We start from the raw sequence: 1,046,139 nt of genomic DNA, 5'->3' as shown, positions 1-1,046,139 counted from the left end.
TAATTAAAAACGTTTTTGGAGTAATACTTTCAGGGAGTTTCCTGTTTACCAGCAATAGCACAGTGAGCCAATAAACTCAGTGGCCTGAAGTACTTGGCCTTGGCATACGGTCAGGCCGGCATACAGTAATTACCTCGTAAACAGGAAGCATGCCACTTACTGCCAGTGCACCCAGGCGCAGGAACAAAAGGCACACAGAAACTGTACTTCTGCACTAGCAACTCCTGCAGCCTATGTAAGGTGCAAATCAAAAATTAAAACAAGTACAAATAACATTTCACGGCTATATATACCAACAAGCGTTTGCCAGCACTCTCTGAAGCTTTCTTTAAAAATCACAACTTTCTTTTTATTGAAAACATCTTCCATGGGCTGACACAGCCAAAATAGTTTCAAGCATCGCCTAAAATCCTTTCTAAAGTTACTCTGCATAACCGGATTAGAGCAAGGTAGAGGAAATTTTTGTTATAACCTACATCTTACCGCTGCAGAGCTGCAGGCAGATCACAAGGGTTAGCATGCACACAATCTGAAAGGTATCAGACTTTACACTAATGACATACGTGGTAACGTTATCCAAATGTATGGGTATGTCAGAAAACATATGTACCACGATCCAGCTACATGAATGGCTCCCTGCTGACTGGTGTCATATCTGCATGAGTATGCCTTTTGAAAAGAGCAGGAGTCACAACAAGTCTTGTCCTGCAATCTGGAAAACAAATTCTTAATCAATGGATTTTAACCCAGCTCAGAAAAGCTAACCTACTTTAAAAAATCCCACCGTCGTCTTGCTTCTCTACAGTTTCAAGTTATACAGGCTATGACAGGCCTGTGAACAAATCATTCTCAAAAAACATACTTCTTGAACAGTCGGCAACAATCCCTACTCAATCCCCTGAAAGACAGCAAAAGGCCTGCACACAAAAACAGGCCCAGATCTCATCTCTGACCTAGGACATGGATTATTCTTAGTCACCGTAGCTGCTCCTCAAACGTGGCCCATCTCTGATGAATAGTCTTCAGAGAATGCCCATCAGCAGTCGCTTGCAAAAAGACACGGACAGACACATCAACACTGAGAAGGGAGTTTAAAAGGAGAACTTGCAGTGTCTTAACCTGGTTCTGTAGGGCTCTCTGCAGACACCAAGGGAATTCTTCTACATTCCTGTTAGAATAGGTTTGGGCAACGCAAAGCAATTATCTGTTCCTCAGAATAAACGGGTATCTACAAATCTCCATCACAGCAAGAACTCTTTTTAGTCTTAGAAACCCACCACCAAGCTCAGTACCACTTTTTTCCTCCCTTTCCTGTTGGGATTTGGTATATTGTAAACTATATGGGAAGCCACAGCTACAAGCTGCTTCAGTGCACCACGGAGTCTCTCTTGCCATATTAATTCTCAAACAAGTGCTCATTGATAACAGAACTGCAAGGTGGCTGAGGTTGGAAGGAATCTCTAGATACAGTTTAGTTTTGTCCTCCTAATTCAAATTATTATCATGGTGAGAGATGGCCAAAGCCATTACACCCTCAATAAATATTTCAACAGCTATCCTCACTTGCAGACTTCTATTTTGCTTCAAAAACGCACTACAGAAAAGGTGCTAGACTTACGCCACCAGTATTTGAACTTCACGCCACACTGAAAGGATGAAACCTACCAACAGGGCTATGCCTGGATAAAAGCACAGCCTTCTCCAAGGCTAGCCGGGTACTTCTGCAAGATTCAAAGGGAAGGATGCAAACCACAGTTCCTTCTGACTAAGCACCCTTCCAGTTAACCCACTTCAATGGTACCATCTAGTGGATTACACACAGCCTGACAGTTTTTTGGTCGGTCATCTCTCACACTAGCTTTCATAGACAGAAATTAAAACAAAAACCGCTAACGCAACACCACGTGGTAATTTCTAGTAAAATGAGAGAAAGCAGGTACTGCTCAGGAATACGGCACGCTAAGTAAACCTGTCGTGTGCATTCCAGCTGCTGAAAGGCACTCCACAAGCTGCTTACCTAACTGATGAGATAGACACAAGCGCACACAAGAACTGCTCTGCATTCTTTGACTACGGAATCAAGAAGTAAGTGTCAGCAAAACTACTATGGTCAAGTCCTGCATATTTCAAAAGACGCATTTCCAGAGAAAGGATGAAGATTCACAGGTGAGTAAATGTTGAATCAGTTAGAGCACTACAGAAGTAAAAACCTCCATTCAGATCAGGAAGCCACTACAAATCTGAAGAACACATACCTTTCTATCTCCTGTAGCAGCACAGTCATCTCAGCAATTTCTTTCTTTTCACCTAATTGTAGCTTCTATCATCTCACTGAAGAAGTACTGTTTTTCAGTGGATGTTTTTATCCTGTATTTGGGATTTACATTGACAGCTTTGAAGCAAGATGGACAATCCTGACCGATGTCAGAGGACACATTTTGTACTCTAGCCTTCATCACAGAAAAGGAAACGTGTTCTTTCCTGACATTTTAGGCAGACTAACCAACAGGCAGGGGGCTGACCAGACATTTTTACTAACCTGTCCACCCTGCAAGAGTAGGCAAACGCACCAAAGATCACAAAAGAAACAACCTGGAGCTACATTGCTCTGGCAGTCAAGGCATTGAGTAGACTGGCTGCACCCATCAGACTGCACTAGCGAAGACCTGCAGCCTGAAAAACAAAAACTGTCACTCAGTCTACAGCAGGCATCACCATGCAACACAACCTCCCTGAGCACATAGAATAATCTGGTTGAGCTTTTATAATACTAATGAGCTCTCTGTTAATTGTGAGTTACACACAGCTGTAATAAAATACTGTAGTGCACTGAAGTACCCAGGCTGCCTGAAAAGGTAACTAAAACAGGGGCACTTACAGTTTTCACCTGGGTTATGGTAGGAAAGCATACACTAATCCTGCCTTTCTTTAAAAAATAATTTGGCTTGATAAAGCACACTTGGTTTATCTTTAAACATAGATGTTACAAAACAAGCTGAACATTGCCAGGTGAAAACCAATATAACAACAATAATAAAAAAAATGGAAACCAAAACATAGAAAAATATACATGCTTGTGAAAAAAATATGGGACAGCAGCAGACACATCTGATGTAGACCCACAATCCATTCACACAGGTGAGGAAAACCATGTTGTGCAGCAATTCCTAACCAAGGGGAAAACCACGACTGTTCTGCCCTTCTCAGGAACCATGACGAGAGCTCTAGCACCTCAGGCAGCCATCACAGCAGTATAGAAACACCATGCAACAGGGGCTTTCCCTCAGCCTCCCTCACGTTGAGGGGACAGAAAGTTCTTTTTTTTCATAGAATCACAGAATCATTAAGGTTGGAAAACACCTCCAAGGTCATCTGGTCCAACCATCGCCCTACCACCAAGGTCACCCACTTAAAACATGTCCCCAAGCACCACGTCCAACCTTTCCTTAAACACCCCCAGGGACAATGACTCCACCACCTCCCTGGGCAACCCGTCCCAACGCCTGACTGCTCTTTCTGAGAAGAAATGTCTCCTCATTTCCAACCTGAACCTCCCCTGACACAACTTGAGGCCATTCCCTCTAGTCCTATCACTAGTTACCTGTGAGAAGAGGCCGACCCCCAGCTCCCCACACCTTCCTTTCAGGTAGCTGTAGAGAGCAATGAGGCCTCCCCTGAGCCTCCTCTTCTCCAGACCAAACAACCCCAGCTCCCTCAGCCGTTCCTCACACGACTTGTGTTCCAGGCCCTTCACCAGCTTTGTAGCCCTTCTCTGGGCACGCTCCAGGGCCTCGATGTCCTTCTTGTAGTGAGGGGCCCAAAGCTGAGCACAGTGCTCGAGGTGCGGCCTCACCAGAGCAGAGTACAGGGGGACGATCACCTCCCTGCTCCTGCTGGCTGCACTATTCCTGACACAAGCCAGGATGCCGCTGGCCTTCTTGGCCACCTGGGCACACTGCCGGCTCACATTCAGGTGAGCATCAATCAGCACCCCCAGATCCTTTTCCTCTGCACAGCTTTCCAGCCACTCTGGCCCGAGCCTGTAGCGTTGCATGAGGTTGTTGTGGCCAAAGTGCAGGACCTGGCACTTAGCCATGTTGAACCTCATCCCACTGGCCTCTGCCCAGTGATCCAACCTGTCCAGGTCCCTCTGCAGGCCTTCCTACCCTCCAGCAGGTCGACATTTCCCCCCAACTTGGCATCCTCTGCAAACTTTCCTCCTCTATACTTTTTTTTTCCTCCTTCCCTACACCTGATCCCCCAGCACAGAGGGCAGCCCCAAACCCTGCTTCAATACAATGCCAGCGAGCCCCCACCAACAGCAGGCAGTAATGGCATCACCCCCCACACACTCTTTTCTTTTCCCTTCCCTTCCTTTCCATTTTTTCCCTCTTCCCTTCTTTCCCTTTTTTTCCCTTCCCTTCCTTCCCTTTTTCCCTTCCTTTTCCCCTTTTTCCCCTTCCTTTCCTTTTTCCTCTTCCTTTCCCTTTTCTTCCCTTCCTTTCCGTTTTTCCCCTTCTTTTCCCTTCCCTTCCTTTCCCTTTTCCCCTTCCTTTCCTTTTCCCCTTACTTTCCTTTTTCCCTTCCCTTCCCTTCCTTTCCCTTCCATTCCCTCTTTTTCCCTTCCTTTCCGTCTTTTCTTTTCCCTTCCCTTTTTTCCCTTCCTTTCTTTTCCCTCTTTTTCCCTTTCTTTCCCTCTTTTCTTTTCCCTTCCCTTCCCTTTTTTCCCCTTCCCTTTATTTTCCCTTTCCCCCTTCCTTTTCCTTTTTCCCCCTTCCTTTCCCCTTTCCCCCTTTTTTTCCCCTTTTCCCCTTCCTTTCCCTTCTCTTTCCCCCCACACAACCACGCATGCGCACACCGCGCAGCGCGGCCAGCCCTTTGCGCACACCCCCCCCACCGTCCCTTACCACCGCGCATGCGCTGCCGGGCGCCATTCCCCCCCGCCCCCCCGCCCGTCCGCCGGTGACGCGCTGCGCGTAAACAGCGCGGTGCCCGGTGGGAGAGGAGGCGTTGGGTGCAGGAAGAGGGCGCCGCCATCTTAGGCGCTCGGCGCGTCGCGGCGGCGGGATGGCGGCGGACAGCCGGGAGGAGAAAGGTAGCCCCGGGGGACGGGCTGGGGGCGGGAGCCGGGGTCCGGGGCGAGCGGGGGGAGCTTGGTGCCCATCGGCGGAGCCGTCTGTCCCCAGCCGGGCCTGCTCGGTCGCTGGCGCCGGGCCTTCGTCCTGTGAGGCGCCCGTGAGGAGAGCGGCGGGCAGCAGAGGCTCGCTCCGGGGGCGGTTTTTGAGGCTTTGGGATGTGGTGCGTGGGGACAGGACCTTCGTGAGGGAACGGGGACGTGATGCCCTAACAGCGGGCTCGGGGCAAGGTGACTGCAGCAGCGGGAGCGAGGCAGAGGGCAGCGAGGTTCGTTGTGCTGCAGGCGGGTTGCTGCTGGTTATCTTCCTGCAGAACTATCTGATTTTCATTTTTTCCTTAATTTCCGATATTTTTTCCTTAAAATTTTCTATTAAGAGATGTAATTACTTTGTTGAGCAGAAGCTGACACTGCAGTATTCTTTGAGTGCTTTCTGCTCGCTGTTCCTGTCTTCTCTGCAGTCCCTTAAGCTTACCGGGCACTGTGGGTAAATAAGTTTGAAATAAAAGAATTGAATGTTTCCAGGGCAACATATGTTCTGAACGCTCAGAACAGCCTGTCACTCTGTGCGGAAGCTGAAGTTATCCACGTGCTGTCTGTGAGGTTATACGAGTCAGTCCTCGCTAAATTGACGTTAAAGATGTGAAAACATACGTCAGATGTAGCGGGTTGCTGTCTGGTGGTTAGCACAGATTATAGTTGTCTTATTAAAAAGGTGAAGGATCCTGGTAGTGATGTGGGTTGGTTTGCATCGTTTTGGATTTCTATGGAATGCATTTCATCTAAAACTTCTTGCCAGATAGCTGGCTGTGAATTGTCACTCACCATTTGTGAGAACGGTGCAAGTCTGCTGTGTTTAGTATTTGTTTTTGGAAAATTCCCACTAGGTTTTGTTAGAGCTGATGAGTAAAATTATTTCTGATATTTGAGTCTTACCTTTATTATTGTAATATTGGTGGGGTAGGATATGTTTGGGATGTTCTGGAATAGATTTTAAAAGCCATTCTAGAAAAACAGTAAAATTGAAATGTGTACTATTGGATTCTTAAACTTTTTCTTGTATAACCATTTATCCAGATGGGCTTGATTTTTTTTTTTTTGTGTATTTAGGATGTGTGTTGGGGTTTTCTGTTTAATCACTGACAGCAGTCAGGTCATGAGTAGCAAACAAGAAAAGTTTTTATGTTTTGTATTTTAATTTTCTTTTAAATTGCTGCTCTGTGAAAGGATGGGTTCTGATTGGATAGCAGATGTTAATAAACGTTTGTTTGTAACTGAATTTATTTTTACTGAAAATGCAATGTTATTTCTGTACTCCATCTAAAAGAGAAATGCTGTTTCACTGCTTAGGGAAAGTGGAAGTAAATCTCACTGACCCTTTCAGTTTTAAATTGCGTGGTCTTATCCCCTCTGTTTGCCAACTCAGATTCTTGTTTGGACCCTTCCTTGAATAGATCTAACTCTTTTGGCCAGCAAAGGAAAACACCCTCCCCAGGTTACTTTCCTGCTGTTTCAGGTGAGTTAAATTTGTTCATGGAGGGATCCAACACACCCCGGAGTCAACATAAGATGAGTTGCAGGAGAGCCCAGTTGGGAGTGTCTGTAGTGAAATGGACCCATGTGGACCTTCCCCCTTCAGCAGTGATGAACTGTAAGAAATCTGTCCCTCTACTGTTCTTCTGTTTCTTTTTTTTGTGCTTTTCCTGATGCTTATCTTGATCTCTCTGAGATAATTTAGCTGATCAGGTTGAATGCTTAACAGTGACAGCTCAGCGAGTGGAATCATTTTATGGAGGTCAGTTGAGCAGTATACCTGATGCAGGCGGCAGATGGGAACTCTGTGGTCAGATTGCCCTTTTTGCATCAGCAGGCTGCTAAATAATTCTGGAAATTTCTTAGGAGTCAGATGCATCACAGAAAGGGGGGAAGACCAGTTCCTGCATCTGTCCTTTGAATACTTTTTTAGGGTTCTGACTACAAATCAGGCCCACCTAACCCTGAAAGGGGTTGTCAGTCTATGTCAGACGTGGTTATTCCATAAAATTTTTATTTTCTCATTTATTTTTGAACCAGTTCATACCTGAGTATTTTAACACCTCTGAATGCTACTGCAGTAGCTAGGTTAAATATAGTTTACTCAAGCATGTTGTTGCCTCACTAAAACAGAATGAAGGCTGAGGCTCAGTATTTGTGGTCTGAGGTGGGTTCTAATTCCAGGAGGCCTTTTTTTCATTGGTCTCCAGTAACAAAATTTTGTGTTGAGAACTTGCCTAGCCCTTTGTGGGGAAACATGATGCAAGCCAGGAACTGCAACCCATGTTTAGCAGTTGCACAGCCATCAGCCTGGCTCTTACATTTCTCATTAAAAGCAAGAATATTTGCTGTGGGTATATATGTATCTACAAGCATCAAGGGCTGCTCCCAAATGAATTACAGTGTAGCTTTGTGATATTTGAATGTCCTCTGACTATAAACTGCCAGGGAAAAGCTTGATCCACCTCTCTCTGCACCACTTCCTTTGCATCATTTACAGCAGCCATGCAGTTCAGTGACAACTTCTACATTCCCCTGCCACAGAAAAAGTGAAGAAGTGCCAGCAGGGAGGCTAGCACACATAGTGACTTCAGATTCAGGTGTATATAGTAGAGATAAAAATTATAATAACTTTTTAATACTAAGCTGTAAAACTCATCTTGTGGCACAGCTCAAGAATTTGAGATAAACAAATTACCATACTCTGGATGGCTTTGTTTACTGCTTTACCACGATTCTGTCCAGCACAAGAATACTGACCTGCTGCTTTTTAATGTGCTACATAGTACCTTTTCCAGATACTGTCAATAGCTGAATCCCTGGAATTTGCTCTGCTTTCCTTTTCTGAAACAGAAAATAGAATCACTGACAGTAATATAGAGTGAAAGAACTCAGAATTCCAGAGTTTAGGAGAAGTAACATGGGATTCTAAATTAATACTTGCTCTATTATATTTCCATTTGCATACTTACACTTAGTCCATCTTATTTTGAAAGTGATTGGAATATTGATCTGCTGTCTTACATCTGATGAATCTTTTTACCAGAATTGCCACATATTCCCATTGGTTTCACTCAAAGTGAAGCAGAGCTAGAAGCAGTGACAAGTTTTAAAAGTTGTGTGACCAAATGTGGTCATTTACTATCTCTAGCATGAATTTCCTGAACTTTTTGTCCTGGTGATTAAAATGAATTAGTTTTTTTTTTTTTTTTTTCAGAGCAACTCAGAATTATGTGGCAAATAAGTATTTCTTTCCACTTCTTCAGTGGATTGACCTAGCTTATGCTCTTGTTAGCTTATCTTGCCCTTCTGTGGCTTTTTCCTTGGAGGTAAACCACAAAATTCCCCTCCTAACACAGCAGTGAGAACAAAATAGCAGGGCAGAAGACAATAATAAATCCGCAAGTTCTTCAGGATTTGAAATAGGAAGATCCCTCCTCTTTTCTTATGGCACTTAGGCTATTGCCCACTCTCCTTTTTCTCTTGTTTTTGAACAGGCTTTTTTGTTAGGCTTGCATTTTTAGGTCAGCTTTGTAACGCTTAAGTGATGTGAGGAACCAAGCTGGACCTTATTCAGAGGCCTAAATGCATTCTGTGACATTTTAATTGTTTTATTGGGTTTGCTCAATCCATCCAACTGAAGTTGTGGACAAAATCAAGACATTAATTTTTGCCATGTGACAGATCTGTAACCCTAAAGGAAACGTTCTGGTTTGTAAATACTAGTTCTACTGTAGTTTGCATCTTCAGACTCATTATGGTTGTTTTTAACTCTTCTGCTTTCAGATGGTGAACTGAATGTCCTGGATGACATTTTGACTGATGCTCCTGACCAAGATGATGAGTTATATAACCCCGATAGTGAGCAAGATAAAAGCGAAAAAAAGGGTAGGTGACTATGGTAGTGGATATTCTATACAAAAGTAAATGACTAAAAAAAAAAAGTCTGTCTTAACAGGGTTAAAGTCTTTGAATAAGCAGTTTTTATAACTAGCTTCAAAGAGTGAAAGAGTCCAAAAAAGTCTTTATTTCACAGGGATCTACTTTTTCACCAGACCTTCCGGACAAACGTTTAACTAGGTGTCCTTTCATCATAGAAGCAGGTGTGGAGTCTGCCTTGTCATGAGTGTATTTGCCATTAGGAAAAGACTGTACGGTTTGCTTTAATGAAGTGAAATGGAGCAAGGCAGTCCCAAAGTCCCTTTTGGGCTCAGTTGCTAGTTTGGCTTTAGACCAATCCCGTAAGAATTTAATTTAGTGTTCCCATACATAAAATTTAGAAAACACCTACCAAAACCTAAAGGATTAGTTGGATATCCTAAAGGATAGTAATATGCCCTTTTTAGAGCATTAGCTGTTCTGAACAGGCAGTATTGAGTGTTGTTGCAAAGCTTACACCTGGAAGATGGTGCCTGTGACAGCAACAGGGGATTTACCGAAGTAGAGAGAAAGTGGGAGTCTCTGCAGAGTTTTTGGTGTTACATGCAAAATAACATTGAGTTTGGTATCTGTTTTTGTTTAAGGATCAAAAAGAAAAAGTGACAGGATGGAAAACGCTGAAAGCAAGAGACAAAAACCTTCTCTGCATTCATCAAGGCAGATGATGCCAAAGCCTCCTAGTTCATCAGTTAGCAATAACAAGAGAATAGTGAGTACGAAAGGAAAGCCAATATCAGAATACAAGAATGAGGAGTATCAGAGGTCTGACAGAAACAAGCGCCCAGATGGTGATCGAAAGACACGCATGTCAAGCAGTTCCAGGGATCCTTATAAAGGACAGCCAGAAAAGACTTGCATGAGGAAGAGGGATCTTGACAGAAGGGCAAAGTCTTCCACACCAGATGGTTCAGAGGTATTAAATGTTCTTGATGCCTTATAAATAAAACAATTATAAGACCTTTTATAAGGCAGATTTTCTTAGGACTGTGTGTGCATCCTGACAATCTTATATGTCCACTGATTCACTTTTTCTTTAAACATCAGAGAATCAGACATGATGTGGATAGAAGACCAAGCAGATCCAGCCATTCTTCTAAAGAAGAGGTGAACTCTGAAGAATATTGTTCAGATCATGAGACTGGCAGTAGTGGCTCCTCTGAACAAGGCAATACAGAAAATGAGGGAATGGAAGAAGAGGAAGATGATGAAGGGGAGGAGGATGAAGAGGTGGAGGAAGATGGGGAAGAGGATGAAGAAGAGTATGAACAGGATGAGAGAGATCAGAAGGAAGGAAATGACTATGACACACGGAGTGAAGCCAGTGATTCTGATTCTGAATCTGCCTCATTCACAGATGGATCAGTCAGATCCGCGTCTGGTTCAGATGCATCAGGTAAGTGACATTTAGCATGCTAGTCTGAAACACCTTGGCATGGAAAATTTGGCTACTCCTAAAAATACCGCTTCCTGACCGTGTCAAAAGTAAATCTTAACAGCACAAGTCATTAAGATCTTAATTTTGAAACATCGTAAAGAAGGAAGAATCTTACTGGAAAGTGGTCTTTCACTACACAAAAACTTGTGGAAATCAGGATTTCTTTGTTGAAGATTTGTATTGTTCTTGATTGCTTTGGCCTTACTGCTAAGTGCTTTGAAATCTTAGAGATAATATTTTCTTAGTTCATCGTTTCTTAGTTAATATTTTCCTTGTGGCTTAACTTCCCGTGCAACTTATTTTAAGCTGGTGATGAGCTATTCTGTATTCATGCAGGTAAGTTACCAGGTAGACTGATGCAGTCAGAGCACTGTCTTCTCCAGAGAAGGTACTATGTTAGACAGATGAGCTTAAATAGTGGCTGCCTTCAGCATAACAAATCTAAGTTGAAATGATTAGCTATTAAGACAAACTTAGAATAAGAGAAAAATTTTAAGCAAAAACTAGAAACAAATGCTTCAGAGCTGTGTAGTGTAACCAGTGCTGACATACAGATAGGAGTTTTTAATGACATAAATAACTGCATGGTTTGGAAGATTTCAAGTTCATGCAGACCTATCTTCCAAGTAAAGCTGAACATTATTCCCCTTAGTTGTCTTTATACAAGCAGACATAAAGGGTTTGGATCGAGTAAGCCTTGGAAAAGGTGATCTCTGTATTGTAATTTCTGCACAGTGGAGAAACTGGTACTGTTCTGTGTTTTCTTGTCTTGTTTTCTTTTTCAAATAAGAAAGAGGCTTACAGTCTCCTGTTGAGATTCCTCTAATATAGCTTCCTGGTCTAAAGTCTCCATAGGTGGCCTTTCTCCTTAACATCTGTCTTTGATTTGGTTTTATGGAGGGCTATAAGGTGTAATGAAAAGACAAAGATGTAATAATTTTTCAGAAAATGCCCACAATATAACATACCTCTCTTTAGAGTGGAAAAAACTGCCTGTGTGCCACAGTGCGTTGTTTTCCTATCTCTTTTCCTTTTGTTGAGCTCTGAGAAAGCAAGCCCATGTCACTATCAGAGCTTGTGCTCTGTGTTGCAAATTTGGCTGAAGGCAGGAGAGAATTAAACTTCCCTTACTAGAACACCCAGGAGATTCATTCTGTCTCAAAACTTCACATGCAATTTCTAGATTTGTGACATTTTTTGTCTTTCTGTGAATTGAAGGCTTGGCTACTTAGCATTTGCTTGTTCTGTGCGTGCTACTTATTTGAATTTTGCCTGCCGCTTGATGTTTAAAATATTGCTGTTATTTGTTATATTTTTCTTTTTTTTAGATGAGAAAAAGAAGGAAAGGAAGAGAGCTAGAGGTATCTCTCCGATTGTTTTTGATAGAAGTGGAAGTTCTGCATCAGAATCCTACGCAGGTATTTTTTCCTTTTATTGCTTGTTGTCCTGACTTGCATCAAATCTTAATGTGTAATCTAAAATAAGTGTAACTGGCTGTAGAGATTTATGGGGTATGTAGCTTTGTATAATTTGGTATTGACTTCTGGCATGTTGTGTGTGGATACCTTTGGGGGGGAAGTAGGCTTTCTTGTTACTTTAATGCTATTCTGTTGCTTAAGTGGAATTTTCACTTTTTTTTAAACTTGGAAGATGATGATTCAGTGACTAGTTTTCTGAGTAGGAAACTGTTCAAATACTACTTAAAAAAAAAAACCAAACCAAACAACCCAAAAACAAACAATAAAAACAAACAAATCAAATCAAAACACTCGTGCACATTGAACAGTATTTTTTTTGTGTGTGTGGGTGCGCGCCAGAAAGCATAATTTGTCATGAATGAAAATTGTATGTGACAAGGCTGTAGAAATTGTATATTATCTCTATTAAGGCTCAATCTGAACAAAATGTACTTTGGCTAAACACAGGTTCAGAAAAGAAGCATGAGAAATTATCATCTTCCGTTCGTGCTGTCCAAAAAGGTATCATTTAAATTTGAATTTTTTAATGCATGCCCCATAGCAAGCCATTGTCTGTGTTCATTAAATTACGTGTAAGTAGTAATGTTCCGATATAAATCAATTTGAGCACATAATTATTGTGAGCATAAAAAAAATTTAAGCTACTTTTGCATGTGTTAAGACCAAAATACAAAAAATTCAGCTGATTTACTCGTAGCAACAGAAAAGCAAAAAATGATGTGGTTTAATTTGAAAAGAAGAATGTTTCAGTAGTCTCTATTGAAGGATTAATGTTGATACAAATGTTTCCTTCTGTTCATTCAAAGATTCTTAACAAAATAAGTCCTATATATCGGAACATCACTGAATTGTGCTGATCTTATTTTTATTTTTTCTTTACCTGAATATCTGAGTTTTAGTTTTGGTTTGACTTTCCCTTTGCATTTTGTACTCTACAGCTTAGACTTCAAGTTTTGAGTTGGGTGGTTGACTGTCTTGATACATAGGTAGGAATGGGGTGGGATCTGGTGTATTTTGAAGGAAGCAAACAACTATCTACACTGACAGCAACACTTTTGAAAACTGTAAATATTTACAGTTCTGCTTATTTGACACTTTGTTTTTCAGACCAAACAAGTAAACTTAAATACATTCTCCAGGATGCAAGATTCTTTCTCATCAAGAGTAATAACCATGAAAACGTATCGCTTGCTAAAGCAAAGGTAAGTTAAATTTTCTTCAAACTGATCACCTTGAGTATTTTGAAACACAACTTACTGTAGAAAAATATACTGATTTATGCATTCTTTTCTCTGTTGCTCAGATCTTGGTAGAGACAAGAATGAAATGTTCCTTGATTCTTTAAGGGTAGCTACTCTGCTTCCACTGTAGTCTAGAGAAGTTTCTGAACCATCAGTTATTTATCTTGATGAAGTATGCTTAAAAAGGGGCCTTAAGCCATGGGAGAGTTAAGACGGGAGTTTAATGTGCTTCTGAAAACATTGAGGGAGCAGGAGGCAGTGGATAGCTGTTTCAAGAAACTTTCTGCTTTTTGAAAGGCATTTTCCTTCTCTGCCCAACAAATCTCTGAGGTGCTGTAGCCTGATGCTATGTTCGGAATGTGACTCTTCACAATACTTTTCTGAAAAACTGATCGTTTTTAAGGTGAACAGTTGCAAAATACAATGAATGTATGCAGTGTTGGTATTTTTCCAACGTGCGCAAAGTTGAATTTTAAAATTCAAAAAACAAAGTAATAATTTAAAAATAATAAGAAATATTTAATATCATACTTAAAAAATAAAAATAATAGTTCTTGTAATCAACTGATTGCATTTTTGTTCAGAAGTTATAGAAAATGATTGTGCCTTTTTTCAAGTTGTTTACAGCTTTTCAAAAGTTATTGTAACAATTGTGTTATCAGGTTAGGAGTTAGAGACGGTGGCACTCTTTGATAAATTCAGCACTATGGGTCTCCCGCTTCTTACGATTTGGGGGAGCTTACCTTTTCAGTGCTATGGTTCTTTTTCTTTGGAATTCGTTCTGTGCATTACATCTGCCTCTGCGATCAGACAGGTTTCATAACAGGTAAGGGATAAGCAGTGATAATATGGGATGGATCATCTATCTCTGCTTGGTGATGCTGAGCTGTCGCTCTCTGTAGCGAGCAGATTTGAGCACTTTGTCTGGGCCACAACATTGTTTGGATGGGTGATCTGCTGTCCTGGTTACTGTTCCCTTAAGGACAGAAATTCTATGGGTAGGATCTTATATGCATGTTCCTTGCTGGAGCATAAAGTTTCTTTCTCTGGGCTTCCTCTATTAAATCTTGGCAGTGTAGTATTACGTGCTGTTCTGTCAGTACCTGTCAGCTGCAATAGAGGCCAAATTCTGTCATGTTACAGAAGCAGAATAGAAAGGATGCACAGTTACTTAATTCTCTGTGGTCCACCAGTGCTTGAGAGGCAGCAAGGATGTTGTGGCCCTGGCCGTTAGTTAGGCTTTAAGGAGATGTCCTGGGTGGACAGTAGCTCTCTTGGAGGTATTTGAGCCATCTTCCCGATGCCTCCTGAAGGTTGCAACAGTTTTCTAGTTCCTAAAGTTCTTGGAGTAGATATTTTGTCTCTTCGTATATTGACACCAGCACTTTGCAACTGCATTTTGGCTTTGCAAGTGCACTGGCTTTTGTGCAGCCAGTGTAAGAGGTTGTTCTAACTCACGGCGTGCTTTCATGAACAGCCTAAAGCAATATACATCTAACTAAAAGCTAGTAACAGGTTAAAACGAAATAGTTCTCTGGTGACTGTATTCTACTGAATTTGGTTGTCACAGAGTCAGATGACCAGTAATTGAGCACAGAGTAGGACATGAAAGCACGTTTTCAATGGGAAAAAAAAAGGACAGAAAAGAATGTTTTCTTCAGCCTCAGAATATATTCCAGTAGAAGCTAAAATTTGGGCATGTGAAACCAGCATAAGCATCTCCTTTGTTCTGGTCCCAAGAAATGGGCTGGGGAGCTGATGTTGCTGAAAAGTAGTGCGAGAAACTGGTTATTTTACAGCTTAGCTTGGTTGGTAGCCTAAAGCAGGTGGTTTTTTTTTTTTGTTGTTTTGTATGGCTGGATGAATGGCTTATGAAAGATGAAAGTCAGGAATTAGCCAGGGGTGGTGTGTGAGGCTGAACATACTGCTTTGAGTTGTATTGCCAATTTAAAATGTTTGTCTGGTGTCTTTCATGTCTGGCCATTTGCTAAAAGATTTTTGAAGTCTGCAAGCTGCCCTCTACTAATCTGTCAAGCTAACAAGGATATTGGACTCTAGCTGCCCACCTTTTATATATACGCTGCTGTTTTTTCCTAATACGTGTGTATTCTTAAAAATACACGAGCTTCTAAAGTGACTTGAAACACAACTTAAAAATACTAAACGCAAACATTCTTATGTTATCTGTCCATCATAGTTACAAACAACACCTGTATAAGTGGTCTAAATGCATCGGCAGTGTTCATAAAAGATCGAAAAGCCATTTTTAAAAACTTTTTTTCTAAAAGTTTTATCATAGGGCAGGCTAAAAATATTTTCTGAAAGAATGATTTTAGCAGTACCATTCTCTTTCTATTATCTTTTATCCCAAAGCACTAGTTCAGTCTTGTTTTCCTCACCTGAACTACATACTTGAAATCTTTCAGCTAAATCACTTGAGATGAACTCATGTTTTGGTGTTGGGGTGGGGATTGTTTTGTTTTAGGGAGTATGGTCAACACTTCCAGTGAATGAAAAGAAGCTTAATGCTGCATTTAGATCAGCGAGGAGTGTTATTTTGATATTTTCTGTAAGAGAGAGTGGCAAATTCCAAGGTAAGGGAAAGTTAGCTTTTATCAAGGTAAGTGGAAGTGAGATTTTATGTGCAGTAGCTTTCCTGTTGCCTTTGTTACAATTCATGTGAAATCCTTCAGGATTTGCAAGACTTTCTTCAGAATCCCATCATGGAGGATCACCTATACACTGGGTGCTGCCTGCAGGAATGAACGCGAAAATGTTGGGAGGTGTCTTTAAAATTGACTGGATTTGTAGGTAAATAACTGTTCATTTGTTTCTGCTTAGTAACAAGACCTAATATCATTTTTGTGTATTACTCAGTTGAGTGCTGACAGCATCCTTTTGAAAATTCATTTCAACTAGAGAACTGTCCTCCATCCCCCACATACTCATGGCCACATGTTACTGAACTTGGAATTCCAGTCTGTACCTGATGTGCACTACAGCAAATAATTTTTTTGCCTGTAGACCATTGATTAGTTTAGAGATTTTTAACATTTGAATGTTTTCCTTCACTCACCTCTTGCCCTGAAACTAGAAAATGAAACTAGAAAACTATTGTGAAATTTTGGAGTAAAATCAACTGCTCACTCGTTAGACAGCTATGGGGAAAGTGGGGAGGAATCCTGTAAGGATGGTTCTGTGTTTTACTGACATGGTGGCATCCAGCTGAACAAAGAAAATGCTACTGCTCTAAAAAAATATGTAATAGATTACATTATGAAGTAGTCTCTACTTGCATAATACATAGGATGTTCGTTGATATAACTGAGTGTGTTGTAAAGAGGTCGTCTATCAGTCCAGTGAGATGCGGTGCACAAGCACTTGTGCTGACGAAGAATAAATACAGGGGAGGTGACGCTTCAATTTATAGGAAAACTGAAGCTGGAAAGGACTGTAGGAAGTTATCTACTCCAACCTCCATCTCAAATAGGGTCTAGCTTCAGAATAAGATTAGATGCTCCAGGCCTTATTTCAGTGATATTGCTATAAACAGTACATGTAGATACCACCTCACATAGAGACTGGTTAGCATATTCGGATTGTGACTGCTTATTGTACAACCTCAATATTATACAAAGACAAATTTCTTTAGTGACACAGTGTAGACTTCAATAGTTAATACTGGAATAAGACACAGTGAAATCTTCAATTCTTCAGGTATTAATATGTGCTAATACGTCTATTTAGAGAACCACCGGTACATAGGGTAACAAGATTATTCTTTTTGTAAGGTCCTATTGTATGCATTATTATTATTTTTAAGTAAAATACGAAGGCAAAGCTATAAATGATACCACTTGCATATTTTAGGCGTGAATTGCCGTTCACTAAGTCTGCTCACCTGACCAATCCTTGGAACGAACATAAGCCAGTAAAGATTGGACGCGATGGACAGGTTTGTTTGTTTTCTGTTTTGTTTTTTCCTTAATAATTCATGTCTTCTAGTGCTTGCTAAGTTTGTATGTACAGAAGATTTTAAATCTCTTCAGATCAGTTACTCATTGTAAGTACTGTGATGAGGGCAAGAAGCTTATTTTTAGTACTGTTGGGGGAGAAGGAAACAATATAATGCCAATGTTGTTGTCTTTGTGATGAAAGTGTTCGGTGCTTCCAAACTGTGATATTTTGGGATTGAAATGTAATGTGTCTTGCATTGTATGGTGTGCAAACCTGTATAACATCAGTTCTTAAGAACTGGTGTTTGCAGCTGTGTTCTGCATTGCATTTTTCTTTTCTACTGTATTGCTTGGGGTGTAGGCTCTACCATTATAAATTATATACTAGTAAATTGTAAGTGGGATGGCTCTTTGTCTTGTCAGATGTACCAGAGCGCAGGTATGTTGCTGCTGTAATCAAGTAACCCAGCCTTGATTTAAAATAATGGGTTCTGCTTTCTGAAGGCAAGATGGGAGTACCTATACTGTATGGAAAATGTTAGACTCCGTGCATTATTTTTCCCATAGACACATTCACTTTGTTAGGTAGCAAAAGTAAAATGGTATTTTCTGTCATGTTCAAGTGTAGTGTGATCTCTGAAAAATGATTTCATTTAACTTTGATTCTGTTAAATGGTCAAGGAAACAGAGTTATTTTTAATGTTTTGTCCCCTTCACTATAGAGTTGTAGATGTGGGTTTTCCATTTTTCATAAAATTACTGTACTGCTAGGTACTGGGCAAGCATGCTTGTTTTCCCAGCTTTTCCTCAGGTTATTTCATGAAGTGGTTGTTGTTTATCTGTTTATATTTTGTGTAATCTCCAATGGATGTTTCTTCTGATGATGCATACACTTTCCCTCAGAACTCAAGTGAGCATCTACAATATCCTTCACTAGGGTGTTTCACAGGCCTGCTAGTCACCAGGTTGAAGAAGCCCTTTCTTGGATTGTTCAGCACCTGTCTCCTCCTAGTTTAATTTGATGGCCCCAAGTTTCTTGCTCCAGAAAAGGGAGTCAAGTTGATTTCTGTTCGATGTTGAGTTCTTTGGAGGAGAGGGTTGCTCCCATTGTGGCTCTTGTTTTCCACACCTCACAAATTCCTCCTTTTTTTTCCAAGGCCGAAAAATCCCCACCCATTTGGTCTTTGCATACAGGAGTTGTTCCACACATGCAGTATCCACGTCACCTCCTTTGAAGCTTTTCCAGTTCTACTGTCCTTATCCCTGTCCCCTCTGCCTTTTTTTCCCTTCAGAACTGCACCCAGTATTCCAGGTATGGGTGGAACATGGAATTCCAGAGTGGTATAATTTTCTTATTCTGTGTTCCTGTCCTAACAATCCTGAACACGTGATTTGCTTGTTTTGACCACTGCCAAGTGCTAACCTAGTGTTTCATGGATCTATCATCGACTGAAGAACTCGTTTTTTTGAGTGGTAATAGTGAACTTCATCAGGCCATGGCTCTGTATGTGAAGCTAGGATGGATTTTTCTCCTACGTGTCGCTTTTCTTTCTGTAATAGGTGATTATTTTCTTTGTGATGAAAAACAGTCCTCTGGTTTTGTAGCAAATCAGTGATGTGGCCTGTATGTCTCATGGGAAGATATGGTTGCCCCAAGTGTTGGACTAATTCATGAAAATTCTAAGTAGTCCCTAAAGAGTGGAAGGTAATGTAAGTGAATTTTGCTATGTCTCGAGTCATACTGAAATATCTTCAGTGTCTTTTTTTTTAAGTGTATATTGCTAATGTAATTGAGGAGAGTGTCTTTTCTTCGGTTTATAAACCACTACTGAACTTCTAACTAATTGTAGGAGATTGAGCCGGAATGTGGAACCCAGCTTTGTCTTCTGTTCCCTCCTGATGAAAGTATTGACTTGTATCAAGTCATTCATAAAATGAGGCACAAGAGAAGAATGCACTCACAGCCCCGATCAAGAGGACGCCCATCCCGTCGTGACCCCGTTCGGGACGTGGGAAGGTTAGAAACGTTCTTTGGACTGATAATAGGCACATGTATCAGAATAACGTGATGGAGGAATGTGATTCGTCAAAGCTTTCCCTGCGATAAAGAAGAGAGAAAATCCTCAAATCAAGCTGCATGGACAAGTTTGTGGCTTCATTGAGGATTTCACATGGTTCCCCGGTCTGTCATTTTTCAAGAGGAAAATGGGGATCTTTGCTTTTGCAGAAAAAAAAAAAAGCTCTTAAAGTGCTCTCTAGTTTAGACTAGATCATTTATTGAGATAATGCAACATGTAACACTAGCTGTAGGTAAGCTTGGATTTATTATGAGCAGGCTAGATGGAGAGAAGGAAATATTTATATGCCAAAAATGTGTTAATATCTTGTAAAAGCCTTTTCTTTCAGGTGTGTCTCTGGATAAGCCTTATCAAATATGGGACTTTAATAAGGATCACTTAAAATTTTGCAGAAGATGCCGCCTCATTTTGAGGATAAAATATTTAAGTTATTTTGATATTCAAGAGGAGCATTATTGGGACTGTTTCAAATTGTGTCACCGTGATGTTTTAACCCCATTGCCAAATATTCTCTAACATATAACCACTGAATTCACACATCTTGCTGAGCTTCTGAAAACAGTAGGTTCTTTCCAAAAGGGATCGAGTGGCCCTTGGAGACCCGGCAACAAACCAAACAGAATGGCTGTTGCTGTGTCTGTATATACAACCTTTCCAGATGCTGGCAGTACCTGTGGACTTAAAGTATTTTTAGAGGATCGACATGGTTATTGATCACTGCTATATGAACTTAACATCATTTTCCAGAAAAAAGGGGGTATAACTTGTTACAGAATTGGAGAAGTCTTTGCAAAGAACTGATATTAGCCCTTCTGCCAAACACCTTTTCCCTGTCTAGCCATTTTGCATACAGACTGATGTATGGTTTGGGCTGAAACCTTTGGTTGTTTCCTCTTTGTGGAAACGTCCTGTGGTAGGTACAGATACCCAACGAGAGTCCCCTTTTCCTTGAGCTTAAAAAAAGGACACTATAACGAGTAGGTAGGAGGAAACCTGGCAGCGCCCCCCTATTTTTGGCTTTAAAGGACTGAACACCAAGATGGCTTGTGAAGTTAAGCTAAGAGGTTTCCAGTGCAATAAAGTATATACAAGTGAAGGTTTTGCAATGGACTGCAAACTATACATATAACACCACCACACCTTCTCAAGCCTGCCAGGGCCTCCATTTATGTATGTGGCTTACAGCTTAAAGTCAGTAGTTGGACTACTATATGAACTGTTTCTATCATAATTTATACCGGTCGTAAATGCACTCTCAAAACTACAAGAAAGCGGTATGTTTATTCTTTACACCAGCTTCTATTTTTCTTGATCTGATTTTGCTGTAGATGCAACTGCTTTGTTTTTTGGGCTTTTTGCTCATAGTAAAGAATCTGCTTTCGTTTTAAAGAGCTTAGTAACTGGGTATGGTGGGCTTTAAAAACTGAAGTTGGGAAGGGGGAGGAGAAACTACTTCTCATAAAACTAAGAGAAAGCTGTGTGAGCTCATTACTCAGCAAGCAAGTTGCACAGTAATTAAGCATTATAAGAAAGTGTTGATTTCATGTCTTTGTCATAAGGAATTATATTGCTGATGGGGGATTGGATTGTAGCTGATTTGTGTTTAGAAACACCTTTATGTTAGCATTGAAGTCTCCCATTGATGTTCATGTACCTTGATGGAGCAACATTAGCAGCCAGTTTTCAGTTCTTTTTTAAGCATAGTTCTTTATTAAACATAACAGCAATGGGAATGTACGTGTTTTATAAACAGACTGCCTTCCCGAGAATGAGATTCTTAAAGGTACTATCTCTTCCATAAGAGAACTATTCTGTATTTAAAAAAAAAAAAGCCCTAATTAATTATCAGGAAATTTAAACATTCTTAAACTTTCTGTAAAAGGCACTGATACATTACTGGTAAATTGCTTAGAATAGAATTTGTTAGAAATAATATTGTTGGACTACAAAGCTAGCCAAGCTGCAGTGAAAAGCAATTTCACAATAGCATGCACGGTTTTATTTATAAATGTTATGCAAATAGACCTCTTGTAGAATTATTTACCCCATAGCTAGCAAAGTAATGTCCGTGCCTTTTGACTGTAATGGTATAATTTACCGTTTATTTTAACTGTATGCAGTAATGTAAATTCTGTTGTCCAATAGGTTGGTTCAAAATGTAACGTGAAAGTATAATGCTAAAGCCTAAGTCTGAATTTGTTTCAGACAATTCTGTTACCTTTTGTTTGTTACAAAGGTACCATTGGTAGAGTTTCTTCCATAACTACCAAAGCACCTGTAACCAAAAGCTAACAGGAGGGTATTTAATCAGACTGTTGTATGTAATTATTTGAGTTCAAACTTAAAGCTTTAGAATAATTTGAAGCAGATGAAGTTCAGAATGGATAAATGGAGAACCTGGGCGGCTCAAGCTATTCCTTTGAGGTATTCTGCTGTGCCGAATGCTCCAAGCAACCTTGTTTAATTTCTGATATCTAATTTGTATAGGCGTCGACCAGAAGATTATGATATTCATAACAGCAGAAAGAAACCAAGGATTGACTATCCCCCTGAGTTTCACCAAAGACCAGGTTAATATCTTACCATGAAGATTTGTGTGCACCAATTCACAAGTGTTTTCTCTAGTGCATCCTCATGAATTCTAAAAGTAAACTTTTGGTATGGTTGGGGTATAAAAATGGAACGTGTCCTGAGTGCTGTCTGCTGGTTTAAACCACTTCTTGCCAAAGTCTAGTGGCACTAAGCTTCACTGCTTTGAGAGAAATGAGTTAATCTAGACCGAGCCCTTCTAAGAATCTCAGAATTGTGGAAATTGTTGTGCGTGGTCCTCTCAAAAACTTTGTTGATGTGGTTAGTTGAAATGCCTGCCAGTCACTAGAATTTGCTTGACCTACTTGCAAGTGCAATCAAATTAAAATGTTCATCAGAAATTTTCTACTGGGAAAGTTAGCTAAGATAGCCTGAGTAGTAGGCTGTATTTAGAGACAGTGGTAGACATTCAGTTGTGTTTTCAGAAACTTTTTTTACAAGTTTGATACGAGGAAGGGAATGGAACACTGTATTTTACAAGAGGCTCTAATGATGGGTTTGGGAAAATAATTTTGCTGTTTTCTAGAAAGAAATGTTCACAATTGTGATACAACAACAATGCTCATAATATTGGAGATTTTTTTCGGAAAGCAAATATTACAAAACGGTTGGTTGTAATCTACAGAGACTTGCTCCACTAGTGTTAGAAATATAAATTCTGTTATTTCAGTAGTAGATTTCTAAATCTTTCTTAAGAATGTGCCTTTATCTGTCCAGCTTGACTGCAAAGTTAGCATCCTTTGATGCAAAAAGTATGTTTTTTGCTGCTCCCTGTCTTTCCAAGACTATTATTTAGAGTACAGAACAAAATTTTAAGAACTAATGAAGTTCAAAACTATTGTTTTATTAGCGGCATAGGCATGCCTGGTGTTTTGCACCATTTTGCTGAGCCGTGAAAAGTTTACTTCTTGGAATTTACTAAAGCTGTAATAATTCTTTGGCCTGGACAGCTTTTCCAGATGGTTTTACCTTGTTTTTAAGTTTCTGTTTAACTTCGTATTCAAAACCTAGGAAATCAGCTTTGAATCGTGGTGCTCTGGGCATCTCTGTACTGAATGCATGGTTAATAAGTAGCAGCGGACATGGGTTGACTGTCAGGGCACAGTACCCTTCAAGCCTGTGGGCAGTTCCAATTAATTTGAAAGAAATTTGTCTGTTTGCACAGATTTCCCCTTCCATATTTGTACTGCGTGCAAGCTTCTGTGAGTGTGTATGAATATATATAAGCGCACACATTTTATATATATGTATAATTTTTTGTTACTATACTATTTTTCTTTACTGTCTACAAGAAATTTTAAGTTTGAGATTATTTTGAAACTGAATACAACAGGCATTACACTGTGTGCCAGCTACCAAATTGTAACAAGTATTACAAAATGGAAGGATAGATTCTAATAAGTATATTTTTTAAGACTGTTATAATGAGATGGTAAATTAAATTAACACTGCTTGATGTTTGAACAGGGTATATAAAGGATCCCAGGTATCCTGAAGTAGACAGGTAAGGTGTGTTCATGCTGTTCACTTTATGTCCTGGTAACTTGTCTGTGTGGATAACTTGGATTTAGTTCTGCAAATTTTTATTCCCAACAGACGATTTTCAGGAGTTCGACGGGATGTGTTTTTAAATGGGGTAAGTTGGTGCATATTGATTTTGTGGGAACTCTATATGCAGCTTTCAGCACTTCCGAAGAACACTCATCACAAATATTAATATCACTGTCTTTCATTTTAGTCCTACAATGATTACGTGAGGGAATTCCACAACATGGGACCACCACCACCGTGGCAAGGAATGGTTTGTGTCTTGTTCAACTCCATTTTTCTCTAGAAAATACGGCTTTTCTGTTCCCCACTATAGGAGCCTAGTATATCTGAACTGTGCCCAACTCTTCCCTTTTCCTAAAATTTATCTTTTCTGTAATTGCGTAAAATTTCAAGGAGGAAAAATTACTTATCAAGTATCTTGTATTTTTATTTTGCTCTCAGCAATATTCCATCACTATAGTAAGGAGCACAGCAGCAGGAATCTGTGTTGGCTTGAACCTAGAAGGAACTGAAAGCTCTGAGGAAATAGCAGATCCTTTCTGTAGCCCGCACAGGAGGGTGTGACCAAATTCTGTGCTCAGCTAAAGATTCACAGTAATTGGCTTTCTTTCAGACAGCAAGTGCATCAAAGAGGTGGACTTGCTGCAGAGTCTCACAGAATGGGCTGGCGTGCTCAAGTGTTATGCAGTGGTTTGCTTTTGGCTATGGCAGTGAAGCATGAAGGAAAGTAGCAGACTGTACTGAATAGTGTAATCCAAATAAGCTACGTCATATGGCAGCCTCCACTGAAATGCACTTTTTTCCCAGTCAGATATGCATGTGTATGTTCGCACATGTATACAGTTACCTACGCTGAATTTAAGTACAAGCAAAATATCAGTTACATTCATTTGTGGTTTTGTCATCCTGTGAGGAAGAAAAGTCACTGTAATTAGTTATTTTGATTATATTTTGTTATTCTGGCTCTGAGTTGTGTCCTGATTTTGGGTAATTGTAACAAGAGCCAGAAAGCTTGTTGTGTATATTGTGAATGAGCAACAGGCTGTGCCAGATGTAGAGATGCTATTACAGCCTCTCATTTTTCTCAGCTGTAACACAGCTCTCATTTGCCATAACTGAAGGAGATCAACAGATTTTTCAGACTGGGAGGAAAATGTTTCTTCAAACACAGCTAAACCTAGAGATGCTCCCATCATTTCTCCCTGCTCTTCCCCATTCTGCATGATGGCCAAGTAGTCATTTTAAAATCCAGCACTTCCACCTACTTCATTTATGAGCAGCAATGCAAGCAAAATTGCTTTAGTAATATCTGAAAGAAAGACCTTATTGATTAAAGAGATGGAAGAGAAGCCAAGAGATGATTTGATTTAAAAAAAATAATAATTAAAAGAATCTGCTAGCCTTTTGTTAAATAATTTGTCTTGCAGAGTAAGCTCGTTCATTTAAAACAGGATATACCGATAAGGAATGGCACCAGGAAGAATCATTTCTGTGAGAATTTGTGTGTTTGGTCAAAAAATCATATTCCATATGCATAGGTCATTAATAAGAATTAGCAAAATGAAGTTGCAAAATTTCACCTACAGCATCACATTGAGGCAGGTATTGAAAGGAGGTGTGTTTTGGGTCTGGGGAGGGTGTTGGCCAAACTTGTAAAAAAGGCAATGATGTGGTCTGTCATTGCTTTTTGGCAGTAAAAGATAAGAAATGTTCTGCTATACAGTTAGGAGACTGTGATCAGATTTAGATGCCTGTGTTAAGTTGTTTCCACTTGAATGAAAGTAACCTCTGCTCTTAATTCCCAGCACTAAGCCTTGGGTACATACCTTTGTTTTAGAACATTCAACACATTTTATGTAACTTTCTTGTAGCCACCGTATCCAGGCATGGAGCAGCCACCACACCACCCTTACTATCAGCACCATGCACCTCCACCTCAAGCTCACCCTCCATACTCAGGACATCATCCTGTACCACATGAAGCAAGATACAGAGACAAACGAGTAGTAAGTGTCCACAAAGTCAGGGGGAGACAAGTCTGCAGGCTAGAGTAGGAATAGGAGGAATTTGGAGTACAGATGTAGTCTGGCACTTGTTGACTTTGAAAATCGGGTTTTAAAGTGCATTTTAGTTTTCCTGGGAAAGGTCAGTCATGTAGATTGGCTAGGTATTTCCAGCATCTTTGAAAAGCGTCTCTCCCCCAGGTGACATGAAGTGCAGAATTACCGGAATGTGTTCTTGAAATGAGTTGTTTGCCTAAAATGGCATCTGGTTGTCAAGCTGTGAAGCTTTTTTCCTGTGAAGCCCAGTTTGAATAAGGATGTGGCCTTACGTCACTTCTTGCAGTCATGCACTATAAATTACTTTCTCTTCATTAGCAGAAAAGTTTGAGTTTTATAACTTTTATGGGCACATCAAAAAACAGATCAAATTGATGAACCATTTCTGTTAGCTGACTTTGACAGCCGCTTCGCTTTCTCTTGCTGTTATCTGGCATTTGAACCCCAATTTACATATTTTCTGCTTTGTGCACAGTAGAATCATGGACCTATCATGTTGCCCTGAGGATGAGTGAAACTTTGTGGATGCTTGACATATACCTATATATCTATAAATATATATACTTATACTGGGCTTTCCGAAGAGTTACAGCTAATCCTGTGGATAAGGGCAGAGAGGGGATTTTCATCTGGAAAAGAAAATAAACACCTGTCCTTTCATCACAGCACGACTATGACATGAGAGTGGACGACTTTCTTCGCCGCACACAAGCAGTTGTCAGCGGTCGGAGAAGCAGGCCTCGGGAGAGGGACCGAGAGCGGGAACGGGACCGTCCTAGAGATAACAGAAGAGACAGAGAACGGGACAGAGGCCGTGATCGGGAAAGGGAGAGAGAGAGGATTTGTGACCGGGACAGAGACAGAGGTGAAAGAGGTAGATACCGAAGATAATCTATCTGGAACCAGTGCTCACTTGAAACAAAAAAGCTTGTATTTTTTTGTGTGTTTACAAGTAGTATATTTTATTTCCAGCTGTCTACTTAAAGTTCGTTGTGTAGAAGGATTTATAATGACTCTCTTTATTCCAAGCATGCAGTGAACTATGAACTGGAAAAACTCAGATCAGCCAAACATAGAATACGCAAAGCTGACACAACTTGACATTTCTATTGGAGCAGAATGGGAAACAGTTAAGAATGTAGATATTGATTAATTCTCAATAAGTGTTCACTTACTTAGTGACTTCATTCTAGGTTTTTGAATACTGATGGAAAACTGCCATATTTTTTTTTGCTTTGATGTTTCCTTCCCGTAGTTTCACATGGTTCAGTGGGAGAATGCTGCTATCAAGTATGCAAATATTGAAGTATGATTTTTTTGACTGTATGGCAGTGTTGTAGCAGCCTATTTTTTTCTTCTGGTTTTTAACTCTGTCTGTAAAGTCAAGTGTTTTTTCAGTCTTCAGTAATGAAAGCAATATTAAGAAGACACTATTGATACCTAATTTTTAACCTTTTTTAAAAGATCTTCCCATGTTCAGTAACATTTGGTCAATTCTCTTGTCTAGTCTCCTTCCAAAATGTATACATTGCTTGGAATGTTCACAACCTGCGTGTGTGGAACCAGAAAATATTGCTGTATTCTACATTGCTACCATTTTTTATATAAAAATAAATTGGTAACTATTGAAATGATTAAAACTCCAGATCGGGTTTCTTGGTCTTCTAAGCTTGCCAGTTTTGATGAGCTCTGGCAGTTCTAGGAAGGTGTTTGTGTTCAAAAATAGTTTAAAGGTGCTTAACAATGGGTGAAATTAATCCAGAAGCATGAATTTAGTAAAAGGACTGCTGCAATAAAAGGTAATTGCTTTTCTGTTACCACAATGAAGTAGTCAACTTACATAGCTCTAGCTGATCAGAGTTATTAAGGCCTTGCATGTTTTAACTTAATAAAATGATCCTCAAGCTGATAATAGGCTGTCTTCAGCCATAATCATACCTGTCTACCAATGGTGCATTAGTCCTGTAAGGTCCAGACTCTCCTCATGTCTTCTTCATAGTGATTACTGCATCACTTGTTGTTTGTCCTAAATAGGAAATATTTGAAGCTAAATGCCAATGGTGTAAAACTGTGAAGAAAGAGAAGTAAAACTTGTGGTCTACGCTGTTCAGTTTCTGCAGCAATTTCCGAGTTCTCAAAACCTCTATGCATTAACTACGTGGACTTTTTCATAACCGTTCTTCAGTACTTTCTTCAGTATCTTCTATGTAACAAAGCCAAATTACAGCACATGCTTGGAAGTCCTCCAACTCCACAGCACTAAATTCTGCAGCTCTGTTTTAACAAACTGCAATATAGGATTTACCACAGTGTGGCAGTTGTGGAAACACTGTCTTAGAACTGACAGTATTTTGGGCTTTGCAGATTTTAGTCTACACAGCTATAGTAAACATGAGCAAAAACTCTGACCTCCATCATGGAAACATTTTCTTAATAGTACAAGAAGCTGAACATATGTTTAACTCCCTCAAAACTATTTGTTTTGCAGTGAGGATTAGATCAATGTGTCAAATTCAGTATGTTTTGACTCTTTAAAATTCAGGTTAGATAAGCTAAATTGCTCTCACTAAGTAGTTGAAAAGAAGCACTTCTTCAAAGTACAGAGCACTGTATTTCCCACGCCCTTTGTTAGTCCCAGTGTCTGCACAAAGTTAGGAGCCTTGCTGGCCTTACTGCAAAAGACCTGACATCCTCAGGCAATCTTCTGCTGGCAAAAGCTGGGTGATGAGGACTGTTATTGATGAAGTATGGTGGAGCTGAACCTAGGGACTGTACTGAACAATTGTAGTCAGTTTTGTGATATGGGGCCTGAATTCCGTGCTGTTCTGCATTCTGTTCACTGTTAGATGTTTCTGCATATCATCACGATCATAGGAGGAGTTTACTAGAATATGCTGGATTCTAAGTTACTACAAGAAACATTAATAAAAGCTGTATTGTTCTACCCACTCTAGTTTGGGAAACAATTCACTTGCATTTTTGTGAAGGTTTTTTATGAAGAGATTTTAGCGGAGCTGAAGCTGTTAACAAAAAAGCCAATGAAAAAGTTAATACCATGTAGGGAATTTTATTGTACGAATATAACATTTTCTCAGTCTATTTTGTTTTTGAACAAATATGCAGCATCCAGAATGCAACAAATGTCAGTTAAAATTGGGGCAGATTCTTAAGTACACTGGTACAGCAGTGGAGTAACCTCACCTTGAACAGGAGGCCTGAAGTATCATCAGTCTAATAGCCTTTCATCACTAAGGACTTATTAAATAATTTCAGGAGTGCAGCATTTAAGACTATTCTATCTGAGCCAAGAGCAGCATTGTTTTCCCACCAGTACTTCAGGCAAAGCAAGTGTTCCTAAGTGTTCCTGCACCGTTCCTATTTGTGATTTTAATTTGAAGTTCCACCTCTGAGGGTTTTCCTGAATTTATCAGTGAGTGTGGCTTAGAGGATCTTGGGGGGTTAAGATGACAGGTGGAAGTTATTTTCATGCTCCTGTTGTGTTGCAGAATGATGGCCTGTGCAGCAGGACCCTAAGCAAGTTGGATGGAAAAAAGATGGTTCTTGGAGAAAAGAAAGCCATTTCCGTGCTGTTTTTAGGACTTAAATATGTTCCTGTCTCCCCCTCAGCCACTGTCAGTGCATTTGTAAAAAGTGATGATAAAGCCTTCACCAGTCTCCTGCAGCTCCCAATTTTTTATGACCTTAGTTAACCATTCAGATGGGTGCTTTTTCGGGATCTCATGACCTTGGCTTCACTGTCCAATCTGGAAAGAGCTTTTCTGACAGGAGAGACATTTTGATTTTGATTTATGGATGATGTTATAGGGAAGGTCAGAGATAGACTAAGAAAACTAGTTTTAAGTTCAGAGACCACAAGACAACACGCAGGAGGGCTGTATTTATGAAGTGTACCAAATTGAATGTGACAAGTTAGAGTGGCGATTACCGTTTTAGGAATGCTGTGTGATAACTAACAGCATCCCAAGGGATTAAGCATTTATAATTCAATCTTATCGAGGCCAGAAGGAATTTACTGGCTAAGCAAGCAACTCTGCCCTGTAACTGCTTTTTAGCATGACCCAGTTCAATGAGGTGCTTTGTGATATGCCCAGCTTAAAGCATATCCTAATAATTTTATTTACTGAGGAATATGCATGAATGCCTTGCTGAGTCAGCAGCCTACAAGGAAGAAAGAGGGCTGACGGGAACAGCACAGCTATTCTTTCTTTCTTTTTGCAATTCTACCACGTTTCCTACAGCAAAATAGGCAGCACTTCACAAGAATGAAGACAGCAATGGCTGCACAGGTGAACAAGAATGCCAGAACATCCAGGCAGTGGTACTGGTACCAGGTGAGATGGTGAGCGGCTGGTCTCAAGTGCTTTGCTCCTTTGTGACGCATGACAAATTCAATCCAGAAGACAGCTCTGTCCAGAGGCTTAGTTGGCTGGTCGTGGTGTATCTTGGATAATCTTAAAGCATTTTCCTTGTAGCTGGAAAGAAAAAAGAAGAAACCAAGGAGATTTGTCACTGTTTCCTGAAACAACCCATTCCACAGCTGGCCCTGCTCTTGAGAAAGATAGAAAGCACTGCTTTCACTTTCATCAATGTGATTTAAAAATATATGAAACCAGCCCAGTTTACTCCTGTCTGCACAAAAGTTGACATGTAAACTATAATAGAAAAAGCCAATCTTTTGAATAGAAAAAGTATTCCAGTTACTCCGTTGAAAAAGCAACATGGAACTATTTGCACATCTGTTCAGATATTACATAGCTAGATTAACTAAGGATATTGGTGACTCGGGGGTAAGAGAAAGAACCGTGATGGCTCCAAACTGAGTACCTGTAACAACTGGCATTTTCACACAAAGCCTCTGAAGAACTTAACATTGAACAGCAGAGAGTCATCTCAGGAGCTGCTCTGAGCTTTCCAAGAGCTATCTTTCTCAAAGGGATCTTAAAATGTAATACAAAGAAAATAGTATTACTAAACTCTCCGTCTGGGAGATGCAAATTCTCAGTAAAGAGACAGTTTTCATCTGTAACCCAAGCACCAGCTATTCGGTGTTTTGGATTCCCACAAGAGACAGCAGAATTTCTCACATCAGCAGCCGAAGGTTTTAATAACCTCATCCTATAGTAAGAACAAAACTCACGAGGAATTGTTAATGACTGCATTCACTGCATCAACTAGGTCCTCTGTCTTCAGTGTGCCGAAATCCAGCTCAACTGCAGCTCCCTTTGCCCTCATGTGAGCAATGTTGTCATGTTGGTCAGCAAACATGGGAATCCCAACCAACGGGATCCCATGGTAGATAGCTTCATAGATCCCATTGGTGCCACCATGAGTAATGAAGGCTTTCGTCAAGGGATGGCCTGGAACAGGGAAGGAGAGATGCGTGTAGCAGCAGCAGACCGTGACCTCTGGGATATCAGAGCTGCCAACTACTTGGGCAGATGTGGTGCTAGAGAAGGGAACAGCCCTGCCCTCTGGATCAGCATCAACACCTGCACACTTAGCTTCCATACATTCATATTGAATGCAGTACATGAACCTTCACATTCACAACCCCGACTTTAGCCCTTCTGCTGTCATGCAGTTCTAGGTTTTAGTTTTTACATGGCCTCAGGTTCATAGCAGCCCCCTTCTGCAGCCTTTCTTCAATCATTTTGAAGAATGAGCCCAGGGAATGAACTGCAGAGGTGAAATGCAGCTCCAGAGTACAGAACTACTTTCTTACTGTCTTCCTCCTGCCTACAGGTGGTGCTTAGCCCTTCCAAACAAATGCCACTGGGCTCTCTAAGACAGACATTTGCTTAAGAGATCCGTCTGTATAGCTAAGCTCAAATTGCTGCCTTCTTGAGCTGCTGCTTCCTATTCCCTTTACAATCTGGCTGCATCTTCCATAGTTCTTGTATAGCCGCTCACCTTGAAGTCAAAAGCAGGCTAGGAAATTAAGGCTTCAAGAGCAAACCTCTGCTGCTTGAGGTACAAAACTAACTATAGCTGCAAGTGTAGTGTTTATTTTCCTCCCAAATAAGCCATTTTAGCAGAAGAACAAAGGAAACAGTTTTTCCAAGGGTGTAATGCATCCCAGATAGAATCAGTCTCACCAAGCAGGTCATTTTGGGGTATCCAGTCGTAAGTCCTGGTGTTGGAGCCCAGAGCTTCTGGTTTCTTTCCTTTGTACCTCCAAAGGACCTTGAACAAAGGAATACTAAGATAAACACAGTGCCTGTGGCATGCCCTTCTGTATTATTACATGTAATGTAGGACCTTATCTTAAACCCACATCCCTTTCCCCCGTGATTCAAATAGCTTTGGCTCCAATTATGGGCTTTCCACACAGAGGGATTTTTATATTTTTGCCTATGAACACACCTCCGTGCCATTTGGTTTGGGGGCAGGGAGGGGAGAGAAACACCTGAATGCTATGTGAGGCAACTCAGCCATCTGCCTTTTTGCAGAGCCTAGCTTCTTGGCCATGGCATATCCAGCAGAGATGCAGATAGAAATCAAGCATAAAAGGCTTGCTGAAGGGAATAAAAGTGACAAAAAACAAGGCAGATTGCTTTATACTTGAAAGTAAATTCACCTTTTGTGGAAGCTGGCTGAGCGCTCTGGCAATCACATTACTTTTTTCATCAGTCAGGTTGTAGACCATTGATCCGAGAGAAAATACCACAATGCCATGTTCTCCTGAGCTCTGAACAAATTCTTCCATTTCCTAGGAGGCAGAAAGCACGATAATAGTGATTTCACAATGCAGATTACGCAGATTATGTGAACAGAGAGCATAATTTAGTTTATTGAGGTGATATCTAATCGTGGCATATGAGTACCTCTGTTGACAGAAGGCTGTTACAAAGATATACCTGGCCATGTGCAAAACAGGCACCTTCTCCCGAAGAAGGATTGGGACAAGCATTGAGACAGGTAACAGAAGCTTTGTCTCTGAAAGCAAGTCAAGCAGTTTCAGGACACATTTCTTTCAGAGCATGACCAGCAGGAATGGATCCAGGTACTGGAGTTAGAAGGCCATACCCTGTGACACCCTCCCTAGCATAGTTTGTCATGGTTCTCAATTTTGCTGGAATAGGTCCTATGCATTTCACAGCTCTGCAGCAAGAGACATTGCTGGAAACTGTTAGGTTGTTGCAGCATCATGATCAGAGATTTGTCAAGACATTGCAGTCACTTTGTTAGCCAGTTCTGTATTTCCTCCAGTACAGCATGTATTGCTAACCAGATTTTACATGTCAGACCAACAGATCTTCCTGTTCATTCTTTTAGATGGTGTCGTATGAAATGGAGCATCCTAAAGGGAATGGCTATCCCTCTCCCTCAACTCAACCCTTGTAGCAGGGGTTGAGTTAAGAAGAGTTACATTTTTTTTTTTTCAGTAGACAACTTAAACTGAAAAATACCCTGCCTCCTGTAAGGTTCCTGCAGGGGTGATACTTTAGACCAGAGCATGTCATGTTATCATCATCAGTTTGAAATTCCACTTGAATATTGCCAGTCACAGCAGAACATAGACTGGGGAAGCAGAATATTTTACTCCCTTTATGACGTCTTAAACTAAGCACTAATAGAGAAGCGTTCAGCACTATTCTCTTTCTGCAAGTCTTGCCTCCATTTTATCTAACAAATTAGTCCAGTCACAGTACCTTGCTGCATTAGATATTTGAGTGTTTTCATGGGCTGGAGGTCTGTGTCTTAGAATTAAATCTTACACTCTGAGGTAGTATGTATTTCTCCTAAAACAAACACCTGTATTTGCTCCTGGTGACCTCAGCTATCATTTTTTCAGATAGCAAGCTGTAATCCCAGCCTTCAGTGTATACAAGTCTGGGCAGATTGCTCAATAGCTCTGTGCTCCCCACCAGCAGCAAAGCATCTTCTTTAAGAAGGAGTTTTCTCATGACATGGCTTACATGGCTGTTCAGGGAGGGAAACTGCTTGTGCGGATAACCAACCAGTGGCAGAACCAAGTCCGAATACCTTTGGCAACGGCTTTGCAGGCTGGCAATGAAGTCCTCCAACGAACTCAAAGTTGGGCAGGAAAGGGCGTGGAAATTCAAAATCCCAGTACGTTCTGATTAACCATATCTCTGCTTTCCCCATCGTCTCACACAGAGTTGTGGGCCTTCCTGCGGACAAGGTACAAGGCATTTAGCACAATTACAGGTATAATCTTGTTTGCAGTAGATTACAAAATAGGAGCTTTACCTTTGTCTTTTGGCACTCCCAGTCAGTGTATTCTGTCAAACTGAGCATGAAATGAAAACTTGGACAAATCTAGACCTTGCCCCATCCCTGTTCAGCCTTGGCAGGTTGCTGCAACCAAGGCAATAGTATCTTTACAACAACTTTGAACGTTCAGAATAACTTTAGAGCAGTACATGAGTAAGTTGGGAAGCATTTAGTTTCTGTGCATTTCTTGTATTTATGGAAGATTTTATTACCCATGCTTGCAATAAAAACCCACTTTGGGGAAGAGAACAATCATACAGAACTTAACATCCAAACAGAATTAAATGAATCACTAAGTGATGATCACAAATCAGGGAAGAAGAGAGTTTTTAACTGAGTTCTGTTGCATTTTTCAAATGGTGACTCAGACGGTGGCTACTCAGACTACAGTGCAAAACAGGTACAGCCTTGGGGACTGGGTAAGCTGCTGCTGAAAAATAATTGGAAAATTTTACCAAAACTAAAGGTTCTCTGAATGCAATTCTATGCAAAATCCAATGTCCCTAGAAACCCATTTGTAGAAAAAAAAAAAAAAGATTAATGGGAAAAACTCTTTTATAGCTTCCCATTTGGAAAAATACATATTCTTACACACATATTGAAAGTTGTCTTCAGTATTTTCCCCACAAAGTGGAACTGAGGTGTAAGAGGGTTAAAAGTGTTAATAAGTGATTTTCCAAAGTGAGCTCAATGCAAACAGGATCCAAGCAAAATAAGCAGGAAGATGAAAGTGGGGCACTTTATACTACTTGATCAGCATTACAAATAAAGTTTTGTTTTGTTTGTTTTGTTTTGTTTCTAAAGTGGAGGGTAATGACTCAGTTATAAAATTACTGGAGTGAAAATTAAAACTAGAGTGATACAAAGGTGTTGCTCTTTAAGTTGTATTCTGAAGTTGTTAAGTCTTACGTGGTAGAAAAGTTCAATCCAGGGAGAAGGGACTAGTTTGGAAGGCAGAGAGGTGTTCTTGGGAAACAGAGAAGAGATCGGAGGTCAGCAGAGTAGTGCCCTTGTGCTTGCTGTTCAGTTGTTATCTGTATGAACACAGATGTTCTGTACAAGGTTCAAAGTCCATTGAACTAAAAGGTCTCTTTAACAGACTTTGAATCAAGCATGAGCTGTACTAGGCTGGAACAAAAGTTTCAGGTATGTTGTTTGAGGAAACTATATTTCAAACTCTGGATGATGGAAGAAAGGGAAAGGTGAAAATACTTAACATTTATTCTTGGGAAGGGTGAACTCACACTTAGCATCCCATACCAAGCAGGGCTGCCAGTTACTTCCAGGTGATGCATGCAATGCAACATGAATGAAGGGTGCGTTGTGCTTCTCAGTTGTCCAAAGACAGTCAGTGTGCCTGTCCTCAAAATTAAGAAACAACAATTGTCCTCTAAATTCCTCTATAGGCACTAAAATGGGCATGCAGCTCACCAGAAGAGCTGACTGGGAGCATCATCACTGACAAAAATTGCGACTACATGCTATAAAGATCCTTAAGTGAAACTGTAGCAGAACCGCACTTGTATCTGTTAGGCTATATCAGCCCTAAAAGGTAAAGCACAATCTCTGTGCAACCTAAACAGAATTGTCATCTCTGCTGGACTCTGTTAAGAAATCAGGGTAATTTTACACCACTGCACATGGAAGCTGCTACAATGAATTATTAAATTTTGCATGAAAATATTCTGCTTAACATGTAGAAAAGAATAAAAGAAATCAGAGATCTGTTCTACAGCAAATGAATGCAGTTGTGAATGAGGACTGAAGTACAGAACCAGAATGGGCTGGTGGCTGTGACAGAGCAGGGACTAGTGTCTTCTTTTGCAGTGATCCAGGGCCTCCTTCAGAGACCTTCCCCTTTCTCCTGTCAGAGCTGGAAGGAGCTCAGCATGATCCCCTCTAACATGGGACTACATCTTCAAGGAGATCATCAGCATAATTGTGAGACATCTGGAGAAAGTATTTTGATACTGTAGTACTAAGCTCTCAAAGCATTCAAAAGGCACAATCTATGCAAGAGAGACTGCTCAGCGGCTGCCTTACCTAAGACATTACTGTAGTACCCATCCCATTCATCTTGCCAAAACTTGAAGAAAAATAAATCCGTGTAAAGATAAAAGAGGAAGTTCCGCAGTCTCTCCACAAAGGACATCTGGTCCGTCATCCCCACTGTGCTAGCAGGCACATAAGAAGGTGGGGATGGGAGCCCACCACACAGCCTCTCTGCCACGTTCCCGTCAGAGAAGCGGAAGGTGTAGACAAAAGGGATTTCCAGTATTTGTGCTACAAGCTCCCCACCTACAGATAGAGGGTCAGCGATCAGAACATCAAACTTGGCCTGCTGCAGCTTTGCAATCAGCTGAGGGTTCGTCACCAAAGTGTCACAGGTCTGCTTTGACATGTCAGAAAAGGAGCCTATGAGCTCTATCATCCTCCACATGACCTCCCAGGGGAACAGATTAGGAAGCTCATTCATCCAGAGATTGAGGAAGTCCTCCATGACAGCATTCAGGTTCTCCTGGGAAAAGGGCACTTGCAGGACCTCAAAAGTGAAAGGTGAAGAGGTGTCTTCGTAGTTGATGAGCAGATTGCTTGATGGTACCAGCACAGTCACTTCATGACCCCGGAGAACGAGCTCTTCCAGCAGCACTTTGATGTTGATCCAGTGACTTGCATCGGTGGGCCAGACCACCACCTTCCCACAAAAGCCAGCACTCCAGCAGCATGTGTAGGCCCCGAGCAGCCAGAGGAACCTTTGTCCCATCATCTCAGCAGTCCATGCACAACTCCAGTCTGACCAGGCTGGAAGCAGCTCACTGCTCAGAGTGCAAACAACTTCAGAGACAGCCAATGAAAGTAAGATCCGCTTGGCGCCAGCCTTGGCAAGAGGGCATGTCAGAACACCAAACACTCACGGGAGGGCCAGGCAAGCAAAAAATCCCGTTCTGGAGTCTCCTCCAGAGCTGCAGCTGATCTCTGGAAGTGAAGGCAATTCCTGTTTCTGCTCACCACAGAGTGCAATCTGCAGCATGTGAGGACCAGAAATCCTTGCCCTGCTGCCAGATCTTCAAAGTGAAGCTATACATTTCTATGCCCAGCAGGAGTTTGGGCTAGAGAGAGCACATGAGCAGCCCAAGGGACCTTTTTGTCAGCAAAAGGATTAACCCAGTCTTTTCTCCTGACTACAGTCAGATTTGCTTCTTTGCCCTGTAGGAGTCGACCTACCTATAAGGCCAGTTACAGTTTTAATCTCCTGATTTATTAGGTGCAGACACAACATCCTGCAGTGATTCACAACTAGCCCACACAAGAGTGCTCTCATCCTGTCTACTCTGTTACCAGATGTTCTGGGCACACTGCTGGAAGGGCACGGTCCTGGCAGAGGTCATCCCAGCATCAAGATCATCCCAGGGAAGAAACAGGAGTAGGTGAAGAGCTCGGGTTTTGCTTACCACCTCCTGTCCCCTCCCTGCCCAGGGCAGTTCTACACAAGAGGCCTGACTTCCCCTCCTGAAGGTAATCCCATGGAGCAATCAGAGATGCTTGATGCAGCAGATGTGTTCTGGGAGGAGAACAGGCAGCTGCTCTTTCCTGAGCAGAAGGAGAATGAGGCTCAGGCTGAGTCTAAGCAGGGCCTGAGCACACGTCCAGGAGCTCAGCACCACCACATGGGACCCTCACTGGTCAGAGGATGGAGCAGGAGGCTTTCATCATGTCTCAGCCTCACCCCTCGAGAAAGGCTTCAGACAGGAAAAGCCTTTAGACAGAAAAGCAGCTAAAGTCATTGTAAGGACACAGGAAAAGCTTTTCCAAGGAGGTGGTGGTGGTGCACACGTGCACTGCACAAGCTGCAGATATTGTGCAGATATTGCCACGTTGGAGTGCTTGGCCCTTTCTTTCACACCGCCTTCACCACTATATACTGCCCAGACCAAAGCAGGTTGCAGTCGGAGGGGAGAACAGGTGGGTTAGCACAGGCTTTGTATATGTAACCTTAAATGCTAAAGCACACATTTTATGACTAGTAGAAAACCCAACAAATTACACAATTACACAAGCAGCCTGAAGCTGACATAGCACTGGCTCAAAGCACACACCGCTGCCAGCACAAGGCTTTCTACCCTCTGCCAAACACGATAAGTAGCACACGTAAATATGCAGCTAAGTACTGCAGTAGTAGGACTTGCTGCCAACTTAGCTTTCTCAACAAAGCCATGCACTACTACAGATCTGAAAAATAAATAAAAACATGTAAGTCCTCACATTGGAATAATAATAGCCCTTTAATTCCTCTCCCTTCACCACACGCACACACAAATTGTCCTATTTCCTTCTAATCATAACAATAACTTATTAAAACTTCAAAATTAATTCTGCAATTGATATTAATTAAACAAGCAAACAAGCCCAACTATCTTCTACTACTTCTTTTAGACACCTTCAGAAAAGCCAAGGACCTTTTCTCCTTGCTGCTGGGGGCCTTTCATCACTGCAAATTGAGACTCGGTGCACTTTTCCTAGCCAGCAGGGCTAGCTGCTCTCCCAGACTTTTTACAGTCCTGGGGAAGCTGCTTTCTCTCATACTGAGGAGAGCTAAGGATGTGAGAATGGTATTAGGGAAAAAAAATGTAATGTTAGATAGCCTTCTATAGCTTTATAATTTTCTTCAGAAGTTCATCAGTTGAATTTAGTAGGCATGCAATGTTATTTTGCTCTTCTTTGTGTCTGTTGTATTTGATGTATGATTGACTGACCCGTTTCTATTTCAAGTGGTGTTAGCACTGGTTTGCCCATCTTAAAAGTACCAATATTGTTTGAGCTGTAGCAGCATAGCTAGAAGCAGGCAAGGTTTGTACTTGCCTGGGTTGTTAGCTGTGACATGGAAGATTTCGGAGGAAGGAAAGGAATTCAGGACTGCCTTGGTCCTGGCTGGTACCTTGTACTAAGGCTCTGGGTTTGTAGCCCTATGTGTATGGCAGGTGTAATCTCTATAAGTAAGAGCAGCCTTACCTAAAACATCACTGTAGTATTGATCCCAGGTTCCCCAGAAAAGGTAGTGATACATGAAATCCTGCAGAGCATAGGAGCCGATGTTTTTTAGCCTCTCCATGAAGGACATCTTGTCTGTTAGGCGGCTTAGGATGGCTGGCACATAGGAAGGAGGTGCTGGGAGCCCTCCGCAGAGTCTCTCCACCGTATTGCCTATGGAGAACCGGATGGTGTACACAAAAGGGATACCCAGCATCTCTGCAAAGAGCTCCCCGCTGGGCACCAGTGGATCTGCAACGAGAACATCGAAGGCAGATGCCCTCAGCCTTTCCATCAGCACCTTGTTCCTCAGGACTCCATCGCAGATGGTTTTGGTTACAATCTCTAGCTTGCGCAGCAGTTGAACTATCTTGTAAACGCTTTCCCAGACAGGTAACTCTCTCTCCTCGTAAAACCAAAAATAGAAAGATTCGTCCATTATGGCAGCCATCTCCTTTTTGCTGATTGGCACCTCGACCACCTCAAAGTGGAAGGGTGAGTGCTGGGTGGCGTTGAGGATGAGGAAGCATGAAGGCAGCAGCACGGTCACCTCGTGGCCCCGGGCCACGAGCTCCTTGAGGATGTACTCCACGTTGAGCCAGTGGCTGTTGTCAACCGGCCAGACCAGCACCTTCCCACCAGACCCTGAGCCCAGCACAGCCAGCAGCCACAGCACGGCCACCTCCTTGCCAGCCATGGTCTGCCTTGCTTCGCAGTGCCCCCGTGGCCTTCCTTCACTGGGAGCAGCAGGGCAAGCCAAGGCAGGCTGGGCTGGGCCTGCATGACACTGCCTTGCTCTGCTGGCAAGGGACCAAGGTAGCTGGTGCAAAATCCCGTCCTGGATAACACGTGTTTTCCTGAGGAAAAGGTGACTGGGACCATCTGGCACCATCTGGTGGTCAGTGGCTCGCTGAAACTGGGAGACGTTTCCTCTGGAGCAGTGCAGAGAGCTGTGAGCCTGGGGGACTCCGCCCTGTGCGGGTCACATCCTGCTAGCTGTCCTGCCCGTCGTGCGTGCCTAACTACAGTCTGCTGGTTTGGGTACAAGAGGTGACTGCCGTTTCTCTGGCAGCTGAAAGTGCAGATGGACACGCTGCAGAGATGTTCACCCACAAAAAGGTGCAGGCACCATTTTGCTTCATAAAGCCACTAAGCATCTGTTTACATTGCATTCAACATGGAAATCTGGGTCTCGAAGCGGATGAAGCGACGTGGGAAAGCGAGCGACTCCAGTGTCAGAATAAAGCTGTCCTGTCCTCACGTGAACTTGCCTTACCCAGAGCCAGCCCAGAGGGAGGCCAGAGCTGGGAGGTGATGGCATGAGTTGCCCTGCCTGACACTAGGTGCCAATAATGCACCGTACGTGGAACCAGAAACTATGCTAAATCGCTTTAGCTATCGCCATGCTCCTGATTTGCAGGTAAGGAATGATGTGAGCCCTCTGCTGTGCCAGAACTGAGTCGCTGGGCTCCTGCCTAGCTCTGTTGCTCACAGTTTTCCTAATCATGCTGTTGTGCGAAGCTTTTGCTGTGGCTCCCGTGCTGTCCAGAGCGTCATTTCCAGCATGAAAGCAAAGGTGGTGGTAGGGGTCGGGCCATGAGAAGCTAAGCTGGGGCCCCTACGCTATGGCCCGTGTGCTGTGCACATGACAAGAGCTTGGTGTCCTTGCCAAGTCCTGCAGTGTGCAGGCAGTTGCAAGCAACTGCATCCCATGAGACTCGGAAGTGCCTCATTTCAGGGGGTGGGTGTGAGCTTAGTAAACAAGTCATGTTGACTGCATTTAATTAACATTTACTTACCTAAATACATTTTTTGATGTATTTGCTCAAAACAGTCCGGAACAAAAGCCTGAGGAGGAAGACCTGTTGCTTTCACTGTTTGCTTGTGGGTGGAGCGTGTTGCACAAAACAGTCTTTATTTAGAGAGGGTTGGTTTTAATTACCTGTGATGTAAACGAAGTCTCTATTACAAAGCCACAGTGCACCTCGAAGTCTCTATTACAAAGCCACAGTGCACCTCGGTGTTGCTACTAAGGGTCAAGGTTGCGTGTAACTCAGCAGTCATCCCCCTGTCCCCGCCTTGTGATGCTCTGCATTAGGAAAGCAGCTCTGGTGCTGTCTGCTTTCTGTGCAAGCATTCATTGAGGGGGAGATGTACAAGCTGAGCTCTCAGCAAGGTAAGCTCAGCTTGTACATCCACAGTCCATGGTGTGAAAGTTGTTTCAGCCTCTGCATTAGAACCAAGTACAGCAAATCCAGCAGCTGGGATGCCTGCTGATCCCTGTCTCCATACAGTGGCATGCCTGCACAGCACCCTGTCAGGGGTGGGTGCAATTGATGGATTCATACCCGGGGTGGGTAGGTTGGTGACTAATGGCTTAAGACTGTAAGTGTTGCCCTGCTAGCAGGATCCCCAGGGAAATGTGCCTCCTCCTTTGTAAATGCATTTATTCTTTTGGTTTCTGCAATCCCTCTGACCTACAGTTCCAGATTGACGTATTGGCTGCCTGTAAAAGGTCCCGGTTTTGCCTGGCTTGGGCTGCCTGGCTCCTTCACTGGCAGCTTGCTCCTTTTCCCACATAAGGACGTAACAAATTTTTTTTTTTGCTGGCTGTGCTGGCTGACACCCTCCAGACCTTGCCTTTGCCTCCTGCTCTGCAGCTCATAACATGGGAGGCTGTGTAACGAATGAGAAGCAAGGTAGCAAAGGCTTACCTAAGATCTTGCTGTAGTAGACGTCCCATTCTCCCCAGTAGCTCTGGAAAACATAGTCCTGCAAGTGATAAGACACGATATTTTTTATTCTCTCGCTGAAGGACATGCGGTCAGTGAGCTCAGACAGGGCTGCGGGTGTGTAGGACGGCGGGGCTGGGATCTTGCCGCAGTGCCTCTCCACGGTGGAAGCTGGGGAGAAGCGCAGCGAGTACACGAAGGGGACCGCCAGCTTGAGAGCCACAAGGTCCCCGCAAAGGGTCACTGGGTCTGAGAGCAGCAGGTCATAGCCAGACCCCCGCAGGTGGGCCATCAGCTCCTGGTTGGTCAGCACCGCATCGCACATCTGCCTGTTGAGCTGGTGCCAGCTTTTGGACAGTTTTCCCAGCTCCTTGTAAAACTGCCAGAAGGTCAGGGTTGTTGGCCTGTTGTTCAGCCACAGTGCCACGATCTCCTCGATCAGGTTCTCTATGGTGTCTTTCTTGAAGGGCACGTTAAAGACCTCAAACTTCTCTGTGGCCTCAGCCTTGGGTTGAATGAAGAGGGAGGCGTTGGACACCAGGACGGTGACGCTGTGCCCACGACGGATGAGCTCCCGTATGACTGTCTGCACGTTTAACCAGTGGCTGCCTTCCGTTGGCCAGACCAGCACGTTCCCACAGCAGACAGGCCCTACAAGAGCAACCTGGAAAACAAGCAGCTGGAGGCACTTCGTGGAGCTACTGGCTTTTGCGGCCATGGCAGGATTAAGGGCTAGATATCCTGTGAGTTCTGCCTTCCAGCTGGGAGCACTCCACCTCTGCGCCGTGGCAATTTGCTAGCACCCTTAGCAAAGGCGAGAGTCCCCTGCTGTGCGAGTGGGGCCTTTCGGCCTGTGTGTGGTCTGTGGACTGAAAAGACAGGAAAGGATTCTTGGTGATTCGCTTTTCCCTTCCTGCCTCCTACCTTGCTAGCTTCCCCCCGTGGGGACTCCTTTCCCTAGGTAGGGGTGGCAGCAGTCCCAGCTGCTGTCGGAGGTCCATGCTACCCTCAGGCCAGCCCATTTGCGTAAGAATTTCATCCTTTATTTATAGTACCTTTGTAGTTCCTCCCTGAGGTGCAAAATCCTTACCATGGAAAGGAAAGCAAATAACAAGGGGTCTCCTGCAGCTATATTGGTGCCGTATCAGTCAGTAAATGCTGGAAGATGTACTAGTTACTACTAGAGAGTAAGTGGCATCACTGCCAACATTGGAGAAATGCTGAGGTTTGCTGGAGAATGTATAGCCACTTCTCACTTGAGAAGATCTGTTTTCAGTTGCAACAGCCATGGTGTCTGTATACCGTCATGTTTCTACTTTTTATGGTACAAATATTCATCTGTACCTAAAGATAATTATTACTTTTCTTTTTTCTTTTTTTTTTTTTTTTTTCCCAGAAGAAGCATGGGGCTTTGCCAAAACAACAGGCAGCAGCGCTGCAGGAACTGCTTGCCTGAAGGTTTGGCCAGACCTGTGACAGGACTGGCAGGAACAAGCAATGTTGCAGACATCATTAACCACCTCCTTAAGTAATGTCCCTCCTTAAGTAATACAAGTTATTGCAGCTCTAGTGCGGGGAGGTTGTTGCTGCTGTCTGGGGCACATCAGCACCAATATGGTCATGTTGTAGGCTTGGCTCAGGTGTCTAACTATGGCTCTGTGTTCCTTCTGGCCCCTAGAAGTTCTTCTCAGTGTGATACCCACATCTTCTGGGCTGGCTCTCCCTTGGAAATGTAAGCACTATGTCCTGAAAGGAGCTCTTAACCACCAGGAATCAAAATGAGAACTAAAACCCGGGCAGAAAATGGTTTGCTCAATCCAATGCAATTCGGGGGGAGTGAATAACATGCAGCAAAAATCTCTTACCTAGCAGAGACTTCTGTGGTAGAAGAACATCTTTCTCTGGATCATACGGTGTAATTTGGTGTGCCAGTCCGCTTCTGTGAGTTGTTGCTCACCTGCTCTGTGCCTGAGCAGCTCTGGCAAGGGTTGGCATCAGGCAGAAGGAGCTTAAATAAGTTCCACCTGAACAGGGATTTTCAATAGGAGGAAGTAATACAATATGGGATGATCACAAGGGGGCATGTCTTCTGGGATTATTCATTTCTTTGTTATGCCCCAGTAATTTAATAGCCGGGATGGTCTTCCCCATGCTAGGGAATATCATGATGTTGCTACAGAGCCAGATTCTCAGAAGGATTTGCATCCTGTAGCTAAGAGATACGATGTCTGATGGCTAAAAACATCTTTTGCTTCCTTTAAGGTCCTAGCTGGCACAAGAAAATTAGTTGTTAAATAATAGACTTGTTTACAAACTGCCCACAGGAACAAAGAGCATCCTGTGCTTTGTTTACAAAGCATTTCAAGAGTTGTATGTTACCCTTGCTGGTAAATGCTGTGTGTGTGGCTGTTGGTTCTGCAAATCAAGGCAAGTGTTTACTGACTTGAAACTATAGGAATCTGAAGATACAGCTCCAAGTTTTTTAATTTTTGTCCGTAATATTCAACCTGACTTTCTAACCCATCAGTTTGGAACAATTACACCAGCATGTTGTTATGGTAATTGGCCTAGCCTCCGATAGTTTCACCATGATCACAGAATCATAGGATGGTTTGGGCTGGGAGGGACCATCCAGTTCCACCCCCCTGCCACAGGCAGGGACACCTCCCACCAGAACAGGTTGCCCAAAGTCCCATCCAGCCTGGCCTTGGGCACCTCCAAGGATGGGGCATCCACAGCTTCTCTGGGCAGCCTGTGCCGGTATCTCACCACCATCTGAGTGAAAAATTTATTCCTTCTATAAAATTTAAACCTACCTTCTTTTAGTTTAAAACTTATTCCTTGTCCTATCACTACATGACCTAGTAAAAAGCCTCTCCTTCCTTCATGTAAGCTCTTTAAGCACTGCAAGACCTGCTATATGGTTTCTTCTTTTCCAGACTGAACCCAACTCCCTCAGCCTGTCTTCGCAGGAGAGGTGCTCCAGTCCTTTGACCATCCTTGTGGCCCTCCTCTGGACCTGTTCTAATACTTCTGTGTCGTGCTTGTGCTAGCGGCCCAGAGCTGAACTCAGGCTTCAGGTGGGGTCTCACAAGAGCAGAGCAGAGGGGGAGAATCCCCTCTGTTGCCCTGCTGGCCACACTTCTTCTGATTCAGCCCAGGCTTTCTGGGCTGCAAGCACACATTTCTGGCTTGTATTCAGTTTTTCATCAACCGGTGCCCTCAAGTCCTTCTCCTCAGCATTGCTCTCAGTCCCTTTAACCCCCCAGCCTGTACTGATGTTTGGGGTTGCAAAGTCAGTTGAAGTCAGTCGAATTGTGCTCCTGAATTTCGTAAGCTTCTGTTTCTAACCCCCAAGTAACCAATTCCTCTGTAGCAATTAAGGGCTATTGCTAGTGGAACTGGAGGGTTAAATCATACTTTTAAAGGTAGGATTTAAAAGGGCAGCTTTTAAAGCTGGTGCTCATGTTACTCTTAATGCAGCAAAGACAAACATTGTGAGGATTAGAGGATGAAATCCAGAAAACAAAAGTGGGCTGAAGAAAGTGGATGGTGTCATGTGTCTGCATTTCGCACATCTAGCATTAACGAACAGAACTGGTGCCGCCTCCAGATCTTTAATAGCTGTAGGTTATTCAAGGATAATGATGCAAAAGGTAGGGAATCCAGCCTAGTGCTTTCCATACGCAGGTACACAGGCATCTTCCACATTTTCCTGAATGTGGGTTTCAACTGGGCTTGGCAGCCCTGTTATTTCCAGTAAGCCCTGATGGCCACCAGCACCTCAAAACTTCAGTGCTGGAGCATAATAGAGAGGCTTTTGCCCTGACAAGCACCAAAGGACAGCAATTTTCCTTTCTCTTATTTCAAGAGAGCAGCTTTGGGACTGAAGGGGGACTTGAAAGTCTTGAGTTGTAAAAGACTAGCATTTGGGGTGGGGGTAATGTCTGGGTGGGGAAGGTTGAGGTGTCTAATTTGTAGGTTGGCCCATCCTCGAGTGCAGGCAGAAGCGTGTGGGATAAGAAATTTGTGGAGGCACGTGCTCAGGCGCAGTAGAACAACTACCCCCTTGTAAGCCCCAGGTGTCACAGGGAAACACCAGCAAAAGGGAATGTGCTGGTACTTGTGCCATAACCACACTTCTCAGCCAGCTGGTGTCTTTATCTCAGCCCTCTACCCTGCTGCAAGAGGACAAAGATGTTCTCGTGCATACAGTATTTCACTGTGTTTCTCGGTTTAGTTTAAGATTTTATTCTCTGCGCCACTCTTCGGATGCTGCAGGTCCACATTTGCATGTAAATGTGTAGGCGCCGGGGTGGCTCATGCCATGGCCGTTTCCACTCTGCAAGGGAGAAAGAAAAAAAAAAGAGAAAGGATCCAGGCCAAGCCTTGTGTGCATTTTCAATGAGCTTGCTAAGTCTCACAAGGCATGGCAGGGGAGACCCGCTGCAGCTGCCTGCAGGCACTTGTGCACCCCTGCCTTGCCTGCATCTGTCAGCCCTCCCACGGGTCAGCCGTACGCAGTGGGAACCCCAAATCTGCAAACGCAGATGGTGTAGGTGTGACAGAAGCCATCCGGTGGCTCACCAGACAAGAATGGGCAGTCGTGCTCACCCTCCTGCCTTCTCGCTTGCGCTCACTCCCAGTCTTTCACCAGGGCTTTCCCTGGGCAAGGTGAGCTCAAAGGTGATTTATTTTAGTGGCTGAAGTTTGGACCCATCAGGGAGTTGGCCTGGCCCACAGAGGAGCCGGGCAAAGACCAGGCTGTCGTGGGTCCTGCCAAATGGCTGGGCAGCAGCTCTTGCATTGAGCCAGGCAGGAATTCATTCATGTGTTGGAATACGTGCCATTACGTGAAATAAAAAAATTAATGTATGTTTACAGCTCCACAGAGAAATGAAAACGAAATTGGATTCCTGTTAGATTTTCACCAAATCCCCCACTTGTACCTAACCTTGATGCTGTACCACATCTGCCTGCTGGCTTTCTGTTCTGAAAAAGAACTTCAGAAGCAGAGGAAAGCCATCCTTGGATGGGGGGAATTAAAACAGGACTCGTGTTTTCTGCTTACGTGGGTGCAGCGTGTTCGCCGTGCTAAGCCAGCTCCGCATCCCGCTGGAGCGCTGTTTGGCTGTGAGGCACTGGCAGGCGCTGGCACGAGGTCTGCACCTGGGCCTCAGCGCACAAGCGGTACACACGCCACTTGTTCCCCAGGGGTATTTTCACGTACGATGTCTGTGCCTCGGCTTCGGCGTAAGTGGTCTTCTTCCTTGCTGGCATGGCCTGCGATGATGGCTCCTTTTGCGTTTGGTCGGGCGGGGAGGGCAGGGATTGCTGCCCACCTGCCTGTACGGCGGGCTCGGGGTCCGGGGTTTGTGTTCCCTTCTCCGCCTGCATTGAAGACATGGGTGGGATTTTGACTGGGGCTGGCATGTTCCCTGCCGACGGTGCCTCCAGGCTGGAGGAGCGACGGTCAGCCTTGGGCAGTGACGGGAGAGCACCCTCCGCTTTGGGTGCCGCCAGCTCAGCAGTCTTCACCGCCACTGCTGCGTGCGAGGCAGGGGTGACCAGGAGTGACACACGCACGGCCAGCAGCGAGGTTTTCAGCGGCGCTTTGGCAGACTGCTTCGACAGCTCTCAGCCAGGCTCCGAGACGCAGGCGGGCAGCCTCATGGAAAACCTCTTGCTGCTCTCCAGGGCGTAGGGCACCTGCAGCTTGGCACGGGCAAGCAGCGTGAAGAGAGGCACCGTGTTCGTACGGAACGATGCAAAGTCCTGGTTTTATGAGGGTTTTTATGAGGGTTTTTACAAGAGTGTTTATGGGAAAGGTTCATTCCCCCCGCGTGGGTGTGTTGGCCGGTGCTCTGCAGCATACAGGGCTTTGCAACCCACCTCTGCCTGAAACCTGCAGGTGCATTGCCTCTCCTTGGCTGCTTTCCTACTCCACTGCTGCACTTTTCTACAGCAGTGTGGTGCTGCCACAGCTGCACTTTGAGGCCAGCACAAAAGATAAAAATTTTAAAAAAATCTCATTGACGGTGGTGAACAAAAACAGTTTCTGAAGCATTTTCACCCTTTGCATTTTACAGGAGCCGCTGGCTGCGTGTGAAGAGTGTCATTAGAGGGTCATCCAGCAGACCACAGATGCATCAGGAGCAAAACCATGCCTATGAGCTGGCAGGCAAATGCACAAGCCAAAGGAAGCAAGAGGGGGGGGGATGTTGGAAAGCCCAGCTTTGTATCAAAGTAGGTGTGCAAGAGGTTCGGGGAGGGAGGAAAATGCCTGGAACAAATAAAAAACAAGTCATTCATGTGCGTGGAGGAGCAGTCTTTGGTGCAGTGGGGGTGCTGGGTGGAAGCAGCAGGAGCTAGAACAAATGGAAATTCCTGCAGCCGGACGTTGGGATGAGGAGGGGCTGAGAAAAGAATTGCCAGAGGCAATCCAGTGTCTGAATAGAAGCCTTCAGCCCAAAAATACATGGCCGGGGGTAGATGGCATGAGGGAAGTCCGTGGAGCCACAGAAGGATGGGGGGAGATGAATGTAGACAAATGGCTGGTGGTGTCTCAGTGCAAGAAAGAAGGGACAGAAGGAAAATAACAAAACCTCCAACAAAACCTGCATGCTGTGGGGAAAAGCAACTCCCCAGAGGAGGTACAAGATGCCATGGGATGTGGTGGAGGTCACCAGAGCTCAAGGGGGGATGATGCAGGTCTGGAGAGGACATAGGCATGGATTGACCAGGCACGGAGAAGCCACATCTGGCCGGGGAGCCCCTTCCCATGCACCAGGGGTTGGAGCCACAGGTGCAGGTATCTCCACGCCCCCCCCGTGGTTACCTGGCTCACCTCGACCATCTTCTCTTTCGAACCCCCTGGCTCGCTGTTGAATGTCCTCAAACTGCAAGGTAAGAGGGGACAGGCAAGGCAAGAGGAGTTGGACTCAATGATCCTTATGGGTCCCTTCCAACTTGGGATATTCTATGATTCTATGACAGGGAGGCTCAGGGCCTGCTGCCTCCTCGTTGGACAAAGCAACACAGCCCAAGGGCACCCGCAAGCAGCACTGGGAAAGAGAGAAGCTTTCAGCACCTGAGGGAGAAGGAGGAACCCTTTGCAATCATTTTACTATAGCTTATAGCAGCATTTCTTCCAAGGGGGGAGCGCGGCTCTGTAAATGCCGCAACACCCACCTCCTTCTGCTGGATTTGTGGTGGACAGTTGCTAAACTCAAGGAATTTGCTGAAAAACGGAGCTAAAAGCAGTGGTATGTGGGGCTGTAACCCAATTTTGCAGCCCATGTCCCCAGCCAGCTGCCAGCCCCATCCCCGGAGCACAGTGGAGTGATTTCCCAGCCAAAGGTCATTTTTTAACCTCTCAGACTATTTCACTCGTATCTCAGCAACGGCATCTTCAAAGACACACCCTGCCTGCAAACAGCAAATATTTCCTCCAGGTCACCCCTGTGCTGCAGCACTGCCTTGTGCCTGCGAGCCCTGTTATTTTTCAGTGCAGGGAGCCCTGCAGTGTGGCAGGGGGATCCCACTCCTCCCCCCCCTCCCCCCCAACACCCCCATACCTGGTCATCGAGTAGGTGTCGGGTTGCTGGCAGCAGGAGAAGAGTTTCCAGGACTCTGACAGCAGAACGGCACAAAGTGACCTCCGGAACCCTCCCTTTGTTATCACTGCTCCGGGGCAGGGGGGAAGGATGGGACCCCAGCCCTCTCCCAGCTGCTCAGGGCCACTTTTGCCCCCGTCCCACTCACCTCGGTTCTCCCCCATGGTGCAGCCACCGGTGGCAGGGTGGCGACAGCCCTGGCCCACTCCCTGCCGAGGTGTAACCTCAGCAGGGCCTTTTCTGACACCTGCTGATGCAACGATGAGGTCAGAGGCAGTGGGTACGGGACCACTGCGTGCAGGGAGATGGCACAGATGCGTGCAGGGGCTGCGAAACAGATTTACAGCCTTGTGCTGGAGACACAGCTCTGGGTGGGACCTGACACTTAGGGACGTGGTTTAGTGGGTGACATTGGTAGCAGGGGGATGGTTGGACCAGATGATCTTGGAGGTTTCTTCCAACCTTAATAATTCTATTATTCCTCCCCAAGAAAGCCACGTAGGCGCTGTTAAATGTGTGTCCCAGAGGGCGACGTGTGACGCGGTGGGGCTCCTCATGGTGATGCAGCAGATTTCACATAGACTAGCGTGTGGGGAAAGGCAGAAGGAAAACTTTTATTTTCTTAAAAGCAGAAATCTGGGGGAGTGTGCAGGGCTGGGGTGGGCCTCAGATGTGCGTGCGGAAGTGTAGGTCGGTGCCTGCCATTTTCTGCGCGTAGAGCTGGTCAAAGCGCGCGCTCTGGGCCACGGTGAAGTGGTTCTTCCAGTCGCCGGTGATGCCTGGGGGGCGAGAGGGGGCTGAGCAGGGCCCAGAGGGCTGACAGCATGCCGGACCCCAGGGTCTGCTCACCTTTGCGCATGAAGGGGGAGACGCCCTGGTCCAGGAGGTCGGAGGGCACAGCCCGGTAGTTGGTGCTGAGGTTGTCCCGCATGGACTCGAAGGACGTGTGGTGGGTGACAGTCTCCAGTGCCGCCTCCGACAGCTCCCGCCCCAGGAACTGGGCCACCTTGGTGATCTCCCGGCGGGGGTCCTGGGCGCAGAGGCCGGCCTTCAGCCCCGGCTCCCCCAAGCCCCTAGCCCCACCATCAGCACCATCCCCTCACCTCCTTCATGTCCTCGTAGAAGAGGTAGAGGATGGGGTGCTCCCTCCGGCGCTCCCAGTAGCCCCTCACGTGGTCGAACCAGGAGCCATAGGCCACTGCACAGGAAGAATGGCCATGGGCATCAGCGGGTGACAGCACCCTCAGGGTCCTCACGTGCACCCACAGGTGTCCCACCCCACCTCTGCCTGCCATGAACTCCTCCAGGTACTGGTCCCATGTCCCTGGGTGAGGGTGCAGGTTGTTCATCAGGTCAAAGTGGTAGTAGGAGACGGCCACATCCTTGGCGTTACGCCCCACGTAGATCATCTGTGGAGAGGCCAGTGTTAGTGACGTGCTGGTTTGCAAGGTTCTGGTGGGGGTAGTCATGCCCTTATCCCTTCTGGGTCCCTCCTGGCATGTTCCCTCCAGCCCTATTACCTTGCAGCCCTTCTCCCAGAAGGATTTGGGTAAGATATCAGCTGGGATGTGGGTCTTGATAATGCGAGGGGATGGCATGCCCTCCAGCTGCTCCGTGCCTACAAAAAGTGCTTCGGCTACCAGCAGGGTGCACCCCAAAAGCCCAGTCTGCCCCATCCTTGAGGGCGAGGCTGGCCCCCGAGCCCAGGGGCACCCACTGCCCACCCACCCCCCTACCTGCCAGCATCTGCCCGGGGGCAGCAAACTCCAGCATGGGCACCCGGTTGGCGATGAAATCCCGCTTGCATTTTTCGGGGTCGCCGCCTTGCAGGATCATGTCCACGATCTCGCTGACCCAGGTGGTGCCTGGTGAGGAGCGGCCAGGTGTCCTGCTGCTGCTGTCCCCACCTGAACCCAATCGCAGGCACCGCAGTACCTTCCGGCAACCCCCCAAATTCCAGCTCAGGTAGTCATGGGATAGTGCCCCCCACTTCCCGCACATGGCCCCTCTCTCTTGTGCCAGGGCTGCTCACCAGATTTGGGGAAGGTGACCACCACGATGTCGTCAGGGCGGCTCTGGAATTTGTCCACCTGCTCCCAGTTTTGGGTGAAGGCGTAGACCATAGGGATGCCGTGCACCGTGCTCCAGGGCTGGCGCATGTAGGTCTCTGTTGTGGCCATCCTGGTGGGGACAGAGGGGTACACAGAGGGCGAGCTGGTGGGGGGGGTCTTCATGGGGCTACCATCATGGGGCCACAGCCAGCCATGGGGAGCTCCCAGAGCAAGGAGACTGCTGCTGCTGGGACCCAGTACTGGGCTCTTGGGGTGCTTGCCCAGACACCCCTGGCGTTTCAGGGCCTGCTCTGTGGGGTGCCGAGAGGGGAAAAAGCCTGTGTCCTGCCTGGTGCCAGCTTGGGCTTTTGGGACGGCAGGAGGGAGCTTTGAGGAAAGCAGGGTGCTGCCCCTCGGGCAAAGGGCAAGTCCTTTCTCTTGGTGTTACTGGGGCGGTGGCGGGACTCACTGACACAGCCAGCAAAGCAAAGCCCTGTGCCCATCCCCAGACCCCTTGGACTTTTATGGAGGATCCCAGCCTCAGTTTTCAGAGCCCGCGGGGACCAGTGCCCCGCGTCCCTGTGCCGAGCTGCTGGTGCAGGGATCGACCAGCAGCCCGCTCACCCCCGTGCCCCGCAGCTGGTGAAGAAGTCAGACCCCCCCTGGACCCCCCAGTATTCAGGCCTTGCCTTTCGGAGTCTGGTCGGGGGCTCCCCGTTACCTGCTGCTGGGCGCCGTGGGGAGCGGGGAGCGCTGTGCTCGCAGACACAGGGGTGTTTATTTTTCCCCTCCCCGTGTGGAAGGGGGAGGCGTGGGGAGGTGCCTGGGCATGGGTACGTCACCAGGGGAGGGAAAGGGTGCTCCGGGGTGGGGAGGAGGAACAGGAGGGGCAAGACGAGTGCCTGTGATGAGTGGTGCTGTGCTCAGCACCCCCTCCCAGGCAGGGTTGGGGTGGGGGTGTCACCTGCGTGCGACTCGCTGGTGGGACGCAGGGCTCAGGCTCGGGTCCCCGAAGGCAGGTGCAAAGTCTGCAGGGTTGCAAAAGAGCAGCGCCTGCAGCAGCCAGCATGCTGCTGGGAAAAGGATTTAAGGGAGACGTGCTGGGGGGAGTGCAGCTCTTTCGGGGAAAGGGCCACCCTTTGGCAAAGCCAGGAGCTGGGGGTGCATGAGGACGCCCCTCTGCACTAAAATAAATGTGTTGGAAGGGTTTATTCTTTAGCTGCACCAATAGCACTGCTGCTTGCAGATAAATCCGGTTTGCATCTCTTTGGGACAAACCAGCCGCAGGACATTGCCTGTGCAGAAACGTCGCTAGTTTGGACACTCATAAACCAAAGCTGGAAATAGGGCATAATGGGGGGATTTGGGTCTCAGGAGCAAATCCCTGATGCCAGTGGGCCAGGTTGTCCCAGTGGTGCCTCAGCAAGAGCCTGGTGCAACTGTGTGGGAGCGGGGACATCCCCCATGTCACCGTGCCAGCGGGGCCAGTGCTAGTGCCAGGCAGGAGGTGTTTCCCCTTGCCTTTGTCCTGCAAAGCCCATGCTGGTGCAACGGTGATGGAAATTTCTGCCCTGCCACCGCCCGCTCTGCAAAGCAACCTGCAGCATTTCGGAGGCGTAAACATGCCTGGGCACAGAGTCAGCGTGGGGGCAGTGAGCACCCCGACTTGCTTTGGGGTTTTTCCACTCTTAGGACAGTCGTTGCTCCTGCTGGCACCGCTCTTTGCTTTATAGGAGTGGGCCAGGCCAGCCCCATGTGTCTGGGGCTGAAAGTGATGCTTTGGAGTATGGGGTCCCCACGGCAAGCATCTCCATGTGCCTGCAGGCGTCTTGAGGCACCAAGAACACGCGTCAGGTTCTGCCCTTGCCCTTCATCACAGATGAATGCTCAACCTCTGGCTATTGCAATTTATTATGGGAAGAAAAATGTCCGGCGAGCTCCGGGCTGCAGGAATCCGGTGCTGGCTCCCCATCAGGGCAGGGACCCCTGGGAAGCGCAGGGGGCAGGCAGTGCCCCGGGGGTGGGCGTCCCTCACACCTCCGTCTGGAAGCAGAGTTCTGAGCCCGCCATGTGCTGCTGGTAGTGCCGGTCAAAGCACTCATTCTGCGCCACGGTGAAGTGGTTCTTCCAGTCTCCGGAGATGCCTTTGGGGGTAGGGAGGTGAGAAAGCACGTGGGGCAAAATCTGGCCCCCGCAAACATCTGCTATCTGGGCTGAGGTAGGGCCTGGGACCCACCCTCCCCACTGACCCAGGATCACTGGCCGAAACCTACCTTTCCGCATGAAAGGGGAGAGGCTGTGGTCCATCAGCGAGGAGGGCATGGTCTCATAGTTAGCGGCGGGGTTCTTCTTCATCTCCTGGAAGGAGGTGTGGTGGAGGATCCTCGCCACTGTCTCCTCTGGCACCTCCTTGCCCAGGAACTGCAAGATCTTCTGCACCTCACGCCGTGGGTCCTGTGGGGTGGCAGGGGCAGGGATGCTCAGTGCTGGTGCTCCCCCTAGAAATGGGGGGGGGGGGGGGCAGCCAGGGCAGGTGCAGGCACCCCTCTCTCCAGCCCACCTTACCTTCTTCATGTCCTCGTAGAAGAGGTAGAGGAGCCGTTTCTCCTGCCTCTTCTCCCACCAGCCTCTCACATGCTCATACCAGGACCCGTAGGCCACTGTGGGATGTGGGTTGGGTTAGCCGAAAAGTGGCAAGGAGGAGGACGCCCTCCCCACCAGCATTTTTGTGGGAGCCCAAGCATTCAGCCCCCACCTTTTCCATTCATGAAGGTCTCCAGGAACTCAGCCAGCGTGCCAGGGTCAGGGTGTATCTTGGCCATCTGGTAGAAGTAGTAGTAGGAGATAACAACGTCCTTGGGGTTGCGGGCCATGTAGATTACCTGGGGACAACCGAAGCTGTGGTTGAGGGAACAGGAACAGTGCCCCCTCCCTACTGCCCTGCTGGGGAGAAAGGTCAGGGGCAGCCCCATAGCATTACCTTGCAGTCCTTCTCCTGGAAGGAGGCCGGGAGGAGCTGGACTGGCAGGTGGGTCTTCACCAGCCGCGGGGATGGGGTTTTCTCCAGCAGGTCGACACCTGCAGGAGGGGAGATCAGTGGGATGAGCCCCCTGCTCTGACACCCCCACCCGTGCCCCAGCTCGACCCCTTCCCCCTACAGCCCTCGGCCACTCACCGCTTGGTATCTTGGGGGCCTTCATCTCTAGGAAGGGCACCCGGTTGAAGATGGCATCCCGCCGGCACTTCTCCACGTCACCGTCATGGTAGATCATGTCCAGGATCTCACTCAGCCACGTCGTGCCTGTGGCACAGGGCAGTGTCTCAGGGGCTGCAGGCGCCCCGGCAGCGTCCCCATCCCCCCTAGGTCCACTCACCTGACTTGGGGTAGGTGGCGATCAGCAGGTCATCATGCCGGGCTTGGAAAGCCTCCACCTGCGGCCAGCCCTCTATGAAGGACTTGTAGAAGGGGATGCCGTGGAGGCTTCCCAGATCCTCCCTGCCCACCTCGTCCATCCCCATCGCTGGCAGTGTGTCCCCAAGGCACTGACGCTCTTCTGTGCCTGCGCTCAGGGGAGGGCAAAGTCCACCCTGAATCACGTGCAGCCCCACGGGGCGGCGACAGCCTCCTCACCCGGCCCCCAGCTCGGCTTCCTTCCCCTGTAAAAGTATGGGTGCCACGGACTGCATACGCTGGGGACTTTTGGAGCAAGACAGGCTCGACCCGGGAGAGGAAACGCCTCGTCTGTTTGCTGGACTGCACTGCACAGCCTTGTTTTCTGGCTGTTTCTGTCCGTTGCCGGCTCAATGGTGAGACATGGCTTGGTTGGGGAAGTGAAGGAGGAAATTGGAGGCCGGTGGGTCACTCCATGGGGAGCAGGGTGGTGGGATTTGGGAGCTGGGCCCCAGGGCTGCTGGGGCCCAGCTCCGGCTGTGGAGCTGCATTGGAGGAGACCCAGCCTTACTGCCCGGTGCCGCTTCAGCCTCAGCTCTAGCTGCTGAGGAGCCCTGGCCCCCCCACACCTCTGCAGTCCCAGGGAGATGCTGCCAGTGCATGTTAAAGGCAGTCATTTTAGTATAAACCGTCACAGCTGCACACGGTGTGAATATTGACTAGCTGGTTTGTATTTATTGATTTATTAGTTAGTAACTATTATACTATGTTATACTATGTCTGGAATAGAGAGTGGAGCCTCAGAAGCGTTGTTTTGCCCAGAGACTGTCTCAAACACTGAATTCAGCACGGTGCACATCACCGTCCTGCATTTTGGGGATGATTAAAGCTGCCCCAGCCCCACTCCCCCAGCTACTGTGCTCTCTGGATCTTTAGTTAGGCAACTGCTCAGGTCTCTCTGTGCTCCAGGACATCTACGTGCTCCGGAACATCTTCTGCATGTTCCAGAACATCTTCTGCATGCTCCGTAATGTCTTCTGCATCCTCCGGGACATCTCCTACATGCTCTCGGACGTCTTCTGCGTGCTCCAGGACATCTTCCACGTGCTACAGGATGTCTTCTACTTGCTCTGGGGCATCTGCATGTTCCAGAACATCTTCTGCATGCTCCGTAATGTCTTCTGCATCCTCCAGCACATCTCCTACATGCTCTCGGATGTCTTCTGTGTGCTCCAGGACATCTTCCGCGTGCTATATCATGTCTTCTGCGTGCTCCAGGACATCTTCTGCATGTTCCGGGACATCTCCTGCATACTCCAGGATGTCTTCTGCATGCTCCGGGGCATCTTCTGTGTGCTCCAGGCTGTCTTCTGTAAAATGCGGCAGTTCCAAGATGTGGCCCCTGGCCCTGCCCTCCTGGGCACTGCAGGGAAGGCGGCCACCCCACTGGGAGGGAAATGGAAGCTCCAGTGATAGAATCATAGAATGGCCTGGATTGGAAAGGACCTCAAAGATCATTTCATGCCAACCCCCCTGCCAAAGGTTGGACAAGAGGTGATGGACAATCAAAATGTGGATTGGTTCATGTTTGAGGCTGAAACCTTTTGACATGATGCCATTGTGTTACATGGGAAGAAATGAATGTTCAGTAGAGAATAAAGGCCATATAAACTAAATTAAACCATTAATTTAACATTGGTGGTTGGGAAAGACACACTGTCAGTCAGCCTAGGTCAAGTCAGGGCTGTGAAGTGTGACAAAGCCCCACCTCCACCCTGCCAAAATGCAAGTTTCTCAGCAAGGCCACTGGCCTTTTCCTCTTGGTATGGATCTTTGTGTGCTGGTTCCATTTGTATTTTATAAGCACACCCCTGACCACCTGAACTCCTTTCCTTCCCCTTACTCTCTCTCCTCCACTTTCTTTTGTGCTTTGCCCTTCAGAACCTCATTTTATCATGTTTCTGGTCTTACCTAGAGAAACTTCTTAGAATAGTTCTTTCCTGGCAAACGTTTTCCTAAGGGTCTTCTTACAAATGAAAGCTCTTTTGTCACAGCATTTGCTTGTGTGATGGCAACATGGCATGAAAACATGGCAACACACATGAAAGCCCCAGACCAGAAGAGCCGAAGAGTTAAGGGCCAAAAAGCCCTGCGGGGCAGGGAGGATATTTTGAGTGGAATTTTTCCCAGACTGGAATGGATGTCACAATCACAACTCCTTCCTTGGCAAGGGCAAAACCTGTCAGGAGGCATAAAGGAAAGCTGCTGTGTAGTAAAGAAGCAGGTTTTGCTTTCACTGGTGTTGTTTCAAAGATCAAAGACCTCAGGGTTTTCCTTTCTCCACCCTGCCTTTGCCCACCTGCCAGTTTGTGGCTGGTTTTTATTTTGTATTTCCTGAGAGGATGTGGCAAGCAGTGCTCACGACCAGCTGAGATACTGTCTTGAGGCACGCATGACATCACTATCTGGGCAGCTCTGGCACCACTCCCTACACAGGAAATACTTCGGAAGAGTTTCTGGCTTTCTGAGTAATAGCGATGGTCCAGGGCTCTTTGAATCTCGAGGATGCTCTGCCCTCCTCCCCCTGAGCCAGCCCTGGGAGCTAGGAGCTATGTATCCCCCCCAGGCTGGGAGAGCAGGGCTCAGGCTGGTGTGCACCACCTAGGGATGGCCGCAGGCTGGCACAGCTCCTCTTTCCTTCCTGCAGCATCCGGTGCTGGGGATCTCTGGAGGAAGGAAGGAAAAACAAAGAAACCGCTTATCACAAAAACGGTGACAAGGGCTAGTGTTCTCTCCTCAGCAACACAACTTTTTAACCCGGTACAAAAAACAGGGATCTCCTGGAAAGAGTCCAGCGGAGGGCCACAAGGATGATACAGGGCCTGGAGCATCTTCCCTATGAGGAAAGGCTGAGAGACCTGGGTCTGTTCAGCCTGGAGAAGAGAAGACTGAGAGGGGATCTTATCAATGTTTACAAATATCTTAAGTGTGGGAGACAAAGGGATTTGGACAATCTCTTTTCAATGGTTTGTGGGGACAGGACAAGGGGCAATGGCCACAAAATGGAGCCCAGGAAGTCCCACACCAACATGCGAAAGAACTTCTTCACGGTGAGGGTGACGGAGCACTGGAAGAGGCTGCCCAGGGAGGTTGTGGAGTTTCCTTCTCTGGAGATATTCAAGGCCCGTCTGGATGCCTATCTTGGCAGCCTGCTCTAGGGAACCTGCTTTGGCAGGGGGGTTGGACCCAACAATCTCTTGAGGTCTCTTCCAACCCCTACAATTCTGTGATTCTGTGAAAACTCAGTTAATTTGCACGCATTTTATTAAGAAACACATGCTTGGTAGTGCATGAAGAGACATGAGTAATCAATTCTATTTCCAAGATCATCAAAAAAGAAAATTAAAAACCAGCGCATACCTATTTCTTGCTTGCATACTGCATTTTGCTTTCACGTTCTAAATTGCTGTCTCAATAGCCTGCTCAGCTGCGCTCAACTGTTTGTATTGCTCTTTAAGCAAACATTGTCCCTGAATATTTCTGCTGCAAATTATTATTGCTGCAGAAGTAAGGTGAACTGTCTGTATTGTATCTTATTTCAGCATCATTTAGAACTTCACATTTGAAGCAAACTGTCAAGATCAGAAAAAATGTTTGTCAGTCTCAAAGCACCCGAGGCGAAATCAGCAAGTTGTTTCCACACGCTCATCGTAACTTTGTCTTTGAAATATATACAAACACTTTGCACTTGAAATCAGTAGATATTTCCCCCTACCAAGTGAACACAACAGCTACACAGTACTTCTGTAGCTCCTCACTGCCCAAATCCAAGCACTGCAGTTTCTCAGAATGAAAATGCCAGCTCACCTCAGTCTGTCACACACTTCTTGTTTCTGTGCATATCTCAAAAGCACATGCTGTCAGCACACAGCAGAAGCACTCAATGGCTTTATGATGTGCACTCAGAGCCTTAAGAACAGTAGTATAATATTTAAAATGAATACTGAAGCATTCTTCTCTTCCTTACTCCTTTAGAAGTATAAAGAGATCATATTCCAACAAGATTGTGTTAGGAAGCTTATACAGTGTCTCTTGAACCTAATTCTTCAGTTTCCCAAAATATTGTAGGAGAAGAATATTCCAGAATATGTCCCCAATACAATATGCGTGTAGAGACAGAGAGGCTTACCTGGCAAACATTTTTCTCCTCCCCAGCCTGGATTTGCATCAGAAAAGCCAGTAGGTAGGTAGGATTCAGCTATTATGCCCTCTATTTTAAGATTCAAAAAAGCAGTATCATATTTTTAACTACTTCAGGATTTTATTTTTTTATATTTTTATTTTTTTACCAGGTTAGTAGCAAAACCTGATTTTCTAACTTGATTAAGACATGTAAGCAGGCGTGACTAAAGCAAGAGGTGCTGGAACATAAGAAGAAAAGTGCTGAGGTGCTTGTGGTGAGGCAGCAGCATCACTACAAATTGGACATTTTAAGAGATGTAGGGCACATTGTCAGCACCTTGAATTTAAGTGGGTATTGCCCTAAATTAAAAGCCCCATGTTTTTCCATGTTTCTGCTGTTAAAGGTCTTATAAGTCGAACAAAGCTCAATTCTACATCAGCTTAGAACTTTACCTGGGAAGCCTTATAGCTGCAAAACCCATAGTCAACAAAAGTTGTTAAGAACCACCTGGATGGTTCTGGGCAGCATGGAGTGGAAAGGATTGCTCAGGGAACACCTGCAGATTGGCGAGAAGTTGAGCTCTTTTCTTACACAAATACATATGTACAAATACACATATGCATATTTCTCACTGCTTTTTCCAGGAAAAGAGTCACACTAGCAGAACAGTCTTTACAATGCTGTATGTACCCTGTCAGGGGACTGAGTTGCGATTTAAGATTCTTCAGGGGAGATAGATGTCAAGTAACCTTCAGAGCCCCCTGCAAGTCATACTTTTTTCTCACCCCTCTGCCATCTCTCCATCTCTAACAGCAACACTTTTTAAGTCATGCATGGCAGCTGAGACAAAAACATACACGCATTTTAAATATATACACATATGTGTGTGTATATATACATAGTCTGTGTGGGCGTGTGTGTATATGGCATAGATTTGGCATAAACCTAAGCAATCATTCTGTTTAAACTAGCATTCCAAGAGTAATGAAGAACTAAAGCCATGAGTTTTGTGGCTGGTAGTTGACTGACAAAAGGCAGCAAAAAGCTGTCAAGAAGACATCTTAGTCTGCTACCTCGTGTTGATTCTACTTTTTAGTCCACTGTGCCCTAACACACACAGGGATTTTTTATTTATTTATTTTTTAAAATTTATTTATTATTTTATTTATCTACTTACCTTCTTCCCTCCTACTTAAGGGATTAACAGCATGACAGTTTACAAAGAAACTTTTTTTTTTTTGATTCATTGATGGCACTATACGACATTACACACAGCCATTTTTAGTCAGATTTGTATTGTAACAGTGACATCCACTGGCCAGTATAAACAGCACCAGGTTCTTTTCTGCTAAGTAAACTTAATAACCGATAGGGGCTTCACATACCTAAACAGATTCACTTAGAATAGTGTAAATAAAACTGACTGTAAAATATCCAGAAATATATGAAATATTTGAGAGATTATGGTAGTGTACTACCATATATTTTACATTTCATCCTAATGTCCCCAGGTAAGGTTAAAAAATATAACTAAATCACATATTGCAGCAATAGAAATCTAATCTGAAAAATAATCCTTATAAAAATAGTAATGATTAGAAGATACTTTTTATTCTGAAGACATCTACTTTTTGGTCAGTCTAATAAAAAAATGCAGAATTTCTTGGCATTTTAAAATTTAACTTAATTCTGGATATTTCAAAAAAGAGATTTATTTTTCACTAGGTCAAATTAATACCAGAGGTAAAGACAGTGTCATAATGATATCATAATACTAGCACAGTAAGCAACGGCAAGAACAAATCACGCATCTGTTGTAACAGAGTGAGGACCAGAGCCACCTCTTTAGAGATCAGCTGACACCTTAGGATTATGAGTTTGCCAGACATTTACCACCATCCCAGAATGTCAGAATAGTAAAGTATTTGAGAAATCAGGTGAAAGAAAATTTGAGAAAAAACAAAGAATATAAATTAGTTTCCTCTTTGGCCATAACTCATGAAACAATCAAATGGAAATGAATAAAAAGATGACTGTGCATAAAAGTACTATACACATGCATTCATCTTCTGAAGAAAATAATGGAAAAACAGAATAAACCTAGAAGAGTTAAGCTAAGAGTTAAGAAGAGTTAAGCTAAGAGTTAAGCTAACTTCACAGGGGCAGGAAGAGCACAGCATGGATGGCAGTAACATACATCAGTTAATCATGGTGTTGACGGATCATTCTGTAGGAAAGGGCTCACAATGGGGAAACCGTTTACACTGCAGCAAGGAGCCTGTGCTAGCAGAAGAGAGCAGCAGATGAGAATGGGAGGCAAACGAGGAATGGAGCTTGGGTAGCTGAACTTTACTCTGACTTTCATTTGTATTCTTTTTTTCAGTACTGGAGAAATAAAGTGTGCCAACCCACGGTAAAGTATGGGGTAGAGGGAATGCTCACTGACATCTAGCCTCAATAGCTGTTTGTTTCAATACGAGGCACTTGTCATTTGGCCACCACTGCTTTTGTCCGAGATGCAGATTTTGAGACAGGTGTCAGGAACAGAAAGAACGCTGTGGTTTCCTGGTGAACCTTAGGTATATTTCAGACTTCATCAGTCTAGCACCTGGTGAGCTGCATGCACAGAGACAGATTTTTTTTCTTCTCAAAACCAGTGCAGGCATGGGTCCTGGAGTAGCCAGAGGACCCTGGGAGAAGAGGACTACACAGATGCGGCAGAGCTGGCAGGACAACACTGGCACAAACTTTCCTATCTGTAGGAGGGCTGAAACAAAAGATATTAAAGGCCATGTTTTCAAAGGAACTCTAATATTTCCTTCCAATGCCTTCCTTGGCTTGGGCACTGTCCCACACCTGCACATTCAGCCCTACGTTTTCCTCTCCTTTTCCATGGTTATTAGTTTAACTGCATCTGCCAGCACTGAGCAGCCATGAGTCTCATGATTAATATTGTCCTAGAAAGCATAAGGAATAACTCAGAACAGCTCTCCCCAAGTCTACTTCACACCAATTAAATATTTATGTGACCACAGGAGAAGGTATTTGATAGAATGGGATTTCAGCTGGGTGAAAATTGCCGCTATGATAAATACTTACTAATTTATAGAAACCAGTGCCTCTTATAACAGTAAGAGAAAAGGAAACATCTGCTAGACAGGAGACACCTGGAATTCAGGAGTTTTACTCTCAACTACATGCTCTGCAACGTAGCGCTCTGCATCTTTTAAGATCAGTGTTGCGCCCCTGCTATCACAGACATCTGTGACAGCTTCTACATTTTTCTTTCCAAGGCCCATGTCCTATCCAGCTGCTTTGCTGAGGTGGGAATGCTGGTATGCTGTTGTGCAGAAGCTAAAAGCATTAAAGAGTTTCCTGAGGGGCTGGACTCTGTACATTACATCCAGCTGAGGGTTTGTGTAAACAGGCAGAGAGCACCAGGCTCCAACAGTAAAACAAGGCATGGGGTTGCCCACGTCCCAGGCTTGGGCTGCTCTGAGTTTGTCTGATCATAGCAACGTAAGCTGGGGCAGCAGCTTCCCAGAATTCAGGCCACAGGTGGTGCTGGGGAGGCTGGCCAAGTCTCAAAGGAGGCCAGGTTCCACCCTCACTCTAGTTCTGTGCAATACCTTGACAAAAATCTCTTGTGCCTCTCAAATACATTTTTTTCCTGTTGGCTGCCACCATCTGAGATGTTCAACATGCATCAGCTTACTTGATGGGCATGAATTCTTCAGGCTTGTATGAGAATAACTTTTAGACAAAGCAGCTCAGAGAGTGTTAGCTAATAGCTCCCCAGAGGTACCTTGTGCACAGCTTCTATGTTGCATGATATACAGTGTCTTGACTGGAAATGCAGAATTTTCTAGATTTTGTGAAGTCCCACAGGAGTCAATTTCTGCTGCTGTTTTCATGTAGGTGACAAAATGGTTGCTTAGAATTTTTTTAACGTATTTTGTATTTATGGCTTAAGGAAGATGCTGTCTGACACTATAAACATATTTTGTGTTTCTCAATTGGTAATTTATAACATAGTATGTTTGGCATTGTGGAAAGTTTGTAAAGAAGTTGCAATAGAAATCAATTAAAGGAGAACCAGGTTTCAGAGTATCCATTGATAACAGGTAAGAGATAAGCATATTAACAGGAGAGAAGACAAAACTGAACATCAGAATAATATAGCACAGGAAGAAATAAGATACCGTTTTCAGTAAAAGGATGGATATCTGCATAGGAAAGTTCCACATTCATACTGATCTCTATTGTTTTCTTTGCATTATCAGAGCAGATTAAGAATAATATTTTCCAGATCATTATCATTATACCAACATGGTTCAATTCAAATTAAGATGATATGATCTTTGACCCCTTCTGCCCAGACCCACTGATTCAGTGAGACATTCACAGGCCTGGCCTGATTATGTAGGCTACAAGATTTATATATATATTTTGTTTTTCCTCAAGCAAGACTCTGAAAATGGTGTATACTCCTTTCATTATTGTGCCTTTACACATTTCAGCTGTTTCTTAGTGGTAAAATAAATAGTGCAGAGGCATGGTGTTGGGTTGTTTCCTGCAGTTGCTAAGTTATAAGTACAGTTCTTGGCATGGCCTTGCTTCCTGACAATCAGAAAACTCCCAGACAATTCCCAGTCTCAGTTTGAGGATTAGCATGAGCTAGGGACTAACAGGAACAGGTATTTTGACCACAACCTCTCTGTTTTGGAAAACAGGAGAATTTAACTATACACACATGATCCATATGTTGCCAGGTAGATCCTGGTCCATTTTTATTTACTAGTGCAGTTGAGGCAACACTAGCTGTAAGCGTCTAATCAAGTGTAGAAGAGCCTTGCTTCTCATAAGCATCCAAAAGTCACGACTCAAAACTCATTGTCTTTTATGAAGATTGAAAAATAATCTTTTTTTAAATTATTATTTTATTTTTATTTTTATTTTTAAAACTAAAGATTCCATAAAGTAGTCTTTTGCTTTTTAACAGTCTGTGACTTTTTTTTCCCCATCTTGGTTTAAGTTTCTGGCACTGCATCAATGCAACCTTATAATTATGGGCCTACATATATTAATTACAGAGTAGCTACCAATTATGACATAATATGCATATGGCATACACAAAAACCAGTATTATACAAAAAATAAAAATAAAATTATCCACAGCAGAGTTTTGGACATCTGTTTAAGAGATACTTGTCTTTGATAAAATCCTCTCTTCCATTGTGCCTTTGTATGTGCTGTTCCACTTAAGCCCCATTTATGCTTCCTGCCTGCAAAGAGATGATTTTAGATGTCTGGTCAAAGAATCCTCTTTTATTACAGACTTTTGAAATGCAAGAGAGAGGATGCATGCTACAGTCTTTTACATTCGCTTCACCCAATTGGTCTAGCTGTTTGCAGTTGTAGCAGGTAGGTAAAAAACAATAGATTTGCTCTTCCTTGGCCTCTCCTATTGCTATCACATAGCTGTTTAAATCCATATGATGAAAAGTCTCTACTTGTGTGTTCCTTCTGCTAGTTCTGATTCCACTGTGTTGTGACTTGATCTCAGATAAGTGATTCTCCAGACTTAGTGGACATGACCCTGGTTTAACAAGCAAACCAAAAGTAAATCTATATTTGTCCTGCCAAACTCAGGGTGTGAGAGAAAGGGTCATGGAGCCTCTGAGCTTTAAAATGGTTCTTCTTTCTTCTCACAGGTTACAGTTCGCATTTTAACTCTTTCAGGCTGATGGCTAGCAAAGGAAATGCTCCTTCATGGAAAACATAGTGTATCAAGAGCAAGCCAGGACCTGAAACTGAAAATAATAATTTGCAGGCTAATCCTGGAGACCTCAAAGTTTATTTCCTCCCCAAACAGAAACAGTTATAAGAAATCAGACCATCTAGGTAAAACTCTGCTGAGAAACTGTTCTGATGAATGATTCCTAAAACATGTTTTTGCAAATATTGTACTGAGTAATTATGACATGACTATGAAGAGCAATTATTTTGATAGAAATTCATAGTTTATACTACTGTGAGATATGTGCAATAATTGTGGATCGTATCTTCACCTATGGACAGACTTTACATAGTGGAGGTTAGGGGACAAGGCAGAAAAAAATCCTTGATACAGCATTTTGAAATGCTTGACAGATTATGAAGTCATGCAAAGGTTTCCTATCTCTTCAATAAAACCTGAGGAAATGTGATTAATTCCTTTTGCATCCCACAGAAGTGTGTATTCTAGAATTAATATCATCAGCGATATGTTTCCTTTCACCCTACTGCCATGAAACACTGCAAATAGCCTGGCTCTGTCTTCCTGAAGATCTCTTTACAGGTATTGGGAAGCTGGTGTTCAATCCCTCAGAAGTTGTCTTTTCTCCAGACTGAAAAAGCCGCGTTCCTCTGTGTCTCTCCACAGAGACAGTGCTCCAGCCTCCTGAGCATCTTGTTGTCCCTCTGCTAAATTTGCTTTGGTTTGTTGATGTCTGTCATGAACCGGGAGACCTAAAACTGGATATTCTAGACTATGCTTTTATTGCAAGGGGTTATTTCTTCCTAGGTGCAGGACTTTTCATTTGTCAAGTATTACAGCACAGAAAACAGCTGTCTCAGGAAATCACACAGCAGACATAGGAGTCCATTTCCCAAAAGAGGGAAATAATAATAATAATATTAGATATTTTTTATGAGAGATCTCTTTCTAATTTTCCAGTTTTTGAAAAATCAAGCTATTAAGATCAGCTGTTGTCCTTCATCTCCAAGACTGCCCTCACCAAATTAAAATTAAAACCTAAAAACATCTAGGGAAGTGCAGAGGAAAAAATGAATATATTATCATCATCCATTTTACTTATTTTCTGGCATCTGTAGGATCTAAACATTATGTCAGCTGCTGAAGATATAGAACTATTTCCAGAGAAAAAATGGCCAAAAAATGAACTACATGCTGCTGATATGTCTGTGTGCGTTAGAAGATACAGCTAAATTAAGTTGCCAGTACATTATATAAAGCAATACTATTCCTTTAATTGATACTTATTTTCATAGTGTCTTATTTCTGATTCTGATACAGTCATTACTGGACTGACTCCAAGAAAGGACCATCCTCCGATAGGAATGGAATGGGCAGTTTTCTGGGTTATATGAGCCTGGGAATGGAGGAACAGCACACCTTTGTTTTAGCAGACAATTTATGATTGTTTGCAATACTTCAGTGGTTTCCCTAAGTCATTCGCAGTGACCCAAACCTGAACCCATGCCACAGCTGCTCTCCCCATGTGTGTTTTTTTTTTAGTTTTAGTTTTATTGTGTGTTCAAAATTACAATACAATCAAAAACACACCCCACCTATAAATAACAGCATCTGGTTTTCTACAATGCAGCGCCAGTGGCTGTTTCTGATCTGAAAATAACTCTTCTCAGAACAGTGAAAAAAAAAAAAAAGATTTAGAACAAATCAAGTAACAAATACTTTAGGAGCATGAGCTCAGATGGGGAGTTACCATCTATCAGAGCTCCCAGCTGATTCTAATACCTTCTTCTCTCTAATTACAGCCTCTGTTACCAGCCTTCCCTTTTGTTTCAGCAGTCAGTCAAGCAGGTGAGCTTCCATTGCCGTGATACAACTATTAGATGCAGCATTTTGGGTGCAGCTCATCAGCCTGCTATCTATAGAAGCAAGCTCCATCAGACTTACTTTGTTCATTAGGTATTTTTAATTGTGGTTATTTTAGAGGGGACTGGCCCAGCTTAAGGTATATTGGTGTCTTTGGACGGTTTGTTTGTTAAGCTTTAAAAAGGAATGAAGTCCTGAATTGTTGTCTTATGCTGCTGGAGTACACTTAAGAAAATTAGACCATGACATTATGTGCTTAGAATATGGATGTGTCCAGAGGAGTGGATGTCTTCCAGCTCTACAGGTTCCTTTTTTTCTTCTTTTTTTTTTTTTTTTTTTTTGTAGCAATCTACTTGCTGAAAGGAGTGAAAACAATTGTGATAGTCTTGAAAGAAGCCAAAAAGAGAAGGTTTGTTAGCATTTATATTAATCTCTATGCATTTCAGGTTGTTCAGCAGCTACTATTTAGTTTTAATGGAATTTGGACGGACAACCTCCGAAAAATAGGAATGGGACTTATAACTATCATATTTGAGGCTGTAGCATACTTTGAGTGTCTTGGCGATAGAAAGATGTCGGTAACACATCACTTAATGGTGGCTGGAAAGGATTTGTGTTCCTAGAATGCAGGGGACTAGGAAGATATACACAATGATGATTTGGTAATGGAGGGAGATCCTGCCTTTTGTGTGTTTATGTTGACTTATGAGCGTTTATTGTTGTTTGCATTGTGGTATTTCTAGACCATAAGCCATATTCAGGCTTAAGAACATAGCAAAAGGTAGTCTTTACTGCAAGACTTAATTCAATGTAACAGAGATGGACTGTGTTCTTCTGGAGAATGCTATGTGTTTTTTATGTTCCTGTCTCAAGTGAATGATTTGTTTTACAACACTGTAGCTTGTGAAGTTCCATTGTAGTTAGTGTTTCATGTAAATGCTAACCTGCAGTAAAAGGAAGAAAATCCATTTTGCACTGCAGTTTGACTATTTCATTCTTTCTACTGCATGGACCCTATTACAAGACCCTTGTCAGGCAGGACAAACTTCTAATGTGCAATAACCTTCTGTCAGGGAAGACTATCTCCTACTATCCTACTCCTTGAAAGGTTCTTGTCCAAATACTGTTTAGAATAAACAAAACAGTTGAAAGATTAGTATCTAAGTAGCTTTTTAGTTGGTTTGCTTCCAATGTAAAGAGTGATGACCAAAGTGACCATTCTGCAAGAGCAACAAAATTTTGTATTGTTCCTCTTGATACATGAAATGCATGCAAAATTGTTTGAAAAGTGCAAGTTGATTAGTAAAAGAAAGCTTGCAGTAATCATAGCGAATTCAAAAAAGGAACTAAGGAAGAGCATTGAAAAGAATACATTTAATTGTATGTAATTACTTTCAACCAGAGGAAGAAAGGGAAAGGAGCATGCTAAATGGTGTTGGTAGGGCAGTTACACTAAGATGATTTTTCCAAATGACTGAACTTGGTGTGAGCTTTGAATTAAAAATAATAATAATGTCAGTTGTTTCTAGCTGCTTTTGAAAATGGTTATAACTTTTCTTCACCGTGATTAGCCAAAATGTTCTACCCTGTCCTTCACATACATTTGCATGTTTGACAAAGCTTACTTTCTTTTCTGGTAATACTCTGCAAGCCAATTATGTAGAATACAAGTCCAACAGAACTTGAAGCATCAATACACAAGTAAAAAGCTTTGAGCCTTGTGATGCTGCAGCCATTTAAACATGCAAGTGCTCTAAAACTGAGCTGCTCAGTTGAATGAGTTTTTGACATACCAAGTTTGATATCTTTGAATGAATTATGGTCTAGTTTAAAGTAAGGATATGTGTATTGCAGAGGAAAGTGGAAGCAGTTTGTGAGCAGGGTTCCTGGTGTGAAGTCAGCTGCTCTTGTCTCTGTACAAGTAATCACAGCTGACTGTGCTAAATCATTAATAAATTGAAGGTCACATCCTATCCATCACTTTAATCTGTTTCTCAAGGGAAGTAAAGTTTAGAGATGGAATAACTTATTCTATTTTATAATCACTTTTTATAGTGGAGAAGTTCATGCAGATGTTTTCCTTTTTGGGCTTAGGGTTAATGCAGGAAGATAATGCTACTGGTGACATGCAAATGAGTGTATTGGTACGACTGGGGTGAGGTGGGGGATTCAGATGTTCTGAGAAGCTGAGTGATTTTTCTTTTTCTCCTGGCATCATCTGCTAAGCACATCATGTGTTTTTAAGGTGGTAAAGAAAATGCACAGTATTAATGCCCAGAGATGGTGAAATCTGAATGTAGATGACTTCTCTAAGTATGCATCTCGGTGTGCGTACCATCGGGAGATGCCACTGAGGACCACAGATGGCTATTTTGACTGGAACACTTGTAATTTACAATGCTCTTTTGTGCCTCTGAACTGCTTTTAATCCAGAAAAAAAGTCTCAGACTTGTACTAAATTTACATTCTGAAGGATATATTTACATTCTGTTCTGAGGCTTTATCAAACCTGGCTCTGGACAGCACTGTAGCAGCAGCAATGTAGAGTTCAAAATACTGGTGAACTTCTTAGCTGCCTTATGCTGAGCTACCACTGCTGCAGATTCACAGAATGGTTTGGTTTGGAAGGGACCTAAAGGATGATGTAATTCCACCCCCCTGCCAGGGGCAGGAACACCTCCCACCAGACCAGGATCCTCAAAGCCTCTTCCAGCCTGGCCTTAAACACTTTGAGGGATGGGGCATCCACAGCTTCTGGGAAATCTGTTCCAGTGCCTCACACAGCAGCAGTGCTGCTCACCACAGTTGAGAAATATTCTTAATCCTGGGTGCTTGTAAAAGGCATGAGTGCCTTATGCCAAATTCTAGCCTAAATTCTAAACCAAGTGCAGGTGTGTGAGATTGTGATGCCTGTCCTGGCTTGTGCAGGTCGAAATGTTAGATGATTAATTCTAACTCTGTTGTGGCCTGCATGGCCTCCACTCCCCCCCCCATTTTAAGCATGTGTGTTCCCAAAAACGTCCACTGTGAGGAGCTGTTTTCTGTCAGTGGACAAGTCACGGCTCACAGTAAGAGCTGTTGTTGACTTACTGGGAATATATGCGTTTTCCTCTTTCTGCAGCAAAAGAGCTTATTGAGTCTTTCATAGAGTTGAAGAGTTTCTTTCTCTATGGCTCTGCTAAACAGATCAACTATGGCTGATCAAAATCTCAAAGCGTTTTGAGATTTTCCTGGCTACAAGACAGCTGTTGTCCCCTTCCTCCCCTCCTGATGGGTTTCTGCAGCACACAGTGGGCTGCCTATACATTTGTCAGAATGTGGACAGGTATTCTAGGTAAAAGCACCCGTGTTTCTTATTTGCTTGCTGAGGAGTGCTGTGCAAACTTCAAACCTTCATATATATGAATACACATGGGACTTGTGTATTTTTCTTTGTGTTAGCTGACTTGGCAACTATTCCAATTAACAAAAAACATGAGGCGAAATGGAAAACGTGGCCTAATGTTTTATTTCCATGTTGATGCATTATAATGATTCCCTTAAAATGGCTTGTCTTATTCTTCAGCGAAGCCTTATCTCGTCTGCATATGATGTTCAAAAAGGGCCTGCTGGAAGATCCAAGTCCAGTCTGCACTCTTGAAGCACCTGCTGTGCAGGTAAGTTTTCAAAATGAATGTTTCTTTCAGTGATTCTGCAAGATACAGATCTGGAGAGAAAACTGAAAATAACAAGCGCATTGCGGTGTCATAAAGTATGTTTCTCATCTTTTCTAAGGATGAAACATCTCAGTGATAAAGTGCAAAAAGTTGATAGATGTCAGCTTTGTATGGAAATTGTATGGACTAGGATGTCAATTCCTGCATTTATTCAAAAGGAACGTACGTGATGTTTCCATAATGTGGTGTCTAGCTCACCTGTGCTGCAGGGTAGCATTGACCTTTTTTCTGCTCTGGATTGCTGGTCTGGCTACAGTGGAGGGGCTTAGAGAGAGGGTTGCAAGTGAGGGGAGCACTGCAGTATGTAGCCCTGTAGCAGCACATGCTTGCCAACAGGATCCTCCACTCTCATGTGACGTTCTTCCTCTTCCACAGCAAGGCAGACTTCTTGTGGGGATTTTGAAGGGTGGAAGTTGAGTGTAAAAGGTCAGTGCAAAACATGAGCCTTCAGCAATTAATAGGAATTTGGAATGGGCACCTCATCAAGGTGATTTTTTTTTAACCTTTTAGGTAGTATAGGCCTGTACTTTTTATATAAACTGGTTCTGTTGGCCTTATTAAGGACAAAAGGGTGAAAGAGAAAGCTTAAGAAACTGAGCCAGATGTTTCTCTCCAATTCCTTGGTGAAATTGGCTCTGCCCTGAGGTAACGGGCTCAAGTGTCAAGATTTTATTGAAATAATAAGCAAGAACGCAAGAGTTAAACATCCGTGTCAATAAATCACCGCAACTTTGCGAGGCTGGTGAAGAACAGATCAAATCAACTTCCTATCACAGCATCAGTAGCTTGCCTAATTCAAATGGCTACTGTAAAAAAAAAAAAAAACCTCTACATGAAATCTGATGAAAATTATTTTATTTCTGTGAGAGTTTAGTCCTTTCTTAACCTTGTATAAAGAAATGGAAGAAGCAATTGTTTTCCTTATAACCAGGACTCTTATCGATAATCCATCCAGAAATGGGACATGATTTCTGCTGGCAAAAGAAATGAGAAAGTCATTATCCAGGATTGATGGTGAACTTAGCCATTTAATGATGTATAAGAGGAGATAAATGACTTTTTTTGGTTTAACAGTTTGTACTTTCTCTTTATATTTCATTACTGTAAAAAAAAAAGCTGCTGTTTGCATTTATCTTGTAATACATAATCTTTCTAAGATGAGAAAGGTGAGTAATCACTGGTCATATCGGCTTCTCATTTTTGTCTCACCTTCACTCTGGGGACTTGTACTAAGGAGAGGACAAACTGGGGAATTCCGTCTGGGGTATGTTGATGCTTGCATTTTCCAGTGAAGTTATGCTTACCATGTTCATATAGAGCTGAATCCAAGCTGTTGTTCTTCTCATAAAGCTTCCAACTGTGACCTTTCTCCAGAATGCTTTGACAAATAGAGCTGTGGTTTCTGTACAGCTGGAACCAAACAACAGAGATGTGATGAAACTTTGGGTTCTGCGGATAACTTCTGGCAAGCGATGGCTGATCTGATGTAAGGAGCTGATCAGATAGAAATAATCAGTGAACCAAATATTATGCTTTGCAGTGTGTGTACAATTGCCTTGGTAGCTTTCAAAAGAACGTATTTATCCTTGTAGTTGGGGATTTTAAAAAGTCCACCTTGTTCTTATGCCTCAAAAACTATCTTCATTCTTTAAGCCCAAGAGTCATTCATACTTTCTAGATTTAGTAAAATAAAAAAGGGCTTGATTTTCTTTTCTTTTTTTTTGTTGTTGTTGTGGAAGTCAGGTCTTTGGCCATTATGTCTGTTGATGTCTGTACACTTGAGATATATGCTGTTGTAATTGGTCTCCAACTTCAAAATAACCAAGTTTTTTAAAAAAATAAAACTACGTGAGGAGAGAATACTGATATTATCTTTCTAAGGGAAGAATTGAGCTCAGAAATGAACTTGGAACCATCCCTCAGCATCTTTTCAAAAACTGATCAGCCTGTCCATTCTCAATCATGACTGACTTCGGTGCTGGGCAAGAGAATTAGGAGCTAATTCCAGATGGCAGTTATTGAAGAACCAGTCAGAAAGTAGAACAATCTGTGTTTATATATTAATATTTCTACCAGAATGAGTTTCTTTTGCTACAATACTATTGAGGTTTACTCAGACCTGCTAATGTAAATTTATTTCAGTATGAAACTGTAGTTGTTTTCTAGTTCTGTTCTGTTTGGCAACTTTTGCTCCCTGCTATACCTATGTCAAAACAGGCTCATTGGTGAAATTTGCTTCAATGTTGTTTTTTTTTTCTTCCTAAGATATGCTTTTATGTTTTTTGTGGTTTTTTTCTTCCTAAGGTATTCATCTGATGTATTTCTTTGTGTTAAGATGGACATTTAACTGCTAGTGTTCTTGTGGTCAAATAAAATTTAATTAAGCTCCTGGAAAAATGGACAGGTATTTTTTTTTTAAAGCAAAGCATGTTTTAGGTCTTCAGAAATAAATTACCCTCTGTGCTGCTTGTCTGTAGCCTTTTTCCATTTGACTCTAATGGAGCACTGTGTGCCTGAGTGGGGGGACATTCTCTAGTACTGTGTAATTGGGTGGTATCTGACTTAATGTGGGCTGCACACAGAAGTGGGTTTAAAATCAAAGAGTTAGGGAGCAAGTGAGAAGATAACTTTTCATATCCCAGCAGGCTAGTGCTGTGAAGCTTGTAATGGAATCTCTGGACAGATTTTACAGATGCCAGAGGTTTAGATACTTTGGATACACTTCAACCCAGCAGAGCGTCTTTGGCATGTTCTCTGCCTCTGTGGCAGTGTTCAATTTTATGACAGTGTTTTACAAGAGAAACAAGATATTTTAGGGGTGGTGTCCTGACATCTGAAACATGGTATTATGGCGATGGTGTCCTGCCATCTGAAACAAGACACTACGGGGATGATGTCCTGATATAGACTGTGAAACCTCAACCCCTTTGTTTTAGCAGCAGCATTTCCAAGAGAGACACCTACATGCACACTCCTATTTCCTATATCATCAGGTCAATTATGATACTGAAAATGGCTTTGGAGGATGTAAGAATTGAAAGCCTCTTTTGCCCTAGGCGGTAGGTGTAAGCTCAGCTGCTGGTTTTAGTCTGTGTAGTGTTATAAACAATTTAAGTTTGTGGTAGCGAACTGTTGACTTGATTAGTAATCTGACTCCTCTTTTTCATTTTTTCTTTTTATTTCTCGGAGATCAGCCGTTGAACTGTGGGGGCATTCAACTCCCAGAGCCCTGGGAAGGCGTACTATTAGTGGAAGTTCAGCAATTACACTTTGTCATGAGACCTGGAGTGGTTTCCCTGTGGTGGTTATCTTAAGAAGGTGCTTGCTAGGGGACCCACATCTTCTTGCTTGCAGACTTCTGAGGATGGTATTTGCTAACAGTGCCAGAAAATCCACAGGTTCACTGTGGGTGCACAGAATTTTTGAGCAGCTGCTAACGGGATCCTGTTAGAATTACTTTTCCTTCTGTCTATAATCAGCTGAATTCCTCTGTCTCAGTATTTTGGGTGACCCACTCTAAGCACCCACTTTACTTCCTGCCTTTGCTAGGGATTGTGTTCTTAGTGACACATCACCAGGAGAATGGCTACCACAGCAGGTACTATCAAACTTGTCATTTCTTCCTTTCTTACTTCATCCCCTTTTCCCTTGGTCCATAAAAGTTTTTCGCCATGACAGTATTTCTATTCGGTTCATGTTCTAACAAGTCTTGTGTCAGTTGTGAGGTGATAGTACTGAAGCTGTTGACTGTGCCATTATTATATGATCCCTTGACATCCCTCAACTAACTGAGAAGTTAGAAACCATGAATTTTTCGTGCATTGTGAGGTAAACTGCAAAATTGCTTTCAGGAATTAAGGCAAAGCCTTCAATTAATTCAATTCCTTTATAGGCAGAGAGAAAAATTAAGGTGGCATTGACTGAAATCTAGTTGAGATAATTTTGCAAGACTGCTTCTAGGGAAGAAGCAAGAGTTCAGCCCCCCAAATGGATTGAAAGCAGACTGTCTGCAAGCAACTCTTGAACCTGGAGAAAAGATCTGGGTGCTTGTTAAGCTAATGAAGGCTCGATCTGATAGCTGTGTTTCATGAATATAAAAATATGTAAAGCAAGAGGTCTCTTGAGAAATAGCTACTTGACTGTTCATTGGTTCTTTCTAGCGACATTTTAGTGCCAAGGATGCTTGATATGAGATGAGGTTAGGGATATAAGTAGGAGGAGAGGATTAATTGCATACTGTGAATGAGGAAGGACTGTGGTGTTCTAAAATGATTTCTGCTTGGCTGTTAGTATGCAGAAGTTTTAATTTTTCTACCTTGGATGTATTTCAGGATGGTGATACCACTTAAATGTTCTCAGGTCGGAAACCGGAACTATGGCCGATCTAGTTGTTAGTCTATTGAGTCTCTTTTATCAGGTTAGTTTTAATATAAGTTCCAGGCCTTGATCTTTTATCCCTACAAGGAGCTGGTGGTTCTATTAAATTGAAATCAATCTCATAATACGGTCTTCTAATTATTTTTTTTCTTAACATAAGATGCCTTTGGTTCTTTTAGTCCCTCAGTGGAATAAACAAGGATAGTTCTTTTTTAAATAACTGAGGGCTGAGACTCTAATACCTGCCCTTCTTCTGCTGGACTTGATTACTTTCATACTTATTTTTACATTATCTTTTCATGGAGAGGCACTGATGTGGTAAAGTGTGTCCCTCTTAAGATTCTCATCAGTGAGGAATTATATTAAAGTAATGAGGCAGAAATTAGCTGGGATTAAAGAGTTATAAAAAGGGAAGTTGCCAAAAATGAGGAGGTTTTCTATGAGCACAAGTATCTAAATACAGTCTTCATAGAACAGCAATAAAATATGATCTAGTAATAATAAATCTGTAAAAGGGAATGATACTTGGATATATTTCCCATTTTCTTACTGTGATAGAGGAAATTGCAAGAAATTCATCGCTGTCATCACAGTCATTCCTTCTGTTTATGATTGTTCTGCTTAGCATTACTAAAAATAAAAATTGGTTTACTGAAAAAAACTCCTATGAACCAGTCAGAGCTCACTCATCTCCTAAACAACATTCTTACATATCCTGAACCTCAGAAATTAATATAGGAAGGTGAGGAGGAACAGGCAGGCCAGTGAGAGCATCTGCCAAATGTCTGCTTCACCTCCCCATTTTCACATGGAAATAATACATGACAGTTTTTCTTGCACATTCCCTTCCCTTGCAAATGATTCCAATAACCACAGTGGTATCAACCTAGCATCAAAGCACAGGGGGATTTTCATAATGATGAGCTTTGTGGATATTTAAAACGGGGGCAAGCTCTCTCTCTTCTTTGATAGAAGCAACAAGGAGATGTTTATCCAGCCCTTCTTCACCTTGTTCAAATTGTATTGCAAGAAGAGCTTGTTGAATACCTCAGAAATCAGCTGCTAACATCCCTGCCTTGCACAGTGAATAGTCATACTTCTACCTTTCTTGTGTTACTTGTAAGAGACTCTTGCCTTGTTGCATATTGCAGGCACAAACACTTATCAAAATAGATTGTCTTCATTTGTTAATATTACATTTTCTTATGTGAATTTTTTCACGAGAATGTTTTCTAGAAATAGCTGCTTATCTTCCATTAATGAAACAAAAATATAACTACATAACTGATCTGCCCGATCACAATTGTCTTTCAAAGGAGAAAGGGTGTATTTTTAAGCTTTCAAACAAATCAAGAAATATTGAAGTTGAAGGCACCTCTCAGTCTTGGCTTTACGACATGTTTCTATATATGACTTGTTTCTGTACCTGTCACCTATAAACTGTATGCATACCTGGTTATAGCTCTGGTCCTCTGATATGCATCTACACCACAAGATGTGACCAGGAGATTCACTAGGCCCTATGCTGTCCATTGAAATTAAACACAGGCGCTCAGGGAGTGGAGGAGGGAGCTTCAATGAAGTCATGTAGATCCCCTGAAGGAGACGATTGAGATGATGCATGCAGGGTACCTCGTGAGTGAACATATGAATCAGACTAGAATTTCATGGGAGCCTCATTAAATTAGGGCTATAGGCCAAATTCAGTTACATGAATATACATGGCAATGGAATGGTTCACAATCCTTGGTTTTTAAATGACTGAAGAGGACTGAAGACTAAGAAGAGTAATGGGTTTTCTATAATGCAATTAAATTAATGGCTGTAAGTTAGGTAGCGTACTGGATAGCTGCAAATGAGTGCAGTGCATTGTCTGCCTAGTAAATCTTACACAAACTCTGCCCAGTATTTCCCCCAAGCACATAATTCAGTCACATCAAAGCCTTGTTTTCTCATAATGCTATACCTGCTTTTCAGCAGGGACTATAATGGCGACAAATTAGAACTCTTTAATTTTTTTTCTTTATGTTAAATTGTTGTCCCAGAAAATCTCTGCTTTTTCTTAAAAAGCAAAATATTTTTATTCCATCACAATAAGAAAAAAGTGGAATATCTTGCTCAAGTTACAGAACAGGTGAGGGTAAATTATTAAGTAGAAAATAGGTATATATTTCAATAGAGACATGAAATGGAAGGCTTTGGACCAAACATTAACTATCTAGTGGAAACAATCTGGCAGCCACAGTTACAGTAGCTACTGTTACCCTGTTATAGCCAATTGATGGAAGAAATATGGTCATGCTCACAGTGAGTATGGCCAGTGCTTAAACAGAATGGCTTACGGGTATAGTAATGGACACATTTGGAACAGGGATGTTTTTCTGAATGTATTGAAATACAGAATATTTTATTTCATTCTCCCAAATTGTTAAAATATGCTATTGCAGCACGAGTAGCAGTGTGGTACATCTGTATCGTTTTTGTTGAGCAGAGTTTTGCATTAATGTAACTGGGGAAAAACCTTTCTTTTGATTACTATGAATCCCGGTTCATTGCCCAAGAACGATTTCCGATGTGGTTGTGTTGAGACCAATGTAGTTACGTGTGCACAAACTCTAAAGTTTATCTGTGAGAATGCAGCCATAGTTCTGCATTTTTTTCTGTTTTTTTCCCCAGAGATATTCAGTCCTAATGTACCTGTATATGTATGTACACACTCACCTGCACCCCCACAGAGAATATGCACTATGTATGCACATGCATTCGCCTACACATCCTTATAAGATATATATATGAATGCTTAGACATTATTTAAATTCTTTTAATATGAATCTTTCTATATATGTACCCAAATATATGCAGGCTGTATATGTGAATCTACAGCGTACATGCATTTATTCCAACACATACATGACAGGATAGCTAGGACTCTCTAAAATAGACATTTGTACTGGGTTGTGAAGGAGACTGTTGCACTCATCCAAGGAACCCGTTCTCAGTTTCACTATTTGCACTGACCTGTTTCCATGTTTGATCTTTTTTTTTTTTTTTTGGTAACTTGACAAGTGGAAGAAATTAAGTTCCTGATGATGTCATGTGATATACCAATGCCCTACTGCAGGGAATGAGTATGTAAAGAGAAATATATGGGGAAGAAGCAGTCTTTCTGGCCTGAAGAGATGATAAAGGGGTGGTAAGGAAGCCTTGAGCAGTTCCTCCCTTGGCCATGTTTAGCATATGGAGCAAGGTGGGGCTACGTGGTGGATCCTGAGGGGAGTTGCAGGTGGGAGTTAGCCTCACAAATGAGATGAGATGTTAAAGAACCTGATGTGAAGAACTAGGAATGATGTGTCTAGGGAAGATGGTGCTGAATGCAAACTTAACTGTGCACTTAACCTACATTTCTTCAGTGTTAAAACATCTGATGTGAGTTATATATATTATTATTATTATTTAATCTTGCTTCATATCGAATCTGCTTCAGATTAGACAGGGAAATAGTACGCATCCTTCAGATGAGAAATTCTTATAGCTCCATGGTGGACCACTTTTTCAGACTCCACAATGCTAATGCTAACATGGTTCACTTCCTCTGTGTAATGGTGTCTGATTTACAGATTCATAATGCAGTGAAATAGTTGTTCATAGTGATCAGCAGTGGATAGAAAATCCATTTGGCATGCAGAAAGGTAATGGGGAGAGCACGTAAAATCAAATGCAGGCTGAAACAGCTTGTAGTAATAGCGATATCTGTACCTTTAAAAATAGCAGTTGTAGTTGAAGGACGCAAGCAGAAAGTCTGTAGGTACAAATAATATGATTTACTAAAACTATTTTATGTGAACATGCATAATCACAAAATGCATATGCCAATATATTTAGATAGATTAATTTTAAAATGAAGTAAAATGATTTCTGAAAGCAAAAAGTGAAAAGTGATGCTTCTATTATATTGATTGGCATTTAATTATTTAAATGCCTAATGTGCATTTTGGTTTTGGATAATTAGTTGTCATTTTCCAAAAGCAATTACATTTTAAATGTTACCACAGTTTTTCATAGGGAAACTTAGACTTTTTGTGCTTGTGGTTGAATTGGTATTCAGATCTAAGACTTGCACAAAATGCGTTTTCCTCAGAGGAATAAGTATGGCAAACAGTGGTAATACATGGGCAGGGTTTCTCTCTCTCTGAAAAAAAAGAAAATATAAGAATTTCTGATCAATCTATCACATGCTGCTGTGCCAGGTACGAAGTGATTCTTCTGGCTAACCTCGTACTATGCGAACACATTGTTTCTCCTATACCTGCAGAACTTCCCTCTCTGTTATATGGATGCAAATGGGGTTGCTTCAGTTCTTGTACAGCAGTTTCTCCCATGTGACTTGAACTTGTGTCCCTCTGCCAACTATGTATTTACTTGAATTATTCTGCTTTCATCCTGTTTTCATTCCTAGGGAAGATTAGTCTTCAGTGCAGGTAACAGTTCAGCTAGAAGTTCTGAGCATAAATGAGGGAAGTTAAAACTCTCATAGCAAAATTTAAATAACAATACATGTTTTTGCTGGGTAGAACACCTTGTAGGGATAGCTGCTGTACGGTATGTGGGCCCAGTCAAAACACAGGTGAGCTGTTGAGCCATTTAGAATTGCAGGGGTAATTTCTGAGAATTCACTCATAATAACCTTGGAAAGGAAAAAAGATGAAGTAGCACCACCAGCTTTGTGTTCCAATGCTTTCCCTATCTGCAGAAGTAACTAAATCATGACTGCCCACTGAAAAGTGCTTGGTGTACTGGTAGCAAGGGAATGCAGAGTGCTGAAATGCACCCAGCTCCCAGGAAGGGGAAAATGCAAAGTCAGGGCTGCTGCACATGCAAATGCAGCATTCAATCTATTGTCTCTCAAAGTCACATATGGGAACCGTTTTCCACTTGTGGCAACTTTCTTAAAGTCTCGTAAGTTGTTCTGTACCAAAGTGGGATGAAATGAAGACTTTTCTAAGCTGTATGTGAAATGAGGAGAGAATACTTTCCAGTAAAGACGTTCACCTGCAATGTCAGAAACCCAAGTCAAAGACACACTCAAGTTCGACTTGAATTTGGCTTTTTTTCTGCTTTTATGTATCCACTTGGAGTTTTTACATTTACTGCAAATTGATATGCACTGGGCCAGAGAGCGCAAGTGCGATTGATAAGAGCACTTAGAGAATACGTGTAATATGAACGTTCAGTTCCTGCATTTTTAAGGCTCAGAAGATTTCAGTATGGTCCTAATAATCATATGTATTTTAGAGTATTCTAAAAAAGCAGCAGTTAAATATGAAGGGGTTCTCTCTATCCTATTCTTTTTGCTTATCACAGAAATGGAGCTGAGGGCAGTAGCTTTTACACATCCTGCTGTGCCACAGAACAGAACGTGGAAGTTTGCTGGTTAAGATTGTTTTGCTTTTGATGAATAAAATACACAACAGCATTGAGACAGGCTGCTACTGGCTGTTATATTACCGGACAAAATGCAGTGACATTCTTCATGTCCAGATTTGTTAAGACTCTGTGTTTTTTCTCACTGGAAAGGTGATAGCATTAGCATGGTACACAATTGGCCTAGTGCTGAGTGGCTGTTTTGTTACCCCTAGATCTTCCTTGGAAATATGTTCCCTAAGGACCTGGTTATACAGTTGAATTTTTCTTGGGCAGAGCGCAGTGCTTCCTTCAGAAGTGTATGCCTCAAATCTAAAATGAAGCTTCATGCTTAAACTTTGTAGCAAGACTGTTGTCCTCTCCTTTTTTCTTATGACATCTGTAAGGGAAGATTACAGGAAAGCAAGCAAACATCTAAACTGTTCTTCATTGCTATTTATACTGCCTCAGCAATGATGATTTTAACTACATTCCCACTTTATAAGTGACATACATAATTAGGTTAAACAGAATCACACACAATATTTGTTGGTCAATTACCTCTTAAATTATGTATGTTTTCTTAATGTAGAAATGCAATTTTTCTCCCACACATAAAGCTCTTTTCTAAATATGTACTTAGTATATCTGAAGTGATTACTTGTATTTGTACACAGAAGCTAAATTGAATAGAGTTTTTCTATTATGTGTATACGTTTCTATAATCAGGAAGACACCTTTATTTCTGTATGTATGAGGAGTTGTCTGAATAATGGACAGAGAACTCAACGTGTGTGCAATTGTTAGACAAGGAAAATCTGAAAACCAAATGTGTTCAGTCAATATGTTCATATTTATTAAAGTTAATATTATCCTAAGGCTCAATTATTTGAATTTACTAGAATTCCAGTAAGAATGTTTGTCTATGTAAATGCATTCTTGCATGACACCTTTAAATACATGTAACGTGAAATCTTGTTTTACAAAAATAATTGATCTCCACCACGAAAACAGTAACTAAAGATGTTAATAGTTTTACATTTGTTCTCTCAACAAAACACTGTCAAAACTAATCTTACAAAAATATGCATGATATGTATGATCACTATCTGTTTCACAAACCTTAACTTCGGAAATATTCTTGAAAAAGTTTGTGTAAATGTCTAGTTTCTTTGCTTAAATTGATGTTCCTCCACTAGCGCTACTGTCTATGCTGATTTGTACCAAATGATTTAGTATTGGATTCTTACTGTAAACAGCACCGTTCACCCTACAGAGAACAGCGTTTAAATGTGCTCAACATATATAATTTTCCCAAATTCAGATTTAGGCATGAGCCATAATAAACAGTAGTATGAACTGGCAAACATTTTTACTTAAATGTTATTTTTTTACATAATACCAATTTATGATACTTGAGTTAGAAATTTCAATGTCTGAGCTATTTGAAGAAACTTTTTTTTTTCTATGTCAGTGCAATCTATCAGTTTACCAGACTTGATCACATATCTGCATTACTATATGAGACAGAGGATCCCCAAGAACAGAGAAGCTTGTAAATTTTGTTGTACAAACAGGATTCTGAAAATAAAATCAAATGCAATTTTTTATTACAGGTTGAGTCTTTGCTAAGAACGAAAGTGGTACATAGTGCCATAAAAATATAGTTATCAGCATTGTAATTTTCTACTACAGAAATTCTGGAAAAGCTACAGGATGGAGCAGATGACAGATTGTGCAAGCATTATGCTAGCTTATTTTTTTTGAGATGCACGGGGAGTTTCTGACGTACAGTTTATACTCATATCTATCAACGTACTGTCTAACGAATGCTTTTGTTTAGGGTCACTCAAAACTGCTCCCCTCAGTCTCTTAATGGCTTGCATTAGCAAGTGCATGTCATCTGGAGAAAAATTCCTTCATGTGTAGTTTGTTCAGAAATGTTTGCACTGTATTTCCATGTTTTTTTCATTGTTTTCCTCATCCCTCTTTTTCCTCAGCAGCTTTGAACATAGCAGCGTTCATCCATTTTAGAGGTTGTGAACAGGAGAATACTGTCTTACGTGTTTGATTGCCAGCTGTTTTAAAACAGTCTTATTGAGTTGTTATGCAGTTTCATTATCTCACTATCTTTCCTCTATAGCGTATTAAGTTTTTATGGAGGCAAAAGAGAAAACACAATGAATTAGTTTTAGCAGTCAATCTCTTTATAATTAAGTGCAAAATAAAATTTATTTCATTGTAGTGCTGTAGGTAGGTCTTGTGTCTTTAAGTGGTAATATCTTGACAGTTATTTTGGTGAAACTAATATCTGAGTGGCCTAACTTTGATTATTTTTACACAGGGGAAACATGCTTAAGTTGCAAGGAGTTACCAACACATTCTTTCATCATGTAAACCTGAAAAGCCACTATATAAATGTAAAGTATTTGGATTAATTTTCTTTTTATCTTCTCTTGCCTTTGCTGCTGGCTTCCTTTCTGTACCATGTATTTTGCTTCCAGCATGGGTGATATGGTCATTCTACCACAACTACCAATTTCTCTTGTAGATAGAAGATTGTGGTGCGAAATCTGCCCTGAGTTTACTTCTATCCTGCTGATTGCTATGCCTTTTAATTAGATTTCTATTTTTCCTCTTTTTAAAAGCAATCTGTTCTCAGGGACTCCCATACCAGTCTCTGCTGGATGGCTGTGTCATCATCTGACTGTATAAAAAATTAAAACTTCTGATTTCTTGTTGCATTTTATTCACGATTGTTCTGTACCTATCTCCATTTGTACTGATAGAAATATATTTAGGCAAGTAATGATATTAACCCTCAGCCGCCTCTTTTTTTTTTTTAATTGACTAATCAAGTCAGTCTTTTTAGGTTCTGCTTCAAAACAAACTTTCAATTCCTCTCCCCGTCTAAGCAGGCCTTTATACCTGTTTCAGTTCAGTTTATCTATTTGTAAAGCTATATTCTAGGTGAAATTTCATCAGTGCTCCAGTCGTACTAATGTTTCCAGTGCTACTGTAAGGTATCTTCTTTACTGTAGATTGCTACCAGTGCTGTAAAAGTAACAAAGGATGTGCAATTTTAAAGGAATACTACCTTTTCTGTTTTTACAGCCACCTTTGTGTTTCTTGGTAATTTTTGATTTACTAAGTCATTCTCATCCTTAGCCATTTCAGACTGAGTTCCCAACTTGTAAAAAGTTTGCACATTTTGCCCAGAAGTTGATCTTGCACAGTGTATATTTGAACTTCATTCCTTTTCTATTTCAGAGTTTTACAGCATGATATGTTAATTCTCTCGAAGATTGGCAATACCTCTTACCTGCTCATTGTCTGCAAATCGTGTTAGAACATTCCTATTTTTTGTTTCAGGACCATGAACGAAAATTTACAGTCTTGCAAATCCAATACTTAAGGTTTTCAATTGTAGCCTGATATTCCCTTTTGAGCTCTCCTCAGTGCATTTCATCTTGTTTATTTTCTATTCGATTTTAATCCGTATCATGTCCAACCTTGTGTGGCGCTGTAAAATAGTGATCTGGACAACTATGGTGTCATTTGTCTGACCTCAACAAAATGTAAGAATTTCAAGCAGATTTTGAAGGAAGCGATAATGAGAGCAGTTATAGGGTTGTTATAATTGCTGTGGTCTAAGGATATGTAATTAAAGAAAAAAGGGTACAAAATGAACCAAAGATAAATTGTCTGAATAATCAAATGGCTGTAAGTATGCCAACTGATTTTTGAAGAAATGCAGTAGATTTAATCTATCTGAACTTCAAAAGTTTTATGATGACTCTTTCTAGAAAATCAATTGTCATTTTGAAGTCTGTGGCTGTGAAACACACAAAGTAAAGAGCTGCTTCTGTTTTCTACCTTGGCTCAGGAATCATAGAAGAAGAAAATGACTCTAATTTCTTCCTCCCCAGAAAAAGTAGGCCAGGGCATGTTATTCATTGTTCCCTCTGTTGACACACATAGGGCCCAGAATCGATGACAGTGGTTTCTGCATATGAGTGTGTTTTCACTATTCCAAAGTCATTACTGTAAATTATTTGGGGGTAATAAATATAACAATATGAATAAGTAACTTAGTAGGTAATTTATTGGTTCAAGGCATTTATTCATTTTCGTGACAGAGAGGATCTTCTTTGTAATGAAAATGGAAACTCCGGTTTCTCCACTTTTGTGTTGTTGTCCTGTTCTCTTCTTCTTTCTGTTAGTCCTCTCTCTTCTGCTCAAGGAAGCAAAGCTTGCTTCCTTCCAAGCCCAAATGAGTAACCACATTTAAAATATTCTTATTATTGAGTCATAAGCAAGGAAAAAGTGACTGAGAAAGGACTACAGAAAGCTGACTACTCCTTCTTTAGCTGTAGATAAACTATTCCTGGCTGTTTCTCTAGTCTGTTTTTCTCAGCTTCCAGTAGAAGACTTCATTTTAGTATATAAGCCAAGTGTATGCTTCAGTTTATGCCCATTGGTTGTTGGTGTTTTGTTTGTTTGTTTCATTTTCAAATTAAATATGGAGAACAGTTTATTACCTTCCTCTTTGTGTCAGCATTTTAATACCTGGTGCTGTCCCCTCAGTTGTCTACAATCTAGACTTAATTGTATTTCCTGTTTTCCCTTGAGTACATTTTCTAGAATTTTGATTATATTTGGTGCTGACGCGTGAATTTTCTTAAATGGGTTCCCATGTCTTTTCAAGTGGGATGTCCCAGTCTTGACCCGGGACTTCAGTTGAGGTTTGTCAGTGTTGTGTAGAGCAGAAGGGGTACTGGGGCTGTTTCATAATGCTACTTTTATGCCTTGTCAGAGGAATTATGTTTTTCTCGGGCACAATACTGGCTGAAAATAAGTAAATAAAAGGCAGCTTGCTTGCTATGTGACTTTCCCAAGATTTTACAAAGATTTACAAATACCACACTAGCAAAAATGACTAACATTTAATTGCATAGCTCGGATCCTTCAGATTTAGCCAAGACCTTAAACCCTGTTGATACATACTATTTACACAGACCTAGCAATTTGTTACTGATAACGAAACCATAGAGACACACAATGTTATGTCAGAACTCAGTAGGCTGAAGTAAGATTAGTTGGCTCAACATTTCCATACCTGCCAAATCCTTGCTCAACATTGATATCAATAATTCCATTTACTGGCATTAAAATGCAAAATGTGAACTATCATAATGATATAGCATTAACTTCCCACTAGCAAATACAAGTAAATTTTATTACACGAAAATAAAAAAGCAAATACAGATGTGATGGGAAAGTGAAATACATTGTTATGCAGAAGGTCTTACCTAAATATTTCTTCTGCTTTCACTCTGTTTACCATCTCATCTCCCTGTTGTGATGGCTGAAGATGTAATAATACGTAGAAATTTTCTTGATGGATGGTTTATTAGCAGAAACAAAGGGAAAAAATCTATTTAAGAAAAGTTAGTACTTTTCAGATGGTTTATCAAAGCTTACGAACATCTTATACTTATTACCAGAAGTTAAAAACTATATTGTGAGCAGTTGTAGATTTTTCTTGTACTGTCAGGTACCATTCTTGCATAGAAGGAGAATTTCTCCAAATTCAAGTTTTAACAAATTCTGTATTGTACTAACCACACAACTCTTGCAAGTTAGAATTTCTTCTTTTCTGTTTTTTCCTTTCACAAATTCTCCACTTTGGAGAATGAAGGTTCACCAGACTGTCAGATGCATTACAACTTGTATCACTCTATCTCTTCTGTAAACAATGCCCATCTGTGCTTAGAGGCATTATTACCTTTCCAACAGAAGCAAGGTAAGTGGTGAAGTCAAGGACTGTCAAGTGAAATGTGACAGACAGATGAATTTCTGCTCAGGAGTTTGCCCCTTTTTTTCCAGCCAGTTTGAGGTTTTTTTGTTTGTTTTTTTTTTTAAAAAAGAGAGAGAAAGAGAGGAAAACAAATGTCTGGAGGATTTGGACCCACAGGAAGCCAGCATATCCCTCTAGAGCTTCTTTGTTAAGCTCTTGGGCCTTATTAAATTTATCCTCCTTACAGAAACAATGGTGTTATTGTGGGGGAACTTCTCAGAATTTCTGAGAAATTACATCCACACATTTCACCAAAATATCTCTGATTGACCCCCATGACCTTTCCAAAAAGTCCCCCATCTGCAGGTTTTCCACTTAAGCAGCAATAACCCTAGATAGAGAGGACTTGCAGGATCATTTATCTTTGGTGGCTCTCCCCCATCACTTCCTGGAACCTCGGGTGGCAGTGGGGACAGAAGTGCTTTACAGGGGAAAAGATAACAGTAGGTTTTACCTCCTTCTCTTAACTTAACCACAGTGCACCAAATATCCTACTTCCATGGGCTTGGTCCACTTCATATGGTGAGAGAGTATCAGCCTTTCTTGTACTACTGGAGTAATATGACTAATTTTTAAGTAGCCTAGAACACCAAATCACACCTACGTAATTGAAAATAGGACAAAACTTTAAAACATTGTTTCGTGCGACCAGGTCTTGCGTAAATGTAACTTAGCCATATATTAATTAAACGAACACAGCTGTGTCGTAGAAGCAGACAATAGTCTGTTTGCAAATGCATGCGTTTAGCTGTGAGTTTCTTGTTTGTTGTTATTGATATTCTCGGTAAATTGCTACACTTTTGTTATGTTAAGAGCATCGATTTAGTGGGTGTCCACTGCCAGTCATGCACTTCTGAGATATGTCAATGTATTTCATGTGGTGTTGTAAAAGATGTCAGAGAGGGGATTGTGAAATCAGAATCTGGTATTATCCTCGGGAGCACTGTGCAAGGAAGCAGTTACTGGTCTGTTTTTTTTGTTGTTGTTGTTGTTTGTTTATTTTTGTGTGTGCGTGTGTGTTGTTTTAAAAAAAAAAAAAAAGGAAAGAAAAAAAAGATTGCAGGAGCTCACGGGGGACGTGCTTACACTAACGATGTAGCCATGTAGCCTCTCGGTTATGCAGCAAAGCTAAATCCTCGGACAGTGCTTGCATCAGGCAGTTACTGCATGGCTGGATTTCATTTTGCAGCTAGGTTTTTAATCATATTCAAACAAGACAAAAATTAATCTAGTAGTGTGTCTAACTAAAGGCTGTTACATAATAAGGTTGTGCCAAAAAAAACCTGCAGGTGCAGTCTTAGAAGGTGCTGAGCCCTTTCCAAGAATAGTTTATATTTTTCAATTCCCCCTGCAATCTAAACTGAATATATTGATGTATTCATCAGCATTGAACAAAAGAGATGGTCTCCACTGAAATGTAGTTTCAACCTCTACACCTGTATGTGAATAATTCCATTTATTATCCTGATTCTTAATAAACATTGCATCTTCATTCATAGAATCTTTCATAAGATTACATCTTGATGTGATTCTTCAGCCTTGTTCCTTAGCAGGTTTTATTGTAGCTGCTTCATTGTATATGGACTGAGAATAAAACAGAGTTGATGAGCAAGTTTCAGATAATCTTTTGTTGTTCAATCTAATATTTTGGACGGTAGCTTGAGATATATAAGATTTTATTAGAATTTTTCATTGGCTTCTCATAGCTAAGCTCAGGAAAAGCCTTAAAGTGTAAATAAAATGCAAAAAATAAAAAATAAATAAAATTATTACCAGACAGGCAGAACAATATAACTTCAAAAATTAGACTGAGTTCACTGTCTAACATTTACAGGAAATCCTCATATGGAAAAAACATTCAATCAGTGTCATTTTAATAACTTGCAAGACCCTCTGTAGGGGGTTCATATATTCATTTCATATTGGAATTCACAAAATCTTTCTGTATAGTAATATGCCTCTATTCTCCCCACTTCCCCTCCAACTAGGTTAAGTAAATAAAATCTAAGACTTTTCTTATATTCCTTGAGCAAAGTAGTAACGCTAGCAAGCCTTGCTTGCTTTGTCTGTGTTAATGCAAAGTACCCTCACAGTGTGACACTGATGAATAAATCACTAAATGTGTAACAGCAACTATTTACTATGGATTGCAAAATTTTAGCCCAGATAGGAAAAGACTATTCTATTTTTTCCCTACTTTCTGAAAAGAAATTAATTGTATTGTGTGTTGCCATTACAGAAACACGTAAAATTACACCTTACAATAAAGCAGCAGAGCATTTTCCAGCTCCAAGTGTGAAGATGTTTAGCTTCTAGTTTGCAAATAAATTGCTTTTCTCACTTTTGTTGCAGGGTACCAGGACTGTAACAATTAAGCCAAAACAAGGCCTTTAATTAATGCACCTTTGCAATGATAGGTTATTAGTGTCCACAAAATTCTCGACAGATTACATGAGGAATTCAATAGAATAAAAAGTTTAATCATCACTAAAATGTGAATGAAATGGATTCCAAATCTGATGGACCTGTCATAGGAAAAAAGTTATTAGCTTGATTTTTACAGCTTTTGCTTGTCCTTACGTTCTTACTGTACCAGTGACAAACGTATCTGGTGCACCAGCTACTATTGTGGAGGAATGGAAAGGGGAGAAGGAAAGTCTGTTTTACACTGGTTTGAAGTCTAGTTTTGCTAATGCAAGTGAAGTCAGTGAGTTCAGAGGAGCTCACTGTCTCGCAACTCTGCGGAAGTTTCTGTTGAGTATATGTGTTTAAATTGCTTATAATGAAGCACCATCAACTTTTAAAATAAGAGCTAAACAGAAGCCAACTATAAAATGAATAGCAACTTTAATGAACTTTGCTTATTTCTCCTTCCTTATGAATTGCTCAGAAACAGATTGAATTTATTTGTTTCAAAATAAAGCTATTTGAATTACTCTTGATCAGTTTAAAAATGGTCTAGGAATATTTGAGACTCCTTTTTTTGGCTGTATATGGCATAATCTTATCAGACTTGAATGAGCATTGGACTCTGATTTAAACTACGTTTACAAATTTTAATTTCCTGTAAATATAGACATCAGTTCTGTAATGCTCTAAAATAACAAAGAAAATTGTTTTGTTTTTTTAAGCAACTAGAAATACTGTTACTGCTTTTATAAAGACTACTCTTTGTGTCTCTTTAGAAACACTTACTTTTGCACCTGTAAGAAAGCATGAGATACATTTTTCCCTTCTCTATCGCTTATCATTTAGTTTTTGTGTATAGTAAAAGGATGAAAAGTGAGAACAATTGCAATTTCTAGGAAGTATATTGTCCACAATGAAATTTTGGTTTGTGATGAGTAAACAGTTTTGTTCTTACAACTTATTATCTGCTCTTTTGCCTGTTATCAGTTCTGGTTAAAAAAAAAAAATCACCTGGAATTTTATTATATAAAATAGTCCCTTAAAGGGAAACAGTAGGAAAGCAATGACAGAACAACTGCCCATTACACTTCTAATGTATTACTGTACAAATGTAAAGCACGTAATGCTGATATATCTGTTTTTATCAACATCTGAACTAATTGTTTACATTTCTAGGCAGAGGAAAGAAAAAGCTACTTGTGCATGATTCATTTCTTCTTGGAGTGAATATGTAAATAAAGGCAGGTGAGTTGTGCTCCAGAAATGCTCATTTCTCTCTACTGACTCTCAAGTGGGTTGACTGGACTAGTGAAAATACAGCTCGCCACAGAGGGGACATCTAAGGAAGATAAAATGAATCTGTTCCTCAAGGTCCTCTACAGTTCCAACACTATTAATGTGGTCGATCTAAAGTTAAAAAATAGCATTGGAAAGCTACAGTTAAAGCAATGGGTTTCAGAGAAAGCCTTCAATGAAAACAGATGTTCTAGAGAGCTTTTTCTGACAATTTTCAGGCTTTTATCATATTACAACTGTTGTGGTTTAACCCGGCCGGCAGCTAAACACCACACAGCCGTTCGCTCACCCTCCCCCCTCCCTCTCTGGGATGGGGGAGAGAAATGGGAAAGTGAAGCCGGTGAGTTGAGATAAAGACAGTTTATTAAGACAGGAATATAATAATAACAATAATAATAATAATAGTGATAATGATAATAGTATTAATAATAATAATGTGTAAGAAAACAAGTGATGCACAATGCAATTGCTCACCACCCGCTGACCGATGCCCAGCCTATCCCCGAGCAGCCGGCCCCCCACCCCAGCCAGCCACCCCTATATATTGTTTAGCATGACGTCAGATGGTATGGAATACCCCTTTGGCCAGTTTGGGTCAGCTGTCCTGGGTCTGTCCCCTCCCAGCTCCTGCTGCACCCCCAGCCTGCTCGCTGGCAGGACAGAGCGAGAAGCCGAAAAGTCCTTGGCCTGGTGTAAACACTGCTCTGCAACAATTAAAACATCAGCATGTTATCAGCGCTCTTCTCATCCTAATCCAAAACATAGCACCCTACCAGCTACTAGGAGGAAAAATTAACTCTGTCCTAACTGGAACCAGGACAACAACTCAGCAACATGCAGGCTAAAATGCAGGGCCTGAAATTGTGCGTGCTGCTCCTGTTAATTTCCGGATTAGATAGTTGTTGCATCCAGTGTCATGGGGGCTCACAAGGGATGTGAATGCTGTGGGGCTCAAAAACCCAGGAAGGCTGGTTGCCATAGAAGCCTCCCATGGCACATTTGCTCCTTTGGTTGGTTTTGTGCATCATCTCAATGTTCTGCTGTTTCAAAGCATTTTCTTCTGTTCTTGACTGAACCTGTCATATCTCCCTAATCAATTTTTAAATATCAGTTCTCTCGTGCAATGTATTGGGGCAGTCTAAATGTTTGAATTTAATTGGCAGGGTGCTTCTTTTGCCTTTTCCTTTCAAATAATCACAGAAGGTGAGAAGAAGAACTCAGTGAAAACCAGTCTGGGAGGAGCAGTAGTCAGCAGATTAAGAGGTCTATTCTGATTCTTCGTTTGCCACTCTCATTATACTGGCTGATCTTTGGCAGAGCCAGGCAGGGGTGTGAGCTGTATTTCCGACTCAAATTCTTTTGACAGCCATGCAACAGACTCTAAGACGGCAATTGATCATACCACTGTACAACTTAAATGTATCTGTGAAGCAAAATAACTGTGTGACTATTCCCCTGGCTTTTCTAGAACAGATCTCAACGTCTCCTACATACCTTTTATGTTTTCCTATAGAGCTGAATCTGACAAAATGTTCTTTGCAATGACGACTCCTATAGTGCTCATCTTTGCAGTAAGGACAAAAGCACAGAGGTTCTCCTCTCCCTCCAAAAGCAATGCAGAAAGGTGCTTGCATTTCACAGTATATTGCTTTGCTGCACAATTTAGTCCCATCAAGATATAAAAACGAAATGATCGTTCCCACTACTGTGACAGGGAAAAGCCAACAACATCATCCTTTCAAATGGGTGTTCCTTGTACATTTCACTTTGATATACAAAATGTTATATGTTATTGCTTCCCCCAAAGTACTGCGAATCATCCTTATTGATAGCAGAAGGCAGGAAATACACTTTCGAAGCAAGTTCTGCTGGCTGGTTTGTGGCAATGTAGATCAAAAGATACTAGTAAGGAAAAGAGCAGTGTGGTTTCCTTTGCTGGCGTAATTTGGCTCCACGGTTTTAAGTGGACTCAATATTTTGCAAGGAGAAATAAAATTATGTACTTGGCTAAAAAAGGGCTAGACAAAGAAAATAACAAAGTAGAATTGGGAAGCACGGTGCCATAAGGTTGTTGGCTGCAAATGTTTAATCAGTTAAGATAAGCCCAGGCAGTACTTGGTTCTGATTTTTCTCTCAGTAATTTCATGTCTATTTGATAACTCTGAATGCGGTAGTAAGGCTCCTTTTTTAAATGAATTAGAGATGAGATTCAGGTCTTATTCTCAATTCTGACTTTACAGCTGAGGCCCATCACTACTAAAAGATTGAAGAAATGTGCGAGAATGATTCATTCCTAAGAATAAAAGCCCACAATGAAAGCCAAAGCCACAAGTCTGTAGGACACTTGAGACCTGCCCAGGGTACTAGGTTACCTTTGAATTCAGCAAAAATTACCTTTTTTCCAGGTGACATCCAGGACACAGAGTTTCTCAAGGTCAGAGAACTGCTAAAGCTCATCCAACCATTCTTTTTTGGGAGATGTGAGGGAGCAAAGGGAAGCTGTTGCCTTTGTGACATTCTCCGTTTGTTAAACTAGATTCACAGTTGTATCTGGCCCCATTTTAGGTGAATTTATTCTTCCCAGGCTTCCAATTTAAACCAGTGACTGAAGGCAGCAAAATGCCAGTTTTGCTGTAACAATGACAAGAAATCAGCTTTCAGCTAGCTTTTCATTTAAAATTATCCTGTGCCTTCAAACATTAAGGCTGAATCCAATCTGAGTAAAATTCTTGACCTTTCTAAGATTATCATGGCAAAAGATGGACAGGTTTTCTCTAATTCATTATGTTATACACTTTTAAAAGAATACAGTACAGATGCTTTGTTGCAGTTACTGCTTCTGTGAATGTACTTTAAACTACTCCTAATTTGATTTAATATTCACATGGACAACATATTTCTTTTGCCTAAAAAAAACAGTTGTACCCAAGCAACTAATTTGCCTTCTAAATATATTGCAATACCAAGCAGAATTTTTCCTCCTTCATCTCACTAACTGAATTTAGTATGTATGTAATTGTTGATATTTTCTAAATGGTGGCAACATGCCTGTAAAGATGGAGTTATGACACTAGCTCAGTTGGATTTAATGTAATTCTTTACAGTCCTTGGCTTTGAAATCAGGAATGTAGTGAAAATAAAGAAGATTAAAGCATTTGGACTTCTTTTTTTCCCAGTTGGCATTGTAAAGTCTGATTTGCACACTGCAAGCACTGACATAGAGCTCTGCAAAACCTGACCCCTTGAGCTCACTTCTGTATATACAGAGGACTTTCTGATGCAAAAAAATGGTGCACATTTGCTCCACTGTGCAGAGTAGAGAGCACTACTCCCTGGGACCCTACAGAAAGACCTGCTTTTTTGTGTACCAATAACAGAACAGAATTGACGTGTCCTCTAGTATATGAGATGCCAAGTTTTCTCACATAATAATTAGTGAAAACAGAGCGAGAAAAATATAAAAGCAAGGGTTGCTGGTTCATAACTTAGTGTTTCAAAGTGTATCAGTTACGTTCAGTGCTAAACCAAGAATATATATATGTTATGATTATGTAGACCAAGAATAAAATGAACGTTAGTTGACTTGTAACATCTAACAAAACCTGGTTATTTATGAGTCAGAGAAGCAAAACTCATTACATAATTGCACTTGCAAAACAGATGTGCTATTGTTTGACTAACGTTCACTTAGAGCAACCTTTCCTGAATAAGCAAGTGGAATATTTATACATTCAAATGCCTGATCTAATTGTGTTTCTGCGTGCAGTTACATGTTGCAATTACTGTTCATTGACGGTATGTATGCATTTTAAAAAAGAAACTTCATAAATTCATATCCCTAATTCAAATGTCTGACACAGATTATTTGAGGCCGATGTAGAAAGAGAGACAAAATGACACCTAACTAAAGGTGGCACAGTCAGACTCACCAGGTATATACGGGTTTTTCTTCGAGAAAAGGTCAGCTGGGCAATGAATAAAGCAAGAAAGAAGTAAGTTTAAGGACTTACTGTGGCACAAGAAAGTGACATGAAGAATGAAGAAGAGAGATTAAACTTAACTGTTTGGGGTGGGTTTAAAAAGTATCTGGGATTTTTCCTCTTCTAATGGCAGTTCATTAAGCTCTGAGCTTCAAATGACCCTGAGTCACAGCACACAAACATATATGATCAGACCTTTCATGAAAAAAAAGACATTTTCCCTTTGAATTTTACTTTTTTTTTTGATTTACCTTAACCAGCTTGTATGTAGGTAGTATGTAACTAATCTGTGTACCAAAAATTTAGCAAGCAAACAGACTTGGATTTGGATTTAAAAGCAGATCATTTTAGAATTACAGTTCAATGACTGTACAGAATGATATTTGGAGTACAAAATACAAACTAAAAACTAAAATGTTACCTAGTTAGATATAGCAAGGCAAAGAACTCTTTAAAAGTGTCTTTAGTCAACATAAGTCAAACTGTTGAAAATACACTTTATTCCAATATTTTAAAAAGTAATCAAATCTGTAAATTAAAGTTGAAAGAAGAGACAACTGATTGGAAATCTGAAAGACTGCAAAGTTAACAGCAAGCAGAACAGGACATGGAATTCCTAACCAAACCTATGCCATCAACATTTGGAAACCTCAGACTCAGGACAGGCCAAAAAAAAAAAAATGAAAAGTCTTTATGCCAAGTTGTAGTGGATGAAAATGATGTCACCAAAAATCCTCAAACTTCTTTTTTACTTTATTTTCTCTTCTTAACATGTGCATGACTACAGTAATATATATGCTTGCAAGGAATTAATTGATATTGCTGCTGTGAACTTTTTTGAATGTTATCAATCATTGACACAGATTTATGTGAATAAAAATCTGAGTTTGTGTTCACATGTTTAGCGTTAGAGAAGAAAAATTTTAAGGGGAAAAAAAAAAAGTTAATTCCTTGTCACCTATTGACTTCCTGTTTTGTAAATGAATATCTTTAATTCTGGTTTTGACATCTTTATTCACTTGTATTATGCTCTTGGAAAGACCTGATTCTTTCTTTTTTTTTTTCTGAGCACAAGCATGCCAGTAGGGCTGTTTGGATCACCATGTGAAAATTCCTTGATGTCTTTGCAGACTCAGCTTGCAGAGAGTAGTCAAAAAGATAATAAGTAGAACTAGTTAGGGGAAGAGTTGCTGTGGTGTGCATAGTACTTCACAGGACATTGGGTGAAACCAGACAGCATTATAAAATTACTGAACAACCATCAGCGAGTAACCTGTTTGATCCCTTTTCATGAGGGTGTGTGCAATCTAGATAACTGCAACCACCTACATTCATTTTCCTAAAACATCTGCTACCAAAATAGTATTTATTTATTTATTTTTAATTTAATTTTATTTTTTTATTTTATTTATTTTAATTTTTTATTTTATTTATTTATTTAATAGTATTTACCAAAACTTGTTGTGATATGTGAAATCAATTTCATAAATACATCTCACTACACAGAAATCCAGATCACGTTATATAATAACTTTAGACTAGTTGAGCAATACAGAGAAAGTCTCTGTTTGAATATGGGGAACCAATTTGTCAGCAATCAACAATGACAAACACGTGCAGTATTGCATATGGGAGTAATATAACCCAGCTGGGTATGATGCACTTTTCATCCAAGCATGGCTTAGCCTGAAACCTTAGTTGTCTTGTATCTTAATGTGGTGTCACCAGGATAATTACAAAGCAGATGGTTTCCTGCTTGGCTTGAGGTGAGTGAACATTAACCGTTTTTATTAACCAAACCCAGGAGGTGAATGTTGACAGAAGGGAAGCTGAATGGACTCAATCAACACGCATGGAGAAGATGGGTGCAGTGGTGAGAGATATGCAGCCTGTTGCTGAAGGACTGGATGAAATCATCGTTCAGGGGTTGATAGTCTGCAAAAGCTTCATAGACACTGTACAATATAAGGAGGTTGTGCAGATGGAAGTTGTTTTATATGTACCTCATAATAATTTTCTTAGTAAAACAAGCAGACTCTTGCTGTTCCTTCATGAAATAAAAATGGGCTAGTGCCCATTTTCCATTTTTCACCTTGACTCATTGTTTATCTTTACTTTCTTTGGAGGGAATTAGGGGGAAGATTGATGCAAGTCTTCCTTCTTTCTCATTACATGCTACACTCAAAAGATCTTGCCTGAAAGCTTCATTCACCTAGAGTGTGAAAGCTGAAGCTGGAAAATACAATCTTATAGTGGTTTCATCCCAGTCCAACACCTTTGAAATGAACCCAGAGCACAGAAGATATGAAATGACTCCATGGGTATTGCAGGAAAATGCTGGAGGCCCCAGGTGACCACAGCAGGTGGATTCATCACAGAATATAAACAACCACAGAGGAGAGAGTGGAGAAATCCAAGTAACCCAAACCCTCGGGGGGGGCATCTGAAATTTTGGATATGGGTCATCTGAGGTCACTAATTAGCCAGTGGGGTCATCCAAAGTCACTCAATAAACTCATGGGGTTACTAGGGGTCAAGTGAAGCCTGAAAAGTCATCCAGGGGTCATTTGAGGTCACCAATTAGCCTGCGGGGTCATCCGAGGTCACCGCTGCTAAGTTCTTTGGTTTCTGGGAGTCATCTGAGGTCACCACTCCTCAATTCTTTGGGTTCTGGGGTCATATGAGGTCACCAATCACCTTCTGGGGGTCATCCGAGGTCACCGCTGCTAAGTTTTTTGGATTCTGGCGTCATCTGAGGTCACCAATTAGCTTCTGGGGGGTCATCTGAGGTCATTACTACTAAGTTCTTGGGGTTCTGGCGTCATCTGAGGTCACCAATTAGCTTCTGGGGGTCATCCGAGGTCAACGCTGCTGTTTTTTGGATTCTGGGGTCATGCGAGGGCACCAATTAGCTTCTGGGGGTCATCCGAGGTCACCGCTGCTAAGTTTTTTGGATTCTGGGGTCATGCGAGGTCACCAATTAGCCTGCGGGGTCATCCAAGGTCACTGCTGCTAAGTTTTTTTGGATTCTGGGGTCATCTGAGGTCATCAATTAGCTTCTTGGGGTCATCCGAGGTCACCGCTGCTAAGTTCTTTGGGATCTGGGGGGGTCATCTGAGGTCACCAATTAGCCTGTGGGGGTCATTCGAGGTCATCAATTCTAAGTTCTTTGTGGTTTGGGGGTCACTTGAGGTCATCAATTAGCCCCTGGGGGTCATCTGAGGTCACCGCTGCTAAGTTTTTGGTTTCTGGGGTCATTTGAGGTCACCAATTAGTCTGCAGGGTCATTCGAGGTCACCACACCTCAATTCTTTGGGTTCTGGGGTCATTTGAGGTCATCAATTAGCTCCTGGGGTCATCTGAGGTCACCACTCATTTCTGATCTGTTTTTCTGGGGTCACCCAATTAACTCATGGGGTTACTAGAGGTCAAGCAAGGCCTAAGGTTTTGAGTAACATTTATGGGCTTTTAACACCATGTACGTGTCAGGGTGGGGTGGTGCCAGCTGGGCTCCGTGTTGTGCCCTCTCTCTGCAACCCTCGCACGCCCTGTTTCCGTCTCCCTCGGTGTGCGTTACACACGGCTCCAGTTTGGTGCTCTGTGCTCTCCTGAGGGCCCTCTGTCCCAGTGCTGGGCAGGTTTGACAACAGAGGTCAACTCTCAGCTGATATTTTGGGGATTCCATCCGTGGTGGGGCTCGTCATCCCCAGGCTCCCTCTCTGCCCTTAGCTGCTGTGAGCATGGCAGAGGTCGGGGTACCACCCGGGGTGCTCCCACCCGCCTCTGCACGCCCCCCCCCCCCCCCCCCCCCCCCCCCCCCCCCCCTTGTTTTTTCCCCCGCTACATCTTCACTGCATTCCCTTTCCTCGACTGGTCTTCAGCTTCTCAGCTGGAAAACAGCACCGCAGCTGGGTCCAGGCACGTCCTCACAGCCCAGAGGAGGTGGCCTCATGGGCTTTGTGCTCTGCTGTGCTCCCGCAGCTCAGGATTTGTTTGCATGCACACATCTTCTTCCAGCTCCTTCCCTCGGCCTCCAAGTGAATTGTGGGGACAGGGGTTTCACTGCAGCAGGTGGTTTCTAAGCTCCCCCGCTGTGCTGCTCCCCTTTCTGCCTCCAGCACCTTGTTAACCAGCCCCAGCCCTGCACGCTGCTCCTTGCACGCCCTTACGCAGCAGCAGTACCCCAGTGCTTCCTCTCCCGTGTGCGCCTCCCCTTCTCCCACATTACACAAGTTCTTTGCGCCTTTCTTTCTTTTGTTTTTCCCAGTTCATCTCATCATAGATTTTGCTTTCTGGCTCGAATTCCCAGCCATTATTTGGCTGACTACTTAAAACACAAAGATATTGGTGCTACACCCGGGGAAACAGAACAAAACCAACCCAGCTCAGTCACAGCAGACAGCTGCTGGCCTTTAGAGAAGCCTTCGTTTTCATCAGTTTGCCTTCCCTGTGCAAATCAGCTCCTCTGAGAAACTGAGCTCAATAGCAAAAGGACAGCCAAGACCCCTTCCCAGCTGCAGTGATCTCTGATGGTGGTCAATAAAAAAACCATTATTGGTATTTCTTCTTGCAATTCTGTGTCAGCTTCAGAAGCGTATGGCCTGAAACCTTAATTCATAACAATGAGAGTCTCTCTTGACTGTTACACAATGACATAAAGCAGGCTTGATGCTGGGGATATTGTCAAACACAAGTTTATAAAAATACAAAATTTATTTTATTCCACTGTTATTTATTAAAAAAAAAAGTCTCAGACCTAGTCCCTGTCTCTGCAGCTGCTCCCATGGATCACATTTTTTAGGCCTTATATTCCATTCATCCAACTCTGTTTTATTGCCATGGTGTTTTCACCTGCATTGTGGGATGATAGCAAATGCCTATCATTCTCTTAAGATACTGAGAGTGGGGGCAAGAAAAGCAGCTAAGAATTAGAACTGATAATTTTAGGAAGGATGATGTTTCCCAACTATTCTGGACTGCATAGTCTTCTGTGTAAGCAAGCACGCAAATACTCATACAGGTGTCACAGTTTTATTCAAGACAGGAGAAACCATGGCAGTTAGTTGCAATATACGTAACACTGCATATACACGTCCTGAAAAATGCAACTTAAAATTCAGTTTCATCAGTGGCGGAATCCACGCAGAGCCCGTAGGGCACCATGAGTGTTCCAGACTGTTCCTCATTTCCCCTGTACAAACTTACCCATCTGCAACCAAGGTCGTATGAGACTGCAGCAGTAGCCACCATCGCTGCTCAGAGACACACTTTAGTGCTAGATCTCCTCTGTAGCACAGAAGTGAAACCACGTTTTTCTACCATAAAGAGAAAACCAAACCCTGCTCCATGGAGGCCTCCTTATCTTTAGGCAAGATTTAATTGATACTTTGGAGGTGACAGATTCCAGTAAAACACTGTGTTAGTGCAGGGGATGCAGAGCAAACACAAGTCCTCTCCCCCCTCAAGGTGGCTATGGGTGCAGCAACAAGAAAAAAGGCATGGAAAAAAGATTTTATTTTGTCAGCTCAGAAACCTTTTTTCAGGAGCCTAAAACTTGGAATGCAGGACACAAAAATATTTTTTTTGTTTTGTTTTAGTCAGCCAAAATTTGCTGAGCCCGACTTGGTTTTTTAAAGAAATGACTAAGTTGTCAACACTGAGTCAGCTGAGTACTGCAACCATAACACCTCCCACTTCAATTACTGTTCATTACTGCCAGCTAAGACACAGCTGGGCCTTCAGCCTACAAACCGTAAGTCCCGTAAGGAAGTGCTGCTTAAGGTAGTTTAGTGCTGAACTAATTCATTGTAGGTAGTAAATAACTAATGAAGTTATGCAATTATTTATATCACATTTAAAGCCACAGTAATCCTAACATATGTGGTCATATCATAGTATGCATACACTAATTAATTGATTCTGGATTTGGTTCTCTATTGGCATCCACAATCATTGGGATACCTTAACTATTTAGATCATTATACTTTATTTGCTGACCCACACCCCTTTATGTGAATCCCCAGTGCCCAGATGCAACGTGTGACGTCCCAATTAGAATCCATCAGCTCCAAGAAACGTGGTCTTACAGCACATCCAATAAGTTAATCCTACTTTCCCTATGCATTGTTTCAACCACAGCTTTCCTTAATATCCACCTTCTTCCTGTGAAGAACACAGTGCAACAACGGCAACAGAGATGATTCGATTTGGTTTGTCCCGTGCAAGAAAGTTGACAGATTTTTAATCTGATCCATACTGGGAAGCTCTCGATTTTTCTGAAATATGTCCATCTTTCAGATTCTTGTTTTAATCAATAGGAAAAACTCTGAAGAATGGCAGAAAAGCTAACTTCAATAATTTACAGCCCGGAAACAACAGCTTGGTTTCCCACAGTGAACACAAGAATATTTTATGTAATACAAAGCAATATTTTCATAATTCTGTTCATTAGTTTTTGTTAAAAAGCAAGAGAAGATCAGTTTTCACTTAGAGTGACACAAAGCACAGAATTCATGCTTCCATGGAATCTGGAAATAGCAGCAAACAGGATACTGTCATCTGGTTTTTATTAGTCCTTTGTAAACAGAATGTATCTACTACAGCCTTAAGTCCACAGTGACTGGCTTTGGTGACAACTACCTTAAGATACTTTTTCCTGACCACTTATAAAATTAGGTGATCTTCACTTTTTTTTTTTTTTTGAGGAACACCATATTCTGGATCACTAGCATCACCTCTGTATAAATATAAAAATAAATTTACAGAACATTGCACTTTTTAATCTGGACCATTTTGCCATTTCTGCTTATATCACAGCCTCTAAAACATTTACTCATGTACAACTGAAGGGCAGTGAACTGTGGCAAAGGGCAGGAGCAGGCAAGTACCCAGTAGACCAGACCAGATGCCAGAAAGGTTACAATTTCAAACTGTAAGCTCAGTAAATGGGGAAGTGCAGCATCCAGGCACAAGGTACACACTGCATACATTGTGGCAGGAGAACAGCTGGGAAAACAATGCCTGAACCAACTCCCAGAAAATGCTGGAAAATAATTTTTCTGGTCCTGGTCCCTCCTACAGCCCCAAAGTAGGCACATAGGGGAGGCTGAGCTTGCTAGCTTGGAGCTCCTCCTGGCACACACTGCTCTGCATTATCTACCTTGTTTAGAGACAATTGCCTTTACCCTTTCTCTGGAAAACTGCTGGCAGTGGCTGTGTTCATTATGTACATACTTACGGGTTAGAGTACTCCCTACACAGTGACCTCTCTGATCTACTCAGAGAGCAGCAAATAAAGCAGGTGTGCCCTTGCTCTCTCCCTGTTCGTGCTGGCCCACTGATCAGAAAACCATACAAAATTTTTGAGATCAGGTATAGTACACAAGAGAGGTCACAGAAAAGTAGCCCAGTGGGATCATCACTGCATGGAAAAGGGGAGACAGACTGTTCTTCTACCTTAGAGCCACTGGACAAAATACATGACGATGCGATTAGGGAATAGAAACTGTGACATTTCCCTCCCACTTCTCTTATGGAAGCGCCTTCATATGGGGTTTCTACTTGTATACTTGCTGGTGAAACTTGTCTTTTGCAGAGCTGGTAAGAAGAGTCTAGAATACTAATACATTTTCATAAACATTTACATGAATTAATTATTAAAATGTTAGCCTAGTTTCATACTAAAAATGCCTGAAAGGCTTGCCAACAGAATGTCTGTAAATTGTGCTAGGATATTACATAGCTGTGATCAACATTTTTAAGAAAACAAGCACGGATTGTTCTGTTTCCACCCTGCAGACCACATAAGACACGTTTTTTTTGGTATGCTACTTTGCTGCAAAGTGAATCAGACCTGAGGGCAGAAAATCTGAATATGAGCTTCCAAGGGCAGAAAATGACCCTGTTTTTATGTAGCAACAAACATTTCCATTACCATTCAACCTTGTCCATCGTACTTTGCATTTGCAGGTTGTACAAGGAGATCCCACCATGGTCCATATGGCGGCATTAAGTCTTGTAATTCCATAGCCATCTAGACAGGTTTTCCTGATGTCATAAGTGATGTTGTCAGCCAGGCAGGGGTCACTAATGCAGCGGGGACAGCACTCTCCTTCTGAAATGGCTGCGTACTCGCAGTTTAGATTGAAGCACAGAAGAGGCCAACAGTCCACTTCTCCTTCCTGTAAAAGTTGAAACAAAGCTCTCTGAATACATTTCCATTTATTAGCTAACTTTGCTTCCTGTCAAATGGAAAACATTTATTTTGCCAGAATTGAAATAGATTTTAAGGATCAGCTTCTCAGCCTGATTGATTGTGTAACTGCATATTTGAATACTGAAACGAAGTTTCCTAAATGTAGCAGAGTATCATTTGCTCGTTTCTTGACTAAAAACAACACTATTGTTATAGGAAGAGAACTTGAGTTCTCTGGGGTTTTTAAAGATAGCATTAAATACTGGTTTACAATAACTTTCCATAAACCACGATTTTTGCAGTGATGGCCTTGCAGACTTATGCCTTTATGGGACATGGTCACACAGAAATCTGTGCAATCACAGCAACTGCTTAAATAGGAAACTAACAATGCAAATAGATCTAAGTTAGCATGTTTGAGAAGCACTGAATGTGGATCTAACTAGCAACAGTCAAAAGGTATTTTACTGTCAACTGCTAAAAGAGTTGTTAGAACAATACCTGCAATACGTGTTATCTTCCACGTAGTGGAACTTAAAAAAAAAAAAAAAAAAAAGCAGTCATTTTTGTAGAGTCATTGCTGCAGGATCTGAGCATAAATTAAACTAAACTTGCATTAGGCAACTTTGTAAGCACTTGAGATGTTGATAACATCTACACTGCACCTAACATTAGATATAGCACTGATTTACTGAATCAGTGTCTTTTAGTTCTGTATATCTGTTAACCTAATCATAAAATTAGGCAAAGAAGAAGTGCTGACCACAAACTCAGCATCCTTTGTAAAACACATCATATTTAATATTTGCCATTGCTGCTGTCTGCAAATGTTTCTTGCTGTTCTTTTGCCAACATTAAAACCATCTTAGGAGAATACAAAACACAATACTTACTGCTCTATGTTACAGATAATTATCTCTTAACAGTAACTTAGCTTTGAATGTAATTTGTTTCCTGATGCTCAGACACCTCTTGATTAATATCACATGTTAAAAACAATGTTATACAGACAGCTATAAATGAAAACTGATAATTTTAATGAAGTTCACTGCTGCACTAATTAGTATATCTGTGCAAAAATTAAAGCTGTAGGGAGATAATCTACAGTACTTAATGAGAAAAGAAATGTTCTTAATTTTGTATGTTTGTCTAGTAATTTTGGTTTTCTTTATTCTTTTTCTTTTCTAATTCACCACATGGCACTGGCACTCACATTTTTCCGACTTTTGCTGAATTAAAAAAGAAAATTGCCCTGTCCATTTTGGTAAGACAGGAATACCAGCTGTTGTAATTAAAAACTGAAACTCTTCCATCAAAATCCATCACACGTGAAAGAATCTTTAAAAATCATTTAAAGATCAGATGACCTTATAAAAGTTGTCAGAAGTAGACAAACACTTTAAAAAAAAAGTTAATATAGCGTCAAGGTTTCCAAGCTTTTGTCACGCTTTTCAGTCATTAGACCATGTAGCACAGAAATTTTGGGTTTTTTCACCATGGGGAGCTTTACTCGGCACCTGGCCTGATGGCCCCAGACGGGTCCCTATCTCCAAGGGGAAAATGGATCCTAGGCCAGGAGCTGGCGGGGCTCATAGAGAGCGCTTTAAACTAGGTAAGAAGGGGGACGGGGCTCAAACAAGGCTTGATGGAGCTGTGCTGGGGGAAACAATGGCTAGGCTGGGGAAGAAGGCGATGGCCCAGCTGAAGTGCATCTACACTAATGCATGCAGCATGGGTAACAAACAGGAGGAGCTGGAAGCCATCGTGCAGCAGGCAGGCTACGACTTGGTTGCCATCACGGAGACGTGGTGGGACCGCTCCCACGACTGGAGTGCTGCAATGCCTGGCTATCGGCTCTTCAGGAGGGACAGGCAGCACAGAGGGGGTGGTGGCGTGGCTCTCTACATTAGAGAATCTTTTGATGTTGTGGAACTCCAGGCTGGGAATGATAAGGTTGAATCCCTGTGGGTTAGGATCTGCGGGAAGGCCGGCAAGGCTAGCATCCTGGTCGGGGTCTGTTATAGACCGCCGAACCAGGATGAGGAGACGGATGAGGAGTTTTATAGGCAACTGACAGAAGTTGCAAAATCGTCGGCGCTTGTCCTCGTGGGGGACTTCAACTTCCCGGACATATCCTGGAAACACAACACGGCACAGAGAAAGCAGTCTAGGAGGTTTCTGGAGAGCGTGGGAGATAGCTTCCTGACGCAGCTGGTCAGCGAACCTACCAGGGGTGGTGCCCCGCTAGACCTTCTCTTCACAAACAGAGAAGGACTGGTGGGAGATGTGGTGGTCGGAAGCTGTCTTGGGCAGAGTGACCACGAAATGGTAGAGTTCTCTATTCTTGGCGAGGCCAGGAAGGGGACCAGTAAAACTGCTGTATTGGACTTCCGGAGGGCTGACTTTGAGCTGCTCAGGACGCTGGTTGGCCGAGTCCCTTGGGAGGCGGTTCTGAAGGGCAGAGGAGTCCAGGAAGGCTGGGCGCTCCTCAAGAAGGAAATCATGATGGCACAGGAGCGGTCCGTCCCCACGTGCCCAAGGACGAGCCGGCATGGAAGACCACCGGCCTGGCTCAACAGAGAGTTGTGGCTTGTGCTTAGCAGAAAAAAGAGGGTTTATAATCTTTGGAAAAAAGGGCGGGCCACTGAGGAGGACTACAAGGATGTAGCGAGGCTGTGCAGGGAGAAAATTAGAAAGGCCAAAGCTCATCTGGAGCTCAACCTGGCTACTGCCGTTAAAGACAACAAAAAATCCTTTTACAAATATATCAACGCGAAACGGAGGACTAAGGAGAATCTCCATCCTTTACTGGATGCGAGGGGAAACCTAGTTACTAAGGATAAGGAAAAGGCTGAGGTGCTTAATGCTGCCTTTGCCTCAGTCTTTAGCGGCAATACCAGTTGTTCTCTGGATACCCAGTGCCTTGAGCTGGTGGAAGGGGATGGGGAGCAGGATGTGGCCTTCGCTATCCATGAGGAAATGGTTGGCGACCTGCTACGGAGCTTGGATGTGCGCAAGTCGATGGGGCCGGATGGGATGCACCCGAGGGTACTGAAAGAACTGGCGGAGGAGCTGGCCGAGCCGCTTTCCATCATTTATCGGCAGTCCTGGCTATCGGGGGAGGTCCCAGTTGACTGGCGGCTAGCCAATGTGATGCCCATCTATAAGAAGGGCCGCAGGGCAGACCCGGGGAACTATAGGCCTGTCAGTTTGACCTCGGTGCCAGGAAAGCTCATGGAGCAGATTATCTTGAGGGTCATCACACGGCACTTGCAGGGCAAGCAGGCGATCAGGCCCAGTCAGCATGGGTTTATGAAAGGCAGGTCCTGCTTGACGAACCTGATCTCCTTCTATGACCAAGTGACGCGCTAGGTGGATGAGGGAAAGGCTGTGGATGTGGTTTACCTTGACCTCAGTAAGGCTTTTGACACCGTTCCCCACAACATTCTCCTCAAGAAACTGGCTGCTCGGGGCTTGGACTAGGCGTACGCTTCGCTGGGTTAGAAACTGGCTGGATAGCCGGGCCCAGAGAGTTGTGGTGAATGGAGTCAAATCTGGTTGGAGGCCGGTCACTAGTGGTGTCCCCCAGGGCTCGGTACTGGGGCTGGTCCTCTTTAATATCTTTATCGATGATCTGGATGAGGGCGTCCAGTGCACCCTCAGTAAGTTTGCAGATGACACCAAGCTAAGTGCATGTGTCGATCTGCTCGAGGGCAGGAAGGCTCTGCAGGAGGATCTGGATAGGCTGGAGCGATGGGCTGAGGTCAACTGTATGAAGTTCAACAAGGCCAAGTGCCGGGTCCTGCACCTGGGGCGCAACAACCCCAAGCAGAGCTACAGCCTGGGAGATGAGTGGCTGGAAAGCTGCCTGGCTGAGAAGGACCTGGGAGTACTGGTTGATAGTCGGCTGAATATGAGCCAGCAGTGTGCCCAGGTGGCCAAGAAGGCCAACAGCATCCTGGCCTGTATAAGAAGCAGTGTGGCCAGCAGGTCTAGGGAAGTGATTGTGCCCCTGTACTCGGCTCTGGTGAGGCCGCACCTTGAGTACTGTGTTCAGTTTTGGGCCCCTCGCTACAGGAAGGACATGGACGTGCTCGAGCGAGTCCAGAGAAGGGCGACCAAGCTGGTGAGGGGTCTGGAGAACAAGTCTTACGAGGAGCGGCTGAGGGAGCTGGGCTTGTTCAGCCTGGAGAAGAGGAGGCTCAGGGGCGACCTCATCGCTCTCTACAGTTACCTTAAAGGAGGCTGTAAAGAGGTGGGGGTTGGTCTGTTCTCCTACGTGCCTGGTGACAGGACGAGGGGGAATGGGCGAAAGTTGCGACAGGGGAGTTTTAGGTTGGATGTTAGGAAGTACTTCTTTACCGAAAGGGTTATTAAGCATTGGAATGGGCTGCCCAGGGAGATGGTGGAGTCACCATCCCTGGAGGTCTTTAAAAGACGTTTAGATGTAGAGCTTAGCGATATGGTTTAGTGGAGTACTTAGTGTTAGGTCGGACGTTGGACTCGATGATCTTGAGGTCTCTTCCAACCTAGAAATCTGTGATACTGTGATACCTACTTATTCAGCAGTAGGAAGAAAACTGATGGTGTGTCATTTGGTGCATGCACTATAAATGCTTTAGTATCATTCTTAGTCTGAAAAGCAGATGGAGAGAGAGCAAACAACCTGCTCCCAAGTACATTTTGCTAAAAACGACAATCATTATTCTTGCTCCCCTCCAAAACACTTTACCCATACCAGGCAACAGCACTGCTGACAGCTGTAGGTCCAGTTGTCCCTACTGTGGTAGAGCTTGTGCCCCATTTGGTCGAGACACTGGCTGGTGACGTGAGTGCCACACACTGGGCAGCAGACAAGATCAGCACTGGGGTTCTCGCAGTCACAGGCTGTTCTCCGGCAGAAAATGCTCCCATCCTGAAAAGACACATTGCCCTGCTGTCAACCACAAACCACCAGACAGCAACCCAGTTCAGTGTCCCAAAAAAAGCCCCACAAAGAGCATGTCTTTGGCATATCAGCAAATATGAAGTTCTTAATGTATTAGATGTTACCGACATAAGAACTCGATCATGCAAGTTGTAATACCTCAAATACCAGTATTGTCCCAGTTTCTGTCAGTGCATTGATTCAATGCTGTCTGAATGTGAGTGGTGTTTTTCTGTCTGCAACTAACTGAATTTAAAATAAATCAGTACCTCAGATGAAATGTGAAACAATTTCGTATCTCATTAGTTACATCAACTAGCTCTCCAACCAGTAGCCTCTTTAGTACATGCAATATTTCTTTAGCTTTATTTTGACTAACTGTGGAATTGTGAAGAAAATAACTTGAATAAATATATGGAAGGTATAAGGGTGGTCTCTTAACTTCATAGGAGCACCATGCAGCAAAATCACAGTGGTACTAATTGTTCTTTACTCTGAATTCACAATTGGTTCTGTTCCGTATCTGGACCTACTGTACGCTAGCATAAAGCTAAACGGAATACAAACTATCAACACCCTTTATAATTCTGTTCATGTACTAAAGAGGGCTCATATTGTACAGGCTCTCCAAAATATGATTTTGCTAAATATTTACTTACTGTATTGGATGGCACATTTTGTTAAAGGCTGTTAAACAGAACTGTGTGAGATAAACAGAAGATTTGCTTCAGCATGTAAAGAGAAAAGGATATATTCTCTTTGCATCAGAGAAAGCCAAATTGATTTTAATTCTAGTTATGAAAAACTAGTGGAGCTATAGTGTTTGAAATTATACCATTTACTATAGGTGAGCCAACATACTGATATGCCACATGTAGACTTAGAACTGAAATCAAAGTTAGCAATGAGGAGATTATTGAAGGGTTTTGACATTAAATTCTTTTGCATTTAATGCAGATTATTGGATTACTCCTTATTCAAACAAAACATCATCTGTAGCCAATTTGAAGGTAGTGTTGAAAGGAATGAACCACAGCTGTACCATGTGCAAAACAGCTGCTCTCACTTCAAAGGAGTTGTTTCATATTGTCATCAGAACCTTGTTCTGAATCTATAAACCTGTATCTGATGTAAGCAGAAGTTTTTTCATTGCCACCAAAAAAAGGGATACCTGTCAAAGCAAGGAAATTTATTTCCTCTTGAAGCTTTTAAAATGTGATTACTAAAAAGAAGCACAGCAGTCCAGGATGTCTTTTCCACAGGCAGACAGAAAAGCCATAACCTCAACATATAGCATAGGAGGAGGCTGTTCTGTTTGTATTTTGAGGAATGTATTTTTACTCATAATGACCGTGTCAGCATCACTGATGCATTTCATAGTATTTTTGGATCGATTAACGTATTGCTTTCTGTTATAAGAATAATTAAAATGGCTTGTTATGCTTAACAAGGAAAGCTAAAGAGAACACAGGATCACAGTAATGCAGAAAACATGCTAGCTCAGCATGGTTCTCAAGTGCTTTTCCTAGCCACAGGGCATAAGACTAGACTGCCTTACAGTCTTCAGCCAGGTTTGCATCAAATTAAGATGACTAAGGATTCCGTATTTGTGGCCGATTCCTCACTAAAGCCATAGTAATAAATAAAGCTTTGCTTCCCTACTCAGCAGTTTGAGTAAATCATAAAGTAAGGAAGATGGCCTGTGGCCCAATCCTTACCCACACCTGCTGGACAGGTCCAGATACAGCACGGGGAATAAAATCTACAAAAAAAAACAAAAACACCTTCGCTACTGCCAAGTTATGACCAAATCTCTCTTCTCACAGGTGCAAAAGCACAAGTATCTTCCACCCCTTCCTGAGGGAGGACATCAAGCAGCAGCCCAGCACAAATGCTCCGCCAGGATGACCAGCTCCAGTTGAGTTGTGCCAGGTGTCTCAGCAGCCTGATGCTGCCAACAATGGCAGTCTCTCTCCTCTCCATAATGGAGTGCTGATTAGTAATGGTTAGCAATAACCTGTCTGCCCGAGCCCAATTTACTTCCAAGCTTTCAAGATTATTTTTCAAATTCCCCTTTCAGCTGGTGATGGTGCTGGTACTTCGCTACTCTGAGCCACTGTGCTGTTACCTCTGGGGAGCAGCTAACCTCTTACGTTGCCTTTGCTCTCTGTATTTCAGAACACTGACAAGCTTGATGAATTTGCCAGAGACCTTTTGGTACTCATAATACACTGCTAATAATACACTGCTAATCTCTATTATTTAAGCATCTGTGTTTAATCCACAACCTCATTAGTTCCATGCCTTTCAAAAAACATATTTATCCCTACACTGCAGTGACACAAAGCCTCTTAAGCTACATCTTAATTGTGTCTTTGCAGTTCTATATTAGCATTGTGGTTTGGGCTTTTTTTTGGTTCTTTGTTTTCTTTTCTGATAGCAAAAACTGAGAAATATACAGAAAATAATTCATTTCATTTTGATGGGATAATTACATATAGCGTCTTGTTAGTACTTCTCTCTCAGCCTTCCTCACTGAAGCAGTTCTACATGTTTCAGAAGCATCAGTGATATGAACACAAAATTATTCTTACCAAAGGCAAAACTGACATGCAAGAGAATCGATATAAAGGGTGACTCAAGTTTCCACAGAACCCCAAAGCCCATCAGACAGAAGTCAGACCCTGCAGAAACCAAACCAAACCACCTCACTGTTCTCACCATCACGGTCCACCTGATGTCCCTGGACCACCTGGATCCCCCACGGGCAGCAGCTCCTGCCAGGTCACCTGCTCCTGCATGGTCTCCTCTCCACGGGCTACAGGTCCGGCCCAGAATCTGCTCCAGCAGGGGTCTTCCACAGGCCGCAGCCTCCGTTGGTGCAGGTCCACCTGCTCCACCGTGGTCTCCTCCACGGGCTGCAGCATGGAACCCTGCTCCACCGTGGTACTCCATGGGCTGCAGGGGGACAGCCTGCTTCACCACGGTCCTCACCACAGGCCGCAGGGGACTTCTGCTCCAGCATCTGGAGCACCTTTCCCCCTCCTTCTTCACTGACCTTGGTGCCTGCAAGGCTGTTCCTCACTCCTCTCATTCTCCCAGCTGCTGTGTGTTGCAGCGTTTTTTTTTTCCCCGTCTTAAATATGCTCTCACAGAGGCGCAAAACAACATCGCTTATTGGCTCAGCTCTGGTCAGCAGTGGGGCCCTTACCAAACATGGGGCAGCTTCTAGATCCTTCTCACAGAAGCCACCCCTATGGCCCCCTGCTACCAAAAATCTTGCCACGTAAACCCACTACACTACCCTAATTACTCTCAGTTTTGCCTTATGCATTAATTTAAAGCAGTTCATCTTCACCAGGAGGGGCAATGACAGCTGTCTTAAGGAGACTACAGGTGTCAAGGATGGCTGGGCTGAGTACACAGCCAGTGCAGCTCACCACCTGCTTACCAGCCAGGTCATCACTAATTTTGAGAGGACTTTAAGATTGTCTCACTGACTCCTGTATTTTGGATGTACCAAAATACATTTCCATAGTAAGCACAGCTCAGTCTACTTAAACGCAGAACATGCTGCTTATGCAGGGGGACAACACATTCAGTGTTGAAGAGCTCACAGAATACCTGTGCAGTCTCCCATCAGAGGTCTTTCCCCATATTGACTAGCAACTTGACCCATCTTTTTCCAAGTAGTTCTGCTTGGCACTGAGAAACGGTTCGAGAATTTCCTAGTAAATACAGATATTTGAGCAAAAACGTCCCTTCAGAACATGTTGGTACCTTGCCCTCTGTTATTTCATAACACCATCCAGCCTGGGGCCCCAGCTGAAACACTCAGCTTAGTTATGTAGCTTCAGGACATTCACTTCCCCACTCTATTTGTTATGACAAGAAAAAACCTTTGACAACATCTTTCAGCAAGTAATTCACAGTTCATTCTACTCAAGTCCTGGTAACTCATTTCATTGGCATATCACAAGTCTGGCAATCCAGTGTGCAGGTTTTCCCTGCTACTTTATTATTCTGTAGGTGGTGTTATTTCAAGGATGTTGAGCAGTACAGGATGTAGTTGAATATGCTTTCTAGCAGATTTCCATCAGCAAAAACACTGAGACCCATGAAGCCATTTTTTTTTTTTAATAAATAAATATTTTTGTAGTCAAAGCATTTAATAGCTGCTGAGCAGTCTACAGCCAAAAATAAAACAACCACAACTATTAGGTACTCAGGCTGCCCATACTATTTAAGACATTCATCCTCTAAGCTCAGCTTCTAAGGAACGATTTGTTCATGCTCCAAGAATGAACGTGTAGAATAAAACACTGCACTTCCAAATCCACCCTTCCAAGTCTATTAGTAAGCAGTGCCAAGGAGCAAAACAAGATTTTCAGCAAGTACCGTATTTTTCTTTATGCTGTATTTTTGCAAGAAATCAAAAATCCCTTCTAAGGACATCTACTAACACCTGGTTTCCAGTGGATTCAGCTTTGATTTTCTAGAGCTTTTGTAAGTACTGCAGTTACAAGTGTCTATTCATAGTATCTTTCATGTGCTAAATTGTAGTTGAAGGGACACTGCTACTGCCAGGGTCTCACAAGTGTGTTAAAAAGCAGACCTCAACCCTGTGAGGTTACCCCAACAAGATGACCATAGCCATTTTCCCCTCTGTATTGCGGGAAAAGATCTTGCAAAACATTAACTAATCTTTTCCATATTGGGCTCCCACGCTACACATACACTACGATCATACCATGGCTTGGATTCAAAGAGACCTTAAAGATCATCTGCCATCACTAACTTTGTAGGGCTAAAACTCGAGTCTTACTACACTTCACATCTATGATGTGGATTACCAGTTATCGAAATATTATGGCCTTGTGGAGCTGGCTGCAATTTGCCAACCAAATTCTGCTAATAGAATTATAACAGAAACAGTCCAATAGTACTTGGTTTCTGCAACAACTGAAGTAAAGACAAATTACAAAAAGCTACCAGTCAGTGTGAATATTTCTGAAAAAACACCATTTCTGGAACAACCCACATCAAATGTTTACTCAAAGCATCCAAGTGTCAGTGGAACCACTTTTATGTGACATGGGAGCAATTAACTGAAGTATTAACATAGCTGGTCAGGTTTAAAGTTGGGCAATATAGTACTGAGATAATTAAGCAGCATCCACCATACAAGTCCAGTATTGTATCAATTACTTTGAATAAGGAAAAGTTCCCACATGGAAAGAACACACTATGTTAACTGCAAAGACTCAAAAAAATAAATGAATGACAACAACACAATGACCACATGCATAGTGCAGGACTGTGTTCAAGATCCAGTGAGAATCTTGGCTTTCTGTTGTGAAAGCAGCAAGCACTTTTAGTATGAAGAAAAAAGAACACCCACAAACAAAAATACAACTTACCTTTTAATTAAGTTGTCTTGACTTTGTAGATTGCAATAAGCAGACAGATTTTGAAGCCAATACTCAAATGTTTTCTAAGAACACTGGACTTCTATCTGTAAGAAGAAAAATGTTTCAGATATCCAGTTCCATGAAAAAAACTTGGGAGTAGTTGGTAGTTGAAGACATGAAAAAGAATAAATCTCAATAATCTGCTAATGTAATTGAATAGGAAACTGATACTGATACCTGCTTAAGGTATATTTTTCAGCTTGACTCCCAGCAGTGACCTAGTATAGATGTGATTTGATATATGTATGATTTACTTCCTTCAAGGTCAAAAAGAAAGCTATGTATAAGACATTGATTTCTCCAACGTCACTTACTAAGACATAGCACTGAAGTGCAACAGAGCTGCCTTCAGTATCTCCTGCCTGAGTACCACACAGACAGAAGTTTATTGATGTAAAACCACAGGGCAGCATACACTGCCTTGATCCCACCTTCTATTCCACCTGAAGCCCTCAAGTTATATCAGAGGTACACAGAGCGTTCAAAGGAATCTATGCTCCTTGGAACATAATAGGCATCATCAAGATTCATCGTCATGTCCATCATCAGGAAGGAAGCATTACGGATACAGATGTCTGAAAAATGACACCAAAGGTTCCATAAAGACTATAGCCACCTGGACATATGCATCAATTGAAAATCAAGTTGGACTTCACATTTTTATTAATTCAGCTCAAAAAAATTTCTCAGTCAATACTAAATCCCATAGGGTGCTGCTTGATCTTAGACTTGCTTGAGTTTAGAGACTCAATTAACACATCTGCTCTGAGCAGTTTTAAGGCTAGTCATTAAAAAAGCAATGGTTCACTCTAGTTTTCTTCAGCAAACACCACAAAGTAGTGTGCTTTTCCATCACCACAGTATTTTCACTGTGTACAAAAATAGCTCTCATTAGGTGGCTTTCCAAGAAAAGGCAGTTTTACTTTTCACTTTGAAATGAAGCTACCACACCTGCTGTCAGAATCCCATCAGTCATTTTCAGTGGACAGCCACATTGCAGTACTAATGCCATTTTATTCCTGAGATTCTGAGACAATTATGAGAACAGCTCTGTTGAATCAAAGCTAAAAATAAATTACAAATTCAGAATGCTTGCCACACGAAGTACCACGAATCTCATTACACAGTAACAAAGAACTATTCCACAGCCTAAATACAAATTACTGTTATACTTCAGTTCTAAAATAATACAGATATTAATCAGCTTAGGCAACAGCATGAGATTGGCTGCTACAAGATTGTCATCTGCCTACTACCCATCCCATTTCATATTCCCTTTGAAGTCAAAATTAGTTTCACCTTGATCCTTACGATTCTGTGCAGCTCCATATTTCAGCAAGTGCATGGTAAACACAGGACTGGTGTCTATAACAAGAGCTGGTGAAGTAGATGGAGCAGCGGGGCTCACACCAGTGCTGAAATATCTTAGGGCTGTCTTCTATTGGCTGTGCAAGAAGTGCCTGAGCAGGCCTGCTTCCTTTTCACTAAAAGTAAACAGAAAGCACCAGTTTGAGGTAAGAATAAATCTATCACAGCAAGCCTTTGCTTCAGTCCAACTGCTTCCTTATCACAATGAAACACCAAATGCAAGCATCTTCAGCACACCCCTCCCTTCTGCCCTGGACCACTGGGAACTACGGAGACATGTTGTCACCTATGGATTAAATAGCCATAACATCATAAGGCCAATGTCACATTTTTATTGTGAACCTAAGGATCTTTTCTCCTCCCACTTTGCACAGTGAGACCTACTCACTTTAGCACCTGGAGGTCATGTGAACCTAGTCCTGGACTGTGTAACAAGAAAATGACAAGAAAGGCCTGAAAATCATCCCTGCCTTAAAGGCACCCAAGGCCTGGGAGAAAGTCCTTCCCAACCTGTTTGCATTTTCCTTCCCTTCCCTGCCACTTAACTCTCCTCCTGTTTCCAGAGATGTTATTCCCTGAGGCTACATTACATTATTAAGTTCAGTGCAGACATCTGGCGGTCAAAATGGCAATGGCAACTGAACATCAGTGATGCAGTCTGACCAGCGACCAGTAGACACATGTCCGTTGACTACTTAAGAAGAGTTTGTGAGCTTGTTTCTGCAGGGATGCAGAATCCATTATTTTGTGGCCTTACCAAACAGTAGAGAAAGAGGCTTATGCAGTAAGGATGTTGCCTAATCTTTCTTCTTCTACCACACAACTCATTTCTTACTCAGGCTTCAGGGACCTGCTACTGCTGGGTCATTAGAGGAAAAAGTTAAGGGGTTAATATACCTGGAGTTGCTCTTGTAAATGCATATCCACCCAGAGGGGAAAACAGGCTTGGATTTCATCTACATACCAAACAACACGTTCCCAAGAAATATTAGCTTTTTAAATGCTCTATATTGCAATAACTGCCTCAGTCAATCCTATATCATGGGGAAAATAAGTTGTTGTTTTTTTTCCTCCTCTGAGTATAGGGGAAAAAAAGCTATGAGCGAGCAGTGTTCTCAGCTGACAGCCCTCATGGGCAGTCACATTCCTACTAAAGATAATGCCTTGCCCTATTATTGTAGGCTAGTGCAAGCTCTGTGGTACTAGGATTTAACAGCTAAGTTCAGGGCAGCAAACTGTAGCTATCACAACTCACTCAATTAAATAACGAGACACCGAAGTGTTTCTAAGTGCATAAAAACCTTAAAGAAAAAGGTGACAAGCACAATGGAGAAGAAGACAAATCAAGCACAGCGTCTCTAAACTACTGGGAAACTGTCTTGAATTCACCTTTTGTCCTCCAACTCCCCCAACATTTTCTGCATTTCTGGAGTAGCTACAATTTCTGGCTACATCAGGAATAATGTGGCTATTTGTCCTTACCTGGAACACACTTTGTGACCAACAAAACTTGAAAGGTGTGCAGCAATCACTTGCTCTGGAATTCATGTCACTTAAATCATTTCATGAGACATACAGTTGATAACTAGATGCATGTGGACAAGCATGAAAAGCTGCTAGACAGTCATCATGTTGGCATAAGCCTACTACTGGAACAAGTGAGAGAACACAGCAGGAAAAGAGATACCATAACACCATTTATCTTCCTAAGTAGTTTTTAAGTAGAGCATTAACAGTATTTCATTTTTGCCCTGAGCACTTCAAAGAAAAGGAAAAACCTATTAAGCTACCAACCAAAACGTTGAGTTTATTACACTCCCGTCAGAAATGCTCCCAAGCAAGTTTTCTGCAGTAACCTTAACAGTTGCAACTGAAACAAAAATATATTTATCTGAGCAGCCTGAAAAGCTACACATTACTGTAAAGCAGTCACTGGCATAGGAAGCTGACACCACATGTATTCATCTGGGTGTCTGCCGTCTGCAGTTTCAATTCATTTGAAACCATTCTTGTAAAGCAGAATGAGGTCATGTGGTGACAGAACAGCACTACATCAGGAGCACCAAGACTCTCCTGAATATATTCTCTATAGACCATCCATTCCCCTCTCTACCATCATGAGCAACCTCTCACTTTTAGCTATCCTGCCTGTCATGATTACAAGTTTTTATATTAAAAATAACACCATTCCTTTGACTGCTCTTACCAGAAGCAAACTGCCACATGGAAGGCTACTGCCTGCTAACAGAGTTGTAACAAGGACATGCTTAACAGAAATACTTCAATAGCACTGTGATGATCAGACACATTATCAGTGTTTCATTTTTTAATCTTAATTCCTGAAGGGATTCCAAAAACCCATATATATATATATCCTAAATGTCCTCTATAACACATAAAGACCACTAAATCCATAAAGACCACTAAATCCATTCAAGGAAACAGAGCTGCCTAATTACATTTCCAAGCACTCTCAATCACACAAGATCCACATTCCTAGTATAGGATGGGCTTGAGCACTTTCTTATAGAGACGGTATCAGTTTGCTTTAGTTTTGCGATAAATAGAAGATGACATTTAGCCAGCCCTGGAAAATTAATCTCTCCTTACCCCTGGAAGCATGACACTATATACCTCACCTATACTGAGTCAAGATGCTCCCCATACCACAGGGATCATCAGCTTTCCCCCTTATTGCACAGCATTCATGGCACAGTAACTCAGAAACAAAGTACAAAGTAAACTCAAGAGCAAAAATTCATACAGGGGCTCAGAAACAAAGCAAAGTGTCACTGATAGCAAAACACAAGACAAGTCCTACCTGACAAAAAAGCTGAAGTAGCTCTTAGCCTTTTTGGCCTATTTTCCAGCTATTCTGCTTGGCAAGCCAAAGATGTACTCATGCTCTGAGCTTCAACCTGGCTGAAAAGCAGTACATTGCAAATAAAGTTAATTTTAACCTAAAAAAGAATCATCCCATAAGATAATGTTAACCCAGAAGTTTCAGTGGATCAGGTCTGTACATGACCTCAAAAATTTCAGTTTATTATTGTATGAGGATAACCACATTGTGTCTAAGAACTGTTTCTAACTAGTGCTACCTACATTATCCACTTATTTCACAAGTATTCATTCTAAATAGATGGTTAGAAGCAAGCGACCTGTAGCACATCTGGTCAATGGTAAGAAGCTTTAATATCAGCTGTGTAGAGGCCATTGCTGAAACCAGTATTTGTGTTCTGACATGCTTCTGCATCAGCATCTGTTCCCACACTGCTCTAGGCAAATGGGAAGCCTCACCATCAGTCTCAGGAACAAGCTCTGCATAACATGTGATGCATAAAGTCAAATCTAGGTCTTCTTACCTGCATACAAAGGTAATAGAAAGCCAGTCGCATATATTACACATGCAACCTTAGTTTTAAGTTGTCAATATAGTGAATCTCTATTTAAGTGTATCTGATCAAGTAACTAAATTAGATGACTGAATAACCATACTTGCATCTCCCATGGCTCTGCCAGCGAAGATACTCCCAAATCAAAGTGCTTAGCTAATTCACACAGACTGCCTCCTGTGGTGGTTTCAGCCTGCTGGACAGGTAAACTCCACACCACTCACTCACCCTCCTCAGAAGGACAGGGGAAGAAAATACAACGAAAAAGGGCTTGAGGGTTAAGATAAGGACAGGGAGATCAGTCACTAATTACCATCACAGGCCAAACAGACTCAACAGAGACACAGTCCTTCCTGAAGTGATCCTGCATTGGTTTCCCACAGGCTGCAGCTCTTAAGAGCTGCTCTAATATAGGTCCCTACCACAGGGTCCACCCATCAGGAGCAAACTGCTCCCCCCATATCACCTGTTCTTGCGTGGGCTCCTCTCCACGGGCTGCAGCTCAGGCCTGGGTCCTGTTCCTGCAGGGGCTCTCCATGGGCCACAGCCTCCTTCAGGCCACATCCACCTGCTCCACCTTGGGTCTCTCCATGAGCTGCATGGGAACTTCTCCTCCAAGCAACTGGAGCACCTCTTCCCCTCCTTTAACAACCTTGGTGTCTGCAGTGTTGTTTCTCTCTACATTTTTCTTACTCCTCTCTGCCACCTGCTGTTCTGCAGTATTTCTTTCTGTTCTTAAATCTGCTCTCACAGAAGCGCAACCAGCGTTGCTCATTGCCGCAACCTTGGCCAGCAGCAGGACTCTTCTGGTGCCAGCTGGAACTGGTTCTTATCCAACATGGGGCAGCTTCTGGGCTTTTCTCAGAGAAAAAACTGCCTGCTTTTCATCTAGAAAATGGTCAGAAAAAGAACCAGGCACATGCACACCCATGACAGAGCTCAGGCAATCTCCAGGGAGCCATTCAAGCCCAAGATTAAATGGTGCTCCTAGCCAACAGGCAGAACTAGTGAGTAAAGGCACCAGGTGAGGCTTGTCAGGCCACTTAAGGCCTCTTAGTGCCATCACAGCTCCTACAAACTCAACTCCCAAGCTTTCCTGCCTCTTGTGAGGCTATCTAGTGTGTGAACCACATAGGTCTGCTATACCCAGTCACTGAAAGAGCTATCAAGTGTCTAATTAAAAGAATCCTTTAAGGAAATGTTTTTGCTATTTTGAGTGAAAATAAATTAAAATCCTCATACAGCACCTCATCACACCTCACAGTATATGCTGCTAAAGAACATCCACACACCTGTGTGATAAAACAACCAAGCAGACACTCAAAGCACATAGTATTATGAATGTTCACATGCATTTACGTTTTAAGCACATTTTTCCTTTAGAAGTAAAGGCAGAATTACCTCAGCATCCAAAAGTGGGACTGACAAGAAGTTTTAGTTGCACATGACTGAAGTGCAGTAGAACAGCAACAGAGAGACACAGGTCAGGAAAATACTGGATTGCAGCTTCTAGAAAAGGCAGTACCACTTGCAAAGGCCAAAACCCAGAAGATATACTGCACTTCCCAGGATACACCTGCATGGCATAACGCAGCCTTTTCCAGATAAGCCTTGTCAGCACAAAACAAACTAAACAAGTCATGCTAACAGTACTGCTGAATGAGTAACTCTAGCCAGGGTTAAAGGACCCCAGTGAGGAAGTTAACCAGGGAATCCTACTAACAAAAACTTTCCTCAAAAAAAAGGCACTATACACCTCACTTCAAGTCAGCATTAAACCATACAAATACATAAAAAAAACATACAATACATACAGTCTGCAGCAGACACTTTAACATGCCCTCTCTAATTAACAGAAGATGCTGGGGACAATTCCTGTTAAAACCAGCTTTAGAATTACTGACAAATGTCATTCCTTCCTATGCTATAAAGTAGTAAGAATAACTTGGGCTTTAACAACCCTGTGAAATGGAAGTAATAAATTCAAAAGTTTTCACAGTTATACCACATATGACAAAATTTAAGTCATTAATGTAGTAAGAGGAAAGTAATTCTCTCTGCCACTACCCAACCCACCACATCACTGAAAATACAGTTTCTGCTCTTACTAAATATGAGCTCAGAACTTGGCTTGCATACAACTGATCTTGCATCTTTTCAGGAAAGCTATTTGCCCCCAAATAAAGTAAGTTCAACACTGTCTTCCTAAAGTGAGGTATATAAATCACATACACACCACAGCTTTACCATGCCTACCCAGAACAAGAACATGAAGTGCCTGAATAAAACTGGAAGCTCAAGAACAGTTGGAGAAAAGCCTTCTCAAAGTGTACTAGATAATGAAGTTGATTTTGCATTGGCTGCCTGAGTCCCCCAGAGGAGAGCAGGCCTTTGTGCAGGAGACACTGGTGCTCCCAAGGGTTGAATGAAATGCCTTGTTGTTTCCTTTTTCTTAATCTGTTTTTTTTCTTTAACATGTTTAAGTGGCTGTTTGCAGGTCCCCTGCTTGTTACTGACTGCCTACAGCTCAGGTGTGAAGTTGGAGCTGAGGTTAAAGTTGGAGGCTTTGCTCCCGAGTTGCACGCAGACTCCCAGCACCTTTCTCTCCCTGCAGGAGATGCAGGGTGTTGCTGTTCCCCATCCCTCCCTGCATCCTCCCATCCGTGTGTGTGACCCTGCTGCCCCTCAGCTGCCAGGTGCTCGCCTGGTGCCCACGATGTGTTGCCCAGCTGCAGGCTGGCACCAGCACGTCTCCAGGGCACAGCCATGGTGCGGGGCCAGGGCAGCCACCCCTTGGAGTGCACTGGGCTCCGGGTCCCCCAAGGCCCCAGAGGTGTCCCCAACACAGCCCCTGCAGCGCAGGGCTGGGCTTTTCTCACCACTATCTTCATACACAGGTTTCGGCACAGATCCTTTCAACTTCTGCATGAGGCACAGCTCACACGGTGGTGGCTGGTAGCTCCTGGTTTAAGGTTAGTATCAGTGTTTGGCCATGGGTGTTGGAGCACATCCTTTGGGGCTGCTGGAGCTGGATGAGGGACCTGCACCCACCTGGGGTGGGTTTCTCCTGCAGCTGGGGCTGTTTGTGGATGCAGCTCACCACTGCTTTATGCTGTTGCTTTACTGAGCATGTGGGACACTGCAGGGAGCACAGGTATCCAGGGAGCCCTGGATACTTCCAGCTCCATAAAGCTACAGCCTGTACTTGTTCAAACAGTTTGGACTTTAGACAAGGTCATAAGTCAATCCCTGTCATAACTTGAATATTAATATTCAGTGCCATAGTTGTACATTGTATAGGCACTGACTGGTTCAGTTTGTATTTATTGATTTATTAGCCCAGAACATCCTTAACATATTGTGTTTCCAGCTCACAGACATCTCCACCTCTAGATAGCGGACATCTCCAGCCCTGCTGGAGATCTTTGGTTCACTTTCCACTTGCTGCTGCTTTGGCTCATTTGCATCTCCGTCTTGCTTTGGAACCCCAGCACACAGCACGGGGTCCCTGTTTTCGAGCCTCAATAGCAGCACACTGGGCCTCTTCCCAAGCCCCCAAAACACAGGGCTCAGGCTTCATTTCCAAGGCTCGGGAACACCCAGCTCAGTCCTGTGCCCGAGCCCCAAACCCGGCCAAATGAGCCCAGAGCCCCACCAAGCCCAAGCAGCAGCACCCCCGAGCCCAGCCAGGAGCCCCAAGAGGCGAGAGCCCAGCTCGGCCTTGGAGCACCGCGCACGGCTCTGACAAAGTGTAGCTGGGCTCAGGGCCGGTGCCATTGCTCATCGAGCACTGCCTGTAAAATTAATAAACGCGCTGTTGTTTATGTAGCTAATTAATCTGCCTTTTTCTGTATTTAAAGCCTACATGCAGGGTGCCCCGAGGGTCCCCCCTACCATCCACCAGCACCACCCAGTCCAGCTGTGGGTCTTTGCTCATCAGGTCCCCACTCAGCTGCGAAGTGCCCACAGCTGTGGTATGAAAAAAGAAACTAAAAAAAAAAAAAAAGTAAAAAGAGAAAAGAGGAACAGGAGAGGAGAGGAGAGGAGAGAAATTAAGTAGAGGTATAAAAAAAAGATGAGAGGAATGAAGTAGAGGTTAAAAAAAATAAAAAAGACAATAAATGATCAAAATAAAAGCCCACCCATGACAACTGGTAAGGGGGAGAAGCCAATGAAACAGTAAAAACAAGCCCAGAAAGCCCTGTGCATTAAAAAATAAAAATAAAGAAGACACACACAGAAAAAAAAAAAAGACAGAAAAATATCCTGAAGTGGTGAAAAGCAGAAAGAGAAAAAAGAAAAAAAAAAAAGCATCACAGAGCATCACCTCCAAGCCCTCAAAACCATGGGCTGGTTTTAGGACTGGCTTTGCCACCCCATCCCCCTGATTCATTTCTTTGTTTTTTTTGTTTGTTTGTTTTGTCTCCCCAGGCAAACAGAAAAGCAGAGGCTGCTGGGGGAGAATTCCTGGGACAGGGTCTCCCCTGGGGCATGGGTGCTGGGGGAAAGGCAATTTAATCCAAAAATTAGATTTTTTTTTTTTTTTCCCCTTCTGGACCCCCATCCGCAATGGAGACATGGCATAGAGTTCTCTGAGCCCAGTTTCGCTGGGAAACCTTGCGTCTGGCTGTGGTTTGCAGCACATCCCCTCAATCGCATCCCCTATCCCCCATCCCACATCCCATCACACCATGGCTGCGTCCTGGGGGGTTTATTAGGAGCTTTTCCATGCCCGTGCTGTCGCTGAGGCCGGGCACGGGCCTGCAGGTGATGCTGCTCTTGGTGTTGCGACTGGTCCTATTCCTGGGCTGCCCTGGGGCTTGGTTTTGCTTGCCCCGGTGGAGCACGGCGATGGAGAGGCAGAAGGGGGCACGTTCATCTCTTTTTCCAGTAGTAGTAGGTGGCACAGACACGCACGTACCCTGCCAAGGCAACACAGCGGGGAGCATTAAGCGTGTGGCTGATTACAATTACACAGGCCGCTACCGGTCTTTTAACGGTCGTTTCAGCCTCACCTTTCTTCTTGCTCAGCGGCTTGTTGGAAAACCTCCGATATTTCCTGTTCCTGCGGCTGGGGGGTACCCTGTCCCAGCCGCCGCCGCTCCCCCCGTGCCGCCTGCCATGGCCCTGGAGGTGCCACGCCATCCCCGCGCCTGCTCGGCCCCTCGGCACCGTTCCACTGGTGGTGAGGAGGGGGTGCTGGGGAGGGGGCCCGTTGTGAGCGGTGGTGATAACCCCCCCGTTGCCAGGGGTGATGGGCAGGGGGGCTGGCCCCACTGCCTGCTCACAAAGGGGCGCTGGCAGCATCTCCCTCAGCATCCCACGATGCCCAAGGGATGAGCCGCTCACGGCAGGTTGAGGCTCCGGCCTCAATCTTCAGTTTTCTGTTTGTTTCATTATTATTTTTCCTCCCTCTCCTGGCCTTTGCCAAGTCCTCAGGGATAAGCGTTTATTTTTAAAGAGGTTCCTTTAAAATAAAAATGTAACAACTTAAACGCTGCTGAGACCATCAGGGTCTGTGCCAGACTTGGGAATGCAGCCCAGCTGCTCTGCAGCCATGTTGTTTGGGGCCAGAAAGGACAGAAACAGCTGCCCTAACCCCTCCTGCTCCCCTCATCGCTGCTCAGACCACAGTTGTGCCTTCCTTTGTCCCGGTACGACAGAGAAGCACCTTTGGGACAAGCCAGCACCACATGCCCATGAACAGGGATGGAAACAGACCTCTGGACTGCTTCCTCCTGGCTCAGCACCACCTTCCTCTGTGCCTTGCTTTCCGTCAAGTTTCAGGGGCTCAGCACACCCCAGGACCCTCTCCCCAGTGGCTCTCACCCCCCAACTCAGTCGTGCCCCCTTTGCCCCTCTCCCCGCCACCCCACAGCCCCTTTCCAGCAGCACAGCACTAGCAACCAGACAAGAGACAGGAATACTTTCAGGACTTTATTGGCAGGCTTGCACCACACAGGCAGCAGCGGGCCGTTTGGGGAGGGGATGCGGGGATATCACATTCTGCTGGTGGTGGCCAATGAGCAGGGAAGCTGCCAGTGCAGGAGCCTGCGGGGAACCGAGTTACTGGGCTGTCCTTTTCCTCCTGGACTACTGCAGTGGAGATTTGGGAGCTGTGGGGCAGAGAGAGTATCGTGAGTTCCCTGCATCACCACTGTGCCCCACCACTGCTGCTTCTCCACTGATAAACCACCACGTTTATCAGCGCTTCTTTCCATCACCCACACTTTTACTTCGCTTCATGCTGATGTTCAGCTGCTGCTGGCTTTTGCTCTGCTCCCTGGGGAAGCTGAAAGACAATCTCATCCTGCTGCAGCTGCGCTGGGGCTGCCGGCCACGCTGGTACCCTGACGTGCCCGATGTCGCCTCCATGCTTTCTGGGGTCCCCCCTCCAGCTGCCCCACAGATATGAACGTGGCAAGTTGTGAAGTCATAGCGCCCGGTGACGATGCAATAGGGCAGCAGTTGGTAGGCGCTACCCAAGTGGCCCCAAGGGAAAGAAAACAAAGGGGCTTGCCCCAAAGTGCCACCAAATAACTCATCCCAATGCTTCACCCAGTGTTTCAAATGCTATTTCCAATCAATTCCCTTTCTTCAAAAGCACATTTCTAAGGAAATAAATGGACAAAATTGCTGTTAAATGGGTTCTCTCTGGCTAGGGATTAGCTGGGAAAGGGTCTGGGTGATCTCCTGAGTGGCAACATCTGGTGCCTCAGCCATTTCTCTCCAGACACAGCTCAAATTAAGACTCAAAGCTGATTTTATGACGTGCCGCTGTGCTTATTATTGTTTGCTGGACTTGTTTCTGGCTTCTCATGAGCATGTTAGTGACTGTCCTACAAGAAACAGGGCCAATTTGGGGCTGTCAGCACCCGTGTCCCAGCCAGCAGGACCTGTGCAGAGCTGCCGTGTTTGCCCTGCTCTGCACCAGTGGATGAATCGTGAAGCATCCCGTGCTCTGGAGGAGTTCACAAGCTGTTACCCTGAAGCTGTTTATAGCGGATTCACACAGGATTTTGTTAAAAAAAGAATCAAATAGGTGGTAATTTAGCAGTGAACCAAGTGACAGCTTGAATCATGTGGGATAGTCAAAGGAGAAACAGAATATGTGTTTATACAAAAATAACATATTATCCATTTTTCTTCCACAAATATATGGCAACCAAACACTGCTCTGCTCTCTAGAGGTCATGAATGAATCCTTCCAAGCGTTTTAAGTTTGTTGTTACTCTGCACACCTAAAAAAAAATTGTCACTGTGCTGCACAACATTTCAGCTGGCATATTTGCTTCAGTGGGGTGTCTCGCAGGGGAAAGCACCCTGGCTTTTGCTGCATTTCCCAGCCACGATGCCTGCTGTCTGCCTTCCCCAAGGCTGATACCTGTCCGTCACCTGTCTCCACCCAAAAGAGCCATCTGCATCCTCACAAGTATCTGCAAGGACCTCTTATCAGGCTCAGAGCACACTGCTTTGCACTCATAGGATGCACGGGACACTTTCCCCCGTACATCTGCTTTTGCACGGGTCATGGGTAGAAACTCTCTTTCTGGAGTCCCATAGCAATGTGCTGCTGTTTTCTCTGGGTTAATTATTAAAATCAGCCCCATTTTAGAGGTGCTGGCACCCTGGGCCAAGGATGCTTTCCCCGTGTCCTGTTACCAGGATTAATCATTGATCCAACAACGCTCAGGAGCCCCATATAAATTCTGGTTTGGGTTTCCCACTGCTGCTTTTTGCACGGGGAGGGAGAGCAGTGGCAGTGACTGCTGTCCCTGCCGTGGCCACGCTGCACCATGAAGGCGGCTGTCACCCTCCTGCTGCTGCTCTTTGCCGCAACCCACGCCGAACACCGAGGTAAGAGCGCTTACCCCTGAAATCCTTGTACTGCGGTGGCTGCAATGGAGTTGTCACCCTGTACTAGACAGGGTCCATGATATCCTGTGTATTAATGTCAGTAAACTCAAAAATGGGGTTTTCCACCCCTGGCTCTTTTTTCCGTATGGAGCTAAGTGAATTGAATGTCTAGGACTGTGCTCTCTGCTCACAATGAGCAACATTTTGCTTCCTCTGCTGCTCAGCGGGGAAGCATAGACCTGCTAAAAAAAACTAAACAAACAGCCAAACATATGTCTTCAGTACTGGATTCTGAGAAAGAAAAGGAATTCAAGACTTCAAGACGCACCTACAGCTAGACACCCTGATGCTCATCCTGCTAGGACGGTCTGCAGGTTTCCCTTCCTTCCAGGGACCATCTCCCTGGTAATGACAGCAACAAATCCTCAAACAATCACAGCAAAGTGCTGTCTGCCCTCTTCATTCCCTCTGCTTCAGAGATGTATTTTTCTCTGCAGAAATGCTAGGATTTGTACCTACTGCTTGTAGCCACAGAGCTCTCTCTTGCTTTTCTATTCCCAGAGCTTTGCTTGGTTACCGGCAGACAAATCCCCCCCCAAATGGCCTCTAATTTCATGCTGAAAGCCCCAGAATTACCTTTTTACAAAAACTTCTTCCCCCCACAAGTGCAACCTTGCAAAATTACCCTTACCTTTTTTTTTTTTTTCTCCATACTGAAGCAATTTGACCTTTGGCTGATATAACGGTGCATAACCCTGTGGTTTGGGTAAAATGACCCCGTGTCGCATTGGTGGAGGCCGGGGCTGACACCCTGCCGAAAAAGCAAAGGGGAAGTAGGCTAAAGCAGAGATTTGGCAGGAGTGTGAGAGATGCAGACAGGAGAATGTAGCTGTGGCTGGGATCCCAAGGGGGGGGTGAGGGGGTTCTTTTCTGGTCCAAAATCCCCAGGGAAGATCATGTCAATATTGCAGCAGAGAGGCCAGCACAGTATCAATGTTTACCCTGACAGTAGCAAAGTCTAAGTGATGCCTTTTTTTGCAAGAAAAAATCAATACTGCGTCTAAGGGATGAAAGAGGGGCTGGGGATGTGTTTGCTGCTGCCTGCTCCTGACCTCCACAGCCCCAGATAAAAACCAACACTGTCTGTTTCAGCCATATAGAAATGTCCGTGTGGGTAAGGGCCGAGTGTGCTTGACATTTTCCCGCAGTTCTCTCAACTACAGGGAGGGTTCCCCCTTCTCCCCCTTGTTTTGGATGCAAACTGCAGCAGCACAACCCAGGCAACAGAGCCACTTCCCCCAAATGGGCTGGGCAGCGGCAGCATTTTCCCAAGCATTAGGGACTACAGCCTGGTCTGACATGAGAGGAGAAGCTGTTGCATGCTAAAAAACAGCCCTAAAGTGAATAAGGCAAGATTCCTGTTTTCAGATGAGACCTGTGTGATTTAGGACTGCCAAGAAGGGAAATGAGAATGAGAGTAAAACACAGACATGGTATGAACATCTCTGCATAAATATATGGGAAGAAGAGAAACATCATCTCAGCTCCCCAAAACAGCATGAAGTACTTAATAATGGTTTTCCCCTGCAAAAGGAGAAATATCTGAATTATATCCTACAGTAGGCCCAATGGAGCTGAGCAGTGTTGGTTTTTTATTTGTTTCTGCAGGGAGAAGGTTCATGGGAATGAGGCACCCACATAAGCAGAATCAGGGAACTGATCCCAAACTCTTCTTTTTCTGCATTTACAGGTAGAGCATATGTCCGGGACAAAGTATGCCAAGAGTACAAAACCATGGGGAAGGATGACTTCCGAACCCTGTAGGTACCTCCTACAATATTTACCCTCCCAAATTCAGCATGCAAATTCAGCATATAAGCCAAGGCCCCCCCAGAATTAAAAAATAGCTTGGAAACTGGCTGATTTATTTGGTCATTTATTCACTCCCTGCAAACAAGGGCTCCTATTACTCTAAATGGGCCTACCTACAGGAGAAAAGCTTGTTCCACAACTGAACTCCTCAAAACCGGTTAGGTGGCCAAATAGCAAGGAGTCGTAAGAGCTGGTGCACATCCCCCTGGCCATGGCAGCCCCAGCCTGAGATCTGCTCCAGGCAGAGACCAGTCACAGTTTTTGAGGATGTGCTGCTGGTTCTTGTGGGACTAATGTTGATGCTCTCCATGTGGTTTTGTTAGACTGAGTTTCATCAGGCTGATGTTGATGTAGGCTTTTAGAAAACACAGTGAGTTCATCCTCTTGTTGCCTTTGCTCCCAGGACCCTCATCATGAGCAGCAGGAAGTTCTCCAACGCCACCTTCGAGGAGATCAGCCACCTCGTGCAAGAGATTGTCTCGCTGGCAGAGACCTGCTGCACCGATGGCGCTGACCCCTCCTGCTATGATGCTGGGGTAGGTTGACCACTACCCTCTGTCAGTCCCTAAAACCGTGGACATGTTCAATTTGGTGGAGCAGCCTCCAACCCCAGGCAAGCATTCTTCTCCCTTCCTGCAGTCTTCAGCCCTGTCAGCCAAGTCCTGTGGCCCCGACTCGCCCTTCCCTGCCCACCCAGGGACAGCCGCCTGCTGTGTCCACCAGGGCCTGGAGCAGAAGCTGTGCCTGGCTGCCCTGCAGCATCCACCCCGCCAGCTGCCCCACTACATCGAGCCCTCCAACGAGGAAATCTGCCAGGCCTTCAAGAAGGACCCCAAGGACTTTGCCGACAGGTAAGGGCTGGGAGGCTAGAAGAAGCACTCAGTCTTGCTGGGATGCCAAGCCAGGGTGCACACATGCTGGTCAACATCTGGATAATGACAAAAAGTTGATAGCAATCTGGAGGGCTTCTTCATGTTCATCCTGAAGCCCATCCTTTACTTTCTTAGATGGAATATGAAGGTTTCCACCTTTCCTTCACTTAGGGCCACCAAGCTCTCTCCCAAGAGTCACTATTTCACTTTGCAAAAGTGCCTTAACCATAAAGAAGCTGTATTAAACACTGCAGCACTCACCAGTCAGACTCAGCCACACTGACTGCTGCCATCCACAGGGATGAGGAGGTGATAACACCCTACAGCTCACACTACTACATACATCTTTCCCCATCTTGCCCCTATACCACTGTCCCAGGCAGCAGCAACCATTGCCATGGCTCTTTGCCAACCCTTTTATGGAGCTACCAGTGCATCCAAACAAAAGGTTGGTGTATTCTGTGTTTGGACATGTCACAAGGAAAGGATTTTACAAAATGGATGAGGGATGGAGGTGGCTTCTTCCCCATGCAAGCAGTTAGAGAGGGACATCAGGTGGGTCGATGGCTTGATGTAATAAGCCAGCAGCACAGGAAGGTGCCTGAAAGGCTGACATCCCCAGTACAGCTGTAACACCCCCCAAAACACATGTGCAACTGAGTACCTGGTGCCCAGGTGTTTGAGGTCCACCTCTGCCACAGGTTCCTGTACGAGTACGTCAGCAGCTACGGCCAGGCACCCTTGCCTGTGCTCCTGGGCTCCACCAGGAACTTCCTCTCCATGGTCTCCACCTGTTGTATATCCCCAGCACCCACCATCTGTTTCCTGAAGGAGGTGAGTCTGCTCCCCATGCCTGCTTTGCCCTTTTGCTCCTTTGCCCCACAGATGCCCACAGCCATGGGGGTGTCTCAAACTCAGCATTGCTCATCCCCAGCCCAACAGCATGAAGCTTGCTGGGTTGAAATTTTCCGTTTTTCCTTTGCTTTTGCTTCTTCTCAGTTTTGGGGAATTTGAAGTTAAATGACATGGTCTGAATTTCCAGACATGAGCGAAGCTGTTAGGAAATCCACCCGGGTTTTGGTAGGACAATTTTCATGAAGCTGTAATTAGCATCAAAAGTCTGCAGAAGTAGTACTGTTGCTTTTTGCAGTAGGTAATAAAAGGAGGCTGAATTACAGGGCTGCTCACAGCATAACCAAACAGCAACTCACCAGGCACAATATTTTTTTACCTTGCTATGGAGAGGTGGTGATGGAGAGGTTTCCATTGCACCTGGAGAATATCTCCACCCTACCACCCACTCTATAGCCACATCTTCTTCTTCTTGCAGAAACTGCAAAGAAAAACCCTCTCCCTCCTCACACTGATGTCAAACAGAGCTTGCTCCCGCTTCACGGTATATGGGAAGGACAAAGTGAAGTTCAGGTAAAAAGGGGAAATGGTGTTTTCTGGCCTTTAATGCAGGTCAGCAGGGGAGCGCTTTCCCATTTCAGATGGCAGTTCCTTTCTGGTTTTCACCAAGACATATTCCAGCTAAGATGAAGGTTACTTCCACAGACCAAGTCTGGTTGTTCTGTGTGGGAGTGCTTGGGTGCTACATGCACAGATGACACACAGAGTGTGTAGGAAAGACAAAAAGTGCAAATATAGGAATATTAGAAGTGCTTACAGTCACTATTTAAGTTTGCGGAACAGAGGAGCTGAAATCCTTATGTCCCATCTATGCTGTGTCTGCCCAGCTACCTGACCATGCTTGCCCAGAAGATACCAAGCGCTTCATTTGAGGACCTTTCTCCTCTGGCAGAGGACGCGGCCGAGGTGTTCGTCCAGTGCTGCGACTCGGTGGCTGAGGACTGCATGCAGAACAAGGTAGGGCAGCCCTGAGCCCTTCCCAGGGCTAGGGGGCTCCCCGAGCAGGATGCTGAACCCCAAGTCCCCTCTGCTCCTCCCTCCGCAGTTATCGGAGCACACTGCAAAGGTCTGCGCCACACTGTCGACCAAAGATGAAAGGTTTGCCGACTGCTGTGCAGGAAAAAACATTATGCAAAACTACTTCTGCCTCTCCGCCTTGAAACCGGCCACAGCCCCCAAATTGCCTGAGCTGCAGAAGCCAACCAACAAGCACTTGTGTGGTGACGATGGGGCCCTCCATGCCAGAAGGTCAGCGCCCCAGAACCCACTACATCTGGTTTTCTCACCCTCCTTCTCATTACACAACTTAATAATCATTAGGACTTCTCTCATGGTAGCCCCAAGCTCCTCCACACACCATGAGGCTTGGAAGCGTAGGGTGTGCATCGCTGCCGCATCCAAGAGCTTGCAGCCTCAACAGGCACAGCCAATACTGAATATTAACTTGTTTTCCCTGCTCCACTCCAGGTACATGTTTGAACTGTCACGGAGGCACACCAATGTCCCTGATGTCTTCCTTGGCAAACTGTACGATGCATCTGAAAACGTCATCAGGGAGTGCTGCTCTGCCAAGGATGTCTCTGCCTGCCTTGACAGCAAGGTGATTGGGAGGGACACCTCTGTTTTACACACCATAAACTCCCTTGTCATTGCACACTGCCTCCCTGTCCAGCTCCTGCATCCCCTAAAACCCTCCACAGAGGCTTTTTCCAGTCCTGGTTGTAGAAATCCCCTTCTTTTATACCACACAGCGACAGCAAGTGGGAGGAGAGCTGCCCACCTTCCTGGAAAATGCCAACCAGTTCTGTGGACAGTACAATGAGATGAATTTCCTTGACTTCAAGAAGAGGTAAGAGCTCATCACCCTCTGTTGGTGCTCCCAGAAACTCATATCTAAAATTTGGCCAAGTCTTTGTCCTTGAAACCTGGCTGTACAAGCTTCACTTCTCCCGTGGCATCAGGGAAGCGTTTCCTCAGATGATGCCATCAGAATTTGGCAAGGTGTGCATTGTCTGCACCATGGTCTGGAGGTTGAACACAGCCGGGTCCCTACAAAAGCCCACCCCACATTGACACATCCTCCCCTCCGGCCCCAAACTGTAGGCTGAGGGACAGCATGAAGCAGACTGTGCCAGAAACCAGCCCTGAGCTGCTGACACAGCTGGTGGATCAGAGAGCTGATTTCGCTTCCACGTGCTGCCCAGCAAACTCGCCACTTCTTCATTGCGCTGCACAGGTAGGGCAGCATCTCCCACTACCCCACATCACGTAGAAGGCAGTCACCTGCCCCAGGCTCATCAAGCCTCATTGCCTTTGCCCTGCTTGCAGGTGACCGCATACCTGGAAAGTGCATGCAAGCAGGGTTCCTGTGCGCTGATTTAAGTGTGGAACAGCAAAAAACAAGGCGGGGGGGTCCCACTGGAGGATGTGAAATGCTGCTGTTTCCCAAACCAGGAAGGGAAGGAAGCATCCAGCTTGTATCCTCCCCAGCTGATACATCACTGCAGCCATAATAAAGATACTAAAAAAAAAAAATAAAAAAAAAAAGGATAACCTTGCTTTCTGTGTGGTCACATTGGGGCAGAGCATGGAGGATGGAGTGGGGCCAGGAGTGGTGGGTCAGATAGTAGGTGGGAGGGGGAGGTCCCAGCTCTGGCTGTGGGAGCCAATTTTCTAAATCATTAGTCAGGAAAACCTAAATCACACATCAAGCACCCACACAGATGGGGTTGCCCTCTCTGGGCGTTTGGACATTCAGTCAGCCAAAGTCATGAGCCCATCCTCTGTGATGGGACTTTTGGGGCCCTCTGCATTAAGGCAGAAATAAAAAGCCCAAATTTCACTGGTTTGTACTCCAAGACCCTCATCCTTCTGGCTCCCTGATAGCATTTACCCCCCAGAGCCTTCCTGCATGCCTGAAAGCATGGTTCATGAAAGCAGGTTCACAGCTCTGCCCTGCAAAGCACAGGCTCAGTTTTTGGGGAGTGCAGGAAAAAACAGTCAGGAGAGAGAGGCAGCAACATCTCAAGACAAGTTTGCTATTCAAAATAAAAACAAAAAATGTTCAGCAGCACTCCAAGAGATGGCGCCTGTAACCCAGGGAAATGAGTGATGCCCTGTGCTTGCAAAATCTAATAAGGAACATGAACATAATTTAGACTGTTGTGAAACAGGTTAGTTTTATCTTAGTGATTGTGTGTTGTTGCACTAGTTGGCCTAGGCCCTGCTGCTCCCCAAAGCAGGCCGAGTGATGCTGCTCCCAGCACGCCCAAAAACAGACCTGCACAAGGCTGTCTGACCAGGCCCCACATATATCTCCATGCTGAAAAGTCCCCCTTGCCACCCTCTCTGTACCTTCCCATAAAGCACTTTTAAAATGGTGAAAGAACTCCTTCTTCCCAGTGCTATCAGTGATGTGAAAAAACAAATACTTTATTATTTTTTTTTGACTGGAGGGGTGGAAAAAGAGGCTAGGCAGATGAATGAAAAGTAGATATACCAACAAAAAGAGACATACAAAAAGCTCCAAGTGCAAACCTAGGCTGTGCTGGATAACGTCCAGCTTTACAAGATATTGCAACCATACATCACAGAGCTGAGCTTACTTGCAGAAACAACATTTTTCTTGACAAGACTTGGTACTAGCAAATTTCCTGTGTATTTAAGGAAATGGACTACATTGAGGACAACCCTGTGGTCGCTTCACAGTGGTTTTAATCACGGACCTCCGAGCCCTCCATGCATAAAGATTATTCTCTTTTTCTGTGTGTGTCCTTCCACAAACCTTTGCTGAAGTGGGTTAAGAAGGTATTGCCCCATCCTTGTTAGTTCCAGGTTAGAATCTCCTGCCCACAAGGGAGCCTCTGATAAACAGCTCTATCCCTTCATAATCCCACTTTTTTGGTGCCAGGAAGAGGTTTTAACAGTTGGTGATGTGACTACTTTTAAAGACTAGTTTTAAAGGTTTTCAACACGAGCCTGAGCACTCCCTTAGCAAAGTGAGCGCTTTCCTTTGCCAGACACCATGTGAGTGATGCTGTGCCTCCCTAAAGAAGCTGGATGCCATCCCAGCCCACACCATGAGGCCGTAGTGGGGCAAGGAAGCCACAGTGGGGCAGTGAGGAGCGCTGGGGCACAGCTCCTGTGGCAGCAACACCCTATGGTGTCCTCAGAGAGGCCATTATGGGGTCCTGTGGCCGCCATTTTGGGGCTCAGTGGCCGCCATTTTGGGGCTCAGTGGCCGCCATTTTGGAGCCCGACAGATGCCATGTGGGGCTGGAAGCATCGAAGGGACAAACAGGGCGACGGTTGTAAGTCACGCCTTCTCCTCTCTCGCCCTTAGTTTCAACCCTGTTTTCTCACAGGTTGAGCACCAAAACAACTTTCCCGTGTGCTGAAATGCGTGCAGCTTGCGGGGAGCGCTGAGGAGAGCGAGGTTTGGGATGGGAAGCACTGGTGGTTTTTTTTAGCACTGCTCATCCTCACTGGGGGGGGGGCAGCCTCAGAATGACATTTAAAAAAAGAAAACCCATGCCTTCGTACTGTCTGCTAGCGTCTTTCAGGAGCAACATCAGCCTGGCATGAGGTGCCCCTCCCAACATTTTCTTTGTGGTGATTGAAAATTAACATTTCTGCTTGGTGCAGCCACCTGATGTCAAGGTCTGCCATGCCCCCCACACCGTGGGGTATGTTTCCCCATGTAGTAAGTGGGTGCAGATGGGGCAAAATCGTGCCAAAAAGGCTTCACCCCATTACTTTGCCAAGCAATTTTATTTTTTTTTTCCCTCTGATCCCTTTGCAGAAAAGCCACCACATGTGCTGTCTAGGAACCTTCACGGAGCACAGAGCAGAGGTGGACTTCGCAGTATGACCCCAAATTAATCCCAGGGATTACTGAGGTATGTTCCCCTTCTTGCTTCATAAACACCATCTGCTAGAGGTCCCTCAAGGCTTTTTTGGCCTCCTGCAAGGGTGTCCTACCAGGTTGCACCCACACAGACTGGCACATTGGCTGAAACTAGTTTACCTTTACACATGGCAGTTTTCCACTCCATATTCATCATCCTTGCTGCAGCACCTGCCTACACCTTTATTCTGACTGGAAATTTAACTAGCATGGCAAGTAAATAGCATGGTTTTAATCATAGTGACTAAACTCTGTATGCTATTTTGTAGCCAAAATATATTTTTACATATTTAACTAATTTCTAATGCTGTTGTCTAGGGGAAAAAAAAAGTGGTTAATTGTAAGGAGAACTAGCATTTATTTCTGCACGACTGAAAACTTTCCAAATGCCTCTTCTGTTTTATAGTTTAAATGATCGATTAGTTACCTTTCTGTACCCTGAGGTATTATCTTAAAGGCTGGGTAGTGGCTAAGAGTTTTCATTGCTTTCTTGTTACCTATAAACACAAGTGTGGCAGAGCTGGGTCGTACAGTAATTGTGAGGCAACATCACTGTTGCATAAGGAATTAAAGTACAGAAAGGCAATGTCAGCCCCTCCTTTTGCACTAGGTATCGTGGTCAGTGACCTGCACAGCATGTGAACCATTTTACTGATGTAGTCACACATCTTTTATTGATAGGCTTTGGTTGAGAATAGGGGAAAGAAGGAATGTTTACCTCAGAGTCCAAATGCATATCAAACAGTCCTTGCAAAGAGCAGAGGCCCTGGCTGCCATTTCAGGGAAACAAAACTTTGCCAGTAACAAAACTCACGTTTCCAGGGAACCTCTGGTCTCTTAATGCAAGCTCACCTTAAAAAATACTGTGCATGGGACTAATGGCCTCAAATTACAGAGACAGAGAAAGTTCACAGCACCTTATTAATCTGCCATAGAAAGTACCCATCTAGACATAAAAGTCAGGCTATCTATTTCCTCACAGTAACCTTGAAGTAACTCAATGCCTTCTGCTTGATCCTCTTGTTATGTAGACATTTGGTAATCCCCTTTGGCCTTTTCTGTCTAAAAGTCAAAAGAAGGCTTCAGAATATTGAATGCCGGACTTCAGCTGCACCAGCAGATCTGTCTGAACTCTCCATGGGTGTACCCCTACCTGCCAGTCTCCTCGGTAAAACAAAATAGCTGAAGTCTGTTCCCCATGTGTCACACTGTGGGGGCCCTTCTGCCTTGAAAGGAGTGAAAGCTGAGCTGCTTCACTGCTTTTTACATGCCATCTAGCTAACTTGGCTGTACAATAAATGGGCCGCAGTAAAGTGAGGAACTCCCTAACCAGAAGGCTGTTCTTCTCACAAAAACATACTATGCAACGCAAAACAGTACAGCACCCCCAAATCATGCTTGTATGCTTTCCATTTCTACCATGTCACCTCTAATCCTAAAGTCAATTCTGATCTGAGTTTCAAGACTTTGCCAGAGCTCCACAAAGATATGCCTGTGCACATTTTTCATGGCAAGCCTGCAAGCCAGCCCAGTTAAGGATTTTGGGCCACTTTTCTTCTGTTTTAAATTTTGTCCTGTACTTCTCTTTAACTCAGAAACGATTATATTCACAGCACCCCCACCTCACATTCTTCACCTACAAAAGCGGCTGTTATTCCAAGCAAAGCAGCCTGGAAGTGAAATAGATACCTTTTCAATCAGTTGTTACCAACACTTTGCTACATAGTAACCTCTGTTAACTTGGGGTTTCCTCTGTCCAGGTGTAGGCATCCTGTGAATATGGTAACACATGCCATGTTTTTTCTGGGTGCCATTACATGGAAAAGTTCAAGGGTAGAGCAAGAAGGAGGTACATACCAAAGTGACACTAGCTACTGAGAAGTGACCTACAGCAAGTCATTCTAATATGCATCTATAACTGCTGATGAGAGATGAGAGACTTATATGTGCACTGAAAAAAGAAAAATGATTGTTTTGGAAAGTCATTTTTAGGGGCTCTCAGCCTGGTATGGCCTAACAGGGACTGTGAAGAGTAAATGAGTGACCCATGCTATCTCTCTCCTTGTGTGTGCCTGTCTGTCTCTCCCACAATTTTTATACACACACACATATATGCATGTGTGTACGTTTTAAGCACTAACATAAAAGTTTTGGGGAAATGCCAGTGGTGAACAGTGTGGGAAGGCGAAGGAGTCAGTGCTAGATCAAAGACCATATTAATGTGTGGTAATTACAAAATAACTGCAACAAGCAGAAAATCAGATGTCCTAGGTCAGCATGACATTACCAGTGAAAAAAAACGCAGGTCGGCCTAACAGGCAGGCGCAGAGGGAAAGGGGTGGTAAAGGGGACGTTCCCAAACGTGACAAGATTAAGCTGTCATCCCATATTCTGGACTGGGCCCAGAAAGGTTACGCTGACCCACTGGGTGCAGAGAAGAAGGAAGGTATTTTGAGGTGACTCCTTCAGCATCAGGGATGTATCTCCACAGCAGGGAAATGAGGTGCAGAACGTTTCTAAGCCTATCACAGAGAGAAGTAGTTATGGTCTCTAAGATGCCTGTAGTGGTGGCTGCTGGGCCACCAGACAACACACAGACATTGGACTTACAGGGTGTAAGAAATGCTCCTTCAGTATGGTACCACATGCACATCGTCAACAATTTGTTTTGGTTGTAAAGGAGTTGAAGTCTCATCTCCATCCTCAGGGAATACTGTGGCTCAATAAAATCACAGCTGTATGATGCATCATATCCTTTGCCTCTTTTAAGGAATGAAACCATATAGGTTTGGCAATACTATAGAAAAGTGTACCTGCTCTGAGTAGAGGTTTTCATTCATATTTCAGTTGGCTCTATTAAAATAATCTGTGGTACTTTCAACTGCTACTAAAATCTCTCAAAGAGGGGAAAACATACAGTCATTCTTACTGTTTCTGCTCTTCACACAAGAACAAACTTGCATGAAAACTGGAGTAGAGAACACAAACAACACCGACTTAAGAAGAATTTATCACTTTTTTTTTTTTTTGCTTTTCACAAGTATTTTCATTCTGAAATTAATTTATTACAAACAGGGATAAAATTCACAAGCCATCCTGTTCAGAAAATGTTGTTATAAGTATTTGAACAAGTATCAAGGGCCTTTTGATTAAATAGACAAGATCTGAGACACAATTACATTAAAAGACAAGCAAGCAAACCTGCTGATCCCAGTCACTCAGCTTGAAGAACAACCACTATGCAATATGAAATACAGAGCAAGGCTGAACTCCACAATATTCAAAGAACAGCAAAGCAAATCAAACACTGATGTCTCTAACAGAAGACAGAGGATTAGGTCCGGTGTTATGTGTTTCATGCATATTTAATCCATAGATTAGATTTTAAAATCAACTGTGGAAATCAGGAGAATCTACCAGGAAACTCAATATTTCAGGCTTCTCCTGCACGATGTTCATATATGTAAACTGAGGAAGCACTGCTATTCCCCAAAACTCACGCAAGAATGAAAAACACCCAACATATTTTAGATTATAGTCCCGCATGTTTGGTTTCCTACCCCTCCCCTCCAAGAGAAGCACAAGCAACATGAGGTTGTATTTGTGTAATGCATTGTACACAGTGTCCTGTGTTTGCTACAAAAGACAAACATTTTTGTCTTTTCCTTGCAATTGGCTTGTGATGGTCAAGTGGCTTCTCCCTATCCCCAATGTAACATTTGGAAATACAGAGTAGAGCAGCAGAGCCACGGAAGATGCACAGTTCAGCCACCATTAAATCGCTTGTGTAATCGCTTCCCTTGTGTGTATAACATTTTACCTCCTGACAAGTTTGCCAAGTGTCTGCATATCTGTGATTTGTGACTGCCTTGTGTGCACCAGCTGTAACGTACCCTGCTTGGAAGGAACGTACCCTGCTTGGAAACCACTCTTGGAATTGATCAATCAAATTCTCAGGTGCCATTTTCTTAATTTTACTGATATACAGACCACTTAACTGCTTCTTTCCTTTCTGCTGCAATTAGTGAACTGCCTGGCTTAGAAGAGTTACACAGTTTACAATGAAACGTCTTTTAAACGTATTGGTCTGGAATTGTGAAGTGCTACTATGCTCTCAAACAGCTGTCCTGATAATGGGAGCCTTAACAGAAGGGAAATCAGCAATCTAAACGAGAAGGGAAATCCTTATATTCCTTGAGGAAACTAAGAACAGAGGTGTGCCTCTCTTTTTCCTAAGAAAAGGGTGCCCATACATATCTGTGTGGTGTTGTACACACTTGTTACTGGCTGAGCAATGGCAACACAGAAACAGAAAGCGGATGTTTCCCACTGCTATGCCTGCAGTGGTCAAATCCATGAGATCATAGACAAATACATAACTGTGGGATATTGTCCTGTGTACTTCATCAGAGATTTTTTAAGCCCTGAAAACATGGAAACCCTTTCACTTCCCATCTCCTGCAGTTGTCATTCACTGTATTTCCTGAAACTGCACAGCTAAGTTAAAAAAATAACCTGTACTGTGTTTTTCCCATTTAAGCAACAAAGCAGCAGGCTGTGCAGACCCACTGTGGATCCTGGGGGGTGTCTAAATGCCCTAACACCACAGAGCAGCTCTTACTACTGACTGTGGGCTGCCTGATCCCCAAAGACACTCCTCAGAGCCCAGCACCAACAGCTCAACCCAAGGACCGAGGGAGATGGAAATGACATGGGAGAGAGATAAGACTTTGAACAGGAAAGACGTGGAGGATTGGTAGCTGTCAGTAGTATCCTCTCAGCCATTGCTGAGATCTCCTGTGCTGTGCTGAGCCCTTCTGGGGATCTCACCCACAAAGCCTACTTTTTCTGTTCAGGCTTTGACAGCTCCTGTTGTTTCATGTCTGCATTTCCCTTGCATCACAAGAACCATTCAAGCAAACTTCAGAGCTATGCTTTTCAGCTGGTCATCAGGTGATTGTTTATAAACGTAGCAGAAATCTGAACAGAGTTGATGTGCATCATCTTGGTTGCAATCACGGAGACGTGGTGGGACCGCTCCCACGACTGGAGTGCTGCAATGCCTGGCTATCGGCTCTTCAGGAGGGACAGGCAGCACAGAGGGGGTGGTGGCGTGGCTCTCTACATTAGAGAATCTTTTGATGTTGTGGAACTCCAGGCTGGGAATGATAAGGTTGAATCCCTGTGGGTTAGGATCCGCAGGAAGGCTGGCAAGGCTAGCATCCTGGTCGGGGTCTGTTATAGACTGCCGAACCAGGATGAGGAGACGGATGAGGAGTTTTATAGGCAACTGACAGAAGTTGCAAAATCGTCGGCGCTTGTCCTCGTGGGGGACTTCAACTTCCCGGACATATCCTGGAAACACAACACGGCACAGAGAAAGCAGTCTAGGAGGTTTCTGGAGAGCGTGGGAGATAGCTTCCTGACGCAGCTGGTCAGTGAACCTACCAGGGGTGGTGCCCCGCTAGACCTTCTCTTCACAAACAGAGAAGGACTGGTGGGAGATGTGGTGGTCGGAAGCTGTCTGGGGCAGAGTGACCACGAAATGGTAGAGTTCTCTATTCTTGGCGAGGCCAGGAAGGGGACCAGTAAAACTGCTGTACTGGACTTCCGGAGGGCTGACTTTGAGCTGCTCAGGACGCTGGTTGGCCGAGTCCCTTGGGAGGCGGTTCTGAAGGGCAGAGGAGTCCAGGAAGGCTGGGCGCTCCTCAAGAAGGAAATCGTGATGGCACAGGAGCGGTCCGTCCCCACGTGCCCAAAGACGAGCCGGCGTGGAAGACCACCGGCCTGGCTCAACAGAGAGTTGCGGCTTGTGCTTAGCAGAAAAAAGAGGGTTTATAATCTTTGGAAAAAAGGGCGGGCCACTGAGGAGGACTACAAGGATGTAGCGAGGCTGTGCAGGGAGAAAATGAGAAAGGCCAAAGCTCATCTGGAGCTCAACCTGGCTACTACCATTAAAGACAACAAAAAATCCTTTTACAAATATATCAACGCGAAACGGAGGACTAAGGAGAATCTCCATCCTTTACTGGATGCGAGGGGAAACCTAGTTACTAAGGATGAGGAAAAGGCTGAGGTGCTTAATGCCGCCTTTGCCTCAGTCTTTAGCGGCAATACCAGTTGTTCTCTGGATACCCAGTGCCCTGAGCCGGTGGAAGGGGATGGGGAGCAGGATGTGGCCTTCGCTATCCATGAGGAAATGGTTGGCGACCTGCTACGGAGCTTGGATGTGCGCAAGTCGATGGGGCCAGATGGGATGCACCCGAGGGTACTGAAAGAACTGGCGCAGGAGCTGGCCGAGCCGCTTTCCATCATTTATCGGCAGTCCTGGCTATCGGGGGAGGTCCCAGTTGACTGGCAGCTAGCCAATGTGACGCCCATCTATAAGAAGGGCCGCAGGGCAGACCCGGGGAACTATAGGCCTGTCAGTTTGACCTCAGTGCCAGGAAAGCTCATGGAGCAGATTATCTTGAGGGTCATCACGCGGCACTTGCAGGGCGAGCAGGCGATCAGGCCCAGTCAGCATGGGTTTATGAAAGGCAGGTCCTGCTTGACGAACCTGATCTCCTTCTATGACCAAGTGACGCGCTTGGTGGATGGGGGAAAGGCTGTGGATGTGGTTTACCTTGACCTCAGTAAGGCTTTTGACACCATTCCCCACAACATTCTCCTCAAGAAACTGGCTGCTCGGGGCTTGGACTGGCGTACGCTTCGCTGGGTTAGAAACTGGCTGGATAGCTGGGCCCAGAGAGTTGTGGTGAATGGAGTCAAATCTGGTTGGAGGCTGGTCACTAGTGGTGTCCCCCAGGGCTCGGTACTGGGGCCGGTCCTCTTTAATATCTTTATCGATGATCTGGATGAGGGCGTCCAGTGCACCCTCAGTAAGTTTGCAGATGACACCAAGCTAAGTGCGTGTGTCGATCTGCTCGAGGGCAGGAAGGCTCTGCAGGAGGATCTGGATAGGCTGGACCGATGGGCTGAGGTCAACTGTATGAAGTTCAACAAGGCCAAGTGCCGGGTCCTGCACCTGGGGCGCAACAACCCCAAGCAGAGCTACAGGCTGGGAGATGAGTGGCTGGAAGCTGCCTGGCCGAGAAGGACCTGGGAGTATTGGTTGATAGTCAGCTGAATATGAGCCAGCAGTGTGCCCAGGTGGCCAAGAAGGCCAACAGCATCCTGGCTTGTATCAGAAACAGTGTGGCCAGCAGGACTAGGGAAGTGATTGTGCCCCTGTACTCGGCTCTGGTGAGGCCGCACCTTGAGTACTGTGTTCAGTTTTGGGCCCCTCGCTACAGGAAGGACATGGACGTGCTCGAGCGAGTCCAGAGAAGGGCGACCAAGCTGGTGAGGGGTCTGGAGAACAAGTCTTATGAGGAGCGGCTGAGGGAGCTGGGCTTGTTCAGCCTGGAGAAGAGGAGGCTCAGGGGCGACCTTATCGCTCTCTGCAGTTACCTTAAAGGAGGCTGTAGAGAGGTGGGGGTTGGTCTGTTCTCCCACGTGCCTGGTGACAGGACGAGGGGGAATGGGTGAAAGTTGCAACAGGGGAGTTTTAGGTTGGATGTTAGGAAGAACTTCTTTACCAAAAGGGTTATTAAGCATTGGAACAGGCTGCCCAGGGAGGTGGTGGAGTCACCATCCCTGGAGGTCTTTAAAAGACGTTTAGATGTAGAGCTTAGTGATATGGTTTAGTGGAGTACTTAGTGTTAGGTCGGACGTTGGACTCGATGTTCTTGAGGTCTCTTCCAACCTAGAAATCTGTGATACTGTGATCTGCTACCTGTATTGGATTTCTGTGCCGTTTGTAGGAGGCCAAGTTTTCAGATGCAGGACATAAGTCAGAAGCAAGAAAAATTACCCACCAAAAGTTCTTCTGTGACAGAGAAGTACCTCTGGGAAGAAACCCAGTTTAAGACAAAAGATAGCACAATTACCAGCATATCCTGTAAGACTTTCGAGTAGATTGTTTTGAAGACTATTTCATTTCAAGCACTATGAGTTTGGGGAATTGACCATCCCATCCCGGTAAGATGTTGTCATTAAGTGTGGTAGAAAAATGTTTTTTTGTTTTGTTTTTTTACTCAGAAGTATGGAGCGCACTGGGCCATGATGGCCCATACACTGACCTCAGGAGGAATCCTACTAGAGAGACAAAATACCTGACACACCAAAAGCAGCTCCTAAATATAGAGGAACCTTTCAAAAGATAGCAAGCCCCATTAAAATACCTCAGACCCTTCTACCACCAAATCATGCAGCTGGTCCTGACCAGCTCTCAGTGGTGGTGAACTATATCTTCATCTACTTATTGCCTTCACTCATGCACTCTCCACATGGCATTGGGCATTGCCCAGGACACAGGGCCACTGCCATGGAGATAGGGTGACAACAAAAATGAAAACACAAGGGTCACAGCAAGTGACTTCGGACTGGAAGCAGCTGCAAGCCTCCACCTAGGTTACTGCAATCTGTACCTTCAGGCACCACGACTCCTGCCTGGAGCAGAGCTGTCGCCACGCTAGCCTGAACATACACACCTTTTTCTTCCAGCCAGGGACTTTCTACAACGTTCTCCAGTCATTTCTTGCAACACAAGTTAGTGTTTAACAGGCCGAAGTCTAGCCTTACAGTGGCAGGCAAAAAGGTCACTGAACTGGCTTCACTAGGAAAAAATAATGCAAGAGCCAGCCTTTCACTTAGATGTGCTGAAGTGGAGTGGGATGTTTAATTTTAAAAAGCGGTGAGAAATCTCTCAAGCTTTCAGTTTATCGTGGACACTTGCCACAGAGAGAAAATACTGTCATTGTGACCGACTGTGAATAGCCAAAATAGTGTAAGGATGAGGAATGAAGGAAGAAAGATTGAGAACAAGTCCCTCGGTGCCAGATATCAGACTTCCTAGTTTGTTTGTTTTTTGTTTCTTTTGTTTCCTTCAGAGAAATATCCCCACACAGTGGTCCCGTCATTACGTGCCATCACAAAATACCCAAGACCTCATTGCCTGTCTTACTGAGTGGATTTTCACCTTGTATAAAATAAGCTTCTCTCTCTCTCTCTTTGAGGTTGTGCTTGCAAGAGGATTAATTTTTTTTTTTTTGAAATGCTGGGGTATTAGAAATTAGAAATTAACTTCTCTGCTGAAACCAGACAGGCTGGCAGACACACATCTGTTCTTAACAAAAGGAGAGGAGGATGCGAGGGAGATCCTTCATACAGTCAGTGCTGAATTGCGCTAGTGTATTAGAGGCACGTACTGAAAAGCTGAAAAGGCCACATTTCCTCTTGAAGTGTGCTGACAGCTCTGTTTTTATGAACCTTGTTTAGGAGAGGTTTTTTTTTGTTTATTTGATTGTTTTTGCATTTAAACCGAACATATTTCAAATCCTCTGAAGTCCCTGTAAAGCATAAGAGCTTCCTCAAGTTAGAACGGTTAACCTAAGTAAATTATGCTTGCACGAGGCTTCCAATACCATAACTAGCCATAAAAAACAACAAAACAAAACAGCAACTATAAAAGCAGGGAAACATGGAAATGGTCCCTTCATGCAGCATTTCACTGGCAGAAAGCCCTTGTAGTGCCTCTGCTGTTAGGGGAAGCAGAGCCTCAGCTCCATCCAGAGACCCAGCCCAGCAGCTGCCTTTGCAGCCTGCTTGGGCAGACACCAAACACATGCTATTTCAGCCCAACATGGGAAGCAAGTTCCAACATCCAGGCTTTCTTGCAGGGCACATCTCTGCCAGCACCTCTGTCCCGTGTCCCGCCCCCCGCCTGCTCTCATGTCCCATGTCCTTCCCGAGGAAGAGAGTTCAGGTCAACTTAAAAAGACAGATTCCCAAATTCATCCCTGAATCCAGTAAGACACTCATCTTTGAGGCATTATGAATAGTGTGCTCTGATGACATCTGGGGATGTACACACATCCCTGGCAATTGTTGGCCTATGAAACCTTACACATCAGCCCTCTAGCAGAACTTAATTCAAGGTGCTAATCTAGCAGATCTTTAAGTTCTTCACTCTTTCTCTTTTTTCCTAACAGCACCTTTCAGTCCTTCTTCCTGCTGTGATGCTTCACCCCTTGCCATTATTTTCTTTTTGTACATTTTCTACCATTCCCAGGCGTGCATAGGTGAGGGAGGGGACCACTTTTTGCATTATTTTGAGTTTCCATACACTGCTGGAAGGGCTAAGTGCCTTCTGGTGCTCCTTTTCTTCACATTTTGTTTTTCCCTGGAGGAAAGTGTCATTCTTGGCTGGTTGGAAGGGACGCAGGAATGACAGCATAGAGCCAATATCCCCTTACCTGAAACAAACACGTTTTCATGCAACATGTGTACAAAGTCCTTGTGGTCCTGCCCAGACAAGTTTTCCACTGAAACACTGATGGTGAGGCAGGCAGGAGCATGCAAAATACTCATTCACCAATTTAGGCATCCCATGGCCAGCAAAAGGAGTTCAGAGACACTGAACAGTTCAGTCAACCCTTAAATCACCTAAGACCCTTATCTGTGAGGTGACAGGTGCCATATTTCTTAGTGTGTCATTTTGCATTTTAAATCCTTTCTGTTTATTCTGCACTTCAAACTTGCATGTGACTGGGTCAGCAGAGAGGAATGGGATCCTGTTAACCATTTGTCTGCAAATGCGTTTACCTCTCTCCTGAGAAAGCTGGGTTGATTGCCAAAGGCTAACTAGAAAGCATAAATACTGTATTTACTCATCATTTTCTAGGGCCAGGTTTCTTGATGTCAGCACCAAGGGTTTGAGAGGTCAAGATCTTATATCGTGGGTTTGTGCAGAGGTATGAAGATTCAAAATCACATGGAGGCTATTTTTGAGTGCCCTGCAACCCCTTCTGCATCATTTAATATGTAAAATGTTAGTGAGGTAAGAGCTGGACCACATTGACTCATGTGGCTAAAGCTAACACCTCCTGCTTTCACATCTGGAAAACCGCGAGGCCGAGTGCATTTTGTTTGTGCAAGGAGATCCATGTCCATCCTAACAACAACTTCTGGGCTTGCATGTGCAATTTAAATAATAAGCATATTCATGGAAACAGCTGAGAGCGCTGAAATACTGTTTCAGCCTGCCTGAGAAAAAGGGAATCAGGAGGCTGCATTCATGATGCAGCAACTGGGGAATTTCCAGCAGCAAAGCTTTCTGCCTTCATTGGCTTTGGGCTTACTTGGTGGTAAATCGGTAAAGTCAGGTGTATATATATATATACTCAGGGCTACTTTAAGGGGAGCCTAGTTCTCTAAAGGGCTTTTCTACACATGGTGACTCAGAATAAATAATCTAAATTAATTATGCCACAGCTGTAAAGTAGGTCAGAGATACTGAATGAAAACTCTGTAACAACATTCTCACTTCCTTAGAACAGACCTGACATTCGCTTGATTTACCAAGGACATAAGTGCACAACCAAATAAATAAAACCCGTGAACATGCAGGTTCCTGAAGCCTCAGTCTGAACAATCAGAAACATGACATAAGATAGATGTCAGTGGGGAGGGTGCTGGGAAGTGACTGTGTATTTGGCATCAGCAGTTTACAGCATCTATTTGTACCTGTGTTTGAGACCTGCCTCCAATGTTTGAGTCGAAGGTAAGTACCTGAAAACACACCCATTCTCCTTTACAGACGGTCTGAATTTGCAGGGAGGGGTGTTCTAACGTCTGCCAGAATGAATCCACCACACTCGGTATTCAAGGTTTTGGCTGGGTTTAGGAAAACATTTTGATTCTGTCTTCCAGTTGGCAGATCTCACAGGAGGCTTTCACATGCTTGACAAAGGTTTCAGCGGGGTCAGGCTGTGGATCATGAAAACTGTGACCCTGATGCTGCCTTTGGTCCTGATTCGGGAGCTGTGAAACCAGGGAGTAAACACTGCTCTGCCTGGCTTGCCTGTGCTAACAGCGATGTTGAAATGCCAGATTTGGAGAGAAGTCTTAAATGGGCAGGAAAAAAACGTAAACAAGAACAAGTCGTCTTTCTTTGCTGAACCTCCCCTGCTTACTAAGTGCTATTTATGGGTGAGGAAAATCGTGTAAAATCAGATAACAAAAAAAAGCAGTGGGTGAATCACCATGAGGAGTGCAGAGCCATGAAGATCCATCTTCAAGGATCAGGTTCGTGATGACAAAGTGCATCATTTGTCAGTTATTAGCACTGGTACAGTTTGCATGCTCTTAATTCTAATCTGTTCTCAAAGTAGACAATGTATTTACAAGGACAAGAACTTTCAAGTGATCTTTGTTCCTTACCCCTATGTAAGGGCTTACACAAACCTGCCTGCACACACTGGCTTTGGCTCTTGCAAAACAAGTATTCATCTCCAAGCTGCCACTGTTGCGTATGCAAACGCAGTGACTGCATAAGCAAAAGCAGTCATCCAAGCAAGGCATTGCCTTTGCTCCAGCATTTCAGACAGCACCAGAGCTATGCTGACGAAGAACCCTTGCTGTGTGTGAAATTGGAGGTTACTGTGCAGCCCCCTTGAAACACACCAAACTGCACGTGCACACAAAGAAAAATAGGTTGTTGAAATTTGGTTACTGAAGTTTGCAGTGAGAACCTGAGACTTTTAGCTGGTACAAGTCAGAATAGCTTCACCAAAATCAGGAGGACTATGGTAACTATTTTTGGTCTTTATAAGCCTCAGAGATAATTCAGAGAGCATGACTGGATGCTCTTTAAATATTGTTACTCATGTTTTTTGCTGAAGAATCAGGAATCTCTCAGAAATACATGACATAGACAGTTTCCAAAGAAATAAGCATAGAAAAGTTTGGCTCAAATCGCTTCTTCATTGGCCTTAGATCAGAGATGCTGATTTCTCTGCTACATTTCTTGCTGAGGACTAAATGGAAAGATGAAAGCTTAGGAGAAAATCTGTGAAAATAGCGATATAAACCAGGGCTGACTTACTGGTGTTGGTATCCAACATCCCAACAGAGACTAAAATCCAGTCTGTGGCCCTCCACATGCAATGGGGTTTCTCCCATATCTTCTGTGGAAGAAACTAATCAGACGAAAGGGCATATAAAATCAATGGAGAAACTATTTGCCACCAGCATTGGGTGAAGTCACTGAATAAAAGTTCACCTCCAGAGATCTCGGGACCAAAAGCTAATCTATGGCTCTGTGCAGCTAGCATTACAGCTGTGTAAGCAATGGCTGCTTACTTTTATGGTTGTGGTACTCAGTTCAGAATTACATCCACACTCTTCTAGGCACTGGTTAAACATACAGGAAGACATAATCTCTGTGTCAGTGTTTACAGTGCAAGTGGGTAAGGAGGAGACTATACAGATAACCTGTCAAGCACTGGTCAAAGGTGTCTGTTTTAATCTGGACTTTTTTTCCCCCACCCTCTCCACCAGTACTCATGCATCCACTCCGCCAGGCAATGCTACAACACAACAGGCTCCCTCGCAGCTGAGCAGAGCTGACCTCCGCATTGCATGGGCTGCTGGCACCGCTCTGTGCCTCTGCCTCCTCCTTGCCTTTCGCCTGTGTAAGTCATCACACCGAAAGCCCTCAAAATAACGTTGCCTCCCAGGCTGACAAAAGACAGCCATTCATTTCTGTGCCTAAGCTAGTTTCGCTCAGAAATGTTACATTAATTTTAAATACCTTCATCTGCTGCCTTCTGCAACATGCAGTACGTCAGGAACTGGTTTTAGCACTCTTGCATTTTACTTATCTGCAACCTGAACAGGCTCGCCTGGGCTGCTAAATGCAATTTATTTTAGAGTGCAGTGTTCAGTGCAGTTCCCCTCCCTGCACTAGAGCCTGTAGAGCATCCTGAAGATATTCGAGTGCTGACATAATTGCTTAAGTGATTTCCATAGGAAAAAAAAAAAATCTTGGCCTCCCATCTTTGACCATGACGATCTTGGATAGCAAATTTATTGAAGGACTTTATAATGCAAGTGCTCGGACTTGCTTGGCACTGAAACTCTGAACTCCTGCTGACCTGCTTGCAGGGCCTTGCACAGGATCAGAGGGTACTGGCTACACACGCAGCACTCTGCTCTTACTTTGTTGCAGATAAGGGACATTTACTTGTTGGCTGTGGTGGCATTATTGTACTTCATTTAGGATATTGAAGGCCAAAATGCGTTCCTCAATATTTCAACAGTGTTCATTCCTCCCTTCCCCTGGGCATCACTGGGTCTTTTGCTGGAACAGAAGAGAGTGCAACTGCTCCCTTCCCCATCTCTTGGCAGCATCATATACAGAAAGCGAATGCTCAGTAGCACAAGGACTGTTTTTATTTTGTGTTTGTATGGTCTCCATTGCAACGAAGTGCAGGCCTGTCATTTGGTGCCTGAGCACTATTCCTGCATATCAAACAGCCTGCAGAGCCTGGTGCAGGACTGCACAGCTGCCCTCTGCTGCCCACAGCCTACGCATGTACTGGCTTTTGGGTAGCCAAGACCTTGAAACCCTGCTAGAAATAGAGTGGGGCCACACTCTGACGCTGCCTTGTGTGCTTCCCAAACCTGCCCATGGGGACAGGCACCAAATGTCAAACCTGAGCCTGCCTGTGTCCAAAAACCTACAGACCAGCAGCAGCAGCACCTTGGGCAGGTCACAACAGGGAAAGAGCCTCATACCCTAAAGGATGCATGCAGTAATGTTTCATTATTGTTTTCAGGGAAAGAAGTGTGATAACTTCCTTTTGTGATCAAGGAACTTGTTAGTTCATCAGAGAAATAAATAACCCTTATAAAAGCATCAGTACTCAGTTGTAAAACATGCTTGGGAAGTGTGGCAGCACCTGGCAAGTATCTCTAACCTGGGATTTCACCTTGTTGCATTACAGCGGCAAAAAATTGACATTGAGACATCTGTTCAACCTACTCGTCACCACGTTCATTTCTGTTTTGTAGTGCTTTTTGTACTTGTTTTCCAGAAGAAATAACAGGTGTTTTTACCACTTCAGCTGGGGATGAAAGACTCAAATCTAATTCATATACTTTGTACTGCTGGCAAAATCTTTTACCTCTATCATACATCACTATATGTAGATAAATTTCTACTTCAGCTTCTTGCTCCTGGTGGTATCCAAGATCTCTTGTCACAAGATACTTGGCACAAATCACAATAATTATCACACATTTAGGTCCTGGCTAGACAGGGTCGTCATAAGAAATTATGAATGTGCTCTTAAAAGGTGTTTGGTTTCAGCCGTGGAGTGTTAGTAACCAGTTTGAGCTTACACTCCTTTCTTTCCCTGTGCTTTACATGGAATTGAGGCTGCTACAAGGAGGGGGCAATGAAAGCTGATACCCCTGCCAGGCCTTCGGAGGAGTCACTAAGCCCTGGCAGCCCAAGCTGACAGCACGCCCACAGCCCTGCAACCGAAACCACCTTTTGTCTCAGCCTTCACTAGTTTCAGCATCACATTTGTATCTGTCAAATTCAAGAGGCATGTGGTAACGGCTAAAGATTAGAGTGACCTTCTGTGTTTCCAAGAAAAAATTGGAGAAATAAGATAAAATAAGCAAAGAATGTTTCTTCTGTCTTGTGCGTGTTTCTAGGAAATGTGCTGGTGGATATAAAAAAATGATTGGTGCTTATTATCATTGCAATTCTGAGGGTGATAAGTGCGCACAGAAGTACCCCAAGGGAATTGTGAAAGCCTCAGCAAACTGGCAGAGAACAAAAAGACAACCCCGAAGTCTCTCTGGACCAGGCTGCATCACAAATCCTTTTACACTAATACCACAAAACTTCTGGCAAGGGTTTTACTGCAAATAACCGAAATACTTTTGGAGTAGGTGTCACTTCCTGCTGTGACATTACATCCTTTTGGCTCACAGACACTTCAGAAACCTGAAGTCCTGTCAGTAATCAGCAGCAGTAATCAGGCATGATTATATTTAGATGTTTGCTATTCTCACTCCTGAAAACGGACCTGCTCCAGTCCCTCACCCTGAACCACTAGAGTTACCATGGGACCAGCAGTATCATGGTACACACTGATACACCATGCAAGGAAAGCAAAGTGAAGGAATCTAAGTCCTGGCTATCTCCTGGGACCACAAGAAGCTTCACCAAGTGCAAAATGCCATAATCCAAATGCCTCGTTTCTATATGTATTTTAGTACAGCGGCCAGATGGGTCTTATGGCCTCTATTTTCTCAGCCTTGAGATCTTTGCATAGTGTTTACCCGCAGAAATTCACCTGAATTCAGTGCATTTTCATTCATGTGGATCTGGAAGTGGCCTCTGGGCTCCATAACCCACACCTCAGGGAAACGAGGATTGCAGGTAAATAATGCTAATTTGCAAGACCAGCACTGGGCATGAGGGATTGCGTTTAGCCCTTGAAATGCTGCTCTTTCCTCAGGAGTGGCCAGAGCACTGGATAGAAGCATTGCTGACAGGCACAGAGGAAACTTGACTGATGAGGCTTGACCTAGTACTCCTTAAGTGCAGCAATGCACACCTTGTCACAATGACAAAAGGCACAAGAATTTTGGAGCAAAACCCATTTCTGTGGTTGCAAGTGAGATGGCTCCTTCTGAGCCTGCAGCAAAGCCACTCTGCTGATGGAGGCCCAACGTGACCTGTGCTGCACACAGAGCGGTGCTTCTGCGATTCTCCTTCGGGTACCGCAGAAGTAAGATGCTACCTAAAGACAGTTCTTTGAGATGGAGGGCATGAAATGTTCACTGGGGGAAATGAATAAAACAACCTTGGCACTTCACAGTACGACAGAGTTAAGAGTTAGCAGCCCTGGATCGGGATTCAGACTCAAATGGGAATTTCTACTGGGGAAGACAAAAAACAACACAGAACCAGACTCCTTTGTGCATCTGTGCTTGTCCATTAAAAACGCCATCATCTTTTGCTGCTAAAAAGCAAGTGAGAAAACACAGCCTACCTTGGCATACGGCTCTGTGCTGCAACACTTGTGCTCTACCCTCCGCATCTGCGTACAGAGCGTGTTTATTTGCATTGGTGTTTGGGCTTCCATTAGCTTTAATTATATATGGAAAAGTCTAATTCTGCTGCATCTTCCTCCCTGCAGACTAATTAGGTGAGTGATTGTGTAAAGCCATTACAGCGATTGCATCCATTATTAAGAGTTTCATTTTAGAAATGGACCACTTATCTGAAATACCTCTCAGGACCTTCCCTGCACATCCATCCCTGAGCCAAACAGTGCTTTACCAGGGCTGGTAGCTGGTTTTCCAGCAAGCTGAGTGACAAGGGAAAAGTTTCTTTACCTGCACAAAGCCCACAGCCAGCTGACGTGCGACAGTAACCGAGGTGAACAAAACAATGTTTTGCAACTCGCCAAATGTCAGTCTCAGAGCAAATGAGTACCTCCTTGTTAACGTTTCCAGCTTTGGGGCCGAGCCACGCTCCCAGCAGGAGCTGCATTGTGCACCCAGGAGGCTTTTCCTGCTCATTTGTGACGTCTTCCTCCCTCATTTGTCATGCGGTGAAGCACTGATTTCTGTTACAGTACTTTCTCCCATCAGGTTTCTACGAGATGGAAGCAAACAAATCCAAAGTTCCAGACTAGGTGAGCACAAAGCAGCAGTCTCCAGCCCCCCACTGCTGTTCCAAAAGGCAAGTCGGTCCCTAACACACCACAACTCTGCACGCACAGCCTACCATATTTCCGTCTTAAGCCACAGCTTTAAACACAAATGCACAAGGTGCAATCACGTACAGAGAATCAGTACTAAAAAGTGCTCCATGTCGCAGAACCCGAAAGACCCTTCCTTTAATAATGCTTGCCATCACCAGATCTAGTAGCATCATGCATTGAGCGGGGCTATCCCCTGACTTTTATGTTAAATGTTTTATGCTAAATTGACTTAGAGCGTCAGTGACACACAGACCTGTGCCTACGGACCTGAGTGTGAGGTTTGCTTCCCTGTACCCACGGCAGCCACAGCAAAGAGAAATGTGCTCGTCTGTCCCATCCTGTCATTTGGGGTTGCACACTTGTGGGCTAGGATCCTGTGGGATATCCTCTTTTCCTCCCGTAGTCTCAGCCCCACAGAGTTTTGGAAGAAAATTGGCTTTTTCAGCATTTGCCTGGCTGGCACGGTTCTTGCTGCCCAAGCAAAAACCTGAGCTAAGGCTTGGCCCTGCCTCAAAAGAAATTCCAGTAGCTATTCGTAAGCCATAGGTGTGCCATGTGCAGTCTGGAAGCAAGATCCATGTGATAACTGGAAACTTTTTAATTAAGTGGCGTAATCTCTCCCACCGCATAAAGGAGAGCTCAAATAACTTCTCCAGCAGGAGGGGCATGCATGACCCTGACGTATGATCGTGTCTCGCCGAGTCGAGATACCCTGAGTGCTGCGCAGCTGCCAGAGTCAACACCTGACCCTTGCCCAGGACAACAGGTACAGCAGGAGCTACTGAACAGAAGAATAACACTTCTGACACCGGAAATCTTTGGGCTGTAGGTCGAGGCCAAATGGGAAATTACCTCAGCTAATCCAATCATCAAACCCTTATGCTCTGCCCGCATCCACCAGCTGCTGCCACCGGCAGCCTAACAGGTGAGGAAGAGCCTAACATAAAGGCAGCTTTAATTTTACTGTTACCGTGTGCATGCGCTCACAGTGACAGCGCTCTCTCAACAAGGATGCTGAACTGCAGTATTTGGATACCAAAAAGCTTCTCTCACTGGCCAGCATTCCTCTTCCAGAGGAGTCTCCTCTCCTGCCTTAGTTACTCACAGCCCTGTCCTACCGTCAGGTTTATCCAGGATTATTAGGTATTATGTACTGTGCTCCATCCTGGGCTGTTGCAAAGCTGCTCACGGTCACCTGGGAAGCTTCCATCTGTCTTTTTGCACGGAGGAACAACGGGTTGCACCACACCAGCAACAAGCCAAGAAACATTTACCGAGGAAAATTTCACAGCCCACAGGAGGCAATCTGGCTGAATAAAAGCATCAATGAATAAATGTCAGGAAAGCCCCCAAGCCCCCTACACACCACCTGGGGAAAATGAAATCTTTGCATGCAACAGCCCCAAAACACCCAGGCTGTTTCCCAGCCCTGCTGCAAAGTGCCTAGAAAGGGCTCCTGGGAGGCACCAGCATTGCATAGGGCAACCTCCCCCACGACAGCAAAGCCATCATAACCGTCACTGCTTACGCAGGGGCCATCAGAGACCTCGCAGGAACGCCACTGCCTCCTGGCAGCCTCCTCCCTTCGAGCAGGGCAAGTCAAGCAGCGAGCACTCCAAAAAGAGGGCCAAGAGTGGCTCATGCTTTTAAGGGGAAAGGAAAATTAAAAAAAAAAAAAAAAAAGAATGAATTGCTATTAAAAAAAACACAAGACACCCTTCTTTATTAAAACCGGTTGACTTCTGAGAAACCCTGGAATGGTCAGTACATCCAGTAACAGCACAGGGACTGCTGGCAGCTCCCTCTTCCACAAAATGGCTGCTCAGGGTTTATGCAAGCTGGGAGTATTTACTTGGCAAGCAAAACACCCCTGAGATGTTAGTGCTCATCCCTTTGCCAAAGAGAGCAGAAAACACTTTCATTTTCTGCTGTGAATTGGGGTGTTTTTTGTTTTTGTTTTGGCTGGTACAAACATGGAGACATTTTGTTGTGCAATGGCTACAAGAGCAACTCTTACAAATGGGCCACGCAAAGGAGGCAAATGCCTGGTTATGGATTTGGGGGTATAAAGTGGCCTAGGGAGCCCCAGTGGTGGCAGTACCTGGCACAGCACTGGACACAGGCCCCTTCGCTGCCTCCTGGTGCCTCTCCTGCCCAGAGGACCCACTTTTTACCCCATTTTGAGTCGCCTTCCTTGCACCCTTAGCGTCATGACAGCCATCGTCTGCAGCAAAGGACACGAGACAGCTTTTCCTCCTGCAATTTTTATTTCAGTGGCTTTATAAATGATTTCAAAAGGTTTGAAAGAAAACGTCACTGGTTTATATTTTTTAAATTTTTGCTGCTCAAAGCAGCCCTTACTGGCACATCTGTCTGTTCATCACTAAAACATCTGCATGCACGTGAGCTTGGCAAAACGTATGCCACCATCAGCACCTCTCAGCAAGGTAGCTCGCAAAGTCAGAGGCAGAGAGAGCTGTGACAAAGCCACAGTTAATATACTAAAGACAGGAAAACAAACCCAATTACTTCTGCAAGGTAGGCACCGTTCCCAACCACTGATCTTTAAACTGAACCTGCACCTTCAAAAGAGGTCGCTGATACACATCGTGCTGATACACATCTCGGCCCGAGGGAGGCACTTCTAAAAAATGCCGCAAACACACCGGGAAACGATAACTGCAAACCACACTACTGCAAACCACACTACTTGCGATGAACGTAATTCCTAGAACGGGGCTCTCTTGCACACTGACACACCCAGAGGCACCCAGCAGGCACAGGGGTATTTGCATCGTCATGACTGTAGTTACGAAACTTTTTAATGACAAAACACCGAGTGGGGAGGAGCAGGCACCATCCTAATCTGAAATTGTTCCTTTACTTGATAAGCAAAACAATCTTGAGCCGTAAAAGGGCTATTCATACTAATTGCACTGCTTTTACAGAAATAATTAAGCTGTAATCCATTGCAGGAGCAGTATCATGGTACGAATAACATTACTAATAGCATTGAACTAGGGAAAGAGCGGAGTTGCAATAGGAAGAGCATGCCATAAATTGCTCACGGCACTAAAAAAACACCAAACGTACTGTGCTAATGGGTTGCACAAAGCCATCACGGCCAAATTTCGCTGATAGGAGCACCCAGGCCCCACTGCCAGGCAGACTGTGGGATACTCCCACGTGCTTGGCCACGGCATAGAGGGCGCTGCAAGCCCATGGGGAGAGCAAACAAATTTACATCCATCCTACAGGGGCTGTGAGAGGTAGGGTAAGCTGCCTGGGGACTAGGCATCTGACAACAGTACTAAGTAACAAAGTACCTGAGATTTACCTTTTCGATGATTGCAGTCCATCCTTCAAGTGAGATCCTCGGAGATCCTGGGCTACTGCAGAGGGGTGGTAGCATTAGCATCAGTTAATCTACAAAAGGCAGGGTGTTTTTCCCTAAAAATTGGGAAAAAATAATTTTAAATCAAATCTTGTTACAGTCAACGTATGGCATCACTGAGCCTTTTGGGCTGTTCTGGGAACATATGGCAATTTTTATTTATTTTTTTAATTTCCCTGTCAGGAACATAAGATTCTGGGAGAACAATACTCACTTGTTTCTGAAGAGAAGGGGTTAACCAAGTACATAAATAAGCTTTGCCCAGTTTTCACGTTAGTCACTGGAGCTGCTGGTGGCAGCCTTCCACTGCTCCAGTTGAAGGCTCGTCCCTTCGTACACACTGCTGCTTTAGCAGATTACAACTTAGTCATCGGTGCTGGCTGGTAGGCAAAGCTTAACAGGTCAGGGCTAGGGCTAAGAACTTTTGTCTGTTTTCTTTAAAATCAATTTAAAAGATTAGATCCATAAAAGCATTAAAGGAAGGTTGTGGTGGTTTGGAAAGTATTAGTTTTATCTGTTCTCTGTACTACTGACTCTCAGAACTGCTGGGCTGTTTGCTTTCCTAATGACTAATTTCTCCAGCAATTAAGGCAAGAGTTTGTTCTTAAGGCCAACTGCATCCCTGCCATAATGCCATTGACTTGGAAGGAAGGAAGGCCCCAACCTCATCACAAATTAGAATTTCTAACTGGCAACTGGTGGGTGACAATTTATAAGGGAGGGGATCAGTTCACAGGTGATTTCAACCCACCCAGCTCACACCCAGAGCTTTCAGCAGCCGCAACAAATAAATCATTTCCCCAGGCAATAATCCTGTACCCTGGCTGGGAAGTAGCCGACTGGGTGAGTCCCGCAATGCCTGGTCTGATGTAAGTTCACAAAGTACTTTCCACACTGACAAAATCAGAAAAATCCTGGACAATGCACAGCTTTTGGTCCCAGGTTATGAAAAGGAAAGAGCTTGGTGCTGTCTAAACCAAAACTGCCAGATAAGATATGTTACAGCAGCGTGTAAGGGAAGAAGGATTGGAGACCTGCATCCTGTTCAAGCGCCATCATGGCATCAACAAGATGTCCCTTACTAAGAAGTTAGCTCAGTGCTAACTAACTTCAGTGCCCTGCAGCTGCCACGTCCCAGGCTTCTCCCTAGAAAACTGCCTGGGCTCTCCATGTGTGCTCCGCAAGAGTCGTATGCCCAAGATAGCTCCATAAAACACCGCTCTCTTGTCCCAGGGAGCCTTTGTGATCTCTTGGGTCTCCCAGGGATGCCTGGCAGTCAAGTGTTTCCTCAAAGCCATCATCATGTGCTGCTGTGACCAGGGGATGAGTGTGGCATGCCACCAGTATGTCCTGTCAGTCATAGCTGGTGCAACACACGATTTTTTCAGTTCCTCCCGATTTCCCTTGCGTGGGTCCCAGGAGATGTAAAGCACCTTGTCTAGGGCAGCGTGGGGATTGTGGCTGTGCTGAGAGGAGCGTAGCTGTGCAGGCAGACCTCAGACAAGCTGCCTGCAAGTAACCTACCCGAGCGCCCTCATCCCAAATGAACAACCTGGGTTGAAAGAGAGGCACCCTCTTTCCAGCTACAACTATCTTGATGGCTGCAGCTATTGTGTGAGCAATATCAAATGTTTCCTAAATGCTTCTGACACAAAAAACACAGAGGCCAATGCTTGTTGACGGGGGACGTTCGTGAGTAGTGCCTGAATGCCAGGAGGGCTGCGCTGGGCTGCACTGGGCTGAGTGCATCACAGTGTCGTGGGATGGCATTGCCTACCAGATAATGAGAAAAACCCGTGTAAAAAGATTATGGGATTCAGGCAGTGTAACACTCCCACAAGTTGTAATCCGGGAAGCAGGAGCCCTCGCTGCTGGGCACTAGGCTATAAATAAACACATGGCTAAAAAAGGGCTCAGGGAAATCCATAAACACAGCTCTCACCCGAGCAACTGCTTCTGGCACAAAGCTGCTGCCTGACAGACGGTTCATTTTTTTCCTGGTTTTATGGGTTTCCCAGCCTCTCCCACACACTGTGGCTCGTGATGGCCAAAGCTTGCAGCCCACTAAGGTGGGCACTGCAAGGGGATGCAGGAGGGTCTTCCCTTTTCACACCAAAGCCTGCTGAAACATTGGCTGAGGGTTTCTGTAGTGGTTTTGCTTTCCAACCCTGCTCTTAGAATGGAGTTGGCTGTCTCAAGCCACCTGAAGCAGCCTCTGTTTTCCTTGTATACCAGTTGCTGACCGTCCTTCCTTGCTGCCTCTGGAGCGCAGCTTTGTGAAGCGGGACGTGCTGGTGAGCACTGCTGCGTGGCACAGGGCAGGGCCCACGGTGGGCCAGCCCCGCATGTGTGAGGGGAAGGCAGTCCCGTGGCGTGGTCAGATCCTGAGCACCATGCACTCACACCTTGGCTGTGTAACGCTGAGGGCAGCACGTCCTTGGTTGGGCCATGGCAGAGCAGAACGAAGCCCATGGCTGCAAATGGCGGATGCAAAACACCGACCCAGCACTGAGCTGGCAGGCAGGAGGAGTGCAAAATTCACAGGGACTCAGCAACAAATTTCAGACTCCTTGGAGGGAACAAAGCAGCAACAGAAGTCTTCATTGTGACTATCTTGGTGTGTGGCATGATGGTAACTATTGCACTACTGGGGGCTGTTCAGACGAAAGCTGTTGGATTTCATGGAAGCAATGCAAACCACTTTGTCCTAAAGCGCTCGTCTTGACACTGTGCCACACTGAACAGGGTGGCTGTGGGCACTGAGGGCAGAAGCTCTCACCGGTTTTCCAGTCTAGGATAGTTTTATCTGGGGACTCTGTATTCCTCCTGGTGAAACAGTTCAGGTGTCTTCTCAGGCAGGGACAGGACCAAATTTGAGGTTTCTATAGCATTTCCACTATTCACTTATTCACTATTCCACAATATACATGGCATAGGCCTTGCCAAACCCGTGATTTCAATCCTAACAGCCTTGGGTGCTTTACTAAAAATGTACAGAACAATTCAGCCCTCTCCAAATGCCTGAACTGGGCAATGATGGGGCAGGAGCAGCCCCAGTGGGGTGCTGCAGGAAGAGGGGCCACACAGGTAAAGCTCGAGCACTGTCTCTGCCTGGGAGCTGCCGCTGCTTTGGGGCCAGGGGGCTGCATGCAGAAATCAGGGGGCTGAAGGAGGGCGTAGAGCAAGACTAGCAACAACGTGTGTTTAACCAGGGGGTTAATTTGTTTGTGCTCATTACCCCAGTAGCCCTATGCTTGCCCGGCAGACTGGCCACATCCCCACTGCATAGATCACCCAGCAACGTGCCAGCAATGCCCTGTAAGCTGCTTTAGCCTGAAGCCATTGCATAAGTTAAATTAACCCATGCAAACCACTTTCTATGAAAGCAGCACGTGATATCTTTTAGCTGGTTTTACATTTTTGTTGATGGGGAAGAAGCAGGAGATGCCACAGTCCCTAGAAAGGAGCCCATCAGACCTGTTTCCCATCACTGCCTAGGACCAAGCACCTGGCACCAGCAAGGTGACCACCATCACGGGTTTTGGGATGGGAGGGGGCACATCCCTGGTCCTGGACCTGTTCTCAATCCATTTGCCTAATCCCAGTTTCGACTCAGCCTCCTGCGGCATGGGGCCTGGGTCAGAGAGGTTCCCTGTGCTCTGACACCAACATCTTGGGGAGCCCCTACATCACGACTTCCCCCAAACAAACAAAACTTATATTGGGCTGGGGTTTGTAGCTGGCTTCCTCTTTCTGTTACTACCTAGTGTGTATTTACCTTTTTCCCCCCCTCTCTGTTTTATTAATAGGAACACGCTGACTCCTGCAGGGAATGATCATCTGGGTAAGTGCAAATTAAAACAGTCCAGACTCTGTATGAAGTATCTGTGAACCTCTTTGAAGGCTGTGTGAAGTTCAGATAGTCTGGTTTGCTGGTTCTCATCCACTGCCAAGAGTATCTCCTGAGAAGTGGTGCTCCTGAGAGAAGACAAAAGTCCCAGCTTCAGATGGAGATGGTCTCTCCACCCTTATTTGTGAACAACAATTACATTTTACTCCCTCAAAAGATTCAGTAAATTATCTCAAGAGAGTATTTCTGTCATTAAAACACACTTTTAGAGACGTATGTTCTAAACCCCTTTGTGGTTTGTGAAGGCTGGCACCACATTTCTTTACATGTGTATTGGAGGGTCCCTTTGTGAGCATCCTCTCCATCAGGGACCTGCCAAACACTTTGCCTTGGCAGTAGTGGTGATGACAGCGGCGATCCAGGAATCTTGATTCAGTCAAACTAAATGGAGTATGTTACAAAAAATAAATACAAAAAATCCACAACTCTCCAATAAATGCATAAAGTTACTTTATTTTCAGTATACATTTAATTTTGAAAAATATAAATGCTAAAATATCTCATCATCTTCATCTTTTGATTCCATAAAAGTCACAATAGAAAGCTTCATAAAACTGTAAAATACTATAATGTTATAAGGAATTTCATGTTTTATATTACTGGAAAAAATCATTTTAATATATTGAAATGTTTTCTGCTTTTTTCCTTTTTGTTCCACCATCTTGATCCACTTCATTTTAAACTAAGTTTTTATTCTTTCCTCCAAAGCAAATACAGACTTAAGAGAATTAAAAATAATAAAAGTATCTGAAAGTGCATGTCGATTCCAAGGAAAAAAAAAAGTAATGAGTACAAATATGTGTCGACCATGACGACAAATAAGTAGTGGCTACAGAGGCAGACAATCACCATTTTTACGGGGCTGGGACAAAGCTATCTGCAGTTTGTTTTTGCTGGGTGATTCCAGGATATTAGCCCTGAGTTGGTACCTGGTTTTGTAGGACTTCTATGAGAAACTGTTTTGGGAAGCTCATTTCTTTATGGACTCTTCTTTAAGAGGAGCCTTTCCAGAAGCCGGAGGTGCTCACCCAGCCTTTTCTCTCCAAACACCCAATTCTGAACCAAAATTAGTTTTAGTTTTATTGTCACAAGGCCTACAAAGTGCAGTAAAATTCTCCTTGTGGTGATGTCAGCCCATCAAATGCTATTAGATGGCTGCTTTTCATTACCTTCCATCTCTTGGTGCCAGCAGAGATCTTGCTTGCTGTCTCTGTGGTTTATTTATTTTTTTTCTAAAGGAAAAAACAACAAAGGACACACAACCTTCAATGAAGTGCTGTTGTCAGGAAGCAGGAAATGAAAAATTTCCCACTCCTGTCACCAGAGTTCTGTTTTACATGGAAAACTACAGAAATCGTTGTCCCATCCCTTGAACATTGCTACCCTCTGTACAACAGCTCAGTCTGGAGAAAATAAAAAATAAAAGAGAGAAAAAGATCTAGATCAGCAGTCAATACATTTCAAGTACATTTAACATGGTTCAAAAGTGGAAGACCTCATTTTTGTGGAGACAAATCACCAGGTAATAGCAGATGAAAAGATATGCATTGTGTGTGTGCGTATATGCATGTGTGCAGTATGCTGCCTTTTGAGCATACCGTAGGCAGGGGGTGGTGTTCTGTCAGTGCTCTCTCAAGGAAATCTTTCTATTATTCTATTTTGATCTTTCCTTATTTGGATTTTTACAAATAAAACGTCTGGGCAAAACGTAAAAGCTCACATGTACTCTGTACGTGACACTTGAGTCTGTTTCCCCTTTGGTAGTCAGTGACTTCTGTTCACCAAGGAATGAAAACCATTTTCTACACATTAAGTTAGCATTGTACTTCCCAGGTTATCTGTCCTCCAGCTAATCCTACCAGGCAGCAGAAGGGATCGCATAGCGGCTGCTTTTATGGCCACTTCGGATGTCTCCTCAACCTTTCTGAAGCAGGTTTGGGCTAGATTTGCTGACCTCTCAGGGCAACAAAGAAGAGCGGCTGCTCTCCCTTCCTCTTGCACTGCTTTCTCACAGTAAACAAAAATTTAGGTAAGCAGAAATTTAGATTCCTTGATAACAAATTGGGGAATGTACATAGGTGTGTGCACGTGCGCGTGCTGTGCCAACTCCTCTGCAACTCCATCATTTTTGTGCAGCAAAGAGCATTTGCACGAGATCAGGCTAACAGCTATTACGGTCCATATCAATGCATCATTTAACCAGATCCCATATCTGGGAAATAAAAGAACAGCCCTATTCTGCAGGTCTGATCAGTGATCTGGCTGTTACTAGTTTGTAGATGCTAAAATTTGGCATTTAAGGTCTGTCAGCACCACGATAAAATTTTGTTTCCTTAATCAGCACGGACTTTGGTTTCTTTACAACAGGTATGGAGGCCATTAAGTGCTACTTTTACATTTAGTATTTTTACTAAATTAGAAATAAAAGAAACAAAACCACGTTAGGCATTACAAAGCAGTTTCTGCAAGTGCATTTTTAATGCTTGGTGGTAGGGGCTCTTACGGACAACTCCCACCCCCAATGATGGGAAGCTGCTCCCCTTCCTGCTTAATCCCCAAATGTGCCGCATGCAAGGAGCGGCGAGTACCAGCGAGGGCCTGCCAGGCTGCTGCCTTCTGGGGGTGGGGACCCCTGATCTCATACCTGCTGCAAGCAAAGGCACTTCTTGCATGCAAGCAATGTGCCCATCCTAGGGGGGGGGAGAGGGGATTTTTACCCCTTGGGAATTAGCCCTTACAGCTAGGCTTTTTTTTCTTTTGTCTTATTTATTAATTAAATAAACCCTTTTCAGCACATCCCATGTAATCTTCACACTTAAAATAACACTGGTGAAGCCCAGTTTCCCAAATGCATGTTTATATTCATACACAAGTTCGTTGTGTACACACTACAGAGAAAAGTATCTGACGCAAGGTGATGCTTGCTTGGTTTAAAACCAAAAGCCTGTATGTAACTGTGCCTAGCCAGTTTGTTAGTGGTTCATCACTGTGTGTGGATGGATCAATATACCTAGGGGAATGCTGAGCAATCAGGTTTTAAGTGTAAATTCTCTACATGATGGTCAATAGATTTGGGGTGCTGCCAATCCACAAGGAAGATGTAGATCTTCGTAAGCCTCCTGAATATGGGTTTGGGGATAAATATCCCCATAAGTTACCTTCAGCTTTCTCCTAAATTGCTCCATCATTGTGTCTAAATTGCACGCAGGGTGTTTTCATTTGCACACATACACACACGTGCACACACGGATGTTTTAAATGAAATAATTCTAACAATACTGCACAGGAAATCGACAAAATTAATACAATCAGCATCTGTCCACTGACACTGTTAACCGGTCAGTATTTTACTTACCACCATTAAACTTAAGAGTCTTCCTAGATCACAAGATATTTGAGTTACATCCTGTCTCCTTCATAGTAAAGTTAGATTATTTATTAAAAAATAAAATAACCCTAAGTAAAACAGATGCTTCAGAGTAGGTGTTAATAAAACTGATCCAGCCCTATGCCATGTCCTGGAGATTGTGTATTTTTTTCCTTTTTTTGTAAAAATCACATTATATATGGTACAATACATTTTTACAGAAAGCCTGGCATCTAGAAATAAGAGGTAGAACTACTCAAAACTATATGTTTCCTGCTGCAGGAAAAATTCATTTTTCTTTACAGTAATTAAAAAAAGGTTAAAAAAATTGACAAAAAAAAGTCATAGGTTAGGCCCCCATAATTTAAACAAAATAATCTAGGAAAATAACACTCTTCAATGTACCTGACGGATTAAGTCCATTAAAGTGTTCTTTAAAAAAAAAAAATTGCATAGGAAAGGGACATTTCAAAACACATGCTACAACGATGGCAATAGTTTGTCTGTGCTGGGAGTGAAGTACCTTTTAGTTTTCCTTCTTGTGTTACTACAAGTACAGGCTTTAAGAGCAAGTTAGTATTAGCAGCACTTTCCAGCATCTCAGAGCAGTGTAATAAAGACATTGAATTAGCCTGGAGGTCAGTTTTGTTCTGCCAGACAACAAAGAAACAAACGAACACTGATTCACAACTAAAGTAATGCCAGTTCCTCTGACATTTCACAAAGGTATTATATTATATCCTTAATAATTCTGCCCTCTGCTTGAAAATGAGAGAGATGCGTGCGTGTGACAGAGAAGGCAAAAACAAGTCTTGGTCAGAGTGGAAAAACTGGGTGAGGAGGAATAAAAGGAAATCTGCAGGGTGTAAAGGCGGAGGGGGAAGCGTAGAATGTCTTGTCTACCTATGCGGGTGGGAAGCAGAGAGCATTTTAATATTTGGCTAGTGACAAAATAAATTCCATATAAGATTTAACAGACAGACAAATTACAAAGTAGTTTCTGTTCCCTTGCTCCTCCAGAAATAACCATTGTCTTCAGGCTCAAGTTCTATTCTAATTTGAGGCACAACTTTTACTGGAGTTCGTGGAGGGCTGCGAAGAAAAAGAAGGAAAGGTAAGCGCATGGACTAGTTTTGTGCTTTTTAGTAATTCTTAATGCATTCTACAGTGCTCAGCTACCTCCTCTTGGAAAAAATACATCTTCTGAGGGATCAACTCCAAAAGAAAGATAGCATTTTATAAACAAGACAGAGTGGCAATTAGCATACACTGGGAAAACTGCTGATCCTGGTTCTTACTGGACAAGGTACACAGTGTCACATCTGGAAGTGGAACAAATGCCCAGCTCCCAGTACTAAGGATCAAGTTCCTTTCATTAGCGCACACAAGTACAATATAGCTTTCTGAAATTGACAGCATATAGATATCAGATAAACAGGCAGTGGTAATATACAGCTGTCCTATGTACCTTTACTTTTCATTAGGCCTGTGCATCACATAAAATTATTTTAATGAATTGGGCCAAACACTACTTATGTTGGGGGGTTAAAACCACTGATTTTATTGACTGAGGAGCTCCAAATATCTAGCGCTTGTGCTTCACACCAGGCTGTGGCAAAATTCATGAACTGCCTGTATGAATTTTTATATACTGAAGTCTAAACAATCCCAATTCATTTATTTTTTCCCCTGTAGACATGTTTTCTAGACTTCTCACAGTTGTTCCACAACTTTTTTTCTGGTTTAGTCACCGAAACAGGCATTGGTACCGCAGTTGGGCTTGAAGCAAGGCCAGTGGAGTACTTATGTCTCCTGCAGACTCTCCACTGTCTCCACGCTGTAAGGCCATGCTTGTAATAAACTTAGGATGTGGAAACTGTATGTTATGAACTCTCAAAGTGCTTTTTAAGAGTTTCCTATGGGGGACAGGAGCTTTGCCTTGTTTAATTTCAGTACACTTTAGCATAGCTGAGATGTTTCTGAGGAAACATTATAAACTGCATTTTAAGGTTGCTTACCTTGGCATGGTGTGTGACTGAAAAAAAGGAATTTTATCAGCACGACGTATGGCGTTCAAGGAATGTTGGTGATTTTTCTCCTGTCAGGGAGGAGAGAAAGAAAATCGTTTTTTGTCATTGCATGCAGCATTTATATTCTCTTAAGCCCAACCTCAGTTTGTCCAGTAAACTCTCATGTATTTTGCAGTGCTTTTTACTGCTGACTTCCTGCCATATAAATTTCACAGCTTCTAAATAAAAATAAAAAATAAGTCTCTCCTCCAAGACAGAAAACCTTGAACTGCCAACACAGCCAAAAGACTCATTTCCAAAGACTGCCTTGCGAGCTGCATTCAGCAGCATGCCTTTGCACATGCAGACACACAACTACATATGGAGTTGTACAATCACGAGCAGTCGCCCATCTGCCACACAAGAGGCAGCTGTGTCACTTTGAAAAAACAGACTGCAGGAAAACCTGCTTTGTATTTACCAGGCCTGCACTGTAGCCTGGTGAAGGGTTTCTGGCTGGGGTGCGCTTCCCCACAGAGCCAGCCTCAGCCCAGGACGGGCAGGAGCGTTTCCGTGCCCTCTGCAGTGCTTGGAGCAGCCTAACAAAAAAAGAGGTTGGGAATCCCTCAAGCAGGGCCTGGGCGTGCAATGCCGAGTTGGGAAATTCCCAGATTCCATCTCAGGAAAATTACTCCGTTTCTTGGCCTTGTTTCAGCACCTTTAGATCTTGATACTTACCTTTCATCTACGTCTTTAGTTACCCTGCGCTCCTCACTGTGGCATCCAAACTCCTTGCGAGAAAATAGGTGGCTTGTTGCCTGCAATCACTTTCCTTTCCTGACCAGCGTGGTGAAGTGTACTCTTTTTTAATAATAATCCTATTCTTGCTATTGCTGAAGGGAAGCTAAGGAGTAAAAAATGAATTTCGTGTTTGGATTGAGAAACAGTTGGAATCCACTTCTCTGCCTTAGTGGTTGAAGGGTAAATTAAGTGTTTGTCAAGCACTCTGAACATGCAAAATATGCTCAAGTACTGAATGTTATTAGTAGTATTAGTAATATTCTTTGAGTCTCAGAGCACAGTTATATTCTAGGGTGATACCATGGTGTTGATGGATTCCAGCTACTTTCTCTAGTACAAGGGCCTGACTTTATTTTTTTGCATTGTTTCTAAATAAAACCCAGCAAATCAATTTCCCAATCATTAAAATGTACAAATACACAAACTAACTGCTGCTTGGCACACGGGTGTGTTACCCTTTATTGTCTTAAAGGGCATTCCAGTGAACAGGTTTGTGGCAGAAGTATTAACTTTTCCTTAATTATTTCAGCCTTAATGATGCTGAAAACAGCGTACCTGATCATAAGATCCCGTGTAACAACATTTAGGATGTAATTTGGTTTTAGCACACCAAGGCATTTTCACAGAAAAAAAGAGGAGGGTCTGTTTGGTTCAAGGTTGTTCTCTGTCCTTTTCTTTTACTTGTCAGTAAAACGCAAAGAATATGAAAATAGTAAAGGAATCATCTTTCTCTTTGGCTTCATTTTAGAATGTTAATCTCTAAGTGTTCTTTTATCTAAAACCACAATTCACTGCTTGGGATTGCTAAATGCCACCAAAACCGAAGGTAGTCAGGTACCAGCTCCTAAACACAAATGGTAATTAAGGGATCTAAAGACCTGTGTTTCTAGGTCTTATTCCTAGAAATCTTATCACCAGCACTGATACATTACTATCAGTCTCATTTCTCCACTCCCACCTCATGACAAAACAGCATATTTATCTCAAGATTGAACCCGTTGCTCACAGTATTTTCAGAGGTCAGTGCGAAGGCAAAAAAGCTGAAGTTGGATGTTATTTCTGATTCCTCACTTAAAAGACTAAAATATGAGAAGTGAAAATGAAAATGAAGATTATAATGATCAACCATGGATACCAAGGTAATTAAAAAGAAGCAATAGCACAAAAGCAAATCACCGAAGAAGGGAAATACGTTAATGGTCACATGATCACTGCCTTGTCTGCTTAACGCATAATGCAGATCAAGGACTCGCTTAATTATTCTTTTAAAGTGCTGAGTTTTGCAATTGCTTGGAACCTAAGGAAATAAACAGTAATGAGACAGCGATGCAGTTTAGACATGCTGCAAATCCAGAACACTAGGCTCAGAGAAAAAATCAATGCAAACCATCAGCAAAGGTAACACAAAATGGCAAAGGTCAGAAATGGAGTGAGCGGATGGGGGAGTTAAAGAGGCGAGAGAGGAAGTTACCAAGAGACGTGTTAGTAGCTGAACAACAGCACTTAAGCTGGAGGCACCAGAAGGAATAACATACGTTTTGTAAAGAACAAAGAACACATAAAAACAAAGCCAAAACCAGAGGCCTGGAAATTCAAAAAGAAAAAAAAACCACTTCGGAAGTAATAGAAAAGGTTTTTGTTTTTTGTTTTTAGTTCTCTGTATTTTTTCGTACTGCAAGTCAGAGTCACACAGGCATGCAATAGGTTAGTTCTACTCACTGTCGGCAGGTTTGCTATCACTTAGGAAAGGTTCCTGCTCCATGATGTCCATTGGTATTTTAATACTTGGGACTTTTTCTGTGTAGGGGCAGTCAGACTGTGAAAAAAACGTGTAAAAGGTCTTAGAAAATTTCCACTGCTCTCTTACTGTCTCCACAAATTAAAATTATCCTTCATACTGTTTCTGTAGGAATGAGAAAGGAGGAAAAACAGGGGGGAATAAAAAGGAATTCTCCAGCCAAGTGGTCTGCTCGTTTTCACTGGCTCCCTATTGCACTCCACTTTCCCTCTTCCTTCAAACTATGGACATAAAACAGAAAGAGTAATGTTATCTAAGTGTTATCTTTCCCTTTCCCCACCTCACCAGCTCCTTTGCAACCAGTTTGTAAGAAACCATCCGATACAGGTTGGAGTTGGCTGCAGGAAATACAGATTAAAATGCATGTGTACGCAGAAATGACAGGGCACTGGCTTCTGTGAAATCTCATCAGAGAGTTTTATCTTGCTGTGATTTCTGTAAATTACAGCCGGACTTTCTGTAATTTTTTTCCCTTCCAAACTGCTCTATGAGGAAAAGTGCCAGACGTGATATGGCAGAGGTTCCTTAAGCTGTGTTGTTTCAAGTCCTCTTTTATTTAAGTCAAGTCAGACCCAGTCTCAGTAACACCTGTATTTACAATAAGATTTTTTTTTTTTATCAGTTCCAGGGTCCTTTTAAAAATTCACATAATCCCAGCCACACAGGAGATACGGCAAACCGGTCAAGAGTTACAAGTGTAGAAAAAATGGTGTACATTAGCCAGTCGTTCTCCAGGACACCCTTCTGCTAAATTCAGCAAGGTTTTGCTCAAATCGTCAGTACACCATAACCACAGGGTCCCCTGGAGTTCCATGATTATGCCCCACTGCCTTCAATAATGCACTTGCTTGTGCTTAGAAGGTACTCTGAATTACTGGGCTGGTTTGGTTTGTTTTTTAAATAATGTCTCGTAACCAAAGAGAGGCTGATACTGCTTAACTTGGCAAAGAAATTAAGATGGTATATGCCAGAAATGTTAACATATCTTTGTTCCTGGAGAGAACCAGACACAGCACAGAGCATAACACTGCACTGGAGGGAGGAAGACCTAAAGTCAGGGCAGGAAAACATTACAGAAGCCAGAGAATCTCTAATCTTTCTCCCTGGATCATTATATATTTTTTAATGCTACAGACATCCAGTGCAATATCGTATAATTAATAGGAAAATGTTTCCTCACAAGTATTTTTTTTGTTTGTTTCTAAACAGCCTAGGGATAAGCATAGCTCAAATAAAAAAAAAAGATTCAGCAGAAGACCCAAGGAGGCAATAAAGCCATCCCAAATCCCCATCCGTTTGGAGCTATGCTGGAAATGAGCATAAGAGCTAGGTAATCTTTCCAGCATATCACTGGTTTGGTATAGTTATAGTTTGGTATATGTTTTTGATATAGAAGACCTGTAGAATGACAGTGCTGGTGCTTGGAGTCTGCTTTAAACTTGACTGTGTAAAATGAACAAAGAGACAAAGAAAGTGCCTGTGGTTGGCAAAAATGCCCCAAAGGAGAGAAGAGGCTATTACACATCATTTTTGGCTCTTAAATTAAATATACCATCCCAATATAAAAAATAAAATAAAAAATTGCTGGCCCTTCTTAGATCATGCATTTTGGACATAAAATCTGAGAGAAAACCAAGGCGCTCAACTTTCCATTACGTACAAGCTTAGGCAAATGCAGCAATTAGTCTCACTAATTTATACTTTGTAAAAACAAGTTGGAGGGAGCATGATGAGATTACTGAAAAACTTTCTTTGCAGCTCTTTTTTCACTGCCCCTGACTGCTAGCAAACCCCCAGTGAGAACTTTAACAGTGAGTCCTAACTCAGGCTAAGAGAGTGGTCTCCATTAATGCCAGGTTTTGCTGCATTCATTTACCTAACACCACTTGAATTAGCAATGCCCAGCAGTTCTCTTCACTCAACTAACTAATCAGTGAATTGCCTGCAAAATCCCACAGTCCTAACTGTGTGGGGGCATATTTCTGGAGCAGAAAGGGTGAAAACAATCAAACCAATATCGTCAAGTGCTTTATGTTCAGGAAGCCGGTAAAAGCAAGTGCTGAAAAAAAAATAAGAACAGTTAGGAACCAACATTTTGCATTTCTATCATCCTCTAGATCAAGTACTGTACCTGAAATTCAGTGAAAGCCTGAGAAGACAGAAGATAGCTTAAAACATACCATAGGTACAGGAGCCATAGCTCAGGATACAACGCTGCTGGATTCAGATCAGTCATAACGAAGGAATGGAGTTAAACCTTTGTTGACTGTTCACTGTGGACAGTAGAATGACTTTCATTTTGGTTTGTACAAATTTATCTGCTGAAGGAAACCCACGACCTCGGCTTTCCAGGTGCTGCAGGAATGACAGCCATTGAAATGAAAAGGAAGCCTGTCCAAGGAACTGCTTGCTACACACAGTAATACATAAATGCACATACCACAGGGCAACGTAGCACGAAGATGAAGGCACTTCATTGAAACTTAAGTGGCAGAGTTTTTGAATCCTGCTCCACTGGATTAATAGAAGAGACAAAACATTTGTTGTCTCCCCCAGCTGAGAGGGGGCAGTGTGGGAACGCGTGCATGTGGTTTCCTGGTGATGTGACACCACTAATGTGCATGTCTTGGGTGTCATCAGCATGTTCTTAGGTGAGAGCTTTCCTGATGCTCGAAGCTCCTGCCTTCCCTGTTAGGCATACAAAGATGGGCTGAAAGTCTTATCAGGAGCTGCACTGCTAACAGGGATGGGTCCACAGGACTTCTTGAAAAAAGAGTGCGGGAACAGAGGAGACTAATGACCAGTGACTGCCAGGAAGGAAGGGAAAGGGGAGCTTGCTGTCTGAAATAGGACCAGTCTTCCCTGTTGGGATTCAGCCTGATTAATAAGAAAGAGTGCATCCAGACTACCTCCTACATCACAGCACCTTCACCTATGAAATTCCTAGCTTTGTCTCTTTTACTGTATACGTTCTGATTTATACAGCATACATTCTCTGTAGAAAAGCCATTGTATATGTTCTCACTGGAACAGTCTGACTTTGTTGCCTCTAACACAGATCTGCAGAGGTGTTACACAGCTCTCACATAAGGGACTTGAATTATGGCTTGTTCTCCACCTGGATCGTGGTTGCGCTTTCTGTCCTGCAAACCTTGGGTAAGGCCAGGCATTGGAACAGTCCAGAGGAACTCCTAGAGCTGCCTTGTTACTCTTGAAGACACTGAATTTATCATCTAACCTGCCTGCCTGCCTAAGTGGGGCTAATGTGGCAGATCTGCTCAGCGTAGGAAGGATACGGATAATACACACTAGAAATAAAGCAAACACAGTAGGACAAAAAACTGCAGCACCTATGACCTTACAGTGTGGTGGCAGCAGTACTTCCCACAGCTGACCATGGCTCACGCTCTCCTTCAGGCTTCACTGTAAGAAATGCTCCTGACAAATACACAGGTCCGGCAGCTGCTACTTCAGAAATTCCCTTTTCCTGAGGTTGCTGTTACCCACTTTGCGCCAGTTAAGTAGGCCAGGGAGCAAGCAGATGAACAACTGGTGTTGCTGTTTCTCTGCCATACCACAGTGGAGTTCAAAACTTGGGCATTGCTGGCTGCAGGTGAGGGAGCTGGGCATGAACATGTGAGAAAGGGGCAGTTGACTTTTCCTGCTAACTTCCTCCTCCCAAGGGCATGATCCCTTGTCATTTATGTCTCCTGCCACATTGAAATTTTGGTATTTTCCAGCTTCAGGTGATCTTACCTTTGTCTGAACCACAGGAAAAGCCTTTCTTCATTAACTCTGGACAGTTACACAAGCAGAACTGACACTGTGCTCAGTACCCTCTGTGTGGCTCATCATTAATAAAACCTAGTGCCCTTGTAACATGGTCTTCCAGCTGGAGCAAAAGATAGTGCTGACTGAGGCAGCCAGCTCTCCAAAGGCAGTTTACACTTGCCATATGAAGTGCTCTATAATCTATGTGTTCAGCACTTCTATTTCAGTGTATAGAATTTCAGCTCATATTAGGCCTGAGTAGGAGAATGTTTAAAGGCACAAGAACTACATTTCATCTTATTATGTATACAATAAAATGCAGAATTTTCTAAGGCACATGACTCCAGTCTATTCAGGTTAACACACTTAGTAATGACATTAGCAAGCTAAGTTGCACTCTTTCAGGGCATGCTGCAACCTAAGGTAGGAGCAAAGAGCAGAGTGCACAGCAGAAAGGGCATGTATGCTTTTTAAATGTTTAGGTCAGGAGTATTAACAAAAGCCTTTCCTGCAACATGACAAGTCTTATCTTTTTGTGCTTTTAAAAAGAGTAATTAAAAAAATAAAAAAAGAAAAACAGGATATTTTCAGAAGCATCTGAACTGCTTGTGAAAACCATTCTCCTCCTAAAATGTAAGAGACAACGAGGGGGGAGAGAAAGGCGGAGGAGGAAGGGAAAGATGAACAAGGCAGGGTGATGAAAGGCATTCTAGTAAAGGGAATGACACGTCAGCAGGTATCTAGGGCTCTTGTGGAAAGTGTGATTTCATTCTTGGCAATGCAAGTACCACCTACCACAGGCTGGTGACGTCTGGAAAAGGGAAGGCAACATTGAAAAGAAGTTTTGTTTGGGGGCGATTTGCTGCAGCAGGTAAGGATTGTGCTGGTCTGCTTCAAGAGGCTGGGAAATCCCCACCCCCTAGTGCTGGAGAGGGGCTTGGAACCATCACCCAGGATTAGCTAGAAATGAGTAGTTTGACAAAAGCAGAAAAGCTCCTTACATCATCATTGTCACTGTCCAGACTGCCCTTCTTCTTTTTCTTCTTCTTCTCGTCCTCTTTCTTTTTCTTGTCCTTTTCTGGAATGACGTCGTCAAGAAAGCTTAAGTCATGCTGGGAGAAGAGGTAGTCCATGGCTTTTCTGACTGCTACAAGTGCCAGGATCTGAAAAGGCAGAGAAGGACTTCTCACTGAGATACATTTTACCTTTAATTGGGAACACTCTTAGCATTCGTGTTGATGCTGCTTCATAATCCCAAACGCTTCAATTCTGGTTGTAAATGAACATATACAGAACAAGGTGATTGAGATATTCCAGTTGTTCAACTTGAAAACCTAAACTTTGGAACTGAGTCAGGCTTTAAGCAGGTGTTTTACATCAGAATAAACAGGAGCAACGTACAGAAGCAGTAAGGTAACCATTTACTGCTCCTGTAAATACAAAGGTCATCGTTAACAACAAATTGACAGGCGTTAGGCAAAGAAATAAACTATAAACCCAAGATGAATATTTTCATTTATTTTTGGGATTCGGCCAAATATACAGGTTCACAAGGGCAGCCTGAGTAATTTTCTTTACCTTTTTCTCACCACTTCTCTAGATATAACAACTCTTTAAAAATTAGACAGTAGCCTAGGTGTGCCTTCAGAATTTACAGAATAAAGTTTGCTGGGATTGTGGCTGCAAGAAACTGAAGGAAAAGATTTTTCTGTGTAGGGAGAAAAACATGGGACATGCCTGAAATAGGTGTCAATGCCTATGCCGAATTTAACATCACCAACAGACGTATACCAAGATGTGCACTGACAGACCAAAAGCTCAACTTAGCTATAAAAAGATGTAACCCACTCCTACAAGAAACAGAAGACTGATTTTAAGATGGAAAAGTTTGCTCCAAGTAGTGAGGATCAATGGCACAAATTATTCCTAGAAATGGATCTCAAACTTTTACTTGCATAACATAAAATGGGATTATAGAAATGAAAAATTACTCGTGGAGTGGAAAGATGCCATGTAGACACTCATGATTATCCCACTATAAATTACTTCTTTATTAAAAGTGCTTTCCCTACAAGTAAGGAGGGGGCTGGCTATTGGCTGGATCTTCACAGTCAAATTGGAAGTTCATAGTCTTACTGTTCACAAGTGCAAATAAGTCAGGTTTTGTCATAAGATCCTGCTACATCTAAGTTGTCAGTGTACCTCCACTGAGTTTGCATCATTATAACAAACTTCAGCAAACTTACAGCCTGCTCAGATTCTATTACGGGCAAAGAGGAGGTGTCTCCAGATCTTAAATTCAGCTTTCAACAGCACAGCACAGCTATAAAAATGGAATGGAACAGCATGTCCATATGAACTGCTGACTTTTAACATCTTTATATATGAGCATGCATCCCAGTATGTGTCCCGTTGTGTTTTTTGTTTTTTACTTGAATCACCTTTTCTCCTCTAATTTCACCAGCACCAGGGAACAAATACTTGTGCTTGTTTTGTTTTCCACTTTCCTTCATTCTTGGTCTTAAATAAGCACTGCAATTTGTAATTGCACCCATGACTGAGTTTTTACACATTCGTAAACCTGAAACCAGTGTGTGTGTGTAGGATTTGGCCCAAATATAATATATCATTCATCATCCGGAAGATCTTTTAACATGACTCTGATACCCACTGTTAGAGGACATGCATCCTACAAACGTATATAGCAACCTTAGATGTGAAACACAGTGATCAACATTGAACTTGAGTAAAAAGACAACAAAGACACTCCTTTTCTTGCTCTTGATTTAACCAATACTTCCCCTCTATTTGATGTTCATCTGAGCAGTGATCACAGCCCTACCATCTCATTTTTCTTTGCCTGTTTGTTTTATTTAAAAGCAAAGGAGACATTTTCTGTACACACACTGGTGTGGACTGAAAAAGGGGAACTGTGTACCTCTCGTTCATTCAAGCAGCTCAAGGACAAAACACAGCACATCTAACCTTGGCAGCCAGGGACGGTCAAAACTAACTACACCTTTCTGGAAAAAAATTAACTTTCCAGGCTTGTTTCTTCCAGAGGATTTATGTGAAGGCAGTCACAACAACCGAGAGGATGTGGAGAACATTCACCCTGTGCAGTCTTATATCAGCACGACGAACGGAGCTCAGAGTCCCAGCCTAGGGATTTTACTGCAAGAGGATTCAATTTGCCTGTTTGAGGGAGCATATGCCTGTGTGTGGAAAGCCTAGGCTGTGAAAGGGAGGCACGGCTGGGAAAAGCGAAGGAGAACATCACCTACCATGACAGGGAATATGATAGCAGCCACAGTTGACTTGAGAATCCAGAGGAGGGCCAGGCACACCACCTGCAGAAACGTGAACAGATGGACCCTGCGCAGCGGGACGTGACGCAGATAGATAAAGTCAGGCTGGTGTTTTAGAGGCATCAAGAGCAGCTTCAGCCGATCCATGAACTGAATGGAAAATGGAAAAGCAGCATACATATAAATGAAATGCAGGATTCACAAAAAAAGACAATAGTATTATTAAACTATGAAGTGCAACCTTGAATAACCTGCTTTCCTGACGTAAAGGAAACTCAGCAGAGAACCCAGCACAGTTCCTCTCTCTCCTGAGTAATGCGCTTTTAATTTAACGCAATGGGCTAAACATTTTAAGTCAGTTGTCTGAAGTTAAGCTCCCACATCTACATTTGGCACCTAAACAGACACAGGAGCCAAGCATCTCTCAATGCAAGGCCTTGACGTGCGTTTATTTTAGGGAGCAGGAATCCATGTGCTCTGATGATCATTATTTAAACCAAAAAACTAAGGTATTGGTGGAAATAGCTCTCTCTGCTGGCTTCTAAAGAACTAGGCTGATCTGCTGCAGCTGGGGACACGGGGAACTTCCTGTTGAAGAAAGGACTTCTTTGCCCACAAAACAGAGAAAAAAGATGAATGCCCGAACTGCGGTCGGCGTCAAACTTTGGGTTACTTCTGTCAACCACCCTGTTACTGCCAAGGAACACTATAAAGATGTTCAGCATTTAAAAACAGTGCCTTTTCCAAATCAATTGGGAGCAGAGGTCACCAGAGGTGAGGGCAGACATCATGTTACCAGAGAACAGAAATGCAGATAACTGAAGAGCGAGGAAAAGGGGCAGCTTTTCAGGCAGTGTCCCTCGCCCCGTGCTGGACTGGATGGACTTGGAGTTAAACCAGAATGGGGATTACTTGCTGAGTGAGGTCCTTGATCAGCGGAAAACAAGTGCACAGTTCTCTGAGCACCTGGGCCAGAAAGCAGGGGAAATCCCCTCCAGGAGAACCAACCCAAGGGTGAATATTACAATCCCCCTGTTGTCTCCTGCCAGAACTTGGGCTTGCTGCCCACTTCTGAAACGGGATTAATCTCAAATGAGTGAATGAAAGCCTGGGCCATTTTAAAGAATACCCAAGTAAATTCTCATGGCGCTCACAGAACACAGAGTCTTTTCCCATCAGAGCACAACTAAGCACTAAAAAGAAAGGCCACAATTAATAGGGTGCCAGAAAGCAACAAAAACACTTCCAGCTTCCTAGCACCAATCAAAGACAGTGCACTGTGAGAAAGGCTCCTTACGTAATATTTCCTCAATGACAAAGAAAGGGGGCTTGGCTTCCCTTCCAGTGCAAGCAGCAATGTTCCCACTTATTAACATCGCAGAATAATGCCACCACCATAAATCATGTTGCCATCATGTTTTCCTTCAGTCTGCAACAGATGTCCCAGCAGAGGACCTGAACCATCCCAGAAGTGAGCCTGGAGCCTTTGCAACCACACGCTGTCCTCTCTATCAGTAAATTGGGGTGAAGAAAGACCCCAGGTCTTCACAAAGGCCCCCCTCATTGTTTATGGGGACAAGACTTGGCTGCTCTCCTGCTGAGCAGATTTCTTGCCTTTAGTCTCATTCTCAAGTCAGCCAGTGTGCGGCAATATTTGTAAACAGTTGCTAACCTCCCTGGGTTTCTTTGGAAACGAAAATGAGGGGGTGGAGGAGAAGGGAAAGGCCGGAGAGTTGTAAAAGAAACCTTGTAATGAACAGTTAATGATTACCATCTTCAGGACGAGGTACCCCAGGTTAGAGCAGCCCTGGGTGCCGCAGGAGCTTACCTGCACGCCGTTGAGGGAAGCGACACCCATGTACAGGAAGACGCCGTAGAGCACAGGCATGGGAATAAACTGGGGGGCGAAAGAGAAGGAGAAAGCGAGTGAATACACAACACACTGTTAACGTGCAGGGGGGCGTAATCCCTGACCCATGATAAATCTGAATTGCACCTCTAGGTGGATAATGCAAAGTAATAGACACGAGCTATCTTTCTGCTGTATTTTGAGAGCTGGAAGAACATTTCTGTTATCATTGGATAGCTGGAGAACAGGGCAGAGGCCGAATGAGCCCTGTTCTCTCCCATTTCGGTGCAACTTTTAAGTATGTCTAAGAAACAAAGGAAACAAAGCCAGACAGTGCCAGGTAGTCAAAAAATTCAAGAAAAAGTGGAGTAAAATGTGTTCCAGGAAACCCCAAACTACTTTTCACCTCTTGGTTTCTGGTGAGACTACAAGCAGAAGATAGAGAAGATGAGAATCATGATCCTGGGATATGTACAACTTAATGAGATGTGGAAATGTGTCCAGAAGGGCTGTCCTCTTGAGTCCCAGATGAGTAATGACAGTCATGCAAACCAAATCTCTAACTACTCCAACTTTAACTCATGTTAATTATGTTAATTAATGTTAATTAATTAATATTATGTTAATTAATAGTAGTCCATAAATACAGGATGATGAGTTACATTATTCACATATAGAAACTGCCTTTTTGAAATGACAATTTCTGCTCCCTCAAGTGCTAAGCACTGCCTATTCCCTCATCACTGTCACATGCAGCTGGGGACATCTTCCTTTGGCTGAAAAGCAAGCGATGTGCAGGGGCACAGCCGTGTTTCCAGACAGCTTGCATGGTTTAATGCAAGAGCAGCTATCACTAAGTCCATCTTCCTGCCTACTTCAACAAATGCCACTTTAAACCTCCCCTCTCATGCCTGAGGACCAGCCCAGCTACTTGAGCCAGCATCTGCACTAACCCAGGTGGCTGCAAAGGAGACAGCCTCCATCTACAGCATATGCCTGCACATGGAAACAACATACATGCTCCTCAGAAGAAAGTACCTGGCCCTCTGACCCAAAGCACAAAGCTTTTCTCAATGGCAAAAACAATGGTGCAGTTCCCAAAAGGGGAAAGCGTTCCTCAGCCGAACAACAAAATCGTGTGCAATCAGCGTGGCGTGATGTGAATGGAAATACTTGGGCACAAATCAAACTCAGGATCTGAATAAAGGCCTTTGTGTAATTTATTGGAACCCAAAAAGAGCAGAAAGCTCTGCAGCCGTCTGCTCGTGGTGAGGGAAGCCTTTGTGCAGTGACAAGCAGCTGCCACTGAATGGCAGACACAGCACACCCAAAGTCTCCCTGCTCCAAGTGTCACCAGGACTTCTGAGGTAGGAACGTTTCTTTTCCAACCCGTGTACGTAACTCATTAAGAAGCAAATAACCCGTGTTTATCAAATTCCCCACTACATTACTAATCGTTTACTAGGTAATAAACACAGTGCGATGCAAATTTCCGTGGAGGCCTTGATCCAGAATGCATGCATTTCACCTGGGGCACACAAGCACCAAAGTCACCAGAGCCATGTCTGCAATGTCGTCGGAGATCAAAGCGTCACTGCCTGCGTTCCTCCCTTGCCTCACCTGAGTCTCACTCCCTCTCAACTCCTCCGAGCTCCTTGACTGCTGAGTTATCCTTTTGTTGCCTTTATTTGTGGCCTTGAGTGACCTGTGTTTGTAGCACATGTTGAAAGCCAAACGATTCTCCTGCAGGCTGGCTTCAACAGTCTTCCACTACCCCACACCACAGTGGGGAGAGATGGGGAGTCAGTGTGTGGCTTACATAGTTGTGGGTGTCCAAGAGATTTAACACCCTCACTGGATCTGAGGAATCGATCAGATAAGACAAGACAAACTCCTGCAGCAAGTTGGGTAGGAAATTTTCAGAGTTTAGCTTGCTAGTTCATTTACATTGCTCTCTTTTCTCCCAATCCTTTTCCTTTGCTTTTTAAAAAACTAAAAAGAAAAATGTCCAACTGTTATTTCACCATTCCATGCTAATTAATCCTGTCAGTCATTCCTAGGTGAAACTTCAGCACATTATCTTGCAGAGTAGGAAGCAGCACTTTCATTCTGGAAGATTATGTTTTGGCAAAGTATTCACTGGCTATGGGGTTGCTGGCAGAGGTACTCAGAGCAAACCTGCTGCTAGCCAACAGAATTAAGAATGTATTTATAGGAAAATGTCTGTGATTCTCCTAGAAGGGTAGAGGGTGTTTTGGTGGAGATCTGCCATAATTGAGCAGAAAGATGAGTGACATTCAAAAACAGCACAAACACCACAACACCCACAGAAACCAAGGATGGGATTATTCTGTGGATTGCCAGTTTTATTCAGTTTGGGACCATTAGCGTTCAGTTTGCTGCTGGCATGAGAAGACTCAAATGTTCTGCAATACATTCTGCAAAGCAGTTCTCTGTAGCAGGAGACCCTACTGCTGGTGTTTGTTGAAGGTCCTGAAACACTGCCAGGTAATTCTTACTGGCACGTGGGCAAGGAGCGTGCCAGTTTATCCTCAGACAGCCTCACGTGAGGATCTTGCCTGTATGCGTGCTTTGGGGAAGCTCAGAAAAATTATGAATGAAGCAATAGCAGGGGAAATAATGGAGCTCAGCAGAATAGAGGAAGAGAGATCTTGTGAGGAAAGGTCACACGAACCAACAAACAGTATTAATACAATCAGGCATTAAATTAAGGGCATGGAAATGCTTGTTTGTGGAAAGGAGGAAACTATAACCAAGAAATAAAAATTTGCTAATTGTAAAAACAACCTCACAAATCAAGGATAGGAACACTGACTTCTTAAAGCCACTTTCTTCATTTTATATACATGCAGCATCGTTACTCTCTGCCTGTGTCCTTCCCTCCGGGCTCACATCAAACTGTGTCTTACAGCCCCCTCAGGTTCAACCAAACTTAATTTGTCTCCTCCAAAAGTGCTCCTCCAGACACCCATCTGCTCCACCACTGAGTTACAACGAATGGTGCCACTGTTTACGTGTGTATGTTACTGTTCAGCTAACTGCTTGCACCAGTCTGTGGATCCATGGAGGTGGCCTTCTGCAGCTGAAATCTCCTGTTGTACCGTGTGCCTGCACACAGCACCACTTCAGTCATCCTCGGAAAAGGCAGTGTCCTCCACCAGGAACAGATAAGCAGATTTTCTAGTTTGATTCTATGATTTGATGATCCACTAAGGATGCATTTCTCTGTGGCTACGTGCCAGTAAATCTCAGAACTTGAAAAATAGCTACCTATCTAGATTAGGTGGGACACGAGCAGCACAAGTGCCCAAAGCCTTTGCTAAAATCACGAGAAAAAAATCAGGAGATAAATCACATTTTTTTGCACTGCTTCCTACAGAAACATGTTTTCAGTACTGCTGAGCCAGGCATCACTTCTGAGCAATAAGGAATGTGCTATTTTAGGAGGATCCAGCCTAAAAGAATGAAAATTTGATTGTTGTGCTAGCTCTTTTAAAAGCAAGGCAAGCTGCAGGAGCTTCACACTGCTGAGGTGCGTGCTTTGGCAGCCCTAACAGGCAGGGCAAAATTCCTGCTCCACTAAAGCAGTGCCAGCAGTCCCAAAGATTTTTGGCCAGAATTTTTCTCATGGAGTAACACTATCAAGCTGTAGGCTCTGCTCATTGCCATCGGTTCCACATATTCTCTCTTATCACAGTTACTTCTTTTCAGTGGGCCATGCACACAACCTATGAGCAGGTGCCAGATGAAGATTTGAAGGGTGTTTGCAGAAGTCACTTTATCCTCTAGAAACAGCTAGACTTCAGGATGAATGAGAAACAGAGAGATATCTGCAAGCTGCATTACTTCCTCTAAAAAAAGAGGCTTTTGTCAGGTCCATCCCTCTGATACATGGTATAGAAGCATTGCTAATTCTGCACCTGACAACTTCTTCCAGAGCTACAAAACAAAACCATTCTTGGCTGCTGGAGGACTCCTAAGAGTCCTGAAAGAAGGCTCTGCCAAGCCGCACTCCTGGAGCTCACACCATCTCACTCACCTGGACTATGCACAAAGGGGCAAAGCCACTGTAGAAGCATTTGGGCTTGTGTATGTGGACCTAGCGCAGATGTGCACATACACACATACATGCAAATGTACTTTTCTTGACTCCCTCTGTTAACGTCACCAGTATGCTCACAAACTTAATCCACAATATATCTTCCATAAAACACGGGCACAGAAGAAGCATAAGAATATAGAAGAAAACTTCACCATACATAAACATGGAAGAAAAATCTTCAAACAAAAAAGTCATGGCCACAAAACCACCAGCCTGGAACTTTGGCACTATTACTATGTAGCACACAATAAATATGTTTTTTCCTTTCAGAAAGTTTACATTTAAGCCTCCATAAATTGCAAAACCACACCAGTGATTCTCACTCATCTTCTTTTCCATACTTCAACGATGAGGGTCTTTTTATAGAATAAAAATAGCCTGACTGTTGTGGCCCTGGCCACTTGGTTGTGTGAGCAGAAGGAAGCAGAAAAGGTTACATCCTTACCTTTAAGATGGGAGCCATGAAGACAGACACACCAGTCAGAATGAAAACAATGACTCCCGTGACTCTTTGCTCCCTGAAACAAAATCAGTGGGTTACCAGTATCGCTTCAGCTTTCATTCTGATTTTATTCCCTTCTCAGAGTATTCAAAACCTATGTAAATCTGGCAGCCACATTTTTGCAGACACATTTTCAAAGCTGAGGGGCAATTACAAGCCACCACCACCAGGCAGGTATCTTGTTCATGACCAAGCCTCACACACATCTTTTTTTCACACACCAAATCAGTTTTTGTATGTTTGCTCGTTCTCCTACTTCCAGTGTTTGTGGATCAGTAGAGTACTGCTACTGAGTAATGAGGAGTGTGTTTAAATGTTAAACATTAGAAACTGTTAACCAGCAGACCAAATTCTCTGCACGGCAGTTTTCACAACATGCAAATAGGCAATAAATCATTAGCTCTCCACTCTTAAATTAGCAGCGTATTTCAGAGCTTGGTCATAGTACTCCAACAGTTAGATCAGTGCCGTTTACTGTACATCGCTCTGCACACCAGGTGCAAAGAGGACTCACAATTCCCTGGTCTGGGCCTTTGTGGGTTGCTGGACATCTGACTTAAGAGGCACCCACATCTGCTCCCTGCAACTGAAAATGCCTTTGCAAATAGTATTTCTGAGGACTTCAAGTTAGGCCATTACATTTCTATTATTTGCCTAAGTGAGAGGCCTGATTTCCAGGAGTGCTGCTGCTTCTATTGAAAGCACTTCAGACCACTTAATTAAGGCAACCAAATACAAAATAAATGGTTTAATTTAGTAGAATCGATTGCTTTAGCCACAACACGTTTAAATCCTTTGCCACTATGTTTGCTTATAAATGTCTGTCTGGTTTCCATGCATAAAGAAATCTGTAGTAAATACATCTCTTTTCTCAAACACTGGAAAACTTTCTCTGATCTGGCTGGATAGACTTCTGAGGAATTGCATGGAGAGCTGCACTGCCTAATCTCACATTCAGGTTTGGAAATACAAAGAAAGCCTTAACAAACGCTGTATGAAAACTTTGCAGGATCCCATTGGCACCAGACCTTGCTATGTAAAGTCTTGTGTAGTTAGGGGTGGTTTCAATGTGCATGCCCAAAGTAGACACAGAATTTATCCCAACTCCAATGTGAAGTTTCTTTGTTTTCCTCCCTCCACTCATACTCTCCCTGTACACAGACACACACATGGCAGAACAGTTTTCTTCCTTTTCAAGAAAGACTATTTACAGAAGGACTATGCCAGATAAGCTTCATACTGGATATAACCTCTGAGGACAAAGAAAAAAAAGCTGTAGGGAAGCACAGCTGATCTTAAGATTTACTGCAAATCTAAGAGCTATTCCCCTGAACCTCTGCCTGTGTCCCGTTCAAAGCAAGACCATTTATAGTACCAACTGATCTTTGCAGGCAAACAAGGCAATGAAGGCCTATTTGGTTTGACATACCTCACTCCCAAAAACTTGGGCTGTTCTCCAGGGGCTGAAGTTTCTGTCTCCATCTTCAAGCTGTCAATATGAGCTATGGAGATCACGGTAGCAGCAACATACCAGGGCAGACCCATAAAGGAGCATATAATCATCAGGATGGCCACCCAGAACAAATCCAGATGATAACCAGCACCTTTCTGTGAAGGGAGACAGACAACCTTTGCTTTAATTATTCTAAATAGGTAAGGAATAGCCAGGACGCTGGCATAGGAGCAGAAGCACAACAACCAAGCAGCATTTCCTTCTACAACATCTTTGACCAACTGCTTAGCCTGCTCTCAGAGACAGAAGTTTTCACAAGCAGTTAGCAGAGTAGGACACATTGCTACTTAACGGGTAAACTGCCTGCCTCAGCAGGGAAAGCAGGTATGTGACACAGTTCTGGCAAGCTCTGAAAACAATGCAACTGGGTTAAGCAATAAGTATAGGAAAGCAGCAGTCTTGCAAGCAGTCTGGCAAATGAACAAGCACCTTGTATATGCTGTACAGTACTTGGAGGTTGAGATGGTGCAAGGCTAGCCCCGCAGCCAGTCAGGTAGCTCAGCACAGTGGTACTGAACATAGCAGACCATGAGTTAAATACAACTGGAGAGACGTAATGTTCACTGAAAAATACTAGGTGGGCTACACATCCTATCTTATAAACAGTGTAAGCAAGCAAGCTCTCAAAAAATATTTATCTTGATTACAGTAGGCTCACAGTATTCTGAAGGAGCTCTGCATTGCTTCTTAATAAACACAAATGAAACCCCATTATATAGTGCTATTTTTATAATTAAATGTTCGTTTTTTTGTTTTTTTTTTTTTTTTTAAATGTGAGGTGACACAGTGAGAAGAAATGAAATGCCTGGCACCATCCCAACCCCCTGCTGACTGCCCGCAGTACATGCAGAAACAGAGCAGGCCATTTTCACAGCATGAGACAGCTACGGCAACAAGAGCGTTCAGACAGGGTAAGTGCATGCAAGGATCGTATGCAAAGCAAGAGAGCAGTTTATGACACTGTGAGCTGTTATCCTAGTCATCTATTACAAGTGCACGGGACTTCTTTTTATACAGTGGGAGGCCAGGATTTCACCAACTGTGCATTCATACGAGTCTAGCCCTCCACACAAACATCACAGTCAGAGTGAAGCCTGAATAACTAACTAGTCATGATGGAGGGAGGAGCAATGCTGACGAAGGTACCAGTGTTAGGAAAGTGACGCGTTATTCCGGAATCTGTAATAGACAACAAGGTGCAAAATCCCTGTCCAGCTGTGTTCACTCTGTCCACTTCCTTCAGTTTCTCTCTTCCTCTCTGGTATCCTGATTTGCAAAGACACGGCAGATGAACAGCGTTTGCTATCTTTAACTGGACTTGGGGGCCACTTCCAAAAGTCAGAGCACACTTCTGTACGATGGAGAACAAAGTTGTTCACAATTCCTCCCCCGGGTCCCTTGTTTTCTTCCAAGTACAACAGCTCCTTCCATTTCCAAGTGTTTTTTCATTTGGCATCAGGAACTAGAACAGTTCCTTTATGTGCCAAGTCATCTCACGTTTGTGTGAGTGACAGCTTGGATATGCACAGAGATTCAAACACCCAAACCACCCTTTCAAAAAACCAGCCCAAAGCCTAATTTTAGTTTTAAGCAGCTGTTGTAAAATAACTCTCAATGTAATGACTTAATGAAACCTACCTGAAAGCAATCTTACAGGTATATGGTGCCTGCCAAAAGGTAACATTTACCATTTCCTATCTCAGAGCAAGATCTGAACTCCTATATTTAAGATAGGAAGCAACTGTAGAATCTCAGTCAGGACTGCAAATGGTCTGAGCACTGCCGATCACGCTGGGTACTGAACACCCAACTTTATGCTTTCCTGGGGAAAGCAACAAGAGCAGCTGATGGCCTTGCATCAACCACCTATCAAAAGGAGAAAGCTGCCCTCATTCTTTACTCCCTCGTAAAGACCTCTGTTCTTTAGATGGGCTTGAAAATAAACTCCTGTGGAAACTGAGATTGGAAAGAGAATAATTTCTGTCCGAATCAGACACTGGTGCCTGCTAGCAAAACACTGGGTGAATTTACCACAAAAAGCTTTTCCCAAACAACGTACACCTCTCTTTTTATTGCTTTTATCTATTATTTTTAAATCCTTTAACGGACTAACACAGGAAATCCACCAGTCACAAATGCCAAGAGTAGAAATGGAGAAACAGAAGAGCCACCAAAGAAAGGCATCTTCAGAAAAATACTAGAGAAATCTTTAAGGTTTGATATTTTAAAGAAGATTAACCTTTTTTTAAACTTGTTCAATTTGATTTTATTGGAAAGAACAAATGAGCCAGACCTACTTGGTGACCTAAGAGGGAAAGCAATCTAACTCCTTTTGAATAGTACTCATTGTTTTCCTAATACACGTACCGCTTACCTTGGCTGGCCAGCAGCACTCAGCAACACCCTGCCAATACTTTTAACAAGGCACCAGAAAAAAAAAAAAAAGAAGAAAAAAAAAGTCCTCTTTTGGGCCTACGGTAGATTTTCTGTAGTGATGTATATTTTGGTGCAGAGCTGCAGGGTCGGACTAGTGAACCCCCATTTAAACAAAAGCATATTCTTACAACCCTAACAAAGGAAGCAGGAAACAAATTTTTATTTTAAACAGTACTTTGTGGGAATGTTTATACTTTGTTACTAAAAAAGTACACCCAGTGCTGATAGCATAACTGTGTTCAGCACCTACAAGCTGAAGCAGAGACGAGGGAAGGTACACCTTGAAACCGCAAGGCCGAGGGGAGGAGGACACATGTTGGACAGAAGGTTGCATGCCCTCTGCACAAGAAAGGATTATCCCTGGGTTTCAGTCTTTTGTTGCCTTCCCCAGCTTTGCTATAACTGGAGTGGATATGGTTACATCCATGTAGCAGCAGAAGGCCATATCGTGAGGGCTCAAGTGTACCTAAAACTGAGGCCGTGTCCAGGGAACATACAGGTGAGGAAATCAGACACCTGCAAAAAGCAAGTGTATGCTGACAGCCCTGTCTGACAGACTTGCAGACATCTACGCTGTACCCTGCCTCCATAATCACCTTCACTTAATGGTGTGCTTCAAGGGCAGGGTAAAGATTAGCCTCCCCCTGGGGAAGATGTGGGCACACTGTTAATTTTAACTGCCCAGCTCCAGATGGCAAGAAGTGATGTTCTGAGGTTTATTTCAATCCAGCCCTGCAAGACAGCGGTCAGCCAGCAGTCGTCAGTCTGCACAACAAACCTTTCCCATGCCCTCTCTGTCCCCCAGGTCAGTCTTAAATCACGTTGATTGTCTAATGCCCACAAGTGACCATTCAAACTGCAACATCCTCCTCTTTTTCAAGTAAGAGCTCGACTCACAGGAGAGCTACATTTCCAACAGCTCTCAGTATAACTGATGAACTGGCTAGCTAAACAATGACCCAGCATTAGCCATGTTTTGAGCAAGTCTTTGCTCTCATAGGTTAGAACACTTGAAACGTGTGCTGTTAGCAGGAAGGGAGAGTCTTCTTTTACAGGAATTTAATATTTTTCAATAGAACTGACCATGCAGGGAAAGGAAAAACCCTACAGGCATGAAAACCTGCATAGCGCTGGTCTGCAAAGTTTATTTTAAAAACATTACTACATCCTAGGCTGTTCTATGTCAGCGGATATAAAGCTTCTCTTTCAATAACATCCAACTGTGGCTATACCTTTGATACATCCAAGATCTTTTCAGCTTATTTCTTGTATTTTACCGCACCATAAAGCCACCGCGGCTGCCATACTTGGGCCATCTCTTGCCATACCCACCAGAGGTGGGTTTCTGCCATCACCCCAGCACACCAAGACCTCCCTTTGGAGCAGCTGACAGCCTCACGTATGGGTTGGCTGTGACACAAAGAGCTTTGTTCTGCCAGTTTGATGATTCTATTTCTGGGAACACCCATTGGCCTTACAATTAGCACACTAACAGGGGCTTATCAGATCTGGAAAATCTTTGCCCGTTTTGATTAGGTGAGAAAGATTTTGGCTTGGATGCAGTCCACAGAAAAATCAGGTCACAGCTCGGGCTGGAGCAGAGGACCTTTCAAGCACGCGGGCTCTCCCAGCAGCAAACCTGAGCTCCTGCAGTGAATGCTCTCTGCAGATCCACACATGCCTGTTTATTTATTCCACAATTAACTTTCATCCTTTCCCCCCCGACACAGTGACATAAGAGGATACTCAAGGGTATCATTAGTCAATCATTAGAAGGGTGTCAGGCGTCCACACTGAACTTCAAACTCCCTGGTGTCAGGGTTCAAGGCATTACCCAGCACAGCAGAAAAATCCACACACCCAGCTCTTTCTACCTTTAACGGTTACAGCTTGTGCTGCACCATCCTCCCTCATTAGGCTTTCTTCTGAGTGAGATCCTGACCTCGTGGATATACTGCGGCTTCCTTCTTTTTCCTGTCCGTGCTGAACCATGCTGTATATGCAGCCCTGCCGCAAGCCCTCCTCCATCTCTAGCACAGAAGCAGCACAGGACAGCTCTTTGCACACATGCGAGACACCAAGCACACCCACCTTGAGCTTGTGTTCCTTCCTGTTGACGATGACGGCTGTAATTTGCTGGTCCATGAAGATGAGGATAGTCACCAGCAGTGCAGGGATGGCTGCTGCCAGGTACACCCACCATGGGTTCCCTCCAAAAGGTGGGATAAACCAACCCCTCTCGGGACTGGTGGGCTTTTAAGGGCAAGGAAAGGAAAGCTTGTGTTAGCGCTGCAATATATGAGTGACATTATCATAGTATAAATGTCTTTACACTTCCAGCAACAGGGCTTTTCCTTCCATTAAAAGGCTACAGAGAGACACTTGAGGTTTGTGATAATTTAATCCTTCCCAGAAACAGCAACAAACAGTCCTTAATAATTAAACATTGATTATGGGGGACCAGCTTTTGCAAGCTGATTAGCAGCAAGGTTACAAGGGGGGGTATGAGGAACGTGCCAGCAAGCACCCTTGAGCAGCTTCTCCAAAATGCCTCCAAGCAGCTGAACGAGGGAATGTGTCCCTGGGGTGACTAAGCACATAACCCAGCGCACACGAGTCCTGGATGCAAGAACTTACACCAGCCCAAAGGAGGTAGGAGAAGCTGGGCCTATGTTCAAAGTATGGAGGCAGGATTTAGGAGATAAATCAGCCAGCCAAAGCAAATAGAAAGGGTATCAGCTGAGTGAAATGGTCCTTTCCAGCAAGCTGACTACTTTCTTGTTTTGAGGGCATTTTATTCAGGGCAGATGGGTGGAAAAGGGAACCTATTCCAAAGCCCACAAAATGAGCTGACAATTACATACCTTGAATTCACTTGGCACAATTAGTTTTGGTGTGTCCACACCTACCAGGGCATCTATTCCACAGAAAATCAGAATGGATAAGATAATGGCAAAGTCACTGATGAGCTTCCTGGCCTGAAACAGAAGTTGATATCGTAATAGTTAGCCCTATGAGGCACCACTTTATCCATGCCTTAGATTCTCTGCGATATTCCAAGTGTGCATTTGGTGGCAATACAAACTAATTATTTCTTTTTACGTAGAAACAAAGGTGCACATTGTAATGTCTTATTCCATTTTCCCAAAATGCGCCTTGGTACTTCATTGTGTTGTCTGAAGGCCAAACAATTAAGCCTAAATGGAAGTATGAAAACAAGCCTAAGGAAAAAGAAAACTGCTTTTGTAAGAAACTCCCACATGAATTCTTCAGAACAGTCTTACTGATACTGCTTTCAACAGCAGCCAACAACCACCAGGATGGAGGCCTAGGAGTCTGAAAAGCTTGCAATGCAAGTCTATCAAGAAAAAGAGGTCCTTTCTTTAATAAGTAACTTCCTGTGCAAGATGAAATGTATTTAGAAAAAGTAGGGAGAGAAGAGTTCACTCGAGACTCCCAATTCCTCTCCTGACAAGGTGCTGAGCAAGCCTGGGAGCAGAGCAAGTCCGCCGCTAGCACACGCTTTGCACTGCTCTCCGACTGTCGGTGCCAAGCACCAACCTGAGACTAAGGCACATGGGGACCATGCAGGGACACGGGAGGCTCGGAGTGTTTGGGGGGCCAGGACAGCCCACTGATTGCTATGGTTAGCCAAACTGCCAAAGTAATGGTTGAGAACTATTTAATGTCTTGGGAAGAATTCTGAGACGGTTTAGGTTTGTTTCTTTTTTAAATAATTGCATATGTTCTCATTCTGGTCGTACTGCTTACTGAAAGACTTCAAGGTCAGCTTCCAACATTAACAGATATTGAGTATTTACAAATGAGCCTAAAAAAATAGTGACATTTTTACACATTATTTAATATTGTCTCCTCCTGTTTGCCTTCTGATCTGATCTCTGATTCTTTAGGATTCTCATATTCACGTTTTTTCTCTGCAGGGACAGAGACTGCATTTTGATACAAGTTGAGCTTCTCGTGTCATCTCAGAAATCTTAAGGTATGTGCCTTTCACAAAAACATATGTTATGCCCAGATACTATTCTTTTAATAGGATTGATTTTGCAATGTACATTTAAGAAAAAAAAAAGGGGGGGGGGGGAATTGAAGAAAATGGAAAACTCAAATTTCCAAGACAGATGTGATATTCCATGTAAATGGCAGAGTTTGAAATGGCATTGTTTTCTGTTCAAGTAATAGATCAACCCAAACAGACAGGATGAGAAACTGTTTCTTGGTTAAATCCTCTACATACTCTGAGGAGTGCGACTTTACCCGAGTCAATGCAATATCACAGTGTAAAGCTGCCACCGGTTGGGCTCTGAAGCTAAACCGGACAGGCCCCACTGTGCTTGTCTGGAGCTATGCAGGATCTTTAAGGATTTGTTCCTTCCAGGCTTCCCAGGTTCACATAGTTACAGATAAACTGAGTGGCATTCCAGGACAGATGGAATTCATTTCCTTTTTATTAAAAATAATAGAGGTTCGATTGTAACACAGCAAAACAGTAAATAAAAATCCTTGCAGGATAAATCCCATTCTGTCAGAATGCCAAAAATGGGGGACAAGTCTTACACAAACATGGCTTTTTGTTACACAAACAGAAGCTCACATGCATGTCTTCTTTCAGATGCAAACTGATGAAACTGGCAAAGGCTGAATCTTGGGGAGGGCAGAGCTACTTGTCTAGTGTGTTTCAAATGATCCCCTCACAGCTGAAAGGACTGTTTTTTGTTTGTTTTTGTTTCTTTCCCCTGCCTTTGAACATTGAACAGTTGTCATGACAAAGACAGAATAAGCAGATGCACTTGAGAGATGCATACAAGTTGGCTCTAAGTCTGAGCGAAATCTTGTTTAAATCAAGGCAAAGGTTACCAGGACATCCCTATTTTGCATCTGATCTTAAGAAAATAAATGAAATTTCTGCTTCCAGTCCCTACCACAAAAGGTATGCCAGACATGGACTGTAGGCAAGTTTTACATTTTTGAGTGTTGCAAATGCTACCTGTTAACATGAAAGATGCATCCCTTCTATGCTATACAGACCACTAGCTTACCCACTTTTCAGTGACAGAGCAAAGGGCTTCTTTTGTCCTCCCCAAACATTCCCCTTAGGCTATAAACAGGGAAACCTCTGACATTGATTAATCATCCCTTTGGCATATTTGATTTCTGTAAAATGTCCATCCAACCTACCCCAGAGTCAGTACGTAAATTGAGCTTTGTATCTGGCTCTGAAAATAGCTAGCTGAAACTATATAGGCCTGAAATACTCTTAAGACTGATAAACTACATTATTGAGTATCTTCGCTTGGAATTGTTGTCTTCAGTACCTTTAAAATCACCGTCACATCTCAATGACAGATTACAGCTCATTTTGGCTCTTCTGCTGACTTACCTGTGTCCTCCAGAAACACAGAGAGTGAAAGCTAAGCAAACCCAGGATATACCTTGGTTAACCAGTACCATGTTTTTATTGCATCAAATGCAGTCTGGCTTCCCTGAAAAGCTTTTGCCCCTCTGTGTGACAACTACACCAAGAGGAAGGCGGCTTAACTTTGCACTCTGAAAGAGTAAAAAAACAGACTGCTAGGGTGAAAGGAGAGACTTACAGTGGTTGGAAAATAGCGACTGGTCTTGAATTTCTTCAGGGCCATGGAGCAGGTGTAAGTGCCAAAAAAGAGGATGAAAGACATGAGGGTGATGTCAGGGACATAATCACAGCTGTTGCCCACAAGGTGTCCTCCATATTTCAAGCACTCCTTCTTTGTCAGAGACGACCAGTCAATGGTGGTGTTGTACTGCAGAAAAAAAGGAACATTTCCATGATGCCATGTTCACATAAACACTGCCCACACTACGATGGGAACAGAGACAGACCATCAGGAAAAATACTGTGAAGAAAATGGAGGCATGGAACAGAAGCTAAAAATCCCCGTGCTTTTGGGCAGACAGAATGAATTTTAACCCAGACAGAGGATGGTGTTAACTTTCAAACTCAGGGGTTACACCTTCAAACTTGGAAAGAAGATCTTTTGAATAGGCAATAAATAAAAGGAGAAAGCTAAGGTCTCTGTTGAATCTCTTCCCATAGCAATTTTGTGTATGAAGTACCTTTCCACATCATACTTCCAACTGCAAGGTGCTCGCTGTCTGGGCTGACAATCAAACCTAAACACTGCCAGCTTCAGAGAGGTATTTCAGACACTCTCCCCATTCCAAGTCTGCCTCAGCTGTGGTCTGCTGGACATTTCTAGGTTTTCTGGAGAGGAAGTGCCACATCAGAAACTTCATGCAGAACTCATTCATTACAAGCAACACCAAAACCAAATGTACTTCTCTTGGATGAAGACGAGCACAGTTTCCACAGCAGAAAATCACTCTCCTTGCCTAACAGAAACAAGGCTTTAGCTTGCCTAATGCCTGCAGGCAGCAAGAAACTTCTGCATAACCAGCATTGTGCCGCTGCAGTTAGGTGGTGCTCCTCCGAGCACCTCCACCAAGCAGCACCAATTGCCCTGGGCTAAAAGACAGGCATTATGGTAGTGAAGGCTGAGCAAACAAAACTAAGCTTTGCTTCCTTTTGTTTGCTTGAATTCAGCTTGTGCTGGTAGGTTGCAAATTTTGGGAGACAAAACAAATCCCCTGTGTTTACAGAAAAGCAGCCAGGAAGATGCTGATGTCCAACCTCACTCTCTGCTATACCACCTGCAAAGTACTCTGGATACAGTGCATGCCGTAAATGTCCCTGAGCAGGGTATAAGAATTACCAAAGTAGGGCAGTGGCAGAGCAGGTCTCTGCCAAGCTGGTAAAATGTGCTCAAAACCGCAGAAATGTCCTACAGCACCAGCTCACCTGCTGGGGTTCAATGCAGCGTACACAAATACAATCATTTCAGTTCATTTCAGCAAGAGCTGAGGGTCTCTTCCTTACAGTACTAGCAAATAAGATCCCACATTTGAATTTCCCTTAATAGCTTCCATCCTGATTTGAATACTTTGTTACTAAAGATGACCAACTGCAGTTGCCAGATAGGGAGGCACTATTTGTATTTAAAACGCCATTGTGGAATCCAGATCCACACAGGACATGTTAGATGATCATCTGTTTCCTAATGCTTGAGGTAAGCAGAGCCTGAGGAAGTGTCTTTTCCTCTCCCTGAGCCTGTATAATTCATAATAACATCAGCAGAGCCATGAGGACAGAACAAATACAAATACACGAGAGGCCAAGACTGCAAATGTGCACAAAGCAGTGAGCTCGCGAGGTTATTCTGGGTGCACCCAGAGAGCACCGTTGTGGGGGAGACTAGGAATTCAGAGCATGTGTGTTAATACCAAGAAAAGTTTCAAGTTATTTTAGGTACCTATAAACTTCTGCCAGTCCGGGGATTTTTAGAATCACATTGTCTCTACTCCTCTGTTTCTGTATGAAAACCGAAATGAAGGAAATCATAGTCCCAGGAACCGTAAAATTAGAGATAATGGATATTGAACAAAAACTCTAAGTGAATAAATAACGCAGAGAGAAAAGCTTATTTTACTCCAGATACTTCAGCTGTAGAAAACTTATTGCAAATATGGGCACAGAGTAATTCAGACTAACATGCAATTTACCAGGAAAAGCACGTTCTTTAGGCAAACTGTAGGATATAAAATATGCTGTTGCTTATAAGGGAAATTTTCAACAAGTAAGTTAAGCAAAGTTATATTAGAAATCTTGAAAATAATGAAGGTACTCACTGAAGACTAAAGCTTCATGGACTCATTTCGTATCTATTAGTATCTTGTTCATGTGGGTATATTGTAAAATACCTCACATATGCCTCCAAACACTGGATGGTTATCAAGTGGTCAGAAGCTGCATGTGATAAACTTCAGTTTCCTCAGCAAATTTTGTGACTCCAAAGAGCTCTAGCCAAACTGAGGCATGATTGTGCTGACAGTGATAGCAGTGAGGAAAAAAAAAACAACAACAACAAAAAACCAGCCATGTTCTTGTTTTGACATGATGCCGACACATTTGCTCTCTCAGCGGCACCAAGCAGCACCAAATTGTCCCTCATCAATAGGGTTTCTGCAGGTCTGCCCTGACTGTTGGCTTCATGGCTGCACCAGAGGGGAGAGCAGACATCAGAAAAAACAGTATTTGGGAGCAAACTTTGTGCACCGTGCATTTGCATGCATACCTCCCACAGAGTTAAACCACCGGCACTTGCATTTTTAGAGCTACAGAAATAAAACCCAAAGAGCGTTCAATAGTTAAGATTGCTGTTTGGGATACCAAAGAGCAGAAACAAGAGGACATCCCTTTTCCCACAACCCTACTACCTAAATGAATTGGTGGCCCCTCCTGGAAGTGCTCGCCGCCACCCAAACATTTGGGTGGCAGCTTATTTGAGACTGACAGGCGTACAAAAGGCAGCACACAAATACAGGGCCAACCAGCAGATTGTAAATAGCTGGAAAACTCCAGGACTACTTGGGTTGTCTTTGCTCTGAGCACCAGGATACGCTATTTAGCGAGCTCTCCTGCTGCAGCTTTCAGGCTGGGACAAGGATTTGGGGCACCGGAAGAGGACTTTGTACTACAACCGTCCCTTAGTGAAAGCCCATGGATAAGCCATCTGCACAGGAGGATGGATGAGATGCGCTGTTTCCTATATCAGGGAGCTGCCAGCTATAGGAGACCCCCCCCCCAAAGTGATCCTGCTTTGTCACAGCACATTCACCTCCCTGGCCAGCTGTCTGGCGGGGTTTGTAGCAGGGCTGCTCTTCCTGTTCGCAACACCCTCATCTCTTGTCCCTGGACATTCATTTTGCTTTGAAACTACAAAAAAATAGTGCTGGCTCCCAGCTTGCTCTGCCACAGGCAAGGAAACAGCCAAGCTCTGTGCCAGGGGCTCGCTTCCCCAGCAGGGACCAGGGCTAAAGCAGGAGAGTTCAGTTCCTCCAGGGGCAGCATGGCCCCCCGGCTCTTTGCAAAATCAGCCAGAGATACAATCGGGTCTGACAGGAGCTGCCTCCAGCCCTACCGGGTGGCAGGCAGGGTGTCACAAAATGGGGTTTTGGGGAAGGAGGGCTGAGATGTCAAAACTACTGTTCCGACAAAGGACAGTTGGGAAACACAACTTGTTGGGTTTTTTTCTTGTCTCCCGGCCTGAGTTTGGTTCTTTGCCTTCCTCTAATGCATGCCTCTTCTCTCCTGAGACTGTCAATCAAATGCTAAATCCACAAATAATGAGAAGAGTCGTTCTTATTAATGAAACAGAAGTGGCAACTGGCACTCTCTTCTTGACAGGTGGATTTAGGCGTCCTGACAGCTGGCATTGTATGAGAGCTTGGGGCTGCTCATCATTTCCCCAAGCATTATTTTGTGTGACGGGCAGCTGAACAATTAGTCCCTCACTTTCAGCCCTTCCAGAAGCGGTGAACTCAGATGCTCAGAACCACAGCAAGCTGACAGAGGTGGGGCTGGGAAGATGGCAAGGAGCAGTAAAGGGCACATCAGGTGCAGCATCAGGAGACCTCGCTTCTATTTCTTCATGCTGCTGCCGACCCTTTTGGGACCTTGGGGGATGCCCTTTCCTTCAGGTTTATGTCTAACTTCCAGTGCCTGAAGTGGTCCTGCACAGCATGCCAAGCCCAGAAACCCTTCCCTTTCTGCTGAGCTACCTGACGCTACACAAGAGTGGCCACCACATACAGACAAGTAGGTTCTGTATTCTTCAGCCTAAGGTTACTACTCTGTCCCTCAGCTTCCTATGCATGAAACACAGAAGCATCTGAACCTATCAAGATCTGTTTCTTTCTCATCATCCAAAGCTCACCATGTGAGGGAAATCTAGAAAAGCCAGTGCTAGCCACAGAAAATCAAAGAACAGGATAGAAACAGGACCTTCCAAACGAAGGGCTGGCCACACTGGTGTCAAGAAAGAGGCCGCCATGCGCAAGCCATTACTGATATCAAATTGCACATATAGTATTCTGTATGTGGTACTACAAGAAATCCTTGGAGGATAAAGTGCGGTGTAACATTTTCATAGTGTCACAGGCAAAGGGGTGTGTGTGTCAGTGTAAGGATTTTCTTCATGTGATCAGTTACTGATCTCTTTGGCCCAGCAGAAACACTTCCTTACAGACTTCCAAGACTGTAGTCTCTGTCCTTGCAAAGGTGTATTTTAAGACAGAAAAGTAAAATACAGAAGTGGGAAAGAGAAATACATTGTGAAAACAGGCAGCAGATTTCGTGGCGAACTACGAAGAAGCCCATGAACTGCACTTTCAATCAATGCCACTGGAAGGAACAGCTGAAATAAAACCAAGCTGTAAACTGCTTGCTCTGTCATACCACAGCTCAGTGAGGAGAGCAGGGTTGGAAGCTGCCCTCGGTTTCAACTGTGCAAGCTTTTCTTACGTCAACACTCTGGAAGGTCATGGCCACAAACTGCCAGGTTATAGGAGGACATGTTCCCAAAGGAAGGTTGGAACAGCACTACCAGAATAAATACCTATTAATTTTTCCCAATTTTGGGACTGCCAGTTGATTCTATTTAACATTAAAAAAAAAAATTAGTAAGAATTTCCTCTCTTGCTGTTGTGGCTGGCCTGCTGCTTAAATATTGTCGCTTTGCTGAGTGAAAGCATGAGCGATGGAGGGATGCCAGCTCCAATTTCTTCCCCAGTCACCAAACACCACAATGATGTTTTCAAAGCCCGCCTTCCTAGAAGCCTCACTTACCATCTCGGCAGAGGAATAGTGCAGCCCATCAGCTGACGGCACAGTTGTCCCATTAAATAACGAGCTATTATCTGAAAGAGAGAACAGAAAAAGAATACTGAGAGCATGGTGTCGAAACAGCCCAGAAAGAAAGCAAATTTAAGCTCTTAAATCATTTGTTATTCCATCTTGGTAAAGCAGCAGCAGAGAGTATTTGCAATCTCTTTTCTCAAGCAAAGAGTCAAAAGTGTTTTTTTGGAGTGACTCAAGAGCAACAGTCATAAGTCACTTCAAAAAGGAAAAAAGAGTAAGGGAGACAATTCAAAGCTAAATTAACTGGGATTTTTTTTTTGGAGTTCATTGTAAATAACAAAAATAGATAGACAGCATACTATTTTGTGGTTTTGCAGTATTTTCCCAATAATTTCTGGATTAAAATGAATACAGAATTCTCATAGCTATTAATTTAAGATTATATACGTCCTCAAAATATCAAGAAAAGCAAAATGCATTGCAGAATGTGGCATAATCCCACTTTTCGGCTTTAAAAAATAGATAAGAGTTTTTGTAATTAACATGATAGAGATCATTTATTTTGCTAAAAAGGGGAGACATACACTGTGACATAGTTGCATGTTTTCCTTTTGTATTCATAGGATTAGAAATGATCTATATTTAAAAATTCAGTTAGAAATGCAATCTTGCCTGAAAATAGGCTCGTCAATTATGTCCCCCCATTTTATTTAAATTTTGCAAGTATTTCTATGTCTGGTAACAATATTAAAGTTCTGTTAAAATACTGTATAGGGCACATTTGTTTAGCTGGAGAAAGTGTAAGTGTGCACACCTTTTACACTACTGAAATCATAATGGGGTCTAGATAACTAGCACAACAACATTAAATGTAGGCAGCCTCCCAGACCCTTGTAACATCTCATGATTCTTGTCAAGACATCAATTTGCTATGCCTGGAAGCAGAACTGTAGATTTTGGTGCTGACATCTTCCCTGCAACAGCACCAATCTCTTTAGAAAGGCCTGGTAAAGAAATGCTGAGTGGCCAAGGGACTCTTTAACCCCGAGGACACCAGTTGGGTATGAGAATTGTGCCAAACCATAAGCCATGCTACGAGGATGGAGCTGAGCCTGTAAAATGATGCAATCCTTTTCCGGAGACATCAGGTCTGAGAAGAGATGGTTAATGCAGTGTTTTGTGTTCTTTTTCTGGCATCTTGTCACATCAAAACTCTCTCCAGAGGCGTGACTGATCAGGTAAAAAACCTTTTGTATAGAAAAAGTTTGTCCACTCTGAGCAGACAGATGCAGCATGGCGAGTTCAACAAGAGTCACAGCACTGTCACACCAGTACCAAAAAACCAGCAACAAGCACACAGCCTTTATGCTTTGCCAGATACTCCAGCCTCAGAGGGCCTCCCTGCCTCGCTGTCTGCTCCACTCCTGTGTGATATCACAGGAACGCACAGTGTCAGCAAAATCTAAAAATCTCTCTTCTCTTTTTTTTTTCCTCCCCAGAATGCACCAAGAGTGCAGAGGATTTCTTTTGCTGCTTCTGATTTCTCTGTTGGCACACAGAGAAACTTTCTGCAGCTGTCCTTTTAACTCCAGCTCTGACTAGTTGCTATGTGGATGATAACGTTCCTGAAAGTGGATGAAGTGTGTTTTTGTGTTTAAAGTTCTCCACCCACATTATAAAACAGTGAATGTTTGCTCAAAGACACAGACTGGAGGTACAGGGATCAAAGGGAAGCCCCTGCATGGCACACTGTTTAATTATTTCCAGAGCACGCAAAAATCCCATCAGTGATTTCAAAGGCATTACTTTAAGGTCCTGTGCGATGTCCTCCTACACACCTGAACTAATGGCCATTTGGCCCTAAATGAAAAAAAATTCCTCACCTTCTCCAAAACATGGGCAGTGGCATGACATGCGAACTCTGTGACGGAGCAACCCCGAGGGACCCAAACACTCCCAGCGAGTTAGCACCCTGCCAGATAAACCAAGAAAATCTGGAGGACAGCTCTGTGTGGTGGGAGACCTGCGTATCCCACACATAGAGCGGCTTCGACTGCTCTGAAGTTCTTGTAGGGCATCTTCGGTGATGGTACTTCCTACACTTACCTAAATCTGGTCCCTGCTCGCTGCTCATTGCAGGCTAGAGGCGGGCAGCCTGGCTGGCTTCCCCCACTGTCAGCAGAACGTGTCCGTGGGAACATCATTACAACAGCATCCGTATGAGCAGTGGCAACACGCACAAGCTGGTGGCCTGCCCAGGGCCCTGCAAGTGGGCTGAGAAACAACTGCCTGCCCCCAGAAGGCGTGATGGGGCTGGTGAGATGCCGCTGTGCAGCCTCCTGAGGCCTCTGTGAGTGGGCGCGCGTGCAGAGCACAGTGCAGAAGCTGAGCAATGCAGGCTAAGCACTGATGTGAAGACTCTGGCGCCAGATCTCAATGACAGAGATTAAAGACAGCTGTAAAAAGCCTGAATCAGAGTATGAGAGAAGAACAGCCAGCTGTAGTGTGACAAAGTCAATACAGCTTTACCTGCACTTACTTTGAGGAGGGGAAAAAAGAAAAAAAAAAAAACAGAAAATCTCCCCTTGTCCCCAGCACAACCTCTGACAGCTTATCAACCACAGCTAATAACACCCCCAGCAGCAACGTACATTATCTGCACTATAGGAGGAACACTGGAAAGCAATCGCCTGCTACCACATTACATATCATTTCCTAGAATCAGGCATGCCCTTTCGCTAATCTGCCATTTGCCTTTTTATTCCTTTTCCTGATATATGAGAGAAAGCCCACAAACTTTCGGGGGGGTAAATATTCTCAAAAATGGTAGTTGATGTCCTAAGGGGCTTCTGATATCTGCTTGCAAAATCTGCAACCAGCCTTTTCAGTACTGAGCTTTGTTTTGAAGATGTTCATGATACAGCTGTGATTGGAGCACTCCTCGGATTATATTCAGAACTCCTTGCTTATGCTGTGCATCCTCCTCAATGAGTTCACCTCAGAGCCAAAGGATAAACAATACACACAGCTGCTGGGGCACAATTCACCATTGCCCTGAGCCTTGCATGGCCACCAACACTATGCAGAGCAGGTAGAAATACCCTGGAAAACCAACAATGATATTCTGCTTCTACATTAAGAAATGCACAACATGGAGAATGAGGCCACTTCCATTTTGTGTATGAAATGTTACAGACTGACTCCTATTGCATGTCTATAGGTATGGAAACAGAGCAACGCATTAGCTTTAAAAATGAGCAAACCAAGAGAAGCTGTGGAACCCTTTTTGAAAGCATTTAGCTTAGGTTGTTTCCTGGCTGTTGTCTGCGACTTTGCTGCTGATACCTGTTGCATGGCAGGAGAGAGAACTTCCTCTGTAACTGTGATGATGAGCAGCTGATGTGGAAAGCTGCCTTTTCGTAAGGAGAAGGCGTTAAATTTGTGCTGTCTTGGTTTATCCACAGACATGGCTATACAAATATGTGTGCATCAGCGTACTTCAGTCCCGTGAACGGTGCTGAACTGTCCCCAACCAAAGGACAAAAACAGCAGAAGGGCCCATCTACTGTCACTAGCTCTGTGAATACCTTAAACCCAGCAACTTGCACAAGGCTTCTTCCAGCTTGTTTTAGATTGAGTTTAAATATAGGATCACTGTTTGCTGCTCTGTTCCAATATAGTTTGTTGTTTCCAATCTGCTCCCTCAACTTTGGCAGCTTTTGAAACTCAGACATTACTCATACTGCTAGTCTTCATGCCTGAGGTGCCACAGACTTGCACAGGTCTATGCAGGAGTAGTTGGTGTGTCTGAAGAGACGGCCCGGAGGGCTACATGTACAGATTGCTGTCTGTATGTCCAGTATTACGCGCTCACTCTTCCTATTCAAGGTTTATTCAGTGTTACTTGAAAAACTAAGGAAGAAACATTTGAAGATGAGACTATTCCACCCTCCTGATAAAGTCCCAGATGATGCAGCCAGCAGGATCCATCCACTGCCTCAAGCCCAGCAAGGGGTCCACCGCTCCTGTTTCAGGAGACCTAAGCCCACCGTGCTCAACTACTGGCCCAGCCCTGCCTAGGGCGAGATGTGGTGGGGTTGGCACTAAGACCTGGGACCTCGCACGCAGATGTAAGGGTGCATGCGTGCATATGCATGCACAAGTGCCCACTGAAGCCAGACTTCCACTGTGTGTGAAACCTCTGCTGTGACTACACAGAAACATCAAGCAAGGCTTTGGGAAATGCTTGATTTCAAGTCATTTTTACTCTCTGAAACAAACATCTGGCTAGGAGGCAGAAAAGACGAAAAGAGCATCATGGCAGTAAGGGTCTGTGGACCTTATCAAACAACACATGCTAATCCTCCCACCACTTGCTTAGAAGGTAAAGATCAAGATTGCATTTCTGGGCACAAATCTGTTACAAAATGAAACAAAAAATGTGGGTTTCTGCCACATGCTCCGTTTCCTCTTCACATTGGAGCTGTACTGCTACATTTGCCCTGTGCGGTGGGTCTGTGCCCTGGGCATTCATTTGGGAAACTGAGACATTTGTTCCAGCATTGCCTGGTTAGAGAGAGACATAACTGGCCTACCCATTCAGCCACCAAGAGAGAAAGCACCCTGCCATTCAGATGGAAGCAGAATTAGACTAGCATTGAGTGCTTGCAGTGACTGTGCATTTAATAACTAATGTAAGCACACAGTTTATATGGATCCAGTTCCTCACACCTCCTGCAAAGAGGCAGCTAGCAGCAGCCAGATGCTTTTCCTGTTTGGCAGGTACGCCAAGATAACCTGAAGTTTACTTTGAGTACAAACCAAGTTTCTTACTCAGTCCTCATTGTTTGAAGAATCCTAGGACTGGTTACAACTTCCCTAGTGGTAACAGCCAGCATGCTTCTGTTTGTATTTGGGTTTTGTAACCTTTTGTTCCCGGTTGTATTGCCAGATCTATACGTATTCTGGCTATGCTTGCCTTGCGGCCCACGCTCTAGCGATAGGCTAAACTGATGGATATATTTCCCTTCCACTCTAATGAGGAATTGTTCATGCTTTTCCACTCATACACAGCCAAAAGGTGCAAAACCGCCCGTGTTTGGGTAACGCCCTGAATAAATCCAGCTCCTGCACTTGTCAAAATGGTACAGTAGATATCAGGAGAGACCTAAGCACCCTGGCAGTGACCTAGCCATCACTTCTGACCCTTCACAGGCTTCTCAGAGGGATGCTGCTCAGAATTAATGGCCACAGGGATGTGAGGAGACACAGGTACAGAGAGAGCTTCTCCGCTCTTAACAGTGCTCACATGAGGAGTGCCAGAAAGGTTGGCTAGAAAGAAATTCCAGTTGGCACTTAGGGTGAAATACATCCCTCAGCTTGAAAATAAAGCAAAGATGGGATACCTGAAGAAAACTGATAAAGGATTAATCTACCACATTATTATCTGGGCCACAGCACAATTTAAAAACAAAACAAAACAACACAAATGAGATGTTCTGTCTGCAAATTGGAGGGCCAATAAAACATTCTCTTACCTGGACCCAGTGGTTCACAGGCACAAGAGAAATGTGTGATATAATCCACCTTGAACTCGGAGTTGATCGGGTAATAATCTGCCAGCTTGATCATCTTCTTGAAAGCATCATAAATGAAGATGAAGCTAATAAGGGAGGAGAAACCTTCTTCGGTGAAGCGTGTGAAGTACTTGACCAGGAAGCTGGCGTCAGTAGCAACAAGAATGAGACACTGGAAGGCTGACCAAAGGCCAATCCAGAGACGAAACTCCAGGTAGTCAAAATCATTGTCTCTGCAACAAAACAGTGGTGGCAGGAAAGGAAAATATCAAGGATTAGATAAATTCATACAGAATTGCACTTTCTAGTGAGAAGTGGAAGAATGTGTGGACTCTGGGACCTGGCCGTATTTAGACTAAACGAAAGTGTTCCCAAGTGCTAAGCTCTGTTTTCAGCCAGTCAACTCCATACAAGTACCTTGTACAGTTTAATAGCTGAGGTGGCAGAAAAGCTTGCACAAGTGATCAGTCTTGCTTCCACCTCCACTGCTAAATGTTACCAATGAATTCAAGCTCTTTCTAGGCTTCCCAGGACAAATCCTCCTTTGGCAAAGACACACAGAGTTGTAAAGGCCCAAACATCCAGCTGTCCAGCCCAAGAGCAGCTGAACTCAGACAGCCTTCCACCAGATGAAGATGTAACCACAGTTTACAAACCTCCTTTAGAAAAGCAATTTCCTGCCAAGCCTCCCACTCAGGAGACCGCATTTCCATGTCTCATGCCCTTACATTATCTCAGAAAAGTACCAGCAGCACATAAAGAAACACAAAGCAGAAAATGACCAGCCCTTGGTGCCAGGATGTGGCACGCTGCTGGGGATGATGGGGTGAACCGTATCATTGCTTCCTGGGAAGTTTGTTTGCCCCTTGTTTGCTGCTTAAGACTGCCATACCCTAACAGCACCAAGTTCAAAGGGAGGCTTTTAAGCCCAAAGAAATAAGAAAATCAAACAGCAAAGAAGGTAAGGCGCTGCCAAGGAGATTACTGACCATTCTGGGAAAAGGAGCTGGAGGAAGCAGGGCCAAGCCCCAGCCAGAATAGCCAGCTGTTTTTTCGTGGAAGCCAGGTAGCCCTGCCCTGCCAGACTGCAGTGTGCAAAGGAAGGGGAGGAAGACAGTTTCAGTGGAAAGTCTCAGAGCAAAGTCTCTGACAGTATTGAAAAGCTGTGGAGAGGAGACAGAGCCCGGGAGTTTATCCTTTCTTTCCCCCAACAACCTGAGCACTTCTCCCTGTGAACTTTCCTTAAAAAATAAATAAATAAAAGGAGCAAAAGCCCACTTCAAAACACCTTAGGAATGCAGGCTACACCAGATAACCACCCACAGCTCTGAAACATAACAGCATAAAAGCAACTTCAAGTCACTCTCAAAGGCATGAGAGAGAAGGAAATTGCTAGATGGCCCTGAAGACAAACGCTTCCAGGCCTGTTTGCGCTGAGAGGGAAGGCGCTGGTCAGCATCAGCTCCTCCTGAGGACTGTGAGTGCCTCAGGGATGGCTTAGCTCCTAGCACTAAGGGTGGTTTTAGCTCAGTGGCAAAACACCTGGCAGAGCAGTTGCAACCTGGCAAAACAGGATGCCTTCAGAACTGGCAACAAGCTGGTTCTACTGTATATTCAAGTCCCCACTGCAGATGGACTCCCTCAGACTTCCTGTAGTAATAGTGAAAAGTAACCTTGCATCGCCTATGTACGTGCTTTTACACACTATTTCCAGGAGTCGGAGTGACCCAAATAGACGTGGTCTGACTCGGTGTGCTGTTTACGCACCTCTACCTTTTGTCAGCATTCGTCCACAGGCATTGAACTTTGCAGCAGTTTGGTACTGTGCTCTGGGATTCACCCAGCACCTACCCCATCCCCAGCAGAAATGCTGGCAGACAGAGGGGCTTGAGGACAATTTCATAGTGTACGGTATAAAACTGCAGAGTGGAGAAGAAAAGAGTACCTGAACAGAGGGAACTACACCTAAACAGGGGAAACTACAACCTCGTAATTGTAAAATTGGAGAAAATGCTGAAGACTAGGCAAGGTCCCAGGTAAAGGCTTGCTACTGGGCATTTCTGTGAGGATCCTGGGTCGATGTCATGTAGGCTCAGACAGTGTCGGGCATCTGCATTCAAAACAAGTCTCCGTAATGTTTTCTCCTTATTGTAGACAAAAATCTCAGAGAGGGCTGCAGCCTTCTCACACAGAGTCTGACCTGGAAAGAGGAGTAAGGAGCAAGCAAGAAATAGTGATGATTTAGAAAAAGAGAAGGGGAAAAAAAGATCCCAGTGGCAGATCTCTGAAATATCCAGACTCGGTGTCTTAGAGAGAAGTAACTGTTGTCCATCTGACAAGTGTGAAGAAGATGGTTGGCAGAAGCCCAGATATTGTCCTGACAGCACCCTATTCAAGAAGTTCAAAAGTTTTGAACTATTTTGTTTTTACCCCTCAAACTCCCACAGCACTTCTGAAACTTACAAAGCAAATGAAAATGCACAGGACATTTCATGTACAGAATACAGCAGAAGAAACACTTCGCCCTTGGTTCATTTTTTTTCTGGCATCCCTGCAGAGGATAATTTCCAAACACCCCTCTTTTGTGTCTGGAAGGCAGAAGGGCTGGGAGTGCTTTTCAGGGTGGCTGAGTATATTCCCATTGCTCCCAGCCCAAACGGGCTGACACCATGCTGTAAGATGGGAGCACCAGGCCTAGGCAACTTACCTGGTCGTTAGGGTGATAACTGAGAGTAACCTAAGTCCTCAGTTCTTTAACTTAATCAGCAGCAAACTGAGGTTAAATTCAAATTTAAGTGTTTTATTATATATTGCCAACCAAATTCTTCACAGCAGAGTTTTAATGTTTGATTTACTACACCAAATGGGGGGAGGAGAGCAGAGAAATAGGATGGGATCTGCAGAATAGGACAATACACAACTGCACTGTGCTACTAATGAAGACCTGATCGTGATGTATTCTGAATTGCTTTTGGGAATGCTTGCTGTCATTCAACAGAGGCTTTCTTAGGTATCTGTACAAACACACACTCTTTAAATGAATCAGTAGATGGGAGGTCTTTCTCATTTTGCTCCCAGCAGGAAACAGGGTGTTGTGAATATGAACAACCACAAATGCATTATTGAAAATCAGAGTACTTGATTCCAATTTCCTTGTGAGAAAGAGTCCCTCAAAAAAATCCTGCCCTTCTGCTCCAGCAGGTTGTTAGGACAATAGCTTTTATAACCACCACCTCCTCCTCTAGTTAAAAATAACCACCTTCTCCCTCCCAAAGCCACTGGAAGTTTTTTTCCATCTTGCTTTTTTTTTCTTCCAGGTGCAGCACCTGGGCAGACCTGCAAACCAGACACAAACAGGACATGATTGTGCAGACAGTGCCAAGGACAACGGCAGTCCCAGAGCCAGGCAGGAGGAGACAGCATACCATTTTAAGGTGCAAGAAGTCTCTCCCTGGCATCCTCGAGTCCAAGATGAACCTCTGCCTGTATTGGTATAAATATGGCTCTAATGAAGCCAGAATGGGCTCTTCAAACCCAATAATACTGATTAAAATAGCACTAGTTTTGACAGTGTGGCACAAGAATCAGACTGTGCCCATTTCACCCCAAGCTGCAGGACATTTGCGCACACAGCTTATGCTGCCACAAGCATTATCAATGGAGTTTAGTAACCAGATGAAAACAGCTCACTCCAAAGGAGTCCACTGTATCACTGTGTAAGTGGGATCACGTGTAAAAATACTGTCTGCCTTCCAGAAGCTCTGTACCTCAGAAGACTTTTCTGATGTGTAGGGCTTTCATAGGAAAGGCACGGTAATATTGGATCTGCTCAATTATTTCTGAATAAGTACCCACATAGCCCACGTGTAATGAAGAAGGAGATTAAAGAGCCAGTCCTGTACCATACCTCCTGCCTTATTGCAACCTGCAGCCATGTTTATCTTAGTAATTCAATAGCCATTTTCTAAAAATAACTACAATTGGAACAAGATATGTTCCACATAATGGGTGACTGCTTTTGAAAGAAAGCTCAGCAACACCAATCCAAAAGCCTTTGATTTTTTGTCCTGCAATACAAGTATTTGCGATGTTGTGAACTCTCCCTGATGGGTGAAAAGAGGGCCATGAGATCTGGGGTATTTTCTGTATAACTCAATGTTATCTATTTTCTAAACACCCTCCAAAATATCAGTAGTCCTACAAGTAAAGTTACCAATGAATATGCTGATTCCATTAGGGATTCTCATTATATTTTCCCAGCATTGCAGATATGGAAATAACAAATGAGAACACCTAATAGAACAGGCTTCCCCTTAGCTCTGGGTTTCAGCTGTTAGCACAGCATATGTGCTAACGCTGTTAGGAGGGAGCAGAACCTCTTTATGCTAGTTAAAAGACAAAAAAAAGCAGAAGCATTTAATGCAGCACAACTCCACCTAGGAATTCTGGGAACAAACAGAGTTGTGTAGCTGTTTACATCATAGGTACTTTTACTAGTTACAGCAATTACTTCAAATGAATACTAATTTAAGGACAAATTTTTGGTAACCTGGAGACCTAAGGGATCCTGTTAGGGAAATCCCTGAGGGTTGGAATTGCTTCCTTTGCTGTGATGGGAAACACAGCAATCAGGAAAACATATGCAGCAGTCAGGGAGGAACAAGCACACTAACTGAAAGTAGCGCAGACTTCTCATTGAGCGCAGACTTGGCAAAGCATTTCCAAGAGGCCCAATGGAGATGCGCACCCACACACCGGGCAGTGCTCGGGGGTACACGTGCCTGTGAAAATCTCAGATGTGATAGCACTGAAGTCTCAACAAGGAACAAAGCAGTGTTTCACTTCATGCACTAACCCCCCTCCTTCCCCACCACAAGCCATCTCGTTCCCTAACTAGTATTTTATTAGTGTGAGACATTACTCTCCTCCTCCCGCCCGCCCTCCACCCTTTCACTTACTTGCTGAAGTTAAAGAGAAGCCGTTCAAAGACAAGGACAGGTCCCGTGCTGCTCAAAATTGTGAGTGGCTGACCAGCAAAAAGGCAAAATATCGCTCCGGTGACTGCTGTGCCCAGAAAGCTCTCCAACACACCCTGCGGTAGACATAGTGGAGATGTTAGTTCTACTGAATAACCCTTTCTGTTAGCACTGCTGCAAGAAAATCAGTTGTTCCAGCAGTGACTTGCAGTGTGCTGTATGCTGCTATATCCAAAACTAAGGGAAGAACATCTTCAGTCCTCTCCTGCAGCCACACAAAAAGAGGTATTCATCTCAACAGTTCACAGTTATCCAGGATAACCACCAACCCCCATAGTTATTTCTGAGGCCCAGAGTTTAATAACGCTATATTTTATCTTTGATAAAGGAAATAAAGTGTTTTCAAAGACCACTTAAAAGGATATGAGAACTCACTGAAGATATCCCACATCTTTGACAGTAAAGGCACGCATGGCTCAGACAGGGCAAAGCATGGCTAAAGAGCAGTGCTGATGTCCTCCAGAACATCAGAGGGCTTTTTTTCTCCTTCCTCCAAAAGAACAGATACTCCTAGATAAACAAGATGCCTCTCTTTCAAATAGTTATTCTAGTAAGTGAGACACAAACCAAACAAGGCTACTTCATCCAGCAGTCATGTGTCGAGACCCAAGTTCATCAGATGTCACCAGCAAGTAATAAATTCCACATATAATGGACTCTGCAATTACCTTTGGCATGTGTGGCAAAACAGCTTCACTGGGGAATGATAAATGAGCGTGCTTGATGTGTTCTTGGATTTTCATCTAAACTATAGCTAGGCAATACCTATTTTTAAAATGCAAGCTGCGGGTGCAATATAAATGTCATATTTTCTTGCCAGTAACATGATTATTGACAGAGCATCCATCATCTAACAAAAAAGGCAAAAATAGGTGGACCTAACCTCATTTGCTCTTCTGCAAACTAATCTGCAAGATACATCTAGCGTTTAAGCGAGATACTCTTCAACTAAAAACTGAACCTAGACTCTTTATTTAAGCTGTGTTTGTCACCCTTACTGAGAGTAGTTACCCAACAACCAGGGGCAGATTTCAGCATAGACTTACATGCCTCACTGTGTTTCTGTCTGAATCAGCAGCCTGAATCCTGCACGTGCTAAGCAGCCAGCAATTAGAGGCACACGCAGATCCTTCATCCATGACAAACTGCAGGGTTGGGGCTGCAGTTTTTCTGACTTATCAGTGGTAACGCAAAGAATTTAAGTTTTGTGGCTCTGTTTCTTGGAAAGACCCAACTTTCTGTTTACAGTGAGAAAAGTATATTCATACTGTCACATGTCAAACCAGCATGTCACTATGTAGAGCAGAAAAATTTTATCTACTAAATTACTAGCAGAACTTTCTATGAAGCCATCAGGAACTATTTTTCTGGCCACAAACCTGATCTCAAAATATCAGTGGTCAGGTAACTGCTATTGCTGGCTAACAAAAGCACCAGTAAGGCAGCTGTGCAGAGAAGCAAAAGGCAGGAAAATTTAAAAGCAGTCTGGTTTCTGCCACGTGTTCAGTCACCTGTCAATCTAAGAAAACTACTGATGTGAGTAGAGTGGACGCAAACAACCTTGCCTTGGCAGGAGGTGCCATTCTTGGTCTTTTCCATTCCTAACTGCTACTGGTAAAGCCCATCATAACAAACATGGTCCTTGCAGGGGTCAGAGCAAGGGAGATCTGCTTGCTGTACTACCATACAAAGATTACACTTTTTTTTTTTTTTACAGGGGATACAGACGAGAGCCTACAGGCATTTGCTTGTTGCCTTTGGGGGACTTGTGAGGATGAGACAATTGCTCTCAGCAAAAGGAATGGCATTCGTGCAGCTGATCCCCCTTCGCTCCTTCTGCATTACTCACAGAGGGCCCTCACGGCCAGTGCATCTGGAATCTCTTTTCCCCTGCATTCTTCCACATGTCTGCAGCTAAGAATAGTGTCTTTTCTCAGAAACATAAAACTCTGAAGTGAGCTTTTAAAGAAATGTTGGCCATGTCAGGCTCTCCAGGACAGACAGCATGGCCCAGGCAATTCGAGCACCTGATCCGGGGTGGTCACATAACTGTTTACAAGAAACAAGAAGCACAAATGTGGTAGTCTCAAAATTACTGTTTTCTATGAAGATAAAATGTTTGGGAGGAAAATTTTTACAGGCTGCTGCTCAGATGTAGAAGCTGATGTAAACTAGTAGTCAATGAGGCTCTGCCAATGTGAAAACATCCTGGGGAAGATGGCCTGTGACAAAGAGCCCTCTCTTTGTCTCTTCACAACACTGGAGCCTCCTGTGAGGGCCAGGTCTTGCTCCTGCATTACTTTCCCTTCCTTGCATTTTTGGCTGTGAAGATTCAGTGCAGCTCACTCCGTTGGATGTCTTGCAGAAAAGCACGCTTCTGAACTAACTTTTTCCACTGCAGAAATACAGAATGGTTTGAAGAACACTTGACATGAACCCGGACTCTGATCCCACCGAGCAGCTCCCTGGAGGAGCAACTTGAACTGGGTAGCTTGGGACATTTCACTCAGATTGACAGCACAGGAGCATTTGAGCATAAAGAACACACAATTTTACTCTTCTGCTGAAAACCAGCAGCCAAAAACCTTTCCAGACTCCCACAGCAGCCAAAGAAACCCAACTCCTTTTCAAACAATGATGGTGAATAAAGGCTTGTTGAATGGAGGTGGCCAAAGAAAAGCCAGTTGTGCCCGGACTCTCTAAACCTTGGACCATCAGTGAGCTGTTCAGAGAAACTGGGGGTACTTCAATTTTAAATCACTTGCATAGGATTGCTGTGAGTTTGTGGAAGCTTTCAACATTTCTGCAACTATGAGGAATGGGTTCAGCAGAGAAATTTTAGAGAAAGACTGAATTAAACAGGGCCCCAAAACATATGAACAGGCCAATTTTAGCTCTGCAAGCTGCTACGCCTGGAGAGAAATATCAAGAGGCTAATTCCCTCCTCACTGAGAACACACATCTGAGAAGCAAGGGACAAAACATTCAGCAGGACTTCTGTGTTTTCTTTCTGCTTCTCCTGGAACTTTTGTCATAAACGGCTATGCTGTGTTTATATTTGCTCCAGAACTTCCCTGTTACCAAAGTGATATTTTTAACTGCAAAGCATCAATGGTTTCCCTTTTCACCATGGAGAATAAATCACTGAGCTCAAAACAGGCTGTTCCTGCAGCTTTTGTCTTTCTAGGGACTTGCTTTTTCTTTTTTTTCTCTGAGCAGTGGGGAAATTCATGCTGGGTTTTATCTACTGCAGAGAAAACTATGAACCAAATGCAGTCTGTGTTTTCTCTTTCACCTTTCTCCCACATTGTGTCTCCCCTCTTATACAGTTCAGTCTCAAAAATATTTTGGTGAAACAAGACTGTCATGTTCAACAGATGACTGCCAGAATAAATCAGAGGAAGGTCGCGTACTCAAGATATAATCACATCAAGAAGGTTTATGAGGTTCTTGGAAGAACTTCACCCCAGCAGAAGAGATGTGTAAGCAAAAAACCTTTATGCATCAATCCCTGGCAAGTATAAAACAGCAGAGGGGTCCCCCCAGAGCCCAAGGATTGCCAGCTCTTCTCCTGGAGGCCTACCTTGTTTTATCTCTGCTTTCCTTCCCAGTTTTCTAATGTGGACCCTGGCCGCAGAAATTCTCCCAAGGAAAGACGGGCAGCAACAAATAATGGTTGCAAACCATTTATGAGTCTGTGCACTGCTGCACCATCGAGTAAATCTTGGCAAGGGAAAACCACCAAGAGGACCCCTATGGAGGCCATCTTTGGTGTTTCCCATGCTGCTGGAAAACAGGTACCAAACGTAATAATCTCCTCCTGTTGCAGAGCAAAAAGGAGTAGATTCCTCCTTTTTGTTGATCCAGCAGCCAAAACAAAAGACAGCATGTGCATGTGTCTTGTTCGAGCAATATAACCAAGTGCAAGCAACAGGACTGGCACTGCTTAATGGGGCAGTGATTTTACCATTTGTAAGATAAATGACACATTTCCAAGTTCTTGAAATGCAGAATGCTTTTTTTTTTTGTAATAATTTCTTGAGGGTTGTTTTTTGTCTGTGAGCATTAAGAAACTATACTGTCCGTTCCAGTGACAAAAATATTTTCCAACTTGACAGTAGACGTTTACTGGATACAAAGGGATTCAGAAAGACTTTTTGGCACAAGTGCATGATTACGTGCACTAAATTTGAATCAGGTAGCATTTCCTCTCCCTACTTTAAATATTGTACCATGTACAGGTACAGAGCAGGCAGACATTCCCCTGCTGCTTTATGATAGAAGAGTGATGATCTGTGGTGGATCCTGGAGGCTTTTTCATTCTCTGCTTCCATGTGCTATTATTTCTTTTTAAGGGCGTGCATCATGCATCTGTTCGCACAACTGCTGGGTAGCTAAGTTTTGGAAGTGGAAAACCATATTTGTACGGGGGGAGGATGTTTGGCACTCCACCAGCCACTGACTCTTCCTCTAGCCTGTAATTTATGTTAGGGAAGTTGAGAGTTCTGGATAGATGCCCCCCTTTTCTATGTTTGTTTAAATTAAATTTGCATAAATGAATAATTCAGTCACTTGCTACAAGCTTGATTATTGTTAGGACATTCAACATGGCTGCATTGAATCTGTCTAAATAAAAGCTATTACATTTTCTTCCTTATTAAAAAAAAGGAAATACTAAAGCATTCTCTCAGAGCATAATTCTGTTCTGTCAAACACAATCTAGAGCAGTGCTAAAACTGAATCCCTTCCTTTAGAGTTTATGTAAAACTAAGCCATGCCTTGAAGCCCCTACTTTTGTCTTTACCACTGACCCATTTGGTCTCCAGATATGCAATATGCTTCCCAGAATCTGATTTTCCATTATCACAGAATTTGTATTCCTAAAGAATTTGCATTTTTTTCTGCTACCACATCACCTAATTCACTGCTTTCCTATGAATCTTCGTATTTCCTTTCTGCCAGAGAGGCAGAAGTCCAGAGATTGCAAGAATCATGCAGAGAATACAGCGCTATGCTCTGATGACATGGAAAGTCTGAATCACACTTAGTAAACTTAATTTGACTGAAACAGTACAACCAAGACAAAACACAGAGAGTAGATCCAAAGAACTTCTCTATATAGAAGGAGCAAGGATGCTAAATTCTCTGTTGATTGGCCATCTTTCAAACACCATTTAAGGTAACCGTATGTACAATTTTTCAAAGGACAGCCATCCAACAGCAGAGAAAGAAAGCCAGCTTTCAGTGGAAGTACGTGATACCTCTGTTAATTGTACCCAGAATTCAGTTCTGACCGTAGATAGTAAGACGAGTCAGCTCTGATTTGTTGCTTCTGAAAGCTACTGCTAACCTGCATGTTTTCTGTAGCATCACCAAGTAGTCCTCCAAAAGTTATAGCATTGGTCACTGTGGCCAGGTAAATGAAAAGAATAGCTGAAAGGGATTGAATATTTAAAGCGTCGTAGAAGTCACTGGCGAAGAACGGTGCTTTCCTCTTTATGTCTTTGATTAAGCCACCACAGAACCTGAAAAGACAAGCAAGAGGAGACTTGCGTAAAATGTTTTACAGTGAAAGTCACTAAGATAAGTAATGAGAAGCACTGCCAGAAGTGAAGGATGATCTGAAAGGAGTGAGGTCATCATATTACATAATAGTCTTATCACAGTGGCGATGGTCCAGGGATATCACTGAGATAAGGTTTTAAAGAAAGATAGTATCTTGACCACGTGATGCTGCTGGAAAGAGACAAATTTCAGAAATACAAGTCCTACTTCTGCTTAAACAGACCACAAAAGTTTGCAGTTCAGGAAGCTTGTCTGTTTTTTTACAATTATATTGGTTGATGTAATAAAATATATTAACTCTAGTCTAAACCCTTGCCTAAATTTCTCCACATGGCAGACACAATGGTTGGGTGAGCCAAACAATCTGCTAAATGGAAAAAATGCTTCAACCTATTAACCAGAAAAAGAACTGGGAGTAAAAATGCAACTAAGTGAAATCATCTTGGACAGCAAAAGAGCTGCACTTCCAGACTTTTTTTTTTATTATTATTATTTTTACAATCTAGACAAGACAGTATTTAACTCTTAGGAACTCCATATAGCTTTGATTCTACCAACATGAAAATTGTTTTTGTTTTGCCTCTTGTTCCCTTGCATACAGTTCACCACCAACACTAACTCACACGTATTTGACACACCACAATTCAGCTGTCTCCTGGGCTATACACCGACCAGAAAACCCCGCACCAGCATCGCTGCAGGACTGTTCAGACACTATGCAGAGCTACGGGGCGGGTAAGCACATATTACATTCTGACCCAGAACGAGGACTTATTAACTGCTTTGTATGCACTACTGTATAAATTCAGACTTTCAGATTTTTCCACTAGAATTTAGATATTCTACTAAAACCTCAAAAAATATAGCATGGGAGGGAGGTTACAACAGCAACACAATAAATTGACGCTGAAGTGCTGAGTGTGCTGTTTTATGGTCACCTGCATTCACACTCCAGTGGACTTTTATGTGGCATAGAAACAGAGCAATAAAGCAGAGAGGAAGGCCTCAGGCTCTGTTACCTTATGTATTTCTATCCTATAAAAGCCTTCATCCATTCAATTGCACTGTAACAGGAATGTCTGGAAAAGACAACTTCGCTGCTTCTGGCTAAAGCACTTCCAGCAATCTGAATACAAAATGGAACTGTACCTGCCACATTTACATCCCTCACAGCTTTGTCTAACTTCACAGGCACACAGACTCTCAATAGCCAGCAAGTACCTTCTTTCATTTTTGAGTGCCTATGCTTAGTAATTTTTCAGGGCTGGATTTCAAAACCATTCAGTCTCAAATTGGGCACTCAAAACCACAGGATGTATTCCGGGGGGGGGGCTGGGGGGGTCACAGCTCATCCTGCGTAGATTCAAACAGTATTCTGGGGTGCACAGTTGAAAAGATGAAACTTTTCTCAAAGGTAAACATTGTCACTGTGGATGGATCACACCAGCTACATCACGTTGAGCAGTGTTACTGACCTGCCAGTTCGCTGCAATTCTTCACAGTCCCCATGGCCCCCACCGCCATGTCCACCGTCATGAGGCGTGTCTCCATTCATCTGCAGATTTTCTCCACCAGAGTACATGTTTTTCCTAAGCAAGAACACAAGCCAAGCTGAGGCTCAGTGCTTTGCCTGATGGCTCCACAAAACAGAATACAGATAGAGTTCTGCCAGCCAAGTGTTAGACAGCCTTTCCTGAAGCCGTGTTATATGAAGGAGACTTGAAAGCTGGCCTTTTGGAAGCCCAAATGGAACATAGCACGTTAGAAAGCGCAAACAGAACCCCCGGAATATCTGGATACTCATTATATCATGTATATCATTATGTCCCTGCACCACCACTCAAAAGGTACAGAACTGCAAGAACAACCTTCTCCACTTTATTAAGAACGACCTTAAAATATCTCTAGCGCTTTCTAGAGAAGGAGGCACAGACACAGGTCACAGTGCAGTTACTTGATAAACCCGGTGCAGCTTGTCTTCTTGTCAGCTTTTCAGAAGTGACACGTGCTGTCCTTCATCACAGAGATAACCCTGCCCGTCTCCTGCCGGTACCTTTTATCTGAAGATGGAAGAGACTTGGGGGGCTCTATCCTAATGGCTGGATCCCATTCCCCAGGGGGGAGCACAATAACTTCATCCAGAAACTCATCGATGCCAGCAATCAGGTCCTGCCGATCCTTGGCTTTATAGGCAATGTCGTGGAACACCTGCAAGGAAGGGAAAGACTCCATGTAGCAAAGCTTTGTGTCTTCTGCAGCCCAGACTCCATAGGCAGCTACTGAGTTTTACTCTATGAAAAAACCAACTCATTAAGTCTCAAAAACCTCTCGAAAATGTATCAGGACACTTGTCACAAGGGTGCATGAACCTCAGGAAAGCCCTTTCTTCAGTTGTGCAATGACAAAGATTCTTTTCTTTAGCATTTCTGATTTTTAGCAAACTGTGCATTTTTAACCTTTGTCAGAAATGTTACCAAAGCAAGTACCTACTTCCTTCATTCAAAAAAAGAATTTTCCAATAAATAAGAAGTGTCAATTATACTTTGAAAATACACTTTAACAATGACAATTTTTGTTGCTATCTTCTATGTCAGCTTATTTAAAAAAAAAAGGGTTCGTTTTCAATCTGTGAAATAGAAATGATGACAATATTTACTCCAAAGTAAAAACAAGACATAAAACCTAGTTTACTGAAAGGCCTTGTATTAGTATTAGAAGAGAGAATGAGAAAAGAGAGAAAAAAAGAGCACTGATGCTGAATTTTACAGAAATCTTTTGGACTGCTTGGAGGGAAGGCGGACCAGCACACGCAATAAGACTTAAAAAACAAAAGAGTCAATGGTCGGGTAAGAGAGAACTTTGGAAACTAGATCATTGCTCCAAACACTGAGGGCATGATGACAGAAAACAAAAGAGCTGGGACCAGGCGAGCACTAGCTAAGTGAACTGTACAGAAGCAGAAGACTGGGAGATAGCAAGAAATAAACATAACGTAAATCAGCCACAGATTCACAGAACCTAAAAGACACTGGAAGAAAAAAAGCTGTAAATGTATATGGAAAGCACAGTCATCTTATTGAGGTATATGATTAACAAATAATTGCTAGCTACTCGTGGATAATATATAAGCACTGCATAAATTAAGAAGTGTTCTGGGATACAGTGCAACACAGAATAATATATCCTTGGTGTAAACATTTCTGCAGGAATTACCTGGAGTGCAGCTGTGGGTTACTGTGATTGTAAAATGTGACACAAGACGCACACCACAACACAAGTCCATAGATTAATTCAAAATCTATTTAAAAGAACAATCACTAGCAGGAAAGTAAGCATGATGGACAAAAACTTCCTATAGTTATGCTTTTATAAAATCATGAAGGCAAATTAAATAGTTATGTAAACAGATGGAATTGTTAAGTGACATCTGGGTATTTCAGCTTTACGTGCATCCCACCCACAGGCATGCTCCGGTCAGCCATGCTGGAGGAGAAGGCGTCATTATTACTAGTGAAGTGATACCCAGGAGAACTGATTTCAGCAGGGGATGGGATGGGATGGGATGGGATGGGATGGGATGGGATGGGATGGTTCAGTTGGACATTCAAAGATCTAGTTGTAAAAGCCACCTACCTCATCAGACATCAGGGTGGCAATGGCTCGGCCAATCTCATGATAGGATTTTGCTTTGCCCTTAGGTCCCAGTAGAATGAAGAGAAATCTGACAAAACATACAAATTGTTCCCATTTAGGATAGAAAAATGTATCACTTACTCCTTCTACAGTACCTACATGTAAATTCAACTTAAAAAAAAAAAAAGTTTTGCCCCTTGTTAGAGAGACCCAGAAGCTGCCAGTGGTTAATGAGTCTCACTGATGTGAAAGGTAAGATCATCACTGCTCTGGGCAGCCACAGAGGTTAGTGAGTGAAGAGCACCCTAGACACTATCTGTCTGAACCCAGAGGATAACCATGTTAGCTACTCCATGTGAAATTTCTACATTTCAATCTCCATCAAACACAGGGAAGAATTTACTACGTCATTTACATCATATAGTAGTTTTCAGAGTTGTCACCTCCCTTGAAGTCAATGGGAGTTCAGCAACCCCAATATCCAGGCCTTGCATCCACAGGAGGCACTGAGCACAGGACTTGTGCAGATTTCTCATCCAGTTCATTTATTTTTCTCTGTGTAACACTATGTTCCACTTCAGGTATCTTGGAGTACAAGTTACACCCTGCATCCCAATCATACTTGCTCTAGCGAGCAAGATACTACCCAGAGTTTTCCTCTCAAAAAGCTGTAAAATTAACCTTGAGACCACTTTGGTCAAATGCTGTGGCAGCCCTACACAAAAACATCCAGCAACAAATACAGAGGAGGAAGGAAGGACATTGTCTAATGCCCAGTACCCAGAAATGAACTATGCACGAGATGCAGCTCCAGCACAGTGCATCAGACCTCATGCTCTGTGCATCACAGAAAGCCTATCCACTTCCATTGATTGATTTGCTCATATGTTACTGGCTACTTGTAGCTGTTCAATCGTTGCATACGTAACTGCAGTAAATATTTCCCTGTTGCTATTCCAGTGTCATTGAAGTGACAGTAGCAGCGATGTAACTGCTGCCAAACAGCCAGGAGAGGACAGAAGACGACCTAAGGATTGTTTGCTCTACACAGCTCCACCCTGACCCAACATTCTCTCTGCACAAGGGACAGAAGAAGCAGGGCAGCACAGCTCTGGGTACAGAAGTAAGTATTCAAGCCAGCAAATAGAAAAGCAGAGGTAAGATGCTGCTAACTGTCCACACTGCTTACCATAAACTACATCTCTCTCCAAACTCCTCTCTTCATTCCCAGAGCTATCAGATAGCACTCTGTTTGCTTATTAGTGCTCTGCTGGAGCTGAAATCGCTGTATGGTTCAGCACCTATAGCAGCTACCCACATGTGAAGGAAAACCATTAATTCTAAATAGGGCTTTAGCTATAAATAATTAAGCCCAACTTGTATGCCTTACATTTCTGCTCAGAGCGTACAATACTTACCAGAGACCCGTAAGCCCATCTGATAGCTTTGCAGTCACAGCTTAATTCTTAAGAAGGCAACCTAATTTTTGAGGTGTGGGTTCCTGTTGTAGGTACTATAAGAAGGATTGACCAGATGTACAAAATAGTGGGAGCTAATTTCTTACATCATCTCTTTGGACAGCAACAATATCCAGGCTGGCAACTATTTACTCACACAACACCTACAGGAATGCTGTACACCTACACCTTGGCTGTAGAAACACAAGCTTCCTACAGATCTCCCGTTCAGATTTGTTCCAGAAAAAGAATTGCTTCATGGTTATGTGATGAAAAAGCATCTGTCTTTATGCTCATCTCTTTGCCAATTGGCTTGTTAAGAAAGCTCTGTTACTACTATTGGCAATCTCACGCAATCGCCACCATTCAGTGGCCTGTGGGAATTCAGTGGAGACCGTCATGCTGGTCGGATGGTGTCATTTTACATGTGCATCCTGAGCTGAAATCTAACTAGTGACCTTGAGATAAGAGTCTCTCTCACTCGCACGTCGACTCACCCTTGCAATTAGCAACAAAAGAAACCACAGGGCACGAGACCAACTTTTCCATTTCACCTAATTTAGCAAAGGCTGGAAATTATTGGGGCAATTTTCAGAAAACTCTGTAAGCCTATGTTTCAAACAGAAATACTAATAGCTGCTCAAAACACCCCTAAAGCTTCCTGAATTAAGCGTTTTTCCGAGTACAGCCATACCTTTCAATCAGTAATGGAAAATAAACACATCATAACCTTTGGTAAGTTATCTCATCTAAAACCCTTTGCATTACTTCCAGTTTGAATACTTCCAGTTGAAACATTAGCTTCCAACTCCAGTTGTCTATTTCAGTTGGCTCTTACAGCTAGATTGAATAACCCTTAATAATTAAATTTTTTAAAATATCCTCCCCTATTGATCCATTCACCCTGAGCCATCTGTTGTTTAGGCTAAGTAATTTGAGGCTTTTCTCCTCTCTTTAGTCACTTAACAGTTCTTCTGTGAACCTCCTCTAATGTACCAATGTCTTCCTCAGAGAAATCATCCAAGAGCTGGCAGTTTTGTCAGTGTGAACATACAGATGAAATAACTATCGCTACTCAGGAACGTTCAGGAAAATGAAGTTGTGTGTTCACACTGTCCATCCATCTTTCTGACCCCAGTGGCCAACTTCATACAGGACACAGGCCCAGATACCAAATGTAATCATGTTTCTACAAGCGCTGGGAGAGCCAGTGGCTGCAAAGGGAAGGAGACCCAAACAGGCACTGTCAGTGAGAGAAATTCAAGGCCTGACCTTACTTTTCTACTCTGCTAGCCTGTGGCTGATCAGCACAGAGATAGCTCAGAACCCGGTCTGGCAGTTGGCCTGTCCTACCCCACTGGCAGTTTAGCAGCACTGAGTTAGTGGGCTTCAGGAATTAACAAAAAATGAGTAGACAGATATGGGAATCTTGGAAATGGCAGGACAGTAGGGGAAAGCTGGGATTGTTGCATGGTGGTATGAAAGGACACAGTAGGTATCTCAAGAAAACCAGGTTTCAGTGGTTCCAGCACCGACAGAAATGTCAGCTGTATCCAGGTGTGGCCTCAGCCTTTTACCTACAGCATCATCTAGAAAAACATGGCTCTCAGACCATGTTTTATAAATATAATTTTAAATTTATAAGTTTGTAATTATAATTATATACATATTTATAATGTACATATACATTTTTATATATAAATAAAAACATCACAACACACTAAGTAAATTGTTTTATAAAGCATATTATATGCAAACAAATATCTTCTATTAAAAATCTCCAGTCCTATAAAACAGAAAAATTAGTATGACAGGATCCATAAATACATATTCATTGGCATTACTAACTGTAACACTTCCTAACCAAGTTCTGCATGAGGATTTCAAGAGTTCTACTCAAGGTTCACCCAGAGGTGACTAACCCATGCACACCTAGGTCATGTCCTTTGCTCTCCTCTTACCTCCTGGAACTTTCCCTGCATTTGAAGGGCTGTTATAAAACAAAATTAAAGAGAAATTGTTCCTCAGCCAAGACTTCTAAAACTCTGGGATGCAAATTATCCAAAATACATTAACTTTAAAAGAAGTTCATAACTTCAGAGGTTGCTGCTCGTTATTCTCCTGAATTTCCAAGGAATGAGACATTTTCATAACCATCTCCTGAAATAATTACATCACCTGGCTGTCTTCCAATGCACAACAGAAGCACCTGAATGCTCCTGCATTTACTAAATGTTCTTTAAAACATCCTGTTCGTGAGACTTTCTAAATTCTTCATCCTGACTGATTCAGCTTGTAGAACAAGACTTTTTAAAGCACCAAATATGCATGTGCACACACATACACACAAACACAAAAACATTTATGTACTTTAGTGGTGTGGACTAGATTATGTTTGCACGTATTTAATAGCATTTACTTAAGAGTTTGTACAGCTAAAAAAGCCGTCACTGGGAGTTGTGGCATTCTCTATCTGCTGGGTTGACACCAACACAGAATTACTCTCCACTTCACACAACACATAGTGAGTTATCAAATGTTCATTTCTGATACTTAACATTTCTAAGGATGTTTCAATGCAGAAAACATGAGATTTCACCATCTATCACTTAGCTCACAGTCTCTCTGAAGTTGTAATAAAACTCAATGTTTCTTCCAAATGCCCTGGGCAACAGCTTACAGAAAGGGCTGATAGTCCTCACCCAGAATGCATCCTATTGAACTTTGTACGACAGCACCCTCACAGCACTCCTTTGCTTCCAAGCTGAGAGTGAGTCAGAAACTCTCTAATTTATTATTCTTTTTTACCTGAATCACTCTTCCTCCTGTCACTTTGGACACTTTCCCCCCTTACACAGATGATGACCACCAACTGTGTCTGATTAACCTCTTCATCACATGGTTGATGCCACCAAAACCAACAAGAATAAATTAATTTTTACAGATGAATAACTTCTATCCAAGCAGACAAATGGGCACCAGCCACTGCACTGCACCACAACCCACACACTGAAAAGGCCTTAACAAAGCATTGCAGCAACACTGCGCAAGCGTATAACATTGTGAGCCGCCTGATCAGAACCCTTCTGGACCCTGGCAGGAGATGACTCCAGAGACTACAGGGTGGAATTTCAATCCGGATTGCTGAAGGAGACTACAAAGTCTTAAGCGCTGCGCTTGTGAGAAAATTGGCTAGAAATGTCCATGAAAACACATGAAGAGCACACTTAGGAGGTGAGGAATGAGTACAACACAGACAGGCTCTAAAGTCAGTGCAGCACTAATGTTTTCCGTTTGAGACATAGTTAAAAATCTGTCATGTCCATGACTTTAACAAACACCAATATGGGGTAGGAGTTGTAGTAAAAACTGTCCTAGGGCCAGGTCAACCTCACCATGGTCTCTTTACAAGCTGATTGCCAGTACAGAAGACAAGGTCCCTCACACAGGCACAGAAAAGGAAGAACAAGTAAAACAAGATTCAGATTCAGCTTGCTCACCCCTGTCTATTTCCCAGATCTGGAGAAAGCGAGAGCTGCAATTCCGTAAGTCACTTACATAAAGCAAACTCAGTAAGGTCTTGTGGAAGATGTTTTTATTGATGTCCTCCTGTTGTTGGACACCACGTGAGATGCCTGCAAGTCACCCAGCATTCCTGATTGCGATATACGTTGATGGACTCAAGGGCTGAAAGAACAACCCCATGACCAGCTTCTCCACCAGAACCCAAGGCTTGGACCTCTGTAATGAAGGGACCACACCTTAGAATTACAGTAAGGAGAGAAGGAGGTAAAGTGTTTGGTCCTTCTTCAATTTTCACACCGCTGCTCCTTCAAGTTCTGGGCAATGTACCAACATTGCAGGCATCTCACATGGTGTCCAACATATGAATACAGACAAAATTCATTTGTTGCCAGAGCTCTGATGTCCAAAAGCAAGTCTTTCTGTTGGAATGGCTCCTAAAGGACACAGCCCCAAAAACAATTTCAGTGCTGCAATTAAGGAACAAGACACACATTTCATCGTTGCCTACCAAAAGAAGAGATGCCGTTGCAGTTAAAAGCTCAAGTTAGGAAGCAAGAGAGGAGAGCATGACTCCTGGTTCTGCCACATGCTTTCTGAGAGACCTTGGGCAAGTTACTTCATTTCATTTGAGACTTGTAGACACAAGCAATTTCCCAGCACTACATATTAGACTTATGCAAGTCCGTACAGCTTATCTCCAAAAAATCTTTCCCTTGCTCATTCTTTATCTTTTTTCCCCATCATCATTACATTAATGGAACAGACCTAAACACATAATTGTACATCTGTTTTATGAAAATAAAAAGCTACATCTGGTGCATTGTCAGGAGGAGAGGCAGCCACACCAAAGCAACGGGGCAAGTACAGTAACTAAATGCTCACTGAAATAAGGAGTTCACAGCACTGGGGAATTAAAATTGACAGGAGAAGACCGAAATCCATAAATAATTTTCAGTCTGAGTGGTAGCAAGAAAAGATGACAGAGCAAAAGGCTGGAAGTTCTCTACACCAAATTAAGTTCCCTGATTTTTATTACCAAGCTTGTATGAAATTATACTGCATAGAAGCTTTTCCTGGAGATTTCATCAGGTCTTGCTTTTTCTTTTAAGTAAAAGTTTACTTTTAAGTAAAGGAAATACTTAAAATAGTTAGCAAGGAAGTGTGCAGGGAAACATATATATAAAATTTATCTAGGGGAGAGCCATTTCTACAAAGGAAATTTTATTTCTATAAAGCGTCCAAAATTTTGTAGCTTAGAAGAAAAGCCAAGGAATGCGTGGAGAAAAAAAAAAAAAAGAAAAAAAGAAAACAGCAGAAATAAGTAACCTATTTAACTGGAAGTCTACATGCTGAATAATATCTACCTTACACACACACAATAATCCTTTTTTGTTCTACAGCTCTAGGTCAATATGAATAAACCAAACCAGGGCAGGGACTATAGATACCACGAGCCTTTCACCTCTGCAGGGCTTAGTGTCATATTTGTTTCTACATCAAAAGATTGTGGCAATTTCGTAGATGTCCAGCTAATGAATGCAGCTTGATAATCAGCTGTTGCTGCCCTCTCCCTGCAAACCCTGCTAGGTTAGCACTGTGAAAAGTAAAGCATCAAGATGGCTTCATGCACTTCTGAAAGCTATGTGACATGATGATATTACTGGGAATGATTTCTCCCTTCTTGTCTGCTTTCACTTTCTCAGGAGGGCGTTCATGATCCCTCTGCCGTTGATCCAACAAGCCCTGTGACTGTAACATCTTTAGGGCAGGGCACTTTTCTGGCTCCTGTGAAATATTCAGTACATCTGTAGTTGCTAAAAAGGATGAAATTTCTTAACACAGCACACCAGAAACATGAACTGAAAGGCTGTGCAAGCACCCCTCCAGCAATGCATTTCACGGCCTGTGAAGGCTGAATTAGATGGCTATGCAAATGCAACCTCCCCTCTGTATTACAAATCAGGATTCCCAAAACTGAGAGCTGAAACCTGGGTGTTGAACCCTACAGAGGTCCCTACATGAAAGCAACCAGCTTTCTGGAGACAGACTGATGCAGTTCACATTGCAGTTACTCGATAAACCTGCATCACGACACTTCTCTAAAGCAACCTAGAGCACTGAAACGCTAGCTCACATCTATTTAGAACCATCCCCCGCCCCACGTGGTTGTGTATGGCCTAACTTTGCTGGCATGGTTTTGATAATTTTACCAGGAACTTGATAATTTAACAAAATAAAAGGAGAAACCCTGAGGGACAGGAGTGAAGAACGCTGAAGGCTCCAGCTAAGCATCTTGCAGACTCTGTGGGTTGTTAAGTGCACGTCTTCAACAGAAATGCCCACTGTGTAAGATGGCCGAAACTAAGGGCTGAGCAAGGAGACACTCCATCATAACTAGTCTGGGCCCTTATGGGATTTCCTTGATTGAATTTCACAGGATGCAGCCATTGCAAATGGCTCTTCATTACTCACAAAAGCAATCTAATGAGCTTCCCTACTTTGATTAGGGCTAACATTTGGTTTGGAGGACAGCAAATGGATAATATTATTTCCTGAAAAAAAAATGTTGGCATGGAAGGACATCTTGTCTTGATTAATGCTATTGAGTAATGAGGTCATTCAACAATCCTAGATCTAACTTCCTGGCTCCCACTACCAAAACAAACAATACCTGATTTTACCTCTGCTGAAAAGCATTTTGAGATGTATATAAAAAAGGTAGCTAGTGGATTAGACAGAGAAATTGAAATACTGAAGCATACATAGCTCAGTAATACTGAGGAATGAAGAATTACTGTTTATAAAATTAGGGCACTTTGATTTCCCTATACTGCTGAAAGAATACCCAGTGTGTGCAAACAGATAGTGACGTGGTTCTTGTAAGGAGTTACTTAAACAGATTCCAGGAGATACAAACACTGCTGCTTTACTAGAAGGCAATTACACAAATAGCAAAACTAGACCGTCTTTCTCCATTGTTTTATATATTAAAATAAGGTACAGATTGTAACATCCATTTAACTTTCATTCCGTACAATGGCTGTGATTCATGCCAATACGAGTAAGGCCCTAGTGATGCGCCTCTGTAGCGTTAATACGCCCATTCTCACAGGGTATTAATCCATATAGACTCTCACCCTCTAGACATATTCAAAATAGAATTTTCACTCTGTATTGAAAGCTCTTAAAACTGCTCATACAAAATATGTATTTGCACATTAGTGATACAAAAGGTGCAGTGTGAACTCTGTAATTACAAGTAAAATGCAAAGTAAATCCTTTGTAACTTGATACCAAAAGCACGCCAGAGCCCAGGTGCGCAGCATTAACAGCATCCACACAGCAGCACCAAGTAACAAGGCACCACAGAGACCCATGCAGAGATGAAACAGGATACTGCAGAGCACCTGCAGTGTGTCCAGTGCAGCCTCTGTCCTCCTCCCTGAAACACTGCCGTGGTCTGTTCTTAGTTCATTTCATTACCTTTTCATGCTAATCAGTTTCATAGTTCTTACCTAGTGTGTGTATAATATGACAAGCGTATGAATTTAATTCAAATACATAAAAACATACAACATATTTGTATTTGTGACACAGCAGATTAATTTGCAACATGAGTCACAATAAATAAAATATTTGCACAACATTTTTTTTTCTCAGCCATTGTGAAATACAAAGAAACATCTGGTGTGACAATCACAGAAAGAATTTATCCCTCAGTTTTTCTGACTTCTTTCTTACCCCCCTCCCCCCCAGCAGGGCCAGAACTGCATCCTTTCATCTAATGTGAATTTTTAAGAAGAAAAATATGCACTGCAAAAGCACACAGAGGGAATTTGAGGTATGTATAATGTGTGTGTGTGGCAAGAGTCATGAGGGGTAGAAAAAATCCAGTAGTCACATTTCACATTGGTAGTGTCCTTTATCATTAAGTTGTTAAATTAATCTGTTTGTATAGTGTTTGTACATTTCACAGCTTTTATGTTACAACCAAATTTCAGACCTGAAAATTATCAGGCAGCCATAGTGAGTTTTTGCTACTTTAAAAACCAATAATCCTGAAAAAATGTATGACCATTATGCAAGTCATATGATGGAAACCAATGGAGAAGGTCTTCTTTTGGCCTAGTGCTATTATTTTAAAAGGTGCAAATGCAGTTTCCAATTCATGAGCACTGCTAGGGGCAGAATTCTCTTACCGGGTGGGTACAGGGACTTCAGTCAGAGCACCCAACATAACTGCCTGCTGCAGCCGGACGAAGGCAATGAAAGGACTGTCCAGGAAGTCTACCTCCCCAACCAGCACATTGGAGGCCTCAGCATCACGGGGCAATTTCTTCATGAATTTATTCTTCAACTGCATCAGTAAAAGAGAATGAAGAATAGAATGAAGGTTGTTAGCCATGCAAACAGAAATGTACAATAAAATTTACCCAGTTCAGCCACATTTCCTTCTTGGTCATAGGACCTGAACCTATTTTTGGCCCGTAAGTGTCATCCCCATGCTGTCTACTAAGGCAGAGACAAATGCACTGCTACTTACTGTAGACCTCTCCCCATTATACATGTAAAGCAGAAGCCAGACCAGAGAAGTTGACGACCACCCTTGTATTCATGCTACCCTTTTGAAAGTTGAATATTCCTGCTAAGAAAATAGCCACCAGAAGAGCAATCCTGCTATTGGTGCTTGGATCCAAGCCAGCGCTGAGAAGATCAGGCCTCCTGGAGCTATTGTTACCATTTCTGGATCTGAGATGGTGTTAGCTTGGGGAGAAAAAGGTGTGCAGGACTGAGCAAGATGACTAGATCTGGGCAGAGCTTCAGGAAGAAGTACTGCATCAACTTGCTGCCTGGCCATCTGGACGCCAGGGAAGGGCACACACTTTGTATGAGTGAAAGTGCAACTTCAGGATCTGCGGTTGCTGCTACAGAAATGACTGGCCTGAGGAAAACAAACCCTGAAGGATGGATGTCCTTCCAGCAGACCATGCCAGGAGCTGGGCACATGCATTTTGTGGTGTACATGTCTTTTCAAGTTCCAAGTGAAAGACTACGCTTAGTGCAGGCTTTTAGAAGCAAGTTTCCTATGTCTGTGGCTTCTGCCCTAATCTAATATTTTTCTTTAGGTTTTCCAAAGCTGCTGTTCCCATTGCCTGTGCAGGCCAGTACATGAGGAGTCACTGGGCAAAAGTAGCAGGCATGCTGGTTCTGAAACTATGCTAACAGTCTCAGTGACTGTCCTGGTGAGAGACTGGCTCCATACTGCTTCCCACGTCACCACCTGAGCCCTGAGCCCTCACCACAGGTTTCAGCAGCCAGAGCAGTGCGTGGCAGAAGGGCTACGGGGGAAAACAAACTGCTGACCCCTGTGCAGGAGGAACCCTTTTCTCCCTCTTCTTAACAGGCAATTCTGGATGGCTGCTACATCCCTCAGCCCCCCAAAGATCTGAAAGGAAGAGAAAGCCTTGGGAAGAAATAAAGTGAGGAGGGGCATCCTTGAAGAAGAGGGAAATCAGAGGGGGTTTCAGAGGGAAAGAAAAGCACCAGGCCTGGCTGGAATAGCCAAGATGAGTGTGAGAGAAATGAGAAGGAAGGTTCTTGTGTGCACAAAACTCAAATATGTATAAAACCCAAACACTGAAAGGTTAGTAATCACCATGTAACTAATAAGGCCTCTTAGGTTTCCACCATCAGCTGAGCATCCATTGCTTCACGATCAAGTTACTGCAGCTACTATTTTATCCTGCCACAGCAACTCCTGACTAGATCCCACTCTTTCCTCTACCTCATAATACCTTTCTACTAGTGAGAGTTTTCAAGAGCCTTGCCCAGAAGAAAAAGAACTGTTAATATCTGGAGTACACACGTACCACTCTGCATGAACTGTTGAGAAAACAGTGTGGCCCACTGGCAAAGTGAAGAAATCTACTTCAGCAGAGCTACCTACAGTTCACAACACAATTTGGCTCCACAAGCTCTTATAACTCCCAAAGTACATGCTGAGTGATGGTTTTAATATTTATAAGCTAAAAAACCTTAAATGCACAAGGAAAAAAATGAGGCATATGGTAATTCCCCAACAGAATCCTTGTAACTTTAAACTGATGCTGTCAATTATTCACTACTGGATAATGTATCCCTTGGAAGAACGAGCAAATGACAAAATGTTCAGACATACAACTTTTAGGGACACACTCAGCAAAATCTGGCAAGGAAGTCTGGTGCTCATTAATTGAAAGCTTCTCTGTACAATTTGACACGACTTTGCTGAGCCAGGAATTGTCTGTGGGGTGAAAAAGCAAGCAACTGTCCTCCCTCAATGACGACAGCATCCACTGCCTCAGACAGCATCCACCATACCTGGAACAAAGGCAAAGCTGCCAGAAGAATGGTCAGAGGCTCAGCAGCAGAGGAGGACGTTGTTCCTCTGCCCTCCTTTTCTAGGCAGCACCTTGGGGGCTTTCCCCCAAGCACCTGTAAGTGGCAGAGATACACCCCCTCTCCCAGGCCATCAAAGCAAGACGTCTCAAAACAACCTTCACCACCCTGACCAGAAGCTTTTCCCTCATGACTAGTTTGTCCTCTCGTTTTCCTGAAAGAGTCATGGTTGAATATACAGACAGAGCAACTTGCTGATGCTTTGAAACCCTTAATTTCTGGGCTATGATAAAACTTGAGAGCGACGTAGGGCTGTGCCAATAGCAAGGCATTGTGTGCTGCTGAGCTGCATGCAGCACGAGGATAAAAGATTAAAGATCTCTAACTATTCTGTAAAATGATCACCTAGGGATAAAGAAAAAAACCAGCTAGCAGGCTTGCTCTGATCAGCTGTTTATCCCAAAAGGCTCAGGTTACCCTTTTTAAAGAATGGTAAAGGAATGAGCAGAGTATAAGATCAAAATCATCTAGGGAAAAAGAGAGATTCTTTTGAAATACAGCGAGGTAATTAGAGAAGATAGTATACAACGAACTTGCCCATTTCAACAAATATTTTGTAGGAAAAGAAATTCAACTGTGAGACAAAAATTACTTCCTGATCACTCTATTAATCTGGGTTTCTTACCCAGGTTATTTCAACACAAGCTTCCCATGATGCCTTTCTAGCCTTATTCTTTCCTTGTACCCTTATCACCTCTGATTGCTCCTTTGTCCTCAGTAACTCGAGCCTGAGTTCTTATCTCAGCTTTTTTGTTTGTTTTCTGTCTCCCCATATCCCCAAGTTCAGCTTTTAGGGAGGAAGGGGCTTTTTCTACTGATTTTTCACTCTCTCCCTTGCACACATTAAGCTAACATACAACTCTCCATTTATCCATCTATATCTTTGTCGTTACCTTCATTAACAATGACAACAGATATGCCAGAAACATGACAAAAGGAGAAAAGGAGTTGGTGAAGTCACCATAAGCATAAACCACTGCAATTGCACTGCTCATCTTCAAGCCTTCTCATACTCTAGATCTAGATGTTAGCCTACTGACAAACAAAAGAACTTGATCTCTTGTTTTGAGAAAAAAATAGTGAGGTTGCATCTCAAAGCAAAACAATATAGTTACTATTTACTGTACTGTATCATATAAAAATATTTAGTAGAACTCTCTATTTTTTCTGCCTGAGCACTGAGAAAAGCACATGGGAATACACATTTTTGTTGTATTTGGAGTTTAACTCTTCAATCATAGCAGGCCCAGTGTTAACTATGGCTCTAAATGCGGTGCATGCATCGCCTCTCCTATCTCTTCCAACACCATTACCCCAGACGACAAAGTCACAGTCAGCACTGTTTCACCTAAGGCACCTTGTCAATGCCCAGTGGAAAGAAGCTCTGTGCATTTGATCTAGAGATAACTACCCCAGTTCCTGCATTAGGATATGCATGCAGCCATAAATGGAGGGAAAAGCTCTGTGTTAATCCAAATCTTCCTCTCGTTTCCCTGTCAAAATATAGCTGAACTTAAAGCAGCTGTTATTTCCAACTCCTACATTAGGGAGTTACTGCGTGTGGATATTCCAACAAGCAAACCAGATCAAACAAAGTAAAATTAAGACATTTTCTGACTGGACAAGAGAGACCAAAAAGAGCAAGAACTTCTGCTCCTTACACCTTGTGAGTGTACAAAGTAGTCATTCGGCTCCATAGGTCCTTTCTAAGGGCTGCCTGCTTGCTGCACAAGGCCTCAGAGGAGCTGGCAAAAGGTGAATCCACCAGTAGGGAAAGCAGTACTGGGATTTGAGTCACAATATAAGCAGCACTTCTAGAAATGCAACAAAGCATCTGTTTTGTTACTGAACAGTGAGGCTCAAAACTGTAGGAAAGCAGGCTGGAAGAAGATGTAAAAAGCTTTAACTCATTTCCAGCATTCTATCTGAGGTCTAATTCTATGCTCATCACCATTAGATCAGAGTGCCAGAAGAAATCTACTGACCAGCATCTTTCCCACCAGCCAACTGCCACAGTTACTCTCCTTTACACATCTTCTCTCAAAGCATAGCTATAGCTTCATACTAAAAATAGTTGCTTACAGCCCAAAGGTTATTCTCATCTCTGCACCTACAAACTATAAATGTACCACAGCAGACATGAGCAGGCTTGCAGTGCACTGCAACATGCATCATCTATCTGACAAAACATTATCTAAGTCAAACTATGGAGAAATGTCATCAGTTGCTTCTGATTTGATAATGGGCAATCACTGCACCAGCAGTATTTTAAACATCAGCCTCTCCTGGCTCTTTTCCGGTATCATCCTGGCACTTGAAATCTTCTGAGCAGAGGTCACAGCCTGGCATGAGATTGCTTTTCTGCTCGGTTATTAAGTTAGCTCAGCAGGTCTGCTGCATGCAGAAGGATCTGAGCAGCCCTGCTCTTAGCCACAGCCTTCCCCAGTAGTGACAGAACAGCTCCTGCAGCCTTGGCCACGCTCGTGGGGGCACCACTGCCCCACTCTTGTGTATGACCCTCCATCCAGCTTTAGCACTCAGGCTGCGTCCTCACAGCCGGGAGGGATTTCCGAGTGTGCTCAGCCCTGAGACAGCTTTGTTTTTTACTGTCCACTTGAGCAATGGCAGAATTAATGTGAAGTTGAAGTCTTTTGTAAACCATGCCCTCAGTTTGTTCCCAAAAAGCCCCTCACCCAGTGTGATCTCTGGAGATGCTCTGTGTCCGCCTGGCTAACAGTGAATGGTGAGGGCAGGCGTCCTGCCAGGAACACAGTTCGGGGGTAACAGTAAACTGGGCTACGAATCCACAATGAGCCTTGCACTGCGCTTTGCCAGGCAGCTCAAGGAAGTAGAAAAATGGAAAAAGTCTCATGAAAGGGCATGAATTATTGATTCAGCAGGAAGAAAACCGCTGGAACAATCCTACTGCTACACACTTCAGATAGGAGTTCCACCAGAGAAAATATTAAACAAACACTGAGGAGCTCTGGGGAGGAAGCCTGGAAAAGCACTACCAGCTACGAATGGCGTTTTGGAGGAAAGTAGGGATAAAAGATACCGGGAAGGTGGCAACTCTACAATAAAGCTTATGTTCAACTTTGCTGAATAGGCTGGTCATCCTCTTACCTGTTTTCCTAAACAAAGACAACGTTTACTCAAAAGCAAGGTGCCTTTCTGAACCAAAATCGACAAGAAGAATCTCGAGGCCTATGGCTAATCAGCTCCTGAAGCTGCGGGTATCAGCGTGTTTATCCTCCCCGCTGTCTAGCACAACAGAACAGTATGACTAATTCTGAAGAGAGATCATTATGGTGTTTTTTGCTCCAAAAGTTTTGCAGCACCACTCAACACTTTCTTAAATCATTTATCAGATAGAAGATGGGAATGGTGCAGTCAGCACTTAAAATCCATTTTGAACCATTCCCTGAAGAAGCTTCAGAGAAGATCTGAGTCCTCAGCAGCACCAGAGAGGAGGGAGGGAGGGAAGCCTTGCAGCTTGAAACACTACATTTATTCACTTTCTCCACAATGCTAGATTGAGCATTGTTCTAACCTGACCACTAATGCTATGTTAAAGGCCAAAGACCTCCAGTGCCGTACCTGCAAAAAGGGCACAGCAATGTGAAAAATGACCATTTCCCTAAATGTATTTTAACAGTCCATTATTATCAGCATCACTTGAGATTTATTGGAAACGAAAGCCATTAGTACATACACACAGCTTTTATTACATCTGTTTACTCTCAGTGAATTTACTGTGCTGTATACCTGTCTGCCTTGTCCTCTCACAGATGTTGCTTTCCCTGCATAAGACACTGCTGCGCAGCTCATGAAGCAGCTCCAAACTGCTGCAGTTTCCAGCCTGAAACGCAGATGGGAAGGAAATGCAAGACAGCTCACGAGCAGGGGAGGCATTAAGGAGCAACTACAGTCAACAGAGCCGAGAAGGACCAGGTGAGTTATGCTCCTGGTCTTCCTGGCAAAAATTTCAAAAATAAATTAACAAGCCAAGTAGACTTAACTTTCCTACATCACTCAACAGGATCAAATATTTTGTAAAGTGTGTAAAGTCTCTTTCATTTTTTGGGAGCTCCTAGCACAACCAAGAGCATAGCTGCCTAACAATGAAGAGCAAGAAAAGGTAAAAAGGAGCACATGGCTGAACAAACACATGGCCCTTGCCCATGACCCCTGACACACTCTGCAAAGTCTTTTATAGGCTTGTCCATGGCAAAGAGGATACCCAAGGCAAGTGGAAACTCCATTAAATGAGTCATTAGCTTAAGTTTCAGAAAACCAAAACCAAAAAAAAAAAAAAAAAACCCACACACAAAGCAGCACTAAAATTACAACTAGAGAAGCCCTGTAGCTAGTCACATTACTGTAATGATGTTCCAGTCTTTGCAAAACAGCATGCAAGTAACGTGTAGGCACTGATCTTTGCAAGAATCTGTCTGCACGCATGTTTCATATTCCTATTTGGTCACCCCTAGCCTAAGGAAGAGTTACAGAACAAAAACCTCTGTCTGTGTGAGCTGAAGTTTAGGTACAGCACACCACCTGTTCAGGAACAGTTCCCTTTGAAGTTGAGGTTACTAGTCTGTGAAAGCTTAAAATAAATTGCTCTTTTGGGACTGCGTTCTGCAGTGTGCCATATGGTGTCTATAACTAACTCTGCATTTGCCCAGGACACCTTAGTGCACTGGGCACGGTGATCAGTGCCTGCTGTTGACTTTGGCTAAGCCTGTTAGCATTGCTTGGATTTAAAAGCTGTTTGCATGGAGAGAGTACTCCTGATTAACTGACGTGGGTCACAGCTAGTACACTCACAAAAATACATTCACGTGTCATCAAATAGCTATTTTACCACACTATACAGCTTTTGCAGATACGCCCTGTTTGAAAAATCAGCCCTAAATGAAAAGAGGACTAGAGCAAAAGAAAATCTGTTAGTAAAGGCCACAATTTGCTTTAGCTTTTCCACTATCGTAAGGCAGCTGCCTTTATGGGTATCACAACTGCCTTCACCTCACAGAAGCTGCTGAGTGTGCAGCAGGGAAGCCCCAAACATCCTTGCAGCAAAAGGAAAAATAAAAGAAAAATGTTATTCAGATCTAGTGACATTGCATAGGTAGAGCAGGAAACTAATAACCCTTTTCCCATCCTTACCGTGACAAAACACAATCAGAACTGAAAGGCCATCCATTGACTTAAGGAAGCCATAAAGAGATACTAACTTCATAACATGCCATCCTCCAGCCATGCAAGGTCTGAAGTGCAAGCTTGAATTCCCCTTCCCAATTAGCATCATTTAGTTTCTATTATCAGTGGAATTGAAGGATCGAAGTAAACACCACTAGGATGAAAAATTGAGAACTCTCTCTATCTTGCAGAAATGAAAAGTACAGTTTCTGGGCTTTTGCTTGAAATCCCAAGATGGCAGCTTGTGGAAATGCCTGCTGAAAGCTACTGGCACTATCCCATCCAGTGAGAAAATGCTCAGATCCTCCTCTTCTTTCTGGCCTTCACCATTTTACAAATCTCCCTCTTCTCTGAGTCACACTTCATCAATTTGAAGACATCTAGGTCATATTTAGCATCTCCAACTGAGAACCCATTTTAATCTGATCTTTTTCGTCCTACCATACAGCATTTTTAAGTTCACTACACCCTCCAGCACTGCAGTATTAAAAATAGCCGGTGCTCAATTTTGGGACAAAAAGGAGGGAACAATACACATGATGGTTAGGGTATGATTTTGCCACAGGCACACGGCGCAGCAAGGCACAGCCCTGGCACAACTAGCTGCTGTTTTCCTTTCAGGCAAAGGTTGGGGCTCCCCAGCCATGCTGATTCCCATATCTGCACAAGATGAATGGTTCACCTCCTCTCTGAGCAAGGTAGGAGCTCTCACTAAAACCCATTAAATGCAGCTCTGCCCCACCCACCTTCAAAGCAACAGCAAAATATGAGCATTCAAAATCAATGCTGGTATGCAGATTACCATCACAACCCTAACTGCACACACAGTGCTTTGTACAACTAAATGAAGGCTTAACGGTCCCTGATCACAGGGAAAAGGGATACAGTTCCCCAAACTCCTGTTACATCAAAGCCAAGCGCAACATGTGGGATCTTCCAATCTGCCAGGCAGCAACAGACTGCCTGAGAGCACGGGAGACTGGGTCAAGTGAACAAAGGCTTGTTGGAAGAAACTACTTCACAGTTAGAGGGGAAAAATAAAAATAAAAAAGAGGTGAGGCCTAAATTATCTAACAGAGAGGCCATATAAAAATTGACTCTACATTCCATTTAGTCTGCACAGGGGTATGTGTTCTCACCTACCTGATCACAGCACACTATTTCACTCAAATGGTTCTCATATCTGAGCATGGACACATAGTGCTTTCGTACTTAGAAAGGGTAAATCCCCCAGGAATTTATATCTGTCTCTGTCTCTCTCTTTTTCTGTATCTATCCACATGTATGTTTCCCATGAATGCTTGCCTAAAGTGATATTGTTAAAGCTCTGTGTTTTGTCTATGTACAGAACTCCATTACCCAGGAATGCTTGAGACGTGCTCTGCTGATACACTGTAGGGAAAAACTACGCAAGCAAAACTATTCTCTGCATAAAGAAAAAAAGCCAAAGTAAATGAAATACCAGTTAACTAAACTTCCTAGAAACATTTCCTTTCCTTTAAAAAAGGTGGCAGTGAGCTATACCGGAAGGCAGTTATTTTCATTTGAGCTCCAGGGAGTGAAAGTAGGTCATCCAGGCTGACAGACCTAGAAATTAGGAATCTCTGCTTGTGACGGCAGAGATTAGGAGATGTTGTTCAAACAGGAAAAGCAATGAATTGCTCTCACCATTAATCAGTGGACTTCATTCCAAACAGTGGGATCCCATCAGCTCCCTCCTCCCCGTCCATCAGTCCCCCTAGGAAAGGCATGAGGGTTTCTCTCAACAAGGCCAATTTCTTTTTAACTTTAGAGCTTGCTTTGGCACAGATTTCCTGTTGATATGGAAACACCAATTTGAATAAGCGCTGCACACACCACAACAAATAAGAAGGGTTTTGTGCCTCTCTCTGACCAAATATTCCAGCTGACCATATTCATTCAGAGCTGTTTTTTATCCCCATACACAAACCCTTTGAAGCTGGAGATAACACCAGGTCAGCAAACTCCCCTTATATAATATATTATTTATTTTGTGTATGCTGTTTCATCAGCTCAGCAATAACAGGTCCCCAATAAAAATAGATTTTCTTTAACTGTTCCTTTTATTTTACATCTTGAGCATTAAAAATGTCCTGGTGCTTCAGCCATTTGGAGATGCCAAGGACATTTGAACAAAGCACGACTGAAGGATTTCTCACAGGACAAGAAACAGAAGTGGTACCAGTACTAGGAACAGCGCACCATTCCCAGCTTCCTATGGTCCACTTACGCTATAAAGGGGCTCATAAAGGCTGTGTTTTGAGTCTTCTAAATCACTTTTGTTCACAGATAAACGTCTGTCCTCTGAGCTGAAAAGGAAGCTTTTTTCTTCCAAAAAGCTAACTGACAATGACATGCCCTAACCCCGTGAACAACAAACTGTGTCTTGTGCAAATAAGATGAAAACCTTGTCCTCCCCAACAGGTTGCTTGAATGGAGAAGACATGTTCCTTGAGCTGTGGGAAGAAGTGGGAGTTGGGATTAGAGATATGCCCTGCTTCCCACACAACTATAAGCACGTTGTCTGACCTCTCTTGCCCCACAACAGAGGAGCGAGCCCTTGATCCAGCGGCAGGCACCGTGTGGTTTGAGAAGTCTCACATGGGATAAGCAAAGTGAAATTCAAAGGTACGTTGCCAAGTGAGAGCTCATCCCAAACACAGCTTAAGCAATACTAAATATAAGCAAAGCCATTAATATTTCCATGGATTAATCATGTGGGGATGCTTTTGTAAACATTCTCCTGAAGTGCTTGTGACTCGGATACTGCAGCTACAGGCCCGTGTGTGGGAACATAGTTTGCAACTCTCTAGAAAGCTAAAAACTCCATGGAAAATTGTATCTGTAGGTGTACTGAAAATTAGAGAGAGGGAAGAGGAGTGCCAGCAAAATCCCCAGGTAGCCCAGGGCAAGCAGACAGCGTTAGCTGCACCAGCAGAGGAACAATGCAGTTGAATGTATGGGGACTAAAACCAGGGACAGGACAGACCAGGAAAGAAACTTAACTTTCTTGTCATGGCTGGCAAAGGTGCCATTAGGCTGGCAGATACCTGCTGTCACTGCTTCACAAGTGTAACTGACAAAGCAAAGGCTAGTATAGATCTGAGCAAAGAGTTTCCACAAAGGTGCACATGCTTGGCAGGAAGGAAAAGCCCAGTAATCAGGAGCACGAAGTCAACGTGCCAGATCTAGCCATTATCCATATGTAGAAGCTTTGTCAGTGTAGCCACATCAGTCATCTGTGTGGAGAAAAAAAAATAATAAAAAAATCTTGTGGTCTACACAGCTCACAGAGCTCATAGCAGCAGAAGGACCACTTGGCACCAAGATGGGTCATCCAGCTAGGTGGCTTCAGCCAGCACAGGCTTTGGGGCTGCAATGTGGACTTGCCAGTATGGCATAATTGCACTGGCAACCTTTGGAAGTACAGACAGGGCTCTAGTAAAATCAGACAGGAGCGTGGGATGCCACCAGCAACAAAGAAGGCAGTGAGGTCTGGGATGCCTCTGTGCAGGCCATCACCTGGTCCTATTAGTAGGATTTAACTGTCACAGCTGCACAGCCCTTTTGCTCCTTACCCTCACTTTGGGCACCCCGTTTGACAAACGGCCATTTGCAAGCTGGCAGGAGTTCAGACAAGAGCAATTAAAACTACGAAGTGGCTGAGAGACATAAGCATATTGGAATAGCTTATTTGCATTAAATACAGAAGATGTATAACTTGGCTAACATGCATCTAAGACTGCAGAAGCATTAAGGAGTAAACGTGACCCTTTCTAACTACAGTTGCTTTAACAATCTAAGGCAGGAAGACAATCCTTTTAAATTTACCTGAGCATGATTTTTAAGGTGTATTTACAGTACACCTGTCCCTTTTTCTGCACTAGGCTAGTACAAACTTCCCCACCTACTGGACCAGTTACTATCGAGCACACAATGGCAGGAAAAATGCCAGTATCCAGCCAGCCCAATACAAGCAAGCAGTTAAAACATACGTACATGTGTATATTCTCTCTCACTTTCCCTCAGGTTTGCTGGATAGCCCACTAGAAGCACCTCCTTCTTCTAGACCTGTCTCTAGCATGGACCAGATTAGGGTAAACCACTAGGTTTTACTTGTTGACAGCCCAAGAAACCTTCATTTCGATTTTGAATTCAGTATTAGTATTACTCAACATAGTGTCAGTGAAAGACTTCCAGAAAATAGCTCGATCTTCCAGAGCTGGAGGAAGTCTCCTGCCAGAAGTACTGGTCTTTCAGGTGCTTCTCCAGTCACACTGCTGTACCTGGCAACAGAGAGCTCAGAGCCTGGGAGAGAACAGGAAGCTGAGGCACTGGTGTTTGAATTGGAAACCAGAAGAGAAATTGTCCAAAAGTCCTGCTGCCTCTGCTTGTCTATCTAGCTACAAATGACCAGCACATTAACTGCAGAAAACAGCTCATAAAATAAGACAAATGAAGGCAAATCACTTCTCCACACTGCTACCTCAAAAAGAAGTGTTCTGCCAATAAAAATACAATGAAACAGAACACACCACCTCTTCCTTAATTATCCTTATAAACTGCCAAAACATCAAGCAATTCCGAAACAAAAACACGATAAAACAGCAAAATCAAAATTCAGTGTCCTTTATTGAAGCTACTTATCATTAGAGCAATTTGAGTCAGGGCCCTGGCGTCTTCTGAAAGACGCTCAGGATGCTGAACCAGTCTCTTTTGCAATCTAAATGCAATACAGTACAATGAATCAAGTTGTCATTCTCATGGCAGAGAGGAGCCGGTTCATGCAAATTATCTAACTTCAATATTCATAAATAATACACTGCTAACCACACATAGCTGTCTGGGTGCTTAGCACCGCTGACAGATATGAGATTGGCAGCAGGAATGAATCAAGCCTTTTGTTTAGCTCCAGGGCAAGCTTCCCACATGCTCTGGAGGAGGGAAGGGAAGACTTCCTTTGGAGCTCCCCTTTTTTTTCCTGTTGTTACACCTCCTGAAACACAGCATGTTTACCAAGTGGCATTAAAAATGTGAAGAAAAGCCTTTTTCCCCTCATCGCTTCTGTCCCCTGTTATCCTCCCTGTTTTGTCTTGTAGAGAGATGATTAAACATCCTGTTACGGCTTTTTATCCTACGAGCTCAACTGGGGACTTGACCGGCAAAAGCTCTGTATTACTTTGGTGATCGTCAACAGATCCCAATGCCCTGAAATAACAGTGTAAGACTAAATCAAGACTGAACGTGCCCCAGAGAAAATACATATACTTCTGCTCTACCAGAAATTATGGCTTGCTGCTGCCTATGGATATCACTGTACAATCTGTTCTATGCAAGTGGCCAGAAAAGGTGTGCTGAGTGGTCTGGTGAAAGTTGAAAATGAATTAATGGGGATAGTGCTGTGCTCTACAAGAGGAAAATAGTTATTTCCCCCTACAGTTGCAGCTCAGCCTTTTCCCATGACTTACCTGTGACAAGACAAAGAATCAGAGGCAGAAAGAGAGAAGCAAAAAGATCCGAGAAACCAGGACACAGTGAGTGAGAGCCTGATGTTTTTCACAGTTCAGGCATGGTACAAAAAAGCTTGGTTTGATACTACCCCACCATACTGACCACACAGCTGTTACAGCGAAGTTTTGATGTCCACACACTATGTTGCCATTGGCTGTTACTGACTCTGCACTACCAAAATAGACAATAAAATATGTCATAATTAATATCCCTTTCCCCAGACCATCATTTGTGACTGCCAGTGTATGAAGAGTAACCAGTAGATGGAGTGGAGGTAGGAAGCATGGAAGCATTGTCTTTTGACTCATAGACGTGTGCAGTCTGTATCAATATGATCAATGTAGCTTTCGTGACAAGTAAACACATACTTAAAGATTTTCTGCAAACTCTGCACTTTGGTAACTAGCCCCTTTTTTTGTTGTCTCAGCTTTAAAATCATTTGATTTCCATAAATGTAAGGGGGGAAAAAAAAGCATACTATGGCATTTTAAATGTTGCAGATACCTACCTTACAAATAACCCAGGGCTTTATTACTCTGAGATTTCTATATCATTTTATGACCTGACAGTCTTACTCTGATGGCAATGTTATTTCATCTAGTCTGAAGCATACAAAACAGAATTACACAAAGCAAATGAAAAAGTTCTAGCTCCATTTTTCATGAGGCAATCTCTCCTTTGATAAAATTTCTAATCTTAATTGCTTTTCACATGTCCATAAACACTTCATGTCAGATGGGAAAGAGAGAATAAATGGACATTTAAGCTATGGTAAGATTTTTTTTTTGTTTAGTGAATAATGGTACATTGAAATGGATTTCAGAGAACAAGATGACAGTAAATATTAGTGCAATGATCTTAAAATTATCAAAGAATAAACCAACTGCACAGGTCTGAAGTACTGCAGCAGTGTAGCAGGGTCAGCTGTAGAGTTCTGGGTTTGTACATTCTGCCCCGCTTCCAAGAAGTGCTTCCCCAGCACTGACACTTGTGCTGCTGTCCTGTCAGATACTGCAAGGAGCAGATCTGGATGAAAGTTACTGCTATAAAAATGCTGTCACAAAATTACAGGTGCCAGCACCGGGCATACATGGAGAGTGTGTAAGTAGCAGAGGTCACAGGTCTGAAATAGAGGCAACTAACATAATGAAGAACTGCCTTTTATATATCTTATAATATTTTTATATATTTTTATAATGATTATATATATAATATTTTTATATATTATATAATAATGGGAAACTGCAGTCCCCCCACATTCTCTTACTTTCCAATAGAGAAATGACTTGTGCTCTTTAAGTGTACACAAACTGTTGTCTCTGGGGACAGACTATGTACAAAACTTTCCCATTTCAGGCTAAGAGGTCTGCAGACAGCCATCTGTGTCCACCAGAGAACATTTACGATGGCAGCTTTAAGAAAGGTTCAGCATTAGCATGACTGAGCTCATGCTGGTGGTTTCAAAGCAAACAGCAAGGCCAACGGTGAACCCTTTGGAAGCACCCATCTGTAAGTAAAGCCTGCGTCCTTGCTCCTTCGCTGCCTTTCAGCCAAGGAGCCTCTTCCCCCTTCCTCTAGCTGATGGCTCTTTGCCCTGGCACTTGGGGAATGGGCAGCGCTTGCTCGACCGATCCTTTGGAACGAGCCTGAGCGTCCTTTCCTGACTCCAGCCTTTTCCAAGAGGGATCTTAAGTTCATTTTCTTTGCCTCTGACAACAGCTTAATGGTTACCCAGTAAGGAAGATTAACTCTGAAAACTGTATTAAGACAGCAAAGAGTATGAGAAAAACAAAACAAAACCAAGATCAAAGTAAATCCAAAGTAAGCATAAAACAGTCCCTTCCCTAAGGGCAGAGGAACCAACCTCACAAAGCTTAATACAGGTAAACCTGAGTGCTATGTAGGATTTTAATAAAATCTTATCTCTTGTTATTACCAGTTCCTGTACTCATGTCAGTGAGTCTTGAAACCACTGTAAATATTTTCTAACGTGCCTCTTTCCAGTGCTGCCAGTCTTCAAACTTATCTTTGCACTCTGTGAGAAGGCCACAGAGCTGAGCAGGGCATCAAACCAGGTCCAGCATCTGTGTAGTGAGGCAAAGCCTGGCTCCTCATTATAGAGGTTTCAGTCATGGGAAAGCTGATGGTTATTGTATTCTTTCACTTCCCTCGGTCACTTATTACTCCTCTGACCCTGAAGCACGGCAGTCCAACTGCTCCACCATGTACTTGCCTTTAAACATTGGCATTTGATTTCCTCACAAGGATTCTGCAGGGCAGGACAAAACAGGCTCATGCAAACCTCAAGGAAGGCATCCCTCAGGGAGGATTCTCTAAAACATCTTCAAGGAAAACCCAAATATTGTCCATTGCTTTCTAGTACACTCCACTGCCACGTCCTCAGCTATATCCCAGGCAGTTTTAACACCTCTCCATCTTGCTGTGACAGATACAGCTATCTCCGATAGATGCTGCCATGGCATGGGCTCACTACGTCATGCATGCATCTGTCTTAGCTCAAGTCTCTTAATAGAGCTGTCTGTGTTAGCATAGCTGCTTCTCCACATAGCAAGGCAATTGTGCAAGAGGTAACCAGCTCACCTGAAACCTCAATTGATTCTGCAATCCCAGCTCCCCACACAGATTGAAAAATAGGCTTAGGAGACCACGCTTGACAGCCGATGCCTTGGAGAAGTGTTTGTGTTTGGATGAATCAGTCTCGGGCTTTTGCCTTTGTAGCTGAGGTCCTGCCCACTTACTGCCCCTTAACTGGACTATCTTAAAAAGCAACAACAAAAAAGCCACTGAAAGCAGCATTGCCCAGGTGACCACACTGAAGCACTGCTGCCGGTAGTAGGCCAGCTCCTAGAGGAGAGAGAAGTGGCCAAGTGTATTAGATTAACATGCCAACGCATTCCACTCTTCTGCAGAGAGCTTCCCCCCTCCTAGAGGCTCCTCTTCTGACCTTTTCCAGGCTTGTTTTGTTCACTCTAACCTCAAAGTCCACTCTTGGAAATCCTCAGTTGTTAGAAACATAGAGTTGAACTCAATGATTCAGTACTTACAGCAGTCACATCCCCACTTTGTAAACTCAATGTCTATGGTAAAACTCACATAACCACCACTCTGTCTTCACAAAGCCTGCAGAGGATTCACCACCTCCTGCCAGCTTGGAAGGTCCCCACTAAAAGCAAATGACCCACTAGTGATGAGGCAACTGCAGCGTGCCAAGAGACATCTGCTCCTGGTTTGGGTGCACAGAGAAAATCCCAAACAAATGTTGCAAAGAAATACCAGGGTCATATGATGGGAGACACCGGTTTTCAACTTTGACCTTAAGGTAGCCTGGGAAAAGCAACAGGTGGATGCCCAGGACCAATCTGCTTTTCCAACAGTACACGAGGGAACTGTTGCTTGAATGGGGAGACAGCATCTCAAGAAGCAGAAAGTTAAAAATCACTGGGGTCAGAGGCTTAGTCAGTATGGCTACTTCAAAGTGCTACAGCTGCTTCTAGGTAGGAGAGAGTCCTGAACCTACTGGGAGGAGCTAGCAGGGCTCTACAGGGCAAGAGCTGTTCTAAGGTATGCCCCACTGTTCCCTCTCTGTGTAGTCACATGTGGCAATCACAAAACCCACTCTGCCAAACTAAATAAAGGGAGAGCTGGAGGTCATACTATAATTGCAAAGCACTTGCCACCAGCTCTTCTCCATACAGGGGGCAAGAGAGAAAGAAGGAAAAAATCTGAGGAGCACATTTTGCAGTTTGAAGAGAGAGCATCCAGAACCCTCTACCTTGATTTTACCTAGGTGTCTTTCTGCTCAGTAAGAACCTATTGAAACAGATAAAGGAAGTATTCTGGTTATAATGTCACTACTGTTAATTGCACCATTCCAATTAGCATTAAAGGTTACAAAACTGAAAGTAAGGATCTAGGTAGGCAGAAAAATTACTGATGTTATCTAAAAATTTGTTCAAAGCCTTTTTTCCTTTAAAACACACACACGATACTCTCCTTTACATTTGCAAAAGTAGCGATTGATCAAAGAGCTCAGATCCCAACCCTCCTCCAAGCAACTGTTACAAACTAACTTCAACCTGTCGCAATTTAAAGACAAGCTGGCCTCTGATATACACACACATACACAAATAAATAGAAAATGGCATAGCCTCCTTCTTTAGCAGACTCATATCTCACTGGATGGCCTCAATAACTGTCAGGCTTCCAGATGGGATACCAAGATAATGAAAGCCAGTCACTCTGCTGTCAAGGCAAGAAAATCTGTTCTCTTTCCAGCTCCTGTTGTCATAACACCATGAATTATTCCCTCATGGCTGTACAGCATGATAAGTTCTGCTCCAGAAACTTGCCAGGCATCATCAGAGTTTCGCAGACTTTATCAAGACAGGAGTTTCAGTCAATCAGTAATGAAAATTGAGGTCTGAGGTGATCTATCAGGCCAGCTTCAACAAGCATACAGTACAAGGGTTCCATTGTGCAAAGTTCATCAGCAGGACACGGGCTAATTAACTAAACAGCTTTTTGGAACTAGTTAGTTTTAAAGTAACGGTTTTCACTATAAACAGTCAAGTATTATCTATTCTGAAAGTTAAAACTTTGGAGCACACTTCCAAATTGGATTTATTAACAGAACTCAGTAGGAGCCCAACCAAGACATCTATTTTTATACTCAATTCTACACAAAAAGTCTATTATCTGTATGGGTCCACAGACATTTCAGCAGGAGGGACAATTGAGGCTGTTTGTAGCACTGAAATCTAAGAAGCCTGCTGCTAAGTTCAGACCTAGTTTTCTGCTACTCTGTCTATAAGACCCCAATTACAGTGTGATTAAAAATGCAAAACAGCAGTCTTTCCAATGAAAAAGCTGTTTTACAATTGTACTCTTTCCCTGTGTGAGGAATACAATAATGAAAACATATTGCGGAGTAAAAAAATATAAACAATGCCGCTGTATGGTACAACTTTGAATGACAACTTTGAATGAATATGGTCAATGCAAAACACACGGCACGCTTTTTCTTTCCACCGAAGTGCTTTCTGTATATTAAAAGAGGTACTAGAGGAGGATTTTTGCATTGCACTATTATATAAATTCTGCACATTTAGCATTATGAGGCTTTTTGTCTTACCAGCCATTTCTTCCTTTTACATGGATTTTTCACATACCATATGGGAAGGTAATATATATATATATATATATATATATAAATAACTGGAAGTAACAGTGGCGTAAATCACATGCCAGGAGAGGGAGAAAAGATAGGAGGACTGGACTGAAGAATAGCTGAGTCCTAGCTAGAGTCCTTCTCAGCTGGCCTGCATATATTGTGTTGCCCAAATAGTTTTCCAAAGTAACTGTCATTTGCATTCAGAATAACCATGGGAGTAGAGAGCACTGAAAAACACAGGAAAAAGATTCTCCAAAAGAAATAATCATGCTTTGAGAATAACCCACTTTTTAAACAAGACAAATTTTGCACAGAGACCTTATCCAGACACCAGTTTTCTAAGAGTTCAAATTCAAACTCTTTGCCCCTCAGACACTTATGCTCTCAGTAAGGACGAGAACACACACAAAAGAAAGCCCAATGATTAACTATAAACATTACCCTATTCTAAGAAATTAGTCAAATTCAGTTTTGCAGGTACAAAGGCCAATTATAACTTCATTTTTCATCTGCATTTTGAAGCTGTTCTTCCACACTTACCTTTTTTAGCAGGGTTGCATTTCTGAAGCGATGCAACACACCCTATTACACCAGCCGCTGTAGTAGGGACACATCCCCTTGAACACTCCTAATCTACCCTGTCTCCTGTGTGACTACATGCCTGAATGCTGTGTGACCATAGCTACTGTGCCATGTGACATGAGACCCTTGCTGAAACCCCTGAAGACCCTCTTTTCAGCAAGAAGACGACCAGACAGATATCAAGATCTGGAGGTCATCCATTCCTTTCTCATGGATATCAGCAGGATGTCAGACAGCTTCCATACATGGTGCCACTTGCTTCACACCTTGCAAGAGTTTAACCTCCTTATTTCAGGGACTGATGCTTCATAAGTGGAGGATCCAGTCACTGGACTCGGAAATACTTGACTCACCTTGCTCGCTCTCTTCTTCTGCTTCAGCTTTCCGGTACAAAGTCTCTTTCCCCAACACCCGGCTCCTAACCACACACATCACCAAGTGAAGTCTGAATCTGAAGCTTACCTGATCTTTCTCAGGCTTGTCAGAGATGTCATTCAGACTGGTGGAAGTCAGATTTCTGTGAGTCATGGCTGGACTGCCTGTAAGAACAATGTCAATACCAATTAAAGCACCTGTTTCAATCCAGTCAGAAGAACACAGAGGCTCAGGCTACAGCAACACCTTTCCATGCTCAAGGGAGGTTGATGTGGGCAATTTAAGACCCTGACAGGCTGCTTTCTGTAACTTCACATGGCACATGGGATAAAAAGATGCTAAACTTTGGTCATCGCTGATCCACAGCTCCTAGGACAGCAGAAATCTCTCAGGACTTCCCATAATCCCTGTCTCAGGGTGGGAAGCAGAGCAGCACATCACTGCTGAGATGGATGCAACTGGGTCACCCCATCACAAACCCATCTCTCAACAGATCGGTGAAACCCTTGTGGTCACTTCTCCCTGCCAAGCCCTTGTTGTAGCTCACCTACTTAAGTAGCATCTGCCCCGCACTCCTCAGCATCTGAGACTTCAGGATGCAGCTCACGCAGTGAGGAAGGTTGGCAGCTCTTGGTCTTTTGAAACGGCCGAAAACCAAAATCTACCTTTCCCCAAGTAACCATGTTAACTAAACTTAAAAACCTTAAAGGTTTTATTGTTTAAAACTGTGTGCGCACCACAATGAAAGCCAAAAAGTCCCCAGCTCCTGACACCAGCAGAGTGGTGAGACTTCTCTCTCTCTCTAGAGGGAGAGAAAAGCACCAGAGACCAAGAGCTGAAACATTTAACCTCCACTTCTCTTTCAGAGACTAACTGCTCATCTGTAAGCCTTACACAATGTCAGCTGAGCTAGTCAGGAACTGCTTGCTCTTTTACAGACCATTGTCCGTGCTTCTTCTTACGTTCTCAAGGACTAGCAAAACCTAAGAAAATAATCCTAAAGATCTTGCAAAAACAACCCTACCATGATTTGAGAGCTCAGTTCTACAGTGCCACTAAAAGTCTTAAAACTGAAGAAACACAGAAATAGCCATAATCATGTAAGAAGAAAAATCATTAAAGGGCAAAGAAGAGACTTCTGGAATTGGCACAATATCCCAGCAGTCAGCATGTTCATTTGTTTGGTTTTGTTTTTTAATTCTTCTGAAATTTTTTGCCCCTCTTTTCCACTCTCACAGGAACCACAAGCGTATCAACAGGAGCCATTATCAGAGAGTTTCTGATCGTGAACAGAACTGGAAGGACAGAAAACACTCAAAAAGAAGTGGCACAGAGGTATTTCTCATATTGTGAGGTATTTCGGGGTTAGGGTATGGTTTCAGATAATGTTCATTAAAGTTATGGTTCTATATTCGTAATAAAATGAAAGTCCAACCTTGCAATGTTCATCAACTCCCACCGAAAACAAGCTCTGTAATAAATCTGCATACCAAGAAAAAAAATAATAAAAATAATAATAAAAAAAGAAATCAAAAACAAGTAGTAAGTAAAAGATCTGGACTTCCAGAGCTGGGTTTTCTTTACAACATATTCAATGTATATGGAGGCAGACTTACGGGCTTTCTTTCTTTTGAGCCACTTTGAATCACAGTATAGCTGCTGCGTGTTATTGCCACAACCATGGATGACAACACAGCAAAAGCAGAGCACAAGTGTATGTCATAAAAGGAGGATCCCGTCTTCTTCTTCTTCCTGCTGTTACTGCCAGCCAGGTTTAAGACCCCACCTATATCTACAAAGTTTTTACAAGTATGTTTACTCATCAAGTGAGAAATGCCACTTGTAAGACTGGTTTAAGCTACATATATTAGTAACCATTCTCCTAATTAATTATTAGCAAGCCAGACTAAGAAATGTTTACAATGTTTGATTGACTGTTTGATATGAATCTGTAGGCAGGAGATAAGCACATAAATAAAACAGCGAAAAAGTGCTCAAACTTGTTCATGTGTATTGCGTCTGTTACATGGAATAGACACTACTTAGTGTTTCTAAAAAGGTGTTTGTAACACCTTCTGTGATATGAATATTTAATAAACATGTGGTAAAAAGCAAAGATGGAAAATAGAATCAAAATAAAACAAGATTCTTGGAAACCTGAAGCCCATTATTGAAACCCAGGGCTCCTTTTTTTTTTAATGGTGCAATTAATTATCTGTGAAAGGTTGCTCAGATACTGCCAACTCTGGGAAATCTTTGACAAGTACATAAATGTACCTATAAATTAAAATGAAAGACTGAAGCTCTATACAGAGATACACACATGGCTGTTTTGCAAATCTGAGCCAATAAAATCAATTAAAGAAACAGGGAAGCACTTTCTTGAAAATGTGAAAGCTAGTGCACACTGATAATTGGTCTCATGCAGTTCAGTGAGTCAAAGCAAAGTTCCTATCAGTCCACTTATGTGCTACCAAGTGACAGAAATTAAACACCAAAGTGTTCAGCAGAGTTAAACAGATCCGGAGAAGCTCAGAGACCTACTGAGAAGGTCTTATTCGCAGGCTGCTCTCAGAGCTGCGTATCCCACACTGCCCACCTGCACAAGGCCAGTTCAGGAGAGCTGTTCCTCTGATGCGGGTGGAGAGATGGTGTTGCAGAGATCAGTCTTACCATGAGACCTTTGAATCCTGGCAAGGTTAATGCCTCCAGCTGAGAAGGAACTAAGTATGGCTTCTAAAAAGCTTTTTGCAAGTGCAGAAAATATTGATGATTTTATTTTTTGCAGTTTTTAGTGTGGTTTTAATGCATTTTATTTGGAAGAGCCGCACTACATAACTGTAGAGAAAGGCATCTGCTGAAGCTTTCTCTTCATTTTCTGCATACTGCTTTGGTGGTTTTCCAAAGTTCTAGGTCCAATTCTGGAATAAACAGACTAAAATGAGAGTCGACAGCTTTCATAGCTGATCATTTTCTGGATTACAACATTTGTTTCCCTTTTTATTATTCATCCAGGACTGAACATTCCTTAGGAGATAATTACCCTTCTTGCTACAGGAAGTGGCTAATGACTATCACCTCTTGCTAGTAGCCTCTTTCTGCTTCTCAAATGCCAATTACCCTTTCTCCAAATTTCCCAACATGATCAACATAACCACAACAAATTCACAGCAGCTCTTCTCAAGGCATACTTTTCTTGAGGTTTTCCATTTTTATTCCAAACCTGGACAGACAAATGTGCCAAAGAAAACCCTTGCATCTTCTCTGCTTGTACTTATTGATTGAATAAAGATACCACCTTTCCCTACAAATACAACCTTGCAAATACTCTTAAGCCATCACTGCTACAGCTGTAACTGCCACTACAAGGCCGAGCAAGGCCAAGTGTTTGGAGCCTAGAAGTGAGGGCATCAGACTAAACGCTGTACAAGAAGCACAAACCTCTGTGGTGGAGGTGTCTCAAGAAACTCCTTTTGGATGAATAATGTCCCCCTCCTGCCCTTAAGACCCTAGCTGGCAATTCAGCACTGCTCTGATACTTTCTCTAAGGAAACTGCTTGTATGATAGCACTTGTTTCAGTTAGAGTGCCTACCAGGCAGAAGGACCTGGGCCTGAGAAGAAAGCCAGCCTGCACCTGCACTTGTTTCTGAGTTAATCCCAAGAGCAGCTGTGAGCACATTACCCATAACTTCAGCTTCTTGGCAAAACATGCAGACCTTATTCACTCCCTTTTTCAGTTGTCAGACTGGCCTTGCATTAAAAGATCTGAGTACCAAAACTTTAAAAGATACTCTTTGTTCTTTGGAGGTAGAAAGTGTCTCATAATCCCAGCTTAAACAGAGCTCTCAGGGTAACATGATTCATATCTCCATCTCTTTGCAACAAAAATTCAGACAGCCAAGACTTCTTGAGCATGCAATATGACTCTTTTTCCCTAAAATTTGGTGTCTGCGCATATCATCCTTTGAAGATGCTTTACTAGGTCCTGAAGTTCAGATTACTCCCACTCAGTACTGACTTGGACGATCTCTGGAACACAGATTGGAAACCACAAACATCACCTTCAACCCGCTTTGCTGACCTAAGAAACCTGACCGTGCCCCTGCTTGCATTTGGAAGTTTTCCCCAAAACCCTGAATGTATCCTTACTGCCAAGCAAAATCACTGTAAGAGAAAAGTGCTACTACAAATGCACAATGTGGTGTGTGCAAACCTGTATCAAAAGCCATTTGGCTTTGTGGACATCATTGTTCAAATTTGTACAGCCTAAATCCCTTCTAACTCACGTTCCTAATGGATGCTCAGATATTTGGGGCTTCCTGTGACAACGTAACGTCTGCAGTAAACCTAGCAACATCACTTCTGAGAGAGACTTAAAAATGAGGGGGACCTTAAAAACTTGGAGTCCTCAGCTGAGTAGCTTCCCTGAACAGAGCAGAATATGGGAGCAGAAGGAAGCAACAAGCCTATCAGTCTGCAGAATCTCAGTGCCCCGAACAAACCAGTGAAGTGAAAGGTTTCCGCTGCTGAGACCTCAGCCAAAGGCTTTGGCTCATGATGTTCACCCTTACACAGTTTGCTAAGGGTAATTTCCTGATTCAGGCCTCATTTATATTGCTGTCTCTCCAGCAAAGGCAATGCAAGCCTCTCCTTGGCTGTGCTCAGTGAAGTGCAAAAAGTGGTGCAAAAAGTAAGGCAATCAGTCCAAACCCCTCTGTGTTACTGCCTCATTCTACTAATAGGATTGGTAGCCATCCTTCACAGTCAATATCCTGAAATTCAGATTTCTACAGATTGCTGTGGCTATAAAGAACATCTCTGCGTCATTGGTGCAGTAAGTTGTGCCTTCCTGTGGGAACAGCACACTCCTCTGTGATCAGCAAGGTTCCTGATGAGTAATATTTTACAAAGGATAAAAAGAGAAAAGCAGGGCCTGAGAAAAGCACAGCTCATCACAGAGAGACAAAGCTGGTGGCGCCTGCAAGCTGTGTGACAAAGGGAACCTATTTTTGTCTTTAATTTGTATGGAAATTAAAATATTTAAGCTTGTTGCATTTATAGTGTTGCACTGATTGCAAAATTCATGAAACCCTTTTAACAGCCAAAGCATACTTCAATACATGTATGTAATTTTGCTAGATGGGTTAGGAGAGAGACCACTGCCTGAAAGGGAGTGCAGGCTGACCTACCTGTTCCAGCACAGATGGGAAACACAAAAGAAAGAAGTAAAAAAGTGAAAAAGGAGCACAGAGTGGGGATTGTGGGAGTAAATGGACAGACAGAGCAGCAGCCATTCCACCAGGAATGGGCTTCCAGTCTCCCCACTGTTAATACAGCAGCAAGCATTAAGACACCAATGAGTACAAGTTTCCCGTTGCTCTTCCTCGGATCTCCCCAGCCGAGTGCAGTAGCCCAGCCCGCTCCCCTGTCCCCCTGCCCCAACTTACTGAGCCATCCCACGCTGGGGCTGCGCTGCACTCGGATTTCATCATCCAGCGTGCGTGTCGCTAGGCAGGGCACGGAGCTCTCAAGTGGGCTGCGTGCTTTTGTGTTGCAAGCAGGAGACAGTAGCAGCAGCAGAGAGGAGGAAGAGAGCAAAGTTGAAAAGTCGAAGGGAAAAAAAAAAAAAGAAAGAAACGCTCAAGCAATTGCACAAGCAAGCGAGTTAGGTGACAGTGTTCGAACATTCGCAGTTATAAGTGCATCTTTCTGCATAGTTCAGTGACCAAAGGTGTGAGTCTACTTATTAGGAGCACAAATCTCCCCTGTTGGCAGCTCTGGAACCAATGTTTTGTCCCTGGTGTCTAAAATTCAAGCATCTTAGAAGCAGATTTCAAGCAAGTGGGTAAGGCAGCTGCGATTCGAGTTGTGCTGAGCAGTGCCAGGTAGCAGTGCAGTCAGTAAGAATGGCAGACACTCAGTACTTTAGGAAAAAAACTTCCCTACAGGTCACTTCCCTGTAGGAGCCAACTTCAGCATCCTGACTATACATACCCAGACATACACCAGTTAGGGCTTGGAAGTGCATAACTTCTTCTGTAATGCTTCAAATAATGCAAACAGCTCAACACATCACTGTTTTTTTTTTTTTGAAAGTATCTCATTTATGGCTTAACCTCTCTCTTCCTGAACTATTATTATTCAACTGGCACTGTATCATTCAGCTCTCTGAAGGGATCAAGGATGCATTTTCTATGAAAAACACTCAATTGGATAAAGCTGAACTCTAATACAGAATCAAAATAAAATCAGAGAAGTTTTCAGCAGCTACTAGCTGCCATTCTCGCTGCATCAGCCAATGCAGGACAGTGCAAGTGTTATTTTAACTCAACTGTTTCCAAGCTTCTCTGTCAGCACAGCAGAAATAAATAACATTCATTAGGTGTTTGGGCAGCGCAGACACCATTCACATGGTAATGGTAGCATGCCATTATTTATGAGGGTTAAATACTCACACATAAACACATCACAGTTTTCTACAGCCTCTGCCAACTTGTTTTCAGTACGATTCGATCGCTTCTCTTCAACACTTTTGCCAAAGCCTCTCGCAGGTGTTAAGTTATACAAAATGCTGGCAGGCAGGAAACTTTTAAACAAAACCGTTGAAAATATGCACCGCATGGCAAATTTCATCATCAAAGTACTGGCAAACATTTATGAGACAGTCCTCAGGCACCTGCACAAGGAACGGTGAGCATTGTTCTCATTTTCTACAGTGGCAAACCAATGGCAGATCTGCATTACAACCCAAAGGTGTGCCAGATGGGCAAAGACTGCTGGATAGCCTCTAGCATATACATTATTTATTGCAGGGGCTCGCTTCAAATGCTGTATCCTGTGCCAGGAAAGGACACATCTGAATTAACACAGAGAACTCTTAGAAAGCCAGTTGACAAAACAAGACACACAAAAAAACACATCAAAAAAAAAAACACAAGAGCTCAATTGGAACGTATCTGGAGGTCCTTGATGAACATATCGTGCATCTCAAATTTCTACCAATAGAAAGAAATGAAGAGGGCAGTGTCTTTGTAAAGTAACTTTTAGTAATTGCTCAGTACAGCTTTGTCTGCTCAGCTTTTGATAATCATCTTTTTCCTGTTGAATGGACAGCAAAGAACTGCTTTGATTTATCCTCCTCCATCAAGCGTCAAACAAGAAATTAACATCTTTTGCACAATTTCTTTCCCAAGAGCAAAGGGCTTGCCCAGAAAACATCCTCCCACAAACACGACCACTGGGCAAGGCCAAATATCCATCTTTATGACACGGTTATGAATAAAAAGCACACACTGCACACCTTTGCTGCTCAAAAGTTCAGTGTTTCTGCCAATCTGATTGCTATTTAGACTGTCATCAAGAGGAGCAGTGAAGCGAAAGAAGTGGGAGCGGGATGACTGCGCTGCTGCCAGCCGCGGTCATCCTGGGTGCGGTTTCCAAACACGCAGGGAGCAGCTGGAGAGGGTCAGTGCTGAGCCGCTGTAGCGTGGGGGAGGCAGATCACCGCTCTGGAGGTTGCGCAGTTTCTCGATGCAGTTTGCAAACTGCATCGGCTCATTCATGCAGCAAGTCAGCTCCGAACGCCCAGGCCTGAGATACTTTAAAGAAAGTCACAACAGTACACAACAGACTGAAGGTACACCCCTTTCTAGAGGCTAAGTCCTAGCAACTTCTGCTTCTTTACCTTCTTTTCCTGCTTTATGCACGAAGAATCTCTTAGGACACATTCAAAACTTTTAATTCTGAATAATCTGTTTAAATACCACAAGAGTAGTCTACAACAGGTTTACTGCAAAGGTAAGAAAGGCACAAAAGATTTTCAAGCCTTTAAGGCTTTGTCACTTAATCATTTTGATGAGATGCAGGCACCTAAGTATTTTTGACGACCATGGATCCAGGGGATATTTTCAGATTTCAGACCTATTGTATATACTTGAATAAATTTGTCACTATTTAATTTGGATTTTAAGTTTACCTGTAGCATTACTTGAAAAAAATATGAAGGAAATTCATGGGCAAAATCCCTGCTAATGACATGATGCTAAAGTGCTTCCTAAATAAATGTTTTGCAAAGTAATTGAATGCAATTAGATACTTAACAGAATCATAGGTTCCGAGGAAAGTGTGATTGCCCAGTAAGAGGCAGTAAGTTGCGTAACATTTTTTGTACATAACATACTGCAGGGTCTAGTTAAGCTTCGTGCCTGCTTCATTAACAAACACACAGAGCTTGTGTAAGCTAAATTAGCAGGGCACCTTGTAATTTACATCAACGTGCCTTATGGTTGGACCAAAGATGAGGAGTTACCCTTTTTAACAACAGCAGTAAACATCAGTCGAGCAGAACACCAAGCTGCTTCCTAAACATATCAGCCCAAAATCCTATTCTATAGAGGTGAGAATTAAGCACTGCCCAGGTCTCGTGTCCTGAGGGACTGTTGTTCTCATTAACCTGGATGCAGCATGAATATTGTATGAGAGTTTCACTGACACTGAAACAGAAGGTAGAAACTGAAAGAAAGTATCTACCTGGAAAGAAACTCCAGGAAAATTTATGAGCGCTTGGGGCTGATGGCACTTTTATTATTGTTATTAGCCATGCTGAAAGGCAGCTGCACTCCTGTTGGCCTCATTAAATTTTTATCTGTCTAAAGGACAAATTCTGCTTTCAGAATCACAGGAGAGCACTCACTGAACTCCATGGAGTGTGGTATAACTCCAGAATGTATTTCATGGAGTTATTTTTTCATTAAAGTGTAAATAATAAATAACAGTAACAACTATTCATGAAGTATTTCCCTTTGTATGCAAGTCTCTTCCTCCTTAATGCTCAAAGCACTTCAACTGTCATGAAACAGAACGCATTATGTATTCTCACAACATAGAAACATTCCAGGTGGGGAAACAGGCGAAAACAAACAGAAGTGGCTGAAGGTCAGTCAGGAGGCTAAGCAAAGCCAGGAAAGTTTTTTGAGAATCAGTTCAACAGAGACGGGACCCTCACAGTCCCTTCTAACACAAAAACAAACAAACGAAAAACTAAGTCACCGACTGTCTGAGCAAAGCATGTCCCTAGCCATGAAAAATAAGCAGGGGCTGGAGTGAGAACTTAGATGAACACCCGTTGCCAGTATCATCCTCCCGGGATAAGCAAGCTATTATTTTCTTTTTAAACCAGCAGTGAATGTCTGGCTCCGTATGGGGAAGAGACAGGGCTAACCATCTGAGGTGTAGTTAAATAATACACTGTGCATGATTTACCTTCAAACCTCCTAAGTAAGTTTTGATTTCTCTTTACTCCCTGAGGTTTTGATGACTCCTCAATGAGTGACTTTAACTGCACAGAGGAAGAATTCAATGCTCACCAGCTGCTGAAAAAAGAGGAGGCTGTTACAAGCATATTGTTCAGCAAAAATAGATGCAAGACAGAAGTGGAAGGTGGATATGTGTTGTAAACAGAGCAAGTCTTAACCCCTTCAATTAGATTCTTGCTGTGTATGAAAGAGGTGCTAATTAAAGTAATATAATACAGTCAATTGTACAGGTTTCTTTACATTTCTGTACTTTAGGAATTCCCTGAGACAGGTAATTTTAATAAAACACTACGCTTGATTTCTTGTTTAACCATAAAATGGGAAAAGAGCCTATCATTGCCCAAACACAGAGGCACTGCCAACGTCCAGGAGTTTCCCTTCTAGCCTCCTATGCAATTTGAGAGACATTTGCTCTGCTTGTGGAATTGTAAATGTACCATCAGCCAGCCTGTTACCATAACTGTGTCTGTTACCATTACCCTGGGTGCTGCAGCACCTACTTTTAGGCACGTGGTTGGGGGCTAGAGCTGAGAACCAAGTGCATCCCCTACACCATGCCCAGGGAGACTGAAGCAGCCGATGTCTGTCTGAAGTTTTGCCTCCCCTACCCCATGGCTCCAAGTGCAGGATCCTTCTCCTCAAAGCAAGCCTGCTCACTTTGTCAAAGGTCCAGAAAGACACCACCAGAAAAATGCATTTCACTTGCAACAGATGTATCCACCCCACTCCTCTCACACACACTTCACACACTTTTCCTTTTTTTTTTTTTTTTTTTTAACAGAAAGCAGAAGCCTTCCATGCACCCAGTGGGGCAGTGGGGAGTTTGCTGGGAGCCCAGTGGGAAGACAGTGGAAAGCCCCATAGCATGTGCTGGGAAGAAATCAGTTTCTTCATCCCAGATGAAAACAAATCTGAGTTAGTTGCTGGGTGCCCAGTCCCGACATGATTAAGGCATACTCCAAGGATCTGAAGTGCCTGGCATATTTAAGGGCAAAAACTGGGGCACCTACAAATCTTACACCTGTCTGAAGCTACTGTGAAATGAGCAGGGGGTCTTGAGGAGCAACAGTCCGAAGCACAGTCCCTATCTTAGCTCCGTTGGGCTCCTGCAAGGATATTCACAGAAAAGCTGCACATCCAGGACATTTCCTTGATTCATGTTACTGTGCCTTTGTGTTACTCATTTAATTATTGCATTAGCAAGACACTGGTACATGATAAGATGCATCATCAAGAGTAATAAATATTTTTCACATGCACATACACACTTGTTGCAAAAGCAAAGGACAATGGAAAGTAGGAAATATTAATTAAGTACAATAAGTTAGGGAGAAATGTTAGGGTGAGTTCAAGAAGCAGAACACAGAAAGCTTAGAGGCCTTCAAGGTAGCAAGATAATCATCAACTTACTTCTGTTTCTGGATATTTTGAAACGGTAACTTTTAGACAAGCTTCCATACTGCAACATGAGGCAGTTTGCAGAACTCCAAGACATAAAAATAGGCTTAAAACATCCTCTCTTTTTTGATTCCCACTAATATGACTGCAAATTTCCTTGTCTGAATAACTACAGTGTCATTGCCAAGGCCTCTACAGCTGTCTGTATCCACACACACACACTTACACAGACACCACAATATACACAACACTATACATGAGGTAATTTTTAGAGAGAAACAGAGACATAATATACAACATAACAACACAAAGCAATTTTAGGATGAATAAAGCAAAATGGAAAATCAGCTTTACCCGCACTGGACAATGATTGCATGGCAATAAAATGCAAGCTAGATTTTACTCTCGCATAATTTTTGATTTAGAGTGCCATCGACACCATCTGCTACAGAAATCGAACACGCACAAAAGCTTCATCTCTGCACAAGCATTTCAGAGGATCAGCCTTTTGGGTTCAGGCACGCTTGGAGTTTGTTGTCAGCCTCCCTTTCCTAATGCTGTTCCTACCTCACCTCCTACACACCAGCTGCGGGAGCACCTCTCCGCTTCCTGTGCTGCTGTATCCTGCTGCCTACCTGCCACCTCCCCTCCTCTCCCACTCCGTCCAGTGAAGATATGGTTAGAGCAATGTGCCACGGCAGAAGCAGCCATCAGAGCCCACCACTGATGTGTTATCAGTATGGGTCTTGCTACACTAATTGTGGGTTAGAAAAGCATTATCATGGCAACGGAGTTAGTTTTTGGCGGGCAAGTTTGGTGGGTTGCTTTAAAACGGAAGGCTATAGCCAGTTAGCCTCTGCATTACCATTATCGGGGTTGGTAAACATCCTACTTGCACTGGAGACGGTCTTTCCAATGTCTGCCAGAGAGCGCAGGTTGGACTTCTTGGTCTGGTGCCGGTGCTTCCTGAGCAGCGTGTAGGTGACTTTGTCTTTCATGTCAGATTTCAAAAGCCCCGTCTCAATCTGATTGTCAACAATCATTTCTGTTGCACACAAAGGGGTGAGGAAGAGAGGAAAATGAATGACAAAGCACAGAACTTGGCTACATTAAGGGATAGCTAGGAGAGGGAAGTAATTGTCACCCTCCTATTTTCAAGTCTTTCTTTCCCATCTCAAAGCTACCACCAGGTTTTACCATTTGATTTCTAAAGGCAATCTCCTCTAATCATTTCTTTTGCAATGAAAGCAGTGTTTTCATCAAGAAAAACCCATCAGCCACCAACACACACCTCTTCCACCCAAACTCCCTTGTGTTATTTCCATACATGCCACTCAGAGGGCTTCAAATCAACTCTTGCCTGGATAAGATGGTTCTTAGTTCAGAGAGGGGACTCTGCTCCAACCCTGAGGTTTTGTAAAGAAGCTGCAGCTACACTGAGTTCCAGGATGATCCCCAAAATAGCATGGTTAAACTTCTATCAGATTCAACAAGGCCTGAATTCACCTCACAGGCCCCCAATAAAAACCTAATCTAACTCCAGGAAAAAGTCCTGGAGATGAGCCACTAATTAAATCTTTCATTCTTAGAACTAAAGTAAAACGACAGCAACTACAAAAGGCAGAACTTGCTCCCATTTTCACAGGCCATATTATGGGGCTTAGCCCTTAACTGAATCACCACAAAAGAACAACATCCAACTCACTGCAAAGACTGCTCACTTTCCATCAACTCTCTCCTCTCTGTTCCTCTGTCCCGGGGGGGAGGTAGCCAGATATATTTAAAAAATCACTATTGTGCATTAAATCTCACATTAAGCTGTTCCTTTTATTACTTCAGTTAACGTGCTGTCCCCCCGGGGAATGTGGCAGCTCTTATTTGTCTACCAGTAACTTTTATTTGTGTTAATAATAAAAGTTATGTGAAAGTGGAGGCAGAACATGCATCACATTTGCTAACTCAGTGAGTCAGAAAGTCATCTTCTATATGCTGCTACCCAAGAATTAATGCCTCTCAAATCACTAGGGAAAAAAGCCTAGTCCTTCCACCCTAACTCAGAAAAGAATGACTATAAGCATGTAGGTATGGTTACAAAAATGTTTGGCAAAAGTTTTGTTTTTGTAAGGTGCTGTTTTTCTGCAGGCTTTCGTTCGTATTTTTTGTTAGTGATTTTTGGAATACTTCCTTCAGAACAAAATGCCTTTCTTCATCAGGTTTATCCTTCTCCATCTGGCAAGTATTTATTCCCTTTCGTGCTTCTGATATAACTCAAGTCAACAAAGAGAGCTCTGTGCATTTTACTTTCCTGCCTGTCACTACCGAACCTCAACAAAGTGATCATGATTAAATACTTCTGGAAAGCAAGTCTGTGGTCTTCTTAGACACCCCTCTGTATCTGATTAAAGGACCTGGACCTATAACAGCAAAAATAGCCCACTCAGGACAGTAGTACAGCAACAGCAGCCACTGATTTGTCATTTAGTCTCTCGGAAATTAGGCTTGATTTGGATGGTGAAAAGGGTTACTCGACGTGACATCTCGAAGTGACTTCATCCAGAATAACTTATTTTTTTAAAAACTTTGCAATGCTGTGCACTGGGATACAGACACAGAAATAAAAGGAAATAAATGCCACCACAAGCACCTACAAAAAAAAGTTCAAAACTCCGTAGACAATATCAGAGGCAGCTTCTGTAATTCCAAGTCTTATAAAGTAATGCAACACATGTCATCTGATAATTTTATGCCAGGACAACACTAAGCCTGAGTCCTGAGATTATGATTCAAAGCACTGAGTTCTGGAGTGTTTTTATTTCATTTTGTTCCTCTACACCTCTTTCACATAATGCCTATCAAACTCAGTGTATTGTTTAAATGTACCTCCACTGGATGGCTCACTTCTTAGGTTTATTTTAGATGCCTTTTTACACGTCATCTGGAACATGGTATAGCTCTTGGCAATGTCACTGAGTGTCATCTTGGGCCACAGCTATTTTGACAGAAAAAAAATTGCCATCCCATTCATCAGAATCAGCTGATCCTGTGACTGCTCTTCACCCTCCTTTGCCAGAGGGGAGTGCTCCTATTTCACACAGACCCTTCACCTGCTTTTAGCAGCCCACCCTGGAAACTCACCCCAAACCAGTCTGTGGTCTGACCACGAGGGCCCAAAACTGCAACTGTTCTTCTCAAAGCAGTACCTGCTGGGCACTTCTAACCACAGAGAGGTAGCCTTTTAAATGCTACATTTCTGATAGCAAACATTAATTGTCAGTGTATGCCTTTCCTTTCAGACACACATGGTAAACGTTGGATATCTACTTCAAGATCCAACTGATTCTATATAATTCAAGGTAAACATAATTATCACTGAAGTGGATTCCTTCACTCTTCTTCACAAATTGAGAAGACTCCCTTTTGTTTATTGGTTATCCGTCTCCAAGCACTTTCTAGTTTTCCCTGTTACTCCTAGGAGGATTATTTCTTTGTTTTACTTCTTTAAGGAAAAAGGAGTGCTTTCATCAGGCAGTGAAAATGGAGGGACTGCCTCAAAGAGAGGGGAAAAAGCCTGGAATCTTCCAACATGGTTATTTCACACTTTATTCCAGGAAGACTGTGGAAATAATAAATTCTCATGTGTTTTTCTGGGGGGAAAAACAGTTACGCTCAGTCCCTTGCCTTCAAAAGAAACCATCATCAAGGTTAATTAAAAGTTGTAGGTCATTGTTTAGGGAAAGAGCCAAGGAAACTTACTTACCCACCACCTGAGGGAGAGAAGAGGCCTCCATATCCAGCATTATCGAGCCCTTCTCTATACACGTCCTTAATTCAAACAAGCTGTGCAGGGACAACGTGGCCACATGAGGTTTACTCCATCGTTCCCCACCTTGTTCTACCTTCTCCTCGAACTTTATCCACCTGCAAGAGGGCAGAGCAAAGAGACTGTGTTGAAGTTGTTGCTCCCTCCAATCCTTGCAGACCTATCTGAAAGAAGCAACACAGCTGAAATATCACAACATACTGACAAGTTCAAGCGTACACATTTTCCCACACATCCCTAAGGCCACAAATCCATGATCAAGTTGCAAAGGCTTAATGAGTTGGTATGTGTTAGTTGAGCAGTGATAATGCTGTATTTGCTTGTAAACTATCCCAAATGTAAGGTAAAACACGTTATCTTTAATAGCTTTCACCAAGCCTTAAACTAACACAGTTTACCTCATGTTTGCTCCAGGCCAAGAATACAGAGGTAGTTTCAACAACTCAGCTGACACCCGCTAATTCCCTCCCTGGGCTGCACACCCAGTCCCTAACGCGACGCTCTGCATCACGCTGAGTACAACTGCTCCACCAGATCCAAGCAAATCAAAGTCAGGTAAGTATATTCACACTTAATAACTAATCAAAAGTAGCCAGTGGTGAGAGGTGCTGATAGAAAGAATGGAAAAAAATCAGCATTTCTGGAAATAGGGTGACTTGCATTCAAGGATTCCGATCCAGATAATAAAATCTGAAAGCTTCACCTCCTGTTTAAGGAATCAGGTAAGCTTGGGGCAGGAAAAGTAGGAGAAAACTGCAGAGAAAGGTAAGGCAGAAATATCAGTAAATGGACCTCAGCTTTTACATTCCTCTTCTTTCATCTGCCCACAATTTGTAAACAAAAAGGCAGTATCTATATGGGATTATAACTAAACCCTGCTCTAATATAGCCCCTTTTTCTTTAGAGCTCAGAGCCTTTACCAAGGCTGCACATAACAGTGGGTATTGAGCAGTGGGGCAGCAGGGGCACGGCACAGAGATTTAACTCACAAAAAAAGTTTCACACCCCGGCTTCCCAGAGCTCAAATCTGCGGTCTGCCAGCTGGAGGCAGAGAAGCCTCTGCTGCCCATCCTCCTTGCCACAGGTCCCCTGAGTAGGGCAAAGACACGGGTCATCTTCAAGTGCATGAGCACAGGAGAAGCACCAGGGCTTTGCCAAAACTCGGCAGCCTGGCCAACAGTCAGGAGCACTGCATAGTGCTGCCCAAGAGGAGCAGGCTGGCAGGAGGCAAAGGGCAGAGGAGAGCAGCATATCCCAAACAGATCCAAACATGCTCTGGAAGGAACAAGTGAGCCACCAATGGAAAAGATAAATTAAGGGCTTCGTTGTTTCTCTCTGTTCTCTATCCATTGTTTAATCATTTAACAAAGTAGGTCTGAAAAAACAGAAAGCTCATCTCTCTAGTTGAAGATTAGAGCAAAGGTTAAATGCCGTTCTGTGCAAAATACTCTTTACACCCCTAAAACCATGTCATCACAGCAGGCAAGCAAGAGGTTTACCCCAGGGATCGCAACCCCGAGCTCCGCTGCCGCAGGCGGCCAGCCGGAGCGTGACCCGCTGTGGCTCCGCACTGCCCTTGGCTCCTGCCGCTGCCAGCAAGGTGTTTGCACAGGTGGCCGGCCAGGGGCTGCGCAAACAACTCCTTCTGTGGGACCCACAGGAGGAAATTTCACCTGGCTCAGACTTTTGCTGCGCTTATAAAAGGAAAAGAAATGGCACAGACCTTTTCCTTTATTGCAGCACCCAGCTACGGCTGCACTGTGAGCACGGAATGCAGGAGAAAGGAAGATGTTTTAATGCAACCTGATTGCAAAGTACAAGTGCATTCTAATCCTGTCCCAAGATACTATTTTAATATACTTGGCTAAATGAAAGTTCTACTAAGTAATATAAGGGGATTACTAAGACAAAGAAAACATACATATGAAGGTAAGGAAGTCACAAAGTGGTTCAAGAGAATATTATTAACGCCAAGTGAAATCATACTCCTAAAAAATGTATTACTTGAGGATTAATCAATTATGCTTTTCAACTGCAGTAATCTCTTTTGAGACTTCATTATTCAGAAGTTGCTTTTTAACCCAAGCGAAGAGACTGAATTCGAGCTCTGAGTAACAAGGTTGTATTCAGCTCATACCACCTGGGTATTTGCTAGGAAAGCACAGTGACTTGGGCACCTGCACATCTGTGGAGTTCAAAGGGTGTGTGACATGGCCACATACGTATGACTGGATCATACAGTTACTGAGATCGTATCAAAGGCAGTTAGATGCTGCTTACCCTGCAACAGCATAAAGGCTGCAAATTACAAAGCATTTGTATTTTTGGTGAAAGTGTATAATTCACAAATTTCTGCAAACCAATGCCAGTACTTAGTTAAGCAATGCTCTCCACATGGCTTTCCATATGCTTAATACATGTCTTCTTCTTTAGGGCTTTTTATTATTATTCCCCACTATATACTTCACCTAATTAAATACACTGGTTTGCCAAGGACCAAGCAAAGCAAAGGAGAGGTTTACAAGGAGGCATCTTCAGTGTGAACTGAACTGAACCAATCCGGTGTGCTACTTCACTCACAAATGATACCTAAAGTGATAAAAATGAGCCAAACCTGAAGCAAAGGTAGTCCCAGACACCTCCCAGGAGCCAGAAGTGCCCACTTTGAAGGCAGATGTGGCTTTGAGGACGTTGAACTGCGTGGTCACTCCTCGTTGCATCAGGGGAAATCACTGAAAGACCACTCCTGGTGCAATACTTTCCTAAACTAACCTACCAGAAGATATCGTGCTACTGTGAAATTATCATCAGCTACATGCATCCCGTCTTGTTGATAAAGACTTGAGGATACATCAGAAATATCTGTTAATGTTCAGAAAATAAGCCAAAAGCATGTCAAGACAGAAATTTGGTACTTTGTACAGTGTACATCTGTACTATGGCAAAGATCATACTTATGCACCTGGTCATTGAAGTATCATCAAAAAAGACTTTGCAAACTAGGACACAAAATGTGCTATCAAAAACAACCATTGACACAAGACCACACAGAAAAGCTCACTCGCACCCAGAAAGTTGCATGGGCAGCCTCTGAACGTTGGAACAAATTGTCTGACTTTTAGGGTGGAGGAGAGTGGAAAGGACAAAAGAGAGAGATGTAGGGTTAATGCTTCCTATTGGGTGGATTTCAAATTGTACATCTTGAAACAGAGTCTCCTGAGTGTTGAAGGCAACTCTATTGGCAGCGTAACAGCAAGGTGCCGTTTCAGGGCAAACAACTATCAACACTCTTACTTGAGAAAATTAACAACCAAATTTCTTTCGTTATTTCTATCCCCCTCTGTTTTTTTACATCTCCATATTCTTCCTCTCTGTCACTTTTAATTCACTTGCAATAGCTAGTAAAAATTCTCATGACCACATTAGAGAAGCAGCAAGGTACGGCAAACAACACCCATGTAGTGTTACACCTCTTGGACCTTACTACACTGGCAGCTCCAGCAAAGCTGGCACTGTGGACTCTGAATTCAGGAACATATAGGCATCACCAGCTCCAAAGGACAGAGATTTGCAAGAAAAATCTGCCACCAGTGCACTTGGTTGCCTCCAGAATAACATCTTACTCTTCAAATGCTTCTCTGGGAGCCTTCAGTATATTCAGTGTAGACATACCATGAAGACAGCTATTATCTCTGCTAGCCAGTATGCAGGACTCATCTTTTTTATTTTTAAAGCCCTATAATGGATTGCATAAAAGGCATGTTAATATTGTAATGAGGAAAGAGGTGAAGGATGTAAATGTACTGTTTGACAGAGCTAGCATAAAAAAGCAACCGTAATTAAAGATTTTAAAAGCCTATCCGCCAGTTTACAACCCTTTCAGTCCTTTTCACTGTCACCAGGATCTTTCTGCCATGTCCCTGCCTTGCAGAATGACAATCTCCACTATGGTGTGCACATCTTCGTTCCCAAATGTAAATGGACTGAGCCTCAAAACAGCTGGTGGCCTCCAGCTGTTTCAGGTCTTTCTTTTCCTTTTACCAGCTTGCTCTGTATCCTTTAACTACTATTGAAATGCAAACATTCACATGTTGGTGCATGAACTTGTCCATCCACACCAAGTAAATCGATTATGAGCACCAAAAAAAAAAAAGACAGAGAACAAGGAACACCCAGTGACCCAAATCTTCAGGTTACCTTTTAACAGCAATAAACCTTCCCTTTTACTGCTCTATTTCTAATGCATTTACAGGGCTGCGTTATGAAACACTCTACAAAAAAGATATTTTTCCAAAACTTCTCTTTTTTGTTAATCATGGCCAGACCCACTCACTAATGTGTGACAGGACCACACAAAGGAGTAAGACATCCTCAAGCCCCGGTCACGGACTGATGTACTTACTATCTGAAATGTCACTGAGTGCAGGGGGGTAACTATAGCCCATTTACACTGGGGTTGCAGCACAGACAGCTGAAGTCATATGGATCAAGAGTCAAGCTATGCAATTAAAGGTATTCTTCTGGAAGCTTTTTAAAGTCAGTATCTTGAAGGTTGCTGCTAGAAATGTTCCGTGCCATGTTCCAGTTTTTCTATTGATCAGAACTCCTCTGGTACCATTTGCTAAACCCTGTCTCTCCTGACAGCTCCCACTCTGTGTCAAGTCTTAGACCCATCAGCTGCAGTGAGCGGCAGAGCATGTAGCTCCTCAACTACCAAAGCAGAGCTGGCCAGCTCTAGCTCGTATATTCTGCAGCAAGAGCCACTCGGCAGCTTACAGCAGGTTTTGTTTTGCTCGATTAAGTCATTTCAGGAAGATACTGAAAAAACCTGAACAATTATACACTGTGCAAGATCACCATCGACAAATTACCATGAAAGTCAGGAAGTTAGCCAAGGTTAAGAATTTCACTGTGCTTCAACAGGTTGTCCCCTCTTCAAGTATTTAATATAGATATGTATCACTCAAGGGAGAGAGGCATATATACAGCTGAATCTAGCACTTCTACTGAAGGTGTATTTCACATGTGAAATCAGAAAGCATTTTCAAAGAGGAAGAAAACCTCCCTTTTTCTCTACAGCTGCCTGATGGTAAAAGAGCACCAGCATATCCCTCTGTAAGGTTCTTGGAACATAAAAGCGGAGGGCTCTTCATGGATGCTTCTCAAGACATATAAATGTTTTGTCATTTCTCATGCAGGACATGGGGTATCTTCCTCCTGATGGCTAATATCTGTGGACTTGAGGAAAACAGAGCTTCCCAATTTTTATATTACAAAGGAGAGACCCAATATAGTGCTCAATATGAAGCACACCGTCAAAATCTGAACTGCGGAAGAGCCTTAACAAACTGTCATTAAAAACCCTTCTCAAAGGCCTATACATAGAGGAAAGCATAATTTGCCATAAAAAGCAGAGCTGGGCGGCACACATGACAACATGCAAGTACTGAACTAATGATAAGAGGGAAGAAAAGAAATAAAGGGAGAAAAGGATGACCAATAAGAAAGGAGTTAAAGAGTAAAGGTGAAAAGTCTTTAAATAGGCTCTACAAGTGACCGAGAAGTAAAAATAAAACAAGATAAGGGGTAAGGGGGTAGGCGGTGGAGCAGTTCATTAAATCACAGGTAAAGAAGATTAAGGTAGCCAAACAACACTAGCTACCTCCAAACACAGTAGGTGCCCTTAAGACTGGAAGGTGGGGAAAGAGCTTAGCACAGCCACAATAAAGGAAAACGAGGGGGATTGGGAACAGGGACGAGAAAACCCCAGGCTGCTCACCAGCTAGGTAAGCACCTCTTTCTAGGGGAAAGTTTCAGACCTTCGCAGTTAGGGGCTTTACCTCTCAGGGCAAACCCAATAAAAAGATTTTTGCTGTAGAAAAACTACACTTCACAAGGCAAGAAGCAGCCTTTAGATCTTGAATCCAATCCAACGGCTCCTTCTATGTTGCTCAGAAATAAGCCATAAAAAACTTGTGTCAAACAGGGCAAACAAACATGCCAGTCCTAAACCAGCACCATTAAACAGACAGGGAGAGAACTTAGTCAAGAAACTCAAAGCAGGCAATCCAATCCAGCATTTAACACACCTTGAATAATTTGGAAGGAAAAAAAAAAAAAAACTTGAGGATTTTTTGCCAATTTAAAATTAATTTTATCAGTAACTCATTAACAGAAGGATGCGGTCAAAATGTTCCAATCTGTGGTGTGTGAATTTAAGTAATTATAGCAATAGAATTTAAGTAATTTTAACACATTTACAGAAGCTTTAGTCTGGCCATGGTATTGTTGATGTTTGCAATGCACTAGTAAGCCCATATCGATTTTGGGTCTCCATATGCAACCTATTCAAGTCAATCTGGCACTCTGATTTTTCTAGTTGTTGTTTTCTAGTTGTTGTAAATTAATATTTACACAAATCCATGAGTTCTCTCAGTTATCCAAGAAAGGTAAATTCACCTGTACGGATTTCTTTCTGTGGACTTCCCAAGCCATTCTGTAGCGTGGACATTACCCCCCTTGAGTGCTAAAGAGGAATTTTCCATGGGGTTTCTGAGTAGCTGCCCTTCCCTTTCAAGGTAAAGTTAAAAACAACCCACCTGGCAGTCTCTTTCCATTCCATCTCTTGTCCATCAACAGCCAGAAGCTCATCCAGCTCTGTGAAAAGCTGCGGGGGCGCTGGGCTGTCATCTTCCTCTCCAAGAATGAAGCGGATGCGTTCGGCAGCGGGGGAGACTGCAGAGGTGAAAATACTGCGGTTAACAGCCTGAGAGATGACCAGGGACGTGCGGCTCTTTTCCTTTCCCTTCTCCCCAAAGCCGTTCAGCTGTTTCTCCAGGCTGTCTTTTCCATTTGACATCCTAGTTGTGGTTGGAGGGGCGTGAGGGAGGGTTCGTGTATCTCCCTCTCCTCCCTTCCTTGCTTCTCACTTACTTCTTAAAACTTCAAGCTGGGAGTAAAGTTCAGGAAAACTTGCCTCTTCCTACAGTCCTTAACTATGTTACAGCAATTTGCAGCCCTTGTAAAAAAAAAAGACCTATCAAGCTCAAAACCAATATGCTCTATGGTGCGTGCCCAAGGACCTTTAGTACTCTGATCAGCTGAGATCCTTAGCCCCCTTTTTTATATGACATAGAACCAGTTTCAGCCAAACTGTTTTGGGGCTTACTGTGACAGCATCCCATAGCCAGCTTTCCCCTCCCTGTCAACACGCCTCATGCTCTCATTGGCCTGCAAGGCAAGCCATAACCTTCCCAGACCTATTGCTAGAAAACACGGGAATATTTAACAGAAAGTTTGTGTCATCTATACATGAAGAATGTGCCTGAATGCATTTAGTCAGGCACCAATGCACTGAAAAAAACCACACCTGTACCCATGGGGAAATGACTGCCCATTTAGGCAGAAGAAACTAGAAACAACGCATGCTCTTTTGGTAGTGCAAGTGAAGTTCATTTGTGTTTCTGCACCTAAAGGAGAATGAGCAGAACCCCCCTCCTGGTTAAGAAACGGACATGACTCAAAATTAAAAACTGAAAACCTCACTGTGCACATGCCTAGACCTAAGGGCAACTCCCAGAGGCAACTGGGGCTCGTGCCACCAAAGCAGCATTGCCAGAGGACCTCTTGGGGTCTACAGTTTTTTTCTTATCATATCACTTTAAAACGAAGGTGCGATACTGGGCAATTTTAAGACAGACATCCTTTCTGCTGAATGTTTATTAGCATTAGAGTTAAACAGCAGACTATGAACTTTGAACAGTTCTGCTAAAAACTCCTTTCTTTTCAAAAGATCAGCTGTCTGGCTGTTGCAATATAATTAATTACACCAGGTGTCCAATCACCATTGATTTTTCCAGGGTAAGCAAAGTCTCAACTTGTAATGTGAAAAAAGAAACCAATAGGAAACATGGCCTTTTCATTTGTCTTTTTTTCTTGTTTTTTAAGGAAGCCTTCATAGCTTTCTTCTTCAATTATTAAGCAAACATTGATGCAAATTTAATTTCTCACCAGCTAGTATACTTTTGTAATAAAAAAGCTTTTTTTTTCCCTATTGAAAGTACATTTACAGTTAAAGAAAATAATTTAATGAAGCTATCTTTTCTTATTATTATTTTTGCAGTTGGTGACATTTTTCCCCCTGCTGCATTGGTTTTAACGCTCCCAATTGCAGTAATACAGCAGTAGGGACATACCTCACTGAAGGGAACATTTTTTACCCAAAGCTTTAGAGCCAATTGCAATTTTTGCTCAAGCCATTCAGAATGCTCCTGCAGTGAGAGAGAAGACCAGGCTTCCTTCTGAAAGCAATGCACTGCTGAAAACGTTTTGTTTCACAAATCTGAGTTTTGCTCTAAAATACCTACACGAATTAGAAGCCTGGTTGCCAGCTAGGTCCATTTTACTTCTCTCCACCTCCTTCCACCTCTCCTTTAAGGCTTTTCAGGCTCACTGGTCAGCAGTGCATCGTGAGCTGCCCCTGCGATTCTCCTTTTTCCCATCACAAAGGCCTCAGCAACACTGCCCTTCCTCACAGAAGCACCTGCCAGCTAGGTGCACCAACCTCTGTGCTTCCCAAAGCTATCCTCATGTCTGCACAGTCACATCTAAGGCTCTGCAAAGTGGTGCTGGTCTAGAACTGTTTCCAGAAATCCACCATTTAGCCCACCAGCTTCACTACCCTGAGACATGGCCACAGCTCTTCTTCACAGAACTGCATAGCACAACTCAATCCTAAACCCAAATAATTACAGCATGTACATCCCGATGACTGCTCATGGCTGCCCCTTTCCCATGCCCATCATTTCAAGGGTACCATTGCACAAGCACAACATCCTCAGGACATGCACTAGACCAGCCTGCGTGTCACCATTATGAACACAGGCACTATCACATATATCCTTCTGCCTTTTAATTGCAGAACAATAGGGCTTGACCCTGTAGATCACTGCACAGTTCACAGATCATCACAGCTTCCTGGCCTCATGGGACAGGTGCCCAGGAGGCAGCAGAGCTTGAGGACAGGCAGGGTTTGCCTGCTGCTGTCTCCCCCTGTGCTACCAGTCACACTGAGTGGCACCTCACTGCCTGAAGAGCCACCCGCAGCCTCCTCGGCAAGTCAAAGCACATCGGGCATCTGATTTGCTCCCATGATTGAGAGCAAGGTGTAAGGTGTGTGCATGAAACGTAAGTGAAAGCAACATAAACATACATCGGTAGAAAGCAAAGTTCACACAACCAGCTGATCCATTCCTTTGCCATTATGTCACATAAACAACATTGCCCGTGATTCAGTAAGTTTCCCAAACTAACTACACAAAGCTTTTTCATCAGTTCTTCCTTTGAGAAGATCTATAGTTTCCCACAAAAGCAAAAACATTCCCACAGGATACTCTTGAAAAAGAGAGAAAAATATTGCTAAGCTGAATTTACAAAGACATTTAGTTCTTGGAAAATACACATTAACCCTTTTGGTAATTAGCACTCTTACATAAGCATTAGTTTCTACAATTTTTTTTCTTTTTCTTCAGAAATGTTTCTCACAATCTGTGAGGTGCATAACAAGCATTTGATGATTTGACTTGGATGTAACAGATGCTCTTGGCAGAATAGTTCCAGAATATATCTGCAAACACATAGCCTTATGCATGAAAATCGTCCTTGCAATTATAAAAGCAATTTGGACTAAAAATCTGCATCTAAAACACATTGAAAATAAACATTAGTATAAATAATTAAGATTTTCCTATTTCAAAAACGCAAATAGGTGTAACACTTGAGCTCATCTTCATACAGTCAGCTCAGATCAGCCACAGGGCCAGGAGTTTGTGCTGAAACCAATGCACCTGAGCACTAGGAGGCACGGTTCAAGTTCTGCTTTCTCCACACCACTTTGGCTTGGGGTAAATCATTTCGCTGCTCAGGACCTCAGCTCCTCACTGCCACATACCAGCCTCTCTCTTCCCGCTCTATTCAAATTGCACATGCTTCAGGGCAGAGATCTCACTGTGTGTACGTATGGGAAAACACCTACTAAAGCTGAGTCCAAAGTTTCAGCTAAGGCCTTTAAATACCACTGTACTGGCAGATTGTTTATCAGTACTTGGGTTTTTTCCATTTCTTTTGCTGTAGTGCTTCAGACATGTACATAGATATGTGCCCCCTCCACAGCACACTACAGACAATAAAAAGATGACAGCTGGCCAAAAGAACACCAAACGGCTTATAGCATGAACGTGCAGACTTCCACAACATGCTTTTTCCTCTTCCTTTCATTGGGGTGAATTTAGCTCAAGAAAAAAAAAAAAACAGTAAGTGGCTGCCATTCTCCAGCCATTTGATGGTTTCACAGTGATGGAAACAGCCTAGGTGATTTAGGCTTCAGCTCTTTGCTGATGGTGTCTGACTCTGCAGTCATCCTCCAGATGAAGAGCAAGCCCTGCTGGCAGGGAACCCATCAGATACATGTTCCATCAACTTCCCTCTCAATCTGCACTAATGACTCTCAATATATTCTTAACAGAATTTAAATATCACAGCCAGAAAAGCTATAAAATAAATTTATATCCTACAGCTTCAAAAAGCAACTTGGAGCACAGCAAGAGGCTGGTGCATTAAGCAGCCTGTGAGAGAAGTGATTACAGAACTGCTGAAGGCATTGCTTGCAGCCAACGAGAAAAATTCTCTCTTTTCACTCATTTTGTTATCATTTGGTATTACGTGGAAGTGTTACTCTGATGCCTGATCTCATAACACAGTAATTCCACAACTGGCCAGACAAGTTTGCTCACTGGGCTGTATCATATGAGGAGTTGTAGAAATGCTGCCACCCCATCTGGACAAGCAAAGTCTCCCCTTCTTTTTCTTCTTCCTTTTGTTTTTGCTAATTTCAGATTAGCTGCATTTAGCACAACTGATAAGGTTCAAAATCCAATTAAGGAATTTGCTGGGTCACAGGTCTCCTATGGCTTTGCTTTACCACATGTTCTTTATTGCGGTTTTGTAGGTTAATGGGCCGTTTATGGGTTGTTTATGTGCTCTTTAGCAAGGAGAACATATTTTCATCTTAATCTCCCCAGCGAACACGGTGTGCTAAGCGTGGGGTGGACAGCTGAGTGTCAGGCTTAAGAGCTGCAGAGCAATTAACCTGGGGGGTGAACCCTGCAGACCTCCCCCTGCCCGACCTTTGAGCACCGGTCCCACCGGCCTCCCCAAGCCTTGACCATCACCTTCGCTTCTCCCTAACCCAGCCACTTCGGGAGCTGCTGAAACCAGCACCGTCAACGGCAGCATTGGCTGCCACTGCTGAGAGGTCTTCTTTTTGCAGCTGTCTCGTTCCAGCAACAACCTGATGAGCAACAGACATAAGTATCGGAGAAAATGCTAATCCACGGATTTAGATGGCTGGGATTATATTTTTCCCTGAATGGGAGAGGAATTAAGCTATAAATTGCAGATGGTAGAACGCTCCAATGCAACATTTAAATACAGGTATTGGCATCCACTAACAGCACCTCCTACCTCCCCCTTTTCCCTTTCCTTTTCCCAGATTCAGGCAGAAGCGGTCCATGAAGCAGCTTATAAAACAAATCGCTTGCTGAAGAGAACGAACACATCAGCTCTTTCTCCTAGTTCAGTTCAGGCCAATTATGAGTACAATTTATACCCTCAGGTTCCCAAAGGCAAAATCAATCTCCATCAACATAGAGAAATCTGAGGGAGAAATACAGAGAGACACATTGTGGCACGATGACTTCAAATAAGGCCACAGCTGAACTTCCCAGCCCAATGTCAGCCCAACTTCAACAATTGCTCGGTGTCGCAGGGAGCCCTCCCTCACAGCCCTGCCAGATAAAGCAGCAAGCTCGCTGCCTGCACGGCTCCCCGCAGCTCACAGAAATACTGGGGGGCTTCACAAGAGCAGCAAATATCCTGAAGTCACCTCATGCTTCAGTGCTGAGTTGCAAAAGCCTCACTAGCCATGGGTGAAACGTGATGCAGCGAGGAAGATGGTTATAATCTGGCTCTCCACGTGTACGGTGCCTCCTCAGAATTAACCGGGGGGTACCCATTTGTGATGATGTACAACTAAAACAGCCTCTTCTCAAATCAGCCAGCAGTGTTTCTTCCATGTGTTTTTTCGTTTTGTTTTTACCAGTAATGCTTCTGAATACCGTTGGGACCTGCACCTCAGTCGACTGCTTCCTCCATCCAAGGCCAAAGAGCCCGTCTAACATGAGGTACTCCACCACTTTGAAGTACATCAGCAGCTACAGAAATCCCCACGAGACCTGGCATAAATCCTGCCTCAAAGCCTGTGGTAACATTATCAAAGAGGGTTATTTGTAAAACATGCTTTCCAAATACATTTATTAAAATGGTACGTGATTACACTCCCATTAATTTCTGGGGTTGCCCTCAGTCAGCCAAAACTCAGTTCAAATCAATCTCAAGTCAGAGGGAACAAGTTGAGTTAAACACCTGTGCGGACGTTCTTATCAGATTTTAGGTGGTTTTCTTTCTAGTTTACCTGACCTCACTTCCAAAACGAATCAATTAACATTAAACAACTTTAATTCTGCATGTTAATGTCTCTGCAAGACCTTATCCCATTTAATCCTTTCTCTGAAGATTTATACCTTTGATCAGTTCCCATTCACATTCCTGAGTACTCCTGCATAGACACACCCTGGAGTTTGAACACTTTTACACACAGTTCAAGGCACTATCCAGAGGCAAGTTTCCACTAAGGATAACTGATGACAAAAAACCATGCTTTAGTCAACGTTACTAATGAGAACAATGAAGCAGGCAGCTTTCACAAAAGTCATGAAACAATAACACAGATGGCGTGGCCCATCCCGTACAGAAGTTTTACAGGTTTCTGGTCTGCTCCCCTCCACAGCACAACCCCTTCTTTAGGCATTGTACCTAGCAGATAACAAGAAGTTAGACACAAGCACAGAGCTGCGGAATACAAGGACAGTGGAAAAGCTGCTCCCAAGGAGCTCCCCAAGGAGGGGAGCTTGGAAAAAAATGGCAGCTCCCTTAATTTTGACTCTCCCTTCGTACAATTTCCAGGTGCAGTGCAGACTGTAGACCCTTACTATCTCCCCTTGACCCCCTTTCACAACAGGGATGTAATGAGAAGCAGCAGTAACCTGGCCCAATGCTGATTAACACCTTACTGATAAGACCAGAATTCACACTATCTTGATTCTGCAGCAAGATTTTTTGCTCTGCATCTACCTGGCTTGATTAATATAAGCAAGGTAGTTCGGTCATGCAATTTGGCAAAAATTGAGGAAGAAAGCTTTTGAATCGAAAATAAGGTAAGATTTGAAAGGGAGATTGTGACATGAGATGGAATTCCCCCAACTAAAAGCAAGCAGTGAAGGCTTTCACAGCTCACAGCTCTACCAGCTTCCATGAAACACTAACCAACATGGAGTCATGGCTAAAAGCAGAGCCTGAGATTGTCATCATGGACATCTTCACAGCTCATGTGTGGTATCTGACACAGGGATAAGGCAAAGGACCTGCTCCCAGTTTACTCGTAACACTGTTCAATGTGTTTGGAGCACTGCTCATGTTGAAGCGCAGCACACAGACTCTCTGTGCTATTCTTGCACTTGTATAGGTAAGGACAACGATTTACACATGGAATCTGCTTCACAGCAATGCCTGCACCTTAAAACATTGCTCAGAGACCACACATAGGGCCTCCCCTAGGCTCCAGCAGAATCCACCTCTGGATGACCAACTCTCCAGATAATCACTACAAGCCAACATTAGAAGTTTCTTTTCCTACGGAGAAAAATGATTCCTTTTTGACCTTGCACACAGTGCTAGCTGGTAATAAGGCAGATCAGATTTGCCCGCAGGATGAACTTGGCAGCCTGCAGGGAGCACTCACTATGCTACCAGGTCCCCTTTGGGGCCATCGCTCTCTCTACTACAGACAACAAAAGCAGAGAAGGCAATTCAAACCACTTGATCCATCCTGAAGCAAATATCCCGCATCCCTTGATCATGACCCTTTCCAACATGTAATGAATAGCGCTGACTGCCTCTTGAATAATCCATTTTTTGCTGGACTACTGTACTGCATGATTGTGCATGTTCTGCTGTAAGCTCCTATGCAGCATGTGGCATATCTTAAGTCTTTGATTTGCAAAAAATCATCAGTATTAGACAAATGCTTACTAACAACATATTCTCTCAACAGCCAGAATGGCAGCCTTTATATAATGATCTGCTGAGCACTCTCAGCTCCTTCTGTCTTCAGCGGTGTTGTGACAATGCACAGAACTTATGTCTCCAGGTATTTTATTGAAACATTCTATGGAGATATGCGGACACAGCAAAGACCGTTCTTCCAAAAATGTCCTAGATCTACGCATTTATAACAGATAGGGACAAGTGGACAAGGTGAGCAATGCAGACCATCAGTCTGGCAGCCTCTTAAGCAAAAACACCATCAGCTAATGAAGAAGTCAGTCAGCCTTAATATAAAAGACATTGCCTATAGAAGAAGAAACACCACTAATTCTGAACACACTCTTATGATGGAGGGATCACTGCATGCTATACCTCTAGTCTGGCTACGAACCTTTCCCAGGACTGCTCCACTTGAGAAACACTGCCAGTTAACTGTCTTTAAAAATCGGTGCCTGCTTTTTTCAGCTGCAGACAACAAAAATAACAGTGATGTAACATGTCAGGGGCAGAGGCAGCTGTATATCCCAAATGGAATGCATTATTAACAGCCTTGCTCAGATACATCAGTAGCAAGCTGAGCCAGGCCAAATAGTTAATGTATTAACCACTCCGGTCTCTGCCTGCTCAGATCCACAGAAGGTTCCACTGATTTCAGGGGTGCAGAGTCGGGTGCACGTAGACCGCGTGATCCTCCGTGTGCTGGTCTGGAGTCAGGCCTGCTGTAGCTAGATGCCAATTACCAGTTAGTAGGTGCTGAACTGCCTGAAAAAACAGGAGATTTCTCTTTATCACTTCTTTTTCCCCCTAGATTCATCTCATGTAACTGAAAATAGCACTAAAGGCAGTGATGCCTTTGACACTTTTGTTTTACTGAACAGCTAACCCATCCTTCTGTACCATAGCCTATGCATCATGACAGACCACACTGTTTATAAGCCCTGGTAAGATATAAGCCATGCAACAAGCAATTCAGTACAAAATATGGATTACAAAGGTATTTTTTGACTAGTTCTGGAGGTCAGCCATCTTACTTAAGTCATGTGAAACTGCAACAGCAGCACATTTTTAAGGAGCTATTACTGAGCAGTTGCCAAATAGAGGTTAATAAAGAAAAAGCTGCATCTAGAGAAAGCCTAGCTTTTTTTCTGAGCTTTGTAACATATCCCACTGTCACACGGATCTGGGATGCTGTCTGGAATCACACCTCGCTTGGACTTGAACAACAGTCAAGTCTCCAGTGAAACAATTTAGCAGCACAGTGGCTGCCATATGTAGCAAAGTTCAAAGACTGTTCTGTAATTCTCAGTGTTTTTTTTATTTGTTTGTTTGTTTTGGGGGGGCTTTTCTTTGTTTTCCTTTTTTAAAAACAGTATGGCTTTCACAGCTTGTTTGCAGAAATGTTGCTGTTCAGCTCCCTGTAATCCTGCTAGGGTCCCATTCTAGTACCTCAAATGTGCCCTTAATCACATTCATGACCATATGTGGCTCCCCCAGTACTTCCACGGGCACTAATAGCACAGCTCATGCACGAAGCAACTACTCAACATAAGATAGTACGTGAGAAAATTCCTTTTTATTTGGTGAGTAAAAAAAGACAGCACTTTTGTGTTCAACACTGCAGTGCAGCTCTCTTCTAAGATATTTTTAAAGCTATTTTGATTTGATGCAGTCCCTTAGTACTGTCATTCCCTTCCATTGGCCACAAGAGTCCTACCAAACTATTAATTCATTTTTGAGCTCACTACTGATCATTTACCTGCACCTCCTTTTTTAGGTAGTGAATAGTGTGGTGCAGTGATTTTTTAAGGACACAGCCATAACAACTCTGGACTCTTTGTCTGAATTTAAACTTCCATGCAGTGCCAAGAAGAAATAGTCACCCTTCCCTTCCCTCTCTGCGCTTTAAAACCAGCCCTCTGGCTGCAAGAGACAATTTTATGCCTATTAAGCTCTTCTCACAAGCAGGATCTCATCGTAGTCTGTTTGTCCCGTTCAATCATCCTCCACATCAGCGCTGACCATTTCAGCACTTCTAGAAGTTTTCTTCAGCAATGGCTCAACGGAGCAGAACAGCATTGCAGAGGAAGAAAGCCAAACACAAGCACGCGAGAATTTTCATTTTTTACTCCTCCAACTTTCCTGCATGCAGAGCCCTTCGTTCCATGTGTTTTTCAGCAGTATCTCCAGCTGAAATTGAGCTGATCTCTGTTGCCAGGCAGTATTTCAAGGAGTACTGAATGTCTCTGGCATTCAACACTTTTTGCTTTCAACTCTTTTCATTCTGCCCCCTCTGTTTTAAATGTTGCCAAATACCTCATCCACTTCAGGCACAGAGGGAAAAGGGTGTTAATATTCCTTACAGGCATTGCAGGAGACCAACTGGTGTCTGAGAGCAACATATATGCACTGAGAGGGTTCTGCAGACTCTTATTTCTTTATGATCAACTGCCTTGTGTTAAACTTGGTGTAGCAGGGAGATGCCATTCCGAGAACACAGGCTCTTGTTAGCTGTGAGGCTCAAGAGCACAAATTATTGCTGGGGGAGAGGAAAGAGACAGAGCTAAATAAATTAGGTCTGATTTTGCCACTGCTTTGCATACATGCAGACTTGAATACAGGTGTCTTGCTTGGTTTGAACAGAGTATGCAGCACACAGGCACTGAAACACTTAAATGGGAAAAAGAAGTTACAAACAAGCATAAAGGTGTATTTATCGTTGATATGACTTGAGTTGGTCTTCACCAGAGCTAGTACTTGTGGTGGAAGACTGTATCGTTCTGGATGTGACAGAGATGACCGGTGTCTGTTGGCTGTTCTGACAAATGCACAGGCATTAATGCGAGCATTCTGTAGCCTACATCGATTTGGCGCTTCTGAGCCCATCTCATCTTGAATATCAGCAGGAATAAGGCGCCAGCCGCCTTTGAGATGCTTTGAAAATGCTCAGCGTTTCTTTTTTTCCATCACCTTCTGAAAAGCTTCATTCAGTGACAAACTGCCCTTCTGGCTCTTAAAGGTTAACAGCCACTTATCTAAAAAGCTACAAAGCCAGCACAAGAGTTCAGACAATGCTTTCATTGACTTTGAGAGCAGCAGGATCTGGCCTGACGAATCGTTACAAAACTAGTTAATTTCATGCTTTAATGCTGGTTTTCCACACACTTCCTTGCTGCAGCAAAGCAAGTTAGGCAAGGAAGATCCATCTCTTCAGACCTGCGCTTTGGGCAGCTTCCTTTATCCCATCTTTTAAAGCCTACCAAAAGCCCATCCTCAGCACTTCCCTCACTTGGCATCCGTGGAGATGTTATGATCACCCTGACAAAAATTGTCACTGTACTGTAACTAGTGTGGCAAAGCAAAGATTTTGGTGGATAAATTGTTTCTCTGAGGGAATTTTCTCTCTCTGAGTCAAAACAATTCAGAAGAGGGCATTCGCAGTGGTATTTCAGTAGCAGAAAGACCCTATTGAGATACAGACACAATAACCAGTTTCGCTCCTGCCTTTAAAAATTAACAACCGTTAACTCAGGCTCCGGGTGGCTCCAAGCTGCCAGCAATACACTCCTTCCAACTGGCTTCCCAGAAAGAAACTCCTGATTTAACTTGTTCTTGAAAGCCTGGTGACATTTCTCCAGCTCTTGTTCTTTGCCGGTTTCCCCTTGCAACAGCAAGTAGCATTCAAGCTTCTGCCTCCTTTTTCCTCTTAGCTTCACAGACTCACCCCCACCTCCAACATCAGCACCAAACCTCTGCAGAGCATGATTATGATGGAAAACAACAGGCTTGCTGCTCCGCGGACACGGGCTGCACAAAGGTCTACACCTTCAGCTGTGCCCCACCACTCAGCAGAGCCCAGACACGAAAAACCCATCCCTCCAAATAAAACTCAGGAGCGCTGGGAACTTGAAAGTTGCCATAGTTAGATCAACTGCTGACAAGAGTTGCACGGAGGTATGTATTTTGATCCATTATATATAAGCCCCCAAATGGCAGGTGATCTCTCACTAGTGAGAGGAAGGGATGTACATTGGCAGGGTATCACACAGCAGGCATTTCAGCAAATGGCAACAGCATAAAGCGAATGGTGGAGAAAGGAAGAAAAATTGAGATTAAAAAAAGGAAGCTTGTGAAACAAACAAAAAAAAGGCCGATGAAATGTTAATGAAAAACGATTTCAGGCTAGCAATGCATACCCTTCCTTGGCTGAAAGTCAACCGGCCAGATTTTGTGGTTAACCTTGGCGTCTACCGCACAGAAGAGGAAAGAGCTCTTCTCATCTAACTCCAAAGTGCAAGTAGGAAAACTGACTCTGGCAAGCCAGTAACTTCAATAGATTTGCTAAGGACTCACCTACCCTGGAAAGTAGTTTTACCACTTTAAGCATAGTTCTGTAATTAAATCAACCAAATGCAGGTAAAAGATTTTTCCACTTTTGGGAATGGAATACAACTAGGATTTATACTAGAACTGTGTGCGAGAAAAATAATAGTACTTTATCCGAAGTATTTATACAGTAAAACTAAGCACTGGCCAGCTTTCAGTAAGTGACTGTACTGTAATGAAGATCAATATACTCAGGAAAAGGATACTGCCAAAACCGAGGAAGGGAGAGAGCTAGTTCAAACAAACCTAATGTTTTTCAGTGAAAGGGGGAAAATTTGGTATCTGGAGACAAATGTGGAATAGAATTCTAAGCAAGCAATGTGGAGATACAAATTCAGCAAACATCAGAGGCTAGAAAGCAGTAAGGCAGGGCAACTATAGAGAATAAGGTATCAAAGCTCCACTTCACTGCACCTTGGTGCTTCGGGACATGGTTTAGTGGGTGATAGAGGTGTCAGGGGGATGGTTGGACCAGATGATCTCCGAGGTCTTTTCCAACCTTAATGGTTCTGTGATTTAGGAATATGTTAGTCCTACGTAAGCTTAGGTCAAAGCAAAACTGGCAAACATGACATATAACAAAGACTCAAACAAACTGAAAAACTAGTACATAAGACAAAGAAGGAAAATGAATTATTTAAGAATATTAACAACAGGAGCTTGGGAACTGGTGGATCAAGGGGACCACCGTGGAGTGAGAGAGCCAATTAAGAGGATTAAAGATTTTGCAGGAAAGCAATACAGCTTCTTCATGTGAAACTTGACCACATCAGTGAGTGGAAAGATGATTTTTCAGAAGCTAAAATGTGAGGCAGTTAGGATATGAAAGTGCAGAAACAGGCAGACACAGACAAACTCATCAGCAATAAATGACCAAACTCCTGGTGCTCATCCTAGCAGGACCCTGACCAACACTGGGGTTTTAGTAAGCTCTGGAACGTTTTGTACAGCACGAAACTGAAAACACTATAATCAAGCCAATGGTACCCAGCTAATCTAGCACACTTTACCACTGGATCCCACCAAGCCCACCAGAAAAAAAAAAAAAAAAACTCATTATTTTATCTGATTTCCCTTTTTTTCCAGATGCCAGGTACTGCCCTTTGGAGGTTTTCTACTGCTGTTCACCTACATTATGGTTTCAAAAGGTGCACAAGGTTAGCATGCCTTTATTTTTCTTCCACGACTAAAAGCATAGCAAATGTGAGCTGCCACAGCCTGTTCGGACTTACACAGACTGGGGCTGCTGCAGTTAAAAACAAAACCATTAGCAGAGTTCTCAGAACCCAAGCACTACTTAAGCAGATTTTTTTTTCTTTTAAGCTCCTAAATGCAACTGTATCAATTATTTTTTTGTGTAATTGCCTAACATTTAATGTTTACAGCAACATTTTACAACTAATTTACATGTAGTTCAGTAAATGCTTTAGGGTTAATTGGTCTTTTGTCGTGCATTAAGTAGTTTGTTAATTATTAGACAGTTGGGAGGAAAAAACAAGTAGGAGGTCAGTTTGAGGATGGCTTGGACCGAACAGAACAGCTGCTTGTAATTAGCAAAATGCATGGGGGTGATTTTTGCATAAGCATTGACCTTCCTCATGGTCAACCCCATGTTCAGCCCCAAAGCAGGCAAGTCGCAAGGGAATGGTTTATTTTACAGGATCACAATGTCTCCTTTGTTCTACTTATGAGGATAGGATACAACAGGACTACTCATGTACTAACCTCATTGCTTACAGCATGTGTGTGTGAAGTATAGATGAAACCATAGGAGGAGAGAGAGAAAAGATGCAGTTAGTTGCGCTTGGCATGAAGAACTCAACAGGGAAGTTGTTTTAAACACACTCCAGGCAAAACAGAGGAAGCAAACATCACAAGAAGGATCAGAGGGATGTTTCCCCGAGAGGTACAGGCTGGCTAACCCATCTTGTCCATGAACATTTCTGCAGAAGTCTACAGTGAATTATTTTCTCCAAGTTCTGTTTGGTTTTGTATAAGAATTAAGGATAGGGAGGGAGATAATGACAAATCCTACGGTTCGTAGTAGGGTTTGGATCGGGCCTCGGATCTCCTTCCACAGCACACCAGCAATGCACACAGGACTGCAGAGCAGAGCATCGTGGCTGTCCTGGCTATATTAACATCCACTCAACACTGCAGTCATTTGACATCAGCCTTTTTTGAATCGTGATGTTACCGCAGTATCAGCACACTGCTCAACGCTGCTAAATTTCTGGACAGCAGAAGGCATTTGGGAAGCTTTTGAAGTTTTCTCCACAAAGCAAGATGCCCGTCTCACATACACGCTGTAACATGTACACGCAAAGTCCCACAGATAAGTCTGGCCGCCGTAAAAGGGAGCTGAATCCCAACTTCCCTACTCACACCAGTGACTTGGCACACATCTTTCAGCTGAAACCAAAGCCATTTTCTACCCCAGGCACATCAGAAGGCTCTCTATCATATGGCGAAAAGGATTTGGAGAGCCTGGGCTCTCCCCAGACAACCAGCAGCAAGCACACAGATTTCCAAGTGTCTTGAAAAGAGCACACCCAGGCCACATCCCAATACTGTATGGGGGCAAGAATCGTTTTGGTGCTAAAAGGGCTCCCAAGGACATGTAACTGTTCTCTGCTTGGAGCACGGTCAGCCCCGAGGCATCCAAACAGACCAGAGTGACTTGTGAGAAATACAGCAGTGTGCCTCCTTGGGGCTCTATTCTGCCCTCACTTTTATCTAATGAAACAGCACTTCAGGCGTTATATCGTAACTTCGAAACCAACATTAATAACATAATTACCAAGTTGGCCCTGCTTGGAGCAGAGGTTTGGACCAGATGACCTCCATAGGTGCCTTCCAAACTGATTTGTTCTATTCTATTAGTGAACTCCACATCCAGCTAATCTCCAGTCCAGTTATCACATCTGCTGCCCAAACATGAGTGCTTTGCCAGGCTTTCAGAAGAACTTTTAGTAATGCAAAGCGACTGGAAACTCCACGCTGTTTTTAATGATCTATTTGACATCTTGGTCTGGATGGAAGTTGAGATCAGAAATTGTAGCAACACAGAGCCAAGTTTGTATATTAGAAGCATTTGCACACAAATGCATCCAACTTGGTAAATTTGCTTGCTATCTTTTCCATGGAAAGTGTTCCCATGGCTTCTTCTCACCCAGTGCCTCATCTCCAACTTCTTTGGCTCATAGTGAGATGGAGCTGTTATTATGACACAGCTCCAAAATGTTTCATTCATGGTCCACACCCAAATTATTCTGGTTACTGCACAGACATACAGAAGTCATCTAAACAGAGACAGCAGGAGCAATTAAACCCAATTGACTGGAGGCTTGGGTTTAAAGTGAATTAGAGAAATCACGTCAATTTCTTGTATGGACATTCTCACTGAAAATTGAAGTGACCTTTATCAGATACTTCTTCACTGGAGGAGATGCTGCATTCTGAACTCAACGGAAGATGTTTTTCAGGATGCCTTAGGCTAACTACCCCTTTGGAAACACCAAGAGCTGCCCCAGCACCACCAGTCTGACTCCACGTGCTGTCCCTCAAGATCAGCCACAGGAAAACAAGGACCGCAAAACAACGCATGCAACATGTTTTGTGTCCAAGGGAACCAAGGAAGAGTTTGGCATGAAAACATGGACTCTGGACACATCTTCTTAAAGACAGATTTCTCCTCAGCATGACCTGAGTCTTCAGCACTAACAACTTTCTTCTGCAAGCTTGGTTTTGCTCTATCCTCTCTTTCAATATTTTCTCTACAGAAACAAAGATGTTACAGACTGAATGCCTTTAGCACATGTGCTAGGAAAGGTAAACACACAACATTTCAAAACAAAACACTCAGTAAAAATCTTCAGCTTTTAAAGACACTGGACCCTTAGTCTGGAGGTGCATACAACAAGAGCTGCAGGGGATGCAGGAAGGGGTCTCGGAAAACTTTTACATGATCTGCACCCTGTAACCAACCGACCTGCATATCTGCACAAACCCAGACATCAGGGGGCACTTTACACAGTCCCCCCAGAAAGAGTTTCTAGCCCCAAGCAGCTACGGCTGCCAGAAGCCCGTCACCTGCTCTCTCTGCACTCAGGGAATAGAGCTCGACCACTTAAACATGGCGTCAAACTCCACCTGTACCTTCTCAATCCACCCTCACGTACAAAAAAGCGGCCTCCTCTGCAAAAGCACTGGGTGCCCAGCAGCACAGTCGGAATTCAGGACTTAAAGAAAAAAGAAAAAAAGAAAAATAAAGCCAGGTGCTAGCAATAGTCTTAATTATTTTTTTAAACAACTGGGGATGGAAAGGGCAAATCAGGCATGAGCAGTGTTTTCAGAAACTTATTCCACCCAAACAGTTTGATGGACAAACGTTTCCTCAAACGTAAACTGCTTTACATCTATTGATCTCCTTAAAGTTGTTTCATGTTATTTTCATTTCTTTTTAATTTGTCCTACTGCATTTTCAATAGCTTTTTGAAATTAGAAGTATATAAACACGATGCGTTGAAACATCAAGCTGATAAAATAGGGGAGTTGAAGTTAAAAACCCTGTAGCTTTCCTGTTGCTCAAATTTCGTTATCCAGAAATAAGAAACCTAGTTTGTTTTTTTAAAAAGGGCTGGATTACATAGCAACACTTGGTGTGTGGCAAGTTTCTGCAAATCATTAATTATTATAAATCAGCAAGGAGTGCTGCTGCTTTCCTTCTAACGCTGGGAGCAGGCACACGCACAGGGTGGGTTTAAGAAAAATAGCATGGAAACGTTTCCCTTCCGTGAGATTTAACGCTTCCTTGCTCCCAGCGCTTCAGCCACTCATTGCCCCTTCCCTGCTGGGATTTGTGGTTTGCATTCAGACCGGCCCGTTCTGCAGATTGAGTTTAGCACCCAGCCGTAAAACCACCTAGCTGGCCACAGCGGAGCGGGTGGGCACTGCTGTCGGGAACAGAGAAAGGGAAAGAGCTGAGGTGTGCTGGGAGCTTCTTACAGGAGATGTGTCACCACTGGAAACACGAAGCGGGATCAGCCCGAGTTAAAAACCACCCAGCAGCTCCCGCTCGAGACGCGCTGCGCTGTTAAGTGACCTCAGCCTGTGCTGTTGAAAGTTCATGGCCCAGCAGCTGGGCAGGGCTCAGCTAATACAGATATTCAAAGGCTCCTGTCCCAGCGCCAAGCGCCCGGTTGGTATGACAAGGGTCGCTTTGTCTTGCAGCCCCCTCCGCCTCCCAGCACATGGGAAACTTCAGAAATTCCCTTGCTGAGGAGAACAACTAAGCTGAGTAACTTGGAATTACAAGCTTTTAAGGTTAGTTTGCTGCTGGAGCCAAGACATATTTCCAGGGCTTCTCAGGACTGAAAACAACCTTCTACTTTTAATGACTTGCCTTTTATCTTTAATAAGGGATTAGGAGTTATTTTTCCAGCTAATACCTTAAAATCCAGATAATCATAAAAGCAATCAGTAATACCCAATATATGTTAATTACTCATTTTCTTCTCGTCTCTCTCTGGCATGCTGTCACTCACGTACATTAATTTGTCTATAATAGGGCTGCAAATCAAAATCATCGAAAGGCTTCAGGTCCCTGGGAAGTCACAGGTTCAAATTTGGGGGATTAACAACAGCTGATTACTTTGATGATGGTGAAGAAAACAACATTATGGCCAAAGACATGCTGAACTACCCAGCCAGCCATTTATCCTGGATCTATGATCCACCTACATGTTAACTTCAGCAAAAGCACAACACTGCTCAAGGTAAGCTAAGGAGGCTCTGGGCAAACTTTTCAGCTGGATGGCAATAAAAGTAGCCAAAGTTATGCTTGCAAAATTATTCCCAGTGAATAATCTCTTGCAGCCAGAAGTATTAACAGTCCGAGCAATGTGCTGTTTACCATTGTTACCACCTGGAGCTGTCAGCCTGTGGTCTTGAGTGTAAAGCTGCTCAACCTCCTGCTCCTGCAGAGTCCCTTTTCAAAGGCCAGTGTGCTCTATTATGGAAAACTTCAGATTCTTTTAGGGTCACATTTCACTTTGGAATTCTCACCATCAACAGCAAAGTACCGTACAATACAGTTCACCTTCAAAGATGAAGGCTTTTGAAGGCTTCCCAAGGCCTTTTTCTCAAGTAGAACTCCAGAAATGAGCTATTTCAGCTAGAGATGTGATTTTTTTAATTTATTTTTTTAACCAAAATGGTGCTGCTAGTAAGCCAAAAGCTCTCCAAAATGCTTTACCCAAGTTTCTGTTGATGCCTCCAACATGTAGGATACGTTATATTTGTACGACCAGTTTGCTCCCCACAATAAGGGCAATGCTTTGGCAGAAGGCACACCGGTTTTCAAACAACTGAACTATTCAGGCCGGGAAAAGCCGAGCCACTTGGCAGCTGCCAGTGTCAGGGGAAGGGAAGTGGATCAGACCACACACTGCCCTTACCCAGAACATCTCAGTTAGCAAACTGTTAGGAGCTGAGACCTGCGGGACTACCTGCAAATCCAAAAGCTTACCTTTGTTCCAGTAACTTAAATTTATCACCCACTACTTGCAAACCTGATTTTAGCTACACTGGCCAAAGATCTTTTGTGTACAAACAGAATTGGTGTTTAAAAACAGCCCACAGGCAGATTTCGTGAGATTTTTGAGAAGCTGACAGTTTGGGGCAATTTCTGCCTCTCCCTTGAAATCACAGCATATTTCAACGAGATAAAGCCAAGCGTTTGAAAATCCTTCCTTTCACACCTTGAAAAACTGTCAGAGATATTATTGCACAATATTTTCAAGGAATAGGACATGTAGCCTACCTTTCTGGACCTTTCTTTGCAAAAAATAAAACAAGTTCTGAATGAAAAATACGCACACTGTGACAAAGCAGACACCCAGAAACTAGACATTTATGCCTCCAAATCCAACTACAAGAACACAACACAAGACTGAGGGGGAAAAATACATTTCACAAAAACCATCCTATAACACAATTCAGAGGCTAAGGCCTCTGGGGAAAAAAATAATAATAATAATAAAAATGCCACAGCCATAGCAGACATTGTATAACAAGGAAACACCTTTCATTACTTGGAACAATAGTGCTTCTGTCACAAATCACTGGAGCAAAATCCTCCCCCCTACCCCCTCCTCCCCACCCCCCAATTTTTACCTGCAGACCACAGAATTTTAGACAACCCAGAGCTGAAAGAAGCCTCTGGAAATTATCATCTAACCTGGTGTTGAAAGCAGGTCCTTCAAATAGAATAGGCTACCCAAGGCCCCTTCAGGCTTGGTCCCAAACCACTTCCAGGGCAGGGAATTCCACCACTTCCACCATTTGCTTCCCACTGCAAAGATATTTTTTTTCTTATACCTAGACTCAGCTCCCCCTGGAGAAGCTCAGCTCCTTCCCTCCAGTCCTGCCACTGTGTGACCTTGCGAGGATCTCTGTGTACTGGAGAGAGAACGGACTTCACCTGCGGCTCTCTGTAGAGCTCTGCAACCACGCAAACACAGCCCGTTCGGGCAAGGTCCCAGGGCTGCCCCTTCCTGTCCAGCCAAAACCTACCTCCACTTTACTGCCATGTTCCTTGCTCTCTCTTCAGATCCCAGAGGTGTGGACAAAGATCATAATGACACAGTTGTCCAACATCCAGTGCGAGTTCTGTTGAATCCCTGCTCTTTATATTCAGGCTGGGGGTAGGAAACATAGATGTGAGCCCATAACGTGGATCAGTATTTAGGACATGGGCTGAGTCATTCCCAGGGAAGATCAAAAGACCTCAGAGGCCACAGCTACTAAATTCAAATGTCTTTGTACTGCACATGTGCAAACAGGCTTTCAAAAGGTTGTAGCTTTGGTTAATTTGGACAAATTTTCACCTGGGACATTGCCTGGCAGACACAGCCACCTGGTATTAATTTCAAGCATCTGATGTGAAACAGGTGTGATCTAGTTTCCAGAGTAGAAGATTGCTAGAAACTTCTTTTTATTAGGTTCTCTGAAACCTTTTCCAGAATTTTAAACAAAAATTTATCTCTGCTTTCCTTCCTCCTCCTGTTCCCAAGAAGAAATGTGAGCTTGAGGTAGCTATCTAAAATGGAAAATTTAAGTCCTCATTATTATATTTTGGCAAAGATACAAGTAATTGAAAATAGCCAGGACCTTCAGTTCTCGTTTTTAACTATGTGCTATCATATAACTAAAATAAAGGAGCTGAGAAACTGTTTGGATGTTATGTTTAGTGTATAGGTGGCAAAGATGAGAGTAACCTACCACCCAAAGACAATGATCTAACCAGATGCTTCAATATTCAGACTGCCTTTGCTGTTGAACAAGTTTGTGTTCCTGCTCAGTTTATCCTTAAGGGTCCCACAAGTACTCCAAGTTCAAGGTTTCCCTGTTTCCCTTGTACTTGGATGCAAGTAGAGAGGACCGTATGAAACAGAAGACGCTATTTTATGGAAATTAGAAATCAAGAGGAATCTAATGCTAATTCATTTGGAAGCATAGCTGCTGAAATAGTTTGATCATACACTAAAGACCACAACAGATGGAAACAACAATACAGCCTAACAAGCTAATGAAAATTAACAATGAACCAAGCCATAACCAAAATCAGAACCTTCTTTTTGTTACTGTGGCCCTTTGGAAATGATGGTAGTGACTGTGGATACTGAGCAGTATGGACCTACCTATTGGCAATTGCATATAGCATTCATGCTCCACCCTCTGCACTAATTTCTTCACTGCCTGAGTCCTGAATAACTGCTTTTGTTAGCTTGCTTTACAATCCTGAAACCATGCATCATGTAACTTATGGGGAGGGAAACTGCAAATAATGCACTTTATTTTTTTTTCTTACACTGCCCTGAAATTTCTACAATGCAAATCACACCCCCAGTGAATTTATCACAGAATTTTCTAAGAAGTTGTCATTAATGACTTTTAGAGTCAACATAGCTGACAACATCCTTTTTTTTTCTACCCTACAGCTGTGATACAGCCTTATCAGAAAAAAATGCTTAAGCACAGACCTTCTTAAAACCTTTCCATTGGACATCTTTTTGCCATTACAGCACCTCTAAAAGTGAAGCCTGGGAGACAACTGATGCAGTGATTGACCCCACAGTTACAATATGCTACACCTACCAGTACTGGCAGCATGCACTACTGACCTCCATGGGAAACAAGTTCTGATGTGCTGGGTTTACGTCTCATGTGCCTGACTAATATCAGCTAATCCCCAAGCCCCCACACCAGGAGTTTAACAAAATACTGAGAAGTGGCAACTACGCACCAAATACGCACATAAGCTCTGTGCTACTCAGAAATTAGTTTAATTAGCTTGTACATAAAAACCAAACTCTCTTCATCACAGTATGTCTCCACATTAATGTGTCTTTTTAGCTTAAAGACAATCTCAAGATTGTCGTAGCTGAGGTTCCACTTCTCTTGCAAACACACACGTCCCATCAGACTGACTGCCTGAAACCACAGCACCTGCCCCATAATCTCCAGAGCCAGCACTCACGTAATGCCAGGAATCACCTGGATCTTAGCTCTATTAATAGAGACCCTGCCTGCACATGGTGACAGGGGCTCAGGCAGCACCCCTGGATCACGTAACGCCACGTGTGCCTCCTCTGCCAGGAGCGTGCTGTGCAGGCGCCTGGGCTGCTGCTTCTCCTCCTTCTGCTGCATCAAGTACGAGCCAAAAATTGCAGCATCCAAGGATCCTGCACCAGATCTCAGCACCCACTGCTTTTACGGTGAGGATAACTAAGTCGTCAACTGTCTCTCGCAGGAAGAGTAAGAAGACTTGGCCCTTTTGTGCAGTAATTACGCTGTTGGTACATACACACAGATTAAAGGAAGCAAACCGGCTGCTGTTTTTAACTCCAGGTGATGATCCCTCATACAAAACACAATTAAACTGTCAGTTCAGTCAGATCCCAGTCACGGCATTCATCACAGTCGTGATTCTGTACAGATGACAACTCCACACATTCATTTTAACTTGCCTGAACAGAACATGCTTTAAAAACCTATTTATTTTCTTACAGGCTAATTTTTGAGCTTCCAATGATCTCAATCTTACCAATCCATCTTCTACTTTTAGTTACCTTCCCTTAGCTCTTGTCAGCAGCTGCTACCACATTAGCAACCTGCATGACAAGCAGACAGTTCCTACCTTCTCCAGGCCCCTACTCGTGACAGTAACTGCTTCTTTCTCCTTTACACAGAGCTCATGGAGCATTTGCTAATCACAACAGTGCACATTCTACCATGAAAGACTTCATATGCTTATAAGACCTGTATTAAAAAACGAACAAGAACAAAACCCAAGCCACACACAGGTAACGTGGGTAGGTTATTCCATTCCTACATGGGAAGATCCATCACAGCGCAAGCACATGGGCTGCATGGCTGGACAGTCAGATCACATCCTTATAATAAAGGACTACAACTTCTCTCCCCTTTCTGCTGGATGAAAGGGGAGGAATTCTCCTGGCACACCCCAGTGACAAATGCCTGGAGTGCCAGGAGGAATCTCAGCAGTATCGGTCTGTGAGCTACCAGCCACCATCTCTTCTTAGGCACGGAAAGCTACGAGGTGTTCTTAAAGTCAACTCCTCTCAAATCCAAAGAACGGGGCAGACCTCTGCAGCCACAAAGCATACGCGGTCTTTGCTACAGAGGCCACATATTTCTCCACTGACTTCCCAACCACTACATACTCTTCAGCTAAATTGGAAAGTCACTTGAGATGTCACTGAAGTAGAGCACCAAATCGTTACTTCTTCAAGACAGTGATGCAGAATTTGTTCATAGCTTTGTCAAAACATTTGCCTTTAAATGTCTTCTTAATAAACTGATTTAAAAACTTAAAACTGATATAAAGACCTGCACTCTCCTGTAATCTACCAAGAACATTACGAGTTGTAAGACAGCGCTGAACCAAGAACAGAAAATATGTTTGATTCCAAAGACTAGGGCAAGTCAGATTGCTGAATCCAAGTGAGAATCACTAGCTAGGCATCTCAGCCAAAACTATGCAAATGTGCTCACCTCATTTCTGACATGGGTATCTCCTTCCATAGTGCAGAAATAATATTACTGGCAGTTTAATTTTCTGAATTATCCAACCCATTAAAGTAATTAAATGGGAGATGACAAAACAGGAGAGCTTTTATTTTTCTTCTGAATTCTGAGCTAAAAAAGAAAGGGTAAGAAGATGAGATCTAAGAACAGAAAACTCCACCAGCTCGTTAACTCAGATAACACTTCCCTTGATTCCTAACTTGATTTTAATTGGAAACAAACAAACAAAACAAAAAACAATACCCACCAAGTAGTTCAATAATACAATTAAACAAGGCCTTCCTAGCATATTTTGAACTGAATTTGAATTTCCATCCACGCAGAATTTGACAAAGATTATATAGAATAGTACTCCTCTGAATCTCCAGCCAGATACCAGCAAAACAATCCAAACTGGACATCTGACATCTACGTGTCACATTTTTCCACGCAGTGTGCAGGCTCCTATGAGAGCCAAAGCCGATGTAGTCAGCAGAAGCAGTAGGGCTGAAGGAGCAATTCGTCTGAGCAGCCAGAAGGTGTCTACTTCAGGGTGTGCTGAATCACTCTCCAGGCTTGACTGTGCAAGTTAGCTGCCTCTCCAGTGGCCATAATGGGAGTTTATAAATGCCCACATTGTACGTCAACACCCACACAGAGAGGCCTAAATTTAGGTGTTTGTGTTCTGCCTCTAGTAAATGAAAAGTGCATTAGTTGTTACTTTCTAATGCACAAAAATTAACACGCTGAATAACTGTAGCTTGAAAAAAAATCTTTGTAAGCGTGACTTGGCTTCCAGAATGGAATGATAAATTCAACATGAAAGGAACATTAACAGCAAATTACTTGCTGAGAATCAACTTTCCCTTAAGAAATCATAAAATATAGATAGCCAGATTAAAATCCATTATTTAAATTAAAGTTTTCTACTTACTGATTCAAATCCCTGTGACACAAGGATTCTTTTTTTTTTAAGGCAAACCATGCTCCCTGATGAACTGTGTCATACATTACTTCAGCTACTGACTTAAAAAGCCAGAGTAAGAGGCACGTTTCTATGACTCTAGGAAGAATGAAACGTTACCCCAATCAACAAGGGAGGGAGCAGTCCAAAAGCGAGAGGCGGCAGTGAGGCTGCAGAGCAGAAAGGAATTCACTGAAACGCACAATACACATGCCAAGACACACGTGCGTTCATCTCATGCATTTCAGACTGCAGAACTTTAACAGTTTGATTTGCGTATGCAAATACACACAGAGAAGGGACTTTTTTCCTTTTTTTTTTTTTTCTTACACAAAAGCTTGGTTTTAAAACCTATTGAACTTTTTTAAAGAGATGGGGAAATTATGTTAAGAAATATGCAGCTGATTTTCAGAAGCTATGAAATACAATTCCTCTCCTCCCCCTGCCCCTCAGTTCAAAGTATTTGCTTAAAGCTATATGTAAAACCAAGCCCCTGCACAGACAGAGGAATTTCCTCATTTCCCCAGTCCTCTAATCCAAAGTGCTATGCAAACTTCACCAGGGTTGCAACTAAGAGCAACATGAATATATGCCATTTAAATCACCTTTCCAGGAGCCGCCATCGCCATATCTTGCTATGTCACTTATGCTGAAGAAGTTTGGAAGAAGAAACACGAACTTGTCAGGGGACTTCATTTATTTCAGAGTAAGCACAGGATGTACGAGGCAGAAGAGCTGCTTGGTGCCACAAACAACTTGACAGACCCTTGTACAACAGTTCCTTAAGAAAAAGGGTCGCCTTATGAACTTGAAAATGGTCCCCTGTGAAGTGCTGCACTGATCTGCACAGAGGAAATGATACAAGTCCTCTGCTGCCTTCTAGAACGTGCTTTTAAAATACAAGTTCAAAGAATTTTAAAACCTTGACTGATGCAGCAGCATATGTGAAGTCAAACTGAGGACAGCACATGTGCTCATCTATCAACATCAATCTGTTTTCTACCCCTGAGTTTTTAGTAAATGGATTTTCACGCAGCAGCAAATTCAGAAGAAAAAAAAAAAAGAAAGAAAGAAAAAAGATTATGAAATAAACCTGCCAGCAATCTGCTGTGCATTAACTGCTGTACTTAGACTACACCAGCACCTCTTCCGCCCACAGGCAGCCATGTGAATGCTGTGCACTTCTCAATATCCTAATGATGTTGAACACCCTAAGGGCAATTCTACCACACAGAAAAGTAACTTCAGAAGAAACAGGCAGGGGCTTCCTGCTACATGTACCCCCCAAATGCATTAAATAAAGGAACATGTAGAAAATAAGGCAGAACCTATTTTCCAGGTGTTCCCCAACCTTGTGGCAGTCAACAAGCCACAGAGAAGTGGACGGCTCTTTCAAGTATCTGTTTCCTCAAACACAAGCTTTTCTGTTCGATTTTGAGATGAAGTTAAATGTCTGCAAACAACATCATGCCAAAGAATAGTTCAATTCACTGCAGGTTCTCAAACAAAAGAGGACCTGGTTTAGATTTAAAAACAAAACAGAACAAAACTTTTTTCAAAACACTTTTACCCCCCCCCCCCCCCCCGCCCCAGCCCTCAAAGAGACAGGAAATTGTAAGCAATAAACCTCAAGGATTTCTGATCTAAGATTACTGCATTTAAAAGCTATCCTCAACTGGAGATTCCCATTTTAAGCACATGCTTTGCATAACTGAAAATACGTGACCTTGGTAGGAAGCAAAATATTTCTTGCAAAACGTTTACTCTTCCTCTTGCTATGCAAAATCTGTTCTTCCTAAATGAAGGACACCAAACCCACATTACTCGAAGAAATGTCACACCGGATTTAATCGGAGAAGGATGTTTGTACAACAAGTTAGGCGCTGACCTTATGTTTCGGAAGCCTTGGGCTTCCAAGAACAGAGCACCTTCTCTTCCGCACCAAGTGCTCTCCTGGCTACGGGTGCTTGCAATGGGTGTGCCCCTTTCAGTACCAGCACGGAGAATGGCACCGCTGCAGTTTGACTTGGATGAGCTCCACCGAGCTCTCCAGCTGTAGGAATCAGCAAGGAGATGTACAAGGCTTGCCACATCAGCCATGGTCCTATGTACTTGGGGAGGCCCCCAGGAAGGCCTGGCGTTGTCCGAGCTCATCCCAGTGAGCTCTGCAAATGACTGCATGACAGCAGAAAGTAGCTTAATCAAAAAACACATCCATTCACGGGAGCAGCATGAAAACAAATAGCAAGCGTACTGCCTGGGAAGTGTATATATAAGGCTGATTAATTCTGGCGTGCCTACAGCTAAATACAAATGGAAGTCTTTGAAAAGCTGGGACCACTCTGACTGTGTGTGCCAAGCGAAACAAAGAGAACCGCTCCCCAGACAAGTCACTGTCAGTGTGGTCTGGTCCTGAGACAACTTACCAGAAAGGATTGGCCATTTCACTTTCCTTGCTTTCCATGGCACAGGCATGTCCTGGTTTTCAATGGTCGTTTAAGAAATAAGGCACTTGTCAGTGCAGAACCTGAAGTAGGCAGATAACCTTGTTAGATAACCATACAAACAAACACGCATGCTGGCTTACTTCTGGGATATTTCCCAAGTTCAGAAATTCTGGTGTTAGGATTTTTTCTCCAAGATACCATTTGTCAAACAAAGTGATGCTTGCTCTCTTCTAAATCACTGTATGAACCTTGCCAACAGGCGGGGCTGAGGATACCCCCACAGAATTGCTGTCCTCCCTCCCTCCCCTCCCTTCCTTCCTCCCACGAACTAACTCAAGGGAGGCCAGAATTCCCTCTTGAGATCCTCAGGAGCTGCACTACTTCTCTGATTTTTCCCCAAAGGCACATGCTGATGTCCACAGCACATGGATCACACCTGCAGAATCCCAGTTTATGGTGGATGAAGGGCATCCCTTCTCACACGACTTGCTCACGAGGATGTTCTTTCAGAGACAGATATACCACATAATGCGATCCTGCATCCATAGAGGTTTCAAGCTCTCCTAAGACATGTGCCCATGGCCCCTCTTTTCACACCCTGAAGCTTCGGTGGCAGCAGTGTCCAGGTGACCCATCCCTGCCAGAAGTCACTACCAGCTGCAGCTCCTACACACGCGACGTCCATGTGAATGCTGACCGGGCAAAAAGCTGTTGTCCCATTTCTTACAGGCACCGAGTTAAAATGCTTGCAGAAAAACACAGTGTCACCAGCACTTCCAAATACTTCAGACAAGTGCAGGCAGTAAGTTAAACCACTTGCAATAAATACCACAAGCCTGACCGACACAGACCCACGGTGAAAACAGATGTAAAATTACAGCAGATAATCAAAGAGGAGGCCTCTGGCTACGCATACTGTGATTTCAGACTTAAATGATGATCATTTTTAAATGTACGAAACAGTTTATAAATGTTATTCTCACTGAATGGGACTTGAAAGAAAACAATCACTTCCGTTGAAAACCCGAAGGAACTTTAAACACTTCTAAAAAGCTGCATTTACTAATAAATAGTTCACAAGTAGACAAGCTTATGTCACTACAATGCATCATCCGTTAACGCTAGTGAGAAGCAGAAGAGTACCGTGATTCAACCAAAAGAGAAAGTGATTGTGCTACGGAGCATAACTCTTGAGTGCAGTCATCAGGCAGGTGACCTGACTGCTGCAGTCACTCAGACTTCCATCTCCAGCTCAACCAAGAACAGAGGTAGCCCCAGCTCCCAGGACTTGCAAAGCCCTCCTTCTGAGATTCCATTCCCAGATGAATCCTCGGAGCAAACCGAAATATTCATCAGTTTCTAAAACGTGCTGAAGACAGCAGGCTACAGCCAAAATGTTAATAAACTTCCCAAGTCTCCAAATTTCAAAGAGACCTTAGTACGAATATGGTACTTCTCCATCTAAAGAAAATGGATGAAAAGAAATAAAAATGCTTTTTCTGGTCTCAGCCTCATTAACTAAAAAATGCTGTAAAATAATCATCACCAAGGGTTCAAAAATGATGAGCCAATATAAGCATTTATCAATGGAGTGTTTACACACTTGTAACATGAAGTACTGCACAGCATTCCTGAAATCTATAAACACACAATTCCTCTTTTCTTCTCAGAAAGCAATCTTGTCTGTAATTCAGTAAATGTGCATATTAATATCACTTCATATTTTGAGAGTTCTCTATATCTTCAAAGCCCTTCAATTTGATTAAAACAGCCACATTCCCTTTTGACAACAGGAATGAACAGGTTCTTCCCCAAAGCATTACAACTTCCACTTCACTGCCCTGCTCATATCTATGCCAAATTACTTGGCAAAAATGGCTATAAACATCACAACTTTGATCAATAGGTTTCTTAGCCATGAAAAGTATGCAATAACCACTGCAGAATGATGAAGGAAATACCTTCTCATCTTCCTTTTTTTTTTTTTTTTAAATTACACAATTCTGTTAACAAATTACAAAATGATGGGATTAGTCACAGGACAGTACTGAAGAGAGTTTCATCACAAACCCATAGCTATAAGTGTAAAGAATTCAAACTTCAACTATTCTGCTAACCCCCAAATAACATTCAACTGCACTTGAGGAATATGCATTGCCTTCCAAAGCATTCAGATTTAGCCACGGAGGGAGGATAAAGTTGCTCGTTTATGGTGCAAAATGTCAATTTTGGAAATACGTGAAGAAATGGATCCACCAGACTACTTTCTGCTGCAAAAATAACTACACTTCCTTTGCCAGCAGGGCAAAACTAACCCCCAACCCTTCAATTAACAGTTGTTGTATCAATGTTCAGAAAATGAAGGGAAAGAGAATACATACAGAGCTTCCTAAACGCTGCCAAGTTCCAGTTATGAGCCTACAGCTCCAACTGTTGTGAAATATGGGATGTCCGAAAGTCATCACTTTCCATGGGCTGCACCAGCTGCAAGCTGTTAGCCTTCAAGTCCTCCGCAGTACTTGGCTTCTCCGTAACAAATTAATGAGGACAGTTTGCTGAAATGTGTTTTCCTCAAGTTTTCCTTACGCCTTTCATAAACAACTTACGAAAAGTTGCTTCTCTTAATCAGCTAATTATTAAGTACCCCCTTCACCCCTTAAGAGCAAGCAATGCTTTATATTCCACAGGCACAGACAGGTTTAGGACAAAATCCACGTTACCACGCTGAGAAGGGGCATAGCCATGAAATGAAAATGAAATGCAAAGGAAATTTGCACTACAGCAGGATGAGCAGAGCTGCCCGAGGCAGTGCTAGAGGAAAGAGTTGGTAGAGGCGCAGCGACCACCACCAACTCTTGCTGTACATTTTTGGACATAAGTCAGAGTCAGTGAGCACACGACCTCGGAGCAACAGGTGGGCAGCCTGGCTCACTTGTGACTCAGGAGAAGGTCAGCAACTGAATCACTGCTTCCAAGGGGAACTCGGAGCTGCTCATCGCCCTAACTTTGTCCAACTCTAGAAAGATCTCAGCCCACAGGGGTCTGGCCACTGGAGTTCCCTTTTAAGCAACCCAGAATTCAACAGTGAGAAACTACAGAGACACCTAGCATTTAATTTAGTGACAGCTTACCATCAGACATTCAGACAAGTAAATGTAGCAGGGAAAATGAGAATGCTCCTCAAAAGTAATGCTGGGAGAAGAAAGCTCTTTCCATTTCTCCACTTACAAAGGGAGACCCTAGGGTGAGCTATATAGAGCATGTTGGCAGCTTTCCAGTGAAGAGAGAGCCCTGCTCATCTTTCCAGCATCTGTTTACAATAAACTTGGGGGAGAGGGGGACACGACTCTCAGCAGAGCCACACTTCTGTAAGCCTGCATGAGTCTGGGGTCAGCCAGGGGGGTGGGCAGGAGGTAGGGAGTCAACACTCAAGCTTCAGACCCATTTTATGCTTCACTTCTCCCTCTTGTGACAAAATGAATGCTTATTTGGTCCTAAAATGCTGTCCTCGCTAGAAAGTGAACTAAGGGAAAGGCGAAAGGACAGCAAGAACCTATACCAGAAATAGTCATCTGGCAAAGCCGTTCTGCTTGCATCATCCCAGCGTGGCAGAGCGGCCGAAAGCGCTCCCTGAAATCTGCCTGCTCCTAGGTTTCCCCACGTAGACAGAGCAGCTCCGGTTCAGCAAACTATTTATATCAGCAATCTGCACAGCACTTCAACAGATGCTGAGCTTTAAATATGGATTTAAATCTTCTTGAAAACAACCAGGCTTAAATATATACTTGAAGTTACATTTGTTCCTCAGAGCTGTCCTGAATCACAGCTCTCCTTCTGCCTGTGCTGTTCCTGCAGGTGCTGACAGATGATGATGCACCGACAACCTGACCTGGTACCATTGAAGTCACACGGATCATTACAGCAAAGCAAGACTGAACCCTAAGAGAAAATGACATTCTTTAGCCCTCTTTCCAAAATGAAAGGTCCAACAATCAAAAAACACATGCATTTAACCCCAAATGTGGTTTTGTCTGCAGTTGGAAGCTTCTTATTTATTGCCAAAGCATTAAAGGAACCCACAAGAGAGAGAGCAATCTAAATTCGAAGGCAAGCAATTAATTAAAAAAAATACTGCCTGTTTAACAGGCACATACATTTACATATTACATATATATTTTAAGTAGATCAGGGAAAAGAATTTGAAATCTTCCCTTTTCACCACTGAATATAACCCACACTGACGCAGCTAGAATGGAAACCAGATTCGGATTAACAAAAAGAAACCAGCACCATTTCTTTGTACAGATCCCAGAACAGTCAGTTCATCAGCTAGATTTTTAGCACGGATCCTGTCACCTCATTCTCGTACCCATGGTACAAGGCTATCCACACGCACATCACCTCTTGGGGCTCCAAGAAGCTGCAAACCCCTCACGGCCAAGCCCAAGGAAAAGTTTTTCCAATTCTAAGCTTAGAGCATGAGCTTGATACCTGAACTGTACAGCTGACAACATTTAACACCAAAAATCCACATGAATAATTTACATCAACATATTCTGTGGTTACATTGTTGTTTCTTTTGTCCCTGATAAGCAACTGTGACTCCACAGGCCATAACAGTCACTTAGTTGAAATAGTCCATTTCCAAATAATCCCCATTTCTTGAAGCATACGTGAAACAACTGTTCTGGATGGCACTTTTCTTCCGCTAGGAATGCGGGGTATGTTTCAGTCCAGCTTTAATGCAAAGCCTAGACTAATCCCTCTAGAGAGCTTTAGCTAGGCTTTGCCAAAGGAACAATTGTTGCCATTAAATAAGTTTACACTGTTTGATTGGTGAGCAGTTTCTTTCTGCAGAGCGAGCTCTCATTCCCACGATGAAATGCATGCTGGAATGAAGTCACTTGACTACATTTCTTTTTTCTATAGACTCATCCTTCTGAAGTTTCCCATCCTAGGCAATTTACATAGAAACAGGCTGGAACAAGAAAACCATGATATTCAAAGAAGGCAGAACAAGTCCCATACAGATAAAGGGAAACCCAAATAAGAGCGAGTCCAACAAAACGGGGTCAGACATGTTCTCTAGGAATACCCGGCGCACAAGGAAGAGTCAGTACCCAGCTGAATATTCAGGTCAGCACTCCGCCTCAGAGCAAGGCGCAGGAAGAAGACTTCCTCTTCTCTTCAGCGTCTGGAGCAGAGGCAGCAGAGCCAGGCAGATTTGCAAGACTCCCCAGAAGGCTCTTTAAAGGCCTAAGAACCGAAAGGCCAAAGCCACACATCAAAATCCTGCCACATCCTGGGGAATGAAACTTTTCTAGCCTGTGAGTTTCCGCTGCCTTCATGGGCTTGAAACCATGTAGTTTGTGCAATTTCTGTCAGCCCATCTCCCCTCCGGGAGCAGATCTGCCCCAAGCCACATAACTTCCCCCAGGATGGCTCCTGGAACTTTGTGGACCTGTCATTTGCCATCTCCCAAGTTTATTTTTTGGACAAGAATTTGGGTGACAAGCTGGTCTCATCCTTATCCACAAACCACAGTAACCACAAAGTGTTCGAATGTGAAACATCACCGCTACCACCCTCTTATGGAGATGCTGCCATGCACTTAGCACAGCACATTGAGCATTTTGTGGAAGAAGTAAGGTGCAATGTCACTGCAAAGGACAGTGCTACCCAGTGCAAGCTCTTCGAGACCATTTTTATTTTACACAGCTTCAGCAGAGAATCCACAGAGGCTCATTACCCTCCACTCCCATACAGTTCATGGAGATACTCACTCGTCTGGACTGCGGGTCCCAGCAAAACCTTAAGTTAGTGTCTCTGAGGATGTGACACCTCTCTCTGCCCAGATTTGGTGCAGGATGTTTGGTAAACGTCCTGAGCTTTGAATCTTCTGTTTTCAGAATAGCCTTTCTGACTTCTCTGCACAAAAAGCCAAGTGCACTGTTTCACTGTCTACAGCAAACCCTTGCTGATTACTCTTCTCTGTGAGTGCTGTTATTTAGTGTGTCCTTTCCTTTTCCTGAATGCTCATTCACCTTGTAAGAGCTACTTACCCATTTCAAAAACAAAACCAAAAAGTAAAATACCCCCCAAACCCACAATGCTATCAGTGCTCTACTGCCAAGGACCAGAATGTCACTGCAGCACCGTAGAGTTGTGTAATTACTATATTTATTATGTACATAAAGTTTATTATCTATTATCGGTATCTTCTACTATCCCTGGCAGACCATATTTGCCCAAAGCTCCCCAGGAACAGTGGCCCTGAGACATACTTCTGTCATGATGAGTGGCTCTTTGAGGCTGAGTGTACAGCTGACTCACTGTGGAGCCCAGTTCTCTCCTTTTGAGTGCAAACAGGTTTCGACACACATGCTTTCTGCTCCGTTTCTTATTTCCAGCATCCTTCCACTCGCTACCACTTTTAAACCATGAAATCTGTTTGGTTCCAAGCAAGCAAAAGCAGAGATTTAACAGTCTCACCCTCCTGCTGCTGATTCCAGGTTCCCCTAGTAGAACTGCAAGTGCGAAATAAGGACACACACTTCACCCAGGAAAAAAAAAAAAAAAAAACCTCTCATGTAGCTTCAGCACAGAGGAGCCAAGTTATTAATCAGAGCCTGAAATCCAAGCCTAATAAGTCACGTCGTTATGAAACTGCTCTTGGAGCGTGAACACAACAGCGAGTAACTGCTGGAGGTCTACACGGATCAGGCTGCTCAAAATACCTCTCCTTTCATGCACACCCATGTAATTCACAGGATATTATATACCAGCAGCTCAGAGCTAAATCAAACACCCCTCCTCAGCTGGATGCACTCAGTTCCCATTACTATATTTAAATATCAAGGTCCCTAGTTGGAAGCAAGAATTGAACACAAGCCCAATACCACGATCATGTTGGGACCAGTCCATTCATATGTTTCCTTACAAACAGAAGGAAAGGCTCCACTGATTAACACATACTTTTATTTCCATCTAACTGCTGATGTCTACACTACTCTTCCAGTGATTACACAAACCATAAGGCAAAATGCACCAAGAGGGATCTGCATTTTTATAGATGTAAATCTGGCAATACAAGTACAAACACATCTGTAAAGAATCGCTCTGATTTCAGCTAACATCTGCTTTCCTCTTCAGCTTTCAGATGGCAATGCTCTTCCCCACACGTAGTTTTGATACACTTAATATCATTATTTTAAAGTTCACTCAGTGGATAACAAATCAGTAAGTAAATCCAAACAGAAAGACTCTCCCCTGAGCAAACAGACGTCGGATCAGGATTCAAAGCACAGCTCTCAGAGCTTTCATTTCAGATACCACACAGAATTCTTTTACTGAACATACTGTTTTCCTGGGAAATGGCTGACACTAATAAAGAAGAAAGGAAATCATCTGCCATGACTAATGAACTAGGACTCAGACCTTTTTCACCCTATCTTATTTATTCTTCAGGTTGATGAAATGTCTCTCAGAAATTTGAGTGTCCTTTAACTTCCATTTCTTCTGGCGGTTCTTTGGCTTCCATTCCTGCAGGTCACAGGTGAAATAGTTCATTTGGGCTTATCAAAAAGTCAGAGAGATACGAGAGTCAGAAGAGATAAAGGAAAGGCAGTTCTTGCCTCTCGATAAGCTGTTGTTTCTTCAAGGCATGAACACGTTCACAACACAGCATCTGCCCCAACACAACAGAAACTTTACAGCAAGTTCAACACCCCTGAAATCATCCTGACAGAAAGAGACAACCTGCAGTGGGTCCTTGGGACAAGACCTACAGCTGCAAAAGACAGTCAGAATAAAAGGCTTTCCTCAAAAGCATTTGTGAGGGAAGGACAAAGCTTGCCTTAGTGAATGATGACAAAAACATTTATTTTAGAGTTCACGGTTACGCAAGCTAAAGCTCCAGTAAAGCTCACACTAGAGCAATACTCTGTAGGGAGGCAGAAAGACTATAGCTCTGCTATCAGCAGGGTATTCTGTATGTGATTGATTTCCTTCTTCTCATTAACACCCATTTTGTCATAACAACCTACTGGCATCGGAGTAAAACAAGTTTTTGGCCCCAAGATCTCTGGCTCTCCTTCCACACATTTCTTAATCTTCTAATTCCCTAACAGCTTCCTTGTGCAATCAAAATTATCTGCATCGTCTTTGTGCCAGCCTGATCCAAAGGGGGAGACAAATGGGGGGCTGCCAAGGGAAGAAGGGAAAAAGGGCCCAGAAGCAGCGGGTATTAGGAAGAAGGGAGAAGCACTGCGGTTCTACAGACGTCCGTGCACCACAATTTTGCTAAAACATCGATTGATCCTACTCATTAGATCGGTAGCATCTGCTGTCATCCAGAGAGTGGCCATCTGTGCGCTCATTTCCAAAACCCCCAATCCTGACTGGAGGAGGTTAGTAGGTCACAGGCATAATCCTCCACACCTCCTGGGATCAGTGGAGACTCAGCTCTGTGGCACGGGAGGCACTCAGAGAGCCCCTCTTTACCCATCCCTACACTGTCTACCTCTTCCCCTGCCAGCTGACCTCAACGGCAACCTGCGTCAGTCCCTCCAGAAGGGGCTGACCTGCCTTCTTCCCAGTGCAGAAGCAAGAAGTGAATGGAAAAGCAAATTCTCAGCTCTGCTGATGGATAAGCAGATGTCGGAGTGTGGAATGAAAAGGGAAGGAAGAAAAGGACAGGAGTTTCAGAAAAAAAAAACAGACTGTGGATCAGCATTTGAGAAGGTTCCAATAGGAACAGCTCACTGAGGTTCACAAAAGGCAACAGAAAACACAGAGCAGGGCTTACAGAAGAAAATCCAGATGTTGGTTACGTTCACATTAGTGGATTTTGCACTAAGCCTACGTCAGGACTTTATAAGAATGAAGACATTATTTTCACTTTTCGCAGGGAACAAGAACTTACCAGCTCACAGCTCTATTCCCAATGCTCCCTGATCCTGCCTCATGCCCTGTTCCACCCCAACACTGGTACGTACAGTAGCCAGAGCCCCTTCATTCTGCGAGTCTCTCTGGCAAGCAAGCTATTTGTGGATGTCTTTGGAAATACCTACTTTTCTGCTCGTGTGACTACTCCCTTGGTTGCCAGCACAACCACAACTGCATCAGCTGCAACTGGTCACACATGCAGCAAATTTAGCCCAGCCCTTTTTCCCCTGTGCACTGAACAACCAAGCCCATATCCTCTCCCCCAACTCTGCTTTGGGGATAACACTTTTCACAGGGTGGTATCACTAAGGGCATCCTACATCCCAGTTTGCCCAGAGTACACCTGCAGTTCAGCTGGCTGCTCTTTTCCCACTAGCTCCTATCCATGGAGCTGAAGTGCCACAGAGATAATTATAGCCCTGGGGCACTGAATTTTTGCTTTAACTCCTAGGGCAGGTGGGTTGGATTCCTGGAGCCAGAGCTGCACAACTTTGGGGAGTCTTTCCTCAATGATGCTATTCACCTCATCATCTTGCTAGAACTGCTTGGCCCATTAATTCCAAGTGTTGTTTTGCCCTACTGGATTTAGGAAGAGGGAATTCTTTTGGGGATGGTGGGCTAAAGCCATTTACTTATTAACAGTATGCTTCACTTCTATCAGAGAGCTTCCAAAGGGAGAGAAATTGATAGAGATGCAGGGGGGGAATTAGGCCGTCAGCCACCCTGTATATGAAAAGGCAATAAATGGTGGAGCAGCAACCATCTTAGAATTGTTTTCAAGTCTTGTTGAGATCACAGTGCCTGCAAAACTCTTTCCTCGCCTAAAGAATATCTGCTCAAACAAGGGAAGAAGACAAAAAAAACATACTTCGGGGCATCTTGAAGACTTAGCATGCAACCGGCCTGATCAACTCATACAGTAAGGGGGGCATTTTTCTGCCTGGGGTGATAGTGACTGACCAAGGACAGCAGCGAAGATCCGATATACAACTTTACCATCAAGTTAGTAAGAATCTCAATGATCTCTACTTTTCCTCTCATTACCAGTACAGCACTTGTCAACCACCAAGTCACCTCCAAGCAGCACGCGTGCTATACACGCCTACAAAGTAAATATGCAGAAGCAACGTGATATTGCTGCTGACCAGTTTGCCTGTTTATCAGTAAGACAGAGCCTCGTTTGAACAAAGCTGTGCTTTCTGGTAAAGCATGAGTCAGAAAACTCACTGTATGAAACACATTGTACGACCGTAAGGGGAATGATGAAATAGCTACCAGGCTCAATGGACAGGTCCAGTGTTTATGCTGTGAAGTGCTTCAAACTCTTGTTTACATATACACAGAGAGAAACCCAGAGCTTTGAGATAGCTTGTTCCCACACTGTCCAACAGATTTGCATAGAGTTTAATCCCAAAAGGGCAGCTTTAGAGTACCAACCATCACCTACGCCATTCAGCCCTTCTCAGCCATGGAAATATCTTTGGCTTAAAATCAAAATGCTTCTAAATGAGATTTTTTTTTTCACATGGTAAATTCCTTAGACTTTTCTGTCCCTTAGCAGTTTCACGTGAATGCACAGAACAGAATTAGGCAAAGAATTAAGGTGGCTTAGGTAATTATAGTGGCACATGCTATCAGTTCAAGACAGAAGATTAACACAGCGAGCTTCCAGTTAAAGGAGGTCTTCCCCATACCATGAAAGGAATTGCTTATTTTTTTACTTTGTCCATCTAAAACAATGTTTATGTGAATAACATTCCACGTCAAAGTGACAGTATACAGCTCATAAAAACTTCCCAGAGGCACTTTTTCCTCTGAAAACTGAAGAAGTTTCAAGATGAAGTTGAAGAACCACTTCAAATCTACAAAGTAGACAGCTATTCACCCTGTGGCTTTAAAGGCAGCGTCAAGTTTATATTGAATTACTTTCCTCTACATCTGGCATGGTAAATTGTGTCACCTTTGGTCAAGGCAGATTTCCAATAAAACTGCCTAGTGAAAAAAAAAGCAAAGACCATTCTTAATCAAGAACGTCTTACGTGTAAAGCTGCAAGCAAACTTGCAGTTAATCAAGGCAGAAGTGACCACTAAATCACTCATACCTACTGCAAAATGAAGATATTTTGAGAATGATTCATCACTTTATTTTATACATAATTTTCTCTGTTATGCCCCGATCACATGTATCAAATGCAAAGTGGTCAGTTGTAACTCTTTTACCTCAAACTTTGCACCAAGTAATTCAGTATTAGCCAGGCGGGTTTTTATGATTTTAACTCTCCTCTCAGAGGGAAGTTGCTATAGAAGAATCTTAACTTCCACTTAACCAAAAATATTTGTATCAATTCCTCAATTTGCAAAGAGAACATGGAAGTATGGCAGGGCTGCAACAGCATCAGGCTGAGAAAACCAGAAGGCAAGCTGAAGTGACTCCACTTTTATATATTTATTTCATATAAATCATATTCAAATTCGTCTTGTGCTTTCACGGTTATGGATTTTTCATGGAAGTTGATAATAACCTAAGCTGAACTGCTCAACAGCTCCACTATCTGTATTGGCGTTATTACCATGGCAATCTTGTGTTTTGTTTTCTAACAAAGAAACCAGGGGAGGCAGGTTTTCAATAAAATACCTGAGGACGTGACACTGTGCCTTTAAATGCACCGGCCCTATAAATAATCTGCATCAAAAGCACATTACCATTTCTCTGGAGAAGAAAATGATCACATTCATTGCCTTTTCTTCCACTGCAATGGCTGCTCATCTCAGATACATCCAGAAACCTCTGAAAGCAGAATTCAGATCTGCAGAGTTCACCCTGGCCTCTGCATGGGTGGAAAATTCTCTCCTGCATGTTCATGTTATTCCAGGCCCAGGCATTTGTGACTGCTTTGAAAGGGCATGTTACAATCCCGTTTTTTTTTAAAACTCCTTTACAAACTCAAGTCACTTTTCAGCATCAGTCCAACTGCATCACAACCAAAGAAACATTGAAATCCTAGAATTAAAAGATGCTTTCTGAGTCCTACATGACACACCTCTAAGTCACTTGAATAAACCTTCGTAAGGCAGCAAGCTCTACTAGATACCTCCCAGCTTTGACACAATTAAAGGTGACTAACACCACCACCGAGTGACATTACCGCTATATGAAACGATCCACAAGCAAAAAACAAGCAAAGTTTGAGGGTGACATTTCAGTCTGTGTTGTGAACTTCTTCTATGGAACCATGCAAGATGGCAAAGATAGAGCTGCTTTCGTGTGGCTAAGCAGCCCTTCCTTTCCTAAGGACTCTTTAGCGGCACTTGAGGGGCTGGAGAAATGCATGGAAAAGAGCTTAAATGTTGCTGGAAATTAAGAGAAGTTACTGACTCTGTGGAAAGGAGAACAATGTCAGAGGCAAGCTGCCAAGTTCAGCCAGGGAAAAATTCAGTGCACAGACCCTTGTGTGCACAGCAGCCTTGGCACTCCCCTGACGGCAGCATTTGGGATGAAAGGAAGCCCAAGAGCTTTTATCCCCTTGGTTTTCAGCCCTGGTACGAAGCAGAAGCATGGTGGGGAGAGCTAAATATGTCCCAGCAGAGGAAGAGAAAAAGTAAAATATGGAGCAGGCTTCAGAGCTTCACTCAGGCATGAGGTTTTTTCAAAGTAAAGGATTTGCCAGAGTGAGATGTAGAACTGCGTCTATAAAGAGTGTCAACCAGAGAGGATAATGTGGGAAACGCTGGTAGATTAAGATGAGATTTATTTTCACTCACGCAAGATCCCTGACATAACTGTCCCTTTGAAGATTTTCAACACCAGGCTTTTAGGGCTCGCCAAAGGCACACAGGGCAGCTGGTGGAAGGGCAACACTCAGACGCTATGTGTTGCATCCAAACAGGTGTGCCAAAGTGCTATGGGTACTAGCCTGATACCTATATTTAATCAGACCTAACATACACATAGTGTAATTCAGGGACACTGCTCCTTTTCCCCAGCTCAAAAACAACTTCAGAAATGACCCTAGAGGGGAATTTGCAAATACCATACCTTCCTGGACAGGAAAATAACTAATTCCCTGCACCAGAGACACTCAGTATCTTCCTTAACAACCAGCACTGCCAAGAACGATCGCTTTCTGTTATTACACGTGGGAGTCTCATTACACACTCAGGGAGGAACACTCTGGCCTTACCTTTCATCACCTGGACTTTGCAAGTTAAAAAAAAAAAAGTTAGTTCATTTCCCAGCTGTCACAAGCAAGGAATGAAAGCTTGGCAAAGACACCGGAGTTTTGCTCTGTCAGAATGAGATATTAGCACACTTCAGTAACTACTTTAAAAAATACACTGAAAGGGGAAAAGGGGAAAACGTAATACATCGGGGGTGCAGGAAAGAAACAGTGAACATCCTTGGCAGCGATAAAAAGCGGCACTGATTGCTTAGCCAGAAAGGCTGAACAAAAAGCAGCTGCCTGCTCCTCTCAGCTCCCCCAGTGCACCTACTGTGACTGGCACCCACTCTCACCACAGAGGGCCTTCGGCTGCACAGCAAAGGCAAAGCAATACCACTGTGCCCGTTAGCACCATTCTGTGCGTTAAGTCCGATTTCAGCCACGCAGACACCTAAATGAGGTGGATGTGAGGTGTAAGGGAAGCACAAAGTGTTTGAAACAAACATAGGTGTTTATAAGAAGCCTTTATATGATCAGCTTATGCAGAAGTCTAGTTAAAAAAAAAAAGAAAAGAAAAAAAAGTTCAATCAAGAGGTGTTGCAAAGAAAGCAATTGTTTTAATTAACTGGCTGTGAAAAACCCTCTATTCTTGCCAAGAAAACAAGAAAGTCTTTGCCTAGGGTGACAGTTCAAATCTAGACACAGCCTCATATCACCATGTACCTTCATCCCATAAAAGTGCTTCAGTGAGAGCTGCAAGAATTTGCAATTAGCAGAATAGAGCCTAAGAGACTGGAAAAAACAACATCCAGAAAATCCCCCGCTGACAAGGGCTGGAGTAATTAGTGGGGGAAAAGGGGTTGTGTTTAGCTGCTGCTTGAAGTACCCTCCTCCTACAAATGTCTCTCCTCTGTCACTCCCACACCTACAAGAAGTCTTCCCATAGGCCAATCAACCAAAATTTCAAGTACCCCCCCCCTCTTTCCTCCAGATTTTTTGAGGTCACAGCCTCTTCCCTGAACCCAGCCATAAACACAAAAATATCCTTCTTGAAACCTAATGCTTTGTAACCCCTGCAGTGAAAGGCAAGAGAGCTTCCTGACCTTACCACTCACTGCTATTAACCGCAGAACGAACCAAGCTGCCAGGGATGAAAGGGGTCCTGCCTTAGAGAAGTCCAACCCACTGAAAGCAGGTCCCTAACAAAACACTCAGAGCCCGAAAGTGGCCATCTTCATCCTGCACAGCCAGATGTGCCACGAAGGTAACGGGAGGTCTCTCCCTGCATTATGCAATCTCTCCTTTGCATTGTCAGAGCGGCCACGAGGGCTGTGTCAGCATGCGGTGCGGTGCCCAGCTGCTAGCTCTGCACTTACCGGGCACGGCTGACCTCCTCACCTGCTCCTCTCCCACAGCCTGCCTTCCCCTGAGCACCTTCCCATACCCTTTAGCGCTGACTTGGCCAGCTGCACCCAAACAGCCACTCCGATGGGCCCCCAGCTACGCAGCAGGCATGTTTGCAATTGATGCAGTAATTATTTCTGTGTTTACCTCTGCAGTTGTGCTACATGTGACCTAAATACACTACTCGCAGCATTAGAGATCTGAGGAGCAGCAGAAGGGCATGCTTCAACTCCACCACTTTGGACAAATCCAGTAGCTTTTCAAGACCGAAACTCTAAAGGCCCTCAGATACCCACACATTTAAGGGAACGTCCTCCTCCTGATCTTCCTCATGTAAAATATCCATATCAAAAAGTAAGATACTTGGCCATCCTCAATAGTATTTTTCAAAGACTCTCAACACTAATCTATCTTTGCTCTTACTGTAGTCAGCTGAAGCTAAAAGCTTTTGAAAAATCCCACCCCTTGTCTTAAAGAGCCAGGAAATAAATTGGATTGCTGAAAAATCCAACCACATTAATGGGAAGAGGACTCTTGGCACACCCTTGGACTGTGCTGCATCTGCTCTGCTAAGTAGGTACATTTATTTCAATCCTGTAGCTGTCTCCTGCTATTTATAACTGCTGGTTTAATGAACTTGCAGGGTAGACACCAAGCCTGAGCCTTCCTAAATTGATGTTTAAATATCCCTATTGAATTAATTCTATCTCATTATGAATGGACTGCTCCACAGTTGGACTGGCAACTTCCACTCCTCAATGGTAATCAACTGGGACGTCCTTCACAACACAGGATCTTTGCCTGCAAGGCAAGCACTCTGAGTTGGGAAGCAATACCAGAAATTTAGTTTATTATAAACCATACTGCACTTAAAGAATAGGATGTCTATTTAAGAAAAGACAAAAAGATCATGAATATATATACAAAGAAATACAATTAAACAGCCACCCCACACTCAAGTGTAAGACAAATGGGAACAAGCCCATAAGTGTCCAAGACGTATATTTTAACAAGCAGTCTCTGGCTCAGGCTGCAGGCAGGTTTACATACAGATCAGGCCTGCTATATTGCCCTGAAATTGCTTTATCACTTCAGTAATACTGCACACAACTTGTTCGCCATTTTTTGTGTAAGTGCTCCTGAAGAGGCAATTTTGTGCTGGAAAGTTGTGAGGCTTGCTCCTTTTAAGGAGAGGCCTGCAATAGAAAGCCTGGAAAACCCCTCCAGAAGGTATTACTGATGTCTCCAATTGCTTTTTCCATGAGTGGTTTCAAATAAACCCTCGCTTCTGTATCAGAGGCAGTGCCAGGGACAGAGCCTGCTGCATAGTCCCCACCTGCTCACGGCAAGTGCTTCCTGGATGTGAAGGCTCACTTGTCCCCAGTAGAGAGCCCTGGTCCCTGCAGGCCGAGCACGGAGTGTTTCACAGCACTGTCCTCAGCACACTGCTCTGAATATTTCACCTCCTGCATTTACAAGAGACAGATTTGCATACTTCGGTGTCCCACTTAAGACAGTCAATGTGAAGTGTCATTTCAGGCCGTGTGTAGGCAAATTGTTTAGAAGAACAGGCATTGAACAAAGGGGCAGAAAGACCTCAAAACCTGATAGTTCTAAAGAAGTGTAAAGCATAAGGCGAACAGATTGTATCTGACCCACTGGTGGGACAGTTAGCTCTCCAGAAACACCTGGATGCATGCTCAAGTCTTACGGATTTCAGTAGGAATTATGGATGCAATAAATCACTTAAAAAATCAAGGGCACCAAGGAATCCATTGGGATTCCAACCCCATAGGTGGGCCTTCCTTTAAGATTAACATCATGTTGGTGAGTGAGAGAAAATGCCAGAAAAATAGAAAAGCTTGGCCTCCACGGATCCCTGCCTAGAACCTTGTCAGAGGTACTGCACTGGAAAGACAGACAGCTCAAAGTGTCTATATGTATACATAGAGCACCACTCGTATCTAGGCACCTACACCCACCAGAAGACCTGAAGAACCTGAAAGGGCCAAAAAAATATTCATTAAGCAACAAGCAAAACAAAATGTAAAGGAAATTAAGGATACTAATGACAACAACTTCAGCGTGCTCCGCAGCAGCCAGAACCAATAGACAAACTGTTGTACTTGGATTAAAAATGAAAAAGCCTCCACTTAAACAAATCAGCATGGTGAATTCATGCTACAAGATTGCTCACCACAAAATCTTTTATGTCCCTAAGGCATCTCGATAAACCAAGAACAGATTAACCAGCTTTCAGATAAGGTGCCAGCTGATGTTACAGGATCTGTCAGGTTCAGACAACCCATTTTAGATAATTACAGTTCTTTCTCCATGTAAAACATCCTAACGAGAACTACTTAAATGCAGGTATTCGGTGGCAAAGTCTTAGCACACGTACCCAAAACTTACAGCAAGCTTCGAGAAAGCCAGATTCTCTAGAGTTCCAGCTTCCATACCACAAGTTACACACAACTTTTGAGAGAAAGCTGCCTTTTAAATAAGAATTGTTAAAAGCTGCATATTAAACCATATCCTGGGATGATGCTCGACCATCATTACAGGGGTAACGGCGGCTGCCTGCATAACAAATCCGATCTACCCAGACCAAACCTCACCTTCACTGTGAGAGATGCACTCCATCCAGAATGGCAGCACAAGCCTCAAATAGTACCTTAATGAAATGACTCTGCTGCAGAAGTTTTCTCCTTCAGCAAAACTCCTCCTAACCCACATCTGAGGGCTCGAGTGATTTTTTTTATTTTTTTTTTAACTGAAACCTTCAAGAACTACTGGTGGTGGGTGGTAGAGGAATTTCTCTCAGCAAACTGCAAACCTTTACAAACCTTTGATGGGATGACATTTCACCCCTTCCCTCTCTCTTGCTATACGGGTCCTCTGGAAACCACTCCAACAGACAGATCCAGATTTTCAGCCTCTCTCCCCTGTTTCTGTTTTTGTGTCCTGTAAACAGAACCATAGTTACACCCTTCAACTGGTTAAGAAAACCTTCAGTACGCCTAGCCCACATGCGACCATATGCATAACAGCTGCAACTAACAGGGTAAGATGAAAGATGGCCTCAACTCGCAGCTACTTAGTCCTCTTAAGGTTTTCCAGAATTTATATTTTGCAGTTATATTTATCCACCTGTCATGTTTTGACTCCTGCCAAAAGCAGATTCTACTGTCTACAAGGATGCAAGTCCTAAGAAAATACTATTACATAAAGCAGTTTATCAGTTTCACAGGTGCCTCATTATTGCTTGTTGCTTTTGGGCCCACATACCTTGCGGAATCCACTGCCAATGCTAGGTATCGCAAACATTTCCCAAGTCTGGCACTGAATGGGGTTGAGCACCCTGTAATGCCCATTTCCAGTAAACTACAAGCACTACATTTCTTTTCCTTGCAACCTTTTTTTTTTTTTTTAAAGCATTCCACTGAGTTCAGACAAATCCCTCACTTTGGCAACAACAACTTTTCAGACCTGCCAGTGGTTTTGAACTGAAACAGTCAGTAAGCCATACAGAATCGCAGGAAGGCTCGACATCCCACAACCTGTGGGATAAAACCTCCACACTTGGCCAATAGCAGTAACATATCAGGAAAATCTAATCTCATAGATTTCTCATCTAATCAATCTCATCTAATGTCAGCAGAGGAAACTGCTGAAGACTTCCTCTTGGTCTTTGGAGGGGAAGGGGAGTACAGACATATGCAAAGGTTATCATATGCATGGCTTCATATGCATGGGACATCCTGTACTTAGGATGAGGATGAAGACGTCCTGTGTTTACAACTGAAGAGTAAAGTCAGCAGGCAGCTTACTGTCCCATCAAAGCAAATTCCTTCTTTATCCTGGTTCAGTAGCACTGTTCTAGGGTCCCATTTTCACATACCCTTGGTCGGCAAGGTACCCTCAAGTCGAGCAAATAACGAGACTGTGATTCGGAGGAAAGACCTCAAGAACATAAAATGTTGCAGTCCACTTGCCTATTACCTTCTCTCCATAAATTTTGAATGAAGGCTCTCATCCCCCTCAGACCTGCAGGCTGCATTAACAGCTCTGCAAAATGTTACAGAGCAGAGGAGTGAATAACATTTTGCACAAACACAAGGCACAAAAGAGCTATGCCCACCTCCCTCTCACTCCTATTTCTTAAATTGAAAAAAGAAAAATTAAAAATGCAAGTCATTGAAACCCTCCTGAAAACAGGGTTTGAGGATGAATATTGCCATTTAGCTTTAAAATCAGGCTGAACAATAGAGAATTTTCAATCTTTCGCTACCTGTGTTGCTGGTATCATTTTTGTGATTATTTTATGTAAAATGCCTTAGGGCTTGAAGTGAGGTATAGTATTGCAAGTTATTACTTTACAGCTTATAATACCAGTCCTTGACTACAGATGAAATTCCCCAAAATATTTTGGAAATAGATGGGTGCTTTTATAGCTTGAGCTTCTTGCTCTTCGTTGGTTTGGAATCTCCTTTGCCTACAAAAGGGCTTTTACTCTAGCCGCTGAATTCAGAGTCATGAATGCATGCTGACGGTTTCTTAGATGCCAGAAACCATCAGCCATGAGCAGATAAACTAAACAAAGATAAGAGATTTCCATTCTGCCAAAGCATCACACATTTTCTACTTCTGTTTCTGCCGTATCGCTCACATCAGCCTAACTCTGTACCACATATGCCAAGAGTTGTTGTTCAAAACACAACATCAGAGTCTCAAAACAGATTTGGATCTTTATTAACATGTACCTTCTACACCTGCTGTGTGTCTAAGGGGCACAGGGCTTGGCCAGGCCCAGGACAGTCCAAGCAAGCTTTGCACAAGTGCAGGCATCTCTGCAGAGAAGCTCATGCTGCTGCGTACACAAACACGGTGCTACATGCTGCCTGCTGCTACAGTGCTTACCGAGAGACACGCTTTCATTGGGTTTGAGCCACCTCAAACAAGTATCAGGGAGGTGAGCCAAATAAACTTGGAGAGCAACCAGACAATGAGAAGAAACCCCTTCCCAGATCAAGCAGAGATGCGTTTCCTCATGGGAAAATCTCCACACATCTGTAGTAAAGAATGAGGAAGAGGGAAATGGGTTCAGATCGCAGCCTGTCCTGAAGAAGCAGCATCTATCTGCTTTTCTTGTTCCTCCCTTGTCTCATCCCTTGCAAGTAATGCAAACTACACCATCTGCTTCATATCGAGACAAGCAATCAGCTGACCTGAGAAGGCAGAATCAGGCCTGACACCTCTACATATGCCAGCTGACAAGCTTCTTGTGGCTTTGCACTTTGACTCTTTTCTCTGTCCAGCTGAATCTTCCCTTCAACCCCACCAAGTGGGTTAACCAGGCCTGGCAGATTGGATTGTGCCTAAAACCCTAGCAGGTCAATACTGCAGCCATTAGCATTACAAAATCACTTAACTTTACCCCTGAAAACCCTGTTTCACCCAAACTCTCTCAATATGCTATCCTCTTTCTGCAGGTTGGGTATTCTAGAAACAATTCAATGTTCTGACAACATAAATCTTTATGTATTTTCTAACTCTCAAGCGTGTTTTAGGCAGACAAAAAGAGGGCATTTAAAGCCTGCTTAAGGTAATGAAAATACAAATAACAATACAAATTTTTCCCCAAAGTTCTTGCATGCCAGCTTCCTGGATGGTGCAAAAGAACCACTGCTAGGAAGTGTTTCCTTCTTACTGGTCACAAGTGGAAGCCAGGGCAAGGCCAGTTAAAGCAGGTATTTTTAGAAATAAGGTGCTGGTACATCTGGAGCAGAGAGCTGTAATAGTCTGCGGTTAAGGGAAGCCATGTTTCAGCTAGCACCAGTGTCAGCAGTCCTGCCTGAGAACAAGGGTGTGAACAACAATTTCTCTCTGAGTGCAGAGACAGCCCCTGCAGGCCTGGAATATGCTGAAAGGGCTCTGGAGAGGGATCATTGCCTTAATGCCTCCTCCTCCATGTATCAGAGAATATCCCTGTCTGGACTTTTGAAGCAGGCATCTTTCCTAAGCAGCAGTAATTTACTTTAGATACAACATATCTCTACGGGTTCAGTTTCCCTAACTCTCTCCAGATGGGAGAGCTGAGAATTGTTTATAAACTCATAGAATTTAGCTTGTTTGACTGAACTGGACACAGATTTTATTCAAAAAAAAATATTGACACTTCTAGACTGCACCAATTTCCAAATACTGAAGTGCAGCTAGACCGGTTTTGAACTGGAACAAAATGTTTATAGGCAAGTTTGCATTTATGGACTGTTTACTTGCTTCTCTGTATCCACAGACATGTTTCATCAGGTTCGTTTGCTGTGGTACAAGCAGCTTGACCTGGTGATGCAAATCCAGATTTGGTCAAAATCTGATTGCAGATTTTTCACCAAAGAAGCTGAGGCATCACCTTTGTTCAGGTAAGATATCTGAGTTTAGACTTCACAGTCATTAGGGACAGATCAAGAAATAAAACTGATGTATCAAATCGAAACTGGCTTAAGCTTTCTGCTCAGTAAAAACAAAGCTCTCAGTATAGTTAAAACAACTTCATTATTTCAGATTTTGTGAATGACTTTCTATGATTGTCCTTAAATTTGAAGACAAAATAAACTAAGAAGCACATACAAGCTGAACTGACAGTGTCTAATGCTTGGCCAAGCTAACAATTACAGAAATCAGCAAAGAGAAAGAGCTATATACATTACTGTTTTCATAGACTTAGACACATTGTACGTTTCTCCAAGAAGTCCGTGTTTCCTTAATTTAAAAGTAGGGTTTGCTTGTTTTAAAGTATGGTTGAGAAAAAAAAAAAACAAAACATAATATATAAATCCATATCGTCCAATTCTAAGGAAAAGATTCAAATACCTTCCTGCTCAGTCCCCTTATTTCACCAGCAACTACACAAATGGCACTTTTATTTTATTTTTTTTATCTTGTTATGCTGACATATACCTCTTACCCCCCTCTGAAGCCTTTCTGAAGACGTGTCTTACACATTATATTTGCTGCTGAGTATTCATTAAGCCCCAGTGTCTGAAAGGTCTCTGAAACCTGCAGGAATCCGATGCCATTTTTAGTGGTTAGCACAGTCAGTAACAGCTAGTGCCGGTTACATCCAGCCATCGTGCAAAGCAGCGTTATGCAAAGGTCATTAACACAGCTGTCCCAGCAGCCCTTAATCCTGCAAACTGCAACACCCTCTACCCTTCTATTCTTGGGTCCCTTCGTGAGGCAGACGCTGAACTGTTTAAGATGCCACAGTGGGTGCAAGACTTCTGCTTTCCCTAGTGTCCAGCACAGATTTTTCTGCTCTTCTGATGACACCAAAACATTGCGTACCCCCTGTGAATATCCAGCAAGCCCCTGCACAGCTGAGCTACCTCTAAGCAGGGTAGTCCCCTTTATAACCATCCATCAGTGTAAAACAACCTAAGGCATGTTAGATTTCTAAACTCTCTAAAAAGTTTAGGCTCTCTAAAGTCAGCTCTGGCTGTCTCCAAACTCTGTGTTTCCCTTCTTGCTCAGTTTCTGCTGTTTTCCCCCTTCAGAGAAGAAACACAAAATCCAACACTCCCTCCTTCCTGGCCAGAATGCAGCCAACTTTTTTCTCTTTGCCAACTCATACACCTAATTCCCTCACAGACTTCTTCCATCTGTCCCACTCTTCTAAGCCACAGGGTTGAGTCCGAAAAGATACTTCATTGTATGTCACATACACTCTTCTGACAGCTGTCTCAAATACATGCAAGATATTTCATTCCAGCTATCTTCTAACTCCAGAGAATTTCCCTTCAAAATTCCTCAATTCTTTGTTCCTAATGTTCTGAGGTGTCTTTTGAAAATGAACTTTAGCCACATGGCCTTAACTCAATTACAATGAACAAAGATATAAAAAGTTACGGTTGTACTGAGATTTCTTGCCATGATTGGCAAGAATGCCATTCTTGCCAGTAATGAAAATCAGATTAGTTTGGTGAGGCATGCTTTTCTTTTCCTGAAGAGAACTGCTCTTCTCTTGGACATACTTTCCATGACAGAGTGAACAGAGCAGCTGGATACATGGTGCACAGTAGCCATCCAGACCCTTAAAAAGCCTTCATCCGAGTTCCAGCAAGGGCCACCAAAAGCTGACACAACCTGAATATCCATCAACTGTCTCAACTCAGCAACTGCCTAAGCAACAGAAACCTAAATGGAAATAAAGAGACATTTATAAATGAAAGGAAATGTCAAAAGCAGAACAGCACAGATTTCTGAAGGAGGCCTGGTGTTACTGCAGATGTGGAAGGAGGGAAGGGAGGGCTGGTAGCCAGCAAAAAAGAACATAGGAAACTAATAATTCAGGTCTGTTATGAAGATAGTAGTTTCAGAAGGCAAAAAACCTGGGATGATGAGGCAACACGTAACTCAACGTTTAGAAATACAAGACAGTCATCTGAACTACTCCTATCCTTTACAGTGTTCTAAATTATCTGTGCCAGCTCGTAAAAAGATCCGGCCACCAGTGCGCAACAGCAAGTCACTGCAAGAACCTGGTAATATATATGGACACATGAGATGGTGAACAAGGCAGAAAGAGTTACAAATGATGCAAGTATTAACACCATTGCATGGGACACCTGGAATATTGTGTGAGATTTAAGTGATTCCATTCCAAAAATAGGCAGTGCAGGGAGGTCAGGCTAGAACAGACTATGGGGGAAATTCTTGGGCAGAGAGATGACAAGACTGCATGTGTTCACATGCTGAAGAAGAACAGACAAGAACAGACTGAATTGTGACAGTAACAGAGGAAAAAATACTGTTAACCCTTTCTGAAATGAAAGGAACCAGAAACAATGATTAGCAAAACAAAAGGCAGCAAATCAAAATCTGATGGAAGAAACAGGTTTTCAACCATGGGTACAATTAGCCCATGGAAATGATTTCCCTAGGATACCAATACAACCAGAACCCCAAAAGGTATCTTCTTCAAATTTGGTCACTGGCACACAAAAAAAAGAACAGAGATGTACATATAAAAACTAAATCGTAAATACCTAGAGTTCTTGAAGACAAATAATTATTTGTTTCACTGTAAAACCAATTACTGGTTTCTGAGTGTTGACAAGAAAACTTCCTTGGAACAACTAGGGAACTACAGCTACAAAGAGCAAATGGTCTCGGTGACTTGCTTTTCTTTTCAGTAATCATTCTCTGAAGTATCTACACCAGCGAGAATAACAGGCCCTGGGCTAAAAACATGACTGATCTGATCCCATATTACTGTCTTTACATGCAGCAACTATGCAGCAGCACAATTTCAAAATGAATAACTCCTGCGTTTCTTCAAAGATCAGGTCTTACAACCCCTGCTCACTCCTCTCTCCCTCTAGCTCAGAAAGCATTCTCTCCCTTACAAGCAGGCTGTTTACTGAAACTCCAACTACCTGGAATTAGCCTTAAGAATCTGAGCTATACCATCCTGAGCTGTTCCCCTACATTCAAACCTTGTTGGCATGATCCATTCTAACAGGCTGTCACCGTCTCCCTCCCACTTCTATTTAAGCAGATATTCTCTAGATTACAAAACAAGTTTCGGGCCAACAGAGAAACAGCAAGAGGAATCAGACTTCATCACAGTCTCTTACAATGTTACTGAAGAGACGCATAGTTCTTTCTCGTCTGCTTAGCAATTCCAGCATGCATGTAGGTATAAGGCACCAGAAACAGACCTCATCTGCTTATCAGAAATTTAGATATTCATCCCCTACAGATATTCAAACATACAGTCATGTTACTTTTTATTCTCCTTTTTCTCAACAAAACTTTAAACTGACCAATCACCAAAGTTAAGAAAGACTTATTAGCATCACAAGTTATTAATATAATGAAGCCAAAGCCCAAGGGGATTTGTTTCTTAGAGCCTACAGCCATGGTCTTGCTGCTTCTTATCAACCTGCTCCTATGAGGTTGTTTCAAGCTGAAACCAGGGGGTGCTTGAACCACAGTTTTCATCCTGAGAGCCAGGGCAGAAGCTGCAATCGATCTGTCCAGGCACATACTCGGTCTTTGTGTTTCCTTGCTATCTCCTTACACGCAGTGTCAACTTGCTTTTAAAATTCTGGCCTGTTGCTGACTGGCATTAGCTCAGTAGCAAACTCCAGTGATACAGAGGGATGAAATGTCCTCTCCAGCCTTTTCCAAGCCACAGCAACCATTCGATAGCAACTGATTTAGACTATTCTGACCCTGCAACATGAGAGGACTGTTTTTCTTGATCCACTTTCCTCCTTCGTGATCAGATCAGGAGCAAATCACTAGACGACAGACCATTGTACTGAGTGACAACCAACACCAACACTTACTGAGTGGTTTGAGGATGCTGCTGCTTGTCTCATCAGCATTTTCTACGTCTGATTTGTCGGAGTAGTTCTCAGAAATTTTCTCCTTTTCTTTCTTTTCTTTGTGCCCAGGTCTTCTTCTATGACGCCGCCTTCTCCTGTAGCTCTTCGGCACGTGGACCCCAATGTAAATAGTGTGATGACCTGAGGAACAGAAGCACAGCAAATATTAACTTGGACTGCATACAGTTCGTGCACAACTGATAGGTACAGTTCATGTTGAGTTTCATTCAAATAGGTGAGTGAAGCATCTATCGTCGCTGGCCTAACATTAAATAATAGTGTGTTTCTTGGCTCCAAAGGTGAGCTAAGAGCTCTTGAACAACCATTCGAAAAGTATTTTTTGTACAATCATTTCTGAGAGTACATTCCAGTGCAGACTTGCTGATAATTATTCAGTCCTTGTGACTCATTTAAAAATAAAAATAAAAACCACAGAAGGCCATCAAACTAATTTTGCAATACAAAATACAATCATCTTCAAAAACATTCCACATTATTTTTTCTCATTTGTTTTACTAAATACATTGGCTGGACTATGCACTCACTTTTGCAAACTGATCCAGCTTAATTGAAGGGCACAGAGCAACAAAATTTATATCACTTGACTAGTCCACTGAGCAACAAGTATCAAAGTACCACTATGGAACTTTAATACAGCAGTGAGGAAGGACTACCAAGATAAGTTACTGCAAATTTCTAAGTACTAGATGCTTTCCAAAATAAGAATTAAGTGCCAAATTTTGTATGCACACTGTGAACACAAGTTATGCCTTTTCCCTTTCATATAGGCTTTTCTTTCAAAAACAATGCCCTTAAACTACATCTACCGATTGTTATTTCTTTTTTATGCGTTTGATTAAAAATGCTTTATTTTCAGGGCTTTCTGCACTTCTACCAGCTTGGAATAGACATCTTTCCTTGTACGTACAGAAAACATTTACGAGTCTTTTTCTGTTCCTAGATAATTCAGCCATCTTAGTTTAAGCTTTAAAAACAGCTGCTTCAGATTTAGCTCTTGATGAATGATAGCTATCTTTGATGTTTTGGAAAAAATTTGGTTTCCCCACTCATTTCTCAGCCAAGTGCAGCTAAACATGCATGCCATATTACTGAAGTACATTTCTCTGAGTGAAGGAGCCCCAAATGCACATGAGAACAAGTGTATTTATTTGCATATTCACTCAGCTACTTTTGCTCACACCTAGAAATGGCAGTTTCTGCCAAGCTACCCCTCTGCAGTCACTGTCTCAGCACCTCACATACATCTATTCTTAGACACTTACACCTCCCATGAATGCATGGCTGTTAAAACCCCATGCAACCAAACCTGATCAAATATTCCAGAGAAGGCAGAGGGTACAGCCTTAGGAGAGTATAAAAATATAATAATAATAAGCCTATTTTTATACGCTCAAATCCTTCTTGTAGCACTGTCCCAGCCCAACTCACTGGGGGGCATCTCCCCGCGAGGAAGGGAGAATGGAGTTAAGCAAGTAAGGAAAGCCAGGCTTCACTTGATAAAGCAGTCATGCACTTGGGAAAGTTAGGGAGAAAAGTGGCCCTTGCTATCTACCCATCTCCGCTGATTCTCCCTCATTACAGACTACGCATTGCTCTTTGCTATCATCTACAAGCTGCACCTATTACTGTTGTTTGCTTTTCAGCAGCATCACTTGGTTTCAGATTAACCACCTATTTGCAACACACAGGAAATTGCTTTGGAAATGCCAGCACAACAGTAAAGGCAGAGCCAGCAGCTACCAGTTAACTTCACTGCTAAACACATGTGTGTAATTGCTCATTACGTCAAACCCAGTCTTTGAGACTGAGCAACTGAAAATCTCATCACAAAATCCCTGATTTCCATAACAAACTAATTTTTCAATGAAAAACAGCCTTTCAGAATATTCCTCTCTAATGAGACACCTTGTCTGAGGACACCAAGAGATGGAGATGGATCACCACATCTGTGGTGAAGGGTGACCAGGCAGCCCACAGAGCTGTATGTGGGACACAAGCCTGTGAAATCCCTTCTCAAAAGTATACGGTGCAGGCATAAAGGCATACATGTCTGTGTTTATATATGTATGTATATATAACATATTAAATAAAATAAAGACTGGAGGGATGTTGATGAAAACTCAGAATTTGCCATGGAAAAACTACACTGATCTTTAACTGAAGATTTCCACAGGGACAGCTGAGACACTTTCTGCTCAACTGCTGTAAGCAGCTCTGCACTTGAGGTGTGTTTGTGCTTTTCTGGTACTCCCACCTTTCCTCATTGGATGTATCTGTGAGATATCTTCTCAGACTCCACATCTGCCATTTCATATTCCACATATTCTTGAGGCCAGCTGCAAAGTTTGGAGACTCTTTCCCTTTCCCTGCACATGAATTTTCTTGCTGAAATGATCTGAGATCTTTTAAAAGACTGCTTGACCAGTGTTGCCCTTCCCGATAGCAACTTGAAAAGAGCTAATAGCATTGCTAAGGGACTTTGCAAAGAATGGAATAACGAGCTGTATGCAAAGACAGGGACAGAAGCTTATGAAAATAGCTCATGCCCTATGCATATTACACTGTCTCATCCCCATCTACACACATACTTCATAGCCCAGTAAGACTATTTAGGCATACAGACCTCTAACAGTAGCTCCTTTGGAAAGCAAGCACAGGAGAAATGAGAAATTAAGTGCAAACTGTTGTTGAGTCACTAAAGTACAGAAAAACATCTGAAAAAGGGCTTTTTAAAAACTGCATTCTTAATTATCAGAGACCAATAAGATTAGGAAAAAAATCTTCCCCAATTTGAAGACTTAAAGAAACAGACTCATCCCCAGACTGGCAGTAAATGTGATACATTTTGGCTCCAAAGTAATTTGTTAGGAGAGAATTGCAATAGAAAGCAGAGGCTTACAAAGAAGTTCCCTGCTCACCCACAGCCATAATGGGGCTGCAAGTGCTGGCAGTGGCCCTGAAAGCTATCACATCATCGTTCTGGTGCCTCATGTGCTATGGCAAGCTGCAGTTTCTGTACTGGCTGCAACTATGCAGAAGACCACGCTAAATTAATAAAACAGATATACAAATACATAGAGTATTAGTGATACAAAGATATCAACTAACAGATATGAAGTGTTAGTGAAAACCTCTCCAAGTTACTTTTTAGCCAGTACTGTCTAGGCTAAGGTATCAAAAGGGTCACTGCAGAAACTCCACCAGTGCCTGCAGTCTAAAAGCCAACAAGTTCACTGCTACGTGTGCATCACCCGATGCTCCAGGCTGCTAACAGCTGTACAACCACCCGGCACAGTACCAGCCACCAATAACTTGTCATCTCAGGGAACAGGACAAAAAAAAAGAAACAGAAATCCAGGGCCGAGCAAGGTCCAAAAATCAGGCAACACAACAGTGGCAGAAGGAAAGGGACCCATATCTGCTGCCTCCAGCCCAGTGTGCCAGCATCACAATCTTTCAGAAATGGGCTCAAACCTCTGAGGGCCCTGGGCAGGGGCAGAGGCACAATGCCAGTGTTGAGATACCCACAGCGAGACCTTGCAGGTCAGCACCTGAAGACACCATTTAGCTCTGGCACATCAAGCAAAACCAGGAAAGCTATTCCAGCAACTGGAAATATCAGCTGTAACACGGCAGGTGGCATAAATGCTGCATAGAGAGAGAGAAGGGGGAATTTTATCTGAGCACAAGCAGCAGTTGTAGGGGTTGTAGGGGTGGCCCCTGGGACAAACAAGGCAGCGGTAGCTGCTCCCAAGGAATTCTTACCAAATCACATCCAAAAGCCAGATGCAAAAGGATGGGGCGATTCCAGCTATTTGTATTTAGACAAGGTCCTCTTTTGAATCACTAATTCTGTGGTCAGCTTGATAATACAAATACATCATAGTAAGCCTGTAGTCTTAATGCTTTAATATGCTGCCAACAGAACCGGACAATCTCTTTAATCTTTTGATCACGTGTGCACAGTGCAGATTTTGGTGATATGAAACTAAGTTGTATATATGTGGGCAAATATCTGCGTTACTTAGCTGCTTTTCCCTGTTCTGCATGGGAGACACTTAATGCAGCTTTTTGTCCTTCCCCCTGCCTCCGCCTTTTTTTTAATTTTGATTTTTTTCTCTCCCAATACGTTCAGGGTGGCCAAGCAAGACATTTTCCTTTTCTGCGTACTTGAAGTAAGTGCTTGGCATCTGTTTACATTGTTGTGAACGCTGAGATAAACTTCTAGGCTCCCTTCCCAAAGCGCCTGGAAGGAAACAATTGACACGTATTCTCAATGCACGGGGTTTCTGAGACATTTCCTACTCACTGGGCTAACAGAGCTTTCCCATGAGAACGATTTACGACAAGCGGTAATACCTGATAAATCCAACATGACACACATGCACCTCACTACTATCCTGCAGCTTGGAGGAAGATGGGAGGAGCAGAGCCAAGTTGCAAACTTCTGATAATCCAGGTCCCACCGAGCCACAGGTTTCTCTCGTGCACCCAGTGGAGGCCATTTGCAAGTTTCCTCCTATAGACCCTGCTGCATTCACAACCTCTTCCTCCCTCCCTCCCCACTCTCCCCCAGGAAAATGACTAGTCTCTGTGTGCACCTCATTAATTTCAGAACTGTTTTGGTTGACCAGAGGCATGAATTTCACAATGCTATAAAATCTCACGGGTAAGATGCCCAGCAAGACCTGCAGGTGAAAGCAGCCTGCATTTTCTCTTCCAAAGCACAGCAATGGATCACAGCTTCCTCACACTTACTCCTACTGTAGATAAAACTTTCAAAGTTAAATTTTCTTTGCATGAAGATAAACTTTACTGTGTACCAAATTTGAAACAAAATTGGTTCATCTCATTATTAATAGAGCAAGAAGCAGTCATCATCAGAGATGTATTTTTCCCCTGGAAAATTTTTGGTTGAAACCACAACTTCTGCTTCATTAAGAGCTACTGAAGAAAGCAGCTCATGATTCAGAGTCCAGATTTAGAGGGCGGGCACACGAGTCTCCCTGAATCAGTTTTACTGGTGAAAACCCACTCACACATCGCCAAATTTAAGTTTTGTAAAATGCAGAATTCCATCCCTGCCTGCAAGGATATCTGTTCATCTCTGTCCTCGCCAAGCATGGTCTTGTTGAAGTACTGGGAGTGAAACTGCCTGGATCTCAAGTCATGCACAGCACACAAGCTCACGCGCTGATCCCAGCAGCACTCTGACAGCACACACGGAAGAAAGCAGCTCCAAGACACCCTGCTCCAAAGGGTCAGGTCCCTCAAGCATGCTGCTACAATGCGACACCATGCTCTCTAGTCCTTTTCTGAGTTCTTCCATGTAAGGGAACCTGGGGATTAAAGAAATGGAAAAATAGGAGAGGGGAAAAAAAAAAGTGTACTGAAAAATAAAAACTGAGAAATCTGCAGGCTTGAAGCTTTCTGACCTCGTAAAGTTTCTGCTATTCATGACTCACTTGCATGCCTTTACATCGCTAAACTTGTGTGTTAGCTTGGCCTCAGGACCCGCTACCTGCACAACCCCAGTCTCCATTCAGGTGTTTGCTCCTCATTGCCCACTGAGGCTCGCACAAAGCCTCACAGGGGTTTCTCAGTGCGACAAGGCAGGCCCTGTACATGCGTAAGAAACAGACCAGGTTCCCATGGGTCTATACCAGTAACACTGCCTGGCGGCTTTTGCAGTCGCTGTGGCACAAACCTCGAGTCAAGCCTGAGGAGTCTGTCAGTGAGGATCCTTCTCTGTCCAAGGAAGAAAGGACGACAGTTTTTAGAGACTGAGAGGCAGGGTGCATGTGCAATGCATGCACGCTGAATGTCTGCTCACTGCTCAGCAAGGGGCAATGCAGCTCTGTGAAACAACCAGGACGAGTCTGGCACAGTCAGGTGAGGATCTGGCTAAATGTAAGTGATGAAGAAAGCTTGGGATCTGCCCACATGGGAAGTGTGCCGGCAGCAGGGAATTACTCTCGGTGCAATGACGTCAGTCCCAAACTTGACATCCCAAAGCCTCTGGAGCACAAACTGTCTATACTGTTTAAAACACATGGATCTATTCATGCTCTAATACTGCTGGCAAATGGCCAAAACATACCTAGAGAGAGAGAAATCAGGAGTTCGGTTGTCTCCTAGACTAGTTCTGGAACCATATTTGCTTCAAAAAGCATTATTGCTTCTTACAATCTCCTTGATAAAAAACTGAATCTTCCCCAAAAGGATCATAAAGACTAAATCTGTTGTCTCATGCACCTATGAATAGCTGTGCAGTTCAGGTTTCTCAAAAATCTGAATTTAGGCTGTTCTGAGGAGCTTCATCCTGCAACAAAACCTTTTCACAAAACCTTTTGGATGGTATATAGAAACACGTATGTGTAACATCGTATTAGTGACCATGACAGTAATCCAAATGTAGGGCACTACCAGAAAATCTGTGTTTTCTGGCAGAAATGCAAACTGAAATAATTGCCTTAGCATGAGGAAAAAAAAATCAGCAGATATGATTAGATTATTTAAGTACAGCAATAACTTTTGTGCCTGAGGTCTCTGTTAATCTGGGCACTGAGCTCAGTCTACCACTTCCTGACATCTTAGTGCAGGACCAAGGACAGACTCTAGCCTAACATTGTGTAAGACTGAAATTCTTCTTCCATTCCGGATATCTACAGCCAAAAAAACAAGCAGAAAGAGATCACACTTTATTTACAATACCCTCTTCAATTTATAACACCAACTCTCTTCTTTTAAGAAAAAGGTGACAGTGAAACAGCTTTTGCTTAGCAAAACAAAACTTGGTCATTTCAAGAAAGGAGCTGAAAGTTACAGGATCAAAGGATAAAGTCTGCTTGGTGCATATCTAAGAAGGAATCCTTTCCACATGACCAGGGTTGTTGAGACTTAGAGCATGGCCATAAAGAATCTCGGACTGGCACCTTAGAAGGAAACGAGATCAAAAACTAACATTAAAAATTTATAAAGCAACGAAAATGAGCTGAGTATTAGTTTTCACCTGGTCCTTATTTTTTACTTTCAAGCCTCTTTTCCAGAGAGCAGGGAGAGTTACGTTAAACCTCATCAGGCTTGGACAAGCTCACTTGGTTACGACTAAGACATCTCTACAGCCAACCTCTACTCCATAAGCCAACTGCTCTGGCCACTTGCACCTCCTGCTCTGTGTGTATCCAGGCTCTCAGAGAAGACTGGGGTAGATATTTCAGGCTGCCTGAATGAAGGGCTTCACTCAGCACACTCCAGTCATTTAATTTTGGGGCAGGGCTGACCTAATAACACAGGAAGGCAAAGGTGTGCCATTTTCATAGCCTAACAATCAGTTTCAAACCTGGATGGAGCCGACACACAGCTTAACCCCAGGGTAAGGAAGCTTTAGGTATGCACGTGGCTTCCTGACACATACCTAGAGCACATGGCTTTTATTCCTACTGCTAACAAGTCACTAACTTTATGAAAAATTGCTCCACAGAGATGCCCAACATTCAGCAGTTTGCACCTACAGCAGCTCTGAAATCACATGAGACTGGCAGGGGATGTAGCCTGCCACGAGTTTCAGCAGCAGAAGACCGCATGGCACACCTTCGTATCTCAATGGGCAAGAAGGAAGTGTTGGTGTACTGCCAAGCACACAGCTAAACGTGGCTCTGGTCAACACACTGCCAGGACCAGAGAGAGTCTAGTGCAGTTTTTAGTGGCTTCTTTTCAAAACCGGAGGTGGCAACAGAAGGGTTCTCATTTTGTGCAAGAATCTAAGGAAATCAATGACAGAAAGAGCTGACGGTCCAGAAGGACAAATAAATCACAGGGATGATCCATTTTAAAGGGGAGATACTAAAAGTAGCACTAAGCAAGTTCCAAAGTAAGCCCTGCTTAGTTTCAAATCAGCTCAAGAAATAAGAACAAAAGGCCATGCTGCTGTGTGCCGAGTGCACTTAACTCTACCTGATTTAAAGGGGTTACAGGTAGTAAACACCTCTCCAGACCGGCACCAGCAGCAGAGCAGCTGCAGGCCCTCCACCCCAACCAACTCCACCTCCCAGGACGCGGCTATCACAGCATGTACCCAAGCACAAATAGGATGGGACACAGCCTGTGCAACACCCTGCTTCAGAGAACAGTTAGCGCCGGTGGAACAGAAATAACCTTCCCATCATACGGCACCTTGAAATTTCCCAGGAGGGATCTGGAAGAGCATTAATTTCCCCACAGATGAAAACACAGGCCTCCAAGAAACAACAGACAAGCCGGGATGTTTTCAATGATGCATTAAGATGAAGTACTCTGGGTAGAAGAGCCATGGAAATTCACAAGGCCTGTTAGTGAACACAGCTGGTTCATGCATTAGAAACAAGGAACACGATTATTTCCTCCAGCACAGTGTAAGCACCAAGTACTATTCCCATTAGTGAATCTGAACACAGAGGCAAAAACTTAAACTAAAAGCAATCCTCTAGATAGGCTGACCAGGCATACTTCTGGGCTCACCACTTGGTCCTCACAGGACCTCACAGTGTTTCAGTATTCACCCTAATATTCAAGTCACTGCTTTTCCAGGTGAGTAGGAACTTGCCCTAAAGCTCACAAGGCTTCACTGAGCAGTTTGCTGAAATTTGGGTGAAATCTAAACAAGGTAACATTCCAGCTGGAGATAAAGCAGACCCAAATCACTGTCATTCCCCACAGCAAAGCAGCACCAGAACCCTCTGAACTGAGGGCAGACCTTACACCCTGAAGAGATTTGGCTCTTTGGGTCCCAGTAACAATTTTATGAGTGCAGAAGCATGCATGTCTCATAATGGTGATGCTTGGGCACAAAAATGACCTCTGCAAGAGGTTCCCGTGAAGGGAACCAAAGGTCTTTTAAGGGACCGAGCACACAGTTTCAGAGGACCAGCAACAGCAGGTGGATGCCTAGAACTGGACAACGGATGCTGGGCTGAGTGGCAGAGGCAGAAAAATTCATGTCTGTATGGAAACGACTGCAAAAATCTGTAACCAGGTAGCTGAACAAACTGAAATTGGGAAGTCCCTCAGGCTTAAGGGTCTTTAAACCAATAGTAATGTGCAATAAACTAATTCACAATTATATGGCAGTTGGCCAAAGAGAAGGGTCCGTGTGACCTGATCAGATGATGGGCTTTTGAGGAATGGGGCCAAATCCTTATAAATGGGCTACATATGGCCGAGTGTGGGGTTCACAACCTAATAAAGGCCATCAGGAGAACAGCCTGCAGTGAGCAACGTGCAGTAAAAAGTAAAACAGAGGCTCCAAGAGAGACAAAACCCAAGCTACAATTCAACAGAGAGATTAAATATGAAGGGACAAGATTAGAAACAAGGCTCTCCTCAGTTCTGCCAGCTCTGGCAAAAGGACCCCACATTCATTGCTAGGATGGAAGGGCACAAGAGAGCACCCAGCATCGGCAGTGAAGATGCAATGATTTACTTAATTAAGCAGGAAACTTGACCAAAGATCATTTTATGGATTTGTATTACTGCACTTTACACCTCAGTATTCAGTCCTTTACTAAAGTAACTGCAAGGGGCAGGGAACTGAGCTAGGCAGTGAAAGATATCATGCAAACCTGAGAATCTGTTGGTAACATCAGGCTCCTAGACCTTCAATATCTTCAAAAGGTCAGTTTAATCTTTACGCAAAGTGACCTCTGCAGTCTTTAAAAGGTTCCCACGTAACAACACTATAGTTAGCCAGACAGAAAGTGCTCCTAGCCATCTGTCTGATGCTTGCACTTCTCAATTTCAAACATATGCTCACCTGCTACCTATCAATGACCCAGACGAACTGCCAGATTCCTAACAAGATTCAGAGGCTGCTCCAGTGAAGCGTGTTTAAAAGGTGCGTTAGCCCTGAAGAACAGCACAGCTCTGAAACACAGAGCTCACTTACATTCAAGCCAAGAAGGTCTAAAATAGGAAGAGAAAAAATAAAATGATGTCTTCATACGGCTTCTTGAAGGTCCTACAAACCCTGTTTGTTCAGAAGGAGAATTAGTCATTGCTAGGAAAGGATCACAACTTGTGCCACGAAGCCCTGAAGACACATGCCAATGACAGCTAAAAGGTACCACAATAAATTAATTGGTCGGCATTGTTTACACAGAACAATAAACATGTTTGGGGCATTCTCACTGAGCTTTATATAAGCCATTGCTAGACTCTTACCCACAACCCCATAAGCTGCTTTTCTTTCTCTCTTCTTTGGAGCTGTGTGAGGTTACAGAAGCCACCAAACCTGTCTTGCTGTTATCTGATCTAATCTGGCCAGTACTGCTTGGATTCTACTGGAAGAAAAAGAAACTTTAAAAAAAAAAAAAAAACAGCTTTTGGGAACAGGGCAGAGGAAGGGAGCCGTGCTGGGCAGGGCTGTTTGTTTTAAGTTTTAGGCTAAGCTGTTCAGAAACACGGCACCTTTGGATTTTCTGGCATCCACCTTCAGCAGTGACCACAGCTCCTTTAAAAAAATCACGTCCTCTTTTGAAATGGCCCGAATTACCACCCAAAGTGGATACAGCCCAGAACAACCCATCTTGGCTGAAAATCTTGACTTTATTTCCCATATTTCCATCTCATCAATTACCAAGGCTGACCAAATCACTACCAAGCTGTACTTGGCACTGCTCAATGCATACATGCAGGTATGTTTTAGACCACTCTCCAATAGAAGCAAGAGCCTCAATTTTCATAGCTGCTGAGACTGTGTACCTAGGTCTTCAGTGGGAGGCCACTGACTGTTCCAGGCCATTGACTCTGGGACAACTTCTAACATTCTTCCTCTGAATTTTACAGGCACTGTGCACTGCATTATTTGGAGACCAAGAGTCTTATAAATACTGATGAACTGCTTCATGCAAGTCTATCAGAGAGAGACTTCCCTTCCCTTACATACAAGGGTAAACTTTGTGGTTATGCAGAGAAGTTAAATGTTGGCCTTTTCAGTAGGGACACAACTAGCATCCGGTTTGGTCAGCTTCAACATCAACCCCTACAAACTCAAGGCAGGGACAGGCAGAGAGGAAAAAATATCCATTTCTCTGAGGGAAAATCCAACACTAAAAGTGTCACCATCATCATGATACCAACTGTGAAGACTGAGCACAGATCAGCAACAAAAACAAGATACACAACTGCGACATGCCAGGCAGAAGTCTGCCTAAACCACCATCCCATTTCCTCTGGCAAGTGTCAGGCAGCTCAGGGGAAGTCCTCCTAACTGCCCGACTCTGTAGTAGTGAATCATGAGATAAGAAAACGGCCCTGCTGCAAACGAACCTTGATTCCAAGGCTGCAGTTATAACTAACCAGTGAGAGGGCACAGCACATTTTATGAGGCAGACTGCAGCCAGAGCTGGGTGTAGGTGGAGGCCAAGCAGCTGCCAGCAGGGCACCAGGATGCAATGCAAACCACAGGGCACTCACTGGTGGGAGCCGCATTTACACAAAGGCCTCCTGACATCTCTCCAGTGGTACAAGGCTTCCTTCAAGGAAGCACCAAAGTTTTCCACATCTCTTTTCAGACCCTTTTTTAATACTAAGAAAGTTCTCACAGCACTGTGCAACTGGAGGAGGGATGAGACCCAACTGAAAGGGTAGTCACTTGTCAGAGTGGTACGGAAACCCCTTCCTACACTGCCACGTACCTTAGGCTCAGAACGAGCACAGCGCAAAACTTACCCTCACTTAGAAGCAAACACAATCTTTCCTTTGCTATGGGCAAAACACAACATCTATTGACTCAGCTGTTCTTAAACCATTTTCTCCATTTCTTCTATAAGCACAGCCCACTTATCACTGCCTTATGTGAAGTCAGTTTATCATCATCTCCATTTTGATTGCAGTTTTTCCTCACCAAGTGTGCAGTAGGTGGGTGTCAGCACCTTCTCACACAACCCCAGCACCTTTAAAGCTAACGCTGATTCCTGCCAACAGATCTGAAAAGCATCTGCAATGACCAGAACAATACCTCAGACAACAATGGGTAAAACAGACACAGGCTGGAAAGTGCCAGTAGTAAACATGCTCATGGGTTTGCTAGCGTCAAGCTTCCAAGTGACCGAGCAGTGATACTACCTTAATGAGAGTGAAATTCTGAACAAACCACTTCACCGGTGACTTACGTTTCACAGACCTTGCAGCACGTACACAATCGACTTAACTAATCCACACACACGAAAATGGCTCCCAACTTTTCCATAGGGATTTACCTTACTGTCAAAAAGTCTGCAGTGAAGTCACAGCACTAGGACCTTGCTATTTATCATGAACCAGATAACGGCACATTTCAGCATCCTGTAAAAGTGTCCTGACAGAGTCTAAACTGGAATCTTTCATTCAGACACTGCACAGTTGAGAAGATCCAAACCACCCACCCCGTTTTTACTAACTGTGCAGGGCAGCATCCAGGTCCCAATCTGTGCCTGCTGGTCCCAAGCCATGTCATCTGCTGTATGGGAAGAGAGAAAAAAGGCAGTCCCTAGGTCCTCATCATTAAGCTTTTGCACAAGCACAGCCTGAGTCAGTTTTACCAAAACAAAATACAGCCTACTCTACCTCTACAGTTAAATTAAAGGCACCAAAGCAAATTAATGAAGTACAGTGTGTACTTGGATTTTACATGATTATTTTTTTAATTGTACTCGTTTCAGAAACAAATAAAAACTAATTGATATGAAACAGATTATTTCTGAAAACAGAGAAGGTCTGCCTACAGTCAGTGATCAAAAACCGAGGGCTGGGATAGAAGAAGAAAAAAACAAATTAAATAGGCAAACATAACTTATGTCTCCTACCTTCTGCCTGCTGTTAGTAAAGGTAAAGATTTTCACAGACATCTTTGCCCTTTTAACCTCTCTCCTCATTGATCCAACCATCAAGAAATAATCTTAGGCTTAAATCATAACACAGCTTTCTACCAGCAAAGTGTAATGACACTACAGGGTCAAGAATAGAAAGAACGGAGGAGGAAAGTGTGGGGAGCAGTCAGCTAAAATGGCAAAGGATGTCACTGCAAGTTGCTACAAAGACCCTGGTTTAAATGCCATAATGTTAACAGGATCCACAGCAAAGTTTTCACTGTAACAGAACCTCTTCCTGAAGTTAGTTCTTTCTAAGATGTACTCTCCACACGTTTACTTTGCAAATCAATCGAAATGTGGGACAAAACACCTGACGGAAGTGCTGGTCCCCTTCTCCTAAAGGACACAGCCAGAGCTACCCTGGCCTTCCAGTAACAGAGCTGTCAGACTTGAAACCAAGCATCCTCCACCCCACTGCAGAGTCAGGGCGGCAGCAAGCCTGAGGGAAGTTACACTTAAAGAGCCAAGAATACCTTATCTCAAAGGATAAGGTGGAGCTTTACTTTTCCCCTGTTGCAAAATTGGTTATTAAGTAATCTGTTTATGTCACACATACCAGCACTCCTAACAGTGGCATTACAGCACTATGTCATTACCTTCAAGGAAAGGAACGTGCAGTGCTCTAAATGAATGGGAATGGCTTTCTTACACAGGAGGTTCAGCTTAGGGCAGTGCCTGTTCTTGATTTCCCCCACGAAAGCCTACACTTTCTCACTTACTTTCCTTCTTCACTCTGAACTGGACCTAGGGAGCTCCCTTCTCTCGCCGAGTCACGTTTCGGGGCACTTCTGCTCCACATCAGTGAGGGGACAGCAAAGCAGCTCTTTGTAACTAAAATGCAGTGAATTTCTTAACTAAGCCATCTCACTGAAAAACGGGGGTACCTGCAAATGAATCATTTTCCAATGTCAACAGCTGATATCACTAATAAAATAGCAATGACATGCAGTGTAGGATTAGACTGAGGTGCCACCTTAGAGAAGCATTAAATCATCTCTGGAGCTAGGCCAAAGGGACATACTTTTGTAATGTACATAGGGTTTCTATTAATGTTATATTTACTTAGCAAGGGCATGACCGACAATCGCTCCAAGCTGAAAATGTCTCAACATCCTACTAACCAGAAATGCCCTGTTCCCCCTCCTTCCTTAACCAAGTCCTTCCCTCTCCCCCACACCACTACATAACCAAATCAGTGAGCAACATGCTAATCCAGAGCTGCTATCTCCATCTCACAAACATAATGCAGGGCCACCAGCCAGTAAAAAAATTAAAATAAAAAATAAAAGACTGACTTCAAGAGTTGCATTCTGGAGAGTTAATATGCAAGAGATGGATGCTCAGAATGACAACTTTCAAATACTGTCTTCATTTGTTTTAAATCAAACAGATTGAAAAGCAACAAAACCAGCCTGCTTTCTAAGCGTATCATAATGCCTCACCTCCCTGCTCAGTTGTTTTCCCACAGGTTTGGTGAAATTAATAGCTTTAAGCAACCTTCCTAAGGAATTTGATCAAAATTGACTACTTGGTGAAAAAATAAATTATTGGCAGAGGAATGAATAGGAAAGAGGCAAACAACTGTCATAGGTATGTTTTTCCTCCATGAAATCAGGTGAAAAACAAAAACTATCAGTAAAAAACTAAAATACATCTGGAGGTGACAATTCTGCTTGCAGTTACTTTCTTCTACAGAGGATGCCACCAGTGTAAACTATTCAGAAAAGTGAGTTATAACAATACCACAGAACTGGCTGATGTAATGGAGAGGGTTTTGAAGCTAACACCTCCTGGTCTCTAGACAAATGCTCTCCTCCTTGAAACTGTGCCACTCCACCTCTAATGCAGAAATCTAGCAAAGAGACTTAAAACCATCTGCACCAAGTGTCAGCCAAGGGCCTTCAACCTGGTGTTTTAACCCTTCCAATGGATATATGCAGACTGTAACTGTACATGGGGTGCATGTACACATACTAGGTGCACGCAGACATTACTTACATACAGACATACAGCTGTGTGCATAAAGAGTTAGGTATAATTAGGGACACACACCTTCTGTAATGAGGCAAATAAGTTCCCTTCAAAGTGCCAAAGCCTTTACCGATTCTTCGCACTGTGGTAATGCCTCCAGTTTGCAAGGCAAGCTCTGAATGTAAGGCTGTCCCCGTGCAGAAGAGCAGAGTGGCCAAGCAGCAACTTGCCAGTCGAATCTTACATGCGCCCCTCTGCAGCGTGACACTGACAGATGCTACAGCGTCAGCACTGGCTCTGGCACAGCCGGCGACTCCTTCTGTGATTTAGCTAGGTCATTCACAGGAGCCTGGCAAGAATCAAGGCACTGCCCTCTGCACGAACAAGGGAATTAGCTGGTTACACAGCTCCAAGTCTCTGGAGATTCAGACAAGCAGCTACAGTTCTCAGAGGCCTGTTGTGTGCAAACAGAAACACTGCATATTTTTTCACCTCCTCTTCCCCTTACCCCAGTGAGATGAACAGCAAGTGGTCTGCTAGCCCAAGTAAATCAAACAAGGATATCTGCATTGCAACATGGAGATAAAGACTTAAAACATTAACCCAACCTTTTTCACTGCACCTTCAGACAGTTAAAACAGTCGCTCCCACACTGCTCTTCACAAACAACAATCTGTATTATATTCTTGGAGCATCACATATGAGTGATACATACCACAAGAGCATGTGGCAACATTTAAGGCAGTAAATTACAAGAAATATTCCCCCTCCCTCCCCTCTCAAATGTTTCCGCTGTGCCAAAGCATCAATTATTCCATGAGCAGAAGGCAATACAAAAACCCTGTCATTCCATCCCTGCAGACAGCAAATGGCCTCATTAAACCCAACATGATGATTTACAACTACTGAGCCCAGATCACTTCATACAAGAGGGGAAGAAAACAGAAGCGTTTACACGGAAATGTCTGCTCTGACTTCTGGGAAGTGTTCTTATCAATCGTTTTTGCAGATTATTTTCTTCCATACTGTTTGATCCTTTGGTGTCCACCACTGGTGACAGTGACACGGCTCTAACTCTACACTTTTCAAAATATTTTAAACTGAAAGCCACAGCTGTTTGTTTACAAATAAACTAGAATAAAACTATGCACCCAAGTCAACAGGGAAAGGACAATATTGTGAGGTGAAATGCTGGCCCCGTTTCCCTTCTAGCTAGAATATATACCGTCTTGTCTTTTCCTCCTCCTCCATTAGTTTATCAAACACACTGTCAACTGATCCTCATAAAACAAGAAAAACAGAATTTGCTGCAAATAATTCATTCTTATCAGCTTTAAGAATTTTTCACAACCAACCTTAAAAAGGTAAACTCCTGTGAACTCCCTTCTCCTTTCAGATTTCACAATATTTTTATTCAGAGAGAAAATAAAAACACTTTCAAAGAAGTCTACTCTTTTCCTAAAAAGCGAGGAAACTTTTTGCTGTCTTAAAAAAGTTATTCTCCCAAGGCTAACACCTTATTTTTCTACCTCCTAAGCTAAAAAAATAACCCAGGAAAACATCCACTTGCTGCCTTATGCCCACCCCCAACACTCGCTACATATTCTGCCGGTCTTTCCAGTTTGCTTCGCCATCTGCGACACCTGCCACCGTATTCCAGCACTCCAAGGTGCAGTGGTGATATGCAAGTGTTGCTGGAAGGCTCATACGGGAAAGAAAAACAAAAAGCCCCAATGTTTCACAGCCATTGTGCAAGAGACAGTGAACGCGATTCTGCGGGAAGTGGAAACATGCCAGGAGCACACAACAACGTTCACTCTCGAACTGAAAAAGAGAATGTCTTTAAATTTAAAAGTCAGTTTCGCTCTGGTTAAGCTTATCGGTGTTTCAGTCAATTTTAGGATTAATTACTCAGCCGAAACAAAGGTGCCCTTTTTCTCTGCTATCCGACTGGCAATTTTATATACAAATACAAACTGTGAAGATACCCTTTCTCCCCAGCAGTCCACAGTCTCTTACCTTCCACTTCTTCTTCATCACATACATGTTTAAGGAAGGAAGCCCCTCTATCCAGTACTGCCTCGTCCTCCATCCTATAGTAATAGAAAAGAAAAAAGGAATGCTCAGACTTCTCCTGAAGCGAGCTATTTGAAACAGCCCAGGTCCTGGGCAGGTTAACTTGCAAGCTGTTGTTCATGTTATTGTGGGCACTCCCGTTCTCCTTTCAGTGCCTGCTGTTCCTTCATAGAGCTCCTTTCAAATGGCGTTTGGTATAAGCTGGCCTCACGTCGTTCGAATTCTAACCTTGAGAGGACATCAGTGCTGACAGGTGTGAGAAAGGTAATCCCGGCTAGAAGTCTTTGTTGTTGTTTTTTTTTTCCCTTGTTTCTTTTTCCTGTTTCTTTCTTTTTTTTCCTCCTTTTTTCTTTTTTTCTAACAAGGACATACACACACAGGCAAGTTTGGGACTGTCTATGCGAGAGCCAAGAGTTTGTGGAATTCCTGTTTCCCTTTAAAGTTCTTCTAAAAGATGTTGGCTGCAGAGCCACGTATACAAGCAAGCACGCATACTGTACACAGACACACACACGCGTTCGCATGCACAGTGGGAGACTCGGCTTCAGCCAGCCTCTTAATACCAGCAAAGCACACTTGTCTGTCGAGAGGCAAGCTTTGTGTCACATGTTGGCCTTACAGAAATCTGACATACGAGGATTATCCAGAGACCAAGCTACAGTAAGTCAGGCCATCACAGCAGTCATGTATGTGTGCCACCCATTCATTCATCCATCTGGGGACTGATTTTAGTAGTTGCTTTCTTTCCCCTCCCTTTCTCTCTCTACCTCTTACCGGCTCCTCTGTACAGAGGAGACTCCAAATTCTACACCTCCGCCATGAAGTCCTCCTCTGGCACTGCCCAGAACTTGCCCTGCTCTATTTCATGCACAAAATAAAGACCCTGCATGCTTTCCAAGGGCTCATCCACAAGCTCATTTTTGACCGGCAAATATAAAAATGGCAAAATAACAAAGAAAACATTTCTAGTTATTTTAAATAATCTACTTATATATCGCTTGGAGGCTAAGCATATATTTGCTGCTCATTGCTAGACAATGAGCTGTGTAAGCTTAATAGCAGTATAATTCTCAATAGAACTGCAGGCTCTGTTTGTAACCTCTTTTCCTACCAAAGGTAAGAAACTGGCATGTTTGGGTAACAACTGAAAAACAATACCTTTTCCTTTTATTCTGTAGATGGAATAAGGACAAGCCTCATACAGAAAAAAAAAAAAGACGCTTCAACCTTCTTCACATCTATATTCCATTTAGGATTCCACAAGATGCTTCAAGCACAGTAGCAGCAAATGCTTAAAAGAGATTTTCAGAGGCACATTCAAATTCAGGACAGTATAAAACCCAAACAGGTAAATACGAAGCAATGAATACATCCTAGGATATCTACCTTGCAACTGCATGTCAATGTCTACCCGAACAAAGAAGCGTTCAGCCACAAGAGCAGCAGAGCCCTCGTTTTCTAAAAGCAGTCCCCAGGCAGCAGTTCTCCCACCTGTGACACCCTGTCCCCACCTCAAGCACCTTGACCAACACAGCCCATCGGCCTCCTCTTTGACTCGTAGCCTGCAGCTCAGCTCACGTGAATGACTCCCAGATATTTTGCAGGTAAGGAAGAAGCAAAAAAGCTCAGACTGAAAACCACTGACCATGCATATGGAAATACACGTTTCATCTGGATTACCAGACGGCAGCAATACTACAGCACCGTACCCAGAAACGAACACGAGCCTCAGCTCCTGACTAAGTTCAGATCCAACCCAGAAGTTTGAAGCAAGGCCCACCTCTCATTCGCTGGCTGTTTCTTCCTGCACTGTATGTAAGAGAGCTGGAAGAATGGAAGAGCAAATTTCTCTGACTTGAGAAAGGCACCATTTCACAAGCAGCTGCTGCCCTGCGTGGAGGGGTAGGACATGCTTCTTCCCAACAAAACACACCAAGCCAGCACACAGGTACGCACACACAGAAGCCTTCCTGAAAGCTCAAGTTCTCCATTACATTATTCAACGCTGTTAATGCCGCTCTTGCCTGCATGCAACGGTTGTGTAGGCACACCCCAATTACGTTTTTTTCCCAGAGTAGCACAGTAGCTACTTGCTATAAACACAACTGAAAACATCTGGAACAGATAGGGCTGGGTTTCCAGACCAAACACAAACCGCACGCGCTTTATTACTCCACAAAGTTCTTCGTTTCACTCCCAGCGTGCTGGCATTCACCTCCGCTCCCTGTGCACCAACACACCCAGGCCGTTCAGCACGCGTGTATGCGTGCAACCATACCTGCACATCCCACAGCCCCAGCCCAAACGCCCGTTTCCAGCTTGGTTTCTCCGCTCCAACTTTGGCAGCATCGGTCCAAGTGCACAGCAGCTGCAAATGAACAGTCACATCGCATTGGGAGAGAGGGAGAAGAGGGCAAAGGGAGGAGAGGAGCAAATTCTAGTGCACAGTGCCGAGGATTCACCAGGTGCTACTGAAATGTCTGCTCAGATCAGCTCAAATGGCAGGCAGATGAGGTCCTGCTGGTGCCCTGTGAAGCCCCCAATGCCATCCCCACCCCTGCCAAAACCCTGTCCCCCACTGCCAGCACCTCTCTTCCCCTGGGGCAGTTCATCACATTTAAGGGCCGCACTTCCTAGCTTGCAAAGGGCTCAAAAACTGCTGACAACACATCACAAGCCTGATGCTTTCCCTGAAACGTGCCCAGGGCAGATCCGAAGGAGCTAGGGGGTTTAAAGGGCCAGGAATAGAGCCTGGGCCGCCTTGGCGCGGCGCCCCGACTCTAATCCGCAGGAGTTTAGTGATTAGACCCCGAAGCACCACCTCCCTTGACTTGGTCTTTTCTGCCCTTCTCAGATTACTGCGGGATTTCTTCAGGCCAAAACCTAGCAAGAACCATTCTTTATGAACACGCACAGGGGGAATATTTCAACCAACCCCTTGGACTTTTTCAAATAACATTAAATGAGAGTTGCAGGAAAAAAAAAATATGTTACAGGAAAGAGCAGAAAATCTTCAGTGGCAGAGTCCTAGCAGTGCAGCACTGCAGCAAGAAATGGCATTTTCACTACCCCAAGGAAGAGAAAGGGATACAAGTGAGAAAGGGCAGAAATGTTTTTAGGGCCTCTGAACAGAAATGTGCCTTGCTTTGAAGCTCGGCTTACTAGCTCCTTTGAGTAAGGTAAAAGGACGGGACACCTAGACACTTTTTTATCTAGTCTGACATCCTCATTATTGTTATCACAGTGCTTTGGAAACAAACCCCCAAAATAATTAAAAATAATGGCTTTCTATTTTCAGGGCCTAGATCTGAGCAAGTCACGCACTCCAACACAATATGCTTCAGTAAAAAGAAATACAAGCTGCTCAAGTAATTGGCCTCTCTGGGTACATAATTAGATCAATACCCAACATTTCTTGAAACGACACTGTACATCAATAGGATTTAGACAAAGGTCTCACATAGCCAACCCAACACAGCATGCAATTCACACCTAAAACTGCAGGTCACTCTCAACTACAGCTCCCAGAAACAGCCTGCCAGACAAAGAAGAACGAACAAGACCAATTTAATATCCCAAAAGAGTTCCAGAATTTGGGATCTAGAGAGAGGTCAGTATAGATGGGCAAAAGTGAAGGGAATTAAGTAGCATAGAGCAGAAAAGAAGATGAAAAGCCTATTTGCCAGCTATTCCACAATGAGCAGAGCACTCCCTAAGAAACGAGCACATAAGATTGCCTCTCATATGTGTGTGATCTGGGACCACTTTTGAGGTGAAAACTTCTCGAACGCTCCATGTTAAGAGCAAACCTGATTTGGCTTCCAAAGGAAACAACTGTGGCTCAAGACCAAATTACTTAAGTTTAGTGTTTTCTTTTAACCTACCACAAAACTCCTCGATTCCTTCCCCTTGGCTATGCTTATCTTGCAGCCTCTGTTTTTGTCATCACATTATAAATCTTTCCTGCAGGTCCCCTTGTTATAGCACCAAACACTTGCAACATCTTCAAAGCGGTGTAAGGTAGCAAGTAACCTTAGCTTTATTGTCCCCAGCCATTACTGAGATGAGATAACTCAGGCCTTATTTGCATAGATGTAGCAAGGCTCCAGGTTTATTTTGAGATCGTTATGTGAAAGCCACTAGACTTGCGAGGAAAAATAACGCCATGACTCTACTTTGTGCTCTTTCCACTGCTTCTCATGTTTTAGGTGTACCTAATAGAAGTCTCTGCTGAGTTTACAGCACTAGAAGCAGTCTCTAAACAAACAAAAATAAGGCAAAAAAACAAACCACAACCTACAGATATCTGATTAAAGTTTGTTTCTGCACAAAAACCTGCATTTGGAAGCCTATGAAAACTTCCTTACAGCACATGGAAATGGTCAGGGTGCAGAAGGGTCCTCTCTTACCAACACGAGAGCCTACAATGGGACAGCAGAGCCTTCTGCACCAGCGACCTGCAGAAATACCTCTTTTCTCCCCCAAACGCCGACGAGCTAAGCAGATGGAGTGCTGCCACCTTTTGGCCACGCAGCCTTCGCACAGCAGCAGGGACCAAGCCAAGCTCCTGCGAGCTTGAACAAGCTGTATGGACAGAGACCATCGGCACCTTCCCGCTGTCATCATCACTCGCACTTTTTATAACTTCACGATTTATGACATGGGAAGAGTAAATGTCACGTTTGGCTGAAAGAAAGCAGCACGGCTGATGTGGCAATGCTAGCTGTTGTCTGGAGATACAACTCACCCAAGTGAATAATACATAACAAAGCTGGAGAGTAAGAAATGAGAGTTATTACTTGCTGATAAGTTTTTATGATCCAGTCCGTTTCAAACACGTTTTGCAATCAGGAAGAAACCAGAGCAAACTCTGGACTGCATAAAGGAAAAACCGAGCCAGCTCTGTGACTGGAACGGATAGCAAAACACATAACCCATGTGAAAGTCACATTTAAAGAGCAATCCTTTTGGAATAAGCCAGGGTGCAGAGCGCGTAAAGGGCTTCAGGGAGGAGAGAGGCTTGTTACCGTCGGGTCACACAGCCACAGCGCTGGCCAGCCAAACCAGAAGCCCTGATGGCAGGGCTCTGATGGGGCTCAGAGCAGCCCCGCTGACGGAAACGTGCCTCCCCAGCACTGCAGCTCCTGCTCCTCACTACAGCTCACACCCAGGTGTGTGGAAGCTGCGGTCATTCGTGGGCAAGGCAAATGAAATAAGATCTTCATGAGCACACACAATCAAACAGCTCCTGGAGCTTCTCAAAGCCTGCCATCATTTATCCGTCAGGATTTTTTCCCCAGAAAATTGCCATCCGTACAATGAAGCCGGAGTACTGGGGATGGGGACACTGGGCAAGAAAAAAAAAAAGACAAAAACAAGTAAAGTACCGGGCATTGCTTGCTAAGCTGTATGGCAGGTCTCACAGTCCTGCAAGGATTACACTTAAGTCTGCACATACACAACCATCCCCACACCCCTTTTAATTCCCAAACACAGAAGGAAGATTCTGTCCATCACAGAGCCCTTTTTTCCTCTTAGGAGCGAAAAGAAGACAGGTTTCAGATGAGGAGCCTCGGTATCTCCCAGCAGAAGAGACACCTGCCATTGACAGCTTGATCTGTTTGGACACTCCAAGAGCCACTACATAGCACTCCTCTAGCTCTGTGATTCCTCGGCGTTGCTAGGAGCAGACAGAGAGAGCCACAGGCACATACCCATAGGCTGCACTTTTACTACTAGAAATCACGACCAGAGCGCCTGGAGAGAAACATGATGTGGCTCATGAGAAAGAGCCACAGATCCAGCCACAGCACCATTCTGCACTGCTCATGATGAGGTTTAAAAGGCCTGCTCATGACAACCAAGCTGGCCTTCAGTCCAACTGAGGCAGGCCTGCCACTTTGGATGAACAGCATCAGTCAACCTTCAGCAGCAGGTTGAACAACACCAGTGTCAACCAGACCTGGAGGCTCATACAGACAGGATGAGCAGGGCCTGGATCTAGGTGGAGAAAAGCCGCCAACAGCTTCCCTGCTGGCAGTGCCAACTGGTGCCTTCACCAAGCAGCTGAAGGTGGATGCCGAGGGTGTATGCTTACACCTATCTCAAAGATAATGAATCAAAAAGTTAAACAAGCTTCTTCTATCAAGAGACCGAGGAGACTAAGATGTTATTTACCTTCTCTGCAACCTGTGAAGCATTCAGCTACTGTGACGGCAGTGGTTAAGTAAACAGGAAACCACAAAGGAGACTTGGTCCCAATTGATTCCCCTACAGCCCATAAGCAAATGTTTGAGTTAACAGACCTAATATGAGCAATTCATCTTTAGGGGCTACATTGTTGTTTGTTTGTTTTTTTTTTTCCTCAAATACCTGCACTTGTGCTCTAGTGCACAGAAAAATTAGCTTCTGACTATACTCAGCACAGTCTGGTTGATGCACTCACAGAACAGATTGCCATATTTATCTTGGATGCATTTCCCCTTGTCAGTTTGAAACCAGCATTTATTTACATGCTCTCTCAGCAAAAGGTTGCACTCACCATGAGGACAGAAGCCTCCTCCTCCTTCTGCACAATTAACTTGCACTAACGTAGTTTTAAACCCAAACTCAAACCCAGCTTCTTTTAAAATAAGAACGTTCCAACAGGGAACAAATGCTCAAAGTGACTGCTTTGCACAGTGCCATCAGATGCAGAAGGACTGATCTCATCTCCTCCCTCTCCAGCAGACTTGTCTGAATGGAGAACACCATTTCCCTTCTCCAGAGCACTGCCAGTCTCTGAGTAATCAGGAGATAAAAACACCAGCACTACAGGTGCTGCAAGACTAAAATCTGTGAACACATAGAAGGTGCTAAAGCACCCGTTTTTTCTAAAAGTGTGGGACACGTAGGAAAAGACTGGAACATACAACCTCAAAGGAGCACAGACTGTTCATTTGGTTTTGGCCGTGCTTTACTGCTTGCAGTATTTCCACCAGTTTCCTCGTTTCAATGACTGGCTGCATGCATTGGACCACGATGCAGGTGACATGCTTGCTTGTTACTTGTGCATGCTGGAGGGAAAGATGGAGGAAGCAAAGAGCAAGACAGCTTTGCAACTTTATCATCTTACAACTGCATATTCTAGTTACTTGTCTTTTCAAAGGTTCTCTGCTGCTCACTAACATCTCTCAATCACTACAGTGACATAAGCCTTTCATTTATTGACACCGACGTGCACTTGTTAAAGGGGCTTTGGAAAAAGGAGAACCAAACACAGGGTAAGAATGCTCCTCAACAGTCAATGTAAATCACTGAGGTTATGCTCCTTCCCTTCCCTTTGCTCCAGGTCCTTCCTTGGAAGTCCAATGATACTCTTGAGAACATCATTTAATGAGACACATTCTCTCAGTGCTTCTTCGTCCCTCCAAAAACTTGTTCTTCAGAGGCTGCCTCCCCAGCAGTGCTCCAGGTGTGTGTGCTGCAGCAGCCATTCACCTTTACACTGCTGCCTGTTCATTCTGTTAAATATTTTCCCCGTCCACTTACACCGTGCTGCCAGCTGGTTGTGAGGACCTAGCAAAAAACACCAGCAAGGCTACTGGGTGTCTCTGATCAAACACGCGGCATCAAGTAGAATACAGCACCCCTATACAAGTTATTTATCAGAAATTTCTCAGTTACATGGATTCCACCCAGGAAAATGCAGCCCATTTGTTCAGTATCCCTGTGCCATGCTATTTAGATTACTCAGTGATTTTAGTATTAATGAGACATTTTTGAAAATTGGGGTGGGGGAGGTATTATTTGTTTGTTCTTTTAAATGCCCAAGTAAGTCCCCTCATTGTTACATGAAATATTTCACTCTCTAGAGGTGTTTTCAGGGATTGAATCTGAGATTTAAAATAGATCATTAGCCTATTTTTTAAGTATAAATCCTGACATATTTAGACAGGAGTGATTTGGAACACACTATTGTAGAATAATGCAATTATAAATTACAGAATCTGTCATGATTTTTAATTGATATCATCTCATTGGGATATCATCCCAAACTCTTAAGTCAACAAAGTCAGTAAACAACTGCATTTCTCCAGGTGCTTTATTCTGATCAGTTGTACTCCTACAGCTTTTGTTTTGTTGTTGGGGTGTTTTTTTTATTATTATTATTATTTGGTTGCATGTTTTTGCTTTTGGTTTTGTTTTTCATATCCAGAGTGAAGTTCTGCTGCTTTTACTCTGAGAAGGAATAAGCTCTGTGGTAATTCTGAAACAGGCAAGATTTCTTAGGATGTTAAAGAGGAACAACGGCTGGGCCCCTGTTTGCTGAAATCCTTCAGCATATTTAAATCTACCCAAGTCCCATTACAGGATCTAAATAGAAGTCTCAGTTCTTGTTTTTAAAAACCCTTATGACTGAAACATCAGGAATTCTAAAGGTCTATCTCAACTCACAGGTAAAGCCTATGAGAGCAGGGTAAGAATTGTCTAAATTTACTTTGACAAAATAAATTATATCATTTGGATTTCAACTTAAATCTGTCAGCTGCAGAAAACTCTTCAATTTGGATACATCACAAAAATAACTACCAGAAAAAAATAATAATAATTAGGAGTGAGCGAAATTGAATCTTTTTCTTTTGTGTTCATGAAGAACTCTCATAACGTTAGTGAGAGAAGAGCTTTCTTCTGCACAGACAAGAAAGTAATGTTATCAAAATACAGGGAAATACAATGGGGTGGGGGGGAGGATTGGCACTGGATCCTAGGGTAGGTGCAGCAGCTGAAGCCATTGTTTTATTATGTTTAGATTGCTTACCGTAAAATGACACAACTCCAAAAACTAAACAAGTCAGCTGCCTGTTTGTTTTCCTTTCCTTCTCTTAAAGAGACTCGTGGATTGGTAACTTGAAACGAAGCCAGCAAGAAGCCCATATTTCATCCAACCATACCTTTTAACTGGTAGCACCTCAGGTAAAGCACTCCCTTCGGCTGACCAGGGCAACCTCTTGGAGCTGAGGTGCTGGTTCCTGTTGTCTTCCACGTACACCTGCTATACTGAACGTAGCCGGAGCCAGGAGAGGGTAATGAAACACTGTGAGAGGAATTCAAGACTGTGCTTACATAGGAGTTTTATGGGATGTCCCTTTCAACAGGAAGCAGTGATTTCTGACTACAAATATTATGAATGTATCTGCGTGAAGCTAATGTAAACCAGGCACTTTTGTTGCTTAACTTTCTGTGAAGCATGAAATATAAAACAAAAAAGTTTTCTCTGGAGACAGAATGGTGTCAGTTTTTAAAGCCACAAGCTGCAGCAGATTTCACATAAAAATTACTTCAAGACAGCCTGCGGGGATCTGATTGGTTTTTTTCTGCCACTTATTACTGTGACAATGCCATGTCCTGCAATAGATTTCTTACCGTTTTTTGCCTTATAGGCAACTTCTTATTTGACTATGTTTTGCATGCCTAATTGGATGCCCATATTTTTTGTTTGCTCCACTTAAAGAAGATTAGGCAGTGTGTACAACAAGTTCATAACATAGTACATGACTTGAGGTTCAGTAACCCTTACACGAAAGTGCTCCAGTGGGCTGATTTATGAGAGCATTTTCATGTGCTCTTCAACCAAATCAGGATCTATTGAAAACCAACCCTGTTTTATAGAGTAGCTGCTCTTTGTACAAGCCTCATGTAAGAGCTCTTTTAAAGAAGTATATCATGTCATAAGACTAGGTATGGTGGACTAAGAACTGCCTGCAACATCGTAAGCATGTACTTTACATCAGCTCAGCAAAGAAGTTTAAACTGAGTGCAGACTTTAAAAGCGCAAATAAAACAGGGCACCTGTATACACCTATATATAAATAGACATGGATATATAAACCTAGACAAGGAAACAGCAACTGTGGGAAATCTTTCCAGCATCTGCTGAATATACCTACACAGAGTGTCAAAATCAATGTATGGACAGCATGGATCTAATACAGGGTTTTCTACCCATAGACAGGGATATTAAAGTAGGTCTCTCGGTCTTGCCAGACTGCCTTTTGAAAGAAAAACATTATCTGGAATGGGAGTTCCTCGGTTTACGTCCATTTCCCATTCAGCGAAAGAACAGGCAGTGTGTACAATGTGGGGTGGAGCAGCACACCAAGTGACACCATTAACCCAGATCTGGTTTTCTCCAGGGAAAACAATCAAGTGCTTTCAGTCGCGGCTTCCCAGCAAGCAGCTCCTGCACTGGTCCTCCCATGTGACTATTTGGGAGGAAAGTCTTCTCTCCATAGCAAGAACCCCACTAAATGCATGAAACCAGCTTATATCTTAATTTCACTTCTGCAATTACAGGTTGGAGCTTTTCCTTTCCTTCAAGTTTCACAGTCACAAATGCACAGCTCCTAGAGCTGCGCGCTTTCCTCCCCATCGCCTCCCCAAGCATCTCTGAGGTGCAGAAAAGCATCACAAAACTTTGGGCCCCAACACTAATACTAGGTCTGAGACAAACCAGCTTTCTGCTACGAGGAGGACAGATAATACCTGATCCAGCACAAAACTGCTCTGGCAGAGGCAGCCGCTACCAGGCAGAAAGCCTGGTTGTATTAAATGTTTTGGACACATCCAAAGCAGCCAAGGGAGCTAATGCGCATTCAGCACTTCACAAAGTGCAGCTGCAGCATCTCTGATCCAATACTCGGCACGCCGAAGCAATAGGAGGTTTCATGATATGCTGGTCTCAAAAATATAATCCAGCATAAAGGATATTTTTAACAGGAATGATTTCAGTAATCTGCTTCAATAGTCAACCTTACACGCACGCCATGTGGCACAACTGAGCAGCACAGAACCATATGCCATGGGCAGGAACTTCTTGAACTGCTCATCACTGAAATCCTCCTGCAACGATGGGGGGAAACGGACCTCTGCAACCTGGAACTGGTGACTAGATGCAAGTCTCTGGAAGAATAAGTCATTTCTACAAATTAGACAACAGTTACTCAACACTGCAGGATGTGATAACATTTGAGATCGCATCAAAAAGATTGTGATCAGAGCACACAGATGTAAGAATAAGACAGACAAGGCAGAGTCACCAGATCTGAGTATCAGTGTGTGCACAACCCAGACAGAGGAAAGAAAACTTCTCCAAAAGTATTAGACGAGCAACGAAAACCAGGGGGTTCAGTGACCAAAGTACTAAAAGCCAACCTCACCTTCACCTGGCGACAACTACTTGTCCACATTTTATAGAGACTGCTCCCCAAGGGAGATTAAATCTCTTCTGAAGAAGGACACTCGCATCATTCCCAGTGCATGCATAAAGATGCTAATTTAATAACAGTCAATCAAAATTGATGCAGACCTAATAGCTAGAAATGCAAACAGCCAAATTTCAAGCTAAATGCCCTTTTTTGCCTCCACCACCTGCAAGAGAATAGTAAAATAAAACAAGACACTGTACAAATTTGCTGAAGAAACATTGCCAGAGAGGAGAGCAAAGCAAAAGCAAGTCATTTCAGAGCTGTTTGGGAAGCAACTGAAATAAAGAAGAATTTCCTCACTTCCACCAATTTAAGCTCCTGTCAGAACAACAGAAAAAAAAAAAACAAATCACAGCCCACAGCATCATGAACCCGAGGAGCCATTCTGTCTCTTAACTGCGCCAATTATTTAACAAAATACTGATTATGCCAGCATAAGCCCCAGCACCCAAAGGATGCAGGTCCTTTATGAACGACACCCACAAGAATCATTCATGGGAAATGTGACTGCAAGTGACAATCCATTCTGCATCACCACAGCAGAGTTGTGACTGTTCCAGTGTGTTTCTAGGAGGTAGGATCAGACAGAATCAAGTATGGTTGATCCCCAGCTATCGCTAACCAGACTTGCACCCACAGGCAGGGAAACCTTTCTGTTGCTCAACATTTTATATGGTGATATCAGAGGGGCATGTATATGCATGGTTTTTCCAGTGTGATTATAAAAAATATCTGTCACGGAGCACCAACAGTTAGGATAAAACACAGTCTGGAGGAACCTCACTGCCATGACCACTAGCCTCACAGAAGAGCTCATCCACATATTCACTCCCTTGACTGCTCCTGCAAAGAAAGCAAGCAGAGATTTTGTACGCTTCTCAACCAAATTCCCAGCAGGGGACAAGAGTGAGCAAGCCACTGACGTTAACACAACGCTCCTTGCCCTCCTGCGTGCTTAGTTGATAGAGTGATGAAGAGTGATACGCCATAGTGACCTGCTACCTTGACTTTCAAGTGTGGTGCTGGTCAAGAACATACCAAGCCCATAATCTTTAATCTTGGACCTGCAGACTATCAATCAGCCAGAAGTGAGTTTGCCCCGACCACGCAGGGGCACATGACTGCATTTCTGCTGTATTAGTCAGCAAACAAAGCGATAGGGGATTTTTTTTGCCACCAGAACAGGAGGAACATGACACAGCATAAAAGTAGAGTGGTATAGGCAGACAACACATGATCCTGCATAAAGTCAACCCATTTAAAATGGTAAACTCACTTTACCAGCAAAATGAGTTTGCTGCTGGATTGACGTTTTGCTTCATGGGAGAGTAATATTCTTCATTTGGTTCTAAGTGCCCTAAAGCTGGATTTACTGTATCCTCCAACCACAGCCAAGAGCACATAACTGAACTGCTGAGCAGGCAACATCCAAGTTTTAACAAGACTGTCCTCTAGATGACATCCATTTAAGGGCAGCCCAAAATAGACTTACTCATGTCAGCTTAAAACAAGACAGAGAATGAAACAATAACCCAGAGCTGAAAACTAGTTCCTTGCCAGAAAGCATTCATGGCTACTTCTTATGAACTCCATTCTAGTGATCATTGCCATGAAGAGCCACTTGTGGAAAGAAACCGGTAGCAGCAGTGATGCTGACAAGCAGCACTGTTGCAGGAGGTCCCGGGTCCTCCACAGTAACCCAGAAACTAGTGCAGTGCCTAACAGGCTTGTCTAAGAAGGGCAAGGGGACTTCTGGAAGAGCAGAGAAAATGTGACTCTACCACAGCTATTTCTTTCATACATCTTCATCCACTCTAGGAATGGCCTTTGAAAAAAATATTTTTTTTCCTGTGAAGAGAGCAACAAAAGTTAAGACCATTTGCATCTTTCTGGGCCAAAGGAAGGCTATCCACATTACACAGGCTCTTGTAGCACTTTCACAGCCTCTCAAGCAGGTCTGTCACTAGAGTGAGTTCCTCTCTCTACATATCAGTGGCTGATACTCTTTCTGACTCCAGTAACATAACAGGATTCTTAGTCCCTATGCACAAACTTCCCAGACAGGCCTAAAACATTCTACCTGCAGTCCTGCATACTATACTTGCACAAGTCTCATACACCTGCAAACCTCACTGGTCATCTTTAACTAGAAATCCTCACATCAAAAGAGGGTGCAGCTGTTCCTAACTCCAGATAATTTTCAACAGAGTTTGGATGCGAAGCTGCCTTTTGTCCTTCCAGAGATAAGGTCCTCAATAAGCAAAAGAGATAAAAGATACTTCTTGGTGACTCTGGCCAAATCACACACACCTTAACCACCAGCTGCTAATACTTTCTTAAATGCAGAGCAGACCCACCTACTGCTGAACCAAGCCTGTAAAACTTGACGTAGTCACAAATTTCATGGAGACATCTGTTAACAAAGAACTGCTTTATGCCCAGCACCTAATTGCAATATGACTGTTTAAAGGTAAAAGGAAAATAGTCCATGATAATATTAAGTCCCAGTTATCTACACCATTATCTTGCATTTTTTATTGCCCTGCTGAGTGGAATGACTGGTCGAGGAACAAAGCCAGAGAAATTCGGTTGATACCACAGTTCACGACTACATACGCAATTCTGAGAATTTCAAATTACAGGTCAAATCCAGGACAGTACTGAACTCCTCCTGGAAAAGATTAGGTACCCTTCCCGAGTTACGAAGCAAGCCTCCCCAGAAAAATACTAGGTTGTTTGCAAGCCAAGGCATCACCATACCAGGAATACTTAATGCAAAGGTGTCTTACTCATAATTTGGAATTAAAAAAGCAGAAAGAGGTTTAAAAAAGATGGCTTTATTTGTTGAAAAGTAATTACAGAAGTTTGCAGAGTTCACCAAAGCCTTTATGCACTCCTGCTTTTCTCTGCACTGAAGGCTCAAAGGACCTTCACGTTACTTGCCAGCAGATTTTCAGCATGATGACCATAAGAGGGTTTTGCAGTGCGTTTTTATAAGTTAAGTTCTGTACCTAACCTTCAACAAATTGCACAGGCTCTGGGCTCCTCTAGTTTGATCTTTCGTTTGAGTAATTATTGTAAAAGCTGGAGACATGATCTCCCTTTACTCATTGTCCAGAGAGAATTCTGACACTGTAAGACACAGCTGGGATTTCCACAGAGTTGTTTTGCGGCGTATTCCCTTTCAACAAAAAATATACAGTGCATTTTTGGCAAAGAGAAGAGATGGGTGATCCAAATCAAACTTTAAAAATAAGAAGGTTTCTCTTTTGCAACAATTTCATTGCTTCTGTGAAACATTTACACCGTAATAACATGAAATGGTTACATGCCCACTCCTTTAATTTATACTGCCAACAGGGATAACCCATGGAACTGAGCAGCCAGAGCATCACAGTTGCAGTTCAGTGCCCACAGAAGTGAAGGAAGGGTGCCTGGGCTTGCCTACATTGTCAGCGAAGCACGGGCCCAAGCCTGCACTCAAGCCCAGGCTTGCTGACATTCCTTCCACGCGAGCAGGCGCTCAGTCTTAGCTTCCAAGCACTTCTCCAAAGGAAAATTTGAGGCCTACCACAAAGCCCAGCAGACCCAACTTTTCCTTCATGCCACCAGCAAGGCCACACACACGTACAAGCCAGTACACTGTGGCACAGCAGCAGGCGCCGCGAGCCAGCCTCTGCGTAGGCACGGTGCGTGGATGCTCCACCTGCAAAGCAAGGCTTTGAGCAAGGGAAGCTGCGCCGTTGGCCTTCACATGCTTACACCTACTCGTAGACTCAAGCTCCAAGCAAAAGAGTGACACTGCCAGAGACAGAATTCGGTGCACCACAGGTTGGTCCTTTCTCCTGCAGCCCTCTGGGACAGTCATTCTCACCGCAACAGGAACAAGAGGGGACCTCCGCATTTTCAGTCAAGTATCCGAGGGACACAAGTAACCTACTGAATCTCCTTGAGTACTCAGCCTTCCTTCATTCTGCATTCAAGGCTTAGCTAAATTTACTTCAGACGCTTCCTTCACCCATGTAACACGATTTTTAAAAGCACTCTCTTTCTGAATGGATCTATTTTCCATTTAAATGTTAAAACTTTAAGTCCTTCTACAGTTACACAAGCTATGGAAGTTCAACAGAGTAAAGTGTCAGGCAGATTAAGATGTTAATTGAAGGAAGTGTTTTCCAATTTCAAAACACAGAAAAGTCACATGCTCACCTTTTCCTCTACTACATTAACCCAAACCCTCTTTTGTCTGACATGACACCATATTCAGGACTCAGATTCATCCTATCACAATGTCAAAATCCACTTCTCTAGGCACAGTTGGGTGTAAAATAGGCCACAGAAAGCACCCTCAAAGCTTTTATGCCAGGGAAGGCAGAGGTTGTGGGAGCTACGCTGCCTTTCCTTCTAAAACCCCAATGGTAGCCATCCAATAAGTAAACCTATCACATACTGTTCATAAAAAGGCCAATACTATTTTCACCTGAGTAAGAAGCATTTACACAGCAACAGGAAAAACTTCGCATCTATCATATTCCTTCAGAAGATGTACTTGCTCTTTAGGAAGAATGATCTTTTCTTCTGAGCACATTTGGTGACGTATGTGTCAGTAACACACTGGAGACATAAACTCACTCTGGAACAGAAACCATTTAAGCCTAATACTCTGCTAACACCATCTGTCTATTCAAGATGTTTTCTCAGCAAAATCAGTGATACTATCTGACAGTACTACAGGTGAACTCTGTAACTTGAAACAGAAACTCTACCACCACCGTTAAAGTCCCAGTCAAGGATGCACTGAATACTTTGCACAGATCTTCAACCAATTTCCAACCTTACCTCAAAAGCAATTTATGGTTGCATCCAGACTTTGTCCATATACCGAATAAAGGGAAGGTTGGCATTCACCCTTCAGGCCCAGTTCTGCCAGTTCTCTTCACTCACTGCACTATCTTACTACACGTTTCTCTCGCTCATAGCACTGGAGCTGTTTACACAGACCTCAGTCCAGCAAAGCACTTAGGCTGGCCTTGAAGTTCCATCAGTTCAATTGCTCCAAGGGCAGAAGTCACCTGTGGCGAAGTGCTTAGTGGGATTAAGGGAACAGCCCCACGGAAATCAACATCCCATGATCCATACCATGAACCATAAGGAAGGTATGAAAATCAGAGCCATTGTTCTGAGGCTCTGGATTTCCAAACCTTCTCTGTGCACCGATACAGACGCTGACCACAGCTCCATCCAGCTCAGCGCTGTTTTAAGCACGTGTATTAGCAGCATTACAAGGGCATCCGGCACCACTTCCACAGCCCACCACATTGACCCTTCACCCAGGACACTGCTTCTCAAACTCAGTTATTATTCACAACCCAGGCCTAATAGATCATGAGATGATAAACGATTTATGTGAAACTACTCACAGGGCACTACACGCTGTATTGTTGTGCCATTAAGGCTTTGGAACGAAGCTTCATTGGGGACAGAAGAGAACAAAGCACCCATCTATTTCTTCATTGCTATTATTGTTTCTGCCTTGAAAGACACACAAGCTGGGTTATTTAACAGTGCTACTGTTCTTTAGCTGTTCTGTTTGTCTGCTGAAAGCAGGAACTGTCAGACATGGAAATGATATCAGACTATTGAAATTTCACAACAATTTGGGTAAAATTCACTTCATTAGCACAAAATTTGCCAACTATGAGACCTAAGTAAGATTTACATGTACAGCTCCCATATACTTGCATTCAATTCTAGTGCAATGAAGCAGGTTTAATATGCTCAAACGCTACTTTTCCTTGAGCTATTGAGTAACTATTTCCCAACTTCAAATCTAAACACAAAGTCTTATTATATTTAGCAACCTTGATGAAAAATCTCCATGCTTACGGATAAAGGTTGATGATGTGTCTGAAGCGTTATATAGTCACGGGTACAATAAAAGCAGTTAACTGCAACCTTTTGTTCAAGGTTAAGAGGTGAGACTAGAGACTGAGATCAGTAAACTTCAAGAGGTGATTAAAATAAAGTAAAAGCATAAAGAAACTTAAGGCGGAAGTATTCTAATCTCAAAGTTGCACACACCACGTACGATGACAGGCAAGTTCTGTTTCTGCACCTACTATACAAAATGGACAAAACATGAATATTTTAATAAAGGTCATTATCTGACATGCAAGACTCCGTTCCTCTTCTTTGACTAAACTTGTACTTAGACATAGACTTCAATTTTAAAAGATTTGCATGTTTTGTTCAGAAAATCATAGCAGAAAAAGATAAGATAAACCAGAGGAGTCAACTTGAAGTGAATTAATATATATATTTTAAAAAGTTGTTGCACATGCAAACCCACTAGGATTTTTGGCGTCACACCAGCTCTTTGTGATGCTTTGAAAAATAACACAAAATTACATCTCTGCTGGAGAACAACCACACAAAATTTCAGCCTGTTTCATTAATTCAGCAGATGAGCAGCTGTCACCTTTCACAGGTCAGAAAGAGTTATTCCCACCGTGGCCCTCATAATTCAGAGCACAGTTTGCCACCCAGTTATTTGTGTCCATAGCTAGGCAGATCACGAAAACATCCAAGTTCCCAGCTTAGCAGTATGAACACTCAAACTGATCAAAAAATAAAGTTCAAAACCACCCCCAGAAATCCTAAGGCAAAGAAGTCTGTAGCTAATGGAAGTGAAAATAGTAACTGAGAAGCTGAAAAAGCAGTCCTTGAATAAGCCTAAAAAGCAGCAGCACAGACAAACCTGCTCTGATTTATAAATAAATGCTATTTGTTTCATAGTTTCTGGATGGATCATCTCTTTCTCCTCTGAAACCCAGAGGAAATATTCACTGTGGACTGTACCTTGCAGGTATGGATTTGTTTACTAGGAGACAAATGCTGTATAAAGCATTAAGACAGCATTTTAAATTTCAGAATATCTTTAAGTATTTTCAGTTATCATGGTAACATTAGAATTAAATGAAGCATTTTTTTAAACCTATGTTTAATGGGGGAATAAAGCTGTTTTAGTAAACCTCACTCTGAAAAAAGTCATTTGAACAGTTCCCATCATCGAGTTCAAACGTTCAAGACTCACTTCAAGGTGAGAGACATACGGATCAGGGCTTATTTAAGGACAACTAAAACTTACTTCAAATTGTGTTAAATACATAGTATTTAGCCAGCATATATTATATAGTAGCAAAATAGATGTACGAACCTGTCTCCCTGTAAGTGCAGTTGTATAATACAACTAGGAGTTGAAATGCTGTGGCTTGGAAGACACTACCACCAACAACCTTAACTGGTCCTCTCTCATACTTATATATATATATATATACACACACACACACACACATTTCCCCCTTCCGTCTTCCTCTTATTTCTCAAGCAGGATTAGCTCTGCTAACAGCCCACACTTCTGCAATTCTGATATTGAAAGTTCATTTGAGCCCCAAATGAAAAGGATTCTGGTATTGGTGAAGTCAGATTGCCTCTTCTGACGCTTCTGGTGAGAAATGCTGTTGAAAATAGGGTTGTTGGCACTCACCTTCGATGACCCCAGGAGGATCAGTCATACTCACACAGCAGTGTGGTTCACAGATGGACCATCATCTGCTACGAGCCTTACTCTCCATTTACTTACACAGCTATAAATTTGGACAGAAATCTGCAATACCAATCCAAACAAAACTGAGAGCTGTATTTCTCAGGTTTCTGCTAGTCCCATAAAACCCACACAAATGGCCATTCCCTCCACTGGTAGTTCCTGCGGCAACTTCAAAAGTTATGTGAAAAACTAGTAATTGTAGGAGAGTAAATTGAAAGACATTTCTATCTTTTCTTTTCTCTTAACGAAAACCAAGAAGACGGATGATACCATGTGCTTTTCCTGGCTCGGCAGGGCATCAGAGTTAAGAAACGCCCGATGCAATACACAGTCTGCATTTAGATGGGCTTCTCCCAGACCCAGAAGGCAAGAGCACTTCCAAGCAACGGAATATCCAGGTAAACAGGTACTAGACACTGTACCGAGCACTTTATTTCACAGGAAGTATACTCATCATAAGGCATGCCTTGCACTAATTTCCAAGGCTAACATTAACGGTTAATTCCACGTTATATCATCTTTGAGCTCCATTTCCATGCAAGCTCTGACCTGAAAGACTGTGGCCACTGCTCGAAGCTGCTATTCAATATCGAGTCGTGAAGGTCTAGGGAGACAATGGCACAGCTCTAACCAAGAGAGGCTGGGGAACAGATTCAACTAGGTATCTTTACATTCCCTGGTTTTTAACTTTGGCCATACGCGGTTTTATCATGTAACTGGGTGCCATAACCGTCTTCAATGCTGTCCAACAGCAATAAAAAGCATTCCTGCCACAAACAACATATAACCCTGAGCAAAGTCAGTAGAAATGAGATGCTGCAGCAACTCAAAGTTCAAGGGCAGGGCGGAAGCACTGCTTTGAATGGTAGCAGGACTTCGCCAGAACCCTGATAATAATATTATTGCTGTATTTTCATTTCAAGCCATACAGTTAAAGATACTTAAAGAGAAATACCTCTACCTTCCCATTCGAGTTGTTTACAAGCAGCGCAAAAGAAAAGCTTTCCTTTTCACCAGACTAGCACAATGACATCAGGCTACCCACAGAGACACACTCCTTTATCAATATTAACTGGAAACTGCTATTACTGGATTTTCAAAGAGCACTCCTTTGGAGCCTTCTAAATGGATTTGAAGCTGGAAGCAGCTAATTGACTTGGAACGAGAAAACCTGATAGCAGTTATAAGAACTCTTTTAATTCCCTCAAAGCAAGGCTCCAAATTCTAAACCTAACGCACAAAGAAAATACATGTAAAGCAGGTTGCTGAAGAGAGACATGGATGCTACCTCGCTGAGGCAATGAAGTCATTTTTACCAGTGCGACAGAAGTCATGGCCCAATGCCACAGCACCAGAGTTAGAACGCTGCAAATATTGTTTTCAGCAAGGCATCTCTAAACCCAGTCTGAAGTCCTCTGGTGTTCCCAACCTGTAAGAAGGAACTCAGGCACTAACCAGAATTTTAATTGCTTTCTTGACAGGGACGCATGCTCCATATAACAGTGTAATAACAGGCAAAAGACTACAAAATCCACTCCACCAGACTGGCACATAAGCACGCAGGAGGAGCATCACTTTCTGTACCCACACAAATAAGCATTGTCACAGAACCACCTTGCTTTCACCCAGGAAATCCTTCCTCTATCAAGGAAATATCTCGCTTTCACAATTGCCTGTCTTTTGCAGGACAAAATCTCTGACTCTAACAAGTGCTACCTGAAAATACAGGCTAGCAAACTTATTGGCAGAAAAAGAAACGTAGGTTTTCCTCTTGATGCTCACAGATGGTAATTTTCATTCACAACCCTGCCCAAAGCACCTTCCAGCTTGTTATTTATTGCAGGTCTTCAAGGTGGCAGTATAGTTAAAAATCCTTCAGACGGAAACACAAAACTGCTTCTCCACCACTGCTGAAAGAACACGTCTGTACGTGAGTAAGGCGCCCTCTCTGATAAGTAGGTAGATCAGAGAACAGGAGTTACAGATTTTCCCTTCTCACAGGGATGATGTCCTTTGAAGTGCACTTTGTGTACAAATTCGACCTTTTCTTATCAGCATAAGACATCAGTAACTGAAGCATTTGCCCTACTCAGACAGTAGGATTGCAAAAGCACATTGAAAGTTCCCTTACTGAATTCCTTTTAAAACCCTCCTATGAACAAAATATCACAATGCAACACAAGTATATGAGGGATTTTTCTGACTGCACACCCATCTCAAGATTTAAAACCATAACATGGAAGGTTAAAGGAAAAAGTCTTCATGGTTATCAGCTGCAGGAAACACTGCTGGACCTTGCTAGGAGCTGAATGGATATGTGCACAAGGTGTTAACTTGCTAGGAATGCCCTGTGCACACAAATGAAAAGTTCATCCTTCCTCTCCTCCCACTGAAAAAAATAAAAAAAAAAGAAAAAGAAAAAAAAAAGCCAAATTTCCTTCTCACCCCACTTTCACCTCTGGACGACAGCAAGGCACAAAGCTGTCAACTCCTTCTAAGCAATCAGTAATTCCTCTACAGTTGTCAGCTCATAGAAAGCTTGGAAATGCAGCTTAGCGTAGTCTCCTCCCTGAAGTCCAGGCACTGCTTTTACAAATGTGAAATTCCCATCTTCCAGGAGTGAAGGAAATTTAACAAGCAAATGCCTCCCATCATATTTCTTTAGAAACGTAAGAGTAATTTTACTTCTCATTTGCACCTGAACGGGGGGAGCACATAAAAAGCATCACGGCAGATTGCACTAACATTCACCCCTCAGATGATACTGAGGCTCACAGGCAGGCAAAGTGCCATCCTGTTTCGTTTACTGAGAACTGAAGTCAGTAGCTGAAATAAAGCCTTGCAAAAACTAGACCCTACGATCTTCTGGCATGATAGAAGTCACTAGGAAAACTGTTTCGGCACTTGCTCCAGCACTGGATCACGGGCGAGAGAAGGATGAACAGAGACCAATACAAATTGGTTAGTTCACGCAAGCAAGCACGCAGACAAGCGCACACGGCGATGCAAACAACCCCATTTAAACATTCAGCATATGACTGGAAATTATTACGACAAAACTAATTCTACCATGAAATAGTTGCTGGGGTTTGGGAGCCTTCAGGGTTTCTTGTTGTTGCTGGAGGGGGGAGGTGTCTGTACCTCGCTCTTAATGCACAAATAATTTCCTTTTGAACACCAGCCAAAGTAAGAACCAGGCATATTCCTGCAGACTATCACATCAGCAATTAGCAAGTGGCAAATTCTATTCCTGCACACAATATGCAATTCTTGCATTTTGTTAAATGCAGCTAGCCTTTTTTTTTTTAATAGTAAATTTGTACATTTCAGGAATATCCAGAACAACAAAGCCACCAAGCAGCTAGCAGCCTACAAGCACAATGCCATTTTAGATGCAAAGTAAACTGTGTCTCTGTGAAACAAAAGAGTGTAACTATCTCCACTAGTGGAAGAGTTTTCCGAGGGAGCTGTTATTGTTTGCCTTAGGGCCCAGCCTCGTTAACTCCATGCACCTAACTTTCCTTCCAGGAGCACTTCTGCGGAAGGAATAAATGGAGCCCCTCCTGCACGTACGGATGGCTGCACGGCAACTCGTGCCTGGGGCTCCCTGAGCTCGAAGACTTTGGGGGCCCAAAAGCACCTGCAGGACCCCGGCCACCTCTTCTGTCCCCCAGAACTGGGCACCCCAGGAAGCCGGTGTAAGTATGCCAGCTTCTTTTGGAAGCAAGTACTCAAAGGATGCGCTCCTACCAGAGGGGAAAGGCATTAATAATTAACATTGGCGTAAAAACCCGACAAAAGTATGTGTGAGCGAAAGAATGATTAAATTCCCATTTCCATGTTTGCTCTCAAGCGGAGCACCTCGAGTGCTGCTCGCAGCAGGAAGCTCACAAAAGGGAAGACAAGAAGCGAGGAGCTCTCCTCTGCCGGTTTAGGGCAGGGAAAATACCGCCGTACGGCCAGCCTCCAGCTGGAGCACTGAAAACTTGCGAGGAAACACCATTTCCTCGGAGCGGGCGCTGCTGACAACTTCTTAAAGCGCAGATAAATTGAAAGCAGAAAAAAAGCGCTGTGTCTAACCCACCGGCACGGCGAGCTGGGTGTGTTAGGGACCTGTAGGAAGCAGGGCGAGGGGGGATCGCTCCTCTGCGTCGCTCCGAGCGCCGGGGGGCTGCGGGTGGGTGCGAGCCCAGCCCGGCTGGGGGCAGGAGAGCGGATGCTGGGGCCTCACCTGCGGGGCTCGGGCTTGCGGCGTTCCTCCAGCTTGGCGGCGGGCGGGGGCCGCAGGGCGGCGGCGGAGCGGAGAGAGGCAAGCTGCGAGCAGAAAGCGACGGCGGGGAGGCTTCAGCAGGCGCTGCGGGGCATGGCCACCCGCACCCGTGCGCCCGGGGGCGCGCACAGCCGCCTGCCGCGCAGCGGCCGGGCCGGGGGCTGCTAGCGGGAGGGCAGGGGGAACGGAGCCGCCGCCGGCAGAAGCGGCTGTGGTGGCGGTGGCCGGCCAGAGCCGCTTTTAAAGGCGCCCGCGGGCTCGGCCGTCCCCTCGCCCGCTCCCATCCCGTCCCATCCCAGCCCCCGCTCCCTCCCCGGCCGCTCGGGCAGCGGCGCGGCGTCACGGGGCCCCGGGGCGGGGAGCCCGGAGGAGGAGTCTGCGGGGCCGGGGATGGGGCCGGGGGCCGGCCGAGCCTTCCCCGCCTGCTGCCCGGCCGGGGAAGGCTCGGCCGGCCCCCAGCCCCAGCCCCGGTTCCCGTTCCCGGCCCCGGGCAGGTGCCGGGGGCTGCCCGCGGCCCCTCGCAGCCGGGCGCGGCGCAGTTAGCGGTTTGCGAGCAAGAGCAGCTTACAGCAAGACTGCGCTCATCGCTGTACCCCAAAGCTTCGGGGGCAGGTGAAGGTGAGAGAGCCCTGAGATAGTTCCAAGCGCCGAGGCTCGCGGCAGAACATCAAGGGACACGGCCAGAAAAGGGGACTCCTGGAGGTGTGGAGAGCACAACTCCACTTTAAGAACTCATGGCCTTTAAGTAGCTGTTTCTAAGCCAGCAGTGGGTTTCCAGTAGGTCGCTGACAGCATAGCAAAGGCTTTCAGCTGTCTGTGACATCCAAGTCTTTCTGAGCGATGTTTCATTCCAGCCAGTGACAGCCCTGTGTTAACAAAAGAAAGGCACTAACTGCATTGAGAAGCTTTCCAGAGCCAAGCTCCAACCCACACCACAATACATCCTGCCCCGTGCCAGCAGCTCAGCGCCAAGGTTTACTCTCTCCCTGGTTTAACTTTTAGTGATATTCTCATCAGTTTGCACACTTACAACTTCACTTATACCTACAAATGAAAGGGAAAGGTCCCAAAGGAAAGATGTTAGCTACTGCAGAAGATCGGTGTTGTTTCTTTCTACTTAGCAAATTCTTCCCCCATACACAGCGTTGAGCTCCCTCGGTAAAGCCCCTCTTGGTGCTTGCCTTGGGCAGCTGGCTCTCAGCTCACTATTTCAGTAACAAATCTCAGTAACTCCTGTTGCAATTACATTTCCTCATGATTCGTTATACCTTCAAATACTGTCATTTTAAACCTACGCATTTATTTTTCTGGCTAAAAAAAAGTGTTTTGGTGCTACGATGCATGATTTTCAGCCGGTCTTTTAAATACACCATCACTACACATAATGATCTAAAACCCTACCAAAACCATTTCCAGGAGTCCTTACATCAAGAGCCAAGACAGCTATCTCAGCCAAGTTTGAAAATGAGCGCACTCTACATACACAGAAACGCCCAAGTAAAATGACCTAATAGTCCCAGCCACCAGTGCAATGGGCAAACTCAAAAGCCACTAGCTGCACCCGGCTCGTATGACAGTGTGCATGCAGATTTTGACAGGACTTGACACTCTGGCCCACATATTCCCTCTTAACAAATCATCCAGTTGTTTCCAGTGTGGTTTTTTGTTTGTTTGATTTAATAAACTCAGATGTGCTCGTCACTCCGGATTAAAGCCTGCCAACTTCCCATTCACAGAACGGGCACTGAAGAAGCAGTTGGATCTGTGAAGTCTCCAGCTGGCTGTTTAAACACACCTTCTCAGTCCACTGGCTTAAGCCCTGCACATAAAGACGTAGCAAAGCCAAGGTGTGCCCAATGGCCTTCTGATGCCTAGCCATCACTAAACCAAGCCTCCAAGTCACGACAAAGGTGATACAGCCTGCATAAACAACTGCACAGGACAGGCTGCCACATTCAGCTAAATGCCCACTGATATACACAAGTTATGCCTCTGCCTTCTTGTCCAGCATACAATTTTTCTGAGAATGTTAGAAAAATGCACATCAATGACAGCATTTGACATTTTTATGTATATATTTGATATTTGTATGTATAATGAGAATGGCCAAAGTTGCAATAGTAAAAAGCAGAAAGTACATAAACGCACGTGCTCAGCACAATTGGAAAGAACAAAAACCTTTGCCAGTGAGCAGGTTATTCCATAAATATATCTTGCAGAATTTCTGGTAGATTTCTAGGAAGCCGCTCGTGCTGACCACAGCATGTCAGACAATGCTGAACTAGATGGAAACTGGCAGCTCCTGTATTTCCAGGGTTTTGTGGAGACTACTGTGTGAAAAAATATTTGCACTGGATTAAGTCAGGAGTAATTCTGAGCAAATCAAGGAGTTTCACAGGATAAAACCATTTCAATAGAAAGAACTAGGTGCAGAGACACTACAGCTACACTTGCCTATGAGGCTTTTTGTGTCTTTACTTTGTTGACAAATGGTCATTGCTAAGTCATCATTGACAAAAGCAGGCTGAACCCTGAAAACACTTGTGCGTGCAGGCAATCCTCTTTATATGAGCAATAGCAGTCAGGCATGTCGTCAGGACTCAGCTCGTGGTCATGGCTGCTCCTAAGAATGTTGGGGTTGGGTTTTTTTGTTTTGTTTTGTTTTTAAAAAAAAGATACAGGTATGCAGCTTGCTCTAGCTGTTGAACTCTGCAGAATGAGTTCCTCAATTACACAATGAGCTCAGTATTAGAGCTGAATTAGTCCAATAACGTCAATTTCTAAGGGCGAGCATGAAAAACAATTCTGTAGCTCCAATATTTGTATTCCGCACTTCAAGTCACCAAAGTGGCTTCAAGTTTGGTGTTAAGTCACCAAGCCACTTCCCAGGAACTCTAGATAGGTCACATCTCAGCAAGGATTGCTGATAACTGGTTGGTAAAGGTATAATGCAAGTAAACCTGTTGGCTTTTGAAACCTGATTAGCAGGTTCTGCATTTTCTGATAGTCCTGCCTCAGTTAGCCATGAAAACACCGTTCAATGCAGAGTTGACTTTTCCATGTCCATTAGTCCTAATTCAGCATCCTGACTGAGCTTCTGCCCACTCACCGTGCAACCGCAGACAGGGCCAAAGCAGCAAATTGTCACATTCCTGCTGACTTCCCCTGCACAGGGTCACACTTTCATCTTTCGAAGGAGGCAGAAGCAAGAGGTGATGGAAAACATCCAGCTGAAGCGAAACAGAATTGAAAGCCAAAGACTTACAGTTTTGCTACGGGTACTTGATGCGATTATAATTAATAATACATCGTGTCTGCTTGAGAGATGTGAGCGATCCTGCCGCTACGATAGCCGTACATGATGCCACACCTTTGGAGAGGCTCCCCACGCCAAGGGGCTGCGAGGCTGCCGGCCCGGCGGCGCTGCGCTGGGGCCCTCTGCTGGAAAGCTGCCCCGGGACGAAACCCCAGCCCCGGCCCCCGTCTTTCCGTGCCGTTTTTGCCTTTCCCTGCGAGCGAGAGCAGCTTTCTGTGGGTTTCCCCAAGCGCCCTGGCCGCTCTCTGGTGCTCGCTGCTGGAGGGCGCGAAGCCAAGGCAGCTTTTGGTCAGAGAGCCAAAAACGCAGGGCTTTGTTACAGTAAAAGTGCGGTTGTTTCTACACCCACAGAAACCACCAGGGCATAGGATGCTGAAACACACGCTTCCACCACCTACAAGTGTTGGGATAGTGAAACAACACATCCTCTCCCCCTCTAGAATGAGGGAAACAGGAGAGGGGCTAAAAAGGAATAGGGCAGCCCAGCCGAGTGAAGTGCTTTGACACGTCGTCTCTCCTCTGCTGTGGAGCCAGGACATGCAGCCAGCAGCTCAGGAGGGACACAGGTTTTTCTCCCCATCCTGAAATGTGAGAAGCATGAGGGTAGAGCCAGCCCCCCTGAGCACAAGGCAAACTGGACCTGCACAGATATAGGGAACAGAACTGGAAGCAGTTGGTGCTGTGCGATGGAAAAGGGCTGATGAGAGCAACAGTATTTATGTCAGGAGGATTTATTCTTTAGCTGTCACTTTGATGAGTTTTTCTCTTCCTCATTCCTCAGCTCATGGCATCCTGGGCCAAAAGCACAAAAGCTGCGACGCGGGGACCAGCATGTCCTCCATCCGCTTGTACAGCACCTGCACTGTGGTCCAGACCAATCCCTCTGAGCACCAACTCCTTACAAAGCGTTAACCACAAACTTGAGCAAAATCCTTCTCACTGTGCACCTGCTTAGGAAAACTTCTCATATTTTAGCATTGACTGGAAGAATATGGAGACATTCTACCCACTCTGTGTCAGGCCAAGCCCACCATACCTAGCACAAAGCTGCCAAAAAACAGCAGCCCCCTTAAACAGCTTCCTTGTCCCCTGGCTGAAGATCCCCTCCAGCAAGCAGATGGCGACAGGCAGTGTTAGGGACCAGCAGATATCAGTAAAACAAACTCTGCCTGCTCCTCTCAGACCAAACCCTTGCTTCTCCTACACTGATAGCATCTGGTCTTGAGCACAGAGTATCCTGTAGGAAAGAGTAACTGGAATGCCAGCTCACTGCTATCCTTCTAATCCAAGACCACATCTTTTTCCGGACAGGAAAAAAATCCCAGCTGGATACATAACGGTGCCAAGGCCTGAAAGGTGGGACATGGTAAGCTGCCTCTGAAACAAAACTTTCCTTCTGATGCAGTTACTGACAAGACACACACAGGGTAGCTCTAGGCTCAGCTAAGGGATTCAAACCTAACAGCTTTCCAGCTGCTAACTTCCAGCTATTACGGTCTTCTCCAAAATGTGCCCTATATCTGAGCCTCCATCAAGACAAAATATTCTGCAGCCACCCCCACCACCCCCCGAGGTTTGGAGATGCCAAATGGCAGCAGGAAGAAATGTGAAATGCAGTGTGCCACAGGAAAATGCAACTTCCTTGTGAAATCCCACTTCCTGGGGAATGCTCCGTCCTCACAAGGCAAACCCACCCAGAGCTACGCTGCCAGAACTGGAAGACTTTGTATATGGGTGAATCTTATGAAACAGAACAACAATTGTTTGGTGGAATAAGCCACAGACTGAATATTTATAGGAAATGCCTTGGATAGAAATGCTTATCTCCACAACCAGAGTCAGGGCATTGGTGGCTTCCTCTTGTTCTAACGCAGCATCACTTCCACAGGTACCGTACTGTTAAATTCTGAGATTCTCCACTTCTCCACAGCCATATACATACACCTGAGTATCCTTCTCAGTATTACCTACCTCCAGACAATTAACTATTATTTGATTTCCAGAACTGTTTAGGTTAATGTTCTTAGAACACCATTTTTCCTTACTTAGCTGCTTTAAACAACAGACATTCATCTAAACATTACCTCATCACCTTCTCAGTTCAGCTTTTTAACATTTCTCCTAATATAATAAGGCACACTTGTGATTCCCAGTGAACAACAGGGTTTCCATTGCTTAGCTCTTAAAGTATTGCCTCTTTTTCCCTCGGGTGCCCTCTTCTGATACCAAAAAGAAGGCTACGTTGGAGCAAGTGGTACAATAAAGTTAATACAGTAACTCACTCACAGTTTCCGTTCTGTCATTTCATTTTTGAACTCCAAGTCATTTTTATGCCAGACAATTTATAATGCTACATACCAAAGGTGGTTGCTTTTTTTCTTTTGGGAAGGGCTTCAGTGTGTGACCCCGTTGTCTAATCTGGGTCATCGTAAAAGTTGGCTTTGCTTTCCAAAGAATTAAATAACAGCATTATCATTCACTATTTTGGATTTTCACATCTCTTGCTCCTTCTTTACTTTCTTAAGTAAACATATGCTAAATAAAACACTTAAAGCAAACATTTTCAGGTCAAATCTAGCCAGAAATGTATGTTATATAAATAAAACTTTAAGGACATAATGATTTTGAAATGTTTTGCTTGGTAATTCCAATAGAAACTGAATATTTTAAAGCAAACAACAATTTTTCAGCAGCCCATGCAACTCCCAAAGGTTTTTGCTGCTTCAAGAGAGCTTGAAAAAGTGTCCTATGAAAAAAATGCAGAGTAAAAGCAGAACTGTATAAATTTGTGTTCTTCAAGCCAAAGCAAGGCAAAAATCAAACCCAGCAGAAAGAGCTTTTGCTCTTATTCGCTCAGGAATTACATGCAATCTCAAGAGAAGCGATCGTGTTATTAACAAAGGGTTTGCTCTCTCCCTCTCCTGTAAGCAAATGCAGCACCCCAGCAGCCACGGAGACACCTTTGCTACTGCTTTGTTGCAGGCAGCGTTCATGCAAGTTGCAGGTGCTAAGCAACTATCTTTGCAATGGAAAAATCCTGGCAGAAACACTACCAACAGCTGTCCCCCTCTCATCACAATATTTCCTGAGGGAGCAGCACAGCTGTTGGAGCCCTTCTCATATCAAAATGCACTAAGAAATGCAAAGATGAGGAAAGGGAGATGCTGCAATGCTGCCTGCAGTGTGACTGCTCAAAAGCCTCGAGACTTCAAGGGAAGACGTACCGCAGTGAGTTGGCTGCTCCTTCAACATTTGTCCTGGCCCCACAGCCTTCTGCCACAGCCGCTTCTGCAAGCTTGTGCAGATGGGGCTCAGGAGCACGTAGCTCCAAACCCTAGGGACCCAACACAAAGAAGCAACTTGAGCTGAAATCCCCTAACGGCAGCACACTCCACTCAAAGACCTGAGTCCCACAGCTAGACACCTTTAGATATAGAAGCCTCCCTTGTTGAACCTGCCTTTTCTTCCGACTTGTTCCCAAGTCGAGGCCCAAGAGGAATGATGGCAGAGCTGTGTGCTTGACAAAAGGCAAAACCAGTGAGAGTTCAGAGACACTGCAATGGGGACAAATCCACCCACACAACCTGCTGCTGAATACACCTCTTTAAATACCCCTTGCTTATACCTGCAGCAGCAGTCCCCGAAGAAGGCTGCAGCGAGGAAACCACACGAGAGCGAAACCCACCTCTCTCCAGGGGAAGGAGGCAATTCTCTGAGTGGAAGGGAAGGGCAAGGACTGCCTGGTGCCCTGCACGTAACAGCAGCGTGTTGTTGAGAAGTACCTCAGAAACCACCCATCTGCAAGAACTGCCTACATGGCCAAGCTGCCACATACAAATTAGGGATGAAGCACGCAGTTGGCCTCAACATCTACTACCTTCTGCTAAGCAAAATACATTCAAGGCATATCAGCCTAAGACTAACGGAAATTAAGGCACTGTATGAAGTAAAAATATGCAGAAACAATATCTTCTGCCTTAAAAACTAATAAACTTGGGCTTCGCCTCAACATTTATGTAGCAACGGGAGATGACTGTCTTGTGTCAACATTCTGTTCTGTGTGCTTTATGGGACTCGGGGCATGACAGAGTATTGACAGATATGAAGGGACAGCATGTTCTGGTGGAGCATTTTAAGAAAATAGTAGTGCTGTCAAAGGGCAAGCTTTCATTTTATGCTTACGAAACACCCGAATAAAATATTTCCTTTGGAGTATCTCACACTTCATTTTATTAGTATAAACAGAAGAGGACTATCTCCATCTTTCAGAGCCATGAACTTTTCACCTGTGTTTCCCCTCCCACCATCTCGGTCCCATCTCACAGCTCCCATCCTTCCCCACCACAGGAGAGGGCATCTTCAAGGCACCTCCTCAGTCCTCTGAGACTGGACCGTTTTCTTACGAAGATCTTGGTTGCAGTGGAGCAACAAAGAGTTGCCTTCCAGGGCACAATCTTTTCTTCACTTTCGCTCTTCCTTTTGGTGGGAAAATGCGGCCCAGGGCACTAACACCCTCTGTTTCTCCCCTGCAGCAGACAGCATAATACGTTCAAGCACCAGTGGTATCCCTACACCTATTTGGCAACTATTCCAGGTGCCACCTAAGCACTAGAATCAGCATTAGCTCAACCTTTTTTCCCCCCTGAAATGTATTAACATTTAATGCATTTTATGGCAATTTCCTAGAAGGGTGAACGTCCTGCTGCAGTTCAAGGCACGGAAACAAATTCTCCACCTGCAGCACCCGTTTCTGTGATGCCCTCCCTGACACGATCCAATGAACAGGACAGGCCACCCCAGCCAAAGCCAGGGTAGAGCACATAGGGAGCAGGGAGAGCCGAGATGATACCAGGTTGTGAGCCCATCACAGGGTTCAACAAGGAAGGCAGGGGATCAGAGCTTGCAGAAAGCAGGTCCCAAATAAGCACCATCAGGAATTCATGATTAACCTCTCCTATCAGCGCTCGGCTGCCTCCTGCCATCCTTCGGTGAGGATTTTACAGTTCCCTGCCCCAAAAGGAATAGGCATTGTTACTTGGGCCAGGCAGCCGACTGATTCAGGACAGCATCAGAGGCAGCGAGGACACAGATGTAGCACAAGTCAAGGGAAATGGTATTCCCAGCACTCGAGACAGTCTTCTGACTGTTTCTTTCTTCTTTCCTGCCTTAGTTCACGAGGTTAAGCTCTGGCTTCCTCCTCCTATCAAGCCTTCTTACAGAGTTGATGGGGAGATTCCAAGGGATATTAATTGCCGTTTGAAATCACTTCAAAGGACCTTTTTCCCCTCTTGTATTAATAGCCGGAATGAGGAAATTGGTTTGGATTTCATACTTGCATCTGCTCCCCAAATCTTTGCTCATTTAAAAATACCCATCTTAAATCAAGCCTGCTTCTATTAAAAGGCTTCTACTCCACACAAGGGCTCACACCCATGCCTTTCCACTTCCACACATATCTACGGCCCTGCGTTCCAACTGGCAGCCAGAGGTGCCAGAAATAACCACAAGAAAGGCTGCCATGAAATCTCCGGCCAAGTTTTGAAAATCCAGGCACTTTACACAAGCACCTATGCTTAGAGTGCTTCATCTGAAGTCAACCTGAAATCAGTCTCATAAGGTTTGTGTATCAGTGATCAAATATCAAAAAATGTAAATGCAAATACGTTTTTTTCTTCAACAAAAACATGCAGGATAACAGTTGTTCTACAAGCCTGTTAGAGCATACTTCCAACAGCGTGCTGACATTCCTGCCCCACTGGTACTGGTTAATGGCTGTTTCTCATTCTTAAGTCTTTTTTTTTTTTTTTCTCCCTGCAATGGCTATGCTACAGTGAATCTGGAAACTGGGTCAAAATTCAATTACTACATTCCCATGCTTCGGGGTGGAGAAAGAAAATAGAAGGAGGAAGAATGGTAAGAAGAAATACCATTGGCTGTAAGCCAGCTTTATGCTCCTTGCATTCTCACCTGTGCTGCAGCCTAAAGCAGCCCTGAGCACTCCCACAAGTTGTTTCACAGCACAGACATCATGAAAGAGAATGTTTTGTCCTAACGCAGTGTTTTCTGGCCAGATCCCAGCCACCCATGCCCTCACATCTGTGCTGGAGAATGGCAGTGGGCACAACATGCAGCTGGCGGGGGGGGGGGGGGCGGCACAGGAAGACCCAGAGAGTGGGGCAGCAGTTCCCGCAGAGGAGGAGCTAGGTTTCCTCTCCAGATCTCTCCCCCAGCTTGCCATCCCCATCCTTTCCTTTCCTGTGGCAGGAGCAACACATCACACTAACTCAGGTTAGGAACTCACTGAGGAACATAGGCTGGTCCCAAAGAGAAAAAAGGGCCTTCTCACGTCAAGAACTAACCATTGACTCTTTCCTATGTGACTTCGTTCCTTGCCGCTTGGCACTTCGGAAAGTCATTCACCTTCTTGTACTAGCATATTACATTCTTTTTGCAGAAATATAAATGGACTCCCAGCATTCTTCCCCTCACCCTGAAGTTTGCACAAATCAGCTATACACTTAGTTATTGAAACAAATCAGCTTTACTAGAGGCATCTGCTGTTGGTGTCATCATCTCCTCCTTTGGCTGACAAAACCTAAACTCTGCTTTCATGTGTAAACATTTTCCAGAGAAGGAAAATATTTGCTGTGTGTTTAGACATGCCCTTATTGTCACACTTATAACACAATCTATCATACCTTATCAAATTGCACATCTTCAGCATGCAGATGGTTTGTGACGACATGTTTAGGAGCCTTTCAAATATGGAAAGGAGAATGACTCAAAGATATATTTATTCCACATCTTTCTGACTAGGTCTCTACGAGAAACAGAGCCCATTATACGTCTCCTGTATGTGCAGATAACACAAACCAATTGCCTTTGCTGCTCTGCTCCCCAGCTTTGTTTTCCACACTTCTCAGAATATCAATTCCAGTGCTGCAGTGTTTGCTGGCTCTGCTCCCAATTAATAATTGCAGGGTAGAGTTGGGTAGTTAAGGCTGCAGATTAAGGCTAAAAACATTCAACAGTTTCTGAGAGGTATAGACAGACATACAACCCTTCTTTTCCTAACACTGAACACACTTTATCTTGCTATCACAGGGTTCCAGGGAGATGTTATGCTACTCATCCTAATGATTTAAACAGATCAAAAAGTTGGCTCACCGAGAGCATTTGCCACTGACAACAAACCACAAACACTGATGTTATCCAAGAAGTAACTGTAATATGCTAGCACGGGCTAGACAGATCATACATGGGATAAAAATGAATTTTCATGAAATCATTCTGTAATCATCAACATAGCATCTCCTAAGCAAGCAGTAACACAAGACAAAATGGACAGGTTTCCACTGGATGTTTGTACTCTTTCAAGTGTATTACAAGGCACAAGGTTTAGCAGCTACTTGAGGAAACTCCAGAGCTTGCTTTCAGAGGATTCTCTAGCTCCTAAGACTGTCTAGAAAGCTCTCCTGAATTAAAACAACAGAACCTGGTGCAAAAGAGCTTGCTCCTGAGAAAATCTTGTACTGCTTGCATCCTGTATCAGCAAGGGAGACTCCATGAAATATAAAGTCTGCCACAGAAAGAAAAGGAAGCATCGGGAGTTCTGACTGGAAGTTGGTGCATCCCTCCCGAGGGATCCTGCCTCTCAGCATGCAGTCCCAAACGAGGCTGCCCAGACCTACCTCCAGTCCACCCACACATCCAGCTGTTCCATTGGGTTCCCTTAGCAGGAGGAGAAACGGTCGTTCACTGGTGGTCACCTTCCACATTCGCTCCAGCTCACAGGGAGTCAGAGCCCAGCAAGCATTGTCCACGTGCAGAGGAACACTTTTTAAACTTCAGGTCTGTTATGACATTTATTCTGGCCCCCTGCTTCCCTCCCCGCTGCCCCCCCAGTGAAAGGGATCAAAATAGTCTCCCCCTGTGACATTTTGCTGCATTTGACCAATCAACTGTGGGAGTGTCTCTGTTAAAGCCACTGAAGGCCAGTCAGGAGCAGCAACGCCAGCCAGCACGGGGGTGAGCACATGTAGTAGGGGCAACATTGAGAAAAACCTAAACTTTCTACTGCCAGGAAACAGGACATGGGGTCCAGAACAAACAGGAATATCCCACTACTACAATTTGCCTTGCGTATCCCTTACGTGTAAGCTGAGCCCTTCACCTAGTGACATTGAAACTAATACGTGTCAGCTATCTGTCTGGGGTCCAAACTTCTTGGGGCTGATGGGAGCTGGACTGGCCTTCTCCCCTGCCCCCAGGAGGCCTTCTCCAACCACCTGACCTTCCACCCCACTCACTTCATTTAATCCCTTCCCTCATGTATTGCTCCTGGAAATGCATTCCCTCCACAAACCAGCTAAACTTCTAATCCCCTATTCCTTTCTTGGGACCCCATCACCTTACTGCTGCATGCCCACATATATACGGACGCAGACATGATCACCGTTAGCTTCAGGCTGCCAAGAAGCATAAACAATAATAAATTTTGCATGCTGAGAAAGGAGAGCTGCATCTAAGCTGCAGAAGACAGCCAGATCACACCTAGCCAACAAAATGGAAAAAAGGGCAAGCGACAGAACTGGGATAGAGAGGCAGAGAGCTGAGCTTGCTAGCCCTGACCCTGAGGGAGGAAGAAGTGGCTTGGAGGCCATTCTGGCCATCGGTTTTAGCCATCCCACCCACCTCTCTCCGTGGTGGGGTATGGTAGCCAGAAGTAAGCTGTACCTAACTTCACAGTGATTTCTCTGGGCAGACGAGCAAACAGAGCACATTTGCATACAAGATAAAACACAAAACTTGAAAGCTCTTTCCAAGGAATTCCTATCACCCCTCCATCTTGGACACCGTAAGTCTTCTGAAAATAGTCTCATTTCCAACATGAATCAGCTCAGATCATGTATGGCTCAAGTACTTTTTTTTTTTTTTAAAAAAAAGTTGCTGTGGCATGTGTAGCTGTGGAAACATCAGCATTGACTATAACATTTGGATGTTATTGCATGGACCTTGCCAGCACCCTGCTCTGACTGAGACCCTGCTGTGCTGTACAAAGACTCACAGACAGCCTCTGCTCCAAAATGTTTAGTATCTAAGTTGACCAGGCATGCTAAGGAGGTGCTATCATCTGTCATTTACAGATGGAGGTACAAAGAACTGATTTATTCATCTGCAGCATGGATGGAACAAAACCAACTTCAGCCCCACTCCAGCGCCTCACCCAGTTTCTTCTCTATGATATGGGAACATGCTTCTAGGCAATGGAAACTCATTATTAGCCCCCAGTTAAGGCTCAGAGGAGATTTTCCTTCTATAATTAACTCTTCATAACGTTTACTTTTTCTTGCTAACATTTTTCTAGAAGTTTTGGGGAAGTAGAGAAAATAAGTTTTAAAACCAAAGATCTGTGATTTAAAGAATGGTAATATGGAACAGAAAGAACATTCAGACCAGCAAGATAGCAATGTAATGCAAAAAGCATCATCTGTTTTTTGACTCTGAAAATTAACTAATTGAGAGTTTCTACAGGAAAAGAAAAATTCAGCAGGTTTGAACACTGTGATACAAGGCCTTTTCTTTACAAAGCTACCCAAGGTATTGCTCCCTTAAGCAGTGGTGGAATCAAATAAAACTCAATAGGTTCTGGGCTTGCGGCCTCCGGTGTCTTTCAGAGAGTACCTGATGCAGAGAAGCCTTCCTTCTCTACCTCACATGACCACCTGACCCATCTCCAAGCACATCGCCTTCCAACTGCTTTCTCCCTTTGTTACACTAGTATTTTTCCTCTCCTGTTCACAGGCAGTTCCAACCCTCCTATTGCCTCATTTCAGCAATTTCTTAAGCTGCTCACGACGTATGCTCTCTGAGTATTCCAGCTCCCTTTCAAACCTGGATATACAGCTGCAGCATCTCAAAAGCATTTCTGATGCCCACTAAAGTAACAAAGTTTACCAGGGACCTTCCACTTATCTCAGCTCTAATGTAGCTCTTAACATGCAGGTCCTTCAACAAGATTTCTCCCAACCCTGTCACTACATCTTCCCACTCAAAGCTCTCCAAGTAACTCACCAAACTTAGCAACACAAATAAGGAATACAAGTTGTAGTGCCAGAAAACAGCAAGCCTGATTCTGGGGGGCATTGCAGCAGAACAAGAACTCCATGGCCACATGGCAAAAAAGAAAGCACCAGGCTGCACAACCTCACCATACCAATGCATGTTTTATGCAACAATGTTCAAGACTGACTAGATTATCATCTTTTCTCTCGCAGCCAGCTCAGCTACCATGTGCTCTTATGTATTCTGGTTTACGAAATAGAAACATGACTGTGTTGTCATGCCTGGTTCAAAAGAAGCTGATACTGCCAAACTATCTGATAACATACAAGTCTGATACACCTCAATATGTAACCACAGTCTGGTAACTAGCCTGTCAGGTTATACCGTTTTTGGTTAGGGTTTTCTTTTTTTTTTTTTTTTTTTTTTATGTGTGTGTGTGTGTGTTTTTCTCCTCTTCCTTTGCGAAGCTGGAATGGCACCCTTACATTAACTTTTGCTTAGGAAGAAAGCCAAAGCAGTACTGCTACCAGTCCAAGAACACCTAATAAAGAATTGAATTGCATTCAACCCAAACGTAAAAGAAAGGACAGAAAAGAAGAGTGAGAAAACATAGAAGAATACTGAAGAGTATTTATTAGTTATGTCTCCTTTAAGGCATATCATGGTAAGGATTTTGGTATATTGGAAGAAACTTACTGTTGATGTCATTAAAACTCGGCTTGGAAGAGGTGCTATTCCAAATTCAGTCTGCAGCCATCACAGAAACCAAGAGAATTTCTAATTCTTCAACTCCATGGAAATTAATACCAAGTAGGGGAGGGTGCTTTAAAACAAACAAAGCTATTTTTAACTGAGTATTAAAATGTACGTTTCTGGCTGCTACAGCTAGAACAATTTTCAGGCAAGTAATAGGGCATACCACAGCGTATTGTGGCACTGAGCACTTGGGAAGCATCTTTAAAAATAAATCACAGAACAATATGCAAAGGTTACGTGAAAGCCAATTCCTTCTCTTGAGAGCCTGCTTTGCAGCACAGGACATACAAAACCTGCAGCTGCTGAGGTGAGGAATACACCAGGTGCCAGGAAATTGGTGTAAAGCTGAGGTAGGAATGCACTCAATGCAGGGAGTTGATCCTGAAAAGATGTGTTTGAAAGCTGAGGTAGAGCTCCTTGCATAGCAGCTCACCTGCTCTCCCTTATGTAAATTCAAGACATTGGTATCAGTTTCTCTTTACCTGCAAGTGACAAGAAGAGAAGAGGTACCAGGCATTCCTTTTCTGAGACACACACGTAAGCTCTCTCCCAGCTCAGCCGCCTGTGTTCAGCCATAGCAGATGCCAGAAAAAAGCTGTCCTCAGCCTCTCTCTTGGCTACCTCTCTTTGCAAGTCACTTTTTTCTGCTCCTTTCAACATCAGAGGTCCAACACTCCCACCCAGCTGAGAAGCCAGAGAACTGAGAAGCCTGCCCAGCCCCTAGGTACCAAGCAGTGCTAGCCTCTATCCGAGCTCCGTGCCCAGCTCTGTGCTCCTTCCTGCAAGGCCCTTTGGCTAGAGAGAAGGAAGCTGCTTGCACCAATTCTTCTTGCCAAACCTCTGGGCACCCAACTGAGGGCTTGTAACCTCACAGGGATGCCAGACTGGAGTCAGATCACTGCTCAGGCCAGCTCCATCCCATTCTACTAGCTTTTGTGCATGTGTGTATCAGTACTGCCCTCTAAATCCCTACTAAAAGCAACACGCTCTCTTGGAAAACTTACAAATTCAGTCCCAAACACATTTATTCTAAGGTGTTTAAAACATTAATAATAAAAGTTGATGAACCTGTTTTATCTGTTGTCGAGGTACCAGCGTGGATCTCTTTAAAAAGTCTCATTACATCTGTATGTTATATTATTACTAGTTTACATATACCCTGTCAGGAACGAAGACTTGTACCACGTGCTTTCTCAACATGTTGTATTCCTCTGATTTTTAGTTAGTATTAGGGGAAGGATTGTCAAGAGCCCTAGTGAGGGCCTGTCACCATTCTTGCTCAATCAAACACAGTTGACTTAAAGCGACCCTGAAGTGCAGAGTTAGACCTGCAGAGATTACTCAGAGGCCCCCCACAGTCCCACCACAGCAGTGGAGAAAATAGAAAGGAAACAATAGGGAGGAGAGAAAGCAGGGATGTAAATGGCCCAAAATTAAGACTACTGATGGAAGGAAGGGAAAAATAGCATTCAAAGAAACAGAAGAGGAACATCTATGTTCATCTATGGCACCGGATGGGATGTGCCTCTCTCGGAGAGGGGTAAGGATCTTTGGTCAGGAGTTAGCAGGGCTGATAGATAGGGCTTTAAACTAGAGTCGAAGGGGGAAGGGGCTAAAACCAGGCACGCCGGTGAAGACCTAAGGGAAGGTACGCTAGAATCAGAGGGGCTGTGTGCCAGTGAGGTCCTTCGGGCAGATCCACAAGGTGCTGAGTGTAAGGAGACGCACCTGAAGTGCTTCTACACAAACGCACGCAGTATGAGGAATAAAATGGATGAGCTAGAAGTCCTGGCCCAGTCCCGCAACTACGACATCATCGGCATAAGCGAAACCTGGTGGGATGAGTCCTGTGACTGGGGTGTTGCGATAGATGGTTACAGGCTCTTCAGGAGGGACAGGCAGGGTAGGCGAGGTGGTGGGGTGGCGATGTATGTGAAGCAGGGGCTGGACTGTGTGGAACTTCAGGTCAGCGATGGCAAAGTTGAGAGCCTCTGGGTAAGGATCAAGGGACGAACGAATAAAGGGGATGTCGTTGTGGGAGTCTATTACAGACCGCCTGGCCAGGACGATAGCGCCGATAAATTATTCTTTACAGAACTAAGAGAGGCCTCGAGATTAACTCCCCTTGTCCTTATGGGGGACTTCAACTTGCCAGACGTTAACTGGGAGTGCCACACGGCTGACACGAGCAAGTCCAGGAGGTTCATGAAGCACCTAGATGATAACTTCTTGGTGCAGGTGCTAACGGAGCCAACTAGGAAAGGTGCCCTCCTAGACCTGTTGCTAGAAAACAGAGAGGGTCTGGTGGGAGATGTGGTGATTGGTGGCCGCCTTGGTCATAGCGACCATGAAGTGGTTGAGTTCAAAATTTACGGTGACAGAAGGAAAAGTGCCACCAAAACCTCATCCCTAGATATGGGGAAAGCGGACTTCAGGCTGCTCAGGGAACTAGTCAGCAAGGTCCCCTGGGAAACTGCTCTTGAAGGCCTCGATGTCCACCAGTGCTGGTCATTCTTTAAGCGATGCCTCCTAGAAGCACAAGATCAGGCAATTCCTAAATATCGCAAGTCAGGCAGGCGGGGCAGGAGGCCGGCGTGGCTGACCAGGAACATTCTAATGGAGATTCGGCGGAAACAGAGAGTGTTTCGCTACTGGAAGGAGGGCCAGGTGTCATGGAAAGAATACAGGGATGCTGTTCGTGTTTGTAGGGAGAAAATTCGTGTGGCCAAAGCACACCTAGAGTTGAAGCTGGCTGTGTCTGTGAGAGAAAATAAAAAGGGCTTTTTCAGATATGTGAATGGAAAAAGGAGAACTAAAGAATACATAGGGCCGCTCCTTGATAGGGAAGGTCTCCTCACAGAGGATGACATAGGCAAAGCAGAGACGCTTAACGCCTTCTTTGCCTCTGTCTTCAATGCCGATGATGGGCTTCGGGACCCAGGGTGCCCTGAGCTGGAGGACCGGGACGGTGGGGATGACAAACTCCCAATCGACCCTGAACGTGTGCGGGATTTGCTACTCCACCTGGATCCCTACAAGTCCATGGGTCCGGATGGGATTCATCCCTGGGTGCTGAAAGAGCTGGCGGACGTCATCGCGGAACCTCTCTCAATTATTTTTCAACGATCCTGGGAATTTGGAGAGGTCCCGGTAGACTGGAAGCTGGCAAATGTGCCGATTTACAAGAAGGGTCAGAAAGAAGACCCTAGCAATTACAGGCCTTGTCAGTCTCACGTCAGTGCCTGGTAAAATCATGGAGAAGATGGTTCTCGAACTTATTGAGGCGCACCTGGGGGACAAAGCAGTCATTGGTCCCAGCCAGCATGGGTTTGTGAAGGGTAGGTCCTGCCTAACTAACCTGATTTCCTTTTATGATAAGATCACCCGTATGATGGACCAAGGGAAACCAGCTGATGTGATTTTTTTGGACTTCAGCAAGGCTTTTGACATGGTTTCCCATAGGATCCTACTGGACAAAATGTCCACCATACAGCTAAATAAAAACATCATACGATGGGTGAGCAATTGGCTAACGGGCAGGGCCCAAAGGGTTATGGTAAATGGGGCTGCGTCAGGCTGGCGGGCGGTCACCAGTGGGGTCCCTCAAGGCTCCATTTTAGGGCCGGTACTTTTCAATATTTTTATAAACGATCTGGATGTAGGAATAGAAGGTATTTTGAGCAAGTTTGCTGATGACACCAAACTTGGAGGAGTTGTGGACTCGAATGAGGGTGGAAAGGCCTTGCAGAGGGATCTGGATAGGTTGGAGAGCTGGGCGATCACCAACCGCATGAAGTTCAATAAGAGCAAGTGCCGGGTCCTGCACCTGGGACGGGGAAACCCTGGCTGCACGTACAGACTGGGCGATGAGACGCTGGAGAGCAGCCTAGAAGAGAGGGATCTGGGGGTCGTGGTAGACAGCAAGTTGAATATGAGCCAGCAGTGTGCCCTGGCGACCAGGAGGGCCAACCGTGTCCTGGGGTGCATCAAGCACGGCATCGCTAGTAGGTCAAGGGAGGTGATTGTCCCGCTCTACTCTGCGCTGGTGCGGCCTCACCTCGAGTACTGTGTGCAGTTCTGGGCACCACAGTACAAAAAGGACATTAAACTGTTGGAGAGTGTACAGAGGAGGGCTACGAAGATGGTGAAAGGCCTGGAGGGGAAGACGTACGAGGAACGGCTGAGGTCACTGGGCCTGTTCAGCCTGGAGAAGAGGAGGCTGAGGGGAGACCTCATCACAGTCTACAACTTCCTCGTAAGGGGGTGTCGAGAGGCAGGAGACCTTTTCTCCATTAACACCAGTGACAGGACCCGCGGGAACGGGGTTAAGCTGAGGCAGGGGAAATTTAGGCTTGACATCAGGAGGGGGTTCTTCACAGAGAGGGTGGTTGCATACTGGAACAGGCTCCCCAGGGAAGTGGTCACTGCACCGAGCCTGTCTGAATTTAAGAAGAGATTGGACTGTGCACTTAGTCACATGGTCTGAACTTTTGGGTAGACCTGTGCGGTATCAAGAGTTGGACTTGATGATCCTTAAGGGTCCCTTCCAACTCAGGATATTCTATGATTCTATGATCTATGCTCTAAGCCATAGCTTCTGCTTGCCTAAGGAGGGTAGTTGTCCCTGCCCTTCAGAAACAACGAAATCCTGTATCTGTGAGAGGAATTACACCATCTAGATTGCTCTAGCAGCTTGTATTTATAGAAATGCGTTGTCCTCACCGCACTGGTTCTTGTATAACATTGCACGCATTGCTTCCACCATCTCAGGTTACGTGCAGGCAGTGCACTGAGGAAAATGACTCTGCCTGGCTAGCATGCTACCAGTGCTGCCATTTATTCCTCTCAGATCCTGCCTAGAGATGACAAGCTGCTTGCACAAGCGTTGTGTAGCAGGGGATGGCAGAGGCACCTAGTGGCTGGGGCACTCACCTGGAACACAGAGAACGTAGATTTTATTCCTGAGGATGCCACTGCCCTGCTGAAACAGCATGAGCAATGCTGTGCTGTTGCACATGGTCTGACTTTCCCTGTCCTTACAATCGGAATAAAGATCCTTGACTCCTTCTATAACGCACTTTGAGAACATCAGTAGAAATTCATTTATGTGCATTATTAGCAGAAAAGAAGTGCAGAAACTTGCCCCTCTCAGTTATTTTGCTACTGGGACCAGGTTTTCAGTCAGAGGCCCTGACATGAATTTCAGAAAAAACTGCTGACTTGCCCAGAAACGCTGGCAAAGTTTCTTTAACTTCTCTATGCCTTAACTCCCATTGCACAAACACCAAGGATAACTGCCTTCTCTGAAGAGTCTGAGAATTAAGGAACACAAAAGAGCAAAGGCCCTGAAGTGAAGGGAGAGTATTCTCAGCCATGCATTTCAGCCATCCTGGAAGAAAAGTAGGGCATATCCTCCTTAAAAGTACAGGTTTATTTTTCTGGAATGTTTGAAGTTATACACCAATTTACAAGTTCAAGGATTTCCTAAGGAACTCCTTAAGGACTTTTCCTGTTAACATTTTTTCCTCTCCTTGCTTTGTTTTTTAAAATACTTGAATAGTCTGAGGCACTGAGTAGTAAACAAAATTAAAAACTTAAGTTTGTATTTGTTTTTTAAGTCAGAAGCAAAAAGCATAATGTTTGTCAGCATATTATTGTCTCTACAGATTTTAAATAAGCTACAGTGCACAGCAGATAGACACAACTTGACACACCTAATGCATCAAGTTAAAAATAGCAAAACTCAGGTTTTGAAAACCTTTGAGCTTGCTTTCTCAAGAGGAGGAGGAAGGCACCGGTTCAAAGAAATCGGCTGTGCAGACACAAGGCTCTGGCTGCCAGGGAGGCAACAAGTGTTTTATCATCATTTGTTGGACTATTATAGGACAGCCCGAGTAGAACTCGCAGTCCTGTTGTGCCTTTGGTGGAAGAATCCCTGGCTTGAGGAGCTTATAGACAAATTAGGTCTCAACAGGGAAGTGACAGGAAAGCAAACAAAGACAAGGAGGAATAAAGCAACATGTCCTTTTTCATGTGTAGGAGCTTGACTGTTCCAAAAAGATCAGAGCCCCTAATTATTCTTCAGTCAGCACACTGTCCATCAGACCACAGAGTATCCAATTCTTTTGCCTCTTGAGAGCTCTTACAAATTTCTATTACTCTCCTGGGATTTCTATTTATCTTTTGCTGTTCACTCTTTTGACACATGGCAAACCGAACTACAACGTGGTTTATCCAACAACAGTGATAAATCATGCACTTAGGGGAAGAATTTTTATGCACTTGTATTTTTGATGAGAATCACAGATAGAAGAGACACAGGAGACTTACAGCTACCCATATTGCAATACGTAACGTACAAGACCTGCCTTTCACAGGATAACACAACAATTCCTGTTGCTAATACTACAGGTGGGGTATAAGAGCACATGGTTTAAGCAGATAATTCTGTGAGACCTTTTTATGTAACAGTTTTCTAAGGCCTATTTCACATTCAGGACATAGCAAGGTAGTTAGAAATAGTTCACACTCCTGCGCAACCAGAAATTTCATCAGAAATTCATCCTGTGTTAGCTACTTTTCCAAGTTCCCAAATATCAGCAGAATATTTACAGGCCTTTCTATTCCAACACTTCTTTGCACATAGCTTTGCAGGAGGGCATTATGGCTTGAGTGCTGCATCTACAAGCTCACTACCACAGAGACCTGCGGCATTTTGCATTTCAGTTCCAAAACAGCACCAAACTCCAAAAATGTGTGCATCATATATTGCTCCATAGAGAAAATATTCAAATTAAATTTCCAAATCCTGAAAAATTCTCAACACACCCAAATGCTGTTTAAACAGCAATCAATCCCTATCAATCTCTCTCCCTGGTTCAGTAAACCTTTGCTCTCCAATATGAAAAAAAAATAAATAAATCAAGATTTGCTTTACTAAGCTAGTAGTACCTTCCCAATAGTGTCATCTACCCTCTCCCATCTGCCTTCCACCACTAAAGGACTTGATCACCACTTGAATAACTTTCTGTTCTCATCTCCCAGTTGCTGGCATAGAAGTGGGATAAAAAGGAAGCCTAAATCCTGTTTCTTCTCCCTGCAAGAAATTCCTTCTTTCTAATTTTGACAGCCTTATTGCAAAGGCAGGAGCAGAAAAAGCCTACTAGACTACCAGGTCTATCTGGTAAAAAGCATTTGTTAAGTGGGCCTTAGAATTGGAGATGGAGGGGCAAGGGGGAGAAGAACACAGCCATGAAAATAACCTGCAAGGAATGACCTTCCTTTTCAAGCCAGTGTAAAAGAATTCAACTATGAAAGCTGCAGGCCCCTCCCTGCTTTTTCCCATGTCAGTGATTCTGCCTATTCAGTCCTCATCTCCAGGGAATGGATGGAAACTTTCAAGCTGGTCAGACAGGGAATCTCTCTTGAATTGATGTGCTCCTCATTATTAAGCAGGGCACATATGTGATTTTGGAGGAAAAGCTGGACAGGAACCTGGGTACCTCCTTGGTTGTTAACTAGTAGCCAGACCCCTGTCTTCTGGGCATACCGTTCAGATACGATTCTTGTGGTGCTCTACATCCAAGTATTATTTTTTTCCATCTTCATTTTTCTCTTCCCTTCCAACCAGATATACAAAGTTTCACTCTATCCTTGCTGTTATATTTTTTCATATCCTTAAAATCATTGTTGGAGTTGCTGCAAGATCTAAAAGTGATTATAATTAGCTCTGTAGTATTTCTTCTCACACTTGTGCATGACTAATCAACAAAGACACCACAACTCAAAACATGAGGGAATTTATGTGATGCAAAGATGTAAGAAAAGCTTCTTCCTCTCCATGCTGACACCTAGTTGACACATTTGTTGTCACTGGAATGCTGTAAAATGTCACATGCCACAGATATCACTGGACAAAGTAGTCCAGCTTCTGAAAATAGGTTTAATTTTTCTAAAGCCAGAGAACTTGATCACTGCTAACTCCAGTCCTGCTGTGCATTGTTAAAAGCTCACCAAAAACAAGAGCTCTAAAATGGACCCTGCAGTATCTGTTTTTTTTGTTTTGTTATTTTCAGCTAGTCAACCGAAGAGTTTAGAGTACTCCCTCTTATTTGAGTTTGAGTGGCAAGGCATTTTCAGCGGTGATTTAATGGCTGCCTAGAAAATCCTCCCTCTTCTGCCAACCTGCCAGACTCTCCATTCGTTGACCCTGAGAACACAGTACAAAGCCAGGCTATTCACCAAAGCACTTTCCCCAGTGTGGGATGGAGTAAGGTGCGTCTAGAAGAATAGGCAGTTAGGCAACTAGGGAGTGCTGCTGCAGGCATGAGTGGTTTATCTTCTGTTTCATCTCTTGTGCTAAGGGAAGACAAGAATGGACATAATAAATCTGCATAAATACATGAAAGAAAGAAACAGCTAGCAGGAATCTGGGGTGATCTGGGAAGACAACTCTGTTGTTACCTAGCTGCTCTGTCACAATGAAAAAAATCACATTAGTAAAAGCAGTCATCGCAAAGACAGTGGTCATCTTATTAAGATGAAGAACCATCTAACTAATCAACAAAATTGATTTTTTTTTTCTTATTTTATTCTGAATTTTTTAAACATCTGCCATAAATATTTTTGTAGGAAGGTGTCCTTAGGAAGCTGTCTAGACTACCCTGTATGGGAAGAAAGATGAATCCTTCTAAGATACTGCAGGCCAAAAAAAGCACTGTGGGTAGAGATTCCTACAAGAATTTTTGCTAGCATTTTAACCAGGATGCCTATTCCTTCCTGCCTACGTGGCATCCTCTCTTTTTCCTCTATCATCAAGGTTCTTAATCTACCTCTGTTTTGCTCTCTAGCACATGGCATTTTGATACTGTTCTTCAAGTCAAGAGCCTCTCTCCCCTCGTCTCTACCAATGCCACAATTACTTCCATCCCTTATCTATATACATTACTTGATCTCTTTGATGACTTGCGCAATGTTTATGTACCATTTGATCTTTTCTGATTGTATCATAGCAACAGACAACAATTTATGGTGAATACTGTGTGAACCCTCTCCAGCAGAACACATCTATGCGTCCTGCTGGTTTCTTGGGTAATGCTGTATTCTTTGGAACAATAAAGCTAAGTCAACAAGTTATCTTAATTTTACACTAAAATTAAAGCAGTTGAACATGATTTATTTTAAGTCCACCGGTTTTATTGAGTACCAGGAAGCAGCAAGAATGTGTTACCACCATTGCAGCCCACAGCATTTCATCTATGACATTCACACAATACTGCTTGCAAATCTGAACAGTCAGAACAAAAACCTACATGACAACCACACACAATAAAATCTCAATGTGCTTAACCTATTCGTTTGTCTAAACACATTTAGAAAAGAAAGTTCAAAAACCTTCAGATATGGATTCAGAAGAGTTTCTCTGAGTCTACATAACCTTTAGGAAAAATGTGTTCCAACAAAGATCCCCAGAGTACTACAGGAAAACATAACCATTCTTTCCTGTCCCTAATTATTTTGATAAAAACGACACCACCACTTATATGCAGCCCTCTCACAAAGATTGGTATTTATAAGACAAGCTACCTTCTGCGTTGCAGCATCCTTGCCACAGGTGTAAGGATAATACAAGTATCAAGACCTCTTAAAACCTTATAAAAATTGCTGTTATGAATACAGCACAACTAACCTGAAATGCTAACAGAACTGTATAAGCGTGAAAAGTGGCAGTTTAACATATAAATAAAACCAAAGGGAACTTAATATTGCTGGAGCAGGGCGGGTTGATTCTCGCTTCTTAGTCACTTGGTGATGCCGCGCTGTTCTACAACAGGAGGACTAAAATTGTCCTTTGAGATCCCAACGATGATCCCATACTTTTCAGAGGTTACTAACCTTACAGGTTCAAGAGTTATAGATATCTTCTCCCATATGCTTAATAAAGTCACCTGAACCTAATCAGACTATTGAAATGGAAAACAATTCTGGGCATCTCTTTGGAAGAGTTTTCTCATCCCCATCATCATCCTGCATATCCATTTCCAACCTTGTGCTAACTATCAGTCAACTTACAAGAGAAGTAAGTTTCAGTCGAGTGCAAGGAAGGAGTTCTCAAAATATCAAGCAAAAAGAGAAAGCAACTTTTATAGTGCAACAGCCCTGTGTTCTGTTGAGTCACTTCAAATATTCCTGGTGTCATCAGACAATGCCATAGAGTTTATGTGAGTCTTGTTAAACTCCTCGGGTAGCTAAATTTCCCCAAAGGTAGCTTTGATCACCAACCAAACACGGTCTTTTCTTTTGCTGCTGAAGGTGCTGTGTCAGAAAATAGCACTCGACACAGCTCCTGTGGACATAACACATCTTTTCCTATGTACAATGGTGTAATACTGGAGTGACAATCTTATATAGAGGACTGCACTGCAGCTATACAAATTCCTCCACTTAAGTCCCAAGCTACTGTACTTTTCATAGCTGCTGACTGAGCTTTAGCCTGTCTCCCAGAATAGGCTGCATTCTAGTGGCAAGCAGAACAATTCAGGCATTTCTTACCAAAGCAGCCAGGAAAATATAATATTTAAGAAATGTTTAGCATCCACATTTATTTTGTGACCAAGCATTCCTGGAAGTCTTTAAACAGCCTGTCTTGGATCTGTATAGAGAAGTGCCTAAAACTACAAAAGTATCCAGATCTTGCACAGTTTTCTAACCTTTGTTGGTAAAATCCCTCATCTACTAAGTAGCATATTCCTGCTCACTTGGCAATTGAAACACATTCTCCATGATCCTTGCGAGAGTCTCTGCTTACAGAAATAGTCCCAGGATCTCTCCTGCAGGCTCTAGGACAGATTTCAAGGGTTGGCTTCATAATACCATGTTCTCCCTTTTTTGGAAGGGCCCACTTACATCTGCCTCTTCTTACTCACTTCTCTGCCTACCCTGGACAAGTGTGGTCTGGCAGGAAAAGCTGACTATTCTATTCAGGCTTTAACCTTTCCCTATCTGCCTTCGTCTGGTGAGATCATTAAACTCCAGTACTACAGAAACACATTCTCATCCACCATATCTTGTTTTCCACAGTGCTCTGCTCTGCTCACCTGTCCGGCTCTTCTGATATTGAACTCCTAAGAATACACTTCCTCTCACTCTTGGTCATTCGTCATCCTTATTCAATCACTCATCACAACCTAACAGTTATCACACATGCAGCGCCAGACAAGGAAACTTTACAATGAACAAGCAGTGATATGCAGCACCTGGTGCAGCATCTTTTCCATGAACACCAGATCTACCCCCTTTCCTCTCCTAGTTAATAAATGAATGGTGACTTAATGGAGGAGACAGCAAGAGGAAAACAGTTTTCAGTCCTAACAGACTAACTTCTTTTACCTGTGTGTTCTTTAAAGCTTCTACCATCGTTGTGCACACCGACTTTAAGTACTGCTTGCAGGGTCTGAAATCAGATTGAAATCTCACACAACCTGGGACATGAAAAAGTTGGCCTACTTTTTCCTCTTTCAGCATCCTATCAGTAACATAAATATGATTTATCTGCAGTATAGGAAACAGAAGGAGAAAAATACAAGTTGCTCATTCATTCCTGTTGTGTCTCTTAAAGAAGTCCATACGGCTTTCCTCAGCCATATGGAATTGAATAGGTAACACTAAATATCTTAAGAGGACACATTTGCCTGCATACACAGTTATGTTACCTCCCTCTGTTACCAGCTGCAAGACAGTAATTATGCTGTGGACCTTCTATAAAAAGAGACAGTGGAAACAGCAGCAGCACAGAAAGGACTCGCCTCAGTTACAGAGCAGTGCCCAACTCATACAGGGTACCCCATATGGACACTGTACAGAGTACCAGTCACCAGCCTCCAGCATTTATCACCTTGCTTTACAGCATGGTACTGCAGAGGGTGTAATTGCAATGACCAAAAATGTGTCACAGTCACATAGTCCTGGCGATAACAACAGACAAGTGTCTATCAGTAACCTCAGGTTATGTTCAGCTATCCTTCTGCTAAGGAAAGACTATCTGCATTAGCACAAAAGAGTTTTATTGCACTTGTAAGTTGTGTCCCACCTTGTTTGAACCCACTGAGGACAGAAGTAACAAAAATCTGTATAACAAATTTATGGCTGTACAGACATTTCCATTAAAAACAAATAAGACAAAACAACCACCACCAACAGAATCTGAAATCAGATTTCTAAAATAAAGACCTTTCCCAGTTTACACATTATTAGTGCTTTCATATTTCCAACTGGAGAAGTAATGGTTTTGCAACAACAGCCTGTGTTAGCGCATCCAGATTTCCTGCTGTTTAGTTTTTACTTGCTTGAACAGCTCAAAGATTTCTAATCCATATTATCTATATTTTGAATGGAAATGTAGTGTTCTCAATGCATTTTCAAAGCTGCTGCAGATATTTTTAATATATAAATATCCTAGACATATGAAATACCCAGGCACAGATCCATGTTTAATTCATTTAAAGTTTTTCAACTTGCTCTCTCTTCAGTGTAAGACTATCAATGAAATGCTTGATTTCTTTTGTTTTCCTCAGGGTTGATTAGCACGCAAAGCAAAAACACACTGTTGACTGTTTACAAATAATTTGTTATATTTCTGTGCCCATTGCATAATACTTTATAATACACAATATCAGTGCAAAATAATACTTTAAAACACCAGAATTTCCAATTTCATTGCTTGAGAGGTAACCAACTGCTGTCTAAAGCAATATATCCATAGATGTACTGGACCTCAGATTCAGTCACCTACCATGGAAAAAATAACCTCTCTAAACTATGCTGAGAGCAAGAAGGAAAGTAACTAGAACTCTGGGGCTTAATCCCAACTTACCCTGCTCCCCCAGCACAGTGGGGAAAGGGACAGGAACGTGCAAATAGGGTCAGGGTGAAACTGCTTTTCTTGGTAACAGTAGAATCTTAGATCAGGAACTTCCCAACATCCAATTCCCCTTCTTCTTACTAAAATCTCATGCCATCAACACGCAGCAGAGGAAGGAAAAGTAATAACTGCTCTAATGTATTAACTCCCTTTTACGGAAGAAGCCTTTGAGTCTCAGACCATGTAAACAAATACCTGCCTTTTATAAAAGAGCAAGGACCAGAAACAGGTTCTCTGACACATTCTGGAAATAAACACATTGGTTCTGCCACCCTTATCAGATGTACCTGATCTGAGTCTCAGCAGGGTTCACTGTTCTAAGCAAACAACAGCACGACTCAGGATGGCAGAGCCATCATGACCTTTACTGTTATTACTCTTATCAAGGGCATCAAAGAAACACAGTTCCTTGGAAGCTCAGCCTCTGGCTTCACTTTTCTACCAAAATGAGGATCCAGCTCTTCCTTTTAATTGCTTATTGTTGTAGGGATCAGCCCTTGCAAGGTGTTTTGTATGACAACTTTTTACACAGAAATGAAGGCTGGAAGAAGACCAAAGATGAACCATCTGAAAACACTGCTGTTAGTACTACTAGCTAAGCCTGCACCCCCACAGTCTACAGTGGCAGAAGCCTAAGCCTTGGAAAAACTTGCTTTGGATGTGTCAGTGATCCTTCTTGCCACATAATGTAATAGCTATCCTGAACACATTCAGTCATTCAAACAAATAAGCATAAGGAAACAAGATGAATTTTCTTCTCCACTCTATACAGGTAAAAATTTCTAGCACAGAAATGCAGTTCTGGGGCTAAGGCTATGTGGGTTGCATCATCCCTCCCATTAAAAGACTTCACTCTGAAGTCCCAAAGCAACTCTTAGAAGAGACACAATTTCCAGGCAAGCAAGCAATTGCACATCTGCTCACAAGGTCTTTCAGATACCCATTTTTCTACATTTTGAGAATAAACACCAACTGCATTCCAAACCTTCAGCTGGTTTAAATAAGACCCAGCAGGAACGCTGCACTTTTTGGTAAACCACACTCCATTTGAAATCCCTCCAGGACGATCTGCCACTCTTGCAGAATGAAGAAAGAAGGCAAGGGCATTCCCAACACAGCTCCAGAACTTCCAAACACGTCAGAGGGAGGGAGAGACAGCTGTGCCCCACACACCCACCACCAGGCAGCCGTCTGGCCTCCCGGCTGCCCCCAGCAGGAGCAGGTTGCCCACAGGGCCTGGGCAGCTGCCCCAGGCGCCTCTGCCCTTCAGCACCACGGCCAGCGCTGGAGCCCGGCACCCAGGGGCGAAAGCGGGCAGAGGCCAGGTCCTTCCACGCGGCCCTTCGACGCAACCCAGTTGGAAGCGTCTGCTGGTAAGCCAGGCCTCCAACACCGAGAGAGTTAGCAACACCTCAGAGCCTCCTGTCTATTTCTGTAACAGCATATCTGAGTTGTTTTCAGCCATTTACCTAGATGGGTTTTCAGTTAGTTTCAGCTTAACGGTACTAAAGGATGCATCAGAGGTTGACTTGGCTGAAAGAAGCCTACAATATTTATTACAGATCCCAGGCCTCCTGTAAATGTGTACCGACAGGCATCTCCATTTAATGACAAACATTGTCAAGATCCAGACGGAAAAAGTTTATAACTACCCCAAGTTAATAAATCAAAGTTATTGCATTAACTTATAGGCTTCTTTTGGTTTTAATGAGATTTTAGATTATTGTGCAATGAGACCACTTTTCATACTGCCAAGTCTGGGAGATTATTTGCTAAAACCATAGTAAAGAAACTCACTAAATACCACTTCAGAAAGAGGTCATTCTTCAATGCAGTTGGCCATAAATTAACCAATGCAATTACCAGAAAGTTCTAACAGTGTGCTGAGAACACTCTGTGTGATGTTTACATCAGCTTAGGCTTGTGTTAAAATGCACGCCTCATTCTGAACAACTGTGCAGCTATGATGTCTTCATCACATAAGTACGTTCAAAGTCAGTTCTGAGCTAAATGAAAACCAGAAAGCAAAACTAGCCTTCAGCATTCCAAATCATTTTTGCAACTGTATTTTTTTATTATTTGTTTAAATGTTGCGCTGTAACCTCAGATTAGAAAATACCAACTGCTGAAATGCAACCTCCAGCACAGTGCTTCCATCCTACTGCTCATTTCCTGGAGAGCTCTCTAACTCTCTCTCTCAGTTATTAGCTATTCTTGCGGTCAAAGCTCAGCAAGCAAGCAGCAACTTTGGGTGGCAGAATTTTCCTGTATGCAGCTTACATTGCAGAGACGCCTTCATTAACCTCCCCAGCTATGCTCATAGGCACCCAGGCTTAACAGAGTTACATTCCTACCTACATCAGTTCTATTGATGTTTTGCCCAGGTGTTTACTGTCTTGGGATAGCCAGCACTTGCCAAAGCAGAGAAATGCCTGTTCTGGGTAGACACTGGGTCTGGGGACACCTGCCTGGTGACAATTCCTGTCCTGTGTGGCTGGCATCTCAGCCCTTTCCTACTCAGGATCAGCATGCCATTTGTCTGGGCATCAGCTCTTCCCAAGCCAGCTGTCAGGGGCTCTTCCCACCCACAAGGCAGATTGCTTTGCTGCTGGGATGACTGTCTAATGACAGGCACCCGTGTTTGGCAAGCTGTTGGAATCCCACAACCGAACTATAATAAGCACAGGGCATGACTCAACTTGAAATGCTGTCTACTTTTTAACTGGCATTGTGCCATAACCCATATGTGATCAAGAATTAAAAAAAAAAAAATTAAAAAGTGACCCACATCCTCTTTCAATTCCTTCCTTCACCAGCAGCGCCTCACCCACACAGCAACCCAAGTGGCTTTGGGAACCATATGGTGCGGCACAGATGCTCCCCGCTGCTGGGACAGCGGGATAGAAATGTGTGCCCAGTCACCAGTGAATCATGATGCACTCCGGCTGAGAAGGGAAAAGGAGTGGGGCAAGCAAAGCAGGTTTATTTTCTTAGGGTTATCTTCCATGCACCAAGTTCAAAATTAACTAAACGTGAGACAACTTGCAATTTGGTCAATAGATGCTACAGTGAGCTCACCGCTAATATTCAAGCCCACCCTGATGTGAAGTCAGCATTTCTGCCTCACTGAGCGCAATCTCTATCATCAACTGCCACTCTGAACACACCATATACATCAAACTTGCTCCTACAGCAACTTTAAGGCATTCTCTCATATTTAAATGCTGACTTCACCTACAAGGTCACAGAAGACAGTGAAAAGAAAGCAGTAGCTGTAGTTTCTCATTTGAGAAATCAAAACTAGTTGCTGCTTGTGCCAACAAGCATTCCTCTCAAAGAGGAGTAAAGCCATGTTCGGTCCAAACAACACCAAGCAGACAAAGTAGCTGGCAGCACACTGTGACAAGCACAAGGAGAGTAACACCTCACACCATCTAAGCATTTAGTTTCAGCTACATTCTCAGCCCTCTGACTATCACTAGCACCTAAAAACTTTCTTAAACCTTTGCACAGACACAAAACAGGGAAAGCTTTGAGTAATCAGAGTTAAGAAATTTTCATTAGAAATGTCATGGCTGTGAGCTGAAGAGGCAGAGTTAGCCCCTTCCCTGAATGCCGGGGGGGAAACAGCCACAAATGACATCCTCCATAGCTTTTGCTGAGAAAACAAAGCACTGGAAGCATGACTGCATTTGAAACACTATCTCAGGCAATGAGCTAGCCCTGAATTCATGAAGTAAACACTTAACCCTCTGTATTCTCAGCTTTCACACTTTCACTCTTTGGATTCAGGTCATTTGCAAATAGTTGGCCCAAAATGGTGGATTTTAAAAAATATATAAATAAATAAAAGAAAATTCAAAAGAACAGGTGGCAAGCCAGCCCTTAAAACAATTCATTCTGCTGCTTGATTTTTACAACCCAGAGGTCACAGAGTTCCGTATCCTAAAACTTTGCGGAAAGCAGTGACAAAACGTTCGTGTCTGTATGTATGCATATATATATATATATATACACACACACACTGTTTTTTTTTTTAAATTACAACAGCTATTAAAAATGAAGAAACTATTCCTTTTCTGAAGTGTCACATAGTTCATTAAAATTGCAGTTTGGAAGCAGTCCAGTTCCAATCTCTTCCTCTGAAGGAATTCCATGCCTTAAACAGTATGCCATAAACATTACTTCTTCTAACCTCCTAACGAGACAGATAACTATCAATAGCTCCATTTTAAGCAGATGGTAAAAGACAGATGCTAAAACATTAAGTGGCATGACTGAGCTCTAGAAAGTCCTGTGGTAAAGTCCAGTGACACACTTGATTGGCTGCCCTGCTTTTTTTTTTTTTTTAAACAGTGGAAGATTTCCAACAACTGTCTTCCCCTTCTTCACTGCTAGAAAGGGGACAAAAAAATAAAATCTCAGGTTGTGCACCTGAAAGCAGTGATATTCAATACCACCAAACATTTTTAGAACAAAAATGAATGGCCTGGGATAAATGGCCTTCCCAAAACAACTTCTGACTTCTTCCTTTTTAACTTCTCATTGGCCTTTTGATTTTCAGGTGAGCAACTTACTCAAAAAAATACATACAACTCAAAAGCATCTGTTTAGACTAAATCCTTACTTACCTACTGCCTTAGAGGCTTGGGGTTTTCATCCAAACTGGTGGTGTTGCTTCTTTGTTTGCCAATCCTTCCATAGTTTTATGAATCTGACTTCTCAGATGCTCCTGACTAACCAGGCAACTTTAACCTTCCCTTCTTGTTCAGGTGACATTAATTGCTTGTAAAATGCTGTCATCACTACCATGCTTGTCAGTGTTGAATCCCAGATCATCACCTTATAACAAGACAGGTTTTCTAGTGGAATACCTTAACGTTTTAGGTCATTTCTCTGAAGTACCACGGTTTTTATGCTGGCCAACCACAAGACAACAGCACCACCCAGTGGCCCTTTCTTCAGACAGCGTTTGGAAGAACTATGGAGTATGAGGTTAAAGATTTTTCAGAAATAAAGAGTTACATGAACTCCCTCTGTTTCAATTGCGCAGGTGATTTCTCAGACAAAGTGGAACTTGATTCTAAAAGGAGCAACCCCTAACAGGACAGATCCCTTACAGGACAGATAACCACAAACAGTGGCCATTTCTGAAATCTTGTGAGTCCCTTGTTTTCAGACAGCATCGGGTTTGCTTGCCAGAGATATCCCTTGTATATTTTCCTGTGGTTTACACATTCAAAACATTATTTAATACAGTCATTCTAGGGAAAAGCCCTTATATCTAAGAACGGAATGGTTCCTCAGTGAACATAATAAAACAAGAGACATTACCTTTAGTTATCTGAGCCAAAGGACAATGAGAAAAGAAGGGGGGGGCGAAAAAAGGGGGGGCTAAAAAAGGGGGGGGGAGGGGAAGGGGGAGGTGAAAAAAGGGAGGGGCAATAAAAGAGTGTCAAGCTGAGGCAGGGGAGATTTAGGCTGGACATCAGGAGGAGGTTCTTCACCAAGAGGGTGGTCACGAACTGGAACAGGCTCCCCAGTGAAGTAGTCACTGCACCAAGCCTGTCTGAATTTAAGAAGCATTTGGACTGTGCACTTAGTCACATGGTCTAAAATTTTGGGTAAACCTGTGCAGTGCCAGGAGTTGGACTTGATGATCCTTATGGGTCCCTTCCAACTCAGAATATTCTATGATTCTATGAGAGAAGAGAGAGTAGAGGAGAGAAAAAATACCATAAATGGCAGTTCTGTGAAAAGGAGGAATAAACACTGTACACTCTTGTTATGAAAAGAACTGGCATGATCTCATCTCAAAAGGGATTTAGGTGCTTAATTGACTCTGCAGTCAATTTAAAAACCCAGAATTCCTGAGTCTGTGAAGGTAAGTTCAGATTTAGTAATAAAATGCTCTTTTACCTACAAAAGACTATTCTGAAAGTCAACTGTAATTAAATGCTGACAGGTCTTTGAACTTAAACCTTTTGTAACAGTAGCACGGACACAGTGTCCCATTGTTAAGACCATGTTTTAAACCCTGAAGGGACCTGAGTTCCTTCTGTGACATTACTCAGGCACGGCACAACCCGAAATTCTAACCCTACTTTCTTTCAGAGTCACAGGGCTACAGAGATTCTGCCCTCAGGACTTTTTCCCCACCAGGCTGCAACCCAGGGCATACTTGCTCAGCCCACAGGCACTGCCCCAAACATACCGGAGGATGTCTGTTTACCTTAACACTAGAGAACCAGTCTGTTTTTCCTCTCTTCCCGTCACATAACTAAAAGATGGATGTGCCCAGCCAAAAAATTAAGTCATGTGTACAGCTGAAGCATACAATGGTTACAGATTGGTCAGAAACCGATGACCACAACCATGGCTGTGGACTTCCTTTACCTTTGATGCATTTCTGATCTTTCCTTGTACAACTGGAATAAGTCACCTTGCAGCTTTACAGCAGCATACACCGGAGGACTGCAAGAGTCTCAGACATGGCCAGCCATACCAGGAGCTGTACAGGTGCCTAGGACAAATAAAAGAGATTATTTATCTTGTGCTCAGAGGCCTCTGAAAGGGCCCAGGGCCAAACTGCAGCAAAACAGGACTGTCCGTTGCCAGGTGAAACAGTCAGCAGCCCGGCTGATCCAGGCTTCAGCTTAAAACTCTTCTCAATTAGCTGTGCAGGCCCTGGGGCTCTGCTGAAGGTGAATTCCCACCAGGACACCAGACCAGCTTAACACGGAGCAACAAGCAGCTTTTTTCTCTCTGTGGCCAAGGCAAGCCACTGTGGGACTTAATGAAGGCAGTCAGACTGTTACTGTATCACAAGCACTGGGTTTCTCCTACCTTTCCTTGCCTATACAGCAAACGTCTCCTCTTTCTTCAAAAGTAGGAAAGAAGCAAGGGAATCTCAAAGAAATAGATGAAATCGGGTGATTTGTGCTGCTATCACTTCCCAAGTAACTGGGGCTATTGTGGCAGTCATTAATGCATCAGATTAACCAGTCTGTTCCTAAGGCACACTCACTGGAAAAGGGGAAAAATAAACATTAGCACACAAGACCTAGGGCCCAGTAGCCAATTAGTAGAGAGGAGGAAAAAAAATGAAAGAAAGAAATAGGAAAAAAAACACTATATACACACTAGGAAACTGTAACCTGCAGCCAGAGGTAGGTAATCTGGGAGCAAGGACAATCATCAGAAGGATCAGTATGGGAATGATTTTCAGTAGTTAGTCTCCTTCCACCTCAAGTGCACTGACAGACCTTCCACACACAGTTCATCTCTCCAAGACCACAGGGAGCAAGAGCATCCATCCCATCACCCATCTCTAGTAGCTTCTTCATACAAACAGGATTTTTCTGTAGGGCTCATTTTGCTGGGTATGTCAGATGTTTGCTTAAGGAGCAAACACCAGCCAAAACCAGGAGTGATCTACTGGCTCAGAGTTAGTGCTGGGCTTCCACATCTCACTGCCTTAGTCAAACTCCCTCTTCCAAAGCTGAAATTCTCTACTCCTGCCTGCAACATCCGGTGAAGGCTGCCTGGTAAGCTCCAGCTACCTTGCATCCTTCCTTGTTTTGTTGTGTTTTTTTTTTGTTCAATGCCTGAAGCTTTACAGCATACATAGAGGGTAAAAAGGGGATGTGAGCATATAGCCATTATTCCAGTGTCCTTTCTGAACCAAAAAAAGTGCCGCATGCCATTGTAGCTCAGCACAGATGACAAATGGAAAGTGTATGGCATTACTACTATAGAGACAAACAGCAAACACTCCAACAATAAAAATAAAAAGAAAAAACACACCCAGAAGATTGATATCTTAAGTTAGGTCTGGCTGTGGTTTACAGGAACACGCAGATCCAGCCTCCTTAGCTTTGAGCAGCTCAGCTCCAAAGCTTGCCCATCTATTCACATGGCAAGTGAATGGAGAAATTCATAGCCCACGCAGCAGGGCCAGGTAGTTGCAAAGGGCCCAGGGCAGTGCTCTCACCCTCCACAGTCAGCACAGTGAACAATCACGTAATAATGCTGAGCACTCTTGAGGCTTTCAACTCAGGGGGCCTGGGATAAACAGCTCAGCTTGTTCTCCATTTCTCCTTTTCACTTGTGCATACCTCAAACTCAGTTTGGTAAACTCCAAATCTCTGAATCACCCTGGAATTACTTATGTCATCTCCTGCTGAAATGACCCGTAGGCCTGGGTATATAGCCATACTTCTGCTTATCTTGGGGTACCCTGGTGCGCAGATGTTGGTGGCCTTGTAGAAAATTCAGGGCTGCTTCATAGCCCAGCAGGAGAGGCGCAACGCAGAGAGCAGGCAGGTACAATGACACCCACGGGTTCTCAGTGATCTTGGACGGATACAAATAGGCCAGACTTTTATGAAGTAAATGTTCAGAGAATCTTCCTACATAAGAAAACCAAAAACCAAACCCCATGTAGTAAGAGATTACAGGAAAGGCAACCATGAGACAGGATAAACTGAAACCATAATTAGCTGCTAGGATTATTGAGTAGAAACTATGTTGTGTGGTTACAGAGCAATAATCCACATTTGGAGTCAATGAATGAGTACAAACTGGCTAGAGGCTGCAGGCACAGGTTTTTAAAAAATGCTTCAGTACCTAGCAGCAACTTACAAAGCCCCTGCAGAATGTGTCATCTGTAAGGGGCTTAACCGGCCCTGCTGGGCAGGAAGCATTTCTGAAAGCCCAGGCAACTTCACCTGATGTGCTCCCACAGAAGCTATGCTCCTTTGATTTAAGCATCACTGAGAAAACAGCCTGACAGCTTATGTAGAGAGGTGCTGAGTCAGGTGACATTCCTCAATGATGAAGTGACACAGGATTAAGCCCAATCACATCCTCCTCGGGAAGGAATAAAGGAAGATCCTGGACTGTGCTAGGTTAGGTGGAGTCAGACTGAAATGAAACGAAACATGTTAACACAGGCTGCATCTCTCTCTTGAGACTGATAAGGGGAGTGCTAGAGGGCTCCCAGAGGGGAAAGAATACAGTTGCCTTCTAAGAGTTGTGAAATCTGCCTGTTTCCAACCAGCTGCTGTAGTGATGGGAAAAGATGAGCAATTTTTCCTGGACTGGGAGGACAAAATAATCAACATTCCCAAATCATTATGGAAAAACAACAATAAGGCATATGAAAACATGAGCTCCCCAACAAACCTTAAGTGAGATGGAAAACTTGATGAAAAGAAGGAAGCTGTTTTCACTACGCCCCTAATTGGTACCCAGTCATCTAGTAGAGTTCTTCAGAGTTACCTGAGTCATTGATTACACCATTTCAGCTGTGGCAGGTAAAAGGAAGAAAAATCTTTTGCAAGGAAGGGCTCAGAAAGGTTCTCAGCAGAATCCCCACTTGAAACCATCAAATATTTAGACAAAACCACTTCAATTCCAGAAGGTCAAATTCCATGAAGATGTTGAGCAAAGAAGCAAAGTCAAGGAAAACCAAGAAAATGCTGAAGGGTTCAGAAGGCTGCAAAGGCTGGAGGCTGCCTTTGTAATGAAAAAGAAAGGGGACATTTGAGCTTCCTAGCAAACGCAACTATGTGCAAATGGGAAATTCGGTGCTACAAGCATGTAAGAAACTAGCTCACCTAAGCCAATCCTTACTAGGCCAAAATACTATTAGTGACTACTTCAATGGAGCCTCTTCTACAAAAATAAAAATTCACAGTTCAGCAAAGCTATTTTTAAGGTCTTAAAGCCTCTTAATGACCATCTACGGCCTCTGAACTTCATTCAGCCACTTGAAAGACATTTATCTAACTCATACAGCACTCAGCTTTAAACAAACAAATTGATGAGCACCAATAAACAATTTAATTAGTATATTTGCTGCAAATCACTGGAAATGAGGGTTGTGCAATGTTATGCCAGGGGCAATGAGCATACTGGTGTGGTAAGAAATGTGTAACAGTAGTTAAAGAAAGAGGAAATCAGAAATGAGGGGGGGGGTGTAGATTTTCATTAGCTTCTAAAGGAATTTCCCACTCTATGTGAATTATAAACAAAGCCATTAATTACAGGGAAGTCATAACACCCTTTTCCTTTTTCAGTAACATTTCACCATAACCAATTGCGTACAGATTAATAGCAAACTCAGCTCTAGAATGAGACATATCTGAGTATTATAGCAATGCACATTTCAGAAACAAAGGCGGTCTCCATGTTACTTATATTTGCAGTATATTTTTCATCTTAGTATCTCCAAAATGCTGTTTTTATATTCCTAAAGTAAAATTTTCCAGTAAGAGTCAGCCTAGATTTGCCCCTTGTGATGTCACTTCTGCTGAAGCAGAGGCTGCTTTGGAAAAATTAACCTTCTCACAAAACAGGAGCTCAGACACGTGCTCTCTTCTGAACGCCACACTGTGCATTAGTACCTCGTTCCTCCAACTCCCATCAATGACTTTTAAACTGAACACACTTATTTTCAAACTCAGCAGAATTAAAATACCAAGAAAAGGAAAAAAGCAAACTCACATGCAAAGTACAAGCACTTCAAATTGTACAAGTGTCAGAGCAAAACACCACTGTAACCACTTTCATTAAATATTTACAGAGAGCTTGTCTGCATATCTGAATCTCAAGCAAACAAACCCAAGTTTGGAGTCAGGTGTGCCTAGCTGGATTGGACATTGCTTTCCCCCTCGCCCCCAAAAAGAAAAATGAAACTGAGATAAGAGTCTCAAAACCACTGTGAACTTTGGGATTGAAAATGACTTTTCTCAATCCTTTCTGAGCACATTCTTCTAATTTGGAGATGCTATTTAAAAAAAATAAATGTAGCCCTTGCTACATGCCAGAGCCAGGGGGGTGGGAAATTCTCATTCTCTTACAACATGTTCTTTAACTAAGTCCTAGTTCAAATAAAGAGCTTTGCCCAGACCTTTACACTGAGGCCAAAGCTATGCTGTGAGCTAACTGTCAGTACAGCTATATCTTGCTGTACACCAGCAAAGGGCTTATGAGACAACTAGGGCCTTCTCTAGCAAAAGAGCATTTTTGCCAAAACTTCCTCCAGTCTCCCCAGGCAAAACCTGCACTGACAGTAATAACTTTTTGACCAAAGCTACTGTGCCAGCAGAAGACATAATGACAGATTTGTAAAGGCCTTCTTCATTCTTTAACCTATGCTGATGTGGCAGAACAAAAGCACCAGTAAAACCCCTTCAAAGCAGCTCTCAATCACTATCTATATCATGGGTGACTCTACTCCCACTACTGGAGCTTCTCACCCCTTTAAAACTCCCTCTTCCCTCTTGTGGCAGCATTGTCCTCTTACATCCAGTGTCTAGAAATGGAACTGATGTAGCAGAGCGTGACTGACTTTCTGGCCCCAGTAGGCTTGCAGCAAGTCTCCTTAGCTCCATCAACCATCACCTACAAGGAGCTAAACACAGCACACTTGCCTTTATAGGTGGCCCAGGACACAGAATTCTGAGGAGAGAGAGAAGCAAGGACATGGAAGCTTCTCAAGGGTTTACAGTCCCTTTAATCTTCTGCCTCCTGTTCTAGCTCCCTCAATTGCCTAGCACACAGGATCCAGAACAAGAGTTTTTGCTCTATCACTGGCAAGGCAGGAACTCAGCACTCACCTGCTCTCTGAAAGCCAAAGCTTTGGCAATAGCTCAAGGTAATACAGGTTAATGGCACAGAACACTAGCTGTACATTACATGAGTGGGAGTACCGTAATTAGCCACCTGTTCCCATTTCCTTCTACGAGGTACAGGATGCACACTTGAAATATTGCAATAGCTCTGCAAACATGCCTTTAGAGGGGCACTTTCCGCTTCTTTGAACACCTGTCTTTTCTGCAGAAAAGAAGGTCCATTTTATCCTTCTCTTCTTTAGCAAGAACAAGAAGAAATCACAACTGAACAGACCTTTCAGCATTCCAGTTCCAAACCCGGCAGTAAAATTCCATAAATCAATTTCCTTCTAACATCTACTCACCGACTTGGGCTAGACTATGCTGGATTCATTCACTCTGCATGTTACTTGGCACTTTCTGCTTTATTCAGGTCATTGCCCATTCCCACCCCTTGCTCTGTGGCTTCAGTGAGGGACACAGTATAGTCCAAAGCAATAGCCAAGTCCAAAACAGGTTTTGTTCCGTTCTCTGATATCCGAGGTCACACAGGAAATGAAAAATCCACTCTACACTGCCTCTATTTAGTCCTCTCTAAGAAGAGGGGTAACACTGCTATTTGTCGTGCCCAGCCATGATAGCAGGTGACAGTCTTAGTTAATGCCTTGATATAAGTTTCAAAAAAACCCTTTATAGGTTTTCAAAACCATTTTCAAGCTCTTTGTTACTGTAATGAGCTGTTGTGCTCCCTTTACAAGTACTGCAAATCTTTAAGTTAGTATACTGCAGGTTTCACTGGTAATATATATGGGTTACATATAGATGCTACACTTGGCTTACTTGAGCTGCACCATTGCTGCCTAGAACCCCTTTGGGGCATTGAAATAAGAAGTTCCTAAACTCTTCACTTGCTGCATATCCTGTTTAAGGGTCATAAAATATTACACATGCACAATAAAAATTACTAGTAATTCCATTACTTCCTGCTTAGTTCCCCTCCTCCCCCCAAAAAAGAGAAACTAGTCATAATTGTCTACAGTGGTAACTCCTGTCTGTAGGCTGCAGCCTCCTGAGACTAAGGCTACTCCTCTTTCTAAAGGACTTGGTAAAAGGTTACAGAGAAAACAAGCCTTCTCTAAGGATGCTTACATTTGTTTCATAAAAGCGTAATATATAATAACATCTAGCTACGTTTTACACAGTGTAAGCCACTGCTAAGAACTGCTAGTCCACAAACGTCACATCTGCCCAATGTCATGGGCTTCAAAAAATTAGAGCCCTCATTTTGGTCATTGAATGAGAAGAAAACATGATCCTGGGGATGCAATTCTCCTCTCATACCACCCGTGCAAAACAGAAGCAATTTGATGAAACCCTGTTCAACAAAAAGATTGTGCATGGCACACAGACTACAGCTAAAGCAGAAACTATGCTTGTTTTACTACTGACAGCATAGCCCCACTAGCCCCAGCTAGTGTGCAGAAGTCACGTGAGAATTATTTCCTAAGAAGCCAGATGCATTTTGCATGCTACAGAGATCTTAATGGCTTCCATTTAGCAATACTCTACTTCAAAGCTAGCCTACAAATATCTCAATTTTTCTCAACCCTGGATTACAGCAGTTATTTCCTGTAAGGACAGAAAGCCTTTCCACCTCTGTGTCTGTTTCTTGATTTGATTTTGGCAAAGCTCTTTTAAAATGAGGATGAGCATAAGCCAAAGATTTAGTCTGGGGCATCTTGTTCTTACTTCCATCATATACTGCCAAATGAGCGAAACTGAAAAGCACGTCAATAAGAAGGGAATCAGCTCTCCCTTTCCAACACGTGTCTGCCTCTCCAGCCTGTGAGATCAAACACGAGCACTTTTAGCAAGACTGTCCTTTTGCAATAATTTGTCTATGATATTAGCAAACCACTCATCTCTCAAGGCCTACAGATTTTTAAACAGGAATCTATACATAAAATACCTTGCCTAACAATCAGAGCTGTACCTAGAGAGTACATGGGTAGTACATGATTCTATGATTTACTGAACTCCACGGAAATAGTCCGGACTTAAAACAAGTTAGGACAAAATTGGACTCATCACAAAAAGCTGTAAATCCAGCGTGTTTCTTTGCTAACATATTTAACTTCAGCCTGAACCAGACTCATTTTCTGATTTATCTTTAGCAACATCCAGTACAGCAGATTAAAGGCTTTGTTTGCCTTGTCCTTACACCCACCACTCTCTCACCCCATTTGTCCTGTTAAATGGTTACCAGTCTTTATATTACCCGCCTTGTTTATGCTGCACCAAAACCCTTAACCCAGAAGTTATTTGTCCATTCATACACTCTTCATCCTCACCTTTCTTTGTGAGGGGGCAGAGATTATCAACCACACATCAGCAGTAAACATCTCCTGGTCACCACTTCTCTTGAGTACAGATGCAGAGCACCTGGTTGTTGTTATCTGAGCTACCAGGGCTGACCAACTACATTGCTTTTTGAGGCAGTTTCTTATCTCTCAGGGTTCTTAAATTTCTCTACTGCCTCCATCGATACAGACAAAAGTTTGCAGAAACTTTATCGGTATAACTTTTCCCATATCCTTTGACAACTCATGTGCAAATATTCAAGTTATTTCTACCTTTCGCGTTTCCCAGATGTGTACGTTTTGCAGCATCAGGCATTGTTTTCAGAGAAAACATCCCTGCTCCTGCTAACATCATATCCTACTCAGCTAAAAAGCTACATTCTACTATCTGTTTATGTCTTACTCTTCATTTCAGGCATAGCTACACATTCGTTATGTCAAGACTCATAACAAGATTTCTTTCTCTTAACATCTGTCTCAATTCTCTCTCTGCTTTAAAGATCAACTAAGAACTTCCCTCCAACTCCTTCCTTCTTCTCCGACCATTCATATCACAATTAAAGGTCAAAAATAAATAAAACTTAAGGCTATCAGCAGTACTGGTGCTACTAATGACTCGTTTTCAGAAAAGCGACCTAGCCAAGACCACATAACGTCAGCAACAGAGCCACTACAAGAAGCAAGGATTTTTGAATACTAACATTTTTTGTTATTTCAGATTAAAGTGAACTCTATAGACAGCACACAGTCCCCTTTAAAAAAAAAAAAACAGGAAAGCCGACTGCATTTTATACAGCGTTCTTTCACATTATTGAGTGTACGATATAGGAGATATACCAGCAGCTCACTGCATTCATGGGATTCAGATCTGGAAATGCATCAGAAAGGTGGGACACGAGGAAAAAGCCCTGCTTGGAACATTACATGCCAGCCTTTCTTATCTAGATATCTGTACACCAGGTGAGGCACAGGAGATCGAATTGAAGAAATAAAGCCTTCTATCACAAATAAAAGGGGGTAAAAAAAAAAATGATGCTTTTGCATAGAGTAACACATGATATACTCAAATTACTTGTCTTGGCTTTTTGATGAACACCATACTCCCCTTAAAAACAGACTGTAAAGACTTTTAGGAAAACACACATACCCCACCTCCCAAAAAACACACAGCACCCTGACATGAAGAAGCACAAGTGGAAATCAGTACTTACATTAAGAGACTGAGAATTCAGGTGCCTAAATGCAATTTCAAGACCTTAAGTATTTCCAAAAGAAAGACAAGCTCATTCAATGGACGTACTATGCCAACCTGCAAGAAATGTAGGAAAAGGTCTAATCCCCTACAGAAATAACTTCCAAGATCTACAGCAGCTACAGATATCCAAGACAAGGATCAATATGGTGACGGTCAGTAGTTCACCCTGGGTACACAGGCTCTCACTGCAGGAGTTCATGAGGTAAAGGGACAGAGAAGCACAGTATCGCATCCAGTGTATATGCTGCTGTAGGTATGTGGGATGCAAAGGACTCAGTCCACAGAAAAACAAGCAAACAACAACAACAAAAAACTCAAAGGCAGAGAGAGAACACTCCTGACAAAAAAAAAAAAGCAACAAAAAGAAAGGGTCTGCAGAGGGTCTGCAGCAGATATGGAGACCTTCAGTCCACGCTCCCAGAAAGCTGACAGAGAATTGCTACATTTTCAGCAACGCTTTCTGACCTACTGCCAACATGATTCCAGTTGGATTGTAAAGGCAATCCCAGAAGCAATGGTAAAGCAGCATTTAAAGACAAAAGTGCAACCAGATGCTGGAGATGTCCTCATCTGAGAGCAATGGGCAAGTGCAGGCCGTCAATAAAACATAAAACTAAGATGCATTATCACTTAGAGTCTATCATGGGTGAACAACCCTGGAAGAAAAGGAAACTTTCAGGCAAAGATTGAGTGATTCATCTCTGGCATGGACCAATTCTGTCTGCCTCACTGGATGCAAAGACTAATTGTGTCATCAAAAGATAACACGAGAAGCCATTACTGAAATAAGCTAAATAGCTACAAATACCATCAAGATTCTAGCACTATCATACAAGTCTAAATGACTGATACACCCATAAGACTTCGCAGATGCATTTAGAAATAAATTTTAGAGTGCACCATGCAATAGCATCTTCACAGCATCAATGGTCACTCCTGTCCCACAGTAAAATGCTGTAGAGGATGGAATGCCACAAGCAAAACAATCGTCCTCTAGACCACAAGGATCATGCTGTCCTCTCTGGGGAAAAAGCAAGTCTTGTGCATAAGCTGTGATTAAGTCCAAAGAGGACAGAGAGTACATCACAGCAGGTAAGAAGCGAAACTTGGAGATCGATATGTACTTCACACCTGAGTGTGTAAGCATAGTAGGGGCACTCATTAGCTATGAAAAGCCAATTGTAAGTGTATGCACAATAGCATGAGGCACACTGAAAACAGACTGTTCAAGAAAAGGAAAATTCCCTAACTTAAGGAATCTCAGTTAACTCTCCAATACATAAAATTGCTTAATTGCACAGAACAGAGCTATATTTCTTCGTCAAAACAGATAGCTAGCCTTCCTTTCAAAATACAAAGTATTTAAAGCATGCTGCAGCAAGAGCTGCAGCCAAGGCAGACCACAAAACTACGGCATCCTAAAATGCTATCATCAGGCCACAGCAACAGCACACCGCAATAGAAACCCCACTTGAAACAAGCTGGAAGTCGGTGGACTTATCTTCTCCCTAGACGATAAGACAGAGACAGGAAGAACTGTTGACAAGGAAAAACACACCTGAAATACCTACCTGACTACGCTGGACCACTGCAATAAGCCCTCATGAAGCAAGCACTGGAGCAGATCTGGAACAGATACCAAAAAGTAAAGTCCTGCTCTCTGTTACCACAGGTCTTCCAAGGCACAGCACAGACAGGACACAGGCAGCCAACCCCGACCAGCAGCCTGCTGCAACAACGCAGTCAACGACCTGAGGCTGCTGTACACAGCCGAGAGGGTCAGGGTAAAGGCCATGAGCTAGCTCCATGGACAGGACAAAGCCAAAGGTGCAGTGGAAACTTATCAGAGGGCAATTTTAAGAAACTAGTGGAGGCAAATCTGAAGATAATTATGGTTAAAAAAGAGCACACTGTCAGTACACATCTATGGACAGGGCTGAAGCCACAAAGAAGTACTAAGAGCCCCAGCAATCAACCAGACTAACAAGAGAATTGCTCAGAGAAAACAACTAGGATTCCTAAGACAGAAAACTAGAAAAGCAGCAGAACCCACATCTACAAGTAGCCTGCATGCTACTGAAATTTTGGCTTTAACGAGTCTGTTAAAGCTTGTGCAAGATAATGTCTTTGGTATTTATTAGAAGACAAGTCACAACAACTTGGAAGGAAATTGGAGAGAGAAGCATGAAGTGCAGAAAGGAAAAATGTGGACAAAGCAAAGCAACGTGTTCTGAACAAACTGCAGCAGCCACCTCCTTTTCCAAAGCCTGTCGGTATTATTAGCCAGCAAACATACGTGGTAAGAGCTGGACTAACTCAACATTCTGCAGATACATAGATCTAATGTACACCCTGTGTAGGACACTGAGAAAAGCAATCCACAGAAATCCAGTAAATGAGCACTATCCTATGTATTATTTTAGCATGCACTAAATTCTTATTTATACTGTCATATTGCTTATAGCCATGGCTTGAAACCTTGACCTAAGAACAAGTCACCTACACACAACAGTCTAGGTTTTAGCTTCTGTGCATTATATTCACTGCATGCCCCCACTGAATTCTGACCTAAGGTAAAATAAATCACTTGACCACTTATGTCCAGAATCTACACTCCTTGTCACTACTTGCTTTCAGCCACAATTTCAGAGCCATTCTCATTTCAGGCTTATATTTGATACATTAAGTACTAAGCACGGCTTCAGTACAATTCTCAATTGCTTTATTTTCCCCAGCACGCTGCCAACGTTAGTATTGCTCACTGCCTGTGTTTGGGCCTGATGGTTCGGGTCTAAAAGATTGTTATTGCTCAGGCACACCAGGATTAGTGTTATCCGTGTGCTAATGTTCACTCACAGAGCAGAAACAGCTGGTGGCTGCACGGAAGACCTTCTGGTGTTAAAACCCTGCCCGTCAGCTCAGCCTTTTAGTCCTTTACTTAATCCATCAGAGGCTTGCTTTATTCCCCTCCTTCCAGAGATCAGGATTTATCTCATTCAGTAGAGTATTTATTCATCAGTTTAATGTTTTTGCTCTGGCAATGCCAGGAAGCAGTCTCTTCCTTCTTGAACTTTTCCAGAGCCATTCAAAGTTAAAACGCTAATGCTCTACTTGCAGCCAGCTCAGCAGGAGAACTGAGGATACAATGACCTCATGTGGCAAATTCTGCACATAACTGCACAATGGCTTCATCACTACCACTAGCTACACGGACTACAGCACAGATTTTGCCAGCTGTTTTTATTTCAAGATTATATTTGTAGTAACAGCTTCTTTTCCTTGCAAAGGGTGCCAGTATATTTTTAGTGAACCAATTTCAACACAAGTGACATTGCACTAATGGCTTTTAATATGATTCAAAACAAATAAATAATTTCTACTGGCCCCTTTTACGAACGCAAAACATCCCACTGAAAAATTCTAAAACTAGGTCCACCTTCTTTCTTAATTATTTAATAGAGCACTTTAGACCTACAAAGCAGCACATCAATATTAACTAATCCAGTCTTCTGAAGAGATAGGGAGATACCAATATTTTAAAGATGAAAAAAATGAGGTAGAGTGATTTTCTCTAGATCATGCAGTGAGTCTAAAAGCAGCCTTGGAGTTTCTATGCCTAGGCTTGCTGAAACAACCTGGAAATAGCAAATGCACTTTTCACAGTATCACAGATTTCTAGGTTGGAAGAGACCTCAAGATCATCGAGTCCAACCTCCGACCTAACACTAAGTACTCCACTAAACCATATCGCTAAGCTCTACATCTAAACGTCTTTTAAAGACCTCCAGGGATGGTGACTCCACCACCTCCCTGGGCAGCCCGTTCCAATGCTTAATAACCCTTTCGGTAAAGAAGTACTTCCTAACATCCAACCTAAAACTCCCCTGTCGCAACTTTAGCCCATTCCCCCTCGTCCTGTCACCAGGCACGTAGGAGAACAGACCAACCCCCACCTCTTTACAGCCTCCTTTAAGGTAACTGTAGAGAGCGATGAGGTCGCCCCTGAGCCTCCTCTTCTCCAGGCTGAACAAGCCCAGCTCCCTCAGCCGCTCCTCGTAAGACTTGTAAGACTTTTCCCTACTAAGGTATGACTTACTCGTTACTACATTCTTCTTTGCTTATTAGCTTACAGGAAAGTTCTCCTGTGATATTTCTAGTTCACAAGTAGATTTCTGGTGTCTTTAATTGCTGGAAGAAAAATGTAATCATCTCTATACTAACCACATTTTATATACAATCCCATTATGATGACATCTGCATAAATAATGAAAAACAGTAGAAACAGTTAACTGGCATGTAAATATAAAAAAATAAATTTCTACCTATAAAACTGATTGCTGTTCTAAGCAGTGTTCATTTCAAGTTCAAATCCACTACACAAAAAACAATTACAAGGACCAAAAATAAAATGAGGCAATACTATGTCCATTACTCATATGTGTACTTACACAGCAATTATAATGCTACCAATCAATATTTTAATCTGTATTCTAACCAGACAAAACATAAAAGAACCTGCATACCAATTTTTTTTCCCCAATCACGATGACACTTGGTTAAAAGAAGCAAGCGTTTCTAGCCAGTTCTATCAAGGTGTCTCTTACCCAAGGGAAAAGAAAGGACGCAGTGCTCAGACTGAAAAAACATCACCAAACGTAAGTATCAGTTCAGAAACCCTCCATATCTCTAACAGACAAAAAAAAAACAAAAAAACAAAAATCCTGTTGTGTGTGGTAGGCTGGTAGTAGATTTAAAGAAAGAAAAGAATATGGATAAATTTGAAAGCCTGAGATACAGGTAGAGCTGTGAGGTTTAAGCGGAGACAGAAAAGCATAAGGACATTGCCACTTCTGTTCATCCTGCATCTGTCCTACATACAAAAAGCTTCTTGCACTTCAACACAGCTAGTGTCAAAGCCCTGAAAAATTTCCTTGTTTTGTTGTGGTTGTGTTTTTTGTTGTTGTTTACAGCAATTAAAAACATTCTAGTAATTGGTCAGGACTTTGCTTTCTCAAACCCAAACTTGGCAGAGATTATGTAAAGCTTTCTGGAACAGGATGGAGATAATCTGCCACAGAATGTGTGTGTGTTCTGTGATGGGTTTGAAAAGAAGTCTTTATAAGAACACAGACTTGTTTACTGCTTGAAATGAGCACTGTCATTCCAATTCCTGTAATTAAATCCTTGATTTTGACAGCTGAAACAGTAGGAATAATTGCACAGTCAGTCAAAATAAGTTGTTACTGTTCTGACTGTTGCCAAGAATGCTTGAAAGGTTCTGCTTTGTTTCAAGTAAATCTGAACTGAACCTTCATCCACCTCACTCCATTTCTGGAGCTAAAATCTTAATCTTGCCTTTTACCAGGCAATCTGGAAGTCCAAAACAATTAGTTCTACCATAATACTGCTATATTCCACTGTAACACAAGTATTACACAAAACACTCCTACTGATCAGGAAGTTACAGATATATTTTATATAATCCTTTGTCTCTATCCCATAAAGGCAATACCCATATATGAAAAAAACTGAAGCTAGTGACATCTGACACATCTCAGTGCATCAGAAATATTAGTTAACACACACTCCAAACACTCCAAGGATACATCATCTTGAATTCATCCGTTGTACCAATATTACAAACCAACGATCTACATTATTTGTCTTACAAGATAAGCGAGCTAACAATACTAAGCATCAAAGAAGTCTTTCCAACCATTTTTATTTTTCAGTCAATGCTAGAGAACACCAGCACAATTCCAATAACAAATGAGGAAATTTCATCTCAAATTAGCAAGTTACACAGGCACCATAGTAGACAATAAAATACTTTACAATGAAATTTTTGCATTCAAAAGCCAACTGTGCAATCATTCAGAAGTGCTTAAAGCTGAACAAAACAGCACATAAAACAGTATGTAAAGACATGCACCCTGTAGAGTTTATATTTTCTGCACCTGAAACAAAAGTGGCTCCGATAATGGAACAAAATGCACTGAAACAGCAGCTACTCCACAGAGTTTTCCCCTTCTTACTACAAGATGATGGTTAAGGACAGCCTACTCCAAATATTGCAGTATTACACATGAACACCCAGAAGGCTCAGTTAAAAAATGAAGAAGCTCTAACAAAAGCAGGAAGCTGCCTCTGACATCCAAAACATAGCTAAGTAAACGTTTAGAAACATGTAATTTAGAGCGGAACATGATTCGCAAGATTTTCTTCTTCCCTTTACAGTACCTATCAAACAAACACGCTTCTCTACAGGAAAAAAAGGACTTAATAACAGCCAAAACCAGCTCTGTATTACGGAGAGTTCAGGGTAAAAAACAAACAAACAAAACAACACAATACATGCTAGAGAAATGAAAGCCTCTTAATGTTCTATCTTGCAGTGCACAATAAAAACAGGTTAAAAACTAAGATACTATCTCCAGAGTTTGTAACATCTCGATTTGTTTCAATTCAGTGTATTCTGAAAACAACTTCACCTGTCAAAATTATCAGATGACTTTTTGTATATCTTGTAAATATAAAACTCCTGGATATATTAAAATTTCCTCACCAGCATAAGCGTTTATGTTTTCTTCCTCAGAACAGTAAGACACCAGTAACAAGTCAACTCCACTAGAAAACTTCATGAGAGCTAAAAAAAACCCACTACTTCCTTGAAAATTAAATAGCTATTGGTCATAAAATAAATTAAGAAATGCTATAAAATACTCCAGAAGAAGTTATTTATCTGATCAGAAACAGGCAGAATATTCAGGAACTCGCAGGATTCTAGTATCTTCAGAATTTGTCCGTTTTACTTTGTATAATCCTCAGACCTAGCGATTTATTTAATAATTTCTCTATTCACAGAGTTTGTTTGTTCCTCACAATTAAATCAACAGGGTTGAGTCCTGCCTCTCCAGAGGCCTTCTATAAAAGCAGAAAATGTACTTCAGACTTTGATCACACAGATGTTTGGAACAGTTTGGCTCCGTCTGTGCTTCAAAGAGGATTATAATGTGCTCAAAAATTCCTTCACCTGCAAAAAGAAACACATACTGTCAACCAAAAAAGAATTTATCAACACAAATACACAGCAACTACATTTACCTCTGCATTGCTTTATGCCGTACTACAGGACGCAGGAACCGGGAAAAATAAACTTAGGATTGTCCATGCCATTTCTTGTCCTCTGAGACCTTTATTCCAGCCACAGTGCCTGTAATTTAGCAGGTGCGAAGAGCAACACCTTGGAATGACGCTTGTTCCTCCCACGCTCCTAAACTACAACCCTACATCACAAATGAATTCCTTTAAAAGCAGGTCTAACATAACCACAAGGAAGATAATGACCACCTCAAAAAAATCTGTCATTTGGAAAACATCAGGCCACACCCACTACCACAACACTGCTCATATTTTATGTTAACGAAGAGCCCAATGCTCTTTTAATCCATTTAATGGGTTCCTCATAATTTGAGGTTGGCAAATAAGTAATAAAACAACACCTAGCAAAACCACAGTCCTTCAAAGAGATCTGATACTGTAGGACAATGTCATAAATATTCCAGGTACTGTTAAACTCCACGTCCTGTGGTTGAAGAATGGATCAAATGTTACCTAAAAATTCATACTGAAGTTCTGGCCCACAGAACGGTACCTAGAACCCAGAGGTCTACATGTTCTACTTAGAGCACCAAGACCCAGTACAGCACTTCAAATAATCCTTACAATTGCACGAGAAATGACTCCAAAAGAGACAGTGTGCCAAGCAGTAGAGTAGCACCATGCTTTAAGGTGCAATCCCTTTAGACAACATCCTCAATTCAGGTCACTACCAAAGGCTGCAGGAAGACAATGTATTGAGAATGCTCTTATCACAGGTACGCAGCCTTTTTGTTGCGCCCCCGCCACTCCCTCTCCCCAAGAGGAAATTCCTTTAAAGCACAGAGGTAGCAAGAGGTGGCAGTGAGGCCCAGGCACCCTTCTTTAAAATATTTAAAACCTTATCACTACAGGACCCAAGGAATCCAGTGTCTAGGGACAAAACTCCTCTTTTTCAAAGGATTCCAGATAATCCTAGCAACTACACTGTGACACAATCAGAACTAGGAGAGTTTTCCTCTCCTTCCACTCAAGCGAGACTACTGCATAGAAAAGCATGCACAATTCACTAGAGAACACGGCGTTATTCCACTGGCAGAAGCTCTCATACATGGGACACATCTGTAAATGTTTTGTCTAAATTCCTGATGTGAAATGGAAACAGATCTTGGATCACTTTCTCAAATCGTGACCATTCCTTTGCTATTTCAGGGCTCAAGGAAGCAGAAATAAAGAGGTCAAATCCTTTCATGTAGTGAAGGGAACTGAGTCTTCTAGTCAGAGTAATGGCACTCATAAGACAGCCATCCTCCATTTTAGAATGTAGCAAAAATAATGCTGCATGAGGAAATTTATAAAAATGATTTAGGCACTAGTTTCAGGACTGATCTTTGAAAGCGAACATTGCAACAGAGGCGAGCAGGAAACGTGGGTTTTGGATCGACATCAGCCATAAGCACATATTAAAGGCAAAAGCACCCAGCCTCAAGAAGAGCATAGCAGTATCACCACCTGGGAGATATATATATATATATATATATATATATATACACCAAAAAATAAGGCCAACACAGGGCTTAGGTTGTTCGCAGGTAGCGTCACAGCAACACAGGAGAAAACTCCACTGAAATCCCTACTTAGCTGCCTGAGCCTGGTCTTCACTCTCTGTGCAGGCAGAAAGAAAATCAACTCTCAGCCAGGATGATCAGTCTTTCCATCAACTGACAAGCTTTAAAGGAGCAAATATGATGAATGCTGGTTTTAATCAGTTGAACAGTTCCACTTCTCAGTGGCTAAACTGATTCCAAAGTACAGAGCCGCTTTCCTTGAGGGTAAATAAGCAATTGCCAAAGGAAGGAAAAGCACACACTTAACATCGCTAAGGCCTGGAACTCATTGCAACTGCTCAAACACATCGGGTTGTCCTCAGCTGAATCCCATCATGATTCAACTACCAGACACTTGAGTTATTAAAATTTGTGTGTGCGTTATACCAGTTGGTGCTAAGATTTAGATTTTCTCAATGCAAACAAAAATCTCAGCTTGAATTCCTTTCATACCAATATTTTTTTCCATGCCTTCAAATAAAAGAGTAATTCTGATTCAGATCCTGCATTACTTCTCAAATAAAATAAGCCATATTCAAAGAGTACTCCCTGAGTGTTAAGATCACTGCTTTTGAGAAGGATTTTGAATAACACTATCAAATACAACTGAAAGGAAAAGCTTTAGTGATACTGCCAATTTAGCAAACGTGATCCCAACTAAGCGGTATTGCAGCAAGCTATAAGGCTGTTCAGTATCTGAACGTAACTCCATGCTTTAAATATTTTTGGATGATTAAATAAGTAAATATATTATTTTTAGAGAATCTCTTTTCATTAGCTTTGGTATAGAGTCCCTTATTGTAGCAGACTTACCAGAAGACAGAAGGATAGCCTTACTCTCTTCCATTTAGTTAGAAAAATCTACAAAACCTAAAACATTTTTCCATTGACTCACTGCTTTGCATCAAAACTCAGCTGCAGGTTCAGTAAACTCATCCTTCCGTTGTCTGTTTAAATGGTTTTGTACTCTGTTTTCACAGCACCTGGAACCAAATTCCTCCACTGACTAGCACTCTAGGTTAGACTTCTTCACACATATTACAGGGAAGACCTTAACCCAAACACCTGACCTGTGTAGCCTCTCTCTCTCTTCCTCTCATCAGCTAGCCTTTCTCATCCTCTCCCATTTCCATCACATTTCTTAGGACAGCTGCATGATGTTATAAGCATGACATAGCAAATAACAGTTCCTTTAAACATTTGAGGGTTTAAAGTCGGCATTATATTTGCAAACAAAACTAATTGTCAAAGTTTTCTCAAATAAGCCTGGAATATTTCCTTTTTTATTTATTTTTAAATCAAAAACTTAGGTCAGAAGTTACATCAAGAGACACAATTTTGAAGATCAGTCTGACTTCGAAGAACAGCACTTTTTGATGCAAGTATCATCCTGAAATCATTTTGACAGGTTGTCAATTAATCTAAATAATCAGTTTGTTCTGTTCACAAGATTTTTTTTACCTTTTCAGTCATGTGATCATATCTGTCCTTTTTGCCTTTGAAGTCCTCATTAACATCTAATGTTAAGATAGGTATTTCCTGTAGATATTCAAAATCCGTTCTGTATTGGAATAGAAACAAATAAAATATTAGTAGCTGAAAAAAAAAAAGCATGTATCCATTGGTTTTTGTTATTAAGAAACCCATGAAAAGAGCTGCACATTTAAATCACAGCCATGAATTCTGAATATAAACAAAAAAGCTTACATTGACAGTGTAGCTCCCACGATACATTATTGATCCTTGAACACACTGCTCCCCCAGCACCCAACGATCAATTCAGCCATATATTAGAATGAGTTCAGCTGAACCATCTGCTCTTCAGAGCTCTATGTGAAAAGAACTGAAAGCACATTGCATGTCCTAGCAATAACTAACACATCATAAAGTCAATACCACTAAGGATGTATATATAGATAGATTCCTGGGGTTTGACTTGATATATCAAAGGAAAAGCTGAAGTTTCACTGGTAGAAAAAGCGTTATAGAACGTCCTTAGAGCATTTATCCACCCTAAAGTAATTGTTAAACAGATCTTACCGCAGTGTCCTATGCTGAAGCCAGCTTTCATGTTTGTAGTGAAGCTTCTCCAGATATTCAATGGGAATTTCTTGTTCTTCATCTCGTCCACGCAAGTAAATCCTATTTAAGCATTTCTAAATGCAAAATTGAAAAGAGAAAAGATCGTTTTTTTGGCAGACATACAGAGGAAGTCTAGTTTGCTGAGTTTTGTGTTGTTTTTTTTGTTTGTTTGTTTTTTTCCCTGACAACCCTTTCTACTGTGCTAAATATGTCAAAAATGAATGTTCAACTTGCTTCCTATCTTAGGAACATAGAAACATTGCTCCATTTCCAGCTGATGGAGCCTACTGACTATCTTCAAAATCAAAGAAGGACTCAAGGAAATTCATTGCATTGTTTCTCCACTACAAGGAATGTTTCATATAAGCTTTTTTATTAAAAGAACAAGGGGACCGGTGTATTGAATGGAAAGAGAATAGAAACACCCTTACAACATTACAGACTGGCATTTCAAAATCTCCTTATGTATTTCTGGGTCTAAAGAGCTCTGTTTTTGAATGCCATACTTCATTTCAGTCCTAAACACATCCAAAACCTCCCGTATAAGATGATCAAAACTCTTTAAAACTGCTTAGTTTTGTAAGTGTACATTCTCAAACTAAAGGAGGAAAAAAATCCCTTGACAGTAAGCCTAGGAAAAAAGCCCTCACAGAAACTCTATCTAGCATGTTACATTACTGAGTTGTTAAGCACAAAAACAAAAGGTCAAAGTAGAGAAGTATGGAAGTGACCTACAAGTCAGTTAGTTACTAAAATCGGAGCCTTTTAAAACTCTTCTTATTTTTTATCCTCTTGTGCAACTTTCATACTCAAGAGTGGTATTTATGTTGTTACCTTCTTTTAAAATACATTGGACACCCAGCCATCAAAGCATTGTGCTGAAGCACTGCATCAACCAAATGCATTCTTCTGGCTTAGCTCCATTGCTCCAGGTGAAAGGGCTTCACAAACACACACCCCATATCCTCTGAGGCGTTAACTATAAATTATTCTGTCACAGCAAAGATCCTATAGCTAATATTGCACTTTTCACTTATTTTATTACCAATGGTATTTTCTGGTTTGCTTGTCACATAAACAACCGGCTTTTATGATTAGAAAACCATTATCTTCACATTTTATTTACAAATACGCAGGCTACATTTGAAAGAACATTCTTGTGTTAAGTACTTCCAGACAGTATTAGTAATAACTCAAGTATTATAGTCTCTGGGGGAATACTACAATCTAAACTGAACTCTAATCATCAGGATTCTTATGGTGAAGGTTAAGGATAGCTCAATATTTTGAAGAGATTACATTTCAAGGCAAGTTTTTCAATTGTTTCCTTGTCTTAGACATTCAAAACCACCCGTAAAACAAAGAAATGGTGAGATGTAACGACACAGAACTGTGACCTTAGTAGAGTTGCTTACATTATTCTTCAATCATAAAGTCCTAGAATCGTAGTTGAAACCTGCATTTTTAGCAGAAAAAGATACCGTGGGAGTACACACAAAGACCACATTTTAACAGCAAGGCATGGAACAGGTACTAATTTTCTCTGTTGTCATAATTTTTTACTCCTTACCTCAGGAGTAGCTCTGAGATAAATGATCCCATCCAGCGCTAGGCTTTGACCGAACTGCTTATTCATCCAGTCATGCCAGTCTTGGTAAATAGTCCATTCTGTTTCATTCATGCAATCAGACTCATATAAATTAGCTGCAAAGATGTATCTGTGAAAACAAAATAGTTCTGTAAACAAAACTAAGCTTGTATACGGTTATCAAGTTCTTTGCCTGAACTACTGGGCAGCAACTAGGAAAAGAAGCAACATAGTAACTGTGTAACTTTCATGAATATTTGGCCAGGAAATAAACAGCTGGTTTCCTCATTCTGTACCTCTGTCTATTGCAGTTGCCAATAGGAGCATCCACAAGGAACAGTAAAAATTGCAGCTCAGGTATCTGTTCAGGAGTAATTTACAAGCCACTGAAACACTGTGGCAATTTGTTTACAATCTATTAGAACACAGTAAACCAGGATTAAGGATTCTGTGATGGAATTCAGTGATCAAACCTAACCTTCTGCAACTACACACGGAGAGGTACAGCAATATAGAACAGTTAGACCTCTTTCATGAAGCATAAAAGAAAACAAGAGCAAGCAACAAAGAAACTGCTATTTGTTCTTCTTTTTGCCTACTCCCCTTTTGTTTAAAAGGAAATATGTATGCACAAACCATAAAAAGGTACCCAGAAAGAGTAAGAAACTACAAATAGTTTATCAAGGCTTGGGGGCAACCTTATAATTCTCTACAACTACCACTAGTACCTCAAAGGAGACTGTAGTGAGGTGGGGGTCGGTCTCTTCTCCCAAGCAAGAAGTGAAAGGACAGGAAGAAATGTCCTCAAGTTGCACCAGGGAAGGTTTCTGTTGGGTATTAGGAAAAATGCCTTCACTGAAAGGGTTGTGAGGCATTGGAACAGGCTGCCCAGGGAAGTGGTTGAGTCACCATCCCTGTAGGTCTTCAAGAAACGTGTAGGTATGGTGCTTAGGGACAGGGTCTAGTTGTAGCGCTACCACTTGGCAGTGCAAGGCTAATGACTGGACTTAATGATCTTAATGGTCTTTTCCCATCTAAATGATTCAATTCTATGATTTCAAAGTTATTCAACAAAAGTATAAACCCTCAACTCAGTAAAATTATTTCACTGTCGACACCAATGAGAGAATGCTAACAAGCCTCTTATTGCTATCCTTGTGATTCACCTGCATCAAAGTTAAGATGAAGGAAGTGACAAAGCTCAGGCCTGCTCCACCTGTTATTTGTTTCTGGGCTGTATTTAGGAGGATTTTGCTCTTCACTCGAAGGACTTCACATCCAACATACCTGTCGCTGTAGACAGATCGTTCGAAGAAGACCACAGGATTCTCTGCCTCTCTGAGTTTGCCTTCAAGGGATTTGATCTGAGCCCGAATCCTGCTGAGGCAGGCGTACGTCTGGAAAGTGAAAGACCACCTCTCTGGTTTATCATACATCATCCGAAGCACATTTCCACCGCTCTTCTGTGATGTAGTCAGCTCCTGTTTTTAAATAGATAAGGCGACCCTTTAAAAGTTGGGAAGGTAGAGTATTAAGCTAAAACAGAATTGCTCTACTACATTGAACTACAACTCCATCCAGCTTTTCTTTCAGGTTTGTAATTGCATCATTTACCTCTCAACCCTATTTGTACACAAAGCATAAATAGCAGTAACATTACTTCCCCTAGCGCTGAATACTCTACAGTGTCAAAATGCTCAAGTACAAAAAAAAAAACCACTTTGATCAGTATTTACAAACTTTAATGAAAGAACAACATTCTATCAGTACAAGAAGTCAACAACATTGTGAAAAAATCCATGCTCCTTTCACTCTGACAAGCCTATGTTTAATTATGAAGTTGAGCTACTTTTGTTTTTCCGTGCATTCCAGTTCAGTAATTACACTATGATTACAACAGCTACTGATACAGCACCTTAAGATGTTCTCATCATACCTGAGAGGTTCAGAACAGGCTCCAGGCCAAAAATATCCCTCAGCCCACAGAACGTTGCTCAAACACCTTGAGGCAGCCACTAAAGCCATCAAAACTGAAAGCTGCGTGCCTCAGCTTTACTAGAAAACATAATCTATCAAATATGATTGCTTCTGTCTGAATCTTTTTGCCACATTACCTCTAGATGTTTGAAAATATCTCAGTATTTGGACTTAGTGTTTGAGCTCAACTCAAATTCTAGAACAAAACTGGAACAAACAGCTTAACACACAGTAGTCTTGTCTTTATATATATATATATATATTTTTTTTTTAAGTGTTTCCTGACTAATTCTAGGAGTTATATATAACATCATGTTTCTTCAAACCAGACAAAGCAACTGCAGAAAAGTGCCATTTTTAAGGCTAGCCTCAAGGGGTTATTATGACGGATTTGAAATTTCGTGCAAGTATGCTGGACCCAGCCGCGATGGAGTTGTTACAGAAGAGCCCATAGTGTGATGCATTATGTTTTTGAGGCTAGAACAGTTAATCCCAGACTAACGTTCTGGCTATTACTGAACAGCGCTTGCACAACATAAAGGCTTTCTCCATTTCCCACTCTGACCGCAACAAGCAGGCTGGGGGTGCACAAGAAGTTGGGATGGACGCAGCTGGGACAGGTGACTCAGACAGGCCAAAGTGATATTCCATGCCATAAGGACATCACGCTCAGCAATTAGCTCAGGTAGCTGGAGGAGGAGGAGGGGAGGGGTTTGATTTGCAGGGTAGTGGTGCTCAGAGGCTGCCAGGGCATCGGTCTGCTTCTAGGAGGAAGTCAGTGATTGCCTTCCCATTACTTGTTATCTTCCCCCTCTTCCTTTTTTTTTTTTTCCCTCAATAAAAAGTCTTCATCTTGACTCAGGAGTTTTCTTGCTTTGGAAAGGCTTTAAACTAAAAGATGGTAGGTTTAGATCAGACATTAGGAAAAAAATCTGTACTCTACTCTGAGGGTGGTGAGGCACTGCACAGGCTGCCCAGAGAAGCTGTGGATGCTCCATCCCTGGAATTGCCCAAGGCCAGGCTGGATGGGGCTTTGGGCAACTTGGTAAGGTGGGAGGTGTCCCTGCCCATGGCAGGGATTCTAACAGAACTGGATGGCTTTTAAGATCCCTTCCAACCCAAACTGTTCTATGATGTCAGTGAAAAAGATATCACATGTATTTTCTAAACATACCTGTTTTTTTCAGAAGACCACTACCTCTCATATTAGAAGAGCACTGAACTGGTTTTGAGAAAAATAAAGTTTCATCTTAGTTTATCATACCTCACAATCATCTTCCGAATTTTGCTGAACATTGCACCACCTAGCTACAGGCTCATGAACAACTTCCCATTCTTCATCAGCTTGTTTGAGGATATTCACAAACGTTGATTTCCCTGCAGCTGTAGAAAAGCATTGAGGAAGAACAGTAGTCAAGAATGCTATCATTCTTTAACAAAGGAACAATTATTTTCAAGTATCATAAACGAGTGTCCCCCACCCTTTTGACTTCATGCAGGTATGTTTCAGAGACCGTAGCGCACCACAAATTATCAAGGAACTGAAACACCATTTTTTGTGTTTTTAAAAACCTTACAACACTCATATCAAAGCATTAATGACAGCAAGCCTGTCAATTATCTGGAAAGTTACATTTGCTTGGCGGTCCACTCTTGGGCTCAAAGTTGCTGCAGTTTATATTTTAGGCAAAAAAAAAAAAAAGGAATAGCAAAGAAGAAACGTAGAGCAGAAGGGATGTTTTCTCAAAGATACAGCATGCAAGTCCACCACCAATTGAAAAATACGCTTAGATTTTAAAAGGGGTACTTAGACCTGAGAGATGCCAAGCAGTTGGTTCTCAAGTGCAGGAGTAGGCACCAGTTAGCAAACTGGTACCTACTCCTTACAACTCCTACCCTCAATTTTGAGCTCAGCCTCTTGGAAAAAAAAGAGCATCTTATTATGAATGAACTTCCTGCTCTTCACAACAGTTAAACGGGTTTCTCTCGTTTGCTGAGGGAGGTATTGAATACTACAAGTTTAACCTGACAGCCTGCATTTACACAGGTGTCTTATGCTGCAGTCAGGAAAGAATAAATCTTTATAGGAAAGGCAGGAGATAGTAGTGCTTTAAAAATAAATCCTTAGAAAGGCGAACAAATTAAAAACCATCCCGGGAAGCTTTCTTTCTCCCTCAAAACCCCCGCAGCTTTCCCAGCACCGACGTTCTCCTCACGTTATCCCCCGGCTCGCTATCGCGCTGCGACTCCGGTTCTGGGGACGGAACCGGAGGGAAAAGCCGTCCTCAGGCACCAACCGCGGCGGCGGCGGCGGGGCGCCCCCCTCAGCCCCCCGACTCACCGATATTGCCCTCCACGGCGATCTTCTTCACCCTGCCCTCCAGCCGCCCGCGCTTGGGGGGAGTCGCCATGAGGGGACGGCACCGAGGGGGGTGGGGGGGGGGGCGCAGTGTGAGGGAGCCGCGCGCGCACAGCAACCGCGCGAGCCGCCAACGGCCGCAACGGAAATAACCGTCGCCCCTTCCGCCGCCGCGCTCGCGCCCGCCTTTCGAATTTGGCGCGCGCCGGCCCCCGCCTCAGGGGCGGCGGCGCCCTGAGGGGACGAAAAGGGGAAGCGGAGGGGGGACGGGCAAAATAAATAAGACAACCGTGGTCAAACATAAGCTATTTATTTTCCTCTTATAAACAGCCTTCAGCTCCTTGTTGGAAAAAAAAAAAAAAAACTAGAATTTAAATATTTTGTCCCATCACAGACAACGATCTGTATACATTATTTACAACTCTCAAATAAACATGTTGCAAATTTTCAGACATTCAACTTTTTTTTTTCTTTTTGTAAATCAAAAGCTGTCATTTAAAACTAAGGAACAATCGGTGACTACAAACTGAAGCAATATTGGCACAGTTAGCTTACAGTAAGGGTTCTCGTCTTGCATTTTACACCATATTTTCTCCCATATGTTATTAAGATTTTAAGAGGAGGAAAGGTTAGTGTTGCTTCTGTAATATATATATATATTTTGCCTTCAGAAATGACCTTATATTGAAACCTCGTTCACTCCTACTGCATTCTTTTCTCCCATTGCCCAGCAAGGTATGTGCTTCTGTGGTATGAAGCAACACGACTACAGCACACGGAAGTAATAAAACAGCAATGTAAATAAGAGTTCCCTCTGCGACATCTCTGAAAAATGTCAGAAGTTGCAAACGTACAAAAATAATGAGTATAGTTTAGTGGCTATAAAAATTAATTTCCCCTAAAAATACAATATTCTATGAACAATTCAGGGAATTTGTTTCTAAAACAAAAACGTAATCTGGTATTTACCTAGACTGCAATCTTAACCTGGTAAAAGGAAATTGTAAGAAAAGCATGAAAGTAGGAAGGTTTAACACTTAAAATGACCGATGTTAGCCTCATCTTATAAGATAAGATATCCAGGAAAAGACAACAGACATTCATAAAACTACTAGTGGTTTTAGTGCAGTTTGGGAAAAACCAACTGAAACTAGCAGTGAAGGAAATAAGATTCAGAGTAACGGTGAATCTTTTAGTGAAAGAAAAGCAAGGAATCTGTATTCATGCTGCACCTCTTTAAATAGTCCAACTAAAAGGGGGTGTTTTATATACAGTAATATAGCACTCTGGCAGGTAGGAAGGGGGGAAAGGCTGGTAAGAAAAAGGAAAACTACCCAAAAAGGATATGTTTATAATAAAACTGTGTCTTGTGGTTCAAGAGAAAGGGGGACAAGAAGCAGAAAGGAACAATCTGAAAGGTACGTAAAGTCCATAGCAGCAAATAGGTATCCTTTACCTGTTAAGTGAGTGTCAGGGAGACTGGGAGAGTGTTCAGTTCCTAAATACTGAAGAAGGACAGTGCTCCTCTGCAGCTTGAAGTAAAAGCTAAAGTTCAAAGCTCTACATTGCATAGTAAGCAGTAAAAGAAACTTGATGCTTGCAGACGGGCCGTCAGCCCCTTGAAACCTGTTTTCTCCCCTCACCTACCGTTCAGCTACCTGCAACAGCAGAATGTGGCATTTTTCTTTTCTATTTGCACAATTAACTTGTATCCCTGACTTGAATTTGAAAGACTGCAAGCATAACATACCCAACACCATCTCAACAGTGTCAACACTGGCAAAGGTGGCCAAACGTGCTTAACTAACAGTTTGTCCCATCCCGGCTTGAGGTAGATGACCTCCTGAAGTTACCACCCACATCACTGACATGTTCAAATATGCTGGTAGCTGAAGAACACCCCAAACAGCAGAATTTAAGGACATCAGTAGACTGGAAGGCCTCAGCAACCACTGGCGGCACCCAGCCTGATTTAGCCCCATCGGCACCTTCTGCTCCCAATAGCCACAAAGCAGAAAGGTTTTGTTTCAAAGATCTCATGACACGTAACAGAGACTGTTTGTAACACAGGCCTAAAGCAGCACATTTGTTCAGGGTTCATTTCTCTGGGTTTTATTTAGGGGGTTGCCACCCCCCAACCAATGCACTATTTTATAAACATATTCACTCTACCCAGATTCGGCTTGTAAAACATGACAACTTTTGTGTAGCATTTTGATGTGCCCTTACTTCACAAGTGTAAACACACATGAATTTCTGGTCCCACATCTTTTTGAAGCAAAAAAGGAAAAAATAATTAAAAGCTGCAAATATAAACAGCATAGGGATATTGAATCCCAAACACTGCATGCTTATCTTTAATGTTATTTTCAAGTGTTGTATAATTAAACAATGTGTTCATACAGTTGTCAGGCAAATCAAGATCTCCAAGCTTTTATTACATGCCTAGAAACTATTCTGTAGAAGTGTTTTCTACTGCCAGATCCTAAATGCAAAAAAATACACTATCTCCATAAGAATAATATTTTAAGTAATACATTCAAATTCTGATTTGCTGAACTGCAGTGAATGCCTCTGAATTTCTAGAACTGGGTGTTCAAAAAAAAGGAAAAAAAAAATTTCAGAGTGCAAGTTTGCGAAAAATGAGGAGAGCAACTGCAATGGTTACCAGTCACAGCAAATCCTCACTTCTAAGTATTCTTCTCTTTAACTTCTTTCTTGTATATGCCACCAAACCAACAAAAAACCTTTAAATATAATAGAGGGTATCTCCCCTTGGTGCAGACTTGTGCCACTGTCACGTCTTGTTGCAATGTGATAACACAAACTCTAGCACTGGTTGAAAGGCTCCAGTAAGCTTTATCAGCACGGTGAATATATACGTGCAGCCTATTGAGCTGTAGTGACTCAACTCAGTAAAGCAGTTTTCATTGGCAAGTTTATAGGATTTTTAATTTTAAACTGCATCCGCAGCACTCTTCACGCCTCTGTAGCTGAACGCCTATCTCCCTCAAGCTTAGAAGTTTCAGTCATTAAACACTTATTGGATAGAAGTATGCATAGAAGGCTGTGTGTGCAAGATCCTGTTCTAAATTGAACTTCCTGCATGACTGAAGTCCATTTAAAATACTGCACTTCGAATTCAGGAGCTAAGCTGCTTTTGCATAGTCACGTGGGTGCTCTCCACCCCCATAGCTCTGCAAAGATGCTAGTCTTCTGCATTGTTTAGTCCTGAACTAAAAGAGCCCTCCAAACCTCCACCCAGAGCTAGCAGCAGCCTAACTAGGCTCAGAGTCACATCCAGATCAGATGTCAGGCATGCTACTCAGTTCAAAACAATTCTGCAGCTGCAAAGACATCATGAATCATGCACAGTCCCTACAAGGACTGATTCCCAGGTACCTTGCTGAATGTACCATACAGCACAAAAAATAAAATAAAATAAAATAAAATAAAATAAAATAAAATAAAATAAAATAAAATAAAATAAAATAAAATAAAATAAAATAAAATAAAATAAAAGGTAGTGCATGGGAGGAGAACTGTTTTTGCAACTATTAAAAAGGATGGTACTTGCCCAATTCAACACATGGGATGTTCTGGCTATGGGAGCTCCTTTCTTACTAGCACATTACTCGACCCCTGACAGCAGGATTTAGATGTTACACCACTGACTGACTCTTCCACGGGCCAACAAAATTTCATGGGGATGCCTGTCAGACCATGTATGTCTTCTGAACAGGAAGACTGACAAAAGCATTGGGGTGAATACTGCAGTCATAGGTGTCTTGACAAAGGGAAGGAAATTGTGCTTGTGTCTCTTATGTACTCTTGCCTTCAGTTTTCTTTTACCTTGCACATTTTTTTCTGACCTCCAACTCACTGAAGAGAGAACAGGGTACCTCTCCTCTTTTCCTCCCATGTGCACGTACACACAGGGGAGAGTCAATATTGTGACTGGCTGCAAAATGGTATGACCCTTGTCTATCGTTTTTAAGATAGGAGTCTGTCAAAACATTTGAGGGAAAGCTCTCTTTGCATCATCAGCTTGACCTACTTCATCTTTCCAGCGTGGACTGTGATCAATCTAATCCAATCCCAATTCTCAAGTTAACAAAAATCACAGTAAAGAAGCCCTTTCCCTTGATAGTTACATATTAGGAAAATGTCTTCAGTCTGTGTAGACACAAGCTGAAACAGAGTAACTGAAATTTTCCCTTGTCCTTAACTTATAAGCAGCTTCTACTGGACATTGACCTTGACCTGCAAAGGAGACAAAATGTATTCTATGTTTTTTTGAACTTTAGCAAAGCTTCTACTGAAGCCAAGGCTGTCTGAATTACCTATGCTAAACTCCAGGTGTTTTGCAAGCTGTCTCTGTATCTAACTTTACCGTAACCAAACCTAAATTCACTATGAACACTACTGCATGACTACTCTTTACTACTCTACAAGAAGAAGAACAGTTTCCATTTCTAAATGAAAAGCTGTGAAAAAAAGCACACAAGGCCATTTTTCTTGTTCAGTACTAGGTCTTCTCAACTGTTCTCCAGTCTGGTAAGAAAAAAAGAGACAGAAGTAACAAAAGTTTAAACTGCTTTTCATGATGACTAGGTAATTTAACTCCATTGAGGAACAACATTGCTCTTAAAATAAGTTTCTGATGATTTTGAAGTACAGTATTTTAACTCAAAATCAATGATTCTTGTCTCCAAAATGAACATATATTTGTTATTGTGCTTAAATACTTCTTAGCTGTCTATACTAATGGCCACTTAGATATTTTGCAGGCTGCTGCACAGCATTTTCTCCTTTACTCAACGCTTTCAGTCAAGCAGAGGTGCCCAAAACAAAAGCTCAACTTTTCTGTCATGACTTTACCTGTAAATTTCTGAGGTTTGAGAGTCAATGTAGTATACGTGGGTCAGTTGATACATACACATTACTCAGATCTAAAAATGGTGTTTTAGGAAAGTCACAACCTAGCAAAGTCTGCCAACCTTAACCACCTATTGTATTAGATCTGGCAACTAGTGATATCATGGGATAGCACATTGCAGACCCTAATGCATATTTATTTGAAGCCCAAATGCAGCAGCATTGACATGACCCATAAATGAACCAGAGAAGAGAGTCATATGGGCTTCTGCAATGGGAAACCCAACTGATAAAGTTGCATCAGAGATTTCCAAGCCATTGTCTGCAACAGCCCCAGAAGTTAACTTGTCACAGGTGATTCTCATGTCTGGTTTGAGTCAAGAGAAAGCTAGAGAGGCAGAGATACTAACACAGGTGGGGGAAGGACACATTTCAGTTAGGTTTTCTCAGAAACAACAGATGCACTTACCAAATTACAAACCACTAAAAATCACCAGTATGTTCCCATTACTTTTCCCAACTTCTGTAGTTCTTTGGAGATGGGCAGCAATTTTAAATGGGGGAGAACACTGTTGTGCTAATGTAAATCCTAAACGGTTCACAAAATTATCTTCCCTTCAAGCTATGTTCCCTATTACAGAAAACACTGGCCATCAGAACTCCTCCATGGAGCTGGGCTTTTTATTCCTAACTTACAAACACCATCTCATTAGTTATTTTTAAAGGTAGGATTTTCTTAGTATTACTCCAGTGTAGTTTTGCTATTGACTATCTTCCCTAACTGTATTTGTGCAAACTGACGGTTCACTTGGCAAATGCTAGGAAACTTAACAGAAGTGCCCTACCCAACTTGGTATTGTACTCACCTGTTACAAAAAAGTAACCACAAAAAGCAAAAAACAGTGCAACAGACGTGTAAGTATTTGCTAACCACAAGTTCTCTGTAATTTTGACACCTCCTTCATCATTTTGATTTGGCGACTAGAGGTTCATATCACTTCTCATTATAAGAAATAGCTACTTTTGAAAAATCCTATATTAATCTCTAAAAAAATAAGACAAATATTCGTATTAAAAGCTGGAGATCATCGATTTAAGTAAGTTATGGCTTTTTTAGTGTAAGTATATATATTTTTTTTTTCTAAAACAAGTATCAGTAAGTGTCTTGGGTGTTAGTTCGTATTTTCTGTTTCCAGCAATGTTCAGTATTGTATGTGCTTTGCACCTCAGAAGCGAGTTTGCCAAGGCACTTAGAGAATGTAAGGAAGTCTTTAAGGGACTTCATGAGAATGGGCTACCATTGACACAATAAAGAACCCATCCACCAGCAGAGTCAATCCCCCAACCAAGCATGTTTCCTTTACAAACAGTCAGCACCTGCTAAAATTCCACAATGAATAACAACTATCAAAAAAAAAAAAAAGGCTATTTACTGCATGTCACTAACAGACAAAAGATTTCCCCTAATAAAAGCACAGAGAGTAGAACTTGGCTGTCAGGAATAACAGCACGGGGTTTTGTTTTTAAAAAACAAATGAACAAAAAACATATACCACACGCTCGCTTAAAGAAACAAGTGACTTCGAAAAAATTCTCTTCCTTTTATCTGTCCTTAGAGGTGAGTTTTTCAATCAGTTCTTGAAGTGGTGCAAGCTCTCTTCTATCAATAAGGTTGAATTCCTGTAACAGGGATGAGGGGAAAGACAAACAGTGTTATATCTGTGCAGCTCAAGTAAGAAGTCTTATTCCGATAGAAGTCATTTGGTAGTAGGCTCTTCCAGTCCAGGCGTAGCCACTACATTGTTTTCTGCCTGTCTGCCATTACCTAAATAGTAAAGTTAACAGCCTAAAGATTTTTTCCCCATTTAAGGGGAGGAAACATGCCAAGAAGATGCCCTTTGTTGGGCTGGGAAGGGAGAAAAATGTAGTCTTGTAGCAAACACTCTCTTTGTAATCTTTAATCAATAGTTTCAGAGACTGTCCTTCCTCTTTCTTTCGTAAGAAGTTACTATTCTATTTAATTTTTTTTTGCTAGGAAACAGTTCTTTCTATTCAATTTGGTAGCAAATGAATACCTCACTGAAAATGTTTCAATTCCTTGAATACTTCTAGCAGTAAATATACATACAAATACCATGAGAGATACTCTTAGAGCCTTGGAAGTGTTGACTCATCCACAAACATACCCGCTGTTATGAAACTGAATGGGTGTTGCTTTGATACAGTACTTTTCAAGATAATAATCATAACTGTAACGTTCCTGCCACACTTACCTGAACAAAAAATATAAAGTGCTTGAAAGAAGTGTTAAGATGTGCCTCTTCCTGTAGCTGGATAACTGGATCAAAGTGCTGGTGATAAATGTGAGCGTAAACTCTGAAGAGACGCTTTAAAATCGTCTTTGCCACTGACATGAAATTCTTTGGGAACGGTACACCTACAAATAAGAAAATGGATGGCTTATTTTTAAACACCCATGCCATGCTCATTTATGTTAAAACCCACAATAACCCAACCTTATCTCTTGCACCCAACTGCTTCCTTCACAAGAAGGGCTGCTTCATTTCAGCCTGGAGAAGAGGAGGCTCAGGGGAGACCTTATGGCTCTCTACAGGTACCTTAAAGGAGGCTGTAGCGAGGTGCGGGTTGGTCTATTCTCCCACGTGCCTGGTGACAGGATGAGGGGGAATGGGCTAAAGTTGTGCCAGGGGAGGTTTAGGTTGGATATTAGGAAGAACTTCTTTACTGAAAGGGTTGTTAGGCACTGGAATGGGCTGCCCAGGGAAGTGGTTGAGTCACCATCCCTGGAGGTCTTTAAGAGACGTTTAGATGTGGAGCTTAGTGATATGGTTTAGTGGAGGACTTGTTAGTATTAGGTAAGAGATTGGACTGGGTGATCTTGGAGGTCTCTTCCAACCTAGACGATTCTGTGATTCTGTGATTCATTTCACTCAGCAATTCTGTCTGTAAATCACACAATGCACTTAGACCAACGCACAAGGACAAGCTCATTAGAAGACCGCAGGGGAGGTTTCTCTCCCTCCAGTAGTTCAGTGGCTTACAAATTCACCCCAAGACAAATTCAACTACATTTCTATGCTGAACACACCAGATACATTTGTGTTGGTAGCTGAAATCCTCTTCAATATCAATCACATTTTACTGTTCGTTTGGCTACAGTGAAGTAAGAAAAGATGCTCTCTCCCAGCTGTCTCGTGCTCTGTGAAGAGATTCCGTTTCCATCTAGCTCATCATCATCCCTTTGCCTGGGGCTACTGCTTTCTTACCTGCCTGCTGAGGAACTGACACATGCTCCTTTCACTCTTTGCAGTGAAAATGACGCAGGACATGTAAAATCAGTTTCAACAGCCAATCTCTGTCAGTGTACAAGTTCTATTAATATTGGTTAGGAAATTGCAACCAGCCACTGGGAGCAATAATCTATTTAGCCAACACAAGTTTAAAAAAAAAACAACGCACAATTATTGACCATCTAAGTAGATGAAACTTGTCTAGCTTCTCATCACATAACAGATTTCCCAGACACCTTAGTTCTTTTGCAGTCCTTCCAACTTGTGAAGTCCTGTCAGGCGGCCAGTGGCCAAAGCTGGATGCTGGTGGCCAATCATGATTTTAATAACGCTTTAAAATTCTAGAAATAAAATTTCCACACTTCACTTCAGCTTGTCCTGCTTATATATACATCACATTTCCTTCATCGGCTACTGCATCACATGCAAAGTTCATATTTAATTGCTTATCCACTGTGGCTTTAAGTCCCTTTTGGCATCACTGCATTTCAAAAATATATCCTATTAAAAAATAAATCTTCACTTATTTTCATTCATACTTACAATCTTAAAAAGTATATGCTGAAGTGAAAAAAAGATCCATTTCTGACGTAGTCTTTTAAGCACCGCTTTAATATAAGCTGTAAGTATTTAATATCACTCCTTTTAGTAACAAGACTTCTACCCCAGCTCTGAACTCTACCCTGAAACACTAAAACAAGTGTCACAGTATGTGAAGATACTATGTTCACATCTACCAAGCAGGGAAGATTTAGATTTTTGTCACTCTTCTCAAACTAACCAATCTTCTTTGCATATCTGCTTAACATAAGTAAAAACAAATGCCACTTGATTCTGACAGGTGGCCCTGTAACTCTGAATAGGCTTATTGAAAATGTGTCAAATGCCTCAGAAGCTACGGACAAAATACAAGCAATTAAGAGATCTCCCTTCCTTTTTCTACAATGGCTCATAGCCCTATGAGTGGTAGTGTATTGGAAAACTGCCAGTTTGGAGCTTTAGAACAAATTGTCCTCCGTGCCTCCAGCAGGATTTTCTTCTCCTTTTCATTTCAGGAACAGTGGTTGTTCGTTATTTTCCTCCTCCATTTCTGCAAGAAACCCTCTTAAAAATATGTCTTCCATCTTCATTTGAAAAGAAAAAAAATCATGCAATTAGGATGAAAGATGCAGTTCAGCTTCCTTGGAAGTAAGGTCTAGAAGTTCCTGATGAGGACCTAGTGTCTTTCCTTTATCAAAAATCTGCTAGTTTGCTCCAATTTATTGGTTATAAGATTTAGAGAACCTCCTACATATTTTTAAGGAAACAACCCACCTTTCAAAACTAAAAACAAAAAAAAAATCAGATTTGATCAAAAAAGACAGTTAAGTAGAAACAAAGCTTCCTGCATTCATAATTGTTAGATATTTACTAAAAATATTAACACATGGATCAGAGCTCATGTACTACCACATGGAGTTTATCTTAACAGATCCAAGTGTCTTTCTATATATAATGTTACCTTTTAGAGTTGCCCTACTCCAGGATAGTCATTTAGGAGACCTTACAATGCTACAAGACTTGAATATTCCTGTACAACTGTAATCCAAACACATTGTTCAATTTTACTTTATTTACATTACCTATTTTAGAAGGAAATAGCGTTTCATCATCCAGCTGATCCTGGACCCAAGTCATCAGGTAATCTATGTACTTTGGTGCGGAGCACTTGATTGGCTTCTTTATGTTTGTCCCATCTGCCCAGTGGTACTCGTATCTGGGGTGGGATGACAGCAAGACATTTCTTAACACAAGTGAATCATTCATAACAAGGCCTAGAAGGTGGCTCTTCCTGCACCACTCCCCGTACTCCCACACCCTCCCACAGCCCTTCCTTGAAACAAGGGTCCAAATGCTCCCAACATCATCTGCAACTGCTCGGTACCGAGCCTCCCCATAGTAAACAAAATAAATTACGAGCTGTTGATATGAAACATCAAAAATTTACATTATATTCTCCCGAGAAAAAGCTAAGCTTCAGGGCTCAAAAAAGTGAGCGCAGCCAACTGATTTCAAAGGGTGCTTCATGCAGTCGGCCCTGGTAGCTGTTGGTTCTTCACCTCTGCCTGCAGAGAGCCTCAAAGCAAGTGACACTGCTCAACAGCTATATTAGCTACCAAAGCCACCCCAAATATTTTTTGAATTTCTTTCCACCTGAAAACAGACTTAAAGGTTTTGCAGAACTGAAGACCGAACTACATTGGTTCTTGCCAGAGATCCCAAATTATGATTGGATTAAAGGCATGGAAAAGATTCAGAGGTAAGTTAATGCCAAGGAATACTACTAAAAAAACAGAAGCTGGTACAAAGTGCATTTCATCCAACAGTTAGAAGAAAGCTTCTAGATTAAATAGTCATCTTTATGTTCGTATCGGATGGTCTAGTATTACCATGCAGCACCCAGAACTAGCCCAAGATGCACAAAGTCTCAGTTTCCAGCTCTACCACTGACTCACTGGATAGCTGCAGTCTTTTACCTTAGTTTTTCTATCTGTAAATAAGGTGACATCACACCTTCAACAAAGCCCTGATGTCACTATAGAGCAATAAAACATGCACTCTTTTCATCCTTTTCTATTCATAGGGCTAATGGCATTGACATCTTTTACATGGCACATAAGGAGTAGATTGCAGCTTCATTCATTTCACAGTTGCCACTTTAACCTGAGCAATTATAAAACCATGGAAAGCTGTATTAAACAGCATCCATTTGCATGCACAACCAGAAATAAGTCCTCATGAAATTAGAACAGATTTTTTTGGCTGGCTTGGGGTGCACATTGCACACAAGCCCAGACAGAAGAGAAAACAGCTTACCATGGGAACATATAGCTGGAAAAAAGAAAGAGAGAGAGAAAGAAAAAAAAAGATGACAACACAAAAACAACCTGTGTTTAACACTGGGAGTCTGACAATACCAGCTTTCAAGTGAACCACAGTGTTCCTTTCTGTTTCTTGCTGAGTACAAATGCATATACCTCAGTATTCCCTGCCAATCTGTTAACATCTGAGCAGGTTTTTTTTGTTTTTGTTTTTTCTTTTCCCCTCATCAGCACAGCCACGCGTAGCCATCTCTTAGATCTAAAAGCAGCATAATTCCCCACGTCTGTTTTAGATCGTCCAGCCTTGCTCAGCCAAGCAGCCAAAGAGCATTGCTGCAGAGTGGCTATCTGCGGGGCAAGCCTGCTGCCCAGCCAGAAATGAAGACAACTGCTGAGCTCTGCAGCTCTGAAATCCTCCCAAAGAAATGAATGAATAATGGCTCAGACTAGCTGCACCAACCACTCCTCTTATTAAAAAACAACCACAAGGGTAGTACTGTCAGCTCACTCGTGCTTTTACAGGAAACATACCCACCACATCTACAAGTTCTATCCCAGTTCTCTTGAGAAGAATTTGAAGAGATGTTATTAACAGCTAATGTTTCTTCTTTTCATGGAGGAAAACATGCTCAGCTGTTAGGTTTTCAGTACAGCGGTAGCATACCACACTGTTTGGGCTGCAAACAGCACCATCTGAACTTTCTCTTGCTATCTGCAATTAATATTGTGAGGACATTTGGGAAAGTTTTCTATTTTAAAGATCATACACATCATTTCACACAAGGCTTAACCGTATCTGATCCATTTGGCTTCAAATTCTGTTTAACATGTTTACTTTTGTCAGAACAGTAACCGGAGGAACATTTTCACAACAAACAAATTTTATGAGTGATTCCGAGTGTGCAGCTAACAATGCTATAAAAGGACACTATTTTTAGAATGGTAAGAAATTAGAAGGTCTGAAAGCATTTTGAAATCATCTCTCAAAATACACAAGGAAATTCCATATGCAGTGAATAGACCACAGTATTTCTAGCATGAACAAAATCGGTATTCCTCACCACCCAGTATTACCCAAACACTGAGATTTAAGTGGTATTAACATAGGACAAATGCCAGCTCTTAGCTAAGGTGCCAGATTCAATCTAGAGGCAAATAGAATAAGAAGAAAAAATCTAAATTACATGCTAAATCTCGTCCAAATAGCATATATCCCCAAGACAGCTCCTCCTCCCAAGACTATGCATTAGTTCTGCATTTTTTAGAGAAAGGAGCGCCGTAGAATTACCTTTAAATAACACAGCTCTTAAGAAACATAAAAGATGTGCCTTGACAAAAATGAAGTCAAACTCCCCAGGCTCCACACAGTTGGTATGTAATGTTCATGGTTGTCCCTACACTGTCAAAGGGCTTGGGGTCAGCAAGGGAGGGGAAAATGAATTCTTCTGACAACCTTAAAAACATCACCAAAAAAAACCCAAAAAAATCAAGAATTTTAGCAAAAGAGGAAAAAAAAAAGAATTCTTAAACATAAAACCAAAATCAACCAAAAAAAAATCCACACATTATGGAATTATTTCAACAGCTACAGGATACGAGAGGTAAAAAAAAAAAAGACACATTAACTCCCTAACTCAAGTTTTTGAGCAAACACCTACAGCTCTGATGACAGATACAAGCTGATTTTATTGTGATAAGGGGCTCCTGTAGGGGAAATAAATTTAAAGAATTTTTTACAATACAGTATAGGTTTTATGGACAACAACGTATGAAAGAGCAAGAAATACAGAGTTCACATTAGCAAGTGCAGGGGAAAACCTAGGAAACCCTAATGACTGTGAGAAATTTTTCTAATACTAATAAATGCAAGTTATTTGCCATCTATAAATAGATAACCCAATTGTGCTTCTCACACTAGAAACCATGTCTAACTATAAACATTTATAGAACCAGCTTCTCTATCAGCCAATTAAAAGTACTTGGCTTGGAGAAAAAAAGGTTTAAAGTAAAATTAAAGTTGTTACCTTTTCCAAGAGCAATAAGATACCGTGGTTCAGTAACGTCTTTTAAAAGACTCTGGGACATATATTTGGACCTATCGTTTCTAAATCTCAGTAAAATTCTATTAAATCAGAGAGCTGGAAAGTGCCATATTCTGTTTTGTGTCTCAGTCATCAAGGAATACAGGTGCAAAGTGGAGTGCCAAAACAAGGCAAAAGGACAGACATTGCTGAGAGATGCAGGGTATTTCAAGGACGTGATTAACTGGTTATTTCTTTATTTACTGCTATGGACACACTGGATGGAAGATAGCACATGAACATTCAGCTACAGTGTATTACACCAGTGTGGGATTTATGGGAGGCTGTCCACTTCCGAGTGTCACGCTACTCATATTTGACATCTAAACTTAGAAGCACTGTGGACCTGAAGCCTCATGAAAATCAAAAGGGTCTCACCACCACTAACAGTGAGCTTAGTTCACTCACTCAAATGCCTAAATATGGATTTGAGAACCTCAGTTCAGACATCCATTTTTGAAAAATGCAGCAGACACGTCCTTCCTTTGTGTTCTTATTTAAGGCATGGTTGTAAAACCACAGAGGAAAATAAAGAAAACTCCCCTCATCCCATACTGGTCAATAAACATATTACTTTTACGCAGGTTCTTAATGTGTTATCATGCCTGTTGCATTGACGATGACTAAACTGATACATGAACAGTAAGGAAGTGAAAATCAGCTAGGGTTTGTTTGGGTAAAAAATGGCTTGTCTTTGCAGACATGAAAAGAATGGAATATTACTATGAGAAAGCATATATTTTGGAAGAAATCGGATAATTTTCTCAGATTATTAGACAATGAGCTGTGCAGCAGGAAAGAGATCTGTTCTTGATGTTTATGCCAATCCTTAACTAACTCAAGGTACTAATGCCCTGTTAGACTAATTCAGCAATCCTTCCAGCAAAGACAAGTCCAAAATAAATGTAAGTGATCTCACAGCATACATGCCTCATGTTAACAGAATGGCCAAACTGGATTTCAGTTGGATTTTATCATTCCTAACCTAAAAGCAGCGTTCAGCTCCCCAACTCCCACCCATTCAGACCAGGAAGCTTTGGTGGGTCCCAAAAATTGACTTGCCTCAGCCAAGGCTTCCTGGTCAAGATCACTACCAAGAAAAACCAGACGACCCAGTCGGTACCTACCCAGCCCCAGGCATTTGCTTATCACTGAAGGTAGCCCTTGAGAGGAGGAAACCACCCCAACATCAAAAATAAATATACAAAGCCCACACACAAACCCAGGTGAGCTGTCTGTTTTTCCATCGTCTGCTTCAGACTTGTCAGTTGTGCTACAAAAATTGTGACTGAGCCACTATGAGTTCCAAACAGCTACCTATGTATGCACCAGCAGCTTACAACCCTTTTTTAATACAGGGGCCATAAATGTTTTTCCACTGGGAACATGTAGCCCTGTGTCTGTACAATACCAAGGCACTCCAAACTCTGAGTTATTAAAATAAAGAGAAAACCCCAAGTGTGGATGTAATTATACTAGCTTGCAAGTAACTTACATGACTTAACTTGCACAGAAAATTAATAAATAAAAGGAAATCAGACTGTAAAGCCACAGCGTGCTTGCTAGTTTTAGTTCTCCCCAGCTACTCATGCTACTGCTGCCTAACCTGTTTCAAATGACCTTATACAAATTGTTTCAGCTAACTCACACTCTTTTATCTGAAAGAGAGGAGTATGCAGTAACGGTGGCGGCTCAGCCATGCATGTAAGCAGACAGCAACCTTCACCCTAGAAGCATGAAAGAGCTCATAAGACTCAATGCCTCCTCAACTAGTACAGCTTGAGCCAGAAGATAACAGGAAACAGAGATAAGAAAAAACAACAACTGTAAATATCAGAGCTGTTGCTCTAATAGGTTTTCTACCAGTACTTCCCTAAAAATATTTTGCAGGTCACCTTTAACTTAAAGAAAGGCCACGCTCACTCAAACCAGAACCACAATACATGCTCTGCTGCCAGTCACCGCCAGCCAAACAAATCACCTGTTCCTGTGCCTGCCTGGCCCTGGCCCCTCAGACACAGGCACATTTCTGACCCTCTTTCACAAACCCCATCCCTGAGCACAGGTGGGGCCTGCAGAGTTCGGGGAATGCTGTGCAAATCCTAGGGACAAGGTCACCTAATTAAAAAGTTGGCAGAATGCTTTTCTTGGCCTCTAGCGACTCTCTCCTACCCTGCTTCATAACTGCTTGAGTACTACATCAATTTCCGTCAATGGTTATCAGTGTCTTTGGAAAGAAATAAATTGTTTAGACTGGCAACCAGAAAGCTAAGCCTTTAATAATTAACCTCCGTCCCCAAGTAACCGCTTGTCATTCAGACAAACAAAGCAAACAAATATTTTCATGCTCTTATTTAATAACCAAGGGCCTGTTCTGCATGCCAAAGCACAAAGCAGACAATGGGCTATGTTATTGCACAAGCCTATTCCAAAGATCTTTTGTATAATAGTAAACTTTATTTCTTTTGTATTTTCACCCCCCTTCCCCGCTTTGCAGCAGCAGGTCTGCCTGCCCACACTGGTTTTGGCATTCAGCAGCATCCATTGTTAGTTTAACAACGTAGCACCAACCCTCTTCTCAGTCAGTCTGGCTGCTTTCGCCTTGCAGAGCTCGTACCCTCCCGCCTCACCAGCTCTCCCTCCCAGCAGCACCACTTTGCTCGACCTAGGCTCCCCACCTCACTGGCTGGCAGTTACTGGCTTCAGACATTAACAACAAATGTCATTAGAGAGGAGGAAAAAGTGGAAGAGAGGATCGGTTTCCTTTGCTGTTTATTTAAGATTTTAAGGTAAAAAGGAAGCAGTGCCTTCCCTCTCCACTTGCTCAGAAATGCAGTTATTTTCCTTTTTGGAGGACATGAAGCAGACGGAGAGAGAGCAAGCACAAACATCACATTGGGTAGCCGTACAAAAGCGTAAGCAACAATCAAGGAAGTGAAACTTAACTGAGTGACAGCGTAGGGGATTCTAACTCAGAGTACTCAAACCTACAGCCAAGTTTCTTTCTGCAGTACCTAGTCAAACACCTAAAAGAAAGATTTTGCTAAATCTTAATCGAATGCTGACAGATAAAAGCTTCCAGTCTTCATTTTAAAAGTCCTCATTAACATTTCAGAACAAAAAAAGAGAAAACAGTTTTGATAGTCAGGCTACCTCCCAGACTAAATAAAAATAAAAAAATAGAGAGTACCTTTCCATTCCCCACTCCCTTACAAAGGGCCATGGCTTTTTCCCCCACAGGTAACAAAAGAAGACACCCCTTCCACCCACAGAGGTTATCTTTTCTTTGGCACTCAGGTGAGTTAGTCTCTTTCAAACGCAAAAGCATCTCAAAAATTTATGTACACACGCAGCAATGAGTAAAAATAATCTTACTTTGGGCCAGCAGACATCACTGGGCAACTCTCCTCCGTGCAGAAGTCCGTGATGGTTCCATAAAGCATATTGATCTGGTTGAAGAAGTCGACGGCTGTAAAGCATTTAAACCATCCATTATCACTCTGCAGTTTAACTGCAACACAAGCTTCCTACAGTCTAAACTAAAATGCACGCTGCTAGTGAGGGACCTGGAATATTTTTCATGATAAAACCTCATTGTTATTGCTTTTTAAGATATGTTATAAAGAAGATGCAGAATGCAACCAACAACTTTCTAGACTGCCCTCTAGCAAGAACTACATAACCATTCACTGTAGCAAAACTTTAATTTGAAAAAAAAAAAAAAGGTAAAAGAAAGCTGTTATTTATTTTTCTAAATGTTTGGTGCATTTCATTAGAACCCCAAATTCTACTGGCAAGGCTGTAAAAAAAAAAAAATAATTCCAGTGTAAACTTTCAAAGCAGAGAGAACTGTTAGATATTAGCTGAGGTCCCCCAAGCTTTGCATCCAAAAGACTATCTTTCCAAAGAATATTTATGCTGTGTTCAAACAATAAATGGGAAGGGAGGTGGGAGTTAGACAAGGCATACAGTCAAGTGACTTCTGTTCCTTTGATTATTAATTAATCACCACCAGTTAATATTTTGTCCAATATGTTTCCTCTTTTACAAACTATCCTTGGATATTTCTTTTGGGGAGTTATTCCTTAAGTTTGGTTGCAAGTTTGGGATAAATGTTCTTAGACATTTTTTTTAAACAGTTTACTGCTGAATCACTGAAATAAATAAAAGACCCAAAGTTAACATATCTAGCTATTCCCATTGCCCTAACTACTTTAAATGGATGCTCAAGCACTTAGAACTCTTTGAAAGCAAGACTCTTCTTCAATAACCTAAGAGCAGGTTCAGTTTTTAGCAACCATGGTCACTGTGATCAATTTATAAAATCCACTTTCAATGCCTAGTCCCCCTTGCACCTACTGGGGAGCGCAGCACATTCCCAAGGTATCAATATGTAAGTTTATCTTTTCAAAGTAACTTTCAGACAATGGATAACATGGGTTACAATTGAAAGGGGACTTATATTAAGCAGCAGGAAGCAAAATTTCAATTAGGCAGGGTTAAATTCTTACCACTAAGAGCATAACATGGTTCCAGTGTAACATTTTACTCAATACTCCTACCTTCCTTATCCAGCAACAGCTACTGTAACTTGTGCTTCTGGATGAACCCGAGCAATACAAGCATACAAGAACTTAAGACTTGTGGGAGTAGCTTTGGTGTCCTTACTCATCTATCCCATGTTTTCATCATATGCGTGCATGAAATTCAGCAATTCAGCCATATACAAAGTAAAAATAGACTTAATGTCCCAGTGCCCAGTCCACACTCTTCCATTTCTCCTGCTAGGAGCATCAGGCCTCCCATCTCTGACAACAGGAGCTTTTACAGCTCAAATTTCATCATCATGCGAGGCTAGTCCTCACGAGAAACCAGTACGTAGTCTGTCTGAGATCAGCACCACGTAAGACTTACTTTATTTAAGTGTTACCTGCGTGATACCCACAACTCAAGGCATCAGTGACAGACCGTTCCTTTATTGAGACGGATTTCAGGAATACTCAGCTAAAACCGCTTATATCATTAAATAGACATGCGCTATCCAATTTAGTGCTGAGGTGACAAAGCTCTTCATTCTGAACAAATGGGATTGTTTTTCTGAAACCGGCCTCTGCAGTAGTTAAACAAATGTGTGTGTCTTCGCTTCAAAATTGACCTTTTTAGAGTCATCAGTTCCAACAGTGAACACTCATACAACCAATCTGCAGGACCCTGTGGAATGACCAACAACAACACGCTCCTCTCAGCCTGCTGCTATGCCAAAGAAAAGTCAGTGCATTACTTTGTAGCCAGACCAAATTGGTGCTCTTTGCTTAAGTCTAGAGAGAATTACAATTACACTGTAATGCAATGGAGGTTGACATCCTCAATGTAAGCAATAGGAAATATAGTATACTATTAAAGTAACTGATGGCTACGGGAATAGGAGGGTTAAATACTGTAACTATCCTCACTGAATATTCAGGAGTATAAACAAAGATTACATGCACATCCTGGCAGCAAATTACAGCTACTGCTCAGCAGACGCAAGATCCAAGCTACAGCTGTGTCACACAACTTCCCAGGTATCTAAAAAGGGAAGCAGATAAAAACTGGTATGGCATGCACCTAGCGCAGTTCATCTCCAGCAACAAAAAACGTTTTTCTCCCTTACAAAGCACCAGCAGAAAATGGCAAGACAACTTTGGGAAGGGTTGATAAAGTTAGAGAGGACAAGAAGGGCTGCAAAGCTTGTTTCGGTGGGCAGGGGAGAGGCATTTAACACTGCAAAGGCAGCAAGAAGTGGGTATATGCAGCCCTTGTTTCATAAGTGTACACAAGAACAGCTAATTAAGTTTCCATTCCCTGCTCCCAGTAGAAACCACAGCCCAGTGTTTGCTTCGAGGCAAGCATGTTCAAAAAACCCACACAGACTTCGACAAGATGACTGATTATTGTGAATCCCACACTTGCAAGTCTCAGAAGGCCATGAGACACACCACCCAGCCACCACAGCCAGCAGCGCCTGACAAACAAGAAAAATGCAAGATCCTCCTTTCCAACATCTATAAAGCAATACAGTGCCTTTGCACATTTTCATTTCCTCTTTTTACTCATGGTTAAGTTTTAAGGGTTTAGGTTACTTTTCGCGCATGCTTTTCTACTTGAAGCACACATTGTCTGGTGTAAGTTTTTATTACTACAAAGATAAGGATGAATTGGACTTGTGAACTCATCAAAAACTGTACATAAAACTGAAAATAAACTCATCACACACTTCTCACCTTTTCATTTTTTATTTTGAAAATATACTTCAAAAATTTACATGTCAATTTACAAGTCAACTCATTACCATAAGACACCAGCAAGGCTAAGAGTCAAGCAAGAACTGGCAGAGCAGAGCACATTCTTCCTCTGCTCTTACTGTTATGAAGGGCAAAACCAATGACATTAAGTCATTTACATCATTTACTTGTTAAGTTTTTTGATCAATAGAAGAGGCTCACAGCTACCATTAACTGGTACGAGGTGTGGTAGACAGATGTTGTAAATCAAGGGAGCATCTAATGAGCTTCTCACTTTTAAAAAACAAACAACAACAACAAAAAAAACACTAAAACCTCACTTTGCTGCAAGGAGGCATGAAAAAAGACCATTTCGTTACAAAATGCAGCTGTTACCAGGAGCCAGTCTTGTCAAACGTTTCACTGTGTTTTGCCAGCCAGCTAATTTAGTGGTTATATCATTTGGGAGCTGAAAAAAAGAGGAGACATGGAGTGGGGGAACCACCAAAAGGGAAGGATGCAAGCAATATATCAAGCACTGTTAGTAATGCTTACTCGTAAGAACGGGCTGGCTCTTTTTCTAGACAGTTTTGCAATGCAGCATGAACAAACTTGTATAAAGAATGGTGTCAGTATGACAGTTCACATCCCAAATATGTCAAAGAGCAAAAAGAAATAGAAGTACTGAAAATAAGCAATTAGAAGACATTTATCCTAAGCGTAATCTATACTGCTCTGCAGTGCACAATCAGTACTCTACTTGCAGGCCAATTCAAAGACACAAAAGACAAGGAAATACCGAGACAAGGCACAGAGTCTGTGGCAGCCAAAATCCTGCACGGCTATAGAGCATGATAGAGTTTGGGTTAATCCATTCTCTAAGGGTAGAAGGAAGGCAGCAAATCATGCTGCAAGGAGAGGGAGAAAGAAATATGGTCAAGCAATCAGAATTTGGGCATCGTTGTTTGGCCTAGTCTAGCATAAAAAAAGAGAGCTAGGAAAAACAGCTTTAGAGAAGTTAAACAAACAAAATCAGAGACTTACCAGAGCAAGGGCTCACTACTTGGTAGAAACAAAAGGAAAGGACTAACTTTAGGAACATTGCAAAGATTATCTCTGGGTTTGTAATGGGCAAAAGGAAAGACAAGCGACATGTGACTCACATCTTAATATCCTTTAGACCTGGTCCTCACACTTACCTAAATTAAGGTACTACGCTTCGCATGCAGAGGCTTGCCTATACTGTTGAGTAACCACCCTAGCTGCAAAAGAGCTAGCTTAAACATATTAAGATGGCACTGACGGGCTCTTTTCTAAAAACAGCAGTGGCATTTCTACCTCAGCACTTGTTTGCGATCAAGCGCTCAGATTTTAACCACTCAGAATAAGAATTATTTTGTTAACAGGAACATATTTTTGGCACGGGGAGCTTAAGGAGTTTTGTCTCAGTGAGCCATTCTGCATACACCAGCACTAAATGATATGACATTCACCTCTCCCCACTTCAGCACAGCGCAGAGTGGTGCATGTACGACAAAGGAGCCCACCCCACTAGAAAGGAGCACACAGCTGTTTTCCCACAAGTGCCAGCCCACATTTAACACCCCCTCACAAAAAAACTGTTAGCTGACTTACTGTTAACTGCAACCCATTCATTCAAGTCTTCACCCTCTGGAAGCATAACAGCCATCCGGAGGTTACCACTTCCAAGCGTGGCCTCGGCATGTTTGAGCAGCTCGTACTGGTGAGAACCCTCTGGAATATTCTTCTTTGGTTTGAAGGTTTTGGAAGAGCGACTGCCGCTGTGAAAGGGAGAGGAAACGTTTAGAGAACTTACAGAAAGGGAGGAGGCAAGAAGTCGCGCGCAAGCACAGGATTAGCATCAAAAACACTTCTTCCACTCCCCTATTTTCATGTCCAAAAGGATATTTAACAAAAACTGGGATACAAAAGTAACAGGTGCTTTGGCTTTTAAAATAAAATAAAATATATTCTTCTCTGCTACCCTGCCTTCTCATCTGTTCACCTTACCACTAAGCCAGCTGGACATTTCGGAATGCTCAGCCTCCCTTCATCCCCTCAGCAAGTAGGATCCTAGGCAAGATGTGACCAGAACTATTTCCTTCCCCAGAAGTTGTACAGCCACACGTAAAGGATAGCAGCCCAGCCAAACAGAAATATTCTTTATTCTAAACAGTCATGAATCTTCTCATGGTAAAAAAAGATAACAAATAACAGACAAATCCAACATCCACCTTCAGGAGCCTGTTCAGACCCTCATCTTTTCAAATCATGTATGGTGTGTTAAGTAGTTACTACGAATTAAGCTGCTGTTATTTACAAAAGCATATTTTCTGCAGGCCCAGCTGATTCAGAATAGTATCTTTGCTACCTCAATTCACCAGCAGTGTATTAGATCAAAACATCCACATCTAAAGGGGGTTAGGGGCTTAAAATGCCAACATAAAATACACTTTCCAAGCATCTGGTATTGTTTAGAAACTTTTCAAGACACTGTTGCTCAAAAATATGCAACTGCTTTAGCTGAATTCTGGTATAATTCCACATTTTCCACAAGCTTTCTACATCATTTTCCCCTTGTTTCACAGCACACAGACCTTTTAGTCTGTCAAGAAATACAGATGGCAACTTTTACAACTTTCATATAGATCATTTTCCTGCCTATAATTTTGTTTAAAAAACATGGACTGACTCAAGAAAAAAGTTTAGATACCTACATTTCAAATGATGGTAGTGAGCCTGGATAGCAGGTAAGCCCCTAGCAAGTCAGAAACATGACGTGCAAAAGTAAATATTTGAAGAAGTGTCAAATGAGCCAACACTTGTGAATGTTTCAGTGTATGGGCTGAGGAAAAAAAGGGTTGGAAAAAGAAAATTGATCTCTTGATTCCAACGAAAGGAAGTGCAAAGAGGTGAAATCCAGGCAGCTGAATTTTCATTACAAGCACTGACCAGTTCTCATTTCTTTAACCAAGTCTGCCGTTTTTTCCCCAGCTCTCCATAGGACAGAACAGAAATTTTTGTTGGTGAAGGGTAAGGAGGCTCTCAGGCTCACCACACGTCTGAACGTGCAGGAGTTGTAGCTCACCTTTGAGGCAATTCTACCCTAGCCACCTTGTTACACAGAAGCACTGCAACAAACTTGTTTCTGGCATTTCAGTTTCCCCACCACACCACACTACAGCCATGAACAGAAAACTAACAAAGGAGATCATTTGTTTCTACAATCCTACACGCCAACAGCTCTGGCAGAGATGCAATGCACACCAAAGAAGGCAACAACATTTTTTCTTTCCAAAAGACGACAGGTGATCGAGAATACATCATACACCAAACGTACGACAAAAATCTCCACAGTTTGGTTAAATCTAAACTTAAAACAAGAGTAGGGGGAGAAGAAAACACGCAGAAACTGGAGATATATGAGTTTTCCATTTCTTTTAGGCAAGTAACATCATCTTTGCAGGAACATCCCTGGGTATTACTCTCCCTTGGCACAATGCAGCAGCAGCATCCGCCCCCATCCCACAGGCTCTCAGGGTCATCCTGCTTCCTAAGCCTCATAAAGAAGCTCTTTGCTGGACTAAAGGGGACCGTGGGATGGTAGAGCTGAACAGGCCATGCCCATTCATACACGTTAGAGTAATACCAAGGAGTATCTAATGCAGTCAGCTGCAAAAAGCAGCTAAGATCCAGAATTAGGAAGAGGATGCGTATAGCTCCCATCTCTTCTGCTACACGACACTTCTAATGTGCACCCAGTCATTTGCATTACACCCTAAGCAAGGATACCAGATTCAAATCTTAAATAAAATAATTGCCTCCCAGTGGGAGTGAGAAGCTACTGCGGCTCAGGGAGTTCCCTTCCCCTCCCACCCCACCCCAGCCACCTGCATTTGTTGCCAGGCCACGCTCAAACTCACTCAGAAGAAAGAGCACCTGTTGAAATAAAAAATATATACATGAAAAAAAATAGAGAACACTTTTAACTGACTGTTTAGAGATGCAGGGTTTTCCTCCTCAGGAACACACAGCCACAATGCCAACAAGGGAATAAAAATACAACTTGGAACATCTGGCAATTGCCTTGGTGTATGTCTGCAGAACAGGGCTGGCACAAAGCAATACCCACAGCAACTGAAGACTGAGAGCGACTGGTATTGTTATCTTCCCACGTGTGTCAGTGTAAGCAGAAGAAAAAGCAGCACAAGATGAAGACAAGCACGGCACTTCCTGACCTGCTCAGAAGATTTTGCCTTCTGCATCGTAATATGACAACGAGGGAATCCAACTCCTGATACTTGCAAGAAATTCAAACCAAAGGTTCCCAAAGACTTACCACCGCTCCAAAGCTCAGGTCATCCATTCATCAATCATCATAAAACAGAAAGGAAAATAAGATATTCCCTTCCCCCTCGATGTACACAGATTCCCTAATTCTTAAAACTTAAGCCCTCCTTCCCTCTCCCTGTTTCAAAACCTAACATACATCAGCTTCTCTTCCACAACGCTGTCATTTTATAAAGAGATGAAGACTGAAGAACTTAACCGCTATAACTGGTCTGGTGTCGTTGCCCGAGGCAAGATCCACAGCCTCATCACAGAGACTACTACTGGGTGCATGGAGCTCCCCGAGTGTGGTGAGGAAAGCTCCATCCAGACAGAGGGAGCACTTACCGGAGGGATTCAGATTATCAAGAGCAGTACCCCACTTCCAGCTTCAGCTGAAAACCTTTGTTTGGGGAGGAGACAGTAGGGGAAAATACAAAGCAGTAGCTATAAGAAAGTTACTTCGTAACTCAACCAAGAAACTGTTTGTTTGGATGTTATCAGAGGTTAAGCCAGCAGAAGGAGTGAGGGTTTGAGAACCAAGCACAAGGGAAAGCATGGTGAGGGAACTCCCTAAATAGCCCAGTCTATTTTGAGCAAACTCTGGGTAAGAATTCACACCCCAGACCATGAGCTTGCGAGATAACAAACCAAGTCATCGCCGGTCAGGTGAACAGTCAGCAGAGATCTTCTATGGTCAAGGCAGCAGAAAAAACACAAGTCGGAAACAGGTATTGCTTCATCTCTGCTATACCCTTCCCATATCCAGGGGTTTTCTTTCCACAAGCTGGCAAAATTTCTGAGAGGATACACAATGCTTGATCTCGTCAACTCCCCCAGATAAGCCACCTCGTATTCGTGTATCTACCTTTGGCTCCTTTACCTTTCGGACCCCTGCTTTTCTAATTCAGCACAGCCAACCTAAGACAGCAGGAAATTGTCTCATGCGAAAGGCAGGCAGGCATCCCAAAGGAAAAGTAATTAGGATAAATGCAGGCTGCTAGCGATCCCATGCTATGGAAATATCTGCAATTTTGGCAATACATTATCAGAATTCCATGCACTTGTGCAGTTGGCCATATGCGAAGCCAGTTATCTGCACACGCAGTCACACGCTCCTTATTACAGAGTTCAGGGACACAACAGCCCAGCACAGCTTTCCTCAGCCAAACCGCTCACAGACAAGTTTGCTCATGGGCAGTCTAGTTGTAAATGGTGCTGCAAACACGGTTTCAGCTTACTAGTTCGGTAGCTCTCCTGTTCTTTAATCAAAACCATCCTCATTTATTTATGTCTTAGCACCATCAGTTGAATACCCCTTCAAAAGGCTCCCTTATTGAGTAATCCTGCTTATTCCCCAAATCCAGCACATGGCAGCATCTTCTTCCTGCATTATGATTCCCTACACTGAGATGTAAATGCCTTAAAAAAAAAAAAAAGTATCTTTTCATTCTTCCTATTACGTTAATCCCTTACCTATGGCAGATTTATAAAGTCCTCCTGTTCCACATCTATTTCCCCACGTTCTTGGGCATAAACTAGAAAAGTTAACTTCTGAAAGTTCCGTCTGGTGACCAATAATACAAGCAGTAATACAAGGCTTGGTCAAGTATGACGTGTTTGTCATAATAGAATCAGCTGCATCTGTGAACCTGTTCTCCTGAGAACTTAAAAACACCCCGAGCTGGCAGGTTGCAGCCACCTTTCCCTGTTTAGACTTTCTGAACTTTCCTTCAGTTTCAAAAACGTACATTGCATTAATGAAGTCGTGAAAGGGAACAGAAAAGTCTCACAAATACCCCACTAAGGATCCTTGTGCATAAAAAGGTCACAAAATGGGGAAATGTTGCATCAGACCCAGTATTTGTCACCACCAATTTCTAGTCTTCCTGAAAGAGCTGACTTCTCAAGAATTTCTTCCAAATCCGAGGACGTTTTGCTGCCTTTACTCCCACGTCCAACATTTCGAGCAAATTATGCCCTTCTATTTTTATAGGTAAGTGCAGCTACAGCAGTGCCAGATGCAGCTCAACCTAGCACTAAATGAGGAAACGTGTTCAAAGCCATTGACTCACTGTGCCAGGACGAGTCTCGAAGCCTGCCGAGGAAGCCGCACCTCTGAGCCGCAAGGAGCGCTTCCCACTGTCAGAAGCCCACACGCTGCTTGGCCTCACAAAGACGTCACAACGTGCTTACGAGCAAGAATACAACATTTCCTCCAAAGCTGTAATTTTATCTAGCCATCTGCTGACAGGGAGGGTTTTTAATCAGGCGGATCCTGCTGCCTGGTCTGTCGTAGGTTTGCAGGATGATGCTTCCAGAAGAAAAGAAAATTCTCAGGCATCCTACTTGCACCACACTTCGCACCCTGCCTCACAGCCCACTCCAGCCTCAAATGCAGCATTGGCAAATCTTTTATAATCCAAGCAGTTAAAAAACCAGCCTAACCTCCTGGTTCATTTCTTTTTAACTGGGGGAAAGGAGCCACTTAAACCTTCACGGTCCTGCTGGAAGCACTCTGGCTGACCTGGCTTACACCTCCTCATACCCAAGGGATTTGTGCACTCGAGTCTTTCGCTAGAGCTTTTTACCTATTTCTACAAGGTCTGCTGCATCTCCATGGAAACCTGAATTAAAACAGAAAAGTTAGCATCCTTATGCAGAAAACTTAAGGCTTCACAGTTTGTTCTTACCATTAATGTCAAATTCTTACCTACTGTTGTGTCCAAGACGGTTCAAACTGACAAGCAAAAACCCTGCCGCAAGTCCTGTGGATGCGGATGGAGGCCCAAATCCTGCCTCTATCCAGGCTGCCAACATATCTGTTTTGCTGCAGTACCACATCCTGAAGCTCTGAAATACTGACAGTGCTCCAACATCTTCTCCAAATTCCTCTCCGGTGAAAAAGTCCAGACGGCGTTATCCCCTAATTCACTAACACTTCATTAAAGCATCTTAAGCTAGCCCAGTGCTTACAAAACATGCAATCACTACGTCACTGGCAAAATGGAAGAAGGAGAAGAGGAAACACCACCCTGGAGAAGACACAGAACAATCCGAAAACTCTTTTTCCCCCCCCTCGCACACCTGATCACACATAGCATACAGAACTGACACGTTTTTCAAGTAATTAACATCTTATTTTTAAAATACCACAAGTATTCAACTTCCATGGAAAGTAAAGACAGCATTGCTCCTCCCATCTGTTTCGGGCTACCTGTCGGCTCAAGAACACAGTGCTGCAATTACCTTAAATCATTTCACACGGGGCTCATCAGCGGACAGTTTTATCAAACATTGGAAAGGGCAGAAGCTTGCCCTGGGGAAAAATAATTAGAAAATGCTGCACCTTTTTCAGGATAAACCCGCCGCCTGTATTCTTCTGGCCTGTACATATTGCTGAGGCCAAGGGATATCATCTTTCTTTCCTCACGGAACCTCCAAGCAACTAAATTTTACATGTATAGCTACAAGACTCGATGTCTCCCAAAAGCATCCACTACCAGGGCCCAGCTGAAGTAAGCCCCTCAAAATATTTGGAGGAGCTCGAGAGATTTGGAAAAAGCTGAACTCAAGTCAGCACACAGAACATTTACCTGGGGCATGGAAACTTTCCATATTTCAAATCCTGCTTCTTCATCTTCAAAGGCCTTTGCAGGCATTAATTAATCCTCACAAAGTATCTTTGAAGTAGGCATCATTAGCGTCTTGTTAGACATAGGGAAACTGAGGCAGAGACTCACTGCCGCAGGCCAAGGAGTGAATTTATCAGAGAAGTCCCCACGTTTTCCTGCTGTGCCTCCTTGTCTCCTTTCTCCCGCCACGCCTCTTTTTCAACTCCAAGACACAGAGACACTGGAAGGAGAGAGCTAAATTCCAGAAAAGCAAGCATTTCAGGCCTTTAAACAATAACAATGGGCTTCAAATTGTAACGTGCTGCTAAGAACAGACACATCAGAGTAGGAGCGTGTTAGTTTCCAATAGCCAAGATGTCAACATAGAAATTAAAATAAAAGCTTAAGCTACTTTTTGGAAAGCAAATCAATAGTTTCAGCATGTAAAAGCTTATTCTCTGTGACAATCGCAGCAGCAGAAGCAGAGCAGGTAAATTAAATCATACATGCTCGAAATCTGCACTGACAAGATGTAACTTGAGCATTTCTATTTATAAAACTGAGTAGTCACAACATTTCTGTTCTGAAGACAGAAGGTGTGCGAGCCAGGCATTACTTTCTTCAGCTCTTATAATACCAAAAAGTCAATTATTTTCCAGTCTGATTCCACTCATTAAAATAAGCCCGTCTCATCGTTCACCTGTTTGGAGGTATCAAATCCACCATCAGAATTCAGGAAGCAAGTATTTCACAACCTTACACTCCTTTGATGTTCCAGCATGCAGCAGGTCTAAAGACAGATAAAACAACCACCAGCCTATGACTGAGAAAGACAGCGAGGAGCTTCAGCCCCGTGGTCAGATGCTGCGTGTGCTAAGAGCATTCCTGTTGGGCTCTGGGGTAGGATGAGAAACTTCAGAGGCCAGCTCTGCAAGAGCTACAGGCAGTTTTGGAAATGCTGTTCTCCCACCCGACTACGTTCCATGAAGATGACCACGAGACCCCTTGAACAGAGCAAGCTAATGGCTTGAAATGAGACGTGGTGCTGGAATTGCTCTAAGACAGTGCAATACTGAGTTACAACTCAACATTAATCGGTATTTGAAGGTCATTCAATGCAGAGGAAGAGTTAAAAGCCAGCAGAGACTGGCAGCGCACAAGCTGATAGCTCTCACCCAGAAAAATGTCCCTTTGTGTAAATTCTTCAGCCACCATCGCTGTATTATTCTGAACACTAAGAAAAGCAACACACTTCTAGAGAGCGCTGCCGCCTAACAAAAATAACTTTCCTAAACATTAAGCTGTAAATAGCATAATTCTCTTCCCTCGTATGGAAACACAAACTCCACCAAGATCACTAAGGAAATCGAAGCAGTCTGTCTGGGCAAGAGTTAAGAGCTGCCAACTCCTTGCACAACACACCTGCTCTCCCAAAATGCAAGGCAGGGGTTAGAAAGTAATTCCAAGCCCAGGGTTTTGTTGCTGGTTCTGTTTCTTTGTTTTAAAAGAAGAATCAGTTAATAATTCCACAGACAGAGGGTCGTTCCTCCAAGTACAAGATACGTGGTGTTTATTACTTATACACTCTACTGTAGGAAACTGTACGTAGAAAAGCTCCGTGGAGCACCTTCAGGAATAAGTACCGGACTCTGCCAAGGCACCAGCTGGGCTCACAGCTTTTCCGTGCAAAACCACCCCTGCCACGTTCCCCGAGGTGCTCCTGCTCGCTCCGGAACAGGACTGCTTTCTAAACGCAGCTTTCCTTCCAGAGGCTTCACCCTGCAGGTGTGGGGCTGTGTTCCCACCTCCTGGTGACATGCAGGCAAGGAGATCCAAAAAAAAAAAAAAAAAAACCAAGCCAAGGTTAACAGTTACAAAACACAAAGGCAAGGGGCCTTCTGGAAGAAAAAGGAAGGAAGAAGTTTAATTTCAAACACCATTTCTTTAAGCGCTGAAAGCCATGCTTAAAAAAAAGCCACCAGCAAACATGCATCTAAAAGTTTCCTCATCTAAAAATAATCCAGCACAGACCTAGGGGATTTAAAACCTGATTTTCCAGCACATGGAATTGGCAACGCTTGCAAAATAACACGGGTTATTCCTAAAAGAAATGCTTCTTCAGATGTCTAGAAAAGGGGTAAAGCCAGAGAAAATCCCACACCCCATTTCTTCAGTGAAGTACTAGTACCTGTCCTTCCCCATCCTACCTTTTATCTTTGCTACAACATGGAGTAAGTTAAGCTTCCCGCATGCTTTTCAACCTGAATAAATTCTCCAAGGGCTATAATGACCACTGGTTTTTAAAACTGATTTGAAATAGTGCCTCCTTCTACCAAAGGAGAAAATACTGCTTTCTGACTGTGAAATAGGTATTTTAAGGAGATTTTAAATCTCTCTTTATCCTGTTAATGGATAGAGATTGAGAACAAAAATCTGGCTTCCCCTTCTTGGAAAATTAACCGTCTTCGTAGATTAGTGTTTCACACAGGATGGTATGAGAAGAGGCAGATTAAAATGTCATAATCTTATCAGGGGTTCTTAAAAAACACAATATGCAAGACTCTACATGTTAAAAGAAGTTAATCAGATGATTCACATCCAGTAAGGAAAAAGTTACTTAGGGTAGCCTTAAGGAATGTTTTTGCTTTTGCTTGTCCCAACCATCAACACCCAGTGTTGCAAGCTGTCATAACATGTACACTTCCACATTTTTAAACTACTTTTTTTTTCCCTTTCTATGCATACACATTTTAGGCAGTGAAATCAAGCAAATTCAGGGTTCGCCTAGCCTAAGTTGGATGCTGTTGCAGCAGAACAGAGCTGAAAACAAGCTCTTGCCATTATTCCTAGGCAGCCCAGCCCTCGGGGAGGCAGAGGCTCAGCGGGAGAACTGGGGGAAGGGGACTGGCCCCGCGGGGCTGGCATTTCGTTCTGCCCTCAAGACACTTGCGTGCCCTGCAGCAGCACACTTGGTGCCAAATCCCCCGAGGTGTTCAGTGGCCGTGGACAGTTTCCTGAGAGAGGCAGGCATCTACACCCCTCTGCGTCTCTCCGCCTCTGGTTCCCAGGATGAGCGAAGGGGAGGCGAAGGGGAGGCGTTGTGCTACAACGCTGAAGTCTTCTGCAACCCCACCCGGGTAGGTGGCACTGGTGTTCCGGCTCTTTACCCAGTGGGATGCAGCCTTTCTCCGAAGTAAGCACAATTCCTAACACAAGAAAGAGGCAAGCATCCTGAACACCATCCCATAACCAGAAGTCATCATCTGTTTGCTATGCTTGCACACGAAATAAATTCCCTTGTCTGACTTACAGCACGGTCATCTAATACACTTTCATCTCCTGGAAAACCCTCAAAATAAACAAAGCAAGCCAGAGTTGCGTTCACTGGATACTACTGGAGCTCTGTGTGCGCACTCAAAAACACAAACTAATTCCCAGAGCAGCCAACAGTTGCGGAAGTGACTCAGCTTCGAAAGCCTTGTCCTCTGCAGGACCGACAGCAGTGCTGGACAAAGCAAGGAGAGGGACAGGGCACAGAGGCAAGAAGAAGAATGAAAGAGAATCCACTGGAGAGAAACTTGGGGGGAAAAAAGCAGTACACATTCAGCCACGTGTGTCCTTTTGACTTGCGGGGACAGGCACACTGACACGAAGACAGCAGAGCAATTGAAATATGCACATGGTATAAAAATTGCAGCCTCCCAAGAGTCTTCTGCCCTCATTTTTCTCCCCTCAAAGCCACGGTAACATTGGTAATTTTAAGATCACTGTAATAAAAAGAAATCCCATATATTTTATGATTAGAAATCTACCAGGAGCTATTATCATCACTGAAATTTTCTTTATGGCTAGACAGAACAACAGTACCGTGTTCTTTGGTTTAAAGGAGAGAGGAAAAGCACATCATGCAAAACACCCAAAACCTTTAACCAGTGCTACAAGCAAAGATTTCTACAGGAGCAGCAAGAGACCCAAGGATCTCCACACATTCTCCTCTGTCATACATTTGAAAACCTGCTGCAAGAAGGAATCGAGATTATCCAGAATGTTTTGCTGCACATTCCCGGCATCTACTGCCTGCCTCGACGCAAACACAACGCTGTCGTCACTCGCAGAGTTTGTTGTAGGGCAGACCAAAGTTGGCTTTCAAAGAAGGCTGAAGAGCGGGCTGTTTTGTTGGGTTCTTTCAATCAGATCCAGTTTCCTTTAATAGTTGAATATGGGCATTTACAGTGTACGTACACACACAGGCACAACGTATCTTGGAATTGTAGGGCAAAACCAAAACCAGATTTATTTCTACATATTCTAATATCCTAATATTCACGTACTCCTTCTTTAAAAGAACAAGCAACTTTGAAAGAGGCAAACATAAAGTATTCCCTCCTCCCCAACTACTTATTTTTTTTCCCCCAAGGACCACTGAGCGGGAGTTCAGTATCTTTATCATTTCAGTCACTAATTAAGTTCTCTGCAAACTAAATAGCGCTTTTTTTCTCCTACTAATGTTCCCCTCTTTTCCCAGGAAATCCTTATTTCTGTCAATTAGCATTAGCTCACTTAAAAGGGAGGGCACAGCATGAATTCAAACAAAAGTCACAACTTCACCCAGTTATGCTTCAAAGTTCAGTTTCCACGAAGGTTCAAACCTCAGCTTACTGAATGAACGTGCCTAATAAATCATTCAGCAGACAGAAGAACTACGCTTCTTTTGTAAAACCAACCCTTTTCCATACATTAAACTCAGCACTAAAAAGCCATCCGAACACTTATTTCTACTGTACATGAATGTATGGGGCGCATTTTCCTTTGAAGAAAGAGGACTCAATAAAGCTGTAAATGGCAGATTACTGCAAGAGGCTGAAAGGCTCCTAAAAGGGTGCTGTACATACATACCCTGCAGCAAGGACTGCTGCATGAGAACTAAAGCCACAGAGGGTGCAGTCCTGCCCAGTGGCAAGCAAATTCGGAATCAAGAGCCAGGTGCCTGCGACAGATTATACAGATTATAATACATCGTGTTAACAAATGGTAACGCCGCCCTGCTCCAGAGCAATGACACCTGCAGGAGGACTCCACCCGGAGAAGTCTGCCACCTGAACCATCTCAGAGCACTTCTCTCTGTACGTTGTGCATGATGAAGACAAAGACCAGAGAGCAAATGCAGGCAGAACATTTTCTGGTTTTAGAGAAACTCTTAGAACCCGTCACTCAGCTGTTTCCAAGAAAATGTTATGCTCCAAAGAAAATCAATTAGACAGAGGGAAGATGCTTGGTAACAGATGTGGGAGTGAGAACGATACTGCACATGTTACGCAGACACATGGAAACATAAAAAGCAGAATGAGGAACTTGAACGTCATGCGGAGCAAAAGGGAACAGAACAACTTTTTTTGAGGGAAGCAGAGCAATGCTGAAGTCCTTGCCTGGCAGTCAAAGTGAATACCAACAGGAGAGAGAAACAAATCAACCACAGAATGTGAGCACCACAAATGATCAGAAATGTAAACTAGAAGGTACCGTTACAGAAGACACAACTGAGGAAATTCCTAAAGAATTAAAAATCTGTGAGTAAGTTATTTCGTTTTGTAACTCAACTGATTGTGTTTAAGGAAAAGCTACTGGAACGCTAACAAAGAAAGACAGTTTACTAAACCATTTAAGTAGGTGTGAAGGAGTTCAAGATCTTTCAACAAGTAACCGAAAACATCATGAAGTGGTCTGGAGAGCTCCAGCTTGCTTCAGGCAGCCTCACTGCCCAACAGCAGCATCCTGATTGTGGAGCAGGAGACAAGGAAAGGAGGTTGAGAAGGCAATTAATAAAGCTTGTGATTAACAGCACTTGCCCATCTGTGATTTCTTTACTGTAGCACTCTTTCAATTTCATAGAACAAAGACAAAAGTGCCCCTTACCAAAGGAATAAGCTACTTTGCACGGCAAGCTATTCTGTTACAGAGATTTCCTTATATTCAGCTCAATTCTCTGTATGTCTTTACGTTACCAATGCCCTCTGCATCCCATCCTAAACCACATCTGCTGCCAACAGTCACACCCTTTAAATACATTTAAGAAGGTAGCAAGCACAGCTTTTCAGAACGCAATCTACACGCTGTTGAGGATGATGAATTACAGTAATAAAAGTTGGCTCTAATATCAAATTAGATCCTGACTTATACACCAAATATAGTTCTTGAAGAGCATGCCTCAGAACATGGATGGTTTCCCAAAACGCTGATCAGTGCTTTTGCAAACCAATGCTTTATGAATGACTAAAGCAAATCTAGTCATACAACCTACGAAAGCACAGCAGGGCATCCAAGAAAAAAAATGACTAACAACTGTTTAGTTTAAAAGGAAAGTCTTCAGTCCTTTTAAACTCAGTAAAAAGAATAATCTGGTAATGCGTTTAGGAAAAAGGCAGCAAGAAAAAAGGAGAAACTTAACTGAATTTTAATGGAAGAGAAATCACTTCAGCACTTCTTAAAAGGCTGTATTTTATTTTAACCCTCAAGCTGAACAGGCTGACGATACAACTACGGTGAATAAAAAATAGCTGTCAATTTCCTAGCAGAAACCTCAGAGCATATACTTAAGGTTACACTTCCACCTTGATTAATTGGTAAAATGGGGTCTGGATTCAGGAAGTACCAGAACAAGAGAGACAAGAAATAACAAGAGAACAACAGGAAGAAACGGACAGGAGGCAGTAATGAATAATCTAACAGCTTTCCAAAAATACACTGCGTTATCTCATCACCAAGTATTTCTTACACATCCCCCGTATTTAATACAATCTTGTATGTGGTGTGTGTACCTTCAGTAAAAGCTGCCTGTACCTTGCGAAGTACCATAGCAAGAATATCCACCTGTCCACAACATCTGAGGTGGAACAATTGCTCCTACCTCCACAGAACACATCTCTTGGCATTAGTTCAGCTTGTGCATCTGACAATTGAGTCCACAGTCAGTTTAACTGTTCTCCCATGAACTTGTATACAGTTTCCTCTTGTCCACTCACACTGCAACAAGAAATTTTAAGAGCTGTCAACCACAACAATTAGTAACAGCACTTGAATTTAAAGGAAAAAAAAAAAAGAGAGAGAAAGAAACCAACTTTTATATAAAAATAACTTCAAGATTTTTTTTTTGGTGAAAGTTAGATTTTACATTACACTTCAGCATTAGGAAAAAAAAGTTCTGTTGTATGACGAGTAAAAGACACTGTAATGCCATTTGGATCCCTGGATCTAGAGCACTCAGCAAGTCCCTAAAACAATTGCTGCATTCAAGTGAAACCAGGACTGTACCACTGGAGTTGGCAAAAATGCAATAAAAATATCAGCTACCAACTAATGGGTTACTTGATTGAGGTCAAAAAGGGAAGGCCGCCTAGTCGTTATCTGGATTCAAACTGTTTTTCTATCAGAAGTCAGATGTCTCACTTTTTTGCAAAAGAGGAATTTACCAAAGCTTAATTAAAATCATTTATTCTCTCTGCCATAAAGAAAGGAATTCGACTTGTGATGCGGACAACAAATTCAGGCGTTCGCAGTTCTAGTCTGCAACACGTTCTTCACTGAAAAAGGGAGAAAGATTTTGTATGTCAGCAGTGCTCATATCCCTAGGACACAAGTAACTAACTCTGTAGGTAAGCTACCAAATGAAAAGATAATATGCAATGATAGGCAAGCAAAACAAGAAGGTGGGAAGGGAGCAAGCTTCAAATAAAACTAAACTGAAATATGGCAAGGATCACAGGAGGTATGTAAGAATAACAAAAGGAATGGATTCCTGCCGAGGAACAGCTGTGAGCTGGAGGAGGGAGGGAGAAAGTCCCCTTAAATCCGCAAGTTACAGCAGTGCAACAGAAGTCAGTGATTTGAAGGGCCTAAGAGGACCAAGAAGGTGCACCTTATCCGAAGAAAAACTGAAAAAAAAGTCCAGTGAAGAGTGAATGAATTAACTTCCAAGTCATCAGCAATTCACTGCTTTTCAATGTTTCAAAAATGTATTTGCGAGGATAAACTGCTTTTACCTTCGTGAATTCACTGTGGGGGACTGCCTATTTATTAACACAAAATTACCATCTCGTACGCATGAATTTGGTGTCTGCTGACTCAGGCTATTTATTGGAAATGAGAAGCCAAGACCTGAATATAAAAGAACACTTCTGAGATGCACAAACCATTTTGCTACAGTGCACAAAGCTGTGTAACTTTGTGGTTATTTCTTTAGGACCTGCTTCAAACTGATCCAGCAAAGCTGCGCACACACGGATTCAGATAACCTAGTCAGAATACACGACAGCTCTGTAGGGAATTCTGTAGCACCCTGCTCAATTTTAACATTCGGTGTGTTTCATCCCAGAAGATGAAAACAGAACAGATCTCTTCCTCCGGAAGAGAGGTCTTCCTCTGTAAGAGATCCCCCTGCACACTCCAAGAACAGTAATTTTCTTGTCCATAGTTGTCCCACACAGACACTTTCAAAAAGGACTTTTCCAGTTTTTCCTCCCACTTTCATCATCATTCACCTGTGTCACCCTTCCTAAAGCACAGCACTTCACACGGCTGCCAATACGTCCTCTGCAACTTCTCTTCAGTGACTCTGGCACGCTGTGCAGCCGGTGAAGTTACAAGAATGACAGCCAGCACTACACTAGTGCCACAGAAGTGCTATGGAAGTGAAAGGGAAGGAAATGCCACGGTTAAAAAAGCAACACGCACAGATATGACAAAGCACTGGACCCTTATAGTCCCACCTCATTACATTTAAAGACTAGAGGAATAAAAAAAATCTGTGAAAAGCAATTAAGTTATATTTGGCTATAGCCAAAACCAGATTCTACAGCATTTCAGTACAGACAACCCACAACCTCCCTCTCTGCACATTTGAAAAAAAGACAAAAAACAAACAGTAAGTTCACTGTGCCTCGATTTTAATAGGAAATGGCTTAGTTTACAAATGCTAAAAGCCGTTCAAAGCATATTCCATGGTTTAAGTTGATTTGTGGGTCGAAGGCTTATTGATAGCTTTGGCAGCAGAAGCTCTGTTACTGCTTACTACATAAGACTTAAGGTGGCATAATTAAATGCAGCAATTTACTTCTCTAAGACAAACAAGCAGCTTCGCTCTGCCAGCCTTGGGCATGATATTATCATACTTGTGACTCTTAAACCAGACGTTTCTATTATTTCATCCTTTTTCAATCAAAAAGGACGTATCTTGCAGGACACCTACAGCCTAAGTTATAAGTGGGACCCCCGGGCTATCCTTACCACCGTTCCCTGTTGCCACAAAGAGATCCTAAATTCAAAGACTTGACAGAAAATTATCCACTGCATTAGACACCTCTTCCGGTTTAAAAGCCGAGCTACATCACACCTGCACAAATCCTCCCCTAAAAGCGATCCTTGTTCCATCACCGTTCTCATCTGACAAATGTAAACAGCTAATTGCATAGCTCCACTTACATTGCAAACACAAAGAGAGAAGAACAAGCAAGGGAAAACACTTGTGGCATAAAAACAAACAATTAGGAAGCAATTAAGACCGGACATCCACTGCCATGCAGTATACACAACTTTCACACTGAACAATGCCACCTTTGGCGTGTTTGTTTCTTCACTTTAAACTGATGCTTCCACGTGGAGAGAGAAGCATCCGAGAACATCTGCAAGTGTCAATCCTTCATTTCACCAACGAGATGTGCCCCAAAACAGCCTATTAGTGGCAAGACTTCTTTTCAAGCCCAATTCAAAGCTCCGACACCTTGCAGGCTGAGTGGGGTCTGCCCAGCTCTGTTACTCAGAGGCAGACTCATTCTTTCCGAAACGAAGCCAGCGCCTGCGTAAACTGAGCTCTGCAGTCCTCTACCGCCGCCCTTAACGATAAGGCAGCAGCACTCGAGCACTGCTGGCTCCAATTTATTTGCGTTTCATGGTATGCAAATTTGGTCAGCCGCTTTTAAAAAGCATACATTAGCTTACCGTGACAAGCAGACATTTCACCAAACTCATCAAGAAAGAACAAAATCAGTGACAAGGGAACGGCAAGGACTCGACTGTCTCAGAAGGCAGCAATGCACACAGAGCCGGATGAAGTCTGAGGACAGGCCTGATCATACACCCAAGCTAATTCAATTGCCAGTTTGCACAGAAAAGAAAGAATCCTCCTCCCTGGCTTTTGCCATGTTCACACACTCCTGCTGCTTCCGTTACTCTAGCACCATCCCTCAGTCTCACTACACCATGACCCCAAGTAGCTAAATTAGCAAAAAACTAATGCTGCCAAAAAGGAATTCATAGTTTTCTGCTGTTTAGCTTCCTCAACCAGCTCGTAAGAAGGATGACAAGTGCATCAGCACACTGCACCCTAATAAACTGGTTTAGGTTCTTCAGCAAAGACAAGTGAGGAGGGAAGCGCACTTTAAGTAGTGTTTTTCAATGGTCTGAGAGTTGGAAAATGACTTATACTACAGGTAGTGCAAGGGGAACACGGACACTTCTGTATGAGTTGTAATGCCTTATTCATCACCATGGTTTCTGGAAGCTTGCTGTTCTTTGGTTCTCCCTTCCTTAAAAGCGACGAGCTGCCAGCCAAGGGGCAAATCTCTTGACAGCAAGCCTTTCAGGACAGGAATTAAACACAGAGTTAACACTGCAATTGGAACTATGTACTTGAACAACATGACACACCAACTTCAGATGAGAGTGTATACTTCAACAGCCAACCATTCAATGAAAACTATAAGCAGCTAAAAAAAGAGGAAAAAAAAAAGTAGAAAAACTACTTCCTGTGTAGTTCAGGGTCACAGCTGAATCCATATGAACTCTACCTCTAAAGAATCCTTCCGGGTTCCTCAAAACTCAAAATTACAGTTATTAAGACTTAACGAAAACAAATCTTTAAAAACTTGGCAATAAGTTTTGCAATCCCCTCTCTGATTTACTTATAGGCAAACTCAAACCTTTCATTCCCAGTACTCTTCAAAAAAAAAAAAATAAAGGAACTGAATGCATCGATTTTGTGGTAAGGCAACATATTCATGTGTCCAAAGCCTTTACCCTGACCTCTTCTCCAGGAACCCAGCCGGCACAGCAGTATCACATTAGTCAAAGCAAAGAATGGGTCATACTCTCTCCTGTAAAACCTGTATTTTAAAATAAAGAGAACAAAATTATCTAACGTTGGACAAGCACATGTGCCATTTCTAACAGTTTGTGAATGCCTACACATTGATTTTCAACGACTGAGATTCCAGTTCAGAAGTGCCTAACAGTCTGCTGTGGGAGTCCTTGCTAAAGAGGAGAGAAACACCACTTCTCCAGCTTTTAATTACAGAAGGAGCACTCACGAAGCACTCAGCTGCTCTGTTGGACTAGAGTAAGCTGAGAAACTCTGCCCACTTTAAACAGCTTTTCCAACAGGTTAAGTAGCAGCAACTGAGCATCCAGGAAAACTAAAGGAGAAGGAAATAGCCATGATGTTCAAGAGCAGGAGCAGGCAGGGAAATCGGAAGGGCCATAACGCTCTTAAATCCAGAAACAAAACCACCAGCTCTGATTTTGATGCTGCTCCACAAGAAATGTAAGGGAAAGAGGAATGTCCCACTGCACCTTCCCCACATATTCATACACACAGAAACTCTGACTTCAAAAAAAAAAAGCACCACAACAACCCCCACACAGAACAAACTGCTAGAGGCTCTACCATACCGTGTTAGGTAGCGAAGAGTACATCTTTCCCCTCTTTGGTTTACAAGTTAACTTCATTTTGATTCATAAACCAATTCCCCCCTCAAACAACGGCTACTCATCCCCACCATTACGTGGCGTTTCCATCAGCTCTTGGTCTGCCAAAGTCTCACCACTTATGACTGCTTATACAAATCCAGTATTAAGAAACTCCTGGAACACCATACATTGGAATTTTCTGAGAGGGATTTACAGACTATGCAGACAGCTTTTATATAAAAAAATCAATAAAAAATACGGTTTCATAATATCAATAATAAAAACACTTTCCTTTTAAAAATAAATTACTTTTATCTAGCTGCTTTTTTTACATAAGTTTTGCCAGCGTAGGATAACACAAGCGTGTTACCATATGGCACGCCTACCAGAACTATCTTTAATTTTTTTTTGTGGAGATGTAAGCTACAGTACCTGCAACTAAGCTGTAATTTCTTTTAGAGAGAACTTGTCAAGTTGAATTTTTTTGGAACTAAAGATATTTTCTAGTTCAATTCCCTTTTTTTAATTATTTATTTTTTAATGGGATGACCTATTAACCATTGCAGAAGTCTGTAAGAAGCGTTTTCAGAAAGGAAGAAACTGATCAGAAAGAGGAGATGGTGAAGCTGAGAATAACAATTGCTGTCAAAACCAAGTTGTATTAATTCAGTGACTCGTCTCAAAAGACACTCTTTTTATAATGTTATCCATAGTGAGAGAAGACAATGGTTTCCCTTGATTTTTCTCCCCATGTAGCTTTGTATGTCACTGGCCCTAGCAACAGAGAAGAATAGCAACGGATTCGTCAGTGGACAAGGACCATGCAACGGGCTTGCGAGGGGGGCCCCAAGCACCCTGTGTTATCCAAGCACAATCACCCTGCTATTTGACAGCAAACAAAGTCTGCAAGCAGAACGTGGCTTTTGATACCGTACTTGAGTGTCAAACTGACAAACTGCAGCCAAGTTGCTGATGATAAACCTGCGTGACAGGTTCATCGTAATTCAGATAAAGTGTTTCTAAACACTGACAACCCTGAGCTGCTGCACTTCTACTGCGCGTTCAAAATTGCGAGCCTGTTCACAAAAAGAGAACGGGACCACACAGACAAAATACAACTTTGTTACCTCCATACCAAGGAAACTTGTGGTGAAAAAGGGGGAGAAAAAATGCTCTGAAAATCTGTTTTAGAAGTACTATGAAAATGTGAGGGTTTTGCAACACAAAAGTTTGAACTACTACATCAGTAAAAGTGTAAAGATGTCCAACTGCTATGACTGAATAGCTCTATCAAGAAAACATGAAGTTGGAAAAAAGGTGATGCTGACTTCCTGGATACCAAAAAAAAAAATAATCAGTACTAGCAAGTAACACACAGCTTTCCTGGTCTCCCCAAGGCCTACTGGGCATCTCAGGAAATTGTTTTTTAAAAATCCATTTCTAAACTGCAGATGAGCAAATGAGGTGTCACTGACCACGCTCTGCCAACAACAGCTGTGACAGCTTTGCCAGCATTTCTAGCTTTGCCATGCAACAACTTCAGTTTCCATTTCTATTTTTCAACCAGCAGGACTACTGGAAACAATGGAGGTGGGGGGAACGGGGGGAAAGTTCACTTTCCTAGGTTTCAGAAGGGTCTGGAAAAAGAAACAAAAATCTCATTATTGCCTGTGACAGAGGGTGGAGGGTTTCATGCTTTTCCGTTACCAGTTAGCCAAATGCCACGGAGCGTGAGGCTGTCTAATTTGCAAACCAGACTCCCAGGACACCGTCGTACGAGAAACCCTGTCCCCCTTCTCCATTGCAGCAGCTGAGAATTATGAAGGAGGGGGACAGCTGGGCTTCTCATTAGGAGCAGCGCTCCTGAATCTGCGGACAGTCATTTGTGCCCACCTCTGACTCGCAGCCCCGACCCTGCAGCTGATAGGTGTCTTTCAAATCCCTCTTGGGGCAAGGCAGCACGAGTGCAATTACAGGCAAGCTGCTGTGGTACAGCAGGGTTAAAAGAGAAAGGCAACGCGGAGGTTCGGAGGACGTTAGCTAGCGTCGGTGTTACCCGTCTCCACACAAACCCCACTCGCTAAAACCCTCCCGTTCCCCTGATGAAGTGTCTCCTCGGGAAGCAGGCTGCACGTACATCTGGTGGTTATCAATATAAGCCTTTAACAACTGTCAGAGATTATGGCAGCAGTCCCACTCGCTGCTCGCACGTAACTCTGGCCGCGCGCTCGGTGGGGCAAGGGCCTTGGGCGAGCTTCGCTCCGCGAGGGATCCCTTTTCAGCCGCTTGCGTTTCCCTGCTTTCCCTAGAGCGCATCTTCTCCTTAATTAATAGGTCACTGAACCGGCTTATGTTAATTGTCAGAAGTACCTCGTCTTTGTCCCCAAGGGGAGGGACCGAAGTTCATTCAGTTGTTGTCTACGAAGCGAAATTGCAAAATGCCAGGTTCTGCGCGCACCTCAATTGCCCCTCGTTCCTCGGGGAGCTTTTTAAGGCCGCAGCAAACGATCGCCTCCCCATTAGCGCCATCCACCCTGCCAGCGGTCTTTCGCCGGGCAGCCTGAGCCCGGAATTAACTTTGAACCGCTCTTTTGAGTACAAATAACGACGTAAAGGTTAAAATTAAAGACCGAACAGGCTCCGGAAGATGGGTGTTTTCCCCACGAAGGCTGCCCTCGCCTTCCTGCCGCTGCCTCGGGGCCGCCCGGCCGGGAGGGGCCCGCGGCCGCCGTTAGGGGGGCACAAAGGCAGCGGGCGGCAGGGGCTGGGGAAGCGGGAGGGGACGAAGGAAGGCGCGGAGAAGGGCCGGGGGCAGCCGCCCCTCGCCGCCCCCGGCCGCGGTTACTCACAACAAGAAGCTCATGGCGATGGCGGCGGAGCGGGACCGGCGGCTGGGCTGGGCTGGGCTCGGCGCGGCTCCCAATGGCAGCGGCGGCGGCGGCGCAGGGCGGGCGGCTGCGGGGAGAGCGCCGCGGGGCGGGGACACGGCGACACCGCCTCCCCTCACAGCCCGGGCCGTCGCTGCTGTCCCCTTTCGGTTGTTCGTGTGACCCCCCCCGCCGCCGAACGACCCCGTCTCCAGTGCCCCTCACACCTCTCCCCTCACACAAAACGGACCCCGCCAGGCTCTGTCCCCCCGCAGCCCCGGGGGACCTAGATGGCAGCGGGCAATACTTCAGGGCACGGGCAGAGCATAAATGTTGTGACAGCCTTGGCAAGTGAAATCCTTTCTGCTCTGTCCCCTGCCTCATGTACCCTGTCCTGTGTCAGAAATCGAGCATTCCCTAACAAATTTGTGTGGCCTGTCACACCTGTACGCGGTGGAAATGTTGACATTTCTGACAGTGAACCCTCAGCAGGGCAGCCCCCTGTTTTTTGTGGAGATATGCTTGTGGTAGTAGCCTCTGGGCAGCATATAAGAGCCCCACAGTTACTTACCAAGTGCTGTGGAAGAACTGTGAAAACTGCTGAAGCGTTATGGCCTGCCCGTACCCCTTTTCTACTCCAAATTGTTTCCCCAACATCCTGTGGAGCGAGCCTATGGGATGCAGGAACAAAGTAGTATGCTTTACGTTAGCATGTCGTGTCACATTACAACAGAATTACTTATCCAGATTGCCCTAAAAGGTCAGTAAATGACATTATCCTCATTATCCTCACCTTGCCACAAAAGGGTGCAGCTACCTAAACCCACAAGTAGTCACCAAGGTCATAAAAGGAACAGGGAGATCGTAAACTTCTGCATCTCTGCCCTCTTCACTAACAGCTGTGACTAAACAAATGTACCAAAATGGCTTCCAATATTTCAGAAGTATCAGTGTTTGATTTTCAAACAATCTTTAACTAAGCTGGCTGGGGCCAGCAATCAGCTAAGGAATGACACACCTCAAAACTGAAGATATGGGCAGCTGCAAACTCCCGAAGTAAAAAAAAATAAAAAAAAATCCAGTCCTGCCTTCAAACTCTTGGCAGGTCATCAACACTGCCTTCACCCAGTCTCTGCCCTGACCTGCCTCACCCTGCGCAGGTGTGGGTTAAAACCCACACATCCTCCCATACGCAGATATTTTACCTACAGCACGGTCACAGTATTATTCCAGTATGAGACGCTTTCAGAATAAATGCAACTGCATCTTCACTGGCATTGTTCCACCAAATGCAAACCAAGGGAGCACAGCGCATTGCAAAAGACAGCCCACAGTTCATTTGACACCAGATGACAGCTGCAGGCTGTGTTTTTGGGGTCTGGGACTGCGCTCCCACTCCCAAACCAGGAATGATGCTCTTTGGTCTTGGGCTTGTCTCAGCTGCTTTATAAGCTCCAGAGGAAACAGAGCAGCATCCAGAATGCTTTAAAGTAAAACCTTATATTCAAACCCAACAAGGGCCACACATCCCACTACAGACTTGGCCACATCCAAGTGGCACCTCTTGACAGAAGAAATGACAATCCCAGGAGGTTGTTTCACATGAAAACCTGCTTCTTTATAGGTCAGTAAGAAGCCAGATGGATTTTGGAGAGGTGACAAGACAGACGGCCTGGCTGTCTGTGAGGTTCCCTCCTGCCCCAAGAGGATTGTGTGGCTGCAGGCTACCCCACAAAGACTACGGCTGCAGGTAGGCCAGAGGAAAATCTGCTTTTGGATTCATTACGGGGTAAATTCAGTACATCCAAACATACTATAATCCCACACAGCGTTAAGTTTCTGTTGGCACATCATGGGTTTCTCTCAGGTAGAATGCCTTACGTGGTAACATTGAGAGTTGTCATATTCTCTTGTGCTTTTAAAAGCTGAAACTGCATTTTCCACATCCTGGCTCCATCCTCCTGACCAGGTCCAAAATGCCAGGTCAGTATATTTCTAAGTGAATGAAAATTACACTAGTGTTTTAGGACTCTTTTAAAACCAAGTGTTTTACTGGGCAGCAGCAGAGGCTTAATTAAAAACCAGTTCCCAATGTTTGCAATTTTCCTTTTGGCCACATTAGTAAAAGCAGGCATGAAATGGGGCTTGGGGCACTTTTTAGCAGACTTTGTCAGACTAAGTTGTCCACGTAAATCCAACTCAAAAACACAGTGCTGACCTTTCTGACACATTCACGTTGGGACACGAATAACCTGCATTCTCTTTATCCACCCATACGCTTCCTTCTACCCACAGAACATTTTATTTTAGCGGCAAGTTAAAATTAAATGTCTGTTACTGCCACAGTCAGTAGGAAACACTTTGCCCGTGTGGCTGAAAGAAGAAATGGTTACATAACTTGTACAGTTGATGTCTCAAATTAGTATTGGTCTGCTCACGATGGCTAAGGGCCACGTGAAGTGCTCACTTCAGACGCTGCCGATACAAGGGACTGGCAGCATGCTGCAGTCTTACGTAAGGATCAAACTGCTCAGTGATTCAAGACACAGTGAATGTACCCAAGCCCTGACGTCTGTCATTTTGGTTTATCCATTATAATGTAGAGCTTAAAGAATTACTCTGAAAAGGCCCTCAAGCTGAAAAAGGGCTTTGGTCCTGAACTGAAGTTTGTAGCAAAGATTATAACACAGCTCAGTAAACACAGAACATTCAGGGTGAAAAAAAAGTTCTAAAATTAAGAGCTGAATCCTTACTGTATATGGACTACAAAAAGGGAAACAATTTTATTTTGAAATGTAAAAAAGTGTCCACATACTGAACTCTGTAAGCATTCTATCCATACTCTAGATTAAACTTGTCTAGCATCGGACAGTTTTTCAAATCAGATACTTGTCTGTGCATTAAAGTAAGGGATTTAATTTGTGTACAAGCAATACCTAGAGGACCAACTACAGAAATGTAGTGAAGCATTTAAGTATAAATATCAGATTGAACCTGTGATATGTACTTGTAACTCTACAAAAACCACAACACATGAAAAAATTGCAGGAACTATGTGGTATTACACAGCAGTCCTGAGAGCTGCCATAATCCTGGAGCTGCCATAATCCTGAAGCTGCAATAGTATATTCCATCAGCTTTGTTACTGCTGGACTGCAGAAAGAGAAATAAATACAGCACTCCGTGGCATTCCACACTGTTACAGTACTCACATGTATACAATTCCTGATGCAACATTTGTACACAGTTGTCTCAGAAATCAATGATTTGTGGAGAACCTTCTCTAGAAATTTCAACAGCATATAGAGCATGGAAACCATCTGCAGAAGGTTCACAGTACTTTAACTTCTCCATGCAAAATACGCTCTTCCTCTTTTCCAGTCAGCGGCCTCACTCAGGCTAAGCTCGTTATCTCCTGCTGAACGCTGAGAGGGTTGTACTTGTACAACTCTGTAACGGGCCCATCTTTCATAGAAAGCGAGGGAAGGCCCACTGCTTGAATAACTTAAAATAACAATTTCAGAATACACTCCAACAGAATATAAAGTCAATTTTACTTGATGACAGATTGCATTGATAAATAATGCATCCCAACACTAAATATTTTAGTATGAGCTGACCAAACAAAAGAATAGCTAGTATAAGTTATTTTTAACAATAATCTTTTTAATGGTGGGTATTAAGAAAAATAGTATCTTACAAGGCTGGAAAAGGCTGCTTGGTCAACAAGCAGCATGGAAGGGGCATCTTCTTAGCCTCTTTATTTTTACTTAGTGTAACTGATTTCCTCTGGTAAGTAAGATTCACTCAACATCACTACCGAAGAGTGAATAAATGCAAGTTCTATCGTCGTAGGATGATTTTCTTTTTTTTTTTTCCTCCAGTTCCTGTTATCAGAAGTGCAGGGTTTTTGCTCCCTCAGGCTTGCTGAAGCTCGGAGATTCCTGGAAAACTTCGCTGTCGACAGATGCCCAACAAAATGGTGCCCTCTAAAGGTAACTTGCACACACTGACAAGCTACGGGACACTCAGCAGTGGGCTATGTTTCACTGAACTTGGGAGGCAGGTGCTTTGGAGGTAAAGTGAGTAGAAGACTCGTATCTCCGTTGAGGAGAATCAGCCTTACACCTTGTCTGGATTACAAACCTTCAAGAACAATTAATCTGCATGAACGAGGAATGCACATAGCATTCACTTGACGTGTATGACTCACTAATCTGCTTATTCAGTGACAATTTACAGCATGACAGCTAGCCTAGAAAAAGAAGTGTTTGAGAGGAATTACAGTAATTAATTTTTGCACCAGTAAAGTTTTCTCATTTAAAGAAGGTTTTAAAGAGAAGCCTGACATTTAGAATATGAAAAATCTTGAAGGTGAAACACTTCAGTACCACTAAAGGAATAGACATTACTTGGAAAATAAGTATATGATTCACCTTGAAAATTAAGAGTAAAAAATTGAATGCTATTGCCAAGAGATCATGTTTTAATTCTTTTAATATTTTAATATTGTTTAATAATCTATAAGAGTCTCTAAAAGAGTTTACTGCATGAAATAGTTTATAAAAGCAGCAGCTGTCAACGATGAGATGACTTAGGATAGGTTGTTTACAATTTCAAAACACTGATAAGAAATGTTCAAGGCTTCTGAGATATTAATGGGTTGGCAGTACTACAAGGTGAAAGACTTCTGTTGAAATCCTGAGACACTTGGATTGATAGCTCGTGACAGCTTGATAACACAACACTTGAGGATGCCAAGACTGGAAGTAGAGGATGCAGGACAGCACAGGACCATCTTCCCTGTCACGGCCATCCATCGCTGCCTTCCTGACCACACGACAGGAAGGTTTGGCACGTTGTCTTCCCGACATACTGCTCAGATCCCTCAGGTCCCCCGGACCTCGGTCTCCACACCTATTTTTCTTTCCCTTGGCTAATATGTTCCCTTGGCTAATCTTTTACGTTCCCGCTCTCTTCCACAAAATGGTTAAGGTTGGAAGGGACCTGTGGAGGTCACCTGGTCCAACCACTGCGCTCAAGAAGAGACAACGAGCGCATGTACCCATCTTTTTTTTTTTTTTTTTTTTGGTTTTCCCTTCCTGCCGTGCGTTTGCTATTGACACCACCACATTGACGGTGACCCCTCTCCCCTCACGCCGCCGAGCGTGGCCCGGCTCCCGCCCCCCGCGGCCGGCGCCTCCTGGGAAGGGAAGGCGGAGCCCCCCGGCCCTCGCCCCGCCTGCCCATGGCCGCCACCGCCGTCGCTCGCCGCGGCCTGGCCGCGGTGCTGCTGCTGGGCCGCAGCCGCCTCCTGCCCTGCCCGTCCCCGCTGCCCGCCCGCCGCCTCCTCCTCAGCGCCGCCGCCGCCTCCCTCCGGCCGCTCCGCGCCGCCGCCCGCCGCTGCAGCCAGGTAGGGGCGGGCGGGAGCGGGCCTAAAATGGCGGCGGCCATGGGTGAAGCGTGGGGGGGGGAAGGGGCGCCAACCGCCCGGGCTGCCAAGGGTACCGCGGGTGACAGGCGCTCGCCTCTCTCCTTCTTAGATATTTTTTTTTTAAAAGGTGTTTTTGGGGTCAGGTTGTAGGCTCGCCGTCCCAGGAGGGTCAGCTCTCGGAGCAGGACGCGGAGCTAACCAAGGGAGAAAATGAAGACGCCGTCTTCCTTATCAGGGCGCAGGGATTCCCCTTCTCGTGCTCCGAGGAAGATGTGCTTACCTTTTTTGATGGTAAGGAAGATCATTTACCTGAGTGATGGTTCAGTGTGGTGTTATTGAAGCTAATACCTGATAATTAGTGAAGAAGGAAAACAAAAAACATACAGACCACTACTCAAAGCAAGATGGGTTTTCAGTTCCATCACAGCAGTTCACACATATAAAGCCAATAATCAGCTTCCAGGCTACGGTCAAGTTTCTAGTCATCTTCCAGCAAAGTGTTTTACGTTTAATTGAGCACATCTTCCCCTTCTTGGTCAGTGTTTCAGTAATAAAGTTACACTGATCCACATCTAAATGCTTGACTGGAATACCATTGTGGTTGGCTTTCCTCCCCCCTCCTCTCTTTTTAATCAAAAAGTGATGCTTACTGGGTGAAACTTCAGAGTTGCTTGCCAATGCTGATCAATAGGCTTTTGCTCAGCTTTGTGGAGCTGATGCCCCCATACTGTAATATTAAGATGCATCCCTTCAGTGTAAGTTAGGTGATCAAATCAAGTTTTTAAATGGTTAATAACCTGCTGAACTAAATTCAGTCTCTTTGAACTCCTAGAGAAAGGAACGTAGAACAGGCAGAGCATAAATGATTGAAAGGCGCTATAGCATTTGTTCAAGATTTCAAGTACCTCAAAAACAAAGTTTACCAGCAATATGAGGATATTTATTACCCAGTTATACAGCTGTGGATGCTATGGGATGCCAGATCACTTTCTTCTCAGTGAGAAGCATTGCATATTAAAGAGAGTGGTAGAAGTGTGAGTTTCTTAACCTGTGCTTCAAGACAGGTGAATGGCTCCATGCAGAATTTGCTGTTTTAGTCTGGAATCAAAAGACCCCCCATGTTTGATACAGTTGCGTATGTTTCTGTATCACGTGTTCCCTGATTTCTAGGCTGTAGAATTCGGAATGGTGAGAACGGCATACACTTCCTCTTAAACAGGGATGGGAGACGCAGGGGAGATGCATTGATTGAGCTGGAGTCAAAAGCAGATGTCCAGAAAGCCTTGGAAAAAAACCTGAGATACATGGGCCCACGCTACGTGAAAGGTGAGTTTGAAACAGAGGTTGACTTGAAGGAAAGACGGTGGACTGAATAAGAGCTGCATGAATACCAGAACGTGCTTGTGCCAGGGGGACAGTCAGGGACAAAACTAGCGAACAAAGCATCATGGAGTCAAAGCTGCTTGGGCCAGGCAGAAAAAGCAAAGCACCTTGTGGCATGAGGGGCAGCACTGGGGGGACCCTTGATTGCATGGGGAGAACGGGAATGAAGGTGCATGCATGGAGGGAAATGGTGCCTTAGAAGAAGGTGCCTGCAAAGTGCTACCTTCTGTGTACCATGAAGGAAAACGTGTTTTGTGCCTATATTCCTTGCAGTTTTTGAAGTACATGATAGAGATGTAGAGGGCTTACTGCAGAGTCTGCAGAATGAGTCGCAAGCCATCAGTGATGGAGTCGTACTACTCAGAGGCCTCCCGTTCAGCTCCACTGAGGATGACATTGCAGATTTTTTCTCAGGTAACTCAAAATAGTTTTTACTCTTGTTTATAAGGTGTTCTGTGCTCCAAGTTCATGCTTGGTCAGCCAGTCATTCCTCTAAAGGAGAGCTACAAGAGCACGTGCAGCCATGAACACCGTAGCAGTGTAACAGGTTGCTATCCCCCTGCAGTTAGAAGGCAACTAAAGCTTTATTGAACAACCTTCAAGATTATCAGCTACCTTTGACTTTCTGCAGGTCTAACCTAGTTTTGGTACTTGCAGCACTCATTTTAGGGGAAAAATAAGTGAAGGGAGTAATCTAGGTTCAATTTACTTCTCCTGGACTGCTACCAGCTCATAATTTGCCATAGAGGAAAAAGTATGCCTGTATTACAGATAAAGCACAAGTGAGTGCAGCATGGAGCCTTTCAACAGTATAATAGTAATAGATCACGTATGCCAATGTTTAGAACTCAGCTAATTTTTTTTTGTTTTGTTTTAAATAATGGCTTATTCGTGGTTGTGAATAGTTACTGCACAATTTCTCAGCCAATCAGCTACCGGACAGTATGTTTCCCCCTGCCCTCAGGGCTGGAGCAGGCCAGGTGGCTGCTACGTTCACTTACTAGGAAAGAAGCCTTCCTGGTGTTTGTAGAGTTTACCTTTTTTAGACAAAAGATTAGACTGTAGAGTAAACCAAAAACACTTGTTCCTCACGTTTCTGCCACTCCAGGTAGGCATGCATACAGTTCTCCAGCATTAAGGCTCATGATAGTCAACGATGCCAAAAGCAAAGGCTGCTGATAGTAGATTTTTGAACTGATCGCCAGCAGTTAAATAATGTTTAAAATCAATCTAGTGCAGAGCTATCACAATGAGGTACCTAGGAAAGCATTTTGAAGTTGCTGTTTCTTTGGGAGCTGGTGAGACCATTCCAGAAGGTCAGAAAAAAAACAATAAAAGATTACAAAACCAACCACAACCACAAATGTGTGCTTTCAAAAGTTCACAAGTGTAGGAGCCCAGCCCAGTATGCACTGGTATAATCACTGATTAAGATAGAACTTGCAGCTCTTGGTCTGTATTGTGTCAGATACAACAACTTAATGGTTTACAGGCTCCCCAGAAAGATACTACACATTTAAAAAAAAAGTTAAGTAAGCTAGATTTCATCTGGATTTTAAAGAGAAAGGAAACAACCCGAATAAGAGAACATTTCAAGAGCATTTGTGCTCTGGACCTCCTTTTGTGTAGAACTTCCATTCATTTGTTGTTTTTGTAGTTACTTGAAGCCTGAAGTGGGTTCGTTATTAGCAATTAAGGCTTCTGTGAAAACTAGCACAAGTCCTATAAACCAGAGTTTTAAAAAAACAGGAGAAAAATACAGGTATACTTAGGCCAACATGACCAGTTGTTGCAGGACTAGGGGCTACTGGATTAATTTGTCAAAAAACAGAAGTGAAAGAGCACAAGTTTGAGCACAAGTTCCTAACATTGTAAATACTTTTTTTCCTCCTTTAGGTTTGAGGATAACTGACGTAGCTTTTGTTTACCGTGGAGAAAGAAAATCAGGAGAAGCTTATGTGCAGTTTGCAGCTCCTGAAATGGCAGCTAAAGCCCTCTTAAAGCATAAGGAATACATGGGGAGTAGGTAGGTGCTCTGCTGGAGTTAACAGAGTAGGACAACTTGATATGAACCACGCGGTGTGACTTACAGCTTGCCTCTTAGCTTAAGGTATCATGCGCATAGTTTTATTGAAGCATGCGTAGAACCCAGTTTTTAGTATCAAATTCCAGAAGGAATCACAGTAAAATCTCTCAGAGTGTGTCATACTGTTGCTTTATAACTTGGAACGTATCCTTTTTTAATACCGTCTTCTGAAGAACTCTGTGTTTCCAAAGCGTTACCTCCTCTGGTGAGGTTTTCTGAGGAGCCTTGACAAAGATGGGGATGAAAACAGAAAGCTTTGTGCGTTGCAGAAGCACCTTCACCGCTTACAGCTTAAGCAAATTTGGGGCTCTGTCAAAGAGTGTTCTTTTGAAGTTCTCCTGAAGCCAGTCTCACCCTGGCCCAAATTGGGTGACAGCATTCAGGGTGGGGAAGAGTTACACACGGTAGATCCCGCCTGCCCAGTCACAAGCGCACAGGGATCCTGCACCTCCTGCAAGGTTTGCTGTTGCCCAGGCTTCTGTGATGGGGCCCACAATACAGGCAGCCCTTCCCTTCTAGTTCCCAGCGCTAAATACAGTCAGTGTTTCCCCGTGGATAGCATGTCGTACAGAGCTCGACTCACCGCACCTCTGGCTCGAATCCATTGCCTCAGCTGACTGCGGTCAGGTACCAGCCTCCTTGGTGACAGCATCTGCCTGGGCTGTCCTCCTTCCTCAGCACATTGCATTTAAGGGCCATTCTCCAACATGCCGAGGCCCCACACTACGTACTTCCCACCTGAGAACTTCCCTTGCCTTAAGCAGAAGTATTTGCAGCTTTTTTTCCCCACCATCCCAAAGTACAATCAAAAAAAAACCACTTGGTTTTACCCTGGTTGGCTTTTAGAGTGCTCTCTGATAACTCACTGATTTACTTTTCTGACTGCCAGATTACAAGAAACCTCTCCCAACCTTTTCTTCTCGCAAACCCTACAAAGGGCTTACTTCCCTTCTATTTCTTTACTTCCTGTTTCAAGACTATTTCCTTGTGTTTGTCCCCCCACCCATATTAAAAGAAAACAGCTGCTCTGCAGGTGTGCTCAATAATTCAATAGGTGTCGCAGCTTGACACAATTCCCTACCCTCCAGGAGGGATTAATTAATTCCCAGTCTGCCATTAGGGTTTTTTTTTAACCTTTCTTTCTGCATGACTAGCCAAGGAACTGAGTAGTTTCCAAACCTGCTGCCAGTTTGCTCTCGTTCTTCCTGGGTCATCAGTTTTGTCCAGAAACAGACACTGTGCTGAGCCTGGGCAAGCGGGTGCTGAGCTGTAAGCTCTGGCTGGCTGTACGTGGGGTGACTTCTCTTCCTGAGGCTGCTCTCCGTAGGCAGGGAGGAAGGCCGCCTCACTTGGATGTGCACGTTCTCTTCTCCATCGCATTGTTTCTTCCGTGCTCTGGAAGCCACCTGCTTGGGCGCTGGTAGTTAAACCTGCTTGAGGCCCAGCTGGGTGCTGCTGCCGGCTCTAAAAGGTCCTCATAGGAGAGTCTGAACAAGGGGTTCTGGGGTGGGTGGCTAGAGATGCAAGATACTACCCTGTTAATGCTTTTATCTGCTTTGGGGTTGAATTATTTTTTTTTAAATTGGGGATTTGGAGGGTTTGAGATAAAGCAGTTTGCAGAGGTGTATTGGGGAAAACAGCCTCAAAAAGGATGCATGCTACTGCAGGAAAGAGATCGTGGTTTTTGAGTAACGCTGTATTTCTGCAGCAAAACATAGCTTTGGCTTGTAAACCTAGTACTGCTATAAGAATTTTGGGTAAGGCCATAAACTAAAGACCTTGTCTAGAACAAACTGGCTCACACTATGTGGGTTTAGACAGGATGGTGACTCTCATTGTGCGTTGAAAAGGGCGTTCATAGACATAACTGTACAATTTAAATGAATTCTTCAACACCTTTGCTTGCCAGCTAAGCCAGACTATGTACCATGGCTCTCGTACTTAGTTTGTGAGCACAGCTGAGCTGGGAAAACATCCGGAATTAATGGTACTTTCTGAAATCCTTGTTGTCTTTGTGGTGGGCCAAGAAGTGCCATGTAATCTTTTCCTTGTAATTTTAGATATATAGAAGTATACATAAGTAGAAAGCAGCAAATGCAAAGGCATGTGCCTTATCACAAGCAGATAGCGACCGTCCCCAGACTGAGAAGGGAGCTTGAATTGATTTCTGAAGGAAGGAGGTTGAGTGACAGTGGAAGCTCCGATGCCAAGAGACAGAACCGTGAGTCGCACCTTGTGGCATGTGTTCTTTGAGGCCCCTTTGTTTTTACCCTCATTGCTGCTGTGGGCACAGCCCTGTGTGTCTACAGCTTTCAGATGAGGAAGGTGATAATTGCAAGTGTTAATGATGTTTTCCCTTGATCCAACAGAACTAGGTAACGAAGAAACGGAAAGCTCCGGGCACTGTTCAGAACCTGGGAGCACCTCATCATCATCACACGTTGTCCACATGAGGGGTTTCCCTACCCAAACTAGAGCCCAAGACATAATAAACGTGAGTAGCAGTAAAAGTACGCATTGAGTTCAGTTGTAACTACTGATGTAAAGCTGCTCAATCTGTCCGGCTGAAATGACTGAAAATTTTTGCTTTCTCTATTCTCTACGTCAGCCCTCAGTGCTGCGTGGCACTGAGCGTTGGGAAACTTGAACCAACATTGCATTGCTGAGGGACAGTAGAAGGGTTGCAGGCTCCCCCATGTGCCCTGGCCTCACGGGTGCAGCGGTGGTACCTGGGGAAGGTGACAGCTTGCAGGGCTGTGCTGAATGGTCACCAGTGTGAATTGAGCGTCCTTTTGTACCCTTAGCTGAATTTCTGCATAACTGACTGTACAGAAATAAATTTCCCTGTCCTTTTAATATCAAATATATTTCATTTTAATAGTGTATGGTCACAGAGCGACTGCACCCGCATTTGATGCCTTTGGTCATTGTACAGAAGGGTGCTGTGTGAGGCTATTTCTTTCTGTCAGGAGTTACCCTGCCAGGCAGGTGCAGAGGGCAGGAGGCTGCACACCATGGGGCAGGTGTGTGCGCATCAGCCTCACCCAGCTGGGAGGGGACTTGAGCTGCTCAAGCGCTCAGTCCCTAGGGTTGGACAAGCTTTGCGAGTAAAAACACGATGGTTTCTGGTAAGAGTTTTTTCTGGTAACGCTTTCCTCCCCCCCCTTCCAGTTTTTTGCTCCACTGAAGCCCACAAGGATCATGGTGGAATACAACTCCCATGGAGATGTCACAGGAGAAGCAGATGTGCATTTTGAGAGCCACGATGATGCAGTCACTGCAATGGCAAAGGAGGGGACACAGCTGCGTGAGTAAGAGGAAGGGGGAACCTACAATGCTGAGACTCCCCCCTCCTCAAGCACTACTTCTTGTATAACTACTTGTAGCATCCTGTGCAACAGGATTGTCTTGGAACTAGAATTCCAAATTACCCTAAAATGTTAAATTAGCTTTCTGGGAGAGAAAAAAATGCAGCAGCTACAAGTCACTGAACACAAATTACCTCTCATATTGTTCCCTAGAGTGCGGTACCATTGAATTATTCCTGAATGAACATCCAAAGGCAAAACAGGACTGCTAGTGACGGGGCAAGATCACAGCTTCGGTGAGCACATCCTTCTATTCTGTTGCTCCTGTTCTACTGCTAGCATGCTTGATATTTTGCATTTCACATAGCTTCCAGGCTAAAATTGAGAGCAAGTGGCTGAGGCCGATCATCACAGCTAATCTGAGGGCAGGCTTCATGCCTCACACGCTGGCCCGTGAAGCCAGAATCCCCAGGGATAAATTCTTGTGGCAGAGGGGCAGCAGCCCTTGTCTGAGGTCGCAGCCAGCGGTTGCTGCACTATCCTGGCACTGCAGCACCACACAGAAACGTGCCATGTTGTAGCTGAGGCCTGCTGGAATGTGCAACAGTGCTTCTTCCCCTGCCTTTTTCCTCCTCCCCTTGAAGCTGTCCTACTTTTCATCTGTTCAAGGTTCTGATGGGGCCATATTCCCTGGCACAGACACCAAGGAGTGGCTAAGTATTTTTTACAGTCGCAGTGTCCCATTGGCGCAGGAACGCCCAGAACCGTTCCTGGCTTTTGTGCTGGGACTTGGTCCCAGCAGAATCAGCTCCCCCTGTGTAAGATCAGCTTGAGCACCACGTGAAAGTTACTCACCTCTTGGAGGCTGGCTGTCTCATCTTACCTTTTTGCTGACATCCTTCACCACTGCTGAATTCTACAATTCCATTATTGGTGACCATAATTAAGAATAAGATGCAGTGGTACATTTAAAAAAAAAAGGGGGACACTAGTAAGCTGCAATGAGGTAGTGATGGTTTTTATTTCTCTCCCCCACCCCTTTCTTTTTAGGCCCGAGCGAACACATTCCTTGGGTACAAGCATAAAGATTGAGTACGAGTGTCACCGCTCAATTACAAGGACAAACTATAAAATTTAGTTTGGATTTATGTAAAAAGCATGTAATAAACCATGTTGACATACTGTAGGAAGGTTGTCTGTCCCCAAAGTAGAAAAAGCTGTACTGGAGGAACAGCAAGTGCTGCAGGATGGAGCAGTTCTGGTCTCCAGCTGTGTACTGGTGTACAAAGCATTAATAAAACACCAGTATGGGCCATTAACACCACCCAAGCGATTGAAGATCCCAGTACACAGAATGCAGCAGGTGTGCTGTGTAGTATAGCTAATACCTCGTCCCTCCTGCCATGCTTCTCTCGTTTCTGCGTTGGCATCTGTTACTGGTTTTGAAATGCTTTCATACCCACAGCCAAAGCAGAAGGGAAAGCCCATTCAGGACGCAGGATACAGAGGAGAAAGTTTTTATTGTTGCATGTGGAACAAAATTAACAACAGAAAAACAGCCTTCTGCTCCGCCCCATCCAAATGTCCAGGTACGAACCCAAAAATCCAGCATTACCTGAGCAAACATGCCTTTAACATTTGCAGCATCACCAGGTGTAACATCCAGTACTTAAAAGCAGAGCCTTTCACCAAGATAAACCAGGGAGGCAGCAACTGTTGACGTGACTGACAGCCAACTTGGTCGTGCTCTGGTCTTTCTGAACGCCAGTTTCTGTTACAGCAGCCGGAGCAGTATTTTGAAGGGTTTTCAGCTGCCTCCGTAAAGGGCTGCTTGTTCATAGAGATCTCGTGTAACGATAAAGGACCTGCTCAAGAACTGTCCTGCTTTTTACACGAAGATGATCACAACGTTCACTACAAGCAAGCGGAGCGGCAGCCACTCCTGGTGAAGCAGCAGAAAGCTACGTACAGGTCACAGATAAGCTGTGATTCCAGAGCTGCAAAATTGCTCGGACGCCCCAGCAATAAAGTCACTTCACAGTGAGTGCCTGGTTTCCAGTTTAATTCTCCAGCACTGAAGTTGCATGGGTCAGACTTTCTCCTGGGGGATGAGTCACTGTGGGTTGGGTGCAGGAATTTGCTATCCCAAGTGTGTACAACGTGTACACAAAGCTACTAACAATAAATTCAGTATCTCGTGCATTATCTATGGTGTCTCACCCCTTCAAAGCAGTGTTTGCTCACACTTAAATTCTAGGCTTTTCCAATTTCAACGCTATTTACAATTTTTTTTTTACCTACTTCAAGGGATAGCAGCAAGGAAATGCATGTGGTAACTACCACAGGGGGACTAAAGAGCAGATAAAGTGAAAGTTGGAAGTTGCTCCCCTCTGTTTAGTGCTCTATGAAGGGCACTAAGAGGAGTTGGAGAACTTGGGTGGCTGAACACACTGAGGCCTACGGCGAAGTAGGAAAGGGGAAGTTTTTGGTACAAACTCTAGCACCAAGCACATAAAGAACCTCAACTCTTGACGTGCTTTTTAGTGCAGTTCCAGCCAGTCTAGTGAATGGAAAATCCTCTCTGGGGCGTTAAACCACTACCCCCAATAAAATTTCTACAAAACCAAATACATTTGTCACATATAAATACATCAGTTTTCTCCAGATTACAAAACATACTGTGGCCCTAAAGTCTGAAGTCTCCCAGTACAGAATAGACCAAATAAACTATGACATACTGCGTGCTTTACGAGGAAGCCACCACTGCTTTTTGATAACATGCAATTCCTTTTAACAGCAACAAAGATAGATGTAGCATGAATCACAAAAACTCTAAACTGGGTTTGGATCAGGATTTCTTATAGGTGCAAAGTACTTTGACTTCATATCACCTTCATTTTGATCTGAAGCAAAACCAGTGAAATATGAGCTGTATTACAACCACTCTTTCACATGCACAATGGAGAGAAGAGAGGTGCACAGACATGGCCCTAAAACCTCTGTGTAACAGTATTTTGTATTTAAATATTTGTGACTCAAATTCCCCCAGATGCTGTATCAAGATAGGAAGCAGAGTTGCAGCCCTTAGGACTGACCACCATTTTGTGGCCGTGAAGTCACAGTGAGGGTCTCTGGTAGGAAGGTCAGAGATGCCTTAAAGCACTTCCCTGCTAGATCAGTGCAGGTGAGCTCTCACATCACACACGCCTTAAAAAAAAAAAAAAAAACAACCTTAGCCCCCCCTCCAAAGTCCCTAAAAAAGGATAATTTCACAGCTCTGTTTGATACTGATTTGCATAGCAAGCCCACGGCCAGAGGACTGAAGAAACTAAGCCAGAAAACTTTTTTTTTTGGCGTGTTACCTGGTCTCTTTCACCTGGCACTGAAGTAGCACGGTTGAGCCAGATTGTCAAAGGCAGTAAGGAAAGGGGAAATGGTATTTCAAGTGCAGCCAGACATGAGGATTAAAAAATGCTCCTGTTTTGCTTTCAGTGAGCCATTGCTTAGCAGCAGCATGCCCTCACATGACACGCTTGGGGATGACAACATTCCTGACCTGTACACACAGACACAAGGCTCTTTTTGGGGGTGGGGGCTCTGTTCTCACAGCATCCTGAGGCTGCTCGGTCACACCTTGTGGCTACTCGATGTGAAATTCCCCAAGCAGTTCTCCCTGGCACAAGCTCAGGTCTGAGAACTGGCAGATTTTTCTACAGGGAAGGCTCAGACTTCGTTTTAGTCGCAAGAGACTAAATACCATCAAAGCTGCTTCCCCCTCTGACTTCCCAAGAACACAGGCAAGCATCTTCTCTTCAAATTCCTCTTGAACAACCCCAGAGACATTGATTAGCTACAACAATTTTTACGGTCACCACTCTCTGCAGCCCGGCTCCTACAAGGGACTGGTTGAATACTGCTGGATGAGTTGCTTGTGACAGGGATTGCAGACGGACTCCGGGTTAATACTGGACGGGAGGGGCAGCTCATTTGCTGAACAGGCTTCGCAGAAGATACCGCCACAGTTCTTGCAGATATTCTGAAACAGGAAGAGAAGAGAAAAATTAAGGGATGCTAAAGACACTTGAGTTTTTTCTCATTAACCTTCAGTCAAATCAAATCCTCTACTGGACTAGAGAAAGATGCTCAAAATTGCACTCTTGCCCCCTCTGAAGACCAGAAGTTTTTCTTGTGCTTATAACATCAGAGAAGAGCAGGTGAGGACTTGTAGTGAAGTGGTACGAGTAATCGGTAACAAACCATTTAAGTTTTGACTCAGTTCAGTCTCAACTTACAGCTAGAGCATTTTGTCATGAGATGGACATTATTATTTTATAGTCAGACAAACATACAGGAATGACAAGTCTTACTTGAAAGCTCCCTGGTCAGGTAACCTCGCTGTGCTCACTAGCCTCCCCCAAAAAAATTTCCAAGGAAATATTTGGAACCATGGTACTGGTTCATCTTCAACCTGGGGTGGAGGTCAGAGCCTTGTGCCGGGAGCTAAAGACTCCTTCCTGCTCTGGTCTGTCCCCAGATCCCCACCAGAGCTTTCTGGTGGGGGTCTTGTTAGGAAAAATAGGGGAAAACAGCAAAACGACACCTAGCTTGCCACTAAAGTACGTGCAGCAGTACGGCCAGGGTGGCTGCTGCACTGACAGCAGTTGGTATCGGTGCCTTGACTGCTGGCCACAAAGAAGGATAAAAAAGTGATGTTTGTGGAAAAAAAGGCAAGAGAAAAAGGTATAGTGGCTGAAGTGGAGAAGTAACAAGCATTAACACCCTCTTCTCACTTCTGATTGATCCCAGAGAAAATCATCTAGTTAAAAAGGAAATGTGCTGCAAAGGAGAAGGAAAAGCAAACCATGGAGCGCAAGCTGGGAACCCTCAAGTGGCCACTGTCTAACAACTACATCTTATGGGTCAAATACACAATCAGAAAAAGGTTAATTTCTTTGTCCCAGGTCACTAGTAGGAAATCTGCGCTACTTGAAGAGAGAAATCGGAGGAAATGCACATTCACCACATGGCCGAGGTGACAATACCAGCCCTCAGTTACCTTTTTCTTGTTTCGGCTGCTTTCTTCCTGGCAGAGCTGGCAGATCTGGGCGTTTCCAGGTCCTGATGGCTGTTCCTAAACCCGTGATGAAACCCAAGACATTTTGCTTTACTTGGGTCCTGTAGTAGACCCCTGCGTTGATCCTTATTTTAAAACCGGGATGAAGATTTCACACTGTTGTGTTTTTAGCCCCTCTCAATTCACAACCCACCAGGCAGCCATGCTGGACCTATGTGCATTTATCTGCAGGACAGTTGCCCTGGCTACACCACGGCTCTAGCTGTGCTTTGCCGGGCACTCAGGAGAAAGAACAGGCTCTGGTCAATTTGACATGCACAGAAGCAACCAACCAAACAGAAACAAATAACCCTTCCCTCTAGCCTACACAGGAACTGGCAAAACCCTAACCCAGACCAAGGACTGCCATTTTCACAAATATTAAATTATTCTTTCATTGTTCTTTTTAAAGACACCAACCTAGGAAAGGAACCATAAAAGAGGTTAATATAGTTTTGCTGAGAAGGCAAAATGAACCCACGTAAATGTAGCACCGACAACTAAAAGCCTTCCTACTGAGATAAGCAGCACTTTTCCACTAGGGAACCAGATTGTTGCTGCACGCTCTACAAACATAAATCCTCATAAAGGCAAAAAACCCAAAGAACAAACTCCAGGGTATTTGGGCCAAGGAAAATACTGCAGTAACCCAGGAGCTCCCTCAGCACGCTTGCTGTTCAGTATTTCAGTGCTAGAAAAGGAATCACCAACCTGCTCTTCCTGTGTGTCACTCTGCAACCTACAAGAGAAAAACATCATCACTTTGAGCCGGCACTTCAGTCGCTGCTACTGTTGAGAAAAACACAGAATCAGAATCACAGAATATCCCGAGTTGGAAGGGACCCACAAGGATCATCGAGTCCAACTCCTGGCACCACACAGGTCTACCCAAAATTTTAGACCATGTGACTAAGAGCACAGTCCAAACGCTTCTTAAATTCAGACAGGCTTGGTGCAGTGACTAACATCTGGACAATCAGAGGATTCCTCCATCCTGTTATTAACATCCCACCCACAGTGATTTCTGGTTTTGTTTCTTCTAAACCACACTGCCAAGTCTGCTCACACGAGAGCTGAGGCATTCATAAACTTCATCAAACAGAGAAGCAAAGAGGCAGCACGTCACTGGTGTTGTAGAATAAACGTTAGACATGCAGCACACTCCTGGCTAAATGGAAAAACTTACAAAATGACTCCTGAAAAGCAGAAAAAAGGGAGCCCAAACATGGAAGAACAGTTTAGACAATGTTACCATCTCTGAGCAACATCCTCATTACAGAGCCCTTCCCTATCAGTTTTTAAAACTTACATTTAAGCCTAAATCTTAAGCTTAACTTTCAAAGGCTAAACAAACCCCGTGACAACAATCCTCATTAATATTCTGTTTAGAAACATGCTACCTGAAGTACTTTTTTTTTTCTTTAAATATGGCCACATTCTTGAATCACTATTTTAAGTTCTTCTCAAACAGCTTCTATTTTCATCCAGAAGCCACTATTTATTAACTGCAGGTGTCACAGGTTCACCAACCCTTCTCCTGTCCCCCACCAACAAAAGATACCTTCTTTGGACGCTAGCATCAAAGGTCCAGCTCTGTGCCGGATTTGGTTTATGATGCTTCATTAAATATGAAAAATTAGGAAACACTAGATTTATATAGAAACAAGTTCAAAGGTAAATAGGAGAGAGAGAGAGAGAGAGAGAGAGTGCTTTTCGCATCCAGAAACCTTGATGGCAAGCAGTAGAACCTGCTTCTTCCCTTTGACAGGAATTAGAAAAAGAGAAGGCAAAAATGAGATTTCTTCCATACTTGTATGTCAGGACACTGTTTTCCTCTCTCAGAGGCTGTTTCAGTTTCGCATTTTCTTCCTGGATTTTGAGCTTCCCATCCTGCCAAAAGGAAACATTTATCCGTCAGTCAAATCATGTTAACAGCTCCCACTTCACCTCTGCCACACTGCAAAAGGAGACTTTACACTGATATTTAGGGAACACTGATCTCACTGACCCACTCTTGACATGGAGGTGTGTTTGGACGCTCGAAAACATACAATCACCAGTCCACCCTAAGAGCAGCTCTGCATGCTTTTCTTTTGCTATGAACACAGTTGATTTCACATTTTAGAGCTGGACTCTTAAAGATGTCCAATGGTATCCTTTTACTAGAGGACAGGAAACTTTGGCCACTTTATTTTTATTTTTTTTTTTAATTTTTCTGTACAGCAGAGGTTGAAAAGGTAAATAGGCTCTACAGGCTTTTTGAGAACTGATCAGGGTGACAAATCTTCTCAACCAGTAAAGAAAGATCCCCTCCTACTCCCTATCTGATAACTGGGTCATAGCCTGAGCCATATATGTACGGAACAACTCTTTGAAACGTGACTGTCAGAATTCGCCTGCTCACTATATAGCATGCATGCATGGCTCTCAAGTTGCAGCCATCATTGCAGTGCAGCCCTTAAATTCCTGAAAATGCAAACTTCCATTAGACCGGGAACCACCTACAAGTTTTGTGGCAAAAGAAGTCCACTCTGAAACATGTTCGTCTTTTTCCCCCCCCTCCAAATTGGTCCATTTGCTCTTAGAAGGAGCACCCTACTGAGGCTTGCTGAGTAAAGGAGACTAACCACAGGCCACCACCCGTTCTCACACCCAGTGACAAGCTGGCACACAAGCAGTAAAGAAAAGCAACAATTCTGCCTTCCAGATAGCTAGCCAGCTTCTGCTTAGGAGGTTAGACTGTCCCATTTTGGTTTGTTTTTACTGGCCAACAGCATTGCAGTTAGATCTCAATTCTTTCTGTTGAATTATAGCTGTTCCACTAGAGCAACATGACATTTTGATAAATGAATCGTGATGCATAAGTAACTTCGCAGGAATTGTGTGTAATATCAGGGAGAAAAAGAGGAAGCTTAAAGCAACCCAGGGGAGCCCAGTGAAGGCAACTCTCAAGTGCAGCAACCCACATATGAATTTCAGAAACCACCTCTTTTTTCACAGTTCTCATATTTATGAGTTTTGCTCTCCAAAACAACTGCCAATTTCCAGCAAGAGAGCCTGTTTTGTTTTGTTTTATAGAAAAACCTGTAGAGCAGATTTTCACTTTCAAAGGCAAATTACTTCTAAAAAGGGAGTTTCACTCGGGGACTATCAGTTTTACTCTGGAGATTAACATTGCATTTTACTTTAAAAAACACTGAATTCACTAATGCACAGCACTGAAAGAACACTGAAAGTGATTTGTGATTCCCTTAAAAGATAATTTTGTTTTCCAAGTTGTACTGTTTTTCAGGAGAATTTCCCTTATTATGATGCAAAAAAGTAGAGTGAGCAAGCTTGCTTTTCACTACATGTAATGCATACAGCATCTCTCCTGCTGTATTACATTTGGTTTTCATAAACTACTGAAGGAAATCATAATCACTCTCAAGATTTTGTCAGGTACCCAGCCTGGAAGAGCAATTCTGTGTTCTGCAATTCAATGTAACGTGCAAAATCTTTCTTTTGAGTCTCAACCAAATAAAATGCCTATTTACCACATGCAAGAAGTGTTCCAAAGCTTATCTTGTTGTGACGCATTAACAGTACTTATTTATTGCCTAATAAAGCTTCAGAAAAGAGAATGAGCATAACGAAACCTTATTTCAAATTTAAGCCAAGAGGAAAAAATAAGTCATGTTACCTACCGGTTTTAACCAATTCTTTGGGACTTTTTTGTTTCCTTGGCTGCTTTGGTGATTCTGTGACCATCTGTCTCTTTCCCGCTTCAGTTCCAGTTCAAGGTGGCTCCTGTAATATCAAGGTGGAATTATGAATAAAGGCTATGGTTTTATAACACTCAACATCAAGAGCCATTACATTATAAAAACTAATTAACTCTCTTTATCCTAAAGCAATTGAAGCTCAATTCCAGAGCTAAAAACTGCCTCTCAGTAAAAGGCTGTTTCACATGTGTGAAGCCACAAAAGGCCAGGATGGAGAATCTAAATGTTCTTCGTGTAATTCTAGCACAAATTTGCCGGAAATAAGCCTGTTGACTATGTCTGCAAGTCCTTAAAAAATACCAATCTATTCATTCACTCTAGCACTGTTAATCAGTGCCCTGTTCAAGACATTCTTCAGCAGATGACCTGCTACATGACAGGCTGTGAAACCCAAGGCAATATCCTCAACCACTTCTCAAAGCCATCCGGACATGACGGATAGACTCCTCCTCCCTCTGAGCTGTGGCAATCCTTCAAGCCCTTGTGTAGACTTGAACAGGAGAAACGAGCCCCTGGGCTGAAAGCAGGCCGTGTGTGCTGTTTTAGAGCCTGCAGTTACCTCACTGGCCTAGCCTTATCGGTAACCACGGGGTGACGCACGCTCCTTCGAGACTGCTAAGCAGCCAGGCCGCTGCTCTGCACTGCAACCCCGACGAGGCTTTTGTGTCACCTCATGCGGGGCATGCTGCGGTACATCGAGCCGGAGGGAACAAAGGCGAGGCTGAGTGCAGCACATTTGTATTCGGGATGACAGCTGATCAGCGGGTCAAGGACAGATGAGCAAGCACATCTGAGGTCCCCAATATAGCCTGAAGAAAAGCACAACTCCAAATCCAGCCGTGGGTCACACACCCTTTACTCTGGGGCACCGGAAAGCTCCACAACCGCGGCCTGCCAGCACACAGCAGCAACAAAGCTGTTGGAGCGCACAGAACTGGGGACTGAAGCACCAGAAATCCCATTTTCTGAAATCTTTACAAGTTATTTGGACAGTAATACAGTGAAGAACAACTCCTGCTCCAAAAGCAAAGGCTAGAAATTGAATAACGTACATGCTGGTAAACACATTGGCAGGATTTGTACTACAAAACACTCATAATCCTCATTTCTGTTAAGAAAAAATATGTCTGTTATTAACCTCACCAGTCTCAATGCTCAAACAGCTTCTTTTAAGTAACTTATTTGACTGCATCCTCATTAATTACAAAGCCTAACTGAAATGAGTAAAGCTGGTGGAAGCTTAGATCCAGAAACGAATCCTTATCCACGTGGACATTCAAAAACAAACCACCCAGGGGAAATCTTGCTTACAATTTGATTAACACAAAATTCCGCATTTCCTCTCAAAAGGACACAATTCAAGCAAGACTACCTGCCACCCTCACTTAAATCTATCAGTACAGCCTCCTGGTAAAGGAGGCACAATCATTTTCATACTGCCACCTCGATTTAGCATGAGCAATACCATATTCAGAAAGGGGTGGACTGATGCCAAAATATACCAGTTTGAAAACATCCTCCCCAGATGCTACACTAATTCAGTTAAACTGACTTAGTGTGAATTGCATGTGCGAAGATATATTCCCTGCATATACCTAATAATATCACTGAACTCACCCACGCACACCTGGGACTAGCACAAGTTTCTGATAAAAGCCATTTGCTGGCTTTGTGGGCAGCCTCGGTAACTTTTTAAAACAGGAAACAAAAGAAGCCATGCCATGATTAGGGACGAAAAAATGCACCCAGCGGTGCTTCCACACCATTCACTCCAGTGACCTTGCTGCAGAAGAGAGGAAGCATCATGGCTGCAGATAGAAAGATGCTCTGCTATTTTAAGATAAGAGGATTTCCCTGTTTCCCTCTTGTTGGTAAACTGATGACACTGCAGGGGGGGAAAGCTGACAGCTCTTGTTAAGTTTTCTGTATTTGGCTTCCAGCTTTTTAGTTGTCACCCAGCAAAACTGAGACCCCTGCCATAGTGGTTCCAAAGAATGTTTATCAATATGGTGATAGTCGCTTTATATGAATATATATATATATATATATATATAAATATATGTGATGGCAGGGTTTCAACTAGAAAAATCATAGCACTTTGTCAGACTGACTGTCAAGATCGCTTCCCTTGCTCCCTCCCTTGCTCCTTAACGCTTCCATGATAGCTCTAGGCAAAGGCATCTTTGAGCTACATCTCTGACTACGAGCAGCAAATTGTTTGCTTTTCTGGTTTGCTTCAGGTTCCCTTTAGGTTCCAGGTTATGCTGCTACAAGTGAGAAGTCTAGTGTAATGCTAGATTTTGGAGAGGTCTGTGTGGCTGTCAGAGGCCTGACTGCACGTTGAAGCATACAACCAACTAACTCAAGCTCCCTAGAGCAGGCTAACCTGCAACAGGATCTTGGTGCACATCAAGGATCAACCAAGCTTCCCAAACACGTTTTGTACTTTGCAGTGATCTCCATCCTCCTACCCTCACTAGCACTGCCAGTTCCCAAAAGAGGTGGTTCTGGGCAGATGCCCAAAGTGCAGAAAGCATCCATGGAAATTTCTGTATTCAAAAAGAATATCCTGACAGTTCATTTCCACCCAAGAGATGTTCTGCAGCCTGTTTCTGATATTTCATCACCACAAAGATTTGTACTTTTGCTTGTGAGTTCTGCTGACCCCTCAGTTTTTTTTGCATTTCCTTCCAATCACATTTTCGACACTTTAAAGATACCCATGTTAAAAGCCTTGCTGTCTCACAAAGCATTTCACTTCCCCACTGTTAATATCACCTAGAATCAAAAACACCTCGTCCCTCCGCCTGCAGCCCCTTCCTCCTTTTAGAACTGCCCTGCCTGCTTTTGTCTAGACACAGTAAGAACAACCCAGAAAATAAATTAGAAAAGGATCTCTTCACCGCTGCCTGGAGAGCTCTTCCACTTCTAGCTGGAGGCTGTTGATTTTGTCCCCAAACTCCTGCTTGAAGAGACGGTTGTCCTGCTGGGCCAACTGACGGTCCTTCTCTGCCTGTCGCAATCTGGATTTGAGCCACATGAACTTGTGATAAAAAACAAAAGCCATGGTGGGGAGGAAGACCAAGTTTAAACAACAAATTAAAAAAACCCAGTGAAAAGGTAAAGCCAAAAAAAGGGATGGTAAAAGCAATGGGAAGGAGGGAAATGTTTTAAAGAAAAGCAAAATGTAGGTGAACCAGGCAGAAGCGCTGATTTTCAATTTTTTTTATTCTATTACTACAGTTTACAGCCATTAGATGAAAAACATAAAACATCACTTTTATCCAGATTCAAAGCAAACCTCAAGTACACAGAATTTTAAGTCAAATTTGATTTTAATGTATGTTACATCTCAGCTTTATGCACGTAACTGGAACTTGCAACATAGGTTAGCTACTATATTTAGAATTAGTGCATTTTCCTGGTTTCTTCCACAGACTGTCACACTGACTCAAGTACCCAGGCATTAGCACACCAAAGCATCTCTGCTTTGGGCCTGACATCAGAAATTGCCAGATGCGTAACTGTCTGATTTTAACATTGTTGTGACAGCAAACAAAACCAGCCCAATCCCCTATTCCTACAGAAGAAATTTGAGGAGAGGCAGGGGCGTTAATAGTTCTAACTCGCTACTCAGATACACCTTGATGAAAGCTTTCACCATTTTTTTTGCCCCCCCCCACAGGTAGTTAAAATGTATTTCTAGTAAAAGATTACTGAAGGTTAAGTTTATACTTTCAAGCATGAGACTTGGACATCGCTTAAAGATTGAGACCTGGTCTCCACGTCTGCTTGTGTGCAGGAGTCCATTGAACAAGCTAAGCAGTGGTACACGCTTGTGCATAGGAGGACTAGGCTGAGCCTCACGGATTTTTAAATGTACCTAGCGAGAATCAATAGGTATTTTTTCCCAGTTGTGTTTCAGTCACATCTGCCTCCTGCTGCCCCACGGAGCGCTATCCAACAGCACAAAGGGGGAACTGGCACCAAAGAATTTTTACAACCATCTCACCAGAGCAAAAAAAGCCTTATTTGACTCAAACCTCTCAAATATCATTTTCTTGAGAGAAAAACATCTCTAGGAGCACTTATAAGGTAAAGGCTGTAAAGGGCCAGCATATTGAACTTCTTTGGCCACGGGGAAGAGGATATTAATTTATAATAGTCCAAGGTACAGTTGCTTACAGTTTTGCACTAGGATGTTACAATGACAATTATTTTTCCTATCCGGAGATGTTTCCAAGCTTTAGCTGTTCTTTCACTAGCAAATTCCATGTTTGTATTGAGCAACAGAAACTTAGAAGCAAATAAAAGAAGTGTAACAGTAAAAGGCAACTCTTCCTTTTAAACCACTAACTACTCAGACAAGGAGTGGTCAAGTATCAAATTACCATTTCCACTCCCCACCACTGCATGTTTTTCTTTTTATTTTGTTTGTTTCAAACACTAGAGTATAAAGATCAGATTTATTTTTATTTTTTTTTTGTAAAACATGTAACTTCCCTTTCTAGGGAGAGGAGAGACCTATCAAAAAACACCTCTCCTCAGGTTCCTTCAGTCAGGAAGAACAGCAAGGTATGTCTAGAGGGATTCATGGCAGAGGTAGAAGGCAATGCAGAGATAAGGAGGTTTTCACTGAACTTACCACTCTATCATGTTACTCTAAGACACCTAGCTACTAATTCTGGACACATGAAGTTTAAAGGAATAAGGATAAGTCCCTACCCTTCCACCAAGTCACTAAGGCAAAATCGTTGCAAGCAGTCTTGGTTACAAGAGGGCTGGTCTTCGCCGCGATGAGCTATCGAGTCGCGCCCATCTGTCCTTGACTTGGGGCTGAACCCACGGAACAGAAATGAATGGGTAAACGGCTTGGGGTACGCACACAACTACTTTCAACAACTTCCAGGGATGCATTTTCTCCTCTACTTCACAAAAAGGGAAACACAGAAAACTAGTTGACTTTCCAGAGCTGGCCAATGCAATATTGGCTTGACCAACACGCCTAGTATCCATACATGTTGAAGACTTGTGCTGCTGTATACGGCATGCATCACCGGGATGTACAGAGCCACATTCCTTACGCTTTTCTGGTGTGTTTATTGGCCAACTCATAGGTACTTTTAACACAGTTTAAATGGCAAAGTTGGGGATTTTTTATATCCGACTAAATCTCTGAAGAAAAACTCACTGATTTTAAAAACTCAGCAAATTCCAAATCAACTTCAGATGACAATTAACAATTTAACAGTTGATTTTTAGCAATTCTCAAGTTCTTCCCTCATAAATGAGTTCTGATGTCAGAGCTGTGAGGTGACCAGACATAAAAACGTTTAATGATGCTTCTGGATCAGTTTGTTTGCTGCACTATTTAAGGTTTTTGCCTGTTTCACCAAATCCTTTTCACTGTATAAGTAAGTCAGAATGAGGATGAGGAGGAAATGGAAAAAAATAAGAACAGCAAGAGAAAAAGAGCAAGTCAATTAGCTGAGAAGATATAATACATTTTAAAATACAATTTTTCTACAAGCAAACTGACCTATGTCATTAAGAGTCATAAACCCTAAAAATAAGAACATTAATTTAGTGCAATGAACTATTTATTAAATAAGTCTCGTACAATACATCTTGCCATGACCTACGGTTTCCCCCGGTTTTGCTCAGAGCTAGCAGTCAAGTCAATTCACAGAGATCGAACTTCTGAACCTTTGGCCAAACAAGAAAAAAGGGGAAAAGGAGCACTGCTCCTTGCCATATCAACCCAGCTTCACTGGGTAATTAAGAGGCCCTCTTAATTACATGAGGTTTAATAACATGGAAGCAACACAGCCATGAGGTTGGAGCTTGTCCTAGACTAGATGGATGTCATTCCTACAGGCTCTCTCTATCAACCTTTAGTGATGATCAGGCTGCCCTATCATCTTCCTTGATGTACTTTCACGTGAGATTTTTTTCAAGCTTTTTTTTCTCAGAAAGTATAAGAATCAGAGCATTTGTCAGTTCATAAGGAGAATGGTTCAAATTTGGTGGTGTGTTTTGTTTTTTTTTTCTTCAAAACAGTACCAGAGAGATCTGGAATAACCAAGCATCTGTAAAACTGGTCTCTGTTGTATGTTTGTTCTCCCTGCTCCCATGGCAATAGTTACCAAAAGTCAAGCACTTCTTTAACTGCGCGACTGTGCTATCAGATGTATCAGTGCTATCAGAGATGGTAACTGACTGCGTAACATACAAATATGCAGCTGACATAGATAAACAAAGCTGCTATGTTTATTACTGTTCTAGCAGTATATTTTTTAATGGAAGCCCTCCTAAAAAATATGCAAAACACTTCTCCTAACAGTATCTCAAAATTATCACTGAGACTGAATCCTACTCGCTTCATGTAGAGCTATTTAGAGGTGACTAAGCACTGCATTTGGACTCACCTACTTCATTCATTTCAGTTTGACACTGTCACTATAATGAACACAATTATAATAATTGTAAAAGTTTTATTTTTTACCTTTGTTCAAGCTGTTTAATGGTAGCAGCCATCTGATTTGTTTTTTCTTCCAAACGGCTGTTTAATTCACTCTTCTGTTTCACTCCCATATCTGAACTCTGGAAAAAATAGCAACATGCTTTCTGTAAGTACGGGTAAAACCAAAATAAGCCAGGACATATCATGTGAAAACTGAAGTGAAAGAGGCAGAACCCAAACAGACAGAAGGTGCTCAAAAAGCAAATGCCAGGTCAATATCGTAAGGCCAAGCATCTTGCCCTACAGGTGCAGGCTATATCTGGGGACCCCACAGAAAGGCAATACCATAATCAGTTCTGCTGTCTGTATAATACGTAGTATATGTAGTGATGCAGCAGCTGCTAAGATCACTCAACTGCTGTGCACGGAATGATTGGCTCAAGGAGCACAAAAGCAACACTTTGCTATTCTAAAATTTATTTTATTGTTTACTTCTGAGCATTATGTGCTGTTCTTTGCCATTATGCAGTAATGTATGTAAAGATACCATATACTTTCAAATATGAGATCGTATTGGAACAGAAGCTGTCATGGTTTAGTTTTTACAGCACAAAAGCCAGAAGATGCTTTCCCCACTGAAACACACACATTTTCAAATCACTGCCAGTCTATCTTCACAACAAACAGCATTTTCCTTTAATTCCCAACATGGTCAATCGCTTAAAACACTACAGCTTTCTGTCTTGCCCCTCAGCAGCTCACATCCTCTTTACTAAACTGAATAAACATCACTGGGATTACAGAGCACATCCACAGGCTGGAAAGCAGTCTGAACCAAACCTCATGATTCCTGCTGTTTAAATTCTTGGCTTGACCCTGGAGAAAAAAAGCCTGTGGGCTCTAGAAGTGAGTATCTGCACTGACAAAAAAGTAAAACAAGGCATAAAGGGAGATCATCCCAGAGAACTGGTAAAGCTAAAAATCTGTTTTCTACCCTGCAAGGAAAGAAACCAGCACGGAACTACTGAACATAGATCAACCATGCAAACACCTGAAAAACATGCTCAACTGAAGAGTGACCCACTACTAAGATACCCTCCCCCAAATCATAACTACAGTGTGTGCACTTTGCTACGCTGGGGAAAATCCCATCCTTACCAACCACAGATAAAGTACTCTACCAGACACTTGTGAAGGTAACCTACACAGGGAAATGTTCCTTTCACTTAAGACATTTTTTATTTTTTCAATCTTCAGTTGGTTTATAAATTTAAAAAAGGCAAAAAGACTATCAGTGCATACGTCATTATAGAAATATTTTCCTTGAAGTTTTTTGCACAAATCAACTTTAACCTGAAGAATGCCAGCCCTAATGAAAGCAGCAAACAGAAACAAATGTAGAAAAACAATATACAGGTAGGGAGAAGGTTTAAACGGGAGCAAGACAGAAGTATGGTATACTGCCTGTCACCCTTCCACACCCAGTACTTTTAAAACAAGGTGGGGTGTGGAAACAAAGGCCCTAAAAAAACTTTTACCTGGAATTCATTACATTTGATTTAATTATTTTCCTACCTGCAGCTTGAAAGATAGTTCATGCTTTAGGGCCCTGAGATCATCCAGTTGCTGTCTGAGTGCCACCAGAGCATCTTGCTTCTCGCAGACATCTTTCTCCAGCATCTTCATGGCTAACTCCATTTCCTGTCTCATCCCAATCTGGACCTCCAGCTCCTTTTCCACATCCTGAAATACACAGCTCAGTCAGCACTACTCGCCAGCTTTCTTCACCATCAATGAAGTAACCACCCTTCACTGGTGGTCTTGGCAATGGAGTCACAACTCCGAAGTGTGCTGCATTGCCACAGCATCACAGTTACAGATCTGACACATCAAAAACAATTAAGGACAACAAATATGCTATTTCAATACAATATTAAAGCAACGTAACCAGCATTACTAGCAAAGAGTCAGAAAGCACTACCTGAGTCCATCCTTCTGATGGAGGGGACTAGTGAAAAAGCTGGCAGACAATTTCCTTAAAAGGTTCTGCTCGGGCATTTTATTTTGCACCAGCTGAACACAAGGTACTGAGTAACAGTTCAGATAGTGGCAATACCCTTACCTGCAAGGGGGATGTGTTAGACCTAGAAAAGCAACTGCACTGCTCATTTTAAGAAAGAGACCTTGAACTGATAAATAGTCACAAAATTAACATTAATTCTGACAAGACTGTCTCAGATCAGGGTGAGGTAGGCAGGCAGAAATGACAGTAAGCCCCTGACCAAACATGTTGAAAAGTGATCATCTAGTATGGAGTAATTATGTGAAAAAGCCATTTGTAGTGAGCTTCAACCTCACGCTGTCCTTACCAGCCGCAGCTGAGTCTCTTCCTTTAACTGTTTTCGTGCCTCAGTCAGTGCATGTCCATCTGCAGTTCTGTCTTTAGTGACCTAAGGAAGAAACCCAATTAACTTGTCATTATATACACCAGTAATCCTCACATTTGGTGATCATTTGCTTTTCCCACTTTGAAAACAAATTCTGCAAGTATCAAAACTCAGCAGCTCTACTCAGTTAATGCAGCATGCAGCTTACGTGAAGCGACTATTTCCCCATTTCCCCAAGTTGCTCAGTGCAATTCAATGAATATGAATAAAATGGACACTATTTTCAGATCTTAGACGATCTACTACGTATGGTTACAAAGTCTCAGACAAATATCTGATGGGGTTTAAAACCCCTAACAGATTCTGTCAGAGTTACGAGTACTTTAAACAAATCAAAGAAAAGATGATAGAGTATTTCAACATCCTTTCCTGCCCCTTTATTTCTGAAAAGGGTAGCGTTTCAGGCCAAAAAAGCAGAACTCCTACTTTCAAATTTTTTTTGCCACCCCTTAATTAAATCATCCTTCTTCCTGTCCCTTCTGACACCTCCACCCATCAAGCCACAAGCATGCTGTGTTAGCTTTCAGCTCTGCACATGCTCACTGTTTCATCAGCTACTGCCAGGCAGGATTTACTGTGGCCAGGGTCCATCTGTTACCCTCTGCAGAAGGCCCACCTGGAGTTACCTTTACTTATTACAGATTTCTGTGAGATACATAAGGAAATTAAGTCTCTTCAAAACACCTACTCTGCATCAAATTTGGGCTGGAACTGCCCAAAGGGTTCCAGAATCATCTACACACACCAACCTTACGATTGGACTCCAAGATGTAAGAACTTTCTTCTTTAACCCGCTCCATCTCTTCCTGCAGTGTAATAATCCTGTTGTTTGCAACAGCAAGCTGTGAACAAAACAGAACAACAGTAAATATATCAAACACACACTTGGCAGGTTTTTTTCCCCTCTAGATAGATTTCCTGTATTAATTTGTTCATATTCCAAGTGAGAAAAACAAATAGTTGACGTGACAAAAGACAGTTTAACCCGTCATGAAGACAGACCATCTGAAAGAGTATCGGTTAGCTAACAGTGGAAGTCTGTCACACTGGTAACTAAAACAGACTTTCCAAACCATTTCTGTTCATGTCTTTCAGTAAAGTTATTCAGTTCTAAGGGTTACTACCTGCTAGACTCTACATAACCCATGGTTAGCACAATTCAATGTAAATCCTCACTCCATTCCTCTTCCTTTGACAGGCATTAACAAAAAAATAAAAAAGTGAACATAAAAAAATAGCTTTAAAAAAACCAGAACTTTAGCAGTGGAAATAAACAACCAGAGAAGTAGTACTTGCGTGGATTTGCTATAGCTTTGCTAGTTTGGATACATTGCTACTCAGAGCATCTGAAGTGCAAGATTTAAACATGCACTTCAGATGCTCTGAGCATTTAAGCATTTGGGCAGGAGAAGTGCTACTAAAAGTACTCCTCATTACAGGAGGAAGACTTAACTGGAAACTGAGGGTCAGCAGCACACACCACCCTTACAAGACGAGACATTGCCTCAGAATAATTCCCCATAAAAACATCCCTGCAGACTAACAGACTACTCTGAGTGTGTGGTCAAAGTCCAAAACAACTTCAGAAAACTCCTTCTGGCTTGGTAAATTGTAACTTCTGTAAGTCTTGCACGCAAGAAAAGATCAGTTACATTCCAAGAGAGACTTCACTAAGAGACAAGCAAGTTACTAAAACTCAACATATACTTGAGTCATTATTGTAATTAATTTCATGGGTACCATGCTTAATGGACACAGCATTCATACACTGCAGGTAATAAATCAAAAGCCATATATTATATTAGCACTAAGAACTGAAGCGTACTGTAGACCACCTTTTCAAAATTAAAGAGGATTAAAAGTTAGTCATTTTTAACTGTGAAAGTTAATTCTAACTCTAACTGAGACTGGATACACTAACTTCCACTACTAAAGCTTCTCATCATTTGGCATCATCCATTAGAGAAGGTGTTCAAGAATCAGACACACAGACCTCTGATGAGGATGAACAAGCAAGAAAGAATTTCTATTTCATATTTGTACTGCCAGGGCACTGGGATGTCCTAACCAAAGTCATTCCGCTGAGCTAAGTGACATGCTGACAGAGACACTGTAAAACCTTTAAGATGAGAATTACTTTCACCCGTTTGTCAGGGGAATTGACCTATGACGATTTTATTACATATATTCCATTATTAATAAACTGCAAAACCAATTTCAAGACACAGATTACACCTACAACTCGTGTGCCAACCACCTTCCATGCTCAGACTGAACAACGTTTTATCCAGAAGGACTTGACTTCTTACAAATCATGACAGGCTAGAGGAAAAGTTATTGCTATATTTCAAATAGTATCTTAACATAGTAGTAAACTTCTGCATCTGTCAAAAATAAACAGAAGTTTATAAAGTTTTTCATACCATCTTGATGTCTCAAGACATGTCAGCTGTATGGTATTTGAAACCATATCCATTGTACAATTTACTCTAAGACACTTGGCAAAAATCAGAAAGTATTCATAAGACTTCAGAAGGAAAAAGCGGATTCAATTAGGTTTGGATTTTTAACAAAGATTTAGCTGTTTTCTACATCATATTTAGTTAGCAGCAACAGTCAGTGTAATTCCTTGGCAGCTCAGTTATTCCAGTTCCATTATTAAACCGACATCATCACTTACACCACAACTCTGAAAATAAATCCTTCCTAACCGTTTCTACGCTTAATTCCATAAGGCCAAAGCATCAGATGCTTCCCTATTACACTTACCTCCTCTGTCAGTTTAGTGTTGGATTTTTCTAAAGCATCCACTTTTGCCTGTAGGTTGTTCACTGTAGCACTGGTGAAAAGAAAAAAGCCTACATTAATTCCTTCTTTTTTAGTAGTCTCATTTCTATTGTGCTACATAATAAAGAATAAATACATCATGTATTACCTTAAGTGTCTGTTGAGTTCTTCTACATAGTTCTTCTGGTCCAAAATAGCAGTTATTTGACCATCTCTGGAAAAAAAAAATCATTCAGCTCAGCCAGAGCATAGTCCTTTCATATCTAAAGCCAATGACTGTGCGGCATGTTTGTGGAGGCCCCAAGCAGACCAGAAGGCCTTCTCCGCCAAGCCAAAAGATGACGAGACAGAGAGGAGCCAATTCCAAGTCAGAACAGAAAGACAAGCTGAAGAGGAAATAGCACAGTTTCTCTTTGATCCTAAACCTCAATATTTGTATTAATAGACCTAAGAGACACCATTAAAGGTCTAAGATGAAATGCGGCCAACTGTTATGTTCAACTGGACAACATTCAGGCATTTTGTGACACAAGAAACGGAAGGATTAAGGCAGAAAACGTTTTAGTGAGTATAAAATTTTGAATTAAAAAACGACTTTGCGCTACTTGTATATTGGACAAGAGTTATCTCACCAAAATTCATTCAAGGAAAACCATCAACAAATGTGCTTTTTGCATGCATTTCCAGCAGGAAATCCTAACTAAAGGAGAGATCTAGAAATGAAACTACAGATAAAATAAAGGCAATCAAAACACCGGACCCTTAGGTACAATAATTAAACACGTACTTGAATTCAAAATGGCAGAACCTCTTAAATATGAAGAAAGAGTCTCAAAAGTCTCAGAAAACCACAAGACTGGATCTGTGTGTCAGTGTGCCCACACTACTTTTCAAGATCTTGCTCTGAAAGTTGCATAGCTACATTTGTGTACACTGGCACAGGTATTCAGAACTATTACACTTATGATCAGTTCCAAGTGGAGAATTTATTTAGGGATGGTATGGTGCCAAAAATCAACTGCTATCCTGCTAGCTGCACGACTGGTAAAGGCTACTAAGCTGCTTACCGAAAAGGTTTTCAAGAACGGCAGACCTAACTCGGCAAAGGGTCACTTTTAAGGTATTTTCATCATCTTAAATTGCCAGTTAATAAAGAACACACAGAATTCCTGGGACACCTTCCCTTCCCCTGCCACCTCCCAATACTTCCAGTGTCTTATTTATACATTGTTTTTTCACAGAAGAGCAATTCACTCTAAGAAATGTTTTAGTGAAAAAATTAACAGCTTGCAGGGCAACTTGAAATACTTGAAAAGTCATCAAGGGATAACTCGACAATTTATCCTGAAAACTCGAAAAGTTATCAGGAGATGACAAGCAGGACTCTCATGCGTGCGCTTACCCTTCACTGCCTTTTGTGCTGTTCCCATCTTTCAAATACATTGAGAAATCAATAACTCCAACCTAGGGAAAAAAATTGCATTTTACATTAAATGCTTAAGAAACACTGTTCATAGCTATGGAAGTTCAGGGTGGTTCAGTTGGAACATCAGCACATGTTGTATTATAACAGATTCGTTATACCAGTAATCTAGCCAAAATGAAGGAAAACATGTCCTCGTTCAAGCAAGAATATGCTAGCAGAAACAGCAAGTTAGCAAGCAAGTCTTAGAAGATAAGGACAAACATTATCATCACTAGAACTATACATACATTACTTATGCAAGCTGTAACGTAAGTGCTCGTGGGCCTTTTCTCTTTTGTTTAATGGCTACATTGATCTAGTCATATGGCATGAGTGAATTACAAGATCAGTTCACTTCTCCCCCCCTTTTTGGGAAAGTCCATCCCAGCATTCTCCTTTATCTTCTTCTACATTTCACACCACAGCAATCCAAATGCAGACCGCATGAAAGCATAACAAAGAGAAAACCAAAATCTTGAATCTCTGATCTCAGTGCTGCCAGTTAACCGATGAACACTGTAACGGTAGCAAGCTTGTATGAGTCTTAAATTACTCATAGAAAAAGATTTGAATCTCAGATAAACAAAGTCCTCTACAACAGAAAATTGGTCCAATTTAAATGAGCAGAAAAAATATTAATGGAACACCCAGTACCTGTGAATCCAGGTCTTCTCCTTTCATGCAGAAATTTGCATCAATGACATTCAAACCTACTAGCAGGCCAGCAATGATCGCACCTTCTTCTTCCATCATTAGTGCATTAGGCTCGTAAAATTCACTGCAGGATGGACAACAGGAGAAAACAAGTGTTGCATCTTTTAAAATTCGACCAGAACAAGGTCAACTAGAATGGCTTTTCTGGTATTTCACACAATAATAAAACACAAGCTCAGGCTTAATAAAAAACAGGCAATAACATAAACTACACAGAAGTGTAGTCCTATTAATAAACTGATGCTCTGACCAAATATCTGCCAGCACAGTACATCTTGGGGTGAGGCAAAGACCCAGTAAGTAGGAGATCTGGGCTCTCAGCTGTTAGAAGGTGATTCAAAGTAAGCATGAAAGTTGAGCAATATCAGAGCACAGTGAAGATTCAAGACTGAGGCTTAATATTAGAGTTTTACAAATAGCATACTTTTACTGCTCCATTAAATACTTCTCTAACATAAGACACCACCACACTTTCCAGTGGACAATAGGAAGTTCTCCTTTCCAGCCCCAAGTCAGCTATGGATTTGCATGGACAGACGACAACAACAAAAAAACCCTACTTGCTTAATTAAAGAAACATTAACATATTTATTAAATCCTACTACTTAACGTAATCATAGCAGTTCAAATCTGTGGACTTGCAATTAGCCTAAAAACTAACTGCTGTTTTATGAATGGGGAAGTAGACAGAGAGAAGCGAAATGACTTGTTCCGAGTCAGATGCTGATGAAGTGACAAGGTCAGAAACAAGTCCAGGGCCAAGATCTCACAAACGAGAATGCTGCATCCCACCTATACAAATATTTCACCCAAGTCACCTCTTTGGAAACAAAATTTTGTTTATTCTAACAGACAGGCACTTGAGACAATAAGGGTGGCAAAATGGCAGCTCCTGACTAAAGACATAATATTAAGCATTTTTATTCCTTCAAAGGAAGCTCTACATTTCACAAACAGTACCATCACATCAGGAAGAGTACACACACCCTTACCTTTTGGGTGTAGAAGATCTTAAAAAAAAAAACCTTACAATAGGGCAGAAGGGAACCTTATCTAATCTGAGAGAGAGTTCACCACTCACCTGAGAAGATCCTTTCTGTTAATCAAGGCTTTCATGTATTCTGAAAGCTTCTTCTGCATTAGAGCCAGGCGAAGCCAAGCTCTTCCTCTACCCACAGGCGTCCTACAAAGGCAAGAAACAAAACAGTTACACACAAACTGCAATACACATTCACAGACAGCTTTAATAATCCCATTGTGTCTGAAGTTTCTGCACCTTGAAGTTACAGCTGCCATTGATGACAAGAGGGATATACAAGGTATTTAAGCATGAATTGTTACAGACAAGTTTATCATATAATCATAGAATGGTTTGGGTTGGAAGGGGCCTTTATAGAGATCACACAGTGCAAGTAATTATGTAAACAATTATCTAAATAATTATCACTGCTTCTCTCCTAATTCTGTATTTGTTACTATATTAACAGTATTTTCCTGACTTCACTGATGCTGCATGGTACTACATAGGTGATTTACTGAAGCAGATGAACTCTAGTTCATATACAGTTTTGTATACAGCAAATCAGAAGAACACGTATATATTCAGCTCAACAGTGATGCCCAAGCATCACTTCTTCAGGTAGGTGTTAAGCCTGCTCAGAATCCACAAAGACAACAAAATCACAAATTCACCACTGTTCTCTTCAAGTATTTTGCTCATGAACGCACTCACAGGATGCAATAGTGTATAGTCACAGCCCTTCCCCCCCATTTCTCCTGACAATCTGAAGCACACAGCTTTAAAAATATGAGAACTGATATGCTGCATCACAGCTCTGGCTCCTCTACCCCAGCATATTGGCCAGGAGCCAGTATCAGATGCTCTAAAGGAAGGTGTTAAATCCCCCCGTGTTGAGCAGTACCCTGATTAGAAGGAAATTTCTTTTCAGTCTCCAGCAGTCAGCTGTCTTATAGAAAGCAGCATGTGGGGCGCTTTATTTTCCAATCTTAACCAGTATAAGTAGCAATTGCCCATGGAAATCATCTTCTTTATTGCCTGTTGTGGTCTTGACCTCACTAACGCATGACGCTTCATAACCCAAGGGTTAGTATGTATATAGGACTGTGTTTTAGAGACCTCTTCCAAATCTGTCTGTCCTTTATTTTACGTCATGTTGCAGTTTTCTGTTACAACAGGAAAAGGTAACAGGAGCTCTGGCATGACACTCCTAGCGCTCCATGCTGATCTTGTAAGCTGTTCCAGGCAGAATCCTGCACAGTCCTCCAGTACAAGCACCTGTCCATATATACTTCGCTAGTTACTAACCCAAGAGAAGCTGTTATTGAATCTATTCACCCTTTCTTTGAGCAATGAAGATCTGATTCTTAGCCATGACGCTCATACAAAAGTTTCCTCAAACCTTTTAGCTATTTTCTAGACTGAAAGCCTTCACACTAACAATTTTTTTTAGCAATGGAATAAGCAAACCTGAATGTGATATCTGAAATGACTATGCAATTTTTAAGAGCAATATATCCTCAAAGTGGTTTCTTCAGCATACACTAGCATCTTCTCCACCTCCGTGAGCCTCCCTTTTACACAAACTTTACAAGTTCATCCGAATTTATTTAAAAAGGAAAATGACCTCTATCACTTTCCTTCCAATTCCCTTCCTCTACAATCAGGGAGTCAGTAAAGACTGACACATTCCAAGCACACATTGCTAACCATAAATGAGTGACAAGCAATGTACTATTGTCTATAAGATCCCTTGAGCTTAATATAAGAAATAACATATCCTTTCCTCTCCTTCTGTAGTTTCTTAAGGAAAAAAAAGACTGAAGAACCATTTGTATCAACAGAACATGGCAGACAGATTCCTGATTATGTTTGTCCACCCTTCTCTTCTTCAGGATCTTTCTTACAATTAAAAAAAAAAAACATATTTGTGCAGTAAAAGACTATACTTACTTCAGACCTGGGAGATCCTTAACACTTGCTGTAATCTCTGCAGCTTCAGGAACAAGTTTTTCTACTAGTTCTAGAGGTCCCCAAAATGACTTATTTTGCCCAAGAAAAGTCTTTTTGGCTAGAAAAGGAAAAGGTATAAAATTAGTCCATTAAGCCTCTGTTGACTATCTGCATTCTCAAACAAGGTCAGAAGCGAATGAACAGTTGACAAAGAGATTCTACTGGGCAAGTACAATAGATTACTTTTTATGAACAAGTGTGGCGATTACTGGCATCATTCAAATAAAGCAACAGGAGCTTGAGATGGATGCCAGAAATAATTTTATACATCCCAGATACTGCAAAACAACATCCAGTGATAACCACCAACTGAGATTCAGTGCTAGTGGCAAAGGCTGCTCTCACTGTCCAAGTTACATGTTGCACGCACAGTAATTTTCCCTCACTGTCCATCACATTACACGGAAGAGAATTGCATCACTTTGAATCCACTCTTTTGCCACAGCTTCCAGGGGCTTCTCTGTACATCCTTTCCTCCTTCAGGAAAGGTTTCTAATAACCCCTACATTTTAACACTGGAAATTAATTTGCTTCTTCCGTAGTTTTACTGCTACTTTGCAGCAGCTGTAAGGAAACTGAGAACTCAGTTAACTTAAAACCTGCAGTAGGGACACCAGCAAACAGATAAACAAAACTGAGGAGTATGAACACTTCTCCCTTGCACAGTGTTACCTTACCCAGCACAGGAATCGCTTTATCAGTGCGTAATGCCGAACTCAACCACTAAAGCAGCACTGCAGGATGTATGTACAGGTGCTGAGAGGGAGTTTAATATCCCCTGCTTTTCATCCCAAGCTACTATCAAGCAAGGGCAGCAAATCAAGAGAAGTAGCATGATACCGGGCAGTTTAAGTTGTGACTCCATATTGTAAATATAAACATATGCTCTGCCTGCCATTTTAAAAAGCAGCTTACACGACAGTAGCTGCACACAGCCCAAATCCTCAATTTTGAGAGAACTGAGAAACAATCTCAGCACTACATCCCCACTTCCAGCAAGAGGACCATTGCCCCTCTGAACCGTGAAGACATGCAAAAAAAAGAAAGCGGAGTCATGATCTTGCTGAGGAGACAATTTTATTCCTGATGACTTACTCATATTTGAGTCACATCTGCAATGCTGTTATAACAAGTGACAAGCAACATCAACAACTGAACTTTTCACCTGCGGTATTACATCTTCAGCAGACATTTTCTTCTTTCTGTCAAGTCACCTGTGATCATAACAGACATCCTGCTCTCCTTAGCCTGCTGTTGAATACCAAACCAGACCCTAAAACGAGATTGCTCTCTCTCGCTCCGATGCTATGACCAACAGCCCGGGAGGACTCCTCTCAAGGAAGGTTACCTTTCAAGCCATGTTTAAGGCAATGTTCCATCACAACGAAGAACTGCTGAAGAGGTGCATAGTCAGAGTCCAGCGTCCTGCCCAGATTAAGTGCAGATTCGATCAACCCCTTGATACTCAGTTTTGCCATGTTCATCAGGTTCATGCGTTCATTAGCCATGAGATAATTAGGATCTACAGAAAATAGAAGAAAAATACTGTTGAGTAACAGAAGTTATTTTCAGTACAATAAGATATCCCATCTCCCTCTTTTTGTCCCCCATCTTGAAGATATTTTTAATGGCAGTAACAGTTTGATGAGAGGTGCTCTCTGCAGGTCTTTTCTTGAGAAAAATCAAAATTATCTAGCACTTTATGATGAAAGCCATACTGACGTGGGAGTAGGTGATATATTAAGGGTTTCCTCAATACTTTCACTACAAAATCCTTAATTTTTCAAGAAATCACAATTTGAAGGCAGATGATAACATTGTGCTTTCCATCTTGACAAGGTGTTACTGAATGTTATGGCCATCACTTGCTCTAGCTCAAATCCCCAGCTATATCCATCATCTACAATCCAGTAAGAACTCTGCAGTGGTGATTTTTTCTTCAACCTACAGCCAACCATGAATCCTCACACACTTAATCCATCAGTGTTCCTCTCTATCAAGTTTTGCATCTTTCATGACTTTTTTTTTTTTAATTTGGGTGTAACAGAGCTAATTCACCTTGCCTACAGGCCTCCTGCCCCCCGACCTGTCTCTGACACAGCACAACATGCCAATGCCAACACAAAATGCCTCTATTCCCAAACACCTTACTTCCCAACACCTCGAGAAACAGTTTTTTTCACAGCATTACTGTCCTGTAACTAGAGTGAAATTGTCATACGTCCACAATACAGCTTGCTCAAGCTTTAGGCCTGGAGACACACAGTAACAGAGACAAATCCTTGCTGTTAAAATACAGAGTTGCATCAGCTGCAAGTCTTCTGTTTGCCTCTGCTCCACCTGCAATCTCATACCCAATTTTTGAGCTCAGGTTCCTCAGCACAAGCAGCAGCTCCATCCGTGTAAGGCCCATTTATTCTATGGTGCTGTAGACAGCCGCAGACCTTTGAACACTGATTTACCACCTCCACCAGTGCGTTTATTACACTTAGCAGAAAAAAGGTGACCACAGAGCATCTAAGACTGGATGCGTACCCAGTGCTTAGATGTGTCATCCACTGTACTAACAAAACATGCTTGTGCTCAGCAAGCAATTAAAACAAGTAAATACCCGAGACTGAAATCCTTGAAGGATTTCAAGAAGAACTGTATTTCTGTTGCAGAGAATGCAGAGGAAAGCATGGGTAAGTTTGATGGAAGAAGCCATGAAGCTAACTATAAACCTAAGCAGTGGAAGAATTGACATGGCTGTTGCTGCTACCACCCAGCACTACCACTTACACCCACAAAGTGACTCTCACTGCCACTGGGGGGGTTCCTCAAGCTCTTTTTGGCTGCTCAGAGATTACCTCTCCTTAACACTCAGACAGCTTAGACAGGTTCCCATGTCTCTCTCGCCTTGAAACATCTGTCATTGCTGAGGAAGAGATGCAACCCCCATCCTCAATGGATCTACTCCCCAGGTAAACTCTTGCAGAAGCCTGGGTTTGTCTTCAGCACGTTTGCCACTGACTAGACAGCAAACCTCTGCCAGACACGTAGACTTGAGCTGTCTGGGTTTGTAACAGCTCCCATATCCTCCTGTCCATAGCAATGTGAGGGACGATTTCTCATAATCTAAGATGTAACAACCTAGCCCAAAGGGGTATGTTTTTCTCAGACTACTGCCGCCTCCTGTAGCACCTGTTCTGCTGATGAAAGGCATCATCCTGCTTCATCACGGCGCCGATACTGATGAGCCCAGTTGCTCATGTGTGGGTGACTACAGCCTCCTTGTCATCTCAAACATCCTACCACTGCGACGAGGCATCTTGTCAGTACCCACCATCCAGAAACAAAGCAAGGAGCAAAACTTCACAGAACTATTAGAAATTAGAAATCACATTGATCCCGCTTTCAATTTTGGCCACATCATGCGGGTTGAAAAGCACTGTAGGCCCAACTGCCCTTAGCTGATATGAGCAATATTTAATTTTAGTGCCCTATGACTGAATACAAAATAAGCAACAAGAGCAGCAGCTGCTACTGTGTGATTGAGACTTCCTATGCCAGACGAAGGAGGCAGTGAAAGGCACCTCGGGGCTAGGAGAGGAAAAGCAACTACTCAAGCGCAGACAACCATCCCCAATCAAAGAACCAGAGAAGTTATACAAGGGGATCAAAAGAGACTATTTGTGAAACCTAGGAGCCAGCAAAACCTGGGAACAAGCCGAATCTGCCTCTGAAGCATTCCATATTCAGGTTCCCACGGCTCCAAAGCTAGTTGGCACTCCACGTGGTAATGTCTGGGTATTGCTGCTTCGTTTTGCATGGCCTGTCTGCTAGCGGATGGGCTGCTTTTATCAGGGATGCTGATGGCCCAAGAAATACTCAGACCTAGCTCTGTGGCAACTGAGCTAGCAACAGTTGAATAGCCCCCGTTACTGTTAAGGGGTGTGAAAAAATCCACAGTCCAGGGAGAGGGACCCATCAGGGCAGCTGCCACCACTCAAACGTGGTACTGCAACTGCTTTTGTTTCGTCTCTTCAAGTGTGTCAGGACAAGGCCTCTCTCTTCTCCCTTTTCTTCTCCAGGATCAAGCAGTACCCGAAGCTGTCTTCTCTAAATTTCACTGGAACCATCCTGGCAGGTCCTGCACAGAGCAGCTCAAGCAGTGAAGCCATCCAACAGAGAAGGAGAGCATGGAGCCAGTGCTAAGCAATGCCAACTGAAATCGCCATTGATTGACAGCCACGCGTCTAATTTCACTCCAGGCCACATCTGCTGCCACAGAAGGAGTGTCTTCTTTTTCAGAGAAGCACCAGACAAGTTCAGCTGTTCCTGTGTCTCCACCCAGTCTTCTACTGCTGAGGGACAGAGCGATCAAGACTCCTGGTGAGTTATGTTTTAACTCTACACTCTTAAAGCACTGATTGTCTTGGCTCCCAGCTTATAAGAAGTCTGGGACAAGGCATTTGCAATTTATTTTCACCGTTTAGGTAACTTAAACTATTCATTTAGCAACAGAACTCTTGCAGGAGCATTGGACTGTAGAAAGATGTAATTTAGTGAGTGAATTCTATTGCTTTTGCAGAACTACTATTATTTTAAACTGATAGATTTGGCACTTAAATTGAGCAGAATACCTGTTTTATGATTTGCAATCCATTTTATGATTTTCTATGTAGCTAAGAGAACAGTCACCATTACTAGAAATGCAGGCCCAGGAAAACTAAAAAATCAGATGTAATATAACACCAAATTGATTGCAAAAACATAATTTTTGTACGTGCAGTTAAAAATACATTCAGCACTCCTGAGTATTCCCTTCTGTGCACTTCTGGATGATGCTAACGAATGCCACCTCTGACTATAGCCATCACAGTTGCCTTCTAAGAGCACACGACTGTCACTGCAGCGTTTGCTTCTACCACAGCGGGCTGTAGGCACAAAATTACGTTTTGCTTTGGCTCCATGGTTCAAAGCCCATTCAGAACCACCTCATCTACAAAGAAACAGCCAGCTCCCTCCCGCAGTACTTCTGGTATAGTTTTACTCCATCTACAGCAGACTAGACTTAAATCTTGTCAATAACCACAGCTTCTAGTTCTTCTTTCCTATCGGGGAAACAGCAAGATACAGGAAGATGGAGAGAGCTTCTATCCTTTCCTACCAACGTTTTCCCCCCACTGGCCAAGGCGTGCCTGTAAGTAACGGAGCCCTGCTGCATTACCGAGCTGCGGGAGCGACTCTTCGATCGCATCAGTAGCGGGGCAGGCATCCAAAGTGATTCTGCTCAAGTGGCAAATCAATGGCTAATGCAAAATTAAAGAAACCTTACAAGATACCTACACAGAAAATGTTACTTAGGCTATGGCTATCAGCTTATTTGAATTAGGATCGATTCCAGCTACACTGTTCAGAATTCAGGTGCTATTCCACTGTGCACTCACAGGAAACCATATACATTTCTTCCAGTATCAAGAGTTGCTGCCTCATGCAGACCTACGCTAAGGTCAAGGGTATGCTATGTTTTTCTGAGGCAAGATGCCTGGTTTTCCATGAGTCAGAGGTCTGCCGTGTATCAACTGGCATCAATGCGACACTAATTAAAAAAGAAAAAAATGGATATGGATATGTGTATGAAGCACGTTCAAGGTAACTACGTTCTTTCAACACCTTTAAAGGATAAGAGCTAATGAAGATGCGAGCTGATGAAAGGACTTAGTTAAAAAAAAGGGAAAGCTGGGCTACATATTTAAGACTAAAACACAGTCATGCTCTGAAGAACTATAATACCACATCACTGAAAAATGTTTTAATCACATTGACTAATTAAAGGCAGCTTCTTCATTAGTCTGTTGTGAATGATGGTGCTCTGTGTATGCATCTTATCCAAGATTTTCATCCTGTAAATAAATCAACTGTCACATGGTATAAAAGTGCATAAAATCCCCAAGACTTATTCCAAAAATAAAATCCTAAATAATGTATACCCTTGTTTGTAATGTTGCAACATACACAACATTGAATTTGAGTCTAAAAGTGCAGAGCAAGCAAGTAAAAACGACTTTCATACACTAAGACTGTCCAGGCAGCTTCAAGTCAACCCAGCCATTTTCTGCTCTGACAACCTGAACCTGACATCAAGCTGAGATTCTCACTTCATGCCAATACCTTCTCCGACTTTCTCTCTCTGCCATTAACTGCAGAAAGCTCAACCTGCGTTGACCATAAATGTCACATTGTGAACTTTAAGAGTAAAGCCTTGGTCCTTACGCTTGGCCTTTCAATGTGGTCTGGATTTCAATTCAAGTAATCTGAAATTCTCCAGACAATTTTGCTATTTAAAAATTGTAGCTTCTGCAGAACAGACCTAGCCGCGACCACGCAGTGGTCATGATTGCACCGGGCTTGCATCCCATTAAAATGGCAGGTATTAAATAATCTGCTCATCCTACTGTTTCCCTAAAACACTATACTCTCAGGTTTTTGAAGATGTGTAACTCTGCCATAATCATTCACATGCAAACTGCATGAAAAGCAAAGCATTCCTGAGAAGTTTCCAGGAAAAAAAAAAGAAACTTTCAAAAGCATCCAAGAACCTCAGGAACCCCATCATTTTTTAGAAGGTAAAATATACAACTAGGAACATAAAAAGTCAAGGGAAAAGTCAACACAATATTGGATCTCAAAAGATTAAGCCATGACTGTGCTTCTAGGGACTTCCCTCCTAGCGACAACAAATTTTATCACTCCTCATACTAAATTCCTATAACAGATTTAAGAAGAAAATAAAGCCAGAACTTTGATCAAACGCAGGGACTCATGAAATACTCTAAGTGTGAACATGTCTGCTCAAAGTAGTGCCTATTGATTAGCAAGGTTGTCCACATACTGAACCCATTTTAAAAGTCAAGAATGCAAATTTCCAGCAATCTGAAATTATAAAGGCTACTGCTGTGCACAGCAGAGGAATAACAACTTGTGATCAGCTCATGCTGCACTCAGATTAACTGAGATACATGGCAATGATGAAGCACTGGCTTTCACAGGAAACCAGTCAGCACTGAGTTTCAGTTAAGCAAATTCACATTAGGAAAGACATTAGTTCTAGCTGTTCAGGCTCTGAAATCAAAAACACATGTATAATTTGAAATAAATGCAAATGAAATAAATTTGAAGCAAATCCCTAGATAAATTAAGGGCTTGAAATGACTTTTTCCCTGCCTCTGTTCTGCCACACTACATGATGCGGAAGGTGAGAACACTCCTCTCAGAAAGCTGAAGCTGTCTCTCTGCATATTACTGACAGGGAGTCAAATAACCTCCCTTGCCACGAGCCTGAGGACATCAGGAATTGCCATCCTTGTGGTCAAAGCCGCAGAGGGTACAGGCACCTACCTACAAGCCAGCTGCCCCAGGGCAGGGCCTGGCACCCGAATTCAGGCTGACAGCAGGGGCCTGTGCTAACAGACTGACTTATGGTCAAGGTAACCACGCCGTGGTCATCTCCTCTTTGCCACCCCAGCTTTAGTGGCAGCTGTTTCCAGCTGAATGGCTCGCACAGTGAGCTGGGAGCCAGGGGAGTACCTGCAACCTGAGCTGTTTGCTTTTGGCATCTGATCCAGAGTCCTTCAGTCCCGATGGACAAATAAGTTCAAGCAAGCTCAGGCTACTTCAATGCTGCAAAAGCAAACAGGAGTTGAACATCCGTGTGTATCTTTTAAGCTTCTATCTCAGCTGGAGCTTTCCTGACACTCCCTTATATCCAAAGTCCTCATCTGCCTTCTAGCAGCACACTTCCCTGCCTACCACAGCCAAGAAGGTGATACACACCTTTTGCTTATCGCCAACTCGCTCCCTCAGAGGTAAGCAGCAATTAAAATAAAAATGAATGAACACTCACAAATGAAAAGTAGAGGCATGTCTGTTTCTACAGAAGAATGTTTTACTCTAGTTTTTTGCTTCTGTATTCCAAACTCAGCCTCCCTACTCTAAGGGACTGTGGATAAACTGGAAAGGAGATGTACCAACACCACATTACAAACATGCATCTCATTTCCTGAGAGAAGCAGCATTTTTATAGAGTTTCAATGGTTGCCTCATTTGTTCTTGCTATTACGCTCTTCATCTTCGCCTCGAGGGGGAAGGCACACTCTATTACACTCTATTAGTAGGGAGGACAAGTTCCCAACAAGCAAGCATACAAGAGTTTCAGCAAAAACAGAATAGGGTGGTAGGCACGGGGAAACAGATGCAAGGGAAAACAGACAGGTCAGACATTTCAAATGTATCTTTGAAATACATTTCATCACCATCCCACAAAAATAAGTGCAAAAAAATCTGGACAATGTTTTACAGAAGAAAAGAATCAACCCCTTTTCTTCCTTAAAGACTACCTCGGAAATCTCGCGGCTGGTGCTGCTGGGGCAGAATTAGCTGCTGTGTCGGGAGAGAGCACATCTCCCCGGGCTGAGGAAAGCTGGCTGTGTCCACCAGGCAGAAGCCCAAGCACAACAGTTAGGGAAAGCAGCACCCACAGAAGCTGACCAGCAAGCCCTCCATGTGGTTAATACATCAGACCAATTTCTCGCGCACAACACACCCTGTTTAGAAAGATTTGTACCATTTCAACTTCCAAACATAAATAAAAATGTATTTTTGCTATGTCATGGTTGCTTTTGCTTTTTTCTTCAGCCAGAAATATGCTTCAAATTCCTTGCATGGGAAGGTTTTTTTTTCTAGCAAGTCTCATACCTGCTGCATTGTTTTGCCTCCATATTTATTAGATATTACTCTGGTAATATTTACTACATATTTTAAGACAGATGTACCCTTCATGCTGTCGCTCACACTTGACCTTCTGTTTAGAACCCTGAGTCTATCATATAATCACACTTTGCTTAATTTTACCATTTTGCTTTGCCGAGTTTAGGTTTAAATTGCTTATCTGTACTATAAAGCAACAAATGAAGTTTCTGATTAAGATTCTTCCAGTGAGAATGAGACCAAAACTGAACAAAGCACTGGTAAGAAAAAAAAGCCACTGTGTTGGCTCAACTCACAAATTGGCAAAAGGAGCCAAAACACATCTGCTGGTTTTATTCCTTCATGGTTATCAGTACAGGAATAACAGGACTTGTGCTCTCAAGACTTCTACATTTCAACAGCCCTAGTGTTGGCTTCCAATTTGAGATCACCACTTTCAAAGAATTTGGCCTTTCAAATATGTATGCCCCTAATCATACTTTTACATTGTATTTTATATTCTTGTAAAGGATGAACGCAAACTTCTCAGCCTCAAGAGGAAAATGCTCTTGTCTCTAGAAGGCACGTCCACCTTCTGTGCTGCAAACACTTCCATCCCAGCCACGCACAGCTGTTTTTAGCCAGGCTACAAATTTACTTCAGTGCATGCTGAACTGGGATTCACGTATTTCACGCCTGCCCCGCTTTAAGAATCAAGCGGTGCAATACTAAAAACTCTCATTTAGTACAAGTTTTAATCAAAATTTGCAAAACAAGTTTTAGAGCCATTTTTGCCAAGTCTTGACTTGATAAATAGAAATAAGTACCTCAGAAAAACTGAAGCTTTGGGGTTATTTCTGAAACCTTATTTAAAATTTAGCTTCTAAATATTGCTGGATCTTTTAAGTTGTGTTTATATCAGGCTCAGGAAAACAATCATCCCAGAATCTATTTAATGTAAGAAAACTAGCCCCTCTTTGTTCACTTTTTCTACTTTCACTGCAAGGCTCAAAATTAGTAGCAGGTTTTTTTCTTCCCTTTTTTTTTTTTTTTTAAAAAAAGGAAACATTGATAGAGTATCCCCATATTTTCTAAAAGAGATCAGTTAGAATTTAGAAACCAAAATTGATCACGCAGAGCCCATGAAGGCATTGGTAAAATTTAGCAGAAAAGCCTTCACAATACCCATTTTAAAGGCAAATTAATACAATTGAAGGAGTAATACATAAATGAGAGTGATCAAAGGCATTGTCTTTAACACGCTAACAGCAGAAACCAAACATCCATCCACAGTGCAACGAGTACAGCACGTTCTGGCTGTGAACCTGGCGCAACCAGACAAGCATGTTCAGAAAGCCAAAGCTATTAGCACTGGAAAGGAGAACCGCATTTTGCACTCAGGCTCTAAATCATAAGTCAAAAGCCAATCATTAGTGGAAATAATAGCTGAAAGATGTTGGTGTGGCACGCACCTTCAGTATCATCACGCAATTGCTCCACCACATCTGTCAAATCCTCCCAAGAGTCTTTGCAAACAGCAAAAAGAAAGGAAAAGAAAGAAAATGTCATGCAAGCCAAGATCTAAAGGAAAGATTCAAAATCAAGGTACGAGGGAAGGATAACTGAAAGGGAGATTCGCATAATACAAGACTCAATTCATATTGGCAAGGAATTTGCAAGTCGAAAGGGTTTGTTAGTCTGCACAAAGCAATACAGCAAAGCTTATTTTTTCCTCCTTGAGAGGCGAATTAAGGCAAGCTTTAATAAAGCTTGAGAAACTCTGTTGCTTTTTTTGCATTAAGACAATCAATATTTTAGTAAAGCACATCCTAAAAAGAAAAGCAAGAAATACGTTATTTTGTTTGTAAGGCCAAAGCACTAAACGTTTGGTGTTTACGCAACGTCAGCATTTGTTTCAATTCCCTCCTACCCAGCCCCCAAAAGAACCCCCAAAATAACAGGGAAATGCAACTATACATGAAAATCAAGCATGACAAGCTTTGCACATTTCAGGCAAATTACATACTGAGGACTTTTTGAACAGGCTTCAACGAAGGTCTAACTCTGTTACAACCATCAATTCAAAAGAAAAACAGTGTAGAGGTGATCCAGCTTCGCCTGGACTCGGGTCACAGGTTTCACGTCGTCATTCTGATGTTGATTCACTAAGACCTCAACCAGAAAACACTCTTCTCCTCGCTGGGAGCCTGCAGAGGGCTGGCAGGCACAGGGAGGAGGTAGGTATATCCTGGCAGAGGAGCAGGCAGGACAGGGAAAACTCGTTTCAGCACACCCACTAATTCCCTGGGTTTGAACCCACAAAACAAAGCCTGATGAAGCCCCGGACGGTCTGCGCCCCGTGTGATTTTCAGCTCCCTACTTACATGCCCGCTCTCCCCAGCACTGATTTGCAGCCCGCTGAAGCACAGGGCAGGCTCTATTCCCCTTCACACGCCAGCCGTGCCAGAGTCCTGAGCAAAGTTCACATACTGCTAGGACCTCCTCCCTCCCACAGAAAAGTTACCGCCAGCCTCCTCCTGCCCTGGGACCCAGCGCTGGCTAACAAATGGCACATTCATGCTGGCTGCATTTGGAGGAAAAAAAATATAAATACCACTATGACCAGTAATTCAGCTGATCCCCAAAAGCTTCTTGGGCTGCAATAGCAACAGTCACCGTATCCTTACAAACTGTTTTATTCCAGCAGATGGTTTTTAGAAATCAGTTTTCTCCATAAAGCATAAATTCACTTCCTCCCCTATGGCTGAGCATTACTGCAACAACGACAACGGCAGAACACCACCACTCACTGTGTCTTACCCATATCCCCACACCGAACTGACCAACCGCTTTGGATTCGGCGGGGATTTTCTCCCATCCTACTTATGGGTGAGCAGAGAGGGAGGATGAGAGCAACCAAATCAGACCTACCTACCTCCGCTCCCCAGGTGCGGCTGGGAGTTTCGCTTGAGAAATTCCCTGCAATTGCAGCAGCAAGGCACCCATGGTGTCCCCCCCCACTCCCCGCACCTGCTTCCGCTCCACGCATGGCTTTTGGTCGTTTATTACAGGTGTTAACATAGTCCCAAAGGCTTCCCGGAGTTCAAAGTTAAAGTAAACTTTCCGTAGCTTAGTGCAGCAGTGGACGGACATTTCTCTTGCGCTTTTCTGGACTCCACTGCGCTCGCTCCTTGGAGCGCCATGCCCCCCCCCCCCCCCCTTTTTTTAGTACATATAATGCAGATAGTAGTGTGCTTCAAGTATTCAGTATCGGGGAAAATGTTTTTCATAACACATCTACACAAACAGGTTAATACAACTAGTATTTTCTACCTGTATTTCTAGGTATTTCTAAAATTAAATGAGGCCAAAATCTAGCTGCTCATCCAACCATTAATTTAATAGCATTTTCCACCACGCACAAAGATCAGAACCAGATTCTAACCGTCCCATAATCCCTACCTGCACACTGAGATCAAGGACAGACAAACATCCCCAGTGAATGGTCTCTCACCAAATATTGAGGGCTTTTTTCTTTATCTAAAGTGTAAACGGTGAAGAAAATCTCAATCAAAAAATAAAAAATAAAAATCCATCTATACATACATACATGCACTGCATGGGCCACGCATAAGCCAAATATTTAACATCTCTACTCCTCTAAGCCTGTCTTTGCTCAGCTCCGTATCCAGACACCACCCTGGTCCTCCATCTTACTAAGACAGCTGTTAGCAAAGGGCACTGAGGCTTGCACACTGAAAACACAGGTTTTGAACTCTCATCACTTGGAATTATTCTTAACCAACGTGGGAAATAACCGAACTATGTCCGGTCAGCAAATTCCAAGCAGTCCAATCCCCCTCCACCATCACATTGGGGCTCAGTGTTTCACAGAAAGGTGCAAGAAACCTTCCAGCTGAGCTGGCTACATCTGGACCATTGCCACCTAAATCGCATTAAAAGACGAAGGGTGGTTTTTTGTTTGTTTGTTTTGTTTTTAATTTAAACCCTTACCAAGTAGTCCACGTAAAGCTTGCAAACAAGTGTCCAGTGCAGTCTCAAATATTTTTTCCTATTATATCCCTGCAGACAATAATCTCAGCCTCTTTCTAATGAGAAATGCTCCTGAGAATTGCATGAATTTACATTGGCACTGAGGGACTATGGGACCTGTACAGATTTAGAGGAAAAGGAACACATTTAATTAGCACCTCCTTTCATATTTTCTGTTCATTTCGTTGTGCATCTAGCAGAGGGTTTGCATACATTTCATCTCCTCTTTTACACTGCACAGCTTTCTCTACTTGTTTGGAATTTTCCCCTAACAAGACTGGGGAAAAAATTCTTCTTAAGACAAAAAATAGTAACAAAGAACTGCAAATAGATAGTTTCCACGGTCCTCCTCACAGTAAATCCAAGATAAATTCAATATCTTGGATTTTTCTGCAAAACTGATAGCAATAACGTATCAGTTATAACTGACATAGACCACATTTAGAAAACAGGCTGACCAAGACTACGTCTCCGTAGAAGAGCTGCCTCATTCCAGCCAGACTCTCAGGAAGATTAGCATTATGGAATAGAGTATTATGCTGGAATAAATACACAGCCCTGCTCTTTACAAAACTTTATTGCTAAAATAATGGATGGGTTTCTTATGATTAATATGTTAATCATAAGAGTGCTTTGATTCCTTTGTAAAGTTATTTTCTTCTCTGCTTGGCCGACACATCAGCAGTTATCTTAACTGGTTTGAATACGAGAGACAGTCTGGATCAAGCAGCAGGAGGAGATCCACTTTGGGCTGATCCATCCACTGGGATGGACCCATCTTCACAGGGGGGTGAGAAAGCCCTCGCAGCCCCAGTAAGATTGCTCCAGCAGCAGCGGAGCAGCACGAGTTTAGCCACGCTTTTAGAACCAGTCACAAAGCCTACCAAATCCCACGTCAAATGAGGTTTTTCAGGACATTTTTATCCTTTGCTAGCAATGTAAAAATAATAGTAATACAAGCAGATCTCAATGAGCAGGGAAACTAATGTACAGGAAGAAGCAGCTGCTACCACTTCGCTTCTCCTAACAATGATGTTTAAGAAGGTGTCAATTAATGAATGATGCGTACAGTATGAAAACAGTAACAACAAAAAAATCTTCCCCTCCTAACCTTATCTTCCTGAATTTGTTCACATCTCAATGTTTGTTTTAGTATTTCTTAAAGACACATGCAATACCTAACAGCTGCATTGAAACTTGTAACAAGTCATGCAGGAATAACAGATATTGCCAGCAGATATGCTTCCCCAGAAAACAAAAGTTTTTATAATTAAGCCCTGGAAGAATGTACCAGTATAAAATTAATTTCATGAAAAAGTTGAAGTCCAAAGGCAACACTGCTCAGCAGCAATTTGCCACACTACTACACAAAGCCAAGAAAACACGCTACATGCTGAAGCTGACTACATGAAGGGGAAGTCAAATTGTGGCTTCTTACATCGTGGGCAGGTCAGGGATAAAAAAAAGCACCAGATTCAATTTACAGGGTTTTTGAACAGGTGGCACACAAGAAGGAAACAGCTAGAGTTCCCAAATACGTAGAAGCATCTGTGGGGTATTTTAAACAAACCTAAACAAGTGCTGAACATGTGGCCTTTAATAAATGCTGAGCAAGTTCCCAAAGATCTGCACTGCACAAAAACTTACCTATTTCCTTCAAACTGTTTTTACAGAATGCGTTCATTAAGAAATAGTGTGAAATGCGTGTTACCAGCTCCAACAGCGTCTCAGACTATGCTGGGATACCACCTACAAGCAGACTCCCACAATTCACCGTGAGCCTAGAAGTGGAACTGCAAGTTCCCCACCACACGGTTTCCCAGTCCATCCCACCCATCCGTTTTCTGCCCATGTCCTCTGTACTTTTATTAGTAAACACCTTGCGAGTACAACTAGCAGGATGGAGAAACCAGAACTTAATATATAGCTACAGCATTTTTTCCTGTGTAAAGAAAGATGCACAGAACAAGGCAGTGAATCCACGCTTTTTTTTAAAAAACAGCTTCCAAGCATAATATGAAAATCAAGTTCCTTCAAATGCAGACTAAATAGGTCAGGATTTTTTTTTTTTTTTGTAAGCACAGAAGTCCTTAAAACTGCATAAGGAGAAGCTGAGAAGTCAGTTATTAGCCAAAAAAAAAAAAAAAAAAACCAGCATCAATTTTGGGAAGTGAAAACAGAGGCTGGTCCAGAAAGTACTCAGCAACAGTGAAATGTGAATCATACCTCTTTGGCTATGAAAAGACCTGACCCGGATCTGCTGGTTTTTGCACAGGCACTTACATAAAACATTAACTCAGCTGAAGATTTACAAACAAACAGAAATACAGCTAGCCCATGGCCCTCGTGTTCTGCTCACCAACCAAAAAAGTTTGGTTTTTTTTTTTTTTTTTTTTTTTTTTAAATTCACCCACAACAGGGCTTGTGACACATACTACACACACCAGCAGCTAAGGGCCAAGACCAGAGAGACAACCAGATTGTACTCAGGCGGTCTCGATGCACTTCTGTCTCGAATCCCCTCTGCTCCTGCTGGTGATTTGCTGTGACTGACAACAGTTCTGAGGAGAGAAGCAAGGACAGCCAACGTATTTAAAGTAAGACCTACAGAAGTGCTGACTAGTTGGTTATGACCAAACAACATAGGCAGGAATCAGGACAATGATGAAATGAACTGAACCTAACTAAACTGCAAACAAAAACGCCAAGCAACAAGGGTAGCTCTCTCCTGACTCCCCTTCTTCCTCTAAATACAGACATCTACCTTTCATCTAAGACCCTATATTCAAAGCTAAGATCTTTCTTTTTCCTCCAGAAAGGAAAGAAAAGACCACTCCTCCACGCCTTATTAACAGGCGTGAGCCTAACTACAGCACTTCTCAGATTCACTTAAAGGTACTTCAAAGAGCAAGTGAAATTCTACAGCAACCATAAATATAACCGTAAGTTACAGATATTTTCACTGTCAGTCATGTCTCATTGTGCCCTGAAGAGAAGTACTAGCCACGTCCTACAGAGGGCTGCTAATGGAAGAAATGATGACACATGCGCTCATTAGAAGGCTAAAATCAGACAAATAGTCCTATAATTAGTTTTTAGTCTGCTGCTCTAACCACTTGCTCGTCTTTTCTGGGCCAAAGCATCCCATAAGGGGAAGTTGGAAGAGTTTTCTCAGAAGTACTGAATATGCACGACAAATCGCACTTGAGTCTTTCTTTTCTTTAAGGCTAACATTGTCCTTCATTGTACGGGCAACTAATACTTTTACCATTAAAAGGAAACCTTTAGTCATGTTCTTATGTTTACTTAAATTGCATTATCCCATATTTAATGCCTTAGGTATGATAATATGTTTAAGAAGGAAAAAATAAGCTGGTCAAGAAAGGTATGTGTGTAGGTATGTAATAAATAACTTCTTCATATGAGCTTTGCAAATCAGGTGGCTCACAGAGTCAACGAAGAAAAGGGAAGAGCCAAAAAGAGATTAAGCATCATATTGAAAGAAATCCACAGAATTCAAGAAGCGACCAGACAGTCTGCAGACCCCAATGACAGCAACTCTTTATTAAAAACTTAGCAAGTGGTTTAAAGAGAAAAAAAAAAATTAAACTCTCTACATAAAAATGAGGGGAGAGAGAACGAGTGCCTTACGCACAGCAGAAAAAAAGTCCATTCACTTCAGCCCGCAATTTCTGCCTGGGCAAGCTATTCCCAGAAGGGGAAAGTTAAAAAAAAAAAACAGATACTAAAAACACTTAACACACACATCATCCCGTCCTGCTGCACCGGCACATGCCCGCTTGCAAGTGCCGGCTATCCTTCCAGCGAGCACAGCAGGGAGAACACTGAGCGCACGGGTACCGCTGCTTCCCCTCACTGCCCAGAGCTGTACGTTGCTGACGCAACTGATGCTGGCGCAGCCTGCTCTCTGCAGATAACAGTTAATTTTACCTATTTCCTCTGACCGCACATCACACGTTGCCCCAATCCCTGCGCTGCTACGCTGCACCTCCTATCCTCGTCCCCTCAGCCAGTGCAACCTTACCTGGCATCCAGCTGTCCAGAATTTCTTTCTTTACCTCATGTTGCAGCACCAACAGTTTGTGCTTCCACCAATTGTAACAATTACGTGTTTTTAGTGAAAAAATTTATACTTATGAGGTTCTTTTAAAGGCCATTGTTAAGGCCATGAATAACTACTATGGGAAACTTTTGATTTTATTTTGGCACTTGACAGTTCACACACACAAACAAGAGAAAAACCACCCTACTTCTTTTCCTCCGTCTTTCACTTCCCATCTTGGTTAACACCTAAGGGGTTTCTCTGCAACTTCTGAATCATTATTTCTGAGGGAAGTAAACCTTCTCCACATTTCCCAGGCTCGTCTGTCTTCATTTAGAGTGAGCAAGCTTAGGAGAGCAAACAACTCTTGATTGCAATTTCTTAATTACAATGTTGAAAATATTTATAGAAGTTTAACCTTTAAAACAAACCCAAACTAGAGAAGTGCTGTTGTGACATCCATCTCATCCTCACCTAACAGGACATTCTCTTTTCCAATTAACTTGAGGGCTGCTGAACAATACCAATCGTCCCGAGGAGCTTTTTAAAGCTTCATCTTCCTTCCCCACTGGTTCAGGGTCAAATCTTCTGTCGGTCATTTCTCTTTCTTCACAGCTCTCTTGCCGGCTTGTGATGGGATTCAGTGCAAATACAGTAAGCAGGGCATCTCCTTCCTCCTCTCCAGGAGGATGACAATCTTTATCACGTTGCTTTTCAGTATGTGCTGTCTGGATTACATGACCTAACTGCTATTCCAAAGACCTAGGATTACTAACAGACTAATTCATGTATCTCACACATAATCGACTTCGCATTTGTTCTATTAAATCCAGTCTCCAGCTCACGCCTGTCAGGAGGGCGCATGACCTAAGAGTACCACAACTGCCAATCTGGCAAGCCACATGCTTTTTTAAGCTCCTTCAAACTTCTGCCCTGTTTAGAGGTTTACTGCCACCATTCACAGATTAGGAGAGTACTTTTATGACAAAAGAATAAATCTCACGCGGTTTCTGCCAGTGAGTGAAAGGTCGCTGCTACTCTCAGTAGGATGCTTACACCAGATTTGGTTTGGAGTCTGAAAGGCACAATTCGTGGGGCAATTCCACCTCTCTCAACAGTTTGCTCTTCCTATTCCACACCACAGAAAACCTAAAACCAACTAAGAGTCCACAGGGTTTCTTCCTAGGTGCCTTTTGTCCTCTGCAAACCAATGATTTCCACCAGGCCCCCAGCCTCCCCACTCACACGGCCCAGTCTGGCACAAGCCCCTTATGGCACACGATTTGGACAAAACCAAATGGCTTTGTAGCTCCCCCACCGAAAATGAGGCGATTCTCACAGCCCCCAGCACGCAAACTTCCGTGCTGAGAATCTGCTTATTTGCAAAACAAAAACATAAGGTCATGCTGCTTGTGCAAGAAAGATGGGAAAATAGTTAAAGAGAAAATTGAGAAAAGAGGTAGAATCTAAAGGACAACCTAATAAGCAGAATAACAGATTAATAGGCAAGAGGTATTTGAGCACATAGAAGTACAACTTGTCAGTAACAGCAAATCCTCAACTTCTGCTCATGGCATCTCACACAAACATGCAGCTGAAAGTAAGACTTTTAAACAAGTGGTGAAAAAAAGTAAAGAAAAAGCCAATTTTAGCTAGCAAAAAATATACTATGGAAAAAATGATTTAATCTTTGCATGTTATGAACATACTGCTCTAATTCCCCATTTTAGAGCAAATACAATAGGATTTTTTTTAAAAGTGATACTGTAATAGCTGCACATCAATTCAGATCATACAGCTATCACATGTATTCCTTCTGCTCTCAATTACAAGCTGCTCTCATGAGGATTAAAATTTCCATTGCTCTAACGTGAAGCTCCTCGTAAAGAATGATTATTCAAAGCAGAAATTTGCCATGCTGTAAAACAATACAAGACCATTTTGCACTTACTACGTTGGCCCAAAAGTTCAGATCTGTGTTGACTCTTATCTCTGCATGCATGCTTGAATGAGCAACAGAAAATATAAGATGTTTTTCCACACCTCGGTCCCTAAGGATGCCTAAACTGTTATATATATTGCAAACAAACAAGAGTCTAATAGCCACCAGTGCCACACCTCATCACTTTGGTATAGAACAAAAGTTTTGACTTCCTACTTAAGACCCATTGTTTAAAAATATGGGTATTTCTAGGCCAAGCAGACTTATACTTTATAGCAAAACAAGCTTATTTCACGTCCAAAGAACTGTTTCAAAAGAAAAGGAAATGCTTTCATTGTTAAACTGCAGCATTCCTATTACATGGTATCTTGAACACATACAGTTGCAAGAAACTCCCTAACTGTACTGATGAATCTACATTACTGCTACCCAACTTGAGGAACAACTCAGTTTTGCTCTGCGTTATGCTATCAAACTCCAACTCTATGGCAAGAAATGAAACAGCCCCAGATTTTCTTCTCAGACCAGAACCCATCTCCCAGCACAACTGGGCTTGGTTTTACTGGAAATCAACATCACTACAGGAAGATGCCTACTGTTTTTTAACATCAGTGAATACAACTGTGTTTACCACTAGGTCCTGAAATTACTAGCTCCCTCCCTGCCCCTCCAACTCCAAGCAGAAAACTGGCCTCAAGTTGGATTACTCCAGCGAGGGCTAAAGCCAACAGATTCCTGAGGAAAGGGCTGGCAGCAGGTTTGGCCTCAAAAATAAGCGCCAGCTGCCTCTCTGCTTAGGGAACTTGCAAAGCAAGATCAGGAAGCACAGCAACCTGCCTCTAGCTCCCCCTAACATCATATTTCCACAATCTGGCACTATTTAAACTTGTCTTCCGATGTCTCTCTCTTACTGAAATCGAAACGCAGGGGTTTGATGAGGGATATCAAACCAGAGTGAACAAGAATCACTTCCTTTAGCTTCCTCTTGTACATTTAAACCCTATTTCCTAAGTCATCTGCTCTAAAGCATCAATAAAAAAGCAGTAATAAAAGTAACAGCTAACAAGTCTCCTTTCATGGGAAAGGAAAAAAAAAAAAAACCTGCAGCTACTTGTTTAGCAGCAATCCAGTTTTCTGTTACTTTACTTGTTTAGCCCTGCCTTTGGTATAACCACAACAACGACAAAATCTTTAAAAATACAGAAATTGAATCTCACACCATAGCCAAAAATTGGGAGCAAAGCTTGAAGGTGTAAGGTCTGTAAGAGTTATTGGTTTAAAAACAAAATAAGGGAACCCAGAAGGTGCAATGGGAGACCCCCCGGTCTCCCATGGAATTCACTGAGTCATCACAGGGCACCTCATGAGAGCAGCCCCGACGAGTCCAAATTCGTGAGACTCAACTCTTATTTTCCCATCACATTTTCAGCCTTCCCCATCCTCTCTGCTGTTCTGTTCGTGACCCTCTGTCTTGTCTCCTTACTTTTCCACTGCCCAGAGCTGCCGTCTCCCTCATTCCCAGGTCCTCCTCTCGCTGTGACGTGACGGGCGGGCAGTTCTGGGTGCAGATGGCTGTGATGCAAGGCCAGGAGCACGGCTTCTGCTCATCCCCAGCACAACGATGCGGGAGGAGGAGGAGGAGGATGGCGGGATGGCTGCTTGTGGGCAGGGGAAGGGGGCACAGCAGGTCGCAGAGCAGAGAGAGGCTGGAGGCAAAACCTCTCTGGGAGCAGCATGAACTGAAGGACAGTAACCTGGGGCTTCAAATCCTTTCAAGCAGGATGTTGGATGTGCAACTGCAATATATTCTTTTTATTTGTTATTTTACACGTCTTGCTTCGTAGGAAAAAAATGCAACTTCTTGTTATGCCTTTGGCAGAACCCTAGGGCTTTTTTTTCTTCACAGTCCCTACATTTCTGCATCAGTGTTATAGAGCTATTTCAGAACAAGCCAGCCCCAGCTCCGCTGCTTTTCCTCTCAGACAAGCACTTGGTGTTTGCAAGCCCCGTCATCCCGTCCCCTCAACCCTGGCACGCACCGAGGACACCAAAGCAGTGCTGATGCAGTAACTGCAGTTTCAACACAAGGGATCAAGCTGTGTCAGCTTTCTTATTATGAACACTTCTCCCTGAGCTTACCTCTACTAAAAACATAACTTGGATCGAAAAAAAAAAAAAGTCTCTCCCTCCCAACAAGCAACTTTAAGTTATGAATGTATAAATAGCTGCATCAAGGTCATTATGACAGAGCACTCTTTTTACTAATTTTTGACATGCAAATGAAATAATGTTGCAGTGAAATGAGCAAATGCTATTTTTCAACTCTCTCTGGTACCTGCAAGAGAGTGATTATAATTACAGTTTAAAAAGCAATTATTTTTGTAGTTTGGGGAAGGGTTATTCTAGCCTTTGCCTTGTTTACAGAAACATGCAAGAGTGCGATCTGTAGTCTACAGGGACATGCTTTCAACATATTTGAGAAAGGTAATGCAGAGAAGCTTTATTACAGGAATTGGATTCATCTAAGCCTACCTTCCCCCCGAGTTTGGCCAGAGCGAGAAGACGAAGAAAGAAAAGATGCATACAAGAACAAGGACCTAAATAACGAACTCACAGTGCTACAGAAAGATTTTCTAGGCTATACCAAGAGCCCTAGACTGCTTTGATTATTTACTAATCACAGTGTGACAAACCAAAAGGGCAGTTACTGTTTATCAGAGAGGGAGGGAGAAGGACAAAGAGTAACAATCAATCCACCAACACAAGATGATGCTGCTAAAACAACCCAAAAATCGGAAGTCCAAAGCCACACAAGACTACGTCTATGCCACACACAAGACCATAGGAATGAGAAGTCAGCTGAATTACTGCACCCTTGGCTCACCCTGTACTGACTGCTCTGGCTCCATTTTCCTGAGCCTACAGCAGCTCTCTGAAAGGCTGGGATGTGCTTCAAAGGGAACGTCAGTCTCTGCTGTTTAAATCTCTCTCCACTACCACATATTTGGCAAGCAAATACGAACCAGAGGGCTGCTACCACAGAATTAAGTTTAAAGCTCGAGTCCTCCCCACAATTTAAGCTGCCTCATCCAGCAAGACAGCGATACAGTAAGATATTACTGAGTTGCTAAGCCAGCATCAAATAGGTCAAGCAGGACTACTTGGTGGGACTACACACTTCACTAGTTGCTGGAAAAGGGATGAAAGATGGAGTTCCCTCGCTGTATGACCGAAAGATGCTCAGCATCTGGCAAGGGGCACTCTGAACCCAGCAGTATTGGTGCTAAGTGACCATGGAAGCACTAGCTACCTTACAGTGAATTTCTGCAGGAATTTTGCATCTCCTCCTTCCCCGCTTCTTTACTGATAGGGCAATGCGTCGCTGTCCTCTTGGTGTGTTTTTTTTTCCTCCCCTCAGTTTTCACAAAGCTTTCAGTCCTTGTTTCACCTGACCTGGTATTAAACTGCTTTCACCATCAACCCAGATCACAAATCCTTTTCCAACAAAAAGCAAGATGTGTTACACCTGCACATTTCAGGCTTCTAAGCCATAACAAACAACAGCACGGCCAGCAGAAGTGAGCTGCAAGACTTGTGATGGTGTTATCACTTGACAATCAGCATAGCTGCGTAATCACTTGGGGCTTTCCAAAAACTACCCACCGGCCATGTACAGACAGAAGGCAGTATTTTGACAGTGTGCTCCAGCTGTAGAAGCTGACATTTGACAAATACAGCTATAAGATTAAAGTTGTGACTACAGATGTTATTGAATATACGACATGGTATGTTCCTTCCTGAGACACAAACCTGATCTTTCCTGATACACCTTAAAGAAAAACCACACAAGTCTGTCTCTGTTAAAGGGTGGATTACAAAGGACACACCAAATTCCAACAGCAATCTGAAGCACCGAGTCGGCTTTTTGATATGTTAGATGGTGTCCAGGTTCTCCAGGCAGGCCAAGAGCATCTCATCCCAGAGACACCCCCTCCCAACCTGTGCAGCGGCCGTAACAATGCGGCGGCTGCGGGGATCCCGAGGCAGGGAACCGGACCGTACCTTCGTGGGTAGGCTCTGGGTCGGGTGTCAGTGAGATGTCGTCCAGCTCGCGCAAGCAGAGCCATTCTCCATCCATCGACACTCGGAATTTGCAAAGATAGATGGTCTCCATGGCAGCCTGAGTGATCTTGTCTGTGGTGGGGGTTGGCATGTCGCTTTGAGGCGTCAGAGCAGACATGATGACTCAGCTGGTACAACAACAACAGGGGGGGAAAAAAAAATAAAAAGAAAAGCTTTCTGAAGAAGAAAAGGAGAAATACCTTGCTAGTATAGGACAGATATGCTCAGGATCGCACAGACTGCTTTGGCCTTTTCATATATAAAGCAAGGTAAAAACGCTGCTCCTTCACGCTCGACTCTTCCTCCCTCCTTTCCACCACTGTCGTTGTCTTCAGATATGCTGAAGGCTATTGATCCTAAGCAGCCACAGAAAACCTGACTTCCGCATCAAACATGAAAAAAATTATAAACAGAAGAAAATAAGCAGGAGGAAGAAAAAGAAGGGCTTCCTCTGACGACCACCCAAACAAAAACAAAGGAAGGACAGAGAGGAGGATATCCAGGTTTGCTGAAATCAAGCTGCAGGTTCCTTTCTTCCCAGATAAGCCAGGGCAGCGAGTGCTGATAGGATTGGTTGTGCGCAGTAAGCAGGGTGTTGACCAAAATGGCTGACTAATGAACTGAACTGAAAATTCAGGCTCATGTGATCAGCTGCTCTGAGCGCAGGGCGAGCAATTCCCAGGATGCTTCGTAGAGGCTGCTGATGCAGGGACGGCAATTAGGCGCTCATCATCCGCAGCACCTCCTCGCCGGGCTCTGCCAGTCCATCCGGGAGCCAGCGCGACACGCCACACGCTACGGAGAGGCGCAGACCCGCGGCGCGAGGCACACAAAGAGGCGTTTGTATTCCTTTCACGCGCCCCGATGGCACCGGGTGAATGAAAAATAAGCACCTTTGTTTTCACAGGAGGCGCGCAAGTCGCAGCTTCATTTTAATTTTTGGTCACGCAACATTCTCAAAGGGAACTAAGATTCCTGACATATAAAAGTATTTTTAGGATGGATTTGTCATCTCAGGGAAACAATGGGGGGAAAAAAAAGACCCAGAGCTAAGCATTCCAGCGCTGTAGGATTAAGCTCTTCTAGAAGGGCACATGCACACGGAAGAACAATGAGGAAGAACAGCACAAAGAGAGGCACTCGACTCAATCTTACACTTAAAAACCTCATCTGAAAATGGGTATCTTGCTCAGGTGAGGCCCGCGAAGAGGCATTACCTCTCAGCAGGTAGAGGAAGGGGCTTCCAGTTTCTCACGAACCAGGTGAGAGCAATGCGTCGTCCTGCCGGCCCAGTCCCCTCAGTGCCCCCAGCCCCACCTCTAGGGCACAAGGAGCTGCGCTGGCCCCGAGTCAGCAGGCACCCTTCTTATTCCTAAGGTCACTGATTAACCAGGGCTCCTGACACAGCATCGTCACCCACTTGAACTGCGATATGAGGCAGTAATAAATTACTTTATCTTATTCCCGTGTGGCTCGAGGATATTGTGGAGAGCAGCTGGGTAGCATCTGAAATGGATGCCTCGTTCTCCCCCACCACACAAATCTGGTGAAAGCTGACTGTTCACCAAAAAAACAAATTGATAGAAACACGTGAACGATTAACTCAGGAGAACTTAGTTATTGGCCGTATGGTTTTTCCTTAAGAAACGCTCAAAAGGATGCGTGTCTATTTCTTAGCAATATGAAATACAATAATTGATCACAATAATTGATCGCCTGATGCAGAATTCAGAATGCCAACACACACAGACTTTTGAAAAAAAGCACCTATTCTGCCAAAAACTCATAAAACTGGCAAAAAAACAGGAATCGTGGTTGCTATTTCTAACAGTCAAGAGGAAGCAGTTGCTTTCCGTGAAAACTTCCTGCTTGGTGCAGAGCATTTTGACTCAGCAACTCTTTCTCCCCATTAGACTAGAACAAAGAGCCATGCAGCATGTTATTACAGCGATGCAAAGGAGAATTATTTCACAAATGACAACAGTCCCTATTGTTCCTTCTCCCTAGGAAAGAATGGGTTTTATAATCCACGCTGACAGCATTTTAACTCGGATTGTATTTATAAATCCTTTCAACAACAATCTCTGGTTTCAGCAGTCACATTTTAATACTTTTAAAACCAGTGAAAGTTGCCATATGCAAACAGGTACAGGAGAACAGCTGTTCACTTCACTCTTGCTACCTTTTGAAAGGACCTGAACAAACAGCAAATAAATTAAACCCTTGAAAATCAACCAAATACCATAAGCTATTCCATAAGCTATTATCTGACATATCTAACTGACAGTCTAACTATTTTCCTTTGGGAAAAAAAAAAACAACACAAACAACATCAGGTGTAACCCTGCAGCTCCCATTTCACAACAAAGGTCTTCCACTGATTCAGCATTGACAAGTGACCCATATAGTGGGACCACAGTTGAAGTTTGTTTAAAAATTAACCAACTGCTCTATTTGTTTTCTTTCATGCCATTTGCTGCTTCTTAGCACGAAGAAATAAAAGAAGCCAGTCTGTCCCTTTCAGCTCAGTTGCATTTTCAGGCTCCCTTATGCAATCAATGTTCCTGCTGTAGAGACTGCATAGGGATATTTTATTAAAGAAAACGGAAGTAATTCCAAGTATTGCCCAGCTCTGAAAATTTTCAGTGTATTAGTATCTCTTACATAAAGCAGAGCTTTGGACAGAGCATACCACCTAGCAGATTTTGAACAACTGCCAGCTTAAAAGAAACAGAGCTACTTCACCTATATAAAACTTCTACTCCTTAAGGCACAAAATCATTATCATCTATGCAGATACCTAAAAACTGATTTTTTTTTTTTTTAAAGACAAGTACAGAATTTCTTTTTCAAGTTGATTTTTTTTTTCCTTACGGAGTTCTGATATGAGTATTTGAATAGCTAAGAACTCCTCACCTGCCCTGAGAAGATAGCAATCTCCAAGTTTTAGCACGACTGAATTCACACCCACAGAATGAAAACAGAGAACTTCGCTTTCAAACACCACTTTCAGGGTAGGCTAAAACAAGTATCAAGAATGCTTTAAAAAAAAAAAAGTCTATATGTCAGTTACAGCACTGTTGGAAAATGAAGGATATACTCATGAAACAAGCAAACAATGTCCCCCACCCCACCACTAACAGCAACAAGCAAAAATCTCACATGAACTATCCCGTGATTTACTGACCTGACAGCCTTTTACCCCACCTGGAAATCAGGATACTAAACCTACACCCCCACCCCATCCTGTGCTTCAAAGCTACAAATCAACAAAGAATCTTATAAAGCAACAGTGTCAAATATTTGTAGGCTTCATAAAGCATTTGATAAAAATCCCCTGCAACTCCATGCTGAGCGCTCAAGCTTCAGGAAGGTTCAAAGAGTGGTCAAAAGACAGAAGAGGACCAAGGGTAAGTATAAATGAAGAGGAGGTTAGTAACACACAACCACTTTCTGAATCTCAGACAAGTCAGGCGGCTTTGACTGGTCTTACAAAATTCTAATATTAACTACGTGATGGCAAAGCAGAATAGAGGCTTGGACAGGTGACAAAATGCAGCAGTTTACAAAAACGTTTGTGTTTTAGGACTTAACCATCTGAAAGCAAACGATTCCACCAGCCAGAAGCATTTCATATCTCAGTTGTACTAGAAAATATTCCTAATTTATTCAGCTTTTGAAATGAAAATGATCTAAGCAATAAAAAACAAACAAATCCCCAAAGCACCTTTTGGACTCCAGGGGGCACCTTTGGGTGGAGTTTTACTGCCAATGCCAGGAAATCCAGCCTGCAACCAAGCTGACTTAGCATCCTTACGAGAAACCTTTCCCTGATTGCTGCGTAGAGATTGCACAGCAGCCATACAACAAAGAGGCAAAGTTGGCAATGAGATTACTGCTTCAGATGACTGCACTATTTCTAGTTATTTAAGATTGCAGGAGACCACAGAACCATAAAAAAGCCAATAGTACTATGCAAATGGGAACCACTTCTGAAGGAAACTGTTGGTAACAGCTCAGATGCACCACTGAGCTCTAAAATAGCTGCTCAGAGCATCTCGAAAAAGAGTACCATATCAGCGGTAACTTCACGCAAAAAGGATACAAATTATGATGAAACACAAGCTTTTGTATCACAGTGTAAGACGAGCGTGAATCATGAGCAAGTTCGTGCAAGTTTCTCCAAAAGCCTGTAACCTCTTTGTGGCTGCTGCACACATCAGACAGCCTGTCAGTCTGGTCCAGCAAGGCAGCTCCCACACTTCTAAGTGAAAAAAATCTGGTCTTCCTATTTTCTGCCCATGCTCTTTCCTGATACGCAGAAACCTCTTCCTGGCAGACCTATGAACATGACTCCTCCTCTCGTGCCACCTCTCTTTCAGGCTGTTTCTGACACTTCTGCCAGCACAGACACACACGCATACCTCACCTAACTGTGGCACTTTGAACGCTGCATGCCAAAAAAACACAAACAGGCAAAAGACAATGTAATGAGCTGGAAACCAGCAACAGAATTTCTCAGCTCCCTGAACACGCGATAAACTTTGTTTTCTACCTACTGGGAAGTAGAGATATTTAAGGATTTAAATACTTGACATAGCTGAGGGTACAATTAAGTAACAGGAAAGAAAAGTCTACTTGAAGTATTGTATCTGTCGGGCTTTGAGTGGGAGCAAGGAACTTTGTTGTTTTTTTCCCTCCTCAAAGACAGCACGATCAAGTTGCTTTTGTAGCATTTAAGTCTTCCGAGGATTCACTACAGCTCAGCATGTTTAAGTAAGTCTCCCTCTTGTTCTCTGTCTGGAACCATCTGTATCAAAAAAAGCAGGTGCTGCTGGCATTAAAAGCTTTTGCAGTCTCCTTCCCTTAGCAGCTCTCATCTTGACCTGACATTTGCCATCATCTCACCCCTCTCACCTTGTAATTAAAACTTGGATAAGAAGGAGAAAAATCAGTCCTGGAAAAACAGGAAAAAAAAGAAAGCACGAGACAAAGTTGATACAGAAAATAATAGTTATAACAGTAAGAGTGATAACTACTCTTACAAGTTCATTCTTTGTCACCACAAATGTTAGTTGCTGGGCTTCACATCACCGGCACCACACAGCTTGCTCCACCGCCCTGGTAGCACGAGGGTGATGCTGCTGCCTGGGCACGAATAATGCTTTAGTTGGTTTCTACCCATGGAAGCCAACAGTCGTACACAGAATCCCGTGAGGCCACCGCTCCCCACGAGAACCCTAACGGAGCTACAAAGGCTGCAGCTACTTCACCAATAGCAAATATGCTCTTCTAAAATTTTCAAATATGAAATTAAACAGCTCTACAGGCCCCTTCTACCCTGCAGAGATACCTCTCTCAAGAGAACAGTTACATGACTGCGTCATGACAGGAAATAAAAAGACTACCTCAAATAAACCTCCAAAACATCCTGCACTACTGACTTTTCAGGGAGTTGATCACTGCCTTCACTGTAAGAGGCTAATGTCAATAAAGAGTAATTACTTTCATTACTATTTGTGGAAATGACAGGCTTCAGGGCACTGAAGGAAGGAACTCATGATCTGGCAGGAACCGTCTTTCACTTAAAACTCTCCTTTCACTTTACAGCTATGTAGGGAGGGATTAAGCATTCACAGAGTACATCACGTTTTCGTAACACAGGCACATCATGCAAAAAAAAATTTCTTCACACTCCCCGGTTTATCTCAACTCCAAAAATAACTAAAGCACTGAAGAATCAAGGGAAGCAGACATGAACAATCACTTCAGGTACTATTGCAGAGCAAAGAAAAGCAGACCAAAAATAGTCGATGCTAAGCAGTCACATGCTATTGCAACATGAACTCACAACGTTTGAGAAGAGCCCGTGAAACAGGCCAACGGGTTTCCCCAGTAACACAAGCAGGACAATCTTGATAGCCCGGCCATCACTAATGACACCACACCTCAAGGCTGCAGAGTAACAGCCATCTAGAGCAGATGCAACAAGCGATGACACCTGCAAGGCCAGGTACTCTACAGGTAGCTGAGACTCAGTTCAGCACTCAAACACACAAAATGCTTTCTGTTGCAGAGCTGAGCTCTACCCACTGCTTTAACATCAGTCCCGAAGCAGCAAGCAAACAAGCGAAACTCTGCAGCAGGATCCATTGCTCCTGCTGCTCAGCGATGAGCAAATGAGAGCTGCTGTTTCAGAGACATGAGAACCAAAAAAAAAAAAAAAAACCACCCACAGAATAACAGGCATGATGAAAAAGTTGATTTGCAGACAGGACACCCCCCAGGAGAAACAGATCAGAGTCCATGACACTGTGCAAATGGCTTATGATTCCTGTTCCCTTCATACCCAGCTGTGTCAGTCACTGAGCAGGCTTCGACACGATATTGCACAGGCAGATATTACCTCTGAGATAAGAATGAGCAAGGGAGACTCCAGATATATTTTACAATGCTTTTTTCCACATAGTCTATATGAATATCCGCTGCAGAGTAACACCAACACAAGGGATAAAGCATTGCTCAGCTGATGAGTGTGTACACTAACTCCTTGTGATCTTGAACAAACGTGCCTCAGCCTCACCACATCTACGCAGAACCCCTCCTAGAAAGGTACTAGAACAATTAAGCAGTTTGAACAGTACAAGCACGATAGCAAAGACTAAATAAATATTTTTAAACCCTTCAGAGAATTCTTTTCTCTGTCACGAATAGCTCACTCCCTTGCACGCACATCACACAGCTACAGAGTGTGAAGATTTCCTGATTAGTAGACACTTTTTAAAAATATCTTGGTTTTGAGAGGAAGTTAACAGTTGAAAATGACGAGTCAGGAGGGAGGGATACTTAGTCCGCAGAAAGAGATCTGCGACCAGAGAGAGCCCTTCATATAACTAAGAACAAAGGTGGGTCACTTCACCTGCTCTTTACATTACAGAAATTAATTTATCTCACTGGTTATAGCTTTGCTGACTAATAGTTTAAATAATGTACATTACCTTCAGAAGGAGTAAAACCCAACGAAGATACCTTCCCCCAAATCATCAGCTATTGTGTGAGTGAATACACACCTGAGATGCAGCCAGAAGGAAATAAAACAAAGGTAAAAAGCTGTCACCCGTGCCCAGGCACAAGCCCAGAAGATGACAAAGCTACAGGCAATTTTCAAGATGGATGGATAAGGGAAAATCTCTGCTATACGCACCCCTATGCATAGTTTTTGTTTCTAAAACACACCCATTTCGCACTATTTCAGTTTATCCAAATGCACTGCAAGAACATCATAAAGATCACCGTGAAGCTGAAAACAGCTTCCCACCCAGCACACCCCACAGGAGAGAGCACACGTAGCAAAACACTTTGGCCTCGCCTGGCACCCAGAACAAATACCCTCTGCCCCAGCACAAGGAGGAAGCCCCAGTGGGTGTTTTCCATCTCCTAACCACATTGTGAGGCAGGGCTGAGCTGTTAGGCTTCAAAGAACTATTAACATTGACCTCCAAGATCATCTGGTCCAACCACCCCCCTACCACCAATGTCACCCACTAAACCATGTCCCCAGGCACCACGTCCAGCCTTTCCTTGAACACCCCCAGGGACGGTGACTCCACCACCTCCCTGGGCAACCCGTCCCAACGCCTGACTGCTCTTCCTGAGAAGAAATGTCTCCTCATTTCCATACTGAACCTCCCCTGGCGCAACTTGAGGCCATTCCCTTTAGCCCTGTCGCTGGTTACCTGTGAGAAGAGGCTCCCCACGGCTGCACAGCTCTCAGAGGAACGGTCCCGAAAGGAGAGAAGACCCCACGAACGTGTCTCCAGAGCAGTGCTCTGGCTGCGTTTGGGGTGCAGCACACCTCCCCTAACCGGAGGCACACACGTGTGCTGCCTGGGGAGCGGCGATGCCACGACGGCACCTCCCCAACCCCACTCCCCGCAACCCCGCCAGCTCAGGGGGCGCTCAGGGGGGGACCCCCCGCTCCCTACACCCCCAGCACCCCGATCCACGCCGGCTCGGGAGGGAGGAGGGCAAAAGGGAGGCTCCCGGCCCCGAGGCTACTCACGGGCGCCGGCGGCTCCCTCCGGCCCCGGGTAGCTCAGCAGCAGCACGGGCAGGGCGGCCCCGCCGCGGGGCGCCGGGGGTCTCCACACGCTGGGCGGCGCGGCGGCGCCTCCATGGCCGGGGTAGAGGAGGAAGAAAGGCGGCGAGGCTGGGGGCGGCGAGGCTGGGGGCGCCTCGTCCTCTTCTGCCGCCGCCGGGCCGGGCTCGTCCCGCTGCTCCATGGCGGGGGGCAGCTCCCCGCCGCCCCCGTCCCGGCAACTTTCGGCCACAAGCGGCGCCCGCTCCGCCTCCGCCATCGCCGCCCCGGGCCGCGGCTCCGCCCCGGTGGGGAAGCTGGGCCTGTGCCGGCCTCCGGCCTCCGCCCACGACCGGGCCCGGCGGGTGGTGGCGGCGAGCCCGGCTGCTGTGCCGCCCCCTTTCCCCTCGAGTAGGGGTAGGGGGAATGGCCTAGGAGTAGGGGGAACGGCCTCAAGTTGCGCCAGGGGAGGTTCAGGGTGGAAATGAGGAGACATTTCCTCTCACAAAGAGCAGTCAGGCACTGGGACGGGTTGCCCAGGGAGGTGGTGGAGTCACCGTCCTTACGGGTGTTTAAGGAAAGGTTGGACGTGGTGCTTGGGGACATGGTTTAGTGGGTGACAGTGGTAGTGAGGGGACTGTTGGACCAGAAGATCTTGGAGGGCTTTTCCAATGTTAATGACTCCGTGATTCTAAATCCCCACGTCCCCACCACAGGAGGCGGTCACAGAAGCCAGGCTGTGGCTATGGCACGAAGCAGGCAGCCCCAGCCTCCCAGATAAAACACCACTGCCCTGCTAGGGACAGCTGTGGTTCAAAACGAGCCACTGCCCCTTCCACCTGCATTCCCCATGTAGCTGGCAAGTGAGTGGCAAAGAATGGAGAAAGCAGCCTGGGGAGGTGCGGGGCTGCCTCAGCTGCTGCAGTTCACTGGGCTACGAGCTTCATGGGGAAACGTGGATTTTAATCTGTGGAAATGCACATTTTAATCTGGGGAAACAATCTCCAGGAAGTCAGGTACCCACATGTGTTAACTTATCTGTAAAGTCAAGCCATTCCCCTACCTCTTGCCTCCCCCTCGCTTTCCGGAGTGCAAGATCTCACTGACAACAGCATTTTCAGATCCTTTGACAAGAGGTGACAACACAAACTCCAAATACAGTCTTTACCATTAAAACAAACACATTGGTGGTACCCCATAGGAATCTCACCTCAAAGACAGCCTTTAGAAAGGCAGCAATAAAGAATTTTCATTCAGGCAGGGCTTTAAATGCGGACCACAGTGTTGTCAGCAGAGGGAGAATGCCAATCTGCCAGTTTTTAAAGAATATCCTGTTCATTCAGTATACTTAGGTCAGACTGAAACAGGCTGCTTTTTTTTTTTTTTTTTTTTTTTTTTTAATCTCACATAACAGTTGCAAAACCGAAGCTGAAAAGGCAACTGATTGCTGGAGACTTTTCTGTAGCGCTGCCCCAAGTCATGCAATATGTTGCAGCTAATTTAACAGATGCTTTAATCCCTTTCAGAAATCCAAACGTTTGGTTTTGAGATTTGTATTTGCCAGTGCTAGCGAGAGCAAAATCATGTCCAAACTGTTGCTGATAGCAAACAATGGGAGACAACTATGAAAGCCTTGACAAAATTAAAGCAGTAGCAAATGTACTTCCTTCTGAGTTATTGAATACATTTTCCTTACCCTGCACAAACAGAAATTTTACGTTGTGACACAGAAAGCACTGTCCAACTCTCTGCCCTTGGATTTTTTCAGTTCCAGCTTCCAAAGGCAAGCCAGGCTTACTCTGGATGCAACTACTGGAAGAAGGAAAAACAAAACACAAAACAGTGTTAGCCATGAACTTGCTCCACTTATTTTCCTAACCATGATCCGTGATACCTCCCCATCTTTCACATGCATCTGTTTTAACAGGGGTCTTCAAAAACTATTTACCATCAGGGATTTCCTTTCAGCACTAAACATCTACTAAACATTTCTTAGAGCAATGCTACGGTGTTCCCCCTCCCATGGCATTTATAATCACAGCCTTCTCATGATTACTCATACATAAAACCATACTGGAAAGAACTATTTATGGCTTCGTCCAGTTTCTGAACCAACCAACTGAACAAAATGCCATGTTTAATCTTCATTAAAACGAGTTGATGCCGCAGACCTGGGAGATGAGCTGGGCCATCTGCTGGCTGCCTGCGGTGGGCACGCTGACACGCCGCACTTGCCCTTGCCTTTAGCTTTAATCTTGACGTTTCTGGAAAGCGAGCCTGTAATTGCACCATAACATATATCCCTTATTTATTGCTCAGATGGAAGCTGCCAGAATTTTGCTTGCCAGCTGCCTAAAGCTTTTCGAGGGAACACAAAACCACCTCGGATACTTGCAGCTTGCCTGCCTGTCTGCGGAAGCGCGTCAGCCCCTCATTTTTGCACAAAGTGCGAAACGTGCACGAGCAGATGCTGTAGTAATGAGATCAGTTAGCATCTCTGCGGGATGTTTTTCACATCCCGTGTGATGCCTGCCAGGAAACACCGCTCCTCTCTTGAAAAACCACCTGAGCTGCTTTTTCCCCAGCACATAAGCTTTCACTGGCCAAAAGCGTAGCTCAGCATCATCACTAGTGGCCTCCATCATGATCCCAGTGCAGAATTAATAGAAATGGTTTCGTTTTGGGAAAAGCACCAGTTCCCTCCTTGGTAAGGCTTAGGCTAGTTTCTCATTTTGGAGCAGACTTGTTATGTTTCACATGACTACCCACTCATAGCCATGCATTTTTCTCTGGGAGCAGCAAGCAGCGAATGCTGTTGATTGCAGCTCACAGTACGAGAGAGCAAGCACCCGGGAAGAATGTCTTCATCCCCAAGGCCAACAGGTTACACTTCTTGCCTGAGGCCATCTGGTCAGACAGGGCATCGCTCAAATGAAAAGGCATTTTCAGTGACCTCTTCAAGCAAGCCATGCATTTGCCTGTGTGATGCTCTTGCAGAACAAGGGTTTGACATGTGCCTCTTAGACCCAGCTTCCCCAGAGAAGCCAGCCGCAGGGCCTCAGACAACAATTTTCACCTTCTAGCAGTCGATGCTGGGACTTTGGGATGTGAGAAATGAATCCTTACCCTTGCAATCACCTCCACCCTTTCCTCTCCCCATGTAGAGACCTCCTACCAGCACAGACAAGACCAGCACTGACCAGAAACACCAAATTCTTCTTCTCTGCTGCCATCAACACTCCTCAGGCGCTTACAGTAGTTTCTACTACCCCTTGCCGTGCAAAATGCCTTGGCTCTGCAGGCAGGCAAAGACCTCCCGGTCAATTGCATGGAGGGGATCAATTCACAGTGAGCTGGTTTCTATGGAGCAGGGGTTTATTGCTTTCCGTATTTTTTTAAAGCAGTGTTTAACTGCTGTTTGGCCTACGAACAGCAGGGGGCAAACGAGTACAGGACCATTAAAGTCAGCAGAACTTGTCATTTCAACATTTAGCCGGGTGCATTCTTATGCTGAACTGAGTTCTCTCCGAAATTGGGACATACAAAGGCTACAAAAAGCCTCCCTACTTCAATTCCCATCTGTCCAGCCTATGTTTGTTCTTTTTTCACTTCTCCCTTTAAGAATCAGCTTTAAAAGTTAACAAAACTGTCTCCAGTCAGCAATCAAGAATGTTCCTGGCAGGAAACGGCTTAGGATGGAAAGGTTTGCAACAAATGCTATGGAAGCACTTTTCATGTGCAGAAAACAAGCAGTGTCTGCATGTTTTAAGTAAAGTGCCTAGCCTGTTGCAGGTTCACCACTACACATTCATATTTTGGCTTCCCTGAGACTATCGCAATAAACACTAGCTACACTGGTGCTTCCATAACAGGAAATGGTTGTTACTAACTAGACAACTGTCCCCCTTAAGGGAGTTCACGTGGCAAACAGACAAGAGTGCCTCTCAGGTGGTACTGGTACCCAAATAAGATGCGGGCTCACTGAAGCAGATCGCAGCCACATATGCACGTCTTACCTCAAGACAGTGTGACACTTGTAAGCTTCATGAGCAAGAAATCAGTCACTCCTCCTTCATGTGAACTGAAAGTACCCCCATCAGTTCCCAGCAAGAATTTATTTCAGTGCCAGGTTAGATGTGTTTTCCCACCAGAGGGAAGTAATCAAAACATGTTGAAAATTTACCTTCAAAGTGCAGGCTACGTTATGTCTTACCAACTTGTCCTGCAGCAATGCCATGTTAAACATACAACTGTGTAACAGTTAGGAAATTTATCATAGATGAAGTTAATGTATTCATCATAGGTAAGTAACTATGCAATCCAGAAGTGTCCTTGCTTTGCCTCTCACTGAATTCAGGAGCAGGTGAAATAGCATCTCAGCCATCTGGGATTTAGCTAACAGCTTCCTGCTTCGCTACTAAATTAAAAAGATTTAGGAGGGTAAGAACAGTTGATTCTTACATGTATGAACACAAGGATGAGTTAATCAGAGCACAAACTAGAGGAAATACCATAACCATGTATCTGTAACCCTACACAGTAAAAAGAATATAAGAGGACAAGGCCATAAGGAGGAGGTGGTGGTGACAGCTGCACAAATCCCATTCTCACCCCACCCTCGGCAGGATGCCCCCTTCCTTCCCCCTCTGCTCTCATCCCACCTGGCCCATTCCCTTCCCCTCACCTGACACACCCCTTGTAGCCTCTCAAAGCCGGTATTTACAGCACAGAAAAACAAGCAAACAAAAAAAAATCAAAGAAAAAAATCCCACTTAAAGATGAAAACCACACATTCTTTAACAAAAATTTTATTGCATTCAAAACTGTTACTTGCAGCTCTCTGAAACAGAGAAAAATAAATTTCACTGAAGCTTTCTGCTTTTCTTAACCCCGGCGCGAATGCCGGACAGCTCCCCGCCATATCGGTGCATCTCTGTCCGAACTTCACGGACCTGGCCCTTCCGGCGAATCTTGGCCCGCCGAAACTTCTCCCGGTGCTTGACCCTGGGGTTGCGATCAATCTTCTTCCTCCTGGGGGTGAGGCCTTTGTTCTTGATCATCTGATAGGTCACGCCTCTCTTTTTATTTGGATCCTCCTCCTCCAACGGTTCTTCTTCGAGCATGTCCTGGTCTTCCGTTCTCTTCCTCTTGAGTTTCAGCTTATCCTCCATCAGCTTATAGTACTTCAGGGCAGCCTCTTCATCCAGGTCAGACTTGTCTGCCTGTTCCTCAGCAGCAAGACGGCCGTTAGCAAGTGCAGAAGCACGTTTTGGTTTGTTTTTCCTGGCAGCCAGATATAGAAGCGCCGGAAACTTCTTCTGCTCTCGCAGTTTTTCTTCCTTCTTATCGTAATAGTTCCTCAGGAGCAGGCGAACCTGCGAGGATAACCTCTGGTCTATCACAGCCAGGTCATTGATGATATTTCTGTAAGCGACCAACCGCTCAATGACGGGGTGACTGTGAGCTGGCATTCTCTTTGACTTTAAAACCAAATAGAAACTGATATTGGCGCAGTAATTCAGGTAGATCCGATACTTCATCTGCAGATAGCGGCTGCCCTTCCCCTGAGGGATAACGCCGCTTCTGACCATTTCCAGCAGTGGCTGCAGCTCATCTTTGAGCTCCATCAGCTTGACTTCAAAGTCCTCAATCAGATGCAGGAGCTCAGGGGACTCCTGCTTCAGTAGCTTCAGCTGCTCCTTCTTGGAAAGGGCCTGCAAATCCTTGGCAATCTTCTGCTCCTTGCTGTCGTGGGTTTTCTGCTGCCCCGCCACGTAGCCCTGGATCACATCCAGCCCATAATCATCCTCCCCCAGGTCCTGCACCAACCGCCTCTGGATGACTTGAGCCTCCTGCTCCTCTTCCTCCTCCTCAGCATCGACCTCTTGCTGGCTACGCTTGCCCTTGGCCTGGCCGTCGCTCCCATAGTCCGTGTCGTAGTAGAGCTGCTTGCGGCGGCCCCAGGACAGCTCGTGGGGGAGCTTGGTGTCCTTGCTGCGCTCTTCCAAGTCGCTTTCCATGGACAGGTCCTCATCTTCATCCTCCTCATCCTCCTCTGCGCTGCGATCCACATAGAACTCAGCTCCCTCCTTCTCTTCCTCACCACCGTCACCCTCCTCCTCCTCCTCCAGCTGCAGCCCCAGCACTTCTTCCTCCTCTTCCTCCTCCTCCTCCTCGTCCTCCTCCGGCAGCTGCAGCCCCAGCACCTCCTTCTCCTCCTCCTCCTCGTCCTCCTCCGGCAGCTGCAGCCCCAGCACCTCCTCCTCCTCCTCCTCCTCGCTCTCCCCGGCCTCCTCCCCGCTCTCCAAGGCCGCCATCACCGCCTGGAACTGCGCCTCGTGGAAATCCTCCACCTCGTCCCCCAGCCCCTCGGGCCCTACGTCCCCGCGGGGCACCACCACCTCCTCCTCCTCGTCCTCCTCCTCCTCCTCGCCTCCATCGCGGCCGGCGGGTTGCGGCGGGGGCCGCAGGACGGTGCCGCGCCGCGTCCTCATGGCGCCGCCGCTGCCGGCTCAGGCCCGGCCTCCACCGCCCCTTCCGCTCCGCTGCCGCTCCCGTTCCCCTCCGCTCCTCGGCCCCCGGCGCGGTGGTTCCCCCTCGGCCTGTGCACGCTCGCGTGGGTTTGAACGCAGCTGGCCGTCCAAAAGTGTTTGTTTTTTTTTTTAGCTTAGCTGATGGGTACGCGAAATGGTGCCAGATGTGAGCTTATTGTGCCATCTGCGCGCTTATTAACGGAAATTTCTCGTTACTTCCCCACAGCCAGGCCAAAGTTTCAGGGAGAAGTGCTTGAAAACCTCCCCTGAGCTATGTGTATTATCTCTCCAGCTCTTCACCCTCACTAAATTGCTTCTCTGCCAGAATTTGGGCATCTCCTGGTAGTAAGCATTGCTGGGGCTGTTCGAGCAGCACCCATGCTCCTTGGATCACCCTTCATATGCCAGCGAATCCAAGCAGGGCATCAGTAAAGGAGCAGTGTGGATTTTCAGCAGCAGGGAAGCCCTCATCAGGAGGGTTTTTCAGGTTGTCTATACTCCTTCAAACTTACATTCACATCCTGGATGGCTGCCTGTTTGTTTCTGGCATCAGGCATGGAGGGCCTGGCCCGGCCTCCCCCAGCTGTCCACTGGGAAAATCGAATTAATACCAAGCCACATGGAAGCGGTCTGTTTGGAAGTAATGCGGACAGCCACGTCACAAGAGTAGAGGGAGTAAGTAAAGAGTTTGCGGTAAAGAGTTCAGTATGATCTGACACCCCCCCCGCCCCGACTCTGATAAATTTGGCAGCCACACAATCCCAGGAAGAGAAGTTCTGTGCAGAAGCAGCGCAGGTGCTTTTTTCTAGCCACAGAACAGGTGCAGTTTTATTTATAAATAGTCATGTCCAACTTCCTGTGGAAAAAGTCACACTGGGCAAATATTGACGTTAACTAAAACAAGAGGATGGGGTGCAACTTCACTCACTTTTTGGTGCTTCACTTGGATTCTGACAGATTTGATGGCAGACCAAGCTCAGTTATGAGCCTTTGTCCTGACATGCTCAGCTTTTCCACCTAGTCACCTCTGGGTCAAAATTTTCCATCCTTGCTCGCACACAGAAGATGTTTCGCCTCAGACAAAGACACCTTATCCAAATCCATCAGTGCCAATTTTCAGATATCACCTCCTCTGGATACAGGCCTGTGTCAGAGACAGCAATAAAAATGACTTGGTTTTGATAAGTGAGACATAATATTCGCATAGCTTGTTACTCACACATTGGTAGAAATTCTTACTTTGTACTATTGGCCACTAAAATACAACCGTCTTTGCTGATCAGACTTTGTAATCTGCCTGCTTAATCTTACCATTTTTTGTGAAGCCCATCCAGAGCAGTCTGCAGCCACATGGTTAAAATTCTAGATTACTTTTGCAAGTGTGTCTTATGGAAATCCAGGCCTTCCTCATGTCCCAGACCCTGAATATTTCCATTCAACCGCCCTAGCAATGTAATGCCCTCAGTTTCTTAAAAGTCTGCCCTTCCAAAATTCAGGGCTGTAACAGCAGACCAACTTCCACTTAGATTCTCATTGATTTAATGCTACCTTCTCTCTCAATGTAAGGTTATTATTTTTTTTTTATGAGCAGAAAAGAAGTGTTACTTAGAAACATTTCATCTCCTTCAGGATTTGCTGAAAACTTCAAGTGAAACTGGAGCCAACCTCCAGTTTAAGTTAGTTTACCCAGTTTTCAGGACCTGCCAAGCTGAAGCACACTGCTTTGATGTAGGCAATCACTGCTCCTCAGATGGCAACTGGTGACTGCTGCAGGTCTGTTTTTAATCCACCATTTTCTCCGCTTCTGAGTGAGAAGCAAGGAGAAAAGAAAGCTGTGGGACAGACTGTGAGTGGATAGAATGTAATTTGGAGATACCCTGCGCAATGGTATGGATAGCCTTCTCTCCAGCATAGCAAGGGCACACAATGACCCAACTATTTTGCCTCACCTCATCCAGGCATCTGCCCGGTTTCTAATCTGGAAAAGCCTAATTCATGTGTCCCGGCTAACTGGAGGCACAGCGAGGCTGAGACCACAAGGCTGGTTCATACTTCTTTTCAAATTCTCAGTTATTCTTCCAGTAGTCTCTGCCTTGGGTAGCTCCCCACTCAGCCCAGAATTCAAGCCTGAGATGATGCTTTGCCAGCCCCTTGACAAACTGCCTCCATTTTTTTAATGCCTGCTCGCCCAGATAATTTTATGGTTATCTAACGTGTCACACAGTAAAAAGGGGATAGTCCTTAAAAGTAACAGCCCGCAAAACAAACTCTACTCTAAAGAGTTTGAAATCTAGACAGAAAGCCTCAGAGAGATGCAGGTGGCTGAGGGTGACTAAAAATGGCTCTCACGCCACCACGTAATGACCAAGGGACTGCACATGCAGACACACAGATTTAGCAACTGAAATTCAGCTATGCTGAGCACCAGCAGTCAGGGAATCCACCGAAATCAACAGAATCACACAGAGTATCATTCTGCACAGTCTCTCCACTCATTTTCTTTTTAAAAATTCATAGATGCCTTTGCTTGGATTTTATTGGTTTTGTATTTTTATCAATGTAGATATGCAGAATGTGCTCTGTTTTGCTGCATTCATTCATCCTTCTTATTTTTAAAAAATCTCTTCTTTGATTACAAAAAGTGACTACAAAAGGTGACTGAAACAAATAGTGCTTTAGGTAGATATTCCTTCCCCCCTTCATCCCCACCACGGTTAGCCAGGTTTATTTTTAACCTTATGCACTAGATGGGCACCTTCCTGCTTCAGAAGGAAGCTCCACGTTAAACTCTGTTGGCAATACTTTCTGGGGAGGAGGGAGATGAAAGAAAAGCAAATTTTGCTGTCATAAGGCTGCAGCCTTGCTGAGAGATCAGGGTTTGTACCAAAGAGTCATGGAATAGCCTGATGCCCTGCTTGGAGCTGGGCTTGCACCCATCGTCACCTGCTACCTCCCTGGGGAAAGCCCCTCATGTCAGTGCTGCTGATGCAACACAAAAGCTTTTTGCATCATGCGACTGCCTGATGAGATGCTTGTGCTGGCAGGAGAAAGTTCAGGACACAAATGCCAGGGTCTTCAAACAGCTCAACCTTTAGGAACCCAGCTAGCAAGGTCCAAAGAAAGGGAAAACAACCTGTAAGGCGACAGGCTGCTATTTCAGGGTCTGGGATGTTGGCAACGTTACTAATAACATCAGCCTCTTGAGAACCTGGCAAGAATGACCAGCCCTGGGGAGCCAAGGGTGGCACGTGCAGTGTGAAAAGCTTGTATAGCATCATGGGGCTGCTGCCCTGCTGCGTAAGAAGCAGCTGGAGCAGCACAGGGAGATTTGCTGTGTGCTGCTATTGTTAAGAATAAACTATCCTTGCAGCTGGCAGAAATTCAGGAAACACTAATACTGCAACGGGCCTGCTAGCATCATACCTTGCTCTGCCTCCCATCTGCCTTAAATAAAATTACAAGATTTTATTCCATCGTAGGTGTCTCTAATAGCACCTGGTAAAAGGTGTTATTAGAGATTCAACATCCCTTACAAAGTGGCCTTTCCTGTGCAATATATAGGCATACACTCCAAAGAAAACCCCAGTCATTGCAAGCTATATTGCAATGTGGTATTATTATTATTATTATTATTATTATTATTATTTCTTCCCAGAGTTACACAGGTGAACACAAACCCTGGGACAATTAAAAAAAACAAATAAATCATCTCCACTACTCTTTTTCTTCCAGAGTGAACCAAGCATATTAAGGAAAGTCTGTGTGACAAATACCTCAAAGAAATTAAAATGTCTGCATTCACTGGGGAATGGTTGCCTTGGACCTTACACGGAGCCTTTCATATATCACGCATCCCATGGAGTCCCTTCTCTATTCATAGGGAAAGAAACTCCTTGATGCCACAGGCAGAGCACTGGAGGAAGAGCTCAGCTTTGCCACTGCCATACTGTTGCTTTACCTCTTTTACCCCTCCCACCTCTCCTTTTGTCTGCTTTGACTGAAAACTCCTTGGGGGCCGGTCAAGTCCTTAATATATGTTGCATAGCATCTGGTGCAAAAAGGATTCTGATTCTGAAGCCTAGCATGTTCTTATAGTATGGGTCAAACTATCCCCACAAAGATCTGATTTCTCAAAACTCGAGAGTAAGAACTGTGACCTCTTGGCTACCTGGACACTTTCTTACATTACACTCCTGAGCTTGAAGTGGGAGAGTGCCAGTGACCCTACTGATAAATTAGTCCCTCAAGCTCAGGGCTTTTTTTCACTCCCTTGTACCCAGCAACTTTGTTGCATGTTGGTGATGAACAGAATAAAAGTGCACAGTAATAGTGCAACCCCCTGCCCCCAATCACCTTTGAAAGGCAGAAGTCTCTGCACATTGAACATGCCTGGTTTCAGTCTCCAAGCCACATCTTTCGCAGTGTCAGTGGTAGCCGGCTGGGCTGTTTATTTTAGGAAACAAATAGCTGTATCATTTGCACACACCCTTATAGGCAGACACACGCTCTCCACTCACATTCTTCAAAAGAAGTGAAGGCAAGATGAAGAGCTCTTTGTTGCCGTGGGTGGCCTTCGCCGTCTCCTTGGAGTTCGTCCTTGTGGCAGGTAGGTGAGAAATGAAAACCATGGAAAAATTTGCTTTATGAGGGATGTGTGCTGTGTAGGTGTCTGTTAATAATTTTAACAGTGTAAATCAAACCTTGATGCCTGCTGAAGAAGTCTTGCTTTGGTGGTGCTTGGACACCTCGGTGTCTTCCTGCACCACACAGAGCAGTGTTTTTAATTCCCGTTTATTTTAATATATTTTATTTTTTTATTTTAATAAAGCCTAAAAGAGTGATGAATGGCAGCAAATTCAAGCTTTTATAATTAGCCATTCTTAATCATGTTTCTGAAGCAACAAACCACAAAAATGCAGCCTGTTTTTATGCAGCCCTAGGAAGCTTGAAAGACTTAGCTGCTAGGTTTTGAGGCTTCTAAAGTCCTGTTGCTGATCCTGTCACATGGCTGTGGCCATTTCTGATTAAACTGTTATTTAACTCCACTGCATTTTGTGGAAGGACTCTTGACTTTTACAATCGGTACTGAGATCAGACTCTCATCCCAGCACATTATTCAGTGTGGTTCACAGGTAATGGATTCTGACTATCCTACTGCCAGATCTCTATAGAACAGTTTAAAGTCATCCTCATTCACACAGCGGATCCGGTCCACAGGACTAAACCCATGCTTAAGAAGAACTACCCTAGCAGCATGGATAACAGCATCCATGCATTTCCTCCAGCTTTTGGAAAGTGGCATCTCACTGCAGAGCCAGTCAGGTCCATGAAAAGCCCTGCTTTCTGTCAAGTGTGTTATAACTGCAGGGAAGTCAAAATTTAGTTGTGTACAGCTACAGGAGTGACATCTGTACTACTTTCATCAAAATATCTTTCTGGCCTAACTGAGCCTTTTCTTCCTTTAATGAAGTAGCCACCTTCACATGCAGCAGAGTTTGAACAGGTATTTTTGGAATTACTTTGCTTCTTCAATGTGCAGCAGCGGGATTTTGTTGAACTTTGTCTCCATATATCATATTACAGGACATTTTCAAATATGAGAAATGTTATCAAAATCTCTGCATGAGTACTCATCAGGGAAGGAACACCACATTGCAGTAAGTTATGCACCAGAAGATCCAACCCTGCAAACATTTAGAACAGCATTAAGAACTTTTGCATTTAACTACCTTCTCTTTAAAGGAACTTTACAGGTCAATTCATGGAATCATTGCTGATAAATCTAAAAAAAAAAAGTCTTATTTGCAGCTTTGTAATTTTACTTTAAAAATATGGAGCACCTGTAACTTTTATGGTTACTGACGCCAGTAGTATTACACAAGGAATTAAATTCAGGACAGTGGTTTTAGAGTACAATCTAAAAATCCCCACATATTTATTAAAAAAAATTGTTAATAGCATTTTATGATTAAGATAAATTAAAGTCCGCTCCCAAAGGTTTGGGGACAACTTAAATGTTGGGTTTTGATAAATGTCTTAGAAGAATCACACACAACATTGCATAGAAAATACAGTGACAGACAACAGAGGAAGATCTCTAGCTTCTTGTTCTTCACAGAGTTTTTCTATAAGAAAAAAGACCAAGACTCAAAGAGGCAGAGACTAAAGAGACTTCACTAGTTAGCTTCTGCTTCAGAGGGCAGTGTTCGTGTTATATGATGAGTTGGCAGCAAGGAAACATACAAAGCAATAGAGAATGGAAGAAGGTGTGCAATGACAGATAAGTACCACTAAATTGTGAATATTTATCTGTGTCACGTTTTGGATTTCTGCCTTGGTACAGCACAATCAGACGTGAAACCAGACTTGCATTCTGCATTTGTATAGACGGCTAGTTGTGCTAGGTGCAATACAGACAAATGCTAAATGCCAGCCAATGGTGTAAAAGGGCTAAAGCAGCACATGCTCTAGAGGGACAAAGATATCCCCGAGAGCAGCAGCAAAGGCAGCATCTCCCCCATGCCTGTAGTGGTTTGCTCTATTGGACAAAGCGAGGGACTGCAGAAGCTTCTTTCCCAACTGAGAACAGCCCCACTGAACCTTCTTTAGAAGGTATTTTGCTGCCAGTTGTCACAGAAGCAGCATTCCTACCAGTCACTGAATTTTAAGATCACTCTGAGGCATGATTTCAAAATGTTTTAGTGCCTTTTTCATCAATATGAGGCCTCTAAGGATCTTAGTAAATAACCCAGTGCAATGCAAGCAGATGGGACCAGCATATTGTAGGGACAGGAGTGAAGCTCCAAGAAACGTTACATAGAAAACCTAGAGTGCTATTTACATGGCATTGTATGGACTACATACTCTTGGGACATAAAGTAAGGTCTCCTGATCAGCACTGCAGAGGACTTGTTCCCATTCAGTCTTGCAGACAGCTTTACCTGACAGTTAAGCTGCCGCTAATAGCATCTAACAATTAGAAACCTCACGGTGTAACTCCACGTGCTTCTCCTGGATCCCAGCTTTCCTAGTGCTCCCACAGGCTTTGAGTGCTATCCATTTCACCCTGTAGCAACAGGATCTGCTGTTCATACAAGCCAGCAGCATTGGACATGAAAATGAAAAAGCAGCCGTGAGCTTATGTAGCCGGGGCAGCTACTTCCTTAGTGAGCCATTCTTCGGTGACCCAGAAGAATCCACCTATTAGGACCAAAGCTTTTAAGTGACTCTCAAATCCCCCACTGACATGACGAACACATTTTTAGACTATTTCTTTCCCCCTGTGGTTAAACTAATGGGTTAGAAGTAAGCAAGTCCTCAGAACTGAGGTCTGTCTGAGCCCAATATAAACTATTCCTATCTTACAAACTCTCAGAGTTTTCTCATACTTCTATGCAGGCTGAAGGTACTGTTGGAAGAGTGATGTAGCAAAGTGACGGCTGTGATTATATAGCAGCATTAGGAGATAAAGGAATGTGAAAATGACCATTTAAGAAGGGTGTGACTATGTGCATGTAAAAGCAAAGCCAACTTGTTATAGGTGAGGAGACCAGAGGCTGCTAGGGAAAGACAGCTAGGAGAGAACAAATTATTTCAAATCCATTTGCATGTTCAGAGAGGAAGCAGGCATTGCATGCCAACAGGAACATTCAAAAAGCCTCTGGGTGACAGATGGGAAGTTTTACCCAGTTGTTTTGACTGAGTTTCATATTGAATAATATACTAGAAGTGCAGGATACAAACATACCCAAAGCTGGCTCTTCTCTATTTGACTCAGCTCCACAGCTGCCAAACTCAGTTTCATTAGGAACAGAAGATCAGAAATTCAGGACTGGAGTTTTCTGTGCAAACCATGGGATTGTAAGGGCCACTTGCCTTCCAATACCAGTTCATCAGGCTGCCTTCCTGCTTCATCCTCTAGTGCTTTTTGGCGTTGATTCCCTCAAGGACCTGGAAGGAAAAATAACACTGACAGAAAGCTGACACATCTGCCGTGTTGGCATGGTCATACATGTTTAGAAAGCCCAGATCTCAACTAGGGTTTGGACTGCTAGGCCAGTCCTTGTGCATGATACAGCAATCAGGTAACCTCCTAGCAGAGGCAAGTGTAAAAACAGCACTTTAGCTGCCAGGTATAGCCGGAGGCTTGCGTTTCATGAGAGATCCCTACTTGTTTTGCCTCATTTATCAGCAACACAATGCTCAGGTTCATCATTTTCTCCCTGCCACTTGCATCTCCTCCACATATAGAAATGGGCTGTAGGCTGAGCAGGCAAGAGCACTGAACTAATCTTTGTCAGTCATCTCATTTCTACTTGTTGTGACCTCAACTTCAATCAATATAGATGCCACAATGGGGCATCGCTAAGATTCTCATTTCTTCGCTTTCTGACAGAGCATGTCACAAGGTTTTTATTTTCTAACCCTGAGATGGCATATCCTGTGTTTGCAGGTACTCTACAGGAGTATTATGGTGAGGAGCGCGTGCTGGTGAACAACAAGTGTAAATGTACAACAGTGACCTCAAAGTTCGTCCCCTCCAAAGAAAATCCTAATGAAGAAATCCTGGAAAGAAACATACGCATCACGTAAGTGGCAGACAAGTCTTACATGGAGATGGTGAGCAGGAGACTGTGTTGCAGGGGTTCCCCTTTTCCTTTTTGCTTGCATTTTTTCATACGTCCTGCTGTTGAGAATTTAGACCTGTTTTTCCGATGGACCACTTTCTGTGCTATCCTGGACTAACTCCTTTTGCTTCCATCCAGAGCCTAATGATGTTTTCCTAGCTCACATGCAGCTGTGCGGTGTTTGTCCCTTCAGGTACAAGAAGCATTGCAATGTTTTAAGAGGTCTAGTAGCAGCTTCACAAAATAGACCGTGGAAGTAGAGCATAACATTTCTTACAGTTCATCTCGTCTGAAACAAAACTGGGTTGGTGACACTGAACCCTAATATCCAGATTTGATCTTTGTAACAAGCCTGCGATTTTATAGGCTGGGAAAACTAGTTAATGCCAAAACTATCAGAAAAGGTTGATCCTATGAGGCAGATTTCAGTTCAGGACTTTGTCCTCTTTATTCGCATAAACCTGACAGAGAAGTGCACATGTATCTCTCCTGGACAACACAGGCTCAGACCTGCAGGAGTTCTGGCAAAGCTCACAACAGAAGAAATAATCATTAAATACCTCTGTCAGTCTTGCAAGTCTCACAGGCCTCTGCCAGCTCAGATTTACTTATTTATTTAAAGAAAAAAGGAATATCAGAACTGATAGCTTGAAAATATCATTAGTGAAAGACAGCACTTTCAGAAGTTGCTACATTATTCTTGGGGTGAATTTTACAGTCTTTCTAGAGATGCCTAGAAACCAGGCAAAAAATATCTCATTGCCTTCAGGGGCACAGAAAGGCTAAGACTTGCTGTTCTTGGAGAAGGGTCAGAAAGGAAATAATCTGAACAAAGAACAAGATCAGAGTTGGGAATTCATTACAGCAGAGTAGTCCCCTGTTTAACAAGCAGTTTTCACAAGAGGAATTCTCTCCCTTCCTTTCCAGTGTCCCACTCAGGAGCCGACAGAACATCTCCGACCCGACATCCCCGCTCAGAACCACTTTTGTCTACCGCATGGCCGAACTGTAAGTATTTTTCTTCACTAATTTCCTAACACCCTACCCTGCAGCACTGCCCCCAATGGTTCGCAAACATCTTGAAGGATAGTAGATAAAATGAGGCAACATCACAGAGTGAAGTTGTTCTTTTTCAGCCTGTTTTTTCTATTCTGTTGCAAACCAATAAATTATCTCCATGATTAAGTTGGATAAAAAGGCCTCACATTTGCAGGTATGGTTTCATGCTGACCCCTGTTGATCTTGAATGTCTGAAATATCAAGCCTCCCTTTTAGGGGGCCAGTCATGTGAATAGCAGTTTGAAAAAAATGAGAGCATCTGTCTGGGAGTGCCTGTGCAAAATACATGGCCTGGAAAAGCCACAGAACCCAAGTCGCCACTGCTGCCAGATCAGTGAGAAAGAGTAGAGTTTTGTCAGGGATGTTTTAATCACAGCTCTGAATACTTTTTCTGTTCCTCATCTCTTCCAGCTGCAAAAAATGTGATCCTGTAGAAGTTGAGCTGGGTGGTGAGATATACGAGGCCCAGCAGAGCACCTCCTGCAACGAGCCAGAAACCTGCTACACCTACAACAGGGAAAAGTGCTACACCACAACCTTCCCATTCATCTACCACGGGGAGACCAAACACATTCAAGCAGCTCTGACACCAGCATCCTGCTATGCTGATTAGCTCAACCCACTGCTATCCTAACACCTTGTTGCTTTCTCTTTTCCTATCACCCATACATGTATAGCACCATAGCACCTGGACAACAGTGTCCAAAGTATCAGCTCCCAGAATAATGCAAGCTTACTTCTTGTGCTTCATATCAAGAATACCACCCCCTTGAATACTCGCTGGTTGTCAGATTCTGTTCTCTTATCCCTGGCACGTATCTGCGACACCATTATATGTCTTAGACACTATCACCAGCTAGACCAGATCCTCAAACAGCTGTAAATCAGTAATTCCCTTAGAAACCAAAGGAACTACATTAGTTTACAACAGTAGAGAATCTTTCCTGACCATCTTCCATCAGTCTATCTCAGCAAGGCTATCATGGACATCAGCAGCAATGTCCATGTTTCCTGATCGTTTCCTGACCAATCTAAAACAAACCTCTTCATAAACATTCCACAATACCCTTTGATTATATTAGCATAATTTTTGCCATTATTAGAAGTCTATTGTACAATCACATTTGAGAAAAAATCAGGTGAGACTGAATTCACATTTCAACTTTTTTTTTGTAATTAGGCATTTAGGATCCTTTTAGTGCTTTGGTAATGATAAGCTTCCTGTTTTCACATAGATATAGTGAAAATGTTGCCACCCTGAAATGCTGTGCAAAGCCAACAGGACCTCAGCTCTTCTTGCAGTAGTAAACTTCTTTAGGACATGTTAGGTACTTCACTTTCCACATTTACTAACTGATAATGATGCATTCCCAGTTCAATCGAGGATAAAAAAAAAAATCAAGTTGGCTTGAATTTCTTGTTCCTGATTTTGCATTTAGAGCTGCAAAAAATCCTACGAAGCTGCCACAATTGCAAGGGCAGGGTCGTAGTTAGGGATTAATTCCCTTTTTCACAAGTCTTCTTTCTGTTCATACAAGAAACTTTCCCCAATTAAAGTTGATTCTGTACTGTACATTACATTTAAATGTATTACACCCGGTGTTTTCCATATACACATCATGTACGCAAGTGCATAAGGTGTCTAGCATTGCATTTGGGATGGCTGGTATGTTTCTCAGTGTTGTCAGAAGTTGATTGTAAAGGCTTAGGCTGTTCTGAAAAGGTCACATCTGGCGTCACACATTATTGCAATAATGAAAAAACAGCAAAATCCTTATTACCATAGTTTGTTTTATCAATGAGGCATTAAATAAATTTTTTCTGCAGCACTGTTATGTTCCAGTGGTGTTCATAAGAAGCCAAGTCCATAATGATGTTCTTGCCTACTTCACAGGAAGCTCTCACTAAGCAACTGTTTTACTTACAGGAGAACCCTCCTGAAATACTGAGATAGAAACATTACGATGCACTTGTGGAACCTATGATAGACAGAGGCTGAATTGATTTATTTTACCATCAGTTCTGCATAATTGAGCTCTTTGAAGGTGCTGTGATTCTGCACAGGATTGGAATTAAAAAAATCCAATTAACACCTAAATCCCTCTCAACATTTTAAACTGCAGATAGGAATTTTACCACACTACTGAAAAATGCACCTTTTGGGGTACTCTTGACAGCCCTTGGGGCTCTGCCACAGGAGTTATCTGCCTAAAAGTGAAATTTCCAATTCTGAGTAAGGTGTAGGTAAATGACTTGGAAATCATTCAGGTTTGGGTTGTGGGCCAAGTTCAGCCTGAGCAGGGGGAGAAGGCTGCTAGAGCAGGTAACAGTCCAGAGTTTGGGAGACCAAGTTCAGCTCTTGGCCTTGCTGCAAGCTGCCTTCAAGTGGCTGTGTGGTGTACACCTTGGGCTCAGATACAGCAGGAGTCACACCTGGGTGAGTGAAGTGGGCCTCCTATCTAGCTTTTACCATAGTTGGCAGATTAGCAGACACCAGCTGAAGCCTCAGTTGCTAGTGCTCTGAGCCCCGAAGCCTCAGCTGAATTGTGAAACTGCCACGTATGCAATGGAAAGCCTGTGGTATGAAACCCCTCTCACAGGTACCCACCCAGCAAGTGACTCAGCCTGTACATCTAGTGTTGCAAGATCCTTTAGACATGGAGTTCCCTAGCACAATGAACAGGCACCAACGTCATCTCCTTTGTAGGACTAGCTTTTCTTCGCTAAAACAGAGCTGAACATACAATTCATTCTCATAGGGCTGCTGGTAAATAGATTTAAGGCATCAAAATGCTCAAATACTGTTGTAACAAAGTCCAAAAGACTGCCATGAAGAAAATGAACACACATAACATTTGCCTCTAAGGAAAATTATGTGTAACACATGGACACAGAACCATAGCAGATATATTCAGAAGTTGGCTTGTGTTAACAGACTTTAGATCTACGTGGCCCAGAGCTGGTGAAGCACTTTGTCAACACAGAAGCAGGTCTTGTCACACCAGGACACAACTACATCAAACATGTTGAAAAATCCTCCAGCATGTAGTATCCTACAAATACCTAATGGACAGAAGTATTTGAGGTAACTAGTTAACCTCCCTCGAATACTTCGCATATTAGTCAATGGGTATTAGCCACTGGTCCTTCAAACCCATGCACCTGGAACTCCTGCTCACTAGCAAACAGCCCGGTGCTGACCTTGTAGAGGCTGTAGGAGATAGATATTTACTTACAACAGGACGGACCACTGGAAATCACGCTGCAGCACATCTTGGGAGTCCAACAATGGCAGCAGAAGAGACTCACAAAAGGCATTCAAGGAAAAGGAAATCAAAGCACAGAACATGGTCTAAGCAGCTGTGAACAAATACTTGCTTTGATGATCTCAGAGCAGTCAGTGGGAAATAAGAAAAAAGGCAGCAGAGTCCACATGCTACTGAGCTTTCTAATAAAGCAAGATTAATTCTCCACATATTTTCTGAGAGGGAGAGTCCAAAACTGACAGCCTTGCTCACCCTTTGTTACTCAATTGTGTTAGACAAATTTTAAGTGATAGCTCAAAGCAATAAACAGTCAGGCTCTATATTCTTACCTGAAAGATGAGGACAGTAAAATAAAAGTGAGGTCTGGTCATCCCTGCTGAAAGAAGTGTTTTCTCTCCTCCCCTAGGGTATACAGGATGAACCAGGAATTAATGGTTCTATGCAAGAATGGGTTTGAGTTGTCTTTATTAGGTATTTGTGGTATACAAACAGATGACAGGCTACGATTTTTAGCAGCCTTCCTATATTAACACTGCTTTTGTTAGTGCAAGGCTCGTCCATGCAGGAATCATTCTGCAGTGTACAAAGCAGTACTGTTCTCTCAGATGGAAGGCTTGTGTTTTTTTTCAGTGGTTAAAAAGATTGCTGCCAGATATAATTTAAAGATTTCACAGAAATTATTTACTTATATTCTGTAAAGCAGTAGGCACAATGTGGATAATTAAAAACCAAAAATTCGATTGTAGCCCAGGATCTTTAATAAAGCCAGTATGTTAAAGCACACAAGACATCTCGAGTGCCTTTTAGGCAGGCTGAAGCACTACCAAGCTCGCTATGTAGTTTATGCTTACAATTCGGTAGAACAAATAAGATCTTCAATCTGGCCACTTCAGAAGAAACTCAAAGCTATCTTTAAGTTTACTCTAATATAAGAACATTTTTAGGAACAGCTCAGCTACTAGCTTGTTCATTTTAAGAGAATTTAGAAATCTGTATTAACAGTAGTGGAAGAACTTTCTCTGATTTTGTCGTTTCTCTCTGGACACCATTTCTTGGAAGATTTGGATGTCTTCTCCTGAGCTCCACTATCATTTCCCCCAGCCAGCATTTTCAGAAGGAACTGAAACAAAAGATTAAGCACGTATGCATGATTAACAGACTGAAGCAACACTTACTGGAGAGAAACTGAAAAAAAAGGTAAAAACATGTAAAGGGAAAGAGTCAAAAAGCCAGTGAACACATTGCTCATAGCTGCAGCTGTTGCTTACAGTATTAAACCAAATGCTGTGAAATCCCTTATTGGGCCTTCAGAGAATTAAAAGCCTTTTTCATTCCCACACTTAACACAAATCATTGGCTTCTGCACATGCTGCTGATGGCACCTTTGAAAGTGCCTCAGCCACATTAAGCTGAAAAGCTACGTGAGTTACAATTGTACATCAAAATAACTGTTCACCTGCTGCTGACATAGCACTGAGTCCTGCTACAGGGTCCTTCGGGCTAAGCCTAAACGGGGGGATCCCAGCACCACTTTAAAGTTCCCCTGCTGAACTGAGCCCCTGGCTGCATTCTGCTGTCTGTGAGTCCCTCCCCTCCAAAAGCTCCAGCACACAGGAGAGAGGGGAACCACGAGGCCCTGATCTAGGTAGTTTTACAGCCAGGACCTTGGGATGACACAGCAATAACCACAAGCACAATAAAATGGAGGCACAGACATTAACAGATTCTCATAACTCACCTGAGGCTTTTGGTAGCCCTTTCTCTCCAGGAACTCCTTAAAGGCCTGTGTGCTGTGGAGCTGTGCAACTTCCATCTCTTAAATTAATTTCCAAAGTAGATTAAAAAACATTCAAAATTCATTTTTAAGTCTAGGTTCCACTATTCTAAATAAACTACAGTGTGCATCCCTCCAGCTGTTATAGCTAATCTAACCAATAAATATTTTATCTACCAAGAGCTATATCTTTGTTCTTTTGAAAGAAATGAGGTTGCTTCATGAATTTGAAGTGGTTTTTAGTAAGTTATAACCTGTGATCCTGTAAATCAGATGTCCCATGCTACATAAAGCCATTTCCCCTCAGCATTTTTGCTAATGAAGGCAGCAAGAGTTACTCTATAATGCAATAAATACACCTACTTTCAGTGGTCGTTGATACATTCCCAGGAGTACCTGGACAAAATGAGGTGGTCACCCATCCAACCATAAAGTTGACCTTTAATTTTAGACAGTATTAACAAAACTATGACCTTTGTCTTGGTATTCTTTTGACTCAGCTGTTCCCAGGCATCCTTTCTGCGAAAACTCTCCTTTGTCTTACAGACAGCATTTCTTCATAAGACAACAGTAGCGGCACTTGTCATCCAGCTCACCAGCCCCTTGCACAGGGCATGGTGTTAGTCACGTACAACTCAGCTTTACCTTTGGAAGGAGTGCCCTCTAGAGCATGAACAATGTCTTCCCTTTGTGCATGCAGCAAGAATGGAGATGGAATAGACTTGTTTTTTTAAACAGAGGAAACTAAACCTACATCTAGATAAACGTAGCAATTGGGGAAAAAAAAAAAGCCTGCCTGCTCTTCCTACTCCTCCTATAACCTGAAAATCCCAAAGCAGAATGCTAGTAACCTTTATGTCCCATCCCTCCATAAAATATTTTGGGTAGGCAAACTACCACAGCTGAATCCAGCTCCTTTGTAAAGGCAGGTATTTCGCTATTACAAAACAAAGATAAAAACACCCTCCATTGCTCTAGAATGCCAATTCATTGTCTTCTGCCATATGTGGCCAAAATGTATGCATGTGCATCAACTGTATTGAAGGAACTAGACCTAAAAAGAAAATCCTTCAACAAAATCCTGATCTGTGCTCATTCACCTTCTAGAGCTATTGCCCACATGTAGGTGCCATAAAGTTACAGCCTAATCATTCACATCAATGAGCCTGTTTGAACCACAGTTATCTCTGCTTGGATAATATGGTCTGTTCCACATTTGTTCCACATTATTCAGAGATGTTCCCATCATAACGTAAGCTCTCTTGTAGCAATGTCACAAAAGAAAGCCATCAGTTTTACATTCATGGTACCTTTTTACTCAAATGATGCTTTGCATTCCTGAGGTTATTTATTGCTTCCTCTGGAGCTTCTATCTAATGGTTTATTCACTATCTCTTTTCTCCATGTTTTGGGGTCAAGATACCACGCTCCGTATCTGATCTTCTCCCTTTTCGGTTGGTAAGGGATCTGCAAAAATACTAATGCAGTTTTGTTTCATCACATTGACATTTTTCCCTTAAGCCACAGGAAGTAAAGACACTATCACTGTCCCAGAACCTGCATACCATCTCTGAAGAGTCTACCAGGGATAATCCCATACCCTAAACTCTGTAATACAAATTTTGATGGCTGATGACAAAACCTGACTAGCTTTTTTTTTTTCTTTTTCCCCACAAAGGTAAACAGTATTACAAGCTGCTACTGGGAATCACTAGCCTCAAGTCACCTGGCCACTACTTGTTTATTTAACTGATTTGTTTTGTGGAAAACTTGGGAAGGAGGTCTGTGAGGTTTAGACTTTGGGAGTCAGAGTATGATAAATTCTTTTTCTATTTCAAAACAGAATTTCTGAACACGGTGACCAAACTAACTATAAGGTTAGAGAAATGGCAAGCTTTCAGTTTAAGACAAAATTGGTCCAATTTCAACCACTTACCTAAAATCCCCCAGCAGAGGCTTTCCCTTAGATCCTCCTCAAGTTTTTACCTCAGCTGCATATAGCCCTTGTCTGTTAATAATGATTAAAAGAAAGTACAGCAAGAAAAGCAGGTAACAGGAAAGGTAGGGACTGGAAGATCATTGTACTTAGCTAGTTTCCTCCAATTGTTTACACCTCCACCATGAAAAGATTAGGGGTTCCAAGTGTAACTAACACCTAACAAACTGCTTCTGAGGTGTATCGGGCATGGCCTGCTTAACTTGATCCAAGCTGTGTTCTTCCATTGACTTCACTGACTTTGGGTATAAGCAAAACTGCTGAGAATTCTCTACAGTTTGACCAGCAAAAAGGTCAGGCCTTAAATAGTACTCTTAGTTCTCATTCTCCTATTTTACTTCCCTGCTGCTTGCAAGAAGTAACTGCTATTAAAGAGCTCATTTTTAACTACACTCTGAGTTCTTGAGATAAGCGTATAGAGAATTATCAGTACTTGTGAAAACAAAACTCCATCCTCAACTCCAGCAGTCTCCACCACAAGCCATCCCAAACAGACTTTTGCAAAGACTTTTTGCTCAGTGAAATAACGAGGGGGAATGGTTTTAAACTAAACTTTAAACTAGATTAGATGTTAGGAGGAAATTCTTTACTCTGAGGGTGGTGAGGCACTGGAACAGATTGCCCAGAGAAGCTGTGGATGCCCCACCCTTGGAGAGGTTCAAGACTAGGTTGGATGAGACCCTGGACAACCTGATTTAGCAGGTAGCATCCCTGCCCGTGGCAGGGGATTGCAACTGGATGATCTTTAATGTCCCTTCCAACCCAAACCATTCTATGATTATGATTCTATCAAATGTAAATGTGGGCTCTTTTACCTTAACTTGGCAGGGCAGGCAACCTAGATGATGAGAACTCCTGACAGCAAACTTGAGAGGTGAAATCTCCTGTTTTCCCGACTGGTCTGCTTGCCCATCATTGAGTTTCGCTGCACAGAAAGGTGTAAGGAGGCTGGCCTCCTTACTTTCACTGCTGGGGTGGAGCAAACTCTTAAGTGCATCTTCATCAATACCGCAGTTCCCACCTCCCTGGCACAACGAAATCAAAACAATCTCAGAGTGGCAGGGGGGAAATATTTTTTTCTTCCATGTATTTCCTTCCTGCCACCATTCCTATCTATAAGTACAATTAAAACCAGGGTTAGTTTCAGCTTATCTACACATACACTTGCTATTTGCATCACTGTGACGATGCAAGCACAAAGTCAGTTAGGAGCAAAGACATGAATTACTGTATCCATTTCAGATATATAGGGACTTCTCCCAGGTGAGACAGTTAAATAGTAGCTTGAACAGAGATGGATCCCCTGGAAAATCTTTCTGAAGCAAGCTTAACTTAACAGTATTTTTGTATGAAGATACTCATTCTTTGCTTTAAATTTCAAAGGACTGAGCCCTGGTAGGCATGACACAACAGAGCTGGGAGTCAGAAACAAGATTTCTTGTTTCTGACTTTGGCTCCTGTATGCACATACCCTGAGTCATATTTTTACTTTTCAAATCTAAAGACGTTTGCCCTGAACACAGTAATTAGGTTTTTAGTATGAAAGAGAACAGATGGTGGCAGTTTCTTTTTACTTACCAAAGACATAAGCCAGTCACAAAAATGCTTGGTTACTCGCTTTGTGTGTTCATCAAATGGAGCTAAGTGACTCTGTGTGACTTTTCCTCCTTCTGTTACCACCTTCTTAGAAAGCGAGGTACATGCTTTTTTGCCCAGAGACTCCTTGCTGCTGCAGTACTAAAGCAATAACATGTGAAACATCCTTTGATTAGCTGCAGCAATAGCTGTAGACAACAGGCATATGCCTTTGAATCACAAACGGTGCAGTTTACCACCAGACATGACATGATTTTGGCCAGGAATAGTCTGAGCAACTTGAACTAGTTGTAAAGATCAGTTTGGCCACACCTGATATGTCTAGCAAGACAGTCAAGGTTTGGAAGCAAGACTTGGGAAATAATTTGCCATTTTCAAAATAGAAAACTCTTAAAAATGGAAGCGTACAGCTCTATATGGTGCCCATCACATGCCTTTATGTCATCACTAAAAGGGCCTGGGGAAGCATAAAATGAGACTGATTATATTTTTTCTCAGCTGACTCAGACTGTAAAAATTAACCAGCAGTGAGGCTGACTCCTTACAGTTTAACACCCAGAACTAATCCTGACCAGTCTCTGAACAGGTTGTGAGATATCAATTTATCATTACTATCACTGAGGAAGACAAAGGAACCTATCTTGATGGAAACCACCCCCATGACAGATTTTGGGCAAAAGGGCTGGGCGAAGAGGAAAATTTTTAGAAAATGCTCATAGGAACACTGAATCTAAGACAGAAACAGCGAGCAAATTATTGTATGTTAAGTTCATCAGCACTAGCTGAGAAGGCTTGCTATAGTGAGTTTGTCTTTGTCTGGTTCAAATTGTAAACGAGCCTGTTCATAGGCACCTGAGTTTCCTCTTTCCACACATCTGATTTCAGATAAGGAATATCCAGAGCCATTTGTATTGCTCTTTTCATCTTGTCCTATACTCACTGTACTAGCTTCTTGCAACCCGTTACTTTCATTTGCTTGTCCTCCATATGATGCTGCACCTCCTGAGTTTGGGTCTCCCATTGATAGTCATTGTATCCAGCCTTACTCTTAAAAAGGATTTCAGGACCTAGGACACCAGCAACCTCTTTGAAGAGCTGCAAGCCAAGCAAAGGGAGAGTATCTGTACAAAAAAACCTCATTGGATGAATTGCTCTTGGGGGCTGTGTGAAGGACTGCGCAACATACAAGTCTCTGGAAGCTTTCTAGCAGTTAAGGCTGTTCATAGTGCGGAAGCTTCAAGTTAAGAGACCTTTTTTTTTCTTTTTTTTTTTCTTCAAAATCTCTAAAGTATTAATTGCAACTCAGGCTGCTTGCCAAACCTCTGAATCATGCTGAATTTCTGGTCTCGGCCATCTCCTATGGCAATCTGCTGTACTACATATAAGATTTTATTTCAGCTGATTTTAAGTTTCTTCCCTTCAGGACAACCCCGTGTTTCATGTTCCATTCCCCCGGTAATAGCAGCCAGGGATCAGGGAGAGCTCTGCTGTTGCATAATCTTACAGAACAGAGACCCAATTCCCTTTTCTAAACTCTAAGGTTTCTCTCAATGAATCCATCCTTCAGCATCGTACCGCATCCAAGCTTAGGTTAGTATAAACCCCTGGAACAGCCTAAACAGCAATACAGACAAAGGTGCTTGATACCCAGTGTCCCCTTGTACTGTAGTATGAAGTCTGCCCTTTTCAACACAGTCTCCCAGCTCTCCCCTGTTCCTTTTGTGAAGTACTAGAAGTGAAAAGCCCAATTCTCCCACTGTGTTTGGTCACAGTCCTCTGTTTGCAATATCCAAATAACCAAGTTCTGAAAACTCCGAGACAGACAAGAGAACTATCTGCTGCCTTTTGCTTGCATGAAGGAGAGAAATTTGAAGAACCAGAGGCTGGGAAAAGAGATAAGCTTCTGTAAACAGGCTGAAAAATAAAAGTAATGAGATTATACCCAACTATCTTGAGCACAGATAACTTTTCAATTTTGATTAGACTTGCTTCCTGCCCCATAGCATCCATTTGTGTCAGTGCCTGGTGATAGCCTAACAGATAAGATGTTCTGTAATCTGTGAAGGCAGGCACTCAATTTCTCAGCCTGTTTATAATAGTGTTCTGCGAATTACTTGCTGACAATCTGGACCTAATGTCTAAATCTAAGCTACCTTTGATATCACTTGCTTTGTTTTTACTATGGAAAGAAAGAGGTGGTGGATTTATTTTTGTTGTTGTTAATTGAAAATAGTCATCAGTTAGATTATTTTCCCGTTTCAATTTTCTGAAGAATCTGTATAACCACGGTTACAAAAATCATTACCTTTGGGGAACTACTTTTTTCCAAATGTGGGCAGAGCACTGTGGGATGCCGTTTCAGACAGTGCTCTATCTGTGCAACGTAATCCCTCCTGGCTTGCTGCAGAGGGCTGAGCTTGGAAAGATAAATCTGTGTTTTGGTGCACTTCTTGCTTTTCTTCCCTGGAGCTGTGTATGAAGAGTTCCCTGTGCTGTTTTTCACGATAATTGAGACAGGACGCTTTTTACCATACACAATCATGTTATCAGATGAAGGGGGAAAGCCATCTCAGAAGTCATCTAGGCCTTTTCTCAGGAATATCCAGCGCTGGCCATTAAGGGAGTCTGAGAGCCACAGTCTGCTTTCTCGGAAGTTGTTGTAAGACATTTCTCCTTTCTGTAAGCAAATTGCATTTGCTTACAAAGAATCCAGCTTACAGAGGCTGGGTTCTAATGAAAAAGACAGGAGTACACTGAAAGTAAAAAGGGATATTCTGCTCCAAGCATGCTTACCCATACTAGCCATCTTTTTGTTACTATTCAGCTTTGGAAAAAAGCTTATAAAACACTGACTTATTCTGTATAACTGAACAACTGTCAAACAACAGAGTTGCCCACTCACAGAAATTTCTGGCATTTCAGAAATTTATTTTTAAATAAAAAAAGTCATGATGTTATAGAGCTTACTTCAACACCATCAACATGAAAATATTTTAAAGCTTAGTTTTGACTGTTCCCACCATTACACTGTAAATTGTGTTATACCGTGTATGTAGTCAGAATCATAGCCAAAATAAGGTTTTGATAAAACTGTCATGATTAAGACATGATCCAGGACAGCATTTTCTGACAGCAGATCCTTCCAGCAAGCATTTGTAGCCAAATGTCCAGTAGAGAATGCCCTTATTCTGCCTCATTTCAGATCACTAACTTTTCCAACTTTCATCCATTCCACATGAAATCTCTCATTGGTGGCCTACTAAATGAATATTTTGAGCAAAATAGTTTTGGCAGTTTCAGAGAGGTAGAAGTTGGTGGCTAAACCAATCCACATTTTCAATTGCCCAACCTGCAGTTTCCGAGGAGGTTTGGGTTGTTGCAGGAGGGGAATCATGCCAGCACTGAACAAGCAAACTGGATTGGGAGTCCCTGACTGTTTGCTACAAGGGTCAGAAGCTGCATTAGCTGCCAGGTAGCAGCAGTTCACTTCTTCAAATACTTTTTGAACTTTACAAGCACAGTAACAAGGTGATTCAGCATTATGAAACATTTTAATCCTTTTTAATCAGGGATTAAATTGAGCACAATAAAGTAGTGACATAGTCTTTACCGTCTGTCTTCACAAGAAAAACATTGTCTGCACTATGGTAAAGACTGCTCCAAAGCAAATGGAATAAAACAAGATAAGCATCACTAAACCTCCAGCATTCTGCACGTACCAGGTATTGGTACAGGTGTTGATGCTACTTCAGTTTCACTATGTCACACAAAATACATCCTCATTATGCTTTGCTCTTGGTTTTACTTACTCTCTGGATGCTAGCAGGGCATTTTTTTTCCTCTGCCAAATCATTCAGCAGCGGGGAAGGATGTCTATTTACAGCAAATATTCAAGTGCCACCACAAAGCCATGCATGAGCTAGTTTGGATGCTTCTAGTGATACAAAGCCAGATCCAAACATTTTCAGCTGTACTGCACAGATGAGCAGTTTTCACAGTTGCTCCAGGTCAAAGTGCTAAACAGAGCCTCCAAATGCTGCCAGAGAAAATGCCACCCCAGCTACCTCCACAGGAGCAGTTAGACCAAAGAAGGTCATTGCACTCCTACTTCACTTTCTTCCAGCAGCTGTAGAGTTGAGACATGGAGACCACACTGGATTTCTAAGACAAAATAATCTATTCCTTCAGCCCAGCCTGCCCATGTTTTGATGGGCTGTAATTCACTCTTGTCTTGCTTTCATGTCTACAGAAATCTTTTTTTCACCTAGATTTCACGTTTTAAACCGTACATGGTGCTACCAGGTCAAACTGCTCATTGTACTCATGTGGTTAGTTTCATGCTTACCTGTATTGGCTTGCTTCAATGATTGTGTCAGTAGCAAATGACAAACTATTTAAATGGCTACTTTCAGTGCCTTAGCAATACTGTCCTTGCTTGCTAAAGCATAACAGTACAGAACGCCATAAAACGTTTGCTTCAGAGATAATCAGTGCTATTCACTTGTGATAGCAAATGCCTCTAGACAAAGAAACCCCTGAGTAACCCTGTACAAAACGTGTTCTAAGAAAGTACCATTAAGTATTACAAGAACTGTAAAGAGAAAAGCACATACCTGATATTTTACAGCTCTGACTGTGAAGATACCCTAGGCAAAAATGGCATCTTCCTCTGCAATACAAGGTGTAAAGTAGGCTAATTCAACATCACTCTGCAAGGAAATCTCCAGAAAATCTTAAAAACCTACATGAAAACATGCAAAAGTTAAGACTTCTGTAGTATTACATCAGATGAGGCACTAGTTTCAAGCCCCTGCTGGCATAATACCCTAGGCATGTTTCAAGATGGTTGTTGCGGAAACCAGATCCACGACTGTCTGCCTACAACAAAGATTTTTTTCACAGAGAGATATACAGAGCTACTAGGGACTTTAGAGGAAAAACTTGAATTAAAGCAAAATTGAGTTTTGTCACAACATATATCTTGATCTTTTTAACACCAGTACTTATTCAGGAATGGAACAGTCAAAAGTCTTTACTGCTGATGAAACATGATACAATACACTGTTCAGTGTGCCTTTACTTAAGTGTTCATTAACTTTGTTCTTCAAGAAAAACATAAGAAGCAAACGTGAGCCAAGTGTGTCACTTAACTTCTTGTGCTTTTGAGTAAAGACACAGATTATACATCTTGTAAAATACACGTTTCCCAGAGAATTCTGCTGATATCTAGAGACACTTTCAAGACATGTACAGAATCAAGCCTGGCCAATGTCATTAAACATAGCTCAGCCTTCAGACTCACCTTTGCCTGTAAGTTTGGATAAGTACAGAGACAGGGCCAGTAAAAATCAAAGTCCAACTGCACAGTGAGCAGGTGCTCCTGCTGCTGCTCTCAAGGTTGTACTCACTTTCAGCCAGTGTCCCTTTAATCTACAAAAAAAATCAGAAGCCAAGTGAAAACATCCTCCCAGCTGTGCACCCAAATCATGACAAAGCCCCATTCCACAACACTGCCATCTCTCTCACAGCCATACTTAGCTCCTGGCCAAGTGGTATTTAGCTGGATTATTCTCCCACCCAGCAGTAGTGAAGGGGCAGTATTGGGGCAGGAAGAACTTGGAAGCTCCTGTCAGGGAAGCATGCAACAGATGTAGCTGCCTTTGCAAATATTGTGTGAGGGGTTTTGGCTCTTGCTACTGGAACAATGCATTTACATCTTTCTTCATTTTCTAGTTTGAGACAATAACAGGAAAAAAATTTGTGCTGGATCCATGTCTTTAAGATACTGCTAGGATATCTTTTAAAATGCAGACAGATGCTGTATGAGGAGACAGTAAAACAGTAACATAATATTAGTTAATGGACTAAGAAATGTTTTCTCAAGCAGACCTCTGTTTCTGGAGCGCTCACTCAATATTAAAGCCAGACTATCATTTTGGTTTGAATACAAACAACAGTAGCTTGTCCTGCTATGCTATAGATCACTTTCAACGTATTTGTTAAAGTTTGATTTTAGCTACCGTGTTGGTACAGTTTCCGTTCAACAACAAATCCTATTTCTTTGTCTGTACTTAATGTTACTAAGCCTCCTTTTCACTCTGCACCAATGGTCTATTATAATAATGGGCTAATACTAGCTGAATGTGTATCCCAAAGTGACTGAACCCCACTGAAGAAAACACCTGGCACATTTTGTCTGGCAAACGTCTGATGTACCTACCTATGCATGCAACATACATCTCTCCTTTATAGATACAGGTACCACTAGTATGGCTTTTGAAGGCTTTATCTATAGCCTGATGTTCTAAGTTCACTAGTTTATTTTAACAGGTGTATTGTAATCACAGATGACCAAAGTGCAGGTACTGCAAGACAGAATTCCTAAATTAACTCTCCCTCTATTAAAAGGTCCAATATAATTTTTATGTTACTCCTGTCATCTTACAAGGACTTTGCTTCTCTCCTGTCCATCCATCAGGTGAAGAGTAGAAACTTTTTCAGATGCATATGGTACAGCTGAGAAGCAGAGTCCCTGGGAAGCACAGCCTGACCAACTGCAGTTTCAAGACAATGAACTGTGATTAGTACAAACTCATTTGTGGCTGCTGTTCTCAATTAAAACAAAAAGACAAACCCAAGACCAGGAAGACAAGGTCCCTGCAAGAACTGAACACCATAAATTTAAATGTCATTGAAATATAATATGAAATATAATAGCAAAAGTACTGTAGTATTTTGTTTAAGTGAAACCTCCCAGATTTTCAGCGAACACTACTTAAACCCTACAAATCCTATGGGATATGAAAATTTGTAGACTGACTACAGCAAGGACAGCAATGTTTTTCTACTTTGCCAGTTGTTGCAGCCCAGTACAGAAATGTTTTTTATACAGCATTGAAAACAAGCATTTCTTACATAGTTGAGTACTGACCTAAATAACCCACTAAAATAGAAAAATCTAGGTCTGGGCAAAACAGAGCTAAAAGCTACTCATCCACACGTGCTCTGCATAGAAATGAAAAAATGTATTTTCAAAAACAGAAAAAGTCTCCACCTTGTAGAAAATAGATAGCAATAAAGATTTTAGCTCATAGTGCTCAAATGAAAAAACTATAGAGCTTAGAAGTACACAGTTTAGAAAGTATAACACAGAACAAAGATAACGTGAATAGTTCTCCCTCTAACAATAGCAAATAGTTTATGTAGCAGAATTTTCTAAGTAACAATTAACTAAAGTAAACCTACTTTACATTATACATATAATAACCTCCCTAACCACCTCCTGAAAGATACTGAAAATAAAACTGTTGTTTCTTTCCTCAAACAAAAAAACTTTTTTTCTCCTAGAAAAAAAAACTAGCCAAACTGATGAGGGTTTTCGCATGTGAATTTAATAATTCCTGCCTTGATTAGGTGATGAAAATCAGACCAATCAGCATGCAAGAGGGAAAGGGCTTGGATTATAAATACTCTCACTGTGGTCTTTGTGTGTGTGTGTGTGTCTGTCTGTGTGGTTGTTGTTATTTTGGAGTAGTAGTAAGGAATGGTCTTTTATTTTTCATTTAAAATTTGCATTTTTTAATATTTCTATTTTTAATTGCTATATAAGTCAAATATCTAGAATAATTTTCACTTTATTATTATGAAAATCCTGAGCATAATAATAAAGTTCTCTATGAACATAATGTTAAAATTCTAAGAAAAAATATCAACAGGCTGTTGCTTTGTTAAAGATGTTGCAATTATGCATTAGTTCTTTGTCTTTACAATAGTACACAGTAAATGTAAGAAACAAGATTTTTCTTGCATAAAAATCACTTCATCTATAAAGAACAATTTCTTAAATGCATTACTGTATTTGTTAGGTGAATATACTGTTCTTAAACTAATAACTTGTGTTGCTTTTCAGCATTTTGAGCTCTTTATAGAGATTATATCTTTCTTCTTGATATAACACTATTTTTTGAAAAATACTGAAAAAAGAAAAGTGGTTTTTCAGAGCTTGTTCTGTGAATGCTGAGAGTATAAGTAAAGCACTGTCTTGATTGGGTTGTTCTTAACACTTGCAGAAGGTGCTATGTTTTACTCAACTATGTCTCTTGTCCCTGACCACATTAGACTAAATCTTCCTGACTTTCTAGTTACTAGCTTCTAGAACAGCTATGTAACTTCACTTTGTTTTTGAGGACTCTGTATCCTTAATGAGCTATGGATTAAAAGTATTGAGACTAAAACATGTAAGCAAAGGTGCAGGATAAAATCATCTCTAGCACATCCATTTCAGTACAACACTATCTTAACTCACAAAGATGCCTGAACCTGAAAACTAAACATATCAAGGTATAATCAAGCTAATTACAAAATAGTAAAATAAAGATAAGTTTCATTTTTGAAATATTATTGCATTTAGTAACTTCTGAATAACAAGCAGCTTGGTTTATTCCAAAAGCTGATAACAGATCACATGTGGATTATATTCTTATTTCTACGCTCACTCAGAGCTCCTGGATGCAGACAAATTTCTTGACAGCTCTCATAAAAGAAGAACACATTGCTTATGCTCTAGTCAGCATGCTAGAGCAACAAAAAAAACTTGATAGTTAACCTCTACTACCCTGTATCTGGTGGTAACATCCAGTCTTTCAGGCTTGGACTATACTCTAGCAAGTATCTGTACTTGTTGTAAGTGAAGGAGATACACAAATAGTCCTGTAAATCCTAATTGGAAAAAAGGACTCTATTTCTGGTGTGTATGCTTTGCTATCTTTGTGGAGGGACTTCCTATGAGTAACTAGAAGAGGCCTGTTAGACCACCATTATGGAGGTCTAGTGCTTGTGCCAAGAGGAAGTTAGGATGTAATTCCCCATCAGCTCTGTACGGTTCTCTGACCAAATGCTGGGACTTTACCTTACTTTCAGTATTTGGGCTCTTGGGGATGCCTGCTACATCTTGCATGTCCCAACAGGCATTGTGCATGGATGTCCTTCCTACTGAAATCCCCTTGTTCTAAAGGTTTCAGGGAAGACAGGTGTAACCTTAAGCAGTGGCTTCTGTTAACTAGTAAGTCTATGCTTAAGTGGCTACAGCTGGCTGCTGTATTGGTACCACTATGCTTAAAAGCCTTTTACTGAGAAAGCCTTGGGTTACTCTGAAGGAGAAGAAACAATACTTTTGGATGCCCTAACAATGGCATGTTTAAGCCCTAAATGCATGTCATTAATTTACATCTATTTGTATATAATGAGAGTAATTATTGGATACCAGTTCTTTCATAAACAAATGCTTTCATAATTTGGAAGTGAATGATACTATGTAAAGTAAGTATAAATGCACTACAGTGTAAATAGTTATAGAAAGAAAAAATAGCAATACAACTTAAGGTCCCTATTATACTGTTTAAAAGGTGAACTGAAATGATGCATTTCCTCAGGTGAAGCCTCAACTTAGTGCTGACCACTTCTGTGCACACATTGTGGCTGTATGGCAGAAAATCTTCCTTAGTGCAGGAGGGGACAGTATCACTCCTAAGGAGTCCTCTCTTACCCTACAACATAAGGGCAATGACTCACACCTACAGGCTGCAGTCCTGAATCCAACAGCTACTGCAAAGGGAGGAAATGTAAGCAAGTACTCACTCCACTCTGATTAGGTAGCTGCCTATAATTGTCCATGTATGACCAGTCAGGCAGATGAAGAAGAAAAGGCAAGATCTGTGGGGAATAAGCAGCACTTGATCACGCATGATTTTTAGCTATGTCCTATTGCTCCTAGTTTGGTTAAATTAATTGGGGTTTGTAGCTGTCATCAGCTGTTCTGAGCCCTCGCGTCTTAACTGAGTGCTACTGATACAGAAGAATAATTATTCTTGCTCTACTTAAACTGAGACCGACTTGACTCAAATATGGTCTGTTAGAGTTAGCCCCCCCTCCTTGCCCAAATCCTTCCACCATTTTCCAGAGGGCAGGGAGCAGGCTGCATGGGGGGAAACAATCTCATCTGCATGCTTCTGCCAAACCTTTCCCCTGGAACTACTGAACTAATGTTTTAGCCCGTTTTCTTATGACAGTTGAGCAGCTCCTTTGAAAAGGGAATCCATGAGGTCAGCTGCCTACTAGGTTTTCCCTTCAGACTGTTAAGTCCCTACTCTTTAGACAATAGGATGTTACTACAGACCAATAAGTGTGGGGTGGGGAAAAAGGAAAAAGCCTTGAGTATAACTATATGTTGGGAAATATTTCCCTAGTGATTTTTTTTTCCAGACTCCAGGAGGTATTATTCAAGAATATTACGGGAAAAACTTCCATTTTGAACATCATGAATAAATATTTGTTCTGTTCCATGCTTGTCATTTTAATTGAAATCCTAGGTAAGGAAAGGGAATTTACTGTTTGTACTACTAACAAAGCCTAAATTGTACTTATTTATATTGTATAGATGTATAATGTTTAATATCTATATTGTAAATGTTTTTTGATTGTCAGGTGTTTCACTAAAGTGACATAGGGAATGCCTAAGTCACTTCATTCTGGTGCATAAATTGCATGTGCTAGTAATCCTTGAATAAGAGGACACTGTCCAAAAAGTCTATAAGGGAACTTAGAGGCAATGAATGCCTTTATAACATGAAAGAGTCATGAGTAAGATTAACAACAGCTAAACTACAACAGTGTTATTGAACATGTATGTATGCAGTGGGGCTGTTTTCATTCCTGTCATTTTAGCCCTTTTAGCAGATGAGACTGGATGAATACAACAGCTTTTTCTCTTCCACATGACAAAATGTTATGTGCTATCATCCTTTGATCAAGTATATGGATCTTACTAACCAGGCTGGAGTAGTATGTTGATACTACGGGTGAAGAAAGTCATTTGTACAGTGAGAAAGCTTTAATGTTGTGAACGTTTGGTAGGCTAAACCACCCAAATGAGACAGCGGTGGGCAAAAGCCCTGGTGCCTAACCCCCAGTGAGCCGGGAAAAGCGGTGAGCTTTGTCAAAGCGCCCAGCTTTGTCCCTGGGCGGCTGCCGTGGCGGGGCGGGGACTCTAAGATGGAGGCGCCCCGGCGGCAGTCACGTGGGCGCCGCCATGTCGGGCCGGCAGGGCAACAAGCTGCCCAGCAACCTGCCCCAGCTGCAGAACCTCATCAAGCGCGACCCGACCTCCTACACCGAGGAGGTGAGGCGCCTCCGAAGCCCCCGTAGCGCATGGGGGGGGAAAAGGGGGGAAAAAAGGGTTAATAATTCGAGGGAGACGGTAACGGGCTGCCGCGGTTCCTTGTGCCTCAGTAACGCTTCCTGTGCTTGCAGTTCCTGCAGCAGTACCACCACTACCAGTCCCATGTGGAGATCTTCACCTTCCAGCCCGACAAGCCCAGCAAGGAGCTGGCGGAGCTGGTCATGTTCCTGGCGCAGGTGAGCTGCTCTTGTCCCGGAGGAAAACGTCAGAGCTGGGCTCGAGCCCCTCGCCGGGCACGGCGGCCTCCCCCCGACTGCTGGGGTTGTGAGAGGTTGTATTTCGTGTCATCTTGTTGTCAGAGCCCTCCCCGAGCTGCTGTAAAGCTGGGTTTACCAAAATTTCCGTGTTACTAGCCATTTCTCAGGGAGGCAAGTTTTTCTTTTGAGGCTTTGGTTCAGTTTTAAAAAGGATCTTGTAACTGCACCACGTGTTTCACATCAGTGTTTCACTGATAACTTTTCTTTTGGTGTAGATAAACTGCTATTGTATGAATAATTTTATTAGTTGATTGTAACATCTCACATTCCTGCAGCTGACTGCTAACTCAAGGTTTTTAGTAGCGAGCTCACTCCAGCCTGTCTTTGCCCAGGTTGCCCACTGCTACCCAGACCAAATGGCCAACTTCCCGCAGCAGCTCAAAGAGATGCTCTCGTACCACCATACAGTGCTGGACGCAGACCTTCGAATGGTAAGGTTGCCACCAAAACGTGTTTGGGGCAGACCACGGCCTCTGGTTCAAGTATACCTGTGGGAATTCAGCGCTTCAAGTTTGCTTTTGCATCTTTTAATAAAGATGGAAACTGGGGGTGCTGTGAAATTGTGATTCTGATCTCTGCTTCTCCCATACAGACCTTCTGTAAGGCTTTGATGTTGTTAAGAAACAGGAATCTGATAAATCCAACAAGTTTGCTGGAGCTCTTCTTTCAGCTGCTGCGATGTCACGATAAACTTCTACGAAAAGTAAGCTGTGATTACAAAAGCTGGGCTTGACTTCCAGTGGGTTTTGACCCGCCTAACAGAAGAAATAGTAGACAGTTCCACTGTTCGTGTTTGTGAAATAAGTGGGACATGGGTCTGCTCCTTCAGAAACTGAAAGTGCCAAAGGCAAGACTCGATTTGTATATCTTCTTAGTAATGAAGCATGCCGCTATAAACACTTCTACATGCAACAGCTTGTAAGCCTGTCCTGCACTTGCAGTTGAGCAGCTTGAATGTGTCTGCACATAAAAACCATAAGCACGTTGATGTCAGAGCAGGAATTACTGAATTCTATGTGAAAATTTTTAAGTTTAAAAAAAAGAAGTTGCTAGTAAAAGCTTTATTTCGTGTTCTCTGCAATAAGCGTGAGATAGTTGCTTTCTGTGACCAGGATTACTAAACTTGCTCTCAGAATGTACATATGAAACAGTAGTGGGATTTTTTGAGTTAAGCTTCATGCTCTTTGTTTTCCTTCCTCACTGTGCTGTAAATTAAGTACGTTTTTTTCAAATCCATGAAAATCAAGCATATATGAGGATTTACAAGGTAACATGTTGTTTTTCTAACTACAAATTAAAAGAGATCAGGCCTCTCGTTTTGGTACTTGGAGGCTTTGGGGAAATTACGGTCCATGTGCAGTGTTCCCTGTGTGACTTGCAAATGTTACTTTTTCTTTCTCGTACAGACTCTGTATACTCACATTGTGACAGACATCAAGAATGTAAATGCTAAGCACAAAAACAATAAAATAAACACAGTAAGTATTCTAGTTTTCAGGTGCACTTTGTTTTACTACTGTGTTTATTGAAGATTGGTAACAAATGTTTCCCAACTTTTTTCTTAGACACTGCAGAACTTCATGTACAGCATGCTGAGGGACAGCAATCCCACTGCTGCCAAGATCTCTCTGGATGTGATGATTGAACTTTACAGAAGGAATATTTGGTAGGTTTGGCAGGCCCATGCTTTTTCCCTATTTAATGTAGGGCAGCCATCTTGACATCACTTGTGGCATGTTGTGCAAAATGTGATGTGGAGGGCCTCTGACTTTCAGTATATTTATCTTCTTTGTGTTCCAGTTGGCTGGATTTTATGGAGCATGGTCTAGTTGGGAAGAAATGCTGTCCTCCTTAAAGTCTCAGAGTTACTTAAGTTGAATCTTTCACATTTTAGTTGAAAATACACAAGTTGTGTGTATTGCAGTTGAAACAAGCCTTGTGCAGCTCACTTGTTTGAACGTTTGCATATACAGCTGTTGGTATTGCCATACAGTCTGTGATGTACGGTGAAAAAATGAATTTTGTTTCTTCTTATTCCGTAAAGTCACTAGGGTAATTCTAGATGACTGATCTAATAAGTGCTTTGAGGGCTTTTTGTTGTTTTTAGGTGAAGCTGTAATATAGCTTTTATTTTTAGCAGACACCAGCTTGAAAAATTATTGCTTAGAGAAATACTGAAAGCAGAAAAAGTGCACTGAGTGTTCAGTTGCTGTCTTAGTGCTAGTTGATGTCTAATATGTTGCTCAATCTTCCTCTTGTGTTCTAAAATGCCAGAGCAGATGTTACCCAGTGGAAAATTGCATGAGAAGATGGTAGTTTTTTCGCTCAACTTTTTGACTGTAAAAACAAAGTGTTTTTTTTAAGCCCTTCAGTTTCTAATTCCGTTGTTCTTCCCAGTTCTCGTACAGAGATAAACTGCGGAGATGTGTGAATACAACAAGGAATGCTGCTGGTGTGCAATGTATCTGCTGCTTTTTATGTATTTCTGAGATAAGTTAGTGACAGAGCCTTAACAGTGCAGTTCTTGTATTGCTTATTCCCAGCAGTTTCCAGCATGCGGGGAGGTAAATGGCAACACTGCTTTACCTTGGCATTAGGAGAAGCCTCAGCTGGCAGGCAGGATGCGGTGCCAGGTGGTATTTGTCATGAGGAGTTTTGATACGTAGTGTTCAGGGAAACAGTCTATTCCATGGTATGCACAAGGTCACAGCAGCTTTGTTAAGATTTTTGTTGGTGTAGTGGTAGGTTGAGAATTACTATAACAAAGGGAAAATTAGGATAGCTGAAAAAAATATTAGTGTTCCTGAAAAGATAAGACTTCTTGCAGTTTTAATGAGTAGACTTTTAAGTACCTAAGACTTGATATAAACTCAAAATATTTTTAGGAGTCCTAGTTCATGCAACTTAATTTTCTGAGAATAACTTGGGATTGTAAAACTTGAAGTAAAAGGCAATGTTTTGTTTTATTCCAGGAATGATGCCAAAACGGTCAATGTCATCACAACTGCTTGCTTTTCCAGAGTGACAAAGGTGAGGACAGAAGTCATTTGATGAAACTGGATTTAATCTAAGCTACCGTTATCCTGGGGATGCAGTTTCTTATTTCAGTACCCAAACTGCTAACAAGCTTCACTGATTATTAGTCTTTTGTTGTTTAATTTCAAAATGCCACTTGTGTTCTGGGAGTAGGACACATTTGGTGCTTAGGTGCAGAGCAGCAGAATGGGATGCTTGTCTTGTTGCAAGTGCAGGCTGGAGTGGGGAGGGTGGATGTACTTTCCCTTGCTACTCAGAAGAAACTGTCAGGATATTGCCACCTTATAATCAGCATCATTAAGGCATTTACTTTTTAAATGTGGAGAGAGCTGATATCTTGCCTGGGATTTGAGTGGATCTGAGGCTGCCTGTCATCTTTGTAGGTTTTCCAATGCTAGATGCTCTAAAAATGCATGTTACGGTTTGAGATACGTTCTTTCACAGTGAAAGTCCAAAAGCTGTTCCAGTTGATTAAAAACCAAAACAAACAATCAAAACCCAACAACCAACAAACCCATATAAACTAATGAAAGCTTGGAGTGCTTAGCACAGCTGATCAGGTATCGGCTGTGCAGGAGTTATCAATAATATTTGCATGGAGCAATTACATTGCTTTGCAGAAAGCTAGGAAGATTTCAGTCTCTGGATTTGCTAAGGGGGAAGCCCAGCTGTTTTTTGATCCTTTATGTGCCTCTGGCTGATGAGGGTTAGCAGCAAAAATTGACTTTGTTCAGAATGCTTTCAGTCTGATTGTTTGCTTTCTTTATCTATTCTTTTCTACCAATAATTGGAAATGTTTTAGCATAACTTAAGATCAGGATGCTTGGCTGTTGTAAATACTCTTGTCTGTTTGTCATGTCCTACATTTCACTTAATTTCTCAGGTATTAGTTGCTGGTTTGAAGTTCTTCCTTGGGAAGGATGAAAGTGAGAATCAAGAGAGTGACTCAGAATCTGAGGTGAGTGTTGTGATTAAATCTTCACAAAGTTCTGTTATCCTGCAGACTTTTGACTACACCAATGCATCTACTGTTGTGCTACAGAATTTTCTGTTTTGTTTCCTCCAGTTGTTGATCCACCTCACAAAAATGTTTAATTTTTTGCCACCTGGTCCTAGTTGATAGCAGGTTACCTTTACTATCTGTCTACAGCCTAAGGGCTCCCTTGCTTTCCTATACTCATTGTGAAGGAAGTTCTTCACTTGTAAGAGATAAGTGAGGGCTGGCCAATCCCCTTTTTTTTTTTTTAAGCTAATGAATTCGTAGATATGTAACTTTAGAGTTGTGGGAAGAGATTTTAACTTGGTTTTTAAGAGGCAGGTTTAATTTTTTAGATATCCCTTCAGTTCTGCCTCTCAAACTGCATTTCCCATTTATGTACAAATGAAATAATCCAGTTACCCTGAGAAGGCTGACAACCTGCCACAATTATAGTTTAGAACCTCCTAATACACGGCCATTATTGTGTGTGACTGTCTAGTACCCTGTGATTACCCAGCTGTAAAGATTACAGCTATCTCTCTGATATAAATGGTTTTATGGAATTGTGATTTTAAAGGCTACTATCTCTGTATGATGAAACTTAGGTGGGAAGAGACCGTTTTCAAATGTAGTACATTGATACTTTTTGTATTTCTGCTTCCTGTTTGAAGCCTGATTTCACCTGAGTCTTGTTTTCGTTGTGTTCCTTCTGAAGGACGATGGCCCCACTGCCAGAGATCTGATGGTGCGGTATGCAACAAACAAGAAAACAACCAAGCGCAAGAAGAAACTGGAAAAAGCGATGAAGGTTCTTAGGGTGAGGAGAACGGTGTTTTGACTTGCTGGCATTTTAACTTAATCCTTCACATGCAGAAATCTTTTTGTTTCCACAGTCGTCATAGTTATCTTTTGTCATCTAATTTAGGTGAGGCTTCTAGAGCATACTAGCATCCACTGGTCGGGCAGTTTTCTGAAACACACTTGTCTGAGTTGTGGACTGGTTCTGCTCTTGGGTGCCCTTTTTGTGGTCCGTTACTTAGAGCATACTGTGTCTTGAGAAGCAACTTTTTGATGTGGTTCCTGTTGCCTGTTAGGTCAGGTGGTTGAAAAGCTAATGCAATTGAAAAGAATGGTAGTTTACTTGCTAAAAACCAAAGCACCTCTTTTTGAAGAGAATAATGAGGAATAGCAGCTTCCAATGGCAGCCTGAAACTGAAGCACCTGCAGCTATTTCATAGAAAGAAAAATGTCTCCTTTACTTTTTTTTGCCATGCAGAAACACAAAAAGAAGAGCAAGCCAGAGGTGTTCAACTTCTCTGCTATTCATTTGATTCATGATCCCCAGGGTAAGCATGCATCGTATTCTGTTTTTCAAACTGTTTTTCCCAGATACTAAAATTTAGACAAAACTCTGCAAGGAGAATGAAAGTAGACACAAATGTGATAATAGGATGCTTTTTTACACTTAAAACACTTAAAATGTGAGACCAATCTTGTTGCACTTGTCATAGTGGAACACGTGTAGGTGGCCAGACAAGGAAGGAGCTATACTGCACCATCTGCTTCGGGTTGCTACAAATCAGGATGTGTCTTTCAGCTTATATCTTGTATGTGTGAAGGCCATAGTTTGTGCGAAGGGGAAGTAGCTCATCTTCTGCAGCTTTTTTAGCTTATGCCTTTGTAGAATTGTATTCCTATTATCAGTCTGCCATTTGTCTAATACCACTTGACTCATTCACAGTCTCATGTAGTGAAACTCTGGGGATTTTGTTTTTCAGATGGGTTGAAATGCATCTTTTTAAGACAAACAAACAAACTAGCTTTAAATACCGACCCTGTATTTATGATGTTGCAGAGCTTCTGCTTTGTGTCCTTTCTTTTGGACCTATGCACAGCTTTAGATTTTCTAGGCATGTGAGAGGAAAAATAAAGAACTGGGAGCAGTGCTTTGAGCACCTTAAGTTTCTTCTGTGCAAGGACAATGGAGCTTTAAAGAAAAACTAAACAACAACAGAACTTCACTATCTTTTTTTAACCCAGTCTCAGCTGAGTTTGGCACAGTGCCTTTTGAGACTACCACAAACCTATTATTGCTTCTTCTAGACTTTGCAGAGAAACTGCTGAAGCAGCTGGAGAACTGTAAGGAACGATTTGAAGTGAAGATGATGCTCATGGACCTAATATCTAGGCTAGTTGGAATCCATGAGGTACATAATAATTCTGTAATGACCTGACAGTTGGGTGGTGGTGTGCTCTGGCCTTGTGCCTCTGGAAAGTGAGTTAATTTTCCTGTATGTTGAAAAATGAAGCTGAGTATACCCATGGACTTGCCAGTGGGCTTTATGGTATGGCACAGTGATGTAGGCTTGTATGGTACTAAGTGAATTCAGCTTGAGAAGGCTGGTGGTGTGTAATAGCTGGGATGTCGTGACTAGAGGGGAAAATGCCTATTTAAAAACTTGTGTCTTCAGTGTAGTTTTTTAATTGAGTCTAACAATAGCTTAAGAACAGCACTCTGAGGTATAACCAAAGTGTGATCAGACTTCCTTAAGAATCTGTTCCTCTTGGGGCCGGGCTCTGTGGGGCGAGGGAAATACTAGTCCTTGTGGGTATCCTCAAGGCTAACAAAAAGGTGGAAATGCTCACTGTGGCTGTATGAGCACTCTTGAATATAGGGAGCATAAGAAAGTCCAGTTGTTTTTTTTGACACTACTGGGTTCACACCTAGGCACATAGAGCTGCTACTTTGTGCTTTGGTCTCTGCCCAAAGCATTCCTCCCAGTGACCAGGGCATCTGAATTGTCAGGTCTCGCACATCACGGAGACCCCAGTGTTGCAGTGGTGTCAAACCTGAGCCCATGCTATTTCCTCATTGCATAAAGCTTAAGTAGAACTTACCATGTGTAAGTCCAGGAGGAATATGAAGTACTTGTCACTTGGGAGGTGTGTGTCCAGGTGTTAGGCTGCTTCAGCATCAAATATTCATTTAGGCTTGCTGGAGAAGTTAGTGAAGGGACTCAGATGCTAAATGAGCATGAATTTAGGGACAGTCTCTGTTTTGAGAGGACTATGTTCCTGAAGCTATGGGAAGAAGTGGCACATCATTGTGCAGCAGACCACCCAACTGGATTTCTGTGCAGTCAAACAAGAACCACTGTGGATTTCAGATTTTGGCATTGAATCTTAATTTCGTTGGAAAAAGTCCCTTCCTCACCTCTATGTATTTCAAGTTCAAGACAGGTGAAATGTGTTACACAATAAAATCTGAGGCATTTTCAGAGCAGGCTGTGTAGGTTTGTTGATTGTTTACAGCATGTCAGGTTATAAAAGTGGTCTCAAAAGAGAAGCGACTAACCTGTTACAACTTTTATCTTCCCTGCAGCTTTTTCTTTTTAATTTCTACCCCTTCATTCAGAGATTTCTACAGCCCCATCAGAGAGGTAAGCAGCTACTAGTTGATAACAGTGTTGGTCTGTCATTTCACATGTACAGTCACTTCCTAAGTGGTGCTGTGAGCAGGTAGCAGTAGCAAAGTTGGAAGCAAGAATAGTCCAGGGATTGTGGATGAAGGAGGCAAAAGGCTCCAGTTGTCCAAAACTGGACTTTCCTGGAAGCTGTGTCCACTTGATGCTCTTAAGTGCTTGAGAAACTTCAGCAATGGGATCAAGTGAGTTCCTAGTTCCTTGCAGAACCTGACTTGTTGAGCAAAGCTGTGACTGCCTTTTGCTGCTTTTTTCCTTCTGTTTCACTCTAGAATGGAAACATGTATTTTGGTGTAGCTGGCTATAAAGGGTCTGCACTGCTGCTGGGGTAGAGATCCAGATGTGTTCCTAATGCTTTGTGAGAGAGAAGTACAAGATGTCTCAAATAACTTCAGCCTCGAATGGCTTTGATGCTTAGAAGCTTAGGATCTCATTGACTTAGCTGTATTGGTGGATGTGGGTAATGGCCAAAATAAGTTGCACTGATGTACTTGGACAACTTCTCCCCCTTCCTTTTTATTTTTACTTCCAGAAGTGACAAAGATTCTTCTGTTTGCGGCACAAGCTTCGCATCAGCTAGTACCACCCGAGGTCAGTATTCCATAAACTTTTGGTGATGTTAAAATGGACAGTGTGCAAGCTGGAAGTGTTAAGTGCATTCACTGGGGATGGGGGACAAGGAATCCGGTCAGACCCTTTTTCTTGAAAACCACGTGGGAATTTTTGCTCTTTGACAACTTCTGCAAGTTACAGGTTGTTGTTTTTTGTAAAGGGATACAGCCCCAATGCTCAAGGTCTTCAATTTCTGCAGGAGAATTTGTCTAGAAGTTATTTGCAGGCTATAGTGTTAAGTCACAAGCTCTGCCTTTCTGTGAAAAGAGCTCTGTTAATAAGATGTAATCACCTCACAATTATATTAAATAGTAAGTATATTTACCCTTTCTTCTGTATTTTCAGATTATCCAGTCAGTGTTGATGACCATCGCCAACAACTTTGTCACTGACAAGAATTCTGGGGAAGTCATGACTGTAGGGTGAGTACAGAATTTTATTACAACCGTAAAACTCTGAATGTGGAAAAATATTTTCCATTTTTTGAAATGACCTTCAGCCTATTCCTGTCATTCATCTTTGCTTTTAAGAACCAGCTTGAATAAAAACAAGACAGTAAACATAAACTTTCCTTAATTTTCTTGTCAGTGTTGTAAATTCCTCAGCGCAATGGGTTTCTGTATTTAGCCAGTGCTGTGACTTAACTCTTTTGGATTTTGTGATGGCCTTTTTTGATTTCTTGTTTGGTCTTGTGTTTTTCTTCCTTCCCAAGTACTATGTTATTTCTAGTTTGAGGGTACACCCTCTTGTGTTTGAATCAAAATAACTTTGATTTGTATACACACAGTGAGTAGACAGCATCGTAATTCTAGACTTTTACTGTCTAGTAGATTAAATTTTCTTACTGACAACAAATTCAAGTGTTGCTGTTAGTGAAACTATAAATTGCTTGCTATCTCTGTTGAAGAAAGTATGCTTTTGTAATAGGTCTGGTGTAGGCAGAGTAGAATATGACCAGTAAATGTAGGAGAGAGCTGAGCTGTGCCTGAAGAAGATGAAGTAGTTGGCAGGGGAAGCTACTATGGGCAGCTATGTTTTGAATATTTTCATGAACTACTTTTTTCCTCTTAACATGGTTATAGTCTAGCAACAAGTTTAGTGTACTGTGTGTGTGCATGAAGATGATAAAAAGAAACTTGGTGTAAGCACACAGGTTTCCTTTATAGTGTTGTTTGTCTGCCCATGCTTGACAGGAGAATTATTTCTTGATTTTGGCCTTGCCTAGGCCTGGTGATTGTTTGACAGCTTTTTGCAAATATGTATGGTTGGACCTAGCTTTTAGTTGCAGAATCCTGAGGTCCAAAATCCTACGAAATAGTAGGTGGAGAGCGTAGAGTATGGACCAAAGATGGAAGTTTTGGGAGAAGTTTTGGAGAACTATGGCAGAGAGCATCCTGTTATGTTCCCCTCTGTTACACCTAACGCTTCAGAAGATTCATCAAGTTTGAGATAATTCAGTCTATTACTGGGCCAGTGAGTGTCTCTCCCAACCATGTTATTCAGGAAAATATTTCACTTTTAATTTTTAGAATCAATGCAATAAAAGAAATCACAGCGAGATGTCCACTAGCCATGACTGAAGATCTGCTCCATGACCTTGCTCACTACAAGACTCATAAAAATAAAAGTGAGTATGTTATATGGATATGACTCTTAGATCTTTCTTCCTTTTTTCTTGTCATCTGGTCCTCTGTTACAGCCTTCATAATAGTACTGCATTTTCTGGTGGGCTGAGAGATACCATTTTTAATGTCTGTTGCATTTCTATGCATATACTTAGTCAAACAGTCATGGGTAGTTATGGCAAGGGAAACAGCTGGCAGAACTGGAGAAGGGCAGCTGCTTGTTAACAAAGATTTGGCCCTGAGAGCTGGATCCTGCATTGGAGAAATCAGTGGGAGCTAGTATTTCAGAAAATACATGAATAGGCTGTAATACTGTTTACCTCAGTACACTTTGGTTTGCTCAGGATTCTGCTCTACTATACTTAGTCCTGACTCTATTTTTCTGGCTAGATGTGACGATGTCTGCAAGAACTCTGATACACCTCTTCCGTTCGCTGAACCCAGAGATGCTACAGAAGAAATACAGAGTAAGTGTTTCCTCTGCATTGCGTTCACTATAAATGTAAGCTTATGTGCTCAAAAATAATAACTACTCTCAGAGCCTCTTGAGAATGTGATGGAATCACACATTTTTTTTCTCTCCAGGCCTTTTCCCTTGCTGCATTTTGACATGGCTTTCTCTTGTTTCAAGGCTTCTTTAGTTCAGACTCATCAAACTTATTGACAGAAGCTTCATGCTGCAGAAGTCTGTCTTCCTGCAGTTTGTTCAACTTCTCTATAGTAATTCAAGATCTTTTCATGTTTCATCAGGCGGAATTTCTTTCCTACAACTCCACCCCCTATTTTTATAGGCTTGTGTGAGTTAAGATGGCAGCCTGCTTAATATGTGTTTTATTTACTTACAGGGTAAACCTACTGAAGCCTCGGTGGAAGCCAGGATTCATGAATATGGAGAACTGGATGCCAAAGACTATATTCCAGGAGCAGAAGTACTGGAGGTTGTGAATGAAGAGGAAAAAGGAGAAAACCAAGGGGAAGGTTGGCCTTTTTTCTTTATTACTTCCATGTTGTGCATCATTGCTGCTAAGATTTTATTTGGACTTGGCGTTCATGCATTTCATTTGCTGCTGTCACATGCTGCATGGTTTGTATGTGTCCATATTTATCCATTAAGAAGCATGGATACTGTCCTCGAGTTAAGTGCAATTTATCCTGAGAGATCTGATAGTCACTGCATTGCTTCATATAATAAAGAGATGAAAGAGAGGAGAGAGAGGAAAGAGGGATTTTGAACAGCAGAGAGAAGCAAAATAGGTCATAGAGAGCAACTTTGCTTTAAATTGCATTGCTTCCTTCCTTGGGTTATATAAAGTGGAGGGGGCCGGAAATGTTGCTGAATGCAGTGTGGTAAGGATTAGCATTTGTAAACTAGTGTTTCTTCAGAGATTCTCCTAAATGCAGCTGCTTGTTTTGAGGGCCTTGAACATAACTTGAGAGTTACGCTTTACAAAGCATAGGGTTTTGGTACAATTTGCTGCAACAGTGACTTGCTGCAAACTGATTAGCTATCCTCTATGGTTGGCATTCTTTAGAATGAAAGAAATGTATGTAAATGCATTTCCTGTAAAGGCTTTGTTCACCATTGTTGCAGGTTTATTTAAGTTCATAACAAAAATGTTTTAAAGGGACTGCAGCTCACAGTAATGACAAGATAGAACAGGTTTTAACAAGCCTGTTGTGTGTGTTCAAATATCTTACGCTGCCGTATGTGGTTATCACTAAAAATTGGTGTCCATAGCTGTACGCTTAGCTGTCCACAATAGCTGTCCATAGCTGCACACGATGTAGGTGCGCTAAGAAATGAAGGCTGAGATGTCTTTGTACAGCTCTGAATCAGTTGCTTTTAGAGTTATACCCGTGTGATGCTTTGACTTTGCAGGCCAGGTAGAATTTGGTAGCTGAACTTGCCAGTGGGACAGCATGAGAGCTATTGGTTTGTTCAACCGTGGATGTCTAGAAATATTACTCCCAACTAATGATCAAATGTGTGAAGTATCTTAAGTCTTATGAACGTCTATGTAGTTCTGAGGCTGGGATGCTGAGATCCTACAGTTTTGAGTGTGTCCCTGGGCACAAATGTAGTTAGGTAGTAAAAGGCAGTGAGAGCTTAGGATCTGCTCTGAAATAATTTGAAATGCAAAAAGTTCAACCAGCTCTGTACTAGCAGCTCTGTGCATTTGTTCCCTTGAGCAGATGGATGGGAAAGTGCTAGTATGAGTGAGGGGGAAGATGATGAAGATGGAGAGTGGATTGACGTCCACCACTCTTCAGATGAGGAGCAGCAAGAAGTGGTGAGTTCCAAGCGTGTTCTACCCCCAAATAGAAAAGGGACTTGTTAATAGCAGTCCACATTCTCATGTTCTACCTTCTCATGGCTGCTCATAACTACCTTACCTGCATGGTAACTTGACCAAAATCAGTGAGTTGAAGTATGTTTTTGCACCTGTGCTGAAATATGTTTGCTGTCAGGGTGAGGGGGGAGAGTTGGGGAATTCTCTTCCAGTGCTAAGCTCCTTCAAAGCAATGGTAACTTTCAACTCCTTAGTATTTCAGAGGAAATAAAGTACTCTTTTTTTTTTTTAATACCACATGTTAGATATGACTCTTAAGAATCCTAATAACTGTTTATAGCGTTCCCCAGCGTTGTTCCCCCTGTGTGGATATTTGGGAGGCAAGAGTGTCATGGATTGTAGAACAAATGGTTTGCAGAGCTCTGGATGATTGTCCTTTTGTACTTGTTTCGAAGGCAGAGAAGATGAAAAGCATGCCTATAGAGGAACGGAAAGCTAAAGCTGCAGCAGTCAGTACAAGCAGGCTGCTAACTCAAGAAGACTTCCACAAAATACGTCTTGCTCAGCTCTCCAAAGAGCTTAATTCTGCACCAGGCAAAGCTGCAAAGAGGAAAAATATTGAAATAGATGATGAAGAGGAGAGCAGGTAGGATGTGAAATATTGTCAAGCACATTTTTTTCCCCACAGTTTGGTGATAAAATTTTTAATTGCCGTAGGGTACAGAGCTCTGCTTTTGGCTGTTATCCCATGGTGGCAGGTGGCAAACAGCCACATGGCCTAGAATGGATCCTGGCCTGGGGGATTTATTTATACCTGGGAGAAAAAAGCAAGGGGGGGCCAATGGAAACTGGGACTAGTTTGTTTGTTCAGAGGAATTTTATTTTTTAAATTGTGTTATTTTTTTAGCAGTACTTGCAAGTCTGTATCTCCAGAGTTTCTTAAATGTTGTGGTTCAAGCTGGACTCAAAAAACAGTCATGAGAGAATTTTGTATGTGTTGTCCCAAGCATGAGGATTAGCCTGAGAGGAAGAACAAAAAGTGCCTGTGTGAATGTGTATAGGGGAACAATGGCCTAAGAGATGGGTGAGAGACAAAAGGTCAGGAGGACATTTTGGTGTTCTGGCCAGATGATGTTTTGTGTTTGACAGCCTTCTGTTGGATTTCTGTGTGCGTAGGGGCGAGTTGCTTTCACTCAGAGATATCGAACATCTACATAAGAAGCCGAGGTCAGATAAGGAGACAAGATTGGCAACTGCAATGGTGAGGAACTGGGCTGTTCCATATCCTCTTTTTAGACATTTGTGGGGTTTGTGTTCTTGTCTCCTGTGGAATAAGGAGGTGGTGTTGAATCTGTAAGACAGATGCCCAGCTGCCATCTGTGTTTTGATTAAGTTATTTTTTACTGTTGCATCGTGGCTGTAACTGATAAGCAACCTCTTGCTGGTCGCAGGTGAAGATGAAAATACAGACACCCCCATTTTCACTGACACTTAATACAGCCAGCATGGAGGAATGCAGTTAATACACACAGGAAGTCATACTGAATCTGGATGTATGCTTGCTGCTCTAGAACCTGTCACCCTAGCAGCTGACGTTTACTGTAGGGAAGGACAAATGGCCTTCTCTTATTATGGTGTGTTGTCTATTCTAGGCTGGAAAAACGGATAGAAAAGAATTTGTGAAAAAGAAAACAAGAATTAACCCATTTGCCAGCTCTACCAATAAAGAGAAGAAAAAGCAGAAGAACTTTATGATGATGAGATACAGCCATAATGTCCGGACCAAAAATAAGCGTTCTTTCAGGGAAAAACAGGTAACGTTTAATGTTGAAATTAGGTGGGGCAGTCTGAGTAATAAACTTGTAATGTTGGTGAAGTGCTGTCTATCCTATACCCTAAGATTTTGGTGTTTAATTTGATGGATTAATCACTGGAAGAAGTTGTGAGCTAGGTTGCTTCCCATGAAACCTACCCAGAGGAAGTATATCAGAGACTGTGGGGGTGGAGGAGAATGCTTTGTCAGAATCTGCTCGTGACTATGCACAAAGAACCATGCACTGTTGCAAAATCATGGGTAGGCTAGCAAGATGATTAAAATGTGGTTTGATTTCTTTTTTCCCTTTAAGCAATAACAGATCATGTTCAAACTAATATTGTGATAGAAGAAATCTTTCCCACGATACAGTGGAGTTGGTCTTCAGGACAGGCTTCTAGTGTGTGTTTCTTTACTCCCATAGTCTGTCTTTGACCTTTCTCTTATTACTGTCATATTATGGACTCAGCTGTCCTGGCTTGAGGTCATCTGAATGCTTGATACAAATGCACTTAAGGCTCAGATGCAGTTGCTCTTTAGAACTTTTTAAAGCTAATCAGAAAAATAAGTCGCTTCCTTGGCTTAGCCTGCTGCCATAGTTTGGCAATACTCTGTTCTCAGTGGCGATGCCCATGCCTTCTACTGCTTCCTCAGTTACGAGCTTAGCTATGGGGCTGATGCAGGATTCAAAACAGTCTTCCCAAAATCACATGTAAGTTAAAAATGCATCTGTTTGGTAGTCCAGTTACCGTGTATTCCCACAGGCAGCTGTGCCAGGGTAGCTGAAGGGATAACTAAAAGGTGAGGCAGAAACTTAAGGTTGATAACTTCGTCCCTGAGGGCACTGGCCAGGGAGCCCATGTAGCTTCCCCACACAGCTGGGGTTAGATAAAGTGGCAGACATGGAGTGTGGACAGAGCCCCCTCACTTCTGTGATGCTTCACAGCTGGGGTTAATGCCTAAACTGTGGCAGCTGTTGCTGGTGTTAATACAGGCATATTGTTTTGCCCTACTGTGTTTCACCTTGGCAGGGTAGATCTGTGTTAACAACAAAAATCGGCCTTAAAATCCCTTTATCTAACCTGGCAGGTGGCCAGTCAGGAGTGTTACAGGGTGTTACAAAACTGAACTACTTTGAAGGTGTTCTGAGGAAAAACTTCTATAAGAATCCAAGTGTGCAGGCTTCTTTTTTTGTGTTACTGATTTGTGTTTACTTAAGTGTTGTCTTGTGGTAGGGCATGTTCAGGTGCTGCTTTCACAAACCCTCCTCTGTCCTTGTGAGCTGTTTCCAGGATCATAATAAGTTGATGTGTATTTGTTGGCCATTTGTTGTCTTAACAGCAACAATACTGAAAAAGTTTATAGACTCAACAAGTCTTCTTCAAGAAGAAGACTTGGACTAATATCCTGTATAGTTTTTTGTTTTTTATCATTCTGTTTTGCCTTGTATAAGGCTGACACCTTAGCCCAGTACTTAAAACACAGACAATGTAGCAAATCAACAGTCCATGTGCTTTTAGGAAACTACTGTTAATTCTCTGTCCTTCTCTTGAGAAGTTGGGTGTAATTTTAGCCCAAGAGTTTTGGATTAGCTGCTGAGATAGGATTCTTAGCAGTTTGTTCTTTTAAAAAATATATGTAAAAAGCAGGTGTCCATGTGCTCAAAAACATCTCCATTGTAGTGTAGTGCCTTTAATCTTTTTTTTTTTTTTGAGATTATACTGACTCTTAAACTTGGTTCCCTGTTTTTATAAAGTCATCTTGAATGTTTTCAGTCCTTACTCCTGATTCAATGTTTTGAGTTCCAGTGTAACAGCTAAACAGTGAAATGAAAGTACCCTTCTACTTTCTTCTAATTTAAGTTAGACCACAGCATCAGTCCTGTTGACGGTGATTGGGAAGTACTGTAAAAATAAAAGTGGGTTGGAGTACTGTAGTTTTTAAGATAATTCCTTCTGCTGCCCTCCTCAGTGGTAGAATAAAATGGAATGTTGTCTATAGTCAAGATCTAAATCCCTTTACCAACAAAAACGTGTATAATATATCACTTTAAAGAGACTGTGTATGGCACTCATTAAAAATTGCAGCATCTCCTTCCTACCCTTGAAAAGCAGCTTTGTAATAATCTCAAAAAATTCCTGTTAATCCTACTTAGCTCTCAGTTGGACTGAAGTTTTTTTTTCTCATCTCTTCTTGCCAAACAAGTCTGTAGAAGAACAACTTGTTACTCAATCCTTTTCCTAACTATGTAGGATCTTAAATGATGATCTGATGCATTGATGAATGTTTTATTTTTTGAAGCCCTACTCTTTCCTTAACTATACTGTTTAACTAAGCAACCACAGCATTTCTGCCAATGTGTTAGCACTTGCCAGTTACTGCTCCCAGTTTTAGCTGATCGATTATTAGTATTTCTCTGAGATTGAATAAATTTTAGGAGTCTTCCTTAGTATTATGCTTACTTAATGAAAATAGCTTAACGAGACTTACCATCAATTAGATCTGTCTGTGTAAGTGCTACCAAAAGTTCTTAATTTTACAGCTGAAGGTAATGCTGTACTCCTGTTTTCTGTAGAAATCTATAAACAATTTCTCAACTGCATTCTGATATTTTACTACCTTCCAGCTTCTTGCGTCAGATTCAGGTTGTCTATATTCACAGCCAGGTTTGAGTGGCTTTTGAACTTGAGTATAGGTAGTCATAAAACAGCAGTTGGAAGGAGCTGTGTGGCTAGCTCCTTTGTCTGTGATCTGCCTACTCAATGCTGGTGTAGTTAGTGTTACTAGCACCTGAGTCAACTGGTTTAAAGACAATTCAGGTTAATTTCTCATCTTGCAGTCTTACTTATCTGTAATACATAAAAGCCTCTATAAATGTCTATCTCAGCATAGATGATGGAAGCTGTTAGCTGTAGCATTCTCTTAAAAAGTTTGGTGATCTTATCTGCAAATGTCTGGTTCCTACAATACCAATGGGATGTGTACGATGGGCATATTGAAGAGGATTGTCAATGTGATACTGTTTCCGTAATAGTTAAAGCTAAGAGTTTGAAATACCTGAATATCCCTCTTGTTTCATATTCCAGCTGGCTCTTAGAGATGCACTTCTGAGACAGAGAAAACGGCTGCTGAAATAAAATGGTAAAGGAGAAGAATAGTTAATCATCCTTGAAGAAACAGGAAACCTAGAAATGCTTATCTTCCACTCTCTTAAAGAAGAAAAAAGTACTGAATTGCCTTATGGATTCATCTCTACTCTGTTCAGAATTATAAATTGAAGGCTGCTGCGAAGTTGGATATTGCATCTATAGGACAGACCAAAGAGGCCTTAATCCTTGCAGGCTTTTGGTTTTTAAAGCATTCTAGGAAATAAGGCAGTTGTCTTTTATTGAATATAATTTATTTACAGCTGGTTTTGTATGTGTAAGTATTAATTAAAACATACAACCTCACTGTAAAAACTATTTGACTTGATTCAATTAATGAATAGATAACTGGAAGGAAAATGAATATTCCAGCTCAACCCTTAAACATAACGTATACACTTTATACCTGTCTTACCGCTGTGATTTCACAGACTTAGTAAGTGGTTGTTTTTAGGACGTTTACTACTAATAATGCCACACGGAGGGAAAGAACAGCTTAGTCTATGAAGGTAACAAAAATAAAATTAATCCATATTCCCATTTAAATAGAAGGGTAATGTCACATGCAGGAGAAATATGCAGTCTTGTTCTCCCATATCCATGCGTTGTTTGGTAATACTTGCTTGTGTTTGATTTTTTGTGAGAATGTGTGAGAAAAACATTGGTCTATGCATTCTTTACCTTAAAGTAAAGGTTCAACTCCTGTTTCAGCCTTTACCTCACCTGGGATTGCTAATGGCCTTTCTGCCCCTTACCTAGTCACCTGTTTCCCTGATAGCTTACTTATACTACCCTTTGTCAAGTTCTGTTTCATTTCCTTGGGGAGGAGAAACAGGTGACATATGCACAGTGTAATAGAACAAATGGTGGGGTGTTTTTTCTTGTTTTCAATTTTCAAGAAACCAGCTTAATGTTTATATCCTGTACCAGCATTCACTCAACATAGGTATATTTACATTGAATACACAATTGTATCACTTTTAATTACCATTTGTCTTGCTTGTGGCTGGGTTTTCTTGGTCACATCCTGTATCCTAAAGAAAAAAACACAAGCTTGAGGGAGAGGGAGCTTGTACAGAATGAAAGTCAACTTTCTATTGGAGGCTGTAAATGAAAATTAAGGCTTCTCCTAAGGGAAAGATGGGGATAACTCCTCTTCTCTAGGGAATGGGGCAAGTAACTGGGTGCCGGCGGAGGACTTGGCAGGGTCTGGAGACCACAGGTAGGGGAGAACAGTAGGAATGCCATATACATTTGTAGGAAACCCCCTTGCACTATTCTCTCTTCGCTGAACAGCTGTGCACAGTTTCCCGGGTATATGTGTGGCAGGAGGAGCTGTGCCCAGTTTCACAACGTGCCCAAGAGCCAATTTCACAAGCTGTGCTCCCTTTCTCGAGTTTCCCCTCTACCCTCCTTTTAAAACCGAGGGCGTAGACCCTCTTTCTCTCAGGTATTTATCAACCAGCGCTAGGGGAAACGAAACACAGGCACTAACCTCTCCTTTACTCGTTTGCTGCCAGTGGGGAAGCTCGGGGCGGGAGAGGCGAGGCCGTGACCGTCCGCCTTCTCCCTGAGGCGAGGCTCCCGTTGGGGCCCGCGGCGCCGCCGCCATATCGTGGCCCTTCCCCCTGAGCCGCCCCTCGGGGGCGTGGGGCTGCGGGCACGGCTGGGGCCGCAGCGGCCACTTCCAGCAGCATGGGGCAGGCAGCGGCGTGGGGCTCCCGGCTGTGGGGGCTGGTGGTGGTGGTGGTGCTGTGCGGGACGGCGGCGGCAGCCGGCCCCGGGGCGGCCCCGCTGCTGTGCAACGTAAGCCTGGACAGCCCCGCCGGGGAGCGGTGGCTGCCGGTGCTGCGGCACTTCGAGCCCGCCTTCCTGCGCGCCGCCGTCGCCCGGGTCATCGAGTGAGTGTGGGGCGGCGGGGGGACCCTCCTTGGGACGGGGTGGGGTGGCGGGGACAGCTGTGCAGGGGCTGAAGGGCTCTGAATTGTCCCCAGATCGCCTGGGCTGTGGCTTATGGCTGGGTCGTGCAGGGTGCTCGAGGGATGCGTAGGAAGGTGATGAGGTGTAGCGAGGGCTGGGATGCGGGGCGAGGGTGCTAAGTGGTCGGTGTCAACCGGCACGGCTGGTCCCGGTTTGGGACAGGCACTCAGTGGAGCATAAGTTGCAAGCCTCTTTGTCTCTTTCTCAGCTAATAGGTAGCTAATGCCTTGAGCGTGTTTTGCAGTGAAACTGTACCAAAATGGGTCCACGAAGTTATTGAGCCAATTGCAGCAGAGCTGGAGTCCTTCATGCCACAGCCCTTCGCAGGGGAAATCCTGGGGCTGTGCAAAGCCCTGGGAATCAGTTTGGGCGACGGAGTTCTGCTTAACTTCGCCTATGAATCCACTGCGTAAGTGACTGAGAGTAATGGAAATCTGACGGACGTGGACACAGATTCATTTTAGCGTAGTATCTGACAAGGCAGATAAAGATATGGTAGATAAATCACGCTGTTCGATCTGATACCATTTCTGATGTTCAGCTGGGAGGCAGTTTGCATGCTTATTTGAATGAGGTACAGAGCAGCATACCCAATAAGATAGTCTTTTAAATGCTAGTTCTTCATATTTCACAGAGCATGCTCATCATCCTGAGCCCCCATAAGACCTATGAAATTTTAAGTTTCTCGACTCTAACAATGCTCCAGAATGAACAGCAACCAGGAGCAAACTACCGGTCTGCAACTTTTCTTTACCTTTACAATTTTAACAGACAGTGCTGTGCATCACTGGGATGACAAACTTACAACTCCAGAGAAAATAAGTTGTGAATTACCTGCTAATTCAATTACAGAATTATGGAGTATCCTGAGTTGGAAGGGATCCACGTGGGTCATTGAATCCGACTCTCGATTCCACACAGGGCAACCTAAGTGATAAAACATATATCTTAAGATCATTGTGCAACAGCATACTTCTTGAACAACATACTTACTAAAAATTGTTTTCATGAAAGTGAAACTATTACTGAAAAATGAGTTTCAGCACACTTCCTGTCCCAGAGAAGTTAGACTGCTGTTGAAATGGTCAACGCTTTGAAAGTAGTCAGTTTCCAAACTGAAAAGATTTTGTTTGAACATTTAAGCTAACTGTAATCAAAATATAATCAGGGTCCAGATAGAAATGAAACAATCTATAATTTAAAAAAAAGGAAATCAAAAAAGTTTCAAACTGATACTTTGTGGACATTTTTTGATGTTGGCTTTTCAACTTGATTTAGAAAAAGTAAGTTTTGAAATAATGAAATTTTTCCTAAGTGGAAATCATGATTCCTGCTTGGTCTGTTATATCTGACCTGGTACAGACAGTAGCAGGGATTTTGACTTTCTAAGTCAGGTGGGATGTTGTAAGTTAAATATTGTACAGTTTTGTATGCCAGGCTCTCTGGAAAGTCTTTACCTTGTGGATATTTTGCATGACTTGTACAGGACACTGTCAAACTTTCTCGTACTTTTCTTTTTCCTTTAAATTGAAAGTAAAGGCTGTGTGAAATTATATGAAAAAGTATAAGGTGAGACTATTCTTTCAGGTTGTGAATTGCAAGTGTTAATGATGTAATGTGAGCTCTTATTTGTATGCTTCCATGTGTAAAGTACTTAGAAGAAAATAAACTCAGTTACTCCCGAAGTGCTGTGCTAGTTCAACCAGACTGTAATGTTGAAAGTGTTGTCATAATGTTGTCTTATATTTCAAAAATAATTTTATCCTTTTTTTTTTTTTTTTTAAGGTTCTGTACTAGTATTGTTGCTCAGGATGAAAAAGGAAACATTTACCACGGTCGGAACCTGGACTATGACTTTGTAGATATATTAAGTAAAATTACAATTGATGTGCAGTTTATAAAAAGCGGACAGGTATGAACTGTGGTTGGTGTGGCTGGGTGGTATTCTGTGAAGCAATGGTGTGTGGTTGTACAGCTGCACAGGCAGCAGCATTTAATCTGGGAATATGGTTCCCAACCCAGGTTTACTGAATTATCAGAGCACCACAGTCCCTCTTTCTAGGAATGTTGGATGAGTGCTGGTTTTTTTTGTTTTCTGGACATGCAGTTAGTGGTGAAAAACTGGAACAAATAAAACAGTGTAATCTAGTGTGTCAAGATCATTATTTGGAAGGAGATGGTAAAAGAAGAAAATGCCAAGGCATAAAAAAAAAGGAAATACTACAGAATGTAGAAAAGAGATCAGTTTTGGCAGGGACCAATTTTTTGGCCCTTTTCTAAGGTCTTGTTAATTTTATTGACCAATGTGTATGTTTTAGCTGAATATTGTCTAAAATGAACTAGTTGCTAGTGCAGTCCTCGTTAGTTTCATTTTCTTAATATTCATTTGTCCTTTTTGCAAATACAGAATTCTTTGTTTCTTACTTGGTCCCTTGCTAACTTGAGCAAAATTTTTGTAGCAGTTGGTGATCATTAACAAATGAAATACAGTGTATTGTGGTCCCCAGAGTCTTTTTATCATTTACTTTGCAAGGTTTACTATAATTTAAGGCAAAGGGTTTTAAAGGGATTTCCAAAACAATATATGAAAGTCACAGGAAAAAGTACAGGATGCCGTTTTGGAATGTTGCTTATATTTCAAAAAGTGCTTAGTTCCAGAATGCTAAAATACTGTATGTTTCCTGGTTTCAGATAGCATATCAAGGAACCACATTTCTTGGTTACGTAGGCTTATGGACTGGACAAAGTCCACACAAGTTCACAGTCTCTGGTGATGAACGAGGTAAAAAAAATCAGTCTTCCACACTTGACATCATGTATACTATTTCAGTTGATTGTTGCCTCTTCCAGCTCTTCTGTCACATTCTCCAAGAGGGAAAAATACTGTTAGGTCTGCCAGAAAGGAGATGGAACTGAATGACTTCTCTGGCCCTCGGGAGATGAAAGCACACATGCTGCCAGTTTTTGGCTGCTACTGAGAGGAGAGGCATTTGTTTATCAGCAGTGTCATCTGATCTTGAAAAGTGTCAGAGGAGACGGAGGAGGAGGAGGCAGTAAGAGAAAAATCTTGTGATCTGTCCGAGAGACACAATGAGAGATGACAGAGTTGATGCTGAGACAAAAAGGGAGCCTTGTATAGCAAATAAACTGTCACTTTCCTAGTTCTCTCTTCCTTTCCCTATATCCTGTTTTTCTCTGTCCCCATAAGACAGCTTGAATGAAAGGATCAGAAGAGAAGAGTAAGACTGAGAGAATTATATACATATTCATTATCTCCGTAATTAGGGACTCTGGTGTGGAGCACATGTGCCTTTTGACTCCTGCTTCCTTTGTTAATATTGCTTTCTTGCAATATTAAGATTCTCTAGATTCTTTCTATAGTTGATATTCATATTTTTTAAAAGCCTGCTTCTGATGCTAGTGTAATTATTTAATCCTTTCAAAACTGGATCATCTTGGGCCAATACTGAGAGGTGCAAAATGCTCTTAATTTGTACTAAAATCAACTAGGACATAGAGTCTTAAATGTATTGAATCTTTGCAAAAGGCTTGATTTAGAAAGTCTTGAAGACCAAAGTCTGAATGGGCATAACCTGGGGACAAAACCAGTGCTGTTCTGTTCTCTCTAATGTATCTCAGCAGCGTGCAAAGATCATCTGAGACCACGGTGAGATGGGTTAGTCCATGCACAAGCCCGTTATTTTTTCCTGATTTTGATACTGGAATCAAGTGCTGCAAACGTTTGTGTGAGATGGGCCCCTCTTGTCCGTTAGGAGCTGATGTGCTGTCATCCACCTGCATGCCTTTGTTTCAGTTGCTTTTTTACTATAGACAATAGTAATTCACTCAACACATGCTGCACTCCTGTAAATCAGTTGTTACTGACTGCTTGCTTGTCTTATCTGTCACCATACAACTGAAATAAAATTTGGGGAAATAAACTTGTGCACTCTGGCTGGAAAGGGAGATGACTTTAAATTAGGGTGAAGGTCTCTCAAATTACAGACATTATTTCTGTTGCCTTTTTCTCGTTTGGGCATAAAAATAAGTATAAAGTTGTCCTTCTGTTTTTCTTGGTTCTCCTAATTTTCCCCAGAAACACACAATCACTATTACTACCTCTTTTTTTTTTTTTCCTTTTTTAGCTACTTTAAGATTTCAGTGTAATTCTTCTTGTTGTAAGAGTTCAGTAAGATGAACAATGAGATGATTTATGCTAATATATGAGCTGACAGATGTAGACTAACAAATCATATCAATAGACCTGCAGTCTTTTTGGCAATGTGTGTTGCAAAGTGCTTCTTCCTGTTAGGGTAACCTTTGACTCTTCTGTGCTCAGCATTCAGCTATGAATAAAAAATGATGAAAAATCGAGAAGCTAGTAAATTATCAATACTGAGTTTTTGATTTAAATTGCTAGCACTTGCAAGTTCTGAGAGGTACTGCATATTTTCTCTAAAGAGCTAAATACCTTTTTCACTTTTGTTAATGCTGATATTAGATCCTCTGCTTCTCATTCACATTATGGTTCCTACAGTGATTTGCCTGAGAACTTCTGTTCTAAGTTAAGCAAAGAGCACAGTAAACAGATGTTCTGTTTACTGTGGCCCTTCTCAGCAGCGTGATCTCTCTGTAGCTCTTTGTTGGATTCTTGGAAGTGAAATTGTTGAAGCTGTTGCTGGAATCACTATAGGCTGAAAGAAAGGGAGTCCTAAAGTACTGACAGTGGCACTGAAACAGAGATCTTTAACTTCTGAGCATGTTTCCTGACTGAAACCTTTCAGACTGGTTGAGAATTCTGTTGCTGTAAATCTTTTAATCTACAGATTAAGACTTTTTAATCTAGTAGAGGGTAAGATTGTAGAGCTAGAGATGGGACCTGGAGAAGAAAGGAAGACAAGGAGGATAGATTTTACAGAGTGTAAGTAACACGTATGTGCAATAGGTTTTTTTTGTATTTTTTTTTCCAGCGGGTGGTAGCTGGTGGGAAAATGCAATAGCTGCTTTTCTGAATCGAAATTACCCTGTCAGCTGGCTTGTCCGAGATGTAAGTGCACTACGTTATATTCTCAGATTTCAGTGATGTCATTTCAATTTACAGACTCCTAGTAAATTTGACTTTTTTCACAGAAAATTCAATAAATTGTTAAGATTATATTTTATAAGGGCAGATAGGTATTATCCCCAAATCATCAGCAACGTGTTTGATAAAGGCAATTCCAGCCCTTCAGGGGGACGATCTCTGATCACTGCCAAAAATCTATGAGTATCTGTGCAAAGACTTCCTTCGAAGGGAGGATCTCAGCTAGCTGTGAGGGATATAGTAATTTAGCAAATTGAGCAGCTGTACTATCAGATAGTAAACATATGAACCCATAGTTGTTTTATTACATTTGATATGTTCCCATATTAAAGACAGAGAGCTTACTGGTGAGTGGCAGGAGTTAGACTGGTGTTTTGTATAGCACTTTTTATGAATAGTGTTGTGTTAGTATAACTGCTAAGATAAAATAGGTTTGCTGCTTCTCCAATTCATGAATTATAGCAAACATGAATTGTATCTTTTGTAATTAAAAACCTCCCTGAAGAACTGGAATGTTTACTGGAGACCTCATTGTTGACATTTTTTGAATTTGAGGTGTGAGCTGAGGCTGTGACTTGCCTACTACTAGCTGCAGTGTTGCTGTCAGAAATAATTAATTGTTTAAAACAACTGAGAGCAATTTTGTTTTATGTTTGTTCTCCATATTTGTCTTTAGTTCCTGCACAGCACTTATTTTTAAAGAAGTACTTCGGTAGATGGTGGCCCTATGCCTGTAAACAGTAGCTTCACTGGCTGTGGTGGAGTTACCAGTTCATACTAAGTTAGTCATGTGGTTATGGCAAGAAAAGGAAGGCTTGCTGTGAGCAATGCCAGTGCTTCTCCATTGTTACCAAAATCCTCTTAAACTAAAGGCAAGGCAAGGATGCAGAGTGTTTTTTTTTCTCCTTCTCATCCCATTTCTGTCTCGTTTTGCAAGCTGAAAGACTTTGAGGATTGAACTGGCAGAGTGTGGACATGCCTTTATCTCTTTAATGGCAGATTTTTCATCTTTTTTCACCATATACATCTGTGTGTGTACGTATGTGTACACGTGTATATACATGTATGTATATTTACTTTGAGTATTTGCAAAGCTGGGATTAATGAGGTCTGTTGCTAGTCACTCATTTTATGTTCTTGTGCTAAAATCACAAGCTGAAATCACAGAAGTGCTTTCCAAGAAGTATTTTCAAATAGCACCTTATAGTTGATTGCAGTTTGCAATAAAGCTGCGACTGTTGTGCTTTTTCAGGTGTCCCAGTGCTTACTTTGTGCTTGACTGTGCTTTGTGAATTTTTTTTCATTGTGCTCTCCTTTTTGCACTAGACCCTGAGCAGAGCAGAGGACTTTCAGTCAGCTGTTCTCAGACTAGCTGACATTCCCATCATTGCTGAAGTTTACTATATTGTAGGAGGTGTATCACCCAAAGAAGGCATGGTCATAACGAGGAATAGAAGAGGGCCAGCTGACCTCTGGCCTCTTGATCCTTTAAGTGGAGCGTAAGTACACAAAATGTTTTGTTTTTTCATGCTCCATCTTAAGTGATAGGCAAGGATAGTGGGACAGCTTTCTTCAGAGATCCAGGCCCATCTCTTACCAGTGTTGAGAAGGGAAAGCTTGGAGCCTCAGAAAAGAACACCAGTTCCTTCCTGGGAAGGCATCACACCACCTTGTCAGATTGGGGCAGTCCAGAGCATCAAAAAAGCATCTGTATGTATTCATTTTTTAGATAGATTTCAAAGGAGACAAGATTTGAGGGCACATCCTGGTTGTCTGCCAAGTATTGCATGATTAAATTCAGTGCTCCCAAGTTAGTTTTCGCACAGCATGGTAGAAGGGTTGAAGGCTCAAACATAATTGTCTCTATGATTTTTGTGAAATCAGCTACTTGATAAATGAAGGAGATCCTTAATAGTTGCCCTGCAGTGACAAAATGGAACTGAATGATTGCTGTCAGTCAGTAAGTGCTGGCTTGGCAACAGCCAGATGGCCTGTTGGCTCTGTGTACTCCAAGTGGAATGCTGCAGGCTACAGTGTGTACCCATAATCCTTTCTCTAATTATCTCTTTAAAGGTCTAATCTTACTTTTTCCCTAATCAGTAGTAGTTTTGCCATTAGCAGTTCAAGAGGTCACTCCTTTTTCATTTGTGTTCAGTAGCTTATGGTAAAGGCTGCTATATGTATAGGATCCCTTGGATTTGCAAGAGACACAGGGAAGAGGTTTTTGAGGGAACTTTTTTTCCTTTGGGCAGAACAGAAATACTGATTCTTGATTTTTGTTAATTACCTACTGATGCATCTTTTGTTTGCTTTCTTGTGTGTTACATGACAGGTGGTTTCGTGTAGAGACGAATTATGACCATTGGACTACCCCTCCTCCTTTTGATGACCGAAGGTAAATTTAGTTTAGACCTCTGTAGTGAGATATCGCTTCCATTTTTAAAAAGCTTAGAGACTTGGGTGTTTTCTTCTGTGAGCAGGTGTTAGCTTGCTGGGCAGGCAGTTTGTTCAGTTTCTGGAATGCCACTCAAATGGGAACAGATAAGCTAAGGAGTGACAATGACATGTGCCAGAGGAAAGTAAGTCTGTATGGCATTGAATGGCATGCAAGGTGGGAAGTAGCAAGGATATATTGCGTATCAAAAATTTCCGTATAAAGTTTAGTAAAAATTACATTTTCACTGTGAATCTAAATCCTGTATTTGATGGCACTATTGAGAGACTTGCAGACGTCACGCAATCTTTTGGATGTGTGGTCTGCAAAAAGCTGCTGGCAGATTCCCTGTTGTTCTGAATTCACAGTGTAGTAACTCAGTAACTTCAGCAGTGTGAGTCTAGATTAAGTCACACAGAATTGTGGATAATTTTAGACCAAAACAGGCATTTTAAAATTAAAGGCATTCACTGAGGAAATTCTTCACAGTGGTGGTTTGTAGCCTTTGGAACAATAAACTGTGTTTAATGATATTGCATTGTTCTCCCACAGAACTCCAGCCATGAAAGCTCTCAATGCTACTGGACAGCAGAATATCAATTTTGATACGCTCTTTCAGGTATTTCTTTTAAATTCTGTATTGTGGCACGTAGACTTTCACTTGAAACTCTTTCAAAGCAGAAGTGGTTATGTGGTTGTCAGTGATTTTAAAGCTATGCAAGGAAGGCATGGTGAAAAGGATGTGCCATGCAGCCACCTCTGGAGAGTTTAAGGCTGACAAGTTTGTGCATTAAAATGGTTCTGAACTCCCTGTGTAGTCATTTCATAATAGTCTGCCGATCCAAGTTGAAAGGGTAAGCGATGAATCCCATCACCACCATCTCCGTGCAGTTCCCTCGTTCAAGCGCAGTGAGAAATACTACAGCAGGCAGCTAAAGTGTTAGACAAGAGTGATATTTACCACTTAGTTTTGAGAACTTCAATTTTGTATATTTCAGAATTTTTATTTAATTTTTTTGTTAAATGGTCCAATACTTAAAAATAAAACACAGCAAGAGTAATTCTTGATTCTGTATTATTTATGTTTATAACTTCATCCTACTGCTGTTTCTAAATAGCGTTTTAATTCCCTTTTCACCAAAATGACACCTTTTCAAACTTTCTGTACAGGTGTTGTCAGTGAAGCCAGTCTTAAATGAGTAAGTATTAGATTCAGAGATGTCAATCAGTGCCTCCTACCATGCCTTGGGCCACTTAAAAGGCCATCACAAATTTCCTCAGGAATTTCCTGTACATCTGTTTGAGTATCTTGTTGTTTCCCAGCATAGATTTCTGCTTGTGCACATGGTGCTGAAGACTTTCACAGAACTCTGTCTGTCTCTCTAGCCATGGAACTGTGCTTTGTTAGGCTTAGTCTGGTAAAGGGAAGCTCCTTTGTAGTAGTGAAACAAGTAACTGCTTACACGAACAGCAGTACTTTCTACAGTTCTTTTTGCCAACTCATTTGTACCTTTGACTTTTGGAAAGGCTGGATTTGTGTTAACACTAGACTCGTGCTTCTGATTTCGCTCTGCTTGATGTGTGAAAAATAAAGAAGTCGTAAATGGGGACATAGCTTTTAGGTACCATTTACTGGCTTTTTAAAACAGACTAATTTCAATATAACATTATGGTTCTGCATAGTTCCACAGGTTGCACCTTTGCAGGTTATCCTGTTTTGCTTTACTTTTACATGGAACTCAGTACCTTCTCTAGATCAGTCACTCACATTACAGCTTGGCAATGGCTTCTTCAAAGTCAGTATGAGGACTTCCTCTCCTCTTTCTTATAAACGTGAGGAAATTTGGAAAGGAGAAGATTATATCTGTGTGACTGTTAAGATTAGCAATGCTGTTTTTTTATTACAGTGATCCAAACCAATGTAGAAATACTGTTTCTTTGCTGTATTAAATGGAAAGAAAAATTTGAAAACTTGTGCCAGCAGCCATCATTTTTATCAGTCTCTTTCGCTCTCTTCCTAACACTTCTGTACCTAAGCAGAATGTTTGTTTCCACTAAAATTTGTCCTGCTGCTTTGCTAGTTTTATAAATTATTCTTCTCATCTTTGGAATGATTTTTCACTCACTGTTTTCTTCTTTCCCTACCAGTAACACAGTGTATACGACAGTAATGAGCGCTGCATTTCCAGAGAAGTACCAGACACGGATCAGAACTATGAAGTGAAGAGGTGTAAGTAACGTGCTGGTACTCCTAGCTACTTGTACTTAAATAAAATTTCAACTGAAGGGTCATTGAGGGGCAAAGCACTGCAATGGCACTCAAGCGACCTAGTCTGAATTCCTGATTCCCTTGGTTTGCTTATTGACCTTGGGTAAATACCTTCCCTTAGTTGATTCAGAGATAAGAGTTAAGTATTGACTTTCTTTGCAAAACCCTTGGAGATTATTTGAGGAAAAGTACTTTATCGGAAAGGGTGGGTGTGGTGAGCTACGGGTAGTTGTTGGCTATATGAACGTTTTACCTATTATTTTTACCATTTCCACTACTGTGATATATTTCACATGCCTTCCAGTGGCTGACTTTGACAGGAAGCCCTGCCAGTGGTGAACCCTAGCAGGTGAAGTCGGTGCACTTGGCACAAAGAAAGATCAAGCTTGGCTTGTAACAGCCCTTCACAACCAGCTGAACATTAGCATCCTCAGAAGGTTTTGTCCAGTGGTCTTGCAGAAAAAGTCAAAGTGATTGAACTCCCACAGAGCTGCAGGTGGTGGCTTTACTGTGTTCAAAGGAAAATATTAAGTTACAGATATTTCTATTCCAAGAAACTCTGGTTGTGTGTGGGGGCTTGGCAGGACCATAAGAAATTGCATTTCAGTTTGAATAGTTTTTTAAACCATTATTAGTATTATATTCGTAGCAGTTAATATCGGACATTAGATTTTAGCAGGACTTTCTTTTAGAGATTCTAAAGTATTTGTTTCTTTTTTAACTTCATACAAACCTATACTCTCTTATTTACTTGTGTATCTGTTTATTTCAGCAGACCAAATCGGCGAAAAGCTGAAGCTTTCCAAGACTGGCATAAGCTTTTAAAATCATACTCAAAAGCAGAACAGTTATTTTGGCTTACTAATTGTGCAAACCATTCAGGAAATAATGACTTGTTAGTTCTTTGAAGTGTTGCAGATGATACTGTTAATGAACTGTAAAGGAAGATTGATTTTATTTTAATTAAATTCATGTTCTAGCAGATGTTGATGACTAAAAATTGTTTTTATCGTTTTTGGAAAGAGTTGTGCAATTTGATTGTACTCATGTACTTACTAGTAAATAAAAACTAAATATATTTTGTGTGGGATGTAGGTCTGAACATAATTAAATAAAAATATGCAGCTGATTGCTTGATTTATGAAGACCTGTGGTGATACTACCACTGTCATCATCTGTTTCTGACTTGTATGGGGCCTGTGAGTGTGAGCCCAGCAGGGCCAAGTGCCCAGCAAGAACTGGTCTGAGTGCTGGGGAAGCTGGCAGAGTTAGAGAACAGGGTTGCCACAGGTCCTGAGACTGTCTCAGCCTTCGTTCAGCTGCATCACTGTGGCCATCCAGTCCTGAGGCGCTCTGTAGACCTTCCTCAAGACAAAAATTACTGCATCAGGAATGTGACTACACTGTGTGAATACCACTGCAGGCTGTATCTTTCTTCTTCAGCTATGGTTCTCCAGTGCACAGGTTCTTCAGCTGTTTTTATTAGGCTTATGAAAGATGACTGAGAGGTATATAGTCTTAAGATGGTTCCCAGGTGATATGGAAAGCACTTGACTTACAGCAGTAGATAAAGTAGTGGACCATAAATGGAGATTTTCATTCTGTCTAAGGACTGTCTATTTAGCGTAAGGTGAGGAAATATGTCTACTCATCAGAAATCAAGAGTTATTTAAGGAGATATGATGATACAGACTTATTCTCCACAATAGATGATAGAAGTTTGTGGTGGAATAGTTGTGAGATTAGAAAATGGATTGTTTTCCTTTTTAATATTTGAAAGCTGTCTTCAATAGAAACTTTACAACTCACTTTTCTAGTGCAGAGGTGTTTTTTGTTTTGTTTTGTCTAGTTGTGTCATGACCGCATACTGTGAATTCAGGCACTTCTTGCAAGCACCCCAGAAATACAGGATTTAAGGAGTCGAGCAATGGATACCTTCACATTAAGCTTAGAGGTCTGGTTCTTTACCAGACAAAATTCAGGTGAGTGCCTGTAAAAATTTTACCTAGGAGAAGAAGGTATGATCATAGCGCTAGGTGAGAGAGCCATTTCCAGATACGTGCAATGCCATCCGCAGTGTTGGTGCGCCAGTTATGCAAACTGTTCCCGAGTGAGCCTTCTGGAGATGTGGTCCCTTTATCTCCTTGCGCTGAGTCTGGCTAACCTACTTACCTGCATCCTCTACTTCTGCCTGGATAAATGCGCTGCCAGCTTTGCCTTGACCCAGTTTGTACAATGATGTTAGTAGTCATATACCAGAACTGATAAAGCTGAAAAATAGAGGTTTTCTGGAAGAGGATGTGAATAATGGAAGTTACAATATCTTTGAGATACCAGGATGACGTTGCTTTAATCCACAGAGCAGACACTGACTCCTCATTCCACCAGGTTTTCCTTATGTAACTGCCACCCACAAGTAAAGGCAAAACAATCCTCACAGGAATAATTTTGCATAGTCTTCTTGACCTCAGCAGTGTTAGGCTGATTATCTTCTGCCAGCGGTGTGCCCAGATTCTCAGTCCTTTATAAAATGAATCAAATATGTTTGCTTCCAAGTGTACAAACAGATCTGGAGTGTGTAAATATTTGGTATCCATGAATATTCAGCAAACAGTTGTCCACTCCTGTATTGTCTCATCAGCTGATCAGAAATCGGTAAGGCTCAGCCACAGAACACATTAGTGAAAAAAAAAAATTTGAATTTTAAATGGGAAGCTAGATTTGAAGTAATCTGGTTTTTTTCCTTTTGTTCCTTTAAAATATTTTCTGAAAGCCTTGTGTTTTATCAGTTTATAAACAAACATTCAGACACTCTGCCAATAAAATGAAGCCTTTATGCCTATAAAGATATAGGCATATGTATTTTGCTAAGCAGAAGGATATGTATAACTTTTTGGTCTTAGTTTAATTACATGTTAAAAATACAAACAAAGTGTTAAATGACATATTACAAACTAGATGATTTAATCTGTGGAACGTGTTGAGTTTCTTTTGTCTAAGAATTGAAATCTGATATAAACGCAGAGAGGTTTTTAAACAGTTTAAATAAAACAATGCTGGATATATAAGGAAACAATAAATGTAGCACTGGTTGTTTTGAGAGTTTTTTTTGTGTGTGTGTGTGTGGCATCTGGTTTGTTTGTTCTTTGAAAAAAGAAGGATCATTCATAGTTACTGGAATTGCTCACTGGTCATCCTTCTGTTTGACGTTTCATCTGCTTTGTGTGTTCACATTTTAGAGACTGGGAAATAAAACAGCTTTTCTGCTTTCTCAAGCCCAGTCAGCTTCATGACTTAGAATTGATAAGTAATTAACTAGAACTAAGTTACGTTAGCCTTGCTTTGTCCATTGTTTTGTTTCTGCAGTCCAGACTCCCTAGCTATAAAGCCCAAAAGATTTTTCAGTCCACTATAGGGAGCGGGTGAAATGTTTATTTCTTTTTTCTTTGAGAAATTTGCATTTAACAAAAGGCAACTTGAAACTGTTTACAAACTGGTCCTTTTAAGATGAGAGGAGCCAATGTACCATCTTTCTCATTCCTAATCCTCTTCAGTAATCCTAATCCATTTCAGACCTGTAACCTTTCTTAAGCATCACATGGGAGAGGATTCTTAAGGCTGCTCAGAACGGTGCAGTAAGTAAATCGAAGGGTCTGTGCTTGTTGCAGAGCAGCGCGTATGTTGTGTACTGCAGGTGCTGAAAGCAATGGCAATTTCTGCTGCATGCCCAAGGGAACAGCCTACTTGATCATTTAGATCTCAGGAGGAGTTTCTAATCTGTAATCAAGTAAATCACTTCAGAGATTATTGATCACTTTGGGTACTGAATGCTGGTTGTACAAGCAAACAAACAAATATTTAAGAAGTGGAGAGCTTCTTTTGTGTTTATTTTAATAAGTCCTTAAGCTAGAGATTGGTGGCAAGGTAAGTTTTATTTTTCTTTTCTCTGCAACTGTTTTGTCTTCAGTAGTTACTCGGTACCCATAGTTTGAGGTGAAATGTCCTTTCTATATATCACTTTTTCTGAAATTCTCCTTTTTGGCACTGCAGTAACTGTGCAGGTGCAGAGTTCAGTGCATGTGTAAAATTAACCAAGTTTCACTGTCTTGTTTCCAGCTATGAGCAAAGCTTAGTCTGTTGTACACGTGGAACAGGGGTATTTACTCTAGGAGGGAAAGGAAGGATCATCACTTTCCCTGGTGCTAACGAGCATTTTTATTCTTGTCAAAATTATTTTCTTATTTGTTTTAATTCATTGATGGCTCTTAAATGACCTGTTGCTGTTTTTCTACTAGCAGAACTTAAAATTTGTTTCAATTTTGCATCTCTCTTTCACTGTTTTCTTCCTAGTAAACATTCAGTAAGTGTGTTTTATCCTCTTGATGCCTTTTAGATTCTGTTCATCTCTTCCCTTGGTCATCCAAACGTCTGTAAAACTTACAAGCTAGTGGGGATTCTGTTGTGCATATGACATGTGAATGTGTCGTCTTTCTTAGGAAATGCATTGTTTTAGAGTTAACTTTGCATGGCGGAGTAGTTTGTTGCTCCTTTCAGGCCTTTGATTCAAGTAGGTGGAGCCCCAAATTCTGCACAGATCTGTAATCTGGATGAGCTCAGTGATGTGACAGTGTGTGTAGAATTTGATTCAAAATGATGTCACTGTTTTCATTTTTTAAGAGTTAATACTTGCAGTAAGCCTGGAAAAAAACTAGAAAAAAACTAGGAAAAACCTGGAAAAACCTAGGCTTTTGTTTTTGCTGTTTTGGAGCGTTTCCTTTCTCTCTCTCTCTCTCTCTCTCTCTCTCTCTCTTTCATTTCTTTCTTTTATTTTTCTCTTTCCTTCCTTCTTTCCTTCCTTCTTTCCTTCCTTCTTTCCTTCCTTCTTGTTGACGCAGAGGGATTTATGCAAGTTTTCCTTTACTGGGTTTTATGTGTTATTTTATCATGGGGTAGTATTAAACAGATCAGCAGCCTGTGTTGCAAAAGGAAGTATGTTATCCCATGTCTGGGGAGGTGTATGTGGAGCATGGCTGTAGAAGTTTCTTCTGCCTTTCAGCGCTAACTGGTGAACAGGGAATATGCATCAATACATGTTTGTGGTCTTCTGCTGAGGCACTGAGCTTTACTGATCTGTTAGTTGCCTATATCTATGCACAGCTCTCAAGTCTATGCCTTGTTCAGTGGTGTTTTGGGTGAGAAAGGAGTAGGCAGACAGTTGTTCCACAAATGCACTGTTTTTTCTCAGCTAGTTGTTTAATACAGCCTGTGTTTGAGGTGATGCCACCACTGAACTTCGTCATGTCATTCAGGCTGCATCCTTATGGACTCCTAGACTGCAACTTTTCCTTGCAAACAGGGTTTTAGGTATGGGAGGGTTGTATTTCACTGTGGGGTGGATGAGGAAGGATCAGAGGTGCTGAGCAGTTGGGTTAGCTCCATTTCTTCTTCACTCATCCCACCCTTGAAGCAGGTTTCATTCCTTTGGATTCTCTGGTTTATTGCTTTGCACGACTTTACTCTGGCTGTGACCCTCAGAAGAATCTGTGGGTAACAAAGTCAAAAAGTTTGCAGCTGCAGGGATTGCTTGGGAGAGACCTGTTAACCAGATAAGAGATGTAGGTAAGTGCTAGTGCCTGTGCTTGCTCTCTGCAGGTGCTCCTAGGGTACGCTAACACAGACTACACCTCTGTACAGATGGCCAAAATTCATATTTAAAGTAGGGCTGTCCAAACAACAAATGCTTGTGGTGGTGGTGGTGGTGTTATTTTTTGCCTTTTTTTTTCCCCAGGGGAAAAGTTTTATTTTGTTTCTCCAAAAGTGATCTCAAATCCAAGATCGTGTTTTATCAAAACATGTAGGTAGTACCCCTGAACACACTGTGGGCAAGCAAGGTACCTATCTCTGTACCTGAGCACATGTTTAAAATATGTTCTTTGGTTTTTAAAAGTCATCTGGCAGTGTTCTAGTTCCTGAAAAAGGATTTTTTCTCAGGCAGCCATTTTTAAAGGTATCTTTAAAGGTGCTCACCTCTTCTGAAAAGTTCAAGCATCCGGCTTCCTTTGAGGCTGGTAGTATCAGGTTTTGAAGCTAGGCACGCAGTCTGTGTTGACCTCCACTATGGAGGAACAGCTGTCCACACTAGCCATGTTTCAGGGTTTTTTCTTGGGCCTGGCTTGAACCTGCTCCTGTGGACTGAGCTCCTATTTAGTAGCCGGAGTGTGTCCTCTGGTGTCTTTCATCTGAAAGGAACCCGTGTCATGCTGTTTCGGACTGCTCTGCCAGGTATACCAGAACGCACTAAGTGGAGGTGATTGGGGATGTTTGTTTCTAAAGCAAGCTGCTGATACAGAACGAATCATTCGTATCATTGCTTCTCTGGGTAGCTAATATTTGTTGAAATCTTCAGGTATTTCTCTTTGAAAAGACATTTTTATGTGAAAATCCATATGGAAATTATCTGTCTACACACAGAGTTTCTGAACTTGAAAATCTGTTTTTCCTGCAATGGGATTTGCCCTGTACAGGAGGTGACAAGTAAGAGCCTTAAATGCTAGAGATTCTGATTTTTTTTTCTGTGCAATTGTCCATTTGAGTTCCTGCATTATGAAAAAAAGACCATAAAGCACCAGGTGTATTTGGGCATAATTTGCGGTGATTTCAGGCCATTTTTGACACTGATATGCAATAATGTTGTTAGATTAAAACTAGAGTGACTGGTATTTTGTTAAGAATATTGTAAATTATATTCCTGTTGCATCATCCGATTAATGTGAAGATGCCTTTGTGCATTTCAGCATTCTGGGCAAGACAGAGAATTTCAGCATTTCTTTTATGTAAAAACTTCCTGCGCTGACATTTTGTTTAGCATGGATCATCCCCCTGAGCAAGCGCTGTGCACATGTACCTTATACAACACTGGACACGTTCCTTCCATTAGCCTTTCTGCAGGTCTGTAGGCAAAAGGGCTGCAGGAAGTGAGAGAAGGAGAAGGGAAGGGGTTTTCCCTCCCCTGCTGAGAAGAAGTGCCTCTGCTGTCCTGACCCTTCAAAAGCTTTTAAATGTTGTGCTAGCACCAGACCTAATATTGTTAAAGGTGTTTTTTTCCTTCCTTACCTTTCTCAGCTTTCTCCCTCTCTCCAATTATGGGGCAGAATAAAAATCTTTATAAATCTTATGTGATGCAGCCTGAGACTACTGTGGCAGTCGTACATGGAGTTTTATTTTTCCAACATTTTTTTATTTCCCCAAGAGGAAGTGTGTCTGACCACAAAAGGCATTCTGATTGTCCTCAAAGTGAGAAGTTTCAGAATTTGCCTTATTCTTGAAACAGGATCCTTTTGCTCTGAGCAGAGCATTCTGCAGCAGTGAGGTGAACAAAAGTCTGGCTGTCCTGTCCTTTTATGCTGCCCAGGATCTGAGAAATTGATGGCATAATATGCCCCCGCACTCAAGCAGATCCATGAGGTGAAGAAAAGCAGTATTTATTTCACAAAGCTGATTATTTTCTTATGATAGCTAATTGTTATTTTAGACTTATCTCCCCTCTAGCTGTGGAACTGCAAATAGATTTAAATACCATATGTATGTTCGTCCCTTGTAATGAGAGTTATCCTTCAGAGATGGTATATGCATAAATATATTTGCATATACTGTTACTGAATCAAATTAATTACTTTAATGCTTCCAGATCAGTATAAAAAATCTTGATTTTTTTCTGTATGGCAAATGCCTCAAATATGCAGTCATGTAGTATTTTAGCACCTTTTACTTCATCTGGGTGCTTCAGCTGTGCGTGAGTAATGGGGGTGGTAGCATGAGGACTTGGAGATGTGGTCTGCTCTTAGTGGCAATCAAGCATATTTTATTGTACCATTTGAAATGAAGGTTCACATCAAAGAGCCCTATTATTAAAAGTATAGGAGCCTGAAATTAGGTATGTGAAATATTGTGTGAGTACATGAATGCCTGGTTTATACATCTACTGTACAATTACAGTACCTAGATATGTAATGCCTGATATTTTTATCCAATTGGCAAAGGTGCTGGAATTATTCCTGTTCATACAGCTGAGTTGAAATTTCAAACAGCAAGACAGAAATCCTCATCTCAGATTGTCTAGAAGACAACAAAGTAGCTTGAGGAACGTGGTAGTAGAAGATGTACTTGGGCACAAGACAGGACATCTGCTTGTTGATCTTAACAAGTGTTAATGTATTTAATTATAGACTCAGCACTGTGGGGCATGTTGCAGCAGTTTTGATTCTGATCGAATGCTTTCCTGCATCTCTCGCATGGTTTTGATGATACTGGGCCAGTCAGCAGCATTCTAGTACTGGTTGGAAAACATGGGATCTGGTAGTTCTGTAAATGCCAACTACAAGTACTCTCTGCAGAAGTCTGAAAATGGTGAGTGATTCTCTGAAATGTAATCTTTTCCTGTCTGCTCCTGCACATGCTGTTGGAAGGTTGTGGTGGATGGGCTTCTTTTCCACGTTACTCCTTTTTCTTGATAGTACTGACGTGAGGTTATATCTTTCAGTCATGTCCTATGATGAGGAATTTCAGATGTCATGCAGAATACCAACACTAGACTTAGAAAGTAACAGCTATCTAGACCCAGGATTAGATTAAAATCAATCAAAACCTGACCAGAAGTGAAGCAGCAAAAAGCAGTTTTGTTGGAACTAACGTCAGATTAATTAATCAATTTCTGCCTAATTTGTATGTGTTGGAACCTCGTGCTGACAGGGTGAAAGATGAAAACACCCTGCCACTTCTGGTGGGCTTCCTCTTCAAAGACTGTGCTAGGGATGTAAGACTGATAAAGCAGAAACAATAGCAAAGCCAAAATAAACGTGGTTCTAAAGAAGGCAAGATGCTGTGGTTAAGAAAAGCTAAAAGCCAAAGCGTGAAGAAAAAAAGAAAAAGACTAATTTTATTGGTTCATTCAGTCATTGGCAGTAGCAGAACAGCAGTATGGTACAAACTATTTGCAAACGTTTTGAAAGCAAAACCAGTGATTAATTTTAGAAATTAGGAGAGTGGAGGTACTGCTGTGACTCAGCATTATTTGTCTGTAATTTTTGTTTATTAAAAATCTCCACCTTTTCTTTAAGTTAGAGTTGTCTACTGCCAGTAGCCTCAGAGAACTAAGGAGTTTCTCAGGCAGTTCAGGGTCATTTTATGACAGTGGCTTGTTCGTAACATAGAAAGCATAACATAAAACTAGTTACTGATTTGAAACCCTCCATTAAATCTGATACCTCATCAACAATTTCCAATGGCAGTAAAATCTTTGTCAATTTCTTGCCTCTCATTTTAAAAATCCTTCAGATTTGGTGATCTGCTGAAGTGGAGCTACCTGCTCAGGAGTTTCCAATGTAACCACTGGGCTCTGCCCTGCCAGTTGAGGCTGGAGCTCTGCACAAGTTGTGATGAGGGAGCAGGCCAAACCTTGAGCTGGTACCAGCTGGCACAGAGCAGGGCTGTGCTGACAGGGCATCAGCTGCCTCTGTCTTCTGTGAGGCCTCTGGCTCTCTTGCGTAGGTTGTGGAGACATGGTAGAACATACCCATGGTGTAAATGTTGCCATTTCCCTGCATAGATGCGCAACTTAATTTAATTTTCATTAAATAAACCTGTATGATGGGGAGAACTTGGGCTGTATAAGTATCTGTCAGGTTAAAAAGAATGTTTTCTGGCTTGAATTCTCATTAATTAGAAGTTAAAATGTAGATAAAAAATAATTTCTTATAATAGGCTTTCCATTTCTTAGAACAGGGTCTCCTTTTTTTGCTGGAGCTGTTGTTAAAATCAGCTTGTAACTATCTACTTGTATTTCTGCAGTGCCTTCTCAGGAAATCGTACTCTGCTGGCACTTGTCTTGCAAGAGACCTGAAAGGATACTTGTGGGACACTCACTTTCAGGCAATTGGTTTGGTTATAAATGGTTGCAGAGTATAAAGGCAATATTTGTTCACAGCTGATTTGTGAACTATACAGCTAGCATGAAAAGGCGTAGCTGAGTTTGGGTGCTGCCACTTCGGCACGCATGCAGTAGCTTATGTGTTGATGTATGATTCAGTTTACTTCTTGGATCCTCATAAAATGTGGATAAATCTCTTTTTCTTTCTTTTTTATTATTTTTTTCTAAACTAGTACAAACACTGCCAGATGCAACTCACCCAGGTAAGCTGGTAAATTAGAATACCTGGATTTTTCAGTTGCAGAGTCAGTCTATGTAAAAGTAGTATTAAAAAAAAATGATGCCTTGCCCATCTGGAGCTTAAAATGCTGTGGATGGTGGTATATGTGCTCAGTGTGGGCTTGGTGACCAATCTTCCATTGATTTTATTTTTTAATCTGTAAAAGGATCCGGTTTTCATTGGTATATGTGCAGTCATAGCTATAAATTTCTTCTCGGGATTCACTTGAAGTATATCTGGCTCCTGTTGCAGTAATTGGACGTTATATCTGCTGTTAGAGGAATGCAACACGTTCAGAAGTTATTTATTTTAGAGTGATTGGGACTGATTCTGGCTACATGCCAGCCAAATTGCTGTACAGGGAGTAAGGCAGCTAGTGTGAAAGACAGAAAAGAGGCTTGAAGAAGTAGCATGAGGAGCACAAACGGCAGAAAACAAAGTCAGCTTTTTAAAACTTTCTCATGGCCCAGCAGATCAGAAAGCATTTTCTCAGCAAGATATAAGGCCCAGGCAAAGTCTAACGTAAGTTATTCTCAAATTAAGGGTAACCAATCTTACCTTCTTGCCCATGACTTCACTGTGACTCAGTTCCCCGTCTGCTCAACAGCAATAGCCCTTCCATGCTCTGCACCTCCTGGTGGTTTTACAGTAAAATAGATTAGAAGGATTATTATTTTCAATACATAAGCCATCGGGATATCTTCTTTAGGTAAAGGTCAAGTAGTGGTTCCTGCTGAAGTACGTCGGGTTTTTACATAATTAATACAAGCTAATTGAATTAATATGATCTCTTTGTCTCTTGCCAGCACTTAGCAGCCTTTGGGGTAGGGGTGGGGGGATTTTTTTTTTAATCAAGCTTTTTCATTCCACACACCCAATTAATTGCTCTGCCTGCTCTGGTGAACACAGCAGCGCTCTCTCACAAACCATTATGCCAAGGGAACACAAGCTTCTGCAGCAGGGCTAACTCCCTCATCTTCATTTGAATTTGGGGCCAGCCTCTAGATAGAGCAGTTGTCCCTCTCCCAGCTGAAGCTGACACAGAGAAGTGCTTTTAGAAAATGTTTTAAACACAGGGCTCTAAGAGCAAAAGAAAGAGCACTGAGCCTAATAAAAAGGGAGAGACCAAGTAGCAAAGCTGGTTGGCTAGGTGATGTACAGTAACCAGGCAGTCCAAATGGGGTCAAGACCAGCTAAGGAGGATGTACGAGTTTCCAGAGGTACATAAAGTTCTGCTGCAGAATTTGAAAAAGTAAATGGAAAACGGTACCACTTTGCTTTATTTGCAGTACACTGCTTTATCTTAAATCACTGGAACTGGGGAAATATGGAGGAATTACTATGTTTTGAACACCAGGCCATATGGCCATCATTTGGAGGGAAGAGCCTGGTGCCAGTGCTGGCTGTAGATTGACCCATGACCAGAGAGACCTATGAATTCCTGGCATTTCACTCCTTCTGCATCATTAAGTGGATGAAGGGCTGTTTCCCTCTTTTCACTGCGTGTGTTATTTTAGTCCAAGGTAACAACACCTTAACATTTACACTAGAACAAATCACACCTGAGGTTTGCCCAGAACTACAGAAGCTGAGGCATTTATTTGGCATAAAGGAAGGGAGATAAAACCTGTGTTTTTGAGGTTCTGTAGACCTCAGTGTCTTGTTTTTCCTTGTAACATCTTGTGTGGCCTCAGTCAAATGTCTGGTTCCCTGAAGCCCCAGTACCTAGACTGTAAGGGGGACATGAAAATGATGACGGCGGATGGAAAGGGATGTAATTGTGCATTAACACTGAAGAATCTGTTTGGACCTTTAGGCCACAACAAGTTGTTAACACAGGTGCTGAAGAGATGGCAGTGATGGTTAGAAACTCTTCAGAGCAGAGTCAGGTCACCTCTTGCAACAGGGTGAAAGAAGTGGGTGTTCTGTTATTCCTAATATTTAGGCATCAGAACACATTGTTTGAAAACTTGCTCTTGGAAGAGAAAGGTCCCTCTTGAGTTTTCAGGGTCAGGAAAGGAGAAGAAGCGGGGTGTCTCAGCTGGTGTGGCCACTGCAGCTCACCAGGCTGGTTCTGTTTTTGTCCCCTAGCTTTCAAGGCAGCTGTTTTGATCCAAAGGTGGTATCGGCGCTATGTTGCTCGGCTGGAAATGCGCCGACGTTGCACTTGGAGAATCTTTCAATCCATTGAGTATGCCTGTGAGCAGGATCAGATCAAGGTAAGGTGCTAAGGAAAAGAGTAAGTGGGAAGAGAGATCCTCGTTTGGTGATTTCGGTACTGGCTGAAGCTTACTTCCTAGCTTTCTGTCTGAACGCAGCCTCTCTGTGCTGAAGCTAGCTAACGGTAAACTATTTTTAGGGCAGAAGCAGGCAGCTTCTTCCTATGTGGGTGTGTAAGATGTATCATGATTTTTAGGACCCTAATTTATGGAGGGAGAGAAATAAGCCTCTGCCTGAGGGTTTGCAAGGACTGCTGCTGTAAAAGTGGCAGTAGTAGAGTAGCCTGGGGAGGAAAGAGCATCGTTTATTGGGGAAGCTGCGTAACCTTGTGCCTCCATGTGTCAGGAACTTCACAACTTTGTGTTAAATTTAGAGAGGGTTGTTATTTGTGAGTGTGGGGTTTTATTTGTTTGGGTTTTGGTTTTGATTTAATGAACTCTTGTCTCCTTTAGAGCCTAGTCCCTCTTCCCTCTTGGAGAACATTGTGGCCTGCCATTATTTGCCATTCTGGGAGGCAGGGCCCCTTCTGTGAATTCTCAAATAGGAGGATGCTTTCTCTGCCACAGATGCATTTGTTTCTGTCTACTGGCTAGTAAGCCTGCAAGTGCTTCGGTGGACCAAAGACTGGGTTTCCTGCTTCTTTTCTGCCTATCGATTTCCTGCATGCTTGTGTGTGTGATGAAATGCCAAGAAATAAATCTTGAAATAAAGTTATAAGGAGCATTTAACATCATCAGCCCTTTCCTGAGTCTGAACTCAAGAGGCAATCCTAGTTTTGTTTGAACTTTGCTTGATGTTCTCTTATGTGGTTGCCTTGTTGTTGAGCAGGGAGAGGGTTTATGGGTGTTCTGTTTGTATGGCTGAAGGGAAAGCTACTACTTTTACTTCATTACAAGAAATATCAAACCAAATAAGTACAGTGTGATTTGTTGTACATGCCAGAAAACATGAGAAGGGCATGGGTAGGTAATACTTATAAAAAGAAGATCTTGTCAGCTTCCCACTCTACAGAATTTCAAGTGGGCATTGGGGATGTTCCAGGGTGAATGATGATGGGCTTTGTCTCTTCTTGCAGCTTCACAACTTCTTCAGCTACCTCATGGACCACTTCACGCCAAGCAGCAGTAAAGAGAGTAAGCTTGTTTGTGTCTTTTGTAGACTCCCTACAAATCTGAATAGGGACTGAATTACAAGGAGACTGTCAGAGCTGTGCAAGGAATGTGGGGTAATTCCTACTCCTTAGGAGCTAGAAGGGGGAATAAAAACCTCAGCATGTTTTCTAAGAGCACTATTAGAGATCTGCCCTTTTTGCTGTCATCCCTGGTAACCAGCACTCCAGAGTCCATTTCCAAAGCTACAGAGGATCCATCTCTAGGGAACCAGAGATGCTTCAGATTATCTACATTATTTAGTCTCTCACCTATAATGGTGGGGGGAAAGAAATGCGGTGGGAACCAATAGGGTATCTTTCTGAACCTGCAGAGAGCACTATGTATTATTTCTTAGTGCTGGGAACTTGCTAATGAATTTAGGTCCGAAATCTGGTTATAAGATGTTACAGCAATTAAAAAAAAAAAGCACAACACTGAGAATGTGGGTGCAGGCTTAGAAAAAAACAGGGTAACATAGGAGACAGCTCCTCATTATAATTTTGCATGCTTTTTGCTCTTGCCTAAAGAAACAGCTTTTCCTTAGCAAAAAAACAAGAATGGTGTATTAACTTTTTCTTGTCTCTTTCTCTTTTTAAATAAACAATCCAACCAACCAATCTGTCATCCAGGGGATTTTATCAGTCGCATGTTCATAAGTGGGGAAAGCTTCAAAGAGGCAGAGCTGGAAAAGTACTGTGACTACGAATCCATGGAGGTGCCAGACTCCTACACTGGACCCCATCTCTCTTTCCCCCTCCTTCCTGACCATGCGACTGCCTTGCTGGAAGCTTTCAAACAGAAACAAGTAAGGATCCCAAAAGGAACCACGCTTTCCCCTTCTGCATGTAGAGGTGTGGGACAGATGATTTGTTTTTAAACTTCCTAGCAACTAAACTGATTTGAATATGAGCAGCTGGCAGGCTGTTAAGCAAAGAGGGTAGAAATGATCTGGTAGGTATTTCCCAGGGCAAACTTTCTTCTTTTCAGAAAACACAGTTCTAACAAAACCACAAAATTTTTGTAGTTAATGTGCCAGTGTTAACCTTAATTTCATTTCAAAAGGGAAAAAAAAACACAGAACAGTCCATGTTGAAACATTCTTTTGTCATTTTTTGTTGCAATGCCTCTATTGGTAGGAATGTATAGGATGGCCCAGGAGGAAAGAAGTGATCAAAATTATGTTTTGTGCTGTGCATATCCGATTCATGAGGAAAAAATATATTTTAAGATAGAATTGTGGGGGTTCTTTTTTTTTTTGATTAGGAAGTCCATTACCAATTCAGCAAACCTAACAAGAGGAGTCCTTGTACAATTGTTCTGCTTCCATCCCTCAGATGAGGTGCTGAACAGCAAAATAGGTCAAAACAGGTCAAAACCTCCCTTCCCCAAACAAATCCAGACTTGTAAAGCAAAGCCTCTAGAGCCCTGACTAACGTTAAATTCTCCCTCACTGGCTTCAAGGGAACATATTTATGCAGGTCACATGGCAGCTCAGAATCTGGCCTTATGTGGAGAATGCAAAGAAAGATGTAGAAGATAGCAGCTTCTTACCTGTGATGCCAGGCTGGAGCTTCTGCTCTAGGGGATGGAGTTGCATAGTGGATATAGCTTTGACCACAGGTCTTTTGGATTTTGCTGCCAGCTGTGCTGATGCCAAGGCAGTGCTGCTTTGGACAAGTCTCTTCCATTCTGCCTTTGCCTGGTATTTGTGCTGTCTTTTTTGCAAGCTTGTAGGTCAGCTCCGACTGTTGTGATGGGTCCTTGGAGCCATTGCAGGCAGCTGTGTTGCTGCTCAGAGCTTTAATTCCTTCGCTTTCTCCTAGTAGCAGCTCCACGCTCGCTATGTCTTAAACCTTCTGCATGAGACCAGGAAGCACCTCAAGCAGTTGCCAAACATCAGTCATGTCTCCACCTGCTATAGCGAGGAGGTCACCGTGTGCGGTACGTCTGGGTGGGAGGGCACTGCACCCTTTGGAGGGTCTTTGGAGTCTCTGGAGGGAGAGTGCTTAGGTGGAAGGGATGTAAAAGATATAAATTGGTACTGTTCAAATGTGGAATAGAAATGCAGTCTGTATGTAAAATGTGTGTTGAGAGTCAGCTGATGCTGCCTTTAAAATATCTGGTAAAATACCTTATGGTGCTGTATTTGAGCTGCTGTCGAGACTGGCCTGAACATTGGAGGGAGCAATTCTCCATTGTGGCCTCATTTCTGCTTGGTCTGGAATAGGATGGTTTGATAACTGCCCCTTGATGGCAGCGTTTAGCTTGCCATAGCCTGCTGTAGCAGCAGTGTTGTCATGGCAATTCTAAAAATGCAAAGAGAGGAGGAGGTATGAAAGGAAAGGATAAGGATATACATTTGTCTTAGCATAAAATGAAGGGTGCTAATGATGGCCCGTGGCTGTTAGAATTGTTATTCATTACCACATAAATTGAGATTTTTTTTCAACTGGATTCAATTTTGTCTTTGTTCTGTAACCCAGAACTTGGGATCCCTGTTCTAAAGCACAGAAACTGCACCCAGTCAAGGACTGGCCTCAAGGCTCATTTTTTGTCCTGCTCTGTGCCCTGGAATTATTTAAGCAACCAAGTCCTGGAGCTGTTTTGGTTGAGTCTTCATAATTGGCAGTGTGTGCGTTCAGATCCAGGATACTCACAAGTCTTTGAGTTGTATCAGATACATTTGAAAGAGACAAAACTTTTCACCACTATTTTCCTACTCTAATGTTAAAACTTTGAGATATTTCTGAAAACCATGTATTATGCACAGAATTTTGTGTGCAGTCAATAACACGTTAAATGAAATTTTAGTTTATTTTGTATGCAAACCTTTCTCCTGTGTAATGATCAAAGTCAAACAATTTCTTGTGCCATCCTGTGTCATCATAAGAGAGATGAACAAAGCTTCTGAAGCAGTTTGTTCTCACTCAGACTTCAGCTCAAGCCTTTATATCATGTCCTTTTGCTCTGGGCATGCTGCCTCAGCGTCAGGAATGTATTACTTTACTCTGGACCTTGAACTTCCTTAAGTATTTCAGTGGTCATAAATTTATAGAGATACTTTATAGAAAGTTATTTATTGGTGTCTTTTTAAGTTAAAAGTAAGCATACTGTGACTTGTCTTTTTGTGCCTGTTAGGAGATTTGCATGGCCAGCTGGATGACTTGTTCCTCATATTCTATAAGGTAGGCTCCATACTTGGTGAGACTGCCCAGGCATTGTAAGAGGTATCACACGGGTCATGCTGAGAAGCATTTGCAAAACTGGGCCCTTGAGATGTAATTGTCCAGCTATTTTGATCAGTTTTAAATGGCTTCACAAAGCAAAAGCTTATTCTCTTGCTGACTTTTAAATCTGTGAGAACTGTTATGGTACATATGTACATTTGGCAAGTGCTAATGGATATTTTTGTAAGTCCTGACACCAATGGCTCCACCTCCCGACTCCGTTTTCACTGTTCAGTGCATTTACTACTGGGAGCCTACAGGATAAAAATAAGAGTTAGGATCTATTGTAGAAGGTAACTTGGGGTAAGAGTGAGTGTGCAGCTAGTGGGGGGGTGTACTTGTGTGTCATGGGGAGGCCTCTCTAGTAACATCTGCCTGTCCCTTGTTTTTTGCAGAATGGCCTTCCTTCCCCTTCCAAGTCCTACGTGTTCAATGGGGACTTTGTAGACAGAGGCAAACAGTCCCTCGAGATCCTTATCATCCTCTTTACCTTCCTCTTGATCTATCCAAAAGAGGTTCATCTCAACCGTGGGAACCATGAAGATCACATGGTCAACTTACGGTATGGGTTCTGTGTGGGGCTGATCACAATGTCAATGGTGTCGCTGCAAAATCTCACTGAACTTCCTTTCTTCTGTTCCTACAGGTATGGTTTCGCCAAGGAAGTAATGCAGAAATACAAGGTAGGCCTATGTTTGTGTCTGCTTCAGCACATGAGACACAGGCTTTGAAGGTTCGATGCTTCATCTTTTCCTTTCTGCCCTGTCCTCCTAGGTGCATGGGAAGAAAATCTTGAAGATGATTCAGAATGTCTTCTGCTGGCTACCCCTGGCCACCCTCATTGATCAGAAAGTCCTCATTATACATGGAGGCGTCTCTGATACCACTGATCTGGACATGCTGGAGAAAATTCAAAGGAACAAAGTAGGTTTTATTTCCTAGAGACAACGGTGTTGCTGATTTGTGGTTGGAGAGCTTATTCCTCTGTGTCAGCTTGGCTGTTGACAAATGCAAAGGATGGTCTTCCTAGCCAAAAAGTGTGTTCAGGTACAGGCTCGGGGTGCACTGCTTTGGTTTAATAGGGTGTGCGCAGGAGGTGTGAAGGGAAAAAGAGTTGTCAATTTCTGGAACTTGAGAGGATTGGTTATAGCCACGTAAGTGGTGGACAATGGCATTGGGTAAATATGTGCTGGTGCTGACAGTAAACACATAGCAATGACAGGATTTTGTCCCATAGTTCTTTAGCTTGTTTAACTTTTTATTTCCCTGCTAGATTTCTAGAGGGATTGTGACAAGTCATTAGCTTGTGTCTGCCTCTCTTTTTAGTTGACAAATACTACTTCCCTTCACCAAATCTAATGACAAGCACCTGCTTTAGCAATTAGTCTTTCCCTCATTCTGCTGCCTAGTTCCCATTGCAGATTAAATCCATGTAATCTGTCTTCCATGAATGTCTGAGCAGTACAAAGTCAATGAAGAAGAGATGGATCCGTAGTCAGGATGGATGTGTGGCCCCAGGTGTAAACCAAGAATGGTACACCTGAGAGGGTGGCACTAGTAACCTCCTACAATTAAACACCATTTGATGGCAGCAAAGGCAATTGAGTTTCAGAGGCCCGTGTCACTTGACAGACTGCCAGTGGAAGATGTTAGAGCTAGAGATCCAGCTTTCCAAGCGGTTTGACCATCTCTGTTTCCTCTCCTACCTCTTTCAGTTTATTTCTGTCTTGAGAGGGAAGAAAAGGAAGGAGTCAAACAGGAACGTGGAAATACAGGAGGTAAACGGGGAGAGCAACGCAGAGGCTGACCCTACAGGGAACGAAGCAACGCCCAGTTTACCCTCGCAGCCCCGACCAGTGCAGGCTCCCAGCATGGCCAACAGGCTGGAGTTCTCCAGGTGGGTCCGGCAGACGGTGCAGGAGCAAATCGAGTGGTGCCGCCGGCTGGTGGACATCAGTGAGTCGGAGGACGAAGAGCTCACCTACTCCAGCATGGTCTCCTTAGCGGATTTGGACGGGCCGTGCTGGACTCGCCAGGAAGAGTGGAAGCAGGTGAGTGGTGTAAACGGGGCCCCAGCTTTGGTGGGTGCCTCCCACAGCTTTGTTCTCTGTTCTAATGAGGAATCTTGCTATAAAATGTGTGAGTCAGTGCCCAGACCTCTCTGCAAAGATACTTTTGCTGCTCTGTAAACTGGAGTTAAGGAGAAAGTCAGTGCAGAGGTGCCAGAGGAGGACTGGTGCTAGCTGTGTTCTGTTGGTGCCTTTCTCTTAGCCTTGCAAGTCAGTCTCTTCACTGGGCTTTTGGCTTTCTGCACTCGAGGCTTTGTTCCAGCGTTTGCCACCAGCACAGCATTCATCTGTTGGATAAATCAAACTGCTGCTCAAGCGCAGTGGGGTGACAGGTTTTTTTTGATTCACTGCAAGGGAGAGAAATAACAGACGACTGACTGTAGAGCCCAGTGGTTATATCCCTTGCTGTGTGCGTGGGGTATCTGAGGTCAGCTCTGCAGCTAATGAATGAGCGTGTCTTTTGCCTATGAGGGAGTCATGGTCTTGGATGCTAGGAGCACTAGGAGTACTAATGGGCTTCTGGTTTTATCCAGGCTGTACAGTGAGACCACTAGGTGAATCGGAGCCTGGAAACTCGATTTCCTCTTTCTGTTGGATCAGTCTCTTTGTGTGCCTGTGTGCTGTGAAACCATCATTCCTTACCACACACTGCCTATGGCATCCTGGCATCACACACCTTATCAGCGTAAAGCTGTATATTGAGGTCAGGGTTAAAGAGATTAGACTTTAATCCTTGTAGTGGGTTACTGAGTCAGCACTTACATTAGTGGAGGCTGCTGAACATCCTGACCGGGAAGCAAAGGAGTCTAACACTAAGTCCACTCGTGGCCCCAGGATCTGCCAGGCGTTCTTGCCCTGGGACATGTTTTGGACTCGAGGAAGACAGGAAAGGCTTTTTGAAATCTACCGGGGTCAAAGGGAAAGCTTGTTTCAGGCCTGATTTGTGAACAACTCTCTCCCCCAGGCACTTTTGAGAGTGGCTGTAGTTCCAGGCCAACAGTGTTGTCACCTCTGTGGTGGCTCAGGTCTGTGAGAGTCCTGCAAAGCAATAAGGAGGTTCAGCGGGGATTCAGGAAACATCTCTGCGCTATGCTAACAGCAGAAGTCCAGGCATGCAGAGATGGTGCTGTACTTGCTTAGTTGATGGGCAGTGGTTGCCAAATACACATTATTCAGTGAACTTTTCCAATCCTTTCAGATTTTGGACATTCTCTGGAGTGACCCCATGCCTCAGGAGGGCTGCAGAGAAAATACGGTGCGAGGTGGTGGCTGCTACTTTGGGCCTGACGTGACAGGGAAGATCCTTGAGAAGTACAACTTGCAGTTCCTCATCCGCTCCCATGAGTGCAAGCAAGAGGGCTATGAGTTCTGTCACAACCGCAAGGTTGGTGAGGGGCATGCTGTGAAGGATGCTTGGGTTTCCATCCTGCCAGGGCAGGGTTTCTGAGGTGTTTCACCTCAGCTCTTCATTTCTTCCAGTAGGGTTTTGTTAAATACATACAAAATCCTTGAGAGGCCATATCAGGACTTACTGAAATGTGCTCTCAGCTGAGATGTGAGGTCAGGGCAGTCTGAAGTCAGGGGGGCTGTTATGCAGGCAAAACATATTCCTGTGCATTGTAGCTGAGAAAAGATCTGAACCCATTTGTGCTATTGCCCCTGCTTTAAGCAGCTGTTTCTGAAGATGAAATACAAAAAGAGCATTAAATAAGCTGATGCAGCAAAGTTTGGCTCTCAGAAGACTCAGGGTGACTTCAGTGACCTCAGCTGAGGCACCTGGACTCTGCTCACTGCAATGGAGATTGGAAATTTGTCAGGAGAGTGCAGAGAAATCACAGAAGTTCAGCACATGGCCAGAACCACACAAGGCCAGTGCCACCCTCGAGGAACTCTCACCTCACTTTTCCTTTTCCATGTAAAACATTTTACTTTCACCATCTGTTGACTCCAGATGGGATGGGAGTTTTTACTGATGCATATATACGTATAATGGAGGATGCATGTACTGACTGTAAATGCCTCTCTTTTTGGGATTAGGTACTGACCATATTTTCAGCCTCAAACTACTATGAGATTGGCAGCAACAGGGGAGCCTACGTGAAGCTGGGGCCGGACCTGGTCCCCCATTTTGTTCAGTACCAAGCCAACAAGACAGCCCACACTCTCACCATGACCCAAAGGCAAGGCTTTTGTTGCTGAGTATTTACCAAGTCAAAATTCCCAAAGGGAAAACTTTGGGAGCTTTGAGAAAGTTTGGCCGCAGAGCTGAACTTTCACAGCTTGATTTACCAAATAAATAGCCCTAAAGGAGGATTCAAGCTTTGTGCAGAAATTACTGAGGGAGGTTCAGGGGGACAAGGAGGAAGCGTTACAAGATCAGAAGGGGGCTTTTCATTACTGGCTGCTGATTTTCCAGCTTCTCTTTCCAATGCCACGTTTCAATTTGTGACCCTTTTTTACTTCACAAATTGCACAGCTGTTAAAAACCCCTGTGACTGGCATGGTAGAACCATTGAAACAAAAATGGGTAAACACAAACTGCAGAAGTTGGCTGGGATGGATTGTTTTTCCCTGAACTTGAGCTGACTGCTGACAGCTTGTAGAGGAAGGGCAACAGTTTCTGTGCTATGGCAGGGATTCACTGGATCAGCTGGGGGAAATACTGCTCCAGACATGTGCAGGACAGTTGTGCGAGGGTCTGGGCAATCCACGGACAATGCAGAGGACTGGGAACATACTTCTCTCTTTTCTGCATCCTTCAGAATCAGCAGAGTAGAGGAGTCAGCCTTTCGAGCCTTGCGGGAGAAGCTGTTTGCTCACACCTCCGCTCTCATCAGCGCATTCAAGGCATACGATAAGGACAATACAGGTAAATTTGAGCCACGAGCTGCTAAATTAATCTCCTGGTGGGACAGGGTTGAAGAGGCTAAGTTGGGTACATGTCATAATCCTCAGGCTGCTTTTGTGCCAGCTAGGAGAGCTCTGCTGGTACGGCAACTGAGTCATGGTGCTGAAGAGATCTCTCTGCTTGTGCTTAGGGGGGAAACAGGGACAGGGCAGTCAGCAGAACAACTTCGTTGTGCGTATACCTTCCCTAGCAGCAAAATCATTCAACAAAGTCCAGTTTAGCTGTTAGAGCAGCTGTTAAACTTGGGGCTTTGCTATGTTCCTGGGCCACCAAGGAACAACTAGTGCAGTTGCACAGCTCACAACCTGCAGGGCACACTTGGCTGTCAGCCACAAATTTATGAAGGAATATCCAAAGTCAGTCTTCACAGTGTTCAGAGGTTTGCAGTGCCACAGTCCTGATTTGTTATGGTGGTCAAAAGCTGGCTGAGGCTGGAGGGGGCAGCACGTGCTTGTGCCCTGCAGCAGCTGTTGCAGGCTGATGTCTGTATGGCCATGTAGGGTTTTTACCTGTACCCAAGTGCTCAAGTGTACCATGGAGAAATGGAGCCGCTGCTGTCAGCAGCACAGTAGCCTAGGATTTTTACTTTGAGAGCCAGCTGCACTGCGGCTTGGTGTAATGGATCTTCTGGAGGTGGCCCTGTGCAGCAGCTAGAGGTGACAGGGGTGGAGCAGGTGAAACAAGCAACGCACCAGCCATCTTTACGTGCTTTCAGCCACCAGCCTCTCAGAGGTCTCCATGGCTTTCTCTTCTCCTTGCAGGAAGGATCACGCTGAGCAACTGGGCAACGGCTGTGGAGTCAGTCTTGCACCTGGGACTGCCGTGGCGAATGCTGAGACCACAGCTGGTGCGCACCACGGCGGATGGCATGCTGGAGTACAAGTCCTGGCTCGATGATTTAGCCATGGAGCAGCGGAGCCAAGAGGTAAGGACTCACGTCTGCCAAAGTGTGCTGCAGAGCAGTTCACAAGATCTCAGTGTGGGACAGGCAGGAAAGGCTAGGAGTGGATGGTTCCTGTAACGCAGAGTTGCACAGTCGGTCCAGCCACCACAAACCCATTTCAGGAGGCACACATAATGCCAAGTGCACTGCTGGCTAACTCTTGAACACAGCACATATTTTTATGTATGGGAAGGTCTGCAGTAACTGCTCGGAGAAAACAGAGCTGTTGGAATGGGTAGAAGGAGTGTCCACGTTGTCTTTCAGCACATCCAGTCGAGCTTGTTGGAAGTCATTTATCGGAACAGATCCAACTTGGAGACCATATTCAGGATCATTGACAGAGATCATTCAGGTAAGGAGGGGTGCAGGGGGTGTTGGTCACTGTGTTGTATTCCATTTTACTTTTGGTCTTTATTATCTTCAAAAGCATTTTATTTAATGGTTTAGGGCACGCATTACCTTCCTTGCTGCACTGTTTTTTTGGTTCTTGCAAATTATATTATGTCTCTTTGCTGCTTCTAAGTTGTATTTTATCCGCTGTTCTCCACCCTAGAAAGTTTAGTTGCAGCATGTGAAAGTCATTTCCTTCCTTTAGGGTAAGCAGGTAGTGAATCTGAGCAGGGGTATGTCCCTGCACACAGAGCAGGAGCTGGCAGCTTGGTGCTAAGGTGGCTGTGCCTTTCTGCCCCGCAGGTCTCATCTCATTTGAGGAATTCCACCAAACCTGGAAACTGTTCAGCTCCCACATGAACATTGAACTCACAGACGACGGCATCAACGACTTAGTTCGCAGCATTGACTTCAATAAAGATGGAAACATCGACTTCAATGAGTTCCTCGAAGCCTTCCGCCTTGTCAAACAGACACAGTAGTGAGAACTCGGAGGGGATTGCCACGTCCAATGCCTTGTCTGCAAAGCCAGGACTCCTTCCTACCTAACTGCAGAGCACGCTTGCAGCTGCAAAACAGGGAAAGGGAAAGCAGGGACCTGTAGCACTACTACAAAAGCTGAAAACAGGGACCACCCCAGCCAACAGCTGTGCTCTGTTTTGGGAAGGTAACAGTACAATAGATAAGCTGCACTTCAGTTATGACCACATTTAAAGAAGAGCTCTGTTCTAAGTAGAAGTCCGTGCTCCAAGGGAGCTACAATTTAATTTCTCGTCAATGCACGTGATGAAATCTTAAAGATCTATTCCAGTTTAGTAAAATGGAATTAAAGGTATTTCTTGGGGGCAGTGTTTTAACCAAATAGCAACTGCTACTGCAGTCTTCCTTTTATGAAGCATTTCTTCTCAGTTGGCTGGTTCTGGGCCTTCTCAGCTGTGCTAGCACCACTGCTATTTCTGTGGTGATACCTCTCTCCCCTGTTGTTCCTTTGCTTCAGTAAGTTTGCAGCTACTACATACGTTCAGTTGAGCAACACTTTGAAAAATAAACTATCTCAAGCATGCAAAAGAGTCTCTCACATGGGGGGGGTCTTAAGAAATCTGCTGAAGCTATAGTTTTTGTCAAGGGTCATAGGAATGGACGAGGTAGCTCCCAGCTGCAGCGATTCTGCTGCAGGCTCGAGATTAGTTTACATTCAAAGCACGATACAACTGCAGCATAAAAAGCATGGGGGAATTTTTAAATAAAGTGTTTGCAAAGAAAAAAGCAGCCTCTCTCTCATACCTACAGCATCGTCATTCTAGCTGTTTCTCCAGTGCACGCAGCTGTAAGATCTAAGGGATGTGACACTGTGTTTTAGTTTGGGGACCGAGGCTACTCAGGAGCTCTGTGGCATCTGGCTGGGTAGCTTGTTACATTCAGCGCCTAGAGGAAGGTGAAGTGCATTAACCTGGACTTGTTGACAGCTTCGCGGCTTTACTGACAGAGCTGAAAAGGAGCCAACACCATGCACAAGTTATTATAAAGTCAGACTGAATTTATTACTCTCCAGAAATTAAAAAAAAAAAAAGGAAGACATCATCTACCCATCTTGTTGTTAGTTGAGGGACAGAAAAGCTTCTTAGAATTCACATATGTAAACAGTCCAAAGGAAAGACAGACACTGGAAAAGTCAAATTCCTGCAGATTGCCCCCAGAAAACTACCAGTATTGTGAAGACCAACATAGTTACAGCAACATACATATCTGTAATTCTGTAATGATTTAGATTAGCTCTTTACATAATGCTGTTACTTGTTTTGACAAAACCATGGAAGCAGGCTAAGCTTTCCACAAACCAAGTCACAAGTAGAACAATGCCCTCACCACTGTATTTTCTAAGACAACAATATTGTAAAAAAAAAAAAAAAAAAGGAAAAATGTACAATAGTACATATAGTTTTATAGTAAACCAGTATCTGAACAGATTCAGTTTTCCTTCTTTTATTAAAGCATATACAGCTTTATAAAATATAAACCTTCCAAAGGTCAAGTTCAAAAGCTTAGAAGAGGCTTTGCTAATTCTAAAGATAACAGACAACATACCATTACTCCTAGAAGATACACATTTCATTTTACCTCACCAGTTTTAGCCTTGGAAGGTGAACCATGAACTTGAATAATATGTTCCGTGCGAGCCCAGCAGCAAGCGACCCGTCAACTGAAGACTCCTCCTCTGATGGGAATGCTCTCGTTCAGCCCATGTTCTATTAGTTTGATGTCCTCCAAGTCATCCTTTATAATGCTAATTAAGTGACTAAGGCCTTCCTGCTGCTGCTTCAGATGCTGCAGGTATTTACAAAAAACAACATGAGTGTACTTTAACTGCATAGATTTTAAGTAACATTTCTCAAAGCAGTCACATGGCTGGTGGCCTTGGCAAATTGAAAAGTCCAGCATAATTTCTTTGTAAGAAGAAAAGTATCATTTTCTGCACTAATACCTTAATTGCATAGCATAACTGTATATAAACTTGAGGCACCGTCACTGAGAACTCTAAAAAGGACTATCCTCAAACAAAAGCCTTATAAAATATTCAATATATCTCCCAGATTAGTGCCCAGCAGGCTTAAATGACCAAGTTGTGAGTATCCCAGCAGTCTACTGGGTAGTACTTACTTGCTTGATTTCCCTTAAGAGGTCTGCATCTATGTAATAGCGCTCTTCAGCCCTCACTGCTCCAAAGTGGTTTTGCATCCTGATTTGGGACATAAGCTCATTCAGTCTGCCCTGGGAAGAGAGAGAAGAGAGAGGCTTAAATTAAACAACTCATTTACATCTGTTGGAGCTCCAGCACACATCACTCCAAATCACCAAGGCAGGAAGCATTATTGATTATGCTAGTTTTGGCTCACTTTTTTTTTCTTGTGGAAGGCGCACAAGGAGCAAGCAACACTGATACTTTTAACTCAAAAATACTTAGACCTATCAGACATGCAGCAGAAAACATGATGCTGCAACCTAGTAACACTGCTGGACTTCTCTTCTGAAAGCTTTCCACAAGAAACACATGTGCATGCTTTGGAAAATTTACATTGTTTTGTGTGGAGAAAAAATGGGTTGTTAAAGTTCTGGGCCAAGTTCTATTAACTACTCACCTTGAACTGTGTAGGTGCGTTAAGTTCACACTGAATAGTATCTAATTGTACACGAAGCTGCTCTTCATCTGCTTGAATGGCATAACCACTTTTCCTTTGGATCTCCTGCTTTATTAACACCTGCAAAAGAAGCCTTTGAGGTTCATTAGAGAAGACTTCGCTCCTCTCTTTCTCCACCAGCCCCATCACATCTTTTTTTGCCTTTCCTCTGGCAACTCTTTCAGAAGATTTGTTCTGTCATTCACTCTGCTGCTCTGAGTCTCCAGGGCAGTCCCACAGCTTCTGGGTAAGTGAGAAAGTCTCCAAAGCAGAGACACGTGTTTGAAGCTTTCCCTGACAGCCCTGCATGTTAATTCAATGAATACCTTTAGATGAAGTCAGAATTTCATTTTCAACACTGGCCGTGCACACAACTGCAGAGGTTATACTGGGGATCCCATCCCCTTTCAGCTTGCTTTCTGGCAGCAGCCTGTGCATCAGAATGAGTTACTTTGCATATCCGTGTTACCTGTAACGTTCTGTGAGAAAGCGCCATCAGTTTCCTTTTGTACTGTGCAATTTTTGCCATAGTGGTTGTCTGGTTTTTCTGTAGCTCACTGATATCTTCTGATATTATCTGCAGATGACATGAATAAGTTGGAAGTCATAAAAGTATCTGATAACAAAGCACATTTGTCCTCATTTGAAACCACGAGTTTCAAAGGAGTACTCAGTCCAGCAACCTAAGGTCCTCGCAAAAGATGCTTTCAAAAAGCTTTTTGCTGGACCTTTACAATTTTGGTCGCTGTTTATTTTTATATGCAAGTGGGACTTCCAGAAGGCATAATGTGTGCCCAAATTAGAGTCCATGTCAATGCAACTTAATACAGCTGTTTGATTTAGCCTATAACAACATACTAAACTTGAGCCTAAAGAAAAAACAAAAACAAAAAACACACTAGTCAGATTTTGGGCCAAAAGATATTAATTAATATATTAAGGAATGAGAAGAAGAAAAAAAGTCACAGCCCCATGCACATGGCTCCACCACCAGTTTTCAGCACACAGAAGAGAGGCTCATTTAATAGCACCTCCTTCATCAGCAGCAAGCAGTCACAATAAAGATGAGAAACCTTACATCTAATCGAGTTTGATGCTGTTTGGTCATCTGATCTTGGACCTTCAATCTTCTCAACAGTTCTTTGAAACCCACCATTGGTACAGGAATAAGCCTACAAGAATAGAAATATTTCTTACGAAATTTTTTTTTTGTATGAGACATGTAGTATTGATTAATAATTACAAATATAATCTAATGGTGATATAAGTGATCTTGGCTTTTGATAAATTAAGGTATGTTTTGGTAAGTTCTAGAATCCTCTCTATTCCTAATAACCTTTTCCTTTTTCAGAAGGAAATCAGCCTAAGCTGTCTGTAACCACTGGAAGGTACAAGAATATAATTTCAGCTTCAGGGATAAAGAGGAAAAAAAACCCAACACATAATGATTGCAAAAAAAAAATGTCAAAAAAGTCACAATAGCTAGGCCATAAAATAGAGACCACTGCAATTCCAAGTAACACAAGTTAGGCTCTTCATCCTGACTTCTCTTAAGCACCTAAATGGGTAAAGGGATTAGGGAGGTATGTCTAGTTAGCCTTATTGCTTTATATTATATCAGCACTGGACAAAGTTATTCTCTACTCAGTTTCTTACCCATTACCTGAAGGTTACTACTCAATATTCTGCTTTTTTCCCCCCCCTTCCAAGTGTTTTTGTAACAGTAGGACAAACTATTACACTTACTTATCAGGATCTGGATTATCAACTTTGGCTTGTTCCCATATAATAGGATCAACACCTTAAAAAGAAAAAAAAAAAATGCATGGACAAATCTGAATAGATAATACATCTTGCAGCTGCAGCAGGAAAAACACCAGGAAATAAACAAACCACAAGAACTATGCTTAATGACTGTTGTATAAATATAAGGTTAATTAAATAAGGGTAGTTCTTAAAATCTCAGTCCTAGGCTGTGACAGAAAGCCCAGTCCCGAAGGCAGTCGTAACTTGTATTGGTTTGAAATGGCAGGGAAGGAACAACCAACAGATTATCAAATCAGACAATCCATGCTTAAAGAAGAAAAATTCCTTTTTGCTTCCACTGTATGCTACAATTTGGCCATCGTTCCCCTTCAAGTTGCTTATTGTATGCAACAAATAAAATAAAATCAGTAATTACGCGATCTAAGGACCCAACCAGTTGCCAAGGTGATCCCAGTAGGAATTATCATGGCTCCTAGCAAAACGCATCTGAGGATTTCATCTGTTTACAGAGCAGTTGTGTATTTTGCCATGAACCGCTTCATCATGTAAACACACTAAAAGCAATATAATTGTACTAGTAATTCAACATCACGATTATTACATTCTCCAAACCTCACTGCAAATCACATCAGTGTATAAAACGCACATCTAGGAAAAATGCACATGCTGGGGAAAAAAAAAAAGCAATACATATAAGGAGGTCTTTCTGACCGGAGACAGACATGTCTGGCACAGACAGCAAACACGGCATGAACAGCAAACTCGAACAAAGCTGTTTGCTTGCTACCTGTGGCCATGTAATGTATGGATACAGGCTAACAGATCCTCCCCCCAGAAAACTAGGAAGCAGATAAAGGACGTGATTATTCTGATATGTAGCTTTTTTTTCCTCCATCAGACAAATCAAAGTGATTGATGATGGCCAAATCACACAGTCCACTGCTGTGAATAAATTACTGATACTGATGAAAAAAGTTTTTGCACAACTATCTTAATAGATTATGTTGTGCTTCAGTGGGCAAACTGGCTCTAATTAAAAACACGTCGTCACATCAGAATGCCTTGGAACCACCTGCATTTTTAAATGCTTTTTCTCCCAGTGGACCAACACCTGCGTTTTTCCTAGAGAACCTAAAAACCACCCAGCAGAGCCCCAGTCATGCTTCTGCACAGCCCCAGACCACGTACCAGCAGGAGGATTCTGAAGGAGCTGTTTGACTTGGGCCGGGGAAAGCTCCGTTCTGGCCATGGAGAGACTGACTCCCAGCTGCTGCAGGGACGATTTTATGTTGGCTTGTTCAAAGTGGGCATACAGGGTCGTTGCTGGAACTCTCCTCGAGGTGCCGTTGGGTGAACGCTCAACAACGTAAATGATCACTTCTGTCCTGAGCAAGACAAACACGTACTGTGAGACAAGGCAGCAGCGTGCAGAGACTAACACAATGAAGAACAAATCTAAATCGAAGTTACAGCTTCTCCCAGCTGACTTAACTTACTTTAGTTGAGATATAAGGTACCAGTAAATCTAAATCTAGGGTTTAACACAGCACAAAGAGAAACACTGTAAATAGCCTACAAAAGCACAGTTCCCCCTGATTTTAACAGCCATACTAGGTACTGATACTAGTACTGCATTAGGAATAACCTAAAAGCTTTGGTCCTTTAAAAAAAATTAATAAACTGCAGTAAAGTAACAAGTAGAAATGTCAGTGTCATCTCCAATTTTTGCTGCTAAGCAGGGTCTGGAGAAGCCTGTTTCCCAAACTGAGCTGAGGTCTTCGGCTGTGCACTCCAGCAAAAACAATAACATATACAGGAAAGATACTGGTCTTAATGCCTTAAGGAAAAGCAAGAAGAAACTAAAGACATTCAACTCAGGATGAACAGATCTACAATCAAGTCGAGTTGAAGATGCATCCACCACCATTTAGTGAGCAGACCAGGTGCCAACCCTTTTTATAACATGCAATCCTGAAGAAAAAAGCAAAATCGTGTCAAGTTCACATACTGGTCATCTGGCATCGTTTTAACACCTTCTATGTTGACAGTGAGGGTCTGGTTTCCTCCCAGAATTTTGTGCAGTGATTCTACGAGCTGCTGCTGCTGGCTTCGAATATCTATTTCTTTTCTATTAAAGACCAAGACAACAAGGCCATCTTCGTCTTTGTTGTTGGGCATTAAACTGTAACCCACAGCCTGCAGAAGAACAAACAAAAAAACAGGGATACGTTACTCAGCAAAAAGTTTATCTATGTGGCATGAAGGGGGGGGACTAAACCGAGATAAACCCCTCAACTTTTGAGCAGCTGGTTCAAAATATCTCACAACATACTTAGAGATGCAGAAATATAAAATCAATCTCACTTTAAAAACTACACTCACAGGGCCACCAGTAGAGTAGCTTTTGAAACCATTCAGAATTTTCACAATAAAAGTTCTTAAAAGTCCATTCCGCATCTTCAAACAATCAGAACCATGGATGAGCAGATGGCAACTTTGCCGAATATTTGCGGTATTTCAGAGCTGCTATCAATCAAAATATTTTACAAACTTAAAACTTTTTTTAAGTTGCAAAAGGAACCGTGGAACCAGAATCCAATACAGAAAGATTGCTAGAGACTTACAGAAGGGTTTTACAATATTAAATTTCCAAGTATCTCAATAAAAGACAGTTACTGACATAACCTAATTGAAAGATACGCCAGCCACAAATCTTTCTGGATTTCTTCGTATTTCTAATCCTGTATATCTAGGCAGTTTGCCTGACAGTACAAGACAAAACACAGACATGAAATATTTTTACTAGCTAAGACATGTATCAAGTAAGGTTCACACAATTTGGGACAGCCAAATCTTCCTCACAGTAAGTGTGATGTTTATACAATTGCTTATGAAACTTAATGTTGTCTTTTATCCTTGCTGTGATAAAGCTGCATCATAATCCAGTCTAGGAACACTTTCTGCTACCTGTGCTAAGCAGTGTATTTTCAGTATTGAAAAAAACAAAACAAACAAACAACAAAACAACCACCAAACCTCTGTTGGCTCCAAAATTAACTCCACATCTTGTATGAAAGATTTAAGCTGATTACTCATTATAAGCAAAAGCAGAATGAGCAGTTTTCACCTCATCTTGCCCACATGAAAGGAAAAGTAGGGAGGTACCACCATGCCCTGCCTGACCTGAATCCACAAGTCTAAAGCTCAGCAAGAAAGTCAGCAGGTGTGAGATTTGCAGAGGATGAAGACGTATGTGTTCTTTGTTAACATGGTAAGCAAGAGCTGGTACTGCTGACAATGCCATACAGAGAATGGAGCCAGCTTTAGCACTTGCAAGGATAAAGGCAGAAGAAACCTTTGAAAGTCAATATATTTCATATGGCCAGCTTCATAAAGAGTTTTTCTAAAGTATGTGAAACAATGAAAAAAGACTGTGAAGTTCCTATTCCACATACTGAAAGCTTCTCTCAGGTGTGAAGGATTATTTCAAATAGTTTCTGTACACTGATCTCAATGCTCTCAAAGAAGAAGCAAATTGCACGACCACAAAATGTTTCATGATCCACATAAATGCACCTATTAACTAGTACCTCAGCAACACACAGATTTCTAGTATCTACACATCTTCAAACCTTTTATTAATATTTATCAGAATTGTTTACATTACCTGGAAAAAAAAAGTTTCAGATTTGATTTTGTTACTATTAAGAGTAATTTAACATTCACGGGACATTTAAGACACAACCAGCAAGGAGAGTAGCTGCCTCAGAACTGTGTGTGTGTGTGCAGGTAACGAACTCATACCTTAAATCTGCAAAATGGGTTTTCCTGGGTGAACTCCACCGGAGCAATGTTATTGTTGAAGTACCCTTTGCCTGTTCCCCAGAAGGCCTGCAGCTGGTTCCATTTTGCCAAAATGGCATCTCTCTCATCTCCTAAGAGCGTCGGCGCCGAGAGGGCACTGGCTGTATTGATGAGCTGGTTCGATTGGGCAGGTGTCTGAGTAGGCTGGCTGAACAAGCCGCTTCCTAGTGCTATTATCAGATGAAGTAAAACAAATTTAACTCCTTTACCAACAAACAGACTTGCTTGCTAACGCATACCATCTGCGTATCATTAGTATCTCTTCTTTACTCATTTCAGAAGCAAAATAAATGCAAAGAATAAATAAATGTCAGGTAACACTTTTTCAAAAAGTGTCTCTTTACATCCAATCTTTATCAGCAAAAGAAGTCCGTGAAGGCTGAGTTGAAAGAAAAGAATTACTCTTTTTTGCTTAAAAGAGACATCTATATTCACTCACGACATGATCTGGTACCTCAATATCCTCATGTCAATCTTGGTTATTATAAATTAAGTGGACTCGGAGCCTGCAGTTGTTCATGATCCAACTTACGGTTAAACTAAATCGAACGCCATTTCCCTCCCATTTCTAACAAGGCTATGGCTGCCAACATCAATTCTGTAACTGCTAAACCAAAGCTGCAAATACCATCACTGGAAACTCAAGGGTAAAGTTCAGGAACTTGCTTGAGCTCTTATTTAAGAAAAAGGCAAGGGCTGCAAACGTAGGCATTCCAAAAACCAAATTTCTGACACGTCTCCATCCAGCCAAAGACTGTAACAGGCTCCTTCTGTGATGTACTTCAGTCCCATCACTCAAGCACCACTGTCAGTCTTACCCTGTCCTCAGCAGCCGAAGCATAAGCTGAGAGAAAGCCATACTTACTCGTCTGTTGCTGCTGGGTACCGAAGCCTCCAAAGCCTAACCCAGTTCCCAACCCAGTACCCAAGCCAGTTCCGGTTCCCGTGCCAAAACTAGTACCAAATCCAAAGCCTTTGTTCTGGGTAGCACCAAAGAGTCCTGGGAAAACAAGCACAGAATTATTGAGAGTAATAGGAGAAAAGTACCTGTGAACTGCAAAACATTGTGAAGGGCTGACGGTATGCTTCATTCTAAAGTAAATGCTTTGAGATTTGTGCTCTCTTACCGCCCGTGCCTGTATTGGTGGGAGCAGAAAAACTGAACGCTGGTGCCGCAGTGGTGGTGGTTGTCCCGAATCCTCCAAACGCACCTAACAAACGAAGTTTGCAAATAAGGCAGGCTGCATGTTGTGAGAGGCAGCTGTGCATAATGTGACAATGAACAGCACGCTTCAAGGGGTGTTATGAGATGTTGACAGATGCATGTATTATGTTACAAGCACGTGGTTGACACTGACCATGGGTACCGAGTTCATTGTCCAAGGAAATGGGGGGAGAAAACATGAACCAGAAAGCCAATACATTTATGGTGCGCCAGGAACGCAAATAAAAAAGCAACAGGTAACAAATGCTCTGTTCCTTCACCAGGACGTGCTTTCCTTGGTGACAGACACAACTTGCAGCAGTATTTCTTACACTGACTGGAAGTATTCCTAAGAATAAATGTTGTTGCTACATGTTTAAAAAGTGATCTGATGTTTTATGAGCTTGTTCGACATTTCTAAAGTCTTAAAAGCAAAACCAGAAATGAATCAACTCAAGTCTGAGGCTAGGGGGCACAAATGCTATGCCTACACGTGAGTACTGTCACAGCAACTCTTTCTTTCTACACGGCCTTTTCCCCAAGGCTAGTTTCCCAATTTGACAGCCTCTCCATCCAACTTCTTTTTGAGGTTCAACCATTATCCAGAGGAAAACAGATGCAAAAGCCATCCGCCTCACACAGATTTTCAGGAAAACCAGGTGCTGGCTAGCAGAAGGAAATCCAAGTGAGAGCCTGAGCTCCACCATGCCAGATAAAGCTCCCTCCAGATACCTTCCCATTTGTCCTCATGGCAGAGGTGTGCCAGAAGCCACTGCACCACCTCTTTTGGATCCTAACGCACCATCTGATTCAAGGTGCAGCCTGTGGACATCTGATCTGACTAGCCCCAGAATACCAAATCTCTGTGTCTGGGGCAGCTTTTGTGTGTTCAAATGAAGAAAGAAAGCCTAGGATATAGGATGCGTCAAAAAGATGCTGCCACTGCTCATCCATGTTATCACCAGAAAAAAAAAACACCCACAAATTGTCTCTGTAAACCTACTGCACTTACTGTCTTGTATACATATGAAATAAAAAGCTTAAACGAAAGCTGTCGTGCAACCACATTTTATTTTCGTTCAGCAAACATCTTAATGCAACTGGATGTAGAGATGTTCCCAGTAACATTCAAGTTTCAGTCCTAGCAGCGAGTGAGCAACCCTAGCAGGAGTACCATCAGATGGCACAGTTTTTAGGTAGATTGGTATTTACAGCAATTTAACATCTTTTCTTAAAAAAAGAGATCTGAAAGTGCAAAATACTAAACAAATTACGTATTAGAGTTCAAATTCAGCTACAGAAATACAGTCCAATAGCATTCATCCAAAAAATAAAATAAAATAAAAGATCCCTTGAGCGCACAAAACCGGTAAGATTACTCTAACACAGGGAGCAATGATGCTGTGGAATGAACGTAATTCCTATACGAGCAGCGGCAATGAGACCCCATGTGCTAATTCTATGAGAAAAAGCATGAGGTATCCATGTAGCACACTTTTTTTTTAATGAAATGGAGATTACCTTGAAATTTATCATCTGATCACTCAGAATTGATGGATCTACATGGGGCCAGGAAGGGTGTTCTTAACCAGCACCCAGCGCACACATCATGCCAGGACCCTCGCAGAGAATTGTTTGAGGACAGCCTGGGGTGCATGCCATGTCAAGGTACAAAACGGCATTTTGGAAAAAGAGGTAACAGCGAGGGCTGTTCGTCTTTTTGTGCTGATCGTATAAAATGTGTTTCTCCACAGAAACTACTGAGGTGCAGTGCATTCATGATAACCAACGGAAGGCCAATGAGACAAGGAGGATGAAAAACATGACTGCAGTAGTCCAAGAATCTCATGTCAGGAAACTTGGTGTTAGGACCAACTCTGCGATTGCTCGTGGTTGCCTGGGTTAAAAGGAGAATTAACATTTCTGTTCTGCTAGGTAATTGAGGCTCGATTTTAGACTGGGTAAGACTGGCAGGGTACCACGATCTGGTGGTCCAGAGACTGAGCATTTCATACATGGTTATTTTTCCTCAACAGCTATTTTTGAATAATTTAACAGGCAATAAAAACCCCTACAAGTCTATGGCTCTCCAACCTGTACCACCTTCAGAGCTTTTATCTCCAGTCTTCACTGGATATGAAGTAAGATTAGTACTAAATACGGATTCTCAGGAATGTAATTCTTGGACCCCTGCTATTAACATTGATTACAAAACAAGTATTTATGCATTATCTACCTGCACTTGCCAGACTGTTACCAAAATTGAATGGTGGAGTTGAGGTAGTGGAAACACCGAAATTCCCAATATTAAAATTCACTGCAGGATTAGCAGTTAATCCGAAACCCCCAAAATTAAACCCACTGGCAGTGGAGTTTGTAGTTTCAAGCCCACCAAATCCTGGCAAGCGTGAAGCAGAAAAAGAGCAAGGTAGCATTAGTTCTAAGTAAAAGGTAGGTTCAGGAAGTAAAAGCTGAAATATTTTTCCATCCCCAGAGACAAGACAGGCATAGTTAGAACAAGAGGAAGATATTAACTGGCATTAAGCATTGTTTACCGAACACAAGCAGAACAGTTGAAAGCATTCTGTTTAACTCACTCTATCAATACTGCAATGGGATTACTTTTTGGCTATTCTGCACAGCAAGCACCTCACACTTTTCCCAACTTATTGAAGATCTATATGCGAAAATAATCAAGCAATTTGAGATTCCCATTACGAGCAATTTTACCCAAGACTGCTAAATAGAGCTGCATCTGTGCAAGCGTGTCTGAGGAGCACCACGCGCTGCTACTGACCTCTCCACTGCAGTAGCAAGCCCAACAGTAAGTACTGCGGGTTTTTTCACTTTGTATTTGCAAATATGCTCTACGCTCGCTGGTGTCTTTCCTGATGAAGGTTTTTAGTGCTAGGAAAAAGAGGATGGTAGGGCGGCTCTGATCACCTAGGAGCTGGGATCCCCAGCTAGCAGTGCTCGGGGGGCATGCCAGGCCTGAGCCCAAGCAGTGTAAGGCGATTTTTCCCCTCAGGATAAAACCTCAAGGTGTGCTTATGAAACAGCACGAGGCGATTTTTCCCGTTAAGCTGTTCTTACGAAACACGAGGTCCGTTCCTGCAGCCCGGCGGGCGCCCAAACCTGTGCTGACCGCCGGGAAGAAGCCCAGACCCTGCCAGCCTGCAGGAACAGGACCCGCTAAGCACGTTTCATTCCCCCAGAGGCCGGCAGCGAGGCGGGGAGGCCGTGGATAATTTTTCTCCCCTCACGATTTTTAACCCGGGGCCGCTCCGAGGGCGGCTCCCGGCGGCCCCTCAGCGGCCGCCTCACGGAGGGGCGCGATCGTTGGCGGCCGTTGGCGGGCTGCGCGTGTCGGGGGGTAGGTTAGCGGGGGCCGGGAAGGGAGAAGGGAGATAGGAAAGGAGCGGCCGGACGGACGCCTTCCCTCACTCACCCGTGGGGTTGGCGGCCCCGGTGCCCGCCGCCGCCCCGAAGTTGAAAGCCATGAGGGGAAGAAGCGTGTGGGTCCTGCCGGGGAGAACAGGCGGTGCTTCCGGCACCTCCACCCCCCCCCGGCAGGCTTTCCGGGTGGTAGCGCCCGGCGGAGCCCCGCCCGCTCTGCCCGCGCTCGGGCTGTACCACTGTGGGGGGCGGGGGGAAAGGGCGGGGTGGGGGAGAAACTCTTATCTGAGGCCGAAGGAAATCTCGTAGGGGTCGGGGTTTCCCTGCGGGGAGCTAAAATCCTCCGGACTTTCCCTAAATAGTATGCTCTTTCCAGCCACTGGCCAGGGAAGGAGGGGAATACCACAAAAACGTGGAGGTGACTAACTCCAGCAACATGGCTGGCGTCCTGCGTGTGGCAAGAGCAACTTCTGAGTGAAAACAGAGCAAAGAAAGTTCCCAAAGTGTTTTCACTGAGTGCTTCTTTCCAGGCTGGCCACCCAAATAACAACATTTGAGGCAGGGGCGCAGAGAAGAGGGGACAGTTTCTGCTCGCGATGTGAAATTGCTCCAGAAATGACCGTCTCCAGAAAGTGGCAATGAGTCCCTCCTTCCCTGGTGCGTGCTTGCAGTCCACGAGGCAACAGGCAGGTAAATGTCCTAGCGACGTCCCGTTCCTTGGCCAAGGCTTAGGATACTGATTTGTTAAACTCAGGCCTTCTGCTGAGGCAAAGTCTGCCTCAGTGGAGCAGGCAAAGCTGCAACCGCAGTGCTGTGAGCACCATGGGCTGCAGTGAGTGCTTCTAGCTAATACAGATAATAAGTAATTGCAATTACCTTCGAACGTCCTGGTTGGAACCAGCTGCAGATGAACAAAATTGTTGAACAAAGCACCAGCTAGGCAAAAAAGCAACAAACCAAAACAATGGAAAAAACAATACCTCTATTTAGAAGAAAATAATACATTTTAAAATATGTTTTGCTATCTAGATCCAATGGAAATACTTCCCAATTAGAATATCCCTTTCGCCACGGGAAAAATACTTTTGTAATTTCTGAAAACAAGTTTCCACTTGGCAAGTAAAAAACTGTTACAGCTTTTCAAGGCCCTACACATACCTTAATACGGAGGTGTGCTTTTATCCTGAACAATAAACGTAACCGCCAAATCTGCATTCATATTAAACCACACAGCTGAGAACCGTGACACAAACACCAGAGAAAAAAGAACACCGTTTTTGTGCCTTCCACCGTCATGACAAATGTTGTGTTTTGTTTTGTTTTCTTCGTTTTTTTCAAGTTGAAGGGAAAAAAATCCAAATCTTAAGGATAAATGTAACACTAACATGCAATAGCATTGTGTGCAGAGTTAGAACAGTTACGAGGTCTGTACGTAAAAGCATTTCCAGTCACTGGATTCCTTCTCCCCAATAACTACAGATACTTAAAACGTTTCACGCGATATTTTGGATTAGTCGTACAAATCAGTTCTGTGGAAAGACCAATGACATTAATAGTAAACAGTCAGTGCATACTGGTAGTAAGCAGCGCGCAATACTTTACAGAAAAAACAATACTAGGCCTACAGGAAAAATGACAGGTCTTCCTGGGTGATACGGGTGTCTTTACAAGGGTACTTTGCAGCCCACGCTCCTAAGGCCATTTGCAAAATTTACCCCTGTCATTTCTGTGATGAATCAGGCCTTTTTTCTTTTCACTGATATAGTGGTTATGATCGTCTGTGGGTGTCAGTGCAGGGACAAGAGAGTGCAGAGCTGAAAAAGCAGGATCTTGAGCAGTTTTAAAATGTAGTTTTAAAGTTGTAACTTAGCTGGTAAGAAAAGTCTCCTTCCTTGATGACAGTCCAGATTCTCTTCCATCTCTATACCACAAAAACTTACACTTGACACGATTGTTTCTCCACGGTGGACAACGGTGGGTAGTGGTAGTTGCTATTAGGTCAGCTCTAATAATTTATTCTCCAAGCTCACATGTTAAAGAAAATCTACTACTATGTCCTGATGAGTGGGGACCTTTCTTCTTCAGTACTCTGCAAGAAAGAAATTTTAACACAGGAAAGTTAAATGTGGCATATCACAGAGCTTCCACGGTGGGGAAGCTGATTTCTGAAACTCCAGGCAGGAAAGGAAAAAGCTCGTCTCCTACTTCTACGTGCAGTTTCATGGAGGAGAACCACCGCTGTGCTGGGGAGGTGCTGGAGGGTGGACGGCAGCTTTGGCAGGGGCTGGCACTGGGGTACAAAGAGCTGTCCCAGATTTGCTTACTCCAGGGGATGGAGAGGATTGGGGCGAGTGGAAGGGCCAGAATGTTCTCCTTGCTCCCACTGGAGGGCAGGATGCTGCCTTCTCTAAGGACAGTGAGTGAGGTGAAGCAGGGATTAGGCCTACCAAGATCATGCTTTGCATGCCAGTTGGGCCAGAGAAGGCTCACACTGCAGGATTCACGGTGTGAACAGTGGGTAATGGGCAAGAAATACAGCGAGACACATCCTGCAGAGAAAGCAGTCCTCCTGGAAGCTGGGAGATATGAGGCAGTGATGGGGAAAGTCGTTGATTAGTAGGATATTAAGGATGCAAAATAAATGGGAAGGCTCAGGCCGCATCTTTGCAGGGCTGTGGAGCAAGTTGGGAAAGCGATGAAAGGGAGGAGGGAATCTGTGTATCTGGAGGTGTGGTGTGCTCAGTTCTGGGCACTGTCTCACTGAACTGTCAGGGACATCCCCCAGCCAGAGGGATTTCAGCAAGGACTCAGCATGGCAGATGTGCTCATTCACAGGCAAAGAAAAGGCCTGATTGCTCGGTTCCCCGTAGCACATTCCAGATGATGAAAGACCATAACCACCCTGGTGGGAGGCGCATCGCAAACAGACCTGTAACTGGCTGAGTTACTCTTACGTCTGCAGGAAAAGCAACAAAAGTAACAGAGAAATCATGAAATTGAGGTGTCACTTGGTCATTTTAATCACTGTGTAGCATCCAGGAACATGCAAGAGGGCTGGTATGAAGCCAGCACATAGGGAGGGGAAGGAATGCCTGGGACAGGGGCCTCAGGCAATGGGACAGTTTTGATTTTCTAGTTGAGCCTGCCAGAAATATGGGCAAAAGAAAAAGGAAGAAAGGAACAAGGAAAAAGGACGAGGATCTGCTGTAAAGGAACCTGAAGTATGGTCCTGAGAACCCCTGCTCATGAAATGCTTCCTGGGTGCCCAGAGAGAACTGCAAGAGTGAAGCAAGCGAGACAGAGATCAGTTCTTCAAAGCTCGAGGAAGGAAGGCTGAGGACTCTCCGCTACTGCTGCCACCACCATCACACCCCTAACCAGCACTGGGTCCCACGGACTAAGATGAAGCACAGACACAGCGCAGCTGGGAGCTCTGGAAGTAGGCATAATGGTGCTTTCTCAAGTGGTTTTAAGAAGGTACTTAGCCAACATCATACAAGCAAGACCACACTAAGACCACAGCAGCTACAGGGAGAAAACAGCCAACTAGAGTACCCAGTTTGTCTCATCTGAACCCTACTGCCTTAACTGTCAGGGTGAAGTTTGAGTTTTCAGCATTGCTAACTAACAGCCTTAATGCCAGCATGTCATTTTGTGACAGAACTTTTCATAAATAGATGTACAAACTAGCATTGTCTGGATAAAACTATCTGCGTGCTGTTGTCTGTAAAAGTCATCTGTTCTTTGGTCATGAATTTGCATAGCGATTCAGAAAAATAATCAACCGGCGTTAAGGCAATTGTTTCTATTGAGAACACTGTCCAATTGCCTGTGATTTAATGCCCAGCAAATACGGTGAACTTTTTACATCTTACCCTTCGGGGTCCTCTAGACAGGCTGATTTTTTATTTTTTCACTACTATCAGCAAGGGAGTTAGGCACAGAAGATAGGACCTGCCTTACCACGTTTCGTATATTAGCTGCATTCCTTTGTTTTCATGCATTTATTCTGAGTCTATTAAAACTTCCCCTCCCTAGAAAGGTCATTTTAAACAAAAACAACACATAAAAATGTTGTGTACAAAAAGATACTGAAGAAATAAAATCAACCAAAAGAAAATCAAACACAGACTAACACACAGTAAGCAAAGTTGAATTCATATGCTACTTACCTCTTCACTTATTCCCCTGGACCTGCACACGAGCACAGTAAAAACAATCCCAAAAACAATTCCGATAGCCATGATTACAAAGGGGATTCCAGTTACAACACTAGCTTCCAGCAAGACGTGCTTGAGTTTGCTGGCAGATGCTTCATCAATCAGAACACTCTGGAGCAGAGAAAGACGAAGAAAGAAGAAAGACTGATTTCTGTTCGTCTTTATATTAGGCCATTTTACTTTTGTGAGGTGTAGGGTAACAACAGTTCCACAGTTCTCCACCTCTGCTTCATTGCTTCTTGATATACCTTCCCTCTAAGAATCCTTAGCTCTCCTTCTGTGGCCGGAGGGATAATCTGCTCTGCATTTCTAAAGGAAGTAGTGACTTTGAATGCTCAGTTTAGGAAAGCAATAATATAGACCTGGAGTAATGGCATGAATCATCAAAGCTAGTGTTTCCTGAATCCAGTGAAGGCAGTGATCCAACTACAGCACAGACTGTGCTACTACTGCATTCATAGAAGTCTCCACACAAAAAGATGTGATCCTGCAAGCCTTCTGCCTCTTCCTCGTGGCAAGTACTCTGCAATTACAAAGCCTATCTGACAGTGTTTTCCAGAACTAAACTTAATGCAACGGTCAACAAACAGTAAGAGGGTATTAGTAAGAAACAACAACAGCTTCCTACCTATCACTATACAAAGCAACAGGAAAACATGCATTTCTTTCCTGGCTAGCTCAAAGACGGTATTTTAGCAAGAATAAACATGCCACAATGCTGCAAAGAAATAACATATTTACCTCATTTAGATACATCACTGGGAAGATTAGTGTTCGGATGTTGCCTGTTTCACTGTGTAAAAAAACAACAACAAGATATTATGTTTTTCCCACTTTTCAACTTGAGGGTTCTGAAGACAGATTATAATAGAACAATGAACAAGGAAACTGTCCTCAGAGAAACTCTGGACTTGATTTTCACCTCCCCACTCGAGCAGAACAATCTCAATCTTCAAAATGCTAAATAATTTCTGTTTTGGGATTTGGTGGCGAAAGAAAAAAAAAAAGGGATCCATAAGAGGCTCATTAATAACTTACTGAATGACAGATTTGTGCCAGTCAAAAGGAATGCTAAGCTAAGCCAATGTTGAAGGTTACTCATACTTGTAAAACACAGAAACTATTGTCCACACAACATGCACAGAACAGTAAAAAAAATAAAAATAGTTTGGCACACATGAAATAACAGCTTGCTCCTAAGTTGTTTTAATGCAACAGCTCCTGGCCACTAGAAAACAAGGTGAAGAAACACTGACCATCCCATAGGGATTGGGGTAATTAAAACACTTCTTTTTTAGTTATAATATGTGGCAAAGCTGTGCCAATAAGCTGAGTAGCAAGGATTGCTGTATGGACTGCCTGAGTCTCAGGACAAAGGTTTCTTGTTATCATACCAACGCAGTCACCAAGGCAAGGTCTTTCTCTCTGCCTGACCTAAGCCCTCCCTCCTGAGTTTTGGGTAGGACTTGCTGGCTGTTTTGAGACACACCACTTGATCTTCTACTTTGAAGGGGTTATTCCTTTTCATTTGGTTTTCACGTGGATACTGCTGAGAAGTGATGGCATCTGCAGTATTTTTTTCTAAAAGCTGTGAAGAATAGGATGGCATGTCCTCGCTGCAGTGAGCAGCAGGTCTCCGAGCTCTAGCCCCACTCCCTTGTGGCAGACCCTCTCTTGGAGTTGCATCAGTGTAATATGACTGATGCCACCACAAGCATCATGTGTAACTTGTCTCCAGCAACTTCTTTTCTTGAATACTATCTTTACTCTGCAGAAGGAACTGCAATAGCCACTTGGTCTGTGACTGAAGAGCGTACTGCCATTTGCAATTAAGATTTGACTAGATTTCTCTCTCTCACTTTCTCTCTCCAACCAATATTCCATCTGAACACTGCAGACAACTTCACTTTGAATATTAAATCAGGTCTGAGATATCCACCCTGCAGCACTTACAAAAATTCAGGTAGTTTTCTGACATGAACATTGATCTGCATCCGCTTGGCTGCTCGAAGGACAAGCCCTGTCAGCTGGGGAATAGAAGAAAGCAGTGAATTATTATTAATGTTATTATTTTTAAAGAGTAAGCATGAAATAATAGGCATTAGGAGAATACAATGTAACAGTTACACTGGTGTGGACTTGACAAGGCAATATAAGACCCACTTAGGGTTATTATTTATTTCCCTTCACCAAGGGAAGGTAATCTTGCAAGATACTCTTGTATCTCATATGCCCAGATTTCAGTCTGCCTCTGAATTAAGTAGATGTGAAGAGGCTACAACAGAAACAGGGTAACCCACACTTAAGCTACAGAGTGATCCCCCTTCTTTCAGATCTAGCTGTAGTTTTGAAAAAGGCTATCACGTACTGCTGCTTGTTCTGGTCTCTGAATACTGTGTGAAGACCCTGCAATCTCACACAAAAGAAACCTTTCTGTTTGAAGGGTGACTGAGAGATACCGGCCACAATGAATGGGAGCATACGGTCACAAAGGTGATGAGAACGAAACACTTCTCACAGTATTGCCACTGCTATAGTAAAGGTTGCAAATGGGTGCACAGAAATAATGTTCCTTGCTCAAGAAGCCAAATTTAGTCTGTGGGGGTGGATGGAAGCGAGGAGTCGCAGAGCTCATTTTACACTAATACTTCAAAAGAGCTGCATAACAGAAAGAGCTTGGCACCAAATCAGATGTCAAGCAGCATCTGCACTAGATGTTGAGAGAAACTATGCAATTTCCTCCATAGCAGCTTGATGAGTCAGACTCCTCTCTTTCTGTAAACAGGGGAGGTAATGATCTTGCTCTGTCCCTTGACCTACCTTCAGATGTGTGGATCTAGAGTACAGTGTAAAACCACAGACCATCAGCTGCAAGCTCCTTTATTTCTGACATCTCACAGTGAGATTACCAAAAACCCCACAAACTTCCATGAAAGACATAATCACCATGCTTCTGCATCTCTCCTTCCATGGCTCCATGCTATCAAAATTGAGTCCAGCATCCACTGAGTATTGATCTGCTCTCTTAGTCCACATACCCAGCTTCTTCAGCTTGGGGAAAATACAGTCAGGACAATACCCCAGTGGCTGGGATGGCAGGGTGAGCTGGAAAAGTAGCCTCATCTGCTTCTCAGAAATATTTTAGCCTCTTCATTTCATCAATACCAGCCTGTTGGCATCTCTAATTGCGCAGGCATGACAGGAAGAGCATTTTAATTCCCGTTATCCAGAAAAATTTGCTCCATACACGCACATTTGAATAGTTCCACATAAAATAACACAGCTTTGCTGAAGTCAATGAGGCTACATTGATACACATCATCCAAGAAGGTGACCTATACCTATGAGCTTGGATTTGACTGCATTTTAAAAAAGACCCTTTAAAAAAGGCTGTACTTACAGGATTGATGTCCACAAATGTCTCATGATATTCTTTGGTCGGGTGCATGCCCTCTATGTCCTCTATAAACTTTTGCTCTGCCTGGTAAAAATGTGGAGCTGATAGAAATATGGGAGCACCTGGAATATGAAAACATAGAAAATCACCATTTAAGAAAAGAACAGGATTTGAGAAAGTCTTTGAGGACCTCAAAACTCCTTGCACTGTGCTATTTACACAGTAAAGGCAAGTCCATTCTGGGGCTGCAAAATTAACACTGATGCCCAGTCCTTAGAAGAAGCCAGATGTTCCCTTGTGCAGCATCAGCACGGCTTCATGGCTTGCATGCTGGTCTTTTCACTGGTCATCCAACTATGCAGATGTGACAGCTACCTGGATAAGAGCAGACTACAAATGCCCACACTTGTTCAGTATGGATCCTGGTACTTCCTTCTGATTTCTTTGATTTATATCATTGCTGGAGCTGATGACATCTCACAAGAACATCTCCCCTCAGATACATTTCTTCATTACTGCAGTTTAACACTAACCAACCACTTGCTGGTGACCAGTTCCACTGAGTACAGTCACATCCCTACAGGCCTCACCAAACTGTCCTCATTTATTTCAGTCAGAAAGGAGAAATATGTTGCTGCTGATGTCCTCCCAGTCTGCTTCCACCGCCTGGTAACATACCTTGCTTGCAGATGCTGACGTTGAGGACCCCAGTGCCAGGGCAGTTTCCTGGAGGCACACAGAATCCAGCATTGTCTGGGTTAATGGTGGTGTTGGCAAACACCATAGGAGAGGGCACAAAGCGGTAGGTTGGGATGCCTGCAACGCTTCCTGAGCTGTCATACACCAGGTAAAAAGATCTGCAAGAAAGAGAAGCCAGACTCAGATTTGTTAGTCTTGAGAATATGCTAATATCTGCTGCAGATGTCTCTTTGTTGATGCCTACTTATCTACTTCAGTTTACAGTAAGCTGTGGCCTTGGCCGAAGCCCATTCCAATGATCTTCTGTTAAATTTAACAGGCTTTTGATCATCACATACACACCTCATCATTCTGCTGCTGCAAGAAATGGACGATCCTGTGCTAACTGTGCTGCTCCAGGGATACTGACACCTGACTTTAGCATTTTGGGGCTTCGGCCATGTCCCCGTGTTCCTATTATGCGTTGTGTGAGGCAGTGCTGGTGTGTGCCACTGGGAGGGACAAGGCAAGGCACACGGTTGGGCAAGACAGAACAGAGGGGAGGCACAAATTTGGCGAGTCCTGAATTTAGCATAACACACATCCGTATTGACTTAAATAGAGAATTTCAGATCATTCTCCACAGACAGGGAAACTTGGAAGGGAGGAGACCAGCAGGAGGAAGATAAAGAAGGAAACACCATGCTTTTTTTCTGAATATTGTTGCATTTTAAATAGCACTGCTTCAAGTCACACATCTCTGAAGAAGGCAATCTGGGTTCTCTAAAAAGCAGAACAAGAGAAGATTTTGGAGACAAATAAATTTCAGGCAAGGTTCATAGAAATCCTCTTCCCCTCATTACAAGCCTTGCCAGACAGTCCAGCCTGTCTTTCCAGTCATCTTTCAAATTTTCACTCTATCCTTCTTTACAAATAACACATCCTTAATTTGATACAGATTTTATTATTATTATTACTTTATTTATTTTATTTTTTGGTTTATCTCTCTCATCCTTCATAGCACAAATGAATACTGAATGCTAACCCTGCTAAATAAAACGATGGAAGGAAAAATATTAGCCTAACATAAAACCTCAACATCAATGGACATAAATGCTCTGCTGTAAAGTCTGAGTGATGACGTTTTCCTTTTCTTACCTGCAGAAATCAGAGGAGAAGATATAAATGTTCTCATCTTTGCTAATCAGTGGGTGAAAGGATGTCCCATCTGTTCCGTTGATCATGTTACATGACTTTGTTGTCCACCAATTCAATGACCTGAAGAAAACGAAGCAAAGAGAATAAGGGTTAAAAGACCTCTGAGCAGTGGTCAGGCCAGCTTATGGTCTGGGCAAACAAGAATCAGACCTGTACAGTGCTAAGTCCTATTGCCTCAGCTCTGCTAACAACAAGGGGCATTAAAATGGGTTTAAATTGCATTTGTCTTCTCTTTAAACTGGCACCAGGCAAGTAAGAATCCAGGGAGGGGTGTCAGGGAGGGTAACCTGTGCAGTCAGGGGTTCAGAGGTGAGTGCTCACAGCAGTTTGTTCTCTAGGGACAGGGGCTGTCTTCTTTTCATAATTATATGACCCATACCAAAATACTGGAGGCCTGGTCTGAGCTAAGAGCTGCTAAGAACTACCAACAACCACAAAATAAATTGATTTTTTTTTTTTTGTAAAGAATGTAAAGGTGAACATTCTTGTTCAACAAAAATGTGAAAAGTGGCAGATTTTGACAGAGGCCTAACCACAGTGAAAAACTTACTCTTTTCCTTTCCATTCCACAATCCTTGAGAAGTTAAGGTAGTTCCTTTCCCCGCTTAGGAAAACATATTCTCCATCATCAGTTCCATTCATCTGCAAACAGATACGTAAGTTTTTAATCACTCCACTTGTTCTTTAACACCTGACTGGTAACAACAGGGTGACAGGAGACTGAGCTGCCATCACTACAAATCCACCACAGGAGTGATGGACTCCCCTGAGGTAAGTGCAAATCATTAAACTTCACCTTGAATATAAGTGAGGTGGACATGACTGTGCTAAATTCCCACCCCTCCCAAGTGAAGGGAATGCAACATTAGGTTAGCCTTTTTAACCCTTTGAAATTTGCCACTGAAAAAGCAGTCTTTAACAAAATAAACCCACAGAAGATGTGTGCTGTAGATATTTTTGAGAAACAAGGAGTCCTCCCGGTCCAAGGTGACTTACAGAGACACTGTGGAAGCCAGGAATGGCTACAGCACAGAACTAATGTGATCTCAATTAATTACTGCGAAGGAAATTGGTCAGGAAATTTTCTGATAGTTTGCACAAGTGGTGCCAAAAAGGCCATGTTATTCAAAGCGAGCACAATCAACAGTGGAATTGTTTACATCCACTCTTGGAAAGCTTATGCGTATTTGACAAAGGGAAGTGAGATAAAACACTCGCAGCTGTGCCACAGGCCAGTGCGTAAGCACAGCCAAATTGAACAGGGAACATCCTTTTGCTCTGCAGCCTGCCTCCTGGCCTCAGCCTGGGAGCAACCTTCTCCACTGGCGGGTGATGACAGTCCCAACTCTGTAGGAATGACATCACCCCTAATTTAAAGCATCCGAAAGTCTCTTACGCCAGTTACCTTATTAAAGAAACCAAACACTGGATCGATCTCGGGATGCAGAAGATGAATGGTTGACAGCAGCCTGTCCTTGTAGCCCCACAGTAATTCATGCACTGTGCGAACTGTAAACAGGGATTCTTGGTATAGGAGCAACAGCACCTCTGTGGCAAACTGAAGAGAGGTTGCCCTGGTCCACTCCATTGCAGTCTGTCAGGGGATTAGAATCAGGGAAAAATGGTCAGATTTCATGTAGAATAAATAATTACAGCTGCATACAAACACAGACACACACATTTCAGCATTGCACACATTTGAATTGTATTTTCAGTTTCACTATTTCCACTTGCGGCTAGTAATGTGCTGGCTAACAGGTTCTTCAGCTATTCTCCTCCAGGGATGTGCTCCTGCAGACTCCTGTTCAGCTAAGCATGGGCACACAATCAGTTTGGTTCTGTGCGACTGAATTCTGTAGGCTTAAGAATGCATTTAAAGTGAAACGTGCAAAACTGCTTTCTAAGCAGCTTGAATTTCACAGGTGTATTACAGCTGGAGATGCGCTTTGAATTTCAGCCTTAGGAAATTATTGTTTACATTTTGAAAAGCAAAGCCTGTAAAGATGGGCATTTCTCTAAAATGCAAACAATACCAGAATTTATTCCCTTCGTAGTAATTTTACAACATGTATTTAAAAAAAAGGCAAAAACAAAAGAAAAAAAAATATTCCTTGGGTGAGCCAAGCTGTAGTTCTTCTAGTACAGCCTGTTACAGTACATCACAGTCAAAAATCTGAACGAGAGATAATACTTGCTACCACTCAAATGCCTGGGAGGAACTGTAAATACAGTGACTGTATTGTTTGCAACTCGTAGTAAACTGCGTTCTATCTAATGCCATATAGAGAGAATTTATGTATTCATTCATAAAATCAGACAGACATTGTTAGAAATGCCAGGCAAAATTGAATGCACCCTGTAATTGAAGTCAATTAAACTAGTATGGGGAGTAAAGGCTTAGTTACACAACCAGCAAGTATTTTGGTACTGTCTCATTTTCTTTGCAAGGTATGACAGCTTTGTACCTGCCTGTTCTCATGCTACCCCTGTGCGAGACCAAAAATAATGGTCTGCCTCTCATCACCAGAATGAGACTGCCTTTGCAAGGTTGTCTCACCTAATACAGATCAGGGGTGCCTGTCTTAATTGTAACTTTATTCTCGCAGCACCTTTTCATTCTTTGTTATCTGAAACCCTTCTACTACCTTTTTTTTTTTTTCCTTCAGTTTGTGATGCAGGGCTGGAGGCAATTTCTGCCATTTTGACTAAAATAACCCCAACCAAACAAATATTCCAAGCCTTCTCTTTCAAATGTCTGAGTTCCTCCCACGTATTTGAGATCACTAACTCCCTAATTTCACTTGGTCACGAAAACCCAACAAGCCTGATCTTAAGCTCATCTTAAGCTCATCTCTTAAGTGTGTCAGCTCTCAGCGCAGGAATGTGGTACTAACACTCAGAGGTCTATGGGGAAGGAAGAACATAATAAAAAAAAATCCCACAACATTCCACACCAAAACTGAATGCAGTATCTGCCTCAGACATAAGCTACCTCTCTAGTTCTTCAATCACCTTTATCTACCACAAAGGGAGAGACAGTACGGAGTGACAAGCTGTAGGTGTAAAGTGAGTTAGGATGATTTCCAAGCAGAAACGGAGGAAAACTCACCACTGCAGGAACATTAATTGTTCTGATGAGATCCACTTCAGGGTCTCCAACTGACTTCTGAGGCTCAAATACGTATGTCTTTGGATTCAGAGCAGATACTTTGGTGCCATTGTCCAAAAACTGAACACGCACTCTTGGCCTGTATTCTCTGAGAAACAAGAAAGTTTGCTCTGTAAGCAAGTTAAACATGTACAAATGACATTAATTGCAACTTGTGGCCATTCTACTGCTCTAAGCACACGAAGGGTAGGATTTTCAGATCGCTGGCAGTTGGTCCGTTTTTGCTGCTGCTGCTGTCAGCAACACAACTCCCCTTTGTGTCTACGTGAGCTGAATTAGACCTCACAGGGTACTTCCAAAAATGCCACCCCACGCCCTAATTGCACTTCATATTTTTACCTTGTCTTGAAATACCTCCAAGGAAAGAGAACAATTTCAGACAGTACAGAAGGATTTAGAGACACTATATATAAGGCTTTTGCCTCTTTGCTGCAGGCAAAATTTGCTCCCAGGCAAAATAAGATGTAGGCTTCACCTAAGTCTCATTAACCTGACCTAAGAACCTACCAGAATCTTTCTGCTGGTGTCCACGTACTTTGCAATAGGGCTTCTGGGCTTATGTGTGACACAACAACAGAACAAGCCTCGTTTTAGCTCTTCTCCTTTAATTGTGAGGTAGCAATCCTGGATGCAGCAGAAATTCAACTGATTTTTTTTTTGCCCTGAACTGCTGGTACTGTCTAAGCAACAAAACAGACGAGCTACAAACGAGCAACAAAAAGCTCAGGATTGCTGACAAACAAGTCGAATTGGCAAGAAACATCAAATGCTACCTGCTGGCCTAGTAAGGGAGTCAGATCTTAATCACCCTGAAGCACATGTCATAACCATAATTCAGTGCATGGCCAGGACCATTTTCCAAACAAGAACCACAATTCTGCAGAACTGGCAGGCTTAGGTTCGCAATGAGACGCATATCAATCTTCAGCAATCCAGAAAACAGCAGTGGCAGGTCGTCTTCTCATGGTGTGATCCTTTCAGCATAGGAGGGAGGTGAAATAGACCATATTTCATCAGTCCACATTCAATCAAGAGTTTGTTGACTTCTACATTGCTTTGCCTCCGGAGTAAATTTTAAATCCCAAGATGCAAAGGTGAATTATTCTGCAAGAGCCTGTGCTGTGATGTTCTTTGCTCATTTCAGATCCTAGATGCTATCCTGGCTGCACTAGATCTAATTAATGCAGCTTCATGACAGGCTGTATCACTCTGGTTCAGTCTTTCTAACTTAAAGCAAACTGGGAAGGCCCATGAAATTATTCTTCTTAGAAATCAACCATTTCCCACCTCCCCTACAGAAACTATAGTGTATCTACTGCTCTTAGCATCCCTACCTCCTAGGAACTTTTTGGTCAGGCTACACTTTCAGCTTGATTTGGAAAGAGTCTCTTTCACATCGATCTACTCGATAGCCTAGGGCTTGAACAGAGGGGATGGGAATGGACAGTTGTGAAGTGCCTTACCTAAAATAGGCCAGAGTTAGTCTGAGAAGCCTCTCCAACTCTAAAAAGTCTGCAGAGGAAAATAATACTCCCCGATTAGGGACACAAGGAGGAGGATCTGAGACATTAAAGATAAAAAACTGTTAATGTGTCCAAGACTGGATAATATTCAAGTGTTCTTTGGGGCTTGGCAGGCAAGCAGTGTGCACTTCAGAATGAATTATTTTATACATTGCAAATATAACTTCCAGGATTTAAAAAGACAAGCACTACTGCATTTTAGGTACAGAAACTATGTCTGCACTAACTGGGTTTGCAATTTATATGGGTCAAACCTATGAACTGTTTGAAGCTTAACCATGCAGGATGAGACTGTATTTAGCTGTCCCACCTCCTCTCTGCCACTCCTAGACTTTTTTCCCTGCCTGTCAGGGATGGTTCCCTTCCAGCCTTTCTCCCCAGTAGCCCATTTTATAAAACACTGAGCCATGCACTTCATTTTAGAGCATTTTGGATGTTGTGCTACATACTAATCTGGTATTCATTCTGTGGCTCTAGCATGCAGTATGTTCGCAACATCCCTCCCTTCTCCCTCTGCTCCCATGCGCCTCCTCTCTTTCCCCACCCACCGCCGACAGCCTGATACAGCAGCAGCAGCAGCTAAGCAAGGATTAAAGAATCTGCTGGGAAAGAGCACTCCAGCTTTTTAACTTTGCTATTTCTTCCGCCAGGCAGAGCGCAGCACAGTCGAATCCTGTTCGGACACGTCAGAAGCGCGCAAACCAAGCGAGGCAGGAGCAACAGAACCACGCAGCGCTGGAAGGAGCAGCCTGCCTCCTTCAGCAATAAACAAGTCGGGGAGCGCCTGCGTCGCCCGCCCCAGCCTGATCACATGCAGCCAGCCTGTGGCGTGTGCTGCAGGGGAAGGCTCGCAGCGAGCCACAAAACAGCAGCTCAGGCTGGGCCTCCCGTCGGGCACGGACCAAGCCAGGCAGCCCCGTCCATCCCACGGAACTCCTCCATGGGTAAGGTGCAGCTTCACAAAGCAGGCTGTGTGTGACGCCTGGAAGATGCTGAGGAAAGGGGAAAAAAGGAGCTAGAGAATGGGAGTGCAGAAAAGCAAGGGCCTATGAGGTTTCGTGTAGGTCTTTTACATCTAGAAGCAGCCCTGTTTATCCTCCTGCTGACTAATTATCAGCATTATACTACAAAGACCTGAAGGAAAGCTTGGGAACTTGAAAGCTTCTCTATCTTTTCCCCACCTCTATGAGTTTATCTAATAAAAGGTATTTTGCCAGAGTAGCACATGTAGTTTGCCAAAGCTAAACAGACACAGTAATGAAAAACAGAGATGGGAAAAGATTGAGGGCAGAGGGTGAAACAAAACTGAGCTGTAGGAGGAGAGCAACAGAGCGGGAAGACATACTGCAGAGACTGAGGCAGCCCGAAAGGCTCTCTCTTTTACTCTACAATATTTTTAAAAATACTGACAACCAGATCCTGATCATTCTGCAGCTTAGGTAGAGACAACTCCTTCTGGCACTGAAACTGGTCTGAATGAATGTCTGACCAGTGAGACTGCCAATAAGAAATCAACATTTTTGCCATGGTTCCCCTACCTCCATGAGTTCAAAGACTGTACCACCTCCTGCCACAGGACTGCTCCTGGTTTTACACTGCTGCATGCAGTGGAGCAGAATGAAGCTCCAAAGGAAAACTTGTTTGTAAGGGGACTGAAACCTCTCCACATGCAGCAGACTCAGACTGCTCAGTGTGGAGCCATACCGTGCAGAAGGAGAGTCATGGAGGCTAGATAAGCTCCAACACTGCACGTGGCCTTACTGAGTCCTGCCATCTGTAAGAACAGTAGGTATTTCTGAATCTAAGTAGGTTTCATAGTGAGGGCTGGTTAGGGGAGTTCCCTTTAGTTCCACTCTGTAACTAGTTTTCTGTCCACATTTTTAATGATATGAGTTGTGCAATTTCAACTAGGAACTAGTTTCTGAGTGAATCACATTTTTATGCAACACTCCTCTCTGCTTACATCTCAACCAGTCACTGCCTTTTCCCTCACAAGACAGCAGGCCACGATGCAGAGAACTTCCTCTGTGTTCAGCACCTGAGGAGCAGCAGCACACGAGCAAAATCTTGCACTAAATCTAACAGAAGACCCTGGCTGAATCTGAAACTGCTTGCAGGCTGTTGATGTATCAGCCTAGTTGCACTGTGCAGGTGGTATATGACCATTCTCAGTAGAATAAATTTTCAAGCACACATTAGCAGCTAGGTTTTCTCCTAGAATGGGATCCCAAACATTCTGGATCTCACTTCTTTGCCTCCTTACACACAACAGGTTCAGTGAAATGTGAACACAGTGAAATGGTCCTACCGGTAGGTATAAGGCCCTTTTTCCTCTACAAGAGGAGTAGCTCCTTGAAGCACTTCTAACGGATTTGTCACATTAAAAAAGTAGAACTGCATGTAGACTGGTGGAGGAGGATCTTCCCAGGCTTCAAAGGTTTCTGTGCCATTTTTTAATACTGTTCCCTGAAACATGAGAAAGACAAATCAGCTGTTAGTGATAGACGCTGGATAATATTTACAGGAAAGAGAGGAATTCTCTGTCCTCAGAACAAGGGCAAGCAACACGATTGGAGACCCCAACTCTACAAATACTTTGTGCTTTACTTTGAAGCACCTCACTAAATACCAACAAAATCAGGCATATGCTACGATGCTTGCAGCCTAGGGGCATACTTCTGTTGGGATTGTTTTTCTGCTTCTTCCTACAAACACTTCTGCCTGACATTTTTCAGAATGAAGACTTATCAACTGTTATACAATGATCCTCTTGCACTTTCTATATGAGCAAAAACCTAACCTGGTGTGAAACACCACAAAACATACCCACATTACAGATAGAAGAAGTGGAAACCAACAACGTGAGGCCAAGAAGTCCTAAGAGACATCTTAGGAGGAACAAGGTCAGAAAAGAAGCTTAGATTCATTGTGTTTATGATTTCTTTGCCTAAGAATGTCACATTCCAGTACACCTGTAAGATTGTCTCCAAAGCAATTGGACTTCATTTCTCAGTGGCCTGGGAGGAAAACCTGTAAGTGATAGAAATTTCTTTCATTTAGGCAGACTGGGATTCACGCTTTTCTGAGGTCTCTGAATAGGGCAGAGATTCTTTGTATTCAACACAACGTGGGCCTACAAAACAGGAGCTGCAAATCATTATTTTATTACAGAAGCACTTAAATAACGATTCAATAATTCCTTTACCCACCCCATGTTATAAGGAAAGTCACAAATGTACCTGCATGTGGCTCTATTAGGAATACTTAACACAGATCTCAATTCCTTATTTTATTATCATTTAATTTTATATAAAATTTACTGCAAGTATAGAAGCGTCACCACCGCCACCAAAATCAAAGCTTTTCACGTTTTTAACACTGTTACTGCCAGTGTTAGAGTTAAGAAAAAAAATGGCTTGCAGAGTGGAATTTTCAGGAATAAGTACAAACAAAACTGTATCTTCGAAAATCATAACACTAGTAGGCGGAAGAAGGGAGGGGGGGATAATTTGCAATTAAATGGGTCTCGTCAACACTTGCTCTTTTTATTCTTCTGAGAAAACAAGTCAAATATTGTAAGTACAAAATCAAAGGCAGGGCAAACTGGCCAGCTGCCATGTCTTGGTTACTGTTTATGGGGTCTTAACTTTATCAGCCACAGGATTATCAGCTACAGCCTCAGGACTCATCCTTGGCCTTCCCACTGAAGGAGTTGTTTTCTCTGCATGCAGATTTTAATTTTGAATGATTAGATAAAGAGAAGACCTTTTAAAAGAAAAACGTATTGGCAGGAGCTTGGAATGGCAGCAGTATTCCTGAATGGCAGTGAAAGCCAACCCAGCTGGTAGTACTCTGCAGTTGCAGACTGCTTTCCTCTGAGAATCGCAAACCCTGTATTCTGTGAACACCACCAAAAATAATGTTAGGCATGTTTCAGGTGCTTCGCGCATTTCTTTGGAACTATCAGCATCTCGTATACACCATTTCCTACACAAATCAATGCTTTTGACCCTGTTTTCTTGCAATCTTATGCCAAGGAAGCTCACGTTTGTATTCAGACAGAGCCTGCATGAAGCTGGTTTGTAGGATCAGGAACAGAAAATCTCCCTAAATCAGGCATACTGTTTCCATGACACTACCAGAAAGGGCTGGGAGTGACACAGCAATGTATTTAAGATACCTAGAGATAACTGAGATAGCTTTTCCCCATACACAAATAACCACAGTACAAAGTCAGGGGTTTCAGAGGTCTGATGTCTGCTCCTTTCATAAGTTGTGTACAGCTCACATTTCTCATGTGCATGAAATACATTTGAGCATAAGCTTGACACTGATAAAAAGACTAACTCTTGGCTGTCTTGACCTTAACTCTCCCCATCTAGGAATTTGTACTATTCCCCAACAACTAGTAAGCGTATTCAGGGCATCTGTTTGCTGCTCAAATTGCTCTCATATGAGGCAATTAAAGTGAAAGATTATTACTCCCTCTAAATTGTCAACATTTAAAAAATACAAGCGCGCCCCAGGCATATTAATTCCAGTTTTAGGCTCCAGTCTATCCTTTATGAGAGGGATGACATTTACCAGGTGCAGGGAGGTCACTGCCCCATGCCACTCTCCTAAGCTAGACCGAAAACAAGAAGCTTCCCACCTTGATGATGACTTGCTAAACGTAACATCAGTTTCTCTCGTGCTATATACATATACACATGCACCAGACTACATGCAAAGAGCATTAACAGGAAGGGAATGAAGGAGTTTTCCTCTGGAATAAATAAATAAATGCAGGTCCCTGAGATTTTGAAATCTTAAGTGATCCCCTGGGAGATGGCTACAGAGCAAAAGGGTAGTGAAACCAAGTCATCTGGTGATTTATTTGCTGGATCTGCGTAACACTGTTTGGATCTCCCACAGCAATGACAGTGTATTTTTAGCTCTGTACAGTGACAACACCAGTTGTAAACCCAGATTCACAAACTTCTGAGCAGGACTCAGATACACTGCCATGAAATTCTCAAATAATAAAATATGGCAAGCTCTTTTCTTCAATTTTTCACCAAATGGTATCAGGGGCATTTGGGTCTGCCACATGATATTAAACAGCCTGGGCCTAAAAGAAAAATATGAGCATGGTTTTTTTAAACAAAACATATGTCCATGTCCCTCAGCTGATGGCATTCTGTTTAGCTCTGCTGACTGATTCACAGAAGAGTAGGATCTGATGTTACCGATCATTTTTTTGTCAGAGGCTGTGGTCACTGGTAGGTTAGGAAGGCTTCAAAATACTAGATCATAGGACTGCTGCTTAATCTGAAATATGTAAAAGATACAGCCCCACTGCAGTTATTGTTGCTGTACTGAACAAGGCCTTTTCTCTTGACACATTTACATGCAGGAACAAGACACACGGAGTATTCAGAAACCCCAAGTCAGACACTAGTCCTGCAGGCAGTAGCCCAGAGAGGCCTCAGACTCAGAGATCCTGTCTCACGGAGATGCAAAGGTGCACCAACTGCAAGATCACCACCCAAAACCAGTAGATAACATCATGCTGTGTCCTCACTCAGCAGCACAGCAGAGGCTGTCGTTTCCAAGTGGAGTCCACATTCATCTCAAGTGTACGAAAACATCTGTCCTGCTGACTTATTTATCATGCCAGGCCTGAATTTGTACCAGTCGCATTCTCTGGTGATTCCATGTCTTTACAAAGAGGAATAAAAAAGGCAGTTTATGCTCCCAAATGTAATTGCAGTTGGTGGTGTTCACTGGAGTGGAAAATGATGCTGAACTTTTTTGGAACTTGTACAGAAAATTAAATATATACATATACTTTTTTTTTTTTTCCTGGAACTGCAAAATGATCTGGTTCTAGGACATAGTTTTATACATCCATCTGTGACAGAAATAAATTGCAGCTTCTTAAAAGGAGCAGTAGGGTAAACCTTCAGACCAACAACAGCAGACTTTTCTGACCCTGCACTTTGGGAACTGTCTGTTCAAAAGAAGCATCTCAACTCGTCATTTTTCTAAGCCTCCACAGTCTAGTATTTCACATTAAACAAAACCTAAAAATGATCAATACATAAAATAAATCAAGGGATAAAATATCTTCCCTGACCTTTTGGGCCCCAAATACTCCTGACAATCCAGCTGTGGACAGCTGGCAACAAAAGCCCATTGAAATTTCAAGGGGTTAGAAGACTAACCATTTTCTAAATTTATCAGTGTGAGGCATGTGGCATAAACAGAACACTTGAGGTAAAGGCACAAGGGCTGATTGCCCAAGTTTCGCATTAGGTGCATAGCTCAAGGGTTGTTATAGTCATACACTGCATGCTTATGGCAGTAAAATCCATAACCATATAACAAATATAGAGCATAAAGCAAACACTGCTTGCAGCTAGGAAGGCTTTTCACCTGTGGGCAGCAATTTTACTCTTGTTCATTCCAGGTTTTTTTCCCATTATTTGCTGGAATTTCAGCTGCTACCTCTGGTAACTAACAGATACTGGACAAGATGGACCAGTGGTGCTCGAGTTCACAAAAAGCCAGTAAGGCTGACAAGTAAGACAGAGAATAAATCGGCAAGATTTGAATCCTTTCTGGAAAGGGTGCTCCCACTGTCCTTGTCACCACACATCTGCCTACTGACTTTCCAGGGGGTGCAAAGTTGACGCCCTGCTGGATTCCCCAGCCTCCTGATACACCTGCTGTCTTCCCGAACAGACTTTGCTTTGCCTGGAAAGGATGCATCACACAAATCCCCTGGGTCAAGTCGACGCATCCTCAAGGCTGCGTAGGTGCTGGGTTTGGACACACAGGTGCTTCAGCTGGTCCATAATGCAGTCATTTATTTAAATTTACTTTACTGTCAGTCAGCACTGCTGGAAAGCCTTCAAAGGAGCATGAACTACCCCATGTAAAGGACAACCTCTTTCTGCAGAGAGGGTGTGGAGGCTAAGAGGGGCCAGCATGAAACTCATGAGCACAGATGACATTTCTTGTCCACCGCCTTGTACTTCAGAGCAATCAGAGAGCTCAGAAAGCTCTAGTCTTGCCACACTGCAAAGGCAAAACTGAGATTTGTCTATTTGCACAAGATTTTCTAAGCTGCACACATGCTTACACAAGAGACAGCAACTTCCTAGGCCACACACAAATGAGAAGAAGCTCATGTGGGATAAAGCACGTGGAAAGCAGCAGAATCAGCAGAGTGGCTGGGAGGGAGCACACTGCTTTGGGGCTGAGAGCTGTTCAGGAGGGTGTCACTGGGAAGCACGGGGAGCAAGATGCTTGATCCTGTGCAACGGAGATGCATGCTAGCGCGAGCTGAAAAACACTAAGCAGGAAAAGACTGAGCTCTAGGAACTGCATCCTGCATTACTGAAAGCTCTGCAGAGTAACTACGAAGTTACTCTTACATAATCAACTGTTAAGGGTAAGGAGTTGTGTAGCTAAGAGATAATACGCGTAAGGAGGATCACACCTAATTCCTGACAGTCCTACGCTGCTGCCAAACTATTTCTTTTTACCCCACTGCTCCTGTGGTAAGAGCATGAAATAGACTTGAAGCCCTAACTTCTGCTGTGATACAGAGGCTGACAGACTCCTTTCCTGCAATATAGGAGATGGAACTGTAGATGTCTACGCAAAGCTGCACTGTTTGGCTTGCTTTGCACACAGCTTTGCACACACAGACGTTCACATCTGCCTTTCAGACTGCCTGGAGAAGGCATGAGCTGACAGTCGGATGACTTCAGGATAAACCACCCATTCCCCATGCTGTGCTCCAGCAGGGCAGAAGCACTTACCTGGGGACAAACACTGCAGGAGCAGCTGCACGAGTAGTTCCCGAAGAGCAGCTGACACCCTGGCAGGCTGCATGACACCTAGGGAGGCCTGGTTTTGTCTATCCCCTAAACCTTAGGGATACATTTCAAAGTGCAACTTGTTTTAAACTGACTGTCAACCTAAAAATGCCCTCGTTAAGCCAAATTGGTGTAAGATAACACAACACAGCTTCTCTGTTAGGAAACGCTTGCTGTCAATACCTTGAGGAAAAGCACAGTGCATCGGTTAGGACATTACAGGGGATGAGCAGACTTCTGTCACCAGTTAGACAATAGCAGTGGTTACATCACATCATTTGTTAGCACTCTTGGTTTCCCTGTCTGAATAAGAGACAATATTCCTCAGACTAGGCAGATTAGTAATAATTTACATGCTTCACAGACATTTTAAAGGGAATAGCTAATGAAAAGTGCTTCAAGTAGGGGAGTTTCTAACACCATTGCAATTGACCCTTTTCAGTGGACCACCATATAAACCCAAAGGGCCAGCATGAGAGAGGAACAACAGCTAAGGCAGACCGTGAACAATGAGGGCTCTGCAGTCGTAACAACACCAGGATGGGTGCTCCCAAAGTTTGCTGCAAGCAGCTTTGAGCAGCAGGGTGAAATGCCCCGCTGTCACCACCCAGCCTGGGGAACTACCGCGCGTTTCAGCCCAGAGCACACCTGGCGCCGTACAGGCAGCAATAAACGGAGCAGCAGAACAAGCCACTCTCTGAAAGCTGCAAGAAATTTATGATAGACATGGCAGAACAGGAGGCAGGAGGGGTGCTTTAGGTGTTCCCTGCTCTCCCTACGTGTTGCTGCTCTGGAGCGGGCCCCTCATTACAGCAGCTGCCTCACAGCCAGCAAAGCTGCCTCGAGAGAACTGATTTTTACTCATATTTACTGGATTTTTGCCCAGCCCAGCCCGGGCCCCCACCTGGCCAGGCAGTGCGGGGCCGGGAGCTTCGCTCCCCGGGGATGCTCCGGCCCTCACCGAGCGCGGCTGGGGCGAGGAGGGAGCCTGGCAGCGCCACCCTCCAGCCCCTTCCCTCCCTCCTTCTCCTCCCGGGGTTAATCTGCGGAGGGAATAAACCCGTCAGGAGGGACGGGGGGGGGGGGGGGGGGGGGGGGCGGCGATCGGGCCGTGCTCTCACCTGCTTCACCTGCAGGTCCACCACGGACTGGAAGACGTGCGCCACCAGCAAGGAGATGCTGGCGATGAGCAGCGTCAGGGCCAGGACCCCCGCCGTGACGAGGCACAGCGACTTCATGGCCGCCGCCCGACGAACAGGGACACAGCCGCCGCCGCCGCTGCCGCCGCCGCTGCCACAGCCGCCGCCAGGCCCCGGGCCGGGCGCAAGGGGCGGGCGGCTGCCTCGCCACGCCTGCCGACGGGCCGGGAGGAGGCCCCGGGCCTCCCCGCGCCTTCCCCGGGGCCTCCCGATCCGTGCTTCGGCTCCTCAAGGCCGGGAGGGCCTCGGCGGTGGGCTGGGAGCGAGGGGAGCGGCCGTGCCCCTGCCCGCGGGAGGCTTTGTGGTGCGGGGACCTCCTCGGTCGCTGCACCACGCTCTGCTGGTCAGGGAAGGGGGAAGTGTGTCCCAAAAGGCATTTGTTCGTTCCTGCTGGCAGGAATTCCTCCTGCCTGCTCGGGATGGACCTGCCAGTGGGCGTCTCTGGATGCAGCAGGAGTGCTTCAAAGGTTTTCTGGAAATCGAGCAGAAAAACAGCTGCCCTTCAGGAAGATGGTTAGGGGAAAACTTGTAGGGAACAGAAACTGCCTCGAGAGTGAATTAGGCTTCATAGGGATCAGCTTCTACCCTAATTCAATACAGATCAGTTAAGCCTATCATAAGAAATAAATTGATGGATCCCTTTCTCCTTTAAAAGACAGTGGGCACTGCTGCTCCAGCTTCCCACCCGTAACTGCTTCCTGGAGTACTGCTAGCGGGAGGGAAAAATACCCACAGCAGCGGCTTTCCCAGCACCTCTTTGCTATTTGCCCTCCGTCACAGCCTTTGTATTTCACAAAAGGAAGGAAAGCCCCAGCGATACAGGACTCCTGGCCCATAGCCACAGTCCTGCTGCTACCAGCGCTTTCATTTCTGAAGCCATGAGCCAGTTCCCTCTCCTCCCACACTGCCAAATCGTGAGGCTAGCAGCTTGCCATCATCAGCCCGGTTCAAGTTATGCCTTCCCTAGAAGCAAGCAAGTAGACCATCAGATGGATTTCCTGTTAAAATCGACTGAATTGTCCTTTATAAACATTATTTCCTATCATTTTAGTTGCTGGGGACACTGTTATGTTACTGTGTCGTTTATTTGCTTATGAAAGTTTATGAGGTCACCTTTCACAACTGTTTGGGAAACGAGAATGACTGTGGTTCCCCCCACATGGTAGAAGAAGGATTGTTCTTCCAGCAAGTGTTTATTTAGATTCCCACTCCCAAGTGGTGATTTTCACTCAGTTTCTTCACCATCTCCCCAAAAAGCAAGCAACAAAGTAAATAAAAGAATCCCTTTTTGAAGGTTAATTTAACTACACCAATAGAATTGTCCCCCTGGCATAATCTTCAATGGGAATTCCCCTTCTGAAACCATAAACCATCCCTTATGCCACATTGTCCTTGGTGGGATGTATGATGTAATGATGACTTTTATAAGCAGGTGTCTCTTCCCATAGAACATTAAATATTCTCTGTGGCTACTGAAGCAGTGGAGTGGAGACCTCGTTCTTTTCTCACCTAAAGTATTTCAGCTGCTCCGTGACTTGTATTTTCTATTGAGGATGTCCTGATGCGTGCACTCAGAAGTATGTCATCAGGCCCACTGTCTCCAAATCAGAGAGAGAGACAAGAAAAACAAGATAAATACAGAGGAGAAAACACTTTTCTACTTATGCAAGGCCATTTTTTTCATAACTATGTATCACAGCCATGAGGCATTTCTATTAATAATGTTAAGGAGGATGCTGGTTTATGCAAACGTTTTTTTAAAAATGTAAATTTGCTTTGCCATTGCAATGGCACAAATGCATTAAGATCAAGCAATGATTCCTGCAGAATTTTGTTTTTGCTTAATTCAGTGTTTGGATTTTATTTGTTTGTAAAAATCTACCCATGTGATGCACAAAACTATGCTGTTTCTCCATACAGATTTTCTTGATTCCCAGTGTGGATTATTATTATTATTTTTTTTTTTGACAAACTATTTTACCTCTGGAAGTCAAGAAACCGCGTACTAGCAGTTTTATTTAAAATAGCCCCGTGAACAGTGACTCCGCCTCTGAAGTGCAGCATGGGAATGCAGTGGGTGCACTGCTGGCTCCAGGCGCAACACTGTGTCATAATTACAAACCCCTGAAACAAGCAGAGGCATATCTTCCCTTTCCAAAATCCCAATGATATTGCAAAGGGAAAAGGCAGATACGGCCCATATTCAGAAAAATGTTTAAACATGCTTATAGGAAAGTCTTCATGTCATCATTCTTTTTTCTTTCTTAGCCCCTTCCATTATTCCTCTGTCTCCCCACTCCTTTCAATTTTTATCACAGCGTGCCACAAAAAGTCACTGTCTCTTCTTCCACTGCCATCATCCACATATACTGCCAGGCTCCCCTAAATTTTGCAGTGTCTCATGATGAAAAGGGCAAGATTTCCATGTGGAAAAATGATATGAGAAACCTTGTTTTAAAACTAAATCATGGATGGCATATTCCCGTCCCATGCACTGGGAGAATCTTTCAGAAATAAAAGTCACTACTTACTTAGATAGTCAAGTGTCTTCTTCAGCTCTGTGTAACACCAGCTCCTTGGGGTCTATATAAGGAAGGAAAGAGCATGTCAAAGAAGAAAGTAGGGAATCGTATAGCATGGTGTCAGCCAAATCAGGATAGATCCCAGAAATCCTTACTCCAATTCCTGTTATTTAATAACTACTAGATAATTCTTTAATGAACGTTTTATGTTAGCCACAATGGAGGGGTGGAGGCAGTGGATAGGAGGGGTAGGGTACTTTTGGTTTCCTCTTCATTTGCATTCATGTCACTTCATGGATCTCTGGTCTTTTCCACCCAAGATAGGAATCATGCTTGTCCTAATTTCAGAATTGGGTGATGTAATCATCTGCCACTGCTGACAGACCTGTTCACACCAAGTCTAACTGGATCCAAAGCTTGCTTTTCTTCCTTTAGGAGCTGTGACCTGAAGGCAGAGACTTAAAACAGCCTTTCCAGAACCAAGAGTTTTTTCATCTCAACAGTGAGAATGTAATTGTAAATAGAAAAGTGTTTAACTCAACAAATACTCTACTCGTTTCTGTCCAATCTAAAACTTCTGTATGCTTTTCCACCCGTCTCCTCCTGCTGGGTGATGTTTACAGCCTGCTTTCATCTGTGTATCTGTGGTGCTCCATTTACTTTTACCTCCACCACTGTGTTACTGAATCCTACCTTTATTTTCCTTTGGGATGTTCAGTAGAAGAAGATCAGGGGTAAAGATTGTAGGGACTGAGATCTAGTTATCAAGAACGATGTTTTTATGATGGTGGAACATCCCCCTCTTTTGCATACTGCCAGGAGTTTAACCACTCGCTGCCATTTAACTCAGCCCAGCTCGCCAGCAGACCATAAATCATATTACAGGTAACTTGCAGGTCCTTAACATTTCAATTTTCCTGACAGCTCACCACAAAGAGCCCCTGCTGGTTGGATGTTTCCCAGCATGGGCCAAGAAGAATAGCAGAAGGTTTACATGCAGTACACTCCCAGTCTTAGAGGAGCAGCTCTTGGGAAACATCCAAGTGGATCAGGATTATACAAGGAAAATGCTTTCAGAGACAGCTCATCTGCCTTTCAAGCCCAGCTAATCTACGTGCTTGTCATCAATGAATTTACACATATTATGTATGTGTCTGGCACTGTATGCATAATTAATAAAATAATGTAATTATAAGATACTGTTTTCAGCTGAGAGTTGAGAAATTTCTGAAAGGCTTCTAAGTTGGTAGCGATCACATTTCCCTGTACTCAAGCTTTACCTCATTACTCCCACGCACAACAAACTGCTGGCAGGAAGGCAGTTCACTATAGGGCAGAACCACCCTGCAATTATTAGGTTCAGCAGAGACCTTGGAAAGGTCTGTGAGCAGAGCTGCTTTCTGTGGGCAGTAACTTTGCTCCTGGTTTAGCTGCACATGGATGCGCAAGAAGCGAATGCACCAGACAGACCAGGCACTGACTTCCAGATATGGGACTAGGACTTTTTAAGAGACAAGAGATTTAGCTACAGCACGTTTCTTCTGAGGAAATTAATACTTACTGTTATGAGAGCAGCAGCAGAAACATCCTTCGTTCTGAAGTTTGGTCCTTCCTGACTCTCATGTATTTGACGCTCTTCAGCCAAATAAGCACAGACCTCATGAACTGTAAGCCAGACTTACAAACACATCCCTCTACAGGCACCTGATAATTGGGATACAGATCATGTAGTACCTTTTAAAACACATGCACATGGCCATATTCCTCATGATTTGAGTTTTACCAAAATTAGCAAGTACAACTACTCACACCCATCAGCTACTTCTCCTCTGGTTTGCTGCTTCCCTGACTCATCAGCTGCTTCTGCATATAACTTAAACGCTTCTGCATAGAAGTCCACATGACTCAGAGATGACAAGCTGGGCCACCTGCGGAGGAGGACGGAGCATTGCCTCAGGCCACCTTTTCCTCTTCACACAGATTTCTCTCCCCACTCAGCTTCACTCCCTTCTAGACCACAATTAATCAGCCCCCATCCTCTTCTCCCTACCACGTGGACCACCTGCCCATGCTCTGTCCTCTTCTCTCAGTTACACATCCGCTTTTAGCTGCTGCCACAGCAATGCTAGAGGCCTCGCTGCTGAACTAGGGCACTCTCAAGCTGACCATGGCCATGCTAGGGGGAAATACGTTGTGGGGTGGGAGAATGCTGCTACTGGATGCGTAGCCTGTGCTGCTCGTGCCGGGCTGTGACCTGGCATGAAGCTGTGAAACAGATCTTGCTAGGAAAGGAAGGAGAAGGAGCTTGGAGAGATGCACTGGGAGTATGGGAGACCCTGTTTTTTGGCACTGTTGGGGCAACCTAAATGAACTAACAAGTTTGCTGAGGACCCGGCTTTCAGTGTCAGGCCAATGTAATCTGTAAATCTACTGCCAGAGCTTCACTGCCTTAAATCAAGTTATAGCTGTTAGACTGCATGTTCCTCCAATGCAGGTTGCAACAGTCAAGAACACTATCATCAAAGCTTCCCAAGTGCTTGATCTCACACTCTTAGGCAGTAAGCCCTACTCTCCACCCGCTTTCTTCCCCAAGGACACCTCAGGTCATGGGAAGAGTCACTGTAGCTCTGTAGATTAGAGCCCATGGAGGCTGACAGATCTCCTTCAAGACCACAGATATTCTGTCGGTCCTGAAGCAGCGGCAGGACCAACAAGGTTTGCTTGTTCTGTTACTGCTGAGCACTGCAAACAGCCTGGAGCTGCCGGGAGGACCTTCTGCACGCCAAGTGACAGGCACAAGTGCAGCAGCACCCAGGGAGAAACCGAGAGCTCAGATGAGACGTGCCCGTGCTGTTCAGAGTCGTAGAGCAAAGAGAACCTGCTGTGCCCACGCAGAAAGAAGCCAGCCACAATTCAGAGCTCAGCTTTCTGATCTGCAACAGCTGGGAAGGCACTGTGTCACCTGGCAGGGCTCCTGGCAGACCTGGCAAACGTGGGAACGGGGAAGAGGAGTGTGTGAGACACGTGTCCCAAAGACAGGGCAGAGAAGCCAGAAAGAGCCTGGGGAGGAGTTACATGACCGAGAGCCTCTCCCTGCCCTGCAGGTGCCGCTGGACGCAGTCTCCTAGTGACCCGGAGCTCCCGTGCTCTGACCTTCCGTGCCGGGCAGCCAGGGCCTCGCGGTGTGGAGCTGCTGGGATGAGTGCAGCCCCATGGTGAGTGGGATCAAGGCAGCCAGCGAGGTCTGGTGAGGACCCTGCGGTCCTTCATTAGCTTTCATCTCTTTCTGGCCTGTTCACTCCTGCCTCCAGAAGCTCCAGCTGAAGTAGACCTGTGCCCATCAGAGTCTGTGGGGTTTGAACAAGAGTTTTTCCCTGGGAAACAGGTCTGTGGGAAAATAGGGAATGTAAGCAACTCACTTTCCTCAGCCTCCAGCTTGTAACCTAGTACTTTGGCTTCTGAATGTCGGCATCTAGCACTGCTCCTCTCTCACACCCTGAGCCCTCGGAGCCTGAATGTCCCTGCATGTTTGTTATTCAGCTTGGGCGCCAGCCACTGAACTCCACTGCCATGTTCAGTGGAGCTGAAGTGTCACAGCACAGGCCAGATGTGGTTAGCCCTCTTTGCCTGCTTACACCTCCTTATACAGTCAATATTTCCTGCAGTAACTGGAGGTCTTTGATTTCAGGTACAAAGAAAAGCTGTCGTCAAGGTTCTTGCCCACGCACACCAAGCAGAGGTTCTCCGACTCGCTTAACAGCCAGCGCTGGAGGTTCTTAAAAAGTGGTCTGGATGATTTCAGAAGTGGCTTCCCTCCTCCATGTGATAACATCATCATCCAGGGCACAAAGGGGCTTTCTCCCGTCCTGCTGCAGAGCCGATCCCACCTGGCTCAACAAAAGGCACAGAAGACACCAGCTAAACCCAAGTGCAAGCTCAGGTCAGAGCTGGAAGCTGGGAAGAAGTTCACAAAGGAGACCGACCGTCACCCAAGCCACGACCCTCAGTTATTTCACTCTCATTTGAAAGATGGCACCCTTCCAGAAGTAAAGACAACATAGTTGCTGCTGTTCTTCCTTGAAGTAAACACCTGTGCAGTACTTGAAATGCAAAAACAGTCCAGGATTGTGTTCCCTCTTGCTTTATAAGCCCCCTCCCCCTCATTATTAATTACAAACAGGAAGCCAACAAAGTCCACATCTCCACATTACAATGTATCTCTGTTCTTACCATAGAGAGAGATATATATAAGGAGCTGGCAGGTCTCTGAGACACCTTGCTGACATGGTGATATAAGTCACCCAGGTCAGTTACTGAACCAGGCTCACACTTTCCCATCAATATAAGACACTGGAGAGAAGATGCTTTGCCCTCCAGCCTTGGAAACATCTTTGGATAACCCTGGACATGCCATGAATAATAAAGAATCTCTCATTCAAACAGAATAATTGGTGATCACATACTTTTTCCTGTATTATGAAACATACGCCACCTAAAATGTTAGCGTTAGAGTCAGTGGGAATTCAGGGCCCGAATCCCACAGGAGTGGATGCAAACCCTGGCCCCTGACACAAGCCCTTTGATTTCAGTCTCTTTGTACATAGACAGTGCCAAAGTGCAGAGCAAATCACAAGTCAGTTTATTCTGTAATGCTGCCAAGTGCCTCTGTTTACTTCAGCATTCGCTGGCATGAAGAGAGGGGACAGAGAGAGAGGCTTGTTGTGTGTATTTGCCCCATTTTGGATTCAACCTGACTGACTACAGTTCAAGCAGTCCGTGCCCCATTCTAAGTGAACTGTACCTACAAAGGGCATGCTTAAAATTAACAAGCCAGTGACACACGTTTTCCTGACCTGTGAGTCCCATTCCACATGAATGCCACTTCAACCTTTCGAAGGTTAAGGATGCTCCCCTGGAGTATGATAGGACAGACTCTGGGGAAGCAAATTTGAAATGTGCTGTCTTATGTTATAATGCTCTAGGAATCCTGTTTTTGTTTGTTTGTTTTATTTGTTTTTAATTTTGTTAGCCTCTGCTCAACTTCTTACTGACTTGAAAAGAATTCACAGATCAGTTCTGGAGCTGAAAACGTATGCTGCTGCATCACAAGCTAGATGTCTTCCATCTCTACCTACTATCTTATTGGGTGAAAATAGATGTCTTGCACAGCAAGCAAAGAAATTTTACAATCTCTGCTAACTGCAGTTTACTTGGCCTGTGTTTTTGTGTGAAACTGCAGACCTGCAATCGGTGTCTGCTTTGAGTCTGTCTATGTCAAAAGCTGATCTCTTCCCTTGTTCCTCAAACACACGTAGGTAACTAGAGGCTGCAGTTAGATTATTTTGCTAGCCTGAGTTATGTTATTATTCACTCAGGCAATCAACTGTTAAAATTCTGATAGGTAAGTAGTACCTTTAAGCAGGCAGTACCAGTGAGAGCAGCACAGCTGAGCTCTCTGGAGTCCCAGTAAATACGAATTCTGCAGTCTCAGCCCTTAAGCGCACAGACCTTACACAGGAGGAAAGAGACCGAAATGGTTCTCATCAGCGGTCTCCTCCTGACTCCCAGTGCCTGATACACCTCAACAGGCCAAGAAATAAGGCCAGAATTACTCATTCTTAGCCCCTTGCTAGCCCCTCAGATTCCTGGCTAGTCTGTGGCAGCCATTAGTAAACAAATGTTTTGTCTGCCAGCCTTGAAACAAATAGCTTGTGTCTACCAGCTTATACAGTGAGGTTCTGCATGTCACAGCCCTCCAGCTCCTGCCTCGGGGCAGGGCAACACCAGCAAAAGGCATGAGAAGCACTTGCTTCCCTGGAAACGTGCCAGATGACAGAGGTCTTAAGTGATCTGTGCTGGAGAAGAGGAGGCGCGGAGACTTGCTGCAGAAGGTCAGTGACTCAGATTCACCTCCCCTCTGTCCTCCTGCTGTGAGCTTTGGCACTGGGATGTGATGAGCACCCACACTTAGCGGGATTTTATTGTGGTACAATAAACAAAGTTCATCAGCTGTTCGGGCGGGCAGGTCTCCAGCTTGCCTCCCGCAGTACAACTGGTCACAGCTGTTCATGGCGCTGCTGGGTTCAATTATTTGCGGCGGCTTTTCAACACAAAAGTGCCACTGAGAAAAAAAAAAAAAGGGGGTGAGGAGGATGCCTGAGAACCTACTGGACCGCCTGTCCACCTGCAGCAGTTCAGGAAGGCAAGCACCACGGCGTTCTTGCTGCTCCTAGGCCCATGCATCTTCAGAACCTAGCTCCCTGTCAGGCCCAGAGCAATGCTGCACTTCGTTGTGCCTCAATATTGAGTACCTACTATCTCGTGGCCACAAGCACTGCTGGGCCATAGGATGGGAACCGTTAAGCTAGAACTTCAGTGCAGGCTGCGATAGCTTGTATAGGTTAGCTGTATGCCCTGACACCACAGGAAGCGTAAAGCACGGAATATTGGGTGAGGCAAAAAATCACACCCTCGATTCCAGCCATGTGACGTGGGTCTTAGGACAGAGTCACTGCATCACGTGCTGGCTTGTTAAGCACAAATTACGGGGTCACATCTCGCCTTTTCCTCTAATGTGACTGGGTGGGAAAGGACATTATGCTTTCTCCTGCCGTCAGAGCAAAGCAGCGCATGAGTAAGTGACCAGAGACATCCTCCTGCAATCATTACACTCAGGAAAGAGGAACTTGCAGGAACAATTTCAGATTAGGGCATGCAGATTTGATGTCAGCAAAACTGTATTTCAAGGCATGGTAAAGATTCCTACTGCTGCCTTATTTATATCCCTGGCTGCTTATTTCAGGGAAGAGAAATAAATAACAGCAATGAAGATAACCCCAAGGCAACTGCGTGCTACCAGATCAAGTCTGTTCGGGTGGTGGAGATAAACACTTCACCTCCAGAGCTTACAGAGTCTTTGGGAGAATCCTTTCCCTAAGAGAGCTGTCAAAAATCCTTGTAAGGTGAGCAGAAAAAAGGTACACAGAAAAAAGGCAGAGCCAGGGAGATGGGAGCTTTGTTTAGAATTCAGACACATGATTTATAAAATGATCTAATGGCTTACAGCTTTCAGGCAAGCATTATCTTCTCCAAGGGGGCATGAGCAATCATATTCAGAAATTTTATAAAGGTTTAGCATAAGTTAGCTCCTGAAGATTAAAAGTAACTTAACCTCCTGCAAATGAAATACTTGCAGTCAGTGATGTATGAAAAAGTTTAAAAGAATATATAGGCAGTCTAGGGGTGGGAAGAGTGCTTGTCAAAAGAAAGCAAGCTTACTTATGGCCCTCTGTAACTTATTTTGGTCCTCTCCTCTGCATGTCCTTGGCTCACATGATACTTCATTTAGACCAACTTCAGACAAAGCTTAGCAAAGTCCTTCCTGAGAAAGGCAGATTAAATTAGGCCGGGCACCTGAAAAATCCAAGGGAATTCTTAAGACGGTGTAAAGAATGTATTTCCATCAGCCAGGTGAAGACACCAGTGGCATGCTCTAAAGCCTCCTTCAATTATGATACACAGCTTCACTTCGCAGTAAATAACATCACAGCTAGGCTAAGAGAATACTCATGGGATGCTGCAGAGGAAACAAGACATTTGCCTGTAAAGCTTGCCAACACAGGTAGCACGCTGTAAGAAAAACCATAAAATGATACCACACCCTATACCAGCATCCTATTGAGAGTCCTCCTAGGAACTGTTTTTTCTCAGCATCTAAAAAAAGCACTTCTGATATTTTCTCAGAATCAACTTTTTCTGCCAGTTTTTACTGCCAGATTATACTGTCAGCTACAAATACAGATGCACATGTTGTTTTTTTTCACAAAACTCAAGCCTGTGTTTATTTTCTCAGCGCTCTTCAGACTTTGGACTTTGATAAATTTCTGTGTTAAAAGTTGTTTGAAAATAAATATTTGGCTGTCTTTTATGCTGCAATTTTCTGTGGGCCTGACAGTGTAAAGAATCCACATGGAAGTCGAAGCATAATGTCTACAGGACTTTAGATGACCATGAGGGTCTATCAGCATGAATTTGCTGGAACATTTTAATTATGATTCAATCTATATGATTGAATCTACTGAGTACCGCAGCTTCAGTGAACCTTGGAGTGAGCTTGACACGCTAAACATTTCACAGAATTTAGCCAAATAAATTATACTATATTATATACTTTGGGGGCTTAGCTGCTGCCCATCCCTCTAAAAACAAACAAACAAACAAACAAACAAACAAACAAACAAAAAAACAGAACCGAATGATGTCTTATTATTGTTCCATTTTATTCCTGTACTGTAAAATGACCCTGCTATTCTGCTGCATGTAGAACTTCCACTGAAGAACAAAGTCATTTTGTTAGCATTTCTCATTATGTCTCTAAAGAGTGCAGAGATTAAAATATTGTGCACAGGAAAAGACTAAATTGAGCAAAATTTATGTCTTCAACTTTGATCCCTTTTACTGGGCTCCAAGAGGAGATTTTCACTGTGTCTTCTCTGTTTTAGAGTGCCTCATGTTTCCTCCCTCCTCTTTCAAATCCTTAGGTGGGATTTGATTCTAATTTAGGGGGAGGTAAAAAGCATCAGGGACCAACTATGAAGTGGCTTATGAAATGATATTGTACCAGCTAGGGAAAAAGGAGAACAGAGAACAACAGAACAGAAAGCATGACTTTCAAAGTGGGTGACTAACAAACAGAGAAAACTGGCTAAAATGGCTCATGGGAAACAAAAAGGAAAGGAAAAGTGATTTAGGGAAAGCTGGTATTCCTTGATATTACTGGCATTGTACACATATTTAGAGGAAGCACAGGATATGCAGTAAGAGACTGGCCTGATAAGCCACTGCTCTCCCTCAAACCCAAGAAGGAATTCCAAGACAGACCACTAAGGAAAATTAGAAAGAGCAGCATAAGTACCTAGGGAAAACTAAGAAAAGTAACGCTGAGTGAGATGCAACTAGCAAGTGACATTAGATAAGGAGTCATTCCTTATGTACATTTCTAATGAGCAAAACACCAAGGGAGGTATTTTTTTCAGTGGAGAACAAAGCTAACAACAAATGATGCTTAAATCGACAAAACTTCAACACTTTCTCTGCCTCCTGCTACCAGAAAGCTCAACTACAGTCAAACAGCTAAGACTATTACCAGTAGTGAGAAAGGACGAAGATATCAGGATGCAACAGGGATAGAACGGTTTGCATAGTAATTAAACCTGTTAATTGTTTGAGTCAGCTATGCAAAGATGAAATGTGTTGTGCTATGGAAAAAATGGTAGAACAAACACAGTCACTAGCTGTTTCCTTGAAAATCCATGGAAAAAGAGTGCATTTCCAAAGAACCTATCCAATTTGCCAATGACACCCAGCTAGAAAACACAACAATGATGATGAAGGGCTTCAAATGGATTTACAATGATCCCAGCATGTCATACAACACCTGGAAAAAAAAAAAGAGACTACAAAACCAGGGCCGAATTACTTCCCCCAATCAGAACTTCTCAGCTGTGCCAATACTGAATGAGGAACAACTGGCTAGGCTGAAGTTCAGCAGAGAAGGATATAGGGATTTCAGAAGACTGTAAACGTCAGCAAAACCCAAGTCATGCAGAAAAAGGGAAGCACCCTATCGTGAGAACAAAGATGAATGTGAAATAATCCTTTGCTCTTCTCAGCCTGGGTAAGACCACCTCAGGGGATGACATCAGTGTCCAGGTTTTGTCACTCCAGGTTTTTGGAGCAAACTGAGTTACGGAGTACAGATAAGCAATAATTGAGGACACGCCTAAGAAGTTCCAATAAAGCAGAAGGGTGATACAAACCAACTGGAAATACTTTCCACCCCACATTTTTTGGGGACAGGGGAAGTGAGCTGAGGGAGAGCACATTAAAAACTAGCAACAATTTTTTAATAGAAGGGAAAGTTAAATAATGAAATACATTGTCCTGAAGGCTATGGTTTCTCTGTCTTTCAGTATCAGGTTACCTAATCATCAGCAGGTTAATGCTGTCTTAAGGCAGAAAGGTAAAACAGACCAGTGCTGCTTGACTGTTAAGATCAAAAGTTTTTGGAAGAGAATTCACAGTCCCTCTTGTATTTTACAACTCTTTTGGTGGGTATGAAGAACAAAGTCCTTAGCATACAGCTAAGCTTTACTGTCTTAGAAAACCTCAGTTTTACAATTAGAACTGCAAATATTCGAATTTTCAGTGTGTTCTTGCAGAAAACGCCTTCTTTGACAGAAGATACGTAAAACCTTGCTCTTCCAAAGCTAGCAGGAGTTTTGAGAAACCACCTGTGCACTGGGAGAGCTTTCACAGCCAGGCTTTCTCCTCACGTGCCACCTGCTGGCTACTGCCAAATACTGCACAGAGAAGAGGGTCAGGTGCTCATAGCCAAGACACTCGCAATTAATTTGGGGAAGGGGTGGTACAGAAAGACAGTCAGGGTTACAGCTTCTTCCAGGACTGTGGAGCATGTCCAAGGTATATTAATACTTTACCCTTCCCATTTTTCTACTTGGTTGGGTGGGGACCCAATGCAAAAAGATTCAAACAACTTCCAAGAAAACCCCCATGGCAGCAGAAAGGCACCATGACTCCTGAGATTTTAACTTGGTTTCTGGTGAAAGATACTTTAGACTAAGCTTTGTGAGCTCTTATTAAGGTATCTACAAGATGATGTTGTTCCTTTTGCAGTGCAGCGATAGTAGAAGGATGTCTCTTACTATTCACCTGACAAAGATTGCTTGTTTTTCATTCTGTGACACCAAGAAGCCACAGCGTAAGGTCTGGCAGTGTGCAAACGCCGACAGCCCTCATTCATTTTAGGCAGTCTGCTACCTGGCACCAACCTCACCTACGACCCGTTCTCCTTTTCCAGCTCAACTGAGCTTCACAAAACTGCCACTGGGTTTTTAGGCATGCTCCTGTTGTGCTCAGGAAGAGGTCCCTGCAAACCTCCATAAAGCTTCCTGGGCCAAACTCTCATTCTCAAGATGTCTGTGGAACTTCTCGATGCCCCAGAAGTACAGCTAAAGGACGAAACAGGGCTCCGTATTTTTTATTTCTCCTCTACTTGTTCATGTTTCTATTTTGTTCTATTACAAAATTGGAAGAAGCTTTGTACACACACAGCGGTGATTTGAGAGCAGTACTCTCCGACGTCCTCAAAACAGCAATTCTATACCAGGAGTATAACAGTGGAACACAGCCAGGCTCCTGAGTGCTCCCTAAATAGCATCCTACTGCCCCTGTCGGCGCCAGAGCAGCCTGATAGATGCACCACTGCTCTGATTTCAGCAGGGCACTTCTCACATGCTCTGAAGCTCCAGCTGAGATTCCTTGTCACCACACTAGATGGCACAGCTTGCAGTATAAAATTCAGAAAGTTCATCTGAGCGACTGCACGTGAGCTAGGGCTTCCTAACAGCTATGGCTGTATGGCTGGTTATAGAATTGTAAAACTAAATATCCACCCTGCTGCTGTGGTTCTGAGATGTGAGGAGGTGGCAAGTTTGAGGCTCCTGATCTTACCCCATTCAGCTGGCTGGTAATTCTGCAAAGTCACGTGTAGCTTTTCAAAATATGTTTCAGCAACTGCTACCGCATCGACTGAGTGAACAACGATGCAACAAAGCCTTGGTGTTCACAGAGCACACAGTTCCAAATTAACGCCGCATCAGAAACAATCCCATGAACAACCTAAATTAGAAACAGAACTGATAGTGTCCCTGAGAACTTGAGAGACTGCCTCCTTGCCCATTTACTGTACTGTTGCTTTGTTTGGTTCAATGAAAGCTTTAAAAAATGCAAGATGCATTATGGAGCACATCTGTTAATCTGCTTTGGAAATTCTCCCAGGAGGCAGATGTCCCCACATCCCAAATTTCAGGAATTCCTATAGAGGTAAGACTACCAAACCAGGGGCAAGTTACTGACTGCAACGATCTGTACCTTTGCTTCACAGCAGGAACCTCATTCCTCAGCATCGTGGGAGCTCTTGGGCCATGACCCTTCTCTCACTTCTCTCCTGTCAAGCATTTCTGCTTGTAACTCTCTGTAAGTCATCAGGGACTCAGGAATTTCAGCCTTTGCATTTGCAGACAACCTTTTTTTTTTTTTTTATGTTATGACATAAATTATAGACAGCCTAAGAGCATTTCCAAAGCACAAATTCTCTGCCACCTGGACCTTTGTTACAACCGTGACTGAACCACCTAGAACTATAGTTATATCCAGCATAAATCCACACAGCCTCAGAAGAAAGGGCACCTTTCCTTTAGCCACCCATTCTTGTTTTCTTCCCTCTGTTGGCACATGCACTTGTATGGATGAAAAGGATTTATTTTTTATTATTTTTTTTTAAATTTCTGAGTTAATTTTCAGCTGAATCAGTTACTTAATCTGACCCATTTTAATGGCCACATGAAAGCAAAGGCCTGCACAAAACAGGCGGTGAGGACAGAGGAGCTGAAAGGCCAGACAATTCCTTTCTGCAACAGCGTTGATTTAGGCTGGGCTCACGTGTAATCCTACCGGGTGGTTTGCAAATTATGAAGCCCTTTCCAGTCCTGCCACCCACTGCAGCCACCACAAGCAAGTAATCATGGTTAGAACTGTGTTTTCTACTGAACCTCTTGCTCACCAAGACCTCCCTCACCTCTGAACTGTGGCAGTTCATCAGAAGTGGTCGTTCCACGGCAGATTATAGGGAAGGCCCAGGTCTAGGAGACAACAGTACTCAAAGTGGATTTATATCAGTGGATGCTCATGGCACCTGGAAGCAACTGAGCAAAAATAGCTGCTGTCTTCTGGGGACTACACAGGTCTTCCTCAGGAAACTGGGTTACAGAACTGTCCTTCCCTGCCTGGGAGAAGAGGAAGCTTGTCTCTGGTGGCACCTTGGTCCTTTGTGACTCTTCCTAGTCATTCAAATGAATTACATTAAGCAACAATTACTCCCTGAGCACTCAAAGCACTCTGTGTGCTCTGTTTTAGTTTCTTCTTCAGACACTGGGTGAAAAGGAGACTGAGCAACAGAGGAGACTTGTATGAGCATGGAAGATGAGTAGAACCAGAGGAAAACTATGCCCTTATTAAAGAAGCACCCTGCTTTTAGGTTGTCCCTTTGCCTTTCATCACTTCCACTTCTGTGTCTTCAAAATACACTGTTCCTTAAGGATTTCTGCAGCAGTCACTTCTTAGCTGTGCTAGTTTGGTGCCTCTTCCTTTCTAAGTCACTTGACCAGCTAAGAAAGGAAATGGTTAGCAGCTCCAAACCACCTCTTTGGCTTTGCTGAGGGCTGGCAGAAGGATGCTCTTCTATTGTAAAGACAGGTCAATTATTGATTTCGGTCTGCTCTGCTTCAGTAAGATGATCAGGAATTTTAAACTGCAGTACACACTGCCTGACAGTCGGTAGCTTGTTGTGCCCTGAGAATCCCAGCTGGGCGACGTGGTGTATAAATACATGGGAATGTCTCTGCAATGAAGGCTAGGAAAAGGGATTTAAGTAAGCTACCAAAATATAATCTGTTATGCAAGAAGTCTCAATAGTTAACTTATTACAGGCAACCAGCTGTTTTACGTAGCAAGGCTAAACTGAAGGTACCTATCTCCCCTTGAAGCATCAACAGTGGTAAAAGAGAGTGCACCCAAAACCAGATTCACTGAGGAAGTGCCCAGGCAGGTCCGAGCTTCTCAGCTCTTTTCTTTCACTGTATTATTGGACAGGAGATCTGAGCAGTGCATGTTTAACATGTCTGAACCCATCCCACACATCAAAGTGGATATTTATACCCACGCACAAGCTCCATACTTTGTTGGAGTAGGGCTCCAGAGAAGGCTTACTGTGGTAAGCAACAAAAGGAGAAATATTTAGATGATGAATTCTGTGTATTCACATAGGCCACCATATACCACATGAGCCAGGGAACTTCACTCTGAAGGCTGCACACTTGTGCTTCCATAAATTTGGATGACATTTACTGTCCTGTTAAGCTAACGTAGCACTGCTCCTAGTGACACCGAAAGATTAGGAAGTTCACACTCTGGAAATAGACTTATTTGGACATCCACTTAGCCATTCTTTTTTCTAATGAGATAGATGATAAAAGCTCATCAGTGGGATTTAGAAACCAACGCCTTTGCTTAGATAAAGGATATTAAAAAAACAGTGGTAAAAAGGACTGGAACTGCCTCCTGTAATTCTTCCTCTGGTGTTAAACTTTAGTGTTAGTAGCCTGACCCTTGCTGGACTGACAAACATTTTCACAGCTTGTCACTCCAGGATTACTGATTTGAAACACAGTGCAAGCCATAAATCGCATTTATGCAAATTTCTGATTACCTAGTGTAAGGTTTATCTATATAGCCCTTACATTTTGAATCAAAATTTGACATCCTCACTTCAAGAGGAACAGAACTGGGTAGTAACATGAAGTTAAATTAAAACAACTGTCAAACGTCCTCTGCGCTAATGGAATCTGAAGTCCTGGTAGTCCAAAAAAGCTTCCTGAGCTTAACAATGCAGAAGATGGAAGAGCAGGACGGTGCTAAGAAATCCAATTGTAAGCATTAGAGTATGATGCGGGTGTTACAAACTTAGGAGTAAATTTAACTCAGTTCTCAGGGACAGCAGAGAAAGCATGGCTTTTTTTCACCACCTGCACTGCTCAAATTAAACTGCGCAAACTTCTGTGGTTACTACAGGTACAAGTTCACTGACCATGAACGCTTTTTATTTAAAATGAGGAAAGCAAACCAAGCATTCACTCCCCAACTTTTGCGTGTGAGCTCTGCTCAATTCTTCAGTTACCTGTGACACAAAACACTTGCAGCACGGCTACCTCGTGCAGATTTGCACGCGGATAAGCAGAAAAAAGGGGGAGATGACAGAAAAGGGAGGGGAGAGGCAGCAAGCCTCGCAACTTTTTCCTCACCCAGCTCATTCTGAGCCTCGCTGCCTGCCTCCTCCCTCCTGCCAGCACACCCAGGGGAGCTGCGGCCCGCCCCGGGGGCGGCTCCCTCCCGGGGCTGGCTCCGGCACCCGGCTTAAAGCGGGGCGGCGGGGGCGGGACGGGGGTAGCCCCCGGTGCCAGCCCCCGGTGCCAGCGCCGGTGCCAGCGCCCGGCCATGGCCCGCGACCGCGGCCCCCCGGTGCTGCGGCAGCCGCCCGGCCCCCCGCGCCCGCCCGCCGCTCTGCCCGCCGAGAGCCGCGGCTGGGGCTGGCTGGGAGCGGGGCTGTGGCCGGCGCTGGTGGTGGGGCTGCTGGCCGCACTCGTCGCCTGGCTCTGGTACGGCAGCGGCGACGGGCGAGGCGAGGAGAGCGGCGGGGAGGCGGCCGGGGAGGCCCCGCGGGCGAGGGGCGAAGCGGAGGGCACAGGTAGCGAGCGGGGGGCTGCTGCTGCTGGGGGTGGTTGGGGGGGGGGATTTGCCCTGCCCCACCTGCGGGCGTTTGGGCTTGCTGCTGACCTTAACTATTCTCTTTTGATTTTTGTGCTTAGAGGATCTTCTGGCGAGCGGCGAGCAAGTGCTGCAGCAGGCCAAGGCTGCTGCTCTGTCGAGCCCTCGGGAAGCAGGGGAGGATGCACCGCAGCATAACCACGCTGAGAGCAGCAGAGCGGCCCGCGGAGCTCCGGAGAGGGAGCAGCTGCTGCCAAAGCCGTGTGCCGCTGCCTCCGAGCCCCACGCCGGGGAGCATCCAGCCGATGTGCGCGATGGCCAGGCCGGGCAACCGAAACCCCAGGTGGGACAGGTGAGCGGTGATGGATGGTGCATGAGGAGCTCTGGCGGTGTTTGTAAGGACGGAAGCGAGGAGCAGCTGGGTGAGCCAGCCCAGGTTCGGGACCTGGACCAGGAAGAGTGGGAAGTGGTGTCTGAGCACCTGGACTGGGGGGAGGCCGGCAAGCATGGCAGCGTGGAAGACTCGGACAGCAAGGAATGGGAACAAGGAGACTGCCCCGATGGGGACCTGAAAGCAAAGCGAGTTGCAGCGGTGCCCCCGATGTTTCAGAATATCCACGTGACTTTCCGCGTGCACTACATCACGCACTCTGACGCTCAACTGATCGGTGTTACTGGTGACCACGAGTGTCTTGGCCAGTGGCACAGCTACGTTCCCCTCAAGTACGACAAGGATGGCTTCTGGTCTGAATCCGTTGTCTTGCCAGTAGACACCAAAGTAGAGTGGAAATTTATCTTGGTTGAGAATGGGAAGGTCACACGTTGGGAAGAATGCGGTAACAGGACCCTAGTGACCGAACACGAAGATCGAATTGCTCACCAGTGGTGGGGACACCACTGACTGGATTTTGGAAGCTGCTTATCTAATGGCAAACCTGCTTAGATTAAGCACAGAGCCCCTGTAATTTCTGTCTCTTCAGTAGGAGACCTTCTCAGCTGCACAGTTCTGTAAGTCCCATGTCAAACCTGGTTAAACTGTATGAGCAGCAGGTCTCAGTCCTCCCCTTTAGGAGATCATCTGGCATCCTGAAAAATCAACCTCACGGTCTGAAGATGTGCAAGGTAGGATCTGAAGGCATGAGCAGCATTCCGAGCAGCTGCCTGTCTGGATAAATCTGGACCCTGGACTTGAGTTTGTGCTGCTGTGAGTGGGGCTGTGGGATGTATCTTTGTGCTGACGGCTTAGGGCTTTAAAAGCATTCTAGGAAGTGTGGTTACCTACACTGCAATAGGAACTTAAGTGTTTTAACTTATGTAATGTATTAAGTAAGCAATAAACACTTTCAGACTGACAGTCCTTTATAACATAACCTGTGAACTGTCTCTTAATTAACGTGGATAGAGTTGGGTTTCTTGACCAGAAATCTTAGTGCTAAAGGATTCCTGAAAAGTAACAGGCACTCTTTAGAATAACAAAGGTCTAACTGCTAAGTACTTCATTTTTCTGCTCGCTGCTCTCTAGGAAGGACCTCAGCTCAAGCAAAGGCTTGGCAGATGCATCCTTTTTTAGTCAAATCATTCCCCTGAAAGGAGAGCAAAGGTCAGAAACAACTGTCCGGGCTTAATAAATTACTTTTCAGGGAGGGAGCCGGCTTTTCCTTTTTTTTTTTTTTTAAACAAACAAACAAAAAACCACCACCACCAAAACTAGGCTGCTGTGATAGTCAGAGGACAGGATTCTCCCTGAAATATGTGGCATATTCTGCCTGTGAAAACACTACAGTAGTGTTACAAAGTACTTATCTTGAGCTTGTTTCAAGACCAGTCTCTTCCATGTGAATTTGTTCTTGCTAACTTGAAACCTTCCAAGTAAGCCAGATCATACACAATGCTTCCAGCATCAATCAGTTGTTATTTTTATAAAACAGAAGCGGAGAGCTGTTCTATTTGTCTGCCTCTCATATTTTTGGTTCCAAATACATGATATGCCACTTCCAGCAAGCTCTTCTTCCTATAGCAAGGAACCTATTTGCAAATCTCATGTCACTAGAACAAACTTGCTCTGCAGAGCGTACTTTTGTGTGAGGTCTGGAAGCGTAGACATCAACATTTCAGCTTGGGAAACATGCACGTTGCAAAGCTAATTTTCTCTGCTTATTTTTTCTGCTTCACATGGTGGAGCAGTCTCAGTACATGAACTAGACTAGTTTTGAGTGCTAGTTTGTGTTCTCAGGGAAAACAACCCCCTCCCAATTGTCACATGACAGCACAACTTGCTCTGTGGGTCAGTTAATTTTGCAGATAATGTTAGCTTTGCTTGCTGTTTGTCTCAAGCAACTTAAAGATTCAGGTGAGAAAGCTTGATTTCCTTACTCAGGGGAGCTTTCATACATCAGAAAGAACAAGGTAGGAAATGGGGGTGGGAGTTAAAATTCAAGACTGACTGCAAGCTTTCTGTTTACTGCTTGTCTAGGATGAAAAGCACCTTTATTTCTGTGTGGAAGTGCTGCAGGTCTGCAAGGTATGTGGGATCACTTTGGGCAACTGGATGCAAAAGGGAGAGGAAGGAGCTGACAATTCAGTAGGTGGTTGCTGCTATTTCAGTGGTCTTTTAGGAGTGTGCATGTGCACACGCTAGTCCTGACCTCTCTCAACAGAATACTAATGTGGGACTTAATTACTTACTACCCAAGTTCAAAGGGATTAGGACTTACCTGGGCTGAAAAATTAATACTAACATCAGGCTCCTTTCATCTAAGGAGCTACTGCTTTGCTGTAATAAATACTTCTCCCATTTAATTATGACTGCTTTCTTTGTGTCAACAGAAAGCTGGTAAGCTCTTTGTATTTTTTGCACTTCCCTAATAAATTAAAGAGAACAATATACCCAATATACACAGGTATGTAGCTGAAATAGAAGCTGATCTTCAGGAATCATGGATACCCAAGCAAAACATGTTATTTCAAAAGGTCTAAAATTCTTTCTCCCACTGCTGACAGTGCTTCAAATAGTGAGGTACTGTCAACTTTAAGCACTTTTTTAATAACCACTGCCATTTGAGTGTATTTATACACACGTTGCAGGCTTATCTGAGATGATTAGCTGTGGTATTAGATTAAAGTATTCACTAGAAAGCCACTTAACCCACACTAGAATAGATTCCCTAATGCAATAATGAACATGTTTCAAACAGGCTAACTCCAAGAAGTCTCTCAAATTGAGGGCTTTTTTTTTTTTGATTAAACACCCTGCACTTTGATCCTACAGACTGCACATGCAGTCCTCATGATTTCATCATCTTGCTCAATGATCAGACTTTGTTTTTTTCCTAGTAGCTGGTATGGTGCTGTGTTTTGGATTCAGGAGAACAATAACGTTGATAGCACGCTGATGTTTTAGTTGTTGCAGAGCAGTGCTTACACTAACTAAGCCAAGGACTTTCAGCTTCTCATACTGCCCTGCCACTGAGGAGGCTGGCAGTGCACAAGAAGTTGGGAGGGGACACAACCAGGACAGCTGATCCAAACTGGCCAAAGGGATATTCCATTAACGCTGGGTGTCATGCTGAAAAATAAAACTGGGGGCTTATCCAGGGGAGCTGCCATTGCTCAGGGACTGGCTGGGCATCGGTCAGCTGGTGGTGAGCAATTGCCTTGTGCATCACTTCCTTTGGTTATTCTTTTTGCTATTTTTTTCTTTTCCTTCCTTCTTTTCTTTCTTATTAAACTGTCCTCATCTCAAACCACTACTTCTTGCATGTTTCAATTTTCTTCCCCTTCCTGGGGGCTGTATGGTGTTCAGCTGCCTGCTGGGTTAAACCAAAAGGTAGATTTGAAAAAAGTTGTCTTGCTACATAAAAATGGTTATGCTAGACTGGCCCAATACCTGTCTAATAGACTGTCTTGACTGTGAGACTAGTGAACCTACGTGTGAGAAACAAGTTCTTGTTGACATTTCTACATGGATCTAGCAGCCAACAGCTCAGGATTTCTAAAAGCAAATAATAAAATGCCTTGCTCGCAGCTTGGCAAAGAAAGTGCAGCCAAAGACCTACAGTTTAAGCTGACCAGCTCAGACTGTTTACAACAAACTATTAGACAATTTCATTACTTTTAGGTGAAATACCATCTAGTCTCATTTGTGAAGTAGTTTGGTGCTTACTGGTGTGCCTGGATGGTAAGCTGAGCAGACAGCCTGAGGTTTGGAATGGGGACTGGGCTCCTGTTGGACATGAACTAGTTTTAAGTCACATACAGAAACTTGCATTGCATCTTGTCTGCTTCCTATTTATTTTGCAGTTGCCTTTGCAAAAACCATAGCTGACCCACATTTTCTCTGGGAGTTAAACTTACTGTTGGGAGTCTCTCCACACGATCCATTCAAATGTATTAGACTGGTGTAAGGTTTTATCTGTAGGGTGTTGGTTGCCGTCTGTGGTGTCCTGCTGTGGTCAACATTTGCCTAACAGTCCTCCTGTTATCCACCTGTACAACATGGAATAACACAGCGCTATTCATGCTGCAAAGTCCAGGGTGTGCATAGCTGGACTTGGGCTCACATATACAGCCCTTTACCTCCCCCAGGACAATCTTTCCCTTCTGCTGGAAGCTCAGACCTGTTCCTAACTGCTGGATTTCAGCATGAGGATGTTGAGCTGCCTTTTCGCTTGATAGATCTCTCTTCTCTCTGGCTATTTGTACCTCTCCACCTGCTCCCTTCCATTCTCCCAGGTCTCCAGTCTTTTGAAATTCCTTTTAGCTTGGCTCCTTGAACGCAACTGAGAATGCGCTTTTCAGTGACCTTTTACAAGCTGCCAGACTACGGGGTGAATACATGCTCTTATTTTCTACACCTCACCTTTTTCTTAGTAAATCTGTGGTGGAGCTGTCAAATACAGGCAAACTGTAATGCACAAGCCATCTGAAACAAGTGATCCTTTCAATACAACCCATTTACAGGAAAAGGGAGGTGCCTTTATTAACATTCTGACTAAAGCTTGCAACACTGTTGCAAAAAAAAAGTAAATAAATGTAAAAAAGTGATTGAGAAATCCAGAAAATTACTTGAATTAAATAAAAATACAGTTGACAGTGACTGAAGAAAACTTCAGAACAACTCACTAATCTCCTTCCCCACACAATAATGCCTCAAACTAAAACTCAGAGGTTTGATCTCCTCCGGATATAGTTCCATGGCTTTAAAGCCAACAAAACTAAGCTTGTATCTGGATGGGTGTGTGCTAATGAACAGCTTTTGCAGAGCCACAGATACTAGTCATGATTTGGACAAAATCACCGTACTTACTGTAAGTCCCTCAAATTCAAGCACGGAATTCCACATTGCCATAAATCTAAGGCAATCACAACTTTTGAAAAATCAGGCGAGGAAAAATGCTAAGGCTAGAGAACCTGCCTCACTGCCACCTCCTGCTGACCCAGGTACAGCTGCTCAGCCCCCTCTTCTGTGTTTCGGCACCAATTTATTTCAAGGGATATCCTGCCACGTGTTTTGTTAGTACTGTCTAGAGCATTCATAGCAAGAACTCCCCTGATAACAAGCCAGCGGCTTCCACAACCGACTTCTCAGACAGCCTTGCTCAACTCTGAAAGCAGTCTGCCAACAAAAAAACAATGGCAAATTCTGGAAAAGTACTCAATTTAGGATGAGTACAAAGTTCTTGCTCACCTTTTATAGAGCTATCTTTTTTCCTGAGTTATTGTCAAATACTAACAAAACTTTGAAGAATAAATCTGATATTTTAATGATCTTACTACTTTCAAACTATTTTTAGTGTCACCCATTCTGTTAATTAAGTGTAATAAGTCATTTGCCCACTGCTGCACAGTCCTTAAATGCCACTTGATAGAAAGTTTTAAAATAAATTCACGTATGCCAGATGTGCTAAATATTCCTTCCTGTTTATTACTAAATCTTATACTAGGAATGGCCTTCAAAAACACCATTCGTAGACACATACTAAAGGAAGGATGTGTGTTTTGGTGACTCAACTGCAGAATATTTTGGAGAGCAAGTGGAAGTAATATCCCCAGCTATTTTAGCAAACTCTAGCAAACTAAGTTATACTAGACTATTAAAAAAAAAGTCAGTGTAGTTTCAAAATGCATTTTTTCCCACCTAAACTTCACCTATTTCAGTTTTTATAAGAGGGACATGGACGGAGGAAGGATAAAAAGTCCCAAACAAGCCAGGAACATACACATACATGGCTCTGAGTCAAAATATGAGTGCTATGCTTACAAACTTAAGCCCAGGGCAGATTGTGGACTCCATCTGTACTACAAATCAAACCAAGGATGATAACATGTAATGAAAATTACACCAAAAATACCATTTGACGAGTCCATTTTGCTTGAAGGTATTATGGTATAGGATGAAATCTGTTCAGTCTTGCAGTTGTAGGCATGTGGTTCAAAACATTTTGATATCTCAGTGTTAACAGGAGCCACATCCAGGTTTCCTGCTTCAACTGGAAATACTCGGTAGCTCTGGGACATCCACATGAATTGGAACTTACTGAACTAGTAACACAAAGCATGGGGGGAAAAGGATTTCTTTTAGAATGTGGAATACACAACACTTCAAAACTAAATTTCTAAAAAAAGGACCCGAAATCATGTGCAAGATCCAGAACACATGGAAGAAAGCTCTTACTGGAACTTGAAGCAATCAGCAATGCCCTGTGGCCAGTGTTACCCACAGCACATAGCTACTGACAATGTGTGCCAGTGAAAGTCTGTATTTAGATATTATTAGGATGTATTTACTCCTCTGTACTTCCCATTCATTTAAAAGTAAAAACCTGTAAAGAATGTCCTGGTTCAAGGCAAGAATTGCAAAACTATGAGAACCCTTATTATCACAGTTTATTTTAAACACAACATACATACATGAAAGTAATCACTAATGCACACAAGTCTTCACTTTGACAGCTTCTTCTCCTTTTCCTTTGCTTTCTCTGTCTTCATTTCCTGAGTTCTGATCATTGATGACATAGCTGAAAGTAGCAAAAGGAACAGATTATCTGAACACCAGCTTATGTGAAAATGATTGACACCTCAGGTGCAGACTCCTCAAGCTTTGTAATATCCTCCCACATGTTACACTCTGCATTTATCACGCCCTTCTAAGTACAACTTTGATTTGCACTTCTTCAGATGCAGTAAAGATGGACCTAGTTGTGAACAGACAACACGTAATCTGCTTTCTGGTGTCTAAGTGCCAAATGGTAGAGTAGTGGAAAAATGCTACTGATTTTAGAATCTCTCTTACAGGGCAACATCAAATTAATGTTCAGCCCAGTGCTCATGACAACCAGTTTACTTATTGTGCATATAAAAGACTTTTTTTTCAAAATAATCTCTTTGATATACTTACAGTTGACACATTACAGATTTGTATATAGATTTTTATGTAGCATACAGAAAACAGACTACCTGAAGATGTTAGCAATGGCCAAGAATAAAAATGAGAACAATTACCTTATACTCTATATATGATCATTTTTTAAGCAAATCAGGTTACTTGAATGTCCTTGATGTGTGAACTGTATGATGTAGGGAAATAATTGTTTCCCATAGCCATGTAAGGAGACTTAAAAGAGAAAAGGTGGAGTTATTGGAATGTGAATTCAGAAAAAGTGCAGAGAAAAGATATTCCATCTCATCTAGCATTCTGCCATCACAGGCAGGGTTCATGGTAGTCTTATCAGTGACTTCAAAGGGAGAAAGAACAGTTCAAAAAGGTTGTCTACAACTGTGGTCATCTCAGATTAAAAAAAAAAAAAGAAAGTGTTGAGGAGGAAAGGATATGCTTGTAAGACCACTGCTGGGAAGCTCTGTTTTTGGAGTCAATTGCCGTCACAGTATCATCCAGTTTCTATAAGAGTCATCAGCTCTTTAAAAATTTAATTTGACATGATAGCACATGAAGGCACCCCTGACCAGCTGCCATGTTTGAAATGTTAAGGATCTTGAAGCTTCTTAAGAGTTAAGGGGCTGAGAAACAACGCATTGTGTAGTTAATCTAATTACTCTCCGAGGAGCAGGATAAAGTAGAAGTAGGTACTGGTAAAACAGGAACAAATAAACTGACATCATGTAAAACACAGAAACACAGGTAGTGCTTTGGCAGGTAACACAGTTTCTGGGGAGTGTATTTTAAATTAAATAGGAATATATTTGGTAAATACTGGCACCTTGGCTTTTTCTCTGTAACGTTTCCACCTGGTTTTGCAGGCTTTCCATCTTGTTCTGTAGCTTCTTAGATGTGTTCTCACTAGTTTCCACAGACTGAGAAGCTATTGAAAAAATTACTTGTCAGCATGTTATGACAAAAAAGTCATCATAAGATAAATTATTTAATCATTCCATCTAAAGTAAAGTTCCTAGAAAACGTCAAACAAAATTTCCAGTAGCAAAGAAAATGAGTGAGAAGACAAGGTTATTAAAAGAATTTTGTATTTTATCACATTTATTTTCAGGGGAGAATGCAACTGAATTTCTAGATTGCCTATAAACGTGCTTGGGAATGGGAAAAAAGTGATTTATGTTACTTAAGTAATATTTATGCCCACAACTTATAAATAACACTTTGCCAGTAAATTTACAGTGATTGCACAAAGGAAAGTAGTAGTGTCATTTTCATTTTACCAATGGGAAAACTAAGGTACAGAAAGATGCAACTTACTGAAGCAAGGAATAAACTGAGCATTGATTGGCAACTGACAGAAAGTCATAGCTGTGACTTCGACTTGCTAGATCTCCCATGGTCTACATAGAAACAATCAGGAATTTAATTCCATTTATAGTTGTGAAGATAACCATACCACAAAGCCTGGCATTATGCTTACGTTCCCTAAAACAAGTGAAATCCAGAGCTGAGGCACACTAAAGAGGAAGGTTGTGCTGCTCTACAGGTACAGAAATTTGCAGGTACCCATTTGGCCAGTGCAGCACGTAGACTGGGAAATGCCACACACCTTTGCACTCTGCTTATGAACAGGCATTTCTTAGTTGTTGGATATGCACTGAAAATACAGGTGAGCTAACAAATACACACTTCGTCTTTGCACAGCCAGCCAGCAAAGCAAAGGTCAATGAGCAATACTGTTCATGTTCCAGTCAGGCTGATTGCTCAGCCCAGCTCTTTTAGACACCTTTCTACAGACAGAGAGAGGATCCTGATGTTTTTAAAGTACTGAAAAATGAAGTAACCGAGAAGCTTGCATTTATGTGATAGCAGTGCAATATAAACATGCTACAGTTACGCTGAAAATACAGAAAAAACAATTTCCAGATGAGAAGCAAGACAAATTAGTCTCTTTTGGTTAGATTTCTGCCCGTACTACAACTAGCTTAGAGCTAGGTGGGCTACATTTCTACTACACTGCTACCTGCAGTGCTTATTTGCCTGCTAAGAGAAGTGGTTATTTTCAGATTTTAAGAAAGAGAAAGAGAAAAATTTTTAAAAAATGTTATTTGGTAATTAAGTATCATGTGAAAAGTCAGTAGCTTACCTGCTTTTCCTTTTGTACCTACTCACATTGGGGTCTTTCTGCAAAGTGAAGTAATAAAGCAGACCCGACAGCCTGGCTCATCAGTAATTAATTAATAGACTACCTGGAATGCTCATCATCCTCACACATCTTGTGGTTCTGGAACACTTATTTTTCTGCCACTTAAAGGCTACAAAGACACAGTCTTACATCAGTAGTTTCAGTAAACCCCAGAACATTTTTAGATGTGTTACAGAGACAGTATCAACTATGAAAAATATGAGTATTAGACAACATTGTTGCCTGTTATTGCAAATATTAAGCAACCCTACATGCTACATATTTACCTGAATAAAGAAATTCACCAGTTCTTAAATTTAGTGGCATGTGGCATGTATGTTCTCTTCCCTTTGTATAGCACATTGACTAGCTGCTATATTTTACTCACAATTCATTCATCGCAGAAAAAACACCTCTACTTAAACACATCTGTGACAGGGCTTAGCTTTCACGAGATAGACGCCTCTACCTTGTATCAAAGGCAGTCTGATGCAAGCAAAAACAAAGCAGTTTCAGGTAAGCGGGCCAGAACTCCTGTGTTTTAAAATGAACCACTGATAAGTTATCTTTCAATAAATTTGCAGGCTGTAGTTATACTTTCTGGAACAACAGATCAAGATCAAGATCAATCCTGTATCAGCCCTGTACACTTCAGAAACAGTGGTGTGTATGTTTGGCAATGTGACTGGGTTCTGTTAGCTATGCATTACAAACATATATTAAAAAATCAAATGCAGTATTAAGTAAAGGTACCACAATCATAAATCGCCAAAGACTGGATCAGTGAATGATGGTGGGATTCCACAGGTTTTTACAGAACAATAGGAGCAGAATTTAACCTGCTGTTTGTAACTCACTTACTGTACTGGCTGGGAAGAGACCCAGCCAAGATCTTTGGATCAGTAAATGGGACTGGACTTACTTATCCAGGGGACTGTGGCTGCAATGTCTGGAGAATCACTCTTCCTCACAGAAGGTCTGTGCTCTGGTGAGGTGCTGGGCCCAGCTGCAAGGTTGTCTGGTGGAGCAGTTAACAGCAAGTGTACCAGAGACCTTTCTCTGCACCTCTTGGCTGGACAGACCTTCTTAGGTCTGGATGTGTAACGTGGAGCTGCTGAGAAGATGGATGCACCTTCTAGGAGACGGCCAAGCAAAGAGCAGTAAGAACACACCTAAACACCAACCCTGTTCCCAGTGTTTACGCTGTCTCTGTAACAATTAAAGGCATGGGTTCCCTTTATGCATGCTGTGATCCCTTCCATCAGTAGGCAAGCTAGCAGGAGACTATAGCCCTGTTGCAAAAACATGCTTGCTACTGTTAAATCGATCGTCCTGCAAAATGGCCAGGAAACCTTGCTCAGAGAAAGTAGTGCCTGCTTTTCTCTGCTGGCTACTCACTTAAGGTTCACTTCAGCAAAGCCTAATGGCAATATCACAGGTGCCAGCTACCTGGTTCCCTTCACATGTTACTGCTAACATCACTTAGATATAAACAAACAGAAAAGATAATGTTGCATACACCGGTCTGCCATTTCCCTCCTTTGCATGAAATGATCGATATGCTTCAAATTCCTGGCAGAAAGAGAGTCATAAGGAAAGAGGCGAGCTATACACAGAAACATGCAATCAGCAGATTAAGCAAGGTAATGTCATGTGTATGATACACTGAGTATGTGTAAATAAAGGTCACATGCAACTAATGAGGGGAAGACTTGCTACAAATCTTCTCTGTTTCTTCCCATAGTCTGTTTCCTTACTCCTAACTCTCCTCCTGGGACATCTTGAAAAGAATTCTGGGGTTTTCTCACAAAATCCCCTCCTTCAACTACTCTGCAGAAGACTGGAGAGTCTTCTATGTAAAAAGTGATACCTGTAGGTATTTTGGAAGCTAGGGAAATCCCTGGATGTTGTAGATGGTTTAATAGAATGCTGACGGTATCTACTTTCTATACTATTTAGAAGTGTAAAAAGAAGATTCATAGCAGTTACTCCTCAGGACAGACAGAGGAGATCTAAGCTGTCTCTGAAAAAAACAAACAGCATTGACCTAAATACTAAGAGATAACAAATTTTCAGCATCTGTAGGCAATTTTCACAGAAAATTCACAGAACGTAAAATCTATGCGCAGTAAAAGAGAAGGTGGCTAAGCCTACTATCTTCCAACCTCGATGCTCAAAGCCATACCCTTAATATTCCTATTTAGGTTACTAAATTAATGTCACTGCATTTTAAAAGGTACTGACCATGCAGCACTTTCAATAAAATCAGGGGAATCCTCAATGACTTGATCCCTCTCAAAAGCATATCAATATTTAGATACTTGAATACAGAATACAGGCTCTTAAAGGCCTAAACTTAGGCACCAAAATTTGAAAGTATTATCTGTACTAATTACACAAGGCTATTGCTATTCATGAATAACTGTCACAGAAGAAACCCATTTTAAGTGTTCTGGTATCAGCCTCCATGGAGCTTGTTTGCAACAAAACACGGATTTTGCAGCAAGGTGTGTGTGTTTGTTTTTCTGAATAATACTCAGTAACGTTCCAGTTCCACATCCACATGGAGCACTCATCCTCAAATGCAGCCATTGAAAACTTACCAGGGGATGTGAAGGGCTGGGTCGTGCCTTGGGATTGAAGGGCTGCAGTTCGTAAGCATAAAGGATCCCTGCAAGCAAGATGATGCCAAAAACTTGCAATATTCTGTAAATATTGTGCTAAGTTTTGGTAATGCTAGCTAGCCTCCACAGTGAGAACATAAAGTTCTCATATGTAATCCCCACCTCTTCTACATGTATATTAAAGGCAAACAATGCAATTAAGTTCCAGAGCTCTTAGAGGGATGAAAGAAACATCACAGCTTTGTTTTGTAGTTCCCAGGAAGCTTTTAGCATTATGAATAAAACAAAAGAAACACACTCACAACTAATGCAGTTTTAAAAAAGCCTTAGAAAATGAATTTTGAATGAGTACTTTGAGAAGCAGGTAGCTCAGCTAAGTGAGATCACTTCTCACCGGACAAAAGAATCCTGTTCCATGCTGCTTTCAGTGGCAGAATCTATAGTTGGAGCCTCCCCGCATGGAAAAGACATAGGGCTGTCAATGTCACAGCAAAAGCCTTGCTATTAGGTTTGCTACATTTTACTTTATTAGAAGATGAGCTGTTTTTTTAAGCAGAGTAAAATTGCACACAGCTATATCCTAAGGGTGAAGAAAAATAATAGTAAAATTGTTACACACGTTCACTGAAAGTCTATTAGAGTGGTAGTGAATTTAGATCACTGAACTAAGGGCTGTCTTTGCGAAATAAAGGACTACAGTTTGTACAAATAACGTGTAGTCATGGAAATGGAAAAAAATATAACAAACTTCTAATTTTGACAACTACTGCCACTGTTATCTTCTTTCTTGTTACCCACATGACAGAGCTTCGATCTAGCTTCTTCAAACCAGCTTCCACTTATTAGGAATGTGCTTTCTAGCCCATATTTCACCTAACAACATCAGATAAGTACCATCATATATTCATGCCTTTTCCAGTTTTGTCCTATGCATTTTCTCAGGCACAGTACATTCTTAGAGTACAGCGATATTTGATGAGAGAACAAAACAGATCACTTATTTACATCCAAGCAACAGACAGACTGACTTTAAGTACTGGCATTGAGAGACACTTAGAATTGTTCCAAAGAAGTAAAATCCTGCTGAACTTAGTGTTGACCTTTTGTAGAAATGCTCCCTTTCCTCCAGCAGCTCTGCTGTTGTACCTGTATCTATGCCAAATACACCCTGCTAAGCCTGCTTCAAGCATACAAAGTGCTATCTTTATCACGTAAAACCTTCTTCCCCTGTCAGGTTTTTTGCAACAACCTCAAGTTGTGAATAGACAAAAAAAAAAAGTTTTTCTTGTCCCTAAATACTTGCTGTTTGACATCTTTTTCTGATATGGTAACTTTGGATACAGCACAACTCTTAACTAAGGCACTGAGAATGAAAGTAAAAATAGAAATAAAAACAAAAATCAAGCTTCATCTCAATTTTCATACGAGATAATAACATCTCTCCTCTGCCAAAGCTACCTTGAGGCATCTTGTTCCAGCTTTCCACTTAACATTTGTGTTTCTTTTGGTGGAAGTCCACTATTTAATTAACAAAATATTTATTTAAAAGGAAATTTGTTCTATGGGGGATATCGTCACCTTTTTCTTTACAAAAAAGGGTGAAGTGCTGAATGCCTTTTAGTAGTCATTCTCACTTGTTTAAAACCAAGAAAGAAGAGAAAGAAGGAATTCTACGTGAAAATAAAAACACATATGCCCAAAATAAAGCAATAAAGGTAAATGGTGTAGTCACTTCCTATTTCCCTGCCATATGATGTATCTGAGGAACCAGGCATACAACAGAAGCCGTGGAAGCTTTTGGCCATCTCACCTTTATTCCTAAGACTACCTTTCTTGCACAAAGATATCCTATACTGCTCCCAAAATACATGAATGTCCAAATTCTAGTTTTAGAAGACAACAGAGGTATACCACACATGACAGAAATAACAGTTTACTGATCTTACACAGTGTTCCTTATGGTTGCTAAAGGTGATGTTTTCCCACCATCGCTGTCATTCTTGCCAAGATCTACAGAGGAGATGTTATCATCTGAGCTTGTTAATTTTTGAGGAGTCCTCTTTAAGTCCTGCAGTGGTTCCTCCTTCAAAATGCTTAGCTTGGAAAGCAACTGAAATAAAATCATTCTGTTACATGTATTTTAATAAAGACACACAACTTTTCAAAACTCATCCAAAGTGACATGTTTTTCCACCTCTTTTCTTGTCGTACCAGTTAGAAAAAAAGTGGGTTTTGGTAGTTCTAATTAAAAAGTGGTGGAGGCTAGATCATGATAACTTGAAAACCGTCAAAACACTTTCTAAATGTGACTACACTCTGGAAAGTTATCTGACCAAAATATGTAAAGAAATAAAATAAAATTAAAGGAGAACATAGCTGACATAACTATGTTTTAAATAAACATTGTAAAAAGGTTACTACTATTGTCCCAAGGTCAAAAACAAAAAATAAGCTTTTAATTATAAGAGTATTTTTTCCCACACAACCACAAGCTTTTTCAAGACAACCCTGTTACCTTTTTAACCTGTGATTCCAGGTCTTACAGTACAGAGAGCAAACAGCTTGGAAGGTAGTAATACTAGTATCTCAGGGTGCTTTCTAGGCACTTGTTTCTCTAACAGCTGAGTTGTCTGCAATTATGAACTACTTGACTGTCACAGCCCTACTCTGAGATGAAGTGCAACATCATTCAAATGAAACCATTCCTTCCTATGAGGAACTGGATTTTCCAAAGTACTCAGCACATTACATACTCAAAGCATTGCTCCCACCAACTTAACCTTTGTCTGTGCATGGAACTGGCACTTTTTGCTGACGCATTTTTATTGAAAAACATCAGGTCCATTTTGGACAATTATACAAAATCTATACAAAAAATAGCAAAAGATTTTTTTTCCTCAAAATCAATTTGAGTTGATGTTTTCTATAATGAAAAATCAAAATAGCACTATAATCCGATTTAAATCTAATGTAAATGTACAAACCCAAAAGGAAGTAAGGGCGGTGTTTTATCTACTACGATAAATTTGGTCAAAAATCAGTGAAAGCCAGCTTGGAGAAAGATTTAAGTATGACAAGCAGTAACTTTTAGAAGGTCAATCAGATGGTAAAATGTATCAGGAACTATGTACAAGTCTATTTTCACTACCAAATATATGTGGTTGACAACAAGTACCATCAAACAAAAAAGTAAAAAATGAAGTTATTGGTGATGCAAGTAAGATAAACTGCTATTACAATCTATAGTTGTGGTTTTTTTTTATTGTCTGGTTGTTTTTTTCATGTATTTCACAAGCAGAAATAAATAAAATCTGAGACTCCACAATGAATGAGAAGCTATAAACAATGGTTTTGTCTTTGGTGCTAAGAATCTGCTCTTGGATGTTTCTAGTGGATGCTTTCCCGTTCAGAATCTCCATGTTATTTTTAATCTTTGGAACATCCTTGTGTCAGTACACTTCCACTCTATGAATCAGGTACTCATGTGAGGGGTACAGCTGGCCAAGTTCAGGGAAAGTGGCATAGCAGCAGAGTACAGGCAGGGAAGAGGCACCACGTGCCGTGGCTTGCCTGAAGCAGAAGCTGATGAGTACCCTGGGCCCTGCAGCTCCTACGAAAGAACATTAATCATGTGCCAAGCACAAGAAGCAGGTACCAGACAGCAAGCCCTAAGCAACAGCAGATCACTTTTAGTCACAGCTTTCACAATATGCAGCACTCAATTCTCAAAACGCTTTCTAGTATTTATTATAACTGGATACAACAGTGATCACTTCATTGCTTTCAGAATTTTAACATATGCTCAGGATTCTCTCAAGTGGAGGACATCTCAGGGCTACCACAATACTAAACTATCCCACATATCCTGTATGCTTTTTTCTCCCCTGTTTGAAAAAAACACCTTACGTGGAAATTTGCATCCTAAAGAGCCAGAACTCTGAGCAGCTGAAAATTACTCTTCCTTCTGGAGGAGCAGCAGCTCACCTGTAAGGCACCTCGGACTTACATGTTAGCCAGACCAAAAGGTAGAACATAGCCTTAAGAGGCAGATAGGTCAGCATCAGAATGCCCAAATAAAAAAGGCAAATGTAACAACCTATTTTTAAAAAGTCCCCTCACCTGAGGGACACACAGCTGGCTTACTCAGGCCCCAGAAAATAATGAACCCAGCCAACTATGTTGAGTCAGTGTGTGCCCATGCTTGGTTCCAGTGGAGCCCTGGCACAAATCAACAGGCCTCTCTTACAGGACAGTCAAGCAAAGGAGCCATGCAAGAGACGGTGCTACTGCCTGGAAGGTCAATCTGATTTAAATTCCCTGCAGTTATTATTTGCCTTTTAGGAAAACAGAAGACTTTTAAGAGAAAAGCAAAACAAAACAAAAGACAGTCTTAACTACAATTATTTCTTCAGGTAAGTACCTTAGAGGACAGGCAAATAGGACAAAATAAACGCAACCTAGGCAAAAGGTCAGACACCTTCTCCTCCCACACGACTGTACCAGACAGCACTCAGCAGTCTCACTGAACTGGAAAGCTGTATTAAGCTACCTTATCATGGGCTGTCTCCATCTTAGATAGTTTTTCTTTGAGACATTTCTCTTGTGATCTCAGGATCTCTAGTTGCCCAGCAATCTTGTTATTTTCTGTTGCGATACAGCTCAGTTCCTGACTTAGTTTACTGTTCTCTTCTCTGAGGTAATGCGTTTCCTGAATTAAAGGAGAGGAGGACAACTAAGTACAATTCAAGAATTTATAACAACCAACATTATACATACTTATTTTTCTGCACATTTTTTGCTCTTTGAAGGATCTGCATTAACCCTTTCAGAAGTTTAGCTATTACATCTCGCAGAAAGACAAGGTCTTTCAACAAGATGAGGACTTAAAAAGAAAAGTAGAATTTACTGGTTCTGAGGAACCCTTATAAATTGAATCCTTAAACTTCAGATCTATTTTGAAACTGGAATTTTAAGCTTCAGAATCCAGAGTTTTATCCATGAGCAGATTGATGTTCCGCTTTATGCTTTTATGACCTCTTCCAACTTGAGGCTGCAAGGAATCTATCACAGTCTAAGTATTACAATGACACGATGTGGTCCATTGTACACCTCAAGGTGCCACTGCCACACCTGGCCAGCAACATTCAAGTCACAGAAGCCAAAGCCAGTAAACAGGGAGGACGGATCGTAGTGAACAGACATATATGGTCATTCATGAACTTCAGCTATTGATAACTACATGATTTCTTTGTCACGTAATATGTCAGAAAGACCTCAATATGCTAGACAGATATTAAGGTACAGAGTTTACAAACACAACTGCAAAGAACTGCTTCAGAAGACGAAAAGGGAAGCACTGTAGGGCAAATGCAGAAGGATATGGAGTACATTAGTGCAAAGTTTGAAAAAGAATTGATATCTGAGAGCTTGATACTCAGTGACACCTATACTGTTTTTTTTATGTTTTTTTTTTTTTCTTCCCTGAAAACAAAGATAATGAGAACCTGGCTCTATACAAAAGGCTGATGTTTGTGGTAGAGATATTCCCTGATATGTCATATGCTAGCAGAAGGCTATGGAAGGTGCCCGTTACATCAGGTAAAATTCTCGTTGGTCCTTCTTGGGTCTGTTGTGATTTTGGCCATGTACTTCTCCAAAGAAAAACTTCTGTAAACATAGTTAATAACTTTTATGTGGCGCACTAATGACCTTAGCTGCATTTGCCATTGCTTCTTCCAATAACTTAATCTTGCTCTGCAATGCATCTATCTGTCCTCTCTTGGCCGTGATCTCCCTTTGTATTCCCACTGCAACCTTCATAGCTGTAAAGAACAAGGTTCCCAAGTGTTAGTTCTCAATGAACAACATCAATTATGCATTCTGAGTTCTGATAAAAGATTCTGTAAGTCAGTTACCAGCAATATGCTAGAACAGTTAAGTTCAACTGGCATCCTACAATCATGTACGTGTGCAAATCACCCACTAGGATTAGTGGGAGTTTTGTCAAAGGTAGTGGTGGTACCAGACCCATTATATGCACAGGACAAGAAGAGAGTATTACCTGGAAATCTCCATAAAGATCAGCCGAGGAAACTCAACTCCAGTTTTACAATATAAAGTAACCAGTAAAATTAAAGTGTCTTCATCTGCAATGTTATTTATTTATTTCACAAAATATCTGGAATAATATTAACAACATCTATTGAAGGATCAATAATTACAAAAACCTTCCTGCTAGAAAACAAATGTGTGGGATTTTGGGGATGTTCATTCCATAATTACCATGGCCATCAGATCCCTCTACAGTCTTTAGAGCTTTCCTGGTTTGTTCCAGTTGGGCTTGAGAAGATCTCAACTGCATTTTCAGTCTGTTTGCATTATTTTCCATTTCCTTGACTTTATCCTGGCAATCCCTCTTCAAATCTTCAAATCCCTCTAGAGCATTAAAGTAAAGATTAAAATTATACTGACAAAAAATCATCATTCAAAGATGAATTCAAAGATTCAAAGACAAACATTACCAATCTGTCACCTACTCCCTTTAGAGGAATATTAGATATTACACAGAGGAATATTAGATATTCATAGTACATAGAGGAATACATTCATATTACGTAGAGGAATATTAGATATTCAGATGCTAAGACATAAAGCAAAAGAACATCCACTGCTTACAAAGGAAGAAGTAGTTGTTTATCGTCCTCTATGTTAGTAAAAGCTTGTTTCACCACCACCAAAAACCAAAGTGTTCTTTGGTTACTCCCCAATGTAAGATTGAAGTATCTGTTTAGTTCTTACAAAAATTAATGAGTTTAGAAGTATGGCTGAGTACTGAGCAGGGTTGTGAAGAAAAAGATTTTACCAGCGGGTATTCTATGAGAGTACAGGGTTGTGCAGAGAGCAAAGCATGTGAACACCTACCAGGCTGCAATGCAGATTTAACAGAGGAGCTCCCTGAGTTTTAGTGGCTTGCTTGGGTCCAGCACCTCATTTTTTTTAGTTTTTCAGTTTTTATTATCTTGATCTGCTTCCCCATACTTTTGCTGTGAAGACAGTGCTTGGAGTCAGGACATAAGCTTTTAAATAACATTGCATCCAAAACAAAACAGAAATAAGTTCTACTGTAACTTGACCATAGATGGCTACTAGGATCCATTAGACCCCTTAATTAACACATGGGGAAAAGCGGTCACATTCCTGCACTATGTTTAACTAGATCTGCTTCTTTGGTCTCTAGAGTCAGGAAGTTTTTTTGCTCAGGGTAGCAAGAGACTGCCATAAAGATTGTATGTCCATCATTCTGCACCAGAAACCCAAACCATTACTCCCTGAGCAACGTGACCATCCCATGCTGGCAGGGAACTTTAAGCTGTGCCAGCGGCCATATTTGGATCCATGAAGCAAGCTGCCCTTCTATTTTTAACATTAGCCCAATTTAGCAGCTATCTGAGCTGAGCTAATCTGAAGCTCCCTACCTGCAAGGCCAGCTAGCTCAATCCGAATGGCTTTCAGTTTGCTCATTAGTTCGTCTTTTTCCAGTTTCATATCATTAATTGCACGGAGTCTCTCAGTGCATGTGTTTACAAGCTTAACCTTTTCCAATTCCAGCTTGCTCAGCATGGCCTCCAACTTGTGTATTCTCACTTCTTCCTCCTCCTTTGCAATCTACTCATTGTGTAATATATATATATATGTATATATAAATTAACCACAAAAATATGAAAACATCATCATTACCTTAATTCTCATTTGTCAGATAACACTTTGGAGCATGAAAGAAAAATGGAGTAGAAAAGCAGTTATGTGAAAATGACTAATCCACGCCAAAAGGGTACTACAGAGTCTGATCTGATGGCTTTCCAGCATGTTTAACCTGACCAGGTGTACGATATCAAAATTATTTCCATCCTTTTACACCGCTACCTCCATATTCTTTAATACTCAACTGTCCTCTCATAGAAGTGCATGAAATTCCCTATCTGCAGCACATTTTTTCAGAAGCTGCCAACCTGAGTAAGACTACCATATCGCATATTTTTTGTCTGAGAAATTGCCAGTTATACACAGTGTTCCCGGCTTGGAACTCTGAGTGCTCACTGTCTGCTATTTCTCAGTAACACTGTATTTCTTGTTCTGCTACTCATGTGGACAGTTCTATCACTGAGAACACCATGTTACATTCCAGCTGTGACAAGCCTTTTGGAGACTGCTTTTGCACCAATGAAATACTCATTTTTGGTGGGAATGTGCTCATATTATTCTTCTCTATTCACCAACTCTTCCAGTGTTGTTAGGATTCGAAGGGCAGTCTCATATTGACTTTAAAACCAGACAGTGTTGAAATGTTAAGGTGCAGATTTACAAGAAGAAAATATTAACTGTCTTACAGACATAAATACACCATCATTTACAGACCTTATGTTCTTGCACTTGAAGTTTCCAGTCACCAATTTCTTTTAAAAGCTGTGACTTCTCGACTTCCATCACTCCAGCAGTTTGATACTGCTGGTCTACAACCTGGATCATGATATCAATTTGCTTTTGCAAGATCTCAATAATCCTTTCCTTCTCTACCACCTGCAGCTTCAGTGTTTCACCCTCTGACTGCACATCGTGTAAATGGCCCTCTTTGTTCTTTAGATGCTCAAGCTCCTGCATCTTACTGCCAACATGTGAATGCAGCTTCTTGATTTCCTTATTGGTAATCCTCGAGGGCTGTTTCCTTCTCCTTCAGACATGCTGTAAAATTTGACACTGTTCTCTCAGCAGTCACCAAATCCATCTGTTCGGCTCTAAGATCTTCTTTAACTTTACCGAGTCTTTCCTTGGTTGACTCCAGTTGGAAAGTCAAGGAGGAGATTCTTACAATAGTTTCAATTTTTTCCTTAACTGCAGCCCTCTGAACAATAGCAATAAAAGGAGTGACCAAGAGAAATGTTTATTTCTACCTTCACAACTTCATGTCACTTTCTGGTTTTCTACAGTACATCTTAAACATCTGTGAGTTTCAGAGGAAAATTACATCAGTGTGGTCAGATCTACAATGACTATATGAGTTTTTTTGGTTTTCATTACTAATTCCCCATTTGATAAAGTACTAATTGGAATACTGTTGGTTTTTTTGTTGTTTTGTTTTGCATCAGTCTAGTATGTTTAATTTTCTGTGATTAAAAAAAAAGAAAAAAACGTTACTTTAAAATTTAGAGTAGCTGGGGCTAAAAAAACGTAAGTGTTAAAAATTGACCAATTGCACTGTAAATTGAAAAAAAAAAATACACATGAAAAAAATATTGCTGATTTTATTCCTGCAGGAAGCAATGTTCACAAGACTTTCACCAGATATAGCATTAAGTACCGTGACTCAGGAATTGCCAGCAGTACAGAATAGAAACAGAAGGAAAGAATGAACCTCCTGGTAGGACGATGTTAAGGAGAAGAAACGGACTGGGAAAATGTAGAAAGATATGTGAGGTAGCACAAGCCTATGGTTTGGTTAAAAAAAAAAAAAAGCACATAAGGGAACCAACTCTACTTCATCTTTACTCATAATGTAAAATAACCAGCTGAGCTGCCAGTGGGCAGCGGGTTAATTAATTACAGCTCATTTTTGACAGGCTGATGTCTTGAAGCTCAATGTGTTGAGTCTTAGCTCAATGTCTAAGAGTCTACTTTATCAGTAGTAGTTCTGCCTAACACTCCAATGCATTGAGCTTAGATTTTGAGTCAAGAGCACAGAATGTCATTATGCTTTCATTAAGAACTATATAAAGTAAGGCATTATGAAGGCCTTTAATTTACTAATTATTCTTACAACAGAGCTTACTACCAAAAATACAGCCTTCAACAGTTTGTTTCTTCTTCCAGTACCATATTTTTGAACATTTGCAAAATGTTACTCTGGTAGTTTACAATCAAAACCACACTATCGACAGAACATTCATTTTTTTCCTAAGGCTTATGTCACTGCCAAAAATCAAATGTAAAATTAATGCTTCCAGTATCCCATTAAGAAAGAGAAATGAAGGCTGGACTGGACAGAGTAACAGAGAAAGTTGCAGGTTCTATGTTGTACCTGCAACTTTAGAAGGAAAATTTTGGTGCAGTCTGCAGTCAGTGCACTTTCCATCCTGAATGCTATCGCGGTGCTGTGGCTCACCCACCTGTCGCTCCATTTGTCCCTGACGTTCAATCCTCATTTCCTTCACCATGTTTTTAATGAGCTGCAACTCCATGTTTTTCTCATCTAGTTCTGTCCTTAGATTATCAACGGTCATGCTGTTGTCAGTGTTCCGATCCCAAAATCTCTTGTTCTGCTCCTTTTCTAGACTTAGTTCTACCTCTTTTCCATGAAGTGCAGTCTACAAGAAATTATTCATTTCCCACCTTGAATCATGTTTTGGATTTTTTGTTATTTTCTTACCATTAGCAACTTCCAATTACATGGTTACATATCTGAATGGCAACTACGACATGGATTTACACCTAACAGAGGACAGGAATATTGGCTAAACTAGTCTGGCACCTCCTACGTGTTTTCTCCCAACAAAACAATAACTTTCAACTTTACATATTGCTTCTGTAATTATTTTCAATTATGTACAATCTCAACACTGAAGTCTTTGATACCATTTATGTCTATCCTAAAATCAATATAAGCAGCAAAGTGAAAAGAGATTATATTGTGCCAACTTCAAATGAAAAACAATAAAGCACTACGCTACATACTAAGGAAGGCTTCTGTGATAAATATCCATCCTTACCACTAATGAGAACTGTTCATTGCTTGTTTCATTTCCTGCAGTAATTTATTACATATTCTCCAGAGCTTAACTTTTTTCTCCCTCAAACATAATACTAATAGTACATACCTAAAATTATAAATGTAAAATGTAAATAATATTAAAAATACTGACATCCACATTTCTTAGCTACAAATGTCAAAAATATGAATTAAAAATGTAGCCAAACTGAATTATCAATATACATTTCTATTAGCAAGGACTTTTGCTATTATTTCGGAAGCTAGGACTACGTGTATATTGTTAAAGCTGAAGTAGAGAACAAAGCAGCAAGCTCGGAGAATGGCAGAATGGAAATACAAACTAAAAACAAAGGGAAAAAAAAGGATTAGGAAAGTATCTTAACATTCAACTATGCAATCATTATGCTGGCTCCAGTCTTCTCCTCCAGCAAACTGCAGGAAAAGATTTACTTAACGTATTCTTGAATAGGAGAACACCATACTGAATGAAATAATTTCAACATCTCCTTCAGAAGGACTGTAACACCAATTAGGCAAATAAAACTAATGAAACCATGTAAATTCACCTCCCAAAATTCAGTTTTTAAAGAGTAATCTTATATTTAAAAAAAAAGGGTAATTACAGAGCATGAAGCCAGTTTTTATGAAACCAATGCTTTGTGGCAAAATTTTTAACTGCGTTTCATTTTGTGAATATTCTCAGTAGATCAGAAAGGAACATTTAGCGCTGTTACAAAAATCCTGGGCATGTCTTACAAAATATGTGTTAAAGGGACTAAAGTTCCTTAACACAGCGATCCGAAGTGTGAGGTTCCACACTTTCAAGCATTTTGAAATTATGACAAAGTTAACCTTAATTCTGAATGTCAAAGGCCTTTGGGAAATAGTCATAACAGTCAATCCAAATTTCTAATAAAAAATAATCCTCAAAATTAACTATATATATAAAGGGGCTGTCACACTTTGGAAACAAACAATGTGCAAATGAGAAAACCTGCAGTAAGGTGACACTTTTAGAAAGCAAGGTTTTTTTTTCAACACTATCACTTCTTGCACCAACAATTGATGAATCTGGTCATTCAGATTTCCACATTCTTGGTTGTATCGATCCCGTTCATTCTGAACTTTTGCTACCTCAGAATGAGCTAGGTGCAACTGCTTCTCTAGATCCTCCACCTAAATGAAAAGCAAATTCATGAAGAATTATCTTAATATATTCTACTTTAAGAAGCATACTGGCTTTCTTTTAGTTTTCTTCTAGCTTCTACTCTAAACAAGTCTAAATGTCATCTTTTGATGGAACAGAGTTTTTCCCTAGGTGTATTCACAATAGCATTTTTTTTCCCTAATAACTAAGCTCAATTACCTTGTAGAGTTAGCTCAGGTTCCTGAGAATTAATTGGATTCCACCCTGATCTGCAACTCTCCAAAAATTCATTACCTATAAAACGAGTAATCTTCGACTTCCTGGAGCTACAAATTCTAAGCAGCAGCAGAGAGCATCAGGGACTTTTCTTCCCCTACTTGCCTGAAATCCTTTTTGAGAAAAGGGCTTCTCTGATCCTCTGGAATCCTCCATCAGGAGAAGAAATTACAGTAAGCCCTAGATATTTCTCCCTTGAACCCTCCCTACACAACTACTTTGCATTTCCCCAGAAAACCTAAGCCTGAAGCATGTCCTCTACAGAGCTCAAGGACTGCGTATGGCATTATTAAGAGGGCTCCCACAGGCAGTGACAGAAAAAGTCCTCCTCAGACAGGGCCCTCCTAATTAAGGGAGAATTTGGTTCCAAGGCTATCCAGATGTGTTCACCTTGTGTTTAAAGTTACAGCGAAGTTTTTCAGAAGCGCTTAGGCCCAAGGGCAGGTTTTATGCAACTGAGACAGTGAGGCATAATTCCCTCACTACAAATACATCAAGAAATCTACAGGCAAACATGTATTGCTCCAAACGACAGTCACACAGTTCCTGTGGAAGGATGCAACTTTTGGCAGGGTATGAGATGGCAGGCCAGTCTACAGCCCTTTTTAATAAAGGGAAAGATATTAACATAGGCTTATCCAAACAGAACACTTACATATTTACATTTATATCCAAAACCTAACCACCAAATTTCCTGACTGCTGAAAAGTATCTGATATCAACAACTTACACTGGCTTGCACCTACTACCTCGAAAACTTTACTTGCGAAGGCGTTTTCCTATGAGAGAAGCTGTGGAGAAATGCTTGTTCTAAAACAGATAGACAGTTGTAAAAGCTTTATTTAGATTCTGCCCCACTCCTTCCTGGACATAACTCCACATAACAGCCTGAGATCAAATGATCAACTTGTCTTTCATTGAAGTCTACCTAATAATACTTAATAATATTGCACTTCCTATTGAAAAGCGGTTTTTATTCATGGACCAGTAGTCTATTGTTTTATAGGTAAATGAAATCAACATTTTATGCCATCTGTAGACTGCAAAAAATAGCCTGAAATTGATGCAGTATCTCCAATTTTACATGTTATATATAAGATAGATATTCTGAAAGAGAATATATTTTAAGGAATACACACTACAGTTAGAGTTTTTTACTGGATATGATCTTATGATGTACACTGCATGATTTAGGTAAAAAACAAAACAAAACAAAAATACAACAAACAAAATGTAGGTACACAGACCTACCCGAAAAGCACACTGTAAATTGTACTCTTCCTTGAGCATGAAAGATAGTAACTGAGACTAATTTACAGTTCACCATAGTTCACTTGTGATGCTGTAAACAGTCACTTTCGGAATTGCCTAGCGTGAGTTTTGATACATGTGAATCAAATGGAACTGATAAAAGTGAAAATCTACAGAAATGGTAAAACACAATGTCATTCCTGCTCTGCACATCTGTCATGGCTCCACAGGCTTGACGTGACACATCCCTGTCATTCCATCCTCAGACTGTTTTTGGATCAGAGAATATCAACTGTGCCAAATTTCATAGCACTCCTGTGACCTGTACTTTCCCTTTCCAGTAGCATGTAGGAGAAGGATACCTGAATCTTCATGACTTGTAATCTAAGCTGGATTTGGATCCAGCAAGCATTTCTGCATGGGTCAGCTCTACTAATTTTTAAAGAAGTGGAGAGCAACTGTTTTCAGGTCATTTTCTATGGAAAACATGAATTACATTTTACCAAAAATAACTATGAATTTAAAGGTATTCTGATGGTTTATAAAACTAGAATCCAAAGCAGCAAAGTAAATGAATGAAGCAATGGACATAATCTGGAAAGGGCACTTAAAATGCTGTGGTTTGTGAAATGGCAGAGATTCTGTGGTAGGACTGTATGAAGTTCTCTCCATCAGTATGCAGTAATTCTCTGTGGAACAATCTGGAAAAAAATGATCTAATTGCACTTCTTTGTGGAGGCAAGTAACTTGTCAAAATTGTTTTATAATGGGATCTAAAAATTGGCTTGAAGACAGAGGGGCTGGCTAGCTGTCTTTTTTTTGCCTGCATTATGTTCTGTTGATATGAAGCTTTGCAATGAATTTTAGGATTCTTAATTTACACTGGGGCACTTCTGGACAGCTGAATGCTTCTCAAGAGCTGCCCTAATCCCCATGCTCTCTTGTTCTTGCACTTCCCAAGAAAAAAATTGCCAGAGAACTTTTCTGGGCAGTACAACTCAAATAAGTAACTATTTTTACTGCCCACTTTCTTTCTTGTTGGTATATTCTCTAGTGGTACAGTGGAAGAATGTTCTTGTCCTGCACATACAAGTGATGATTGTAGCACAAAATTACTTTACATATTTCCAGTAGGCATCATTTTTGGTATGCTCTCAATGCATTCTGCAAAACTGTTTTTGTTAGAGAAATATAACTTGTTCCTAAAAATAATACAAATAGTGCTGGAGATAATATCATTTATCTTATCCACTCAGTTCTTCTGAAGCAAACCCTTACCAAAAGATTTTCCCAATCTGTCCAAAAAACTTTACACATCCAAATATCCAGTTTACCTGGTACTACTTGTAACACACGAATCTATACACACCTTGTCTTCATACAACCTCCTAGATTCTTGTAATTCAGAACACAGCTGAGAAACTATAGATCCCAGGTGACTGACTTGATGCGCACGCACTGAATTTTGCTTTCTTGTTTGCTCTCTAAGAAATGTTTCAAATGGAGAAATTAGGTTCATGAAAGCATGAAACATTTGTGGTTGTTTTTGCTGTAATCAGTAAGAACACTAAAACTTACTACTTTAAAGTACGATTATCATTCACAGTCGATTATCATTCCACATTTAAAATATACTGTCTTATTGTCCAGATTTGCTGTCTGAGAGTTCTCACACGAAATCATAGAGACTCAAGTCTTAATGATTTTTATTGCTGATGATGACTCTTTTATCCTCAACCAAATTGTAAAAAAGCTAAGTCTGCTTTCAAATGCACCCCAACTATTCCATAAGCTGAACTCAGGGGCATTTTGCTATCAGCTATTCCCTTTCAACTACGCAGGTCAGTCATAATATATATACTGATGTTTAAGTCTCATCTTAAGTTTGCAGCACTGCATGGCATGTCCTCGATTTTTAATTGTTGAACACTGTTTTCTAAGTCACCAAGTAGCTGGTGAGAATCAGTGTCATTTTCTTCTCTTTCAGTTATTGCCAAAGTCAACAGTACCAACATATCTTTTTCTCCCCCCAAATGAAAAACATTTAAAATTACCCCTCATTACTATTTATTTGTACCTTTATGCAAACAGCCCAACTGTTTACTCAGTCTCGTCTGTGACTCAACAGATAATGTTACTGGCAATTAATTTTGTATCTGAATCCACTGAATGTATAGAAGACAAAGCCCGTGGTGCAATACAGACACCTAAAACTGCACACAACCACAGCTCTTAACTGTAGCCAGGTACTCTGCAAAAACTGTTCACAACTCCGATACTGGAGATACATCATTCAAAAAGCTGGTGGCAAAAACAGAGCTGACAGCTAGAGCCACAATTTGAACTTCCACCCACTTTGCTGGTGCTGCTTCAGAACCACAGCGACCGAACCAGTCCCTGAGTGTGCCAATTCTTAAAGTTTGCCTAATGCATTACTTTTTGCCTCTATATAGCGTGATTCCTTATTTCTTCATTTTTCTTTTTTCTCTTCATTCTACAGTTTATGCAAAGACTGCCTAAGTTTCAGACATTAAAAAAAAAAAAAAAAAAAAAAAGAAGAGTAGGGCATAGAGTATACCAGCAGCATAAGCTGGTACACTCTAAGAATAAGCTCTCTCAAATTAAGGTTTTTCTTAATATTTTCTGTACTATAATCAAACAAACATACTGAACGTTCTCCATCTGGCTTTGGATACTATTTGCATAGCTGCGTGCACTCTTAGCTTTAGCAGTTAGTGCTGCCACCTCCTGTTCATGTTCATTTATTACTTCCTCAATCCTGTTTTAAAAAGAAAATACTGGTTAAAATTTTAGTCTTGGCAAAAAATAACCTCTCCACTGAACAGGTAATCATATTGTTCAGTAGTCAGAAATCTAATTGTTTTGATGTTTTATTGTAAATGAAATACATTGCATTAAGTTATTCACCCATTTATTTTGAACATGCTACTGTATAACTCAGGTATATAGCTGGGATATTTAGATCATCAGAATAAAATGATGTGTGGTACATGTGAAAAACTGCCTACTTAAATAGCTTTATGAATAAGTAATTGAAAAACAGATATCTGGATTGATGTTGCTGAAGCAGAAGTTCTTTTTGGGTCTTTGAATCTTTTTCAATGACTCCAGTTCTTCTTCCACCTATTTTAAAAGATGACAATGCTAACCTCTAAAGAAAGCACAGACTAAATAGTAGTTTTCAAAGTGTAATTCCTTTCTTTCCGCGTCCAACTTGAACCGTAAAAAACTACAAAGCAGAGGTTAAATTCTAGCAAAATACCCCTCTCAGGTTGGAGACAGGTATGAATGTGCTAGTGCAACATGGCACACCTGCACCTGTTATCTTAACTACAAAATGGCTTTCATGCCTCTCTCTGCCTGGTACAGATTCTAGCTTATCCAGGACGTGCCACTTGCATCAGCTGCATGATAGCCCTACTTAAGACTGAAGAAGCTAGAGCTAACTCCCATTTCTGGACAGCTATGAACCATTTGCTTAGGCCAGTTTAAAAAACAAAAACGTAGAATGAGTACTGGAAGGAAACACAGCACTTTTTCCACATACCAGAACCACCTTTTCTTTGAGATATGACAACTCTGAGTCTAAATCCTGCAGGATGTCAAGAAATGCTGTGCTTACTTTGTGGATGTGCAAGCTGGTAATATTCCCATGCTCGTAGAGTTTCTTGCCTGTACTGTCTTCGGAATACATTAGGATACCACTTAGTTCTAGAATTACTTCCTCATGACTGTGGACCATGTTTTTCCGATGCTCATTTTGGCTGTTAGCCTCCCTCAGTATCTCCTCCTGCAGGTGGTTAGCAGCTTCCATTTCTTCAGTAGTAGTTTTCAGCTGTATTTTTACACTCTCTTGGCTCTGGGACTTCCTCTGTCTGAATGTAGAAATCAAAGAAACAATTTAGAAGACAGGATTCACAATGTCAACTTTCATCCTGACAAAAAAGGATAATGCTTTTATTGATTAACTACTGTTTTTCACAACTAGATCATAAGCTGTTTTCTAAACCAAGGTGCTGTAGTCTCATTGGCTATGTAATGGATATCGAGGTGCTCGAGCGAGTCCACAGAAAGGCAACAAAGCTGGTGAGGGGTCTGTGATTGCATAGCAGGACTGTGACATTCACAAACGACCCAATTACAACATGCATGGTTGATTTCTGTCCACATAGAGCTTTTCCTAACCCCCCACAACGCAACAAGTCCCTGTGTCTGTGCACTTCACTTGTTATGCTGCTTCTCTGTGTCTGTACCAACACATCCTGAGAAATCTCGGTTTTCATTCCATAACACTACTAGAGAGAAAGATTACATGGAAACAGAGCTGCAAAGCATGGGGAAATGCACCCTGAGGAGGCTCTTAACTTTAAAGCAGGAAGAAGGTGCACCAGCTTCAGGGAGGGGTGGATATTCTATCTATATTCTAGGAGGGGTGGATATTCTATCAACACTGCTCAGTTATTTTGGAGTTTAACCTAAAAGCATAAGCAGGTTAAAAGAAAAAAACTCTGGGCTAATGAACTTGACTGTTGGGACAGACATCCAGACTCAGAAAGTCTTTACATTTTAAGTCCTTGAACACTAAGATACAGACGCATACCAAGGAACGTATCACTTTTTCCTGACCATTTTAATGTGTATCTGCCACTAGATGCTTCTGGAATCAACTCATTGGATAGATGACACTTTGATTTGATCCATCGGAGTGAATCAGTAAATCAAGGCTTTAGAAAAGAAAAATATCATCCTTATCCTTCTCAGTTGACCATTAACTCTGAAACTCATTAACGATCCCTCTTTGATAAAAAATTTCCAATAGTAGGTATGCAAATGTGTATATAAAAATCACTAAATCTAATCACCATCTTCAACCCACCCCAAAACAGTAAAATCACTGAATATCACAAATATCACTTTTCCATTGCTGAATGACTCTGAATCTAACAGTAAACATAATTCTGGGCTCCTGCAAATTCATTATCATTAGGCCTTACTGTATCCTGATATTTTTGCAGAAATCCTGCTGACATATGGAATGACATATGACATATGTTCCTTCCACTGTGGACAGAAACAAAGTACACAAACTACAATCATCAGTGCAATTCACCCCTCACAGTAGATTGCCTTGGGTACCCATATCCTTAAATTTTGTGTTCACACCTTTCCTGTCACATTAGTATTAAGGACTACAGCTTCAGCATCTGTTTGTTTCCATTTTCTTTAAGGATGGTGTTGACCATAATGATGGATATCAGATACAGGATTTCTCTAATTAAAAGAAAAAAAAAAGTATGCTACCTTAATTCTTGGATATTCTCACTCATATTAACAGCACCCGTGAAGAAAAAATAATTCTCCTTATTTTCTAATATATTTATCAATATATTAATTCCTAGTACGTTAAGAACCAACCTTCTATCATAAAAATGAAATCTTTCCTCTACTTTTAACTAGGAGAAATTCAAGGATATTGAGGTAGATAATTCCTCTCCTTCATAAAGTCTTAGGCTTTGTTTTGTCTGGATGAATGCACAGATGCACAGTTTTATAAATACTTGGTATCATCTTCTGTTAAGTTTTTCAACAATTAAGTGGTAAATCATATATACTGTCACCTTCTTATAAGATTTCCAGGTACTTTTTCTGCAAGAAAAAGCGAAGACCACATTTCTATAAATATCTGCCCTCATCTCATCTCCAAATGTAATTTATCCCAACCTGCTTGCCTCAAGACAATCTTTTTCCTCACTGATTCAAAGATCATAAATCCAATTTCTTTAAGTGATTTATTCTTTATTGACGGCGCCGGATGCACGGGGGATCTTTCCGCCTATCGTGCATCCCGAGGTGAAAAGCCGTCCCAAATTTATACATCACAGTGATTAATATTTTATTAACGCCTATACATATTCATTATCTAACCCCGCCTACTCTCGCTTCTCATGCTAATCAGTTTTTTGTGTCCTGCGCCTGCGCAGATCCTCTCAGTGGTCTTGGGCAGGGGTCGTCGAGCTGTGGTCGGTGGTCTCAGAGAGGAAGGCCATAAGTCTTCCTCACAGTGTACTTTTCACCCTTGGTCAGGATTCTGCTGAATTAGCTTTCTTCCTAACCGCAAGGACTGTTTTTTCTTCGAATCTTCTGCTCATTATTTTCTTATCTTGGATTCCAATGTCTTGTTCGAGATATATTGCCCGTATGTCCTATTTTGAGATACATTGTCCGTACATCTGCTTCCTGCCCTACACCTAATGTTCTGTTCTCCTTTAATAGTTTCATTCTTAACCCTTTCTTATCTGGAATCGCCTCAGCTTCCCTAATCAATCCCCCCTTTTCTTTTCCCCATGCAAATTCTTTTGCATTGCATGCCCTTATCATTAGCAGTATCGCAGTGACATACATACAAATATTCCTACTACCAATAACATAACCAGATCAGTAAAAACTTGTTCTAACTATTGAAAGTTGGGTAACCATGAAGTTAACTTATTCCATATTTCCTCAAAGCCCCATGAAATGTTATCCTTACTAATCTTATACAGAAAATTTATCATGAGGCTCTTGCCTTCCTTGATCTCGAGCTTTTGACCATTATTAGTCCAAAAACAGTTAACTGCTACAGTCTGTGTTAATATAAAATTATACCAACAATCTAATTTACCTGGGCGGATACAACCTTCTTGTTGGCCACTTTTGGAAGTCGGTTTTACTAAAATCCCCGTTGCTTTTTCGTGGGCTGTTCCATTAATCATTCGGCACCCTATTTCAATTTCGTCCCCTACAGTTCTTTGGTGTATCCACCCTTCCCCTAAATTTTGCCATTCTGATAATGCATGTAAATGATCACCATTTGTTCGCCAAATAACCACAACAGCTAACTTTCCATTAATGTTCTTATCCTCCGTGGTTACGGCTTCAGACCAAGGCCACCCACCATTCTCTATCATCATAGAAGCACCTTCCAATTCTTGAATCACAATTACAACTATAAGCCACAGAAATAAAACAATTCTGTTAACTAAATTTCTGCTAACTACATTACTAAATACTCCTGACCATAGTGTCTTCATTTTGCTTGACTGAACTTTAGTTTCAGTTCACCGTCACCCAGCGTTACTTTCCAGGGGGCTTTTGGAGCTTTCTTCACTCTCGAATAATGGATCCAGGCCGTTTGCTCCTTAATCTTGATGGCGGTATGTGTTGTCAGCAGCACCTGGTATGGTCCCGTCCACTTTTCTTCCAAAGGGCGACCTGCAAATGCTTTTACATACACATAATCCCCAGGTTTAAAGGGGTGGATTGGTTGGTCCAGCCCTCTAGCCCTGGTTCCTGAGACAACTTTAGATATTTGATCCAACTGTTTTTGGAGTCCTATTAAATAATTATACAAGTATCCCGACCCCAGTTGCGTCAGGTCCTCCCCGCTGAACAAAAACTGATAGGGTCTTCCGTATAATATTTCAAAAGGGCTTAGATTTTCCTTTGTCCGTGGTTTTACTCTAATTCTAAGTAAAGCCAAAGGGAGAGACTGAGGCCATGATAAATTAGTCTCTTGTCCTATTTTGGCTATTTGTTGTTTGATTAGATGATTCATCTTTTCCACTTGTCCGCTTGCCTGTGGTCTGTAAGGGGTATGGAGTTGCCAGTCTACCCCTAAGACCTTACTTACTTCTTGAACTATTTGCGCACAAAAATGAGAGCCTCTATCCGAGGACATTGCTGCCGGAATTCCGAAACGCGGTATTATCTCATTCAGTAAAACCTTAACCACTTCTCTTGCCTTGTTGGTTCGACAGGGAAAAGCCTCCGGCCACCCGGAAAAAGTATCTGTCAAAACCAACAAGTATCGATACCCCCCTTTTCTTGGCAGTTCTGAAAAATCTATCTGCCATTGTTGTCCTGGATAGTTTCCTTTACTGATTATTCCGAACTTTACCCTATTTTCTGTATTAGGGTTATGATGCAAACAAATACTGCATTGCTGGGTTACTTGTTTTACCGTAGTATACAGATTTCTTCCCACCAAGACTCGACTCAGATTTTTATATAAGGTGTCTGCTCCCCAATGAGTCTTATTATGTTCTGCCATGACCGTAGGCCATATTAAATTAGAGGGTAGTACAACCCTATTATCTTTCAGGTATACCCATCCATCACTCCTTGCTTTTCCTCCCAGGTCCCCAATTAACTTTTGATCTTCCTGTGTGTACCTAGGTTCCTGTCCTTCACCTAAAGTTTGTATTTTACCGTCTGGTATTAAAGTGAGCGCTTCTGCCTCAGCCAATCCGGCCACCCTTTTTGCTTCTTGGTCAGCCAATCGGTCCCCTACCTCGAAGTCAGCGGTTCCTTTTTGGTGTCCCCGGCAATGTATAACAGCCACCTTCTCTGGGTGCTTTACCGCTTCCAACAACTTCAAAATCTCCTCAGCATATTTTATTTGTTTTCCTTGGGCCGTTAATAATCCTCGTTCCTTCCAGATAGCCCCATGTGCATGCACCACACCAAATGCATACTTAGAGTCTGTCCAGATATTTACTTTCTTTCCTGCTGCTAGTTCCAATGCCCGCGTAAGGGCAATTATTTCTGCTTTCTGAGCAGACGTCCCAGGGGGTAATGGTTTCGACTCAATTACCTGTTGAGTGGTCGTCACCGCATACCCTGCTTTGCGTTGTCCTTGTTTCACAAAGCTGCTTCCATCAGTATACCATGATTCGTCCGCGTCTTCCAAGGGCTCCTCCTTGAGATCTGGTCGGCTAGAATACACAGTTTCCATAGTTTCGATACAATCGTGGACCACTGGCTCGTCAGGAGCGTTACTAAGGAAAGAAGCTGGGTTCACAATGTTAGTAACCACAATTTCTACGTCATCTTGCTCCACCAGTATTGCTTGGTATTTTAAAAATCTTTGAGGGGATAACCAGTGTGCCCCTTTCTGCTCCAAGACTGCCGAGACAGTGTGTGATACCAGCACGGTTATCTTCTGTCCCATAGTGAACTTCCGAGCCTCCTGTATATTCATGATGACAGCGGCCACCGCTCGAAGGCAACCCGGCCAACCTTTACTTACTTCATCCAGTTGTTTAGAGAAGTAGGCCACAGCTCTCCTGTAGGGGCCCAGCTTCTGTGCCAGCACCCCCAGAGCTATCCCTTGTCTCTCATAGGAGTACAACCAAAAGGGTTTAGACAAGTCCGGTAGACCCAAAGCTGGTGCTCGCATTAACTCCAATTTAAGCTTCTTAAAGGCAGCCCGTGCTTCCCCCGTCCAGACCAATTTTGATTGGTTATTCTTGATGAGGTCATATAGGGGTTTTACAATTAGTCCATAATTATTAATCCATAGACGGCACCAACCTGTCATCCCTAGAAAAGTTCGTAATTCCTTAATGGTCTGTGGTTCTGGGGTACGGCAGATAGTTTCTTTCCGTTCTGTTCCTAACTCCCTTTGTCCCCCTGAAATCTCAAACCCCAAGTAAGTTACACGTGACTGAATCAGCTGAGCCTTCTGTTGAGAGACTCGATACCCATTCAAACCCAGAAAATTAAGGAGACTTATCGTCCATTGCATGCAGCTGCTCCTATTCTCAGTGGCTATCAAAAGGTCATCAACGTATTGCAGCAGAACTCCTTCGGTGTTTGGGGCCTCCCAAACCTCAAGCTCTTTTGCTAGTTGATTCCCAAAAATCGTGGGGCTGTTTTTGAATCCCTGCGGCAATACGGTCCAGGTCAATTGAGCCTTTCGTCCTGAGTCTGGATTTTCCCATTCAAAAGCAAAAAGCTTCTGACTTTCTGGGGCTAAAGTCAGGCAGAAGAAGGCATCTTTTAAATCCAGTACGGTAAACCAAACTAAATTATCTTTTAATTTAGTCAGTAATGTGTACGGGTTGGCTACCACAGGGTGTATATCTTCAGTGATCTTATTTATAGCTCTTAAATCCTGCACTAATCTATAGTTCTTCCCATCTGGCTTCTTAATTGGTAGTATAGGAGTATTATATTCAGATTCACACTCAACCAGCAGTCCATGTTTTAAAAACTTATCCACTATCCCCTTAACTCCTTTCCTGTCTTCTAATCTTAGGGGATATTGCTTAATCTTAACTGGTCTTTCCCTGGCTTTAATCTCACCACTATCGGGGCTGCATTTTTGGCTCGCCCAGGGATGTCAGTAGCCCAGACTCCTGGGTAAACTTGGTCTAAAATCTCCGAAGGTACTTTACCGATGGGGTCTGCTTGTATCAGCGTTAAGCTTAGCGCGGTTATCAGCTTTTCTTCTCTCACCTTTAACCCCACCTTCCCTTTTTCAAAGACAATTTCCGCTTCTAATTGTTCTAGTAAATCTCGCCCCAGCAAAGACTTCGGGGATCCTGGTAAATATAAAAACCTATGTATTCCCATCTGTTTCCCTAACTTATATTTTAAAGGCCTTAGGAAAAAGGCTTTCTCGTGCTGGCCTGTAGCTCCTATCACCGTCACAAAATCCTCATCCTCTGGTATCAATTTCTGGTTTAACACAGAATAAGTCGCTCCTGTGTCAATTAAAAACTCCACTTCCTGTCCTGATTTCCCTAGCTTAATTTTAACCAGCGGATCTGCTAGGGTAGAATCCCCCGGTCCACTTCATTGATCGGGAGATACACTAGCTACCATCAATCTGTTCTTCTCCCGTTGTTTCGGACATTCCCTTTTCCAATGACCCACTTCCCTACAATATGCACACTGATTCAGTCTCAGGGGAGGCTTTACTGACCTTCCCCTTATCCCATTCCCTCTTCCTTTTCCCCGAAAAGGTTCTTCTTGCCTCTGTAAGGCCGCAACAGTTGCCGCAGCAATAGCCCTACCCAGCCTTTGTTTCTCATTCCCTTCTCGATTCCTAAATACCCTCCATGCCTCTTCCACCAGCCTTTCTAAATCTCTCACATCCGGCTCTTTCATTTTCTGAAGCTTCCGCCTTATATCGTCCGCAGACTGACCCAAGAACAATGATATTAGCTGGACTTTACCTTCCTCAGAAGAGGGGTCTATCGTTGTAAATTTTTGCATTGCTGTCCTTAGTTGATCGAGAAATTCTGACGGGGTCTCAGTTTGCCCCTGTTTTATGGTATATAACCTAGACCAGTTTACAGACTTTGGTATCGCACTTTCCAAGGCGATCCTAATCCATTCCTGATATCTTTTTAATAACCTATAATCACCCTCATCATTATAGTCCCAGTTTGGGTCCACTCTGGGCACATATACCTCCACAGTTCCAGGTAAAACTCCTGACGTTACCTGGGTCTGTACTTGAGTTTGTGCATTCTTAATTACCAGTTGCTTTTCCGTTTCCTATAATGCTGCCAGCATTATCTCTATATCTTTCCAATCGGGATCTAAATTCTTTACAATCAGCTCAAACCTCCGGGACACTGATTCTGGATCATCCCGGTATCCTTTCACAGCTTCCTTCCATGAATCTAACTCAGCAGTTGTGAAAGGTACTTTTATCCGAGCTGGTCCGTTAGCCCCCATAGCCTATCGTAACGGGGCTTGAATAACGGGCCCGACCTTACTTCGGGTTCGAGCCGTGATCGGGGTAAAGTCTCCATTTCCCCAACTCTCATTTTTCTTATCTATTCTGCCGTTTCCTGGGCTCGCCCCCACGCCTCGTTCTATTATCTGGGGCGGGAAGACATAATCCTCCATTCTCTCCTCTGACTCATTCAATTTCAAACATCTCTGCCTGATACTGCATGCCGAACAACATCTTTTCATTTTTCCTGCCCCTTCCTTCTTCATATCCTTTTCTATTGCCAGGATCAAAGGATCCTGTGGGGCTAAGTTAATTCCACACTCCTTCTGCCATTCCGGGTGGTTTCTCAAAGTGAAAAACATATCTGCGTATGACACCTCATCCCACTTTCCTTCTCTCCTTAGAAACAACATTAACTGTAGTAAAGTATTATAATTTAAGGTTCCATTCAGTGGCCATTTCCCTCACAATCCAACTTATAAAGTGGCCACCATTGATTACAATATTTTATCAACGTTTTCTTATTTTCAGTTCCACCGGGGGATCCCCCTATATCTTTCCAATGACTCAAGATACATCCCAACGGGCTTTTCTTTGGAATCCCACTACTCTGCTGCCCCCCCATGTTACAGTTCAGAATGTTTCTTGTTACACAATACAAGCCGGCAGCTTTCCACAATAACACCAAGATCCTAGTAACGTTATAAAGAGTACAATCAAAATCCCAAAGACAATAGCCAAGGTCAAGTTCCACATTTAAACACAACGTAATACCAACCTCGCATGCAAAGGTTATTTGTTTCCCAACAGCAACTGAGTGCTTTCCAAAAAACCAAATGCCGTCTTGCAGAAAACTTTTACTTTCCGACTTACAGACGACCCCAATTGACCGGTCAACCAAATAAACCAAAATAAAGAATATAATCACTTACAATGATGGGGTCCGTGTCTGCCTCCGCAGTGATCCGTTGAGTCGAGGAGTCCCTCCGGGAAATCCCGGGGGTACCCTAGGGAGTCCTGTTCCCAGCGGGTCCTGCGGTCCGACAGAGAAGAAGTCCCATCTGGGGTGCCAGATTGATTCAAAGATCATAAATCCAATTTCTTTAAGTGATTTATTCTTTATTGACGGCGCCGGATGCACGGGGGATCTTTCCGCCTATCGTGCATCCCGAGGTGAAAAGCCGTCCCAAATTTATACATCACAGTGATTAATATTTTATTAACGCCTATACATATTCATTATCTAACCCCGCCTACTCTCGCTTCTCATGCTAATCAGTTTTTTGTGTCCTGCGCCTGCGCAGATCCTCTCAGTGGTCTTGGGCAGGGGTCGTCGAGCTGTGGTCGGTGGTCTCAGAGAGGAAGGCCATAAGTCTTCCTCACAGTGTACTTTTCACCCTTGGTCAGGATTCTGCTGAATTAGCTTTCTTCCTAACCGCAAGGACTGTTTTTTCTTCGAATCTTCTGCTCATTATTTTCTTATCTTGGATTCCAATGTCTTGTTCGAGATATATTGCCCGTATGTCCTATTTTGAGATACATTGTCCGTACATCTGCTTCCTGCCCTACACCTAATGTTCTGTTCTCCTTTAATAGTTTCATTCTTAACCCTTTCTTATCTGGAATCGCCTCAGCTTCCCTAATCATCACGTAACTGCTTTGCAGGTATGTCCAGAATAAAAACTGAGGTCTGGTGGAAGACCGCAGCACACAGTCTCAATTTGTGTATCTAGAGTTTTGGGATTGTGACTAACAGCTCCTGCCAGGTCAGTTTCTCCTAAACCAGAGAGACCCGTCACAGCTCCCCGTGTTTTCTGTGTGGTGAGGACGGAAGCCAGGAGGAGCTACGGGTGGTGCCATTTTGGCGGGGAGGGGGGCGAGCACACACAAAATGGCCGCCCCAGGCTACCACCTGCCCCTTCCCTGCCGAGCAATGAGGGAGACCCAGAGCTATCCGGCCACTCTTGTAACCCTCCAGCCCTTCCTATCTGTGCACACACCCCCTCCAAGGTTTTTTTTTTTTTTTTTTTTTCTTCCTCAACCTCATCAGTGCAGGTGCTGGCTACGTCCTTTCAGAAAGACCACATCCTCACAGTGAAGACAGTCAGCTTGCCCCTTCTTCTGCCTCCTCCCCAGGAAGGAGTCTGCCCTTTGAGCAATTGCACTACACCCACCTCACCTCAGTGACAGAGGGGCTGCAACATCTGGCCACCATGAGGAGATCTCCAGGCCAGCGCTTCGTCCAGCCACCACAAAATGGCTGCTCGTGTGCAGCAGCCCCCCGGCCCCAGGCGGCAGGTTCTCTCCTGCTGTGGGGGCACCGGAGCAGCCAAGCCGCCTTCATGGCCACTGGATGGTGAAGGAAGGTTTAATGGCTCCATGCTTGAGGCTGAAGGTAAAAATCCTCTCAATCGAAGGGGCGGGGGGGGCCTGGGACATCGCGGTGTGGGGGCTGGCTATGACCTTGAAGGGAGAAGTCAGTGAGGAACCTTCTTCCCGCCAGAGAAAAGCTCGGAGAGCCAAAAGCATCCCACCAAAAAGCTAGGTCAGGAGTAAAATCAAAATCTTCTGACTTATGCACCAGACTTTTCAGAGATAAAATGGTTTTCAGTTCCTGAAGGTAATGGCCTGACTGGTATTTTCCATTCTTGCTGGGAGAGCGGGTGCACAGCCACCACATGATCAGTAAGGGAAATCAGGTCGCCAATTGTCCTATTTTGGATCTCAGTTTTTGGAGCGCACATACAGATTTCAACAGACCATATAACTCTTACCAAGTTACTCAAAGTAACAGACAACAGTTTACAACAGAGTCCTCATGTTACACCTCTCGAGAAACCCACATGTGAACCGGGTCCAGAAGAAACACCAGAGTACCGGTGTCAGAGAAAACTCTGGGTATAAGCTTATTTATATTCCTGTATTTAAATACCTGACTATGAAGAAAAACACATAACCATTTCTCAAAGGGAAATAATCCCATTTTAATTTAAGAGAGAAGAAAGCTGTTCAATCAATGCGAAGAGCCTGAGACTGAAAGGCAAAGGATGCTGCACCTACCTCTAACAGACATTGGTGAGGTTTGTTTCTCTTGTGTTTTGCCAACTCTTCGTCCAGCTTGCTAAGGTCATACTGCTCCGTATGACACCTCCTGCTGAGGGTTGCTCCTCCAGGGTCAGTGTGCTGAAGTTTTGCTCCCTGCTGGGGGGCTGGCAAAGGAGGGGGACCCTGAACTCACGACGACTGTTTTGCCTGGGTCTGGGTCCGGTTCCTGAGCCCCTCCCATGCTTGCAGTGAGTGAGGGAGTTAGGAGAATCTTATCAAGCAGAGATAGAGTGCTGACAGCATTAAACTAGGATGCTACTTAGTGTCTTTGCTAACTACGGTGCATTGTGCAAATTAACTAAAGCAAGAAGCCTTGGGCCCCTTACCAAGGTCAGTCTCTTAATAAGAGTGTGAGCCTATCTTAAGAAACTGTCAGAAACTGGTCCTGCGGATGGACAAGAGCCAAGGAGCAACTGAGTCTGCGCAAAGACAAGAGGTCAACTAGCGTTGATGAGGAAGAGTCATCAACCTTCATCCCCACGACCCCCGACGACCACCACCAGGAGACACTGTGCAAGCGCAGATGGGAGGAGCTTATGGAAATGACTCCTTCAAACTAATTTTAATATGAAGCAGGGGCAGGTTATGAATATGTATAGGCATATTGTGAAACTTCAAGTATATGTAACTCTTTGCTGCATATAACCAAGGCAAGTTGCTGCGTCAGGCACGCACGACTTTGGTGGGACTAACCCTCATGCTACCCAGCGCTGAGGAAACATACCTACTTTACAATCTTACTGATTGTGGAGTCCGTTTTCCACAAGTCAGCAGGAGCTTCGGAAGCCACCTGCCCCTTACCCGAACCCCTCGGCCCGAGTCTGTAGCCTAGGGCACAAACTCCTCCTCTGGAGGCGGTCTTGTGCAGGAAGGGCAGCCAATAAATGCTCCATCCAGCCTTTAGGTTCTCCACAAAGTATCCTTCAAAACGTTCCCAGCTTCCGTGGGGAACTTGATAGCTTTTCCCCAGTAGGGCTTTGGCTTTCTGTGGAGCAGCACCTCTCCTGAGTGCAGGTGCCTTTTCTTTTTTTTTTTTTTTTCCTTCTTCCCCTTAGTCATTTTGTGCAAAATGAGGTCCTGAGCACCCCAGCCTTGTGGTCCTGCCGCTTCCCCCTACCACCCCTGAAACACTGCTTACGCATAGGGAGTAGGTAACCTTGTTAGGTTACAATTCCTGAAATACTTCTCCCTTTTTTTTTCCTTTTTTTTTTTAAAAAAAAAAGAAAATTAAGAATAATCACAGGTTTGTTAGTAAGCTGCAAATATATAATTCTGGTGTTTAAAATAATTCCCCCCCCCCGAAGGGACTAGGAACTGTGACTGAGGTATAAAGCTTCAGAGGAAAGTACTTGAGTAATTTATGCTAGCTGAGGCTCTTACCCTAAAATACCTGGGCTATACCCACCAGCCATTTCAGATGGGGTTCAAGGCATTATTTGTTAAATAATAAAATTATTTTTGAGGAGAAAAAAATAGCTAGAAAAAGAATACCTACCTGCTGTGTTTTTTCATATCCCATATATCAAATGTAAATATCTGCAGAATTTTGCCAGCACTTCACATGATGAGCTCAGGTAGAGGACCACGTTACCACAGCTTGCTGTGATGTGCTCTGATGCCTTGGGCGACTTCAGCTGTAATCCATTTTGCAAGAAGCAGTTGCAAGAAATAGTTTGGCACAAAGATCTCTTATCCCAGAAGGTGGGCATGTGTTGAAATTGTCTGATTGTGCCTGCAGTCTGCCACAATACAGATAAGCACCACACAATTGCTCAGTTAAATGAGGTGATGGTTTCCCCAAGCCTTTTATGCTTCCTTCTTTTTATTTGGAAAGTCTGTAACTGAGCCACAACAAGGGAAACCCCTTTAGCCATTGCTAATAATACTGGATAATTCCGTATATTCATGTAATCTGATTGTAATTTAGTGTTAGAATGAAGACATCTATGATGTGCCTACTTCTGTGCATCCTGATAAATTATTGCATTCAGAGTGCAAACTGAGCCTGTTTTTCTGGAAAACCTTATGGTACTATATAGAAATTCAGGGCTTGCTACTGCTGAAATGTCCTCAGGGGTGTTACAGTTATAATGCCATACATAACAACAACTTACATGTTGCAAATTTTTGGTGCTATATTGTGATTAGCCTTTTTTATTGATTATTGGTTCCTGATTCAAGCAGTTATTTCATCAAGGTCATTGATAAAGCCATTACATCAGATAGGTGAAAATTCAGATGCAGAGAGAAAAATCAGCGGTTTTGAATTTAGATAACCTGCGTTCATCTTCTTCACTTGTGATGGCAGTTGTGCTCCCCTTGGAGGAGCAGAATTATTCTTCATTCCGTATACTTGCTTTTCAGTTTTCTTTGAGTAACAGAGGGACCTCAAACTGTTTTGTGCCAGAGACAGTGTTATCTGGAAAGACTTTTTTTGTTCACCAAAGAAAAATCTTTTTTTTTCTTTCTTTTTTTTTTTTGTTTTTTTCCAGTCTTCAAAGGCAGGTATCTTTTCCAACATAAGATCTGTGTGGATTGACGTACTCTGCAGCTTCCTTCTGTTTCTCAGCCTTGTTCTTTCCTTTCACTCTCTGATTTTTATATTCTATGTTAGGCCTGCCCAGAAAAACAGGCTTATTCTGTAGCTTGGGAGGGAGCTGGACTCAAATCCAGCCTGCAGTGTGAGCAGAGCTTCTCCATTTAGCTCCAGGAATGTCTCTCCAGAAACAAGCTTTTGACATTTGTAGTTGATTGTAATCCCCCTTTTTTGGCCGTACAGAGGCTTAACTTATGGTCCATCCCATCATTTCTCCTTTCAGATGCCAAACAAATATTTTACGGAGTTGAGTGGATGGATGTGCTATGGGATCGGCTCAGGTTGATGGGAGGTAAGTGTAGAAAAGCAGTATTTTCTAGTAAGATGTTTCTAATTTATTAATTTACCTAACCTTCAAGAGAACCGTTACTCCAGGAAGACATGACTTGCTTCTTAAGGGATCCTGGGTTGATTCAGGAGAGTTGTGTCTTTTAACATTTGTTTTGTTCAGTCCTGCAGATTTAGGTCCTCCGCATCTTCAAGACTCAGGATAAAGAAGAGGCCAGGATGGCCACTGGTGCTTGAAGGCCATCTATTATCATTTAAAATTCCTGAAGCTCTTCAGTTTATACAGAGCCCTATCTGGAAGTAAAAGAAAAGCTATACTGTGGTAAAAAGCAGTGAGCTAGGAAAAAGAAGGCTTGCTTTCAGTTTTCAGCCTTTTCATACTTCATGTGTGACCATCAGCAAGTCACCCTCTGTTTGCATCTGTGAAAGGTAAGAAGATCCACATTTCTACCCCCTTTTGTCTGCCTTGCCAATTTAAATTACAAATTATGTCGAAAGGGGCTGTTGTAAGGCTTTTACTTGCTCAGAAGCAGTCTGTATACAGCTAGAGATACAAAAGACTACTCTAACCCTAGGGACTCGTGCTGGCCTGGCAGAATGTGGGTGCACCAGCTCCCATATCTAGAAAAGGTTCTAAGAAAGGCCACTGGGAAGGCAAGCCCCCGCCTTTGCCTTCACAGAACTTTCACAGAAATCCTGTTTCCACTGACATGTGGTTGTGTACCTAGATATTTGTTCACTTCTTTGCATAAAAGGGCTAGAAATAAAAAGTAAAGAAATAATCAAAATTGGTTTGTGCTTGGTAAAACGCTGTGGGCCCTTTATCCTTTACAGGCTCACTTCTGTGTGGCCAGTGGAATTACACTGGAGTAAAACATGAACACGAGGAGAAAGATGCAGCTCATTCCGAACTCGTCGACCTGCTTGTATTGATGATTTTCTGCCAAATACATCTTGTTGTGTAATCAGTTACACTTCTGCTCTTCAGATGTCCAACTCAAAGCCGGTTTGGCATGTTAATTCTCTTCAGAAGTCCCTTCATTATGGACGATGGCTGCTTTATTTTATGAAACAAGTCTTGAGAGGTGAGTCTTGAGTTACCTTCACCCTTCCTCTAAATTAAACAGAAAGTAGATTTGAAGAAAGCATACTGTTTAATTCTGCAGCCAAAAAGTAACATATGTACAAAGACTGGGAGCTAAATTTACTTTTTTTTTTTTTATTTCTAGGTTTATGCTTAAGCTGATGACACGCCAGCTGATGGACCCAGGTAGGATTAATAGCCCTTCCCTGAATACTTTGTAGGAATTTTGCTTCCTTTCCGAAAAGTAAATGCTTGCTAACTAATTTGTGAAATGTCTGCATGTAAATCGATAAAGACAATTTAAACTCTCATAACTCAACTAAAAACCAGTGTGTTAGCTAGGGGCCAGCGGATGGGGGCAGTGTTGATCCAATGAACTTTTTCATTTGCAAAAGAAACTTGCAATATTAGGAGAAATTTAGGAAAAGTGAGGGCAGCCATCAGTAAAGAGGCAATACCTTTATTGATGGTAACTATAGGGTGTGATCTTGAACTGTGAGAAGTGAAATCAATGGCAATTTCTCCTGCTTTACCAGAGTAATACTTGACAGTTAAGCAAAAGGGTTCTGACATGACTCTATACCAAATTTATTTTCTCTTACATCGAAAACCTTCAGAATTTTAATTCGCATTTTATTTTGTGTGGGCAGCACTTCCTGAATCCAAGTCTGTATATTGCACTGTGACAACAGTGTTCTGAGAGAGACTTCTCAGAGAAGAATTCCTTAATACTTGGGCAATGTGAGGTTCTTGCCAAAGGCAAGATGGGGGGAAAAAAGGTTTGTATTTAAGACTTTGAAATGATTATATGCAGGTGAATATTGAATATTGCTTTAATTATGCTCAACACTGAAATCTTTTTCTCAGAAGAATTAGCTCTAGGTTCATGCACAGAACTGCTCTGTGTACTGAGTCTGGCAAAAAGTTAAATTGGAGCGTGGGGGTGGAATTGCCACAGTCTCTAGCATTCCAAAAATCCCTTGCTTCTTCTTGATTTCTTTGGGTGTTCCCAGCGAGGTAAGCATTGTGAAAATAGCCCAGGTAATTTTCTCAGTAAGAAATGTATGGATGTCATAGATGGGAATTGGTTTCTACGAGCACTTGACAATTTTTAACTCCTTTGTGAATGAGAGACTGCTGAGAAAGCAGACCAGTGTCTGGCAGCCCTTTTTGGGTTGTTGATCAAACCTTTTTTTTAGCTGCTCATGAGTTCCTGATCTATGTAAGCAAATGTGTGTTAACCTTTTTAGAACTGAAATAGCATTATGTAGGACTGAAGGGACTAGCAAATGTGGAAGCAGTAGGGGTGCCTCAGGAGACAGTAAACACACGGTTCTAGTAATACAGCAGCAATTTGATTTATTATGGTAAGTGGAAATTTCATGGTGCTATTGACAAAAATGTTGTATTTTGGTTGTTGTATTCAGCACCCAAAATGAATTGCAGTACTTGAGCAGAATATGATGGTAACTCAGAAAAGATGATGGTAACACACCAACCACTGTCAGCACCATACTACAGCTCCTGTTGGAATCCTGGCGTCTGCAAACATTATGCGTACTGACAATATCTTTTCTTGAAAATGGATACAACCCAGACTACCTTAGCCTGTTAATAGACTGACATGTTCTCACACAGTCTTAAATAGTCTTGATGGTTACGGATAGGAGGATGTATGGCCTCAAGAGGCAGTTTTTGGAGCCTTAGCCTGTCTCTGCAGGGCCTGTGGAGGGACAGAAATGAATTGCTCATTGTAGAGACTTGAAATGAAGGTTTTTACATTGAAACATTAGGAGTGTTTGAAACTACAGAAATCTGATTTGAGGCAGGCTAAAGGGTGAGTTCTGGATAAAAGCAATCTGTGAGACTGACCATGATGTGAAGCTAATGAAAAATCAGCACCCGGGAGGGAAGCAGAGGGAACAACTGAGCTCAATATAAGCAAAGATTGAGGATCATCTACCATGAAAAATAAGGGAGGGGGCCTCTTTTCTGTGTTCTTCCTCTTGGCGATTGGGAATGAGAGCTGGGACACATGGGACAAATAAAAGGCTGTGGGGAAACTCTTGCATCCTAAAGGGGTTTGGAATAGAGCAGTATGAAGGGTGTGAACTAATGTGGAGAGTTTTGGTTTTAGATTTAAAGCTGCAAAGCTCTTTCCCCATGGCCAGAGTCTGAACACAGTAGCATTCATTATGGGTTTGTTAACACAAGATCTTCACTGCTTTCAAACCCCGAGCACATCCCAGGGGCTGCGAGAACAAAAGTGTGGGCACCTTTGAGGCACTGCCTGTATTTGTTTACTCAGTTACAGAGGCAGGAAAGGGAGTGGGCTGTGGGCTGCCCTCTCCATCAGCCTGTTCAAGTGCGGATACAAAGTGGAAGTTTTTGTGAACACCTCTAGTGATGTGTTTTAGGAGTGAAGTCAACACCTGCTGAAGCGATGAGACAAATGCCTGAGCCTACGTGCACATTGATAGACACATCCACAGTCGTAAATTCTACGTAATGGTTACTGCCGCCATTCATAACAATATCCTAACTTCTTGCCACTGGTTCTTATTCCACATATTGGGAAAACACGGTCAACATAGTGTTTGGAGGAAAGCAAATAAGTCCATTGAAATTGGTGGGTACCACGTGGAAGAAAAGCACTTGATGAGAATAAAATTATTTGCACTGCTCCACTGTGTTGATTTGGAACAGGTCCACTGTATTTTCAGCAACTGGCAGTTTGCATTGTTGCAATTCCTTGACAAGTACAATGGAAAGATGGTGGTTTCCGGAGGCATGATAAAAGAGTGAGCCCCAGCCTTTGCACACTGCATTTTATAGTTGCATGCTTGATGTGCACAATTGGGCAGCGCTGCTTTTCTTGCCTTAATCCATTGCCTTCTCTCTCTCTCTCTCTCGCTCTCACACACACACACACACACTTCCTCACCCTCTCTCATAGCAGCAGTAGCTGCTGCAGCTCTGGCAGATCATCGGAGAGAGCACAGAAAATGAAAAGAGCTCAGCTATCCTCTTAACATTTTCCCCAAAGGATTAATTTCACCTGCTTCTCCAGTTTTGCTGATAGACTTTTTGCATTTTTCAATCCAATAAATGTGGGGTTATTTCACATTTGAAACCCCTCTAAATAGTTTTCGGGATGGACTTTTTCTCTCCTCCTCCCCCAGCCTTTTTTATGACAAGTCAGTAAATTGTGAAGTAAGCGGACAGAGTAACTGAGAGCGTGAGAGGGAGAAGACGCTTCCATTCTTTTAGTGCAGTGGGCTGAGGCAAAAAGGCCATTGTAATGGTAAATTGCACACAGAAAGGAAGAAAAGACTGATAATCAATCACAAATGAAGCATTCGTTTGGATTTTGGCAATTTGCTGGCCAATGGCTTTTAAATGTCTAACCATTTTTTTTTCTAATTTTGCCCATGTATTAAAAAACTTAAGTTTGATATACTGAGGACAGGAAGATAAATCTTAACGAAGCTATCATGCCCGGAATACTTGGGAATGGGAAAAGCACAGTGCTGAAACAGCAGTAAAAAGTTGTGGTTCTGAAGGAGAAGCAGCATGCTGGAATGTTGGTGGGAAACGTCTCTAGCCCATCACCTTGGACTCCAGCTCTGAAGAAAAACTATCCATCTCAGCCGCTTCTTGTTTCGCATGTTTAGGGATGACTTGTGGTGGGCTTCTGAGGAGTTTAGTTTGCAACTTCATTAATCTGTGATTGCCCGAGTGGGTTTTGTATTTGACTGAGTATGTGATAGGACAGATGAGGATGTTAGACAACATTAACACTGGCATATCATCTTCAGAGTCCGGCATTGCCCGTAAAGGAAGATACATCTACCTGGAGGCACTGCTTCAGGGAGGCGCTCCATGGGGATTCACACTGAAAGGCGGACTGGAGCATGGGGAGCCATTAATCATCTCAAAGGTACATATATATTTTTTATTTTAAATAAAATGCTAAAAAGTTAGGAGCTGTGCCTGATTTAAAGAGCAAGAGTTGTAAAATAGCCCTGAAATGGTTTGGCACTGTGTTTGGCTTGGTTTTCAAATATCTCGAGCACCTAGTGAAGTCAGTATCAGGAGCTACCTATTTGAGCAGCACGTGAGAGCTCTCAGCATTGTTTAACTATCAAAGTACAGATTTTGTCCCACAGGAAATATTTTTGCTTTTAGAAATTGGCTCTATTTATTTCACTACACTCTCTTTATGAATGGGAGAAGGGGATTTCTTTTTCATGAGGTGATGCAGTCATCTCATGTCATGAAATCATAGCATATCTGAGCACACTTGGTAATCCATAACAGCCTCTTCTGAATAGAAAAGAAAATAAACGCTTCTCATCACATGATGTGATGTCAGCTAATAAGAACTTTGTGTGGAGAAACAGAAGAATAATAATGAATACTTATTCCTATCTGGTATGCATATACGTTATGTTAGCAGTTTACTTATGCTATGTACTTTCTACTTACTATCTTATAAGAGTGGTACGCCTTCAAGATTTGTGTTCTAGCTGACAAGGATATTTTGAGAAACAAATGAGAGAAAGTTCCTCATTCTCGTCAGAACTGAGCTTTAAAAAGTAATCAGGTACCTGAAGATGCATATCTTTAAGACAATGGGTTTTCAAAAGCATGAAATTGAATCTATGAATACTGAAATAGGTTTTACCTATGGCCCTAAAACTGTTTTGAAAATAGGATTTTGGTAATACTGAAATTTAACCTCTAGTGGCTGTTACGTTTCGCTTTTATGTTATCTGTCTGGTGCATTCTTCTTGTTTATAGTACACATTTATGTGGTGAGCTGCTAGGTGCATATGCACTCTCATCTGATCTCATTCCCTCATGTAAACTGGGACACGTGGGGAATTCAAAGGATCAGAACTGATGTCAACTGGAAGAAAATGCTGATACTCAATTTTATTCAAATCCTGCAACTGACTGTGCAAACACACTCGCATGTAAATTGTCAGTCACTTGAATAGTTCACCTGAAATAAATTACTTGTAGTTTGTGCCATCTGCATGTTGAAAGAAAAAAAGGACTTCCAATGAAAGTTCTTTCATCATAAAGGAATTTTAGAAATTTCACATATTTGTCTTTCTTGCAGGACTTCATTGGAGATTGGCATAGCCACAGGAAGCAAAACTAGCCTCTCTGAAATGGTCTTATATTTTTCATTTTGTAAACATGAGGGACTAATACTTCTGTCAGATTTTTCATTCTTTTTGGTAGCATTCTACATTTGTGAGGAAACTGAGAGTTTCTTTTGACTTTGACATTCTTTTGCAGTGTAAAAAGTGCCACCCTCCCTTTTTTTAATTGGGGGCAGGGAGGAGAGAGGAAGAGAGATGGCTCTGGCTGCTGAACATTAATTAATCTATGGGATTTGGTTTCCACAACAACGAGGCCCCTTAATGTCAAACATGCCTGGAGTGTGCGTGGCGCCACTGGGAGCTCTCTGACTTGTGCCTGCCTTCTGTGAAAAGCACTGCAAAAATGTGTATTTTTTTAAAACTTGTAGCTGATGCTGGGTTTGTGCTGTCAATGTTGACATTATGTTGCTTTGCTCATGCATTGGTGACAGCTGAAGAAAAGCTTGTGAGTAGAAGCTGTGCACTCTAGAATATGCGCAGCACCTGTAGCTGCTTTTAGGTTTCCAGTTTCAGCTGGAAAACTCATTTCTTCTTGTGTTTGAATTCTTGTGTGTGAATTCACTATGCACTCTTCAGGAAGAATCAAATCGCATATCAGTAATTAAGCTAATTCAGTATTCTTCTGGGAAGTAATGAGGAACTGCGGGAAACAAAAAATTGAACCATACTACAGGTCAGATCCTCTTGTACTTACGCAAGAGTACTAGCAGTACATATGCAGGTACAGCTCTAGGAGTGATCCAACAACAATTCTAAATAATGTTACCTATAAATATAAAAAAGGTGGATGTCAGATTTTCATTTCTGATTATTCAGAATTAAGGTAGGAATTTTATTCGCTTCAGGTTTCTTTTCTGTTCTAGCGAATAAATAATATTTACATCTGCTTAAGGATCTATTTGCATAGACAAAGTGGTGTTAAATGACCTTAGTGTTAATAAAAATTTAGATTAAAGTAAATATTAAAGTTGGTACCTTTGAAAGCTTGCAACGTGACTTAAAACAACAGTTTTAGTCTGCTTACTATACTTCTGGCAGCTCTTTCAAGTAAGAGCAAATTACCTACAGCCTCTCAGCAAAAGTCACCTTGCTATATAGATGTGTTGCAGTGCTCCTGTGCAACAAGGCAGCTCGACTGCTTGTTGTGTATGTGGTTGAGTGCACAGACAAGCACACATAGAGTTAAACACGCTAGTAAATGCTTTGCTGAATCAGCCGTGATGCTCAGCACATCATGGAGCCAAGACTTAATCAACTTGTCAGAAATGTTGGTTGTGCAGCTATCATGAATTTAGGTAGTTAAAACAGATGACCTGTATAAGCTAACGCTCTTCTTTTTTCCCTGTGGAAAGACAAGCCTGTAAGTCTCATGATGGTTACTTCAAAGTCCTCAGCACAGGCCTTTTCTGAATGTGTTTTGCCGGAGGTAGAGGACAGACCATAAATAAACTTATTACAACTGACCTGCATTTTCCCCTCTCCATGTAGGAAGGTGCTTTGACAGTCCTTCTGTTTTCCTGTCTTGTTTCTTGGCTGACTATAAACAACTCTTCACGCAAAGGCTGCAGAATCATAGTACTTTATGATTCTGGCTGTGTAGGGCATTTAAAAGAACATGCTCATTTTCAATAAAAAGAAATTTGGAAATGCTAACGCTGTCAGCGAGATGGAGATTCATGGTGTTGACTGGCCTAGAACAGCACTTTGCCGTCTTGGGAGCCTAAGGAAGTTCGCTTTGTTTTCTGGAGCTGCTGATCGGGCCGCAGTGCTTTAGGATTGTGCGTGGTATTCCTGATGTGCCACCTAAGCACAAGGTTGTGAGGGATCCTCAGAAACAAGCTTTGTGGAATTTCCCCAACATTTTATTTTGTGCCAGGAAAAGTTAGAAGAATGAGCAAAAAATGTCAGCTGGATATTCTTTTTTCCAAGTGCATGTCCAAAAATCAGTACGTAAATCAGCACGAGAATGTTAATGGTTAGCAGTGGGACAGCATCCAAAAAGATGGAGCAGAGGATGAAAATTAACAAAATGTGATTTGCCTCTTGTATTGATTCTGTGGAATTAAACACATTATCAGGGAATTGTGTAGGTGAGAATTTGAAAGGGAACTATGGTCTTACATTCCTCCTAGGGAAGAATTTCTCATTTATATGAGCTTAGAGAATAGCTGTCAATCAAATTCTTTACTTAGAACTGTTCACAGTTTCTCCCCATGTTTTGAAAGAAATAAATGTCCTCCTGAGGTGAAGAGGAAAAAGGCTTTGGTGGGAGGAGGAAAGAGACTCCAGAATGAGCATGTTATGTTAAATTTTTCCCAGCTGAGTGAACTCTGCAAATTTGTAGACCTCAAAGAATCTAGCCTAAATCTCAAGAAAATTTGCTACTTGTGGTTATCAAATATTACTTTGGCAAGAAGATTGTCAGGTTTTTATTACTTTCCTTTATGTAAAATCACAGTTTTCTTCTTCTATACTTTAGTGTTTAAAAGATAACATGAGATTATATAAAAACGTCACTAATACTTCAGAAACAGTAGAAATGAAATCCCTAGTAATGAGCTCCACTTCTCTGTTTTCAGATCATGGTTCATATTGCTCATCTTCCTTTTTCTTTTCTTTTTTGATTGTGCCAGTTTTGTAGTTTAGAACCATGTAATTTTGGCTCCGATTTGAGGAGATTTGCTCACAGTGGAAATCTTGTTAAATAAATGGTGTCTTAACCTGGAACCAGGAATATCATGAGAAATGCACAAGTGATTGCTGTTGATACCGAATGCTGAATTGGAACCTGATTTCCTTTGGTCTCAAAACCATAAGCACGCACAGATGAAAACGTGCATATTACTGTTTTGGTTCATCTTTTGCAGTAAGAGCAATATTACTAAAATGAAAGTGCCAACTGTTTTAGGCAGCAAAGGCAATCTGGGAACAGAAGTGTTCGTTCCCTCTTGGTTTGCTGTGAGAATTTTCAAGGTAATAAACATTATTCAGTATCAACTGTTCTGGGACCAGGCGATCTATTTCAGTGGTCACTTTCTCATTGCTACACACAAACCTTTGGAATAGCTTTGGTTGTTACAGGCCTCTGAAATGTGCTTTTATTTTGAGCTCCATGTTGATGATATTAACAAAAGAGTTGTTTCTCTTGCCTAAGAATTAAGGCATCTAAAGCCTCCTTTCTCGGATAGCAGCTATGTGGGAACACTTTTCACATGCTGTGCTGCAGTTCATCGGTTCCCTGAACTCAAAAGGATAGGTCATTTACAGGGACCTCATGCCAGAAGCATGACACAAACTCTGAGGTTTACCTCTCAGCAGGGATGTAGGAAGCAAAAAAAGTTTAATAATAATAGGAATAGCTTGGGACAGAGCCTGGGAAATAGTCCTGAATTCTTGTAAGGTGTTTAGACCTTGTTAAGAGCCCGATCCAGCTTCTGGGGAAATGAATAGCCCTCTAGCAATCAGTGCATACAGCAGCTGGATCAGACTGTCCTCCACAAGGCCCCCATGCCTGTGCTGCTCCTATAATATTTTTGTTGGTGATGCCTTGCTCACCTCACCTGAGTGAGCTCATAGAGCATTTAGTGACACACAACGAGAATCATTCCAGCAGTCTTGACAAAACAAAACCCAAAAGGCCATTTTTTGATTTGTTTGTTTGAAACTTTCCGTGTTTATTCTCTTTGGGCTAGATATAAGACTTTATTTTTCTCATTACTGCCCTAGAATAGATTAGGGCCTCTGTGTTGTTAATATTTAAAAATGCTCCTTTTCATTATTTATCTTCCAATGTGCTACAAGTGGGTTGATGAACAGATCCATTTCAAAGCCATAAGCAGCTTGTTGCACTCATGCCTTCTTGCAGAGCGTTTAGGACCGTAGATAAGGATGCTGTGTATAATATGGCAAGTCCTTATAAATGTGTTCTTCATGCGTAAGGACAGAACAAGAATGGTATGTAAAAAGCAAGAGACCAGCACTCAGGTGGTTCTTAACTACATCAGTTGACAGGGCATGGAGAGCTGGCATGTTATTCCTTCAGTTCTTGTTTTCAAGGGGGAAAGCAGTCAGTGGGCAGTGGTTTGCCTAGGACTAAACCGTAATGTGATTGCTTGTGCTTGGTCTTAGTCCAGAGGCAGGCAGGAGGGTGTCCTGTGAGCAGAAAGCAGCTCTGCCTGGCGTCCTCTCTGGATTGTAGTAAAAACATTAAGGACCAAATCAGCTTGGACAACAGAATTGACTGCTTCCCAATTTCCTTCTCCCTGTACCCCCGGCATATCCTTTACATTTTGCATTGGAGAAAGGTGTGATGGTCTGCTGGTGAGCTTGTTGTGCAAAATAATCCTTCTGCCAGGCTGGTAATAGACAAGACAGGTGCCTGATCCCGGATGACAGGGAAATGTGGATGGGTGGGTGTTTGCTTTCAGAGAAGAAGGGGACTGATGCTGTAATTGTTCCAGAAAGCAGAAGGCAATTCCTCACTACTCTTCCCTGTTTCTCAGGGCTCAGATTAGGGCCTCACCAAAGACTGCTGATGCCAGCACTGGGGACAGGATCATCTACCTTTTCTTAAAGCTAGGGAATTGCTCGATGAAAAGGCTTCTATTGTTAGCCCCCTCCATTAGGCTGCCAATCGTTCCCTAGCACAAAAAGACTTCTGTTCAATGCCACAGCACTGAATTAGCAATTGCAGACAAACCGACTGACTGATGGGAGCAGTGGCTTGCTAGGCACTGGTGCTGCCCCAGCCAAGGCAGTAGGAGCTTTTCAGACTGCAGATCTGCTGTCTGATGGGGCCAGTTGGTCTGTGATTCATCACAGTGACCCCATCTGCTGGGACTACCTTGGCTGTCCTGATTAACAAAGATCAGCATAGATGAGTTCTGAGGTTCACAGGCAACTCAGCCATGTGACTTTCATGAACATGCATGCAGAATAAAATTACCCTTGGAAATGTCACACTTGCATGCAGAGTAGAGACAGACTGACAGGTGTCTGTTTCCACTTGGCCAGTCTTGCTTTAGGTTACCTCCTTACCAGAGATGAACCCATTCTGCATAGTTTCAGCCCAAGCCCACAGAAATCCCTCCTCAAAAAGACCAAGTTTGCACTACTGTATCGCAACTTTGTGAGTTGCGGAAGACTGTGTAGTGTAACATCCTTCAAAGTCATAACAAAGTGTGAGAGACAATATATTTTCTTCTCAGGTTCCTGGACAGAGAGGAATCACGTGTAATTAAACACAACATGTAATCCTTCGGGTCAGTAAATAGAGCCTTCATCAGTCCTGCCCTGGCTTTAGCTTACCTGAAAGAGATTAGTCAGAAAAATGCCATATATCCTTGTTCGCTTAGCTGTAGCAGGTATAATCAGAGTTAAAGTTTACACTGATCCTAGAATGAGAACCAGAGAATGCACTCTTTAAAGCGGTGTTTGGGCAGAATAGATGGTTGCTTGTGAAAGGCTTCACTAAACTCAACCTTTCCCACGTTTCTTGGGAGCTCAAGGCATAGAAGGAAAATCCATCATCAGTGACATGGCTGGAGCTGAGCTAATCTCAAATTTCATCAGTACTTCCTTTCAGGATCTTTTGATAAATCTCCAAACTGTGAAGCATGAATCCAGCATGGATCTGTTTTGTAGAAAGTGCTCAAACTTGGGGGGGGGTGGGATCATTGAACGTGACAATAAGTTGAACTGTAATCGGCTTGCCAACAAACATTGGAAATCAAAGAAAAAATGTACAGAGTCCTTTGGAAATACACTGCTGAACCACAAAATCTTTGCCACTTACTTGTGTCTAGCCAAAGCCTTGAGGAGATCACCATCTGATGGCAGCAAAGAACAGCCAAGACCTGTGTCAGATAATCCTAAAATGTGTTGGTGTCTGTCAACCCAGGAGGCAAATCTCTCTTTCTCACTTGAGAGTTGAGTCAGTAGGCTTTGGATCTGAGCACAAACAAGAGGAACTGGTGGGCGTTCTGCCATCAATCTGGAGGCTGCAGGCTACATTTCTGGTCCTGCTTAGGGGAGGCTTTCCTTTTTGACCTGAACCTACTTGCCTTTATGTGTGGAACAAGGAATATCCAGTTAATAATACAAAAACACAATTCAGCATCAGGACTAGCTTGTCCGTAGGAAGATCCTGTCATCCTCCAGCTGCCCAGCACCCAGCCCTATCAACCTCACATCATGGATTTCTTCTATGAAGTCAACAGTGTGCTCTGCACTGTGAATGCCTGCCAGTGTGGGGACTGAAGAGGACAAAGCCTGCTTAGTCCGTGTGAGATGAGGAAATTGGAGCCTTGCGTGGCCCAGACTACCACACACTAGTGACGGAGCTACGTGTTGCTAGATAGTTGGAGCTTCCCTGAAAACTTTGCATTGTTGGAGCAGGATGCTTGTGTCTGTGTGCCAGATGAACAGAATTTAGGAAGTGTACACTTTAAATGCACTAAATATGTTTTTCTTTTTCCTTATAATCTCGTCTCACATAGGCTGTCATGCCTGTGTTTGTGTCTCACCCAAAGGCTTCCTGTCTCCATATGTCCACTTAACCCTCAGATTTGGCTCACTTACCAGGTCCTTGTTTTTGAAGGAGGTACGGGCTGCATGACTTCAGATGGACTTGCCAGAACCCCAGCTCTTTAAAGAGACAGTTCAGAAGTTGTTAAATGCTGGGAAGCATCTTCCCCCTGTGAAAATACAGTCTATATCTGTGTATCATATTTTGCACTCCTAGTGAAAAAACACCTTCTTAATTAAGTTTGTTTTATGTAAGAGAAGAGTACGTAGTGGAGTGTATGTTGTGTAGTGGAGATTCGTTCATGTGGCTGAGCTGGGAAGAGATTTCTGGTCTTCCCGTTTTCAGCCACGCACTGCCTAACTCTGTTTCCACAAGTCTTGTTACTTTGCCATGAGCTTAAAATAAATAAATAAATGATTCCAGGTTTCTCGGTCAATTGAAATTAGGAAAAGGACAACAGGAACAGACAAGACCAGCTTATCCAGGACACAGCTTGTTAACATCCTAACTGGTATTTAAGCATAATACTAATTTTTCACACTTGCATTAAAAAATCCCGCTGAAAAAAATAATTCACACCTCAGTGAAGAATGATTCCTGCTGATAAGAAAATCACTCTGCTTAAATTCATTAATAGAATAGGCTGTGGGATACATTTCAAAGCACAGGGTGAGAAATAAGCTCCCAAATCCCATTAAGAAATAACAGGATTTATGTGCATTCCTCCCATATATTAACTTTCCCCTCTGGAAACATCTTGTGCTGAGTTGGTGCCATTTTTCAGGCAGGTGCAGTGTTCTGCAGTTCCCACAGACCCCTCCAGATAATCTGCCGGCCTGAAAGCCATTCCCTATTCTCACTCAAGAATGGGGATTTTCCGACGTGCCGGCGAATGACGGGTTTGGCTGACAAATGTCATAGTTCCATGATCTACAGGGTTTCAGTCACACATTCTGCAGTGCTGCCCTAAGCAGTTTTGTCCTGTCCGTCTTCACAGTTAAAATGTTTCAAGTACCAGGCAATAGGGATAGAAGAGATGCTGTTTTTCAATAGTTATTAGCAGCACTGCATCATTTTCTGAACTTGTCATTATGACTTATGATGCTGAAGTCTTCAGGCAATTGGTTTTTATTATCCGTGGGGTCAGCTCTTGTTAGCACTGTTATAGGTTTTTTTTGCCTTTCCAGTGAAGTCTGCTTCCTGAAAATCATAGAAAATATGCCAAATCTTCACATTTGCAATTACTTAGAAGGGTTTTCATGACTTTTTGCTTTTAGAAGCATAGATAAATGCAAAATGTCAAATCACATGAAACAGAGATAAGAGTATTATGGAAATACCTGCTGAAGAAATGGCAAACAGATCAATTTCAGTGTGCAAAGCGGAAACAGTTTCATGGAGCAGAAAGAGGCAAGAAGGGCCTCCAGGATCCGTGAAGATGACGTGTTGTGGCATGTTTATTTCAGAAGAATTGAAAGAGCATGCAGTCCACTGCATGTTGCAAAATAATTCCTAACACCTACTGAGAACTACTGATTTCTGATGAGGTGTTAACATAGTCATACAGAAGTATTTTTCTTTGTGTTCTGTTCAGCTTGTAATCAATATTTATTTTTTTCTACCAGTGCCAGCAAGCCACAGTTGACAACTAGGACCCCTTTGTGCTATTTATAAGTGCAATAAAAATTAACTCAGGGCATTCCAAATGTATAGTTATAATACAGTCACAAGATGCAAATATGAGAAAAATAAATACAGTAATGGGTGAAGGGTGAAGCAAGGGTGAGTGGATCTGCAAATGCATCAGTGACTTTACTGCCTCAATAATTGTTGCTTGGAATTTTGTTATGTAACGTTGGACTTAGAGATGTTTGCAGTGGCACGTAATTGTCAGAATAACTGTATTCCTGGAAACTTGTGGTAGTGCTGGATCTGTTATTACTATTTTTTTCTTCTGTTAAAATATGCATTATTTAAATGAATGCTTTGTTCAGAAAAGTGGATTTCTCCCTAATGTCAGAGCTCAGATTTTTATGTATTGATCAATGACCTAACTTGCCAGTGGACTGAGAGAGAGCCACATTACTCAAATGCAGTCTCATAGAAACTGGGAAATGAGCTGATGGAATTCAGACCAAAGATCTGGCTGTTTTCCAGGAGCAAATACATGGCAGAACACGTTTCTAGTTTCAAGAGAGAGACTTGAAACAGAGAAAGAAATGAGAAACATTTGGACAGAGAAGGGTGGGGTCTTGGGGGGGATCTTCATTTTATCAATGATGCCCCCTCCTCCCTCCTGCCCTGCTTCATTTCATGTTTGCCTGAAATCAGTTGCCAGTGTTTGCTGAATAGCGTCAGCACAGAAGGGATGCAGCCACTGACCTGACTATAAGGCAATAGCAAAAGGTTAGTAGAATTAGTCTTGTACTGCAGACTTGTATTAATAGTTGTATTGTGGTGGTGTTGGCACAAACTCTGCAATTAAATAAGTTGTTGGCACTCTTCCCTAGGTTAAATTACTACCACTGTTCCCCCATGCTTGCAAGTCAATGAATACAACACTTTTGGGGAGGCAAGTTCAAACATTTTTTGTTCTTCTGGGATTCAACACAGTTCTGATTTCAAGCTAAGAAGTTTCTGCAGGCTTTCCAAGTACACCTCTTGTTGTTATGTCTCTGCAGACAGCCCATGCAAACTAATGCTGGAGTGACTAGGCTGGGAAGGAGGTGGGTGAGGGGGAAAAACACAAGACTGGTGTAGAAATGAATGCCCTTGGAAGGGGCTTTCACTTTCTCTTATCCCCAGGCCTGTGGATGCTTCTTAGCACCAGGCTGTTGTTGTAGAGGATTAAGTTGCCCTCACAGCTTCATGAGCAGCAACTTAACCTCTTTGTCAGCCACAGGCACAGCGGGGTATCCCCGCCTATCCCTGCCCCACAGTGCAAAGCAGCCGCTTTTTCCAAACCAAGGTCCTCTTCTTGCTCCAGCCGTAGTCAGTGGCAATTGGGTTTGGCCAAGGGACACAGGCACCCTTCTGTGCTGTTCTGCAGGGGATGCAAAGAGTAGTACACCTCCCCAAGGCTGCTTGCCAGAAAACTTCATATTTGTGATTTACTGACACTTTTTTCTACTTTGGGAAAAGGAGTCCTTGCACTTCTTCACAAGTCTGTCTCTAATTTACTCTAGCAGGCAGCACCTATGTCCCCATCTATTAGCAAGGAGTAGATCTAAAAATTGTTCTTCCTATGCACGTCATAGCTTTGTTGTTGTACAGAGTTTTCACTAAGGCTAGGGAGTCAGCTGCAGTCTGACTTCCTCTCGTGACCCACATAAAGACTAAGGGTAAGATGCAGTCTAGTCCCCTGGGGTTGCACGCTGTGAACAAAAGACCTGGAAGTGCTTCTTTCTCTAGGTCCTGGTGGCTGGTGTTGAAAGGCAGCAAGACTGGATGGAGACTGTACTCTGTACGAGTTGAGAAACTTGTACATATAATGGTTTTTTAAAAAGGGAAGACTGGCAGCATACAGAAAAATGATTAGGGAGAACCTTAATGTGTGTTTTCCTGAAGGCTGGCTATTATTTAATCAGTTATCAGACATTAATAATGAACTGTGTTTGGAAGTTTCCCTGTCCACCAATGACAAAATCTTTTTGTGGCTTATATCAGTGTTTAATGGGGATTGATAGAGAGTGAGCCACTGGCACATCAATAGAACTGGGAGAGTTAGGAGGAGAAGCAGAAACAAAAGTGCACTTGAGTGACTCTGCATCTCTGTGACTTCTTGTGTATCTCATCAGCTGCTTAAACAAAAGGTTCCTCTGCTGGTTGGAGCTGAAGAGAACCAGGGTAAGCATCTATTGTTCTATATATTTTATTGTTCTTGAGCTGTGATCTTGTCAGCTCGCATTAACTTAACAGGCTGGACTGTGTCAGTCCTTGGACGGGAGACTTTGAAAGCAATGGGAAATGACACAGAGTGGTTCAGTGCATAGCCTGTGCCCTCTGAGTCACTGCTGAGCCACTGACCCGTCAGACTTTGAGGTGGAGAGGGTGTGATAGTCCTGCTCTGTGAGACGTTCAGGCTTTTGGTGATGAGATATAATAGAAGGTCAGTCAGTGGCATATTTTAGTAGAACAAAGGTGTGATCCCACGAGCCAAAGTGTTGTTGGGATAAATTGTATACCAACTGGAGCACCATCTTCTTATTTTTCCTTCATCTAGAGCAGGTAAGGGTGGTGGCAGTTGGCTGTTGTGAGATATTTTGGTTGCAGATGGCAGTGCTTGTGGTGCAATTGGTATATTTATATATATATATATGGAGGGGTCTATCTGCTGAGTGTGCTTATAGTTTGTAATCCCATGAAGTGCCAGGATGCAATAAACAAACCAACAAACAAAAATTTCAGAGTTCAGTCAGAATAAACTTTGGAATATAGAATTGAAAGGTAATACTTAACTGGATTTAGAGGGGTCTCCACAGAACAATTGCATGCTCTTCTCTTCACTTAAATCAGTGCTTAATAGCGATAGAGCAAGCTAGCTGCTAGCACACAAAATAGAAATGTGAGAGTTAGGGGGAAAGGGCTAAAGAAAAGATTTCATGCTGGTTTAGTGTGCTCACAACATTTGGATAGTGACAGCATACAGTTGGAGCTTAGTTAGGAGGGCTGCCCCAAGCATCGGTCATCTCAATTTTAAACCTTCTTTGTAATTCACAGGAAGCTGCAGCCTGCCCTTGTGCTTTTTTGCAACCTGTTGTAGGCCAAGCTCAATACAACAGTGAGTCTGTCTGCTTTCTTTAGCATAATTTGAAAATGGTGAATGGAATTGAATCCAAGTGCCAGAGTTGTACAGCTCCCTACATCTGTGGGGTATCATTGGCCGTCTTCTGTAGCAGTACCTAGAAATTTGCAAAGCAAGTTTATTGTGCCAGAGGGGGTGTTCGAGCAGTTCAAGGTGTGAACGAATATACTTTCTAAAAGTTGGTAATCTGGGAGCTAGGTAAGGAGGCCCAGGGGTAGAAAGACGCCTGTACGCACATGAGAGATGGCGCCTTTCCAAACTCTGCATATTCCCACAGACTCCCCATCCAAAACAAAAAGAAGAAGATGGACAAAAGGAAAATGTGGTTGTCTCATAGCTGCTCAACAGGCAAGTCTGAGATCCTTCTGGCAAGATCAACTGAGGCTGAATTCATCATTGTTTGCCCTGTGTCACCCAGCTGGTCGGGTCAGAGAGCTTCTCTGACCTGAGCCCACAAGTGATGGACAGGTCTGTAGAGGGCATTATCACAACATAATCACATGAAATGAAAGGAAAGGCATGTGCCTTTCTTAACTTCCTCCCCCCCGTTCACCAAATCTTTAGGATAATACATCTTTTCTTATTTTGCTCTGAATTAATTAATGCTTCTGTTATGTAATAAGGTTTTCACAGCAAAATATGGCCTGGAGAGTAGTGGTGGAACTTTTCCAAAGATCCACAAAAATCTGGAAAGATTCTGTTGCACTGTTAAAGGAAGCATTAATCATGGTCAGAAATATATCCTGCTGGCTTGTAGTGTGCTCTCTGGTTTCCCCTGTCCCTCAGGCACTAGTGGAAATTCCAGCTGACAAAGAGCTAGATTTTTTGTGGGTTTATTTGCTTTTTTTTCTCCTGGTTCAAGTTAGCTATTTTGGTTTTGGAGTAGAACAGAGGGTCTGTAAATTCTTAGTGGCATTACTGCTCTTGCCAAAACAAGAAGCCAAGAAGAAAAATGCTGAAAACCCGAAGGGCCTGATCAGGAAGAGACCAGAGGAGGAATTCTGTTGGCCTGAAGATTTCAAAATTCCTTTATCATTTTGTTTATCTGTGTACATGTGTGTTGCTTGGGTGAGGGAGAGCGTATGGAGAGACACGTATTTGGAGAAGGTGGTGTTATGAGTTTGGTTGTTTACTCAGTTTTATAGTTTTTATTTAGTCACAGCATGTTAACCATGGGGTGAAAAATAATCTCTGATATGCATAAAGCTTAAAGAACATAGAACTATGAAATCTTTTTGATTTCGTGGCCCATATAAAGAGGCTAATTCTTATATACCCTGAACAAAATCTATGGCAAGACAAAAAGAAAAGAAAAATCTTGGATGTTGGTGTTGAACTGTAAAGCTTTGCCTGACCCTTTAAAACAAATGACAGGTGAATTTGAGATGAAAACAACAACTGAAAACAAAACTGAAATAAGCTGCTATAAAAATGTCCACGTTAAATGTTTCAACCCTTTCAAAATAACCTGTCATCCCTGCCTTGCAGGGATCAACACCATGGACTGCATTTAGCCTGCTTGTGGAAGCAGCCTTGTTCTTGCCGCTCAGACTCACACTCCAGCAATGTTGTTACTTGCTAAGTAGTGATGCCCTGCTCTTGTCAAAATGACTTTCAAAGTAAAGCACGGCTTGAACATGGATGAATTTAGACTTCATAGAACCTGTGAATGACATTCCTTGCTATCTTTGTGGCTTATTTTGATATTTTGTCTTCTAGTGAAAAAGAGCTGAAACTTGCCAGGATCCTCTTTCAAAACCTGCTTAGACGTGCAAGGGATATATTATGCTCCTAGGAAAATGTAGGTAATGAGGTAGAATTGTCAGGAAGGAGTGGATGTGGTAATATCCCTGGATATTATTCCAGTGCATTTTATATTTCTGATGCAGTTGTGATGCTTCAAAACACATCTTTTATCTGGGCATGTAATGACATCCACTGGTTTATGTGGTTACTCTTTTTTTAAAAAACAAAACAAAAAGCAACAACAACAACAATTGTGTTGTGTATAGGAGCAATAATGATGGCTGGGAATCGCCCTATGTATAGATGGAGCTGACAACAGTAGTTTCTGGGCTATGACCTTGAGGAAGTGTGTCTCAGATCAGTAGTTCTCAAACATGTTCACAAACGCCTCAAGAACTGGCACAGCACATCCTGCCTGGGTTCTGCTCCCCCTGCAGCTCGCTGTATCTCCTCCAAGCACAGCATTGCTGTGAGGCCATGAGGAGCACTCAGATATTGGCCAGTGACATGTGGCCTGTGGCCAACGGCTATATTAAATTAATAATAGGAGGGATAATGGCAGTCAGGAAAATCAACACTGGCTGACAAATGTAGACTTGGTTTCGTTATGCAGCATTGTTAGCGTTATTCCAGTGTGAGAGGTGTCAGCAGAAGAATCTGAAAACACAAAGTCATTCAGGATTGCAGGTTATTGTTTCCTGGTTTCATACAAAGAGCTTTTTTTTTTTTTTTTTCCTTTTTTTTTTTTTCCCCTGAGAGCATCATATTTCTGCTTGCAAGAAATACTGATTCATTTCATCCTTGGCTACTGACACACTTTTACAATGGATAACAAAAAATGTTTTATGGGCCCCTTTATCCACTGTAGTCTGTGAAGTAATATGAATCAAACAGGGATTAGTCAACAGGTCAGGGATACAGGTGAATGAATCCTTTGATATTTTTGCAGTTGTGTAGCTTTATTTGTGAGGCACCGCTCATATTAAGGAGAAACTGACTTTTAATATTTTTCAATTACCAGTGATACTAAAAAAAAAGGCAGTTTGGGCTCTTCCAAGTGGCATGTTACTTGAAAGAACAGGGATCTCCATGTGAGTGGGGGCCTCATGAACAGCCGGTACTGATAGATAATATTCACAGGATAAATATTGACTGATTTACATTTTGGATGTGTACGCTGTGTGCTGTGTAGAAAAACATTCTACACTGGTAGGCATTATTCTCTCTGCTTGATGTACACCTTGCAAGCCGAGGACTGGAAATGACTTGTTCAGTGTCAAAACAGTCAGTGTCACCTTCTCTAATCTTTAGACTTGTTTGCAATTGAGTACCTGCTGGCAGAGATCTATGCACCAAACCCCTGTTTAGAGTATCAACTCTAGTGCAGGAGATAATTATTTTTCTTTTACTGAGCACCAGTGGCTTGCAATTTTCCCTTCATGTGTACCCTGGAAGACATCTCTGAAAATAACAGTGGGTGTTGGGACAAGCGAGTAAATACTCAGTGAGTTTTTGGAGACTGTGGCAGTCTCTGATGGAGAGGATTGTGATAGTGGGATGTACAAAACGATCTGTTGCACAACCCAAAAAAGCATTGCCATCTAAATAGAGGATTGATGTGCTTTCTGTCCTCGTGTGTTGGGCATGTTTGGCTGCTTAGCAAGTCGAATAGACTTGCTGTAATTGTACAAGTCCTTTCTGTGATCCAAACTGGGGAATCTAGTCAGCTTCCTCTGGGATTTCTCATACTTCTTAACAGCATAGTACCTATTGTGTGAAGTCTTAGATGAACCACAGGTATGGAAAGAGGAAGATTACTTATGAAAGTAATTCTTACATGTTCCATCATTTATTTGAAGTCAATGGAGATTCTGTTGCCACATAGGGAGTTAAATATTGGCAAAGACCTACAGTCTTCATAGCTTTGTATTATCATACCTAAAGGGGGTTGCTTTCTACATTTCTGACTCCCCAGAGTGCATCTTTGGGGCACACACTGCAACAAAGATCTGTGTGTCCTGCTACCCCTTTCTTTCCATAACCAGATTAAGGAAGATAAACGTACACTGTCTTATACGTACCTATCTAAATCATTTGGCTGTAAACAGTGCGGCATTGTCAAGGCATGCTTGGGAATGATCATGCAAACACAACACTGCAAAGCAACTGTGCAAAACAATTTTTAGCAGCCGTTGTCTGAGACAAATCCATGAAATATTTTCTGTAGCATAGTCATCTGAGGCTCTCCTTGGCCATCCATAAAACACTGACCAGTTAAGATGCCTATTCTATCTCTGTGTTGCATTGCCAATAATATTGTACCCATGTATTGAACTGCCAAAAATCTACAGGGAAGAAAGATAGAGGAAGAAGGTATTTCTCTTTCCTTATTTCTATTGGTAACTGGAGCTAAGTGAAAAATGGATTTTCAGGTCACTGGATGTTAAAGAAATACTCGCAGTTGATCCAGATGCTTTGTTTCAATAACATCCCCTTAGCTGTGATGATTCACAAAAATAACTTGAGCTAGTAAATCAAAGCAAATAATAAAAATTGAATTTAAGCTGAAAAACTGAAATGTTTTAAAAATAATGAACTTGATAGTGTTTGGGGGGAGCTGTTTTGTCATGTTATTTCAACCTTGCTATTTCAGCTATTCCAAATATTATCCCAAGTAACTGCTAAGACTTCTCTCTAAATCTAGGGGTAGCACTAATCCAGGGAAAGAGGTTTTGGTAGCGTTAGGCCTTGTCAGAGCAGCTTGTGGGAGTGAAGCAGCTTTTCTTAAAGCTGGCGTATTTATAACCACCTAGTACTTCTGTGCCAGTATAAGCTTTTGCCTTTGCACTAGGTTCACGCACGTGCACTCCACCTGCACTGGTGCTGTATGTGTGTGAGAGTGGTGCAGGCATCCCTCGTCTCTCCCCTGGCTGAGGTAGAAGACGAGAGAGCTGAGGACCCATGCTGGCTCTTGCCACGTGTTTTGCCATTCTTTGGTCAGTTTTGTGTGACCTGCTCCGCAGCCACATAGCTCTGTGTGTGGCTGCACTGTGCACTTTGTGCTCAGCAGCTGGGTGCTGCTGGTTTCTGTCACCCTGGCAGAGCCTGCTTTGGAAGTAGGAGCTACCTGGGTGCTGGCACTCCACAAGTCCCTCCAGCAGCGCGCAGCAGTGTCAGCCAGAAGGTGGTGAGACTTGGTGTTTCTGCTGAACCTTCTCAGCTAAATGTTGAGATGGCTGTAATTAATTCCAGGCAGGTGAGTTATCGCCCGCAAGGGCTGCGTACCTCCGCAGGGCTCAACATGGCTGAGGGCTCATCGCGTTTAACAGACTTGGCCAGCTCTAAGGTTAACTGAGGACAGCTGCTGCATACAGGACGTTGGTCTGCTCCACTGTGGCCTCGTGCGTCTCCTCCCCGGGAAACATGGGAACAGTCAGAGGGATGTTTGAGAGGAGGATGAGACTGCAAGCCAGACCTCTCAGGGAGCTGTGCGTGTGTGTGCTAATGAGGCCCAGAGGTGATGCCAGCCAGCTCTCTCAAAGTGCGGTTTGCACATGAGTGCACCAAGAATGCACCAGCTATTCAACGATAATAAGTTTTTAGAAGCACACGTTTCTGACCATGTCAAATTTTGTACCCCTTCAGCTGCTAAAATCTGTGGAATTTGACACTGGGGAAACAATCACATGCGAGAAGAACTTGTACAAAGGGGAACTCATGTTGCTTCCCAGCTAGAGCCTGAGCAGTTGATTGGCTTTTCTAACACAATATCACACATTTATTCCTAAAGCAAGATTAAAACTTTAGAAGAAGAAAGATTAGTCAGCAAGATTAGAAAACGTTCTTAGAGAGTTACATTAACCATAAAGAACCATCTGCTCTCTACCACTGCAAAAGCAAAAACAGATTTTTCTTCCACAGTTTTGGATGGTAGATTTCAACAAACGCACAAATGGGACCTAGTCTGTTCTCAGCTCAAAAATCCCATTATCTTCTCTAAAGTATTACTCATGTGGGTAAGTATAGTATGTTTAAGGGCAGGGATGGGGTGAGCAAACAGAAGAGAATCATGTTCATAGATGTCTTGGTGTCCAGGTACACCGAACAACACCAGAAGATACTGATGTACCCATGGGGTGCTCACACTGAAGTGACAGAAAAAACGTGGCTTCTTCTCAACTGAAGAAAACTACTGGAAGCAAAATCATTCCTTCCACAGAAGATCATTGTTGAGAGAGGCTCAATGGCATCAAGGAGGGAAAATGGAAAGAAGTGGCACCTAGGAATGAAAAGAGTTTTGGGATCAGGATAATGCTAAAAAAGGAGAAAAGAAAACTTGAACCCAAACTGCGCAGACTTCCTTTTCATTGGGTCGCTTTCTATTTACTTTGGCTAAAATTCACATACCAAAGGCAGAAGAATTCCCCGCTCAGGTGGGATGAACAGGCTGTTTCAGGCCTGAGCTGGTGTAAATCAGCATGGTTTCACTGACATCAGGAGGCTAACCCTCATGCATGTTGCTGGGTCACCTTTTTCTTACGATTAACACCATCCTCCAGCTCATGTTGCAGCTGAGTGATGCTCGTTCCTTAGTTTAGTCAGAAATGCTGCTGGGGTTAAGTAGCCCCCTGATTTGGGGGAGGTCGTCATTGCACTGGGAACAAGGTGTCGTCCTTCTTTGGGAGGAAAAAGCACTTAGATCGACTCTTTTCTGTCCACCTTACCTTCCTGAATGAAGTATTAAGTACAGGAGATGAATGTACTGAAATCTCATTTCCCACACTTCTGGTCTGATATCAGTTTACTACAATAACCGCTCTTGGAAAAACAAACATCAGCTCAGAAGAAGGCAAACCACAAAATACAAAGAGATGAAATATTAAGGAAGTTGTGAGAAGTCACTTGAGCTTCTACAGTAGCACTTAACTTTCTCACCCCAAGGGCTCAAGTGAGATGGACGGAGTTGCTGAAACTCATTAACCATGGAACCATTGTTCATTTTAAGCTTTTCCTGCAAGGTGATTGATACTTCAAAACTGTGTGGGAACTGAAGGGACACAAGGAACAAATAATAAAAGTGAAACCAGGTTGTAGGCCTGATCCTTTCCCCACTGTGGTTTTGTGCAGTTTAATTCCTGAGCAGAATGGGTTCAAGGGAATGTGCCCCGTGGAGCCTGTTACCCAAATCTGGATCCACCTCTTGTCCCCTCTCACACCATCTTCTGTCTTACTTCTCTTTTGGGGCTGGAAGAGACTCCAGCAAGCTGTAAAGGATCAAAGAAAATGTGAAGGTTTGCCACGACAACCTTTCTGTCTTTAACATTGGCTATGTAAGGTGTGTAAATTATAGGGTCAGGTCTTGCAATAACCTTCTGTTTATATAGCATCATTCTCGTGCGAAACACTGCTGAGCCCCCAGCGTTACACCACCAGGGTCTGCTGACACGTGGGAGGTGCATGACAACTGCAGACACTTCCAGGGGCAGGAGGTGATAAGGTGATGGTTGTAGGTGGTGGGCCCTGAGACTGAAATGAACACAGGACTTTTTGAAGTGTTTCTTGTGAGCATGGTTGAGTTCCCCAGACCTACCAGGGTCGTGGTCCAAACAAAAGTGGAGAACAGTGACAATATTTTAACGGAGAGTGAGTCAAGTGTAGCAGTAGCCCTTCCTTCCCCCTGGCGGCAGCACTGGCTGTGAGGCTGCCTCCTTCCCCTGCACAGCTTCCTCCAGCTCTCTGGCAGGGCCTGGGGGAGGGGGCTCTTTGCACTCCCACAGACTAAATCTTTGCACTGCTCTAAAGAGGCAGCTTTTATTCTCTGCCTGAGGCAAGTATTTACCTAAATCTGTCTTTGTTTGAAGTCTTTAGTCTAACCTGGTCACCTTCATTGCATACAGGATGCTGGGTTTTGCTGAAGATAACCTAAACCTGCTGTCCTCTGCCCTGAGTTCTTGTTTTGATCTTTTAAGGCATTTACTATTTATTGCTCCTCCTTGCCAACAGGGGCTTTAGAGGTAGGGCTGCTCAGTGCATCTGTGAGGGGCATGAAGAGCCCTCAGGGTGATGGAAATCTCTTGAAACTGTCCTGTGGTAAACCTGGAAAGAGTCAGTGAAATGTCAGTCGCGTTTCTTCTGCGGCGCACTGACGTAACTGAAGCGGAATTTGGTTCTAGCTGTCTGTGATGGATGAGCATTGTTATCTGCCTGGAGATGGCAAAGTCATCTGAGGACAGCCCTTGGGATTTGGCCAACATCCCAAATCTGTGCTATGGCAGCAAAAGACGGCATTTTTTCATCTGAGCTGCTTCTCTCCCAGCAGCAGGAGAATGACCTCTTCCCCGCCTGACACACCTTCACTTCTGCCTCCCCTGTCTTTTCCAGGCCACAGCTGTACTTTGAATTAGCTGCTGATGGGGGAAAGAGAAGTGAGAGCTGTGGCTGAGCTACAAAGAGGGGATTTTTCATAGAACACAGAGGCCAGACCTTGGGAAAAGGTCTGTCTCTCTATGGGGTTGGATCTGAATGACCCTGCTCCTTCTTGGGTTAGGAGGAGATGGTTTGAGCTTATTTCAGCACGCTGAGACTGTTCTTTCCCCAGATGAAGACAGAGCCCTGAATGGGTAGGTGGGAACTTGAGCAAAGTGGTTTGGGTTGGAAACAGGGAAGCTGACAGACTGCCACTGTCAGCTAGGCTGGGCTGGTTCACAGGCAGTGAGAGGCTCACTGGATCATGCTGTCTGGGGGGGGTGGGAAGGTATTGATAAAGTGGAATTCATTTCTGCTCACAGAAATAAAAAATGAGAGTCTTTTCCTGTGAGTACAGAAGAGAAGCACATCTGATGCTGAATAATCATGTGACCTTTTCTTAGAACCTGGGTCATTTTTGCCTCCTTCATCGCTCCCATGAAACCTTCCTGATTAATCAAATTCATCAAATATAATCCAGGTAGGAATGATTTCCAGAGGGCAGAGCTTTAGCTGATGTAAATCAACACATTGATGCTAGTGGAATGACACGAGGCTCTCCCCTGAGAAATAGGCCTGTGTTTTTCTTTCATCCTTTATTTCTTTGGAGTGAGTAATGTGTCCCTAAGGTACAAAACTAATTATTGTAGGCATATTGCTGTCTGAAAAAGGAAAGGCTCAGAAATTCGGGTAGGCAGTGTTAGATCTAAAGCTCAGGAATAATGTTCAGCGAAATATGGGAAAAAAATAATCTAGCTGTCTTTTTGAACCAGGTCCTTTGGAAACTTTACTTGCCTGGTTGCAGCGGGAGTTTACTGCCTTGCCCTGCTTGCTGAGGGATGCTGCCAGCGAGAGTAGAGTGGGATGGCCCGTTGTATTTGTTCTCAGAAAGCTTGCTTGTGTGGACGTAAATTCAGCAGAAGGAAAACAAGATTAGGAGTGACGCCATCTTGTAGCAGTATTTCATGTACTGCCTCAGCAGTGCACTCAGCCTCTGAACTGACCTTTCAGAGAGGAAGAGTCAGTAGGAAAATGACTGCAGAGAAACTAATAAATGCATCAGGTCATTCAGCTGAGCGAGTTCTTTTGCTGCCCAAAGAAAGAGCCATGCAGATTTTGTTCTAAGAGGAGTCTTTCCTTCAGAAAGGCTAGTTTGGCACGGAGCACTTCTCACCATCATCCCGAGTGAGAGAGGAGAAATATCTGTTGGCTGACATTTGCTTAGAGAGCAACCACTTCCATGTTTGCTTGTGAGATTGGAGGGGATCACAAAAGGAGTTGATTAAGCAACAGTGTGGTTATTTGCATGGTTGGAAAAGCGATTCCCAAACTGAAAATGTAAAGACTATTATGGCTGGGATGTCTATACAGGACACAAAGCTGCTGTAAGACAAGAGTATTTTGTAAGATTCAGTGCTATGGAGTGAGCTGAGATTCTGGTATGCATAACAAGACATGATAATTGAAGTTGATTCTTGTGCTTTTTGTCTTTTGCTGTTTCATGCACTCTTTATTCGTAAAGTTGAAGGAAGAAAACAATAGGTTACATATTTCAACTCTGTCCTCTTTCCTGCTGTATTGATTCTGAATGCCTAAGATAATTTGTAGGGACTCTCAGTCTCTCACTTCTGCTTGCATCTGATTTTTTTCATAACAAAGGACAGTTTGGCCACGTAAATCTCACATTTGTGTATGCTTCTGTGTTAAGGCCATTCACTGTTTGTGTATATGCAATTTTGTAGGATACTTAACTGAATATTTGAACCCGCATTGTAGTAATTGCCCATGGCCTGCTTTATTAGCAGACAGTATTCCTCTATGATTTTTTCTCTTCCATGAGAGAAGATGAACATGCAGTGTCACGTAGGTGTTACCATTTATCGTAGCTACCATATGTCTTAGCCTGCCACTTTGGACAAAAAGATGGAATTGCCAAATGCGTCACCTTCTCCTGAAGCCTTTAAATGCTGGAAGGGCAGCTGGTGGAGAGACGTGCAGAAAGCACATAGTCAGGAATGAGTGAGTGTGGGGGTGAAATGGCAGTCGTGGGATGTTCCTTAGCACCTCCTCTTTGTCCTTGAGCATTTGTGAGAGCAACTGAGTAAATATCATCTGGGAGAAGCAGAGTATGAGCTCCACAAAAGATACTTCTAAGTCATGATCTCAGAGAATAACAGTGGGAGAATGAAGCCAGCGTGAGCTCATGCTTTCTGACAAGAGAAGGAGATAGTTTGCTGGGTAACCAAGACCACTGGAGCTGGCAAGCTCTGTTTAGGTTCTTTTTCACACCAATTTGGCTGCTGTTGGATTTCTTTGCTGGTTGCAAGCTATCAAGGACATAAAAAGCTCCTGTGATGTTTGCTCTTTTGCCATAGTCTTTGGCAAAAATCTGTTGTGCTGAAAGTAGTTGTGATTGTTTTTATATGTGACATTGAAATAAAACAACAAAAGGAGCTGTGTGGTCACGTAGAGATACATTTCCAGCCTGAGGGAGTCAGAGTAACTCCAGTGACTTCAAAGTCCAGTTTACTTGACCTGGGGAGCTTGACTATGCTACGTGGTTTCAGTTGTCTGATCCAGGTGAATTCAGTGAATACTGTGGCCAACTTCTAAACCTTCGTCTGAGGGTAATGAAGCTAGACAAGCTAAGAACCACTAGATTTTAAAATATGGTCGATATCTTTGTACTGGTAAGTAAAATGTTGCGTTAACTGCATTTATTGCACTTTCCTACCATACTGAGTGATCTGGATGCATTTATTTCTTTCTTGTAAATCAGATAGTCAAGTTTTTAATTTAGAAATGTGTTCTGTTCTGGAAGTACCTTAAAATCCGTAAGGATTTTACATACACGTTTAGTGTTTTGGTACCTAATGCTAGACCGGTTTCACCTGCATGCATTTGGAGAGCTGGGCCTTTATACTTTGGTGCATTGGTTTCTTTGTAATTCCTGAATGACAGAAGCATTTATGAGAATATGAGATGCTAGAGTATCCCAAAAGGAGGAAAACATCTAAACTTACTGTATTGGGGCAGAAGCCATGGTTTTAAACAATAAATTTTAAAGCGAAGCAGTAGGTTTACAATTTTGCCACAGAGTAGTAATCTCCTTGCCACAGAGTAATAATCTCTCGTGAAGTTGGAGTGAACCTGAAGGTGATCCGGCTGTATTTCAGTGTGCCTTATCACTCAAACTGGCATTTGTCTTCCAGTTCCAGAAATGTTATTGTGGTGATGATATGTGAAATGGAAATAAGACAATTAGCTTTTCAGACACGCCAGGCTGGCACTCAGACCAGCTTACTCTAACAGAATGGAGTGTAAATAGCAGCTACCAAACTGCAATATGCCTTTATTTTCTGATCACTACAGGTTAATAACTGATTGTTAGGCCCAAAGTGTTGTTTCCTTCCCCAAGTCCATTTATTTTGGAAAAGAAATGGGTCTTGCCCTTACTACTGAAATTATGAGTTTTGATCAGGGAGCTCAGTAAGTGCTGAAGCATGCATTATGAGCTATTACAACTTCATTGGCAAGTAACAGGACAAAATCGTTTAGGGAGTGTGAGTACATGAATGGATGATAAGAGCCTTTTCAGTTATTAATCACTTTAGTTCACATCTGAAACTCAGCCAGCTGAAAAGCAACCAGCTCTGGAGAACAGACTCGTGGAGCAGAACACAGTCAGCTCATAGCTTGGTCCCGACATCTGCATTTTACTACCTGTACTTCAGGAAGCTTTGCCAGGTTTAATGGCTCTGGACAATGCTGAGAAAATGTTCATTCTATGCGGAAGTTTATTAGATTAGCTGAGTAGGCGACATTCCGTGGAGAACTTCAGTGGATCATGGCCAATCCTGGTACTTTGAGTTTTAAATTGCATAGCAAGTGCTTTCAGTTTACCTACAAAAAATAACCAGTGGCTTAATGCTGAAGCTAAAAGATGAGATTAGGAACAAATGGGAGCTTTTTAGTTGTGAAAGGGACCTTTATCAGTGAAACAATTTACCAAGAGGCTACTACAGTAGTTTCTTTATCCTTGGAAACTTCAAACTGAAGATGGCATTTTTTTAAAAAAATATGTATTTCGTATCAATTTATGTGGGAATTAATCATTAACCTGTGTTAATATGCTGATTGGTTGCAACCACTTTTTGTGGCAGCATACACTAGAAATTTATCTCAGAACGTGTATGGGGTTTACAAACTTACCTCATAAACTGCAGGAAAGTTACAGGAATCATTTATATCCTACCAGAAGTTGGTACAAGCTCACAAAGTATATGTGGGCCTACAACTACTTTCTCATGGTCACAGTTCTTAAAATCATAGCAAAACCAACATTTCAAAAGCTTTCAGCAGACAAATTTTCAAGTGATTTGTACTTGCAAGTGATTTGCATGCTCACAAGATTTTCTAAGAGTTGCTCAGCACCCACGTCACTAGGCCTTCTGGGCAGGAAGGTGATGAGCCCTTCTGAGAATTCAGCAACAGGATTCTGTGCTTAGCACTGCAAGATACGGTTTTCCTTTTTCTGACAAAACCTGTTATAAAGTATGGGTTCATAGAAACTGAAACAGATTTTGGCTTCCTAGCATCCCTCCAGCTATCCTGGGATTGCTAATGCCTGCTCCCAGTATCTTGCAGACGAGAAGGTAAAATCAGGAATCAAGGTGTTAATCTGTTTGACAAGTAAAATCAGACATTTAAAAAAAATTTGCACATTCACATTTAATTGATAAAACTAGTAGTGCATTGTCAGGGTGGTTGTATTGAATGCTCTGAATGTGTTAGTGCTAAGAGAACATTTTCTCTCGGGAGAGCAGAAGGGAGCATAACTTGCTCTCAGGAGCATCTTGCTCTGGGCATGAGCTATACACACAGCAAGAAACAGTCCTGGTCACAGAGAATATATCCCTTAACCAAAGGGATGGAGGAGAAAAGCACAGGAAGTAACCAGAAAGCTCTGGTTTGTAACAGAGCCCATTTGATACTGATTCCAAAGTCATAGCCTCTAGATGATCCAGTTACAAATGGTGTTACACATACCAGCGTTCAGATTCAGGGGTCTGGGCTAGAGGAAGTTGCCAAAGGTTTTACAGCTGGACTGTACAATACTCTGCAGATACCAAAGAATTTTTTATTTGTTTGAGGGCCAATAGAAATTGCTATAATTGCTTTTAATCATAGAATGCTTGGAAAAGACCTTAAAGACCGTCCAGTTCCAACCCCTTGCCATGGGCAGAGACACCTCCCATTAGACCAGGTTGCTCAAAGACCCATCCGGCCTGGCCTTGAGATTTAAAGCAATTTTAGCTGCTAGAGGCTATCTTGCTTCTAGAAGAAGTTGTACCAAGGTTACCTTTGCTGCTACTTGGAGTGGAGGGAGGAGCAGCGGATTTAAAACATTTTTGTTCATTAAAGTATGACAAAAGACCCTATTCTGCCCAGGCATACAGCCCGCAAAGCTGTTTAGGGACTGAAAGAATCAATTGAGGCGATCCAATTGAGGTAGCAGAACAAAAGATCTCGGCCAGTGTAATTAGCTAAGTATTGCATGCTGTTCTTTCTGCCCCCACTTAGTTAATCAATCAGGACACTGAGTGATGATTCGCATTTCAGGCAGATGGCTGAGTGACAGACGCCTCTTCCTCTGATAGATGGGCTGAGTTGAAACACTGGCCAGAATCACCAGGGCTCCTCTGAAAGCCACGTCTTCGCTGTAGTGTCTATGTGCATCATTTTTACCAGGAGTTGAAGCCATCTGCCTGGTAGATGGATATCTACTGCCTTCTTCCAAAGGGAAGGCAGTTCTCATGACAAGCGGTGACAGTACAAATGGCAAGAATGTCACCCCAATGAACAGTGCAGAGCTGAGCACTGTAGCACACATCGTCTCGTGCCTCTGTTTGGCATTCAGGTAAACATCGCTGCACCACCTGTCTCTTTACAGCCATCGTGAGCTCATGGCAGTGGAAAGCACAAGCACTTGTAAGAAACTTAACTCCTTGTCCCCACAGCTGCTAGGTAAATGAGCCTGGCTCACTGTGGTGGGTGCAACAGGGCCTATTAAACTGCATTTCTTTGTCTCTTTGATTTGAGGAGGAATGCTAGTAAGGAAGAGAGGAAGGCAGCTTTATTAAATCTAGCTTCTGAGTTACCACGACTGGGCTTTGTGTGTGTGTTTTTAAGGCAAATATGTGCAGAAGGACAGCCGGGAAGTTAAACAGGCTGGCACAGAGGGATGCCTTGGTTTGATTTTGGGGTCAGGTGCAAGCTGTTTTATGCAGTTAGCAAATCCCTCAATCTGCCCATGCTTTCACCTGTGAAATGGAAAGCATAGCACTTCATCTTTTTGTGTGGCTTCTTTAGAGGAGGAAGGCACTTGAACACAAACATAGCATTGCAGCTGCACTTTCGGGAGGGATCACCAGAGTGCACTTCTGTGCCAACAAAAATGGTCAAGAGGCCACCACCACTGCACTGTTTTCATACATTAGAGGGAAAATCCAGTAAGGGCAATAACGCAGGACAGAATCAAGCTGCTAAGCCTCTGTTCAGATCTGGAGGGCTGTCCAACCAGCAAAAGAGAGATTCAACAAAAAGAGGGTAATCTGGCTCCAGTGATAATTCCACTTGAGGAACAGATGCTGGGACTTCTGCTGCAACTGTTGCTCTGTGCAGCTCTTCAAAGGGTGAGCTTTGTACATTTTTAATTACTATGCTGGCAAGTGTGAAAGAAAACAGCAGCAGTTCAATATGAGTGTTCACAAAAGTTTCTGCTGGGACAGCTGCAAAGTCAGACTTGCAGCCCTAAAGTTTGTCGTCTCATTTCCCTCTGGTTTTACTCTTCTCCTGCCAGGCCCTTTGAATGTGATCTGAATTCTTTAAGCTCACCCAAGCTTTTCACATATTCAATGCAGTCTAGACATGACCTGTTTTTAACTTACTAGGTTAAGGACACTCCCTCTACAAGAAGGAATATCCTTAAAATGTCAGCCTGGTGGATGTGGGTCCGGAGCCACGTCGTGGGCCTTGCTGCTGTCATTCTGTGCAGTCCCTTGCTGTCCACGTAGTGCTGGTGGATGAACTGCTGAAGGGCTGTAGTGGTGCTTGGCGTGAAGAAAGCTGGGAAAAATCCTGCCCAAAATTTAGGCCCCTGTTTAGATTCTAGAGGTCTGTAATGTTAGGGTCAGCGGCACAACTGATGACAGTGCAGTTTGTCTCATGAATCATCACTCACTGCTTCTTGGATTAAGCCAGGTCTACCACAGGCAGCGGATCAAGCTGCTGCAGAGAGGGGGCTGCAAGTTTGAGGGCTCAAAAAAATGGGCTTGCATTGAATCTGGAAGCCTTGTGAAGGGGCTGGTACTGGCCTTCTTTAGTCATAGCACAGTGAAATACCTATTCCAAGGCCTTTCAGGGCGGTGCTGCATGGATATTGCTTTCTTACAGTAGCAGGAGCTGTTCTCTGAAAAATACTTCAGTATAGGCTTCATCCGAATGCCATCAAATGGAAAAGGCGTATACTGAGTTCTGCAATGCTTGGTCAAGTCCCCATAAGGGTGTTAGTCAACCTAATTTCAAACAGCCCAAACAGTACCTGCCACAGTGTTTCTGCCTTGAGGTTTCAAGTGTACTTTTTGTTTTGTCCTCTTAGAACTTTTACGCAATCTTAACTTTTTCTGCAGCTCACTTGACTCAGCTGTTGTTGCAGGCTTGTTTCTCAGAAGGGACGTTTTCATCATTCACAGGATCTATTTTTAAGCTCCTCAAAGATTGCTTAAGTGAGAATGATATCCCAGAGAGCTGTACAGGATGCTGTGGGTATGGCAGCTGATCTCGGGGACGCTGCGGAGTGACTTGGAGCTGAAACAATTGACCACATTCATTGAAACGGCAGGGAGACCAGAGGGAAACAGAATGTAGTTACCTTCACTGGAATTTGGCCAGCATCCCAGCTACCACTAATGCCTCTGCTCTTGTAGGAATGTCCTGGGATTTTCATTAATGTATGATTCAGCTTATAAAAACATGTGCCTGCTGCCTTAGCCCCTGGAGCTATGGCAGTCAAAGAAAGGCGATTTAGCCAATGTGTAACGACTGGATTTAGCAGGCACGTTCCTTTCCATTCTAGTTACTTCTGCTCTCCTCACCCTTTGTTCTCTTTCCCGTCCCCAAAATGCAAGAGTAAAGTTTCCAGTGTACTGCATAAACTACACAGGCAGCGAGCCCCTGTGCTCTGTTCAGGTAGCGTTGGGGTGCTGTTCCCATTGTGCATGAAGCAGAAATACGGTTCTTCAGTGCTTAAGACTGAAATGGAAAAGGTTGTGCAATACTGAGATAAAGTGTTCCCTGTGCCCAGACTAGCTAAGCTCATCTGCATTCAGAGTCACCTCATGTCTTTAGTGCTGATACCTTCGGGACGTACATGTGAAAAGAGGCCAGCAAGTCAAAGTGGCATTCTCGCGGTGCAGGAGCTAAGTCACTTTTTGCGTACTGTTCTAATTTAGGTGTAAAACTTGAGTAAGCCTAAAAGTACTCATGGAGGACATGCCCTTGTAATCCAATTCTTTCCTGGGATCAAGCATCTTCCACTGCTGATGTCTAAACAGGTCATTCCACATTGCCCTTGTTAATGGGAATCTTGTACTTGTTTGTCCTGTCAGTTTATTTTCAAGGACATTTTTGGAAACAGAAAAGCAGCAAAAAAAAATGAGAGGACTGTGAGAAACCAGGAAATCATACCAAGCGGCGGAAAAGGCAGGAAGAGGATGCACATTTTCAGTTTGTGTTTCTGAAACAGTTGCAGTGGACTTTTCAGTGGCACACGTGGCAGAACAAGGATTTGAAACCCTTGCTCTGGAAAGGCATTTACGTGTCAAACTGCTGGGTCTAACCTTTGCGTTTTGAGGTGCAGGGCAAAGTGCAAATATAAGCTTCTGCAAAGTTAGCAGCCATTTGGAGCATGTGTTGAGGTTTGTCTCACAGAAAAGTTTCAGAAGAGAAACATAAAAGTGAGAGCTCTCCAGCATGCAGGAAGAAGACAGTGGGCAATGTCCCTGGTGTTTATACAGGTATGTTTACCTCGTCCATCTCCATGCCACCTGACAGCATCTGGAAACTTAGAAACTTAGCGCTGGAAACTTAGACCTGCCTCAACCTGAACTCCACCTAAATTCATTTATGTGTCTACTGCAACTAAAAATAGTTTTACCAAAAAGTGTTTGGCTTGATAAATAGGTAAGCTCCAAAACTCAGCCATAAATCACCTCTCCTAAAAAAAGGTATTCCTTGCATACCCCAGGAGCTTTTGGATCATTAAGGTCCACTTCTGCAGTATAAAATTAGCAAGAAGGTTCCCACATTGCTGTGTTTAAATGTGGCCTTGGTAATCACCAGCTAAGCCTGCTCTTATCATCTTGTTTTCAAAATTGCTCTAAATTTTTCTTGAGCTGGCAAGAGACCCTGCATGTGCAGGTTGAAGACATTTAGGCTGACACGTGGGCAGGGGATTTGGTGGTGCCTTTGGCCTCTTGGCCGCTGGTTGAAGAATTGACACGGAGCCCAAACAAAATGATTTCAGTGCTTATTAACTTGACTGTTATGCAAAATTGGGCAGCCTGAGGTGTTCTGAGGACACATTGACAGGGAACATGCTCTCAACCATTTCCTATCAGCAAAAATGGTAGAGAGCTGCAGAGCAGAGAGACTGCGGAGGTCATGGCTGAAGGAGTGGGTAGGATAAGGAGGTATCAGGCAGACAGGCTGAGGTGGTCAGTACCCTTCTGTCTCCTTTTGTAACTTAACAGAAGACTGCAACATTCACTGGTGAGTCTGCTTCTTCAAGGTCTAAATTAAGAAGTAACCCCAAATGCCACTGTTGAACATTTTTTTTTCTTACTTTTTCACACCATAAACTTCATTTATGCACCTGCCTTTGAAATCTTTGAGATACTCAGCCCGGCTTAAGTGCAGCGACTGCTCTATTTCCACGACAACAGCAGTAATTGACCTTTCAGATGAGCTTTCAGCTAGTGCATAACTCATGTTACTGAAAACAGAACTACCCACAGGTCTGGAGGGTGAAATTCAGACTTAGGCTTGGATTTGACCTGACAGCGTTTCATTCCTCTTCTCACTAACACTATGTGAGCTGCTGCTTTAGCCCATCATTAGCAAAGCATCCCTCACAGTTTGAGTCCCACCAGCTGCAAACGAGATAGCACGGAGAAAAGCAATTGTCCTTTGAAGTTTGAACTGCCGCGGGGTGGCAGCAGGGGACAAGGATAGTGGCTGCAGGGGGAGCGATGTGAACAAACCAACCGAAGCTGTGCATCTCCCCTTCAGTTTATTCCTCTGTCTCCTTGGTGCTCCCGGTAAGAACATACAGAAAAAAAAGAGAAGAAACAAAACAAAAAAAAAAACAACCTGCAAGACACCCACAAGACCTAAGCAACGAGAGGCTTTTCAGTTCTGAGTTTCTTGCGCTCTTTTCCATTTGGACAGCTCATTAGGACCGTGTTAGGAAGACATGCACAGCTAAGACTGCACACTTTCACATGAGTTCATAGGGAGAAGTTCTCAAACACTCAGCCTGCCTGTCCTGGCAGAACGGGGTTGGCTGTCAGAAGTATGTGCTCAGTTTGAAATTCAAGGTATTTGTTGTTCCAGCATGAAGAACTCATCACTCTCCTCCCTCCTTTGCTGTCAGTTGTTTCCAAGTATGTTATGGCAATTCTTTACTATTTGGAGTTATGATAGTGTCATGGAAAATGCTGCCAGGGATTTCTTTTCATGGGTCGATGTGGTGTGAGGGGACTCTGGTTGATGGTGCCACCAGGTGCTGCCTGCTTAGACCCCCCTGGCATGGGCACCGATCCCACAGATAGCCGTGCCTGTGTCTGACATGCTCCTGTGCTTCAGTGCATGGAGGACCAGAAGCAATCCATTCTGCCTCATGAATGCTCATTTTTAAAAAATAGCTGCTGCACTTGGATTTCTGGGGCTGGCCATCTCAGCAGCAGTGCTTAGGGTCTCAGAAACGTAGTCTTCCTTTTGCTTCCAGGAGGCTTTTCCTTCCAGGAAGCACTAAAACACGCTGGAGATGCAGAGGAGAGAAGGCATCAGGGAGGAAGGGTGAGAAGCTGATCTGTAGGCAAAGAAAAAGAATCTCCAGGGCTATGAGCCTGGCATCTCTCATGGGCACTAAATTCACTTGAGAAGACTTTTTAATAATTATAGGAGGCTGGGGGAATAAAGAAAGGGTTTGCCAAGTGTGATGTGATGACAATGGCTTGGACCGTAAAATTCCTCTTTTGTACCGGCACCGTCACTCTGAGCCGTGCGCTGTTGCCATTATCTGGTCCGAGGGGAGTTCTTGCTGTGTTATTGTGGAGTGTGTGTGACCTGGCATCGAGTCAAAAAGCAGCAAGCTGGGATGAACTTGCCCAGATACTTAGGGAGAGCGCGTTAGCATTTCCTTCTCATTACCTAGGGATGCCAGTGCTGCTCTCTTGCCCTAAAGGACACGGCTCTCAGTGTCGAGCTGTGTTTTAATTGCTGCTGTCTGCTCCCAGCTTCGATCTTCAAAGCGTTTCTGAAAATTTTTGTTTGATTCTTGCTGAAATGAGTGAGAAATGAATACCTAAATTCCTTAGGCAGCTATTGAATGTGTTGCTAGAACTCCAGTCAGTTCATCAGGCTGTGCTGCATCTTTTTTTTCTCTTGCATACAGATAATTTAGTGGGTATTAGTTTGCATTTGATAGGCTTGGGGAGAAAGGAGGAGCATGGTAAGGGAATATAGGGCAAAAGAAAGGAAAATGGTAGCACAATGGGAGAGGGGACAGCCACAGCAAATAGAGAAGAATGAAGACAAAAGAGATGAGAGGAGCCAGAGGTACAGGAGACAGGATGTCCAAAAGCAGTTCCTCTTGATTGTAGGAAGGGAAAATTGCCGTGAGGGAAAGCAGCTTAATGCTGGGGACATGGTATAAATATTAAGGGGGAGAGTCTCATTTGGCCTCTGTATGGCGTGACCTGGCAGTCAGCACAGACTGCAGCTCCAGCACTAATGTGTGATTCTTTCTGTGACCCTGAAAAAGTTACGCAAACATTGCTTCTGTTTTTATTTCTCCCTAATTTAGAAGCAATACTTTGTGCTGTCTTTCCATGCTGTCGGAAGGTCAAATGAACTAATGGAAGGAAGGTTCTCATTATTTCTGTTGTCATTACTATTATTACTGCTATTTATAGTAACAGGTGTAATGAAAGCGTTAAATATTAGGGAATGGAAATAAGGGGAAGAGAAGTGGGAAGTGTCAAAAGCAATAATTGGCCATGCTGGGTCCAACAACCTGTCCCCAGGAGAGACTAATACTACATGTTCCAGTAGCCAGAAAGTCATGTAATTTCAGGTTTACATGATTTCTAGAATTACCCAATTACAGGGCAGATCTTCTTAGAGTTTCTGCTTTGAATTCACACCAGCGAAATATCAAGGCAGGAAATTCCCTGTCTAATCATGGAGTGAAAAAAAATATATATGTATCATCAACTGTACTTCTAGAGCCTGCTGTTGGTGACTTCTCTGAACTGATCACTCGTGCATACATCCTAGCCATCCTTTTTCACATGGAAGTGTTACCTAGTTACCCCAGAAAGACACAAGCCAAAGAATACAAAATCCTGGCAAGATGTGTAAAGCATCTTCTAAAAAGCACACGAGGCAGTGATACGTAACAAGAACTCAAAGGCAAGTTCCAAATGTTGTCATTTGCTCCTTGTATTTAGAACACACAGGTGGGAGATTAAAGAAATAACTCAATTTCCTGCTATGGCAGTTCCCGTGATGCCAGGGTTGGAGCTCAAAATGTCCTTGGAATAGAGTAAGTAGCAAAAATAATTTTTCAGACACATCTTCAACTGGTTGGTTTTCCTAGATGGCAAGAACAGGAGGAGGGAGGGTACGTAAGGTGATGCTGTGAGAAGAGAGTATGCAAAGCCAAAGAAACTGCAAACAGCCAAAAATGAGCTCCTGTGTTGGGTGGGCCTGTGTTTGATGGCACCGCCACCTACAGTCACTATCAAAATACCATGGGAGCTGGGGGGTTGATCATTGAAACCTTGCTAGGTGGTGGGACGTGTGAGAAATGGCTGTGAAACTGGGGACAGGATGGCAAAGCAGGATGAGGAAAGGACTCCTGACTGTGGAAACCTTGGGTGTGTTTAGGAGCAAAGGAGAAGACCTTTCCAACAGACTCTTTGACAGACGGCTATTTTTACCTCTCACATGGTGGAGCAAACATTAACTCCCAGATAACGTGCAGTCACTGGAGAGGGGCAAACTGTGTCAGCTGCAAGAGAGTTAACAGGGAAGGAGTTCTCATAGCCCCTTGAGCTGATATCGCCCTGATAATTGCTGCAGACCAAACAGGATCAAGTTAGCGTGCGCCAGGCCCCAGTATTTGTAATATACCCTCTGTGGAATGCGTGGAATGGATTGTTTGCAAAAACCAAACAGCGAACAAAGAAGTAAGGCTCTCTCTGCTTGCCATGTGCACGGGCAGGGTGTGTTCTGCAGGCAACACCCTCCTGGGATAAAAGCTGGCCTCACGCAGGAAGCAGAGAAGGAGCAGGAGAAAGCAATCCCTCAGGTTTTAACACTGGAATGGAGCGAGCGGTTCTCTGCACCTGCACAGGTGTGCCTTGCTGTGGTGGCTGTTACTGAGACACACATCAGTGCTTTGTTTCCGTGCCTTGCCCGGTTGTTGTATTCTTTGAGCAAGAGGAGAGAAAGGTAGGAAGAAGCACTGAAGAGGTCTGAAGAAGCACTGAGAGCTCTCTGAACACTCTGACACAGAGCAGCCAAGTGGCGGGAGAGCCAGGAGAGGAGCCATCTCCTGTCCTCTGGCCTCCTTTTTCCTGTCTCTCTGGGTTAGCAGGAGATGGGCTGTTTGCTGCCAAAGCGAAGCATGTCAGAATGTCATTTCATAGGCATGTTGCAGCTGGCTTTATGCTGGCTGAAAATGAGCTGATTTTTCCCCTCTTCTGCAGGTGCCCTTGCTTTTCCTCACCTCTAGGCTAAGTCCATGTGTTGCAGATGTCTCCCTGTAGCTGTGAGTGGGCTTTGCTGTTGACACAGCTTTTCCGCATCTCTGTTTCCTGTCCCTCTCTTTGTCTAACCTGTCCATTCGCACTGTAAGGCTTGGGGCAGGAACTGTCCATGCTAATGTGTTTGCACCATGCCTCTAGCAGAGGGACCTGACAGGGCTGTGCGTGTTACCATAGAGCAAACACAGATTAGTTCCTTGTCTTGTATATATGGATGGGTGTGGAGAAGATTTATTGTTAGTTTTGCCTCCCATTACAAAAAAAAAAAAAAAAGGATCCTGGAGGCTTCTTAAAGGTCTGAAGTCAAAGCTGTATTGGAGTTCCGTCTGTCTTTGTGCACCAGCTGAAAGAAAACTTGATTTTTGCTGCTCTATGCTTAAGAAGGTACAAAATTATCTAAGAGCTAAGCTTTCTTTCCTCTGCTGGCTTAGGAATTTAGAGTCACTGAGAGGAGGCAGACACAGACTCATCCACGCATGTCTTCTTTTCTCTTGCAGCTGAAGCCAGCAATCTGTTTTCCATTCACTTCTTGCCACTTTTTGCTGAGGGGCTGACTGCTGAGATTAACCTTGCTTCCAGGACAGGAAACAATCACACAGGAAATGGGAAGGTGTGGAAATGTTGGAGCCTGCAGGGTAGTCAGAGGAATGACCTTGAATCCTGGCCACTTGTCAGTAACTTGCATCCAGCCTGCTTGGAGCACCATGGCATTTCCGCAGCTGGGTCACTGCTTTGGTCCCCACAGCCAATTTTCGCTCCGTAATTATACTGGGAAAGGTCTTGGTCCTTCAGGGAGCGCCTGTCTGCGCTGGAGCAGGAGCATCCCAGCATTTCGCCTGCAGTCCTGTCTCCAGACCATCCAGGTTCAAGGACAAGGGGAAGGCAGCCCAGATACTGCCTTACTCCTGGGCCAGGTTTGGGGACAGCCAGGTGGCACAGGGGCAGTGATGCTTCCTGCCGCGTGCAGATGGGGCTGTAGAGGAGGCGTGGTGCTCAGTCAGCAAGGCGTAGCAGGTTTCCGCCTGGATCTGTAGCACTTGGAGGGGAAGCAGCAACACTGCTGCTTCATTTTGGCTTTGGGGAATATCCATAAAAAGTGAGGTCCTGGTCCCCTTTGTACTAGAGGCTCTAATACATAATAACATTTTCACTCAGCATCCTGGACAGATTTCAGTTTTGGTAAATACAACCTGCTTGCCTGAAATCCCTCTTCTGAAAAAAGGATGTGTGGTTGCTGTTCTTTTCAGCGTTCCTAGGGCTAGCCTTAGACATGGACAAAATAAGGATTGCCTCAGGCAGCAGAGCATGGGACTACGAGAGGAGTAAAGCCACAGGGACGAGGAGCAATTTCTCCAGTGACATTGTCTTGAGGGAAGCTCCTCTGTCCCACTGAGGGACGGGTGGCCTTGCTCTCTGAGCAGTGCCTACCTTTGGCCACCCAGCAGTGAGAAAGCAGCTTTGGCAGCAGAAGTGCACCCACAGTGGGAAGGGGAGAGGCGAGGGACTGTGCTCCCTGGGACCCTGCTTTCCTCTGGGTTGGCTGCACCACTTGGTCAGCCAGTGCTGGTGAAAGAGCTGAGAAGGAACACCAAGTTCCTGCTGTGTTGGTCTCCTGAACTACCCGGGAAGAGCACAGCACCGGGCAAAGCTCTATGCCACAACCTTGACGCTTGATTTTGCCACTCCTGAGAATCAAAGCAGAATATTATATATGTCCTTAGTGAGCAGATGAATTCAGTGGAGGGGCAGGCAAACTGTCTTCAGTCCTGACAGACAGGGAAAAATGGGGCTGTCTGTCCCTTCCCACACAAACACACACTGCAAAGAAGCCACCAGCTGTGACGGTCAGGTGCAGTCCTGAGCTCGTGACTCTTCTCTTTATGGTGTCAAATACTGCTCTGATGGTGGCTGCAGTGCTAAAATCAGAGCTGGTGTCTGCCACTGCCAACACAGTGAGCAGAGGTCCCTCTGGGTTTACCGTGGTGCCTCTCTGATGTAGTATCTGGAAAATAAGCCTGAGGATCCCAGAAGTGTTGGAGTTGTGAATGGCAAGGGCTGGAGTTCTCCTTGCTAGGCGTCTTGCTCCAAGCCAAGTAAATGTATTCATTAACGTGGTTCAGACTGAGTGTGGGAGAAAATACGTTGTTTTGCTTGTGTTAAATAACAGATTTTCTTGGGAAGTGCCAGAAAGATTTCTTAGCACCGTTAACCCTTCAGAACCATGTAGTTTAACTTGTTCTTCCACTGAGTAAAATTCAGGCTCTCGAGATGAATTCATTCTGCGTGAACCTTGTACAGCTACCTGGAATAAATGAGTCTCTCCACCACTAAACCTTTTACTTGGGAGCAGTAATGTTACTGCAGAACAATCCAGAGCACTGTGAGAAAAGAACCTCTTCCTTTCTTCCCTGAAGGATAAAACAATAACTAATTTGGAAACACTTTCTTTGGTTTCAAGTAAACATCAGTAGCTAAATTCTCTCTCGATGCATGTCTGCATCAGGGATGGGGAAACCCAGCAGAGATACGGCTCCAGGGGGAGACCTTTGGCTTAACTGTTTTTTGATTGAATCGTATTAACTGCTTTGTCACGCTGACACACAGGCTGGGGACAATGGGGAAGAATTTCTCTCTGCTGCATGGGAAACACGCACTGCCCCCAAACTGTGACACGGCATTAAGTCTGAGTGATGGGAGCAGCGTATTCTCTGGAGTCTTTCAGTAGCTCTGCAACTCTACTTTTAGGTTTGAGAACCCTGTCTGAACTCCATGGGGGCTTAAAAAACTCATCTCCAGCATAAAACCGGTATTAATCAACTACTCAACAAGTTTACTGAGCAAGCCAAATTTGGTGTACCAGTGCTGATAGCCTAGTGAGGGACAAGGCAGAGGTGAGTCCCAGATGCACTGGGATGCATCATCCCACTGGAAGGAATAAAAACAATTCTAGTAAAAGATTTTAGACCATTACAAAGACTTTAGCAGTGGAGATGTGGAGATGAAAATGGGTCAGTAATGGGGCCAAGAAGGAGGATTTTCAAGGGCTCTGAAGCAGAGAACATTTTTCTGTAATGCTGCTCCTGGGTGAGTCATGGACACCTTGCAGCGGAGAAAGCTTCCTCTCTCAGCTCCTCCAGGGAGCGAAATTTCTTCCTCTCCCACCCCATCGGTTCCTATAAGACTTCTTTCTGCAGCTCAGGAATTCTGGACAGCCATCTCCAGCAGTTCATTTGTGATGCTTCCCTTCCCATCGTTATTGTGTGTGACACAAAAAGGGCAGTAGTTTGTCACTGCGATTGCGGCTGCTTCTGTCAACACCCGGCTAAGCTGACTTACTGTTTTTTTCCAGAGCATCTCCCAGTGTCACTCAGCAGTTGTACTAACCTGCTGCGTGGCACAGCTTTGCTTGTGTAACTGCATACAGTGTGTGTGTGTACATATTTGCTTCTTTTTTATGAAGAAACTTCGGCCAGTAAGTTTACAGTTTAGGAGTCACATGCACCGTTCTTCATACAAAAGACACAAAGATGGAATGATCCATCTTAAAAGCTACACAGAATTTGTTGTTACAAAAGCTCCTCAAAGCAAGGGAAGAGAAAAGAGGAATAAATAAAGAAAACCTCTTTAAAATAATCAAGAAAGGATCTCAGTTAGACAGCATTCTCTGAACGTACAGTAACCATAGTGAACCAAACAAAAGACAGTAGTAATAAGTCTTATGTATCCTTGGTGATCTGCTTAAGCAACATCTTGCTTTTACAGTAAGCCAAAAAAAGGGAGAACAGATGAGTTCAAAGTCTGCTCTACGATCTATTGAGTGACAAGAAGCCTCCTCTAGTAGAAGAAAATGGACTGGAGTGTTAATGCAAAGCCGGAACCAGGGGTGGCCTTTGGGATTTTCAGGAAAGGGCAGCGGGCATGGTAGGCTTTACTGCAGTAAAGACAACTGAACGGGCTTGGGTTTGTGTCAGCCTGAGAAGATTATTGAGACTTTTTGAAGCGGGTGGGGAGGCCAGCTTGGCAGGGAAGATCTTGTTTTCTCCTCCTGAAAGAACCTGAAAGCACTGGCTAGATATGTTTGTGGAAAGCAGAAGAAAGAGTGAGGTGTGGAGGAGATGGCTGAAATCACAGCCTTTATGGAGGACTTGGATGGGGTTTCACAGGAAATAGGAACTGTCAGAGATGGTTGCTGGAGCACCCTCTGGAAGGGGATAGTTTTCTGTTGCATGGTTCAGGAGGCAAAGACTCTTCCCCAGGTTAGGGCTTGTGAGCTGGAGATTCAGAGGCAGCCCCTGGAATGAGAGCCAAGATTTGGATCATCGCCGCCCACAGAGAGATCACATGTTGAACAGAGGGGACAGATAAAGGTAGGAACAGTTGTGTCCATTTCACAGTTGGGAAACTGAGGCACAGAAACCATGAGTCTTTCTGCTAGTGATGAATGTTTCGCTGTACAGATGCTCTTACTGACTTCAAAGAGAGGGTTTCTACTCCCCACGTGGCCATACCTGGGCATCTGGCTCTACTCACAACATACACAGTGAAACCAGGCATGAAATCCAGCCCACCTGTGTCTTAGGTATTCCTTCCCCCTCTGCTTGTCGGTCTTCTCTCATAACTTGGCTTGGCAGAGTGGTTGTCTCATTCCAGCCAAAAATCATCATCCCCAGCTGGCTCCTGCTGGCTCCTCCTGTTCCTGATAGTTTTAGCGATGATCCTATGCCCAAGTAAGTTTGCTGGCTCCAAATCACCTTGTTTCTTTCTGCTTAAATAAGCCATAAGAGGTCTTACTGCCTATTGGTTGACCCCTTACGCTAGATCATGTAGCTCACAGGGATCACATTTTTGGCACAAGGGTGATTTTTGGCTGAGGGTGATTTTGACAATACTGTGGCTGTTCAAACTACTCCAATGCAACTTACACACTGAAAACAATAGAGTGTGCTGCTAGCTCTGCCATTGCTGACTGACGGCACTTAGAGCCACTTGAGGTTTAGGGGACAGCTGAAGACTTCTCTTTTCCTCTCACTTGGGACCTGGTCCACAGAACAAGACGTTGTTCAGAGAGGGTAGACACACGCACAAGTGGCCTGCCTGCAGATTTATCTGTCTGGTTTGGCACACAAAGCTTAGCAAGCATACTCTGTCATGTGGTCCTCAGCTGCTCAGTGCATCACAGACCCGCAGGGTCCCATCCTTGACTTGGCCAGTGAAGCAGGTGATCGTTTAAATAGGTTACATGTGCATTGAGGTTTGTTTGCTTTTGTTGATAATTGTTACACTGACTAGAGACAGAGCTTTGTGTTTATAGTGCAGCGTGTTTTGTTTGAGTTATTCAGTTCTTTCCTTGAATTATTACCACTCCTTATACACAAATATTTTCAGAGGCATTCAGAGAGAGAGGAAGTGACCAGGTTAGAACATGGAGCATCTGAACTTTGCTTTGGGAGACAGTGTCTTGTTTCTGGACTTCTGCTGGAAACCCTGGAGTCTTTTTGACCCTTTTGACTCTCTGAGTGGTATTGCCAGGTCACAGGGCTGTTGTGAGTATTTTCCTCCAGGACCTCTAGGGAACTTGCATCCAGGGAATCCCAGCTGATTAAATGAGACAACTGTGCCTAAGCAAGAGAGGAGGCTAACATTATTAAGAGATGAGATAGCTATGCAATCAAATGAAAAAATCAATCCATATCTCCACTTATATTCTGTCTAGGTACACAGGTAATTTAGTTTTGATGCTACCATCAAAAGCGTCTAGTCACAAAAAGTGTGTCGTGTTTTAGGTCTTGTTTGTAGATAGTTATACAGGAGGAAAGCAGATCATTCTGAACCTCAGCATTACTTGCAGATGACTGTACTCAGGCTAGCAAACTCTCCTTGAAGACATTCTTTAATATACTGCTGTGGCTGGCTACATGGCCTTGCAAACTGCAGTTTAAGAGCCCCTGGCATAAGCATAAGCTGGAACACGTCAGTTATCAAAGACAGATTTATTTTAGAGCTGTTCATAATGTTAGCAACCTTACCAGGAGTATTGTGGATTTTAGTGTTTCGTTAAGGCCTTTGATTTCAGGTTATTTATAATGGTAATTATGGAAGAATCCAAATACCCATTTTCACTATAAAAAGAGAGGAAAACAAAAATCTAGCCCCCATGGTTCCAAAGAGAACCCTAAAACAGTGATCCTGTGGAGTTCAAAAACTAGAATAAAAAAATAAAATTGGGACTTGGTAGAGAATAAAGCACAGATCATGATTTTTGGACTGGCGGTTTTTTAAGGCCAAAGTTCCTCAAGGCAGAAGTTAATACAAATGCTTCTGATGAGTGTCTCAGCCTTTGAAGTAGATGATATTTGTTACAAGGTACAAGTACAAATTTGTACTGGTCCAAGAACGCCTTTTTTCTATTGTATGTGATCTAACATAACAAAAAAAAAGGACAAAAAACTAACTCCTTTCTGTTTCCTGTATTGCAGGTTAATCTAACCTGTATTGTCCCAGTCTGTTATACTTAGTTTAAATGCTACCCACCTGTGTTTCTTTACAGCAGCAACAAACTGGAGCAATACTGCACTGCATTTTTTAGTTTGTTATTTATTTATGCTGGCAGCAAGGTCTAATGTTTCATCTCTCGCCCTTCCTGGTAATTGTGATACAAGACTCTTTATATGAAGTCTCATTCCTGTGGTTTTATCCATTCTCACAAAGAAAAGAAAAAAATCATTCATCAGTGGAAGGACTTCCTGGTAGGATGAATACCAATGATTTTTACCTACCTGTGTAGGGAGGTAGGAGAACTGATTAGCTAATGTTTGTGGAAATCAGATTTTAAGTGTTACAAAATACACGAGCTGGAGTACTGTTGTTCAGAAGAACAGACTGGCTTTGCCTGTGAGAAATCACCATTTACACTGAAACTAATGTACTAGTAAGAAGTCTGGGTAATGTGTCTGCATGTGCTGAGTTTCATGTTTGAGTTGTGGCTCAATTACACCTTACTCGACATGGCTTGAAGTAAAAGTAACTTGTAGAAGTGTGTGTGCAGTTTCACTTCTCAGAAAGTGGCACCCCTGCAAATACTAGTTCTGCTCACTAGATCGGAGTCTGAATCCAGTTTTTGTTTTGGTGTGATGTCTGGGAAGGTGAAGGACTGACAAAAGAGGTTATACTTCCAGGGTGCCATAAGATGTTGTAATTAATTGTGGGCCACGGGACAATTGCTAACACCAGTTACAGCTTCTGTTGAACGTAGACTGCCGGGTGCTTTGAATATCAGATTCTGTGGTGTCAAGTTTTGCAATAAAAGCTATTTTGGTTGCATTTCATTCTCCAGAAGCTCAGGATTCAGTGTGTTAATACGTATGTAACCTTGCCCTCTGCTAATATTCAGTATCGCTATGCTGGTATGCACCTCTCGCTTTGCACAAGGCCGTGAGTCCGAGATTCTGGGCCCTGTTTCCTTCTCCTCTGCTCTGTCTCTCACTTCTGTGCAGACTTGGTGCATTGCTGCTGGCACACTGATGGAGAATCAATGGGCATTGAAGACTACACAATGTACGCAGTGGACTATACAAAACCGAGAGGAAAGTGCCCTAGGATTCTCCTTCTGGATTTGCCACTGCATAGCCTTGGGCAAGCTACTTACCTTCTCATAAAATTAAAATAATTTTCTACTTCCTTTTATACTGTTCTTTGAAATCCCTAGCTGAAAAACCCTGCAGAGCTGCTGCATGTTACTAACTGCATACACCTGTGTGCATCTGCTCTGTTGCTGGCCTGTAAGCAGCAAGCTGTTGTTAACCAGGCAGTTAGATCATGCAGAGGAGCCTGAACCTGAAAATCACATCAAAAGTCTTCTAATCCAGGCTTGGCCCTTGGGCTCGTGCCGGGGTGCTCTTATCAGGAGATGTTCCATAACCGTTTTGCTGGCAATTACTGCTTCCAAATACCAAAAAATTTTCTGGCTTATTCAAAACAATGTTTCTTGGCAAAATTTGTTTGGCTGCTGATCCCCATCTTCCATACACACAATACAGGGGAGGCAAGCATTGTCCTTTGAGAAAGCTGGCTGGCAAAGGGAGGCAACGTTTCTTAGTCTGAGAGCTGAGTTTGGGGCTGGTAGACCTTGCCTCTTGGACAGAAGTGCACGCTGAGCTCTGCATGTGACAGCCAAACTGGCAGGCGTGCCTCACCATCGCTTTCTCTCTTTCCTGTGCAGATCGAAGAGGGAGGTAAAGCAGACTCCCTGCCTTCCAAGCTGCAGGCTGGTGACGAGGTGGTGAACATCAATGAGGTGGAACTGAGCAGCTCCAGAAGAGAGGCCATCTCCCTGGTGAAAGGGTCCTACAAGAAACTGAAGCTAGTCGTCCGCAGGTAGGCAAGACACAACACTCCCTTCCTCCTGCCCTGCGGGGTACCACAACCACCCCCCCTCACATCTCCAGCTGAATGCCTATGGCCTGATCTTGGCAGTAGCCTTGTTTTAAGCACACAGGCATGAGCCCGAGGGCGAACGTTTGTTCCTTTCTGCAAACATTTCTATGACTCCTTTGTCACTGTTGCATCCAAGTATGTGAACTACTTATCCAGATGTCTTCCACTGCTATCCTGCCACATGGCAATCCAGGAATCCTGTTCAGATTTACAGGCAGTCCCCCTTCATCCTTTAAAGTGCCTGGGGCTCCCTTTGAAAGGGTGGCAATTCTGTATATAGCTCCTGCCTCATTTGCTCTGTTTTATCACTGTCGCTGTGACAGCACAAAGATTTCCACTGGCCTCAGCAGGATTTGGAGCTGTTTAATGTTCTTCAGGTAAGTGATAGAGTCCCCATGCTGACAGAGAGCAGCCTGATCAGTATTGCACTCAGGGTGTGATCTAGGGGGAAGAGCAGCCACCTCACCTGCATCTTTTTAGCAGCAACCTCTGTGTTATCACTGAATGAGTGATCTCTCCTCACACGTCCATTTCCCTGGCTGTCAAAAGCCTTGTAAAATGGTAATGAGTAGCAATGCCTGCATGCTGGGTCTGGTGGTGTGCTGAGCTTAACTCGGCAACACAAAATCTGCCAATACCCTTTGGAGGCATGAAGAATAAATGTTTGTGTTAGGGTCAAGCCACAGAACTTTATGCCCACTTTGAATCACAGACATTTGGATCTAAAATTTTGGTCTTACTTAAGACCTTAATAGAGATGCATCCTGTATGTTTTCCAGTGCTGGCATGTCCGAACAGTTTTTTTCTGTGCCAGTTAGGTGATAGCTGGTATCACTTTATGGAGTGCTCTGTCCTGAATTTCCATGCTCAGCCAGAGAGGAATCTGGGTCAAGATCAGCATAGCTGAGGAGCTGTCATTAGCCAAACAAAAGGTGTCAGCATGAGTCACTAAGTTGGAACAACTGGCTAACATCCGAGGGGTAATGTCTGAATAGGGCAGGCATGAAGGGCTCAGACACCCTTCTGTTTTCTGGAGTATATTTCATGCTCTGCTGGCTGTATTGTGTTGTTTACATGAAGTGTCTTCAGGTACTGACAATGGCCTTATGACAAAATCTGGATCTTCAAATACCGAACTGGTAGATCGTTTGTATCCACTGGGAGGATATTTGCAAATGCAGTTGATTGCAACTTGAGTGTTTTCCAAAAACAAATGGCTTTTGCTTAAGACCCATGTAAATTGTAATCAGTACTGACTGAACAAAATGTTCACTTCAAGCTAACTTCGTAAAACTGAATAGAGAACCCTTCTGTCACATCTCAATTTAGTTTTGCTAATGTGAAATAGTGAAGTTACTGGTTCTGTTTGGTCTAAAGTGATTTTTTTTTCTTGGATTTATACTGTCTACTTAAGAGGAAAAAAATAAAAGTAATGAGAAAAGGAGACAAGAAAAATCAAGTTTGCAGACCTTGGAGTCCCGGGGAGTGATAAATACTCTGTCAGGAGAGCAGGAGTGATAAATACTCTGGATATGTATGCACACACATATACGTATGCACACATGTACATGTACATAAAAACATTGATATCTATGTATGCATATGTATGTGTTTAACAGCAGAAGTGACGTACTCAAGGTCAGCAGTGTCATAGCGAGGCCAAAATTCAACTGTTCCTAATATTTCCTTGGGAAATGCCTGAATCAGTGGAAGACATTTCTTACAAAGTTTAGAGGTCTCTCAAGCTAAAAGAGAAAATGAGCCACTTCTTCACTTCCATGACTGTTTTTTCACATGCAGTAGGAATCACGAGACACCTAGTTCATGTAGGCAATCCTAATGGACATTGGTCACATTACTCTTATCGAAGGTGATCAATTATTGAAGGAGGAAGTGATTGACCTCAGAAAAGATTAAGAATCAGCCACCAGTGTTTTATATATTTCAAAATTATACTTCACAGTGTAGCTTAATGGTTTCTCTCTCCATAATTTTTAAGTTCCTAAGGCCTTTTCAGCTTTTCTTCTCCTTTTAAAAGGAATTTGCAGGGGTATTTGATGTTTTCCTTTTTTGGAATACTATATCACGCTTACTTTTAGAGGTATTACATTCACATAATATCCTCTTGCCAAGGTTCTTCAAACGCTTCATGCACATTTAAAGCTCAGTAAATCCATAAACTTAAAACTGAAAAATTACAATTAAGAGCTAAGAGCCCATCCTTCAGTTCAGGTGATTCAACACAGTCCCAGCTGCCCCTGCAGTGCTGGCATGGGCTGAGAAAGTAGCAAAAGAAAAAAATGTGAGGTCTGACTGCTTTGTGGGTAGTCAGTTAGAAGTTGTCGGAATTCTCCCAGTCCCCAAAGGTGGCAGGTGTCTGCTCTTTGGCCAGCTGTTGACAAGGTAAAAGACAAAGATTTTGTCTCCAGTGCAAGAGAAGGGATAAAAGAAAGATCCCAGAGGAGAATGGTGGGAAATGGGAAAGCAGCGAGAGGAAAGTGAGCTTCTACATTTAATAAAAGCTTCCAACAATATTAAATGAAATGTAGCTAGATGCAAAAGAAATTAAGGAAAGCAAATCATTACAGAGTATCAGCCACATGATGCCTTCATCTCACGTAGGGGGATGCTGCTGGGCAGGCTGCTATCTATGTGATAAAATGCGAACAAACAAAGGTTTGCAAGCCAGACTTGAGATAAAGCTCCAGCACCAAATATGTGCAGGTTATCTTTACACCAGACCTAATGTGTTTAGCCATTAGGACTGGTAAAGGAAGCACTAATGTGCTTCAACAACCTCATCTGGGATTGTTTTTTGTTATGTGGGCAAAAAGAAAATGTTTTGCAGTACTACATTGTCTGAAAATAAATTATGTTTGGAGTGCATAAGATACTGTTTTTTGTAAGTTGCTCGTGACAATTTAACTCAAGTGGGTTAGGTTTGCTTACTGCAAATACCAGCAGTCCTAACACTCTCTGAACGGTCATCTGTGACGTGAATTTTTAGTATGTGATTTCAGTATTCATGAGTACTCTTGCTTAGGGAGTGACACAAACGCATACTGACATGGACTTTACCCCTTGAAAGTCATACACAAACAATAGCAAAGTCTGCTTGTTGTCTGTCTTTTTGGTTCTCTCCAAAGCATATTCAAGGTCAGCATGTTTTTGAAGGTTTGATTTTTTGTTTCTCATATTAAAAACCTCAGGAGCAGTCTGTAGCAGTGTGATGAAGACATGAGACATCACAACAGACAGAAAGCTTGGATTTTTTATTCAGATGTTTTGTAGGAAGAACATCAAGGGCATACAGAGTACATTTGAACCACTCCATATATTTGTGTAGCCTGCATAGCATACGCAGATTGCTGTTTAATCTCAGTTTTTATTCTAGGACGAAGGTAAGCTTTTAGTGCCTATTGCAGTAGTGTGCACCTTTACATGTTATTAAACAAAAATTAATGTTACAAAACCTTGCTGCGTCTGCCGACAGTTTGATGCAATAACCTGTTATTTTCCTTGGAATGTCATCTGCAAAGCTTGGTACTTACCCATCAGCATCTGTAGTCACCGTTTTGTTATTGGTCACTTTAGTGAAAGAAAAGAGTGGTAACATTTGCAACGATGGGAATGTGAAGAGAAAACCAGAGAAAATTCAGTCTGAGATGAAAGAGGAGAATAAATGGAAATGAGAAAAATGACTTAGCTCACAGCGATACTTAATGTAAATGAATGGTTATGAACAAATGAGCAGTACCAGAGTAGCTAGGGCATGAGGGCCTTAGTCTGCCTTTCACTTCTGTGCAAACATCCTGCTGATGCTGGGGAGGAACTTGCAGAAGGAGACACACATGAAGTTGTGAATTTATGAGCTTTCTACTTCCTTGCTTATAAGCTTAATGTAGACTTGGAACCATGACAACTTAGGAAAGTTTGGCTTTGCTAACATCTTTTTAATTCAAATCTGTGAAGAATAATTCAGAAGAAGAAGCACCTTACCCATTACAAACACTTCATAGGCTCTAGATCTGGTTTTGAAAGAGAGGTATCTAGTCCATTGCTTCAACATAAAAATTACAGCCTTTTCCAGACGTTAGTGCCACCCCGTGCTTCCCCAGCACAAGAGACGAATTGTCAGAGAAAGATGTTTTACAGTCTTGCAGAGAAGTAAACTGTCGTTAAACACAGTGTTTGCCTCTGTAACATCTGTGTCAGTGAGATCAGAGTAAGTGTCTGGAAACCCAGAGCAGACAAGACCACAGTGATCCCAAGCTGTTGAAAGATGCGGTGAGCTGATTCTTTCCGAACCAAAAGTAAATTGATCAGCACTGAAGGGAGTAGTGTAAATGTATCAATATGTGACTGAAAAAATGGCAGTGAAAAGGGTTACTAAAATCTACCCTTCACCACTATAGAAAGTAAGTAAACCTATACTCTTAACTGCCAGTTGAATTTCTTTCCTGTGCAGATGGTACCAAAAGCAGTTACGTTGCAGTCACGGGACAGGGATGTGGCAAAGCCACGTTGATTAGGCCACCCAAGACATCCTTTTGTAAATATCTTCAAGTTGTTAGCATATGATGTTGCAATGTAAAGATCAACAGACTGGGTGGGTTTGCATTGGCGTGTGTGAGAGCTGCCACATACTGCAGGAGACTTAGACTTAGCGGTCAGAATAACTGCATTTCAGCTTTGCTACATCTCTTCCGTGGAGCTGGAAAGGAGCCTTTTGTGCTGCCTCTTGGCAAACTCCTACTAAATGGCAATTCCTCTTCTGGACCGTTAACAACCTTTAGCAGCCAGATAAAGTATAATCGGTCCATTTGCAGATGAGAAGCTGAGGCAGAGAATGATTGAATGATTTGCTTGATATGACACAGAAGATCTCCACAGAAGCAGAAATTGAACCCTAGTGTTAAGTAAATACTGTGCTTAATCCGTGAGATGATCCTTATTTGGGAGATGTCTGGTGAATGTTTTTTTAAGGATGCTCTCTAGTTGCATTTTCTGTGTATCATTGTCAGCTCAGGAGCCCTCGATGGCAGTTTGTGGGCATGTTCAGCTTTCCCTTGCTTCTCTAACAGGGCTGCTTGTATCTTAACTCATCTAAGAGGCTATTCCCGAAGCCCATTTGTTTCTTTATGCCCATTTCTTGCTTCTTCCCTGTACTTGTTTTGCCCATTCGTTCAGGACAGCAGACTCAGATAAGTATGTATTTGTGTATTCCTGTAGACCTCAGGTCTGCAACTGCTGTGCCCTGGAGAAACTTGCTGATGCTTCACGTTTATTGTGCTGAAGCCTGAATAAGCCAGAGTGAAGTGCTTTGCATGTCAGAGAGTTACAGAGCCTTAGTGAGTGCGCCTTAGGTGCACTTTCCACTCCCTGCTACACCGAGTTACAGTTTCCTGCCTCACATACCCTGCTGCTATAATAAGTAATTTGTGTGCTTGCTGCTGGCAAGGTGGATTCAGCTTGGTGGTCTATTCTAGTCCTTTTTCTGAGGTGTGATTCTTAAGATGTTTAGAACTGCACAGCAAAATCACCTGCTTCTCCTTCCCCTTCCCCACTTCTTAATACGAGGGCTTTTCAGGACATTTCTGCCTGCTGGCTCAAGACAAAGCACATCCATTTCCTTCTGATACGTTTCAGACCCAAGCAATCAGACAAAAAGAATATTGCTGTTTTGAGCACTCAGTCCTGCTAGCCAGATCAAACTGCCATGGATAAACAATGAGTGAGGGGAACAGCCTTAAAAATTATCACTGGGCAAAGAGACAAGATAGCAGCGTGCTACAGGGAAGAAGGAACTGTCCCTCCACTGCTGACAGACTACAGGAGTGAGCCAAGAAGCTAAGCTCTCCACAAGTATTTCCCATGATAGTCTTCAGTATATTTATATCACTGCTGGTGACAAATGCCTCTGACTGCAGGTGTGAGCAGAACCAGCTCCGTCGAGCCTGAGGAATCCACAGGTTGATGCTGGGGAGATCTTTTTGCTCATGGCTTGCCAGATTGGCAACAGTCAGTGTGAATCACTATGAGGAACTGAAGAGACCAGTTTGTTTCATTTCATAGGAGGAATCTTGCGTACTGTCCTCAGCAAACCGCCTTAGATAGTTTTTGATACTCAGTTGATCTTTAACCAGCCGGAGGAGACTGAGGGTTTGAAAGCTAAAGCTACAAGCCATAGAAATAATGCTCAGTTTAATTGTGGAAGGTGTTTGTTTTTTTTTTCCAGTTTGGTTTCTTCTGTCGCTTCCTCTCCAACTTGAGTACCTAAGCAAGTTGGGTGCAATTTAAAAAGTCCCAGACCTTTTCAGCTGTTTCAGTTCAATCTAACTCTGCCGTGCACACTTATGTTGGCTGAAGGTAAGGCTCAAAATGCGTGCATTGCCTTGTCTGCTTTACAATGACCACAGTGGCCTACAGCAGCTGCCAAAAATAGACTTTTCCACAGGTCAGTAAGCAAGAATGGCTGTCAGAGCGTCACACTGTTTACATAGTTTTACATTCAACGTGTTCATAACAGCAGCAATTAGATCAGTGAGGCATGATGGCAAATGTAGCTGCTCTGCGAATATCATGCTGAAGGCAACAGCAGCCACAGGGACAACAGCTCTCCTTTCTAACACCCTTTCGAGCACAAGTGCTGTTTGAACTAGGGCCTCCTACAAGCCATTCCTTCGAGTTGCTGTGGTGTTCACTATTGCCTGGTGCAGGGAGGGCAGAGGTGAAAACGTGAAGTTGTTCTTGTTGAGACATCAGTGTGTCGTGAAGTCAGCTTGCCACGGGCAGTTTGGTCTGCGCTCTCAGTGGGCGTAAACCGTTGGCTTCAGTGGCGTTCAGATGAGTTACCTCAGGTCAGTATTTGGCCCTGTGATTCTCTAAACTTGTGGATCTAGCATTGGTCTTGGTTAATGAATGCAAAGCTCTATTAAAATTTGTTAGTGGAAAAATTTCTCTGCAGAAATTGTGTTGTAGGCCCGTACTCAGTACACGCTGACATGCTCAAGTCCTGTAGAGCTCTCCTCAGGTGTTGGTAGGCTCTGACTGACCTGGGATGTGAGGGGCTCCGATGATGATACTTGCATCTGCAGAGCTAGTGAGACTGCATGAAGCAAAAATCTCAAATATCCATGGTCTTCAGCAAAACGTGCTGCACACCTCCAAGATGTGAAACGTGTTTTTAGCAAATGTCCTATCACACAGATACAAGCTACTGTAGGAAGTCTGTTCAAGTATTATGTAGGTAGCATATATAGTATTGTATCAAAGATGAAGCACATTCAGTTTCTGAAGCATGTAGTTGCCATAAAATCTTGTGCTCCTGAGGCTCAGCGTGGGACCTGATGGCACACAGGCATAGCACCTCCGAGACTGCTGAGGTAGGAGCCCTCCATCAGCCTTGTCCTTGGCAGCAACCCATGGGTGAATCCTCTGCTCACGTGAATCAGTGATAACTTGAGTGGGGAGCTGGTGCTGGGGGCTCGGTGCTGGCCGTCACTGCTGAGACAGATTTGGCAAATAAAGTACCTGCTGCTCCTGATTCCAGCTGTACCACAGGTGCATGCCTACCCACTTCTCATTGCATGTTCTATGTAGAGCGGAAGACATTTGTCTGCATTTCTCACTTTCTGGGGCAGTTTTATAGTGAGGTGTAAGTAAACACTAAACACAGAGATAAAGACATAGCAAAGATCAGTATTCAAGACAGTTATGTTCTGCTTTCAGTAACTGTGGTAGTTTGGGTCTGCCCCAAACAGTGCCTGCAATCTGTTCCCATCTCACAGTGCCTTCAGGCTAAATATGCAAGTCGTGTAAAGGAGGAGTAGTGACAGAAAACACTATCCTCGTTTTCCTTTTGTGCTAAAAACTGTACAAAAAGAAAGGATTAAGCTTATCCATGGCTATAACTGTAATCTGTGTGTTCGTTTTCAGACTTCTCTGCAGATCCCCCCCAGGACTTGGGTTTTTCAGCTTATTCTCTTGGCACAACCCTGTTCCCGTGCCCCCTTGTCTGAACAATGAGCTGTGGGAGAGATGCTGGGAGGAGAAACACAGCATGGCACTGAGACCAGGGCGTCAGAGGAAGCTGGCTAATTCAGGCACTGAGCGGGTGCAGAGCTCACCCACGAGGTGTATTCACCAGGAATACACCCCCTGCAAACACCAGTCCCATGGCAGGGGCTGCCTCCCGGGGCTGGCAGGACATCGAGCACACTTTTATATTTGTTCTGCTCCTCTCTCTTCGTGATGTGTCTGCTTTTGGGCACTGTCAGGGAGAAGATGCTGGGATATGTGGGTCTCTGTTCTACCATGGCATGGCCAGTGATGTGTTCTCAGACAAATCTGGTCCCAGTTAACTCATTTTAAGACCTCTGTGGCAAGATTAGGAATTAAACTCAGCCATCTTCTAACACTTATACCCATGCCATAGCTATAAAGTGATTTTTCTTTCAGCAGCCAATTGCTATAACTAAGACTTTCTTTAAAAAATGTAAAAACAAACAAACAAAAAACAAAACAAAACAAAACAGACTTTCACTCTTTCACTCTACCTGATAAATGACCATAGGGAAGTATCGAAGTGTGGGAGGAAGATGTCAGTACGACTGACATCTGAGGCTCAGGGCCGGTTGGAGCCTGTGGAAATTGGTGGAAAGATTCCCACAGACTCAAAAAGGCTTTGGCTCAGACCCTCACTGAGCAGTGATTTCCCTCATTGACCAGGATAAAATGGGCTGTTCCTAGAGAGAGGGGAAGCTGCTGGCATTTTTACAAAATGCCAAGTGCCAACACAGTTCTTCAAAGAACTCTTTGGACTAATCCTTTCCTCTTATGACACTAATGTAATTTTGTGTCGTATTTGACAGCGCGCCAAAAAATTGCATCAAATAATCCAAGTTTTGTGAATGAAATTTAGTTAGAACAGGCATTGGCTCCCTCCCCGCTCTTCAGCAATGTAGGAGCATGTTTCCAAAGAGCTGCTCTGCGCTGGGGTTAGTTTTTGCTCAGCGATGATGACTGGGGAACAGGAGAAAGGGAGGTTTGGTGCACATGGAAGTTGTAAGACTGACAGCTGGGGAGGCCAAAGCTGGCATTAGCACTGGTAAAGGGCTGGCAGGGTGGTCTTGTGACTCGCGCTGTTGTATGTTCAGTTGTGTACTCCTCCACAGCTTTCCACTCTGCCCCTGGTCCCGTCTCCTGTTTGCCAGGTGTTGCCGAGGCTCTGTTGCATAAAGTCTTTGGGCAGGGGCTCTTTTACAGTTCATCTTTTAAACACACATAAAAATGAGCCTTCAGTGGAGTCTTACGTGATGAGACAGGTCCTCAGGTGATGCACATGGGTGCCATCAGCCAAAGCCCTGATGTGTCATTTATACAGCATTTCTGAGATCTGCACAGCAAGTTCCCAGCTAAGTAAAGGCTTTAAAATTTGTCCGTGTGTTGGGTCAAACTGTCAAGTTTTTAACTATGTCAAGCATCACTGTTTTCATTAGAGGAGTTTTATCTTCATTCATCAAAATGTTTGCAGTCCCTATATCATTAGGAAAGGTCAATATGAAACACAGGGCAGACAGCTAAGAGATGCACAGAATGTAATTTTGAAATCACTGGCAACGGGCTTACTGTCTAGGATTTAATTAGCTACAGCTTAGGGCTGCCAGGCTTTTAGGAAATTTCCCACAGTGAAACATGGTAAATGTGGAGAAGATCTAGATACGATTTTTGAAAAAAAGATCTAGGCTTCTGATGGGGACAGTGGGAAAATGCCTTGAAAAAAAAAGATGCCGGCCACCATAACGTGTTAGCCTGTATACGACATTAAAGGCTGACCCCTCGCCTGAGCCTGTTTTAGAAACACAACAATTTCTAGCCACTGCCACTCTGCATTAGCTGCCTCTTTCACCAAGTGCATTTGGATTACTTTGCCTTCTTCAGGCAGTAATCAGGCTGGGGTTTGATTTGTCAGAAAGTGACACTGGAAAAGCTGGGAAATCTCTGCCAGTGCTGGACGAAGTGCATTTTAGGGTGTGAGTCCCCTTCTTTTGGAATTTCCTGAGGATTAAGTTGGAGCTGGATCAGATCACGATAGTATGGAAATGCAAACAAGCAAGCATGTGTTCTCTGACTGATCTGCGCCTCTCTTCTGTACCTGGGACTGTGTCTAGGCTGACCTTTAGTCGATGGGGCAAACACCTGGACTTGCACAAGGTTTTGGTTATCCGTCCAGGTGCACGGGACTGTAGGATGACAGCTTCACAGCGCAGCTGCTGGGGGAGCAGTGAGAATAAACACGTTTTGTCATCTTTATTTTGAGAAGCTCCAGTTGCTTGGCTTTGATTTCAAGAGCTGACTATAAATATGGTTGGTTTGTAAGGGATTTGTAAGTTGCGTGACATGGATATGCGTTGATGTATACATATCCTTAGCTGGGTTAAATATTTACTTTGCTCAGCTGAGATAATTACCCTGGAATATAAAACAATTTCTCAAAAACTTGTCCATGCTTTTACTGCTTGATCCAAGGTTTCCTTTGGAAGAGAGATAGGGTCAGGAAAGGCTAATGAAAGCTAACGTAATCCTCCTGTTACAAGTGGAGTTTGCCTGGATTTACTGCTGTAAAACAGACGTTGGGGTGAAGTGGTCGCTGTAACTACTTCACGTGTTTTAATGAATGGGCTTGTATGGGTCATCCGAATCCTATGGTATTGTTTCTCCCTTGTGGCTGGATGAATGGAGTATCTCAGTCAAAAGAATAATGAAGAAGAGAAACTGCACGGGCAGTATCGTTTGGTCTTTTATATGCACAGGTCTTCCTGTTCGTAGCGAAAGGCAGCCTCTCTCCCTTGCACAAATGCAGTTGGACAAAGAGTAGTCACATGTATGCGCCTGGCCCAAACATTGGCTGCATCAGTGAATATAGAACAATTTCTTTCAAAACCCCTTTCTTCAGCTTTCTGCTTGCTTTGACTTCGGCATTAGAGGCGAGATGGCATCAGCCTTCAGAACATGTATGTAAAGCATTCTCGGGGAGGTTATAGCTGCATAAATACGCCATAACATTTGTTTTCTATTAAACAATGCCTAAGCTAATTAAAATCAGAAATATTGGTTAAAAAAATACATCTTTCCGGGCTGAAAAGAGCCAGTTAACTCTTCTCAGGGTTACTTCTGAGTCTGCTGTTTACCAGGCCTTTTAAGATTACTGCTGTTTTGAGGTGGAGTTGCAAGAGGAGAATGGAGGCAGCAAGAGCCATCCTCTCTCTGTCTTGGCGGGATGGGAAATTCTGCCAGTATGCTGATGTTTTCCCTGGGGAATTGGGTTCAGTTCCTCTTTCCGATAGATATTTTTATGTGGCATTACTCCTCACTCATCTCCTTTATAAACGGGAGATACAGCTCTCCTTCCCTGTAGGGTGTCAGGAACTTAACTGCATGGAAGAGGGATTGCAGCAGAGAAAAAATGGCAAAAATTATGGGCAAGATGATGAATAATATATGTTTTGATCTAACAGCTGAACTGGAAAAAATATTTAGAGTGAAGTGGAAGTGAAACAGTGTGTTCTGTTTGGCCTGGAATAAAACATTTTGTCCCTTTAGGAAAAACAGGTTAATTTAATCTATAGAATCATAGAATTGCCTGGGTTGGAAAAGACCTTCCGGATCATCAAGTCCAACCTACTGAGTCCCATCACTAAACCATGTCCCTTAGTGCCACATCCACACATTTCTTGAACACCTCCAGGGATGGGGACTCCATCACTTTCCTGGGCAGCCCGGTCCAATGCTTGACCACCCTCCCCATGAAGAAATTCTTTCTAATGTCCAATCTAAACCTCCCTGGTGCAACTTGAGACAGTTTCCTCAGGTCCTATCGCTTGTCACCTGAGAAAAGAGACCGGCACCCTCCTCATTGCAGCCTCCTTTCAGGCTGTGGAGCACAATGAGGTCTGCCCTCAGCCTCCTCAGGACTAAACAGCCCCAATTCCCTCAGTCACTCCTAAGCCTTGTTTTCTCCTCCCTTCACCAGATCCACTGCTCTTCGCTGGACGTGCTCGAACAACTCAGTATCCTTCTTGTAGTAAGGGGCCCCAAACTGAGCGCACTATGTAACATCTATTTAATGTCTGTTTTCAGCGTTCTCCTGGATGTTCAGCCAGCCTGGCCAGGTAGAGGGTAGCCGCGCCTCCTGCAGCCTGGCAGTGTCAGGCCGATGTCCTCATATTCAAGATATGTCCAGCGTGGCAGGTTTTCTGCTGGACATCCGTGGGCATCATACAGAGAGCTACGTGCAGGGGGACCCACAGAGCTGCCAGCTGGCAGAAGGGAACCGTTGTGGGCATCGTTTTCAACCCTGAACCTGCAGCTGAATTACTCTGCCCTGCCGTGTGGAGCAGTGAGAAACAGAGCCTGGTGGCCCTGCTACCCCTCTCCTCCACTACAGGATTTTATCCCCAACCCTCACTCACGCTTTCTTCAAACGAAATTAGGGTGGTGAGTTTCAAAAGAAACACTAAATAATTTTTGGGTGGCCGAAAACAGTTAGTAAATGTAGTTTCTTTTCTCCCTTCTCCCCCCAAAATGCCCAGTGTTAATTATAAGAGGGGGCCAGCCACGGATCTGCGGCAGTCAGGACAGAGCTGCCCGGCACTTTCACTCAGCAAATTTCCCCTTTCCTCACGCTCTCTGCTCCTGCCTGTCAGGCCTGCTGACGACTGCTTGGTAGGAGGGCAGTAATCTGAGCTGCCTCTGCTGAGCAAACCTCCTGCTTTTTACTGCGGGATTAGTGCCGAGGTGCCTCTGTGCACAGCACCTGTACCCGCGCTCTGTTATCTTACTCGCCGTGCTCTCGTTGCTCCGCTTCCCGAGGCGGCAGTGCCATTCCCTCCTCCTAGGGCTGCGCTCACCAAATGGCAGGCTGCCTCCACCGCCGGGATGGGAATACCTGAGCCCCGGTCGGCTGTCCCGCAAGGTAAGCAGCCTCTCGCCGGCGACAGCAGAGCAAGCCGGGCTCGGCTTTGTGCCTGCGGAGGCAGCCAGACCTCACGGCAGGGCTTTGGGAGAGGGAGGACTGGAGCCTTAAGGATCCTGTTGGTGCTAAGCATCACGAGCATCGCAACCTTCAGGGCAGACGAGTGGCCAGGCGGTGCTGTGGGGGTGATTCAGCTGCTGTGGTGAGCGAGCAAGCTCACAGCGAGCAGATGGGGAGCCAGTGCTGTGCCGCTGCTCAGGTGCTGTCACTGGCTACGGCGTGCAGTGGTGTAAGTGGATCTGTTGCTAGAAAAGTGCCCGAAGCTGGCAGGGGAGGTGAACGTGTGAGAGCCTCCAGAGTTGTAGGGGATGTTTAAGGCCATTACCTCCCCTGGTGTCAGTGGGTAAAAATAATACCCTGCTTTTAAGACACTGAGTCTCATGAGCAGAGGATCAGACTCACATACACGCTGTGATGTGTCAGGCACATTTTCCAGTTTTACAGACCAGAAGGGTCTCTGCTCAAGTGAGTGGTGCTCTTTTTGGCCTTCACCTTTTATCAGTTAAGTTGTTTAAAGTGGGTGTCAAACCAGACTGGTACTTTGCGACAGTGTTTGATATAGGCAGCCTAGCCAGACAGGGTGGGATATATTGATGTTTGATCCGTGCAGTCACATTGCAGGTAGCAGAAAGAGAATGTGGAAGAGGCTGATGAGATGGCAATGAGTATAGCTCCTGTATAGGCCTGCACTAATTTACGTTTGTTCAAGATCTGTACTGTATTATACACAGCTATACGCCCTGTTAGGTTGGATGTGAATCATAACACTAAGTTCATTGAACTTTGATTTTGATTATCTCCTGAGACATTAACTCCTTTAGTAAACTCATTAACTAATCTTTAAACTAATTACCTCTTTCATTGCTACTAAGGTATCTTTAAAGTTAAAGTTTAGGTTTCCTTTGTCTGTGTTTTTTTGTGGGTGAATATGGACCAAATCTTTAGCTGCTGAAATCGCTGTGCCTTATTTTTTCACAGTTTGGTGATCCAGCCCATGTAGTGAAGGTTGGCAGTGCAATCGAAGTGGTTCTAGTGGAATAGTGGGGTCTGGGTCCCTGTCTATGTGAAGAGGGGTATTTTTGTGCTGTAGGTTATCTGCTTAAGAAAAGCAACTTGAAACAGTGTGTTCTCAAGTCACAGAAGCAGCAGCATCTTGTGAGTACAGCACGCTGCCTTGCCAAATATGCATTCATTATTCCAGTATTTAAAGAGCAATGAGATTTTGTCAGTAAAACTAGAACTGCTTGCAGTGGCAAATTCCCAATCACTCTGGATTGCCCCAAATTCCCTCCTTTTGCCTTGCTTATGAGCCAGCTCTTTAAAACCAAATTCAAAGAAACGTGTGGCTGGGGAAGGACTGACCACGTGCTGTCCGTCCTCAGCCCCCACTGCCCTCTCGCAAGCCGACTGCCCAGCCTGAGGAAGACGTGTGCGTGGTGGGCACAGGTATGCTCCCACCTGCGTGCATCTGCCTGCTCTCAGGAGCACACATTTGCTTAAGTACACGCTCTTAAGGGCAAACCTGCTCTGCACGAATAGCTGCAGAGATACTCAAGGCTGGCAGAGACCCACAGCATGTGGGAAGAGGCTGTTCTGAAGCACAGATCCCATCACCCTGCGGTACAGCCTGCTGCCTGCACAGAGGGGCATGTTCCCAGGCTGCAGTGACATGGGGAACCTCCTGCCCTCCTCTGGAGGACCCATGCACCGCAAGGCTGCCGGGGGCTCTGCAAAGGAGGGCACCAGCTCTTCCCTGCTTGCGTCGCCCACGTGCTGTGACTCTCTCCTGAGGGGAGCTGCGTGCAGACCGTATCGCAAGCCAAGAGTTCAGCTACAAATTAGTGTGGACAGTCTTGTACAGGCAGCGGATTAGTTTGGGCCCTAATCCACTGCCCGCTTGAGTGATTTGACATCTCCCGTGTTCTTCGTATTGGGTTGTAGATGAGCCAGATGCATATTTCTTCTCTGTCCTGGGAATGATTTGAGCAGTGTGATTCGATGCTCTGTACCATATAACGTGAAGGAAGGTGAATGTGCTTCTGAGATCTGAAGAGATGCCTTAGTGGCCTGAATTACAGAGATTTGGTCGTCACTTCCTTTAAGTGATATGGAATAAAAATCACCTAGGGGTGATGTTAGTGCTCTAGATGGTCTGTTTTATGGTCTCTTAAAGACAAGCCTTTCCAAAGCCTTCAAAGGGTTAAAGGCAGTGCCTCACAGAAACCCAAGTGGCTGAAGAAACACCAGATATTAACATTTGCTTCAGTTGCCAAAGCCTGGACATTTCTTTCTGCTTTTTAGAAATTAGAGCCTGCAGGGACCATTTAACAAGAAATCGTAGCAACTTGGCTGTTAGAGGGCAACCCATGTGCATAGGCACTTAAGGGCTGTGCCAGCATCTCCTTTGTTCAATAAAAGTAACAGCAGGAATTTGATTAAAGACTGATAGAAAAGAGAGGGAGAAATGTAGGAAAGATTAAAGAAAGAAAGAGCCACCTGGAAACTTCATTCCTCCTTTATTTCTAACTTAAGCTCATAAATACCAAATCTAAACCATTGTGTGTGAGAGAGGGAGGGAAAATTTCCTGCATGCCTGCACAGAAAAGCCTGCACATGCGGCCTCACAAACTGACTTTTAGCAAAAGTCATGCTCTTTTCTCAAACTTAACACTTGCTCCTTGTCTGCATCAGGAAAAAAGGAAGCAGAAAATAACTTTATCCCCCGGTGCTTTGCAACGACAGCCTTCAGGAGTCCCTGCCATAAAGGAGAGGGGTGAAGGGTTTGGGCTGAACCCGCCGATGAGCAGCGAGCACATTTCCCAGGCTGCCTCGGAGCAGCCCTGCCGCTCCGCACAATGCCCATGGCCAGCTGCACACGGCTGGCACCGCGCTTCGTGGTCAGCCTCCAGCATCTGCCGCTTTGTCTCCATCCTCATCCTAACCCCGGGAAAAAAAAAAAAAAGAAAAAAAAAGAAAAAAGTGACTCCAGCAGCCAAATGCAAATAAGCTCCAAAGAGCCCTCTTCTGTGTGATCAGCAAGTGACAGGCAAACCGCATTCAAATTCCTTGCTGCAGAGCCAACACGGCTGTTGTTTGGGTTTAGGAGACCAGAACGGTACGATTAAGTGTCAAACGTGTTGGGGAGCGATGGCGGGTTGACTTTTCGTTAGCCTGGTTGTGCCCTGGGACCTGGGAAGATTTTGCTGTGCAGCCGGAGCCACGCTTTGGTTCCTTGGCAAGGTTTTGCAGGGTGCCGAGAGCGAGGCTGAGACCACAGACTCCCCAGCAGCAGGGATGGCAGCGGGTTTCTCAACTGGTCCCTGCATGTTTCGGGTGCTCTGGCTGATAATCTTGCCCCATGCAAGACTAGATGGAGCAGCAGGGGAGAATTCTGTGCCTGGAGTTCATTGCTGCTGCTTCTGGTGTCTCTCTTCTGTACGCCTGGGCATTTAGGCTGTGTAAATCATGTTTTTCCCCACCTGGTACTTCTTTTACTTCTTGACATCGTTTTCCCTCGTTTTGCTACACTTTTTAGCTGTTAATAACATCCATTAGGCAGCAGAACTTATGGCAGTGACCTTGGCTCTGAACTGTGCTCCCCTAAAGCGATTTGGATGTGATCGTGTCCTCTGTAGCAAAGAGGATCTCTGCCTCGCTCCAGCCTTCCTCACCTCAGGCAGGGGTCCTGAGGGGTGCTGCCTGCTCCACCCAGGGGAGCAGGAAGGTGCACAGCCCTGCTCTGGATCAGGCCCTCAGGGGCTCATTTGCCTCTCACCCTGACCCAGACCAGCGTAAGGATGCGGGAATCAGCGGCCTCCAGGACAGAGACTCCAATTAACAAATCACTTTCTCCCGGTGATTGAAACTCTGAAAAGCTAAGCGTTGAAATCAGATATCGCAACCCAACTGTGGGAAAACGCAGAGCCCGTGAGGGAAGGCGAAAGGCAGAGGAGGTGGAAGGCCTGAATGTCATCCCTCTGCTCGCATCCCAGCCCTGCGTCTTGGGGACGGGCTGCCCTGCGCTGAGCGGCGGGGCCGGAGGTATGTGGGGAATGCGAATGGTATGCTTGAGTGGACAGCTTCAGAGCCAGGCGCGGGATGGCTCTCGCTGCCATCTGTTGTGAACCCCGCAGGCCCATAGCAACGGCGTCTCAGGAATGGGGCTGCTTTTTTTTTTTTCTTGTTTTTTTTTCATAAAGAAATTCTTCGTTGCCCCCTTCCCCACTCCTGCATACGCATCCTCATGAATAAGTGGGAGCGGGGCTGGGATTCCTGCTGTGGAGTGATGCGTACTAGAGGAGAAAAGGGTCTTACAGAGCTCGGCTTGTGGTTGGTGTGGGGAGGCGTTTTGCTTTTCTGAGCCGTGACGTTCTAGGAACATGAGCCGATGTGTGTAATTTGTTGGTAATTGCCAAAATCTCATTTTGTTCAAATCAGTAGCAGGTCCGTATTTGCCATGAGGTATTTTCAGTAGATGTATAGCCACTCGTTTGTCCATCTTGGTAAAACACAGACCTCTTTTGCCTTATTATTACACATTCCAAGGTTACAACTGGCACAAATTACCCCAGCTTACTGATTTGTTGTATGTGTAATTTTCCTGAGGCCCCACAGCAGTTATGTTCTTCTTAAAGGGCTTTGCTACAAAGTCAAGTGATGGGGTCGGATTCTTGGAGGCTATAGATAGCTCAGCATCACCAGTCTTTCTGAGAGATGCAGATTTTTATACCAGGAAATATTTTGCCACGTAAGAACCACATCTCCTAATGACAACAGCTTTCTGATACCATGCCACCGGGAAGGGTTAATGCTGACCAAGCCTTTATTCAAGCAGCGGGGATAGGAATCAGCTGTGTGTGTCCAAGCAAATGGTTTTACTCCTTCCTTTTCCCTGGAAGTTCACTTCTGAAATGCAGACTTCTTTTCTCCCTACACCTTAACATTTTTTCCTGCTGGCAAGTGACTGTGGCCCCGTTCCTGCAAATTGCTCAACTGCTTACCGTGACTCAGCAAAGTGGATTGTTTTCAACCAAGTGTTCTGATTCCTTTAAGACAAGGAATCCTATGCTGTAATTTTACTTCAGGGTTTCAAAAGGTTTGAGGTGAGGCATTAAGAAGTGAGGGCTATTGAACTTTTCCAAACAGCATATCGATTTCTTTAGTGGTTCCTGCTTCTATATTTCTTGCAATAAACACAGAAACTTGCAGGGAAACCCCCCTAGACAAGATGGGGGTGGTCAGGGAACTTGCAGACTGAAAGAAACCTCGCAGACATTTCATGCCATTCGGGAAGATCTGTCATGCTAGAAATGAGGGAAGGAAAAACAGTAGCCCCCCCTCCTTCCCAGAGCCCAAGGCTGTGTTTGAAGCTGGGCACACAGCTATAGTGGCTTGATCACAGGGAGGAGAGTATAATTTCAGTGAAAGCTGATAGCTGCATGGAGGGGGATGAAATACTCCCTGTTACAGGTATTTATTATCACTTGACAGCTGTCAGTTTGCAGTAGGTGATTTGCCTTCCTGTCAGCTCTCTGAGAACTGGGTATATTTGCCTAAGGTTGTAGAGAAGGGTAAAAATCCTGCTTTCAAGTGCAGGTATCATTTAACTGTGATAAGAAGGCAGGTAAAGCATTTCTTCTGCAAGACGGCTGCGGAGAACAGGGAAGTAAAGTCTTTCTGGACCTACCGAGATGGGAAAAAACAAGTCATTAAAATCTGATACCTACCTGCTTTTAATGAGAGAAACGTTGTTCGAAGAAACGATCCCAGCCCTATCAACACAGAACTATCTTCAGGAGCCATTAGCCTTTCACCTCCTCATATGTTTTTTCTTTTACTTTTTGATCTCTTTCAGGGAAAATGGCAGTGCTTCTGCAACAAGAGATTTAGGCTTTAGCTTTAATCAGCAGCTTACTGGGTCGTAACCGTGCTCTTACAGCCTTGCCTTTCCAGTAAGTGACCTGTAGAAGAACTAGGGGAGTAAGGCATAGAAAACAACACATAAAATCAAGCACTTTGTGTCCCTAGTCATTCTTCTCTCTTCACTGAGCTCATATGGATATTTTTATAGGTTCTGCAGTGCTCCCTTCATCTCTTCTTCTTCCCCAGAAACTTTTTTTTCAGCAGATGGGGACTGTGGTCTGATAGTTGCAAGCTTGAACTACAAGCACAGGCTGTTAGCATTTCTGGTCTTGCTGGAAATAGTGAAGAACAAGAGCAAGCCTTGATGGATGTTATGAGCTGCACTGAGTAGACACCAAATCTGGTCAAATTTAGAACAACCGATCTTAACTGTACTTTAGCATCAAGGTATTCCCTTTATTTATTTGGTTTGCTGTGTTATTTACTTGAAGGCTATGGTAAATATAAAATAAAATCATTCTGCCATGCACAGACACTCCCACAGTAAGTACAGAAGAGGAGTTGGAGTGCTTTGTTTTTTGGCAGTGGGATCAGTAAAGGAGAGTTGGAGGCTCTATTAAGGTTCAAACTCATTTACTCTCTTCAGCATTTATTACAGTGTTTTGTACTTTGCTCCATTTTGAGGAACGTTTTAAGATGAAACCAGGAATGCTGCCTTGGTTCTTTACCGAGACAGAGTGCTATTGCCAGTTCATGTGATGTACAATAAATGCTTTAAAGGACCGCCTTCTGACTCAGGAGATCTGTGAAGCTATTTGCTTTTCAGCTTTCTTGATCTCATGATCCAAAACTTAGAAGATAAGTCAAAATTCTGCATATACTAATTGTGAGAAGTAGATTACTTTCATTCTACACATGGTTTTGGAGGCCTGCTCATGCTTTTATACAGAGCATAATGCCTCAGCATAATGCAGGAGGCAGAGTGTTTTTATGATACTCAGATTTCTCTTCCCTGTAAAGATCACTCTCTCCCATGGCTTTTCCTGGCACCCTGTTACTCCTGAAAATCCAGCCCATGGCATAAAGATGAAATCCATTCATCTCACAGCTTTGCATGAGAGTACTTCGGCAGAAATCTGTCTTTTTGCAATAGTACGGCAACATTTATCATTGCATTATAATAACTTCTCTGGGGGTGGGGGAGGATGGGAAATGAATCGTTTCCTGTGGCATCATTTCATTACACTCTTCCATTCTGAAAAGCATCAAAGTTTCAGGAGTAGAGAAGAGAAACGGCAGCAGAAGAATAACTGTCTAATGAAGCCCCCTGCTGAAGGGGGAGTTCTCCCTCATGGTCAGTCTGCCTTTGTTCACACAACAAGGAGCTGGCCACAGAAGTTGTTAAATCACAAGAAAATTGAAGCCTCTAGTCTGCTTTGTTGGGGGAACAGCTACTGATAGGTTCAAACAGAAGCTGCCTCTTTCTTGAGCCCCAGAAATGCTTTCCCATTCCTAGCATCACAAGACATCGTGTAGTTCTGGACTATCTCAGCAATTCCCCTGATTTCAGATCTTGCTTCATCCCGTGGCCAGTGCAGGCAGTTCAGCAAACAGCCTCTTGCTGCACCTGCTCGGACAAAACCCTTGTGACAGCAAATGTCATCGTGACTCCACGTGGTAGCTGGCCCCAGGACAGGAGAACTGCTGGTCCAGTCTTTCCTAGCCGGTGAAGCTGGAGATGCTGGGGACATTAACGATCGCCAGGTCTGTGTTAGTCTTCCTCTAGCAACCTGGTCCCATCCAAGAGTTTATCCACCATCTGTATTTAAATGCAGCCAGTGTGCCTGGTGAGAAAACAAGCTCTCTGTGTCCTCTGTCTCATGTTGTCCCGGCGTCCATTTCTCTACGTGAAATTCAGCTGCTGTTGCTGTTCCTGCACCACAGCAGGTCTCCAGAATCATAGAGTCATTTTGGCTGGAGAAGACCTCTAACTGCCAAATCCACCATTAAACCCATATTGCTCCTGAATATTTTTTGCCTCAGCTCCAACATGCAGCAATAGACGGTCTTTGATGCTGATTTATTTCCCTGCATTTGTTTAATTCAGACTGGAATCTGTTTTAATTCCAACACAGTTCTGTTTCAAAAGTTATCCATCCTTAGTGCACAAGGAAAGTTTCTTTGCTGAAAACAAAGGAGCGAAAAAGAGTGTGAGATGTTATACATGAGATAAGAATATGCATAATATATGTATGTAATACAATATATACACGTTACAATAATACAATAATACAAATAATACAATAATACAATATATACATATAATACAATAATAATACAGTATATACATATTTGTTTCAGTGTGCTAGTTATCCATATTTCTTTCTTTTTCTTTCTTTTGTCTGTGGGTATCAAAAAGCAAAGAAATGCCAAGAATGTCTCATCCTATTGAGGATACACTGGCAGTATATTCAGAGCAACCCACAGCAACAGCTGTATTGCCCATAGATCTCCAAGCAGAAAATCGTACACTGTCTAGAACAATGCATCACATTACAGACCTACACAAGGGCCACATTGCAGTCACGGTGGGAACCATCACTTGAGTCCCCTGGTTTGTTTGTGTGCACAAGAAGCATGCTTATAATATTGCTGTAACATAGCACTTTGCATCTAATTTAAGCAATACTGGGGCTTTTGTTTGTCTTAGAAGTTCTAATGTAAAGACAAAAGATGTAGTCCAGCCTGAAGTTTATGAGACATTACCAGACATTCATGTTCACACATACATGCTCCGTCAGAGGAATTTATGGCCATTACGATGTTCTCTAATGAGTACAAAATGAGACCATTACATCTTCACTTAATTAGTTTGACAGATTTTCATTTAAATATAAAAAGACTTCTAGTCTTTAGAGAACAAAGGGAAGGCTTTGTGTCCAGTGCAGTTTTTGACTCTGCTTTGCTGGAGCAGGAGGTTGGGGGTGACAAGTGAAGGGAGACGAAGCAGTGTGAATAATTCTCATCTTTTGATTTCATGTTGCCATTTCTTCGCTGCTTTTCCAGTTCCCCTGGAGCACCTTGGGGAGAGCAATGTGACGTGGTCCTTTGAGTTGCAGCCAGCACAGGCCAAGTGAGAACTTGGGTTTTTCAAAGCATGATGGATGCTTTGAGATTCAGGGGGGTTGGGGACACTAAAAATATTAGAGAGCAGCTATGAACCCTGAGTGAACTGTGCTCTCCAAACCTATTAGCTCACTCTGCCTCACTATCTATCTTATCCTCTGGCCCAGCTGTCCCTTGAGAGCATAGAAAACATCATGGTGAAGTTGCTGTGGGCTTACAGCCATCACAGTGATGTGTTAGCCTGGACTCCTCTTGAGCCTTCCCAAAAAAGCCTAGTGCTAGCACAGCTAGCTTTCTCCACACATGCCATAAGCTTTGTGGCATGGAGCAGTCTGCTTTGTCTTTATCTGCCTGCCTGGGCATCTCCGAGGCAGGATCAGACAGCACGCTGGTAAATAAATCCCATTGTCCAAAGGCATGTTAGTGTTACAAACAATGTCAAACTTGGAGGTACCCACATGCCACAGGAGCAGGAAACATTCAGAGAAAATGTGCCATAAAAACAGCTGTTGTCATATGAAAAAAATGTGGATGCTTCAGCAAAAATCTCATTCTTAGCCTATTTTGGAGGTATATTTTACTTATAGTTGTCATTAAGAAGGGGGCCAACTCGTAGGCGAACAAGTGACAGGTTTTCCTTCCCTCCCTGCCTGCCCTTTCTGTTCAGGGCTGCCATTTCACCCCAGAGGCATAGTACAGCTCTGAGCACTCAGCGGCAGTCGGTCTCTCCACCTGTTCTTTCTGTTTCCAGAGAAAACCAGCCCTGGACTTAGCAAAGAAAGAGTCTAATCCTTGCATTGTGGACTTGCAGATTTCCCCTTTGTCTCCCGCTTACATGCAGGCATGATAGCATGAAAAGAGGCAGATAGCTGCCCAGACACACCCAGCTTTCTGCTTTTTATGGCATTTCCTTAATAGGACAGCTCTGGCAGTCCAAATTCTTCTGGGGAGCAAGGACCCTTTGATCATATGACTCTGCAGTTTTCTGTAGGCTGAGTGAGAAGTTTTGGTCAGCAAAACCTGCTGGCAGAAACGTTTGTTCAAATTTCAGAGACGTGAGGATTGCCCAGTAGTGTGTTTTAAGCTTCCTTCTAAGTGTGGTTACACTCCATATGATTTTTTCCATCAGGGTCAGTTGAACTTGGTCTGGTAAAGAACACAGCAAGGTCTACACTAGCAGGTGTGTCTCCTGCAAAGGAGGTGTATTTGGGCCAGAGAGGAAAAAACACGGTGCATACATGCAAATAAATGAGCAAGAGCAAGCCTGAAAGAGAGGGCAAGCCATAAGGTAGCTCACATAGACTGCTGCTCTGGAGACCTCATCTTTCCAATGCGTTGAGGAAGACATTAGCAGAGGAAGCGACTGTTATAAATTCAAGGTATCATTTGAGCTTCATGTAGGCTAAGAGTAAATGGTCCCATTTCTCACCTGGGGACAGACTTGTGTGTGAATTACTTCATTAAAGAGGTGTGCCTAGATGCAGGGAATTACATAGTTCGTGGCATGTTATTTAACAAAAATATAAATTGTTGTCAGCCTAGGTACTGTCTCTTCTTGTCTGGAAGGGAACTGAATGGACGTGTCCTTGCTCCTTGTGCTGTCCGTGTCAGATACTGCAGCAGTGGGGATGCGATGACATTGAGTAGACATTTCTCACCTTACTAACATCAACCAGCTGGAACAACATAAGTTTTGCCACTGAAGCCATGCAGTGTGTGACCCCAGCTCTCCAGAGCCCTTGTGACAGGCGTCCCCTCGGTGTGGTCACTGCGGGCAGTGGCACCCTACGGCATGCTCTCCATTTGCACCGAGCTCCTATCTCCGTAGGAGAGCCCAGGGATATGGTTTACACCATCACATCAAGCCAGATGATGAACAGCAGGTTTTGTGATACCTTGGATGTTATCATGGGACACCTTGAGATAACACTTAGTACCTCCTCTCCCAATTCCCTTACAGCCTTTGTTTCTTCCCAACATAGCAGCTGATTAATCTGAAACAACCTCAGGCTGGGCCTGGCTTCTGAAAAATGTCTTCACTGAATTTGCATAACAGAGAGCATCTAAAGCACAAACCATTTTGAAGGTTGATAGTATTTTAGCAACATATGAATGACCCTTTCTGAAAAAGTCAGCGTTCCTTTTAATCTAGTATTTTGTCTCTGGTGTCACTTAACAAAACGAGCTGCAGAGTACACAGCACTGGCTCTGTTCGGTAATGTACCTGGCAAACAGTGTGCCCTGAAGACTAGTTCTTTGAGTCTTATTTCAGTCTTGCATTATTTTTTTAGGATTTTTTTCCCAATATTGTCGCGCAGTGGCAAGTTCTGTTTGTTTGGATACTTGGGGATCATCATAGAAAAAAAGAGGTTTTTTTTTCTTTCAAATTTTACTTATAGTGATTTCTCTTTGGAAAGGTTAGCAATAGCTATACCAGCTTGGTCTGTACCATTTCTCACACTTCTGCAACATCTCTTATGTCTCAGGTCATTTGTCCTAATTTATTCATCTCTTTGTATTCCTTATGCTCTATTGGTGTCGCTTCAGCTGTGATTTTTGTTCTTATATTGTTTGTCATATGCAGTATTTTCCGTGACTCATAAATGAGTACTGGCTTAATTTCTCTTCTGTTTTTAGAGGCTATACGTTGGTTTTGTCATCTTTCGTTGAGGAACACTACACATAACAATTTCCAAGGATGTTTCTGTACTAACTAGCAGGAATTCTTAAAAGTCAACAGTAGGTTCCCCCCAAATATTCATGTGCACATCCAGCATATCCAAACCAAATTTAGGTGATGGTAGATTAGGATTGCCTTAGGGTCAGATTACCCACCTCAGACCTCCTATCTACCACACCAGGTTAGTGCCCTTAAACCACATACAGATTTTTGTTGCTGTTCGTAACATGCCATCTGTGGGGCCACAAAACACTTGCCTTTGTGTAACCAGCCTATGTCCTTATCAGAGCTGACAAAGTTTGTTCCTGTGCAGGGCTTACATGCTGGGACCCAGGGCTAAGTGCAGTTACTTTATTTACACATCTAAGTGCCTCTTGGACGATGCTGGTAAATTTGTGGACGTTCGAGGTTCCCTAGCACATCTAAAAGCAGCTTTCGTGCTGGAAGGTCTTGCACAAATGCATCTTGGCTCAGCCATTATGACATTTCTCATTCCTTCCTTTAACCATTTAGAGCTTGCAACCAGTTGTCCTTTGGCTTTTTACAACTGTCCCATCCCAGGATATGCCTCCCTTATGTCCAACTGAGAGTAGGAAAAATTTTATTCACAGGTTATGGTCTCCCACACTCTGGAACTAGAGCTGCTCTCTTACCATCGCCAAGAAACTTATAGAGAGAACAAAGGCATTTTGCTGCTTTCACATGCTAAAACCTCCAAGGTGCCTGATGTTTCTCCTCAGCTCCTAGCATACCTGAGAAGTCCCCATGCCACGACCTTACTGAAGACTGCCAGATTGGCTGCTAGTGTCAGGTCAGAGTCGAGCTTTTTGCAGATCGAATGCAAACACAGCACTTCTCATATTCAATTCCAAACATTTTTATTCCATGCTGTTTAGCTCTGTTGCCCTTGCCTTTTTACATGATCTAACAAAAAGGAGTTTGGGCCTAATGATGAATTAGTGCAAGTGGAGTTTGAACTCATCTTGTTTTTTCAAGTTATTCTTATCAGAGAGGTTGTGCTTCTGGAAGAGGAACAGCGGCTGCTCCTTTTTGGAAAGCTGACAAAAGTAGGAAATGATCAGCCAGCCCTTGACAAAATCATAACTGAACATTTACTTTGAGCCACAGTGGGAGGGACCCAGACTCATAAATCAACCCGTTAAGCCTTCAGACACACTGTTTTGGAACCTCCTAGTTTTTTTTTTTTTCCCTTCTTTTTTTCTGCAGATAAATGTTTTACGGGCACAAGCTTCTTGATATTGTTAAATACAAGAGCAAGTGATATTGCTGTAGGTCTGGAGTTGAGGCAGCAAGAGTCCTCCCTCTCTAGAAACAAATACCAGCAACTTCAGCTCTGGATATTTATTGACCATAAATACAAACTGACGTGAGATATCAATTTATCAGGAAGGAAAGATGGTCATGTCTGCGTAGAAGAGGCGGAATTCGCTGAACTGGTTTAAGAACGTGTGTTGAAGGAATTAAACCTCTTAGAGCTGAATAAGCAATTTCAGAACAACCAAATGCGTTCAGTGATTGTTGCCTTTCGTCTCGTCCCTTCAACAACATGGAAGCAGATGCTGATATTTCATAAAATGATCTATTTTTTTAAGAGATCCTAACAGATATTCTGGACTAACCTTTTTCAGACCATGACTGTTTTCAGGTTGTGAGCTGGGGCACGATCTCTTAGATCTCTGGGCACTGTTGCTTCTGGGTTAGCAGACTTGGAGAGGCATGGGGACTGGGACTTTGTCCCATTTTGCTTCCTGGATTGCTAGCAAGGTGCATACGAAGACATCAGGGAATGTCTCCCCCCCCCCCCCAATCTTGTATTTGGTGCTTTGCAAAGAGAAAGCGAGCCTTTGTGTGACTGTTCAGGGGCAAAGAAAAACATGAGCCATCAGCACTTAACATCATTTCAATCTAGGACTAAGACAGCTAGTATTATTTTTCACTGTTTACCCAGCTCTAATCACCTTGGAAGCTTAAGGAAAGAATAATTAACCTACTTTATCTACTTTTAAAAAGTCAGCAGTATGTCCTTCCCCAATATAAAGCATTAAAATAAAAGCCTGTAGTTGCGGTGTATAAAGTCTGATTACTAGGTGTGCCATTTCAGACTCTTGTTGGATTGCTATAATGATGGGTAGCTGCTTTCTCTTGGGGCAACTTTGTGCAACTTGGTGTTTTGCTTTGTGTAGGCATTGGCTAGAAGCAAAGATCGAGTGAGTGCAGTTTAGCAATGCAAAGATACGCCACTGGGCCGGTCCTCTTACAGAAAAAGGGATGGAAATGTTGTGACTTCGGTGAAGTGATGTCCATTTGACCTGGAGGAAAATACAAGTCAGCATTCTCCCTTCTGTACTGCATTTTTCATCGAAATAACGTAAGAGCTTAGCGCTCAGAGAAAGCATGAGCCCGTTTGGTCTGTGTGAGGCTATGTGAAACTACTGAAGGAGAAAGATAAATGGTGGCTCCTCACAAAAAAGGAAGACCTGTAGAAGTTCCCATTGCTCGCAGTCAAGTGCCATGACTGAAAAGGAATCCACTGCTCAGAAAAGCACTTGCTTAGTACATAAACAAGCTTGTGATGGTAAGTGGGCCCTAGAGTTGCAGAGGAACCTGCATCTTACCCAGCAGGCTGGCCAGCCTGCAAACTGACAGCCTCTTTCTCTTATCAATCTGATATAGACCTGCAGAGCTGAAGGGACAGTGGTTTCCATGCCCTCTGCTCTCTGCCTCTGTGCTTGCAGGGCTGGCTGGTAAGAGAGCAGCAGGGTAGGAACCAGATTGTCACCACTGAGCAGAAATGAGTTTTCTCCTTTTTTCACAGTTGTTAGGGGGAGATCAGCTCAAGTGTTAGGGGCCAGGATGCCTGGGTTTCCTTTCTGGCTGTGCCACGTAACCAGTGTGAGATGAGAGGCAAGATGTTTACTTTTGTGTATTTGCATTTCTCCGTCTGTGCAGTGTATGTGGCAGGCCTTCCTACAGGTGAGGGATGTTATGAGGCTTAATTACCATGTGCAAAGCACTTTGCAAAATACACTGCACTGCTGAAGGTATGAAATGTCAATTAAAAGGAAAAAATGAAGTCTTTGTCTCTAATTTTCAGAGGAATGTCTTTGTACTTTGACCTGGTTGTTGTAACCCCAACCCAGAAGATTTTCCTGCTAAGTAGGTGGTGAGAAGAAATGCTCCTTGGCAAGAGAAAAATACTGCCTTCCTCAGCCTCGGTCACCCAGGAATGAGTACTTTGAGGCTAAAAACAGGATCAAATGCTCCATTCTTCTCCTACCCATCCAGGCTGTGGAAGCCCCCAGCTCTGTTCAGTCCTGCACGCCAAGGAGCAGGACACTGGTTATAAGGGAGGGTGCCTTGTATAGCAGGACATTGCTGTCGGTGGTGAGATGCAGCGTTCAAACTCCGTGTAGCTGGCAGGATGCTGTCACTGCAGTGCCAGGCAGGTAGCTGTGTGTCATTTCAGGGTGTGGGAAAGGGGGGCCGTGATCACACAGGGCTGGTGTATGGTCTTCACCTTTCTGCCTCCCCTCTTCCTGACTGGCTAACTTGTCGTTCCGTCTTTGCGAAGGGTAGCGCCGTGAGCGCTACAAACTGGGCTTGTACTTCCAGAGCCTCTGAAAGTATGCATACCAGAGTGCACTCGCACCTGTAGCTCTCCATAAGCATAAGAAAGAGGATTTCACAAGTGAAGCTGACACCAGCCATGGTCTGCTCCCTGCCACCGCAGTAGGTCATGTCATCTACTGAACATCCTGCTCCTCAAGTCAGGGTCTCTTGAAAATCACTATTACACTTATTTCCTATTAGTCCTGGGGCTCAGACCTAGGTGATGTTTAAGGTCCCTTCCAGCCCGAGCCATTCTATGAGTCTGTGATTTTCTTTCCATGAGGATTCTGCAGTGCTTCAGCTCTTGTGGGGTTCATGAGAAGTGAGGAATACACTACAGGGTTGGCCTGCTGCTCAACCACGAAGCATTTCTGCCATGGAGGAGATCCCAGGGAACCACAGCCTTGTATCATCCTCTGTATATATCTCTGTTTGTTTGAAGTTGAAGATAAATCATAAGGCACAGGGCCGGAAGCCATTTTACAGCTCATGGTATGGGAATGGGTGTGTGTGGGCGTGCGCGCATGCATTGCTTCAGAGTAAGCCAAAAGAAAGCCCTGGTTGTTTTGTGCGCTTCTTTAAGGAGACAAGAAAAGGGAAAGAAACTCTGAGGAACAAGAGGGAGTTTGGGTTTGCTCTGCAACGATGTCCAAAACTTTAATACTTTTTGTATGCTGCATGCTTTACATGCAGAAGTGCAGCTGGTCACTTAAAGCAGGCTGCAGGTAAGACTTCGATGAAAGTAGGGAATTAAGAGCCTCTTCTACACGTGTTGTTTAGGGAGACAACATTAATTGCTGGACCGACCCTGAGAGTGCTGAACAGCCTGAGTGGCTGATGGATCTGTAACACCAAGCTGGGACATCTCATGAAGACAGGTTTTCCTGTAATGTGTTCCTCCCAGCCTCTCCAAATGGTGTTTCTGTTTCTTTACATCCCTTGTGTGCACATATTGCACACAGCACATCCAGCCTGCGATGCATGTGGGCCACCAGGAAGCCACCGGCAATTCTTTCCAAGGGCTTTTGCCTCACTGACAAGGACACGAGGGGAAAAACAAAGGGATAGACCGGGGAAAGCAGAATAGGCACAATGGAAGAACCGCCGCGTATGTCTCAGCACATTTTCCATTGCTAAGGCCTCTTCTCCTCCTTCTGCAGGTTTACATGGGCACCCCTTCCCCTCATGACTGCAGTGGGACTAATCAGACAATAAGGATTACCCATGTGAGTAAAGCTTGCAGGCCTAAACTGCTCAGTGCTGCCCATATTCAGGTTTGTTCTTCCCAGCCTTGACACAGCCATCTCCCAGCCTGGGAGATGGGCAGAGGAGTATTTTTCAGGGCCCTGAGCTTTTTAGCAGCAGTCACAAGGTTAATGTGAGCTGTCTTCCGACCTTCTGACCCACAACATGCTCTGGGGTGAAAGGTGCTTTGTTCCTTGTCCCAGTTTTGTCTGAGCCTCTGACAAACGGACATTTTGAGGAGCTAACTTGCTGTTCAAATAATGGAGAAAGGCCCTGCAATGTCAGCTTTATTTGGCATTAATGACTGATCCTGAATTTCTGCTTTAGCAGATAGTAGGTTGGATCAGCTCCTTTGCAGTGTCCTATATCTTTTTTTTTCCAAAAGTCTCGTGGTCATCTTCATAACATGATCCCTATCCAGTGGACGCTTGATCAGTTCTAGTCCTGCAATGCTTTGTTGAAAACAGGTAGCTCAAATGAGGGAACTAAGACAACACTTTTTAAAAAATAAACAAGCAATCCCCTTTGTGTGAGCTGGAGGCAGTAAAGTGCTGGATACTGCACTGGCCTTGGAATCGTGACACCGGCTTGTAATTATTGCTAGTTGTTACCTACATTATTGTACTTCCAATGAGCCCTGCTGTGCTTTAGGAACCAAGGGTGCTTACTGCCATAAAAGCAGAGCAAAAGGCAGAGTCAGGCCTTGAGGCAGCAGAAGTCTCCAGGTATGCCCCGTGGTATCAGGCAGTCCTCATCAGCCCAAAGGGCATTACGGCCATCCTTGTGGCCCTGCAGCCTTCAGGGCTGATTGAGTAGGTCATGTTTATTTGCTCTACAAGTGTCTTGCCCATGAAGTTAGAGTGCGCAGTTACTTGGCCCAAATACATTCATTTTAGTAGTGACATTTAGTGTGGAGTATTTGTGTTTGGATTTGAGAAGCGCTGTGTGGCAGAGCAGCAGTACTGACCCATGAGCTGCTCTGAAAGAGGCCATTGCAGTCATGAACTGTTGAAGAGATTTGTCTTGTGCAATAGAAGGGCTGTACCAAATGTTTTCCATCCTCTGTGAGATTCTTCCTGTTTCTCTACTGTGACAAGAAGCAAATGAGATGTTCACGTTTTTATGACAATCACACTTTTCATGTCATTTCCGAAGATTTACAAAGAATTCACAAATAAATAAAGAGATGCCACTTCCATAATCTCACTAAGGAGGAATGCAGCTCTTTTTGAAGGCACGATGTCACTTGTGCCTATCGGGGATGTGAGGTTAGATCTCAAAGCAACACTCAGCAGAAAGTCATGTGCTTTCTTGTGTTTCTATGCACTGAGCTGCTTTCTCTTAATCCCATCTGCATCAACAGGTTGGTGGTATGAAGAAAGCATTTGCTTTTGAGAAAAAAGTAATTTCTTTCGAGATTGTTTTTTCATCAGCAGGACATAAGCTAGCTCTAGCTATTATTAATAACACTTCTGAAAATGGAAATTTTGTGATAAGTGTTGTTATGTGACAAACACCAGTAGCTACGGTTCTGCAATGGCCAGAGGTGGCATAACTGATCCTTGCAGCTTCCCTCTGCTATACACTGGTTATGTGCCATTTCCTTAGGATCAGACGTGAGATCCCATTCTATTCTCAGCTCTGCCATGCATCTCCTGGATGGCACTGGCTGTGTGCTTTGCCTTTTCCTAAAGAAAAGACTAGTGCAAGAGCAAAGCATTATTTTTTCATCATTAAAGTGTATGTAAGAGGATCTCACTTTAATTTCAGAGTCATTAAAATATCTTCTGTCATGGAACTTAACAGGCAGACATCTTTCATCTAACTTGCCCTTGTGTGTGTGTGCTTATGAGATTTTGTAACAAACTGCTTTTTTTAAGAATGAATAAGGGTTCATCGTTACCATAAGCTGCCTAGGAATTCTGAAGGATCTTATCTTTTTAATGAAAACAGCTCCACTGTAAACCTTCTGTGAGCCCTGAGTTCATGCTGTCACATTTCAGGTTCCTTACACACATTCTCTCTCAGGGGCTAGTGTTCAAAGACAAGATTCACCAAGGAAAAAAAACTGCTTGATGAACAGACTTTTGTTTTTCAGTGCACTGCCACTCTGGCTTCCCCTCAGGGAGATGAAGAGTGCGGTATAATAGCTGTTGTGGTTGCTTGCTGGCTGACCAAAGCAAATGTAACTCGTGCTGGAAGGAGGTGGTACATCACTTTGTGTTTCTGTAAGGCAGGACTAGGTAAAGTTTACGTGATTATTCTGGGAAATGTGTTCACTGGTTACCTTTGGGAAGATTTCACTATGACGTGCAGCTGTGGTGCTGGCTCTAGTGACTCCCCGTCTCCTTTAGGCAGATACCCAGCATCCTGTTAGTTCCTGTTCTGGAGAAATGGAGGGGAATGGGGTAGAGGCTGGAAAGAAGATCCGTGGGAATTGCTACCACATCTCATGCCCATGCCTCAAAAAAGAAAAAAAAAAGAAGAAGAAACAATTACTTGACTGCTAGCCTATGTGTTTTAAGGCTAAGCCAAGCAGGGTTCCTGATGTCCCAGGGCCTATCTCTAAGAGCCATACGTATTGACCACCTACCTTTATCACCTGGCATGTTGGTAGGACCAGAGCCTTAGGTGATGTCTGTTCCCTGAAACCAGGGCCAGGATATGTTCCTGAGGTCAAGGGACCAGCTTGCCTCTTTGCCATATTGGAAGCACAACCGTTCCAACCAGTTTGTCAGGTCAATTATTTAGCAACCTGCTTTGTTTATGCTATAAAACTTGGCTCCTGCATTGAATGTGGATTGCCGGAGGGCACAGGAACAACAGGATGAGTTGCTTTAAATCCTGTGCATAAACTGCATTAGGCCTTAGAGATGTAAAGAGAGGGCTCCTCTCCAGCTGATAGATTTATTCTCAGTCACATTCCTGTGGCCCTGGTGCAGGAAACAGGCAGAGCAAATGGGGCAGAATCCAGCCCATGCATTTTGTTAGAATAGCTAGAGGTCCAGAGCAGAAACCAAAACACATTCTGCACTGCTGGAGATAAAAGGCAGGCAGACAAACAATAGGGACTTTAACTCCCCACAGATCTTCCACCTGACATTGTCTTTAAACCCATTTGGGTTTCTCTAACAGAAACGAGGGTGAATTAGAAGGAGATTTTTCTTGAAACCCAGGCTAAAGAGTCTTGAAGATGTTAGTGCTCACTTTGAGCTCAGACCTACAAAATTCCTTCTGTGGCAAGTCCCCGTAAGTTCAGCATGAGCTGCTCCAAGTGTGGAGGTCATGAGGGTTTCCTTATTCACTAGCACTGGCATAGTTAAAGGTAAGCCAGAAATGCATGATTTATACTTCAGTCTGGCTCTGACCTGTCCCAGAGTCTGGAAATTGCTCCACTCATAGTTTCACCACCTTTGTTGCTTACTGGGGATTTCTGTTGGGCTGCCCAAGTAAAAGGGCACGTTGCCTGCAATCAGGAGTTTATAATGCAGTGCAAAGTGCAGGCAGATCGCTTCAGATGTGCCGTTTGCTTGCAGTGCTGCCATGAAGGTGAGCAGCAGACCCAATTGGAAGGCTTACTGAAATCACTGGTTCCCCAGTGGCTCAGTCCTGTGCCCCGCCAAACGTTCTGGTTTGATCCAGCCACGCTTTTAAGATCATGATCAGCTTTGAGAATGTGAGTAGATCCACCGAAGTGATCTGGATTACCCAAGGGGAGACAGGACACACAGCCCTGCAGGATCAAGCCCTTGGCTAGAGAGGCCACGTCCTGGAGGAAGGGGGAGAGAGAGGTGACAGCCAGCACTCCTGTCATAGCGTAGCACCCTGGAATTTAGGGCAAAAGCACACTGGACGTTTTTGTTTAATGCCAATCCGCCTGAAGTCCTCAAACTGTTCAAACTGAGATTAACAAAGGAGGCTAAAACCTCTAACAGCAGTTTCTCTTATTTGCTGACAGCAGCATCAGGCACAAAATCAAATTCTTTCTAAGTGTCAGGTAAGTCAAAGACTGCAGAGTCCCCCAGAAGGGAATTCTTGAGGATTTATGTTCCATCAACGAGATGAGCGATAATTAAAGACTGAACATTTCTTCTAGGCTGGGAAACAAGAAAGAACCTTCTTAATTCCTTAAATTCCTCATACCAGCCTGTAAGATATATTCCATTCATGCCTGTGTCTTGCTGCTTGTTCTCTCTGTGTCTCCTTCTTTAGTATTCAGCCACCTGTTTGTAACCAGTGTCCTGCAGGTTCTCAGGGCGTCTTTCTTCTACTCTCTCTCTGCCCTTGGTCTTGTTGCTTTGACACTGAGGCCTTGTTGTCTGCGAGAGACAGTGCATTGCAGCTCCTTGGCTTGCTGGGCTCCCGTAACTTCATTCTTGGAAAGTTTCTGAGTTTCCCGGGTGATAAAACATGTGCAACATTTGCTCTGACCTGAATCGTTTCTGAAGGCATTCAGCCCTGTTTTGTTATGAAGGTTACTCAGGGTGGGTGGTGGGGCATGAGAATTCCCTGCGATGGCAATTCCTGAAAAGTGTCGGAAAGTCGCTGCCTGCACCTTGCGTGCCGCAGGATTGGTCTGATGAGTTTTTTAGCATGTGCTGAAAAATACATCTGACGCATTGGAGGGTGAGAGACACCAGCAGAACAAATGAGCATGTGAGGAGATTGGTTGTCGCTGCTTTCCCTCGGTTCTCACCAACAGGGAAAAAAAATGAAAAAAAAAGGGAAAAAATCCAAGTCCCAGCTCTATACATACAGCAGCTATCAAAGTGACATAAATCCCTACAATTACATCTCGGGATAGAATGATATAATACTGGGGTGTTTGCTACACTTGTAAAAACCTCCAGTTATTCACTGGAGACCAAACTAATGAATCAAGCAGGACAGTATTTAAAACTGTTAAAAAAAAAAAAAAAGGCAACAGAAACAAAAAAGCCACTGGTAAATAACTCTGGAATGCTGTGAATTGACTGCGTGGGATTTTTTTCTTCTGCCTAGCATTATTTATCCCCTTAAAATAAATACCACATGCACGATGGGTGGCTCAGGGCTTTACAGAGCCTTACAGAGAGTGTTTACTAACAGTTCTCAAGCAATTACTTTGGAGTCTGATTCTGTTCTCATTTATTCTGGGGTAAATGGGAAATAACTGTATGCACAGCATGTGTATTTCCCCTAATTCAGTATACACTAGGGAATTATAAGACCTTGAATGTCTGACCTCTGAAAAGGTCTTGATCTGGACTTTGGAGATCCAGGCCACTCCAAATACTCTCCTGTCAATTTTTATAGTTTTTGTTGCACTTCTTGTGCAGAAAGATCTCCTAGCATCAATCCGCTGGCTTCAGTGAGGACACGCAACATTTGTGCTCCCAACCCCAGCTCCCAAGACCAGCATCACTTCCAGAAGAAATGAAAAAGCTTCAGACAGTGGCCTCAGTTCTGAACTTCAGAAATATTTTGTCACGGGTCCTTTTCAAAACTATTCCAAACATGGCACATTTCTTTAATGGCTTACAGAAAATACTGGAACGGAACCAAAACCCTGGTTCTGAAAATCCTCAGACTTGGAGATGGGCTGTTTTCCTCAGTGAGGCTCTGGGAACTTACATTTTCACACATCTGTACTCTTGAAAACATTGTATTCCTATAACTGAGAGTGCATCAGTGGTTACGTTGCTGGGTCTTCCTGGCAGCCCAGGACTCAACCAGCAAAACAAGAAAGCACATGTGGATCTCTGTGACAGACCTAGTGAAAACTGTTCCCTCGACCCTTTTGGAGGGAAAGAAAAGAAAAAAATGAGGAATTTTGAAGACTAAAAGCCAAAATATTTCCAATCTTAGTAACTTGCTGTCCTACTACCTTTTGAAGGGTGGATTTCAGGATAGATATATCACACATTCACCACAGTTTACCTGCCTGAGAGAAGAAGTAGGACATCATCAGAGGTGTTGTCTGGGCAAACTTCCAGGTCTTCCAGGCCCCTGAATATTGCCAACAAGTGAATAGCGATCCTTACTGGACCGCGTGGGGTCATTTCCCAGCCTCAGTGTAGTGATAGGGCGGTGCTGGCTGTCTTCATGAAAACAGTAATCATTATCTGCTCAAACAAAACATTTCTTTTGAGATGGAAACTTCATTTCCTCATAGAAACACATGAAAACTTTGGACCAGGATCGTTTAGCAGCCAGGCTCCTATCGTACACATTGACTTTGCCTTTCATCTCTGCCATCAGGAAACAGGAAGGCTCATAGCTAACATTACGCCAAATTAACAGTCGGGGTTTTAATGCAGCATCAGTTATGTATGAATACTTGCAGAAGGAATCACAGTCTCGCTTTGAGCGAAGCTTTTGGGCATGCACTTCAGAATTAGCATGAGGACAAGTGCCTTCTTGAGTTGTCTTGGAAGCAATGAATGCCATGTTGCCTTCGTTTTCCCCCAAACTAGCTTTAAAAATAAGGAAAAATGTCTGTGACAGGTAACTCAGAAACTTACCAGGTGTAAACGTTGTCACAATGACAGTAAGCAGGCTGAAGAAAGCCGCTAAAGAAAGCTTAGCAGCAGTCGCATGCTGTGCTACCCTATGAACTTGTTGGGAATTTCTTTGATGTGATATTGTGAGGCTTCACATTTTATTGCTAAACCTCTCCAAGAGGAGAAGGAGCTTGTGGAGATCTGTCACTACCACTGCTTTAAACAAAATGCATCACCCAGGTAGACACTTCTATAGGAGAAAGATTTATGTGGGGTCTAATGACCAAAGAAAACTCTGTTTTTGATCTTCGGACGTAACAAGATGCTTGCCCCTGAGATGCCCTCCTCTCACAAACCATTTTGCCTCCACAGAATCAGGGTTTTGCAGTGACACAGAAGGAAGAAAATAAGCTGTTTGATGGGAACTTCAGTGCCCTCAGCAAGCATCTGATTATCTGTTGGAAGGAAAAATATGTTTTTCCGTCTGGTTATGGTTTGTGAGGCTGCCGAACCCAATTTGCTGAGCAGATTTGTGTACAAGACAGTAGAGTCACAGTCTTGTTCAGCCTCTCATCAGACAGGCACCTCAGCCTCCTGCGTTCAGGAAAGCACGTAAGCCTCTCTGTCACTCTGAGCCTGTGTGTGTGTCTTGTTATTGTGGACTTCAGACTGTGCTGCAAATGAAGCACACATACAGAACACAGACACGTGCTTAACAGCCAGTACCGGCTTCAAGCACCCTCTTGAATTAGGATTCAGCAGTAGAAGCTGATAGCTCTTTCCATTTTCAGGCTGATAGGGTGTAGGAGAAGGTTGGCGAGAAAGATCATGCTCCTGTTCTGCATCAAAGGTAGGAACGGGTCTGACCTGCACAAGGATCCTAAGTGCTGGCACGAGAGTGAACTACTTTGCCTGTAGGATAACTGAGTGAAAAGTTGTGTTGGAAGTAGGTCATCATATCAAAAAGTCAAGAAATGCTGCTTTCTTTAGAAATACGGAGATTGTCAACTATGACAGGTTGCATAATTTGAGTTTCCCTTTAAGTTCTCTGGTTATCAAGCCACTAAGTCAGTATCTTTGGTGAAATCCTCCGAGATGAGCTGTTTCTGCAGTGAGTCCCGTGGATGTGAAAGGCTGGTGATCAAGATGAAAGGCATTTCCAGGGGACTTGGGCCCCGCTGGAAGGCACTGGTAACCCAAGATGTGTTTATCCCAGGTGGCTCTCAGTCTGTATAGAGAATGCTTTTGCTTTAGGATTAAAAGTAAGGGGGTGGCTGATAGTGTTTTAATTAATGCAGCTTCATTTCACAGCTGGCCACAGTTTCCATACAACTTGTGTCTTCTGCTTGCTCACATAACTTGAACACTGTCAGTATTTATAATAATCCATGCTTTATCCATAAAACAATAAAAAAGTCTCAGCTGGGTGAAAAATACTGGTCGAGGTGCTCACTGAGTAGGATGCACTCTTAAAAAAGAGATGTCACAGCATGTGTGGTAGATCATGGACTCTTTCTTACCATGAAAAGTGTTTGAATCAGAGCTTGCTCATGTTTTCAGTACGCAGAATAATTCAGGTTAAGAAGCCAAGCACAACTTTTATGTTGCAGTGAAATGAAGTTTACGTTGCCTTAAAATATTGTGCTGCCTTCCCAGCTGCTGGAGTGCTTCTGCTTCATTCATTGTTAGCTGGCTTTCTTTAATTCCTTGGAGTTACACAATGTAACTAGTCACATTGTGTGTGTCAAGACCCACACTTTATTTTCAACATCACGGTTACCTTTGCAACTGCTTCTTAGGATTTCTCTGCTATAATAGAAATGATGGCTTGGTTAGCTTTGAAGAACAGCATGTGCTTGGAAATGCCCAGTACTGGCATCACTGCTTACCTGAACTGAACCCGTGGCAGAGGCAGATCCTGCTTCTTCTCCCATGTTTTATGGGAGCTGGCAAATTCCAACCATGGAACCAAGAACCAGAGCACATTTCGTTCCCCTTCCCGTCCAGCGAACCGTCTTGTTGGGCACTATTAGCAAGGCCATGGTTAGCGTCCCCAGTGATCTTTAATCCAGATGCTTTCGGCATTAGCAGCTTCAGAGATGTATACGATGAAGACGAGGGACCATACCTGGGTAACTTGACAGAGCAACTGGCTACCTGGCAGGCAAGGGATCAATGTAATTAAAAACATTCCTGTCTCCAGCACCAGGCTTCTGAATGTGTCCTGGCTGGCTGTAATTAGGGGTGTTGAGCAGATATATTGTTTCTGGAGTGGGATTATTGGTACCTTGGTTATTGGTACCTTCCTTGCTTCTGGTCCTCCTGTTTTATGATGGCCTGTTCTTTGTGATGTCCAAAGGAGGTTACTATCAGCAGTGATCAGGGAAGGAGGAGAGCAGGAAGCTGTGTGAGCAGGTTGGAGATCAAAGGAGCGCACTGCCCTGCTGCTTGTATGCTCTTTAAAGAAAGCATTTTGGATTTCAGCACATCATTAATTAGGCTCAGAGTGGACCTATCTCCTGTTACTCAAGTAGTGAGCAGATACAGTGCCCTTGCATGGGGAGGGGAAAATAACCATGAATTAGCAAATACACGGTGTAGCAGGACAGCGAGAGGGCAGGGCAGAGCTCACTTGGGGAAAATAGCACGCTTGTCCCAGAGCAAGGTCCCCCGAGCAAGCACAGCGAATTACTTTAAACTGGCGGATTACAGCAAGCTCTGGCGCCGAGCCTGCAATGTGCTTGCACTTTCATTTTGCTCAGCCCTATTGCCCAGCTCAGCCCAGCCCAGCCCAGCCCTACCGGCCAAGCTTTCAGTAAAAAAAGGGATCCTTATCTGTTTTCCTTTTCCAAAATTCCTGAAAGCCTTAACAGGGCTCCTTGAAGTTAGTGGGTTCTGCAGACCGCTTTACAATTTGAAACTCAGGTCGTGAATTTAGGCACCTGCCTTTCGAAGATCTTTATACATTTTGCAGTGCTTCTACTTGCCTGTCTATAAGACCTGTATGTCCAATAATTTGTGCTTGCTTCAGATTATGGAACGGGGGAGCGGGGAAAACGCCCATCTTACAGGAAAATCTCATTTGATTAAATGTGGATGGGTACATGATGGCCCTAACTGAGCCAGTGACCTTCAGAATTGAATAAGGAATGAAATCATTTTCATAAACACTTTATGGTTTCCCTGGTGAGAAAATTAATGATTTAATTTGATAGGATGGTACAAAATATGCACAGAAAGGTTATCATATGTGATTCAGTAAGGTGACCTTTTCTCATAAGGATTCCCTAGTCCTCCTTTCTCTGGATTTCTTCTTTGTGGATTCTCTTTTTTTTTTTTTGGGGGGGGGGTAGTTTTCCCTTATGAGTTTTCACATACTGGTCCTTGCCTTTTCCATCTCTTTCTCTTCCCCTCTGGTGTAGGTGAGAAGCAGCATCAGAAAAGGAGAACGGGGACCAGAGTTACAACAGCTTTTCCGCAGTCGTCAGCACTGCACTATCGCTCTGTGCAGGGAGGGAAAGGGCTTTCCCAGGACTGGTTGTCATTGCTAGAGGAAAAAGGCAATATCAGAGAAGGCAGTATCGGAGCCAGGAATGACCAGGCTCTTACCCAACTCCAGCCTATAGTTCCCAACGTAAGGGCTGGGTTGGGAGCACCTGTAGGTGTGGTTGTGAAACTGGCAGTAAAATCTGTTTCCAATCTCTCTTTGTGAGTATCAAGAGATCACACAGGTTGGCTGATCAAAACCAGAAAAGGTGTGAGAACTGCTGTCTTGCCCCATCTGTTTTTATTATAATTTCCTGAGGAGCCGCGACTCTGCCGTGAAACTGAAATAGCAGCTTTTAAAATTAGGTATTAATTAGAACATTTCAGGCCTTGAAGAAATTGTCAGTACGGGGCTGGAACAAATCTTCATTCTTCTGTGCAAGTCTGCGAGGCTGCGCTGATCTGCTGGAGCACCTGCCAGCTCAGGATCCCTAAAACACAGGGGCCTACCGTTAGCTTCATAACGGGTGGCAGTGCTTTTGTAAGGGGGAACAAACAAGTGAACTGCTCACTCTTACATGCCTCCTGCTTTTCCTTCCCTGTTTTAGTCACCTTGCTCTCTTTTACTCTCATCTCACCAGCTCAGTGCCTGCAGCAATGGCAATTAGTGCAGTGTGAGCATACAAGCTATGGCTGTCTGACTCCTAGCCACTGGAGCTCTGTCATTAGCGACTGCCTGTTAAAAGGGTGAGCAAGGCTGGCTCCTTCTCCTTCCTGCCCCTGGCCTGCCTTCTCATGCGCAGCCTCACCTTCCCCGTCACAACCTGCAGCGCTGATGGTGAAGGTACTTCGTTCACCCTCCTCGCTGACAGCAGCCTCACGATGCAGTCGAATCTGCACGCACTTAAGAAGATCCTGGCCTTCTGGACTGCGTCGCGACGGTGCGTACCCCAGCTCCGCGGGTGTAGTGAGCTTGTTTTTTGGTGATTTTTACATCTTATTTGGAGTTTTGCGCCCCACATGAGCACACCAGTTCTTTTGCAGAGCGCTCCCTGGCAGGCCTTGTGCTATGGCTTCCTCATCTATTGCTCCCTTTGGTGCCCGTTGCGGGTATTTCTCTGCTGCTACTTCTGTCTCTCTGTCTTGTTTTGTGAGGGACTGGGCACTCAGAGATGTGGTGAGCTGGGACGTTGAATTTTGCAGTCGCCTCTCATCCAGGTTTGTGTTATTTTCTTCTTCTTCTAAGCATGAAGCTGTATAGGTGAGCACAGGTTTAAATCTGTTGGGCTGAGGCAGCCAGCGGTGCATAAGAAATGGCATTTTTCTGTGAAGCTGTTCCAGCCTACCCCAGTCCACTAGCAGCAACATGTGAATGGTCCTGCCAATGTGCCAGTTTGCTTTCTTCATTTATCTTATGCACAGTCCTGCAAAGACTTTGTAGTCTCCATATTGTGGTGGTGTGTTTCTGTTGTCAAATAACTTGTCACGGATGGTGAGACAGTGATGAGAACAGCAGGTGGGCACGGTATCACTCAGACGAGTCCTGTGTTCACTTGTTTTGAGTGTTTGACCAGCAGTCATCTGAAGTGCACAGTATTTGCTCCCTTGCTGTTGGTGTGTTTGTTCAGGGGGCATGTGGCTCAGTAGCTTGTTGAGGCATGAGAAGCAGCAGGGAGCACAGCTGGGTCTTCTTTGCGGTCTTTCTTCTAGAAAATGATCTGCTTGTCTTTCCCATAGATGCAGAAATGACCATGGTGGTGCTACATGTTTCCACCCAGCAGCAGTTAGGACCCAATGATGCCAGGCGTGGAGCAGCCTTGCATTATAGCAATGCCATAGCTTATAATTCAGTCTTGACCTTACAAAATGACAGGGCACCTTCCTTTCTGCCAGGGCAGTCTGCTTGCCCGTGCCTTAGTGCAAATTGCTCTGTGGTATTTTGTAGGGTGGACGCTTTCCTTCTTGAGAGTGCATTGAGGGCATGGGTCTGTTTTCAGTGGCTGGGGAGCAGCCATTACGTGGTCACTCTTTCAGTGCTGTATTGCCACATAGTTTTGAAGTGCTGTGTGATTCCTGAAGACATAGAGCATTTTAGATAATTGGTTAAGTACGCTACTTTTCTTGGGGTCCAAGTATTTGGGAATTGACATACAACTGGCTATGCTCTCAGATGTACATAATATTTATGACAATCCCAAGGAAATCATCACGAATTGCAGCGTAGACATACATAAAACCAGGCATTTTCATTTAGATGTCTAAGATTTTTGGTGTTCTACTTGACTCTAGATTGAGTCATTCTCCACCACTTAGAGATTCGAGTGTTTCATTTTTGTTATTTACCTTATGTGTTAAGTGTGAGTTCCTGTGCCTGGCCCGTTGCAATGCAAACAAACCACAATTTCTGTTAACGATGGAAACTAACAAGAGTTTAATTGCATGACAGCGCTGCGCACCTGACATCATGGCATCGCAGCATCAGTGCTGTGATGCTGAGCTGCTCCTGGGGCAACCATAGCAGAGGTCTTTGCCTCTGTCAGAGCTGTCAGACCACGGGGCTGAATAACAGCCATGGGAAATGGCAGGGCAGGTTCGGAATGTGTCGCTGCAAAATGGCTGAGCAAATCAGTCAGCACGAAGTGGCAAGATCTGTCAATGCTCCTGAGAGATTGATGCTAAAGGAAACTGTTGCCTTCCACTGAACTGAGCCTTGGCCTTTTTTTACAGGGTGTTAGCCATGTCTTTGTTTTTCTTTGGTGATTTTGAGCTCACGGCTCCCAGTAGCACCTGCAGACCAAACAGCCCAGGAAGGATAGTTACCCAATGGAAACCACGTAAGGCTGCACACCTGCACAGTGCTCAGAGCTTGGGGCCAGCTCTTACAGAGGATGCCTAGGAAGAAGAGAAGGAAATTGTCTGCAGCCAGACTTTGTTGCACCACCTGGGACAGCACTGGTGGGAAGAAAGCATCCAAACCAGGCAAAGTAATGTTGGCCTAACTAGGAGCAAGAACAAGCCCTTATAATACATGTTGCAGGAGTAGAGTCTGGAGACGTAGCTGAACCAGTGGTTCTCTCCATAATTTCAGCAACAGTGAAATCCATGATGTTCAGTTGTGTAAACCACAGGGAGATTTTACATGGCACTGCATTCATAAGCGCCAGGGGAAGGCTTTCGAGACCTGTTAACTTGCAGATATTGACATGGTTCTTACAGGAGAAGCAAAACTTTATTCAATTGTATAAGGGAATGTAGAGACTTAAAATTTAGGTCTGGAGGTTTTGAAAGTTAAAAAAATAGAGGTTAATTTAAGTGTGCCTTTACATTTATGATAAGTGTACTTCTCATCTTAGGAAGTAATTGGTGAGATGTCTCACAGAGGTCTAATAACAGGGCGGAGAAGACAGAGTCATCATTCTGTGGAATACTCTGTGTCCTCCGAGTGTGTATAAACAGTAACTAGCAGCAGTGCATGACACGGACATTCCCAAAGGCTTGTTCCTGTTCATTACAAACAGGCAACCCACAGGATTCCTATTCACGGGAGAGAGTTCAAAGAGCTCGGCCTATTCTAAGAGAGAGCAAGAAGACTTTCCTAAGGGATCTCATAGGATAACGAAAAAAATAATTTCATGAGCATCCTGAAAATGTCTCAGACCGGGTTCATTGCTGGAGAGCAGACCAGGGTAATGCGATTCCATGGTTCTGCACAGCTGGTCGGTGGCACATCAGATTTATTTTAAGAACATACTTGGCCTGCAGACCTGGTGATGATAATATGCTGATCTGAATCTACCTTTGCTAGCTTAGAGATTTTCACTTCCGTGGTTAGTAGCTGCACTATGTTCCCATTGCTGAATTAGTGTAGTTGAGGTTCCCTTTTCTGTTTTGTTGATTTGCACTGTAGTTGTTTGTGAAACTGTGTGTGAGAGAACATGGATTGTCCTTCATATCACACAGTCTCTCTAGAAGATTTTGAGGGATAGCAAGTACATTTTGGCTCCCAGACCTGTTAAATTCAGGCAAGTCTCAGGCACTTGCCTTTCCCTGTTGTTTAAATAGTGTTCTTCCTTTCAGGGAACAAATTGCAGTAGGCCTGAGCCCCTGTCACAGAGGTAGGGTCCGTGTACACAGCAGGAACTGAGATCACGGCTCCCACCTTCTGGCAGAGTTAGATCTGGATCTGAAGCTTCACGCTCATGCTATATTTCGATGCCTTTTTCTTTGTTTTCTCAGGCACCATTCAAAACTTGTGTCTCCATTTTTGGGTGACTTCATGGTGACTGTATGTCTGGTGGTCAGGGTACTGGGAACTGGGATCCTGCCAAAAGCTACAGAAGCGGTGGAGCGCTCATCATCGTGAGTTTACGTCAGAGTTGTGCAAGCAGTACTTAGCTGCAGATTACGAGAGTGCTCCTCACTTGGTCTTAAGCTAAATGCCTTTTAGTGTGTTTGATGGAGAGGGTGGGAGAGAGAACAGCAGCAAAAACACACAAAGTAGAACAACTCTGAAGCAGAACAAACCAAGACAGCACGTTAAACCTGGAACATGAGCTTGTAGGCATGACACGGTACGTATAATAAATACGAGACTGAGCCCAAAGAGGTTATGATGCAATTTAGAAGTGCATCCTGAAAGAACCTGAGCTGTGGGGAATGCACTCACAGCTTTATTGGATAGGTTAACATTTCAGAAGGTTTGGCCACAGGACAGAAGCCATGGACTCACCAACAGGTTGTAAGAAGCAGCTTTCCCTATGGCTGGCTCGCTCTGCAGCTACCCCAAAAAAGCAGCTGAAATTTAAAACAGTTGGAGACCAGGTACTGCGTTTATGGGGCTGTTTGTGGACCTGTACCTTTCCCCGGAGGTGTTAGAACAGCAAATGCGTAAAGATGGGGCATACTTTCTTTTGTTCTGTGCTCTGGTGGGTTTGCCCCTCTTCACTGGTTTCCCCGAGCTTTTTGAGTAATTCAGTGTAAAGTACCCCACATTTAAACAGCGAGAAACAGCTGAAAGCTGCCTCTTATTATGTTAGGCTACTGACTTGCACATGGACATGCAAGCAAAAACTGAATTTGTTGGTTAAACCTTCATAAAGCCGTTAACGTGGAAGTGACCACTGACCTAGAAATACGGCAGCTGCATCTCTGGCAGTCACTGCAGTAGCCTCTCAGTGACCTAATTTCTCCTAGCAGTGAGCGTCATGCTGCACGAGCCCGAATCTTCCTTAGTAAACTTATCTACAAATGCTTCTTGATGCTGAGTTTTCAGAGAAGTCTCAAATGAACTGGTGAAAGGGGAGGAACCGTGATGCTGATAACTGCTTGGGAAAATCTGGCTTTATTTAAGCCTCGAAGACAAGAATCGTTCAGTTGTGAGTGCAGATTTTCAAAGTATCTGAACGGCTGCTTCAGATTTGAATGACCAACTCCCCGTTTTCAGATCCCAAATGTATGAGTATGTATTGTAGGTTTTTCAGATGCAGAGGGACAAACAAAAACTAGCCCAATTTTCAGCCTTTGGGGCAATTTCTCAATGTTTCCTCTCACTTCTGGAAACTGGTATCCTGCCTGCTCTGGAAGCCCTACTTGTCTGTACACATATGTCTCTGATTTCCATTCTGCATCTCTGTTAGCCTTGGCAATAGCCTTCCTTTTTTACACATAGCTGTTAGCATGACCTTATCTCTGCAGTTAACAATACGATACATTACATGTGTCCTTATGAAGCCCCTGATGAAGCTGTCCAGCCTAACCAGCACACCAGGTTAGAGGGTACTAAATGGAAGCCCTTGGGAACCCTCTCTTGTAAGCTTATTTTGTTTTAATTATCTTTTTTTTGCTTTCCCATTTTGGTTTATGTAGAGCAACAGTGACATCCATTGGCCTATTAAGCTGATCAGAAGTGCTGTACAAACACCACCAAGTATTTACTCAAGGTGGAGGGCTGTGCTGGAGGCCTCCAGCACCACGGTTTCTCATGTAAATACCAGCTGCTTGCTTTCCCCGCTCCTTCTGTAGCAACCTGTTTGCGTTCTCGTTTCAGATACTGACTCTTCATCCCTGTTAGGGTGAAAACATGCTTTTTAAGATGTAGTTTAGTATCACCAATTCCAAAAATTACAATCTGCTTGATTTTAACTGCTGCATCCTTTCTTGAAGACAAGAGAGTTTGGAAGCACCGCTTCAGAGAGAATTGGAAGGGACTAGGACATGCAGGAGAGGAACTGACAGCAGGAGGGTTCTTTAAAAGAAGTGAGCAAATGATTCAAAGTATGAAATAATTAGAGGATTCAGTGACATGCACAAAAAATACTCATCTGGAGGATGAATCTGGAGGATTCTGATTTCATTCAAAAAAACCCCGAAGAGTTCAATTTATTTTGAACTGTATAAGTAAACCAGTAGACATTTCCTGCAGGCCTTTCATTGAACAGACCCGGCGTCTGTTGTACGTTTTTGACCAGCTGTCGTTTCAATCCCATTCCAAGATGAAACAACCCGTGTCTGCAAGGGAGTCCATCTGAGAAGCAGGACTGAACCTACAAGTAAGTCTGTGAGCCCATTGTCATTGCCCCACAGCACGGTGTGGTTGTTGCAGTTTGTATCTGCAACAAGGTGCAGCCTCTCCCTCGTGACTGGGGCAACTGGAACTTTAGCTGGCAAGGTCAGCACAGGGTTTTTCCCTTCCAGCATCACCAGAGATAGAAGAAAAATGGAGATACGCTGGTTCGTGCAGTCTGACTTGGAGTCTAGTTCATACCTCTTAATTAGAAAGGAAATGATAAGTGCTGTGGTCCTTCTTCAGAGCAGTCATAACTGAGGGTAGCTGTAGGTACTGAACATAAGGTCTTCCCTTCATTTCAGCAGCTTTGTGTCAGTCATTGTGTCCACAGCACCTGAGATGAAGGATCTTCTCTTCATTTAGATTATTATTTCCAGCAGGACAGCCTTGGAAACATATTTAAGTGATGCTCAGTGTACTGAAGGACTTCAGGCTGCACTTTGTGGGTGCACGGATGGCAAGCAGGAGGGAATCTAATGAAGATGCTTAGCTTCCTGACCCTCTAAACTGCAACCTGCTGGAAATGTGTTCATCCACCTTATGTGACATCAGAGTCTTTCCTTCACCAGCATGGCTCTCACATTGCCAATTCCGTAGTCACACAGCTTGCAAATCTTTCTGCTGGATATTTGAGATACTGTCGCCTTACACAGCTCACTCCAGACAGCCTCTACCCTTTTGATATCCTGTCTTCTCCCTGCCTGACTTTGAGGACTTCTCTGCTCTCCTTGCTTTCCTGCCTCTCAGTGGACAGATGTCTGTAGATGTGCACTATTGTTACATTTTCCTGGGCTGGAAGGAAAGCATATGATTTCTTTTTTCAGCTCTTACCCATTCTGTGGCCGATTTGTCTCTCTCACACCCTTGCTCTGCAGGCGAGCTGCATACAGCATTGGGGTTTGCAGGAGCTGATCTTCCCCAGCCATTACCAAATGCTGGAATTTCCCTAGGTTTTGACTTCTTTTTGCCTCCTGAGTTCTTTTTCTCATTCCTACAGCATGTGGTTTCACGGGGAGTGGCCGTCTATTGGCTCAAGTTTCTTTAACTATACTTTGTATACATTTTCTGTGGTCAGGAACCAGGACCCAGCGCCAGATAAAATCCTGCTGTTTGTGGCTAACAATGGATAACATTGTTGTCCTACCAGACATTTGCATAAGAGATATGAAAACAGCCCCATTCATACCCTTCTGTGACGGGGCTGGATGGCTGCAACTGCTTTGAAATTTGAGGTGGGTTGTTGCTTGATTGCATAAGGCAACCGGCACTTCCACAGCTTTCCTCAGGCCGCAGGTGCACCGGCCTTATCTGTGCTGCGTCGGCCTGCCAGCAGCGGGAGGGCAGGGGCAGGATTCCTACTGCTGCTGCAAAGCTCCTGCAATCCCAGGGAAACGCGTGTCTCATCTGCAGATGTCAAAAGATGGACAAGAAAATACTGTCGTCATGCTCCAGAGCAGGCTTAGCCCCATTCTCACCTGTAAACTCGGGATGATTTAGGAAGAAAAACATTTGAAATGCCTTTTGGTAACAAACAAGCCAAAAGGTGGTTTTGTTTTTTTATTTTATTTTTTTCCTATAGAGAGTATTGACATTTCATCGGAAAACAGGATAGCTCAAAAGTGCAGTTGCGTGTATGGCACCATGCACAGCAAAGAGTGCCCCAGCCTGATCTTACACCTACGAGACCTGCATTTTTGCAGCCTTTCCGGTGAAGACAAGCAGGGTTATCACTTCAAGTGTGCTCGTGGCCTGGGATGAAAGGAAGGCTTTCTTTCCCAGTGCTAAGAGGAACCAGGGTTAGTGCTCTCCTGTCACATAGGGACGTTGTTCTGTTTGTCCCTAATTAATAGCATCCTGTGCCGACTACTCCTGTCATACAGGAGCTTCCAGTACTGCACTCTCAGGTACCTCGTTTTGCTTCGCCACTCCACCGAACTGGCAAAACGCAGCAGATTTGGGGCAGCAGGGAGGTTTTAATGTGGAAAATGATCTCCTGCGTGGGGTTCTGTCAGGAGATACTTTATGACCCGCACAGGTGTATAATGTGGCACGGGGTGGCCCATTTCTCTGCCCTGCCTGTGTACCCCCACGGGTACCCAGGGTGCCCGGATGATTCGGTGCCATGGGCTTTCACTGTAGCAAAGGGGAGGAGATGGACATTTTCTCCTTTGCTGAGGTCCCAGTGCTTCTGGGCCTTCACACAGCAGAGCTGCTCGCTCGTTTTCAGCAAACAATGCATTATTACTGTCTTGGTGAAAGGAGGAAGGCAAAATTAAAAGAGAGAGAGAACATCTTATGAACCTGCTGTTCTCAGATCTCTCCGATAAGGACAGTTCCAAGTGCGTGAGAAGTTTCCTAGTCTGAGATTTATTTACTTCTGAAAGAAAAGCCACCTTCATCTCATTATTTTATTTTCAATACAGGTTTTAATTTGGTGAGAAAATATCTTCCCCATAAAGAACCTATTCTGCCTCATTAACTCCTATAAAAAGCATCCTCCCCAAGCTTGAAATGTTAAAAGAAGCATAAATTAAGGCTAAGTTTGTTGTTTGCCGCTTTAATCAACAAACAACCTTAAAAGGGACCCACAAAGGGTTCTGTAAACTAAATTTATTAGTGAGCAGGAAAACAGGCCTTCAGCTGCAGCATCCTCCCCTTCCCAGCCCCATGAATTTGGAGGGGGGTGGGTTTTTGGAGGGACTGGTTTTGTTTACAGGGGTCTTACTCTCTTAGGCAGGTTGTTGCGGTCCCATGGATCTCTGTCAGACTTTTGTGTTGCAGCTGAACTGAAATGACTTGGGACAGAGTCTGTTAATTAGGTCTTCAAAAGCCACCTCCATTTGTTTCTTTGGTGTACAAATGTCCTTTTTTCCTCTTTTTCCCTAAATCTTCTTGTCAGTAGCTAAGCAGAAGAGAAGAGCTTTTTCACAGCAAGAGAAAACGGCCATCCTGGCTGCCTTCCTCTCCGGGAAGCTAGAGAAAAATAGAGCTACACATCTATTTTTCCTCCATTCCTCTCCTTGATATGTTTAAGAAGCCTTCCTCCATTTCCTTTTTATGCTTTTGTAATTATCATCGTTTATATTCGTTTATATATATATCAGCAGTATCTTATATCTTAGCAGTATCTGCACTCCCACAGAGTGGTGCTCAGAGTCACCTCTGTACCAGGATCCTGGGAAAAGGGTGGGGATGTAATCTAGAAAGCTTCAATGCTTGAGGACAGGATAATTGGTTAAAAACATTAAGAATTATCTTGCCTGAGCCAGCACACGTGAAAATATGATTTCTTCCCAAATTCCCCGTCAGATAACAGTGAACTTCCTTACAAAGCACTTGGCAGTCAGATTTATTGCAAATTTGAACCAATTTTTCACTGGTGTTATTTGGGAGCGGTGTCTGTGAGAAAATTCAGTAATGGATTTTGTTGATTGCTACAGGCTTTAGACTTCCTCACTTCTTTATTTCTTTCACAGATATCTTAAGTACACTCTGAGATATGCAGTGCAAAGACAGAGCCAAGAAAAATCGCTTTTGTACGCTGGAGAAAATTGCCTTGACCCATTAGAGAGCAGTTTCTGAGATTTATCTGAACACCTCCTCATCTTGCAGGAGTTAATTTGAATTGGAGATGAGCCAAGATGGGGAGTTTCTCTAAATTTCCCCAGGCTTTTATGGGCTTGGCTTCAAATGGTCCTGGCACCAACCAGCTTTTGGTTCAGCTTTGCAGAGTCCAAAGGCAACTGAGCGAGTTTTGCAAAACCTGAAACTCCCCTGGAGTTTTGCTCTCCTCTGATTGATAGTCCTGGCTCCAGCCCTTCCTGGCTCGTGCTCTTCATGGTCTGTGGATAGGTCAGCACTGCAAACAACTCCTCAAAGGAAATCATCCTTCTTAAATGCAGCCCATGTCTTATTTCAAAAACTAATTTCCTCCATCCGTCCCACGCCTCCCCTTCCTCCACCAGCAAACGTGACACAGGGCTCGCATTTCACACCAGCTGCCCAAGCAAATGCACAAACTGGCCCAAATTTACTGTGGCCTGGCATCTGCATTGACCAGAAAGTGACATAACCGGTGACATAAATTACAAGCACAAGACAGTTTCCTTTAGGGGCAGTTGGCATTGTCCTTTCATCCTCCAAACACGACCTTTTTTTCCATCTCTGTGAAGCAGCTGTAGCCCAGCTCTGCGTCCAGCAGCTTGCCAGAAAGCAGAGGACGGGAGGAGGGGGAGTGCAGGTGAGGGGCAGCACGGTGCGCCAGCGCTCTGTGCCGCAGCAGGACCGAGCTGCTCTCCCAGTGTCATCGCCGGGGCACGCGGGCACGCAGCGCTTTATTCAAAGAGGAAGAAGGAAGTTTTCTCAGCTATCCAGCTCCCTGGGAGTGTGCTGCTTGTTGAGCATGGCAGTACCTGGCAGCCAGGCGCCAGGCAGCCTGCGGCCAGGGACCTGGAGAACAGCAGCCCTGGATCCTGCTGCCTCCAGCGCTGCTGAATGTCGCTGAGGGGCAAGGTCCAGGAGCATCGGGGTGAATGCAGCGTCCTAAAAATGCACTCAGTATTCACGTTCTCTGCAACACCTGGGCTTTCTCATTCCACCGGATAGCCTATATTTTTCTTTAATTTGCTTTTGAACCTCTGACAAGTCTTTTAATATTTATTTCCCTTTGTTTTTTTGCTGTTGATGTGGGGGTTTGGAGGTTTCTTTGTGGCGACCAGAAAAATGCAAGAGAGAAAAAACTCCCAGACAAACGTCTGAGTCCTTTGTCTCCCCACAACACAGTTATTCCTGTCATTCACGGTGAAATATATGGGGAAGGGAGGTATTTGGAGTTATTCATGACATTAAATTGAAAAATGTGCTTGAGTGCTCTGCAGGTCTAGGGCAATTGTACCCACTTAGCACGTACATGCATTGATCCTGCTAATAGGCACTGGCCTCAGCTCGAAGAAGCACGCTGTGTTTATTCCTCCATCTCCATTACCAAGTCCATCAGCGACATGAACTGAAGCAGCTAATAGCTTGAAAGCCTCCACAACCCTCAGAAAATCCCCTAGTCTGCACTGACAAGGTGCACAGCTAATGTTGTGTGGTCCGGTGACCAAAACGCTACATTTTATTTCAGAGTGGCCACTGGCAGTGAGCAAACTGATGGCATGCAGAGCTTCAGGGCTGATGTTCCCTGTGACCTGGGAGCTAAAAGCAAATTGTTTGCCAGCTTTCAGTCTGACTGCCGTTATTGCCGGATGAGAAGGGGCAGTGCGATGGGCAAGATCTTCCTTGCACTCATTGAGCACTGTTAGTCTCATCCATCTCTGCTGTATTTCAGTCAGCTTCTAATTCAACTTGCAGCAGTTGGGAGAAGCACATGGGAAAGCCATCGGGGCACTGGAGAGGCCAGCTCTAGTTTCTTCCATTTTTCTTTTGAGTCAAAGGACGTACATTTTCAGAGGTAGTGCAAACGTGAACAGGACTGAGGAAAATCCACTATACCAATGATTGCAGTTTGTTGAGGTTTCTTGTTGCATGACCTCTACTCTTGTGTTTAAATAGGATTTCACTGCCATCAAAAGAAAACACCAAGCAAGAAACCAAAACCCTGCAAAAAATGTTAGGAACAACCCTTGGAGCCCTCCTGCTAAGCCTTTCTCTTTGCAGAATATATCATTTGATACTAGCAGCACCAGAGCCACCTGATGGGGAAATCACACTTTGCTATATATACCCTAAGTGTTTCACTGATTTGTATGGAAGGACTTTTCTTTTCAGAATAAGCGCTCGCATCCAGCCTAGTCCCTGCGGGATGAAGGCATGGAGGTGGCTCAGTTTGAGCCAAGCGGTGTCAGAGATGTGGCCCTGCTCAGCATGCAGGACAGTTGGTGTTCTGACTACGGGCAGACCGCTCTGCGATGCAAAGCTTAAGCACGTACAGGACAGCGTGACCCCCCAGGGCTGCTCCAAACAAACGGTGAAAATTCGCTTTTCTGTTGAAGCAGCAGCAGGAGAGAATCACACAAAGGCAAAAGTGAGGTTTTAAAAGCTGACACTTGGCAGGAGGAGCAAGTATCACCCAGCAAGATGTCAACATGGCTTTAGATGTGAGCACAATGTTTTTTTTCCCGGTAAGGTCAGTGAGGCATCTTAGCTGAGACACCACCACCACCACTCTGCAGGGCCAGTGATGATACAGGTTGTGTACAGGTTGGCTGTATTCTGCAAGGGAATGTCTGTGCATTTTGGGAAGATCCTGCCACCTAACACAAAGTGGAAGAAGTGTCACTGGTGCAGGAGAGGCCAAAGGTGAGCTCTGGACAGTGAGCACCTCCTCCATGTGGCTGTCCATCACCCAGAGCTCCCCGCAGCACCGCCACTCCCCAGCGTGGATGTTGGCCCGACCTACGCCTGTTTTGTCTGGAAGGGAAGCTGTGGTCATCGCTCCAGGGTGATAGGGCTGGAAGTTGGTTGAAGGTTTCCTTTTGTCAGCTCTGTGTGCTTCCTATGATCACACATGGTTAATTTCCACTTGGACTGGCTGCCTGTCATCTGCCTCAGGGTGAGTACCTGTGCTATCATAAGTACATAATGCCTAAATACATATTCTCAGGTTATGGGAAGCCTCGGGTTTATGTTACGGGTGGTAATTTGTTGTTGTTTTTATCACAGAAGGACAAATGATCATGAGCTTTTATGGTTACATCCCCAAAAAGGACTTTGTTTCATTGCCTGGTAACTTCTTGGAAACTGTTTACCGCTTGGTATCTCTCAGAGTTGCTGGCCAAGATGCAAAGTACACTTAAACTCTTTCAAATCTCAATAAAACCATTTGGAATCATTTTATGAAGGAAATGATTGTGAGCCCATTTGGCGCCTAATGAAGTGAGTGATCCTGAGCGGGTGACATAGACTGATATGGAAAACCTGTGTGCCACATAGCCTTCCAGCTAGAGAGTGAAATCCTGCGCAGGAGATGTGATAGCAAAATGATATTTCCAAGCAAGAGCTCTGCAGGCAGCAGATAATCATGCCTGATAACGTGATCAGCTTTTTAGCTGGGCAACGGGTGTCTTTGGTTCAGGTCGGAAAGGGACCCTTGCCTGCAAAGCAAACTGAAGGGCAGGTGTCACAGTAACCTGTCCTCACTATTCTTACCAGGCTGTTTAATCCTGTGGCCCCAAAACCCCAAACCTTACCTTTCATGTCCAAGACAGCAATTTAGGGCTGTTAAGTGTTTAACCTGTTTAGATGGTGCACCCTCTAAGATGTGCATGGGAGGAGTACGTTGATGACCCCGGCTGGAAACCTGGCGTTGACGGCCGTGTGGACTGCGTGGCATGTTCCAAATCATTTTCTGAGGCATGTGATAGCATGCCAGGTTTTATAGAAAAAAATATTTTTCTCTAGGAAGCAAAAGTGGAAAAAACACAGGACATGGTACTCTGCTGTGAGAGGTACCGTGTCAGATGGTGGGTTTCATAAATAAGACTCACAGCTAACATTTTACGTCCTTTAAAACATCACCTGCCATTGCTCTTCCACATCTCCCAGTGTGTTTGTCACAGGCTCTTTGATTTATGCGTCTCGTTAAACATTAAGCATTGTGTTACATTATGAGTTAGCAGATAGAGGAAGAGATGTCAGCATGAGAAGTAGCACTGGCAGAACACTGTGTCTCCTGATACAGATGCACCGGTGCAAAAGGCCATTACGTCACTTTTATTTTATCTTGAGAGTAGAATATATTTGTTCAAGTAAGGCCGGCAGGAACCATTTTAAGCTAAGACAAAATAAGTTACTTATGAACTGAAATAAAGTTATCCGTGCAGCCGTTTATGATTACTTAACGGAAGGTGAGGTGAAGCCAGAGCCTCTGTCTTATGAAGAGCGTACTGGGGAGTGGGATCCTCTCGCTGCTCTTACAGCCTCAAATTACAGGCACATCTCCTCCCTCTGTAAAACAAGAATTTCTGCCTCTGTCAGACAGGCATACTTGTGGAGGACTCTTGGATATTCCTGGCTAAAAGATCAGTTACAGGCCAGATACATTGTGATGAAAATAAGTCACCTGCTTGGGGTCGAAAAGAATGTGTCTCTCTGGGTCAGCTTGGCGCAGCTTGTAAGCGCTTTGAGCGCGGCTCGCTGGCTGAGTACCCGCGGCAAGAAGAGCTAGCGGGCTGCCCATGCTGGCTGTCCCCGGGGCTGGCAGCGCAGTGCCACCAGGAGCTGGTGGCCCAGGGCAGGGTGAGTGCAGGGGCTCCCAGGGTGCCGAGCTGGGCTGCGATGGGAGCTGGGGTAGGGCTGGGGCAGGCGAGCAAAGGGCAGCCCTGGGGCTTGGCCGGCAGTGGAGGAGTTTTGCAGAGCCTCCCTGGCTGTTTGATGGGCGAGCTTCATGTTTGGTGTTTCTGGGGCCTCTGTGAGGCACCGGAGAGGGAGGGAAGGGGTGTAGGAGTGGACCCTGCCTTGCTGCGCTTCGCTCTCTGCATGTGAATGCTCCCTCCCCAGAAGGATTCTCCAGATGTGATTGAAAAGCCACCTTTTTGCTACAGCTGCACGCACGCTTCTAGGACCACGGCACTGAACTGTCTCATCCATCCAGAGAGCAAACAGGTGAGGGCTGTGGTGTTTGAAGGGTCCTGTTGCAGCACTTTCCCTGGAGGTAGTCGCCAGGCATCCTAGCAGCAGCAGCAGGTTTCTTGTGTGCACGCTCCGCGTGGCGGCTGCATGTTTCAGCGGGCAGTGTAATGTTCTGGGAGCTAGCGTGGCTGGCAGGTGCCTTGCAATGAGATCCAGGGACGTAGCCTGAGAAACGTTATCACCTGCTTGGAGTGGCCCACAGACCCTTTAAAGCAGCTAAGAACAGAATTACATTCAAGTGTAACATTACCAGACGACGTCTTTCCTTGTGCATTTGGAAGGAATGTGACCCGTAGACCTCATCCATCCATTTATCTTCACTGCAATTTTCTCCTCTGCTTCTCCTGCCCAGAAGATCAAAACGTCCCTTTTTCCCATTCTCTGCGATAATTCCTTTTTGAGAGCGCTCTCTGCATGTTCTCCTGCCTACACCCAGCCTTCTGTTTCCTGTCCGTTCAGCACTCCCTGCCCATGCAGTCACACCAGCAGCACCTGTTCAAGCACGTGGATTTTTGCTCCAAACCTCAGCCGTGTTTTGCCTCTCCTTTGCCCAGCAAGTGGTGGGTGAGTCGCAGCAGCCACTCTCTTTTCTCAGCAGCAGAGACCTGACTCAAGTCCTGCTAGGTCTTGAAGGCTTGTGATGATTCCAGCAGGAACAACAACAAGGAAAAATCATGGCCTCCTAAGCCTCCCTCCTGAGAGAGGTGAGGCTCAGGCCAGTGTGCACAAGGGAGAGAGGGGGATGCTCCTGCAGATCCATGATGTGGGAATTCAGGGGGTCGAGAGCTGCTTGGTTCGTAATGAGTGGTGCTGTGTGCTTAACATGGAAGAGAGAAGTTCAGTTTGATTGAAATACAGATTACTGTATTTTTTATGGGAAAGTTCAAGCTGTCATTTAATAATCACGGGGGTTTTTCTTCCAGAGATCAGTTTAGGTACAAGACATGGCTAAAAAGCTAACGACTGAGCACGCAGCAGTCGGCTCCAGCCTCCTTGGCACAGCCCTGCAGAGAGGGCTGCAGCAGGTGGGAGTCCTGCCACTGGGAGACAGGCAGGTTGTGATGCCACTGCAGCCAAAACGTCTCAGATGTCCCCGTGTTCAGCAGACTGCAAACGAACGAATGCTGTGTTTGTGGTGAGGAGAAAAGCACTGTGGTGCAGAGCCCTTCTCCCGCTGCGTAGAGCCTGAGCTCTTGGCAGCACCGGGAGAAAAACCGCGCTCCCTGCTGTAGGATGCGGTCAGTGGCAGAGAGCAGAGGGATCTGAGAAGAGTGCTGAGTGAGCAGCAGTGACCGGAAAAGATCCTTCCCTCGTTTGTTTAGTTAGGGAGGACTCTAATGGTAAATCCTCTGGGTGAGCAATCATTCTTCATCTTGGTGTTTGCAGAGCACCTGGCACGGTGGGGCCAGGTCAATTCCTGGGCTTCCCCACCTCAGTGGCAGCGTAAATAAATAAAAAAGCAGGATATGAATCAAAGGGGGTGTTCTATATAATGCCACTGTTCCCTACCCATGCCCAATTCCCACCAGAGTTTCTAGCCTGGGTAATGCAATACCAGCGTATCAGGTGCTCAGGACACTAGGAAGGAAACCTGTTAGTGACATGGCAATGGACTAAGGCCTGTTCTGCTGGCTGCAGACCTAGCCCCAAATCCGTGACAGGTCAGACATTTGAAATGAAGTACTAATTGCCCGTTACAAATGCGTATTCATGAACATCCCCAAGTGAAAGCCTATTTGTGCTCTGGATTGCTCTAAGAGTGCAGTTGGGAGTCTTGAGTCTCCCCACACAAAGACTACATTTATACCACCAGGCGTGCGAGCAAGCTGCACAGTGGGGTTAAAGTGAATGAACAATTACCTGGAGCTCGGCTGAACTCCTGTAATCCAGGGGAAGGACAATGACAGCGTTTCCCTGATGCTTTTACCAGTCTTAGGCAAGACCCGACTCCCCTCCAAAAGCAGGATTTCACAGACCCCTGCTGTCCCAGCCACCCTGTTTGTCAGCCTCCAGGCTGGCGGCATCCCTCGTTCTGACAGTGGCAGTCACCACCAGTGTGCCCCTTCCCCTGTCACCACTGCCACCCGTCTCGTGGATGCAACAGGGATGTTCCCTGGGGTTGTCCGTGCTGAGAAGGTTGTGTACGATCAATTTGCATGCACATCTTTGCAAGCATTTCCTTTCTCTTGGCAAGTGCTGTGTTGAAAAGACGATTCTGTCCAAAGAGCCCAAAGTGGCAAGAGAACAGAAATATCTAAAGCTGTGTGATACCCAAGCGGAAAGGAGGGACACATAAGACATTGTGTCTGAAAGCCATGATTTAGAAGGATTGTTACCGAGTTTGAGTGAAAAGCTTGGCTAACCATGATGTGATGCATGCTTGCCTGTATTCAGATGAGAGCCACTTCTCCAATCCTTTATGTTCTCGTTGCACCAGTGCTTGAATTAGCAGTGCTCTCCTTTGGGTTTAAAGAAACATGAAGAATTTCAATCATCAGTTGTTCTTGATGGGAAGAGGGGTGTGAGTTTTTCTGATGTAGCAGTAGCTGCTGCATTAGCTCTGTTCTAGTGGTAGGGAGGAGGATCAGAAGGGCAAATTTATGCCTTTGAAAGAGGAATCTGATGCAAATGAAACCAGCCCACTTCACCCTGATTAGATTTCATCATGTTGTGACTTCAAAATGCCTTCAGCATCCTGGCAACAAGGGCAAAGATTTGAGAAATGTCCTGAAGTTAAAAGGACACAGTTCCTATGGATTATCGGTGTATCCCTTTAAAAAAAAAAGAAACACGCATCTATACTGTTCTTTCAGCAACTTGAAGCGGGCGTCAAAGAAAAGTATTCAGCCAGACAACAAAAATAGCCGGCCAAGTGCTCTCCAGCAGTGACCTGATCCTGTCTCGTGTGCTATGGAGGGCGCAGATTCCTTTGCAGTTACAAACAGGCTCCAGGCTGGAGACAGACTCCATTTCAGGCTAATTTAAGTAAAGTACGTGATGATAACTGATGGCCCGTGCACAGCACAGTTATAATGGGTACAGGGCCCCCGGTGCAACATGGCTACATCCCAGTCGTGCTGAGAAAGTTTACATTTCCCTGGATAGATGGGATCTAATCTGTGCTGTAAGGCATCACTCTAAAAACTATGCTACAGCCCCGATGGAAAGATCAAACCATTTGTCTTCATAGCATTATCCCAGCTGGGCAGGGAGGAAGGAACCATGTAGTTACACAGCTCACAAGCTGGTCATAAGTGGATTTCCCAACACTTTGTACTCCAAAGTGTGTGTTAAGGGTGTGTGCTGGTCCTGGCTGTTTCGAGCAGATTATTAGGTCCCAAACACAGAGAATGAAGAGCATGGTAGCAAGCATTAACAAGAAACAAGAAAATACATTGCTAAAAGAAGACCTAAGCAATATCATGCTAACAAAACCAAAATCTTGCCTGTGGCTTACGTTTCTCAAGTGAGGGGCAAGCATAAATACACACAGCTTCACTGAGCTACATCAGTCAAAATACCTGGCACCGGCATTGTGTTTTCACCCAACATGAACTCCTTCTTGTGAGGACAATGCGGATGAAAGCTGGGTCCTTTTCTGGGCTCTGATACAGACATCTTCAGGCATCACCCGGAGTCACCTGGGTGAAGTTAAGACGGGCTGGTTCCCTACTCTGGTTTGTGGCTGCACACGTGGTGCTGCTAACACGCCCGACAGGATGGTGTATACCACCACCCAGGGGCAGGAATGATCCACAGGGAGAAGGAGAAGCTGCAATATTTGAAGTGGCTCTCGTGGCTAAGGATTTTGCCTTTTGAAATCATAGTTTTATTTGTCTGTCTTCCCATGCAGATGGCTTTGGCCCGGGAGCTCCCTTACTCCATGCTGGTTTGAGCGCTTAATGCATTGGAGTCCAGACCTCAGTACAATGCTGCCGTGCATCAGGAAAGGGAGCAGAAAAGCCAGCAAAGTGTCTCCAGACCAGAGAGGTGTGTGTTGAGAGGTAGATTGAAAAGTAAACATTTTATGGGGCCCGGTAGCTTTGTTGTGGAGGATGGCAAACTGTCAGGCTGGAACCTGGCAGCTATCACTCTATGAAGTACAAAAGGAGCTTAGTTTCTAAGTGGCTAATGAGTTTACTACCTTGTTTCTGTCAAGGGTTTTGCAGGGGTGATGCTGATTAATGTGTCATGCCCTTTCCCCAAGCCTGTCCCCTTCCTCTTCCATCTCACCAAGCTCTGTCTGACACCATTTATTAGGCTACTTGTCCCTGACTTGTGAGGAATAAATATTGACACTGATGGCTGCTTAAGAGGATTTGTTTTTGCTGTTCGACCTGTGAAAGAGTTTGCCACTTCTCACTCAAAAGCCGCTCTGTGTTTGGGACTGGCTCCACCCAGACTTAATTTTGGAGGGATTTTTTTTTTTTTAATGAGGATGATCACAGCATGTCCTCTGCATGAGGAGAGGCTGTGATTAGGGTTATACGTTGCTCCCCTTTTTCGTATTGACATGAAGAACAAAGATTTCCAGACTGAGACTACGGATCAGTGCATGTCCCTAGCAAAGATGTGACTTCCTTTGAGATGGTGCTGATGTTTACACTGGCAAATAATAATTTTGATAGATTTTTTGTTAACTGGGGCATGTAAATGGCCTTTTTCTATTTAGCTCTGGAGGGGTGCATCAGATCACGGTCTGTAGCCTGAGGAGCTCAAATCAGTCTGCCAGTTGGCATTGCAAAGGGTGGCCATCCTCTGCCATGGCTTTTTAATGCATTTAGAGCCACTTTAAGGAAAAGCATTCTGTGCTGTTTCACATGCAGTGGTTTCAGGTGGATTTTTTAAAATGCATCTTAAGTGGCTTGTTATGAAAGTCCCGTTAAAAGCCTTTGCCTTTGTTTTAGGAGCTGCAGGTGCAGGGGGCCTCCGTCACTGCTGGGGAGGGAAAGCCGGTTCCTCCTTCGAGGTGGTTCGTGTGAGCACAGTAGGGATGCACTGGGGCATACGCCGGGCGAGGGAGATGAAGGGTTCCTCCCCTCTGGCTGCAGTCCTCATCCTGATCCAGACTGTTGTCACATAGCTCACATCCCTGCAGGACGGGCAGATGCTAAAAATGATTTAAGTGTGTATTCTTTAAAAAGAAAAATGCAAGGAGATGATCAGCCAGATTGCAACTCAGCTGCCTTCAACAGGCTCTTGTATATTCGGTGGTTATTCTTTGGACTCTGTATGTATCTGAAAACCTCAAGTCCTTCCTGCTGTTGCCAGGGTATTTTTGTGCCCTCCCTGGGCCAGTTTTTCACTGAACCTGCCCAGTTACCTTGGTACAGAGCAGGTACAGTGAACCAACAACATTTCTTGTCTCGGGGATGGATGGACAAGTAACCAGCACAGCTGGATTCTGTAATATGAGGATTTTTCTCTTTGCTTTTCTGTGCTTCAGTCCCTGAGAACTGCAGGTCTCTGAATTCTGTGCGGAGTCATGCTCCAGGTAATGCAGAGGTTCTGTGTTTCGTAAAGCAGCTGGCCAAATCCTTATCTCCTCACTCAATCTCTGCTCATTTCTCACTCAGGCAAATCTCCTGCTGAAATCCTGAGGAAGTAAATGCACACTGTGTTGAGTAAGGGATTCAGTAATTTGTCTAAGAAGAGTTGTGTGAGTGGGATGGAGAAGTAGTTCAATAAGAAGTAGTTCCTATTATGGGGATTAAACATTGCTACACCCATGAAGGTGATTTAGCTCTTTAAAACTCACTCCACCCCTCCAGTTACTGCAATTAAAGTCTGGCACACCAGAAAACACTGCAAAGCAGACAGGTTAGAGGGCAGAGAGAAAACTCAGCTGTAGACTTGAGTTGGTTCTTGATGCTGAACATCCACCGTGCCTATGACAAGCGTGAATATGAGGCTTTCTTTTGTCCCTCTGAACAGATGCCCAGATTGTCGCCTTGCTTGGTACCAACCACTGAGACCAGTTTTTCAAAAAGCACCTCAGCTACCATTCTAGCATTTCAGTAATGCCCATATTTTCAAAGGACAGCTGCCAGGGTAAAAAGACAGGTTCCTTGGAGTGCGTGTGTATTCGGGCCAGGAAGAGAGATCCAGCTGTGCTGGTGGAAGAGATTAATGCCGTTGCTTGCTCATCAGTGCCAGAGATTTCATCCATCTGCCATTGGAACACTTCGTGTAAGCACTCCCTTAATCTTTAGCTTAAAACCATTTAAATTGCTGGTCTGAACTGACCTAGTTTGTTTTGCCTTCGACGTATTAGGAAACACTCACGCAAACCACTGCACCAGCAGATCGAGTCTGGCCCCAGCTCCTATGCTGGTGGAAACGGTTCCCAGTGGGAGCTGGTCCTGCCTTTCAGGTCTCAGGTCTATCCCACAGCTGGATCCCAGGTGGGACACATCCTGCCTGACATGCCCACCCCTCCCAAGGACAGCCCTTCTGTATCCGGCAAATATCACTGTTCTGAAGGGTGAGCGTAAAAAAGTAATTCTGGAAAAGCTTTTTCTGGGTAGTGAATCTCTCGCTGTGAACATCACTTCTTCAGCATGGAGGCTTGTCTTTTCCCGTGGAATGGGTTGAATTTTATAACCCTAAAATGGAAACAGGTTCTTACAGTATATGAGTACGGCTCTCGCTTCCCTCTCATAGCTACCTTTCTTTGTAGGAACTGCAACTTTTTTTTTTTCATTTACACTTGTCCTTTACAACTAGCTTGTACTTTGCTTTGTATTGTGTAAGAACAGTTAAAAGTTTTAATTTATATTAAATGACTTCTGATCAACATGATTCAGCATCAGAATATCCCAGGTCATGCGCAGATAACTTCATTGTTTTACCTGTGTGCAGTGGTCATGGTCCTAAAACAGACAGATGTGTCCCTGACCTTCTCCCTGCGTTCTGCAGTACATCGTTCTCACTTGAGGTACCCCTGACTAACAGGTCTGAGTGCTGCTGCACCTGGAGAGAGCTGATCCCAATCTGTTATGGCCAGGTCCAAAAGGTTTTTCCTAAATGAATCCTGGTCCTTGTGAAGAGGGTTGAAGCTCTGCTTCCCCAAGCAAATCCCACACCTTGTCCAGAGGCCAGTGTGGCTTGCTGTCTCCAAAAATCTCGTGAGTGGTTCATAATGGTCAAGAGCAAGGCTGTGGATGCTTGTGAGAGTCCCAGGGGTAGAATTGAATGAAAATGTCATTTCTCTGTAATTTTGCTTCTGTTTTGACAGAGTAAGTGGGTAGGCCTGTTTTCTAAGGTGGTTAAAACTTGGTGAGTGCAAGGTGCAGGAAAGCATTTCACTTGTGGGGAGAGCTGGGGTGCAGAGCAGATTGCTGTCCGCTTTTTGTGGATGCCATTGTGATGCTATTTGGCAGACCGAGGCAGTTGTAAGCTCTCATTTCTCACTTCCTGAGAAGGGGAGGTCTCCCCTGAGCTGGCAGAGTGCTGCTCAAGTCAGCACTCGCTTACACCAGAGAAGACCAGAGTCCTATACTTCCATTGAACTACATCCTGAAATGCTACTTTACAGAATTAAGCTACAATCCTGGAAAGATTTGGGTCAAAGCTGCACAGAGAGCACTTTGTCCGTGCGGCAACACCAGCAGGATGTAAAGGTGCTGCAGCACTGGGCACGTACCGGTGCCGGGCCTGCCACTGCTGTGCCAGACGTCAGTTGTATGGACATGGTCTTGTGCCCCAGTTTGCCCTAGAGCACCATGATGCTCTCCTGGCATTAGTTTGGTTCCGATGGAGAGTGAGAGATGTTGGAATTAAAGTGCGTGGAAACCAGAACCTGGAAATGTGCATCTGATCACCAGAATGTTTGGGTTATTTTAACTGCAAGCTCTTGGGTAAGAAGGAGTTGCCTTTTATTATATATGCATGTGTACACCGAGGCGTGGGGGGCTCCAGTGCCTGGACTGGCTTTCTGGGTGGTACCACAACACAAACAGCAAGCTATACCTCAGTATAACCACGAACTTCTATTACAAAAAGCCAGGAAATAACTAGGGATAAAAACTCTTTTTTTTTTTCTTTTCTTTCCAGCCCTTCAGGTTTTTCCTTCCAGCTAGGGCTCAGGTCTTTTTGGCAGGGCCACGCAGGGAACCATGCGCTCCGGCCACCAGCTCAGCAGCACAAGAAAAGACTCCGGGCTTCAGGGCGGCGTGCCCAGCTGCCTGCCTGCACACTCAGTTCACACATGCTGTCTGAGGGAGAGCTACTCATGCGAAGCAGGGGAAGGCCCACATTTCAGAAAGCCTCAATTTAGGGTGTCTTTAAAAGGGTGGCAATCGCTGGGGTCTGGGTGCAAGGAATGCCTATTATCAAACCTAAAGACCAAAGTGAACGCTGCATATTGTGGACCCAAATGCAGCTGGCACAGACCAAAAATGTGCATGTGAGTGCCTTTCTAAGTACGCAGTAATCCTCCAGGGCAAAACGAGGATTAGGGCTCTCTCACAGACAAAGAGGGAGTTCATTTTCTCAAAGGTGCCTTGGCCAATACCAAATTAAGTGAGGAACCCGAATGAATGTGAATACTCCTTTCAGATCTCTGCTTGCAAACAGGTACAGTGCAGAAGCAGTTTATTTGTGTGTGTTTGTGTGGGTCTGTGCAAACACAGCGTGGCCAGATTGTGGGATTGAGGTCAGGTCAAACAAAACCCATCCAATCTCAGAGAAAAGGGAAAGCCAGAAAAGCATTGGATAAGTAGAAATAGATGGTATTATACAGACAAAATCCAGTCTCTGTTCTCCAGATTTTTCCACTCTGGACCTGGAGGTCAGTGCTCATTCTCTGCCTTTAATTGGAAGTTGGTTAAGTTGCAGTTAAGTGATGAGCCCTCCTGGAAGGAAAGCTCTAAGTCTGATTTCATTCCGAGTGAGTTCTCAGCCCTTGGCCTGACACACTGTGTACTCAGAATTATTGCATAGGAGCTATTAGATTGAAAATGGTGAGCGCTCAAATATGAAATGTATTCATGTAAAATTTCCCACCCCATGACAGCTCAGTGATTTCTTAGCCCTTTAGCTTGTCTTGAGTAGTGGTCGTGCATCTAGAGAAGCACAAGCCGCCTCTGCTCTCCACTGTTCCTGGAAAATTCCTTCTTTTTCCTTTTGGTGATTGGCTTACGGCATGAGGATCAGCTCTACTAATCCCATCTTAACAGATAATCAGCACGGATGTCCCTGCGATGCATAGAAAAAATATTTGTATTAATTTGTATCTCAGAAGCAGCAGCCAGCAACTCTGTGGTTTTGGGTCGTGTATTTTTTTCTGTGAGCTTTACAGACCCATCGAAATCCAAGGGGTGGACATTACTGTTTCTGCTTGGGACGTAGATACTGCTGCAGAACTCTCTGGGACAAATATATCATTTGGTCCCAAGATTTACATGCTCAGTAAGCAGTCCTGCGATTTCAGACCTGCCTTGCTCTGTGTTAAGATGCAACTGAGTCCTTCCAAGGGTTTCCCCAGGCAGAGCCTGGTGCATTTTGAGGTGCCCGTGAAACAGCCTTCAATTCCTTCTCTACCTTGTTAGACTCTGGATATGAAGCTGGGTCTCCAGGTCCTCCATCTCAGGTGAGTGCTCTGACTTGCAGGTTAGAAAGCTCACCCAGGGCCTGAAGGACTTTTCCCAGTAAAAGCTTCAGCCCAAACTGCCTGCTCTTCGAGGAAAAAATTCACTTCCACAGGCAAGATTTTTTTTGATGGAAAAAAATGTTTTGTCCACGCATTTCCAGCTGGCGATGGCTTTGTCTGTCTCCCAGGTCCCCTGAGTGCAGGCTCACAAACCTGTGCAGATGCTGCAGCTCCCTGCAGCTAAGAGCCACGCGTGCCCTGTCCAGGGGAGGACCTGGGCCTTTGTGCTCTGCCACACAGGGACGCTTCCACTTCAGCTAAAGGAGATTCTGTAAGCGTGACGGATATGTGGATTATGGGCTATTTCTGGACCAGCCACAGGAGGTAACAAAATAAGAAATACGTAAGCAATCTGGTCTTCTCGCTTCAGGCTGAGCAGGAGGATCCGCAAAACAGCGTGCCCACCGGAGAGAGAAAGGTTGGAGCCCGCAATGAGCGCAGTCTCCCTCCCATCCTGCAGCACTACCCGGGGGAACCCGCTCTTTAACAGCGTGGAGAAGGCAGAAGGGCTTTCTGTTTGCCAAGAGATGGGGAACTGCCATGGAGGCGGTGTTTTCGTTTGCAAGGAGACGTGATTCCAGCTCCTCAGCTGCCGAGAGCTCGCCCGCAGCCTGCAGGATGAGGATAGCTAGAGGTGAAGCTGCCGAACTGTCCTTACCTCACTTGGCTGAGCTGGGGACCTCAGGACGCCCTGTGACATAATGTAACGCTATCGGGATAAAACCGTGGTCTTAACCCCTTCACCTCCCTCCTCGCAGGGCTGTCGGAGCCGAGTCCTGCGTTGTTGCTGCTTCTCCTCGTTTCTGTGTTTGTGCTGTGCTGTCGGCTGCTTCTGTAGTGGAGGAGGGTTGCCTTGTATGTTCTCCTTGTAGACAAAGGGAAAAAGTATTAGGTAACACCTAACAATTACTGTAGAACCTGGAAGAGGAGTTCCTTGCTTTAATCTCGATTTCAGGAGCATCAGCAGGTGAATTAGATTTCTAGGAAAGCTTTTAATTCAGATACAGGTTATAAACTCTCCTGTTGATCCCAAATGATTAAAAAACAAAAACAAAAACCAGAATTTGAGCTCCGTCCTCTCTTCTAGGAATAACACTTGGCTTAGAAATAAGGAGACATTAAAAAAGACTAAACCTATCGTTTGTGGATTGGAACCTGTAGGGCTTAGGTCTTTTATTGCCATGGCAGGAAATTTGGCATTAGTTGAAAATATAAGTCACCATGACTCCAAGAGGTTGAACCATTAGAAAAATAGCTATTATGAAGAGTTTTAAAAAGAAAACACATAAATAAGTTTTAAATATAGTTCCAGGTGCTGTTTATGGATGATCTCAGCCCTGTCCTAGACCCATACCTGGAATCACAGACAGCTAAGCAGAAAAGCAGTGTACAGGATGCTAGTGCTGACAGAAGAAACGTAAGGCTAATGTGCTGGAAAGCAAGCTATCAGCAGGAAGGCTTCAGAAGCTTGGTTTTGTGTGCCTTCCCTGTGTCAAATCTCTCCCCTTCAGGAGTTGTAGCCAGAGAGCTGAGCTTACACTGCAGCGTTTCATTGGTGAGAGCAATGATTTATGCCACTCCCGTTACTCAACCAACTATTTTATGATACCTGGAGCTTAAATCTCTGAGACTATTATCTCTGCAAAGCCCGGCTGAAATTGGTCCGCAGGTCCAGACAACTGTTGCTGGGGGCTCTGCTGGGCAGAGGCACACACCCGCACTTATCGATGGGGCATTGGTTTAGGAAATGATAAGGAAAATTGAGAAAGGTGAGAGAGAAAAGCCAAGAGCCTGAAAGGTTAAGATAGATGGTAGGAAATATTTGAGGTATGCAGGTAATGGGAGGTCAGTGCAGGAGGCAGATAGGGCGGCCAGAGGAGGTCACAGTTGGTTATGGTCAAAAGCAGAGCAGCTCCCTAAAATATAGAATAAGTTCTACAGGGTCATGACAGCTTGGGAAGGGCATGAGATGTCAGATGGCAGAAAGAGCCAAACCAGTCTTGTAGGGAGTCAATGAACGAGCCACGTGAAATAAGGCTACCTCTACTTTCTTGTAGGGCTTTGAAAAGGTGCTGAAAAATAGGGAAACGTTTTGCAGATACTTAGTTCAGGAAGGGCAGGGGAGATGCTGCCTGGCTGGCGTGGCACTGCCTGCTTCTCCTGCTGGCTGCAGCTCCGGGCTAGCACAGCGGTGGCTGCGCCCTGACACAACGAAACCTGTGGCCTGTAACGTTGGACTGCAGCTGACTGTAGGCATTTCTTAAAAAAAGGCTGAAGTCTGTAGCAGTGAATTCATCTGCTGTTGGTCGAACATAGGAAAAAAAACACCTACCCGGCCATATTTTTAGATGAGGGAAAAGCTGAGCAGAGTGCCTCTGTACAGCCAGTCATTAACATGCGTGGTATTAAATACCATGGGCACTATTGAAGCAGTGAGTATAAATAACAATTCGTAATTAAACAAGAATTTTTTAGAAAAGGAAAGATTTCAGAGGCAGCTGCCAGCCTCAGGTGGGAGGTAAAGGAGACTTAAATAGACTGCTAGCTTTCCTGTCTCCTGCTTGCGAGCTTTAGAAACAACACGATAACACAAAGAACAGCTGCGGGCCACTCCTTGCCGGGAGACTTTTTAGCTATGCAGTTGTGAGGCGCTTTGCAACATCCCGAAATAAAATGCAGCCTTAAGGACAATCCCAGTGGGCTGGGCACCCTTGCAGGGAAGGGGCACTCCACGCCGTCCTGCTGCCAGCGCAGGCTTTTGGAGAAGGGATGCTCGAAGGAAAAGGGGTGAGTAGCAACAGTCAAGACACAAGGTAGGCTCTGGATGTCTTTGCAGCGAGGTGGCTGCTCTCGTGTCACCGCTGAAGCAGTCTCTTTCTAGAGATGAGTGTGCTCCTGATGGCAGGGCTGAGCTGCCTTAGAAAATGATTTGGGAATACCTTAGGAAATCTTAGGAAATCTGGGTTGAAGAGCTGCGTCGCTTGGTTGAATGTGGGGCAGAAAGTGGTGAGTGGAGGAAAGGTGCTGGGTTTGTGGGTCCTGTTCTGGGGAGCTCTGCCCCTCGGCGGCTGCAGTCCTGACGCTGGCCTCGGGCGTTTTCCCTGCCCCTTGTTCAGCAGCCAGGCTCTTGCTGGAGGCACCACTGCATCCTCTGTGGCAAAGCACCTGGCACTGCATGTGCTTCCCTAGCAGAGGGATCCTCACTGCTTGTGTTCCCCACCGGGCTTGATTAATGGTGTTATTTATAGACTGCCTGATTAGTTTTCAATGTCTTAGCGAGCCCATCGTTCCACACAGAGCTCAGTAATTACGGTTTTTTAAGAGGCCCAGGAAGAAACTCCATTGCATTTCCTTCTTACTCCCAAACAACAACCCTGGAGCCCATGCAGGCACTAATTAACGTTTCTTTGTCTCTGAAATAAACCCCGAAGTTATGCATGCTGGCAAGCTGGGTTTTCTCCCTGTGTGAGGGGGAACACCCAGGCTGCTTACCCTCCTGCTGCTCGGAGCCGCCGGTTGTGAGGTCTGAGTCTACCTGGATCCCTATGGGAGTGCTTGGAGGTGGCACTTTGGGACAGCTCTGCTTGCAGTGGAGCTTACGGAGTCTGTGTTGTCTCTTGCTTTCTTCATGTGTTTCTAAAGCTATAAAAAAAAAAAAAAAGCCTTGAGTGTGGAAAGATCACTAGGCTGTGGGGATGGGGAGGCTGTGTGTGCTTACTTCTCTGTATCGGTTTCTCCAGCTACTGATTTTTTTTTTTTTTTTTTTTTTTTTTTGCATTAGGCACAGGGGCAATTCCCCAGTCCTAAATGCCTAAATGTTGTTCCTGGCTACTTCTGTGATAGCTGGCTGGAGAGAAGGCGGGAGCAGCTTCACTTAGTGCAGGAGCACAGCTATCGTGTAGCCTGGGAGAGCCAAAGTCCACTGTGCCAAAGCAGAGCAGAGAGGTGAAGACTTAGCACTGCCGGAGGTGTTAGGAAAGTTCATTGCTGATCCCAAGCCACCCCCTTTGAACATGGCAAAAATCCTCTTCTACTGTGTCAGTATCTGCCTTTAAACAGGTTGAAACAGCACGCAGGGAAATCCCCTCAACTTTGTAGGTGTTTCTGTGTCCTGGTGAGTTGGCAACACCGGGGGACATCCAGGTGCCTTTTCCCAAAGAGCACCCACATTGGCACTCCAGACCAGCAGCAGCCACAGCCATCAGCCCCTCTGCAAGTGAGACTGCCCTGGTACTGATCCCCCAGCTCTTCTCATGCAAGGGTTACTCCAAATCAAAGAGGCAGCATGGTTGTGACCAGGGGACTCATCTCCCTGCAGTGTTACCCCAGCACGGTCCTGTCTGTGCAGAGTCTTCCAGTAACCTGCACCTTCCCTTAGTGACCCTGTTGGTAAACCAGAGAGGGGTAAGGAGTGGTAGTTCCCTGCCTGGGAACTGAGCAGGGAGGCCAGGATTTACCCTGCGGTCAAGACAAGTGCCTCTGCTGAGGTCCTGTCCCCTCTGGGGGATCCCACCACGATGCTGTCACTGAGACACCCCGTCAGGCGTCAGGGCGATGAGCAGCAGCCTCGCCACGGATCCGAGCTGTGCTGAAACGCTCCCAGGGGCTTCCTGGGGCACCTTGCCACAGAAATCTCTTGTGAGCGGTGTTGTAGGGGCACAAGTGCTGTTCTTTGTGGCTGGGACCATCTCTGGTGTGGTTCCATACAAAGCCTGAAACGGGGCTTTGTCCTCTGAACCCTACAGCAGTAAATAGGTTTCACCTGCAAAACTGTACACCTATTGGTATACATAAACTGTGTGTGTAGAGTCTTTTAGATCCTCCTTTTATCAGTAGCAGCTCTCCTGTCCTTTGTCTTGCAGTTAAATCTTCTCTAAAAATTTGGGGGATTTCTTACAGTGAACTTTGTAGGCAAAGAGAAGCGGAGCAGTTCGTGGTCCCAGCACGTCCCGGGGAGCGGTAAGGGAGCTTGTGCCCCTGCTGTGCCCCACAGCCAGTGCTGCAGCAGGAAGGGGCATCTTTACGGTCTGATGAGAGGCTCGATGTGGTTTTTTGGAACACACAGGTAGTGAGTGAGTGCTGCCTTGCTCTCTGTGTCCCTGACCTGTTGCATTCATTTTACTAAACACGTTGAAGCCAGATCTACGTCGCACCCAGCAAGGTTTGTGCAGAGAGCAGAACAGGTGGCAGAGGACAAAGCAGAACGGGATTTGGCACACGGAGAAGAAAGGCAGCTAAGGCAGGATTTGGGGTAAAATTTGGATGAAGAGAAGCAGGGTAAGCAAAAAAGGCCGTTGTGGACCAGTCGCTTTCCCTAATCTAGGTGAAAGTGCCGCTGCGCGCTCCCCGGCTCTGTCTCATCCGCAGCGCGCGGCTTAACATTCCTGCCTGGCACGTGGGGCTTGGGGAGGGAGCGTGGGGGAGGACCGAGCCGGACACAAAGACGGCCGGCCTCTCACCGGAATGGCATCCAAGCCATCTCAGCTATCCAAAGCCCCAGATGCCGGCATGTGCGCTCAGCCTGCAGCCCGCTAAGCGCACAACAAGAGGCAAATTACGGCGCAACTCGGCCGCTGCAGGCCGAGGGAGGCACGGAGGGAGGCACGGAGGGGGCCCTTTCAGCCGCGCTTTTATTTGGCGTGGGGGTTCCTCGAGCTGGCAGAAATCGCAAGGCTGGCCCACGTCTCGGTGCTAAAAATGGGAGCAAGTGGGAGCAGCGTGCCTGCGGGAAGAAAGGAGCCGAAGCGCACGGTGTCTGTGTGACTTCTGCACGCGCGTGGTAAAGCGGGGTAAATATTTGTTTGCTAAATTGGTGGAAATACCCGTAGAGGTGGGGATAGACTTTTCTTTCTTGCTGTCACTGTGCGGACCTTTCTCTCAGCTTTTCTCTTGTGTGTTCAGAGCATTTGTAAGGTGGTTACGTGCGGGTAGGGCACATGCAGCCGTGGAGCCCCTGAACTCCACGCACAGGGATTTTGAATCCCAGAATGCAGATGCAGGGTAATGAGTTTTGTGCCATGGATGCTGCAGATGAGTTCCCTCCTGCGTGCTGAGTATTGTGCAGCTCCTCCAGAATGCTTTGTGAGGGGCACTCGCAGGGGCTGAGCGCTGCCTAGGTAAAAAGGAGAGCAAAGCCTGGCTCTTACAGCCTGCCTGAGCAGTGACAGAGAGAAGAAAAAGGCTACAAGTGGCTTTCTGTGACATTTACTTTGCACTTTTTAAAATCCAGCCTGATGCCCCTGCCTCACCCCTTCTGCGTGTGTATTATCGTCTTCTTTCTTAAAACACTTTTTAATGTAGGGTACAAAGATGGAGATTTTTGTGTGCTGATGCTTACCTGGCTTTGGTTTCTTTTGACAGGGACACGCATGCAGCAAAGGGATGCACCAACCTGTCTCCCAGCCCACTCAGGCCAGACCGCGTGAGCACTGACTTTCAGCCCAGCAAAACCGCGTGGTCAGGGGGAGTTAAGTTGCGGCTGAAGACCAGGTGAGAGCATGTGCATCCACGTCCCTGTCTGCTGCGTGTGTTTGGTGGCTGCTGTTCTCAGAGAGTGGCTGGCAAACTCCACTTCCCTTTTGTGGGAGCGAGGGCAGCAGCAGTGCTGGGCTGGAGCAGCGTGAATCGCCAGCACCTATGGCATCAGGTGGTGGAAGAGGTACAGGGCAGTTTCTTAACCTCACATCCACCTTTCCCTGTGGTTTTCTTGCCCTTAAGACAGTACCAGGGAAATGAAAGGAACTGACATTTTGGGCCTCGAGTCAAGGATCAACTTTGCTCAATGTCAGTAACATTTATGTAGGGCTGGGTATAAAAATGTTATTGTTTTAGCAGAGGGCGACTTGCTGGGAAGGGGTGCTGGAAGAGGTGTCCCTCCTTTTCAAAAGCTTAGTCAGTTTTGTCTCCCGTAGGAGATGGGGGACCAAAACATCTCCACAGCACTGATGTAAGCCTGCAGTGGCTTCCCAGCTTTAGGTGCCTGGCTTTCCAAAACCACCTTGCTTCTTCCAAGTCTGTGAGTGTTAGGGGAGTTTGGTGTTCATGACAAGCCTGCTGAGTGCCTATCTGAATGAGTAAATGTCTTCAGAAGTCTGCTTCCTGAATTGCTCTGCATCAAAAAGTGTTGTGGTGGAGCCTGATTTCCTTCCTTTGTGTGTGCAGTGTAGGGCCAAATCCTACAGGGTTTGCCCAGGCAAAGCTTTTAGTGGCATCAAAAGAGCCTTTTGCATCAGTCAGGTGGTAATCTGGATGACCTCATAGATGTTTGTGTCTCAGTCTTCTGAGATTCGCACCATGAAGCAGTGACTTTTATTGGCAGCATTGAATTCGGGCCAGACCGTGACCTACTTGAAGTCCAAACAAGCAGCTGAGGAGGGGATGGGATGCATGTCAAGTCACGTTCCGATCTTATAAGCAAAGATGCACATCTGGAGCAAACTCGCTGGCCTTAGTGGAGTTGCTCCAGCTTTTAGCCACTGCTGTCGTTTACAGACCCTGACCCTGTGCATCTCCTCTGGATGGAGCAGATTTTAGAGGCTGAAATCTCTCCTCGAGCTAGTTTAATCAGGGGCAGATTTATTTGTGACTGGGGTGTGGGACTCTGCATTTCCTGAGGTACATGACCCACAGCAAATTTGGGAAAGAAGCTTGCCACGCATCCACCACCTTTCTATAGCAGTGAGTTATTCAGGATATGCCTGCTGTAAATCCTGCTGGCCTGTCGATCTATTAGCAGATATCTGTAGAAGCTCCAGAGTTTAGCATTTCACTTGGATTATCTTGTCTTTGGATGCGGTGCCAATGTTTTCCTTCCCTTTTCTGGCAGCGTCGGAGGCTGTGTCTGCCTATCTCAGTGGCTTAACTCGTGTTGAAGCTTTGGTTGCAAACAGGAAGTTGCTTTAATGTATAAGAATTTGAGTGTGGGAGGGCATTTCAGCCCCGGCGGCCTCTGCTTCGGCTGTACCACTGGGTGCAGTCCTCCTGCTTGTTTACTTTCTGCAAACACGCCCAAGGCGACGAAGGCTGTCGGCAGTTTCTGAAGTTCAGGGTGATGAACGAACGTCCTTAGTCAGAGGGGGAAGCCAGAGATCAGGACCGGTCTCTCAGGTGTCACAATGGAGCATCTTGACCTTCTTCTCTCCCGCTGATCATTTCCCCATCAGGATTTTGGTGCGGAGTGTATTAGGGCTGCCTGTGATTTGTAGCCCTCTAACTGAGAGCAGAACCCAGCTACCATCTGCGACGCTCGCCCTGAGAATCCCCTTGGTTACCTGCCGCGACCCATTGTCCACGTTACATTTGGATAATCAGGCTCACTGGGCAGCATTTCTGCTGCCAGCCCCCGAGTTCCTCCTAAGAGCTGAAGGAGACTGGGAAAACACATTCCTTCCATTGTTTCTAAGTCTCTCGTGTTGCAAGTTGCTGTGTGTTTGATATCAGAGGGCAAAAGAATCTAAACTATGCTAGTTTTTCTGTCTTTTTAACTAATTTACTGACTGGAGAAGAATGAGAAAAAATTATTTGAATTAAGCCCATTGGGCCAATTCATCAACGACGATAAATCAGCACAGCACTGTGGCTTCTGCAAAGACACGGGCAGGTTAAACCATGTTAGGGTCTGGCAGCTGATTTTTTCTACCCATGCTCTGGGAGTTGATGGGAACGCCTGGAGAACACATAGCAGGGGCCTTCTCAGAGATGAAAGCTGAAACAAAGACTCTGTCAGTTGGCCAGCTGTCTCTTTTCCATGTCTGTCCTTTCTTCATCTTTTTCTAGTGAAGGAAACAGTAAAACTGGGGCAAGATGAGTGAAATTGCAGAGGGTCTTTAAGCCAGTGCTCACCAGCTCCTCATTCCAGCCTCTGTGTGCTCTAAGCACTGAGCAGGAGACTGCAGCAGCTCCCCCACCTCTAAACCACAGCCCTGGGTGAGCAGCACAGACAGACTATCCTGGCGGCAAGTATTTTCTCAAGATAGAGATCTGAAATGCTCTTTATTCTGCAGTTTAAGTCATACTTACCATGTTGCTTGGTAATGCTTTCTTTAAAAAAAGAAAGCTGTCAGAAGATCCCAGTAGGACAGAGTCCTTGAACCCAGTAATCAACAAGAATGAAGGTTGTATACATCACCTCTCACACTAATAACCAAAGCCCCGCTGTTCCTATTCAAGCCTGCTGTCTGGTTAGTGTCAGGGAATGTCAGTGGGACCCTTTCGTTGTGCAGGGCAAAGCCCTCAGTCTAAATATTGCTTGTCAGATGGATGCTCGGGCAAAGGCAAAAAGAAGCAGCAGCGCATGGCCCAGATCCTGGCGCGGCGCTCTGCGGTAGGCCTGTTGGGTGATTCTCTGTAAGTCACTTCACCTCTTAAGGCCTTTGTTTCCTTTTCTGGAAAGTGGGATAAATGCCCCTTCCTCGGATAAGACAGCCTAGGGGTTACCAGAGAAATGTGATAACACAGAGGTGTGATGTACAAGACCAATAATCATTAATTACAATGTTTGACTGTTCATGAGTTCACCCAAGGAGCGACTGTTGCTCGCAGCTGCCATCACCTCTGAGTGATCTCAGGCCTTTTTTCCACAGCCCAGGGGAGAGCATTTCTTTCAAGAAAAGCTATTTTCTGTCTCCTGCAAACTCTGCTGCAGCACTTGATGCTGTCATGTATCCAGAGCCATCCACACCTCGTCCTTCACCAGGGTCAGCATGACAGACGTTGCTGTACCCTTGGTTGTTCCCTTCCACCAAATAATCTGTCCTCTTTTTTTTTTCTGCTTTTGGTGCTAGCAGAAGAGGAAGGCAGGCAGGCTGCTTCCTGCATGTGGAACTGAGAAGAATGGTAGAAGGAATCCATCCATACATCCGTGTATGTGGTTGTCATCTCTCCTTTCACCCAGGGCTTTTCCTCATGGTGGTCTGGAAAGGAGCTTTTCCCGAAGAGTTGGTGATGGTAATGGTAGGAAATTTGAGGATTAGCCTCTGGTTCTCTGCTTCCTTGCCCCTGAGAGACTTCAGGAACCGCAGTGCCTGTCTGCCAGTTTGGACATGGTGCTCAAGGCCTGGTCTGATGCAATCCAGACATCCCAAGTGATGCTCATCAGAGGGAAAAAAACAAATATCATCTGATGTGGGCTGGAAGCAACAAGTAGAGACAACATCACTGGGAAAGGTGTCTGAGAGGGGAATGAGAGCAGACTGATCTGGGGTAGGGTGCTGAACTCAGCTGGGATATGTTACTCAAGTTGTTTTCTCTTTTTTGTGTGTGAGTTAAAGACCGGAACTGCTAAAAGCTGTGATATGCTCTGGGGGGATTCCTTATTTGGGGACATGTCCTCTGGAAGGGGCAGAGAGGAACATACTGCAGAAAAGAAGTTTGTGTCCACATGTTTGACCTAAATGTCCTGATGGTTTTTTTCAATGCTTTTTTTAATTATTATTTTACTTAGGGAAAGTTTTAATCTGAGCATAAAGATGTGTGGGGGATGCAACTCTCCCTTTCCTTTATAAGTGAGGAGATACTGTTGCCTGAGATTTATGACTTGAAATACCATTTCATATACTTCATGTCTTTCTAATGAGTTTAGTGAAAATTGTGAAGGAACAGAGCGCACTCCAGATCTCTTCTGCCGTTGAATTTACCAGAAGGGCTCCGTGAGCCTAAAAAGACAGATTCAGTGAAAGACACACCAAGCTGATGCCATTATGGTCCGACTTCTTTCTAATTGGCCTCGTCTGTTATGCTTATTTTTAGAACCATGACTGAACCTTAATTAAGAGCGACGTTGCTTTGAGTAGATTGTGGCCTCGCTCTGTCGAAATCCTAATAGGCTTCTGAGTGCTTTAGTTTTTCAGCTTAGTAGCTGGACATAGGGACTGCAGCAACGCATTAGGTTGCCTGTAGAAGGTATCCTTGTTATGCTAGCACTCCTTCTGGATACGACCATCTTGGAGACATTTCTGCAGCAGTGAGAAATCAGACCCTTGTTTGTACTTTGTCTTTTATGCAGATACGCAGTTGCCCTGCGAGATTACACAGAAATTGCTGTGATCAGGGTCTCACCACACAGAAAGTACCGTGCAGTGGGGTACGGCTCAGAACATGCTACCTCTGACACATACTTTTTGTCAGCTTATAAAGATCCCTAGCTTGAAATCCCTAGCTTGAAATCTTAACCTCTGCAAGGATGATATGGTAAAGATGGGCACCTGACTTTCTGTCTGTCTCTCTTGTGACTCTGTGCCCAGGACTGGATCTGATAGGCACAAGCTCTGCACTTGTGTCCAAATCTTTTGTCTCTTCCGCAGGAGGAAGGTTTGCTGCTGGGTTCCCCAGTCCTTCCCACCTGGCTGAACGTGCCAGGCCATGGTTATCCCAGCTCCAGCAACCTCCCACACAGCCACCTGGGTCACACAGCTGCTGGGGGAAAACACATACACAGGGCTCGCAGTGGCTGCGATGGCACAGAGCAATCCTGCTGGTATTAGATCTCTTTGTTTCTTCCCATCTGTCTGATCATGGGGAATGGGTTTCCACTGACCACTGCCCCTGCCTGCATCCACAGATTGATTTTGCTCCTCCAGGAAAGCTACTTTTCTTGACCAGTTTTGATGCCTTTCTCTTCAGCATTGCCCATTTCTCTGCTGAGGAGGACTTTGAAGCTTGCTGGGACAGGGACAAAATGCACACAAGGTCAGTGGTAGAAAGAAGACGACTCGTTCACAAACACATCTTGGATGATGTGTTTGCCAGGCATGAGACTGCTGAAAACTTAACTTCCTGCAAGCACTGTGGATGAGTTGCAGGAAAAATAGGTGGGTTTACTGGGGCATGGAGAACTCAGAGCTGCTACTCAGTCAGCAGCAACGTCCCCTCACTGGCTATCAGTCATTAGTTTTCTAAAAGGCTGAATTACATCCCATTATTGTCTGCAAGGAGAAAATTAAGTCAGTCTGTGTGAGGCAGGGGAGGAAGCTGCTTCCTTCCTGCTTCTCATCCCACCATAAAAACTGGTCCCCGTGAACTGGGCGTAATAGTAGTCATCCACCTGCACTTCTTGCTCTCGGGGCAGCAGTGGTTGGTATTGCTGCACTGCTCCTCAGCCTCGGGCAAAGTGTGCAGCAGGCTGCTGGCAACCTGAAGGCTGCTGTGAGAAATCTAGAGTCTGTAGGGGTTGTTTGAACATCTTTTTGTCCTTTTTTTTTTTCCCCTCAAAGCTGCTCTATTTGGAGGTTTAGGAAAATGGAAGTTTTTCTAGGCAAGACAAAAAGAAAATGGCAGTTTGAAGAAGCTGAATTGCCTCCTTTAGTTAAGGTGGGCCTTCATGCACAGAAGTAGAAGCTCTCAGAGGACACAGCTGGAGGATGGCTGAACCAAAGCACTCAGGTTGTGCATGTGCTGTGGCACTGGTAAGGAACAGCACATAAAGAACAGAAATTAGACTGAATGTGTTGTTTTGTATGGTTTTAGTTTGTAAGCATGGGAAAAACATAACCCAACCTTTTTGTTACGCTGTGAAGAAAGCTTCTGATGGCTGTTCTTTAGGTGCTGATTCATTTGCAGTTGGTGCCAAGCTATCTTTATAAAGTGTGCACTTCCATAACTGTTTTGCATACAAAGCATAAAAAGAATCTTCTACAGAGATTACAGAGGAGAACACACTCAGTTCTTCCTAATAAAAGAGAGCTACAGAGCTATTAGTGCTAAGGACCTCAGAAATGTCAGTACAGTCCTCACAGCCCAGACTGCATCAAGCCTTTGCCAGACCGTGTTCGAGGAGACTGCTAATGTGCCGGTCACATTTCTGTCTGAAAATGCCGTGACAAGGATAGGAAGAAGGAGCACCCAGATAACACCAGCTGGACAAGATTAAAGGCTTTCTTTTTCTCTTAATTTTTCCAGTTTATGGTGTGAATTTGGCAGTAGCTGGTATGTCATCAGTGTTAAAGCTGCCACGGGAACTGTTAGCTGCCAGTGTTGCATCAGGTCCACTGACTGCCCCGAGTATCTTCGCTCCGAGGCGTCTGTCGGGATGCCAGCCTGACCTGAATGCCCAACTTATCTGATCACTGGAGGTGTCCATGAGGAACCAGGGGTCTCTTTTCCAGCCTGGGCGTTTACAACTGAGGGATCACTTCCCGCATCGTTTGAAGTGAATTTTTTAGTAATATGATTGTCCAAACTCTTTTGCAAGTATAGTACAGGTGTAGCCCTTGAGGAACAGGTATAAAGGATAAGGGGATGAGGTGGTTTATTATTATTAATAAAGTTCTGCATTTTGAAATCTTACGTATCTTACAACAGTGTCAGCTCTTGCTCCTGGTTTTGTTGAAGGCAACTGAGCTATACCAAATTTGTACCAATTAAAGGTCTAATTATTTATGTCTTCACTCAAGTCAGGAATTAACTGCTGCATTTGCAAGTTTTATCACTCAGCCAGTTTGTCTGGGATGAATCAGGATCTGACACTGTGGGTTTTACAAGAGCAGTTCTGCCCCACTTGCCAAGAAGAGTTTAATTGTGCGCTGCTTTTAATTGTTTCCTGACAGTTGTGCTCTGCAGTAGCACCAGTGTAACCAGAAGCTGTTGCAAGCTTGGCAGACGAACCACGTTCAGCTCCCCCCAGATCTCTAATGGGAGATAGCTGTTCTGTAGACACTGCATTGCTCACTGCTGTATTATGCTCCAGTTCTAGTCCTTTCCCCTTATTGGGCAATAATAACAATAATTATAAACTAAGCTTAAGGAAGTAGAGTGAAGCAAGGTGCTATTTTCAGGTGTTACAGGAGGCTGAAGGTAGGAACTTCTGGCATTCCCCAGACACCCACACAGACAAGGCTGTGCTGTTCTCCAGTCCTCTAAGCTCCGTGTCAGGGACAGTCTCTCGACTGATTCAGCGGGGACTGGATCAAGCCCTCGGTCTCTGCCATTCAGTGCACGCGTGTGCACGCAAGCACCCCGTACCTCCATCCTGCCTCCTCCTCAGAGATCACCTGCGTGAGTCTGCAACATGAGCCGGAGATCATGTGTACTGCAGCGCTTCCTGTCTTGGCTTAAGCTGGGCTAAGATTCGGTTACCCTTAGTCCACGTTTCCAGGATCAGGTAGGTGTGGAAACAATGCAAGGTTATCCTGCACTGAGCTGGTACGGCATGTCTTCTGACTTCAATTCACAGCTTCGCTCTCCATGTGTTGTATTGTTACAAGGATACTGGCCAAAAGGGTTTAAAATATCTGTGGCTTAGAGGATTGGCTCTGCTACTTCTTGAAGTTTTTACTGATCAAATCAAGGGCTAATGTGCTTTGCTTGTGATCATCCCTTGTGCTTTCACAAGTAAAAGATTAATGGTGGGGGCTCATACTCCTTCCAAGTACAAAGAGAGTCTTTAAATCTCTGCAACGGAGAAGGCAAAAGCATGGGGTTTTTGTAATAAACTGTTTTGTCAGCTTTCCATCCTGCCAACAAGTTTCCTTGTTTCTTTGGGCAAGGAGCGTAACAAGAGAGCTCTGTTTGAAACATACCTACACAGGAAATGGTAAAAGGGTGCTTGGTTCAGCTCACCCCCTATAAACCTCCACTTCAGCTCTCCTTAACACAATCTGTCACAACAAATGTTGAAAGGAAAAAGGTGTCCCTTTTTTGTTCTTCTATCTGATGGTGAGGGAATGATTTACCCGTCTGAAATCTGCATGGAAAACCTCCTGGTGAAGTGGTTCTGCTTCTTAGTGTCTGCCAACGCAGTTCTATGGAGCAGAACATCAGTCACTGCAAATGTTAGTTTGTGCCGGTACGCAGTCTGACCCTAACAACCAGTTTTTGCCTTGGACATTTTCCCGTACCCTTTCTTTTCACAATCTCAGGCAGTGCTAGAAGAGTCCTCTTTTGGCATATGTTTTATATCTGCAGAGGGCATTTTAATCTGTTTACATTATTCATGACATGCTGCACCATGAAAATTTCGGTGAGACAAGGACTTTGAAGATGTGTCAGCTCCTCCTCTTGGCTTCATGTTTTATAAGAGTAGGCGAGGTTGACCTGCAGGCTGTCACATTTGGGATTTCGGCAGTACACAGGTCCAGTACTGCTCCTCATTCTTGCAGGAAGAGTTGGAAACTGCAGGGATGCATGCTAGAGCAGGGGAGCGATCACCATGGAAAGCAGAGGGAGGATTAAAGCCAAGCACAAAGGCTGGGACAGAGGAGAGTCTGCACAGCATATTCAGGGTACTTGATTGCTAAACCCCTGCTTCGACTTTCCACTGCACCGTTATGTACTTGAAATAAGGTTGTTGGTTGTGTTTTTTTTCTCCTGAGAGCTGCTGGAAGCCTTCTTAGTGTTGGTGACTGGAAGAACCCCCGGCTGGCTGTGCCGTGCTCACACGCAGCAGCAGGACAGCTGCCTGGCTGCACGGCCCTGGGGGCTGCGAAGGGTGCGCATTGCTGGCACCTGGCTGTCACATCTCTTCCTGCATTTTTATAAGCACCCAGGAGAGATCAAAACAACATTGTCCGGGCTTCCACCCCCTCGTGGCATGTGATCCTTTCAATGACTTCACCAGCAGTCACTTTAAAATGAAGGGAACCTTTTGAGAAAAGTGCTCCTTCTGAATCCGTAGGAATCCCACGCTGCCAGCCTGCTCGGTGCATGGTGTGAGAGTCCCACATGCAGCCCAGACTAAACTGGTCCGTGGGGATGCTTGTCTGCCCGTGCTCTTTGGTTTGCAAACATGAGGGGGTACGTGTTGTGTGAATGCTGGGAATGGCTCATGATTAGCTCGGAAAAGAAAAACTGTAGCAGTGAAACAGAAATGAGCGTTAGCAATTTTAAATGCCTCTCGGTGTTTCTTCACATTCCTCTTCCTTGAAGGAGCTGGCCTGTTGTTTACATGCAAAATCCTTCTGCTTTTACCTAGGCGGAGTGAAACTCCAGGCCGACCTCACTCCTGGCATTCAACCAAACTTGCAGAGAACCAACCCGATCCCAGCATGATGCAAATATCTCAGGGCACGCTTGGCATCCCTTGGCATCAGTCCTACCACTCCAGGTAAGCAATACACAGCTGTGGTCCTGTGCTGCACGTAGCCAGAGGCGTAGAGCCACCAGCTCTTTTAATTTCTTATTTTTCCTCTTTTTATATACCTTACATGGGTGTAGAATCAGGCTCCCAAGCTAGCATGCTTCTAAACCATCACACAAATCCTATGTCTTCATTTCCAGTGTCACACTGCCTTCGGGGAGGCTCTGCCTCATGCCCACGGATCTGTCTTGGATTGCAAGATTGCAGTCTACATCTCGGGCTCAGGAGTGAAGGAAGGGGACAAAAGATTTGATGGCAAAATGTTACCATCTGCCTCCATACAGCTGGTGGGTTTACAGACAGCCAGGGTTAGGTTTAGAGGTAGGAGGGCTTCTCTTCCTCTTTGGTTACCCAGATAAAGTGGACATGTATTCCTCAATTAAGTGCTCTGTGAGGTGGTTAACACCTACGCAATTGCTTTAAAAATTCCCCTTCCTGCCAAGATGGGATGCCAGCACACTGAGGCGGCTGTCTCTGGGTACTGATACTGGAGTCAGAGTCCTGCTCTGCGTCCTGCAAACTGTCCCTGTGCAGAAACACAGCAAAGTTGTTTCCCCAGCAGAGGAAAAGAAATCCAAAATGAAACCGAACCTATGAAGGAAGATAAGGGTTTGGCAGCAGGGCTGCTGCACCCATCAGCATCGCCGAGCCTCTCTCCAGCAGCATTGCATCACTGTCAGTACTCCCAGGGTGAGAAGTTCAGCAAGGGATTTCCTGCTTTTGGCAATCTCTTTCTGCAGGGGTCAGTTTTATCATGACTAGGAAGTCAGTGCGGTGGTTTGTCAGCCCCCAAAAGTCTAAACGAGTAACCTCAGTGCTGTTAAACGAAGGTTGGGTGAGGTCCCTCTGGTTTTGGCTTTGGACTGTGTTAGAGGGAGACTGGAAGCAGCGATGTGGTCCTCATGCAAGGAGTGCTCAGTACAGGAAGAAGAGCACCCAGGGCAGACAAACCCCTTGGCCCCTCTGAGGTACTTGGTGGTGAGCCCTGGGCCAGCTTGGGGGGGGGGGGGGGGGCAGAGGACAAGTTTAAATTCTGCCCTTGGAGCATTTTCCTTGGAAAGGCAGAAAGGGTTTGGGGAGGAGGAAATTCTCCTTACAGCCACGGGGATTTAAACCTCATTTCTTCTACAGGCAAAACAGCTTCGGCAGAGGGGAGAAAAGAGAAAACGTGGCATTAAAAAAAGTGAGCGGGTGGTTACAAAAAAAATGTATGTTCCTGACTGGCCTTCAGCACAGATCATCCTGTAGCGTATTCATTTCCCACCAAGGGGCTTTGCTTCCCCGCCACAGCTCCTGGCTGTGTCTCCTGGGAGCCTGAAGAGGAGCACGGGGAACACCTAGTGGCCAGCTGGCCACAGCTGCACTGGGCATTGCCAGGGAGATTTTTAAAATATTTTGTTAAACATCTAGTGGTGCATTCAGATGAGTAAACCAGCTTTATCCTAAGTTTTGCCAGATCCATTTCTGTCTCTGTGCTCCTCTGCATCTCTGCAGAGCTGCTGCTTCTTCCCCTTGCAGGCAGACTTCCTTCTGCCTTTCCTCGTCCTTAGCAGCCTTCTGCCCCTACCTGTCCTTGGGGCTTGTGGGTCTTAATCCAGCAGCATGGAAGGGACTGTGGTTGGGATATGATCTGGAGCAGGCTTCAGGCTCTTCAGCAGACACTTGTTAGTTAGCAAAGGGGCTGTTACAAACGTACCTGCTGCCTCCCAGAAAAGGCACCTTAATTCCCAGGGCTGCTGTGCATCCCCAGCTCCCCTGCTGCATGAAGCAGGTTTGGTTTTGTTATCCCAGCAGGGTGCAGCACATAGAAATGGTGAAGCACGTAGAAATGGAGCTTGCCTTCCCTCTGCCAGCCGAGGCTGCAGCTTGCACCCTGGCAGCCCCAGGCTCCGTTCCTGCTTGCAGCTCAGGGCCCTGCGTGGGACAGCAGCCTTTCCTTTCCTGGTGCTTTCCTATGGCTCTGCCAGGATGGCACTTGTAGCTGCACAGGGAACCAGACAAAGCCATATGCAAAGGAGGGGAGCTGGGAACAGCGGGAAGGAAAGTGAAATCATCAGGCTACACTCCACAATCCTCCCTGCATTTGCTGGAGTCTGGGAGGAGAGATTAGCCAGGGGGAAACTCCACAGAAATTTGTGACGTCCCCATGTGAGGTATACAAGAACTGCATCCAGCACAAGGAGCTCCCTTCCAGCTGATAGAAAGATCTCTGAATATCCTTCTTTTTGAACACTCCTCTGGAGGCCACAAATCCTCTGTCAACACGTATGTTTCTTGGAGCAGGTGCCAAGGTGCACCTGTACCTGCAGAGCTACATGGTGAGGGGGCTGTTCTCAAACTATTAATATTGTTGCACCCCCCACTTGCCTCCACGCACCAACACATGCATCTCTTCTCTGTCTCGTCAGCTTACTCTTTTTGCAGCAAACAAACTATCCTTGGGACAGCTGAATTTCCAGGAAGCCTGCCAGGGCATAGCCTTCATCTCCATAAAAAGGAATGAAATGGGGAAAAAAGGAAGAGACTAGATTCCCCCCAGAACGCCTCTCGAACTCCTCTCCTCCTCCTCGGTGGCATCGGCACTCATTCAGCTTTCCAAGTGCTTTGGATAGGTTTGATGGGTGGGTTTGATCCTCCCTGTCTCCAGAGTTGCACTGTCTTTCTGTCTGTGCTTCCCTCCTCCCACCCCTCTGTGGTAAATAAGAGCCATGTGTTGCAATGTCAAGCAGTTCCTCTTTGTGAACTGGGATGACTGCAAACAGGGGATGGAGCAAGGCCCAAATATGGGTTTTCATCTGCACTTCTCAAAGCTAAACATCTTGCTTCTGAGCTCACTTATAAGTTGTTGTGCCTCTCCTCTGCTAACAGTGGGATTTCACTCTTCTCTCACTCTTCCCCAGCTCCTCGACCAGCGATCTCTCTGGTTACGAGCATGGCTATCTGAGGAGAAGTCCTGACCAATACAGTTCCCGGGGCAGCATGGAAAGCCTGGAGCACTCCTCCCCTGGCTACCACCCTTGTCACCTGTCCCCAGCCAAATCCACCAACAGCATCGACCAGCTCTCCCACCTCCACAGCAAGAGAGACTCAGCCTACAGCTCCTTCTCCACCAACTCCAGCATCCCTGAGTACCCCGCTCCGCCGTTCAGCAAGGAGCACTCCTGCTCCACAGACAGCATGCACTCCCGGGGCGGCCTGCAGGAGGGGATGAGGCAGGCTGACATCAGGTACGTCAAGACAGTCTACGATGCCCAGCGAGGGATCTCCGAGGAGTACGAGGTGAAGTCCTCTGCCTTGCTTCCCAGCTGCGAGGCCCGGGCCTCGTTGGACAGTCGCGGCCACAGCAGGCTCCACGGCTTCAGCCGGAACAATGCGGCTCCCTCCTGGGCACAGCCAGCCCAGGGCTCCTCGGACAGTGAGAGCCAGCCCCCCAAGGGACCTCCCTTGCCTCCCGCTCGCAGCGACAGCTACGCAGCCATCAGGCATCACGAGAGGCCCAGCTCATGCTCCGGCCTTGATCTGAACAAATCCAGCCGAACCCAGCCAAAAGGGGCCTGGCCTCCGCTTGTCAGCACCCTCTCCCAGGGGCCGCTGCTCAAGAGCCACTTCGGAGAAGGGCACTTGCACACGGTGGTGGAGAAGAGCCCGGAAAGCAGCCCCACAGTGAAGCCCAAGCAGAGCTATTCCCAGCCCGGGCAGCCCCTGCTGCCTACAGGGGTCTACCCGGTGCCTTCCCCAGAGCCGCACTACGCCCAGGTGCCCCAGCCTTCCACAAGCAATAACGGGACGGTTTATCCAGCTCTGGCCAAAGAAAGTGGTTACTCTCCGTCTCTTCCCGTCTCATACGACAAAGGTGCAGCCAGCAGCACGCTGGGCTTTGATGAGAATGGAAACCAAAGCACTGCAAACAGATCGACCGTCTTCTACCAGCCCCTGGCCGCTGAGAGAAAGCACGATGCCACAGCTAAGCTTGCCCAGCAAAAACCTCCTAACACAGCAGGCCCAGAAGTCTACCTGAGCACATCGAGGAAGGAAGAGTTGTTTCCACCTTACAAGGTGGCACACAGCAGCCGAGACACCACAAGTACTGCCCAGGCCTCCAAACACAGTTTGCAAGCCCCGCAGCCCCAGCCGAGGGATGCTGGTGAGAGAAGAAGCCCTTACCAGCCCAGAGAGGACTGGGTGGCTGAATCCCAGGAGGACAAAAATGGCAACACGCAGATAAACGAGAGAGACGCTGCCGCTCACCACCAGTGGGGTCACAGCAAGGCCAAGCAGTACGGCTTCTCCTCCTTGCAGAACATCGCAGAGAGCGCCAGGAGGCAAAGCAGCTCTGAGGTAAAGGAGACACAGCCGGGTGAGGGTTATTCCAACACCAAGCTGTCCTTCTTGAACAGCGGCAGCAAAGAGGAGAAGGATCAGAGGGGACAGGGGCCCAAACAGTGGAGTGACGCAGACCCGCAGGCCTTTGCGAGGCAGGAGGAAGAGGGCACGAGCGTGGCCCCGTTCCATGCTGCTGAGCCAAAATATGAAGAGCCCTCTTCGCCACAGCACCAGAAAACCTCTGATTTTGGGAGGAGCCGGCTCAGTTCTAGCAGCCAGAGCGCTCCCTACGGAAAACCAGACCCCATCAAGTCCCGCTGCTCTGTACTGGAGAAGGTCAGCAAGTTTGAGCAGCGAGAGCAAAGCACTCACCGGCCCCACAGTGCCGGCATTCCCAGCTTCGGCCAGCACTACGGGCCCAGCAGGGCGAGCCAGCCCTCCGGCACAAAGTGCTCTCTGAACAGCCTGGAGGACACACGCAGCAAGCTCAGCTCCCGCGAGCCCGTCCAGCTGCTCGGGGAGCTGGGCAGGGTCTCCAGCCCCTCTGTCAGGAATGGGAATTCGGACGAGGCTCACTGGCACTCCGTGGAGCTGCAGATGGCAGCTTCGGCGAAGCAGACGAGGTCCAGCGAATACTACAGCCCATCTCCTGAAAATGAGTTGCAAACGAGGGCAGCTCAGCTGCCGCGGAGCAAAAGCACGTTCCAGCTGGGAGGGGAGCCTGAGAAGGAAGTCCTCTGGAAGGATAACCTCCAGGATGCCCACGGGTCGCAGCTGGACACACCGTTCAACAGGGCCTACAGGAACAGCGTTAAAGACGCTCAGACCCGGGTGCTGAGGGCCACCTCCTTCCGCCGCATCAGCCCCCCCTTTGGGAGCACACCCAAGAGGACAACCCAGCGGCCTGCCTCGGCCCACGTGGGCATGAGGAGCACAGCAGCGTCTCCCCACACCCCGAAGGAGAGGCACAGCGTGACGCCGACGGAAGGCAGCCTCTCTGCCCTGGACTACACCAAGACGCAGCACGTCTTGCGCATCGGGGGCCGAAAGCGGCTGACTGCGGAGCAGAAGAAGCGGTCTTACTCGGAGCCAGACAAGATGAACGAGGTGGGCATCTCCGATGGGGAACCATCGCCTTTCTCCTTCCAGAAGAAAAGCCTCCATTTTGTCTTCCCAGAGAACACAGTGGCTGACAGGCGTAAGATCTTTGAAAGGGAGGGCAAAGCTTCTTCCACGGCCAGCCTCTCCAAGCCGGAGCTCAAGCAGCTCCAGCAGAACGCCCTCGCTGACTACATCGAGCGCAAAACAGGGAAGCGGCCGTCCTCGCAGGACGTTGGGCTGCTCAGGGAGCGCTCCCACAGCTCCTACCTGCAGGCAGGCGGCCCGGACAGCCAGAGCCTTTCTTCTGCCTCCAGCATGAATTCCCTCCAGGACCAGAACCTCTATCGCCGCAGAGAGTCGGTAGAGCGGATAGGCAGGACGGGGCGGATGTCTTCTACCCTTCCTCCCGGGCTCATGGGCTGCTTTGATGTGAGCGGAGATGAGCAGAAGAAAGGGCACCGGGAAGGCTTGCTCACGAGCCGACCCAAAACAGACAGGTGCTGGGATTACAGGGCCAAAACGGAGCTCACCAAAGGTACGCAGACAGACCCTCTGGGCCTGCAGGGCCAGCCTTGCTTTGGGAAGCAGGAGCAGGGCTTCAAAACACCCTCCACCAGGAAATCTGGGAAATCAGTGTCTGTGGAAGATTTGCTCGACAGGTATGACAATCAGCAGAGGAAGGTGTGTGTCCCCGTGCACACGCGTTCCAGATCATCTCCCACAGCGGATAAGAAACACCAGGTAGGTGGAAATGGGATTATGTTCAGGAAAGCAGGGCTCTCCAAACCAGGGAAAGAGGGGAGATGTCAGGGAACAGACTGCTGTTCTGTCACAGCAGTTACTCCTTTGGTTGCAGAGAGGTTAAATGCTTGTTGAAGTACAGACCGTTTATTCCATTTACATTACCGGGATGCTGGTTTAAGTGCTTGCCAGTGGGGGTACTGCTTCTGTTCTGCTTTCCTGCTGCTGGGGCTGCTTCAGGGATTTCAGAGCTGCTGGGATTTCAGAGCATGTGCTGATGATAACGTGCTTGTGGCCTTCCTGCCCTAACAACCCATCTGAGGTGTCCTAGTTTACCTGCCAGCACCACTGGAGAGGCGCTGGGATGTTTCTGGTGGGGTGTGCCATGAAGGTGGTCACACGCTGGTGCTGTCACTCTTCTTAGCTCACCTCCCTAGTGCAAAGCAGAGAACCTTAAAGGCTGCTTGAGATTGCCCCAGCTCCCACTGTGGCCGACAGTGCTGGGAAATGCTGGGCAGAGACACTGCCAAGTAACCATTATGTTTTGCCTCCGGCCCTGGAGGGAAGCAGTGCAGAGAAAACCCCGTGCAGACCCTGGCCGCTCTCTCCATGTCCCCTGCTTGGTGGTTGGGAACATCGCTCTGATGTCACGAACGGGGAATTGGACTGACTCTGCTGACAGTAAATAGTAGAAACAGGCTGACTTCTTAAAGAACAACTGTCCAGGCCAGCTCTTCTGCTGGCTGAAATCTATTCAGACCTATTTAGGTCCTTGCAACTGGTGAGCTGTGGAGATTTGCAGCAGTGGTGGGTCTGCTGCCCCATCCCCGTTTCCATGCCGGGCTCCATCACAGGGAGGGGGAGGAAACAACTAAAATGCGTGGGCAGGCTTCTCGCTGCAAATAGTCCAAGTGTTTGGACAGTCTCGCATAGTTAAGGGACAGCTGAGAGCCAGGACACCTCCTGCTATTCCTACACTTGTTGCTGGCCCAGAACAAGTTGTCGAGGTGCAGTGAAGCGGCACGCAGTCAAGTAATGCAAAGGGGGCTACAGCGAGAGCGCTCTGCTGTGCTCTTGGACACAGCCCAGACCAGGGTGCAGGGGAAGGAGCTGTCCTCCCAGACCCATTAAGTGCTTCCTTATAAATGTCCTCTCTCGACGGACCTCAGAACCCCTGCTACATTTTTAAATAAAGAGAATGAAAAAGCAGCTTGTGACTATCAAGCGACCAGAATGGATTCCCAAAGCCACTGCTGTCTCATCCCATCACCAGTGTTTTTCCAGACCAGGCAACAGGCTCCTATGGGCAACTTTGCAGCACTTGCCAGTCCTGAAGCCTTGTGTTCAGCAAGAGGACAGTCCTCAATAAAGAGTTAGGGTGAAAGCCACACTGCAACTCCTCCTCTGCCTACTGCAGCAGTCAGAGCAGCAGCAACAACAACAACAACATCTAGTTAGAGGAAAACCACTACAATGTACTTCTCAATGCCAGGTTGGACAACAAGCAGCCCTAGTTCATGTCTCCCCAGCCTGCTGTCTCAGGCAGGGAACAGACAGGGAGGTTCTTGAGATCTTTACGTTCCCCCTGTCAGCTCATTTTTAATCTTGAATACATTCAGCAGACAAACCAGAGTTTCTGCCTGTTGGAAGCTGACTCAAGGAAGATGATAAACAGTGGTGCAGACCCGCTCACAGGGTCTTAGTTCAAGTCCAGAAAGAGGGTAGAGCCCTTGCTGCAGTTTTCCAGAGTGATTTGTCTGTATCCACTTCCTGAGTGAGGAAAATCATGTTCTGAAATCCTAATTCAGGAAGGCACGTTTGACTTCAAACATATACACCAAAATATGTGTCTGTTTGTAAAGGAAGTATATTTGAGTGCTCTCTTCACTCAGTTTGTTTCTGAACTGTCTCCAATGCAAAACAACAATTACAAAAGTCAGGGACAAAGCTAAAGCAACAGGGTGATTTTTTGGAGACCTTTTGTGATTTTTTTTTTGGTGGGAAATGTTTATTTCCAGTTTAGCAGCAGACTTGTCTGCCTCACTGTATATTTTTCAGGGCCTTGTGTACAGTGTATAATGTTCCTTTCAGGCTGCATATAAATCACATTGCAATGTCACTGCAGGAATTTGTTTAAAGATATAAGGAAATTGATAGCCGTGTGGAATTATTAGCTCTCAGTCTTCAGAGCAGATTCTCAGCCTTCCTTCCCTTCTGCTTTTTTAGTCTGTCTCAGCCCGCATATCTCCCAGCTCCTGGCCTCCTAAATCAAGATCTGCTCTTACCCTTGCCCTGCAGCAGCACTGTCCAAAGAAGCAAACAGCTGAGGGTGTGGGGAACAAGCACTGAAATGCTCTGTGCTGAAAAGATCATGCGGGAAAAAATACCAACATCTTCAAAAGCAGGCACAGCATTTGCTTTCATGTCTCGTAATAGTCTGGTGTCTTATGGCGGGAGCTCTAGGGCAGAGAGAATCCGATTTATAAAGCTATTTCAAATCCAAAATTTTTCTGGCTTTAGATGAGATAAATGCCTAAAGAGGAGGTAGGTCCTGCACTTCAGTTTTTAAAAGAACCAAGTGCCAGCCTTTGTGGTGTTTCTCAGCACCTCTGCTTGTGTCTGGAGTTTCCAGCCTGTGTGGCATTCAGCATCTCTCTGCAGCATTTTGGTCCTGATTTTGCACTGGACACAGTTCGTTCACTGTTCAATTTCCCTGTTTCAGGCTGCTTTAATGATGTCTCAGCTTCTTGCTTGCATACAAACCAGCAGTGAGCACACAGGTCCCACTGATACCTTTGGGCAAGTTCTCTTAGAAGAGGCGAGGAGTAGCCGAGAGGTTTTCAGAAAATGTTCATCTGGATAAGTCTGTCCATCAGTTCACAGTTTTCCACCCAGCTCTATATGGCACATGCAGTGGTTTCTTACGAGGAAGCACCAGTGTTTTGTTACTTCCTTTTGTTTCCTGCTTGCTGCTAATACCACCTTTGCACTCCAGGACCTGCTGAGAAGGGAAAGCAGTGAATTTGGCGCCATGGTGAGAGATCCTTTCTACGTGATCAGCGCAGGAACCAGGTAGGTATACGTTAATGTCCCCTTGGTCGCTGCAGGGCCAGCTCTTGTCACCCTGCTGCCAGCAGCAGTTGCGATGTGTTGTCTGCGTAAACAGGTGGGTAGGGACAAATTAGAGCAAATGTCTGCGTGGACACAGTTCTGGGTGTGCTGCGCCCAGCAAAGTTAGAAGGAGTAAGTTGCTGTGAGCTTTTTCTGGCCGCTAGAGACATTAACTCACTGTAAATTCCTCCTCTGCAATCATGCCATTTTGGAGCATGTTTCTGCAGCAGCAAGTTATGTACCTTCCAAAACGTGTTTGATCTGCTGTTAGAACTCACCTCCAGACGTTATCCTAACTGAAGGATACTAAAGGAAAAAATACCGTGACATCCCACTCTGTCTGGCTTTCTCCAGTCCAGGGTGCTGCCTCGCAAAAGCAAGTGAACATCTGCATGGACTAAAATGGAGAGATCTCATTTATATGGGAGCTTTGTATTTAGGCTGCTTTATTTTGCACAGGCAGGACATTTGCTCAGCAACAGGAGAGAGAAATGTTTTTAAAAATAGAAAAGTGTAATCATAAAACTCATAATATTAGGACTTAGGTAACTATCCACTTAGCAGTAGATTGTTTTGAAGTTCACTCGGACTGAAGTTGATCTTGCTGTATTTACTTTTAAATAATAAATAGATGTTTGCCCTAAGCTCCGAGTGCCTGAACAGCTAAGTCATATGACAGTAAAAACCACCAAGAGGGACTAAAAGAATTGTTCACAGAGGAGCTCTTACAAACTTTCAGTAAATGTTGTCCCACTCTGTTGTCACACTGGAATTTAACACTGCTGTCTCCAAAGGTTTCACCGTGCTGCTCTGGGTCAGGGAGTGACAGCTGGAAGTAGAGGAAGGCTCCTAGTCTAGCTGGATCTTACTGGCTATTAATTTTTGCCCCTAAGAAGACATAGATGTTGTTTTAGAGGGACTCGTTTTGCCTTCAGGCACGCCCTTTTATGATTATTTAAAACACCTTCTTTCTCTTAAATTTGGACCAACTTTCTCCTTTTCTTCCTGAAAGAACCGCACAGCTTTTAGTTCATCCTGCCTTCCCATTTGTTCTAGAGCTTGCATTTCATCATTCTCAATAACTATTTTCTACTTTATTTATTTCTTTTAACCCAACCTATTTTCCAAGTAATGGGATGGAACACCCAAACTGAAAAAAGTTTACTGTGGCATGAAATACAGGTTTCTCATTTTCATGCTTCATTGGAGAAAGATTATTGGTATTAATCTAACAGTTTTATGATGTTTCTGCTGTGCATCATGCATGCTCTGCAAGCATTTTTCTCCTGGGAGGTGTGACGTTGCTTTCCTTTCTTGATCACATTTGGATTTCCCAAAAGATGGAAAAAAAGGATGGGAGAAGACAGGAAAAAGCCATTGACTCTCAGGACATAGGTTCCCAGCACAAAGGCTGCAGAGCACTCCCCATGAGCCTTGGCTGTTAGATGAAGTGGTTTTTTGTGTTGCTGTACTTGGAGTGAACTAAATGAGAGTGGGCATGAGTTTAGGAAGTGAGTGGGCTCTGCTTGTGCGTTCCTGAAGCCATAGGCAGTTTTGCATTTAACTCTGAGTGGGAACAAGATCTGAATCCTCCGCAGACTGAAAGGGACGGGTAGACCAGGACCTTAACTATGTGCCAATGATTCACAGAAGGATTTCTGCTATTGGGTGACGTTGAATCTTCTCCCACTCCAGTGTGAGTGCGTATGTCACCATCTGGGCTGTGGGATTATTGCAGCATCTTTAATCCATCTCTCAGGAGATGCAAATCTTTGTCCTGTGATTGTCAGCCCCCAGTAGCTATTTTCTAGCCGGTTTTCTCACATATAACTGTTATCATCCTATCTCTGCCTGCAGCATGCTGCATGCCTGGGCCCTTCAAGGGAGGCAGTATCAAGCAGTAGGAATTACACTTCTGTGTTCCCTTGGGACACAGCTGTTTAATGTGCTGGGGAGGAGATGGGACCATCTCTACTGCCTCTCTTGATCGAGGAAGGAAAACCATCAAATGGTCAAGTTACACAAGCCCTGGTCAGCAGTCTTCTGGTCTTGCCACACGTGCTGTGCTCTTACACTGCTCCACAGGTGTCGTACAATAGCTGGCTCATAAGCCCTGTTGGGAATGGTTGTTTTTCTGCCAGTTTAGAACCCACAGTTGCCTCCACGGTAGGAGAGAGCTTTAAATTAGAGAATTACCATCTGGTATTTCTGACAAACACTGAGCATCTGAAAAGAATACACATTGCTACTGTCCAGGAACCACAGACAATACCAAGATCAGTCTGTCTGGGAAGTTTCCCCACCCCCAGACAAAGGCTGCCAAATTCTATTCTCAGTTACACCAGAATAAAGCCAGAACGACCCATGTGTTTGACAAGGTTGTTCTTAATTTGTACCAGCACGCCTGAGAGCAAATTTGGGTCCCAAGTCTCAAACATCATGGGCTGGCAGCATTAGATTGTTCGAACAATGCATCTTGAGAACAGAAAATGTATTGGCAATTCAGCTTTATTGTATTTTATTGTTTTATGGTATGGCCTCATGTTTTTAGGCCATCTTCTTTCGCATCTGCTAGCGCTATTATTACAGCTCACTTTGTTTTCCAGCTAAATAGCCATACGAGCAAGTAGGTTTGGCAACATATTCTGACCAGGATCCTCTGTTCAAAGGCCAGACACTATTTCTCAGACTCACATGAGAACACTTTACAAGACATGGAAAGAATAATTTAATCTGCTGACTTTGCAGTCGTAACGTCCTGTTGTGGCTGAAGTATCTTGGCTTTGTTTTTTTTTGTAACACCTGCATATATAAATGGAGCTCTTTTTCCTAATGGGATCCCAAGGTTGTATGAGCTTTTTTTTTTTCTTTTTTCTCCACAGTCAAAATACTGCATTTTTTGCTTCACTTTGTTCTTGAAGACAGTTGAATCATTACAATTGCACCTTCCCAAAAGGAACAGATAATGCAATGGCAAATGTTTGGCCCATAAAACTTAAATTGTGAAAGTTATCAGCAATTGAGAATAGACTCTGGTGGTAGATAATGTCAAGTAGACTTCCTAACTGTGGTCAGTACCAACCCCATCTGTAATAAACAGAATTCAAAGTATGGCTGGAAGGGAAGCCAGGTACTCAGGTTTTCCTAAGATATTTTTCTGCTGAGTTATTGCTGTGATGTTCAGTGTGTGTGTGTGCACATGTCTGTGACATAGCACACACTCAAAGTGATGTGAGATGGTGGGTAGGAATGGATCTGGGTCCGTGTCCCTAGAATTCTGGAATTAGTAGACTACATTTACCCCTCCCTTCAGTATCACAACTGCACCTCACCTAGATCAGCAGGCACTGACACAGGCCTCAAACGGTCATCTAACTTGGTTTTTGAGATGCACAATAGCTTTTCCTGCTCATTGATTAATTGTTAATCTTAAAGTGGTTTATCTCTTGTTTTCTGTAGGTCTTTCAGCAAGAAAGAAAGAAGCCACTCTGAAAAAACGGCATTTCCAAGTTATTATCCCCATCCACTCCATGGTAGCGAAGTTGCCACCAGGTCCTCCACAGTGACCGAGAGCCATAAGACCTCAGAATCTTCCAGGCAAGATATCAGGACTTCTGCATTTGTCCCATCTCCAACAGAGGCAAGGAGTCACTATCTAGAGCAAAAGCAAGGCTTTAAACCCATGTTCCTTCCTCTTAATCCATATGCATCCGGCCGGTCCTCACCTACTACACCCACACAGACTCCCTCAGACTTTCTGACTGCAGATGATGGCCAGGCTCAGAGACAGCACCATGCCAAACGAGATGCTCTTCCCCCTGAGAGCAGTGGTACTACACAGGCACAGTCTCTGGATGCTGTTCAGGATAGATCCCCTGAGTCTCCTGCGGAAGAAATCATGTGGAGAAGGAAAGCAGGGCTGCTGCACAGATCCCTCCCAGCCAAGGTGATGTGGGCTCATTCAGTCAAAGACAACAGCTCACCACCTGCTATGGTGTCCCCTCCAGCAGCTGGGCCAAAGGTCTTCCAGAGGTGGCAGTCCCTTCCGACACAGAGCAGCACTTCTTCTGACCCAGAGACTCCTTCTCCCCAGGGGACAACCCACCTCCGGATCTCGGAGTCGTGCCTGCAGCTCACGCCCCCGCCATTGCTGCAGGACGATGAAGACGACGAGGTGTTTGTCATGTCTTCCCAGCCCGGGGTCATCCCTCCACCCTTCTCACCCCCACCGCCACCCCTTCTTCCTCCTGAGCTGAGGTCTTGCACTTCTGTGAACGGCACAGAGGAATTCCCACCTCCTCCCCCACCGGCGGCACTTGACGGGTATGGGGCAGCTGGAGACAAATCCACCAGGCTCCCAGAGGAGGACAAAGTGAGGTAAGGGAGAGCTGTCACGCCGCGTCTCGGGCGTTGCAGGGCCATATACAGTAAGATATGCAGGGCTCCAGCCAAATGTGACTGACCTCCACAGCTCCGCGTGCCACCACAACCCACCCGCAGCTGCTAGCTGAGCGGGAAGCTTGCGGAGGATTACACGCATTACAAGGGGAGGGGGACAGACAGACAGACTCGCTGCCTCTAGGCATTGCTGGCTGCCAAGAGCATTGTTAAATGTTGTGGCCGGACCAGGGCAGAAAGCAAGAAGACAAAAAGTTTTGTGGTCCATCAGCAGATGCATTGACAGGTGCTTAGCGGGCAAAGCAAAGAGGGTGATGAGTGAGGAAATATCCTGGTCTCATTCTCCCTGCACTTCCTTAGTGGGTTTCAGTGGGCTTGCTTCTCACTCAGTCCAGCATGAAGAGTTAAAATGGCTGCTTACTCCATCCAGTTATTGTGTTTTGAGAGAGAACTATGAAAATTTGTCTTTTTCCAAACTGTTAGACTTCCCAGAGTACATTTTAGACCTGGCATGAAACAATCCTGTTATGAAACAAGGAACATGTGCCAAGAAGTGACAACACAAATATGTCACAGTAACTCTGTATAGTGAATTTTTCCTGAAGGATAGGATTTTGGGCTGGGTGCCCAGCTGGTTTAAATCAGCACAGCTTCCCTTGCTCCCAAGGAAGGAGGAGGGATCCTTCCATCAGAGAAGAATCTGGCCAGGGCTTTTCCAACATAAAAAGGACAAATCAAGTGTGGGCTGCTCAGGCTGTCATTCAAAGGTGCTGAGATTCAATGTCCCCATCCCATGAGCAGAAAACAAACTGACTTGTCACTCACTGGTTCTGTGATGGTATGACAAACAGCAGCATCCAGGTAAGGGAATGAAGTGCATCTGGCACCCGTAGCTTCATAGTGTGGGCTTTTCTGTGTTGAAATGCAAAGACAGAAATGAGTGAGAGAGAAAGAAAACGTATTTGTCTTAGGCCTTCATCATCTGTTCACAGAAATCCTGTGTGGTAAGTTTACCTTCATCTCACAGAACTTTTCTGTCCATAGCAGCTTCAGAAGCTTTCCCAAAGCCCTGGCCAAGAGGGAGATAACAGGGTTGGGCACGAATATCAGTGAAAAGAATTGGTCCTTCTCATCGCCTGCGTCAAAGAGGACTAGTTCTCCACCTGCTGTGGATAAGCAGCACCAGTTACCTGCTTCTTCTGAAGGGCCTCAAAGCTCTGATAGACAGCCCACAACTCAACCTGATAGCAACCACAGAGAGCCAGCAGTTAACACCGGAGAGTCAGAAAAGGGCAGCCCAGACTCCGGGACACTCAGCACAGTTCCTCCGGTGAAGACAAAGAAAAAGAGCCCAGAGGATCTTAAGTCAGAGGCTCTAGCGAAAGAGATCATCCATAAAGACAAGTCTCTGGCTGATATCCTGGATCCAGACTCCAAAATGAAGACAACCATGGACTTAATGGAAGGGCTTTTCCCTAGTGGAACCAGCTTGCTGAAGGAGAACAACATGAAAAGGAAGATGACACAGAAGAAATCTAGCAGGACAGCAGCAGAAGATAACACGTAAGCACTCTTTGTTTGGCTTGTGGGTTAATGTCACAGCAGAACTCACTGCTTGCTTGCTTTTAAGGACAAGACTGTGCCAAATTTTTCCTCACTGGCAGAGTGAGTTTCTCAGGTCCCATGCATGAGGACTGGCAGGGAGCTTCGAATGCCCTTTCTCGTGAGCTTGACTGTGCATGGCCTTTGAGCTCACCTCTCTGGACCATGTAGAAAACGATGCCGAGCTTGGTGACCGGACAGGAAATGAACCATCTCTGGAGGTGTTGTTTGATTTTGCTCTCTTAATTTTTGTAATTGGAAGCAATTCAGTCCAAAGAACACAGGTACAACAGTAAAATAAGGACCAAACCAGTGGTGGGCAGAAAGCTAATGAGAGGCCCAGTTTCGAAAGGAGGGGTGGGGATGCCTTCTTATTACAGACAGACAAAAAGATCAGCCCAAGTCCTGCAGCGTAGCTGTTCTAAGGTAGAGACTTCCAAAGGATAGCTGGAGAACCACACAGCAATAAGTGGTAATGCATGATGATGCCAAATAAAATGATCAGTTTAGCCATCACCAGCTGCACTGTGCTGATTTTTCTCTAGCAAGGATCTGTTCCTGGTCAGAGCAGTTAACCCGTCAACACTTAAACAGAGCGGCTGTGCTGTTCTGCACAGGGAGGGAGATGAAAGCGGCTGACGTGCACCCTCTGATGGTGAGAATCAGCCATTTCCTTCGTGGTTAACAGCACTGAGAAGGTACCAAAGAGGGAGTGCTGGAACACCATGGATCTAGGCATGGGAAAAGCCAGGCTCAGACTGACCAGACTGACCTCCTCCTTTCTCTTCACTGTGGTGTAGGAGAGAAGAAAAGGAAGCTCCTGTAACCCTGGTCACCTGCCCTGCTTATTACAATGTTTCAGCACCCAAAGCAGAACTGCTGAATAAAATCAAAGACTTGCCAGATGAAGCAGGGGAGGAAGAGGAGCTGCTGGACATCAATGAGAAGAAGGTAAATTCAAAGTACACACCATCACTTGCTGTTTACATTCCTGAAATAATAATAAACCCTGAAGTAAAGTGCATTTCTATTTGATGTCAGCGTTTGGCTGATACAGCCCTCAGTTGCGTGAGGGCTGGCTGCATTTAGGCTGCTTGTGAAGCTTCATTGGGGTGACTCAAATTGAGTGAAGAGGGTTAATCTGACTGCACATTTGAGTACAAATCTCGCACAACCCTGAGGCTGGCCTGTATTGTGCCAAATGGTGAGCATACAGCTTGTAAGAGACAGTCCCTGTCCCATAGCAAGGAAGTAAAAGGGAGAGGTGGAGTCACTTGAGCAAGCTCGGCTTAGAAACAGGAACAGAGTCCAGCTGGTGACTGCACTGTCTCGGTGCGTGAGGTTTCACCTTATGATTTTCCTCCTGACCAAAACCAATTTACCCATTTTACCTGCTGCCTGCACGCACCACCTCCAGAGGAATGTTGGTTACTCCTTTTTCTCACACCTTACTGTTTTCACTGAGGCACTGAAAACTGTGCTCCTCAGCAGTTCAGTCAGCACAGCCTCGATGCAATGACTTGGGTGGGGAGGGGGAGAGCAGGGCAGGGGAGGAGGAAACCTTTTCCTCTTGTATTGAGGCGATATTTGAGGAATGGCCCCGCAATTCTTGCTGTAGGCTTGGATGCTCTGTCTTCCAGGGCATTTGCAGGGCCTTCTAATTTGATCCTGTCGTTGTCTCACATTGGTTACCTGCTAATTAAAGATAAGTTGGGAAGCTCACAAATCTCAAGAAGTCTCAGACAGGTTACTTGCGTGTCTGTGCCTCTTTATACACCTATCACCTTCACGTCAAAAGCAGTTATGTCTGCCTGTAAATCTAAAAAGTCCTACATTGACATGGACAGAGTAACATAGTCCATGTTTCATGCTGTTTGTCAGCAGAGTTTAAACATACTGAAGGATAAAAATACTTGTGCAAGTCCCATATACTGTAAATACAGTCCTTAATTCCTCCTGCACTGAAATCTGCACTGGATTTTTGTCAAAGTGCAGGGAATTCATGTGTCTCTAGCACAGCTCGACATTTTCTCTCTGGATCCTCACTCCCATGCCAAGGGTAAAAAAGCAGAAGATAGGAGCCTGGGTGGTGTTTGGGAATGTGCAGTTTGTCCTGCAGCTCTGACTTGGAGAGCTTACCTCTTTTCTTGACATTGCCTTACCATTTCTGTTCTCAGCTTTCACGTGCTAAACAAAGTATGCTCCCTACTAGGCATTAATACAGTGACAGAAACAATGAGATCTCCATCGAAGTGCTCCATAACACAGATTATCAGCAGTGAGTGAGTAGATTAACTCTGAGCATCTGAGATGCAGGTAGGCCCTTGTCAGGTCTTTAGGAGCTGTTACACCTTGCCTCTGGAGTGGTCTAAAGACACTCAGTGCCTGCCACCAATACAAATATCTGTGGTCCTGCACATGTACAGATAATGTGTGTCATATGCTGCTTGATTTATCTGGCCCAAGCCGCTGGTTGTAGAGTGTGCAGCTTCGGAGGTAATCACAGCCCACCATGCCTCCAGTACTTGATTGATTCTTGGGGTGCCGTTCACTTTGAAATCGACTGCCTGCTGATGAAATACGAGGCGGAGGATGCTCCAAGGAGTCAGCGGGCATGCTGCAAGCATCTGACAGGCTTGCAAGTAAATGTGTGCCTGCCACTGGAGGACATGTCCCAGGCCTCAAAGGTTACGTTGGCATGGAAAAACAGAAATCGATGGGAGTGATTAGGCCCAGACAGCGTGATCTGCCTGGCATGTTTGTTCATGGTCTGTGTGAAACAACATTTGCATAGGCATTATCTGAGAAGGCAGCTACTCTGAGAGGTCATTTGGGTAAACTATGCTCATTTCCATTGTAAATGTCCAAAAGAGTTATGTTGGTTTGGGATCATAGGAGAGTCACTGATTAATTAACAAAGCAGTTCCTGTCCAGCTCCCAGGCCTCCAAGAACAAAGGTACTTTGCCCCTGGCAGTCCCGTAGAGCAGGCCTGCACCTTGTGCAGATCTTCCAGAGCAGGTGGAGTGACTGCCACCTCTGAGCAGCTCAGGCCTCCTGAAAACCTGCAGAGGTCAATGCCAGACTTCGTGTCCAGCCCACAGAGCCATGCAATAGGGTTTTCTCCCCTGCCATCATAGTTGTTGAGATTGGATCCCTTCTCCACAGGAGTTGGTCTGGTAATTAATTGGTAAGGACCTCGGATCTTTCTTTTGGAAGTGGCATTAGCATCACAGGAAAAGGAAAGGACAAGTGTTGGTTATTGTCCCTGGATACTACCTGTCATACTGAGGGAAGAATCCAAGTAAAGGAGTTTTGGCTGTCCCTTATCCTACCAGGTGGGATGTAGTAAAAGATCACCTTTTCTCTCCTCTCCCCCTCGACTACTCTACTAAGAAATGGCACGAGTTACCAGTCATTCCAGCTTAAACCTGGTAGCCGACATTTGTTTTAAGAAAATATTTCTCATATTTTATTAAGCTTTTGCATACATGTGGAAGCTGCCAGTGGACTAGTGCAGCCAGAAGACCATGAGCTCCAGAGCACGCACAGAGTGTACCATCTAGTGGTGTCAGCCTCAACAGTGCTCTTCATTTGTTGGCTGCAAGAGCAGCCCCCAGCCTGACCCGCATTTAAAGATCCTCTTTCCTCTGAAGTACAGTTTTAATCCCACTTGAAATTATCATCAGTTTTGATGGAAAGAAGACTGTGCTAGTAAACTTTGAGAGAATATTTTCAGGCAAGCTTGTGATTTACTTACATTTAATCCTGCAGCATCGGTATGCAGAGTAGATTAACATACATGTAATGGTGCCTCATCAGTGCATAAACTGAGACTGAACATAGAAGAGTACGTAAAAGAGACTGAACATAGCCCAACCCTTGTATCAAGAGCTATTTCTACTCTCTATGCTCTCACTTCTGACAGAATGGAAGCAAAAATTGCAAACCCCAGGCCACTGACTTTTGCTTTTGCATGTATATGTCTTTCCCCTAAATCCTAACAGAAATTAGGATCTCCAGCACATGTGCAGCAGTGGTGGTTCTGGAGTAACTGAACCCTGGGGGCCTCCTTTTCTTTGTCAGCGAAACAGTTGCCAGCATTGTCGCAAAATGAGTGTGTGGTCTCCATGTCTTTGATCAGTCACTAAGAAAATCAGAGCATCTTTGGTATAAATGCTTGCCTGGTGCATCTCCACATGAGGCAGCGTCTGCACAGCCAGGAAGTATTGGTGATATCTCATCGGCCACAGCTGAACTTGAGGCTTACACCTCAACACTGAGGCAGCATAGTAGGGAGCAGTCAGTACTTTCAGGGTGCCATAAGAGGGGGAAATACGTGGCAATTCCTTCTTTCCTGCTGAGCTTTGTAACTACCAAGTGCCAGCTCAGTCTGCTGTCATGTCACTAAAATATGGCTTAAAATAATTTTTCTGCCAGTTGTTAGATACAGTTCTGGGTCATGCAAAATGTAACATCATAACAAGGAATCACAGGCTGGGGCGGAGAGCTGGGAAGATGCAGGAGATATGGTTGTAGCTCTTCTCTTAACAGAACCTTTTGAAGGAAGGTGCATACGGTTATCCTCTTTCAGATATATGCATCTGGGTATCAGAATATGGCAAACCAAATTGGATGTTCTTTTTGAAGATGTTCATTGATGATGGAACAAATATATCTTTGTGTAATCTGATCAGGTTATCAGATTCAGATTATCAGCTAAATGTGGAATTTCAGAGTTTTGTCTGTTCCCTGCTTATTGTCTCTTTATGTTTCCTTTGTCAGTCGTTGCTGACTTGACCCTGCTCCTCAGGGACTGTAGCCATATCCTCTTGTTGTCGTCATCCGTATGAGCAGTGTGATCATGATAATAACCGATGTGGCAATGTGTTTCCCTTCTGACAGGCTGAGCTCATCGGGAGCTTGACCCACAAACTGGAAATCCTGAAGGAAGCCAAGGAAGGCCTGCTTGCAGACATTAAGATGAATAATGCTCTTGGAGAGGAGGTGGAGCTGTTGATCAGCGAGCTATGCAAACCAAACGAGTTTGACAAATACAAGATGTTCATTGGCGATTTAGATAAGGTGGTGAACCTCCTGCTCTCCCTCTCAGGACGCCTGGCCCGGGTTGAGAATGTTCTGAGTAGCTTAGGGGAAAATGCCAACAGTGAAGAGCGGGTACGTATCTGCACAACTGCAGCGTCTTGGTCTTTCTCAGTCACAAGAACCTGCTTGTATAAGCTAGGACCTCCAAAGGCTCACAGGGAGGCAGGTGCCTCACTGATTTTGTGTAAGCAGTAGCAAACACGGTTCTGTCCCCAGGAATCTTGATCCCAGTTTGTACAAGTATGTCAGATCCTATGGCTTTTACCTTGAAACAGTGGCTGTGTTTGGCACAGCATGTCTGTGTGGAGGAGGGACTGTGTAGTGGTTTGTGTTGTGGAACAACCCACTGCCTTTTACCTCAGTTGCAGCCACATTTTAACATTCTTTGGGTGGCTGTAAAAGACGAAGTCAGGTTTTCCTGGTAGTTGCTGCTTTTGAGCGAGTTTTATTGACGTTCTTGGGGTCCTTTCTGCCCCACGCTGACTAGAGCAGTTGCAGTCCTGTTCAGCGGGATTCCCATTCATCCATCCTCCTTCCAGAGGCTCCTGACTCTGTGTCCCGGAGCTTAGCAGCCGTCGTTCCTCCCCTAAAGGGGGCAAACACAGTCCTGGGGGGAAGGAGAGGGGAGATAAATGAGTTTGGTGCTGCTGATACTGAAGCGCTCTCTCTGGTATGTGCAGAGTTCTCTGAACGAGAAGAGGAAACTGCTGGCTGGCCAGCACGAAGACGCCCGGGAACTGAAGGAAAACCTTGACCGTCGAGAACGGGTGGTCTTGGAGATCCTGGGCAACTACCTCTCTGAGGAGCAGCTCCAGGACTACCAGCACTTTGTAAAGATGAAGTCCGCACTCCTCATAGAGCAGCGAGAGCTAGACGATAAAATCAAACTGGGTCAGGAACAGCTCAAGTGCCTGATGGAAAGCCTCCCCACAGACTTCACACCCAGGGATGCAACAGCAGCAGCTGCCCTAGCTGCAGCACTTGCTACCTCCACCGGGGTCGGTGGTAAAACGCTTCCAGTGGTCTCATCCTCACTCTAACCTTTCCCATGTGGTCCTGGGCAAAGTCTTTCTGCTTGAGTCTATTTAATCCAAGTACTTTGGAGATGGTTCTCTACAGTGACAATGAACAGAGACAGGTTTAAAACAGGATTTCAATGAAGGAAAAAATAGCAATAATAAAGGTTTTATTTTCCTTTCCTTCCACCACTGCTTCCTGGAAACTTAAATCAGTCTGGAGGGAACTAAACTGTATCTCCTCCTAAACTATATCTCCTCCTGCCAGAGAAGAGGAATTCTCATGAGAAATAAACATGTTACCTTTAATAAAAAACATGACCTGCTTTCTTTCCTCCCTTTCCTGCCTACCTGGCACCTCATTAAATAATGAAGGATCTAAAAGAATGAAGCCTTAAAAATAAAACCAGCCCATTCTACTGAACATTAATGATATTTATATTTTTTAAAGAACAAGACAACGTGTAAGTTTTTGTACATACTCTAATCAGTTACTTGATTCTACTTTGTTCTGTATGTAGAAAAGACATTTAATTTTGTATTTTGTGAAAACATTAACAAAAAGAGGGAACCCCAAAGATAGTCATGCATTAGCCTGGAACATCTCTTCGTGGTTTTGTTGTTGTTGTTTTTTAATATAATAAAGGGCTACAAGAAGAAGCTTCAACCTGTTTTAACACATGCTGAATATACCAGTAAGTGTCCTTATGAAAGACATTTTGACCAGGAAAATACAATCTTTCCTCTTCAGGATCTTTTGATCCAATGATTCTAGAGTTTAAACATGCTTTTAAGAAAACTTGCATCACAGGAGTCCAGGTTAGCATGAAGTAATGAATCTTGCTCTTTACTCACTGTGGAGGTTTGGGAGGAGTCTGTCTTTGTTTTAAATAATCAAACTCATGATCTGTGTTACTGTTGCAGCCTGTTTGCATTTCTGTGAGATGAGAAAGGGATCTCTAATGACATTATTTATAGGCCTGTTTTTGTGAAGGGATGATGTGCAGTAGGACTTTTTTCATAGAGTAGTATCTCATTTGAGATACTGAACCTACTTCATCAGAAATTGATTTACAAGCCAGAAGAGGCATTAACTTGAAATCCTATCATAAGGACTATATTTGCTAGTCAGTCCAACCTGGAATAACTAAATGTGCCCAACTGAACTTTGCTGTATCAATTTACCAAGTGCTAGATGATTGTTGCCAGTTTGCACACAGCAAAGCAGATTGGGGCAAACTCTCTTTTTCTGTCTGGGACATTGCTGTCCTCTCTACTGAGCTGCATTGCCATTTAAACGAAATGGCTAGGAGCTGCCTGAACAGATCACCATTGCAATTGATGAGCCAGACTTGGGTCATCTCTCTTCTAACCTTGCAGAGATTTCCAGCTATGGAAGCAATTCAAGTTTCAACCTTTCTCCAGGGGGTTGCATTGTTCATTACATACTATCTTGCCACCAGGACCAGAGCAGAGATTTTAGTCATGTGGTTTTTAAGATCATTCATTTTGAATTTCATGCCCTGCACATGACTGAATATTACAACAGTTGTTGCTTTCAGTGCTAGTTTTAAATCCCCACTTGTTTTTTTGAATAGCTAATGTAGCTCTTCCACAGGCAGCTTGGCAGGCTGAAAAAAAATACCAGCGCCCTTTTGTCATATCAAGCATCAATTCTCCAATACCCAAAATAAAACCTACTTGATGTTTTAATCTTTTTGAAGCAGCAAATGACGTGACAGCAAACATTTTATTCACTACTATTGAGCTTGAAATGCTGTTCAGGTTTATACAGCATTTCATGAGAACCCTAAGCAGGAGAACTCATTTTTATGCCTTAATAGCTGGATCAAAAAATTGGAAGAAAAAGTATTTTGGAGGTAACTCAAGAATAATTCTTTGTTTAGGATGTTTTCAGGAAACCTAGGGGGAGCTGTTTCCAGCCAATCAAAACATTTAATTTATTCTAAAAACAAACAAACAAACAGAAAAACCTTTCACAGTTCTTTTAGTTATTTGAAAGTTGTGCTCATTTAGATTTTTTTAAGCCACCTTTTCATCTTACACATACCAAAACCAATCAAAAAAACTTGGCAGATTGGCAGGCTTTTGTGAATCATTTGGAACTGGCCAACATTGCCTTTTCCACTTACTGTTTCCTGAGAAAGAAAGCCCTGCAGTCTACCCTCAGGCTAGGAAGAGCCTCCCAGCTAAGCAGGGTCTGCCTGTGTGCAGCAGAAACCAGCACCCATTTCAGAGGCAGCACGCTGGGCTGCGTGGGCTGCAAAGTCCAGCCACCCTCGCCCACGTGTACTGCAGGCAGCAACACCAATTTTCACTCAGTGTGCTGGCATTACGCTGCAAGTCAAGTGTTTCCAAGTGGTGGGCAGTCGGCCAGCTTTGCGGTGGTGGTATATAAGGCTTTACTAAGTAGTGTGTAAAACTGTTTCTTTTGTAGGGTTTCCAGCTAAAAATTTTGAGGTTAAGGGTTCATGGTGGTTTGCAAGAAATTCAGATGTTTGGCATGGCTCTGCAGTCCACCAAGTTTGGGGATTCCTGCTAAGAAAGTCCAATGTGTGCTCCCACTGTACACACAAGCATGAGTTAATGAGGCAAGTGATAGTAATTTATGTTTTTATAATAGCTGAGATCTTCAGGTGAAAAATGAATTAAAGCCTATATTTCTTTATCATTAGGGAAACAGCCTTTGCACAACTTTTTTCAAAAAATGCTCCTCAAACTGCAGGATTTGCTGAGTTTGGCAGAAGCACATCTTGACATGTATTTGAAGGTAACCAATCATTGGCCAAGCCAGTAGATTTATTTCCTAGTAGATTTATTTCTCAGTGCCTTTAGCAAAAAAGGGAGACCTATTCATTGCTCCTTATCCTACTTTGTTTTTCTCTTGTGTTCTTAAAACTGGAGCATAATGGAAACTCATTTCACAGAATGATGGCATAATTTCATGGGACAGGAATACCATGGGTAGAACTTTACAGTTATCGTCTAGTCCTTATATGCTTACTGAAACAAATCTGAATTTGGGGTCTAGCTATGTGAGATTTCCACATCTGAACCCGTAACTATGTGGCTGCAGTGACAAAAACCTGCAAGCTAGATACAGAGTGTGATTTTCATTGCTAGCCCTTCCCTGAAATGCAGTGTCTCACTTATCTCAGATCTGGGGTATTTCCCCTTTCAGCTGCAGCACAGGCTGAGCATTATAGCATGTTCAAAGCAAATTATTCAAAACACATCTTGCAACAGACAGTGGTTCTCAGCAGGTGGGCATTTTAGTTAAAAAGGAGCACTATTTTTATAAATGAAACATCAATTTGGGGTACTGAAATGCAATACTCCACCTTCTACCCTGCTGTGGGGACGGTGGTGCTGCGTGAGTTTGCCAGCCTCTGCAGATGAAGGTGGAAGAGATTCTTCCCAAATTCAGTTCAGAATACCTGGGTCAGGTGCCTTCTCCAAATTGGTCTCTGGAGAAGTCTCTTTCTTTCTCTTCAGACTATCGACAGTCAAAGGATCCTGCAACAGCTACCTGGGCTGTTCAACTGGCTGCAATTGGTGCCTGGCATGGAGTGAAGCGTGCAGTCTTGCTTCTCTAGCTTGAGGCAAATCCTAGTAAGGACAAAGCAGTAGCTCTTTTGATATAGATGGTCAGTTCAAGGTAAAAGCTAGTCGTATAAAAGGGATGTTACTGTGTGATCTGCCTTCCCTACATTCTCACTCTCAGTAAACATCTCAGTTGCAGGGGAAACTTCCAGTTTACCCAGCAGTAACTGGCTTTGCCTTTGAGGACAATCAGAAAAGTCACAGAAAAGAGAGGGGGGCAACATTTTTCCTGAGTTAGCATTCCTTAAATTGTTACCTTCAATTTCCAGCCAATTTCTGAGGGACCTGTCAGGAAAAAAAAAAAAAAGCAGGTATAAGGCAATGTTGGCCCACAGCAATTTTCCTGGCCTTTGAAAGCAATCAAACTGCATTGCTGTCATTGCACCCAGACCCAGCACAGGGAAAAGGAAAAAGATGGAGGCATACACTCACATTGCAATGCTGTCTGTGCAGTGCAGGACATTGAAGCAAGTCTCTTTAGCCTACCTTTCAGTATGTCCTCACATGCTTTCAGCAACATGCTACCCCTGCAGTCTGCTTGGCTGTGCTGTTCCACATGATGTAACGCGCTGTGAAAATCTAGTCATCCGAATTTTCAATTTGCCCTTTTTTTTTTTTTTTTAACTGAGCCCTTGGGCCATTGATGGTCACAAAGAATTCATGTCAGATGCTTTCCTCAAGACTAAATCTAGCAAGCGGTGCTTAGACACTAGCGACTGTTAGTTGTAAGTTCATACACAAGATCTTTTGTGAAGGTTACCTACAAAATCCGTCAAAGGCAGAGCACCGAAACAGTCCATGCATCAGGACTGATCCATCCATCAGCTTCTGGCACACACATTTAGACTGGTCAAGAAGAGGAGCATGCAAATAAACCTGGATGGCATTTCAGAGACACTCCACACAAATCCTGAATATTAACACGGGCAGTGACTCATTGTTTGCAAAACGGGAAACAGCTTTTCATCAGGGAGCCAATGCTTCAAATCGGTGTGAGCAGACTAGGGGCATATCTAGGGACCTGCTCCCCAGGTTTGGCTGGGCTTGATTCACCTAAGAGTTGTTTTTTCCTTTATGTCCCCTCTAGAGGGGATTTTTGTTGACCGTGGCATGGCTTTATGGTTAGGCTGTGTTCCTACAGGACTTTCACTTGTCCCTGCAGCCCACAAGGCACATAAATTCAGTGTTGTATGTTTGTTGTAAATTACAGGGCTTTTCTGGCAATAAGTTACTGAACATTGTTTGTGTTAGGTGACTGAAGATGTGTATGTGTCCAGAGTGGTCTTTGACTAGGAGTTGGTCCTTTCCGCCCCATTTGGCCAAACCCCACTGTCACTCTGCAATACAAATTATAGAAATAGTCTGGATTCAGGGTGGCAAAAACAAGTAGCCTGGGGCTTTTGCCAGATGCTTACATGCATACAGCTCATGTGCATACAGTAGCACAGCCTCCTCAGCTGCAGGTCCAGCTTTCATAAAACACATTGTCTATTAGCACTAAAATCGTAACAAAAAATCCACTTTTTCTTGTCCCCTTGTAGGGTTGGGAGCTGGAGCCATTTGTGGAGAATGGCTGACTGCTGTCAGCACATCTGCTCTGTTTTTTTGGGGGTTAGGAGTAAGGATGTGTTTCCTGTACCCCATAATGAAAAGTTGGTAAATGTGAGCCAGACAGCTTTTTTCTTCCTTTGTGATTCACAACTTGAGACTGTGTATTTCTGTCAGGGTTGCCCAAGATTTCTAATAAAAGTCACCACAGCGTAGCTATTTGGTTGAGCTAAAATAAGACCACGATTTAAAAAATTTAAAAAGCATAGGATTTGAGAAAGAAAAGCCATCGTGGAAGATTTCAAAAGAGAAAATGGCTTTTCTGCAAATATCACTGTGTCGTGCAAGCCAGTTTTGTACGGTGAGGCACTGAGCCAGAGGAGGTGGTGGGCAGGCGCCATTTTACCTCAGGGGGGCCAGGTGGGCGCCATTTTACCTCATGATGGGGCTGGGCAGGGCCTCCCCAGCTGCCTCACATCTGCCACTGCCTCACTGGAGGGAGTAGCGCACAGCAGGGCAATGCCACAGACAACCGTGTGCCCACCCCCCAGCACCAAAATCTCCAAAAAATGTTAGCAGGGCTTGTCCCCCCCCCCAACTGTGTTTTAACCATTAGAACCTGTGAGTAATCAGGGCCAGCGAGGGACAGCTAGGCTCAGGATGGTCAGTCAGGAGCCCACATACAGCATGCTGCTGGGAGCCTCCTGAAGAAGGGTGAGTATATATAATTTTTTATACATTTTTTCTCTACATAGGAAGGCTTTGCAGCCTGGATTTCTCTGCTTGCACCCACTGCGAGTGTGCTGGGGGTTGGGTTTCCATGAGGGTTTCCTCAGAGGGAGGGATGCAGAGTGGGGAGACATGATGGTGCTTGTCTGGGGTTTTTCTCAGCATGGTGTGCAGGCACAGTGGTGGTAGCCGGGTGTTTGTCTTATCCCTTGGCTCCTTTCACCAGGCAGCTTCCCATGGTCTGTACCCACCTGACCCTGAGGGCCTAGTGTCCCACAGCTGCAGCCAGCTTTGTGCTTAGGCTACCATTGTGCTACAAGGGGAGGTGTGTAGTAGAAGTTTCGAGTGCACAGTCCCAGAAAGGAGGGGCAGTTATCAGGTAATGCAGCTTACAGTTTGAGGACAGATTCTGGAAAGTGAGTGGGTGACAGAATTGCCCATTGCTTTGTAAAGAGTGAGACCAAGATCAAGGGAGCAGAAGGTGAGCAGACAAAGAAAGAACATGGCTGTCAGCACGCCCAGTGCTCTTGGAAAAAGCTGACCGGAGGTCACCCTTTTGTACAACACATGCTAATTCCCTTCTTATAAGTATGTTGTTTGAAAGAAATACTCTTGCATCTTTTTTGCCTGTGAATATGTGATTTAAGAGGGAGGTGACCCAACTGTCTCCCCCTTCCCCACCATAACTTTGATTGCCCGTTGGCTTCCACAGCTTTCTCCTTCAGACACTGCTCATACTTACACTATTCCCTGTTTCTGGGTGCAGTGTCCTGCAACTGTCTTTTGAGGCTGTGTTGTAGAGTGGTATATGCACACTTGTGTAGCTACAGTCATTCAGATGGCCTATTTCTGTCAAGTGAAGTTAATGTGAATTGCTCAAGGAAAAGTTATTTTTGAGAAGACAAAGCTGCTGGTCTGTCTGGCCTATTACTACTCTTTCAGGTCCTGCATAAGATTTTAATTCCTCTGTCACCTTTACTTTGTCCCTACTAACCTCTTCTGCAGTTGTGCATTTATTCTCTTTTCCTAAGTGTGAGTTGATAATATACAACACAGTTTGTGGTCATAGTGTAGCCTTACAGCTGCTTTCCAGGGTCTTCAAGGTCCCCTTATGCCTCCCTATGATGCTGTAAGGCAAGAAAGTGCTGCAGCTTTGGTTCCTGGTGAATAACCAAGAATCAAGGCTGACTTGGGTGTAGCAAACTTAGAGGATTCAGTACACACAACCCCCTGTTAACAGGGATCAGTGCTGTTTTCCTCCCTCTCCTGGTCTCAGTGATCGGGCAACCTGTAGGATCTTGATTCTTTCTGGGAAGTGTTACTGGACTGAAAGACTCTCTACAGATGTGACAGGATTTAAATAGAAAGAGAAAACCCACACCTTTAGGCCATGCTGTCTGCTTTTGTGCTCCACCCACAGCAAGCAGAGCTCAGGTTCCTCCCAAGGATACTGAAAAGCAAAGGTCACCATGCGTTTCAAGGAGGACATACTTGGCAGGGAACAAGCTCTGCTTTTACATTTTCTGTGACCCTCTGCCTGCAGCAGGGCATTAGCATTCTTGCTTTCCTGATCTGTCTAACAGAGAAGTTTTATCATCACTCCAGGAGCCAGCTAGAGCATTTCACGTTTACTCTGCCTGTTTAACAGTGTCACTTACAGAAACAGGAGTATTCATAAGTCTGGGACATGGGAGAACAAGACTCAAGAGGCAGGAAGTGCTGGCAAAGGCATGCTTCCTTCCTCCCCTTTCTCCCATTTTGAGGTCTCCTTAGTGGTAGCTGCCAGTGTTAGGAAGCAGGATAAGCCTAATTAACTGTTGTGGAAAGTACAAGGGGGGGTGGGGGGCAGTCACCATGAAGGCACTGTTTGTGCTCTGAGCATAGTGGTCAGGACCACGTGTGGCTAGCCTACCTAGGAGTCAGGACTACCAGCTTAGCATGCAAAAATGAAATCAACTTTTCTCCCGTCAGTGCTGACAGACACATACTTCATCTAATCCACGTAGCTGGCACAGGCACCTGAAGCAAGCTCCACATTCCTCTGCAACATAAGGGCTTTCTACTCCTTTCTAGTAACTAGAACGCCTTATAATTTAGTGTACCTTCAGACATTAAAACAGGGAGAGAGGGGAACAAGCCAAAAGCCATTTTCTCCCCTCCTACCACAAAGTTTCAATAGCCTTCAAAAAAAAGCCCTCAAGACTTACTTGACAAGGCAAAGCATGAGCCTTTCTGTGATTCTACGTAATGCAGTATACACAGGACAGGAGTTACAAGCACCATTATCTGTGCCTATGTCCAGTTCAGATGAGGTAGTCCTGCAGCATAGCCAGGCTCCTGCAATGCAGGGATGCACATGCCATCCCCACCTTTTTCCCCCACACAAGAGATGGGTTACAGCAACCCCTTCCCAGCACATGCACAGTGGAAAATTTTGCTGAGCCTCTGAGCCCTCTGGCATTCCCCATACCCACGTACCCCCCTGGAGAGACAAGCACCCAGAAAGCCTCCAGTTCATTTGCACTCCACAAGTCCATCACCATCATTAGCTGCATCAGCTCTGGAGGTATCACAGTATCACAGATTTCTAGGTTGGAAGAGACCTCAAGATCATCGAGTCCAACCTCTGACCTAACACTAAGTACTCCACTAAACCATATCGCTAAGCTCTACATCTAAACGTCTTTTAAAGACCTCCAGGGATGGTGACTCCACCACCTCCCTGGGCAGCCCATTCCAATGCTTAATAACCCTTTCGGTAAAGAAGTACTTCCTAACATCCAACCTAAAACTCCCCTGTCGCAACTTTCGCCCATTCCCCCTCGTCCTGTCACCAGGCACGTAGGAGAACAGACCAACCCCCACCTCTTTACAGCCTCCTTTAAGGTACCTATAGAGAGTGATAAGGTTGCCCCTGAGCCTCCTCTTCTCCAGGCTGAACAAGCCCAGCTCCCTCAGCCGCTCCTCGTAAGACTTGTTCTCCAGACCCCTCACCAGCTTGGTCGCCCTTCTCTGGACTCGCTCGAGCACGTCCATGTCCTTCCTGTAGCGAGGGGCCCAAAACTGAACACAGTACTCGAGGTGCGGCCTCACCAGAGCCGAGTACAGGGGCACAATCACTTCCCTAGACCTGCTGGCCACACTGCTTCTTATGCAGGCCAGGATGCTGAAACCAACATAGCCCCATCTCCGTATTTGTGCCCACAAGGTGAGTGGCAAGACACAGCTGTAACCCATGCCCTTCTAGCAGAGCTCCAAGAAGGCCTCCATAGCAGGGCTGCCGAACAGCAGAGAGAAAAGGGTGTCCGTAAGCTGCCCCCAGATCAAGTCACCTCACAGATTCCTCAACTCTACAGCAGCTGCTGCAGTACAGGTCAGGACAGTGTTACTGCCACACAGCACATGTGCTGGCACAAGGGCAGCAGGACTGCAGCCTGTCAGCCTCCCCATAAGAAGTATTCAAATGTCTGAAATACTCCACAGAGGATTACTCCCCTACCCCAGCAGCTGGCCTGGCTGCTCAGCTGTTCAAAGCAACTACAGCCCTGGTCCATGGCAGCCCTGCTGTCAGAGATTAGCCAACAGGAGTCAAATTCCACTTCAGCAGCATTTGGCTAAGGTAGCACCTTGCACCAGCACAGTTGAGGTCAGGACTGTCACAGCTGTGACAGCCACAGGGCTGGCCCCACAGACAAGCAGCCTGCCCAGGCTCCCACTCCACTCAGCAGGCAGGGCTCCATTACCTTTCATCAGGTCCTCAAACGCTGCAGCAGTCCCAACTCAGTCCCTCTTTTGGCATGGCTAGCAGGCAGCTCGGGAATGGGTGTAGCAGACACTCCAAGGCATTGCATGAGCAGAGCAAAGAAGTTTTAAGCAGAAGAGACAATTCGCTAAGCTTATTTTTAGGTGCCTAACTGCAACTACTTGTATTTGGTGCACTCGGGATCCAACAGCTCTAGTTGGTACGTGCCTTGTTACCCATCCCTGTCACATGGCTGAGCCCACAGCCTCATGGGGTAACATGGAGCTGGTCTCCTACAGCATAGAGGCTGCAGTTTGTGAAGCAGCACAAGTAGCCTGGATGCTCTCCCAAGACCTGCTCCTAAGCTTTCTGTCAGGTCTCACCTTTCACTCTGTGTCTTTTCCCCATGTGTATTTAGCCTGACTTGCCTGCTCTTCTCTGCTGCTCAGGTACACCGGTGCCAGCCTGCAACATACCCAGCCACTGAGCATGCTTGTGGAGAGCCAAGCTTTCTGTAAGAGCACAAGCCATGCCCCATACCCCGCCTCCACTGCCCTGTCCCTGGGGAGGAAGATGGGGCAGAGGTGGCACAAGACATGCCTGATACTTGTTTGAGCTTCCCTGTCACAGCAGCCTGGCTGGGACTAGCCCCAGAGTTTGGGAACCAAACAGAGACCACTTACTGCAGCAAACAGGGTTAAGGGAACATCTACTGCTAAGGTAGCTTGAGTCACAGTAGGTCATGCTTTGCCAGCCATGTGGTCCAGCCCTGTACCAGCTGCAAGGCACTGTAAATAAGCACGTAAGTGGATACATAACCTTTCCCCCCGTCCACCCCTGTAGCACACACAGGAGCAAGCAAATTAGAGCAGGAAACAGCAGAGAAAGCAGCCATGTCAAGTTTGGGTTTATTTCACTATGCAGGGGGAAAAAAAAACAAGACAAGCTATAGCAGTTAGCTAAACTTAATGGCTTTGACTTTAAAGTCACCCTCCACAGCCAGGTATTGAATTTTCTCCATGCCCAGCCGATTGGGAAACTCGAACTCCGCTTCAGGCAGCTTCACCTTTACCTCTGTTGTATCGAAGGAGATACAGATCTGTAGAGAACCACAAAAAGGAAGACTAATGCATCACTGGTCGCAAGCCAGGCTCCCCACTCCTTCCAGGCTGGGTGCAGGACAGTTGAGGTGGCCACTGGCGGTCAAGGCCATGCCCACCAGCTCAGCCCCCTCCCTGCCCAGCAGGGCTGTGGAGAAGAAGGTGGTTTGCTCTGCCTGAGGTCAGTTCTAAGCTTCTGCAAAGGAATAAGATAGGCCCAGTCTGAACCACAGGTCAGTGTTTTAATCGCCCTTGCTCATGCACCTTGCAAACAGGGCCAGAGTGGGGCACTTCACATAGCCAAGCTGTTGGGCATTGACTTAGGGCAGGTCCAGTTGGTCAGCTTCAGCAGCAAGACTCTTCCCCTGCTGCCTAATTCCCTTTCGACTCCTGCCCCTTCTCCACCACTGGGGGAACCTGGCAGCATTAAGAGCCCTGAGCCCATCAGTGCCCTGTGCCAGGGCCTTCCACAGCCCCTGGGGTCTCACCTCAACCTTGTCACCGTGCTGGAAGGGGAAGTCAGCCTTCCTGTCCTCCTCGCCCCACGTGCCATCCTCCTTCGAGTTGCACACAACAGTGTTGACGTCCCCGTGGCAGTCGAAGCGAGGGTTGAAGTGCAGCATGAGGGTGCCGCTGTCCTTCCCCACGTTCACAGCAAACCTGGGGAGACAGAGGCAGTGCCAAGGGGATGCTCCAGCCACCCTGCGCCAGCAAGCTGAACCCAGCAGGAGCTCCATTACCCCCTGGCAAGGGTAGGAGTCTCCTGGACTGCAACCCCCCTGCAGTGCCACATCAAGCCATCTGCTGTCTCCTCACTCACCCTTTGGCATCAGACAGGATCTTCCCTTTGACCTTGATGCACTCTCCAGGCTCGACATCCAGCTGAGTAACAACCAGTCCCTGTGGGGCCAAACCACAGGAGTTAGTCTGTCATAAAGCAAGCCTTCCAGCGCTGCCTGGACCAAGGCACAAACCAGGTCTGGCAGACCCAAGGGCGTTTGCAGTTTAGTGCTAGGGCAGGGATTGAGTCAGCCCAGCCACCTTCACCAGGGAATCCAGGCTCACAGCCACCTGGCGCGTCCACCACCCCTCTGAGCACCACAAGCTGACAGTGAGGTGCTCACCCCACTGCAGCAAGGTCAGGGGGGTGATTTAGCAGCTGTTTTATCAACTGCTACAAAAGACATCCTCACAAGCAAGCTTGCGCCTTCAAGTCAGCAGCAGGCACTAGCACAGGTTTAATGGCAGTTACGCAGCTTTTATAACATTACATCCTTCCCCCTCCCTAGGCATGTCTCCAGCCTACAGGGGCTACCAAAAAAAAAGGTTGCGCACTTGTCTTAGAGCTGCATGCAGAAAGAGAGGGGGCAGTGGAGCCACTTCTGGCTGCAGCCCACTAAAGCAGAACAGCCCCAGGGAAGCTCTCATGGGGCAGACAAGGGCTTGTTCCTATCCTCAGAGCCAGATTATTCAGTCCCCAAGCCTCACACCTCCCAAGGAGGGCTTAACATCCCCCAGCCTCCCTCAGCAAAGGGGAAGGAGCTGTTTGGTGAGGTTAGGCATAACTCAAGCCATGCTTTGGTGCCTGTGCTTCCAGGCCCAGATGCAGTAATGCTGAGCTGCACTTAACCACGTGGCAGATAAAGCAGGGAGACTAACTTCAGGCTGGTCCCATTGCCCACTAGGGCTACTGCTCCAGCACCCAGAGCCCCCTCAGATGGCCACCCAGCCCAAGCAGTGCTCAGCCTCATGTCTGCTCCCTGCTTAGTCCCTGCTGAGGTCAGATCCCTGCAGCCGCTAAGCTGCTTATTGCTGTGGCACTAACACTGCCTTCTGGCTCTGCTTCTAGAGCCCTACAGGCACACAGCCTCCGTGTGGAGCAGGGGACAGACCTTTGGAGGAAAAGGGAGCTCAGGGCACAGTCAGCACACACTGCCATCCTGCTTTCCGCTGCTGCTGCTATACTGTTAGCCCCATCCTGTATCCAAAATGCGTTTTTCCAGAAGGAAAATAAGGAGCTTAAGGGAAAAAGGGCATTCAAACTGGTCCCAAAACTTTAGAGCACTCAAAGATACAAACATGCATTAAAACAGCTTTCCCACTTAGATAACATGCTAGAGAAGAGGGGGGAAAAGAAAAACGTCTGGTCAACCCTAACTGTTCCTCCCACAGCCACATATCAGTTGAGCATTTCCTCTCAGCTAATCCTTTTCCTCTCCTACCTTTGGCACCAAGCCCAAAACCCGCAGGCAGGCAGGCAAACCCTAGTCCTGCTTGGCACACCAGTCCGGCTTGAAGAGGGCACTCACTTGCTCCATGCTGCAGATCCCAGCCCCACCAGGCAGGACGCCCCCGAGCCCCTGCTCCACAGCCCAGCGTGACTCAGCACTCGGCTCCAGCAGCTTAAATCACTTGGGCAGGACCATCACATGATGGAGGGGGGGCGAAGAAGGGGATCAGTTGCAGCTGTTTGGGAGCTGGAGCTTTCCCAGCCATTTAAAGTGGGCAGCGGGAGATCTCTATTGATATTGTTCTTTGTGGGCAGGATGTGTGTGATTTTTTTAAAGCTAGCAATTGTTTGCTTCTGCGTGATCCTAGAAATCCTTACTGTAAGCTCTTCTAGCTGCTATGCAGTGTATGTTGGCTCACAGCCCGAGTGTGGCTCTGTGCCTGCAGCGAGGTGGCTGCTTTTTGTTAAGTGATCCCTGCCTAAAATCAGGGTTGGAGTCCTCATGTTACTGCTGCAAAGCGACTGCCTCTCAGAATATGTGTGTGCTCACCCTCTCAGCCTGGCCTCGTCCTTGCAAGGAGACTGGGCTGTCGGGAGCCCCAGGGTATGAAACATTACTGCTTACAGTACAATAAAACCCAATAGTTTGTGGAGTTCAGTGCCAGCGCTTAAAAAGTGCCTGAAAGTTAAGGCTGTTGGTGTGAGGCACTACTAGATGTGAGAATTCAGGCTGCAGCTTTTAAAAAGTAGCGTGATCTCGCTGGATTGATTCCAGTCTCAGACTCCAAAGGGAAAAGAGAAATGCTTTTTTGGCGGACAGAGAAGTTGGGCAGGGTTGACTGCAAGCAGCGAGGAAGGAGGCTGTTTTCCCAGCTGGTCCCTAACTCCTGCTGTTCACCTTTGCTGCATCCCTTACAAGCACACTGTCCCTGCCCCGAGGGGCTTTGCAGAGCAGGGAGGGGAAGGTGGGAGCAGCGGTGGTGCTATGTGTGTCTGCGTGGCCAGGTCAGCTGGGTGCCGCGTGTAGCTTTGGGTTAGCCTTAGCAGGGTCCTCAGGCCTCCGTGCCTCAGTTTCCCTCATGCATGAAGGGACACTAATGACTTGCAGCTTCACAGCTCCACTTGTACAACTTGGGTCAGAGCTGCTGTGTAAATGCAGCGCGTTACTTGTTGGTTAAGCCTTGACTGGCCTGTGAGATACAAATCTGCAGATAACATTAGGGTGGGCTGTGTGGGGCAGTTTATGACACCGAGCGCAGGAATTTATGGCTAGGTAGCAGAAGGAGACATGCTGCCATGCAGGAGGCTGCTGACACTTCAGCAGACCGTGCTCGCTGTTACACGAACAACATCCTGACTCCTGACACCATCCTTCACCCCAGCTCCCCCCAACACCCGTTTCTGAACATTCCCGAGGCATTTCTGCATCCCATATGCTTCCGGGCGAATCAAAGCTGAGCTGCATTTGAACTAGAAAGTCACAGGTCTGAATTGGAGCCCTGTGACTGGGGTATATGAAAGAAGGCAAAATGCTGACTAAAAGTACTGGTGGGAAAATCCCACACGTCCTCTGGCCTCCAGCTCACTCCCTGGCCATAACACGTGTACACGAGGGCCACGCTGAAGCCAGGAGTCAGCTGCAGGAGCAGACCCTGTGCCCATAGTGAATGCCACCAGGAGCAGCCCCCAGCATGGGCAGCGTGGAGAAACCCCAAGAAATTCCACCTTAAGTTTGCCCCAGTCTCTGGCACGATGTTAATGGGGATCACGTGTTGGAGGCTTTAGTTGCAGTTGTTCCCCTGTTTGCTGCCACGTGTGAGGGGTTGAGCAAATTCTGTTTGGTCGGTTGGGTTTTTGTGTTTGTTTTCCATTCAGCTCTGCAAAACCCCTGGAGATTTCTCCTCCTTTCAGTGCTGCAGTGTTTTTTCTGGAGGCAGAGCTGCTGCCAAGTTGGGTTGTAGTGCTGGGGGCACACAGTGCCATAGTGTTGTGCACCCCAACTCCCCTTCCACAATGCACATTTCTCGTGAGCTGCTTTTTTCGCCTGATATCTCCTCCTCCCACCCTTTCGTCCAGACAGGGAGCTATCTGTCTAGTAACACACAGGAGACCACACTGTTTGTTTTCCTTGAGTGCTCCGCACTGGCAGCCAGGCTGCATTAGCAGCAAACCCTCTGGTCTTGCCCCTGATTTACAGCGCTCCTGGTCTTAGGTCCCGTAAAATCAGCAGTGTTTAGTCTCAGACAGCAGTGCCAAGATGCCAAACCGCCCTCCTTTATTCCAAGCAAAAAGGCAACAGTGGGGAGGCAAAAGAAGGGACGTCTTCCCTTTTGCAGCCTCCAGCAGGAAAAAGTGGGAGAAACTTCCCCAGTGTGTCTCCTTCCCTTCCAGGGAGTTTGTAGAGGGGCAGAGGCTACAAAGCAAGGCCACGCTGCCCAGCCTCATCCCATGAAGGACAGGAGCGGGGGTGCGGAGGAGGGCCGGTGCTCCTTCTGTCTGGCTCCCAGCACAAGCAGTAACTCTCAGGGCCTGCAGCCTGGCGAGCTTTCCAGGAGGTGGTGCACCTGCCAGGCAGCTCTGGCAGAGGCAGGGAGAGTCTTATCTTGCTCTTCCAGAGGGTGATGCCAAGGGGAATTTTCCCCAGGGGTTAGTTAAGGGTGCCCTCGCAGCACCTGGCTCTGAGGGCTCACTCTTGAGGGCAGGAGGCCCTGCCCAGCACCAGGTCCCCAGCCCAAACCCATAGTTTTTCTCTCAATTTGCGCAGACTGGAGGAAGGCAGTCAGCCAGTGTGATTTTCTCCTAACAGTCCCCAGAAATGCCGCAGATTTGCTTTTAAAAATATAAATGCCAAGCAGATGTAATGTGCTGATTATTGCTCTTTTTAATCTTCTGCAGGAGAAGGTACACCCTAGCCCTTGGCAAGCCTTATCTCTGGTAATGACTCCTGTCACTAGAAATGACATGCTACAGGAGAGCTCTGATTTGGGGAGGGCTGAGCACACACCTCTGCTGCTGGCTCTCTCACGGATGCCGTGGCCATTCTCGTCATTCAGAACCTGCTGCCTCATGGCCCAGGCAGCACGTAGAGGGGTGCCTGGCCCAGAGCAGGGAAGGGACCCCCACTTTTCCCAGGGCTCAGTATGTACCAGGAGGAGCAGTTCTGCTCGCCGGCAGGGCCTGCAGAGCCAACACAGGGAAAGCTGCTCCGAGCAGCAGAAACACTCACACTAGGGTCACTTCTGCTGGCCAGGGAAGGACAAGAAACCTCCCCAGTACGTTTTCACTAGGGCAAGGATTAGACCGGAGAAACAAGAAGCACTCCTCGCTTTTCTAGTGAGCCAAAGCCTATGTTGCTCCGTGGCCCAGTTCACTGAGTACAGACAGCTCCTTCCTCTTGTGCTTTCCTTAGCGAAGATCTGTGTCAGTGTCTGGATGGGATCCTGGCCTCAGCAACAACCCCTGGTTTCTCTTGCAACCTAAATAATTTTGCTAGAATGGAAAATGTTTCTACAAGGCTGTTACCTATTTAAGGCTATTTGGCACTTCCACTTAATCCTCTGCTACTGCTGTTGGTCTGATTCTTCCTGTTTTTCCTTTGGCAAGTTAGTTTGGATCTCCTCTCAGAAGTTTGTACCTTTTTGCCTGTTAAGTACTCCTAAACCCCGAAGAGTTTTAATGCAGTTTCTCTGGACCCTTTGCACCAAAGACCCCTTACACGGCTGGCTACAACCCTGGAACCACCATGGTGTCCCCAGCTCTGTGCTATCCACAGGGAAAGCTTCGGGGCTGGCCTGGAGACCAGAAAGAAAATGGAGCCCTCCCCACACCCCACAAGGAAAATCCTTGAGGCTGCTCTGGAGAAGACCAGGCATGACTTGGGAGCCACAGCCCAGTCTGGCAGGAGGCTGGGAGACCCTCCCAGCTCCTGTGGGTACCGAGCCTCCCCAGGCACCATTTCAGAGGGGGATTTGTGCCAGGAAGAGGGTCTGAAGGCCCAGGCCACTCGGGATGCTAGCTGGGGTTGCATGGCCACATGCCACTACATTTTTATCCCAGAGCATTTCCTGATTTCAGCTTCCCCTCTATTAAAAAGGAAGCACCTCTATTCTAAGTTAATTAGAAAGTCAATTATAAGGAACTTCTTGCACCATCTCACTGAGCAATGAAAGCAGTTTGCTGATCCCTTCAGTGGGATTTAAAGTAAGCCTCATCATTTTTATATCCCTCATTAACACTGACCCAAGCCAACAATACCCGTGTTTCTTCCCTCAGGGGAGCAGGTTCAATGGGAGCAAGTTGCTAGCTTCCTAGGAGAACTGGGGCTTCGTTATTTTGAGTTTCTCTCACTTTTGCATATCCCCATACTTCATAAATGTGCAGGTGGCAAACACCTCCTCAGAGTCTATTTCTGCATCTCTAAGGAGCTGTTTACGTTTGCCTGTTTGAGGTGCCCGCTACTCTCAACTTACTTATGAAAGCAGCACGGTTAGACCACCCCTCCTCCCCCTTTCTTACTACATTAGTGTCTAAGGTGCACACCACCTGGGACAGACCTGCCAGCCCCTCTCCAACTGTGTATTTTCTAGAGGTCTGACAACTCTGGCAATTTCTGGTATTTATTTACAATATTAACTTTACATTTATGACAGCTACGATCACATTGCAAGCTTCTGCAACAGGGAGCGCACCCTGAAACACTTTTCCCTGGGATACCTCAGCAGCACTTTCCAGGCACGATATGTTCCTGTGGTCTAGCTCCAGACAAGATGGGTTTAATTTGTAACTCATGATCACCTGCAAGGTGGCTTGGTGAGAGGAGACAGGCCATTACACCTCCCCTATCCCTAGCCAGCTGAATGAAATGTGTACAGGCCTTGAACTTGTTTACAAACACGCGAGATGTGAGGACAGCTGGAAGGAGTGCACCTGCGTTCCCCTCCCTGAGGTACTCGGGCAGCACAGCTTGTTAGCTGGGGCTGGACCCTGTAGGAGTGGAGGAAGATTACAAGCAACAAAACCCGTCCCAGTGAAAGCTGAAAGAAGGGTGTCTTGGTGGAGAGGGATCACCGCTGGAGCATGCCTTCTGGGCAGCTTTCATCTGGTGGCTGCACACAGGTTGGGGGCTAGCCCCATTCACAAGTGAACATCCACCGCTCAGTGCCATCCATAAAGCTGAAGTTCCCGGGCTTTAGCAATAAACCTGGGCTGCTTTTCTTAAGGCTAATTGTAGATCTGCTTGATTCCAGGGCAAAGGACTGGATCTGTACCAGCTAAGAGTTGAAGGACTATCTGTGTCACCTCATGTGGCAGATGACAGGTCCGTGGTACAGACACTGCCAGGCCTGCTTGTCCTCAGGTAGTCTGGAGAGGTGCAGGGGAACCTGGGCAAGTGTAACATGGATTGCTGGTAAAAAAGCAGTAGCAAAGTCAACCTCCCCACCTTCCCCATATATCAGATTCAGGCAGTACAAACTATGTCTTTGCTTTCTCTCAGCAGCTGAGAAAAGTGATGTCTGTTGGTGCTTTTATTTCTCCTTTCTACTGTTTTCTAAAGCTTGGTTTTCTTTGTGTCCATCTACGCAAAACCTGCAAGGCAGAGGTCTCCCTAGTACTGAAGGACCCTAAAATGGTTTTGTTTGGAACTTTGCTCAAATCAGAGGATAAAAATACCTCACACTGACTTGGGATAGAGCGGGACCTAATCTTCTGCATTGGTCTTCTGTCCACTGAAGCTTCTCAGCAATCTTAAGCTGGACTCGAATCTTAAGCAGAGCTCTCTAGCCTGTCACATAGCACGTACAACATGCCAGGATGGTTTAGAAACTGAAACCATCTGGAGTTCTTTCCCCACAAAGGCATTTGTGTGCCAGAACTGGTCTCCTCTGAGCCACCCACACAGTGAGAAAGGATTGTATTAAAGCTGGCTCAAATTTTTCAAATTCAAGTTTTAGGCAGAAAAAAATATGTCAATCAGTATTTGAAAAATGCCTTGGAAAGAGCAAGCTGATTACAAAATGTAGCAACAAACTTTGAATAAACACTAGCCCTCTCCATTATCCCCAAGATACTAAAATGCCTTCAAAATGACCCTCCCTGGGGTGAAGCTTCTTCCTTTCCTGCCCTCTTCTCCATCGCTACATGTTTTCCAAGCAGATTTAGAGTTTACCTGAAATAAATCTTGTGTCACGAGGGCTCCCTTGCTTCAAAAACAAGCTTCGACCTTCTCTGTTTATTGAAGTGCAACAACCAAAGATATACTCAGGTATAAGACCAACATTATTGGATCCCTTTAGTACAATGGTTTCATCAGCTGATTGCTAAATCAAATTAATGCAGGGAAGCATTCTAAGAAGAGCTATAAAAGCCTCCTATTGACATTATAAAATACTGTCAATATTTTGCAACATAATGCCTTACAGAATGGGAGCATGGACCCTCCGCAGCCACATTGCAGCTCCCTGAGAACAGAGAGCTGCTGGGGGTGGCTGTCACGCAGGGCACTGCCCCAAGAAACAAGATGTTTAAACAGGAATGATCTGGGGGTTCTGGCAAGAAGCCATGACACTGAGAAGGTCATAAAAAAAGCTGACCAGAAGTTTTATTTGGAGGTCATCTGAAAGCAGTGGTTAAAACCACCAAGGCAGAAGCATGGAGACTTCTTCATGGAAGAGCAACCCCCGCGGACCTATACCAGAGTGACTCCCGTACGGCTGTCTGGCAGTGACACACGTCACCCAGGCACCTCGGCCAACATCCCCTCACAGCTGTCCTCAGCTGGCGGCTGCTCCAGGCATTTGTATGAGGCTGGAGGCAGCAGTGCTGCGACAGTAGGCAGAAGACAAGACCAAGGGCAGTGACACCCACAGTAACACCCACATAAAATGCCTGGGAAGTGCCCTCAAAACATGAAGCGTCCATGCCAGGGTGCTTCGTGGCCAGCAAGCATCTCCCCAGCAGCGAGAGCAGGAAGACTGGCTGTTTCAGCTGCCGTGCGGGTACGAGGTCTGTGGTGGCTGCCACCCCCTCACTGGTGTCTGTGGGTTGCTGTTCTCCGGGCAGCTTCTCCCAGCAGAGCGAGCACCAGCGCATCAGCACTTGATGAGTTGCAGTGGGTGCCAGGGATCGTGTGGGAAGAGGAACAGAGAAACATTAAGACAGCACATCAACCTCCTCTGCACAGGACTAAGCGCAAGGGCTACTGATATTCCTTGCAGTGAACACGAGCACCAGAGCTTGCAGATACTTTGGGCTATTGCTTTGGTGCCCGAGCCCAGGAATCTCATTGCAAAGCTAGGCTTGGACCCTGGCGAGAGGCAGAACCACCAACACAGAGCTGGATGGCTGCAGCAGCACAGGCTTAAGGGACACTGGGCTGGGCTGGGGATGGTGTTAGGGTTAGGGTTAGAGAATGCCAGGCTGGGTAATCTAACATGCAGCGCACGTCTTCAGCCATTCCACAGCTGCCAGCCGCCCAGGTAGCTGCTGGACCTTTTTTATGGAAAGGCTCAGGCTGTAAATCGGTATCAAAGGCAGGCAGATCACTTTGGTTGTCTTCCGTTATTGATGACAGGCCATTTCTCGGGTGACAGCTGAAGAAGAAAGGCAGTTAGAAATACACATGCACAAAAAGACCTTGAGAAATGTACTTGCAAGTGGTGGTTCAACAAACTCTGTTTGGTAGCAAGAATGTCATTACTGAGCATTGTGAGCAGATCAGAAACCCTGCTCCTAAATCCCTTGAAGGCTGCTGTGCTCTTGCTTGGAGCTCTTGGGTGGGTCCCTAAAGAAACTGGCCACAGCGTGATGAGATGAAGCAGTGGAGAGCCCTGAGCTCTGTAGGATGCAAGGAAAAAGGAGGGCAGACAGGATTTCTCACACCAACAGGAAATAGGAAATTGGGAGAGGGTGAGTTGTGCGAGAGCCTCAGCCGTGACTCATGGCACAGGTTGCACCATGGCCCCGAGTGTGAGAGCAGAACAACTTAATGCAGCCGCCACCACATTAGTCAGCAAGAGGTGGCAGACTCCACCAAGGCACGCTCTGAGACTCTGCCCTCGCTGGTATGTGGGAGCTGGCAGCACCCTGTGCTCCCCACTGGAGGAGCAGCCAGCTCTCTGACAGGTTTGCCAGCACATAATCCCGCAGCAGCTCCAGAAGCGTCAGCCCAAGGATAAACAAGCATCACACCTGTAAAAATCCTAGCGATAGCAGAATCCAGGGCAAGCACCGTGACATCCACCCTTCCCCTCGGCCACCAGCAGGAGGAAGGGGACTCGTCTAGGTGCTGCATCTGTGTGCGGGGGTGTTTTGTCACCCCCGTGCCAGGAAGGGCCCCCAGCAGCTACAAAGCCATCCAACCTGAAATCAGTAGGTGAGCGCTGTCAGGAAGAGTGGGCTTGGCGTGAAGAAGCCATGAGAAACCAACGAAAAACTGCAAACTGTTTGCTTAGCTCACCTACCCGGTGTTTGTAAAGCAAAAGAAAAAATCCAAATGCAATGCAATGAACGCCTGAACCGAAAGATGAAGGTTTTCCTCCAGCATGCCATTCAGCTGATGACTAAACCAGCTCCGTGGTTTATGCAAAGCAAAATGGGTACGTTCCCTTGTCTGTGCCCATCCGTGTCTCTACCTGGAGGCAGTGCTGCCAGGCTTGCTGACCTCCTCTGGACGGTCTTTATTAAAGCCACTTGCCTAGGAGCTGCCCTGCCTTGGGAAGAGCATTTCACTGCCTTTTTTTTTTTTTTTAAATCATTTAAGCCACATCTACTCATGGAGATATATAACTTTGTACAGTGCCATGCAGTTGCTCGTCTTTTTCTGGAAACAGATGTGTTTTAACATATACACACTATGTGTTATGAAACAAATTTGCTCAGTCGCCCCTTCCTGGAAGAGGCTTTATACATAGGGATCTCAGAGAGTTTTGTCAGCTTCTTGTGCTTGCTGCAAACTGGTGTCTCCTGCCTGGCACAGGTCTTGTCTTTGCCTTTGTACTGCAGTGAGAAGAACTGAGATGGGGAGAGCAAATACAAGATAACATGCTTGTGCCATATGAACCTCCAGCAAAAAAAAAGTTAAATCAAGATTTAAGCTTCACCTTTACTGTCACTAATTTTGCGACTCATGCACAGAGCTGAAACCCAGCTGAAGTATTTTAAGGTAAGAGACTATCCAGGTAGGGGAAGAGCAAGACTAATTTATAATGCAGTTGAACTCTTTTATACACGTTTCTTATAAGGGAATTTATCCCCTTCTAGTGCGGGAGGTTAGCATTTCACTCTCTCCGACAGTATTCAGCAGGTGCCATGGGGAGTTCGTGGGGGTGACTTGGTGCCCGTTGGCAGGAGCACAGCCCCTGGGGAAGGGACAGCGCCTCACTCAGGGCACAGTGCGGGCTCAGGGCGAGGTCGAGGCCACAGCGCAGGGTCCCACCCTGGTTGCCCAGCCTGCGTACACAGATGCATGTGTGGGCTGAACCAGAGGCACTGGCATAGCCAGGGATATGGAGCAACGCACAGTGACACACAGGCTTCCCCTGGAGAAAAGCCTCATGGAGGCCAAAGCTACAAGAGGGAAGCCAGTGGTGGAGTACATTGGGGGCAACACTGCTGCCCCCGAGCTCTGCACAGCCCCTGCTAAAGCCCTTCGGGGGGAGCAGCAGCCCTCATCCTTGGGTTCACTGAGGCATGTTGTGCTCTGAAGGCCCCACTCCCCTCCCCTGCCCCACCTGGCTCCGAGGACAAGCCCTGCCCTCATCCTTATCAGCTCCCTGTTTTGTTCGAGGGCCAGCAAAAGACTCAAACTGAAGGACCCGTGCTGGCTGCTGGCAGGCAAGGACAGGATGCCAGAACAGCAAGGGTGCTGTCGGCCCCCCAGACAGTGGCTGCAGCCCCACGCACACATCTACCTCTGATGAATGAATAGCCCAAATCCTCGCACTGCAGATACTGTCCCAGCGCAGTGAGAAACAGGGGAGATAAGGAGGGCGAAGTGCTTGTTGGTGGAGGGAGCCCAGCTCTGCGTCCCTGTGACAACACCACGCTCCCCAGTAAGTGTTTTCTGTGCTTGCAGTAAGCAAGCCTCAAGACCTTCCCCTTTCCCCTAAGCAGTGCTTTCTGTTTACCCGTTGGCATGCAACTGCCACGTGGACTTTGGACAACCTGTGATAACATCCACCCCGTGCTTGGCTGTGCAAAGCTATTTGTCACCCGCTGAGTTACAGGAACCCAGGCATGGGGCACTGCTGCAAATTCTCCTGGCTCCCACTTCTAATAAAATACTCCGGGCTACCTCAGGTACAACAAAACACCTTTGCTGTTATCACATCCATGGGTTTATTCCTCGTGGCCATAGCTGTGCCTCAGGAGAATTGAAAGAAAAGATTTAAACCCATAACCAACTTGACAGAGGCCCAGCAGCAAGCGGCAGCTGTGGTGCCACACCTTGAGCAGCCTTGGTCACTGCTTCCCACAGCAGCATTACAGACACGAACTAAGGACCAGCCACCGCAGACTGACGTGTTTGTGTGGAGGAACTTGTGATGGGTTTGATGGTTGTTTCCTCCACAGCAGCAACCGTGACACTAAGAAAGCCTTGGTTTTAAGTAGCCAGCTTACACCCATGTGAAACAACACAGGGCACCTGCCTAGCAAACCCCACCGCGCAGAGGCAAGAGCACGGCAAGTCTGTATCAGAACAGTATGGTACGTGTTGTTTTGTGTTCCCCTTCAATGCCATCAGGGCTGAAGAGACGCTAACAAGCCCAATAAAGATATATGACAGAAATAAACACAGCTTTTCTTGCTTTGCTCGCTCTTTATGAGCAGGCTGTACAGGAGCACAGTCCTGAGCCCTGGCACACATTAGGAACACGGGTACCCTAGCTTTGCATAGCTCCAATACATATTTTTAAGTACCCTGCCCTTTGAATTATTTAAGCTCTCCAGAACCAGGTTTGCCCCACCAGGTCAGGCTGCCTGCTCTGGTGAAGGGAGTGAAGCCTTCACAAGATATTCCATCTTTAGAGGCAGGCAGGCTGTTGCCCTGGCACTTGCTGCGGTGGGTGAGGCAGGTAACTGGTGCCTCAGCACCTGGTAGCACCCGGTGCACCCAGACACTCAGCTACCTAAGGCTCTGACCTCTCTACCAGATCTGGCTAACACTAGCACTTCAGTTATGCAAGGAAGTGCATTATTTTTCCTATCCAACACCTCTTAAAACAGCTTGCTTTTTTTGTATCTTTTTCCTGTGTTTTCTTTTCCTTTTCCCTCCCTCTAAGGATTAAGATACTCTCCTTTTTACAACCCTTTTCTTATAGTCAGGAATAACATGCTCTGTTCCAGCGGTTTCCTACCTCTCCCCCATATCCATTTTATACTCTCCCTACAAAAAGATAAAGTCCCTTTTATTTTAAAATCTGCATAACTAAGACACAACCATGTTTCCCTAACTGCAAAATGATGCCAATGAAATTGTTTTTTTTTTCTTTCTTGCTAATTCCCCTTCCTGCTGCTGCTCTCTAGGCAAACTACAAGACCTCAGGAAGCAAACCATGCAAAGGGTAGGAATGAAGCCTTCCCCAGCCTCCTTTTAAGCAGACTATACCCACCACTGAGGCTATACAAGGGGATAGGTACTATTATTTTGTTCAGGTTTGGGGCTTATACATGTGACTTGGGACATGCAGATCAGGGAAGAATATCTTTAGATAGTCTTAGACATTTTTGAGGTGGGAATGTTGTTGTTTACTGTATTTTTTTTATTGTTAAAGATGTTTATTTTGAGCTAATGTTTTTTTAAATTATTTTTATTTTTTAGTTCAAATAAGTTCTTTGGATAGTTTTCCTGAACATAGCATCATTAAATGTTTCTGCTAAATCAGTTTAAGCTGATATCTCTAAGTATTTCCCTGCTGACTGTAAAACAAATCTACTTGTCTGCTTATATAGCTTACGTTGGGGATAAAGGGTACTGTTTTGGCTAAACTGAGAATTCAACTTCCAGTGCTTTGCAATGCAACTTAGCTTCCAGAGACAATATCGTTTCCTCTGAAGGGCTAACAACTCTGATTTTAATGGGGATATTTACTGCAGAAAATTCCACAGTTAATTGGTTTTTCCTTCTTGCAAAGCCCACCCTGCTAACCCGCCACCTGGTTCTACTTGCAGGACATGTTGTCATCAGAAATGCTAACTTTAACAAGATTTAATAGCAATCGGGCTTGTTTCATTACTTGTTTAAAATCTGCAAGATGTTCGTCTCACTCTGGAGTTGTATATAAATAATTTAAACCCATTGGCGTTTGTCACAGTAGAACAAAGTAGATCTTGTGTGATGGATTCCTGGATGCGTGCATTTTTGACTGCAAATTCCCTTCCTCGCTGCTTCAGAAAGGTGCTGTGGTACAAAGTGTGTCCTGCCATTAGCTTATGTTACCGGCATTCTGCTGTGCTGCTTATCTGCTTTGCCAAAGAATGCCTTTTAATTGCATAAAAGTCTTCTGGGGTGCATGAGCTGAGGTACGACAGCTGATCTTGTATTCAGCCCTTGTCCAGAGGCTTGTTTAAAAGCAAAAAATCAACCACCCTGAAGCATGATAGCTTGTTACCAGCCTGCTGCTCTTTGATTGGAAAGCTTCGCATAGGTTTGGTGTGTTTGTAGATGGGAAGCTCCCTCAGAGCTGGAGAGCTTTCATTTGCTGGCTGGGAGGAGCTTCATATCTTCAAGGAATGGCTCTGCCATAAAATGTGACTCAACTTGAGGTTTACCCCACTCAGCATAAATGATTACTGGTTTAAATGCTAGCCTTGCACACTCTTGGGGCTTGAGAAGTCATTCCACCAAGCTAAAATGATGAAGACCCTGTGAGCAAAGGACAGTTTGTGACTAACAAAGGCTTGATAGCTGAGCAGTCGCATCGGACTGCCAGCTCACCTGTGCAACTTGTGTTAGTAAAGGCTGCAGCATGAGTCTAATCAGAGTCACAATCTGGAAACGTAATTGGGACCTTACCAGAAGCTCCATGAATCAGGTGAATGTCCGGCTCTGCTGTGCTGTTTGCTTTTAGCAATCCCGGGAGTGGGTATGGCAGCACGCAGCCCCGCAGCAGGGAGGTGACGAGAAGAGGGGGTATTGCACTTTCAGGGTTACCTTCATGCTAACTTGGTAAGACCCAGAGTTTTACAGGTATGGGGTGGGCAAAGGCTACTGAGTGAATGTCCCCCCCCTTCCCATAAAGGACAAGGCTCTCAGAGTTCAAAGCAGATGGGTAGAGATAAGCACTGGAGAGCAGCGGGGTGGACTTTATCATCATCGGCTGTAAAGTGGGAGGTGTGTTTTCAAAAGGGATGTGAGGAGAGGGCAGAGTCCTGCTGCGCATTAATCCGCGCCGTCCTGTGTTTCAGGGTGGTGCAAAATCAGATGCCTGGATTGGGCGTGAGCAGAGGAGCCACGTCCACCTGTAATGAGGAAACAGCCGCGTGCACACAAGTGGAAGGGGCCAGGCAGGCTGACGAGTAAGTAGCAAGGAGGTCAGGGGCACTCTGAAGCAGAGATGCTCAGGCTGCACGTGTGTGTGTCCATGAGTGGGTTATTCCTGGGGGACTGAGCCTAGGATGCCTGCATCATGCTGCCTGCTGACCGTAACGGGCTGGAGATCAATTTCACCCTTTCTGTGAAAGCAAACCTGGAGGGTGAGGCTTTCTGAGGGGTGAACAAATGGTAATTCCCACAAGCAGCGACTGACTGCTTTACAAAACCGTGTAGTGTGCAATATTACCAGTGTCAGCGGTCTAAGAACTTAGTAACTCTAGGATGAAAAAGAGTGAATGTGCACTGGGAAAGGTTTCTGCAGTTCCAGGCTTCCTGTGGGTTGCCTTATAATGTAAAAACTGGGGAATGCAGCTTGTCTGTGTCATCCCCACAGGTGAGTAAACAGTGTTCGCAAAATGCCTTCCCAGGTTTTTGTTGGGCTGCTGAACTGAAATACTGCTAGGGAGATAAAGTTGCTCTTAAAAGGATGACAGACAAGGTCTGCAACAGCGTGCAGGAAAAAAAAAAAAAAGCGTTACTTAGATTTGCGTCATGGAGAAAGGTCATGGAAGGACTGTAAAAGGAGAATCCCAAGGTAACATTGTCCTTCTCAGTCTTTGCCTTAGTAATGCCAGAGATATTAGGGGGCAAAACCATCTGCTTCAGAAGCTTTGGGTGTCTGTGAGCAGAAGGATGCTCTCCACCAGACAGAGGAGGGGTAATGGCCACTCCAGGGAAGGAGCCTTGTTTCTGATTGCACAATGTGTGTGTCCTGTCCCCTCAGCTAGTTCTAGTCTCTTCACAAATGTCTTTCTTTTTGTATTTCTTCCCTGAAGCTCTCTGTATGCCAAGCCTCTGGTGGCATTCCTGGTATCCCCCCATCAGCAGGTTGCTTTTTAGGGCTTCTAGCTGAGGCTCACGGAAGCCTTTAGAGAGCACTTTCCAAAGGGAGCCTGGTGTGTGATGTGAATTGTGGCAACAGCTCTGAATGTGGTGGAACAGACTTCGACAAGCAACAGCTGCTTTGCACATTTGCATTAATCCAGGCTCCAGCCCCCAGCTGGAAGTAAGAGGAAGGGAGACACCGAGGACTCCTGCTGCAGCTGGAGTCCTGGGGAGCCCTCCGGGTGCCCGTGCCAATGGCTCAGCGGTCATGTCAGAGCTGAATTTCTTATGAGTTCAAGTTAGCATTGAACTCTTCTCAGAGCAAGGAGTGATTGTTCACAGGATGCTGCCTTGGTTTGCTGAGTTCGCTCTTTCCCTTGCAAAAAGGAGAAAACTGGGCTGGAAAAAGGCCACTACCTTTTGTGGCCACAGAGACAGACAGATGAACTTCCCTTCTGCAAGGAAAGAGTTCCTCCCTCAAATAAACCCCAAGCAGAGTGGAGACCTCAATTATGGCTCGAACGCGGACTCGAGGCATTCCCCGGCACGCATGTTATGCAACGGTCAGGTTCTGCCGCCCTGGGTCCTGTTCCTCCCTGAAACTGCAGACATTTAGGCACAAACCTCAAATACATCAGCAGTCCCACCTCCCGCAGGTAATTCGCTTAATCCAGTGGGATTGCTAAAGCCCATTTGTGGTTTGAAAGCCCTCAAGAATGACCATGCTGGATGTCATTTCCTTGCACCTGGACCCCCATTCATCCCCGAAACACCTCTGAGGCAATTTAGGACTGGGGTCTCTGGGGAAACACAGCTCTGACTGCAACGCTGCCTTCCCCCCACGAGCCTGGGGCCCGCGCCAAGGCACAGCTCCTTGTCCGTCCAACCCGGATCCCTGCGGTGATTCCCTGTGTCCCTGAGGTGTGGGAATGGGCCTCTGGAGCCACAACATGGGTGCCACTTCCCTGTCCTGCGGGGTGAGGAACAGCACACAGAAAGAAGGGGCAGTATCGGCGCTGCCGGGCAGCCCGGGGCAGTTGTGGGGAGGAGCGGGGCCGCGGTGCTGCCCTGCATTCCTTTCTGCGGGGACTGGTGGGCGAGAAGGGCTGAGGAACGGGGCGGGTGTGTTAACACCCTCCTCCCCTCGCGGCTCTCTGGCTGCCGCCCTCTGCCACAGTCGCTCTCCGAGGGCTCTTGCTGGAAGGCCGGACCTAGACCAACCGCATTTTTAATGGTGGGGCTCATCCTTAATCTGCCGGGATTAGAAAGGGAGCCAGAGCTACTCCCCAGAATTTCGGTGGTGTAAGCAAGCGTTTTGCAAGCCCCAGGACTAACAGCGAGCTGTCCCTGGAACACTCTGACCTGGTTGGGAGGCTGTGAGCATCACAGTGGAGCTTGAGACCCCAAACGCACAGTCCCACAAAAGCTGGCAGTTGTTGGTGGACCCAGCAGTTGGTGCCTGCCCCGTAGATTGCCTCCCCAGGTTCAGACGCGTTTTCAGGCGAGGAGTCACATCCTCTCACTCGTAGAAAAGCAAGAAATTGGAGGGAGAGCAGAGAGACTCAGATAACGTTTCATTGCAATAATTTAAGAGTACATTCTTCAAGAGGTCCAGCCTGCTTCGCAGCTCTTTGTGCCCGCCTGGCTTCCCCTCGGTGCGTCTCCAGTGGCAGGGGTGCTGGGGGGCTGTTTCTCAGTCACTCTCGCTGCCTGTTCGGTGGGACGCTGCCCCGCGGCTGCGCTGCGGCTTGAGGCAGGCGGTCAGCGTCGCCCTGCCAGCGGGCAGCGAGGCCTTGCTGACGGAGGACACGCTGCGGGCCAGGGGCTGCGTGGGGAACATAATCGTGCCCCGGGGCGCCTGCAGGAGCTGCCAGATCTCGCCGGAGGTGTTGCTGCCCAGGTACTCCCAGGGCCGGCGCCCGCTGCCGTCCCTCACCTGCACCTGGCACCCCAGCTGCAGCACCAGCACCTTGATGACGAGCTGGTGGCCGTGTATGGCGGCCAGGTGCAGCGGAGTGTACCCACAGCCCGACCGCACGTCCACGTCCAGGGACAGCCCGGCCCGCCGCGCCGCTTCCGCCAGCTCCTGCAGGCCCGGCCCGTCACCGTGCTTGGCCAGCCAGTGCAGCACCGTGAAGCCCGACATGAAGTCCCGCTGCAGGGCCAGCTCCGGCTCCTCCAGGAAAAGCCCCCGCACCTGGGCCCAGCGCCCCGCCGACACCGCCACGAGCCAGGCGTGCTCCCGCCGCCCCAGTGGCACCGCCAGCCCCCGGTTTGGGGCATGCACGGGGGAGCTCTTGGAGGGCAGGGTGCGGGGCAGCCCCCCTCTGTCGTCCAGCAGCGACGCGGGGACGCCCTGCACCTCCAGCAACGCAAGCTGGCACCTGATGCTCCTGAAGACAGGCAGCGGGGCTGCGGGGCTGCTCTCCGGGGCTTGTGGTCCTGGGGCTGGCAGCAGGGCCTGGGACGGGGGTGGCTGCAGGGACCGGGGTGGAGGTGGCCCCGTGGGGGTCAGTGGGGGGGATTGGGAGCAGGGGGGCAGCACCGTGGGGCTGGCTGGTGGTGGCGGGGTGAGGGGTGAGGGCAGTCCGGGGGTGTGCAGCAGCGGGGCTCGGGACCGTGCTGGTCCATCGGGGGCCAGCGCCTTGGGCCCCTCTGGCCGCGGTGGGGATGGGGACGGGCTGGTGGGGAGGTGCTGCAGGGACCTGGACTGGGACGGGGGCAGCCGGGTGGAGGGTAACGCATCCGGGCACGATGAAGGCAGTGGGGTCTGGGATGGGGAGCGCTCAGCAGTGAGTGTCTGCAGGGACTGGGACTGGGACAGGGACAGCGTCCCCGGAGCTGACCGACACAGCGGGGCCTGTGACAGGGGTGGCTCCCGGCGGGGTGGCTGCGGGGTCCAGGGTTGGGGTGGCCTGCCGGGGGGTGGCATCCTGGGTCTCGGTGAGAGCAGCAGGGACGGGGATGGCCCGGCGGGGGGTTGTACCCCTGAGCCTGCTGAGGGTGGCGGGGCCTTGGGAAGGGGCAGGCGGGCAGTGGGCAGCGGTGGGGACTGGGACGGGGGCAGCCTGGGGCCCGGGGGCAGCGGCAGGGGCTGGGACGGCATGGTGGGGGGTTGTACCCCTGAGCCTGCTGAGGGTGGCAGGGCCTTGGGTAGGGGCAGGCGGGCGGCGGGCAGCGGTGGGGACTGGGATGGGGACAGCCTGGGGCCCGGGGGCAGCGGCTGGGACCGAGCTGGGAGCGGCCCCCTGGGGTCCGGTGGTGGCAGGGACCCCGCGGGGGCTGCCCCAGAGGGCGGCAGCCCCCCGGGAAGGGCCGGGGAGCGGGCCGGGCCGGCTGCGGGGGCCGGCTGCGGGGGCCGGTAGGGCGGCGGGGACACGAAGAGCGGCGCCCCCGGCCCCAAAGCCAGCGGCCGGCTCCGGTAGGGGGGCGGCCGGGCGGCGGCATCGCGGAGCGCCCGGCGGCACTCGCAGCACAGCCCCCCGCGGCCCCGGGAGGCGCAGCCCCCCACCACGGCTGCAGGGGGGCGCTGCCCCCCGTCCCGCAGCCCCTTCTCCACCGCCTTCCCCGACGGGCCGGGCTCGCATGGGGGCGGCGGGGGTTGCTTCTCCTCGTCCTCCTCCTTCTCCTCCTGCTCCTCTTCCTCCGGCCGGTGCTCCTGCGGCGGCGGCAGCTCCTCGTCGAGGAGGTCGCGGTACCTGCGGCGGAGGACGATGTCCTTGGAGGCGCCGGGGGCGGCGGCGTGCACGGTGGCCACGGAGTTGACGAGGCGCTTGAAGCGCTCCCGGCGCTCCCCCCGCTGCTCGTCCGTCAGCGCCGGGTCGCGGAGGAAAGCCTGGAAGTGGCGGAGCAGCGCCGCGTTGGGGGCTCGGCCGCCGGCCCCCCACAAGAAGTCCAGCACGGCCTCCTGGCTCAGCTCCCGAGCCATCCTCCGAGCTCCCGGGGCTCGGCGCTGCACGGCGGGGCGCTGCCGCAGCCGCAGCCGCGGCCGGCCGGGGAACCCGCCTCCCGCCCCGCCGTGCCTCTCCGCCCCCGCTCGCCCTCGCCCGGGGTGGCGAGGAAGAGGAGGCGAGGGGCAGGAGCAGGCTCGGCGGTGCGCCGAGGACACGCCACCCCGATTTGCTGGCGTGCGCCGGGGAGACGGGTCGTTTTAGCTAGACACTGAGCTGTCAGTGCCACCGAGGCACGGGGAAATCCGTCTCGGTGGTGAGCTGGTGGTGGTCTCCATCCTCTGCCGTCCTCAGAGCTCCCTGTGAGCCCCCCTGAGCAGGGCTGGCCCCGGCCACCGCCAGAGGACCTTGTATCTGTTGGGGGACTCTGTGGCTTGTGAGAGCTGGCAATGAACGGGGACGAACGGGATGCAGCGATGGTCAGGGTGGCCGTTGTCACACCTGCCGGGCATTGTGCCCCCATATGACAGCTGCACACAAGCCCCACGAGTGCCTCGAGTCAGGTTGCGTCTCATATCATCTCCGTGTTCACTGTGGGGCTGAGGGAGGTCGGACAGGGCTTCACTAGAGCCTGGGGATCTGATTTTGGTTATGTGTCTCTAATACTATTACCGCTCGTGTGTACATCACAGCTGAGAAGCACGGATAAGGTCAGTGGCCCGGTGGGCAACGTGCCCCGTACGCACCAGACAAGTGACAGCCCTGTCCCAAGGAGTTTGGGAGGAAAGTGTGTGAGAGAGTTTTTTTTCCTGTTTTATCTATTTATTTATTTATTTATTTTGTGTCTTGCAGTCAGGGAGTAGAGGCACAGAGGGACTGAGCTCCGTACAGACTCTCTGGCTTTGAAGAAGTCTGGATCAGGCCCTCAGTCACACTCCAGAAGTCATCTCTATGGCAGGCCCTCAGGTGACCAGAAATATTTTTAGCTGCAAACTGCAAACCCAGAAGCGCGCACACAACCTTCGCAAACCCGAGGCAGAGATTGCGGTAGATGTTGTGCGTGGGCTTGCGAGTTGTGCTTTGGTAACGCAAAACCTTAGGATAACAGTTGAGGTTGCAAGAGCGGATGTGTGTGGTGGTTTTGCTCTCCAGAAAGTAAGCTGCACAGGTCTGCGCTTCTGAATTGCTGATTCTGGACGATTCGTTTCTGCCACAGTACATTACCATGCTGGTTTGCATGATAAATTGCACTGTGGAGCTGCAGGACTGCTAAAATGTAACCTCTGGAATAGTGGGGGCAGCCCCAAAAGAAACTTCTAAGTTTCTGGGGTAGAAGTTACAGTTTCGGCAGTGTATCAGGAGAGTTTTGCAGCGTGCCAAGCTGTGGGTTGCTTAGGTGGCAGCAGCAAGAGGAACTGCACTTTTGTGCTACACCACATCTTGATTGGGGTTTTTACTGTGGTGCGGAGCAGGAGAGTGCGGTTACATCCTATCGGAAGCGTTCGTCTGAGGAGGGCGCAGGTGCTGGGAGAAGGGGGGTGTGATATCTGAAAAGTTAATATTTTAACATCCTGCACATGCCTTTGGTACAGCTTTTGAAGGCATAAACACCTTTCTCCTCCTCCTGAGCTCTAAATTGCATTCACAACTCTGTGTTTGATGGCAGCACACCCTCAGCGGAAGTGGTTGAGATGCGGTGCGTGGAGCATAATGATATAATTGTGATCACAAACAAGAGAGGAGGAGAGATTGTGAAGATAAAAAATCCAAGTAAATAACAGTGGCAAATGACAGCATTACTATGAAAATGTTGTTTGGGTTTAATGAACTCAGATGTAAGCAGGAGGCATTTTACAGCTTTCCCTGATATTGCATTTCCACTTAAGCACCACTGGGAAGTATTACCTCACTTACCATAAGCCCGGCACTGGCTGTGAACTGGAAGGCTTTTCTCCTGAGAAACACCAGCTCTCGCCCTGCAAGCTGTGTTCTTGAAGGCAGAGGAACACGCTCAGGCAGCACAAAGCGACTGCTGGAGTATCTGCGGGACTGAGGCTGACGCTGAATGCTGTATGGATGGAAAAACCTCGCTGAGCTTGTTTGAGTGACGTGGGTTACGCTAACGCATCTCGCCTGACAGTCCTACTGGCTGGGAGCGCCGCGCTTCCTGGGTAGCTCGGATACCCTTGGGAGGCACCCGCAAAAAAGTGTTGAATGAGTAGCTTGTGTTGATTCAGAGGCTGGTGCAGGTCTCTCCCCTTACAGCCTCGGCTGCAAATCCTGTTTGGGGATTAAGGGGGTGTAATGCTGCATGCCGGCAAGAAGATGTGCTGCTCTGCTACCTGCAGTCTCTTCTTTGTCTGCTGCACACTGAGAGGTTTAAAGAGACTGTTGTCTCCCTTATCCTGTGACAGTTTATGCTGTCTGTAAATTGGTCACTTTTGGTTGTGGGTAAGAGTCTTCAGAAAGACTGAATTTACCCCATTCTTGCCATCTTTGGGGGCTCTGGACACAACAGGTCTCTTCAGGTGACATTTGAGTAAGTTACGAGTAGTGCTAATCACAAAGTGGGAGCAGGCTCAAGCAGTATTTCAAAATTATAAGCTCACCACTCCGTCTTGTAGCCTCCTGCTGCTGTACAAGATGGTGTTAGGGAGCTATGTACCTGTGGTTGATTTTAAACAGGAGGAAAGTTAACCTGAGTTCCGCGTCTGCTTGTGTATTTTCTCATCCCCTGTAATCTGACAAATTGCCCCGCAGCTGACATAAAAGGTCGGTAAAGCAATGACATGCTGCTGCAGCAAAATGATGCAAAAGAGCTTTGGAAAAATTCAGTCAGTTCCCACAGGTTCTCTAGAATGAAAGGCTGGCGTTTCCCTTTGCACAGGGACGCGTTTGTCAGCAGCAGCCACGAAACTTGTAGGAGCGAGGGGTCTGCTTCTTCCCACTGAACACTAGGAATGTGAGGAACTACGCTAGCTGAGATCTAGAGAGATTGCAGCACGTTTCCTTGACTTGATGGGGTTTAGTTCCTACTCCTTCAGCAGGAACAGCCATGCTCAGGAAGGTCTGTACACACGGGTGTCAGGGAGAAAACGGCCACAGCTCTCCCGGCCTCGGTGGTGAGTCACGTCAGGGTTCTGCACACGCGGAGATCTTTGCATTAGTTGCGTTGTGCTGATGGAGGAGTATCATGCAAGCCGCTGACTCACAGGAGGGGAAGCTGTCCGCCTCACTCACAGGTGCAACAAGGGCAGCTCTTTGGAAATCACCACCAGGTTTCCACTAGAGGCTGCACTGGTCCCAGCACAGGTGTGCTCAGCACCTCTCCTGGAGCCTTGCATGCAGGAGGAGGAACTTGCTACAAGAGCGAGACGATGAGATGAACAGAACAGCCTCCTTAGGATATGAGCTGTGTAAATGTTGTTCAGCTGTGCTCCCCAAACCCATGTTACTGGGAGAAAGCCCACTAGCTTTTTGTGCAGCTGGTTTGCTAACGAAGGCTGCACACCTGTGCCCAGGTGCAGATCCTCAAACCCCTGCTGGGAAGGAGGGAGGGAGAGGAGCTGAGTGGTGGTGCTGCATCCCCTTCCTTTGCTGGGCAGTTTGAGGCAGTAGGGCCATGCTCAAGTACCACAGAATCATCTAGGTTGGAAGAGACCTCCGAGATCACCCAGTCCAACCTCTAACACTAACCAGTCCTCCACTAAACCATATCACTAAGCTCTACATCTAAACATCTCTTAAAGACCTCCAGGGATGGTGACTCAACCACCTCCCTGGGCAGCCCATTCCAATGCCTAACAACTTTTTCAGTAAAGAAGTACTTCGTAACATCCAACCTAAACCTCCCCTGGCACAACCTTAGCCCATTCCCCCTCGTCCTGTCACCAGGCACGTGGGAGAACAGACCAACCCCCACCTCGCTACAGCCTCCTTTAAGGTACCTGTAGAGAGCGATGAGGTCGCCCCTGAGCCTCCTCTTCTCCAGGCTGAACAATCCCAGCCCCGTCAGCCGCCCCTCGTAAGCCTTGTTCTTCAGACCCCTCACCAGTATGTCGCCCTTCTCTGGACTCGCTCGAGCACCTCCATGTCCTTCTTGTAGCGAGGGGCCCAAAACTGAACACAGTACTCGAGGTGCGGCCTCACCAAGCCGAGTACAGGGGGACAATCACTTCCCCACATCCTTCAAAACATGGTCAGAAGAGCTGAGGAATGGAAACTCTTGGGCTTCATAGCCTCTGCAAATAGCCTTGTGCTTCTTTGTAGCAGTCCAAGGATGACTTTTGGAGTTACAAGGTAAAACCTTTAGGTTAGAGGGTGTTTGAATACCAAGCATGCCATTAAGGCCTGTTTACTGACTGCTGATTTACTTGCAGGAGCTGCTTTTAGCTTTTACCCTTTTGTCTTTTTGCCTCTGCTCTTCGGATGCTCCCTTAAGCGGGTAGAGCTGTAACGCCCTTTACGCGTGCAGAGAATCAGGCCTCTGCCTTTCGGGGTTTTATGCCTTTGCAAAACACCCTAGGACCTGACCCAGGGCCCGCAGTTTGCTGCTGGTTTGGTGTAAGACTTATGGACATAGGTGTTGCGTTCAGCCCTGCTTGTGCAGGCAGGAGGGCACCATGCAGCGGCGTGGGCTGAGGATACTACGTGCTGTGCCCACAGGAGCAGCAGAGGGATGGCTGCGCTTCGCTTCGTGCTCAGAAATCCCTTCCTGCAGAACAAGAGCTCGTTACTGGTGTTGAAAAACCCAGTAGAGGTGTGCTGTGGTGAGATCAAGGAGAAACAAGAGGCGTGGGGTGCCTGGCTTCACCCTCCGGAGGTCTTTACGGTGTTGGGGGCTCCTGCTAGCAAACAGCCTCACCTCCAGAAACGTCCCCGTCCTCTAGCCCCAAAGGGCACCGGGGGGACCTGGCCGCTCCCAGGCTCGGCCACCTCCTCGCAGGGGTCCCCGGAGCAGGGGGGGCTCTGCCTCCAGCACCTCCCCGCCGCGCTTGGGGGGGGGGAACGTGGCGAAGGGGCCGGGGTCCCCCACCCGGGGGTAGCAGCAGCCCCTCGGGGGGGTGGCAGCGGCCGGCCGGGGGCCGCGGCCGGCCGGGGCGGCCCCGGGGGAGGGCCGGGGGGGGCCCGCCTCGCCGCCCGGCCCCTTCGCATTGCGCATGGGCCCTCCCCGCCGGGTGGCCATGTTGCAGCCCTAGCAGGCAGCCGGGAGGAGGGCCGGGGAGCGCAGCGATGGCCGTGGCCGTGGGCAGACCGGCGGTGGGTGCGGGATGGGGTCGCGGGGCGGGCGGGGGCCGGGCGGGCTCGCCGCGGGGTCCCCCCTCCCCGCTAGCGCCCCTGCCCCGCGCTCGGCGCGGAACTTTTCGGGGCCGCGGCTCCTCCCCGGCGGGTCCCGGGCTGCTCCCGCCGGGGCTGCGCTCGGGGGCTCCCCGGGAAGGGGGAGAGGGGGCTCGGGGCGCCCCCCCGGCGTGGGAGCCTGCGGGGACACGCGTGGCTCGCGTCCTCCGGCGCGGCCGGGAGGGGAGGGGAGGCTCGCTATTTTACGTCCCTGCCGAGAGGGACAAAGGGTTTCCCCCTTGTAGAGAGGGGGAAAAAAATAGAAGACCCCCCCCCCCCATACACACGCAGAAACCGACAGATGCTGGTGCGGGTTGGGGAAAGTCTGTGTCCTGCAGCCGGCGTGCAGAAACGTGGATGGAGCTCCGGAGCGAGCGCGCTCCTGTGCCCCGGCGGCCGGGGGAGGGAGACAGACTTGACCGACCTGCCTGTAACTTTTGCGGTGCTTGGGAGCAAAGCAGACGCTGCCCGCCAGCCGGGGACTTGAATGTGGCTCCTTCTGGCAGCGAGCAAATGGCCTGCCTTCAAGGTGGGACCGGGACGAGACGGTTTCTCGTAGGGTTTACGATGTGCTGCCGGGCTGTATGGCTCCTCTGATGCGGCACGGGAATGTGTGAAGGTGGTGGTAATGGTGAGGCTGTAGGTGGGGAAGTTAGGCTGCGAAGCAAAACGAGAGCTGATGTTTGTGAGCAGAATACCTATAAATTATCCCGGCTGTTTATAAAGCTGCTTCTGAAATGATTGCTTGATTGTGAGGTCTAAAATGCGCTTGGAAGCTGCAGTTTCTGTTTCGGTGGAAAAAGATGCCTTGAAATCACTGCTTCGGCTGGTGTTCAGGGCAGGCTGAAGGGTACTGTGAAGCGGAGCCGTTTTGCTTTGTGTGGAGTAGCGACCTCAGCGTGTGAATGGGCTTGGGAGTGGTTTATTGCAAGATGTGGTTGCTGTTTTTTCGTGCGTGCGCTGTGCGCTGCTTTTCTTCCTTCGTTACGTTAAACTGAGCCTCTCCTGGTTTTGGTGAATGGCAGTCCCCTCGCAATCCCAGAGCAGCATCTGCAGAGACTTGTGTAGTGGTTCAGCTAAATGCAGACCATGTGCTGTTGAGTCCGGCCCGGTGGGGCCGGCTGCGGAATAAAGCATCCCTTGGGGTGGGAAGCATGTGTGTGGGAGAGGGAAGGGCGAGGGGACTCGGCTTCCTCGTGAGCAGCCGGTGGGCAGACCAGGCACCGGATGGGTACTTCTCAAAGAGTTGTTTTACCCTGGGATGATGGCAAAATAAAGGACAGTGGGCTGGCATCCGGTAGGTGCTGAGCATATCATCTCCTTTACCTTATCTCATCCTCTCCCCTGCCTCTTTGCTGCTGCTGCGGAGCTGGGGAGGTGGCAGGGAACCTGAAGAAACGGTTAACTACATGGGAGAGCGAGGCAGAAGTGGTGAGTGCTTCTCTCAGCCTAATCACCAGATTTTGTAAGGGTGCTGAGTGGCGTGTGTCATTGGAAGGAGCGAGGGGGGTAGAATTAAGGGAAGGAATGAAACTAGAAATGAGTGAGTTTGATTTCTAAAAACCAAGATAACATTCCTGAGTCACAACCTTTTACGTCCTGGCAGGATACAACATTATGCTAATTGTAAAAGCATGCATAAAAAAACGAACTTCAGCAAGCTGCTCTGAAGTGTCTGTGTTTAATTGTAGCTGAGCAGGGCGTGTTTTGGTAGGATGGGTGGCTTTCATTTTAAGGCCCCGATCCCACAGATGTGAAGGCACATGTGTAATGCACTGCCTGTAATTTCATTTGACTTAATGGAGGCTGATCTCAGCATGTAAATGCAAAGGCATGCATAAGCAAAGCTTTTGCAGCACTGGTGCTGGGAGCTGCCATGGGACCTCTCAGCTGATGAAAGCCATGCATATGCTTAAACATGCGTCTAGGTGGAAGCGTGCGGATGGTATCTGCGCTCGCTCTGAGATAAGCCACTTGCAGCCTGGAAGCTTGCAGTGCCCTGGATGGGGATCCCACCTCCCGCTGGGCTAATCCCCAGCATCTTGACTGGTGCTGGACGGTGCCTCAGGAGGTCAGAGCGTGGAAGGGGGCTCTGGCTTCCCTACCCTTCTCTTTATTTGTTTATCCTAAATGGCTACAGGATCACAGCTTGGCCTAGTTAAAGGCAACACTAGCATACACACACAAATACTGTGCCTCCTCCCCCAGCCAGTCAAACAGAAATTGATGGAAAATGAAGCTGGAATGCTGACTCTTACATGGGGGCCTCGAAATACGTTATCTGAGAGACAAGACCAGCATAGTGTATTCTTCAATCCGTTTTAAAAATACTTCATAACGAGAGACTGCCAGTTTCCATGGAGGGGAGGGAGTGGAAGAGCAGAAAGAAGGTAGAGCAGGGCTAGCGGAGCTGAGGAATCGGCGTTTTTTTGGCTTCCTCTGAACAACGGATCTAGCAGCACCCGCTGAAATCAGCAAGAGCTGGGGGCAGCACCTTCGGAGAGCCACTTCTGCGTGTGTTGGTGGGTGGAGCAGAGCCACCAGGACCGCTTGTTTTTGATGCTGAGATGAGCCCTTCGAAAGGGGATATGTCTCTGAGGGTGTTTCTGTGCTAACAAGCACAGAAGGCTTCCTTGCCCGCTGTGAAGCATGGCTTTTTGGGGGTTGGCCTGGCTCAGTTGCCTGTGCCAGGGAAGCAGGGCTGTGTGGCACACACGTGGTGATATTTTAGTTTGTGAACCCTTCGTTTCCTTTATTCACTTCAGTGCCTTGTCTGCAGTAGGAAATGCTTTCAGACAATTCGCGTCGCTCCTCTTGATGTTAACAATGGTGGGAACCTGGCCCCTCCTTGCCTTGTTTTTAACATAGCCTCAGATTTTGGGCAGGCTGTGTCCAGCCCACCATGAGCTCGGGGCCTCCAGCTCTTCCAGCATGACTTGAGCTGACCTGGAGGCAGGGCCTGATGGAGATCCTCAGAAAATCCTTGTCTTGGGTAGATGGGATCACAGGGAATCAATTTTAGTGCTTGAGTAAGGTGCTGAAACAATGATTAAGCAGCTTGTGGCTCGCCTTGTAGGAGAGATGCAAAGGACAAGGGGGTCTTCTGCTGGCTTTGTGAGTGCTTCTGCCTTGTCTGACCTCGCTGTTGGCTCTAGGCTTCAGGCCCTGTAAGCTGCAGCAGCTCTTGTAGGAAAAGGCAGTGAAGGCGTTTGAGCTCAGAACGGTTGGCCCAACCAGGTGATTTAAAAACAAACAAACCAAAAACGCAGCAGTTCCTCGAGCTTTTTTTAGGTACGCTATCCAGCTCCCTTCGTTTCCAGCTCTGTGAGCAGCTCTCCAGCCTGCTGTAATAAGTGATGCGTGATAATGGTTCAGACAAACGCCACGGTGCCGTTAGCAGGCAGCGTTAATACTGCCGGAGAGTGCTCCAGATCAGAGGCAAAAAAAAGAAAATGAAGCTGGGGTCTTGCTGTCTTAGTGAAGAACAGCAGTAACCAACTATTGCTCCAAATGTTCCTCCTTTTTCCCAGTAAGTGCTGGTTTGAGCGCTGGTATGTGTTGTGCTCAGCAGGAAGCCATAAGAGAGGCTGTCCCTTGGCTGCTCGGTTATGTCTGGGCACCTTCATCTGCACTCTGGGGCCTGGTGCAGAGGTGGATGGGCCAGGAGTTGCCATCTGCATCCACAGGTCAGACTGGTGTGACTTGGCACAAGAGCAGGCAAGGCCCACTTGGCCTCGTGTGAGTGGAGGAAGAGCCACGGCGAGGAGAAGCTCCCTGTGGTTTCCTATCAGCAGCGCCCAGCCCTTCTGCAAGCTCCTCCCTGTGTCTGCACTCCCTGCTTCTCTGAAAGAAGTTATACCCACTGCTGGCACGAACCCCGTAGTCCAAAGGCTATCACTGCCGCTTCCAGAGTAGCGCAATTATTTTTGAGTCCTGCAGTTGATAAGGAGCCCCAGAGATAGCGCAGGACTGGTGGAACAAGGCGCTGTTCTCATCTCTTGAAAAGTGGCTGGATAGATAGCCTTAGGACCTGGTCTTGCACTGAGTGCTTCTGAAGTTGCTGAAAATCTGGAGGAGGGAATCTTTTCTCGCAGGCTTAGGCTTTTTGTTCTCCTTAGTATTGCCCCACGTAACAGAAGCCATCACCTGTTTTTTTTTTTTGTACTTTAATGTCATCTTATAGCTGCTTTAGATCTTTTTATTTTAGAAGTGAATCTTCTGCTACTTTTTCTGCATTTGAGTTTTATTTTCAAATGGGGTATGGCTTATTGAAATGCCCTAATTGCAGGCTATTTCTTAGCAGATCTAGTCATGAATACTTGGCACAAGCTAACCAAAAAAGGCTCATTTTAGGAAGGTTTTGGTTTTGCCAGCGGCTCCTGCAGACTGATAGCTATGAACAGCGGTAGCTGTAAAGAGAATTGTTTCTGGAGATCTGCAGGCATCTCATCGATTTCATCGAGAAACTGTAGTAACCTCTCTGGCGTGATGGCAGTGGAAGGGGAGAAACTGTGCTTGTAATCCTGAGGGGTATCTTTGTAAATGAGTTGCAGAACTTGCCTGTTTGGGGCTGTCTCAGATCTGGTGGCGTCCTGCAGTCTGTGGGCGCTGTGCCGGGGTGAACGGGGTGCAGCACTGATCGGGTTGCCCTTTGTACGCAAGGGACTCAACAGAATCTGTTTGCCAGCCGTGTGTTAACCGCAACAGGTGTGCCAAATGCTTTACCTGAGCACGTTAGCATGGCTTGAATGAAGTTGGTGCCAGCCTCTGTTTCTGTCTGTAAGCGCAGATTGAGGTGGTGGGAGAGGGCTGGGTTTGGTGGAGGGCTCGCTTGGCTTGCCCAGTGACGGTGCAAGCTGCACTTCCCTCTCCCACGAGGAAGCACAGCAAGTGATTTCTAGTGAAGTGCAAGAGCCCAGGCTGCCCCAGAGGTCAAACTGCAAGCCTGCTTCTGTGCTTTCAGCTAGAGGGTCCCGTCTGTAGCCGCAGCCAAATCTTTGCGTTTCAAGGCATGCAAATCATCTCCTTTAACCCCTGTGAAAACCCATCTCCTCCAATCTGAGTCAGCCCGGGAGCTTCTGGCAGCTTTCAGATGAGTGGAGAATGCCAGGGTGACAGTCCTGGCTTGATTTTTCCAGGACAAAATCCAGCAGGCAACGGCCTGGCTTGGAAATAAGGAATCTGCAGCCTGGAAAGGTGAAGGTGTCTGGTTATCATTGACGCTGGTTCTTGGCACGTGTCCTTAATGATGTGCATCACCCCGGATCCTCCCGAGCTGTGTAGCAAATATACAGAATTACAAATCAGGAGGTTGTGTATCAATGTAGCTACTCATCCTTTTCGTACTTCTACATTTGACTGAAGATTTCTCTGTTCATCGTTGTCTCGTGTTAATCAGTAGAAGTAAATCTCTCGTATGTCTGTGCAATGAGTGTACTTAGAAACAGCATGACTGATGAGATTTCAATGGTCTCTTCTGGTTTTGTTTTGCTCATAACTTGAGATGTTGTCAAGACTGATTTTTTTTTTTTCAGAAATTGCTGAATTAAGTCACTAGAAACAATTCTTGTTTATTGCAGCCTCTATGGCTAAAAGATGAGGTTGCCATGCTGTGAGCAGGTATGTTGCTAGCTGTAAAAACCAGCAGTGATCAAGGCTTAACACAGCTGTCTGGGACTGAGCGTGCACCGTCTTCAAATCTGTGTCAAGCCCCCAAGAGGAGCAGGGACTTTGCCAGATCCTCTGGTGGCTTGTTCTGGTAGTAAATCACACCTCCTACCCACCACATTCATTTGTTTCTTCCTTCTTCTCCCTCAAAATTATTTCACATCCAGGTTAAGCAGTGGTAGGTCTCACCATGTCTCTTCTTTCCTGGTTGGTCTCAGAGATTTGAGCTCTGAACTTTTTTTATTTTTTCCTTTGTGCAAGCACAAGGATGTAGACTCTTAAAAACCAAGTCACTTCTCAAATCCCCTGTCAGCAACTTATCTCTAAAGTGGCAAACTTATCCCTAGCTGTGGCAAAGTAAGTCTACTTGCTGATTTTCTTATTTTTAACGTAAGAAACAATGAGTCAATGAATACTCTTGTGTTAGTTTATAGAATCAGAGATTAAGATTTTTAATTGCTTTTGAAAATGGTTTTTTACTTCCTGTATATTTTATGCAGTATCCAAGCCAAGAAAAATCCTGATTGCTTTTAAAGGAATGCTTTCCTGTCACAGTCTCTTTTATCTTGGAAAATGCCAACCTAGTCTCATTCTATTTCATCTCTCTCATTAATATTGAATACGTGGCGCTCTAATATGGCAGCTGAAGCAAAACACAGAATTTCAGCTAATATCTGACAACAGCAAGCTGAGATTAAATGACATGCGAGTGCAATCTGCTATATATAAAGTAATTGGCATTTTCCAGGAGCATTTGACCTAATTTGTGGTTCTTTTTCCTGCTGCCCCCTCAAATCTGCCCTCAGAGGTTGGTTAGTCATCAGGACTTCAGAGTTGTCAGCCTGCTTTTCAGAAGGTGCTCCCCTGGTGGGTGTCAATGCTTCTGTGCAAGGGGTCCCCGATGAGACCAGGCACGAGAAGGGTCAGGGTACTGCTCCTGCAGATGGAAGATGTGTATCCAGTGGGCTGGACCCGTTTCAGAAGTAACAAAATGAATCCCAAGTCAAGGTCTGGATGCAGCTCTCCTTTGCGGCTTTGCATGAGCTCTTGCTGAATGCTGCTGTTTTTCTTGTATAAATGTTGAGGGCTGGCTCGGTTTTGTGGCACAGGGAGGTTTGGCGACTGCAGCACAAGTCCCTGGTGTCCAGTGGAGGTGGCAACTGGTGCTGGATCTGGGAGCTGCATTACACTTGGGGAAAACCTGCCTATAAGTCTCAGCTCTTCAGCAGGGCAGCTGTAAACCCTTCCTGATGCTCTGAATCACAAAGCAGGACTGGAAGTTGAAACCAAACTTGTTGAAGTGTGCTGCCTTCTGGGATGCCCGGCTGATGGTTGCTGGGACAAAGAAGGAATAACTTAGCTTGGGTTCTGATATGTAATGGCCAGAAAGTAGTAGTGTAAGGGGGCCTTGGGTTTTGTGTTTCCAGGTAGTTGAATATTCATCCTGCTGGAAATCACCCTTGCTGTTCTGCATTTGGAGTTATGCAGCTATTCATCATTAGATCCTTAATTACAAGAGGCACTGGGGATTAGGGCTTGTGTGGCTGGCATGCTGCAAGTGCTTTGGCCCCTGATTTGCTGGGCGGTCTTGGGCAAAGGACTTCAATTTGCTGTGCCCTTGTTTTCTCCATGTGTAAGGCAGATGATAATTCCCTTCCTTGTTTTTTTTAAGGTGCATAGCTATAATGAATGGATTAATAGCACAGCTGCTTCATAAACCTAGCACCAAATCTAGTGAGATCTTGTGGCACAGAGGCATTACCAGACTAAATGCTTTTAATTAAAAATGCTTTCAAGAAAACAACTATTCAAATGAGGTAATATGCAAGTTATGTTTTCGGGGAGATTTAACAACTAATTTCAATAAGGAAGAGGGGATTAGAAGTGAGCAATATGAGTAACTCCACTGACCTTGTTTTTATGAGTTTATGTAAATGCAGCAGAGGGCAGTTTTCACATAGAGCATTCCTAAGACATGGTGAGTTTCTGTGTTGCAGGCTAGAACCATTTAAGCATCAAAGCTGGAGGTGTTTTGGTTTTGTTGCTTGAACAAAAACATTATTTGAAACTGTAGCCTGGTGCGTGACTACTGTCTGTTATTTAACGCAGCCACACTTCCCCCCGGGTCTCGGCCTTGCCAGGAATGGAGCTCAGAAGAGCAGTTTTTCCATGGGATGTGCTTACTTGGTTTTGATGTGACCTACGGAAAGCAGTATTTTTTTATAGCCTAACCAAGCAACCTGATGACTTCTTCCAGTGAAACGAGCCAGAAAGCTGGGAGTATGAATCCAGGCATGCTAGCTGTCGTACAGCTTACGTGCGATGAAGGGAAGCACCAAGTCCGTGCTGGCTAAAAAACGGCCGGTGTTTGTGGAGTGAAGTAGGTGGCTGGTCCCTGTGTAAAATACATGGTAACAAGTCCCAGAGAAGAGTGCAGGTGCTGTCCCATCCCAAGCTACCTGTGGTAAATGATGTTTTTCTTAGGTGCTGAAAGTAGATGGCCGCTGAATCAAGGCAGGGGACCTGGTGTGTTTTTGTTTCTGTGCATTGTACAGGAGGGCCGCAGCCCAGAGTCCTGGGTTCAGCGGTGCTGGGCAGGTAGGAGGGAGGATGGCTGCTGTCCTTCTGGCTTTTGTGTGAGTAGGACGACTGGAAGCCTGCTCTCAAGGCTTCTGCTCCATTTTGCACCTCTGGGCGGCCCAAGGAGGCATGAGCATCGCATGCCCACCCATGGAAGGGTGCTCTTCTGCCTGCGCTGCCTCTCCTGGGGCCTGCCACAGGGTCAGGCATGCATGGCATGCCCAAACAGGGTGGGAGCCCAGGAGCTACAAGTACAAACCCAGCTCTTTCTCCTGGACAGTCCTGAGATGACAGGAGAAAGAGCTGGGTGTTAGTCTGCCTCTCTGAAGTCCTGCCAAACCCCCAGGGCTATTATTTACTTGTCAGACCCCAGCTGCTCTGGGCTGGGGCATAAGCAACCAACCCATGCAAAGCTTGGCATGGCTGCACATGGGAATTGTGCCCCCGTTTTGGGACAGGCAGCTCTTGGGCACTTGGAGTTGTCGAGCGTGTCAGAGCAGGGAGCTCCTTTGTGTGAACTGCTCCTGCCGAGTCTTCCGCAGGAAACGCTTGCTGGGAGCAGGCTCAATTTGCCTTTGGGTATGTTTGTCTTCCCAAATCCTGAGCTTCGGCTCTGTGGAGTTGTGACTGGATTTACCTGCTCTGTCAGCTCTCTAAATCCTGGCTGCTGCAGCGAGACGAAGCCCAGGGTGGTGGAGGCTGCTCGCTCTGCAGCACCCCGGCTCGTCTGTCGCTGCTCCTCGCGGCTCGCGCTCAGCTGTTACATGGTATGTGCTGGCAGGGTTAGCTGGCCGAGCTGAGCAGTTCGCAGCCAAACAGGGATACCTGACGTGCCCTGCTGTGTGTCCCCGTCATTTAGGGGAAGAAAAGGGAATGGAGATCCATCCTGAAAATTGGGATCTAGAGTGGGCAGCCTGTGACCTGCATGGGACCTGTGCTCCCCCCCACACACACACACCTTCGAGAGGAAAATAAAGTCTTGAGATATATTTGAGTTATGTGGGAATACAAGGCTACAGCATAAAGTAACTGCAGGAGATGCATGGTAATGGCAAATCCTCTTGCTTATTATTACTGTCATTCTGAGCAACAGCCTTACAAAATATCCTGTTCTTCCCTTGAAAAGCTGTCCTTGAGCAACGCATTTCAATGAGGTGGAGTGGAATATGTATTGCCTGTTTCTGTAAGGTTGTGAGACTTTGAATTCTGGCAGGTATGTGTTTAGCTTGACTGTCTGAGGAAAGAGTGAGCAGCTGGACACAACTTCTTCTCTTTCGGGGTGTATCAAGGAAAAAGCATTATAAGTACACATTCTAACACTGGTCTGTTACAAGCAGGCCTTGGTTGTTACAGCACAAGTCCTGACAGGAGGGCAGAGATTACAAGTGTGGATCTGACCACTTCTGCCTTCTTTTGAAGCACAATATGACTGGGGTGGACAGTCGAAGGAGAACACGGTGGCCAATGTTAATTCATCTGCAGAGGTGGGCGCAGGCTCTAGTTTAACCTTTTAGCAAGGCTCCACTGACAGCTAATGGAAGTTGCAGCAGCCTGTGCGTGGAATAATTTATGAATTTGGGAGAATACGATTCCAGCGAGCACATGGGTGAATGCCAGGGCCTCGAAACACTCTGCCGGTGGTCGTGTGAGCAGTGAGAGTGCTGCAGGAGAAATAGCATTGGATTAGCTTGGGGTAACGCGTGGAAGCATTGCACTCAGCTCCTAAAGACTGTCCCTTCTGTGCAGCAGTGCTGGGCTGTAGCCTGGGTGCTCAGCCAGGAGAGCAGTAAGCAGGAGCGTACTAACTGGAAGTGTTCCTCATGCATCAAACAAGATGTGGGAAGCAGCACAGGGAGAGATCTTGAGCTACAGGCTTTTCCCAAGCAGCCCTTGCAATCCCTCTGCCGCTTGGGAAGGCAATCCCTTCACTTCAAGTACTCAGGCTGTCTGAGCGAGTGCCAGGTTCCTTCACAGCACAGCTCCGGGGTGTCCTGGTACCACCTCAGAGCTGCTCTCTGGCTCGGAGCGAGGTGCTGGGCGCCTTTCCTGCGGCTGAAGGAACCGAAGCCTTGCCTCAGCACCGTGCTCGAGAGCCAGATGTGAATCAGCAGTGCTCGCCTGCGTGTTTCCAGCTCTCGAGCCTCCTGCTTTTAATTAAACTGTCGCGACACCACAGGCAGAGCCGGAGCCAGGTGGCCAAAGGTCCAGCTCACAAAGGCCTTCGGGAGCCCTGGTATGTGGCTGGGAAGCCTTGGGCAAGGCGTAGGGCAGGGTCAGCACCTGCCTCCCACTAATTGTGGGTTGTTTGCTCCGTGGCAGGGCTGAACGCACCATTGAAGTCTGGTGGTTTCCCCTCATATCGCTTTTAATAACAAAGCGCATCCTCGCTCCCAGGGAGCAGCAGAGATGATAGGAGCCCCTTTGCTGGACACTCTGGTTCTTTGCGCAGCTTTTGTGCAGCTCTGAAAATCGTCGTCTCGTAGGCAATAATTAGCGAAGGCTACAAGGCGACTTGCTGCAGTCTGTGTTGCCTGATCCAGACACGGCCCTGCAACAGGCACCCAAGCAGCTGGAGTGGCTGCCTCCTGCAGGGGCGTTTTCTGTGGTGGCAGATCATGGGACTGCTCTGTGGTGCGCTGCCAGAGCTGCTGGATGGAGGGGTGGCGGCCTCCCAGTGGGAGGGTGAAACTCCTCCGTGTCAGTCTTGTCCTTGGGTGTTGGAGCACTTGGATGTGGGAACCTACCAAGCAGAAACTCCTCTGGGAGATTCCCTGGGGGCAGGCACTCAGCAGTTCTGCAGCTCGGTCTGGAGCTGTCACCTGGAGGAAATGCCCAGCCCAGGCCAGCCCCTGCCCAACCCTGGGGGCTGCGGGAGCTCTGCAGTGCCGTGAGCTGGCTGCAGGAGCAGCGGGGACGTCTGTGTGCTCACACAAGGGTCAGTGACCAGCCCCAGTGCAAGGGCACTGTCCTCTGGTTAAAGACCCCGCGTTCCCAAAAAAGTCATCTTTTAAGTAAGCGTTGGTCCTAATGCACGGGGTCATCTTGTCCTTCTGAACAGCACTGATAGGCAAAACAGGTTTGCTGGGGTCCTTTTCCCAGCAGAGCTGTGTTGCTGGGAAGCACGATGAAGTGCCAATGGCCAGCAGAGGTTGGGGGGTGCGGAGCAGAGCTGTCTTTGTAGCTACCCCCAGAGTTTTGGCAAAATAAGCCGGGTCCGTAGCTGGCATGCTCAACGGAGAGCACTGCTCCTCCCAGGGGCTGCACAGAGCTGGCTGGCTGGTGCTTTCAGCAGCCTTGGAGTGCTCGCTGGAGCTTATGCCTCCACCTGGCACGGGAGCTTCCTCCCCTGCTGGCTTCCAGGCCGAGCGTCGCTCCTGTGTGTGGCTGCTCGCTGCCTCTCCTGTTTCGAGCGTCGGTGCTTCCTAGGGGGCAGGATGCAATGCCCGTAATGCTCAGATGCTCTGGGGCTTTGATTTGTGATCTCGCTTGATCAGCAAGGCTGTGAGAACAGCTCTGCTAGGGAACATGCTGGGACAGAGCTTTAGAAAAGATCCCTGTAGCAAGGCTCTTTCTGGAGCTGTTGTGTGGGAGGGGAAAAAGCCCACCTGACTGATGGCAAGAGGTATGGGAAAATATCCAATGAGTTGGAAAGTACATTTCCTCTTCTTTAGAGATGGAAGTCCCCGTAATTTGATCAAAGGCTTAGAACTGTATGCAGCATTACGTAAGTGACTTCAAGGGGACTTCCAGCGGACTTCCAGAGTGTGGAGAGCTGCCCAACGAGAGCTGTGCCTGCTGATTTACGCTGCCCAAGGCTATCGCCACCCCTTCCTCTTAGCACCTGGAAAGTGGCTCCAAATCTCTGACCTAGTCCATTGGGTTATAGGCCATAATAATGATCCTGTTGCCGAGTTAGGTACAGGCACCAGAGGGGTAATTCATTTGTCACATGAATTAATTTGTCTGTATGGAGGTGGTGACACAGGGCTGCCGTTCTCCCCCCGAGGTTTATAAATCAGCTTGCCCTTCTGTGCCGTTAGGTGACTGTGGTGTCTTCTCTCACCTCGCTCCATGGGTGATGTTGGATGGGTGCTGGGGCTGATTCCCTGCCCCAAGGTGAGGGGGAACTCGAGAGCAAGTCCCCAAGACACTGCCTTTTCCTTTCCTGCACTTGAAGGCTGCGGCTGTCTTCTGAGAGCAGACACGCTGACCGTGGGCTCTTAGTCCTGGAAGACCTTTGTGTTGGTTTTTGTTTTCCTTTCCTTTTTTTTCCCCCCTTCAGCTTAGCGTCCAATATGTTTTCTGTGGTTTAAGGGATTGCCTCTTGTTCTTTTTTCCTGATGTAATAAACATTGCTGTTGGAGCATCAGGCCCTTTCAAGTTGCTAGTTAGCGTTAGATCAAGGTCTCAGAATTGTTTATAAATGAGAATAGGATTTAATGGTTACAGGACATTTAATTAGTGTCTGCAATCTAGCCACTAATGGGGGTTTATTTATAGAAATACTGTTAATATTTTTGTTTAGGAGCTTTTTCTTTTTCTTTTTTTTTTTTTTACAGGTAGCTCAAAATAATACCTAGTGTTCACAAAACTTAACAGTTAAAAGAAATACTGTTCTCTCACTTATTTCCTTGTACTTTATATGCTGTTCCCACTGGGCTCTCCTGTTCTGGGGTGCTGATTTGGTGTCTTGGGATATATGTGGCTTTTTCTACAGCAAAAATTAAAATTGTTGGCCTAAAAGAGGAAAAGAAAAAAAATGAGCTTAAGAAAACATACAGTTGGCTGAAGATTCAGGGGCTGGTAGCATCTGAAACAACTTGCATGAGGGGAAGTGTGGGACCTTGAGGTTTTACTTATTTATTTTTCATTTCACATTGGACAGTCTTGAAGAGACTTTCCCCTTCCCTCCCCCAGGAATTCCATGTGGCTTTTTCCCTTTCGAGGACTGCCGCAGCATGGCTGGCGTTGGTGGGAAGTTCAACGTGGGATCAGTCTCATCTCTGAAAGAATGAGCTTCCTGCCCCTGAAATCCAGATGCGCTTCTGAAAAACTTGCTGTAGATGTTCAGCAGCGCTGCTGAGCTTGAGATTTGTGCGAGCTCTCTCCTTTCATATGCCAACCCCCCTCCCGAATCCTTTAGCTGACACTAGTTGTTGTCCTTTCATCCGCTTTGTGAGCAAGTTCTCTCCTTTCAAGGAGAGAAACCAGTGTCTGAAATGGCACCTCTGCCAGCCTTGTTCCCCTTGCATGCCCAGCCTGGGCGTGCTCAATTGCGAGATGATGGGGAAGGAGGAAAAGGGTGACTGCAGGCTTGTGCTTTGAGAGACATCCAGCAGGGGGGCACGGGCAGATTTTTCACGTGTAGCGACTTCTGCCAGTTCTGCATGTGGCTTTATTTGTGTTATTAAGATTAAACTAATAAATCTGCTTGAAATTCTAGATAATGGGGAATTGATATTTGCCAGCGCTGTATTGCCAAGCGAAGGCTTCCTCCAGTCTGGGTGCCTGGGCCACACGACAGATTGCGAAGCTCGTGCTGCACGCTCGCGTGCTGCTGTTCTTTCTTAGTGAATTATCATCCGTGATGGCCTTTTATGTTAGCTGACATCTGCCTTCATTACAGGCCTTAGGGATCTCTGCAGTACAGTGTGTGGTGTAAAATGGGTGGTAGCTGGAGATCCTGCACGGGTTTCTGTGGAAAACTTAGGCTGTTTGCTTGCGTTTTTGTACAGACTGTTATTTGTTTTGAGCACAATCCCACAGCAAAGGCAGTGTCGCTTTCTCTCCACTTCCAAGGGGACTAGGGAAATGCCATTCTCAGCACTGCCCCTGAACTGTGCAAGGCTACAGGACTGCTTGCTCTAACCAGTGCTTGAGAGCCCGGATGGGTGCATACGCCTCTATGCACAGGCTTCGAGTTGTTGCTCCCACAGAGACCGATCATCTTCTCTCCAAATACTGAACGGCTGGTGGGTGAGGGACTGAGCACAACTGTGGAAGAGAGCAATGGTTTGGTAGTTTGGCACCACCACTGCAGAACGCCATTCATCTGTGCTTCTGAGGTGTGCTGTTACATGGATTTTTTTTAAGCAGGAGCTTGCTGACAGTTTTCAGATGTCCAAGGCCGTGTGTGTGCTTGCTTGGAGACTGCGGGAATATGCGGTGAGCTTTGTTCTGAGCCTGTGCTTACAAATGTAGTGTCTTGAGGGGAAGCCTGGTAGCAAGTTTTGGGCTCTGGCAAGGAAGGGGGAAAGGGTGTAGATGCAAGGAGAAGGATAAAAGTTATACGAGTTTTAGCTCAAAGGCCACAAGTCACATAGCTATCAGTTCATGGTACCAAACCAGGGTACTTGTTCCAAGGTACCAGTTCATGGTCCCAAGCCATCTCATAACTATTGCCAGGCCTGTTTTTAGCACTCAAGCCAGGTGGGTGCATGGCCACAGCAGTTTAAAATGACAGGTTTGTCTGTGCTCATGCATTTTGCTGACAAGGTAAGGCCTGAATTTCCTCCCAACTCAGGTAGGCTTCGTTGTTTTGGTTGCCTCAATAGCTGTTCCTGTCTGACTGCTGGTAAAGGCACAGGAAAATGAAGGCAAATTGTGCGGGTGTTTATCCTGAGCACCTTGGACTTATCTGCTTTCCCAGGTCCTTTCTCCTTTGCAGCTTTTACCTCCTAGACGTGTCTTAAGAGGCGAGGTTGTTGCTTTTACTCGAGGTTATGCAATTGTAGCTTTCAGAAGTTCTGCGGCTGCTCTAAAACATGGCTTTTCCTGCTAAGGAGCACCTTGCTGCTAAGTAAGCTGCATTAAGTTATTAAATATTTAAGGAAATCATCACAGGTTGTTTAAAAGAGCAAAGACAGGTGAGGTGGCTACAGAAACTGAAGCTGCTGATGTACCCCGAGCTTGGCCTGGTGGGACAGCTGGCACGGCAAGCTCACATACAGGTTGGAGCTGTGCAAATGCTGCGTGCCCTTGTGAAGGGGGTGTCCAGGGGTCCTGGAGGTGAGGGACCAGAGCTGTGCCAGGAATGTGCCACAAACCCCCTGCATCCAGTGCTGGGGATGAAACTGTGCTCGAACGGCTCGGGAGCTGTGGTGTGGCCTCATTGCCTTTACAATGTATTCCCACCTGCACTGCTGACACTATTTATTTTATTCCCCAGGAATTCCAGTGGCAGTAGTAGAGGTGTTTGGAAAATAGGTCCCTGCAGAAGAAACTTGTCTGACGAGCCTAACGTTGCTGTAACTGGGGGAGGATCCCTCCTTGCTGGGCTGCGTTCCCAGGCTCGTCTCCCGTGGGGAAAACCCCAGTCTCCCTTTGGGATGATGGCATCTGCCTGAGCCTCCTTTGGAGGTGAGGTGAGGGCACTCGGAGGGCGTAGAGGAGGGAGGAGGTTGCTGTCAGTATTCTGTGAAAGGGGTGAGAGGTTTCTATGGGGGGGGACACAAAACAAGCCTCTGCTTCTCTAGCTCCTGTAGAGGGGATCAGCCTCGCCAGCAACCTGCTCCTTTTTACCCCTGTCTGTGGACAACCAGCAGCCTGCGACCCGCAATGTGGGACTGGCCGGGGCTGCAGGAGCCTCTCACTGACGTGGGTCTGTGGCACTGTGGGGATCCCCTCGAATTCCTGTGCAGTGGCAGCACGACATTTCTCTGCCTCGGCTGCAGCATCTGCACAGCCTCATTGCGGCTGACTTGTTCCAGATGGTAGGTAGCCGCTTTAATTTGGGCTGTCTTCACAGGCTTGCTGACACGGGCTCCTCCTGAGCTAATTTGCGGATGAAATCGATGGTGCCCAGGTTTTGCTGTCTGCAGTCCTGGGGAGCTGATGCGAGGGTTGGGGAGGGATGGAGAGAAACGTGATGTTTCTCTGTTTCAGTGCTAGCAGGGGTTCCCGTGGGAGATGTGATTTCAAGTCTCTTCTCTCTTGGAGGCATTCATTTGCTGGAGCATCTCCGTGGTTTTGTAGCTGGCTTCTCTGGCCCAGGCAAAAAAGAAGCGTGTGGGCCATACTTTGTCACAGGAGCCAGCTTTCATTGCTGATCCGTTTGCAGTGAAGGCTGAGGATGCGTTACAGAGGGCAGAAACATTCAGCTTCGTTTGAGAGTTTGGCTGTGCTGGGTAAGAGGCTTTGGTGGCCTGTGCTGTGGTGGGGACTTGCAGTTCTGTAGCATCTTTCACACTGTGTTCAGCATCTGTGATCAGCTAGAATGCAAAGAGATTTTTTTTTTTCCCCATTTATTGGGATCTGGCAGGGGAGTTCAGCGTAAAATGCATTGCAGAAAATAGAGGTGGGGCAGAGCAGGGCTCTCCACGTGGATGGGAGTTGGTGTCGATCTCTGGAACAAAAACCTTCTCAGCCACAGCCCCAAAACTGGGGCTGTAAAGCTCGTGTTTGGATTCCTTGTGACTAGTGAGTTAATCCTTTCTTCTGGTGCTGTGAATGTTTGTTTAGCCTTCTCTCTTACAATGCATTTATGGGGCTCAAACAGTTCAAGTGTGTGTTGGGCAACTGCCGGTGTCCTGTCTGGGGATTCTTTACGACTTGGAGTATCACCAGGATTGCAGTGGTCATCCAGCGCCTTTGTGATCCTGCCCCTTAGCGAGTGATGAATGTGGAGACGGCTGTGGGAACATTCCTGTCTGCAGTCCGCATGCGAGAAAAATGTTTTGTCTTGTGCTTCCCATCGAGCCCAGAAATGTGAGGTCTCTGCAGCAGTCTGTCAGCGCAGCCAGACACCAGGGGGATAAGGAGCCTGTGATGTGTCCTCGCGTCTTATCTCCTCCGAACGATACCAGTGTTATGGCTGTGCTGCAGGCCTGGATGGGATCTGCTTTTCCTGGGGAAGAACTCTGTGCAATTAATGCTTTTGGAAAGACAAAATACAGTCTTTCAAGGCAACCACAAAAATTCAGAGTTAATGAAGTGGAGGGAAGGAAGTACTTCAGCCAAAATGGGGAACCGCTCCTTGAAGCTATGGCCTATTTATAAAAAGCTTTGTGTAGGCTTTCCCTGCTAAAGACAGGAAAGCAAAGACCCACTGAAGGCAAGTGGGGAACATTGCTGTTGAGTCAGCTGAGAGCTTGAAGACTAATGTTTCAAGACTGCCAGCTAAATAATTCAGTAAGCCTTGACCTTTTTCTCTGCACGCAGATTTGGTTCAACTTAATTTCACTCTTGCTTCTGGTGGAAAAAGAAAAGTGCATGCTGAGGTGAACATTTGTAGCCTCCCATATTCCTTGATTGCTAACCTGTTATTAATGGCGAAAGACTTGAGTAGTGCCCTAAAATAGCTTGATTTGCCCTAAGGGGCTACACATTCTTGTTTTCCTCTTCTAAAGCAGGTGCAAGGGCTGTGGCTTCACACCCCAAAATCACCCTCCTGTAGATTTGAATGAACAGGTTCAAATCTGGTTTTGCTGCTTTGTTATTGTCATCTTCATTCCTTGGTTAGAACCACGTACAAGTACACCCATCACCTGTGAGTGTCAAAAGCTGGCCTTGTCTACAACTGAAGTGTTTAATTTCTTCTCTTTCAATCCAGACAATGCTGGATTTTGGTAGCATTGGGCCAGTGAAGTTTCACCGAGGAATCCCAACCTCTATCTAGCATTTGCCCTGACCCTAGAAGTCCTGGTAGGGATTTTGTAAAGAGTTCATTTGCCTGCTTCATTTACGTCCAAGCCCAAGACAAGTTGTCAGCGCACTTGTGTGAATTCATGCAGCTGAATAATTATTTCTTTGAAGCCAAGACCATCGGTGCTCACCACTGTGGTACCTGCGCGATGAACAAAGCATGCAGCACGTATGTATGTCATATTGTTCTCCTCTCACTTGAGGAGAATTAGAGTGCTGAGTTAGAACTCTGTAGCCTAGGCTCAAGACCACTAGTAAATAAATATTCTGAAGCTGTACGCCTTTATATACCCAGCTCTGCAGGGCTCACTTGGAAATCGGGTCTATGCAGAGACCTGTAGCACAACTTTTTGGTGTCTGCAGGGCAGCGCTGTGCTGTGACGCCCCCCCCACCTCCAAGCGAGCCAGCAGGGCATGGTATTAATGCCGATCCTGCTAATAGGTCCCAGAGCTAATTAATTATCCCGAGCACGGTATGTGGCACCTTTCAGTTCTGGAGCATGCTGAATGGGAGCTGACAAAATGTGCCCTTGATGTGTGGCTGCGTTTTTTTCAGGAAAGAAAACATGAGGTTAAGGAATGGCTAAAGCAGCCCCGCTCGCCTGTGCCTGCACCACCTCGTGAGGAGAACTGCTGCTTTTTGTGTTTGGAGCGGACCTTAATTTGATTCAGGTATAGGAACAGTGCTGCCTTGTTACAGCTCTGTAAGAAAGCCCTGCGGGCTGCTCCCCTTTCTAAAAAGCTCTGTATTTCGCCCTGGTTGTGTTCCCGCCACGAGCTGGGCTGGAGCTGGTGGAAGCCTCGGGAAGGCTTGAGGAAAACCTGGCGATGGGATCGGGTGCTGCGCTCCCAGGTTTGTTAGCTCTGCCCTGCCGTGCCCAAGGTCAGTGTCCCAGAGAGCTCCCTGCGAGCAGGCCCCGCGTTAGCGCAAGTCTCGCTGGGTTCACGCATCAGGCTTTCCTGTGTTGAGTCCCATAGTGCGTGGTGCCTCCAGCTAAAGGCTTTTAGTCAAGTCTAAATCCACTTATTTAACAGCAGCTGTTTCAGGGCTATTTTAAGTGCGTGACAGTGGAACACAGAAGGAAATGGCTGGTTTTTTTTTTTTCCCTCTCTGCTGTCTTGCAGAGCTACATCTGTGATGCTGCAGGATTCTGTAGCCAGGGGGTGTGAAAAGAACTAAAAAAAACAAAGCCTCTGATGTCCATGTAGTGCCATGCCTTCTTGCCATCTGCGCTTAGCTTCTGCCCTGCTGCTCCAAGTCGGTTTTAATTCCTGAGCCTAAATGTTCTCAGGTCTAACAAAAGCTCAGCCTTTTCTGGTGCCAGTATGGAGCAGCCTAGTGCTGCTCACACACCTCGTAGCAGCTGGTGGGCTGTCGGGCTGCAGCCCCCCTCAGAAACGCTTTGCTGGGAGCTGCTGAGAAGGATGCTGCGACTTCATCTGTGCCTGGCACTGGGAGGGTGGCAGGGGATGCCAAAAGGGGTTTACTCGCCTTTCTCCGCGCAGCATCTTGGAAGACAAAAGGCAGGGAAACTGCAATAAATCGTGGGGCATTTCAGCCTGGAGAGCCTGGTGCTGGTAACAGCTGGCATTTTACTTCATGTAAGTGATCAAAAAGGCGGTTGTGTGCTGTCCTGCAGTTGGGAGAGATTGGCCAGAGGAGCAAGGAGCATCTGGTTCTCGTTGGGCTCTGCCTTTGGATGGTCTTCATTCTTGTTTGTCACATTGTCTTTCTTCCCCCTCCCTTCCTCCTTCCCTTCCTTCCTCAGCCCTTTTTTCTCCCCTCAGTGAGTTTACAAGTCTTGCTGGAATGCACATATGGTCCTTATCATCCCCAAAGTCCAGCTTTTTTTTCCTGGTTAGCAATTTGTGACATCAGGGGCCGTTAGAGGCATTAGTCACTTTTACTCCAAATAGAAAGGTTCGTGGCTTTTGGAAACCTATGGAGGAAAATGTCTTTTATGTCAGTTCTTGGCAGAAGTGCAGCCGTTACTGCTGCGAGCTTGCGCTGACCTTTAGCCAAGCGTTTTGCCTGGAAGATAAATGTTCGTTCCCACTCTCTGCAGCCACTTCGGAATTGTCAGATTTTGCTGACTTCCCTCTTCCCAGAAGAATGCGGCTGTATCCTTTTTCTCCATCCTCCTGCTGCGCTGCTGCAGCCTGCCAATGTAAGCAGCTCCCCGCCGGCGCGCTTGGAGGCGCGGGAGCGGCGGCAGCGCCACTGGCCACGGGACGCAGTTCCCTGCCGCGTGGCGGGGGCTGCGAGGCCCCAGCCCCTGGGTTGTTTGGTGCTGGGCCTCAGGGAGCTGTGTCCATGCTGGGGGCAGGTGGTTTGCCCGTGTGGATTTCCTTCCAGCAGCCAGGGAGTTTGCCAGGGAGTATTTAGGGAGTTTGGGCTAAGAAGGAAACTGGGGTCTCCTTGAGCAGGGGATTGTAAGCCAGCCTTGGCGAGAGGGGGCTTCATTTCCCTCCCTAGTTCTTGCCTCTGCTAACGCAGGCTTGTCCAGCATCAGCCAGCCTGAGGGCATCTCCTCTGGGGAGCCCCTAGCTTTGTCCCATGGGCAGCAATCTCATGTGAGGGGTCAGCATGAGACCCACACCTCCCCTGCCCTGCTCGGGGTGCTGCTTCCTGCCTTCCTCCCCCCTCCCAGGGCGACCTCTTGTCCTGATTCTCCAAGACTAAAAGGAAAACCAGCCCCCATGGGGAGAGCCTTTCTGCGTTCCCTGTGACCCCCATGGGTACCAAGAGAGGGAGCCAACTGCGGCACAACATTTTGTTGACAGTATTTCTTCTTACTGGCAGTCGGAAGACCTGGATCCTTGCTGTAATTTTGGACATTGCTGGAGGGCTGGGGCAGGGGACTTAAGCACGCTGTGTTAAGAAGCTGCTAAGCAGCTACAGCCTGTGCCAGCTCTTATCTAGGAAGAAGAGGATGGTTTTTCTGAGGTCTGGCCCTCGGGGCAGTCAGCAGGGAGCTGCAGCGGTGAGTCACCCGGCAGGATGGTGGGAGGTGTTAGCCGCCCAGCCTGCATACCTCTCCCATGGATCTGCATGGCTTACTCGACCTAGTAATCTGCAGAACAAGGCTCTGTCTTCCAAAGGGTCTGCGTTCCCGCGTGCAAAAAAAAAAAAAAAAAGACCTCCCAGGCTTCAGTAGCTTGCAGATGTGTCTGCCCGAGTCTGCAGCCAGCCAGCAGCCAAAGCACGGAGACAGGAACTCCCCCTCCTCTGCTGGTGACACTGATGGTTATCCTAGCCTGAAACAACACAAGTCCTTCCTCTCCTGATTAACTGATTGCTACGGGCTGTTTGCTCGGGGCACGGATGCACTAGCTGTGGCAGGGAGGGGGTGGTTCTTTCCTTTTGTTTTCCCCTGTTTTATTATACTTGAGTTCCCTCGCCCAAGAATTAGAGGTTCAACCATCACTGGGAATACCTAGTGCCCCGCTGGCGCTCAACGTTAACGCGGGGCGAGGGAACGATAGATCTGTCTCGTCCTGACTGTTCTTTGCTTCTGTGCTCACTGCCGTCTCCTGAGCCACCCTGTTGTCTGAGCAGATTAAAGTATCTCTGAGGTCCCTGGCTTTGGATGCAGCATCTGAGACTAGTTGAGAAACACGGGAACGTGCGCCTAGTAATCAGGCAAAAATGTAGCTGGCCTGAGCTGCTGACAACAATAAAAGCTTTCAGAATTTCTTAAAGGTTCCCCCGAAGTCGTGTGGTCTCAAATAACTAAACACTTGCTTCATATTTGTGGTCTAGCTCAATATTTTGCATACCAGCATTTTTCCCCTCTTGAATTTGAGGCTCGTTTTTGTTTTCTTTAACTCTTCAGAGGCCGTGTGAAAGTGACCCCCAGCTGTCAGGAGCGGTGGGACAGGAGGGGCTGAAGGGGAGCATTTTGCCGGCGGCCTTGAAGCAGAAGGGGCTCAGGCAGGAGGCTGCTTGGGCTGTGAGGGGACAGCTGCTGGGTGAGGAGAGCGGGGCAATAAATGCAGCGATCTTCCTGGCCCCTTGCTCTGCCGGCCTTTGGGAGATGCTCCTTCCTACACAAGGGAAGGGGTTTTGGTGATTCTCAGATCGCTTACTGGACACCTTCTGAAATATGAGGGCATGGTTTCGCTTTGTACCACGTCTGCATAAGTGGCACACCGCTAACCGTGCAGCCCACCCCTGTACCCACCTCCCCTCCTCACACAGACGTGCTGCTGCTGCTGTCTCCAGTGAGGGGAAAAATAAGTTTGTTTCCCTTTATTCCTGCTAGCTCTGCCAAGCCACCGTGGCTTAGAAGGAATGAGCTGATTCTCTCCTTGCACGTGCCTCGTCAGCCAAATTGTTTTATAAAGCTTCTCTGAATTATATCCAGGCAGGCCCCCTGGTTGCCGTAGAGCATCCCTTATAGCGCTGCCTGACCTATAAAAACGTTACCGCCAGCAGCCACGTGTGAAGAAAACCAGATCTGAAGTACAGCTAGCGGGGCTCTGAGACTGTAAACTCTTTCATGTCTTTTTGCAAGGAACTCTTATTTTTCCTTTAAGAGTGTTGGGAGATGGGGTCCTGACAATTGGTCTCTTTGTAACATCTTAAAGACCATTGCTGCTCCAAGAAACGCCAACTGCTAGGTGTGCTGCTTGTTAGGTGCAGGGCTGAGTGCTCCGCGTCTTTCCCACTAAACCAGCCTTTGTCTATTCACATAACTTGATGGCTTCTGCAGGTTTAAAATTGCTTCCAGAGGTTTAAAGTTGCTTGCTGGTCCTGTCGATGGTGCATGAAGGAGGGAAGGTTTGCCCTATATATATTTACCTCTTCAGTAGAAGAGGCATGACCATCTCCTAAGAAAGAGTTTAAAAATAAAGCCTGCTCTTGGAAAGCCTTAAAGTCTGTGACATCTGAGGATATCCACCCTCTGAGAATAGCCAGATACCTGAGCTCAGCAGTGTCTCTAGTGCAGACTGGCTGCCCTCTGCGGAGGCCTGGAGAGCTGCCGTTTTCCCCAGGCTGATCTCCTCCACGGCTCTTGAAGCTGCAAGCAGGGGGAGGTGCCCAGCCATCGAAGCTATCCTCTTGGTTTGCTTGCGAGAGGCCAGTGCTTCTGGATTCAGCAACGTGTCTGGGTGTTTGTGAGGCATCTCCTAGGGCAGTGTTACTGGCAGAGGGGCAGCTGATGAGTTGGTTTAACCCACAAGTGTGTTTAGGTGCAGCGTGGAGGAAAGAGAGGTGTTGGGCTGAACTCAAAGGCATGCTGATCACGTATCTCTGAAGGGAAGTGAGGAAGTCCCTTGGGAAGAGGTGGGCGGGCAGGGTGCTGGCATGCCTTCCCCCTGGGGAGATGCCACTGCTGCCTTCCTGCGGCAGGAGGAGTAACTTGGGGCTTTGAGCACTGTGCCTGGGCTTGCTGGGTGCACGTGGGGGCTCTGGGCCCATCTGTGGGGAAAAGATCCTGAAAGATCCTTTGCCTTGGGCGACCTCGGACTGCCCATCAACGAGAGGCACCCCGTTCGCATCGGGATGCCTCGCTTGGGGCCAAAACCCAGCCTGCCGACCCTCCTCTTGGCAGCCTGTCGCAGCAGCTCGCAGCCAGAGCAGCGTGAGCATCTGACTTACTGTCCCTGGTGTTTTAAAACACTTCTGCCTTGCCAGACTGACCGCGTGAATCACTCTCCCATCCGGCTAACTATACGCCGAGCAGTCACACTGGCTCTCCAGCAGCTTCCTTTCCGTGGTGCTACAGCCTGGGCTCGTGTGCCGCCCTGGCTTTCACTGCTTTCACTTCCAGCTGCCCCAGGCAGCTGCAGGGCTGGGGCCTGCCGGGCGGTTCAGCTTCGTTAGCACAGCGCAGTGCCTCCAGGCTCACTGGTAGTGGCGAAGGGAAAAACGGTGGCTGCAGAGTGGTTTTGGCCACGCAGGCAGCTCCACGCTGTTCATTGCGAAGGAAGTTTCCGGGTCCCCCTCTGCTAATCGTGGCGTCAAGGTGAAAGACAGAACTCGACCGCTGTGATTTTGCCGGAGCCCCACGGGGTTGTCCTGCAGCTTCCAGCCTGCTGGCAAAGCCCTGCTGCGGGGAGGGCGGCAAGAAAGGGGCAGGCTTTTGCTCAGCCTTCCCCCGAAAGTGCTGGAAGTGCGTGTGCTGGAGCTGGCTGCCGTGCTTCTGTTTGTGTTTGGAGCAGGATATTTATAAACGCCAGCGCCTTGTGGTCCTCCTGCCTTGTTCAAAATGCAGATCTGCAACGCTCCTGCAGAAATTGAGGTATTTTCTATATCCTCGCTACTGAGTGAGATGTGCTGCAGACTGGAGACCGCTGCGGGGAGATGGTGATGTGGGCTTGCGTTTCATCTCTGCACATGCCTTGGGCTCCTGAGCTTTTCCTGGGGTTTTGCTGTTCCAGGCAGATATCAGACTACACCTCTGCCTCGCGTTACCTGGCGCGGCTTGGGAAAAATACCTGGCCTTGAAAAGTGTGCAGATACTGGCTTTTGGTTTTCCCACTGTTGATGTTTGCCACTTGCAGAAAAAGAAAGGGGGATGGGGATCAAACGATAATAAAAACATGGAGCAAAAAATAACTGACACAGATGCAGGAGATGAGTCTAACTCCTGTTCCTGCTGAGTAACTGATGATGAGGCAGTACTTCAGTATTTGCTTTCCCAAAATATAGCGGGGAAGGAGATACTGGTGCCGCGCTGAGGGGTGTTTAACACCCACGGCTTTCTGTGAAGCGTGTGAGTCATGGGCACCTATTGCTTTCTGGGATCTGCTCCGACTCCCTTCACTTAACCATAAACCCAAGCCCACTGGTGCTTTAAAAATACTCATGTTACAAATATTCAATTTAACCCATTCACAGCGTGCTAAATCCCTGGGTGTCCTTTCATTGTCTGGGGCTTTTCCCAGAAGATCACTGTTGTGGGTAAATGAGGTGAGGGTGGTTTTGTGCTGTTTTTTTCCAGCCATAGCAAGGGGGTGGCATCTCTTAATCGTTTTAAGCTCCTGCGGTTCCATGCTGCTGAATAGCCTCCAGTGCAGGGAAGGATGGAGGTGAACACTCAGGACATCGGCCATAAACCTTCAGACGAGCCTGGTCCAGGTGCCCAAGAAGGGAGGGCTCAGGCATCCAGTGCAGGCGCATGGCAAACAGGAGCCCTGTGCCCCTGCTCCATCCATCTTCAATATGGCAACAGCACAGACCTAAGATTTTTTTTGTTCTGTGCATTGTCTTTCTTAAAGAATTTCTGTTTTTTTAGTCTGAGTGTTATTTTCAGCAGCACCCAGCCCTGTTGTAACTGCAGCCAGTGGCCGGTCTGCGTGTTTTGAGGAGGGAAGCGGGGACGCTCAGCCATCATGCAGAAAGCGGCAAGTCATCCTCTGCTTTTGATTCTTATTTTAGCAACCAGAGGGTGTCTTTGTCTGCTCTAAAGCACGCTGATTTGGGGGAAAAGGAGCTGGTGCTGCCAGTGCCTTTAAGCCAGGCTGAGGCTGGAATTTAGCTGAGCAGTAGAGCTTAGGTGGAGTGACTGCTGGAAGTGTTTGGGAGTGGAGAAAGGTCTTAAGTTAGGGAGTTAAGTTAAGGCCTTAAGTTAGGGACAAACGTGTGGAGAAAGATGGTCTGAAATAACAGCAGAGCTGCTCCAGGGCTGCCGAGTCGGTTTGTGCTGAGGATGTTGGCATAACTGCGATTTGCTGGGGAAAGAGATAACCCAGCTGGCTGCTTTTTCCAAGCCCGTCTGTGAATTACTGTACAACTGTTGTGGAGAAGTCCTAAATATAATCTTGGAGCCGCTCCACATCTCCCTCCTCTGCCACCACCTTACCGCCCATGAAAGAGCCCTGTCTCTTTGGCATGAGCAGTCAGGTCCCCATGGGTCCTGGGGGCACCTTGCAGCTGGGGTTCCTGGGGTGCCTGGCCTGGTGTCGTGCTGCTGGAGGCGCTGAGCAGCGGCACGGCTTCATAAATTGCGTGGGAAGCGCTGGGAACGGTGCCCTGCTTTCCCACCTCGTGTCAGACGAGGCTATTTGTAAACCGAGGCATCCGCAGAGCATCGTGTGTGCTTTTTTCCCCGTCTGGCCAAGGCCTGTGAAAGCTGGGAAGAGATGTAGCTGGCCTCAGAGGTGTTGTTGCAGTGTCAGCTATGTCCCGCTGTGGCCATACTGAAGCGTTGCAGCACACGTGTGTTGACGAACTCCTGTGTCACCCTGACAGGTGTTGGGTGCAATGTGCTGCTCAGGGTCCCCATTACTTGCCTTTCTTCTTGGCTTTACAGAGTGATGACCTTAGGAACCTGTCCCTCTCCGGCCATGTGGGCTTCGACAGCCTCCCTGATCAGCTGGTCAACAAGTCAACGTCACAGGGCTTCTGCTTCAACATCCTCTGCGTGGGTAAGTCGTCCTGCACTGCTGGGCAGCCGTCTCACACCACGGGGTGCACACACGTCCCTAAACTAGCCCCTTCTCCCTTGTCCAAGGGGGTAAGACCTCAGCAATTTGTGACCATAGCAGCCTGAAAGTTACTGTTCCTTTGCAGAGCTACTCCAGGGTAAAATCTACTCTTCTTTCCCTTTCCCCCTCCTGTCCCTTGGCTTAAAATATCGGAGTTTCTAGGTATTAATCTGCCCTTTTGATGATTCTGCAATCTTGCTTTTCCCAAAGGCTGCCATAAGGAAAATAAGTTGATCTGGGAACTAAATGAATTTTTAAAAGAATGTTAACTTAAATCTGTCTCTCCTGGGGTTAGGTGCAGAGGCTGTTTCTCAATAAATTGCATTCCTTCCCTTCCAGGCTTTGTCTGCCTGTCTTGTTATAGTCTTAGTTTTTCCAGTTGGAAACGATGCCATTTTTAGTCTCCAAATGATGTACTTGAGAACAAAGCCTGTCACCTGTTCTCTGCTGCATTTAATCGGGGTGCTGCAAGTTGGTTTTATAGCCTGAGCTATTGTCTTATTTTACCTCAGTTTTTCAGAGGTGAAATACGGGAAGGTACCTGATTCTTGTGGATATAGAAAGGTACTGGCTGTCACTGCACTCTGTGCAGATAGAAGTCCATCGCTCAGCCCTAGGGAGCTGTGTGCCAAAACAGCATTGACCTGGTGGTGGACACCTTCAAGGTGTCCCCTGTGATGAGACGAAATAGACAAAAAAAGCTGGCTTTTACTACTAATCTGACAGAGCAGTCCACAAACAACATCTGTTCGTGCATTGTTCACTTAAGCCCTTAAGAAGGCAATATTGTCCCCTCTAACAAGTTACGTTAATTAGCTAGGAAAAAAATCCAGCCCTCTGATTTTTCTGTGGCAAGCTGAGGCTTTGTCTGCAGTGCTGGATAAGCCATCTGAAAAAATCTGGTGAACAAACTTGACTCTTCTCTGTAGCCTTGCATGTTGAAGAACGAGATAAGAGAGTAGTATGCTTGTGCACGCTCAGGCTATCAGCCACCACGTGATGCTTCTAGCAGCATGAAACCATTTAAAATTCAGCAGGGAACATCCCGATTAGCAGGCAGCTCTTTGATCAAAATGGCATAAATTAATTGCCTTTTTCTCTGGCAGTAAATATTCCTCTCTTAGTGTGACTTGATATGTCTCCATTAACACAGCAATTTGCTCTGACTCCTTTCTCTTATAAAATGTGCTGATCAACCATTTTTAGCCCCAAATTAAGTTTTCATACAAATTGCTGCAGTTCTCCAAAGAGGAGAAACCTCCCCCTTAAAAAAGAAACTTTAGAAATTGTGTTTTGAGAAAGGACACAATTAACTTTGCCATGGTAATGCGAAGCTTTTAATTGTAGGGTGAATGGCTGAAATGCTGCGAAGTCCATCTGGCACAGCATGCAGCAGTGTTGCATTTGCATCAGGAGCTCACTGAAATCTGTGGCTGCCGAGTTTAACAGCCTGTGCCATCAGCTTAGGGCTGATCTTTTCAAGTGGCTTGCGTTTTATGTGGGCCTGGATTTGGAGCTAACATCTTGCACATAGGTGCTGTCTTCCCCCTCTCTTCTTTCATTTGTTTGTTCTTTTGAAGTTTGCTTTATATCCTGTGGCTTCCCAGGTCAGGAAAGCTGTGACAGGCATGTGTGCAGCTGATTTTGTTTTATTGGTCTGTAAAGAATCCCTTACCTTCCTGAGCCTAGCACAGAAGTGGTCAAAGTCAAAGCCAGCAAAGTGAACTGTCAAGTATTGCAAAGTTGCTGAATAGCAGAGTTCATTTCTGTGGATGCAAATACTGCTGAGGTCTTCTAAGTTGGGGGGGTTGCACATTTTGAGAGAGAGATTTTCATCCTAGGAAAGCTGCATACAACCCAGAGAGCTGCTTGGAGACCATCCCAGGTGCAGGGTCCCTTCTCCCACCTTAGTTTTTGCACTGGTTAATCAATCAGTTGAATTTAAGATTTTCTGGAGGGGAGGTCCTGTTCACAAGCGAGTGGTTTGCCTCAATGCTAACTGTAGTGCCACAGCGAATGTGGTTTGCAGTTCACCAGAAGAGATGCAGCTTGACATTTCTGCCATGAAATAATATGCAGAGAGGAAATTCTTCTGAAATCTTGGCTAGTCATCATGTGTCAGAGGTGATGAATGGCAGCATAACTCACTACAGAGGCTGGGGTAGGATCCCCTCGCAAGCCTGACCTGCAAATGCCAGAGCTGCGTGCTGCAGTGCAGAGCCCTGTCCCAAATCCTGGCCTCTCTCGGGCTGGAGTGACCTCAGGATGTCCCCTCAGCCCCCTCCTGCTCACAGCAGCTGGAGAGGGTAATGCTCAGCAGACACTTCTGACTTCAAAATGGGATTTAGGCTAATGCTTTCATCAGTGTTACTAATTGCATCAGGGGATTAGCTGACCTGTTATAGTTTAAAAAGTTGTATTTATGTAGTGTGCTATTTCTTTTTTTTTTTTTTTGACTTCTTATGTACTTGTCTCAAGCTTTCATTGCCTGAGTTTCCCTATGGGCTTTTCTGTAATTCCCTTGAAAAAAGAAAAATTGAGTTTGGGATTAAAAAAAAAAAAACAACAGAAACGTAAAAGCGTGGAGAGCCAGATCTCCCCTTGGGAATCAAACTTAGGGTTAAGAGAATTTACAGTTTGATTCTGTAAAGAAAGTTGTGTCAGAGCTAGGACTTGGCCAACACTGCTAAAATAGAATAAAGTATTTCTTGAGTAGAAGTGCTTCATGCTGTCCTCGATACAGATGTCCCTTGCAAGCCGGGGGGGGTTGGGGTTCTTCATGCCACCAAGCAGGAAGGAGCCTGCAGCACCGGTTAGGTCATACCAACGTAAAAACCACGGGTAACAGCTGAGCACTGCTGGAAGCAAATAGCTCCCTGGGAAAGGCATGATCGTTTGTCTTTCCTGCACTGCCAGCGTAGCAAGTCGAGTAACCAGCTTCTGGCAGCAGCAGGCACTTGCTGGTGCACCGCCGACGGGGTCCCTTCCCTTCTCCACACAGGGGGCCTCACTCAGTAAATGTCTGAGTAACTGTTCTTAAAACTGTTAAGTCTTTTTATTTAATTCCCTTGCTGTTCCCAGCACAGCAGCCAGGCTCTTCACCTGCAGGTGACGGCTTTTAGCTCTGAAGGCATTTGGTTTATCTCTCTATCTGTCGGAGCAGCAGTTTTTGCCTGGCAGGGGTTCATTCCGGATTCACAGCCCCGGTGTGTGGTGCTTTGACTGGGGATGTCTGCAGGGTACGTGTGTGACCTGCACAGGAAATGGGTGAGAGCCCAGCAGAAGCCAGAGCTACTGTCACCTCCTGATGTCTGCCAAGTCCCTGGTTCGGTCCTGGGGGATTGCTAAAATTGGGGACCTTCTCAAAAGATGTGTTCCTGCAGGGATTACTTTGCTTAACTGTGTCTGTGTAGCCTAATTCCACCGCTACCAAAGCGGAATAATTCCTTAACCTGGTGAATGTGCCTGAGACTGAGCTGGGGACAAGGGGTGGCATTGTACTGACCCTGCCTTTGTGTGCCCAGGTGAAACTGGCATCGGCAAGTCAACGTTGATGGACACTCTGTTCAACACGAAGTTTGAAAGTGAGCCTGCGACACACAACGAGCCTGGCGTGAGATTAAAAGCCAGGAGTTATGAGCTCCAGGAGAGTAATGTCCGTCTGAAGCTGACTATTGTTGACACGGTTGGATTTGGTGATCAAATTAACAAAGATGACAGGTAAATTTATTTCTTGTATCCTTGTGCTGAGGTGCTCTGAGGTCAGAAGGGCTTGATCCTCTGTGGGGACCAGGGTAGGTCCCCTGCTGTTCTGGGGATGTTTCCTGATCCTGCATTGCTGGCCCTGCAAGACAGGTAGGAGTGGCAAGAAAGTGAAGTGAAGAACAAACGAATCACCTAGTAGGCTCCAAAACTGATACTGCATTTCTGCTCTCCTTGTCTCTGTGCAGCTTAGTTTAAGTATCTGCTTGAATTGAAACATATAAATATTTGAAAATGTGTGCTCAAATTGCAATTGCATTGCTGTTTCTTAGGGGGCTGGGACTCAGATCGTAGCTTCTGCTCGCACCATCCCACAGTGCTCAAAGTCTGGGTGGGTTTTACTTTAACCTTGTGCCTAGGTGCTGATTTTCATGGTGTGCGCATGAAGTAAATACTCTGGACAGCCTGTATTCTGGGCAGCCTACACAGTCCCTTGTGTGCATCCATATGGGCTTTTCTGTTGTGTGAAAACCAGTCGTTCTGTGATCATGGCTAATAAGCTAATTAATGCCTTTCCTACATCTTAGAGCCATATACTCCCTCACTACAGTAATCCCAGCTCCCTCTGGAGAGTTGTTTACAGCCCTCTTCCCTGCACCTAACAAATTGAGGGCATGCTGTCCGTCACCATGTGCACTGAGCAAAAGCTGCTAGGGTGCTTGGTAGGTAGGTGACATCAGTTCTTTGGCAATGCAAGCTTAAAATGGAAGCCTCCACCAAGACTCCTGTTAGCAGAACAGGAATTGAACAGGTACTTGATGGAACAAGTACTGTTTCCCATTCCACAATGAAAACTTCTTCAGTTTTTAGAAATTACTATTATTTTTACAATGCTTTGTTTCTGGAATGCTTCCTCTGTTCCTGACCTGACAATAAAGTGCAACCGTTGCCTCTGTTTTGCTGCTCCTGCTCCCAGCCAGTGCAGAGAGACAGGCGTGTGTGCTGGAGGAAGCTCTGCGCATCTGACACTGCCATATGCTCTCAGGCGAGAACAAAAGCTGCTCAGAAGAGGAGCAGGTGCTCAGAGCGGGGATGCTCTGCAGTTTGTTACTGCCGGGTCACTTTGCATTTGCTTCATTCGGCAGACAGGAGCCAGCAGTATTGGTAGTGAAGCCCCTACAGCTTCCCTCTCAGGCCACTGGGGAGAGGGGTAGTTACAGGGCAGCAGGGCAGCTTTTAGGGACAGCTTTCGTTTTGCTGTGTCCCTACACAACACCACAGCAGTTGGGGTTTCTCTGTGCTCCTGGCTCAAGTCCTACCCGTCCTTTTCCCCTCTGTTTTGCTACAGGTCTTTCTCAATGTGATCTGCCCCATGTAAGGTGAAGTTGCAAACCTGCCTAGTGAGATTTTGTGAACATTCTGTGCCCGCAAATTAACAAACAGTGCTCAGCAGTGTCTCGTGGGTCTCTGGTGTCAGTGGTCATTGTGCAGTACTGGCTGTCTTCTGCCGTAGCTCTTGCTTGGTTAATTGAGCAAGGGTCTTTTACCTTATCCAGGCTTTTCAGCAACTGCTCAAACAGCTGCACTGGCATCTGGAGCAAAGGGACCAAAACCTTGTTGGCTGCCTGTCAGAAAGTTGTTTCTGGAGAACCTGAAAACACCTGGTTGCCTCTTTCTTCCTCACAGCTGTTTTTCAGCAAGCATGAACACTGCTGTGAGTCCAGTACTTGAGGCAGTGGGAATATTGTCCTGGTCTCAGTGCCCTCCTTAGAGGGCTTCCATGTGTTGGAGGTCCTGAGGTGTATGAAGGGGCAAATGGAAAAGTTTCCTTTCCAGCAGGACAATAAATTAAATCAGGGCATGTTAAATTATGACCGAATTTTCTCCATCAAGATGATCCTGCCCAAACAGTCTTAAACATGCAGTGATTCTTGAGCATTGCTCACGAGTTTCAATTCCTGAAAAGTTCCCTTTTTTCCCTTATACAAATCTCCCTTTCCTCTTTTTAGATCACAAATAAGCTTTCGGACAAGCTAGGGTAGGTGTTGACTTCATAGTTAAATTTTCTTGTTTCTGATGATTCTCAATGACATTGGCAGAGCAGCCGTTCAGGCTTTAATGGGAGAGACTGCATAATACATTTCTCTTCTGGATAGCAGCCTTGTGTGGTTTCCATGCACCTAAATTCCAGGGTTTCTGCCACTCTTCCTTGCTAATAAATCCATAATAACCTCTCTGTGCCTCAAGCAGAAACACAAACCTGGTCAGAAGGGACTGTAACTTGGGCAGGGAGGGTCCTGTGAGCAACACTTGTCCCCTTAACGTGCAGAGCACCTGTGAAGCTTCCTGGTCCGTGACCTGTGTGGTCCCAGCAGTGAACGCCCTGGTTTGCTCAGTGCTGTGTCTTCTCTCTCATCAGCTACAAGCCCATAGTAGAATACATCGATGCACAGTTTGAAGCCTACTTGCAAGAAGAGCTGAAGATCAAGCGATCCCTGTTCAATTACCACGACACCAGAATTCACGCCTGCCTGTATTTCATTGCACCAACTGGACACTCGCTGAAGTCTCTGGACTTGGTCACCATGAAGAAGCTTGACAGTAAGGTACTTGCTGCCCTTGTTATGACCATTGCTTGGCACTGCTGGTTTTTATGGGTTTATGACCTTGCCACAGACCTGGCTAAACCTGCACAGAGAAACACCAGCTGTTTTTAGCAGTGGGGATTGCAGAGATGTGGTGTGAAAATTTTATTACCTTGGGCTGGCTGCTGGGATAGCTCATAATTCACTGGTTCATACATTGCAGAGACTTAATAAGAGTGTGGGCTCTTACCCTCTTCCAGTCCCATCTCTGGGAAATGGAGATGTTAAAAAGTTAAAAAAGTTAGGAAACTGGGCTGCTTTGCTCCACAGCTATACTGTAAAACTAAGTCTGAGAGCATGAAACTATGTGCTAAGATGCTGTAGGAGCCCACAGTTCTTGCTGCTTTGCTGTGGTTTAACTCGGCCAAGTTCACAAGTGGCAAATTTGTTCACAACTGAAAGACCAGTTGGCTGCTGGAAGGAAAAAAAAGGATGTTTTCCTCTTTCAATCCGTAAATAAAAATGAGAGGTTTAAGTTGAACTCTGCTAGTTTAGCACTTATAAAATATGGTTGCCATCTCTATTTCACTTTGTCCAATGATTAATTAGGTTTCAGTACAAAACCTTGTATAAGTGTGTGTGAGATGGGGAGAAGTACATCTAAAGCACTTAAGGACACATTACCAATCAATGAAAAACAGATCAGAATGCTGTGTCTGCATGCTCTAGACACAAACAGTGATTTGATCTTCTAGGCATTTGTAGTGTTGCTGTAACCATGATCTGATAAACGACAAGGATCTGAATAAATGTGTTACCCTCCTGTTCCTTGTTAGCAAAACCAGGAACCAAACTTGCGGTTTAAAGCCTGATATCTTACTAGATAACCTAAGAAGTTTTGACCTCTCTTCTTCCAGGAAAAATAACCGATGTACAAATGTAAAATGAACAAGTATTTCAAATGAGGTGCCTGTGCTTCTTTGCACCATGACTGAGCAATTTAAGTCTGTCCACTTTGCACCTGTGGCTCACTGGATCCTGATTATGCAGAAGATAAATGACAATGGTTCTGTACTTCCTAGAGCAGCCTATCGATTGGGCTTTATGCAGTGATGGAGAAGGATCCCTGCTCTAGTCAACTTAAAACAGGGTTATGGAGATTAACCCAAAATGAGCTAATTGGCATTTGTCTTCTGTCTTTTGGCAAAAGGGGATTTAATAACTCCAGGACATCCTCCAAACAGAATTAAGTGATGTAGTGTAAGGGGATTTTCAAGTACTGTAGATAAAATCCCTTCGTATAGGTCAATATTAACGTCTTCCACACTAGCAGTATTGCCCACCATTGCAAGGGAGGAGAGTGAGGGTAAAGTAAATCCTGCAAGATAAAAGGAAGAAATTGTCTGTCTGGAGTGAGAAAGAAAGGAAAGGTTTCCTCCTCCTAACACGTCCTCGCCTTCTCCCAGCAAAGCAGGTATTCGCTGAGCATGGATCCGTTCAGCTACACCGAGAGTACCATGCTATATCGCTCCGGCTTCTAGATGCTGCCGCTGTTTGCCATCCTGCTACCAGCACTGCAAACTGTGTGTGTACAGAAGAGTACCAGAAACCCATCTTTAATTTTTATGTTAACCACATCACACTGTTCTCTTTGGTCATCTACGAGCCGTGTCAGGACAAACCTGGATGTCCCTGATAACAGCACCCGAGCAAACGCCCGCAGGAGGCTATTGTCTGAGCGTGTTGCCTGCAGCCCTCCAGCCCGCTGCAGCTCAGAGCAATGCCTAGATAGTAGTTTCCTTTTTTTGGAACAGCTCGTAATGGTCTGTGACAGCATTTCCTGTCCAGCCGATTCGGACAAGGAGGGGAATACGACAGGAAATAGCGTGGTGCCAAATTGCATTCGACTTCTTTTTAAGGCCATCATTGCTGCTGCCTGAATATCCTGGCTGTGACAGGGGTGCTGCCAGCAAGCAGCCGCAGGGAAGGCCTTCCGCTGGCTGGGTGGTGGCTGGCGGTGCTTTTGGACGTGCCATGTGCTGTCCCAGTGACACAACATGGCCCTATACACGGGGTGCTGTCCTTGTCTTGCAGGTGAACATCATCCCCATCATTGCCAAGGCAGACACCATCGCAAAAAACGAGTTGCACAAGTTCAAGAGTAAAATCATGAGCGAGCTGGTCAGCAACGGCGTCCAGATCTACCAGTTCCCGACGGATGAAGAGACAGTGGCCGAGATAAATGCCACAATGAGCGTATGTTTTCCTTTGAGTTTTGTTTGCCTTGGTTTCTGTGGGCCTATCCCTGAGGGCAGGGCACATTGTGCCATGTTTCCCTTGGCTTTAAAACTCCAGTCTGAGCACTGAGATCAGGCTGGCCAGAAGGCTTTTGGAGCTGGAGATACCTGTAAGACGTGGGCTGCCTGGCCTGATACACTTCATTGTCTGACAAACAATTCTCCTCTGGGCATTTTTCATATCCTTCCCCTCTTGCAGTATTCCCATCTCAGGAAAGGAAGAGGACGGGAGGCAGGTCAGGCAGGGGGCTGGGGTTTGGGTTTCCTGTCCCAAACGACCACTTGTTGCTTCATGGGGGTGAATCACTTTTGTCTTTGTTTTGCTTTTCGGCGAGAGCAGGGGTGCTGTCGGTGCGTTCCAGCTCTCAGGAGGGCCAGCGGCCATCAGCAGCATGGGCTCTGGCTTTCACCTCCTTCCCCTTCCTCCAGCAATAGCTACAGGAATTGAGGGGCAAATAAGGCTGTGGTAGAGCAAGAGTTTACCCTGGGTAACAACAATTCACCATGGGCCTGACTTGCAGTGCAAGGGGAAGAGCGTGAGCCCACAGTTTCTGGCAGTGACCCGCATCACTGCGGTGCCCTCAGGGCCCTTGGGTGGCTTTAGTGGGTCATGTAGCCCAAGAGGATGTGCTGGTCCCAAAGAAAGTTCATGTAAAATGAGCAGAAGATTGAGTTATCTGCATTTTACAGGGAGCAGAGGCATTGCAACCCATTTCCTTGCAACTTGAAGGTTTGTGGGAGTTTCCCTGCACAGCTGCTTGTAGACAGGAAACTTTCATACCCAGCTGGATATCAGACCCTCTCCAAACCTCTGTATCGCCTCCTGCTTTTCTCTGTCTGTGTTGTGCTCTCAGCAGGGAGAAGCTGGCACAGGGAAGGGATGTGCTCCTGCCAGGGCATTGCATGTGCGGTGCATGCCTTGCCCTCCTCTGGTGCAGCCTGGCTGCTGGGGAACTTTGCCAGTTTTAATCACGTCCTCTCTGCAGCTTGGCTTCTTCCCTCCTGCCCAGCCTGCGACCACGACCTGGTGGCCAAGGCGTGCACTCCCAGAGCTTGAGCTCAGCCCTTTCGGGTGCCGTTTGGGCAGGGGACAGCCCAGGGGAGGTGAGCTGGCGGGAGAGGCGAGCTCCCTCCTGGTAGCAGCCGCGGTTCTGGGAGCAGATCCCAAACTGTTGCTGCCACACCCACGGGGAGACCGGGACATAGCAGAGCTCGGTGACTCAGACACGTCTGCCCTGGGCTGGGTTGACTCGGCTCTTCCCCTTGCACACAGTTTTGCCCTTTTTAAGAGGAAACATTAGCAGTTATTTCTAGCAGCAGAAACTCCCTGATTTTTTAGCCTACCTTGCTTGGGAGCATGTATTTTATTTTCTTTTTTTTACTGTTTGACAGTTATTTTTCCTCGGAGTTCAAGTTTGTAAGCCTTTTTCTGTGCTGAACATAGTCGTGCATTGTAGTTACATGTAAAATGTGTGCATCTCTTTTATTTTTAGGACTGCAGAATTTTGGTCTTTGCGAAGGTTTTTAATCCAAGCTGTCCTGCTGGTCTTTCTAAAACACCAGCTGAATTGGAAAGGCACTTAAGCAACTTAAACCCAGCACAGCTGCCACATAAACAGCTCTCTTCAGAAACAGTCCCTGGCAAGGCAAGAAAGGAAATCCCTAACCTCATTGTCCCTTTCCTCTGTAGGTCCACCTTCCATTCGCTGTAGTTGGCAGCACTGAAGAAGTGAAGATTGGCAATAAGATGGCCAAAGCCAGGCAGTACCCCTGGGGCGTTGTGCAGGGTATGTTACTGAAATCACGAATGAGTCCTTGACATCTTCTCTCTTTCTAATGAAAGGTGCAGTGATCTCTGAACGCCCCTTATCAAAATCTGTCTTGAGAAAGCAAGATTGCCACTCTGTCTTCTCTGTGAAAACAGGGCTTTGCAACCTAACGCTAGTTTTGGAGGGGGTGGGTGGGGTTCAGCGTGGCCACTTGCTTTGGGAAAGACCAGGGTAACCTCACTAGGAGCTGTTGAATCTCTAATTAAAAAATAATAACCTTTCTCTGTTCCATGTGCTTTTCTGCCAGCAGTAAAGTGTGAACAATGGGGAAGGCTGGGGCAGCCGAGTGGTTTGGACTTGACACACAAGCCAGCATACAAACATGTAGCTGGGGGACTTTTCCGGGGAGGGGAGCAGGTGCTCTGCCCTGCCAGCTTGAAGTGGGAGCAGAACTAATTCAACACTGACTGCTTGGTGTGTCTTTTCCTGGCGTCCTAAAACGTGGACCTGTGGCTTGAGTATGCAATCCCCTCATAAAGTCAACCAAAAGCACCTTTGGAGAGCAAAGTTTGGCTTGGGCTATGTTTGCAGCCCAGGCTGTACCAAAGCTCCCAAAGAACAGGCTGGTCCTCGCCTTCCCAACCAAACTTTGAGACCGTGGTGGTCTGTTTGTGGTTTCAGCTGCACTATTCAACTGGAGAACATCCCAGCAAGCTGCAGGGGAGCGTCCACAGGACAATTCTGCAAAACTCGCCCAGTTTATCTCAGTAATACAATCTGACCCTGAAGCAGCTTCAGACTTTCTGTCTTTAGCTGTGTACGCCATGGGGTAATACTCGGGATAACTGGCAGTTAGGAAAGAAGTTAATATGTTTGCTAAGTCTTGTACTTGACATGTATCCTGCTGGGTTCTTGCTGTTCCCAGGAACTAAGACCAGATAGTGTAAGAGATTTAGTTGGGTACTAGAGGGACTTTGAAGATCTGGCCCTGAATTGTCTCTTTCCTCTGAGACAGCTGCTCTGATCTGAGGGGGAGCAGCTGGAGTGCTCTGCTGGGTCCCCAGGGGCGTGCTGCAGAACTATCTGCTAGCAGCAGAGCTGCCTGCTGCTTGCGGTTGTATCTTAAAAAGAGAATTTCCACCCCTTATTTTTAAGCATACCCAAACTGTGTGCAGCCTTCTGGCCACAGACTCCTGTAGGCTGAACAGCTTGGTCTCCCAGGAGCTGACCAGGGCACACCGAGCTGTGTTCTGCATAGAAATGGTTATGAAAGCATGATTACAGCATCTCTGCCAGGGTCTTCTCATATCCTTTGTTTTCACCATGGCCACAAGCAGAGTTTCTGCTGCCTGCCTGGACCTCTGTTGGTAGCTTACGTTTAGAATGGATTGGAGTGGGAATTGCAATCCCGTGTCCAAATGGGTCGTCATCACCTTGCTGGTGCAGGGCTGTACAGAGGCAGCAGCTCTGTGACAGATGGGAAGCACGAGAATTGTGCAACTCCACTGAAAGGCTTTGAACTGATGCCTGTGTTTGGCATGGGGTGCTTTCACCCCCAGTTCAGCAAGATGTTTTGGTGCAGCTTGTCTTGGAGCTGTACTTGCGAGCTTGAAAACCTCTCAGGCTTGCTAAATTGGGGCCTGGGTCCAGGGAAATGGGGGACCCTTCTTTGTGCTCTTTGTGGATGGTTTGTCTTGTTTGCAGTCGAAAATGAAAATCACTGTGACTTTGTGAAGCTGCGGGAGATGCTGATCCGAGTGAATATGGAGGACTTGAGAGAGCAGACACACACCCGACACTACGAGCTGTACAGGCGCTGCAAGCTAGAAGAAATGGGATTCAAGGACACGGATCCAGACAGCAAGCCTTTCAGGTAGGAAAAGATAACTTAGGCCTTGAACAGCCAGAGAGCTGTGAGGTCTTCAGGATGCCAGCATTTGCATGGACCATGGAGGGAATAGCCATGGTCACTTAAAGCAGCCGAGATCTGAAGTGTGGCTGGGGAGTAAGACTTTGTGCAATGCAATCCTGCCCCCAGGACTTACGCTTTGTACAGGGAAAACACAGGAGAAGTTTGGCTGGTTGACAAAGCCAATTCTTGCCTTAATGCTTTGAAAATGTCTGCAACCATGTAGGAGGGCTATACATGCTTTCTAAAGCCCGGAAGATATCACCAGGGTGCTTGAAGGCAATGTTTTTTGAGAGCAGGATATGCCCCATTTCAGAAAAACCTGTAACCTGGGAATTTAGGAAGAAATACATGTCCACCGACCTTCCCGCATCCTGTTACTTAATATTTATCAATTTTCTTTGCACCCTTTGAGCTCCCAGTACTCAGTCACATCAAATGTAAGCTGCTGGCTGTCTCTTGCAAGGCCTGTCAGTCTATCTCCTACCTGTTCTCCATCAGCTGATACTAAAAGGTGTCCAAAGGAGTGATTTCTAAACAGTCCTCCAGTGGAAAGCAGTTTCTCACTGGTCTTTGCAAACTGAATTTACTGTCCACTGCTCCACTGGGCAGAGAGGCTGCTGTGATGCAGAGCCTGCCAGGAGGATTGCTACTGTCTCCAGGTTTCTTTGTTTTCTCAGCATCATGGAAGGGGGCATGTTTTTGTAAAACATGGTAAGAGCTGGTGTGTTGGTCTGCAATCAGGTCTTGTAGGCATGCCTGATGGGGAACAGTTAACATCAGTTAACACTCCAGCTTAAAAATGCCAAGTCATCAGGAATAAAGCTCATGTTGGAGTTGGAAAGCAGATTTTTGGAAAGCAAATTCCCCAGGAACTTCTGATGCTTTCTGCCCCTGGAACGAGGCAGGTTTTGCAATCATAAGGTGATGTGTTAGTGCCCCCTTTCCTCCAATGTAGACTCAGCTGTTTTGCTGCCAGCTCACTCTGCCAGGTACAACAGCTGGGTTTTTAAAAAGTGCATCCAGTGCAGCTGTGTCAGTGCTGAGATGAAGCCGATTCATGGGTGGGGGTTGGTCACCAAGGGGAGATCCTGAGATAAATGTTCTTGTTGACTCTCCTAGGGTTTTCCACAGCTGGTGCAAGGTGCCGTGTGAAGACAGTGCTATGGTCTGATGCTTGAGGTTTGGCTTACTGCTAACTACAAAGTTTATGCCGCCTCTGACAGCTTTATTGGTCCAAAGCCCAAGTCATTAGCCAGGAACATCAGCTGTGTGGGAATTTGGGAGTGAATGTTTGTTTTCTTCCTCCGTTTCCTGTTCCTCCCCACCTTTTCTCCAGTAATTGCCCCCCCTGCCTTAGCAGCATCCCACGCTCCTCTCTGCCCCAGGGGAAAGGAGTCAGGATTACTCAAGTATCTTTGCATTGACAGTGGTATATCTCTGTAGCACACGTGCATGTCAGGAATTGACGTGCCAATCTTGAGATGGTAGACATGGAGCTGGCTTGTGCAGATCACCACAGATGCGATTCATCTTGGATATTCAATGGGGAAAAACCAGGTGGGCTCCAGAGCAGAAGGCTGAGCAGGGGGCCTCGTGCTCCTGTTTCTGGAAAACAGCAGTCCACAGAGAGCAGAGCGAGGCCTGTGCCACGACACAGAGTTTGCTTCAGTTCAGGATTTGATTTGTGACTTGCTGAGGCTATGCAGCTGCATTTCTTTTGCAGTGGAGAAACTGTGCTGAGTTCTGTTACTGAGCCCAAGTGTGAAGCTTTATTGGATTTCCTTTCTGGAGAGCAATGGCTTAAGATGGGCTCAGCCCTTCCCTTCCAGGAATCTGAGGAATTTCCATTGCTTCCTGTGCACGAGGCCTCTTTTGACCAAGCTATAAGTAGAAAGGAAATGAAAATGTACAGAATTTCTCCATCTGGTACGTGCTAGTTCAGAACAGTTCGCTCTGGCTGCCTCCTCCCTCCCTCTCTCCCGTAAACAAACAGAACCCATGAACCCAAGCTGTTTGACTGAGGCCGACGTATGTCTGAAATGAGGGGAACAGGAGGTTTGGTTCTCTCTGTTCTTCTTGAGACCAGCAACCAAAGCCATGCTTTTCCTGCTGGTACTGGGAGACCACTGCTCTTCAGCCAGTTTGCACCGGGGAGCCCTTCATAAATCTCGGGGCGAGCTGGGCAAAAGACCCCAGCAAATGTTGGTGCTGTGTGGGCATTTGCATGAGGTGTGCAGAAAGGAAGCTGGTGGTGGCAGCGAGACCGACCTTGCTGGCAGAGACCCCGCACAGCTTGTCCTGGCTGCAGGAGGGGAAGAGGGAGCCCTGGGGAGCAGAACCGTAGGTTTTTGCTGTGTGAAATGAGGTCCTCCACTGTACAGAGCCCCCTCTGCTGACCCGCGTCCCTTGTGGGCTGGTTTCTCTGTTCTGGTTAATTTTCTCAAAATATTTTTTTAAAGACAATTATTTAGAAGAACATCCTTCAGTGTGTGTGAGGTTATGTGTGTTGGGGAATGCAGATGCTCTTGTAACCCAGGTTCATATGTTTGTGTACTTAAAAAGCAAATTCCCTTGTCATCTGTGTCTGTGAGAAGCTGTAGGGATCCCAGTTGGTTTGGACTGTTATTCCCTGGGGCTGGAAGTGTTTTTTCATATGCAGCCTGGAGTTGCCGGGCCAGTTTCTCTGTGAACTTAGCTTCTCTGGAAGTCAGAGTCACTTCGGTAGAGATTTAGGCTTTCTGGCTTTGGGTTCTGGCAAATGTTTGATTGAAGCTGGGATTAGCATTGAACCTGGGAAAATTTAACAGCAAGCCTCTGCCCTGGCTCCTGCAAGCCTTTTTCTGCTTGCCTGGCATTGCAGTGTTGGAAGTGAGCTTTGCAAGGAAAGGTTTGCAGTGCAGGATACAACTCACAGCGTGCGGAGCTTTCCCTTTCAGTCCGCAAGGCTCTGCTGCTCCCTAGGACAGGATGTCAATAACTGCAGATTGCATTTCTGGGCACTGAGCAGCAAAGACTAATCTGCACTGAGAGTTTTCCTAGGCTCCAGCCAGTCCCTTCAGAAGGGTTTATAAATGGGGGTTTTAATGTCCGCAGTCAGAGGATTAAGTCCAAGACTGAATTTTAGGGAGGCTTTGATTCGAGTGGCCCAATCTCTATCCGCTGTGACTGGAGTGGTTCTTAATTGAGTTGAGAATGCAAAGATGCCTCTCGCTCTGTTCTCACATGAAAAGATTTCTGCGATTTGTACAGTGAGTCTTTTTGGTTTGTTGTTTAGGAAGCTGCTGTGGTCAGCTGGAATCATGGAGTTACTTCACACTGACGGGTGCTGTGTAATGTAAGAGCAGCTCAGGCGGCTCCTTGGTGGAGTATCTTAAGAGGAAATCCAAGTGCCCATGAATTAGCAGTGTTAGCCCAAGACTTGAGTCTGTGTGTCCAGTTTTGTTCCCCAGTTCAAAGAAAAAAAATATAGCCACAGACTAGGAAAGACAAACCCTTGGTTTTAATGGGATTAAAATGTCCCACTGGCCCAGTGGTTAACGCGTTCCTTAGGTGCATGCGTGCAGCGCATCTCTCTGATAGCAGTGGAGTTTTCATTTAAAAAATGTAGTTTCAGAAAAGCTTCTTGGGGAAGTAGTTATCATTCCCACACTATCGTAAAGGCTGAAATACCCAAATCCATGTAAGGAATAAAACAAAAAGGAATTTGGCATCCAGAGTTCCTACGAGGCCCTGAAAATCTCAGAGGTGCATGGACAACGTGTTTGTGTCCCAAATATTTGCTGTGATATCTCAGTGCTGGGGAAATAAAGGAATGTGAAGAAGTAGAGGGGGGAATAAAGGAATGAAAGAATCCAGTGGTGTGGTTATTTGGAGCAGGAATGCTGCCAGTCATTTGCAAAGACTGTCTCCCTTGAGAGCTAAAGGAGAAAGGAGAGGTCTCCCAAGGTGGCTTTATCTTAATAAAGCTCCTGGTCTGAATCCATTAGCAGTGAATGTGAAAGTTAATTTTGCTTTGTGTCAACATCATGCTTAATGAACTACATACAACCAGATTTTGCTCTCTGATATGCCTGTCTCTGCTCAACAAGCCTTGCACTTCAAATGAAGAGATTCAGGACAAACAGCGTGAGAAGCAAGAAGGTGTGAATCAAGCAGGTAACAAGCTGTGCTAGCATTAGGGGTTGCTTATGCAGTGGCTGTATATTTTGGAGGACAGGCATCCTGCCTGCTGAGTGATTTACAGGATCCTTAACGGTGTGCTCATTTTTGCTTGCTGGTTTGTACCCCCGCTGACACCCCTGTTGCTGCCATCTAACAAGATAGGACAGGTTTCTGTGGAGGGGTTCATGCCTTTCTTGCAAGTCAGGGACCTCTGGTGACGTTTTGTGAAAGGACGATGCGGTAAGATCACCAAAGGCTGGAAACTCATGACTCTGCTTGAAACATAGCTCTGACTCTTTGTTTTTTTTCTGTGTTTTGACAGTCTCCAAGAGACTTACGAAGCAAAGAGGAACGAGTTCCTGGGTGAACTCCAGAAGAAGGAGGATGAAATGAGGCAGATGTTTGTCATGAGAGTGAAAGAAAAGGAAGCAGAATTGAAAGAAGCTGAGAAAGATGTGAGTATATCATAGCTCAGAGGGTTGCGTATGAGAGTTTGAGCTGGGATTTTTCCAAGAGAGCCCTGAGGATGCGGGCACCTAGATTCCAACATCAAGCCTGAATGAAAAAGGGCTTGCCAGGCATAAACAGTTTGAGGGAGCAGATATGGACTTGGTTCCCAGTCCTGCCATGGGCTTGTGGTGTGACCTCATCACACAAGCACTGTGCCCATAAAATGGGGCAGCAGTGTTCCCTGGTTTTGAGATCTGAAGGAGGATATATACCTTGAAGTCTGTGGGAGGTGCTGCAGTGATAGAAACAACTGCTGTGGCTGTGTGCTTCCACAGAAATGCCAGTCTTGCTGCGTCATAGTTCTCACTGCTCCCTCATCTCTTCATTCCCACACACAGGAGAGAATGTTTGCTTCTTGAATTAACATTGATTTGCAGATCTCCAGTTGTGCTGCAACCAGTGCTGCCCACTAGCAGTCACTCCTGTCTAGAGACTTTCAGCACGTAGGTGAAGACTCCCCAGAGGGCAGTAAGTCCAGCTCAGCACAGTCCTGGAGGGATGTGACAGAGCTCTCTGAGAGCTGCTCTGCTGTGATTTGCTCAGTGTGTATGAGCTGATGCTGTGGGCCAGGGAAAACACAGACATCTTGCCGGGGGAGGCAGCTGTTTCTCGGGCCTCATGGAGGGACAGAGAAGTGCCCCAGTAAAGAGCATCAGCTTGACTGGCTGTGGTTTTTTTTGCATTGTATGAGCATGAGAGAGTCCACTAGGAACAAGGCAATGAGGGATGGAACATGGGGCTTGGACACAGAGAGAGAGATGTTGTATTCCTATGGCAACTTAAATCCTTTCTGTGTGTGTGTGTCCATTGCATTTTTTCACGAGGGCAGATTTTTCTTGGGGGACAGGTCAGTGACTTATCAACTCAGTGAGGCCCCAGTGCTAGTGGGACCACTTCAGGCATTGTTTCCTGTTATTGGGGTAAAATGTTCTTCCCTTCCCCTCTAATTCTTATTTTCTCTGCCCTGCCAGCTCCATGAAAAGTTTGACCATCTAAAGAGGACTCACCAAGAAGAGAAGAAAAAGGTGGAAGACAAAAAGAAGGAGCTTGAGGAAGAGCTGAATAACTTCCAGAAGAAGAAGGCAGCAGCTCAGCTATTACAGTCACAGGCTCAGCAGGCAGGTTCTCAACAAACCAAGAAAGACAAGGACAAGAAAAAGTAAGCGGATGTCACCCACATCCTTTGTAGGGCTTATTACAGTTTGGGGGGTTGTTTTTTCTTTCTTGCTGCATGTCTGTATTTGCTTTTCCCCATTACCAGACTGGAAACTGGGCTTTTATCAGCCTGATCAAATAAAATATTTTTTTCTAAAGGGTGGGCCAGGGACATGATCTTAATTTTTTTCCAGAAGAGTACCTTCAAATTTTGTCGAAGTCTGACTGAAGTCTGACTGGTATGGGAGAGCAATCAGATGGTGGAGGTTTGACCCGTGATCTGTCCAGCATCTTCTGGAATAGCTCTGGGTTGTTCTGAATGCAGATTTATCTGCCTGAGCCAAAATTGAAAAGGGGTCTTAACCCATTCCTCCTCTCACCCAACAGTAGTCCCCAGTTCCCATTCTTTAAGGTTATAGTTGTAAGTAGAAGTAGATCAGAAACCAAAACCGCCATGTTATTTTAACGTGGAAATCTTAGTGCCAAAAGTGAATACTTGGAAGCTTGCTTTAAAGATGAGAAGTTTTCTTTGTTTTTTAAAAAAACAAGCAACTACTATGGTACCGTAATTGCAGGTAAATGGCATTTGTACTTGTATCGAGTTGACGTTATAAGCTAAGAAACCCCCAATACCTTTTAGTAAAGACAATAGCACTGTTTTCTACTATTTTATATTTGTATACTAGGAGTATAATCCTCTACCCTCCACTATTTGAGATTTCTGCAACTTCAGTAGAAACCAAGCTTATCTGTGGACAGTCCCTCCCGTGGTCAGCATTGGGAGGCAGGATTTTCAGATGTGCTCAGCGTGGACCTAACTCTGCTTCCGTTGAAACTGGAGGAACATTGCCATTGATTTGGGCTCAGAGTTAAGTCCCCGCAGAGCTTTGCTGAAAACCTCTCGATTGATCCAAATTGGTGTAATCTCTTTCTTGCAGCCTGTACTTGGAGATGGTTATGTTTAGTTTGCTTATTAGTGCAAAAGTCTCATATTTATTACATGATACTGGCTACTTCACCATCCTTTAAAAAGCAGAATACAACATCTACTTGGATGTGGTATGTATAGTGAAGCCAGATAAACATTGCAGAGGTGAAGTAGACTGCACAGCTTGTTTGTACAGCGAAGCAAAACAGGTTACTGTACAGAGGCTGTTTTGAAGCCTCCTGTTGTAAATTCCATCCACTTTTTCCATACCCAATAAGGGGATACTTGTGCAAGTCTTTTCTGGGTTATTTGTGATAACGGCGCTAGTTGATAACTGCAATCAGGAAAGCTGTAAAGACGCTAATACAGCCAGTCTCATTGGGAAATGCTTCTTTCTTCAATCCACACACAAAAATGACAGTTCCACGCTTCTCTTAAGAGCCAATACCAAGTGTGTTTAAGTCAACTCTGGCAGAGTAACCTTCTCGAGTAACACTAAGCTGTAACCATTGAAAGAACCAAAACGCTGGCAGGAATGTGATAGAGACACTTCTGTCTCCCTTGCTAACCTGAGGACTTCAGCCAGGCCGGGGTGGGCCTGTGAGGCTCTGCTGCATTGCATATAAACCAATATATTTTTATAGTTGGGGAAGTTATGCAGATGCTTACTGTACATCCCCTGTCTCTACTACTGGGTCGGTGGCCATCATTCATTGCTTCTGCCCCTGCCTTCCTCTGCGGAGGGAGGGGTGGGCCTGGGGCTAGTTCCTCAGCTGATGTAAATTGAAGTAGCTCCTATGGAGCCGTGCTGCTCTATGCGAACTGAGAACTTGGCCTTTGGCACCCACTGAGATATGTAGAGTGATTGTGTGCTGCATGCTCTGCTCGGTTAACAAAATCATTACAGACCGACCAGTGGTATGCCAAACTGTGGAAATAAGTGTCTGGCAGCTGTTGTCCCAGCATGCTGACACGCCATTCTGCGACGGTGCCTGTGAATCGGATAGGTTGAAACGCCGTCTTCTCTCACCTGAGAATTCAGACGTGATGGCCCATTTTCTAAACACAATAGAAAAATTTCAAGACCCATTTTCTTATCTCAAACAGAGTCGGTAGTTAAATATCTTTTAAGAACTCTGCAATCAATTATTTCCACCTCTGAGATACCAGAGTAATATGAAATGGTTGGGGAAGTTTTGTAACTTCTTGTAGCCAGGGTTAGCTACTGTTTGCTTCTGTGAAGTTGGTTTGTACAAGCACAATGTTGTGGGTGTGATTCATTGACGTTTCTAGCAGCTGTGACAAACAACGCAGTTTCTGCTTTGCTGATGCATTTACGGAAGTCCAGTCATGAGGAACATGCACGTCTGTAAGCAGTGTGCCCTTTCAGTGTCGCTCCACACCAGGTGCAGCAACTGCTTCAATGGTTCTGTAGTGTCTGAATTACTAACGGAAGCTTTAAAGGGAAATGCTGATGTTTCTGCCTTGTAGCACATCCTGGTTTTTCTAAGGCTTTTGTGCGCGTCAGCTCAGGCAGCAGGAACAACTGCAGGCCCAGGGCAGAAGCTCGGAGTGCATTTATTTTCTTTACCTGGCCAGACAGGGGATCCCCAGAGCAACAGCCGGGCAGGGGCACGCAGGTGGGGATGCAGGCGCTGATGAGCTCGGTCCATGCTAGAGGACTGCTGACCTGCTGTTTACACCTGCTTATCGAGAGGCCACACAGGTGTGGGTTTGCCACTCTGCTGTCATCTTCAGTGTGCTTTGATCTTCTCCATACCAGTGCAGGGAGCTCAAGGGTGTCCCGTAGGGCACCTCCAAGTCTACCAAACACCTATGTTAGCTACGCACACATGTGCTACTTGTCAAACACGTAGAGGATAAACAGCAACAGTTGTGATAGGTGTATTCCTATGCTACTGCTCTCCAGGCTGTACGTACTCCCAGCTGCAAGGTCACTTGAACCTATTTACAATCCTTCTTGACAATCTTCTGCTTTTAACGCTTTTCCTACTGTATTCCACCCCCTTTGCTCAAGAAGGGGCTGGCAGCGTGGGGCAGGGTAACATACAGAGGCATGTAATAACATAAAGGAAAATGAATTAACATATAAACATATAACGTTCTCAATGAGATGCACCACACATCCTGTCAGAGACTTAAACCACTCAGCTAGCCAGGCATCGCCAATAGATGGTTTCTCTGGGTGCATTAAGTGCTGGAGCTGTTGAATGTCATCCTGCACACTAGCTGGCTATGTTGAAGCAGCACATGCCTTCAGCCTTGTGACAGCTGTAATGATGTTGAAGAAGGAGCTAGTACATCACCAATCGATGCTGTGAGGTTCCTTGGCATACAGCAGGTACTTCCAATTTTAAGGCAATTGACTTGTCCATTTTAAACCTTGTGTGGGGGCAGATGCCAGGCACTCTATATTCTCTACTTGGTAAGAATAACAATGAGGAATTGGTTACAGTAAAGGCCAACCAAACCCAAATATTTACCTATTGATCTTGGGGAAATATATCCAGGGTAGGTGCTTGTAGTACAAGTCGATAAAGCATCTTGAGCCAAACCATGATAAGAAAGGAAAACAGGGGTGTCATCTCCTTCCAGTAATGCATTTACAGTTACTCCAGATTCTTCAGCCAATATTCTTCTAGCCTTGGTGGCTTTAGATGATGTAACCGCCCACACAGATTGAAGAGCTATGGCTTGTACTTTTTCAGATTGAACTTCAGTTCAATGTTTTTTTTGCAACACCAATGACATTGTTTCATTGCTGTCTACCCTAGATAAGGCACAGGTATTTGTCATAGGTACCTGAAATATAAGAACTCAAGAATCTGATGTAAACAGAGGGTGTAGAAAAAGGGGAGAAGTTGGAGTACTGAACCGTACTGCATTCTCAGGGTTTATTATATGAGTCTTTACGTGTAGACTAACAGGTTGCAGTCCTGCTGAACAATCATAGAGTCATTCAGCTTGAAAAAGACCTCTAAGATCGTCTAGTTCAATATTTAATCTAGTATTAAAGACCACCACTAAACCATGCTACCAAACACCACATCTACACATTTCTTGAAGACCTCCAGGGATGGTGACTCAACCACTTCCCTGTGCAGCCTGTTCCAATGCCGCACAACCCTTTCAGTAAAGAAATTTCTCCTAATATCCAACCTAAACCTCTCCTGGTGCAACTTGAGGCCATTTCCCCTTGTCTTATCACTTGGCACTTGGGAGAAGAGACAAATCCCCACCATGTTACAACCTCCTTTAAGGTAATTGTACAAAACAGTGCGGTCTCCCCTGAGCTGCCTTTTCTCCAAGCTAAACAGTCCCAGCTCCCCTGGCCACTCCTCATAAGACTTGTTCTCTAGACCCTTTGCCAGCTTTGTTGCCCTTCTTTGGACACAAGATTTGGACAATCTGTCAGTGTAAACAATTCGTACTTGAGGTGTTGTAATAGGATCATAGGACAAACAACTCTCTTCCTAGTCAATTGCTGCAGAGGGCGCACTGATACTGCAAGACATAGAATAAAAATTCTCTGATGCCGTAAAAGTCCCAGAGAAGTCTGCAGTTGTTTTACTGTGGTTGGTACAGGAAATTGCCGAACTGTTTGCTGTACCTTGTTTGGTAGTTCTCTAATCTGTCCATGCCAAACTGTTCCCCAAAATTGCACCATAGTTTTAGGGTCCTCTATTCTCTTTGGATTCATTGCCCAGCCTTGGTCCTGTAAGTGCTCTTTCAGGGATTCAGCAGCTGTTTTGACTTCTCGTTGTGACTGCCACAATCAATAGATCATTAATATAATGGTAAACAGTGTTGGTACCAACCATAGTGCTACATCAGCTACTGTCCTTTAGTGGCAAATGGCGGGTCTGTGTTTATATCCCCGAGGCAGTATTTAGAAAGTATATTGGTTTTGTTGCCAGATAAAGGCGAACTGGTCTTGGCTGTTTGAAGCAATGGCTATTGAAAAGAAAGCATTAGCAGAATCGATCACCACCTTGCAGGGTTGTGAATTTTTGCTATTTTTTTCTATGATAGTAACCGCATCTGGATTTGTAACTGCAAGTAGAGAGGTGGCTTTATTCAGTTCTCTATAACCTACAGGCACTCCCCAAGTGCCATCTGATTTTTCAAACAGGCCATGTAGGAATATTAATATCAGGCATGGTTTCTTTAATGATTTCCACTTGTTGAAGTGCCCCTGAATGGTTTGAGTAGTTCCCTCTCCCACCCTCCCCATCAATACCCAAAATACATTCTTTAATTGGGGCAATTGACAGCCTTGTTGCAATGGGTATTATCCAGTTGTTAAATTAGCAGTAGGTCAGAGGGACGGGATGGGATTTCACCCCAGTATGCAGATCTGTGGTGTGGCTTCTTTATTGTTAGTATTACTGTGTAATACAGGAACTTATTCACAGTAAGTGAATTCACAGCTCCAGTATTCCCCAGAGCTACCACATGTAAAACCCCTCCAGACCCACACTTTGTAGTTAAAGGAACATAGGGACACTAGTCCCCTTCACCATAAGAGGCTGCCATGGCAGCAGTTCTGGGGGACCTGCCAAAACTTCATTTCTGCTATTTTGGCATTTGACAGGTAGTGCTTTGCTCTGAGGTGGCAGAGGAGTCCAGAGTGCAGGGGAGGCTTTTTTTTTTTTTTCCACTAACTTTTGCCATCAGTGAAGCATTTCTGATGTTGTGATCCTATTTATTATTTCTGATGGTGGGACACCAGCTTGCACAAGATCATCCCACGTTTGTTTCCTCATCACCTGTGATGCAACTCCTTTCAGTTTTGCCTCCTTTCCTTTATTCACCACCTGCACCGATGGTCCTGAAGTTACAGCCCCAGTTTCCCTCAAGGAAATTGCTAGGGTGCCTACATTATACCAGCAGTAAGGTTTCTAAGGTTTCAGTGAAGCAGGCACCCCTGCCCCTCTCAAAAGCTGCCTTTTGGTACTTTTTGTTACTGCTGCCCTGCCTGGGTTGGATCCCATAATTGCCACACGAGCCATCCATATCTGCTGCACTAAACTAATACCATTGTACACCAATTTCTGAGGGCTGATAGGAATTTGGCAGGTTCTGCTTATGGTATTAAAACTGCTGCACATGACCACTGAATGTAGGTGCAGTAATATCCTGCCCATCAGGATCCCTGGCATTTTGTAAGTGACCATATCCTTATTGTATCTGATCGTCACTGGCTATAGGGCTTAACAGATCTTTTTCACCCATAAATAAGAGGATAGATGCAGCACTGCTATCCCAAGCTCACAAAACCCATGCCAGCATGCCTTCCGCCACTCTTTTGCTGATAGATCTCTAAAAATTCCCTAAAGTCTTTCAGGGACTTCCTTGCCAATCTTCCAACCTCAACCCAGACTCCTTGCCAATCTTCTGCTTTTAGCCCGTTCCTCCCCACAGCTTTAAATTTCTCCTTGTGCTCCAGTGCCGAGCTGGGGTTTGGGTAGGCAAGGCTTTCAGCCTTTCTTAGTGCTGACATGCACTGTGGTGGTGCTCGGGCAGTTGCCGCGGGAAATCCTTGCAATGCACAGTGCTTGTCACCTCCCTTAGGAAGTATTTCATGGGAACGCTTCTTTCCCAAGGTGGGATCTGATTTCTCCAGCTTGGACAACAGAGACTTTCCACCGTGCTGTACAAGCTGGAGAGAAGGCTCAGGGCCAAATCTGCTGCTGGCCCGATCCCATGAGGGAGAACTTGGCCCTGTTGACTTCCAGGCTATCTCTGCAGGAACAAGCTGTCTTCTACCTTATTTTTTTCTACTCCATTTCTCAGATTCCTGTACTTTTATGCTTTTTTCATCTTAAATTGTTGGCGATATGGCCTGATGACAGAGAAGTGTGCTGTTTTCAGGGCAGCACGTCTGTGTACCTCAGACCTTCACATGACCGTAGTACAGACATGTACACAAGTCCTCTCCTAACTCTGAGCATGCTGCCATGATTTCGGGATGGGACCATGCTTCAAACCCGAACAATCTGGAGTTGGTTCCTGGCAAAAAAACCTTTTGAAAATAGGAGCAGCAAATGGCCTCTTGCCTGTTGTTTGGTAGATCACCACGTGCATGCCTCAACATGTGTCGTTGGGTTACTCGCTCATCCTCGGCCCGCCTAGGAGCCAGGACCATCTGTTTGGGCTCTGTTTCTTTCTTCTGGAAACCAGATGGAAAAACCATTTTCTGGCTTCATTTGAATATAATAATTTCCAGTCCAATGTTGGCTGTCATGGGCCATGCTTAGTCCCAGAGCGATCCCTGATCTATCACACAGCTGTAAGATGTATGTCAGGGCCTGGCCCAACACCCTGTTAAAAGAAGGTTTTCATGATGTCTGAAGGATCTGACTTGGGCTTGAAAACCCATGTTTGCTGAAGTGCAGGGAGACCTCATGGTGCTCAGCTTTGAGCTATCTGCATTTCAGAAAAGTTCAGGCACAGCTTTCTGCAACAGAGACCATGTTCACGTGATGAGAACTGGACATCTGCAGTCATGTCCCCCTGCAATACTACTTCTGAAAAAAAAACAAAGCATTAAGGCTCCAACTGCATGCTTGCATGGTTGGTTGTTCCATACTTCTTCCCCCTTAGATTTTTTTTGAGCTTTTGCTTGTCACATAGGCTAGAGCAGAGCTTAGTCGGGAGGTTCAATTTCTTTTTAGTTCTGTAATTCATCTGCATGCCCACCCACCGTAGCAGGTTGCTGGTGTTGGCTCTCCCAGCTTTCCTTAATTCTTTTTTTTTTTTCCATTTTGGGTTCTATTATTGCTAACTTTTTTTTTGTCCTCTTTTTTTTTTTTTTTAACTTGCAGTGCAAGCTTCACATAAAGCCTGTCAAGCCAAGGATGTTCCTGCATTCACCTGCTTTTGCAGTAATGTGTCTCTGCCATCTGTTTTTTGTTTTTGTTTTTGTTTTTTAACATGAATAACTATTAACTCATCTAATAACATAGTGGGAACAAGAAGGAAGAAAGGTTGGGTATAGGACTGTGTGCCTCTGGAAATTCCAGGCGGGTGGGGGTGGAAGCAAAATGATACCATGTATTTTCCTGGGCAAAACCAGCAGCGATAAATCTTTTTTGGCACCAGATCTGAACTGAGAGTCAGGGCTGGAGGTCAGCAGCTCCGGGTGAGTGTCGTTGTGCCTACCCAGCTCTCGGAGGGCCGGCTGCCGTAGCCCTGTGCTGAAGGGGTCCCTGGTCCACAGAAACCAGCCTCAGGGATTTATTGCTGTCTGAGGGTTACAGCTGGGTTCCTGCTGTGGCTAAACCCTGAAGTTTAGTCTGACCCATATCCCTTCAGGAGCAAGTGTGTTAGAGCAAAACTTGTCCCGCTGTTGGGGGGGGAGGGGGGTATGTGTGTGTAGATAACAAAAGTTTAACTGACCTTGCATGCCATTACATTTGCATGATTTATTTTTTTTATTAGCTACTGTTTTTGTTGTCTGACCAGATAATATTTGTTGGCCTGGGTTTGTTGTCACGTCCTGGCATATTTTTACGGCCACCCTTCCAGGTCAGTGTAGTGTCTGCTTGCTGAGTGCTGCGGTGGGAACCGAACAGCGCTGCAGGTGCCTGGAACAGGGACCGTTTCTCATTCCTGCTTTCCATGCATTACTTCCCTGACCATAACCTCTGAAACCTCACTTAAAATAGTGCCAAGTTTCCAGTGTGCATGATCTTGGCAAGACTTAGCAGTGCTTAGGGAATCAAATGCCCAGGCAGAGGAAGGCGTGTACCCTTCAACATCCTCTTGCTGCCTTCAGGAGCATTCCTGCACACATGTAAATACAGACCTGCATATTTACAACATCCAGGTTTTCAAGTCAAGGTAATCCCATTTTATTGGCCAAACGCTGGTTAACATGAAAGTTTCAAATTAGGATCTCCATCCCTGGAGCAACCAGGGCAGAAAATGTGCTGCATGCCTAGGATGACTGCCCCATTGCCTGAAAAGCATCAGAAAGATAACACCTCGAACCCCAGGGAGCTTTGCACAACAGGTTAAAATCTGGGAGAAGTGCTTTTTCCAGACACGGATTCATGTTGAGGAGAGGCCAGAGGTTTGTTAAACCTAAAAGTGACTTGGGCTTCTCACAGGGGTGGACAAAGCAGCCAAGGAGGGAGAGAGGGTGCCCGGACACACTCCTTGTGCACCCTTCCCGCCGTGGGGACAGTGTCCCTTTCACATATCCCTTGAAAAGTGCAAATGAGATATCTAACGTAAGCCAGGCTTCGCTCTTTGGCCAGCACGGTGTGGAAATCGGTCTGTTTAATATTTTATTTTCTATGCCATTGCTTTTCGGACAGAGTCTTTCCCTTCCTACCCAAGAAGTGGCGAGCCATGCTTACCCTATGACTGCTGGATTTCTTTCTCTTCTGCTGATGTACTGCCAGCATTTCCACTGCTCCTAGCTAGGTAGTCTCCTGTTTCTTTCTTTAAAGCACTCCTAAAAATAGCTCTCTCCACTTAAGTCTCACACTGCAGTTCTTTGCTTGTTTCTGGGATGAAATTTCTTGCCTCTCTGAATGTTCTTTAAAAAAAAAAAAAGTCAGAATTATCACTTTTCTGGAGTTTTGGGTGGGGAAATGCATTTGGGGTTGGCTTTTGGGTCTTTCTGCTTTTTAACCCTCACTGCCTAAACATGGCTTTGGGAAGAGGATATCTAAATACAGTGTCTTGGATAGATGGCAAAAATCAGAGATGAGCAAGCTGGAAATAAAGTAGTTGTCTTTTTTTTTTTTTCTTCCAATCATACCTCCTGGTCTTATCAACCACGATGTGCTTCCGTCAGGTTAAGTAGGTTTTCTAGAAGGTCGTTTAGCAAAATAAAACTGGTTCTCGTGGCTTCTGTCAAACCTAACTTTAAAACCTTGAGTTATCAAGGAAGAAATCTGTTTGCTGGCATGGATTTTTTACGATCCCATCATATGCTCCTGTCTCAAGCCTGAATGCTTGTGGCAATATGTTTTGCTTCAGCTGTGTCTGTGCATGTCCTCTTTTTAATTACCAGCATTCTGTGCCAAGTAAAAACTTAATTTTAACGTGTATTTGTCCTGCTTCATTTAACAGCCTTTCCAAGGGATGTTTGGCAGGGGAGATCAGCTGAGTCTAGCCATTTTTCTTTTCTGACAGAAAGCCATGGCCAAGTGCATTAATGTATTTTTGATTGGGTTTCTTCCTCCAGCAAAAAGCAAGCTGTTTTGGAGAAACTGGGAATAACCATAAACTTGCAAAAGTGAAAGGTATTGTTTAGTTTTCTTCTCCAAAGGAGGAGTTAATAATGACTTTTTTCTCCTCAAAACCCCGGGCCATGTTTAGCTGGTTATTGCTGCACTTCTTTCCTTTACTTATGCCTTTTTTCACAGTAGTCCCTGGTTCTGCATGGAGTAAATGATACTCTCAAATCTATTTGGATGTGCTTTCACCTTTGCACGTAAGTACAGTAGTAAGAGACTCACCCTTTCTGCTCACTACTAACGTGAGTAAACCAGGTGTGTTTTGCTGAGGACTTCTTTTAAGTCCACTTACGTACAAGTGGCATTGTTAAAACTATTTTAAAACTTCCTGTAATAACCTGCTTTTGCTGAGATTTTGGAAAAAAAAAAAGCCATAGGAACATGATATCCATCTGCTGTTGAATGTCTAAAGTTACCCTGCATAGCTTCCCTGCACGCCTCAATCTTGCAAATCGGCTGGTGAAACTGGGGCTAGACGGCTGCATGGTTGCATTGCTCATGAAGCATTGCAAGCTTTGATGTGCCATTAGACAACGATGATAACTAGCTGATGATGCTGCATGTCCCTAATAAGGTGGATTTCAAACCTGAGAGTAACACAAACCAGCAGGAAAGCACACAGGCATGTGTGTTTCTGGGACGATGATGTTCCCTAGGCATGGGACGAACCCCAGAAGAGAAAAAGAAACAAAATCCAGGTTGTTGAGAGGGGCCACGACTGCTCTGTAGAGGTGGGCGTGCACGTGTCTGGCAGTCCACTGAGAAGGTGGACATCACCCAGTAGCTCTCTGGGAAGGCAGGAAGGCGCCCTTCAAGCTCAGGGTCACTGACTGCATCTCCTTGCTGCACTGCAGCCTGTGGTGCCGCTGAGGAGTGGGGAAAGCAGCAAATGGCGCCTGCCCCCAGCTCCTCTGCAGCTCGAAACCTGCAATGCGTGTTGCACCCTCGCTGTATGTGCTTCTGGCAGCTCGAAGTCGTGCCAAGGAGATTTACATCTCTGTGTCTCTTTAAGCATGCCCTTATTTAACATGACCAGTGTTTCTCCAGGTAGTTCTAATTCTGCTTCTCCTAAAACATCCGAGTGAGAATGGAAATGTCTTTTTGTGTGTGATCATATCAGATGTGTCCATTTGACTCCAGTTACCATTTGCCCTTCTAAGGTGTTAGAAGCGTGTGTTTCTGTCTCTTCTCCAAGGACCCTGGTTGCATTTGCAGGACACGATATCCATGACACTCTCATCAGCGTGTATCAGCATGGGACTATACAAATATGAAGGGTTTTTTAATTAACAGAAAATAAAGCTGTGAACAGCGGTAGAAATATTGTATTTGTATACATTTTTAATATCCTGATTGCCTTAAACTATAGATGTAGAACTTTATTACCTTGCTATTTGAAAATAACCCATGTTTGTAACTAAATAATTGTGTAACCTACATACAGTGTTAATGCAAATTATATGTATGCATCTGTTAGATATTGTCACTTTATTTGATGTTAAAGTATTTCTTTTTTTTTTTTGAATTACAAAATGAATAATAACCTCATAGCATAAGCTCAGTTATTTCTTGTATATTCTTTAGGCTACGTACACAAATAGTGCCAACACTTGAAGTGGGGAGAGGAAATATATTTTTTACCCAAATGCTTTGGTCTTTGAGTTGCCTTTGTGACTTTGGTTTGCTGCTGCCGTTTCCTAAGTGTGATGGGAGGGATGAGGAAATTTGAGGTTCCCCAACAGATTGTTTTGTGCCGTCAGTCTGTCTCTGTAGACTTGTGCTGGTGTTTTTTGTCAGTCGCTTTGTGTGGCTGTCATGAGCCTTCGCGTGTTCCCTGAATCAGGTGCGGTGCCTTGAAGAGGTGTGGGCCCCTGCTGCTCCCGTGTAGCTGGTTTGTACGACACATCCCCAGTGCACTCTTTTCATTCATGGCTTACTTGCTCTAAAATGTTGTTCCTCCTTTTTTTTTTCCTCTCTGTCTCTCACTTTCTGTTTTTCAGTTCAATTCTGAACCTCTGTTTCTTTTCTTTTCTTTTTTTTCTCTTCCTGTAGCTTCTTCTTTATGTAACCGTCATCTTGCCAAAGCCCCCACACCCTCTCTCCCAGCGGACAGTAGGGCACTGGAAGAGCCTGTGGCTACGTGGGCCCCCGCCGGGAGGAGAGCCATCTCATTCTTCCATCACGTCCGCCCTCCTCTCCTTCCCTTTTTGTTTTCCACCTGTGCGTCTGAGGGTGCGCTTTGCTGTGTGTCTCTGTGCGGGCTCGGTCTGCTCCCGGCGCATTGCCAGCAGAATTGAGGCTACCAAAAATGACAGAGGTAACGGCTGGAGGAGGGAGCTTGGCTGTAACATGAGATACTGCTCTGGGATTTTTTCCCTTCCCTGTTTTCTTCCCTTTTGCCATAACGTGCACATGCTACTGATGACGAAGAGACTGACAGACTGGATGATGGTGAGTGTGCATAGCCAGAGGGCTTCATTTCTGCCTCTGAAGCTTGAGTCTGGCTGCTTTGGACGCCACAACTTCATCACAAGTACGTCCCGTGCTGCTCTGACGTGATGAAAATGCGTCCTTAGACCTGGGTGACTGCTTGTTTTTAGCATGAAGCTGCGTGAAGCGGAGATGGCTGCTGTTGCATCCTGCTGCACTGAAGGACCTGTTCTGGACGGTCGAGGCTTTGTTATTTTCTAGTTGATCTGCCTCTGTATGAGCAGAGTAGGTGACTTTTCTTGTGCAGTTGAGCTGCACTGACTTGTGCTTAGATTGACTTCTTTACATTTTTACGAAGTCTAATTAGTGATTATTTTTTTTTCCTACCCTGAATGTAGGGTACTCGTTTACTTTGGAAGTGAATGCACTCAAAAGGCTTGAAGAGTGCCAAAGCATTGTTCAAATGTAAAAACAAAGCTTTACAAGCTTGGTGTGTGGTGAGCTCTAGCTGGTCGGAGATGGACGGAAGGAGGTAGCCTGCCCCTTTGGATGTTCTTCACATGGGGTTGTGCGCTTTTCTTCTGACCAAATACTGGTGATTTATTTTCCTCATCTGCAAACCTTAATCAAAGAGTTAACCTCCTTTAACCTGCCAAGGAAAACGTACTATTAAATTGTCTAAGTTTTGCCTCTTCCAGTTTGTGCGTGAAGCGCAAGGTGCCAGGGGTGTTCACCGAACTCAGCTACTTTTTGTCCAGAAGCACAATGTTTTTCAGCGCTGCTCAGTGGTAAGGGTTAGATCTCCTGAGGCTCCCTCCACGTGGGTGGCAATTTTTCTAATGTGATAGAAAAACTGTTTGTCCTGGAAACATCTGCGATCAGGTGACTTTATAGATACAATGGGAAAGATTATTAAATATTGGCCTGGCGTGTATGCTGTAACAATTTACTTGTTCTACAAATGGAATTGCAGACTGCTGCCTAATCTGAAGGGATGCCCTCCTCAGTGTCCCTGCTTCGAGGAAGGAATTCCCTCCTTAATTTTCTGTCAGTCCCTGGACTTTTTTCTTACTTAAGATTTGTGGTCTGGGTTTATCTTGTGGTAGGAGTCTAGCCCGTGAAACCACAATGCTGTGTTACAGCCTTTCTCCTGAAATGTAGTCAGTCACTTATTATGTAGCTCATGCTCTTAGCAGGGCACGGAGCTGTTTTTTGCGCCCTGCCCTGTGTCTGCTCACCCGCGTTGTGCAGATGACGGCAGCTTGGGACCTGGGCTCGGTCATGAGTGGCTGGGCATCATTTACTGCAAATGAGTAAAAAGAAAAAACAAGGTGGCGGGTTTTGGGGTTTTTGCTCAAAGGAGAGGATATCCACTGTTGCTAACCCATGTATCTGTGCCCTGTGACCTTCTGAAAGCCTGCGTGTGACCGGAGGAAGGTCCTTGCTCAGGGCAAAGTGACCCACTGGTTAGTGCTGCAGCATCAGGAAGGTTTGAAGAGGGACAAAACCCTTTTGTTTGTTGACTTCTAAACTCCAGATAAAAATATGCAAAAGCTTTATATGATTAGAGAAACAGGCACAAAGCAAATTACTATCACTTATATGAACTGCCTTTATTTTACAGCTCCTAGAGCCTTGCTGTGCTGGTGCCTTGAGTCCTGCATGCAGCTCTGGCCTTCGTGTCTCCAGAAGGACATAGTGGAGGTAGAGAAGGGCACTGTAATGATAAATGGGATGGAGCAGCAGCCGGCCAGGTGAGACCACAAAGGCTAGGAGGCCTCAGTTTGGAGAGGGTAAAGCTGAGATGAGAGAGGATTGGCCCCGCTGTGAGCTGGAGGTTGCAGCAGATGTCCTCTAGAGGTCCCTTCCAGCCTAAATTTTTCCGAGTTTGCATTACGAAGTCCACACGATTGTGCTGGCAGCGGTTCCTACCTGCTGGTAACCAAACCAGCGGGACTAGAACCGGGGGGATGCTCGGTCAAGGAGGAGGGAATCTGCTCAAAACATTGAGTAATTTTCTTGCAGAGCAGGGAGATTTCCAGAATTTGTTGCCTTGGGTGAAGGAGGCAGATAGCATCAACAGGAGTTTAGACAATAAATAAATAAATAAATAGGTGAATGCATAAGGAACAGTTCTATAAGGAATTTTAGGGGAATGAAGCAGGATGAAATTTCTGACATCCCCAGTCTGGTTGTGGTGGATACTGGGGCAGAAGGAGGGGAGCGAACAGCAGAAGACGTTCAGGGGCACTGCAGGCAGAGTTTGCACTGAGACGCGTGTGGACGAGGGACTGGAGCAGAGCTGGGGGGGTGACACTGGGGGGGTGACAACGTGCTGCTTGGCTCGCTTCCTCCCGCATGCCCAGCTGTTAGGGGAGGAGGTGTCAGCATGGGGAGGGGATGGCAGTGTGGAATGTGTTGTTGGACAGCCCAGAGCTGTTATTTGTCACTCAGTGTCACAAAACGTCCCCAACAGAGCTGGAAAGCTCTTCACCCACAGGAGCAAGCGGGTGCCCAACTTTAAAATCATGCTTATGAGCTTAACCCTTCTGTCGCTGCTGGAGAATAAAAATGGGTTTTAAGGAACTCCCCAAACCCAGAGCTGTGAACAGCTTCCAGGTTAGACATGCTTCATGGCACAGAGGGGGGTTTTGTGGTGTCGTGCTGCCATGGGCTGGGTCACGGCGTGCCTGCAGGAGGGGTCTGGGTTGTCAGCCCACCAGCCACCTGAGCAATGAGGATTTCCCCCATGTTTGGTACCTGCAGGTCTCACTTAAGAGACAAAAACACTTCATGAATGGTCCCAGGCTGCGCAGGGTGGAGGAGGTGGATCAGTGCTTCTCTAAGGCAGCACTGAGATAGTGGAGGAAACTACCAGGAGGTTATTGTTAGCACGTCTCCCAGGCAAGCACCTCTTGGGCATAGAGGAGGGATGAGGTATTGCACAGCATGTAAGGGCGACCTGGGATTATTGTACAGGTGGCATTAGAAACAAGTGGCAGAGCTCTGCTGGGAGAGGGGGATGGATATGTGGCTGCTGTGTGCTCAGGGCCGCTACCTGGGATCTGGGGGCACTGTGCTGGGTGCTGACGTGCGGTTTTGGGAGAGCAATGGCTTTATCCCAGGGGTTTTGAGGGAGATCAGGCAGTGGTTTGAAACTGCTCTTTCCCTTCCTGCTGCCTGTTCACCTGAGCCACGTACTCTGCTGGGCTCCTGCAGGCCCCTGCCAGAGCAGGCAGACTGTGCTCGGCATCCTCGGCAGCATCCACGGCGTGATGGACTGGGGTGCCTGAAGCTTGCGAGGCAACCACACCAGGACTCACCAGCATCAGGTGGCTTTCTCCTGTGGGTAGCAGGGAGCCCGGGCAGGGCTCCAGGACAGTCCTGTGCTCTGGCAGTGGGGCCAGCACGCCTGCCAGCCCGCTGCTGTGGGAGCGAGACGATGGCACAGGCACGGGCCACATCGAACTTCATCTCCTGGGGGTTTTGGTGGGGAGGAAATGTGGGAAGTGGCTTTGTCTGGCAGTCCAGGTTATTTCCAGATCAGCTGGATCTTGCTGCTTGCAGAAGCTGATCTTGCTGGGACTTGCCCCGTTTTCAAAGCAAGCTTGTGTCATTGAGCATCACCTTTTTAGCCACAAAATGCCATGCATCTCTGCACCAGTGCAGCCAGCAGTGCAGGCCTGCATGCCCCGGGCTCCTCACCAGCCCCAGCCTGCCTGCAGCACTGTGGCTGTGGCACAGAGGGAGGCTGAGCAGCAGCAGGAGCCCTGCAAAGCTGAACACCGCAGGGAAGCCAGGCTGGCCAGTCCCCGGAGCACGACTCCCCGGGCGTGAGGTAGGCTGGTGCCTGAAGCGTGGCTGTCACTCACAGCGGAGCCGGGCACCTGCACAGGGATCATGTGTGGTTTTGGAAGTTAATCCTCAGTGTGGCTGCGCTGGTGTACATCCTGATGGTGCGGTCAGAAAGCTGGATGTGTCGAGGTACCCCTGGCACAACTGACTTCCTGAGTGTCTGCACTCTGCTGTTGGTTTGAAGTGTGTTGAACACCAGTGTGTACCAAGAAGAGAAGAGTTTGAGGGGTGCAGTTGCAGAGGCTGCTTTGATTCTTTTGCATCTGGAAGAGCAAAAGGCGACAGGACGCTCCTGCCAGCAGGACCCTGTGCAGGTAGGTCTCCCCGACCGGGGCAGGTTTCCTCTCCGTGACCTTGTGCTGTGTTAGTGGAGTTGCATGGCTCCGAGCAGAAGACAGCGTGAATTCATGCATGGTGCCAATACAGAAAAGGTGTCCTCCTCTGCAGTCTATTAAGACACTGGGGTTGGGAGAGTGCTGTGTTTCTGAGCCAGGAGCATAAGAGCTCTTGAGGAGGAGTGTCTGCAGAGGGGGAAGGCAGCGTAAGCTGAGGCATATTGCTGGATGACAATGCTGCGGCACTGCTGTCCCCGTCTCTTCTTCCCCCCGATATGTGTGGTACAGCTGGAAGCCAGCTGAAACAAGCAGCAGTCCTACAAAACTCTCCACAGTTTTGTACCACGCAGACCCCAGAGCTCCGAGCAACTGCTCCTTCGGGATGCGCTGGATCACAACTGCTGCTCACGGGCAGCAAGCACCAGCACGTGGACACCCTTCTGCGTGGAAACTGCAGGTGCTGGGCTTGGCTGTCAAACAGCGTGTAAATTGCCTGCTCTATCTGTCCTGTGCTGATGTTCTACCTACTGCTGGAAATTGGGGCTGGTTTTATTTAGAGCTGTTAGGCTGGGTAATTTAACAGGAAAAAGATGTGCATTGAAGTGAGTTTGACATAACGAGTCCCGGTTATCGCTGAAACCCTGCAGCGGTGGGGGATTTCGCTAGGGGTGTGCAGATGGCGCCCACAGGCTGCCCAGCAGCCTAGCTGGAGAAAACTTGTGAGGAGGAGAAAAGGTCAGTGACCAGACCACCACGGGCATGATAGGAGGGCCTGGAAGGGAGGACAGGGACACACACCCTGTTCAGAAACGCAGACTCGGGAGGCGGTTTCCAGAACGTGGCCAGGAGGAGAGCTGAAACCCGAGGCATGCTTCTCGCAGCGGACCCAAGCACAACAGAGAGGATGGCTCTGGCACGGAGCTGCTCCCCTGCAGCCTCCAGGTAAAACTGATCCTGGACCCGGGTAGAAAGCATGAAACGAGGCTTGGAATCCAGGACAACTTTCTTTATTGCTACCAGAAGGCTTTCATCAGTACAATGGCTCCAATACGATACCTTCCTCAGGGCTGTGGAGAGAGCTTACAATTGGGATAGGTCATTCTGAGAAACAGAGGTGTAACATGTAAAAGAGACAAGCTTTTAAAGGTTTTACTCTTGGTTAGAAGTTACATGAACACAAAACTCAGGGTTAGGGTCTCTTGGTTTTTTTTTTTTTGTTCTTTTTTTTTTTTTTTGTGACTGATAATTACACACCTTTCAAACCTCAGGCTGCCCCAGCACTTCACCACACAGTGCTGGGCACATGCTAAGCTTATAAACACATGGGAAAACAAACAGAATTTTTTCGGCAGAATTTAAGGTTTACACTTGATTTAGAGAGTCAAGTGTTGGTGAATATCCACACTGAGTGCAACATTTCCTGGTGCAAACAAGAAAAAATACTGTTTCTGTTGAAGTGATACAAAATCTGTTAACTGCTTTCTGTGTTTGGAAACAGTTACTGCTTAACTGCAAGGTACAGAGCTCGGTGGCTGGCTGCCCTAGTGTTCTAGAGTACGTTCACTCTCCTGTGGTTATTAAGTGTGGAACAGTTTGCAAGCCTTGTTTTTGTGTTTTTCCTAACCTTTCATTTAAATCCAGTTTTTAAATATTATCACATTTAAACACCAAAGTGCTAACAAAACAAAAAAGGCCTTTTTCTTTAGAAAGAAAAAAAGAAACCTGTCATGATAGTACAGAACATCATGCACGAGACTTGCAAAGAATTAAAAGAGAAGCAAGCAGAAAGAAGAGCAAGGAGCGGATGGAAATCAGATCAGAGAGGTGTTAATTGGCTGGGAAACCTGGGACAACTCTGCACAACTCATGTGAGCTCTTGGACATGGAGAATGGGTTACAATACACAGGAGCAGAAAAACAGTGGAGCTGACAACACTAGGAGGAAACAATTTTTTGCTACTTTTTTTGTTCAGTTTTTGGGTCTTTTTTAATTTTTTATACTTTTTGTGTTTTTAAGTGCTTAAGTAGTGGAACTATAATTAGCCGCACAAGAAAAAAAATTCAAAAAAGGGGTTGGGATATTTTTTCTGTTTTTTGGCTCCCTTCAGTTCAGCCTGACAAGGTATGGCCCCTTCTCCCCCCTCTGAGAACACTATGCCAGGTTCTGCATGGTTTCTAGAGTAGTAGCTATGGCGCAGCAGGTGGTGTGCGCTCACAGCTACATAACAGACACTGGCTGTAAAGGTGGACAAGGGGAAACGTTGCCCTCCTGCCTCGAGACATCAGCGCTACAAACAGAGCCCATGTTTTCAAGAGCCACTACCTCCGGAGCAGTGTCTTCGTTGTAGAGACGCTTGATACCGTCGTAGAAGTCGTCCACTTCCATCTCTTCCACTTTGCGCTTGGCAGAGGCTTGTTTGCAACCGCTGGGAGCTGGCAGACGCTGGTAGAGCGCGGCTGTAGCTGTGACTGGCACTTCTGGCCTGCCGTTGTCCTTGGAGAAACCTGGCCCTGGGACAGAGGAGGGCTGGCATTTGAACACTCCTCTGTTACAGGTCACCAGGGTGTGCTGGAGGGGACTGTAGACATATACAGAATTGGGCAGCAGAGAAGACTGCAGAGTGGAAAGGTGATGTGCCACGAGCTCCCGGCAGTGGATCAGCTGTGAGCTATCCATCTGGAACGAGACAAGCAAAAACGGTGGCATTGCAGGACCGCTGCCGTGGAGAGGACCAGCGGTGCGTCAGGACCTAGGACTTTCTCCCCAGGATGTTTTCTCTCCGGTGCAGGGAGAGACCACGTGCATTAGGACACGCGGCTCCTGCCTTTGTCACCTGCTGGCCACAGTCGAGACAAACTTTTTGCGGAACAGCCCCAGCACCAGCCCCCCCCCCATCCAGGAGCACAACCGTCCTCACAGGCGCGTTATTGCAGGCTGGGATCAGCAGCTACGGATCCCAGCCCCGGCTGGCCGTGTCCCTGGAGCACTGAGCGAGATGCAGCCTCTGGGGCACCCAGTCCCTCCCTGCTGTGACGCCGGGTGCCAGCACCCCTCACCTGTGCCTTCTGGAGCAGCTCGATGATGAGAGCCAGCCAGTCAGGGAGCAGCTTCTCCAGCTCCAGGCTGACAATGGCCAGCGCCAGCATGGAGCCCTTGAACTGCAGCAGCTGGTAGCAGGCCATGCAGTGCAGCAGCTGCTTGGTGAGCACCGCCACGTGCTGAGAGGGGCTCAGCTTGCGGAGGATGGTCAGAAGCTGAGGCCTGCTGGACACTGCAACTGCATGGAACTGAGAGGGAAAACAAACACGTGAGGCCAGTGGGGTCACCGACAGGCAGCCCCCCTCGCGAGGTCAGGTCAGACCTCCAGAATGGCAACTGACGCATCTCTGATGCGTGGGGATCCTGCAGATTAACCCTCGAGGCAATTTCCAGATCATGGAAAAAGCAGCAAGGTGCTGAACCCACCAACAGCTTGGCGTAGCCTTTCTGGCGGGGCCTGCCATCCTGCACATCGTCTGTTTGGGGTCTCTGCAAAAGGCCATCCCCCTCCACCCTTCTCGACAACACAGGTTTGGCAGCTCAGCTGTCCCAGACAAAAATCCTCCTCAAGAAAGCCAAGAGGATGAAAATCAACAGAGAACCTCAGGACACTTTCCTTCCTTTTATCTTTCATCCAAGAATTTCATTCTCTGGCCATGTCTCTCTGCAGCAAGCACCGAGCACACCCACTGCCCAGCAGCTGTGCGTTCTCCTTGGTTCCTTTCTCTCTCCCTGCCACCTGGCACTTAGCTTTGAGCAAAACCACTGTCAGTAAAGATTTAGGGGCAAGGTTTTCAGGAGCAGTGAGTCATAGTGTGCGGCTTGACGTGCCTCAAGGCAGGGCCAGATTTCTGGATGGCAGGCCTGCATTTCAAAAACTGCCCCTGAAGTGGCACAAGTCTCCTCTGGAATTTTCTGGCAAGGCTTTTATTTTTACTTCAGAAACTACTTATATGGAGGAATTGCAACCACATCCTGAGGTCCTCACTACCCTACAGGTAAGGTTTTTTATACGTTCTTGATACAATTTATACACTCTTGATACAATATTTACACCCACAGCCACCAGAGAGAGTGCAAATAGCCCCTTATTTACAATGTGAAGGAAATCCAGTGGCGTTGCCATGTGAAGATCCCAGTTCAGTTTATCCAGGATAATCTTCTCCATTCTGCGAATTTCAGCTGGAGAACAACCACAGAAGCTATCCCGAGCCAACACCTTCAGTACTGGAATCCTCTGCAAAAGCCAACACAAAGAAGAAAAGAGAGAACCCATTATTATTATAAAAATCACAGAAAACGCTTCATTCCTGCCCTGGCAAGCGTCAGCTGCCACACGCAAGCAAAGACAGGACTCGAAGAGCATATATTCAGACAATGTTAAGGTACTGAGAACAACCCAAAAAAAGTTACCTCATCTTCCTCAATGGTCTTTGCAGCAAGGAAGAAGCAGCTGATTGCAATACAGTTCAAGTACTTTGGACGGGCCTACAACACAGAAGAGCAGAGAAGTCACCCTGTGAGTGTGGCACAGAAATGATGCACGCCCTATCTGCATGGACATCCTGAGAAGCAGGGTCCCAGCTGCCTGTGCACCGTGTTTTAGATCAGCAGGCTGACCTCCAGCTGCACCACGGCGGTGGCAAGCCGTGCCGAGCACACAGCCACGCTCCATGACGTCAGGCAGGACAGAGATCTGCCAGCCCCGTGATCAGAACTGGCACCCACTGAGGTGCTGCAGTGGAGTGGAAAGAGCTCATTTTTAGGCGTTGGAGTAGAAACGGGAAGGAGAAAAGCAGAAGGGCCAGATTATCATCTGGCATAAAACCATGGCCATCCCACCTATCAGCAGAGCATTTAGTGCTGCTGGGGGTCAGACACAAAACAAAAAAAAATTAAAAGAATTTTAAAATGCTGTCTTTGTCTATAGAAGTTAAAGCACCCATTTAAAAAAATAAAATACCACTAATGCTATTTCTTACTGCAGTTCTCAAAACCATGACCCAGGAATTATTAAGGGAGAGCTGGTCCCTTTTACAGTGAGTTGCATTAGGCAAGGTAAGCTGGATTTTAAGGGGAAAAAGTGATTTTTAATATGCATTTATTAAAAAAAAAAAAAAAAGTATGGGCCTTGATGTAGGAGAATAAAAAGAAAACCAGCAGCGTGCATGGGCTTGTAGGTATTTGTGTAGTCCCTGTGATGGACCAGAGTAAGTAAGTGCTCAGAATACAGCGTAACCACTGGAGGTTTTGCTCAGCAGCAATCTGTCCGTGGGCTCCTCTGACAAAGGGCTCCACTTCCAACATCAGTATAAGAATACCCCTGTTCTTAGTGGCTGGGGGCTAGGAAAGGAGAGGCGCTGCTTCTACACCCTGTTACAGCTGAGCGGGCAGACAGCTGCAGAGCCATGCCCCCACCTCCTACAGCCTGCTGGCATCTGGTCTTCTGCTGTATACCTTATGGGATTCCAAAAGCAAAGGTAAGTGAAAATCCTGCACTGAATGTAAAAATGTAACCGAAACTGTTGCCACGATTAGTTCTTGCTGGGTACATTGTAGTAGACAGAACAGAGATACGTGGTAGTTTAGGAGATCCTGCACATCACTGTCATGAAATCCAGAAGGTTGTTTCAAGGAAGCCACAAGGGAAAGACACAGGCTTGTTTCCAAATTAAAGATGTTTAATAATATTTAGCCACAGCTACTTAAAGGGACCTTGCTGTGCCTGGAGCTGTGGCTTCCTACCACCATTTGAACTTGAACTTAAATATTTGCAGGGAATCCACTTTTGGGGGGTGGTGCATGTGCACGTGTCTGCATGTATGTTCAGGAATCACTGAAAGCAAAGAGAATAAATTCCCTCAGGGCAAGACTGAAACTTGTTCCTCACTACGCAGACAGGTTAGAAGGAAATTACCAAGTGAGCATAAAAAATCTACAGCAATAAAGGGCTCCAGGTCAGTGTTCAGGGGAAAAAGAAGCAGATGTCTAGAGCAGGTTCCTACCATCAGGCAAGTTTATTCTTCCCATTAACAGTAAATACGGACCCTCTTTTTCCCAAGTGTGCCCCTTCTAGAATAACCGTGTCTTTTCCCAAAGCACATTAAGCTCCTGTCTCCCATCCTGGTCTCCTACAGGAGCCTCTGTCTGCCTCCTTTGCTCCTCAACAAGGGGCGAGTGCTGCTGCGCACAGCTGCAACCGCCGCCAGCTGAGGGTTAACTGGTGCTGTGCAGTCATCTACAGTGAATGCCGCTGGGCCCCCAGAGCGGGATGGTAAGAGCCATGGGGCAGCCAGCCTGAGCAATTTCAAAGCATGTTCACAGTGAAGGGAAGGGACAAGTTGTCTTAATAATAAAATCCTGCATGGTAGTGCCTGGATTTAAAAAAAAAAAAAGAAAGAAAAAGGAAAAAAAGAGTTGAGCTACATCAGTGGAATGACGACTTTATGGGAGAAGAAAACAGGGGCAGGGAGTGTAAAGCCCTGAGCTGTTTGAATAATGCTCACCCAGAAGGAACACAGAACTAGCTGAAAAAACCCTGACAGAACACCTTTCCACATTCCTGCTCACTGCCTGAAGCATGCAGTGAACTCTTACTCATTTGCTCATACTCTTTGTACACTCTTTGGCTGCTGCAAATAACTGAAAGAAAAACTGTACTCACGGGCATTAACTGTTGGGGGATTTAAAGTATCTTTTTCCCACCTCAGTATTTCAGTACATCAGCCAATTTAAGATCTTGAAAATAAATACTTCTATGACTTGTAACTTAAACATTATCAATATTTAATAGTATTTAAAGAGTAGGTTAAAGAGTAGGTTAAGGGATGATGTCATTTGCGTTATACTGAAACAAGTCACGTTGAAATTAAGTACACAGGCTGCAAATGTGTTTTTCAGCTTAGATTTCCTAAGCTGCATTACCTACCTGGTAGTGTTAGTAATGAGATTAGACACGTGCAGATGAGGCTGCAGATTTGCAAGCGCAGGCTGTAACTGAGCAAATATGGGAAGAGATAAGGCTACCCAAAGCCTGACTTCACAGCTCAAGGCCAGGGGTTTTGGGTTGGCCCATAGTTTGTTCAGTCGTTTGCATGGGTGCAAAACACACCCCCAAGCTCAGCAATTCCTATTTGTCACCATGGCAGGCTTAGAGCATGACTGGCTGGCAGGCAGAAGAGCAACAGACCCCAGTTGCAGGTATCCCAAATGCTAATTTTTAACCTTTTTTTAACAGTTTCTGTGACATCCCAATCTTAAACCAAGCAGCCATGCCCATTCTCTGCTCAGTACAGCGGTCGGACAGCCTCACTCCCACGGCTGGCACCCACGCTTGTTTCCTCCCCGTCTCCTTCACCTCTGCCCGCGTGAGCTTCAGTTCTCAGTCTGTCAGGCTGGCTGTAGAGCACCTCAGTGTCGAACATCAGCTCTCCCAAAAGGCACTCAGCTCTGGCTGCATCTTCCCCCACCTCTTCAGTTTCCTGCACTAGCACGCTTGCCAGGCCCAAACCTGTCCTCATTTCTACGTGCCCTCCAGCTAGTTCACTGCTAGCCAGTGCTCGCAGCAGGTTGAGGTGATCCACATGAGACTAAATACAGTTTAAACGCCAGAGAAACTGAGAGATGGGAGCAGGGACTTTCCCTGACTTATCTGTAGGAGAGGGCACTGGGCCTACGTTTCTGACTGCGGCCTCACGGGCATTTCCTTTAGCTGCATGAGTCAGTTTAGTGTAAGGCAGAGACTCTTCTCTTGTCGTTTAAGGCATAACATCTGTTCAGACTTTCTGAATAAGCCATCGCTAGCTGTAATTTAGGAGATGGGTACTGTGGGATGGCAAATTCAACCTTCAAACCAGGTTAGAAGTGAGCATGTAGTTGAAGGGCGTCTTTTCTCTTAGGTTAAGATATGCTTAAATGGTCAGGTGCGTTACATGAAGGAAATGGGCAGAACAGAGGAGAAAGGGAAGAGGGCCTTGGCAGGTAAAAGCACTGGGTCAGTTCCCCAAGAACTGCGTGTGCTTGTCAATCAGCCTCCAGAAGTGCCTTGTGGCAGTGTGTGCTGTCAGTTTCATAACCCAAAATTTGGTGCCCGGAGTAGTGCAGGCAGCATCCTGTACGTGTGTGAGAAAAAAAGGTTGTGAGAGCAGAGCGGGGAAGCGAGCATTTCCACACAGCCATGCCACTGGGACTGCACACAGAAATAGCTGAGTGGGTATTAGGAATCTATTTCAGTTTATGTCTCTGCAAATATTTACCTTTACCACAGCTAAAAACCTGTCCAAAAGGCTGATGGCCAGGGCGAGCGTTTCTGGATAAAGGTGGAACTGGTATTTGAGCTTGGCCAGCCACTGAATGACCTCATCCCTCTGCTTTGGAGAAATGGCTACATCCTGTTGGAGAAAAAAAACAAACTATTCTTAAACACAGGCTGAGCGAGGCAGAGAAGACCAAACACTGTACTTCTGCAGGCATTATTCAGCACAGAAACAAAAGTGCCTTTTGGAAAGGTGGTGCCCTGAAGCAGCCTGAATTGCTGCGTTGTTCTCACTGTTACCCCCACCCCGAGAAATCTGCCCTGACAACTTTTCTCACAGCAACCTCAGCCATGGCTCAGAAATGTTACTCTGGGGAAAAGAAGAAGGGCATCTTGTAGGTTCTCAAGTACTGAGGGTATTGTGCAGCTCAGCTCTAGGACATTTCTTTTTTTAAACCTCCTTAGAACCACTCAGATACACAGAAAAGCCCAGCTCAAAAAAAAAAGCAGACATGCCAGGGCAGCCAGGCAGGTGCCCAGCTCCTGACAGACAGAAGATGGGAGGGAAATGAGTTGGTGTTTTCGAGAGGAAATGTTTGTTTTCCTTCATATCGTGGGGATATTTTTAGCTCAGAAACTGTTAAAAATAGAAAATTCTAAACAGAGTCCACAAAAGACCTTTAGCAGTCCAGGTAACTGAGGGTTGGGGCAAAGCAGGTACAATTCCAACTAAAAACGGTTGGGGCAAAGCAGGTACAATTCCAACTAAAAACGGTTGGGTTTGTGTTTTTTTTCCTTTTTGGCCTAAGTCACCATCACTGATCTTTTTGGACAACAGCTGAATTCCAGCCACAGACAGACTAGTCACTGACATCAGACCTCTCCAGCTTGTGCTCTGAAATATCTACAGCTTCTGCAGAGCCTTTCAGTTCAGCCGAGCGCACGCCTGGTCTTGCTGCAGCTGGGATTATTGGGGGTGATTAGCCAGGATGTGTCCAGAAGCAAGAAGCGAAGCCAAACCAATTTCCAGTGCTACGACAGGGTCCTTATGCTCTCTGCAGCGGTTTGGCTGCTGCCGAGATGGCTTAAAAGAACGGAGCTGAGTGAAACGCTGGCTGCCAGGTTACTGTGGAAAAGAAAGTGAAGGGCTTGCGCAAACAGAAATCGCTGCTGGGCCGGGCTGTCCGCCCAGCAATAGCAGGGGGGGTGGAAAGCAGCACAGTTTTAGAAGCTGAAACACCCAGCACTGACGCAGAGGAAGTACTTCAGGCCCCGTCCATCACCAAGCTCCCTACCATATGCCTCGCACAGCTCTGCCGAAGCTACTCCCTCGGAGCCCAGAGAACTGTGAAAGCAGAGCGCTGGAGGCAGAGCTGGAGCTCCAAAAGGACGCCAGCTTCACACCTTGCTAACACCTTACTGCTTGCAGCACGCCATCCTCACGCTGTGCTTTATTTCCCACCGGTGCCGAGCTCCCCTCCACCACCACGTGGGACAGAAGGGGTGAGGGCAGCCAGGCTCAAGCCCTGGAGCTGAATTCCGGGCTCTGGCCGCGTTACTGCTGGGCACAGGCACAGGTCCCACCAACAGGCGGTCACAACAGTTCCCTTGGAAAAACTGAAGTGGTAACACTGCTACTGTGGCAGTGATCTGGGCTAAAGACACAGGGTTGTGTAATCAAAAGCCGTTTCTTCCAGCTGTACTGGCTGGTCATACTCAGAGATACTACCTCTGCCTGCACAGCGCGCCTTCAGTGCTCCCTCAGGTGCTCCCAAGGAGAACAAAGCCCTGCCTTGTTTTCTCTTCCGAAGCCCCGACTGTGTGACGGCGTCAGCAGGACTGTGCCCAGCTCCAAACGCCCCCCTGGTCTCAGCTGGGACCTCTGGACCCACCTGGCTTGCTGCGGCTTTTTTAAAAAAGCACCCGGCACTTGTCAGGGGAGAAGAACGGCGTCCTCGACTCCAAGCAATAACGAGTCTAAAAGCGTGAGTGCAGCTCACGGGCAGAATCCGAGCCCTGCCAGGGGCAGAACTCCTGCGGCCTTGTGCTCGGTCCAGAAATGCTAGCTGGAAGCTCACTGGGGCTATAATGAATGCGCTGCACAGCAGTAAGGAGTTTATTAAATGCTCTGCTAATAACATCTTCTTTTGGGCAGTGGGATTGGGACCTAGAATGTCTCTGGGGAGAAAACAGGCACACCGGTGTGTGAAACACTGGCTGGCCGTGTAGCACACAGTTAGCACGTAACAAAGCGAGGCCTGCACAGGTGAACCTGAGACACTGTCAGGAAAGCGAGGAGTGGTGGCTATGACGAACTTCCCCACCACTCTATTCATTGCACCTATTTTTAAAAGGAAGGCGACAAAGCCATACAAAAGGGCTTACAGCCCCAGCCAGGTTTGGACAGTATTGCAGACTTCAAAGGTTTCTAGCAGCTTAAAGGATTATTTTGGAAATGCAGTGGCTGGGTGAATCCAGGAGGTAAGCTCTGTGTGTCTATCGGTGACAAGCCAAACCGAAACCATCCCATCGAACAAAATAAACATGATTTAAAAACCTCCCCGTGACTCCTAAATCACAGCCCTGGCCCAGCAGCTTCACCGGTGAAGCAAGGGCGGGCTTGGGCCCTTTGTCAGCGAGGGGAGCGGTGCACCGCCACTGCTGCAGCAACAGGACGCCGGCCTGTCTCCCCTACTTGCTAGACAACTATATCCTATACTATACACGATATATATACACACCTATGCACTACATACACACTATACAACTTACTCCCCTCTTGCTATGAATCTGCTGCAGCCGGGGTGAAAATGGCATCTCTTCTGCTCCTGGCTGGGGCGGCAGAGCCGTGCCCCTTGCCCTAGCACCCTGGGGGGGGGGGTCCATCCACTTCCCCTCCCCGCTGGCAGAACCAGGCATCGGCTTCAGCAGCTCCAGCCCGTGTATGTCCTGGCTCAGCCCTGCCTTCCTTCTGCCTGCCAAGGCGAAAGGTTGTGCCTTCTCCTAAAAACAGCATCTGTGAAGCACGGCAGGAGGCCTCAGATCATCTTGCTGTGCTGCTGCCCAGTCTTCAGTCCTCCCAGGAGCCATCCTTCTGTCGCCTCACTCTTCGTGGGCACTGAGAGGCCAAAAGGCAAAATTTTGGACTCGGGTGTTAGCTTTAAGTGGTGAGGCCACAACAGAAAGAACAGCAATGTACACCCAGCCCCTGGTAGCAGCTGTCCTTTCCTTGTGGAAAAAAAAAAGGTGTTTAGCCTAAACCACTGAATAACAGAGCGTCTCTAAGCAAGACACAAAGTTCAACCAAACAGCAAACAGCCCCACTCGGAGCACCACGGTCCTTGAACGGAACAACTGCAGGGTGAACCCATCCAGGAGCACGCGACAGGGGGAAGGCTTCAAAGCCAAATATGGCTTCTTAAAAGCTGTCAGGGGGAGCAAAGGAAAAGAGGTGAGCCCTGAGCTCTGTTGTGCTGTGACGCCCAGCCAGCGGGACCCTGCTCTGCTCCAGTATCTACGTGCTAAAGGCGAGGGGGTGGAATTCCTTCCCGCAGAAAGCTGTGGTGAAGCCCAGCCTCCTCCCATCAGCACCATTCCCCGGTTCATTACGGCCTGATTTAAGAGACAGGCAAGGGAATGAGAACTGTTCCCACTGAGTTTCCTAGACAGATGGATCAGTCATTAACCCAAAGGTGTACATCTGTCATCCTAGCATCACGAGTAAGAAATACAGCACTGTAAAATTAATTAAGCTGTGAGGTCACTGTTCCTTGAGTTATACAAAATTAGAAGCAAAAATGAGACAGGGCTGTGGTTGAAAGTAAAAAAAAAGTCCCTCTGGGCTGGAAAGCAAAAGTTCCTCTTTGTTTTGAGGTGCTTTCCGACAGACATCTTCTGCCACTCTCTGCCTCTGGTCATCTCTTTGTCTGGCCACCACAAGTCTGTGTTGTAGATCGTATCTCCAGGGTGGAAGAGCACGACGACCTAACGCAGAAGTTTTAATTAGGGAAAATTAAACGGCGGGGGCCCAGGCCTCAGGACAAGCCCCTCTCCCAGAGCAGCCCGAGCCCATGCAGGTGCCCAAGAGCTCTCCTCTGGCCAAATATCTGTGCAGCTATTTGCAGAGGCGCCGCTTGGCTCGCCCCCAGCAGGAAGCCAGCAGGCAGCTGCACGGCACACAGGGGATTTCAGCGCCGGTTTGCTCTGCAGGGACAACCCTGTGGCGCACAGGCAGGACTCTTTTGTGCCAAGTGCCCGACGGGGTTGCGCTGAGAGTGAAGAGGCGCAGTGCTGCTGCTGCATTGCCTTAAAATAATGCTTTCAAACTGCCCCACATGATTACAGCCGTTTGCTCACGGCTCTCTCTTCACCTGCCCTGTGCTGGGGACCGACAGTGCTGTATAATGTGGCAGGCTGAATGCTCCTGCAGCAGGATTCAGCTCTGCTCTTTAACTGTGCTCCCTTCCTCCGGCTCCATCCAGCTTCCCCCTGCTTGGCACTGCCATAAAATAATGACGAGGTTTCCGCAGCTCCTTCTGCTCCTCCACCTGCAAACACCTCCGGCCCCCGGGAGATCGGCTGGAGCAAGGGATGGGCTGCTGCATGCACCGAGCCCTGCCTGCACCACATCAAAACGTGAAAGCTGAGGACCCCAACAGGACCATCAGATGTTGGTGAGGCCTTGGCGATGGCGAGAAGCACCCAGAGCTGATCTGCTCCCCACTGACCGACACCCCAACCTCCTTGTGGCAGGGCCTGCCGCACGCTTGCAGTACGAGACAGGAGGGCCAGAGGTCATGACTCGGGCTCCACGGTGCTTGCACAGCACAAATCGGCTGTAAGAACACCTCAGGACTTCTGGAAAATGCAGTCTAAAAAAAATATTCTCTCTGAACTCAAACATGACTCAATATTATTGCTGCTTAATCTAAGAAAAACACCTTACCTGATAATTTTTTTTTCTTTTCTGTCTGCTGTCCCAGACAGAGACGTTTTGCTCTTTCCCCTACTTGTTTCTGCCTGTTCCTGCTGCAGGCCCATCTGGGAGCAAGTAGGTGACCTTTATCAGGACTGGGAGGCTTCAGAAAAGGGCAGCAGCAAACATCACAGCCAAATCGGTGCCTATTTGGCTCTCGGGAGCGCCCGTTTGACACCAGTGACCCCCAGCCAGGCCCACTGGGTTGCTTCCCGCTCGTACCAGCTGGGAATTCGAGGTGCTCTCCTCCTGACCGGTTTCAGAAGTGGTGACCTGCAGGGTGTGCGTAAGGCCCAGTGGGGCAGCAAGGAGCTCAGGCAGCGCAGCCTCCCTCATCTGCACACTAACGCACAAACTCCGGGCGGAGCGGTTACTGCGCAGCGCACCAGGAGAGCTGACCGCGGTCAGCTCACCTTGTTTCCCCGGACTGGTGGGTCAGTCAGTCTGCGATTCACCCGCGGGACAAACGGGCACCAGAAAGAAGGTTAAAAGACCTACCCAAGGGCACGTGGTGAGGCGGTGGAAAAACTGAGTAAACTGAGGTCTCCTGGTTCCTCAGGGTGTACAGGGGACAAACAAAAGGACAGAAAGAAACGGAACAAGCAGCAAAGGAGAAACGATAAAAGTGTACTTCTAAATAAAAATAAAGATCTTGGCTTACACACCTCTCTGCTGCAAAGTTACTTGGTAACATGCAGAAATCAACCTTTGACCAGTCTTTACTGCTTGATTTCCCAAGCTTTAATCACGTGAAAACTTCTGAATGTCATCTGCATATTGTATAACCCAAAAGAAAAAGAAAAAAAAAAAACAACAACCAAATAGATTCAGAAGCACTGGGAGGGTTCCAAACTCAGCCCACCTGCTTTTTGAGGCTGAAAAGCCCCTGTGACATCTGGCTTTGATATACTGCAAATAGTTGGAGCCAGCAGTGTACATCTAAAAGAGGAAAGCTAAAAGAAATACACATACCATTAGGGAATGGGAGCTTTCAGACAAAAACTGAAAACTAAACACAAGAAATCATGTGCACTATCAAGACAGAAGTCCGCAACGGATTCTGCATCCTGTACTAAAAGTGTAAAGCGTCTTCCTGTTCCTGTACCCAAGGGTTTCTTTCTTCCTTTCAAAGATCTCAACTCTAGCACATATTTAGAAACCAAATTTTTGTTTTTAAACACTAGAAACAAAAAATGTCTCCCAAAGAGTCAAAACAGAAAGCTTCCTCCTGAAAAAATACTTGTGGCGTACCTCCAATCTGATCTCTGGTTTACTTGCACAGGCACTCACGTTTTCTCATTTGCAAACCAGATGACTCTGTTAAAACTCAGCCCGTAGTCAGTCTACCTTTGCAGCAAGGAATGGAAAGTTACACGTGCTTCAGGCTGCCAGATCTGATACACGCAGGGACGCGGATCTCTTGACTGTCATGGGAGATAAACAGCAGCTTCATACAAGTGAGGGTTTAGGCTACTGCAGAAGTCCTCAGAAGAGAAATAGATGTTAGGGACTGTGACCTTCTTCCAGCTACTACAGAAAACAGGTAATTCACACTGAGCGTCAGTGATTGCAGCGTTGCCAAAATGTGTACTGTACCAGGGAAGGAACACGTGACAATTTGGAAAGCCGGGTGTCAAGAACTGGAGGAACAGAAAGAAGCATTTTACGTGACTACAGAGGCAGGGTTCTCAACGACTGGCGTAGCAAGCCAGGATTTCCCCAGAGCTGACGGCTGTGTTTATGTTCTCCCTTAAAGCTGACCTCCGTGTATTTTATACACGTGCACCCAGAAATTTCATTGCAATTTAATGATTTACTGCCAGAAGACACTTAATACTGGGGCATTCTAGCTGTTACCTCGACACCTGAACTGACATGTAGGCAGTGCAACGACAACAGTTTTGGAGGTGGGAATCGTGTGAAATTGCACAAGGGGAAACTCAGCTGCAGGGACACAAAGGCCTCAGTATGCCGTGGGCCGGGCCCTCATCTCGGGGTGATAGTATGGCCCCGCGATGGCTGCCTGATGCCGGCCGTGCCTTCTGGGCCACCAGCACCAACGTCACCAGGGCAGGATGGTTTCGTCCCTGTGAGATCTTTGCCCAAGAATCTGCTTCGGTTACGCTCTGTGCGTCCCTAGCTGTCTCGTTGTACTATAATCTTATCTCCTTCCGTGATAGTTGCTGGTTCACCATAAACCAGGGTCCTACATCGTATGGGGCCTGAAGACAGCCGCAAATAGTGTCCTCAACACCCCTGACAACCAGGTCACGTGTTTGGAAACCTAACTGTGGACTAACAAAACTAACGCTGAGCCTTTAAAAACGTATTTGTTCCTAGAGAACTGCAGCAGTGTCTTGTTTGCCAGGCAGGAAAACCGACCGCGGCACTGATTAGCTTTGACAAGCGCTGGCTGACATACTTGATCGTGCGAACATTTCGTGCGAATCAATACGAGCAACCCTGGATCAGCGGGGTTATTTCTGTCCACACCAGCAGTAGTGCTGCAGAAACACTGAGGTTAACTCTCATTTCTCATCAACTGTCCTCTCATTTCACACTCTGTTTTAAACAAACCTCATGGAGCTCACAGGCGTTTTTGAGTGCACGCACCAGACAGATGCCGGCTCTGCAAGGAGCGCAAACGCAATTCAGGCTGGATAAAGCAGTGGGCATCCTGGCCCAACCTCTTAGCTGGCCTTGTCCCAAAATTTGGGCAGGAGGTTGAACCACAGACCAGGGCTCTTCCTGAAGTAGGCAGTGCCGTGCCGAGTCGGACCCTCATCCGGCCCGAGTCAGTACAGCTACCGCCTGCCCCACACGCCTAGGTTGATTCGCAGCAGAGAAAGACAAGGTGGCAAAGCCAGGCCTTCCCCATGGATGTGCTGCTGCAGGAGGATGCCCGAGCTAGGCAAGCAGCAATGGTTCATGGGACAAGACGTCGCTTTGTGTGGAAAGCGACCAGCACTTCAGCACTGTTAGTAGTGAACTCAGTCCAAGAGCATGAAGCCGCTTCTCAGAACCGTTGCAGAGCTGGTGCCCGCTAGAAATGTGTGTTAATTAATCCAGGCACTTTGTGAAATGAGTTTAATTACACCAGTACACGTACGTGCTTTCACAGGCCGCGTGTCCTGCACCCCGACTGCGGGTCTGTCCCTCGCAGGGAAAAGCACCCGCTCGTTTCAGAGGCGAATTTCCCAGTCTCAGGCAGAAGGTGACCCCCCATGCAACAGCCCGAGTTGTTCCCCAAAAATACACCGGAGGACACGCTCATTCATGCCTTTACCGAGATGAAGGGTGTGAAGAAGAGACGTTACCTGATTGGGCTGAATTTTCGGCACATGTGCTTTCCACATTTGAGCTTCCCTAGAGATTGCCGTCTCCAGAAGGAGAGACAACCTCTGGCTCTCCAGGGGTCCTGAAAACTTCATGGTAACCCTTGGATCCACCTGCCACCCAGCTGGATACAGCTACCTGCAAAACCAAAGACAGCCTGGTGAGATGCGGAGCCGTGCCCACCTGGTAAAAAGAGCAAAAGAAAGCACAAAGGTGACTGAAGCTGCAGGGACTGGAAGAGGCTCGTCTGTAACGCAGACAGCGACCAGCCCAGCACTTGGCAAACCCTCCCAAGGAAACCCAAAGGGGATGTCAGAGAGTTGGCTGCCCTGGCCCCAGCCCCCTTAAGTTAAAACCAGTTGGCCCAGGAAGCTGTGACTGACGTTCACACGTTTGTCCGACATCCTGGCCCCGGAGTCTCGTTACTTTCCTCAGCCATGGCAAGTCCTGTGCAAAACAGAGCGATGTTTGTTTGGGAATTTGAATGATTTACGAGCCGAAGCGCAACCAAAAGAGCAATGTTTTCCCTCTCTGCAGTACGGTTTGTAGTTTCTCACAGAAGAGCCCCTAAAGGGGCTCTCCTGGCCCCCCATCAGCCTGCCTGAGCATTAACAATGCACCACGAACCTCTAACTTGGAAATTAAAAACAAAACACAGAGAAGTTTTTTTCTAAGATTCCACCTTGTACTTTTAAAGAGAGAGAAGATGATCCGATTGAAAAGGTTATTCAAGTTGCGCTAATATTTCCTGCCATTACTCTGTCTGCACATTTCTTGACGGTATTAAATCACTTAGGCAAAACAATTCTGCCCTGAAGGGTAAATCCATGGGAAAGTTACTTAAACTTTCAATTCCTTTTGTGAGCTCTTATGAAATCTGAAACAGGTGAATATTGGCCAAATCCTAACCAGGGTATTTCATAAAGAGCAGCCTACTAATGCAACAGCTTACGCCGCATTTACAGGAAATAAGGCAATGTGCTGAAAAAGAGAAAATAAGCAAAGTTCGCCATGAAAACAAAGAGACTTGACTTGCTGTAGATGACAACAACAGCTCTGAACAAAAGAAGGTCCGGTGTCACTGCAGGTTTAAGGGACGTGCAGAGCTACCACTTCTGTCACTTCACAAAGGTGAAGTCAACATTCACACGGAACCTGCACGAGGTGCAGAGCAGCACTCGAGTCCCACTCACAGCCATGTAGATTTTAAGTGGCAAAATAAACTTTGAGGCCTTTGGTCCTGAACAGAAACCCCTCTTTACTTGGCTTTTACAAAAAAAATGCTTCTCCTTGAGGATGGGCGAGGCAGCACTAGCTCGGCCCAGCCCTGAGAAGCTTTCTAGCCCCTCAGTGTAAGGGCCCGAGGTGAATGGGGCCATACACGAATTTTTGGCTGGAGGGAACGCCTTGGATCAGGACTCCTGACCAGTTGGAAATGCTCTGCAGTGTCTCAAAACCGCCCCCACCGGCCCCAAAATGGCGAGTTAATTATCCCTGCGGACTAAGTAACCCCTCCTCAAGGTTCGCGAGAAAAATTGCAGGCCAAAGCCAGTGTCCTCAGGTGCTTTCTTCTGCTGTGACAGACGGTTGGTCCCACTGTAATTACGACAGAAATGGGTTTCCCAGTCCTCTGGGCACATCCTGGTCTTGCTCCTGTCTTTTTTCCCAGTTTGGGCCATGGGGCTGGCTCCAGAGACCTTTCCAGAAAACGTCCCTTTGCTACCCCGATCCCTCCCAAGGCTCTCCCTGGGCTGCAGTGGCCGGTCAGCGTCACAAGCAGTGATGGCAATGGGAAAAGAGGAGAAAATAACCTTTCCTTTCTGCAGCAGGGAGGTAAACCAGCGAGGGCTGAGGCACAATAACCTTTATAAGGAAAAAAAGAAGAAGAGTGACGCGCTTGAAAGTTTTCCTTGGAGCGAGAGTGGTGTGCAGACTTTTCCAGCACCGAGAGCACACCAGGCAAGTCGCCAAGCACCCCGAGGGCTGAAGCTTGTTTGCATCTAAATTTACATAGCTCTTAATCAGATAAATGCACACCATTAAAATAAAAAAAAATTACAGCATGCCCTACGTGTATGCAGTTCTGCAACTACCTGCTCCAGAGCCCCACAGCTGCAGGAGAAGGAGAAGCTGTGACAGTCAGATGAGGCCGCCACAGACTAACTCGCCCCCGCTTTCTGCCTCCGTTTACCTGATATAAAATAAAACTCAGGCTCCGGGGTGGTTTTGTTTCTGTGGTCACTTTGGGAGTTTTGAAGCCACTGTTCAAAGAGCTCTCAGTTTCTTAATCTTTAGTGGAAGGTCAAGTGGCTCCACTCACATGTCTTAAAGAACAGTTGGAAAGTTAGGAAGAGGGAAGGGAGCCAAGTGAATGCATCGGCTTCGGTTTGATGTCTCCTGTGAGCAAAGCCGCATGCTGCAGGCTGCATCTTGCTCTGAAATTCGAGAGTCAAATCTCTGGCAGGAGGTTTTCACTGTGAGAGGGATCAAAGTCACCAGCTTGTCCATTAAACACACACCGACTGGGGCCATAGAACGTAACCCATCTCGCGAAGATGTCCCTGCTTGATCCAAGCTCCCAGCTGACGTTCCTTGAAGAGTGCTTTCAGCCTCCCCGAGCCGCACGCTGCTGAGCGCTGCAGGCTGCGGTTTTCGGAAGCAGTTTGGTGTTCACTGGAACTGGGGCAGCCGGCCACCCAGCCGCTTTTTGGGCTGGGGCGGGGGGGGGGTGCTCGTGCAGGAGGCAACGCAGCTGATCTGTAGGCTTTGTGATCGTTTGCACTGCCAGCAGAAGGCGGCTCTTGCAGACAAAAGGTGCAGCGGAGGAACGAATTACCCTGAATTATCCTGGCAGAGCAAGCTCGGCGTTCGGCTCCTCATCGTCCCTGCCTCGCCGCAGCTCTGCTGTGCCAATGTAACAGCCATGCACTGTGAATGGGATCACCAAAATCGTTCAGGGCAATTATGAAAACCTCTTTTGTTTTGCAGTGGTTTTTTTGTCATAGATCATTTCAGAAACAAAGAATAATAATAAAGGACAAGATTTCTAGGATGTGAGACAGCCTAAGAGCTATTGCCTTTATTTTGCATATAAAGCCAGGTGGGCATTGTGGGCAGGAGGGGTTATTCCAACAGAGCTCAACCACCACGGGCATTTCTGCAGACCTCGTCAGTATTTTCAGCAGCCAGCAGCCAAATCTGCTTCGGCTGCAGCGAGCAATAACACGATCTTACAGATGACCCGAAAACAAGACTTTTCGGGGTGGGGGAGGACGGCGAAGCAGAAGGAGGAGAGGAAGGAGACTGAGCCCCTCCGAGCTCCAGCCGGCCATCTGTGATTCCCAGCGATCGAAACGTAGTGTGCACTGCTAGAAGGAACCATCTCCCTGCGAGTTGTGATTAGAAATTTCAAAGCTGTGGGCGGGGGGTGGGATGGATGTTAATTTTAGCATCTGGGGCTTTCTCTCGGCTTAACTCCTTCCTCACAATTTGCTCCAGGCAGGAGGAGATATCTACAGCGATGCCTAGGTCTGAGAGGGAAAAATCAGCAGGCATACACGTCCTTTACAGTCTTTACATCTTTTTCATCATGGATGACAACCCTAAGAGGACAACGCTCCCGTGAATGCCTCACTGCTGGAAATCAATGCCCAGCTTTCTGCCCTTTCAACTTGCCAAAGCACAAGAAGGGATAGCTGCGGAGGACAGGCAGGGGTTAAGAGCAACACTCAGCTGTTTGACTTGTGGAAAGTAAGGCGTGCTGTAGCCTGGTTAGTGGAAATAGCTGGATGGAGATGTGAGACAATATATGTGAGCGTTTCCAAGTTAAGTGACCGGGGGAAAAATGTTTGGGGATGCAGTTTCAAATTTCACCATCTCAATAAGCAAGTGGATGGGCAGTGATGAGCTGACTTCCATGGAATGAATTAAAATTAAAATTAATTTCCCCCAGAGAAATGTAGGGATCTCAAACGCAGGCATCCCACAGGTATACGATAGCGCACCTTTACCAAGCGGCGTGTCGGCTTGTGTGTAAGCAGCCAACAGACCTAAATTCCGAAAGAGGCGATTTTATTCGGGCTAGAAATGAAGAGAGCCCTTGCCATTTGTCTGCATGACTCACCCAGAGCTAACTCCCACAACCTGCTACAAAGGGAAGTCTGTAAGATATTTTGGCAGCATCTTTCAGGCAAGCTCATGTACATCACACACTCGCCACTTCTTTTCCTCCAACCAGATTTTTCCATGGAGTGTAAACAAATGTGACCTCATTTTAGTGCTGGCTTTCCAAATTTAAGAACTTCTCCAAACATCTCGAGGATTCGAGATTGATACAAGCGTTTCCCTATTTAAGGGACGCTGAAATGACATTTCCCGTGGTAGGGACTTCTGAAAAGCAAGGCAGGAGATGAACCCCTGCCTGAACTCGCAGACAATGTCCCCATTCTTTCCCCTGGGAGGCAGGCATGCTTCCAGATCCCTCCTGCCCTACCCCTTCTCCAATGACGCCTGCTGAAAACGCAGGACGAGGTTTGCAGCTCCGTTTTGTCTCGGCCAAGAGTCCGAGCAGCATGTGCCCAGAAAGGCCTTTGGTAGCCGATGGCTTAAACTGTGCTGTGCCACAGCGCGCCGGGTGATGCAAACAGGCTGCTTCAATCAAGCTCCGTCCCCTTCTGAGGCACCGCGTGGCAACATCCCAAGCCAACTGCGGATGAAAGGTGAATGCAGGATCCAGCCCTAGGAGGGAGGCTCCAGCTGCATAACGTATGTGTTTGATGCAAAGAGGAGATGAAACTCAATATACTTTAATGAGTTCTGCTTTGAGATTTTGGTTTATTTGAACCTAAAAATCAAAGGAGAAGTTATTAACTGATGGAGGCTCTTTGCCTGCATGGATTAAATTAAGCAAAAACAAAACCCTAGCGAACCAAACCCCCTCTATGCCATTTTATGAATGCCTGCAAAAGAAATGCTTACATTCTATACTCCTTTAGCACTGCGGGCTCATCATCTGGCCGCTGATAGGCATGCAAGATGCCTCTTGAAGACATAAACTCCTCACAGTGCTTATTAAAGTCAGCCGCAGGGCTCAGGCGAACGTTTTGGTAGGGATCGGCCCCGCTATTGCCTGGCACGCAGATCTCCATCCTCGGAGAGACGTGCTGCCAGGCCAGGGACGTGACTACACCGAGTGACACCCGACTGTGGGGCCTCGTGGGGACAAGGCCCCTGCTCATCAGGGAATGCCCAGGGACCCCGTAAGAAAGGCAGAGGTGGCTGCTGCTGCTGGGGAAGGAGGTGAGAGAAGCCACAAGGCTGCGGGTCAGAGGAAGCTCTAACGAGCGTAACGAGCTGCCCCTGATTAGGGAGGGTCAAGCACCCCTTAGCCAGTGCTTGGGAGAAGCCTATATAAGAGGGCGGCTTGTAGAGCACAGCCGCTTTGTAGGGTGAGTGTGGAGAAGGGGGCTGCTAGCTCTGCACCACTGGAGGGGCTCAGGTATGGCCCTTCCCTGGCAGGTGTGGGAGCAGCAGCCCCTGTGAGGACCAAGGCTCCGAAGCAGCCCGAGCTTGGGACAGGCACACGGACAGAAGGGAGATGCAGGATTTCCTGCTGGCAGCCACCTAAGGGTTCCCAAGTACAAAACAGGCTCACCACCCTCAGGGTTGTGGGGGAACCAGGTGTGCCGTCAAGCGCAGGATCTGGGCTGTACAAGACCACCAGGAAAAAAGGTGAGTGACCGTAATGGGTGACTTTCTGATGGCATTTCAATAAAATGGGCCTGAAGTGGAGTCACCTCCAGCACTAGCACGTGAACGAGGAGGTTCCTACAAGGTACCCTTATGGAGAAATGCCCCAAACCCTTTCTGGGAAACCAACAAGCTGTGGTGCCTCCTGGAGGTGCCTGTACTCCACGCATGGAGCATGGGAGATAAAGGTGAGGAGCTGGAGATGCGGGCCCTGCTGCGGGGCTGTGATCCTGTGGGGGTGGCTGGAGTGCTGCAGCGGAGTGACCCAGGTTCCTTTAGGAAGGCCAGGATGGGAAGGTGAGGGGACTTCAACCACCCCAACATCTGCTGGGGAGGTGACACAGCAGGGAATAAGCAATCCAGGAGGTTGCTGGAGTGCACTGACAACCTCCTGGCCAAGTGACAGGAGAAGCAGCAAGGAGAGGAGCTCTGCTGGACCTCGTGTCCCCCAGCAAGGAGGGGCTCACAGGGGACATGAAGTTCCCAGGCAGCCTTGGCTGCAGTGACCGTGAGATGGTGGAGCTCAGGATCCTAAGGGCAGGGAGAAGGGGAAGAAGCAAGCTCACAACCTGGGATTTCAGGAGAGCAGACTTTGGCCTCTCAAAGATCTGCTCCGCGGAGTCCCAAGGGATAAGACCCTGGAGGGAGCAGCTGGAAGAGCAGTGAGGTGGCCTAAAAACCAGCCACCAGCTGGGCCCAGCAGGTGATCTGTGGCACTGTGGTAATGAGTGGTGTACCCCAGGTGAGGCCCCAGATTTGGGACCCCCATGGCCAGAGCTACTGGGGGGGTTTCCAGCCAAGGGCCACCACCGTGATGAAGGGACCGGAGCATCCCTCCTCTCAGAAAAGAGGGAGCTGGGCCTCCAGAGATCCCTGCCCACCCCAGCCAGCCTGGGTTTTGTAGGCTTCAGGCTCAGCAGTGGTGAGGATGCAGCTGTGTGCACGGAGCAGCTCATCAGTTCTGCAGGCACACACAGCCTCTGCAAATGCTGAAAGCAGAGCAGGAAGCTTTTAAAAAGGGGGGGGGGGGGGCAGCAAACCAAACCTGGCATTATGTAATGTCTCGCTGCTAGCCTCCTCAAAGGAAAGGCAACACATGCAGAGCACGATCCGCTTCTCCCACTGCCAGCGTAACCTCTTCTAAATCACAGGGAGCTGGAGGAAGTCACTCTGAGGAAAATCAAGCTCACAAAGTCTAAGAGCGAGCGGCAACTTCAGAAAACAGGGCCAGAGGCTTTCCTGCTTATACAAGCTAACTCTCTGCAGACAAGGGCCGACAGGCTTTCAGGATGCAAGGCATCACGCACCACCTTTTGCACAATAAAATCCCCCGAAACCAAATAAATACAATGCCTCCGTGGGCAAAAAGGCTGGAACAGGACTCAGTGATAGCGCTTTGTCTTTTGGAAGCAGTCATTAACACAAATGAACAGCAACAAAACCAAACAAGTTCTTACCCAGTTCAACACCCACATCCAAAAAAACATGCAACTACAATGGCTCGATTCCCCTCGACAACAACAAAAGAAAATGTTATCTGAAAGCATAAGTGCTCACCAAGGCCAATATTTTGCTCTGCAGACTCTGATTGGCTTCAGGGTAAATTATCAGTGATTACAGCTAATACCAGGATACAGTGCGAGGCACTAAAAAGAGGTAATTATGAGGAAATGAGAAATTATCTGCTGTAGAAACAATAGATCAATTATGAGGTGCAGCACAGTAGCTGCGGAGCAGCATTCTTGAGCTCTGAGGGTACTGTCTCCTCTTTCTCATTAACCAAAGAGAACCCACAGTTATAAAGCTTAATTATCCTCCAGGAGCATAAGCTTGCTGTCTAATTAGCTTCTTGTTGAGACAATATAGAAAAGGACCTAATTCCAGTTGTCCACAAAATAGGATGGCACAGGCTCATCTCTCCCGCCCAACCAGCATGAATTTAATAGCCTCAGTATCCCTGATTCTGGACCTAAAACCAAGAATCCTCAGCCCAAAACAAGCTCAGAGAAGAAACCCTGGGTATTGATGAAGAAAACAGCATGTCCAGCCCCTGCAGAGCACGTTGTGCAGAGTCCCCCTTCGCTGCTATCACACGTACAGGCACGTTTGTGGCTCTTCCCTGAAGGGAGGCTGCGCTGCGCTTGATGGCAATGCTGTTACGGCAGTTGTGTCCTTAAAGGAAGCCGGCTTTTCAGCTGCTTGGCAGCCGTCATGAGCAGTTAAACCCCAAGGTTTACAGTCAAAATTACAGTGGGAAGGTAAGTGTTGAAGATCTGGGGGATCAAGCCAAGAGACCAGTGAAGCCAAGAGCTACCCCTGCAAACGGCCAGGATCTGTGTACGGCAGCAGCGCACCAAAAGGCACAGCCTCTGGCAAACGGGTCTTGCGGTACCTCCCATCATCCCGGCACAGAGCGCGTTTGATGTCTGGGCTGCTGAGCAAAACAGAGTATCTGCAGTAACATGTTATTCGTCAGGGAGCTTGTAGGGGAGTTTATTGCATACCGAGTGCAAATCCCCTTTATGGCTACCAAAACGGTGTTGGTAATGTTCGCAGTTAGCAAACACACGGGAAGGGAAAATTTGAGACTGCATCTGCCTTGTACTCAAAAGGGAGACACCCGATATTTTCCTTACATCTGAGTGACTTCATCTTGCTTTTTTGGCCTTTGAAAATAGCTATTATTGTCCTGAATGCTGAAAGAAACTATTCTCTATTGTCAGTGAACCAGAACCCCCTTGAAATCCACCTCCTTGATGGGTTTCCTGCTGCTTTGTAGGAGCAGGTGACAGCAGCTGGGTGTGTGGCATCCTCGGCCCCACCGGAAGCCCTGGGAGCTCAGGGGAGTGCTGCAGTTTGTCCCTGGTCACAAGAGGACCTTTGGGTCCCATGGTTGGGTTTCACTCCGTCTGGAGATGCACGATTTCTAACCAGAACTTGCTCCTTGCTCAAGCAACCAAGTCCTAAGGGTGGTCATTCGGCAGTGAGAACGCTGTGACTAGTTTTGGTGAAGCCACTAGTCCTGCTCAGCCTGTACTGAACTCCTCTCCAGAAGGCTACAGAGCAGTGCGAAACAAACGGCAGGCTGTGCGCCTCCTCGGTCACCCAGGTTAAAGATATAATTTATACCTGTGTGACAGCTGCACCAAATCTCACTTCCTAAAAAGCACCACATGAAAAACACGAAGATTAAACCTGCAAATACAGGTGCTCCTGAAAATCCAGTTCAGCGTGAGGTCATGTTTAGCTGCTGCTTTTTAGCAGGGTGCTGCTGTGGATGTGCAAAGGAAAGCACCCTCTGTGTGGCCCCTGGGAGGGACGTGTGCTGAAAGAAGCACCACACCAATGCTGCGCGTGTTCTCGCTCCTTTGCCTGTGCAAGGTAAGCTGGGGAGCAGGTGAGAGGGGAAAACATGAGAGACTGAAATTACAGGGGTGATGCTACAAGCTGCAAATGCCTGGGTCCAGCTATGGACTTGAAAAGTTTATCCCAGGGCAATGATATGCAAAGACATCAAGTGGCCTCACATTTGGACTAATGTGTATTTAAACCAGTAGGTCTGTCTGAATTGTTGTGATAAATAATCTGAGAGCAGGGAGATGACACATTTCGGAAGGAAAACGTTGACTGCACCGCAGTGTTAATGTAAGATGGCAGCCACATAGCTGTGGGTGCCACGCTGCCCCAAAAAACCTAGGTCCCAACCCCTGGCTTGCCTGTTTCCTCATACAAAGCCGTGCCACAGCCTCTGGGGTGCAGGATTAGGGACGGGTGAGCTACAGCTGCTTCCCTAATGCAGAGCTTCGGGAGCATCCAAGGGGGCCGGCTGCAGCCCCGTGGGACAGCGGGAAAGCCCGGCCCCAGCAGGCATCCTCACAACAGCACCTTTTGTGCAAAGACAGAGCAACATCTGTCAGTCGTGCAACAACGCTGGGACAGAAGCCACCTTGGAGAAACTTTAAATGCACCAGAACATACAGAGCAGGAAGAAGGCAGGAGGGCCGTGGTGAAAGGAGCGTCTGAGATGGGTTCTGCCGAATACCAAACTATACGCGAGCTCTGAGTAGGGATGCAGGGTAAGCTGAAGTATAGATAGATGTGGAAGTTCAGCTCCTGCTGGGGCGAGGCCAGAAGATCGGCTTCCCACATCCCGCACCAGGGGCCGTGCAGCCCCACGCCCTGGGGATGGGGGCGAGCCACCCCCAGCCCCGCAAGGCGGCCAAGCTCCTGTCAGAGCAAACCTGGGTCATCTGCAGGGCTCTGACAGCGAGCCCAAGAGAGGAGGAGACGGAGCGGCTCGCTGCTGGAGCCGAACCGCTGCCCAGCCGGCAGAGCCCGTGTGCGGGGGGAGAGGTGGGCACGGCCTCCCGCCCCCTGCGAGGCGGGGGGGGGCTGGCAGCGAGTCCCGCGCCGCTCCGGCCGCCCGGCCCCGTGTAAACACGGCGCTGCGCGTTCAGATGGAGCCTCCCGCCTGCCCCCAGGGGCGGCAGCGGGCCGGCGCAGCCCGGCGCGACTCGCACAAAGGCTGGGCCCGGGGGGCGCTGCCTCAGGGGCACCCTGGGGCCTGAGGGGGACGCGAGGGGAGCCCCCGCCCCCCGCCCCCCGCTCCCGCCCGGCCTCACCTCCCCTGCGCGGCGGCGGGGTGCCCGGCGGGGCCCGGCCATCAGCAGCCCATGGCGGGGCGGCGGCGGCGCCGGGGGCTCCTCCGCGGCTTCTTCAGCTCCGGGCGGGCCCCATGGCCGGGGCCGGGAGGAAGAGGAGGGAGGCGGCGGCGGCGGCCGGCGGGTTCATGTCGCCATGGCGGGGCGGCGGCGACGGGCTGCGAAGGGAGAGGCGGGCCGCCGCCGCCGCCGCGCGGGGGTCGAAAAAAAAAATAAAATAAAAATAAAATAAAATAAAACGGGGGGGGGAAGGGAAGGAGGGGAAGGGGAGCGAGAGGCAGCCCGCAGCCAGGCGGGGAGCAGGGGAAGGGGCGGCGCGGCGGCTCCCCCCAGGCTCTGCCCGCCCCCCGGGCGGGGCCGCTGCGCTGACTGGAGGCGGCGTCGGGAGCCGCGGGTTCGAGTCCCGCCGCCGGTAAAACGCTCCCCGGGGGGCGTGAGGGGCTGTGGCCGCGGCAAGTACCTGGCACAAAACCCTGGCGGTGTGAAGGTGAGCGGTAAAACCCGGCCGTGCCGCTAGAGGTTGAGACTGAGAGAGAACAGCGAGAAGTTGGAGCAAAGGCAACTCATTTTCTGTACGCTCCTCCAGTGCCTGCAGCTAGGAGCCGGTCAGAGGGCACACAAAGGCTTTCCTCCGCAGATAGTGACATAAATCATGTGGAGAGAGACCACTGAGCATCTTTCCTATTTATTTCCTGACAACTTAATCCTGAATCGGTTTGGTAAAAATGTGTGTCAGGCTTTTTTTAAGCCTGGTAACTGATGAAAGCTATTTTCCTGCCTTTGTATAAGGCAGTTCGCTTGCCGAATCCAAGCCTGCTGCGCGCTGCTCCCCTCCGTTGTTCTGCCTTTTCCTCTTTGTAATGGGATAAGAAAGCGCAGAAATGGCAAGAGCCACTGGAATTTTACCTAGCTGTGTCCCAGTTTTCCTCTGATTCTTCAGGGCCTCGCTGACTGCACTTCAGGAACCTGTAAAGCTGCTAGGGCTTTCCAAAATCTCCCGGTCTGCGGGCAGCTTCTGGCCGTGACCGAGGGAAGATAGCTGAGCTGATGCTCCCAGCTGGGAGATTCTCGCCGGAGGTCTGCCCGGCACTGTCCCAAGATTGTTCCCCTCCCACAGCTCCAGCAATTTGTGCGCATTGTGAATATTTGCTCAGGGGACTTCTTCCAGGGCCCCTTCCAGAACGTTTCGCATGCCAGCACAGAGAGCCCGAGGCGGTGCGGCACATCCCCAGCCCAGCAGACTGTGGGATCGATGTTTTGGCAGAAACCTCTCATGCTCGCATAGCGCAACAGAGCGCCTTTTATTCCTCTCGCGCTGGATATGCCCTCAGCTGGATACGTGTGATTACAGTCCTTTGTCCTCAGTCGCAGTAGGAAGGGCCTGCTGAAGCAGCGCCCAGCCGAGCTGGAAGCAGTGCAGTAAAGCAGCCAGCTACCAGATCGGGACTGCTTGTGGAGGAAACCCCGGAGCCTGAGCAGTGAGCCACCTGGCACTGGACAGGCCTCAGAGCAGGTTGTCCTAGCGGGGTGGCCAGTCACAGGCGAGGGCTCCCAAAAACATTTTCAGCTTTTCTACGAGGTGCCCGAAGCCAGGACACAGCCACCCCGGGGTCAAAGTAGCAGCACTGCTGCACGCCCTCCGAAAAGAAAGACACAGCATGTGCCCAGAGCAGCTGAGGGCTAGGGTGGGCAGGCTGCCATGAGAAAGTGGCTGCCAAGGCCGAGGGATTTAGAGAGTGAGCGCCAAGAAAGAGACGGAGACAACCAGCAAGAACTTTATGTGTTTGGGCCTGTGGCCCAGAAAGAAAGTAAAAGAAGCAATATTAAGCTTAGAAAAAAAGTAACCTGGTGAATGCAACGAGGCACACCTGGAAGAAGGCCATTACAAGCAGGTGTTCAGCATGCGGGGACTTGATGCGTAGTGCAGAAATCTGATTGCCTTGGAACAGCATAAAGACCCCAAACGCCATGTCAGCCAAAGGAGTGCAGTTTGGTGGTGGGGAGAAGGCATTTTTATCCCTCCGGGGGAGACGAGATGTGTCTGTTTTAAGGAGATTGACGGGACTACGGCATTGGCACCGGCAGCACGTACCGTGGACTCGCTGTCTGGGTATGCAGGGGGCTCACAGCACTCTGGATCACGGCCTGGCGCTGAGGCAGCGTGGCCGCATGCATGAATTGTTGCGCAGGTGGCTGCTGCTGGAGCACAGACTGGACTCTAGGGAGGTGACAAACCAGTAAATACGAGACCAGTGGGAGATCCACGCTAGCGGAACAAGAATATCACACGCGTAAGGCATCTCCTGTAGCACCTGTTTGCATACAAAATACCTGTTTTTCCACCACTGAATGGAGAGGAAGAGCAGGGCACTGCTAGATTCACAGGCAAATCCCACTGTGTGGAAAGGGGAAGGCCATACATCTTTGCAGCAGACACTTCTATCTGCGCTCTATAAACACCCCTCAGAAGGCAAAACAGATGGTCTTGTGGTTTGGCTCTGCGCACTGCTTTGGAGACCCAAGTGCTATTTACTGCATGACTTTTGACCAGTCAGTTAAATCTACAGATGCAAAGGTTAATACTAATTTTCATATCCACCCAACCTATGTGCACACAAAGTCCAACATGGGCAAGCAAGTTTGATGAGCTCAAATATGTTTGCAGACAACAATTTCAGAAAATTTACCTTCATGCTGGGTTGGTTGTAAGGCAAAATTAAAGTATTTGTGAAGCATTTGAATATCCCGAGGGGCTAGAGAAATGCAAACTTTTAACAATAATTACTCTTTTGATTTAACTGGATGAGCTCAGTGTAACGTGGCATAATGAGTCTCGTAATTCCTCTGTTTGTGCTTTGACTCCAGCTGTTAAATAACTACAGCTTTTCTGTATTTATCACAAACCTGAGGTCTTTGAAAAAGAAAAGTTTTGATCAGCATAGAGAAGGCAGTATTGATGTTGTTTTGAAGAACAAAGCCCACAGACGCTTGAAGAAAAATGCACAAAGTCGTATCGTTCTTTTCCAAACCGATCTCAGCCATAAAATTTGGTGAGCGGTAGAGCTGTCGTCTAACGTCACGTTCCTCATGAAAGAGGAAGAGCCTGGAGCAGGCAGGCTGAGCTTGGGCTGTTTGGTGGAGGAAACCCATGCAGAGGCATTTGAGTGCTCATCAAAGCAATCAGGAGATACGTATGCTGATAGCGCTGTAGAAATATCACATCGAGGCTTACTTGGGGCTCGGAAAGACTTCTCTTCTTGGGGGAAACTCCTCTTTTCAATGCCTGGAACGGAACATTCTCCCAGGAAGCGATTTTCAAAAGCTGCAAAGACAGTTACACTGTTTTCTTTGTCTGGAGGCCCAGTTTTCAAAACATATTGTGGAACATTGGGAAAAGCAATCCAAGGAAATGAGGGGAAACCTAAAAAAAGATTTATGGTGAAATTAGCTGATAGACTTTGCCCAGCTCCCTGGGAGTAAGTGGTCATCAGACAAAAATAATGAGCACATAGGAGTTCTCAAAGAGGAATAAAATGGGTTCAAACACTGACTGAACTGATTTTGACCTCTGTGAAAACTGAACTATCCAAAAAACAAAAGTTATTTTTGTAAATGTGATCCTTTCTCTGCATTAAGTCAATCAATGGAATGCTAATTTTCCAAGTAAGTATGATGGAAGTCAGTACATACAAATTCTAATATGCGGCATGCACAATTCTTATGTTCTGTCTTATTACTACCCCAGCTATGCTTGTTCTTACAGGCAATAATGAATTACCCTTTGAAAAAAAAATTAAAATGTTATATTCCTGAAATATGTGGCAAGGGAAAAAAGAAACTAGATGTGGGCTCATCCATTTCTTTCAGCTTAAAATGTAGATTTCCACTGCAGCTGGACAAACCCTGGCTCCAGTTTTAAAAGAAGAATTAAGCTGTTCCACACACGAAACTGAAGCTAAATTGTTGACCTGGCATGGAACAGGGAGAAGCATCTGGCCACTAAGAGACACTAGCAGCAAGCAAGACCCCTTTCTAATGCAGTCTGCTTACTTTTTCTAAAAGAGACGAGAAAAAAAGCACCACGAGTTTTGTTCAAAGCCTTTTCAGCTTTAGGAAAAAAAAAAAAAGTTTAAGAAAAAATGTCTTGCGCAGTAAGTGTCTCAGGTACCTAAGACATTTTTTAATAAAGACTCCAGAAAGAAGAGCCATGGCTATGTGTAGCACATGCAGTCAACAAACTGCAATTGTGCAATCTGTTTTGCCTCTTTTAGACCAATTGTCAGTTTTAGTGCTTTCCCTTATCAGAAGCTATCACCCTTATCATGCAGGGAGAGGCAGACTCTCAGGTATGTAGCCACTTGGTTTTGATTGCAAGTCTGGAGGACCGAGGCTCGCTTGCTTAAAAGTCTGTTGACAGTAGAAATCATTATAAGCTGAATCACAGGAGTGATGACTGAAGTGTAACATCTCTTTGGCCTCTCAGGACTGCATAGCTGTTACCACACTGTTTTCCTGCAGTCTCACATAACTTCTTCCTAACAGCAGGAATATACATTTTTTACTACAAAAACAAACCCTGTAATTTGAGCTGAAAAGGATTGGGTCTCTTGCTATCTGTTTCCACCACAGAACTTCTGGAACACCAAAGGACACTTCTGCTTTCATTCAGATCAGTGAAATAAGTGCTTACATTTAGCAAATTAAGTATGTCTTTCATTCAGTGATGTACTTCAAGGGGAGCAATGCAAGAACTAAATTAACCTTCTTACCAGAGCTAGTTTTACTAAATAAACAGCCCCGTATTAGGCAATTTTCTCACTCAGAACAGATTATTTTCTGCGGTTTGTTTTGCTATTTGGAAAATGTTCTCAACTATTCCATTTACCTCAGTCTGCAATTGTACAGCCTTCAGACTGTGTCTGTCACCCTAGGGACTGCACCTGTAAATCAATCATTCTTCCTAGAAAATAGATGACTAGTCAGAAATGCTTGTTGCAACATGTGAGAATGCCAATTGCAGACAGGAATGTGTCGTTCTTTACAGTACTTCCAATTTTACTCTTTTAGTATTGGTAGCATGAATGGTGTAGTGGAACAGCCAGCTGATAGTAATATTTTATGTACATTTCTGCTTAATTTTGTTTTGTGTATATGATCAACATGCCTGAATCCAAATTACTGTATGGAAAAAAGCGATTCTCAGCTTAACTGTCTGCATCCAAACCTTTTTGACCTACGCTTCTACTTGATAAAACATTGCCCAATTTTGGAAAAAGCCATTTCAAATAAACGTCATCTGATGTTAAGATTAATTCTTACATCATTTGATTTGAAGAGATGTATTTTCTTGAATTCCTTTCTAAACTACAGTATAACTTCTTACAGCCTTTTGTAACAGTGCTGGAGGCAATACAGGAGAAGCAGAAAAAAATCTACTTTCACAGTCAAAGATCAATAAGTAAAGGGGCATTATAAACACAAAGGTGTTAACTGCAATAAATAGTCATAAAATCAAAGAATAGCTGAGGGTGGGAGGGATCTCTGGAGGTTTTCTAGGCCAAACTCCTGCTCAGAGCAGGACTAGTTTCAAAGTTAAATCAGGTTGAATAGTTTTCCAAATTGTGTGTAATGCAGATAATGTTTAAATGCATGGGAACAGACCTCAGTGTAAATCAACTCATCACTGGGCAATCTTAGCCATAATTTAAATTTGACAGCATACCTGTTAGAGAAGCACTCAGTCTCCAGCTACTGTTGGAGTCAGGCTGGACTGAAGTTGAAAATGGCTAAAATGCTTTCTCATACATAATATGGCTGCTGAAGTTCATAACATAACTGCCATTAATGAAGACAGAACGGTTTTCTAATATCCTCTCATAAAAAGCAGTCCTGTCATATTTCCCTGATATTTTTCATTCTGAAAGATGACTGTGGCAGAAACTTTTACCATTGTGGTTCTCCTTAAATTTTTTTTTTACCCCCCATTTTCCTGATTCCTATAAAAAAAACCTCACTAAGCCATCTTTAAACATTGATTTGTGACTCCTAGGACTTCACACAATAAGGAAAGCATGCTGCTTTCATACTACACTGCCTAAAAATAGAGAAGGAGAAAGAAAGGGAGAAAGGATTTTGACTTTAAAAGTTGACAGATTCCTAAGAGCAACAGCTGAATCTATTAATTTTTCCATAACTGGACCTGGTTTCATGTGTCTTGTAAGTCTTGGGCTGTCTCCCTGCTGCATTCAAAGAAATTCTCAGGTTCATGCAAAGGCAAAGAAAACCAAAACTGTCTTATAAAGCAGAGAACATTACGTGTCTCAGGACGTTGTTAAATCTTCCAGATGCTGCGACAACAGCTGTGTACACTTGAGCATACTCACTCCAAACAAACCGTTGGTTAAAGCAACTTCATCGTGGTCTTTGGAAATGGAGAAAACGTAACAACACCTTAACAAATCATTCTCTCTGGCTCATGTAATACAGGTTTTCTTACATTTTCCCTTCCAGAACATACAATTTTCCTTCCTTTTCCGTGTGACTACCTAAACTCTGTTCATGTTATTTACCCTGGCTGGGTTTTACTTCACTTTAGACATCATCTATAATTGGATATTTTATGTCCTGGAGAGTTCACGTCAGCGTTGCAGGAGTTTATATTGTCAACCATCCTGCAGGATCTTTAGTATTTCTGTGACACTTGCATACATACTTTTTTAAATGGACAATTTGCTCCCCAGTAACACGGTGACTTGCGCTCCTCTGATTGGGTCAGGATCATGTATATTCACTGATGCTTGTTTGGATAGAAGGTTTTACAGATTTTACAACAGTGACATAATCACCTGGCGACTCTGCTAGAAACAGCAGTCTGCATTTCCTGTCCTAGCTCCCGAATCCTTGCTGCTGGGCCCTGTCTTTGCTTCCATTGAAGGAGATGGGAGCTTTGCCACAGACGGCAGTGACAGCAGGAGTGCAGACACAGATTAGGCAAGGTGTTGGAGGATTTTCTGCACACCCTGTAGGTATTTAGGGAACCATGTGGTATGTGATCCTAAATACAAGCTTATGCAGTTTGAACTCTTGAGCTAAACCCAGATATTTCCAGGCCGGCAAAGCTACCTACTGACTGTACGTCTGAGAAAGTGCATTCTGAATTATTTCTGACTGTATTTCTGAGTTATGTCCTGACTGTACATCTGACTTATTTCTTCTGGCAAGTATCAAGAGTATGTTAGTGAAATGTGCCTGGATATAGTAGCTTAAGATGGAGCTATGCTGGAAATGTTCCTGCAGCTGTTACTTGGAAAACATCTGTGGTACTGTGCATTTGTACATCTCTGTTCACACTGGCACAGAGCAATTGATCTTGTGGAACAAAGTATAAATTATTGTTTGGAGATACAAAAAGGACATTCTGCACCAATGAACATGAAATGAATAAAGGCAGTAGTGGTTTGGAAACAGAGGGGCAAAAAAATCCAGTGTTTCATTGCTGGCACAGGCAGTAAAGAGCAAGATCAGCAGACTCTGTGACACCTCCAGAACTCCAAGTGCTAGTTATCTGAGTAAGAATAACCAATCCACTAGCCTTGAGGCGTGACATTTTTTACGCTTAGCCTTGAAAAAAGCTTCTGACTTTGATAATCTCTGACAGTCTGTGTTTGCATAGTCTGATAAAGGGGAGAATATCCAGGTTGACATGATGTGTTGTTTACGGTTAATGCTTGTCCCTATGCAAAGCATAAAAGACATCGCCCCGAAGAATTCAGTTCTAGCCAAAGACATACAATAAGGTATATTTAAGAAACCCTCTGGAAGGACTATGAGAAGTATTTTGTTTAGAGCACATTAGTTAATTAAGGGATTTTTTCATCTCTTTAGGCCTTCAAATTAAGCCTGGGTCATTAGAAGATGTGCTTAAGTGAATTCTAATGGCCTATTGTATTCAAGAACTCAGACCGGATGATCTTTGAAAAGCAAGTGTGTGAGAAATGGGGAATGCCTTCAGAAACACAGCAGAGTGTGGGACGATGAGAAACCAGACGAGATATCCAGTAGCCAGAAATTTGTCACTGTTACTGAGCCAGGGCTCCTGCAAAGAGACGATGAGGTGTCAGTTGCAATACGTGACTCACCGTGTCATCTCCCAGTAGCCTTGTGTGAGCTCCATGTTACAGAACCTGTACACTTCGCTGTTTTACCTATTTTCTCTCATGATACCTGCATTGCATCATTAAAAAATAGAAATCAAGATGGAAATATCTTCCTAGTGCTTTGTGGACACTTTGTGCAAGGGGTCTTTCATCTCATCTTTAATCCAAATTATAAAAAATGGATTTGCACCATGCTAAATCTGTAAATAAATTTAAAATATCCGTTCCTAGTCCTCAAACTGAATGCCTCCTAGCAAGTCATTTTACTCAACAGCTGCCCAGTTGTACAGCCGGCAAGGTGACTGCTCTTTTTTTTTTCTTGGCTTAACTTTTAATGAATCATTTAAATTCCTTTTAAGCGGAATCCATGTGATTTTGAAAATGCCTTCTGAAATTATGCACAATTACCTTTCTAAAAAAAAACAAAAAACTTTAAAAAGCCGTAAGTACTACATTGCCTAGAATTATCTTGCCGATTAAATAAAAGAACCCACTTGAAATAAGTGACAAAAATATACAGTGAAGGAAACGCACCTTCCAGTTACAAATCGTTATTAAAAGAGACCTTTAAGCAAACTGCTAGTTACCTGGTCATGCTTAGACAAGCACAAGGTTATTGAAACATACAGCTTCCTTTCAGCCAATTTAACTTGCACTGAAGGCAAATTATTGCCATAAAAGCACTGAAGCACGTTGCTCAGGCATTTGGTGTAATTGTTTGCTCCTAAAAGATTACCCTCGCTGCACAGCAATGTCAGCGGGATCAGATTCAGGTCTGCATCTTCAGTTGCCGTTACAAATGCTCCCTGCAATGTTTTCCTGCAGGAAATTGATGTATGCTTTTGATATTATTATCTAAAAAAGACAGGAAGCAATATTTTAATAGACCTGTAGATGCAATATAGATTTCTGACAATGGCAGTAATGGAAATCAGTGAGACTGAGCCGACTCACAAAGGAATTGCAAGGGGCCTAATGAAAAGCTCGCCTAACCCCCCCAGCACAGGAATCATGAATAATAATTTTACTAACTGGGTAAGCAATGAAATAAGTCACAGTTTTGGAGTCTCTCCTGGTTCCTTCCTTTCTGTTGCTGCACAGAGAGTGGAATTTGAACAAGGTGGGGCAACAACAACCTGGGAGCAGCAAAACTGCAAATACTGCCTTCGTGACAGTGGGTGAAGTCATCGACAAGTGCCTTCCTCTTTGCACCTTTACGTGAGGGTTTGCACTTGTGTGTGGGTGCAGTTCCACCTTCCTCTTCTTGTGTCAGAGCTGTTTTCGAGGCCCAGGAAATGAGTTTTGATAACATTGCAGAAGTAGGTTGCGTTGGACACTGTGCTTGTGAGGTTGGCAGTTAGCTCCTTAACACCAGTATAGAGCTTTTCAACCCTGCATAGAGAGATGTCTTCACGAAAGCACAGGCAGAGAGAATCAGGCTCGATGACTAGCTTCGCTGTCTCTCCAGCCATTTCCTAGCGCTCTGTCAGCATTAGGGATGATAGATTTCTGTGGTTACCAGCATACCACACACTGCCATGCTCAGAGCCGTGAAAGAATACCTAAGGGCCTATCTATCCGTGATGTTGTTGCTGAAACAAAATCCTTTTGCATCAGTGAAAGTCATCAATGAGGGCTTGGGTTTTCTTCACGAATCAAGATTTTAGCACTAGGCACCAGTTACAAGCAATTCAGATTTTCGCTGTGTTTTGCAAGGGTTATGCCAGCTACCATACAGGGAATACAAACATTTTCTAGCAAAGACCTGTTTTCTCATGGGCTTTTCAATCTCTCTCTTTCAGTAACCTTGTCTTGGAAGTCAGGGAAAAAATGGAGTGAAAATGGAGGTCCAAAGTAGTCATCTTCAGTGTTTCACATTAACATTTCATTATCTCTAAAGGTCTGCCACCGCCGCCTTGCTTGTGAGCTGTAGTGCCTTGGTTGTGAGCTGTAGCACTGCATATTACTCAGGCATTGTTTGTATTGGGAGGTTTTGTGATTTAAGTTACACTGGAGCACTTCCTCTTGTCCCAGAACTTCAGTGCAGCTGTGCTGGTATAGGAGTACTTATATACGGTGTAAGTACAGTAGCTTTTTTTCAGAAAACAAAGTATGCAGTATCAGCACATGGCAGCTGTATACCAGCTTAAATGCATCCATAACTTTATGTGTGCGTGAATGTCTGTAATATATAAACAAATGATAAATGCTTTCTGTCTACATACAGAAAGTTGGAGTCCTAGGGTACATACAACCAGCCCTGCGTACAACCAGGGTTCTTTGCCTTTGGCCTGTCCCAGAAATGCAAGCTGCTTTGCTGAAGGTGCCCTGCAGTCAGCCACGCGGGGCAGGCCTTGCAGCTTAGGAAAGGTCCAAACAAACAAGCGGCGCCTCCAGGTTTACTCTCCAGATGTGCAGGAAAAGCGTTTCAGGACACACATCAAAAAAATAGGTAAACCTGACCTTTGCAAAACAAAGCGATTGCACCTAAACAACATAGCTATGCTATTATAAATGTTCTTGTGTAGACTAACTTGCGTTTCCCTTGGTGGTAAGCTTCCTCCTCTTGTGGAAATTCTTCTCATCCAGCCATTAATACTGTTAGATGTTATTTCTGCACTGTCCTGCCATATGTTGTAGCAGTAAAACAAAATCCCAATCTCTAAAAACTTAACAGTCTGTCCTAAATTGATTATGTCTCCATTGGTTTGTGTTTGGTTCTTGTCTGCTCATAATATTTTCTGCTAAGTATAGCTCCCTTCTTGCGAGCAAACAAGCTGGGTTTCTTTTTTCTGCACCCTCCCTTCCTAATTTCAACAGCTATTTTGAACTCAGGGTGGGGTCACTCGGGCATACATGCACTGTCATTGCTCGTCTCCAGATGAGTTCATGTTGCCAGAGAACCTTTTCCTCAGCACCAACCTCATATTTGCATTCATCCTCGGTCGGCAAGCCTCGCTCCCCTTCCTTCATTTAGGAAGCACATAATAAATCCGAATAAATTCATTTATTTGTGAATTCTGAACCTGACCGACTTCCATTAGCGCAAGGCGACGTGTGAAATTACACACCTCTGTACTGAAGGCAGGAGCTGTACCGGTGGGGACATTGACTCCTATGGCTACTAGAGGATCGAGTGGCACTCTCCTGTAGGGGCTGTCGGGTGGGCAAATTTTAAATTCCAGGAGACTTATGCATCATTTTATCTCCCAGACTTGTTCCTTTACAACGGGCCTAGTGAGGAGAAGCCTATGAAAAGGGTTCAGTTTTGAAAGCTTTTATCACCAGGGACTGGTCCCAGTGTTTCTACAAACAAGAGTCGGAAAAATATTTTGGGCACACGCACACACACAAAGCCTGTATGTATAAAAGTGTACACACTGAGGGTATTTTATTTGCTTAAAGCACCACCTGCTTTTCCTCCCCTCAGTTAAACAAGTCACACAAATGTCAAATCACCCCATGTAATTAAAATGGAGTTTGTTTTTTTATATATATATATATATGATGCCTCTAAAGGGGGGGAAAGATTCTAGGGCTAATCTCATTTGATGCAGGCTCTCCTGATGTTTGATACTTTACCCATATTCTTAAAAGAGCTTGAATCATCCTTGAATAAAATGCTAGTTCAGCATGAGCTGTTGTCTCCTGCATCATTGCAGAAAAAATGGGTGTTGGCCAAAGTGGACACATGTTTTTTTCCCCTTGAATTAGGCTAAGTCCCTAATGATCATATAGCAGCAGTTTGGTCTTAGAGAGAGAAGTAGTCGTGACTCCAGTGCCTTCTGCCTCCCAGTTTTTAGCACTTCTGCTGCTTTCCTGTTGCCACTAACCTCCATACCAGTATAATGGGATTGCAATAGGGCAGTTAGATTAATTAGTGGCTGTAAAGCATGTGAAGCTCTTTGTTTAAGTGGTTCAAATAAAACTATTGTTCCAAGTGACCCTTATTGTTCTTACCTGGGTGACCAATTGCTGAGCTGTGAGTCCATGTGTCTGGAGTGTTAATTACCGCATGTCCCTTAATCATGAAGGTTTGTAATCCTATTTCAGTTTGGAAGTGCTCATGCCACAAGGCCCAATTAACATCTCTGATATCATCTGCTAGTCCTCACACAGCTGTTAGCCATCCATAACTATTCTCGATGAATTGCTGTGCAGACCTGCCAGGGCACATTTTGCCAAGCTGTACTGGAAGATGGTTTAGCAAGACTAGATAAAATATTACCTTTGTAAGGTATTACTAATGCCATTTGATGGCATTGAAAAGTCTCACATCACAACAAACAAACAATAAATATTTCCTTGTTCAGTTTAAAATTTGTCTTACGGAATGCAAAGCTTTTAAGTTAAGGCTTTGGTATAAATCCTCACTTTTATTAGGATCCCTAAAGATTTCAGATGGTTTTTACTCCAGGTTTAATTCCTTCTTCTGTTGATTTCACACCAGCCTTCCAGTGCAGCCTAAATCAAGAGTCCTCCATCCAAGGCTAGCATCACCGTTTCTACCTAATGAGTGCTATAGCATCTGTAGCTGAGGAGTTTGAAACTTTTCATTTACTGTATCTTTAGGTTCCCAAAGAATGTCAGGAAGGAACTGCTATTCTGTAAAGCACAGCATGTCACAGAATAGATAAATTGTGTTTTCTCATGATACTGGAAACATTTATCTACCCGCCCCCCCTTCCCTTAATCACAATTAAATGGCGCATTGAAAGAAAATTAGCTGTTCCTTGCACAGGAAAAAAAAATACAGATTATATTTCTAGACCTTACCGTGACTCCTCCTTTGCCTGCAACACTTGACTGTAGTGCCAGGTCCAGACAGCACAGGGAGCAGACTGAGTTTCCCTATTAATAATCCCAAATAAGATGCTGATGAGTACATTGCTTAAACTAAGGATCCTTCTGTTTTCTTTGCGTTTTGTTGTTGTTGTTGTTGTTGTTGTTGTTTTTCAGGCCAGCTTAGTTCTTTGCAACAGCTCAGTTAATTTTGGAGAAGGAAAGAGGTGCAGGTATCCTCATCTCCTAGCACAGAAAATGCACCCATCTGATGCCAAGCTGCACAAAAGCACAGTTGAGCATATAACAGATTTCCCCCCCTCCAATTACAGGAGATACGAATGATCATTTTGCAGAGTGCTCTGTTAAGTTTAAATTAGTAAAGAGAATGCAAGTAGATGGCCAAATTAGTATTTTTAGTTGTCATGCCATGTGTTTAGCAAACGAACCTTTTTTGGCATTTAGGTAAACCGGAACATATGTTCTGCTGTGCGGTGTAGTTCAGCAGTCAGACAGAGAACATCCATGCTGCTTCTCAGTGGGGGCAAGACACACTGCAGAATGTGGGGGAAAGAAGAGACAACTGCCAAGGGGATTTGGTGTCAGGCTGCAGCTCAGAGCCTCAGCCTGCACACACCACATACATGGCGTCGCTGCAAGCAGGCAGTTTGAAGCCAGCTCCGCTAACAGTAAGCATTGTTGTTCAAATGGGAGCAGAACTGCAGCTATTGCAGATCCTAAAACTACTATTATCCCTTGGCTTCAGCCAGAAGTTGTCAGCTGCCGTGCCAATTTTTTCTACAGCACCCTCGGAGGGGTGCTATATCTCGGGCTGCTCAGAGATGTATGATGGTGACTTGCGGAAAACAGACTCCACAATCAGTAAGATTGTAAAGTAGGTATGATTATTCAGCGCTGGGCAGCACAGAGGGTAGTGCCACCAAAGTCGTGCGCACCTGATGCAGCAACTTGCCTTGGTTATATGCAGCAAAGAGTTACACATGCATGAAGTTTCACAATGCGCCTATACATATGCATGACCTATCCCCGCTTCACATTAAAATTAGTTCAAGAAGTCATTTCCATAAGCTCCTCCAATCTGTGCTTGCACAGTGTCTCCTGGTGGTGGTCGTCGGGGGTCGTGGGGATGAAGGTTGCTGACTCTTCCTCGTCAACGCTAGTTGACCTCTTGTCTTTGCACAGACTCAGTTGCTCCTCGGCTCTTGTCCATCCGCAGGACCAGTTTCTGACAGTTTCTTAAGATAGGCTCACACTCTTATTAAGAGACTGACCTTGGTAAGGGGCCCAAGGCTTCTTGCTTTAGTTAATTTGCACAATGCACAACAGTTAGCAAAGACACTAAGTAGCATCCTAGTTTAATGCTGTCAGCGCTCTATCTCTGCTTGATAAGATTCTCCTAACTCCCTCTCTCAATGGTACCACAGGAGCGCCGTCCCGTCAGGAATATCTCAAGGAGACATTGTGCACGTTTGTGGGAGTCCAATAGTGCTCATCATCAAAATATACTTGAAGAAATTGTTGGCCGTCATCACTGGCATAGCAGACAGTAACTGTGCCTAGAAATAGAGATTGGCATAGCAACATTGCTGACTGTTTTGTAGAGAAGGCGGCTTATTTTTCCAGACAGCGACATTTAATAAACATTTTCTGTTTGTTGAAACTGTGGAGCCTCCCTGGATCAAACTGAATGCTAATCTGCTCAAGTTGCCACCACAGATTTCTGTCTCCAGTGTGTACACATCGCGAGTCATCGTGGTTTCGTTGGTTTTGTCCGACGACATTTGTTCCTGTGCGTTTGTCCACAGAGAAATAGGCTGTCAGAGCATGGAATGCCCTGAAACTGTTCCACAAATCCCCCAGGCAATGATTTATTTTGTGAAATCCTGTTTTATTTTGTTGTTACGACCCTGGTAAGCTGCAGGGATGTCCTTTGATGCACCCTGTGACTGGCGGGTAGATAGGTAGCCATCAGCCATTGCCAGCCGTTGATGCATTGGCTGTCCTCTCCCTAAACGTAAATGCACCACGATTATGAAAGGCTTGGAAGCGTGCATCTTAAATCTGAGCCACACAACGATAAATAAACCTGGTAAATAGACCCGGCCCTTGACACAAAGCACCGCAGGGGCGTTTTGAAGCCTGACAGGGGCCCGGAACCTGTGAGACACAGCGTGAGGGGGACGCGGGTCTTGGGGGAGCTGAGGTACTCGAGCCCTATGCTTTATGGCACCGGAGTACAGGATTTACGGCGGCTCGGCGTGCGCTGTGGGGCCGCCGACTGCGAACGTCCGTTGGCGGCCACCGCCGCGCGCCCCCGCCGCCCGCGCGCGCACCCTCCCCCTTGTGGCCGTTGCTAAGGCCCGCGGCTGTGGGCGGGGCAGAGGCAGAACTCGTCCGGCCAATCGGCAGAGACCCGCCCTTGCCCGGCGGCCAATCGCGGCCAGTAAACAACACAACGAGCGGGGCGGGGCGAGGGGAGGGGGGAGCAAAGCTGCCGGCCAATCAGCGGCCGGGAAGCGCGGGCCAATCAGGACGCGGAAGGCTTTGGGCGGACTTTTTGAAACGAGCGAGGGGCCACAAAGGTCCCGGGGCCCTTTAAAGGAGTGATGAGACTCAGTGTGTCCCTCCGCCGGAGCTTAGCGCTCGTCAGAAGGAGCGCGGTTCTGTCCCGCTGCCCGCTAGGCGGGTGCTTATCCCGATGGCTGCGGTGGGTCCTGAGCGCCGACGCCTTTCAGCGCTCCGCTAGGGTGCGCGGCTGGGCGCGGACTACTTTACGCCCGCCGGCCGGGCCTAGCAGGAATCACTCCGCGTTCGGAACAAAACCGGGGGGGGCGGGGCCGCACCGCCTCCATTTTACTGTGGGGCGGCGGCGGAGCCCGTGGGGGGCGGTTCGGGATGGCGGCGGTGCCGCGGGCATCGCAGTGACTCGCTGCGGGGCTCGGGCGGCCTTGCCTGGATGCGGGGTCCGGGGGGGAGGCGCCCCGCGTCCGAGCGCTGAGGGGAACCGGGCTGCCCGCCGCCGCCGGGGGAAGCGAGCGGGGGGGGGCGGGCCCGGCGCCCCCTCGGCAGCGCCTGAGGTGAGAGCTGGCAGCGGCCGGCTCCTCCCCTGCCTCCTTCCCTCCCTGAGGCGCCCCCCGGCTCCGGGGGTGGGGGAGCGAAGATGAGCAGCGAGGCGCTGCGGCTGTTCAAGCAGCTGAACCTGCAGCTGGAGCAGGAGGGGCGCTTCCAGCCCCGCGAGAAGGGGCTCAGCCTCATCGAGAGCGCGGCCGAGGTGAGGAGAGGCTCGGGGGGAGGCGTCCGGGGGGCAAGGGAGGCTGTCCCCGCAGGGCAGGGGGAAACCTCGGAGCTGGGAGGATTCGGCTGGGGAGAGTTGAGTCTTTTCTCTCCGAGGGGCTCCGGGCTTTTGTTCTGACGCCGTCCTCAAGCTGCTGCTGTTTGAAGGCGTTGTGCTGTCAAAGGGAGACGGGCAGGGCGAACGCGGTGTCTGGGGGTGTGATAGTTACTGCTCGCACCTTGGGTCATGCAGCGCCTAGAGAGCCTCTGGCTCTCCTTCCCACCTCGGGAAGGCTGGGATGTAAGTAGGCAACTTAACAAAGGGCTAGCGGGTACTTTCTCGTTAGCGAAGCCTAGGAAAAATGAACCACAAGACACGGAGTATTTATCAGCAAAAAAAAAAAAACTGAGCATAAAAACTGCCATGTTAATGACCCGAGTTTCTTACAGAGTTCATGGAAAGCTTATGTTGTGTTAGATTCTTGTGAGTTTTGTTGTTGTTGCCTTAGTATTTGATGGGAATAATCTCTGTGAAATTGGTCCACTTGTTCTGAAAGCAGAACTTGTACTTGTGTAGTTATTTGCAGTCAGGCAGAACAGATGATAAGCTGGGTTTGGTCACCTGTTTCCCTAAGGTTAGGAGTGTCTGTGTGTGTACGCTTGGTGAGAATTGTCGTATGGTAAGTGTGCACTTAAAAATTTGGATATTGCACTGGTGAGTGTCTTTTGAGTCTCAAGTATGTGACTGAAAACTTCCTAGGTTAAAAGACAGCAACAGGAAGCATTTAAGGAGAGGAAAACAAAGAATTGTTTCCCTTTAGTCTAAGTAAGATTGCTTTGGGAGTATTGACAGTCCACTGTTAATCAATTTTGACTCTGCTTTTCTTGCGACAGAATGAAAATACTCTGTGCCCGAGACAAAGGAATGCCAAGGTGGAAGATCTCTGGAGTCTGACCAACTTTTTTGGTTTTTCAACTGAAACGTTTGTTTTGGCTGTTAACATTTTGGACAGATTCCTGGCTCTTATGAAGGTATATTTGGGGGGAAAGGGGACCTGCTGTAGTGTCAGCTGGGAATATACAGGTTTCCTGTGAACTTTCTTTCCAGACAAATGGGGGGGGGGGGAAGATTGTGATCTGGGAGATAATGGGCTATTTATTGTTCTTAAGTTAGTGATGTTGCTAAAGTGCTCATAGGCAAGCTTGGAAGTAGAGTACAGTTCTTGCATGAAACATTAGCTTATATTGTGGTGATACATTTACTACTTTATGGCCTCTTCTTACCTTTAAAGGCAAGTAGCAGCATGGTTTATTTTATTTACGATAAGTCTGTAGCCTTTACCAGGCAGATGCAAAAGACCAAGTATGATTTAATAAAGAACTAAATAAAAAAAAAAAGTTTGAAAACTACTTCTAGGTACTGTGGCAGTACTTAAATACAAGTACTGTGGTAGAAGCTTAGTTTTGAGCTGGAACTAATGCCAAAAGATCGTTTTCTGGGTGTGTTGTGTTTGTGCTGCTTTGTGGCAGACAGTTGCAACCTAAATCAGTTCCACATTGTCGAGCTGGCAGAAATATTAATGTCTAGAGTTGGATCAGTTCTCCGGCCTGACTCAGGGTTGCACAAAACATTTTCTCTGGTATATGGCAGAGAACAGCAGAGATAGGGACAACTTGTTGAGGGGTAGGACTGCCTAGAACAAGCTCGGGCCGGATTTGGTTGGGCTTTAAAAGAGTAAGTGAGCACTGCCACTTGGAGAAGGGAGGTAGTGCAGCTCTTGGTTTGTCATGTTTTCATAGCGTAGTGGTGTGGAACAGCTTCAATAGAGGGTGCTCGGCTGTTGAACTTCGGTGTCCTTCAACTTGGCAGTGACAGGTTGATACTGCCGTATTGGCTCTGCGTTTTGGTGAAACTGAAGTGATGAAACTAGTCATGATTGCATCAGGTGTATGAGTGGACTGATGTCAGGTGTATGAGTGGACTGATGTCAGGTCTAATTGAGATAAGTTCAGTCTTTCTGTTGAACTGTAAATATTTCAAAACTGGTCACTCAGGCTGGGTGAGCTGTTTTTCCCTGTTTGGTAAGCACCACATATACAGGCGGGAAGTGTTCATTGCGTTTCCTCTTTTAGGTGAAACCCAAGCATTTATCCTGCATTGGAGTTTGTTGTTTCCAACTGGCTGCCCGAGTAGTTGAAGAAGAATGCAATATTCCATCTGCTCATGAGATTATCCGGATCAGCCAATGTAAATGCACTGTGTCCGACCTGAAACGGATGGAAAAGATAATTTCAGAAAAGTTGCACTTTGAATTTAAAGCTACTACTGCCTTAACTTTCTTGCACTTGTACCATACTATTGTACTCTGTCATACCTCAGAAAGGTGAGTTGCATGTTGATGCTGTCTGCATAGGCCTCTTTTTTCTTCAGCTGCACCTTAAAATGATTATGGGGTTGGCTAGAGAGGAGGCTGCTCCTTTTGTCTTACTTCCTGACATGTCAATGCTTGTTGACATGAATGCTGTTTCTCTTGGGTGTCTTACAGGAAAGAAGTATTGAATCTCGACAAATTGGAAGCACAACTAAAAGCTTGCAACTGTCGTCTAGTCTTCTCTAAAGCAAAAGTAAGTCGAAGTAGCTTTTCGTTGACTTCTGAGTAGGCTTTGATTCATGTATGCTGAGCAGTGTTTTTTGTCCTTCTAGCCATCTGTCTTGGCCTTGTGCCTTCTCACTCTTGAAGTTCAGACTTTGAAATCTGTTGAGCTGTTTGAGATACTTCTGCGTGTTCAAAAGCATTCAAAGGTAAGTATTTTTGGTAGGTTATTTTTGCAGTTGCTGGGGCTGGTGCAGCTAATGATGTGCAGCGTTACATGTAAGGGACACCTGCTGTCAGCAGGCAGTCTGCACAGGTAGTGCTTGGCATCAGCTGAGACAAGCCATGAAACAGGCCTTTAAGCATGTCTGAAATTCTTATGCTGCTCCATTGATAGAATGCCAAATGCAAATAACCACTCCTTAGTACAGAGTGAGGTTGAGTAGTCTCTCCTCAGTGGCACATCTTGGCACCTACCCGACATACAAAAGGATTATAGCTTAAAAAGTGGGTTAAATGTATAAAATGAGAAGAATTGCTGATCTAATACCTACAAGATACATGTTTTAACAAGCAGCTGATGTAACTTCTACAGTTCTAGCTGCATGTTTTAGAGACTTCTACTGTCTGCTAGTATGACTAAACTGTCTGCAGGGCAAGTTATTCTTTTTGTCTAAATAGCTCTCATAAAATTTATAGCTTCTAGCTGCGTGTTGTAGCAAGCGATAGTCTAAAACAGACTTATCACTGTTGTAGTCAACCTGAACTAATCCAGTTTCTTGAGGAGTGGAAGTAGTTCTTAAAGTATGACATTACCTTTAAAAGATGGTGTTATCACAAGGGCAGCAGGACGTCTCCAAGTAGGACCCTCGTACACTGTCTTATGTTAGTCTTGTTGTGCTGTGTTCACACAAGTAAAGCTCTCAAAAATGCTCTCTCATTTTTCCTGTGGAAACAATGAAAATGTTAACAGCCACTGACAGGCAGCTGTTCCTCAAACTCAGACAGGTGTTTCTAGGGGGTGTATAGGTGTTCACCTTCAAAAGCAGCAGAACTTTGACAAAGGTGTGACAGTTAGGAATATCATTTCTCTTGACTGTTTCATTAAGTCACTTCCTTTAAGGTAAAATGGAGGGAGGAGTTATCTTTTCTGTCTGCTAATATAATAAAGTTGTTTTTTCACTTTCCAGATAAGCGATAGTGACCTCCTTTACTGGAGGGAACTGGTCTCGAAATGCCTGGCAGATTATTCTTCCCCTGAATGTTGCAAGCCTGATCATAAAAAGCTAGTTTGGATTGTTTCAAGAAGGACAGCCCAGAATCTACAGAACAGTTACTACAGTGTTCCTGAGTTGCCAACAATACCAGAGGGTGGCTGTTTCAATGAAAGTGAAAGGTTGGTAAAAATGGCAGCTACCTTGGGGGAGGTCCTCATTTTCTGGAAATATTAATGGTAACACCGAATAATGAGGCTTATTCAGTAACCTTTGAGAAAATGTTACCTTTGAAAAGATTAGTGGACTTAAAAATACATCTTAGCAGAAGAAAAACTGTGGAACCGTCATTGCGATGTTCAAAAAGCACAAGGCGTGCTTTGGGGGGTGGGATGTGTTCTTTGTAGATGGTAAAGGAGGCTTACAAAGTCTTAAAAAATCGTTTACACTAGAAATGTGGAGCACTGGTGTCTTGATTGGTAGGATTTTTTTGGCATTAGGAAAAAGGAAGCCGTACCTTGTTATGACTTAAGCCCTAGTGATGAGGAGTGTTCAGTTCTGAAATGTTAGCTAGGAGCAGAGCAGTTTGCATGAAAACACAGGATTGAGGAATACTTTACCTCTTCCACAGGGTTGTGCTATGTTTAAAATCTTTCCTACTCTTCCTTCCAGTGAAGACTCCTGTGAAGATATGAGCAGCGGAGAAGAAAGCCTTAGCAGTTCTCCTCCCAGTGATCTGGAAGGCACCTTCTTCTTTGAACTCAAAACTAAAACAAAATGGCAAACTCTTAACTCTCAGTCTTCGCATTAAGTCTTGATTGTAGTAGGTTAAGATTTTTTAATGCACCACAGTCTCGGCAATAATAAGAGGAGGTGGTATTCTGTAAACCGTCTGTGTTAAGGCAAGAGTTGCTGTGGTACAACAATGCTTTGAATGCCTGCCTTGTTTTTGCTTTTCTAACTTTTAAGGGAAAAAACCAGCTCCCATTCAGGTCCCAGTTCAGCCAAAAGTTGATGTATAGTTTTGATGTCGATGCGGATAAATGCAGTCCTGTGCCTGGTGGCCCCGATGCTTAGCAGCTAAACGTAAGCAGCGGTGTTCCCTGGCAGCACGGCAGGCTGACAGCATACTGGGCTGCCTGAACAGGCTCAGGGTTGAGGGAAATAGGTTTGTTTTTCTTCCCTTGACATTTGTTCTTGCCTGGAGCAGTGTGCAGTTTTGGGCCAGCTTGTTCAAGTCTGACACGTAGCTGCCAAGATGGTCAGGGGGTCTGGGGTACGGGGCCTGTGAGGAAAGGCTGGGGGAAATGGGGTTACTCACCTTGGCACAGAGGGCTTTGAAGGGGAGTAGGGTCGAACAGCAGCCTCTCAGTATGTGAGAGAAGGTTGCTGAGATGATTATTTCATGGCCTTGACTGAAATTCATGGAGTAAGAAAGAGCTATGTCACACACAAGTTGAAATAGGAGGTTTTTCAGTTAAAGTAATGGAAGACTTGGGCTCCATGGGGGACAGTCGAGCATGGGAATGGACTAAGAGGGGCTGCACGATCTTTGTCCTAAGAGGTTCTCAGGCTTCAGTGTGACAAAACCCTGAGCAGCTTCTCTGAACTCAGTGTTGGTGCTGCTCTGGGCAGGGGCTTGGCACAGTCCTCCTGTGAGAGCCCCTCTGCTCTGCAGCGTTTTGTGATGAGATCAAATTGGCTGAGTGGGTTAAGTGGCATGATGTGCACACAGTACCATGCTGAAGTGATGACTTACTGTCAAATGGGCCTTCTTAATACTGTAACTGCTTTAACACTTCATGTGCTGGGCTACTTTTCAGCATTTTTTTCAAGCAGTTTTTATTTGAAGCTTAGTTTTTCATACACTTGAGGAATCCCTGTTTCAAATTAGGAGTATGCATGGTAAGAGATTTCTAGTCAATAAGAGCTTTTACTAAAAGTGGTAGCATAAAGTGTGACAGGGCTTACTTTCATATTTTTCTTTAATACAGATGAACTTACACTGAAACTCACGATGTATGCTTCAGTGTGTTTAAAATCTTAGTGTTAACATGTTAAGTCCATATTGTTAGCCTAGGCTTATTGACATGGTAAATCTTGAAGTCTACATTCCTTTGAATATTTAACCCTTGTAGTTGATTTCAGTATATTCATGTTATTGATTGAGTCATAATCAGACTTGTTTGCATGCTTATGTAAAGCAGTTAGTGCAGGAAACGATATTATGCAGTAATATCAGGTAAATGTGATGTTGATGAAGTAGTTAATGTAATGGTTTTTCCTGAACTTTGTAACGAAGCACATGAACTGAAGTATGCTTGCACTCCTCTGTACTGAGACTATGGCAGGTAGCAAGCGGAATTAACTCAGAATAACGGTGTGAAGCGTGGTGGTGCCAAAGTAGAAATGAAGGAGCAAAGAAGCTAGAGGCCGTTTTGTAGGTGGAAGAGTTGTTTTAGAATATGAGCAGTGCTGTAAGTTCGTAACTGTTACATGATTGCAGTTTTATAAAAATACAAAAAGTTTACAAAAAATGTAAATAAAAATGTAAATTAAAAATGTACAGAAAAAAATTTAAAACAAAAAAATGAACAGAAAATACTGTATTTTTTTACCTTGTAACTTTTGTAGGTATGTTGCATGTAGATATTAATTTATTGTGTACTCTGTATGATACGAACCCTGTACACCAGAAGACTTCTTACTGCGAGTCAGCACCTGGAAGCTCACTTTGGAAATAGAGTACCTTGGTTGCAAGTAATGAACCTACTGCATCCTGTTTCAGTTGAGAACAAAAATAAACCAATTGCTGTATTTGCTAACTGGTGTGAGTCACGGTTGGTTGTACTTGAAGCATTTGGCTTGCTTTCTTCTTCTGTTATCTAGCTTGTGTGGTATCCCAGCTGCTTCCTCGGTCCTCTGGAAGTTTTGGTAAGCTGCTGGCAAAGAAAGCCTTTTGTGCGTGGCTTGGTGCTGGATGTGAATCTCTTCTCAGCTTTGCTGCTCTTGGTTTTGGAAGCTGGTGAGAGGCTTATCACTCAGGTGCAGCTGCGCTCTGCTGTGTGCTGGTATGAGTTTTGCTGATGGTGTTTGCACATCTGGCAAAGGAGAGCTCCCACTAGTGGTAAAGTTAGGGATGGTCATGCACCAAGTGTACTGGGTTTTGCTGGATCTGTGCTTGCTGCTGTTTGCAGTCTTCTGGGTGAAACTTGATCTCTGGATGTATCTATCATTGCGATCAGAAAGATCTACAATAAGTCGTTTAAAAAAAAACTTGAATCAGTTTCCTCTTCCTGTCAACGTGCCCATCTTAGGAAATATTTCTGGTCTCTCTGTTTCAAAATAATGGATAAGAGGCCCTAAATGTCTGTCTGGCTCTTCACTGTAGGCCCTCAATGGGCTTTCATAGCATGGGAAGAAAGACATTGAAAATCACTCAGGATGAACAAGGAAAAGTGAGAGAAGATTCACTGACCAAGTCACAAAGGCAAAGGGGGATTGGGAGAATTAAGAACTGCCAAGTGTAGGAGAGGATCAGGTGTGAGACCATCTAAGGAACCTAAAGGTGGACAAGTCCATGGGACCTGATGAAATGTATCTGAAAGTACTGAGGGAACTGGCAGATAAAACTGTTAAGCCACTATGTATCGTATCTGAGAAGATGCTGAGCTCCAGTGAAGTTCCCAGTGACTGGGAACAGGGAAATATAACCCCACCTTTCAAAAAAGGAAAAAAAGCTAGAACCACAGGTCAGTCAGTCTCATCTCTGTACTGGGCAAGATCAGAGAGCAGATCCTCTTTGATCCTCTAGATTCTGGGATGTATGCCAAGATATCCCTGATAGATGCCGGGATGGATCCCGGGATAGATTCCATGATGCTGGGATAGATCCTGGGATATCCCTGACAGATCCCGGGATAGATTCCATGATGCTGGGATAGAGTCCATGATTCTGTGACAGATTATAAGATTCCCTGATAGATTCCATGATTCTATGGTAGATTCTGTGATAGATTCTATGATTGTGTGATTCTATGATAGAATCATAGAATTTGTCATAGAATCTATGACAGATTCTATGGTTCTATGACAGATTCCATGACACATCCTATGACAGATTCCGTGATTCCATGATAGATTCTATGATAGTGTTTATCATAGAATCCTAGAATCATCATAGTGTTTATCATAGAATCATAGAATCTATGATAGATTCTAGGATTCTATGATAGATTCTATGGTAGATCATTTGACAGATCCTATGATCCTATGAGAGATCCTATGGCAGATCCTATGATTCCATGACAGATCCTATGAGAGATCCTATGATAGATTCTATGATAGGTTCTGTGATAAATTCTGTGATAGATAATATGAATCTGTGATAGATTCGATGATAGAGTCTATGATTCTTTGATAGATTCTATGATTCTGTGACAGATTCTTTGATAGATTCTATGATTCTATGACAGATTCTTTGATAGATTTTATGATTCTATGATAGATACTATGATAGATTCTGATTAGGTGATGGATTCCATGATAGATTCTGTGATTCCGTGATAGATTCCATGAGAGACTCTATGATAGACTCTATAATTCTCTGATAGATTCTAGGATTCTGTGATGGATTGTATGACGGATTCTATGATTCTATGATGGATTCTACATTTTAACAATAGATTCTGTGGTTCTACAGTAGGTTCTATGGTAGGTTCTATGATAGATACTATGATAGATTTTATCATTCTGTGATGCGTTCTGTGATTCTATGATAGATTCTATGATGGATTCTGTGATTCTATGACGGATTTTATGAGGGATTCCATGGTTCTATGATAGATTCTATGATTCTCTGATGGATTCTACGATGGATTCTGTGATAGATTTTATGATTCTAGGATAGATTCTGAGATGGACTCTATGATGGATTCTATGATTCTGTGCTGGGTTCTGTGCTGGGTTCTGATTCTGTGCTAGGTTCTGTAATTCTATCATAGATTGTATGATAATTTCTGTGATTCTGTGATGGGTCCTCTGATGGATTTTGTGATAGAATTTGCGATTCTATGGTAGATTCTGTGAGAGATTCTATGATTCTGTGAGAGATTCTATGAAAGAATCTATGACAGATCCTATGATTCTATGACAGATCATTTGACAGATCCTATGTTCCTATGAGAGATCATTTGACAGATCCTATGATCCTATGAGAGATCCTATGACAGATTCTATGATTCCATGACAGATCCTATGAGAGATCCTATGATAGATTCCGTGATTCCATGATAGATTCTGATAGAGTCCGTGATTCTATGATTGATAGAGTCCGTGATTCTATGATTGATAGAGTCCGTGATTCTATGATTGATAGAGTCCGTGATTCTATGATTGATAGAGTCCGTGATTCTATGATTGATAGAGTCCGTGATTCTATGATTGATAGAGTCCGTGATTCTATGATTGATAGAGTCCGTGATTCTATGATTGATAGAGTCCGTGATTCTATGATTGATAGAGTCCGTGATTCTATGACAGATTCTGAGACGGATTCTATGATTCTACGATGGATTTTATGTTTTAACAACAGATTCTGTGATTCTACGGTAGGTTATATGGTAGGTTCTACGATTCTATGATAGAAGCTATGATAGGTTTTATCTTTCTGTGATGGATTCTGTGATGCGTTCTGTGATACAATCATAAATAATAGGATTCTATCATAGATACTATGGTATATCCTATAATTCTATTAAAGAATCTATTATATATTCTATCATTCTGTGAAAGATTCTGTCATAGATTCTGTGATAGATTCTATGGTTCTATGATGGATTCTATGATAGCTTCTAGGATAGAAGCTATGATTCTATGATGGATTTTATGATGCTATGATAGATTCTGTGATATGATTCTATGACAGATTCTATGACAGATGCTATGATTCTGTAACAGAATCTATCATAAAATAATAGAATCTATCATAGATTCTATGATACATACTATGTTAGGTTTTATGATAGATTCTTTGACAGATTCTGTGATTCTTTGATGGATTCTATTATAAATTGTATGATTCTATGATAAATAATATGATTTTATAATAGATTCTATGACAGATACTATCATTCTATAATAGGTTCTCTGATAGAGGCTATGATTCTATGATGGGTTCTGTGATGGGTTTTATGATGGATTCTAGGATTCTAGGATAGATTCTATTATAAATTCTATGAGTCTATGATATATAATATGATTGTATGATAGATTCTGTGACAGATTCTATGATAGATTCTATCTTGGATTTTATGATTCTATGATGTATTTTATGATAGATTCTATGACATATTCTATGATTCTTTGATAGATTCTATGATAACTTCTATGATTCTGTGATAAATAATATGATTTTATGATAGATACTGATAGATTCTATCTTTCTATGATAGATTCCATGGTAGATTCTATGATAGATTCCATGGTAGATTCCATGGTAGATTCTGTAATTCTATGATAGAGTCCATGACAGATTCTATGATAGAATATATAATAGAACCATAGTTTCTAATATATGATAGAACCATAGATAGAATGATAGATTCTGTGATAGCTTCTATGACAGATTCTATCATTCTATAATAGATTCTGTGACAGGTTCTATGATTTCATGATAGATTCTATGATTCATTCTATGATGTATTCTGTGATAAATTCTATGATTCTATGATGGATTCTGTGATGGATTCTATGATTCTATGATGCATTTTCTGATAGATAATATGATAAATTCTATGATTCTATGATAGATACTATGATAAGTTCTATGATTCTATGTTAAATAATATGATTTTATGATAGATACTATGATAGATTCTATCATTCTGTTATAGATCCTATGATACATTCTACGATTCTATGATAGATTCCATGTTAGATTCTGCAATTCTATGATAGAGTCTATGACAGATTCTATGATAGAATATATGATAGAATCTATCATAGAATCATAATTTCTACTATAGAATCTATGATAGATTCCGTGATAGATTCTATGATATGTTCTATGGTTATATGATAGATTCTATGATGGATTCTTTGATGATAGATTCTATGATATATTCATAAGAGGGTTCTGTGTGGTGGGTTCTGTGTGGTGGGTTCTGTGTGGTGGGTTCTGTGTGGTGGGTTCTGTGTGGTGGGTTCTGTGTGGTGGGTTCTGTGTGGTGGGTTCTGTGTGGTGGGTTCTGTGTGGTGGGTTCTGTGTGGTGGGTTCTGTGTGGTGGGTTCTGTGTGGTGGGTTCTGTGTGGTGGGTTCTGTGTGGTGGGTTCTGTGTGGTGGGTTCTGTGTGGTGGGTTCTGTGTGGTGGGTTCTGTGTGGTGGGTTCTGTGTGGTGGGTTCTGTGTGGTGGGTTCTGTGTGGTGGGTTCTGTGTGGTGGGTTCTGTGTGGTGGGTTCTGTGTGGTGGGTTCTGTGTGGTGGGTTCTGTGTGGTGGGTTCTGTGTGGTGGGTTCTGTGTGGTGGGTTCTGTGTGGTGGGTTCTGTGTGGTGGGTTCTGTGTGGTGGGTTCTGTGTGGTGGGTTCTGTGTGGTGGGTTCTGTGTGGTGGGTTCTGTGTGGTGGGTTCTGTGTGGTGGGTTCTGTGTGGTGGGTTCTGTGTGGTGGGTTCTGTGTGGTGGGTTCTGTGTGGTGGGTTCTGTGTGGTGGGTTCTGTGTGGTGGGTTCTGTGTGGTGGGTTCTGTGTGGTGGGTTCTGTGTGGTGGGTTCTGTGTGGTGGGTTCTGTGTGGTGGGTTCTGTGTGGTGGGTTCTGTGTGGTGGGTTCTGTGTGGTGGGTTCTGTGTGGTGGGTTCTGTGTGGTGGGTTCTGTGTGGTGGGTTCTGTGTGGTGGGTTCTGTGTGGTGGGTTCTGTGTGGTGGGTTCTGTGTGGTGGGTTCTGTGTGGTGGGTTCTGTGTGGTGGGTTCTGTGTGGTGGGTTCTGTGTGGTGGGTTCTGTGTGGTGGGTTCTGTGTGGTGGGTTCTGTGTGGTGGGTTCTGTGTGGTGGGTTCTGTGTGGTGGGTTCTGTGTGGTGGGTTCTGTGTGGTGGGTTCTGTGTGGTGGGTTCTGTGTGGTGGGTTCTGTGTGGTGGGTTCTGTGTGGTGGGTTCTGTGTGGTGGGTTCTGTGTGGTGGGTTCTGTGTGGTGGGTTCTGTGTGGTGGGTTCTGTGTGGTGGGTTCTGTGTGGTGGGTTCTGTGTGGTGGGTTCTGTGTGGTGGGTTCTGTGTGGTGGGTTCTGTGTGGTGGGTTCTGTGTGGTGGGTTCTGTGTGGTGGGTTCTGTGTGGTGGGTTCTGTGTGGTGGGTTCTGTGTGGTGGGTTCTGTGTGGTGGGTTCTGTGTGGTGGGTTCTGTGTTAGAATATATGGTAGAATCTATCATAGAATCATAGGATCTCTGATAGGATCTATGGTTCTAGGGTAGATTCTATGACGGATTCTATGGTTCTATGATTCTAGGGTAGATTCTATGACGGATTCTATGGTTCTATGATAGATTCTATTATAAATTCTATGATGCTATGTTAAATAATATGATTCTGTGATAGATTCTATGACAGATACTATCGTTCTCTGGGAGGTTCTCTGGGAGGTTCTCTGGGAGGTTCTCTGGGAGGTTCTCTGGGAGGTTCTCTGGGAGGTTCTCTGGGAGGTTCTCTGGGAGGTTCTCTGGGAGGTTCTCTGGGAGGTTCTCTGGGAGGTTCTCTGGGAGGTTCTCTGGGAGGTTCTCTGGGAGGTTCTCTGGGAGGTTCTCTGGGAGGTTCTCTGGGAGGTTCTCTGGGAGGTTCTCTGGGAGGTTCTCTGGGAGGTTCTCTGGGAGGTTCTCTGGGAGGTTCTCTGGGAGGTTCTCTGGGAGGTTCTCTGGGAGGTTCTCTGGGAGGTTCTCTGGGAGGTTCTCTGGGAGGTTCTCTGGGAGGTTCTCTGGGAGGTTCTCTGGGAGGTTCTCTGGGAGGTTCTCTGGGAGGTTCTCTGGGAGGTTCTCTGGGAGGTTCTCTGGGAGGTTCTCTGGGAGGTTCTCTGGGAGGTTCTCTGGGAGGTTCTCTGGGAGGTTCTCTGGGAGGTTCTCTGGGAGGTTCTCTGGGAGGTTCTCTGGGAGGTTCTCTGGGAGGTTCTCTGGGAGGTTCTCTGGGAGGTTCTCTGGGAGGTTCTCTGGGAGGTTCTCTGGGAGGTTCTCTGGGAGGTTCTCTGGGAGGTTCTCTGGGAGGTTCTCTGGGAGGTTCTCTGGGAGGTTCTCTGGGAGGTTCTCTGGGAGGTTCTCTGGGAGGTTCTCTGGGAGGTTCTCTGGGAGGTTCTCTGGGAGGTTCTCTGGGAGGTTCTCTGGGAGGTTCTCTGGGAGGTTCTCTGGGAGGTTCTCTGGGAGGTTCTCTGGGAGGTTCTCTGGGAGGTTCTCTGGGAGGTTCTCTGGGAGGTTCTCTGGGAGGTTCTCTGGGAGGTTCTCTGGGAGGTTCTCTGGGAGGTTCTCTGGGAGGTTCTCTGGGAGGTTCTCTGGGAGGTTCTCTGGGAGGTTCTCTGGGAGGTTCTCTGGGAGGTTCTCTGGGAGGTTCTCTGGGAGGTTCTCTGGGAGGTTCTCTGGGAGGTTCTCTGGGAGGTTCTCTGGGAGGTTCTCTGGGAGGTTCTCTGGGAGGTTCTCTGGGAGGTTCTCTGGGAGGTTCTCTGGGAGGTTCTCTGGGAGGTTCTCTGGGAGGTTCTCTGGGAGGTTCTCTGGGAGGTTCTCTGGGAGGTTCTCTGGGAGGTTCTCTGGGAGGTTCTCTGGGAGGTTCTCTGGGAGGTTCTCTGGGAGGTTCTCTGGGAGGTTCTCTGGGAGGTTCTCTGGGAGGTTCTCTGGGAGGTTCTCTGGGAGGTTCTCTGGGAGGTTCTCTGGGAGGTTCTCTGGGAGGTTCTCTGGGAGGTTCTCTGGGAGGTTCTCTGGGAGGTTCTCTGGGAGGTTCTCTGGGAGGTTCTCTGGGAGGTTCTCTGGGAGGTTCTCTGGGAGGTTCTCTGGGAGGTTCTCTGGGAGGTTCTCTGGGAGGTTCTCTGGGAGGTTCTCTGGGAGGTTCTCTGGGAGGTTCTCTGGGAGGTTCTCTGGGAGGTTCTCTGGGAGGTTCTCTGGGAGGTTCTCTGGGAGGTTCTCTGGGAGGTTCTCTGGGAGGTTCTCTGGGAGGTTCTCTGGGAGGTTCTCTGGGAGGTTCTCTGGGAGGTTCTCTGGGAGGTTCTCTGGGAGGTTCTCTGGGAGGTTCTCTGGGAGGTTCTCTGGGAGGTTCTCTGGGAGGTTCTCTGGGAGGTTCTCTGGGAGGTTCTCTGGGAGGTTCTCCTATTCTATGATGGATTCTATGATTCTGTGATAGATTCTATTACAAATTCTATGATTCTATAATTAAGTATTATGACTCTGTGATAGATTCTATGACGGATACTGTCATTCTGTAATAGATTGTGTTCTATGATGTGTTCTATGATTCTGTGACAGATTGTTATAAACTCTACGATAATATGATTCTATAATAGATTCTACATAAGATATTATCATTCTATGATAGATTCTATGATTCTATGATGAATCTATGATTATATGATAGATTCTATTACAAATTCTATGATTCTAGGTTAAATAATTTGATTCTATGACAGATACTATCATTCTCTGATATGTTCTCTGATATGTTCTATGGTTCTATGATAGATTCTATGATGGATTCTCTGATGTGTTCTATGAATCCATGGCAGATTCTATGATGGATTCTACAATTCTATGATAGATTCTATTATAAATTCTATCATTCTATGTTAAATAATATGATTCTATGATAGATTCTGTGACAGATACTCTCGGTCTCTGGTGGGGTCTCTGGTGGGGTCTCTGGTGGGGTCTCTGGTGGGGTCTCTGGTGGGGTCTCTGGTGGGGTCTCTGGTGGGGTCTCTGGTGGGGTCTCTGGTGGGGTCTCTGGTGGGGTCTCTGGTGGGGTCTCTGGTGGGGTCTCTGGTGGGGTCTCTGGTGGGGTCTCTGGTGGGGTCTCTGGTGGGGTCTCTGGTGGGGTCTCTGGTGGGGTCTCTGGTGGGGTCTCTGGTGGGGTCTCTGGTGGGGTCTCTGGTGGGGTCTCTGGTGGGGTCTCTGGTGGGGTCTCTGGTGGGGTCTCTGGTGGGGTCTCTGGTGGGGTCTCTGGTGGGGTCTCTGGTGGATTCTATGATTCTGTGATGGATCCTGTGATTCTATGATAGATTCTATTATAAATTCTATGATTCTATGATAAGTATTATGATTCCATGATAGATTCTATGACAGATACTATCATTCTATAATAGATTCTATGGGTCTGTGGCGGGGTCTGTGGCGGGGTCTGTGGCGAGTATTATGATTCTGTGATAGATTCTATGACAGATACTATCATTCTATAATATATTCTATGATAGATTCATTGATTCAATGATAGATTCTGATTGTATGATGGATTCTATCTATCTGCGATGGATTCTATCTATCTGCGATGATATGTTAAATAATATGATTCTATGATAGATTCTATGACAGATACTATCATTCTATAATAGAATGTATGATAGGTTCTATGATGGATTCTCTGTGTTCTATGATTCCATGATATATTCTGTTATAGATTCTATTATTCTGTGATTGATTCTATGATAGATTCTATTACAAATTCTATGGTTCTATGTTAAATAATATGATTCTATGATAGATTCTATGACAGATATTATCATTCTATGATAGATTCTTTGACAGAGTCTTTGACAGATTCTGTGATAATTTCTATGATAGATACTATGATAGATTCATTGATTCTATGATAGATTCTTTGGTTGTATGATTCATTCTATGGTTTATTCTATGCTAAATTCTATGATTCTATGCTAGGTTCTATGATAAATTCTATGATTCTATGATAAATAATACGATTCTATGATAGGTTCTATGACAGATATCATTCTATAATAGATTATGATAGACTCTATGATAGATTCTATGTTAGATTTTATGACAGATTCTGTGATGGATTCTATGATGGATTCTACGATAGACTCTATGATATATTCTATGGTTCTTTGGCAGATTCTGTGATAGATTCTATGATAGATACGATGATAGATTCTGTGATTAAATGATAGATTGATTGTATGATGGATTCTGTGATGGATTCTGTGATGGATTCTGTGATGGATTCTGTGATGGATTCTGTGATGGATTCTGTGATGGATTCTGTGATGGATTCTGTGATGGATTCTGTGATGGATTCTGTGGTGGATTCTGTGGTGGATTCTGTGGTGGATTCTGTGGTGGATTCTGTGGTGGATTCTGTGGTGGATTCTGTGGTGGATTCTGTGGTGGATTCTGTGGTGGATTCTGTGGTGGATTCTGTGGTGGATTCTGTGGTGGATTCTGTGGTGGATTCTGTGGTGGATTCTGTGGTGGATTCTGTGGTGGATTCTGTGGTGGATTCTGTGGTGGATTCTGTGGTGGATTCTGTGGTGGATTCTGTGGTGGATTCTGTGGTGGATTCTGTGGTGGATTCTGTGGTGGATTCTGTGGTGGATTCTGTGGTGGATTCTGTGGTGGATTCTGTGGTGGATTCTGTGGTGGATTCTGTGGTGGATTCTGTGGTGGATTCTGTGGTGGATTCTGTGGTGGATTCTGTGGTGGATTCTGTGGTGGATTCTGTGGTGGATTCTGTGGTGGATTCTGTGGTGGATTCTGTGGTGGATTCTGTGGTGGATTCTGTGGTGGATTCTGTGGTGGATTCTGTGGTGGATTCTGTGGTGGATTCTGTGGTGGATTCTGTGGTGGATTCTGTGGTGGATTCTGTGGTGGATTCTGTGGTGGATTCTGTGGTGGATTCTGTGGTGGATTCTGTGGTGGATTCTGTGGTGGATTCTGTGGTGGATTCTGTGGTGGATTCTGTGGTGGATTCTGTGGTGGATTCTGTGGTGGATTCTGTGGTGGATTCTGTGGTGGATTCTGTGGTGGATTCTGTGGTGGATTCTGTGGTGGATTCTGTGGTGGATTCTGTGGTGGATTCTGTGGTGGATTCTGTGGTGGATTCTGTGGTGGATTCTGTGGTGGATTCTGTGGTGGATTCTGTGGTGGATTCTGTGGTGGATTCTGTGGTGGATTCTGTGGTGGATTCTGTGGTGGATTCTGTGGTGGATTCTGTGGTGGATTCTGTGGTGGATTCTGTGGTGGATTCTGTGGTGGATTCTGTGGTGGATTCTGTGGTGGATTCTGTGGTGGATTCTGTGGTGGATTCTGTGGTGGATTCTGTGGTGGATTCTGTGGTGGATTCTGTGGTGGATTCTGTGGTGGATTCTGTGGTGGATTCTGTGGTGGATTCTGTGGTGGATTCTGTGGTGGATTCTGTGGTGGATTCTGTGGTGGATTCTGTGGTGGATTCTGTGGTGGATTCTGTGGTGGATTCTGTGGTGGATTCTGTGGTGGATTCTGTGGTGGATTCTGTGGTGGATTCTGTGGTGGATTCTGTGGTGGATTCTGTGGTGGATTCTGTGGTGGATTCTGTGGTGGATTCTGTGGTGGATTCTGTGGTGGATTCTGTGGTGGATTCTGTGGTGGATTCTGTGGTGGATTCTGTGGTGGATTCTGTGGTGGATTCTGTGGTGGATTCTGTGGTGGATTCTGTGGTGGATTCTGTGGTGGATTCTGTGGTGGATTCTGTGGTGGATTCTGTGGTGGATTCTGTGGTGGATTCTGTGGTGGATTCTGTGGTGGATTCTGTGGTGGATTCTGTGGTGGATTCTGTGGTGGATTCTGTGGTGGATTCTGTGGTGGATTCTGTGGTGGATTCTGTGGTGGATTCTGTGGTGGATTCTGTGGTGGATTCTGTGGTGGATTCTGTGGTGGATTCTGTGGTGGATTCTGTGGTGGATTCTGTGGTGGATTCTGTGGTGGATTCTGTGGTGGATTCTGTGGTGGATTCTGTGGTGGATTCTGTGGTGGATTCTGTGGTGGATTCTGTGGTGGATTCTGTGGTGGATTCTGTGGTGGATTCTGTGGTGGATTCTGTGGTGGATTCTGTGGTGGATTCTGTGGTGGATTCTGTGGTGGATTCTGTGGTGGATTCTGTGGTGGATTCTGTGGTGGATTCTGTGGTGGATTCTGTGGTGGATTCTGTGGTGGATTCTGTGGTGGATTCTGTGGTGGATTCTGTGGTGGATTCTGTGGTGGATTCTGTGGTGGATTCTGTGGTGGATTCTGTGGTGGATTCTGTGGTGGATTCTGTGGTGGATTCTGTGGTGGATTCTGTGGTGGATTCTGTGGTGGATTCTGTGGTGGATTCTGTGGTGGATTCTGTGGTGGATTCTGTGGTGGATTCTGTGGTGGATTCTGTGGTGGATTCTGTGGTGGATTCTGTGGTGGATTCTGTGGTGGATTCTGTGGTGGATTCTGTGGTGGATTCTGTGGTGGATTCTGTGGTGGATTCTGTGGTGGATTCTGTGGTGGATTCTGTGGTGGATTCTGTGGTGGATTCTGTGGTGGATTCTGTGGTGGATTCTGTGGTGGATTCTGTGGTGGATTCTGTGGTGGATTCTGTGGTGGATTCTGTGGTGGATTCTGTGGTGGATTCTGTGGTGGATTCTGTGGTGATTCTGTGGTGGATTCTGTGGTGGATTCTGTGGTGGATTCTGTGGTGGATTCTGTGGTGGATTCTGTGGTGGATTCTGTGGTGGATTCTGTGGTGGATTCTGTGGTGGATTCTGTGGTGGATTCTGTGGTGGATTCTGTGGTGGATTCTGTGGTGGATTCTGTGGTGGATTCTGTGGTGGATTCTGTGGTGGATTCTGTGGTGGATTCTGTGGTGGATTCTGTGGTGGATTCTGTGGTGGATTCTGTGGTGGATTCTGTGGTGGATTCTGTGGTGGATTCTGTGGTGGATTCTGTGGTGGATTCTGTGGTGGATTCTGTGGTGGATTCTGATTCTGGTGGATTCTGTGGTGGATTCTGTGGTGGATTCTGTGGTGGATTCTGTGGTGGATTCTGTGGTGGATTCTGTGGTGGATTCTGTGGTGGATTCTGTGGTGGATTCTGTGGTGGATTCTGTGGTGGATTCTGTGGTGGATTCTGTGGTGGATTCTGTGGTGGATTCTGTGGTGGATTCTGTGGTGGATTCTGTGGTGGATTCTGTGGTGGATTCTGTGGTGGATTCTGTGGTGGATTCTGTGGTGGATTCTGTGGTGGATTCTGTGGTGGATTCTGTGGTGGATTCTGTGGTGGATTCTGTGGTGGATTCTGTGGTGGATTCTGTGGTGGATTCTGTGGTGGATTCTGTGGTGGATTCTGTGGTGGATTCTGTGGTGGATTCTGTGGTGGATTCTGTGGTGGATTCTATTATTCTGTGATGGATTCTATGAGATTCTATTATAAATTCTATGATGATACGTTAAGTAATATGATTCTATGATAGATTCCATGACAGATACTATCATTCTATAATAGAATGTATGATAGGTTCTATGATAGATTCTGTGATGGATTCTTTGATGTGTTCCATGAATCTATGGTAGATTCTATGATAGATTCCATTATTCTATGATGGATTCTATGATTCTGTGATAGATTCTGTTATAAATTCTGTGATTCTATGTTAAATAATATGATTCTATGACAGATACTATCATTCTATGATAGGTTCTGTGATAGGTTCTATGGCTCTATGATAGATTCTATGATGGATTCTCTGATGTATTCTATGATTCCATGATATATTCTGTTATAGATTCTATTAGTCTGTGATGGATTCTTTGATTCTATGATAGATTCTATTACAAATTCTATGATTCTATGTTAAATAATATTATTCTATGATAGATTCTATGACAGATACTATCATTCTATGGTAGGATCTATGATGGAATCTCTGATGGAATCTCTGATATGTTCTGTTATATGTTCTATGGTTCTATGATAGATTCTATGATTCTGTGAGAGATTCTGTGATTCTTTGATAGATACTGTTATAAACTATGATTTTATGATCAATAATATGATTCTATAATAGATTCTATGTAAGATATAATTTTATAATAGATTCTATGATACATTCTGTTAGATTTTATGATAGATTCTATGATCCTGGGGTGGATGCTGGGGTGGATGCTGGGGTGGATGCTGGGGTGGATGCTGGGGTGGATGCTGGGGTGGATGCTGGGGTGGATGCTGGGGTGGATGCTGGGGTGGATGCTGGGGTGGATGCTGGGGTGGATGCTGGGGTGGATTCTACGACGGGTTCTACGACGGGTTCTACGACGGGTTCGGGGACGGGTTCGGGGACGGGTTCGGGGACGGGTTCGGGGACGGCGTTCGGGGACGGGTTCGGGGACGGCGTTCGGGGACGGCGTTCGGGGACGGCGTTCGGGGACGGCGTTCGGGGACGGCGTTCGGGGACGGCGTTCGGGGACGGCGTTCGGGGACGGCGTTCGGGGACGGCGTTCGGGGACGGCGTTCGGGGACGGCGTTCGGGGACGGCGTTCGGGGACGGCGTTCGGGGACGGCGTTCGGGGACGGCGTTCGGGGACGGCGTTCGGGGACGGCGTTCGGGGACGGCGTTCGGGGACGGCGTTCGGGGACGGCGTTCGGGGACGGCGTTCGGGGACGGCGTTCGGGGACGGCGTTCGGGGACGGCGTTCGGGGACGGCGGCGTTCGGGGACGGCGTTCGGGGACGGCGTTCGGGGACGGCGTTCGGGGACGGCGTTCGGGGACGGCGTTCGGGGACGGCGTTCGGGGACGGCGTTCGGGGACGGCGTTCGGGGACGGCGTTCGGGGACGGCGTTCGGGGACGGCGTTCGGGGACGGCGTTCGGGGACGGCGTTCGGGGACGGCGTTCGGGGACGGCGTTCGGCGGGGACGGCGTTCGGGGACGGCGTTCGGGGACGGCGTTCGGGGACGGCGTTCGGGGACGGCGTTCGGGGACGGCGTTCGGGGACGGCGTTCGGGGACGGCGTTCGGGGACGGCGTTCGGGGACGGCGTTCGGGGACGGCGTTCGGGGACGGCGTTCGGGGACGGCGTTCGGGGACGGCGTTCGGGGACGGCGTTCGGGGACGGCGTTCGGGGACGGCGTTCGGGGACGGCGTTCGGGGACGGCGTTCGGGGACGGCGTTCGGGGACGGCGTTCGGGGACGGCGTTCGGGGACGGCGTTCGGGGACGGCGGATTCCGGGGACGGCGGATTCCGGGGACGGCGGATTCCGGGGACGGCGGATTCCGGGGACGGCGGATTCCGGGGACGGCGGATTCCGGGGACGGCGGATTCCGGGGACGGCGGATTCCGGGGACGGCGGATTCCGGGGACGGCGGATTCCGGGGACGGCGGATTCCGGGGACGGCGGATTCCGGGGACGGCGGATTCCGGGGACGGCGGATTCCGGGGACGGCGGATTCCGGGGACGGCGGATTCCGGGGACGGCGGATTCCGGGGACGGCGGATTCCGGGGACGGCGGATTCCGGGGACGGCGGATTCCGGGGACGGCGGATTCCGGGGACGGCGGATTCCGGGGACGGCGGATTCCGGGGACGGCGGATTCCGGGGACGGCGGATTCCGGGGACGGCGGATTCCGGGGACGGCGGATTCCGGGGACGGCGGATTCCGGGGACGGCGGATTCCGGGGACGGCGGATTCGGCGGGGGACGGCGGATTCCGGGGACGGCGGATTCCGGGGACGGCGGATTCCGGGGACGGCGGATTCCGGGGACGGCGGATTCCGGGGACGGCGGATTCCGGGGACGGCGGATTCCGGGGACGGCGGATTCCGGGGACGGCGGATTCCGGGGACGGCGGATTCCGGGGACGGCGGATTCCGGGGACGGCGGATTCCGGGGACGGCGGATTCCGGGGACGGCGGATTCCGGGGACGGCGGATTCCGGGGACGGCGGATTCCGGGGACGGCGGACGGGGACGGCGGATTCCGGGGACGGCGGATTCCGGGGACGGCGGATTCCGGGGACGGCGGATTCCGGGGACGGCGGATTCCGGGGACGGCGGATTCCGGGGACGGCGGATTCCGGGGACGGCGGATTCCGGGGACGGCGGATTCCGGGGACGGCGGATTCCGGGGACGGCGGATTCCGGGGACGGCGGATTCCGGGGACGGCGGATTCCGGGGACGGCGGATTCCGGGGACGGCGGATTCCGGGGACGGCGGATTCCGGGGACGGCGGATTCCGGGGACGGCGGATTCCGGGGACGGCGGATTCCGGGGACGGCGGATTCCGGGGACGGCGGATTCCGGGGACGGCGGATTCCGGGGACGGCGGATTCCGGGGACGGCGGATTCCGGGGACGGCGGATTCCGGGGACGGCGGATTCCGGGGACGGCGGATTCCGGGGACGGCGGATTCCGGGGACGGCGGATTCCGGGGACGGCGGATTCCGGGGACGGCGGATTCCGGGGACGGCGGATTCCGGGGACGGCGGATTCCGGGGACGGCGGATTCCGGGGACGGCGGATTCCGGGGACGGCGGATTCCGGGGACGGCGGATTCCGGGGACGGCGGATTCCGGGGACGGCGGATTCCGGGGACGGCGGATTCCGGGGACGGCGGATTCCGGGGACGGCGGATTCCGGGGACGGCGGATTCCGGGGACGGCGGATTCCGGGGACGGCGGATTCCGGGGACGGCGGATTCCGGGGACGGCGGATTCCGGGGACGGCGGATTCCGGGGACGGCGGATTCCGGGGACGGCGGATTCCGGGGACGGCGGATTCCGGGGACGGCGGATTCCGGGGACGGCGGATTCCGGGGACGGCGGATTCCGGGGACGGCGGATTCCGGGGACGGCGGATTCCGGGGACGGCGGATTCCGGGGACGGCGGATTCCGGGGACGGCGGATTCCGGGGACGGCGGATTCCGGGGACGGCGGATTCCGGGGACGGCGGATTCCGGGGACGGCGGATTCCGGGGACGGCGGATTCCGGGGACGGCGGATTCCGGGGACGGCGGATTCCGGGGACGGCGGATTCCGGGGACGGCGGATTCCGGGGACGGCGGATTCCGGGGACGGCGGATTCCGGGGACGGCGGATTCCGGGGACGGCGGATTCCGGGGACGGCGGATTCCGGGGACGGCGGATTCCGGGGACGGCGGATTCCGGGGACGGCGGATTCCGGGGACGGCGGATTCCGGGGACGGCGGATTCCGGGGACGGCGGATTCCGGGGACGGCGGATTCCGGGGACGGCGGATTCCGGGGACGGCGGATTCCGGGGACGGCGGATTCCGGGGACGGCGGATTCCGGGGACGGCGGATTCCGGGGACGGCGGATTCCGGGGACGGCGGATTCCGGGGACGGCGGATTCCGGGGACGGCGGATTCCGGGGACGGCGGATTCCGGGGACGGCGGATTCCGGGGACGGCGGATTCCGGGGACGGCGGATTCCGGGGACGGCGGATTCCGGGGACGGCGGATTCCGGGGACGGCGGATTCCGGGGACGGCGGATTCCGGGGACGGCGGATTCCGGGGACGGCGGATTCCGGGGACGGCGGATTCCGGGGACGGCGGATTCCGGGGACGGCGGATTCCGGGGACGGCGGATTCCGGGGACGGCGGATTCCGGGGACGGCGGATTCCGGGGACGGCGGATTCCGGGGACGGCGGATTCCGGGGACGGCGGATTCCGGGGACGGCGGATTCCGGGGACGGCGGATTCCGGGGACGGCGGATTCCGGGGACGGCGGATTCCGGGGACGGCGGATTCCGGGGACGGCGGATTCCGGGGACGGCGGATTCCGGGGACGGCGGATTCCGGGGACGGCGGATTCCGGGGACGGCGGATTCCGGGGACGGCGGATTCCGGGGACGGCGGATTCCGGGGACGGCGGATTCCGGGGACGGCGGATTCCGGGGACGGCGGATTCCGGGGACGGCGGATTCCGGGGACGGCGGATTCCGGGGACGGCGGATTCCGGGGACGGCGGATTCCGGGGACGGCGGATTCCGGGGACGGCGGATTCCGGGGACGGCGGATTCCGGGGACGGCGGATTCCGGGGACGGCGGATTCCGGGGACGGCGGATTCCGGGGACGGCGGATTCCGGGGACGGCGGATTCCGGGGACGGCGGATTCCGGGGACGGCGGATTCCGGGGACGGCGGATTCCGGGGACGGCGGATTCCGGGGACGGCGGATTCCGGGGACGGCGGATTCCGGGGACGGCGGATTCCGGGGACGGCGGATTCCGGGGACGGCGGATTCCGGGGACGGCGGATTCCGGGGACGGCGGATTCCGGGGACGGCGGATTCCGGGGACGGCGGATTCCGGGGACGGCGGATTCCGGGGACGGCGGATTCCGGGGACGGCGGATTCCGGGGACGGCGGATTCCGGGGACGGCGGATTCCGGGGACGGCGGATTCCGGGGACGGCGGATTCCGGGGACGGCGGATTCCGGGGACGGCGGATTCCGGGGACGGCGGATTCCGGGGACGGCGGATTCCGGGGACGGCGGATTCCGGGGACGGCGGATTCCGGGGACGGCGGATTCCGGGGACGGCGGATTCCGGGGACGGCGGATTCCGGGGACGGCGGATTCCGGGGACGGCGGATTCCGGGGACGGCGGATTCCGGGGACGGCGGATTCCGGGGACGGCGGATTCCGGGGACGGCGGATTCCGGGGACGGCGGATTCCGGGGACGGCGGATTCCGGGGACGGCGGATTCCGGGGACGGCGGATTCCGGGGACGGCGGATTCCGGGGACGGCGGATTCCGGGGACGGCGGATTCCGGGGACGGCGGATTCCGGGGACGGCGGATTCCGGGGACGGCGGATTCCGGGGACGGCGGATTCCGGGGACGGCGGATTCCGGGGACGGCGGATTCCGGGGACGGCGGATTCCGGGGACGGCGGATTCCGGGGACGGCGGATTCCGGGGACGGCGGATTCCGGGGACGGCGGATTCCGGGGACGGCGGATTCCGGGGACGGCGGATTCCGGGGACGGCGGATTCCGGGGACGGCGGATTCCGGGGACGGCGGATTCCGGGGACGGCGGATTCCGGGGACGGCGGATTCCGGGGACGGCGGATTCCGGGGACGGCGGATTCCGGGGACGGCGGATTCCGGGGACGGCGGATTCCGGGGACGGCGGATTCCGGGGACGGCGGATTCCGGGGACGGCGGATTCCGGGGACGGCGGATTCCGGGGACGGCGGATTCCGGGGACGGCGGATTCCGGGGACGGCGGATTCCGGGGACGGCGGATTCCGGGGACGGCGGATTCCGGGGACGGCGGATTCCGGGGACGGCGGATTCCGGGGACGGCGGATTCCGGGGACGGCGGATTCCGGGGACGGCGGATTCCGGGGACGGCGGATTCCGGGGACGGCGGATTCCGGGGACGGCGGATTCCGGGGACGGCGGATTCCGGGGACGGCGGATTCCGGGGACGGCGGATTCCGGGGACGGCGGATTCCGGGGACGGCGGATTCCGGGGACGGCGGATTCCGGGGACGGCGGATTCCGGGGACGGCGGATTCCGGGGACGGCGGATTCCGGGGACGGCGGATTCCGGGGACGGCGGATTCCGGGGACGGCGGATTCCGGGGACGGCGGATTCCGGGGACGGCGGATTCCGGGGACGGCGGATTCCGGGGACGGCGGATTCCGGGGACGGCGGATTCCGGGGACGGCGGATTCCGGGGACGGCGGATTCCGGGGACGGCGGATTCCGGGGACGGCGGATTCCGGGGACGGCGGATTCCGGGGACGGCGGATTCCGGGGACGGCGGATTCCGGGGACGGCGGATTCCGGGGACGGCGGATTCCGGGGACGGCGGATTCCGGGGACGGCGGATTCCGGGGACGGCGGATTCCGGGGACGGCGGATTCCGGGGACGGCGGATTCCGGGGTGGTGGATTCCGGGGTGGTGGATCCTGGGACGGGTTCCGGGACGGGTTCCGGGACGGGTTCCGGGACGGGTTCCGGGACGGGTTCCGGGACGGATTCTTCGATGGATTCTAGGAATGATGGCTTCTGGGATGGATTCTAGGAATGATGGCTTCTGGGACGGCTTCTGGGACGGCTTCTGGGACGGCTTCTGGGACGGCTTCTGGGACGGCTTCTGGGACGGCTTCTGGGACGGCTTCTGGGACGGCTTCTGGGACGGCTTCTGGGACGGCTTCTGGGACGGGTTCTGGGACGGGTTCTGGGACGGGTTCTGGGACGGGTTCTGGGACGGACTCTGGGACGGACTCTGGGACGGACTCTGGGACGGACTCTGGGACGGACTCTGGGACGGACTCTGGGACGGATTGTTGTCGACGGAGGGAAGACACAAACGCTCAATATGAGTGTTAAGTATGCTTCAGCTTTAATGGATAGCTCAATTGTCTTTTATCGTGTACAGGATAATTAGCTCATACATATTGCAAAAGCCAAGCTCCTTATTGGTAAGCGTCATCTACTGCCCTATCTGTTAGTTCCGCATTCTTCTATCCGCTAGTTCCCCTTTCTAATCTAACTATAACTCCCAGGGCAGTATGCCCTCTACTATCATTGTTTCTAATTGCCTGGGATTTCTCACAAGAGTTCCCAGACAAGCCTTGCGTACGTGCCTTTGCTCTTGTTTTTCTAGACCAGCTGGGTGCGGTAATCCGCCATTTCCTTATCTTGCAGCTGCACGAGATCAACGTGATTACGCGCAGCGAGCCAGTCCTCAACAATTCCCCCGTTTTTATTTTGTGCTAGAAAAACCTTATTAGTTAGTTGCTCGAGCCTTTTTGTTAGACAACTAAATATTACTCGCGCCGCTACTATGATTAGTGCGATTATTAGCAGTAAGCGTAACCCCTCTTTTATTAGACCCAATATCCAACCTCCCATGTTCCCAAACCAACTTGCAAATAGTTCATCAAGCCAATTATTCTGGACCACTATCTTCTTGTTGTGGTCTCTCAGCCATTTCAGCTGCTCGTGGATTGACTCGCCATGGTCCGAGAGATTAAAACAGCACATTCCTTCGAGCTCTTCACACCCGTGGCCCTGTGCCAGCAGCAGAAAATCAATCGCCGCTCTGTTCTGTAATACAGCGTGTCGCAGGCTATCCAGGTCCTGGGCCATTTCTGTGAGTATCTGCGTTGTTACATTTGCCTGCTTTACAGCCCAACAAGCTAGTTTCCCAAGGCTAGCCATAGCATGGGCTACCGCCACTCCAGGCACAAGTGCCGCCGAAAAGAATCTTTCGGCTGGACCCCAGAGCTCGACCTGATCATCACAGTCACTCCCCAAGGTTTTTAGACTGCGTCTCGTCCGGCGTTTCCATTGTCGAGTAATGTTTCGCAGCTCTTGGCTATGTAGATCAGGGGCAAACAAGGTCAGGCGTCCCAAATAACATGGCCCACCGTGCGCATTTGCTGGAATCCCCTGCCAGGCTCGATCCCCACAGATCAGGAATATACCAGGTGGTAAGGCCTTAGCAGTTTGCCTTGGCCATGTGCTTGACTCGTTCCCGTATGCCCCCATGGTGGTGTTGGTGGTGTCGTTGTATCCGCAGTAACTGCTATTGGCCTCGAACCCCCTTGTATGAGAGGTCACATTAGTCCATTGAGACATATTTTGTTTTCCTTTATTCCACATAAAGCACGTCTGTGTCCAGTTATTACTGGTATTCCCTACCGCCACTGATCCCAACAAATCCAGTTCCTGGGGATCCCAGGGCAAGCTCGTGTTCAGTGCCACTAGCGCCGCCACAACGGCGTCGGAGAGGTTGGACGAAAGATTGAATAACTCAGTACTTGCGGAATATGGTGCTAACAGTTGTTTCAGCTCATCCTTGTCCCCTATTGGGACCCCGAACAAACAGGTGCGGAAGGGATCGGTCGCTTTGGCAAGAGACAGGCAGAAAGCAGACTGACCGGTGGAGTTGGCCCAAGTAACCCATATATTGTCGCGTGGCTCAATCTGCGTGAGTCCTTGTGCTAGGTGGATCAAGAGCAAGGCTCCCTCTGGTGGCTGGTTGGAGGTGAAGGGATTCATTTCGGCTGGATTCCCCGCAGCTGCCGCCGCTGTTGAGGGGAAGGCCGCTTTTTGTGTCATCGCGGGGCGGCGGTTCCCGCTGGTCTTCCCGTTTCCCTGGGTCTTTCTCCGGCAAGCAGTTTCATTATGCGTATTGGATCGACAAGATGGGCACCACACATTAGCCGTTCTGCATTGCTTCTTCATATGACCCGCGATGCCACATCGATAGCAGCGTAGTGCAGGCCTCCCCGACGAGTGAGGTCCTTTTACACTTTGCAGGGGGGCAAGGGCGGCAAATACCTGCGACTGGCTAGCTTGCAGTCCCTGAGTAATACTCTCTCCTACCTTTCGGATGGCGTCAACCAATAGCGCCTGCGAGCCTATCGGTATTTGCGACAATCGATCAAGAGCCTCTTCTATAGTCCAGGTACTGGGCAGCGTATTTAGGACATTTCGAGAAGTTTGATTACAATTTTGAAGGGCGCATTGTTTAAGAATAGGGCCTTTGAGATATTCGGGTAACCCAGCTACCTGTATAGCTGCGGCAACCCTATCAATAAATGTTCCAAACGCTTCGTCTCGCCCTTGCTTGATGGACATATAGGAGGGCATTCCTCCAGGCTCCCTAATTTGGTCCAGTGCTCTCCTAGCTAGCGTCATGGCCGCTTTTGCCTTATCCGGCCCCATTAGGGCCTGGGCCTCCAAGCGATTGTATGCACCGACCCCCAAAAGCTCATCCAGCGTGACCCCGTATAATGGATCTCCGGGCTGACGCTGCACCGCAACTGCCTCCTGACAAGCTGATTGCCAATGGGCATTAAACAGCAGGATCTGATGCTGCGTCAGTATTAGTTTCATGATATTACGAATGTCGCCGGGGAGCAACACATTAGTGGACCACAGATAGTCTAACATCTGTTTTGTTGGCTCCCCCCGTATTCCTGACTCATTTACCGTAGCACGCAATTGGGTCAGTATTTTCCAATCCAGATTCGTCATAGTAACAGTTATCTGGCCCTGGGCGTCTGGTGGAGAATACACCACGGGGAAGGCGCCTACAAGCTCTGTCGCTGCCCCCACATCACCTTCACGTAACGCCTCCCCTGCTATTTTCGCCCAGAGTCCTGCTCTCTCCGACCCCCCTGATTCGAGTCGCATATCTTTCAAAAATGGATTCTTATTTCTCCCCTCGCCTGCCGCCTCTCCCTCGGGAGTTTCCAGGGGTAGAGGAGGTGCACTGGGTCGTGCCCCCTCTCCCCATCCCCCGGGTGCCTTCATGGTGAATTGTTGGACCGACGGAGGGAGGGGGTACGGATTGGCCTCTTCATCCGCCCTCAACGTTTTGCCCAGCCGCTCTGTTGCAGCGGCTGCTACTTTCTGTTCTACCCGATGTATTGTTAAAGCATTCGTAACAGCCCGCCACGGTTTTGCCAGCTTCTTAGCCGTCTTATTCTCACTAATCATTTCCTCAAACAATATATCACCAAACTTACGCCACTCATCCTCCTCAAACAATGTGTCGGGGTTAATAAAGCAACCCTTCGCCACCCCATAGGCCACTAACCCCTGTAATTCTTTATGACAATCTATATCTGGCGTCTTACGCTTTTCTAAAAAGCACTTAAGTAAATCAACTGCCGCTTGTTTCTCCATTCTTACTTACGGTGCCGTTGCCCCCGTGTAAAGCTTCTGTTCGCGGCGTTCCGGCGGGACCCACTATGGGTTCGTCCCGGGTGCTCTCCCTGAGTCACCTTCTGCTCGCCCCAATCTTGTGTTCCGGAATCCGGGTTACGTAGTCAGAACCGGCTTTCCCCTTCTTCTCCGTCACCTAAGACCGGCTTACTCGTTTCGGGTCCTCGTCCAGCAAGGGTCCCTGTTCGGGCGCCATTTGTTGTCGACGGAGGGAAGACACAAACGCTCAATATGAGTGTTAAGTATGCTTCAGCTTTAATGGATAGCTCAATTGTCTTTTATCGTGTACAGGATAATTAGCTCATACATATTGCAAAAGCCAAGCTCCTTATTGGTAAGCGTCATCTACTGCCCTATCTGTTAGTTCCGCATTCTTCTATCCGCTAGTTCCCCTTTCTAATCTAACTATAACTCCCAGGGCAGTATGCCCTCTACTATCATTGTTTCTAATTGCCTGGGATTTCTCACAAGAGTTCCCAGACAAGCCTTGCGTACGTGCCTTTGCTCTTGTTTTTCTAGACCAGCTGGGTGCGGTAATCCGCCATTTCCTTATCTTGCAGCTGCACGAGATCAACGTGATTACGCGCAGCGAGCCAGTCCTCAACAATGGATTCTGGGACGGATTCTGGGACGGATTCTGGGACGGGTTCTGGGACGGGTTCTGGGACGGGTTCTGGGACGGGTTCTGGGACGGGTTCTGGGACGGGTTCTGGGACGGGTTCTGGGACGGGTTCTGGGACGGGTTCTGGGACGGGTTCTGGGACGGGTTCTGGGACGGGTTCTGGGACGGGTTCTGGGACGGGTTCTGGGACGGGTTCTGGGACGGGTTCTAGGACGGGTTCTGGGACGGGTTCTAGGACGGGTTCTAGGACGGGTTCTAGGACGGGTTCTAGGACGGGTTCTAGGACGGGTTCTAGGACGGGTTCTAGGACGGATTCTGGGACGGATTCTGGGACGGATTCTGGGACGGATTCTGGGACGGATTCTGGGACGGATTCTGGGACGGATTCTGGGGTGGATTCTGGGGTGGATTCTGGGGTGGATTCTGGGGTGGATTCTGGGGTGGATCCCGGGATGGATCCCGGGGTGGATCCCGGGGTGGATCCCGGGGTGGATCCCGGGGTGGATCCCGGGGTGGATCCCGGGGTGGATCCCGGGGTGGATCCCGGGGTGGATCCCGGGGTGGATCCCGGGATGGATCCCGGGATGGATCCCGGGATGGATCCCGGGATGGATCCCGGGATGGATTCCGGGATGGATTGTAGGATGGATTCTGTGATGGATTCTGTGATGGATTCTGTGATGGATTCTGTGATGGATTCTGTGATGGATTCTGTGATGGATTCTAGGGTGGATTCTAGGGTGGATTCTAGGGTGGATTCTAGGGTGGATTCTAGGGTGGATTCTAGGGTGGATTCTAGGGTGGATTCTAGGGTGGATTCTAGGGTGGATTCTAGGGTGGATTCTAGGGTGGATTCTAGGGTGGATTCTGGGGTGGATTCTAGGGTGGATTCCGGGATGGATTCCGGGATGGATTCCGGGATGGATTCCGGGATGGATTCCGGGATGGATTCCGGGATGGATTCCCGGATGTATTCCCGGATGGATTCTCGGATGGATTCTCGGATGGATTCTCGGGTGGATTCTCGGGTGGATCCTGGGGTGGATCCTGGGGTGGATCCTGGGGTGGATCCTGGGGTGGATCCTGGGGTGGATCCTGGGGTGGATCCTGGGGTGGATCCTGGGGTGGATCCTGGGATGGATCCTGGGATGGATCCTGGGATGGATCCTGGGATGGATTCCGGGATGGATTCCGGGATGGATTCCGGGATGGATTCCGGGATGGATTCCGGGATGGATTCCGTGATGGATTCCGTGATGGATTCCAGGATGGATTCTGTGATGGATTCTGTGATGGATTCTGTGATGGATTCTGTGATGGATTCTGTGATGGATTCTGTGATGGATTCTCGGATGGATTCTCGGATGGATTCTCGGATGGATTCTCGGATGGATTCTCGGATGGATCCTGTGATGGATCCTGTGATGGATCCTGTGATGGATCCTGTGATGGATCCTGTGATGGATCCTGTGATGGATCCTGTGATGGATCCTGTGATGGATCCTGTGATGGATTCTAGGATGGATTCTACGATGGATTCTACGATGGATTCTACGATGGATTCTACGATGGATTCTACGATGGATTCTACGATGGATTCTACGATGGATTCTGGGACGGATTCTGGGACGGATTCCGGGACGGATTCCGGGACGGATTCCGGGACGGATTCCGGGACGGATTCCGGGACGGATTCCGCGACGGGTTCCGCGACGGGTTCCGCGACGGGTTCCGCGACGGGTTCCGCGACGGGTTCCGCGACGGGTTCCGCGACGGGTTCCGCGACGGGTTCCGCGACGGGTTCCGCGACGGGTTCCGCGACGGGTTCCGCGACGGGTTCCGCGACGGGTTCCGCGACGGGTTCCGCGACGGGTTCCGCGACGGGTTCCGCGACGGGTTCCGCGACGGGTTCCGCGACGGGTTCCGCGACGGGTTCCGCGACGGGTTCCGCGACGGGTTCCGCGACGGGTTCCGCGACGGGTTCCGCGACGGGTTCCGCGACGGCTTCCGGGACGGGTTCCGGGACGGCTTCCGGGACGGCTTCCGGGACGGCTTCCGGGACGGCTTCCGGGACGGGTTCCGGGACGGGTTCCGGGACGGGTTCCGGGACGGGTTCCGGGACGGGTTCCGGGACGGGTTCCGGGACGGGTTCCGGGACGGGTTCCGGGACGGGTTCCGGGACGGGTTCCGGGACGGGTTCCGGGACGGGTTCCGGGACGGGTTCCGGGACGGGTTCCGGGACGGGTTCCGGGACGGGTTCCGGGATGGGTTCCGGGATGGATTCTGTGATGGATTCTGTGATGGATTCTGTGATGGATTCTGTGATGGATTCTGTGATGGATTCTGTGATGGATTCTGTGATGGATTCTGTGATGGATTCTGTGATGGATTCTGTGATGGATTCTAGGATGGATTCTAGGATGGATTCTAGGATGGATTCTAGGATGGATTCTAGGATGGATTCTAGGATGGATTCTAGGATGGATTCTGTGATGGATTCTGTGATGGATTCTGTGATGGATTCTGTGATGGATTCTGTGATGGATTCTTCGATGGATTCTTCGATGGATTCTTCGATGGATTCTTCGATGGATTCTTCGATGGATTCTTCGATGGATTCTTCGATGGATTCTTCGATGGATTCTTCGATGGATTCTTCGATGGATTCTACGATGGATTCTACGATGGATTCTACGATGGATTCTACGATGGATTCTGGGATGGCTTCTGGGATGGCTTCTGGGATGGCTTCTGGGATGGCTTCTGGGATGGCTTCTGGGATGGCTTCTGGGATGGCTTCTGGGATGGCTTCTGGGATGGCTTCTGGGATGGCTTCTGGGATGGCTTCTGGGATGGCTTCTGGGATGGCTTCTGGGATGGCTTCTGGGATGGCTTCTGGGATGGCTTCTGGGATGGATTCTGGGATGGATTCTGGGATGGATTCTGGGATGGATTCTGGGATGGATTCTGGGATGGATTCTGGGATGGATTCTGGGATGGATTCTGGGATGGATTCTGGGATGGATTCTGGGATGGATTCTGGGATGGATTCTGGGATGGATTCTGGGATGGATTCTGGGATGGATTCTGGGATGGATTCTGGGATGGATTCTAGGATGGATTCTAGGATGGATTCTAGGATGGATTCTAGGATGGATTCTAGGATGGATTCTAGGATGGATTCTAGGATGGATTCTAGGATGGATTCTAGGATGGATTCTAGGATGGATTCTAGGATGGATTCTACGATGGATTCTACGATGGATTCTACGATGGATTCTACGATGGATTCTACGATGGATTCTACGATGGATTCTAGGATGGATTCTAGGATGGATTCTAGGATGGATTCTAGGATGGATTCTAGGATGGATTCTAGGATGGATTCTAGGATGGATTCTAGGATGGATTCTAGGATGGATTCTAGGATGGATTCTAGGATGGATTCTAGGATGGATTCTAGGATGGATTCTAGGATGGATTCTAGGATGGATTCTAGGATGGATTCTGTGATGGATTCTGTGATGGATTCTGTGATGGATTCTGTGATGGATTCTGTGATGGATTCTGTGATGGATTCTGTGATGGATTCTGTGATGGATTCTGTGATGGATTCTGTGATGGATTCTGTGATGGATTCTGTGATGGATTCTGTGATGGATTCTGTGATGGATTCTGGGATGGATTCTGGGATGGATTCTGGGATGGATTCTGGGATGGATTCTGGGATGGATTCTGGGATGGATTCTGGGATGGATTCTGGGATGGATTCTGGGATGGATTCTGGGATGGATTCTGGGACGGATTCTGGGACGGATTCTGGGACGGATTCTGGGACGGATTCTGGGACGGATTCTGGGACGGATTCTAGGACGGATTCTAGGACGGATTCTGGGACGGATTCTGGGACGGATTCTGGGACGGATTCTGGGACGGATTCTGGGACGGATTCTGGGACGGATTCTGGGACGGACTCTGGGACGGACTCTGGGACGGACTCTGGGACGGACTCTGGGACGGACTCTGGGACGGACTCTGGGACGGACTCTGGGACGGACTCTGGGACGGACTCTGGGACGGACTCTGGGACGGACTCTGGGACGGACTCTGGGACGGACTCTGGGACGGACTCTGGGACGGATTCTGGGACGGATTCTGGGACGGATTCTGGGACGGATTCTGGGACGGATTCTGGGACGGATTCTACGACGGATTCTACGACGGATTCTACGACGGATTCTACGACGGATTCTACGACGGATTCTACGACGGATTCTACGACGGATTCTACGACGGATTCTACGACGGATTCTACGACGGATTCTGTGATGGATTGTAGGATGGATTCTGGGATGGATTCTGGGATGGATTCTGGGATGGATTCTGGGATGGATTCTGGGATGGATTCTGGGATGGATTCTGGGATGGATTCTGGGATGGATTCTGGGATGGATTCTAGGATGGATTCTGTGATGGATTCTGTGATGGATTCTGTGATGGATTCTACGATGGATTCTACGATGGATTCTGTGATGGATTCTACGATGGATTCTACGATGGATTCTACGATGGATTCTAGGATGGATTCTAGGATGGATTCTAGGATGGATTCTAGGATGGATTCTAGGATGGATTCTAGGATGGATTCTGTGATGGATTCTGTGATGGATTCTGTGATGGATTCTGTGATGGATTCTGTGATGGATTCTGTGATGGATTCTGTGATGGATTCTGTGATGGATTCTGTGATGGATTCTGTGATGGATTCTGTGATGGATTCTGTGATGGATTCTGTGATGGATTCTAGGATGGATTCTAGGATGGATTCTAGGATGGATTCTAGGATGGATTCTGTGATGGATTCTGTGATGGACTCTGTGATGGACTCTGTGATGGACTCTGTGATGGACTCTGTGATGGACTCTGTGATGGATTCTGTGATGGATTCTGTGATGGATTCTGTGATGGATTCTGTGATGGATTCTGTGATGGATTCTGTGATGGATTCTAGGATGGATTCTAGGATGGATTCTAGGATGGATTCTAGGATGGATTCTAGGATGGATTCTAGGATGGATTCTGTGATGGATTCTGTGATGGATTCTGTGATGGATTCTGTGATGGATTCTGTGATGGGTTCTAGGATGGGTTCTAGGATGGGTTCTAGGATGGGTTCTAGGATGGGTTCTAGGATGGGTTCTAGGATGGATTCTAGGATGGATTCTAGGATGGATTCTAGGATGGATTCTGTGATGGATTCTGTGATGGATTCTGTGATGGATTCTGTGATGGATTCTGTGATGGATTCTGTGATGGATTCTGTGATGGATTCTGTGATGGATTCTGTGATGGATTCTGTGATGGATTCTGTGATGGATTCTGTGATGGATTCTGTGATGGATTCTGTGATGGATTCGGTGATGGATTCGGTGATGGATTCGGTGATGGATTCGGTGATGGATTCGGTGATGGATTCTGGGACGGATTCTGGGACGGATTCTGGGACGGATTCTGGGACGGATTCTGGGACGGATTCTGGGACGGATTCTGGGACGGATTCTGGGACGGATTCTGGGACGGATTCTGGGACGGATTCTGGGACGGATTCTGGGACGGATTCTGGGACGGATTCTGGGACGGATTCTGGGACGGATTCTAGGACGGATTCTAGGACGGATTCTAGGACGGATTCTAGGACGGATTCTGGGATGGATTCTGGGATGGATTCTGGGATGGATTCTGGGATGGATTCTGGGATGGATTCTGGGATGGACTCTGGGATGGACTCTGGGATGGACTCTGGGATGGACTCTGGGATGGACTCTGGGATGGACTCTGGGATGGACTCTGGGACGGACTCTGGGACGGACTCTGGGACGGACTCTGGGACGGACTCTGGGACGGATTCTGGGACGGATTCTGGGACGGATTCTGGGACGGATTCTGGGACGGATTCTAGGACGGATTCTAGGACGGATTCTAGGACGGATTCTAGGACGGATTCTAGGACGGATTCTAGGACGGATTCTGTGATGGATTCTAGGACGGATTCTAGGACGGATTCTGTGATGGATTCTAGGATGGATTCTGTGATGGATTCTGTGATGGATTCTGTGATGGATTCTGTGATGGATTCTGTGATGGATTCTGTGATGGATTCTGTGATGGATTCTGTGATGGATTCTGGGATGGATTCTGGGATGGATTCTGGGATGGATTCTGGGATGGATTCTGGGATGGATTCTGGGATGGATTCTGGGATGGATTCTGGGATGGATTCTAGGATGGATTCTAGGATGGATTCTAGGATGGATTCTAGGATGGATTCTGTGATGGATTCTAGGATGGATTCTGTGATGGATTCTGTGATGGATTCTGTGATGGATTCTGTGATGGATTCTGTGATGGATTCTGTGATGGATTCTGTGATGGATTCTAGGATGGATTCTAGGATGGATTCTAGGATGGATTCTGTGATGGATTCTGTGATGGATTCTGTGATGGATTCTAGGATGGATTCTAGGATGGTTTCTAGGATGGTTTCTAGGATGGATTCTAGGATGGATTCTAGGATGGATTCTAGGATGGATTCTAGGATGGATTCTAGGATGGATTCTAGGATGGATTCTAGGATGGATTCTACGATGGATTCTACGATGGATTCTACGATGGATTCTACGATGGATTCTACGATGGATTCTACGATGGATTCTACGATGGATTCTACGATGGATTCTACGATGGATTCTACGATGGATTCTACGATGGATTCTACGATGGATTCTACGATGGATTCTACGATGGATTCTACGATGGATTCTACGATGGATTCTACGATGGATTCTACGATGGATTCTGGGATGGATTCTGGGATGGATTCTGGGATGGATTCTGGGATGGATTCTGGGATGGATTCTGGGATGGATTCTGGGATGGATTCTGGGATGGATTCTGGGATGGATTCTGGGATGGATTCTGTGATGGATTCTGTGATGGATTCTAGGATGGATTCTAGGATGGATTCTAGGATGGATTCTAGGATGGATTCTAGGATGGATTCTAGGATGGATTCTAGGATGGATTCTAGGATGGATTCTAGGATGGATTCTAGGATGGATTCTAGGATGGATTCTAGGATGGATTCTAGGATGGATTCTAGGATGGATTCTAGGATGGATTCTAGGATGGATTCTGTGATGGATTCTGTGATGGATTCTGTGATGGATTCTGTGATGGATTCTGTGATGGATTCTGTGATGGATTCTGTGATGGATTCTAGGATGGATTCTAGGATGGATTCTAGGATGGATTCTGTGATGGATTCTGTGATGGATTCTGTGATGGATTCTGTGATGGATTCTGTGATGGATTCTGTGATGGATTCTGTGATGGATTCTGTGATGGATTCTGTGATGGATTCTGTGATGGATTCTGTGATGGATTCTAGGATGGATTCTAGGATGGATTCTAGGATGGATTCTAGGATGGATTCTAGGATGGATTCTAGGATGGATTCTAGGATGGATTCTAGGATGGATTCTAGGATGGATTCTGTGATGGATTCTGTGATGGATTCTGTGATGGATTCTGTGATGGATTCTGTGATGGATTCTGTGATGGATTCTACGATGGATTCTACGATGGATTCTACGATGGATTCTACGATGGATTCTACGATGGATTCTACGATGGATTCTACGATGGATTCTACGATGGATTCTACGATGGATTCTACGATGGATTCTACGATGGATTCTACGATGGATTCTACGATGGATTCTACGATGGATTCTACGATGGATTCTACGATGGATTCTAGGATGGATTCTAGGATGGATTCTAGGATGGATTCTAGGATGGATTCTAGGATGGATTCTAGGATGGATTCTAGGATGGATTCTAGGATGGATTCTAGGATGGATTCTAGGATGGATTCTAGGATGGATTCTAGGATGGATTCTAGGATGGATTCTGTGATGGATTCTGTGATGGATTCTGTGATGGATTCTGTGATGGATTCTGTGATGGATTCTGTGATGGATTCTGTGATGGATTCTGTGATGGATTCTGTGATGGATTCTGTGATGGATTCTGTGATGGAGTCTAGGATGGATTCTGTGATGGAGTCTAGGATGGAGTCTAGGATGGAGTCTAGGATGGAGTCTAGGATGGAGTCTAGGATGGAGTCTAGGATGGAGTCTAGGATGGAGTCTAGGATGGAGTCTAGGATGGAGTCTAGGATGGAGTCTAGGATGGAGTCTAGGATGGAGTCTAGGATGGAGTCTAGGATGGATTCTAGGATGGATTCTGTGATGGATTCTGTGATGGATTCTGTGATGGATTCTGTGATGGATTCTAGGATGGATTCTGTGATGGATTCTGTGATGGATTCTGTGATGGATTCTGTGATGGATTCTGTGATGGATTCTGTGATGGATTCTGTGATGGATTCTGTGATGGATTCTGTGATGGATTCTGTGATGGATTCTGTGATGGATTCTGTGATGGATTCTGTGATGGATTCTGTGATGGATTCTAGGATGGATTCTGTGATGGATTCTGTGATGGATTCTGTGATGGATTCTGTGATGGATTCTGTGATGGATTCTGTGATGGATTCTGTGATGGATTCTGTGATGGATTCTGTGATGGATTCTGTGATGGATTCTGTGATGGATTCTGTGATGGATTCTGTGATGGATTCTGTGATGGATTCTGTGATGGATTCTGTGATGGATTCTGTGATGGATTCTGTGATGGATTCTGTGATGGATTCTGTGATGGATTCTGTGATGGATTCTGTGATGGATTCTGTGATGGATTCTGTGATGGATTCTGTGATGGATTCTGTGATGGATTCTGTGATGGATTCTGTGATGGATTCTGTGATGGATTCTAGGACGGATTCTAGGACGGATTCTAGGACGGATTCTAGGACGGATTCTAGGACGGATTCTAGGACGGATTCTAGGACGGATTCTAGGACGGATTCTAGGACGGATTCTAGGACGGATTCTAGGACGGATTCTAGGACGGATTCTAGGACGGATTCTAGGACGGATTCTAGGACGGATTCTAGGACGGATTCTAGGATGGATTCTAGGATGGATTCTGTGATGGATTCTGTGATGGATTCTGTGATGGATTCTAGGATGGATTCTAGGATGGATTCTAGGATGGATTCTAGGATGGATTCTAGGATGGATTCTAGGATGGATTCTAGGATGGATTCTAGGATGGATTCTAGGATGGATTCTAGGATGGATTCTAGGATGGATTCTAGGATGGATTCTGTGATGGATTCTGTGATGGATTCTGTGATGGATTCTGTGATGGATTCTGTGATGGATTCTGTGATGGATTCTGTGATGGATTCTGTGATGGATTCTGTGATGGATTCTAGGATGGATTCTAGGATGGATTCTGTGATGGATTCTAGGATGGATTCTAGGATGGATTCTAGGATGGATTCTAGGATGGATTCTAGGATGGATTCTAGGATGGATTCTAGGATGGATTCTAGGATGGATTCTAGGATGGATTCTGGGATGGATTCTGGGATGGATTCTGGGATGGATTCTGGGATGGATTCTGGGATGGATTCTGGGATGGATTCTGGGATGGATTCTGGGATGGATTCTGGGATGGATTCTGGGATGGATTCTGTGATGGATTCTGTGATGGATTCTGTGATGGATTCTGTGATGGATTCTAGGATGGATTCTAGGATGGATTCTAGGATGGTTTCTAGGATGGATTCTAGGATGGATTCTAGGATGGATTCTAGGATGGATTCTAGGATGGATTCTAGGATGGATTCTAGGATGGATTCTGTGATGGATTCTGTGATGGATTCTAGGATGGATTCTGTGATGGATTCTGTGATGGATTCTGTGATGGATTCTGTGATGGATTCTGTGATGGATTCTGTGATGGATTCTAGGATGGATTCTAGGATGGATTCTAGGATGGATTCTAGGATGGATTCTGTGATGGATTCTGTGATGGATTCTGTGATGGATTCTGTGATGGATTCTGTGATGGATTCTGTGATGGATTCTAGGATGGATTCTGTGATGGATTCTGTGATGGATTCTGTGATGGATTCTAGGATGGATTCTAGGATGGATTCTAGGATGGATTCTGTGATGGATTCTGTGATGGATTCTGTGATGGATTCTAGGATGGATTCTAGGATGGATTCTGTGATGGATTCTAGGATGGATTCTAGGATGGATTCTAGGATGGATTCTAGGATGGATTCTAGGATGGATTCTAGGATGGATTCTAGGATGGATTCTAGGATGGATTCTAGGATGGATTCTAGGATGGATTCTAGGATGGATTCTGTGATGGATTCTGTGATGGATTCTAGGATGGATTCTAGGATGGATTCTAGGATGGATTCTAGGATGGATTCTAGGATGGATTCTAGGATGGATTCTAGGATGGATTCTAGGATGGATTCTGTGATGGATTCTGTGATGGATTCTGTGATGGATTCTGTGATGGATTCTAGGATGGATTCTAGGATGGATTCTAGGATGGATTCTAGGATGGATTCTGTGATGGATTCTGTGATGGATTCTGTGATGGATTCTGTGATGGATTCTGTGATGGATTCTGTGATGGATTCTAGGATGGATTCTAGGATGGATTCTAGGATGGATTCTAGGATGGATTCTAGGATGGATTCTAGGATGGATTCTAGGATGGATTCTAGGATGGATTCTAGGATGGATTCTAGGATGGATTCTAGGATGGATTCTAGGATGGATTCTAGGATGGATTCTGTGATGGATTCTGTGATGGATTCTGTGATGGATTCTGTGATGGATTCTGTGATGGATTCTAGGATGGATTCTAGGATGGATTCTAGGATGGATTCTAGGATGGATTCTAGGATGGATTCTAGGATGGATTCTAGGATGGATTCTAGGATGGATTCTAGGATGGATTCTAGGATGGATTCTAGGATGGATTCTAGGATGGATTCTAGGATGGATTCTAGGATGGATTCTAGGATGGATTCTAGGATGGATTCTAGGATGGATTCTGTGATGGATTCTGTGATGGATTCTGTGATGGATTCCGTGATGGATTCCGTGATGGATTCCGTGATGGATTCCGTGATGGATTCCGTGATGGATTCTGTGATGGATTCTGTGATGGATTCTGTGATGGATTCTGTGATGGATTCTGTGATGGATTCTGTGATGGATTCTATGATAGATTCTACGATGGATTCTACGATGGATTCTAGGATGGATTCTAGGATGGATTCTGTGATGGATTCTGTGATGGATTCTAGGATGGATTCTGTGATGGATTCTAGGATGGATTCTAGGATGGATTCTAGGATGGATTCTAGGATGGATTCTAGGATGGATTCTGTGATGGATTCTGTGATGGATTCTGTGATGGATTCTGTGATGGATTCTGTGATGGATTCTACGATGGATTCTACGATGGATTCTACGATGGATTCTAGGATGGATTCTAGGATGGATTCTAGGATGGATTCTAGGATGGATTCTAGGATGGATTCTAGGATGGATTCTAGGATGGATTCTAGGATGGATTCTAGGATGGATTCTAGGATGGATTCTAGGATGGATTCTAGGATGGATTCTAGGATGGATTCTAGGATGGATTCTAGGATGGATTCTGTGATGGATTCTGTGATGGATTCTGTGATGGATTCTGTGATGGATTCTGTGATGGATTCTGTGATGGATTCTGTGATGGATTCTGTGATGGATTCTGTGATGGATTCTGTGATGGATTCTGTGATGGATTCTGTGATGGAGTCTAGGATGGAGTCTAGGATGGAGTCTAGGATGGAGTCTAGGATGGAGTCTAGGATGGAGTCTAGGATGGATTCTAGGATGGATTCTAGGATGGATTCTAGGATGGATTCTAGGATGGATTCTGTGATGGATTCTGTGATGGATTCTGTGATGGATTCTGTGATGGATTCTGTGATGGATTCTGTGATGGATTCTGTGATGGATTCTGTGATGGATTCTAGGATGGATTCTGTGATGGATTCTGTGATGGATTCTGTGATGGATTCTGTGATGGATTCTATGATGGATTCTGTGATGGATTCTGTGATGGATTCTGTGATGGATTCTGTGATGGATTCTGTGATGGATTCTAGGATGGATTCTAGGATGGATTCTAGGATGGATTCTAGGATGGATTCTAGGATGGATTCTAGGATGGATTCTAGGATGGATTCTAGGATGGATTCTAGGATGGATTCTAGGATGGATTCTAGGATGGATTCTAGGATGGATTCTGTGATGGATTCTGTGATGGATTCTGTGATGGATTCTGTGATGGATTCTGTGATGGATTCTAGGATGGATTCTAGGATGGATTCTGTGATGGATTCTGTGATGGATTCTGTGATGGATTCTGTGATGGATTCTGTGATGGATTCTGTGATGGATTCTGTGATGGATTCTGTGATGGATTCTGTGATGGATTCTGTGATGGATTCTGTGATGGATTCTGTGATGGATTCTGTGATGGATTCTGTGATGGATTCTAGGATGGATTCTGTGATGGATTCTAGGATGGATTCTGTGATGGATTCTGTGATGGATTCTGTGATGGATTCTGTGATGGATTCTGTGATGGATTCTGTGATGGATTCTGTGATGGATTCTGTGATGGATTCTGTGATGGATTCTGTGATGGATTCTGTGATGGATTCTAGGATGGATTCTAGGATGGATTCTAGGATGGATTCTAGGATGGATTCTAGGATGGATTCTAGGATGGATTCTGTAATGGATTCTGTGATGTATTCTGTGATGGATTCTATGATGGATTCTGTGATGGATTCTGTGATGGATTCTGTGATGGATTCTGTGATGGATTCTGTGATGGAATCTGTGATGGAATCTGTGATGGATTCTGTGATGGATTCTGTGATGGATTCTGTGATGGATTCTGTGATGGATTCTGTGATGGATTCTGTGATGGATTCTGTGATGGATTCTGTGATGGATTCTGTGATGGATTCTGTGATGGATTCTGTGATGGATTCTGTGATGGATTCTGTGATGGATTCTAGGATGGATTCTAGGATGGATTCTAGGATGGATTCTAGGATGGATTCTAGGATGGATTCTAGGATGGATTCTGTGATGGATTCTGTGATGGATTCTGTGATGGATTCTGTGATGGATTCTGTGATGGATTCTGTGATGGATTCTGTGATGGATTCTGTGATGGATTCTGTGATGGATTCTGTGATGGATTCTGTGATGGATTCTGTGATGGATTCTGTGATGGATTCTGTGATGGATTCTGTGATGGATTCTAGGACGGATTCTGTGATGGATTCTAGGACGGATTCTAGGACGGATTCTAGGACGGATTCTAGGACGGATTCTAGGACGGATTCTAGGACGGATTCTAGGACGGATTCTGTGATGGATTCCAGGATGGATTCTGTGATGGATTCTGTGATGGATTCTGTGATGGATTCTGTGATGGATTCTGTGATGGATTCTGTGATGGATTCTAGGATGGATTCTAGGATGGATTCTAGGATGGATTCTAGGATGGATTCTGTGATGGATTCTGTGATGGATTCTGTGATGGATTCTGTGATGGATTCTGTGATGGATTCTGTGATGGATTCTGTGATGGATTCTGTGATGGATTCTGTGATGGATTCTGTGATGGATTCTGTGATGGATTCTGTGATGGATTCTGTGATGGATTCTGTGAT

At 44.5% G+C, this 1,046,139-nt stretch overlaps 26 protein-coding genes and 7 long non-coding RNA genes across 93 annotated transcripts; 14 read left to right on the top strand and 19 right to left on the bottom strand.

Moving 5' to 3' along the window:
• Positions 1-4,940: 4,940 nt before the first annotated feature.
• YTHDC1 (YTH N6-methyladenosine RNA binding protein C1) lies at positions 4,941-27,139 on the top strand. Of its 4 annotated transcripts, XM_066996804.1 has the most exons (18): positions 4,942-5,095; positions 6,651-6,785; positions 8,954-9,055; positions 9,691-10,019; positions 10,151-10,499; positions 11,870-11,959; positions 12,467-12,520; positions 13,127-13,221; positions 15,746-15,854; positions 15,954-16,071; positions 17,131-17,215; positions 19,067-19,233; positions 21,782-21,864; positions 23,351-23,387; positions 23,480-23,519; positions 23,622-23,684; positions 25,306-25,440; positions 26,161-27,139. In XM_066996804.1, the coding sequence occupies exons 1-18, from the start codon at positions 5,068-5,070 to the stop codon at positions 26,383-26,385; spliced, it is 2,244 nt and encodes a 747-aa protein (XP_066852905.1). In that variant the 5' UTR covers positions 4,942-5,067; the 3' UTR covers positions 26,386-27,139. The 4 variants fall into 4 exon arrangements, with proteins under 4 accessions (XP_066852907.1, XP_066852908.1, XP_066852905.1 ...); XM_066996806.1 differs by lacking the exon at positions 6,651-6,785 and having other exon boundaries at positions 4,941-5,095; XM_066996805.1 differs by lacking the exon at positions 12,467-12,520.
• A 1,406-nt stretch (positions 27,140-28,545) lies between these two features.
• Positions 28,546-42,256, bottom strand: LOC106043979 (UDP-glucuronosyltransferase 2A2). Of its 3 annotated transcripts, none has more exons than XM_013193786.3 (7): positions 41,497-42,256; positions 38,764-39,394; positions 33,502-33,650; positions 32,093-32,224; positions 31,611-31,698; positions 30,653-30,872; positions 28,546-29,987 (listed from the first exon to the last, which is right to left on the bottom strand). In XM_013193786.3, the coding sequence occupies exons 1-7, from the start codon at positions 42,229-42,231 to the stop codon at positions 29,711-29,713; spliced, it is 2,232 nt and encodes a 743-aa protein (XP_013049240.2). In that variant the 5' UTR covers positions 42,232-42,256; the 3' UTR covers positions 28,546-29,710. The 3 variants fall into 3 exon arrangements, with proteins under 3 accessions (XP_013049240.2, XP_066852916.1, XP_013049239.1); XM_066996815.1 differs by lacking the exon at positions 38,764-39,394 and adding an exon at positions 35,797-36,185 and having other exon boundaries at positions 41,882-42,256; XM_013193785.3 differs by lacking the exons at positions 38,764-39,394; positions 41,497-42,256 and adding an exon at positions 35,797-36,544.
• Positions 42,257-49,719: 7,463 nt separating this feature from the next.
• LOC106043980 (sulfotransferase 1B1) lies at positions 49,720-52,055 on the bottom strand. 2 transcript variants are annotated; one of them, XM_066996817.1, is made up of 8 exons: positions 51,902-52,055; positions 51,162-51,310; positions 50,866-50,994; positions 50,650-50,747; positions 50,412-50,538; positions 50,233-50,327; positions 49,979-50,159; positions 49,720-49,908 (listed from the first exon to the last, which is right to left on the bottom strand). In XM_066996817.1, the coding sequence occupies exons 2-8, from the start codon at positions 51,307-51,309 to the stop codon at positions 49,796-49,798; spliced, it is 891 nt and encodes a 296-aa protein (XP_066852918.1). In that variant the 5' UTR covers position 51,310; positions 51,902-52,055; the 3' UTR covers positions 49,720-49,795. The 2 variants fall into 2 exon arrangements, with proteins under 2 accessions (XP_066852918.1, XP_013049245.1); XM_013193791.3 differs by having other exon boundaries at positions 51,870-52,015.
• Positions 52,056-53,073: 1,018 nt separating this feature from the next.
• Positions 53,074-54,699, bottom strand: LOC106043981 (sulfotransferase 1 family member D1-like). Its single transcript, XM_048073552.2, has 7 exons — positions 54,555-54,699; positions 54,356-54,481; positions 54,161-54,258; positions 53,936-54,062; positions 53,746-53,840; positions 53,454-53,634; positions 53,074-53,324 (listed from the first exon to the last, which is right to left on the bottom strand). Exons 1-7 carry the CDS (start codon positions 54,697-54,699, stop codon positions 53,212-53,214), a joined length of 885 nt encoding a protein of 294 aa, XP_047929509.1. The 3' UTR covers positions 53,074-53,211.
• Positions 54,700-124,448: 69,749 nt separating this feature from the next.
• GC (GC vitamin D binding protein) lies at positions 124,449-131,111 on the top strand. Its single transcript, XM_013193799.3, has 12 exons — positions 124,449-124,625; positions 126,376-126,445; positions 126,901-127,033; positions 127,137-127,348; positions 128,071-128,203; positions 128,700-128,794; positions 129,109-129,238; positions 129,327-129,529; positions 129,749-129,881; positions 130,033-130,130; positions 130,385-130,517; positions 130,610-131,111. Exons 1-12 carry the CDS (start codon positions 124,565-124,567, stop codon positions 130,661-130,663), a joined length of 1,455 nt encoding a protein of 484 aa, XP_013049253.2. The 5' UTR covers positions 124,449-124,564; the 3' UTR covers positions 130,664-131,111.
• On the bottom strand, positions 124,874-155,236 carry LOC106043994 (uncharacterized). The gene is made up of 3 exons (XR_001212047.3): positions 154,411-155,236; positions 154,140-154,252; positions 124,874-125,436 (listed from the first exon to the last, which is right to left on the bottom strand). It is a non-coding gene; the product is annotated as an uncharacterized lncRNA (long non-coding RNA).
• Positions 155,237-158,534: 3,298 nt separating this feature from the next.
• On the bottom strand, positions 158,535-388,538 carry SLC4A4 (solute carrier family 4 member 4). 13 transcript variants are annotated; one of them, XM_013193772.3, is made up of 27 exons: positions 388,520-388,538; positions 331,889-331,962; positions 314,952-315,131; positions 263,581-263,716; positions 256,919-257,079; positions 254,027-254,206; positions 247,897-247,992; positions 242,536-242,612; positions 223,328-223,485; positions 214,147-214,234; positions 212,567-212,721; positions 211,989-212,102; positions 210,299-210,473; positions 204,871-205,004; positions 199,874-200,145; positions 194,325-194,395; positions 189,196-189,384; positions 186,448-186,561; positions 185,675-185,836; positions 181,064-181,242; positions 179,578-179,650; positions 174,989-175,057; positions 173,137-173,310; positions 170,854-171,015; positions 166,003-166,099; positions 163,492-163,571; positions 158,535-162,565 (listed from the first exon to the last, which is right to left on the bottom strand). In XM_013193772.3, exons 1-26 carry the CDS (start codon positions 388,528-388,530, stop codon positions 163,528-163,530), a joined length of 3,345 nt encoding a protein of 1,114 aa, XP_013049226.1. In that variant the 5' UTR covers positions 388,531-388,538; the 3' UTR covers positions 158,535-162,565; positions 163,492-163,527. The 13 variants fall into 13 exon arrangements, with proteins under 13 accessions (XP_013049226.1, XP_047901660.1, XP_047901658.1 ...); XM_048045703.2 differs by lacking the exon at positions 388,520-388,538 and adding an exon at positions 355,029-355,426 and having other exon boundaries at positions 331,858-331,962; XM_048045701.2 differs by lacking the exon at positions 388,520-388,538 and adding an exon at positions 355,029-355,218.
• On the top strand, positions 162,507-208,016 carry LOC106043969 (uncharacterized). The gene is made up of 5 exons (XR_001212002.3): positions 162,507-162,587; positions 181,926-182,058; positions 187,525-187,583; positions 203,230-203,346; positions 206,666-208,016. It is a non-coding gene; the product is annotated as an uncharacterized lncRNA (long non-coding RNA).
• LOC106043970 (uncharacterized) lies at positions 211,079-243,817 on the top strand. Of its 3 annotated transcripts, none has more exons than XR_010831540.1 (9): positions 211,079-211,248; positions 215,107-215,269; positions 222,888-222,969; positions 229,358-229,520; positions 233,214-233,417; positions 235,889-236,138; positions 236,229-236,323; positions 237,657-237,809; positions 243,687-243,817. It is a non-coding gene; the product is annotated as an uncharacterized lncRNA (long non-coding RNA). The 3 variants fall into 3 exon arrangements; XR_010831541.1 differs by having other exon boundaries at positions 236,213-236,323; XR_010831542.1 differs by lacking the exon at positions 211,079-211,248 and adding an exon at positions 213,256-213,594.
• Positions 388,539-403,061: 14,523 nt separating the features above from the next.
• DCK (deoxycytidine kinase) lies at positions 403,062-414,206 on the bottom strand. Its single transcript, XM_048045685.2, has 7 exons — positions 414,050-414,206; positions 412,973-413,091; positions 411,019-411,212; positions 409,714-409,861; positions 408,102-408,217; positions 407,523-407,622; positions 403,062-404,389 (listed from the first exon to the last, which is right to left on the bottom strand). The coding sequence occupies exons 1-7, from the start codon at positions 414,117-414,119 to the stop codon at positions 404,363-404,365; spliced, it is 774 nt and encodes a 257-aa protein (XP_047901642.1). The 5' UTR covers positions 414,120-414,206; the 3' UTR covers positions 403,062-404,362.
• Positions 414,207-414,361: 155 nt separating this feature from the next.
• Positions 414,362-456,700, bottom strand: MOB1B (MOB kinase activator 1B). Of its 3 annotated transcripts, none has more exons than XM_013193737.3 (6): positions 456,600-456,700; positions 435,097-435,263; positions 430,574-430,667; positions 423,879-424,012; positions 421,219-421,382; positions 414,362-420,625 (listed from the first exon to the last, which is right to left on the bottom strand). In XM_013193737.3, exons 1-6 carry the CDS (start codon positions 456,683-456,685, stop codon positions 420,548-420,550), a joined length of 723 nt encoding a protein of 240 aa, XP_013049191.2. In that variant the 5' UTR covers positions 456,686-456,700; the 3' UTR covers positions 414,362-420,547. The 3 variants fall into 3 exon arrangements, with proteins under 3 accessions (XP_013049191.2, XP_047901640.1, XP_066852926.1); XM_048045683.2 differs by lacking the exon at positions 456,600-456,700 and adding an exon at positions 456,011-456,243; XM_066996825.1 differs by lacking the exon at positions 456,600-456,700 and adding an exon at positions 455,532-455,910.
• Positions 456,701-461,252: 4,552 nt separating this feature from the next.
• On the top strand, positions 461,253-470,283 carry GRSF1 (G-rich RNA sequence binding factor 1). Of its 5 annotated transcripts, none has more exons than XM_048045678.2 (10): positions 461,253-461,441; positions 461,606-461,753; positions 462,633-462,788; positions 463,119-463,259; positions 464,742-464,871; positions 466,992-467,152; positions 467,301-467,425; positions 468,103-468,238; positions 468,453-468,535; positions 470,023-470,283. In XM_048045678.2, exons 1-9 carry the CDS (start codon positions 461,277-461,279, stop codon positions 468,509-468,511), a joined length of 1,221 nt encoding a protein of 406 aa, XP_047901635.2. In that variant the 5' UTR covers positions 461,253-461,276; the 3' UTR covers positions 468,512-468,535; positions 470,023-470,283. The 5 variants fall into 5 exon arrangements, with proteins under 5 accessions (XP_047901635.2, XP_047901633.2, XP_047901632.2 ...); XM_048045676.2 differs by having other exon boundaries at positions 469,884-470,283; XM_048045675.2 differs by having other exon boundaries at positions 469,705-470,283.
• RUFY3 (RUN and FYVE domain containing 3) lies at positions 469,741-525,521 on the bottom strand. 8 transcript variants are annotated; one of them, XM_066996809.1, is made up of 19 exons: positions 516,874-517,967; positions 504,226-504,279; positions 495,372-495,545; positions 493,964-494,081; positions 492,074-492,175; positions 490,933-491,056; positions 490,216-490,277; positions 488,962-489,027; positions 488,796-488,865; positions 486,776-486,868; positions 485,949-486,029; positions 485,155-485,322; positions 483,622-483,719; positions 480,020-480,139; positions 477,039-477,141; positions 475,163-475,242; positions 474,064-474,091; positions 473,296-473,370; positions 469,741-472,275 (listed from the first exon to the last, which is right to left on the bottom strand). In XM_066996809.1, the coding sequence occupies exons 1-19, from the start codon at positions 517,049-517,051 to the stop codon at positions 472,132-472,134; spliced, it is 1,938 nt and encodes a 645-aa protein (XP_066852910.1). In that variant the 5' UTR covers positions 517,052-517,967; the 3' UTR covers positions 469,741-472,131. The 8 variants fall into 8 exon arrangements, 7 of the variants coding, with proteins under 7 accessions (XP_066852910.1, XP_066852909.1, XP_066852913.1 ...); XM_066996808.1 differs by lacking the exons at positions 504,226-504,279; positions 516,874-517,967 and adding an exon at positions 524,996-525,521; XM_066996812.1 differs by lacking the exons at positions 504,226-504,279; positions 516,874-517,967 and adding an exon at positions 524,670-524,835.
• Positions 525,522-529,802: 4,281 nt separating this feature from the next.
• Positions 529,803-531,558, bottom strand: UTP3 (UTP3 small subunit processome component). The gene has a single exon (XM_066996814.1). The coding sequence runs from the start codon at positions 531,502-531,504 to the stop codon at positions 529,873-529,875; it is 1,632 nt and encodes a 543-aa protein (XP_066852915.1). The 5' UTR covers positions 531,505-531,558; the 3' UTR covers positions 529,803-529,872.
• Positions 531,559-535,955: 4,397 nt separating this feature from the next.
• On the top strand, positions 535,956-543,058 carry JCHAIN (joining chain of multimeric IgA and IgM). The gene is made up of 4 exons (XM_013193746.3): positions 535,956-536,149; positions 539,996-540,131; positions 541,098-541,178; positions 541,641-543,058. The coding sequence occupies exons 1-4, from the start codon at positions 536,086-536,088 to the stop codon at positions 541,840-541,842; spliced, it is 483 nt and encodes a 160-aa protein (XP_013049200.1). The 5' UTR covers positions 535,956-536,085; the 3' UTR covers positions 541,843-543,058.
• Positions 542,731-607,309, bottom strand: FAM47E (family with sequence similarity 47 member E). Of its 7 annotated transcripts, XM_066996820.1 has the most exons (13): positions 605,232-607,309; positions 600,868-600,943; positions 581,153-581,245; positions 579,327-579,372; positions 578,250-578,320; positions 555,164-555,291; positions 554,475-554,602; positions 552,167-552,538; positions 549,844-550,002; positions 549,081-549,290; positions 547,580-547,736; positions 546,234-546,311; positions 542,731-545,615 (listed from the first exon to the last, which is right to left on the bottom strand). In XM_066996820.1, the coding sequence occupies exons 8-11, from the start codon at positions 552,401-552,403 to the stop codon at positions 547,614-547,616; spliced, it is 729 nt and encodes a 242-aa protein (XP_066852921.1). In that variant the 5' UTR covers positions 552,404-552,538; positions 554,475-554,602; positions 555,164-555,291; positions 578,250-578,320; positions 579,327-579,372; positions 581,153-581,245; positions 600,868-600,943; positions 605,232-607,309; the 3' UTR covers positions 542,731-545,615; positions 546,234-546,311; positions 547,580-547,613. The 7 variants fall into 7 exon arrangements, with proteins under 7 accessions (XP_066852921.1, XP_066852920.1, XP_066852919.1 ...); XM_066996819.1 differs by lacking the exons at positions 581,153-581,245; positions 600,868-600,943; positions 605,232-607,309 and adding an exon at positions 579,834-579,971 and having other exon boundaries at positions 552,167-552,591; XM_066996818.1 differs by lacking the exons at positions 581,153-581,245; positions 600,868-600,943; positions 605,232-607,309 and adding an exon at positions 579,834-579,971.
• Positions 560,886-579,060, top strand: SDAD1 (SDA1 domain containing 1). Its single transcript, XM_013193741.3, has 22 exons — positions 560,886-561,037; positions 561,169-561,273; positions 561,687-561,785; positions 561,947-562,057; positions 562,761-562,832; positions 562,920-563,020; positions 564,327-564,384; positions 565,274-565,348; positions 566,085-566,186; positions 566,646-566,715; positions 567,473-567,576; positions 568,752-568,809; positions 569,384-569,442; positions 569,809-569,885; positions 570,993-571,090; positions 571,479-571,555; positions 571,934-572,066; positions 573,282-573,379; positions 573,835-574,025; positions 574,556-574,640; positions 575,032-575,193; positions 578,279-579,060. The coding sequence occupies exons 1-22, from the start codon at positions 560,948-560,950 to the stop codon at positions 578,327-578,329; spliced, it is 2,076 nt and encodes a 691-aa protein (XP_013049195.1). The 5' UTR covers positions 560,886-560,947; the 3' UTR covers positions 578,330-579,060.
• On the top strand, positions 580,029-591,912 carry NAAA (N-acylethanolamine acid amidase). Of its 2 annotated transcripts, none has more exons than XM_048045680.2 (11): positions 580,029-580,239; positions 580,563-580,727; positions 582,104-582,230; positions 583,010-583,100; positions 585,289-585,365; positions 586,728-586,900; positions 587,734-587,796; positions 588,388-588,454; positions 589,006-589,034; positions 589,984-590,065; positions 590,880-591,912. In XM_048045680.2, exons 1-10 carry the CDS (start codon positions 580,034-580,036, stop codon positions 590,057-590,059), a joined length of 1,074 nt encoding a protein of 357 aa, XP_047901637.1. In that variant the 5' UTR covers positions 580,029-580,033; the 3' UTR covers positions 590,060-590,065; positions 590,880-591,912. The 2 variants fall into 2 exon arrangements, with proteins under 2 accessions (XP_047901637.1, XP_047901636.1); XM_048045679.2 differs by having other exon boundaries at positions 590,877-591,912.
• PPEF2 (protein phosphatase with EF-hand domain 2) lies at positions 598,060-613,699 on the top strand. The gene is made up of 16 exons (XM_013193740.3): positions 598,060-598,510; positions 602,401-602,528; positions 603,605-603,662; positions 604,310-604,485; positions 605,507-605,621; positions 606,819-606,865; positions 607,303-607,469; positions 607,554-607,590; positions 607,682-607,831; positions 608,623-608,958; positions 610,175-610,360; positions 611,014-611,156; positions 611,739-611,845; positions 612,646-612,809; positions 613,092-613,179; positions 613,521-613,699. Exons 1-16 carry the CDS (start codon positions 598,450-598,452, stop codon positions 613,697-613,699), a joined length of 2,142 nt encoding a protein of 713 aa, XP_013049194.3. The 5' UTR covers positions 598,060-598,449.
• A 1,034-nt stretch (positions 613,700-614,733) lies between these two features.
• NUP54 (nucleoporin 54) lies at positions 614,734-626,883 on the bottom strand. 3 transcript variants are annotated; one of them, XM_048045669.2, is made up of 13 exons: positions 626,677-626,883; positions 625,465-625,626; positions 623,152-623,235; positions 622,890-623,024; positions 621,965-622,194; positions 620,169-620,356; positions 619,349-619,545; positions 618,140-618,194; positions 617,472-617,565; positions 616,863-616,970; positions 616,355-616,474; positions 615,876-615,986; positions 614,734-615,542 (listed from the first exon to the last, which is right to left on the bottom strand). In XM_048045669.2, the coding sequence occupies exons 1-13, from the start codon at positions 626,726-626,728 to the stop codon at positions 615,414-615,416; spliced, it is 1,665 nt and encodes a 554-aa protein (XP_047901626.2). In that variant the 5' UTR covers positions 626,729-626,883; the 3' UTR covers positions 614,734-615,413. The 3 variants fall into 3 exon arrangements, 2 of the variants coding, with proteins under 2 accessions (XP_047901626.2, XP_047901627.2); XM_048045670.2 differs by lacking the exon at positions 625,465-625,626; XR_010831534.1 differs by lacking the exon at positions 626,677-626,883 and having other exon boundaries at positions 615,455-615,542; positions 616,355-616,487; positions 625,465-626,013.
• Positions 626,884-627,175: 292 nt separating this feature from the next.
• On the top strand, positions 627,176-646,951 carry LOC136790828 (uncharacterized). 3 transcript variants are annotated; one of them, XR_010831539.1, is made up of 4 exons: positions 627,176-627,314; positions 641,480-641,773; positions 643,565-643,732; positions 646,225-646,951. It is a non-coding gene; the product is annotated as an uncharacterized lncRNA (long non-coding RNA). The 3 variants fall into 3 exon arrangements; XR_010831536.1 differs by lacking the exon at positions 643,565-643,732 and having other exon boundaries at positions 646,225-646,946; XR_010831538.1 differs by lacking the exon at positions 646,225-646,951 and having other exon boundaries at positions 643,565-645,568.
• Positions 627,590-650,039, bottom strand: SCARB2 (scavenger receptor class B member 2). Of its 2 annotated transcripts, XM_048045673.2 has the most exons (13): positions 649,819-650,039; positions 643,138-643,295; positions 639,247-639,394; positions 637,543-637,731; positions 636,688-636,779; positions 636,078-636,197; positions 634,920-635,098; positions 634,245-634,363; positions 632,798-632,871; positions 631,586-631,637; positions 630,797-630,955; positions 630,588-630,658; positions 627,590-628,713 (listed from the first exon to the last, which is right to left on the bottom strand). In XM_048045673.2, the coding sequence occupies exons 1-12, from the start codon at positions 649,933-649,935 to the stop codon at positions 630,629-630,631; spliced, it is 1,437 nt and encodes a 478-aa protein (XP_047901630.1). In that variant the 5' UTR covers positions 649,936-650,039; the 3' UTR covers positions 627,590-628,713; positions 630,588-630,628. The 2 variants fall into 2 exon arrangements, with proteins under 2 accessions (XP_047901630.1, XP_047901629.1); XM_048045672.2 differs by lacking the exon at positions 630,588-630,658 and having other exon boundaries at positions 649,819-650,034.
• A 1,318-nt stretch (positions 650,040-651,357) lies between these two features.
• Positions 651,358-654,384, bottom strand: LOC136790829 (uncharacterized). The gene is made up of 3 exons (XR_010831543.1): positions 653,980-654,384; positions 652,428-652,479; positions 651,358-651,490 (listed from the first exon to the last, which is right to left on the bottom strand). It is a non-coding gene; the product is annotated as an uncharacterized lncRNA (long non-coding RNA).
• A 13,103-nt stretch (positions 654,385-667,487) lies between these two features.
• On the top strand, positions 667,488-669,190 carry STBD1 (starch binding domain 1). The gene is made up of 2 exons (XM_066996306.1): positions 667,488-667,800; positions 667,922-669,190. The coding sequence occupies exons 1-2, from the start codon at positions 667,551-667,553 to the stop codon at positions 668,719-668,721; spliced, it is 1,050 nt and encodes a 349-aa protein (XP_066852407.1). The 5' UTR covers positions 667,488-667,550; the 3' UTR covers positions 668,722-669,190.
• Positions 669,191-674,687: 5,497 nt separating this feature from the next.
• On the bottom strand, positions 674,688-707,665 carry CCDC158 (coiled-coil domain containing 158). Its single transcript, XM_066996555.1, is given in 20 exon segments — positions 674,688-674,836; positions 676,037-676,138; positions 678,318-678,530; positions 679,999-680,066; positions 681,966-682,129; positions 684,569-684,727; positions 685,729-685,841; positions 686,302-686,454; positions 687,495-687,684; positions 688,435-688,725; positions 688,727-688,918; positions 690,180-690,377; positions 691,838-691,957; positions 694,825-694,939; positions 696,124-696,234; positions 696,518-696,572; positions 696,575-696,599; positions 697,024-697,351; positions 707,165-707,323; positions 707,520-707,665. Coding segments are annotated over 20 exon segments (2,979 nt in total). The 3' UTR covers positions 674,688-674,759.
• Positions 707,246-861,859, top strand: SHROOM3 (shroom family member 3). Of its 11 annotated transcripts, none has more exons than XM_066996301.1 (16): positions 707,246-707,380; positions 710,910-710,978; positions 711,138-711,403; positions 711,809-712,059; positions 712,204-712,244; positions 715,877-715,998; positions 759,106-759,260; positions 830,076-830,204; positions 839,620-839,751; positions 842,685-845,949; positions 848,945-849,021; positions 852,520-853,437; positions 854,506-855,021; positions 855,861-856,011; positions 859,964-860,236; positions 860,845-861,859. In XM_066996301.1, the coding sequence occupies exons 4-16, from the start codon at positions 712,025-712,027 to the stop codon at positions 861,202-861,204; spliced, it is 6,174 nt and encodes a 2,057-aa protein (XP_066852402.1). In that variant the 5' UTR covers positions 707,246-707,380; positions 710,910-710,978; positions 711,138-711,403; positions 711,809-712,024; the 3' UTR covers positions 861,205-861,859. The 11 variants fall into 11 exon arrangements, with proteins under 11 accessions (XP_066852402.1, XP_066852401.1, XP_047910958.2 ...); XM_066996300.1 differs by having other exon boundaries at positions 854,503-855,021; XM_048055001.2 differs by lacking the exons at positions 707,246-707,380; positions 710,910-710,978; positions 711,138-711,403; ... (2 more) ...; positions 715,877-715,998; positions 759,106-759,260 and adding exons at positions 772,094-772,296; positions 788,815-788,880 and having other exon boundaries at positions 854,503-855,021.
• Positions 858,804-869,791, bottom strand: LOC136790738 (uncharacterized). Its single transcript, XR_010831231.1, has 4 exons — positions 868,463-869,791; positions 865,061-865,089; positions 864,639-864,810; positions 858,804-861,277 (listed from the first exon to the last, which is right to left on the bottom strand). It is a non-coding gene; the product is annotated as an uncharacterized lncRNA (long non-coding RNA).
• Positions 869,792-871,713: 1,922 nt separating this feature from the next.
• Positions 871,714-874,387, bottom strand: LOC106043950 (16 kDa beta-galactoside-binding lectin). Its single transcript, XM_013193722.3, has 4 exons — positions 874,233-874,387; positions 872,744-872,823; positions 872,412-872,583; positions 871,714-871,922 (listed from the first exon to the last, which is right to left on the bottom strand). The coding sequence occupies exons 1-4, from the start codon at positions 874,239-874,241 to the stop codon at positions 871,779-871,781; spliced, it is 405 nt and encodes a 134-aa protein (XP_013049176.2). The 5' UTR covers positions 874,242-874,387; the 3' UTR covers positions 871,714-871,778.
• Positions 874,388-890,126: 15,739 nt separating this feature from the next.
• On the bottom strand, positions 890,127-892,549 carry SOWAHB (sosondowah ankyrin repeat domain family member B). The gene has a single exon (XM_048055006.2). The coding sequence runs from the start codon at positions 892,495-892,497 to the stop codon at positions 890,263-890,265; it is 2,235 nt and encodes a 744-aa protein (XP_047910963.2). The 5' UTR covers positions 892,498-892,549; the 3' UTR covers positions 890,127-890,262.
• Positions 892,550-897,590: 5,041 nt separating this feature from the next.
• SEPTIN11 (septin 11) lies at positions 897,591-960,284 on the top strand. Of its 4 annotated transcripts, none has more exons than XM_066996305.1 (10): positions 897,591-897,718; positions 923,947-924,061; positions 927,646-927,841; positions 930,243-930,429; positions 932,503-932,664; positions 934,396-934,492; positions 936,179-936,347; positions 940,870-941,002; positions 942,029-942,216; positions 949,989-954,061. In XM_066996305.1, the coding sequence occupies exons 1-10, from the start codon at positions 897,692-897,694 to the stop codon at positions 950,002-950,004; spliced, it is 1,290 nt and encodes a 429-aa protein (XP_066852406.1). In that variant the 5' UTR covers positions 897,591-897,691; the 3' UTR covers positions 950,005-954,061. The 4 variants fall into 4 exon arrangements, with proteins under 4 accessions (XP_066852406.1, XP_066852405.1, XP_013049168.1 ...); XM_066996304.1 differs by lacking the exons at positions 897,591-897,718; positions 949,989-954,061 and adding exons at positions 898,269-898,325; positions 954,468-960,284; XM_013193714.3 differs by lacking the exon at positions 897,591-897,718 and adding an exon at positions 898,269-898,325.
• On the bottom strand, positions 960,027-986,270 carry CCNI (cyclin I). Of its 2 annotated transcripts, XM_048055013.2 has the most exons (7): positions 986,011-986,267; positions 975,622-975,778; positions 967,331-967,465; positions 963,489-963,563; positions 963,172-963,312; positions 962,093-962,323; positions 960,027-961,712 (listed from the first exon to the last, which is right to left on the bottom strand). In XM_048055013.2, the coding sequence occupies exons 2-7, from the start codon at positions 975,733-975,735 to the stop codon at positions 961,254-961,256; spliced, it is 1,155 nt and encodes a 384-aa protein (XP_047910970.1). In that variant the 5' UTR covers positions 975,736-975,778; positions 986,011-986,267; the 3' UTR covers positions 960,027-961,253. The 2 variants fall into 2 exon arrangements, with proteins under 2 accessions (XP_047910970.1, XP_047910971.1); XM_048055014.2 differs by lacking the exon at positions 967,331-967,465 and having other exon boundaries at positions 986,011-986,270.
• Positions 986,271-987,849: 1,579 nt separating this feature from the next.
• LOC136790739 (uncharacterized) lies at positions 987,850-999,728 on the bottom strand. The gene is made up of 3 exons (XR_010831232.1): positions 999,437-999,728; positions 998,982-999,056; positions 987,850-989,371 (listed from the first exon to the last, which is right to left on the bottom strand). It is a non-coding gene; the product is annotated as an uncharacterized lncRNA (long non-coding RNA).
• A 2,137-nt stretch (positions 999,729-1,001,865) lies between these two features.
• Positions 1,001,866-1,008,914, top strand: CCNG2 (cyclin G2). Of its 2 annotated transcripts, none has more exons than XM_048055016.2 (7): positions 1,001,866-1,002,279; positions 1,003,176-1,003,313; positions 1,004,415-1,004,665; positions 1,004,828-1,004,906; positions 1,004,986-1,005,084; positions 1,006,066-1,006,271; positions 1,006,721-1,008,914. In XM_048055016.2, the coding sequence occupies exons 1-7, from the start codon at positions 1,002,169-1,002,171 to the stop codon at positions 1,006,782-1,006,784; spliced, it is 948 nt and encodes a 315-aa protein (XP_047910973.1). In that variant the 5' UTR covers positions 1,001,866-1,002,168; the 3' UTR covers positions 1,006,785-1,008,914. The 2 variants fall into 2 exon arrangements, with proteins under 2 accessions (XP_047910973.1, XP_047910972.1); XM_048055015.2 differs by having other exon boundaries at positions 1,001,870-1,002,279; positions 1,006,762-1,008,914.
• Positions 1,008,915-1,046,139: the final 37,225 nt, after the last annotated feature.

The sequence above is a fragment of the Anser cygnoides genome, chromosome 4 (genome assembly GCF_040182565.1).
Source record: "Anser cygnoides isolate HZ-2024a breed goose chromosome 4, Taihu_goose_T2T_genome, whole genome shotgun sequence".
In the NCBI taxonomy this organism is placed as follows: domain Eukaryota; kingdom Metazoa; phylum Chordata; class Aves; order Anseriformes; family Anatidae; genus Anser; species Anser cygnoides.
Note: the sequence above shows the minus strand (reverse complement) of the source record. Positions and strands in the feature narration are given on the sequence as shown.

What these genes read in the sequence shown, in the direction of transcription:
- YTHDC1 (XM_066996804.1), top strand. Translation starts at nt 5,068, where the DNA reads ATGGCGGCGGACAGCCGGGAGGAGAAAG. An exon ending in AGATAAAAGCGAAAAAAAGG is followed by an intron (nt 9,056 to 9,690) that starts GTAGGTGACTAT and finishes TTTTTGTTTAAG; the next exon opens with GATCAAAAAGAAAAAGTGAC. An exon ending in TGAGTTTCACCAAAGACCAG is followed by an intron (nt 21,865 to 23,350) that starts GTTAATATCTTA and finishes ATGTTTGAACAG; the next exon opens with GGTATATAAAGGATCCCAGG.
- LOC106043979 (XM_013193786.3), bottom strand. Translation starts at nt 42,231, where the DNA reads ATGGCCGCAAAAGCCAGTAGCTCCACGAAGTGCCTCCAGCTGCTTGTT. An exon ending in CTGCAAAGCCGTTGCCAAAG is followed by an intron (nt 32,225 to 33,501) that starts GTATTCGGACTT and finishes TCTGCCTCCTAG; the next exon opens with GAAATGGAAGAATTTGTTCA. An exon ending in ACCCCAAAATGACCTGCTTG is followed by an intron (nt 30,873 to 31,610) that starts GTGAGACTGATT and finishes TCCCTGTTCCAG; the next exon opens with GCCATCCCTTGACGAAAGCC.
- LOC106043980 (XM_066996817.1), bottom strand. Translation starts at nt 51,309, where the DNA reads ATGGCCACAACAGAGACCTACATGCGCCAGCCCTGGAGCACGGTGCAC. An exon ending in TCTACGAGGACATGAAGGAG is followed by an intron (nt 50,160 to 50,232) that starts GTGAGGGGATGG and finishes CTCTGCGCCCAG; the next exon opens with GACCCCCGCCGGGAGATCAC. An exon ending in CTCCCCCTTCATGCGCAAAG is followed by an intron (nt 49,909 to 49,978) that starts GTGAGCAGACCC and finishes CTCGCCCCCCAG; the next exon opens with GCATCACCGGCGACTGGAAG.
- LOC106043981 (XM_048073552.2), bottom strand. Translation starts at nt 54,699, where the DNA reads ATGGGGATGGACGAGGTGGGCAGGGAGGATCTGGGAAGCCTCCACGGC. An exon ending in TCTACGAGGACATGAAGAAG is followed by an intron (nt 53,635 to 53,745) that starts GTAAGGTGGGCT and finishes GCCACCCCACAG; the next exon opens with GACCCACGGCGTGAGGTGCA. An exon ending in CTCCCCTTTCATGCGGAAAG is followed by an intron (nt 53,325 to 53,453) that starts GTAGGTTTCGGC and finishes CTACCCCCAAAG; the next exon opens with GCATCTCCGGAGACTGGAAG.
- GC (XM_013193799.3), top strand. Translation starts at nt 124,565, where the DNA reads ATGAAGGCGGCTGTCACCCTCCTGCTGCTGCTCTTTGCCGCAACCCAC. An exon ending in CCCAAGGACTTTGCCGACAG is followed by an intron (nt 127,349 to 128,070) that starts GTAAGGGCTGGG and finishes CCTCTGCCACAG; the next exon opens with GTTCCTGTACGAGTACGTCA. An exon ending in AAGGACAAAGTGAAGTTCAG is followed by an intron (nt 128,795 to 129,108) that starts GTAAAAAGGGGA and finishes GTGTCTGCCCAG; the next exon opens with CTACCTGACCATGCTTGCCC.
- SLC4A4 (XM_013193765.3), bottom strand. Translation starts at nt 336,571, where the DNA reads ATGATGACAGCGGGAAGGTGCCGATGGTCTCTGTCCATACAGCTTGTT. An exon ending in GTTTACCAACCCCGATAATG is followed by an intron (nt 247,993 to 254,026) that starts GTAATGCAGAGG and finishes GCAACACAAAAG; the next exon opens with CACGCAGCCCACTTGAGAGC. An exon ending in ACTATTCCTCTGCCGAGATG is followed by an intron (nt 189,385 to 194,324) that starts GTAAGTGAGGCT and finishes TTTTTTCTGCAG; the next exon opens with TACAACACCACCATTGACTG.
- DCK (XM_048045685.2), bottom strand. Translation starts at nt 414,119, where the DNA reads ATGGCGACTCCCCCCAAGCGCGGGCGGCTGGAGGGCAGGGTGAAGAAG. An exon ending in CGCCGTGGAGGGCAATATCG is followed by an intron (nt 413,092 to 414,049) that starts GTGAGTCGGGGG and finishes GCTTTTCTACAG; the next exon opens with CTGCAGGGAAATCAACGTTT. An exon ending in CGATCTGTCTACAGCGACAG is followed by an intron (nt 409,862 to 411,018) that starts GTATGTTGGATG and finishes TTGTTTTCACAG; the next exon opens with ATACATCTTTGCAGCTAATT.
- MOB1B (XM_013193737.3), bottom strand. Translation starts at nt 456,685, where the DNA reads ATGTTGGGGAAACAATTTGGAGTAGAAAAGGGGTACGGGCAGGCCATA. An exon ending in TGAATGGGTTGCAGTTAACA is followed by an intron (nt 430,668 to 435,096) that starts GTAAGTCAGCTA and finishes AATGCTTTACAG; the next exon opens with CCGTCGACTTCTTCAACCAG. An exon ending in GCTATTTCCTTCTAAAATAG is followed by an intron (nt 421,383 to 423,878) that starts GTAATGTAAATA and finishes TCTTATTTGTAG; the next exon opens with GTGTACCGTTCCCAAAGAAT.
- GRSF1 (XM_048045678.2), top strand. Translation starts at nt 461,277, where the DNA reads ATGGCCGCCACCGCCGTCGCTCGCCGCGGCCTGGCCGCGGTGCTGCTG. An exon ending in CCGCCCGCCGCTGCAGCCAG is followed by an intron (nt 461,442 to 461,605) that starts GTAGGGGCGGGC and finishes TTTTGGGGTCAG; the next exon opens with GTTGTAGGCTCGCCGTCCCA. An exon ending in CGATGCCAAGAGACAGAACC is followed by an intron (nt 467,153 to 467,300) that starts GTGAGTCGCACC and finishes TTGATCCAACAG; the next exon opens with AACTAGGTAACGAAGAAACG.
- RUFY3 (XM_066996808.1), bottom strand. Translation starts at nt 525,506, where the DNA reads ATGTCTCCTCATTTCCACCCTGAACCTCCCCTGGCGCAACTTGAGGCC. An exon ending in GAACTCAACAGACACTTAAG is followed by an intron (nt 488,866 to 488,961) that starts GTAATACATGAT and finishes TCTTTTCACCAG; the next exon opens with TGCTACAGTGAACAACCTAC. An exon ending in GCAGCCGAAACAAGAAAAAG is followed by an intron (nt 472,276 to 473,295) that starts GTAACTGAGGGC and finishes TTCCTGTTTCAG; the next exon opens with AATATCTGCAAGAACTGTGG.
- UTP3 (XM_066996814.1), bottom strand. Translation starts at nt 531,504, where the DNA reads ATGAGGACGCGGCGCGGCACCGTCCTGCGGCCCCCGCCGCAACCCGCC.
- JCHAIN (XM_013193746.3), top strand. Translation starts at nt 536,086, where the DNA reads ATGAAGAGCTCTTTGTTGCCGTGGGTGGCCTTCGCCGTCTCCTTGGAG. An exon ending in GAAAGAAACATACGCATCAC is followed by an intron (nt 540,132 to 541,097) that starts GTAAGTGGCAGA and finishes CTTCCTTTCCAG; the next exon opens with TGTCCCACTCAGGAGCCGAC. An exon ending in GTCTACCGCATGGCCGAACT is followed by an intron (nt 541,179 to 541,640) that starts GTAAGTATTTTT and finishes CATCTCTTCCAG; the next exon opens with CTGCAAAAAATGTGATCCTG.
- FAM47E (XM_066996820.1), bottom strand. Translation starts at nt 552,403, where the DNA reads ATGATTGTGTATGGTAAAAAGCGTCCTGTCTCAATTATCGTGAAAAAC. An exon ending in AAAAAAGTAGTTCCCCAAAG is followed by an intron (nt 550,003 to 552,166) that starts GTAATGATTTTT and finishes TTATTGCTTTAG; the next exon opens with TACTGCAGCAGCAAGGAGTC. An exon ending in GCCTGCCCTGCCAAGTTAAG is followed by an intron (nt 547,737 to 549,080) that starts GTAAAAGAGCCC and finishes GTATTTTTGCAG; the next exon opens with ATCCCTTACCAACCGAAAAG.
- SDAD1 (XM_013193741.3), top strand. Translation starts at nt 560,948, where the DNA reads ATGTCGGGCCGGCAGGGCAACAAGCTGCCCAGCAACCTGCCCCAGCTG. An exon ending in TGGACGCAGACCTTCGAATG is followed by an intron (nt 561,786 to 561,946) that starts GTAAGGTTGCCA and finishes TCTCCCATACAG; the next exon opens with ACCTTCTGTAAGGCTTTGAT. An exon ending in GGGGAAGTCATGACTGTAGG is followed by an intron (nt 569,886 to 570,992) that starts GTGAGTACAGAA and finishes TTTAATTTTTAG; the next exon opens with AATCAATGCAATAAAAGAAA.
- NAAA (XM_048045680.2), top strand. Translation starts at nt 580,034, where the DNA reads ATGGGGCAGGCAGCGGCGTGGGGCTCCCGGCTGTGGGGGCTGGTGGTG. An exon ending in TTCGCCTATGAATCCACTGC is followed by an intron (nt 580,728 to 582,103) that starts GTAAGTGACTGA and finishes TTTTTTTTTAAG; the next exon opens with GTTCTGTACTAGTATTGTTG. An exon ending in AGTTTATAAAAAGCGGACAG is followed by an intron (nt 582,231 to 583,009) that starts GTATGAACTGTG and finishes TCCTGGTTTCAG; the next exon opens with ATAGCATATCAAGGAACCAC.
- PPEF2 (XM_013193740.3), top strand. Translation starts at nt 598,450, where the DNA reads ATGGGATCTGGTAGTTCTGTAAATGCCAACTACAAGTACTCTCTGCAG. An exon ending in TCTGCAGAAGTCTGAAAATG is followed by an intron (nt 598,511 to 602,400) that starts GTGAGTGATTCT and finishes TTTGTCCCCTAG; the next exon opens with CTTTCAAGGCAGCTGTTTTG. An exon ending in AAGTAATGCAGAAATACAAG is followed by an intron (nt 607,591 to 607,681) that starts GTAGGCCTATGT and finishes CTGTCCTCCTAG; the next exon opens with GTGCATGGGAAGAAAATCTT.
- NUP54 (XM_048045669.2), bottom strand. Translation starts at nt 626,728, where the DNA reads ATGGCTTTCAACTTCGGGGCGGCGGCGGGCACCGGGGCCGCCAACCCC. An exon ending in AAAACGATGCCAGATGACCA is followed by an intron (nt 619,546 to 620,168) that starts GTATGTGAACTT and finishes TGTCTTGCTCAG; the next exon opens with GACAGAAGTGATCATTTACG. An exon ending in GATAATCCAGATCCTGATAA is followed by an intron (nt 617,566 to 618,139) that starts GTAAGTGTAATA and finishes CTATTCTTGTAG; the next exon opens with GCTTATTCCTGTACCAATGG.
- SCARB2 (XM_048045672.2), bottom strand. Translation starts at nt 649,935, where the DNA reads ATGAAGTCGCTGTGCCTCGTCACGGCGGGGGTCCTGGCCCTGACGCTG. An exon ending in CAATTAATGTTCCTGCAGTG is followed by an intron (nt 637,732 to 639,246) that starts GTGAGTTTTCCT and finishes ATCCCCTGACAG; the next exon opens with ACTGCAATGGAGTGGACCAG. An exon ending in TGTTTGGTTTCTTTAATAAG is followed by an intron (nt 636,780 to 637,542) that starts GTAACTGGCGTA and finishes ATCTGTTTGCAG; the next exon opens with ATGAATGGAACTGATGATGG.
- STBD1 (XM_066996306.1), top strand. Translation starts at nt 667,551, where the DNA reads ATGGCCCGCGACCGCGGCCCCCCGGTGCTGCGGCAGCCGCCCGGCCCC. An exon ending in GGGCGAAGCGGAGGGCACAG is followed by an intron (nt 667,801 to 667,921) that starts GTAGCGAGCGGG and finishes TTTTGTGCTTAG; the next exon opens with AGGATCTTCTGGCGAGCGGC.
- SHROOM3 (XM_066996300.1), top strand. Translation starts at nt 712,025, where the DNA reads ATGGCTGCTTTATTTTATGAAACAAGTCTTGAGAG. An exon ending in CATCAGTCCTACCACTCCAG is followed by an intron (nt 839,752 to 842,684) that starts GTAAGCAATACA and finishes ACTCTTCCCCAG; the next exon opens with CTCCTCGACCAGCGATCTCT. An exon ending in CAGCGGATAAGAAACACCAG is followed by an intron (nt 845,950 to 848,944) that starts GTAGGTGGAAAT and finishes TTTGCACTCCAG; the next exon opens with GACCTGCTGAGAAGGGAAAG.
- LOC106043950 (XM_013193722.3), bottom strand. An exon ending in ATCCTGTCTGATGCCAAAGG is followed by an intron (nt 872,584 to 872,743) that starts GTGAGTGAGGAG and finishes CTGTCTCCCCAG; the next exon opens with GTTTGCTGTGAACGTGGGGA. An exon ending in AGCACGGTGACAAGGTTGAG is followed by an intron (nt 871,923 to 872,411) that starts GTGAGACCCCAG and finishes GGTTCTCTACAG; the next exon opens with ATCTGTATCTCCTTCGATAC.
- SOWAHB (XM_048055006.2), bottom strand. Translation starts at nt 892,497, where the DNA reads ATGGCTCGGGAGCTGAGCCAGGAGGCCGTGCTGGACTTCTTGTGGGGG.
- SEPTIN11 (XM_066996304.1), top strand. Translation starts at nt 898,284, where the DNA reads ATGTGGCTCCTTCTGGCAGCGAGCAAATGGCCTGCCTTCAAG. An exon ending in GCAAATGGCCTGCCTTCAAG is followed by an intron (nt 898,326 to 923,946) that starts GTGGGACCGGGA and finishes TTGGCTTTACAG; the next exon opens with AGTGATGACCTTAGGAACCT. An exon ending in CCCCTGGGGCGTTGTGCAGG is followed by an intron (nt 934,493 to 936,178) that starts GTATGTTACTGA and finishes TCTTGTTTGCAG; the next exon opens with TCGAAAATGAAAATCACTGT.
- CCNI (XM_048055013.2), bottom strand. Translation starts at nt 975,735, where the DNA reads ATGAAGTTTTCAGGACCCCTGGAGAGCCAGAGGTTGTCTCTCCTTCTG. An exon ending in AGACCATTGAGGAAGATGAG is followed by an intron (nt 963,313 to 963,488) that starts GTAACTTTTTTT and finishes TGGCTTTTGCAG; the next exon opens with AGGATTCCAGTACTGAAGGT. An exon ending in CACTGGATTTCCTTCACATT is followed by an intron (nt 962,324 to 963,171) that starts GTAAATAAGGGG and finishes TTTCCCTCTCAG; the next exon opens with TTCCATGCAGTTGCAGTGTC.
- CCNG2 (XM_048055015.2), top strand. Translation starts at nt 1,002,169, where the DNA reads ATGAGCAGCGAGGCGCTGCGGCTGTTCAAGCAGCTGAACCTGCAGCTG. An exon ending in TCATCGAGAGCGCGGCCGAG is followed by an intron (nt 1,002,280 to 1,003,175) that starts GTGAGGAGAGGC and finishes TTCTTGCGACAG; the next exon opens with AATGAAAATACTCTGTGCCC. An exon ending in TAGTCTTCTCTAAAGCAAAA is followed by an intron (nt 1,004,907 to 1,004,985) that starts GTAAGTCGAAGT and finishes TTGTCCTTCTAG; the next exon opens with CCATCTGTCTTGGCCTTGTG.